The 930,809-nt window shown below is 40.4% G+C and overlaps 1 protein-coding gene across 12 annotated transcripts; it reads left to right on the plus strand.

The window, feature by feature from the left end:
- Positions 1–44,085: 44,085 nt before the first annotated feature.
- Positions 44,086–855,034, plus strand: mecom (MDS1 and EVI1 complex locus). Of its 12 annotated transcripts, none has more exons than XM_072255092.1 (17): positions 44,086–44,273; positions 370,982–371,319; positions 750,214–750,345; positions 776,896–776,998; positions 779,698–779,896; positions 781,873–782,023; positions 783,741–783,897; positions 798,432–799,791; positions 801,503–801,593; positions 811,274–811,300; positions 814,174–814,340; positions 818,337–818,414; positions 823,479–823,648; positions 828,713–828,857; positions 848,920–849,159; positions 850,783–850,978; positions 854,098–855,034. In XM_072255092.1, exons 1-17 carry the CDS (start codon positions 44,237–44,239, stop codon positions 854,230–854,232), a joined length of 3,726 nt encoding a protein of 1,241 aa, XP_072111193.1. In that variant the 5' UTR covers positions 44,086–44,236; the 3' UTR covers positions 854,233–855,034. The 12 variants fall into 12 exon arrangements, with proteins under 12 accessions (XP_072111193.1, XP_072111195.1, XP_072111196.1 ...); XM_072255094.1 differs by having other exon boundaries at positions 801,506–801,593; XM_072255095.1 differs by having other exon boundaries at positions 783,744–783,897.
- Positions 855,035–930,809: the final 75,775 nt, after the last annotated feature.

The raw sequence follows: 930,809 nt of genomic DNA on the forward strand, positions 1-930,809 counted from the left end.
CTTTCTTTATTTTCCAAAACCCATTTCCCACCACTAGTTAATATGTACTCAAGGGTGTTGCACCCTGTCTGATTACTCCAGACACATCAAGCTGTGAACATTTCAAGACCTAAACAGTTCTATTGAGTTCCACATGCACCAACTCATCCATAACACACCAACATGAGTCCAACACTTAAATTTAACACCGTTTACACACTTAACATTTTCTACTATTGAATTAATTCTGAGTTTCAAAACACGCAGGTTTAGAATGCTACAATAAAAGAATATCACAGTTATATTAGAAAATTCTAAACCAGAAACATTTTCTTTATTTCTGGTTATTGGCTTATAAAGCAATAGCCCAACTCTTTGAGAGAGACAGTGTAATCTTGGGTTAACTAATTATAAATGAAAAAGAATGGGTCTAGCACAGGTAGATTAAAGACAATTGTAAAAGAGAGATAATTTTTTTTTAATTTTTTATTTTTATTTGGATAAGGAATTCACAAGTATCACGAACTTTTTTCACATGTATAACCTTTTCCATTTTTTTATATATATGTATAAAACTATAATTATTTGTACATTCCTAAGTACACATTAAGATGATATTAAAAAAATCAGACACTTAAATAGATAATTATGTGCAGTTGAAATTCTACTCTATTAGGCTAAGTAATGATATTAGTTGTTAAGAAAAATAGTAATAATAGTGGATTAATAATAATTTCCATATATCTCTTCTGGACCATTTCTTTCTGGTCCAAAATGTTGTATGTAAGCCTATGTAACAACCATTGTAGGTGTTTATATCCTAACTTGTTTATGTTTGCTCCTGCCCCCAAACATAATTATCCAATCCCTATGTAATATTTACTTAATTTTATCATTTTTTATCCCTTTCCCAAATCTTTTCCTTTACTTGTGTTAATTCTCTATTTTCCAAAAAAAAACAAAAATAGTAAACATTTAGACCAGGGGTGGTTACGTTAGCAATATTACTGTGTTGATGAGAAGAGCAGTATAAATCATTAGGAGAGTCATCTAAAGTCTGCTCACTTTGGGGTTATATATTCAATCCATTTATTCCAAATTTGATAAAATTTTTCTTTTTGAATTCTCAGGGAGTAAGTCATCTTTTCCATTTTAAATATTACCAAGATAGTTTCGTGCCAATCTTCTAATGTAGGTGGTATTGGATTTAGCCTCTTTCTAGTGATTGATTTCTTACTTGCCGCTAAAAGGGCCTGCAGCAACTTTATATCTTTCTTCTGTTCAAGAAACAATACATGCCCCAAATAGAGCGTCTCAAAGTTCAGAGGTATCTGGGACCTAAGTACCTTAACTAATGTTCTATGAATGCCTTTCCAATATAAACTTAATTTAGGGCAATCCCAGAAAATATGGAAATGATTTGCCTCCTTGGAGCCGCACCTTCTCCAACACGTCACATTTGTGTCTTTATATTTTTCCTGATATGGGGTCTTGAAGTATCTTATAATATTTTTCCAACAATGTTCTCTCCAAGTCAAAGAATTAGTTGAAGACCACTGAAAGCTGCATATTTTCCCCTAAGCCTCAAAAGAGAGATAATATAGGTTTAACGGAAATCCCTTGGGAAGAGTTTAAACAAAATTAGATATTTTTGTTTGAAGGGAAAAAGTAGAGTGTCTACAGCTAAAATGTGCTGAATATTAAAAAAATAAATTCAACGCAGAACACATTTTTATTGTATGAAATTTGATATTTTCTAAGGTATGTTCAAGATTTAAAATTGTTTAATATCATTTCCTGTACTTAAGTGTAAAAAAGAATGAAATAGTTGTTACTCCATCTCCAACACAGCACAAAATAAACACACTAAGATGAAGAACACAATAATACAAGAAAAACACAATAAATGTAAATCATAAGATACTTTATATTCATGGTACTATATGTTCATAAAGTGATGCTAGATACTGGGGTGTCTGTTCATAAGATGACTCTGACAGGAAGTGACAGGTGGGTCAGTGGGTAGAGATGTTAATCAGCCTTACTGCTTGTGGGAAGTAACTGTTTGAGTCTGGGGGTCCTTGCGTAGATGCTACATAGCCTCCTCCCTGATGAGAGTTGGACAAACAATCCATGAGCAGGATGCGTGGGATCCTTCAAGATATCGCTGGCCTTTCTCCAGCACCTTTCAGCATATATGCCCTTGATGGTGGGTAGGATGATGTCAATGGTACCACCACCTTCCCTACCTTCATCAGCTTCATTAAGGTTATCCCACAAGTGCTCCAACAGGTCCAGAACGGTAGCACGGTGGTTAGCACAATGTTTTACAGTAACAGTGACCCAGGATCATTTTGTGCCCCTGCCTGAAAGGAGTTTGTACATTCTCCCCATGACAGTGTGGGTTTCCTCAAAGTGCTCTAATATTTTCCCACCATCCAAAAATGTATGGATTGGTAGGTTAATTGGTTATTGTAAATTGCCCCATGATTAGGCTAGGATTAAATCGGGGGATTATTAGATAGCACAGCTCGAAGGGCCTATTCTGCACTGTACCTCAATACATAAAAAAAATAAATTTACATTATTTCCAATTTATTATCATGATCTATCTATTCATTCCGCATGGCATTACACTAACTCACTATCCCCACATTGGCACCAAAGTGCATTATCCTCAGCCTCAAATTGCTCTGCGGTCTAATATCACTTTTTTTTTATACTTTACAACTTCTGAATCTAGATTTTTTTTAAGTAGCTCAATCACAGTACACAAGAGTAGATTTCAATCAGATTTGTTTGATGATCTTATTAAGAAGAAACCCTCATTTTGTATGAACGTGGGTTCAAAATGTTTTCAGAATTAAGCTGGGTGAATGCCAAAAGAAGATACTGCCAACCAAAGATAAGGCTTGATATAAGCATGCAGGAAATTCTCAACCCTTCATACGGAACACTGAATGCTGTAAACACAGATAACATTATACGGCATCCTAATGCACAATACTGCATTGTCCAATGCTAGTCTTTAGTATCAATACCAGGAAGAGGACAGCTCAGTACAAAATATCAGCCCTTTCTTTACTAAATATACCTCTTTGTTCAAAACAAAAACAAAATATCACAGTGGCACTGTTTCTTTTCAGTATTACCTAAATGAGAAATATTGCCTGGTGGCAAGTGCACCTCATGTTCCCCTAACTGCGTATGGACAGATTTCTTTGTCAAATAGAACATTTTTCAGTGACTCTGTATTTATGCATATATTATACCTTTCCAGCCTCTTAGCTCCTCAAGTAACTTTGTGGCAGAGTTATTCACTAAATTACTTTGGATATCAACTTAAAATTCTCCTCACGGTTACTTACAGTTAAAACTTCTTCACTCAAAGCACTGAGGTCTCAAGTGCCATGTTAGTTCTGTAGTTTAATTTAAATCATTTGATGATTCAGGTTTTCCAGCAAACAAACAACAGTATTTAGATTGGTTGTGCAAGCGTGCAGATAAATAACAAATGAAACTCAGTAGCAGCAATTATATAAAAAATATATTTTGCGCATGACGATGAATGACGTAAGCACTAAGAATGACATGGGAGCCACTTCTGAGCAAACATTTTCAGTGCTAAGACAGTGCAGCATATTGAATCTTGGATGTTATAAGCAGAAAAGTGAATTGGAACTGGATTTTGCTGAGTTTTTAGAACCCTGTGGTTAGACCAGACTTGTACTTCCCAATACTTTTCAGGAAAAGTTGAGAACTACATCAAGAATCAGTACATTCTTGTGATATACATAAATTTTAAAAAGTCGATCAGTTCTTATAGTTCTTTAATCCAGAGACACTGGCATCTTATTGCCACCATCCTTGGAGAGTCAGATTTTGGCAAAAAAAAAAATCAAAGTACATTTTTTGAAAGACATGATGACATCGTACAGACAGTTTGGTATCAGGATTCCCACTGTGAGGTTAGAGGCCTGCAGACCTCGTGTTAACATGCATTTTTTACATACCAGATGGTTGACCATTTGTTCAAAGCTCAAAGAGCAAAATAAATTTATTTCCGAAGTACTTAAACGGTATGTCACCATAAACTACCCCGAGATTTATTTTCTTGGAGTAGAAGAAATTCAATAGAACAAATGAAAAACTGCACATAAACAAGGATTGACAAACAACCAACGTGCAAAAGACAAACTATTGCTATTTGAGCTCTATCATGCCAGACATTTATGTTGAACCTCAACTACCTAACAAAATGTTTATTATTCTCTGGACCCCATTTATGCCTTTTACTTCTTTAATTTGCCTGTTTTGTCACTTTTTCCCTTTCTGTCGTATTGTTAAAACGTTTTCTCTTTTACTCACTGCCCTCTGCTCTCTGCCTCACTTTGCTCCTTCGGTCTTGCTTTCTGCTAGCTCTGAAGACAGACTCTCTGCAGTTCATGTTCCACATGTTTTTGTGTACTTTATTTTTATTCTTTGCGCGATTGACGAAGGACGAAGTGGTGTTCAGCCCTCTGCGCAGTGAGGTGTGCTCACTGCAGAACTGGACTGACTCTGCAGCTGTAGCCGGCAACCATCAGCACTCACCGCAGTGCTGAACCAGCTCTGCAGCTGTGGACTCTGCCATTAATGTTGTGTGTTTTTTACTGTTTGCACAATTTGCTTTTTTTTCCACAATGGAACTTGGACAGTCTTTGTTATATGGTTCAAAGGTTCAAAGGTAAAACTTAAATGTCAGAGAAATGTACACAATATACATCCTGAAATGCTTTTTCTTCACAACCATGTACAAAAACAGAGGAGTGCCCCAAAGAATGAAAAAGTACCCACCCCCCAGCTCCTCCTTCCCATGCGTGAGCAGCGGCGAGCAACAATCCCCCCTCCCTCCACCGGCAAAAAAAAGAGCATCTGCCACCAAGCACTCAAGTGTGAGTAAAGCAATAACAAAGATGCAGACTTGCAGTTACCCCAAAGACTTCGCGTTTCACCCGGTATCCGACATACCACAGGCTCTCTCCCTCCCTAATAAGAGAGAAAGAGGTGTCTCCATTTTTCGAGCGAGCGGGGAGACATAACAAACAATTCGCTGGTTTACGATGTTAAAAGTCTGTTATGTCGCTTTTTTCGAGCTCTGTACCTGAAGAGCACAAAGGTCTCGGGTCTCCAGGCACTCAGCAGATATCTCGACTCCCCCGATGACACACTGGTCTCCTGTCGTGACACTGATCCTTGATTCGCTCTTCTCCAGAGTCCGGGGATCTCAGGCTTCCGAATTCAAGCTGGACTCTCAAGCCGAGCCTTTGGCGTGCCGACCAACAGCCAATTACGGAACCCCGAGAGCGGGTCCCATTCCCACAAAGAACCATAGTCAGCGTGTAACTGCAGGTCAGGATCTTCCAAAAAACCTTGAAAGGGAAAAATAGAGATATTAAAGATGATAATATGGGGGTTAATGGGCTCTATTGTCTTTCTTTGTCTGCCTGCAAGAAGATGAATCCCAATGTTGTATGCAGTGTACATACTTTGGTACTAAATGTGCGTTGAACTTTGATCTTAGAAACATCAGCACTTCTTTCTTCACAACTGCAGCTTGATTTAGCATTTTAATTGTTGTTTGCCATTGTACTTGTGAAAACATAGCGGTATATTAGAACAACATGAATTTGCATTTACCTAAGAAAGGTTTTGTTTCCCCATTTCACTTCTTCTTCCCCTTGCTGTCATCATCTGCCTCTCTGCTGTGTTCAGAATACTTTGGATGGCCTTGTGCATGATTAATGGAATACTTGCATGAAGGTAGAACAGGAGATCTGGTAAGCTACTGGGATGCTGTGACATCTGAGCTACTGTGTACAATTTTTTTCATCTTCATCTTATTAAAATATACTTAGAGAGAGCTCAACAAAGATTTGCTAGTTTTTTGGCAGGAGAGGGCTAGCTGGAAATCCAGAATCTGGGGTTGTAGCCTAAGATTACAGAATATGACATTTAGAACTGCAATGAGGAGATATTTGTTCACTCAGTCCTATGGAATTCTCTGCTACAAAAGGTAAATGTGTTCAAATTATTAAGCATATTCAAGATGCAGTTAGATATGATACTAATGATTGAAAAGATCAAAGACAATTGAGAGAAAGCAGGAACAGAGAATTTGGATCATCAGCTGAGGCAGACTCAAAGGAAAAATCATCTACTCCTCATCCCATTTTCTGTTTCTTTAACAAAATATGTTGAAGATTAGCTTTGCATTCTCTCATGTCCCAAAGAATAGGTTATCTATTTAAGTAGATGAGATCCAGATGAGGATTAAGAGGTTTAATTCCAGCAGGTATGCTAGATAGGACAGCCGAGAACCAGAGGACATAACATCAGAATAGAAGGTCAGCCAACCGACTGGACAGCTTCTTCCACAATTTTTAAACGTGTTGTAGTGTTTCCTCTTCTCATCTTCCAATTGCCCCACCGATTACTTGAAATATTTGTCAGATTCTTTGCTCACTCTCACTCTCAATCGTGATGCAGGACATCAGCCCAAAACATTAACCTTCGCTTTGCCTGTACAGATGCTGCTTGACCGCCAAGTTCTTCCAGTCCCCCCCCCCCAGATATTCCAGCATTTTGTGTCTCCTCTCTACTAGGGGAAATGGTTCCTTCTGGCTACTCATAAACGACCTTCATAACTTTTGTGTATCAGTTAAATCTCTCCTCAGGGCTTCCCGAAGTGCACTCCAGTTCAAGCGAGTGAATTAAGAGGGATTCAGTGCTCAGATTAATACGGACTTGTTTTCTTGGGACAGACTTGTTGCTCGGGAGCTCATACAAAACCTTGAAAAATTCCGTCTTTATCAATTATATTTGTGGAGCCCGTAAGTTTACTTTAACATGCAAAGATGGAGTGAATTCTAAAACAGAGACAAAAGATTTCAAGAACTTGTTGCTACAAGCTTGCAAGAATCACTGCATATATTCAATGCAAGGACACCAAGTCCCCACACTCGGTACATCCTCAGTTTTACTCAGTGCACTACAGCGAACGTAACGAGCGCATGCGTAAGAAAAATAAATCTAGCATTAAACAAATGATTCCGATGAAAAACGTGAACTCATTACTTCCAGTACAAGTTAAATACGTGGTTTATGGGTCAAAGTGATTGGTTACGGTGGGCCGGCATATTTGACGTAATAAAGCGAGCCGGGCCAATCGGCAAGGCATACAGACGCCAAGCAAACTGCCGCCATTTATTGTGGACCAATGGAAATTGCGGGCCGGGGTAATGACGTCACGCAGCCTATATCAGCGCAGGTTCCCGACGGCCCCGTGTCCAGCTGCGGGGAGAAAGTGTCGTTCTCTAACCCTAATGCGAGGGCAATGCGGGCCCTTTGTTTAAAGTCCCGTTGTCGCGCGAAGCGGGAGCCCTCGCTGTTTTCTTGGCTAACTTTCAGCGATGGTGAAAGGGCCTAGCAAAGGTTGGGAAGCGTGATTTATTGTTGGTGGGCAGAGAGAAAAAAGTTTCAGCCGCGGCCTCCTCCCCGGCGGCCCAGGACCCCCTGTTGCAACGTGCGAAATGGCGGCCTCGGCCCCCCTTTGCTTGCATGCCCAGCCGTGTAGGCCGCGGTCAGCGCCGGCTTCCACACCAGTGTGGGGCTTGATGCTGTCGCGAAGAGTTCGTCTCTGTCAGCCTGGCAGGGGGTGCTACGCAGGGTCGGGGTACGGAGGGCAGGGAGATTAAATAGCTTGACCAGACGCTATAACCTATACTGCATCTCCCAGAGCTGTGGGACCTGCAAATCTGCGCTGGTCATACATTTTATTGCGGGGCCTGGGCGGCTCGGGCCACCGCTCAACGGCGAGAACTGAGATGGCAGCAGACTCCATCTGCTTGGTTAACTCAGCCTTTATATCTTAATCGTTTAGATTATTAAAGATACAACTTCATAACCTTTGTGGAATACTTTATGTGCCTTTAACTTTGGAGTTCGCCTCTTTCCCTTTGACCTGTCGTAAAATTTGCAGTTATTTTCTAATTAATTAAATCTTTCGGGATTACGTGGTACTTGATGATAAGGGGCATTGATTGTTCTACCTGGAGTAGTACAGGCTTAGGAGGGAGATCTGATAGATATAAAGATTGAAGTGTAGTGTAGACACGGTATCTTTTCCCTTGGGTTAAAATGCCTAAAAGCAGGGTATGTGTTTAAAGTGAGGGGTAAGTTCAAAAGACGTGAAGGATTTTCAAAGTGGTTAGTGTCTAGAATGTGCTTCCTGTGATGGTAGACAGATATGTTAAGGAGATGGGTGTATGAATGTGAGGGAAATGGTATGGCAATTTTATAGGTAGGGCTTAATTGGCCATTTGATTACTAATTTAATTGGTGTGGCACACCATTATGGGCTGAAGAGCCTGTCCTGTGGTTGTGCAAGGATATATGGGAGAGGGATTTTGGGAAGTCTTGCTTCATTATCTCTGATTGGTCTGACATGAGATCTCCACTATTTATTGCATTGTTATTTTAATAATGTTGGTCCTGTAGGTTGAAACCAGCTTTAGAGATAAACAATTAACTTTAAAATTAGCAATGTCCTGTGGATGGATGTGATTTGCTTGAGGCTTAGTATACACTTGTAAAATTGAGTTTTAATGGCTTGCTAATTGAGACATTTCAAAGCTTAAACTGTAGGTAAAAAATCTGAAAGTTCTGGAAAGGTAGTAGGTGAACAGCAGTTGAGGAAGGAAATTAATTTTAAAATTTAGAAACACTAGAAAGGAAGAGTAGAAATCAAGCTGGAAGGATGGCAAGAGTAGGGCAAGACCAAACTTGAATTTTGTGGTCAACATAAAATGCTGGAGGAACTCTGCTGGCCACACAGCATCTATTGGCGGGGGTGGGTGCAGCTGACATTTTGGGATGAGACCTTTTTGGCAGGACAGGATTGGTACTTGCTGGATAAAATGCTAGAACAGTGGAGCTTTTAAATGTAGTTGTAGTAGGAAATTAGTCAGCTGGGACTTGGAGAGCAAAGTAGAATCATGTGTTGATCTTTCATCAGAAATAGCTGTACTGAGGTGAGTTGCAAAAAGGAGTGTAGATCGTTGAACTTGCATTTGGCTTTGGATTGGTGACAAGACAAAACAGTAGAATCAAGATTTTTTGAAGCAAAACCTGAATTTTCTTTTGCAAAACTAGTTTGAACTGAATTTTAGGGATGTGTGAATTAAAGGGAGTTTTTCTGCAAAAGTACTATTCAATCTACACTCCAATGCAGTAGACATTGCATGAATATAAAACAGTAAAATAGTGACCTGTCTTCACTTGGGAGTGTTTCCTGAGTCCTGGTGCTGTGGAGGTAAATGAGTAGATGTTGCATTATAAGGTGATTGGAGAAGGGAGTTGTTGCAAATCAGAATTGTGGGTTTTCTCATCTATAAATGATGAATAATGGTCAAGTGGCTGCTTTTTAAATTGTAATCCTACTTCATTGGAGATTTTGCCCATAGGATAAAATGACTAATATTTAAATATTTTCACTATCACTTGCACTTTCCAAGAAATTTGATGTCCAGTTTTGTGAATTGAAGTCCTGGACAGTAACTTTATGGAGTTGATATCCAAAGACTTAATAGAATGAGAAGCTTGGACTTAATTGTAGTTGAGGTAAAATTGGAGCAATACAATAGATAATAGAGCATGGAACAAGGCTTTGTAGATACCCATCTTAAGTTAGCCCCATATAGACCCGGTCCTTTCCTCCATATATCTGTCCAAATATCTTGTTTTAACCACCTCTGGCTGTTGAATCTGTATCGTATAACCCATATGCAGTGTCATGTTGGTCTCTTAAATCTTTTCCCTCCTCTAGTTTTGATTCTTTCCTTGGGAGAGGTGAATGCACAATCTATCTTGCTTTGATTTAGTACTAAAATTAATATTTTGGGCAAGGGTGGGGGGAGTCTGCATTAGCATTACAGTACTAAATGATCCAAATAGGCGCTGATTCTTGATATAATGGCAGTATGTATAGCAATAAATAGATTGCCAGCAATGTTTCTTGTTTCCTACCATAGCAAATTGTGGTTATTTGAAAGTGATTAATCATCAAACTTTGACATTTTTAGTGTTTTTGCAATGACTGAATCTCATCTTCAAGTACTTGAAAGGGCTGATTGTATTTCTCAAATACAGGTTGGTTGATATTTGAAAATCTTGAAGCTAAACACAGCATATTTAGTTGGTTGGGCTAATGAAGTTAGAATTTGGAATTGTAAACTTTCCATTTAATGTTACTGACTGTTCCAGTTGGTCCTCAAATGTAAGATTGTCACTGTAATAAAATTGTTAAACCTTGTGCCTTCAATTTCATTAATTTTAAGGTATTTGTCATAACTTCTCCAACATTCACTTGCATCAGTAATATCTTGATGTTAATCAGTAATAACAAGCAGCCACAATTGGAAGAAAAATCAATAATTGCTTAGTTTTACATACCAAGATGACACAAGCATAGTAACACTCTGCAACCTACTTTTAGGTCTCAGTTACATCTGTCTACTCTTGAATGTCATTTTTCCTTACAGCTACCTAGATTTCAGATTGATGCAGCTGGATGGCATGCAAAGCAGTTTTTCATAATAGTATATGACAATAAATCAATGACTTTTGTGAGCCATGTCCTAAATAACAACATTACTGAGGTGCAGCTGAGCAGAATAGTGATGACTTGTGTTTTGAGGCATGAAGATTTTAGCTATGCTGTCCTCAACTCAGATGAGATGCATAACCAGGGATAGTAACACAGCTGTAGAAAGGGCAAATGCTTTGGTGGGATTGCCTTGAGTCAGTGTGGGTGAAAGTCAGAAAAAGGAAGGGAGCATGCACTTTATTGGCTCTATTCTATAGACATTTCAGTAGTAGAAGATGGAGGAACATATTTTGGAAATGTGCAAACATAACTGGGTTGTTTTGGGTAATTAAAATTTCTAATATTGATTGGCACATCTGCAAAAGGTTTGGATGGAGTGGAATTTATTAGGTGTTGAAGGATTCCTGATTCAATAGGTACAGTGGCTGATAAGCCATACTGGATCTGCTACTAGGCAATGAATATGGTCAGGCATTGGGTCTCTTAGGTGAGCATTTTGGAGGTAATGACTAACTTCTGGACCTTTAACATAGCTTTGGAGAGTGAAGGGAGGGGGGACAAAGAATTTAATTGTAGAAGGGGAATTTGTTAATTGGCAGGAACTTGGGAGCACAAATTGGGAACAAATTTACTTGGAAATTCACAGCAGAAATGTGGAGTTTGTTCAGGGAGTGCTGCCATGGGATTCTGGGTAGGCTTACTTCTTTAGTGATATGGCATAGAGTAGGCCCTTTGAGCTTGACTAGCCCTAATCTAATCAAAGGCCAGTTTACAACAAGCAATTAACCTACCTGGTATGTCATTAGATTATGGGAGGAAACCAAAGGGTTTACAGAAAATCCATGCATTCCATGGCAGGACGTACAGAGACATTACAGGATGGTATCAGAATTGAACTTTGGAATGCCCCAATAGTGTTGCGCTAACTGCATATGCTACTGTGGTGCACAAGTGTTAGTGCTATTGAGGCAGGGAAAAAATGAAACTATGGTTGAGGAGATGTGGAATGTCTAGCTGTAAGGAAGAAAGATTTATGAAGCAAGAATCAAATGGGACTCTGGAGAGCTCAGAAGGAGCTTAAGAAAGGATTTGGGAAAGCTAGAAGTAGACATGAGAAGGCCTGACGAAGGGTCTTGGCCTGTAACGTCGACTGCACCTCTTCCTAGAGATGCTGCCTGGCCTGCTGTGTTCACCAGCAACTTTTATGTGTGTTGCATGAGAAGGCCTTGGTGAGGAGGATTAAGGAAAACTAATGTGAAGAACAAGATAACTGGAGTGAGGGTAAGACTGATCATACTTTGTTTCAGTGTTCACTAGTGAGAGGGGCTTTAATGTTTATGAGGACAGTGTAAAACAGGCTGGAAAAACTGGAACATCTTGATGTGAAGAGAGGATTTGTTACCATTAGCAAGTCCCATGGACAGATGGGATGTATCCCAGGTTACTACAGGAAATGAAAGAAGAGATTGCTGTGCTTTTGATGATTATCTCTGCATCCTCACTGGCCACAGGAGAAGAACCAGATGAGCCAACCTGGAAAAATGTGAAGTGATTCACTTTGGAGATGCTAATTTAAAGGCAGAATGTAAGGTTTTTAGTAGTCAGGAGGATCTTGGGACTTTATAAAACCTTGGGGCACACTTGGAATATTGTGTTCATTTCTGGTTGCCTTGTTTTTGGAGGGATGTAGAAGCTTTAGAAGCAGAGGAGATTTACCAGGGTGTTGCCTGGATTGGAGAGCATGCCTTCTGAACGTAGGTAGAGTGAGCTAAGGCTTTTCTCTTAAAGAATAAGATGACTTGATAGAGGTATACAAGATGAAAGGCATAGGTCAAGTGGACAGTCAGCACCTTTTCCAGGGTGGAAATTGTTAATACAAAGGGCATAATTTTAAAGTGATTGGGGGAAAGTTTAGGGGGTACCAGAGGTGAGTTTTTTTTTGTTACAGTGGTGGGTGTATGGAAGGTGCTTGCTTGGGGAGTGATAAAGGAAGATACATTAGGGACATTAAGAGATTCTTAGATGGGTGCATGGATGCAGAAACATTAAGGGCTGTGTGGGAGGAAAGGCTTAGATTGATTTTAGGGTAGGTTGAAGGGTCTGCACAGTATTGGGCTGAAGGGACTGTACTGTAATGTAATGTTCTAAGCTCAGATAATTTGGTACTGAGGGCCGACAATGGTGGAGTAGTTAAAGAAGTTGAACATGGTGGGATTTGAAAGTAAGATGTGAACTTTAAATCTGACATTACACTCGAACCATCCATATGTTAGAGGATTACAAATACAGAATCTTAATTATATCTGACCTTATCCTGGAGCCAAGGTTTGGTCATTTTAGCTGAGGAATTGCAATCAATAGGAAGTGGCTGAAGTTCATTCCTACCTTCTGCATGTCACAAACCAACATGAATATCTAGGAAGCAAATGAATCGGAATCATATTTATCTCACATTGTGAAACGTTTTGTTTTGTGGCAGCAGTACAGTGCAAGACAAAAAATATTGCTATAGGTTATAATAAATATGAAGGTGCAAAGTTTGAATAAGAATATGAGTATCATAAGCTGTTCAGAATGGCAGAGGTAAGAAACTATTCCGAAAATATTGAGTGTCAGTCCTTAGGCTCCTCCCTTGATGATGGTAATGAGAAAATGGCATGTCCTGGGTTGTGAGCTTCCTTAATGATGGATGCAGTCTTGAGGCACAGCTTTTTGAAGACGTCCTTGATGGTGGAGAGACCAATACAAGGGAGCAGAATTAGGCTACTTCCCCATTGAGTCTAGTCATAGTCATACTTTATTGATCCCAGGGGAAATTGGTTGTGCTGCCATTTGATCATGTCTGATCTAGTTCCCCTTTCAATCCCATTCTATGCCTTTCCTGTGTAAGCTTTGACACCTTTACTAATGGAGAAACTATCAATCTCCATTTAATATACCCAAAGATTTGGCTGCCATAGCCATCAATGGCAATGAATTCCACTGATTCATCATGCTCTAGCTAAAGAAATTCCTGCTCCTCTGTTCTAAAGGGATGTCCTTGTATTCTGAGGCTGTGCCCTCTGGTCCCAGGCTGTCTCACTACTGGTAACATCTTCTCCATGTCCACCCTGTGCAGGCTTTTCAATATTTTGTGGGTTTCAATAAGATATCTCCCCCCCCCCCCACCTTCTTCTAGATTTCAGTGAGTACAGGCCCAGAACCATCAAAAGCGTCTCTTAATTTAATCCTTTCATTCCTGGCATTCTTATAAATCTCTGGACTATCTCCAATGGTTGTATATTATTTCTTAGATATGGGGCCCAAAACTGCTCAAAATACTCCAGATGTGGTTTGACCAGTGCCTTGTAAAGCATCAGAATTACATCCTTGCTTTTATATTCTAGTCCTCTTGAAACAAATGCTAATACTGCATTTACCTTCCTTATTACCTGCAAGCTAACTTTCTGGCAATCCTGCATTAGGGTTCTCAAGTCCCTTTGCACCTCAGGGGTCTGCATTTGCTCCATTTAGAAAATAGATTTTGCCTTTATTCCTTCTGCCAACATGCATGATCATACACTTCCCTGCATTGTATTCCATCTGCCACTTTGCCCACTTTCATCATCTGTTAAACTCCTTCTGCAGACTCCCTGCTTCCTCAACACTACCTGCCCCTCTGCCTATTGTCCATAAAGTTAATCACAAAGCTGCCAATTCCATCTTCCAGGTCATTAACATATGATGTGAAAAGCAGCAGTCCCAACACTGACCCACGTGGGACACCATTAGTCCTCGGCTGCCAACTGGAAAAAGCCCCTTTTAATCCCATTGTTTGTATTCTGCGAGTTAGCCAATCTTCTACTATGCTAGTATCTTCCCTGTAATACCATTGGCTTTTTATCATCCACTGACTCTCCTTTGTCTATGTTGCTTGTTGTTTCCTCGAAGAATTCCAACAGATTTGTCAGACAAGATTTCCCCTTAAGGAAATAATGCTGACTTTGTCCAATTTTATCGTGCCTCAAAGTACCCCGAAATCTCACCCTTAATAACAGATCTCCTTCTCCTATGTCAGTTCTTTTCTAAGGATTTAATTTCATTTATTTTTATCAACAGAGGCTCCTTCCACACACCTGCTTGTCCTTCCTCCTTCCTCAATATGGTGGCAATGTCCATGAATTCAAACCCACTTCCCCACACCAATCTTTAAGCCACACATTTAGTTTTCTGATTTTATTAACCCTATGCCAATTTGCAAGTGTCTCACGCAAGAATCTAGGGATATTGTCCCTCCTAGCACATATCCCTGCAAGTGACAGAATAACTACACCTGCCACACGCTTCCATTCAGGGGCCCCAAACAGTCCTTCCAAGTGAGGCAACATTTCACCTTTGAATCTTTTGGGGTTGCCTACTGTATCTGGAGGTCACAATGCGGCCTCCTCTACACTGGTGAGACCTGATGTAAATTGGGGGACTGCTTTGTCCAGCACCTCTGCTCAATCCACAAAAGCAGAATTTTCCTGTATCCAACCATTTTAACTCCTATCCCCATTCCCATTCCAACATGTCATTCCATGGCCTCCTCTTCAGCCACGTTGAGGCCATTCTCCGGTCTGAGGAGCAACTGCTTATATTTTATCTAGGTAGCCTCCAATCTGATGGCATGACCATCAATTTCTCCAACTTCTGGTAATTTCTTTTATCTCCTCCCCCTTCAGTCTTCTTACCTCTTCTTCTCACCCACCTAACACCTACTCCTGAGGCCCCTCCTCTTTTTTTTCTCCCATGGTCCACTCTCCTCTCTTGTCAGATTCGCTCTTCTCCAGCCCTTTGTCCTTTTACCTATCAACTTCACAACCTCTTACTTCATAGCCCCTCCCCCACTCACGTGACTTCACCTTCTAGCTTCTCTTCTTTCCCCTTCCCCCACCCTCTTATTCTGGTATTTTCCCTCTTCCTTTCCAGTCCTGATGAAGGATCTCAGCTTGAAACATTAACTGTTTGTTCATTTCCACAGATGCTGCCTGATCTGTTGAGTTCCTCCAGCATTGTGTGTGTGAGTTGCTCTGAACTTCCAGCATTTGCAGAACCTCTTGTGTTTAATCCAGAGACTATTATCTTTTTGGTGCTGCTAGCATTTCCTCAGCAGAACCTCTTTCCTTGTTCTTCCTACGTTATTGGCACCACATGGACCACAACAACTGGATTTTTCCCCTCCCACTTCCAAATTTTGAGCAGGTCAGATGAGATGTCCCAAACCAGGCACAACACAGCTATCAGGTTTCTTGATCCTTGCAACAGAGAACTGCCTGACTACACTATCCCTATTACAGCTACATTTCTCTTCTCTCCCCTCTTTTAAAGCCATGGTGCCAAAGTTTGGTTGCTCATCCTTCTGTCAGTCTTTATTCTCATCCTTACAAGTAGCAACAATCTCAGACCTGTTTGGCAACGTCAAGGGCTGAGGCTCCCCTAGCACTACCTCTTAATTCACACTATCAGCCTCAGTCACAGTCACACCCTCTTGTCCGTGCTCACAGACAGAATTTGAAGTATTTAATCTAATTACGGTAATTATGGTCTGATGGCCTTATGGTCTAATTCGTGTGACTGCTACCTGAAACGGTGTCCTGGTAACTTCACCCTTCCCTGAAGAATCACAGTATTGAAGCTCAGATTCCAGGTCATCAACTTAGAGCCTGAATTTCTTGAGCAAGCAACACTTGCTCCAGATGAGGTCATCGGGAATTTTACTGGAGTCCCACCAGCATTCATAACATGCAGCTACAACATATTATCTGATCCTGCATCCCTACTTTACTTAAGTTGTGGTAATTTACTATCTTTTTAGTTAAGTACGATATTAAAAAAATCTTACCTGTTCTTACCTGCGACTCACCTTTGCCTACTTGCTGAAGCCTCTCTAGCCAACACCTTTTACTTTGCTGCTTTGTTCAGCTTAAATGATATATTTCTATAATCAATAAATAGCTTTCTTTGCTATCAGCCACATGCTGTAGTTTAAGTCTATACTATTGATATATTTGGCAAAAAAGCATCTAGCACTTGCCTAGCTAGTCTGTTACCATTCAGCTTTTTGATGTATATTAATTTCTGGTTTGCTGTTGCTCTTTGCTTTTTAGCTGTCACTAAAAGAATTTTGGATTATTCCACTGTTTCCTTCAGAATCACATGGATTTTTCTGATCTTCTCAGTCTGGGATCTAGTTCATGAAATTCAGATTAGCAACAGTGACCTATTCGATTAATCTAACTAAAGATTTTGGCGGGTGAAGAGCAGGAAGTGTTAGAATATAAAAATGCAGAACCAAAATATTGAGAGAAATAAGACACATTTAAAAATGGGATTCTAACATTTAAGAATGGCTAAATAGCTATTTTCCTACATTAAGACTGTTACTTCTACGCAGTAAAATACCCCAAGATTGTCAATAGCCAAGATAAAAATGTTTTCCTCACTTTTAATTCAAGATTCAAGATTCAAAAAACTTTATTGTCATTCTAACCGTACATCAGCTCTGCAGGGCAGAATGAGACAGCGTTTCCCAGGAGCAGTGCAATCATAACATAACAAAATGCAACATTAAATAATGAACATAACAATAAATAGTAAAACACAGCAGCCACATGTCAGTTAAAATCAAGTTATAAGTGTCCAGTGCAAGTTAAAAGTGTCCAAAGCAGAGTCAGGTAGAGCAGCTATTTAGCAGTCGGACTGCCTGTGGGAGGAAGCTGTTTAATAGCCTTGTGGTTTTAGTTTTGATAATTTTCCTTTTGAGTACATTAACTTTTAAAACTATGCTCCACAAGATTTTTGATAACTGTAGATCCCCATAGAATGACATACTTGAAGAAAAAGGTTGTGGGCTCATTGACTATCCGACTAGAGATATAACATTTAACATATTCAAATGAAAGCACATCAGGAATAAACTGAAAATCAGGATAAAGTATTGCTGAAGGACAGCTCTGCTTCAAGATGTGGTTACTGTCTCATGTCAATGTTTGTCAAAACTCTATGATCATGTATTTATTTACTCCATTTTTTTAATATTTACTAGACAACGGGGTGACCTGTTGGGGCACCTTTGAGAGAAAGTAGTTCAGTCTGATGTGACCAGAATGAACATTAAATTTCCCTGAATGCTATCGCTATCGCTTTGCTTTGGAAATTAAAGAAGAAAAACTCAGTTTATTAAAGAAGAAAGACGCGTAGCAAGACAAATATAGCTCCTCCTCGTTTAACAAGGGACACCTTCGATGACAACATTTCTGGTTGATCTACCACCCTTCAAGAATACTCTCATCATCATCATCAGGTGCCATGCCCAGTTTGATCTTTGACTGCCATGGCCCACACACTCCTGTTTCAGGTCAAGTGGATCAATTCATTGGTATTCATTTCCAATTCTCTGCCTGCTGTCTCCATCATTATTTGTCTCTGTCTTCCTCTTGCTTTCTTCCCTTCAATCTTTCCCATAGTTACCGTGCATTCTAACTCCTCTTTCCTAATCACATGTCCAATGAAGTTACGTTGCCTTTTCATGATCTCATACATTATTTCAAGAATACTTTAATGTTTTCATTTCTTTTTCCCCGGCTTAAAGCCACATACAGCTGACCATGCTGGAATACTGGTTTCTCCAGATAAGTTAACACATTCTCCATGGTTTGGCCTTGTGCCTTATGTATAGTCATAGCAAAGTATTGGGAACCGGCTCCGCTGAAGAGGGACATCTTCCCCTTCTTCCCCTTCTGATAAACTGAGAGTAATTCTTAGGATCATGACAATGTCATTTTTGAACGCACCAATGTTTATCTTTGCTACGATGAGATTGTCGTGCGGTTCTTCCACCATCATTTGCATTCCGTTGCAAAGCCTTGGTGGATCCAAATTCCTCATTGAAATGATGGGAGATCCCCTCTTCAATTCCAGTTTTTGTGGTGGCAATCCAGAGGGTTCGACCGAATGGAGGAATTCTGTTGGAAAATGAGTGGTGTTAGCTCCTTCACTTACGGCATTGAAGGAACAGTATTCTTTCATGATTCCAGGGAAGCGTCTAATGCATGTGAAGTTTATTTTTCGCATCATTTCATTGAGAGGATCCAAGATAGAATTCCTTGAGAACAGTTCTGCAGGATTGTCGAATGTCGGGTAGATGAAATCAATACATTCTTCCATAGTTTTTGCTGGCAGAATCATATCTTCAGGTAATTCGATTTCATCGTTTTCATTTTTCTCAATCTTGTCTTCTCCAACATCCAGTAAGAACTCAGAGTATCGTCTTCTCCCTCACTCAATTGCATGTTTCTCTTCAATTGAAACTTGACGAAGCTTCTCCATAAGTAGGATTTTATTATGATGGAATTCTCCATATCAGCATCATTTCCTCGTTTCACAAGTGCTAGAAACTGACGGAAATTGCCACAGCAAATGGTTAAAATACCCCCGAAGGCCTCATTCTTGCCGCATACATCACGAAGAGTCCGGTCCATGGCTTCGAAGCTCTCCCTCCTAATCATGGGGCACTCATCCCTGACAATAAGCCTCCCATTTCAGAGTAAATTTGCAGTATTGGTATTTTTATCGATGTTAGAAAGGGCATCTTCATTGACTTTGAGGGGTATCTTGAATCTTGAATGCGCTGTCCTACCACCAGGCATCAATGTTGCTGCAATACCAGATGATGCTACAGCAATAGCAACACCTCCATCTCCCCTAACTTTAGCGAGGATCAAGTTGACAATAAATGTCTTGCCCGTTCCTTTTGGTGCATCAATGAAAATCATTGAAGAGAGATTCCTTTCCAAGCAATCGTACACATATTCATAAACTTCTCTTTGCTCATTATTCAATAGGGGCTCCTTCTGAGAAACAAATTCCTGCTGTTTGTCTGTGTTGTATTGCAGTTCACACAAAAGATCCAGATTGCCATCACATTGAGTAACTGTACCGTTTCTTGGTGTCGGCAAGTTATATTCTTCAAGTTTTTTGTCCAAGTTCTCAAGCTCCTCTTACACAGAAGAGCTTGTCCGTGATGCCTCTCATCAATCATGATATTAGGATCATTGATAGTTCTCCTCTCCATTGGTAAGAAATCTTCAGACATTGCATTCTTGAACCGGTTCCATAATTGCTGTGGATTGTTGATTTCAGTGTTTGTTAGCAAGATGACAAAGAAACCTCTCATTGCTCTGGGCATTCTTGTTCTCTCTGCTTCTTCCATAGTTTGCTGCCAATGATCATCAGCTTGCAACAATCCTCTCTCTCTGCAGACGTGTTTGAATGATGGAAGGATATCTCCATCATGCGTTTTCAATGATTCGAAAGACACTGGCCCCTTTATGTGATGAAGAAGAAGTCTCAAATAGAGGTCACCACTTCGTGGGGAAACGGCATACGCTCGACCCAGAACATTTGCTTCAAAAATCCTGGAGTACTCCTCCACTCTTTTCCCCATTCTCCTTCTTTCCCATCTCTTATTAGTCCAAGTGTAGAATCTGGGAATAGGATGTTTTGAAGTATTTCATTACAATAAGATTTAAATATCTCTTATTGATGAGTTGCAGTTTGATCTGTCCCAATCCTGCACATGCTGATGGTGATTAGCAGAACGTGACCGCACAAAATAGAGCTGCCCTGCCCTTTTGCTGTAGTTGGTGTCGCTGCCGTGAGCATTGTGAGGTACTGCTGAGGCTGGCCGTGCGCATGCGTCGTGGTGTCGCGTCACGGTTTCCATGAAAGCTGGAATCGGGTGTGGAAAGCCGGGCCTATTGACAAGTGAGCAATTTTATACGAATATAACCCTGACCTTTGCATGCATTCTGTAAGGTAGCGCATTTTAAGTCTATTTAGTCAAAAAAAAAGTGCTGCTTTAATGCACCGTGTGGGCTAATTTGAGGGCATAAATAGATAAACAGATAAACAGAATGAGAATTTTAGTTATGTATAGATTATTATTTTTTTTGCATTTGCAGTTTGTCTATTCTATTGTATTTCTTTGTTCTACTATGAATGCCTGCAAGAAAATGAATCTCAAAGTACTATATAGTGACGTATACATACTTAAATAATAAATTTGCTTTGAACTTTGTAGGCTAAGTATCTTCTATTGTTCTCCTTCGACCTTAGGCCACAAACTTATTAATCACCCTTGATGAGTTATTAATCTCAAACTTTCTGCATAATCACTCAAAGAGTTGAACTGCATGTGCATGTAACGAGAGCTGTATAACTCATCTCTTTCTACCTTTGGCCACAAAATTATCAATCACCCCTGCTGTGGGCACTTTCTGGAGGTCCAAGATCCATATGCTCCATGACCGCTGGACTAAGTGTGTAAATGTAGGAGGGGACTATGTTGAAAAATAAATGTGCTAGGTTTTCTAAAATTGACTCCTTCTACCTTAGGCCACGAACTTATTAACCACCCCTCACATGTGAAGAGCAAGAGGATAAGATGTGAGAGAATAGGACCAATCAAGTGTGACAGTGGAAAAGTGTGTATGGAACCAGAGGAGATAGCAGAGGTACTTAATGAGTACTTTGCTTCAGTATTCATTGCAGAAAAGGATCTTGGCAATTGTAGGGATGACTTATAGCAGACTGAAAAGCTTGAGCATGTAGATATTAAGAAAGAAACATAGAAAATAGGTGCAGGAGTAGGCCATTCGGCCCTTCGAGCCTGCACCGCCATTCAGTATGATCATGGCTGATCATCCAACTCAGAACCAGCCTTCCCTCCATACCCCCTGATCCCTTTAGCCACAAGGGCCATATCTAACTCCCTCTTAAATATAGCCAATGAACTGGCCTCAACTGTTTCCTGTTGCAGAGAATTCCACAGATTCACCACTCCCTGTGTGAAGAAGTTTTTCCTAATCTCGGTCCTAAAAGGCTTCCCTTTTATCTTCAAACTGTGACCCCTAGTTCTGGACTTCCCCAACATCGGGAACAATCTTCCTGCCTGTCCAATCCCTTTAGGATTTTATACGTTTCAATCAGATTCCCCCTCAATCTTCTAAACTCCAACGAGTATAAGCCTAGTTCATCCAGTCTTTCATCATATGAAAGTCCTGCCGTCCCAGGAATCAATCTGGTAAACCTTCTTTGTACTCCCTCTATGGCAAGGATGTCTTTCCTCAGATTAGGGGACCAAAACTGCACACAATACTCCAGGTGTGGTCTCACCAAGGCCTTGTACAACTGCAGTAGTACCTCCCTGCTCCTGTACTCAAATCCTCTTGCTATAAATGCCAGCATACCATTCGCCTTTTTCATCGTCTGCTATACCTGCATACAACAGGAATTCTGCAGATGCTGGAAATTCAAGCAACACACATAAAAGTTGCTGGTCCTGACGAAGGGTCTCGGCCTGAAACGTTGACTGCACCTCCTCCTAGAGATGCTGCCTGGCCTGCTGCGTTCGCCAGCAACTTTTATGTGTGTTGCTGTACCTGCATGCCCACTTTCAATTACTGGTGTATAATGACACCCAGGTCTCGTTGCACCTCCCCTTTTCCTAATCGGCCACCATTCAGATAATAATCTGTTTTCCTGTTTTTGCCACCAAAGTGGATAACTTCACATTTATCCACATTAAATTGCATCTGCCATGGATTTGCCCACTCATCTAATCTATCCAAGTCACCTTGCATCCTCTTAGCATCCTCCTCACAGCTAACACTGCCGCCCAGCTTCATGTCATCCGCAAACTTGGAGATGCTGCATTTAATTCCCTCATCCAAGTCATTAATATATATTGTAAACAACTGGGGTCCCAACACTGAGCCTTGCGGTACCCCACTAGTCACTGCCTGCCACTCTGAAAAGGTCCCATTTATTTCCACTCTTTGCTTCCTGTCTGCCAACCAATTCTCTATCTATATCAATACCTTACCCCCAATACCGTGTGCTTTAAGTTTGCACCCTAATCTCCTGTGTGGGACCTTGTCAAAAGCCTTTTGAAAATCCAATTACACCACATCCACTGGTTCTCCCCTATCCACTCTACTAGTTACACCCTCAAAAAATTCTATGAGATTCATCAGACATGATTTTCCTTTCACAAATCCATGCTGACTTTGTCCAATCATTTCACCGCTTTCCAAATGTGCTGTTATCACATCTTTGATAACTGACTCTAGCCGTTTCTAGAAGATGTGCTGGAGATTTTGAAAACCATCAAGTCACCGGGACCGGACCAGATGTATCCCAGGCGAGGGGTGAGATTTCTGAGCCTCTAGCAATGATCTTTGCATCATCAATGGGGATGAGATAGGTTCTGGAGGATTGGGGAGTTGCAGTTGTTCCCTCATTCAAGAAAGGGAGTAGGGATAGCCCGGGAAATTATAGACTAGCGAGTCTTACTTCAGTGGTTGGTATGTTGATGGAGAAGATCCTGAGAGGCAGGATTTATATGAACATTTGGAGAAGCATAATATGATTAGGACTAGTCAGCATGGCTTTGCCAAAGGCAGGTCGTGCCTTATGAGCCTGATTGAATTTTTTGAGGATGTGACAAAACACGTTGATGAAGGTAGAGCAGTAGATGTAGTGTATATGGGCTTCAGTAAGGCATTTGATAAGGTACACCATGCAAGGCTTGTTGAGAAAGTAAGGAGGCATGGGATCCAAGGGGACATTGCTTTGTGAATCCAGAACTGGCTTGCCCACAGAAGGCAAAGAGTGGTTGTAGACGGGTCATATTCTGCATGGAGGTTGGTGACCAGTGGTGTGCCTCAGAGATCTGTTCTGGGATCCCTACTCTTAGTGATTTTTATAAATGACCTGGATGAAGAAGTGGAGAGATGGGTTAGTAAATTTGCTGATGACACAAAGGTTGCGGGTGTTGTGGATAGTGTGGAGGGCTGTCAGAGGTTACAACGGGACATTGATAGGATGCGGAACTGGGCTAAGAAGTTGCAGAATACAGTACTAATGGTAAGACTCTTGGCAGTGTGGAGGATCAGAGGGATCTTGGGGTCCGAGTCCATAGGACACTCAAAGCTGCTGCCGATGTTGACTCTTTGGTTAAGAAGGCATACGTTGCATTGGCCTTCATCAACAATGAGATTGAGTTTAAGAGCTGAGGGGTAATGTTGCAGCTATATAGGACACTGGTCAGACCTCACTTGGAGTATTGTACTCAGAAAAGGTGCAGAGGGGATTTACAAGGATGTTGTCTGGATTGGGGAGCATGCCTTATGAGAATAGGTTGAGTGAACTCGACCTTTTCTCCTTGGAGCGACAGAGGATGAGAGGTGACCTGATAGAGGTGTACAAGATGATGAGAGACATTGATCGTTTGGATAGTCAGAGGCTTTTTCCCAGGGCTGAAATGGCTAGCACGAGAGGGCACAGTTTTAAGGTGCTTGAAATTAGGTACAGAGGAGATATCAGGGGTAAGTTTTTTTACGCAGAGAGTGATGAGTGCGTGGAATGGGCTGCCGGTGACAGTGGTGGAGGCAGATACAATAGGGTCTTTTAAGAGACTCCTGGATAGGTACATGAAGCTTAGAAAAATAGAGGGCTATGGGTAACCCTAGGTAATTTCTAAGGTAAGGACATGTTCGGCACAGCTTTGTGGGCCGAAGGGCCTGTATTGTGCTGTAGGTTTTCTATGACTCTAAATCCTTGTGGAACACCACTGGTTACTGATCTTCATGCAGAATATGACCCATCTACAACTACCCTTTGCCTTCTGTGGGCAAGCAATTCTGGATCCACAATGCAAGGTCTCCTTGGAGCCTATGCCTCCTTACTTTCTCAAGGAGCCGTGCATGGAGAATCTTATCAAATGCCTTACTGAAATCCATATACGCTACATCCACTGCTTTAGCTTCATCAATGTGTTTTGTTACCTCCTCAAAGAATTCAATTAGACTTGTATCTTTTATGGTCATTTGTGGAAGCTGACAAAGCCTAAGTTCCCAAAACAATGAGAATCTGACAATACATTAGTCGCTTTGTACTGTGCAGAGAGATGATCAGATTCATTTTTATATATCAAAATTAAACTTCATTCATATCAGTGGAATAAGCAGTACATAAAATGAATTCTATGTTCCTGATGTCATTTGGCCAATATATTCAGTAGTGTTAATATGTTCTATATAGCAACTGCCAATCATGTGACTCCTGGGGAGATACATCCTTTCCTTGTTTAAGAGGCTATGCCACCAGCCTCGGCCCCTCTGTGTCCAATACTGAAAAAGCCCCAGCCTGTGATCCTTCCCTACAGAACCTCTATATTGCCTGTTCCTCAGTATGTACTGATACAGTCTGGAATGTGCTAGTCAACAGCCGTGCCTTACAGATATCTGGCTGTGCTGGAAGAAAAACAAGCTTCACGCAGACCAAAGGCTGTCTGCCTGTCAACCAGGTGATGATACTCGAGCAGCACTTGATGGCCGCTTTGCACGCACGCGAGTGTGTGTGTACGTGTACGCGCGTATGAACGACCCTTCCTTCATAGTAGCCACTACTGTGCAACGCACACATAATGCTACGGGAACTCAACAAGTCAGGCACCATTGATCAAAATGAATAAACAGTTGACATTTCAGACCGAGACCCTTCATCAGGGCTGGAAAGGAAGGGCAAAGAAGTGGGAATAAGAAGATGGAGTGGGGGGGGGCAGTGGAAGGAGTGCAGACTGGCAGGTGATAGGTGAAACTAGGTGAGGGGAATGTGGATGGTGGCAGCGGGGTGATGAATTGAGAAGCTTGGAGGTAATAGGTGGAGAAAGTAAAGGGCTGAAGAAGACGGAATCTGATAGGAGAAGAGAGCGGACTATGGAAGAGGAAAGGAGGAGGAGTAGCAGATGGAGGTGTGGGCAGATGAGGAGAAGGGAAAGGGTAAGGGGGAGTCAGAATGGGGAATAGAAAAAGTGAGGAAGGGGAGGGGTGGCAGAAATTACCAGAAGTTTGAGAAACCAGTGTTCATACCATCAGGTTGGAGGCTAGGCAGTTGAAGTATTGAGTATAAGAGCTGGAATGTTATGATGAGGTTGTATAAGGCATTGGTGAGGCCGAATCTGGAGTATTGTGTTCAGTTTTGGTCACCAAATTACAGGAAGGATATAAATAAGGTTGAAAGAGTGCAGAGAAGGGTTACAAGGATGTTGCCGGGACTTGAGAAACTGAGTTACAGCGAAAGGTTGAATAGGTTAGGACTTTATTCCCTGGAGTGTAGAAGAATGAGGGGAGATTTGATAGAGGTGTATAAAATTATGATGGGTATAGATAGAGTGAATGCAAGCAGGCTTTTTCCACTGAGGCAAGGGGAGAAAAAAACCAGAGAACATGGGTTAAGGGTGAGGGGGGAAAAGTTTAAAGGGAACATTAGGGGGGGCTTCTTCACACAGAGAGTGGTGGGAGTATGGAATGAGCTGCCAGACGAGGTGGTAAATGCGGGTTCTTTTTTAACACTTAAGAATAAATTGGACAGATACATGGATGGGAGGTGTATGGAGGGATATGGTCCGTGTGCAGGTCAGTGGGACTAGGCAGAAAATGGTTCGGCACAGCCAAGAAGGGCCAAGGGGCCTGTTTCTGTGCTGTTGTTTCTATGGTTTCTATGAAATATGAGGTGTTGCTCCTCCAGTCTGAGAGTGGCCTTACTGTGGCAGTGAAAAAGGCCATGGACTGACCTGTTGTAATGGGAACGGGAAGTAGAATTATAAAGGGTTGCCACTGGAAATGGCGGTTGAAGGGCAGGTGCTCAATGAAGCCACGTCTGTTACATAGTTGCTTGGGATGGATCGAGACAAAGGCTTTTGTGTCCATCTCTCCAGACCTTCACCAATCCATAGTCAGCCAAGAGGTTGATGACATCTCCTTCCTATGCAGCCATTCCAAGTGCAGAGTGCATTTCCACAGTACATGAAGTTTCTGACTAGAAGAGCCCCTCTTACCACCAAGACCAATTAAGGTCTTGGTGAGTGTTGATAGGTTCTGCTGATGAGGAAATTTTTGTTTGACATCTCCTATTTACTCCACACAATTCTTTTTACTCACTTGACAGGGATGGTGGATTGGTTGGGGCAGTTGCCGAGGAGCATGTCCTTGCTCTTGCTGAACTGACTTCAGGCTATAGCGCTAACTCAAATCAGATTTCAACCCAGAAGCTTGCTTCACAGATGGTGATGCTAACCAACTATTCGGATTCAGATTCGTTGATGTATTTTTTCGGATTAATTGATATATCACATGTACATCAAAAGACACAGTGAAATGCAAAGTTGGTTAACTACCAACACAACCTAAGGGGCAGCCTTCAAGTGTCACCATCTATTCCGGCACCAACACAGTGCGCCCACCATGTTCACAGAGCAACAGAAACAACAACATCAACAACACAACAGCTACAGCAGGACAAGGCCTGTTCCTTCCTCCCAAACACCCACCCACCCACGCACACACAGTCCTCCAACCCCAGGACAGGCCATCTTCAATGAGTAATGACATCAAATCATGGAGATTTGTGTTGTTAAACTTACAGTTATTGATAAGCCTGGCTGCCACAAGATCTCTGCGGCATTTGGAGTATGCATGTGCTAAACTGATATATTCCCTGCCTGAGCTTTAAATGGCACTCCACCAACTAGGTGGAGATACGTTAACAAATACACTGAGACTGGGCCAGACTCTAGAAAGTGCAATTATTCTTTACGTGAGGAAGATGTTTCGAATTATGCTTCTTTGGGACTCTATTACTATCCTGAGGTGCATATATTGTGTATAAAGAATACAAATGGGCACATCGGCATGGCACACTCTATTTCACCTACATTTCTAGTGTAGCCAGAAGACAAAATCCCATGCATGTTCATTGTGTAGGTGAAGTTAAGAACATCGACAGGCAAGTAGAATTATCTGTAATAAAAATAAAATAAATAAAAAGTCTGATCAGGTTTAGAGTCAGAGTCCTACAAATTATATTGCAACCAATCCAATGTAGGAGACTCCATAATAACTGTCCGGATATAATATCACTTGCGAAACAAGCAAGAACAACTTAATTCATAGTTCTAGCCATTCTACACACACACAACACACAGAATCAATGATCACAATGTCCTGGTGAAACCTTTCACCATGCCCGTCACTGACAGTGCCAGTATTTACAGGAAGAAGTCAAAATGGGAATGCAGAAAATGAATCTTCAGTGACATGTTACACTTCATAATTTTGGATGCTTGAACCAGGTTGTCAACTAGCGGCACGTAGCTTGGCACTCTGTAGTTACCAAGAAGATTTCCAACAACATCATTGAATGCCTTCCATGCAATTTTCTGCGGTTCCACCAGAAGTTCTTCAAATTACCTGTCATTTGAATTGATGTCTTGTTTGATTTGTAGACCAGCCGAAGTGCCTTCCTTAATTGTGGCATAATTTGTTCTGGGAAACCTCCATCTCACATATTAAAACCCCTCATGGAAATTTATGGTCTTTCTAAAATCTGCCCTGCCAAGCAGCATCCACCCTGTCTAAGCATGCCCAGGCTTGCCTGGATAAGGTAGAAAACTTTTCTGCTTACATTATGGGCAACATTTTCATTAATTTGATTTATGAATTGAAATAACATATATAAGTGATTTCAAAAGAATGGTGAAATTTCATGGGGATTTTCATGATCAGCAGTCCAAAATCCATTAGATACACCCAAATATGTTCAGGAAGCAAAATCTTTTCTGTCCAGTGTTATTATATCCAAAAGTCAATGTTCTCCATGGTATAACTGTACAAATTTGTGAGCGTATTTGGTGACATACCCAATCCCCGCAAACTCTTAATGAAATATTGCCACTGGTGTGCCTTCTTTGTAACTGCATCGATATTTTCAGCCCAGGATAATCCTGAGAGGTGTTGACGCCCAAGAGCTTGAAGTTGCTCAATCTTTCCACTTCTGGTCCCTCAATGAGGACTAGAGTGTGTTCCCTTGTCTTACCCTTTCCGATTTTCACAATCAGTTTGTTGGTCTTACTGACATTGAGTGCAAGGCTTTTGCTGTGACACCACCTAACTAGCTGATCTACCTTGCTCCTCTACACCTTCTCATCATCATCTGAAATTCTACCAACAATAGTTCTGTTGTCAACAAATTTATAGATGGCATTTGAGCTATGCCTAGCCACACAGTCATGGGTTGTAGCAGTGGGCTAAGCACACATCCTTGAGGTGCACCAGAGTTGATCTTCAGCAAGGCGGAGGATGTTATTTCTCATCAGCACAGACTGTGGTCTTCTGGTGAGGAAGTTGAGGATCGAATTGCAGAGGGAGGAAGATTAAACCCAGGTTTTGGAGCTTGCTGGTCAGAACTGTAGGAATGGTTGTGTTAAATGCAGAGCTGTAGTCAACAACAGCAGGCCTCTCAAAGCATTACATCACGGTAGATGTGAGTGCTACTGGATGATAGTTAAGGCAGCTCACCCTGCGCTTCTTGGGGATTAGAATGATTTTTGCACCTTTGAGGCAGGTGGTAACTTCCGACTGTAGCAATGAGTGACTGAGAATGTCCTTGAACACACCTGCCAGTTTGTTGGCACACGTTTTCAGAGCCCTACCAGGCACTCTATCGGGGTGTGTCGCCTTGTGAGGGTTCACTCTTTTGAAAGATGTTCTGACATTGGCGCCTGAGACAGAGATCACAGGGTCACCAGATGCTGCAGGGGTCCCCATAGCTGTAGTTTTATTCTCCCTTGCAGAGGGTGCATAAAATATGTTGAGCTCATCTAGGAATGAAGCATCAAGGCCCGTTTCAGTGAAAAGAAATGGCCTGGGTAAACTCGAAGCAAAGCTTGGCAAGCAAGGATGAAGCTGAACAAGGAAAGGCCTTTATGGTGGAGACATTTGACCTGCAGCTTAGATACGGTTCCATGAGAGAAGTTAAAGGTAGGATCCATTGAATGACCAAAAAGAGTAAGACGGAGCAACAAAAAAGGCCTTGTGATCAATGTCAGGTTGTTAGCACAAGTGAGAACCAGGCAGACTACAGAAAGCTCAGTGGGGAAAGTCAACAAAGGAAATAAGAGAAACCATCAGAAAAGGACAAGAAATGCAAAAGCATTTGATTTGCATCTGAACATCAGTAGGGTTGCAAGGGGTTTGGGATTTAGACCATAAGACATAGGAGCAGAATTAGGCCATTCAGCCCATCAAGTCTGCTCTGCCATTCCATCATGGCTGATCCCGGATCGCTCTCAACCCCATACACCTGGCTTCCTGCCATATCCTTTGATGACCTATCAGGAAATGATCAACTTCCGCCTTAAATATATGCATGGCCTTGGCCTCCACTTCAATCGGTGGCAGAGCATTCCATGGATTTACTATTCTTTGGATTAAAAAACTCCTCCTTACCTCTGTTCTAAATGGTCATCCCTCAATTTTAAGGTTGTCACCTCTAGTTCTGGATACCCCCACCATAGGAACCATCCACACCACATCCACCCTATCTAGCCTTTTCAACATTCAGTAGTTTTCAATGAGATTACCCCACAATCTTCTAAATTCCAGTGTCTACAGGCCCAAAGCTGCCAAATGCTCCTCATATGTTAACGCCTTCATTCTCAGAATCATCCTTGTGAACCTCCTCTGCACTCTCTCCAATGACAACACATCCTTTCTGATACATGGGGCCCAAAACTGTTGACAATACTCCAAGTGCGGCCTGACTAGTGTCTTATAAAGGCTTGGCGTTATCTCCTTGCTTTTATATTATATTCCCCTTGAAATAAGTGGCAACATTGCATTTGCCTTCTTTAACACAGACTCAATCTGTAAATTAACCTTCTGGGAGTCTTGCACAAGGTCTCCCAAGTTCCTCTGCACCTCTGATGCTTGAACCTTTAGATAATAGCCCGCACTATTGATCCTTTTATCAAAACGCATTATCATGCATTTCCTAACTGTATTCCATCTGCCACTTTTTTGTCCGTTCTGCCAGCTTGTCTATGTCCTGCTGCAATTGCATTGCTTCCTCAGCACTACCTACTCCTCCACTTATCTTTGTATAATCTACAAACTTTGCCACAAAGCCATCAATTCCATTATCTAAATCATTGACAAACAATGTGAAAAGCTGCCATCCCAATACTGACCCCTAAGGAACCCCACTAGTCAATCTGGCAGCTAACCAGAAAAGGCCCCTTTTATTCCAACGCGTTGCCTCCTGCCTGTCAACCATTCCTCTCTCCATGTCAGTATATTTCCTGTAATGCCATAGGATTTTATCTTGTTAAGCAGCCTCATGTAAGGCACCTTATCAAGTGCCTTCTGAAAATCCCAGTAAATGACATCCACTGCCTCTTCCTTGTCCACCCTGCTTGTAACTTCCTCAAAGAACTCTAACAGATTTGTCAGGCAAGATTTCCCTTGAATGAAACCAAGCAGACTTTGACATATTTTATCATTAGTCTCCAAGTATCTTGAAATTTCATCTTTAATAATAGACTCCAACACTTACTCAATCACTGAGGTTAGGCTAACTAGCCTATAATTTCCTTTCTTTTGCCTTCTTCCCTTCTTAAATAGTAGAGTGACATTTGCAATCTTCCAGTCTTCTGAGACCATGCCAGAATCAAGTGATTCTTGAAATATCATGACCAATGCATCCCTTATCTCTTCAGTAACCTCTCTCAGGACTCTGGGACGTAGTCCATCCAGTCCAGGTGACTTATCCACCTTAAAACCTTTGAGTTTGCCTTGCACATTTTCCTTTCTAATAGCGATGGCACTTGTTCCTTCTCCCTGATACTCATGGATTCTGGCACACTGGTAGTGTTTTCCACAGTGAAGACAGATGCAAAGTACCCAATGCTGCCAGAAATCTGTCATTTCTTTGTCCCCCATTACTAGCTCATCAACATAATTTTCCAGTGATCCGATATCAACTCGCACCTCCCTTTTACTCTTTATATAACTGAAAAATCTTCTGGTACCCTGCTTTATATTATTGGCTAGTCTGTCCTCATGTTTAATCTCTTCCCTTCTTATAGCTGTTTTAGTTGCCTTTTGATAGATTTTAAAAGCTTCCCAATTATCTAACTTCCCACTCACATTTGCTGCCTTATATGCCCTTTCCTTGGATTTTATGCAGTCCTTAACTTCCTTTGTCAGCCATGGTTGCCTACCCCTGCCATTGGAGAACTTCTTCCTCTGTGGGACATATCTATCCTGTGCCTTGTGAACTACTCCCAGAAACTTCAGCCACCTCTGCTCTGCTGTCATCCACGCCAGTATCCTCCTCCAATCCACCTGGGCAAGCTCCTCTCTCATCCCTCTGTAACTCCCTTTATTCCATTTTGATACTGATAAGTGTGACTTACGTTTCTCTCGCTCAAATTTCAGTATGAATTCAATCATATTATGATCACTGTCTCCTGAGGGTTCCTTTGCATTAAGCTCCCTAATAAGATCTGCATTATTGCACAACACACAATCTAAGGTAGCCTTTCCCTGAGTAGGCTCAAGCAGAAGCTGCTGTGACACACCATCTTGTAGGCATTCAACAAATTCCCTCTTGTGATCCGACTCCAACCTGATTTTCCCAATCTCCTTGCATATTGAAGTCCCCCGTTACAATTGAGTCATTGAGTCATTACCCTTACTAGATGTTTGTGTTGTGGGCTTGTGCACAGCAACCAAAATGTAAAATTACTCCTGGAGGCAGAGGTGTGCTTGAGGTACTAAATGAGGATGCAACTGAGATTTTGGATGGGATAAAGTTTGCTGAAGAGTCTTTAGAAAGGCCTCTTATACTTGGGTGTGGCTAAATCTTTTTGGGAAACTTTCTAGGTTGCTGAGGGGAGTAGGGGAAGAAATTACAAAGGCTTTCGCCACACCTTACTGACAGTTATAGATTCACTGATCGTGTCTAAGGTAATTGCAAATGTCACACCTTTATTCAAAAATTGTAGGGATAAACTCAATAACTGCTGACCAGCCACTAAAATATTGATAGGGTGGACAAATATATAATAACAACAAAAGGGAGATTTGGACAGATGGAGTGAAAGATAGAACAGATTTGTTACATCATTTCATGGAGTTTTCTGATAAAGTAATAGAGGACCAATGAGAGAAATGTGCTTGATATAATATATATGGAATTTAAAAGACATTTGATGAGATGTTTCTCAGACTCCAGAAAAGTGTTCAGTGGAGTATTAGGACCACAGCTTTACTTAGCGTATAGGGATAATTTGGATGGGTGGCCAGGAAACAAATTCAAACATTACGGAAGACACAAATCCTGGTGAAGTGTGAGGATGGTAATAGACAACAAGGATAGCTAGACTGACTGGAGAGCTAAATGAACATAATTAGTCAATGAAATGTAATGAGAAAAAGCAATGCAAATCAATGATGGCATTTTTAAAAGTTTACAGGAGAAGAGAGGGGATATATCAGTATTTCTTGAACTGTGAATGTTTGATTTAGGAATTTTCATGATACTCTCAATGTTTTGGAGCAGATTATGAAATTATTATTTGGTGTGAGAAATGTTATCTCATTCTCCATGCAGCATAATACACGATGGACGCCTTTCGAGTAGTCTTTTAAATTTTCAGTATTTCTCTTAATGAAATGATTTCCATAAAGATATTCCTCCTCCTCCTCCCACAACCGCCTCACCCCAAATAAAAGGGAATGTTTACATGTGGGTTTTTTTCATTGAATGCAGCATATGGGATCATGGCCTTTATAGAAAGAGGCATGAAGTTCACGTGCAAGGTGAACCCTAAGAAAACATTGGCTGGGTCACAACCTGTCTGAAGACTCACACTTCAGGAAGGCTTTGAAGGCTTTGTCCAGGGTGCAGAGGAAATTTAACACGAAGACCCTCGGGATGAAGGACTTTTATTCTGTAGACTGGTGAGACTGGAGGTGTTGTGGAGTCAGAGAGTCTGGAAACAGGTTCTCCGGCCCATCGATGTCCACGCTGGCTGCCAAACGGCCATTTACAATATCCCTATTTTATTTCTTGATGTAGAGGTTGGGATGGGCCCCAGAAGAGAATAAATGCCCCCACTGATAAAGAAGTTAGGAAAATAGTAGGAAGGTGATTGGCAAAAAGAAATCCCGAAGTGAGAGGAGTGGGAGAAACTGTGGTGGAGGCAGATTTGGGAGTTATTTGAAAGTATTTGGAAGATTAGTGCAAGGGAATAACTTAAATGGCCTTGCATAGAGCCGCCACGGACCCGAGCGACGGAATGGCCTCTTCCCGTGTCGTAATTATTCATTGAATCGCGAGTAACGATCTTAAGGAGCGGGAAATCAGCCTCAAGTCGCCTGACCGTGAAGAAAGCTGTGACTTCTTATCACTATCGCTAGGTGGCACCAAAGAGCCGCCCTGCGATCACAGCTTCTCTGAACTGTGCGGAGACTATATTTGTTCAGTAATCAGGTTTGTCCTCAAATCATAAGCAGTTATAATTACTATATCCGGCAACGGCGCATTTTAATCTGCAGATAGTTTGTTTTCTGTGATTCCTAGGTGGAAAACCCCCGTCCTGGAACTAGGCATTCATTTTCAAACCAAGTGATCCAAAACTAAAATATAAAGTTCTTCCACAGTATGATAGGAGGCACGAGCTCTGAACAATTTTCTCAGAGTAGATTTATTTTTACAATGTACTGTATTTTAGCAACGCGGTTGCCTTTCTAGCCAGCGGACATTTTTTTTTAAATTCGTTGTAAATGAAGCGCGCTGTAATTACAGAACTGACATCATAAATCCAACAATCTCTGCTTAACTGGGGCTGTAGAGGATAAGAGCTTTAAGTGCGCGATTAGGTCTTCCTTCAGGGAGTTATTAGGTCATAAAAGTTGAATTAGTCCATTGTTTAAGAAAATGTTAGGATTTTCTCCTTTTGGAGACTTGAAAATGCCGTAGGATTTGTGGTTTAACGTTTAAAGAAATGCGGGTGTTCTAACGTTCTCTCTAACCTGGCCTTTTTAAAAATAAAAACAGTCTGTATTTATACTGGAGCTTTTCTTCTGTCGTTAAGTGTTCTCCTCAATGGAAACTACTCTTCAGGTTGGCCATGTGTGCGTAAATTTCCAACTTTTTCAGCTGCCAGGGTAGAGGAACAAAATGCAAACCGAGGAGATCTGCGGATGCTGGAAATCCAAGCAACTGACACACAAAATGCTGGAGGAACTCAGCAGGCCAGACAGCTTCAATGGAAAAGAGCGCAGTCGACGTTTCGGGCCGAGACTCTTCATCAGGTTGCAACCTGGATGTTTTGTCCGAGTGAAGAATGCCTTCGAAAGTTCCGTTTGTAGTCTTAAACTGATGGATTATTTTAGTTTACATATATGAAGTTGTTCTTTAGATATACGTGGGCGAACATTCATCTGAACTCCAGTAACAAAGGAACAGAGGCCTGAATATCCGACCTTAGGTTTGAGACAAATGAACAGGGTCCTGTAAGCAGATGATTCACCAGCGGGAGGCGCTGCAGACTGGCTCTCCGTCCAAGTTCCTCCTCGCTGCAATACCTTACCACGTTGGCATCTCCCCAAATTGCACAAATATGAAAACTTGTTACTTTTCATTCAGTCGCGTTAGCTTGCATTCTGACCAGTGTAAGTAGCCTGTGTAAGATCAGCAACAGGGAATAATATTATAGGTGAAGAACTGAGAGGAAACATTTGTACCTATCCTGTTTTACATCTTTTCTGTATGAGGAGGAAAGACGATAATAAAGAGTACCTCGAACGTTTTACTCTGAAATTCAGATTCAAATATAAAGCCATTTTGATGGTCGTGAATGGAGATCTCTGGCGACGGTAGCTCCGGCATTGTCCCCCGCGCACATGAATTATGATTCATGATTTTACAGGTGGAGCGCGCGTGTAAAATTAGTAATTGTGGAAAGCATAACCGCTGAAACAACATTCATTACTTAACGATTTCAGGGGGAAATAATGTGATGCAATTCTTAGAATGGGGGGGGGGCGACCTGCTTCCTGACTTTTGGCAAGTTGGTGAGAATGTCCGAAGTTACTCAGAAGAGGGGCGCGTGGGTGGGGACGCACAGCGGCAGATCGATAATGGCAGGATATTGCTCTCAGTCTTTATTACAAACGTTGAAAGACTTTGAAATTACATTTCGGGGGGAGGAGGGATGATTTACGATTAGATTAGAAAGATTGACTCTTCTTTATTAGCAATAGTTGTGGTTACCGTTAGTGTTTATTTGTTTTTCTGCAAGTTTCATAAACAATCACCCGATTCACATTCTAAACCAGCTAACTCTCCTTCTGTTTCCACAGATGCTGCCTGGCCCGTTGAGTGTTTCTGTTTTGTTTCAGATTTCCCAACATCTGCAGTCCCCCCTCCCCCATACTCAACCTAATTCTAATTGTAAAAGCGGGTACTCCATAATGTCACTAGTCAACTGATCAGTTCTTACTTACTTTATAGGTGGGAGAGATATCAGAGAAAGTAGTTAAGTCAAGAGGTCCAAGTAAGCTGCACTATTCATAAATGGTGAGATAGTAGAAAGGGCCTCCAGTTTCAAGTTTTTTTGGGGGGATGAACATCGCCAAGGAGCTCCACAAACATGAAAAAATCTGCAGAAGCTGTAAATTCATATGAGCTCTCTTGATCCCTCAAGACAACCTCGATAGCAGGGAAGGCACAACAGCGACTATACCACCCGAAGTGATTAAGGAGAGTTAATCTGCCACAAAAATGGCTGGCCAACTTTAATCAATGTGCGATAGAGAGCATATGGAGTGACAGTGTGGTACTCTAGCTGCAGCAAAACAGATCACAAGGCACTTCAGCAGGTAATTAGGACATCAGTGGGTCTCAGCTACCGGACCTGGAGACTATCTACAACTCTCGATGCCCAAGGCACACTGGTAACATCATTAAAGACCCATCCCATCCCGGACATAGTCTGTTCAATCTTTTGTCATCTGGTAGGAGATAAAGAAACATCTTAGCCAAGATAGTAAGACTGAAAAATGGTTTCCAGAGGGCTGTTATGCAGCTGAATAATCTACACCCCAGCTTGCCAATGGCCTTTTAATGTTGTGAACTATCGAGGTCACTTGTTGCATGTAAATATGAGATTTTTTTTAAATTAAGCCATACCACATGCATTGTAAATAGCTGTTTTACACAGACTGGAGTAGCACTGCAATTTTGTTGTCTTAAGCAATGACAATAATGTTATATTCTTACAGTATTCTCTTTTATTACCTATGTATGATTGCTATCGAGAAGACGGCCTTGACTGCTGCAGTTTCGTTAAACCCAGAGTGTTGTTGACTATGGTGGAGATTGGTTAGCCAAGTTGGAAGAGAGAGATACTGTATCCCTAAGTCAGAGTTATGCTATTATGGATGGTCATTTATTAGTTGCTCTATAAATACATATTTTCAATTATCAACATCGACTAAGTTAGTACACAAAATAATGAGAAATGGAAAGGGGCGGAGTCTCCTCAGTATTTCTCTGCACCTTAGGCTCATGATTTTACTGATTTTCTTTCTTATTCACTGTTTAAAGTTTTAAGGTCCTCTGGAAACAGAAGCTGGATTGGGTTCAAGCAGACCAGAGGCTACACCCCTTATTTCAGAATTGGATTTGCGAATGAAAGTCGTTCTCCTAACTAACAGAAGGCTGTACCATTCAGCCTCCCCACACCCTGTCACCAACTGGAGAAAATAGAAGCTATGCCTAATGATCAATTTAGCTGTTAGTTCTGCAGCGGAGTCCCCCACCTATAGAGGGTAGTGATCTGAACTGCAGACAGGGCTAATTTTTGCTGTTATGGATTCAGTCACCCAGTAGAAGTCAATGTATTCTAAAAAGGTCACGTGGACAGCAGTGGCACAATTAATAGTAGAATCTAATTTCCTAGTATTCTGACTTTGCTATTGTGGTTTTTTTTCCCCCACTGTTGAGAAGCCTGACATGCTTGTCCATACACGGTCCTTGCTGAAGCCATCTTTGCTTCATTGCTCATCATTTCACAGGCTTCACAATCTGGTATCTTACATCTCTGAACGATTATCACTGTTCCATCACTCTGTCAAACTATATGTGTGGTTACTCTGTTCCCTCCCAAGGTGCCCTTCTGCTCTGCACTTCAGCCATTGCTTCCTACCCAGCCCAGCTTTCTTTATTCAAGCCTTGTATTTTCATACCAGGACTTCATTTTATGTTTTTAATAGTACTTTATTCCTGACATTTCATGTATTCAATTCAGATTAGTGTACTGTATCCACAATACATTATTTCCAGTGCAAAGGTTAAATTAGGTTTCACAACATTACAGCTGCTATAGGACGTCAAACATCTTTTCATCACCTATGGAACACCTTGCTTTGTCCTGGAGTTATGAATGCATTTGTAAATGTAAGGTCTTATGTTCACTGCAGTATGGCATTACTTTCTTTATTCTGCGGACAATGAAAATTGTACTGTATTTCTCCCAATTCATCAAATATATATATTTTTCACACCTAGCCAAAGAGCCTTACCATTTGGTTTCAATCTGTTGATATTTGTGTCTCCTCCTGTTTCAAGTTGTCCTCCCATCCCTTCACAGTAAAACCCTTTCCATCTTTTATTCCAATGATCTCAACAAAAAATTACCCACAACATTCAGGTGTATCCAAACTGAAACACTGCACTCCCAACAGTTTTTATTCCCATGGACAAGATAAAATTCATGGCTTACTAATTATTCCATCCACGTTGGGTTAACAGCTTGATTCCATTTCATTTTTCCATGTTATATACTACACCAGGCTCTGTCTACAACTATTATTCCTTCCTACCTGCTTCAAACCTTACAATTATGCTATCCTTTCAATTATTGGTTTTCCTTACATCCTCTCTGTAGTATGAGATCTCATAGCACTGAACACCTGTGTATTTCTTTCCAGGAATGTCCAAACATTCAAATTCTGTGACAGCTTCAATCCTTCCTTCATGTCTGGACCTTTGAGAACCAAAGTTACCAAGACTCATTTATCACTGTCTGATTTACACACTCCGATCCCCACAATCTCCAGCTGACATTTCTCTTGTCTTTATGTGTAGGAATTTCAGCACTGTTGTCAACAGCTGCTGAGTTCTGTCTTCATTACACACTCTCAGTCTATAGAAACTAGAGGCCACCTATGCAACCAATTGGGTTAATAAGAGAAAGTGAATGAAAATCAGAACTGGGATGAGTGTAAGGTTAGACACAGGATTTGTGTCTATTAGGCTTTCTATGTGATGCATATTTTTTGTTAGGTTTGGGTTGATTTCTAAATATTATTAATCTGAGGATTTCAATTCCCTTTGCTTCTCTCTGGAAAATGATGTTGCCGTTGGCAGTAATTCAACAAGGATTGGGCAACAGCAAGGTATGTTAACAAATAACCAGGTAGCCACACAAGTGTCAGACAAGATCCAAAATAGAAAATTCAACTTTGTCAATGATGTTACAGCCACTAAACCATCAATAGAGGGCTACTAACTGCCCAGATATTTGTCTTGATCAGTCATGTAATTACCAGATTTGTAACTTTCTGATTACCTCTTGGCTCCGCAAATGTTTCCCTGCTTCTGAATATAGAGAGCCACTTTCAGGGTACTATTGACTTGCACCCCAAGATCCTCCTGTGCATCAGTTCTCCTCCAGGTTCTACAATTTACTCTATTGTTTTCCTCTTGCATTTGACTTCTCCAATTACAACACCCCACACTTGCCTGTGTTAATTTCTGCCATTTCTCCATTCAACAAGTCTCCCAGAAAGGATAGTCGTTTGGGAGCAACGTCACAACCAGGTTCCCGTTAATGTTGTACACCCGTCCTGACTTAGAAAGAAAATGTTATACTTGGACCAAAACTTTGGCCCTCCTTGCCCAACACTACACTGGAATTACCTTCATTGAAAGATCTGCAGCGCTCAGTGAAAGTAAATTTCCATACTATTAACGTAAAGAACAATGCATTGTTTCTGTTGTAATTGTATATTTTTAAAATTATGAATAAAGTTTATTTTTAGAAAAAAAAGTACCATCTTCTGGAACGATTGGGGCAGCGCATTAAATATAGTACATGCCAGACAGCCCTTAAGTGAATAAATAAGCTAAACGATTATTGTTTCAAGGTATCGATAGACTCGAAACTCCAACTGATTTAGAGCAATGAATCTCAAAGAAAACCTCAGGTTTTGTACTTCGTTTTAAGTTATGTGATTCTCCCCACCTACATTCGCCTTTTCCGACTCTCAGTGCCCATCGAATGACCATTTATTTCATCATAATTTTTTTTCATTGAGCCGGCCCTTCGCTTCCTAGAAATTGGTAATATTTTGGTGTATACTTAGTAGTGGGTCGGGTGAAGAAAGTGCTTATCTCAGAGCACGGAGAGGCGGCACCACCCCCATCTCCTCCAACACCAACATTCCCCCTGTCACCCACTCACACCCCCATCTCCCATTCAGTCTCTCCATCTCCCGCATGTCTCTCACTTCGTTCTCAATCTCTCCCCTCTTTTCGCACAGTCACAGTATGTGATGCGAATTTGTCAAATACAGATTTGGTTGATTTTCGCAGGGTAATCCTTGCGTATGCCGCTCCCGAACTTGTGCTATTTTGGCGGAGTCGCCTTGCGTGCATTCGCACACTCACCCTACAGAACAATGATAAATATCCCTCTTGATCACTTGATTGATTACCTCTTTCAAAGGTCACGCGGGCTTGCAGTAATTTCCTTTCGCCCGAGGCTTCCTTTTCACTTTTACTCCATCTACCACAGCTCGGCGTGTTCAAGACACCCCTTCCTTCTCTCTCTCTCTCTCTCTCTCTCTCTCTCTGTCTCTCTCACTCTATCTCTTTCTCTCTCCTCTCCCTCCCTTTCTCACTCTCGCTCTCTCTCTTTTGCAACCCAGGAAACGTCCAAATTTTAAAAAAAATTAAAAATGCCCCCACAGAAAGCGGACATTTAGTTTCCGCGGGTCACTCCTGCAGAAGTCTCTCCAATCCTAGTTCGATCCGGACTTGCAGCTTTAAAAAGGTGCAGAGTGGAACAGCCGGCTGCCTACAACCCCAGTGTCTCCAGGGTCTCAGACTGCCTGTTCTCCCTTGGACAGGATTTGGATTTGAACCGCTGGACAAGCTATTAATTTAGCCCGACTACCCAAGGCCCTGAACCCAATTAATTTCTAATGATTACCGCCCAAGGGGCTCTGCATATCTCTCTGCTACTTTCTGGTTCTGCCACTTAATGCCACCGAGGTCGGCGTATAATAAGTGTATTTTTTAAAGTGTTATTAAGAACAGTGAATTATGGCAATGGAGGGAAAACAGTTTCCATTTAGACTAATTGAGCCCGGGTTCTATGCTTCGGCCCATGCGCCTAAATGAGAAGAGTTGGTTAAGGTTAATCTATTCGCTGGCTCTGGTCAGACACTAGTTTAATTTTTAAACAGCTTACTTTAAGTCAGTCCCTGAATTAACAGTATATAATTGCATTGCAGTGATTAAATAAATCTACTGGTAGTTAAGGGAATCTTGATTTTTCTATTGTGGCCGTTCTGCTGGAATTCAACAGCATGATGTAAAGTTCAGTGAACAGGGACAATGGCAGAGAGTTACTACGCATAACTCGCCCAGTAAACATGTAATTGTTTGACAATATGTGGAAACGAAAAAAAAACATGAAGTTGTTAAAAAAAAGATTTCTATGTTTTGAACCACATGAAAACTATTTCTGTAGCGGCGAGCGGACACTTTCGCTGCTGTGCCGGTTCTTTTCGGCGCGAGTGATGTACACAATTAGGGGAACAGGTTACCGAGTGGAAATCGCATTCCATATATGTAGGAATTTCATGTCAGTGTAATTTGCATAGACACCAACGGGTCGGGCCCATAGGGGGATCTCCCCAAAGGTGAAGGAAGTTACGGGAAGGGAACCAAAACATGTGTTACAAACTTCGCCTTGGCTGGAGCGAGGCAATTATACTGGAAAATGACCGTGTTCAAAAATCACAATTTTAGTATAAAATCGACGGCACGTTCATTAGGAAGCCGCTTGACTTGGCGAATACATGATTTATTTCGGAAGAAAACAGAATAATCTTAAGAAAACAGATCCACTAATAGCAATCAAGAATATTATAATCAGCCTAGTCTGCCAGTGCGCGATTGATTCTCACTAAACACCGAGCATAGAGGTTCCTGTTGTTAGTACAGACTGAGCAATATAGTACTAATAATTCGATACGCAGAATCGGCTAGTGTGTTGGACAGAGCAGTTCCCTCTAACATGCTGCGTCCGTAACGATATGAGTTGCATTTAATAGTGTACCAAATTTTGGATTTTAGGAACACGTTCACATCTTTTTTTTGTTTGTTAACCATGCGAAATCCTGTAACTTTCCAATGAATTATTTAAAAATGACTTTTTTATGAATAACCTCGTTATACGTACTGAATAATGTCTATTACTACTGATATCAGTAATCAATTATGTGAAAAAAACCGCTTGGGTACGACAATAATTTTGTGTGCAAATTCCATCCTAATGAACGAAATATGGTCTGTGATTCGCAGTCGTGATGCTGGGATTTAAATTAACCACACTTGGATTCGTCTTTCCTTTTTGCCGTTTTAACAGTTGTGAATAAAATGCGATTGTATTTCTCAGGCTGACCACAAGTACAGCGAGAGACTGCTCCAAATTCATGGATTGACGCGGTCACCTCCAATAGGAACTAGAGCTGGGGCGGTATCTATAAATCGTACTGATAAATGTTAACAAAAAGAGAATTGAGTTATATCTTTCTTCAACAGTATTGATCGCGCTTTGAATGATCTCTTTCGTGGTGTGTGTGTGTGTGTGTGTTTAGGTATTTGTGTGCATGTTCCTGTCTTTCCGTGTAATTCGAAGGATGGAGACGCTGTGACGAGATTTTTGTTGCAATCTTTATACCAAAGACTGCCTTAACATATTGACATAGTGATGTTCTGAGCTTTTGTTTCAAGGGAAGTCTGTTTCCTTGCAATACCTCCTCCTGGTGATACAATCTCCCTCACACGGAGCAATCTGGATCATCAGGAGAAAGTCGCACTTTGCAACGGAACTCCTCTATAAACCAGGGATTACCTGGCCGCAACTGATCTTTTATTTTTTTTTGTGATCGCAGTTCGCCTCGGTATTTGTGTACATGGGACATGGAAAGCGATGGTAATATTACATTAAACCGTATTAGGTTGACAGCAAACTTTGTTCTCGGTGTAAAATAAACAAATCGAAGATTGATTGAAGTCCTCTGTTAACGAAATAGCAGAAATTCCACATTTCCGTAGTGAGCGTGATAGAGTGGTAAGATTAATGTACTGGGAACATGAAGGTTTCAAGCTAATTGAAAGTTTCGATTTCTTTGTTTCAAAATATTTATCATATTATCAATATTATAAAATATCAACAGTGGTCAGGGGGCATAACTCACAGCAACATCCCAGCGAAATCGGATTACCTAATTCACCGGAAGAACAAAGTAAAGGAATTTAAAAATAACTTTTTACTGCAGAGGCTGAAGTGCGTGTGATTGTCCTCATCAAGGGGCTATGTGCGGTGTTGAATATAGCCCGTGCGTTCAGACTGGTCACTGGCTGCGAGGCGATAACTCCGTCCATTACAGCCACTAATAACAGTCCCAATAAATCAAAGCGATGGGGAGAAATTGGTTCCAGAGACATACCAGAGATTGAAATAGTCACATTTATTTGAAGTCTATTCAACATCCTATCTTTGGATGAAGCTTCTACCTAGAAGCAAATGTAATGTGCAGATATTCCGGTCAAATATCTGTACACTGTTACGATGTTTATACATCAGCATACACCCAGAGCAGGAGAAACTCACTTGGATGTGGTGCACACAGTTAGTTACATGTGGCTGGAATAACAAAATAACCCAGCGGTTAGAAAATGAAATTTCATGAACCCTCACAGAGTCATCATTGTGCCTCGTTTCTTCCCACTATTTGACTTATTTATGGAGTTATTAAATTCCATTGATGCATTCAACTTGTCAATATTAAATGCAGAGCCTAGCGCACAGTCAAATCCAGGCGGTACACAGCAGCCACGCTGCTAAATTAGCAGACATAATAGTTGCATAACAGCAACACGGCTCAATATGAACAGTCCTATTACCGGATGGTATTTTATAAAGTCTGCCAAAAGACAGTTCTGGTGGGTCTAATAATCGAATAATTATAAATATAATTGCTGTGGTTTGTCAGCGGCACGGTCGCGGTCTGTGAGCAATCCCTGCGACGCTGAAAGTGTCGGGTGCCGGAGGTTACAATCCACTTTTTTTTTGACACATTCTGACACAATCTCGCTTCAAGTGATCAATCGCTCCAAACTTTTTGGCAACGCGGCAGCAAGGCAGTGCGCATGTGCGAAGGTGTCTAAACTGACAATGCGGGAGAGATAGCGAGTCCGGATTGAGAAAGGGAGAGAGAGAGTGAAAGACAGAGAGAGGGAGTGTGAGAGAGAGAGGGAGTGAAAGAGAGAAAAAGACATCCGAGAATCTTGAGAATCCCATCAGCATCGGACACAGCCACCATGAGATCCAAAGGGAGGGCTCGCAAACTGGCCACAAGTAGGTGCAACATCCCATTTCTCTGTCACTTTCCCTTTTCTGCCATTTTGTATTACTTTATGTGTCTGGTCGATGTCGGGGGTCCCATTGACAGAGCTGCTTAAACCGATCGCTCCTTTTCCGTCCGACCCAGCGCTGAAGACAGACTGTTGAATCTCATCTCGAATCAGCTACCGGAATGGGATTGGTAGCTCCTTCTCTCTCACTCACTCCTCTCTCTCTCTCTCTCTCTCTCACACACACACACACACTCACTCTCTCTTCCCCCCCCCCCGCTCCCTCTCTCTCTCTCTCTCGCTCGTTCTCTCTCTCTCTCTCTCTCTCTCTCTCTCTCTCTCTCTCTTTCTCTCTCTCCCACTCTATCCCCCGCTTTGCCCCTTCTGGATACAACACCAGCACAGCATCCGAGGGCTTGCTCGCTTCCTGGCAACCGGCATTCACAGAGCGACACCAGAGGGGTGTTGGTGTTGGAGGGGGTGGGGGTGAATGTTGGTCGGATTCTGCCACTGGAGTTTCTGCAAAGTTAAAGGCGAGGCACGCTGAGAACGAGCGAGAAAGAGAGAGAGAACGAGAGAGAGAGAGAGAGAGAGAGAGAGATGGAACTTTGAAAAGCGGAATCTTTTGGTGTACAGTGTTGTGTTTCTTTACTTGCAAACAGTGGCGCTGTTGCCCATCTGCGAGGCACCTTCCCAAACTTCAGATCATGTCTGGAGCAGATCTGGGGATCTGGGGTTTGTAACGTGAAAAGCAGGTGAATATGTCAGGTAGAACTCCGGCCCTCTGTCATCCAAGTAGCTCCCGAGCAGAAGTGGACGGCGACAACTTGTAACGCTCGCCCCCCCCCCCCGCCCCTCTGCGTTAATCCTCACGTACTGAAACCGAACCCATGCTTTAACGTCGCCTCCCACCACAAATCCGCCATGATATCGTGCCTTGACCTTTTGCTTTTCCGCTGTGACTCTTGGCATTACTGGGTCGGCAAAGATGGAAGGGATAGCACTGTATCAATGATCCACCTGACTCTTCTATGTCATCGCTCGTTTCAAATCATACTTTCAATTATATATGTTTATGCTTTAAATTCTACAGAGAGAATGTTATTCTCTCTCATTAAAATGTTTCATTTATAAGTGGAAGCTTTAGAAGTTTGAGATAGAGCTGAAAACTGGATAGAGCGGAATTAAAAAAGTCAATCGAGGGCCGTATCTCTGTGAGACTTTCCCCCTTAGCAAATAAAAGCCAATTTCATCACCGTTTTACGTTTAGACTTTACGCTAATAAAACCATAATTTGTGTTTCTAACTCAGACAGAGACACACTAGTTCGAAACCAGAAAGCTAGAGACACACCCCGAAGTCGTTACTACTTTTCGGGACAAGTGGAAGGTCTCTTTTATTTAGTGACAATAATATGCAGGATGTAAACATAGTGATAGCCACACACACACACACACACACACACACACACACACACACACACAATAAATAAATATCTAATAAGATCCTATCAGAGTGATTGTAAAGATAGTCTAATTACTACACGAATAAGTTGTTGCGCGATTCCGAAACCCACTACAACCCATCTTTTCAACCTACTGACCCACTGAAAGACAACAATCCTACTTCCCAGTAAACTAATAACCGAAAGTAGCAATCGCAGTGACTGCATTAATAATTTATTACCTCCTGTTATACAAAACTTCGCACTGCAAGTGATTTAATAATGAGTTCTGACTGTGAGACTTTAAAGTACTGTGAAGGAATCAGGTTATATTATTTCCCGATATCATCTCTTTTCACCCACCGGCGTTTTCCCCTCTCTTCACGCCTTTGATGAACGGCTGTCCCTTATCTAGATATTTGAAAAAAAACCTTTATCATTTCAGTTAATATTACTGGGACTATTGCTTGCAGTTCCTGGTTGCCACATTTCAAGTGTCGTTATGTCAGAATTTTCCTCTTTTTGCGGGGAAAAGTGGGAGAATTAGTCATCCACGTACAGTAACACCATGAAAGCCTTAAAACATAGAAGATTGTTTCTGCTTTCTTATTTGGCGAATTCTTAGCAAGTCGGGCAAAGTGGCAGAATGTTTTGGGTCTCCAACTGTGTCGATAAATTTCTCATAAAGAAGGCACACGATCTCACAAACCGTTACTGAAGATCGTTTAGGATTCATAAATGGATCATCGTGTCAGCGGCATTGAGTAGATATATAAATGCAGACATTATTTATTGTCTTTCCATCAGTAATCACTGATTAGAACAGAATGTGTGTGGGGTGGGGCGCGTGGGGTGAGAAATGTGCAGTAGTGGTCAGAACGTACACAAAATCACCAAGTACAACTTAGACTTTCTAATGGTGCAAGCTCAATTTCAAAGAATTTAAACGTGTTGTAATGTGTTTTCTTAAGCCAGGCTGCAGCAAGCGTAAGCATCTTATTTTAAAAGATTTAATTTATTTTATCGCAATGAAACGTTTGCAAAACTTCTCAATGGTACAGTGTGTTTTAAATAATTGTTTTAAAAGAGTCTGGGGCACTTGCCTATGGGGGAGCTAAAGGCAGGGATTAGTCCAACGTTGGACGGGTTCTAACGTAGGAAAATAAAATAAAAAAAACAGCAGCGGTCTTAAACTAACATAGAGGCCGGGGGTGGGGAGGGGGTGTTAGGTGGAGGACGCTTGCACTTTATTATTTTGGATTTTTGTACAATCCTTTCTTTGCTTTCAACAATTATTTTTGTAAATTCAATTTTGGGTTAGTAGATGTGAGGCGAGCGTTTGATTGTAATCATTGGTGTCAGAGAAAGTAGTGTAAAATATATTTTAATGTTGTTGTTAATACCATCGTAAGATGAACTTATCTCTGATAACAGCAGCATGACTGTCTCTAAAATCTGATTGTACAGATATTTGTCCCAGAGAGATATATCCCCATACAAAGACGCACAACCCGACTATCGGCCTTCATCCGCTTTGAACTTAGCACTGGACGGGTACCACACGCGTTTTATTCTGCAGCATTTTGTTTTACCCCTAGCCAGTCTGCGCATGTTAATCAGATGGCCTCTATTTTAATGTAGATGTTTTAAGGATCATTTTGTCGCAGGCCTGAAGTTCAATTATGCACCAGCCCTGTCGTGTTTTGCTTTCAGCGAAAGTTTTCTGCACAGGACGCTGGCTACGTTGTGACCATGGCAAAGATGCAGGGCTTAAACGTCTTTGCAGTCAATATGTCATACTGTATTTTATTTCATCTGTTTTTAAAGCAACGTATTTCTGAAAGGCCTCTCAGTCTGCGAGTGCTGTTTGTGAGCCTAGCTGTAAAACAGAGAGAGAGCGGGGGGAGAGCAACGATGAGGCATTGTAAAACACTAAAGAAAATTTCAGACGAATTAGCACAAAACAGGTTGAAAGTTTCTTTTTCGCAGTTGGCGATTTTCATTGTATTTACCGAACATGCTACACACAGATAAACACACAGGCTGATTTCATTTCTAATATCCGTGCTTTTCAAAATATAACCTAAAATATAGTCGCAGTTAACATGATACACTAGCTCCTGACATATCTGTAGTAATTCTCCCTTAGTTTCCCACAACTTCTTCAACTAAGGTTTGTTCAGAATACCCTCTCCATTTGAAGTACCGCGGGAGGGGGGAGGGGGAGGGGGTAAAAATCAAGTCTCAGAATGATGAACAGTACTAGGTTGACGATAACGTTATAGAAAAACCTGCGAAGATGATCCGGCAAGTGTTTGCACTTTATTTTATCCACCAATATACAGACGAGTTGGAGAAATTGTATTTTTATGAGATAGATACCTGCATATTTTTTTTCGTATTTTGTCCGTTCGATCCTCTCTGATTTTTTTTTCTCTGTCCGGCTGGTTTTCTTATAACTCTTTTCCCCGTGCTTGTATCTCATTATCTCTCTCTGACTGTTCAGTCTTGGGTCACTTTCAGTCATAGTGCTTCAGGCGATGAGTTGATTTCAAATTCAACTTTCCACCTTATTTTCCCACAGAGAGAGAGAGCGCAGTTAAGTTGTCGCTTCACCTTGCCATAACATTCTGCATATGGACTTTGCTATTTCTGCATCTACAGCATCCGACGAAGGGACGAAGGTGTTTTGCAAATTATTATTTAATGCCGTGAAGGTTAAGAAATTAACCTCCAAGGACAGAGCGATATCCTTCCTCAACAACAATGCTTCCACGATCATAGGGATCGGGGATGATGCAGATTTGGGGTATTTGATAGGTGGAAACCAGTAATTTAAAGGCGATAGGGTTTTGAATTTAAAACCGTGGATGGATACAGAGCGGAGTTAAATTGGGGAATATTTAGACCTATTCAGAAGGTGCTCTGGAACAGAGTTATTTGGCGTGTTGGTAGCTCCGCAGAGACTAAGAACTAGCTCGACTTTGTTTTTGAAAAGGGCATGACGGACGAATCCGTTCCCTAACTGAAATCGTTGATAGAGAGAGAAATAAGAATTGTCCCAAACAGTCCCCATATCCGGACCTCAATTTTAAATAATCGGTCCAGCTTCAGTTTACAGTTTACTGGATCACATCTGTCAGAACCCGACCCAATAATACTTCTTCCCCAGACAATCCCTCGGGATCGGGGATGTCTGTTTTCCACTCCGGTAAACTGACTGTTAACGGGCTTCGTCGTCCGGTTCGAAGGGTTTACGGTGTAACGAACCATCACGATTCATCCAAAATCATCCTCCCGTTAACATTTCTTATTGATTTTAGGCCCCTGGAAGGAGAAGGGTCTGAATTGCTTGTCCACTGTTTTGTTTTTTTTCCCTTTGAGAGCTAATCTGGCGTGGAGCCAATTCTGTACAATGTCAACACTGAATATTCCAATCCCCAGACTAGTTTTAACTGCGTTCTAAATAAATAAACTCATTGTGTGTCTGTGTTAAAATTATTTCACCTCCTTCATAAGCTACAGCATCTCATTATGATTACCTCAAAGGCGGCGACCCTCGCAGCTATACATCACAGCGGCGGGCATATTGTACAGCTGTACACCTCCAGGCAAGGTTGGTAGGGGGGTAGGAGGAGGAGGGGGGAGCTGCGGAACATGAACACAATCTGGACCCTTATGAGTGCAGGCTTGTGCAATGATAACCAATCATAATTTGGTAACACGAAACTAAAACAAGCGAGTTGAGTGTAAATCACTGCAGCGATGTGACCCTCAGGGAGAGGGGCGCCTCACAGATCTCTGCTCTATATGGTTCTGAAAGAGCACCATGCCCGGCCAATATAAACCCGACTTTACATCATTAGAATCACCTTCCATCATCAAAGGCGACTCCAGGCGCGCAAACTAAAACATTAACCATCAAGCCCCCATTACACGCCAAGATTGCGAAGTCAGACAACCCCATTTCAGTTCTAGCCATACATGCGCTTGAGGTGAAAGGTGTGAATAACGCTCGGTGCCTATGGTTTCCACGTACCACATTCCTTAGTTCCTCATTCTTATCCGTCGAATTCCTCAAAAGACATACTTTTTCCAAGCCTTACAATGGAAATCTAAACGTGTTGGCAAGTGCGGTTTACTAAAGATCAGAAACACTAACAGTTAACACTTTACCGTTCAGGAATTCGCCAGTTATTGGGTCGCATCGGTTCATTTTGGCATTACCCATGTGATTTAGCGGTAAATTGTATTCCTTACAATGTGATTCACCTTGCTACAAAAAATAACCCGCACAAGGTTGAAAGTAATGCGGGTCCTTAGAAGGGATGACTCCATTTACCAGATGAACAGCCTTCGAAGAAACGCTAACGATGTTAAGTAGAAATGAGTCAATACTTTGACAGTGCACCAATTACCTGTGTGTTTACTTTTTAAATTTATATCCATCATTGCTTCTCTCAACCTTTGACCCAGAAACTACAGTATTGCAGCAGGGTGTAGGGTTGATACTTCAACTTTTAAAAAATCGACTGAACGAGAAACCCGAAAAAAGTTGTCCGAAGTTAATGGTGGCTTGCGATATGGTGGTTTCCTTCACCTATCTGCCGTTATTTGTCTGTTTTGTGCAAAAAGAAACCGGAGTCTATCCACGTATTTTAAAATGAGACCTTCGTGAGCTACGTAAGTCTTTAACTTTCCATAGGTGCCTCCCGTTGCTCCCTTGCTGTATAATCACTGCTGGAATACAGGAAAGGCAGCAATCAGTTGGAACACATCAAGCAGTAGTCATTTTTTTTCTTGAGATGGGTGAATATATCGGCCTTGACACTGGAGTCTCCTGTTCTCCCTCCGAGCAGTACCATGGGAGTGTTTATAGCTACATGAACAAGCAATCGTGGACTTAACCTCTCATCCATACACCTTAGCTCTTCACACGTTTCTAGCCAATGAAGCACCAATAAAGCTCCTTAGACGGTACTGACATTTTTTCTAACGAGATCGCTAAATGGTTAATCATTTGTGTAATTTTATACACAAATTATTAGTCAATCCAAGTGAGTTTATTTCGTACAAATGCTTTACTCTCACTGTGCAGGACAACCTCCGGAACCTTTATATCTAAATTAGCGAACGAAGTTGTTTCATTCTTTAAAAAAACTTAAATCTTTTTGATGAAGGGCTATCACCCGGAAACATCAACACAATTTCTCTTCCCACAGATGAATCTTGTTCTGATCTGTACTTCCAATAATTTCTGTTTTTATTTTAGCACTCCAGCACCTGCATTTTTTGATGATCATCATATTATTTATCATTACCGTGCCTCAATAGGCGTAAATAAGAATGTTCTGTATTAGGATAAAGGTGACAAGCTTGGTGTCACCAACAATTGGAACTATTAACCGAACGCAGTTGACTCTGTAACACAATACCTGAAATAGATGGCGGGAAAAGAGTGCCAATTGGGAAGTTCTATTTAGCAGAATGAAATCGCGTGCAACACCCAGTCTTGTGATAAATGGGAATTTTGTAATAAACGCAAAACCAAAGCTACTGCAAATTCCGGAGCTCCCGTTTTGTCACAATGGCCAGTCACCTGTTTTCAGTCATCGGAGATTAAGTGCAAAGATAATATAGATTCTGATCTAAGACAGTCAAATTTAATACAGGATATCAGCTCAGCTTTTGAAATACAATTACTTTTGAACAGACAGTGTATTCAATAATGGATTGATAGGACCATAGGACGTGCTAATTTTAGCATAGAAGTTTTGTAATGTGGAACATGTGGCAGTACTGAAATCAGACTATGGTAATCCAGATACATTTAGATTTTAGGTTCTTCGAGGGATAATACAGAGAAGTGACAGTTAACACCATTTGAGCAGGAGACAGGTAACCAGTACCTAATGGATCATTATAGTTGATTTCCTTTCTCTTAGACTGATGCCTTTGAACAGGCAATGAGAGACTGAAAATTTGCCTCAGTTCTATAGGAATAAGTTTGTGTCAACTTGTGGTGAATCTACTATTCTAGACAGTCTTTTAAACTCGGTTGGAAAAATGATCAGCTTTCCTATTTTTAGGACTAAGGTGAGATCTGTGTTTTTTGTTCTAAACACCCCTACACAATAGTAAGCAAATAATTGAAAATAAATATGATGTAAAGCAGAATTCACATTTAAAAAATTCTGAAACAAAATATATTAATTTTGGATCATTTATATGAGTCAGTTCCAAGGAGTTCATAATCAGTAATTATGGCTTTGTATAACATTGAAACTTCATGCAAACAAGTATAAGACTACCAGGGTATTTCAGCAAGACTGGTTTGGAAATCGACTGCAACACCATAAGTCATAGCAGCTGAATTAGGCGATTTGGCCCATCAAGTCTGCTTCATCATTTGATCAACGCTGATTTAATTTCCCTCTCAACTCCATTCTCCTGCCTTCTTCCCAAAACCTTTGACATCTTTACTAAGCAAGAATCTATTGACCATTACTTTAAATATACCCAATAACTTGACCTTCACTGTGGCAATGAATTCCAGATTCACCGCCCTCTTGTTTAAAAAAAATTCTTCTCATCTATGTTCTAAAGTGACATTCTTCTATACTGAGCCTACATCCTTTGGTCCTAGACTCTGCCACTATTGGAAACATCTGCCCATGTCAACTCTGCCTCAATGGTTTCAATGAGATCTCCAGTTCTTCAAAGCACCCATGAATATGGCCCAAAGCAAACATATGCATCTCACACATTAACCCTTTCATTCCCTAAATCATTCTTGTGAACCTCCTTTGGACCCTCTTCAATACCTGCACACCTTTTCTTAGATATTGAGCTCAAAATGCTTGCAATACTCCAAATGTAGTCTGACCTATCCCTTATACATCATTGTATCCTTGCTTTCATATCCTGGTCCTCTTGAAATTAGGGCTAGCATTGCACTTGTCTTCCATTTTACTTAGTCAACCTTTAAGTTAACCTTCAGGGAATCCTGCACGAGAGCTTTTGCACCTCCAATTTCTGAATTCACTCCATATTTCAAAAATAGTCTATACCTTTATTCCTTATACTAGAGTGCATGACCATACACTTTCCTACACTATATTCCATTGGCCACTTCTTTGTCCATTCTCCTCATCTGCCCAAGTTCTTCTGCAGATTCCCTATTTCCTCAACATTACCTGCCCCTCCACCTAGCTTTGTATCATTGGCAAACTTGGCCATAAAGCTATTAATTCCATCATCCAGGTCATTAACAAAATACATGAAAAGTAATGGAATCGTGCCAATTCAAGCGATTCACATTATTTGATTGGAAAACATTGCAAACAACACAGCCAATGAAGGGGGGTTGAATTTCCGAAAGTAATTTTGGGATCTGTGTGCTTAACTACATGAGGGTAGAAATCCCAAATTTCCTGTCAGCTTCATGGAGTAATGATGGTGACAGCAACGTTTTCACTGTCATTACCACTACAAAAGTTAGGCCAATATTTTTAATGTAAACTTTACACGGGGTTGTGAGGAAGTTGACTGATGGCTGGATATTTGAACATAACTGTTGGAGTTTCAGTTGGTTTGTATTACTTCAGGCAAATTCTGCTGACTGTTCTGAGTATCAGTTATGTGGTATCTAAAAGGTAAATTATAAATCTAGCTAGCACAAAAATGAATAGTTCTGTGATTTGTATGGATGTTGTGAAATGCTTATTCAGTGTGTCTGCCATTTCCTTGTCCCTGTTACTACCACTTCAGTGTTATTTTCCTGTGGTCTGATATCTACTCTTGCCTTTATTTTACTCTATATATATCTGAAGAAAACTTTGGTATCCTCTCTGATATTATTGGCTAGCTTACCTTCATATTACATCTTTTCTCTCATGCACTGTTATATTATCTACAGGGTATGCAGTGTACTCTAGCACAGAACCACATAAAATATGTGACAGAGAAGTAGCCCATTTGGCCCAAAAAATCTCTGCTGGTGCTTTTACTCCACCTAAAACTAATTAACTGTCAGCTAAAATTGATAGTCTTTGGAAATGAAAATTCAACAAATTTTGACAGCGCACATTTGACAATAAAGCAAAACTGATTTTTATAGGAAAACTAAGTGGATCAGTAAGCATGAACATATTTTGCTAAAGAAGGGAGAAATGATGATGGCACTTTCAATAATAATGAATCATTAGTGAAACAGTGGAATGCACATGTTGAAATGTAGACCTCCTAAGGAAGTGGATTTCATTAGCAGTAATAGAAAGATAGCAGCCAATGATGATGCATCAAAGATAATGACCCTTTAATGCTTTTTAAAGAGTTAATGAACCACTTAACGGTCAGAAAAGCCAAAGTTCATTCATCCAGATGCGGAGTGTACAGCCTGAACACTGGCAGAGATAATCGTGATTTACCTACAAGCCATTGCATGTGCTCAGTCTCCAAGCAACAGTCTTGTGTATTTGGTGCACTACTCCTCCCCACCACCCCCAGGGAATTACCAGACCAGTCTTGGAAGGAATATGCCAGGATGACTGCAAATCTTTCCAGAGCTGGATTGCACTGGAAGCAAACTTTGAAGCAAGGTGGCCAGGATGGCCAATTGGTGGAGAATGTTTGCAAATACAGTATATCCACTGCAGGGGGGGCGGGGGGGTGAGCATTTCCAAAACTGAATTTTTTTTACATTTGGGTGCCAGATTCAGGTTTGCCTGGGTGTATTCCTTGCCAGAATGGATACATTTGTAGACCGCCAGAGGGCAAAGCTGATTTCTGGGTCACACCTTCCAAAACGTTTGTACAGGCTGCAAGTGGCTTAAGACGCAGTTGTGATGTGACTGTTTCATCTTACTTCTGTTGAGAAAATGGCATCATCACTAGCTTGGCAAATGTTGGTCTTTGAGATTCCTTTCATTTCGAGGTTGGAGATGAATCAGAAAGGGGCACAAATTTGTCAACGACTCTTTTATTATGATCTTTTCTCTTAATCCTTCAATTCTGGACAATTAGATCAATGATTGGGGGCATGAATGAATCTTCTCAGACCTTATTTCCTATTTTCCTTTTGGCTGTTCACTTGAAATAGGGCTTATATATTGAAAATGATTTTTTTCCTTTGATATGAGCCAAAAACAAACACAGCAGATGCCAGAAATCTGAAGTGAAATCAGTGAATGCAGGAAAGAGGGAGAAAGGGAGAGAGGGACAGAGGAACAGAGGGAGAGGGAGAGGGAGAAGGAGAGGGAGAGGGAGGGGGAGAGAGAGAGAGGGGGGAGAGAGAGAGAGAGAGAGAGAGAGAGAGAGAGAGAGAGAGGGAGAGAGACAGAGATCACTTTTCATTGATGGACCACCATCAGCATGAAACTCCTTTTCTTTCTTCACAGATGCTGCTTGCCTTGTGAATTTTCTGTAAACGTTTATGCACATGTTAAGTAATTAGTGATGAAACTATGTATTAAAAATCTCTTGCTGTTGTATGTTTTGAAGGTATTTCTTGCTGTTGATTTTGTCTTGCTTGTAATAAGCATCCAGTGACTCATATTTAGGCCTGGTGGAACTGCAAAACTTGTCCCTGCTATCTTCATTATGAATTGAACAACAGTTGTACGGATGGTGAAGGATCTGACAGGTTTACAGAAAGGTCCAGCACCATGGCTGTAAGAGCAGGAATGAATTTGGAAAAGGAAAGGGCTTGGATATATATATATCACAACTTTCATGACCACAGAACCTCTGATGTGTAAAGGCTGATTTATACTTCTGCGTCAAATGTTCGCCGTAGGTACAGCGTAGCAGCACACCCTACGCTGCACTTATGCAAACCCTATGCCGTAGCCTAACGCACACCTCTCCCAAAATGTAACTACGCGTCATGGCAACGCAGACTGCAACAACTGTGTTTGGTCCACTTGGTAGCATTGCATTTCCTCCTACGCTGCAATAGCTTCCCATTGGGCTACTGAAGGGCAGGGAAGGAACTCTGGCTGCAATGCTTTCCATAAAGCTTTACAGACCTCCGAAATTATGGAGGACCCTGTGCTTGACACCAGTTTGTAGCTGGCTGCTACAGCCTGTTGACTTCCACCTGAAGCTAAAACTCGAATGGTGATTGCCAGTCTCTGAGTATACTGTGCGTACACTGATGCGAAATAAATGGTTGGAGACGATGAACCAAATCGTCAAATCTACCTTCTGACATCTGAAAATATTTGAAATGCATGTCCTTGTCCATTTCTCTCAGTGGCCGGACAAGCACAGAAAATTCACCCTCCTTCAGTTTCAGTCGCCATTGTTTGAGTTTCAACACAAAGAAACTCAACACAGTGGCATAGAAACCCCACCGCCAACTAGTGTTTTGGTGGTGAATTGCAGAGTGACGCAGACACATCAACGCACAAGTATAAATGCCCACAACAGCGTAGCCCACTTGCGTAGGCTATGGCGTAAGCTAGTACGCACAAGTATAAACAACAGGAATTCTGCAGATGCTGGAAATTCAAGCAACACACATCAGAGTTGCTGGTGAATGCAGCAGGCCAGGCAGCATCTGTAGGAAGAGGTGCAGTCGACGTTTCAGACCGAGACCCTTCGTCGGGACTAACTGAAGGAAGAGTGAGTTCACCAGCAACTTTGATGTGTGACGCACAAGTATAAATCACCCTTAAGACTGAAAGCGAAGAACTTGATGCAATCAAGAAAAAAACCAGCAAGTGATTTTTCAGACTGCAATGCTCTGCAAAGAGTAATCAATGGTGTAAATGTATAATGATGTTAATGCTTGATGAAGAATAAATATTAGCCAGGACACTAGAAGAACTCTGGTTTTCTTCAAATAACCTGAATGGTGATGATCTGTGCTAAAGACCCAAAGACATTACCTCCCTTAATGAAGTGTTAATGTGCAATATATGCTAAAAATACCTTGTGAGGCTTAATACCTCTGCCCTTCTCAGTCAAAGGCCTAGGACTGTATTTTGGTTCATCTGTGATGTCAAGAGAGTCAGAGATTTTCGGGTGGGCAATTTCATAGGGAAAAATTTGGCTTGTAGTCGATGCATATACAGAAACAAATTGCATGTTTGAAATTACAAGCAAATATTGAGGATTTTCTTTCACTAGCTTCTAATAATGATGATACTTTATTATGGGGTCAGAGTAATCAGAACAATGTGAAACAATTGGCTTTATTCATACCTGTTTTAATGACAGTAAATATTTAATTCCCTAATATATGTTTTCCTGTCAAATGAGATGCAGACTTATTAGTCTCTTGCTCTTGCATCTTTCAGCAATATTGAACTGATGCAAAGTAACTCATTCGATCAGTCTTTAATTTGTTTAAGGGATTACATATTATATGTTTATCTGCTGCCGATCACGAATATAGCGTTTAAAAGGATAATGGATCATGATTTTTGAAAGGCCGGGAAAAGTAAGGGCCATATTAATACTGCTTGAAAGTTGTGTAAACAGTGGCATACCTAGACGCACATATCACTGTATGAGGTGGGAATAGCAGCATTGATGCTAGCATTGAAAAAATATCTGTCAGTATTTGAGGGAAGCAATTTTATCCCTGCACAGTATTAACTTACTAACATATTTTCAGTGATACTTCCATATATTGTAATGTATTTTCTGAATAAAATGGTAGTTCTATTGAAGAGGAAAATAAGAATACAAGTCTAACTGTGACAACTTGAAGGATGAATTCTATAACATTGTTGTCCTTCCTAAAGCCTTCAGTTTTCTTATCTCCTCATAGTCCTGTTTGTACTCATTACTTAAATTCAGACAACAAGGTGAATGACCACTACTTTGATATATATCCAGCACTGTTATATAGCTAGTATGTTTTTGTGTGCCAAAATAGAAAGCCCATTATCTTGGAAATAGTATACTGTACAGGAAAAGACCCATGATACAGTTCAAATTAAGTAGATTTAAAGACCCCTTAATATTTTATTTAATGCTGCTTTGTTGGAAATAAACGGCACATTATATGTTTTGTAGTTTAAACTTTGTAACACTTTTTTAATTCACATGAGCTGCAACTGCTAATGTGTTGACATTGTGATATTGATCTCATCACAGTGTGTACCTTTACATATAGTGTGTTGAAAGCATTATGAAATTCAACTACCAGTGAATGTCCTACTCTTGAATTTATCAGCTTGGAAAAGGGATGCCAACCAACAACAGCAGTTAAAACTGGAACAGCATTTTTTGGGGCAGGGAGGCTAAGAAAGAACAACAACATTGAGCCATGGGGCAAAATATTCAACTATCAACCATTAAAACCTCTCTCATTTCTTTAGTTTGCATTTGTTTATTTGTTGGCCTTGCATTTTACTTTGCATTCAAGAGTCAAAGTTACCCCAATCAGTCATTGCTGGAAAAAGAAAGGTGATTTAAGTGTTTTAAGCAATGAATGGAATTTTTCAGTTGGACTTAGAGAGACTTTTTATGGTTAGGGTTAAGGGTTTTGCATGGTTTGAGCTGTTTTCAGAAACTATGGTTGGATTTTTAATATAAAGCCAGGTTTTGATTTGAAAACGAAAACGTGCCCAGATCAAAGAGAAATGAAAAATGATGGGCAGTTGGAAGTTCACATCAGATGTTCTTGTTCTTGAACAGAGTCCAGCGTGGGCCATTTGACGACAACAGGGCAGCAGGCTGGAGTTTTGAACATTGGCTAAGAAAAAAAAATGGTCCTGTTTGTAGGTGAATCCAGCAGAGGCTGGAAAAGTGCAGATTTACAAAATGAGTTAATGTACCAGTGGGTGGGCTGTAGGCAAGTGAAATCCAATGAGTAAATGCATTTTAAAGAAAAAGGTGATAAAAATATTTTTATAAATAGTGTTGGAACAGCTTCGGAGGTGGTTCAGAGATGTCGGGGCGTTAATAACATGTCTATTTGCTGCCAAACATCAGTCAACAAAGCAAACAGAATGTTAGCTTGTACAGAAAGCTTAGTTACCAGTTGGAAGTGATTGCACTAAAACTGTATAGTGCTTTGTTCAGACTTTCGAGTACTGGAGCCAGTTCAGAGAAGTGCAGCACAGGGCTGAACTATAGAGCAAGGGCTGTTGAGAAACTTCGGAGCTGAAAGTTGCCCGAGTCTTTTTTCCTGGCCTGAAGTAGGAACCACACAGGTGGCACATGCCCCGACTCAGAGACTCGAGGCTGGCCAAAATTGGACCTTGGCTCTTACTTCAAGGGCTTTGGTGAGTTACTGCGGCCTGTTGTGTCACCACAGACAGCTTGCATGTTCCAATGAAATATGCCCCTTTGACCGCTTAGGTCTGACAAGAGAGGGCAACAGGAGTGGGGCAATTAGTTTTGGCAACAATCCTTGTAATGGTGGTGACCGTAGCCGCTTGCTTCATCTCAGTGCCGACTGATAATTGAGAGTGTGCCACATCTGAAATTCACTCACCCAGGGTGGCCCTGTTACTTGGAAAGAATTTAAGGATAAGTTTATTCAAGGGCCTGAATGGGATCCTTAAAGTTTAAAGACTACCAGAGCCAACGGATTTTTCCAGAATTCATCAGGATGTAAAAAAAAAACAAGTTGCTGCAATGGGAAAATGTTAAAATTATGTTTTGAGGAGGAATCTGATAGGATAACCCTTGCTTATGTTTACACAGTTACCATGTTACTGAACACGAGGAGTTAAGTTAAATGACTGCACCAGCATTAATGAGAAGCCAGGGTGTTTCAAAATGGTGGCAGTATATTGTGATGATTTTGACAAGTAGAGGGTAAGTGGGAATTAAAGAAGCATTTAAACAATGAATTTCAAAGATTCTCAAATTATTGTATAACAGGAACATATTTTTGCTTTGAAAAAGATTGACAGTTAAATTGGTCTTCAGCAGCGGAGAAGGCAGTTTGATTAATAGTGAGTTATTAGGGCCTGTTATTGGATTAATTATTGGAATAGGAAGTTGAGCGTGGTGTAAGAGGACCACTAGTTTACTATTCGCTGGTTTTGCATTACAGCCATTGACCAATTTAACCCCTATTGAATTTTAAATCATTTGATGAAAAGCTTGTTCAATTAATGCTGCGGACTACATATGTTCAGTGTTTTGTAGGTGCCCCACTGACTGTCTCGTTTACCCAGCATGAGTCCTCCCCAATAAACCATTAAAACTGATTAAATTGTGCAATATGGGGTGTATTACATTGCATGTCTAATGTCAAACCTATGCTGCCTAGTGTGTCTACACACACCTGTTGTGTAACAATGCTTAATCTCTGCACTTTGCAGTCATTCATAGAGTGACAGGGAAGAAATGTATAACTAATGCATGGAATACATTTCCCATCACTCAGTTCCCCCTTGTGGTAATTTCATGCAGTCTGGGGATCCTTCTCTATTCTATAAGTGCTTGCAATGAAAATCATACGAGTAATAAATTCGTGTTCAGGTTCCTTTTATAATGTTAATTCAACATCTCCTAGTTTTTTGCTTAAAATCAGACCTGGAATGACTGGAACTAGTTTAAAATCACCTCAACTTTAAATCAGAGATTATTTTGACACAACATTTAAACTGATGGCAATGATACACTTCAAATGGGTTGTTGAGTGAGTACCACCCGTGATAAATGTTATAAGCTAAGGCAGTAGCTGTACTAAAGAATTTCTAAAAATGTTCAGATTTGAACATTTTATTAAAAATGGCACACCAGTGAAACCAGATGGGAAAATGTAGAGTAGCCAAATATTTTTACTGGAACCCACCTGACGATGACAAGCTATAGTCTTCAAATCTTTTGATATATTTTTCTAATACCCTGCAGCACCCTGGAGCTTCATGGGTTTGGACAAAATTTCATGTTTTTCCTATTTTAAAAATAGTTTTTTTCCAGCTGAACATCTGTATTCCGTTTCCCCCTCCAATCATAGTTTTCTGCTCCTCCCACTCTATACTTAACAATTTTTCATGCCGCAGAGTCTGTTTAAATTATTATCTCATTCAGCCTGCTCTCAGGTTATTGAGGCATTTCCAAAGTGAGTGATGGTGATCACATAATCCAGGTTCTCCATTGAACCATAAGCAAAGTGCACAACTAGTAAAGGAACCATCTCAAAGTCCAACTACATTGCTCATTTGCCCTTCTATTTGGAAACCCATCAAGTGATAACAGGCTGCCTTGGTGTCACTAAACCAAAGACAAGTCTAACTATGATAGGTACTTTTTGGGAGGCACTATTATTACAAACATATTATGGGGGCAGTGGGTTAGTGGTTAAATAACCAGATTAGTAATCCAGAGACCCAAAGAAATTATCTGGAGGTATTAATTTCAATCTCACTCTGACAGTTGTTAATTAGATAATCCTGAAATAAAATGATTATTATCAGTAATTGCATAAATCAGATTGTGTAAATCCCATCTGATTCATTAATGTCATAAGACCATAAGATATAGGAGCAGAATTAGGCCATTTGGCCCATTGAATCTGCTCCACCATTTCATCATGGCTGATCCATTTTCCCTCTCAGCCCCAATCTCCTGCCTTCTCTCTGTATCCCTTCACGCCCTGACCAAGCAAGAATCTATCAACCTCTGTCTTAAATATACATAAAGACTTGGTCTCCACAGCCACCTGTAGCAGCAAATTCCATAGATTCACCACCCTCTGGCTAAAGAAACATAGGGAATGTTGTGTAGGGAAGGAAATCCAACTGTCCTTACCCAGTTAGGAATAAATGTGGTTTTTGACCCACAGCAAGGTAACTAACTCTAAAATAATTTATCAAGATATTTGGTTTAAGGGGCATGCAGCAATGATCAATTCAATGAGTAAAAATGGAAACAAAATTAAAGGAAATTTCATGACTATAGAACATCTTTAAGTTATGATGATGTATTGGATAGCATCAACTCCTATCGGGAACAATCATTGACGTAGTTCTCCCTTCTTGAATAAGTCATTTCACTGTTAGCAACTTCCTATTGTGAATAAAAAACAGTCATCATCAATCCTAACCTGTAAATACAGCCCTTATGTTTTCCAATCAATGGTCATTTGTGGGTTGGCTAAATTCAGGAGCAATTCTCTGATGTTTTGAAAAGTGCCTAGCCTGATTATATTGTAAAATAGTGTCAAGAGACACACCTGGAAATAATAGACGGATAACTTTAACCTTAGTTACAGGGAAAGTCTTTGACGGATCTGGTGGGCAAGCACTGGAAAACACATTTTAAGTCCATATTTAACTAATTTTCTGGTGTACTTTTGTGGAAGAAATTCCTGACTGGCTGAAAAGATGGATAATGAGCTGATAATGCAAACTTGGCATTTTTTGTAAAACCTTTGAACAAATGTTACAAAGATTAATAGCTAAAGAAGTTCTAAAATATGAGTTAAACATGTGCTTTTGTTTGGATGAATGAGTTAGAAAGAGGGAAGTTGCAAATTAATAAGAAAACAGCTCATGTTTGAAGAATACTGTTACGCTCATTTGATGTTTTTTTTAACGTAAGGATATCTAGGATGATGATGTTGTAAGCAAACAGTTTTTCATGCATAGACATAACACAAATAGGCAGTAAAGTTTCAGGACAATGCATGGTGTGGAAAGATGCTTTATTTTGGTGTTAATTGGACTAAAGAGCTTTCAAATCATTTAGTAAAAGTACAGAACAAAAGAAGATACATAGTTTAAATAAAGTCATTCTATAAAACTCCAAGAGAAGATATTTTGTCCAAATTTAATAAATTCCTAAATAAGGCTGTGCTTGGTCTGTCTCACATTTGTGGGTGTTAGTACTGAACAGTGAAAAAAAGAGCTATCAGTCTGGCCCACTCGAGAAGACAGTAACTAGTTAAAGCAACAGAATCAGGAGAACAATATTATTGTCGTTTTGAGAGTACAATAAGCTAAACAACAAAACAGCATGTTCAATAATTTTGCATGTCACTGATCATCTAGTATTAATGCTGAATACTTCAGGCTGGATATAGGTAATATGTATCTTCATTGCAGGATATTGATGTGTGTAGGTACCCATTGCTGTCTAACTCTTCATAATGTTTACAACCAATCACTAGATTCAGCTGGTTCTGTCAATAACCAGCATTACAAGGGGCTTCTTATTGGATGTAACATACAAAATGCTGGATGAACTCAGTAGGTCAGGCCGCATGTATGGAGATGAACAAACAGTTGATGTTTCAGGCTGAGACTCTTCACCAGAATAGTAATTGGATGTGCTTGCTTGGATCCTGCATTAATGTAGGAGAATGCAGATTTAACCCCTATCAATGGCCAATTAGCTAACACAATGGAAATACAGCTCTGCGTTTCTCATTATTATGGAATAGATTCAATGGAAGCTTGGAATTATATTTTGACTGCTTTGTAACAGAAGGTCAGTTGGCCCAGGGTTAAAGAGATATAAAGCGAATAGGTGGCATGCAGACTTTTCAGAAACAGAGACCATGTTTGAGGAATCAACTTTGTATTGAATATTACCCCAGGAACAGAATATTTTCTGTTTTACCATTTCAAGTAAGTAGTAAATTTTCCTGTCCCTGTATATGCAGTTACCACTGGTACAGTTTCCTTCAGCTGTTTGTTGAATTTGTGTCCTAGTTTATAACCACTGTCATAATCTGGAAAGAATGGTTTTCTGAAGTAGACAATGTTATGTGGTGGCATGCAACGTATCCCAGTAACTAACCTGTGGCATCCAGGGTTCCTTGTTGTTTGCACTGGCACTTCTAACAGAATTTCAAAATTTCTCCCTGTTACAGCCACACAATTAAATACAGAAAAGAAACTTTGATGTATTTGTCTTATGCCTACTCAAAAAGTAGAACTGAATGTCTAAAACTGATACAAGCAGCTGACTTCAAATCACTTTCACAGTCACAGTTAAGCAAGGTGCCAGTGAAAGAAAGGAAAATATTGCAAACCCCAATAGTCCTGCCTGGAAGCTTTCAAGGTTTACCTTTCAAAATGGAGAACAATATCTTTACCACTTCCACCAAGAAATAAATACCATTCCCCAAAGTAAACTACTATGAGTTGCAGGAGAAAGTTCTGGGATGACATGGAATTATTAACCTACCCAACAGGGAAGTGGTCAGCCACTGCTTAGAAGCTTCTTCCCTCAACCGCAACAAAACAAATAAAGTTATTAAAGGCTCCTGAGCAGTGAGTCACAGAAATAAATGTGTTTCATTCCAAACCGTGTCATGGACATTGGTATACCAATGGACTGGATCACTCTGCAGTCAATTCACGCCTGTCATTGATACGCTCCTGTTCCTATATTGCCTGTACCTTGATTCTCATGCTATTTCAAATGTTTTCTACAAACTGTTAAAGAAAACCTCAGCTGAATAAAGAATTCAATTAGAATTAAATCAGCATTAAGATTTAATCACAAATAAATTTAACATTTTTTTAGTTGGAGTTATTTTTATTATGTAGAATACTGTTAAGATAAAGTGGAACTGAATAGATTTTTTTTTAGGTAGAGAATATCCTGTGGTCAGATTAAGTAAACAATATCCATGTTTAAAATATTTTGATAGCTTAGCCTTGTTCAAACAGATGAAACAAATCGGATTCCCATTAGCTGCAATTAAACAATTGGGTTACTGTCTATGTCCTAATAATAGTGATGAACTAAACAACCAGAGTTTATAAAAGCATGCTTATGGAACGTAAATAGGAAGAAGAAACACCCCTGCAAATTCCCATTTATAGAAAAATACAAGATAGATGGAAAAAGAGGCACCAGGGAATAAAGACATAAGAGGAGCATTTGATGGCCTGTACTCGCTGGAGTTAGAAGAATGAAGGGGGATCTCGTTGAAACCTATCAAATATTGAAAGAGTTAGACAGAGTGGATGCGGAGTGGATGTTTCCTATAGTGGGTGAGTTGAGAACCAGAGGGCACAGCCTCAGAATAGAAGGACATCCCTTTAGAACAGAGATGAAGAGGAATTTCTTTAGCCAGAGGATGATGAATCTGTGGAATTTACTTCAACAGACGGCGGTGGAGGTCAGGTCACTGGGTATATTTGAAGTGGAGGCTGATAGATTCTTGATTAGTGAGGGTGTCAAAGTTATGGGGAGAAGGCAGGAGAATGGAGTTGAGAGGTGTAAGAAATCACTCATGATGGAATGATGGGATTCTGCACTTATGTCTTATCATCTCGGAAAACCACTCTCATTTCAGATAACTTATGCTGTACGTAAAATTCTATCCAAGAACTGTGAAGTGTATAAAATACTCATTTCCTTGTAATGTTTAGAGACATGCCAGGTTTATACTGTAGTATTTGCCAACCATCCATAATTGTTCTGTATTCTCTTAGAATTATAATCTTCTGGAAACTGCGATATACAATGGAGAAAAGTCCAAAGAGCATTTTAAGTAAATGTGTAGAATTTTTCCACAATACTGTTTGTACTGCTTCATCATTTACATACTTCTGCAATTCAGTTCAAGTATGTCAATCAAAATGAATTTCAGAAGTGGATTTCAAGCATCTATACATCATTACATCATTGCATTTAACGCATACATAAGAGTACAAATTTGATTGTTTAAAATAGACTGTGAACATTTCTATGTTAGTTATAAAAATGCTTGACACGGATGGGGGCGTCTGTGGTGGTCAGTAATGTCTGCTCATGGATTTTGGAAGGGATAGGTCATTTCCTGAAACTTCTACCAAGGTAGCAAATTTGTATCACAATCCCCTGTTAATGCTTCCTATAGCAAAAGAATAATCATTCCTTGAGATACAGGATTATTCCATGCAATCTATCATGTTAGATTGGTCAACCAATGTAATAGGTGACAGATTTTAAACCAATAATTAGAGAAGCCAGTCGATGATTAGAGAAGCCAGTAATAATATACATGTTGAGAACCGTCTTGGAAAAAGTATGTTCAGCTTTCAACATGAAGGTGAAGTTCTTTCAGTTGCTCAGTGTTTACCATTTTAAAATAAAGACTCACATTTATACAACACCATTACAACCTCAGAACATCTTAAAGGATTTTGCAGCCAACAACATATACTTTCGCATTTGTCCTCTTTTACATTTGTGTACTGAAGAATGATAATAAACAATCTTGAATCTTCAGGTGTAATTGCTGTTGTAATACAAGAAATTTGGCAGCAGAGTTTCCACATCCAAATGGTGCTGATTGGAATTTCTTTACTGGAGTTGATTGAGAAAAATGTTAATTTAGATGTCAGGGAGAGCTACTTTTGTTTAAATATTGCTTTTCAAACTTGTACTGTCATCTGAGATGGAAGACAGATCTTAACTTTAGTGTGTCATTTGAAGGCTGGCATCTCTGGCAGAGCAGCACTACCATATTGCTTTAGATGGCACAGTTGATTTTCTGTTCATATCTTTGGGATGGTTACAGCTTTCTGGTTTGGAGACAGAAATTGCCATACCTGGAATTTCCCTACCCAATGTTCACCACACTTCAATGTCCGAGGTCTCATAATTCGTAAATTCTTCTTGCTGAATGTCTCTTTTGTCTCTAAGTAATAGGAGGCTCATCTTATGAACCTGGAAAGTCAACTGAAAATTACTCACTATGAGTTTCTGGAACACGAAGAAACATTATTAATACATTACAGATATCTAATGTTAATTGCAGCAATCTAATACTTATAGTGAATTACTAATGAAATCTCTTATAGTTTGTGAGAAATGTTACTTCCTGCCATGACAGCTGAAAATGCTGGAAATGCTCAGCTGGGCAGGCAGCATCTGTGGAAAGACAAATGGTTAACACCAAAGTTGTGGGTCCTGCTTCAGACATTCAGAATTGGAATACAAGCCCTTGATTTAATTCTCCATTCAGGATATTAGACCGAGCCAAGTCGGATACAATCCATACTTGTTTTTCATTGCATGTGCAGACATTATTCGGAATGGGAGAAATATGCAAAGGTGCTCAGCTCTTAGCACAGAAAACATGCACTCAGTGAATCTGAAGAACAATGGGTAACAACTCTCAGGTGTCAGAATTTATTGGTTGCTTTTGTACCATAATAAATAATAAAGTAAGCATTATAGTTAAGATTTCTGGGGAAAGATTATAACTAGGTTATGTAACATTATAATGAAAACTCACTTTATCTGTGCAACCATTTTACCTGGTCATAGATTTGCACACTGCCTCCTCATCTGGTAGAACTTGATTCAGCTGGCAGCATAAGTGCTGCAGCTGATAATAATTCACACTGTTTCTGATGCCAGTTTATGAAAGAGTCCAAGGACTTCATTGCATTCTTACATTGAATGCAATTAATCTGCCACTTATCAGAATATGTACATTATACTCTATGTGATTCACTTTAATGTATCAATCAATGTCTAACACGAAAACTGCATGTGAAAGAAATAGGCTTTGGGTACTAACATTGTTTTAAAATGTGGTTACTCAAGAATGCAAGCTTAATATCAAAGTGATACCTAGAGTGAAACAGTTTAGTTCCTAACCTCAAGGTGACAGGAAGAGGGTTTACTGGAGAGTCTAATATTAAGTGCATGGAGCTAATTGAGGTGGAAATGAATGCATGGGTGCATGGTGCATTAACTATTGTAAATGGTGGGAGATGAGGCGCAATTGCTGCAGGGCAATGTAAACAGGTCTGGAGCTTGATTGCTCAGAGTGGTGCTGGTAAATTTCTACTTTCCCCGAATTTTTCCTGTTTTCTTTCTTCAGGGTCTTTTAAATGAAGCTTACTTTGATCATAGCCACATGCAATTGTTTTTTTTTCTGATATAGCTTTCCTCACCTTGAAGTTCTCTTGCCATTAGTTCAGGATTGCAAGTGAATTGTTGGAAGTTGAGTGAACATAAGGAGTTGGAAATTTACACTGCATAACATAATGTCAGGGCAGGGCTCAAACATTCACATGAAGTGTTCACAATGAACGGTGCATAAAATATAATGTCAAAATAACTTCTTGGTCTAATGGGTCCATGATAGTCATTATGCTCTCCAAGTACTTCATCCCACCCTTCTTTAGCTAATATGCAACATGACTCAATTTGTATTGAATTTTTTTTTTGGAAACCCACATTACTCCTATTATTGCCTGAAACTTGTTTTAAGGGGAGAAAAAAAGGAGTTCCAGATTGGTTAGATAGCACAAACAATTTCAATTTCCCAAAACACCCACTTGATCTATTATCTAATAAAAACAGATAAACTCAGTTAATAAAACTGAATGATGGAATAATCTGGCCAGACCAGCTGCCCACATGGTAAGTCAAGAAAATGCTCTAGTCTAGACATGAAGTCTGGCTATCTTGGGAGTGTCCCTGAGTAAGGCATGGGAAAATAGTGTCTTGTTTATCACTAGGGAAATGCTATGTATAAATAACAATGACCAGGGCTAAACATTTTAAAACCTTAACGGTGAGTAGCTAAAGTCTTAGGGGTTCATTATTGCCACTTGTGTACATACACTGGATGAGTACGTACATGTGTGTCCTTGCACATAAAACTATTCCTTAAAGTGCAGCAGTGTTTCTGTCTATCTGAAAAATAGAAAAAGCTGCAATTCTGTATTCATTTGTGACAGGTATTTTACTGCTAATAATGTTCTTGCAATTTATTTCACAATAGAATATTTTTCTAAAAATAATCTTTACATAAATGAACTAATGTTGAAAGTCATTTCTGTTAACAGATGTAGACAGCTATGGTTCCTTCTGATTACTAATATTAGGGAACTGCAGAGACTCATAACAAGTGAGGAAATATCAGTGGATGTCCCTGAGAAATTGGTCAGCACCCACCTTAAAGAAATTTAGAAAAAAAAAGCAAAACTTGATTTTTTTTTCTCTCTTAGACCGGTTGTGAGAAAGAGATGCATAATATCACTGAGTGAAAAGAGAAGGTGAAAATACAGAGCAAGCATTGATCTCATATTTAAAAGCAGAATGCTGGAAGGATGCAGCACTGCCAAGCAGCATCAATGGAAGCAATAGGTGTAAGTTGATATCTTGCTTCGAAATCCTGCATCAGGACTGAGCGGGATGAGGAAATAATGACTGTGTACAGCAGTGTGAAGGGGGTGGGGGTGGGACAAGGACTAGTAGGTAATAGGTGGAACTATATCAGGGGTTCCCAACCTGGGGTCCACAGACCCCTCGATTAATGGTAAGGGTCCCTGGGCATTAAAGAGGCTGGGAACCTCTGAAGTGAATGGAGGGAGGGTGATAGGCAAATGGAACTATGTAGACGAGGGAGATTGTAGGAAAGGTAAAGAAAGAGAGAACAAAACTAGGTGGACGGGTTTGTGGGAGAAGAACACCATGGGGCATGGGTTACCTGAAATCAGAACATTTAGTATTCACAAGTTTGAAAGAGCCAAAGTTTGAATATTGAATGTTTGAATTTCAGATAGTTTCATCTTTTGTTCTCCTTTCCCATCCTATTCCTTCCCTACTCACCTTTCCCCACCTGGTTCCATCGATTACCTACCAGTCTGTGTCCTTTGCCTTCCTTGTGTTGTTACATAATGGCCGTTCTTCCTCTTCCTTCTCTGTCCTGATATAGGGTATCAACCTGAAATTTCAGCTTGCAGTTTTTCTATCACTGATGCTATTTGACCCACTATTCTGTCTTCTGTTCCAGAATCAGAATCAGGTTGATTATCACCAGCATGTGACGTGAAATTTGTTAACTTAGCAGCAACAGTTCAATGCAATACACAATCTAGCAGAGAGAAAATAAACAATAACAATAAATAAAATAAAAATAATAACAATAAATAAACAAGTAAATAAATTATGTATATTGAATAGATGAAAAAAATCGTGCAAAAACAGAAATACTGTATATTAAAAAAAGTGAGGTAGTGTCCAAAGATTCAATGTCCATTTAGGAATCGGATGGTAGAGGGAAAGAAGCTGTTCTTAAATCGCTGTGTGTGTGCCTTCAGGCTTCTGTACCTCTTACCTGATGGTAACAGTGAGAAAAAGACATGCTTTCTATATTCTAGGATCTGCTGTCTCCCTTGCCTTCAGTGATCTTATATCAGCAGAAGAATATAATTTAGAGGTTTTACATTAGTGATAATAAAATTGAGTGGAGCTGGGAAGACTCTGTATATTCTGGAGCAACTACCACTGCTATGGATGCTGAGTTCTTGGTGCCACAAGAAAGCAGCATCCATCATCAAGGACCCCCCACCATCCTGGCCATACTCTCTTCGCACTGCTACCATTGGGAAGGAGCTACGGGAGTCTTGGGTCCCACACCACCAGGTTCAGGAACAGTTATTGCCCTACAACCAGCCTCCTGAACCAACATAGATAACTTCACTCAACTCAACACTGAACTGATTCCAAACCTATGGACTCACTGCCAAGAACACTACACCTCTTATTTATTTATTTACTATTATTAATATGCCTTTTTATAGTTACACAGTTTGTTTTCTTTTGCACATTGGTTATTTGTTAGTTTTTGTTTGAGTGTAGTTTTTCATTCTATTGTATTTCTTTGTTCTACTGTGAATATCTGCAAGAAAATAAATCTCAGGGTAGCATATGGTTTCACACAGTATATGTACTTTGATAATAGAGTTACCTTAAACTTTGAACTTTGATCATCACCCTGTGTGAGGCAAGCAGAGGGTGTATGATGAATATAAGTCATTTGGTTAACTGTTTGTCCACAGCAGCGTGGATGTCTACATTTGTAAGGTGTTGGGAATAAAGTTCAGAGCCAGAGGAAGGGTATGACTACCATGAATCATTTGCTCCATGAAGATTTGCACAGACAACTAGAAACTGCTCTTCTGTACCAGTGGTGTAGAAGGCTGCCATTGTGTACAGATTGACAACATTAGCGCTAATGTATTTGCATGGGAAACCCTGAGTGTCCTTAGGTTTCCATTGCCCAGGCTTTCTGCATACATCATGCTGTATAGGAAATTAAAAAATTGTCATATTCATAATTCCCCAAAGTAAACACAATCACTTTATTTTTTTATCATTTGTGTAACTACAAACCTACAGGACATATAATGGGAAGGACCAGTAGAGCTAACTGTGAAAGCACTTGCTTTCTCATACCAGGGGAATATAATGAAATGTTTGTGCAAGAGGTCAGATTTAATTGTTGAATCTGAATTAAAAGCAAAATACATTGGAAATTCAGTGGTGCTCTTTTAAATGATAAGCCAAAGCTGAACTTCAGTTAGACTAGGACAAAATATTTTCTTATTAATGTTACTAATTTGACCTGATTCTACCCTTTCTATAGTTTTTTTCACAAACCACATTGTTACCTAGGAACTGTCTCTTTCTGAACTGTCAGTTCAAACACTGGCTTAACATTCTTCAAAATGGTGCAGTAATGTTGATGTTCCTTGTGATCTATTTTATGTGTTCTTTCCTAAATATGTCTCCCCAAAAGTTAATCTCTGAACGCTGTTTTGCTCTTGTTCAATCTTACTTTTTCTGTTCTCTATAATCTTCTTTAAAGATCATATCATTTGTCACTTCAAATAGAATCTTCTTCCACGGCCATATAGGAGGCGAGGAGAGTGTTACTGCATTACGGAGATGAGACCAGCAGCAGATGATCGGCTATGATGGGATTGAATAGCTGGACAAGCTTGAGGGGTTCAGTGGTCTGTTTCAGTTCATATTTTCTTATATAAGGACTGGGGAGCTAACCTACTCAAATCAGCTTGGCTGGATGAGGAGGAAGGGCCAAGAAGATCAGAAAGTGGGCAAAAGAAAACACAGGGAAACTGGATAATGGTCACAAACAACCAGTTCCCCCGGAAGTGTGTAAAACTCTTGTTAGTGTACTTCTGTGGCATTTCCAGGCAGCTATTTATGTCATAGTACATTGTACTGAGTACACAGTCAGCTGCTGCTTCATAGACCAAGAGAGTACCTTCAGCTTATTGATAGAACCGATAAATACCCTTTCAAATGGTGGAAGTGTTGTCAGCTGGAAAGGCTTGAGCTCTGGACTTTGCACCTTGAGCAGTAACAGACTTTACTGGATTGGATCCACGAAGCTGAGGGTCATATTTTAGGAGTGGCCATTCGAGTTGGAAATGTGGACTGAGAAAGAACAGATGGGTTTTAATTTGGATAAATGTGAGTTGTTACCCTTTGGCACACCTCACACTTATATGGACTAAACTCCACACATATTTCCAGCTGATCTGTATCCTGCTGTATTTTCGACAGATCTCCTCATTGTCCACAACAAGCGTCCAGAATAACACTGCTCCACCATTACCCCCTCTTTTCCATAGCCAATCTGATTTTGAATCCAGTCTTCCAAGGCTCTGTAGATCCTATATGTCTTAATCTTCAGAATTATCATACCCTAAGGGACTTAATTGAATGTATAACTGAAGTCTATGGCGACAACATCCATTGGCTTTCTCTCATCATTGTCACCTCCTCAGAAAGCTCAACTCTGCACGACATGACATTTCCTACACAAGGATATGCTGACTATCATGAATAAGTTTATGCTTTTCCATCCCCAAGAATCTTTTTTCAGTAATTTCCTTACTGTTGATGTAAGACCTTGTAACCAGATTATAATATTGTAATGCTGGAAAGGAATCTATCTGGTTAGAGCTAACTCAAAAAAATAGAGTTACCATTTTGCACTCTACCAACTAATGAGGAGGATATAGTGGAGACAATGTGAAATGTAAGAACTGCACTCTTGTGATTATTGGCAAGCGTAACCATCTTAATACAGACTGAAGTAATGATAGCATGAAGAACAAAGATGCAATGGCTTTCTGATGTGTGCACAGGAGAACTTTACTGAGCAGAGCATATCCTCTCCAGTGAGGAAAAAGCCTTTGTGGGTTCTGATGCTGGGGAAAAAGGTGAGTCAAGTAGATCAGATGTCAGTGGGGGAACACTGAAGAACAGCAGCCATTGTATCCTAAGGTTTAGATTAGTTACGTAAAATATTAATTGAAGGATGGCCAGTTTCAGTGGGCTGAGAAAGGATCTGGCCAAGGTAAATTGGAATCAAAAATTGGCAGGCTAAACAATGGACTGTCTTTGAAAAAGTGTTGGTGTGGGTAGTTTAGCTATGTTCCCACAAGGGGGAAAGATAGAGTGACCAAAGCCAGAGCTTCTTGGATGACGAAAGATCGACAGTACTGTAAGATTAAACAGTAAAGGGTGAGAACAGTGCAGAGGTTGACTGAATGTAGGAAGACCCAAGGGAAAGTGTTGAAAGACATCTTGATTTGGAATTGGTATACAGGGTATTGCTGAAGAACTAGAAGTTCAAAGAAAACATAGACCTATGTGAGGACAGAATTTCTTCTGTTCATTTATCAGATGTAGGCGTTACTATCAATTTTGTGATTGTTACCTGCCTGCAATCACTCTCGAAAGGATGTTGGTTAAATTAGGGCAGTCTATCTGATAAAGATATTCCCGCAATGTTGTTGGGGTAGGCAGTTCCAAATTTAGGTTTGGAAACATAATATAAAGACATAAGCTGATGGCACTTTACAGTATGTGAAGAAATCTAGTAATACAATAGGAAGAAGATGAAACACAGTTCTAAGTGAGTTTCAGAAAGAGAAAGACCTGGAAGTATGTGTAGACAAAAATCTGAAAGTGATTGGGAATGTGATTTTAAAAGGCGTTTTGGATCCCAGGCTTTATAAGTGGAGCTATAAGCCATGAAATGAATCGGGTCATTTTGAACATCTATAAAAGTTTGGTTTGACCACAACTACAGTACTGAGTCTAAATCTGGGCACATTCTACAAAGGATGTTTTCCTCACAGCTGAGAAATTTGAAAAGTGAGTTGATAGAATTGTTAAAAAAAAAACATGAAATGTAGAAATTATTTCAATGCTGAAAAGTTCAGACCCAGATTGAATGCAATTAATGGAAGAAACAAAGGTGAATAGTGGATAGGCATCTTCATACCGCAAGCAGTTATGATCCAAAATCCACAAAGGTAGTGGAAGCTGATTCAATTTTTGCTTTTGAAAAGCAATTGGGTAAACACTTGAGCAAGAAAGGAAAAATTATCTTAAGGCTCCAGAGAAAGAAGCAGGGAATGAGACTAAATGGGCCACTTTTGCAGAAAGTCAACCTGGTGTCAAGGGGATGTATGGCCTTCTCTGTATTTGTCTGTGTTACTAGGTGCTTTTGTATCTTAGGACAAATTTCATGTACTTTGACAATGTCGTTGTTGTTACAATTCCATCAGCACCACGACCTATCACAGCGAATAGTAACTGCAGTGCAGTGCAAGTTTGGACACAGTTCTGCTCTTGTAACTGACTACCTGCTCTAGTTAAAATACAAGTTTAGTTGACTGGCACATTTACTCTAATTATATACTCCTGGGGCTTAAAGTTCAGTATCAAGGGGGATTTTGTGAATGATGATACTCACACTGACCTCCCACGAATCGGTTAGCTGGAACCCAGTGATGGCAAACTGGTTTGGATTGGTGCAGTAGTCAAGTTTACAACGTTGAGCTTCACATTTGGATAAGATACCAAGTAGTACCCAACACCCGAAATTGCAAGTAAACTCCATGATATTATTCACTCTCAAATAAAGCAAGGATCTTGTACAGTGCAGGGAGTGATAACATTGTTATCAAAAGTGTCCCTATGACCTTGAATTCACTGCTAGCTATGTTGCTTATGAATTATGACGTAAAGTGCAAACATTTAACAATGTTGTCACATGCTGTACCAGTTTTTGGATCCTCTACTCAGTACCAGGTTTGCTAGCAGTTGTTCTAGCAAGGTCGAAGAAACACATTTCAAGACTTTGCATGCTTCATTGAGTCTACTTCTTCACCGACTTAACAAGCGTGCTGACATGCCAGCCAAAATTAAACGTCTTTTTGACTGTTGTTTCAAAGTACCCTGACAATATCCAAGAGTTCCAGCTGGTCTCTGCGACATGAATTGATTGCAAGTGGCACAGCACTTTGACATTTTTGTGAACTTGACTAGTGTAATTTTCCAAGATTTGTCAAATCGTTGCCATCCGTTTCTTAACTTCTCACTTCAATGTATTTGATTGTATGGAAGTTTCAAAGTATTGTGCATGACCCGGCTGTAAATTGTAGGAGTAAACAGATTATTGCTATATTTCAGCTGAGTAGAGAGTGAGGGGTGATTGTGTATGTCTCGGATCTTTAAACAAGCGCAGGACTGATGTGCCTCATTAGAAATTACCTATCAATATTTGCCACTGCAGTTTGAGAGAGTGGGCTAAGATCATGGCTTATTTCTATGTAGGAAATCAGCAGAGCTATTTTAAGTTGGATATTATTGAAAAGATGCCATAAATACTTGGAAAATGTTTCTTGTGCCTCTGCAGATTATGGGTTTTTGGTTCTAATGCCTAACTGATTTGGATTCTGATTCTCTTTGAGATACAGATACTTAAGAGTTTGCATACAATGGGAAGTAGATGGGCTAGGGTTCTCTGGACAAGCTAATCACAAGTACATTTGGCTTCCTTCAGTCGCTCTCATTTATTTGAGTGAGTATTTTGAAAAAAACGTTAATTTTGCAGAAATGCATTGACAGAGGATCCAGCTTTCAGTTGGAACATTAAATCAGGGTGCTGTATGCAAGCTAAGTTGGCAGTGAATGATCTACACACAAGGAACAGGTGGATCCTCATTGCTGCCCAGGGAAATATATACCCCACTGAGACAATATCAGATCATTACCACATAGATTATGTGTTCTAATTGATTATGTTAAGTGATTATCACTCAAAAGCATATCATTGGCTGGAAGATGCATCGGGGTGTTGAGAATTTGTTCTTTGTACTAAACTTTCATCATTTTACAAAGGGGAAAGAGGTTAGGTATCTTTGTCCTGCATTCTCCATTTCATTGTTCCCCGAAGAATGCTCCTACATTCGTTTTATTTCTCCTATTGGAAACTGAAGCACTCAGACTGACATCTTAATGCTGGTACGTAGGTACTTTTGGCCTTGAATCTAAACTCCCTGGCTGCCACTTCAGCCTAAGTTCAGACATGCAGAACCTTGGCATAAAGCTCAACCCCAAGTATGATTTCCTTCACAATTCCACTCCATTACCAAGGCTGCTTTCTTTCACTGTTGAAACTAATTTCTTTCTGGCTGCTGCCAGTTTCCTAATCCACAGTTTTAATGTCTCAATCTGGGTTTCCTTGATACCCTTTCTGCAGAATTATTCACAGATTACAAGCAAATGAAAAAAAACACTGGCCACATCCTCATGAAAATCCTCAAGTCCATCGTTGCTGTTTTTAGCAAGGCTTGATGGCTTCCCATTCCAATATCCTCACCAACGAATAGAGTCATAGAGCACTACAGCACAGAAACAGGCCCTTTGGCCCATCCAGTCAGTGCTAGTATAGTCTTCTGCTTTGTCCCATCTATCAGTACCTGGATCATATCCCTACATAGCTCTCTCCTCGTGTACTTATTCGATGTTTTTTCAAATGCTTCACTTGAGCCTGCATCTATCACTTCCACTGTCTTCTCTTTCCACATACGCACCACCCTCTGAGTGAGGAAGCTCTGTCTCAGATTCCACTTACATGATTCATCTTTCACCCCTTAACATATGTCTCAGCCAACCTGAGAGGGAAAAAGCCTGCACGCATTCACTATATTTTCACCCCTCATTAGTTTTTACGCCTAAATGATCTCCCCACATTCTCCTGCTCTCCAGTGAATAAAGTGCTAACCTTACTCAGTCTTTCCCCATAACTCAGGTCCTCGAGTCTGGGCAACATCCCCGTAAATTTTCTCTGCATTCTTTCAAGCTTGATAAAGGATCTTGTCCCGAAATGTCGACTCTTTATTCTAACCCCCCCCCCCACCCCCCAAAGAACAAACAAGAGAAAATCTGCAGATGCTGGAAATCCGAGCAACAAACACAAAATGCTGGAGGAGCTCAGCAGGCCAGGCAGCATCTTTGGAAAAAAGTACAGCAAACATTTTGGCTTCCTGCATTTTATGTGTGGTGTTTTCAAGCTTATTAATCGCTTTCCTGTAGGAAGTGACCAGAACTACACATCGTACTTCAAATTTAGCCCCACCAAGGCTTATGCAACTTCAACATAACATCCCAACTCCTGTACTCAGTGCCCTGATTTATGAAGGCCAATGTGCCAGAAGCTCTCCAAGTTCATGTCATCCCAACTCGGTGATCTGCTCCAGCTGCATGTCCCCATGCACACTCTGAATTCCCCTGATTGTGGTTTAATACTTCACCGCTAGCAAGAATTCTTTCACTGCCCTTGTTGTAGATTGAAAGGAGGATTTGGCTTGTTGTTTTTGTTCTAGTGAAAAGACAAGCAAACCAGTCTCAGTGTATCTCTGAGCATTCAGTACTTGGTTCCAGCTAGTGACTTTACAAAGACCCATCCTTTTCCCTCTCACATATGGTGAGCAGTTCTCACCCTATCATTCTTTCTGACAGTGATTTCCAGACCAGTACCACTCTCGTAAACCAAACACTTTTAAACATTAATTTATGACCCACCTACTAAGGATAATAGGCTCTTCTTATGTATTCTATCTATCTCCCTCAGAATCAGATTTATTTATCACATGTATATTGAAACGTAGAGTGAAATGCCTCACTTGCATTAACAACAGACACACCCAAGGATGTGCTGGGGTGTAAGTGGTGGTGGTGGTGGTGGTGGGCAGCCAGTGAGTATCACTACACACTCTGGTGACAATATAGCAGGCCCACCATGTTCAGCAGAGCAACGCAGAACACAACAAAACAAAAGCTTACAAACTACAAAGCAGCAACAGCGAAACAAGTCCCACTCCTCCTTGACCCTCACCCACCCCCTCACGCACATACATAGACTTCTAACCCCAGGCCATCTTCTGCAGCCTTGAGTGGACCTGCAGATATTTGGAGGTTCAGGCGCTATCCATCGACCCTTGAAGGGACTTCAAATTGGCCTTCCAGCTTCAAGCCAGGCCTGTGATCAATCTTTGGGCTGCTATCTGGACCTTCAATCGACCCTTGGGCTTTGATCTGGACCTCCGATTGACCTTTGGGCTTCGATCCTGACTTCCAATCGATCTTTGGGCATTAATCTTCGATATTCACTGAGGAGTCACAGATGATGATGAATGGTGACCCTAGATGAGGGCCTAAACTCAGGCCTCAAATGCCAGACTTGTCCGTGATGGGAGCCGATAACTAGGCCTCGAACTCCGGTCAGCTCATCTTGCTGTCCTTTAAATGTGGAGCGGAAGCTTAGTCTTAGAACCTGGCCTGTGTGCCAGTGTCCCCACATCCCTTTCCCTAAAGCCTAACCTGGCACTTAACTCTCCTCAACAGATACAAAATCCTGGCGAAACTCAGCAGGTCAAGCAGCATCTATCGACATGAACAAACAGTCAACGGTTTGGGCTGAGAGCCTTCATCATAATTAGAGAGGAAGGGGGAAGAAGTCAGAATAAGAAGGTAGCAGGAGGAAAAGGAGTACAAGCTTGAAGGTGATAGGCAAAGCCAGGTGGCTGGAGGAGAAGGGATGAACTAAGAATCTGGGAGGTGATAGATGGAAAATGTAAAGGGCTGGAGAAGAAGGAATCCAATAGGAGAGGACGGTAGACCATGTGAGAAAGAGAAGAAGGAAGGGCACTGGGTGAGGGATAGGCAGGTGAGGAGAAGAGGTGGGTAAGAGAGAGGGCAGAGTGGGGAATTGAAGAAGAGGGAAGGGGAAGTGGTAAAAATTACCAGAAGTTGGAGAAATCGATGTACATGCCATCAGGTTGGAGGCTACCCAGACAGAAAATGAGGTGTTGCTCCTCTAACCTGAGAGTGGCCTCATAATGCCTCTGGAGGAGGCCATGGACCAACATGTAGGAATGGAAATGAGGAATGGAATTTAAAATTGTTGGCCACTTCTTGTGGATGGAGGTGTTCGTCAAAGGGGTCCCCCACCGTACATCAAGTCTCACCAATGAAGAGGAGGTCGTGTCAAGAGCACCAGATATAGTAACCAACTCCAACAGATTTGTGGGTGGTTTTGACTCACTGGGAACGACTGTTTGGGACCCTGAGTGGCGGTGAGGGAGGAGATGAATGGGCAGGTGTGGCATTTCTTACACTTGCAGGGATAAGTGATAGGAGGGAGATCAGTGGGGAGAGATGAATGGCGAAAGGACTCATGGAAAGAGCGATCCCTGTAGAAAGCGGAGAATGGGGAGACGTAAAGGTGAGTTTAGTGGTAGGATCCCATTGAAGATGGTGAACGTTGCAGAGAATGACACGCTAAATGCAAAGGCTCGTGGGCTGGTAGGTGAGGATGAGAGGAACTCTATCACTGTTAAGGCAGTGGGAAGATGGCATGAGGGCAGATGTTCGGAAAATGGAGGAAATGTGGGTGAGGGTAGTGTCAATGGTGGAGGAAGGGAAACACTGTTCTTTGAAGAAGGAGGTCATCTCCGATGTTCCGAAAAGGAAAGTCGCATCCTGGGAACAGATGCAGAAGAGAAGAAGGAACTGAGAAAAAGGAGTGGCATTTTTACAGGGGACAGCGTGGAAAGACACATTGTCATGATAGCCATGGGAGTCAGTGGGGTTTTTCTGGTATAAAGATATCAGTAGACAGTTTGTCTCCAGAGATGGAGACAGAGAGATCAAGAAAGGGGAGAGAGGTGTCAGAAATGGACCAGGTGAATTTAAGAGCAGGATGGAAATTGGAGGCAAAATAATGAAATTGACCAAATTCAGCATTGGTGCATGAAGCAGAACGAGTTGGGGAGCATAACCAGGGAAAGTCTTGGAACATGGACTGGTTCACATAACCAACAAAAATGCAGGCATATCTGGGGCCCATGAAAGTGCCCATGGTTACACCTTGAGCTTGGAGAGAGTGGGAAGAGCCGAGTAATAAATTAAGTGTGGGGACCAGTACCACTTGACGGAGGAGGCTGGTGGTAAAAGGGAACTAGTCAGAAAGAAGCAGAGAGCTTTAAGGCTTTTTTGATGTGAGAGAAAAGTATATAGGGACTGGACATCCATGGTGGAAAGGAAGCAATCAGGGCCAGGCAATTGCAAGTTGTTGAGGAGGTAGAGAGCATGTGAAGTGTTGCGGGTATAGATCGGTAGGTACTGAACCAAGAGGGATAAAATGGAGTTGAGACCTGCAGACACAAGTTCAGTGGAGAAGTAGCAGGCAGAAATACTGAGCCTATCCGAACTCCCTTCTCCCTCCCCAAAACCATCCCTATGCATCTAAAAGAAACTTGATAAAAATCTTTGTTTTAGACTCCTCATTTAAATCTCCCCTCGGCTTTCTCTGTTTCAAAGAAAATGACCCTAATTTATCCTAAAAAAAAAGCTAAAAACGTTGTGAACATACTGCAGGCCAGGCAGAATCCATGCAAAGAGAAACAGTTAACATTTCAGGTCCTGGGCCTTTTGTCAGAGCTGTGTTTTAAACCAGAATACCAACATCTGCAGTGTTTTTGATTTTCGATCCAAATTTATCCTATCTTTCCTTGGCAGACTGTAGTTTTCCAGTCCTGTCAACATTCTCATAAATTCCTTCCTCACTCTGTCCTGTGAAATTGCATCTGTCTTGTAATATGGTGACCAGTGATGTATGCAGTACATAAACTGTGCTCTAATTAATGTTGTAGGCAGTCCTCAGTGTTCTTCAACGAATAGATGAAAGGCCTCCTTGAGTTAAATTATGCAAATATCTTGGAATTCAAAGAATTTTTTTGTTGTGGACAAATTTTATGCTTTTGCTTGTGGGATTTATTAAGTGATTAGTTTGACTCGTTTAACTAAACATTGTCTCTGATTTTTTCTCAGTACAGTTTATCTCATCATCTTCCTTCTTGGAACTCGGAAACCAGAATTTTTCATTGTAATGGTGCTGCATTAATTTCTTTTTCTCTCCAACAGCTTCATGCAGAGGCGTGAATTGTTTACTGTGTGCTAGTCCTCTGTAACTCTTTCTGATAGATTTTTGAGATTAGAAGTCACAGCACTGGCAAAATTACATATTTATCTACTTTTGCTGGGTGACAATATTGATCACATTCAAGGTTTGAGTAAGATGATGTATTGAATTGCTCTCCTTACATGCTGGCCTATATTAATCCCAAAGTTTTTTTTCCATATTACAACAGGTCTTTTCTATTTCTATTTTGCCTCTCTGAGTAAGATTAGATATGGCGGGCTGGATTTTGACATTTTTGCTGTATGCAGTTCCATGCTCCTGCCTATTGGGAAATTATCATTTCACGAAATGCTATTTCCACGGTGAGATAGAGGAGGCTTTTTATTGAACTCAGATCCCAAAGGTGAGAAAAAAATCTTCTAAGTTATTGTGCCACACATCCTCCTGTCAGGGAAGCGCCCTTCATCCCATTAATGTGGACTTGATTTAAGCACAGGTATCAAAAGTGAAGGATTAGAATTTTAAATCATCGTGTCTTCAAGTCCCTCAATGGAACTAGTTGGTGTAATGTTTAATAGTGAATTAATTGAGCCATGTAATTTGCAAAGATTGGCTTGGCGTTGTTGTATTAATGACTTTCAGCACACTGGTCTGGCAAAATGAGGATAGGTTGTGTGATTAGAGTTTGTAGAGCCAGATACTTTCAGACACAATGCAGCCTTGCTTGCACCAGTCTCCACAGTCACTCCTTTGCAATACCTTTTTCAATGCCGACATTTCTTGCGGTAACTAGTTGATATATTTGGGTAGTCTTAATAGTCCTATTTTACTGGAGAAAATTATATTTTAAAAGCTGGAAGTTCTCAGCACTTCAGGGGTTAAATATGCTATAAACCAGCCACAACATTAAAAATTGATAAGGAGAATATTTGATCTGTTGAGATTTCAAAATAATTCAATAAATACATTTTATTTACTTACCTGCAAGACAGAGCTGGTGCTTTTTACAATAAAATTTTGCCCATAAAATATTTTTAAGTATCGGCAGCTGTGTGTGTAGCTTGTTAATAACTATTGAAGCATCTGTTTGGAATAGTTAACTTTTTTTTACACATTCTTGTCCAACATGCCTGGGGCAGAATCTACGGATGGTTCAGTCTCTGCAGACTGGGGCAGACACACAGAGGGGACAAAAAAAAAAGAGAAGATGGAGGGAACAAGAGAGTGGGAAAATGGCATGGAGAGGTCAGGGAAGAGTGAAAGGTAAAGACTGATGGAGATATAATGGAAATTAAAGGAATCTAGAATTTAGTTGATCAGGGAAGTACAGAGTTTGACACAGCAGTTTCTAGAAGAGTGAAGCAAAATGCACGTGTCAGAATTAGGCTCAAGGTGAAAAAAAAGATCGTTCTCTTCTTCCCATTCTCCCTATTTCTCTATATTAATCTAATCAATTTCTCCAGTCTCTCTCACATTCCTGCGCAGATATTTTAATGCTCCTTGGTCCTATTTTCTGCCCTCCTTGCTGCATTCTGTCAGAGTTGCAAATTGAGTCATCTGGATCTGGAAGCACATTAGACTTGGTACACATCCCAGGAAAAAAAAATGAAAGCACTGACTGTGAGAATAGCACCAAAGCAAAAATCCATTAATATTAAAGGAGGTGAATATTTACTCCTACAAATGGACAAATCACTTTGTTGTGTCAGCCTTTTTCTTCAGAACTGCACAGAGTCATTAATATTTCCACCTTATAAATTGCATAGCATTATTAAATATAATTCTGCTTGAGTATTTAATGCAGTTTTCATGACAATCAATCACACAGATTGATTCTATTTCATTTTAATATTTTCTCTTGCATCACATTATTCCTTCTGCTGTCTAGTAATTCCCACCCATGTGGTGCCTGGCAACTTACACTGAGGATAAAATTTGTTGAATAACCTCTTCCCACACTTCCATTTTTGAAGATGGTCGTAAACGAGATGGTGATGTTCCTCTTTTCCTGAAACACAAATATAATGGCTCCTCTACTCTTTTTTAATGGGGAGTAAGATTGACTTCCCAGTCACTCTGGTAATTTTAACCATATTTTGCCTTTCACATGAATAACGGCCTATGTGCAGGCACTTTATGTTTGTGCGCAGACGAGTATACCCTATACCTGTATTAGTTTTTGTTTCCCCACAAGATATTTATTATGCTACACTCCAGTGATATAAAAGAAACACTGTCTAATCTGACAGCATGTCAAAGACAGCCAGGCGATTCATACAAGTGTACTGCCTGACACTGGATGTCTATCTGTTTGCTGTTGCGTTTTGCAACAATTTATTAATGAAAACCAGGTTTCCTGCGCTAGGAAAGGCCCCTGCTTTTTTTTTCTGCTGAAATTATATATTTTACAAAAGCCAGCCAGTTCACAGCAGCAGTGGAAAAGGTTTATATACAGGCTGACTTGCCATTTTTGTGGCCATAGAATCACAATGTGAGGTGATGTGCTGCGGTAAGGGGGAGATGACAGGGAAAAGATGGCCAAGAATCCCTCGGAACAGTCGCCTGACCACTTTGCAATGGTCAATTGAGCATAAACTTAAAAATGAGAATGAATTGTGGTCGAACAGTCAGATGATGTCATTAAGTGGTTTATGGGCATCAAGCAGAGCCCCTGGGATTGAAATAGTACAGTCTTAAACCCAGCAACAGGCATCTGCTGCTCTTTATTACGTAGAGTCTGACATTTATTTAAAAAATAAAATTTGTTTTGCTATTTTTATATTGTAATGTGTGGGTGTGTTAACCGTGCCAGATGTAGCATAGGATACACTTGGGTGAAATGCTTATAAAATAAGTGAGGAAGGAACTTGAAATATGTTATCATACAGCTGTTATCCATATAATGCTCTTTGTGCATTGTATGTGTGCTCCAAATTATGCCTTGCATAACGAGTTTGCGTTTTCATTTTCATTAACGAGGCCAGCAGTTATTGCCCTTGTCTAATTGTCCTTGAGAAGATGGTGGGGAGCCTTATCTTTGAAATCTAACAATCTGATTACTTGGAGCATTCATTGTGAAAGACCCAAAGGTGTGAGAAGGCAGATAGAAGAAAATGGATAGGTTCTTCAATGTTGAATGTTGTGGATTGCCCAGGGAAAACGAGGAGGGGTGGTGCTTGAGGATTCTTTCCAGACTTTGGCCAGAATTCTGTGCTATGGACAAAGCAGCAACAGGGTAAAATAACTGAAGAGAAAATAATAAAAAAAAACTTGCATTTATATATCACCACCCCCATCCCATTCAGGAAGTTAGGTGATTTAAAGGAAAATCATTCGTGGACTGTAGGAAATATAGAAACCAATTTACACATTTATGCAGCTAATATACACTCCAAAATTAAAATTGACTTTTAAAGAACTATAATGACTATTCTCTAATATTTAGGATAGTTATGAATAATGGCTTATAAGATTTCTGCTTTATTTATTAATTTTCTAGGATGCTGATGTCAGTAGCAATGTGCGCATTTATTGGCCATCCCTCATTTCCACTGGGAAAATGATAGTGAACTGCCTGCTTGGTGCCCAAAGGCCCTCCTTTGTTTCTTTTGCACAGGGATTTCCAGGATTTAGACCCAGTGATATCGAAAGCAGGCACAGTATTTCCAAGTTGGCATACTCTGCGACTTGGAGAAAAACCTCCTGTTGGTGGGAATTTCAGCCACTTGCTGTGTTGTTCCTCTTGAAGCTAGGGTCTGAAAATTTGGGAAGTGCTGAAGAGTATTCGAAGTGAATAACTGCTATGCATTTATGTGAATTACATCCACAGCAGCCATAGTGAGCCAATGTTGGAGCAAATTAGCGTTTATAGTCATGGATTGGACGCCAATCAAGTGGCCTGCTTTGCTTCATGTGATGTGGTGAGCTTCTTGAGTGTTGTTGGAGTTACATTCATTCTGATAATTAGAAAGTATTCCATTACATTCTTGATAGAATGACTCAGGACCACGAGGAGGGGAAACACTCGGTAGGGCTGTTCGCTTTTAATCTGCTCTTATAACCACAACATTTATGTGTCGGGATCCATTTAGATTCTAGTCAACATGGAAATTTATGGCATCAAGGTCACTGAATATATTAAAAGTAGATCTGAAGACTCTGTCTAGTCAGAGATGGTGTTTTCTGGGCTTTTGAGCAGAGCACTACCTTGGTCTTACTGCATGCTGGCTCGGACAGCTTCATTTTCTGAGGAGCTGTAAATGGAATTGAATTTTGTGCAGTCAGCAGAGAGTATCCCATTCACATCCATAGAATGCTCAGAGCTGCCATGCAAGTTGTTCAGGTTATTGAGAAGGATTATGGTGTGCTGGATTTCATTAGTTGGGAGATTGACTTCAAGAGCTGCAAGTTAATGTTGCAGCATTATAAAACTCTGGTTAGACCACACTTGAAAAATTGTGTCCAGGTCTGGTTGCCCCATCATTATAGGAAGGTTGTGAAGGCTTAAGAGAAGGTGCAGAGGAGATGCACCAGGATGCAGCCTGGACTAGAGAGCATGTCTTATGAGGAAAGGATGAGCGAGCTAGTCTCTTTTCTTTGGAGTGAAGGAGGATGAGGGATAAGTGATAAGGAGCATAGAACAAGTGTGTCACTTTTCATAACTCAATGGGGTGACCTCATAGAGATTTATAAAATCATGAGGGAAATCTATAAGTTGAATAGCCACAGTCTTTTCCTCAGGGCAGGAGAGTATAAAACTAGAGAACATTGAGAGGGGAAAGATTTAAATGGGAACAGAGAATGGGGAGTTTATAGAATGAGCTGCCGGAGGAAATAATAGAGTTGGGTATAACTAGATTGCTTAAAAGACATTTGCACAAGTACACGGACAAGAAAGGTTTAGAGAGATAATGGGCCAAGTGTGGCAATGGGAGCAGTTCGATTAGCATGGATGAGCTGGGCTGGAAAGCCTGTTTTCTATGCTAGTTATCTTTGCATCGCAAGACTGCTGAACTTTCTTCTGATCCATTGTTGGTGGAATTGCTAATCCCTGTCCATTACATACAAATTGTTGGTGCCTAGCATACAGGCAACTTTCTCAGTTTGGCTCCTCATTTTTACAGATGCCCATTGGTGCTTCTGTGTTCCTCCTAAAGAGAATTGATTCCCTGACTCATGTGAAGGATACATTAGGCCATGAGGTTACATATTGTGATGGGGTATTGCTGCTATTGATGGTTGACAAGACCTCATGGATCCCCAGTGCTTAAAGTAACAGGTACACTCTCAGTCTTCCTTCTGGTGTGGGGATCACAGTAATGGTAGGATAGTAAAGATGTTTGATACATTTCGCTGAAACACTTGCTGATCAAGGAAATTTGGCTGTCTTCCAGCTTAATAGCTCACAATTATGGTTTAATTCCACTGAAAAGCAGCTTTAATTATTTAAATATGTTTTTTCAATCGGGTCTAGGTATAAAGCCTTGCCTACAGCTCCAGGTTAGCAGTGTTGTACATCTTGAGATTTGTTTTTAATGTGGGTTGGCTTCCAGTTGCGTTAACTGCAGCATCTCCTTCACTCATCCGTCACATGTTTATGCTGAAGTCTGTAAAAATATACCGTTTCTGTATGTTGTTATTTCATCTGTATTTTTCTTTTTAAAGTTTGCTGCTTAACTTAATGCAATCATCTGTGGTGCTATGTCTGAACTTTTCTGAATGCACAGTAGCTGGCAGATTGCAAATCTACAAAATGGACAAGTCAATCACTGGGTTTGCGATGCTGTCCTTTGGATTCTTATGTTTGGAAGCACTGCTGGCATAAACAGCAAGTCTGGATGTGGAGGCCAGGTTACTGGATATAGAAATGAATCAGGATCCCATTAGAACAAAGATGATTAGGAGTCTCTTTAGCCAGAGAATGATGAAGCTATGGAATCCATTGCCACAGAGGACTGTGGAGGCCGGGTCCTGTGTATATTTAAAACAGAGTTTGATAGGTGCTTGATTATTAAGGGCATCAGAGGTTATGGAGAGAAGACAGGAGAATGGGATTGAGAGGGATAAGAAATCAGAATGGAAGAATGTCAGGGCAGACTCAATGGGCTGAATGGCCTACTTCTGTTCCTATATTTTATGGTCTTATGAATCAATTTACCATTGCTTTGTTGTGTGAAATGCCTTCAGGAATATCAAGTACTGGATGGACTTCCTCAAACCTCATTCTTCTCTTCTGCTCCCCAGCCCTCTCACCAATGTGGTTGCATTGCTTTCATGGAGTCAACTATCATCAGGAGAGCATAATCACCAAACAATGCATATAACCACAAACAAATATCTCCTGTCCTAAAGGCAGAGAAAGAGACCATTCATCCTGTCATTTCTGTGGCAAGCTTTTTGAAAGAGTTATCCAGTTAGTTCCATTTCCAACCTTCCCTGGTCTCCCCTCAACAAGTTATCCAGTTCTCTTTGACAGCTTCAGTTAAATCAGCTTCCTCCACCCTTTAAGTCAGTACGTAGAAATGCTATTGGATTTCAGTCCTGGCCTTCAGCTCACCTTTGGAATTTCAGGTTTTTCCTGCTCTGGTTGTTGTACTGGCAGTACGAAAGCTGAATCCAGAAGAAAAATTATTAGATTTCTCAACTGGGTCCAGCTCTCTGGAGCCAAGAGCAGAAATCTAAGGATCAGCTTCCCCTCTCTCCTTCTTTTTTCTCCTCTGCTGGAATCTTCCAGTGAAATGATTTCACAGAAAGCTTTAGGTCATTTTTTTTAAAAATGTATGTCAGGATCTGATAGCCATAGCTGGTCTTTTTCTCAACATGATTTTCAACAGGAATCACTGGACTATGCACAAAACTCATTTTTTTCTGCTCCAGTTCACAATATATTCTGAGACCAACTGGAACACACGTAGGTATACTAAAACTGAAATCAACTAAGATAAGATTTTGGCAAGGCCAAATTTGGAGTACTGCAAGCAGTTCTGGTCACCTATCTACCTTGGTGAAAGATATTAATAAGATTGAAAGAGTACAGAGCAAATTTACAATGGTGTTGCTGGGGCTAGAGGACCTGAATTACAGAGAAAGGTTGAATAGGTTAGCACTTTAATCCCTGGAGCATAGAAGAATGGGGGTGGGGGGTTACTTAATAGAGGTATACAAAATTATGAGGGGTGTGGATATGGTCAATCTAACAGGCTTTTCCCACTGAGGTTGGGTGAGACTAGAACCAAAGGTCATAGGTTAAGGGTGTAAGGTGAAATATTAAGGGAACCTGCGGGGAAGCTTCTTCACTCAAAGGATGGTGTGAGTGTGTAACAAGCTGCCAGCAATTGCACCATTTAAAAGAAGTCTGGATGAATACATCAATGGGAAGGATATAGAAGACTACAGTCCAGGTGTGGGTTGATGGAACTAGGCAGATTAATAGTTTGGCACAGACTAGATAGTCTGAAGGACCTACTTCTGAGCTGTGGTGCCCTATGACTCTGTGACTCTTATAACTAACTCATCAATAAATTTTGGACGCAAGTTGGAACTAGGCTGAGCTGCATGGTTGAAGTTCACCTTCCTTTTAAGAACTAAGTTGTCAGATAGCCCTGAAAACTTATTTTGAATTGTTGCTGTGGAAACTATTTCTTCAGTTAAGACGTTAAGTGGAGTGGAGCTTTTGAGTAAAACTTTATTGTTCCAGGCCTGGAGTGCCAAAGAGGTGCGGCAAGTAGAGCTGCTGCCTCATGGCTCCAACAGTGTGGGTTCAATCCCAGCCTTGGCGCAGAGTTTGCGCTTTCTTCGTGAATGTTTCCTCCGGGTGTTCTGGTTTCCTCCACATCCCAAAAGATGGGCAGGCTTAATAAACTGCAAGTGCCACATCAAGGTAGATTGTGAAATTAAGAGTTCATTTTTGTCATACAAGAGGTACATTCAAGAATCTGAAAACAAATTGCTCCTTGGATATTGAGATTGCAAAATCTGGTGGGTGGGTGGGGGGGGGGGTTGAGTTCTGTTGATTAGAATGTGAGAAGTATTAGTGCAAGGGTGTGTTTGATGGGATTTAGTGATATGAAGGGTTTATTTCCAGACTGATTAACTCCATGAATGCTACTTTCTATTAAGGAGGGAGGCGGAAGATTATAAATATGAGATAGGTCCAATAAATAATGGCATTTAGATCAAAAATCTAAAGGGAGGAGAAGATGGCGGTGCGACGCAGTGCGCGCGGCCTTTCCAGTGAAATGATATTGTACTTGTTAAATAGGGTACCGTGCACGATTCTGATTTGATGGAGACAGCCGTGAGAAGCACAGAGGAACATCTGGAGAAACTTCTGAAATGCCCGGTTCGCTGCCGCTGCTACTGTGCAATTGGGAATCTCCAGAGGGGAAGGCCCCAAATCCTCGGCTTTGCCTGCTGCTGGCGGCCGGGGCTGGGGTCGAAGCTCTCGGCAGAGATGGCGTTCGGTGTCGGAGGGCTGGTCGGAGGCTCAAAGTTTTCGGGCGACTCAGAGTTGGACATGGCAGGGAGAATTTTCTTCCTTCTCCTGTCTGCGTGAGATGTGGGACTTTCAAGAGACTTTGAACTTTTTTTACTGTGCCCATGGCCTGTTCTTCATCAAGTTACGGTATTGCCTGCACCACATAATTATAACTGTATGTTATAATTATGTGGTTTTTGTCGGTTTTTCAGTCTTGGTCTGTCTTGTGTTTCTGTGATATCACACTGGAGGAATATTGTATCATTTCTTAATGCATGCATTACTAAATGACAATAAAAGAGGACTACGTGTCCTCATAATCTAACCTAATCTAAATAACACTTGCCAAACATAAGGAAATATTCTTCTGTCTCCAAGCACTCACACAATTGTGGATCAGTGTTGTAGGCATTTTCATTTTGAATGACTGCAGATACTGGGACCTGTGGCAGCAAGCAGTTTGATGGAGGAACTCTGCAGGTCGAGCAGCAACTGTGAAGGGAAAAGAATTATCGACGTTCTGATTCACAGCCCTGCATCAGGACCAGATGCTTCTCAGCTGGCTGAGTTCCTCCAGCAGATTGCTGCTGCATTTTGAAAGTCGTTGCATTTTCAAATGGCAACAAGCTTTATCACCTTTCGTACTGAAATCAAAACAGTTCAGCTTTTTTACCCTTGACATCATCCCAAGTTTCTGCAGTCTGTAAAACTACCTTCTCTTGCATGGATTGCTGGGAAAAATGGCTATGTAAGGTCTAAAACAATTCTTTGATTTTATAATTGTGCATAGCCCTTTAATCCAAGCATGAAAGTGCTTATAATCATAAAGGATAAGGATACCTGTGAGATTTAACAAATCTGAAGATGAAGCTGACCCTCTCTGGATTATTAAGAAAATTTTAATTCTGAAAATAGGAAGAGAAATATTTCTTTATATTAAGGAGGTCTCCTCTGTGTGCTTATAATTTCTGAAGCACAGGCAGAGTAAGTAAATGAATCCTTATCTCCAAACAGACTCTGCTTCTTAATGTGGCGTTCAGTAAAGGGGAGCAGATTCTTTTGAGACCCAACCATTCATTGCATTTCTTAAGAAAACAGAAGTATACACACAAGTATATTGTCAGTTAACCATGCAAATTCTTTGAGGGATTCCCTCGGCACTAACTAACCTTGTGATAAATAAGCTTGAAAGCTACATAATAATGAACCTAATGTAGTAAAAACAGGATGTTTGGAAAGTTAACTGAACGCTTTGGCAAGAGATTTTTCAGGCCCTGCTTTGTACAAACCACTTCAATAAAAGAGGAATCTTGTGAATTTGCTACGAAGGAACTCAGCAGCAACCAGAGTTTTGCTGTACCCAGTGATAGCAAAGTCAACTTGGATCTTGTGCCAAGTAGCAGACCGCTGAGTGTAGGACGCCTGAGTATTAGAGTGGAAATAAACCTGTTGAAAGTTAAAAAGATAACAAAGTGATCTTTAAAGAAGGGAGGAAGGAAAAGTCAATATAATTTGCAGCTTTCTGCTGCTTTGCACAAAATACACTCATTCAGGCTCATTGGTTAGAAATTTCATGCAGGATGTTACACTAAATGCTGCCTTGATTACATGGCAGCAAAATTAAATTATTATTAAAATTATACAATTATTTACGTGTTCTTAAATCCATAAATGGGCCTTTCACAGGACTGAACTCTTTCTGAACTGTGAAAGGACTTGGCATTTTTTTTAATGGACCGAATCTTGATCCTGCCAAGCTTTCTAACTTTATAAAATGAGTTGAGTCTAAAGCAGTAATTAGGATATTTACTAAAATGCTTTGAACTGATACTGATGGTGAACTAACCTTTGCAAAGCAAGAATGTGGGAAAGTTTGAAAGTGTTCACGATAGCATTAATGAGATGCAATTACTGCTGAGGACCAGAGAGATAAGAGGAGATCCTGGAATTCTTTTGTGCTGGGTTTGAGGTCATTGTTACAAATAATTGTAAAAAAAACAAAAAAAAATTGGAGGCTCAAAACTAGAATAATTCACCCTGAAGGAGTTCAACAGACCTTGAATTCCAGATCTGAAGTTTCCAATGGTACTTGTTTCATCAACATTAACAGAACTCTCATCTCAAATTGGCTGCCACACTTGGCTACTAAAACAAGTGAATGCATTTCCAAAGATAACTTATTTACTGTGGAGAATTTTGGAACATCCTGAGGATGTGAAAGATGGCATAGGTATGCAAGTGGTTTCACCCTAGTTACTTACTCTGGCCCATTGGTACTAGTCTGGAAATGGCTGATCCTGACTGTTTGCAGAAGCTAAACAGGCAGAAACATCATCAGGACTTGGATTAAGGACAACAAAGGAGAAGGAAATGCAGTTAACTTTAGCGGAGGAGAAGGATGCTGGAGATCATGTTTAAGAAACTAACTGCTGGAAGAGCCCAATGGATCAGGCAGTATTTGTCTCAAAAAATGGACAGTTGACATTTTCAACTTTCATTTGACCTTTCAAAGTTGAGTTCATTGTCATCTATGCAGGTACATGTACACAGGTGCAATGAAAACCACATCTGCAGCAGCATCACAGGCACATAACATCAGAAAACAATATTTACAAGCAAAGCGTAAGTTATACAAGGGTTACACAAGAAAGAACACAATTACAATGGGAGAAAAGAGCTTAGTCTATTGTAGTGCAAGGTAGATAAAGTGGTCATAGTGTACCACACTAAGGAAATGATTAGCATTTTGCAAGCTTAGCGACACAGGACAAGATAAGACAAAGTCAGCATGGTTTCTTTCAGGGAAAATCCTGCCTGACAAACCTGTTGGAATTCCTTGAGTGGATTACAAGTAGGATGGAGTGAATGTTGTATATTTGGACTTTCAGAAGGCCTTTGACAAGGTGTCACACATGAGACTGCTTACCAAGTTAAGAGCCCATGGTTTTGCAGGAAAGTTACTAACATGGTTAGAGCATTGGCTGATTGGTAGGAGGCAGCAAATGGAAATAAGAGGATCCTATTCTGGTTGGCTGCCAGAGACTAGTGGTTTTCCACAGGGGTCGTTGTTGGGACCACTTCTTTTTATGCTGTATACAAATGATTTAGATGATAGAATAGATGGCCTTGTTGCCAAGTTTGCAGATGATACAAAGATTGGTGGAGGGGCAGGTAGTGTTGAGGAAACAGGTAGGATGCAGAGGGACTTGGGAGTCCTTGTTCAGAACACCCTGAAGGTTAACTTGTAGGTTGAGTCGTTGGTGAGGAAGGCAAATGCCATGTTAGCATTCATTTCAAGAGGACTAGAATACAAGAGCAAGGATGTGATGCTGAGGATTTATAAGGCACTGGTGAGGCCTCACCTTGAGTATTGTGAACAGTTTTGGGCTCCTCATCTTAGAAAAGATGTGCTGGCATTGGAGAAGGTCCAGAGGAGATTCACAAGGATGATCTCTAAGAAGAGGTACAGTCGACGTTTCAGGCCGAGACCCTCGGCCTGAAACGTCGACTGTACCTCTTCCTAGAGATGCTGCCTGACCTGCTGCGTTCACCAGCAACTTTGATCTGTGTTGCTTGAATTTCCAGCATCTGCAGAATTCCTCGTGTTCACAAGGATGATTCCAGGAATGAAAGGGTTATCATACGAGGAACCTTTCATGGCTCTGGGTCTGTACTCACTGGAATTCAGAAGGAGGAGGGGGGATCTCATTGAAACCTTTCGAATGTTGAAAGACCTAGACAGAGTAGATGTGGAAAGGATATTTCTCATGGTGGGAGAGTGTAGGACAAGAGGACACAGCCTCAGGTTAGAGGGCGCCCTTTCTTTTTTTTGGCGTGTGCCTGCGTGCATGTGCATCTGTGCATGTGCGTCTGCATATGCATATGTGCGTGCGTGTGTGTGATGATGTTTTTTTCATGCATTTACAAGGTGCGGAGCGAGATAGAGACTGTGCAGCACACCACCCCTCACACAGACATTTTCGCAGTATTTTTCCATTTATTTTATGAGGTCGAGTTGCGATCTCGACACTCAACCTGGCATGGATGGAAAGCATACTCGGGAGCGGACCCGACTGGATTCAAACCCGGGAACCATCATTGCACCACCAGCTGGCCCCGGGGGGGGCGCCCTTTCAAAACAAGATATGGAGAAATTTCTTTAACCAAAGGGTGGTTAATTTGTGGAAGTTGTTGCCACATGCAGCTGTGGAGGCCAGGTTGCTGGGTGTATTTAAGGCAGAGATTGATAGGTTCTTGATTGGACATGGCATCAAAGGTTACGGGGAGAAGGCCGGGAATTGGGATTGAGGAGGAGATAAAAAAAAAGGATTGGCCATGATTGAATGGTGGAGCAGACTTGATGGGCCAGATGGCCTAATTCTGCTCCTCTGTCTTATGGTCTTAAGCTGGTTCAAGAAACAAATGGTTGAAGGGAAGTAGTTGTTCTAGTGAAGTGAATCTTTAGGCTTCTGTACCTCCTGCCCCATGGCAATTGTAAGAAGATGGCATGGTACATATGGTGGAGATCTTGGACGATAGATGTTCCCTTCCTGAGGCAGTCATGTAGATGATACCGATGATGATGAGGAATGGGTTTATGATGTATTGGCCTGAGTCCACTACTTTGCAGCTTCTTATGCTCCTGTATTCAAATTGCTGTAGCAGACCATAAAGCAAAAAGTCAGGATTATTTCAACAGATGCTTTTGCTCTCTTCCAGATGAACAGTCTCAATCTGAAATGTTGATTGTCCATTTCCCTCCACAGATGCTGCCTGACTGGCTGAGTTCCTCCAGCATTTTGTGTGTGTAGCTTGGATTTCCAGTACCTGCAGATCTTTTTGCCACTGAGTTCCTTCAACATATTCATTTTTTCAGTAGATTCCAGCATCCACAGGCTATTGAGTCTCCGCAGATCATGTTGTCTGAGAATTATCGATAAAGCTTACATATTACAGCATCTGAGGTATTGATTTGAGTTTACTCTCCCCTGTCCCTTCAAGGCAGAGGGGAACTGATGCTTGGCAATCCAGTTAGTTATGTATACCAAGGTTGGTACTCAGAGACCTAAAAAAAAAACTGCAAAATTTCCTTTTCAATTCCAATTCCTTCTTTTTGGAAGTTAAAGTTATCTGCAACACCCATTCCTATGTCAAAAGATTTCTTCTCATTTACCATCAGGTCTTCTTGCGGATGAATTGTTCTACTTACTTGCTATAATAAAATACTTTTATTTCTGGAATAGATCACATATGTAATTATGTAGGAAAATACCGCTGCTGGTTTGTGCACGGAGAGAAACTACACGTACTGAGCCAAACAGAAAAAGAAAAGTTGCTCAGTTGTTGATGGTGTAAGTTGATGATAAAATGTTCCTGTGCAAGACAGCATTTCTTCCAGGTTGTGACTTCCAACCGTCAGGAAATGCAGTGGAGGCTTGACCCAAAAATGGTGCAGTGGAGACTATTTAGCAGTAAGCAATACTTTACCAACAAACTGCAAAATAACAAGCCACGGGGGGGGGGGGGGGGTCACAAAACAAGAGAGAACAGATTCTTAACATGACAAGGTAACTGAAGGCTAGTAGCAAATGGTTGACGCTGGGGGTTCGATGGGTAAACTAGGACAGTGGATAAGAGTTGGTTTTAAATAGGCTACTGGTGATGCATTGGAAATGAATGGCAGGTGAGTTCTGTTAGCTGGGATGAGACTGGGAGGCACCTGTCTGTGCAGGCCTGATACCAACCCCTTAATCCACGAGAATAGGAAGAAAGGACTTCAGCTTAATATCATATCTGAAAGACAAATCCCATGCCTGTGCAGCACTTATTTAGTACTGCCAGCCGAACAAACATGATGGACCAGGGCTTGGACTCTTCACTTCTTGACTAAGCCCAGGCTACTGCTAATGAGGGGGGTCAACAACACAAACACATAAATCAGTTGTTACAAAAACTCTGAGGCCTAGGTATCATTCTTTAGGCTAATAAATCTTGTGCATTAGTTACCCAGATCAGCAAACATGTGTTTTTAATCTCACTGTGACATTAAGTGAAAACAAAAATTCTAAATGTATGTGTCCCCAGCTAAATTACATTCATTTCGCTGTAGAATAACTATGAGGGTCATGAGAGTGTGGAGTGAGCGGCAAGAACAAGCTCAACTTCAATGTTTAATCGGAGATTGAATAAGTACATTGCTGGTAGGGATATGGAAGGCTATAGTCCCTGTGCAAGTCGATGGAAATAGGCTGTTTAAATGGTTTTAGGATGGACTAGATGGGCTGAAGGGTCTGTTTCTGTGCTGTACTTTCCTATGACTCTGCGACTTGATGATTACAGAGTGCATCTCTTCTGTTTTGCTGAGGCTGTTACAGCTGACACCCATTCTATCAGTGTGGACTCCTACCTGAAACGCAGTGTGCCACCAACTGGTTTGCCAGGAAAGTGATCTCCAGTGCACTCATCACAGAAACAAAACGGAACAGCTGACACGTTTGCTTGGATAGTGTTCATTGGATTTAGTGAGGTGTGCATGCAGTAGAAGAATTCTTTCCACTCCCATAGTACTATAACCAGTTGGAAACATTTTTAATACCAGCATATGAGGACTAAGTGAGAACATTGTACTCCTTGTGTCACAGGCTGTGAAAATTTCCCCCAAATAATTCTTTCATTTTTTTTCATAGAAATGTTCTGTAGGGTACAGATTCTGTTTCTCAATGGGATGGAAAGCTTCTAATTTTAACAATTGGTTTTAGATATATGGAAGTGATAAGATTTTGTCATGTGTAAACATGGTTGTGCGTGGGCGTACTATCGAGTCAGAGAGAGGGGGAGAGTTCCTTTGACCCATCAAGTCTGCACCAAGCTGCGAGCAACCAGTTACACTAATCCCATTGCATTCTCCCCAGATGCTCAATCGCTTCTTTCAAACTCGATCACTCACCTACACACTGCAGGTAATTTATAGCAGTCAATACCATTTTGCCTTCTTGTTGGCATGCCAGGGGAATTGCACACACTCTCAGGTAGAATGGACAAACTGAGAGGCAGTGTTGGAAATCAGGACTGAACTCAGTGGTTTGTGTGACAGTGGCTCTACCAGCTGCACCACATCAGATTTTGTTCCGCTGTCACCACTTCCTGTTTTCAAGGTTTAACATATCAAGCAGTGACCAGACAATTCCTGAAAGGAAGGGGGATTCAAGGATGTACTCCTCCCTGATTGTGTAGCTTGAATACACCTGCATGATAGTCAGGGTCAAGCATTGCAGTGGCTTCCACTCACAGAGCTCCATTACTGTGGCAATACCTCCCAAACACTTCGGATGAATGTTATGAGACAAATATTACCCCTGAAAAATCAGTTGATCTCCATTCCTGATTTCTTATTTGCTTTCCTAAGAGAAAGGTCTTCTTAATGTTACATACTTACCTGCTGCCTGTTATGCTGCTGGTGTTTAGGGCAGCAGTAGAGGTCCAGGTGTCCAGTGCTTCCTTCATCATGTCAGAAGCTTTCACTGCTGTCAGTCGTGCAGCTCCCGGTTGGAGACTCAGGAATACCGTCGCACTCAGATGTAGAAGGATTCTTCATTGCGTTTCCCTAACAAATTTGTTTGACAGTCAGAGTTTTCAGCCCTGAGCTGAACACCTGACCTCAGAGGTCTGTTGAACCACTCTTAGTCTGACCTGTTTGGCATGGGTGACCACACCAAGAGCCAAAGCATTAAGCCCTGACTCCAGCTAACATAGCTCTTTGCGTCACCGAGACATGCAAGACTCCAAACCATGAGGCTTGGAGGCTAATGTTAGGTGGAAATGAAATAAACAGATCAAGGAGAGAATTTCAGGGCTCGGGGTAAAGGAAAAGCAAGTCCACTAATAGAAGGGTAAAAATAATCTGTAATGCTGAATTGGTCAGAATTTGAGAGCAGAAGTTCAATTGAACTCATTTTGGTATGCTGTAACATGGCTCTATTAATTACTAGTGTCCATGAAGATTTCCTGGCAAAAAAAAAATGGCCAAAATCAGTTTGGAGTAGTGTTATGATGCTATAGAAGCAAGCTATAGAATGAGATCTAGGTGATTCCTAATGGGATCTTATCCATCTTCACTGACTTTGCTGCATAACATCTGCCCTTAAAGGTATATAGCAGCAACACACATTTATAATAGCAGACGAGGCTCATTCAGAAGAATGGTAGATTGTTCCCATTATCTCACAATGTGACGTGCAAGCCCTGCCCAAAGAGCTCCATGGTAGGAGGAAGGTTCTGGGGAATAGGAGAGGGTTGGGGCAGGTGACTCAGCAGACAAGCCATAAGAAGTGCTAAGTAAGAGGTGACTGCAGTGGTCTCCCCAGGAGTAAAGCATCCCTGCACAATACAGCAATCCTGGAAGAAATGTTATGGCCCTAACTCAATCTAGTTACAACTGCAGAGCGAAGATTCTCAATGAAAACATCTCTTATATAAACATTTTATTTCTCTAAGTGAGGTGAATTTCACCAAGAAAAAAAGTATTGACTGTTCATCAAATTATTTGGAGTGAGATTCCTTCATTAATTTGTCATTTTCTGTGCAGGTGGGCTTACTCAGCAGAGACTTTAAGCATCATCTGAATGATTTCCCCTTAAATAGTTGAAGAAAAGCAACTAAATAATACTAGCAATGTAGAGCTTTCTGCTTTAATTTACGTCAGATTGACTGGGAATGTGTACTGCGATAATTTTGTTTGTGCTCCACCTGCAAAAATTTCAGCCGTCTCACGTTATAATTTCTAGTCTAACTTCACCCAGATCTCCAGCAACATCAACTCTGGCCAAAACCAATAACGGATCAAGGGAGGTCTCAAAGATGGTCACCATACATTCCAGTTGCTAGGCAATCACATTCTTGGGGTTTGAAGGGCGGAAGAAACTGATATAAAAAGTAGAGGATTGAGAGCAAGCTAGAACAAAACAAAATTTAAGACTTAGACTAATAAGGGAAATAAAAATGAAGAAAGACAAATGTATGCTAACTTAAAATACACCATTGCTTTCAAATCTTTCATTGCTGGATGTCCCTTGAAGCCCGAAGGTAATAACTGGTGATGGTGGTGTTGAAAGTTGCCAGAAAGATCTGCAAATTGTAATACACCATGGAATAGAATATATATTTCTTCATGTTACACCAGATTGCTCTTAGCAGTTCTGATGCTAACGTCAGTAATTGCATTGAGCAGAGAATGGCTCCTGCTTCTCTGGGCTTATTTATGATAAAATCAAGGCCGGGTAAAAGCTAACACATTGAAAATCTGCTTATTGACTCTTTCATTGTCATATTGCAAACCTCCTGTTATGTTGATAGATTCTGAGGTAATTCATATTAAACAATACAAATAAAGATCAAATGGGCTTGCAAAACACATTTGTTTTTATGGGCCTATTGCCTTTTAAGATATTGAATACAGTATTGTCCTTCAATCAATGTACCAATATTGGCCAAGGTAACATAAAGTCAGAGGGTTATACAGCACAGACACAGGACCTTTTGACCAATTGATCCATGCCGACCAAGATGCCAATTCAAGTTCGTTCCATTTGCCATTGTATGGCTGACACTTCAGAGAAAAGTTCAGAGAAATTGTTTAGGTGTAGCACTCTTGGAGATACTGCTTTTATATGAATCTTTGGTCTTCCGTTTCTACTTCTGTCGGATTCACGAACTTTATTTGACATTTTCCTGAGTATTTCATCGCCTTTCAGCATCCACCAATTAAATTCTCTGTGCTTCCCCTGTCCTCTCTCTCCAATGGTTTAGTTACTAGCAAACAGAAGTATTTGAGGGTAACAAGAAAGCAATTTAATTACCTTTGAGATTTTTTCTTTGGTTTTGCAGCTTTGTCTGGGAGACTGTTTTCCAAGGCAGTCCTTAAAGTTGGTGACACTCCAAGGAGCAGGGTTTCAGCAGCTGGAAACAAGCAGAAGGCACAACCACAAGGGCTAGGTTCTTTTCCTATTTCTAGCATTATTACCTGTTGCTGCTCCAATTGTACCAGCGGCAACATGATCTCTTGTCACAACCGTAATGTAACAGACTGACAACATTACGGTTACATGACGTTTATGGAGCGCTTCCCACTGCCACGCTGTGCCTTGCTCTGAAGACATTATACAGCTGGCTGATGGAACTGGCTGTGCACCTCTTGGAGTAGATTACAGGAAGACTGCCTCCCAAGTACCATAGCAGACATGTAAAATAGCCTTTACTGCAAGGCCCCTTTTGTTGTAATCCATAGCTGTGCTATTAGCCTTTCCAACTAGGTGGTACCTTTTTATTTTAACCACCGATTGTAAATCCCTTTCCAACTTCAGAGGGAACCCTTGCTGCCTTTGTTCTTTGCTCAGAACACTTTCAATTAGAATTAGAAGATTCGATAAATGCCGAGCAGTGTGATCGGACAGAAGAGGTAAAGTTGAAATTATTGGATAAGTTTTTGCATATTTGGAAGTTTGTGTGTGCATGTGTTTAAATGTCCAAGTATCATGTTCATGTAATTTCATGCGAAATGCGAAAAAAATAAAAATACAAGTAGTAATACATTGTAACACCCCTTGAGCAAGGTCTGCCATTGAATGTTATTATAATTAAACGTGAAAATAATTCACTTCCTTGCCATTTCCCCAGCTCTTTGTGTACAACAATTTAGGTGCAGATATTTGCATCTTGCGACATGAGTATATCTGAGTGCACACGTTTATGACTTCGACCATTTATATTGGTATGTTGTGTATTGGCAAGGCCGGGCCAGCACCTTTAATGTTTATCTGAATAGTCTATTCTTATCCAACGCGGTCATTATATGGTGACCTACTGAGTGGTGTCTTGTGCTTTTCTCAGCTACTGTTGTGAAATATTTTAAGCACTGCTTGTATAGATCTTTTTAAAAAAAAACAAGAAAATAAGAAAGAAAGTTTGGATGAATGCCACAGAGAGGGACGCGGAACAATTGCTCTCCAAACCTTCAGATAATCTTGTCCTACTACAAAGGATTTCTTGGAGTAGGAGGAAACTATTGGCATGTCTTCTAATCCATTAATGAAGGTAAAACCTAAACCAGTTGCAATTATTGCTGCAATTAATCTGTTTCTAAAGTATAACATTTATTTTTGTTCAGTGTAACATGTGAGGCTTGTAACCATTAGAACTGCATACTGCGCATGCAGGCACAGTTTGGTATAACACTTCAGATAGAATGGTTATCTTCTGATGTAAAGAAGCAATTATTGTTTAGAGCTCACTTTCAGAACAAGTGAATATTATTGATGTGTAATGGTTTTCTGTGTAGATAATCACTGTTGCTATGTAACCAGTAGTTTGGCAAGATCACTGTGCCAAAAAGAATGATAAAATGAGATTATTCAGCTGTTCTTTGTTCTGGGGAGTTCAAATACATTTTTGGTGTGATGCATAATGAGATCTGGATGGGGTCCGATGAAAAAGAGAATATTGAAGATGCATGACTCTGGTTAAGAGACTGTAAGAAATGTATAGGGAGAAACAGAATAATGTTGGATTCAGTGGATTGGAAATGTTAGAGAAATTTATTATTGTAACAGAGAGGAAAACAGAAACAATTTGCAGAAGGGAGTTTGTTCTTCAGAGGGGTGCCTGTGTGTAGCTAGAATAGGTAGAACATGCTGACAACCAGCTTGTGCTTCCATGGAGAAATGCAAATTGCTGAAATATATTGGGGGGGGTGTCAGTGGCACTTTTATCTAACCCCTCACTGTGCTATGGTTTAACAACTGAGTCTAGAAGCATGAAGTATGTTCCAGAGCAGAACAGCTGGATACACTTCACGCTTGGTGGTTCAGCCACACACCAGCACAGCCAGTTCATTCGAATGAGCTCACCGGCCTTCAGTTATAAGACTGGCATGGGTTGCTTATTCGTGTATTTTTACCAGCTTTATATTTGTTTCAAATTTTTGTTCGCAGGAGGCCATCGCAATGATCCTTGGGTAGGGCACTAGTTGCCACAGTCTGCATCCATTCATAATTTGTAGCCTATAGTGGCTCACAGAAGGATTGCCACAGTGATGCCAGCAGCATGATTGAAGCCACATAGTGGCAAAATTTCAGTGTGGGCAGTGACCACAAAGGTAAAACTGGGATCAGGGTGATATAGCCTAAAAGCAGCTGCCGGTTAATGCTGAGCAAGAACTCATTAATAAATGAATAACCACATTATATGACAGGAAATTATTGGCCAATTAAGTATGGCATGGGTTATGACTCTATGTATTTATGATTCTCATTAGCATATTATAATAGAATGAATTTCAGATAGGGATATGATGCACTGAAGCAGCTGTGTAGGATATTTAGTGCAATTGATGTGGTAAATTCTGAGGCTTGTGCCTTTAATTGGCCAGAGTAATGAGCATTGAAAGAGTGAGTTTAGTTATTTGTGGGCTAACACTGATCTACTTGTCCCTGGGCTACATTGTCATCTGGCTCAGGGATAGAAATTCTTTGGCTGTATTTGTTTTATATACACAAACATTTGAGTTCATTTATTGAATGAACGATATTTTAAGTGAGCTATAATCTGTGATGACATCTGTGGGACAGAAGTTGACTCAATAGCCCCTCTCTAACTTTGCAATGAATGAGGCAGAATCCCCATTTATCTGCATAACCATAGGGGTACCGTTGGCAACTAATAAGTTAGATTAGGGTGGAACGTGAGTTTTACACTTGCCCAGTATAGTGGTGCATAAAATTGTACAACGAATCATGGATGAGTTCACTAAAATTACCCTTGGGTTCCCTCTCTTTTCAGGCAAGGTTGGTCAATTGATTGCGAGCATCTCAAAGAAAATGTCTGGTAACATTTTTCAAAATCTCACACAATATTTCTTTTTAATTGCTTTAAAGAAGTAACACTATCACAAGATTGTTAATAAGATTTAAGCAGTGAGTTGAGCTCTGATGCAACATTTCTTTATTCTGGTAGGAGAGGTAAAGAAATCTCCGTCTCGCTGAGATCTTTACATGAGCTTTTTGCCATTTTTTTCTCCAGCAATTCTTCATTTGGAATGTCAGCCACTCCGAGCCCTGTGCCCATATCTGGAGTAATGTTGTCCTGATTAGTACTAATCCTGGTTTGCATTTGCACTTTTTGAGTTACACAAGTTTACCATTCTGCATACAATAACATTTCTCAGATATGTAGAGTGGTGGAAAAGAAATGTGTAAAGGAAGCTTTAGAAATAAACTTAAACAATTAAATCCATTCTCAGGAAAGAACAAAAAGGCACAGTGGAATGATATCTCAACATTGATTGGAACTTGGCACCAGCCCAGAAGCCCTACTTTACTGGGGCTGGAACAGTGACAAGGTTAAGGGGGTCTGTAAATGAGAGTATTACATGGAATGGCCTTTACAAGTATTTGTAAAAAGAAGTGTGAGTTATTCCTCAGAAATTTATTCTGATTGCAGTCTCACCACATCAATATCTCACAGAGACAAAACTAAGCTTCATTTTATATTTCAATCAATACAAATCACAACTCACTGAAGTATTTTGATGTAATGAGCCTAGAGAGTGAAAGAAGGTTAATAGGTTTCAAGGTCGTTATTCTCAAGTACATACCTGAATATTTTCATTCATAGGTAACACAGCAATATGATTTGTTGAAAGACATTAATCTATGCTGACAGAAAGTGCAACATGCAGGAATGTAAATTTACGACAGACAGCCAGATTAGCTTTATTTGTCATATGGATATCTAAATATACAATGAAATGTGTGATTTTCATTAGATCAAATCAGTGAGCATTGTGCTGGGCAAACCACAAGTGTCGCTGTGCTTCTGGTGCCAACATAGCATGTTCACAACTTCCTAACTCTAACCATATGTCCACAATAATGCAAACTTATCATTTTGCATCTTCTGGCTTCAGTCTTGTTCTCCTTATTATGGCAAATGTGCCTGTGCCTATGACATTTACGTCTCTTCAGTTCTGGCTTGTCCACACGCACCCACCATTTGAACCACTTCACCAATGTTGGCCATACTTTCGTCTAGGTCCAAACTTCCTTAGACTTCCTGCCTCTCAAATTCTTTCTTCTAAGAAAGTTTGCAAACTTACCTCAGTATTCAACACTTTGACTATATGGAGGTAGGTGCCAATTTTTTTTTGTAAACGCTCTTGACAGGCGACTTTGCGTACTTTACCATATTAGGCCAAAAGTTTTTTTTTTGTTGCGTGACCTGTTGCTTTGCAGTTGTCTGGCCACACTGTACTGCAGACCAATTGCTGTGAATCTGTCTGACCCTACGGTACCGCCGACCTTTTGTGCTATGGTGGTTTAATCCATAACAAATAAACTTATTGCTGGAGTGCTTACTGGTCCCATGATAGCTGGATTGCAAGCCACCTGCACTGGGTGTACTGCAGCATTCTAACACTTCTCAGCAAATGTTTTTACATTAGTCAGTTATAGGAACAACTCAAGGCAAAATCAGACATTCTGTACTATTTTTATCCATTCTATTACTACATGGATTTCATTTGATAGCTCCTACATAACCACAAACTATAACATTGAGCCAAAACGGCTGTCTGTTCTGGATGAGTACCCTGACCTTTATCTGCTATCATGATCCAGGGTTGTTGTGTGGAGATTAAAGATGATTTTGCAATGTGTGCTGGTGAATTATGCGGTGCTATTCTATGACTTGGCCCTAACAAGCTTAAAGACAAACGGAAACGCACAACAATGGCAGAGCAGAGATGCACTTCCTTCCAGGTCCTCGGCACAAACTCCGTGTCCTGATGATGAGAGAATCTGACCCAGAAAGCAGCCGTGGCCTTTGATGAGTGATCTCCTGTTTCCTGATTTTGTGACCTTTTAGTAAAAGAAATACCGACTGGAGCACAGTCCAAGTATCATCGGTAATACCTCGAGGCAAAAGATCTAAGTATTTTTAGGAGACATCATCCTGAGGATATTATGAGAATCCTGTCCACTGACAACGTTAACATCTGAGCTCAGCAACATCCTCTGTTGCTAAGAACAATATTATTATAATTCTAAAAGAACTTAGAAGAATGAATGAAAGACCGTTCTCCTCTTCATCAGCGTGAATTTAAATCTTCATTGATTGAGCAGTGTAATAAAAGAGAATAATTGAAATATTGTGAGACACTATGGGAATTGCCAAAGACTTTGGTTTATGCTAGGCAAATCAATAAGTCTTAAATTAAAAAAAATGTTTTTATTAAAGGAAGAATCATTTTCCACATCTTGATGTAAGCAATATTAAGTTAATAAATGATTCTCTGGATCTCATTCCTTTTCTGTGTGTGTAGTGTCATTTGGTAGAGCTAAAGCTGATTGAGTCATTCTGCAAATCAAAAGCACTTTAGCTATAAATATTAAAATGACTTATGATGCACAGGGTCAGTAATGAACAGCATTTCAGTGCTTAAATGAGTGCTAGTGAAATCTCCAGTTTGTCTGTGCATATTTTGAAGGATGAGTTACTTAGGAACCTATTTGAGTTCAACATTTTTCTAGTTTGTTGATTCCATAAAACAAAGTGGGATAGTGAATAGAGATGGAGGATGTGCACAGATTTCAAAGGGAAATGGGTACACTGTGTGAATAAGGAATGAAGTAGCAGATAGACTAACACCTGAAAAAAATGCGCGGGTACAGTCAAAGAGCACTACAACCCTTCAGCCATCTAGTCCCTGCTAAACTGTTATTCTGCCTAGCTCCATTGATCCGCCCCTAGACTATGGCGCTCCATACTCCTATTAACCCTCCCGTCCATGTACTTATTCCAAATTTCTGGACAGATGGAGTGGGCAAAGGAGGTGGAAGGAATTGGGAAAAGGGGGGCTGCGGTAGGTGTAGGGACAAAAGGGAAGCAATTTACACTAAGTTGGGAATTCAATCTTCACACCATCAGGTTGTGGACTATCCAGGCATAATATTAGGTGCTGTTTCTTTATTTTATGTTTAGCCTCACCCTGGCAGTAGAGGAAGCTGAGGACAGACGTGTCAGTGTGGGAATTCTAGACCTAGAATATCGTAGCATAGGAGAGCCTGTTTCCGTGCTGTAATTGTTATATGGTTATTTGGTTATTCTGCAGATGATGGAAATCTTGTACAACATGCAGAAAATGCTGGAGGAAGGCAATAGATCATGCAGCATCTACAAAGGGAAATAAACAGACAACGTTTCAGCCCTGAGGAGGGTTCTTGGCTCGAAAGGTCAACGGTTTATCTCCATAGATGCTGCCTGACCTGCTGAGCTCCTCTAGCATTTTGCGTGGATTACTGGAATATTGTGTGCATTTCTGGCCACCGTACTATAGAAAGGATATGATTAAATTGGAGAGGGTGCAGAAAACATTCATACTGATGCTACAGGAACTGGTGTAAAAAGACTGGGACAGTTTCCCCGGAGCAAAGGAAGCCTAAAAGTTTACAAAACGGTGAAGAACAGAGTTAAGGTGGATGGTCACAGAATTTTTCCCAGGGTCATGAAGCCAGAAGCTAGAGGGCATGGGCCAAAGGTTAAAGGTGAGAGGGAAATTTTTAAAGGGGACCTGAGCGGCAATGTTTTTCACACAGAGGGTAATGGGTAGATGGAATGAGCTGCTAGAGGAAGTGGTAGAGGCAGGTACAATTACAAATTTAAAAAAAGCATTTGGACAGGTTCTTTGATAGGATGTGGGTAAATGGGACAAGATCAGAAATACATTTTGGTTACAATGGATGCATTGGGCAAAAAGGTCTATTTCTGGCTTGTGGAATTTAATGACTTTGTGAACATGATAGCCCTTTATTGCAAAAATCTTCAGAAAGTCTTATAGGGCTCTGTGGCATTATCTGGAATATTGTGTACAGCTCTGTCCAATCTAGAATGCACAAGATGGAGGGAGTGCTGTGGAAGTTCACAGGTTGATTCCTGAAATGGTGGGCTTATTATATGATGAGAAATTAAGCATCAAACATCTGTCAGAGGATTTTCAGTGGGTCGAGCAGCTTCTATGGTGGAAAGCAATTGTTGATATTTCAGATTGAAACACTGCATCACGGCTGGGACTGAAGGACAGAAATTAAGCAGACTTGGACTACACATTCTCTAAAAGAATGTTGGATGATCCCATTGAAGCATACAGATTTCCTATAAGACTTGGCGGATTTGATGAAGACATAATCAGTGCCTAGATCCAGTGTCTAAAACAAGGGCTATACCCTCAGAATAAAGGATAGGGAGGAGATCAGCTATTCCAAATTGAGAGATCTTCAGCTGGATGTTAGAAATTCTTAGCAATAAGAGGGCTGTAGGGACTCAGTTGCAATGTACATGCAAGGTAGATCAACGATGTTTTGGATATTAAGAAAATAAAGGGATATGCGCTTAGTACAGGAAGAGGTAAAGGATCAGTCCTTATCTTATTGGCTGGCAAGTTGTTGTTCTCGTACCATTCTACAAGCTGTACTACAGAAAGTTGGTGGATAAATTGAGTTTCAATGTGGACAAGACCGGAGAGATGATTGTGGACTTCAGGAAGGTGCAGTCTGACCACTCCTCAATGCAGGTAAATGTCACCATTGTGGAGAGATTTAGCGGCACCAAGTTTCTGGGAGTGCACATAATGGACGGTCCCACTTGATCCCTCAACACCACACCTTTGGTCAAGAAAGCAGAGCAGCATCTCCACTTCCTGAGGAGATTGAAATGAGTGAGGCTACCCCCTCCCAAGCCCCTACTATTCCAACCAATTTTTACAGGAGCACTATTGAGTGCCTTGACTAGCTGCGTCGCTGTTTGGTACAGGAATTGCAAGGCATCTGACTGCAAGTCCCCACAAAAAGATTGTGAGAACTGCTGGGAAGTTCGTTGGGGTCGCTCTGCCATCTGTCCGAGATATTTATCAGGAGTGCGGTGTATGCAGGCCCCTTAGCATTGTCAATGATCCCTCTCATTGATCCCGCAATCTCTTTGACTCCCTACTATCAGGCAGGAGGTACTGTAGTATTAGGACAAAGACTGTTTGGAAGGGAAACAGCTTCTTCCCCCAGGCCATGAGACGATTGAACTCCTTGCCACTAAGTAGACCTCATCATGTATGAAGCACCAGTAGCATTATATTGTGTACTTTTTAATTTGTGTTGTAAATGCACCTAATGCTAAATGTCAATCACTTGGAATACGTTTTATTTTTTGTTGATGTATTTGTAGTAATATTACTTTATGTGTTATGTGTGTGAGTTATATGTACTGTGTTCTGCTCCTTGGTGCAGAGGAACATTGTTTCATTTGGTGGTGTGCATGTGTACAGTAGAATGTCAATGAACTTGAACTTGAGCAAGGCGACAAAGGTGCTTATGCCTGCTTCTTTTGCTTACATTCTAATGTCCTTATATAAAAATACCATAGTATAACATAAGCAATCATTTCTACCAATTACAATAGGGCTGCTGTACTTGTAAACTTTCAATCGATAGCATTCTCAGCCTGAGAGCCGGGCAATATGAATGAATGCATGATGCCTTTGAACTCGCAGTTAGCAGCTTGAGTTCAAGAGCCCTGAGCTGCTGCGAGTTTAGTGCTTAACCTCAAGACTTGCCCACTGTTTTCTCAACTTGCTTTCTCCCCTCCTCATCCCTCGAAGGCTTGGATTCCGCGCTGGTGTCCAAATCGACGGATACTGCCAAATTTCTGGTAGTTTATTGAACAGCCACTATTTGTCATCTGAGCCTCACAACTCAGCATTAATAGGCTATTAATTCAGAGGGACATCAGAGCCAAAACTCATCCCGTCATTGCTCAAGAGCCAAATATATACTTTTCCAGAAGGCGGAGTTGGGCCCCGGTTGGGATTAGAGTGGTCATGTTACATGATTAACAGCCAGAGTTCTGGACCACTGTTCCAGAGGCATGAGCTTCAATGCTAATGTGGCAGCTGGGGAATTTAAATTCAGGCAACTAAATAAAAAAGTGGAATTTTAAAAGGAGCCAGACTCATCTACAGCAATCATAGAACTACTAGATTGTAGTAAAAATCCATCTGGCTCACTAATATCCTTCAGGGTATGAAATCTGCAATTCTTCCTACAACTGTGATTTCTTTTTTTAAATTTTTATTTGCCACTTTTACCTAAACAAGCCTGACCCACCAACTTTGTTGGCTGTTAAGTGCCTCCTTAGCTGTTGGGCGTCTATGGATGGACAATAGTGCCAGCAACATTCACATCCATTCAATTTCATCTGATGTTGTAACACATCTTAAATCACCCAGTGGACTCAAATCAAGGAAACGTTAACATGTCAGAGCAATGAAAGCAACTCATTGTCTTAATTCTGGGATTACTACTTTGTGCATGCTGCACAAAATGAGTAGCGCTCAGCTCAGCTAGTGTTTTAAGGGAAGAACTATACTTAAAAACAACGGCTTCTTGCTTAACAAATAAGGTGTAAAATAGAAAAACGGAGGTGTGAACATAGTATACAATTTCACTCTGTAAGATCAACATGTTTGCTTTGAGTAACACACTTGGACTTCAGGCATCTGTATTAAATGCTGAATCTTTAAAGAATTTTCATAGTGTTGTCAAATCAGTCTATTAATGTTTTAATACTCCAGCCAATAGATTGGCATTAAGCTGGAACAAAAGATTTGTTTTGCTCTCTGCAGAAAAGTCCAATATATTTTTACTCATATAAAGCACTGGAAATTTGGTCTTAAACTTTGCACACTTACACGCCTTACAATTCAACCCTGTGCTTTCCTTTCAATGACTCACTTCCAGGCATACGATTTATTTTCCCCACAAGAAATGATATCAAATGGTTTATCACAGATTATTATTTTCCTATTTCAAACAATAACAGAAAATGCTGGAAACATTTAGCAGGTCGTTTCTGATGAAAAATGTTGACCTGTAACATTAACACTATTCTCCTTCTACCAATACTGTCTGAACTGTTGAGTGTTTCATGAATTTTCTGTTTTTGTTTCTGCATTTTTGGCATCTATGGTTTATTTTCTGATTTTCAAATACTGTGACCTTGCTATTTTTCTCTATTCTCTTTCCTGAGTATACAATTGCATGGGGAATTTTAATAGACCATTGAGGGAGTTGAAACCATCATCTTTAGTCCAACATGAAACAGACACAAAAGTAATCACTGTGGTTTCTAGGCTCTGACTGAATTTGCATATTGCAGGCCACCAGAGTGAGGCTTAAATTTAAGTTGGAGGTGCTGTAAGCAAAATAAGTTGAAGTTGTAGGATTTCAGCACAGGAGTAAAATAGAAACTTAGACATGCAGGAAAAGAGCAGCAGACTTAGGCAATTTTGCCCCTGTGGACTGTTCCGCTTTTGAATGCAATTGTGGATTATCATTTATCTTAATACCATATTCCTGCTCTCTTCCTATACATCTTGATGCCTTTTGTATTTAGATATTTTTCTGTTTTCTAAGTTATATTCAGCAACTTGGCTTCCATTGTATTCTGTGGAGAATAATTCAGTTAGATTCACCACTCTCAGCCTCTGAGTGAAAAAAAAATCTACTCATCTTAATGCTTTATCTCTTACCCCACATCCAGAGGAGACTGTGGCCCCACGATTCCACTTCTCTCCCACTCCTCCCCTATCTCGCCCACGATAAGGGAAACAGCACCCACACCACCAGTCTACCTGTCCTTGTCAGAACATTGCGCAAATCAACAAGAGCTCCTCTCATTTTAATAAACTTACACAAATGCAGGGCTTTGAAGTAGTGAGTCAGAGAGAGATACCATCACAGGGTGGATGCCATTTGAAAAGAACAGGTTTCATCAGGAGTGAATTTTTTTGAGGCAATAACAAGATGGGAGGTGTAAGCAGTGTGGCCATTGCTGGAGTGGGCCAGTGTTAGAGTGGGAGGCTTTGGCTCAAAAGGCTCCACCAAGAACAGGCTTGGACAAGCACGGGTGGATGTTCTATATAAGTTTCTAATAAGTTTGTTTTCCTTTTAGTGCATAGCTAGTGTGCTGAGAATTTGTCCAGAGCTAGTGGCATGTTCTCTATGTGAGATGTAGGAACATGGGAGACCTCTGGTCTCCCTGGTAACTACATCTGCATGAGGTGCATTGAGCTGCAGCTCTTTAGAGACTGTGTTAAGGAACTGGAGCTGCAGTTTGACAATTTTAAGTCATATAAGGGAATGAGAAGGAGAAAGATAGGAGCTACAAGGAGGTAGTCACCTCTAATTTACAGGAGGCAGGTACCTGAATGACTGTCAGGAGAGGGCAAGTGAATAGGCAGCCAGTATAGAATGGCCAGTGGCTATTCCCCTCAATAATATGTATACCGCTTTGGAAACTGTTGGGGGGATGACCTACTGGGGGAAGCCCCAGTGATCGGGTCTCTGGCTCTGTGACTCTGAAGGAAAGGAGGGAAATGAGGAATGCAGTAGTGATAGGGGATTCCATAATTAGAAGACCAGGCTATTCTACGTGCATGAAAGAGACTCCCAGGTGGTACTTTGCCTTCCAGGTGCCAGGGCAATGGGTGTCTTGGATCTGGTCTGCAATACTCTAAACAGCGGAGGGTGAGCAGCCATAAGTCATGGTACAAATTGGTACCAATGACATAGGTAGGAAAAGGGAGGAATTCCTGCAGAGAGAATATAGGGAATTAGGTAGAAAGTTGAAAATCAGGACTTTCTGCGCAGTAATCTCTGGATTTGGCAGATGACTGCATAGCTGAGGAATTGGTGCAGGGGGCATGATTTCAGATTTCTGGATTATTGGGATCTCTCTGGAAAAGGTATGACCTGTATAAAAAGGATAGTTTACACCTGAACCCGAGGGGCCCAACATCCTTGTGGGCAGGCTTGCTAGAGCTGCTGGAGAGAGATTAAACTAATTTGACGGGGGGACGAGAGCTGGAGTGACAGGGGTGAGGATGGAACAGTTGCTATACAACTAGATGTAGAGTGTAGTGAGATTGTGAGGAAGGACCGGCAGATAATAGGGCAGAGTTGCAGTCAATGTGATGACTTGAAGTGTAACATTGAGGCAAAATTGAAAAGTGTGAAGAATACAGGACTGAAGGTGTTAAATATTTATGCACACAGTATACAGAATATGGTAGATGATCTTGCAGCACAGTTAAGATGTGCTGGTATGATGTTGTGGGCACCACTGAGTCATGGCCAGAAGAAAATCATAGTTGGGAGTTTAACATCCAAGGGTACACCATTGCATTAAAAGTACAGATAGGTAGGCAGAAGAGATAGGATGGCTCTATGGTTTTAAAAAAAATGAAATCAAATCCTTAGAAAGAAGTGCCATAGGACTAGAAAATGTAGAATACTTGTAGGTAGAGTTAAGAAACCGTAAGAGTAAAAAGACCCTGATGGGAGTTATATACAAACCAGCAACAGTATCAGAATATGGGATATAAATTGCAACCAGAAAGAGAAAAGGCAAGGTAATAAGGGCAATGTTACAATAGTCATGGAGGATTTCAACATGCAGTAGATTGGGAAAATCAGATTTGTGTGGGATCCCAAAGAGAGAATTCATACAATGTCCATGAGAAGGCTTTTTAGAACAGATTGTGGTTGAGCCTACCAGGGGAAAGACAATTCTAGGTTGGGTGTTGTGCAATGACTGGATCTGATTAGGGAGCTTAAGGTAAAAGAACCCTTAGGGAACTGTGATCATAATAAGATAGAATTCACCCTGCAGTTTGGAAGAGTCAAAAGTCAGATATATCAGTATTACAGTAGAGTAAAGGGAATTACAGAGGTGTGAGAGAGGATGACGACAGAACAGCAGTAGCTGGAGCTTTGTGGGGCAATATGTAAGGCAGGATAGATAGTTCTCAAAGATGGAGAAGTATTCTGAAGGGAGGGTGAGGCAATCATGGCTGACAAAGGAAATCAAAGACAACATAAAAGCAAAGACAGAGCATATAATATAGAAAAAATTAGTAGGAAGTTAGAGGATTTGGATGCATTTAAAAATCAACAGAAGGTGACTAAAAAGCCATAAGGAGAGCAAAGATGAAATATGAAGGTAAGCTAGCCAACAATATAAAAGAGGATATCAAAAGATTCTGCAGATAAATAAAGAGTAAAAGAGAGGCAAGGGTGGCTATTGGACTTCTGCAAAATGAAGCTGGAGAGGTAGTAATGCAGGAAAAAGTAATGGCAGATGAACCCAACAAATATTTAGTATCAGACTTCACTGTGGAAGACTAGCAGTATGCCAAAAATTCAAGAGTGTCGGGTGGCAGAGGTGAATATAATTGCGTTTACTAAGGAAAAGATACTTGGCAAGCTGAAAGGTTTGAAGGTAGGTAAGTCACCTGGACCAGATGGACTACAACCCAGTATTATGAAAGAGGTAGCTGAGGAGAGTGTGGAGGCATTTTGTAATGATCTTTCAGGAATCTGGAACGGTTCCAGAGAACTGAAAATTTGCAAATGTCCCTCCACTCTTTAAGAAGGGAGGGAGGCAGAAGAAAGAAAATAATAGGTCAGTTACTCTGACCTCAGTGGTTGGAAAAGTGTTGAAGTCCATGATTAAGGATGATGTTTCAGGATACTTGAGGCACAGGATGAAACAGGCCAAATTCAGCATGGTTGCGTTAAAGGGAAATTGTACTTGACAAATCTGTTGGAATTCCTTGAGGAAATAACAGTCAGGACAGACAAATGAGAGTCAATGAATGTTGTTTACATCATTTTTCAAAATTCTCTTGACGAAGTGCTGCACATGAGGCTGTTTACCGAGATAAGAGCCCATGGTATTACAGGAAAAATACTAACATGGATAAAAGATTGGCTGACTGGCAGGAGAAAAAGAGTGGGAATAAAGGGGGACAAACAACAGGAATTCTGCAGATGCTGGAAATTCAAGCAACACACATCAAAGTTGCTGGTGAACGCAGCAGGCCAGGCAGCATCTCTAGGAAGAGGTGCAGTCGACGTTTCAGGCTGAGACCCTTCGTCAGGACTAACTGAAGGAAGAGTGAGTAAGAGATTTGAACGTTGGAGGGGGAGGGGGAGATCCAAAATGATAGGAGAAGACAGGAGGGGGAGGGATGTTGCCAAGAGCTGGACAGGTGATTGGCAAAAGGGATACGAGAGGATCATGAGACAGGAGGTCTGGGAAGAAAGCCGGGGGGGGGGATCCCAGAGGATGGGCAAGGGGTATATTCAGAGGGACAGAGGGAGAAAAAGGAGAGTGAGAGAAAGAATGTGTGTGTAAAAATAAGTAACAGATGGGGTACAAGGGGGAGGTGGGGCATTAGCAGAAGTTAGAGAAGTCAATGTTCATGCCATCAGGTTGGAGGCTACCCAGACGGAATATAAGGTGTTGTCCCTCCAACCTGAGTGTGGCTTCATCTTTACAGTAGAGGAGGCCGTGGATAGACATGTCAGAATGGGAATGGGATGTGGAGTTAAAATGTGTGGCCACTGGGAGATCCTGATTTCTCTGGCAGACAGAGCGTAGGTGTTCAGCAAAGCGGTCTCCCAGTCTGCGTCGGGTCTCGCCGATATATAAAAGGCCACATCGGGAGCACCGGACGCAGTATATCACCCCAGCCGACTCACAGGTGAAGTGTCGCCTCACCTGGAAGGACTATTTGGGGCCCTGAATGGTGGTAAGGGAGGAAGTGTAGGGGCATGTGTAGCACTTGTTCCGCTTACACGGATAAGTGCCAGGAGGGAGATCAGTGGGGAGGGATGGGGGGGACGAATGGACAAGGGAGTTGCGTAGGGAGCGATCGCTGCGAAATGCGGGGGCGGGGGGGGGAGGGAAAGATGTGCTTAGTGGTGGGATCCCGTTGGAGGTGGCAGAAGTTACGGAGAATAATATGTTGGACCCGGAGGCTGGTGGGGTGGTAGGTGAGGACCAGGGGAACCCTATTCCTAGTGGGGTGGTGGGAGGATGGAGTGAGAGCAGATGTACGTGAAATGGGGGAGATGCGTTTAAGAGCAGATTTGATAGTGGAGGAAGGGAAGCCCCTTTCTTTAAAAAAGGAAAACATGCAGAATGTTTGAAGTTAATAACTCATCTCATTCTACCATAGGCCACGAACTTATCAATCACCCCTGATGAGTAATTAACTCCAAACTTACTGCATAATCACTCAAAGAGTTGAACTGCATGTGCATGTAACAAGAGCTGTATAACTTATCTCCTTCTACCTTAGGCCACTAACTTATCAATTACCCCTGTTGTGGGCACTTTCTGGAGGTCAAAGATCCATATGCTCCACAACTGCTGGACTAAGTGTGTAAATGTAGGAGGGGACTATGTTGAAAAATAAATGTGCTAGGTTTTCTAAAATTGACCCCTTCTACCTTAGGCCACGAACATATCAATCACCCCTCGTAGAAAAAACCCATCTTCCTAAAGAGCAAGATCAAACCATAGGGGTTCGATCTTGCTCTTTAGGAATTAAATTGATTTAAGCTGGAGGAGAACGTAGAGAATCAGAATACAAGCTAAAAGGGTGGTCTCTGTAATTCACCGTCTAAGAATGACGTAGGTATAAATTCTGCTGATATTTAAGATGGGACCTGATTGAGTTGATGTGCTGTAACCTACAATGTACGGAGCAAGAGCTGGAAGTTGGAATCAATGTTAATAATTCTCTTCCTTGCTTGCCATTGACAAAATAACACTGTCATCCCATGTGCTATGGGGTTCCATAATTCTGGGTCGTAGACAGCACTTCATATTTCTATCAAACTTGTATAATGAAACCCATCATCGGTCTAAAGTGAAACAAAAGTTATTTTTGTTCTTTACTGTACTTCCAGGAGTGAAAGAATGTTGACAAATACCTCTGAATTGAGGTGTGCAGTGAATTGGGCTCAGCACTGGGGATCAATATTGCTGCTGAGTTCACCTTGGGTTAGTACCAATTTTTTTGACTTTGAAGCGGAGTTTTGAATTGAAATCTGGGAGAAATAGCAGAAGATATTTTATACATTGAGTTCAAACCAAGGCCATAAGTCATTTGCCAGCACCATAAGACCAAAGACATAGACTTTGAAAACTGGAGTGTAGAAGAAATGTTGTCTGTCACATACATCAATTGTGAGCCATGAGCTATGCATTGTTTTTCAGGTTGCATCTGGCTTCGGTTGTTGACAGATCGTATTCTAATTTAAAATCAAAGTCACTATGTTGAAGCTTTTGTTTTAAATGCAATAATTTAATTTAGAGATTGGAACAGGCAGAGCCTTCTGACCTGTGACTGGGAAAAAAAAACACAAAAATGGATTTCCAGTGACCAAGCCATGGTATCAGGTGGAATTCCTTTGTGCTCCAGCCTCTGCTTTACCTTTGTGCATTCAACTTTGCAACGTGGTTTGCTTTTCTGCTTTAAGCAATATTTCAAGAGCCCATGAATCATGAGAGAATGCCTTTGGAATAAGTCAAGGTGCATTCTGGGGGTGAGAGCGTCTTTTCCATTTATCCAATCAATGTTCAAATCAAGTTGCTCTTTAAAAACTTGTTGCAAATAGATTTTGAATCAAAAAACCTCTCTGATACACTTTGAAGCTTAGTATCTTCTCTCATTTATTCTTCAAGATACTACAGGATTGCTGGTTATTTAACCTAACAAACAAGGCATTTTATTCAAGAGAGGACTCATTGAACCAAGTAGTATTTACTCATTATATATATTCTTTGGGTAGTGTAGTCATTTCCTGGTCTGACTCAGTTCTGAGGTTGTGATGTTCTGGCTCTACAATATTAGTGATGCATCCTCTAAAATATCTATCTTCGCTACCATCAGCATCAAACCAACCTCTCCAGTGGCCTTTCTGAGATGGAGTTCTGATCCTGATATGGGAGACTCACCTCTCTATGACTTTTTATAATCTCAGTGTAGTGTCTACTGTCATATGGAATGTGAGCTTCAGCTTCGTTATTTCTCGAATCCATTGTGGTGGTAAGAATTTGTTCTACTAGTGTATCTGTCTCCTGATGATTTGCAGTTGCTTCCCTGCACTTCTCTGCACCTCTGAGTCCAGCAGACTTTCTGTAATTGGATGTAAAGTTTTAGATCATCTACTTGAGGAATAGTGTAGAAGATCATCCAGGTTTCATTGTATCTTCTCTTTCCTCATCTATTACCATTCAGACAATGAATTGTCATTCTGTTTTATGAACCAAAGTAGAAAATATTACATTTATCTCTATAAAACAGTATAAAATCTGCCCACTCACCCTACTTATCTAAACCTTTGCATCTTCCTCATATCTCATATTCCATCAAACAAACACAGAAAATGTTACAAACACGTAGCAGGTCAGGCAGTATCTGTGGAAAGTGGAAGAGTCAAAATTTTGGATCTGCGTGTGACAGAAAAGAGAGAGATGCAAAGTTCGTTCTCAGTGGGAGCAGTAGTAAATCATGGCGACTGGACTTGCTATGTTGTCTAGAAGACATTTTGCACTCATCTGAGAGACTTCTTCAGTTCTAATCCATGATTTCTGGTTTATAAAATCTGTGAGTTGTTTAAAGGTATAGCAATCACATTAGGGTTGTTAAGTCATAGAGGTAATGAGAGGGTCACTATTCTTATCTTTGCATGAATAGAGGTGTGAACCGTTATGGAGATGCCAAGATAGAGGTGTTAGGACTTCGTTGTAAGTAACTGATAGGTGGTGTCGCACCCCATTCCCTTCTGTCCAGACTACCCACAATGGATTAAAACTGAAGAAGCCTCTCAGATGAGTGGTGAAACATCTTCTAGACAACATAACATGTCCAGTTACCCTGATTTACTTCTGCTTGATATACGATGACCTGGATGACTGATAACCTTCAGAGACATATTTTCAGCAGGAGAGAATGTGGGTTAGTGATGTGCAGAACAAAATAAATGCCTGACAAAAAATGAGTCAAAATGGCTGAATGGCAGTGGTGACCAATGCATTGAGCTTTATGGTTTGTAATGAGTTGTTAATAATAAAGTGGTGGAACCTACCCAACGTGCTACACTTGTGTAAGTTTCTTACGTTTGTTCCAACGTACTAACAACATAGAGAAGACTTGATTACTTGCTTCTTAAAGGACTACACACCCATTTCATAAGCCACGTGAGTTAAACTACCAAATTTGAGGATACAGGATCTTTGTACTTCACTTTGGAGTTTCATGGCTGTTTAGATACTTAAAAGGACGTTTGCAACGCAAGATAGATTATGACTTTAAGGACAAGAGTTCAAAAATGGCTGCCAAAAAGAAATAAACATCCCACTTCTTCTTTTAGGAGAAACATGAAAATATAATGAGGAGAATTTTAACCTTTGGTAACAAGATAAATAATAATATCACTTTAGCATCCAAACTTGCATCTCTCCTAATTTTTCTTTCTATTGAAATTTTTATTTTACATCTAATTGATAAAAACAAATCACTTCTGACGTTTTCCATTCTATTGCAATTACCCTATTCTGCACCAAAGAACTTTATGAAACCAGAGTGGAAGCAAGTCATTCTCAGTCTCAAGTTTTTTTTCAGGTTCTATTTCAATGTGTCACTGAAGAAAATTAAATGCTATTTACTGATAGATTGTGATACAGCATGGGTTAGGCCCTTTTGGCACTTCGAACCATGTCGCCCAGCAATCCCCCCGACTTATGCCCTAATAACAGGTCAATTTACAACGATCAATTAACTTACCTACCGGTATGTCTCGGCAGGTTTTTGGACTGTGGGATGAATCTGGAGCACCTGGAGGAAACCCACACGGTCATGGGAAGAACGTACAAACTCCCTGCAAGCAGCACCGGGAATTGAACCCAGGTCACCTATACTGCTAACCACTACACTACCATGCCACATAAACTTTCTTACTGCGGAATCTTTTCAGTTCTTCATTGCTTTGCCTGCTCTGCCCTTCTTCTTATAATTCTCCATCACCAAAATCATAAAAGAACACAGCAACTACTTTGACTCTCCACACAAGATATAATAAATTATAAATTAAATGTGAATAAGAAATATAGGGAGTGTGAGACTGTTATTGATGGATCATTCTCCATAACCATACTTAGACCATTACTGTCGAAATACTTAATCACAAGAAGTTCCTCGGTGTACCTCCCATGTAAGCAAAGCTTCATCCATGGATGATTATTATTGATTCAAATTCTATGCATAAATTCAAATGAGGTCAGTGGGTCAACCTTTTGTTGTTCTGTTGCACATTTCAATGTATGCTAACAGTGTGTGCTGCATTTGAATCATGCTCTGATTTTAAGACTGATTCATTCTCAAAGCCTGAGCATCAACATTGGGCGAGAACGTAATTTTGACATATGATTTTTTAATCACTGTTTTGCCTCTTGTCAAGGTAAACCGTTAACATGGAAAAATTCTTTATGCATGCAGCCTTCTTCTTGTAACTCAGCCATCTGGGATAAAGAATATGTGCTTCCACTGTAAATTTGTGGGTTCTAAGATGGGCAATGATGAGAACGTGGGAAATGCAGTTACTTCCATAGACAGGACAAGGCACGTATGAAAGGATGGCTGGTCACATGTTTGCAATATGCTGCATCCTGCTGTCACTTATAGAAGAACTGTGTACTCCCAAAGCATGGAAAAAGTTCGACAATAAGTCATGAATACTCCTTCCTCACGTTAAGCAATCAAGGGCCAGAGATTCCCAGATGTCAGTGGAAATTATTGGGATTTTGAGTACATCTTTGAATCTTTTCCTCCAACTTTCTCCCTGGCTATTTCTTCTCATGAGAGTTTGCCTTTCTTCAGAGTCTGGGCATGTGAGCAATGTAGCCTCCCTGACGCAAGCAACTGAATGTTACTAGGTCATCATTGCTGATGGTGTTAGCATGAGACAATAGCTTGCTGAATCTTCAGTGAATCTGGAGGACCTTATCGAGATGGCCTTGGTGATACTTACCCACTCCCTGCTATAAGAATGGGAGGTTAGGGGTTATAGCTGGTTGATAGACACAGGTTTTACTCTGGGTCTGGGTTCTTTACCTTCAAATATCCTTTTCCCCTGCTAGCCAAGATTGTGCTGTGCATTGAAGGCAGTGGTGAATTTCATCATTAATGTCTTCTTTTGCTGAGAGTTGGCTCATGACATATGGGAAGCATTCTAGTATTTCACTCTAACCCTTTATTTGCAGCGGATAATCTCTTGCACTGGGTGGCAAGAATGTTTGTCTTGCAAACATTGAGTGTAAGGTCCATCTTTTCAAATTATTCTGGAGAGAACTGCTGGCTAACAGTATTACTAGGGTTACAGCATTTCTGAAATTCATGGCAGAACACTGTACTGCAAATGTACGGAATACATTGGAGCTTGTCTGGCATGTCTGATCTCCCACATGCCAGAGATGTCTGGCATGTCTGATCTCCCACACTGTTATGGAGGAGAGGGCTGTTCAAAGGTAGAGTTTAGTCATGTTGAAGTGAGGAGCCGGTAACGTTTTGTTACTGACTCCTCTGCTATATGTTAGCCATAAATAGCTTACTTTAATAATCCTTTTTATAAACAAAGGGAATTCCCATCCCTGCATGAAAAAGTTAAGTGGAGTTAAGCACTTGTTCTTTTACTCAACAGAGTTAAAGTACACAGAACTGCGGTTAATAGAATTGAATACAGATTGAGAATTGTCTGTTGGACAGAATGTAAAATGTGTGAACAAACAGATCTTTCTCAGTTTTGCAAGCAATGATTTTTGGGATATCCATGGGATCAGATCTTGGGCCTCAGCTTCATATCAGTGATCTGACTGAGGAAACCAAATGTTATATTCCATACACAAGGGATTTTGCAGGTGCTGGTAATCTAGAGCAGCACACAAAATGCTGGAACTCATTAGGTTAGGCAGCATCTATGGGGGGGAGGGAATAAACAATCCTTGTTTCGGCTTGAGACCCTTCATCAGGAATATGATGGATTTCAGCTGTTGACTGTTTATTCCCTTCCAGAGATGCTCCCTGATCTGCTGAGTGTTCTGGCATTTTGTGTGCTATATTTCCAAATCTGTCGAGGAAACAAAAGCAGGTCCAATTAGGAGTACTCAGGAGGGTCTGAAGAGGCAAGCTGAGTGAGTGGCCAGATAAAATATAATGCATAACATTGTAAAGTTGTCAACAGTAAAGCAAATCAGTTATCAAATGGTGAATAACAGGGAAAGGTGATGTTCAAAGGGATCAAAGTGTCTTTTACACATTACTGAAAGCCAGCATGGAGACGCAGAAAATACTTATGAAGACAAATGGCATGTTAGCGTTTATTATTGAAAGGTCTATTCAAATCTTATTGAATTTTTTGATGAGGTTGCTAAGAAAGTTGACGAAGGTAAAACGGTGGATGTTGTCTATATGGACTTCAGTAAGGCCTTTGACAAGGTTCCACACGGAAGGTTAGTTAGGAGGGTTCAATTGTTAGGCATTAATATTGAAGTAGTAAAATGGATTCAGCAGTGGCGAGATGGGAGACCCCAGAGAGTGGTGGTGGATAACTGTGTGTCAGATTGGAGGACGGTGACTAGTGGTGTGCCTTAGGGTTCTGTACTGGCTGCAATGTTGTTTGTAATATATATTAATGATCTGGATGATGGGGTGGTAAATTGGATTAGTAAGTATGCAGATACTAAGACGATACTAAGATAGGTGGAGTTGTGGATGATGAGGTAGGTTTTCAAAACTTGCAGACAGATTTAGGACAGTTAGAAGAGTGGGCTGCAAGATGGCAGATGGAGTTTAATGCTGAAAAATGTGAGGTGCTACATTTTGGTAGAACTAATCAAAATAGGACATAAATGGTAAATGGTAGGGCATTAAAGAATATTGTAGAACAGAGGGATCTAGAAATAATGGTGCATAGTTCTCTGAAGTTGGAATCTCATGTGGATAGTGTGGTGAAGAAAGCTTTTGGTTTGCTGGCCTTGATTAATCAGTGCATAGAGTATAGGAGTTGGGATGTAATGTTGAATTTGTATAAGACATTGGTAAGGCCAAATCTGGAGTATTGTGTACAGTTCTGGTCACCAAATTGTAGGAAAGATGTCAATAAAATTGAGAGAGTACAGAAGAGGTTTACTAAAATGTTGCCTGGGTTTCATCTCCTAAGTTACAGAGAAAGGTTGAACAAGTTGTTAGGTCTTTATTCTTTGGAGCATAGAAGGTTGAGGGGGGACTTGATAGAGGTGTTTAAAACTATGAGGGGGATTGATAGAGTTGACGAGGTTAGACTTCTTCCATTGAGGGTGGGGAAGATTCAAACAAGAGGACATGGGTTGAGAGTTAGAGGACAAAAGTTAAGGGGTAACATGAGGGGGAACTTCTTTACTCAGAGAGTGGTAGCTGTGTGGAATGAGCTTCCAGCAGAAGTGGTTGAGGCAAGTTCTATGTTGTCGTTTAAAGTTAAATTGGATAGATATATGGACAGGAAAGGAATGGAGGGTTATGGGCTGAGTGCAGGTCGGTGGGACTAGGATAGGGTAAGAGTTCGGCCAGACTAGAAGGGCCGAAATGGCCTGTTTCTGTGCTGTAATTGTTATATGGTTATATGGTTATTATGCTAGGATAATTGTACCAATTATTCCAATCCTTGGTGACACTGCACCTGGAGTTTTGGTCTCAGGTAAAAAACATTAGAAATCAGGGAGTTCAGAAGCACACAACAGATTTAAAACCAAACAATGTTGTTTTCATCACTAACTAGGCATGTCCTGATCCTTGCAATTGTACTAAAATTGCAATCTTTCTTTTTAGGTAAATAGGAAAGGTATTGTGAAGTCTTTATCACATGATTGACTAGCAGGATACAGGGCAATTCCATTGACTTTTATCTGGTTCTATTTACATGATACACTTAGAAGAAGTGATTATTGATTGAATGCGCTTAATGGTGCAAGGTATTTTAGTGTCTGTGGTCATTCTCCCACTGGATATATGGTGCCTCAAATGAGAATGGAAATGCTTTGAACTGAACTTATGTTGCTCTGCTACCTGTATTTATGGAATAAAATTAGGTTTTGATACTATTGAACGTCATATTTTCATTAAAGGACCAAGAGTTCCAATAGAAGTTATTGTGTGGTTGATAAGGTTCTTGCATTTTTTGAAGTAGAGTTTATGGAATTGATCATAACTTTACATTTCTTATGCAATGTACTGTACCATTCATAATGTCCCTTTATGTATGGCATAACGTAACTGTTTCTGAGGACAATATTCACTGTACATAATTTACATCCATATTTAATTTCTGGGGTCATTGAAGAAGTGGGAGAGTAAGTAAAATAAAGACCTGCATTTATACAGCCTGTTTAATCAACAAACCTCAAAACCTGGGGCTCTGTACTTCCCTCTCCAACTGGATCCTTGACTTCCTCGTCAGGAGACCATAATCAGTGCAGACTGGAAATAACTTTCCTTCTCACCAATATTTAACACAGGTGCACCTCAAGGATGCATGTTTAGCCCGCTGCTATACCGCAGCTGAAACGCCATCTATAAATCTGCTAATAACATAACTGTTGTCAGCAGAATCTCAGATGATGACATTGAGGGAAAAAGGAGTGAGATAGATTGGCTGGTTCATTACTGTATCTTCCCATGGTCTGAAAGAAGACCTAAGGTAATCAGTGTCAGAAAATGTTTCCTTTCAGATTTCTTATTTGGCCTTTGACTCACCCCAGGGAGACAGAATGCTGCTAACGAATTGTGAAGGGCTCCCCCGGTGGCTGCCCCTTGCTTTGAATATTTAAGTGCACCAACCTTTGGAATCTGGGATAGAGTAAATGACTTAAATAGAGACCAGCTAGAAGTACCACCCACCCTTACTGGACTTCAAGTGTCTAAGCTGGAATGCAGTATGACAATTTAGTAATCCTAAAATTGGGCACAGCAGATCTTAAAAGTGGAGATTCTATTCCAGGTCCAAATGTTTAGTATTTTTGCATTCATTTTCTTGGGTTAATTCGGCAACATTGTGTTAAACTGACATGATATCTCTCAACACAGTTCTTTAATGCACTAAAGTTATAGTATATTGTTATGCAGCAACAGATTGTGCCACAGGACGTAATTTAATGTACAATGCTAACGGACTGGAAGTTTAACTTATTTCACAGAGTGAGGCTGCTTACATTTTTAGATCTGATTTTATAATCTAGATGAGTATTCCCTTGGTATTTCAATTCTTCACTTTCGTTAAGTTTAAAGCAATGCTTCGTGAAACAACAGTTTGCATACCAATTCCAATTGGTGACATCTATGGTGTGATTTTGTTTCTCCAAATCAGAAATAAATACGCACAGCTCAATCTTGTGACTATAAAATTTCTGACCCCCACAAACATTTTCCCTGCTAAGCTACTATTTTAGTCAGTGTAGAGGATCCAGACTGACATAAGACCTGTGGAGAAAGACCTTGTTGGTTTTCCCTAAGTTTGTATTAAGACAAAGCCCCCGTAATTCTGCAAAGCTGGTAATTAATACATTGATTTGAAATTTGTCTTCTTTGTTATTTAATGAGAAGTGTGATTTGATAGTTTTGATAGATTTTTGCCATTCAAGTGTACAAAACTATGTGATATGGCACATAAATGGATTTAACATATTGATTAGATATAAACTCAATGAGTGACAAAATAAGCCAAAGAGGCTGAATGGCATATTAGATCTCCATATACATGTTTACATATTTAAACATTATAGAGATGATGGAGAAATTTCAGGCGAATATGTTAAGTGCTGCTATGATTATATACACTGATTGTAAATCTTTCTCTTTTCTCAGTCTTAATTGTTTCCAAGTTTTGGTGTAAATTAAATCCTGGGAATATTCATTTTAGCTGAAGACTTATGAATGCCAATCTCATTTGTTGAAAAAGGAAATTATTGCACTTATGACATACCTTTAACAATATAGTGAAGTGTCCTTTTAAGTCAACAAATTGCTCGTAATGTACAATCACAAAGAAGGGAAAATCTGCAGATGCTGGAAATCCAAACAACATACACAAAATGTTGAAGGAACTCAGTGGGCCGGGCAGCATCTATGGAAAAGAGTAAACTGTCGATATTTCAGGCCGAGACCCTTCATCAGGTCTATGGAAAGGAATAAACAGTCGACTTTTCGGGTCGAGACCCTTCATCGGGTTGCTCACTTGTACCTGATGGCAGATTGAATGTTTCATAGGAAAGACGGTATCTCTGACAGCATGGCATTTGTTCAGTGATGCATTGGAGATATAGTCAGGACATTTTTGGTTTTTGTTCTCATTCTTGTGAGTGGACCTGAACTCATGCACTTCTGACTCAGAGTACCCTCAACTGAGTCACTTTTGACAGTACTGTTTGTTTATTCCTGGGGAGGGTACATTTCCCATGTCTTTTCATATAATTATTACATTGGTGTTCTTCTTTCACTTTATGTCCCTGGCGCATTTTAGCATTTTGATCTTTTTTTGTCATTGCTCTACAATTGTAACAATACCAAAGGAGCTGGTCTGCTTTGTTCCAGTTCTTTTGCTGTTCTGATCATTTCACCCGTTCATGGGTGTCTACATTTTGATTTTTTTATTTACAACGAAACATTTCCTTATGTTCCATACAAAATGTACGGGGACCTTTTTTATGCTTTTATTCATTCACTTTCTTTTGAAATCTATTTATAAATCATCATCTGCTGCAGATTTCTGGAGTAATTTACTTCGAATGCATGGAAGTGTATTTGAACAGCAATGCAATTTTTGCATTACTTGTTCTTCATTTGTTTGAATATATCTCTTATTAAAAATATTTATCTGTCTCCCAATTGCTTTGAATTTATTTATCCCAGAATAACTGAATCCAATCCACAGAATCGTAAGAACTTTTTATTTCCTTTATGATAGGTCAATACAAACTATCACAGTCAGCATTGTCTATTTGTTCTAAGTTCAAAGTAAATGTATTGTCAAAGTACACAGATGTCACCATATACTACCCTGAGATTCATTCTTTTGCGGGCATTCACAATAGAACTAAGGAATCCAACAGAATCAATGAAAATACACACAAAAAGACTAACAATCAATGTGCAAATAAAAAAATTATAACAAAGAAAGTAAATAAATAATACAGAGAACAGGAGTTAGAACATAGAACATAGAAATCTACAGCACATTACAGGGCCCTCAGTGTTGTGCTGACCATGTAACCTACTCTAGAAACTGTCTAGAATTACCCTACTGCATAGCACCTTATTTCTCTAAGCTCCATGTACCTATCTACGAGTCTCCTAAAAGACCCTGTTGTATCCGCCTCCACCATAGTCACCGTCAGTGCATTCCACGCACCCACCACTTTCTGTTTGAAAAACGTACCCCTGCCATCCCATCCGTACCTACTTCCAAGCACCTTAAAACTGTACTCCCTCATGTTATCCATTGCAGCCCTGGGGAAAAGCCTCTGGCTATCCACATGATCAATGCCTCTCATCATCTTATACACCTCTATCAGGTCACCTCTCATCCTCCGTTGTTCCAAGGAGGAAAGGGCAAGTTCACCAACCAATTCTCATAAGGTACATCCTCCAATCCAGGCACCACCCTTGTAAGTTTCCTTTGCACTCTTTCTGTAGTATCCACATCCTTCCTGTAGTGAGGTGATCAGAACTGAACACAGTACTCCAAGTGGGGTCTGACCAGGGTTTTATGTAGCTGTAACATTACCTCATGGCTCTTGAACTCAATCCCATAGTTGATGCGTGCGAACACAGTATTCGGCTTCTTAACAACACTGACAACCTTCACAGCAGCTTTGAGTGTCGTATCGACATGGACCCCAAGATCTCACAGATCCTCCATATTGCCAAGAGTCTTACCATTTATATTATATTCTGTCTTCAATTGGAACTACCAAAATGAACCACATCACACTTATCTGGGTTGAAGTCAGCTGCCACTTCTCAGCCCAGTTCTGCATCCTATCGATGTCCTGCTGTAACCTCTGACAACTCTCCAGACTATCCACAACACCCCCAACCTTTGTGTCATCAGCAAACGTACTAACCCACCCTTCTCCTTCTTCATCCAGGTCATTTATAAAAATCACAAAGAGGTTTAGAGCCTTTGAAATTGAGTTTATAGCTTGTGGAATCAGTTCAGTGTTGACGTGAATGAACTTATCCATACCCATTCAGGAGCCTGATTGTTGAAGAGTAGTACCTATTTTTGATCCTGATGGTGTGGGAACCTAGGCTCCTGTACCTCCTCTTTGCAGTACAATCAAACATGTGGATTGTGGATGGTGGGACTCAGTAGAAGATGACAGTCCCAGTTGGGTTTGCTCACCAGTTAATCTTGTCTTTCAGAATATCAGTGGCTATCGTTGGCACACTGGACCACTTGGTGTCCTTAGAAGCTGGGGAGAGACCAGGAAAATAATTATGTGTGTAGTTTAATTGAACTTGTTATGTTTTTTAATGTCAAAACATAAAACTAATCGAAATAAAAACAAGGGAGTCCGGAATGCATGTACATCATTTTTATTTGTACATTTAGCGAGATACGCACTTAAGACACAGTGGAGAGATGATGTGTGCCATTCATGTACTTTATATATATATACATAAAACCATAATAAGTTACGAAAACAACAGCAAAGCTTAATCAAACAATATATTTATAACATTACTCAGATATTACTGAAATACTAAATATACAGTACTCCTCTCTGCTGAACTATAAACTCCAAAACAATATAGAATGCATCTCAACTGAAATACATATATAAGTCCCATTTAGGCCTAAAAAATTTAATCACATCAACAATATGCATGGCTTTAGTGCTTTTGGGAACTTTTCTGGCCACTTTGTAGCTGCATCCACCACTAACAAGAAATTTCTGCCCATGAATGGTTCGGCAAAATCTACACGAATCCTCTGCCAGAACCATGATTCCCAGGGATGGAGAGTTGCTGTTCTTGGCATCTTCTGAACAGGTTGGCACTCCAAACAGTACGTGTCAAGCTACTTGATCTGTTGATCTGTCCCAGGCCACCAGACAAAACTTAGAGCCAATGCTTTCATTTTGAGCATGCCTGGATGACTGGCATGTAACTTCTCCAACACTTTAGCTCTCAGCAGGGATGGTACAGTTCTTAAGCCCATGTAAGGCAACCCCTGCCAAGGGCAAGTACATCCTGGCACTGGGTAAAGTGAAGGATCAGTGCATAATGCCACACATTCCAGCCATTTTGGGTGGCTATGTAGACCTGGGACAGTGTGAGGTCTTTTCTCGTTTCCCTTTGGATCATCTCTGCTGTTACAGGGAGACTTCCGATTTGCATCAAGAGGAGTGTCCTCTTTTGTAAATTATTCAGGAATTTCCTTTTCTGAGGGTAAACAGGACGATCCATCAGCATTTTCATGATTAGTCATCCTCTTGAATTTGCTCCTGTAATTGTGTCCTCCCAGAGCTCATCTCTGCACTTGTGCTGCTGCGGTTTAGGAAAAAATCCTTCTATGAGTTGAAAATGGGCACTAGTGGTTGATGATCAGTAACAGCAGTAAATACTCTTGTTATTGGTTAAAATATTTTAAAATATTTTATTAAAAAAGAGTATTGGTTAAAATATTTTACACCTCAAACCAGACTCAAGGCCTTTCTGTCAAACTGTGTGTATTTTCTCTCTCTAATGGTAAGAGGACATGATGCAAAGGCTATGGGTTGTTCACTTCCATCACTCGTAACATATGACAGGACTGCACCTACACCATAAGACAAGGCATCACAGGCAAGCTTCACCGTACAAGGTGGATCATAATGAGGTAATACAGTGTCTGACATCACCAGTTTCTTTGCCTTTTTGAAAGCCACCTTTCACTGCTTTATCCACTGCCATTTCCTCCCCATCTATAGTCATGAGCTCAAGGGGTGAAGCACAGTAGCCAGGTCTGGCAGGAAGTTAGTATAGTAATTGACAAATGCTAAAACAGACTGCAACTGTGACATGTCCTTTGGCCTTGTGGTATACAGCATTGCTTGAATTTTCTCAGCCACTTGTGCAATCCTTATGCGTATGACCACAGTAAATGATGCTTAGTTTAAAGACTTCATACTTGTTGTTCCTCCCATCTTTTCCAGTAACAATGATGCCATCCAGGCAACATCGAGTGCCTGGGCAGCCTTGCAGCACCTGGCCCACAGCTTTCTGCCAGAGTGCAGCTGCCAATGCTATGCCAAAAATATGTATATTATAGCAATAAAGCCCTTTCTGATTGCTTATGGTGAGAAACAATTTGGACTCTTCTTCCATCTGTATGTAGATCTCAGCTAAATCCACTTTGCTGAAGTGTTTTCCCCCAGAAAGATTTGCAAAGATATCCTCTAGTCTGGGTAAAGGGTATTGATATACTTTCAGTACAGGGTTGATGCTGAACTTAAAATTGCCCTGGATCCTGGCTACTGGGACCACTGGCATTGCCCAAGGGTTCTACTCAACCTTACAAAGAATTCCTTCAGCCTCCATGCGATCTAGCTCACTGGCTAATTTATCATGGGCAGTAAGAGGAACCGGGTGGGTCTTGTAAAAATTAAATGTTGCATTTTCATTTAACACTATCTAACCTTTGATATGTTTGAGTTTTCCAATGCCATCCTTGAACACTGTTGTGGTATCATCCAGTATCTTTCTTAATTCACGTTTGGTTGACTCTGTTACAGGGGATGTGGCAGGCAAACGGAGGATGGATCGTAAATGAAGTTTTAGTTGTCCCAACCACTCATGTTCCCACAATGCTGGCCCTCCTGTTTTTACCACATTCAAGCCCAATGTTTCTTGTTGGTTGTATTTCACTGCTACAAATGTCATTCCTACTGGAATTATCTTTTCTCCAGTATAAGTTCTTAATTGGATATCTGCAGCCTTTAGTTTAATATTTTTGAAATGACATTCAAACTCATTTTGTGGACTGACTGAAACAGATGAACCAGTGTACAATTCTATTTTAATTAATTTGCCATTCACTTCTCGAATAAGCTATATTGCTTGTCTCTGGTTAGTTTTAACATTATAAATCATAAGGCTACTCAGTCCTGTGTCATTCTCATCATTATCAGATTTTTAATTAATGGCATACAGATTAGTGCTTTTTTTTTGAAACTGCAACTTTAGTTTTTATCTTTTTCTCTTCTCTGTGCAGTCTATTTATTTTTATCTGCCCAACATGCCATTTGTGCGTGATCTACTTTATTGAATTTTCTACAAGTTTCACCTTTAAACCTGCATTGGTGGGGTGAGTCCCTGCCACAGTGATAACACAATTTGTTCAGTCAGACTGGTTTCTGTTTAGACTGCAATTTTGTTCACGCTTACTTTCATTGTTGACTGCAACTCAATTGCATCTGTATCTGCTGTTTCCATTGAAGCAGTTATTTCAACTGTTCTTTTAAATATGTATAAGTTGTGCTTCAGTTAGGAGCCAATTTTAAATGTTCTCTTATGAGATTCTACAAACTAAATGACCTCTCAGTCCATCATTAAGCCCATTACAAAAATGAAAATGCATTTTCAATTCAGCTATATATGTGAAATGGACTCCCTATCCTTTTGATTCTGCTTATGAAACCTAAAGCATTCTGTAGTCAAGGATGGCTTCAGTTATAATTGTTTCAGCATTACTTTCTTGATAATAGCAAAGCTCCTTTTGGCTGGTTTGGTTGGAACAGTCAAACTATTCATACTACTTCCCACCTATTATAACTAGTTGAACTGGTACTAACTTCTCATTGGCTATTACATTTGCTTTAAAATACTGCTCAACTCACTCCATATACAATATCCAGTTATCTGTTGTGTAATTGAATGTGTCTATCTTTCTGAGACAGCCATACATTGCTACTTTTTTATTTATGATTGTTATCGCCTAGTACTCACAGTTTATGAATTAGAATCAGAATCAGGTTTATTATCACTGGCATGTGTCAAGAAATTTGCTAACTTAGAAGTTAGAAAGAAGGAGAAAAGAAAATAATAATAAAATAACAATAATAATTAAATATGTAAATCAATTACAGTATACCTATACTGGATAGATTAAATGATGATGGTGATCATCATCAGGATAGATTAAAAATTGTCTAAAAAACAGAAATAATATATATTTAAAAAGTGAGGTAGTATTCACGGGTCAATGTCCATTTAGGAATCGGATGGCAGAGGGGAAGAAGCCGTTCCTGAATCGCTGAGTGTGTGCCTTCAAGCTTCTGTACCTCCTACCTCATGGTAATAGTGAGAAAAGGGCATGCCCTGGGTGCTGGAGGTCCTTAATATTGGACACTGCCTTTCTGAGACACCACTCCTTGAAGATGTCCTGGGTACTTTGTAGGCTAGTACCCAAGATGGAGCCGACTAAATTTACAACCCCCTGCAGCTTCTTTCAGTCCTGTGCAGTAGCCCCTCCATACCAGACAGTGATGCAACCTGTCAGAATGCTCTTCACGGTGTATCTATAGAAGTTTTTAGTGTGTTTGTTGACATACCAAATCTCTTCAAACTCCTAATGAAGTATTGTTGCTGTCTTGCTTTCTTTATAACTGCATCGACATGTTGGGACCAGGTTAGGTCCTTAGAGTTCTTAACACCCAGGAACTTGAAACTGCTCACTCTCTCCACTTCTGATCCCCCTATGAGGATTGGTATGTGTTCCTTCCTTTTACCCTTCTTGAAGTTAACAATCAGCTCTTTTGTCTTAATGACGTTGAGTGCAAGGTCGTTGCTGTGACATCACTATATTAGTAGGCATTTCTCGCTCCTGTACGCCCTCTGGTCTCCATCTGAGATTCTACCAACAATGGTTGTATCACCAGCATATTTCTAGATGGTATTTGAGCTATTCCTAGCAACACAGTCATGGGTATATAGAGAGTAGAGCAATGGGCTAAGCACACACCCCTGAGATGCACCAGTGTTGATCATCAGCGAGGAGGAGATGTTGTCACCAATCTGCACAGATTGTGATCTTCCAGTTGGGAAGTCGAGAATCCAATTGCAGGGGGTGGTACAGAGGCCCAGGTTCTGTAACTTTTCAATTAGGATTGTGGGAATGATGGTATTAAATGCTGAGCTATAGTCAATGAACAGCATCCTGACATAGTTATTTGTGTTGTCCAGGTGGTCTAAGGCTATGTGAACAGCCATTGAGATTGCATCTGCTGTTGACCTATTGTGCGATAAGCAAATTGCAGTGGGTCCAGGTCCTTGCTGAGGCAGGAGTTCAGTCTCGTCATGACCAACCTCTCAAAGATTTCATCACTGTTGATGTGTGTGCTACCAGGCAATAGTAATTAAGGCAACTCACATTATTCTTCTTAGACACTGGTATAATTGTTGCCTTTTTGAAGCAAGTGGGAACTTCCGCCCGTAGCAGTGAGAGGTTGAAAATGTCCTTGAATACTGCCGCCAGTTGGTTGGCACAGGTTTTCAGAGCCTTACCAGGTACTCCATCGCGACCTTCCGCCTTTTGAGGGTTCACCCTCTTTAAAGACAGTCTAACATCAGCCTCTGTGACAAATCACAGGGGCATCAGGTGCAGCAGGGATCTTCATAGGTGTAGTTATATTCTCCTTTTCAAAGCAGGCATAGGAGGCGTTGGATTCATCTGTTAGTGAAGCATTGCTGCCATTCATGCTATTGGGTTTTGCTTTGTAGGAAGTAACATCTTGCAAACCCTGCCAGAGTTGTCGTACATCCAGGGTTGCCTCCGACCTCATTTGAAATTGTCTCTTCGCACTTGAACTAGTCCTCTGCAAATTATAGCTGGCTTTCAGACCAGAAACTGTGAATTTGTCCTTTTTCTCCCTTTTTTAACTCAACCAATTCTTCCCTTTCAAAGAACACATGCTAAAAATTTTTTTAACTCTCACGTTTCACTGTGCTTTTTAGAAAAAACGACTCACTGCACTTCAACAGGCAGGTAGCCATCTCAGTTTCGTCTTAAAACTTACACATTGCCACTGTTATGTTTTGTAAATCCAAAACATAAAAACTAATCTAAATAAAAAAACATGGGAGTCTGGAATGCATGTACGTTAGTTTCATTTTTTCTTTTCGCGAGACAAGCACTTATGTGACATTTGCCATTCACGTACTTTGTACGTATATCCATAATGAATTATATAAACAACAGAGTGCTTAATCAAACAATATATTTATAATATTACTCTAATATTACTACAATGAGAACTAAGACCACAAAATAATAGGCTACCTCACTAAATCCAATATGTAGAAAATATGGGGGAAGGGGGAACCTGATCATATGCAGTTTTGTGATTCTTAAGTTAAGACCTAGATTTCATTACTTCTTAATTCATTGGCATATTATGTGCACTCAACAACCAATGCTGGCTATGTGGAAATGAAAGATACCCATTTAGAATACTTATTTCACTTTTTACAGACATCTTCTTAGTTACATTAGTCGCATTAGATACATTAGTTACGTTAGTCATGGTTAATTTTCTGTAGCCTCTTTCCCCTCTCACTTGACACACGTTTTGAAGGTAAGGTTCAGGTAAGGGCCCTGTACTCTATTTCTATACTACTTTGAGACGTGAACCAATTCAACAGGGAGACAATACATTTTGATTTAGTTTCTTCATCCTATCCCCTTTATCAATAAAACCTCACAGGAACACGAAGGGTGGGAACAATACTATCAGCTGAGCCTGCCTGCTATTTGAGATCACTGGCCTCATCCACTTTCTTGCTTCATCCCCATATCGTCTGCTTTCCTTGGTATCCAAATACCTCTCAGTCTCAGCTTTGAATATACTTATCTCTGAACAACCAAAATCCCCTGGGGTAGAGGACTCCAAACATTTATATTCCTTTCTGGAAATGAATTTCTCCTCATCCTAGTCTTTAACTACCCTTCATCTGAGACTGTGCCCCATCATATCAGCTTCTACAGCTGAAGATGAAGCCTCTCAGCACAAAGGTTATCAATCCCTGTCAAAATTCTGTATTAATCAGAGTGATGATGTGATAAAGGGAACACCTCTGCAAGATGATGACGTAGGGAATATGACTATGCAAATCTAAATTTGTTATATTCAAAGATACAGGCAGGGTTAACGTGCAAAAAAAAAATTAACACACTTAAAAGTCCTTTCTTTGATTGTCGCTGAACACAAGCATTCAATAAATGTCATACGAATAGTGCAATTGATCGCCTGGCAAAAAAAAAATGTGGTTAACATCCAAATCAAATTGAATGGATAAAGGTTAACAAAAAGTAGATAACTCTAACTACAAATAAATTCTGGATATTGATTTACAAACATATATCCAGGATTTATTACAAATCATACTTCTACGCAGGCGCATACTGCAAGGTGCTGATGTCTCTTGTCACATACAGAATACACAGAGGGACACCGTGAGGTCAATCTGACTAGTAGGCCCCAGCGATCAAACGCGTCCCACCTGTCTTGGCCACTAGTGCAGGTGTTTTAGGTCAGCTCTCCTTGTGGTTATCAATCGCTGACAGTTGACAGTTTAATTTTACAGCCCAAGCACCTCATTACTTGTGTAGACACTTGGAGAACATGCGGGCACTGGATTGGATCAGCGATCAATGACAAAGGTTGCATAAGGGTGCAAGTGGTAGCACTAAAAGTGAAGGTCTCCATGCATGAGATGGCAGTGGTAGGGATACATGACAGGGGAGTTTAGCTGACAAACAGTCTGTCACTGCTGAAGGAATGGAGTTTTACTATAGAGTCTTCTACTATAAATCCACACCATCTATTCACAGCGAAGCATTTGGGTATGCTCTTCGACTACAAAACTATTAATGCCTGGTGGATAATTTAAAAAGATGATAAATATTTATTGATGGCAGACACTGCAAATAATATAATTGGAAATAAATGGAGGAGCTCCGCAATGGTGAGCTTCTGAGCTAAGTTTAATCGGTGATTTTGTTCAGCTGAAATAGTAAGACAAGGAAATAATTTTGCCTCATTGTCCTAGGGAGCAATGAATCAACTGAAACACTTGCTTCTCAGTGCAATGCAAACCTGCATCTGCTGAAATATAACTATATGAATTCCAAATGCGGAAGCACAAGGCTTGGAGAGGCTACCTTCCTATTGTTGAACAGTCAAGTGGCAAACACTGCCTCTGCTCATGTATAACGACAAGCCTTTTAATCAAAATTTTCAACCACACTTACAACAGTAGCACTGGTCTAATGAAGTGGAATATAGTCCTAGTATTACCTGGTCAGAAGAGGAAAGCAACAAAAATCCAAACCATCTCATTCCTGCTTAATCATCCGCTAAGTAACTGATTAGCAATCAACATTGCTAAAGTTCCAATCACTGATCAGTAAGCTGTTCACCAATGCTCAAGTTAGGAATTTAATCATCATCCCTACTGAGTCACAGAGTTATATAATATGGAAATAGATCATTTGGCCCAATTCATTCTTGCGGACTAATGCGACTTCCTGATTTTGTACCATTTTCCTGCTTTTGGTTTATATCTCTCTACGCCTTTCCTATGATATACCTGTCCAGATGTTATTTAAATGTAGTAAATGTATCAGCTTCAACCACTCCCTCACACAGCTCTTCCCATAACCTTAGATCTCCTTTGATCTGATTTCATTATTTCATAACACATGAGATAGTACAAAGCATGTATGAATAACTTATACTTTGTCTTGGCTGCCAATGAATGCAATTGTAAGATATGCCTTTCAAAGCAAATTATGAACAATTAATAAAATATATCTCAAACTCTCTGGGCAGTAGTGAAACAGTATATCCACAAATATATTGTGTAGATCACCCTAACAGGAACACATTTTCCAAAATTGTCCCAAATGTCGTCCCTGCCCTGAGCAAGTCTCTCCCTAAAGGCAAGTACAAAGATGAAGTGTACTCAGGTACACCAAAAGGTATTCACTATTTATGAAAATGTAATTAAATCATTAAGATTTTTTGAAATTTTATTAAAATTTGAACACATAAAACTTCAACAATAAAAAAACTAACCTAATTCATAAAGTATAAATATTTAGTACTGTATTATTGTTTAGTGGTGTAATTAAAGCTGCAATTAAATTCTGATTATTTTTTAAATTGCATAATTAATCTCAATTAATTATTTTTAATTGTCCACAGACTAAATTCTATATAATTATGATGACTTATCTCATCAAAAGAGCTTGAAATAATTGAAAACTATGGACAGGTAACACTGATAAATGTTGTTCCTTACTTCTTTCAAACTAGTAATAACCTGAAAGTGGAGAAGAAATCGTATTCCCTCACCGCTACAGTATACCTACTGTTAAATTGTCCAAGGAATAGCACAAAGCCATCAATGTCTTAACTATCTCAAAATAACTTTCTATTTACCCCTCACAGATGATCAATATAAGTTTTTATTGATATAGAATCACATGAATTGATTTTCTTAATGCAAGAACAATTGTGAGATTGTTACTTCCAGTTGTAAAATCACCCTGTTAGCTAATGCATACACGAGTTGAACGCCATAACTCTTATCGTACCTTTCTTCATCTCTAGACTGGCTGTGAAGAAGTTTTAGGATATTTTGTTTTTTCTCATTATCCTTTTATAGGATGTGGGCATAAATTACTCTCGTTTCTAATTATCATTAACAAAGCTGCAATAGACCGCCTTTTTGAATGTCTACAATTTGTTGAAGGTACTCCCACCGAGGAGGTAAATTGGGAATTCTAGCATTTAATACCCACAGTAACAAAAAAATGGAAATATTTTTCCTCCAAACCAGCAGAACATTTGATTTGGAGAAAGGAATTAAGGTGATCCTCTGTCTCTCTTAACATTTGATGTGGTGGATGTTTCAGATAGTTAGAAATTTATTGATTTTTACTGAATCCACAATACATTGCAGCAAAGGGAGTAAATGTTTAAGATGATGCACGTGATCCCAATCAATTGCATGAATGACCAGGATTTTTGTCAGACTACCTGTATGTTTTTGGAGCTGTGTGATTTTGTCGAGCAACAGCCAGGATAGACAAAGGAAAGTTGGTGGATGCTGTGAACCTAGATTTTCAGAAGGCCTTTGACAAGATGCTGCACATGAGGCTGCTTAACGAGATAAGAGCCCATGGTATTACAGGAAAGATACTAGCATGGATAGAGCATTGGCTGATTGGCAGATGCGAAGAGTGGGAATAAAGGGAGCCTTTTCTGGTTAGCTGCCAGTGACAAGTGAACATAAAAACGTAAGAAATAGGAGCTAGAGTAAGCAGTCTGGCCCATCAAGCCTGCTCCGCCATTCAATAAGATCATGACTGATCTGGCTATGGACTCATTTCCACTTACCTGTCTTTTCCCCATAACCCTTAATTCCTCTACTATGCAAAAATCTATTCAACTTTGTCTTAAATATACTTACTGAGGTACCCTCCACTGCTTCATTGGGCAGAGAATTCCACAGATTCACCACCCTCTGGGAAAAGCAGTTCCTCTTCACCTCTGTCCTAAATGGTCTCCCCTGAACCTTGAGGCCATGTCCTCTTGAGTGGTGTTCCACAAGGATCTGTGTTGGGACCACATCCTTTTACTTTGTATGTCAATAACTTGGATGATGTAATTGATGGCGTTGTGGCCAGATTTGTGGAGAAAGTGATCATAGCTGGAGGGACGGGTAGTGCTAAGGAAGTAGGGAGGCTACAGAAGGATTCAGACAGATTAGAAGAATGGGCAAATAAGTGGCAGATGGAATAGAGTGTCAGGAATTGTATGGTCATGCACTTTGGTAGAAGGAATGAAAGCACAGACTATTTTCTAAATGGGGAGAAAATTAAAAAATCTGAGGTGCAAAGGAAATTGGGAGTGCTCATGCAGGATTCCCTAAAGGTTAATTTGCAGGCTGAGTTGGTGATGAAGAAGGCAAGTGCAGTGTTAGCATTCATTTTGAGAGGACTAGAATATAACAGTAAGGGTGTAGTGCTGAGACTTTATAAAGCACTGAGTATTGCGGGCAGTTTTGGGCCCTTTATCTCAGAGAGGATGTGCTGACATTGAAGAGGGTTCAAAGGAGGTTCATGCGAATGATGCCGGGAGCGAAAGAGTTATCGAAAGAGGAGCGTTTGATGGCTCTAGGTCTGTGCTCACTGGTAGTTAGAGGAATGAGGGGGATAGCTCATTGAAAACTATTGAATGTTGAAAGGCCTAGATAGAGAGGATGTTTTCTGTAGTGTGGGAGTCTAGGACCAGAGAAAGGAGACTCAGAATAAAGGGATGTCCATTTAGAATCGAGATGAAGAAGAATTTCATTCACAGGTGATGAATCTGTGAAATTCATTGCCACAGGCGGCTGTAGAGGTCAGGTCATTGAGTATATTTAAGATGGCGGTTCTTCATTAATCAGGGCAATAACTTAATGGGGAGAAATCAGCAGATTGGGGTTGAAAGGGAAAAAAGCCATGATAAGTGGTGGAGAAGACTTGTTGTGCTCCTATGTCTTAATGTCTTATGGTGTAAATGGTGAGTATTCCACCACATTCAAATTTTGTGCCTTGTAAGTTAATATGTGAATCATTTGTTAGCAGATTCTTAAGTTTTGATCAACTGTTGTAACAGCCAGTTAAGCATCTTGACAATGATAACCCTTTGGATACCATTGGTGAGAGATTTGATAATGGTAATACCATTCAACATGGCAGTAGTTGGCTATATTTCTATTTATTGAACATATTATTGGCAGCATTTGTGTGGTGTAGATGTTATCTGCTACTTATCCAGTCTGTCCTTGCTGTATGTGGACATGCGCTTCCACTAGCTGAGGTAAACATCTGTTTCTGCTTATAATGGAGGGCATTTATTACTGAAGATTAGATGAAGAAGGTTGGCATTGGACTCTTCTGAGCAAAGCAGCTGCAATGATTTTCTGGAACTAAAATAATTGAGGTACAACAATTTGCCTCCAGGTGAACTCCAGAGGAGAAGTTTCCTCCTGATTTCTATCAACTTCAGAATCAAAATTAGTATCAGATTTATCATCACTGCAAATGACATGAAATTTGTTGTTTTGTGGCAGCAGTATAGTGCAAAGGCATAAAGGGAAGATCTTCCCTCATTCACCATTCCTCAACAGTTGCTACCCCTCAACCATCGAGCTCTTGAACCAAAGGGGATAACTTCACTCAACTTCACTTCCCCATCACTGAAATGTTCCCACAACCACTCACAGGAACTTGCATCTCATGTCCTCGATATTTATTACTTGTTTATTTATTATTATTATTTTTTGTTTTTATATTTGCACAGCTTGTTGTCTTCTTTACACTGGTTGAATGCCCAAGTTGGGCAGTTTTTCATTGATACTATTATGGTTATTATTCTATAGATTTAATGAGTATGCCTGAAAGGTATTGAATCAAAGTTGTATATGGTGACATATATGTACTTTAATAACAAACTTACTTTGAATTCATCATTTGATGTAGGATCATATCTTTCTTTCTAGCCCGGCTGATGCAGTCAAGGGAGGTACAGCTAAGCTATAGTTGAAGTCCTATGCCAGGCCAAATATTATGCTTCTTCCAAGTAGTGTATAACATGGAGGGATGCAGGTCACCTTTTCAGGGAGAGTGGCAGTTGATTGTCAGTATGATTTTTCTGTGTCTGTGTTTGACCAGGTGCCATGAGCCTTCATGTGATTAAGAGTGAATATTGGGGACTTAGAGTCTCAAGCCTATTTGACTATGTTCTTTGGTGCCACCGACGTCTCATTGATCTCTCTCAGTAAGATGGGACATTCCAAGCATTGGTCATGCAGGACTCTGGGTTATTAGCTATCATCATAAATTGCCGTTTAGTCATCGAAGTAGCCTTGAAGTACACCTGGAGGGATTTTATGTTAGAGAAGCATGAAGTTCTGATTATATATTTTATGAGTGTACTCTTACAGGTTACTTTGAAGGAATTTTTGTGTGAGCTTGCAACAAATTAATGTCCATGCCTAGCCTTCTTTGCTTTACTGGAATTGGAGGAGATAGAATTTTGGCATAAAATTGCACAGAAACCAAATTGAATACAGGATAGCAGAGTTAACTTGCCACCTGGGTATAACATTGGTATTTCAAACTCTTTGTGATGAAATTTCATTCTCTTTTATTTATTTTCCAAGCAGCAGGCTGATAATTTATCCCAAAGTAGATTATATATCCTCTTCAACACGCCTAACCTGAAAGGAAATAACAAATAAAAACAATTGCTGGTATTCTGAGGTAAAAACAGAATATGCTAGAAGTACACAAGGGATTTTGCAGATGCTGAAAATCTTAAGCAACACACACAAAGTTAAATGGAGTTTCAGAGAAGCTAGTTTAGTAGTTAGGGATTAGAATGATGAATATTGATTCATAAGTGGTTTTCAAGAGTAAGTTAGATACTTACAAAATATTTGAAGAAGAAAGAACATTTTTGAAAATGGTATAAATAGCAGGCTTAAAGACAATTGTAATTTCTTCTTCAAAAGATGTTGCAGGCACTTAAGAAGAGCCTCCTAGTTATGAGCTGCAGTATTCAGTAAAAAAAATTCATTTGGATCTGGTAGGGATAGGAAAATGAATAGTAGGAATATGGAGGGCTATGGCCCGGTGCAGGTCATTGGCAGTTGGGAATTTAAATGGTTTTGGCATGGACTGGATGGGCGGAGGGCCTGTTTCTGTACTGTACTTTTCTATGTCTCTATGACTATGCTCAAGAGTTTCAGAAATCTATAGAACACTGTTCCAATGTTCGTCAGTCCTTCGGGGATGAAGAGAAAAGCAGTGGCAGCGATGTGATCTGTGGGTGACAGGGGAATTTATACTGGCTGTTTCCTATTGCTTATGAAATACTACTGTGTTCCTGAATTCCCATGAATGCCATGGTTGTATCCGAGAGCTGGTAATAACCACGACAATTTAAAAGGTAATATTTGGTAATCTATTAGATTTTTAGAAACATTTAGTTCACAAGAAATTGAAGACTACTGTGGAAATAATTCTTCTTCTTCATGTGCCTTGCACGTTACACGCTTTGGCGATCATGGCTCTCCACATCGAATGATCCCTCGCAGCGTCAATGATATCTCGCACACTTAGATCTGTTTGTTCTTTCATAGTGTCCATATACTTTCTTCTTTGCTTTCCTCTTCCGTGTTTCCCAGGCATACAGCCTTGTAATGTAAGGCATTCTATTTCTCCCTTTCTGATGACATGGCCCAGGAATTTAAGTTTCCTCTCATTTAATGTTCTCATTAAAGATCTTCTTGTGTGGGCACGTTGGAATACTGACTCATTAGTTACCCTATCTCTATATGATATTTTCAGCATTCTTCTAAGAAACCACATTTCTGTTGCTTCTAAGTTTCTTTGGAGTTCTGGTGTTATAGTCCATGTTTTGGAAGCATACAGCAAGATTGACCAAAGATAACATTTTAGTAGCCTAAGCCTTGTTGTCATAGAAATGTGTCTGTTGGTAAAAATGGGTTTCATTTTTTGGAAGTTGGTTTTGGCAATGGCAATTCTTGTTATTTCTACTTTACATCTAGCATCTTGTGATATAAAGCTACCAAGGTAATTAAAGCTGGTCTTTTGTTCAATCTCTCGGTTACCGATGTACAATTGGCAGTTGGGAGTATCCTGATGTTTTGATATTACTGTACATTTGTTTTTTTTCACAGTTGATAGTTAGACCAAAATCTGCACTTGTTTGTACTACTTCGTCTGGGAGGATTTGTAGATCTTCTGCAGCACTTGTCATTTAGGGTTGTATCGTCTGCATATCTTATATTGTTGATGTTAACACCTCCAATTTTTATCCCATTTTGGTCTTCTATTTCTCTGAGAATCATTTCACTACAGATATTAAATAATTCTGGTAAGGCAACATATCCTTGTCTAACTCCTCTTTGAATTTTAGTCCAACTGCTTATATTAATCAATTTTTTCTGTCGCCGTTTGATTCCAATATAAATTTTGAAGAAATTGTTGGACCTTTCCGTCAATGTTTAGTTTAGCGAGAAATAATATATGATAATAAACTGATGCAAAAGAACAGTTGCATCTGACTGGTCTCTCTCCCTCGCACTTGATGCTGCCAGAGGATGAAGCCAGAGTCTTGGGTCTTAGGCAAAGCTTAATCAACGCGGTTTGGGGATTGGACTCTGCAGTTGACGTTACACAGTGCTGCTAGGAAGTTTGTGCACCCAATAGAATTTTCTCTATTTCTGCATATTTCTGATCTAAAATGTGATCAAATCTTCACCTAAGTCCTAAGACTAGATAAAGAGAACCTAATTAAATAAATAACACAAAAACATTATACTTGTTCATTTATTTATTGAGAAAAATGATCCAGTATTACATGTTTTGTTGGAAAAAGTACGTGAGCCTTTGCTTTCAGTAACTGGTGTGACCCCCTTGTACAGTAATAACTTTAACCAAATGTTTCCGGTAACTGTTGATCAGCCCTGCACTTTTGCTTGGAGGAATTTTAGGCCATTTCTCCTTACAAAACTACTTCAACTCTGGGATGTTGGTGAGTTTCTTTGCATGAACTGCTTGCTTCAGATCCTTCCACAACATTCCTATAAGATTAAGTCTAGGACTTTGACTCCACCATTCCAAAACACATATTTTCTTCCTTTTAAACTATTCTGTTGTTGATTTACTCTTGTCTTTCGGATCATTGTCTTGTTGCATTTTTCAGCTTCTATTAAGCTTCAGATTACGGACTGCTACCCTAACATTCTCCTGTAAAAGGACTTGCTACAATTTTGAATTCACTGTTCTCTCAACGATTGCAAGCTGTCCAGACCTGAGGCAGCAAAGTAGCCCCAAACCACAATGCTCCTTTAACCATGCTTCACAGTTGGGATGAGGCCTTGGAGCTGGTGTGCAGTGCCCCTTTTCCTCCAAACACAGCAGTGTGCATTTCTACCATAAAGTTCAACTTTTGTCTCATCTGACCACAGAACTTTGTCCTAGGAGTTTTGTAGAACATACAGGTGGTCTTTTGCAGACTTGAGAAGTGCAGCAATGTTTTTTTGGAGAGCAGTGGTTTCCTCAGTGGTGTCCTTCCATGAACACCAATATTGTTCAGTGTTTTTCTCATAGTGAACACATGAACAGAGACTTTAGTAAGTTCTAGAGATTTCTGCAGGTCTTTTGCCGTTACCTTTGGATTCTTTTTCAACTCCTTCAGCATTGCAAGTCGTGCTCTTGGGGTGATCTTTGCAGGATACCCACTCCTAGGGAGAGTAGCATCAGTACTGAGTTTCCTCCATTTGTAGACAATTTCTCTTACTGTGAACTGATGAACACTCAGGTCTTTAGAAATGCTTTTGTAGCTTTTTCCAGCTTCATGCATCTCTACAATTCTTCTTCTGAGGTCCTCAAAAAGTTGTTTTGATTGAGGCTTAGTGCACATAAACCGATCTTTCTTGAGAAGAGCAGGCTCTGTCAGTAACCTGACTTTTTGTCTTTTTTATAGGGCAGGGCACCTCTACAACCCACACCTCCAATCTCATCTCATTGATTGGAACACCTCACTCCAAATAGCTTTTGTTATTGAGGACATTACCCCAGAAGTTCACATAATTTTTCCAAAAAATACATGTATTATTGGATCATTTTTCTCAATAAATAGATGATCAAGTATAATTTTTTTTTCTTGAATTATTTATTTAATTGGTTTCTCTTTATCTAGTTTTAGGACTTACATGAAGATCTGATCACATTTTAGGCCATATTTATGCAGACATAGAGAAAATTCTACAGGGCTCACAAACTTTCTAGCATCATTGCGTATGTCTCTAGTCCTTGGTGACTCCATTTTTATTGGTATTTTGTGTGATGGTCTGTGACCTGAAGTCAATGAACAACACAGCACTAGGTGGAATTGAACTGAACTAAGCTGAACATTCCTATACTGTTTCAATGGCTCTGTGGTTTGATGTTTCATATTCTGTGTTTCTTATTCGTTTTGTTGTTTGCATGATTTCTTTTTCTTTGCCCATTGGATGTATGATGTTTTCTTTGAATGGGTTCTATGGTGTTTCTTTGTTTCGTGGCTGTCTGTGGGAAGACAAATCTTAGGACTTCAGAGTGAAGTTGTGTCATTTCATACCAGATCCCTGCAGGACCAGTTTCTCATTCATTCATCTTCATAAAAAAAATTGAGAGGTGGCTTCTTTGGGATAATTCTTGATTTCCTAATTATGAAATCCATAACAACTGAGTCCTGAGGACATGATTCTTCCCAATTAATCTATAATCCATGTTGTTGTTAAATTTTGTGTGATTATGCCTTTGTAAAACTTGAGCCTTCGAAGTTTTTGGATGTAGAGGACCCTGTAACAACATGTTTTGTTGGAGTTCTTTAGTTTTCTCTCTTCTCAGTCATGATCTTTTCTGAATCCACATGTGTGAGTTTAAGCTTACATTTTTGCAGATGAACAGATGATGGAGTTCACCTCAACATCATCATCAGTAATCACCCGTAGTCGAATATGATTCTTCTCCTGATGGTTGATCTGGTCACCTGTGGTCTTGGGATGGCTGAAGAGGACGATCCCTGACCTGCAAGTCCTATACCTCAACATGGAGCTCATCACTGCTATAAACTTTTGAAAAAAACTCATTAGCCCATGGGGAAAAGCAAAGGAACTTACTTTTTTTAGTATATCACTGTGATTTCCTCTCCTATATTCAATAATTTCTTGCTCTTACTCTATCTATTGCAGTGTTTAACAATTCAATTGGCCAGCTCCTTAGCTGGATCAAGGATTTATTTTTTTTTTTAATAAGGATGCAGTTTTCCGTTGTTGATTATCTTGAAAAGTGTTGTGCAACCCAGCAATATGAATAGGGCTTAACACTTGCATTACAATGACTCCCTGTATTTCTTAGTTTTCTTCAATATATTTAACTAAACTATATCTTCGCTATAAAGGTAATGAGCATTTAATAAATTACTCTATTTAGTTTCAAAATACTGAATTCATATCATATTGTAGCAAACAAGGCAAAGATGACATGGTAGATTTTTTATCACCACCAGGTGTGAGGTTGCCTTGACAGCTCAGCTGCCCATGCTGACATTATGTGGCATTTATTTCACTCAAATTCATGAACACCTTTCAACATTTTTGTAACTGATTGGCTGTTTCCATTCCCAGATTTTAAACAAAAAATATATTACCTCAAATTTCTCTACATTAAACATCATCTTCACAATTCACTAATTATCTGTGCTCCTAATTTGTTACAGCGTCTTTTGTTCTTTGCCAAATTTTTTGCTGTTGTGTCCTATACAAACTGAGGTCGTGATCGGCAGTGTATGTCCCTAGGGTGCCGTGTACCCATTGATTGTAACCCTTTGTTTCCTGTCCATCAGACTTCATATCATGGTGTTGCTCTTCTGTGGTTGACTTGACATGATAATGAAAGGTGCACTGATTCCCCATGGCTTGTCAGGATAAATGAAACGGAAAAAACTTCTTGTCTTGCATGATATAGAGACATAACTCATAGAGCATGGAAGCAGGCCAGTTGGACCGCTATATCCATGCTGACCAGTGAGCACACATGTATATTCATCTGGCCTTTCAATACTGGTCCAATGTCCTTTAACATGTGAAACCTGCAGATATGTGTGAGATCGTAACTGGATACTTCTCATGAGTATTCCCCAGGGAGAAGAATATCTGGGGAGTTAAGGGAAGGGATTCCATATTGTACTAGGAAGGAGGTGACAGAAATTTTGGAGCACAATAAGCTGGATAAATCTCCAAGGTTTGATGGGATTTGTCCCAGGATGGTAAAGAAAGCAAACGGGTGGGGAGATTACAGGGGTCCTGACAGAGACTTTTACATCTTTATTATCCATAGGGGAGGCTCCAGAAGACTGTATAACAGCTAATGTTGTCCACTTGTTCAAAAAGAGCAGCAGGGCTATGCCTGGAAACTACAGGTCAGTGACCATTACATCAGAGAAGCTTTTGGAGTAGCTTCTGAGAAACAGGATTTATGCTCACTTGGAAAGGCAGGGACTGATTCAAAGGATTCAATATGGTTTTGTGGGAAGATCATATCTGACATATCTGATTGAGTTTTTGAGGAAGTAACCAAAGTGATTCATGGATGTTAGGCAGTGTATCTAGATGGGCTAGAGTAAGTCTTTTGACAAGGTCCCATATGGTTGGTTGGTTCTAAAGGTTAAGGCATAAGGGATCCAGGGAATGTAGTGGAACTTGATACAACATTGGTTAGGTGAGAGGGAGATGTTAGTTCAGTGTTTTTCTGACTGGAATTCCATAATGAATGTACAGGGGTTCGTGATGGGACCTTTGCGTTTATAAAATGTAGAAACTATTTAGATGAGAATCAGTAAGTTTGTAAGTAAGATGTAGTGGATCATAGATCAGCCAAAGAATTCAATGGAAAGGTGGCAGAAGATACTTAATCCAAACAAGTGTGATGTAATATACTTTTGGAGATCAAATTCTGGTAGGGCAAAGTAAACAGCAAGGACCTTAAGACATTAATGCGCAGAGAGACGTTTGGAGCACAAGCCCAGAGCTCCCTGAAAGTAGCAAGATAGGTGGCTAGGATAATGTAAAGAACATTTTGTATTTTTGCCTTCAGAAGCTGAGGTATTGAGTATAAGGGATGGAATGTCATGTTGTGCTGTACAAAACACTGGTTAGAGCACACTTAGAGTAGTGTGTACAGTTCTGGTCACACACGACAGGAAGTATTGGTAACAGTAAGGAGAACACAGAGCAGATTCACTGGTATGTTGCTTGGAATGCAGGGGCAGAGTTAAAAGGAGAAATTAGTTGAATGGACAATGAACTCATGTACACTACCTCAATATTTTTGCCCCCTTTTTGCATTACTTAATTTAAATATATATATATATATATATATACACACACATACACACACACACTGTATATATACTTCTTACTATCATTTATAGATTTTTAATATATTATTATGTATTGCAATGTACTGCTGCCTCAAAACAACAAATTTCACAACATGTTCCAGTGTTATTAAGCCTGATTTTGCTTCTGATTGGAAGGGCTGGATTCATTTTCAGTGGAACATGGGAGACTGAGGTTTACAGAGGGTTAAGGTGAGGGGAGAAGTTCAAAGGAGATCTGACGAATCCAGGTGGTGAATATTCAGAGTGAGCTGACAGAGGAAGCAAGGGAGGCAGGTACTATTACAATGTTTCAGAGGCATTCAGAGAGTTACTTGGAAAGGAAAGGAGTAGAGGAATGTGGGTATAACAAATGCAAATGGGATTAGCATAGAAGTGTGTCATGGTTGACATGAATGATATGGGCCACATGAGCTTCTCCAGGCACATGTTAAAAGCTGTTAATTATTTTGATTAGCTTTGTTTGTCATATATAAAACCATAAGACTTAGAAACAGAATTAGGCTACTCGGCCCATCGAATCAGCTCTGCCGTTCTATCATGGGTGATTTATTATCCCTCTCAACGCCATTCTCCTGCTTTCTCCTTTCTCCTTGTAACCTTTGATGCCCTTATTAACAAAGAAACCTGTAAACTTTGGCTTTAAATATACTTAATGACTTGGCCTCCATGGCAAGGAATTCCACCCTCTAGCTCAAGATATTCCTTCTCATCTCTGCTCTAAATTGACAATCCTCTATTCTGTGGCTGGCCGACAGTTTCCAGACTCACTTCCTGTAGAAAATGTCCTCTCACATCCACTCTATCTGGGCCTTTCAATATTCAATAGGTTTAAATGAGAACCCTCCTCATTCTATAATCCAGTGAGTATAGGCCCAGAGCTATCAAAATCTCCTCATATGTTCATCCTTTTCCCGGAATCGTTTCAGTGTACCTCCTCTGGATGCTCTGCAATTCCAGCAAATTTTTCATTGGAGAAGGGGCCCAAAACTGCTCAGGATACTTTAAGTCCAGCTCTTTCAATGCCTTATAAAGCCTCAGCATCACCTACTTGCTCTTATTTTCAAATCGTCTTGAAATGAATGCTAACATTGCATTTGCTTTCTTTACCACAGACTCAACCTACAAATTAACCTCTATGAATTCTTGTACAAGGATTCTCATGTCCATTTGCACATCAGAACTTTGAATTTTCTTCCCATTTAGAAAATATCCTACACCTTTCTTCCTTCTACTGAAGTGTCTGACTATGCATTTTCCTACACTATATTCGATCTGCCACTTCTTTGCACATTCTCCCAATCTGTTAAAATCCTTCTGCAGATTCTCTGCTTTCTCAACACTATCTGCTCCACCACCTATCTTTGTATAAACAACAAACCTGGCTACAAAGCCACCAATTCTGTCATCCAAATTGTTGATATATAACATGAAAGGAAGTGGTCCCAATACCAGCCCCTGCGGAGCACCACTAATCACCGACAGCCAACCAGAAAAGGCTGCCTTTATTCCCACCCTTTGCTTCCTGCCGGTCAGCCAATCTTCTATCCACGCCAGTGTCTTTCCCTTAATACCATAGGTTCTTATCCTGCTAAACAGTCATGTACAGCATCTTGTCAAAGGTCTTCTGAAAATCAAAGTTAAAAACATCCATTGTCTCTCCTTTGTCTACCCTGCCTGTTATTTCCTATAGCTGAGAACTTTCAGAATCATCTTTGATATTATTGGCTGGCTCCCCTTCATATTTCATCTTTTCTCTTTATGATTTTAGTTGCCTTCTGTTGGTTTTTAAAGCTTCTGAGTCCTCTAACTTCCCACTATTTTTTGCTATATTATATGTCCTTTCTTTTGCTTTTATGCTGTCTTTGACTTCTCTTGTCAGCAACGGTTGTCTCATCCTCTCTTTAGAATACTCCTTTATCTTTGGGAAGTATCTATCCTGCATCTTCCAAATCGCCACCAGAAGCTCCATCACCGTTCTGCCATCAGCCTTGCTGGTGATCCCTTCCAATCAACTTTGGCCAGCTCCCCTCTCATGCTTCTGTAGTTTCCCTTACTCCAAAGTAATACTGATACATCTGACTTTGTTTTCTCACTCTTAAACTGCAGGGTGAATTCTATTATAATATGATCACTGTCTCCTAAGGGTTCTTTCACTATAAGCTTCCTCATCAAATCTGATTCATTACACAATGCCCAATCCAGAAATGCCTTTCCTCTAGTGGGGTCAACCATAAGCTTCTCTAAAAAGCCATCTCATAGACATTCCACAAATTCCCTCTTAGGATTCAGTACCAACTGATTTTTCCAATCTATCTACATATTGAAATCCCCATGACTATTGTAACATTGCCTTCACTACATACCTTTCCTATTTCCCATTGAAATTTATATCCCATATCCTGGTTTGATGTTTGTATTTCTGATCTTGATCACACATTGTGGGATGTTTGTCTTTCTGGAGATGACCATGCTTTCTGTCTTCTTGGTGTTGATTGAGAGGCCTCTGTGATTACTTGCTGCTGCCACTATAGTGAGTAGTTCTTGAAGTTTTGTTTCTGAGTCAGCTATTAGTACGAAGTCATCAGCATATCTGATGTTATTTATATTATGGCCTCCAATTGTGAATCCTTTAATGTCTTTGATGCCATAATATAAATAACATCAGATATGCTGAATTATGGAAGTGAATGCTGGACCATTTCCTCAGCAATGGAAAAGAGACTAGAAGCAGCTGAATTAAGGTTCTACAGGAGCATGTTAAAAATATCATGGACCACACACACATCAAATGAAGAAGTTCTCAGAAGAGCCCAAGCGGGGGTCCCCAACCTTTGTCACACCACGGACTGGTTTAATATTGACAATATTCTTGTGGACCGGCCGAATGGGCGGGGGGGGGGGTGTCAAGTAGGGGTAAACTCACCTCAACATGTTTTTTACAGTTAGGTTTGCCAACTTTCTCACTCCCAAATAAGGGACAAAAATAGCAGTCAAATCCCGGGACACTTGTGTTTACCCCAGGAAAGACTCCCATGACCATGAAACCTTGCGCGGGACCTGTGTGCTGATGCGTGACGTGCGCATATGTGACATGCGCACATGCGCACGTGCCAATTTTTTTTCCACAGATCGGTTTTGGCTTAATCTTCCCGACTATACTGTACATACATTATTTCTTCTTTGTATAGGCTGTGTACATCATATAATTCCTGCTTTTACTGTATGTTAGTGTTATTTTCGGTTTTAAGTGTTATTTGGTATGATTTGGTAGGTTATTTTTGGGTCTGGGAATGCTCAAAACTTTTTCTCATATAAATTAATGGTAATTCCTTCTTCGCTTTACGCCATTTTGGCACGAAAGGTTTCATAGGAACGCTCTACCTTAGTGGGGGAAATACGGGACAAGGGCAGTCCCGTATGGGACAAACCAATTTAGCCCGATATACGGGATGTCCTGGCAAATACGGGACAGTAGGCAACCCTATGTTCAAGTTCAACAGCGTGTGACAGGGAATGAGGAAAGGTGCAGCTGACTCATATTGTTTCCTCGCGGACCAGTAGCGCATGCTTTGCAGCCGGATACCGGTCCGCGGCCTGGTGGTTGGGGACCGCTGGGTTAGATCACTCATACCAACAATAAGAGAATGACAACTCAGATTCCTAGGACACATCATGCGGAAAGATGAACTAGAAAAACTCATACTCTCTGGAAAGATTGAGGGGAGCAAACCTAGAAGAAGACCTCAGCTTATGTACATCAAAAGCATTGCCAGGTGGCTACACATTGAGGAAATGGAAGTCATCCAAAGAACGAGAGATAGATCTACATGGAAAACCATGGTCACCAACGTCTGCATCAGATATGGTACCTAGACAGACAGACAGACATCCTGGTTACTGTTCAGGAGGCTGTATATAACCCCCATCAGGGTTTTTTTACCTGTACAGTTTCCTATCTCAACCCACAAGGATTCTACCTCTTTCTATGGATGTTACCTCTTTCTAAAGATTTAATTTCAATTTTTACAGAGACACCCTACCTATATGTCTACCTGCCTGTCCTTTTGATACAATTTGTATCCTTGGATGTTAAGCTCCCAACTGTGATCTTCTTCCAGCCACGACTCAGTGATGCCCACTAGCCCATACCTGCCAACCTCTAATTGCACTGCAAGGTCATCTGCCTTATTCCATTTATTGGTGCCACTTGGGTTCAGGTGTAATTGGTCCTTTTTATATATGCCATACAATTCCCAGAAGGATCCCAATGATACAGAAATCTGAAACCCTGCCCTCTGCACCATTTCCACAGCCACCCATTCATCTGTACTATCATCCTATTCCTGCCCTGACTAGCATGTGGTACTGGGAATAATCCAGAGATTACTACCTTGGACAGCTTGTTCTTCAGCCTTTTGCCTAACTAACTTTTCTGGGTGTGTAGGACTGCTTCCCCCTTTCTACTTATACAATTGATGCCAATGTGCACCGCTGCCTCTGGCTGCTCACCTTCCCTCTTGTGAGTTTTCTACAGCCACTCTGAAAGACATCCTGGACCCTAGCACTTGGGAGGCAAAGCCCCATCCCAGTGTCTCTTTCACTGAAAACAGAATCTACTGTCCATTCCCCTAACTATGGAGTCTCCTCTCACTCTCACTTTGCCTAACTTTACTCTTCACTGCTGACCTTCAGAGCCGGTAACAGTTCCACTGGCCTGGCTACTGCCGCTGCTGTGGTCTGATAGATTACCCTCCAGCAGTATCCAAAGGGGTATTCTTATGGCTGAGCAGAATGGGCACAGGGGGAACCCTGCACTGACTGCTTACTTCCCTTACTTCTCCTGGTGGTCACTTAACTACTCTCCAAAGCCTACTCTCTGGGTTTGACCACCTCAGTAAAAGTCTCATCTATCAAGTTTTCAGCCTCGCAGATGGTCCTGAGTGCATTCAGCTCCAGTTCCAGATCCTTGACCTTGACAGTTTGGTGCATTTCCTGCAGATGTAGTCATCAGGGAGACGGTTATCAAAATCAGGTTAACTTAGCAGTAGCAGTACAATGAAATATAGGATTATATAAAATGAAAACAAATAACTAAGTAACTCAACTACAGTAAATGCAAAACAGAAATAATATAAAAAATGTGAGGTGGTACTCATGGGTTCAATGTCCATTTAGAAATCGGATGGCAGAGGGGAAGAAACTGTTCCTGAATTGCTGAATGTGTGCCTTCAGTCTTCTGTACCTCCTTCCTGATGATAACAATGAGAACAGGGCATGTCCAATGAGATGGGGGTTCTTAATGATGGATAGTGCCTTTCTGATGCACTGCTCCTTGAAGATGTCTTGGATACTACGGAGGCTAGTACCCAAGATGGAGCTGTAGCTTACTGTACTTACTGTAGCTTCTTTTGGTCCTATGCAGTAGCCCCCCCTCCCAATTCCAGACAGTGATGCAGCCTGTCAGAATGCTCTCCACTGTACATCTCTAGTATTTTTTTGAGCATTTTAGTTGACAAACCAAATCTCTCCAAACTCCTAATGAAATATAGCCACAGTCTTGTCTTCTTTATAGCTGCATCTTGAAGTCCCACATCACACAGGATGTACATTGAAACTTTGAAACATACAATGAAATGCATTGTGTACATCGGTCCCAGGATGTGCTGGTGTCAGCTGACAAGTCTCGCCATGCTTCTGGAGAAAACGTAGCATGCTCACAACTTATGAACACTCACTAGCCCGTCTGTCTCTGGAACGTGGGTGGATACTGAAGCACCCAGAGGAAACCAATGAGGAGAACATACAGACTCCGTATAGACAAGGGCAGGAATTGAACCCTGATCACCGACTGTGAAGTTTTGCGCTAGCCACTATGCTACCAAGTCAACAATCCATTCAGTAGTTCATCCTAAATACTCATTCTTCTCTGGATGAGAAAAGCCCCCTCAGATACCCTTTAAGTCTCTTAACCCTTGCCTAAATCATTATCTTCTAGTTTTATTCTGCACAATTAAGGAGAAGAGAATCCTGCAACCTTCTCTATATTTACCACTCATAATCTTAAATAGCTGAATCATGCCCCCTTTTACTTTCACTACCCCTGGAAAAAAACAGTCCAATTCTCTCCTGTCTCTCCTCATAACTAAAACGCTCCATTCCAGGCCTCATCTGGTGAATCTCCTCTACATTTTTTTCCATTGCTATCACATTTTCCATTAGTGTGGTGATTCCTGTGTGTGCTACTCCAGCTGAAGTCTGAACAATTTTGTTATAAAGTTGGAGCACATATAGTATTTAGTAGCCTGGCTAATAAAGGCCAGCAACTCACTTGTCTTCTTGACCTGTGCTGCCACCTTCAAGGATCTTTAGACTTGCACACCAAGGTCCCTCTGTTTCTCAGTACTCTCTAGGGCCTTACCACTCATGGTATATGCCCTGGCCTCATTAGTACTTCCAAAATACATCAGCTCACATCTTACCACAAGGTCACGGAATCTTCCAGTGAATAAGGACTTACATTTATTTGAATAATTTACCACCTCTTTTGGGATTCATCAATCACTACAACAACTTTCTACAATCTTTTTTTGCACTCCATTGCACAGCTCGTAATTTGAGCTATGTACACATGCCTGCAAAACTCCATCACAGTTTAGAAACATTACACAAAACACTGCTATTTGTTTTATTTAGCCTCAGTTAGCTTGACATTAAGACACCTCCCTCAGCTAGGTAGGGAAGGCTTTTGCATGGAAATTGTCTCTAAGGTTCCAAATTGTAGCAAGACGTCAATAATCTGAAGCCCTTATATTTGAAATTATTATTGTACAGGATGGAATTACTTTATTTAGTGTGTAACATTAATCATGTTCTGGCTTTCACAGAAAATGAATAATATTCGTATTATACAAGTGTGCACACTTACAGTGACATCTCATCTATAATAACCCTAATATTTTGATTTCATCCAGCTAAAAATGAAGCCAATCCTTTTCTTTACATTTGATATTTTGTTTAAAACTGAACTCCTAGAAGCTTTCATTTGCATATTATGCACTTCTTGTATAATATATATCTAATTTAATATATTACATGCCTTCATATAATGTATACAATTTGAATTTTTAGGATATCTTTTTTATGCAAGTTATACAGCATATTGAAGCATGATGGGGTTTAAATTAACTTCAGGCAAATTGTACCAAATTTTGAGAGGAAAATATATTAGCAGTCAATACACAAGTGCCTTTTTAGTATTAGCAACCAAAGACAAATGTCTACCTCTGTCTATATCTAGTATGCACTTATTTGGGCCGCAATTTGTAACAACCATTTCATTAATGTAATCTCATGCATTTTTAAATAATTTTTCTTTAATATACGGTTACAATACTATGTTTAATAGCGTTATAAGCAAGAAAGTTTACCGTGGTTTGATCCATTGTGTCCACCCTGGCTCTTTGCAAAAGCATTACAAATAATTCTGAGTGCTGATTTCACAATGGATCTTCATCTGTTTAATGTATGGACTGTGTAGTGGTGCTCCTCTCAATGGCTTGTTCAATGTTCTCTTGCCTAAGCCTTTTTCTACCTTGTTCCTGTGCATGTAATAAATAATTTGGTAATCAGATTTCTCCAACTCAAGATAGGTTGGTAGTTTCTGAACTGGTACTCTAAAGGTGAAAACAAGAGAGGTGCATCTTCAGTAGGGACCCCCTCTTCACCATCTGCTCCAGCTTGACCTGAAAGCTTTGAAGGTCTAGAAAGATGGTGACTAGTGAAAATTAGTGTGCAGTGGAAAGAGTAAGCAGCAGAAATTGGAGGGTGGAGGAGGGAGGGGTGTTATGTTAATCAAGTGGTCCTGCTCTGAACGTAAGGGAGTGGCATTAGGTTGGTCTTCTTAGAACATAGACTAGTACAACGCAGTACAGTCTGTTTGGCCCACAATGTTGTGCTGACCTTTTAGCCTGTTCTAAAATCAATCTAACTCTTCTCTCCTAGATAGCCATCTAATTTTATATCATCCATATGCTTATCTGAGAGTTTCTTAAATGTCCCTGATGTATCTGTCTCTACCACTCACCACTCTTTGTGTAGAATACTGACCTCTGACATCCCCCTATACTTTCCTCCAATCACCTTAAAATTATACCCCCTCATATTAATCATTTCTACCATGGGAAAATGTCCCTGGCTATGCACTCAATTTATGCCTCTTATCATCTTGTACACACCTATCTAGTCACTTCTCATCCTCCTCTGCTGCAAAGATAAAAGGCGTAGTTTGCTCATCCTGACAATTTAAGACAACATGAGGCTTCACTCAAATCGCCGGTCAATGCAACACACAAAATGCTGGAGGAACTCAGTAGGTCAGGCAGCATTTATGGATTTGAATAAAGAGTCGACAGTTTGGGCTGAGACCCTTCATCAGGACAGGAAAGGAAGGGGGAGGAAGCCAGATTAAGTCAGTGGGGGATGGGCATGAAGTTAGAAGCTAGGAGATGATAGGTAGGAAAGGTATAGACCTGGAGAAGAAGGAATACAACAGGAGAGGAAAGTGAACCATGGGAGAAAGGGAAAGAGAAGGAGCACCAGGGAAGATGATTGGCAGATGAGGAGAAGAGAAGAGGTTGGGGGGGGGTGCAGAGTGTGGAATTGAAGAAGAGAGAAGGGGGAGAGGGAAAAATTACTGTGAGTTTGAAAAATTGATGCTCGTGCCATCAGGTTGGATGGTACCCCCGGATAGAATATGAGGTGTTGCTCCTCCCACCTGACAGTGGCCTCATTTTAGAAAAAAAAGAGGCCATGGACTGACATGTTAGAATGGGAGGTAGGGTTGGCCACCAGGAGACCAATTCGGTTTGAGTAATGCCCAATGTTTTCTTGGGCATCCCCTCGGGATGCAGGATGACTTGCTTCCACTATGTTCTTGTAGCTTCTGAAGTGGTTGATGAAGCTACTGGCTGACTGGAGACTTTTCCATGGATGGGGCAATAATGCCTGTTGGGGAAGGCAGGAGGATAGATTGAGAATTGTTGCACTCTTTTCATTGCTTACACAAGGTCTCTGTGTGCTCTTTATGCAGGACGTCATTGTCCTCAATTTTATCCCGAATGCTACTCCTTTCTGAATGTTTGTGTGCCTGAGGTTCCCTGGAGCCAGTGTGGATTGATTATACCTCTTCAAGGAGGATTACATCCTTAAACTGTTTCAACAATACTCTTCCTTAAGTCTATAGTCTCCTGCATTGGTAGTAGGTCCTCAGTTATATAGTCAGCCACCTCATTCTACCATGGTTCCACAATTTGTCTGGATGCTATCAATGAAGAAGAGGACCTGCCACTGACGTGCATTATGATCAACCGTGTTGCACCACATGCAGACTTAGGAATCCACTGGGCTTTTGATACCAATTCTGCAAATAAAAAACACACCATCAAAATATTTCACCTCTCCTTTAAGAGCTTGTACTAGAATTCTGGACCTGAGTTGATGGGTCCCTGAAGACTAAACTAAGGCCTAATAGCAAAAATGAATAGTAGTGCCCATCAGTATAATGAGTGGGTGTAGCAGACAGATGTATCCCCTCAACCTTACCTCGACAACCAAGGTACAGACATCATCCCAGCAAGTACTGTCAAAGGTCGTCACTTGTCAGTTCGATGTAAGTCTCAGCTCATGCACGCGTTGGAGGGATGTTGGCCAGACAGCCAGTCAGCTCAGGTAGGTGGACAAAGATTATAAGACCTTGGGTATTCCATTGAATAGCATACAGATATCTGATCACTCACATTTACTCAGATGTCCAAGCTCAAACAGCTCAGCTACAGCCAGCTTCACTCCAAGAGACAGCTTGAGATACGGAAGGTCACTCCAGGCTGGGACAACTGTCGGACTGGAGGCAGAGCGCTCTCTAGCAACAAATTACCTGCTCCGTTGTTAGGAAGTCTATTCTATAGGTGGCACATCTACAGATTTGATGAGCCCCTTGTAAACATTATATGGCTGGAGATGTAGAGAATGGTGTAATTTGGACAATTTGGGCTTTGAGGCCAGAAGTTTGTCCCCACATAATAGAATCATGGTGACCAAGCCAATCATGAAGCACCAATTTAAACCAGCCTAATCTATTCTTACCAAACTCGACTGCCCATCCACAGGATCACAATTTACAATGGCCAGCTACCCTAGCAACATGCTAATTTTTGGGAGGTGCAGACACAGGTCAGCACGTCACAGAAATGAGCCACCTCTCTATGAATGCTATGTTTTGCTGCCTCAGGAAAGCAGCCAGCTTAATCGAAGACCACACCCACCATAGCCATTCTCTGTTCTCATCTTCCCCACTCTCCATCACAGGCAGAAGATGCAAAAGTCTGAAAGCATGAGCCACCAGGTTCAAGGGCAGATTTTGCCCCACTATTATCAGACTCTTGAATAGACCTCTTCAAAGATTCAAAGTACATTTTTTTATCAAAATTTGTATACAGGATACCACTCTGAGGTTCATCCTCCCAAAGGCCGTCCCAAAGCAAAGAAACACCACGGAACTCATTCAAAGAAAAACATCAAACACCCAATGCACAAGTAAAGGAACAAATTGTGTAAACGTCAAAAAGCAAGCGAACGCCTGGAATATCAACATCAAACCAAGAGTCCAGGAGTATTCAGTTTAGTTCAATTCAGCTCTGCGCTGCTAGCCCACTACAGACCGCAGAGCCAGTATTCATTGAAGCACCCCGTTCCGCATCGATCGCCCTGATCAAGCTGCTCAAAAGCAGCAAAGATAAAAGTAACCAGAATTGAGGAACACATGCAACATGAACCTCAAAGTCCCCAGACATGAGCCTCATCGATCAATCCTTATAACATGGATCCCAAGACTTCTGCGCTTTCCTGCGACTGGAGCTAGTGAGAGAGAGAGAGGAAGATTGGTTGAACACAGGCAGACATCATTGAACACCAGCCCACACTCTGCTCTTGTCCTCATCAACTTCTTGAAGTCTCAGTCCGGGAGAAGCAATGGAGACAATCATGGGGTCGACCCTGCCTCTAGGCTTCCACGCCACTAGGCCACACACTTCATTCCTAACCTCACTGAACTCCCTCAGAGATAGCAAAGTGCTAGATCGATCAATCAGCCCAAAGACACACCATCAAAATGTAAATCACAGCTTCCAATCGCACACAGCTTAGTATAAGACCATAAGACTATAAGATATAGGAGCAGAAGTAGGCTATTTGGCCCATCAAGTCTACTCTGTCATTCAATCATGGACTGATCCAATTCTTCCAGTCATCACCACTCCCCTGCCTTCTCTCCATACCCTTTGATGCCCTGGCTAATCAAGAACCCATCTTTCTCTGCCTTAAATGCACCCAATGACTTGGCCTCCACAGCCGCTCGTGGCAACAAATTCCACAGATTTACCACCCTCTGACTAAAGTAATTTCTCCACATCTCTGTTTTAAATGGACGTCTTTCAATCCTGAAGTCATGCCCTCTTGTCCTAGACTCCCCTACAATGGGAAATAACTTTGCCATATCTAATCTTTTCAGGCCTTTTAACATTCGGAATGTTTCTTATGCAGCTTAGTAGTGGAATCATGTTTGAAAAAGGAAGTAAAAGTAGTAGCTTTGTGATCTGTCTGCAGAACATCACTGTCATTTGCTGGCTCCATCTCTTGTACAGTAAGATAGAATCTTGACCTCACAATCTATCTCATTATGATCGTGCTCCTTATTGTTTACCTGCACTGCACTTTCTCTGCAGCCTGTACACTTTATTCTGTATTGTTGGTATTTTACCTTTTTCTCTCTCAATCCACTGTGCAACGATTCAATCTGTATGAACAGTTTGCAAGAAAAACTTTTCACAGTATCTTAGTACAGACAACAATAACAAGCCAATATCAATACTAACACCATCCAGTCACAGCGTGAACAAGTATACTCGACACAGATAGAATCCAAGATCAGAATTGAGCCCAAGTTGCTGGCATTTTGAGGAGGCAGCTCTGCCGGCTGCATCACTGTGCTGCCCGAGTGTCAGGAGTGGACAGCCCAAAGAGATGGGTAAATGGTTAAAATGCTGGCCAAAGTTATTTCATAGCGATCTTCATGATGCTGTTAAAGTTGAAATGTATTAGTTTAGTATGGGCTGTCCAGCCTCATATAGGCACACAAAGTGCTAGTAAAATAGAAGTGGATGGCTATGATGAATTTATTTCTTCATTTAGAGATTCAGCATGATGACTGGCCTTTCTGGCCCAATGTCCTCACACCGTCCAATTACGCAAAGATGACCAATTAACCTACTAACATCTACATTTTTGGAATGCATGAGGAAACAGAGCACCCAAAGGAAACCTATGTGGTTATGGTGAGAACATATAAACTCCTTACAGACAGTATCATGAATTGGACCCCAGTCACTGGCGCTGTAATGCTATGCTATCCTGCCACCCAAGATGATATTAATCATCTTCCTGCAAGCTTCCAGTCTTGAAGCAATGCAATTACTTGCCTTCCTGCCGCTAATGTAACTGCAGAAAGTGCAGAAGAGGAAGAAGGTAATTTGTTACTTTTTACCAAGATCCAATGAATATAATTTAATTTCACACACTGTCAGAAGTACAGAGTGGGTGTTTGACAAATCAGGTCTCTCCATTTTGAGCAGCTACTTGCACTTTTGAAGAGAGAAGGCCTTCATGCCAAAGAAAGTCATTAAAAAAATGGTGCGCCTTGAACAGGAAGTTCCTGTCTTGCTCCGTGTCATTTGCTAAAACTTCACCAATCAATCATCCAGCAAATGTTTCATGCAATATTTGTAAATTTTCTTTCCATGGTTTAAACGTAGACAAGTCATGGTAGTTTAATAATAATGCATGCTGAATTTATTTAGAAGAGATTAATAGGAAAGGCAAAGGAAACTCTGAATGGAAAAGCAAACGCAGAAGAATGCTTGAGCTAGGATTGTGATAGTCTGATATAACACATATCTGGTGGTCTTTAATTTTGCAAACTGTTCCCAGTCCCGACTATAGCTGATGATTCAAACTTCTCCGAAAGGCATACAAGGGTTGGCTTGTTTTCAGCGGGTTTCCTGGACTCTCCCTCGTTTTCCCTGGTGTCATTCTGCACAAAGACACTGTTGTCAAGGCATTCTGGACTTGCCCCAAAATCCAAGTATTTTGAGGAAGGGTCCTGGAACTGTGTCTTTCCAGTCTGTGCCTTGCACGCTAACATATTGTTTGATAATTGCACACCTTGTTCTCAGTCTTTCAGTTTATAAAGCCTTCCCCTTTTCCCAAGTAACACCCGATATGAAGGAGTAAATTAAAATAATTTTGACAGTTGAAAAAATATTGCCTAACACCTCCACAAACACATCTCTTTCATTCTGGCATGCTGCCTCAAAATAAATCTAATCCTTGTGAAGAAATGTCATGAAAATTCCTTTCTGTTTGGCAACATTTTCATTATTTTCAATCTTTATGCCCCCTTTGCCAGAAACAGCTGTTGTGCAAATTTGTTCAGAGAAGAAAATGGATAATTTTGAATTCTGCGTTTCAATATTTTAAATGTTACCAAACAGTGATCACATAATAAATTTCACTACATGTGCTATGCTTAAACACATGTGAGGAAGAACTGTAGAAGTGTGTAATTGCTGGACATATCGAGACACAGAGTATTATTTGCAGAACAGTGTTGTTTTGATAATATTTGAATGGTTTCCAATAGTATGAACTGAATGGAATCTCCAGCAGTCTATACTCGGTGGTCTGCTGTGGTATAGCTTGGACTGAGCCACCTCTGGTATATATGGAATTGTTCCATATACAGTATGCCACTGATCCCCTGTGTTTTATGAGGCCCTCCATTGGTCAGGAGAGACCAATGGATATTGCGCCCTAGCCATCTATGTGATATGCAAGCCATTATAGTACGTAAGTGAGGGCAGTGCAATATGAAGGACAAGCTGTTGCCCATGTAGCAAGCTCCCTCTCTCTACGAAGCTGATGAATTCAAAGGAATTGCAGAGACCAATGCAGTTTGGCATCAGCAGCTTTTCAGGAGTTGCCAATGTTGAGCTCAACATAGGATTGCCTTAGGGAGACCAACTTCCAATTTTTCCTCAGGGTCTACCCCCGAAACCCTTCCCCATGAGTGGCTGTAACCACAAGGCAGCAGTGGTTTGAGATCAGAGTTTCCCTCTACTTGCTGAGCTGCCAGTCATGGCTGATGAGTCCCACATGTCCAAAGCGACTGGGTTTATGGTTCCATTGTGTTTTGTACCGGCTGCTGTTCCCAGCAGTATGGTGCATGGGGTCCCCAGTGGTGTATACTGGGTGGAGTCACCAACAGTATATATGGAACATAGCCCCTAGTATATATTGGATAGAGATTCTTATGGCGTATTCAATATGGAATTCCTCACAGAATATGATTGCCAGCAGTTATACTGCATGATGTCCCAAATATTGCATGCAACCTACACTGAACAGAGTTATATATTGCATGGGGTTTCGCTGTGGTATGTATAGAATGGTGTATATATTCAAAGACATTATATACCCTCTAGTTATCCCAGTTTCAGCTAGTCTTCAAATGAAATCCAAAGAAAATATAGCAATATAGCATATAATTTACTTCACCTTAACTTCTTAATACACTAGAAACTCCAGCAAGTTAAATTTTTACCCAACTGTATAAAGCCAATTAATTCACACACCACTTTTCAATACAACTGAAACACTTTTGACATTGGAACAGATATTTTTAAAGCTGCCATATCCAACATTTACTAAGTAAACAGCAGTGAAGAGTTTTCAGGAGAGCTTATCAACAGAGGGTGGCTAGATTCTGTGACAAGAACACCAACATCTGACGTGGAAAGAGCACACCTAGACCTCCTCGATTGTCCCAATTGATGCTGACTTGTATTGACCTGGCAAGAAAGCCAATAGAACTTCTCTTACAGACCCATGTTCTAATTAAATGTGGTGCATTAATACCTACATTTACATAAATCCTTGACCAGCTCCTACTTCAGAGTAATACAGCTTTCTGCAGTGCCAGCCTCTGAAAGTTTCATTCCAGCTCAACTCACATGAACTTACTCAACGTTCTCACTGTCTCTAAATAATTAATTGCATATCTAACACCAATACCCTGCAAAGCAGGAGTACAATCTTCCACCAAATGAATCTGGGAAAGACATGTGTTAGTTCCTGGTTCAGATTTTGTAGTTGCCTGCGAAACAACAATGCTTATTGTGATCAGAAAGGAAGTGACACAAAAAGACTGGACTGAAATGTATTTTATCTTTCCCCACATCAGTCATTTTCAGGTGTCAGGTCAAATGACACCCTGCACCCAGCAACAGTGATGTCAATAAGCAAGTTGAAAACCTCATTGAAGATAAATACTCTTAGAAATCACATTGAAGAGTTCTGACGTACAGCAATTCAAAGATGTTGAAATCATATTTTTTATCACATCAATCCGAGCCCTAACCCTAACTTAACACTAACCCTAACCCTAACCCTACCCCAACCTTAAAACTAAGCAAACCTCTCACACTTCACCAACCCTTGTCCACAAACCCTTACCAACCGTTGTCTACACACCCCCACCAACCCTTGCCTTCACACCCCCACCAACCCTTGTCTACACACCCCCACCAACACTTCTCTACACACCCCCACCAACCCTTGTCTACCCACCACCAACCATTGTCTACACACCCCCACCAACTCTTGTCTACACACCCCCACCAATCCTTGTCCTCACACCCCCACCAACACTTGTCTACACACCCCACCAACCCTTGTCTACACACCTCAACCAACCGTTGTCCTCACACCTCCACCAACCCTTGCCCTCACACCCCCACCAACCTTCGACTACACACCCCCACCATCCCTTGTCCTCACACCCCCACCAACCCTTGTCTACACCTCCCACCAACCCTTGTCTACATACTCCCACCAACATTTTCCCTCACACCCCCACCAACCCTTGTCTACACACCCCACCAACCCTTGTCTACACACCCCACCAACATTTGCCCTCACACCCCCACCAACACTTGTCTACACACCCCACCAACATTTGCCTTCACATCCCAACACTTGTCTACACACCACACCAACCCTTGCCTACACACACACACACCGGAACACTCATTCCTTACAATCCGACATCAGCTAGCCCCACATCAACCATAAGTAATAACCCCACTACCTTAGCATATTCATAACCACAAACCTAAAAATTTAAGTAAAGAGGAGGAAGTTCCCAATAAAGGCAAGTGTTGGACCAGATTAATGAAGGGATGGACCAGATCAAAGAAGGGATGGACCAGATCAAAGTGCCAGGGTCGGTAACACTGAATCTCTAGTAATGAGATCAAGAAGCAGGAGGGATAATTTTCCCACTGTCCTCATAATCACAACCTAAACCTAACCCTTTTAGGGAGCATAAAATAAAGATTGAATCATGTACAGATAATGACATGAACTTTAAAACAAATGAGATTTTAAATTAATTTTATGAGGAATTACCCACACACACGAAATTCAGTTCTAGAGTTAAGAGAGATTGTTATAATAATTATAACATTAAACCTCCGTTACACCTAAAACAATCAATGGTAATATCTTTGGGGTAGTTTCCATTATGAATGATCGGAAATATCCATTCACAAATTTCTGAAGAAGGTGCAACCATCCAACTCATACAGAAGTTGGTAATCACTGGCAACAGCTTCTGGACTTTCAAGTTAATCACTACATATTGTTACTTGAGAGAAAAATGTAAGGTCATCTCCAGTATAATAGTGAGGGTCAACAGCTGCAAATTCCCAGCTATCGTTCTGTACATGGTCACTGTAACTGACTCACTTTGCTAGCCTTTGGATCTATCACTCTCTCTGCAACTTATCTCAGGCTGCACTTGATATATTTTTCCCTGAGGTGCATTTTGAGTGTATACCCTTACTCTCATTAAGACTGCCAGTTTCCTTTCATTCCTTCTACAACTTATCAGCCTCATTTTTGTTACATTTAGATTTGACCATTTGAATGCAATCCCAACTGGCCTCTCCACTATCAACCTCCATGAATTTAAGACTACAGCTCATTTATTCCAATTGCACCAAGTCTTATCCCCCCCGCCACCCTCCAAGCCCATCAATATGGTGCTCAAGTGGATGGTGGTAAACAAAGCTCCAATTTTAAAGAGATTATTTTTCCCCTTGTTGTTCCATTACTTCATTCCTCCCTGCAACTCAGACTATCTCTGTGATTACGCTACCATTCAATAAACAATAGACAATAGACAATAGGTGCAGGAGTAGGCCATTCAGCCCTACAACCCAACACCACCATTTACTGTGATCATGGCTGATCATCCACAATCAGTACCCTTTTCCTGCCTTCTCCCCATATCCCTTCACTCCGCTATCTTTAAGAGCTCTATCTAACTCTTTTTTGAAAGAATACAGAGAATTGGCCTCCACTGCCTTCTGAGGCAGAGCATTCCACAGAACCACAACCCTCTGTGTGAAAAAGTTTTTCCTCAACTCCGTTCTAAATTGTATAAAACCTTATTCTTAAACTGTGACCTCTGGTTCTGGACTCCCCCAACATCGGGAAAATGTTTCCTGCCTCTAGCGTGTCCAATCCCTTAATAATCTTATATGTTTCAATCAGATCCCCTCTCATCCTTCTAAATTCCAGTGTATACAACCCCAGTCGCACCAATCTTTCAACGTATGACAGTCCCTCCATCCCAGGAATTAACCTCGTGAACCTACGCTGCACTCCCTCAATAGCTAGAATATCCTTCCTCAAATTTGGAGACCAAAACTGCACACAATACTCCAGGTGTGGTCTCACCAGGGCCCTGTACAACTGCAGAAGGACCTCTTTGCTCCTATACTCAATTCCCCTTGTTATGAAGGCCAGCATGCCATTAGCTTTCTTCACTGCCTGCTGTACCTGCATGCTTACTTTCAGTGACTGATGAACAAGGACACCTAGATTCACTTCTATGCTTTCAGCTGTTGAGGAACTGAGCTGTGACATTTATCCTCTAAGCCGCTCTGCCTTTCCCTTTCTCACATTCCTAACCTGCCTTTGTGATCTACCTCTTTGACTCATCATCTCCCCAATTTTTCCCAATGTTTGTACCTGGTAAGGTTCTGAAAACCTGTGCTTGCAGAAGTATTCAAGGACATTTTACACCTCTCACTGCTATGGGCAGAAGTTCCCACTTGCTTCAAAAAGGCAACAATTGTACCAGTGCCTAAGAAGAATAATGTGGGCTGCCTTAATGACTATCGCCCGGAGGCACTCACTTCGACAGTGATGAAATGCTATGAGAGGTTGGTCATGACTAGACTGAACTCTTGCCTCAGCAAGGACTTGGACCCATTGCAATTTGCCTATCGCCACAATAGATCAATGGCAGACGCAATCTCAATGGCTCTCCACACGGCTTTATCCCACCTAGACAATACAAACACCTACGTCAGGATGCTGTTCATCGACTATAGCTCAGCATTTAATACCATCATTCCCAGAGTCCTGATTGAGAAGTTGCAGAACCTGGGCCTCTGTACCTCCCTCTGCAATTGGATCCTTGACTTCCTAACCAGAAGAGCACAGTCTGTGAGGATTGGTGGTAACATATCCTCCTCACTCTCTGTCAACACTGGCGCACTTCAGGGGTGTGTGCTTAGCCCACTGCTCTACTCTCTATATACACATGATTGTGTGGCTAGGTATAGCTCAAATACCATCTACAAATTTGCTGACGATGCAACCTTTGTTAGTAGAATCTCAGGTGGTGACGAGAGAGCGTACAGGAGTGAAATATGCCAACTAGTGGAGTGGTGCCACAGTAGCAATCTGGCACTCAACGTCACGAAGACGAAAGAGATGATTGTGGAAAGAGATGAGGGGTAAGACGAAGGAGAACATACCGATCTTCACAGAGGGATTAGAAGTGGAAAGAGTGAGTGACTTCAAGTTCCTTAGTGTCAAGATCTCTGAGGATATAACCTGGTGCCAACATATCGATGTAGTTGTAAAGAAGGCAAGACTGCGGCTATACTTTATTTGGAGTTTGAAGAGATTTGGCATGTCAACAAATACACTCAAAAACTTCTCTAGTTGTACTGTGAAGAGCATTCTGACAGGCTGCATCACTGTCTGGTATGGAGCGGCTACTGCACATGACCGAAGGAAGCTGCAGAAGGTTGTAAATCTAATCAGCTCCATCTTGGGCACTAGCCTACAAAGTACTCAGGACATCCTTAGGGAGCGGTGTCTCAGAAAGGCAACGTCCATTATTAAAGACCTCCAGCACCCAGGGCATGCCCTTTTCTCACTGTTACCATCAGATAGGAGGTACAGAGGCCTGAAGGCACACACTCAGTGATTCAGGAGCAGCTTCTTCCTCTCTGCCATCCAATTCCTAAATGGACATTGAAGCTTTGGACACTGCCTCACTTTTTTTTTAATATACACTATTTCTGTTTTTGCACATTAAAAAATCTATTTAATATACCTAATTGATTTACTTGTTTATTTATTTATTATTATGTTTTATTTTTTATTTATTATTTTTTTTTCTCTCTTTGCTAGATTATGCATTGCATTGAACTGCTGCTGCTAAGTTAACAAAGTTCACGTCACATGCCGGTGATAATAAACCTGATTCTGATTATCAGTGTCAGCTTTTTTTTTGTTAATGCTCCCTTGAAACCTTTTGGTACTAATTAGTTTGTCAAAGTAACTTATGCAACACACAACTCGAACCACGTCATCAAGTTTGCCGATGACATGACCGTGGTGGGTCTCGTCAGCAAGAATGATGAGTCAGCATACAGAGAGGAGGTGCAGCGGCTAACGGACTGGTGCAGAGCCAACAACCTGTCTCTGAACGTAAACAAAACAAAAGAGATGGTTGTTGACTTCAGGAGGACACAGAGCGACCACTCTCCGCTGAACATCAACAGCTCCTCCATAGAGATCGTTAACAGCACCAAATTTCTTGGTGTTCACCTGGTAGAGAATCTCACCTGGTCCCTCAACACCAGCTCCATAGCAAAGAAAGCCCAGCAGCGTCTTTACTTTCTGCGAAGGCTGAGAAAAGTCCATCTCCCACCCGCCATCCTCACCACATTCTACAGAGGTTGTTTTGAGAGCATTCTGAGCAGCTGCATCACTGCCTGGTTCGGAAATTGCACCATCTCGGATCGCAAGACCCTGCAGCGGATAGTGAGGTCAGCTGAGAAGATCATCGGGGTCTCCCTTCCCGCCATTACAGACATTTACACCACACGCTGCATCCGTAAAGCAAACAGCATTATGAAGGACCGCACGCACCCCTCATATAAACTCTTCTCCCTCCTGCCATCTGGCAAAAGGTACCGAAGTATTCAGGTTCTCACGACCAGACTATGTAACAGTTTTTTCCCCCAACCCATCAGACTTCTCAATACCCCAGAGCCTGGACTGACACCAACCTACTATACCCTCTACTGTGCCTACTGTCTTGTGTATTATTTATTATTATTTATTGTAGTGCCTGCACTGTTTTGTGGACTTTATGTAGTCCTGGATAGGTCTGTAGTCTAGTGTAGTTTTTGTATTGTTTCATGTAGCACCATGGTCCTGGAAATCATTCTCTCAATTTCAGTACGTTCTGTACCAGCAGTTATGGTTGAAATGACAATAGAAAGTGACTTGACTTGACTAGTTGTTTCAGTATTCTCAATACAGAGAAGTGGGCAAATTGGAAGTTTGTAACTATCTGGTTGCTCACCAAGTTTCTGCCTTTTAGGTAGAGACATAAATGAGTTCTACACTTAAAATTATTATTATAACATCAGAGCCCAGGAATGATGATCTTCCAGTCAATAGAACATATAACACATTACATTACAGAAGCAGGCCTTTCAGCCCATAATGTGATGCCAACCATGATGTCAATTTAAAGTGATTCCATCTGCCTGTATATGGTCCATATCCTTCATCTCTTGCCTGTTTATATGTGTTTTAAATGTTGATTTCATGTCTGCTTCCACCATTTCTACTGGCACCACCCACTCTCAGTGTGAAAAACAACTTGGCCCATAGATCTCCTACCAAATTTTTCCCTCACTCATTAAATATTCAGTACTGTGAAAAAGTTTTAGGTATATGTATAGTTTGGGTGCCTAAGACTTTTGCACAGTACTGTAGTATTTTATGAACTACACTGTGCTGCTGCTGCAAAAAGAACAAATTTCATGTCATATATTTCATGAGTGATGATAAACCTGATTCTTGATATGGGTCTCTATTGTGGACTGAGAGGGAGAAGGGAATTATCAATTCTCCTTTTAGTTTATGCTCCCTAATCCAGACAACATCTTGGTGAACCTCTTTTATTCCCTCTCCAAAACCTCCACATCATTCCTTCCGAATAACAGTGGCATTAAATTTCTTGGCAGATCTACCTTAATATCTGTTATATGTGAGACAGTTTGTTTTTAGGAGTGCACAGAGTAGCTAAGACTTGATGTTTTTATTTGCATGATATTTTATTTGAAAGCTTGTGCAAGAATAGAGAGGATAATAATGAGCATACCTGCAGGGTTAAGGCTCACTCCTCTGGTCTATTTACTTTCTGGATGAAAGGAGTCTAGAATTGGGCTCTGTTGTCGATGGAAACTGTTCTATCTTATTCATCAGAGTGATTATCAAGTTCAACCTTCAAAGGTGGATCTTTATATAAGCTGATGGTTGAACAATAAATCAATTGCAGAATAGAAAGCATTATTGTACACTAGTGTCTGAGTAAATTTTGCTATAAATGTAGATATCCTTATGAACAGAATTCAACTTTGGCTGTTTCATAAGCTCTCAATACTGTAACTTCACAGGGAAAGGAACTATGCTCATTGACAACATTCCCCTATTACCTCGCATTTCTCAGTTATATATATATATATTGATAAAGAACTGTGAGTTTTTAAGATGGACATTCCACATGAAACATTAAAATAAACACTGAATTTAGAACCCTACCTTGTGTTTCTATAGTTGTAATCTTTAGGAACGAGATTTGCTGCTCCCTTTCCACCACCCCCTCCCCTGCCGTTTACTGACAGTTCTTTCTGTCTATTCAGTAATGTAATATTGTGCAGTCAGACATATAACCTGTTTCAAACTAATCCAACTTGTAATTATTTAATTTTCCTGGTTTGGGCATTCATAGAAATTTGTAATTAAATAACTGTGCAGAAATATCTTGAAATGGATCCATCAGATGGAGGTAGAAGAAGTAAACATTTATGACAACTGCTGTAAATGTTTAAACAATTTAGCCTTCATTGGGAGTGTTAAATTTTATTGTATGAAGTAAAACACAACAGCTTTCATTCCACTGGGGCATTCTTCACTCTGGGCCGTAAACATTGCTCCAATAATAAGATTGCAGCCTTGTGATGCTGTAAACAATACTATCGGGAGATGTAAAGAAACCAAAGCTTTATATAATTATTTGTGTGTGGGGGGGGTCATTTAACTTTGAAAGGGCATTTCTTGATGGTGTAATGAAATAACAAACGGCCTTAATTATGATTGATGAAGCATAGACTTAATGCATCATGGTAAATTAACTGCCCATTAGCAGCTCCTAGACCTTCTTGAGTATATAAAATAACATTGCATATGAACTGAGCCAAAAAAAGGATTGACATTTATTTTTTTCTAAGTTTCATTCATCGATTAGATAAGAATATCATTCTTGAGTTGAATATTTTGTCTGAATCTCAGCATGTGGCTTTGTGTTATTAAAACCATTGACTACCAGTTGAATTCCAGGGATTCTAGAGTAATATAATGTGAGAATGCAGTTTACAAATTTCTGTAGTTTCTTTCAGCTTTTTAAAAAATCCCCTTTAGTTTATGCCACATTATTTATTGACAATTTCTAGTGTATTAGTAATAAAGTTTGAATCTGACTGCTCTTCTAGTATCACAGAGATTCTATATGTGGCTTTGAGTGATTACCTCAGCTCCAAAGTGTTCTTTAAATACCAACAGCACTTCCATATTCAATAGACAGACTTTTCAATTTTTTAATTTTTGATTTTAATATTTTGGGGTAAGGCTGGCATCAAAGATTTCTTATTCACTATCAAAATCTCCAGCCATTCTTCTGCTAATTTTATGGAGTTGAAGTTTAGACCGTTTCTATGAGAATTTTCATGCTGTGTGCTGGCAATGTTGGAACCCAAGTGCAGAGGCTTCAATATAGAGATAGTGACCAAAGTTTATTCATATAAATTCCAACAGAACATCGGTGGACCGGCTGAGTGACACCTCGAGACATAACATTCTCAGAACTTGGTCCCCCCATTAGTGCTAATTGGGTGTCTGCATAAATAATACAAGTTAGTTGGAATCCCTGAGCCTATAAAAGTAAGCTTAACAAGTCTAAACAGAAATCACCAAGAGACCACGTTACAAAGAGCGAGTCCTCGAGAAAAACACAAAGAACCCTAAACAATTAATGACTCTCATTAAACAACAGTTAACCAATCATGTGCTTTAAAACCTCAGAGCCTACTGCTCTCTGGCACCCTGTACAGGCCTGAAGAACTCATGACAGAAAGCAATTGAAATGAAATAGCAAGATGAAAGTATTGTAAAAGAAAGTAATCATTATGATGTTAAACATTCCACAAATAACCTGAGGATGATATGGAACTGATGAACACGGTGTATAATCCAAGTTATTCTGAAGTCACTGATTTGTATTAGGTCAGTATTCTATGGGCATTAATGTCATCTCACCCCAAAGTTTGCAATTCAATAGAAACTCTGACAGAAATGTATCAACGGCAAATGCCCTCGGTAGAAAACGTGAAGCCTCCCTTAGTCTGATATCCACAAATGTCCATTTTTTCTTGAAGAATTCACTGAGCCAGTCTATACATATACTGAGGCTAATTCTTGTACCCTGACACTGAACATTGGAAAATATTTCACATGATACAGAGCAAGAGTCAAATATTGAGTATTCTATATTTGTTTGGCTGAACCCCAACATCACATTTGACAAGTTTGTGATCATCATCATCATTCTGTATCATGTCAAGTGATGTGAGTGATCATGGTCTCATAACCATATTTGTCCTATGCTATTTTTCCGCAGAAGTGGTTTGCCTTTGTCTTCTTCTGAACAGTGTCTTTACAAGATGGGTGGCCTCACCCATTATCAATACCATTCAGAAACCGTCTGCCTGGCATCAGCGGTCGCATGACCAGAACTTGTGATATGCACCAGCGGCTCATACAAGCATCCACCACCTGCTCCCATAGCTTCACGCGAACCTGTTGGGGGGCTAAGCAGGTGCTACACCTTGTCCAAGAGTGACCTGCAGGCTAGCGGAGGAAAGGAGAACCTTACACCTCCGTTGGTAGAGATTTATTTCCACCCTTTCATCCGAAGTTCATGATAATCCATCTAGTTTTAGGTAGTTTTCTGGTTTGATTTTATTTTCCTAAGTTATGGGCCAAGCATTATTGTCTCAGTGTTATAGAGCATAGAACATAGAATAGTACAGCACAGTACAGGCCCTTTGGCACACAATGTTGTGCCGACCCTTAAACCCTGCCTCCCATATAACCCCCCAACTTAAATTCCTCCATATACCTGTCTAGTAGTCTCTTAAATTTCACTAGTGTATCTGCCTCCACCACTGACTCAGGCAGTGTATTCCATGCACCAACCACTCTCTGAGTAAAAAACCTCCCTCTAATATCCCCCTTGAACTTCCCACCCCTTACCTTAAAGCCGTGTCCCCTTGTATTGAGCAGTGGTGCCCTGGGAAGAGGCGTTGGCTGTTCACTCTATCTATTCCTCTTAATATCTTGTATACCTCTATTATGTCTCCTCTCATCCTCCTTCTCTCCAAAGAGTAAAGCCCTTGATCATAATGCATACTCTCTAAACCAGGCAGCATCCTGGTAGATCTCCTCTGTACCCTTTCCAATGCTTCCACATCCTTCCTATAGTGAGGCGACCAGAACTAGACATAGTACTCCAAGTGTGGCCTAACCAGAGTTTTATAGAGCTGCATCATTACCTCACGACTCTTAAACTCTATCCCTCAACTTATGAAAGCTAACACCCCATAAGCTTTCTTAACTACCCTATCTACCTGTGAGGCAACTTTCAGGGATCTGTGGACAGGTAACCCCAGATCCCTCTGCTCCTCCACACTACCATGTATCCTGCCATTTGCATTGTACTCTGCCTTGGAGTTTGTCTTTCCAAAGTGTACCACCTCACACTTCTCCGGGTTGAACTCCATCTGCCACTTCTCAGCCCACTTCTGCATCTTATCAATGTCTCTCTGCAATCTTCAGCAATCTATTTCAAATACTCTATGTGGTAACAAATTCTAGGTTTTCACTGCTCTTTGTATGAAGAAATTTTTCCTTGGTTCCTTATTTGACAGAGTTAAGCTCCCTTCTCTTAGACTTTCTCACATCTAGAAATAATTTCTTTACTGGTGTTTCTCTATTACAACATTAAGTCTTGTATGCTCAAGAATGAAAAGTAAAGTTACCGTTAGGCTGACTGAAATAATGTGAAATTAAATCAGATTTAATATAAGCATTAGGCTGTGCACTCATTTGCCATGTATAAACTAAACTAGATTGACATTCAGCTTCACCTCATGGGAGTATTGTTAACCTGACGTCTGCTATTGGCCACCATCATCAGATTCCCCATTCCCTTGCACTTACTTCATTCAGATCCATTCGTCCAAGAGTATTCTGAACCCAACACATGTTCCTTCACAGCATTCGAGTCTCATTCTGCAAGATATGGATGTGTGGGTTAGTCAGAGAAAACCTTACCTGCAAAACTGCACTGGAAACCTTTAACCCTAGAGCAAGATTCCAGAACCAGCTTTGCTCGCTAACAAAGATGTCAAATCTTTGGAACGCTTCAGAGTGTCTCTGATAGATACATACAAAAATCATTAAAATTAAATGATACTTTACATGATTAAAATATGAAAAATAAATATCTAAAACAAATAAAAACACCTGAATAATTAAATATATTACAGGAAAAACAAATAATTAGAAATAGCATTACCTTTCCTTCTGGGCTCATGAGTACTGGTCCAAGTCAAAGCTGATTTATGTCACTGAGCAGATTCTTCAAGCAAACGATCTGGCACCAAGGTTTGCTGTCAAGAATCTGGGAGTAAATTCAGGACTCCCTCTTTGCATATGCATATATAAGTGCTGGCTGTTCGCCACAATCTGTTGTCTTGTGCCAGTGATGTTCATTCCAATAAGACTGCCTTTCAGAACCCTGAACCTCATGTGAAGGCACTTATAAGTCAACCAATTTCCTATAACAAGAGCTGCTCAGTGCTATCATCCCTCTCGTTATTGAACTGTGAGGGGAAGACCAGAAATAATTCTCAAAAAGAAAGTAACAAAAAGGGGTTTTCTCAAACAACTTGACACCTTTAGGTCACTTTGAGCCAATGTGCTCATTTATTATTTAATAGTGGGTAAAGCAGCAGTGCATTAAAAACAATATACTGTATTAGGTTATCATAAGGTGCAAAAGAACTATAACATTAGAAATGTTTTTCTGAATTATGCTGCTTTTTTTTTAGGAAAAATGAGTTGAGCTGCTGAAGGGTTGAAACTTTAAGCTACCTCTATGATACTCATGAGGTTTCTGTGAACTTATAAAATGTTCTTCTATTTAGATATTCAGTATTTACAGTGGGTTTTGATTCTAATCATTAGAACCAAATTATTTAATATTTCTGCACAGATATTCAAGAAATGTAGTCACATATAAACCCAGCCTTCCACTCTGGAACTTAGAATTATATAGATTCAGTAACATTATCTGGAAAATGTAAACAGAATCTTCTTTGTTCTTTTCAACTTACGTGATTTGTGTTGTTCATACTTTACCCATCAATGAGAGAATACAAATCTATTAAGAAGTTTAAATTCTTGCAAGTAACTAATTCTAAGCCATTACTTTATTCTGAGAATTCATTAGTCACATCCATGTCAGACAGAGAACTGGTGTCAGATGGTTTTTAGAAGAAAGCACACCAGGACAGGTATGGAACTCATCAGTCTGGGTCAGAGTTCAGCCTCATTAAAGAGCTGAAATGAAAACCTGGAGTGTCTATGGTAGAGCTCACAGGCTAATCTGCACACTGACCCCAGCCCCCATGCCTCATCCTTCATACTTGAACAGTCAAATAAGCAGGCCACCTCCCAGACAGACAAACAAGATCAAGAGGAGAGGATACTGGCTAGTCTGTCCTAGCCAGTGCAAAGTAACAAAACCAAATTTGAAAACTGTCTTGTGTGTGATGCAGTAGAGATAAATGTGCGTATTAGTCAAAAAATGAAAAAAAAGTTGTATTAAAGTTAGCTAGGTTTTATTCAGTTTCCTTACACTCTTGCCCAGGAGGAGTTAAATGTAGAGCATTGGCTCAGCCAGCCACTTCCTGACCACCTGGGAGGTCAGTGTTTGCAGAAGAGAGGAAAGTTACCACACAGCAGCACTTGTCTGGGAATCGCTCATAAGCTATGCTGTGACAGCATTTTTGTGGGAATTTGAAACGTGCGGAGATAAGAGTCGGAAGGAGGCCATGGAAATGCAGGATGAATGTATGTCAAGCCCGACATAGGTGCATTAAGTTAGGTGTGGGTCAACCGCAGTTATTTAGCCTCTCTCTCTAATGCACTATTAGACAACTAGTGCACGTGCTCTCTGAGCATAGTTGCCTGCAATGGCTGAGAGAGCGCGGCTGTGGCTTTTGTAACACTGTTCCAGAGTCTTGAGGGATTTTAGCTTCTTTTTCCCTCATCCAGTGAAAAATTGAATGTCATAATTAGCTGTCTCCAACTATTTTGTGATCCTCTGACCAGCTGCTCTAATAATAAGATTGAAGCCTGTCAATTAGCAGCATCTCCTTCCTGTGCCTTGTTTCAACTTCCAGCAATTTAGGGAGTGGCATGAATTGAGATTCCTGAGCAGAGTTCAAAGCACATTCAAGTGTGAGAGCTAACCAAAGCCTTTTGCAGATTATTTTATAGGTTGTGTTACTCCCTTCTAGAGCAAATATCATTTTAAAACTACCTGACATTCTGAGGAAACGGATATTAGCATTAAGGCGAGTAGTTATTTCAAGGGATAGTCAGTAAACTACATGCAATAATTGACTGGCTCCTGGTGCGATTCTTATTAGAATTTAAAAAGGTCCCACCATCTCACACCCCCACCCCCTGCCAGAGAAGTATGATAAGCACTATTGTGTTTCTCATTACTACTGACAGATCACTAATCAGAACTGATGATGCCCTTTTGCCTTCTATAGGCCACCATACTATGAGTTACTTGAGGCAGATGTAACAGATTGGATAGAAAGTGAAGAAATCAGGAAATGTTTAGTTCTTAGGAAATCAGAAGCTGTTGAGAGTGGGTGGCTGTGACATATTCTCCCTAAATGCTCCACATAGTCAGCTACCTTTGACTGTTAATAACACGCTTGTCTCTGTTTTAAATCACAATAAAGAGATCTGTGCATAAAGCTCTCACCTGACACTCAGAAGAGGGAATGCTGCATGTCAGAAGCAGTAACTTTTGAATTATAATTGGACAAAAAGGCCATTCAGCCCAATCAGTCTATGATGGCATTTGTGCCACTGGTATGTTAAATAAGGACCCTGGCTGATCTCGCAAATGAATGTGAAAGATCCCATGGCATTTTGTTTTTAAAACAAACCACAAGTCCTATTAAATAATTATCCTTAAATCAGTATTCCTACTGCAGATTTTTTGTAATTTTGGTACCGATTATGAGTGCTTGCTATATTGTTAGCTACATTACAATAGCGAATATTCTCCTTTGGCTGAAAAGAATATGAAAGGGGTTATTAAAATGCAAGTTATTCTTCTGTCTATTATGTTCATTTATTGCATCATTACCTCAGTTCTTGGTTAAGAGATGAATTGGAAAGCTGGGGGAAATCTAAGAAAGTTTTGTTTTTACATCTTTGAGTCAAACCCATTACTCTACAAAACTCTAAATGTCCAGGGATGAGATATTGGAACAGGACGCAGAGAAAAACCACCTTGTGCTGCTGGAATCAATGTGGCATAACCCTAAACCAAGCAGACCACTAGATATTGACTGTGGCCCACTCCTTGCCAAAATCCACTAAACAGACGTGTTCAGGCTGATGGCATTCCATAGAACTACAACTGCAGTGGTACTGTGATATTGCTTATGTCCAGCTTCCGCATGAATGCCAGGATCCAGCAGCCATAAAGACACCACATATGATTCAGGGCCAGGGGTGAAACTTCACACATAACTTTAATTCTGCCTCTGCTCACGTCTCCGTAAAGCTGCTGATCTGTTGCTGACAGCAGTTTGGCAATTGGCAGTGTTACTCTAATATATATGAAGTGCTGCTCTCCTCCGGACTGACCAATACCCACCTGAGGAAGGATTTCTCACTTTTATCCCCGGAGAAAGCCCTGTCTCCAATGTGGAAATAAAACTGAGCCTAAGAGGTGCCACTGTCTGTCTTTTAGTCATCTGCTCAGTTTTCTTCGAGGAGGTCTTCCCCAACCATTCCAAAGCAGGTGACTGGATAATAAAACTGAGATCCCAGCTTTCCAGTTCCGTATGTTGCTTGTTGTCCTAGTGGGCAAGGATCTGATCTGTAAAATATCCAGAGCACATCACAAAACAGATGACAGCTTTACACTAAGATGCTGGAGAGCTTCTTCAAGCTAGGTTCCTAAAACTATGCCATTTTCTGCATATTTATTCTTTTATTTCATATCTTAAAATGTAGTTCTCGCTGTTCCCAGTTTTCTTCAGTTTTCTGAGGCATAAACTAGATTAAGCAGTGATGAGGAAATAGCTTAAATCTTTAAGTCCATCATCCCAAAGGCATTGAGTTTGGTTCCTTCTCCACAGGTGCTGCCTGGGATATGCTGAAAATTTCTGGCATTCTCCGTGTTTTTGTTCAGATTTCCAGCAGGAGTTCTGACCACAACATGTAGACATACAGTATATTCTTATTTATTGTAACTCCCCTTATGATCCATGTGGCTCCTTCTCTCCCACACACATCCAGTAACTTCTCCTTGGTTATTTTGCCAATTGCCTCCATGAACAGAGACCTTTAGAGCAACCAATTAATGTACTGCCTGTTTTTGTGATATGGGAGATAACCAGAGCACCTGGGGGAACCTAATTGGTGAAGCCGTACTTGAAGTCAGGAACAAAGCAAAATCTCGGTGAAAGTCATGCAGTGTGGGAATGGGCCATTTGGCCCATCAAGTCCACACTGACCACTAGGCACCCATTTACAGCAATACCATTTTATTCTCCTCACATGCCCATTGGTTTTGTATCATATTCTACCACTCATCTACACATTAGGAACGATTTACGGTGATCATTTCCTGTTTAGTCAGGGCATCAAAGAATATGGTGAAAAGGCAGGTATATGGGGTTGAGTGGGATCCGGGTTCAGTCATGATGGAATGGGGGAGCAGACTCGATGGGCTGAATGGCCTGATTCTGCTCCAACATCTTATGGTCTTACGGTCTTATGATGTAAAAACCGAGGTAGTGCCAGTGCAGATAAGTGCCCTAGTGAGTGGCCAGTGTTTGGTTTGAAAGGGCAGCAAACTCTGGTTGATCTGCAGTCTGCCACGGTTATGGTTACAGTCGTAAGACCGTTGTGGATGAATTTAGTGAGAAGTTGCCATTGTCTCTATGACGTCTGACTGTGGCTGTTTGTTCTGCCATTTATAAATTTTCTGGGAGGGGTGAGGGCAGAAAAGTCAGCTTTGTTATGCAGGAGTCAACACTAACCAGGCCTTCTATAGGTAATTTTATTGCTGCACATTAATTTGCTCACCATATATAAATTAAACCCATCACCAATAATGTTACATAAGAAAAATGTCAAGGTTTGAGTCAATTATTTGCCAAGTATCAGCACCTATTGATATTGTTGCTATTTTGGAAACAACAGTTAGAGGGTGCTATGGCAGCGTAGCATTAGTACACTATTACAGCTCAGGGTGATCTGGAGTTCAGGGTTCATTTCCAGCACCACCCATAAGGAGTGAACAGACTGCCCATTCTCCCCATGAACCGCATAGGTTTCCTCCAGTGTGCTCCAGTCTCCCCCCACAGTCCAAAGGCATTCCGATTACTGGGTAATTGGTCACTGTAAATCATCCTAGTGGTTAAATAGGTGGGTTGCTAGGCGGTGTAGCTCGTTGTGCTGGAAGGGCCACTGCATCTCTAAATAAATAGAAACATAGAAACATAGAAAATAGGTGCAGGAGTAGGCCATTCAGCCCTTCGAGCCTGCACCACCATTTATTATGATCATGGCTGATCATCCAACTCAGAACACCGCCCCAGCCTTCTCTCCATACCCCCTGACCCCCGTAGCCACAAGGACCATATCTAACTCCCTCTTAAACATAGCCAATGAACTGGCCTCAACTGTTTCCTGTGGCAGAGAATTGCACAGATTCACCACTCTCTGTGTGAAGAAGTTTTTCCTAATCTCGGTCCTAAAAGGCTTCCCCTGTATCCTCAAACTGTGACCCCTCGTTCTGGACTTCCCCAACATCGGGAACAATCTTCCTGCATCTAGCCTGTCCAATCCCTTTAGGATCTTATACGTTTCAATCAGATCCCCCCTCAATCTTCTAAATTCCAACGAGTACAAGCCCAGTTCATCCAGTCTTTCTTCATATGAAAGTCCTGCCATCCCAGGAATCAATCTGGTGAACCTTCTCTGTACTCCCTCTATGGCAAGGATGTCTTTCCTCAGATTAGGGGACCAAAACTGCACACAATACTCCAGGTGTGGTCTCACCAAGGCCTTGTACAACTGCAGTAGCACCTCCCTGCTCCTGTACTTGAATCCTCTCGCTATAAATGCCAGCATACCATTCGCCTTTTTCACCGCCTGCTGTACCTGCATGCCCACTTTCAATGACTGGTGTATAATGACACCCAGGTCTCGTTGCACCTCCCCTTTTCCTAATCGGCCACCATTCAGATAATAATCTGTTTTCCTATTTTTGCCACCAAGGTGGATAACTTCACATTTATCCACATTAAATTGCATCTGCCATGAATTTGCCCACTCACCCAACCTATCCAAGTCACCCTGCATCCTCTTAGCATCCTCCTCACAGCTAACACCGCCACCCAGCTTCGTGTCATCCGCAAACTTGGAGATGCTGCATTTAATTCCCTCATCCAAGTCATTAATATATATTGTAAACAACTGGGGTCCCAGCACTGAGCCTTGTGGTACCCCACTAGTCACCGCCTGCCATTCTGAAAAGGTCCCGTTTATTCCCACTCTTTGCTTCCTGTCTGCCAACCAATTCTCTATCCACATCAATACCTTACCCCCAATACTGTGTGCTTTAAGTTTGCACACTAATCTCCTGTGTGGGACCTTGTCAAAAGCCTTCTGAAAATCCAAATATACCACATCCACTGGTTCTCCTCTATCCACTCTACTAGTTAATAACCAACCTATATATCCACTCTACTAGTTAATAACCAACCTATATATCCACTCTACTAGTTAATAACCAACCAAACAAACAAAGAAATAAATAAAAGCCACTTTAGCTTTCAGAACAACAAATCCTGTATTATTGTTCAATGTAACAACATGTAGTGTATACTGGATGCAAATCTCTTTTTTTTGGATGAGGGCTACATTTGGCATTGCTGATACTGAGCCAGAGCCATACTGGGAAGCTAGGTGATTCATGGAGTGTTGGTGCACCTCTCCGAAGACAGGATATGGTACAATATTCCTTATGATTGCCCAGGAAAACTGTTAACCTCTGGCATTGCAACAATTAATCAGCAGCTGGTTGCGTATTTTCATTACATTCTTTAATTTGGTTGAGTTTTCATTGAAATTCTATTACACATTTTATTGAAGTGATCTAACATCATGCCTCTTTCACAATTTAATCTATCTTATTAATGCAACAATAGTAATGGAAATGATATCTTTAATAATGGAATCTGATTGAACTTATATTGATGGAATGTGGATATTTACTGATTAGGATGTGCTGCAAAAGGAGCAGAGTTGCTTCGCATAAATGTCCTTCATTTAATCATTTAACTTGCATTTGTTTTTGCTTTTTTAGCTTATGTGTTAATCACCATAAAACTTTCAATTTGCTTCCTGCTGTTTAAACATTTCCAAGTAATTACATATCAGTCTATGATTGTTAGTTTTCAGGACAAACAATGATTCGGCAAAACCTTTTGTCACGTAATTCCTTCACTCACCTGCCAGGCTGTCACTCACTAACTGCTGAACCAGCACATCCTGAATGTGCATCTGTGATTGATGTATTTGGCCTAGAACTTCCTTAATATACACGGAGGAAGCAGGAGGACTGAAGAGATAGTGTGCTGCTTTCTTTCTCAGTCCCTGTTTCTTAACTCTAATCACCTTCTGCTGTGGGAAAGAGATGCGATGTGGCCCAGAAGCAGATCATTGTCCGCCTCCTAGATTAATGTAGAGAATGCAGTATTGTCCACTCAATGGATAAACCTTCCTGCTGTCAGTCACAACCTAAACTCAACGCTACTTCATTTCTAAGAGGCTTATCTTCCTTGAATGGGCCCTTGCAGCTCAAGTAAGAGGCGATGTAATGAAGCGTGTTTTCTAAAGTGAGAGACCTGCTGAAAAGAAGTTTGGTTGTGGGGGGGGTGGTGTATGGGTTGCGTGGGTGTAAAGACCTGTGCAGCTGTTGTTACAGGGGATCTTTGCAGGCTCTTGAAAGAACGATCTATCTTGGAAAAAAAAATTGAGAAGCAAAATCAACAAAAGGGCATCTAGCAACAAAAGTTCATATCGGCCCATCTGCACCACTTTGTATGTGAGTGTGGAATCACACTTGTTTGTTAATGACAGGGAATGAGTTGAATGTGAAAGTGAGCACAAGTGCTTGTTGTGCACGCAGGAGGTAATGGGGGATCTGTGTGTATGTCTGTGAGTGTGTGTGCACACTTGTGCAAACATGGGAGAGAAACAGTCATTTTTTTCTCTGTGTGCTCACACGCATGTGCAGGAAAGAGGTCGACGTATGCGTATCAGTGTCTGTGTATCTGGTTGAGCTAGTGTTATAACAGAGACACGATAAGATTGCAAACCTGAAGGCACACACTCAACATTTTTGGAACAGATTCTTCCCCTCCTCTTTTGGATTCCCTCATGGACAACGTACCTATAAATACTACCTCACTATTTTTGCCCTTTTTTTGAACTACTTATTTAACTTATTTTTTATATACATTTCTTGCAGTTTGTAGTATTTTTACGTATTGCACTGTACTGCTGGCAAGAAACAACAAATATTGTGATATATGTCAGTAGTAATAAGCGTGTTTCTGATTTTGAAGTACTTTGCTGACCCCATGTTTTACCAATTAAGTCCAATGATAACTTCAGGAATGTTGTGCAAGGAATCTCTGCTAGTTACAGGACACCTACACTGTACATCTTCACCCTGGAATAGGAGAAGCGTAAGAACCTTTTCTTTGCATTTTTCTTGTTCATATTGTCTGTCATTTATAATATGAGCTACCAGATTTCCAAATTCCATGCATGTTTACCTTTATTGTCGTTCTGTAGCACTTAAATTACCACTGGCTACTCAATGCTTTATGGCAAGCTTTTGCAAGCTAATGTTATAACGCAAGATCGTCAGAGGCCGAAGTCTTTAATTCCATATTAATGCTGTTCAAAGCAAAGTAGTGGGCAAATATACTGTTTCAGGAGGTACTCCTGGCAAAGATATTGTTTCTCCGAAGCTAAACTGAGAGGCATGCTCACCATGAACATGATGTTACCCCTGACATAAAAGGTTAATTGGTAATTAGTAGGACAATATTTCATTAATCCAGCCAAAAATGACAACAACGATATTTCAGCTTAATAATGGTCTAGTTTAATGAAGACAGCTCAAGTATTGCCCATATTACACAATTGCTCAACAATGATTTCCCCCGTTAAATTCCTTGGAGAGAACGTGGAACCGGTCCATCTCCGTGATTTGTTTGTTCATTATGTGCCATGTTGTAAGATGTCATATGTCTTTCCATGGCTAGGACTGTTCTTGGCAAATTTTTCTACAGAAGTAGTTTGCTGTGGTAGTCTTCTTAGTCGTGGTCTTTACAAGATGGGTGACCCATCTATTACCGTTCTCTGAAGAGCCTCAGTGGACGCATAACCAGGACTTGTGATGTGCCCGAACTCTCATACGACCATCCACCACGTGCTCCCATGGCCTCACGTTACCCTGATTTGCAGGGACTAAGCAGATGCTACACCATTCCCAAGGGTGACCTGTAACTAGCAGAGGGAAGGAGCGCCTTACATCTCCTTTGGTAGAGACACATGTTCACCACTCCACCCTATCTCTGTGATACACTGTTAAAAAAACACTTGCCAACAAGAAATTAATTTAGCAACACTGGGAAATTGAGATTTATAATTAAATTGTTATTATCTTTTGATCTTTCTTGTTTTACTGTCATGGAAGAATAATCTCTAACATGTCCTTCTGTCTCCCTATCACTGATTTTCAAGCTTATTGATAGAATGTGGAGAAAGAAAATATTTCAGCTAACCGTTCCTCCTCTTTCCCGTCAAAAGATAGATTTCATTTTTCCTAAGTCATAAAGCATGTGACTGGTACTGTACAACTTCAGCAACTAAGACTTTAAAATGCATATTTAGAGCTGTGTGACGCACAATGTGCTGGAGGAATGTGACAGGTCAGGAAGCATCAAGGAAGGGAAATGAATAGTCAATGTTTTTGGCCAGGTCATCAGGATTGGAAATAAAGAGGGCAGAATCCAGAATGAAAAAGGATGGGGAGGTGTATAATCTGGCAGGTGACTCCAGGTGAGAGAGAGAAGTTAGGTAAATGGTGGAAGGGTGAGTTGAGTTGATGTGAGAAGCTGGGAAGCTGGAAGAGGTGAAGGGCTTAATGAGATGGAATCTGAAGGAAAGAACAGTGGACTGTGGAATAAAGGGAAGGAGGTGGGGAACAACAGGGAGGATGGAAGACAGGTCATGAGGATGGGGGAGGAGAAAGAGAAGGGGAATAGAAAAATAGATGTTGATGCCATCCAGTTCATGAATACAACAACACTATATGAGGTGCTATTACTTTAATCTGCATGTAGCCTCAACTTGCCAGTAGAGGAGGCCATGACAGACATGTCAGTATGGGAATGGGAGATAGCCACCAGGAGATCCTGGCTGTTACAGAGGATGGAAGAAGATGCTCAATGAAGTGATCTCCCAGTATGGGTCGGCTCTCACCAATGTAGAGGAGACCACACTGGGTGTACTAGATGCAATAAATGACACCAATGGATTCACATGTGAAGTGATGACTCACCTGGAACACTATTTAGAGCCCTGAATGGTGGGTGATGGAGGAAATGCAGTGGCAGGTGCAACATTTGTAGGAACACATACCTAGAGGGAATTGTGGGGAGGAGAGTGTGGACAGGTGAACCGTGGAGAAAGTAATCGCTGTGAAAAGTGGAGAGGTGACAAGAAGGGAAGATGTACCTAGTAGTGGGATCCTGTTAAACATGATGCTGGGGCGATGTTGAATGCAGAAGATCAACGGAGGTGAGTGAGGACAAGGGGAATCTTATCCCTGTTTTATCTTGAGGGGACGTGGTGAGGGCAGATATGTGGGAAGTGGAAGAGATACAGGTAAGTAGATAGAATGATAACAGTGAAGGGGAAAACCCACTTTCTGAAAAAAAGAGGACATCTCAGACATCCTGGAATAGAAAGCCTCATCATGAGAACAGATGCAGATGAGTCCAAAGAACTGAGAGAAAGGAAAAGGATCCTTGAAAGTGACAGGCCTGGAAGAGTTGTGGGAGTCAGTGGGTTTGGTAGATAATCTGACTCTGGAGGTGTTGACAGAGAGATTGAAAAAGGGGAGAAATGGAAATGGGCCAAGTGTATTTAAGAGTGCGTGAAAGTTGGTGGCAAAGTTGATTTTTCATGGGTGCAGGAAGCAGCATCAACGCAGTTATCAATATATAGGAAAAGAGTTAAGAAGTGTTGCCAGTGTAGGTTTGGAATATTGATAGCTCCACATAGCTGATGAAAAGGCAGGCATAGCTAAGACCAATACAAGTGTACCTTGGGTTTAGAGAAATTGGAAGGAGCCAAAAGAATTGTTCAGGTTGAAGGCCAGTTCTACCAAGTGGAACAGGGTGGTGTCGGAGGCGGATCTGGTTGGGCCTGTTATCAAGAAGGAAGCAGTGAGCCTTGGGCCCTTCCAGGTGGGGATGGATGTGTACAGGGACTAGACATTCATAGTGAAAAAATAAGGTGGGCAGGACTAGGGAACTGAAAGTTGTTGAAATGATGGAGGGCATGCAAAGCATCACAAATGTAGGTGGGAGGGGACTGAGCCAGAGTGGACAAAATAGAATTGGGGTATAAGGATGCAAGTTCAGTGGGACAGGAGCAGGCAGAAACAATAGGCCTATGGGGCAGTTGGGTTTGTAAATCTTGGGCAGAAGATAGGAATGGACAGAGCAGAGATGGGAAACAATGAGACTGGAGGCTGTAGAGGGGAGATCTCTGGCGCCGATGAGGTCGGTGATGGTGCGGGAGCAGTGGCTTTTCAGTAGTTTCCTGATATCTCAGAACCGCCGCCTGGCCTCAACAAAGCAGAGGTCATTCACCAGACTTCAAGAGCAGCACCTTCGTCTGTGGGTTTGACACTGAGATTGGGATTGGCGCAGAGAGAGTGGACGGCAGTGCATTCAGAGCGGCTGGGGCTGGATACGTGAGGGCAATGTTGAATGAGTGAAGTGTTCCATTGTCAGTTAGAGATGAAAAGATCTAGAACAGGCAGAAAGCCAGAGAGGGGTGTCCGCATGGAGGAAGGGGAAAGGACTCAAGGCAGGAGCTGGCAGGCATTGCACGTGAGGAAGAGGATGATGGGAGGTGGTGCCATGTGGAGCAGGAGGGAGGGATGGAGTGAAACATAAAAGATAAAACATGGGAACAACAAAGGTCTGCAGATCCTAGAATCAGGTAAGTAAGAAAGGTGATAAGTGGGACCAGATAAGGGAGGGATGATGGACAGAAGGAACTAGTGGGGAAGTGGGTAGGAGGCCTGGTGTGTCGAGCCAGATGGGAGATGAGAAAGAAACTACGTAATGGGGTACTGGAACGAGGAAGTTTGAAAAAGAGGGAATTAAGAAACCCCGGTGGTTAAAAAGGGATGGAGGGGGTGGTGGAGAGGAAACATATTGTGCTCTAGAAAATGAAAAAATCAGTTTTCATCCTATTGGGTTGTATCTGCTCAGGTAGAACATGAAACACTGTTCTTCCAGATTCTGCAATCTACAATCTTCTGTGTTTCTTTAGAATAAGATATGGGAACTTTGTTGCTGCACTCTATCATATGCTGCCTTGATGTCAAAGCCAATCATGTTCGCCTGTGGCATTCAGCTCTTTGGTCCATTTTAGACCAAGGGCTGTGATGAAGTCTGGAGCTAAGAGGTCACAAGAAAGTGCAAAATTAATGGAATAGTTGACAGTGAATAAAGTTTGAAAGTTGAGCAGAATGGTGGCAGATATAATTTCACCTAGACAAATATGAATCAATATGTTTTGAGTCATCAAATCCAACCAAGGCATACTGTATATGTACAGGAGAAATGTTCCGGTAAATGCACACAGATAGAAGAAAAATGCAGAGCTATGAACTGTGTAAGAGGGAAGGGTTATATTGACTGCTGAGTAGGTTTATATAGGTAAAGTGCTTTAAAGTACTAGCGACCCGGATTCATTTCCCACCGCTGTCTGTAATGAAATTGTACGTTCTCCCCATGATTTGTATGTTCTTCCTGTGACTGCGTGGGTTTCCTCCAGGTGCTCCGGTTTCCTTCCATATTCCAAAGACATACTGGTTGGTAGGTTAACTGGTCATTGTAAATTGTCCTGTGATTAGATTAGGGATAAACTGGGGGTAGCTGGGTAGTACAGCTCGAAGGGCCTATTCTGCACTGTATCTCAGTAAATGAATAAAGAACAGCATCATGCGCTGAAGGTCCTGTACCATGCTGTACTCGAGCTGCAAGGTAACATAATGTAAATCCATCAGTTTATTTCCTGTGCTGCCAAACAGTTCAACATGGGTTTCACTACTTTCTCACAATTACTGCTGTCATCACCAAAATGAAAACTGAGAATACTGGAAATACTCAGCAGGTGAGGCAATGTCAGTTTAGGAAGCAGGACTTGTTAACTTCACAGTTGTTACCTGACCTACTGAGCATTTTCATTTTCTGTTTTCATTTCAGACTTCCAGCACCTCAATTATTTTGCTTTTGTATTACTAGCATCTCCAACTTGAAGTCGATTGCTGGTTCCCTCCCATTTAAAAGCATTATAAAGTCAAGAGGTTTGTCGGGGTGGAGATCCGTCTCTACCAAAGGAGGTGTAAGGTGCTCCTTCCCTCTGCTCAGCTGTCGGTCACCCTCGGGCAAGGTGTAGCACTTCCTTATCCCCACTGATCAGAATCACGTAAAACCACGGGAGCAAGTGGTGGATGGTTGTTTGAGCAGCTGGTGCATATCACAAGTCCCGGTTATGTGAGCCATGGACACCAGGCAGACAGCCTCTGAAGAGTATTGATAATGGCTGGAGTCGCCCATCTTGTAAAGACACTGCATAGAAGAAGACAATGGCAGACCTCTTCTGTAGAAAAATTTGCCAAGAACAATCGTGGTTATGGAAAGACTATGATTGTCTACATCATACAACATGGCACATTATGAACGAAAAAGTCAAGGGCCAGCTTTATAGGAGAGTTACGTTTATAAATTCATCTTCTCTCATGTTGAAGTACTTCTTGCCCATGCAAAAATGGCATCCATTCTGGAAGTCTGCCAGAGAAACTATTACGTATCCTGACCGGGCTTTAATTACATTATTTCAGCTGCACTCCTTGCATGAACTTATATTTGTCTGGAATCTGTATCTAATCCAGTGGGGACTCCTACTTACCTATCTTCCTCATTCTTGGAGACTTTCCTATATCTCTCAGTGCATTAGTATCCTTCATAGCTCTTCATGGCTTCATCCCTGTAAACCTCTGGAATGTACTTCCCTTTTTCTTTAATGAATTTTTCTCCTATTTGCATTACTGTCATAAGTAGCCCAATAATCTAACAGGATGGGAGAGACCTGCCTTTGTGCTTCTCCACCGTGGGTAATAATTTGTCCTATATGATTCCCAATATAGCATTGTGGAGATAGGGACTGTTGACTAGGACCAGGAAGAATGTTGGCACACTCACTGGAAATATTGCTGACCTCATCTGAAGTCACAGGATCAGTTAAGGAGGGTGTTCTAGGAAATGAAAAGGTAGTGGCTGACGACAATGCTTTCAATGAAGTACTTATTGTGTTGTTTTAAAATTTTACATTTCCTTTGAATGTCTTGAAAATCTACCTCACTGTACAACCTTCTTTCAGCACCCCTGACCTTATTCCTTCTATAGTTTCAGTCTGATATCCAACCATGATGCAGTAAGGTTTCACTATTGACTGTTCTAAATTGGAAGCCAACACCAGCTGTTATTAGGAAGACTCATTTGGTCCAGTAAACCATTTTTTGATCTATCAACTCTGCTAAAAAATTGCAGCCATGAAAGTTGGAAAAAAACATACATAATAGCAAAATCTTTTTGAGTTCTCCCAATCCAGTGTTGCGTCACCTGGAGAAGGAATAACATGTAAAGAGTTATTAATGTATCATCATGCCATGTGTCTTCATTCCAATAACATCTATCTCACCATTTTGGTTGCAACCCTGCCATTGTCTTTGGACTCCTGCATCCACATCACCATCCAGCCTCATTGCTGGCATTTGAGGACCTAATTTTCCATTCAGGAACACCAACACACCACCCTGACTTGCTGTTCTTTCACCATCACGGGTCAAAATCCTGACTGCAATGGTTCATGCCAACTTCAAGTTCCACCCAAGATCATTGCCAATGGCACAACGCGGGCAGCACAGTAGAATAGCGGACAGCACAAGGTTTTACAGTGCCAGCTGTAAGATTGAGGTTCAGTTCCTGCCACTTGCTGTAAGGAGCCTGTAAGTTCTCCCTGTGATCGACAGAGTTTCCTCCCACATTCCAATGACGTATGGATTAGGGTTAGTAATTTGTGGGAACGCAATTCATTTGCAGGTTGCCTCCAGCACATCCTCGACACAAATGATGCATTTCTCCATATGTTTCAAATGAGCAAGTGAAGCTAACCTTTATAAAACTAATTTCTATTCTTTCTAACAGCATTGTGGGTATACTCATGGCTCAAGGACTGCAACAACTCTTATGGGCAGTGCAGCACCACTTTCTCAAGGGGAAAATGGGATGTGCAACTAAATGCAGGCTCAGCCTGTGAAACCCACATCCCTTCAATGGATATACAGTATATAAACAAAACAACACAACTGTCACCCCATGTCCTACTCTGGTGTGGTTTAAAGTGCTCACTAACTATTTACAGGTTATTTGCTGCTCTGAAAGAGTGCAGGGATTTAGTGGCTTTCAAGGTGGAGAGCCTGACCCCAAAGCAGACCACACAATGTTGATGAAACCTCTATGCCTCTACTCCTTTAAATAAATACCAGTCTGCAGACTGGAGAGCTCACACCTGTCAGGCAGCATGGGTAAATGAAAGGTACTGATGTATCACAGCCCTTTGCATGCATTGAAATTCGTATGCTGCAATTTGTCTAACTTGCAATGCCAAATCTGTACCAAATCAACTTGAATGATGATATCAGTACGCACAGGTACGTGCAGGCAGTGAGAAAAATGCTGCCTTATGAGCTGTGATAGAACAGACTAGAGGCTGTTCAAACAAAGCTTCTGGACAGGCTGCACTTGGAGGAATTGATGATGAGATAGATGGTGATCTGTTCTACATCATTGCTATCTCCAAAGGGGCACACCATCAGGAATAGACAGAAGGGGCACCAGATCGAAAAGGAAGAGAGGAGGCAGCCTGTGCACCTGATTACCATCCATGAACTTCTTATCAGGATGAAATACAGCTTTCTTTTCTTTATCTTCTATGGTTCAACACCTTACCTTTCCTCTGTCACCAAACATCAGAAGAAGGTATCACGAAGAAGTAAAAGCTACCACAACTGAAACATTGTAAAGTCACATTTATGATTCCTCTTTATTGATCCCCCTTTATGCCTTTTCTTCCTAGACCATGTACTCATTATTGCCCCTAGAACTGTACCCCCCACAGGAAGCATCCTGGCTTGTGGAAAGCTGTCCGCCTTCAGTAGATGAGATTACAGATGACTTTAAAGACACACCTTGAGCTGGTATGGGACAAAAGTGATTTAGTACAGTCGGCTGACCAACAACATTAAGGGCAGTGGTAGTCCAAAACGAATTCTGTCATTCCAGGAGAGGGGAGTTTTTCCACAGTCTACAGACCCAGTGCAGTTCACTTTCAGCAAACCCTGTAATCTATTGGAGGCTTGAATTAGAAGCTCCGTTTGACCACAGAGATGTGCAGTCATGGTGGCCACACTCTGAGCTAACACAGAGCTGAATGATTCTTCAGGGCACCAGTCTGAGTTTCCACTTGTGCACGGCTGGTTCTGGAACAACATTGAAAGCTGGAAGATCAGACACTGTGCCACTGCTGGTCTGTCAAGTGTGAAGAGTTGTTTATCACTTCTGTGCCAGTGAGGCAGGTCTCCAGGCTGCATTTGGTGAGACACTGGCCGCAAGTTGCTGCTGAAGTCCTCCATGCACTGTGGCACTGAATACAGATGAATCCTTAGACCTCCCAATATGCCAAGAATTTTATCCTACACACCCATCTGGGTTTTTTGTCTGTAGTCCCATCAAAGATTTCATTAGAGCTGTCCACTGTGGAACTTGTAAATTTGGTGCCCACTTTATTAGGTACACCTGCTTATTGATGCAAATATCTAATCAGCCAATCAATGGCAGCAACTCAGTGCATAAAAGCACGCAGACAGTCAAAAGTTTCAGCTGTTGTTCAGACCAAACATCAGAATGGAGAAGAAATGTGAACCAAGTGATTTCGACCATGCAATGATTGTTGATGCCAGTGGAAATAGTTTGAATATCTCAGAAAGTGCTGATCTCTTTGGGATTTTCATGCATAGCAGTCTCTAGAACTTACAGAGAATGGTGTGAAAAACAACAAAAAAATCATCCAGTGACCAGCAATTCTATGGGTGAAAATGCCTTGTTAATGAGAGAGGCCAGACTGGTTAAAGCTGACAAGAATATGGCAGTAATTCAAATAACCATGCATTACAACAGTGGTGAGTAAAAGAACATCTCTGAATGCAAAACATGTTGAACCTTGAAGTGAATGGGCTACACCAGCAGAAGGACATGAATGTACATCCAGTGGAAACCTTATTTGGTACAGGAAATAACTAATGAAGTGGCCAACTGAATGTACGTTCTTGCCCTCAAATAAGTCGGCCTTGAAATATTTCTGCTCTATGAACCGACCACAGGCTATGTCCCCAGTCTCTGAACTCAAGCCCATTGGCTTGGTCTGAGTAGCTCGCCTCTCCTTGAAGTGATATGCCATGCCACTAGCTGAACTGGTGAGTCTATGCCTTCATCCTCCTCTTCCTGTTACATCACTGCCAGGTTTCTGAAATGACACAGACACATGGGTCAAGGTTTCAGGATTCAAATTTATTTATCACACGTACGTCAAAACGTATAGTGAAATAAGTCATTTGTGTTATCAGCCAGCACACTTAAGGGTGTGCAGGGGTCAGCCCTCAAATGTTCCAGTGTCAACAGAGCTTGCCCACAATGCTTGGTAGAACAACACAGAATACAACAAGCAACAAAACAATGACAGAAAAACCCAGCCCCGTTTCTCCCTCCCACCCACACGCATACACGGACCACTAACCCCAGGTTAGGTGTCTAGCCTCCAGCGGACACAGACTTGCAAACATTGGTAAAGGAGCGGGAAAAAATAAAAATCTATGCTAACATCATTTGCAGCAGCAAAACAGAACTGACGACAAAATGAGGTTAAGGTGAAATGAGAGGATATCAGGATAGCTTCAGCCCTGTCACTGGCCATATCCTTAGCCTGGGCTTTGTTGACCCAGTAGTGGCCTGACCACTCACTCTTTGGTGATTTGGTGAGCAGTAGCCATACCATTCACTCTATGCCTGGTCTTGACTCTTCCATTTTTTTTTTGCAATAGAGTGGCTCATACACCAGTAAAAATTCTTTGGGTGAAATGGTTGCTGTAGTTGATCAGCTGACAATGTGTGCAGATGGAGATAAACAGTCCTGGTTGTGCCACAGAAGGGAAGCACACCAATGTTGGGTATGTCTCAAGTAGATGAGTGATGTGGCTCCACAGTACTTGGACAGGAGGCACTGGGACATCGAGTCATAGCACAGCACAGAAACACACCTTTCGGCCTATCTAGTCTGGTTGAACTGTTACTCAGTCTAGTCCCATTGACCAGCATCTGACCACAATAACCCTCCGTACCCCTCCCATCCATGTATGTACCCAAACTTCTCTTAAATGTTGAAATCGAACCTGCATCCACCACTACCGCTGGCAGCCTGTTTCACACTTAACCCACCCTCTGAATGAAGAATTTCCCCCTCAGGTTCCCCTTAAATATTTCACCTGTAACACAGAACCTGTGACCTCTAGTTCTTGTTTCACCCAGCCTCAGTGGAAAGAGCCTGCTTGTATTTTCCCTGAGGATAATTTTGGATACCTCTATCAAATCTCTACTGATTCTCCTACACTCCAGGGGAAAAAATGTCCTAATCTATTCAACATTTCCCTCTAATTCAGGTCCTCATTTCCGGGCAACATCCTAACAACTATAGCTGTTGGAAATTCATTGGGAGACCTGTACTACTCACTTGTAATCATTTGCTTTTTTGTGAAACACTCAGGGCTGACCTGTGAAAACAGATTGTGTGTCTACAGGTACAGGATACCTGTCCTCCACGTGCTGTCCGGTACTACATCCCTGAAGCTTACACTCTTCCATGGCTCGCCTTTCCTTATTGTTTCCCAGGTCAGACACACTTCACCCGTCACTGCAAGCATCTGCCCACGAAAATATAACTTGGCGTAACATTAGCAAGTTACAATATTAGGACCCAGATTGCTGACGTATGGTGCCCACGAGCAGCATGATAAGTATAAGCTACAGAAGCAATTGACTGGGAGCATGAACGGGTGTGAATATCGTATGTTGTCTACCTTTTATCAATGTGTGTTTGTACGAGGAGTGTTTGATGGCTCCAGGCCTGTACTCGCTGGAGTTTAGAAGAATTGGGGGAATTTTATTAAAATCTGGCAAAAATTGAAAGGCCTGCAGAGACCGGGAGGGTCTGGGACAAGAGGGCACAGACTCAGAATAGGAGGATGTCTCTTTTGAATAGAGATGAGGAAGAATTTCTTTAGCCAGAGGATGGTTAATCTGTGAAATTAATGTCCACAGATCGCTGCGGCAGCCATGTCAGTGGGTACATTCAAAGTGGAGTTTGATAAGTTCTTGATTAGTGAAAGCATCCAATGTTATGGGGAGAGGGCAGGAGAATGAGATTGAGAGGGAAAATAAATCAACCATGATGGAATAGCAGAGTAGTCTCCCATGTCTTATGGTTTTATAATCCTTGCTATCATGTATGACCTACTTTGGGTTCCTGGGAGTCTGTTAAGAAATAAGACAAGCTCTACATCCAAAGGGAGTGACACATGTAGTAACCTTTGTGTTCCATATTTAAGATATCATTGTCAGTATCTCTAAGGTACAGAGGGGTAAGTTTTTTACGCAGACAGTGGTGAGTGTGTGGAATGGGCTGCCGGTGACAGCGGTGGAGGTGGAAACGATAGGGTCTTTTAAGAGACTCCTGGATAGGTACATGGAGTTTAGAAAAATAGAGGGCTATGGGTAACCCTAGGTAATTTCTAAGGCAAGGACATGTTCAGTACAGTTTTGTGGGCTGAAGGGCCTGTATTGTGCTGTAGGTTTTCCATGTTTCTAAGCACACTTCATGATCATATTAGTAGGTTGTTTTCTGCCTCTGAAATTCACTCATTTGAAGTCAATAAATTGTATTTTGGAGGCAGAGTTTTGGATGCTACTTAGTGGGTGTACCAATAACATCTTGGAATGATCTTGTAAACAAATTTTGGCAACAGATGTAAATATATTTTCTTAAGAGGTAAAGAAAATCGAATGGATTAGGAGTGCAATTTATTCTATAAATGACAATGAAATTCCTGTTCATTTTAGGCCTCTCTTAGTTCATTTTTGTTTTAAGTTCAAAGGTTAAGTGTTTAGGCCCCGCCTTAGAAACCTGAGCAGGTGCTCCCAATGCAGTACCAAGAGAATGGTGCACAGTCAAATGTGTCACTGTTTAGGTTAGAAATTAAACCTAAGGCTTTGTCGGTATTCTCAGGTGGATATGAAAGATCCCATGGCTCTAACTGAAGAGAAGTATGAAGTAAAGGAATATTAGTTCCCAAGGTCAAAATTTACTCCCAAAACCATATCAACTAAGAAGTATTTGTTTTTATAACCTACAAGTGTGATTTTGTAATAAAGCTTCCATGCAGCTGAACTGTAGCAACAAAGTTCAATATGTATAATGCTGTGTGGCATGTTCACTTCATATGACATATTTTACATCCCGGGTTCCACTTGTCAGCACATTGCTGTTTGCGGGACATTCCTTACATTGCCACAATGGCCACACTTCAATTGATTGACTAAAAAGCACTTCAGGACACCCTAGAAAGCATTGTGGAAGGCGGTGTAGAAATGAAAATTCATTCACCTTTCTGACTTAATGCCTACCTTGTAGAATTAAGAGGACATTGATTCATCTTTACCTTGTAACACTGAAGTTCATATTCTTCACATTACCATGACTAATGTCACGTCCAGATTTCCAGATACTAAATCTCTGAAGATTTCACTCTCACATAGTTTACCATTCTTTACTGTCCCCCATATCAGACACAGATGGTTTATTAATTTCTTAATATGTCATTAAATCTACTCAATATAGTTTATTCTGCTTTCACATTCAGTGTCTGGTTTGGGACAAGAAGTAGAAAGTTTTTCTCAATGCAGTTTTGGGTACGGAGTAAGAAAAGTGAATGTTAGGGTGCTTATTCCAGTATTGTCCAATCCAATGGCAATCTGTATTTTGACACATGCAAATTCTAATACAGAAACAAATCACTTTATTCTAAATGTAATTGGACTCTCTTTGCAACAATGCGCTGAATTCTCACTTATTTCTGAGAAATGTCTTTTTTCATCTTGTGGACTGCTGCCTCAGTGTCAATGATTTTAAGATCCTGTGCTGTACACATAGCAGCTTGAAAGAATAGAATATGCAGAGCAACTGTCATGGAAGTTTAAGGAGTATTTTCTGCCAAAGCCAAAGTTTCACCTCTCCAGCTGGATAAGTATCTAGTTACCTCCATTTACTCTACCAGTTTTCCGTTGACAGTACTGCTGTAGTTGGCAGTGAACAGGTAATGTAATATCTCTAGTGTACTGGAAAGCAGAGGCAGTCCTGTACCACCAAAGTTGATGGTTTCCACCCTCGGGCTTTTGATAGCAGGGCTGGTTTTACCTTGATAGTTAGAGGTGCAGATAGAAGGTTCTGTGGTCGTGACAGAGAATCCAGGATGGTTTGTTGCCTCCCAGGTGCCAGGGTCAAGGATGTCTCTGATCGATTGTGTGACATTCTGAAGTGGGAGGGTGATCAGCCAGACGTCGTGGTGCACATCGGTACCAATGACATAGCAAGGAAGAGTGAAGAGGTCCTGGACAGTGAGTATAGAGAGCTTGGTAGGAAGTTGAAAAGCAGGACCTCAAGGGTGGTAATCTCAGGATTACTACCTGTGCTAGGTGCCAGTGAGGGTAGGAATAGGATGCTCTGGAGGAGGAACAAGTGGCTGAGCAACTGGTGTAGGGGGCAAGGTTTCAGATTTCAGGATCATTGGGACCTCTTCTGGGGCAGGTGGGACCTGTACAAGAGAGACGGGTTACACTTGAACCACAGGGGGACCAATATCCTTTCAGGGAGGTTTGTTAGTGCTATTGGGGAGGCTTTAAACTAGATTTGCAGGGGGATGGGAACCAGAGTGCAAGAGCTGACAGTGTGGCTGGGGTAAAAATCAATGATGTTGAAAGTTTAAGCAAATCCGCTGATAGAAAGGTTGTGAGTGGTGGTAAAAATCTTCTGAGGTGTATATATTTCAATGCTAGGAGTATTGCGGGGAAGGCGGATGAGTTGAGGGTGTGGATTGACACGTGGAATTATGATGTTGTACCAATTAGTGAAACTTGGCTGCAGGAGGGGCAGGACTGGCAGCTTAATATTCCAGGGTTCCGATGTTTCAGATGTGATCGAGGCAGAGGAATGAAAGGTGGGGGAGTAGCATTGCTTGTTAGGGAAAATATTACAGCAGTGCTCAGGCAGGACAGATTAGAGGGCTTGTCTACTGAGTCCTTATGGGTGGAGCTGAGAAACAGGAAAGGTATGGCCACATTAGTGGGATTGTATTACAGACCACCCAATAGTCAACGAGACTTGGAAGTGCAAATCTGCAGAGAGATAGCAGGCAACTGCAGGAAACATAAAGTTGTGGTGGTAGGGGATTTTAATTTTCCATACATTGATTGGGACTCCCATACTGTTAGGGGTCTAGATGGTTTAGAGTTTGTAAAATGTGTTCAGGAAAGTTTTCTAAATCAATATGTAGAGGGACCAACTAGAGGGGATGCAATATTGGATCTTCTGTTAGGTAACGAATTAGGGCAAGTGACAGAAGTCTGTGTAGGGGAGCACTTTGGTTCCAGTGATCATAACACCATTAGTTTCAATTTGATCATGGACAAGGATAGATCTGGTCCTAGGGTTGAGGTTCTGAACTGGAAGAAGGCCAAATTTGAAGAAATGAGAAAGGATCTAAAAAGCGTGGATTGGGACAGGTTGTTCTCTGGCAAAGATGTGATTGGTAGGTGGGAAGCCTTCAAAGGGGAAATTTTGAGAGTGCAGAGTTTGTATGTTCCTGTCAGGATTAAAGGCAAATTGAATAGGAATACGGAACCTTGGTTCTCAAGGGATATTGCAACTCTGATAAAGAAGAAGAGGGAGTTGTATGAAATGTATAGGAAACAGGGGGTAAATCAGGTGCTTGAGGAGTATAAGAAGTGCAAAATACTTAAGAAAGAAATCAGGAGGGCTAAAAGAAGACATGAGGTTGCCTTGGCAGTCAAAGTGAAGGATAATCCAAAGAGCTTTTACAAGTATACTAAGAGCAAAAGGATCGTAAGGGATAAAATTGGTCCTCTTGAAGATCAGAGTGGTCGGCTTTGTGCGGAACCAAAGGAAATGGGGGAGATCTTAAATAGGTTTTTTGCGTCTGTATTTACTAAGGAAGCTGGCATGAAATCTATGGAATTGAGGGAATCAAGTAGTGAGACCATGGAAACCTTACAGATTGAAAAGGAGGAGGTGCTTGCTGTCTTGAGGAAAATAAAAGTGGATAAGTCCCCGGGACCTGACAGAGTGTTCCCTCGGACCTTGAAGGAGACTAGTGTTGAAATTGCAGGGGCCCTGGCAGAAATATTTAAAATGTCGCTGTCTACGGGTGAAGTGCCGGAGGATTGGAGAGTGGCTCATGTTGTTCCGTTGTTTAAAAAAGGATCGAAAGGTAATCCGGGAAATTATAGGCCGGTGAGTTTAACGTCAGTAGTAGGTAAGTTATTGGAGGGAGTACTAAGAGACAGAATCTACAAGCATTTGGATAGACAGGGGCTTATTAGGGAGAGTCAACATGGCTTTGTGCGTGGTAGGTCATGTTTGACCAATCTGTTGGAGTTTTTCGAGGAGGTTACTAGGAAAGTGGATGAAGGGAAGGCAGTGGATATTGTCTACATGGACTTCAGTAAGGCCTTTGACAAGGTCCCGCATGGGAGGTTAGTTAGGAAAATTCAGTCACTAGGTATACATGGAGAGGTGGTAAATTGGATTAGGCATTGGCTCGATGGAAGAAGCCAGAGAGTGGTGGTAGAGAATTGCTTCTCTGAGTGGAGGCCTGTGACTAGTGGTGTGCCACAGGGATCAGTGCTGGGTCCATTGTTATTTGTCATCTGTATCAATGATCTGGATGATAATGTGGTAAATTGGATCAGCAAGTTTGCTGATGATACAAAGATTGGAGGTGTAGTAGACAGTGAGGAAGGTTTTCAGAGCCTGCAGAGGGACTTGGACCATCTGGAAAAATGGGCTGAAAAATGGCAGATGGAGTTTAATACTGACAAGTGTGAGGTATTGCACGTTGGAAGGACAAACCAACGTAGAACATACAGGGTTAATGGTAAGGCACTGAGGAGTGCAGTGGAACAGAGGGATCTGGGAAGACAGATACAAAATTCCCTAAAAGTGTCGTCACAGGTAGATAGGGTCGTAAAGAGAGCTTTTGGTACATTGGCCTTTATTAATCGAAGTATTGAGTATAAGAGCTGGAATGTTATGATGAGGTTGTATAAGGCAATGGTGAGGCCGAATCTGGAGTATTGTGTTCAGTTTTGGTCACCAAATTACAGGAAGGATATAAATAAGGTTGAAAGAGTGCAGAGAAGGTTTACAAGGATGTTGCCGGGACTTGAGAAACTCAGTTACAGAGAAAGGTTGAATAGGTTAGGACTTTATTCCCTGGAGCGTAGAAGAATGAGGGGAGATTTGATAGAGGTATATAAAATTATGATGGGTATAGATAGAGTGAATGCAAGCAGGCTTTTTCCACTGAGGCAAGGGGAGAAAAAAAAGAGGACATGGGTTAAGGGTGAGGGAGGAAAAGTTTAAAGGGAACATTTGGGGGGCTTCTTCACACAGAGAGTGGTGGGAGTATGGAATGAGCTGCCAGACGAGGTGGTAAATGCGGGTTCTTTTTTAACATTTAAGAATAAGTTGGGCAGATACATGGATGGGAGGTGTATGGAGGGATATGGTCCGTGTGCAGGTCAGTGGGACTAGGCAGAAAATGGTTCAGCACAGCCAAGAAGAGCCAAAAGGCCTGTTTCTGTGCTGTAGTTTCTATGGTTCTATGGTTCTATGAAGAAAGGCATTGACATTTCAGATTGATATTAAAGTGTCAGAACACTTAAATGTGACCATCAAAAATTCCTCTGCCTGCCATTTTAGCAGAGACAAATTGGCTTGGTAAAATAAATCAATTAACTCTGCAGCAAAAATTGGTAAGGAAAGATGTTTTAAATAATCATGTCTGTATGATTCTTAACACCATACAGGTCTCTGTTTGTTTCGAAACACAAGCTGCTGAACAACTTATTTTTTCCCCTTTTCACTACTGCAATCTGAGCAAAGGTGACGTAGCTTCATCTGGCATTGGAAAGGAAGCAAGGGCACTTCAGTCAGCTGTCTTGGTGGCAGCCATGTTTATTAATATAGATTAGACTGGTGAAGGTGGGCGGTTAAAGACAAACAAATGGTGATGGAATTATGCCTTGATGTAGGATAATATACAGTTTAGAATACAGTTTATATTCTCTCCTTACCACAGAAGAAGATATTCGTTCTTTCACAAGAATGTCTAAATGTTTGTGCAATTGGTGTGAGTGGAAGTATAAAGGGAAGTCTCATCTCTTTGCTAACCCAGCGATCAAGGCTTGCCTAAAGCACAATATTCTCATCAGTTCCTTAGTCTGCTCTGCAGGGTGTCATTATTCCTTCCTGAAATGCTTGGTGCTAACATTCCCCCAATCTCACCCACTCTGCAGCTACCCCCACAGACATAGCAATAGATTATGCTTTCTTCCACCTCTCTTTTTTTTAATACATTTTCCTTTAGCTGTCTTCTCAGCAGATTCACTTGATGAATGTGACATGTTTTGTGTTTAGCCCTCCCTCATTGAATTTGAAAGTTTGGCAAATGCAAAACAAGGAGGGACTTAAGACAGTATTTCAATAGATGTTAAATCTTTCAAGGTTAGGACTTAACCTCCGTTCCTCTTAATTCATCTCCAAAACTTTAGTGCAAAGCCAATCAAGAATATCAGATGATAGTTAACAATGAAGGATTTCTGATATTCAGGTACAGCTTTATTTCAATGGGATTGCAAATGCTTTGTGCAGTGAGAGTCGGTTTTACTCTAAAGTACTGTCACAAAAAAGTGAAATTACCATTTGCTTCGAATGATGCCATTCATCATTGTCAGAATACTAAGCATTGTAAGTAGCTAGGGCCTCTCCAAATTAATGCCTTGTTTTGCATCAGCTAAATTTCCCAAATCCAGGCGGATGGGTGATACGATAACACATCTCACTTGTCTTATTTCTCAATAGAATGTGAAATGCATAGGGAAGATTTGGAGGCGAAGAAGCTTCACATCAGCCTGATTTTTTTTTATTCTGATTTATTTTGAAAATAAGATAAATCTTTTACTAAAACAATTGAATGTTTTTGTTCCTTCAACGGGTTTTAGACTTTATTATATGTTGGCTGGGGGAATTAAGAATTTGGAAATTGTAAATTTAATACCGAAGTTGCTGAGCTGCAGAACAAAAGTAACTGATACTGAATGAGACTGGCAACGAGATGACATTTTGTTCAACTTATGCTAGTTTTTGCTTTCATTATCAGATTTGTAAAGAAAAACTGTCCTTTATTATTACTTGTCGCACATTGAAATGCAGCTCGGTTTGAGGCAAACTTCTCTCGGCTGAGCATCAGTGAACTGATTGTACACAACAGACCAAACGCAATTTAACCATCTCCTTGGCAATTCTACAATAATAAGGCCACAAAGGTTGTGACTTGGCACTATACTGATGTCATTTGGCACCACACAACACCTCCTGTTAGTGATAGTAATCCCTGAAACAATTACAATGTCAATAACAATACTTGCAACAAAATTTCAAATGCATAATATGCTGTGTTTAAATAGATAATTGCCTTGCTGTGAGGATAATGCTGGTTGATATTGTACTGGGATTTGAAATATGTTATCAGTAACCTTTCATAAATTTCAAACACTGCAGAAGTTACATCTTGGAAAATCACAGTGAGTAATGGTTCTGCTTATCACCAGTGATTTCTATAAAAGATGCAGAAGGTGGGCCTGCCAGGGCTTTTTCTTGATCAGGCGCATTGAAGATGCCCTTTCATGGTGTAGATGGACCACCAGATTTTCAAACCTCCTACAATGTGCATTTTCTCATCTTTCGATAGTCATTGGAATGACAGTGGAAGACAGTGATTAGGGCCAGTAATGATTGCAGAAGTGGAATATCTGTGTCAGCTGTGGAAACATACTGTATGTTGAAATATTTTCACTGTAGGACGTTGCTTGATCCAATTAAGTGATTTTAAGTAAGCGGAGTTATTTTAAAACAAGGCAGTGGAATTTAGTTTTCTTTTGTGTAATGAGGTAGCATACAAATTTGACAGAAATAGGTTTCTAATGTCAGCCAAGGTGACTGATTGATGCATTGGAGAACAGAGGCAGCGTGTATTTTACCCATAAGTACAGGCTGGCTCCCACCAGCTTACTCTTTGCTAATCAGCACTTTGCACAAAGGTATTTTAACATAACAGCAAGGGAGCAGTGACATAGCCTCCAAGCAACACTAACAATATTAACACCTTGTATTTATATAACTAATAACACTAATGATGGCCCAAGATATTTTGTGCATTGAGAAGGAATAAAATTGCCATTTTACAGAAACAAGTTAAAGCTATTGATGGAGAAAGGGAGAGAAAATGTAAAATTGGGGAACAAAACCTTGAAATTTGGACACAAAGTTAAATTATTTCAAAGTAAAATTGAGTTAAAAGGAATTGGAAGTTTTCCCAAAATACCAACAAATTTGGTCTGAGAATCTTATGATCCAAAATGTATAATCCTCAGTACTCACAAAGAAGCATTTCATCCTGAAAGATCTTTTCCATGGAGGCTTTTCTCTTTTGCCTGAAGTGCTGATGGACTTAAACTCTGCCAGCTGTTTGACCAAGAAATCTAGGATATCATCTCTTTGAGGTTGACAGATATTTAAGGGACTAACTGTGGTAATGTTTTAATGTTACTGGCAACTGTGTTTTTTAAATGTAGAGGTTCTCCAAAAGTAACAAGAACTGGAATTAGAAGTAAGCCCACTCCTCCCAATCTTTACTGTCACTTCTTATGCATCATGTGGAAAGTTTTGATTGAAATCTTTTCTTAAATCTACATCACAAAGACTTGGTCTCTTTCATGCTGATGAGAGTGATGTCTTTTGCAACATTGCTCGATTGAAGAGGTGAGATGAAGCTTTCACTTCTTTCTTCCTAAACCTGGTTTTCGAAACATCTATTATTTCTTCTAAGACCACCATTAGTCAAGAGCACTACTTCCAGCAACAAGGCACAATAAGCCAAAGGGAGCCAATAATTCTACAGCAACGCAGATTTAGCTGCAATGCCCCCTCTTCTTCTTAGTAAGTTACATGAAGAAGGAATAGCTACATCTGTGCGAGTGGATGCTGCTTGACATAAGATCATTCTGGCATCAATCTCTTTTCACTTCCCTCTCTCTCTGTAATACATAACTCCAGAAGCAGATAAATATTTGTTTAGATGTTCACCTCGTGCATCAGAAATCAAGATACAGTGAGGGTGCTTGAATTCCATTCCAGTTGCCTCTGAGATCTTCCTTAATAACATTTAGGAACTGAACGACATGCCACTGTTATTGGAAGTTTGAAGAATCCTGCAATTCTGGACAATGTTTCTCACCCTCTGTATGCCACCTTGGCTGAACAGAGGAGCACTTTCAGTAATAGACTAAGACAACTGTGCTGCTCCAAAGAGGGTCATTCTTACCCTCAGTCATTATGCTCTATAATGAGTTAACCTATAGCTGGGGAAGTGATGACCCCCTTCTGTTAGACTGTTATTAACTTCTGTTTACAATACCCTGCAATCGTGGACACCCTGTGCAATATTGTGCAATACTACCATTACTTCTTATCTGGACGGTGTGAATGTGCACCCATTACTGCATAATATTATGGTATTTCTTGATTTCTTGCACTAACATCTTATAAGTGTGAATTTGGAAATCTTGTAAATTTTTTATTCTTTGATTTGAAAGTCCTGTACATCTGATTTTTAAGGTTACATATTTTTAAAATTTTTTCTTACTTTTCTTCTAATATTTGTATATCTGTGCACTTGTAATGCTACAATGACACTGTAGTTTCCTTTGGAATCAATAAAGTATCTGTCTGCCTATCTCAGTCATTAAAGACAACTTGAATTGGTATTCTATTTATCTCACAATCATTCCTCTGTAAGTGTCCTACCAATAAGATGTTTGTGAGGTTGTGATGGATACTCATTTTCCAGGGTCCGAGAAGCTTAGCTTTCTAGCAGAGAAGCATGACCTTTCCAAAGGGTCATAGCTGTTTTTGACAAAGTTAAATTTCTAACCAATATTCTTTGCTCAGCTTCCTGTTGTAAGCAAATAAACAGTGAAGTCCTGCAGCCCCATGTTTAATCAATGTAAGACAATGGGGATATGTTAATTGGCCTGCATAAAACCAGACAACACTGGCTAAACTGTTTAATCCATTGTGACTGGATTCACAAAAGCTTGCAGATAAGACTGATTTTGTCACTTAGCACATCAAACATGGTCGCAGGTGTAACTGGTCAATCCATCGTTGAGATATTTGTGCACTCAGAGAGGCAGCATTAATTTGGGGTATTGGGGAGCTGTGTTCCAAGAAGCTTTTAGAAAATTTGTGAAAATTACTTTATCTCAGCAAAGGTATCTGAAAAAAATCAAATGCAGATAATGTCTACGAGTATCGAAACAGTATAAGTATTAGAAAGCATTGGGGATTGTTAGAAATGACAAAGAGAGTGACAGAAAGATGGGACAACAGAAAGAAGAACTAGAAGTTTTTCCTCAATCTTTGGTTTCTGTGTGGATGGCTCCTTCAATAGCTGGACATATCTCCTCCTTGGTAAGGAGGGTGGACCCACCACTCAAATAGAGGGTATTGGCAGCCAGACCTTGCTGCAGAGACTAAGCAGGGAAGTAAGATGGACCTTGAAGAGTAAGTTACTACATTATAACGTCCCATAGTGAGGGTACTCATAGATACCTAGATCTGACAGGGATTAAAATCTTTTGAGTTTAGGGAACAGTGAACCAAATACCATCACAAGATAATGAATGACATTGTATGGGAAGGTATTTCATTATATACAGAGAAAATTAATGTATCATTTAAAAGTAAAAGGTGGTAGATTGACTGTGAGGGCTTCTCTTTATTTTCCAGATGACATTACACAGTCAGGAACTGAATAATTTAATCCAATGTGGTACTGGTTGGTCTATGGATGGACAAATAAGTTCCAGATATGATAATATGGTTTTCAATTATTTCTCATTGACACAAAACTTATTAAGCTCATCTCAAAATATATCATATAGTGAAGAGGTAGACAGAGCATTATTAAAGCTGGCCTGCTTTAATAAATGTAAAAGCCAATTAAAGAACTTCTCAAATAATTATACAGGAAGTATGATAGTTTATTATTCAAAAAATAAAATGGTAAGATATTTCTGGTGATAGCCATTTGTCTGTTTGCCTTCAAACTACAGCTGTGAAATGAGTAGAACCAGGAAGTGGATTGGCCCCCTCTCACACTCAGAGCTCTCAGTACATGTCTGAGTGTAGTAGGCTCTGCTGTGTCCTTATCAGGTACAGAAATCTGAACAAATAACCTACATGCAGGAGTGAATAATTCCAGCATCCACTGTATTGCACTGGTTGTTGGGGAAAGTTTGATTAACGGTTATGATAGAGTGGAGGGAGGGAAACTATTTCCTCTGATGGTGCTAGTCTAGAACAAAGGGATAAACTCATAAGGTTACAGGCAAAGCTGTTCAAATATAATTTCCTCACTCAATAGGAAGTGGAAATTTGGCACTGTCACCAAAGAAAAAATGGTCATGAGGCTAGAAAGACTGGAAACTTAAAAACTGAGGTGAATATTTTTTTTGTTAAGAGTCAGGGCACTAAGCTGGTTATAATTTGTTAAGATATAGATCTGCCAAGATCTAATTGAATGATGGAGGAGGCTCAAGGGATTGAAAGTCCTCTTGCCCTTCTTGTGAGATCTTTCCAGTGTTTAAGTCTGGTGGAAGTTCATAGTATCTTCAGTTACAGTCCATTCAGCTTCTCACCTTGAAATGATGAAATCTTCAAGAAGAAACCTTCTGTCTAAATGCTCTATGAAATATATAAACAGCAATGAATCAAAATGACTTATAATAGGGCGGGGTTCAATTCAAATATTTATTTCTGAAAAGCATGTGGTTATGCAATATATAACTCTTACCCTGTTGAATAAACTATACTCAATATATTTACACAGTTGAACTTTAGTCCAAGTCTCAATCTTTCACGACATAAAATTTCATTTTTGCCTCAACAAGTTAAAAAAAAATTGGGCCATCTCAAAATTTTGGCTTATTTCAAAGCAAGTCTTAGCTCACGTGAACTTACTGAACTTTGTGGGAAACATGGAGAATAACACACAAATATGTATATACAGGATTTCTCTCTGGCAGCCATCTGAGAGCTAATGTCAACTGGTTGGCCTTAGTTTATAATTGATGGCTGCTTGATGCTTGATCTATTCCAAATGAGTGGAGACGGGTGTACAATAAACAATGGGTTGTGTGCACTGTCCCAGAGCTTAGAACAGAGCAATTTGTTCAGGAACATGATTTAAAATAGTATGTGTTTGCAATACCTGTAAGTAACAACATAGCAACAATAAGGACCATTGATTGTAATAATGACCAAAACTGCAGCCCTGGTTAGAAGCATCTTGTTTAAGGGGCATGACACATGCAGGCAGATCTCACTGACAGTAGGTAGAAGGGAAAGATAAGACACCTTCTGAGCTAAGGCAGCAACTGCAGATAATGGACTGCTTTCATACAGTGCTTTGGGTAATTGCATCCTCCAAATCTTCACTTTCACTGTAACATGCAAGATGATTGTCGATACCTTCAAATTTTTTGTAGTTCCCAACTTGATGAAGTAGTGAAATAATTTAATTTTCAGTCCCTACCATTTCTGGCATCTTCAAACCTGAATGCTTCAAACCGCAGTGAGCAAAACAGTTCTGAATTGTCTCAATGCTTATTTCTCAACTGTCAGTGACAAAATCACTGCTTTTGAAGACAAACACACACAACTGACACTATTTAAAAACTGTCCAGTCTAAGCATGGTGTAGTGTCTAACAGTCATACAAGTTCACATGACTGACACTAGTTAGAATCTGTCAGCAACAGTGTCCTTTTCTAATTAAGCAGCGTATTGTAGCAAGTAAATGAAGGGAATTCCTGCTATTTTCTCAATTAGTTTTTGTTCTCTAAATGTTGTCCCAAATAAATGGCTGCTCCGATTAACTGATGTCCCAATTAACTGGAATTGACTTTATTTGCATTTTTAAATACTGCCTTTGGATTTCTTATTACCAACAGGACAATTTAATACTTGAATCCAAAGCTAACACCATAAATAATGCTGCAACTTCTCAGTATTTCATTGAAATGCCTGAAGGACTGAGTTGTAATTGAAACTAAAGTGTCTTGATTCCAGGACAAGAATTGAGTCATAAAGCTGTACAGCACAGAAAGAGACCCTACACCCCAATTTGTCCAGATCCTCTCCTGGTTCCATCTGTCTGCATTTGGTCCATATCCTTAAAGACCTTTCCTATCCACGAACATGTCCAAAAATCTTTTTAAATGCTATTAACTGATGCAATTTGCTTGCATTGAGGAATGGCAACAATCAGATAAATTGAAGTTTGGGATTCAAAATTTTGAAATTAGGAAAATAATTCCGGTTATAGACAATAGGTGCAGAAGTAGACCATTCGGCCCTTCGAGACTGCACTGCCAGGTGCTATTAGTGCTATTATGATAGAAAGAAATTTTTAAATAAAAAATAAGTAAAGGTACTGTGGATTTCAATGTCGAACCTTGTCTCCCTGCAGGCAATGTGAGATTTGTCAATGATGGAGACATGGAAACATGGCTAGTCTATTGCAAAAATCAGGGGTTCTCCAGCTGGGGTCCACGGACCCCTTGATTAATGGGAGAGGTCCATAACATAAAAAGGATTGGGAACTTCCGGCAACAGCTGATGGGTATAAAGTGAAGAGATTTCCCACTGCCTGCTCTAAACTGCATTGTACCCCTTCACCCCATTGATTAACCAAATAGCTATGCTTCGACCTCGCAGGGCGCATGCTCTTGTTGTTTTGCATCATGCAAGACCACTAGAGGGACGAGAGAAAGGAATAAAACAAAACAACGTGAAATAATGTTTCATCTTCAGATTTAGTCAATATTCATGATATTCTCTTCATGTATCTTAAATGTTGGTTCCATAAGGACTGCACTCAGTAATGAGATCCTCCAACTTTATAGGGATCAGGTTTCGGAGCTGCTCCTTTATTCCATTCGCATTTAGTATATTGTTCATATTTGCACCAACTGTTTTCTCGTTAACCAAATTAAATAGAATCTATTTTTAGAATATGTTAATCTTTTAGTCTATTCGCATTCATCTTATTTTTCTAATAATTTTCACATTAGTAACAAATTCATCAACATTTATGATTCCAACTTCCCTAATTCTGCATAATTTCTCTAATTAGATTCTTAACCAATTTCATTCTGTTGGAATTCACCAGAATATTTCCCAGATGATTTTCTTTTTATTCTTCACCCCCACTGAGTTAAACCTACTTCAGCAGATACTCATTGTAACATATTAGTGCTATTACGATTACATGAATTATGTAACTGTCTTCGCCAAACTTGTATAAAAGGGCTGGTGTTCAGAATTCTGGCTCTCGAACAGTGCGTACCTTGTCAAACTACATAACCTCATAATCGTGCTTAAGGTAACATGGTTTCTGCACTTTAGGAACATCTCCAGCAGCTTGCTTTGCCTTTATGTTAAGGCAGGTTAATTTAATCAAAATAATTGCTACAATTGATTAAATTATCCTCAATGTTTTACAGAATAAACAGGAAGATATATTTGCAAACCTATTGCCTTCCAATGCTGAAACTAAATTAGATTCAGAAAAAACGGATTCTTAAAAAATACTTCCAAGAATATTGTTAGAAGATGCTTTCATAAAACCACTAAATTTTTTGTGTAAACCACAGGGCGAAACTTGCTGCTTAGTTTTGATAACTTTCCAAAATGAAATAAGCAACATTTCAGTTAACAGACTGAAATAAGTAGATCCACATTTTGCTTTTCATGGTTGTTGGCCTACGGTTATGCAGTGAGCTTCTCTGCTGAATTAAGTATTAAATAAGCAACTTTGCCACTGCTGAACAGGATATTTTTAAAAGGGAATACTGTCAGAAAAGTAGAGGACAGCAGAAGTAAACACCCAGGATTAATATGGCAAGATCCCTGTTGTAATTACATTGCTCTACCTTTAATACTTTTATATCTATGTGGGGAAAAAGCCTGTGAGGCACTTTTGCTGGTAAGTGTGTGCAAACAATCCATATTTATTAAACCGTAATGAGTGATATTGCCTAATTCCTGGATGATAAGTACAGCACCAAGGCAACTTAAAACACCAAATGAGATATGAAATTATGTTATGCTAATTTGCTACTTTAGCCACTATTAAAGAACAGCTTGATCTTCCTAAATGACTGTGCTTCATAGCTAACAGGTGGTGGAGTGTGGAGAACAAACCAAAAGTTATAGGTCCACATTTTACACAGAAAACCAAAAAAAAGTACTGTATATAATTAACTGGCTAACAATTTACAAAATGAATAATAAAATATTATTAAAATATTTACAGTTTTACTCTGAGATAGGTGTGCTGAATGTACATAAAATGCTGAGATTGTGGGGAGAAATAGAAGGGATTGAACCATTTTTAAGTGATCATGCAATCAAGTGGTGAATATAAGGGGTAAAAAAAATCAAACCTGCTGAAGGGTCTCGGCCCAATACATCACCTGTACTCTTTTCCGTAGATGCTGCCTAGCCTGCTGTGTTCCTCCAGCATTTTGTGTGTTGCTCAAGCCTGAGATATTTATCGAGGAGAATCACTGTCATTAATGCAAAATGGCACTGATATTTTATTAAATTTGCGAAGTAGATGAAGGGTAAGCCCACTGTTGTGTTAGATTGTGGTAAGTTTTCTACATAATGTACTCTTGTTTCATGAAGGTAATGTAAACTAAACTCATATGATATTGCCCAATATAACAGTTCTGTGCTGATGTACTGTAAATCAGCACTTTGAACATTCACTCCATTTCCCTCACTGCAGATGCTGCCTGACTTGCTGGGTATTTCCATTGTTTCCAGTACATATTTCTGATTTACAGCAATCACGTTGCTTTACTTAGAGATGTCATTGTTCTTTGCCTTATGTACATATCTGGTTTGGTTTGAAAGTTTACAAGAATGGATATCATTTAATGTGACATTAAACCTTCCTTCAACATCTTTTGATAACATAAAAGAATTGCATTTATATAGCTCTTAATCATGTTGAGCAGAGTCAGCCTGTCTTAGCTGGAAGCCGTGTTTCTGTTTCAGAACAATTGAGTGCAGACGTGTAAGGGACAGAGGCAGGAAAGTTTAGGAAGAGGAGTTTGTGCTTTAGACCTTGGCAATTGAGGGCATGGCTGACAGTGTTAGAGTGATTAAAACAACTTACAAATCCAAAAAGATCTATCTCTAAAAGTATGCATTTTGCCATGTGGCTATATGAGTTGGTATATTACGCAAATCTGAATTACAACCAAAGAAAATTGACTCAGGATCTGTAACTGACAATTTAGGAGTTGTTTATCTGATGAGTCAAACAGTAATAATATCATAACGACTTCCATGGAATTGTCTGTGCTCTCAGATATCTCCCAGTATGCTGTGGATCCAACTGGCTCAGCATCTTTTAACAATTATTACTGTCTTCCAACTTAATAGAATAGTCAAAACATTCCACCTTTATCAGCCAAAAGTTCCAGCTGAAACATGTTAGCTGAAGTGCAGAAGAGTCTTCTTGATAGTCATGTTTAATCTCGAAGTACAACATAAAGTTGTGGAATTGTACAGCATGGAAACAAGCCTTCGGCCCAATTTGTCCACACCAGCCAGTGGGCACCAAAATATATTAATCCCAGCTTCCAGCACTTGTTCTATTGCTTTCTATTGTTAGATGATTCAAGCACAATCCTGACATTTCTTAAATATGGCCACTGACCCAGCTTTATCCACTTTCTAAGTTAGAGCATGCTAGGAAATTTCATCCTCTTTGGGTGAAGAAATACCCCTTTATATCCTCTCTAAATTTCTTCCTCTTATTCTAATCTATGTCATCTAGTTTTATCAACTTCTGGTATGAGGAAACATTTCCCATCCCTCTCTCTACCCATCCGAATTTTATACATCTCAGTCATCTCCTCTCTCAACCTCCTCTGTACCAATGAGCATAAACCTTGATTTTCTAGTCTCTCCTCATAATTGAGCTGCTCTATCTCCGGCAATGTGGTGGAGAATCTCCTCTTTACCATCTCCAGTGTTGTTACATTCCAACTGAGTGAGGGAGGCTCTCCGTCAGTCAGAGTTGACCATGGATGTTGCATCCAGCTGTCTCGATACTCAAGCCTAGGCAGTATGATATGGAGAGCTGTTGCCCGTGCAGCAAACTACTCCTCTCCACACATCTGATGAATACGAAGAAATGGCAGAGGCCGATAGAGTTTGGTACCAGGAGTGTCACAGGAGCTGACAGTCAGCATTGAACTCAATGTAGGACTGCATTAGGGACTCCAGCTCCAGATTTCTTCCTCGGCGTTTACTCCCGATGCCTTCCCCATGAGTAGGTATAGCTGCAAGGCAGCGGAGCTTTGAGATCAGAGTTTTCCTTCTCCTAGATGAGCTGCCAACCATAGCTGATAAGCCCCATCTGTCCAAAGCGACTGGTTTTAAGGCCACACACATCAAAGTTGCTGGTGAACGCAGCAGGCCAGGCAGCATCTCTAGGAAGAGGTACAGTCGACGTTTCAGGCTGAGACCCTTCGTCAGGTTTTAAGGCACTAGTAACCCGCCTTTGTCCCTTCTGCCGTCAGTAGAAATAGTTCCGCTGGGCTTAGTAGCTAAGACCAGGAGCTGGACTCGGTTTTCAGAGACTATTTGAGATACACGCCATTGGGAGTACTTAATAGGTAGTGCGAGCTTGTCCCCGTTACAACCCCTGGCTATAATAACCTTAAGGAACAAGTTACATTTCAACTATGACATGACAATCAGAGCTGTATTCGAGGTCCGAAAGAGGCTTTATAAAGTGGAGCATTCTGTACTTGTGACTCCAATTAATGAAGGTGAACATCGCATGTGCCCTCCTAACTCTGTTATCTCTCTGAGTTGCCACTTCCGAGGATCTATGGAATTGTACTCCAGGTTACTCCTGTTTCTCAAGACCCACCATTCATGGTATATGTCCTAACCTTGTATATATTCCCAAATGTACCACCTACCTCACAGTTGTCTGAGTTGCAGTCATCTACCATTTCACCAACACACAGATACCTCTCTACACTCAGCAAACTGTCAACAACAGACTCACTTGGCATTTATTCCACCTGTAGAATCTTCAAAGTAAATCTATTATCAAAGAATACATATGTCACCATATACAACCTTGAGATTAATTTTCTTGCGGGCAATCACAGTAAGACCACACCCAACAGGGCGGACCACAACAAATATGCAAAAAAAAACCCAACAAACTGTGACCTATATGTACTTTGATAATAAATCTACTTTGAATTTGAACTTTGAAATAGAAAAAGAAAGGGAAGAAAAAAATAAGCAATAAATATCGAAAGCATGGGATAAGGAGTCCTTAAGGGTGAGTCTATAGCTTGCTGTAGAAAAAAATTGTCTTCAATGATTCACATGTAGCAGTATTAGCTACATAGTATAATAAAAATCTATCTGACATCAAGGAAACAGGCTGTTATAAAAGCATGTATAAAATATAATTAGTATTATAATTGCTGGAAAACTATACATTTTGGCAATTTGGAAAATAACAATCTCTATGTCTGCACCTTACTAGGAAATGCATATGTGATTCAAAAACTGCATGTAATTTGCTGTAATATCTTTATTACTTGATTCATGAATAACAGTTCTGAACTATTTCCCAATCCACTCGTTGAATGTCTCTCTAATCCACGAGCTGAAGGTAGGATTGGTGGATGGTACTATAGGAAAGATACCAGCATGGATAAAAGAGGTTGGCTGCTGGGCACTAGTGGTGTTCTGCATAGTTTGTTGTTGGGAACGCCTCTGTTCATGTTATATGTTAATGATTTGGAAGATGGAATTAATGGCTTTGTGGCCAAGTTTGCGGGCGATATGAAGGTAGGTGGAGGAGCAGGTAGTTCTTTCTTCTTTTCAAATCTTTTTATTGTTATATACAGGAAAAATAACATGAGTACATCGAAGTAACAACACTTACAATGCCTCAACAAAAAAAATTACCTTAAAGATTGAAAAAAGATTTCGTGATAACAAAAAAAACCTACTAAGCAGAAAAGTGAGGGAAAAAAAAGAACCCATTAGGTGTACAACCCCGGAGTCATGCGTCAAACAAAAAGCTTCTAAAAATAAACATCAAACCGCCAGCAAGAAAAGAAAATATACTAAAAAAATTTACAATTAGATCATGGAAAAATTATGTCAATTAACTCAAATGATAATAGTGAGCAAATGAGCCCCATCTTTTCTCAAAATCATATAAAGGTTCAAAGGTTCGACTTCTAATTTTCTCCAGACTAAGACATAGCATCACTTGAGAGAACTATTGTGACAAAGTGAGAGCTGAAGTATCCTTCCACTTCAACAAAATAGCCCTCCTAGCTATCAATGTAACAAATGCAATAACATGTTGGTCAGACACAGAAACACCATGAATATTTTGAGGAACTATTGGAGCAGATAGTTCTGAGGAAATGGGGAGTCTGCAGAAGGACTTAGATTGGGAGAATGAGTAAAGAAGTGGCAGATGAAATATAGTGTAGAGAAGTGTATTGTTATGCTCTTTGGTGGAAGCAATAAAGGCATAGGCAATTTTCTAAATGGGGAGAAAATTCAAAAATCAGAGGTGTAAAGGGACTTGGAGGTCCTTGTACAGGATTCCCAAAAGGTCAATTTTCAGGATGAGTCAGTTGCAAAGGAGGCAAATGTAATGTTAGCATTCACTCCGAGAGGACTAAAATGTAAGAGCACGGACGTAATACAAAGGCTTTATATGAACTTGGAGTATGGTGAGCAATTTTGGGCCTCTCATTCAAAAGGAAATGCTGGCACTGAAGAGGGTCCAGTGGAGGTTCATAATGAAAGGTTTAACATATGAGGAGAGTTTGATGGCTCTGGGCCTGTACTTGCAGAAGTTTAGAAGAAGGAGGGGGGAATCTCATCGAAACCTATCTAACATTGAAAGGCTTAGATAGAGTGCATGTGGAGAGGATGTTTCCTATAGTGAGTGAGTCTAGGACCAGTAGACACAGCCTCAGAATAGAGGGGTGTCCATTTAGAACAGAGATGAGGAGGATTTCATTTTAGCCAGAGAGTAGTGAATCTGTGTAATTCATTGCCATGGGTGGCTATGGAGGCAAAGACATTGGATATATTTAAAATGGAGAGTGACAGATCCTTGATTAGTCAAGGTGTAAAAGGTGACAGGGAGAAAGTAAGACAATGGAGTTGAGAGGGATCATAAATCAGCCATGATGGAAAGGTGGAGCAGACTCGATGGGTTGAATGCTCTAATTCTGCTCCTATGTCTTATGGTCTTACGGTATGTATGAACAAATAATGTTGCGATCAGCCTTTCTAAGTTCAACTTTCAAAAATTCAAAGTATAGTACCCTGAGATTCATTTTCTTGTGGGAATTCTCAGTAAGACTAAGAAATATAATAGAACCAATGAGAAATTACACAACGACTAACAAACAACTAAAGTGCAAAAGGAGACAAACTGTGCAAATACAAAAAAATCAATGAATAATAAATAAAATAATCATAAAATAAATAAATAATACTGAGAACTTTGGTTCAACAGTCCTTCAAAGTGAGTTCATAGGCTATGGTATCAGTTTATTATTGAGATGAGTGAAGTTATCCATGATGTTTCAGGGACCTATGGTTGAAGGGTAATACCTGTTTCTGAACTTGGTAGCATGGCCTTTCAGTTTCAATACCCTAAAGCAGAAAAAATTCGGGGATATAAAAGTTCAGGCTCACTTTGAGACATTAAGGTATTTGTTGACATAAATTCCTGGTTTTGAAGAATTTGCAGAAGACCCAAGAAGAAATTACAACTGTCTCATAGACTTTGTACATGTAAGAAAAATGCAGGAATGTGTGGGTGTGCATTCAAGTGATTGATGAAACTGAGTGAACAGTCTAGTGAGGACAGGGTTAGAGAATTAAAAGGTAAGTGGTTATCTCCGGCATGCCGATGGGATATTTTACTGCAGCTTTAAAGTGCCACAGGTGGATTGTAACTTGTGGTTCAACTCGTGTTTAACCAGCTCATGCACCTTTTAAGGTTGTTTTCCACCAGGGGGCTACAGAGCTTCCTGCAGGTAAGATGAATACTCAAGGATTTCCTGTAAAATAATTGTACAAATTTTGTATTTATCTGATCTCAGGTGTTTCGTCCTCATACACTATTGTAGTTTTGGCAGGCTCTGAGTAAAAAGAACTTGGAAAATACACTTTTCGGCCACTTTATTAGCAACTTCTTGTACCTAATAAATGGCCACTGAGTGTATTTTCATGGTGCTCTGCTGATTTAGCCCATCCAGTTCAAGATTCTAAGTGGTTGGTGTGCAGAAGAGCATTCAGAGATAGTCTTCTGTACATCACTGTTGTAACACGTGGATATCTAAGTTACTGTCACATCCCTGTCAACTTGAACCAGTCTGGCCATTCTCTTCTGCCCTCTTGCATTAACAAGGCATCTTTGCCCTCAGAACTGCCACTCACACTGGATATTATTTTTGTTTATCGCCCCATTTTCTGTGCATGAAAATCACAGGAGGTCAAGAGGTAGTCAAACCACCTCCACTGGCACCAACAATCACTCCACGGTCAAAGTCACTTAGATCACATTTCCTCCCCATTCTGATCTGGTCTGAAAAACAACTGAGCCTCTTGTCCATGTCTGCATGCTTTTATGAATTGAGTTGACTGACACACGATTGACTGATTGGATATTTTCATCAATAAGCAGGTGTACAGGTGTACTTAATAAAGTGATCACTGAGTGTATGTCCTGTTAAATACATCTTTGCCTAATGTCACAAGAATGACAGCATAATAAGGTAATAGCATTAAAATTAGTGAAGTGTAGGTTGGAGTTGCTGCTTGGCCCTTACTATGACTGGAGAATAAACGCTTCAATCTGTAAATCTCAAAACCTATTCAGAATTGCAAAGGATTCAAACAGGTTGTTTTCACTCTAACTCTCAAACAAGATTTCTTCCTCTGGGAATTTGTCGGGAATCTCTGGCCAGGGAATTGTTTCATTCTGCTCTGTTGACGTAGGCTGGTTTCTGATAACAATCGTAGTTGCCTGAGGCTACCTAGCCTTGGAAGTCTGGCCTCATTCATTTGAGACCAGTGCACCACTCATCAAAAGCTCTGCTGTTAGCTTCAGGCTACCAGGTTTGACTGCTACCTCCAGAGACATCCTGGGAGACAGGCTGAGATCTACTAGATCATGAGATTTAGAACTGAACTGAATTGAATTGACTTTATTTCTTACATCCTACTCATATATGAGGAGTAAAATTTTTTACATTACATCTCTATCTAAATGTGTATTTTGCAATGATAGTAATTTATAATAATTTATAATAAATAGAACAGTCCACGTAACATAGAAATACACTCATATCAGCGTGAGTTAATCAGTCTGATGGCCTGGTGGAAGAAGCTGTCCCGGAGAATTTTGGTCCTGGCTTTTATATGGCGGTACCGTTTCCCGGATGGTAGCAGCTGGAATAGATTGAGGTTGGGGTGATTTAGATCCCCAATGATCCTACGGGCCCTTTTCTCACACCTGTCTTTGTAAAAGCCCTGAATCATAGGAAGTTCACAACTATAGATGCGCTGGCCTATCCGCACCACTCTCTGCAGAATCCTGTGATTGAGGGAAGTACAGTTCCCTTACCAGGCAGTGATGCAGACACTCAGGATGCTCTCAATTGTGCCCCTGTAGAAAGTTCTTAGGATCTGGAGGCCCATACCAAAACTTCCTCAGCTGAGGTGAAAGTGGTGTTGTTGTGCCTTTTTGGTTGGAAGGTTGGCCAGAAGAAAAAGGGGTGATCAAATGCCTGGAGAAAGAACAGAGGAGGTGCAAGTAGAAAAGCTTCACATAGAAATACAGAGTTATTACAAAATGTATGTAGGCTATTTTGTCTATCAAATCTATGCAGGCCATTTGCAATAGTAATGCAATCAGACGTATTTCCTAGTCTTCATACCCTTGTATATTTTTTCCTCTTAAACACCTATTTAGATTAGATTAGATTAGATTCAACTTTATTGTCATTGTGCTGAGTACAGATACAAAGCCAATGAAATGCAGTTAGCATTTGACCAGAAATGCAAAGGATGCATTAGTGATAATTTTTCAAAACTCGTTAGATTCTGGACTAGTTCCTGAGGATTGGAGGGTGGCTAATGTAACCCCACTTTTTAAAAAAGGAGGGAGAGAGAAACCGGGGAATTATAGACCGGTTAGCCTAACGTCGGTGGTGGGGAAACTGCTGGAGTCAGTTATCAAGGATGTGATAACAGCACATTTGGAAAGCGGTGAAATCATCGGACAAAGTCAGCATGGATTTGTGAAAGGAAAATCATGTCTGATGAATCTCATAGAATCTTTTGAGGATGTAACTAGTAGAGTGGATAGGGGAGAACCAGTGAATGTGGTATATTTGGATTTTCAAAAGGCTTTTGACAAGGTCCCACACAGGAGATTAGGGTGCAAACTTAAAGCACATGGTATTGGGGGTAAGGTATTGGTGTGGGTGGAGAATTGGTTAGCAGACAGGAAGCAAAGAGTGGGAATAAATGGGACCTTTTCAGAATGGCAGGCGGTGACTAGTGGGGTACCGCAAGGCTCAGTGCTGGGACCCCAGTTGTTTACAATATATATTAATGACTTGGATGAGGGAATTAAATGCAGCATCTCCAAGTTTGCGGATGACACGAAGCTGGGTGGCAGTGTTAGCTGTGAGGAGGATGCTAAGAGGATGCAGGGTGACTTGGATAGGTTGGGTGAGTGGGCAAATTCATGGCAGATGCAATTTAATGTGGATAAATGTGAAGTTATCCACTTTGGTGGCAAAAATAGGAAAACAGATTATTATCTGAATGGTGGCTGATTAGGAAAAGGGGAGGTGCAACGAGATCTGGGTGTCATTATACACCAGTCATTGATAGTGGGCATGCAGGTACAGCAGGCGGTGAAAAAGGCAAATAGTATGCTGGCATTTATAGCAAGAGGATTCGAGTACAGGAGCAGGGAGGTACTACTGCAGTTGTACAAGGCCTTGGTGAGACCACCCTGGAGTATTGTGTGCAGTTTTGGTCCCCTAATCTGAGGAAAGACATCCTTGCCATAGAGGGAGTACAAAGAAGGTTCACCAGATTGATTCCTGGGATGGCAGGACTTTCATATGAAGAAAGACTGGATGAACTGGGCTTGTACTTGTTGGAATTTAGAAGATTGAGGGGGGATCTGATTGAAACGTATAAAATCCTAAAGGGATTGGACAGGCTAGATGCAGGAAGATTTTTCCCGATGTTGGGGAAGTCCAGAACGAGGGGCCACAGTTTGAGGATACAGGGGAAGCCTTTTAGGACCGAGATTAGGAAAAACTTCTTCACACAGAGAGTGGTGAATCTGTGGAATTCTCTGCCACAGGAAACAGTTGAGGCCAGTTCATTGGCTATATTTAAGAGGGAGTTAGATATGGCCCTTGTGGCTACGGGGGTCAGGGGGTATGGAGGGAAGGCTGGGGCGGGGTTCCGAGTTGGATGATCAGCCATGATCATAATAAATGGCGGTGCAGGCTCAAAGGGCCGAATGGCCTACTCCTGCACCTATTTTCTATGTTTCTATGAATAGTGTTATTTACAAAATAACTGCGAATAAAAAGTAAGTGCTACAGCACACAAATATAAAAGTACTGAGGCAGTACAATATGGTTGCAATACTGCTTAGCACTGTGATGTGAGGTTCAGCAGGGTCACAGCCTCAGGGAAAAAGCTCTTCCTGTGCCTGCTGGTGTGGGACTGGAGACTCCTGTAGCACCTACTGGATGGGAGGAGAGTAAAAAGTCCATGGTTAGAGTGAGATGCATCCTTGATAGTGCTTTTGGGGCTGCCCAGGCAGCATTTATGGTAGATGTTCTCAATGGTGGGCAATTAGGTGCCGATAGTCAGCTGGGCAGCTTTCACCACACGCTGAAGTGCTTTGTGGTCTGAAATGGAACAATTGCCATTCCACACTGAGATGCAGTTGGTGAGTATGCTCTCAATGGTACAGCAGTAAAAGTCTGTCAGTATCCTGGGACAGAGGTGAGCTTTCTTGATGCTCTGCAGGAAGTAAAGGCGCTGTTGCATCTTTTTGACCAGGATGGAGGAGTTCAGGGACCAGGCGAGATCCTCGGAAATGTGGACACCAAGGAACTTGAAGCTTGATACACGCTCCATTACAGCTCCGTTGATGTAGATGGGGACGTGAGTGTGGCTCCTAGCACACCTGAAGTCCACAATGATCTCCTTGGTCTTCTGGGTGTTAAGGGCCAGGTTGTTGTCAGCGCACCACATGGCCAGATGCTGGACCTCATCCCTGTAGGCCATCTCGTCATCCCCTTGTGACCATCAGATTCATTTTATTGAGATACAGCATGGAATCGACCCTTCTGTCTCTTTGAGCTGCGCTGCTCAGTGATTACCTGACTTAATATCCCCTGATTTAATCCAAGCCTCATCACAAGATAATTTACAATGACCAACTAACCTACCAATTGGTACATCTCTGGACTGTGGGAGGGAACCGGAGGACAAGGAGTCGCAATCTCAGGGTGAACGTACAAACTCCTTACAGGCAGCAATGAGAAGTGAACTTGGATCGATGGTACTGTAAAGCACTGTGCTAACCACTTGTCCACTGTGATGCCCTACCTCTGTTGTCATTTGAGCCAGCAGGTTCCTGTTGATGACAGCACATTGCATGTGTTCCATGGGTTTCTTTGCATTTCCACTGGCTCTTTGTCTCGATTGAATACTTTCTCTTTATTTGCTTTGGTCAGAGCCTTATTGATTTTGAGTACATTTTTGAATGTACCTCTTTGTTGGAAGCCTGTGACAGCCCTTCATGGATTACTAGCCAGGCTGCACACAAGACATGTATACCTCATGCAGATGATCAATTTTCAAAGAAAGACGATGTAAAGTTCTATTCTGAAATATCACACAACAGCACAATTCCCTTCACGCCCATAGCACAAAATGACGGAACTTAGAGAACAACTATCTGCAGCAACTTGAAATCACCCATGTCCATCACCCTGAAGTCAATCCTGCAAATTAGTAATAAAGTTTTAAAAACCTTCTAGACATTAATACTTCAGGGAGACGTATAGAAACCGGAGTCTGATTTTGGAATTCAAGAACTCGATGTATAGTTCACTGCAAAGCCCATAACTTAACTGTAACAAACTCCATAGACCAACACAGGTCACCTTTGTCATCAACCGTGAATTACAGCTCTCCACTCTACCCTATTTGGCTCATATCACTGATTATATGGTACTTTACCTGTTGTAATTGGGAACACTCTGATCATTAAAAACAGGTGGGTTTATTTTGGTAGAAGTACTTCTTCTAACCTATTTTATCTGTAAAGCTCGTGCACCATAGCTGAAGTTCAGAAGAACAATATTGATTGAAAACACTACCAGCGCTTTAAAATGATCCAACACAAAATACACTATGGTTGTGCCACTGTGTTGCAGTGGCAAGACAAATGGTGTGTGCAGACTGGTCTTCCGGTTCTTCCTGTGGTACTAACTTGGTAATAAGAGCCAGCTGTTTCACCTCTCATCATGATTTGGATTTTTAGCCATTTCACTGCCGCTTACCTCACTCCAGTAGATTCAGCTGACCTTTGCACCCTGGTTCTCCATTTCCTGCCCCATTACTCACTATTAATGAGCAGCAGTCACTTGTCCACAGCCTCCGAATGTTGTAACAGCCTGTTATTAAAAGGTGGGAAGTGGAATGAGCTGTCACATCCTCTTACTCTGGTCACAGAACTTTAGCATTTACTATTTGAAAAAAGATTGCATTCCAAACTAACAAAGGCCGAACCAATGAGGTTATAAGTGGATAAGTGAAATGTAGAACTATTATGTGGGAAATCTTTAGTTATCCTATCGAAGAAATGTTTACAGAGGAAATATTTAACGAGTGTTCTTACTTTTAAAGATTCTATTCAGGTTCTAGAGTTTATTCTATAAGGATGGCTCACCTAATTGGGCGTAGCAGTTATCGTTACGCTTTACTGCACTGGTGACCTGGATTCCATTTCCCCCTCACTGCCTGTAAGACGTACGTACATTCTCCCCGTGGCCGTGTGGGTTTCTCCCGAGTGCTGTCGTTTCTTCCCGCATTCTAAAGGCGTATTGTTAACTGGAGGCATGGGTGTAATTGGGAGGCTCATTGGGCCAGAATGGCCTGTTACCAAGCTGCAGCTTGAAGTAAAAATAAAATAATTCTTTGGAGGCTTTGCTTCATTAAAGCAGGTATATAAATAGAATAAACACAGAGATTCTGCTGATGTTAGAAATCCAGAGTAACACAAAGATACAAGTAGAATATTGTTGTTAGAACAGTATAAACATAATACTAACCCATTTTAGATTCACCTGTACCACCAAAGGAGGGAATTCTGCAGGAAGATTATGGTTTGGGATCAGAACTTCTATTTCATTGGAGAAACCCCTATGGTTTCTGAAGGTGGATGTGATTTCCCATCCTCAGAATTCCTTATGTATGTAATTCCTAGAACTCAGGTGTTAAAATCATAACTCTGTTCCACTGAGGTGCTTAGCTAAAGAGAAGTGAGCCTCCAAGGATACAAGATAGGATAGGACCAGATGTAGATCTGGCTGCAATGTAGATTCCCAACTTCATCTGTGAAAATGGCATTGAAATACCATAAATTATTATAACTCTGATATACTTGGCATAGAAACTATAATTTATAGCCGGGATTTTCCAACCAGGATTTGCTTTTCCAATTGAATTTATTTATGGTGAAATCATGTGTTGACAAGATTAGAAGCAGAAAATCCTGGCTATCATTTTCCAGTCTGTTACAGATTGGAATTTACTCGGGGGTTAGACTATAAGACATAGGGCTCATTGAATATGCTCTGCCATGCAATCATTTCAATGTTCAAAGTTCAAAGTAAATTTATTATTAAATTACTTATATGCCACCATCTACAATCCTGAGATTTGTTTTTTTTTTGTGTGGGCATTACAGTAGATACAAGGTGCATAATAGAATCACGGAAAGACTGCACACAATAAGATGGACAAACAACCAATGTGAAAAAGACAAGAAACTGTGCAAATACAATGAAAAAGAAATAATATTAATAAATAAGCAATAAATATCGAGAACATGATATGAAGAATCCTTGAAAGTGAGTTCATAGGCTACGGGAACAGTCCAGTGCTGGGGTGAGTGAAGTTGAATGAAATTATCCCCTTTGGTTCAAGACCCTGATGGTCTATCTCCTACCCTCTCCGCATAACTATTGACACCCTTTCTAATTAAGTACCTAAAAATCTGTTTTAAATATTCCAAATAACTTGGCCTCCACAACCATCTGTGGTAATGAATTCCACAGACCCACCACCCTCTGGCTAAAGAAATTTCTCCTCATCTCTGTTCTAAGGACACCTTTCTATCCTGGTCCCAGACTCTCTCATTATTGGAAATATCCCCTGTATGTCCACTGTACGTATGCCTTTCAATATTCAGTAGGTTTCAATAAGATTCGCCCTTATTCTTCTAAACTCCAATGTATTCAGTCACAGGGCCATCAAATTCTACTTATATGTTAGCCCTTTCATTCCCGGGATCTATTCTGTGAGTCTCCTCTGGACCTTCTGCAATGCCAGCACATATGGGAACCAAAACTGCTCACAATACTCTGTCTAAATGGGTTCTCCCAATCTTAGTTTTCAGCTTCAGTGGAAAATGCCAGAAGTCCTGTACTGAACAACTAACCTGGCATTACATCCAACTGTAACTTTACCTAGTTCAGCCTTCCAGTGATGTTTCTGAGCTTCGAATGCTTAGATGACCTCTTTCTCCTTGAGTCAGAATGTATCGGTTCAAAAAAAAATAAAGCTAGACTGCTACTCTAGTACACATGGAAGGGCTGAAATCAGAATCAGGTTTGTTATCACCAGCATGTGACGTGAAATTTGTTAACTTAGCAGCAGCAGTTCAATGCAATACATAATCTAACAGAGAGAAAAAAATAAATAAAATTTTAAAAATAATAATAAATAAACAAGTAAATCAATTACATATATTGAATAGATTTTTAAAAACTTGTAAAAACAGAAATACTGTATATTAAAAAAAGAGTGACGAGGTGTCCAAAGCTTCAATGTCCATTCAGGAATCGGATGGCAGAGGGGAAGAAGCTGTTCCTGAATCACTGAGTGTGTGCCTTCAGGCTTCTGTATCTCCTACCTGATGGTAACAGTGAGAAAAGGGCATGCCCTGGGTGCTGGAGGTCCTTAATATTGGACGCTGCCTTTCTGAGACACAGCTCCCTAAAGATGTCCTGGGTACTTTGTAGGCTGGTACTCAAGATGAAGCTGACTAGATTTACAACCTTCTGCAGCTTCTTTCAGTCTATGCAGTAGCCCCTCCACACCAGACAGTGATGCAGCCTGTCAGAATGCTCTCCATAGTACAACTATAGAAGTTTTTGAGTGTATTTGTTGACATGTCAAATCCCTTCAAACTCCTAATGAAGTATAGCCACTGCCTTGCCTTCTTTATAACTACATTGATATGATGAGACCAGGTTAGATCCTCAGAGATCTTGACACCCAGAAACTTGAAACTGCTCCTTCTCTCCGCTTCTGATCCCTCTATGAGAATTGTTATGTGTTCCTTCGTCTTACTCTTCCTGAAGTCCACAATCAGCTCTTTTGTCTTACTGACGCTGAGTGCCAGGTTATTGCTATGGCACCACTCCACTAGTTGGCATATCTCACTCCTGTACACCCTCTCGTCACCACCTGAGATTCTACCAACAATGGTTGTATCGTCAGCAAATTTATAGGTGGTATTTGAGCAGTGGGCTAAGCACACGCCCTTGAGGTGCGCTAGTATTGATCGTCAGCAAGGAGGATATATTATCACCAATCCATAGAGATTGTGGTCTTCCAGTTAGGAAGTCAAGGATCCAATTGCAGAGGGAGGTACAGAGGCCCATGTTCTGCAAATTCTCAATCAGGATTGTGGAAATGATGATATTAAATGCTGAGTTATAGTCAATGAACAGCATCCTGATGTAGGTGTTTGTGTTGTCCAGGTGGTCTAAAGCTGTGTGGAGAGCCATTGAGATTGCGTCTGCCATTGACCTATTGTGGCGATAGGCAAATTGCTCTGTGGTTTAGCCTTTAGAGGAGTTGCTAAGATGTTTCTTGTGCTTCAGGTCAGCATTGAAGATCCTGTGACAACCTTGGTTGAAGTTCAGAAAGTTCTCCCAATATTCTGACTAGTATTCCTCATGACAAGTATCACCCAACAATAATCTGCAGAGTTGAAGTTTTGCTTTGGGCATATTTACTGATGTGATCATTCCTGATACAATTGCCAAAGCACTTTCTAATCCATGAAGTAGTCCAGGATATTACCAAGAAGTATCATAAGGTTCTATATAAATTTTTTTTGCAAAAATATTTAGGATGCAAACATAATTTCTGTTCCTAAATACAAGAGATTCTGCAGATGCTGGAAATATTGAGCAACACACAAAATGCTGGAGGAATTCAGGAATCCAGGCAGCATCTATGGAGGACAATAATTAGTCAATGTTTCAGGCTGAGACTCTTCATTGGGATGGAGAGGAAGAGGACAGAAGCCAGAATAAGTGTAATGGTCTCAGCCCAAAACATTGACTATTTATTCCCCTCCATAGATGCAGCCTGATTGCTAAGACCCTGCAGAATTTCTCACGTGTTGCTCGTAATTTCTATCCCTATAGTTAATCACGGATGAGAATGCTCCATGAAGGGTCAGTCAGTGGGTGCCGTCCCGAATCCGGGGTTGGTGGCTATGCACCTCCATCTGCTTCGATCCTGTGACAGCACCGAGTACAACCTCTCTTCCAGTTTGTTCTCGCGGTCTGCCTTGGCACTGCCCGCCGCCACCCTGCCGAACTCGAGCCCGAGGCCGTGTCGGCCTCCAGCCAGGGCCACTTCTTCGAGCTCAGCCCTTCCTCAGGCGGAGGCCTTGGGCAGGTCCAGGCACACGGTGCAGCGCCCAAGTTCACCATGTCTCTTCTAACTAGGTGCATAGCACACGATTCGTAGATACGTGGTGAGGCTTTAATCTCTTCCACGGAGATGGCCGTTGGCTCACAAGGAGCTCATCTACCCTTTGTCAGGTCTTGTTTTTTTAGTCCTGCTGGGTGTCCTCACACCCTCCTCACCAGACTAAGTCCAGCAGGGGAGCCAGTCCAAGTCGTCGACCACTTGACCAGGGTCCCGACCGAGCGCTGGGTGCCCACCCCCCATCGAATCTCTCCGGGTGTCCAGCGCCCGACCAAAAACCATGGTCGAGCAGCCGGTGACCAAACCATGAAGGGTACCTTACAAATAATAGAACAGATAAACAATTGAGTGCGGGTGCCACTCTTAACTATGGAAACTAGATTAGCCAGATAAGATGTAATGAACATATATTCCTTTCACTGATCCCACTGCCCTGACTGCATTTATCTTCCATTTCCTCTGTGCAGAGATGCAGAGTGGAGACCTGTAGAAAATGTGCTTTATTGCCACATGACATTTTCAATGTCCAATTTTTGATATTAATGCAATGATATGAGTGTTGATGCTCTGGACCTAGATGTTTGTCTACACTTTCTCTGGCATTAAAACATCATAAACAACCTCCCTGATGCTGTTTTAAAAAGTTCTTAAAAATCTTTGGTGCATCTTTCAAAGCAGCATGAAAGGGGTTCTTTACTGAAAAAACATATTGTTTTAGGAAGAAAGGGAAGTAAGGGTAACATTTCCAACATTGCTGGCAATATTCATTTACTCGAGAAAGCAAAAGGTCACAACGTAAAGAAACAGAACTTTTGGCACAGAATGAGTAGGTGTTATGCTGATGGGAGGAGTGGAGGAAGAGTCCTCTGCCACTCTGGGAGTAAAGGCCTCTGAACAACAGTGCATACAGAGGCAGTTTCCTTCTATGTGACATTCATGGAAGGAGGTTGCCAGCGATGTTTCTGTGAGTGCCTTTTGTGAATGCTTATACATTTGGGAACCCCACAAGGCAGCCAACTGAACTCCCAGTTCTGAATGCAAATGTTGTATTTATTAAAATGTGAAGGCCCCACTTTGCCAGTAGATCATTTGCTGACTCCTGCAGATTACTGGTGTGTAGCAAATCATCATTTGTGGCATATCTCAGCAAAGATGGCATGCAAGCATCCTGATGCAAATTTCAGTGAGCGGCCATGACTGTGACTATTAATTCAGGGTCAACCCTTGCATGTGGTCTTAACTTGTTGTCTAATAAATACTCAGGTAATACAACAACAACCATGGAGTTATTGGAAAGACATTTTACATAATTTCATATTTTACAACATAAGAATTCATAGCCCATCAAACCTATGCCAGCTCTTAGAATAATCTTGCCAGTCTCTTTCCCCAAATTATTTCCCCTTGTCTTACATGTCCATCAATTCCTTCCAGTTTTCTTGCCACCCACCTACATGAGGAGCAACTTACAATCGCGTATTAGCCAACCAGCATGTTTTTGGGATGTGGGAAGAAGGGGGGTGTATAGTGGACCCTATATAGTCACAGGGAGAACGTGAAACCTCTTCAAAGAGTCTGAAGTCAGGATCACTGGAGTTGTGGAGCGGGAATATCAACTGCGGTGCTGTCCGAGTTCTCTTCTCCTGCCTTGCCTGTGTACCTATGGAAACTGACATTGTGCTAGTGGTTTCTAACACTGAGTGGTTAATTTCATATGTTGTAGTATAGATAACCAAGAATGGACTTTTGTGGTTGGCTAGGATAACTAGAGGTTATGAAGGAGAGACGTTGAAAATGTACCTGCTACATTGGAAAAAGGAATTATACTGTATAGCGCAGGTCCAACAGAAAGGGAAGATAGTCAACCATCATATTGAGTAAAGTCACATGAGACAAAAGCATTTCTAAAATTCTTTCCAAAAGATGACGTAGTAATCTGCAAAGGTGCAGAGACAGAGTGTGGCCTTTTCAACTAGAAGTCTTTTGTAAGATTGAGAATATTGAGTATGGCACGCTTGCAGTGGTACAAATCTGGTAAACCCTGGACTGAAATGAGAAGTTAGGAAGATGAACTAATTTTTCAGATACAGGAGTGGTTCGCAATGATGAGACGTTCAGATCTGGGTGCATAATGTTTGTCATAGTACTTTCCTCATCCAAGAAAAAGCACCATAAAGAATGATTGAAGAAAAGTAGATGTGCCCACAATAAATTCAGAAGAGAAAATCCTAATCTCAGAGCTGCATTAGATTGCATTCAAAATGATATCAGAGGGAAGGGTGATTCACAAAGAAACCTATGTATTTATTCCTTATTCCAATGTTCAATGGTATGGAAATCCATGAAGTTATATGGAAAACCATGTGCAATCTTGTAAAAGAAAATACAACTAGTAAACAGATGTACTTAGGGTATTCCAGGACTTCACTTTCTCTGTTGGAATCCTTGGTGCCTATTCAATCAATAACTTGATTGACTTTAAGAGGCAAAGGAGATTCGGATACAGTATTTGACCAAGAATACTGCACAACAAGGAGACTTACAATATATCTTGTGAGTGCTTGCCTGGTTGTTTTCCTCATGATACAGAAATATTCAGTATTAATCATAAAATAGACAGGAGCCTTCACTGGATATATCCGGGACAGCTGTGAAAATTTCTTCAAGTTTGAGATTGGAGTCACCAATATTTGAAGCGTGATCTGCTCCCAGTAAAGGAGAAACTCCTTAAAAGGGAATGGTTTTCTTTCTCGCCCTCCACAACCACAGGGTCAGTAAGGTATGATGGTTCTCTTTTGAGTTTGTGGCTAACTCCAGAGATGATGATTCATATCCTGGAGTTAATTCAATTCTTAAATGTTTTCAAAATCAAATTTATCCAGTTGGCAATGCATGGAGATATTAGATGAACATAAATAATACTTAGAGTAACATTAGGTTTCTGTTTCAAAAGCAGAAGTATCTCAATGATATGAACTAAATTGCCAACAGTCTGTGTTCAACATGGTGACTCAGTTGGATTGGCTAGGTTTAATGTGGAAAGGATTGCTCTTTATTGTGTCACCTTTTACAAAATGATACAACTGTTATGAAATGCACACTAATAGTTGAATGTCATCAAACCCAAGTGCAGGATTTCCCTTTGAGGTAGACTTGACAGAGACCTGAAAAGATCAAAGCGAAAGGCAGTGGCCTATGATAGTGAGAGTGTTCCCATAACCTGGAGGCTAGAGGGCAATGCTTTTAGTAGAGGAAATCCAGTACATTTCCTTGTTCATCTGTTGCAAAGTGGCAGGCCAGATAACTAATGCAATACTCCACGGTCAAACAGCAAGTGCTTTCTATTCTCAGAGGTAACTGATTCTGCTGAATATCTGTCCTTTCTTGATAAATATAGCCAGTTACATGGAAAGGACTCATCCTATTTGAAGTTAATAGTACTAGATGGATTTGTACAAATAGGAGTGCTCCTGAGGAATGGCTTTTCTCTTTCTAATTCTGTCTTGGCCAGTGATACAAATGGAAAAGGTTAGCGGCACAATCTAGAATCTCGACCCAACTATTCCATGCTATTTGCGCATGAGTGGCAGGTTTGCCCTCTCATTGTTGTTGCTCTTTCTTTTGATTTGAACTACAGTCAGGTAGAGGACCAATAATTTAAACCAAACTTTAAACGCTTAATGACATTTAGGGTGAAAATTGTCAAACTACATGAAATGTAGTGGAGCAAACCTAATTTATGAATTGGGTGTGGAGGCTCTTTGCACTGGCCAGACAAGTGATAACTCACTGAAAAAAGGAACACTGTAAACGACCTTGTTGAATTATCCCTCACCGGTCATCAGTGTGCAGTGTTTCAGAACTAATTCAAACACTACCCCAAAGGCAAAATATCTGTTCATTGTTAAGAGTTTCCAGTTACTGGCCCTGAGAAGAATCACTCATTGTTCATTCCCCTCAAAATGTCCCAATCAATAATATTTGACACCATTTAGTTTTGGGGTACATTTTGCAGAGTAAATTCAACTTAAACTAGGGATTGCATTTTAAGTGTTATTGGCTCACTTTTTCTTCTCTTCCCTTTCCCCACTACCACCAACCCAAACCCCCCAACACACTGGTAGTTTTATTTGAACCTTTCAATGTCTAGGTCACTAGGCCATTTTATTGGCTTTACGTAGCACCCAATCACAATTACTATATTGTTAACCAACCATAATTTCTTCTAAAAATTCTAAAACAAACAGATTGAAGTGTTTTATATTTATATACGTAATGCATGAATGCCAGTATATAAATATTCTGTGAATTGGGCATTCATTTAGTCATCCTACATGTAACCTGAACTTTATCCCTCACGTTTTGAGAATAAAAGCTCAATTCATGTCTTTTCGTCTTGAAAGAGTTGATCTTCTTAAAGGAGTACCACAGTATTAAACAAAATCAAGAGTGTTAGAAAGAGAGTAGCTAGATAACTTACTAGTTGCATCTTGTCTAACAACTCTGAAAGTCTGCTCTATAGTTGGTGTGACAGACATTTCTCACGTGAATTAACGGAAAGAATTATAATTCAGCTCAGTTAAAATATCAATGTATTTCTTTCTTTCTTGGGATGGAGGGTCATGACTTCCCATGAAGTTGATGCCTGCTTTTCCTGTCCTTTAATTGCCTGATTTCCTCCATGCTGCGAAATATACTGCTGTTCAGTTCTCTTGTGATATCTAGGGGCAGTAGAGAACCATATTGCTCATTCATACCTACTTAACGTTGTGTGCAAAGCTCTTGCAAAACATTTCCCGCAGCCAGATTACTTGGGTGAGCATTTAACCGACCAAAGTTCATTGTTTTGGCTTTTCTGTGACTCTGATTCTCCTCATCACATATGATCTCAGTATTACTCAGCTTACTGTTATTTTTTTCATACCTTCCTGGAGAGCAGGGGTCGACATTAGTGTGTTCTGAATATCAGAGTGTTAAATCACTAGTACTTAAACCAACATCAAAGTTCAAAGTAAATTTATTATCAAAGTGCATAAACTACCCTGAGATTCATTTTCTTCCAGGCATTCACATTAGATTCAAAGAAACACAATAGAATCAATGAAAAATCCTAAGTTGGGCAAACAATATCAGATGTTACACAAGCACGTCTGTCTTATGTGTTTTTGGATGGTGCGAAGAAAATTAGAGAATAATGCAGTTTTGGAATCTTGCTGCAATTATATTGTAGAGATCACATTTAGAATAGTTCATACAGTTTGATCTCCTTATCTAAGGAAGGATATCATCTGCTCATATGTTCTGCAACAAGTCTTCGCTGGGAAGAGGAAAAGTGCATTAGGAGAGGTTGAACAAATGAGGCCTGTGGCATTTTGCTTTCTCCTTGTGTGAAATGTGAGAAATCTCAAGTTATTTTGAAGAAAGATCAAGGGATTTATCCTTAGTGTCTAGTTAACATTGTACAAACGTTTGTATTTGCTTGTGGATGCTTGCGGTGTGTAAATTGTCTGCATGTTTCCTGCATTATAACAGTGACCTAATTAAAATCCAGTATCAACAGTATTTCACTTTTTAATTAGTTATTAAATTTAATTAATACTTAATTAAAATTTTAAGTAATGTTGATGCTAGAATTCTGAATATTCTGAGTATGCTGGAAATACTCCATAGGTCTTTAAAGGGGTTTCCTCTCTGAAAATGACAGCAAAATTTGATTAGGTATAAAGAAGGCACATGACATGCCTGCCTTTATTGGTCAAAGCACTGAGGTCAAGGGTCTCAAAGGTATATTGCAGTTTTACAAAACTCTGATTAGACTGCACCTGGAGTATTGCCTTTAATTCTGGTCACTTCATTAAAGGACAAAATGTAGAGGTTTTTGAGAGGGTGCAGAGGAGGCTTACCAAGATGCTGCCTGGATTAGAGGGCACGTGCTATGAGAAGTTGGGCAAACTTAGATTGTGATTTTCCGTAGAGGTGGAGGCTGAGGGAAGGGCTGATAGAAATTTACAATATTTATGAGGGGCATAGATAGACAGCCGGTATCTTTTTCCCACGGTCAACATGTCTGATACTAGAGGGCATGCATATAAGGTGAAAGGGTGTAAGTTCAAAGGAAATGTGTAGGGCAAGTTTTTACATAGTGAATGGTGGGTGCTTAGTATGTGGTGCCAGAGCTGGTGGTGGAGACAAATATGGTAGAAGCCCGCAAAAGATTCTCAGATAGGCACTTGAATTTGCAGAGAATTGGGGGATATGGACTTGTATAGACAGAAGAGATTAATTTAATAAGCTTTTAGTTACTATTTTAATTAGTTCAGAACAGTATCATGGGCCAAAGAGCCCCTTTCTGTCTGTGCTGGTCTATGCTTGAGATCCAGCGGCATGTGCGTAGAGAGAGACAATAATAGTATTTCAGATTGATGACGCAGGACTGCTGATATGTCATCAAGTTCAAAATATCGTTACTTTTTCTCTGCACAGACGCTGCCCGGTCTATGGAATATTCCCAGCATTTTGAATTTTTATTTCCATTTGTTCTATTGGCCGAGCACATCCAGAAATGGATTGTCTCTTTCCATGTCACTCTTCACCCTGACTTGAAATTATAACACACATGTTTTCATTATTACTGAATCAAAATCCTGTAACCTTTTTTCCAATTGTTTGACAATACAATGATAAGATACAGAAGCAGAATTAGGTCATTTGGCCTGTTGAGTCTGCTCTGACATTTGATCATGGCTGATTTACTTTTCCTCTCAAACCTATTCTCCTGCCCTCTGACCCCCCTCCCCAGTAACTTTTGACACCCCTTCTAATCAACAACCTATCAACTTCTGCTTTAAATATGTAAAATGACTGGGCCTCCATAGCCCTTTGAATTCCCCAGATTCACCAGCCTATGACTGAAGAAGTTCCTCCTCATCTGTTCTAAATGGACACCCTTCTATTCTGAGTCTGTGCCCTCTGGTCCGAGACACTCTCTCTATTGATTGGAAACATCCTTTCCACACCCAATCTATCTAGGCCCTTCAGTGTTCAGCAGCTTTCAATGAAATCCCCCTCATTCTTCTAAATTCAATCAGATACACGCTTAGGGCCATCAAATGCTCCTCATACATTAACCATTTCATTTCCAGGATCATTCACATGAATCTCCTCTGGACCCTCTCCAATGCCAGCACATCCCCTCTTAGATAAGGGGACCAAAATTGCTCACAACACTCCAAGTGCAGTCTGACCAGTGCCGTATTAAGCTTCAGCATTACACCCTGGCTTTTATATTCTAGTTGTCTGGAAATTAATGCACACATTGCATTTGCCTTCCTTAAAATGAAATCTATACCTTCTTGTTCAAAAGTTTATTTTGGTTCTTTTCTGTTAAAGATCTTCAGATGTGCTGGAGGTAGTTTTCGCATATTTCAGTATTGAGGACACAATACAGTACTATTGGTAAGACCCTTGGCATTGTGGAAGATCAGAGAGATCTTAGGGTCTGTGTCCATAGGACACTCAAAGCTGCTGCTCAATCATCAACCATGCGATTGAGTTCAAGAGCCGTGAGATAACGCTACAGCTATATAAGACCTTAGTCAGACTCCACTTGGAGTATTGTGCTCAGTTCTGGTCATCTCACCTACAGGAAGGATGTGGATACTATAGAAAGAGTGGAAAGAAGATTTACAAGGATGCTGCCTGGTTTGGAGAGCATGCCATATGAGAATAGGTTGAGTGAACTCGGCCTTTTCTCCTTGGAGTGATGGAGAATGAGAGGTGATCTAATAGAGGTGTATATGATGATGAGAGGCTGGATTTCCAGAGGCTATTTACCAGGGCTGAAATGGCTAACATGAGGGGGCATAGTTTTAAGGTGCTTGGAAGTAGGTCCAGAGGGGATGTCAGGAATAAGTTTCCATACAGTTGGTGCATGGAATGCTCTTACGGTGGTGGAGGCAGATTAAATTGCGTCTTTTAAGAGACTCTTAGATAGGTATATGGAGCTTAGTAAAACAGAGGGTTATGTGGTAGGGTAAATCTAGGTAGTTGCTAGAGTAGGTTACATGGTTGGCACAACATTGTGGGCCAAAGGGCCTGTAATGTGCTGTAGATTTCTATGTTCTATGTTAAGTTTTGTTAATGTTGATTCATCTTCCATCACACTGGCCTGGAGGGGGGAGTCAGGGGATTATAAAACTTCTTAATCTGTCTTCTACATTCCAATTGTTTCTGTCAAGATCATTGGCAGTGGTTGCTTCTTTTCAAAGATTAACTTTATCTGTCACAGGTATATCAAAACATACAGTGAAATGTGTCATTTTGCATCAGTGACTGAAACGATCTGAGGATGTGCTGGGGCAGTCCACAAAGGATGCTATGCTTCCGACATCAACATAGCATGCCCACTACTTAGTAACCCTAACCTGGATGCATTTGGAATACAGGAGCACCTGGAGCAAACCGACTTGATCAGGGAGTGAACGTGCAAACTCCTTACAGGAAGCAACAGGAATCAAACCCCGACTGGTGTAAAGTAATTGTACTAATTTGGGTCTCCTATTCACATAGACCATTCTTTTTTGAATTTTCTTTATTGACATTCCCTTGCAACCAGTATGTCAGCCACCCTTTAAAGAAAAACACCAGGCCATGTAGTTATTGACAGAGCTCTCCACCTGCCAACTGTGGAAGACGGTGGGGATAATTGGACTATGGCCGTGGTGAACTGTCAAGTTACAATAATGGAAAGTCTATTGTGTAAACCTAGGATTGCATGGGAAGAGATTGCTGTTAGCAAAACAAGGAGTTTGCGCAGGAGGCCAGACAAGGGAAGGATGTCACAGGTTTGAGAGGAGTTTAATTAATCTATCTTTTGGGACTATGGTATTGCTCTTGAACTGAGTGTATTGCTGGACTTTTTCAGTTGACATTTCTTAGTTTACTACATTGTGGTTTGGAGTCATATAGAAGCCTAATTGGGTAAAAGCAGTAGATTTACTCATCTGAGGGACATATCTGAACTGGAAGCTTTTACAGTGATCTGGTAATATTGTGGTCATTATTATCTAAATTTGATTTTTTATGAATTCCCTGATTATTAACTGGATTTAAATTTCACATCTGACATGTGAAACTTATCCATGCCTTTGGGTTATTAATTCTGTTATTAGACCATCATGTCACCACATTCCCAATAAGCATCTGCAATCTATGATTAATAGCAAAGGGAGGGTGAGATATTAGTAGAGAGCTGATGGTTTTTTTTTTTGTAATAGGATTTCAATTGGGCTTTTGTAGTTTCCTATGAGATTTCAGCTGTATTTCATCAAATGGTTCAGGAGCCAGGCAGAAGTAACAAGGTTAGGAGAGCATATAGGAAGTTTAGCTTCAGGTTCTTAATGCTGCATGCATTTAACCAATTAAACTTAATAATTCATGATATGTGTATGATATAGGGTGCAAGGAAAAAAATGTATTTCCCGGTAAGGCTGGCATGTGACAGGTGATTTTGTGATCGTCTCAAGGCTAAATCTGATGTTAAACTTCTTGAGTTTCGCACTGTAATATGATTTGATAGCTTAAGTGAATATTAATTTTTGGCAGCACTATTCTCATTCCAGTTATGAGCATGGTGATTATAAAAAGTTTGAATCACCTTTCGAGTCTACTGTTGTCTGCTTTTGAGTCATTCCAGCTCATGGTGCCTTATGGATCAGTTCCACTGTAATTCAGACACTCACTACACCCACATCTGCTTGTTGACTTAACAGTGAGAATTCAGATATGTCAACACCAGTTCTTTGATATTTTCTCTAATGCAGATTATAATTTGGCACTGGACAACATAACCTGCACCTGCGAAGTGAAAGATCCATCAGCCAGTATCAGACCAACCATTCCATCAGTTTCCATTACCCTCCTCTTGATTTTTTTCATAGTAATGCTGTCACCTTTATTTGATTTTTGTCCGACCCATAAATCAGCCACTTTTTAAAGAAAAACACGAGGCTGCGTATTTATAGAACACTTCATTGAACAAGCGTGGATGGAGGATGGTGATAATTGGAATGTGGTTGAGGAGAACTGTTGCATTACAGTGAGGGAATGGCCATTGGGTCAGTCTGAAATCAAAGATCCTTACAAAAGAACAATGTTGATAATGGAGGAAATCAGCAGACCAGGCAGCATCTAGGGAAAAGAGTAAATAGTCCACGTTTCAAGCCAAGAACCATCAGGGTCCTGATGAATAGTCTTGGCCCAGAATGTCAACTGTTTACTCTTTTCCACAGATGCTGCCTGGCCTGCTGAGTTCCTCCACATTTTCTGTGTTTGCTTTGGATTTGCTGATGTTTGAACTTTGATGCTAACCTTTCTAACCTTGATATCATCAGTCAGATAACTACAGTCTCTTCGTTTAAAAAAAAACAAATGTTTAAAAATGTTCTCAAGATGCTGTTGGTGTTGCTGCAGCCACACTTCCTGCCCAGCCCCACTTGTCTTGGGATGGTGTTGGTGCATCATCTTGAATCTTTAGTAGTTCAGTTTACAACTGAAAACCTTACTTGTATTTCTCAAAGGGAAAAGTAAGTCAACAACGTAAAGTATAGTGAAAGTAAATGGAGCTCAAAATTAGCAAGGATGGCACATTCCTTCTCAAACCAACTGAGGCTTACACCAGTCTGTAGTTTCCATAGTCCTATCTGACTTTATCTGATTAGTTGAGTTCAATTTCATGTTGAGTCATTCATGCATTTCAATTCCAGCAGGAACTCAAGGCTTTGTGGAATATAAGGATTACATGGAATTTATAACAACTGACAGTAAAAAAAGGAAATTGCTGGTGTTAAACTTTAGATCTTTAGATTACTAGTGCAGTAATATTATAATTATACTGTCATAACACAGTAGGTTGCCATCATTAATTTCCTAACATTTAACATTAGGCATGTCCTTCCTTTTTACCTGCTCAGGGCTGCAACATTCCTCTTGTAATTAGCTGATTCAAACTATCCATAAATACCCTAATTATAGAGTGTAGGCAATGCCTTATTTTGCAACAATGCAACATTTATTGGTCAGTGCGTCTTCCTACTGATTTTCCAACATTCCAATTTGTACTTTTGTTTTCCTGCAGATAAATATTTTCCTAATGACTCCATGAATGTATTCACACAGGACTGATTCATGTTTTCCTTTGAGTCTTTAGTGTTGCATGAATTAAATTTTCACTTCTCCACTTTGAACTATATCAGCTACCTGTTGGCTCAGCTACTCAAACCGATGCAGACTGTATCTTTTTGAATTTCTTATACCTCTTTGTAGCTTTGGAAACTTTAAGTTAGCATGACTGCCATTATTTGCGAATGACTGCTCAAGGTGCTGGTGAAACATTGTTATGCTATTTTAAAATAGAAATTGTTCTACTTATTTCACTTAGACAATGCTTCTCTTAAAATAACAATGGTATGGAATAATCAAACAATAATATCAACAGAATATTAATATAGTCTGTAAGGAAATGAGATAATATATTGAGAGACATAACAGGCTATTACTTTATCATCAATCATGATAGGGAGTACTCAGAAGTAGCCCGATAGATTCTAAGTGTATACATATTGCATTAGTTGAGAAGAAAATCAGTATCCAAAAATAGTCTAACAGTATTTTTGAAATGGCAATGTTAGTTTTTGGATGATCTTTCGGACCAGCTGCACCTCATGAGAACACTCCATAAACTATCTGTAGAAAATATAACGTTCCTCCAATCTATAGTGGCCTCCTATCCCATATGAAAAGACGGCATAAAGGTTGCAAGCAATTCATCTTTATCAAAATTTAATTGAATAAATGCCTCTGAAGGAATTGCAAATTAGCAATGTATTGTGCAGTGAGGCATAATGTCCTCAAATTAAAGAAACTGGGGAGCAAGCTCTTGTGGAGCTTTCCAAATAAAATGATTGTTTGCATGCATTGACAAGAAGCCACTAAAATAAGTATGTTTGAGTTCTGCTTAGTCAACCTTAAGATAAACAAAAAGCTGCCAAGTTTGGTAGGGCAGCGCAGTCTAAGGTTGAAGTTGCATTTTCTCTAGTGGGTTTGATACTAACAACTTGATCAACACAAATTTTTCAAAATGACAGCCTTGACAGTGAAGCTTTCTCGCTCTGCGCCCAGGTGCAGACTATAGTTTTCCTCAGTGTATAAACCTCAATTGTACCAGATCAGAAGGCTATGCAATAGCTTTTTAAGTGTTTTTTGTAATATTAATAGTATCGCTAAATGAATGTGAAATGGCTTTTTTTTCTATATTTATCATGTACTGGTGCTGCTAAGTTAACAAATTTCACCACATATGCCAGTTATATTAAACCTGATTCGGATTCTAAGAATGCGTGCTGCATTTTGCATTGGTAACCACCAATGAACAACAAAGACAAATTGTTTGCAAATAGACATGCTTGGTAAATTCAAATTCCATTTTTTTCTCTCAGTTTGGGGGAGAATTTAAGCTTCATATGTCGAGCATTTAAAAATAACTCAATCTAAAGCTTAATTTGACTGTTTAGATACTCAGCAAAGTGAGTGATGCCTGAGTAGGGAACTGAATACTTTCCAATGAGGCTACACTTGGTCAGTGTAAAGAAATCACAGGTCAGCTGGAATACAAGTTGGTTATTTGCCTAAAACTGAAAGTATATCAAAATCCTTGTTATCTGATATTTTTTGATGTTCAGATGGGAAAAATTTGATGGGTTTTCTAACTAGTAACAAACAGTTTTAGATTCCACTGTGTTGGGGAAGAAGACTCTATCCTATTAGCCTCGTATTTCAGTCCTGATGAAAGATCTTGGCCCAAAATATCGACTGCTTGATTATTTATTTATTTATTGAGATACAGAGCAGAATAGGCCCTTCGGGCCCTTCAAGCTATGTCGCCCAACAATCCTCCAACTTAACATACCCTAATCACGGGACAATTGAGAATGACCAACTAACCTACCAACCAGTACATCTTTGGACTGTGGGAGGAAACAAGAACCCCCAGGGGAAACCCATGTGGTCAAGGAGAGAACGTACAGACTCCTTACAGACAGCAGTGAAATTGTACCTGGGTCACCTGTACTGTAAAGTGTTGTGCTAACCACAATGCTACCACGCCACCCAATTCCACAGGCGCTGACTGACCTGCTGAGTTCCTCCAGCATTTTGTGTATGTTGCTCTGAATTCTAGCATCTGCAAATTCTCTTTTATTTATGAACAGTAAAAAATAGACCTTCATGTTTCTCTGCTTCCAGAACTTCTTTTTCTGCATATGATGGCAGAACAGCCACATTGAAGCAACCTGTTCTGATTCGCACGCAAATGTTATATTGGAACAATTTGATTCATGTTTACATTAGCATTCAGATTTCCTTGATTTAATACAGATCAAAAATATTTCTTCACATTTTCAATTTAAATGGACGTGGAGGTTGGAGAGCTGGGGAGGGGTATAAAATGTCTCTTTCAGGAAGGTGGAAGTGTTAAGGTTTTGGTGCACAATAATGTGGATAAATCCCTGGGGCCCAATGGGAGCTTTTCCAGGATGTCATGGAAGCAAGGGAGGAGACTGCTGGAGCTCTGACAGAGGTTTTTGCATCTTCATTAGCTTTGGCTGATGTACAAAATTACTGAAAGACAGAAAATGTTGTTCCCTATTCAAAAGTGCAGTAGGGTTAAACTGGGAAACTACAGGCCAGTGAACCTCACATCAGTAGTAGGATAATTATTGGAAAAAAAATATTCTAAGGGATAGGATTTATGTTTATTTGAAAAAGCAGAGAATGATTAGAGGAACTCAGCGTAGTTCTGTGCAGGGGAAATCCTGCCTTACAAATCTGCTTGAGTTTTCAGAGGAGGTAGCTAAGATAACAGATGAAGGCAGATTGATAGACATAGCATACATAGACCTTGCAAGGATATTGACAAGATCCTACACTTTGGTGCAGAAGATCAAATCACATAGGACCTGAGGTGTGTTCACAAATAGGATTCAAAATTGGCTGTGTAATAAGAGGCAGAGGTCAGTGGTGCGAGATTTTTAGAGTTGGTGTAGAGCAGGATTCGGTGCTCTGTCCTTTGTTGTTTGTCATACATTAAATAAGAATGTAGATGGTCTGATTAGTAAGTTTGCCAATGGAATGAAAATCCCTGGAGCTGAACATAGTGAAGAAGCTTATCTAAGGATCTAGAGGAGCATACTGTAGATCTGATGGAAAGTTTGGCTGAACTATAACAGATGGAACTTAATCCAGACAAATGTGAGGTAATGCATTCTGTCAAGGACTGCCAGTATATATCCAGCAAATGACAGGGGCCTTAGGCTACAACCTCATAGTTCCCTGGAAAATGAGATAATGAGGAATGTAATGAGGAATGTAATGAGGAATTAGTCTATGACTCTGTGACTCATTTGATATGGTTGCCTTCATAGGCTGAGGCACTGAGGTGGGATGTCATGTTGTATCAAACATTGGTTAAGCTGTACTTGGTATATTGCATACAGTTTTGGACACCACCGGTAGAATGTGCTAGCATTAGAAAGAGTGCAGAAGAGATTCACCAAGATGTTGCCTGAAATGGAGGGCTCATGTATAAGGAGAGATTCATAGTCTGAATTTATTCTCACTCGAACTTAGGAGGCTGATGGATGACTTTATAGACACCAGTATGATTTTGGCAGACACAGATAGGATTGAGTCTTCTTCCCAGGTCTAAACCTCAGGTGCATAAGTTTAAGGTGAGAGGAGAGAAATTTAAAGGTGACCTGAGGGGTAAATTTTCATACATAGGGTGGTGTAGAGAGGAATAATAGAACTACAGCATTTGGTCAGGTATCTTGATAGGAATGGAGTAGAGAGCTATGGCCTAATGTGGGCAGATGGGATCAGTGTAGATAGGCATAATAGTTGGCATGGACAAGATGAGCCATAGGGCCTATTATTGTTCTATTCCTCTCGATGACTAAGTTTATAAATCTCTTACTGCTCTCTCTCTTTCCCTTTAAGAAGTCTTTTTTTTAACTATCAGGAGATATTCTGTTCAATACTATTGAGATGGTTAAGACCAAAGTCTATTTGCCTGGCTCTGACTAAGAACAAATTCATTGTTTAAAGTGCCGATGAAGAATAAGCAACTCAATTTACTACCTCATCCCTTGAAGATGCGACAGTATTTCTACAGCTCGAGAGCAGCATCAAGTGACATAATCTGAATTTTGTTTGCTAATACATCATTTGTTATTAAAATAATGGAAGGTCGAGGATTGAATTTGATATTTGTGAGTCTCATAGATTAATAGATACAGCATGGAAATAAACCTTTCAGTCTACAAAGTCATCACCGACAATCAATCACTAATCCCACTTGTACTCTTCCTACATTCTCAACAACTCCACTAGATTCCACCATTCATTAGGAATAATTTAACCCTCTGGCCCTGCATGCTTTTGTTTTGACCAGGCTGTTGTTGTATAGAACATCTTACAAAAGTTTAGTTTCACATTTTTTTGCACTAATGCAGATTTGGGGTCCATGAAATTAATTGAAAAGATATTTGGGAAAGCATTATGTTGATATTTGTCTGGAAAATTGCACTATACCAGTGCAGGGCCACAATCAAATGATCTGCCTAGACTTGCTGGAGCTAGCAACGTTGGTAAATCCCAGTGCCGAGGTGCCACTTTTACCACTAAAGCTAAAGTTCCTGAACTTATTCCTTTATGAGTGTAAAACCTCTGTGATATTGCTGTTGCTACAATACCACAGATATCGTTTGCACACTGATCCGAGAGGGGGAACTGACGTTAAAAGCTCAGTCCCTATGGTAACGAGGCAGCAACAACACAGGCAATGGCTGCCATGGAGGAACGGAAAGCTGCATTCTCTCGGAGGGAGAATGTGGCGTGGGTCAGAGGTTTAGACCCAGTTGAGACGAAACAATCCTCACACAATGGTTTTTACTTTTTTTTAACAAAAGCTGGTTGGGTGAACATCAGACCACTGAGGAGAATTGCATCAAACCATGTCAATAATTGGATCAGATGGTCAAGTCTTGATGGCTTATTATCAGTGAAGGGGGACCTGTGAAATAGTAACCGAAGGATTACTGTGTCATCTCGCTTCCTTGCCTGGATATTGGTGAGCTATGCTATTGATGACCAATGAAATATGTATTGGAAGGAGATTAACGCCCTCACTACGTTTTTCTGGGTCTCTCAAGTGATTCTGTGTCTAAATTTGGAAAAAATCAGAAATAATCTTTATGATATTTCATTTAAATTTGAACAGACCTGGAGATCTTTTATTCAATATTTTCATTTAATGTAACTATTTTTTTTTCTCTCTGATCATATATATACTCCCTTCGTGGATTTTATCTGTTATTAGTGGAGGTTGGGTTTGAGGACGTGATTGTTTAATCTGTTTCAGCCTACTGTTTACCTAGCTAGCCCATTGCTTTGCTTTGCAGCTTAGTGGCACGGTAGTTTTCTTTTGGGGGGGCGGTTTCGTGGTTTTGTTTCTCTCCTTACCATTATATATGGAAAACTAGTGTGCAATTATATTACCTTGTTATTTTATAACTAACCTATGTTGTTTTCATTTTTTTTTGTATTAATATTTCTTGTATATCTATATCGTAACAATGTATTGGTTGCTATATGTTTTACCTTGTGTGTACTAATCCAATAAAAAGATTTAAAAAGAAAAAAATATGTAGAGTTGGCCACTTGTCTCGCATTAGGGACTATGATATTGAGAGCTCCTTAAGAGAAACCTTTCTCTGTCAAAGACTCAGGACAGCACAGTGGCACAGATGCTCAGGGGTCCAGTGGCTCAGGTTCAGTGTTAACTTCCCATGCTAGCTAGGTAGAGTTCTTCAATAACTCAATGAATGACTTCCGCTGTGCATCCGTTTCCTTCCCTATTCCAGAGACATGCAGGTTGGTGCCACTGCCCACTGCCAATTGTCCTATTGTGTTGGTCAGTGATGGTATCTGGGAGGGGGGGGTTCATGGGAATGTTGGAAGAATAAAATGGGATTAGTGTAGGAATGCAGTAAATGGATTTTGATAGTTGGTGCAGACTCACCGAGCCAAAGGGCCTGTCTTTATGTATGTACAACTCTATGATTCCAGATGGAGTGGACGTGGAGTGGATGTTTCCTATAGTGCAAGAGCCTAAGACCAGACAGCACAGACTCAGAAGAGAAGATTGTCCCTTTAGAACAGAGATAAGGAGGAATTTCTTGAGCCAGAGGGTGGTGAATCTGTGGGAAATTATTGCCACAGATGGCTGTGGAGGCCAGGTCATTGGATATATTTAAAGTGGAATTTGATACGCTCTTGATTAGTGAGGGTGTCATGGTTTATCAGGAGAAGGCAGGAGGATGGTGTTGAGAGGGAAAATATATCAGCCATGATGGAATGGTGGAGAAGACTTGACGAGTCGAATAGCCTAATTCAGCTCCTATGTCTTAAGATTCCAGTCTCTTGAATCCTGTGTAAGCAATGCCTGCATCATTCACTCAGCTGGGAGATGAGGCTGTGGATTTTGCACAGGGACATGACCCAGACTGCTCCCCTTGCTCCTGTGGCTCTGCAAGCGCAGGATACTGTCCCGGCCCAAAATGTCGACTCTTCACTCCTTTTCATAGTTGCTGCCTGGCTTGCTGACTTCCTCTAGCATATTGCAGATGTGCAGCGGAAGGTTTTTACACAGTCAATAGCTGGTACCATGTTGCCAGGGGTGATGGTGGAAGCAGACACACTAGTGGCATTTAAAAGGCACTTAGCCTTATGAGCATGCAGGGAATGAGGATATGGATCATTTGTAGACAAATAAGTTTGGCTTAATTTTGCATCAATTTGGTTTAATTTTGGCATTTACTTTGGTTTAATGGGAGGTGGGTTATGAAAGGGTGGCACTTGAATCGATTCAATACCTTTCAAATCAATTCAAGATTGATGTGTCGTTCCTCAATTCCTAAATTAAAGGAAAACAAAATGAGTGTTACTCTGGATCCAACGCAGCATATAAACAAAATGGGCGGAGGTGTTGATCAGCCTGATGGACTGGGGAAGTAACCGTTTAATCTTAGAAGGAATTGAGACAAAAAGGTTCCAATGACATTTATATGGTAAATCTAGGGTACATGGATTACAAGTGATTTAGTGACAACAGAGGCACTCCAGGGCACAACCAACACTTCTGTGGGTTACATCAACAGGAACAGAATGTGAATCCTCAATCCAGTAGTTTGGAGATAATCTGGCATATCATTCTTCAAAAGCAATAAACAGAGTCATTTTAGAGATAGAGGTATATACTTACTTTATTAGGTACACCTGTACACCTGCTCGTTAATGCAAATATCTAATCAGCCAATCAATGGCAGCAACTCAGTACATAAAAGCATGCAGACATGGTCAAGAGGTTCAGTTCTTGCTCAGACCCGACGTCAGAATGGGGAAGAAATATGATGTAAGTGACTTAGACCGTGGAATGATTGCTGGTGTCTGACAAGGTGATTTGAATACCTCAAAAACTGCTGATCCCTGGGATTTTCACGTATAACAGTCTCTAGAGTTTACAGAGAACGGTGCAAAAAAAAAACAAAAGAACAACCAGTGAGCAGCAGTTCTGCAGGCAAAAACACCTTGTTATTGAGAGAGGATAGAGGAGAATGGCCAGACTGGTTCAAGTTGACAGGAAGGTGACAATAACTCAAGTAACCACAAGTTACAACAACGGTGTGAAGAAGAGCATCTCTGAACGCACAGCACGTCAAACCTTGAAGCGGATTGGCTGCAGCAGCAATACACTATGAACATGTACTCAGTGGCCACTTTATTAGGTACAGGAGGTACCTACAGTAATAAAGTTCCCACTGAGTGCACAATGATGTAATAATTAGGAAGCCATTTGACCCTCACTCTGATAGGATGCCCATTATTTTCCCTTGCTTGGATGTGAAAAGAAGCCAGGGAGTTTCTTGTTCCTCTATTTGTTGCCTTTTCTTCTGATCTGAAGGAGTAATTAATGGGAGAAGGCAAAGGAAAATGATGATGCAGTAAGAACTAAAGAATGCCCAATTCCCCCTGTACTGATTGTCAGTTCTCCTTTTAACTCAAAATGCATAGATCCATTTTGTTTTAAATGAGTGATGTGATTGACACATGCGAACATCTAAATTTCAGAAATGATCCTTGTTTTAGGCTTTGCTCTCAAACAGTGTAATCCAGTCTCCATTTGGTTTTCCAGCAATCGAAACAAAAATGTTTGTTTAATGCTTTTTTTCTGAAAATGAGATCAGAAATTTTCATGTTGCACTGGTCAGTATGAAGGCAAACATCTGCCATTGATTTTGTTGGGTAATGATAGTTAAGTCACTAATACTCCATGCGCCGTAAGTTTATTTTTGCAATAATTGTCTTTTCAAATTACTTGTCTAAATGTTTCAAGCTATTAGGAGATTGTTTGGATTGTATGAACAGAGTGACTAGCTGGAATATTTCAATTTGAACTGCTTTCTGACACACAATTAATCACTAACGTGGAAGAGTTTGTGCATTTGACGTTGGATCTGGCAGTCTAAGAGCTCTCGTTTCATGGATTTTTCTTAGACTACAGAAGGATGGAGTGACAGCCAGTTTCCTTGATGTTTCCAAGTACAATTGCCTTTATGGAACCAAGCCTTACTCTTGGTGTCAAAGAAACACAGTGATGTGATAACTGCACTTTCTTTTCAATGTACACCATACAAAATACATTTATTTGCTACTTAAGTTTTGTATTTCCCTAGGGAGCAAAACTGCAGCAGCTGGTATGTCTAGGTAGCCTCTCATTCAAGGACTCGACAGGCTTGAGTCTGCTTGATGGTACTTATGGAGAGAAAAGCAAGATCATCATATGAAGCAGGTTTAGCCAACACTCAATCGAGTTTGCAGCAAGGAATGATGATCTTCTTAAAATGCGTAGGATTCCGGGTGCTTCATTTCTTCTCTCAAGGAGCAGAAAATCATTGGAATTCTCTATCCACCAGGGATCTAGAAGATGTCTCATTAATTAAATTCAAGGCTGTGGTTGACAGATGTTTGGTCTATAAAGATTGTGGGCACCCAGCAAGGAGATTGAGTTCAAGCCAAGAACAAAGCAGCCAAAATTTTATTCGATGGCAGCACAAGCTCAAAGGGCAATATGGACTGCTCCTGTTCCTGTTGACGTTTCCCTTGCACAGCTCTGGACCATTGCTCTCTTAGACCGCTTAAGGCCATTGCTCCCACAGACTAGCACCAAAGTGTGTCATTTCTGATCCAATCCTGTTGTCGTGTCATAGGGCTCTTCTCTCCAAATGTTGAAAGGACCAGATAGGGTGGATGTGGAGAGGATATCTTCTATGGTGGGGGTATCCAGAACTAGAGGGCACAGCCTCAAAACTGAGGGGCAACCCTTTAAAACAGAGGTAAGGAAGATTTTTTTTTGCCAGAGAGTAGTGAATCTGTGGAATGCTCTGCCATAGACAGTGGTGGAGGCCAAATCTGTGCGTATATTTAAGGTGGAAGTTGATCATTTCCTGATTGGTCAGGGCACCTGCAACAAGGCAGGTATGTAGGATTGAGCGGGATCCGGGATCAGCCATGATGGAATGGTGGAGCAGACTTGATGGGCTGAATGGCCTAATTCTTCTCCTATGTCTTATGGTCTTGTGGTCTCTCTCTTTCAAGGCCATAAAAAATCAGTTTGACTGGGGCTGATGTATGCATCAATATAACCAATCCCTTTTCAAGTTGTAATATTTGGTTCAATTGCCTTAATTGAGTGCTAGTTGCCTTAAGATGTATAGGTCTCTGAACATGTGCTTGTGCTGTTACTTAGACCCAGTGCCTTTCTAAAGCACTACCATTAAAGTCAATAAAGCACTGAAAATAAAAGCAGCCCACAGCATCATCTGCTACAAAAGCAATGGCCAAAAACAGAATTAGATGGGAAGTGGGAGTGGAAATGATACCTTTTCCGTTTGATGACTTACTGTCTGGGGAATCTGCTTGAATCACATCTCCAGTTCTTGAACACAGGGACTTCAAGGATCAAAGGTCAGGATTGTCAGCTTTGGCACAGATAATGATGTACTGTAAAGGAGAAATGCTGACACTCAAACTGGCAAACAGCTACAGCTGAACCATGCCAAATCTTGGAATTATTCTTGCAGTTAAGTTGTGTCTATATTTACACTGGCATCTTCATATACATCCATGCAGAAGTATCTATTTTTGTCTTGAAGCTTTTTTGGAGCTGAGGGTGGTGGTGGGTGAGAGCAAACATTGAAAACATATGGAGATAATTGAGAACTTCTAGTCAAAATGTGTGTGAACTAAAAGGGAAAACCAAATGAAGGAGTAACTCACAGATCTGGCCATACCCGTCTTCTGTTACAACACAACTCTAATTCATTCATTAAAGGGAAAATGTAATAACTTGCTTACAGGCAGAACTCTTATTTACATTGAATTAAGGAAATGCTCACATTCCAGTTCTTGTACCACAGCTTTTGACTTCCCCATGCTTTAGTGATTAGTAGTGACCAAATTCTGCAGTAAATCTGTCACTCTCCCATTTTGGGATGAAGTTGCTTCACTGCATCAGTAATTCCAAAACCACTCTAAAGCAGTAACAAACAACTAAGCTGGTAAGTAGTGGGGACAAGATGAGACCTGACTGCTGATATTTTAATGCACAATAGTACTATAGCAGAGAAGTACTTAGAGTTACAATTTTATCAACATAATAAAATCATTGTCAGATTCTTGGCAAGCAAGAAGAGCAGAAAACCATGGATCTGAAAAAGATTGTCACTACTTTTACCATTTAATGTTTAAGGCATTTATATAAAATTCTTTCTTCTGTTATTTTGACTGTGATATCAAGGCCTTCATTTTATGCAATAAAATTCACACATTTTGGGCTCAAAGTTATAAAACAAACAGGCATACTAGAGTATTTTCTCAGCCAGAAATATAGTTTAACTTCTGAAATAAGAAAAGTAAAGACTGTTATTTCAATAAAAACACCAATTTGCATTGGCATATCTCCATTAATGTGGTAAAACATCCCAGATGTTTCTCAGAAGTATTATCAAATAGAATTAGACATTGCATCACTTCAGGAAATGGTGACCAAAATCCTGGTGGAAGAGGTAAGTTTTAAGAAGCATCTTAAGGGGGAAGAGAGGCTAGACAGTTTAAAAGAGTAACTGCCAATACTGGAGAGCTGAGTGCTAATGGACCAGAATTGGAACAGAGATCTTGGAGGGTAGTGTGGCTGGAGGAGATTATGGAAATGAAGAATGGCCGAGCTATTGGGCAACTTTAAAATAATGCTTAGAATTTTAAAATTGAAAAATTTGAGTTGTCACTAGAAACAGTCGATGAGTGGCATTGGGTTGTCTCAGGATACAGATGGCAGAGTTTTGGATGAAAATTTGCAGAGAAAGTAAGAAGAGCCCAGGAAAACTCTGGCACTGTGAAGTCCAGAGGATAAGGGTTTCAGCTCTTGCTGAGCTGAGACAGGGAGAAACCCAGGCAAGGTGCTGCAGATGGAGGTAGGTAGTTCTGACCGCAATATGTTGGCTCAGATATGACAGTCAGATTGTGATTAATTAGGTTAGATGAAGGATAGAGTTGAGATTTCATAAACAGCCATTCTCACATCATACTAGAGAATTACTTTGCTTCAATCAATAGCTGTACTATACTTTGTTATGAATTGAAAATCAGATTAGTTGAAAACATGGTGATTTATAATGATCATAAAAAGCTGCTGGGTAACTGATATTGAAGTTAATTATTCCTCCTCTTCAACCACCCACAATACTTGCACATTGCTTTTAGTACACCCAGTTAATCTTTCACCTCAAACCGGCAAAGAATATAATTACACAATTGCACATTTCACGATTTGTATTTTGATTGGCGTTGAATCAGTTTTCCAAAACACGCTCCAGCTACAATTCTAGCCCACTAACGATGAAAGCAGATGACATGTTCCTGAGACACTGGATGTGTGAGAGTGCAAGATTGTCAAAGCTGGCCCATTCTACAACAGTGCGTCTGTCAGGGAGTTGTTAGTTCCACTGATCACTAGGATTAAGAGTCCATTGTTCAACTGTTTTGACAGCACTCGTTGTCATAAAGAATCTTTACACTTCAAGAATTAAATCTAGCCTCTTTGTGACAAACTGGAAAGGATTAATCACAACAATTAAGCTCATGCATCAACATTTAGCGCTTTCTATCGACTGACTCTGAGGGAAAGGCCTAGTTAAAGACTTCATTATGATCTGAGCTCTTTAAACCTAACACTCCCCAATGCACATGGAGCCAAATTAAAATGATGGAAGTAAACAAAGCATCACACTGGCCTATACAAGCTCCATTCGAAGCCAGAAAGTGCCCATGGGTATTGTTTCGCACTGATTATACTTCCATTAGAATGTTATTGTCAAGAAGAGTGGTTGCCTGCTAACATGAAAACCAGCTCTCTACAAAACCTGGCTGCACACCATCACTTTGGTGAGAGAGGCTGGATAATTAATCTGTTTCTTATGAGAATACAGTGACCAAACAGTAAATTTAACACAGAGGATGTAGGTCTCTTACTGTCCTTAAGAGATTTCACTTTTAAAGAGGGATACATTTTGCCTAATTTCATTTTTTACAGTTCCCTCCCAGCAAGCCAAGTATTTCACTGAGTATACTCAAACACGAGGAAAACTACAGATGCTGGAAATTAAAGCAACACACATAAAGATTGCTGGTGAACGCAGCAGGCCAGGCAGCATCTCTAGGAAGAGGTACAGTCGACGTTTTGGGCTGAGACCCTTCATCAGGACTAACTGAAAGAAGAGCTAGTAAGAGATTTGAAATCTCTTTGGCAAATCTTTCAAATCTCTTACTAGCTCTTCTTTCAGTTAGTCCTGACAAAGGGTCTCAGCCTGAAACATCGACTATACCTCTTCCTAGAGATGCTGCCTGGCCTGCTGCGTTCACCAGCAACTTTTATGTGTGTCACTGAGTATTCTCATCGACTAACACTTCAATGTTCTTATCAGAGTCCCGTGCACAAGGATTCTCATGTCACCTCTCCCTACGGGGTCTTGGCAGCTCCTCAGCACTTTCCCACTGCTCTGCCAGGCCACTCATGCACATGAGGATATCCCCTATCTATGTGCTAACCACTAACTTATGTGGTGCCAGTATCCAGCTAACAGTTGGGAGTGCCATATTAAGTGATGATAGTTCTTTATCGTTTCTATCACCGTCTGTGTTTCAGATCTTACTTCTTGAAAAAAAATGCCAAAGAGTAAGATTGTGGTACAAAGAGCAGTGGCTAAGCAAGGGTATTTGTATTCAGTGTATCACCTGCAGTTTGTAATTCAGAAAAGGAGGTATGGGAAAATGAATATCAGCTTTCTTTTCAGCACCAAATTCATTCCTCGCCTCAGTACTGACAGCTCCAGTTCTGGCCGGTACAATCCTCTCTGCATATCACGTGACCACTCCAGCACTCTGATGGGTAACTGCTTCTGTGTTGCCTTGCCCAGCGAGAGAAAGGATGGCTGTTAACACAATCAGTCTGCTGAATATCTAGCAACACACACAAAAAATGCTGGTGGAACACAGCAGGCCTAGCAGCATCTCCAGGAAGAGGTACAGTCGACGTTTCGGGCCAGGACCCTTCGTCAGGACCAACTGAAAGAAGAGATAGTAAGAAATTTGAAAGTAGGAGGGGGAGATCTGAAATGATAGGAGAAGACAGGAGGGGAGGGGTGGATCTAAAAGCTAGAAAGATCATGGGACGGGAAAACTGGGGAGAGAGAGAAAGGGGGAGGGGAGCCTGGAGGGTGGAGAGCAAGCAAGGAGTTATAGTGAGAGGGACACCATTCAGGGCCCCAGACAGTCCTTCCTGGTGAGGCGACACTTCATCTGTGAGTCGGCTGGGGTGATATACTGCGGCTGGTGCTCCTGGTGCGGCCGTCTATATATTGGCAAGACCCGACGCAGGCTGGGAGACCGTTTCGCTGAACACCTACGCTCTGTCCGCCAGAGAAAGCAAGATCTCCCAGTGGCACACATTTTAATTCCACGTCCCATTCCCATTCTGATATGTCTATCCACGGCCTCCTCTACTGTCAAGATGAAGCCACGCTCGGGTTGGAGGAACAACACCTTATATTCCGTCTGGGTAGCCTCCAACCTGATGGCATGAATATTAACTTCTCTAACTTCCGTTAATGTCCTTCCTCCCCTTCACACCCCATCCATTATTTATTTATTATATATTTTTATTTTTCCCCTCCTTTTTTTCTCTCTCTTTTTTTCTCCCTCTGTCCCTCTCACTATAACTCCTTGCCTGCTCTCCACCCACTGGGCTCCCTTCCCCTCTTCTCTCTCTCCCCAGGCTTCCCATCCCATGATTTTTCCAGCTCTGAGATCCACCCCTCCCCTCCTGTCTTCTCCTATCATTTGGGATCTCCTCCTCCCCCTCCTACTTTCAAATCTCTCACTATCTCTTCTTTCAGTTAGTCCTGATGAAGGGTCCTGGCCCGAAACGTCGACTGTACTTCTTCCTATAGATGCTGCCAGGCCTGCTGCGTTCCACCAGCACTTTTTGTGTGTGTTGCTTAAATTTCCAGCATCTGCAGATTTCCTCGTTTCTGCTGAATATCTAATTTAGTGCCAGCTGCGATATGTCAGGGGGAGGCAAAGTGAATCTGTGACTGTTCGGCATGGTTTCCAAAACACCATAAATGGATGAGTAATGGAAGTACCTGGAATTGAGAAATTGGTGTCTTTCAGACAGTGCACAGTACAGTTAAGGAGCAATTAGTGGAGTGAGTAAATATTCAAAAAATTCGATAGCAATGGTAATCAAATGGGCCACTTTGTCCATTTAGGAGCTGATGTGGACATGGTCGAAAACAAAGGTCGCCAATTAACTCTCCCTGGTTCCTGCCAGATACTCTTGTAATTTGCCCTTCTCCAGTTTAATACTCTCTTAGAAGCCATACTTATCCTTACTTTTACCAATCTTAGCAGTTGTGATCACTCTTCCCTGTGTTGTTCCTTTCTGCGCCTTGTGTGCATTGGGTGGAAACTTTGCCATTTCTTTAGCATCCAAGTTGCTAGCCTGACGCTCAAACCAGCATGGGTGGAAAGCATCCAATCACAAACAAGAGAAAACATGCCGATGCTGGAAATCCGAGCAACACATATAAAATGCAGGAGGCAGCATCTGTAGAAATGAGTACAGTCGACGTTTTGGCAGGAGGGGAGAAAAAAAGCTGAGGAGTAGATTTAAAAGGTTGGGGGAGAGCAGAGAGAAACACAAGGTGATAGGTGAAACCTGGAAGGAAAGGGATGAAGTAAGGAGCTGGGAAGTTGATTGTTGAAAGAGACAGAAAGCCATGGAAGAAATAAAAAGGGGCGGAGGAGCACCAGAAGGAGGTGATGGCTGGGGAAGGAGATAAGCTGAGAGAGGGAAAAGGGGATGGGAAATGGTGAAGGAGAAGGGGTTGGGGTGCATTACTGGAAGATGGAGAAATCGATGTTCATGCTATCAGGTTGGAGATTACCCAAATGGAATATAAGGTGTTTTTCCTCCAATCTGAGTGTGGCCTCATCATGACCATGGAGGAGGTCATGGATAGATACATCAGAATGGGAACAGGAAGTGGAATTAAAATGGGTGGCCACTGGGAGATCCCGTTTTTTCTGGTGGACAGTGCATAGGTGCTCAATGAAGCGGTCTCCCAGTCTCGCCGATATACAGGAGGCCACACCATGAGCACCGGACACAGTACATGACCCCAACAGACTCAAAAGTGAAGTGTCGCCTCACCTGGAAGGACTGTTTAGGGCCCTGAATGGTAGTGCGGGAGGAGGTATAGGGGCAGGTATAGCACCTGTTCGGCTTTCAAGGTAAGTGCCAGGAGGGAGATCAGTGGGGAGGGACGAATGGACAAGGGAGTTGCATAGGGAGCAATCCCTGTGGAAAAAGAAAGTGGGCGGGAGGGAAAAATGTGCTTGGTGGTGGGATCCCGTTGGAGATGGACGAAGTTTTGGAGAACTATGTGCTGGACGCAGAGGCTGGTGGGGTGGTAGGTGAGGACAAGAGGAACCCTATCTGTGTTAGAGTGGCGGGAGGATGGGGTAAGAGGAGACGTGCGTGAAATGGAAGAGATGCGGTTGAGGGTAGCATTGATGGAGGAGGAAAGAAAGCCCCTTTCTTTGAGAAAGGAAGACATCTCCTTTGTTCTAGAATGAAAAGCCTCATCTTGAGAGCAGTTGCGCAGAGACGGAGGAATTGAGAGAAGGGGATGATGTTTTTACAAGTAACAAGGTGGGAAGAGGTATAGTCCAGGTAGCTGTGAGAGTCTGTAGGTTTATAATAGACATCAGTGGATAAGTTGTCTGGAGATGGAGACAGTGAGATCGAGAAAGGGGACGAAGGTGTCGGAAATGGACCAGATAAATTTGAGGGCTGGGTAGGAGTTGGAGGCAAAGTGGTTGAAGTCGATGAGTTCAGCCTGGGTGCAGGAAGCAGCACCAATGTAGTCGTTGATGTAACATAGGAAAAGTGCAGGACGGTCACCAGTGTAGGCTTGGAACATAGACTGTTCCACGTAGCCAACAAACAGACAGGCATAGCTGGGACACATGTAAGTGTCCATGGCTACACCTTTTGTTTGAAGGAAGTGGGAGGAGCTAAAGAAGAACTTATTAAGAGTGAGGCAAGTTTTGCTAGACAGAGGAGAGTGGTGATGGAAGGGAACTGGTTAGGTCTGGTGTCCAGAAAAATACAAAGAGCTTTGAGGCCTTGCTTGTGAGGGATGGTGGTGTAGAGGGACTGGACATCCATAGTAAAAATAAGATGATGGGTCTTTTCAAATCATTGAAAAGATCCAGAGCGTGTGAAGCATCACGGATGTAGGTAGGAAAGGACGGAAACAATGGGTCTGCCTGGATGAGCAGGTTTGTGGATCTTGTGTGGAAGGTAGAAACAGGGGTGTGGGGTGCAGGAACTATGAGGTTGGTGGCAGTGAATGGAAGATTCCCAGAGTCAATAAGGTTGGTGATGGTGTGGGAGACAATGGCCTGCTGTTCAGTAGTGGGGTCTTGTTCGAGGGGTAAGTAAGAGGAGGTGTCTGAGGGTTGTCGCTGAGCCTCAGCAAAGTAGAGGTCAGTACACCAGACTACTACAGCACCCCCTTATCTGCGGGTTTGATGGTGAGGTTAGGATTGGTGCGGAGGGAGTAGAGAGCCAAGCATTCGGAAGGAGTGAGGTTGGAGTAGGAGTAAGAGAGAGGAGTGTTGAAGTCTAGATGGTTGATGTCCCATCGGCAGTTGGGAATGAGAAGGTCCAGAGCAGGCAAAAGACTAGGGCGGGGTGCCCAGGATGAGGAGGAGGGTTGTAGACAGGACAAGGGGTCATCGATGTGGGGTGAAGAATCCATGTCAAAGAAATTGGCTAGGAGATGGAGGCACAGAACTCACTGAGGTGTGGGTGCTGGGGAATAAAGATGAGGCCCTTGCTGAGGACAGGACATTTTGCCTCAAGGAGGGGAAGGTCAAAGGGAATGGTGAAGACCCAGCACAGATGAGAGTTGGGATTGGAGGGGGGAAGAGGGTTGGATGTGTCTGAGGAGAAAGGAGGTTTGGGTTGTTCAAGGATGGTGGGTTGAGAGGAAGATGGGGTCTCCGAGGGCCCAAGAGCTAGTGGAGGGGGACCTGAGAGACACGGGATTGTGGAGTGGTGGGAAGGGGAGATGAGGGTTCCAGCGGCAGAAAACGTGGGATCACCCAGCAGCTACCCATTTTAATTCCACTTCCCATTCCCATTCCAATATGTCTATCCATGGTGTCTTCCACTGTTGTGATGAGGCAACAATTAGGTTGGAGGAAACAACACCTTATATTCCTTTTGGGTAGCCTCCAACCTAATGGTATGAAAATCCATTTCTCAAACTTCCAGTAATGCCCCCCACCCCCTTCCCCATTTCCCAGCCCCTTTTCCCTCTCTCAGCTTATCTCCTTGTCCGTCCATCACCTTCCTCTGGTGCTCCTCCTCCCTTTTCTTTCTTCCATGGCCCTCTGTCTCTTTTAACAACCAATTTCCCAGCTGTTTACTTCATCCCTCCCCTCCTAGTTTCACCTATCACCTGGTGTTTCCCTCACCCCTCCCCCCACCTTTTAAATTTACTCCTCAGCTTTTTTTCTCCAGTCCTGCCAAAAGGTTTCAGCCTGAAACATCGACTGTACTCATTTCCACAGATGCCAAATGGCCTGCTGAGTTCCTCCAGCATTTTGTGTGTGTTGGATGGAAAATATACAAGGAGCCGGCTGGAGTTGAACCCTGGACCACTCGCCCCAAGGTCTGGTGCGGGTGCCACGGCATCACCAGCAGGCACATCTTCCCTATGGATCACTTCAGATTGATGTCAGAAATCCTCTTGGATGTACCAATCGAACTCTGCCCATTCTAAACCTCTTGCATCAAGGAGTCTACGTTAAGGAAGATGAAGTTAAAACTGTAACAATCTTCTTGTTTTTACACCTTTCCCGAATTTGCCTGCATATCTGTTCCTCATTCACACCTGACAGCAGGCTGACTGCAGTATCATTAAGGGACACTAGATTCAGAAATGAGGTTATGTAATAAAATAACAGCATCCCTCAAGGGAGATGGGATAGGACTTATTACACATTATCCTCCTGCTCATTCAAAATTACTTCAGTTAAATTATATTCATAGTCTGCTTGAAAAACTATACAGTCTTTAATCCAATTGCTTAATTCAAATTACTGTGCTATTTAGAAGACAAAAGAATAACTGAATTAATAGGATTGAACTGTAGGGAGCACAAAGAAATAAATTGCTTCAAAAAGATAAGCATTGATCAAATATAAATTAATCAGTTGAAGTTTTCCAAAGTTTTGGTTTTGCAGGTCATTTTGACACGAATGGACTTCAGTCTATTAAACATCAATTTTTAAGTTGAAAGATAAAAATTACTGTGCCAAAGTAATTAAGTCAGGTAAAATTTAGGCAGATCTTAAAGTCTGTCTTCCCAGTTTGGCTCTTGATTTTGATGAACAGATTCATAGTCTAATTAAAATAAAACTGTTGTTCCATAGTTAAATCAAGGTTAACAGTCTGTTCTCCCCTGACTGCTGTCTATGACAATCATTGAAAAACCTTTTCATTCCATCCCTAACACCATGGCTTTCCTATTGATACAGTCCAGTCATATCAACTAACCTTGTAAGTCTTTCCCTCACAGATCATTTAATTCAACAGATATTTTTCCATACATATTGCAGTGAAATTTAGGTCCTGAAATTAAATATCTGGTTTGAAAAGGTGAATATATTTGTTTATTATTGGTCGGTGAGAAGTTTTTAAACTGTCTTTCCCCAAGTATCATAACACATTGAGCAACCGAACTTCCTCAGGTTTATATTTTGACAAATTCTCCAATCAACCACTATTTGTAATGGAAATACCAATATTCAGAAGAAGTGCTCTTATTGGGTTAGGCTGCTGCAACTTTGACCTTGAATGCAAAACACCTTTTCCCTATTTCACCTATTTTACCTTTTGTTAGTCTGATTGCATTCACTGTGTCGGTTTTGTGTGAAGCTAGTATGACACTTGTTTATTTGCTTGTATGAAAGTGAAGATGAGGTATTCTAATCATTGAAAAAACCTTCACATTAGCTTCATAAAATACTTTCTATCTCTTGTAAACACTTCGTATCATGGCCCTTTTTTCCAGTGAGTAGAAAAGGGAGTGTTGGAATAGACTAGCAGGGATGGATGGTGGGAACAAGGCATTAAATGCACATTTAAATGGTTTTGAAATGTGTTGGACAGGGAGACCCAAAAGTGGCAAGAGGAATTTCTTTTAGCCTGAGTACAGTACAGAAGGTTATTTCTTGCTTTGAATGTTCTGAGGAGGAGTTTTACAATGACCAATTGAATGCTTTATGTGGATGCAATCACATGAGCTGTGAGGGTTATTCATGTTTTAGCACCTCATGTGAGTACAAGGACTGTGCATGACACATCATAAATCTGTCACTGTTTCAGGCCCTTGAACAACAACTTATCTGTCAGTAGAAATGCAGAAATCATCTGTACATTGTGAAAGACACAGGGGCTGCAAAGTGGCAGCACTTAACACCAAATAAAAGGCATCACAAACTAAGCAAGTAATAACAGAACCTGGATATTACAGGACTGTTGCAGTACAATAGTACACACATTAGTCATAACCCGTACTCTTAAACTGTGCTCAAGTATAAGAATATCAGTGGGGCAGGCAGATTGGAAAAGGTGGAGGGGCAAAATTGATCATATTTATTTATTTATTTGTTGAGATACAGCACAGAAAAAGCTCTTCCAGCCCTTCAAGCTGCACCACCCAGCAATCCCCCAACTTAATCCTAGCCAAATCACTGAACAATTTACAATGACCAATTAACCTACCAACCAAGGATGAGAGACTCTTCATAGAACTGTAGTCCTTCGCCAGATGTAATTTTTTTCCAATTCAACTAATCATAGTTATCCTTATAAAGAATAATTAATCAGGTGGTATTTTTGTCTAGTGGTTGATCGTTGATAAAAATTAATTACAGAGTAAATCACTGAGAGATATTATCTGCCCATACATTTTACCGAACCACAGGTGATTAGATTATAACCATGGTCCACATTTATAAAGTGAAGAGATAATAGAGAGGATATTTATAGCAGATAGCCAATGATGAATATCGTTGCTTTTGATAGAGTCTGTGGAGGGCTTATCTGATATTGGTTTTGACACTATTTTATGCCAGAACAATTTCTTCAACATGTAACTTTTTTTTGGAGCATATAATCTTAAGAGATGACTGTTGCTTCTACTGATGGTGGAAATTGGATTGAGGAAATACTCAGGATTTCAGGCAGCTTCTGTAGAGAGAGAAACAATTAATGTTTCAGGACTGACTGTTGTAAGATATAAGACATGATATAAATAAAAATAAAAGGCATCCGTTAGTCCTGTGAGACCATGGATCTGCGCCTGGAAGGTCTTCACTCTCCAGGGCGCAGGCCTGGGCAAGGTTGTATGGAAGACCAGTAGTTGCCCATGCTGCAAGTCTCCCCTCTCCACAAGACCAATGTTGTCCAAGGGAAGGGCGTTAGGACCCATATAGCTTGGCACCAGTGTCGTCGCAAAGCAATGTGTGATTAAGTACCTTGCTCAAGGACACAGCACGTTCTCTCGGCTGGGGCTTGAACTCACGACCTTCAGGTCGCTAGTCCAATGCCTTAACCACTTGGCCACATGCCCACAAGACATGATATATGATGCAGAGAAATGGGTAGGCAGAATGGAAGGGAAAACTGGTGATGGGGTGGAAGGGAAGAGAAATAATGGACTGAATCTATATGACTGGCAGGCATGTCTGTTTAGGAAAATGAATTTGAACTCAGATGCCAGTGATTCTGTCCTTGTGCTCCACCTTTGGATTCGCCATGGAACTTGTGTTAGAGAACAGTACACATAAAAAGCTAGATGAATTTATCAATTCATGCAGCGTCTATGGAGCAAATTAACAGTTGATATTTCGAGGTTGAGAACTTTCACCAGGGCCTGATGAAAGTTCTCAGAACAAAATGTCGTCAGGTTATTTCCCTCTATTAATGCTGCATGAAATGATAAATCCCTTCAGCATTTTGTGTGGGTTGCTCAAGATTTCCAGTACCTGCAAGATCTCTTGTGTCAGCATTAGAAAATAGGATTTGATACACATTACCTTCAGTCCCTTAGCTTTACTCCAGGGCCGGGGGTTGTGAATGATGTTCAAAATGCACAAGTCTGTTATAATTACTTGGGACGTCTCTCACCTTTAAATTAACTGCAACTATTTATATGTATGAGGTCACCAACCCTGTCGAAAAAATATGCACAAGTGATGTCTGTAATCTATTTCATTCATTTCACTTTACTTTCTAAATTATTTCTTAGTACTTTTGTTTTCAAGATAGAATTTTAAATATATCTAATTAAGGAGGTGTAAGGCACTCCTTCCCTCCTCTAGCCTGCAGGTCAACCTTGGGACAGGTGTAGTACCTGCTTAGCCTGCTGACAAGGATCATGTGAAGCTATGGCAGCAGGTGATGGACGGTCGTATGAGCAGCTGGTGCATATCACAAGTTATGCACTCACTGACACCAGGCAGACAGTCTCTGAAGAGTATTGATAGTGGCTAGGGTCTCCCGTCTTGTAAAGCCAATACGCAGAAGAAGGTAATGGCCAACCTCTTCTGTAGAAAAATTTGCCATGAACAATCATGGTCATGAAAACCATGATTGCCTACTTCATACAATACAGCACATAATGACGATGATCTAATTGAGCAGTTGTGCAATGTCTCTTACTATCAGAGACGTTTAGAAACAATTCAAAAGACAGCAATATTCTGGGAAGGATCTTCAGTTGTACAACACCTTTTAGGTGCAGAGAGTCAACATCTGCAGTTCTCTGCCACTATCAAAGCTAAGGGCCAGTAAATAAGTGCTGTGAATGGTCAACTCAGCTGATAGGACGAGTCCAACGTGACCCATCATGGAACATTGGCTCATACCAGTCAGTCTACGAGGTGGTGGGGGAAGGGACAAGGTCATTAATGGAAGGAGGATGATTTCACTGGTGAATACTTTCTGAGAATTGAGCAAGATAAAGAAAATTACAGAAGAAGTGGAGGCAATGGCAGTCTTCGAAAAAAGAGAGCAAGTCTAGAATGAAACATTCCTCCAGGAGGAATGTCAAGATAACATATATCTTAGAATATGTTTCTTCTGTGTTTATACAGGGAGAAAATTGTAATGAAACAGCCAGTGACTCACCAGCCCTTTTCCCCACACAGATTATTTTTCTCCTTTTACGGTTTCAAATCATTTTGTAGTCCATCATGCTGATCCTGCTGCTAAAATATCTAGAGTAGGGTTACCAGGACAGAGTCTGGCCCACACTCCATCATATTGTAACTGCGCACATTTCAAAACGGCTGTTGACATTGTGTCAGAGAATTTCCAGGCCAAGCTCATTGAAACAACTGGGAATGCTTTGTTGTAAAAGATCTTGTTTCAAATCATTATACTGGCCGCAGCTAGCTTGGCTTGTGGCTTGAGGAAAATAAGAACAACTGCATTTGATTTTGTCAGTAAACTTTTGCTTTCTTTTTTAAACATAAGCAAGATTTCATGTTTACCAACATCTGGTAGCATAATATTGTTACTGGACAATCCTTCTTTAATGTTCCAGTTTATTTAAAGCTGAAAAAAAATCTTAGAAATTTGAACAGACTTGGTGCATTTTTGAAAACATTACTGGCTGGGATGATTAGAGCAGTATGAACTGAATGTTTCACCAATCTGTCTACAAAAACACCATGATTATCATTATTCCTGAACAAACAGTCTTGTTGTTATTCTTTGAAACGAGGATCTGGACTTTCCTTTCTCATGATGCACGCTTTTTGTTAGTTTTGGATGGAAGTATTGGGTGATCCTAATTAGTTGTCATTCTGCTATCACTCGTGGGCTAAAGCACCCTTTCCTGAGGATATTGCCATTCAGTTTTATGTGGTACCAACATACCACCAATCGGGCCTTCTGTTTGCTGGATGGATGTTGCATCTCAACTGCCTACATGATACGCAAGCCAAGGCAGTAGGATATGGAGAGCAAGCTGTTGCCCATATAGCAGGCTACATGGGCAACAGCTCTGAGATCAGAACTTTTCTTCTCCTACATGAGCTGCCAACCATGGCTGACAAGCCCAACCTGTCCAAAGTGATTGGTCTTAAGGTGCTAGTAACCAACTTTTACCCCTTCTCCTGTCAGCAGAAACATTTCCACTGGGCTTAGTAGCTAAGCCACATGTGAAGGCCAGGAGCTGAACTTGGTTGTCAGAAGCTATCTGAGATGTACGCCATTGGGAACATTTAATAGGTAGTGGGATAGCATCCCCACCACCGTCCTTGGCCATGTCAACCTTTAAGAACCACCACCAATAAAAGAAGGAAAATGGAACAGGCTCCACGAGACAGCTAGGCCTTTATCATGAAGGCTCCTTTCCCAGAACATAGTGGTCGATGGCTTTCAAGTTGCTGTTAAATGTCTCTGATAGTGAGAAACACTTAACAGCTATTCATTATAGTTTGATCTGAATGCTGCTCATCACAGTATTTATTGCATCTGCCTACAACTTGACCACTAGTGCTTCTATTAATGCCATGGTTGTTGATGAATCAGAATCAGGTTTATTATCGTAGATATATATTGCGAAATGTGTTGTTTTGTGGCAGCAGTACAGTGCAAGTCCTAAAAAAGTTCCTACAAGTTACAAATAAATAAATAGTGCAAAAGGTGGATAGTGAGGTAGTGTTCATGGACGATTCAGAAATCTGACTGTACAGGAGTAAATGCTGTTCCTAAAATGTTGAGAGTGGGTCTCCAGGCTCCTGTACCTCCTCCCTAATGGTAGTAATGAGAGCATATTCAGGATGCTGAAGGTCCTCAATCATGGATGGATGCTGTGGATACCGAGGTACTGCCTTTTGCAGATGTGCATCAAAAGCGAATTGCCAGCATTCTGCACCCCATACACTTTGCTTGGTTTCGTTGCTCTTTAAAATTCCCCAAACATGATTGTTTGGAGTTACATCACTGCTGGATTTGCTAGAGTTGTTTGGAATTTTAAGATGATATGAAGTGTTGCTTAAAATTCACCGTGCTCTTGATATTGCAGGCTGCATTGGGATAATCATACCTAATTAGCAAGAGACAAGAGGAAAAACAGACTCTTCTATCAAATATAGGATAGGGTCTCAAGGTACACCAGCACAACACCTGGTCTTGGAGAAAAATTAACAACAAAAGAAACCAAATCACTAAAGACAGTCAGGTCGCTTCCGGATAAGCCAGAGCTACTTGGCAGTAACTGAGAAGTGGTGGCTTGGGAGGCCATGATAAGGCTGACACTACCACTGTGTAATGAGCATCAGGACTATTAATCTATCAGCTGCTGGGGACGTCACAATAGTCCTGAATCCTTATAGTTTAGCCTCATTCTGGGCAATGCTTGTGAGACAACCCTATCATTGGTACCTTGATATAGCTTTATTATGCCAGGACAATGTCTTTCCTTTCAAGATTAAAACCACGAGACAGAATGTCACATTTGTACATCTGCTGGCTTGAAGTATGTTTGTAATCATTGAAGTTGCCTCTCAGGGATTTTTGCACAATGCAACATGAAACCAAGCAGTTGTAGTATGCACTTGAAAATGACAATCAGAGAGACGTATGAAGAGTAATTGGCACAGCACGACCCTATATACAAAATCACTCAAGTAATTGCTACTAACCACACACCAGCTTCTTACAGTTTTCCGGACTTCAATGGTGTCCATCTCAGTTATAACACATTTTGTCTGTTTTTAGACAATGCAGTTTACTGTTACCTAGGGAACCAAAGTTCTGAGTTCTAAACATTGGTTTAGGACATTAACTGAAGCCCAGGTTCCATTGCTCCTTATGAAAGATGCCAACAAAATGGCAATCAGTCAAACAGTGAGCAGATGACCTGACAACCAATATTATTTTAAATATGAGTTATAACTGTGCTTAGCTATAAAGTGTCTGTACTGTTAACTTGATTTAATCAACACTTCAACTGGAAGTGGCCTTTATCTGGGCTAATTTGTTAATCTAATCACTGTTGACTTGCCCTAAGAGCTGGATAACCATAATAAAGAGTTATAGACAAAATCAAGAAATGCTTTCATTTATGAGATTCTAAAATGGAATTTTATTTAAATTTGATTTCTTTTTGTAGCACAGTGCTAGTCACGATGCAGCTTGACAGATTACAGAATGGACGTGCATTAAACCAACAGATGAGGGAATGGGTAAAGAAGAGTTTTCTTTCATCATACTCTTAGGAAAACAAGAGAGAATCACTGGCCAGTTGCTCTCATTCCTAACATTTGTTTGATCGCTCTTCCCAAACTTGCAACCTTTATTCCCTGGAAGAATAAAAGTAGCTGGGAATACCATTTGCAGCTTTCTCTATTCCCCTCATCAGACCTTCTTCAGTTTGGAAATGTACTCAACTTTTCTTCAGCTCTTAGATAGATAGATAGATATACTTTATTAATCCCGAGGGAAATTGGGTTTCGTTACAGCCACACCAACCAAGAATAGAGCGTAAATATAGCAATACAAAAACCACAAACAATCAAACAACAAAATGCAAACTATGCCAGATGGAAAAAAGTCCAGGACCAGCTTATTGGCTCAGGGTGTCTGACCCTCCACGGGAGGAGCTGCAGGTTCGATGGCCACAGGCAGGAACGACCTCCTGTACCGCCCAGTGTTGAATTTCGGTGGAATGTGGCCGAAGTCCAACAATAAAAAGTTCAATATTTGGTCTACAAACACGTTCCTCGATCGTATTATGACCCGGATTGCACCATCTGTGGTTAACCAGAACAGTAAGCACCCAACTCCTTTACTCTTACCGCTCTCAGTGCACTTCCGGTCAGCCCGAACGGTCTGGAAGCCGTCCATGGAGGAGTTTTGATCGGGTATGTCCTCGTGCAGTCCCGTTCCAGTGAAACACGTAACACTGCACTCCTGAAATGTTCTCTGACGCCTGGCTAGCGCCGTGAACTTGTCCATTTTATTACCCGCCGAACTCCTCTTCTCCATAAGTCTCTGTTGTCTCGACCTGGTCCTCTTTCTTCGACTTTGTGATCCCCCTCTGCATCCTCTGTGTGTTTTCCTCCAGATTTCCAGTTCCAAATACTGAAACTCCCAACCCAGCAGCACTGCTGACATATGTTGACCACAATCCGTTCAAGAAGGCAGCTCACTGCTATTTTCCTAAGGCCACTTAGGGTTGGACAATAAAATCTAGCCCTTCCAGAGATGCCCACCTTCTGTAAAAATAATAATTCCAAACACCATCTATAAATTTGCAGATGATATTGCTGGGAATTGCAAAGTCTCCAATGGTGATGAGGAGGTGTAGGAGTGAGATAGTTTGACTGATTGAGTTCTATTGCAGCAACCTCCCACTCAATGCCAGTAAGACCAAGCAATTGATTGTGGACTTCAGGAAAGGAAAGTCAGAAGAACACAGACCAGTCTTCATCGAGTGGTCAGCAGCAGAAAGGATGGGCAGCTTCAAGTTCCTGTGTGTCAACATTACAGAGGATTTATTCTGGGGCCCAGCACACTGGTGTAATCATAAAGAAGGCATGCTAGCAGATTTACTTCTTCAAGAGTTTGAGGCGAGATTGTATGTCACCAAAGACTCTAGAAAATTTCTGTAGATGGGCCGAGTAGAACATTCTGACTGGCTGCATCGCAACCCAGTGAAAAGGGTCACAAGAGTCTGCAGAGAGTTATCACATGCACAACCCTCCTGACCATCAGGACATCTTCACGAGGTCGAGCTTCAAGAAGGTGCCATAAAAAATTAAGAGCACTCACCAGCCAGGATATGCCCCCTCCTTGTTAAGAGACTGAAAACTCACACTCAATGATTTAGGAACAGCTTCCCCCCACAACCCCCCCCCCCCCCCACCATCAGGTTTATGAACTCATAAATGCTACTTTATACTTACTTTCCTTGCACAGTTGGTTTACTGATTTATTTATCAATTTAGTAATTTCTAGCAATTTTATGTCTTGCACATTATTGCTGCTACAAAAGAACACATTTCATAACAAATAATTTCAGAGATAATAAACAGATTCTGATTCAGTAGGAAGGTAGAGTAGATAAAGAGTGCTAGGTAAGTAGAAAGGATCACCAATAAACCAAGTACCAAATGGAAAATAATCAAAGCTTTGCTCAACAGAGAGCATGGCAGCTTAAAACAATTTAAAGGAGAGCTAAGCAGGCAATTTAGGCCAGTTCACCTCCGGCAACTAACAAAGGGATGCCAAACAATTAATTAACAACTATTTACAAACATGAAAATACAGGGGAAAGTGGCATGTTCTAAACCTTTACTGCATGTGGAAACTATCTTACTCTGCTTCTGTCAGTATAATGTTGTTCTGAATCATTAAATCTTTTTCTTTCACATTAAGTTACCAAACATCATAGCAAGCAATTATCATGAGACTCCCATTGCCATGTCTTTTTGTAAAAGACAAATATTTTATTTAAATTCTTTGCCCATGCTCAGCTTGAGGTCATTGTCTAAGACTTGTGTTTGGAATGTTAGATAAGAACACTTAATTGGGACCTTGTTGTGAGGGTTGTGTCAGAGTTAACGGGTCTGTCTGCAACAAGGCTGGACTATATATATTTCCTTCAAAATTACTGGATAAATGAAGTGTGCAGGATCAAACACTGCTCAGAGATTGTTCAACCCAGCAATTTATTTCACTGGCATGAATGACTATGTGAGTTTCATTTTGTGTGACTCTGATTTTGATTATGTAATTTTAAATTAAGCTAATAGTGACTCCCGCAATAACTTACATTTTTGGAATTATTAATTTTATCAAGTAATTCTTTCTCTGTTGGGGGTCAAAAAAGTGAAGTGTGGATAGCTTCACTAACTTCAACTCTGAACTAGTTCCTCAAACCATGGACTCACTTTCAAGGACTCTACAACTCGTGTTCTCAGTGTTATCTTGTTTAATTAATTATTTTTGTATTTGCTATTTATCATTTGCAAATGGACTACTTGTCAGTCTTGTGGGAAGTTTTTTTTGTTGATTCTATTGCACTTCTTAGTTCTACTGTGAAGGCCTGCAAGAAAATGAGGAAGTTTATAGTGATATGTATGTACTTCAACAATAAATTTACTTCGAACTTTGAGCTTGTGGTTCAAATCACTCCAGTGAATTAAAAGGACATTTAGCATGGCTAAATTTAAATTACAGTAGTATTATTAAGGTTATAACATAATTTTGTTGATGGTACAAAACTCCAGTGTCAATTCAAAGTCAAGCCCTGCTCTGATAACAGAGCCTAACATAAGGCTGCTTTCCTGAGACTGCTCTCTTCAGAGAACCTTTATCTATTGCTATAGGCTGGGGATTTATTTCATGATCTCATAGTGTCACTATGGGGAATACTTACATCTCATTGATGCTGCAGTTTACTGGAGACCCACTGCAAGAAGTATGCATTCAGTGCAATCATTTAGTGGCATAAATGTTACCAATAATTTTAAACATGTTGAAGCAATAAAATGCCAATGGCTTTGATTTGAAATACAAGTTTCGATACAGAGCAAAAGGAGCAAGCTCATATTAGTCAGAAGGAAAACTTGGCAAATACAACAGTGGCCCAACAGTAAGAAATGTTCAGACAAGAGTAGGAACCAGACATAGTTCCAACAGAAACAGACGAGTAATGCAAACACAGTTCCTCTGAGAAATTGTAAAAAAATCAAGTGAAAGAGACTTTGAGCTATGTGTAATCTTGTATTAATATTAAATAAAATAATGTGGGTAGCAGAAAATAGCAAGAAAGCAAAACAAAGTGATGAGAATAACAAAGAGATAGTTGCTGACTAGAGGATATAAATTTAAGCATACACAGAAAGAATGATTAGGAGTTCTTTTACACTCAAGATGCAGGTTGCTCCTCAGAAACAATGGTGGGAACAGCACCCAAAACAGTTTTTAAAGGGGCAGCAAATGAATCTGTGGTCTTGTGAAAGGGAAGGGGCTGGGATTAAATAGTTAAGAGTCGGTCTATGCATTCCAAGGCAAATTGCCTCCTTCAGAGATATAAAGTTCTCTGACTTTTAACAATGCATTTTCCTGTGCATGTCTATTGGAAAAATAAGATATCTGGTTTCTTGGACCTAAATATAAATAAGTTTGTTGGCATGTCGAAAGATTGTTTCTCTGGAGGATAGCTGAAAACTTCTCATTCACTCAGCTCAGCACCATTTCTTAAGATACAAACCATTGACAGATTCTCTGCTCAACATCTTCAGAACCATCTCCCTGATGAGCAGAGCAGGCAGCCATTATCAGTATGGAAAATAAAGGATTGTAATACAGCAATGATTTTCATGATTAGTCAGCAAAATAAAACTCTCCAGTGAATATCAACTGACCCCTTTACCTAAGTCCTCCTTAGCACTAAAACTGTACACCAAATATTCAAGAGAAGGGCAGAAAATGTATAAATTTCCACATTCTGCTGTACAGGTTCACCAGAATATAAAACTTCACTGAATTAACCCAAGTTCCTATTACTTTAACAATTCAAGATTGTTTAATGTCATTTCCAGTACACTAGTGTAAAGGAGAACAAAATAATTATCACTTTGGATCTGATGCAGCACAAAATACAGAACAATAAGATAAAAAAACACAATAATAAAAAACACAATAAATCCAAATACATGAGATAGCTTATATACATAGATTATATGTCCATAAAGTGACACTAGGCACTGGAGTGTCGGTACGTAAGGTGAATCTGACAGGAAGTGAAAAATCAGTTGTGGTGGGGTGTGTTAATAGGTAGAGGTATTGATCAGCCTTACTGCTTGGGGAAAGGAACTGATTTTGAGTCTGGTCATCCTGGTGTAGATGTTACATAACCTCCTCCTTAATGGGAGTAAAACAAACAGTTCATGAGCATGGTGGGGAGGATCCTTGATGTTACTAGTTCTTTTCTGGCATCTTTCTGTATATATGTCGTTGATGATGGGTAGTCAGGTGCCTGTGATGCATCGGGCATTTTTGACAACCCATTGCTGAGACTTCCTGTCAGTCACGGTGCAGTTTCCATATCATGCATTTGCTATAATATCTTTCTACAGCCTGATGAGTGTCACCTCACTTAAAGAACTCTGATTTTTGTTATGAAAATATTTAATGATTCCCACAATGTAGATGTAAAGAGTAGCATGCTCATCGTATTGATGTATCCTGTCAGATTGTAATTATTTTTCTCAAACATTTTCCGTTGTGAGGCCTCTCCAAGGGGAGACTTCCTGAAAGGTTCTTCCTGTAGTAATGTCATCAGTGTCCTGGCCACTTGATTAGCACTTGCATGACTGTTGGAGTTATTGTGAGTACTATATGCCTTTCTTCTGCAGCCTTCGTCTTCTTCCTGGCATCCGAGGTCTGTTGGTACTGTGTGGCTGTCAGATGCTGTGTGTCTTAGAGTCTGATGCTCTCCCCTCATAACCGCCCACCCATTCTAACTGGAGCGGTTTGCAAGAAAATCTGCTCCACAATCTCCATCAGCCTGGGTGCACCACAAAGCTGTGTGCTTAGCTGCCACCTCTACTCGCTTTACACTTATGACTGTGAGGCTAAGCACAGCTCCATTGTCATATTTAAGCTGGCTGACAATACCACTGTCACAGGCGGAATCAAAGGTGGCGATGAATCAGCATATAGGAGGGAGGTTGAAAGTCTGGCTGAGTGGTGACAAAACAAGAACCTCTTACTCAATGTCAGCTGATTTATTGACTTCAGGGGAAGGAAAGCAGAAGTCCATGATTCCGTCCTCATCGGGGGAATCAGAGCTGGAGAGGGTCAGCAACTTTAAATTGGTTATCATTTCAGAGGTCCTGTCCTGTAAGTGCAATTACGAAGAAAGCACGGCAGCACCTCTACTTAGACGTTTGAGAAGGTTCGGCATTACATCGAAAACTTTGACAAGCTTCTATGGATGTGTGCTATATTGACGGGCTGCATCATAGCTTGGTATGGAAACACCAATGCTCTTGAATGGAAAATCCTACAAAAAGTAGTGGGTGTGGCCCAGTCCATCATGGGTAAAGCCCTCTCCACCATTGATCACATCTGCATGGAGTGGTGTCACAGAAAAACAGCAGTCATCATTCGGGACTTCATTGCTGTCCTAAACACCGGCTATGTTATGAGCGGTAATTAAGCAAGCATCAACAGGGACACCCACCAGCCAAGTAGAATTGCTGCTGCCATTAGGAAGAAGGTACAGGAGCCTCAGGACTCTCACCACTAGGTTCTAGCACAGTTATTATCCCTCAACCACAGGCTCCTGAACCAGAGGAGATGATTTCACTCAACTTCACTTACCCCATCACTGAACTGTTCCCACAACCTATGGACTCACTTTCAAGGACTCTTCATCTCATGTTCTTGATATTTATTTCATGTTTATTTATTACCATTATTAATTCTTTTTTGTCTTTCTTTTTGCATTTGCATTGTTTGGTGTCTTTTGTACACTGGTTGTTCACCCTACTGGAGTGGTCTTTCATTGATTCTATTATGGCTATTGGATTTATTGAGTATTCCTGCAATAAAATAAATCTCTGGTTATATATGGTGGCATTATATACTTTGAGCTTTGAACTTTAATTGTCAGGCGATCCATGAAATTGGGTGAGAAATTGCATATTTCAATTAGTTCTTCCTTCTGCATGTAAATCTGGATTTTGAACAGTTCTGTAATTTTTTTAGGATGAGTACCCAACTGGATGTTGGTGCTAAAGCACACCAGGTTTTAGCACATCAAAAATGGGTGCAGTCCAGTTTCTGTTTATTTCCTGAAGTGTAAATACATTATAAAATACATTTAACCTTCTAAAATGGATAAATTAAGAACAATTGTTAAAAACAACAACTCAGTGTAATAACATAAGCTGATTATCAATCTATGCTGGGAATTGTACTGTTTTTATTGATTATAGGCCATTAATGCTATCTCAATCTTGATCGGGATTGGTTCGATAAAGAGATTCAAGGAAATAGGTCAAATACCATTACCCAATTTTTTGGACTAGTTGCTACAGACAGATAACATCATCCTTGTGACACGACCCTGACCTTTGACAACCTTCATATAGGCCTCATCTGAAGCCAGGCCGAGTGTTTGTAAACAGGATGTAATTAAGCCTGGGAACTGACAGTGTCTGACAGTAAGACAATGCAAAGCTGGCAGAGAGTAGTCTGTCAGATGTCAGCTCACATTGTGTCCTAAGTGCCTTCTTAATAATTAGTGTCCTCTCTCTGAAGGAAGTGCACTCAGTGTGGATTAATCTGTCACTGTGTGGAAACCATCCTTGTGAATGCAAGTGTTTCCTCTGATAAACTTTTGGGGGGGAAAAGAATGTTGGAAAGAAGGCGAAGCATTCCAATCAAAAACCGCAAATGTCCAGAGTGAAGTAACAGGTGTTGACTGACAATCAGGAACAGGATGCTCAGGAAGAATAATTTCCAGAGAAAAATGCTTATCAATAACATGGATGGTAGATAAATAACTAAATAGTTTGGCTGAGCAAAGAGGTTTTGTTTGTTTTAAGAAAATCAGGACAATGTTGTTTTGAGCAGGGTGCTCCATAAATGGCATTTCTAACCAGAAAATGTAACTTCAAGAAAAATATATTTCTTTAAACTGACATTTTAGTTTATAAAGATGTTTTTGCAAGGTTTTTTTAAATGTTATTTATTTTTTATTTAGAGACTCAGCACGCTCACAGGCCCCATCGGCCTAAACGAGTCCATGCCACCCAGTTACACCCAGGTGACCAACTAACCTGCTAACTCGTACATCTTTGGAATGTGGGAGGAAACCAGAGCATTTAGAGGAAGCCCACATGGTCACAGGGAGATTGTACAAACACATTACAGACAGCAGTGGGAATTGAACCCCAAATACTGGCGCTGTAAAGTGACACACTAACTGCTATGTTACCGTGTCGTCCAAAGCATTTTCTTAATCTGCTGACTTCAAATGAAAAGTATTTTTGTAAAAGAAAAACAGGGTTCTTCTGCTCTTTTCCCTGCTGTTGAGATTTTTGTATATATCACACTGATTTAGGATTTTGTTCATTATAAGATGTATATTAATAAGCAGAGAGTTTCATTGCATAGGACACCTGATTAGACATATCATATCAAAATGAAGAATGTTGAATTTTCTTACCACAATAAACGATTTACATATGGGGCACAGGAGTGGAGAAACATGTTAAAAGTGTTGGTAGGCTCAGCTGGCAATTTTAATATTATTTTGCATATTACATTCACTGAGAACCACCATTTATTAACACTAATATCTTGGTGTCATTTTAATGCCCGAAGATTATTAATGTAAATTAATGGATTTTAAATGGTTCTCAATACCAATTAGCACTGTGTGGTGTTGGGTGCAATAAATCCTCATTGATGCCAGTTGTAGCTGACCAGATTTAGACTTCTAGTATCCACCAAAAATGTGGATATAAAGATGAGTATTACAATAACAACTAATTATAATTGCACCTTTAGCACAACAAAAATGTACCTCTGTGAATCTCTCAGGAGCAATGACGTAAAAAGCATTTTGCAATAAGGGCTGAGACATTAGAGTGGTTGACCAATAGTGGGGGAGGGGGGTTTGATGTTCTCACAGTTCTCCTGATTTGTTTTTATGCATGGGGGGTGGTTGGTAGGTTGATGCTCTTGTTGCCGTTGCACGATTTAATTTGAAGAGATTTGTAAGTTTTTTTTTTGTGTGTGGGGATGGTTGATGCTTTTCTTTGAACAACTCCATGGTTTTCTTTGTTTTGTGACTACCTGGAGAAGATAAATCTCAGAGTTGTATACAGCATACCTACTTTGATAATAAGTGAACCTTTGAACATGTTTGGCCCATAGAGTCATATGGTATAGAAACTGCCCCTTTGACCCCAAAATAGCTGTGCAACTATTAAACACTCCACTACCTTAAGTGCAGTTTCCTCAACCTTCCCCAGTATGGGCTTGAGCAGAATGAAGCTATACTTTCAGTGGCTACTTTATTAGGTATCTACTGTTACTAGAACTGTTAGTGAACACGCAATTCATCGCCTCTCCTTTCCCGGTGTAGTGATCACCGCGTGGTCACTGTCTGGCCTGCTAGGTAGGAGGCCACTGCAAATGGCCTCTCCTACATTTCTGAGTCCGTAGCAACACCTTCTCGTCAGTGCCCCCACTTTTCCACCGAGCTTGCTACGTCATGGTTCAACTGAGTGTGCGGCGGTATAACTGGATGGGTAGGCTGGGCTTGTTAGCCTTGGTTGGCAGCCAGGCTAAGAGAAGGACAACTCTGAATCCAAACCCAGGCAGGTAGGGCTCGTTAGCCTTGTCAGGCCATCCACCTCGGACAAGGACACTCCGACGTAACTCCTACAACCCGAGAATCTCGTTGTCACCGTCCCAGCTTGCTAGGCTATGGCAGACGAACCCCAGGTGTAAAGGGTGGGGCCAGTACCACGCACATCGCATTTCACCTAAAATACCATTGCGCAGCCCGAAGGACACGCCCACGTCTACGACCATCCACCAGAGAGCCTGCAGAAGACGTGGGCAGCCCCCTTCCTAAATCCTCGCTCGCGAAGCCAAGCCATGATGATGATGATGATGACTGTTATTAGGTATCATCTTCTGATGCTGTAGCCCACCCACTTCAAGATTTGATGTGCTGTGTTTTCAGAAATGCTCTTCTGCATACCACTGTTGTAACACATGGTTATTTGAGTTACTGTTGCCTTCCTGTTAGCTTGAACCAGTCTGGCATTCACAAACAAGAGAAAATCTGCAGATGCTGGAGATCTGGGCAACACACACGCAATGCTGGAGGAACTCAGCAGGCCAGGCAGCATCTCGGAGAAGAGTACAGTCAATGTTTTGGGCCGAAACCCTGAGCGTTCTCCTTTGACCTCTCTCATTAACAGGGCTTTTCACCCATAGAACAGCTGCTCACACTATTTTCACACCTTTCTCTGTAAACCTTAGAGACAGTTGAGTGTAAAAATCCCAGAAGATCAGCAGTTTCTGAGATATTGAAACCACCCTATCCTGCACTAACAATTATTTTTGTCAACGTCACGTACATCATATTTCTCCCCCATTCTGATGTTTATTCTCAGTCCCAGTCTCCTGCCTTCTCCCCATATCCTTTCATGCCCTGACCAGTCAAGAACCCACCAACCTCTGCCTTAAATATCCATAAAGACTTGGCCTCCACAGCTGCCTGTGGCAAAGAATTCCACAGATTCACCACTTTCTGGCTAAAGAAATACCTCCTCATCTCTGTTCTAAAAGGATGCCCTTCTATCCTGAGGTTGTGTCCTCTGGTCTTAGACTTTCCCACCATAGGAAACATTCTCTCCACATCCACTCTACCAAGGCCTTTCACCATTCAATAGGTTTCAATGAAATCAACCCTCATTCTTCTGAATTCTATGGAATACAGGCCCAGAGCCATAAAATGCTCTTCATATGAAAAGCCATTCAATTTTCTTGCACTTATTTTGAACATGAAGAGGCACAAAACTGCTCAAAATACTCCAAGTGAAGCCTCACCAGTGCTTTATAAAGTTTCAACATTTCATCCTTGTTTTTATATTCTAGTCTTCTTGAAATGAAGTCTAACATTGCATTTGCCTTCCTCACCACAGACTCAACCTGCAAATTAACCTTTAGGAAATCCTGTACAAAGACTTCCAGTCAACCCACTCGTTTCTTCTACCAAAAGAGCATGGCCATAAACTTCCCAACACTGTATTCCACCTGCCATTTCTTCCTCATTCTCATAATCTATCTAAGTCCTTCTGTAGCCTCTCTACTTCCTAAAAATTACCTTCCTCTCCACCTCTCTTCATATTGTCTGCAAACTTTGAACCAAAGCCATCAATTCTATCATCTAAAATCATTGACGTACAACAAAAAAAGAATTGGTGCCAACACAGACACCTGTGGAACACCACTAGTCACCGGGAGCCAGACAGAATAGACTTCCTTTATTCCCACTCTTTGCTTCCTGCCAATCAGCCACTGCTTTATCCATGCTAGAATCTTTCCTTTAATACCATGAGCTCGTAACTTGTTAAGCAGCCTCATGTATGGCACCTTGTCAAAGACCTTCTGAAAATCCAAGTACACAACAACAACATTGGAACTAGATGGGTGAATAGTTTAGCTCATGGGGGAGCTGTGGAGCAGACTCGATGGGCCGAATGGCCTACTTCTGCTCCTTTGTCTTGTGATCTTGTGAACTGATTCTCCTTCGTCTATACCGCTTGTTATTTCTTCAAAGAATTCCAGCAGATTTGTCAGGCAAGATTCTCCCTTGAGGAAACCATGCTGACTACAGCCTATTTTACCAGGTGCCTTGAAGTACCCTGAGACCTCATCCTTAATAATTGACTGTAACATCTTTATCTCACCATAGATTTGGTGGGGGGGGGGTACGTGGAGGTGAAGAAATATTCAACGGCTAGTGCTATTCTCCTTTTTCCACAATAGGGCCAGTGGAGAGTCTTGCACCCTTCACAGATGCATATGAAATGTGGAGAATAAATTGATCTCGCAGCCCCAGAAAATTTGAAAGTCAATAGATGAATCTAGAGTTTGGGACTCCCGTGGTCAATAATCAGATGGGCTTCTAACTGCTTGGGTTGATTTCCTGTCTTCCCACAAATGCCAAGGTATAGCAGGGTATATTTAGTATCTGAGAGTGGTAGGAAAATTGAGCAAAAGTTGATCTTGATGCGTGTCCTTCAATTTACATTTGGACCAAGGTAGTAACACAGAATTTATGGTCATAATATTCAAGTTAAGTTTATTGTCCTCTGCACTGTATGGTGTGGTATAGGTACACTGCAAAGCTTGATAGCAAAGCTCGATGGGCTGAATTGTCTAATTCTGCTCCTATACCTTACAGTCAAATAATGATATCGCAATCTTGCTGCCTTGTAAAATTAAGGACAACTTGACAACTTGATTTGAACACACAAATGAAGTGAAAACTTGGAATTCAGAGATACCTTGCTCCTCTGTACAGTTTCAGTACCTACAAATCCAATCAATGTTACACAAGTGAATCAACATGAACTTCAAGCACTTATGCCCTATCTACAATACCACTGAAAATACTGAACCTTGCTGATAACAAAAATTGTGTGAACGTAATTGAACAATTAAATCATTTCTGAACAACTTCTTTGTCCCTGAGAAACTAACTTTGCATGTTGACCCTTATTCCCTCAGAAAGACTTTTGAAAATCCATGTTTTAAAACCTCTCTCATGTTTCCTCTCAACTTCCTTTACTCCATGGAAAGCAGGCCCAGCTGATCCAATTGCACCCTATAACTCAAGCCCTCCAATCCAGGCAACATCCTATGAACAAGAGAAACTCTGCAGATGCTGGAAATCCGAGCAACCCACACAAAATGCTGGAGGAACTCAGCAGGCCAGGCAGCATCTATGGAAAAAAAGTACTGTCAATGTTTCAGGCCGAAACCCTTCGGCAGGACTGGAGAGCAGCAGGGATCACAAAGGGGGAGCAGTGAGAGAGGGTTTCACAGAACTCTTGTTGAGTTTATACTTCTTCAGGGTAGGCATCCCTGGAAGAGACTTCGCACAGTAGTAATCAAATCACAAACAAGAGAACATAAACACGAGGAATTCTGCAGATGCTGGAAATTCAAGCAACACACATCAAATTTGCTGGTGAACGCAGCAGGGCAGGCAGCATCTCTAGGAAGAGATACAGTCGACATTTCGGGCCGAGACCCTTAGTCCTGACGAAGGGTCTCGGCCTGAAATGTCGACTGTACCTCTTCCTAGACAAACAAGAGAAAATCTGCAGATGCTGGAAATCCAAGGAACATAAAATACTGAAGGAACTTAGTAGGCCAGGCAGCATCTTTGGAAAAAAGTACAGTTGATGTTTCGGGCCAAAACTCTTTGGCAGGACTGATGAATCCTTATGAATATTTTCTGCACCCCTATTAAGTTTAATCACTTCTTTCCAGTAGAGTAGAAACCAGGACAGCACCCACTTATCCAAGCAGCCTAGCCTATGTTTTGTACAACTGCAACGTAACAGCCCAACTCCGAATACTCAGCGCCTTCACCGATCAATGGTTGTGACTTGTGCTGCCTTCACCCCAATGTCTACCTGCGGTGCCACTTTCAGAAAACCATGCATTTGTATCCCTCGGTTCCTCTTCCACAACACTTACCAGGGTCCTGCATTCTTTGTGTGTACTGTATCTTGTTTTGGTACAACTTTCCAAAATGCGACCCCTTTTACTTGTCTGGGTTAACTGCCATCTGCCATTCTATTGCCCATTTTCCAATTGATCAATATCCTCTTCACCGTACACCGTAGCACCAGCTTTAGTGCTGACAGCAATATTTCTAATCATGCTGTCAACATTCTCATCCAAATCATTATTACATATCATGAACAACAGAGGACTCAGCAGCAATCCTAGTAGCACGCCACTGCTCACAGGCCTCCATTCTGAGAAACAGCTCTCTACTATCAGGCTCTCACGTGGCTGATGAGGCTGCTGTTGGAACTACAGACTTTTCCACAGACAGTGGCTAATGTGGCTGGTGTATGGATAGATAGTGAGGTAGTTTGCTCCTTCTGCCACCTGTGTCCTGTGTACTTCCTAAATATGCACTCAGTTTTCAATACCATTCCAAATGTTTTTCCTCTATTTTGAGCAATCATGGGTCACAGATTCCCAGGAGTCAGTGAGAATGCCAAGAAGGCTTTAAGCACATCCTTGATTTTTTTTTTCCCCTCTGTTTGCCTGGCAAACACTTTGCATGACAGAGCTTGGAATAGGGTATCCATTTCAGGAGCCTGATGTCAAGCATGTAAATGATGTGCCCTGCCCAACCGAATGTGACTCGGGCCTCGCTACTGGGAATGTTGGACTTGGAAAGGGCATGAACATTGGTCAATTAATCCTTCCTTTGGACAAGCTCAATGGCAGAAAACAGACAATGATCAATGTGATCTGGGCTGACGATATGGGGCTGTGTTTTGAGAGTGAGTACCTGAAAGTGGAAATATTATTCTCCGTCTCTGCCCAACACATTGACTGTTTACTCTTTTCCATAGATGCTGCCAGGTCTGCTGAGTTACTTCAGCATTTTATTTATTTATTGAGATACACTGTGGAGTAGACCCCTCTGGCCCTTCAAGCCACACCACCAAACAATCCCCAAATTTAATTGCAAACAACAGGAATTCTGCAGATGCTGGAAATTCAAGCAACACACTGCTGCGTTCACCAGCAACTTTTATGTGTGTTGCCCAAATTTAATCTGAGCCTAAACACAGGACAATTTACAATGTTCAATTAGTTTACCACCCTGTACGTCTTTGGACTATGGAAGGAAACTGGAGCACCTGGAGGAAGCCCACGCATCATGGGGAGAGCGTAAAACTCCTTAAAGACAGCAGAGAGAATTTTGTGTGTGTTGCTTTGGATTTCCAGAATCTCCAGATTTTCATGTTTATGTATGTTATTGTCCATATTAATTTTGATTTAATATATTTTTCAGCTATTACTATTATATTCTTGAAGGATTTTCCAATGGGTCACTACCATAGTTGTATTCCTTAGTCAATGCTGATGCAGGGGAAAACTGTCCACAGATTGTCAGATGTGTCCGCTTTACAAAGGGGGTGGAGTGTGTCAAGGATCAAGCCCCAGCCAAATTCCACCAAGGGAACAGCACTTCCAAGTGTTGTCAATGTTACCACAGCCTTGAACTTTCAAGCAAATGGTTAATTCCAAATGGTTGCTAGGACAGCGGTAACTATACTGAAAACCAATGCACTTTATTGCAGGACTATGTAGGTTCCTTATGGGCACATTAGGAGTACAATCAGACCACTGTACACTTTTGTTATGGAGGTAGACTCCAAAAGGTTTACATTTTTATGGTGACATTAATACGTTTCCAGGGATTTTAAACCTCAAGGCCAGTTCGTCATAATCTAGCTGATCACTAACATGACATCAATAAATATCTGCTTTCAGTCATGCTGTGCTTAAGGCAATCTACAATACCCAGTTATTTGTTGGATGAAGCAAACAAGAAAGCAAGTTCCAGAGGACCTTGGGTACTTTTATCTAGCCCAAGTCTTAACACTTCCATAATCACCAGAGTGTAAAGCCCAGATATGGAACCCAAACAGCATCACTTTAATTTACTGAATTGTGCTATTATCTTGAAGTTCTAAAGCAGATGCATTGGTAGATCAAGTGAACAAACTACATACACACTTTCAAAGACTTTACTACTCATGTTCTCAGTATTATTTATTTAGTTATAAAACAGGGTAGAGGTGGACACTTTCTGTTTTGGACTTTGTTTTTTATATCAGTTTGTGTGCGAGTGTGTGTATTTTTCATTAATTCTATTCTATTTCTTTGTTCTGTGAATGCTGACAAGAAAATGCATCTCAGTTGACATATACATTCTTTGATAATAAATTTATTCTGAACTTTGAAGGCCAGAATATTTAACTTCATTGAAATCCGGTGCACGAGTGCCCACATGTGTGCGAGCGTGCACGCTCATTTTTGTCATATATAGTGATGATAAGGATGAGATAGCAATAAGACCTTGATGAGTGATTATGTCTGTTATTGTCATTGGTTGTATTGATTATCAGTGTCCTAGCCTAGATGGCACAGATCTATATTGACTTCCTACTGATATCATCAGTTTATCACATTTTGATGCATGGTTATGCCCCTTTCTTGTAATTGTGAAACACAGAGAAAACAACATCTATTTGCAATCAAGGAATTTATCATTAATACAAAATTCAGCTGGAAAACTCAAAGCTACATGAGACTTTAGGTATATTGCCCTGGAATAGGCAGCATGCACTGATCTTTCTAAACTTTATATCTGAAAATCTGAACCTTTGACCTTCAAATCTTTTGGTTCATTTGCACCCATTTCTGACCATTGTAAACCATTACAACTCTTCTCCACCATCTCTTTCCTCCTTTCCTTTCTACCCCTTCATTTCCTAACCTTGGCCCCCATCCCTGTTCTGCGTGGTTCCAATAGATATAAGTAAAGCCCTTTTTAAAGCTGCATGTGGTGAAAATGCTTGTACCAGTCAGACTAGACATGGCTATAATTACTTTGTCAATCAAGCTTGGTGATTACACTGTGGGAAGTGTCTGGGAGTGATCTTTGAACATAGCTTATGTACAGCTATCCCCCACTCATTGCATATTCCTGTATTTATAACTCTACTTTTATTGGTAAAAATTGCTATTGATTCTATTTCCTTTGCATTGATTTTTGAGTAATCTGACTTCCTTTAGAAAACAATAGTCTGTTGACCATAAATCATATACCTCAACCTATCTCCAACTCATTTGCTGAGGCAGCATTGCTAATGAAACTGAGATTTGAATTTGCCAAGGTTACTTTTGCATCTAGTGCATTATATTACATTTGTTTTCAACTCCTAACATCAGTCCTACCTCCATGATACACTAGAGAAAGTGACATTTGGTCCCAGTCCACCTCTACCCTGTTTTATAAATTGAAACTCCTCAATATCATTACTTACTCTTATTCCATGCTAATTCTTGTCTTTTACAGACATTAACATATGAATGTTACTTTATTTGAAAGAGAATATAACTGTACTTACCTGAATTGGCCAGCGTGTGTCATTCAAAATCTGGTCTGCTGTGATACAGAGAGATTTAAATATAGCAAACTTAATCATTCTGAACCAAATATCCTGGATTTTATTCCTAGAAAAACGCAAAAGACGATCTCCACAAAACACCACGCATCAGGATTAATATGTGAATAATTATGTAATTTGTTTATCATTCAAATGAGTTAGCAGGTGCATTTGAATGGAGGGAGTTGAATGGTCTTCAACAATAGAATTAAGGACAAGTTGGAGGGTGGGTGAAACTCTTTCTGCCTTGAATTTCTCCTTAGTGCTGTGAAATATGGCCAGTCATTAAGCTCACAGTCTGTGGGCCTTCCAGACTTTAAAGAGCTGTTAAGAAAGGACTGCTTATCTGAGACAGGCCAATTACCCGGAATGATGAAGTCAAGAGGAAAGTAGCTAAATTTCTTTACTTGAGTGATCACAACCATCAGAATGTGATTAGTCCCCTCAGCACCAGCAGGGATAGTGGAGGGACACTCAAATAGACATTCTCTAAGTTAAAATAAAACCTGCCTAGACCAGCCAGACTCTTGCTTAATCTGAGTGGGGCATTTGAGGATTTTGGTTCAGATGCTCACCACGGCCAAAAGAAATGTTTGTTTTCCCCACTGATTTGTTGATTAAAACCCATAGTCTATGGCTGCAGCTTATCGGCATGCAACTAGCTGTTCCTTTTAATTAAAAGGGAGCCACCTCAAGTGAGCAATTAACAGCTAGTAATTACTTTACTCTTCAGAACTGTAACATTCTGCCTTTCATTTCAATTATATAATGGGCAAGTGGTTGTTTGATCTACAAATTAGTGAGTTCTTGTAGTATTTGTTTAGTGGGAGATTTGGAAGGTTAATGATGGCCTGTGGTGGCACTGGTTTCAATGATTGATGTAAAACAAGAAAAAAGGATATTAAAACTGTAACAGTCGATCAAGAAATGCAAATTCCACCTTCATGTTAATGAACATGAGACTCACAAAGGCCTTAATATGCAGACTGTTACACTCCATGAAACGACCATCCTCTATGCTAATAATTGATTAATAAATTGAAACCTTAAGAGTTTAATTTAGCAATGTTTTAAAACAGTTGGCTAAAATGCTGCGATACCACGTAGTGGCTGATACCTCATGTAGCTCCACTTTGATGCGTGTAATGCTCGACAGAAGTAAAAGGGGCTTTAAAGCTCCCTCCACACGCTTCCCGAGGGACACCCTCGTTTTTAAGTAGAAGCCATAATCTTAATATTTTTTTCACTCCTTATCATATTTACTAAATGACCAGCCTGCTGCCACTGAGATCGACGTCCCTTTCTGCTACTGCTTGTCTCAGTCATGCCATTTTAATTAATATTGATTTACTTCACTTTGCAAAATTGTGCTCATGCAGGGGTTTGCAGTGAATGAATGGCCATTATGTGTATTGAAAACAGTATGGTCATAGTTAAATATTCTGGATGTTAAAGCAAGTAAAGGAAAAGACAAGAGTAGTATAACCTAAGAGCAAGGACCATGAATATATTTTTTTACCGAAGGAGATAGCAAATGGTAACTGTGCTGTGTGTCAAAGATACTTTTGCCACAGCTAAATTCAGCAACACATGATGCCTCAGGCTGATTGGCTCCTAGGCAATCTCCTTTCCCATTCTGGAGCTTGCAGTGGAAATATCAGGAAAGTCCCAGCCTGGTATCAATCCAGGGTGGTCAAATGGGAAGCAGTCCGAGAGACAAGAGTGTTGGTGTTCTAGCTTGGGGTATGAGGTCAGAGTACGCTTGAGAGTTGGGGCCAGACCTGAGAATGTCATAGGTCATAGAGCCCAGAATCAGGCCCCTCGGTCCATTCCATGCATTTAGTCCATCAAGTACCATCTATGATAATCTCATTAGTGTAGTCAACTGTGGAGACCAAGTCACTGAGTATATTTAAAGTGGTGGTAGACAGGTTCTTGATTAGTAAGGGTGTCAAACGTTATGGGGAGAAGCAGGAGAGAGGGAAAAAAAATCAGAATGATGGTTCTGACTCGACACGTCAAGTAAGCTAATTCTGTTCCTATGTCCCCTGGCCTTTATTTGCCAGCACTTGGTCAGTGTGATCTTGCAGCTTGATGGTAATAATAACCTCAGGGTGTCCTAGAGTCAAGGGCAAGTCAGATGGCTCGAGGCCAGAACCTGGGGTGAAATAGAGAGAGCAGCAGATTGACTGGGGAGCCAAGGCACTGCAAATCAGTAGAGGGCAGTCAAAGAGTAGGATTGATGGATAGGTAACAAAGGACAGGAGTTAATTAAGAAAGCCCTCAATGAGAAGTGCTGCGGCTATAGACGTGGACCAACTCAAGAATCCATGCCATTATAACCTGGTTGTTGTTACGGTATTGAACAACAGGCAGTGTTTGGAACAGGGCCTATTTTCTCAGGCCATGCTCTAAGAAGGCATCGTTCTGGTAATTCCATCATTCTGTGTGTGTCTGATGCAGAAATCATGCACTTGGCACAAATGCTGTCTGCGAACAGTAGTGTCCAGTTGTTTTTCCACAGTAGTGTGATTCAGCCTGGAAATGATCACCACTACATTGACTCTGGAAATAACTGATTTTCATATGTATCTTGCTGAGAAACCAACAGCAGGTGTTGGAACTTCCAGTAGGACATGAAATAGAATTTCAGGATTTAAAGAAATATTTAACTATTTCCCTTAATATAGCACTTTCCACATACTGCAGAACAGTCTCAGCCTTTTAAGATACTTCTGAAATTTAGTCACTGTTCTAGCAATGGAAACACAGCAACTGACCTGCAAGAGTAGACAGAAGATCCCTTTTGCAGTAATATCTTAATATACCGATTATCTGTTGAGTGGGGGATGATATGATAATTGCCTAGCTCTTACTTAAATTGGGTGCATCAGGCATTTGAGAGTGCCCTGTTTAAAGAGTCATCTGAAGAAGACCAAAGACAAAGGAGCAGAATTAGGCCATTCAACCCATTGAGATTGCTCGATCATTTGATCATGGCTGCGCTACTTCCTTCTCAGCTCCCTTCTCCTGCCTTCGCTCCATAACCTTTAACACTTTCCACAGTGCAGTCAGCCTGAAGTTGTGAACTGAAATATCAGCCTAATTTTTTCCATAATGGCCTGGAAATGGAACCTTTTGATAAAGAGGCAAGAATGGAAATAACTGATCCAGAGGTATCACTGTGTTTTACATATAGTAAGGTGATAAAAGCAGTAAATCTAACAGGTAGTGGTAAATATTATTAGACCGTAAGACATAGGAGAAGAAGTAGGCCACTCGGCCCATTGTTTCTGCTCTGTCTTTCAATTATGGCTAATTTAGTGCAGCATAGTGCTTTGATACACTCCTCTATGTTTTTTTAGTTTTGGTCATATTAGATATTTCACTTTACATAATGAACATCACTGAAAGTATAATACACGGCCCTGTTGACTCCCAGTCCATGGTAAAATAACAAATAAAATGTGTTTGGCGAATGTACAGGAAATATAGAGAGTTTTAAAGATGTGTCTGGTTTCTTAGAGTTTGCTCAAACTGCAAGATGATACAAAGCTGTGGGTGATCTAGACAAATAGTTGAATGGGCAAAGCTGTGCCAGGGAGAAAATAACTTGGAAATATACAGGCAACACACACAATGTGCTGGAGGCACTCAACAGCCCAGCCAGCACCTGGCCTGCTGAGTTCCTTCAGCATTTTGTGTGTGTGGCTCAGATTTCCAGCATCTGCAGATATTCCCATACAGCATAGTACAGTGATGTCACATAGTACAGTGATGTCATACAGCATAGTACAGTGATGTCACAGAGTATAGTACAGTGATGTCATAGAGCCGTGCTACCTAGAAATAGGCCCTTCAGCCCAACATGCCTATGCTGATAGTGATGCCAATCTATGCCTATCCCATCTGCCTGCATTAGGCCTATATCCCCCTATTCTTTTGCTATCCAACTACTTATCCAAATGTTTTTTAAGCATCATAACTGTGTCTGCCTCTGTCATCTTCTATTGCAACTGTTATTATTCTAAGTGGGATAGAGTCATCGAGTCCATGAGACCACAGGAGCTGAGCAAGGCCATTCAAGCCCACCGGTTCTGCTCTGCCATTTGATCAAGGCTGATATATTTTCCCTCTCAGCTCCATCCTCCTTCTTTCTGCTCATAATCTTTGATGCCCTTACTAATTAAGAACCTATTAACATCCACTTTAAATATATCCATTGACTTGGCCTCCATAGTCATCTTTGGCAATGAATTCCACAGCTTCACCACCCTCTGGCTAAATAAATTATTCTTCATCTCTGTTCTTCTATTCTGAGGCTGTGACCTTTGATCCTCGACTCTTCCACTATTGGAAACATTACCTCTATGTCCATTCTGTCTAGGCCTTTCAATATTCAATGGGTTTCAATGAAGTACCTCCTCATTCTTCTAAACTCCAGGGAGTACATGCTTAGAGCCATCAAACACTCCTTGTATGTTAACCCTTTCATTCCTGGGATCATTCTTATAAACCTCCTCTGGACCCTCTTTAATGCCAGCACATCCTTACTTGGATATGAGGGTGAAAATTGATCACAATATTCCAAATGTGGTCTGACCAGTGCCTCAGCATTACATTCTTGCTTTTTATATTCTAGTCCTCTTGAAATGAATACTAACATTACTCTTCTTTACTACCATCTCAACCTGTAAGTTAATCGTGACAGAATCCCGCATGAGGACTCTCAAGTTGCTTTGCACCTCCAATTTATGAATTTTCTCCCTGTTCAGAAAATAATCTATGCCTTTATTTCCTCTACCAAAGTGCATGTCCATACATCTCCCTATGCTGTATTCCACCTGCTATTTCTTTTCCATTCTCCTGTCCTGACCAAGTTCTTCTGAGGATTCCCTACTTCCTCAAAACTTGCCTTTCACCTATCTTTGCATCATCCACAAATTTGGCCACAAAGCCATCAAATCTGTCATCCAGATCATTGAGATGTAACATGAAAAGCAACGAACTAACCCCACAGCCAACCAGAAAAGGTCCCCTTTATTCCCACACTTTGCCCTCTACCAATCAGCCTATAAGAGCACTACAGCACATAAACGGACCCTTTGGCCCAACTAGTCCATTCTCACTTGTTTTTCTGCCCAGTGCATCTGGCCATATCCTCCCATACTTCTCTCATTCATGTATCTATCCAAACTTCTCTTAAATATTGCTATTTGACCCAGATCCAGCTCTTCCACTGGCAGCTCATTCTATACTCTCGCCACCCTCTGAGTGGTTCCCCCTCAGATTCCCCTTGATCACCTTTCACCCTAAACCTATGACCTCTAGTTCTAGTCTCACCCACCCTCAGAGGAAAAAGCCTGCTTGTATTTACCCTGTCTGCAGTGTATTCAGCATATGATCATTCACTTAGATAGAAAAATAGAGAGTATGTTTTGCATAGCGATTGACTGAAGTTTATTGGTATTCAGGGGCACTCTTGGACACCAATACTTTTCAATCTTTCACTATTGGTGTTCAGAGGGTTCCTTGAACACAAATCACTGAATGTTCACAGTTGGTACAGCTACCAACAAAAAAAAAACAAGATATGCTAGTTTTTACTACAAGAGGATGTCACTTCAAGATTAGACACATGTTGTCCCAATTGTGTCGTGTGGCTGATTTGAAATATTATGGATAGCTCTGCCCTCACTACTTGAGGAAGGATATAGTTGTGATAGAGGAATGCAGTGAGTGTTTAGTAGATTGATTTTGGACTGCTGAGTATGTTGTATGAGAAGAGATCAAGTGGACTGGGTCTATCTTTCCTCAGAATGAGAAGTGATCTTACAGAAATTCTTCTGGGTCTTGAAAAGGTAGATGCAGGGATATCGTATCCCCTGTCAGATGAATCTAAACCCATGGGTTCAGTCTCAAAGTATTAGGGGCTTAAATTTCTTCCACAGGAGGAGAGTCAATCTTTGAACTTTTCTACCCTACCCAAGAGGGCCATGGAGAGTCAGTCACTGTTTGCATTCAACACAAATAGTTCTTCAGTACAATAGGTGGACTCCTGATTTCACGATCAACCTTATGATAATCTTGCACGTTATGGTCTGCATGCTCTGTTCTTTCTCTGTAGCTGTTACACTTTATTCTGCATTCTATTATTGTTTCACCTTGAGCTACCTCAATGGTCTATGTAATAAATTAATCAAATTGATCTGTATGAATAGCATGCTTTGCACTGTACCTTGTTATGTTTGTCAATGATAATAATAAACCAATTCCAAATGCCAGTAGATATTTAGATATCAAGGAACTCAAGGGATGTGGGAATGTGCCATTGATGTTCTTATTGAATGGCACTCGAGTGACCTGTTTTTGCTTCTCAATCTTATTTTTGTATGTGTTTATACACATATGTACGGACACATCCCCATTATTAAGTATAGTATTTAGTGATGCCACACTTATTTACATAAACTATAGGAAGGATGTTTTTGTATCAGCCTAAAACTTAGACAAGATATGGCAAAGATCCATGAAAAGACCACAAAGAAGAAGTGAATCAATCTTTAAAAAGAGTTTGGACAAGCATATGGACTCTATCATTAGAGGCTGTCTACCAAAAAAAAATGGAGAAACTTTGTTGCCAAGTGAACAAACCCATTTTGAAGTTATTCTCTATTTCACATAACATTGTTAACGTGGCACCAAATCATTCTCTCAGAGAAAGAGGAGTCCAAGTCTTCATAGAATAGAGCAGGGGTTCCCAACCTTTTTTATGTTATGAGCCCCTACCATTAACCAAAGGGTCCGTGAATTTCAGGCTGACAACCCCCTGGCCCTGAGTAGCCGATGTGTATGGTAGAACCCCTATCTGGATTTCACCATGCACTCATCAAAATGAATGCTCAGCAATAAAATTTACAATGCACAAACACATTCTGACAACTTTCATAATTTATCATTCTTTTAAAAAGATAGCCTAAGGTTATATGTAAAAATTTGACAAGAAAAAATATTCACACATTTTGCAGCTCTGTTTATATGTGAATATATTATGGTTCAGTTATATAGTGAATTCTCAATTATCCATTATTCATACATTTGGATTTTTCAAACAACCAGAAAAAATTTGTTTTTATGAAAATAAGCTGAAACAGTGAATTTTATTTCAATTGTTGAGCAAAATGACTTCTTTATTTATTTACCTTTTACATAAAATGGCTGATTAGCATATTAACACATCCTCTTTGAGGATCTGGCAATTCATGTGATAGTGAATTCAGTCATTCATTTGAGTTATCTTTGCTGTATTTTACATTGAACTGATTAACTTAAAATATAGAGTTGCTGTGTGAAATATAGTTACTTAAAAGGATATGGAGATGACATAAGGTCTGGCGAATTATTTAAAGGTTTATGCATCAAATGTGTGAAATACAAGATTTTTTGAGCAATTCCTATGCAACTGGTACTCCTCATTCCTTGTGGATGTCAGACCAATGAGAGTGGATTGTTATCATCTGGTAGAAGTACATAAATATGTATGTAAATATTATATATATAGATATACAGTTGATACACAGAAAGGTGTAAGTAAAGCATATTGGCCAAAGTTTCTTTGTAACTTAAAATATAGTGGATTAGGAAACGTGGGCAAATCTTATTTTACACTGATGTTAAGTGCTACTGTGTTTCCTTGATGTTTAGTAGAGGTTTCAGAGATCTGCTGTCTCACATTAACATAAGTTTTCCCACCAATTTTTTTTTGTCTTTCAAATCCTCAGTACATTCTCATTGTCCACCTGCATTTATGTTAATTATTATTTTGATTTCCTTCAAATAATTCCATAATGGAATTTACACTGTATTTTCTATAATTTAGGTGCTGGCTTTCCACAAAATTATATGCAGCAAGAAGCTGATGAAAAATCTTCATTTATATTATTCTGAGCTCATGAGGTTTATTGTAGATACATGAAAGTTTGGTGGCTGCAGACATTCATTTGCACTGATCAATTGCGACCAAAAAGTAACATTGCTAAGCTTTGGTATTTTTTTTGCACAATAAGATTCCACACTGATTTATACTTATAGTTAGGTTTTGGTTAATGGGACTGATCACAAACTTTGCTGTTTGCTTCAGTCAGCACAATTCCCAGGGTGAACAGGATTTGATTTGCACCAACCCAGTTCTACCCAGACTAATCTTAACATGGTCATTTGGCAGGATGATGTGAATTCAGCCAATCAGACTACACTAGTTGTCAATCACTCTGGTGGGGCATTCTTCCATAAATTTCTACTTGTTCTTCCATGAAGTAAAACCATCAAAACTCTTCTTTGTGCAACTACCTTAGCTTTCTTACTTAACAGAGGTATCCAAACATATTAATTCTCTGCCCAAAGGAAACAGGGCCACCCCTGACTATAATTGTGTGTAGATGCTGGAAGATCAGCACAGAACAGCCAAACCTAGCTCTGTTGGGTCCTTTTCCTCGGTGACTGTGTGTGCAGAGGGTGCCTGTGAGTGCAGTGTTGCGTTGGACAAAGTACATATAGATCAGAACAATTAGCAAAAAGACTCATGAGTACCCACTTGGCAGTGGAAAAAAATGCAGAAAAATTGCCAGGAAATTATTCTTAAAATTTCGAATCAATTTACTTTGCATTTTAAGTAATATTCGCAAGTGATTTCCTAATAAGTCTGGATGTCCATTATTTGTGGGCATAAACATAATTGAGCACCATACATTCATAAATCACGTGCGAAATGTTCATAGCTTTTTTGATTATATTAATGAAATTCCTGCCTAATTGAGGTGGATGCTCTCTGCTCCATTTTCTCCGCCTGTCTTGTGTAATGTATATGCTTGAGGATCTGAAAAGTCAGAATATTTTTAATGGAATTTAAGCTGTAATGAATTTGAAAGCTGATTGATAAAACACTGACACATGTGTCTAATTGTGGTTAATAGGGCATGACTGTTAACAAGTGACAGGGGATGATGTTAGACTGTCATTCTCTGATGGTACCATCTGTCACAAGTCCACTATGTCAACAGCAGCTCTTTATCTGTGTTTTTTTAAATCTCTCCTTTATTACCATGGTTTTCATCGGAGTGGTTAATGTTATCATTTCTGTCCTTTTGCATAATCACATTCCTCCCCATCTTCCCAAGCCCAGGCAGATTTCAATAGGGCAGTAAAGCTGCCTGCAGTATAACCACTGACTCAGTTTGTGGATGGCTGATTCATTTCTGATTGGTTTGAGATATCCTGTGCATTCTCCTAATCTACTTTTTCAGAATAGAAACTCACTGTGTACAGGTGGGTAATGACTACCTACCCTGGCACTGCATAACCTCACTGGGATGCTGACTGGAGGAGTGGAAAGTAATAAATATCACTAGCCCTGAAAAGCAATGAAGACTCACTCTGGCTAAATCTAACATTCCCAACATAGTCCAATTATTATAAAATATTGCCCTGTATTAAATGTATGTCCCCTGTTCTTAACGTGTTACTAAAGCTCAAGCATTTGAGAGATATTATAGTTTAAGAGTAACATGTTACACTGATGTCTTTCTAGGAAGGAAATTTAGCAGCTTGCTGATCTGGATTGTATGCAAGTCCAAAGCTACCACTGTGGTGGAGACTTAACTTCTTCCTCAGTCCAATTTATAAAGATAAAGATTAGCATTATTTATCACACATACATGAAAACATGCAACAAAATGTGAAATGCATCAATGACCAAGGCAGTCCAAGAAATGTACGGGGGCAGCCCACAATGTCATCAAGCGTCCACACTAACATAGCATGCCCACGACTCACCAACCATAAACATCTTTGTAATATGAGAGGAAACCAGAGCAGCAAGAGGAAACTCACACAGTCATGGGGAGAGCATTCAAAATTTTTCCACCCTTCCTGATCTGGAAATATGCAAGTCCAAAGCCAGTATTTACTACCTCCTCAGTGCAATTTATAAAGATGAACATTAGCTAGATTAAACTGTAAAGACAACAGTGGGAATCGAACACTGATCGGTGATTGTTGGCACTGTAAAATGATAGCTCTGATCGCTAAGCAAACGTGCCACCCTCTACGCTAGCATGCCACCTTAGTGATGGACAATACATGCTAGTATTGCCAACATGCCCAAAAATACAGAAAGGAATGCTTTCAAGTTATTCCAAAGTGCTTTATAGCGACAACATGGCTGTGAAATATTTCAAGTGTAATGTAGGAAGAGGGAACAAGCTGAAAAACACCATCAGGCATCCTGGGGTCTCGGTCTCCAGTTTCACCACCTGAGGCCTGTTGACCAGTTGTGGCCCACTTTGCCTCATGGAAGGGTCAAGCAGTAGAAGCCTCCATCACAAACCATCCAGTGGATAGGTGTAGCCAAGTGATTAAGTGTGGGATCCAAGTGCAGGCAACAGGTTGAATCCATCACATTTGGTCCACTGAATGAGGAACAAATATGTTCCAATGCATGGGATCGTTTAAAAAATACAATATGTGGGATTCTTTTAATATATACTGTAATAATTAGTGTGGCATTCCCTCAGTACTGCACTGGGGTTTGAACTTCTGGGATGGGAAGTGAAACAAATCATTCGATTCAGGGGCTGGAGTGCTATGTATTGATCTAAGCTGACATGATAGATGGTAATATCATGGTCATATACATTTGGAATTCTACAAACATAAATATGCAAGAAAATATCTGCCTTTTAACAGCACATTAGACAGTCCAACAACAGGTTTGGAAAACGCGGATAATCTCACAAATAAATGATGGAATTAGGATACAATAATGTATTCCATTGGCAGCTTTTGAAATGCAGAGGATCAGTGCTTCAGACATCTCATTTAGTTTAGACCGACAAAAAAGCATAGCGGCTGACATTGAGAAAGTAATTATATTTTGACAACTGCTACAGTACTGCTGTGTCTTTAATAAATGTTGCATTGAGTTATCCTTGTATTTCTGATGCACAGATTCCTGGCCAATATTATGATCCATCGAGGTATATTTATTTCCATCTGAGCTTTTTTTTACCAATCTAAACAGAAATGGCATATTCCCTGAGCCTGTGAATATATTCATCAGTGTTAGCATTCTGTATGGGTAGCATAGCATTGCAAGAAATGTGATAACATTGTTGAGGCTGCAACCTTGTTTGTCTGTTCAAGTGGAGTCTTGTAAGAAAAAAGAACAGAATGGTTTGTATGGAAATTGGTACGGAGCTTAATTCTGCTTGAACTCCAGTTGATATCGAGACTGCAGTCATTTGGTGTGTGTTTTTCTTTGACAGATCCATGGTATCATTTAATCTTATGATTGCATCTGTCTGCATTTCTTGCATAGCGTGTCATATAATAATATTTGTTAGAGAGCAAAATGAAGCAATTCAGCAAAAATTAGGCATTTCCGCACTTCATTGGGTAAAATTGGAATGAGGATCACATCCAGCCACTCTTTTACTCTCCTACAAGGCTGCTTATGAAGTCCCCTCATTCTGTTTATGGTATTAATTCCACTGTTCGATCCAAGTGAGTGCCCAAAACACTATTGAATTGACAATACACAAGCATAATCCAAACAACACTACAATCATTAATTTATACAAGAAATTCTCTCTGTTACCTTTACTCAGGATTAAATGAGGTATTGCATATATTCAAAATCTCTATTTTTTTCCCTTCTCTAGTAGCTAGTCTTTTTGCAAATGTTGATAAACTGACTGTGTTTATTTCAGATTTCTAACATCTGTGTTGTTTTTGTTTCGCGTGTCCAAAAGACACATTTTGACAGTAAGGCATAATGGAAACGTAAGCCAGCCAACTCCTTGCCATAAAATTTTATGAATGGGCTTCAGTAATTTATTTAAACATTAGTGGAGATAAATTGTGTTCCAGTAGTTAGTACTGAGATGGTAACCGTGAAAATCTATCCATCACTTAGTTGTTCCCTGTACATAATAATCAGAGTAACCTCTGTCAGTCTTTATATTCCAAGCATGGCATCATCTCATGATCAAAATATAGAGCAAATCTCGTAAGTATCCAAGTACATCATTTCTTTCATTTCTCCCACTCCTCCCCTGTCCTTACTCCCACTCAATCCTCTGTTACAGTTGGAAGTAGCTCATTTTAATTCTACAAAGCAGTGTTTCCTCTGTTTAAGTTAAAATTACAGGTGGCTAATAACTTCATCTTACAATGATGGCACTTTAGGTTTGAGATTCTAGAGTAATTATTTAACTGTTTTATGACAATCACAAGTATGCAGCATATAGTATCTAGCCAGGAGAGTGAATGTTATTCTAAGAGCCTGCTATTCTGCTAACTAAAGTGGAGCCCAGCAAATTTGGGGATGAAGCATTGAAGGATTGTGGTACAGGATTGTAAGGGAAGTGGGGGGGGGGAGGGTAGGAAAGAACTGCCTCCTCTGCACCCTTCTCCACCTTCCCCTTCTTCCCCTTGCTGTCTCCAGTTTTGTCCTGTTCACCAAAGTAATCTTCTGTTGCTGGAGGAACTCATCAGGCCAGGCAGCATCTATGGAAATGAATAAATAGTTGACGTTTCGGGCCGAGACACTTCTTCAGTCCTGATGAAGGGTCTCAGCCCAAAATGTTTTAGGTCTCGGCCTAAAACATCACTTGTTTATTCATTTTCAAAGATGCTACCTGGCCTGCTGAGTTCCTCCGGGATTGTGTGTGTGTGTCGCTTTGGATTTCCAACATCGGCAGACTTTTCCAGTTAAGGATAATTGATTACCGATTCCTGTTAGAAAGTCCCACACTGAAGTATCAGCCTGGATATTTTTTTGCTCAGGATAGGGCTTGAACCCCCTGTCTTCTGTGGGGCAAGGATGCTGTCACTGGCTGTCAATGGCTTCAGGTCGTTGATAGAAAAAGTATCAATGAATTGAGCAGATCCTTGCATCTGTTATGTTCAGTATACAAAAGGACTGTTGATAATGATGCAGGGAGGAAAAAGGTTTCCATTTACTCTGATATAATTTAGAGTTGTCAGTGATGTATAAATTGCACAGAGAGATAAATAGAAATTACAATACACCAACAAGCCAAATGTCCTAAACAACCTATATTGGTATTTGTTTTCTCCTGGAACAATTGACCTAATCCCTTCGGCCAACTCAGCTCCAAAGTTCCTTCACCCTACCTTCCATTAATTCATCCGAACCCGATTTATTATCACTGACATATGACAAGAAATTTGTTGTTTTGCAGCAGCAATACTGTGGGTAGGGGGATGGAGATGCACCTCCTTCCCTCCGCTAGCCTACAGGTCACCCTTGGGTTAAGCAGGAGCTACACCATACCACCCCCCCACCCCACCCCTGATCAGGGTCATGTGAATCCGTGGGAGCTGGTGGTAGATAGTTGGTATTGATAATGGCTGGGGTCACCCGTCTTGTAAAGACGTTGCCCAGAAGAAGGCTCTTCTGTAGAAAAATTTGCCAAGAATATCATGGGCATGGGACCATGATTGCCTACGTCATACAGCATAGCACAATAATGATAATGAATACAGTGCAAAGACATGCAAAAATATATAAATTACAAAAATAAAATAAACAGTGCAAGAATAAAAGAATAACGAGGTAGTGTTCATGGATCCATGAGGTCTGATGGTGGAGAGAAAGAAGTTGCCCCCCTGAGTATGAAACTTCAGGCTCCTGTGTCTCATTCTTGATACTACTAATGAGACAAAGGCATGAGCCATACGGTGAATGTCCTTAATTAGGATGCCATCTTCTTCAGGCACTGCCTCTCAGAGACATCCTCAATGGTGGAGATGTTTGTGCCCATGATGGAGCTGCCCGACTCTATAGGCCACTGCTGCCTCTTGTGATCGATTGTGTCGGAGGCTCCATGCCAGGCAGAGATGCAACTGGTTAGAATTCTCTCCACTGTCACTGATAGAAATTTGAAAGAGTCTTTGGTGACAAACCAAATTTCCTAACAAAGTAGAGCCGCTGGCATGCCTTCTGTGTGATTGCATTGATGTGTTCCTAGAATAGACTCTCTGACGTCTCCTTCCACTGCTGACCCTTCAATGAGAATTGCAGTGTGTTCGCAGAACCTCCCCTTCCTGGTCCACAATCAGTTTTTGGTCTTGCTGGTGTTGAATGTGAGTTTATTGTTCTGACACCATTTAACGAGTTGAGTTATCTTGTTCCTGTAAGTCCCTTTTGTCACCATTTCAGATTCTACCAACAACAGTGATGCCAACGGTGACTTTATAGAGGGTGTTCGATATGTGCTTGGCTACATAGTCATGAGAACAGAGCAGTGGGCTATACACGCATCCTTGAGATGTGTATGTGTTGATTGACAGTGAAGATTACTAATCTGCATTATTAGTAATAACATTATTACTAATCTGCAGACTGAGGTCTCCCAGTAAGGGAGTTGTGAATCCAGGCTTTGAAACTTGGTTATAAGTGTTACGTTCACATTGAATAAAAGCACACTTGTCAGGGGTTTATGTCAGAACATGTTATTAATGCACTGCTGCTCAATACTGAGCACACATGACCAGCGCACCATTGTAGCTTCCGGTTCCAGGTGAACCCTTGAATTGCCCACTGGGAAGTGAATTTCTTTATTAACATAATAACACGATTAGTATTGAGAGAATGACGTTGTTGACCACTGAGTCGTAATTAGTGAACGGTAGACTGACATACGTCTTGCAGTTGTCTATGTGTTCCAAAGAGTAGTGGAGAGCTGGGTGAGATCGTGTCCACTGTCAACCTGTTGGTGGGTGAATTTTAGCATGTCCAGGTCCTTTTTCAGGCAGGAGTCAATTCCAGCCATAACCAACTAACCAACTTCTTGAAGCAGTTAATTACAGAGGGTGCAGTGCTGCTGGGAGATAGTAATTTGGGAAACTCACCTTGCTCTTCTTGGCAGTGGAATAATAGCTAACTTTTTGAAACAGGTGGGAACTTCAGAGCATAGCAGATATCCTGGAACAGTTCAGCCAGTTTACTGTACCTGGCCAGATGCATTGTCAGGCCTGATGCCTTGTGAGGGTTCAGCCTCTTAAAAGATGTTCAGACGTTGGTCTCCAAGACAGAGATCACAAGGTTGCCGGATACCGTGGAGATATGCCCAGGTGTAGGGTTACTCTTCCTTTCATTACCTAACATTCTTAAATCTTGACATGGTCTCTGGTTCATTCACTAACTTTGTTGATACATTCAAAAGCTTTACAATTCTGTGAATAAAAATATCTTTCCTGCTCTAAATCTCAAATTTACTCATGTATGTGTGTGTTCTTGTTCTGGAGACTTCAGTTATTCAAATTAGCTATTCACTTCTTTTGTGGTTTGAAACAAATTCAAACTACAATCAACAATGTCCAGATACTTATTTGCATTTATATCATGTTACTCTGGCCAACTAACATTATAAAACAGGTGGTCTCCTAGTGATTACAAACTCTACCTTTACTTGCACTCAATCTCCTTCTGGTGAGGAGACATAAATTGTTCACAGCATTCCAACTGTGGTCATACTAAGATTTTATACAGATTCACCTTTACATTTTGAGTTTTACATTCCATACCCCATGTCATAAAATCCAGAATTCCATTAGATTTTTTATGGCTTTATGTACGTTGAGTTGCTGTTTTCAATGTCTCGTGGACCTAAACCCCTAAATCTCTCTAATCTTCCACATCAGTCAGCTTTTTTTCCATTCAGGTTATGATTATTATTTCCTCTCTCTTTACCAAAATGTAGCACTTCACATTTTTTGACATTGAATTTCATCTTCCACTTACTTTTGTCCATTCCACTATTCTTATCAATGTTGCCTTGAGCTTTTCTTGATTTTCAGATTGATTTATTCAGCCTCTTACTTTCTCTTTCTTCACCTATAATCAGCTTTTAATTCAATTTTCTTTCCCACCCCTAACTACATAACACTTAGCCTTTTACAATAGTCCCTCATCTGCTGCTTTGTCAAAAGCTTTCTGAAAGTTGTGTGATATACAACTGATGCATCTCTCCAATCCATCATATCTGATGCATCCTTTAAGAATTTGATTGAGGTCTGTTATCATGTGGAAACCCATGACAAAGTGAATGGAACTATTGTACATCATGAAAAAAGGATTTGTTCACATTTCAAAGACAGAATTCACAAGCACTACAAAAAGTACATCATGCCTCCCTCTTTTATGCAAGGTGCTGTTTGCTGGAGATCAAGATTATCTAAGGGAGCAGCTAAAACACAAGACGAGACAAATAATTCATGTTCTGTCTCTATCTATACTATATTTATGTTCTGCCTCTATCTTACTATAATCCGTTTTGATCTTTTTAGGAATTTTATCTGACCTGTGTATTAACCATACGTTATAATGCCATTGACGCGGCTGTGTCTGTGCTAATTCTTGTTGGAGCCATCCACATTTAATCCATTGCCCTGCCCGTTCCCCTGCATTATTCTCAAATATTTATAGTGTTTTCCTTTAAAGGATCATTTTCTTAACTACACCACGAGACAAATTAAAACATGCATGAATAAAAAAGCAAAATACAGTGGAAGTTGCACATCAGAAAATGAAAATGCTGGAAGCAAGAAGCAGGTCAAGCAACATCTGTGAAAGGAAAATCGAACTTAAAGCTTCATGTTTCTAAACCAGGGCTGAGATGATTTAATAGCTTTTAGATGTATTTCCTGTTGAGAGACAATTTATCATGTTTGTGAATCTCTAGATCTTTTATTCAGTTCAGTGCTCTCCACGTTAAATTGGATCTGCCAACATTCCAGAATTTTCCAAAAGTGTTTAATGGTCTTTCTTCAAGTTTGCCTGTTTTCCAATGCTTTTGCCACTATTAATCATTGGAATTTATTCCCCCTGGTCAATTGTATATGAAACCAACATTGTGTGTGTGTGTGTGTGTGTGTGTGTGTGTGTATATACAACACTTTCAACACCAGGCATTCATCATTTCATATGTTCTTGAGACATGAATGACATTGGCAAAGCTATATTCATTGTTCTTGGGATATTATCAACCTAAGATACACCAGGCCAAATCCCATTATTAGGTCACTTCCTAAAGAAAGAAAGTGGTGATTTTGTTTTCAACGATCCAACATCCTTCTGGCTTGTGACTGTATTCAAAATACCAAACATATTGAACTAACTTACTGTACTGGGATTTGAACTCTTCATCCATATTATATAAATATTACTGTTTCCTTTTAACCATTAATTGCTTCTTCAAAAGATTTCTACTAAATTTGTCAAATGTATCTTGCCTTTATCAAATCCATTTTGGATGTCCTTGATTGGCTATAAGCAATTTGTTTTGATTTTGAACTAACAGTTCTGAGAGTGTTCCATGGCGGAACCTAGACTAAGTGACTCACAGTTAAACCATCACAAACAAGAGAAAATTTGCAGATGCTGGAAATCCTGCTGAAGGATCTTGATCCGAAACGTTGACTGTACTCTTTTCCATAGATGCTGCCTGGTCTGCTGAGTTCCTCCATCACTTTGTGTAGCACAGTTAAACCATTTCTCCTTCTTTCTATTTTTTAAATAAAGGCACCACACCTGGCTACACAACACAGCATAGCTATTCAACACCTGGTAAAACATTGGGCGGGCCCTCTGTTCTCTGCTTTCTCTGTTCTTTCAGCAGTTGTTTGTATATTCTATCAATGTCTGGTGTATCCAGCTGAGTTTTACCAGGTTATGTCAGGCAGCCATTTTCCAACGCAACACACACAACATGCTGGAGGAACTCAGCAGGCCAGGCAGTGTCTGAGAAAAAGAGTAAACAGTCGACATTTCGGACTGAGTCCTGATGAAGGGTCTCAGCCCGAAAAGTCAACTGTTTACTCTTTTCCATAAACACTGCCAGGCCTGCGGAGTTCCTCCAGCATTTTGTACGTGTTGCTTGGGATTTCCAGCACCTGCATATTTTGTTGTGTTTTCATGAAGCACTCCTTTTTATTTGCCAACATTTTATTAACATTTTAAGAGTAAAGCTGCAGACTCATTTGATGAACATTTCTTGGAACAGAGGGGGCTCTGAGTAGCATTAAGCACAGTAGGTAATCAGGGAAACACTCGTTTCATTCGCCCAACAATGATTTAATTGACTAACAGTTAGAACCTAGAGGAGGGCTGCCTATCATAGATGCAAAACCCTTCTATCCTTTATTAAAATAAATAACTAGCATCCAAGAAGCAGATAGCTATAGTTTTATAAGCAGTTCAGAACTTTCAATTTGTTTCCTGTCTGGCGAAGGCTTAACTCAATAACTAATTTCTCTGCTGAATTGTTTCACCCAATTTGAAGTTTCATCAGTCAAGACTCAGCTGTAGCTTCAACTGTTAGTCTCCATTCCCAAAGTACCTAACCTTTGCCTTCCAGGAGCTAGAATATAATGATCCTCTTAAACAGCTAACGTTCTATTTCAAAGTAATTTAATAATACAAACTGGTATTTTGAAATTATTGAAAAGGAGAAGCATCACATGTTTTTCATGTAAAGAGCTCCATTGTGACATGTTCCTAACCCTATCATTTAAAGCCACCTTTCTCCCCAACTATAATGAAGAGTGAAGTTTCTCCATCTGGAATTCCTTTGACCCTAAGACTACCATTAGTAATTCAGCGATTATGAATTTGAGGCACTATATTGATTTAATCGTCAAGATTTTATAGGGCAGGTGGGAGTCTCCATGCAGGCTGCGCATCCACAAGTTGTGAAGTTAGCAAAGGGAAGCGACGCTTCTTTTAATATTAATTTGTATTTGAATTCAGTGACATAATAATGTCAAAGTTGACAAGAGAGGAATGATCCCTGGCATAAGGGCTGAAGAGCTTGTCCTCAGCATAGTTAGGAAGAGCAAAAGCCAGTAAGGAGAAAGTTCTTAGGTAAGCTTGACAGTGGGCACCCTTACTCCACCCTGAGTGCTCATTAAATATCATACTGTGGCACAGAACAAAGATATCACTGGGTTATGAATTTGCATTTCCCCTTATCCCTGCTTTCAGCTCACATCATAATCGACAAAGAAGGAACGTCACCAAGGAGGAATAGAATCACAATGAATTGTCACCCTTCTCTTGCACTGTCTCTGCTTAATCCCCAATATTTTACCCCTTTTTTAAAAATGTTCCTTCCTCCCATTGTGTATTAAGTTATTTTGTGGATCAAGGAAGAACATGGTAGGGCTGCAGCCAAACTTTCACCAAGGCATTTTGCAATCCAGAATGAATATATATATAACACATCTGACAGTCTCAAAAAACTTGGATTTATACAGTAGCTTTTATGTTTTGCTGCCAGTGATGTACTCTGAAGTAGAATTATTATTGTAATGTAATAAATGCAGTGCCTTCCTTGGATATCACAAAGCCCCATATACAACAAGGTAAGAAAGCCGTTACAAAAGATCCTGGTTGTGGAGTTAAGGGGGCAGAATCCTTTTTCCCTTTTACAGAACAGAGCCAGTTAAAATTTCACATCCCCGTTTAAGAGGCAGGCAGGGCATTGGTTAAATATCCTACCTGAAAGACTGCAGCTTTGTCAGAGCAGTATGCCCTCAATACTGTCCACATCTGTTGACCTAAATTTGATCCTTATGTTGGAGTGAGAAATGAACCTGCAACCCATGTGACATGGGTTGACCAGTAGCATACTCATTGTTGGAGTTTAACCAATTTCCCCCTGGGATCAATAAAGTATGACTATGATTATCACCTTCGTTAACAATTGTGTGGTGTGTCATTGAGTCATCATTTTCATGGCAAATACTGCTGTTGCCCAGGTTGAGACTGGACCGGATTCGAACTCAGGGCTATTCATCTCGAAGTCCGGTACTGATGCCACTACACCACCGTCTGGCCCATTATTAATGATTACTGAATGTAAACTAAACACAATGACCACAATTTGTGCATACCATCCAACGAACATCAATAGGAGAGGAGTAATCTGCTAGCCATTACGACCAACATAGTTTGGGGACGCGCTGGGGCAGCTGGCAGTTTTGCCATGCTTCCAGCACCATCATAGCATACCCACAGCTTACTAACCCTAACCCATACATAGAACATAGAACATAGAATAGTACAGCACATTACAGGCCCTTCGGCCCACAATGTTGTGCCGACCCTTAAACCCTGCCTCCCATATAAGCCCCCACCTTAGATTCCTCCATATACCTGTCTAGTAGTCTCTTAAACTTCACTAATGTATCTGCCTCCACCACTGACTCAGGCAGTGCATTCCACGCACCAACCACTCTCTGAGTAAAAAAACCTTCCTCTAATATCCCCCTTGAACTTCCCACCCCTTACCTTAAAGCCATGTCCTCTTGTATTGAGCAGTGGTGCCCTGGGGAAGAGGTGCTAGCTATCCACTCTATCTATTCCTCTTATTATCTTGTACACCTCTATCATGTCTCCTCTCATCCTCCTTCTCTCCAGAGAGTAAAGCCCCAGCTCCCTTAATCTCTGATCATAATGCATACTTTCTAAACCAGGCAGCATCCTGGTAAATCTCCTCTGTACCCTTTCCAATGCTTCCACATCCTTCCTATAGTGAGGTGACCAGAACTGGACACAGTACTCCAAGTGTGGCCTAACCAGAGTTTTATAGAGCTGCATCATTACATCACGACTCTTAAACTCTATCCCTCGACTTATGAAAGCTAACACCCCATAAGCTTTCTTATCTACCCTATCCACCTGTGAGGCAACTTTCAGGGATCTGTGGACATGTACCCCCAGATCCCTCTGCTCCTCCACACTACCAAGTATCCTGCCATTTACTTTGTACTCTGCCTTGGAGTTTGTCCTTCCAAATTGTACCACCTCACACTTCTCCAGGTTGAACATCTTTTGTATGTGGGAGGAAAGCAGAGCACCCAGAGTAAACCCACGTGGTCATAGGGAAGAAGGCACAAACTCTTTTCAGACAGCAGTGGGAATTGAACTTCAATCACTAGTGTTGTAAAGTGTATGCTAACCTTTCTGGACCCTCTCTAATTCCTTCATAAGATTGGTGAGCAGAATTAAAAAATAATACTCTAGTTAAGGATTAAATATAGTTTATAGAAATGGACTCTTATAGGCTAACCCATCCACGCCAATTGTATTTCAAGACAATTTTATATAACTTAACTGCTTTTACACTCTGTGCCTCTACTAATGAAGCCCATAGTTGTAAATGCCTTATTAATCACTTATTCATCCTACACCAGCACGTTCGTTGACTTTTACACACGTACCTATAGTTCTCTCTGATCTTATTTACCTATTAGTTGAGATACAGTGCAGAATAGACCCTTCTGGCTTTTCAAGTCAATCTGCTCTAATTTAATCTGAGCCTAATCATGGGACAATTTACAGTAAACAATTGACCTACCAAACAGCATGCTGTGGGACTGTGGGAGGAAGCCAGACCACTCAGAGGAAACCCACACTGTCACGGGGAGAACATACAGAGACCTTCCAGGCAGCGGTGGGACTTGAACCCAGGTCATCTGTACTGTAAAGCATTGTTCTAACCACTACACTACTCTGCCAACCTTTTATCCTTCATATTGCCTTGCTTCATTTTCCTTACCAAGGGCTTCACCTCACATTTCTATCCATTAAACATCATCTGCCATGTTTCTGCCCACTCTACCAGCCGGCAATCTATCACCATCCTCATTGCTTTTCGGGGTGCTGGAAAGTATATGTCAACATGCTCTAATCGGATTAACCAGCTCCCTGAGACCAGTGTTAAAATCATAGCAGCTGTTCTGCTCACTTATTTGAAATTTCAAAGTACTTTTATTATCAAAGATTGTATAAATTATACAGCTTTGAGATTTGTTTACTTGCAAAGCAAGGAACCTGAAAGAACCCAATTAAAGAGAAAAATAATAAAAGAATAAAAATAAAAATAAAAAGCTATCAAGAGAAAAACAAAAAACATAAATCATGCAAACATTTGAAGTGAACGACATTCTGAACCAAAATGTGATATTTTTGTTATAAAATATCCCTGTAATGTGCATGACTGGTGATACGGTATAAGTGTAAACAGTGTGATGACTAATCTTACTCGGTAGCCTTGTATATGCTTTCCCAGCATTTCTTGCTTGTGGTCCTCTTAGGCTTTATCATTTGTTTTGTTCCATTAGGAAAGGATCACAGAGATGCTGAAAGTTACTTTTAAACCTACAATATCATATCACTTCAGCATTGACTTCAGGTGCTGTTATCTTGTTTCTCACCCTCATTTACAATTCAGCCACGGCACTGTCATGTTGTGCTCATTCATCTTCTGTTCAAAGTATTTTACAATCTACCTCACCATTATTCTAACCCTTTCACAGCTTATTTCCATCACACACATAGTCAGGAGGATTCCCTCCGATGTCGTTATCTAAAGAACACGCCTGTGCACGATTGCTGCACCACCACTCTCTGTCCTTCCCAACCCACCTCAATTCATCAAACTTCGCTTCTTATTCAGGGATAGACTTGAACACTCCTGTGCTGCAGTACTAAAACTAATTATTACCCATTTCCAATAAATGGCTTTTACTCAGTGACAGTACATTGTATACTGCAGTTTTGTGGAAATAAATGCAGCTTTAACTTAAACCGGTAATCTTGTTCTCACTGAAGTAAAGATACACTGTAAAATGGCAACTAAAAGTTCAACATCTTCTATGCGGCTTTCTAATTCTATGTGAAGTAAACCATGCAATGAATAACATTATCAGAGAAAAAAATTAAATCCATTACCCAACACATATTTCTTCGCTCACTGTCTTCCTCGTTTTCATGCCCACTATCCATGATTTAATCTTGAAACGATCCTCATCAGCAAGAGTTAATGTATTCCAATGCAAATATTTAATATGAACTATTTTTGGAATTTTATCTTATCTGTCAATTCTACTAGTTTGGTCTCCAGGATATTGTCACATTTTCAAACATCCTGTGTACCAGGCATTTAAAACTTTGATTATGCACCTATCAAGGACATTAGCATGCGGCTATTCATTCGGACAACTGTGCTGATGGTCTCCCTCTGAGGGTAAATCAACATTAATAGTATCATTTTGGTATAGAAGAGGCCATTCAACCCAACGACTCTGTGCTGGTTTAAAAGAGAACAATCTTCTCAGTTTTCCTCATTCTGCAAGTTAATTTCCAACCTCTAAAAAGTCCAAAGATCTGTTTCAACCACTTTTGCAGGCAGTGAATTTTGTTTTTTGTAGGGCTATAAGAGGGCTAGCGGTACTATAAGGGGTATAGATAGGGTAAATGCAGGCTTTTTCCACTGCTGTTAGAACTAGAGGTCATGGGTGAAATGCTTAGGGGGAACATCTTCACTCAGAGGGTGGAGAGAGTGTAGAACGAGTTGCCTGCCAAAGTGGTGGCTGTGAGTTTGCTTTCAGCAGCTAAGAGACATTTCGATAAGTACATGGATGGGAATGATATGAAGGGCTATGTTCTAGGTGCAGATCAATAGAATGAAGCAGAATAATAGTTTGGCATGGACTAGAATGAGAACTAGGTTTAATATCACCAGCATGTGTTGTGAGATTTGTTAACTTAGTGGCAGCAGTTCAATGCAATGCATGATAATATAGAAAAAAACGAAATCACAGAAAGTATATATAAATAGTTAAATTGAACAGTGCAAACACAAAAATAGTAAAAGTGAGGTAACGTTCATGGATTCAATGTCCATTTAGGAATCGGATGACAGAGGGCAAGAAGCTGTTCCTGAATTGCTGAGTGTGTGCCTTCAGGCTTCTGTACCTCCATCCTGACAGTAAATGGCCTGTTTCTCTGCTGCAATGCTCTATGACTCTATGATTAAACATAGTTTTTTTTTCTCAGATCCCTCTTGAATTTCTAGCCCAAAGCTTTCCATTTGTACTCCTTGTCCCTAAATTATGTACTAATGGAAAATGCTTCATTCTCTCTCATGTCTCTTCAGTGCACACAACGCTCCTTTAAGATTTTGCCATATTACTGCGTTGTGTATATGTACAGTTTCTTTTCAAGGTATAACCATGCTGGCAGCCACCCTTGATATTTGTGAATTCATTCATTCTGTCATAAATATTGGGCTTTTTTTTGTAAATTCCCTCTCAAAATCTGTTAAACCAGCCTTCCTCTCAGAATCTGTGACGCCATTAAACCAGCTGACTTTGCTGCTGATTTCTAAGGCACATGCTTTATAGTCAGGACTTCTGTAACTTGTTTCCTTGCTTTTACTTGTAAACTCATGGGCCCTAGCAAGTTCTGAAATTTACTGTGATTCGCAATAGAATATGAAATGGGACAAGTGATACCTTCATTTTCATGAGATGATCATTCATGGTGAGAATGAAATAATTCAGTGCAGGGTCAGTGGATTGAACGACAATTAAGGATTCATCTTTGTATCTGAATGAATATTCCCTCATCTTGGTACTACCATCAGCAAGGAGCAACAGGGGCCTAAAATGCACACTCAATATTTTAGGAACAGATTCTTCCCTTCTGCCATCAGATTTCTGAATGGTCAATTAACTCATGAATATTACCTCATTATTCCTCCTTGGCACTATTTATCTAATTATTTTTTATTGTAACTTATACTAATTCTTCTGTGTCTTGCACTATAATACTGCCACAAACAACAAATTTCATGACCTATGTCTATGACAATAACCCTGATTCTGATTCTGAATGCATACAGTATTTCATCTATTTCACATCATTAGCCTTTCCCTTTGGTTCTGAAAGCAACAGGTTCAGTGCATCACAGCTTTCCCTAACATATCATACGAGGAATGTTTGATGGCTCTGGGTCTGTACTCACTGGAATTTAGAAAAATGAGGGGGGGATCTCATTGAAACCTTTTGAATGTTGAAAGATATAGACAGAGTAGATGTGGAAAGAATGTTCCTCATGGTGGGGGAGTCTAGGACAAGGGGGCGCAGCGTCAGAATAAAGGGGCACTCTATACTAAAACAGAGATGCGGAGAAATTTTGTTGGCCAGATGGTGGTGAATTTGTGGAATTTGTTACCACAGGTAACTGTGGAGGCCAGGTCATTGGGTGTATTTGAGGCAGAGCTTGATAGGTTTTTGATTGGACATGGCATCAAATGTTATGGGGAGAAGGCCGGGGAGTGGGGCTGAGGAGAGGAATAAAGGATCAGCCATGATTGAATAGCAGAGCAGACTTGATTCAGTTAATTCTGCTCCTTTGTCTTATGGTCTTATATCAACAATCATATACCATAGCTGAAACGTGTTTACTTGTGAATCAAGTACAATAGAGAAGGGCTGGAATTCAGATTCCGATAAGTTTCATCTTTCTTTTTGATTCAAGAAGTATTGAAAGAATCATTAAATTACCCTTGTCCTGCTTGGCAAACAACCTCCTCCATGCCCCTGTTAGTGCAACATTAAATCAAGAGCTATGTTTTGCAAGAGATAGTTGTCCTCTGCATAGCGTTGTTGCTGAGTGTGCAGGCTAAGTAATCTGAGGCTCAGGGCACCAGCTCAAATCCCAGGTGCTGTCTTCATTGTGGTTACTTGATCACAAGTAGGAACACAAAGTTCAAGCCAAAGAGAGACATTCTGTGATAATTTATATTGTTGTTAATGACTGATATATCTCTGCAGAAATTATCCCCATGACAAACTTTTCTATTAATGACATTATTGGATGTCATTGTAACCGTGAAAATAGTGAGTTATTTTTTGGTTCTCCCATTGTTGCATATTTAAGAAAAGAACCACAAGCTCATTATATAATTGTACAATACATACATAGGTTGCAGCTTAATAGTTGACTCTTGTTTTAAATTGCTGAATAAATCATTTAATAGAAATGGCTAGTTTCAATGTTACATTGCTAAGCCCAGGTTCAGAGGCTCAGCCAGTTCCATCATGGGTACTACCCTTTCCAGCAGCAAGGACATCATCAAAAGGTAGTACCTCAAGAAGATGTCATCCATCACGGCGCCCCTCAACATCCAGGCTGTGCCCTGCATGGCATCTGGGCGAGCCTGTCTGCATATTTCTCATGTATATTCATTGTGGATGTCGTTGCTCTCACTTACCTGCAATCCATACAAGATGGTCCACAATTATGAATGTTGCAGGGACACCAAGTCCTACTTATCTGCCAACAAGAAAGCACAATGATATACAAGCAGTAAAGAAAAATGATCCACACTTCATCCACCATATTAGTAACTTGCCAGCTAGTGAAAATTACACCCTTTGAATGTTCTCTTTCTCCTCCAACAATCATTCTTTCTGAAGCAGGAATCCTTCCCTTCATTATAAAAAAGAATTTCTTGTTTTTTAAATTTCTACAACTATATTTGCACGATACTGTATAAAGAGGGGTCTGGTCCACAGGATGGCATTTTCCTTTTCTCCCTCTGAATTAGTGATCCCAGTTCAGGTCGAGCTGAGGATGTGACCAAGGTTCATGTGAGTTAAGGTCTGAATTGCTTTGTCTGTTGCTGATTGCTTTCCTGGAAGGAAAGTGAAAGTGCTTCAGATAATCTAGCATGGTCATTAATGGGAATATCAAGCCTGATCCAAAGCAAGGAGTAGCCCATGGCTCATGTTTGATGTAGATACTGTAAGATCTTTCTCAACAATTATTTGTGATGATAGACTTGATTGGATATTTATTACCACACATGTATATTGTCTCATTGTACATTTTAATGATAAAAGTCCACCAATTTGATTTTATTTGGCAAAAGTTGCTTGATCTGAGGTCCATGGGTATATCTTTTTTATAATGACATGAGGCAATTGATTGAGAAGCCTAATCTCAGATTAATAAACTAATCAGTTGATATAAGCATTTGATAATGGTTTTCAGGGTTTGGTCAAAAATATTATACTGCGAATTTCTATCCTGTACAAGAGATTAGGAGGCAGTATTGGGAAAGAAAGGCAAAGTACAGGAAATGAATGGGTCTGGCCTGCCTTTGTGCAGGACATCATTCAATTTCAATGCAATATATTGTAAACGTAATTGAAACCCACAGACTTGTTGCAAGTTAGGCAATCACCTCAGTGTTCGGAAGTGTTTAACGCCAAAGCAATGAGTTCACCAGATATGTGAAATAACATCCAACAGCATGCAATGCACACACCAGTAGCACTTTGTTTATTTTTTCATGCACGTGAGGCCCACAGGTTGTGTGGAAGTGGGCTATCCCAGTGGCCTGCTTCAGCATTATTTAAAGGGGACCTGCTTCAACTTGTAGAGTCCACTGTTAGAAATCAAGCTCAAGAAAGTCACAATGATATTTCCAGTTCTTCCTTGGGGTTCCCACTACCTCACCTACTCTCACACTCACCCATACCAACAGCATTCCATCCAACACCTTCATCTCCACCAACATGCTGACCCAGCTCCTCATAACCATTCAGTTTCACCCAGCCAGTGTTAGTACCCTCCCCACCTATCCACTTTACCGATCACACCCAACCCTTTTACCTCTGAATTCTTGACACTATTCCCAATCTTGGCTATCTCGTGCTGGAGATACTCATTCTCATTCCTAGTAGCAGATCCTTGAACAACAATTTTTGGTCCTCATCAAAAATGTGCTTCATCAATCCTTTTACAATTGCTAGACTATACTGGTTTTAATAATCATACCAAACTGACCTGAAATATATATTCAAGCAGACTCATGGAATAAAATCCTTGCAGTTCAAATATAACTTGCACACCATTAAAGCCTTTGCCTTTATTTGTATTTATATCAAATGTGTATACAATCCATTGGAAATGGAAATTAGAATTCAATATTAATTGCTAACTGTAGGGTGAAGTAGTGTAGAATGCAGATTTTTCCAACAGGAAGTCAAAAGTAACGTTCCTCTACTAATCATTATGTTTTACTCATTCACATTTCGCGTGGATGGATCTCGTCAGCCTGGGAAGGCAGTCTGTCTAAGAGAGGGAAAACTCTGATTTCAAGCTTCTGCTGCCTTGCGGCCATACCCACTCATAGGAAAGGTTTCAGGAGTAAACCCTGAGGACAAATCCAGAGCTGGAGTCCCTAAGGCAGTCCGACGTTGCCTTCAACCTCATTCTGGCAACTCCTGCGATGACACTGGTGCCAAGCTATATCGGCCCTTGCCCTTCCCTTGGACAACATTGGTGGCATGGAGAGGGGAGACTTGCTGTATAGGCAACTGCCGGTCTTCCATACAACCTTCCATACATCCAAACTTTCCAGGCGCAGATCCATGGTCTCGCGAGCTAACGGATGCCACCACTCATCCACATATGGAAATAGGGATAGAGGGATAGGCAGATAGGCAGATGTAATGAGGCACACGGGATATGCTTATGTTATCTTAGTTTAAGGTGAGATTACACAGGCATATTAGATTAGATTAGATTAGATCCAGTGCCTTCTGTCTATCAGCTCTGATCTCAGAGTATGGGAAGATGAGGGACCTGCAGCTATGTTAAAGCTTTTCCTGCCACCTGTGCCAGTGTTAGATTCCACCAGAGAATATTACTGTGTTGGTGCCTTGTGGTCATACAAATTGGGAGGAAAAAGCTGCATACCCTCTGACACTTGGACAGGGGCAGTACACATTTGGTGGTTGGGTTGAGAGTTGGGTCAATGAAAGCAAACATTCTACTCTCTGTACTCTCGCCCTTTGACTGTACTAGTGCAATCAAATTTTGAAGTCCATGGAGGTGATTGTAAATTTCTGCAGGGATGTAAGATGGGCACCTTTGGATAGGCTGAAAATCAGAAGAGGTTTATGCCAGTCTGTTGGTCTATTGTCTGCCATTTTATGTTACTACTAAAAACTAATAAGCTTCCCTCTCTCCTCATATTACATACATAAAAAATAACATTTACAGAACTGCAAATTTGAACCAATTGTGCAAGTATTTAGAGATACTTAGATATGATTGTTCATTGTTAATGGGAGTTAGCTGAGCCAAAAGCCTTTATTCCCAATGAGCCTATTATGAATTCACATTTTTAGCATCTGTCTTTGTTGATGTTACGTCTCTCCGGTCCTGTTTCGTACAATTTCTAATTGATAATTTATATTTTGCACTATATATTCTTCAGCAACACTGCTGGATATCTGATCTTCTTTGTTCTCAAGGTTACTTATCGTGAAGAAATGGATGGAAGTTGGTACTTAAACTTGAAGTTTGTTTTAGAAAAGTTTTTGTTATCATTGGTCACATGCCACTGATGTTCCAGCAAAGTTTATACTGGAGTAGTAGAACTTGAGCAGATGATAGCATTCAGATGTATCTCACATGTTAATCAGTATTCTGTCCCTTCTCCCAGCCAAAGACATATTGAAATGTTTATGATAACCACACATTAATATTCATTAAAAATCACTCAATTTTGCATTTTTATTTTTCCGTTATTCAACACAATAAGTCACACATATTCTTATAACGCTGAGGAATTCCTAAAAGTAAAACCATTGTCTGTTAATTCTCTCTTCATAAGTTAATTCTTCTGCATTCCAAATAATGGTTTCTGGATACCGCATATCCTGGTGACTTGGGGGTAAGGGAGGCATCCAATTCATTTTTTATTTGGCAAGGAGAGTTTGCTAAGGAGCAGACGTGCAGGAACGCTTTCCCTCTTAGTTCCAGCGAGTCGGCTAACAGATATTTTTGGCAGCTTCTCCGATGACTTGGATTTCGAGAGGGAAGGAGGAGGCTATAGGAGATATTTTGCTGTTCCGTAAAATTGGAGGGTATTGTTGGTCTGAACAACACCGTCTGATTTAAGATAGAAAGTACAGTACTTAAGTTGGTAAAATCCAACATGGCAACAGAGAAAGAAATAGTAACGAAATAACAAAGATCCATGTGCTGTGCACATGTACTGTTGGTGATTATTGACACACAAACAAACAGATTTCATGTATTTTTAAATGGCTTCATTAAGTTATTGTGAATTAACCGTTTATGCAATTGGTCTTAATTTGCCTGTGAAGATGGCTGTATGGGTTAATTTTGGGTTGGCAAATTAACCCCATTTATCCTAATTAGCCTCAAGAAAATTTATCTATTGGCATGTAGTTAGGGAAAAGAAGATTATGGGTAAACGCCATCAAAAATAATTAAGTGGAAATAAGGGTAGAAACTTCATCTTGGACGGCATCACATTATGGCAGTATTGCATCTGTTGCCCATTATGTGTCCTGTTCAATAGTCTTTTCTATTGAAATCAATATTGGTCTGAGTATTACTGGTCCCAGATGTGATACTGCATATTTTGAGCTCTTCCAAGGAAGCAGTCAGTGTTTACCCTGTTCTTTTGTTTTTCTCCAAAACATGGTTAACCAGATAGTTAAATTGAAGCATGGAATTCGAACCAGTGTTAAATACTTACATGAGCTTCTATCAACCTAAGAGGAAGTGATTTGCTGGCATCAATGCCAAGTCAAGGGGAAACTGTAAGGGAGAGAGAGAAAACTGAGCTTTCTCTATATGCCTAAGGAAACTTATCAGCCACTGAATTGAGCACTGACATTGATCATGTCTATAAAAACCAGGAGCAAATTAGTCTTCAATTTTGACAAAAAAGCAAGTTTTTTTTCCCACTTGAAGCACTGTGCTATTAAAGGATACAGAAGAATCGCAGATGCAAATATCATATTTGCTGAGATATGGCATACTTGATTCTCCAAATATCAGAAATTAACATCATAATTTTAGTTCCTATAAAGCCAATAGCTGAGATTTGTTTTTGGAAGTGGCAGCTGGTATTGCATAACTCTCAAATTAAAGGATTCCAAAGAGAAACATGCCAAACACCCTTAAACAGAGTGTCCTCAAGTTACAGCCACTGTGAATGTCTCTTTCTCTCTCTCTCTCACTCTCTCTCTCTCTCGGAGTCAGATGCCACAATGTCAGGCTGAAAGCCATTTGTCATCCATGAATTTCATTATCTCCCCCTTCCCTTTCCTTCAGCCTCACTTTACTAGGACATTTGTTCACCGTTGACCCCCTTGACAAATAATACACCTTAATTATGTCTGCAAGGGGGGATGTGTCATTCGCAGGCTCCTGTAATTGTCTGTGCAGGCAAGCTGCACTGTGCCAAATGCATCTTCCACCGCCATTTTAATCAGCCCCGAAACTTCTCTTCAGCTCCTTGTCTTACAGCAGACAATGCCTAGATGGGGCATTAGCACCAGGGGAGGTGTGGGCCAAGGTGACTAACGATCCCTCTATCAGGAGAACAAACTCTATCTGCATCAAACATTGAGACAGATGAGGCCAATTTCACACAGTAAATTTCTTCCCCATGATTGATGTGACAGCGCTGGTAAATGTGAGCAAGCGCTCTCTGCAACTGTCAGACACCCAGCAGACAGGGATCTATCAAACTGTTATTGATGACTTTACACTGTACTCTGCAAATAAAATCTAATGGGCTAACTGGAACATAGATCTGAGTGATGTTACTTATATATTAAATATGTCACATCTCTAGAACAAATGGTGGTTAGATAAGAGTTATCATCGTAGGGGCTCAATAAATATTTTATCAAACATAATGGAAATTGTCAAATCAATCTAATTGTGTAATACATTATGAAGACATCAAAATTAAACAAAGCACATATGCTATCATTTCATTTTATTAGTGGTCTGCCAATGTGCCCAGGAGGTTCCGCAGAGCTTAGAGACTGGCAGAGTTAATATTATAAATATGTTTCCCTACACTCCCTGTGCTACTTATGGAATCAGCAAGATATTTCATTGAAGTATTAATTTCTCAAATGCAGACAACTTCAAGGCATAATTAGATTAGGGAAAGGAGGTTGAAAAGGAAAAAAAAATGGCACAAAGCCACATCTCCACTTTAGCTGTAGTCCAGGCTGGAGCTGTGAATGAGCCTGAATTCTTTAATTTAGCAACCCGTTGGCTGGGCAGAACTATTGAACTCATTGCATCTTAAGGGACTCGACCAAAATAGTGGGTTTTGTGTATGTGTGGTGTTGGAATTGGCTCACTGTACTGTGGTTAATTGGGACATCTCTTTTATGGGGGTTGTCCTCCAAGCTCAGACTTCAATTGATCCTCAAAGTATTAATGATGATAGTTTGGGCTAAATTGTGTCAGTCAAATTAATGGAGTGATTTCAGCCACACAAGGAGTTCCCAATTACCAGCCTTCCTCTGTTTTTCTTGGACTTAATTACTTCATGAATACCTGTACAGGATCAGATTACTGCTTCCTCCTCTTTGCAGATCACCTTCTATATTCAATTTTGATTACCTCAATCAATTCCATAAGACAGGTGTCATCAGTTGCTGAATATCAGAGGGATCGTCCTCTGACATTAATAATTGCTTTTACTTTTTACCAACTAATTTTTTTTGGGAAACGTGGTACAGAGTTAACCACTGAGTTGCTGAAATTTAGTGGGCCTTTTTACAATTTATGGTATTGTTCATTTAAACATATTGATCTTCTTATGGTTTGCTCTAACCTAACAAACGACGGGAAGCGAGGGGAGAAAGTGCTGTGCCTGTACTGTGCTATGTTAAATGAACACTGTTGGGAATTAATACTATTGTGTTCTCTGTAGTCAAGCAGCTATGAGATTAAATGCTGAATTGATAAAGGTTCCCCTGCTAGTAAATGTAGTTTGCAATTTGAAGATACAGATTTATATCCAGAGACAGGTTTTGAGCAACAGGTCAAAAATCAGACACTGCCTTGTTGTTACCACATCATTAATATTTCATATTTAATATAGAGGTCAGTTCAGGGATCTAATGGCTTTTTAAAATGTAAATGACCTGTAAAGGCATTATTTATGATCGGGGTATAGTAGTAAGGAGATCTGAGGAGTTAAAAGAGCTGGAGGTTGAAAATAAAACAAAATAACTGTAGGAGCTTTGTGAAAAAAAGGCCACACAAAAGCAAACAAATAAACTTCAAACGTAGACTGACAAGCAAACTCCTGGTTGTGATTGGTTATGGATGGGACAACGAGTATATGATGAAATTAATGACCCACTGTCAACTTTTTAGATCTCAGTTTTAAACAGAAAGGACCAAAAATCAATAGCCCCCAAAACAGCATCACTCAAATAAAGCAGTGTTTCATTTATCTTGCTGTTGGCACTAAGATAGAAAAAGCAGTCAAGCAAGGCCATACAAGTTTCATTGGAGGGTCAATGGCACCTGTGATGTTTAAACACTGGGAGAAAGATCAAAGGGTGTTAGGCAGACTTTGAGGGAATAAACTTAAGACCAAGAAAATATAGTATTATTCATTGTGTTTGCATGTACACATGCATGGGGGGGGGGGGTGTGAAGATGGACAAAAATGTTTAATTTAAAATTTAATTGATAATCTATGACCAAAATAGTTTATTTTCATTTTTTGAATATGTTTTGTTTGAAATCTTTAGATTACAAATAATCAGAATATGAGGTTGAAAGTGGAAATTTGCCCCACTTCTATACATACTTAGGTGATCATTGTTTTACAGTAATTTCCAACAATATATTATCATTAAAGTCAATAGATAATAATGCTGTAATTATCATAGGAACAATGATGACACTGTGTGCGCACAGATGAGTAGACAAAGACCTCAAAAGTACTTGGACACTCACTAGCTGGAAAATGGATAAACTGCATTGTACAATCTTCGTCTCCTTTCATGTCAGTTAGCAAACCTGTCTCAAAAGAGCTAAAGAATTGATTTGAAGACTGTTAGGCTTAACTATTTCACCACGTTACTAATTGGCCTCCTTTTATCTACCCATTATAAATTCTGCTGTCTTATATACCATTCACCCATCTTCCTTACCAGAAGTGACTTACATTGAATTCCTGTTAAGCAGTGCCTCACCTTTACAACTCCAGGACATGTTTTCAAAACCATCATGTTGCACTTTTTCCTATCTCCATAATTTTGGCCTACATTTAAGAAATCCGAGGCCTATACTTCTGACCTCCTGACTATCTTTAAAAAAATAATCCTTCCATTACTGATGGCTAAAATCTCAAACTATAGATTTTTCTACATGAACCTGTCCTCCACACAACCGCTCTTTTAAAGTCTCCTTTAAAAACACTCTCCCTGACCAGCTTTTCATTATGTTTCCAAATATCTCCTTATGCGGCTGCTGTGAAGCATCTTACTATTTAATATTCTATGAATGGAAGCTCATATTAGAGTCCCAAATAAAATAATTTTTGGCAACTTTAATCCATTATGCTAATAAACCCACAGTACAGCATGGTATAATTTAACGAAGACTGTGAAGGACTGTGACTGAATGGTAAAGACTGCAATAGGAATGGTTTGCCAAAGTTGGAATTAGATAAAATATAAGAAAAAATCTATTATCAAAGTCATGATATATCTGACAGGTAAATTCTTGACACTGTGTGAAAAGGAAGCAAAATACCTCATTGCCTATCTTTAAATTTGCTTGGCAGACAGCTTAGAAGGATATGCCATCCAGATTGCAACCTCACCACGGTTCTACTCTCATATGGTTGCAGAGTTGAAAGACCGAGTTACATGGTGTGCATAACGATAAGTCTGAAGAATAAAGCATTTACAGCTGTGTAACACGAGGCTTTGCATTTTTATTATCTTTGCTGTTACAGGGCAGTGCCTTGAGTTTATTCTAGACATGGTCTCTGCATATTTATTAGGTACCTTACAAGTTAATGTTTATACTACTGGGTCATCCCGTGCATGTACTGTCATAATAAATAAGCAAGCCTTTTAAATAGAAAATAGTTTGCTGGTATTAATATTGTATTGTGTGCAAGGATTCAAAGTCTTGGTAATAACCTTAGCAAGGTTAATGCCACTTCTATGTGAGAACTGAATTAAGTTTACCTCTTATAATGCCCATTAGTTAAGGTGTCATTTGACTTGTGTTTATACTCCACTGCCTTCCCAGGATCTGTAATTGTTGAATGTGAATTGCAGCCAGAGAGACTGGAGTTATACTAAAAACTATGACAATAGTTCTGGTAGACATTTGTGGTTGGTCATATATATCGAATACAGAATGCAATAATAGTTGACTGTAGTGGATATTAATTTTCAGAACAGATCACAATGTGCAACCAATATTAAATAGCAGTCCATTCTCCATGAATGTGTAAATCTGTTTAGTCATAAAATCGGTGTATTCTGTGTGGTTTGGGTGGTAGGATTCTTTTCTCCCTTCAGATTTCAACCCCCAATCCAAAGTATTGCTTGAATACAAAATCTTGGTCACACCTTGCACAATTTACCCAATGTTACACTTCTGAAGGTGCCATCCTCCACTAAAGATTTCCCAGGAGAGCGTTAATGAACTCAGGTCCTTCTTAAAGACGAACTTCAATCTTACCAACTGCCAATACTGATGGGACCACACAAATATAGTAGCAGAGGAACAGGATCAAGCTGTTTAGACACTTACACCTGTTCAAACATTCAAAATGACTGTGCCTAATCTCTGACCTAACTCCATATTTTGCCTTTTCTCCAGTTAATTTTAACTTTGATTCTCAATAATCTGTCCATCTCAAGTTTATCGAGTACCAGTTGCCATTTGTTAATTAGTATTCTGGATGCCTTGCACCTTCTGCATGTACATGCGTTTCCTAAGTTCAGTCCTGAGAGGCCTGGCTGTAATTTTTAAGCAATATATTCCACTGTTATTAGACCAGCCCCACCATCATCATGAACTCTCCAAAGCTGCAATCAGCATAAATAATCTCTTCCCTTCCTATCAATTTTACATAACTTGACAGCTTCAAACAAATGCAAGTATTTTTTGTAGCCTGCCCCTGTGAGTCCAGATATCATTCTCTCAAGTAGTGTCACTAAAACATTGTCAAATTATTAACATTTGTTTTCATAGTAGCCTGGTCTGTGCAAATTGGCTGCTGTAATTCCGACTACATTCAAGAATTATTTAATTGCTTATAAAAGAAGAGAACATCCAGAGGCAATGGAAGGGGGAAAATTAGGCTTCTTTTTCTTTAAGACCAACTAGGTAAAAATGAACGTATTTTAAGCCTATCTTAGTGCTTGTCTGGCAGTTATGCTGTTAACTAGAAGGGCAAGCATAGATTTTCATGATTGGAGAATTTGATAAGTGATGTTACAACGTGTATACACAGAGTTTCCTGAAAGCACTGTATATCAGAACCTCAGGCACTGGGAAAGATAAGTTCCAGGTGAAGTGGAAAAATAAAGCAGGTCAATAGCTTGCAATTACTTCTATCATTCATCGTTTCTTTATATTTTCCATTGCAGCTAATCCTTTGTATCTTGCTGAAGCTTCAGGTTATTGCAGTGATAAGCTCCTTCACTATAATAATGCTGCACTTTATATTCCTTTTCACAATTGATTTCTTTTGGTTAAAGTTCAAGTGGCTGTTTTTGACCAGTGAAAAGTTAATTTAGGTGAGTTTGAAAAATGTCCCACTTAGCAAGTATTGAGTAACTTCAGAAACATTCTTCTAATACTGAGAGGAATGACATGCAGAATTCCTAATGTGGGAGTGTTTTTTTTTAAGGAAGGAGCTCAGAAAAAACTCACATTAGCTGCTGGAATATACTGCAGGTATGAAGAAAATGAAGATGTATTTAAATGGTATTGTTATAAATCTTCATTTTCACCAACACTGCGTTCAGGAAACAAAAACCCCTAGCCCTAGCTAGTAACCCCACTGTTAAAACTGATGTCCTCCCCATTAGGTCCTGTAAACTCATTAGCAGCCTGCAATTTATCCTCTTCTATTTCTTCTCAATTACCCTATCATCCATTGTCTGGATCTGATTACCCTGTACAGGAGTCAAACATTATCTTGTAAATCATTTGCTTTAAGTCTAAGTCTGCCATTGCGATTCCTCGGACTTGCTTAAGCAGCTAATAAATCAATTAGAATTAAACACATAGCTCTATCAATATTATTGCTGGGAAGAAAATGCCTTAAAGCTTTCCTCGGGTAGTTCCGATTATTCTATTGTCTTTATGGGCTGTGTCACAGATGGTTTGATGGGATGCTAGAATCTGGAAGGCAAGACTATTTGGCTGTGAAAGTCTTTATTCACACAACTATAACTTGATTTATGTTGTCAATAAGGTTGTTTAATACCATAACAATTCAACTGAGGGGTAGAGTTTGCAAAATTGATTTCAGCTGGTTATTAGAGGAGAAGATTAGATATGGTTCGTTGTGGAATCAGCAGGTCTCTAAAAGGCAATGGCACTTGCCTCACATGGATTCAAAACAATTATGGCCAGCTGCAATTACTAGTTCACCCAAAACGTCCATTTTGGGTTCTACTTCTACGTGTGGAACACATAACAGTGATAATATCAGGTATAGTATCTTGAATTTTCACCAAGAATGTGAACCCTTTCAGAAAATTCTATTCTGAAAGCCTTCATCCATGCAATTTGTTTAATCATAGGGATTTTATAGTAGATTGCACAGCTTATCTCGAAAACAGTTGAAAATTGGTTGAGTCCTGATAAAAGGTCTCAGCCCAAAATTGTTTATTCCTTTCCATAGATGCTGTCTGACTGTTTATTCTTCTCCCTAGATGCTGCCTGATCTCCAGAATTTTTTTTTTTGGATTTCTAGCATCTTCAGATCTTTTGCGTTTATGAGGAAAATATTTCTTTTCATACAGAGCACATAAGATACATTTGGTCTTTGTAAGGAATTATTTGCATGGTCTGGACAAAGACAATAGCTGTTCTTTGTATAGACTATTTGACAAAGAATGCTCTCATAGACCTTTAGAGAATAAGGAAACAAAATAGGAAATAGACACTAAACATGCGTATGGATCTAGAAGTGCAATTTCATAACATTATTTTTCCATTGTTATGTGATTCCAAGTTGAGCATGAGGGAAATGTGGTAGCAATCATTTAGAGTAGTTTTACACTAATCCAGAAATTTGATTGATCACTCCCTAAAATGCTTTGCCTGCCCTCACCTGGTGCTGGTTCAACATCAGTTCTACGTTGGATGACATCATTCCCCTTTAGTGCTGGTAAATTTGATCAGGTTTTCCTGCGATTATTTGCCATTAGTGCTCCTCAGACAAGAAAGATTTAGTCATGCATCACTGTATTGGAACCCCTGACACATTAGATCTTTACTCACATTTGGTCATTCAGGATCTTCTCCCCAATCACATGAGTCCAAGCGCTAATCTCAAAATTCTCACTTGCTTCAAAAAGGCAACAATTATACCAGTGCCTAAGAAGAATAATGTGGGCTGCCTTAATGACCATCGCCCAGTAGCACTCACATCGACAGTGATGAAATGATTTGAGAGGTTGGTCATGACTAGACTGATCTCCTGCCTCAGCCAGAACCTGGACACATTGCAGTTTGCTATCGCCACAATAGGTCAATGGCAGACTCAATCTCAATGGCTGTCCACACGGCTTTAGACCACCTGGACAACACAAACACCTACGTCAGAATGCTGTTCATTGACTATAGCTCAGCGTTTAATACCATCATTCCCACAATTCTGATTGAGAAGTTGCAGAACCTGGGCATCTGTACCTCCCTCTGCAATTGGATCCTTGACTTCCTAACCGGAAGACCATAATCTGGGCAGATTGGTGATAACACGTCCTCCTTACTGACGATCAACAGTGGCGCACCTCAAGGGTGTGTGCTTAGCCCATTGCTCTGCTCTCTATATACACATGACTGTGTGGCTAGACATAGCTCAAATACCATCTACAAGTTTGCTGATGATACAACTATTGTTGGTAGAATCTCAGGTGGTGATGAGAGGGCGTACAGGGGCAAGATACGCCAACCAGTGGAGTGATGCTGCAGCCACAACCTGGGACTCAATGTCAGTAAGACATAAAAGCTGATTGTGGACTTCCGGAGGGATAAGATGAAGTAACACATACCAATCCTCATAGAAGGATCAGAAGTGGAGAGAGTGAGCAGCTTCAGGTTCCTGGGTGTCAAGATCTCTGAGGATCTAACCTGGTCCCAACATATTGATGTAGTTATAAAGAAGGCAAGACAGCAGCTATACTTTATTAGGAGTTTGAAGTGATTTGGCATGTCAACAAATACACTCAAAAACTTCTATAGTTGAAACGTGGAGAGCATTCTGACAGGCTGCATCACTGTCTGGTATGGAGGGGTTACTGCATAGATTGAAAGAAGCTGTAGAAGGTTGTAAATCTTGTCGGCTCCATCTTGGGTACTAGCCTCAAAGTACCCAGGACATCTTCAGGGAGCAGTGTCTCAGAAAGGCAGCATCCATTATTAAGGACCTCCAGCACCCGGGCCATGCCCTTTTCTCACTGTTACCATCAGGTAGGAGGTACAGAAGCCTGAAGGCACACACTGAGCGATTCAGGAACAGCCTCTTCCCCTCCGCTATCTGATTCCTAAATGGACATTGAATCTTTGGACACTACCTCACTCCTTTTTAATATACAGTATTTCTGCTTTTGCATGCTTTTTAAGTCTATTCAATATACGTAATAGATTTACTTGTTTATTTATTATTATTTTAATTTTATTTATTATTATTTTTTCTTTCTGCTTGATTATGTATTGCATTGAACTACTGTTAAGTTAACAAATTTCACATCACATGCCGGTGATAATAAACCTGATTCTGAATTCTAATAGACAGCTGTGGACGGTATATTTAAAGCAGAGGTTAATGATTTCTTGATTAGTAAAGAGATCAAAGGTTACAAGGAGAAAACAGGGGAAGTGGGTGGAGAATGGTAATAAATTAGTCATGGTGGAATGGCAGAGGAGACTCAATGGACCGAATGGATTAATTCTGTTCCTATGTCTTATGCTCTAATTCTTCAAATCTCTGGCCTCTCCCTGTGTACTTCATCAATAGTTTTGAGGTCAAGGCACTTGGGATCTAATTCTTCTGTCAGACTCATTCTAGCCAACAATCTACCTTGCTCACTGACTTCCTCCTAAGGACCTCTTGCTTCAACACAGCTGGCCCCCTCTTCCTCCAAGTCCTATCTGCCTCCTCATCTCAGGGCCTTAACCTTGGACCAGTCACCTCTTTGGAGAAATTTAACCACTTGGTCTCGAGTCTTATTGAAATTTGCATCAACAATCCCATAACCAAATAACCAAAATCCCATAACAAAACTATAACCCTTGTTATTCATCTAGTGATCAAAATCTTTAGCATGCACTCTATAATTACAAAGTTAAGGAGGAAATAATTATGGTGAGGTAGTGGAACTCAAGCTGTTAGAGCTTAGATTAATGAAAAGATGTTCATTAATGAATCCAAAGGCTGATCAGCTAAAGATTATAATAAATAAACAATGGGTTTATTTATTTTTTTCTTTTTAATGGAAGTTTGATTAAATTGGAAACAGTTGAGTTTCTTTATATGTAGATTTTCTTTTATTATCAAATGAGTGCTTTTATATAAACACATTGTTTTCTATACAAGTGCCCTGGCATCTGTTGAAGACATAGGCATTTATTTCTGCTAAATTGCTTACGTTAGCTAAATTGCATCTATTTTATAAAATAATATTTTAAGTGTGTGGTAAAAATAGAAAGATGTCATGGCTTTTGTTGAGGTATGATAAATACTCCTAGTCATTAGACCTGACTAGAACTTATTGGTTGATGTACTCGTCAGATCTTGCTACTGACGGCGACAGATATAGTTATTAATAGTATTTCAAATATTGAAAGAAAGATCTTTTTAGCTTGGATTGATGCCATGATGGTACTGGGAACATTAATCCTTATTTTTACCAGCTCGAGTGGAGTTTTCAGCCAAACAGACAGACAATTCACTCCCCCAAGAACACGCTACATTTTTTTACAGTGATCTGTTGAGCTATGTGTGTTATCTGATCTGGGGTCCTTGGCAGTAAAATGGACTTCAGTTTCAAACCATCACTCCTGGCTCTTTTTTAAACCTCAACAACTTTCTGGTTTTACTCCATCTTCTCAAACAATTCAGTTGCTACTTTCCTGCTCTAAAGAGCTTCAAATGAAAATAGCACTGAAGTTTGTCTGCAGTGCATTCCCCATTCCCAGTAACCCCCTCCATTTGTTCTGCTCCTCTCCTGAGGATACTCACGTTCAAGTATGGATCGTGCCTGCTTGGCCATGAGAGCATTCCTATTACCAAATACTACCCTTACAAGAGAAGGAGTGCCAAGAATGTCAGTTACTAAAAATAATAGTTATTTTCTCAGTAATGATTTATCTTTGATACTTTCCAGAATCTTTTATATTTGCACAGACTCATTGGGCTGAGAGGAGAACTTTCTTTGCAGTAATTCAGAATTGCACACAGTAAAGTTAATTTCAATTGAATCAGACAAAATTGTGAAGTTAAAACAAAAGCAGAAAATATACAACATGAGATAGGTGAGCAGCACTGAAGAATGCTGGAGAAACTCAGCAGGTCAAGCAGCATCTGTGAAGAGAAATAAATAGTCGACCGTTTACTCCTTTCCATAGATGCTGCTTGATATGGAGAGTTCCTCCAGAATTGTTGTGTGTTGCTCAAGATTTCCAGCATTTGCATTGTTTATGATTTAGGTGATCATATGTGACTCCATATGCTGATCCACCAAAGGAATTTGAAATCATGTAGGGAGAACTTCTGGTTTCCTTCCAAAGACTTACGAGTTAGGGCTAGAAAGTTGTGGGCAGGCGATGGTGCCAGAAGTGTGGCAACACTTGCGGGCTGCTCCCGACACATCCTTGATGCAAGCAACTGTTTTGGTGTACACGTGACAAATAAAGCTAATCTAGTCAATGCAAGAAATCTAATTCTAGAGACAATAGACTAGTGGTAACTCCTGACAACTGCTTGCTATTGCTAACAGTTGCAAAACGGTTAGAAATTCACTTCTGTAAAGTGAAGGAGTTAGGGAAACTTTAACGGGCACAACAAATGGTTTGTCTGGAATCAGCTATGCATTCCAATAGTGGCTTGAAAGGTTGAAGTGACCCTTTGCTTATTAATTGATCTGTATAATACAGAGCACTCTGTAAGCCACAGTCACTGTGCCATGTGGCAAAGCAGGATGGAGGAATGTCACTATTAAAGCAGCAATTAATTGAATGAGTATGAATGAAAAGAAGTCATTGGGCAGGTTTGTACTAAAAGATGTGATGGCGATAACTTACAGGATTATCTGGACAGAAGTTTGAAACCACATTATTATTCTTGTTTTGATTTACTGTATATTTACTTTGTTTACTTAAAATTTATAAAATGGTTGCATGAAAACATTATTTCCAGAGGTCACCACATATATGGTTACACTGCACTTGTATTTCATCGGTTGTACAATGAAATACATGGCCTCTACTGGAACAAACATTCGGTACACTAAAGAATTTGTGGAAAAGTAGAAGTTTCTGAATCTCTTCCTGCTAGGTCAATTTGCTATCCCATTCAAAAGCCCGGTAATCCATCAACACTAAAGCCTTTACTGATGAAAATCTCATCCCAACATCAGATGGATCAAATCAGATTACAGGTGACTAATTCCTAAGTGTTATCATTTTTTTTTACATGCCAACTGTACCTCTTCTACTTATCACCTCCCAGCTTCTCACATCCTCTCTCCTCCTCCCACATTCTTCACCTTCACACTCACCTGGTTTTACCTATCACCAGCCAGCTTGTGCTCCACCCTTTTCCCCATTACTTCTTATTCTGGCTGCTGCCCCTTTCCTTTCCAGTCCTGATGAATGGCCTCGACCCAAACGCCAACTGGTTATTTCCCTCTATAGGTTCTGACCTGCTATGTTCCTTCAGTGTTTTGTCTGTGTTGCTAGAGGACAATTTTCTTTGGTTGTTTGTTTAGTGCTCTAATACTCAAAGAAACAGCACACTGGTGCTCAGCATCCCACGAGCATCAAACAAGCTTAGGTTGAAAGAACAGGAATGTATCAATAAAGCCATGAAAATATATGTTAAAATCAATTCTTCATATTGAACTCATTGATCATGTTGCTTATATGTTGAAATAAATCATTTTAGAAATTTACAGCACTCACGGTCATAAAGATTTGGACATTTTAATAAGTATTAAATGAAAAGTAGGTACATTTGCAAATGACTGTTGAATTTCACTTGCTGCAGAAATAGCACTGATGTAAACTTAGCTCGAATTGTTCGGATGCAGCTCAGGATAATACTTCCAGAAAGAAGAAGGGAGATTGGCGGCTCTACCCTGTAGCTGCAAGGTAAACTCGCAAATAAAGAAATGGGAAAGTGAAAGTGTTTTGGCATTTGCTTCCCCTGCTTAGAGAATCATTAATGATAATGAACTGCCATTTTCACCCACAGCTATGCAAAGCAAGCCAGATGCTCCATGTGTGTTATTGATTATGGCTTAACCCCAATTTACTGAAGGCCTACTTTACTTTTTGCTAATCAGAATTTACAGAACAAATTTTCAAAATATGTCCTCAATGTCACACCATATTTCATTACCAGAGCCGGTGACACAAGCCAAAACAGACTGGTTGCTGATGTCTTTGTGGCCAGCATCCCAGACTTGGATAGATCTTTCCCTGTGGGGTTCCTCTCCTACAGTTTTCATCCTCTGATTCAACAACATACATCTTTATCAACTGCCTCTTGTCAGACAGCATTAGATAATTAATAGCCCATTTGTCAGACCCGCACAAAACATGTTAAAATTCCCAAAACACAATCAGGATAAATATAGCTGCCTTCTCTCTGAAGGCTTTTGTTCTGTCACGCAGCCATCGCAGGCAGAAATTTACTAATAAACGAGACTGATTATTAATCACAACTACTGTTAATTAACTTACTGCAAGGATCCGGAGCTGTGTGTTTCTTTGCATTTTAACCAACTGCTAGGGAGAGTCCATCAGTTTACTGTGGACTGACCCTTTTTTGACGGAAGGAGATTGGAATAGCAGTCAGATATGATGCACAAGCGAAGCTGAGAGGTAGTGATGGAAATGGAAAGACAATAATTTATCATTTATTCTGTGTTTATGACACCCTGATTCTTTTTTCAAATGTCTGCATCTGAAACACTGTAAATGCTATAAATTCAAAATACAGGTAGGCCTCAGGTTACAGAAATTTACCCTTACAGAAGTCACAAAACAACACCCAATTATTTGAGCCATGGAATAATTTTTTTTCTCATTTGATTCATGTGAAAAGAAATAAATCAACACAATTGTTTTTTCTTTGACTCGCATTTCTTGATGCATTTGCAGATATGTCCTTGCATTATGGAAAATAGCCATACAAACTGTTCTTTTCCGTAACATGCGGGATGCCTGTAGAGTTGAAATCACATTTTGGAAAACTGGCTCATTTCTGTCTTTGTTTCATAAACCACCCTGATTCGGAGGCTTTCTGCATCTACACAAAGGTCTACATTTTGTGCATCATTAATAGCTTTTACCAATGACTCAAATTAAGGAAAATTGGACACCATCAGGCACCCCAAAATAAGCAGAAGTGTTTTGACATGAGTGAGAACCAGACTAATAACGGTAAGCTCAAAGGGAAAGTAAAGATGGCAAAAAAAGAAGGAAAAGAGGCAGCACGTGAAAAGGGCATAAGCCAAGATAAAAGGAAAGTAGAAGTATTCTATAGACATCTATGTCAATGATCTGGATGATAGTGTGGTAAATTGGATTAGCGAATTTGCAGCAATACCAAGATTGAGGGGATGTAGGAGACAGTGAGGATCTGGACTGGACAGTCTGAGGAATGGCAGATGGAATTTAATGTAGATAAGTGTGAGGTGTTGCACTTCAGGAGGGCAAATCAGAGTAACACTTACAAACTGAGCGGAAGGGCACTGAGGTGTGTGGCAGAATAGAAGGATCTGGGAATACAGATCATAATTCCTTGAAAGTGGCGTCACAGGTCGATAGAGTCATAAAGAAAGCTTTTGGCACACTGGGCTTCATAAATCAAAGTACTGAGTGCAAGAGTTGGGACTTTATGGTGAAGCTGTATAAAATGTTGGTGAGGAAAAATCTGGAGTGTTGTGTGTAGTTTTGCTCACCTGCCTACAAGAAAGACATCAATGAGATTGAAAGAGCACAGAGAAAATTTACAAGGATGTTGCTAGGACCTGTGGACCTGAGTTATCAAATAAAGATGGAATGGGAGAGGAATTTACCCCCAGAGCATAGAAAAACTGAGTGGAGATTTGATAGAGGTCTACAAAATTATGAGTGGTACAGATACGATAAATGCAAGCAGGCTTTTTCTATTGACGTTAGGTGAGACCAGAGATTATGGGTTAAGGGTGAAAGGTGAAATGTTTAAGGGGAACACGAGGGGGAACTTCTTCATTCAGAGGGTGGTAAGAGTGTGGAATGAGCTGCCAGTGGAAATGGTGGATGTGGGTTCAATTTCAATGTTTAAGAGAAATTTGGATAGCTACCTGGATGGCAGGCGTATGGAGGGTGATGGGCATGGTACAGGTCGCTGGTACTAGGCAGTTTACTCCTTTGACACATGCTAAAGGGCCTGTTCTCTGCTGTAGTGTTCCATGACATGTGAACAGGAGGATGAAAAAAAAGATTACTCTTGGAGGGAAATGGCAGGGCTTAGTTTAGATATGGAGTTCAAGACCAAGGAAGTCATGTACATTAATAAATATTATTTTAACCATAAGCAGCATATTGTGCATAATTTGCATCAGCCTTCCTCAACCAATGAGATCTACTTGACTCTGATAAATGGAAGATGAAATTCAGATTCTCAGTGGGCTAATTGTTAATTATGTGAAGATACTAGTAAAGCAAACAGCTCTTTTAGATAATTCACCTGGCATTGGTGGGATGCATCCTTGAATACTGAAGGAAGTGAAGGAGGAAATTGTAGCGACCCTGACCATTCTATTCCAAACAATTATAGGGTGAAGGGTTGCCTAGGGACTGTAAAATAGCAAATGTGTTTAAAAGAGAATGTAAGAATGAATTCATTAACAGTATTGGGCCTTTAAAGTCAAGGTCAAAGTTAAAGAGAAATGTATTATCGAAGTATGTATATAGTACGTTACCATATACCACTTTAAGGTTCATTTTCTTGCAGGCATTTGCAGGAGGTTTACATTTACAGGAAGGATTTACATTTAGCCTTGGAGGTTGGAAAACTTCTCGAAGCCATGATTAGAAATGGAATTAAAGTGGATTGATTCATGAAATCCAGCGTGAATTTTTTCAAAACAAATCATATCTAACTACATAGCTTCTTTTTGACAAAGAAAGAGAAAATGTCTGTGAGGAAACTGCAAGTGATGTGGTTTATATTGGTTTCCATTATAGTTGGAAAGATTTGTCATCAAAGTTGTGACTGTGAAGAGAATATTAAAATATTTCCAAGTAATGAGAAACAGAGAAGGGAAGTGTAAAGTGGACTCCCCAGCACTGAATAAAAGTATATACCATTGTTCTGATGGATTTGGGTGTATAGGTCATACATTCCGAATCTACAGATAATCTGGATTTCAAGGAAACATAGATAAGACATGGAATGGGAAGGCTGGTGACAGATGAAATTTAAAGCTGGGAAATATGAACTGTTACAATTTGGAAGGAAGAATGATAAAAGGTAATATAAATCAGAGAGTTTTCTAAATGTGGTTATGAAGACAATTGGGGTCCTAGGCTTCATAAATAAAGGTATGGCTTTATAAATAAAGTACAAGACCAAGGATATCATGTACCATAATAATGACTATTTTAGCCACAGGCAGCATATCGCACATGACTTCTTGACTTTTGAAAGCAAATTTTAGAAAAAAATGTGAAATCTTTGGAGAGGTACAAAAGAGATTTGCCCAAATAATTCCAGAGTACAGAGCAACAGTTTATGTGGATGGGCTGGAGAAACTGGGATTGTCGTTGATGGAACAGGGGAGATTGGGGAAGACGTGATTGAGGTATCTAAGATGTTTTAGGAGTATATGGATATAGGTTAAAAAAAAGTTCAGGATTAATTTTGTTCATTGGCACATTAGAAAAAGGATATAACTGGACCTAACTCTAATAATGACAGATCTCACAAATTTGATTGTTGAGATTGTGGCTAATGAGTAAGTTGGCACAACGTTTGTAAGCTAACTCCTGTGACAAGTAGGCAGTACTATCAAATTCAGACATCTTTCTTCCAACTACTCCTGTTGTACCTGTTAGACAGCCTTACTAGTTTACGTATGAATTCAGGGAAACGCTCGGTTTTCAAGCCCTGGAGTATCTTCCATTCAGAACAAAATGCGAAGATTCTTTCTGTTTTCTTTAATATGTTTAACTAGTAAAAATCTCTCAATCTCGGATTTCAGTTTATTACTTGAACTATCTGGCATCTATTAATTTGCAGGAAGTTCCATACTGCACTTAACATTTTGTGAGTAAATATTTCTTAACTCCTAATGGACATTCTCAGAATCTAGTCCTGTCCACGGGAGGTGAATTAATCAGACCAATACTCGGTGTACTGGAGCAAGTTATTCTACCTTTATTTTGGAGCAATCCAATGTGAAATCTGAACTTGAGTCATCCTCGTGAATCATAGAGGTGTTGCTGGGTGATAACATAGGGCATGACTCTGGTGTGGAACCTCCACACACACGCACATGGGCTGCAGAAATTTGTCCTCCACAGGAAGCTCTTGTACCTCATCTGGTAAATTAATACACTTGTTTATCATTGTCAGATGTAATGTGAAAAGTTAGGTTTGCATACTGTTCATACAGATCCAGATATAGATACCGAACACTAGATACTTATCTTGGTATTTAAGCAAATGTCTGAAGCCTGAAGGCACACACTCAACAGTTCAGGAACAGCTTCTTCCCCTCTGCCATGTGATTTCTGAATGGACATTGAACCCATGAACACTACCTCACGACTTTTTAAGATTTCTTTTTTTTTCCACTACTTATTTAATTGTTTTTTTATAAGTATTCATACTGTAATTCACAGTTTTTTTTCTCAATTATTGTGTATTGCTTTGTACTGCTGCCGCAAAGTTAAGACATTTTACGACATATGCCGGTGATATTAAACCTGATTCTGAGAGTATCCAATCAAATGATGACATGTTTATACATCTTCACTGGTGTCTTTTCTTCCAACTGTTGTCTTTTTTTCATGATCATCTAGTCACATTGCAGGTTTTGGCTTCATGGAAAGAGGAAATTAGAAAGGAGGATGATGCCGATGATGGGTGGTATCTATGCTTCCTCTGTCTGTGTCCAATAAGTCAGTGGCTGCTGGCTGAGGAAGATGTGGGATCTTAAAGACAAATTAAGCATGAGGGCACCATTAGCTTGGACACTGACCACAGCCATGGCTGATGCTGCTTCAGTGACGTTGAGCATAGTCTCCTCTATGTGTAAGCGAATGGCAACCTCTCTGATGTTCTGATGATGTTGCTGTCATTGTGGAAGAGTGAGCTGAGTGTGGTAGCTGGGGGATGTGAGAATGAAGCTTGTAGTTGGGTTTCAACGCCTGAGAATGGTTGAACCTCAGAATATCCTGAGATTGCCCATTTTTGCTGCTGGAAGTGACAGACGGCATCAGCTTCACATTGAGTTGTGCAGCCATTTGTTAATACAGTTAGTAATGATTGAATACACCAACCATTAGCACACAGAACAAAATTGCTTGCTTCTGAACTGTTGTGCCTGGGTCAATCATGTTCTGTGATTCCCATGCTTGTTTTCATGCTCTATCCAACCTGGCTTCCTTTGGATTGCATAGCACATTACACAAAAGAACATCTTTGACCACATTACTGTGAATTTGTTGTAAAGGGACTTGGAGAGTTATTGAATCATTGATTTTTGAAGAGTTTTGAAGGCTTGGGAGATGGAAGTAACAGAGCACTGGATAATCTGCACAGGAGAGGACTCAGAAGGGCAAGAGATCCAGGTCCAAGGCTTGCCCCTGTGTCTTGTCACAAGGTTTATAATCATTTATAAATGGATAACATTTCTGGATTCCACCATCTTTGATTAAAAAGAACATTAATTTCCCTTGTGGCCAGCAAACTCACTGTTGTAAAGTAAGTCGTAAATAGAGTTGTGCATCTAATTTATGAAGAAAAATAACTCACAGACTACATTGAGAAATCATAATCCTTTACAAAAAATAGGTCCTTTATCAATCAATCCTGTCATAAGGTTCACAGAATCTGCTTTTATGTAAACTGTGCCAGAAAATCTGAAGAACTGAAACCTTTATTATTTTTGTTTTCTTTTATTGACCTACTCCTTCTTGAATATTTTATTTCACTGTTATTTATTCATGGGATATTACATGCAGTCAACTTTTTAAAATATATTTATAGTAGGACAAACCTATTCTAAACAGCTGTGGTTCCTATCACATTCCTTTGAATAAAGATTTGTTTCTGGTTTGGATTTTATTTAAGTGGGAATGTGAGTGCACTGAGCCATTAATTACTTTCATGCTTTAGTTTATTAATTGTGGTGACACTGCTTATCTTCCTTGAAAGTATAGAGTCATACAATCATAGAACAATATCATCACATAATCAGAACCTTTGGCCCATCTATTCCATGGCAAACTATTACTCAGCCTGGACCCATCGACCTCTTATCTACTATGACTAAGTATTTCTGTTTCAATGTGTTTCTTATTTTCTGTTCTGTCTGTAACTGCTCGTTTAAAATAATTGTAACTTTGACAACTTTGATGGATACCCCATGACACACTCTACCTCTATTGCTCCACACCTCCTGCTCTGTGCAATTTAAAACATGCTGAATAAAAATATTTCAAAAACTGGAAAGGCTCAGCAGGTCAGATAGCACTTGTGGAAAATGACTTTATGTTCCATCAGGAACTTTTGTCAGAAACATGTTTATTTTCTCACTTTTCTGGTTCTGATTTAGTGCCCTTGACTTGAATGTTCAACTCTGTCTCTTTCCTCACGGATGCTGCTTGACATGTTGAGTGGTTCTAACGTTCTCTGTTTTTGTTTTGGACTTCCAACCAAAGGAGTTTCTGCTCTAGGAGATATTTTCCTCCCCTTTGAATGATTGCAATCCTTTTGGTGAAGTGCTGACCCAGTGTCTATAAGGAAAAAATGATGAATGTCAAATCATGATGTTGTAACTTGTAGTGTACCAGTATTGCATTTGTCTTTCTAGATGTTGATAGTCACAGATTTGGAATGTCCTGCAAAAGGAAGCCTGAGCAAGTTGCAGTGTTATGCGTGCAGCACATATGTAATGCCTTTGGTGGATTTTAAATTTGGAGATGATGTTGAGATTCTATAAATCATCTGATTAAGTGCATTATTATGAAAGGCTATTGTGGAAAGGTCGTGCATTAGGAAATAATAAATTGGCATGTATAGAAGACTGGTTAGCAAACAGGAAATGAAGTGTAGACATACTCTAAGTGTGCCTTTTCTGGTTGGCCAACTGAAAAAATAAAGGTGTGACACAGGGACCTCAGCTATAAATATCCTGGATGAAGGGATCAGGGGTATGGTTTCTAAAGTTGCTAATCGTATAAAAGGAAGTGGAAAAGCAAGCTGTGAAGGGGGCAAAAGGTGGTTATAGAGGGATATAGGTGGGTTAAGTCAGTGGGCCGAGGTCTGATAAATGGAGTATGGGTGGTCCCTGGAGTTATGCAAGGGTTTCACTTCCAGGACTCTCCGTAAGCCTACTTCTCTGTAAGCAGAAAATCTATTTTGTACACCTAGCCATATTGTATCACTTTACACATGCTTCCTTGATTTCATTGAATATTTACTCTGACTCTACCCACAATTAAACCAACAGAATATAACTGCATCCATTATTAATGAATGCCAAGAAACTTGTTATTATTATTGGCTTGAAAAATGCTTTAAAATATATAGGAGAATGCCTGTAAAGTTGGATTTCCACAAGTCAAGTTACTCATAACACTATGATGTGGGAGAATGTGAAATTGTCCATTTTGACAGGAAAAATGTAAAAAGTTCATCTGAACTAAATTATGTGAGATCGTGGAGTTCTGAGATACAGAGAGATTTGTGGAATGTGGTTGTAATCCTGAAAAAAAAAGACTAGTATGCAAGTTTCCTAATTATTATAAACAAGTAATTAGGAAAGTTAACAGAATATTATCATTTATTGCTAAAGGAACTGAATATGAAAATGTGGAAGTTATGCTTCATTAAAACAGGGCATTGGAGAAACCACTTCTTGAGGACTCTGTGGAGTATTGTCTCCTATCATGAGGCGGAAATTGTGTTTACAACAGTTTGGTGAACATTCACTGGACCATTTCCTGAAATGCGCAGGTTGTCATATGGCGACAGATCAGAAAAATATTAGATTCCATTGGGTTTTAACAGGGTATAAGTGGTGAGGGTGTTTCTTCCTGTGGCGCCTATAACTGGGGCCACTGGTTGTAAATAAGGGCATGTGCATTTACAGCAGATCTGAGACAAATTATTTTTATTAAGAAGGTCACGAGTCAGTGCTTCAGAAAGTACTGGAAATAGAAAATGTTTTCAAGACAGAAGTAAGCAACAACCAGAGGTCATGGGTTAAGGGTGAAAGGTGAAAAGTTTAACAGGAACATGAGGGGAAACCTCTTCACTCAGTGGGTCATGAGATTGTGGAATGAGCAGCCAGTGCAAGAAGCCCATGCAAGCTCAATTTCAAAGCTTAAGAGAAGTTTGGATAGGTAAATAGATGGCAGGGATTTGAAGGCCTATGGTCCCAGAGCAGGTCAATGGGAATAGGCTGTTTAAATGGTTTTAGGATGGACTAGAAGGGCCGAAGGGCCTGTTTATGTGCTGTACTTCTCTATGACTATGACTCTAGAAGGATTTGTGAGAAGTAGGGTAGGGAGGTGTGGCGGTGGAGAGAAGGTTACAGCAGGAAGACAGGAATGTGGGATGAGCTTACAATCAGATCAGCCTTGACCTTATTAAATGATTGACTGCGCTTTAAGAGGCTGAGCGGCCCACTCCTGATCCTTATTACAACTTTCCCCATCCGGCCTGTGCATCACATCACACTCCTGACTTGTGCATTGTCAGTGTTTGAGACACTTCGGGGAATCAAAAGATCTGGCCAATAAGAACAAGTATCATGTAGGGTGAAAAAATGACCCAGAAGCTGCATTTGGAATAATGTTGCATTTCATTTTGTTGAGGTACAAATAATGGTGATATTATTTGCCCTGTAACAACTTGCCCAGATATTCACAAGTAAGTCTTTAATAGACTCTGCAATTATGTCAGAGAAAAATTGCTAACCAGATCTGTTCATTAAGATTGCTGCCTTCACTATTGAGGGCCTTTCATTTTTTGTAATGATTAATCGATCATTTATGTCCATAGTTAAGCTTAAAACAACACCCCCATCCAAATTAGATAAATAGTCACATCGGTTTAATTGAGTTAATTAGTGGGGTATTAACTGCTTTTGATGGTTAAAACATGGTAAAAAAAATCTCTTCTAATTTCTAGGGCCACTTGAGACTGGGCAATTTGTTCTTATGCCCTCTCGTTCTGTAATTACAGTTTAAATTAAATGATTTGCTTACATCCTGATTACCCTCTCTGTTCAGCATTTTACAGATCTCAATGGTGTATTTCTTCTCAGTCATCCAACAACAATGTACTCCTTTTCTTTTTGCAGAATGGACATATGCCTCACCAGAAACAAAAAAAACACAATTGAATTGCTGTGAGATTTGCATTTATTAATGCCTAAAGGCTATATTGGATACCTTTGAGGAGATTAGATTTTTCAGTAAAATTTGTTTGTTATTGATAAGAATCCCTTTGGATCCTACATATTAATGAAGACCAAATTCCATAATTTACTTCAGCAAAGGTTGATTTCAGTCTATAAACTCCAGTAGCAGAGCATTTTAGGATGGCATTAGCATTATGGTCCTCCAGGCTCTTGTCATGGGAGAATTCAATATGTCTATCAACCTAAAAATCCATTTCAGTTCATGCATGGACTCTCCTGACACTGACAACACTATAAACAAGAGCGATCACTTTCTTTTCAGTCTTCTTCCCTCACAATCCTATACTAAACTAATCACGATGCATAAAATTTAATGTAATGGTGACAAGTTCCATGATATCATTTCCTATGTTTTGCGTACATACAACCAATTTTATTTTTTTATTATTAGAGCTACAGCATGGTCCAGGCCCTTCCAGCCCAACTAGCCCTGCTGTCCAGCAACCCACTTATTTAGCACTAGTCTAATCAAAAGACAATTTACAATGACTAACTAACCTACCAGCCGGTATGTCTTTGGACTGTGGGAGGAAATTGGAGCACCTGGAGAAACCCACAAGGTCACGAAGAGAGCATACAAACTCCTTACAGACGGCGACAGAACTGAACTCGGAATTCCCGAGCTATAGTAGCATCACACTAACCCCTGTGCTACCGTTGCACCTTATATTTTATATATATATTTTACAAATTTGTGAAGGTCAGTTTGCCGACTTGCATCATATCAAGTCCTCAGGATTGGGGAGTTTCCATTCAGACTCCAGAAAGCTTCTCAATTTACATTGGAGCAAACACCCCTTTATTCAACCAAAGTGCTGAAGAGGCAAATACACTTAGTTGGGCTCTGCTTAGCATAGCGTCAAAGCTGAAGGAGAAATTTCATGTGGTAGATTTGGTACAGGCCCTTCGGCCCACCACACCAATGCTAACCATCATACCTCTCTGTCCCAATCACACTTGATGCATTCATTTTATATCTCTCTTTGCCTCGTTCATCAAATATCTGACCAGTGCCTCTTAAGTCTTGTTACGGCTCCTGCATCCAACACCTCCTTTGGAAACTCATCCCAGATACCATCTACTCTTTCTCTGGAAGATTTTTACCCCTCATCCCATGTGAATCTCCTCCTTCTCACTTTGAACCAACGCCTTCTAGTTTTAGACCCCTGTCATGGGAAACAGAGTCTGATCATCTTCTGTATCTACAATATGCTTCTCATTATTTAATGTATATGTCTCTGTAATACAACTTAGCCTCTTTCGCTCCATAGAAAACAGACACAGACCATCCCAACTCTCCTTATAACTCAAGCCCTCTAATGCAGGCATTTATGCCCAGCTTCTGGAGTGGCTCAAGAGTGCCCTATTGGAAAAAGTCCACTCACCGAATGAGCGGATTCAACTATTTGAATGAAAGTCAGATTAAAGCAGTTAAGTAGAAGGATAATGATTAGGATGATTTGAAATTTGGGAAAAAAGACTTCCTTTGCATTGGAGTATGTTCATTAGGTACAGCTTTGGCTTCTGTGTTAGACGGCTGAGGGTTCAAGCCCCACTTGAAGTTTAAGCTCATAAACTCGGTTGACAGCTCAATCCAGTATTACAGAAATACTCTACTGTCAGAGATGTCAGATTAAACCAAATGTCATTGCCTTTCATGTGACATAAAAGACCCCACAACATTACTTTGAAGAAGGACAACGGCAAGCCATGTCATTTTAAAAGTACAGGCCAAATGGCTCTTCTCTGTTTTGTCACTATTTCTGGAAACTTCTATGCACAATATGGTGACAACAGTATTCTGCTGACCTTGAATTGTTCTAGACCAACCTTAAACCATGAAAGGTGATAAATAAATTCTCCTCTTCTGTAATAATAATTAAACATGTTGAAAGGTAAAAGGCAAATTGGATGAGCAGTTTAGTTTTTACAACATGGCAATTATGGGACACGTCTACTCATACATGGCACCCTAGTGCATGTAAAAATATAAAGTTCACCTAAAGTGTCATGACCTGTATTGTCACTACATAGAAAATAACTAAAGTACTGCACATTTTCTATTTTTATTTCCTATAGCTGTGTTATAAATCTGACCTCCATTTTAAGCATTAATATCACATTTACAAAGGTTTTTCTGACATTTAAATACCGCTATCATTAATACTTATTGTTTCTTACAAAATAGCTGCACTTTGGAATTAAGCGCAGTAGTCTGTAGGAAAAATACAAGGTGGATCTTTAAATTTGATAAAAAGCTTCGGTAAAACCCTTTAACATATGTCTTAAGATTGGTGAAGTAAAGCAATTCTTTAAGTCAGACAATAACCTCTGTTGTGCTTAGGTGCAATGATAGAAAAGCCAAGCCTGTTTGTATTCTCTACACACCATTGAATAGTAAACCAGCAAAACTTAAGTTTCTGCAAATGTAGCCAATCAATTTGATATCCCTATCTTATCAAGTATGGAAACCTGAGAGTAATGAGCTGCAGCTCCCTACTAAACTAATTCCAGCCTGATTTATGTGAGAGACTAGCTACTGTTTTGGACTGGAGCCCATTATGAATATTTTAGTTTGCATAACATGGGAGGTGCTATAGCTATTTCTTTTAAAATCAAAAAAAGATTCTGTGAAAGCAGTGATTTTCCTCCTGTCGTAGGGAGTGCAAGGTCATTCTTCCCTTATCAGATTTACCTACAGACTTTGTTGCATTAAGGTGAATAATCATCACATTTAATTACACCCAGTGCTCTGAAATAAAGGCTCTTCGAAGTGTCAAAGGTCGCCATCCTTTATTGTACTTTCAACTGTGCATGTGTTACAGGAAGCAATGGGATCGCCCCCATTGGCCAGAGTCATTATCTACTTCTAGTAGCACAGTGCCATAAATGTGTGATAGAAAAACAAACACTTCCTCCAACGCAGAATGCAACTTCCCCGCTGTCTGCCTCAACCTCCTTTGTCATCTGTTGTTTTTATCTTAAGCTGCTGTTGTCTGGAGGGGAGAAAGAGGTTTTCCTCAGGATGTTAATTTCAAGGCTGACTAGTTTCTAGTCACAGGGCCTTGCTGGAGGTATCATTCATGGCATGTAACAGCAGCAGGGGACCATTTATCTCACCTGCAGGCTATATGGCTCCAGCAATAGGACCAAGGGTTTTAGGAATCCAAAAACTGCACCTGTGACTCCTGACACCTCTTTTGCTCGTGTGCTCATTTCATTTATTTTGAGGATCAAAACCTTGGATACTAAAAATGCACCGTAACCTTCACTCTTATACTTGAGACCATCAAAGAAAGTTGCAATAACTCCAATGTCATTTTAATAGTTTAGCTCAATTGTAAATCCAATTCATTGTACATCCGTTATTACTTATAGAGCAATGCCATTTCAATGATGTATTTAAAAAGAGAATGAAATGGGGGAAGGTGGGATCAGTCAGAGTAGTCTGCAAGCAAATGAATATATATTTAAATATATAAATGATATCCATATTTTATTGAGTGCTAGAACATCACAGTATATTTGGTGTGCATTCCCCTTGCTTTAATCTCTTGGTGACCTTTACATTAAATTGCAAATTATGCTTGAGGCAGAGCTTTGCCTGCTAGGCTCTAATGAAAAGCTACTTACTTTCATTGATAAAAATACAGCATTTAAAAATGTTCACTGATGCAATAAGGCTAGTAAAATATTATTATCGGATCTTAAATAGCATTGAAGATTAATATACTTTACTTTCTGTAGAAACAGGTGCAGTCTCATAGTTGTCCCCTCTGTCTGAGAAAGAGAGGGAGTGTGTGTGTGCGCACGCACATATGCTATGCTCCATTCTTCCTTGTAATACAATCTTCATGGTTTGTGATAAGGAAGTTTTATTACGTATTATGGTGTCAGATTTAGAAGACAGCAGCAAACCATTTGGTCCAACAAGCCTACACCTCAAAGTCAATACATGATTAACATTGAAGTGCAGGGAGCCCAATCCTTTATGACGAAGTGCATATGCATTAAGGCAGAGAGACCTTTGTTGAGGTCCTTAGGTTTAAATTGGGATTACACAGAAGCACACTGGTGACACTGTGGGTTCTTGCACTTCTGGGATCCAGTTCTGAATCCAAATGTGAGTTGAAAGACATGGAATGTGTGCAGATAAGTAGTCATGGCTTGGTGGACATTGGCATTCTGTGTTCAGCCTCACTTGGGCATCATATAAAGGAAATGGAACCATGCACTTTACTGCAATTATGATAGCTCCAGAGGGAGGAGAAAGATAAAATGGGTAGCTGCATGATCTTTGGGTGGGGGTACATTGTCAGGTATTATCTCTCCTTATCCACATTACAACTTACCTTCATGAAATATTCTTGACTGATACATAAAACCAAAAACAGTAAAAATGTTTCAGTGCTTAGGCCAACTATTCCTCGCTTAACTGATAACCACAAAAAAATTCCATCAAAGACGTACCAAAGACATACGGGTTTGTAGGTTACTTGGTGGGAATCATATCAGAATCAGGTTTAATGTCGGCGGGATATGTTGTGAAATTCGTTGTCTTTGAGGTAGCAGTACCATGCAATACATAATAATGGAGAAAAAACAGTGAATTACAGTAAATAAAAATAATATATTACTTAAATAATTAGTGCAAAAATTTCAAATAAATAAATGAATTTAATGAATGAGTAGATATATATCTAGAAAGATAAAGAGACAGGTAAGTAAGTGGTGAGGTAGTCTTCATGGGATCAATGTCCATTCAGATCATGGATGACAGAGGGGAAGAAGCTGTTCCTGAATCATTGAGGGTGTGCCTTCAGGCTCTGTACCTCCTCCCTGAATGTAGCAATGAGGACAGAGCTTGTCCTGGGTGATGGGCAGGGAGGAGGGGGGTGTGCTTGTTCTTTGAAGATGTCTTAGATACTATGGAGCCTAGCCCCCATAATGGAGCTGACTGTGTTCTCAACTGTTCGCAGCTTATTTTGAGCCTGTGCAGTAGCTCCCTCCCCTCCACACCAGACAGTGATGCAGCCAGTTAGAATGCTCTTCATGGTACATCTGCGGAGATTTCCAAGTGTAATCACACAGGTGTAATTGGATGGCGCGGGCTTGCTGAAACAGAAGGTCTTCTGATCGTGCAGTATCTCTAAAATAAAAATAAGATAAAATATAATAAAAATAAGTCAACAGCAACACTCAGCCATCAGTGTGTCTCAGTTATGAGTTAGTGACCGGTCCCATTAAATGGTGTGGAATGTGTGAGATTTGATGAGGATCATAACAACCAATTTGTCGATCCATTTTAAGCACAAGCAGGGGGTGCCCAGATAAAGCTTGAATCTCATTGTAGCAAACTTGCCTCGGTGCTAATGATTCCTTATTGAATTGATGATCGCAGAGTGCCATGTAACAGAAAACAATCTCCATCGAGTGGAGTGAACGAATTGCATATACTGACAAAAAAAAATGACTTCAGACTCTTAACACTCACCTTGTTGGAAACCCTCAGCCCTTCCCTATTAATATGCACACAGCCAGTGACACAGGGGATTAGTAAGAGGGCTATTGGCTGCACATTCCAGATGCAAATCTCCAGCTATCATTTGTTGAAAATGAGATCACCATAACTAGATCCTGACAGATCCCATTCAACAAGAAGATGAATGGCGAGGGACAGGAAACAACGGTATAAATACCGCTTTAGAATCAGCAAGCTGGAGTGTAGCTTCAGGATTTAATTAGTATAGGGCTCGCGTGGATCTTGGGCTGCACTGAGATTTTTGTTTTGAAGGTGGGGGGGGGTGGTGTGTTTAAGTTTAGTCTCTAAATGCCAATGATTGTAACGGATCTCAGTGGTTTCAGGATTAGTGTTAGCATCAAGGCGTGGCTGCTGTGTGGACCTTACTTACATCTCATAAATTATGGTTCTAATGAAGTAGCCCATTTATCCTCAGTTGATGATGAATTGCTTGCCCTAAGAGGAACCATGGAATAGGCAAGTAGATCATTTTCATATTTGGTGAGAGCAATATTAAGCATCGAGACCTTTGTGATTGCTTTAATAAATGAATAATCTGAGGTGAGGGGCCCAGAAGTCAGTGTAAAAAATAACCCTGGCTTTCCCGCACATTTGTCAACGTTTGCGCACCAGAGTGCATCTTGGGTAAATGAGCAGTTAATGAGGACCTGTGTTATGGTTGAGATATTTCGGAGAGATTTATCATACAAAATGTCTGGTTCATTCAGGACCTTAAGGCTTATGACTCTAAGGTAGAACTCTGAGCAAGTGTGATTAATGTTTAGCAAGCAACCAGCTTCAATCAATAAACAGGCCTTCATAAAACAGGTGAAAGCAATATCTTGTATGGAATGCTTAATAATACAAAATAAAAAGGAACACTAAGATATGAGGCATATTACAAATGATAAAAAATATATTGGCAAGCTATTCAAATTTAATCCACTGTTTTATATAAGAAGTTGGTGAAACATTGCTCCTTTAAATGAACATATTTAATTCCATGCACTTAATCTTGCCTCAGCTCAGTGAATCAAACACTGTGCTATTTGTGAATTAAATAAATGAAAAGGCATAGGAAATTCCATAGAATTTTTAAAAAATTATAATAATTAAAAGTCTGGACTCAGAAGGGTTATTAATTGAACACAATTGCTCTTTTCTCATAAAAGCAGTCTCTTAGTAAAAAAAAATCAATATTTATTGCTCAATAAAAATAAATTTTATATGCATGTATGTTATGGATATAAAATAAACAGATATTTTAGGACAGGAGAAACAAACAGTGACATTAATTGCTGGAAGGGCAATTTCACAGACATTGCTGGAACTGCATTGAAATACTAAATAATATATTTAAGGGAATTCTCCCAGCTCTATTCCTGAGGTGGACTATTTCGGTAAAAAACATATGTTTCCATTTTCTCCCTCCGCCTCCACTCGGGTCCCCAGACTCTGCTGGGGTCACAGAAACATTAAGGCTTTTGTCACTGTGATTAATAGTGCTTTAGATCATCCCTAATTCACTCACTAATGACTGAGGGTCTTTCTGCTCTCCAAGTAATCGGGTGATGTATGAGCTGATAGTACACCTTATGGCAGAGGTGAAAATCATTTCAACGATGCAAATATTGTCACGGGAACAAATGTTTTCGCTGTTAATAAAAATTAATGAATATTTCTCAGGAGGCGAGTGAGAGAGTCAGTAACTGACGACAGAGCAGAGATTGGCCCTTTAGAGCCTGGTGGCATTTACAGGTTCACCTTCTTTGGTTATGCTGCGGGTTCATATCGCTGGGTCCTTAGAAATATGCTTTATTGAGAGTGGCAATGATAACAGACAGAAGGGCTTATTGTTGAAACAATAGAAAGCTGAGATTGGTATTATTTTCTTGGAGAGGTATAAAATACAAAGTGCTGAGCTCACCTCCCAAATTGATTTTAAAATATTCACTGAAACTTAGTGCATACATGATATGAAAGCATTTCGCGGAAATAAAATTTAAGTCACTCCTGCATTCCATGTTAATTAGTATAATCTAAATATGTGCCATTAAGGCTGTGAAATGGAGTGATGCGTCTCTCATCCACAAGTAAATTTAGTTGAACAATTGATGAGATCTGGAGTGTTTCAGGGAATTCATAACCGTTTCTGAAATTCCTTTGGAAAGTCCTTCAAAACAAAAAATTGCATTTGCAGGCACCTCTCATGCATGAAGAACTTCGTCCATGAGAGGAAAAGACCATTCAGTTCCTCAAGCCTATTTTGTCCTGTTCCTGTAATGGACTCCCACCACCACCAGCACCTTAACCATCATTGCTGCACCCATGTGGAAGGGCACCTCTTAAATAGCCATTGGATTGTCATGGGAAAAAAGGCTCATGGGAAAGCAAGGTGAATATGACATCAACAGCCACATTCATGTGATTAAACATGTAAGCTTTGCTTGCAGAAAGTGACAAGAGTACCATGGGAGTTTCTTTTGGAATGCAAAGTCTTTTCTGGCATTGCTCCAGTCAATTTCAGCCTCCTGAAAATGCTCTGTAGTGGTATATTGTTGGGTATATGTGATATAGTGGGAAACTCTCACTGGTGTTGGCATTCCACCCTGGCTGAAAAGAGAAGTTTGATGACAGTACTCCGCACCCCCCACCCCCCACCGCCCCCCCCTCCACCATTCCAATTGCAGAGAAGACAGGGGTACTGTCTCTACAAAGTCCATCAAATCCACCGGATGTACGTGTGTACCAAGATAGTTATATTCACTAATTACACCCAGATGGCTCCATTGGATAGGTCATGTTATTTGTATCTCTCCATCAGACTGTCAGAGAAGGCAAGAGATTAGCAATGATACAGAGAACTTTATTTAAGGATGTTCCCAAAGCCTCTTCGAAAAATTTCTGGCTCCTGGGAATGTCTGTCTCAAAATGGAAAAGTAGCATCAATTGTGGATGAAAGCTTGTGTCTCTTGGCTGGGCGCACAAAGAAACACAACAAAAGCAGCACCAGCAATGCAGCATTTCCCAAACCACCCGTCTGCCCACCTGTTAAGTGGAGCTCTGTCTGGGCCACGGCTGGAGTGCCATATTCAATTCTCGTCGCCCCATTGAGGGAGAGATTTTGGTGAGGGGGCTTTGGCAACTGTGCAGAGGAGATTTGACAGGATGCTGCCTGGATCGGAGGGTGTGTTCCTTGAGGAGAGGTTGGACAGGCTGAAGTTGTTTTCTCTGAAACGTATAAGATCCTAAAGATCTGATTGAAACATATAAGATCCTAAAGGGATTGGACAGGCTAGATGCAGGAAGATTGTTCCCGATGTTGGGGAAGTCCAGAACGAGGGGCCACAGTTTGAGGATAGAGGGGAAGCCTTTTAGGACCGAGATTAGGAAAAACTTCTTCACACAGAGAGTGGTGAATCTGTGGAATTCTCTGCCACAGGAAACAATTGAGGCCAGTTCATTGGCTATATTTAAGAGGGAGTTAGATATGGCCCTTGTGGCTACGGGGGTCAGGGGGTATGGAGGGAAGGCTGGGGCGGGGTTCTGAGTTGGATGATCAGCCATGATCATAATAAATGGCGGTGCAGGCTCGAAGGGCCGAATGGCCTACTCCTGCACCTATTTTCTATGTTTCTATGTTTGTGAGATAACAGGAGTCATGCATGGAGACAGCCATCATTTTCCCAGAACACACATAAAAGTTGCTGGTGAACGCAGCAGGCCAGGCAGCATCTCTAGGAAGAGGTGCAGTCGACGTTTCAGGCCGAGAACCTTCGTTGTCCTGACGAAGGGTCTCGGCCTGAAACGTCGACTGCACCTCTTCCTAGAGATGCTGCCTGGCCTGCTGCGTTCACTAGCAACTTTTATGTGTGTTGTTTGAATTTCCAGCATCTGCAGAATTCCTGTTGTTTGATCATATTCCCAGGGGTGGGATGACAAATAGTAGAGAGCATACATTTGGGGTGAAAGGGAATAAGCTCTAAGGAGATGTGTGGGACAAATACATTTTACGCAAGGAATAGTGGGTGCCTGGAATATGCTCCCGGGGGTGGTAGTGGAGGCAGATATGATGGATGAGTTTGGAAGGCTCCTGGATAGGCAGACAAATGTACAGGGAATGGAGGTATATGGACAGAAGAGAATAACATAGTTAGGCATTTAATTACAAACAAGAGAAAATCTGCAGATGCTGGAAATCTGAGCAATACACACAAAATGCCAGAGGGAGGCAATGGGCCGACAAGGAAATAATATAGAGAGGGGAAAGGGGATGGGAAATGGTGAAGGGGGAGACATTACCGGAAGTTTGAGAAATCGATGTTCATGCCATCAAGTTGGAGGCTACCCAGACAGAATATAAGATGTTATTCCTCCAACCTAAGTGTAGCCTTATAACAACAGTGGAGGAGTTCTTCCAACTGAACACCTACACTCTGTCCGCTAGAGCAAACAGGATCTCTCAGTGGCCACCCATTTTAATTCCACTTCCCATTCCCATTCCGATATGGCCATCCATGGCCTCCTCCACTGTCATGATAAGGCCACACTTAGGTTGAAGGAACAACATCTTATATTCCGTTTGGCTAGCCTCCAACCTGATGGCATGAACATTGATTTCTCAAACCTCCAGTAATGACTCCCCTCCCCCCAACTCCTCTTCAGCATTTTCCATCTCTTTTTTCCTCTCTCGTGTTATTTCTTTGCCTACCCATCACTTCCCTCTGGTGCTCCTTCCCTTTACTCCTCAGCATTTTTTCTCCAGTTCGGCCGGAAACGTCAACTGTGCTTTTTTTCATAAATGCTGCCTGGCCTGCTGAGTTCCTCCAACATTTCATGTGTATTGCTAAGCGTTTAATTAGTTCAGCACAACATCATGGGCTGAAAAACCTTTTCCTGTGCTGTACTGTTGCATGATGGCTTGTTGGCAGGAAGCAGAGGGTGATGGTCAAAGGTTGTTTCTCATTCTGGAGGCCTTTGAATAATGGTGAGACTCAGGGGTTGGTGCTGGGACCTTTGCTGTTCATTATCTGAGTAAACAATTAGGATAAAAATGTACAAGGTGGGGTCATAAGTTTGCAAGTGCTGTCAAAGACAGTGAGAAAGCGGACAATGCACAAAGGAAAATCATGAATCAAAAATTAACAGGGGAATCTTGGTAAAGGGGCTGAAGAATAGCAAATGGTTTTAAAATTGGATCTGCCTGAGGTGTTGCATTTTCGGAAGCCAAACCAGGGTAACACTTCTGAAGTGAACAAGCAAACCCTAGAGAGTGTTGTAGAACAGAAGGATCTTGGCGTACAAGTATATGCTTAATTGAAAGTGAAGTCACAGGTAGACAGAAAGGTGAAGGTCACGTTTGGCACGCTGAGCTTCATCAGTTGGGAGGTGATGATTTAAAAGGGACTAGAGGGGCAACTTCCTCACACAGAGGGTGTCTATAAAATGAGCTTACCAGGGAGAGTGACCGCGGCAGATACAATAACGGCATTTCAATCTCATTTGGATAGTGTGGGGATAAGAAACTTTCAGAGGGATATGGGCCAAACATGGCAATTGGACTAGTTCAGCGGGCACCATAATAAGAATGAATGAGTTGGGCTGAAGGGCTTATATCTGTGCTGTATTATTCTGTCTCTGTGACTCCTCATCCTCACTCTAACCCACATGTGACGGAGTCTGAAGATTCCATATTGATCTCATTAGGCACCTCAAAACCCTCAGAACCATAAGGAAGACAGTCAACTATGACCCCAAGGGGCCACCCCTAAGAAGACATTAAGTAAATGACTGATTAGATGGCCATGCTGGGAATTTATTGCTGCAGATTGTATTGGGAAAAGGTTAAATTGCAGTCTCTCTAAAAATGCAATCATGAAAACAGACATGTTTGTAGTTTCTGCTTTCAATGCAATCAATGCAAATAAATCCCAAAATTGCTCTAGTTTTCAGGAGTGTTTCACTTAAATTGACTTAGCATTAGATGCAAGATCTGACATTGATCAATGCAAACAGACAAAACTTTGGAAGATAATTTTAAAAATATTTTTACCATAATGTTGCTCATTTTAATTGATAGGACTGCCACAAAATCAAATCTCTTCATTCATGATGTCTTATCAGTCACCTGTGAATAAACTATCAGTAAATAAAAAACAGTTTAAAAATATGATTTGCAGCAAGTATCTCCTGGGTATTTTTAAGTTATATTCAAAAATACATCGGAACACTTCCACATTCATGTTGTGCAACATCCTTCTTTAGAAATATACAAAAATATACTAGAAGGAATTTACCAGAAGGACTTCAATTGTTCAGGAGATGTCTGTCCACCACTTTTTCAAGGGCTTTTAGTGGGGAGCTGTTAACGCTGGCCTCACCACTGGTACCTGCAAGCCCATCAATAAATCAAAGCAATAAGTACACAACTCAAAAAATGTGCAAAGGAATGCAATTAGAGAAAGATTAGTATGGTGGGTGGAACTAGCTATTTGTTCAATATGTTTTAGACTGACGCAGACTCTCACTCTCTGCTGGACAAAAATTGCACTTGAAAATCTAAAAAGTATGAGATATGAAATTGTGAATACTGAAAATCTGACATGATCCTAAAAAATGCTGAAAACAATCAGAAGGTCAAGCAGAAATTGTGAAAACAGAATAAAGAGAAATGGTTAAACTTTTAGATCTGAGACCATTAATCTGAATCAGGGAAGAGTTCTGTTTTTATTTATGGTTTGCCTTTGGATTCCATGGTTGATTTCATGTGAATTATGCTGAGAAATGCAAACATAATGGTAGCATCATGCCCCTCATATTTTATCAATGGCAATGTAGACCACAGAGTAAAAATCATTGACCAGAGTGTTGCACTTGGCCTTCAGTGATTCTGAATGAGGGAAGGGGAGTGATTTAAATTAACCTGCAAGTTCTGCCGAAAAATATTATTTGTAAATAAGGAATGTGAATAATATAAACCATGTTTCTGGTGAACTAATGTAAATAGCCTAATGATGCAGATGAGATCAAAAGCTTATTCAATGTGAAATATGTTAACTGTATGTAGTATTAAGGCTCATGTAAAGTTTAAGCGGAAGCTGTAGACCAGAATGAGACCTATCCTCATTTCTACTGAAGGGACGAGATACAGCCAGCAGGAGAAGGTGACAAACAGTAAAATTCACAAGAAGGGAGCATGGAAAGGATATTGCAGTTACCATAATAGGCAAGATTACATTGAGCTTGGTCTGTGCCTTCTGATTATTTCATCTTCAGTCTGTAATCTTCATGCCGCACATTTCTCAAAGTAATACTGGTAACTCTGCCCTGGTCCTTCTGGAAGGTTAGAGAAGGAAAACAGATGAATTTTGGGCTAATCAACTCGATATCTGTTGTTGACAAATGACTGCAGTGCAGAGTGAGATTGAAAAGTTTCACCTGATCCAAGAATATGAGCGCTGATTTGAAACATGCTTGTTAAACCCATTTTTAAAGTTAACTATTGGAGTGTAATAATAATCTTACTCATATGGACTCCCCAAAAGCTTTTGATGAAGTCCTTTCTCAGAGATTGTGATCTATAGTTGAAGCTTGTGGAAAGCAAGGCAAATTATTAACCTGTTTAAGGAAACTGGTTAAGCCACAGAGTTGGATTAATGAGCAATTACTCAAATTGGTGGGATGTGACTTGTGGTCCTGCAAGGAATTGTGTTAGGACCATAACATTCCACGGTATTTAAAAGCAGCTGAAATGAAATGATGAAAAGCCACATATCTAAGTTTGCCAGTGACAGAAAAATAGGCCACATTGTGAACACAATTGATGGAAGCTTTGAATGTAAAAAGAGATTAATAGATAGAGCAATTAATCAAAATGTTAGCAAATGGATTTTAATGCAGTTAACTGTGAGGTTAGCCACTTTGCACTTAAAAGGCATAGGAAAGAGTATATTATAATATGGGAGAATACCCTGACGCATCGGAGATCCAAAAAAATGCAGTGACCTGTGCAAGGTCATTAAAATATCAAGGAGCTTTCAACCAAAAGGTTGAGAACTATTCCACATACAAACAAAGACCTAGTTAGAATACAGCAGGATATTGTGTTTCATTGTAGACACAAACTTTTAGGTTTTGGAGCAGGGCAACAAAAGTTGGCCAGACTGATACCTGGCCTCCAATGGTTAAATTTATAAGAGAAATTGAGCAAACTACATTCACTGGAATTTGAAATGCTAAGTGAAGATTTGATCATGGTTTTCAAAACATTAAAGAGGGAGGTATGGAAAAAGCATGGAAAATATTACCACTTGTGGGTATATTGATGACTGGTAGGCAGAGTCCACAAGCTAAATCCAGGCTTTTCAGACACTTTTCAAAATGGTCAAAGTTTGGACATCTTTTCAGCAACAACGTTTGATGCCAGTTTATCCATTTTATATTTGACACCTAGGTTTTTGTTTGTCAGAGTTATTAAGGAATATGCCTCAAAGGTGAATAAATGGAGTTGTCACAAGATCAGGTATAATCTCAATAAATGGTGAAATAGGTTCAAGGTGTACCTCGAAAAGAAGTAGCCTTGGATATGGAAGAGAATGTGGGAATGGGGAAATTCTGAACCTCAAACATATTGCTGGTAAAAGTGATGAGACATCTGTCTTTACTTGAAAATTATTGTGCCATCCTTTTGGAATCCATGGCTGGAATCCTGGCATAATGAAATCATGATCATGGCAATGTAGGAAACCATTAAAACATGAGAGGATGGTGTGCTGCTGTGAATCCCCTCACTGTTGTCTCATATTTTTAATAGGAGTATGAGAATAGGTCATTCTTATTTCTAAATGGGGGAGGGGGCAATCCATGATAACCACATTAACCTTAGACACAATAACCTCCTCCATGTTACTCACCTGCAGAAAAGCAAGGAAGTGAGTTTCCAACATGACATTATTACCAAAGAAATTCCACACAAAAACATCAGACATACCTACGGCATCTTTCATGTTCTTCCCTGTTTTCTTTTTTTCAATATTTTAACTTTGTCCTCCAAGGAAAAAACCCTCCAAAAATTCAGACCTGAAACAAAATATAAAGAATCTATGTTGCAGACATGAGGAAATCTGCAGATGCTGGAAATCCCGAAACGTTGACTGTACCTCTTCCTATAGATGCTGCCTGGCCTGCTGCATTCACCAGCATTTTTTGTGTGTGTTGCAAGAATCTATGTTCATGTTTTATTGTGTATGCAACCTCCAACCACTTAAATCTAAATAATAATTACATCAGTAAAATGTTACTTCAGAAAGATTAAGCTCAAAACACGTTTGAAGTTAGTTCTGAAGATTTTCTGCTTTTCAGCTATGCTGTTGAACACTTTAATCTCCCATCTTTATCCACAGATTTTTAAAAATTAGTTTTTCTGCATTGTGAAGTCACCTTCCATCAGTCCTTATCTACTGAAAGACATATTTCAGGAAGAAATAAATACTGTTATTTGCATCGGAATTATTTATGTTCCTCAAACTGGCCACTGAGAATTGGTCTCCTTCAATCACTTTCAGTAAGAGGACCTGTTATCACATGATTGGTGTTAGACATTTGTTATAAATCTTTCAGTCTGCTCTGTTCTCTGCAACAAAAGAACCAAAGGGAAAAGAAAATCGATTGAGAGTAGTTGGAAGCAAATGGTCAATCTTGGACAGTCATACTATATAAAACAAATAGAGTTGCAAACTCTTGTAACTGAAAATGGAGTCCTGCGAATTGTTGAATATGTACGAAAGAGATAGAAAGTGAAGGAAGAGAGAATGGGATAGTTTGACCCCCATTTTTTTTCTTCTGGAAGTAAAATAGAATCTCAGGTTTATTGTGATGTATGTGCAAGTGGTAACCAACTAGCAAATTGATTAACAAGAGATTGATTCTATTCATTTTCGACCTGAGGCTTTTTTTTTTGTTTTGGGGACATATTTTGGTAGATTTAGTTAGTGTGAGAGAGGACTTTTTTCATTATTTTGATATTCATTCCAGCAATAATTCCTTTATAAGCCAAGCTTGGCCTGCTGTTTGACATAGTCATCACATCTGGCGCAAAACATGGCTCACTTTCCTTGTAATGAAGTACTTCAGTTACAGTGAAGTGTGTGAGTCTGAGAATTATGAGATTTCTTTTCGTTTTTACACGGGAACATTTTTTTTCTGGAAAGAGGTGACTATTGATGATTATTTTGAACTGAATTGTAATTTCTAAATACTAGTTTTAGAGTTCTGAAAAAATAATTCATGGGGAAAGAAAATGAAATTAACCCTTTCCTACCATAATTTAAAAAAATAAATTGTGCTAGTGAAAATGAGATGCATTTAATTCAACTTATTAAACCTGACTGGTATACATGATTTGTCTTACATCCTAGTTTTGATATTTCCACACATAATTTCATTGTTCTGCAAGCTATCAGCTAATAATAAGTTTTGAGATAATGAATTACTCTGCACTGCTGTCATAAGATCCAAAGCTCATGGTCAGCCTTTCATCAAGGAGAAGCACATACTCAATCCAAGCCACAGTTGTCTCTCATCCCCATTTCACATCTTCACCCATTTCAGACAGGGGTCATACAGGGGGAGCAGGAGGAAACGCTGAATGAGGAACAGAAGAAACTCATTCCCCAAGTGTGGCCAAGGTACAACATAAGAGTGTAGTGCATAAGTTAAGCACCTTCCCTGTATGAGACATATCTGAAATGGGTGAAGATGCCAGGTGTTGGGGGAAGGATGGAAAGAATGTAGATTTTTGCTGCATTAAATACCATAAGGCGTACGAACAGAATTAGGCCATTCAGCCCATTGAGTCTGCTCTGTCACTCCATCACGACTAACTTACTCTCTAAACCTATTCTCTTGCCTTCTCCCTGTAACCTTTCACGCACTTGCTAATCAAGAACCTATCAACTTTTGCTTTAAATATACCCAAAGACGTGGTTTCCACAGCCATCTGTGGCAAGGAATTTCACATATTCACCACCCTCTGACTAAAGAAATTCCTCCTCACCTCTGTCCTAAAGGGATATCTTCTACTCTGAGTCTGTGCCCTTAGGTCCTAGACTCACACACTTATAGGAAACATTCTGTTCATGTCCACTCTATCTAAGACTTAAAATATTTGATAGGTTTCAATGAGGGAGCTGAAGAGACCACACCAGGAGTAATGTGTACAGAATCAAAATAGAAATTTTGTTGTTTTGAAGGCAGCCCAAAGGAGGTACACCAGGCTAATTCCTGGGCTGAGAAAGTTGTCCTATCAAGAGAGGCTAGGTAGGTTGAATCTGTGTTCCTTTATTCAAACTTTATTCAAACATCTAACACCCTTGACAGGATAGATTTTGAAATGTTTTCACAAATTAGGGAATCAAACAAAAGAACATTGCAACAAAATAAGAAGCCTGTCATTACAGCCTGTGCCACGCGACAGTGAGAGTAGGAATGCGATGAGGTGGAGGATAAATGCGTGGCTGAGGGATTGGAGCAGGAGGCAGGGATTCAAGTTTTTGGATCATTGGGACCTCTTTCGGCGCAGGCGTGACCTGTACAAAAAGGACGGGTTACACTTGAATCCTAGGGGGACCAATATCCTGGCAGGGAGATTAGCGAGGACTACTGAGGTGACTTTAAACTAGAATGGTTGCGGGGTGGGAATCAAATTAAAGAGGCTAGGCGAGAGGAGGTTAATTCACAACAGGGGGATGGGATCCAGTGCAGAGAGACAGAGGGGTGTAAAGTGAGGGTAGAAGCAAAAAGTAGTAAGGAGAAAAGTAAAAGTGGCAGGCCGACAAATCCAGGGCAAGCATCAAAAAGGGCCACTTTTCAACATAATTGTATAAGGGCTAAGAGAGTTGTAAAAGAGCGCCTGAAGGCTTTGTGTGTCAATGCAAGGAGCATTTGTAACAAGGTGGATGAATTGAAAGTGCAGATTGTTATAGTTGGGATCACAGAGACATGGCTCCAGGGTGACCAAGGATGGGAGCTCAACGTTCAGGGATATTCAATATTCAGGAGGGATAGACATGAAAGAAAAGGAGGTGGGGTGGCGTTGCTGGTTAAAGATGAGATTAACGCAATAGAAAGGAAGGACATAAGCCGGGAAGATGTGAAATCGATATGGGTAGAGCTGCGTAACACTAAGGGGCAGAAAACGCTGGTGGGAGTTGTGTACAGGCCACCTAACAGTAGTAGTGAGGTCGGAGATGGTATTAAACAGGAAATTTGAAATGTGTGCAATAAAGGAACAGCAGTTATAATGGGTGACTTCAATCTACATGTAGATTGGGTGAACCAAATTGGTAAAGGTGCTGAGAAAGAGGATTTCTTGGAATGTATGCGGGATGGTTTTTTGAACCAACATGTCGAGGAACCAACTGGAGAGCAGGCTATTCTAGACTGGGCTTTGAGCAATGAGGAAGGGTTAATTAGCAATCTTGTCGTGAGAGGCCCCTTGGGTAAGAGTGACCATAATATGGTGGAATTCTTCATTAAGATGGAGAGTGACATAGTTAATTCAGAAACAAAGGTTCTGAACTTAAAGAGGGGTAACTTTGAAGGTATGAGACGTGAATTAGCTAAGATAGACTGGCAAATGACACTTAAAGGATTGACGGTGGATATGCAATGGCAAGCATTTAAGGATTGCATGGATGAACTACAACAATTGTTCATCCCAGTTTGGCAAAAGAATAAATCAAGGAAGGTAGTGCACCCGTGGCTGACAAGAGAAATTAGGGATAGTATCAATTCCAAAGAAGAAGCATACAAATTAGCCAGAGAAAGTGGCTCACCTGAGGACTGGGAGAAATTTAGAGTTCAGCAGAGGAGGGCAAAGGGCTTAATTAGGAAGGGGAAAAAAGATTATGAGAGAAAACTGGCAGGGAACATAAAAACGGACTGTAAAAGCTTTTATAGATATGTAAAAAGGAAAAGACTGGTAAAGACAAATGTAGGTCCCCTACAGACAGAAACAGGTGAATTGATTATGGGGAGCAAGGACATGGCAGCCCAATTGAATAATTACTTTGGTTCTGTCTTCACTAAGGAGGACATAAATAATCTTCCAGAAATAGTAAGGGACAGAGGGTCCAGTGAGATGGAGGAACTGAGCGAAATACATGTTAGTAGGGAAGTGGTGTTGGGTAAATTGAAGGGATTAAAGGCAGATAAATCCCCAGGACCAGATGGTCTGCATCCCAGAGTGCTTAAGGAAGTAGCCCAAGAAATAGTGGATGCATTAGTGATAATTTTTCAAAACTCGTTAGATTCTGGACTAGTTCCTGAGGATTGGAGGGTGCCTAATGTAACCCCATTTTTTAAAAAAGGAGGGAGAGAGAAACCGGGGAATTATAGACCGGTTAGCCTAACGTCGGTGGTGGGGATTCTGCTGGAGTCAGTTATCAAAGATGTGATAACAGCACATTTGGAAAGTGGTGAAATTATCGGACAAAGTCAGCATGGATTTGTGAAAGGAAGATCATGTCTGACGAATCTCATAGAATTTTTTGAGGCTGTAACTAGTAGAGTGGATAGGGGAGAACCAGTGGATGTGGTATATTTGGATTTTCAAAAGGCTTTTGACAAGGTCCCACACAGGAGATTAGTGTGCAAACTTAAAGCACATGTTATTGGGGGTAAGGTATTGATGTGGATAGAGAATTGGTTAGCAGACAGGAAGCAAAGAGTGGGAATAAACGGGACGTTTTCAGAATGGCAGGCAGTGACTAGTGGGGTACCGCAAGGCTCAGTGCTGGGACCCCAGTTGTTTACAATATATATTAATGACTTGGATGAGGGAATTAAATGCAGCATCTCCAAGTTTGCGGATGACACGAAGCTGGGCAGCAGTGTTAGCTGTGAGGAGGATGCTAAGAGGATGCAGGGTGACTTGGATAGGTTGGGTGAGTGGGCAAATTCATGGCAGATGCAATTTAATGTGGATAAATGTGAAGTTATCCACTTTAGTGGCAAAAATAGGAAAACAGATTATTATCTGAATGGTGGCCGATTAGGAAAAGGGGAGGTGCAACGAGACCTGGGTGTCATTATACACCAGTCATTGAAAGTGGGCATGCAGGTACAGCAGGCGGTGAAAAAGGCGAATGGTATGCTGGCATTTATAGTGAGAGGATTCGAGTACAGGAGCAGGGAGGTATTACTACAGTTGTACAAGGCCTTGGTGAGACCACACCTGGAGTATTGTGTGCAGTTTTGGTCCCCTAATCTGAGGAAAGACATCCTTGCCATAGAGGGAGTACAAAGAAGGTTCACCAGATTGATTCCTGGGATGGCAGAACTTTCATATGAAGAAAGACTGGATGAACTGGGCTTGTACTCATTGGAATTTAGAAGATTGAGGGGGGATCTGATTGAAACGTTTAAAATCCTAAAGGGATTGGACAGGCTAGATGCAGGAAGATTGTTCCCGATGTTGGGGAAGTCCAGAACGAGGGGTCACAGTTTGAGGATAAAGGAGAAGCCTTTTAGGACTGAGATTAGGAAAAACTTCTTAACACAGAGAGTGGTGAAACTGTGGAATTCTCTGCCACAGGAAACAGTTGAGGCCAGTTCATTGGCTATATTTAAGAGGGAGTTAGATATGGCCCTTGTGGCTACGGGGATCAGGGGGTATGGAGGGAAGGCTGGTGCAGGATTCTGAGTTGGATGATCAGCCATGATCATAATAAATGGCGGTGCAGACTCGAAGGGCCGAATGGCCTACTCCTGTAGCTATTTTCTATGTTTCTATTTCAGACTGAGGTGCATAGAAATTTCATCTCTCAGGGTATGGTATATCTCTGAAATTCTCTGCAACAAGTCTGGCGAAGGTTAGATCATTAGAAATATTTAAACTGTAGAAACATAAATATTTGAAAGATTGGGAAACTGAAGGTTGTAGGTAAGTGGCAAAGAAGAGCCCAACATTGATGAGCCATGATCGATGCTGAGCAGCACAGTATCATAGTGATGAGCACAATGCTTTTCAGTACCAACAACCCAGGTTCAGTTCCTGCCACTGTCTGTCAGGAGTTTGCACGTTCTCCCCGCGATCGTGTGGGCTTCCTCTGGGTGCTCCGGGTTTCTCCCACAGTCCAAAAACATACTGGTTGGTAGGTTAATTGGTCACTATAAATTGTCCCGCAATTAGGCTAGGGTTAAACTGGGCATTAGAAGCATAGAAACATAGAAAACATACAGCACAAAGCTGTGCCGAACATGTCCCTAGCTTAGAACTACCTAGGTTTTACCCATAGCCCTCTATTTTTCTAAGCTCCATGTAGCCATCCAGGAGTTTCTTAAAAGACCCTGTCGTTTCCGCATCCACCACCGCCACGGGCAGCCCATTCTACGCACTCATCACTCCTTGCGTAAAAAAAACTTACCCCTGACATCTCCTCTGTACTGGTTTCCAAGCACCTTAAAACTATGAACCCTCGTGCTAACCATTTCAGCCCTGGGGAAAAGCCTCTGACTATCCACACAATAAATGCCTCTCATTATCTCACATACCTCTATCAGGTCACCTCTTATCCTCCGTCGCTCCAAGGAGAAAAGGCCGAGTTCATTCAACCTATTCTCGTAAGGCATACTCCCCAATCCAGGCAACATCCCAGTAAGTCTCCTCTGCACCCTTTCTATGGTTTCCATGTCCTTCCTGTAGTGAGGTGACCAGAATTGAGCACAGTACTCCAAGTCGGGTCTGACCAGGGTCCTATATAGATATATTGGACTCAAAGAGCCAAAAGGGTCTACTCTGTGCTGTATCTCAGTATACAAAATACAATGATCGTATGACTGACTAGGCCTGTCGGCCCTGGTGATCCTCTCTTGCTCCTATTTTTTTGTGTTCTTGAAAGAAGGCATATTTTCCTGAAATGCTCAAAAGAACATCTTGTTAAGTCAGAGTACTCAAGAAGCGTAAAGTGGGTGCAATAGAGAGAGAGAGGAAATAAAGGTACGACATATCAAACATATGGGGACTAAGGCTCAATTACAGTTCAATTCTCACACCAGCCATTAGGAAACTTGAATAATCATCCATTATTCAAGCTGAGATGGTAATTGATTTCAGTGCCGGTCACAGCAGGTAAGGCTGGGATTTCTGATTACTATAGGTGAATTTCATCAGATGGACATTGATCACTGGTCGATGGTAACAAGAGGGGATAGGGTCTGAGATGTTGATTATAACTGATGCAACTGAGTTGCCAATTATGTTGAATACAATTAGGTTGTTCAGAATGCAACAGTAGGAGAAAGGCATAACTGAGAACATTCAAGATGTGGGACTGAAAGGGAAAATGGCCAATGATAAGAGCAATTTATCCCATAAGTGGTTGATCCACAAAGATGAAGGGAAATTTGTCATCCATGCTTCACATTCATGTATCTATCTAAAAGCCTTTTAAACTCCATCAATCTGCCTGCTTTCACTATTACCCCAGTAACAAATTTCAGCACCACTAGAAAAAGTTACCTGCCACGTCATATTGATACTTCTCCTGTTTAACCTTAAAATCATGTTCCTTGGTGTTTGAAAGGTCCACCCTGGGGAAAAAAAAGATCTAACTGACTACCCTATCTATGCCTTTATCAGGTCTTCCCTCAGCTTCCAACACTCAGGAGAATAACCAAGTTTGTCCATTCTTTCCTTACAGCTCATACCCTATAACCCTGGCAGCATTCTGGCAAACTTCTTCTGCGCTCTTTGATTGTCTCCATATCCTTTGTTTTTATAATGGAGTGACTATAACTGCATACAATACTGCAAGTGGGGTCTGAATATAGTTTTATATAGCTCAGTATTACATCTCTCCTCTTATACTCAATGCCCCTACCAATGAACTATGAACCTGCACCCAAAGATCCCTTTATACCTCAATTCTATTATGAGGCCTACAATTAACTATATACTTTCTCTTTCATTTGGCCTCCTAAAATGCAAAACCTCAAACTTGCTTGGATTAAACTTCATCTGCCACTTCTCTACCCACATCGATAGCTGATCTATATCCCACTGTATTCTTTGATAGTCCTTTACTCAGTCCACAACTCCACTAATATTACTATCATCCACAAACTATCCACCCATCTGCATTTTATTCAGGTTATCAATATATATCACAAACAACAGAGGTCCCAGCACCATTTTTTTTCAAGGACACCACTGGTAACAAGCCTCCAGCCTTTATAGTCTTCTACCTTTGCTCTTTGTCTTCTATGGGCAAGCTGTTCCAGATCCATAGTTGCAATTCACCCTTGATCCCGTGTATTTTTAGCTTCTAAGTCAACCTACCACAAGTGGCCTTAAGTCCATATAGATTATGTCTCCCTGCCTTGCACTCACCAAGCAACTTTGTCAACTTCTCCAAAAAACTCAATCATAGTTGTCAGGCACAACTTGCCCAGTAAACATCTTGAGATACTTTTCTATGTTATGAAGTGGGAGAACAACCAAGCTTTTGCATATAAATAATTTCTATATTTATGAAAAGAATTAATGTTGAGACTACACTTTGCCTAAAACCATTTTCATCAATATGTTATTAACATTGTGACAGAAAAAGTAAACTTCTTGTTATATTGCTGACAATTGCAAAATCAATTTGACTATTTTTCCTACATGACACTGCAGCACCAGCAGCTCTTGGCCCGGCCACATAAACAGAAAAAAAAAACCCTCAGAAAAAAAATACATAAAGCAATGCAGAGCTAAGCATTGGGGCAACCTTGTCTAGTCGCTGTACGCAAGTTTTGGCATTGTCACAACTTTGCTTTGGCATCCTGGCATTCTGACAGGGTTGTGTTGCTAAGGAACAGAAGTTTTCACACTTTAGCTGACCTTTTGCATGCAGTGACAAGACCATTAATTAGGGTGAACTCAAGAAACAGCGATTGTAAAGACACATACACCTTCAGAATGTGCTTAGTTATAATGTGAATCAAAATAATCTTTTTAATAACACACGCATACATACATCAGACAGATAAAAGAAATGTTTGTGAATAATTCAAAGCAATACAACAAAAACATACTGATTTTAATCCGTCTAGGAAATTAAGGAAGGAACATGGCTAATATATTGCAATCAAATAGCAATAATATAATGTTTAGGGTGATCCAATGGCCAGGGAAGAATATCAGTGTTAATACCTGGCAGAACATAAGGGTAATCAGAGTTTATGTTGATATCTCAAGCTTTGACCATGTGTTTCCTCTTTCACTAGGAAATAATGGCATTAGCAAACTACCAAATGCTTTTTGCTAAAAATTGTACAGGAAAATATTTGTTGTGAAACTAATCATACCCTTATTTATATTTGCCATATCAAAACAGAATCATCCAAACCCTTTGCTAAGTTGCCTTGAATTGACGGATAGGCTAGGGCTGCCAATGCAGGTAAATATGCACCATAGTGTAAGTTAGCAAACATCCTTTCAAACTAACTCACCCCAGCATAAGCGTACAACTACATGTCAAAGCATTTGAGATGATAACAGGTGTTAGCTAATCTGTTTCTTAGATATCCTGGAGTTGCAAGATCATATGCAGGAATATTTACTATCCCTGCCCCAGCTTTTAAGAATTTTAACATGCTTTGAAATCAGTGGTGAGCATTGATTCAGATTATGAAGAGAAAGACTTCAAATAAATCAATATTTTCCACATGAATTCACTAAACTCTGTAGTCCATTTGTATTCTGAATCCCTGAGTACTTGAAGCCTCTCAAGACATGGTCAAACCTTGTTAAGAAAATGTTTGCACTTAAGGAATTGTTTTCATAATATTAGGACATCCCAATATATTTCACAACTTATTCAGTGCTTTGGAAGAGTGTGTCTTTTGGATTGTGAAAAACAAAGCACCAGAAATGTGAAGGTCCCACAAACAGTAAGGAGTGGTATGGCCAGGTCTGATTTTTAAGCAGTGTCTATTTGGGGAGCTTTAGTAGTGGAAGTACTACCACTTCAAGCTGATTTTCATGAATTGTGTTTACAAGTCTAATATAACAAAACATTACTGCCACCACAGTGAAAGAAACTCTAATTAGAAGCAATTCACTAAAGCATTAAAAGACTGGGGGCAAGTTTTTCAGCTCCTGATGACCTATTCACCAATCAATTAACGTATGGTTTACTATGGTTGACTTATTTCTTCCCTATGTGGCATAATTCCTTGATAACCTTCTCTGACTAAAAGTATCCACTTCAGCCTCAATAACCATCATTAACATTCTTCCCTTTTGTGGCCATGAGCCTCAGGTCTATGCTATCTTTTCTACAAACAGTCCTGGCAGGACCTTGCCCACTACATTCCCCTGTCAGAGGAGTATTTTCTCCCTGTCTTCTTGAATTCCAATATTACTTTCAGAACATCAACTGATCTCTTTAAAGACCTAGTTCTTGTATTAGAGAGCATGTCTTATGAGGACAGTTTGAGTGACCTGGGGGGATTTTCTCGCTGCAGTGAACGAAGATGTGCTGTAACTTGATAGAGGTGTTCAGGATGATAAGAGGCGTGGATCGAGAGGATCGCAAGAGACTTTTTTCCCCAGGGCAGAAATGGTTAATATGAGGGAGGCTTAATTTTAACATGATTGGAGGAAAGTATGTGGGGATGTCAAAGTTAGGTTTTATACAAGGATGGGACTTCCTGCTAAGGTTGGTGATAGAGGCAGATACATTAGGAGCATTTAAGAAACTCTTACATAGGAACGTGGATGATAGAGAAATAGAGGGATGTATAGGTGGGAAGAGTTAGATTGATCTTACAGTTAGTTGGTTAAAAGATTGGCACAACACTGTGAGCCAAAAGGCCTATATTGTGCTGTAATGTTTATTTTTTATTTATTTAATGATACAGCATGGAGCAGACCCTTCTGGCCCTTCAAGCTACACCACCTCAACAATCCCACATCCCTGATTAACACTAACCTAATCATGGGACAATTTACAATGACCAAGTAGCATACCCAGTACGTCTTTGGACTGGGAACACCCAGGAAAACCCGGACATTCCATGAGGAGGGCATACAGAGACTCCCTACAGAATAGCACTGGAATTAAACTCAGGAATGTCATGAGCTGTAATCTTGTTGCACTAACTGTTACACTACCATGTTCTAGGTTCGATGTACTATTCTGATAAAGTACATTGTTTTATGTGAGGTCAGGACCGGGTGATATATAAACTGAAGTATAGTTTTCTTACTCTTGTAACTCAGCCTGAGATAATCTTCCTAGGGATTTTGGACGCTTCATTTAAACCCAGTGGTAATGTTCTGAGGTAAGTAATGAGACAAATATGGCAGGAATACTATAGACTCCTTCATACATTGGGCAAGAAACGGCTGATGGGCTGAGTAGGTTTGTGCGGTTTCTGAAATATATGCTCTCTCAGCCACTTACAAAGGCTTCTGTGCACTTTCTGTGCATGGTCAAAGTTCCAACACTATCCCAAATAGTCCTTCTCTACTTTGAGCACTGATGAGTCAGATTCTTTCGAGTCAGTGGGAGGCTTTGTTTCTTCAAAGAGGCTTTGAACATACCCATGTGTCTTTTTTCTCTTTATTCACCTGGTAATCCACTTACAAAATAGATCTCAAAACAGAGCATCTGTTTTGGGAGGCTGGTGTTCTGCGAAAGAGGTTCCCAGCCGAAAATAGTCAATGATTGTGACCTGGAAGTGTACACTGATGTTGTTTCATTCATCCTTCCCGAGGATTTAGAGGATTTTGCAAAGACAGCACAGGTGATATTTTTACAGTATGTTGAAGTCCCTACTGTATGTAGTCCAGGTCTCAGAAGCATATGGGAGGGCAGAGATCACTGCTGCTCAGTGGACCATGAGTTTTGTCTGAAATCTTGTTTTTCAAATACCCTTTCCCTCAACCAGGAGCTGTGATGGTGTATTGAAGGTAATGGAGAATTCTATCATCGATGTCTGCCTTTCCTGACAGCTTGCCCTTAAAATATAGGAAATGGTCTATGTTTATTCAGATCTTGCTGAAAACATGTATAGTGGGAGAATAGATGATGCAGTGGGACAGGATATCATATCATGTTGATTGTGAAGCCTATTCTTTCGTATGCTTCGGTCAGCAATTCCACAATGGTTTGTGGCTCAGCCTCCGAGCATGTGAAAACTCAAGTGTTATCCGCACGCTAAAAGTCAAATAGGTGACCTCAGTTCAGGAATACACTTGCTGTTGGTCGAGCAGTTTTCCATCAGTTTTTAAGATTAGGTTCAGGCTCCTAGGATATTTATTGGAGGTGAGTTGTAAAGTCAGAGTCAGAGTCAGCCTGTGCAGTATTGAGACAGGCTCTTTGACCAGTTATGTCTATGCCCACCATCTTGCTTACCTATACTAATCCAACCGCCTGTATTGGTCCATATGCCTTGTTAATTCACGCATCTGTCCCATACTCCTTGCTGACGATCTCCTCCTCATTGACATTCTATACTGGTGCACCTCAGGGGTGTGTGCTTAGCCCACTGCCCTACTCTCTCTACACCCATGACTGTGTGGCTAGGTATAGCTCAAATACCTTCTATAAATTTGCTGATAATACAACCATTGTTGGTAGAATCTCAGATGGAGATGAGAGTGTGTACAGGAGCAAGATACACCAGCTAGTTGAGTGGTGTCCCAGGAACAGCCTTACATTCAATGTCAGTAAGTCCAGAGAGTTGATTGTGGACTTCAAGAAGGGTAAGACGAGGGAATGTGAACCAATCCTTTTAGAAGGATCAGAAATGGAGGGAGTGAGCAATTTCAAGTCCCTGGGTATCAAGATCAGATCTCTGAGGATCTAACCTGGTCCTAAGATATTGTTGCAGCTATAAAGAAGGCAAGACAGCAGCTATATTTCATTAGAAATTGAAGAGATTTGGTTTGTCACCTAAAAATACTCAAAAACATCTATAGCTGTATCATGGAGAGCACTCTGTCTGGCTGCATCACAGTCTGGTATGGGAGGGGCTGTGCGGAGGGCTATGGTAGAGGACCAAAAGAAGCAACAGAAAATTGTAAGATTAGTTAGCTCCAGTTTGGGCACTAGCCTCTGTAGTGTCCAAGAAACCTTCAAGGTGTAGTGCCTCAGAAAGGCAACGTCCATTATTAAGGATGCCCATCACCCAGGAAATGCCTTCTTCTCATTGTTACCATCAGGAAGGAGGTACAGAAGCCTGAAGGCACACACTCAGTGATTCAGGAACAGCTTCTTCCCCGCTGCCATATGATTCCTAAATGGACATTGAAACCTTGGACACTACCTCACCTTTTTTTTAATATACCGTATTTCTGTTTTGAACAATTTTCAATCTATTCAATATACATACTTATACTTATTGTAGCTGATTTAGTTGGTTATATATTTATTTATATCTTCTTTCTATATTATCATGCAGAGCATTGTACTGCCTCTGCTAAGTTAACAAATTTCACGACACATGCTGGTGATAATAAACCGGATTCTGATTCTGATTCAGTAGTCTTTTGGGTGTCATTATGGTTCCTGTGTGCACCACCTCCTCTGGCAGCATGTTCCAGATGCCAACTACTATTTCTGTCACTTCTCATCTTCCTTTGCTGCGGGGAAAGCAGACCCAGCCAATGGAATATTTTGCTAATGTATTTGTGGTAACATTACTTTATGGGTTGTGTGTGAGTTATATGTACTGTGTTGTGCTCCTTGGTCCACAGGAGCGTTGTTTCATTTGGTGGTGTACATGTATATACCTGAATGACAAAAAACTTAAACTTGAACCTGACACATCTCTCCTTCCAACACAAGACCTCCAATCCAGCTAACACCATTCTGAATCTTGTTGGCACTTTCTCTAGTTTTATCACATCTTTGCTGCTGTGTGGCGACTGGAGCTATCCACAATCCTCCAAGTGCAGCCTAGCCAGTGGTTTGTACAGTTACAATATGACATCCCGACTCTTGTATTCAGTGCTGTATTTAAGGAAGGAAAGTGCACCATGTGCCTCTTCATTACCCTGTATAACCATTTTGCTTTATTTAGGGAAATATGTACTTGCACTCTGTCTCTTTTTTCGGCAATACTCTCCAGGGTCTTGTATTACGTTGTGTATCTCCTTCCCTGGCTTAACTTCCCAAAATGAATCAGTTTACACTTGAGTTAACAGTTCACAGTCTGAGTTAAATTCCATACTCAATTCTTTTGTTCATTTTCCCATTTGATCAATATCCTTCAGTAACCTTAGACTATCTTCACTGTTTTGTTGTCATCTACAAATTTACTTATCATGCCACCTAGATACTCATTCAAACCATTAATATATATGACAACCAGTGGACCCAGCATCAATCCCTGCTACACACTATTGGCCACAGGCTAAAACTACGACTATGGTTTATTTACAATTCGATTGTTCCTATCCATCCTGCACAGATAGACCAAATATGTTAACTCTGTACAATAACTCAAAATAAAGAAAAAAAGTATCCTTTAATTTGTAATTTTTCAACTTTACTGCCACACCTCATTCTGCTTTCTTCCAAGTGACACAGCAATGCATGGATATGACAGGCCATTTGCACTCTGGTTTGGCTGGAGCAGATGGAGCATATCAAGCTTTGATCTCATCTGCTAACATTACCTACCATTTTTAGGTCATGAAGAAAGGCAAAGAGAAACTACAATTTCTATTTTCCATACCTTGCCGTCCTTCATTTCTAGCAACCAGTGAAAAGATCTCTTTGTTCCTGTTTCATTGACTCCATTCTGACTAAATTGCTGACCACTATACCTCCCTACCTGGATCCCACATTAGTTTACCTTGTGAAGACTTGCTTCAAGCCAACTGTTATCCAAATTTCCCTGTAAAACTCAACCTTGATCCTTTCAACCTTTTAAGGTATTCTCTAGCTCATACTTTCTTTATTCCTTTACAAATCCATCCCTAGCTTACTTGGAATTTACTTACTCCGGTACAGAAGGAGGCCATTGATTCGATTAGTTCCATTTCAGCATCCAGCAAAATGACACCATCAACACAATTTCCTCTTTCCTTATTTCCCTGTTAAATTAATCCAGTCAGGTTTCAGCCCTGCAACAGGACCTCAAGGCTGATAGTATCCTAAGTAATAAAGATGATTTTGGTCGACTTTGCCATAGTGAACCATACTCTCTTGATTCTATTCAGTGATTGTCAAACAACCAACAACATTGGCATCTCTTCCCATGGCTCTACCATTATCTCTAGAACTCATCAAGAATCCATCTAGATTCACTTATGTTTCTCATTGATACACAGCCTCCAGACCAAATAATCTGAAAAAAAAATTCCCTTTCCGTTGGTCTATCTCTACCCCAGCAGCGATTCCCTTGATGCCTCCACTTTTCCAAATTGTCAATCAGCTTGTGCAATATCCATTGCTGGATGAAGATAAACTTCCTCCAGTTAAGTATCTAGAAGACTGAAGCCATCATCACTGGTCCTTGATACCAGTTTCATTCCCTATGACTGATTCTATCTATCCTGAAACCGAATGAAAGTACACAGCACAATTTCATATTTAATTAGGAGAAGAGCCTGAGACCAAAAATCCTCATGTACACAAAAACCATACTTGGAATATTGTGTTCACTTCTGGTTACCTCATTATAGGAAGGAGATGGAAGCTTTAGTGAAGGCAGAAGAAATTTACCAGGATGCTGCCTGCATTAGAGAGGATGTCTTATGAGGATAGGTTGAGTGAACTACAGCTCTTCTCTTTGAAGCAAAGGAGAATGAGAGGTTAATTGATCAAGGTGTACAAGATGATAAGATGCATAGGTTGACTGGACAGCCACCGTCTTTTCCCCAGGGTGGAAATGGCCAATACGAGAGGCCATTAAGGTGATTGGAGTAAAGTATGGGGAAATGTCAGAAGCATGTTTTTTGCACAGTGAGTGGTGAGTGTGTGGAACCGCCTGCCATGGTTGGTGGTAGAGGCAGATGGATGGTAGGGGCATTTATGAGCCTCTTAGATAGGGACATGAATAATAGAAAATGGAGGGCTTGGCAGGAGGAAGTGATTAGATTGATCTTAGAGTAGCTTAAAATGTTGGCACTGCATCGTGGACTGAAGGGTCTGTATTGTGCTGTTGTCTTCTATAATCTATGTTCGATAATCTACTAACACTTCAGATTTCTGCAAAATCACTCCAGCCACCCTTTTCTTATCCGATACTGAAATATTATCCTTGACTTTGTTACTAAAAAACTTGAAAGTTCCTTTGGATTTCCTGTGTCTATACCCAGATCATCTAATCCTCTACACTTCATGTCCTAACTTGCATCAAAAGTCCCATTCATTCATCCTCATTATTCTTGCTGGCCTACATTAGCTGTCAGTTAGGCAGTGGTTCAATTTTAAACCTTTCTGGTTTCATTCTGTTATGTTGAATCATCAAATCTGAGATAAGTGTGTTGATCATGATCCAGTTGTTCTTATGGGAAATGATGATCACCAGGAGTCAGTTAGGAAAATTGTAGGTGCATGATTCACAATTTTCCTTTCGTGGAAGATTGTGGGCAATTTTCCAAGAAATATTCCTTGAAAATACATGAAGATTGTGCAGAATTCTCAGTTTTACTAGAATGCACAGAAAAGGTCAGATTTATAGTGATTCCAAAAGGAATAATTTGACATTGTATAATTTGGAATCCTCTTCTGCTCCTTGGATGAGATCCGCTGATGCTGGGAATTTCTAATTCCACAGTTAAGAAAGGATGTCGAGAATGAGAGATCAAAATAGAGAAGATGTGCCATTTCAAAGTCAATTATGGGAGGAGAAAGGAGGGAAGTGACTCACTTAAGAAAGGATATATTGGAATTAGAAGCAGAAATAGTACGCTCAGCCTCTCCACAGGAACCATTCTGTACCCATTTCTAGTAAAGCAACGAAGTTAATTTTCCAAATAAACTAATCTGATGAGCACCACAGATGTGCCCTCTGGACTGCAGATATCCCAATCCCTAGTATAAGGCAAAGCCCATAAATTCTGCCACTGTAAACATCAATGCAAATGATTTCAGAATCACCTCAGGATCTCAGACCTTCTCAGAGTCATTGCACGTACGTTTGGACATTTTTCTTCTGATTGTATTAACAAGGGATGATTTCAAGCAAACAAAGGTATGCAGGACCAGGCAGGGAGCAATTTAAACCACTCTCCTTTCACCTTTTGGTGTCGATTGGAATGCAGGCAATCAGGGGCATAACAATTTCTTGTGTTGGTAACTGGAGTGGTGGCCTCGTACTTGCATTATGATAAAATGGTATCAACAGAAATAACTAATGGAAGCTTCAATGTTATCTTCTAATGATTTTCATTTGGAAGTTAATTCTAATCTGTCTCAGGCCAGTGGAATAGAAGTTTCTCTGGAGTCTGTGAGAATCTCAATTGCAAAACGGTTTGCCTTATCTCAGTCTGGCTTTCAGTGAGTATGATTTCACACTGACACCAAAACAGACTGACTGACTCGGCTGTTCTTTTCAGGGATGCCAATCTGTTCACCACTTGTTGTGAAATCGAAATACATTCTTTATACACCAGTTTATAATTTTACAACAAATTGTGACAGGGACCATCTCCCACCTACCTTTTCCCTCCCCCTCCCAAAGAACAGCTATTGCAGGAAATGAAATGTCAAGGGAAGTACTAGGTATGCTTTCCTGTGAATGGCTGGTCATTGGAATAAAATAGAAAGGGCTTCAACGGCTCTGAAGTATCGTAGATTATATTTGCTAATATGAGAGGACATATTTTAAGGTGATTAGAGGAAAGTATTGGGGAGGGGGAGAAACATCATAGGAAAGTATTTTATTTACACAGAGAGTTGTGGGTATGTGGAATGCCCTACCAGGGGTGGTGGTAGAGGCAGATATAAAAGTGGTATTTAAGAAACTCGTTGATAGGCATATGGATGATAGAAATACATGGATGATAGGAGTTAATAGCTAGATTGCGCCACAACACTTGAACTGACGGGCTTCTACAGCACTGTGATGTTGTATTTTCTGTATCTGTCCCGATTAATTTGTGATACTCTACATCAAAGGTAAATTGCTTCATTCTTTGTCAATAGTGTTCTCCACATTTTATAAGCCCAAAGTTGCATTCATTTTTTGTACGTTTTGAATATTAAATTGCTGTCTAAGCATATATTTAAATTAAAACCGTACCAAAGTAATTTCTTGAATCTGAAATCAGAGGAATTTAACCCTGGGGTGAAGAGGACCTAAATGTTGAAAGTTTCACTTTGTTTGTTGCATGACACTTTATTTACTGTGTACATTTAATGCTACTAAACCTATAGTGTAAATCCACACCAGTTTATTGTGCACCTCTGTCAGAGTCAAAATGATCTTAGGTCCTGATCTCATGAATCTATCAAATAAAAGGTTGGGCTAGAAGGTATTTTTGCAGGAACAAGGTTTGTTGGAAGATTGAAACTCAGAGCCCACGAACAGCACAATATTGCTAATAAGGCCCTTATTTTAGAATTCTTTATGTCACTGAAGTACGCTACCCTTACTTTGACCTGATCCCTGGAGAGTTAAACACAAGCACATTCTCTGGACAAGAAACTGGCAGCAGGAGAGCATAAGCTATTAGTAATGATTATTCAGTCAATAAATATTTAATGGAGTATGGGTGCCACTGATATGAACTAAATAATAGAATCATAACATACGACTCAATAGATACACGGCATTGAGAATGTTAGAACAATGTTAAAGCAGTTTTTATCTTGCCAGGAAAGTAAGCTGGTGAACAAGAATTAAACTATCTAACCACTTGCGTCAAAGATGAAATTTATAAATATCTGAACAGGGAATAAATCCAAAATACGATTGTATTGGAAATGTCACATTCACTGTCATACTCACATTAATATGCAATTTTATTTTTTTATGCAGATCAGTCAGTGCTGATATGTAGGCTTTAAGGGTGTCACCAGGCCACAGTTTTCATTAGTCATTTATTTTTCAAGATTTGGATATTGTTGCTTAGCCAGCATTCATTGTCCATCATTAATGATCCTTCAGAATGCAGGGCTGAGCAAACTTCTTGAATCTCTTCAAACCCTCTGCTGTTGGGTAGAGAAATTATTTAGAGATATAGCATGGAACAGCCCCTTCTGTCCCAATGAGATGCCCAGCATCCAACCTATTCAACATCAGCCCAATCACAGGACAATTTACATTGACCAATTAACCTACTAACCGGTATGTCTTTGGACTGTGGGAGGAAACTGGAGCACCCACAGTCAACCCACACAGTCATAGGAAGAATGTACAAATTCCTCACAGGTGGCACCAAAATTGAACTCCAAACTCCAACACCTCAAACCATAATAGCGTCACGCAAACCGCTACACTATTGTGGTGCCCCAATTCTAGCATTTAAATCCAATGATGATGAAGGAATGGTACACATTTCCAAATCAAGATAGCACATGACTTTAAGGAAATTCCATGCAAATGATCGAGTTCCCTTGAACCTATGCCACCTTAGAAGTGTAGTGGACTTGCGTAGCCTTGGTCAGTAAATGCAATGCTTTCTAGAGATATACTACCGCCACAATACACTGGTAGTGAAAGGAAAGAATGTTTAGACTATGTCCGGAGTTAATCATCTGAAAATAGTAAAAAATATAAAACATGTCAATTGCTTTTATTGGTTTGCATTAATTTGATATTTGAAACATTATCCTGAATCCTAAAACCACAGTACAATGACTCATATTGTTTGAAATAAGGCAATGCTAAACACAGAACATTTTAGCACATCAGAACTTATATTGCATCAAACTTACAGTAAATATTATTTCCAGCATTCAAATATTTCTCTTTCTTTATATTTTCTATTACTATCATTTTTCCAGTTCTTCTACCCTTTTTTCGACGTTCATGCCATTGGTTTCTTTCCTTTTTTTCTTTCCTTCACATTGCAGCACTTGGCAATTACCCTGATTATCGTCTTCACATTTAACTTCCTTTCAACTATTTAATATCAGGCAGACTTTTCCAGATATTATCATATTTAAAACGCACAGATATGGTTATTTGTGGCTCTGGGGAGCAAAATTGGTGCCGCATTAAACCTCATATGTGCCATATTGTATTGGAGAAAACACTTTGTGTCTCATGTAGTGTTGGTACAATTATTCTGTGGAAATCAGCCAGAACTCCAAGTCATAAACCTCTCCAAGGGCTTGTCCAGGATGCCAATGTCAGGAAGGATTAATGATTTGTATTCTCTGATCTACAATCCTGAGCTCTGCAGCTTGATAACATCATTCTGGTCTGTTGGAAGCTTTTGGGCTCCTGTTGTGATGGCGACTGAAGCGGATGTTGCCAGACATCACCTGCTGAGGATGAGTTCCTGAAGTCCACCACCAGCACCCATCCTCTGCTGGACTAATTACCCCTCAAAAGGCAGCCCTTGCCCACACTCACATGTTCATGCTGCGTTTTAAAGCTGTGTCCCTCCTGCCATCTGGAGGAAATTCCCACTGAGAAGTTTTAAACTTCACTAGGAAAGCTGTATATTAAGGCAAGTTGTTGTTGCATGGCGAGTGGGGTTAAAAGCACGTTAGGCTTGTTAATCGCTCATCAGCAGAGAAAAAAAATCCTTAATGCTGAAAGGCTCCTGATCTCCAGGTACTGCATTAATGATGGTTGAAAAGGTTACTATCTGTTTTCTCTTTACTTGTTAGTGTTGTCCAAGACTTGTCAGTAACAATACCACTCACAGCATATCAGGTAATCATTTTTTGAACAGATAATTGAAGGAGTTTTTATCTTACCAGGAAAGTAAGCTGGTGAACTTAATACTGCTACAGTGACGGAAGGGGCATTTAGAAACTCTTCACCCTGAGACATCTACTTCCATTGCATATTGCCAAAAGATAATATTATTTCACAGTATATCAGATACCTAACTTAATCACATGTAGCAAGAGGCTTCTCTTGATTGTGAAAAGAAAGCAATAGCAACTCTCACACGGAAGTATGCACAGACGCACATACAGACATGTGTATTCATATACACACAGGCGCAGGCATACACACACACACACACACACACACACACACACACACACACACACACACTCACTCACTCTCTCTCTCTCTCTCTCTCTCTCTACTTTTCTCAACATAAATCTTTCACTGCAATCATAGCAATTTCCTGTAACACTGGATGTTTGGATGTGATAAATTCTATTTTATTTTACAGCTGACTCTGAATAGAGCATTTTATAATGACACATCTGAATGATATTATATTAGTTTGTAAAAGATTTAGGAGCTTAGGTGGGTAAACAAATTGCTAAGCCGGAGGTTCCAGGATGTGTTGGCATTTTCCCCCTGCCAAGAAAGGGAAAAAATTTACAATGTAATTGAACTCCAAAATCCCTGCTGAAGAAGCAAGTGAGGTTGGGATCAGGCTTGTTTGTGATGCCCTCCATGGTAAAATATTCCATTGAAGAGTAATAAAATGATTAGATTCCAGTGCTGTGTTCAATGCTTGATAATATCATTCTAGTTTCTCATCTCAAGAAGAATGAGATGCCCGAGAGAAACCGCAGGAGCAGAAAACCTTGATAAATGGTTGTACAAGTTTTGCACCACTTGGAGAAACTTAACTATAAATCTGTAAGGAACTGAATCAATGGTCCCTGGAAATTCAAACAGGTATATGATGTGAAGCTTGGATTGAATTTTTTGTTGTGACCAACGTGATCACTTCAGAGGAGGGGAGCAATAAAAGCAGAAAAGAGGCTACACAAGAAATAAAGTTAATAAGAGTGTCTCAGAAATTACTAATTAGGAATCACTTTGGCAGCCTTAGTGAATTTTAATCATGAAGGTCAGAGTGTGTATTATGTTTTGTATCTTCAAAACATGAAACTAATTTAAAGGAAGACTAGGGAGCCTGAAATGTTAGTCTAATTGCATGTTAGCTGTACATGTATCGCGCGGTGGCGTGATGACATAAGCAATTCATGTATTTTTACTTAGAACACATAATAAATTATTTAAATAAACAAGAATGCTTAATCAAACAATACATATACAAAATTTCTCATATATTCCTGAGATATTAAAATCACAACAGTGAGAGTATTTAAATTTCATGCTGCAGGTCCTGCTTCATGACTGCACATTGGGAAACTGGGAGTGGCTGCCATAACATTCCAAGCATCAAAGTAAATGATTGAATATTCATGCACATTTCTCCCTCCAAATTTCCAATGAGTATTCCTGGTTGTCTCCTGGAGTATCCCATTGGTCAATGATGCAAAGCAGACACTAAATCTTAATTTTGGACTGTTACATCAGTGAAACTGAAACAAGCCCATGAAAAAGTATTTGAGACCTCTTTGCTCACTTATTTAAACCACAGGACCTGATGGTGTGAGTTTTGACAAAGTACTTCACCACATCATTTGTGCGTGACATGGCCTTTCTGTCAAAACAATAGGAGCCAAATATTTTCAGTCCGAGCCACTATCTCCTTATAGCTACCCAACACAGGAGAAAAATGTATTTATTTAATGACAGATGTGATCATTTAAACATTCAGAAGAAGAGAGGAAATTTGTTTTGGAAACTTAGATCTGCTAAATATTTCCTAATATTGTTGATATTATTTAAACACTCCTGTAACAATCTGCCTTGTAAGCTTGGCCTCCAATCAGTTTATCACAGTAGATGCTGATGAATTGCTTGTATCTAAAGATCAAAGCTGCTGCACAACTGGTTGATTGGCTGGTAGTTGGTTCAGCAGAAGTCAGGCAAAGATCCAGTCTGCCATCTGTATCTGTCTGCGCTGAAAGATTCTTTACCAAAACGCTGGACTGAGCATTCTTTTGAAGTTGAACTTGTAATTATAGGGAAGAGGGAAAAGCAGTGAAGGAAAGCAATCACACACTACTGAACGCCTGCAGATGGTGAAAATGTCATAATGATGCTGTCACCACCCTGCCTGTATTGATCATGGCACTTTAACCTGAAATGAACTATGCAGGGAATGAAATCATAAATAAGAAAGCTATAAAAATGTGAACTCTTTCGTAAGTACTATGATAAAATTGATATGATGAGGGTGACATGGTACCGCAGCAGCTAACGTAATGCTGTTACAATCCCGGCGATCGGCGATCAGGATTCAATTCCCCCCACTGTCTGTCTGAACTGGCGGGAGTATTCACTGATACCTTTAACCTCTCACTTCGGCAATCTGAAACACCAACCTGCTTCAAGCAGGCTTCAATTATACTGGTGCCTAAGAATGTGGTAACCTGCCTTAAAGACTATCTATCATCCAAAAGCACTTACATCCATAGTGATAAAGTGTTTTGAGACGTTGGTGATGAAGTATATCAACTCATGCCTGAGAAGTGACTTGGACCTGCTCCAATTTGGCTACCATCATGACAGGTCAACACAGACGCCATTTCATTGGTTCTTCACAAAACCCTGGAACATCTGGACAATGAAGGTGCATACTGTACAAGAGGATGTTGTTCATTAACTACAGCTCCACATTAAATAACGTCATCCCCTCAAAACTAATCAATCATCTTCAAGACCTTGGCCTCAATACTCCTTGTGCAACTGGATCCTTGATTTCCTGACTTGCAGATTTCAGTCAGTTTGGATTGGCAACAACATCTCTTCCAAAATCACCATCAACACAGGTGCACCACAAAGTTGTGTCCTCATCCCCCTGCTCAGCTTACTTTCTACTTATGACTGTGTGGCTAAGCACAATTCCACTGCAATATTTAAGTTTGCTGACACCATTGTCTTTGGCCAAATCAAAGGTAGCAGCAGATCAGCGTATAGGAGGTAATTTGAAAACCTGGCTGAATGCTGTCACACCGACAATTTCTTATGCAATGTTTGCAAGACCAAGGAGCTGATTATTGACTTCAGGAACAGGTAACTGGAGCTCCAATAGCCAATCCTCATCAGGGGTCAGAGATGGAGTGGGTCAGCAACTTTAAGTTCCTTGGTGTTATCATTTCAGAGGATCTGTCCTGGGTCTGGAACTTAAGGACCATTTTAAAGAAAGCACTAGTGCTTCTGCTTTCTTAGAAGATTGCAAGCATTCAGCATGACATCCATCTGATTTGCAGTGGAGAGTATATAGACTGGATGCATTACGGCCTGGCACGGAAACACCAGTGCCCTTGAAAGGATAAGCCTACAAAAAGTACTACATACATCCCAGTCCACCAGAGTTACGGCCCTCCCCAACATTGAGCTCATCTGCTTGGAGCACTGTTGAAGGAAAACAGCATCCATCGCCAATGACCCCCACCATCCAGCCGACGCTCCCTTCTTACTATCGGCATCAGGAAGGAGGTACGGGAGCCTCAGGACCCATAGCAGTGATTCTCCCTCACCATCAGGTCCCTGAATCAGTGAGATAACTTCACTCCACTCATTCCATCACTGAACTGTTCCCACAAAATAGGGACTCACTTCCAAGGACTCTACATCTCATGTTCTCGATATTTATTGTTTATTTATTATTATTAATAAGTTTTTTCCTTTTGTTTTGTACTGCACAGTTTGTTGTCTATCGCACATTGGTTGTTTGTCCATCCTGTGGGGCATGGTCTTTCATTGATTCTATTGTGTTTCTTGTACTTGCTGTGAATGCCCACAAGAAAATGAATCTCAGAGTTGTATATGGTATCATATATGTACTTTGATTTAAGACTTATTTTGAACTTTGATCGAGTTTGTACGTTCTCCTCATGACCGCATAGGTTTCCTCCGACTGCTTTGGTTTTCTCCCACATTCCACAGACATATGGGTTAGGATGAGTAAGTTGCAGCAATAACATGTAAGCTGCAGAAGCATAGTGTCACTTGCGGGCTGCCTCCAGCACATATATGAGCCTGTCGTGCAAATGACACACTTCACAGTAAGTTTTGATCTTTCAATGTACATGTGACAAATCAAGCTAATCTTTATCTCTTAAAATCATCACAGAACATTTGGAAGGATTAATTCTCACCAATTCTAAATTAAGTAGGTTAAAAAAATATGGAGCTTAAATGGAACTTTAAGTATGGTTAGGAGAATGATTTTAAAGCATGACCAGAGTGAAAAGCATTCTTGCTGCATTAATTGGGCTTTGAGCATTACCGCAGCTGGTGTTCAATGGAAATAATTTTAACTGAGAATCTTTTAACAGCTCAAAAACAAATCTTCTGAATGGCTTAAAAAAAGAGTTTCAGGGGAATGTTGGGATAATTGAAACTTAGCTTCACTGTCACGTAAAGGAGAAAATAGTATGGATGACTTTCGTCCTGGGAATAGAATTGTGAATTTAGACTATTAAATTATACATTGGAAGCAGCAGCTGATAGCACTTGTGGGTCATGGGGGTCATTGATGATACCAATGATGATGACTGACGCTGATTTCTGTAACTTCACTGATGGGAAATGGACCAATAGGGTGTCTAATAGAAAAGATTTATATCTTCTGTGCTCAGATATGAAAGTGGGGGAGAATATGAAAACATCACCTCTTCAGGAAATTCAACTGGCAGAGAAACTGCTCCTTTACCAAAGCAAAACAGTGGCTATCTCAGACAAAGAAATAATATGACATTGCCTCAGATTCAAATTTCACATTGACGTGGAAATGCTGGCAAGGTATCCTTTACCTTTGTATAGAACTTAATAGGCTCTGATTGCTGTTTAATAACATTAACCAGCAGAATAATACGGAGAGTAGTTTTTTTTATAAGCCCATACATTCTGAGTGTTTGGACTGTGAATATTCTCATGCTTTACGATACTTTGAGAGCTGATGAGCTTTTGCTGTGAAAGGATAATGAGAAAGCAATCAGAGAATAAGAATGATGATTACGCCTGACTTACTTACCCAAGTTGTGATTTAATAAGGTCTTTCCTGGATTAGTCAGCCTGTTATACCTTACAAAATGGTTCAATTAAGGAGGAAATATTTGAGACTTTTATTCAGTCAATTATCAGGAGATGTTATCACACAACACTGGTACTGCCACTGTGAGAATCACTTATTTTGCTGATACATAATACATGATTTTATAACATATATGGTGAAGCTTAGAATGCTAGAGTATGGAGTTTATTAATATTTTATGAATTATTAATCTAAAAGATGACAAGCAAGATATTTTCCTCCTTTTTTCTACTATTTCCAGTCACTATAGCCAATGTCACGTTAGGTTTTCATCTACAGATTCCCCAGTTTAGATCCATGAAGTGGCTCAATCATGTTTCAGTGTTGATGCCCATATATTCAAAGTGATTTTGATTCTCTCTTTTTGTCCCATGCTTCTTCCATTACTCTTAACGATCCCAGTTTTTCACTTCAGGCCCAGATTTTGTTTGACACTGTGAATGACAATTCTCCAATGTTGACAGTGATACTCACAATTTTCTAGATTGCTTATGATATCTTTATTTTGTGACAGATTGGATTAAATAAAATATCAGTCATAAGTTGTACCATAGTCCTTGGATTGGTGTCACTACCTCTTTCTAATTCTCTATTTCTAAATCATTAGGTGATGACAGCCTGTATGATGAGTACTCAGCAACAGCAGCAGAAGAGGAGCCGAATGCTGATGAAGAGACAGGGCATCTGTCCATCAGTGCCCATGATCTGCCCTCACCTGCCACATCCAATGAAGATTTTACACCAAAGGATGGATCCCCTTACAAAGCTCCCATCTACATTCCTGATGACATTCCCATTCCACTAGAATTTGAACTCCGTGAGTCAAGCATTCCAGGTGCTGGATTAGGAATATGGACTAAGAGAAAGATGGAAGTGGGTGAAAAGCTTGGTCCTTATGTTGGAGAAGAGCTGTCAAGCTTGAAGAATCCCTTTCAGGGCTGGGAAGTAAGTGCATAATCTATATCAGTTTCAAGTGTCTATTGTCAAAAGGCATTTGTTATTTGGAGAAGCTTCTGGTTTGGAATATGTATGTATGTTTCTGATGTGAGTAACAAAAATATTCAAGCAGTGATTACGTTTTAAGTGTTGTCATTCTCTTGGTGTACTGAACAGTTAGTTATCTTTCAATACAAACAAAGCAGAAAACTTGAAGTTAGTACTTTGTGTGTAAGCACGTCTGTCTGACAGAGAGTTGATTATGAACAGTTCATGCAAATGTACAACTAAATTTGCAAGTTGACTCCCCTCATAGTATCTGCCCATATTGTCCCCATCAGCGTTTTGTGTCTCTGCTCTATGGAAATCAGTCAAAATGTGAGTCAAATCATATAGAAAAGAAAAATCAGAAACATTTATATCCATTGTCTCACCTTGCATGACCATACAAAGGATTTCATTGATGCTGGAGATTGTGATCAACTGATACTGTAACAACAGTTATATGGCAAGATGAAAACTTATTTCTTCTAACTTCTGGTGTATTGAGTCCTTTAATGCACTGGGTAAGAGATTCCTGATGCAAATAATTCTTGAAGGGAGTCCATTAATAAAAGTCCTCCTTCAGAATCCCTTTGGAAATGATGGTGAGGAGGCATTTCACTAAATAACTACAAATCTCAAGGCACAACTTGATTTAATTCCACTCTTTTCCCCTATTTCACTTCATATCTAGTTCCTCCACGATCAACAATGTCGATTAACTGGTGAGAATCCTAAAAACTATTGGGTGGATTTGGTGCAAATTTGCTGATGTACAAAGATCATTTCCTGAAAGAAGTTTTATAGTTGTGTAATTGATAGCATTGTGGCAGTGGATCTGTTGGTACATTATTCCACAGTGGCTCGTTAAATAATCTGAGAAATCATAATGAGGTTTGGAGGTAGAAATAACATACTGCATGCCAAATGCAAGAATTTTTATTTTCATATACATGTTATACTTTCCAATTTGAAATGCAGCCTCTTTGCAAATTTTCCAGATTATCATACGCTATCAACACATCAACACAGAATATGGATTTATCACCCTTATTGGCTCGGATGGTATTGCTCTACAGCTGATGGTTCGGGAGAGGACCATAGGCTAACAATCCTCCATGGGTCAGTGCTTACCTTCTTGCATGCCTCATTGTAGGGCAGAGATCAGTATCACTTATCTCAAGTTCCATTGTAGAGCTCAGTACTGATTCCTGGGACAGTGCTCAGTCCTGCTGAGTGAGGGTCTGAATGTAGTCATTATCTAGCCCTCCATTTCATGCCAGCAAGGGCATTGTAGCCTCATTCACTTCAATGGCATCAATAAACTATATTGGAAAGGTAAGTGTAGGTAAATGAAGTGTTAATTTAATTAATATTGATGACATTATATTAATTTCATGTGTTCTTTAAATGATGGCATCTTATTTGAAATTGCTATCAGCATTGATTAATAGAAAAGGCCTTTGAATTCACAAATTGTCAAAAGGTTATGAGGGTAGTCTTGGGATGGAACCTCAGATCTCTTACTGAGCCTTAGTTGCTGCTTGTTGACCACTATACTTGGTAAAAATGTTCTGCCTGTGAAGCCTGAAGATCAATTTGTTCCATGGAGCTATAGAAGGTTATCACAGCCAAGGAGATTTATATGGGGGAGGGGTGGTGTGAACACAAGTTATGCCACAAAACTGCCCATTATTTCTTGCAATATTAGAAATCCTTTTTATAAGGAATTTAAATGGAACAGCATATAGGATGTAGATTTGAAGATGAGGCATCGCAGCCTTTACAACCTGACACAAGCTGCTCTGTGTTAAAGTCAGATTGACCATTGTTTACAGGCAGGGTCAATAACAGGTTTTATGCTCTGCAGTCATATCCTACTATGTTTGTTTTGCTATGACAAAATTTACAAATGCAGAACTTCTAATAGCCTTATAATTCTCCTGTAATGCAGAAAACTGATTTTATATTTCATACATTAATGCTACAACTTAAGTTATTAATATTTATTTAAAAGGTTGTATGCTATTATAATATTGGCGATATGTATAAATAGACAAAAAATAAAAAATACTCAAAGGTGCAAATAGTGGTAACAATAACAGCTTTTATATTTAAAGCCGCACATGAGGCTGCTCAGCAAGCCCATGGAATTACCGGGAAGTTACTTGCATGGGTGGAGCATTGGTTGATTGGCAGAAAACAGAGAGTGGGAATAAAGGGATCCTATTCTGGCTGGCTGTTGGTTACCAGTGCAGCTCCACAGGGGTCGGTTTTGGGACCACTGCTTTTTACAATGTATGTCAATGATTTGAACTATGGGATTAATGGATTTGTGGGTAAATTTGCTGATGATACAAAGATAGGTGGAGGAGCAGGTAGTGTTGAGGAAACAGAGAGCCTGCAGGGAGATAATTTAGGGGAATGTGCAAAGAAATGGCAAATGAAAGACAAGGCACTTTGGTGGAAGAAATAAATGGACAGACTATTATTTAGATGGGGAGAGAATTCAAAATGCAGAGGTGCAAAGGGACTTGGGAGTCCTTATGCAGGATACCCTAAAGGTTAACCTCCAGGTTGAGTTGGTGGTGAAGAAGGTGAATGCAATGTTCGCATTCATTTCTAGAGGTATAGAATGTAAGAACAGGGATGTATTGTTGAGGCTCTATAAGGCAGTCATGAGACCACACTTGGAGTATTATGTGCAGTTTTGGGCTCCTTATTTTAGAAAGGATATACTGACCTTAGAGAGGGTTCACAGAAGATTCACTAGAATGATTCCAGGAATGAAAGGGTTACCGTATGAGGAACGTCTGGTAGCTCTTGGTCTGTATTCCCTGGAGTTCAGGAGAATGATGGGGGATCTCATAGAAACATTCTCTGAACAGATTAGATATGGCAAAGTTATTTCCCATGGTAGGGGAGTCTAGGACAAGAGGGCACGACTTCAGGATTGAAGGACATCCATTTAGAACATAGATGCAGAGAAATTACTTCAGTCAGAGGGTGGTAAATCTGTGGAATTTGTTACCACAAGTGGCTGTGGAGGCCAAGTCATTGGGTGCATTTAAGGCAGAGATAGATAGGTTCTTGATTAGACAGGGCATCAAAGAGTATGAAGAGGAGGCAGGGGAGTGGGGCTGACTGGAAGAATTGGATCAGCCCATGATAGATTGGCAGAGCAGACATGATGGGCCGAATGGCCTACTTCTGTTCCTATACCTTACGATCTTATACCTGTATTTATATAGTATCTATAATCAATGCAAAATGTCCCAAAGTACTTTGTAAGTGTACAATGAAACAAAAATGAACATTTACTTAAAGAGGAATGTACATTTTCAGGAACAATTTAATGGTGAAAAGTAGGTAGACTAAGAGGGTTACAAAGATTAGTCGAGTATTCCATCCCCCATCAGGAAGGTCTCAAAGCCTTCCGCTTCTTTTTGGATTCCAGACCTAACCAGTTCCCCTCTACCACCACACTGCTCCGTCTAGCGGAATTAGTCCTTACTCTTAATAATTTCTCCTTTGGCTCCACCCACTTCTTCCAAACTAAAGGTGTAGCCATGGGCACCCGTATGTGTCCCAGCTATGCCTGCCTTTTTGTTGGCTTTGTGAAACAATTATGTTCCAAACCTATTCTGGTATCTGTCCCCACTTTTCCTTCTCTACATTGACAACTGCATTGGCGCTGCTTCCTGCACGCATGCTGAGCTCATTGACTTTGTAAACTTTGCCTCCAACTTTCACCCTGCCGTCAAGTTTACCTGGTCCATTTCCAGCACCTCCCTCCCCTTTCTAGATCTTTCTGTCTCTATTTCTGGAGACAGCTTATCTACTGATGTCTACTATAAGCCCACGGACTCTCACAGCTATCTGGACTATTCCTCTTTTATCCTGTCTCTTGCAAAAATGTCATCCCCTTCTTGCAATTCCTCTGTCTCCGCCGCATCTGCTCCCAGGATGAGGCTTTTCATTCCAGGACGAAGGAGATGTTCTCCTTTTTTAAAGAAAGGGGCTTCCCTTCCTCCACTATCAACTCTGCTCTCAAATGCATCTCCCCCATTTCATGCACATCTGCTCTCACTCCATCCTCCCGCCACCCCACTAGGAATAGGGTTCCCCTTGTCTTCACCTACCACCCCACCAGCCTCCGGGTCCAACATATTATTCTCTGTAACTTCCGCCACCTCCAACGGGATCCCACCACTAAGCACATCTTTCCCTCGCCCCCCTCTCTGCTTTCCGCAGGGATCGCTCCCTATGCAACTCCCTTGTCCATTCGTTCCCCCCCCATCCCTCCCCACTGATCTCCCTCCTGGCACCTAACCTTGTCAGCGGAACAAGTGCTGCACATGCCCTTACACTTCCTCCCTCACTACCATTCAGGGCCCCAGACAGTCCTTCCAGGTGAGGCGACACTTCACCTGTGAGTGAGCTGGGGTGATATACTGCGTCCGGTGCTCCAGATGCGGACTTCTAAATATTGGCGAGACCCGACGCAGACTGGGAGATCGTTTTGCTGAACACCTACACTCTGTCCACCAGAGAAAGCAGGATCTCCCAGTGGCCACATATTTTAATTCCACATCCTATTCCCATGCTGATATGTCTATCCACGGCCTCCCCTACTGTAAAGATGAAGCTGCACTCAGGTTGGAGGAACAACACCTTATATTCCGATTGGGTAGCCTCCAACCTGATGCTATGAACATTGACTTCTCAAACTTCCACTAATGCCCCACCTCCCCCTCATACCCCATCCGTTATTTATTTATTTATATACATACATTCTTTTTCTCTCTCTCCTTTTTCTCCTTCTGTCCTTCCACTCTACCCCTTGCCCATCCTCTGGGCTTCCCCCCTCCCCCTTTTCTTTCTCCCTAGGCCTCCTGTCCCATGATCCTCTCATATCCCCTTTGCCAATCACCTGTCCAGCTCTTGGCACCATCCCTCCCCCTCCCGTCTTCTCCTATCATTTCGGATCTCTCCCTCCCCCTCCCACTTTCAAATCTCTTACTAGTTCTTCTTTCAGTTAGTTCTGATGAAGTGTCTCGGCCCGAAACGTCGACTATACCTCTTCCTAGAGATGCCGCCTGGCCTGCTGCGTTCACCAGCAACTTCTATGTGTGTTGCTTCCAGTATTTAATGCAAGGTAGCTGAAGGAACAGCCCACCACTGAGGGAGCAGTACATGGGAGGAGATCAGGATACTGGAATTGGAGAGGCATAACTATCTTGGATGGTTAAGAGGGTGAAGTGTTAAAATATAGAGGCTGAATCAGAGCAGCAAGGCTCGGAACCAAGAGCGTATTGAAGCAGCAGGGTCCAAGAGCAAGGAATGACCCGAGGTCTGGATGATTTAAGTGCCAGGCCAGATTGAAAAGATTAAGGACATGTTGATTCAGCTCACTGCTCTGCAAGGTTTACTCGTCTCTGCACTGAGCTGAGGCTGTGGCCTTCAACTAACGGGCTTCTAAATTGGTGTGGAATCACATCCATGATCTTCAGTTCTGAATGCTATTTGCTGACTTTTATTGTTAGCATGATTTGTTTATTTTCTCTCTGCACATCAGTTGTTGGGCGGCCTTCTTTTGTTTTAATGGGTTCTATTGGGTTTCTTTGTTCTAAGGAGGCAAATCTCAAGGTTGCGTAAAGTATACATACTTAAATATACCTTGAATTGAAGACTCACAACCATCTGAATATCCTTCTCAAGATTATATGGAATTATGCAAAAATACTTTTGCATAAATCCACTTCAATGTTCTTCTCAGTTTTCTTAACAAAATGCAACCTGTATTGAAGATTCCAAAATACTGAAGAATTTGAGACATTAATTTTTTGTGCATTTAAGTGCCATACAGGAACATGGATGTACAGCTATATGCGTTAGAGAGTGTTGCCAGAATTGTAATGTGTTGCCCTTCTGCTGTCCAAGTAGCATCAGTTTAATGTTGTTTATCAGTGAGATAATTATTGTATAAATATGTAACATGAAGATTCAAGATGAATTTTTTTTTGAAGATAATAAAGCCAGAAAGAGAAAGGACATCTTATTTTAAGAAAGCATTCCAGCCTAACTGAGGACATATTGGTTCACCATAATGCGTTCTCAGCAAGTGCCTAGCTGAAGAAGGAAACATCACAATAAGAAAAACGATAGTATCTTCAACAACTGCATTCATCTCTTGTGAACTGAACATGGAGGAACTCTGCAGACAAATGAACCCTCAGAAATTAAAGAAGAAACAAAAAGAGAAACATAACAGTGAACTGAGTAGGAAGGATCTTACCAGATATGTCCTCATCCAATTACAATATTCATCCAATATGGGTGCCATTTTCCTTGAGGGAACAGAGGCAGGTGCCATCCTGTCACGACAGTGCCCGCCTCCTTTCTCTGAAAGAAAATGGCACTAGTATTGGATGTATATGATCTCATTATGCCTTGCACCCTTAGACTTTAAAATCAAATTGACAAAGCTTTGCTAACCACATTTTAATTATTTATTTAAGGATATAGCCCAGAACAGGTTCTTCCAGCCCAAATGAACAGCACCAATCAGCAACCCACCTATTTAACACTAGCCTAATCACAGGACAATTTACAATGACTAACTAACCTACTAAACGGTAGGTCCTTGGACTGTGGAATGAAGCTGGAGCGCCGGATGAGTCCCATGCTGTTCAAGGGGAGAACGTACGAACTCCTTACTGATGGCGTCAGAATCGAACACTAAATTCTGGAACACCCTGAACTATAAAAGCACCATGATAACTGCTCCGTTACCATGGTGCCCGAATTGCAATAAAATAATTCAGTCTTTAGAGCAGGGGTTCCCAACCTGGGAATGGTACTGACCCATGGAATCAAAAAGGTGGTCACCCCTACTAGAGGGTCGGTTTGACATTTTCAAAGAGCAAGTAGGATAAAGATGACATGCATCATTTCTTGTAGCAAGGGCATCATAGTTTACAAAGCAAAATAGTGCCATTTCCCCATTGTGACGTCCTCCAATTACATGATGTTGATGTGATGCAGGTCATTGCACAGTATATTGGCAGAGATATTGGCAAAGTAGGATGCATCAATAGCCTTCACTGTTGCTACTCCCTCTTTAAATAATTACTATTAGGATGAAATCACTTCAGCAATCACAGTGGGATTTTGGATCATTTAATTCATCTGTGAATTTAATATGTGATTTGTATGGGTAAAGTAATTACAAATGGAAGTCACATTCCAGTATCAAGGAACAATCTGCAATCAAATGACCTGGATATATTTTTAATAACAGACAAATTTATTACATATGGGCTTTCCTTTTAAAAACAAACCGTTTTTATTTAATCTATTCCATCTAGAGAGAAACAGCACTGCACATCAGGAAAGGCAAAGCAAAACCAAGTCTGCTTATGTGCCGAGGGAGGGCAATTTCTATGTCGCAATCTCAAAGTGCACAACCTTGTTCAATTATCATTGACAATCATCTTCTGAATCCACAGCAGTCTGCAGTGAACCCGAATGGAAAGCAGGCTACATTGTTTACAATAGCTGGTTGCTCAATAATATTATCTAATAACTTGTTTGAGCCAGAAATGAAACCCTGACAGCATAGCTGCTGGGATGAGCAGTGTAAAGTTGGTGAAATTTGGAAATGAAAATGGGAGGCATGAGCCAACAGGGAATCGGTTGAATGTGATTAGAGCGCACTTGCCTTATTCTGGCCTTGCAGTCATAAATTTAACCTTTCACCCCATTTTTAAGACCAGCATGAAGCATTATCTAATCAGGTATTTGTTCGTTGAAGTACAAATTGAACAAGAAGGTCTTGGTGGGGTCGCAGGACAAGGGCAAAGAGGTCAAGACATTTTTCAGTTTGCCATAGGGTGTGGGGTGGGTGGTGGGGGGGGGGATTGTTGGTAAATGTGGATATGTTGAGGTCTGAGTACAGATACACTGTGCATTCCCACTGACTGAAGAAAGAAATTGACTAGAACAACCAGCAAGAGGGGAAGAAAGGGCTGAATGACCATGATGACAGAACATCTAGTATTACATTATGGAGCCTTGCAACAGGTTGATGATATTCATTATATCTGTATCCCTCCTGGCTTATCTCAGCTTGTATTAACTGATCCCAACATTTGCCAAGTTTAGGGCTTTTAAACATTGAAGCAATGGATTAATGTTGCTTGGTTAACAGTGTTAGTACACAGATTCATTGAATGTGAGTGTATAATCATAAGTGTCCAAGCAATCATTTCGAATCCTCCACATTATCTGTTTTGTTTGGAAAATGGTGACGCAGAGGCCCAGGCAAATGTTCTGACTGCACCATCTTAAAGGATTTTGTTTTGAAAGGAATATCAAATGGGATATAACAAAAAAAAATTTATTAAAACAATATATATTACAAATATTAATGAAGTGTCGGTGGGCTAAGTAAGTCTTGGGCTATTGATCTAGACTAATGTATTCAAATACAAGATCAGTTTCAGAAATTAGGTACAAGTACTTAAATAAATCTGAAATTTAAAAAAAAGTATCAGTGTCAGCAATGTCAACAAAACTAATGGATTTTCATATAAAACCTTCAAGTTCAATAACATCATTAAGGGAAGGAAATCTGCCATCTTTATTCAGTTTAGCTTACTTGGGAATCCAGACTGGTAAGCTCTTAATTACCCTCTGAAATGATCAATTTGCTGATCAGTTCTGGTGCAATTAAAAATGCACAAGTACGTGTATGCCCAGCTACAATGATAGCCTTACTTGCAGCAGTATCACATGCACATAGCTTCATAGAGGAGCATTCACAAAAAAGGCATGTTATGCACATTTTTTTACAAGAAAGGAACAATCAGAAAACAAAAATCTATTTGAATACAAAGTGATCGAAGAGGTTATATTGTTGCTAAACTGTAGTGCTTCGAGTTTTGCTAGTTGCTTCAAGAACCAAATGGTTAAAGGGAAGTAGCAGTTCTTGCCTTGTACTTAATGCAATACGCACAACGCGCTGGAGAGCTCAGCAGGTTAGGCAGCATATATGAAGGGTCTCAGCCCGAAATGTCGACTGTTTATTCCCTTCCAGCCTGACCTGCTGAGCTCCTCCAGTACATTGTGCCGACTGCTTTAGATTTCCAGTACCTGCAGTACCTCTTGTGCCTTGTACCTAATTCCTGATTCAAGCTTAGCTCTGTTGTAGTTTTGCCTGGTCAGGGGAGAGAACTGAGTAAAGCAATATACTGTATACACATGGCAGAAATTTGCTCTGGATATGAACTTTTTAATATTTTTGAAAGAATATAAATTTGCAACTTAAGTTATTTCCGGTAAGCTACATACGACTATCTGAATGGTGATTTGACATTACTTCAAACTGGTGCTAATTACCTGCCTTTCTATTATTTTAACCCCAAAGGCTGTGGATTTTGTGGTCAGCACGTGCATCTGAATTTGTGGAAAGCCTCCACTTGAATCAAATGTCTTCTGTACCATGATTTTGCTTTGTAGTGTCGGCTGTGTCTCTCTCCTATGCCACAGGGTCAGGCTGTTCTTGTTTCAGCTTCTGCTCTTTTGACTTGAACAAAAAAAATGGTGCGTGACTCTTGAGGACTGAGGCAGAATCATTCCAACAAAGGTGTTTCATCTTTCAGATGGGACATAAACAAAGAACTGCTGCTCTCTTGTGTTGATGTAAAAAGTTCCATGGTGGCACTTTAAGGAAGTAGCACGAAAGTCACAGGAGAAAACTCGGAGGGATAGAATAGAAATTCATTCCGAAAAGCATGGATTAATCAAAGATAATCAAAGAGTGGAAAATTTAAATAAAAGCATGTATTGTTAGAACCTTCCAACATCTTAGGCAGCAGCTGAGGAAGGAGAAACAGTAAATGTTTCAGGGCCTAGATCTTCCTGCTTTCTTCCTTTCTTTATCAGAACTAGTCATTTCTGCCTATCATCATCTTGGCTCAGTCTTTTCTGTTTCAATTTGTTTAGAGTCATTTGCTGGACATGTCCTACAATTTGTTATTAGCAGACAACACTAAAAAAAAGTATAACGGATTTACAGTTGCTACTCCAAGTGTCTTGGTCTTTCCTTTATTCTACCTTTCTCTTTCAAACCTTCATTGTTACTAAAAATTAACTTGTTTTTTTCTCTCACAAATAAAATAATAACATGCAGATGCTGGAGATCTGAAATAGAAACACAGAATGGTGGAGGCCTTCAGCAGTGTAGCAGCATCTGAGGAAACAGAAACAGTTTACATTTCAGATCGCAAACACTTTATCAGTTACAGTTCTAGTGTCCCTAATCTGAAATGTGAACTGTTTATATTGTTTTCCTTCTTTCCAAATTTTGATGTAAGAAACCCCGCACTAAGTGGGGACTGGTTTGGTCCTTGATGGGACCAGGCCAATTGACCACAGCCTCTAACAGTTTGCTGGCCGATAATGCAAGAAATGATTCAGCCCTTAAAGCCACAGTCCTCTTGGTAGCCTGACACATATTAGCTATCATATATTAGCTGAGCAGAGGAGCAGGGCAGCCAGGTTCACTCAAAGCTCATATCAGAGGAATAAATGTCAGGAGGAAGGAGAGGTTTTGATAGCAATGCATATGTAAATTTCATGTCTTCACAAGTTGCATCAGGATGAGCTGCATATCTTTGAAAATACTTATAGCATGTTCAATTCAATAATTAGATTCATACTGTCATTGCGTTATGCAACATAGAAACAGGCCTTTCAGCCACACACATACACTTAATGGCCAATTTATTACATACACTGTATCTCAAAGTTCAAATTTCAAAGTAAGTTTATTAACAAAGCACATATGTATATATCACCATATGCAACCCTGAGATTCATTTCTTGTGATTATTCACAGTAAATGCAAAGAAACAAAAATCAAATAACAATAATAAATAAATCAACAACAAATATTGGGAACATAAGATGAAACTTTCTTGAAAGTGAGTCCATGGGTTATGGGAAAAGTTCAGTGTTGGGGTGAGTGAAGTTATATCCACAGGTTCCAGTTGAAGGGTAATAACTGTTCCTGAAGCTGTTGGTGTGGGTCCTGAGGCTCCTTCCTGCTGGTAGCAGTGAGAAGAGAGCATGGTCTGGATAGTGGAGGTCCTTGTTGATAGATGCTGCTTTCCTGCAACCGCATTCCATACAGAAGTTTTCATTGATCAGGAGGGCTTAACCCATGATGCACTGGACTGTGTCCACTACACTTTGGGAATCTTTCTGTTCAAGAGCATTGGTGTTTCCATAACAGGCTGTGATGCAACCAGTCAAAACACTCTCTACCGTACATCAAAAGAAGTTGTCAAAGTTTTAGAGGTCATGCTGAATCTTTGTACACTTCTAAGAAAGTAGTGACACTGCTGTCCTTTCTTTGTTATGGTATTACATGCTGGACCCAGAACAGATCCTCTGAAATGATAACACCAAGGAGTTTAAAGTTGTTGACTCTCTCCACCTCTGATCCCCGATGAGGACTGGCTCATAGATCACTGGTTTCCTCTCCCTGTAGTCAATAATCAGTTCCTTGCTCTTGCAGATCTGAGTGAGAGATTGTTGTTGTGGCACTACAGCAATTAAATTTTAAATTCCTCTCCTATATGCTGATTCATCACTATCTTTGATGCAGCCAATGACACGGGTGCCTAGAAGCTTAAATATGGCATTGTAGCTGTGCTTAGCCTCACGGTCATGAGAATAAAGTGAGTAGCCCAGGGGTTAAGCACACAGCCCTATGGTGCCCAGTCAGCTCAGGCTGGCAACAATATCTCTCCCACATATTTTAATGATCATAGCAAGTATAAAAGGCATCAAGCTCATCTGGAAGCAAAACCTTGTTGTCACCTATGTCAGTTGTTTTCACTTTGTAGGTTATAACATTCAAACCCTGTATTTTCAGAGATTCAGATTTGGTCTTGATGGCTTCCTGAGGTCATACTCTACATGGGCCTCCTGTATAGTTCTTGGTCACTGATCTGGAAAATTGTGGATCTCTTGGTTCATGTATGGTTTCTGGTTGGGGAATACTCTGAATGATTTTGTGGGATACATTCATCTACAAATGTTTTTATAAAGTCCCTGACAACCGTGCCATATTCATTCAGGTCCTCCGATGAGACCTTGAGCGCAGCCCAGTCTACTGACTAGAAGCAATCTTACAGCTGTTTCTCTGCCTCCCATAACCATCTCTTTGTTGTCCTTATCTCTGGAATCTTGATCTTTAGCCTCTGCCTGTATACAAATAGGAGGAGGACAGCTAGGTGATCAGATTTCCTGACGTGTAGTCTCGGGATGGAACAGTAGATGTTCCTAATCGTAGGATAACAGTGCTCAGGTGTGTTCAAACCCCTTATGCCACAAGTGATATATTGATCATAATTGAATTTAATTGAATTGAATTGACTTTATTTTTTACATCCTTCACATACATGAGGAGTAAAAATCTTTGTGTTACGTCGCCGTCTAAATGTGCAATCATAGTAATTTATAATAACTTATAATAAATAGAACAGTCAATGTAACATAGAATACTCTCAAATCAGCATGAGTTAACCAGTCTGATGGCCTGGTGGAAGAAGCTGTCCCGGAGCCTTTTGGTCCTGGCTTTTATGCTGTGGTACCGCTTCCTGGATGGTAGCAGCTGGAATAGATTGTGGTGGGGTGACTCGGGTCCCCAATGATCCTTCCGGCCCTTTGCTCACACCTGTCTTCGTAAATGTCCTGAACCATGGGAAGCTCACAACTAAAGATGCGCTGGACCATCCGCACCACTCTCTGTAGAGTCCTGAGATTAAGGGAGGTACAGTTGGGCAGAGATTTCTTCAAACAAGCCTGATGGTAATCCCCAACAATGATTTGAAAGGTGCTGGGCTAGGCTGTTTCTTGTTTGCTAATCGCTACACTCAATACCTCGAGTGTTTACTTAACATTGGCCTTTGGCAGTATGTACATTGCAGTCAAGATCATGGAGGAGAACTCTTTTGGTAAGTTGAATGGTCAGCACTTACTCATTTGATGTTCCAGGTCAGGGGAATAAGAGTATGACAAGGCTACTATTTCCGAGCACCACAAAGAGTTTACCATGAAACACAGGCCCCCACCTTTTGTCCTTTTCAAGTCAGCAGTCTAGTTCATCTGGAGAATTGAGAAGCTCTCAGGTCTTACTGACGTATCAAGTGTGTCTAAGGTGAGCCATGTCTCCATGAAATACAGAATACAGCAGTCCTTCATTTCCCTCCATGCAGCAATCTTGTCCTTAGGTTCTCAGTCTTGTTTTCCAGAGACTACATTTGCTAACAAGCTACTGGGTAGAGGAAGTTTCACACTTTGCCGTTTTAGTCACATGGTGATGTACCTTCGGCCACTTAAATATGCTGTCCCTGCCTTCCTGAGAGTTAGGTCTGCCAGCTCCTTCAGAAGATCGTGAAAACACTAGTTCATTAAGACAGTTCAAAAGTGCATTACTTAAAAGGAAATTACAGGCTGCTGAATGCAATGAGAGTAGTTCAGAAGAAGTAAATTTATAAGGTTTGTAAGCTGCCCACAAAACTTCACTGTGTTTCAAGTCAAGTCAAGTCAAGTCACTTTTTATTGTCATTTCGACCATAAACTGCTGGTACAGTACACAGTAAAAACGAAACAACGTTCCTCCAGGACCATGGTGCTACATGAAACAACACAAAACTACACTAGACTAAGTGAGACAACACAAGGCTACACTAGACTATGTAAAACAACACAAAAACTACACTAGACTACAGACCTACACAGGACTACGTAAAGTGCACAAAACAGTGCAGGGCCGTACAATAAATAATGAACAAGACAATAGGCACAGTAGAGGACAAATTACAATTTAATAATAAATAATGTAGATGTCAGACTAGCATGTAGTGTGAATGTCTGTAATGGTGGGAAGAGAGACCCTGATGATCTTCTCAGCTGATCTCACTATCTGCTGCAGGGTCTTGTGATCTGAGACGGTGCAATTCCCGAACCAGGCAGTGATGCAGCTGCTCAGGATGCTCTCGATACATCCTCTGTAGAATGTCACCAGCATCTTGTACACCTACTCATTAATGCAGATATCTAATCCAATCATGTAGCAGTGACTCACTACATAAAAGTATATTGACATGATCAAGACATTCAGTTGTTATTCAGACCAAGCATCAGATTGAGGAGGAAATTTGATTTGAATGACTTTGGCATTGCATCGTTGGTGCCCAATGGTGTTGTTTGGGTATCTCAAAAACTTTTGATCTCCTGGGACTTTCATGTACAACAGTCTCTGGAGTTTACAGAGAATGGTGTGAAAAGCGAAGAAAGACCTCCAGTGAGTGGCAGTTCTGTGGACGAATATGCCTTGTGAACAAGATAGGTCAGAAGAGAATTGCCAGAATGGTTCAGATTGACAGGAAGGCAACTGTAATTCAAATAACCACTCTGCACAACTAAAGGGTGCAGAAGGGCATCTTTGAATGCACAACACATTGAACTTTGAATTGGATGGGTTACAGTAGCGGAAGACTGCACCATCTTCCATTCCTGTGGCCACTTTATTAGGTAAACTCCAGTACCTGAAAAAGAGGCCACTGAGTGTATATTAGGTTGGAATTAAGTCATACAATATTGCTATGCAAATGGTGTTCTGGACAGGAGCTCTAGGTCATTTGTAGATGTAAGTCTGTTTCATCATCAGGTCAGGAACCAGCGTATCAACATTATAATTTATTATTATTGTATTTTTGTTTTTTCTCAGCTCAAGCTGGTAAAACCTAAGGTACGGGTATAGCCAAGCACACAAACACATTCATTTCTCAATTGCTAGGAACTTTCAGACTATTTGTGTGGTATTTAGTATTGTGATTTTCTGGAGGTTTACACATATACTGCTGTATAGGCCTAATTGTTCAATGCTACTGTATATTGACTTAGGGATGATGCCAGTTGTAGATATTATTAATGGAACTATTACTGTTCATGTTCCATAATCTTTCAATTTCTTCTTTTAATTCAGCATATTTCCGGTATTTTTCACTTATTATTTGCTGTACATTATGTGTGCTCGGAATGGCTATATCTATTAAGTAAGTTGTTCTTGCTTGTTTATCTTGATGGTTAATATGGATCGTCCTATCTGTAATAATGGATTGGTCATAATGTAATCTGTGGGACTCTGACTCTAAAACTGGATCAGGATTGTATTTATAGTCAGATATGGTTTCTTTTATGAGTTTGTATTTTAAAGCAAGATTTTGATGAATGATTTTTGTCACTTTATTGTGCCTGTGAAAGTAATCAGATTGAGTTAAACTGCTTAAGGATCCTATAATGTGTTGGATTGTTTCTGGTCTCTCTTGGCACTTCCTGTATTTATTGTCTTGAACTTGTTGGCCTTTTATTATGTATTTTTGATTTTTTTTGTGTGTGTTAACCACCTGGTCCTCTATTGCCACAAGGAATCCCTTTTTTTCTGAGCTTTCACTTAAGTTTACTGATGTGTACTTCTTTTCAGAACTGCATATGCTCGTGTGAAGTGCTGAATGATGTTTTCGTTGATGAAAATATATCCTTAGAAGTTTTATTTGACTGTTGTGTGAACTTTATTATGTCTGTTATTTCTCTTCCTCCTTCTGTCTGAGATAGTGTTAATCTAAGCGTGTTTGAGTGTACATACTGTTTTCCAAAATTTCTCATTTCATTTCTCAATTTTCTTTGTAAATTTTTCAGATCAGTGTCAGACCAAGATATCATGCCAAAATAATGTGTTAATATGGGTATAGCAAGAGTGTTTATTGCCTTTGTATATTTTTATGTCTGAGCTCTGTTTGGCAGATTTTCTTAAGCCTTGAAGTAAATTCTGTCAAAAGTTTTCCCTTTATCTCACTATGATCTATTTTCATTACTATTATTGCAGTATTTTTTTTCTCAGCTCAGGCTGGTAAAACCTAGGGAATGAGCATTGCCAAGCACACTAATTTCTCAATTGCTATGAATTTCTAGACTATTCTAGTAGTGTTTAGTCTTGTGGATTTCTAGAGATTTACATAAGTATTGCTGTGTAGTCCTATTTGGTTAATGCTATTGTTGTTGTTATTATTATTATTGTTATTAAAAAAAGTGAGGAGACAAGATACTGCAGATGCTGGAAAATGGAGCAACAAACAAACTCTGATGACCCAATAAGTGGATTTAAATTTACATTTAAAATGTACCCAATAAGTAAGTAAGTGGTTTCATGGTTGGCTGTTACAGAGAGTGTGTCAAGTCAATGGAATTTTATATCAAACAGTATATATAAAAAGTTAACCAGTATTTCTTAAGTTGGATTTTTGTCCTAAAGTGTTTGTACTTTTGAAATAGTATTAATTAATGAACCAACATTGAGGTCCATTTTGACAGAAAAGTTGTGCCTAAGTGATTGTTTTACAGGAAAAAAGTCTAGGAGAAAGAGAACATAAAGACAAATGCAAAGTGGAAGTTCCAGGTAAAAAGCCCACAGATGTTAAGAGCCTTCTATTTTTGACATCCAGAATGTCTTTAATATATGTGCAATACTAAAATGCTGCAGATGTTATGAAATATAAATCGGAATCCTGGAAATGCTTTGCATATCAGGCAGTACCTGTGGCAAGAGAAATAGAGTTAACATTTCAGAACAGTTTTCAGTTCTGGTGAAAACTTATTCTTATGAAGCATTATCAGAGCTTCCTTCTTCCCCACAGCGGCATGACCTGGTAATGTATTCTCTTCTCACCTGATACAGTATGTTAATGCAGCATACTGAAACACACATTTGACTGGAGAATGTGGTTCCACTGAAAAATGTTGGAATATAACTTCTTTACTCAAAGTGCTAGAAATCTGGACTTCATCACTGCTGGGATTGTTAAAAGCAAATATTTCAGGTACATTAAAATGAGCTTAGATAACCAAATGAGGGAGAAGAGATCAGTAATGTTGATAAGTATTAGATGGGGAAGGTCTGGGGAAAGGTTCAATGGGATATTACAGTTAGAATGGAATAGTTTAGCCAAAAGATGTTTTTCTAAGCATCTTTTTTAAAGGGTGGAGTGTATAGGAGACAGAGATGAGGAAGGTGAAACAATGGGGAAGTTGCTTCAATCCAAATTTGAAACGGTATTTCAAAATGTACTCCTGATTAAAGTGAATATTTTACAGTTTAATTCTTCTATGATTGTGAAATCCTAATTCTTTTAATTTTCTCATTCAGCATAGCAGGAAATCTATTGGGATTTCAATGAAATAATTATTTGCCAAAAACAATTCCTACCCTAGTATAATTTTAAATCCAAGTGCATCGATGCTGTATGTACACACCAGTGTGTTGACCCTGCCCTTTCATTTCTAGTTATCTCAACGTGTTTAGTAGTCAGCTGTAATCCCATTACTTTGTTTATAACTTACTGTCCTAGGGATGAAAATGACTTTAAAAAAATTTTATAGATGCATTAATTTATGGTAACTTTACTTCAATGCACTTAGAGCAGTTATGAGACACTGGTCCCATGGGAGGAAGAGAAGAGATAAATATATTTTAGACTAAAGGAGGAGGAAGAAAGATAAGAACTCCAAAAGTCCTCAAAATGTTTAATTGCTGCTCTGACAGGGAGCCATAATTCCTTCCATTAAGTAAATATGTTGTAAAAGAATTTATTATGAAATGCCGCATTATGCAAGGTTAATATTCAAAGAGGGCTCTTCTTCCAGGCACTAAACACAGTAGGTTCCATTAACACAAACTGTCAATATGCCACCAACTCTGGACCTGTAAAATTAAATTGATTTCGTAAATGTAACCAAGATAGATCTGTTTGCTTTCATCATCAATTTCAGATGGGAGAACAGGTGATGTCACCAACCTGGGAGTGATAAAGATGATAGGCCATCTGGAAGACTGGGTGATAGATGGCTGCAGAGTTGGGGATACATGGTGGTACTGTGCTGCAGGCCACAAGGGATACCAGCATTAATAACTTTTCAATAATGTCTTGATAAATTTCTCTACTTTAATAATATAGAAATGGTGAGTTATTACCCTGATTGCCAATATAAATAATCTGTGTTTCAGCTGTTGAGGCATTTATCCTGGCAGGGTTTATTTTAATAAAACACAATAATAACAGATCATTCAGAATTGTCAACATATTTCACAAAGTACAATATGTACTTTCTGAGTAAACCATCTCTACCCCAACCCCCGCCGAATAGGGGAAAAATAAATATATTGACATTCATTTGTGTAATTGCAGTTCTATCCAGTCTCAGCTCACAAAATGGACTGCAGCCATGGGCAGAAAGTCAAAAATGGTTGAGAGCTCAGAATGATATTGTAGTTAATGTGGCCAGAAGTCAGAAAGGGCTGATTGGATCATTTGTTGATATAATGAAGATTTCATTGTGTGTTTGTATAACATGTCACCTTTCAGAGGAGCACTGCCAATTTTGAATAATGCCTTAGTCTTTACAGTTCCTTTTCCCTTCTCCACCCGATGCCTGCTACGCCTTTATCCTCATGCAACATTCTTAATGGAACTATCGCCCTCCAGGCGTTGTTCTACCATCATGTTATTCATCAACACCAATATCAGTAACCATAAAGTGTGTATTGCGTATGGTCTGAAGATGTAAGTAACTTTTTTGAGCCAATTCAGAGATGCAAGAGAAAAAGAAAAATAATTGCATCTCAAAGGTGAGAAATAAAGATAACCAGACTTGATCGAAACATTCCAAAGAACAGCTAATACTCCAGTGAAGAACACACTGATTGCTATACTACTGAAGGTGGCATCTTTTGAATGAGACAGTGTACTGAGCTCATACTTGTTCTGTTGAATGTTATTTCAGAGAAAATCAAGAGAGCCAATCAATGGTATCCTGGTCAGTATTTATGCCTCGGTCTACATTTGTTATGTCAGTCTATCTAGTTGTTGTTATTTCATTGCACTCCATCTGCAATTCTTGTACTTCGGTAAAGCAGCCAGCACAATCAAAGCCCCTCCCCTTTCACCAATGAGGCAGAAGACAGAAAAACATGAAAGCTCCAACCACAAGGCTCAAGGACAGCTGTATTCTCACTGTTATTGAAATATTGAACAGTTCCCTAGTATGATAAGGGATTCTTGACCTCATAATCAACCTCGTTATGATCCTGCACCTTATTGTCTACCTGCACTTCAGCTTCTCTGTAACACTTTGTAATTGTTTGATATTGCTCTGTCTCAATGCACTGTTGCAATGATGCTTACTTGGCTTACTTTTATTGTTGGCACGATTTGTCTTTTTTTTTCCTGCACATTGGATGTTTGACAGTTGTCTTCTTTTTTTACTGGGTCCTGTTGGGTTTCTTTGTTTTGTGGCTTCCTGTAAGTAGACAATTCTCAAGGGTGTATATAATATGCACACTTTGATAATATACTTTGACCCATATGAACAGTATGATAAGCAAGATTTTCATGTACCTTGGTACGCGTGGCAATAATAAACCTGTTCATCAATTTATAAAAATGACTGCCATGCTTCTCTCATTAAAACAATAACCAAATCATTTCATTTATTGTGAAATGATTTGAGACATTCTCAAAATATTTCTGTTTCAAAGCAGTGAACATTCAACAAATAAATCTTCATTTTGAAGATAATATTTGCATGAAGCTAGGAGCCCTTCAATAATGTGGATGCAATGTGGAAAATATTAATTGGGCTGATGTGCTGAGTTAATGATGAAGGAAGAGCATGTGTATGTAAAGTGGTTTCCACAACACTTCACAACCTGTTCATTATTTTCGTTCATTAAGGTAGGTGCTGCTGAGGTGTGAGTGATTTACACACTTTAGCTAAGCAGTGTGTAGAGGTGACAGCCTGGACTGCATGCTCTGATATTGTTATGGAGTTGAACCTTCAACATCCTGACCCAACAGTGAGAAGACAACCATTGAGCTGAGCAAATACATTATACTAGGTCAAGCTCTCAGTAAAGTTGCATTCAAAACCCTTGCAGAAATACAGCATTTTCTGGTTTTGATAATGATATTTCAGATGCTGTCTGAAGACACATATGTTCCCTAAAACAGGGGTCCCCAACCTTTTTTGCACCGTGGACCGGTTTAATATTGACAATATTCTTGCGGACCAGCCGACCAGTGGGGGGTGGCGGGGTGTTAAGCACAACCAGAATATAGGTGATAAGTCAATGCTAAGTCACTTATAAGTGGCTAATACACTCAATTTCGTTTCTAAAGGGGTTTATCTAACAAATTTAACATTAAACACAGAGCGCATATTTTCCTCACATGAATATAGTGATAAGTCAATTATAACAGTGGTCCCAAACCTCCAGGCCACGAAGAAGGCAGTGGTACACCGGTAACCGGAGCGCACCCAGCACATCTTTAAGAAAAGAGCCAAAATAAACAAGCTAGTTGATTAGGTGCCCCCTGGCACGTAAATGTCGGCCCAGATCAGAGGCAATTGCCGATTGTGTCGCCTCTGATCTGGGCCGACCTTTATGTGCCAGGCAGCACCTAATCAATTAGCTTGTTTATTTCGGCTTTTTTCTTAGAGATATGCTGGGTGAGTTCCGGCCACCGCTGTACCGCTGCAGCCTTCACGGCCCAGAGGTTGGGGACCACCGAATTATAAGTCACTTATTAGTCAATACCATCATAACATTTTAAGTAATGTTTGGATATTAAACACACAGCGCATATTTTCCTCATATGAACATATAAAATCATTGCAACACACCATTATCGCTGAATCAGTGGGAGCCCTGGGCTTGTTTTCCTGCAACAAGACGGTGCCACTGAGGGGTGATGGGAGACAGCGATACTCGAAGGGGGTTCCTTATGTCCAGTCTATTCCGCAATTTAGTTTTCATTGCACTCGTTGCAGAAAACTCTGCTTCACAGTGATATGATGTTGGAAATGGAAGGAACGTTTTCAGTGCTTTCGTGCTTTCTCAGGATATTCAGCCTTTACTTTGATCCAGAATGCCGGCAGAGATGTTATGTCACACATACATTTCAGCCCACCATCATTTGCATGCTTGAGGAGTTGATCTTCTTCCCGCACTGACATGGATGATTCACCGGGGATATTCACAAATGGGTCACAGACCCAGTCCTTTGCATGTATTGGGTCACTGATGACCTCGCGTGCGTAATGACCTCATGTGCATTAAAGTTCAACAGTGAGCATGACAGGGAATGAGGAAAGGTGCAGCTGACTCATATCATTTCATATCGCCAAATCATATCGTTTCCTTGTGGCCCGGTGGTTGGGGACCACTGCCCTAAAATACAGTTTTCCTCACAGCTGTAAGCTAAGGGTTAGTAGATTCTTCCTAATGCCGATAGTTTGTTTCCACTCAGTGGAACGCTTGTTCAAAACTAGTATGGAGCTAATGCACAATGTGCATTTCCTCTTTCTTTTCACCAATAAAGTTGCAATTTTTTAAATTTCTGTGATATGTTATCGTCATAGTGCTTACGAACTTCATGGACCAAACAACAGCAGCTGAAATGAATGGGTTCATTTCTGTTTCATTCATTTATTTATAAACTATGTTTTAAACATCTACTCAAAAAAACTTCCCTTATACTAATCAGTAATCTCCCTCCTATACGCTGATACATCCAACAACAACAACATCAGCAAAATTAAATACCACATTGGAGCTGTGGTTAGTCAATCAATCATTAGTATAAAATAAGTTAACAGGGTGAAGCACAGTGCCTGGTGGAGCACCTTGGCTGATGGTGATTGTAGAGGAGATGTTGTTGCCAATCCGAGCTGACTGGGATGTGCAAATGAGGAAACTGAGCATCCAGTTGCCCAGAGGGGTATCAAGTCCAGATCTGGAAGCTTAGAGATGATTTTTTGAGGGGTTGATAGTGTTGAATGCTGAGCTGTAATCAATGAAGAACAACTGACATAGACATCTTCATTGTTCAGATATTCCAGAGATGAGTGAAGGGTCAATGAAATGGCATCTGCTGTTGATCTGTTGGAATGATAGGCAAATTGGAGTGGATCCAGACCAGTCCTCAGGCGGGAGTTGAAATGCTTCATAACCATGCTTCATAGATGTATGTGCTACTAGATGATAAAGGCAAGTCACCATGTTCTTCTTAGGCACCAGTATGATTGAAGCCTGCTTAACACAGACTGCTGAAGCAGGAGAATGCAGATGTCTGTAAGTACTCCAGCTAGTTTATTAGCACAAGTACACTGTTTGAGCCAGTTGTTTTCCATGGATTCACCCTCCTGAAGGATGCTCTCCTGTTGGATTCAGGGTGGTTGGGGGCTGTGGGAGTTCATGAAAGTGTCTCCATGTTCTGTTGGTCAGGGTGAGTGTTAAAGGCATTGAGCTCATCTGGAAGCAAAACCTTGTTATGTTAAAAGGCACTTATGTCAAATGACATTTGGATAATAATGTGGATGAGAAAAGCTGAGAGGGATATGTGCAAAACATAGGGAAATGGGTTTAAATTAGATAGGAATCTTGATTGGCGTGTACCAGTTTCGCCAAAGGGTCCATTTCTAATCTTTATGACTCTGCGATATTGTCCTCATGAAAACTGAATTTAAAAATATTTATTATCAAATGTAGCTGCTACTTTGCAAAATTGACATCGAAGCCAACAATAAATATTGCAAATTGATTCCTGTAAGATATATTTTTTAAACAAAAAAGCCTACTTAAAGATCTCTCTCTTTCTTTTTATGAGTTACATTAGTGTTACTTTCTCTGGTGATCTGTATTTTCCAGTTCTCTGTGCAACAGACTGTAACTTCAATCAGACTGATACTATAACGTTATGTTCTATCTGCCAATAAAACAAAACTGCAAACTTAATTATTTGGTAACAATTAATGCAAAGAGAATCATCAAAGCAGAATTTGGAATGCAACCGGCTTACTTAATGACATTCTTGATCTCGGTTTGTGCCAAATTCCATTGCATGTTGATTATTTCAGGAAATTAAGATCATGATTCATGATAAACTGATCAGGCTTTTTTTTATAAAACAATAGTGAGCCCACCACGAAATTCTGAAAAAAAAAGAGCAGCCTTGTAATAATAAGTCATTCCAAAAGCAGATATGAACTCAATGGGTGCTGAAATTAATTTGTGTAAGATATTTCATAGTGCCTGCACTTCATAATCTGGAAGCATTACTAACCCATTAACAGATCTCAAGAGAAAGGGAAATAGTAGATAAGGTAACTTTCAAATCACGGCATAGAATTAGCTACAGAATAATTTCTTTTTTCTTCTCTTCTGGGAAAGTGGTGGATTGGGGCCATCTTTCAGTCTACTAAAGGGTGGGGCCACAAACACTCATGAACCAAAGTAAGAGCTCGACAAACAGTAGGGCCTTCCTGGATAAACTCCACTGCGTTTCGATTCAGATTCCTGTCTTTCAACACACAGCTGTGTCAGGCTTTTCAATTAACTGTCTCTCCTATGCCTCTGTTCTTAGTGAAAAGGGATTCAGCAGTCTATTAACCAGCAGGAAAAAAAGCTTCAGGAAGCCAAAGACTAGTTTGAGGAGTCAAAGGTCAAAACTGTAGCTACAGATTGGTGAAGAAGACAAAGGTGTGGCTTAATGACTGAGCAAGCAGTATGAGGGAAGACTGTACACTGTAGGAAAAGCATGTCACAGCTAAACGCAAAGAATCCTTTAAGAGGCTAGCTTGCATTGTAGTCAGCAAGTCATTTAAGGAAACTTAACAGTATATTAAGTTCTGACTTCCAGAGTAAATAAAGGTAGTCCAGTTTATTTTTGAGTTTCTAAGTTCTGACTGAATAGATTTAGACCATAAGACCGTTAAATATAGGAGTTGAATTAGGCCATTTGGCCCATTGAGTCTGCTTCACCATTCCATTGTGACTGATTCTCCTGCTTTCTTCCCAAAGCATTTGAAGCCCTAACTAATCAAGAATGTATCTACCTCTGTTTTAAATATACCCAATGGCTTGGCCTCCACAACCATCTGTGGCAATGAATTCTACAGATTCACTACCCTTTGAAAAAAGAAATTCCCCCTCACCTCTGTTCAAAATGGATAGCCCTCTACTTTGAGGCAGTGCGCTTTGGTGCTAGACTCCCCCACTGTCGGAAACATCCTATCTACATCCACTCTGTCTAGGCCTTTCAATATTGGATAAGTTTCAATGAGATCTACCCTCATTCTTCAAAACTCAAGTGAGTGCAGGCCAAGAGTGATCAACTATTCCTGACACATTAACCCTTTCATTCCCAGAACTATCAAGAATGAGCAGAAATACGTTACTTATCCAGAATCAGACAAGATCATTCAGATTAAACAATGTTTGACAGTGAAAATTGTTTCTTTTATCTAATTAACCAAAAGGATGTCCTGTAAAATATGCTAAATGAAATCCCTGTAGTTTCCTAGAAGACAAATGCAGTTGAATTATAAGTAAGAGCAGCAATCTTCTCAGTTATTCATCTTACCTTTTGGCCAGCAATAGGCTTCTGTAAAACAACTTTACAAGGAAACTGATCGCTTGGGGAGAGAAGTTTGGAACTGATTCAGGAATAGTGTCTTCAATCATATCAGACCTCTTTGAAAGTTATTTAAAATAGATTTGTTGTTATACATATGGGCACTGATTCATTCTGTTGCCTAACATTTCAGCTTTGATCCGAAAATTCACAAGGATGTGGAAGTCATGATGGAAAAACAGCTACACCACATTTAATGTAGATCTTCTTAAGAGGTTGAAAATGACTGGTATGTTCACCACTCTTCCTCATACCAGTGGTCATCACACTAAGAGATTACATTGTCAACAATGAGTGCAGTGTCCTAAACTGGATTACAAAACTTCAGCACGTATTATTAACTCAATGCTTCACTCTCCACATATGTTGCTGGACCAGTTGGTATTTCCAAACATTTTTTAAAATTCTGATTTGCAACAAGTGTTCTTTGTCTCACAATACCAGCATTTCTTCTCTCTATATATTTATCTATCTATCTCTAATTCTCATTTTCACCCTCTCTCTATCTCTGTCTCTCTCTCTCTTTCTCTCTGTCTCTCTCTCTCTGTCTCTCTGTCTCAAAGTAATGATTTCTACCTTTTCCTGGTCTTGATGAAAGTTCATCAATTCTTTTTGACTATGACTTGCTCCCAAAGCTGCTGTTTGACTTGTTGAGTATCTTCAGAGTTTTTGTTTCATCTGTCTGAGAAGGATGAGTGCTTTCAATTGCACACAATAGAATCCTAGAATATCTGACACAGAAGAAGTCATTCAATTCATAAAATTTTGCTGGGCAAAAAATGGGCCAAGTTAAAGTATTCCCATGTAGCAGTTATCTTGTGAGTTATCACTTTTTATATGCTCAGCCAGGTATTTTATTTTAATATGGTGAAGATTTCTACCTCTAATGCCGATCAGCTTTAAGTCCTTGCTACATATAAGATAAAAGAATCTTTTGAATTTGATCATAATCTTTCAACATATTTATCTGAAGCCTAAACATAGCTGCAAAAAGAAATAGGTCTTCCCTGTTCATACTACTTGGAAATCAAAAGATTTCTGGATTGTTAAGAAACCATGGAATACGGAGACAGAACTGAAAAATGGTGCTGTGGTTGAAGATCAGCTATGATTTTAATGAATAGTAGAGAGTTTCAATGGCTTGATGACCTATTTCCGCTCCTATTTGGTAGGTCTCTCTAATTAGATCATAAGACCACAAGATATAGGAGCTGAATTAGGCCATTTGGCCCATTGAGTCTGCTCTGCCATTCCATCATGGCTGATTTATTATCCCCTTAAACTCCATTCTCCTACCTTTTCCCCATAACCATTGACATTCCTACTAATCAAGAACCTATCAACCTCCACTTTAAATATACCAAAGATACCCAATGACTTGGCCTCCACAGCCATACATGGCAATGACTTCTACAGATTCACCACTCTCTGGCTCAAGAAATTCCTCTTCATCTCTGTTCTAAAGCAACATTCTTTTATTCAGATGCTTTGCCTTCTGATCCTAGGCACGCCCCATTGAGAAAACATCCTCTCTATGTCTGTTTCATCTCGGCCTTTCAATATTCTCCTATTCAAATACCATTCTTGAGGATGAACTGTTGAGGAATAACAGACAATCGCTTATTGTCTAGTAAGGGTTTTTGCAATCTGGTATCGGCTATGAAGGAATAGCCGTTGATAAAATAATATCTCAGTGCAGGCATTTTCTAAGCCTAGCCTTCAAGGAGCAGTTCTGAACATATTGATAACTGGAGAAAGTTGCAAGGAGGGATGATGTGTATAACACTTGAAAGCTGTTCACGGGCAGCCTTCCCCCCACCCCCTTCTGTTAATTGAAAGATTATGGGTTTCACGTTTAGAAAACATTGGTGGAAGTTAATGGAAGGTTAAAGCAGCACAGATGAACATCAGTCAGTTGTTCCCTACAAACCACCACCCCACCCCCTGCGGCCCCCACAGCCCCCCACCAATTGGGATGCGACAGAGTTTGAAGTCATCTATAATTCACAGCTGAAGTGCAGACAATCACCTGTAGAATAGCAGGAAGAAAATCAGAAGTCATCCCTGGAGCTAACATAGATTAACAAATCAGAAGGAGGCTCTTACTCTGATGAAAGCTAAAGAGGATTAAGACGAAAACAAAAATTCCTCACTTCTATACTGTCACACAGGGTTTAGAACTAATCATCAAATGAAAGGTCAATGTCACTAATAGGGTCCATAGCTGCAAGTGAGATGGATCCCATCGTTCTCCATGGTACAGTGATATACAAACAGATATGGCACATGCTGTTATTTGACTGGCTAGTGTGTTCATAAGCAGCTGTGAGCCAATACAATTGGCTTCAGTGGTCACTTTGCAATGAAAAGGTTTAGCCTGTACCAAATTTCCCCCAAACATCTCCTATTCAAGGCACTAGTAGAGGTATTCATGTTTCTTTGTCAGATCCTTCTATAATGTCTTAAGAGATTAACAGTGAACATGAATGAAAGCCCACGGATTAAACAACAAAAGCCAGACTCTCTACATTGCTGTTTTAATTTTTTTGTCCTTCACCTAGTAGCTCGAAGTGAGAATTAATGCATCCAGGAGCTTCAAAAGTTTAAAACAATTATGTGAATCCTTTGAAAAATTATCTTTCTCTTTTACTTCCCACCCCCACACTTCCCTACAGCTACCATTCCACAAAGCACTCTTTGGAGCAGATTGAAAAAGCAATCTGTAGCTCTTATAGAATCCCTATGTGACTGTTCACATGGAGGTGCCTGAGAAGAAGGTGAGTCAAATTGCACCCACTCACCCCAAAGGGGCAACACTTTCACCTCCTTTACCCATCCCGCATTTAAATTAAAAATTACAGAAAGCTAATTCATGGTTTCTATGCTCCCTGCATTGGTGTATAGCTATATAAGTACTTGGCTTTGAAGCTTCCTGTTGATTATAACCAGTTAAAGCATTTTCTCTCTGAATATAATAGAGGCCTTTGTGGACCCTACTGATATTTGTTTATCTTGCTGTTGTCTCCTTTTGACTGCCTTGCATGAACTGTTTTGCTGTCCTCGGATATGTATTTCAGAACCTGCCAGTTGGGAGTAAATGCAGACACGGCTCCCAGCGTCGTCTCGGATGCAGAGTAGCTGAACTGTGACCAGCTTTCAGCAATGTGACACTGCACTGATTTGGTGAAAGACTATCCCAGCAGTTTTATTGTGTTGTGGGTCCCATGTTGATTTCCCAAGTAAAATCTTTCAGTAAATCAACCCGTACTGTCCATCTCTTTAATCCCTCAGAAACCCAATCCGTGCAACTCATTTCTTCAATGCACAGTTTGGAGACAGATAGTGCCTGTTTTCTGTGGTAATCCCAACTAGCCTAGGAAGGCCTTGTCATTGAAACCTGAATATTAGATAACTCTTCAACTTGATTTTTAAGAATATAATAGTAAGCAATAACTTGGTTAATAAAACATCTGTTTAGGAAATGTATGATATGCACATAATTTATTAATACACACACACACACACACACACATGCACACATGCACACACGCACACATGCAACATAAATCTTGTAGAGCGCAGTACAGGCCTTTCGGCCCATGATGTTGTGCTAACCTTTTAACAGACTCAGGTTAATCTGAGCATCCCTTCTACATAGTCCTCCATTTTTCTTTCATTGTGTGCCTATATAAGAGCCCCTTAAATATTTTTAATGTGTATCTGTCTCTACCACCACCCCTGGTAATGTTCCACACACCCACCACTCTGTGTCAATAAGCTACTTTTGACATCCACCCCTATACTTTCCCTCATTTACTTTGAAAATGATGATCTCTCATGTTAGCCATTTCTGTGTTGGGAAAAGGGTATTGGCTAGCCACTCTGTCAATACCTCTTATCATCTTATACACCTCTATGAAGTCTCCTCTCATCCTCCTTCTCTCCAGAGAAAAAGGTCCTGGCTCACTCAATCTTTCCTCATAAAACTTACTCTCTGATCCAGGCAACATCTTGCCAAATCTCCTCTGCACCCTCTTTAAAGCTTCCATATTCTTCTTATAATGAGGTGATCAGAATGGAAAACAGCTCTCCAAGTGTGATCTAACCACAGTTTTATAGTGCTGCAAAATTACCTCGTGGCCATTTAACCCAATACCTGACTGAAGAAGGCCAATACATGATATGCCTTCTTCATCACCCTATTGACTTGTGTGGCAGTTTTGAAGGATCTATGGATGTGGCCCTAAGTTACCCTCTGTTCTCCCACACTGGTAGGAAACCTGCCATTAACCCAGTACTTGGCTTTCAAATCCAAGAAGAAGGATCTCTTTCCCTTGGTAGAGAGGTAAAAAGACATAGATTTAACTTTATTTTCAAAAGGGTTAGAGTCGAAGAAAGGAATGTTGGGATTCTGGAATGCTTTGCCTGAGGTGCTGGTGGAGACAGAAAATCCAAATGCATTTACAAGTTGTATAAACTCACATATATACTGTAAGTATGGATGAGTACTATGACCTAAAACTTGGCTTTTACCGCTTTCCTTTTTATAGTCCTGATGAAGGGGCTTGTCTCAAAACATCAATTGTGTATTCCCTTCCATAGCTTCTGCCTGACCTGCTAAGCTCCTCCAGAATTTTGTGTGTTATTTTGAGTTAGAACCTGTAGGGCTTTAGACCAAGAACTAGGGAGTGAGAGTAATGCAGGCAACTCCATTTTGAGCTGGCAAGGATACAGCAGGGTAAATGGCCTGCAAATCTGCATAGATTTCTGTGATTCTACGACAACACACCTCCCCTTTTGGAAGCAGTCTTGAACTGCAACTTGTACTCATGATTATAATGCACCGGACCAACGAATAATGCAGCCAATGATGGTTGGACATTCCTACCATGTGAAGGAGCAGGCGACAGAGCGCATAACTTCCATCCAATTGCATTGTTTGATTGCATATTGCAAGCTCCTTTTCTACTTACACTGAATAACAACCTTTCAATTGCTGCACAAGATCAATTTTTAAGGTCAAGTGAGTGACTCTGATGTATCAGAAGAAAATGCATTGATTGCTTGTACAGGGAATGGAGAGAATGCAAGTCACAATTGTATTTACTGAATCATTAGTTTGTTATGTGCCACGTCATACGACATGGGCGATCATGGTCTTTCCATGACCATGATTGTTCTTGGCAAACGTTTCCAGAGAAGTGGTTTGTCATTGCCTTCTTCTAGGCAGTGTCTTTACAAGCTGGGCGACCCCAACCATTATCAAACTCTTCAGAGATTGTCTGCCTGGCGTCGGTGGTCGCGTAAGCAGGACTTCTGATATACACCAGCTGATCTTACGATCATCCACCACCTTATCCCATGACTTCACATGATTCTGATTGGGGGCTAAGGAGGCACTACACCTTTCCTAAGGGTGGCCTACAGGCTAGCAGAGGGAAGGAGCACCTTACATCACCTCTGGTAGGTACATATCTCTGCCCCGCAACCTGTATTTACTGTATGTATATAGATATAGATACATATTGATTCAAGTCTGTTTTTGAAATAACTGAACTCATATTTCCCCCCATATTTCTCGTTTCACTTGTCAAGGAAGAAGACAATTGCAAGCAAATAGTAGATTTAGTGTGCTTACAGTACTTCAGTGAAATATGTAGAAGTTACTGATTTGTGCTGTTGAAAGTTTGTTGCTTTTAACAAGTAAAAGGATTATAGAAGTAATTTTGGCCAAACGTTGAAACCAACCGTTAATGGGATGCTATGAAATTAAGGCACCGCACTTAATGATTTGTATTTAGCATAGCTTCGGTCCAAACCGAACCACCTACAGATTTGACGCCAAGATACCCAATAGGTGTAAGCTTTAGAGAGCTGTTTATGTGCGCTCTTCGCACTACTTCAACTGAAGCTGTGTATTTAGTTGGCACACGGAGCATATTGCAAGGTGGCACAGAAACTACTACAATGAAGTCCCTGTGATATTACTTCTGACAGCCCAGTGAGGCTGGGTCCTCACAGCACCAGGGCGCCGGGTTCAAATCTCTCCTCTAACGCTATCCGTGTGCGGTTTGTATGTTCTCCTTTGCACCCCAGGAGTGCTCAAGTTTCATCTCAGATCTTTGGGAGTGGGTTGAAAGTTTATTTCCGCTGTAAATTTCCTTTTGATTGTGAGTTAGTTGTAGAACTTGGGGATGTCGGAAGAATCAAAATGGGATTAATTTAGGATTTATGTAAATGGGCTGACGATCGCCAGGGTCCTAGTGGCCTAATTGACCAGGTTCTGTGCTGTAAGACTTTATGTCTACCTGCTGATGTGATGTTTGCTCTTTGTCATTTGTCGGTTGCAAAAGGGGTTTCAGTGGGTGAAAACCAAGAGTCTGGGAATCAAAGAATCAGTTATGTGTAGGACTTCTTGGTAAATTGATAAATTGGTTTATTATTGTCAGGCACTGAGGTACATGCATACCATTCATACACATCAATCCATTACAACAGCACATTGAAGTTGTTCAGGGTAAAACAATAACAGTGTTGAATAAGGTGTTACAGTTCAGAGAAAGGTAGACAATAAGATGCAAGGTCAAAAGAAGGTAGGTTATGAAGACAAGAGCCCCTCTCATCATATTAAGAAACTCTTTTTTTTAGTCTTATAACAGTGGGATAAAAACTTGCATTGAGCATGAAGGTATATACTCTCAGGCTTTTGTATATTCTACCTGCTGAGGGGTGGGTGGAGGAAAGAAAATGTTCAGGGTTGGTGGAGTTAGATTTACTGTTTGCTGATCACAGTTTGGTGCTCAATACAGCCGTTGCTTCAGTATTAATTACAGAACTTCTGAAACTGGGCCCCTGTATTTCCTCTGCAACTGGATCCCCAACTTCCTCATCAGGAGACCACAGTCGGTGTGGATTGATATAACATCTCATCCTCACTGACAATCAGCACAAAAGGATGTATTCTTAGCTACAGCTCTACTCTCTACGTACTTATACCTGTGTGGCTAATCACGGGTCAAACGCCATCTGTAAATACACACATGACACCACTGCAGTCAGAATCTCAAATGGCAATCAGGAGACATACAAGTGTGAGATAGATGGTGAGAGATGCCACAACAACAAATTCACACTCAATATCATCAAGGCTAAGGAATTGATTGTGGACCTCAGGAAGGGAAGTTCAAGAGAACACTCAACAATCCTTATTACTGGGTCAACAGTAGAAAGGGGGAGCAGCTACAAGTTCCTGGGTGTCAGCACCTCAGAGGATCTGTCCTAGGTCCAATAGATTGATCCAATCACAAAAAAGGCATGCTTGAAGCTCCACTTTGTTAGGAGTTTGAGGAGATAAGACATATCACCAAAGACTCTTATAGACTTCTACAGATGGAAATCATTATAACTAGCTACATCATACCCTTGGTAGAAAGACTCCAATGCATAAGATCACAGGAGACTGTCAGAATCAGGTTTAATATCAGAGGGTGCAGAGGGCTGTAAACACAACCAGCTTCATTGTGAGCACAAGCCTCCCTACCATTGAGGGCATCTTCAAGAAGCAGTGCCTCAGGAAGGCAGCATCCATTCTTAAGAACCTTCACCACCCAGGGCATGTCCTTCTCATAACTACTATCAAGAGGAGGCAGAGAAGCCTGAAGACCCACACTCAAAGATTCGGGAACAGCTTCTCTCCTTCACCATCAGATTTCTGAACAGTCAATGAACCCATGAATACTATCCCATATTCCTTCTTTTTTGCAATATTTAATTATTTTGTTATTTTATTTATTTTCCTGCATTATATATTTATTTTTCATTCTCTATAGGGCACTGTTGCTTCAAAATAACACATTTTTAGTGATAATAGATCTGATCTTGATTCGGCTAGGTGCTTTACAAGGCAGCATGAAGTATAGGCAAAATCCATGGAGAGGAGGCTAGTTTCCACTGTGTTCATAATGCCCTGTGATTTCTTGTGGTCATGGGCCGTACCAGTCTGTGATGTACCCAGATAGGGTATTTTCTGTGGCGCTTTGATAAAAAATGGTGAATTCCAAAGGAAGCATGACAAATCCCTTTGAACTCCTGAGGATGTAAAGGTGCTGGTGAGCTTCCTTGCAGGTGAAGAAAGGTTTGACCAGGCCAGGTTATTGGCGATGTTCATAACTAGGAACATGAAGCTCTCAACACAGTTGACATAGACAGGAGCATGGGCACCGACCCACTGCTAAAGTCAATGACCAAAGTCTTTTGATTTGCTGATATTAATGGAAACATTATCATGACACCATATCATTAGAATCTCTATTTCCTTCCTGTACTCTAACTGATCATTATTTGAGATATGGCCCACTATGGGCGAATCATCCAAGCACTGTGGAGACTATGCAACTGATGCCATAACACTTATCTCATCAGCAACTTGTTGATTTTTTTTTAACATAAGCACATTTTATGCTTATGTTAAAAAAGACAAATTTCTAGTTTTTTCAGAAATAGAATCATAGAAAACCACAACACAGAAACAGGCTCAATGGCCCATCCATTCTATGACGAACCACTTAACTGCCTAGTCCCAACCACCTGCACTCAGTCCATAGCCCTCCATATCTCTCCCATCCATGTACCTATCCAAACTTCTCTTACACATTGAAATCAAAATCACATCCATCACTTGCACTGACAGCTCGTTCCACACTCTCATGACCCTCTGAGTGAAGAAAAAATAAGGAATCAAAACTAGGGTAAAATAGTCAAAGTTTATGTACAAAATTACATTAAATAACTCCTGGAAATTGGTTCTCTTTACTTTCAAATTTCATTGAAAGTATTATACAGATCTTATAATTTATGTATTCATCGCTAATTAAAATTATTTTTACTGTTCTTGAGAACCTCCATCTCCATTCTCAAAGTCTTTGGATTCTTCCTTCTCTCCAAACTTCTGGAGGATGCAAATGGATCTACTAAACTTAGGCTCAGCTTATTTCAGTGAGATTCTGATACCTGATACTCTCACCTCAGAAAAATCAGGAGTATTAAAGCTTCATGTGCAAAATTGTTGACTGGTGCAAAATTAAGTAATGCCAACTGCTGGAGAGGGAGTATTGTTTGCCTCAAACCAACTGATTTTATGTGGAAAAAATAGAAATGTTGCTTGTGGTAAACATTGAGATACAAAAGAGGGTGCTCCACGTCAATTAGTGACACAGTGGTGTATTTCTATCAGGTAAAGCTAATATTAGCAAATTTCTCATTATTGAGATATGTCCGTGATAATCTCAGTACCTAAAGAAGAAATAGTGCTTGTTTGTAATGATGATTTTCACAGTTTTGAATAGGGTCTACTGCCAGATGGAAACTGCAAAGGTCATTTATTCAGAGCAGATCTAGTAAACAACACCTGCAGGCAAAGCTGGACTACCATCCCAGTCTCAAATTATTCTGCTAATCGAAACATTATAATTATGGCTTGTTGAGAAAAAGCCAAGTGTTCTTCAAAGAAGTTGGTCTCCTCTTCAAAGGAATTGAAGGGCTGAATCTAGGCAGTTGCTTTGGTAAGGTATATTTATTCAGTTCAACCTGCAATCCACATCACAGCCATGAACCAGAACTCCGTGGGCACACAAAATGTGCTTATGTTAAAAAAAATATCAACAAGTTCATGGCCTTATGCAGTATAAAAGATTGTCACTTTGCTCATAATGCCTATACAGTATAGACCTTTTTATAAAGTCAATCCAATTAATGCCATTCCTCTATTGTTTTTTCAAATGTATTATTCCTTCTTAAGTACTCATCCATATCCCTATTGAATCTGCTTCCACCATTACTTAGGGCAATTCACTCCGCGTCATAACAATTTGCTGCTTGAAGACGTCCCTCCTTACCTCACCTGTAGTTCTTTTGACACTCAACTAAAAGTTGTGCCACCTAGTAGTGGTCACTTCCATCTGTGCAAGCTGTTGTTCCCAATGAACTCCATCAAAGCCTTTCAAAATTAAAATCATTCCTTAATCTTCAAATTCGCAATTAATCTTAGCTTACTTTAAATATGACAAGAAACTTATGTCTGTCAACTATGAAACAGTCTAGAAACATAGAAAACCTACAGCACATTACAGGCCCTTCGGCCCACAAAGCTGTGCCGAACATGTCCTTACCTTAGAAATTACCTAGGGGTACCCATAGCCCTTTGTTTATCTGAGCTCTATGTACCTGTCCAGGAATCTCTTCAAAGACCCTATCATATCCACCTCCACCACCATCGCTGGGATCCCATTCCATGCACTCACCACTCTCTGCATAAAATACTTACCCCTGGCATCTCCTCTGTACCTACATCCAAGCACCTTAAAACTGTGTCCTCTTGTGCTAGCCATTTCAGCCCTGGGAAAAAGCCTCTGACGATTTACACAATCAATACCTCTCATCATCTTATACACCTCTATCAGGTCACCTCTCATTCTCCGTCACACCAAGGAAAAAAGGCCGAGTTCACTCAACCTATTCTCATAAGGCATGCTCCCCTATCCAGGCAACATCCTTGTAAATCTCTAAGTCTGAGACACATTATGTAAGTACAAGGCCCTGGAAATATGATGAGCCTTTGACTCCTGGGTCATGGCTGCTATCTGGCCTTGAGGAAGATGAGATAAAAGTCTGTTCTATCTTCTGGTTGCAAGGCTCCTGTGCTAACTGAGCTTAAACAGTTTCAATGCACTTCCATTTGAGAGGATACACTACAGTAGTTATAATTATGAATGTTGTTATTGTTTTTGTTGTGAATATTGTTTATTATCGTAAATATTCACTAACACATGACAAAATTAAGACATTTGCTGAGGTGCCTGCAACATAAAAGAACAACAAAATGCTGGACGAATTCAATGATTGAAGCCACATTCTTGGAAGCAAAAGGTGTAGATCAATGTGTCTTGATGCAGGGTCTCAACCTGAAATGGCAGTTTACACCCTCTGCCTCCACAGATGCTGCTTGGCCCAAATGAACTCTTCCTGCAGTCTGTTTTTTGTTCTAGATTCCATCATCTGCAGTCATGTTTATCTTCAGATCTGCAACATACTTCAGTACTAATCGGGAATAGGAATAAGATAAGTCAACTGAGGACTCAGTACTCAGAAGTCAACCTTTCAATATTTGATCATTTTCCATGAGATCCCCCTCATTCTTCTAAAACTCTAGCAAGTACAGGCTGAGAAACATCAAACTCTCATACATTAACCTTTCATTCCCACTGGATCCTCTCTAATACCTGCACGTCTTTTCTTAGATTAGAGGCCCAAAACTGTTTGCAATTCTCTAAATGTAGTCTGACCAGTGCCTTATGAAGCCTCAGCATTACATCTTGATTTTATATTCCAGTCTTCTCGAAATGAACATTAACATTGCATTTGCCTTCCTTACCACTGACTCAACCTGCAAGTTAACCTTTAGGGAATCCTGCACAAGGACTCCCAAGTCCCTTTGCGCTTCTGATTTTTGTATTTTTTCCACATTTAGAAAATAGTTACCTTTATTCCTTTTGCCAAAGTGTATGATCTTACACATCCATACACTATATTCCATCTGCCACTTCTTGCCCATTCTTCTAATCAATCTATGTCCTTCTGTAGACTCTCTGTTTTCTCAACACTACCAGCCTCTCCACCAATTTTTGTATCATCCACAAAGCCATTACTTCCTTCACCCAAATCATTGATATATAACTTGAAAAGAAGCTGCCCAACACCAACCCCTTTGGAACAACTCTTGTCACTGGCAGCCAATCAGAAAAGGCCACCTTTATTCCAACTTTTTGCCTCCTGCCAGCCAACCAATCTTCTATCGATGCTAGAATATTACCCATAATACCATGGGCTCCTATTTTGTGAAGCAGCCTCATGTGCAGCACCTTGTCAAAGGCCTTCTGAAAAGCTAAGTAAGCAGCATCCACTGACTCTCGTTTGTCTATCCTGCCTGGTATTTCCTCAAAGAGTTCCAACAGATTTGTCAAGCAAGATTTCCCCTTGAGGAAATCATGCTGACTTTAGCTTATTTTATTGTGCCTTAAAGTACCCTGAAATCCCATCCTTAATAATGGACTCCAACATTTTCACAACCACTGAAGTCAGGCTAACTGGCCTATAATTTCCTTTTTTCTGCCTCAGTCCATTCTTAAACAGTGAAGTGACATTTGCGGAGAGAGAAGCGTGACTTTTATTGTCAGCTAAAGTGCCTTTAGAGAGTAGTATTCTTCAATAAGAAGACATGAATATATAATGGATGGAAACAATGTTTGGAACACTTGAAGTAAGGGGGATAAGGGGCGAGAAAGAAAGTGAGAAAAACAAAATACAAGTAGAAAACAAAATTGCTACTATAAAATATAACTCACCAGGTCAGGCAGTATCTGTGGAGAGGAGAAAATAATTAACACTTCGGGGTATTGATCTGTGTTACTTTCTTTCATGGAGCTAATATGTTACACCAGATATTCAATTTTGTTTAAATTTATTCTTCAATACATGAGTGTAAAGGAGAATGAAATGATTCTCAGTAAGCATGAAAAACATAATAAATATAAAAATAATCCTATAAAACACAATATATAAGTAACTATTGAGTGAGGCCATATGTACATAAGATTAGCTTATATACAGTACATAGACTGATTCTAAGTACATATGTGACACTCGATGCAGGAGTAATTGAACATAAGGTGACTCTGACAGGAAATGATAAAGTGACAGAGAGACTCTTGGCAAAACTCTTGGGTGTTTCCAGTGAGATCATAATGAGATCACAGAGAAAACACTCAGCAGGTCAGTCACGTTAACTGTTTCTCTTTCTACAAATGCTGTCTGACCTGTTGATTGTTTTGAGCATTTTTGACTTCTATTTTAGATTTCCAGCATCTGTTTTTTTTTAGAAGCAGGATTTAAATAGCAAAGCAATCTTGAGGGACTATGCAGCTTCTTCCTGATCCTAATTTGTGCATATGCATATACTGATGCCTGAACTGCTGAGTACTTGCAGCACATCCTGTAAGTTGCTTTGATAAAACAGCATGTAGGGAGGGAACGAGTAAGAGTTACTTTGATGTTAGTGAAGATCAATTGCTAGGGACTTAAAGATTACTTGGAGTTAATACAGGTTCATGCAAGAGATGTAAAGTAAATCCCATTATTGTATATTGGAGGGAGGAGATAGGTTCCCAGGAAAATTACAACAGAAAATCAGGATTAATCCAAAGGAAATTACTGACCAACACGTTTGCATGTCCATATCCATTTTCTTGTCCGAATGTTGTGAACTTCTGCAATTCACATCTTTGGAAAGATAAGCAGACTATGATAAAAATGTTAAGCAATCCCCATGACTATCAACAACAATCATTTCCACCACAAAGAGAATAATTCAGATAGTAAGAAAGGCAAAGAAAGAGACATTAGAACGAGCAGTGAGATAAGAAAGAAAGAAATCTCAAGCTGCAGTCAGGTATTTAAGTCTCTTTAGGTAGTAACTCGGCATCAGTCTGAAAACCTTGATGTAATTGGCTGAGTATAGGGCGACTGCCTGACTTTTGTTTGTCTTGTCACGAGTTCAGGGGTGTGGTGGGTGAATCAGACTGTCTAGCTGAATGGAAGAGCTGCAAGGGGCTCTCCTCTCCTTTAGCTTGTCAGCATAGAGATGATTTTCTCATTCTATGTCCCTGGCTGTCCTCTCTTTTTTGTGTCAATAAAACAGAGTTCTTTACAATTAGTTTAATCAGCTTAGGGAACTGACCGAGTAAGCTGGGGTGCCCTTAGTGCCTAGATACAGGTGAATCCTCGCAGGGGGTATCTACTGAAAGCCAATAATTGTGTATCTTGGGGAAAAAATGCAGGATTTCAGATCATTTTGCTGATTTTAGAAGATTCATGATCTTAAAGACTGAATATTACTGTACCATTTAGAGAATACAGAGGCATGCTTTACATTGAAGTTATAAACACGAGAGATAGTTGTGTTTGTGTTCTTGTGGGTACCAAGGCAGAGCAGTGTGCTTAGCACAACTCTATTAAATCTCGGGGCACTGGAGTTTGGAGTTCAAACCTGGACTCCTCTGTACGGAGTTTGTATGTCCTCCCCATGGAATGTGTGAGTTTTCTCCAGGCACTCCTGTTTCCTCCCACTATCAAAAGACGTACCAGTTAGTAGGTTAATTGGTCTTTGTTAATTGTTCTGTGATTAGGCTTGGGTTAAATCGTGGGGTTGTTGGCAGCGCGGCTCGAACAGCCAGAAGACCCTATTCCTTGCCGAACTTCTAAATAAGATTCTGTAGATGCTGGGAATTATTGAGGCCTCTGCCTTATCAAAATAATCCCTGAAATACAGATTAAATGCAGTAATTTATGTAATTTAGGAGTGATTTTATGCAAAACAATATTGCCTTTGAAATTCCTATATGAAATAAGAAAATAATCCAGAAATTCCAGTCCATCCAAATGGCTTTAGATAAATACATCAAGAACACTACGTCTTTTCATTATTAAACCAAACTAGCTTTAAGGCCATCAGAAATCTGTAAGTGTAGGTAGGCAGTGGGATGGAGTGGGTTTGGAGGGATTGAAAGCATGATGGGATGACTGGGGGATTATTGTAGGTTGTGGTGGCTGTGAAGTGCCCAGAAGCAGGACCTGGAATGTAAGTGGTGAAGGTGTGAATGAGAGCAAGTCTGTTTGGGATTGATCATGAAACAAAACCAGAAGATTGGGATTAATCATAATCAGAGAGGTGGGTTATCTGCTAATGATCAAGAATGGGTTCATAGTCAGGACAATGACTGGGAAGGGTAGTTAGGGGCATGTGGAGAGTAGGAGAGGATTAGGCCTTTGTCATTCAACCTATGTTTCAAAGGGTCGGGAGTGATATCTGGGAGCAGCAAACAAGTTTAGGAATCGGTGAGGGGAATTGGGTGTGGTTGGAGTTGGGACAGACCCAGTGGTCGTGGGGCCTTTGATATTTCTTTTCATGACCTCTGCATTATGAGCTAGGCCAGAATTTATTACATATTGCTAATTGCCCCCTGACAACGTGAGTTATCTCCTTGAACAGAGTCTTTCTGGTGAAGATGAAGAGGTCCAAGATTTAGTGATCATGGAATCCATTTCCCAGTTAAAATGGTGTGTGACTTTGAGTGGAGCCAATGGCTATTACTCCCTGGATAATGGTGATCGCCTTTCCCCTGCACTGCTCCAATGAGGGACTGGACAGAGAATGAAATTATCCTGTGTGCAACTGTTATGAAATTATAACACTGGATGAAGACCCAGAAATGCCCAGTGATGAGAAACTTGCAGGAAATGGTTATTAGGATGTTTTAATCTGAGAAAATTTGATTTTAAGTATCTTACTGCTGTTATTCAATCATATTTCAATGTACAACCACTCAGAAGGAGGAAGATGTAACTAAAATCTAGATTGGAGTTTCCTTGATTTAGTTTTGAACCAGAAAATAAATTTATTAAATTTTAACACTTTAATAGAAATTCACACTTATCTTGAAGTAATGTTCTGAATATCAGAAAGATATTTAGGTTATCATTATCATTTTACAATATGTTCTGCATCCTGATATTTTAGACCATCCATACTTTCCCAAGTGGCCAATCCTGTCACTTTTTTTCTAGAACTAGAATTACCTTGAGGTTAGTTAATACTTATATTTCAATGTTATCACCACTTGACTGGTGCGAGGAGATTATCAAATAATTTTCACAATAGACCAGAATCGGAAGGACGACCTCTAAGGCAGGTTTATGTGTCTGGTAACATGGAGGTTGACTATTTACTCCAGATCAGTTAAGATTTTATTTAACAGTCATTGTGGTAGCTTGAGCCAAAGTCTGAAATGGCCAAAGTGACTGTTGTAAATTTAATAAAAATAACAATCTCAGCTTCATGCTAGCTCTCATGGACAGGAAGTGCAAGATAAGAGCTGCATTAATGAAATATTCTACTTCTGTTGATAATTAGCTTACCAAAATAATTTGTGCTTGAATAAGAAATTCTTTAAACTTAGAATTAAAATAACAACCAATTTGCAATCTCATCCGACAGTTCACATAATGACTCATAACTAAAATATTCTGGTGGAAACAAAGGAAGACCCTGTTGATCTTGAAGTCCTCCTTTAACTTTTGTATGTCTTTGCAATATCAGTAATTATGAGGTGATGATAGGCATTTCCACTCATCTGGAAGGGGCAATGAATTAGCTCTTCGTTATCTCTTCCCTTGCCCCTCACTTTCTTATTCTGGCATCTGCCACCTTTTTCAGTCCCGGTGAAGGGTCTCTGCTTATTTCTCTCCATGCCATAGATGCTGCCTGACCTGCTAAATTCCTCCAAAACTTTGTGTGTGTGGCTCATGAATTGGTTGATGTTGGTTAGAGAGAACTTTTATATGGAAGGATGACTTGGATGGGAGTGATATTTATTGTCACGGTAGTCACTTAATTATCATCAATAGGAAAAGCTTGGGATAAACATGTCTCCAGCTAATCACAGGCCAATGAGATCAAACACAGAAGGAAAAAGTATTGGGTCTTTATTTTGACATTCAATTCTAAGTGTTTTCTTGCCAATTAATTGTTTTATTTTTGTGTACTGACTCGCTGACAGATGTGGATAATTTGCACACAGCAAGGCTCCACAAAACAATAGTAAGGTAAGGTAATGGAGGCAATGACTAGTTGATCATCATTGATGACGTGGGTTTAGAGACAATTGTTGTCCAAGAAAGCGGAGCAAATCTCATCCAAATGATCTGATTTAAAAAAATCTAATGTTTTTGCTTTTTTATATGTTTTTAATGTGGTTTCTACTTTCTTATGTGGGTTCATCAATGCTTTTTCATCTTTCGTTCATCTTGAGTGACAGCAGCTTTGTCACTTGATGGCTGCTGGTTAGGACCATGTGCCTAGAAATTACATTTCATGTACTTTTACCTCTGCAAAAATGGGTGTTGCATTTAGTGGATCCACAAAAATGTTAAATTGGTGGCATTTACCCGTGAAAACTATTTGGATGATTTGTGCCCATGTTTCTTTAACAATACCCAGCCTGCACATTTCCAAAGTCACTTTTCATTTCTGTGCACACAAAATGCTGGAGGAACTCAGCAGGTTAGGCAGCAACGATGGAGAGGAATAAACAGTTGATGTTTCAGGCGGAGTCATTTCTGTGCTGACTTTTCATTAATTCAATTTTTAACCTTGATAACTGATGAACAGTTCCCAGCTCAAGTGCCCCGTCTTCCATCAAAAAGATTCCTCAAGCCAAAATAACAGACAGATCATGCTGAAACTCTACAGGAAGATGTCAATCTGAATGTGCTGGATATTTTTTTTTAAAAGAACAAGATTTTTAAAATGTTGAATGACTACCAAAGTACTCAGAGATAATTGCAAGATATAATAGATTCTCAGGGCTCAAGTTTAACGAGGCTGTCAACAGCCAATAAATCTGCTTTGGGAGGGAGACAAAAGCAAGTCTGGAGAGAATGCAGTGAGCAAAACAAAAGGAAATTAGATTCCTAATGGAATATCCTCAGATTGTATTGAGAAGCAAAATATACTGGAGTATTAAATGTATGTGATGACTATTGAGGCACAAAGGGAAATGCTAATTAAGACAAAGCTGAATGATTAGATGTGTCATTGACTTAGGAACTTGCAAGACTATATGAGGCCCTCCATTGGTCGAAGTTGATCATGGGTATTACATCCTAGCCATCTACGTGATAAGCAAGGCAGTACACAAGCCAGGGTAGTAGGGTATGGACAGAAAACCGTTGAGAGCAAGACAATACAGCACCCAATTCCCTTTAGTTTTCCTGATACCAGTAAGGTCATGTGACATGATGATAATTTGTATTTATTTATTTATTGAGATACAGTGCTAAGTAGGCCCTTCTGGCCCTCTGAGCTGTGCCACCCATCAATCCCCTGATTTAATCCTAGCCCAATCAGAGCACGATTTACAATTACCAATTAACCTACCAACTGGTACATCTTTGGACTGCGGGAAGAAACCAGAGCACCCAGAGGAAACCCATGTGGTCATGGGGAGAACATGTGGCACAGCAGCCAATGTGTATCACTTTATCTATCGTAGTTGCCGTTCATAGGGTTTACATCTGTATAGGAAAAACGATTGGTTTATTGGGTGTTGTCAAAGCAATGGTGATCTCAGCTAATAGTTACCAAGCAACCGAGGACTTTCCCTTATCTGTAATTTGACCTCCATGGGTGCACCTGAGGATCAATCAGCATCAGTGGAGGCAACATTTTATGCTGACATTTTAAGATGAGGTTCACTTTTTGTGAAGTGAAGAGGTCTGGAACAAGAGTTCTTCCAGGGAAACTATGGTTTTGATCCTTCAGATTTCTGCATTTTAGTACATTGCTCTCTGATAAAAGTGGAGGAAATCGAGTAGAAACACAAACAACTTCACAATCATAAATACAGCTGATTCTGCAAATGCTGGAAATTGCGAGCAACACACACAAACTGCTTGAGGAACTCAGCAAGTCAGGCAGCATCAATGGAGGGGAATAACTAGTTGACACTTTGGGCCAAGACCTTTGTGGATTTGCCCATAACACAATTCAGAAAGTAGTATATTGCAGATCCAACATTCTAGTCTCCTTAGCAAACTAGAGCTGTTGATGAAATGGAAAAGCTAAAATTCCATCCAAAGTGTGCAGCATTTGAAGTGAAAGAAATCATTATCAGTGCCATGAATCTGGGAAGCATGGATTGATTGTTCCATATGAGTTGGTACACTGAACCCATCATATATATGCATTGAAGACAAAGGCAACTGCCTTCTCTCATTGCTATGAATGCCAATTTTAGGCTTCAGGCACATCGTTCCTGGTGAGACCAATTATATGGAGAATGTATCAGTAATGATCAATGTCCCTAGAAACAGACAAAGTAGCTAGATTGGAGGCTTACATCTTAGACTCTAAAAGAGTGACTAAAAGCAATTATTGTCACGAGTCTAATACAGTTACGGTGGGTGGAATAGCAATATTATTTAAGAAAGGAGGAAGAGAGTAATAACAAATGGGCCAATTCCCTCTCTTTCAAATCTACAACTTAATAACCAATAAGCTATAAGGAGAATGCAAAGAAGCTGTGAAGGGATATGAATGAGTCAAGTCACGGACAAAAGGCTGGTCTTCATCAGTCAGGACATTAAGTACAGAAGTTGGGATGTCATGTTACAGCTGTACAAGATATTGCTGAGGCTGCTTTTGGAATATTATCACAATCAAGAGAAAATCTGCAGATGCTAGAAATCCAAGCAACACACACAAAATGCTGGAGGAACTCGGCGGGCGGAAATGTCGACTGTACTTTTTTCCATGGATGCTGCCTGTCCTGCTAGGTTCCTCCAGCATTTTGTATGTGTTGCTGTTATTTGGAATATTATGTTCACATTTGGTCACTGTGCAGTAGGAAGGTTGTCATTCAGCTGTAAAGTGTGCAAAAGTGCAGCATAGGAAATGTGGGTGATTTTATAGAGGTGTATAAAAACTTGAAGGCCGTAGATATGTTCCTTGTAATCTGATTTTTGGAGAATTAAGAGCCAGAGGGCATAGGTTTAAAATGAGAAGGAGGAGATTTAATAGGAAGCTGAGGGGCAACTTTTTCACCCAGAGGATGATCAGTATATGGGATGAGTTGACTAAATAAGTGATTGAAGCAGGTACATTAACTGCGTATACAAGGTACTGCAACAGGTACTTTGATAGGAAAGCTTTAAAGGGATATGGGCCAAACATAGACAAGTGGGACTAGTTTAAGTAGAAATCTTGGTTGGCAAGGATCAGTCTCAACCCAGAGACAATATACGTATTCACTAATTACAACATACAATGGTGCTAAAAAGCTTGAGAAACCTTTAGATTTTCTCTATTTCTGCATAAATATGAACTAAAATGTGATCAGATCTTCACATATCCTAAAACTAAATAAAGAGATCCCAATTAAATGAATAATACAAAAACATTATACTTCTTATTTATCTATTGAGAAAAATGATCCAATATTACATGTATTTGTTGGAAAAAATATGTGAACCTTTGCTTTCGGTAACTGGTGTGACCCCATTATACAGCAATAACTTCAACTAAATGTTTCCAGTAATTGTCCTGCACATCAGCCTGGAGGAATTTTAGACCATTCCTCCATACAAAACTGTTTCAATTCACCAATATTTCTAGGATACCTTCAGATGATGCCACTGCATCTCAATTCGGTTAAGGTCAGGACTCTTGACTTGGCCATTTCAAAACACAAATTATTTTATTTAAACCATTCTGTTGTTGATTTACTCTTGTGTTTTGGATTGCTGTCTTGTTGCATCATCGAGCTCCTATTAAGCTTCAGGTGACTAACCACTACCCTGATATTCTCCTGTAAAATGTCTTGTTACAATTTTGAATTCATTGTTCCCTCAACAATTGCAAGCTGTCCAGGTCCTGGGGCAGCAAATCACCCCAAAACCATGATGCTCCTTCCACCATGCTTTATAGTTGCTATGAGGTTTTAGTGTTGGTGTGCAGTGCCCTTTTCCCTCCAAACATTGCAGTGTGTATTTCTGCCAAAAAGTTCAATTTTTGTCTCATTTGTCCACAGAACTTTGACCCAGAAGCAGTGTGGAACATCTGGGTAGTCTTTCCACATTTTAGACATGCAGCAATGTTTTTTTTGAAGAGCACTGGTTTCCTCCATGATGTCCTTCCATGAACACCTATCTTGTCCAGTGCTTTTCTTATAGTGGAAACATGAACAGAGACTTTAGCAAGTTCTAGAGATTTCTGCAGGTCTTTTGGTGCTACCCCTGGATTCTTTGTCACCTCCTTCAGCAATACATGTTGTGCTGTTGGTGTGATCTTTTCAGGACACGCACTCTTAGGGAGAGTAGCAACAGTACTGACTTTCCTCCATTTGAAGACAATTTCTCTTACTGTGGTTTAATGAACACTCAGGTATTTGGAAATGCTTTTGTAGCTATTTCCAGCTTCATGCATCTCTACAATGCTTCTTCTAAGGTCCTCTGAAAGTTGTTTTGATCAAGGAATGGTGCGCATAAACAGATCTTTCTTGAGAAGTGCAGTCCCTGTCAGTAAACTGACTTTACTTTTTTTTTTAAAGGGCAGGACACCTCTATAACCCACATCTTCATTCTCATCTCATTGATTGGTACACCTGATTCCAAATAGCTTTGTAAAAGGCATTACCCATGAGGTTCACATATTCTTTTGAACCTGGACTGCGATTGCTTAAATGGTATACTACATATTGACGAGAAGATCAATTGTTTCTTTTGTTATTAGTTTAGGTAGATTGTGCTTGTCTATTATGGTGACTTAGATGAAGAGTAGACTATATTTTATGAACAATTAATGCAGAAAACCAGGTAATTGCAAAGGGTTCACACATTTTTTCTTGCAACTGTAGAAGAAAAAAATTCAGCCTATTTGTGTCCATGCTGACTCCCAGCAAAGCAATCCCACCTTCAGTTGCCAATTAACCTACCTGCATGTTCTTGGGATGTAGGAAGAAACCGGAGCAAGCAGAGGAAACATGCATAGTCAGAGAATGTGCAAACTCCACACAGACAGATCATGTCATTGAAGCTGTGATGCATCAGTACAATCTGCAGTTCATGATATTGACCCTGGGATGAGAGGGTCTTTTCATTCACCAATATGGAACAGATCTATATTTCCTAAAGATCAGAGGAATTAGTGCAGATTTCATTAAAATTGATAGGATGGAGCAGGTGCTTGAAAAAGCACTTATGGAGAATTTGTGTTCCTTGACTGGAAAGTCTAGGGCTAGGGGTAAGGTCTTAGGACAAGGGATCAGACATCAGAAGGCGTTCCTTCGCTCAGGAGACTGTATAACTTTCGAATTCTCTACAACTGAAAGCTGTGAATACTCAGTCATTTAGTGCGTTCAAAACAGAGATCAATAGATTTATAGGATCCAGAGGAATCAAAGGCTATGCCCTTATTCCTCGTGTTCTGACCTCTCACTTCTGTGTCTGCTGAGTCAGTTGAAGCCTTCAAGACTAGGACTGATAGATTTTTGTTAGGGCATGAATTGTTATGGCGTAAAGAATAAAAGCAAGAAAACTAAGTAAAAACAAAATGAACGATGATCTAATTCATTGATTAAATGGAATTGAGGAGGATGTAAGTACTAATATTGTTCCTCTTTTCCTGTGAAGCCATCTATAACATTCTCATCAGGTGATGAAGGGTCTTGGGCCAAATCAGTGACTGTTTATTCATTTCCATAGATACCTGCCTGACCTGCTGAGTTTCTCCAACACTTTGTGCTTTCATATATTTCTATGCTGCATTTCATTGTGACATTTTATACTGTTTTGATGCAGTATTATCAGCTTTTATTTCACTGCATACTGCAGAAATTGTATCCATTCTGCTAATTGCAGTGAGTTCAAATCCTGAGCAAGGCCAGAAGAGATGAAACATCCTCAGTTATGCAGAGAGAATGATAAAGCTCTTCTGGGAAGAATGGCTGCCAGCTTGGTTCAGACATGGTCTGTCTCCCAGCCCTGCTCCATTTTCGTTCACCACAGTAAACATTTCTCTAGGCTAACAAGGTTCAGTGTAATCAGAAACATGCTAACATAGGGGAAAATGCCTACAAAAAAAAAAGAAGCTTGAAGCATATTCAGGAAACAAATGTGATCAATTATCCAAGTGTGTGATTTGCAAATACCTTATCTCTGGACTCCTTGTAAATAAGTGCTTGATTGTTACCAAATGTAGGTTTGAAAATTGAAACATTCTTTAGCACACATGATTCGATTGGCTTGAGATGATGTGGGAATTGTTACTCAGCCTTTATTTTGCTAACAAAGTCACTTAAGTGGTTAATACTGAGTCGCATTTCATTACTTGGCCAGTAAATTTAAGTATGGACATTGTCTAATGTTATAACTTTAAGATTATCATACAAAACCACTGCAACTATTTGTGGTTAGCAAAGACAAATAACATGGAACGACTCAGAATCTTTACTCATTTATCTCCACTCCCAATATATGTATTTTTCTCATAATACTATATATTACTTTTAAATTGCATTGTGAACGAGCTGCTGTTTGCTGAGTATGAACTGACATCCAAATGGAATTTAAGAGATTAATTCACATTTGACCTACTTCAGCTCCAGTGATAATGAGGGGTGCAGGGACACAGAATTAATCTCTCTCAATTTGTGGCTCTCAGGGGTGCTTGTAAGACTGCAAGTACTTGGATTGTAAAAGTCTCCTGTAGTGTGAAGGAGCTTCTGTTAGCATTCTATTGAACTCTTCAGTTATGAAGTGCAACACTGACGTGATCTAACCAAGACCGCTAATTAACTCTTTGATTGCTGCGCTGGTGTCTTTGATTGCTGCTTGTTACCTAGTTACATTCATTTTTTTTTTGTTTTTTTCTTGTCCACAATAGTTCCTCAGCTGAATATAATTTTCCCTGCATAAATCCTAAAGGTTAACTACTCCAATTTGTATCAACTAAAATAAAAAAAATGTACAAATGGCAGTATGTATTTAGATTTGCATTAGTTTATTGCCATATACTCTAGGGTGCAATGAAATAATTTGTTTGCAGAAATCTCACAGGGTAGACTGTATACATTGGTAATCAACAATAAATAGGATGAACATAAAACAGCAGTATAGAGCAAAGATTGCAGTGCTTTAAATAAAATGATGAAATGCTGGAAATCCTGAACAGGGAAAATATGTGGAGAAAGAACGGAGTTAACATTTCATGTCAATGACTGTCAGAACTCAACTATGCAAACATGATAATATTTATTTGACATAGCAACGAGTTTGGAGCTGTACATGTAACTAGAGAAGTACGGAACTGTGTAAGTACCAGTCAGTAGATACGAGGAAGTCAAAGACTAGGTTACAAGTTTTTACGGATATGATGCCCAAGTAGATGAGGTTTATAGTGCTAGTGTATTCCAAAATGGCAGCATGTGCACTGAAAGTGCCTCTTCCTCCTTTCTTTGTGCAACATCAAGGGAGAGAGTTCAGGTGTATCCTCCTGGCCGCCACATTGTAGTCACACCTCTGGAAGGGCAAGAAGCATACAGAAAGGCTCTTGGAGCTCCAAAATAAAGGAATGAACTTGTAGCCAAGTTCTAAAATTCGTGCCCCAGGAGGTCTGTTATAACTTGACTACTAACATTTCTGAAGCATTATAAAGCCCTTCACCACCAGCTCCAGTGCTGCAGAACTGCCAGCATTGACTAATCTCATCTGGGTAGGTTCTTTTCTAAGCCAGTACAATTCTAGTCAGAACCTTGCATACAATTAGAATGGTCCTTGTCTCAGAAAACAGACCAGGAATGGGCAGATCCAATGTAGCATTTTTGATCAAAGGGAGGACCTCAACTTCATCTCCAGGGGACTTTTACAAGTAACCCACCTTATCGGTATATTTCTCCTCTGAGCTAGCAGCAAGCATCTGCTCAATATACTTCTCTTAGAGTCAATTACAACATTTACTTAGGAATTTGATTTTCTGCTCAGCGCCATTTGCCCTTCTTTACACCGTTCTCAGCTGCCATACCCAAACTTTTTAGTGCTTTCCAACAGAAAATCACCCAAGCTCAGATGTGAGTTTAATCTATATTTTGTGTATGTTTTCCCTTCTTTTATTGCCAACCATGAATTATTTCATATTCTCTTCTTTCTAATTCTTGAGGCTGCGGGATTAACCCCCACTGGAAATGTGTGAGTGCAAAATTTGGTGGGACTGCAATAAGAAAGTGATGTATTGCTGGAGGGAATGAAATGCAAAACCGGGAGACATATTGGATCTTCAGAAAACATCCAGTTCATCACACATCATCACACTTTAGGGTGTATTAGAAGGTCTGAGAGAGGGTGCAGATAAAAAATACTGGAATGATTTCAAGGATAAAGGATTTTAGCTGCAGAATATTCCACCAATCCACCCCGTTCTGTGGGAGAAGCATACTTTTCAGATCCCCTTTAAGTCAGAATTAGAATCAGGTTTATGATCATCGGCATGCGTTGTGAAACTTGTTGACTTAGCAGCAACAGTTCAATGCAATACATAATACAGAAAACAATAATAATAAATATATAAATCAATTACAGTATACAAATATTGAATAGATTAAAAATCATTCAAAAAGCAGAAAAATAGATATCAAAAAAGTGAGGTAGTGTTCAAGGGTTCAATATCTATTTAGGAATCCGATGGTAGAGGGGAAGAAGTTGTTCCTGAATGGCTGAGTGTGTGCCTTCAGGCTTCTGTATTTCCTAGCTGATGGTAGCAGTGAGAAAAGGGCATGCCCTGGGTGCTGGAGGTCCTTAATAATGGACACTTATTCCCCTTACACCTGAAATCATTCCTAGCCCATCTTAATGTTCTCATCATGATTACAGATTGATTACAGCTCAGTGTTTCACACCATTATCTTCTCAGAACTAATCAGTAAACTCCAAGACCTGGGCCTCAGTACCCCCTTGTGCAATTGGATCCTGGATTTCCTCACTTAAGAACCCCAGTCAGTTTGGATTGGCAAAAGCATCTCCTCCACAATCTGCATCAGCACAAGAGCACCGCAGGGATGTGCCTTTGGCCCCCTGCTCTTCTCGCTTTTCACCTATGACTGTGTGGTTAAATACAGCTCCAACACCATAAACAAGTTTGCTGAAGACATCACTGTTATGGGCTGTATCAAAGGTGTCGATGAATCAGCATGCAGAAGGGAGACTGAAAATTTGGCTGAGTGGTGTAATAACAAAAAACTCTCACTTGATGTCAATAAGACCAAGGAACTGATTGTAGAAACTAGTACTCCATGAGCCAGTACTCATCAGAGGACCAGAGATGGAGAGAGTCAATAACCTTAAATTCCTGGGTGTCACTATCTGAGGGGACCTGTCCTGGACCCATCATATAAAGATTATTGTGAAGAAAGCACGCCAATGCCCCTACTTCCTCAGGAATCTGCAGAGGTTTGGCATGTCATCGAAAACCTTGGCAAACGTCGAGAGATGTATGGTAGAAAGTGGGCTGCCTGGTATGGGAATACCAAAGCCTTTGAGCGGAAAATCCTACAAAAGGTAGTGGATTCGGACCAGTGCATCATGGGTAAAACACTCCCAACCATTGAGTACATTTACATGAAACATTGCCATAGAAAAGCAGCAACCATCATCAAAGATCCTCACCACCCCTGCCCCCCCCCCAAGGCAATGCTCTTTTCTTGCTGCTGCCAGCAGGTAGAGGTTACAGGTGTCTCAGGACTCGTACCACCAGGTTCAAAACAGTTACTACCCTCAAACATCAGGCTCTTGAACAATAGGGGATTACTACACTTATTTAAGGACTCTTTATCTTGTTATGCTTATTATTTATTGCCAATTAATTATATCTGCATTTGCACAGTCTGTTGTCCATTGATCCTGTTTGCAGCTATTGTTCTATAGATTTGTTAAGTGTGCCCACAGAAAAAGAATCTCAGAGTTGTATGTGGTGACATTTACGTATTCTGATAATATATTTTTACTTTGAACTTTGATCATGACAAGTTAATGGGAAAGAGCAGAAATCAGAATCAGGTTTAATATCACCCGCGTATGTTGTGAAACCTGTTTACTTTGCAGCAGCAGTACAATGCAATACATAATAATAGAGGAAAAAACTGTGGATAACAGTAAGTATATATATTGATGGACACCACCTTTTTATGGCATCGCTCCCTGAAGAATGAAAATGACTATTTTATCTATCAATCTATCTATCCACCTATGTAGAGATACAGAATGATAACAGCTCCTTCTAGCTGATTGAGCTCACGCTGCCCAATTATACCCATGTGACCAATTAACCCACTCGCCCATACATCTTTGGAATGTGGGAGAAAACTAAAGCACCTAGAGGAAACCTAACATGGTCACAGGAGAAGGTAAAAACAAGGAGGAATTGAACCTGGTTGCTGGCACTGTGATAGTTTTATGTGAATCACTATCCAACACAGATCTGATGACCTAAATGGACTTCTTCAGTGCATTATATAAAGGGAAATGTGAAGAAATTTGTTTCCTATAATGGATAGTTCAAGGACCAGGGAAGATAGATTAAACTCAACAGCAAAGATACGGGGAATTTGAGGAAACATTTCCTTGCTGAGAAAGTGATGGTTCAAGCAGGGGAAATAAGGTGCATTAAAACATAAATGGGCATGTACAAGGGGAAATAATTGCAGGACTATGGGGAGAAAGGCAAAACAATGGATCTGAATAGTCAGCTGTACAAACAGCAGTGAAAATGTGGATGGACCAAATGATCATTTCATTTCTGTAGTAATTCCAATTAATCAATAATTCTTTTTCAATTGAGGTGTTAAACAATGATTGATAACTGCTCTCTTAGGTAACCACTCATGATCCCATGGCACTATTTTGAAGCACAATAGGAGAGTTATTCCTCGTAACTTGGAAAATGTCTATCCATCCAAAAACCTTGTTAAAACAGAACACAGTATAACTGGTCGTTGTTTAATACTGGATAAAAAAATTAGCAATCACAGATAATATTAGCACTTTGTAAAATGTTCCATTGGATGGAAAAGTACTTTGGAGTAGTCTCATGTTGTGATAGGTAGTATATCAATGCAATTCTTCATTCATTTTTAAACAATTGAAAAACTGAATTAAATTTTTAATTTACTTCACAACTTCATCACACCTTTTCAATCACAGCGGGTGTAACTTTTCTCTCGAACAATGAATAGAAACATAGAAACATAGAAAATAGGTGCAGGAGTAGGCCATTCGGCCCTTCGAGCCTGCACCGCCATTTATTATGATCATGGCTGATCATCCAACTCAGAACCCTGCACCAGCCTTCCCTCCATACCCCCTGATCCCTTTAGCCACAAGGGCCATATCTAACTCCCTCTTAAATATAGCCAATGAACTGGCCTCAACTGTTTTCTGTGGCAGAGAATTCCACAGATTCACCACTCTCTGCGTGAAGAAGTTTTCCCTAATCTCGGTTCTAAAAGGCTTCCCCTTTATCCTCAAACTGTGACCCCTCGTTCTGGACTTCCCCAACATCGGGAACAATCTTCCTGCATCTAGCCTGTCCAATCCCTTTAGGATTTTATACGTTTCAATCAGATCCCCCCTCAATCTTCTAAATTCCAACGAGTACAAGCCCAGTTCATCCAATCTTTCTTCATATGAAAGTTCTGCCATCCCAGGAATCAATCTGGTGAACCTTCTCTGTACTCCCTCTATGGCAAGGATGTCTTTCCTCAGATTAGGGGACCAAAACTGCACACAATGCTCCAGGTGTGGTCTCACCAAGGCCTTGTACAACTGCAGTAGTACTTCCCTGCTCCTGTACTCGAATCCTCTCGCTATAAATGCCAGCATACCATTCGCCTTTTTCACCGCCTGCTGTACCTGCATGCCCACTTTCAATGACTGGTGTATAATGACATCCAGGTCTCGTTGCACCTCCCCTTTTCCTAATCGGCCACCATTCAGATAATAATCTGTTTTCCTATTTTTGCCACCAAAGTGGATAACTTCACATTTATCCACATTAAATTGCATCTGCCATGAATTTGCCCACTCACCCAACCTATCCAAGTCACCCTGCATCTTCTTAGCATCCTCCTCACAGCTAACACTGCCGCCCAGCTTTGTGTTATCCGCAAACTTGGAGATGCTGTATTTAATTCCCTCATCCAAGTCATTAATATATATTGTAAACAACTGGGGTCCCAGCACTGAGCATTGCGGTACCCCACTAATCACTGCCTGCCATTCTGAAAAGGTCCCGTTTACTCCCACTCTTTGCTTCCTGTCTGCTAACCAATTCTCTATCCACATCAATACCTTACCCCCAATACCGTGTGCTTTAAGTTTGCACACTAATCTCCTGTGTGGGACCTTGTCAAAAGCCTTTTGAAAATCCAAATATACCACATCCACTGGTTCTCCCCTTTCCACTCTACTAGTTACATCCTCAAAAAATTCTATGAGATTCGTCAGACATGATTTTCCTTTCACAAATCCATGCTGACTTTGTCCGATGATTTCACCGCTTTCCAAATGTGCTGTTATCACATCTTTGATAACTGACTCCAGCAGTTTCCCCACCACCAACGTTAGGCTAACCGGTCTATAATTCCCCGGTTTCTCTCTCCCTCCTTTTTTAAAAAGTGGGGTTACATTAGCCACCCTCCAATCCTCAGGAACTAGTCCAGAATCTAACGAGTTTTGAAAAATTATCACTAATGCATCCACTATTTCTTGGGCTACTTCCTTAAGCACTCTGGGATGCACACCATCTGGCCCTGGAGATTTATCTGCCTTTAATCCCTTCAATTTACCCAACACCACTTTCCTACTAACATGTATTTCGCTCAGTTCCTCCATCTCACTGGACCCTCTGTTCCCTACTATTTCTGGAAGATTATTTATGTCCTCCTTAGTGAAGACAGAACCAAAGTAATTATTCAATTGGTCTGCCATGTCCTTGCTCCCCATAATCAATTCACCTGATTCTGTCTGTAGGGGACCTACATTTGTCTTTACCAGTCTTTTCCTTTTTCCATATCTATAAAAGCTTTTACAGTCAGTTTTTATGTTCCCTGCCAGTTTTCTCTCATAATCTTGTTTCCCCTTCCTAATTAAGCCCTTTGTCCTCCTCTGCTGAACTCTGTATTTCTCCCAGTCCTCAGGTGAGCCACTTTTTCTGGCTAATTTGTATGCTTCTTCTTTGGAATTGATACTATCCCTAATTTCTCTTGTCAGCCACGGGTGCACTACCTTCCTTGATTTATTCTTTTACCAAACTGGGATGATCAATTGTTGTAGTTCATCCATGCAATCCTTAAATGCTTGCCATTGCATATCCACGGTCAATCCTTTAAGTGTCATTTGCCAGTCTATCTTAGCTAATTCACGTCTCATACGCTCAAAGTTACCCCTCTTTAAGTTCAGAACCTTTGTTTCTGAATTAACTATGTCACTCTCCATCTTAATGAAGAATTCCACCATACTATGGTCACTCTTACCCAAGGGGCCTCTCACGACAAGATTGCTAATTAACCCTTCCTCATTGCTCAAAACTCAGTCTAGAATAGCCTGCTGTCCAGTTGGTTCCTCGACATGTTGGTTCAAAAAACCATCCCGCATACATTCCAAGAAATCCTCTTCCTCAGCACCTTTACCAATTTGGTTCACCCAATCTACATGTAGATTGAAGTCACCCATTATAACTGCTGTTCCTTTATTGCACACATTTCTAATTTCCTGTTTAATACCATCTCCGACCTCACTACTACTGTTAGGTGGCCTGTACACAACTCCCACCAGCGTTTTCTGCCCCTTAGTGTTACGCAGCTCTACCCATATCGATTCCACATCTTCCCGGCTTATGTTCTTCCTTTCTATTGCGTTAATCTCATCTTTAACCAGCAACGCCACCCCACCTCCTTTTCTTTCATGTCTATCCCTCCTGAATATTGAATATCCCTGAACGTTGAGCTCCCATCCTTGGTCACCCTGGAGCCATGTCTCTGTGATCCCAACTATATCATAATCATTATGTCAGATAACAGCTGATAAAATAATTGACTCATTCTGTGGTTAGTATAAATTACTCTCTTATGGTATGTTTCCTGCAGACAATCGTCCCACCGCTTTCTTCAGTTGGGTTGAACATAATTTGATAATTTAACCTGATGGTAAACTGGATTTTAATTGACTATCCGGATGAAACGTACCTTTCCTTTTTTATTCCTAAGAAATTAATTTAAACCACCAAAGCTATGATCAAATCCCCTTTTAGTAATTATCAACTTTGGTAATGCGGGTAATAAAAGCCGAAAATGCTTGAAAAATTTATAAGGTCAAACATTGTATGTTGAATGTAAGAGTTACATTTCAGATCAAGAACCTTCCATTATATTTTAATAGTAATGCAGTTTGTGAGAAGGTGTAAGCATCCTTTCTAGCACAGTAAGGTGATTATATATAAAATAAAGAAATTTAAACTTAACAAAAGGCTTGATATGGGTTAACCATATGGGCATCATTACTTTTCAAAAGGACTAAATATGAATAATATTATTACAGTGAATACTGTCTGGAAGATAAGTGTGCCCAGTAAGACCAGGTGTGCCAACATGCAATGACAATAGTTGTTCCAGCTTTGATTCAGAATTCTGTCTTGGCTTCATTTACATGTTTGTCCCTGCAATTTTATCATAAATGCATATATGGGAAACATGTGTACTTACTGCTCTAACACTGAAGAAGACATACGCTCAAAAGCTAGAAAAGGAATGTTGAATTATAAACCATAATGTAGCACATGGAATCAGCAGGTTCTGAGCATGTATGCTTGCATTCTGTAGCATCATTACTATTGATTTATGAATTTCATTGTTGCCCACTATGCCTACTAAAGCTACTGGTGCATCCCTGTACCACTTTTATGGCACTGTAATGAGCAAATCATCCTAATCAGTCCACCTATTCCTAAGCAGGTATCTCAAAGCATGCACATCATGAGTCTGGTGCTGGGCTATCAGTGAGGTCCAAAAGCACCAAGATGGAGCCCTGCTGTTTTACAGAGAGTTTTCCAGGATGCCAGCACTGCTGATACCTCCACAATTTCCTCAAACTTGAGGAATCTGCAACAGTTGTGTGTAAGACTTTTCAGCATATTTACTAATTCAAAAAAAACTGGCAGAAGAATTCCCAATGCAAGTGAGGTGAACTACCAGCTACCATAGGGTTGTAACTCCATGTGTGAATTTCTGTTTTTTGGGTTTTTTTTTTGTGAAACACATCTTTGTGTGCAGTCATTGAAGTGTAAGTCTTGATCAGTAAAGCTGAGCATGCTTTGATCCTTATCCATCCTGCTGAATTAAAGAATTGACATGCATTCACCTCATAGAACAGATGGATGATTCAAACAAGCAAGTGGTTCAGAATTATTTTCTGTTTTTAGGGTTCAGTGAAGGGTGATGACGTTTGGAACAGTACAGTTTATTTTTCAGGTCATTTAATCTCAGAGGTGGCTTCTCTCCTTGAGAAGATGTGAATGTCATACTGCCTGAGGACTTGTGTATTTTCTCTGTTTAATCATGTTCCCATTGTTCATCAGTAAAGTTTTCTTGCACGTTTACCTATGATTATTTGCCCCTCAGTTGTATTCTAATATATGCTTTCTGCCAAAAAGGGCCTATTTTGTGCTGATCAAAATAAGATCTATCAGTGATGAAAAATACACTGTTTTTCCATCTCTTCTGTCATTGTGTCAGCATCAAGGTAGTCTGACGTCAAACACAGATGATCCTGATGAGTAATACAGTTCCTTAGTACTTTACTGCAAAAAAGTCTGCTTTTATGAGTAGAAATTAAATATGCACTCTTATGGGTTTTATCTAAATAATGTGCTAAGGAATTTTGCATGAAGGTAATAAGCAACAGATTGCTAAAGCATTGATCCCAAATGGCTTTTGAGATTAACTCAGAAATTTCATCAGCATTGTACCTTTACCTGACTTTCACCAAGCTAAGTATGCAAAATATGACCTTCTATGCTGTTATTTTGAATGAATTGTGAAACCCGTGATTATCAAGTCTCGTGATTTGTATGTGATAGCATCTGCTGTTGGCATGCTAGGCCCATTGGCTACCGTATTTATAAAAATATGAGCAAATGATCATTAGGTTTATATACATCTGGAATGTGCCAGAAGTCAGCAGCAGATCTTGAGGTTGAGATGACATTGATAAAATGTTCGAGCTTTGTTCTCGTGGGCTATTACATCATCTCAGCAGCTTGGTGTGTTAGTTCCCTGTAACACCCTGCTGACTGTGTCAGTCTATCTTTAGTGCCAGTTTCTGGGCAGCTCCACTCTTTGTGAGAAGGCCTATTTGGTGCTTGAGCGAATACATTTCACTTTCAACACTTGCAGCCATCAGAGAGAAGAGGCCTTCTGGATTCAAATTCAGACTCCAGGTGAGAAAGGATAGCGTGTGAATATTCTCATCTTTTCTATTCATTAGATTTGAGGGTAGACATTAATTCCATTGGCCTATATTGGATTCAAGACTAAAATCCAAAATGGATATTAACAGAATATACAGCCTATCATTTTCTCATGTGTTCTATGACCACAAACAAACAAAAGATCAAAAGACCACTAAAGAAATTATTGAGAATACTATCCTACAATCCCTAATTAAAATGTTTAAATCCAATAAATAAAAGTTTGTCTTCTCTACTAATTGTATTTTTCCAAGACAATTCAGTTCAGATAATCTCATACCAAATGCCCTGTGCTGGATCATCGCATGAAGTCACATAGGATTTAACTGTAATGTTTAGACCATAAGACATAGGAGCTGCATTAGGCCATCTGGCCCATCGAGTCTGCTCCGCCATTCAATCATGGCTGATCCTTTTTTTCTTTCTCCTTCTTCTGCCCGTAACCTTTGGTGCCATGTCCAATCAAGAACCTATCAATCTCTGCCTTAAAGGCACTCAATGACCTGGCCTCCACAGCTGCATGTGACAACAAATTCCACAAATTCACCACATGTCTCCACATCTCTGTTTAGAAAGGGTGCCCCTCTATCCTGAGGCTCTGCCTTCTTGTCCTAGATTCTCCCACTATGGGAAACATCCTTTCCACATCTACTCTGTCTAGGCTTTTCAACATTTGAAAGGTTTCAATGAGATCCCCTCTCATCCTTCTGAACGCCAGTGAGTACAGACACAGAGCCATCAAATGTTCCTCGCATGATAACCCTTTCATTCCTGGAATCATCCTTGTGAACCTCCTCTGGTCCCTCTCCAATGACAGCACATCTTTCTAAGATGAGGGGCCCAAAACTGTTCACAATATTCAAGGAGAGGCCTCACTAGTGCCTTATAAATCCTCAACATCACATCCCCACTCTTGTATTCTAGATCTCTTGAAATGAATGCTATCATGGCATTTGTCTTCCTCTCCACTGACTCAACCTGCAAGTTAACTTTTAGGGTGTTCTGCCCAAGGACTCCCAAGTCCTTTTGCACCTCAGATTTTTGGATTTTCTCCCCGTTTAGAAGATAGTCTGCACATTTATTTCTACGACCAAAGTGCATGACCATAAATCATTTTTATGGAATGATTTGCACGTCCAGAAGAGGACATGAGAAGTGTACGACCATATTTCATTTACTGAAATAAAAGGTAGGAAAGTAATCGTGTGTGAGAGGGAATAGTGTTTTGGGGTTTATCACTTCGCATACCTTAATATGAAGTTATCTTTCATACAGTCGAGGCAAAATTATAAAAGGGAAACCTTAGTAACTCATGTTTCATCCACAAATTTCCCTTTTCCTAATATATTAACTAATGTTTTATTGCTGCAATACTAGCAGTATTCCTTTTGAATGAGATGTTATGGACGCATCAACAGAGTTCTTCGCTGGATTTGAAAGAACACAATTTGAAGAGCAATAGCAGAAATGGCTTGGCTGACTTCCATTCCTCAACCAGTACTAGCAAAATCATATTATCTGTTGAAGAGGGAGGTAATGGGGAGAAAATGCCTGCTCTGGAGCCCATGAGAGACATTACCACAATGTCAGTGGATCACTCTGACATACCTTCATTTTATTTTAAATTAAAGGCATTTTCTGATTTGGGGCAATTTTCTCTGAAATGTGGTAGTCTGTCCTGACACAAAGGGAAGTTTCCTAGATGCATCCAATTTTCCAAATTCTGTCCAATTCCACCTAAACTTAAGTGAAAATTTCAATTCTTTTTTTCCACAGTTTCAAATTCCAAACTTGTTGCTATTAAGGAGCAAGAAAATGTTCAAAGTGAAATTTATAGGAATGAGCAAGTTAAGAAACATTGGTGTGCTTTTTTAAAATATTTGAATGACTCAGAAGAAACCTGAACTATTAGGCTGAAGAAGAAGGGGACTAAATCAGGACAGGGGAAAGGGGACCAGAGGGTCAGGTGTTGAGTATCAAGCAGCCTTGTACTTAACTGATTATTTATGATACTGAAGTGATCATGCAATGGGACAGTTACTTAGGAAGTTTCTCTCTCTGTCGCTTCATAATACCAGTCCCACGAGGCTAGCAAAGCAACTAGAAGTGACTTGGAACCCTGTGATCGGATGTGCCAACAGCAAGTATACTTGAAAGCAGACTGTAAGCTCTGAGTCCAGTTCTTCGTGTGAAGTAGGTTCACTATGCTTATTGGCAGATAGATTGTTGGCAAGCCTTATGCCGTGGCTTTTTGGCTGGTGTAGTCAATCAAGACTTGATTGTTGTTCATCACCCAGGCATGCGATTTAATTTAGAGACACTGAACGCACATGACAGAAGTGCTTCCAAGACCAAATGCCAGTGTTGTGCCAATAAGTCTGTTGCATTATTGCCCATTGGGAAGAAGAACTCCAAAATACATTAATCATTTGTCAAAGTTGCCCTGTGACCACACACATTTTGAACATGGAATTCAGCTCATCTGCCTGACGTACCCACTTGACCGGCAAGACATCTCGTGTTGGAAAATTCCAGTTAACAATGCTAGTATTGGAAGAGATTGACACGAAGACTCATGGAATCCTGTGGCCAGCAGAATCTAAAACATATACCTGTGTCCATCCTGCGGCCATCTCTAAAGTGAGTACACCCTACAGAGTAACCCTCCCAGTCGGTCACATCCTCAATCTAACATTTAAATGAAACTCTCACCTTTTGCAGCACCCTACTAAACTGTGTCACTTAAAATGGATGGCAATTAGCATAACTGAAGCTGTTCTGCTGATGCTGATCAACTATTATGAAAAATTCCCATCAGCTTTCCTACTTGCATGGATTCCATGTGAGAAGCATCAGCCTATGACAACAAGAATATTAAGATGAAGAGCTTACAGAAGTGAACTTGAAGTAATCCCCTTTTTTTCCCCTTTCTTATTGTTCATAGTCTAATTTGTCATTCGTGGTATTACTGCACAACTTTTCGGAGCTAAAGCTGCAGTGTTCCTTTTACCTTTCATTTCATATTTAAACAATGGAGGTTACACATTGTGGCTGGCTCCTGTGACCTTTGACATCGGACTAAGTGAAGTGAACCTTCAATGCGGGGTCACATGAGGAATTCTTGGGCCTCTGAGTTAGCAACACTTGGCAGCCCCTGTACATGACAATATTTGATCACTTCTCCGCCTCTCAAAACTTCACACAAATGTAAAACATAAGTATATTAAATGACAGACAGATACTAAAATCCATGAAGTGAAAGTCTTGTGGAATACTTGCTTGTGGATTAGCAATAAATCAAATTCTATCACAGAATAATCAAATGAAAATGCTTTTTTTTACAAGGGTAAAAATCAGTATCAGGTTTAATATCCTGGCATATGTTGAGAAAATTGTTGTTACGTGACAACAGTACAGTGCAATACATAATAAAAACTACACATTACAATAAGATATATATATATATATATATATACACACACACACACATATACATTACAATAAGAAATATATATATAATATAGTTAAATTAAATGAGTGGTGCAAAAAGCGAGGAAGATAAAAAAAGTGAGGTAGTGATCATGGATTCATTGTCCATTCAAAAATCCGATGAGGAAAGGGAAGAAGCTGTTTCTGAAACATTGAGTATGTGTCTCCGGGCTCCTGTACTGACACGTCCTGGGTGATGGGTGTCCTGAATGATGGATGCCGCCTTTCTGAGGCATTACATTTTGAAGGTCCCTTGATGCTGGGGAGGCGAGTGCTCATGATGGAGCTGGCCGAGTTTACAACTTTCTGCAGCTTTTTTCAATCCTGTGCAGTGGCCCCTCCATACCAGATGGTGATGCAACAAGTTAGAAAGCACTTCACAGTACATGTCTAGAAATTTGCAAGTGTCTTTAGTGACATACCAACTCTCCTCAAATTCCTAATGAAATATAGCCACTGCCATGCCTTCTTTGTAATTGCATCAACACATTGGGCCCAGGATAGATCCTCAGGGATCTTGATACCCAAGGAGGTGAAACTGCTCACCCTTTCCACTGCTGATCCCTCAATAAGGACTGGTGTGTGCTCCCTTGAATTCCACTTCATGAAGTCCACAATCAATTCCTTGGTCTGGCTGATGTTGAGTGCAAGGTTATTGGTGTGACACTACTCAAGCAGCTGATGCCTCTCAGCTGCTGTATACCTCCTCATCACCATCTGAAATTCTGCCATCGATAGTTGTGTCATTGGCAAGTTTATAGATGATGTTCGAGCTGTGCCTAGCCACACAATCACGGGTGTAAAGAGAGTAGAGCAGTGTGCTAAGTACGCATCCTTCAGGTTTGCCAGTATTGATTGTCAGCAAGGAGGAGAAACCACCTTTCTTTGAGGGAATATTATACATTCACCAAATGTAATTCTCTGGTTTGCAACAAAAAGTCTGCATTCAAGGTTGGATACTGCTGCAAAGAAGGCCTCAAACAGATGTGAAGGCTTAAGGCTGATTTATACTTGTGCATCAAACGTACGGCGTAGCCACGTATCCTACGCTGTACTCTACTCTGAACCCTACGCGCACCTCTCCCAAAATGTAGCTACGCGTCACGGCGATGCAGACCGAACAACTGTGATTGGTCCGCTTGGTAGCATCGCATTTCCTCTTACGCTGCAATAGCTCCCCATTGGGCGACTGAAGGGCAGGGAAGGAACTCTGGCTGCAATGCTTTCCATAAAGCTTTACAGACCTCCGAAATTATGGAGGACCCTGTGCTTGACGCCAGTTTGTAGCTAGCTGCTACAGCCTGTTGATTTCCACCTGAAGCTAAAACTCGAATGGTGATCGCCAGTCTCTGAGTATACTGTGCGTACCCTGATGCAAAATAAATGGTTGGAGACGATGAACCAAATCGCCAAATCTACCTGCCGACATCCAAAACTATTTGAAATGCATTTCCTCGTCTATGTCTCTCAGTGGCCAGACAAGCACAGAAAATTCACCCTCCTTCAGTTTCAGTCGCCATTGTTTGAAGTTTGAGTTTCTTCGAGTTGAGTTTCAACACGAAGAAACTCATCACAGTGGCATAGAAACCCCACCGCCAACTAGCGTTATGGTGGTGAATTGCAGAGAGACACAGCCACACCAACGCACAAGTATAAATGCTTTCAACAGCGTAGCCAACTTGCGTAGGCTACAGCGCAAGCTAGTACCCACAAGTATAAATCAGCCCTTACACTTGCATATGTAAATTCCTAACGCTTGCTTCCAGTTTAGGACGTGAAAACTAAGGAGGTCAAATTAATAGTTCTCAAATAGGTGCTGGGATTGCAATATACAATTAACCCATATTGTTCAAGGAATTCCAGATAATACATAAAACTCCATGCTGGCTGTGAACTAAAGCATGTGGAATCCAGCCAGCATTAACTGTTAGATGGCTGGTCAGTCTAGCAGGAGGTCAAGGTAATGAGTCACTAGCAGCATTTAAAGCCAGCCTGCATGGGGTTAGAGGGGAGCCATATTGTGGCTGGAGTAAGTGCCTTCTGGAAATCTACAAATAGTCTGATGGAAAGAATGAAAAGTAAGCCAGTGGTATCCCTAGTTTTCAGGAACTGCCCAGAGAGAAGAGGCTTTCTCAATGAAATTCCATTCTTAAGTACATTGTGGTCAGGCCTGAGCAAATAGTGCATGTCACTCACAGGTCAGCCTTTGGTCCTCTGTGGATGTGCACATGAGTCTGACTAAGTAGATTACTGCAGAATGAAGTCAGCTATAGCCAATATGTTGGAAACCTAAAAAGCATAGTCTGCAGCTTTTGGTCACACAGCATGTGGCCATTCAAAGAGTAGCAAGTAGCAACTTCAAGATGATTTGGTACCTGCAGCACTTAGAAACCTGCAATCAATTTCAAGTTTATTATCATCTGTCTGTACATATATAAACAAACGAAACAATGTTCCCCCGAAACAAGGTGCACCCACAGAACATGTAACACACACAGCACATAAGCCAAAATATTAGTATAAATATATTAATAAAATATAACTCAAAATGCATGCAGCACAGGTAAACAGTAAACAATAGAGTATACAGTAAACAGCTCACTGTCCCACTGACAAGACCTCGGTGGTGGCAGGGCATTCATTAGTCTCACAGCCTGAGGGAAGAAGCTGTTACACAGTCTGGCAGTGCTAGTCCTGATGCTTCTGCATCTGCTTCCTGATAGTGGGATGGGAGGTGGGGATCCTTAACAATGATTTGGGCCCTTCATCTGCAACGCTCCTGGTAAATGCCACAAATAGGAAGGAACAGGAGGAAGACCCTGGCGATCCTCTCGGCAGTATTAAGTATCCTCTGTGGGGTCTTGCGGCCAGATGCCTTGCAGAATCCGTACTACACAATGATGTAACCAGACAGGACATTCTCAGTGGTGCTCCTGAAGAAAGTCATTTGAATGGGGATAGAGAGCCTAGCATGCTTCAATCTGCTCAGAAAGTGTATTCGCTGCTGTGCCTTCATTACGAGTGAGGAAGCACTGTGGGTCCAGGTTAGGTTGTCCAATATGTACACACGATGGAACTATGTGCTCCTTACTCTCTCCACAGGAAAGCCATTGATATACAATGGAGAGTGGGCAACCTGCACATTCCTGAAATCCACAAACACCTCTTCTGTTTTGTTCATGTTTAAGACTCAAGTTGTTATTCTTACACTATTTGACAAGCCTCTCTACCCTCTGTCTGCATGCTGACTCATCATTGTTGCTGATGAGGCCAAGTACTGTTGCGTCATCACTAAACGATGGTGTGGTTTGAGCTGAATCTGGCAGTGCGTTCGTGAGTCAGCGGTGTGAACAGCAGCGGGCTGAGCACACAGCCCTGGGTGGTGGCGGCGGGAGCAGTGTGGTGCTCAGTGCGATGGGGCTTGAGTTGTTGCTGCCTGCTCGGACCGACAGGAGTCTTTCTGTTAAGAAGTTCAAGATCGAGCTACAGGGGAGCGGTGCTCAGTTGCAACAAGGACAGTTCACCCTGCCTCTGAGGGATGATCATGTCAAATGCCGAGCTGAAGTCGATGAACAACGTCCTGGTATATGAGGCAATGTTTTCTAGGTGGGACAGGACAGAGTGGAGGGCCGATCATCAGTGCACCAGTCTGAGTGGTAGGCAAATGGGAAAGGGTCCAGTGTAGCTAGAAGATGGCATTTTATATGATGCATTGCCAACTGCTAAAGCACTTCATGATTGCTGAAGTCAGTGCCACCGGGTGGCAATTGTTTAGGCCAGTCATCATTGCTTTCTTGGGCACCAGAATGATAGTGGCTGCCTTGAAGCCTGCAGGTACAGTGGACTGCTTCAAAGAGTTAAAGATTCCTGATAAGGCCTCTGTTGGCTGTTACCACAGTCTCTCAGCACCTAACCAGTTATGTTGTCCAGGCCCTCCGCTTTGTTTCTTTTACCCTGCTAGGATCCCCCCTCACCTCTGCTGCAGCCAGACAGGGTCCTTCTTCCTCAACGTCACATCATTCAATGTATCACATCGTGCGTAGGAGGCGTCCAGCCTTTCAGAAAGGGAGGCATTACTTACAAAGATAAGCCTCCTTTGCCTATACAATAGAAGATGTCAGAGTTTCTATGCCCTCTTAATCTGTAGTGGATGTCAAGCTTAGAGATGTTGGGAAATATCTCCAGCACCTACCTGGAAGAAACTATTTAAACAAACATTTTCCAGTCACCTTCATAGCTAAAGGCAGTTCAGTACTTGCCCTGCTCTGAGCTTGCTTTTGCGGTTGTGACAAGTGACAGAAACACCTTGCATGTTGTTCCTCACTGAAATTCAGGTTTAGAGATCCTCCGTGAACATTATGGGCTACTGAAGGCCCTTTCTGAGAACCTTCCTTCTTGTCCAGCAGCCGTCCAATGCTCTCTGTGTGTCTTCAGCTTTGTTACTTGTGTTGTTCTGTGAAAGTGGTGGCAAGGCTTTGTTGGCATCGGAATGTGTGGTGACCCTTGCAGGCTGCCTCCTCCCCCCCACCCCCCCCCAACATCCTTAGGTTGTGCTGGTTGTTAAAGCAAACAACATATTTCACTGTATGCTTAGGTGTACATGTGATAAATAAATTCATCTGAGTCTGCTTGATCTCCCAGCTGTATCATACTGCAATGGAGGCCCATAACTGTACCATGTCTGAGAATAGCAACACACACAAAATTGCTGGTGAACGTAGCAGGCCAGGCAGCATCTATAGGAAGAAGTACAGTTGACGTTTCAGGCCGAGACCCTTCGTCAGGACTAACGGAAAAAAACAGATAGTAAGACATTTGAAAGTGGGAGGGGGAGTGGTAGGGGGGAGACCCGAAATGATAGGAGAAGACAGGAGGGGGAGGGATGAAGCCAAGAGCTGGGAAGTTGATTGGCAAAAGGGATACAAGGCTGGAGAAGGGGGAGTGTCATTGGGATGGAAGGCCTTGGAAAAAAGAAAGGGGGAGGGGAGCACCAGAGGAAGTTGGAGAACAGGCAAGGAGTAAAATTGAGAGAAGGGGATGGCATTTTTACAAGTAACAGAGTGGGAAGAGGAATAGTCCAGGTAGCTGTGAGAGTCCGTGGACTTATAGTAGACATTAGTAGAGATAGAGGCCAAGAAATCAAGGAAGGGGAGGGAGGTGTCGGAAATGGACCAGGTAAATTTGAGGGGAGGCTGGAAGTTGGAGGCAAAGTTGAGGAAGTCAACGAGCTCATTCTCTCAATTCCTCTGTCTTCGCCGCATCTGCTGTCAGAATGAGGCTTTTCATTCCAGGAGGAAGGAGATGTCTTCTTTTTTAAAGAAAGGGGCTTCCCTTCCTCCACTATCAACTCTGCCCTCAAACGTATCTCTCCGATTTCACGCACATCTGCTCTCACCCCATCCTCCCACCACCCCACTAGGGATAGGGTTCCTCTTGTCCTCACCTACCACCCCACCAGCCTCCGTGTCCAACATATAATTCTCCATAACTTCCACCACCTCCAACGGGATCCCACCACCAAGCCCATCTTTCCCTCCCCCCCTTTCTGCTTTCCGCAGGGATCGCTCCCTACGCGACTCCCTTGTCCATTCGTCCCCACCATCCCTTCCCACCGATCTCCCTCCTGGCACTTATCCTTGTAAGTGGAACAAGTACTACACATGCCCTTATACTTCCTCCCTCACCGCCATTCAAGGCCCCAGACAGTCCTTCCAGGTGAGGCGACACTTCACCTGTGAGTCGGCTGGTGTGATATACTTCATCCAATGCTCCCGATGTGGCCTTCTATATATTGGTGAGACCCGACGCAGACTGGGAGACCGCTTTGCTGAACACCTACGCTCTGTCCGCCAGAGAAAGCAGGATCTCCCAGTGGCCACACATTTTAATTCCATGTCCCATTCCTATTCTGATATGTCAATCCATGGCCTCCTCTGCTGTCGAGATGAAGCCACACTCAGGTTAGAGGAACAACACCTTATATTCCGTCTGGGTAGCCTCCAACCTGATGGCATGAACATTGATTTCTCTAACTTCTGTTAATGCCCCTCCTCCCCTTCTTACCGCATCCTTTATTTATTTGTTTGCTTGTTTGTTTGTTTATTTGTTTATCTATTTATTTATTCTTTCTCTTTCCCTCTCACAATTACTCCTTGCCTATTCTTCATCTTCCTCCGGTGCTCCCCTCCCCCCTTTTTTCTTCCAAGGCCTTCCGTCCCATGATACTCCCCCTTCTCTAGCCTTGTATCCCTTTTGCCAATCAACTTCCCAGCTCTTGGCTTCATCCCTCCCCCTCCTGTCTTCTCCTATCATTTCGGGTCTCCCCCCTCCCCTCCCCCACCCACTTTCAAATCTCTTACTATCTCTTTTTTCCGTTAGTCCTGACGAAGGGTCTCGGCCCGAAACGTCGACTGTACTTCTTCCTAGAGATGCTGCCTGGCCTGCTGCATTCACCAGCATTTTGTGTATGTTGCTTGAATTTCCAGCGTCCACAGATTTTCTCCTGTTTGCAGGTCTGAGAATAACTGGCTTTTGCAGTAGGTAGAAATAAGAATCTTGGCATCTGCCATACACTGTCAGTAAAATTATGCAGTTTGGACCATCTTTAAGAGCCCCGGACTCACAGCAACTGTGGGAGGAATTCAGACAATCATAGAAATTTTCTGGCACAGGAGGCCATTCAGCCCATCGACTCCACACCATCTCTTAGTTAGAGAACCTCATCACTGCTATTTTCACATTCTTTGCCTTGAGCCATTTAATTTATCCTCCATTAAGCCTATCCTATTCCAATTTCCAGCAAAACATTGATTCTACTTTTATCTCCATAACAGGCAGTAAACAGTCCTGGTCACCAAGTTGTTGGGTATATTTAAAGGGAAGGTTAATAATAAGGCTTCTTGATTTGTCCAGGTGTCAAAGATTATAGGGAGAATGCAGGAGAGTGGAGTTGAGAGGAATAATGAATTAGTCATGATCGAATGGTGGAAAAGACTCAATGGGCTAAATGGCGTAATTCTGATCCTGTGTCTTATAGCCGTGTGGTCTAAACGATAGATCATTAACAGTTCTAACATTAAAAATTCTTCTTATCGCTCTTGTATCTTTTGGCTAAAATTTAAAATCTCCTTTCAGCTTTATTTGTGTGAAGGAGAACAACCCCAACTACTCCAATCTAACCTAAGAGCCGAAAGGCCATTGGATAATATAGTGGTAGCTTCTATTAGTTACTGTTTAGATGTGTTTGTTTAAGAAAGGGGGTTTTTAGCTGGAGCGTTCAGCTTCAAATAACAGTGTTGATATCATAGTACATACAGTAATACTCTAACCATCATGATGTTTTAAGTGGCTTGTGTGTCCATGATATGCATGTGAGTCACAGGTGTCACTTTGAACCTTAAAGTGAACAACTGGGTCCCATTTTCACCCTCCCATTTTTGTCAATACCAATATAAGACTCTGAACAAGTGCTTCCTGTTGACTATATCAGAAACATACTGTAGGTGCTCATTTATTGAATGGAAAAAAGGCACACATCATTGATTTTGTAGGCACCAGCAGTTTCTAAGTGTAGCTTTATTCGGAGCCATGTGTTGTTAGAAATGCTCTGCTTTCTGCATCAAAGGAGCTTTATCACATAAAATGAACAGTAGTTTCACATGACACATTGGAAAGGACATTCAGTCTGACATCTCTTTTTCACAGATCATGAAACATGCTTTCAACACATAATCCTGAGAAAGCTTATTCTCAGTCTCACAGCGTTCTATAAGCCTGGATAGTAATAGTTCTTGCAGCATTTAAAATGAAAGGGTTAAATATATTTCCTTTCCTATTTGGGTCATACTGTGTTGTAGGTACAGCAATACAATTATTTATATTTTTTGAGACATTTTCAAATAGTCTAATCAGCTCCTTAGGCAGTCTCTGTTTTTTATTGGGGCAGAGGATACTTTCTGATTCTGAGCTGCTCCACTGTACATATTTTAAGAGTTAATGTAGCTGGCTCTGTATTCTCAAGATTCTGAGGGAGTAGCAAGGCTCAGTTCTCCAAAAGCAGCTGCCAACCTTGTCAGCACCAATCTGTCAGAAAGGATTTCTCCTGGCAAAAACTTTGCGCCTCCTTTCTGACATGTCGAACAAACTAATTGTTGTCTCCTGCCTCCCGGAGCCCTCTGAAGTCCTAACAACTTAGCGTCTTCTCAAGAGATGAGAAAGGAACTCGCAAAATCAATTTATCAGGCTATTACGTTATCATCAGTCAAAACAAAAACCTACTAAAGACAGGAGAAAAAGTGCAAGAAACGGGTCTCTGAGAAAAGGTTACAGAACATCCATCTTCTCCCCTCTTCTGATTGTTCCCTTTCTTCCTCTGTTCTCATACCCATTTCCCCTCGCTCAAAGACACTTTATGACAGGCATTGTAATCGCTAAAGGACGGAGGGGAACCTCCTGATTTAGGACAGAATCTTTGCAGCCAGTGAGTGACAGCGGGAAGGAGTCCAAGTGCCACAGAGGACACTAAGCAATAAATCATCCCCCCCTGGCATCAGCTGGCCGTGGCTGATCCCTACTTCCTGAGTGGCTACCATCATTTGCGTTTGTGTGCATGACAAAACAGGCATTGTCAGGACCGGGCAGCCTCTTTATGGTTTAAGTGTCCAAGGGGTTGGGAAGGGATGAGATGATAGAGATCAAAAAGTAATCAAACCAGGGGACAAGAAAGGAAGGTGGCTTGTGAGAGATAATAGTCTGGTATAAGAGCAGTGGGAGAGGGAAGCGAATAAAAGACCCTGGGATTGAGAGAAAAGAGAGAGCGTGTGCCAAGAATGCATGTAAATGAGAAGTTGCAAATATTAAAAGGGAATTGTGAGGCTCAAGTGAGACACATTTTCACGTGAAGTAATAATGTGTGAAGGGGGAGATTTCATTGGATTCACACTCAGTTTCACAGAATATCCACAGCACATAAATAGAACATGGTATCAAAAATATAGTATTTCCCAGTGAAAATAATCCCACCATGAAATTCCAAACATGCAAACGAAATGCCAAACACGGATACAGTTAATGAATATGATGACTTATTTGATTTGTAAGAAAATCACATCTGATAAAATCTGCGGTATTTTCTAATATCGTGTAATGCAGAATGAGTACTTAGAAACAATTTCTTTTTGTCCATTTCTCCATATAAATTGCTTGTGAACACAGTTTGGATTAAAACACAGACTTCTGCTAGACATCACCTGTATTGATATCCATTATCTTCTTCTAAAAGCAATTTAATATTATCATTAGATTTTTCTACATTATAAATGTGGAACAAATCAATGCAAGCTTTCTAAAAGCATTCATTCTTGTTGTTTGGGAGCAAGAATCTGGCTGTGTCCTTTTGAAATGTCTTTCATCATTTTGCACTGTGCCAGATGGAGTACTTTCGCGTGGAAAACTGCATTTAAATCTGATGGAAATTAATTGATAGCCCTAAGATTTAGGTAGTTTGATTTCTATTCAGATGTCTGAGGTTCACATGATTTTCTATGCAGCAGGAGTCATGTTAAAATGCCATCTCAGTCTCTGTAAACGCTTGGACGCATTTTTTATACTTTGAAACAACACTCAGGGATATGCAAAATTAGGTCGAGCGTAAAAATAAATGACTCCCAATTGTAAATATCAGTTTATTCTAGCTGGATAATGTATATGTTAGCATGGAGCTTAAGTTACTGGTCTAGTATCCAGAGGCTTGAATTCATGACCCAGGAAAATGAGTTTGAATCCCAGCATATTTGTATTATTTTATGGCACAGAAGGAGGCTATTTTGGCCATCAGCAGTGCCCCCCCTCCAATCATTCCCATCAGTCCCATCCACATCCCTCCCATTATTTTTCCTGTAAACAATTTTCTCTCAGTCTCTTTTCTGATTCTCCTAAAACTCTCACACTATGGGCAACTTGCAGCAGCTATGTAACTCACCAACGCATATTTGAAATATGGGAAAAACCGGGGAATGTGAACTCCGACAACATCTGAGTTTAGGTACGAGTCTTGTTTGCTAGATCTGTGCAACAGCAGTACTACCTCCTCTGCCCCTATGCCACGTGGCAGCCAGGGAAATTAAATTTGAAAGCAAGCAAGAATAAAACAGTTAGTATCAGCGGTCCTGACAATGACGCAAACAGATTGCTGTAAGAAGACATTGGGTTCACTCATGTTGTTTAGGGAATGAAAATTGCCATCCTTAATTAGATTGAACCATACGTGACTCCACACAGTAGAAATGTCATCGGCTCAGAAATACTGGGAATGTGCAATAAATGCCTGCCTTGTCCACATCCTGTAAACAAAGGAAAGAAAAATCTATTCTTGCTCCAGCTATACAAAAAAATATGGATCTTGGCATCAATTTGCATCCTTTATTTTAAGGTTAGTGGTATTGTGGATAGCAAGGAAGATTGTCGAAGGCTAAAGCAAGATGTAGCTCAGATGGAATGTTAGGAAGAGCATTTGCGGATGGAATTTAATCCTGATTACGTCATGCATTTTGGAAAGTCAAATTGGGTAACATATACCATAAGTGGGAAAGTGTTTATGGATGTTGATGAACGGAGATCTTGGGTTTCCAGTCCATAAGATAGATAGATAGATACACTTTATTAATCCCGAGGGAAATTTGGTTTCATTACAGCCACACCAACCAAGAATAGAGCGTAAATATAGCAATACAAAAAACCCCAACAATCAAACAACAAAATGCAAACTATGTCAGATGGAAAATAAGTCCAGGACCAGTCTATTGGCTCAGGGTGTCTGACCCTCCACGGGAGGAGCTGCACATTCGATGGCCACAGGCAGGAACGACCTCCCGTGCCGCCCAGTGTTGTATCTCGGTGGAACGTGGCCGAAGTCCAACAGTAAAAAGTTCAATATCCCGTCTACAAACACGTTCCTCGATCGTAATATGCCCCGGATTGCACTATTCATTGTTAGCCAGAACAGTAAACACCCAACTCCTCTACGCTTACCACTCTCAGTGCACTTCCGGTCAGCCGGAACGGTATTACCCACCGAACTCCTCTTCTCTATAAGTCTCTGTTGTCTCGACCCGGTCCTCTTTCCTCGGCTTTGTGATCCCCCTCTGCATCCCTGAAAGTGGTAACTGGGGTAGATAAAGATGATGAATACAGCAATGGCATGCTTACCTTTGTTGGATCCTGAGGTTTTAGTGATCCGACGGTTCTTCGGAAGTTTAGAATGAGTCATAGAGCTTGTTGTTCACGATTGTTTATTAAGTGTTACAAGACCGAAGACTAGAACAGAAGTAGAATGGTGAGAGGCAGAGAAAAAAGAGGGAGAAAACAGACAAAGGGAAGAGCAGGGAAAGAAATATTCACATGTATACAGGTGATTATATATACATACAAACAAGCATAAGAAATTTAAACCACAAGAAAAAAATAACAAACTTCCAACCCGATCCAATGCCTTCGTATATTGGGCACAAATATAAAACTGAAGCGTAACATTGCAACCTTACAACACACTGATTTGATCGACCTTGTATTATTATGTGCAGTTCTGGTCATAATAGTATATGAGGCATGCTGCTGTGCTAAAGAGGGTGCATAGGAGATTCACTGGGGTATTGCCTGGATTGGAGGACTTTAGATCTGTGGTGGGATTGAGTAGGTTGGGCTTGTTTTCCCTGAAGTGAAGGAGTCTAGGGGGTGACTTATAAGAAGCATAGATAAGTTAGATAGTCAGAATATCTTGCCATGGTAGGGAGATGAAAAGCAAGAGGCCACAATGAGAAGAAGTCATTTTAAAAGGGAGTTGATAGTTATGTTTTGACACGGAGAGTGGTTAATATCTGGAATTCACTGCCAGAGGAGTTGGTAGAATTAGAAACAACTGTTCTGTTTAAGAGCCGTTTAGACAGGCACTTAAGTAGGTGAAACGTAGACACACATGGACATAATGTGGAGATGGGATTAGGGTGGATGGGCAGAAAGGTCAGTATGGATGTGATGGGCTGAAGGGTCATTTCGGTGCTACACAACCTGATGTCTCTATGGGTGTGTAGTCATCAGCAGAAGTGCCCCATTCACTCTGATTATGCTGTGTCAATGGTTTATTTGAGTAAAACGGTACTACGCAGTAGTATAGCAGTTAGCTTGGGGCTTGGGAGTTCCGACTTCAGTTCCAGTATCCTCTGTAAGGAGCCTCTGTATGCCCTCCCTGTGGAATGTGTGAGTTTCCAGTTTCCTCCCACAGTCCAACGATGTACAATGTTAACTGGACATTGTAAATTTTCCCGTGATTAGGTAAGAGTTAAATTGGAGTTGTCAGGGGTTGCCGGGGCAGCATGGCTCAAAGGGACAGAAGGGCCTACTCTGTGCTCTATCACTAAGTAAAACAAATAAATAAATAAATCTAGTCCAGATGTCCTCTTCTCTCACTGACAGCTGATGACTTTTTCTGTGAAGGCATCTATTAGATGTATTAATCCTGAGGATTCTGCAAAATAGCATACTAAACAAAGTAACAGCTAAAGCAGCCAATTTGTAATTATAATAGCCCATTTTATGTTACAATCTTTGTTTTGATTGGCAGTAATTAAGGTTGATTGACAGAATGGCAAAAAGAGTCCAAACAACCTGCTCCTGTCACACATGAATGCGTGCTCATGTGCGCGCACACACACTTTATGTCTGTTTTATGTCTATTTTGAACTTCATCAAAATTGTAAACATAACATAAGAATAACATCCAATAAGATTTACTGACAGCAAACTTCAATAGACTTGTCTCTGGCAATCTTCAGAGACAGACAGGCTCAAACTGTTGGTTCAGTTCTAGATCACTAACATATTGCTGGGACTGTCACTGGATAGAGAACGTGACCAGGTAGTCTCTCCTTCTCTCGGGCTCTTTCTCAGTGTGTGGCCTTTCTTGAACATTTCAACTGACTCCAGGTCTAACTCTTCTTTTAGTCAGATGCTAGCCCCTTTAAGTAATTTCTTCTTGCAAGTGCCACTCCACAACCACAAGCTGATCCACAAATGCACTCCCAGCCCAGTTCCACTGCCACTGGCTTTTCTTTCTTTCTTTCTTTCTTTCTTTCTTTCTTTCTTTCTTTCTTTCTTTCTTTCTTTCTCTCTTTCTCTCTTTCTCTCTTTCTTTCTCTCTTTCTCTCTTTCTTTCTTTCTTTCTTTCTCTCTTTCTTTCTTTCTCTCTCTCTCTCTCTCTCTATCCCTCTCTATCTCTCTATCCCTCTCTCTCTCTCTCTCTCTCTATCCCTCTCTCTCTCTCCCTCTCTATCCCTCTCTCTCCCTCTCTCTCTCTCTATCCCTCTCTCTCTCTCTCTATCCCTATCTCTCTCCCTCCCTCCCCTCCTCCTCTTGCCCTCTCTCCTCCTTCTCCCCTTCTTCCCCCCTTCTCCCCCTCTCCTTTCATCCCTTTCCCCCTTCTTCCCTCTCCCACTTTCCTCCTCTCTCCCTCCCTCTGCCTCTCTCCCCCTCCCCCCAGCCTCTCCACCTCCCCCTCTCTCTCCCCTTCACGCTCACACTCACACACTCATATTCTCACACAGTCTCTCTCTCTCTCTCTCTCTCTCACACACACACAGACACACATCTGAATCCAATCCCACCACCACCACCCCCCACTTGACCTTGGACAAAAGCAACAATCCTGGGCACTATTGAAATTTTTGGCAAGGGGCTTACAACCGTGCAGTTGAGTGCACTAACCATCCTGTGCATAGCCTAGACATGGGTGGCCATGAGACATGTAGCCACGTATCCTGACATATAGGCGATCCAAGCCAGATAGGAAATTTGATTACACAGATTCTAGTGGAAGCCTGTACACTAACAGAATCAGTCACTGTCCTACGGAGTAACCTCAACCAGTCTATCCAATAGTGAAATGGAATTTGGCGAACCCTGGCCTCATTTGAGAATACAAGGAAAATAAACCAAGTACTCAACGGTAATAAAAGAGTAAATAATATTACACTGCTTAAAATAAAAATGTATCTATTATTTACAACAGTATGTGTTCTCCCATATGTGATGACATTGATACATTGCACACTGAGGATATGATGGATGCAAATGAGATAAAAATGGTTATCGCCCGAATCCCACTGGAAAGTGTAAACACCGATCAATACAGCAAAATGAATGGGATGAAGTTGCCCCTGTCACTCAGGGAGTGCAGTGTCAAAACATTAAATAAGGTTTTTTGAAAAAAATTCTACCCCCTTTTCAGAATTCCATGCAAAACCCCTAATTATTGGTACTGATAAATAACAAAACTCACAGAGAAAATCACCTGCAGTTGTACCACATAGAAGCATCAAAACACAGAACTGTTTCCAGAATTCAGACCTCTGACACTAATCTGCCTCAGCTCTCCTTTGGTGAAGTTCAGGAAATTCTAAATTGTCAGTGTATCACAAAAATAAACACGGTAAAAACAGAACAGTATAAACTACATTTGACAGTTTTTAAAGCAGATGTCAGAACAGAGAGGCAAACATTTGAAGGAAATAGGAACACTTTTGATTTACATATAAAAAAACAAAGACTTGAATGATGAAGACTCAGAACAGAAAAGGAAGGCAGCGTTGCTGAACCTTTATGAAACACTATATAGGCCCTTTCTCAATGTCTATGGATCAGAATCAGGCCCGATCTCAGAACACCATTTATACCTTCTTCTGGGAGTTCAAGTATAACCAGTTTTAATTCAAACTTCCAGTTTCTGTAGAGTGTGTCCCTCAATGTTCAGAAGAAATTTGATGGAGGTGTTCATATTCAGGTTTTTTTTATGGAGAAGATGTGGAGATTTTTTTTAAAGATACAACATGATAACAGGGCCAATGAGCCCATGCCACACAATCACACCCATGTGATGAATTAACCTACTAATCTGTACAACTTTGGAACGTGGGAGAAAACTGAAGCACCTTGAGGAAGCCCACACACAGTCATGCTGAGAACGTAACAAACTCCTCACAGACAGAGGCAGAACTGAACCTGGCTGCTGGTGCTATAGTAGCATTTAGCTAACAGCTATGCTACCGTCCCTCCCTGCTAAGCTACCGTGCCATCCTTGGTTCCATTGGCAGAAAAGATTTACCAGGATGTTACCTGGACTTTGGGACCAATGTTACAAGGAGAGGTTGGGTAGACTGGGGCGTTATTGACTGAAACACAGAAGATTAAGAGGTGATCCGACAGAGGTATAAAATATCGCATACTCTTTTTCTCAGGGAGGATGTGCTAAAAACAGGAGGACATGTCTAAGGTCAGAGGGAGGCACCGTTCATAAGGGACAGTTTCATCATTTGAAATGTGTTGCATATTTGGAATAAGATAGCAGAAGTAGTGGTTGAGGCAGGAAAAATTGGGAAGTTTAAAAGCTGTTCAGATAAGAACATGGACAGGAGAGGTACGGAGAGCTATGGGTCAAACGAGGACAGATGGGACCAGCTCACTGAGCAACATGGCATGATCAAGTTGGGCTAAGAGGCCTGCTTCCATGCTTTTAACTCTATGACTCTAAATTATGATAACCAGTGGACACAGATATAAGGGACCTGAAAAAGAACGAAAATATAATCTGGGAAGGTTTTATTGTTCACAACATGTTGCCACCTGGCAGATCCTGCCTGAAAGAAAGATGAAGCCGAATTCAATTGTAACTTTTAAGTAGGCTATTGAGGGTAAGGGCATTGCCAAAAGAAAATGGATGTGATTATAAAGCTCTGACAAAAACTGATGGGCTGATTGGCCTCCTGCACTGCCTAATTGTACTGTTCTGAAAGTAATATGATTTACTCATCAAATGATAATTAATAGTTCTGAAGGACTGGTTCATTAACAGTTTACTTTGAAGCTAGCTTTTGACAAATGAAGACCTATTGATGCTCAGATGGGTTTACAACAGCCTCAATTTGTGGCGCTGAACTGTCAGTTAGTGGCTCCTGCTTTCTTTTTCCCTTCACGCAAATCAAGAGGTGGGGAAGAGTGAAAAAGCAAGATGCTATCTAGAGTCCAGCCACAGTCATTGCCCTGGTCAGGACCGCAATCGATACTGTTGATGAAGGACCGGCTCTTTGAAGCATATAAGGTCAACAATCATGACAGATTCACAGTCAGGATTTAGCAGCTCTTCATCACATTCTAAAAAACAAAATTACTGTGCTTTTGTATGGAAAGGCATGGATGATATACTTGGCAATCTTCTTCCTCCCCTGCCTTTAAACACGTCCCTTTTCTGTAAATGTCCAGTTTTCTCTTTTCAAACAAATCTGCAAAACAATTCCGCATTTATATTTCACTCTCAAATCACCCATTGATGCAGTGGTTCTTCTAAAACCTAAATGCTGCATTCTTGATGTTATTGAAATACAGAAGGGGGATGAAGTGAGGGTAGCAGGTTGTTAGAGTGAAGGGCAGAAGCAGGGAGATGTATTCTTCCATAAGAGGAACCAACAACCCTTGTATAGCACCAATCAGTTGTCTTAACACTATCAGTTTGCATTTCTGTGTTTTGTACAGTGTTCTCTGTAGCTGCATCAGCACTTTGTGTCCACAGTGAAAAATAACTTCCCTGCCCTCAGAACTTGTGGCATTATTACATCAGCATGATATATTCCGCAGATGATGCAGACCAAACTTCTTAATACTCTGAACTTTAAAATGAAGTAGAACTCGGGCAGTTTATTTCACCTTGGCCGTTCTCAACTGCTCTGTATCTGGTCAGTAGTCAGACCTCCATAAGTTCATTTGAATACACATTGCACAATACCCTGTTGGTCCTAACATGAACAGTTTGTATAAACATGATTGCTATAAGTGCTCTTCCTTCACTGTATTCCATACTTGCCTTGATTACGTACCATTTGGCATTATTATAAGGTGATTGGAGGTAGTATGGGGGGGGGCGGCATTGTCAGAGGTAAATTCTTCACACAGAGAATGGTGGGTGCATGGAATGACCTGGCACATGGACGCACAGATGATAGAAAAATGGAGGGTTGTGTAGGAGGGAAGGGATAAATTGGACTTGGAGTAGGTTAGTGGTTGTGGACTCACATTTGTGAACTTTAGTTCTGAGTGTTATTTATTTACTTTTTATTGTTTGCTCAATTTGTTTGTTTCTTCGCACAATGGCCGTTTGACGGTCTTTTTTAATAGGTTCCATTGGGTTTCTTTGTCTTTGTGGCTGCCTGTAAGAAGACAAATTTCAATGTTGTATATAATTTACATACCTCAATACTAAATGTACATTGAACTTTGAAAAGATGGGCACAACATTGTGGGCTGAAGGGCTTGTACTGTGCTGAAATGTTCTATATTCTATCAAGGTTTGTGAACAGATGCATGGCAGTCCCACTTGTTTGTGGTCTATTGAAGTGCAAGATTGCAAAAGCGTTTGATGCTGAAAGAATGCATAATGTGTCATGGAAGGTTAGTAAGTAATTAAGGTTGAAGTGACAGTGAAAATGTTTACTGAAAGTGGCAGGGAGACAATGCTTGGATACAACTAGTGAACCACTTAAGTCCGGAGAGTATTTGTTTGTCCACCTTGATGGATCCCTGATCTTAATTGCAGCAAGGGTTTAAAAATGAGAATAACGTTGAAGGATACACTCAAGCAGCAATATTGCCTTTTAGCATGATTTATTTTAAATATAGGTTACTTTGTGGAAATTCCATTATGTCCCTGCATATCTCAGAAATAAAAGCTTCTTTTATTGAAGATGTTTGTCAGCACCTTTTCAGAGTTAATTGTCTTCCTTGTAGTGCATCGGCTAATACCCCACAAAGCATTGCTGAGGTCGGACTCCCTACAATCACTTACCTTACACTTAAGAAACGCATGCAAACCAGGAGCTGAGAGAAATGGAACAGCAGAGCACAAGTATACGGGGTTCTCAATCAACACAAGCTCACTATACTTCAGCTGAATTTTAAAGAGAGCCATCAAATATAATTCAGCTGCAAGAAGGGAAGAGGGGAAAATACATAGGTATAATTTATACCAATTTTGATAAATGTGATTTTATTACTGCAAAATAAATCCAGTTCAAATTCTATAAGCAGGAATTGCAGTGTTGTATACTGATTAGCCTACAAATTACCAAGTTACAATTCTCCTTTAAAGTTTATACTAAACTCACATTAATTTTCCTTTTTAGAATCAGAATCAGATTTAATACCGTCAGCATATGTCGTGAAATTCGTTAACTTAGCAGCAGCAGCAGTACAATGCAATGCATGATAATATGGGAAAAAAATAAGTAAGTGAATTACAGGGTGTGTGTGTGTGAAATTAAAAAATAGTGCAAAAACAGAAATATTAAAAGTGAAGTGTTCATGGGTTCAATGTTCATTTAGGAATTGGATGGCAGAGGGGAAGAAACTGTTCCTGAACCAATGAGTGTGTGCCTTAAGGCTTCTATACTCCTTCCTGATGGTAACAATCAGAAGAGGGCATGTCCTAGGTGGTGCGGGTCCTTAATGATGGGCACTGTCTATCTGAAGCACTGCTCCTTGAAGAAGTCTTGGATACTACAGAGGCTAATACCCAAGATGGAGCGGACTAATTGTACAACTTTCTGTAGCTTCTTTTGATCCTGTGCAGTAGCTTCCCCCCACCCCCACCCCCATAACAGACCGTGATGCAGCCTGTCAGAGTTGACGCATGTTCTCAAAGTGCATGCTTCCCATTTTCTGTGTGAGGACACTTAATGTTTAAGAGATCAATAGTACTATTTTCATCAGCAAGTGATGCCATTTGAATAAATGTCCCTAGCCCTTCCACATGAGACTGTGCCAATGAAAGAAATTGCTATTAAGTGTTGTCTTTCAAGAGAGGTGTTTGTGAATAAACAAGGAGCAGATTAATGTGGTTTAGTAATAACTCTGCATTCTCAAAAGTGGAAAAGAAATTTCTGGTGTATATATAGATTTCCACTGCCTGATAGACCGTTTCCAGTATATATCTTATACAGTATATCAATATATCTATACTTACATCTATATATAGATATAATATACAGTATTGTGTAAAAGTCTTGGACATATATATATAGCTAGGGCATCTAAGAATTTTGCACAGTACTGTAGTAATTTTATGTACTGCACCGTACTGCTGCTGTGAAAAAAACAAATTTCATGACATATGTGAGTGATGGTAAACCTGATTCTGATATGGGTCTCTATTGTGGACTGAGAGTAGGAAGGGGACAGGGAGAGGGGAATCATGGTTGGGAAGAGGGGAAAGGAGAGGGGAGGGAGTGGGAATCATCAGAGAGATATTCTGTAATGATCAATAAACCAATTGCTTGGAATCAAATGACCTTGCTTGGTGTCTCAGGGTTAGGTGTGTCTGCATCCACACCCCCACCCCCACCCCTGGCACTTCTTCTCTACCACCCCTCCCATGGCGCTCCACCCTCGCCATTCCCAACTTCCTTCGCTCCTGCCAGATTTACAAACTTGCAGTCCACTCCATGTATATAATAGATTGAAATATGTTTTATGTAGAAATTGCAACAGAAGATGTAGAAATTATAGAAATAGACAGCAAAGAAAAAATAAAGCCTTAATCTTACCTCTCAGAAACAATTCAAAGCCAAATCTAAAGGACATAGCTTTAGGGTGAGAGATAAGACATTTAGAGGGAAACTTTATACCCAGGTGGTAGATGGAATCTGGAACACTCACTGGGATCTGGTGGGTGTTGGAGACTCTCATAATATTTAACAAGCATTGAAACAAGTACTTGAATTATCAAGGCAAGGAAAGCTACAGACCAACTGCTGGTAAACGGCATTAATATAGACGATTCTTTGATGGTCAGCATGGATATGTGGGCTGAATGGCCTTTTTTAGTGCTGTATGAATTTATGACTGTGAGCTCATGACTCCATGACCACGATTTAGCTTTAAACATGAATCATTGTTGTGTGTTAAATTGAATTGTCCCATCAGGGAGCTTCTATGTCTTTCCACTCTGCTTCATTAAAGGATAATTGGAGGTCTGCATTCCACAGTGAATTCTTTTAAAGATAGGTTTGAGTCTCAATCAGTACTTTCAGATCCAGTGAATAGTAAAGTTGCCACCTTCATATTCTTTTACTTCTACCTCTGGAATAGTGGTTGATGAAAGTCTGAGTCATCATGTAGACCAAGGAGAAAGATGTTGAAACCACAGAGAATCATGTTATTTGCTGTATTTTCTTGGACCATTATAGCTTGAGTTCCCAAATTGTCCACTGTCGTAAATGTTATATAGAATGGTTTGCATAAACCTGGCACTTTCTCAGTGGATATTAGTTCCTTTAAAGGAGGGGTTCACAACTGATATTATGCCATGGACCCCTACCATTAACTGAGGGGTCCATGGACACTAGGTTGGAACCCCCTGATTTAAAGGTACAGTAGGTGCAACATTTTTGGTTCAATATCCTCCAGGCATACTTCTGATTTGTTGAAATATTTTGTATTAAATAGCAATTAATACAGTATTTAGTGTTATTGGCACATTGAATAATGAGTATTTTGTTTGCCAAGATGGTAGGAAGTAAGTGTATTGATGTGAATAGGAACAGAAATAAAATCTGGCCTTGCCGTTAACCTTGTCAAGATCATTCACTAGTTATATCTCCTCAGCTAAATCTCCTTTCAGCTTTCTTTGTTCCAAAGAAAATAATCCAGCGTGAATGGCCACATAGCTAAAATTCTCCAGCCTGGGAACATCCTCATGAATCTCCTCTTGACCCTTTCTAGTGCTAACACATCCTTCCTGTAGCGTGGTGAAAAAACTGTAAACAGTGCCTAGTTGTGGCCCAAGTAATATCTTAACAGTTGACCAACACACACAAAATGCTGGAGGAACCCAGCAGGCCAGGCAGCGTCTATAGAGAGGAATAAACAGTCAATGTTTCGGGCCAAGACACTTCATCAGGACTGGAAAAGATGGGGGAAGATGCCAGAATAAAAAGGTAAGGAGAGGGGAAGGAGTACAAGCTAGAGGGTGATAGTTGAAGCCAATTAGGTGGGGTGGGGTGGGGTGGTGAAGGTGAAGTAAGGAGCTGGGATGTGATAGATGGAAAATATAAAGGGCTGGAGAAGAATTTATCTGATAGGAGGGGAGGGTGGACCATGGGAGAAAGGGAAGAAGAAGGGAAACCAGAAGGAGGTGATTTGCAGGTGAGGAGGAGAAAAGGGATGAGAGGGTAACCAGAATTGGGAATGTGAAAAGAGAGGAGGAGGACTGAGGAGCAATTAGAGAAATCGATATACATGCCTTCAGACTGGAGGCTGCCCAGACGGAATATGAGGTGTTGATCCTTTGACCTAAGAGAGGCCTCATCAAGGCAGTGGAGGAGGCCATGAACTGACAGGTCAGAATGGGAATGGAAAGGTGAATTGAAATAGGTGGCCACTGGGAAGTCCCACCTTTTGTGGCTGATAGAGCGAAGGTGCTCAAAATGCAGTCGGTGTCACCGACGTAGAGAAGGCTTCACAGGCTGCACCGGACATAGCTGATGATCCCAACAGACTCACAGGGTAAGTGTCATCTCATCTGGATGGACGGTTTGGGGCCCTGAATGGTAGTGAGAGAGGAGAATAGGGGCAGGTGTGGCACTTGTCTTGCTGCAGGGATAAGTGTTCTTGTGTTAAAAAGCTAAACATTATTAAGCAGTATGCTTAATGAAGGTGAGAGAGGAGAGGCGGGTCCATTAAAGGATCAGTAATTTAGTGGCCCTGTATTCATAATGTCATTACAATTACACTGCAGCAAATTGAGAACTTCAAGTTAATTAAAGCAAAATGTGAAAATATAAAAGAGTCTATTAAAAGTGACCGAGATCGACTATGTTCACTTTGAATGATGAGGCAGACTTGAAGGGCCTGGAGGCTCCTATTTCCTGCATTCAGCTAGTTTTCCCTTATGTGAAGCTGTCAGGTAATTCTCAAAACCCTACAAAGGGAAAGAATCTGCCATCCTTTCCTGGTTTATCGCTCCAGTTTATTCAAACCTCCTTTGATATGTTCTAGTGAGCCTCTAATCAGCAACAGCACCTTCCCAACACTACTGGGAAAGAGCTAAAAAAGTGACAGAAGTGTCCACAACCCAACCTTCATTTTGTTTTACATTTGCTGAATGGAAAAGTTCTGAAAATCGTGAGATAGGCATTGAAAACGACAAATGTGGGGGAAACAGGAACAACTGAGATAAGATAATATAAATGAATTAGAATTAGAATTTTATTTCTTACATCCATTTCACAACATGAGGGAGTAAAAATCTATATGTTGCGTCTCCATTGCAATGTATAAGCAGTAAGGAAGGGAAATGTGGGACGATACTGCCCGAACAGTAAGATTGAATACATAATTGTTTTGTATACATGTATGTACAGTCAGATATGCAATCAGATCAATGTGTATTGATCAATCTGATGGCCTGGTGAAAGAAACTGTTCCGGAGCCTATTGGTCCTGGCCTTAATGCTGCGATACCATTTGGCAGATGGAAACGGCTGAAACAGTTTTTGGTTGGGATGATTGGAGTCCCTGTTGACCCTCTGGGCCCTTTTTACACACCTGCTGCTGTAAATGTCCTGACAGAGGACAGCTCACATCCACAGATGTGCTGGGCTGCCCGCACCACTCTCTGCAGTGCCCTGTGATTGAAGGTAGTACAGTTCCCGTACCAGGTGATGACACAGCCAGTCAGGATGCTTTCGATGGTGCCCCTGTAGAAAGTCCTGAAGATTTGGAGACTCATGCCAAACTTCTTCAGCCGTCTGAGGTGAAAGAGGCGCTGTTGTGCTTCTTTCACCACACAGTCCAGGTGAGATTCTCAGTGATGTGTATACCGAGGAACTTGAAACTACTCACCTTCTGAACTACAGCCTATTAATGTCAATCGGGACTATCCTGTCTCCATTCCTCCTGTAATCCACAATCAACTCCTTCGTTTTTGATGATATTCCAGTGATATCTCCTTATATTCTGTCCGGGTACCCTCCAATCTGATGGCATGGATAGCGATTTCTTCTTTCGGTGAACAAATTTCCCTTCCTCTTTTCCTCTGTTCCTCACTCTGACCTTTCTCTTCTTCTCACCTGCCTATAACTTCCCTCCGGGTCCCCTCCTCCTTCCCTTTCTCCTATGGCTCCCTCTCCACTCCTATCAGATTCTTCCTTCTCCATTCCTTGACCTTTCCCACCCAGCTGGCTTCACCTTTAACCTTCTAGCTATCCTCCTTCCCCTCCCCAACCTTTTTATTCTGCCACCTTCCCCCTTCCATTTCAGTCCTGAAGAAGGGTCTCGACCTGAAATGTCGATCATTTACCCTTTTCCATAGACACTGTCTGACCTGCTGAGTTCTCCCAGCATTTTGTTTGTGTTGCTTTGGATTTCCAGCATATGTGGACCTTCTCATGTTTGTGATTTTTCTCTTTCCTGTGCCCTGGTAGGCACTAGCATTACAGTCACCTGTCGTTCTATATGTGTTCAGTCTATAATAACTGTCAGAACAGACACATGCTTTAATATCTCATCAAAGGAGCATCCTCTTTTATTTTGCTACACTGTCAGTCCTGTAATGAAATGTCAGCATAGATTAGGAGCTCAGAACCAGAAAGAAGGTTTAAACCTGTGACTAGCTCTTGAACTAAGTTGACACCTTATTAGCCATGTCTGTGTACACTCAGGATTCTTAAGGAGCACGGCTGAATGAGAATTTCTAGACTATTTAGGAGTGAACACAGTGAGCAGGTCTACAGGCGGACACCAATAGAAATTTGGGATTCACCTCTACAAACCTCAGTTGAAATCAGGTCAGTCTGAGGTCGGCAGATATTGGTTAATCCAAAGTATTAATGATATGGAGAATAATGTAGTCAGGAAAGCCGTCGTCTTATTAATAGTAGAATATGTTTGAGAGGCTAAATAGCATTCCCTGCTCCCATGTATTCCAAATACTAATTGTTGCTTTCAAGAGCAAAGAGGCTTTTATCTGGGAATGAAAGTGTACCCCTGTCACCCAAGAAGCAGACAAATTGAAATGTAAACATATCGGTTAATTAAAATGGTGTAGTATTACCACTTTAAAGTACGATGGATCAGAGAATTGTTCGAGCTTTATAATTAGCCATGTACACCACATTGTGCATCATTTGAAATGAAAAGGAAGCTCGACAGGTTCTCTCATGGTTATCCACAGCCTGAAACACCAGGCAGTGTTTCCACGGAGCAACATCTGATCCAGCTTGGAACTCTCAGCAGCAAGAAGAAATAAATCCAACTAGTACCTCAGCCTTGTAACCTAACGGCCATAATAAATAATGAGAACCTATTTGAAGGAGGAAGATGGGGAATTAGAAGCTATTTACACTACTGGAGTGATGCTATCGATCAGGAGCAGCAACCTGCAGATAGGCCTTCATCTATGATGTCATTGTTATTTATGATTAGACACTGACAGTATTGCAGCCAAAGTCTTCTCTCTCAGACAGCTTGATTCATTTATGATTATGATGTATTCAGCAGTTAAAGAAATAATCAGCAGTGGTAGGGAGTAGAAGGTGAGCATGGACGGAGGAGATTTCATAATAGATGTGGCTTCATAACACATTCATAGAGCATTGGGTGGACACCACCTAAAGGCAATTAGTTGTTAAAAAAAATCTGCAGTGCCCACTGCTCAGATATCTGAGTGATAGGTTTGCCAAATGATACCGGATAATCAACATTCTTACAGTCTTTAACTTATTCCAGGAGCTCCGTTTCTTCCTGAATCAGATAATAACATTTTGTATCATTAGCTCTTTAGCTAAAGTGCTCTTCCAAAAACAACTACATTTATTTCTTTTTATAGAAACCGGTGATGTTTGAAGCAGGGAGAACTGGATAACATTTGGTCAAGACTTGTCTAATTAGTATATAAGAAATGCAATTTTGGCAGCCACTGTTATACTAAAGAGCACAAAACACCTCAGCCAATATCTGTACTTCTACGTGTCATTCCAGTGAGCAGTTAACACCATGGTTCAGACTACATGGACAAAAAACAGTCTGCAGAAAACTGCAGCGTGCCCAAAATATCTGAAAGACTTGAATTTGTATAACACCTTCTTCAATCATTGGGCAGTTCAGAACAACTTAGAACCAATGAAGTACTCTGAAAATGGGGTCTGCTATATTCTAACTTCGATCAGGTTTACCCCATTTGCAACCTATCTCCCAGAACAGTGATGAGAATTTTGCTGATGGTGTTGGTGATGAGTTAGCCATTCTGCAAAAGTGGCCCTCTGTGCTGTAAATCTAATTAGGTTTATCCTATTAATCATGACCAAGTAATAATTCCAAATGCAGGTGAGAATAGTAATATCACTCACAAGATTCACACATCAAAGTTGGTGGTGAATGCAGCAGGCCAGGCAGCATCTCTAAGAAGAGGTACAGTCGATGTTTCAGGCTGAGACCCTTCGTCAGGACTAACTGAAGGAAGAGCTAGTAAGAGATTTGAAAGTGGAAGGGGGAGGGGGAGATCCAAAGTGTTAGGAGAAGACAGGAGGGGGAGGGATGGAGTCAAGAGCTGGACAGGTGATTGGCAAAGGGGATATGAGAGGATCATGGGACAGGAGGTCCGGGGAGAAAGACAAGCGGGGGTGGGGGGAACCAGAGGGAAAAAAATGCATCTCCCCCATTTCACGTACATCTGCTCTCACTCCATCCTCCCACCACCCCACCAGGAATAGGGTTCCCCTGGTCCTCACCTACCACCCCACCAGTCTCCGGGTCCAACATATTATTCTCTGTGACTTCCGCCACCTCCAACGGGATCCCACCACTAAGCACATCTTTCCCTCCCCCCCCCGCTTTCCGCAGGGATTGCTCCCTACGCGACTCTCTAGTCCATTCATCCCCCCAAACCCTCCCCATTGATCTCCCTCCTGTCACTTATCCTTGTAAGCAGAACAAGTGCTACACATGCCCTTACACTTCCTCCCTTACCACCATTCAGGGCCCCAGACAGTCCTTCCAGGTGAGGCGACACTTTACCTGTGAGTCGGCTGGGGTGATATACTGCGTCCGGTGCTCCCGATGTGGCCTTCTATATATTGGCGAGACCCGACACAGACTGAGAGACCGTTTTGCTGAACACCTACGCTCTGTCCGCCAGAGAAAGCAGGATCTCCCAGTGGCCACACATTTTAATTCCACATCCCATTCCCATTCTGACATGTCTATCCACGGCCTCCTCTACTGTAAAGATGAAGCCACACTCAGGTTGGAGGAATAACACCTTATATTCCGTCTGAGTAACCTCCAACCTGATGGCATGAACATTGACTTCTCTAACTTCCGCTAATGCCTCACCTCCCCCTCATACCCCATCCGTTATTTATTTTTATACACACATTCTTTCTCTCACTCTCCTTTTTCTCCCTCTGTCCCTCTGACTATACCCCTTGCCCATCCTCTGGTTTTTCTTTCCCCCCCCACTTGTCTTTCTCCCCGGACCTCCTGTCCCATGATCCTCTCATATCCCCTTTGCCAATCACCTGTCCAGCTCTTGGCTCCATCCCTCCCCCTCCTGTCTTCTCCTATCATTTTGGATCTCCCCCTCCCCCTCCCATTTTCAAATCTCTTACTAACTCTTCCTTCAGTTAGTCCTGACGAAGGGTCTCGGCCTGAAACGTCGACTGTACCTCTTCCTAGAGATGCTGCCTGGCCTGCTGCATTCACCAGCAACTTTGATGTGTGTTGCTTGAATTTCCAACATCTGCAGAATTCCTGTTGTTCACTCACAAGATTGCCTGTCTCCTTTTATGGTATACGATGTCAGCCCAAACCTGAGGTCAGCTCTTTTGGTAGGACTTGAACCCTCAGACCTTTTAACTTAGACATGTGTGTTTCCACTGAGAAATTCCTGGGCATACTGCTAAAGCTATCATGCTTTATTGAGAAAAATAATTCATTGGCTTTTTTGCACACAGATTTGTTTCACACCTTGACATTCAGAGCACTGTTTCAATCATAAAATACTGTAATGTGCTCAGCCTGATGTCCTTCCATAACGTACCTACTATCAATATTATACATTTCAGTAGCACTATTTCTCAAGACCAAAATTGTATAGAAAATTTATTGCAACTGGATTGATATATTACTCCATAATAAGTTGGTAAGAGTTATACCTAAACTTCAAATCAGAAGATACAGAACCATAGTAATTAACCCTCTCTGAGGCTGCCAGTATAAACTGATGCCTTTGTCTCCAAAACACATATTCTGAAAGGGCTGAGGCAAAATATATCAGCATTAACAACTGCATGTGTGGAGAATATTATAACGATAAATGGGCTGAGTAGATTTATTTTGATGGCATCAAAAGTTTGAGAACCACGTTTTTCAATATGTTTGCTTTTAATGTCGCAATCTTATTACAGAAACACTAACTGCTAAGTCAGTGGCAGGAGCAGAATGGCCACAGCACATGAAACCAGCAACTACTTGTCTTGGCTGCTGGCTGTTCGGGAATTCAGTTTTACTTTCACCACCCTTTCTGTGAGGAACAACATTTTTTGAAAATGTTGTGCGTGGCATGTGCATTAAAAATGAAGGAAGCAATGAAACAAGGAAATAAAGATCAACTTGAACTCCAATTTAAATTAAAAAGGAATTACCCAAAATAAGGATTTTTGGAAGGTCCATAATAAGCTTACAACATTAGAATAATTTATCTTCAACAAGGGAGATATGTTCCCCGCGTGTTAGTGCTGATACCCAAATAATAATGTCTTTTACTTTAAAGGATTAATGGTCTGAGTGTCTCATTTATAGTTACAGTTTAGAGTTATATGGTACTACAGCACTGAAACAGGCCCTTCAGCCCATCTAGTCCATGCCAAACTTTTATTCTACTTAGTCCTATCAACCTGCACTTGGATCATAGTCCTCTGTGCCCATCCCATCCATACGCTTATCCAAACCTCTCTTAAATTGAAATTGAACCAGCATCTATCAATTCCACAAGCAGCTTGTTCCATGCTCTTTAAGAATTGCCAGTCCTTACTGAAAGCTAATTCTAAGCAACCAGAGCATAATTCTGTTGGGTTAGGTTAATGTTAGTGTAAACAAAAGAAAAATTTTTCACTGAATGAGGACTTTGAAATTAACAACATTGTTGGAGAGGAGAAATTACTGTTTTGAGAGATGTGTCACTTTTGGAGGGGCTGCAGGTTTTTGTTTTGAGGTTCAAAGTATTTTCTTTCCACCCAAAAGATGTGACTTCAGACAGGGGACTATCACAAGTTGTGAGATGCATTTCAGAAAAAAATCTACCATTGAAAAGTAATATTTGATACAAATAATTGACATTTTATAAATAGCAGTACCTACAAAATTTATGAATGGCAGTTTGAACAGCAGAAATACTTATATATAATATTTCATACTTGCTAATATTAGCATTGTCTTGTAGCTCCTGTTGAAAACCTACTAATATTGTTACTCAGTCATCAACTATCATGCTCCCAGGGTGGGTGCTTGCAGGTGCATCACTCTCTAACTTACTTTGACTGGGGAAAGTGAAGATACATCATTTGGTGGCATCCAGTCCCTGAAGCTACTTACTGACTGCACCTCAAGCACCTTAATCGACTCTCTGAAACATCATTGTCACCCTATTTCCCATTCTCTGATGGTCACTGATCCCTGAGCACTAATTCATGGCCTGCATATGCTGACCCCCGCATGCCTTTCTCCTTCATGTTTTAGCAGCTGTCCTCCATCATAATCTCCCCCTCTCTCAATATCTCAGTATCTCTATCTCTCTCCCTCTCTTGCTATTTCTCTCTCCCCCTCTTGCTAGCTCTCTGTATCTTTCTCTCTATCTCGCTATCTTTCTCTCCCCTCTCAAAATTTCTTTCTCCCTCTTTCACTAGCTCTCTGTCTCTTTCACTCTTTATCTCACTACCTCTCTCTCCCACTTTTTAGCTATCACTCCCTCTTATGAGAGCTCCCTCTCTATCTTGCTGTCCTCTCTCCCTCTCTTGCTATCTCCCTTTCTTGCTATCTTTCTCTCTCACTATCCCTCTCCTTGCATCCCTCTCTCATGTTATCTTTCTCACTATCTCTCTCTCTTGCTATCCCTCTCGCTCTATATTTCTCTCTTTCACCACCCTGCTATCTCTCTATATCTCTTTCTTTCACTCTTTCTCTCTCTCTTACACACTATATCTCTCTCGTTCACTCCCTTGCTACCCCTCTCTCACTCTCTTGCGCTCTCTCTCTCTCTCTCTCTCTCTCTCACTCTCTTGCTACCTCCCTCTTTCTTTGTCCCTCCTTTTTATTTGGCGAGCTGGGCCAGTGGTATGCAAGACAGTGAATACCACAGAACTTGACCTTGGCACGGATGACTCAGTCACAACCATCGTACTTGAGGCTTCATTTGTGGGATCTGCAGTTTCTGTAATATCGCTGTTCACTTGGACCGTTTACTGCTGGAGATTCTGCTTTTATATTAGTCTAGAGTTAGGTGGTACCCATGTGACCCCCACCTCAATTGCTCTACAACTTAATGGAATTTATGAATACACTGCAATACATGAAAGATATTCAGTCAGTTTCCTGAATCAAATATCTACAGTTACTTTAATGGTTAATCCAACAACTATTTTCCTTGAGCAACTTTGGTGATGACTATATTCGTACAAATATTTATCATTGATTTCTCAACATAACACATGTGATTCCCATTTCTCTATTGGAAACAATAAGAGGACACACACCTGTCCATGAAACAATGTATTTCCTGTAGCACTGGACTTCCTGCATGGCTCCAGGACAATCCCCAACTGCATCATCACAGCTAAAGGAATGCTCTCTTCTGACAGAACATCTTCCAATAAAGTTCAGCAGGTTGGTAAACAAGAGGAAAGAGCCATTACATGATTAGGCAATGCTGATGTTGATACATTCCAGATTGTCAGATTGTGCTTGTTGTCACCAGTTTACTATTTTAGGCCAAGATTCCATGGCGATGAAAGAGATCATTTATTTTAAGTACCACAGAATTTTTGTTCTGTAAGAGATGGACTGTTCCAAATGAAGCTTTCCATGACAACCAATACTGAAGACGAGCTTTTAGAGAGGACCACTCATTGCTGACTGCTACTTAAACTAAACCTACATAATTACACAAAGGCACTTTGTTTTAATACAGAATGCAGAGTGCTGCTGGGAAAGAGCAAACAGTCAAAAGATAAAATAGAAAATGGCAGAAATGTTCTGATGATCAGGTAGCTTCTTTGGAGGGGGATTCTGGTGAAGAAATCTGTCTTTTGTCAAAGGCACTAAACAAATGTGAGAAAATTGTTCACTTCTACATACTCACCATGTACAGTATGTCTCCAGTGAGGTCAGTGGTAAGAGGTGATTATGACAATCTCCCAACCTCCAAAGACAATCTTGGCCCCATTGAGTTATTGGTTCCTGTCAATAACTTTGCACGTACTACTGGAAGAAACTAGAATTTGACATTTTCACACAAAGGGAGAATGGATTTTAGAAGGCTGTAGAAGATCCATGATAGATTGGAGGGTTGGTGAGTAAACCACAAAGTGAAGGATGCCATGACAAAGGGGGAGGCAAAAAACAAGCAATGACACAGAAGATGACTCCAACTAAAATGTAAATAGTTGCTACAGATGAACTTCTATCAATCATTCACACTTGAGATTTGTACTGTCCACATACTTGGGATTTCGTGTCGATCAGACAATGTCCACTGGACTCACTACAGAACAAAGTGGCTACTGCCCAGTCAAGAGGCACTTCAATTTTACCAGAAAATTCAAGGTTTTCTCACATTTTACTTTGGCACTTTCACACCTTGCAACTGTTCCAATCTCAAAATAGAAAAATTAAATTTTACTCTATCAGTGAAACTTTTAAATAAATCTGCTTCTTATGTCAGGATCCTTTATTGTGTTAATTGAGGTGAAGGTCATTTAAGCTGATATAGAGATATATTTTCCAATTGTGTGAGAAGGAAATACTTCACAGGAAGATTAAATGCAGACTAAAGTTCTCCCTGGACTGTCTCCATTATGTGACTTATTTATGACTTTCTGAAGATAACTTCCCACTGGACCACAGAGGAAATTCCACTATAAATAAAATCAAGAAGTGTGGCGATATTCAAATGATAAGGTAGCATCTGTGGAGAGAGAAGCAGAATTAATATTTCATTTGTCTGACTGTCCATCAGAATTTCCTTTGCTGATATTGATCATTTTTGTGACATGTGCTGGAAATGTTATATACTGCAGCGTTGTACTGTATTTAATTTCACATGCAAAGGAACTTGATTCAGGGAGACCCATGCTATGATCATGTTTGAGATGCTGGAATCTGGAGCAACACACATAAAGCTGGAGGAAGTCAGCAGGTCAGGCAGCATCTATGGAGGGGAATGGACAGTTAAAGTAAGCTTATATGCAATGGTTTCAGCCAACATGAGACTCCAGTTCTCCCTAAGGTCTGAAATCAATTTTTAAAAAACTATTATTTTGAACATTGCAGAATAAACTCTGTCACTATCACCAAGCATCACTGACTTGGGCCATGATAGCATGGCTAATAGCCCAGAGACTTGAATTTGTAATCTGAAGACTTGAACTAAATCCCACAATGTCAGCTAAGGAATGTAATTTCAACTACTTAAATAAACCTGGGATTAAACACACATCTGTAATGATAACTATTAAATTACCGCATTGCAGTAAAAGAGTTGATCCATTAGTGTCCTTTGCAGAGAGAAATCTGCCATCTAAATGTGACCCCAGATCCATGGGTGGGTGTACCCTAGTTACCATTTGAAATTGCTGAATAATCAGCTAAGTTATTTCAAACTGCTCTGAGGTTCAAAAAGGTGGCTCACTATCACCTCGTCAAGGTGTTTAAGCACAAGCATTTATTTCTGCCCTTACTAAAAATGTCTACATCCTACAGGTGATAACAACGATTGTTTGCTATGGAATTGGATTTGTGGTGTGCTGGTACCTTGTGACCCTCAATACTGCTAATGTTTTCCTGCATCAACATTGGCAAAGTAACCAGATACTACAGATACCCAACTCCCAATGAGATGTTCGTGCAGGATTTATTTTCTTTTAATAAAGGTTGTTGGAGAAATCAAAAAATTATATAAATGTTTTGTAAAATTATACCACATTATCAAGGCTTAAGATGTTAGATGAACAAACACTATTTGTCACCATGATTATAATCCAAAACAAAGCTAGAACAGATCGTACCATTACTCAATGGAGAGGTATTCTTTATACTGAGTATTCAACCTTTAATTGCTGTCTTGCGCAACTTCAAACCACACACTTAGGACACCCAAAGTGATAGTTAATCATTATGTTTAGAAAATTTTCTTTTCCTATTTTCTGGATGGTGACACAGCAGTGTTGAGTGTGTTTGCAGTGTTGTTCTACAAAACAACATCTGCTGCTCTATTGTAACTACTCAATGAGAAAGAAATCCCAGATCTGAAACAGAGTCATAGAACCCTCCACACAGAAACAGGCCCTTTCAGTCCACGCCGAACTGTTATTCTGCTTAGTCCCATCAACCAGCACGTGGACCATTGCACTCCATTCTCCTCCCACCCATGTATTGCACTCAAACCCACATCCACCACTTCTGCTTGCTCCAGACTCGCAACATCCTCTGAATGAAGAAGTCCCCTTAAATATTTCACCTTTCACCCTTAACTTATGGCCTCTATTGCTGGGGACTCAGTGGGAAAGGCCTGCTTGCATTATCCTATCTATACCTTCATTATTGCCCTATATCTCTCAAATAGGACCATTGGTTTGCAGAGTCGCTTAGGTAGCAGGCCAAATGGAACTTAAGAGTAGATCAAAGCAATCTTCTCGTTGCCCCATCTTCCTCCATTCCCTCTGCTACTCAGAGCGCATATTCTAGAATCACTCGGGTCCAATGAAACTTCTTTTCAGTTGGAAGCAGCAACAATAAATCTGGTTTCTACCCATCTATCGCTGCTGATTTATTATTTTGTAGTGGATTATGAAGACAGGCTGAATGAATGTTTCTGCTCCTATTAACTTAATGTTGATATGGATCATGAAAGGAGTCTTAGCTGGTGGCCTATAGTTTCACTGAGATGGTTGCTTGAACCTGAAGATGCTCAGGTGGTGTGCATGCCTGCAGCTTGGGGCAACTGCACTCACACAGTGGGTGCCGTACATTGAATGTGTGATCCCCAAATGGCTGCAGCAACAAGACTCTGTCAGTAGCAAGAATGATTCCCACAGATGGTGGCAGAAGTTGATTAATTATCTGTGTGAACCCCAAGTTGGTGTGTGCTACTATTTAAGGATAAAGACCAATTACAAGCAAGCCCTTTTTTAAAATCAAATAGTTTTCCAAGGAGGATATGAAATGAATAAAAATGGAATTTTTGTTGGAATATTTCTTTTTCCTGAAAACACCGTTGAATTCTTAATGGCTGAAAACAGATGTCTGTCTATTGCGTTATTGTAACAAAGTGAATCTAACTGCAGATTAGTCTGCAAGCATCTGTTTTTATTGCTATTGTCTTTGTCTTTTGATGTTCTGGGACTTTCTCTTTGTCCTGTGTTTGCATGTTCCAATCAATAAAATTTGCCTCAGCATGGACAGAGAGATGGTGGTATTGTCTTGCCAATATATATTTTTTTCAATCATGCAATGTGAAATAGAAACATTGAGACTAATTCCAATCCTACAAGTTTCCCAAGGGCAGAAAAAACAGATTAATTCAACCCCAAAAAATACAAGCTGAGAAATGATGCTGTCAATATTGTCCTGCCAAAACAAAGACAGGGTGCTTATATAAACCCTTTATCATTGTTAGATGTCCCATCCCAATTCACAGAAACATCATCAAACAAAATTTGACACCAATCCATACAAGGTGATATTTGTGGTTAGTGAAAGGTGTAGTTTTAAAGGAGCATCATACAAGGGGCAAAAGAATGCAGCTGAATGCAGTGAAAGTCCTGTTATTCATTAGTGGTGCAACACACATCAAAGTTGCTGGTGAACGCAGCAGGTCAGGCAGCATCTCTAGGAAAAGGTACAGTCAAAGTTTCAGGCCGAGACCCTTCGTCAGGACTAACTGAAGGAAGAGTTAGTAAGAGATTTGAAAATGGGAGGGGGAGGGGGAGATCCAAAATGATAGGAGAAGACAGGAGGGGGAGGGATGGAACCAAGAGCTGGACAGGTGATTGGCAAAGGGGATATGAGAGGATCATGGGACAGGAGGTCCGGGGAGAAAGACAAGTGGGGGGGGAAGAAAAACCAGAGGACGGGCAAGGGGTATAGTCAGAGGGACAGAGGGAGAAAAAGGAGAGTGAGAGAAAGAATGCGTGTATAAAAATAAATAACAGATGGGGTACAAGGGGGAGATGGAGCATTAGCAGAAGTTAAAGAAGTCAATGTTCATGCCATCATGTTGGAGGCTACCCAGATGGAATATAAGGTGTTGTGCCTCCAATCTGAGTGTGGCTTCATCTTTACAGTAGAGGAGGCCGTGGATAGACATGTCGGAATGGGAATGGGATGTGGAATTAAAATGTGTGGCCACTGGGAGATCCTGCTTTCTCTGGCGGACAGAGCGTAGGTGTTCAACAAAGCGGTCTCCCAGTCTGCGTCGGGTCTCGCCAATATATAGAAGGCCACATCGGGAGCACCGTATGCAGTATTCCATTCGCCAGCAACTTTGATGTGTGTTGCTTGAATTTCCAGCATCTGCAGAATTCCTGTTGTATGCATTAGTGGTGGCTCATTTCTCTATCAAAGTTAAAACCATTGTTTTGATCATTAATGGTGATGCATCTGACGAAATATTTCATTTTCGAATAGATGTGAATGTGAAGAGGTTGTCCATTTGGTAATCCACAGAAGACTCAAACAGGCAGTTTAATTATGACTCTCATATAAAACGAAAAGCTTCAGTCATTTTTTCCCAGTGGTACCAAATCCTTACTTTCGCTAATTTTGCCTTGTATAACACTGAAAATAAACTTTTTGTTTGCAAACTTGCTTTATCCTTTAAATCTTCCTAAATTGATATTCCACAAATATTAATGATTATGATATAGTTGGGATCACAGAGACATGGCTCCAGGGTGACCAGGGATGGGAGCTCAACGTTCAGGGATATTCAATATTCAGGAGGGATAGACATGAAGGAAGGGGAGGTGGGGTGGCGTTGCTGGTTAAAGAAGAGATTAACGCAATAGAAAGGAAGGACATAAGCCGGGAAGATGTGGAATCGATATGGGTAGAGCTGCGTAACACTAAGGGGCAGAAGACACTGGTGGGAGTTGTGTACAGGCCACCTAACAGTAGTAGTGAGGTCGGAGATGGTATTAAACAGGAAATTAGAAATGTGTGCAATAAAGGAACAGCAGTTATAATGGGTGACTTCAATCTACATGTAGATTGGGTGAACCAAATTGGTAAAGGTGCTGAGGAAGAGGATTTCTTGGAATGTATGCGGGATGGTTTTTTGAACCAACATGTCGAGGAACCAACTAGAGAGCAGGCTATTCTGGACTGGGTTTTGAGCAATGAGGAAGGGTTAATTAGCAATCTTGTCGTGAGAGGCCCCTTGGGTAAGAGTGACCATAATATGGTGGAATTCTTCATTAAGATGGAGAGTGACATAGTTAATTCAGAAACAAAGGTTCTGAACATAAAGAGGGGTAACTTTGAAGGTATGAGACGTGAATTAGCTAAGATAGACTGGCAAATGACACTTAAAGGATTGACGGTGGATATGCAATGGCAAGCATTTAAAGGTTGCATGGATGAACTACAACAATTGTTCATCCCAGTTTGGCAAAAGAATAAATCAAGGAAGGTAGTGCACCCGTGGCTGACAAGAGAAATTAGGGATAGTATCAATTCCAAAGAAGAAGCATACAAATTAGCCAGAGAAAGTGGATCACCAGAGGACTGGGAGAAATTCAGAGTTCAGCAGAGGAGGACAAAGGGCTTAATTAGGAAGGGGAAAAAAGATTATGAGAGAAAACTGGCAGGAAACATAAAAACAGACTGTAAAAGCTTTTATAGATATGTGAAAAGGAAAAGACTGGTAAAGACAAATGTAGGTCCCCTGCAGACAGAAACAGGTGAATTGATTATGGGGAGCAAGGACATGGCAGACCAATTGAATAATTACTTTGGTTCTGTATTCACTAAGGAGGACATAAATAATCTTCCAGAAATAGTAGGGGACAGAGGGTCCAGTGAGATGGAGGAACTGAGCGAAATACATGTTAGTAGGGAAGTGGTGTTAGGTAAATTGAAGGGATTGAAGGCAGATAAATCTCCAGGGCCAGATGGTCTGCATCCCAGAGTGCTTAAGGAAGTAGCCCAAGAAATAGTGGATGCATTAGTGATAATTTTTCAAAACTCGTTAGATTCTGGACTAGTTCCTGAGGATTGGAGGGTGGCTAATGTAACTCCACTTTTTAAAAAAGGAGGAAGAGAGGAACTGGGCAATTATAGACCGGTTAGCCTAACGTCGGTGGTGGGGAAACTGCTGGAGACAGTTATCAAGGATGTGATAACAGCACATTTGGAAAGCGGTGAAATGATCGGACAAAGTCAGCATGGATTTGTGAAAGGAAAATCATGTCTGACGAATCTCATAGAATTTTTTGAGGATGTAACTAGTAGAGTGGATAGGGGAGAACCAGTGGATGTGGTATATTTGGATTTTCAGAAGGCTTTTGACAAGGTCCCACTCAGGAGATTAGTGTACAAACTTAAAGCACACGGTATTGCGGGTAAGGTATTGGTGTGGGTGGAGAGTTGGTTAGCAGACAGGAAGCAAAGAGTGGGAATAAACGGGACCTTTTCAGAATGGCAGGCGGTGACTAGTGGGGTACCGCAAGGCTCAGTGCTGGGACCTCAGTTGTTTACAATATATATTAATGACTTGGATGAGGGAATTAAATGCAGCATCTCCAAGTTTGCGGATGACACGAAGCTGGGTGGCAGTGTTAGCTGTGAGGAGGATGCTAAGAGGATGCAGGGTGACTTGGATAGGTTGGGTGAGTGGGCAAATTCATGGCAAATGCAATTTAATGTGGATAAATGTGAAGTTATCCACTTTGGTGGCAAAAATAGGAAAACAGATTATTATCTGAATGGTGGCCAATTAGGAAAAGGGGAGGTGCAACGAGACCTGGGTGTCATTATACACCCGTCATTGAAAGTGGGCATGCAGGTACAGCAGGCGGTGAAAAAGGCAAATGGTATGCTGGCATTTATAGTGAGAGGATTCGAGTACAGGAGCAGGGAGGTACTACTGCAGTTGTACAAGGCCTTGGTGAGACCACACCTGGAGTATTGTGTGCAGTTTTGGTCCCCTAATCTGAGGAAAGACATCCTTGCCATAGAGGGAGTACAAAGAAGGTTCACCAGATTGATTCCTGGGATGGCAGGACTTTCATATGAAGAAAGACTGGATGAACTGGGCTTGTACTCGTTGGAATTTAGAAGATTGAGGGGGGATCTGATTGAAACGTATAAGATCCTAAAGGGATTGGACAGGCTAGATGCAGGAAGATTGTTCCCGATGTTGAGGAAGTCCAGAACGAGGGGCCACAGTTTGAGGATAGAGGGGACGACTTTTAGGACCGAGATTAGGAAAAACTTCTTCACACAGAGAGTGGTGAATCTGTGGAATTCTCTGCCACAGGAAACAGTTGAGGCCAGTTCATTGGCTATATTTAAGAGGGAGTTAGATATGGCCCTTGTGGCTACGGGGGTCAGGGGGTATGGAGGGAAGGCTGGGGCGGGTTTCTGAGTTGGATGATCAGCCATGATCATAATAAATGGCGGTGCAGGCTCGAAGGGCCGAATAGCCTACTCCTGCACCTATTTTCTATGTATGTTTCTATTTTCTATGATAATTTTAAGTCAACAATATAAACTTAAAGATCATCTATTTATATTTATATAAACATTGAAGGTGACTGCATATTGGAAAACAGTTAGAGCAGTTGTGTGTGGATTTGTGTGAATACTGGCGGGCCCCTTAAATCCTGAATCATGCTACCGTCAGGTCATCAGTCCAATTATTTCTAAGCTGAAGGGACGACTCAGGAAAATGGCAGCCACATTGCTTTTGACGTGTTCAAGCTATGGTTACAAACTTCTCACTGTTTATGGTGATGGTGAATTAGCATAAGCACTGAACATTACAGCTCAGTATAGGTCAGGGGTTCCCAGCCATATTTATGCCATGGACCCCTACCATTAACTGAGGAACCCCTGGTATCGGCCTTTGGACCCACAATGTTGTGCAGACCTTTTAAAAGACCCAAAACAATTGAATCACAAAATTAATTGCACAATCCATGCCAAACCCTCTGCATTTTTCAGAGAACATGGTACATTTTTGAGGAAAGATCAAGTGTTGGTGTTCTAGCCAACATTAGTTCATCGACCACTGTCTCCCAAAAAGCAGCAAGAGATTGACCCTTTGCCTTGTTGCTGGAAGTTGGAATTTGCTGTGTACTAATTGACTGCCTTTTTAGCTCAAAGTAATTCACTGGTTGGAAAGCTGTTCATGATATTCTGAATTTCCAGTTTAATTTTCTTGTTAGAATGGGATGAAGAAACATTGAAACCCAGTAGACATCAGCAGCCTATTAACCCCTTAAGCCCATTCTACCATGTAATGATCTTGGCAAAAACGTACAATTCTAGAAACAGATGGCATACATAGCTGTTACAAATGGAGCTATCTTCCACCTCTCCTCTCCTGGTCTGTAATCTTGTAGGTTACAGATCCGCAATGCTCATACAGGTACATATTAATTGGGATGAAGGTTTCTGTTTTCACCGTCCCATTGAGCAGTAATTTCCAGACTCTTACTATTCTGAATAAAAGGTGTTTTCCTCCACTTCCCTCTGTTTCCTGTATTAATTAACCCAAATTCATAGCCCATATCTATCAATCATGTCACACTAAGCCAATCAAATTAGCCACTTTCCCTTGAATCTGATGGTTATTTCCTTTCCATACTTGAACAGCTTTGATTGAGATCTCTTGACTGTACAAAAACAGCACTGCCTTGAAAGTTTAAGTCCTGAATAGATTTCCAGCACGGAATCAGAAAGCATGGCAGAATTGTTGAGTCACAGGACTATATGACATAGGAGCAAAATTAGGTCACCTGGCCCATCGAGTCTGCTCTCCCATTCCATCATGGCTGATCCATGATCCCCCTCAATCCCATTTTCCTGCCTTCTCCCTATAACCTTTGACACCCTGAATAACCAAGAACCTATCAACCTCTGCTTTAAATATACTAAACAACTTGGCATTCACAGCTGCCCATGGCAATAAATTCCATAGGTTCATCGCCCTCTGGCTAAGGAAATTCCTTCTCGTAACTGTTCTAAATGCACATCCCACTGTTCTGAGACTGTGCCTTTCTGAGATGCACCTCCAAGTATCCAAAAACCTCATCCTTAACAATGGACTCGATTTTCCCAATTTCTGAAGTCAGGGTAACCGTTCTTTCATTTCCTTTCTTCTTCCTCACTCCCTTAAAGAGTGGAGTGGCACTTGCAATTTTCCAGTCCTCAGGAACCATTACAGAATATAGTGATTCTTGAAAGATCAAGAATCTGTAATGCCTCTAGAACCTATTCAGCTACCACTTTCAGAACCCTGGGGTGTAGTCTGTCTTGTCCAGGTGACGTATCTACCTTCAGACCTTTCAGCTTCCCAACCATTTTCTCCTTAGTAATAGCAACTGCACTCACTTCTGCCCCCTGCACTCAGATTTCTGGTATACTGCTGGTGTCTTCCTCTATGAAGATTAATGCAAAATACTTATTAAGTTCGTCTGCCATTTCATTGTTCCCCATTTCTATCTCTCCAGCATCAGTTCCCAACAGTCCTATATCCAGTCTCACCTCTGTTTTACTCTTTATATGTCTGAAAAAAAGCTTTTAGTATCCTCTTCAAAATTTTTGGCTAGCTTATCTACATATTTCATCTTTTCTCTCCTTATGGTATTTTTAGTTGCCTCTGTTGGCTTTTAAAATCTTCCCAGTCCTGACTTCCCATTAATTTTTGCTCCATTATATACTCCCTCTTTTGCTTTTATGCTGTCTTTGACTTCCTTTGTCACCCATGGTTGTCTCATCCTGCCTTTAGAATACTACTTAATCTTTGGGATGTTTCTATCCTGTGCCTTCTGAATTGCCTCTAGATTTTCCAGCCATTGCTATTCTGCCATCATTCTTGCCAGAGTCCCCTTCCAATCAATTTTGGACAGCTCTTCACTCCATTGTAAAACTGGTACATTTGACTTTATCTTCTTCCTCTCAAATGACAGGGTGAATTCTATGATATGATGATCACTGACTCTTAATGGGTCCTTTACCTTAAGCTCCTTAATGAAATCTAGTTCATTTCACAACACAAAATCCAGAATTGCTTTTCCCGTAGTGGGCTCGACCACAAGCTGCTCTCCAAAGCCATCTACTAAGTATTCTACAAATTCCATCGCCTGGGATACAGCACCAACCTAGTTATCCCAATCGACCTGCATATTGAAATGCCTCATGACTATCATGACATTGCCCTTATAACGTGCCTTTTCTATTCCTGTTGAAATTTATATCCAACATCCTGCTACAGTTCAGGGGCCTGTATATGATTCCCATCAGGGTCTTTTTACCCATGCAGTTTATAACTCTACCCACAGGGACTCTACATCTTCCTAATCGATGTCACCTCTTTCTAAGGATTTGACTTCATTTATTACCAACAGAGCCACCCCACCACACCTGTCTACCTGCCTGTCCTTTTGATATAATGTGTATTAAGCTCCCAGCTATGATTTCTTTCAGCCAGGACTCAGTGATGCTCACAACGTCATACTTGCCAATCTCTAACTGCACTACAGGATCCATTTACCTTATTCTGTATACTGCATACATTCAAATAAAGCACCTTCAGTCCTGTATTCATCACTTTTTGTTTTGATTTTGCTCCAATGTTCCACTTCAACTCATCCCCCGATTGCAATTTTGCTCTGTCATCTGCCTGTCCTTCCTCGTAGTCTCATTGCACACTTCACCTACCTGTACACCAACTGCCCCATCATCAGCCCTATCACTCCAGATTTCATTCTCCAGCCCTCCCCTACAGCTCTAGCAAACCTGCCCATGAGGATATTGGTCTCCCATGAGCTCAGGTGTAATCCTTCCTTTTGGTACAGGTCAATTCTTCCCCAGAAGAGACTCTAATGATCCAGAAATCTGAAACCCTGTACCTCTTCCTCAGTCACGCAATCAACTGCACGCCATCCTATTCCTACCCTGACTAGCATGTGGCACTGGAAGTAATCCAGAGAGATCTACCTTGGAGGTCCTATTCTTCAGCCACTCCCCTGACTCTGTATACTCACTGTGCAGGACCTCTTCCCCCTTTCTACCGATGTCATTGGTGCCAACGTGCACCAGGACCTCTGGCTACTCACCCTCCCTCTTGAGAATCTTCTGCAGCCACTCTGTAACATCCTGGACCCTAACACCTGGGAGGCAACACACCACCCTGGCTTCTCTTCCACTGCCACAGAATCTCCTGTCCATCCTCCTAGCTATCGAGTCTCCTATCACTATCACTCTGCCTGACTTTACCCATCCCTGCTGAGCCTCGGCCAGCCACAGGGCCAATGTCCTTGCTGCTGCTGCTGTGCACTGATGGACCATCTCTGCCACCACTTTGGGTAGAGAATTCCAGACCCCCACCAACTGTTGAGTGAAAAATGTCTTCCCCTAATCTGTCTAAGTAATTTAAATACACACCCACTGTACTCATATATATCTCTTCCACTGAGTCAGCTTTGAACCTAACTTGCCATTTTCTTCATCGCCTTTATTTTCCTAATCAATCTATCTTGTAGGATTTTGCCAAATGTCCTGCTACTATCTATCTATCTATTTATTTAGATACAGCACTGAGGATACACTTGCGCCCCTTTAAGCCACACTGCCCAGAAACCCCTAATTTAACCTTAGCCTGTTGTTCGTCCATTGTTGACGTCGATGAGGACCTCGACACCATAATGATGGTGTCGAGACTAGCGCATGATTTGGATTTAAGTGAGGGAGAGTTGCGCAGCGTCAGCCTCACTGTCTCTTCCCAATTCCCATCTGGGTCCAGTGGCAAGACAGAGTCCAGACGGCTGGAGATGGGACTAGGTGCAGTGGATGACCAGGACATCTTCTGTGTCTTGTCCTGCTCCACACGTTCCACGACGCTTGCAGAGACCACCTTCTTGACCGTTGGACCTTCCATTGGTCTTGTCTGCTCAGTCCGCCGGAGTCTGTCTTCACATGCTGGGATAGACAACTCCCTATCTCACCGAGGGTTTGAGACCCGTCAGCTACCCTCACCTGGTTTAGCCGGCTTGTCGAAGCCGTTGCCCGGGGTGTGGCCGCTGTCGCATGCAAACAGCTACGGGGAGCCACAGGTGAGAGCTGAGTGCCAGGTGGGGACCAAAGATGGACTAACCGCCCTGAAAAGGGCGCGGCATGTTCCCCCACCAGAGGTGCTACCCCTCCCTGACACCCCATATAACCCTAGCCTAATAATGGGGCAATTTACAGTGACCAATTAACCTACCAACCTGTGTGTGGTTGGACTGTGGGAGGAAACTGGAGCACCCGGAGGTAACCCACACAGTCACGGGGGGAACGCACAAACTCCTTACAGACAGTGGCGGGAATTGAACCCGGGTCACTGGTACTGTAAAGCGTTGTGCTAACCACTATGCTACCGTGCCTCCCCTGTCAGATAGACACTATAAATTTACTTCTGTTTTCACATGGCTGTGATTTAGCGGTGCACATATGTTTAAAAAGCGAAAAGGTAATTTTTAACAATGGATTGGTTAAAGACAGGTAATGGAATCAAGTGAAATGAATTCTCTTTCAGAGAATTAACTCAGACATGGTGGAATCGAGCAACTGCTTGTGTCAGGACTTTGAACAGAGTTTGGAGTTCATTCAGTCAGTGTAGAAATGGCCTCCAACTCCATTCACACAGTTGTGGACTCATTAATGATGCAGTAGCCTATGCCCAACGTGACACATTCCATTACATCAGAGACAGTTGCTACCCAACCACTGGGTGCTGCTCTGGATTTTCAGACGCGAATGTATTATAACATGCAGATGGGCTTGCTGGTTAGAAAGGTGCAAAAATGGATTAGGCATCTCCCTGAGGGAGAGAAAGTGGAACAAGAACCTGCTGCCCTCTTTTAACATGTTTGCATTCACCTTCCAATCTCCTCCTTGCCTCTTTACCCATGCCCTTGCTTTGTCTTTCAGCTAGCCAGCCATTCTGCTTTCATCAGTGCCCAGATGACACAGTCTTAAAGTAAAGGGACTCCCCTTAACTGAGATGAGAAGCAATTTCTTCAGCCAGAGGATGCTGAATCTATGGAATTTGTTGCCACAGTGTGCTGTGGAGGACATGTTACTGGGTGTATTTAAGGCAGAGGTTGATAGGCTCTTGACTGCTAACAGGGATAAGAGTTATGGGGAGAAGGAAGGAGAATAAGGTTGGGAAAAAAGTCTGTCATGTTTGAATGATGGAGCATTCTCAATGGGCTGAATGGCCTAATTCTACTCCTCTATCTTAAGGTCTTATGGTCTAAGCTGTAACAAAGCCTTCAAGGTCAAGTAGTCCTCTATGCCATCCTCTAATTTCAGGTGCGGTCCCCACCACTGAAAACCAGCAACCTTCCTCTAAACTTGCTGGAGCCTTTAAGAGTTGTGTAGGTGTATTCGTATATGCAAAGGCACATAGAAGACAGGGAATGAGGGTGTGAATAAGGATCATTATTTGTGTGCAGTCTGGCAAAATATCATTCCCTAATTTGTTGGAATACTATACAATGTCATACAGAGGAAAGGCAATGAATTGTCTGCTTTTACTGCTTTCATACTGGCAATCAGCAAGGAGCTGCCCAGTTTACCTCCTTATTTATTTAATTTGGAGATACAGCACAGTGAAAGCACTTCCAGCCCAATGAGTCCACACTGCCAAATGATACCATGTGACCAATTAACTTACTGACCCACATGTCTTTGGAATGTGGGAGGAAACCAGAGCACCAGAAGGAAAGCCATGCAGTTACGGGGAGAACGTACAAACTCCTTCCAGACAGCGATGGGAATTGAAACCAGATTGCTGGTGCTTTAATAGTGTTATACTGACTGCTATGCTACCACTCCACCCTCTTTTTCCTTTCCTTATCCACCAATTCCTTTTACTCTTTCTTCTGCTCATGATCCTCTGCTGTTTCCCATATGGTTGCTGGCAAGGACCATCTACTCAGGACAGTCCAGCATGTAGCACAGACTTATAAGTTTTATGACAAAATATGTCAGTTGTGCAGTTTGAACACAATAGGCTAATTTTCTGTGAAAAGAACAGACTTTCAAAAATACTCAGTGCTTGTAGCATTGTAACAATGACAAGCCACTGTGTCAGCTGTGGAATTTAAATTCAATGAATCTGGAATTAAACACTGTAATAGTAATGGTGAAACTACTGCATTGTCAGAAATGCCCATATGCTTCAATAGTTATTTTCAGAGTTACAGGGCAGATAGAGGAAACAAACCCTTTGGTCCATCAAGTCCCTGCCAATCCTTTTAACCCTATTTCAGTACAATTTTATTCTCATTAACTTACCCAGATGTTATCATTCACCTGCACACCAGAGGCAAGTTACAGTGACCAATTTAACAACTCATACATCTTTGGCATTTTGGAGGAAGCAGGTTCCCCCAAAAGAAATCCATAACAGTCACAGGGAGAACTTCTTTTGTTGGTCTGGTCCATATGCAACTCCAGTTCCACCCACACCATCTCTCACCAGCCTTTAAAATGGTCTGGTACCAGAGAACTACTTTGTTCAGGAACAATTAGGGGTGGGCAAGAAATTCTGGCCTTGCCAAAAACAACTACATCCTATGAACGAGCAATTAACTTGAAAGCAAGGGGTGGTCTCCTTAAGTAGTGAGCACAGTGCCTCTTCAGCTATGTGCAGCAAAAAGGCTTCTACCTGTAACACTGAGCCCTGAAATGGCTTTGGTGATGACAAATGGTATTGTACACTGATTGCCATCAAGGTGTGTCTGCCCTGCATACTTTCAGTAGACCTTCCTTGTGGACTAGTTGATGGCCTCACCACACACAAGATGCTGAAAGAACTTAGCAGATCAGGGAAATGAGCAGTTGATGGTTCTGCCCAAAAGCCTTCATCAGGACTGGAAAGGAATGGTGCAGAAGCCAGAATAACAAGGTGTGAGTTCTTCCAACATTTTGGGTAGTTGCTATTTCCAGCATTTGGAGAACCACATGTGTCTATGATGGCCTCACCAATGTGGTGTCTAATGCACATGTTCCAGCTGCTATCTTGCACTTTCAAAGGCTGTTTTTTAATGCTTAAATAAAGGTATTACAGAGTGTGATGTCTCCTTCCCATGTCCCATCAGTATTATACATTAGCATTTCCCAATGTTTTTTGTTTTTTTGGTGATCTTAAATTTTCGTCTCATAGAATCATGGAATTGTGATCGCAACAGAGGAGATCGTTTGGCCCATCAAGTCTTTGCCAGCTTTCATGACAAAGCTGCACGGATAGCAAAATCTCGCAAAAGAAGTGAGATGAGTTTGGTATTTCTGGATAGTTTGATGCTCTATGTGCACATATCACTTTCCCAGTGGACCTTCAAAGTGTGAACTCTTACGTGCCTATCCAACTCACTTCACAAAACCCTGTTTTCACCAATCTTACCGGCTGTGTATCCCAGACCCTAACTATGCCTGGTGTGTAAAAAACAGACTTTCCTCACACGTCCCTGTGACGGTCACATGAACTGATTCCCATCCAGTCAGTCCTGACATTAGATATGTGTGTGTTTACCTGGGACTGTGAACATTGTCGGCTAAGGCTGGAAGAAATGAGATTAATAAATGAAGGCTGGATGAGATGCAAATACAAACAAAGCAGGGATTAATCCAGAGGTAAACACAATTCCAAAGACATATGCTGAAGTAGTGCGACATATGCATTAAACTGAATGTGAAATTGGACATTTTCCACAGTCAGCAGCAGCAGTCTGAACGCTGCCCATTCAGATGGGTTTCGGGCAATTCTGGTGGGTGGTTTCTCCGATACCACAGTTGATTACAGGGTTTAGAAGTTGTGTGGTTCTTTAATACTGAGGTCTGTGGTGTTGTATTACTGGTCTGGATTGCCAGCGTGGTATGTGGCTAATTGGTGTGTTCAAAAGCAATAAAAGATTATTCTGAGCCCATTAGACAATGTCAACAGAGACAGGTGAAAACTATCACCCCAGTAACAGAGTGCAATTCAGGGGGTGGGGCTGGGAAAGTGCTACAAGACAACAAAAGGATTCTGGGGAAAAGATTTAGAGCCTTTTGACGATGTAGTGAAGTGGAAGCAGTATTAGCGAGCCAGACTCACATGGTTCAGAGGGGTCATTGAAAGTGCAGGAACTGTCATAACTTCCTAGCATTCAACACTTAGAATGCCTGAAAGAGATAAGGAATATAAAGAGAAAAGAGAGCTGTGGGGAACCTGATATTAACACTGAGGCAAAAGTTGCATTCAACATCAAGAAGGCCGTGTGTGTTTGTGTAACAGTTGAAAAATTGGCATGCCACCAAGTAAACCTTAAAAGATTTCACCATCATTACCTATTCTTTGACCCTTAGGCAATATAGTAACGGTAGATATTGAAAGAATTTGAACTGGAAACAACTCAAAACACTTCAGAGAAAACAGTTTAGAAGTGGAGCTGCCATTACATGGGCAAATACAACAGCCAGTGTTTGCACAGCAAGACCTCAAGAACAGTGAATAGATGTGATTGGTGCATTCGGACAACTCGTGTGCGCTAACCTGACCTTCAAAAGACCAACACAGGAGTGAAATGGAATGTAATGTGCCTGCCCCAGGGCATCTTTCAATAAGAAAGATGCTGTGCAAATACAAGTTGTTATAGTTATTATTATTGCTGTTTTTAAAATAGGAAAATGATGCCCTAAGCCTTGCTTTTAACCTGTGTTATTTTTAATGACAACTTTGGTGCTCTCTTGTAAGTTTTCACTGTTGTTTGACTGTTAGCACCCGCCTAGATATACATTCATCACAGAAGAAATATATAGGGAATATACTCAGTGGTCAGTTAATTAGATGCATTTGTACACCTGCTTGCGAATCCAAGTATCTAATCAACCAATTGTGGCAACAACTCAATATATAAAAGCATGCAGACGTGGTCAAGAGGTTCAGTTGTCATTTCAACCAAACATCAGAATTGGAAAGAAATGTGATCTAAGTGACTTTGACTGTGGAATGATTGTTGGTGCCAGATATATAAAGAGGCAAAAGTGGATATCAGACCACTGGAAAATGAAGATGGAGAGGAAGTAATGGGGGACAAAGAAATGATGGATGACCCTAATAAGTGTTTTGCATTGCTCTTCACTGTGGAAGACTCTAGTTGTATGCCAGAAATTGAAAGTGTCAGTGGGCAGAAGTGAGTGTCATTGATATTACTAAGGTGAAGGTGCTTGTGAAGCTGGAAAGTCTGAAGGTAAATAAGTCATTTGGACCAGATGGACTACACCCCAGGGTTCTGAAAGAGGTAGCTGAAGAGATTGGGGAGGAATTAATAATGATCTTTCAAGGATCACTAGATTCTGTGCTGGTTCCAGAGGACTAGGAAATTACAAATGTCACTCCATTCTTCAAGGATGGAGGGAGGCCGAAGCAAAGAAATTATTGGCCAGTCACTGAGACTTCAATAGTTGGAAAAATGTTGGATTCTATGATTAAGGATGTGGTTTTGAGGTATTTGGAGGCACATGATAAAATAGGCTGAAGTCAGCATGTTTTTTTTCATGGGAAACTCTTCCCTGACAAATCTGTTGGAATTCTTGAGGAAACAATAGACAGGATAGATAAATGGGAGTCAGTACATGTTGTTTAGGTGGATTTTCAGAAGGCCTTTGATAAGGCGCCGCACTTGAGACTGCTTAACAAGATAAGGGCCTAAGGTATTATAGGAAAGGTACTAGTATGCATAGAAGGAGATTGGCTGACCGGCAGCAGGCAAAGAGTGGGAATAAAAGGGGCCTTTTCTGCTTGGCTGCCGTAGATCTGTGGTGTGCTGCAGGGGTCAGTTTTGGGACCACTTCTTTTCATATATCTCAATGATTTGGATGAAGGAATTGATGGCTTTCTGGCTGATATGCAATAGGTGGACGGGCAGGTTGTGTTGGGGAAGCAGGGTGTCTACAGAAGGATTTAGACAGATTGGGGAATGGTCAAAGAAGTGGGAGATTAAATATAGTGTGGGGAAATGCAAGGTCTTGCCTTTAGCAGAAGGAATGAAGGTGTGAACTGTTTTCCAAATGGTGAGAAGATGCAAAAGTCAGAGGTGCAATGGCAGGTGGGAGTCCTTGTACAGGAGTCCTGAACAGTTAACTTGCAGGCTGAGTCAGTTGTAAGGAAGGCGAATGCGATGCAGCATTCATTTTGAGAGGACTAGAATACAAAAGCAAGGATGTGATGTTAAGGGTTTATAAGACATAGGTAAGACCACGAATGGAGTATTGTGAGCTGTTTTGGACCCCTTATCTAAGAAGAGGTGTGCTGGTAATGGAGAGGGCCCAGAGGAATTTCACAAGAATAATCCCAGGAAAGGAAGGGTTAATGTATGAGGAGAGTTTGATGGCTCTGACCCTGTACTCACTGGAGTTTAGAAGAATGAATGGGAATCTCATTGAAAACTATCGAATATGGAAAGGCCTAGATAGGGTGATGTGGAGAGGATGTTTCCTATGGTCGGTGAGTCTGGGACCAGAGGTCACAGCTTCCGAATAGAGGGGCATCCATTTAAAAACAGAGATGAGGAAAAAGTTCTTTAGCCAGAGGGTGGTGAATCTGTGGATTCATTGCCACAAACAGCTGTGGAGGCCAGTTCACTGGGTATATTTTAGGTGGAGGTTGATAGGTTCTTAATTAATGAGGGCATCAAGGGTTACAGGGAGAAGGCAGAAGAATAGTGTTGAGAGGGATAACGTATCAGCCATGATGGAATGGTAGAGCAGTCTCAATGGGCAAAATACCGAATTCTGCTATCCTGTCTTATTATCGAAGAATATCTCTGAATGCGCAATATGTTAAACTTTGAAGTGAATGGGCTACAGCAGCAGAAGACAATGAACATATACTCAGGAGATGCCTAATAAAGTGGCCACTGAATGTATCTTCCCTTGAGCAATTCCATTCCAGTCACCCCAACAAATTTTCTTCCATTCAACTTAGCATTCACCCACCTTGTATTTCCTGAAATTTAAAAACATTCCCAACCACTCACATAAAAGTTGCTGGTGAACGCAACAGGCCAGGCAGCATCTCTAGGAAGAGGTGCAGTCGACGTTTCAGGCCGAGACCCTTCGTCAGGACTAACTGAAGGAAGAGTGAGTAAGGGATTTGAAAGTTGGAAGGGGAGAGGGAGATCCAAAATGATAGGAGTCTGAGTCAAAGTGTGGTCGAAAAGTTGAAAGGCCGAAGAAATTACAGATGGGGAGCAGCGAGAGATGGTTTCACTGAACTCCCGTCGAAGAGAGGATCTAAACTTCTTCGGTGTAGCCATCTCTCACTGCTCCCCATCTGTAATTTCTTCGGCTCTTCAACTTTTCGACCACACTTTGACTCAGACTCCTATCATTTTGGATCTCCCCCTCCAACTTTCAAATCCCTTACTCACTCTTCCTTCAGTTAGTCCTGACGAAGGGTCTCGGCCTGAAACGTCGACTGCACCTCTTCCTACAGATGCTGCCTGGCCTGCTGCGTTCACCAGCAACTTTTATGTGTGTTGCTTGAATTTCCAGCATCTGCAGAATTCCTGTTGTTTGCCCAACCACTCACCTTTGGGTAATTCATAATGGTTGAAACAAGTGTCAGACTGGCATGGTTAAGGTTATGTAAAGCACCTGTTTACACGTGAAAATTTTGCGGCATGATCTGTACCTGCATTCATACACTTTTATGGCAGACAGAAGCAAGAAAACTGGAAACTAGATTAATCAGTTTATCCTTGCCACATGTATTGATGTGCAGGGAAACAATTTGTCTTGCTTGCTGTTGATGCAGATCAATTCATTGCAACATTGCACTGAGGAAACACAAGTTAAGTCAACAACAGAATATAAAGTGTCAAACGAGGAAGTCTTCAGGTGCTGGAAATCTGAGCAATATACACAAAATGCTGGAGGAACAGCAGGCCAGGCAGCACCTATGGAAAAGAGTACAGTCGACATTCGGGGCCAAAATCCTTTGGCAGGACTGGAGAAAAAAAGCTGAGCAGTAGACTTGAAAAATTACAAAGTGGTACAGTTACCGAGAAAGTGCAGTTCAGGTAAATAGTAAGATGCTAGGTCATAATGAAGTAACTTGTGAGATCAGGTTAAAATAAGTATCACATCTCTAGAAATGATGGATTGCATGGACAAAGCTTGTATAAAAACCATATGATCTGAAGCACTAACCTTGGTAACGACATAGAATCCAGCTCAAATGCATAAATAAAAAGAATAATTCCCATTTAAGCAGTAATCAGAATATTGGTATTGGTTTACTATTGGCACAAGTACAAAGGATACAGTGGAAAGCTTTTGTCTGCATGACATCCAGGCTGGTTATGCCCTACAGAGGAATGTGAAGGAAGTAAAAAGTAAAGACACAAATGCAGACTATAATGTTACATCTACATAAAAAGCACAGTGCAGGTACACAAATAAAGGTAGATTAGGAGATCAAGAGTTCATCGTTAGTGAATGAAAGGTCCATTCAAGAGCCCGATAACAGTAGGGTAGAAGCTGCCTTTGAGTCTGGTGATGTGCGTTTTCAGAGCTTTTGCCTGACAGGAGAGGAGAGGAGAGAGAATGACTGGGATTGGTGAGATGGGAGGGGTCCTTAACTCTGCTGGTTGCTTTCCCCAAGGCAAAATGAGGCCTGCATGAAATCAATAGATGGAAGCTGATTTGCATGATGGACTGAGCTGTGTTCATAACTGTCTGCAATACCAAACTATGATACATTTTAATAGGATGCTTCCTATGGCGCATCTGTAAAAACAAATTGTAAGAGTCATTGAGGACACATTGAATTTCCTTAGTCTTGGGGAAGTAGAGGTGCTGGTGTACTTTGTTGACTGTAGCATCAGTGTGGCTGGATCAGGACAAATTGTTGGTGATATTTACACCAAGGAACTTGAAGCTCTCAACCAACCATCTCCACCTCAGTACTACTTAACGCTTACGGGAGTATGCACACCACTGGACTTCCTGAAGCCAATGACCAGGCTTTATGCTTCGCTGTCCACCTCGGCATTGTTTGAGATCTGGCCCACAACAATGGTGTCATTTGAAAACCCCTAGTGGAGCTAGAGCAGAATTTGGCCACAAATGTGTGTGTGCATAGGAAGCACAGTAAGGGGCTATAGTGAGGAAAGAGAGGCCCAGAATTTACTTACATTCAGAATAGTTGAATGTATTCTTCTTGGTCTTTGTAGAATGCATAACTACGACTTGTACAGAAGTTGTTATACGCATCACTGAAAGCCAGCATTTGTTTACATATTTAGCACAGTGTAGGCCATTGCTTTGCACTGCTGTAACTATATGTTATAATTATGTGGTCTCGTCAGTGTTAGTCTTTGGTTTGTCCTGTTTTGTTTTGCGATATCACTCTGGAGGAACATTGTATCATTTCTTAATGCATGCATGCATTTCTAAATGACAATAAACGAGGACTGAGTGTCCTCATAATCTAATCGAATTCTGGTCCTTCAAGCCATGCTGCCCTAGCATCCCCGCAACCCTGATTAGGCCTAACCTCATCACAGGACAATTTGCAATGACCAATTAACCTGCTAGGCATCTCTTTGGACTGTGGAGGAAACCGGACGACCCAGAAAAAACCCCAGGCATTCCACAAAACGATACCAGAATGCCCTAAGCTGTAATAGCATCACGCTAACTGCTACACTACCACGGCAGCCAACGTGCAGGAGTAACAATGATTGGAGAGGTAAACTGAATGTTGGCCTTTATTGCATTCAGGGTTGAATATAGAAAAGATGTCTGACTACAATTGTATAGGGTCGTGGTGAGACTGAACACCATGCATTGTGCTTGGCTTTGGTCTCTTAATCTCTTAAGGGAGTGCAGCAAAAATTCATTCTACTGGAATCTCATACTAGATTCCTTCTTCTTCAGACCTTTACCTTTCCACCTATCACCTCCCGGTTTCTAACTTCAACCCCTCCCACTTCGACTCAGCCAGCCACCTTCCCCCTCACTTGTTCTCACCTGTCACCTGTCAGCTTGTGATCCTTCCCCTTCCCCTCTGTCACCTTATTCCAGCTTCTGTCCCTTTCCAGGTCTAATGAAGGGTCCCAGCCCAAAAAGTTGACTGTTCCTCTATATCGATGTTACCTGACTTGTCGAGTCCCCCCAGCATTCTGTGTGTGTTGCTCAAGATTTCCCGCATCTGCAGCTTCTCTTCTGTTTCTTCACTCACTGAATCTTTGGAGTTCTATAGCCCAGAGAGCTGTGCATTCAGTCAGTAGGTTCATTTAAAACTGAACTCAGTAGATTTGTGCATTTAAGAGAAATTAAGGAATATAGATATAGTTCTAGAAAATTGCACTGAGGAAGATCACCTCTGATCTTAAATGGCACATTTTGCCCACTAGCACCTTTTTCAGAATGTTCTTTATTTTAGGCTTTAATATTTGGAAGTAACATGAATTTATTAAACCAGAGTTAACGACTATCAAAAATTCCTTAGTGTTCCTCATTAATATTGCAATATTAGGTTTTAAAAATGTATTTAAACTACCCCTTATTATGTGTATATAGAAAATGTTCATTCTGAACATACTGTTAATAAGATAAGCAACCATTCTAGTACCCCTGAGATCATGCTAGCTTTAACCTCTACTTAGAGCTGATTTCCTGTTGCTAACACATTAACCCATGGAGTACAATTACAGTGTTTGAAGTTACATACAGGCTAATTGCATTTCCTATATTCCCCAGTGCAATGAGGAATCCATCAACTTTTCATATGAATTGTTACCCAACAAAACAAGAGAGACCACAAATAAAACTTATTTACTGCCGATATCTTTAAATTTAACAAATGTCTCACTTTAGATCTGAATGTAAGAAACGTGGCTGCAGTCTTCAATGGGGCTAGAACATCATCTCCCAGCTCATAAGATTGTTTTATTTATGCATTTGAGAAGTTTCCATGTTAATGTTTTCAAAACAAATAGGCAGCATCATCTGGGTGAAGTATAGCATGACCTTTCACTTTTACCCCCTGACCCCACCTCCAGCTTCCCTACTCTAGCTGACCTTGGGAATGGAGGCTAAGTGCCCTGGCCTTGTGATGGATGTATCTAAAGATTCGTGTCTCTGACCTCAGACTGGGGCTCAGCTACTGGGGTCATTAAAGTTGCTTCCTGGCCCCAGGCTCATGTCATTAAGTTCACTGATTGCCTCAGCTTTTTCCAGCTCTTCTCCTCAATCCCATTATCTTCCAGTGTTCAGGGAATACAGATGTTTCTAACAAGTGGCTTATAATTAATTAACAATTGTTTAAAATGAGAAAGTCCTCTTGTTGGTCCATTAATGTGTCAGACTAGTGTTTTCAACAAGTTTTACCTAGTACTTTAAATATTAATGTATTACAGGCACAACTTGAAATATTGTTTTAAACATGATTCCTTTCAAAATTGGCAGAACCCAGAAAACTACTGCTCTGCCCCCAGAGTAGCATTTCAATGGAGCAGACACTTCCTGTTCACTCTCTCTGTACAGAATTCCCAATCCTTACATAACAATTAAGTGCAAACTCCTGGTTTAAGTGTAAAATATTCCCTAATTATCCTTTATTTAGTGTCCAGCCTCACTCAATCAGTTGCCAAATGTTGCTGGAGACACTGCCATGTTGCCCACATCTGCTGGTCTGGACAATATCTGCTTGTCTTCAGTCTTTGACTGTAGCTGTGTAATTAAGTTGGCCTTTGGAAAACTAGTGATTTGTGTCTGCAATTCATAGAAGTTCTTATTTATACATATAAAAATATACAGCATGAATGTCTTGTGGAAATAAATTAGATTGCATTGGTGCTGGGAAGGGTATCAGTAGGATCAATAACTGTCCCTTCTCATCTGTGACCTGACCTGTGTTGGCGTGTATGTGAAACCGATCCCATCAATAACAATTTAAACAACTCTGTGAAATGAGGAACCTGATACCTAACGCAAACGTATAGGCTTCCAAACTGAGTCTTACACCAGGAACTTCACACATTGAGAACTGTAATTCTTGTAGCAGCTTTGTACATTGAGAACTCAGATAACAGATTCACACAGCATTAATACAGACCTCTTTAATGGGATTCGTAAACTAACAGCTTGCATTTATATGGCATCTTTAATATAACCATTTCACAGGACCGTTGTCAGACAATGTTTTATGATCAGTCACATGTGGAGAAATATTAGAAGAGACTACCTAAACTTAGTCATAAATAAAAGGTTTTAAGTAACCGCATAGTGGTAACAAGTCAAAGGGTCTGCAAAGGAATGCCCAGACATAGGGACTAGTTAGCCAGATGCATGATGATCACTGCTGGAGTGAAGTAGACAGCAAAACAAGTGACCATTGAATGGGAAGGTCTTTAATCAGATGCTACAACATACAAGATGCTGGAGGAATGGCATCTCTGGAGGAAAATGGACAGTCAATGCTTCAGGTCAGATCCTTCATGCGGACTGAAACGTCTCAACCTGAAGCGTCAAACTACTCCTCATCTTTTTTTCTCCAGTCCTGCTAAAGGGTCTTGGCATGAAATGTCAACTGTTTATTCATTTCCATAGATGCTGCCTAGCCTCCAGCATTTTGTGTGTGTTGCCTGGATTTCCAGCATGTGCAGATTTCTCTTGTTTCTAAAGGCTCAGTTGTACATTTTCTTCCATAGGTGCTGCCTGATCCACTGAGTTCTTCAGTATTATGTGTTTGGCTCGAGATTTTAACATCTGGCTCCTTAAAGTATGTCTCCTTAAAGAAGAAAGTTGTAGCAATGATATAGAGATAAGGAGGTATGAGACCATTGAAGGGTTTGAAAACAAGGGTGACAATATTAAAACAAAGGTGTAGCTGGACTGGGAGTCACTGTGGATCAGAGAAGTCAGGGTGATGGATGAACTGGCTTGGTATGAGAAAGGATACAGATAGGCATACAGAGAGGTATGTAAACCTGGAGAAGTCTGAAGTAGAGAAGCGTAACTGGGGAAAATAGCATGGATAAAGCACATCAAAGCTCACTGTGAATATGAGAACTGCACAGAATACGAACTTGCACTGTTCTGTTAGATTCACAGCTAGAAAACATTAATACAGGATAAGAGATTCACAAATTGAGAACATCGACTTTTCTATAATGCACTTACAATACAGACTTGCTTTAAATATTTTTCATTAATTTATTGAATTTGAACCCACCCTGTTTTGTGCGATTTGAACGTTTAGACTCTTACAAGATTAATTCCATTATAATTTCATGATGAATTTGGAGAAATCTTCATTTTATCCCATGGGAATTGGCCTAGCCTGAAACCAAAATTCCAGAGTACTGGAAAATTGCAAATGTCACTCCACTCTCTAAGAAGGGAGGGAGGTTGAAGAAAGGAAATTGTAGGCTAGTTAGCCTGACTTCTGTGGTAGGGAAGATGTTGGAGTCCATTATTAAGGATGTGGTTTCGGAATACTTGAAGGCACATAATAAAATAGGCAGAAATCAACATAGTTCACTTTAGGGGAAATTTTGCCTGATAAATCTGTTGGAAGTCTTTGAGGAAATAACAGACAGGATAGACAAAGGTGAGTCAGTGGATGTTGTTTATTTGGATTTTCAGAAGGCCTTTGACAAGGTGCTGCACATAAGGCTGCTTAGCAAGATACGTATGAGCACATGATATTACAGGGAAGATGCTAGCATGGATCAAAGGTTGGCTGACTGGCAGGAGGCAAAGAGTGGGAATAAAGGGGACCTTTTCTGGTTGGCTGCTGGTGACCAGAGTTCCGCAGTGGTCGATGTTGGGACCACTTCTTTTCATGTTATATGTCTATGATTAGGATAATGGAATTGATGACTTTGTGGCCAAGTTTATGGATGATACAAAGATAGATTTAGGGACAGGTAGTGTTGAGGAAGTATGAAATCTGCAAAAGGACTTAGACAGATTGGGAGAATGGGCAAAGATGTGGCAGATGGAATATCGTATCGGGAAGTGTTTAGTCATGTACTTTGTAGAAGCAATAAAGGCATAGACTATTTTCTAAACAGGGCAAAAATTCAAAAATCAGAGGTGCAATGTTAACTTGGGCATTGAGTAGTTGGTAAAGAAGGCCAATGCAGTGTTAACATTCATTTCAAGGGGACATGTATGTAATGCTGAGGCATTATGAGGCATGGGTCAGACCACATGGAATATTGTGAGCAGTTTTGAGCCCCTTATCTAAGAAAAGACGTGCTGGCATTGGAGAGGGTCCAGAGGAGGTTCATGAGAATGATTTTGGGAATGAAAGGGTTAACATATGAGGAGCGTTTGATGACTCTGGGCCTGTACTCGCTGGAGTTTAGAAGAACGAGGGTAGATCTAATTGAAACCTATCGATTATTGAAAGGCCTAGATAGGGTAGATGTGGAGAGTTTGCGTCACAAGAACGGATTCGGCAGCACAGTAGATGTAGCAATTGTGCTTGTGAATTTACATGTGTCAGCTAATTATTATTTAATTATGATAGTATTTAACTCCATACTTGTCGTGGTGGTGCTTGTTGAGACTTGGACAGAGCACAGCAACACTTCGCTACCTGTTTGCTTTCAGCCTTCCCTGAGAAATTGGACTTTCAAGTCAACTGACTCTGAAGATTAGCGGTATTCGTTTAATGTTTAGATTTTCTTTTCAGTCGCAGTGTAGGCTTCGTTTCCCATTTCAGAGTTTTAGTTAATGGCCCTACTAGGCCTAGCATTTATTGTTTATTTTCCCTTTGACACTGTTCACATTAAAATTTGTGAACTATCAACCTGCTTCAGTGTCTCTTACTCCGCACTTGGGCCATATCCAGTTATTTGTCTTATATTTGGAGGCTTGTAGTATTTGACCTGAAGATGTTTCAAATTCCAGCATGACAAATGAAAAATTTTATTCACACAGGTAAAAACCTGGAATTAAAATCATTCGCATTAATGGCGATGGAGTATTCTAAAAATGTTGTATTCTGTGCTTCATGAAGGGAAATCAGAAATTGCTGCGTTCTACATTTCACGGAGATGTGGCTCACTCTGGATATGTAGTATATGTCATTAAGGGTTGGGGCTTTCTCAAAGCACAGGATGGATTGGACTGAGAAGGCAAAAGTTTGGCGTCTGTGTTTCATGATAAATTCTTTGTGATGCATAGAAACAGCAGTCTTGTTGCACTCTTGTTCCTCCGACCTGGAACATCGAATGATTAAGTTGCAACTGTTTTGCTTACCAAGAGTTCTGTTCCGTGATCCTGATGGCAGTTTACATATTATCAAAGAGAGATGCTAAACAGGCACTCAAAGTATTGAATGCTGCCATCAGCAAACAAGAAGCAGCCTACCCTGATGCCTTCCAAATCATTGTCAGGGACTTCAATCTGGTTTGTTTAAAGAAATCTCTGCACCATTATCATCAACATATAACCTGCAGCACTAGGGGTCCCAACACACACTACTACTGCTTTACTATAATTAGGAATACCTACTTTTCCGTCCCTAGACTGCATTTCAGGAAATTTGATCACTTAGCTGTTTCTTTCTACCTACATACAGACAAAGGCTAAAGAACAAGACTCCAGAGATAAGGACAGCAAAAAGGTCGTTAGAGAACGCAGAAGAACAGCTACAGGATTGCTTCGAGTCAATAGACTGGCCCATGATCAAGGATTTATCAGAGGATCTGAACAAATACACCATGGTTGTCAGGGACTTTATAAAAAACAGTTGTAGAAGAGTGTGTCTCCACAAAATCATTCAGTCTTCCCCTAACAGAAGCCTTGAATGAACAATGAGATCTACAATCTGCTGATGACCAGGTCATTGCCATTCATGTCTGGCAACCAAATAAGATACAAGAGGTCCGGATACGATCTCCGTAAAGCTAAGTGGCAACTCCAGACCAAACTTAAACCACTAAAGGATGCTCAACAGCAGTGGTAGAGCTGGAATGCTATTATCTCTTACAAAGTGAAAGCAAGCAACATAGGTGACAGCGAGGCTTCACTCTCACATGTGTTCAATGCTGTCTATGCTTGCTTTCACCATCAAAGGATTGAGGAACCATCACAAACTCCCAAAGCTCCCGCTGACCCTATGGTTTCATTCTCTGAGGCTGATTTAAGAGTGTCATTCAAGAGGGTGAACCCATGGAAAGCATCTGGCCCAGAATGGATTACTCATCTGTATACAAAGACCTATGCTGATTGACTGACAGGAGTCTGAGGCACACAGCTGCCTCAAGAAGGCTCCAATTATACCGATGCCTAAGAACAAATTGGTAACCTGCCTCAGTGACAATTGACCAGTAGCTCTTAAGTCCACTGTGACGAATGCTTTGAGAGGCCAGTGATGAAACATCAACTCCTGCCTGAGAAGAAACTTGGATCCATTCTAATTTGCCTACCAGAGCAACAAGTCCACAACAGATGCCATTTCATTGGCTCTTCACCCAACCCTGGAACATCTGGATAATGAAGGTGCATACATCAGGATGCACACCATCAACTGCAGCTCAGCATTCAATACTATCATCCCCTCAAAACTAATTGATAAGCTTCAGGACCTTGGCCTCAATATCTTTTTGAGTTATTGTATCTTTGATTTCCTCACTTCAGTCTGTTCAGATTTGCAAGAAAATCTCTTCCACAATCTCCATCAGCATAGGTGCACCACAAGGCTGTGTGCTTAGCCCCCTTGCTCTACTTGCTTTATACTTATGACTGTGAAGCAAAGCTCAGCTCCAATGCTGTATTTAAGTTTGCTCTCAACTACTGTTATTTGCCACATCAAAGTTGGTGACAAATCAGAATATAGGAGGGAGATTAAAAACCTAGCTGTGAGCTGCTGTGACAGTGACCTCTCACTAAATGTCAGCAAGACCAAGGAGCTGATTATTGACTTCATGTGGAGGAAATGGGAGGTACATGAAGCAGTCCTTATTAGTGGATCAGAGATGGAGAGGGTTAGCAACTTTAAATTCCTTAGTGTTATTATTTTGTTGGATCTCTCCTGGGTCCAGCATATAAATGCCATTACAATGAAAGCATGACTGATCCTCTACTTTACTAGAAGTTCGCAAAGATTTGGCATGACATCTAACACTTTGACAAACTTCTATGGATGTGTGGTAGAAAATCCTACAAAAAGAAACGGATATGGCCCAGTCCATCATGGGTAAAGCCCTCTCCACCACTGAGTACTTCTGCACGGAGCTCTGTCACAGCAAATCAGCATCCATTATCAAGTACCCCTACCATACAGGCCATGCTCTCTTCTCGCTGCTGCCATCAGGAAGGTGGTACAGGAGCCTCAAGCCCCACACCACCAGGTTTAGGAACAGTTATTACCCCTCAACCATCAGACTCGAACCAGAGGGGATAACTTCCCTCACCTTCACTCGCCCCATCATGGAATTGTTCCCACAAGCTATGTATTTGCACAGCTTGTTGTCTTTTGCACATTGGCTGTTTGTCTGTTCTGTTGGCTGTGGTCTATCATTGATTCTATTGAGTTTCTTTGATCTACTGTGTATGCCTGCAAGCAAATCACTCAGGTTGTATATGGTGACATATATGTAATTGGATAATGAACTTACTTTGAACTTGGAAATTTTGGTTTATCAATGGTCTTCAAGGAAGTATATCTGGCACCTTTAACCAGTATGGCTCTTGAGTTGCTTTACAAACCCTAAAACCAACTAAGCTTTAACAGTCTCCTGAGTTGGTCTAGCAAGTCACTCCAGAATGGATAATAAACAGCGGCTTGCCAGCTACATACACATCTCTTGAACAAAAAAATTTTAAAAATCCTGTGGGCAGGATGTGGTCTGAAGCAAGGTCCAGCAAATCAAAGAAGTGGAGGAGGTGCCAAGCCCTGGGTCAGCAGGAGTACAATACTTTCCGGGGTTCATTAACTATCTGAAGAACTGAATGAGACCTGTGGTCTACTCAGACTGTTGACCAACAAGCATGTGGAATGGTGGCTGCTTGGATGCTCATGGGCGTGCTGCCAAAGACATCAAGGAAAATACAGTTGTGTTGTGATAATTTGAAGATAACAAAGTGCTGACAATTCTGGAAGATGACTCAGAAAAGTGGGTTGGAGATATATACACATCTCACACACAAAGATCATTACCCTTACACCCCTCCACAAAGAACTAAAGACCTAGTGGAGAATGCTTCTGGGAGAAGCAGGTATACAACATAAGGAGTTGGAGAGGACTATCCATTGACTCCTACACCTATATAACTTTATGCAAAGTAAAGCATGCAGAAACTGGAAACCTTTTGAATGTTTTGTTTATTCTGGTTTTCCTAAGATATTGAAAGAAAAAATGTAATATTTGTGATATAAGGAAAATTGTTTTGTGAATAATAACGTTGTTTTAATATTAACACCCCTTTATTCATTGTGTCATGTGAACGAATGAGTAGAGATTGTGTCATGTCTCTGTGCTTCCAAAAGATGTGCATAGAGTTTCAGAGGTAGTCTGTTAAGCATGAACTATTTTTCAGTATCTTAAAGTATTAAGATATTAAAAGAACATTATTAGATAGATACAGAATTTCAGCTGACCAGCAGTGGTATATTTTTAAGTTAGGCTGATGAGTGATTTGGTAAAGAGCCTGTAGGTGGCAGTGTTCCAGTGCGCCTGCTGACCTCGTCCTTCTTAATGGTAGAGATCATGGGCTTGGGAGGTGCTGTCTGTATAGTCTGGGCCAGTGAGAGCAGCACACTGCAGCCTTACTGGGACAGCAATAGAGAGTGCAAATATTTGGAGAAGTTGATGCGGGGGGGGGGGTCACTAAAACAGTTTGGTTTGTTCCAGGTTCCTCTGCACAGCTGGAGCTGCACACATCCAAGCAAGTGGGGCAAGATGTGTCACTCTGCTGGTTTGTGCCATATTGATGGTGGAAGCGCTCTGGAGTGACAGAGGGTGAGTCATTCACCACAAGGTAACCAGCCTCTGGCCACGCTCACAGCCAAAGTATTTTTGTGGCTATTCCAGTCAAATTTCTGGATAACGCAGAAGGTGTGCTCCATACCGCAGGACTGAGAACTGGAGAGAAAGAACCAATTTTAATTCCTCTGTGAAGACTGTATTTTCATCTCTCTTCTTGGCTTAATTATGAAATATTCTCCCACTACAGAGACTTGAGCATAACAAACCGTACCGGTGCCCCTCAATAACGACAATGAAGTATGCCACAGCCAGAGGTGACATCTTCTGAAAAGGAGCATTAACCTAAGATCCTCTGTACTCTATTTGGGGGTCATAGGGGTCCTGTGACACTATTTCAAAATGGCACAAGTAAATAAATTTACCTGTACTCCACCCACACAGAAGACACTATGGAATTCCAGAATGATGACATTTGTCGCCATATGTGCATGTTTTGTGTGCGTATGACTGAAGACTAACCTACCCTATTATTGCACCGTTTACTGCAGCTTACCGCGTGGAGATTTTAAAGTGACTACATTTTCAATGTACATCATCCAATGTAACACACAACTTTTTTGTCAACTTTCATATGCCATCAGCTGACACAGTAGTCAATGTGCAGACCCCAATGCAGTGATGCTGCTGCTGTAGTGATTAGCAGCTGCTTTTGGAAAGATTGGGGGCCATTTACTCTGTAACACTGAGAGGCTGAGCTTCAGTGGGTTCTGTGTTTGAATAGGACTGGAAGGTCGCAGCCTTGTGTCTTGACAGTTGGACGTCCAGAGGTAGAACGGCAGAAAGAGATAATATGCACTGGTGATCTCATGTGAGTTCATTACTTTTCTATTCACCTCTTGTTCCCTCTCACTGATTACTCTGATCGTGGCATGGGAAAATGTCTGGGTGCAATAGGTTGTGGAGGAGGCTGAACTTTTCACCCTGTGATGTGATCATTCATCACGGAGAATTGACAATGCTCAGCGGGCCTCGGACTCATCCTCCTCTGAGAAGTAGCCACATCCGGACAGTTAAACTTGTTGCTCTCTAAACGTGGGGTGAATTCTGCCTTATCAGTAATATCAGAGCCATTGCATTTGGAATAATTTGCAAATCAAAAATTTGTCTGGGATGTTCTGAATTTACAGTGCCCATCACCACACAGTGCAGTTATGTGTCTGTGTAGCACACTGATGGATGCCTCACCGTCAATATATACAGGGGTACTGCAAGGCACATCGCATCAGATGCAGCTTTTTAGTTTATAATGATGGCACTATTTTCACTCTCTTTTATTTTAATAATATTTAGGTTTGTGCGGCTGATATGGAGATGCAAAGGGGGAACCTTTGCACCTGAGGTCCTCAGAACAAAGAGCCTCTGCTGATTAGACAATCATGGAAGAATCTGGAATGTGAGGGCAAAGTGGTGGAGCGGGGGTTCCCCAGAGGAAGGGAGAGGAACCCTAAGGCCAAATCACCCCATCTAACTCTTTTTTTAAGCTCTTCAAACAATGCCAGAGTGAAATCACCACAATCTTTCAAGATGTATTTGAAAGAGTGAAATTAATGTTACCCCCTCCCCCAAAGAAGAGCTGCCAAATGACCCCAGGTTTTTTATAGGTGTGAGCCATCACTGCAGCTCAAAACTTCTTAATTTTGAAACTGAGAAAAAATTGCTATTTGATTATTTGGAATCTGGACATTCAGAGGATATGTAGATGACTGCAACAGTATAGACTGTGTTGAACTCACTGGAACTGACATCATTTATCTACATGCAGCTCACCAGAAGCTGTTTATTCTTCCTAAATAACCCATTAGAGCACTCAGTGAATGTCTCTGATCACAATTCACTGGACACAGTCTTTATCATCCTATAGGTAACTCGCTGACAGCTGTCTATTATCCTGTAAGTAACTCAGAGGCAGTTATCTGTAATCATCAGTATAATTCAGTACTGGCTGTTTATTATTATCTGTGTAACTTGCTGCTACTTGTGTATTATCCTCAGGGTTATACTGTGCTTGTCATTTATTATCTTGGCACTATCAGCCATTTAATACCCATTAAAATTCATTGCCGTATTCCTATGCCACTGAAGGAATAATGTTTTGTCCATCATCTCCACAGGACGTGTGCATCTGATAGTGCTCCTTTAGCATTACTGAGGAGCTAGTTTATTTCAAACTGTAGTCAGTAATACTTACCACATTAAACTAGACGAGCAATAGAAACAAAAATTATTTTTCAGTTTTCAGAATCTGGGAATTATTAACAAGATCAGCATTTGTTTGTCATTGCTAAAGGCCCTTGAGAAGGTCATGTTGAGCTGCCTTCTCAAACCACTGCAATCCTTGTGGAAGTATTCCCACAACGCTCTGAGTTAACAGTCCAACAAGGCAGTGAGTTAAACTGTGAATAATGAATGACAGGCAATGTATTTCCAAATCAAAATGGTGTGTGGCTTGGAGGAGAACATGCAGGTATTGGTCTGCTATCCTTGTCAGAATTGGTGGGAACAGTTGTAGATCAGAGTAGCCTTGGTGAATGACATTCTATAGCAGGGGTTCCCAACCTTTTTATTGCTATGGACACCTACCACTGGAATTCTTGGGGCCCAGGTTGGGAACCCCTGCTATAGAATTGTTGGACTGTTAACTCAGAGCATTGTGGGAATACTTCCACAAGAAGGATTGCAGTGGTTTGAGAAGGCAGCTCAACATGACCTTCTCAAGGGCCTTTAGCAATGACAAACAAATGCTGATCTTGTTAATAATTCCCAGATCCTGAAAACTGAAAAATAATTTTTGTTTCTATTGCTGATTCAATGGGTAATGTACTCTGCAGGCTTTGTGTGATGGTGGGAGAAATGAACACTTTTGGTGGTTGATATGGTGCCAGTTAAACATATTTGTCCTTGATGATGTTAACTTCCAGGTTTGTGCAACTTTAAAATGGATCACATTTACTATAGTGATTTTATATCTGTAATGCTCATGCTTGTTGTTGTTCCTTCCCACGCCTTGTGGCGTAGCGGGCGGCAACTGTGCCATTTCTCTAGCACTTGTCTGTTTTTTACAAGGTCGAGTTGGCAGCTCGATGCCCAGTCCACAAAGCGTGCAGGTAGCTGGCTGGATTCAAACCTGGGGGCACTTGCCTCGAAATCCGGTGTGGGTGCCACTACACCACGGCCAGCAATGTTCACTCAGTGGCTATCCTATTGTCATATTACTGGAATGAGCAAATGGAAATCATGTTATGTTTTAATTACAGAGTAAGGAATCCAGATTTTCTTCATAAATGGAAAAGCATGGTTTATTGGGAAATATCAAGGTGAGATGATGGGATGGTGTCATAAAAGCAACAAATTAAGTTCAAGGAAAGCTATTATTAACAATTAACCTCCAGACCTTGTGCTATGGTCGGCCTCACTCCATCTCATTTACATCATCGAACTTACAGTACCCTGGGAGGATGCAGCGGGGGAAGCCTACGAGCTCAAGAAGCTGAGGTATGCTGAGCTTGCAGTCAATGCGCAGCAACGTGGCTGGAAAGCAAGGGTCCGACCGGTCGAAGTAGGCTGCAGAGGATTTGTAGCCACATCAACATCAAGGCTACTCTGGGAGTTGGGAGTGCGAGGGAAGACATACCAATAAGCAGTCAAGGACTTCTCCAGAGCTGCTGAAAAGGGTAGTCAGTGGCTCTGGATGAAGAGAAAGGATTCCATCTGGGCCCCCAAGTGAGTGAAAGGCATCAAGGGGGCGAGCCCAGGACACTGGGATTCACTGCTGAACCCTCCGGAGGTGTCGTGGACCTATCAGCGAAACACTGAGGAAAGAGGGCGCCCACTTGATAACCCAGAAGATGCCATCACTCACTTGGCCGCCCCACAGAGTCTAGGCAGCACGTCTCAGGAGTGCGAATAAGGGATATTAACATTTACTCCTACATAACATACCAAATTGAAAGGAAATTTGCAAATGATGCACAATTGTCAAGGAATATTCTCATGGTTGTTTTGCTTGGAGAAATCAGTTAGAGAGTGGTAGTGAGTTGGAACATTTCCTTTATAACACTTGAATAACACTTGAAACTAAGTTGAATTCACTTCAGACTAATGAGCTGAAAGTGATTTTTTGTTAGCTGTTGGCCAGATTCAGCCAAGCTTTATAAGCATTTGGAAATCTGAGGCACAAAAGGCTTGTAATTCAAAATTAATTACTGCTGAATTGGCAATGTGTTTCCCCAACATTGATACACTTCACAAACAACATAACCATTCTAAATATGTTATATCAGAACAGTTATTTTAGTTGATGAGGAATTTCCAAATGATTGAAAAAAAAATTAAGAAGGAAATCCCAGAAAAGGAAGCATCAACAATTTCAAAAACAATGCTGCATGTGCAGATTAATATCTGGAAGGATCATAAATTATAAGGTCCAGTGCAACTCAGCTCAGAAACAGCAGTAGGTGCTACTAGTGTTTATTACATTCCAATAAAATAGCATAAACTTCACTTTTTGTGCCAATGATTTTCTTTCACATCCAATATTATAATTGTATCAGTGTCAGCTCTGTGGTAAATGTCTGACTCATAAATGACAGCAAAGCTTTCAGCTTTTGATGATCACAGTAGAGCTACAAGGACTTGATGTTTCAATCCCTATGGTATGTCAGCACTCTCGATGTTGGCAGTGGGCTTGGAGTGGTGACAAAGAGGGAGGGTAGGTACGTCATCGAGGTCATCAGGTGGGCATCCTCCTTTGACGTTTCGTTGATAAGCCCAAGCCGTCAACAGAGGGCGCAACGATGCTACCTGGCGTCCCAGATACACCCCCCCTCAGTTCCATACCCTCCTGTCTTCATCTTGCAGCCCATTTGTTGTCTTTCCTTTTAATCCAGATCCAATTGCTGCTTTCTTCTGATGCATTTGACAAAGACTTGATTGCTTGTTGGAAGGAGTGACCCCCCCCACCCCCATCTTCCTCAATACACTGGTCGTAGACATAGCAACGAATCCCCTGCATCCCACTTCTACAGGGAAAATCTTGGTCTTCCAGCCATTCTGGGCAGTTTCATTTGCCAGTTCAGAGTACTTGGCCTTTTTCCTCTCATAAGCTTCTTCAGCATCAATTTCCCTTGGTATTGTCAATTCCACAACATATGCCAGTTAGGCTGTTGTGGACCACAGGACCATGTCTGGCCGAAGTGTTGTAGCCGCAATGTCTGGGGGAAATACAAGCTTTTTTTCCAAGTCCACGTCCATTTTCCAATCCCGAGCAACCTGCAGAATGCTTACATCTTTTGATGCTATATGGTGCTCTGGAGGTTGGCCTGCTGGTACAAACTGTGTGACGTGGACATTTCCTGCCGATGTTTGTGGGAGAGCATTTGTGGTGATTCGCTTCTGTTCCAAGATTGATGCCAGCTGTCTGAGAACTTGGTTATGCCGCCAAATGTACCGCCCCTGGGTGAGGCTCGTGGTGCATCCTGTTAAAATGTGCCTTAGTGATCCAGGTGCTTGACAAAGAGAGCAAGCGGGGTCTTCTCCCCACCACTGGTTCAGCTTCTGGGGTGTGGGTAGGAAGTCATAAGTGGCTCTGATGACAAAACTTAGCTGAGATCCCTTCATCTCCCAGATGTCATGCCAGCTAAGTTTCCTCTTTTCCAGGCTCTCCCAATTAGTCCATTGGCCCTGCTTGGCCATTGAGATGGCCTTGGTGTGTCGCTCTGCCTCCTCCTGTCTTCTCAACTCCTCCACCAAAAGCAGTCTCTTCTACGCTGATGTTGTCTTGTGCCACTGAGGAGCTTTTGGGATGAGCCCGAGCCCGGCTCTCCCATGTTGGACTTGGCCAACCACATCCCTGATGCAAAGAGCAGACTTAGCACTCTGAATGGCTTCAGATGGGGGACACTTCCTCCCCGTTGCCACACGGGGGCCACTGTTTGAATAACTGTATCTTCAGATTCATTGAGGGTCATGACCAATCTTGCTTTGGTGCATTTGAATTCTTCCACAAGACTTGCAATTGGTAATTCCAATCTGCCGTTCCCGTACAGTCCAACAGGACTTGAGCATCACGGAAGTCCAAGCCACTGCATAAAGTGTGCCCAAATCTGGACAACTTTCCAGGCAATTTTTCCCTAAAGTTTCCACTCGCAACATTTAAATATTACAGAATGTGAAGCTTACTCTAAAATAGTGCAAAGAGGCAGCGTGATCAATTTGTTTAAAAAATGAATTATACTAGAATGATTTTTGCAACTAGGGAGTGATCTAGAGTAATTACAGAATCAGAATCAGAACCAGATTTATTATCACCGGCATGTGACGTGGAATTTGTTAATTTAACAGCAGCAATTCAATGCAATGCATAATACAGGTTTCCCCCGCCATCCGAAGGTAGAGCGTTCTTATGAAACGGTTCGTAAGCCGGAATGTCGTAAAGCGAAGAAGCAATTACCATTTATTTATATGGGAAAATTTTGTGAGTGTTCGCAGACCCAAAAATAACCTACCAAATCATGCCAAATTAGATTATGAAGATTAGATTATTGAAGACACGCAGTCCTCTTTTATTGTCATTTAGTAATGCATGCATTAAGAAATGATACAATATTTCCTCCGGTGTGATATCACAAAACACAGGACAGACCAAGACTGAAAAAAACTAACAAAACCACATAATTATAACATATAGTTACAACAGTGCAACAATACCATAACTTGCTGAAGAAGTCCATAAGCATAGTAAAAGTTCAAAGTCTCTCAAATGTCCCACATCGCACGCAGACGGAGAGAAGGAAGAAAAACTCTACTTGCCATACCTGACCACGGTCCGACTCTGAGTCCCCAAAAACTTCGAGCTCTGATCAGCTCTCCCACACCGAATACTGAGCGCCATCTCTATCTGAACGAATTGACCTCCTTCTTGGTCACCAAAAGCAGACAAAGCCGGGGATTTTGAGGCCTTCCCTTCGAAAGATTCCTGACTGCCCAGTAACGACAGCAGCGAACGAGAGTTTCAGAAATTTTTCCAGATGTTCCTCTGTGCTTTCATGTCCGTCTCCATCAAATCAGAATTGTCCACGGCCCCTATTTAACAGATACGATATCATTTTTCATCAGAGGGCTGCGAACGCATGGCGTGCTGCTCTCTCTCCTCCCGCCGTCTAATAACATATAAAACCTAAAATAACAGTAACATATAGTAAAAGCAGCCTATATAAAGTAGAAATACTTTTCCACAATCATTGCCTGAACTGTTCTCCATAGCGAAAATCTCATGCAAGTGCCGTCGGCAAAAACACAGCGCAAGCGATCTCCATTAACCTTTAAGCTATGAAGCTGCCAAATCATACCAAATAACAGGTAAAAATACGCAGCCAATATAAAGTAGAAATAATGTATGTACAGTGTAGTATCACTTACGGGAATCGGGAAGACATCGAGCACACTGATGGTGTGTTAGGCTGAGTCGTCGCAGGTTGGGGTGGTGCAGTGGCTCCCACCCTCCGAGCAGCGAACCGATACCGATCCGCGAAGCATGCAGGGCTACAGTGGTAGCCGGGACGCATCCAGCACATCTTTAAGAAAAAAGCCGAAATAAACATGCTAATTAATTACGTGCCGGGTGGCACCTAATTAATTAGCATGTTTATTTCAGCTTTTTTCTAGAGATGTGCGGTGTGCCTCCCGGCTACCGCTGTATTCTCCGTGAATCAGTATCTGTCTGTGGCCTGGGGGTTGGGGTGGTGGGACACTGGGGTGTCATCTCATCATCAATCAGGGCAGGCAGGTCATCTTTTCCTATCTCTGCCTGCCTCGATGTCGAAGGTTGAGGTTCGTCGTCTGCTGTGGCTGATGTGGAAGGCTTGCTTGACTGCTTAGCCTCGCGCACTTTTCTATCATACAGTTCTTTGTAAGGACTAAAGCTAACTTGCAAATATGCCCAAACCGACGTACCCTTTCAAAATTAAAGTCGTACTTTATCATTACTCATTCGGTTTTGATTGTTATCCTTTCCTCTTCCAATTGCATCAGCTCTTCATATATCAGTTCTTGGTCATGGGATGCCAAAACTTCTTCAACATCATCTTCGTCAACTTCCACAAGCCAAACTCACTTTGTCCTTACTTAGTTCACCACGATCAAAACGGTTAATTATGTCTAGTTTTACGCTAAGTGTAACACCTTTACAAGCTCCTTTAGGCTTTTCCGATACCTTAGAACTCATCTTGCAAATGGCTGCTCACAGGCACGTGTTAAAGCAATGCCAGCGAGAATGTCATTCTGAATCTGGGGGAGAGCGGCTGCTCGGGACGTGTGCTGCGTTTTTTTATCGCGCGCTGATCTTTCTCAGGTGCTGCTTTTTTTGCACGCTGCTGTTTTCATAATAGTGAAAACACCTGTTCGCGAAAGCAGGGAACTAATGTAGGTCTTTCTTAACAGTGAGGTTTCGTAAAGCGAACGTTCGTAAAGCGGGGGACACCTGTATAGAAGAAGAAATATAATAATAATAAATGAGTAAGTAAATCAATTACAGTACACGTATATTGAATAGATTTAAATCATGCAAAAACAGAAATAATATATATTAAAAAAGTGATGTAGTGTTCAAGCGTTCAATGTCCATTTAGGAATCGGAGGGCAGAGGGGAAAAAGCTGTTCCTGAATCGCTGTGTGTGTGCCTTCAGGCTTCTGTACCTCCTACCTGATGGTAACAGTGAGAAAAGGTCATGCCCTGGGTGCTGGAGGTCCTTAATAATGAATGCTGTCTTTCTGAGACACCGCTCCTTGAAGATGTCCTGGATGCTTTGTAGGCTAGTACGCAAGATGGAGCTGACTAGATTTACAACCTTCTGCAGCTTCTTTTGGTCCAGTGCAGCAGCGACCCCCCCCCCCCCCCACCATACCATACAGTGATGCAGCCTGTCAGAATGCTCTCCATGGTACATCTATTAAAGTTTTGAGTTTATTTGTTGACATACCAAATCTCTTCAAACTCCTAATGAAGTATAGTCGCTGTCTTGCCTTCTTTATAACTGCATCGATATGCTGGGACCAGGTTAGATCCTAAGATCTTGACACCCAGGAACTTGAAATTGCTCACTCTCTTCACTTCTGATCCCTCTATGTGTTCCTTCGTCTTACCATTCCTGAAGTCCACAATCAGCTCTTTTGTCTTACTGACATTGAGTGCCAGGCTGTTGCTGCAACACCACTTCACTAGTTGGCCTATCTCACACCTGTACGCCTGGTGATATTTGACTAATAATATCAGAATCAGATTTATTATCACGGACATACGACGTAAAATTTGTAATTTGTCAGAAGCAGTACAGTTTAAAGACATAACATTGCTATAAATTACAAACAAAAGTGCAAAAACAAAGGAACAAAAGCAAGGAAGAGGTAGTATTCATGGGTTCATAGATCATTCAGAAATCCAGTGGAGATGGGAGAAAACTGTTTCTGAATCGTATGTGCATCATCCGCTCCTCTGCCTTGCCACTGATGGTAGTGATGAGAAGAGTGCGTGGCTCAGATGGTGAGGGCCTTCATGATGGATGCTGCCTTCTTGATGCATTCCATCTTGAAGGTGCCCTCGATGACGTAAAGGGTTTTGCCCATGATGCAGCGGGCTGAATCTACAAATCTGCACAGTCTCTTCCAATCCCGTTCATTGGAGCCTCCATACCAGACTGTGCTTCCATACCACACTGACCCTTCAATGAAGATTGGTGCACGTCCTTCCGACCTCCATTCCTAAAGTCTGCAATTAATTCCTTAGTCTTGCTGATACTGAATGTGAGGTTGGTGCTTTGAGAACATTCAACCATCTATCTCACTCCTGCATGCCTTCTTGTCGCCTTATAAAAATAGACTAACAACAGCAGTGTCAACTGTGAAATAATAGATGGCACTACTGAGCTAGGCTTAGCCACACAGCCGTGTGTGTAGAGAGAACAGAACAGTGGCCTTGGCACCAATGTTCTCTTTAAGGAGCATGTAGGTGTGCACGCACACATCTTTTGCCAGGAGCGCACAAAAGAATTTAAACCTCACCCAAAAGGTTGTCACCCTCTACCTCAATGGCTTCTTTAAGTGTATTCCACAATCGTACCCAGAGGAGAAGATGGTGGCACGATGCAGCGCGCAGTGGCCACTCCGGTGATGAATATCTGTTATCTGTCAAGTAAGGGTGCCATGCACAATCCTGATTTGATGGAGGCAGACGTGAGAGCACGGAGGAACATCTGTTGAAACTTCTGAAATGCCTGTTTTGCTGCTGCTACTACTGTGTGATCCAGAATCTCCGGAGTGGAAGGCCCCGAGTCCTGGGCTTTGCTTGTTGCTCGACGGCCGAGGCGGGGTCAAAGCGCTCAACAGAGATGGTTCTCGGTGCTCGGTGTCGAAGGCTCGAAGTTGTTGGATGGACTCAGAGTCTGCTGTGGTCGGGTGCTTCCAGGGTGCTGCATCGGCAAGTTTGCAGCGCTGGAGGTTCATAGCAGGGAGAATTTCTCCCTTCTACCGTCTGCGTGAGATGATGGGCTATCGGGACTTTGAGACTTTTTTTTACCGTGCCCATGGTCTGCTCTTTATCAAATTACGGTATTGCTTTGCACTAACTATATGTTATAATTATTTGGTTTTTGTCAGTTTTAGTCTTGGTCTGTCCTGTATTTCTGTGATATCATACTGGAGGAACATTGTATCATTTCTTAATGCATGCATTTCTAAATGACAATAAAGGAGGACTAAGTGTCCTCATAATCTGATCTAATCACATTTCCTTTTCTGGTTTCTGATGCAGACGGTGTTGACAATGTGGAGTTTGTGATGATTTGTCTGCCGGTTTTAGAACTGGTTTATTTATACTATTTTAATAGAAGAAATTATTGATTTACTGTGTCGAATTCCGAAGAAGCAAAGGGTGTGATGTGCAAGAGAACTGCTAGTTCACCTAAAGTGGAATAGCTTAATGGAACAGTAGAAACTGCTACACTGAAAGCTCATGAGGTCAGGAATGTGCAGCTACGTTTATGTACACTACAGAAATTGGTTTCACCTGTGTGCATTATCATGATGCAAAAGTTACTGAAGAATTTGCAAGTGGGAAGAAGTGGAGTGATATTTGGAAACTTGACTTTTTAAAGTGTCATTTAGCAAGCAAATCACATATGGACGATGCGCAAAAGCTCCGGGGAGAAAATCCTTCTTTATTGGCTATAGGTCTGCTATGTATGTTTTGTGAGAGTGCAGATGAACGAAAGTGAAAACCATCAAACTCAGAAGAGATTAAAGTTCTTATTGATATTGTTTTGCTAGCTGTTAAAAGGAATACCTCTATATATAAAATTCAGTGCACACATGCCGTTGTCACTGGGCAAAAAAATTGCACAGCCCAAGATTTTTGTGCACATTGGTCATTACATATTAGTGGGAACATTGCTAGGTGCACATCCTTGAGGTGCACCAAATGTTCACTGTCAGCGAGGAAGAACTGTTATCATCAGTCTATGCTGATTGTGGACTCCCAATAGGGAAGTTGAGGACCAGATGCAGAGGGAGGCAGAGAGGCTTAGGTTTAAAAGTTTAGTGATTAACACTGACGTTCAAAAGCAGAGTGTTAAGCAAATGATATTGTACCCAATGTTGACTTGTTGTGGCGGTAGGTGAATTGCAGTGAATCCAGGTCCTTGCTCAGGCAGCTAATCCTAGCCATAATCAACCTCTTGAAATATTTTATAGATGTAAGTGCTAATCAGCTTTAGTGTCACTAGTATATGTCATGAAATTTGTTGTTTTGATGCAGCAGTATAGTGCTATACATAAAAATAAATAAAACCTACAGATTACATAAGAATATCATGTAGTGCAAAAAGAGCAAAAAACCAAAAAAAAATAGTGAGGTAGTGTACATGGGTTCATTGTCCATTCAGAAATCTGATGTTGGAGGGGAAGAATCTGTTCCCAAAACATTGTGTGTGTGTCTTCAGGCTCATGTACCTCCTCCTATGATGTTGGCAATGACAAGAGGGCATGCCCTGGGTGATGGGGGTCCTTAATGATGGATACAACCTTTTTGGGGAATTGCCTTTTGAAGATGTGCTTGAAGCTGAGGAGGCTAGTGCCTATGATGGAGCTGGCTGAGTTTGCGACTTTCTGCAGCTTGTTCCAATCCTGTGCAGTGGCCACACCGTACCAGATCGTGATACAACCAGTTAGAATGCTCTCCACGGTCCATCTCTATAAATTCACTATAGTCTTTGGTGACATATCTAGTCCCCTCAAACTCTTAATGAAACATAACCACTGTTGTGCCTACTTCTTAATTATATCAATATGTTGGGCCCAGGATACATCCTTGGAGATGTTGATGTCCAGGAACTTGAAACTGCTCACTATTTCTACTGCTGATCCCTCAATGAGGACTGGTATGTCTTCCCTAAACTTTCCTTTCCTGAAGTCCACAATCAATTCCTTGAACTGGCTGATGCTGAGTTGAAGGTGGTTGTTGCGATGCATGAAACCAGCTGATCTATCTCGGTCCTGCATGCCTCTGCTTTACCATCTGAAATTCTGCCAACAATAGTTCAGTCATTGGCAGATTTATAGATGGCAATTGTGCTGTGCCTAGCCATACAGTTCAGGGTGTGGAGAGAAGAGTGGGCTCAGCATGCAACCTTGAGGGGCACCAGTGTTGATTGTCAGCAAGGAGGAGATGTAATTCCGATCTGCACTGATGGCAGTCTCCTGATGAGGAAGTCAAGGATCCAGTTGCAGAGCAAGGTACAGAGGCCCAGGTTTTGGAGCTTGTTGATTAGTACTGAAGGTACGATAGTTTGGAACACTGACCTGTAATCATTAAACAGCAGCCTGATGTTGTCCAGGTGAGTGGGGAGCCAGTGAGATTGAATCCACTGTAGACCTTATTGTGGCAATTTGCAAACTGCAGTGAGTCTAGTTCCTTGCTTAGGCAGGGGGTGATTCTGGCCACAACCAACTTCTCAAAGCACTTCATCACAATAGATATGAATGCAATTGGATCGTTGAGGTAGATTGTCATCCTTTAGAAGCAATGGGAAACTTTGATTGTAACAATGAGAGATTGAAGATGTCCTTGAACACTCCTGACAGTTGGTTGGCACAGGTTTACAGTGCCCTACCAGGTATACAATCAAGGCCTAATGTCTTGCAAGAGTTCACCCTCTTGAAGGATGTTCTGGCATTGGTCTCAAAACAGAGATCACAAAGTCCACAAATACTGTGGAGATTCAAACAGGTTTAGTATTATTCTCCCTTTCAAATTATGCATAGAATGTGTTGATATAGCTGAAATGGAGTTTATCACAAAAAACCCACCTTCAAACAGAGCGTCTAATCAACAAGCATAGGAGAATACAATGTAAAGCAACCAAAAATAACTTTTAAAGTCAATATGGAGCGATTTCATAATTTAATTTGTGAGTAGTTTATTGTGGGCGCTGTGTGTTTTTATGTGTAAAGGTATGACCAATTTTGTGGACTGGGCTGTTATGAAGTTTAATGGCTTTTTAAAGTACTGTAAAAAATCACTAACTCAATTTGTGCTGGATATAATTTGAAATTTCCCTGGTCAGGACATCTGTAAATAAATTCAGTTCAAAAAGTCCGCTCTCTCCTGAGAAACCCGAGACCACAGTATTAGCCCAACAAGGATGGTGTCGTATGAGGTTTTAGCTTCCGTTATAAAGATTAGCAGATCCCATAAAACCAGTATCATGTATTCCAAAGTTCAAAGTGTTCCAATATAATTCAACTCCACCCAGAAGCGTTAATGGAAGATCATGATTATGACCTCGCACATTGACATACATCAGTGCCAATAAACGCATCGGTCATGTTTCACCCTTTTCTTAACCTCAGTACTTTGCCCATGGAGAATCTGTAAGTTTAAAGCCTCCTTTGCTCTGATTCTTAATTCTTCACCATGAATAGGGTGAATATGATAAATTCCCTAATATGTGTAGTTTATCATCCAAAACCCCCAACATTAAAAGAAAATATTACACATCTTTGCTTCTTCCTTTCAAAGTATGCTTGTTTTCTTTTCTTTCTGTTGCTTTTTTAAAAAAAAGTTTCTTTTACTACAAGTTTGTCATGAGAAATGACATTATTGCCTACAGCAGGTCACACCCATAATTCATCCTTTCCACATCTGATCCATTATCCTTACTATGAAATGTTGGTAATCCTACCAACTGAAAAACAAAGGAAGGACATTTAGATCCCAGCCTCTATGCGGGTGGATGAGTTCGTGGGGTAGTCGGGACATGCTGCGCGCCACAGTTTTCGAGGAGATGTTTGATCGTGTAGCAAGAGAGAGAATTCAAAAAGGAAGCAAGCAGGGGCATGGAGACATGGTATGAACCCCAGTTTCCAAGGAGAAGTTGAATTGTGCATAATTAGGCACTTGGCAAGGGCCAATAAAAAGAAGTTACGTTGAAGTTACATCGTGGGAACAACCATTGTGTGAGTGGGTTACCTCAGGCTTTGGCTCATAGAGGCTTTGGCAAGAAAAGACAGAGGCTGTAGGTAGATTTTTTTTTTTGGTTAAATTTTCTTTCTTTCTTTCTTATTGCACAGTTAGAACAGTGGGGATACCAGGCAGGACAGTGGAATGTTCCTCCTGCGGGATTTAGGAAGGCAGTGAGATCTCCAGCATCCTTGCCAATTAAATCTGCAAGAAGTGCATCCAGCTGTGGCTTCCTTCAGACCATGTTAAGGAACTGGAACTGGAAATGAATTTGGATCATTCAGGAGGCAGAGGGGTTGATTGACAGGACATACAGGAAGGCAGCTACACTCAAGGTGCAAAACACAGATAACTCAGTGACCATTAGGAGGGGTCAGGAGAGAAGATAAGCACCCAGTGCAGTGTATACCTGTGGCTCTTCCCCTCAACAACAGGTATATCACTTAGGATACTGTTAGGGGCTGGGAGGATGACCTACCAGAGAAAGCCACAGCAGCCAGTTGTCTGGCTCTGAGTCAGGCTCTGTGGCTCAGAGAGATAGGGAGGAGAACAGGAGTGTGGTAGAGATAGGGGATTCCACAGTTACAGGAAAAGACAGGAGGTTCTGTGTATGTGAAGGAGACTTCTGGATGGTATGTTGCCTCCCCAGTGCTAAGGACCTGGGTGTTTTGGATCAGGTGCACAGCATTTTAAAGGGGGAAAGACAGCAGCCAGAAGCTGTGGTATATATTGATACTAACAACATAGGTAGGAAAAAGGAGGAGGTCCTGGAGAGAGAATATAGGGAGTAAGGTAGAAAGCTGGAAAGCAGGACTTCAAGGGTAGTATTCCCTGGATTCTTGCCTGTGCCACACACCAGTGAGGGTAAGAAGAAGATGATTTGGCAAAAAAATCCTTGTGGGTAGGGTTAAGAAACTGCAAAGGTAAAAGGACCTTCATGGCAGTTATGTACAGGCCTCCAAACAGTAGTTAGGATGTGGGGTACAAATTACAGTGGGAGATAGAAAAGGCATGTAAAAAGGGCAATGTTACGATAGTCATGGGGGATTTCAATATGCAGGTGAATGGGTAAATCAGGTTGGTGCTGGATCCCAAGAAATAGAATTTGTAGAATACCTATAAGATGTGCTTTTTTAGAGGAGAAATACAATTGTGTACTGGGTATTGTGCAATGAACCAGATTTGATTAGGGAGCTTAAGGTAAATGAACACTTCGGAGACAATGATCATAATAAGATAGAATTCGTCCTGCAGCTTGAGAGGGAGAAACTGAAGTAATATGTATCTGTGTTAAAGTGATATAAAGAGAATTACAGAGGCATAAGAGGGGAGGTGGCAAAAGTTGATTGGAAGGGAACACTAGCAGGGATGATGGCAGAACATCAATGGCTGGAATTTCTGGGAGTAATCCGGAAGGTGCAGGATAGATACATCCCAAAGATGAATAAGTATTCTCGAAGGATGATGCAACTGTGGCTGACAAGGCAAGTCAAAGACAGTATAAAAAGCAAAAGAGCGGGCATAAGACATAGCAAAAAATAGTGGTAAATAATTAGAGGATTCGGAAACTTTTAAAAGCCATCAGAAGGCAACCAGAATGGCCATAAGGAGAGAAAAGATGAAATCTGAAAGTAAGCTAGCCAATAATATAAAAGAGAATACCAGAAATTTTTTCAGGTACATAAAGAGGCACAAGTGGATATTGGACTGCTGGAAAATGAAACTGAATAAGTAGTAATGGGGGAGAAAGAAATGGTGGATGAACTTATTAAGTAATTTGTGTCAGTTTTCACTGTGGAAGACACTAGCAGTATGCCAGAAATTCAAGAGTGTTAGGGACAGTTGCTATAACTAAGGAGAAGGTGCTTGGGAAACTGAAGGTTCTGAAGGTAGATAAGTCACCTGCACCTGGTGGCCCACACCCTATTGTTCTGAAAGAGGTATGTGAAGTGATTGTGGAGGCATTACTTATGATCTTCCAAGAATCACCAGATTCTGGAATGGTTCTGAAGGACAAGGAAAGTTGCAAAGGTCACTCCACTCTTTAAGAAGAGAATAGGCCAGTTAGCCTGACTTGAGTAGTTGTGAAGATGTTCATGTCCATTATTAAGTATGAGGTTTCACGGCACTTGGAAGCACATGATAAAGTAGGCCGAAGTTAGCATGGTTTCCTTTAAAAAAAATTGCCTGACAAATCTGTTGGAATTCTTTGAGGAAATTTATTTTAATTAAGTACATTCACAGGATTGTTACAATTGAGACAAATTAGGCCTCAATTAGTCTATCTCCAAAAGTTTTTTGATGTTCAAATTAATGAAAAGTTTTTTTTTTAACTGAAGATTTCAGTCCAGTAGTAGGTTAAAGAGAGTAAAGGTAAGAAATCTGTTTCCTGCTGTTACCTACCTCATTTTGCACTGCATGTGGATATGAAAAAGTGAAAATATGGCCAATAAGAGATGTTAGTGATAAGGGTAAAATATGAAAATTTTTCCTTTCAAGTAGCTTGAGACATGGTATTAATTCTGATTTGCACCAATTTTTTTTTCCATTTCAACCCAGTTTCTAGCTCCCATTTATTCTATAATAACAAAAAAGTATTAATTCAGGACTTCTGGCCATCCAGAGAGGCATTTCATATAGCCCTCCAAACTGTACACTAGGTTTCAGTACTGCTGTTTCTATCAGCATTGGTGAATTGTATATTCTGATTTTAATTGTCTATCTGTATGATAATAGAAAATCTTAGCGATGATTGATAAGCTCATTATACATTCTGTATTATAATATTTAGTTTTAAGTCTCATAAGCAATCCATCAATTTATTTGTACTCCATATCTCAGATATTCGAGCAAATGAAAATTATTAGCAGTACAGGTGTCAAGGACTGATAAAAGTTTTTAACAAATACAATGTCTAATAGTTCAGAATGCTATAAAAGTAAAAAGTTCATGTCACTTCATTTTTGGACATATGGTGCCTATATAATTTATGTTTATAGGTTTTCCATAACTTCAAAAATCTAGTAACAATTTAGATTGCATTGCTATCCAGCCATTTCTTCTGAGCAAGAAGATGAAAAGGATGGACGTAGACAAATCCACTATCTCCTGGATTACTGGCTACCCGACAGATAGATCCCAGTTTGTACAGCTGAGTAGTTCTCTATCTGAGATGGTGGTGAGTGGCACTGGAGCACCACAAGGGATTGTGTCTCTATTTCGGTTCACACTGCACACCTGAGACTTTCAATATAAATCAGAGTCTTGTCACTTGCAGGAGTTCTCTGACCACTCTGCGGTGGATGGGTGTATCAGAGATGGGCAGGAGTTGGAGTACAGAGGATTGGTGGACAAGTTTGTGGAGTGGTGTGAGAGGAATCACCTGCTCCAGAAAGTGGCAAAAACCAGGGATTTGGTGATGGATTTTAGGAGGAAGAGGACTGACGAGTCCTGTATTCATTCTGGGAGAAGAAGTTGTGGTGGTGGAGGAGTACAAATACTTGGGTGTTCACGTCGATAACAGTCTTGACAGGAAAACCAACACCAAGGCTATTTACAAGCAGGGGATGAGCAGATTCTATTTTCTAAGGAAGCTGAGATCCTTCAACATGTGCAGCAGAGTGCTGGAGATCTTTTACCAGTCTGTTGCAGCGAGTGCAGTCTTCTTTGCAACTTCATGTTAGGGGAGCAGCATCAGGGCTGGTGACGCAAAAAGACTAAATAAACTCATCAAAACTCATCAAATCTGTCCCTGGATGCAACCTGAACTCTTTTGAGTTACTGGTGCTGAGGAGGTCACTAAAGAAACTGTTATCCATTATGGACAATCTGCTAAATAAGTAGCGGAGCAACTTTTCGAACAGACTCATTCAGCTCCACGGTCACAAGGAACGTTACAGAAAAATCTTTCCTACCAAATGCAATAAGCTAATAGAACAGTTCATCTGTATGTGACAGGAGAACACACATCATAATGTAATAGTTTCTGCTTAATTATTTCATAAAATATTATTACACATTATTGCGCATTGGTAAATTATTATTGTGTATATTCTTATTCTGTACTTTATTATTCATTATGTGGACACTATTAAGTGTGTTTTTAAATGTTGCTGTAACGAAACAATTTCCCACGGGATCCCATAAAGTATTTATTATTATTATTATTATTATTATTAGTAGTAGTAATATATTAAGGATAAGTGATAAAATTTGAATGGTAAATGTTGATGCATTACTTAAACTTTACACAAGCTAGTGATCTCACAGTCTATGAGTGTTCTACCATTCCTCATAACATTGAAGTATCTATAATTCTTTATGGAACACATTCAAATGATATATTATACTCTATTTCTCTTTATGTGATGCATTCTGTCTACTTTCTTCCAAAATATTTTCTAACAACAATCAAAATTACGTATCGTGGTTGTCTGTCATGTTCAATGTTGACCAGATACCTGTGCAGGAGAGTTTTTAAAGTGAAAAAGCATTTGCACTGGGAAAGTTCTACTCTCTTGATTTCAAAAGTCCGGGTCCAGTAGTACGAACAAGCATCACAAGCTGGGATCTTCCTTGGTTGCAGTGGATAACCATTACGTCTTTTGTGCCTTGTCATTCCCATCGCTATCCATGGAGTGCTGCAGTACTACCTTCCTAGCCATTAGATCTCACTGTAGATCTCATCTGCCCAGTCTCCTTGAGATTCCTTCTCATGTTAGGACAGGCATTTCCCTATTTCACCAGGGTATGAGATTTTTATCTATTTATGTATTTGTATACAATATTTATGTATATAGCTGTGTATAATGGAATATTTGTTTTTAAATGGTAAAATCCTTGAAGCAACAAAAAACTTGGAAAGCCCATGTATATTAAAATATTGTTGGCGCCACAAAAGAATAATAAGAAAGTCTAATGGAACGTCTGTCTATGGACTGAAGAACAAGCAAACAGAATTTACAAACAAAGTTGTTGTAGTTATACCACACCTAAAGTAAGCAGTTCCAAATACATCATCTCAGGAAATATGAGTTCAAGAAGGCACAGGTGTATCAGAATAACATCTTAATTTGAAGGGCAAAATTGCACAGATTAATCTTACATGAAAAAGAGTTGTCTTTCTTGGAAAGTAGGAGGATAGAGATAACCTCTTTGAACTTTGAAAAATGTTACGTAGAAATGATAGAGTGGATGATCAAAAACAATTTCCACTTGCAGTTTAAGATGAAAGGGCATAGTTAGCAAATCAGAGCTATGCCTTTCAGGATAATAGGAAATACCTATGCATGCTTATTATGGTTATAATTTTGAACTCTATTCTACTAATTGATCCATGGCCGATTGGTAATTTCAAAATCCTTATTGATAATTTCTTTATTTGCTTTAGGTGTTAAGACACACGGAGCAAGATCTGGCAATTGCAGTAGGTTATAGATTTGGTATGATGTCATTGAATGACAGTACCAGTTAAAGGACTAAATTATCAGGTTTATGCAGTATTCCTTGTGGAAGGAGGAGGACCTGGAGAATAGTGATCTCCAGATTATTCCTACTGCTATGTGCTAGCAAGATCAGAAATAGAAGATTAGGCCATCTGAATTTGTGACTGAGGAGCTGGTGCAGGAGGCAGGGATTCAGGTTCCTGGACCATTGAGATCCTTTCTGGGGTAGAAGCAACCTGTACAAGAGGGATGGATAGTACTTGAACTAGATGGGATCAATATCCTTTAAGGGAAATTTGGTAGTGGGAGGGTTTAAACTAGGCTGGTGGGGTGGTGGGGACTCTGAGCAGGTGTAAGTCATGGGATAAAGCAGTAACCAGTGAGAGCAAGTACAGTAATCAGGATAACTAGAGATACAGTAAAGGCAAGGAAAACAAATATTCATTTAAACTGCATTTATTTCAGGTAGACATACTCAGAGCATGGATTAGCTTTGAGGAATTATACAGTATGTTATAGCCAGAAGAGAAGGGTAGCTCAATATTCCATGATACAAATGCTGCAGGCATGACATAAATACAGGTAGGTGAGGAAGGGGCATAACATTTTGATGACGAGGACTTCAGTACTTAGAGGTGACGCTTTGGGGGGAATCATCCATACGGGTAGAATTTAGAAACAGAAGAGAAGGGTAAATACAGTGGAGGTTGTATTATAGACCCATAGTGTGAACTTGAAAAGCAGATGTGCAAGGAAATTGCTCAGATTTGTAAGAATAATCGGGTTGTATTAGTGGGAGATTTTAATTTTGCTGGTATTGAATGGGCCATACAGAGTACTAAGAGCCCGAATGTGGTGGAATTTGTGAATGTAGAAGAATGAGGGGAGATTTGATAGAGGCATATAAAATTATGATGGGTACAGATAGAGTGAATGCAAGCAGGCTTTTTCCACTGAGGCAAGGGGAGAAAAAAACCCAAGGACATGGGTTAAGGGTGAGGGGGGAAAAGTTTAAAGAGAACATTAGGGGAGGCTTCTTCACACAGAGAGTGGTGGGAGTATGGAATGAGCTGCCAGATGAGGTGGTAAATGCGGGTTCTTTTTTAACATTTAAGAATAAATTGGACAGATACATGGATGGGAGGTGTATGGAGGGATATGGTCCGTGTGCAGGTCAGTGGGACTAGGCAGAAAATGGTTCGGCACAGCCAAGAAGGGCCAAAAGGCCTGTTTCTGTGCTGTAGTTTTTCTATGGTTTCTATGGTTCTATGTCCAGGAGAGTTTCCCGAGTCAATATATAGAGCACCTTACTCGGGGGGTACAATTCTGGAACACTTTCTTGGGAAAGAGGCAAGGCAAGTAATTGAAGAGAGTACTATCATCCAGTAGCACTTACATCCACAGTGATGAAGTGTTTTGGGAAGCTGATGGTGAAACGTATCAACTCCTTCCTGAGAAGTGACTTGGATCCGCCTCAGTTTTCCTACCAGAGCAACAGGTCCAAAGCAGCTGCCATCTCATTGGCTCTTCACTCAACCCTGGAACAACTGGACAGCAAAGGTGCATACATCATGATGCTCTTTATCAATTTCTCTTTATCAGCACTTAATATTATCATCCCCTCAAAACTAGTCAATAGGCTTCAAGACCTTGGTTTTAATGTCTCCTTGTGGAATTGGTCCAGTCGGTTTGAATTGGCAAAAACATCTTCTTAAGAATCTCTAATAGCACAGGTGCACCACAGGTCTGTGTGCTTAGCTCCCTACCCAGCTCCAATCCATATATAAGTTTGCAGATGATACCACTGCCATAGGCCGAATCAAAGGTGGTGATGAATCAGCATATAGAAGGAAGATTGAAAACCTGGCTGAGTGGTGTAGCAGCAACAACCTCTCACTCAATGTCAGCAAGACCAAGGAGCTGATTATTGACTTTGGAAGGAGTAAACCAGAGGTGCATATGCCAAACCTCACTGGGGATCAGAAGTGGAGTGGGTCAGCAACTTTAAATTCTCCGGTGTTATCCTGTCCTGGGCCCAGCATGTAATTGCAATTACAAAGTAAGTAGATCAGCGTCTCTACTTCCTTAGGAGTTTACCAAGATTTGACATGACACATATAACTTTGATTGAACCACAGGGGATAACTACACCTCCTACACTTACCCTGTCACTGAACTATTACCGCAACCTATGGACTCACTTTCAAGGATTCTTCATCTCATGTTCTCAAAATTTATTGCTTATTTATTGATTTACTTTATTAACTCTAGTGACCATAATTCTATTAGTTTTAAGATAATGAGGGAAAAGGAAAGGTCGAGTCCACAGGTTTGGCTTCTGGACTTCAGCAGGGTAATTACAATTTGGCAAAAGTTTATTGGGTGAGCCTATTTGAAGGGAAAGGAATGATTAGCAAATGAAAGGCTTTTGAGAGTCTGATATCAAGTGTCTAGGAGCAGCCTGTTCCTGTTAGAGTGAAAGGTAAACCTGGTAAGTCCAGGGAACTTTCACTGATGAGAGTTATTGAGGCTCAAAGTTCAATGTAAATTTATTATCAAAGTACATATATGTCGCCATATTCAGCCCTGAAATTCATTTTCTTGCGGGCATATACTATAAATCCAATAACCATAATAGAGTCAATGAAAGACTGCACCAACAGGTTGGATAACCAGTGTACAAAAGACAATAAGAAAGAAAAAATATAATAATAAATATCGAGAACATGAGGTAACTAGTCCTTGAAAATGAGTCCATAGTTTGTGGAAACATTTCAGTGATGGGGCGAGTGAAGCTGAGTGAAGTTATCCCCTTTGCTTCAAGGGTGTGATGGTTGGGGGTAACAATTGTTCTTGAAACGGGTGGTATGAGTGCTGAGGCTCCCTTACTTTCATCCTGATGGCAGCAGTGAGAAGAGAGCATGGCCAGGGTGAAGGGGATCCCTGATGATTGATGCTGCTTTCCTGCAACAACACTCCATGCAGATGTGCTCACTGGTGGGGAGGGCTTTACCCATGATGGACAGGGCCATATCCACTACTTTTTCTAGGTTTTTCCATTCAAGGGCACTGGTATTTCCATACCAGTCTGTGATGCAACTAGTCAATATACTCTCCATCACATATCTATAAGAATCTTCGCAAGATTCAGGAAATACAGGCACTGTTGCGCTTTCTTTGTAATGGCTGACCCAGGACAGGCCACCTGAAGTGATAACACCAAGGAATTTAAAGTTGCTAACCCTCTCCAGCTCTGATCCCCCAATGAAGACTGGCTCATGGACTTCTGGATTCCTCTTCCTGAAGTCAATAATCAGCTCCTTGGTCTTGCTGACATTGAGTGAGAGGTGTGTCGCTGAGGAATCACTCAGCCAGATTTTCAACCTCCTTCCTAAATCTGATTCATCAACACCTTTGATTCAGCCTACAACAGAGGTATTGTCAGTAAACTTAAATGTTGTCATCAAAAAGAAGAAAGCATACACCGGGTTCAGGAAGTCAGGATCAAGCAAGTCCCTTGATGACGATAAGAAGGTTAGGAATATTTTTAAGAGGCAAATCACGAGGTCAAAGAGAGGATATAAGATCAGTTTGGCAGATGAGGTTAAGGAAAATTCCAGGAGGTTCTATAGCTATATTAAGAGTAAAAGGGCATCTAGGGAGAGTGTACTTTATGTCTCTTAGAGATCAACAGGGACACATATGTCTTGAGCCACAGGAGGTATGATTATTTTTCCTCCATATTTCTGAGGGGAAAACTCATGGTTGCTCAAGTTACAAAGAAAACAGCTGGAGATATATTTTTTCTAGATTATGAGAATACTTAGTCCTCTTTTATTGTCATTTAGAAATGCATACATGCATTAAGAAATGATATAATGTTTCTCCAGAGTGATATCACAGAAAACAGGACAAACCAAAGACTAACACTGACAGAACCACATAATTATAACATATAGTTACAGCAGTGCAAAGCAATACCATAATTTGATGAAGAACAAACCATGGGCATGGTAAAAAAAAGTCTCAAAGTCTCCGAATCGATCGACTCCCGAGTCCCCGATAGCAGGTGGCAAAAGGGAGAAACTCCCTGCCATAAACCTCCAGGCACCGTCAACTTGCCGATGCCTTGGAAGCAGCCGACCACAGCTGACACTGAGTCCATCTGTCCGAAAACTTCGAGCCTCCAACCAACCCCTCCGTTACAGCCTCCCGAGCACCTTCGACCTCGCCCCGGCCACTGCAACAAGCAAAGCCGAGGATTCGGTGCCTTCTGCTCCAGAGGACTTTCAGATTACTGAGAATGAGGTATTAGCAGCCTTACAGTGAATTACAGAAGATAAATCCCCAATGCCTTACAGTGTGCATCCTCAGACTTTGTGAGAGGTTAGAAAGAAAATTATGGACATCCTTATAGAGATATTTGTTTCATTGTTAGCCAATCATGAAGTTCATGAAGACCAGAAGGTGGCTAATATTGTTCCATTATTTAAAAAGGGTAGCAAGGACAAGCCAGGTGACTACAAACTGGTCAGTGTAACACCAGTTATGGGGAAGTTACTGGAAAGGATTCTAAGGGGCAAGATCTACAGAGTCTGATTAGGAGGAAGTCAGCATGGTTTTGTGTGTGGGAAGTCACGTTTGTCAAATCTTTTAAACATTTTTGAAGAGTTAATTTAAAAAGTCAATGATGGTAGGGCAGATCATGTTGTCTATTTGGACTACAGCAAAGCCTTTGACAAGGTCCTGTATGATAGTCTGGTCTGGAAGGTTAGGTCCCATAAAATCCAGGAAGAATGGATTCAACTTTGTTTGGAAATATGAAGGAGAGTGTGGTGGTTTCTCAAAATGGAGGCCAGTGTGCACCAGGGGTCAGTGTTGGAATCATTGTTATTTGTTAGTTCTATAAATTATTTTGATGAAAATGCACAAGGTTTGATTGCAAGACTGCGGATGTCATGAAGTTAGGGCTGTTGTTGATAGTGCAGATGGTTATCGTCGATTACTTCATCAGTTAGGGAAGTGGGCTAAGAGGTGGCAAATGGATTTCAATGCAGCTTAGTGTGAGGTGATACATTTTGCAAAGTCAAGCCTACGTAGCATTTGTACTAGGAATGGTAGGACACTAAGGAGTGTAATGGAACAGAGCCACCTAAGATACAAGTGGCAGAAGGACATTGAGTCCATTGAAAGCAGCATCACAAGATGATGAAAAAGGTGTTCAACATACTGGCCTTCATCACTCAGGGCACCGAATATATGAACTGCAATGAATTGAGCATTGCAGATGTGTAAATCATTGGTGAGGTCACACATGGAGTACTGTTTACAGTTTTGGTCACCTTGTTAAAGGAAAGACATAGTTAAAGTGGAAATAAAGCAGGAAAGATTTATGAGAATGTTGCCAGGATTAGAAGGCATGGATTATGTGGAGAGGTTAGCCAAGCTAAATCTTTATTCTTTGGGATGTTGGAGAATGAGTGGTGATTTTACAGAAGTGTTTATAATTATAAAAGTATAGATAAGGTGGATGGTAAGTGTTTTCCACAGGAGAGGGGAGTCCAAAACTAGAGGGCATATTGATATTACATGAGGGAAAAGGGGAAAAATTTTAAAGGGACCTGAGGGCCAACTTTTTCACACAGAAGGTGGTGAGTATATGGAACAAGTTGCCAGAAGCAGTAATTGAGGCAAGTATAACAGTATCATTTAAGAAGCACTTAGATAGGTACATGGAGGGGTGGAGCTCAGAAAGATACGGGCCAGACAGGAATCTGGGACTGGTTAGGTGGGCAACATGTTCAGCGTGGACTCGTTGGGCCAAAGGGCCCTTAACTATGTTGTATTACTTTATTTGTAATCACATATGAATTCTAACAGCACAGATAATGTATGTTTTGAAATTATAAAACGTATTAGGTAAAAGATTAATAAATAAAAAATCCAGATGAGCTAATTATATAGGGAATATCAGAACCTTCTATTGTACCTTGTTTCATACAAGTTCAATGTTCCATACATTTAAATATAACCACCTGCATTAGATGAAGGTGATCATTAACAGATGTGTAAATGGTCTGCACTTGATCAAATCGCCTATGAACTGGTCACAGGTTTATAATTCCTCTTAAAGACAAAGCAAACCATACACAATCTTTCTTTCCTCCAATTTAAAGTACATTGTTCTCACACATAGTTCTTGTGAACCTGGTGTTTAATTGCAACTGGGATTTGGCCAAATTGAACTCACAGAAGCAAAATGTTGCTCTGTGGTTTCTTCCACGCTCTGCCAAATGCTGCACACGTCATTATTTACTTAGCTTTCAAGCCTGCCCAGTAGTTACAGCACTGGAAACTGGACTCTCAAAGAGTGAAGTCCAAGCTTCAGTGGGATGCTTGGTTGTTGCAGCTCTGTGGCCCCTCCTGTGCTCCTGCCCAACAAACCCCTCCCCCCATACTCAAATTGCAATCTCAAAGAGTTTGAACAAATCATTATAAGTAATGGTGCATTCAATCTGTTGCAGAGAGAATCAGATTTTTGGTGAGTTCTGTACCATGACCATCGCCTTTGGATTTCTGACTGGAGCAAAAGCTTAAACCCATAATACAAAAAGTCTGGAATTCTGGTATTTCCCAAGAACTATTATCACATGACAGCTGGTCTCTATCCCTATAAATTACTGTTGGCCACAGAACAGGTCCTTACCATTATCACCTCTCAACCAATTGGAGAATGAATGGAATCTCTTTTTAACTGAATAGAGCTGGGGTTACCAATCCTACTTTTATGACATGGACACCTACCATTAAGTGAGGTGTCTGTGGATTCCAGGTTGGGAACCCCTGAAATAGGGGATTCAGTTATAAATCACCTTAGTCTCATTTCAGGTGTTTTCATAACCAGGCAAAAAGAAATCTAAAAACTGTTTTATATTTCCTAGATTGCACAAAGTGTAGATCACATAAAGATTTTTCTTTGAGAATGATCCTTAATTCTTGGAACATCAAGACTGATGGTTGGCAAGCCGAGCTGCCAGTCCAAAAATCATCGAAGCTGGGAAATAAATATACCTCTGTCAACTCAAAATAGTAGCTGTTAGAAGTGCACCATGGATCAATCAATATTTGAAAGATGAAAGTTGCCTTTAATAGAACCATGGTAAAAGCTAATTGTGTGCTGTGAAATTGCCTGGAGACCTGGACCAACACAAATGCCAATTACGGCCATTAGCTGCCACCAATACAGACAAACACCAGCCTAAAACTTCAGAAAATAAAGACAAATAGATCGGACCAACATCATGCTGCAGCATTCATGCTTTAGAATGCCAGTTCTGTTTTATCCTTAAATGTTCAGTGGAATTTGTGAAATGAATAGGGCACCCACACAAAAAAACAAATGTGTGAAATGCTATGTTTCATTATTAAGGATCCTGAATTGCAGATCTCCCTTTTTGAACAATTATTGTTTTTAATCCGACAGTTAAAGAAAAAAATAATTATCACCTATGGGTATAAATCATTTTAAAAGCTGAGAATGTAATTGAGGAAAAATTTTCATGATCACGTCCTGTAATTAAAAATGACATTTACAGTGTAACTGTTCTTTCTTAAATCTGCTTGCCAGATAGGTATGTCAGAATTATGGAAAGTAAGTCTGGCACTCAACAGAATGGCATTCTCCCTGATACATTCTGTCAGGTTGCTGTCAGTAATACTGGTTCATTCTGTTCCTGCTTTGGTAAATGGAGATTTGTAGACTATCTTAATGACTTCTTTATTGAAGAGCCCTTGATCTGTGCACTTTGTGCAAATTAGTGGTTTTGGTTCATCGTAACATGATGCAAAACTCATTCATCACTTGCCTGACAAACATTTTAACCTCCCCAGGCAATGATATAAGGCATCTATCTGACAGAACAATGTTATATAGTGCATGACAGGCCTTTTGACACAAGGAGAAGTCCTTTGAAAGTTTCACCTTACTTGTGAATCTAGGTCCACATTTTACAGTGCAGTTGGATGTGGGTCTGTTGTATGGCAGAAGTTGATATTTCCAGATCACTGAATAGTTTTCTGCATGAAAAGACTGCAATTTCAGTCAGGAATATCACCTGAGACAGATTAAGTGTCACAAACCTGAGAAAATCAACAGATGCTGGAAATCCAAAACAACACACACAAAATGCTGGAGGAACACAGCAGGCGGAGCTACATAGAAACATAGAAAATAGGTGCAGGAGTAGGCCATTCGGCCCTTTGATCCTGCATCGCCATTCAGTATGATCATGGCTGATCATCCAACTCAGAACCCTGTACCAGCCTTCCCTCCATACTCCCGATCCCTTTAGCCACAAGGGCCATATCTAACTCCCTCTTAAATATAGCCAATGAACTGGCCTCAACTGTTTCCTGTGGCAGAGAATTCCACAGATTCACCACTCTCTGTGTGAAGAAGTTTTTCCTCATCTCGGTCCTAAAAGGCTTCCCCTTTATCCTCAAACTGTGACCCCTCGTTCTGGACTTCCCCAACATCGGGAACAATCTTCCTGCCTGTCCAATCCCTTTAGGATTTTATATGTTTCAATAAGATCCCCCCTCAATCTTCTAAATTCCAACGAGTATAAGCCTAGTCGATCCAGTCTTTCATCATATGAAAGTCCTGCCATCCCAGGAATCAATCTGGTGAACCTTCTTTGTACTCCCTCTATGGCAAGGATGTCTTTCCTCAGATGAGGGGACCAAAACTGCACACAATTTACTGCATCTACAAGAGGAGTCCTGATTAAGGTTCTCAACCCGAAATATCAACTGTTTACTCTTATCCATAGATGCTGCCTGGTCTGCTGACTTCCTCCAGATTAAGTAACATACTGAGAATTTTAAGCAGTAACTGAGGAGGTAATGCCTAAGGTTGTGAGCATCAGAAGACCGTTCAATCAGTGTTCTATTATTATGTTTAATATATGATTGACAATTCTATAAATGCTTTAATATGGTGGTAGTGGTTGTCTCTCGGAGTCTGAGGAAGACTAAACATTGTGCAGGCATCTGTGGATACCCATGTGGCTTCGGAGGCCGAAGGTCAAAGCACACATGTGGTTGCAGGTTGGACATGGAATGGCGGTTGTTCGAACAGGTGCATACACAGCTTTGTGGCGTTGGTCTTGTGCTGCTGCAAGGTGCTGATTTCGGTCATCCTCAAAGTCAGACGCAGCCTTTCTGGTCAGGGCACACCACACAGCTCTGTCAGCTGTGGACTCCTCAAGTTCTCGAGGCTGGAGGTCTGCCCATTTGATGTATGATTTCAGATTGTCTTTGAATCTTTTTTTGGGGCGGTCCTGATTGCAACCGCCATGCTCAAGCTCACTGTAGAGCAGCTGCCTGGGGATTCTTGTTTCACCCATGCGGATTATGTTACAGGGAAAATAATATGATCCATTTCTAGCACAAGTTCCACTTTTTGGTATCCTGTACCACAGATCTCAGTCCATATTACATCATTTAAAATACTGAAGTCAGAACAACATGAGGAAACCCCTTAGCTATATTAAAACCAGCTTGATCCACCCTGTCCTCTCTTTACATAGTAGATTGGTGCTTCAAGGACATGTTGTATGTGGGAACTTCAGTACTAGCCAAGTAAATTATCACGTTCGAACAATAAGGATTGTCAAATATGCACAGCATTTTCATCTGATGTCAATACAAAGTAAAAAAAATGTGCTGAAATATCTTCAGTGTGATTGACTGAAGAAGGCACTGGATTACCTTGAACATGACCATCAAGGAGTCCTGTGTGTCCATATGAGCTATGGTGTCTCACTGTCCACACACAACAAATGCTATGTCAGGACCTTTTCATTTTAGATAGGGAATTTCATCCTAATTTTGGCAGGGAACTCTTACTGTAAATAACCCCATTTAACTTTTTGGAGTCCCCATGATTGCCTACAACCAAGGAAAAATTGTACCGCTTATGAGGTGTATTAGTGTTTATCTGCAACTTAATATACTTCCAAACTCTTTACCCTCAATCAAAAGACTGTGGACTGAATTCGCTTCAATCACACTCCACGTTAACAATAATAAAGTAAGTAACAAGACAACTGTAAAACTGGCAGAAATGCTAGAGTAGATTCATCCTCGGTTGAAAGCCTTTTTTAGAGTGGCACTGCCTTTCGACCTTCTTAAATCAAAGTATTGAGTACAAAAGCTGAGATGTTGAAGTTGTTTCAGACGGTGGCAAATTTGGGGTATTGAGTGTGCAGTTCTTGTCACCTACCTACAGGAAAGATATTAATAAGTTCAAAATCAGAATCAGGTTTATTATCACCGGCATGTGACATGAAATTTGTTAACTTAGCAGCAGTAGTTCAATTCAATACATAATATAGAAGACAACAAACAATAATAATAAATAGATCAATTACAGTATACATATATTGAATAGATTTTAAAAAGTGCAAAAAAAATGGAATTGCTAAATAAAAAAAAGTGAGGTAGTGTCCAAGGGTTCAATGTCCTTTTAGGAATCAGATAGCAGAGGGGAAGAAGCTGTTCCTGAATTGCTGAGTGAGTGCCTTCAGGCTTCTGTACCTCCTACCTGATGGTAACAGTGAGAAAAAGGCATGCCCTGGGTTCTGGAGGCCCTGAATAATGGATGCTGCCTTTCTGGGTGTTTTGTAGGCTAGTACCCAAGATGGAGCTGACTAGATTTACAATCCTCTGCAGCTTCTTTTGATCCTGTGCAGTAGCCACCCCCACCCCCTGAAACCAGACAGTGATGCAGCCTGTCAGAATGCTCTCCATGGTACATTTATAGAAGTTTTTGAGTGTATTTGCTAACATACCAAATTTCTTCAAAATCCTAATGAAGTATAGCTGCTGTTTTGCCTTCTTTATAACTACTTCGATATGTTGGGACCAGGTTGGTTCCTCAGAGATCTTGACACGCAGAAACTTGAAGCTGCTCACTTTCTCCACTTTTGATCTCACTACAAGGATTGGTATGTGGTCCTCCATCTTACCCTTCCTGAAGTCCACAATCAGCTCTTTCGTCTTACTGACGTTGAGTTTCAGGTTGTTGCTGCGGCAACCATTCCACTAGTCGGCAAGCTGCACTCCTGTACGCCCTCTCGTCACCATCTGAGATTCTATCAACAATGGTTGTATCGTCAGCAAATTTATAGATGGTACACCTAGCCACACAGTCTTGTGTATATAGAGAGCAGAGCAGTAGGCTAAGCACACACCCCTGAGGTGCACCAGTGTTGATCGTCAGCAAGGAGGACATGTTATCATCAATCTGCACAGATTATGGTCTTCTGGATAGGAAGTCAAGGATCCAATTGCAGAGGGAAGTACAGAGGCCCAGGTTCTGCAACTTCTCAATCAGGATTGTGGGAATGATGGTGTTAAATGCTGAGCTATAGTCGATGAACAGCATCCTGACGTAGTTGTTTGTGTTGTCCAGGTGGTCTAAAGCTGTGTGGAGAGCCATTGAGATTGCGTCTGCGGTTGACCTGTTGTGGCAATAGGCAAATTGCAATGGGTCCGGGTCCTTGCTGAGGCAGGAGTTCAGTCTAGTCATGACCAACCTCTCAAAGCATTTCATCACTGTCGATGTGACGTCACGTGGTCTGTACACACCAGCTGTGTGGTGAAAAAGGCACAACAGTGCATCTTCCACCTCAGATGGTTGAGGAAGTTTGGTGTGGGCCCCCATATCCTAAGAACTTTTTATAGGGGCACAACTGAGAGTATCCTGACTGGCTGCATCGCTGCCTGGTATGGGAATTGTACCTCCCTTGATCTCAGGACTCTGCAGAGAGTGGTGCGGACAGCCCAGCACATCTGTAGATGTAAACTTCCCATGATTCAGGACATTTACAAGGACAGGTGTGTAAAGAGGGCCCGTAGGATCATTGAGGACCCGAGTCATCCCAGCCACAATCTATTCCAGTTGCTACCATCTGGGAAACAGTACCGCAGCATAAAAGCCAGGAGAAACAGGCTCCGGGACAGCTTCTTCCACCAGGCCATCAGACTGATGAACTCATGCTGATTTGAGTATCCTCTATATTCTATTGACTTTTCTATTTATTATAAATTACTATGATTGCACATGACACGTTTAGATGGAGACATAACATAAAGATTTTTACTCCTCATGTATGTGAAGGATATAAGAAATAAAGTCAATTCAATTCAATGTGAGTGCTACCTGGCGATTGTCATTAAGACAGCTCACATTATTCTTCTTAGGCACTAGTATAATTATTGCCTTTATGAAGCAAGTGGGAACTTCCACCGTAACAGTGAGAGGTTGAAAATGTTCTTGAATAATTCCGGTAGTTGGTCAGCACAGGTTTTCAGAGCCTTACCAGGTACTCCATCAGGACTTTCCACCTTGCGAGGGTTCACTCTCTTTAAAGAAAGTCTAACATCAGCCTCTGAGACGGGGATCACAGGGTCATCAGGTCCAGCAAGAACGTAGCTGTAGTTGTGTTCTCCTGTTCAAAGTGGACATAGAAGGCATTGAGTTCATCTGGTAAGTGAAGAATCGCTGCAGTACTTTGAAAAAGTACTGTGAGAAAATTTACAAGGGACTTGAGGACCTGAGGTATGAGGAAAGGCTGAATAGGTTAGGGGTTTATTCCCTGGATTGTTGAAGAATGAGGGGAGATTTGATAGAGGTATGCAAAATTATAAGGGGTATAGATAGGGTCAATGCAAATAGGACTTTTCCACTGAGTTTGGGTGGGACTATAACCAGAGGTCATGGGTTAAGGGTAAAACGTGAAATTTTAAGGGGAACATGAGGTGGGGGGGAACATCTTCACACAGAGGGTAATTAGAGTGTAGAATGTGCTGGAAGCGGAAACTGTGGCTGTGCGTTCAATTTCATCATTGAAGAGAAGTTTGGATGGGAGGGGTATGGTTCAGGTGCAGGTGCAGGTCAGGGGGATGAGGCAGAATAATAGTTGATTCAGCATAGACTAGATGGACCGAAGAACTTGCTTCTGTGATGAAGTGCTCTATGACTCTATGACTACATTTCCAAAATCAGTTCCATTAATTCAATTTTCACTAATTTACTGAAACAGAGTGCATCCACTCACACTTTCATAGAATGCACTTGACATGTAAAACAAGGACAAAGTTCTGTGGCGTTATCTTTCAGAAGAGATGAAGAATTAAAGGCCCAGGTTTCTTCTCAAGTGGATTAAGAAAAATATCCCACTGCACTTACTTGAAGTAGAGCAGAAGTTTTCTCCCCCGTCTCCACCAGTCTCCTTTAAACTCCAACAACAGGAATTCTGTAGATGCTGGAAATTCAAGCAACACACATCAAATTTGCTGGTGAACGCAGCAGGCCAGGCAGCATCTGTAGGAAGAGGTGCAGTCGACGTTTCAGGCCGAGACCCTTCGTCAGGACTAACTGAAGGAAGAGTGAGTTCCTTCAGTTAGTCCTGACGAAGGGTCTCGGCCTGAAACGTCGACTGCACCTCTTCCTACAGATGCTGCCTGGCTTGCTGCGTTCACCAGCAACTTTGATGTGTGTTCCTTTAAACTCCAATTCTGACTTCCATCACTAAAAGAAAACAACCTGGTCATTATTTCAGTATTGCTTGTTGGCCCTTGATGAATGTCATTTGCTTGATGCACTTCCTACATCTCACAATTTCAAGAAGTATTCATTTGCTGTAAAATCATCTGGGAGATGCTAGGATAGTGAAAAGCAGCACTTTGTACCTGCACTTTTTTTTTTGTTTGCCTTTGCAGGTGATTTTACAGATGTATATATTTACCAGATAAGGTCATACACCAGAACTTGAAAACAATTGAAGAGGTTCCACTCTTGTAGAGGCAATGAGGAGCATGGGGAGAAAAGACACTCACCTGCAGGGCAGAGACAGAATGGAGAAACATTTTGCCATTGGCATGTATACATTGTTGGTGGTAGCAGACCTTTGCATGTACGGTCTTGCACAACTTTAATCTTCTGTTTACTTGTATGATGGACACCCGATTTGCTGCTGTCCATTTACATAAGTGGTGAAGTCAGGCAATGTACGGTAGCGTAGTGGTTAGCATAACACTACACAGCGTCAGAGACCCCGGTTAATTCCCACTGCTGCCTGTAAGGAGTTTATACGTTCTCCCCACGACCACATGGGTTTCCTGAAGTGCTCTGTTTTGCTTGCACATCCCAAAGGCTTACGGGCCAGCAGGTTAATTGGTCACATGGCAGTAACTGGGCGCCGTGGGGTTGTTGCACTGGAAGGGCCTGTTACCATGCTGCATCTCTAAATAAAAATAAAATTAATTGCAGTAAACGTGCTAAAGAACTTAACAATTACTGGGAAGAAAATAACAATGACCATCTCGCGTTTGTAATTTCATAGTTATTTAATTAATTGCTCTTGGATTCCTCCTCTCCTGCAGTAGGATACGATCATATATATACCTGGATCTTTAATCTTTGCTAGTCCTGCAATTTAATCACTCTACTTCCATTTCCAGGGCTGGAATTGAGAAGCTAGTAGCAGTAAAGGTGAATTACTTGAATGTCATAAAAGCTCAAGTGGTTCACTACTGCCCTTGAGGGAAGGAACACTGCCACCCTTACTGCTGCTCAGCTTTAAGAGTGGTTTGGACTCCATAATGTGGCTGAATCTTTAAACGTCATCTAAAGTGACCTTCAAGTAACTGACGTGGTTCAAGGGCAATTAGTGCTTGGCACAAAATGCTAGTCTTGCCAACAACAGCCGCAGCCCATGAATAAATACATTTAAAAATATTCTCCTTTTGTATCATACTCAGGTAGCAATTTGTCCTCTGTTGCATGCAGTTCAAGTCAGTGCATCAAATTTCAAAAGAAGAGCTCAATGCACATTCCTTATTCTAGTAATCAATTGTTCGTACTAGACAAAGGAGGAATTTCTAACCTTCAGGCAGATTAAGCATTGTTCTGAAAGCTTCAGTTTGTTAGCAAGCACCTTCATTTGCCAGGTGTTATTTTTAAATTCCAGATTAATCTTTGTTCCCATGTCAAACAATTTTGCTTGTTTAGTGTAAGTCCTAAAGCTAGCGTTCAGTGTAAACAAACTTACAGAAATGATGCTGCCACTTACATTCTGACCACAACGTGTGGCAGAAAGAAATAGCTTACATTTGTAGATGCTGTTTGTATTTTCAGGATGTCGGGAGCACCTCATGGCCAATGCAATGCCCCTGCAGAGCAGTCACATAGAAAAATATAGTAATAATGCAAGGAATCCCTTCCCATCCCCCACCAATCTTCTTTTCAGTGAAATTGCAGGTTTTCTTTACAACCACCAGAGAGAGATTAGAAAGAGTCTAAGATTCTCAGTTCATCCAAAAGACGGCAACTCCAGCAGAGCAGCACTCTCTCCTTACTGCGCACCAATGTCAGCCTGGATAACTTGTTCATATCATGGGAGGAGGGGTATTTGAATCAACAGCCCCAGAAACAACATTTTCACCAGTGAACCAAGGCTGACACTTCACAGTTTGATAAAACATCACTAGATCCTAGATTACTAGAAAAAGCACTAGATCCTTTTTCAAAAATTCACTGATTTCACTCTGGAAAATATTTTTGTGCTGTATTCCAGAACGTACAGTGTCAAACCACTTAGCCCATCAAATACGTGTTAGTGTTTGTCCACATATGAATAACCTGGCCTAATATTTTTGTGCTGTATTCCAGAACGTACAGTGTCAAACCACTTAGCCCATCAAATACGTGTTGTCCACATATGAATAACCTGGCCTAATCCACTCTCCTGTTTGATCCATTAATATTCTTTCTTTCGCACAACTATCACTTAGCCTTTCAAAAGAATTTTGAAACCTTGCCTTAGGTTTGGAAATTCCTAGTAAAGCAGTGATGTAACCTTTTATTCTTTATGGCAGAAGAAACCTAATTTAAAAATGTAGAATGGATAGATGAAGTAATAGTAGGTTGTGGAAACAGAATGTAAATTAGCTGCTAATGTAAATGGCCAGTTCTGCTTATCTAATATTTTCTTAAATTTATTGGCAAGGTTTTGGTGTCTGCAGAATTGCTAAGGCTGATAACTCCTGCCTGAGCACTATTCAGTGCTGGGGTTGAATGTTTGTGCTGCTGTGGTTTTTTCTTAGCCAGATCCATTCAAAGAAAAACCAGTTTACTTGTTCTTGGCTGCTTTGCATGACAGCCAGGGAGCCTCACACTGCTTCCGTTTGGGATCGCAAAAGGAAACATAAATCAGATACAAGATGTGGGATTGTGGCATCCAGCAAGTGGAGGCTCAACAAATTCTCCACAATGCAGAGCAGTCAGGGGGTACAGGTGACCATCTATCAGAGGACCTTTCATAGCAATGATTCCATTGCAATGTCTGGACTAATCAGGGGTCAGAGCCAAGAATAATATACACATTTTTTTCCAGGCTATTTTGCTTTTGTGTCAAGGGACACTGCCTTTGCTGAAAATGGACTCAAATTCACATTTTCACAATTCCCATTTTGCTATTTAAAAAAATGAAACTTTTAAGTTTGAGTGCCAAATTTGTAAATCCTGCCTTTTCTTTATGAGCAAAGTTATTGTGCTTATCTTAAGTATTTAATCCACATGGCTGGAATACCACCTCTCTTTCATTTCAGCAGTCAACAATGAAGCATTCTCTTTTTGACAGTCAGTCACATTGAGTTGGGAAACAGATTTTGATAGTAGTGATTGTCTTCACAGGGGGACTGTCCTTTACGAAATAAAGTGTAATCCTCTCATATGTGACGAGTTGGAGTGAATAGAAACAGGTGCACACAAGCAGAAGTATCTTTGTGGCTGAGAGACATCTCATATTGTGAAGAGTTGGTTGTAATTATCAATATTAGTCGTAGTTTCCTCGATCTTGCTTAATTGCTGTCAAGGGTTGGAGAGGAATTCCTAGCCCTTGGTCTCTCTGTTTCTCCTGTGCAATTGCACTGGAGTATGATAGACCCACTGATATTCTTGGAAATCAAAAAACTGCAGGTGCTATAAATTTGAAATAAAGCTAAAAAAAATGTTGGAATCAATACACACAAAATGCTGGAGAAACTCGGTAGGTCAGGTGGCATCTACGGAGAGGAATAAAGACTCAAAGTTTTAAGCTGAGACCCTTCATCAGGCCTGAAACGTCGACTCTTTACTCCTCTTCATAGATGTTGCCTGATCTGCTAAGTTCCTTTAGCCTTTTGTTACTCTGGATTCCCAGCATCAGCAGAATCTCTTGTGTGTATAACATACTGGAAACAATATTTTGATGTTGTAATGTTAGTCATGGGATGGTTTAATATGTTGCAGGTAATCAAATGAAGTCCATTAGGTGAAAGAAGCTAGTAATATACCCCTCCAGTATCGAGACACTACATGGAGTACAAAGCCGTTACAGTAATGGTGACCGATGTACACAATCATTACTGGAGCACACAGTGAATACTGAATATACTCAGCAGGTCAGGCTGCTTTGTGCAGTAATGCACAGTTAAGGGTTTTGGGTTAATAGCCTTCCATCAGGAAAAATATTGAAAATATGACAGATTTTAAGAGCCAATAAAAGTGGGAAAGGAAGAAAGAAGAACAAAAGGGGAAGCAGAAAAATGACATGATTAAACCGATAATGGTGTGGAGCCAAAGGTGATGGTAAAGAGGCAAAGAAAGAAGAAAACATTTACTGTAAAAGAGATGCGTAATTAGGAATGACAAAGTCATTACCTATAGCTATTATCTTAAAGAATTGAGACCAAAAATACGATCTGACATTGTTAATATGATTTTGAGTTCAAACAGCTGAAAAGTCTCCAGTCAGCTGCTGTTCTTCTAACTTATTTGAACTTCATTGGAAGGCATAGAGTGCCAAGGACAGAAAAATTCAGATTCACATGCGGAAGGTGCTCAAAACAAAATGGATGGGGTTTTCTGGAAAGTGATCACTCAATCTCAAAGTTCAGATTATAATATATTTTCCAGTTTAGAGAACACAGAAACAAATTCAGCATGCTAAACTGAAGGAAGTGCAAGGGAATTATTGCCTTACTTGCACGTAATATTTGGAGCAAAGGGTAGCTTACAAGTACTATTGGAAGCAAAGGGAGAGATGTTAGCTGTTCTCTGTCTGCATGAGAATGAGCACTCAGAATGGGAGATCTTGATTCGGCTGCTGTAGACAGCGAAAGTAATTCACAAAGAGAGCTAAAAGAGACTCAGGGAGAGTTGACTCTAATTAATTTAAATTTCTTTGGAACATTGAAACTAAATCTGAGTTCAAGTTCAAGCTTGATTGTCATTCAACAGTACATGAATACCCATGAGTACAGCCAAATGAAACGGCTTTACTCCGGGGCCAAGGTGCAAAACACAGTACCAGCAGTCGCACACAGCACAAGGCACATATCAGCGAGCAAGCACATACTGTATAACATGTCAGTAAAATGACAAAAAAGATGTAGTCCAGGACACACAAAATGCTAGAGGAACTCATAAGGCCAGGCAGCATCTACAGAAGAGAGTACGGTCGATGTTTCGGGCCGAGACCCTGGAGGAACAATCAACTTCCCAGCTCTTTACTTCACCACTCCCCCTTCAGGTTTCACCAATCACCTTGTGTTTCTCTCTTCCCTACCCCCACCTTTTAAATCTTCTCCTCAGCTTTTTTCTCCAGTCCTGCAAAAGGGTCCTGGCCCGAAACGTCAACTGTGCTCTTTTCCATAGATGTTGCGTAGCCTGCTGAGTTCCTCCAGCATTTTGTGTGTTGCTTGGATTTCCAGCATCTGAAGATTTTCTCTTGTTTATAGTCCAAGACTGTGTGTTTATGAATATTGCAACAACCTGCAGTCAAACATAATACAGTTTACAGTTTCCGGTAAGATGGTGGCACGTTCTATCACAGCAGCTTCTACAGGGTCAACCGGAGGTGTTATTGTCTATCTTTTATAATTGTATCTGAGGGAAATATGTGTTTGTTTACTGCAATACATTAGAAATGATAGAAGCAGCAAAAATAATCCATGGATTATGGAGGCCAGTAAATTGGATGGTCAAAAGGAACCCTATCCTAATTCTGGGAGTGAGCCCATCCAGCCTCGGCAGCCCTCTCCTCTGTAATGGAGGAGAATATCTGATAGAGAGGAAAGAAGACATAACAGAAATATTGGCATGGAAAATAGCATTGTGGGAGCAGAAGCAATAAAGATGGAGAAACTGAGAGAATGGAAACCTTAAGCAAAAGTGAAATACAATCAAGGTGGGGATCAGTGGACATACAGTGGACCCTGGTTAATAGCTTAAATGGAAATAGAGAAGTCAAAAGAGGGCAGGGTTGAAAAGGAATCATCAGAAAAGAGGAGAAAAGTAGAGATTGGAAGGCTAATAGATAAAAACATTCCAGCTTTGAGATAATGGAATGCCTTCACAGTCCTACAGTCCCTCAGCAATATCCAATCGTTTTTGTTCTGACCCTTTACATGTACAGTCTGAAACTATGCATTGACTCTGATCATAGCTCTGTGCCTTTATATGCTTGAAACATCTGTTCACTTTTCCCTCAGAAGTTGCGATTGTATACAGTTTTGCCAGGTTTTGCCAATTCCTGAAGACCCGTTTCCCAGGCTCGTATTTCTTCTTGTGACATCCAGGAAGAACAATACAGATAAGAGCAAATATCACAAAATGTGGCATATTAAATTAAATTAATTCTAAAATAAAAACCCATTCCAGTTTTTATTTCCTGGATTCTGCATTCCAGTTGGACTAATCAAGCCCCTCCCATGACTATAAGTTAAATCTGGATATTCAGCTAGTTTGAACATAATTTATTTCTTAATGCTTGTCTGCAAATAGGTAAATTTACATTATATACACGATAGTACATCAACCACTGAGAAAGTGCCTATAGAGCAGCAATAAATTTTCTTAAATATTAGGATTTTACCCTTTGTGATTTAATTTATTTTATTTACTTATTTGAGATACAGCATGGATTAGGCACTCCGAGCCCTGCCGCCCAGCAGTCCCCCGATTTAATCCTAGCCTAATTATGGGGTAATTTACAATGACCCATTAACCCACCAACCGGTACGTTCTTGGAATGTGGGAGGAAACTGGAGTACCCAGAGGAAACCCACGCGGTCATGACGAAAACGCACAAACAACTTATAGGCAGCGGCAGGAATTCAACCCTGGCCACTGGTACCGTAAATGTTGTGCTAACCGCCACACTAATGTGCCGCTCAATTACGCTGCCATGCCATGGAATTTAGGCAGTGGAATGATTTTAAAAAAGCTTTCTTTGCATTGAAGCTATTTTTGCTGCATTACTAATATTTAATGTGTTGTAATTGTGTTATTCTAATTCTGATTCCCTGTCTGTGTTTTTGATAGGAAAATTTCCCTGATCATTTTAAATATCCTGGTTAAAATAGTCGATGTAGGAATAACATACAAAAGTGTTAACCACCAAATGCTGAAGTTTCCTACAATAAATTTTAGGAGTTGCTTACTGGAGGAAAGAGAAGTGTTTACTTTGTAAGTACACAAAAAGTGATGGAATCTGGTTGCTTGTAGTCTCACCCTTGAGGAAAACATTGCATGATTTCTGATCCACAAGCTCAGTTGTAATTTGATAAATTGATAAATCTCAGTGTGAAACCTCATAAATGCCATACTTCCTTCCCACCTCCTCTTCTGCAGGTGCCCTGCGTCTCAGCTGAACTAGAAGAATGTCTTATTATTACCGCTCATTGACACCATTTTAGAACCAGCTTCCAGAAAATGTGCAGGACTGCCCTCCTGGTCTCACCACTCCAAACTCACCCATTACCATCCACTGATAGGGAGGGAGATTATTCCTTCGACACAGTACAGACACCTCAGACAGTTCGACTTCGTGAGCCAACCACACGGGGGAGCACACTTTCTGCTGCCCGGTGGGCCATTGCGATTTAATCCAGCATCATACAGTGCCATCAAATCGCCACCCTGTCAGCATTTGCTTGTTTGAACACCAGAAATCTCCTTAGTATAGCGAGAATCTGTTCCTCAGTAGATGTCACAACAGTATAAACCATCATTCCCACAATTCTGTAATCAGAAATGATTACGCTTCAGCATGAAGAATCCAGTTGCAGGATTAAAAGCTGCAACTGATTTAGGGATTCATTTGCTACTTAGTGATTGTTTAATATTGAAAGGATAGGAAACAATTCTGGTTAAGTAAATGGGTTCTGTGCTTTGCTGATCATCTCATTTCCCCATGCTCTGTCTGCTCTGCCCTTTCATTGTCCAATCCACAAAGGGAATGAGCTGTTCCTGAGTCATTTAAATGTCACTAAAGATTGTTTTATAGCTGTGGCTTCAAGTGACATCATAGCTAATCAAATCAGTAAATCTAGTATGCACTGTGCTTAGTTAATGATTGTCGAAAATAAAATCACAAGGTCTTTCTTAATAATAACAAAGGCAGCGTTCTGCTTGGGATCACAGTAGCAGTATCAATACTAAACTAGTCACACAGAGGAGGATATTAAGGAGTGATAAAGCACGGTATTTAGATTCCGGCTGGGTGCCAGTAGGTAATCTTTTGTTTGTATTTATATGTTTCACAGAGTTGCACCTGCTCTGATCTTTATTATCTGTGGTTTAATTCCTTCATATCAATCAAACTTTTCTTAATGTACGTCATGTTTGTCAAGGTGGGATGAATTTACACCTCACAGACGAAAGAGCGATAAATTAAAATTTTCTCACATTTGCACACTCCTTTGTACCAGCGAGCTAAAGTCTGATAATCAAGCGAAGATCACTGCACCAGAATGTACTGATAATGTTAACCTACATGAGTATTACTCACTTATTGCAACACACAAATAATGTTTTCATGGTTTGCTAGGATAATATTTAAGGTATATTATCTATTCAAGATTATATCAACTTATGAACTCTACCTCTACTACCACTTCACACAAAGGACAGAATTTTAAATGTCGAACACTTCATTTAAGTGTAAGGAAAGAACACAGGTACATGTGAAGGGAGAGAGTGAGGATAACACTACTTCGATTTCCCGTTCACGTTAGCAAATGCCTACACAGACTCATAGTATACTACAGTACAGAATCGGGCCATTTGGCCCACCTAGTCCATGTCAAACCATTAATATGCCTAATCCTATCGACCTGCACCTGGACCATAGTCCTCCGCACCCTTCCCATCCAGGTACCTATCCAAATTTCTCTTACTGCTGAAATCAACTCCGCATCCACCACTTGCACTGGCAGCTTGTTCCACACTCTCACCAACCTCTGAGTACAGACATTCCCCTTAAACATTGCACCCTTTCAACTTTAACCCATCACCCCTAGCTCTAGTCCTACCCAACCTCATTGGAAAATGCCTGCTTGCATTTACCCTGTCTATATCCCTCATAATTTTGTATACCTCTATCAAATCGCTCCTCATTCTTCCATATTCGAGGGAATAAAGTCCAAACCAATTCAACCTTTCCGTATAACTCAGGTCTTCAAGTGCCTGTAATATCCACGTAAGTTTTCTCTGAACTCTTTCAATTTTATTTGCATCTTTTCTGTAGGTAGGTGACCAAAACTGGACACAGTACTCTAAATTAGGTTTTACCAATGTCTAATACAATTTCGACATGAACTCCTAATTCCAATACTCAATACATTGATTTATGAAGGCCAATGTGCCAAAAGCCTTCTTTACAAACCTATCTACCTGTGACACCACTTCCAAGGAAATATGGATCTGTATTTCCAGATCCCTCTGTTTTGCCACATTCCTCAGTGCCCTACCACTCACTGTGTAAGAACTAACCTGGTTGATCCCCTCAAAGTACAACACCTCACACCAGTCGGCATTAAATTCTATCCGCTATTTTTCAACCCATTTCACTTGCTGGTCCAGATTCTGCTGCAAACTTTGATAGTCTTGCTTGTTGTCCACTACACCTCCAATCTTGGTGTCTTCTGCAAATCTGCTGATCCAGTTGACCACACTATCATGCAGATTGTTGAGATACATAACAAACAGCAACAGATCCAGCATCAGACCCTACAGTGCACCAGTAACCAAAGGCCTCCAATCAGAGAGGTAGCCATCTACAACCACTCTCAGGTTTTTTCTGCCAAGCCAATGTATAATCCAGTTAACTACCTCATCTTCAATGCCAAGAGACTGAACCTCCTTGACCAACTTCCCACATGGGACCTTGTCAAAAGCTTTGATAAAGTCCATGGAGACAACATTCACTGCCTTACCTTCATCCACTTTTATGGTAACTTCCTCACAAAACTCTGTAAGATTGGTTAGACATAAGCTACCAAGCACAAAACCATGTTGACTATCCCTACACAAAACTTTTGTCACCTGCCCTGTCTCATTCCCTAATAGGAGATCTAGTATCACAGTCTCTCTAGTTAGGACTTCTATGTACTGATTAAGGAAACTTTCCTGTACATATTTTTGACATATTTATTCCAATCCAGCCTTTTTACTGTATGGGAGACCCAATCAAAATGTGGAAAGTTAAAATTACCTACTTTCACAACCTTAAGTTTCTTGCAACTTTCTGTGATCTCTTCACAAAATGTGCTCCTCTAGATCCTGCATGCTGTTGGGTGGTCCATAATATAATCCCGTTAATGTCATCATAGCTTTCTTATTTCTCATTTCTACCCATAAAGCTTCACTAGTCAAGCTCAAACAACAGGAATTCTGCAGATGCTGGAAATTCAAGCAACACACATCAAAGTTGCTGGTGAATGCAGCAGGCCAGGCAGCATCTCTAGGAAGAGGTACAGTCGACGTTTCAGACCGAGACCCTTCGTCAGGACTAACTGAAGGAAGAGTTAGTAAGAGATTTGAAAGTGGGAAGGGGAGGGGGAGATCAAAAATGATAGGAGAAGGCAGGAGGGGAAGGGATGGAGCCAAGAGCTGGACAGGTGATTGGCAAAGGGGATATGAGAGGATCATGGGACAGGAGGTCCGGGGAGAAAGACAAAGAGGGGGGGAACCCAGAGGATGGGCAAGGAGTATAGTCAGAGGGACAGAGGGAGAAAAAGGAGAGTGAGAGAAAGAATCTGTGTATAAAAATAAATAACGGATGGGGTACGAGGGGGAGGTGGGGCATTATCGGAAGTTAGAGAAGTCAATGTTCATGCCATCAGGTTGGAGGCTACCCAGACGAATATAAGGTGTTGTTCGTCCAATCTGAGTGTGGCTTCATCTTTACAATAGAGGAGGCCGTGAATAGACATGTCAGAATGGGAATGGGATGTGGAATTAAAATTTGTGGCTACTGGGAGATCCTGCTTTCTCTGGCGGACAGAGCGAAGGTGTTCAGCAAAGCGGTCTCACAGTCTGTGTCAGGTCTCGCCAATATATAGAAGGCCACATCGGGAGCACCGGACGCAGTATATCACCCCAGCCGACTCACAGGTGAAGTGTCGCCTCACCTGGAAGGACTGTCTGGGACCCTGAATGGGGGTAAGGGAGGAAATGTAAGGGCATGTGTAGCACTTGTTCCGCTTACAAGGATAAGTGCCAGGAGGGAGATCAGTGGGGAGGGATGGGGAGGGATGAATGGACAAGGGAGTCGCGTAGGGAGCGATCCCTGCGGAAAGTGGGGGGGGGGGGGAGGGAAAGATGTGCTTAGTGGTGGGATCCCGTTGGAGGTGGCGGAAGTTACGGAGAATAATATGTTGGACCCGGAGGCTAGTGGTGTGGTAGGTGAGGACCAGGGGAACCCTATTCCTAGTGGGGTGGCGGGAGGAAGGAGTGAGAGCAGATGTGCGTGAAATGGGGGAGATGCGTTTGAGAGCAGAGTTGATGGTGGAGGAAGGGAGGCCCTTTTCTTTAAAAAAGGAGGACATCTCCCTCGTCCTGGAATGAAAAGCCTCATCCTGAGAGCAAATGCGGCGAAGACGGAGGAATTGCGAGAAGGGGATATCATTTCTGTTCCGTCTAGCAGAATTAGTCCTTACTCTTAAAAATTTCTCCTTTGGCTCCTCCCACTTCCTCCAAACTGAAGGTGCAGCTATGGGCACCCATATGGGTCCTAGCTATGCCTGCCTTTTTGTTGGGTTTGTGGAACAATCTATGTTCCGTGCCTATTCTGGTATCTGTGCCCCACTTTTCCTTCACTACATCAACGACTGCATTGGCGCTGCTTCCTGCACGCATGCTGAGCTCGTTGACTTTATTAACTTTGCCTCCAACTTTCACCCTGCCCTCAAGTTTACCTGGTCCATTTCCGACACCTCCCTCCCCTTTCTAGATCTTTCTGTCTCTATCTCTGGAGACAGCTTATCCACTGATGTCTACTATAAGCCTACTGACTCTCACAGCTATCTGGACTATTCCTCTTCTCACCCTTTCTCTTGCAAAAATGCCATCCCCTTCTTGCAATTCCTCCGTCTCCGCCACATCTGCTCTCAGGATGGGGCTTTTCATTCCAGGACGAGGGAGATGTCCTCCTTTTTTAAAGAGAGGGGTTTCCCTTCCTCCACCATCAACTCTGCTCTCAAACGCATCTCCCCCATTTCACGCACATCTGCTCTCACTCCATCCTCCTGCCACCCCACTAGGAATAGGGTTCCCCTGGTCCTCTCCTACCACCCCACCAGCCTCCGGGTCCAACATATTATTCTCCGTAACTTCTGCCACCTCCAACGGGATCCCACAACTAAGCACATCTTTCCCTCCCCCCCCCCTGCTTTCCGCAGGGGTCACTCCCTACGTGACTCCCTTGTCCATTCGTCCCCCCCATCCCTCCCCACTGATCTCTCTCCTGGCACTTATCCTTGTAAGCGGAACAAGTGCTACATATGCCCTTACACTTCCTCCCTTATCACCATTTAGGGCCCCAGACAGTCCTTCCAGGTGAGGCGACACTTCACCTGTGAGTCGGCTGGGCTGATATACTGCGTCCGGTGCTCCCGATGTGGCCTTCTATATATTGGCGAGACCCGACGCAGACTGGGAGACCGCTGTGCCAAACACCTACACTCTGTCTGCCAGAGAAAGCAGGATCTCCCAGTAGCCACACATTTTAATTCCACATCCCATTCCCATTCTGACATGTCTATCCACGGCCTCCTCTACTGTAAAGACGAAGCCACACTCAGGTTGGAGGAACAACACCTTATATTCCGTCTGGGTAGCCTCCAACCTGATGGCATGAACATTGACTTCTCTAACTTCCACTAATGTCCCACCTCCCCCTCATACCCCATCCGTTATTTATTTATATACACACATTCTTTCTCTCACTCTCCTTTTTCTCCCTCTGTCCCTCTGACTATACCCTTTGCCCCCCCCTTGTCTTTCTCCTGTCCCATGATCCTCTCATATCCCCTTTGCCAATCACCTGTTCAGCTCTTGGCTCCATCCCTCCCCCTCCTGCCTTCTCCTATCATTTTGGATCTCCCCCTCCCCCTCCCACTTTCGAATCTCTTACTAACTCTTCTTTCAGTTAGTCCTGACGAAGGGTCTCGGCCTGAAACGTTGACTGTACCTCGTCCTAGAGATGCTGCCTGGCCTTCTGCATTCACCAGCAACTTTGACTTGTCATGCTCTCCTGTCTGTCCTGACTGAGCACTGCTGTGACATCTTCCCTGACCAGTAATGCCACCCCTCCCCCTTTAATCCCTCCCATTCTATCACATCTAAAACAAAGGAAATCCAAAACTTTGAGCTGCCAGTCCTATCCCTCCTGCAACCAAGTCTCACTTATGGCTACAATGTCATCATTTCACACGCTGATCCATGCCCTAAGCTATCCACCTTACTTAATACTCCTTGCATTAAAATATATGTATCTCAGAACATTAGTCCCATCGTGTTTGATCTTTTGATTCCTGACTTTGTATGTAGGCTTAACTACATCTTTCTCCTCAACCACTCCACTCTCTGTTCTGCTTTCCATCCCCCTGCAACTCTAGTTTAAACCCCACCATGCAGCACTAGCAAACCTTCCCACTAGGATATTAGACTCCCTCCAGTTCAGGTGAAACTGTCCCTTTTGTACAGGTTTCACCTGGAAGACAGCCCAATGATTTAAATGTCTGAATTCCTCCCTCCTGCACCAACTCCTTAGCCATGTGTTAAACTGTTAGAATGTGGCCGGGTAACAATGCTGACATCACATCCCTGGAGTTCCTGTCCTTTAACCTAGCACCTAACTCCCTGAACTCACTTTTCAGGACCTCTTCACCCCTCCTAAATGGACCATGACCTCTGGCTGCTCACCCTTACACTTAAGAATGTTGTGGACCTGATCCAAGATGCCCCTAAACTTGGCACCCAGAACATTCCATACTGGAATCTCATTCTCATCCATAGAATCTCCTTTCTGTTCCCTAACCAATGAATCTCCTATCACTACAGCCCACCTCTTCTCCCCACTTCCTGTCTGAGCCACAGAGCTAGACTCAGTGCCAAAGACACTGTGGCTTTCTGATGGGTCATTCCCTCTGTAATAGTATTCAAAGTTGTATACAGTACCTGGTGTTGAGGAGAATGGCCATAGGGGTACTCTGCACTGGCTGCCAGTTCTCTTTTCCATTCTGATGGTCACCCAGTTACATGTGGCCTCCACCCTAGGTATAACTGCCTCCATGTGTGTCCTGTTTATCAACACCTCAGCCTCCCAAATAATCTGGAGTTCACCTGGTTCCAGCTCCAACTCTTCAACACGGCTTGTTAGAAGATGCAGCTGGATGCACTTCCTGCAGCTGAAGCTATCAGGAACACAGGAAGAAATTCACATCCTGCAGGAGGAGAATTTCAGTATCTTGTCTGGCATCCCCACTGCTCTAAAAGTGCAATAAGTAATAACAAAAAAAACATAATAATCTACCTATGGCCAATGCCTTTCCTCCCTGAAACCTCAATGAGCCAAAGCCTCAACTCCTCCCTCTAAAACTGGCCCACTCACACAATTGCCACTCCACTAAAACCTAACTTATTTTTACTGGTCCTTGCGAAGTGCATAATTTTGCACAATCCAATGTCACCTTGGGACTGTCGCTCACAAAGTGTGCCAACTGCCCCCACTTACTTCTTTATAACTCTCTCTCCCTCCAAACAATCCAGTGTCTCCTCGGGACTGAGGCATGCAAAATTATGATAGAAATGTCTCCTTACTTGTCTGCATTCAACAGGCAGCATTTCCGTATAGACCTACTTCGAATTGTGTTTTGAAATTCAGCTCCAATGCTCAAATGAAGAATATTCTGCCTCCTCTTTCATTACTTGGCTTCTATCTAACCATTTTTTTTGTAAAAGAGACTTCCACTACCAATCATTTAGTCTGTTTATCTATTTTGCAACAAAGCCATTGCTAATTTGGACATAATCCACGTATTCTATATGTCTGTAATTCCCACATTCCACATGCTTGCAAGTAGGTTTGAGAACTCTAGTCAAGCCTTGACATGCTAATACATCTTATTCACAAACCCTCTCGTGCTGATCTTACTAGAAGCAGTAATTGATAACCCCTGGCATAATCATGAGACTATTAAATCCAAGAAAGTGTTGTACCTCTCAAAGCAGACGTTGAAGACTAGGGTTTCTGGATAGTATAGTTCAGGATCCTTTTGACTATTTTTCCAGAAAGGAGTTGAAGAAAAATGGTTTGGTTTTAAACAGTGGGTGTAAACTCAGGAACAAAAAGGGAGGCCATAAGTGTTAAAAATTGCAGTATATTTATTCAGTCTATACATTGATACAACTGGGAGTATTGGAGGTGTTGTTTTAAATGAGGAGCTCCCAACAATGATGCACACCATAGGAATCAAGCATGAGTTTCTAGATGTTACATAGTTTGATTCAGAGTGGGTTGGAGTTAGGAGTGGTAATTGGTGGGATGGAGACTAAAACCCCTTTGATCAGTGCAACTGCAGATTTCCAACTTTCAAATCCCTTACTCACTCTTCCTTCAGTTAGTCCTGACGAAGGGTCTCGGCGTGAAACGTCGACTGTACCTCTTCCTACAGATGCTGCCTGGCCTGCTGCATTCACCAGCAACTTTGATGTGTGTTGCTTGAATTTCCAGCATCTGCAGAATTCCTGTTGTTTGACTGTGTGTACTGTTGCTTGTGCATTATGTCTGTAATCAAGTGCAAGTATGCTCCATGGTGTTACAGTATGTCCAGCTTTTAAATTATTTGGGGAGGAAAGTCATTAGTTACTTTTGTCCAGGAAGAGGGAAATTGAGTTCAAATTTCTGTAAAAACATTAAAAGCGTTTGCATTGTCTGTTGCTACTGCTTGCCTGGGGCTTCAAAAACATGCTGTGTAGTTGCACTGTTTATTCTTTCACATTCCACATTGTGAGAAATCACAATAGGGGCTGTGTCATGTTTTGTAGGTTAAATGCCATAGCAAGGGTTTCTGTTAATTTCCTCATTTTGATCTATCATCTCCTATTGACCAACTAAAGTCTCTTTATAGTTGGTTGGAAGAAAGTTACATCCCAGATCAGAAGGGATATACTTAGTGAAAGGCTAAGATTAACCTCCACCTGTTGTATTTCATTGTAAAGCCATATAGTTTGATTTACTAGTCATGCCGCTGTTCGGTAATTGAGTCATTTTACTTGGATATCATATTCTTCAGAATTTCACTGCCTTGTGGAAACTTAACTTTACACTTTTATCTTTGACCAGTGCAGGATTTCATTCCACTAGGAAGAACCTAAATAACTGATTCCTCTTGAGTGTTTTCTGGAAGATACAATGTTTTATTTCTTAATTCAAATGGGAATCACAAACTAACAAGAGAACTGTAATCCAACAAAAATACTGTTAAAATGGGAAACTGATGTTAGGGCCAAATTGCATGAAAGTGGAAAGCTACCACGTACATGTGAATTAGTTGCCATTTTCATTCCGGGCAAATCTGTGACACAGATAAATTTGATAATGGGGTAAAAAGTTGTAACATACAGACAAGATCGCCTGGTGATGAGGAATGGGCAGGGTGAATATCTCAGTACGGATCTTGTGTTTCCAGTAGGAGTTTAACCTCGGTTATACCACAGGTTGATAGGGAAAAGCATCTCCTCAGGAAGAGCAGGGAGACATTGTGGCGCAAACTGTTATCTTTTGGACTATCTTGTTCAGGGGAGGAAACTCAGGAAAAAATAAACAAAACTGAAGACTGATATCCTATGATAATACGTGAAGGTGAGAGGATTTTCGAAGATGTGGCAGTGGTTTATTGTATGAATCAATTTCCAAAAAATAGAGTACATAATCTTCTCCTAGATTGACATCTGGATGAAACACCTCCTTAAAGTGTAATTCTATGCTTATACCTTAATATGGCATACTTTTCAGATTTATGTTGGAAACCTTGTATCTAAGCAGTAGCATATGCTGATCTAAAAGTCTGCGTGGACTTTAAGTGACACCATGTTATAAAATAATCCTCATTTCTCTGCTCACTTAGCTTTATATCATCTACAAAGGAGTATGAGACAGAGTTTCACCAACTAGGGAGTTGTTGAGGCTCTGATAAATAAAATGTAAATGTAACAGACGAAACAGGATAATTCAAACTGATGACAATTGAAGCTGTCATACATCACAAGCTTCTGAATACAAACTCCTGGTGCAACATTAACAATGGCAAAACTGTTTGTTATGCCAGCATGTTAATACAATAATGAGATGCATGGAGCAAAGAGCCTCATCCATATAAATAGGTAATTAAACTAATGAAGGAGGAGGCAGGATGTGGCTCAGTGTCAGCATTGATTAATTAGTACATAAAAAAACAAACCAGCCTTATAACACTCATGGTCTTTCACGCCAGGATTGTCTGAATAAGTTTTCAATGAGGCTTACTGCAATGAAGAAAGGAGTTAGAGACTGTTCTTAAAAACATTCTTAGAAACCAGATTTACCTTGAATAATCCATTGTGGCTACACCATTCGTTTGTCAACCAGTGGTAAATATCCCAAAGGTTTATGATAAAAAGCTACTGTGAGACTGATGTCTATACTTTCACAAGGACCCTTCACTCCTCACTCTTCTCTTCATTTCATTTGAGTCAACTAGCACTCTTGGCTTTGAATCAAAAGATCATGGGTTCAAGCTTACTGCAAGCACTTGAGTTCTGTAATCCAAAACTGACACAGTGAGGTATTGAGGGAGGTGACACATTGCCAAGGGTTTCTAAATTTTAGCACATGGGTTAAACTGCAGGATTGCTTTCTCCTTCATGTAAATGTCAAAGTTCCACTGAACTATCTGGGGAAGAGTTGAAGAGTTATGCTGGGATTATAACCAGCCAATGAAAGCTAATTGATTCATCTAATTTTATACTCCTAAACACAAGAGATTCTGCAGATGCTGGAAATCCAGAGTAACAAACAATGTTCTGGAGGAACTCAGCGGGTCAGGCAGCATCTACGTAGAAAAATAAAGAGCCAACATTTCAGATCAAAACTCTGACACAGATGGTTCCAAGCTTGGCTGCGAAAGGAGGAGGTTTGGGCATTGGCCTTACAACCCAATCCTGTAAAAACCTAGAGCTACAGAAATGCCAACAGAAATTTCAAACACCTAATCACAGAGAAAGGAAGGATCTTCACCCAGAAGACGGGCTACACCTGCGGACAACTTGAAAGACTGGCCCAGTCCAGAGAACTCTGGTGAGCTGCTGTCAACAGCCTGTGCCCAGTAGGGGTGATGGGCTTAAGTAATTTCAGGGCGAGACCCTTCATCAGGACACCTTGTGTTGCCATGCTAAATGCAATGTCTTTCAGGATCTCATGCTCTTGGAACTTCCTAAAGGATTTTACAGTTAATGAAGTCTTTTTAATCACTCTGTGCACAGCATTTTTCTATTAGAATAACGACAAGATAACCTGTTGTATGTAATGCTGGGATGGGATAAATATTGACTTATGGTGATGTCTTATCTTCTTTATACAGCACTATGAGACATTTTACATTTGTCAGAGAGACCTACCAGATATTTTAATTTCTCCCTTAGTGCAATATTCAGCTGCTGTAAGATGCCACAAGGTCCCCTGAGAATGTGAAAGGTGCCGATGAAATTCAAACACCACACTCTGTATCGGTCCCTATCTCTACCCAAAATTGTTTTGGGGAAACCATTGCAAAACTGGAGCAAGAGTCGTACAATTTCCACTCAGTAATTTGAACAATACACTGCTTCTGCAAACAAGGTGAATGATGGACAGTTATCCATTTCTTTGTCCTTTGTCCATTCAATAATTTCGATTTCGGTTGTAGTTTTGATCATGCAAGCAAGTTGGACAGTTATACATTCCTATCTTTTGCCCCTACATTTCCTTTCATTCTTTCCAAGCCTTCACAATTCTTTATCATTTAAACTTGGTGAGCCATTACTCGTAATTTTTAGTCCACTTGTGCTGGATCACTGTGGCCATGGATTACCAATCATGGTTCAGATCATTGGCCAGCTACTTCAAACATCAGGAATTGGGAGGAGGTTCGGGTTCAAGGCTTGGTGAAAGAATCAGAAGGTGAGGCATGGTCAAGTCTTGGGGCCATGTGGAGAAAGGCAATGAATGGATTAACGAGTAGTAGCTGGAGGCCTGGTGCATGAAAGATAAACGTTTGCATTAATGGCATCCTGTTTTTATGCTACACTGCAAAGATGGATTTATCTGATGAATGCTCAACAATAAACACTTCCAGAACAACATAGTCTAATTTCCTTAACATGCCTCACAAGGACAGCATTAATTGATTTGAGTCATGTGTAGAAATAATCAGAAACACCTCTGATGAATTTCCAGAGGGATATTAAATGTCATGGAAATGTTTGTTATTATAGATGGTAAGTCCATTTTTAGTCACATAAGGTGTTATGTGATAAGAATCTTGTACGTCCTATCCTTTAATAGTAGTCCTTGTGCTCTGGCATCCAATTAATCTCCCAAAGACGTATTGTTTCCAGATTGAATTCTGACTGAGAAAATGGTGAAGTAAAATTGTTTCTCAGCTTTGGGAGTGGGGAAATCAGTGGATTTTTCAACATGTCCTGATGATTGTGTTTTGTCAGTAACAGAGAGTTGTTGTCAGAGTGGTTTGTGCTTCACCCACCCTCTCAGTTATCAAGCTATTTTAAAAATAAAGGGAACAGTGAAGCAAATAGACCTGAAATATGCAGAAATTAGTGAGTCAGAATCAAGATAATGTTTAGAGATTGAAAAGTACATAATGAATGCACAGGCATTGTTTGCATAATCAAAAAATCAGAAAATAGAGTGTTTTTCTTTAATTTTCAAAGCAAACCTTCCACAGGAAATTCTCTCCATCTGCTTTATTATAAAATAAATATCTTGAAAATTTGGAATGAAATCAAGGTTATCAATCATGTTTACAGTTTAATTACTGAGGTTAATATCGTTCAATGTATAATACGCTATTTTGGTGTGTATCACATATGGCCTCAGGATAACCATGCCTGTCAGAGCAATAGACTACAAGGCAATTTTTGCAACTGTTGTGGTTGGAGGTTCAGGATGTGAATGGGGATAAAGCCACAACCCCGTGCCTCCAATTTAGACCTGCTCTGTTTCCACATTGCCTGGGGCCTTTACCTGTTTGATTCTCTGTAATCTCTGTTGCCACAGCAAAACTATGCCTTGTAAAAGCAACCAAGCATGAAAGAGATGTTGGAAGGATCAAGTGGAGGAGGGAAATGTGATACTTTCCAACATCAGGCAGCCCATAGAAACTGGAGCCTATTTGTTGAGATTGAACATTTAGTGTAAATTGTGGACAAGAGCTGTGAAGATTTACTCTCATTTACTTGGAGGACGAGGATGGGGGGGGGGGGTGGTGAGGGCAACATTAAGGATAACCTGATTGTTTAACCAGATGGCCCATGAATCATGCAGAATTATACAGCAGGAATTTTTCTTTAGTATTTCTTTCAACTCATTGCTAACAACGAAAATGAAAATAATGCTAAGGTTATGTTTCAAAGTTGATGATGCATAGTTATTCTTTAATTGGCCCTGAAAATATTTTTTCATATTTTGAAAATATGAATATATTTAACATAACTTGGGGCAACAAGAGCATTTAAGAAAATTGATTTTTACAAAACAAAACTTAAAGCCTTAAGGTAAAAGAATTTTTTTTGTCACACTAACAGTCATCCCACCTCTGTTTTGAATGAAGAAATGATCATGTATAAAAACAGTTTCTGTTCTCTAAATTATTCAGGTTGTGTATGCTTTGGAGATGTAACTGATGGTCATTATAACACAGTTGGTGTTTGTTCCTTTACAAAGAGCAGTCAAAATGATGATCTTAACCCTGAAAATGCTGGAGCTCTAATCTTTTTGAAAATATCCTTACTCAGGCACATTGCAAGTTTATATCGCGTATGCACTGTGGAGTCTGATATTACAGCAGTCAAACTGGAAAGGCATGATTGCCAAGTTGGCATTGTTGCTAATCTAGAAACTACATGCGTCCTAGGCTTTCAGCTGATTTTCTGGCAAAACCAAACAAAAGTCATCAGAACTGGCTGTGTGCATGGCAGAAGCAACCACAGACATTTACACATAGTGGAATCTGTGCAACAGCTCTCAAAATGCACTCATCCAGAATATTTAACATCAGTAGTTTATCAGGTGTTAAGCCCTTATTCTTTGCCACAGAGTGCAGCAGATCCTTACAACCTACCACAAGCTTCAGGCTCTTGTCTGGTATAATTCTCTTAAGAAGTGATTGGAAGGTTCACATTCAGACTGACTTTCAAGGACTTGACAAGTACAGACTCATTCTCAAGGACTCTATAATTCATTTTCTCATTATTATTATGTTTGTATTTTTATTTGTGCTGTTTGTCCTCTTTTGCATATTGGTTGTTGTCAGTCTTTGCTTATGTATATTTCTTAATATATTCGATCTCATTTATTTATTTTCCTGTAAATGCCTGGAAGGAAATAAATCTCAGGATACTCTGTGGTGACACTTACATAGAACACAGCACAGAAACAGGCCCTTCAGCCCACAATGTTGTGCTGAACCAAATAAATTAGTGATCAAGTGGCCAACTAACCTAATCCCTTATTCTTACACAATGTTTACATCCTTCCGCTTTCCTATCTAAATGTCTCTTAAAAGGCTCTAATGTGTCTACCTCTACCAGTACCCCAGGCAGAGCATTCCAGGCACCCACCACTCTGTGTGAAAACCTCGTTGAAATTACCCCTCTCATCTTAAATGCATGCCCTGTGGCATTAGACATTTCAATTCGGTGGCGGTGGGGCGGGGGGGATGATTCTGATTGTCTACTCCAGGGGTCCCCAAACTTTTTTTGCACCGCGGACCGGTTTACTATTGTTGGCAATATTTTTGCGGACCGGCCGACCTGGGGGGGGGGGCGGATGTTCAAGTAGGGATAAACTCACCTCAACATGTCTTTTGCAGTTAGGGTTGCCAACTTTCTCACTTCCAAATAAGGGACAAAAGTAGCAGTCAAATCCCGGGACACTTGTGTCTACCTCAGGAAAAACTACCATGACCATGAAGCCTTGCGCGGGAACCTGTGTGCACATGCGTGAGTGACATAGGCATATGTGACGTGCGCATGCGCGTACATGCTGATTCTTTTACACAAATTGGTTTTGGCTTAATCTTCCGGACTGTACTGTACATAGATTACTTCTACGTTATATAGGCTGTGTATTTATCATATCATTCCTGCTTTTACTATATGTTAGTGTTATTTTAGGTTTTATGTGGTATTTGGTATGCTTTGGTAGGTTATTTTTAGAGTCTGGGAACGCTCAAATATTTTTCCCATATAAATTAATGGTAATTGCTTCTTCGCTTCACGCCACTTCCGCACGAAAGGTTTCATAGGAACGCTCTACCTCAGCGGGGGAAATATGGGACAAGGGTGGTCCCGTATGGCAGGGGTCCCCAACCTTTTTCGCACTGCGGACCGGTTGACTATTGACAATATTCTTGCGGACCGGCCGACCCGGGGGCGGGGGGGGGGTATGGTTGCCAACGGACAAGAGTAGCAGACAAATACGTTGAGTTTACCACAGAAAGACTACAATAATCATGAAGCCTTGCGCGGGCACCAGTGCGCATGCGTCACCTACCGATTTTTCTTCCCCCCCCCCCCCCTTCCCTCCCTCCTTCTACAAATCGTTTTCGGCCATTCTGTTCGGGAGGGAGGTGTTAATCGCGACCGGAATATAGGCGATAAATGGCTAATACACTCAATTTCATTTCTAGAAGGGTTTATCTAACGAATTTAATATTAAACACACAGCGCATATTTTCCACGCATGAATATAGTGATAAGTCAATTATCGGGAGGACAGGGAAGCTTCAAGTAAGTGTTGAACGAACTTCCAGTAGAAGTGGCACAAGCAGATTCGATATTATCATTTAAAGAAAAATTGGATAGGTATATGGACAGGAAAGGAATGAAGGGTTATGGGCTGAGTGCAGGTCGGTGGGACCAGGTGAGAGTCGTGTTCGGCACGGACTAGAAGGGCAGAGATGGCCCGTTTCCGTGCTGTAATTATTATATGGTTATATAAGTAAGTCAATAGCATCATAACATTTTAGGTAACGTTTGGATATTAAACACACAGCACATATTTTCTCCGTATGAACATATAAAATCATTGCAACACACCAATATCGCTGAATCAGTGGGAGCCCTGGGCTTGTTTCCCTGCAACAAGACGGTCCCATCGAGGGGTGATGGGAGACAGCGATACTCGAAGGGGGTTCCTTATGTCCAGTCTATTCCGCGATTTAGTTTTCGTTGCATTCAATGCAGAAAACTCCGCTTCGCAGAAAAATGTTGGAAATGAAAGCAATGTTTTCAGTGCTTTCGTGGCTATCTCAGGATATTTAGCCTTGACTTTGATCCAGAATGCCGGCAGAGATGTTATGTCAAACATACTTCTCAGCCGGCCGTCATTTGCAAGCTCGAGGAGTTGATTTTCCCGCGCTGACATGGATAACGCGCGGGCAATGACCTCGCGTGCGTTCAAGCTCAATAGTGCATATGACAGGGGATGAGGAAAGGTGCAGCTGACGCATATTGCCAAATCATATCGTTTCCTCGCGGCCCGGTAGCACATGCTTTGCGGCCCGGCACCGGTCCGCGGCCCGGTGGTTGGGGACCGCTGGCATACAGGACAAACCAACTTAGTCCAATATACGGGAGTCCCGGCAAATACGGGACAGTTGGCAACCCTTTGTTCAAGTTCAACAGTGTGCGACAGGGAATGAGGAAAGGTGTAGCTGACTCGTATTATTTCCTCGCGGCCAGGTAGCACATGCTTTGTGCCCCGGTACTGGTCCGCGGCCTGGTGGTTGGGGACCTCTGGTCTACTCTATCTATGCTTTTCATAATCTTATCAACCTCTGTCTGATCTCCACTCAGTCTCCACCGCTCCAGAGAAAACAACGCAAGCTTGTCCAGCCTCTCATCATGGCTTATGCCCTCTAAAGCAGGCAGCATCCTGGTAAACATCTTCTGCACCCTCTCTGAAATCTCGACAGCCTACCTTTAATGAGTGATCAGAGCTGTATGCAATACTCTAAAAGTGGCCTAATAAAAGTTTTATAAAACAGCAACATAACTTCCTGACTTTTGAACATAATGCCTTCACTGATAAAGGCAAGCATGCCATATGTCTTTTTAACCACCCTATCAACATGCATAGCCACTTTCAGAGAGCAATGAATTTGGACCCCAAGATCCCTCTGCTCATCAACACTGTTAACAGACTTGCCCTTAACACTATACTACCTCTTTACCTTTGATCTAGCAAGGTGCAACACTTCACATTTGGCCAAGTTATACTCTATCTAATAATTATCTGTCCATGTCTGCAAGTAGTCTATATCCCACTGTATTCTTTGCCATTCATCTGTACTATGCACAACACCACCAATCTACATACTTTGATACTAAATTTACTGTGACTTTGAGTAACTCTCGATGACACCAATTTCAGTGGTTTATTTCTGAGCAATGGCGCAAGAGAGCCACAAATGGGATAATAATAGAAAAGCTCTCTTGTTGGTTCAAGTGAAGAGATAAAACACAGTGACAATCTCTATGAAGATCTCAGATCAATTGTTAAGCTTTGTTGAGTTTCCAGTCTCAGCTAAGAATACAAATAAATGAATCAGGAGCAAGAGGGGATCACTCAGTGCCTCGAGCGAGTTCTGCCAGTAGATAGGATTATGAATCATCCAATTGTAACTTGAATTTTACATTCCTGTATTGCACCCTTTGTTAATCAATAAACTTGCATCCACATAGTCCTCATTTTTTCTCTCATCCATGTGCCTAAATGTTTCTTAAGTGTCTCTAATGTATCTGCCTCTACCACCACCCCTGGGAAGGCATTCTACACATCCACCACCTGTTGTGTAAAAAAACTTATCTATGAGATACCTCCCCCCATACTTTCCACCAATCATCATAAAATTATGCCATGTCATATTAGCCATTTCTATCCTGGGAAAAAGCCTCTGGCTAGCCACTTGATCTATCCCTCTTATCATCCTGTACACCTCCATCAAGTCAACTCTCACCCTCCTTCATTCCGAAGAGCAAAACCCTAGCTTTCTCAATCTATTCTCATAAGACATGCTCTCTAATCCGAGCAGCAACCTAGTAAATTTCTTCTCCACCATCTCTAAAGCTTCCACATCCTTCCTATGTAATGAGGTGACCAGAAATGAATACAATATTTCATGTGTGGTCTAATTACAGAGTTTTACAGAGCTACAACATTACCTTGAGTCTCTTGATGTTTGATTCTCACCTAATGAAGGCCAGCATAGCATAAGCCTTCTTAACCACCCTATCAATGTGTATATTCTAATTCCCTTTTCTTCTCAGGGATAAATCTTCTTTGGTTCCATTTCTACATTTAAAAACATTCTCTGACTGTTAACTACAATTTTTTCGGTGTCAGTCAAACCTGGAACTAATGGGTAGCATGTAGAATTGATCAAAACAGAATATTCAGCATCAAATGCTGTCATTCTTTTCTACAGGTCCAATTCGCTGCCCTTTTGCACTGTTTATAAAGATGCTGAAATAGCTGATTTCTAATTCTCCAATCCAGTGTTCCCATTCCTATATAAGTACCATTGCCACACATCTGCATCATGTGCATCGGTTCCTTTTGTCAGCAAATTTTATCTCTTCTCATGGACTTTCCTGATGATTATTGTCACCCTTTGCTGTGAATGAGCAGTAAGGATGGTAGTAAATGAGCTAAACCTGTAAATTAATCACTGACTGCAGTTTGCACACCGCTGGGTCTTGGTGGGCCTTTTGGGGGAAAAACATCAAAATGAATTGGCAACCCCCAGAAAAACTGATACATTAAGATACTTTGAACAATGACAAATTAATTCAATTGTCAACATTAAGGACAAAAAACACTTTGATGTGCTATAAATTCTCAATCGATTTTTCTCTGCATGTTTCGGCAATCTAATTGCACTGATAAGACAGTGACAAATACGTTATGGTGCTACCTCCATTCAGTCTCTTCCTTCCTCCTGCTTCTACCTATTTCTGTTGCTAAGACCATTAAAGACTGAAACAATTCTATTAAATACTTTGTGATAATGTGAACCTGGATTCCTGCCAGCTACTCGATACAAGTGAGAATGTTAAAAGCTCTCAAGTTTTGCTCTGTTGAATTTGTCATTGCCATTGATAATGAATGCACAAATTCAAGGCAGCAAAACAAAAATGGCAGCTGACACTCCTATTTTCCTATGAACTGGAGATTTCCACTCAGAGAGAAACCAGCAATGGACTCAGAGCAGAGCAGTGCAGAGGCAGATCGTGAAAAGCTGCTATCAAATGGATGGGCTATAGAGACCCAGTCATGCCAGCCCCTTGTGAGGGCTTCTTTGTCTATATGATGTCTATGATCTGTTTCCGCTCCTTGTCTTCACCCCAATATTGTGAAAATAAAGTGGGTGGAGGAGATGAGAGATGAAGACCATAAAACATAGGAGCGGAATTAGGCTATTTGGCCCATCGAGTGCTCCGCCATTTGATTGTGGCTGGTTTATTATCCCTCTTAAGCCCATTCTTTTACATATCCCCTGTAACCTTTGATGCCCTGACTAATCAAGACCCAGTCAACCTCTGCTTTAAATATACCCAATGGCTTGGCCTCCACAGGCAATGAATTCCACATTCTGGCATCTTCCCCATTCCTTTCCAGTCCTGAAGAAGGGTCTCGGCCTGAAACCTCAACTGCTTACTCATTTCCCTTGATGCTGCCTGACCTGCTGAGTTTCTCCAGCATTTTGCATGTGTTGCAATGAATTCTACAGATACACCACCCTCAGACTAAAGAAATTCCTCTTCGCTTCTGTTCTAAATAGATGTCTTTTTATTCTGAGGCTGTGCCCTCTGGTCCTAGACTCCCCCACTATAGGAAACATCCTCCCCTCATCCACTCTATTTAGCCCTTTCAATATTCAATAGGTTTCAATGAGATCCCCCTCATTCTTCTAAACTCCTAGCAAGTTATCAAATGCTCCTCATATGTTTACCCTTTTATTCCCAGGATCATTCTCATGTACTTCCTCTGGAACCTCCACAGTACCAGCTCATCCTTTCTTAGGTAAGGAGCCAAAAACTACCCACAATACTCCAAATGGGGTCGGTCCTGTGCCTCATAAAGCCTCAGATTTACATTCTAGAAGCATAGAGGGAGGTGGGTGAATGTGTATGCATCATCAAAGCTGGAAGATTTGTAATTTTTAATAGTGGCACACATCAAAAAAGTACAAATTTCAAAGTCAACTTATTATTAAACTACATATACATCATCATATACAATCTGGAGGTTTGTTTTCTTTTGGGCATTCTCAAAAAATCCAATAACCAGAATAGAATCAATGAAAGACAACATCCAACAGGGCGGACAACCAGTGTGAAAATGACAACAAAATGTGCAAATGCAAAAGAAGAAATAATAATTATAATATTAAATAAGCAATAAATATCAAGAACATGAGATGGAGTCCTTGAAAGTGAATCCATAGTTGAGAGGAGTTCAGTGAAGGGGCAAGTAAAGGTATCCCCTCTGGTCTAAGAGCCCGATGGCTGAGGGGTATTAACTGCTCCTGGACCTGCTGGTGTGAGTTCTGAGTCTCCTGTACCTTCTTCCTCAAGGCAGGAGAGCATGACCTGGATGGCAGGGATCCTTGATGATGGATGCTGCTTTCCTGTGACAGCACTCTATGTAGATGTGCTCAATAGTGGGGAAGGCCTTGCCCATGATGGACTGGGCCACATCCGCTACTTTTTGCAGGATTTTCCATTCAAGGGCATAGGTGCTTCCATACCACGCTATGATGCAGCTAGTCAATATATTCTACACAACACATCTATCGAAGTTTGTCGAAGTTTTAGATGTCATGTTGAATCTTCACAAACTTCTAAGGAAGTAGAGGGGCTGCCATGCTTTCTTTCTAATTTCACATATGTGCTGGGTGCAGGATAGGGTCTTTGAAATGAAAAGCAAAGAATCCCTGCTGAAACCTTCTAAAACACTCATTACATCTCAGATGGAGTATTATGTCTGGGTTCACAAATTTAGGCTGATACAGGGGAGATTTACAGGATGAGTTCAATCAATGCTAGTTTCAGCCCTCTTGTGCTGGAGCATGCTGGGCTATTGGGAGTGATGGGTATAAGAGTACCTATAGTGGAAATGTGCACTGAGGAAAGACAAAAACTCAACCCCAGCTGAAGTACTGTCACTTAACACTTTCTGAAGTATATCAAATACTTAGAGTAGACAGAGAAGAAATTAATTAGAATATCACCCAGGGATAAATAGATTCGATTTCTGTGGAGACTGGAAAATGTCTATTTGCCTTGGAGTAAGAAGATTGAGAAACCTAAGATAAAATTATTCATAACCATGATGGGATTCTTGTATCAAAGGAATTGGCAACTAAAGTACGCTGGTGTTAAGTGATTGGTAAAAGATTCAGGATCAACATTCTTTACTCATTGCGGTATTGAGATCCAAAATGTGGTGCCAGCAGGGATAGTGGAACAAGATCAATGATAATTTTTCAAAGGAAAATTGATTAAATAAAAAGGAAACATCTGAAGTTTCATGGAAAAAGGGAGGGGCATTGGGATAAGATGGATCAAAGAAATGAAATGGGCAGAATGGCCTTCTTCTCTCCATTAATGTCCGCCATCCCCCAATCTACCTGCTGATATTTTCATCCTTTTTTTTCTAGAGATGAACTAGTATGTTGGCACATTTTGGGAACTTGCAGAGAACAGAACTGTATTGGCTGACCAGCAAATCATCAATACAATATTCTGTTACTATGACCACTCCTATTTCTTTTTGCAGTGGCTTCCTGATCATATACAGTACATTGCTTTCACTATTGTCTGATATAAGCACCAATACAGAGCAGTCTAATACACAGTACAATACACTACCTTCATTAATATTTTCTGATAGAGTTTCCCACTCTTTATCATTTCCTGCCAGAGTTACCTTATGTCAGGCACTCCTGTACCTAGCGTATGTACATACAGTCAAACTGTATATATATGTTTTCTTATATGGTTATATTTATTGAGTTTTTTAAATCTTGTGTTCCTTATCTCATTAGTTTTTTTTGTCCTACATCAGATCTGGAGTAACAGTTATTGCATTTTCCTTTTCACTTGTGCACTGGAAATGACATTAAACAACCTTGAATCTTTAACCTTGAATCTAATAATTATTTGTCATGCTCCTTACAAGAGCATAGATTAGAAGGCTGAAGTAATTGCAACAAGTATATGCAGAATAAAGAAGATGCATTTAAAGAGAAGCTGACTAAAATTTAGGGACGCATTTTTAATCTGGCAGCTTGATGTGATCACATACCTCAACTATGTACATGATTATAAGTCATCCATTATAACATCATCCATTACACAGAATAGTCCTTTGCCTAACATTATCCAGCATTCCTAAGAGCATTCAGTTATATCTAGCTTATTATGTTACATTCAAGCCTTGCTTTGTCAGGATCTCTCATTATGATTCTTCATGATATTCACTATCACACTTTCTAAGGTAATTTGCACTTTCACCTTGCTAATATAGATTATAAATGAAAAGAAATTGTTTCCAGAAAATTATTTGTCAGGAGATATGATTGATTGCATGGCAGAAATACACAATGTGTTGAACATACCTAATGTAACCTTGGCAACTCATGTCAGAAGAACCTATCTGCTCACAGAAGGGCAAGCATTCAACATAATAGTTTAAATATATTAATAGTTCAGACAAATATTTGATCTATTGATCTTAAAGTCCACTGTCTCCATAGTTGATTATGGTTCATAATGACTTTGCAGAGTTGCAAAGTTAAAGGACTTATCTGTGTACACAGTGTGACATGTTGATCTCTCTCAGGTGTGAACTTGTATCCTTCTTCTCTACTGGGTGAAGAAATATTATTACTTCAAGGAGACAATGTCAACAAAGTTACTCCCATTTGAAACCTCATCATTTGTATAGCTGATGCATGGTTTTAGATTGGCATAACATTAATCAAATTCAGGAATTCAGACGCTCTTTATAAAGCCAAGGAAAACAATTTAACTCATAAATGTTCAAGGCTTCCTGCAGGAATTAAGCATGAAAGAGGCTGCAAGTTGGATGTGTTGTTTTGGAGTTTGAACCGTAGCCAGATTTTCTTCTCAAGGAGGCATTCAGCAGCTTAGAGAGTGTTATTAGAGAGTACGAGTTTCCTCGGAATATTATTGTTTTATTATTGTCGAATGCACTAAGACACAGTGAAAAGCTTGCCTTGCATGCTATTCATACAGATCAAATCATTACACATTGCATCGAGGTAGTATGCAGAATAAAGTATAACAGCTACAGTAAAAGTGTAGTGCCGGTTAGTAGTAAGGTGCAAGTTCATGACAAGGTAAATTGTGAAGTCAAGTCCATCTTGGAAGATCATGGAAGGAAGGTAAAATAATAACGACCCTAGAAATGGTTGATTGTATGAGCAAAGCTTATATAAAAATTGTATGATCTGAAGTATTAACCACGGTCTAGTTTATTGTACTGGGGAGCCATTCAATGGAAGGATAGAAGCTGTCCTTGAGCTTGGTGGTACTTGCTTTCAGGCTATTGCTTCTCTTGTCCGATGGAAGAGGGAAAAGTGAGATTGTCCATTATGCATGCGGTCCTTCATGTTTATATGAATATGAGTTATTTAACCTGTACTGCTAAAATCATTGAGTGTCAATATTGACATGGGTACCTTGATTTTCAAAATCATACTGCCATATTTGGCTGCATACAAATTAAAAGCTAAATGCTGAACGTTAATTTTTGAGAGTAATACCTTTAGAATAATAATTGAGGACAATAATTTAGAGATTTCATAGAAAAATTGACATTCAATGAATTTGACTCCCACAACTGCCGTACAAAGACTAAATTTCAAGTATGTACTATTTGTAAGGGAACGACAATGGCATCATTATACTGCATCCTACGTGGTCAGAAACATTCTGTCAGATTAAACAGTATGTTGTCTGACTAGCCATGTGCAATGCCACAAGAAGTCTGTTATCAACTACAGAGTGCTTTTAAATATCCAAAAGCAATGGAATGAATATTGAAGGTGAAGTGCAGCATGTAAGTGCTTCAATAAGTCTTTCTGACTGGACATGAATTTTGAGGGCCTTTTTAAATGTTTCCCTTTAACATTTGAATAATATTTTCCAAAAGCATTCCTCTTCTGAGGGAAATACTGTTTTGGGAATTTTCTGTTTAAACACTGCAGTTACACTTAATCATTGTCCAAAGCTTCCACTTTTAATCTGGTCTCATTTTGGTATTTATCTTTGAAGTAAGCAGTTCTCTAACAGGAGATAAGTTTTGTGATACAGTGCACTGTTTGATTGATGTGGTGACGTTGATCAGGTGGTACAAGAATTTTGCTGTGTGATATCTTAACAAGGGTGCAGTGCCTATTCAGATCAGATCAGATTTAATATCACCAGCATATGCTGTGAAATTTATTAAAAGCAATCATTCCCTTTAGTCAGTGACAGAGATACTTTTTCACGATACTTAGGTGTATGTGCTGCACATTTCACATGCACTAGTTTCTCTATAACCTGTAGGCCAAAACAAATAAAATTTAGTCACTCATATTATGCGAGTCAGGAACACTGACAGAACAACAATTATTTGTAAAGAGAATAGAAAATTACTATTATAACAGAAAGGCATTCAAATAATGGGCAATATATTTCAATTTTCCTATAGAATTAATAACTGAAAGCTTGTTAAACACACCCAAGAACAATTTCATCAATCTGAAAATCTGTTTGTTCTTCCCAATAAAAATGTTCTTATTCATATGTTAGTGTCCCCCATATGACCTCCTTCAGAGTGATACCACAGGCGTTCAATAACTCCAAAACCATCTGGCACCATGGTCTGGTGAAATCTAATGGCTTTGGGTTCGTGGGACAGTGTATTGGATGCCTAATGTTAGGGGGTTGCTTTAATGCCATAGAGGTCAGGCAGGGAACTGACAGATTATTTCACAGGTCTGGCATGGTTTTGCTTTTCCCAGCTGTATCCTTATACTTCAGCAGTTCAGCTATAGTTATTATTATTTTAATTCTGGTTTCAAGATGGGTTGAGAGCAAACGCAATATCTATATTGATGGCAAACTAAATTAATTAGGTAAGCTGCTCTGTTCTCCATTCAAATGCTGCATTTGAAATGGAAACTTGCAAGATACTTTAGTGGTAATTTAACAAGAAGGCTGTCAGCACCAACCTGAATTTAAATTTATATTTTGCAAAAAAAACACAAACCTTGCTCATCAGACTCCAATTTAATCCTGGAGCATTAAGATGGGCTGGAGAATCGATTGGTGATTCTAATCAGCGTTTTTATATCCCAATCAATCAGTAAAGAACATTGACTGGTGTCAGCAAGAACATGGCTGCCAGGTTAGCAAAGCAAAACACAAAACTGCTTTCCTTGAGACAGACATTCCTATGTAATGTTCTAAAATTGGCAGCAACTATTCCGAAATGGAGCTGACAAATTGGCCCTGGGTATATAAATCTGCTCTGATTCACTTTGAAGCAAGCGTTTTAGAATTAACAGTCAAAAGAATTTGTTTGCTTTGTGCAACAGGTTTGTTCATTGCTTTTCCTTAGTTTCTAGCTTCTCTCTGGCTAGTTCTTTGCTTTTCCTCAGTACGAGTATCATGGCTTTCTTACAGAAATGATTAGTTTATCCCGTCATTTTCACTTGTTTTTGACCTCCAGCACGTTAAGGAAGGAGACTGCCGTCTTTTAAAAGCCTGATATAAAAGTTGCAAAGAATGCTTTTGACTTGTTTGCTCTGTCACTCCAGGAGGGCTTGTCAAACAGCTATTCAATAGTATTTGTGAGCAAAAGATATCTTACGTCAAAAGAAGACAAAGATACTGGCCTATGCAGAAATAGTATTCTAGATAACACCTTACAAAAGTTTGGTATTGGTTAAACATTAAACAAGCAGAGATAATGAACTCTATTTGACTCTAGAGTCTCAAGTTGAGAGTTCTTTGTGCTTATGAGTGCATGTTACACCCAAACTTACCTGATACTTGCCAGAAGGTTGAATTATGAACTGGAGATGTCTCTTTTTGAAGGACCTCTCATACTTATTTGGAGCAGCCTTGAAACTGCAGTTTGGCACTGAATCCCAGTACTTTTGAAAGTATAGAGCAGTATATATTAATTTGACATGGCATGATCATAATCCATATAAGAAGTTAAAATAGACACTCATACACTCTAAGCTCTCTTGCACATGATCAAAATGTCCTCACGATTAGTGCCAAGACCTTGCTGATGATTTCATGCCAGAAATCTTTGTTTTTGATTAAGTCATTAACTCCCACCTAGATATGAAAATGTGATTTAGATATCTAGTGCCTGAGAGATAATGGGGTTTACATTTATTCGGTTTGTAATCACATTGAGAATGAGTCCTGGTTTCAATTATGTAGATATTTGGAAACTGGCTACAACTGCCATCTGCTGGTATCTGGTATTGCATGCATGGCCATTAATAAATGCCTGATATTCCTTCTTACAGTCGGGTAAAGGAGTTTGTTCAGATTTCCAAAGGGACTTCAATGTGACCCTCAGTTTCCAGAACCCTTTCGGATTAACTCCAATTAATGATGGAGTCAGATTTGCACATGCCACATGAACTTGTGTCGTAGGAAGAATCAAACCTAATGCTCACTCTAGTCCTTGTATAGATTTTGAAATGTTAAAAGTTTTTCCTTTCAGTTAGTAACATAACTGCTTGCAGTGACTGCTGTTTGTTTTTATACTTATTGCAAAACAGTGGACACCAATCAAACGCTGTGTGTGAATCTGAAGAAGAAACAAGTAGGTTTTCACTGCTGATAATCAACAGTCAAAAAGTGTGCCTGCATACATGGGAATGTGCATGTTTAGCAGATAAACAACTACAATATAAGTCTATTTTTAAAGGAAGGTAGTGTGGATATTGTCGATGATGGGGACCAGGAGCATGAGAAGTATATGGACAGTGCAACTAACAATTTCATCAAAGTGATTCTGAATCACTGCCTACGTGAGCATGGCTCGGCAAGGAACCCTGGAAGACTGCTTACTTAGTAGTTACTGGGTTAAGACCAGTAGCCACGGAATCAGTTCCAGCTCAGAAGTGCCTTGTTTATGACCCTAACTATAATTCTGTGCGCGGAGCAGAACTCCAGTCCCTCATAATGAATGTAACATATTCCGAGCGTGCCTACATTCTCAAAACCTTTGAAGTTATGCAAACTGGAGACAGAGTGACCAAGTGCTCAGGCAAGTGAAAAATAGACTGAAAGTACCTAAATGGAAACGTGCAAAGTTAGGAATGACCTACCTGGTCTAGTCTTTCTGGAGGTCTTTACTGCAGTTGATGGGTGAGTAATGGCTTATCAACAGGCATATGATAAGATTCTATTTAAGAAATGAAAATGCTTCGGGTTGAAGCTAACTTTGTGAGGTGAGTGAACAATTGATTGGAAGGTAGGAGATAGGGATAAAGGAGACAATCTTTGGTTGCCGGAATGTAATGAGCAGGGTCTCCTGAGATTTATAGTGGACTCTTAGATATTTATTTAAAATGAATAATCATTAATTTGTATTATAATATCCAACTTTTCCAGATAAGCACTAAGTTTGGAGACACAGAATGAATGAATGCAAGAAGTTGTGAGGGTCAATTGACTGAATGGCCTAATCCTGCTCCTAAGTCTTGTGGTCTTATTGAACATAGATTTAATAATTCAGCAGAAGAGTGGCAGATGGGGTTCAATGTGGCAAAGCCCATCCTCACTGGACCAGAGAGAAAGAAGAGAATATTTTCTTGTGGTTATAGACTGAAGGCCAAAATGCATAAAATAAAAATTAAAATGGTGGCCTGTGGAAGCCCCATGATATCTTGATGTACGGCCACCGTGGAGTGATTTCTGCCCATACGAAATCACAGGACAAGAGGCTTGTGTGGTGTACGTTCATTACCTTCTGTATGACAATAATCCCATATAAATTCAGCAGCTGTGTGTTGCTTGCATTATAACTTGTGTGTTGTGGAGATATGGTTGGTCCATTGTCAATGGAAGATTTCCATTGAACTTACCGCTGGAAATACTGGACTAACATGATGTGGCCTCATCATAAGAATGCCATGGCAAACCTGACCGGGAGCGTCTGGGTTGGGGAACATGAAGAATCCAGAGGGCGGTGGGGAGGGAGTGGTGGTTGGAGAATTGAGTGGTGGGGAGGGGATCCCTAGAGAAAAGAATGTAGGACTCACTTGAAAATAGTTCAGAAATCTGTCCCTTCATTGGTCCATCAAATATCATCTGCAACAGATTCCCCTGTAGCAATGTAAGGAAGGCTTGCTCTTTAAGAGGCACTCAAGCAGTGCTTCCTTCTAGTAGGGCTTGCTTTCACGTTCATAGCCCACTTGGCTCCTTCATGCTTCCAACCTACAACGTTTCAGTCTCAAAGTCGAATGTGCATTGCCTACCAAGCTATGTCACTGCTTCCTACCCGGTATCTTGCGTGCAGAAGTCCATGACAGGCACATAAGCACATGGTTCAAAGTCAAACCATGCATGTTTAAAAGGACCCAAATTACATCCTGCTATCATTTTATATCTCCATTAAAGCACGTACTGTATAAAAAAAAACACGTGCCACGCTATTGAATTCCTCAACCTGGGAACTGTGAAGTAGCCAAGATATATTTTCCTGACTTTTATTTCCATTTACCAGTAAAGATCTCAGAAAAGATTTGAACTGTTTTCCTTTTACACTATGGCATCACGTCATGGTGTATTCTGCCTGTGTGAACTGGAAGCAGACTCAAGCCCAGTCTGCATATAGGTGTATTGATTATATCACCAGATCACTGAAATTTAATAACCTGCCTTGAAAAGAGCCCTGCCTTCCCCATTTCAACATGAAAGGGGTCATAAAAGGGAGCCGAACAATCTCTGTGTACTGAATTCTAATTTTAAAAATATATATTATTTTGGAATAAATTCTTGGAGTGGAGGCAGTCCATATGATTTGGAAACTGTAAGCTGGCTGCTTCCAAAAGAAAACAAGATAAATCATTGATTTTTATGAACCACTTTCAAAACATAAAACATATTAAGTGAAAGTATGCCTTCTTCTGTAAAGGTCATGCCCTAAACCAAAGATCAATAAGAAAAATTATAAACTATTCCTAAAGCATCGTTCATAAGTAATTATTTCTTTATCGCCCTTCTGTTGTCCTCTTAAAGGTTGTGCTGTTTGGATTGTAAGGCAATGTAATGTGATCACGAGAGGCAGTGCTACGTAACGATGCAGATTGATCTGCAATAATGATTAACCTATGTGATACTTCATTACACATAATTGAGTATCATGGTGGGGGGAAAGGAACAGGGGAAGAAAAATTCAATTTAGTGATAAGAGTAGATGGCTTTTATGTCCCAATGCATTTACACAAAATAAGTGGAAGATAGCAAGAAACAATAATAGATGGGCTTACTGCAGCTTGAGCCATGTGGGCAGATGCAGGCTCACTGGGCAGCCTCGAGTGAGTTGCTGCTGTTTCCACAGACTTAAACACGAACAATGAAACTATTTGCAAACAATTTAGGGGAGCCAAGGATATCTGCCAGCGTGCCAACATATTTCCTCTAGCGGATTAGCTCGAACAATAAGAACAGCTTGTCATTGCTCAAGTGAAATTAATAAAACCAACAGAAATAAAGATGTATGATTTGTTGTGAGAAGCATTGACATCTGAAAGACTAGTTAAAGTAAATCTCTGGCTTGAATTCTTAACACGAAGCCTTTTAAAGATTTGCAGGTAACCAATATCTTACTAATATTCTTTAAGTATAATAAGTACTGTGGATTCCGGTTAATTGGCTCATCAGTTAATTGGGGCCAGCCCCTTATTTGGGACAACTCTTAAAGAACAAAACAAATTGAGAAAATATCTGGGATTCCCTTCATTTATTTGGGACACTATGCCGCTTAATTGGGGCAGAAGACTGCTGCCGGACATTTTCTAACTCACATCAGTCACGTGCACACCATGTGGCTGTTTGACACTTAAAGCGAACAGTTTTTAAGTATCATCAGTTGCATGTGATTGTGTTCAAAAAGCAGTGATTTTTGTCACTGATAGTTGGCAAGAAAGAAGCAGTAAGACAATTCAAGCCAGGAGTGAAAATGGAATGATTTCACTACTTCAACAAGTTAGGAACTACAAAGAATTTGAAGATATCGAAAATAATCTTGAATGTTACTTTTGGTCCCCACCAGACTCTCAGCTCTCCCCTGTGGCCCTAAGTAGATGTTTGCATGTGACAGTGCCCACACCCCAGTGCACCACTTCGACAGGAGGGCTAACCCCCAGGTCAGAGTAGCCAGCGGGTCTCATGCCCCGTTGAGATAGGAACATGCCTGTCCTAGCATATGAAGTCAGCTCCAGCGGACTGGCTGGATAAGATCTACGGTGAGATCCAATGGCCAGGAAGGCGGTTCTGCAGCGGTATGCAGAGAGCAACTACCATGACAAGGCCCAGTGTCATTCACTACAACCAGGGAAATTCCCAGTTCCCGGGTTACAGTGGCAGTACTGATCACACTGGACCTGGACTTCCAAGGTTGAGAGAATGGAACTAACCCCGTGCCACTGCTTTTCCACTTTAAAATCTCTCCTGCACTGGTTTCCTGTCATCATCGGATATGATGGACAATCACCAGGAGTATTGGAGTGTTCTAACTTGCTCTGTATTTTATTTAAGTATATAATTTGTTGCACAGTTAAATGCTAGTTTTCTTTTTTATAACTTTTTAACTATTTCTATGAAACATCACTAACTAGGCCAAAATCTACAGGTCCCAATGTGTCATTATTAACCGGAATCCTCTGTATTTTAATTTTTTTAATTCATATAGATCCTATAGCCCTGTTCTCAACAGGCTGCAGTACTGTAGTAATGCAGTCAATAGAATCTCAATTAATAAGATATATTAACACAGCAAACCATTTCAAAGAGCTTTACAGGAAAGCAGTCAGAAATAAAATAGGAAATGGCCAAATGCTTCATAGGATTTAAAGAAGCAAAGGAGAGAGGAATAAAAAGGCCTGGTTTGGGGAGAGGATTCCATAGCTTGGGGCTCGCACAATAGAAGACATGGCCAGCAAGGATTAAAGCGAATGATCACAGATTGATTCACCACAGAAGAAGGCTCTTCAGCCCATTGGAATCGTGCTGACTGTCCATTTACACTAACCTTATGCAAATTTCATTTCATTCTCCCCAATTCTAATTAATGACCCACAAATTCTACCACTCACCCACGAGCTAGATACAGTTTAAAGCAGCCAAGTAAATGAACAACCACCTTTGAATGTGGGAGGAGACTGGAAAACCCCCTTGTAGTCAAAGGAAGAACGTGTTGTCCACACACAGGGAGCAGGTCAGGATCAAACTTAATTCTCTGGAATAGTGGGGTAGCAGCTCTATGGGCTGAAACTCTCTGCTGCCTGCATGGCATTTTATTAGCTTTTTGAAATTTGTATGCCCCACAAAGGCTAATAGTTGTTGCCCATCTCCCATTACCCTGCAATGAGAAGTTGGTACGAGTAGTGGTGGGCAACATGGTAGCATAATGCTTGGTGCATCACTATACATCGCAAGCAATCACTGAGCAAAGTTCAATTCCCACCACTGCCTGTAAGAAATGTATATATTTCCTCCATGACTGCATGGGTTTCCTCCGGGTGCTCCAAGTTCCTCCCACATTCCAAAGACGTACTGATAGGGTTAGCAAGTTTTGGGTATGGAATGTTGACACCAGAAAAGCAGTGACACCTACAAACTGGCCAGAACAACCTTCGGTGATTTGATTTGACGCGACTGATACATTTCACTGTATGTTTCGATATACGTGTGACAAGTAATAAAGCTACCCTTTATCTTTAAATCTAATCTGAATTGTTGTGGTCCTCTGAAACCAGGAGGGCTCTTTTCAGGGTATGCCTTTGACTTCCAGTCTTCAGCTGAAATAATAAATGGATCTCAGCTTAATGCCACAGCTAAAGAAGGCAGATCTGGCAATATAGTGTTCCTCCACCACTTCACCTAAGTGCCAACATAGATTACGAACTTAGTTTTATAGATCAACTTTGAACCCATTACTTAGTAGCAGCTAACTGAGCCAAATCGATGCTATGTAGCAGGCGTCTTCATAAGCATCTGGGACTTTAGTCATCAGTGCCATTAAGTTGAAGATATGAAATCAGGAGTTGAACTTGTAGCCAAGAATCAAAGGGTGATTAGCTTCCTGTAGAGGCTTTAGTAACTGAGGAAAACGAAAAATAAAAATAAACATAAACTATTTTACGTTTAAGTGACATTGTTGTTACTTGTAAATATTCACTTTTCAGTAATGATTCTGAATCCATGAGTTATATCCATAACAATACAATGAGATCATTTCTATACAAACTGAAAGCTACTATATAGTCACAATAGTTATAGGAGGTTCAATTTGGCACGAGCTGTTTATTTCAAAATGAAATATTTCCGTAGGAATTAATTTGAAATTTTCAGACATGTTCTAGTTATCTTGTACAAGAATCTTAACATTTCCTTGCATACAGCTTGCAACTTAATTATTCCACCGATAAGTTAAAAATAATATTATGAAATATGGGAATAATATCTCTTCAGATCATAACTGTAAAATCCTGAGGTTCTAAACAAGGCGAAGTACTGCCTGAGTTTAGAAACAGAGGATCTTCATTTGAAAGGTTGGCACATCTAAATGTGACTTTGAAGCCATCAGGAATGCTAAAAGGTAATTGAAAGCACTTCTAATTTATTAAAATCAAAATGCATTTTTTTCAAAAGAACAGTGTATTGTTTTCTCTTTCTTTTCATCTCTGTGCCCTTACAAGTTCCAGTGGCCTAACCTGACATTGGATCCATGAGCAGATTTCCCAGCATTAATGCTTTGAGACATTTACATTCTGTTTCTCTGTTACTTAAAATTGCTGTACCTAGTAAAAATCCGTGATGGAGAGTTACCATGTGTCCAATGCAATATATTTTCACAGCTGTGCCCACAAACAGCTTTTAGATTGCACTTTTTCTACCAGAGGTGCACAGCTCACTGAGATAATGAGTGTCCATTTCCCACAGCAACTCCATGCAAGTAAATATCAATTTGAGGCAATTTGATAGTGAATATAGAACTTGTATATAAATGAATGAACAGACAAATAATTGGTTGCACCCTAGTCCCTCAATATTGCTCCTCTGCTAAATAAGATAGTGTCTTATTTGTATATAACCTCAATTCAGGGATCAACAAGTTCATTAAATTCTTATTTCAGATTGAGTTAGCAGCAATATGACAATGTTGTGGCAGTGTAGTCTTGTTGCTTTAACCCAGAGTGTCAGAGGACCCCATTTCTGTCAACATCCCATTTTCTTACGAAATGTTGACACTGATTCCCCAAGTACTGGAACTGTATTCTATTATTGTTTTTTTTTATTAATCATTCTTATTTATTTCTCATTCAGGTTAGACAGTTGCTTCTTTTATCCCTCTCTCACTCACATTCTTCTCAATTGTGAGTTCTCTTTCTTTTTGCTATGTTCCACCAGAGAGTATTGGATACTTGTGGGTTTATTCCAGGAAATTTAGGATGATGTCTCCTGTAGGCAGAACAAATTAAAGAGCATGTACTGGTTTAAGGTTTGGAGTTTTGAAATTATTTTACTACGAACAATTCAACTTGAGAATTTGATTAAATCTTCCTTTGATGTGACTTGAAGAATTGAGACATATTCTGCATGTGAGTCTTTAAACTGAAAGAATATCTTGACAGTTGTTATTGATTAGTCCTCTCTATGAAATACAAGACTACACTGGGGAGGTGATTTTAATTAACTCCTATCTTAAATGTTTCAGCTAATAGCTTAACGCTGATCCAAAACTGTTGGTTTGTTTGTTGTTTTAGAGGCATAATTACACTTAGATTAACAAATTACAAAAAGAGGCAACAACTGAACTCTTTGAAGAGTTTAATGCCAAGAGTCTCAACCAGATGCCAGAGGACATGTTGAAAGTTTACAAAAGTGAAAAAAAAATTAAGGTGAATTGGCTGCTGGTACCAGAAGTCAATTGACAAAGACTACGGGTCATTAATTTTGTGTCCTTTGTTATGTCAGTTTGTTTTCATGGGTCCTAGTAGAGAAAGTGAATGCAGCCAAGCTGAAAATTGTCTGCTCTGTGGTCTGTTTTCCTTCCCAGCATGCACTGACCCAAGGGAGTGGGCTTCAGGTCAGCATCCTCCATTTCCTCCAGCACTTGGAAGATTGATAACAGATAGGCCTTTTTCTTACTGAGACTGTATTATACTCAAGCTCAGGCGAAAATTGCTGTGGAGTTTTATCACAGCCCCTTTACTATTTTAAAGTGAAATAATCAACGAAATGTTTAAAAATCCAAACTTATTCAAAATTTCCTGTGAGTTAGGTTAGCTTTGTGAAAGGATATTTTCCCTCTCATCCCAGGTCATAAGTGAGCTGGTTGAATGGAAGTGGAATATGCTAGTCCAGTTTTAAAGGTCACTGTGTGTGAGTGGTCAGCACATTTTATTTCAAATAGGACAACAGTTCTGAGCTGCACAAACTAGCAACAGCTGGGGCACCATGCCAGGGTTTTATTAGAGCAATCTTTTGTGTGAGACTACAAAGCATAACTACAGAATCTTTAAAAATAGAAATACTCTTATCTCAACGCCTAGCACAATATCTTCTGATTTCAGAAGGGTGATTTTCTCTGTGCCATTGTATGGAATAGGCTATATTGAAGAGACAGCCTGTTATTTTGCTCCTGGTTTTTATTTTCTCTTAATTCAAATCAGTGATATCATCTTGTACAAATATGACTACCAAAACTCTCAAGAGTTGCTGACTATTCTTCCATAAATTTTAATGACTTATGTGAACAGAGTTATGTTACCAATTTTTTTTAACACAGGCAAATATAGAAACATACTGAAATAAATTTATTGGGGAAATATATTATACACAGTTAATTTCCCTCATGAATTTTCAGCAAACGCAAGACCAGGAGATACTAGATTTTATTGGTGAGCCCTGGTTGAAGCATGTATAAGATGAGTATCCAGATGAGGAACTTCTCTCCGACTTATTTATTGTTTCATCAAATTCAGTTGCCATGTATGCAGGATCTGTTGCATTGACCATTAGGCAGCAATTAAATCTCATTGGAATTGCACCAAAGTTAGTTGGAAAAAATCTGATAGTTGTCCAGAAACTACTGTTCAAACTTTCTAGTGAACACATACAGGTTAACATTGATAGATGTTTGGGCTGATCATCTTTTCTTGCTGTGCAATTAGTGGTACGGTGTAAACAAGGAAAGGAAAGTAGACAAATATAGATGTCCTCTGCAGCATCTAGAAAAAGTCATTGGCTGCCATCCACCATCACTGCAGGACTTGTATGTCTCCAGGGCAAAGTAATGGTCAGAAAAAATGATTGCAGACACTACCTACTTTGGAAAATGCTTTTCCAAAATCTCACTTCTGAAAAGTGCTATAGGGCTATTAAAACAAAAACTTCATGTCTTTTTGGAAGTTTCTTCCTCCAGGCAGTTAAGCTGATCAACCACTCCAGTAAGCCCCCTCCCATCCCCTCTATCTATTACCTCCGTCACAGTAAACTCTTTAAATCACTTTTCATAATGTTGTTTTCATTGTAAATACATGCTGGTATATGTAATTATGCATATTTCTGCACTTCTAACTTTAATTTATAATTCTTTATTTTGTGTAAATGGTGAATATTGCTGTTTATTTTGCAACACACCACAGCAATTTCTTAATACATGTATATGTACTGTATATGGCAAATAAAGTTGAACCTTGATCGTAAAGTTGATCTGTGATCTGGAAAGCATGATGAGTTTGCCAGTGGAGGGGTTTACACTAATTTTGCATGCTACTCCCTGGCAATTAAATCCTATTGTGTATGAGGCCCAAGTAAGATGAGCAGTATCCAGACGAGGAACTTCTCTTTGAGTAATTTATTGTTTCATCAAATTCAGTTCCTCCTCTGCTTTCCCAATTTTATACACACATTCTTTCTCTCACTCTCCTTTTTCTCCCTCTGTGCCTCTGACTATACCCCTTGCCCATTCTCTGGTTCCCCCCACCTTGTCTTTCTCCCCGGGCCTCCTGTCCCATGATCCTCTCATATCCCCTTTGCCAATCACCTGTCCAGCTCTTGGCTCCATCCCTCCCTCTCCTGTCTTCTCCTATTATTTTGGATCTCGCCCTCCACCTCCCACTTTCAAATCTCTTACTAGCTCTTCCTTCAGTTAGTCCTGACGAAGGGTCTCGGCCCGAAACATTGACTGTACCTCTTCCTAGAGATGCTGCCTGGCCTGCTGCGTTCACCAGCAACTTTGATGTGTGTTACTGAGAATACCTAGTAGTTCATAAATCACAAGGGAGAATGGGCAAGGTTGTGGATGAAACCATTGGTAAAGTTCTGTAGAGACTGTGATAGGGAGGATTGGGGCCAGAGATCTTGGAGCCTCTGTCGTATACACCATTGGTGAAAGAAAATGCCAGGGTTCAGAGGGTTCAGGTAGGAAGTTGGGAGAGTGGTCCACTGGCTATGCATGGAAGCCTTGGGGATACAAATGGCAAGAGGTTGAGGAGATGTTGGTTGGGAGCCAAATAATACCAAAAAGAGGGGTACTTTAAAGACGCTTTACAACAGTGAGCTTTGGTGCCCTTTAACCTAACGATGAAGCAGACCTCAAAACCGTTCCAGCTTAGGCAAGTTTCAGCTGTGACGTCTGCGGCATTGAACATGTAAAAGTATTTTGTACTTGTTAAGGATAAAATATACTGTACATCGTGTCACAGCATGGTACAACACCTGCAGTGAGAAGCCAATCACATTTACTATTTGGGCTTTAGATATGACTCTGCACTTGGCAAGTGAAATTGGCAAGTGGCAAGTATAATGTCATAGTTAAGTAAACCAGTGGTTGTTTTGAGTGGCAATATCCCACCCAACCTACTCCTACCTTCTGCTCTTGTCAATATGGGAATTTATTTCCTTACAGATGGTGGGGAAGGGTGGGCAGGTGCAGGGCAAATGGTAAACAAACTTATACATGTTTGGATATTAATCTAAAGCAGGGAGATTCTCAACCTTTCTTATGCCATGGACCTCTGCCATTGATTGAGGATCTGTGGACCCCTGGTTTAAAGGATAGGCTAGATGAGATGGCACCTCCTTATTCCCATTTTCATTATGCTTCAGTACATCGGCAGATTGTGAAACTGTGTGTTGTGCCAGTTGAGTTAACAGCTCTAAACCAGAAATGTAAATAAAGACGGACTTTCCAGTAAATTAATTTGTTATTTTTTCCATCATCTTATTTTCAATATCAGTTTTACACGTTTAATGTCTAGAGGCAGAATATCTTGAGGGATACTTGGCTTGACGGTTCATCCTTGTTATCAACAGAGTGTGCTGTAATATTCTTGGAGTAGCTAGCTTATGTGATGCTATACTGAATGCCAGACCATGTTCATACTAGAGCTGCATTGGAAATCCAGGCCAAGTGGAGCAAGCCAACTTGAAATTCTGCTGTCCGATAATGCCAGCCAAAATTGCACCAATGCCAACACACTAAACATCTGTTCCTTATTTTTGAGATAGAACTTGTGAAAACCATAACTGGAGCAACAGAGATGAAAATGTGTGTAAGTGGTTATGCATTCAGTGGCCACTTTATTAGGCATAGGGAAGGTCTTCTGCTGCGACAAGCCATCCATTTCCACTGAAGAGTTGTGTATTCAGTGATGCTTCTCTGCGCACTACTATCATAATACATGCTTATTTGAGTACTGTCACCTTCCTGTCAACTTGAAGCAGTCTAGCCATTCTCCTCTGACCTCTATCATTAATAAAGCATTTTCACCCACAGAACTGCCACTCACTGGATGTTTTTTTGTTTGTCGCACCATTCTCTTTAACCTCTAAGAATCCTTGTGCATGGAAGTCCAGGAGATCAGCAGTTTCTGAGATACTCAAACCATCCCATCTGGCACAGACAGTCATTAGATGGTCAAAGTCACTGAGATCACATTTCATCCCCATTCTGATGTTTGGTCTGAACACCAGCTGAACCTTTTGACCATGTGTGCATGCTTTGATGCTTTGAGTTGCAGATGCACGATTGGCTGATTAGATATTTGTATTAACGAGCAGGTGTACAGCTCTACCTAATTAAGTGGCCACTGAGTGTATATCTTAAAAGAGGAAAACTGATAGATTGATGGAATGGTTTTATTTGTTATATCTACATTGAAACATACAGTGAAATGCATTGTTTTGCTTCAACAACCAACACAGTCCGAGCTGTGCTGGAGACAGCCACAGGTATTGCCATACTCCTGATGCCAACATAGCATCCACACACCTTACTATCCCTAACCCATATATTAGGGCTCTGGGGAAAGAACACGGGAGAAACTAATTGGTTTCCTTTGAAGTGGTTTTTTTTTGGGATAATGATGACACATTTAGTGTAATGTAAAGATACACCAGACAGTCTGAAGACTTGCACTTAAGTCCTTGTGGCTTCGTGGCCATGCCTTTAGCTTGTTAAGGTGGTTCATCGACTGATGGGACAATGGATAGCTGCTTAAACTCATTGGAATTGAGCAGAATAGGAAGTGTCTATGACACCAATGGATTTATCATGAATGTTGCCTTGTTATCAGGTACTGTCCTACATGATGCACTGTACGTTCACACACCAGCTTCATATTGAGCATGCACATACACCTCCAGGATGACATGAAGAAATTTTGGAATAACCCAATGGCATTATTGAAAATGATGCACTCTAGGCAAAGCCTCAATCCATTACCATAGTGGCATGGTAGAATTACATGCTTTCAGCTCTCTTTGAATAATTAACCTCTTGGTGTAGTGTACAATCTTGCTCAGGGGTTATGACATAGGTATCCCCAACTGCAGTTTGGGTAGAGATCACTGTCTGGAAGGTCATGGTCACCAAGCTCCTGATGTCCATTGGCATATGTGGTTGGAATATATGGCATATTTCTCTGTGGACCTTCTCCAGTGTGAACTTCTGGCTCATCAGACATTGTCACCAACTGAGATAGAGAGAGGAGAATTCCCCCAGAAGACCAGTGATGGAAGTGGCCATTTCCCTACCTTCTGTTCAACCACCTTCTTCTTGTTTTGCCCTTATGTGCCTTTTCCGATCTTTCTTGCACAAGGAATAGCAACTAAAATTCCTTGTGTGGGAATAATTGTGTCTTAATCAGTGTCAAAGTCTACACAAACAATTGAATTCCAGACAAATGCCTACCTGAAATCATGAAGTTCTGGAGGAACCAATCATTTATAAATATCAGTGATTAATCAGCAAAAATTGACAACAAATCTGTCAGTAATCGATGATTTCTGTAAGATCAGCAGTATGTTGTTAACTCAGCATTGGGTGCTGTTGATAACACAATCTGTCCTATTTGCACAGTCCTGTATAAAACAGCTCAGAGTTCCCTACATGCAAGCACCCCTATGCAACATGCCAAGTGGCACAGATATGAGTTTTTGCACATTTCTTCACATGATTTTGTTTCATTTCACATTTTCCTGTGTTGGGACATCAGGCACATATTTTTGCAAACCTGAGTTCAGCATTGCAAAAAATAGCCAAAATAATAATTACTTTAACTCCATCTCATTAGTCATCTTGAGACTGAAAATGCTGGTTTCACAAACAAAAAGTGTGCACTCAGTCGCTGATGTTGCGGACCTAATCAGGAGGCGTAAGGCACTGCTGCATGAGCTATGTATGCACATGGACCATTTCGGTTGATGGGATGGATTTATCCTGATGTAGTTGAAAAACTTCAAGCTGGAAAATTCTTTTAAAAGAAACCTCCCAAAAGAAGAATATCAAATCATCTCATGTTCTCAATAGTTATTGATTATTTATTTATTATTTTTTTTCTTTTTGCATTTGCACAACTTCAACGCCCATTTGGTGCAGCCTTTCATTGATGCTGTTATGGTTGTTATTCTATTAAGTATCTCTGCATGAAAATGAATGTTGGGGTTGTATATGTACAGTGGCATGCAGAAGTTTGGGCACCCCGGTCAAAATTTCTGTTACTGTGAATAGCTGAGTGAGTAAAAGATGACCTGATTTCCAAAGGCATAAAGTTAAAGATGACACATTTCTTTCATATTCTAAGCAAGATTACTTATTTATTTCCATCTTTTACAGTTTCAAAATAACAAAAAAGGAAAAGGGCCCCAAGCAAATGTTTGGGCACCCTGCATGATCAGTACTTAGTAACACCCGCTTTGGCAAGTATTACAACTTGTGAACGCTTTCTGTAGCCAGCTAAGAGACTTTCAATTCTTGTGTGGGGGATTTCCCCCCATTCTTCCTTGCAAAAGGCTTCTAGTTCTGTGAGATTCCTAGGCCGTCTTGCATGTACTGCTCTTTTGAGGTCTATCCACAGATTTTCGATGATGTTTAGGTCGGGGGACTGTGAGGGCCATGGCAAAACCTTCAGCTTGCGCCTCTTGAGGTAGTCCATTTGGATTTTGAGGTGTGTTTAGGATCATTATCCTGTTGTAGAAGCCATCCTCTTTTCATCTTCAGCTTTTTTACAGACAGTGTGATGTTTGCTTCCAGAATTTGCTGATACTTAACTGAATTCATTCTTCCCTCTACTTAGTGAAATGTTCCCCGTGCCACTGGCTGCAACACAAGCCCAAAGCATGATCGATCCACCCAGTTGGAGAGGTGTTCTTTTCATGCAATGCTGCACCGTTTTTTCTCCAAACATAACTTTGCTTATTGAGGCCAAAAAGTTCTATTTTAACTTCATCAGTCCACAGGACTTGTTTCCTAAATGCATCAGGCTTGTTTAGATGTTCCTTTGCAAACTCCTGATGCTGAATTTTGTGGTGAGGATGCAGGAAAGGTTTTCTTCTGATGACTCTTCCATGAAGGTCATATTTGTGCACGTGTCACTGCACAGTAGAACAGTGCACCACCACTCCAAAGTCTGCTAAATCTTCCTTGAAGGTCTTTTGCAGTCAAACAGGGGTTTTGATTTGCCTTTCTAGCAATCCTACAAGCAGTTCTCTTGGAAAGTTTTCTTGGTCTTCCAGACCTCAACTTGACTTCCACCTTTCCTGTTAACTGCCATTTCTTAATTACATTAAGAACTGAGGAAACGGCTACCTGAAAATGCTTTGCTATCTTCTTATAGCTTTCTCCTGCTTTGTGGGCATCATTTATTTTAATTTTCAGAGTTTTCAGCAGCTGCTTAGAGGAGCCCATGGCTGCTGATTGTTGGGACAAGGTTTGAGGGGTCAGGGTATTAATAAAGCTTTGAAATTTTCATCACCTGGCCTTTCCTAATGATGATTGTGAAGAAGCCATAGCCCTAACAATCTAAAAGGTCTGAGACCTTGGTAAAAGTTATCTGAGAGCTCAAATCTCTTGGGGTGCCCAAACTTTTGCATGGTGCTTTTTTCCTTTTTTTCATTCTAAAATTGTACAAAACAAAAATAATACACTAATCTTGCTTAAAATGTTGAAAAGAATGTTTCAACTTTAACTTTATGACTTTTGGAGATCAGTTCATCTTCTACTCACTTAGCTATTCACAGTAACAGAAATTTTGACCTGGGGTGCCCAAACCTTTGAATACCACTGTGATAATAAATTAACTTTGAATGTTGAACGTTCAAACCACGGTTATCCACATCCATTGTTTAATCTATTGCTATTATCTGTGTGTTATTGAAGAAAACAATAACTGCAATTTCTGGCATTCTTAAATAAAACCAAACATGCTGGAAAAGAAAGGGAGGGCAAGGCGTCTGGTGAAAGTTCAGTTTCTTTCATGGTAGTTTCAGATAATTATTCTGCTTCACATATGTTTACACCGTATCAAGTCCAAAGTTTGTTCTTCGCTAATCCCTTCATCCCTTTACCATCCTGTTTCACTATGTACTACCACTCCTTTTAGTCACTTATTCTCTTCGGCCCTCTTCACAAACCCCCCCTTCTGCTCTCTTCCCCACCTTCCATCCTAACCATTTTCTCTGCATCTTCAATCCTGGTTCCTGTCTGAATTCTGACAAGTCTAATGGAAGGTCATCACCTTGAAACATTACCTTCTCTTTCTATGTACCCTTCATGAGCTTTTAAGTATTCCCAGCACTTCCTGTTTTATTTTGTTTGTTTCAATGTTGACAGAGTGACTACCAATGCCAAGCAAAGAACATTGAAGGAATTGGGTGATAAATGTCACCTTGCTGGCATGTGACTGGCTAATTAAAGTTGGCCACTTTTTCTCACCAGTAACACATGTGGTGTTTTTACCAAGTGAATTTCAATTGCAAAAAGTAGAATATAATTATTATACTTTTGCAATGAAAGGCTGAAAGGCCACATTGACCTTCCAAAAATATACATTTTGAGGTACAAGAGAAGGGTAGGGCTGTGATTCAGTTTAATTTCCTGATATTCACTCACGTGAAAAACAGTGCTAAGAAAACAAGAACAGTCCGTCACTGAGGCCAGTTTTGTTTGGCTGTTGTTGATGGAAAATGCCACACTTCTATGAACCAATTTATATCTCAGTTTTGCAGGGAGACAATGAAACTGGTGAAATTTAAAAAGCCTAACTTCCTCTGTCTGCTCCATTCCTCCTCGTGCTAACTGTGGGCTCTTTCTGTCTCACACAGGATTTAGTTCAAATCCTTAAATCTATTCCCAGTTTAAAACCCAAAAGATCACCCAGGCATACTGCCAGTGGTGAATAGATCTGGCCCAGGCATGAAGCAAGGCTTAAGGCCAGCACTCCAATAAACATTATAGTGACATAACGTCTTTCAAACAGCTAGACAGTACTGCACAAAGTACCACAGAAATTTAATGGAAAAACTCAAAAGTGGAAACAAGTGTCTGGAAAGTGTGCTTATAGAATATCTGATGAGTTCCCATCGAGTAAGATGCTGCAGTAACTCACAGAGTAAAGTGTGTTCTGTTTTTAAAAAGTATATCAATGACAATGCTGCTATTTAGTTTGCATTAGCAGCAACAAAAGGGGAACTGATAGCACAAACTTAAAGTAACAGCAGTTGACACGTCAAGTGATGTATCTGAAGCTATTGTCCATTTAATGTGGATGCAGTTAAAAGCTTGCTTTTCAATAGACTTGTGTTCTGCTTAAACAAAGATTGTCTTTATTCTTTTCACTCAATATTCTTAACCGTATCTGGCAGCATAAGCAAGAGGGCACAATTTTAAAAACTGTACAAGAACAGAGAGGCCTGAGGTATATATGCATAGGCAACAGTATTGAAAGTGCAAGAGATGTTGAGAAAGCAAACTGAACCTTGTATTTTATAACCACAGACATGGATTACAAAAGCAATGAGGTCATGATGAAAAGCAGAAAAGAAATTGCAACTGCTGAATATCCTGAAATAAAAACAGAAAATGCCCCAAACATTTAACATATTGATGAAGAAGGGTCTTTGACACAATGCATTAATTCTTTCCACAGATGCTGCCTAACCTGAGGCGTGTTTGCAGAATTTTTTGTTTCTACTTCATGATGAACCTTTATTGAACATAGGTTTGTCAATAACTGAAGAATTGTGTCCAGTTCTGTATGCCATACTTTTGGAGAAAGTGCAGAAGAAATTTGCCAGATTGATTCTAGGGATGAAGGACATTACTGATATTATAGACTGAGAAGTTGAGGTTGTGCTTGGAATAGATGATCTCATAGAAGATATATAAATTCATGAAGACAGATTCGTGTTCTTCCCATCAGCAAAGTGACTGATAAAAGAACCAAAAATGACACAAAGATTATTCTTTTATGTGGAAACAATTTAAAGTATAAGACGAAAAGGAAAATAGGAGCAAAAGGGGGCCACCTGACCCCATAAGTCACCTTGCCATTCAACATGACCATGGCTGATCTGCCACATCTCTTCCATGCTGATACACTTTGTCACTTGCATGCTGATCTACCCATCTTTTCTTTGCAGATATTGTATATCTCATCTCTTCTGTGCCAGTCCCCAACAGTTCTTAATTCCATGATCTTTCAAAAACATCATCTATCTCCACAGTAAATAACTCTAGTGATCTAACTACCACAACCTCCCATGATAGAGAATTCCAGAGATTCGTCACTATTCTGTAAGAATTAATTTCTTTGTTTTAAGTGACTTCTCTTTACCTTTTTCAAAACTTGCCCATGTGTTCAAAACTATCCCACTCATGGAAATGCTAGTTAGGGCATGGAATATACTGCCAAGGACAAACAGAGGAGGCAGATTCAATTGCTGAACTCTGAAGGGAGTTTGTTAAATATCCAAAGGAGAAGAATTAGCAGGTCTATGGGGAGGTGGCAGGGATTGCGGCTTGCTGAAGTTGACTGAATACTCTCTTTCCCCGTCATACTACTAAACAAAGGATGGCCTGTACTCCTTGCTCCTGAATTAGAGCATTGGTTTTAACAAGTAAGGAAAAGAAAGAGAATTCCAAGGTGAAATTTTCCAGGCATATAAAATGAGCATGTGTGGGAACAATCCTCACTGTCACTTCCAAGGACACTACTGGGTAAAAGCATGTTTTATGGAATATATTGCAATTATAGTGGCAAATATTTGCTTTGAATAGATGATGAAGACTCTTTCCTGACATTTTTGTGTATCCCTGCAGCATGGTCTTAATTATATTGAGGGAGTTCTACGCAGTGCTTCCATTGCAATAATGATTTTCAGTTTTGCAAATCAGAATCAGAATGAGGTTTATTATCACTGCCATACGTTGTAAAATTTGTTGTTTTGTGGCAGCAGTACAGGGCAATACATTATAATTTAAAATATATATTACTATCAGTTACAATAAGAAATATATAAAAATTTTAGGAATTGCTCAAGAAGAGACCGAAATAGTGAAGCTGCATTTATCCCGTGGGGTGCTACAATAGCACAGCCATTAGCATGATTCTATTACATCTCCTAGCATTCTGGAGTTTCGAGTTCAAGCCTAGCACTACCTGTAGGTAGTCTGTGCGTCCTCGCCGTGGGTCGTACGGATTTCCTTGATGCTTCAGTTTCCTCCCACCATCCAAAAACATACCGGCTTGTTTAATAGACATTGAAGATTGTCCCGTGATTAGCTGAGGGTTAATTGGGTTTGTTGGGGGTTACTGCAGTGGTGTGGCTCGAAGGGGCGCTATATCGCTAAACAAATAAATAAGTATGAAATAAGAAATTTAATGGCAAAGGGGAAGAAGCTGTTGCTAAAACGTTGAGCTAGTGTCTTCAGGTTCCAGTGACCCCTCCACGACGGTAGTAATGAGAAGAGGGTAGGTTCTATATATTGTGAGGATCTTGAATGATGGATGCTGCCTTCTTCAGGCACTGCCTTTTGAAGATGTCCTCCTTGGTGGGATGGCTAGTCCTTATGATGGAGCTAGCTGAGTTTACAACCCTCTGCAACTTCTTCAAATCCTGCGTATTGCCACATTGGTTGAGTAAGTACTTTGATTCAAACTGACAGGATAATTCAGGGCACAAACACCAGCAACTTTTATGTGTGTTGCTTGAGGATAATTCAGGGTTCCACTGCCCATTTTACCTCATAAATAAACAAAAATACAAAGATGAATTTACCTCCAACTGACAATTTTATTCCTCTTTTATTTTTTAAACTATATTCCTGCAGAACTTGCTTTCCGTGTATTCAAATATATTAATACTGCAGTAACAACCTGTATTTGTATGTCTAACATAGCAGAATGTTCCAAGTTGCTTCATGCAACTGTTATCTAATACAATGCCAAATATATACGTGGAAAATGAAAACAGAAACTTTTACAAAAGCTCATAATATCAGTCATTGTCTAAACAATTCATGTTGATGATGGAAGTCCATCACCATGAAATGTTAACTTCTATTTCTCTCTCCATAAAAAGCTGCCTGGCCAATTAAACTCATGCCAACAAACAGCATCTACAACAAAATCTGTAGGTGCTGGAAATCCAAAGCAACACACACAAAAGGCTGGAGGAATTCAGTAGGTCAACATCTATGGAAAGGAGGAAACAGTCGATGTTTTGAGCTGAGTCCTGATGAAGGGTCTCGGCCCAAAACGTCGACTATTTACTCTTTTTCATAGATGCCGCCTGACCTACTGAGTTACTCCAGCATCTTGTGTGTATTGCTGTGGCCAACTAAATATCTTGAGATTTTTGTTGGGTTTTGTTCATTTTCCGGCATCTGCAGTTGTGTGCTAAGGAACTATTAGAGCAGACTATGAAATTTTATTTTAAAGAACTTCTTAAAGAAGGAGAAGGAGATAGAATGGCACAAAAAAGAAACATAAGAAATAGGAGCAGGAGTTGGCCATTTGGCCCATCAAGCTTATGCAGCCATTCAGTAAGATTATGATTGATCTGGCCTTCGACTCAGGTCCACATTACCTTCCTTTTCCCCATAACCTTTAATTTCTCCTGCCGTGCAAATACCTATCTGTCTTAAATATACTTAATGAGGTAGCTTCTACTGTTTCCCTGGACAGCGAATTCCATAGATTCACTGCTCTCTTGGAAGTGCAGTTTCTCCTCACCTCTGTCCTAAATCTATTCCCCCAAATCTTGAGGCTACATTCTCTAGTTCCAGTCTCACTTACCAGTGAAAACAATTTTCCTGCCTCTATCTTATCTATCCCGCTAATAATTTTATATATTTCTATATGATCCCCTCTCATCCTTCTGCACTCCAGTGAGTATGGTCTCAGACAATTCAATTGCTTCTCGTAGGTTAACCTACTCATCTCCAGAATCAACCTGGTGAATCTCCACTGCCCAACTTCCAAAGTCAATATGTCATTCTTCAAGTAAGGAGACCGGAAATGCACACAGTTCTCCAGGTGCGGCCTCACCTGTACCCTGTATAGTTACAGCATAACCTCCCTGTTCTTAAATTCAGTCCCTATAGCAATGAAGACCAACTTTCCATTTGTCTACCCAATAGCCCATTGTACTTGCAAATCAACCTTATGTGATACATGCACAAGCACTCCTACATCCCTCCACCTAACAGCATACTGGAATCTTTCCCCATAATAGGAATCTGATCTTCTACTTTTCCTTCCAATGGATGACCTCACACTTACCAACATCGTACTCCATCTGCCAACCCTTGTCCACTCACTTAATCTATCTATATTTCTCTGCATCCTCAGCTCAATTTGTTGTTGTGCCAGAAATGAATGATTTAAAGACCGCAAGCAAAATATTTTCTCTTGAGAAATTCATTCCAAATCATACAGCACAACCCAACTCAGCCATGCCATCCAAGTTGTTTAAGGGTTGGAATTTCAGCACGAGGGCCTTGAACAATGAAAGTAGAGACAAATGTGATGGAACCCTTAAGTTTGGGGATAATCAACAGTCTAAAGTTGGAAGAATGCTGTCATTCGTTTTCTGTATCTTTCAGAGTTGATTTTAAAGTTCTCTTACTGGTTTATAAAGCTCTCAATGGTCTGGGACTGTATTATATTATAGAATTGCTTTGGTTCTATAATCCTGCTCGAGCTTTCAGATCTTCTTCTGTCAGTCTGTTAAATTTAAACAATCTCCCTCAAAGAAAATTGGTAGGTCAGCTTTTATTTTAACTACGCTCCTTAACTGTGGAACTGAAAACCTCAAACTATAAGGGATGCAGACTCAGCTGACACTTCTAAACACCAGCTCAAAATCCATTTACTTAACCTTGCTTTAAACTAACATAATTTTCTCTTTTATTTTCATGCTTGCAATTTATCCCCTGTAAAGCACTTTAAACTATATAATTTGTATGAAGAGTGCTTTATAAATAAGTAACAATTATTATTACTATTATTATTATTATCATTTCTGGGAGCTATTGGATCAGAGGAGGTTTAAGGACAGAGATCATGAAGGGATTTGTAAACAAGGGTGAACATTTAAAATAGCAGCATCCTTATCTAGGAGTCAGTGGAGATCAGCGCATAGAACAGAAGCTGATGTCGGTTATGAGGGGCCGTGCAAGAGCAAACCAGATCAGCTGGTTGAGTTGTGCCGAAACAACAATTTTGCACTCAATGTCAGTAAGGTCAAGCAATTGACTGTGAACTTCAGGAAGAAGAAATTGAGAGAACACCCACCAGTACCCATCAGAGGGGTCAGAAATGGAAAGGGTGAGCCGTTTCATGTTCCTGGGTGGCATTGTCTCTGAAGATCTACCCTGGGCTCAATATATTGATGCAATTACAAAGAACGACAATTGTAGCACCACAGCGGCTATATTTCATTAGGAGTTTGAAGAAATTTGTATGTCACCAGAGCTGTGCATGGAGAGCATTCTAACTGGTTGTATCACTGTCTGATATGGAGTGGCCACTGCACAGGATCATAAAAAGCTGCAGAAAGATGTAAACTCAGCCTACCCCACCATGGGTTTCAGCCCCCCCCCACCCCCAGCATCACAGACATCCCCAAAAGGCGATGCCTCAAAAAAGCAGCATCCATTATTAAGGACCCCCATCACTCAGAACATTCCCTCTTCTTATTGCTACCATCAAGGAGGAGGTACAGGAGCCTGCAGACACACACTGAACAATTCTGGAACAATGTCCTTCTCTTCACCATCCATTCTCTGAGTGGACAATGGATTCATGAACACTGCCCCACTATTTTCTTTTTTTCTCCCTTTTGGCACTATTTATTTAATTTAGTTTTCACAGATACATTGTAATTTATAATTTTTATTAATATATATTACAATGTACTGCTACCACAATCCTACAAATTTGATGCTATATGCCAGTGATATCAAACTTAGTTCTGATTCTGTTAAGTTTAACATAGACAGTAACTTCAAACTTCCAGAGAGTGAAACGAGTGAAGTCAGCCAGGAGAGCATTAGAAAGTCAAGTTCGGAGGTAACAGATGTATAGGTGACAATTGAAATGGCAGCAAATTAGGAAAGAAGTGTCACAGTGAGATTATTAGTCACTTGTTACCCAAAATAATCGAACTGGTGTGATCACTAGTCAGCATAAGCATCAAGTTTAATGTGAGCATTAATCAACTACTTCATTGAGAGTGCAGTCATTGGGCAGTGAGATCATTAGACATGTGCAATGAACAGTCATTAAGCACACTGAGCTGGTGTGAACACTAGTCAATGTCATTTTTAATTGATTAATCATTTTCAGAAAAATTGTTGTTTTGTAGCTTTACAATCTTCCCATGAATTTGTGAACTAAAATATACACTCACAATGTTGTGGTACTGATCTTTTCAGTGATTTTTACACGAATTAAATTGAAGGAGTGTATCTTGCATCTTGCAGTATTCGAAATTTTTCAAAATTACTGAATACAATGTTTACAGGAAGCAACTGTTGGCAGAATTATCACATTTCAAACGTTTTCTAATAAAAATGAACTTGTGCAATACCATCATGTTAACTGATCAGCCTACAAATACAATCTGTGTTTGTAAACAAGCAAATTATGTTTCCTGTTCCTTTCCTACTCTGAGTTTTGAAAACGATACTTTGAAAGATGAAGTTTTCCAAAAATTGGCTGTAATGTGTGTTTTTTGTGACTGAGTCATTGATTAAAAAAATATTCTGATGGTGGCTAATGCTTTGTAAATATAACAACCAGGAAATAGTGACTTCTGGTGGTTAGTAGAGTCCCCACAGATAGAGCTCCATTAAAGAGCTAGTTTCAAAGTCTTTTTCTCCAAGTAGCAATAGCTTATGCTGCAACAAGGAGACATTTTCATAACTCTTCTTCAAGCATAGTGGAGAAGACAGCAGAATGTGCTTCCCCTCAGTAATTCCAGTTACCCTGGTGAACAGACGATTGCTTCTGCTTTAAGTTGATCTAATGTTATTTATTACAACCATTTACTGCATCGGAAGTATTGGGAACAGGCAAGAAATGTTATCATCTCCTCCCAGTTTATCCAACCCTAAAGATAATTTAGCAAATAAAAAAACCTATTGCATTCTAAATCTTTATTGCCTCCTTTACCAAAAGAGTTTAGGTTTCTTTAGCTCTTACCCACCCATTGTATTCACTGTTGTAGTGCCGTATGGTGGATTATTCAACCATCAGGAATGGTCTGCTAGTCCCTTAAGTGATACCTGCTTTGCATTGCACTTTAACTGTGCGAGGGAATGGAGCCAAACTGCACAATACAAGATTCCACTCACAGGTAATAGCGTAGATTTTTCACTTTGGTAAAGCTTAGTGATCTGTACAAGTTACACATCAAATTACAACAACTGTCAAATGAAGCTTTGGTCAGATTCTCTGTCAAAACCACACACACTGTATACTGTACAGTGTATTAACTGATGAACCACAGAATACTACCTTGTTATTCCTTCATTTAAACTATTCATCTGTTTTTGTAATTTGTGATAATTTTTATTTCCTGCATTACTGCTACCTCGAAACAACAAATTTCAAGTCAAGTATCAATGATAATAAATCAGATTCTGATTCTGAACTAATACAATTGAAAAAAGATTTAGAATAAAATTGTTGCATTTCAAAGTTCAAAGTAAAATTTATCATCAGAGTACATACATGTCACCACATACAACCCTGAGATTCTTTTTCCTGCAGGCATACTTAGCAAATCTATAGAACAGTAACTGTAAACAGGATCAATGAACAACAAACTGTGCAAATGCAAATAGAAATAAATAGCAATAAATAATGAGCATGAAGTAACAAGATAAAGAGCCCTTAACTTGGGTCCATTGGTTGTGGCAATACAGAGATAGAATGAGTGTATTTATCCCCTTTTGTTCAAGAGCCTACTAGTTGACGGGTAGTAACTGTTCTTGAACCTGCTGGACCAAGTCCTGAGGCAGTTGTATCTTCTACCTGATGGCAGCAGTGAGAAAGGAACCTGGCTTGGGTGGTGAGGATCTTTGATGATGGATTCTGCTTTTCTATGGCAATGTTTCATGTAGATGTATTTGTTCTTTTTCTATATTAAAAATATTTACTATATTTAATGGTAGGTCCTATTTAAGAATACAGACTTTGTGAGTTTCACTTAAAGAAACAAAAATAATCTTAGCACAAAGAATCAGTTGTTTCATATACCTTTGGCCTACAATTTAGGAATAAACTCATTCTTAAATAGACTTTACGTAGTGATAGAGTGACGATGACTAGAGAAGGCCATTATCAATCAATTTTAATTATCACAATGCTGTGGTGGCTCATGAATTGTTTTAAACAATCTCTATGTAACTATCCATCACTAACTGCAATTTTCTGAAGAAAATCACCTTGCTTTAGTAGGCAGAAGATGATAATGTAGTTTATTTCCTCTGTTCTTTAAATATTCAATTAACTGAGTAACTTGACTGTTGCACATGTGAAGAGGCTGCCACCTTTAATTAAATTTTTAGGGACTGAATGGAAAGTTGAGTGGGGTGAAGTCATTTCACTTTTACCCTTGATGAAGGATGAAAATGGAACTGGAGGAATAGATTGCAAGAAGCCTTCTGTCTAATAAAAGTAAGTAACCATGGAGAAACTATTCATTAGTAAACAGGAGGAAGAGACATTCAGTTGTACAGCAAGATTAACCTTGTTTCTGTTTTGTAAAAATGTTGGTTGATTTTTACAATAGCTACATCAAATGAAAGGGATTCCCCTTTTTTCAGGAGTCACGTGGCTTCCACAGAAAGAATTGCCTCTCTTGTTCATTTTGCTTATTGGTGTGTGTTACTTGACAAAAATAACACCAAACCCTGTCAAGCTAATGTCCTTAATAAAGTCTCCTCTGTAAGTCACTCTGTTGCTTTGAGCCATGGGTATACACAGAAGGAGAACTAACAAGAAAGACGATGAACGGATTAATACCTACACCATTCAATGAACTGGGTTTAAGTTGGTTTTGAGGTGAAAGAGCCTTAAGCAATTGCTAGCATCATTTTGTTAAGTGAATACGTAAAAGAGACAGAAATACGTGTGCCTGGTACACGGGGTAGGTTGGTGATAAACAGAACCTGACGCAGGAGAATACCTTTGCTCCACTGCTGATGTAAACCAGATGGAGGCTAGATTTTTTTACAACCACCTGAAAAAAGAAGTCATAATGGTCACCATCTTGGGAGTGCCAAGACTATAGATGCAGAAGAAAAATTATTTGTAAGTTTTTATCATGCTCTAACATCAGCACTGGAAATGCTATTTAAAGTTTTCCAAGTAAGGATAATTATTCAATGTCCTGCCATAATGATATCATCAAATTAATGTTACTTGATTAATTCCATACATCTTGTATAAACATTATACAGCATAACCTTGGATCTAGATCCATGTGTGGAGCTAACCTCCAGAACCCAAACCTCATGCTGTAATTACAACACTTCAACAATGTATCTATTATATCACACATGTAAAACTGGTACTTTAGTGCATATTTGTGACTCTTTAATTCATTTTTATATTTTAATTGGCTTTAGTGACAAATATTTTAAAATTCACGGCCTCGCTGCAAACGAGCGCTTCAAGTTAAATCAGGTGGTGCCCAGTAAAAACATTTACTATTCAGAAAAAATATTTTCATTTGAAAAGTAGTTACTAATCATTTCTCTGGTTTCCTCGGCTCCGAAATGTGTGCTTGCTGATCCCAGTGTTCACACTTCACACTCTCAAAATAAATCAGGCCTATAAAGTCAAACAAACAACTTTCTGATGTGTTCAGGCCCCGTACTGGAACCAGCGGAAAAAGAGGCAGAGATTTATTTAGTGACAGGTTGGAGCATTTTATGTTTCACTTTCCCCCCCCCCCCCTCTGTTTATTAAAGAAACGTTCAGAGTCTCCAGAACACATAAGGTATGCCTGGACAGAAACCCCTACTGCTAAGGGTGCAGAGGTCTCTCAGAAATTTAGTAAGTGAGAAAGAGAACAAAGATTCTTAGTTGGGAAAAAATTGGATAGCCTGTGGCTGAGAAGGTTGATTGGGACAGGTAGGCTCAGTGGGGCACAGGATAATGAGGCACATAGTAAATGTGAAGCACAGATGTTAAGCCAACTGTAGCTGCAGTTCCAGCAGTTGTGCTCATGCCACAGCGCTATGCCTCCGGGCTATGTCTGCAGCAGAACATTTGGAGCAGTAAACTGGGGCGACATTAGGTTCAAATTAATCCATTATTTCTTAGCTGTGAAGTGTTAGGTGCTTGTTTTGGAATTACATTGCCTCTGGGTAACTGTTTTAGGGAGATTTTAATGCATACTCATGGCTCACAGGGCAGCTTAAAGAGGGGAAGGGAAATTAGAATAGTTTAAGAGAGTAGTAGAGGTGCATAATTCTGCTGGAGATGGATGAAAAAAAGAGGTAGGTTTCCACAGACAGGCCTGGTGTGCCTGTGACTGCCCGCTGTGTAAGAAATGTCACACGCTGTATTGAATGGGGAGTAGCAGAAGTCTTGTAAATACCACAGAATCACACTGGGGAAAGTAGACAAAGGCAACAGCTATCTCTCCCTCCCCCTCTCTGCCTCCAGCTCCCCTTCTCGGAAAACCCGGCATAACTGGTCATCAGTCAGCCGGACAGCCTTTGCTAATGCTTGGTAACTGTTATTGAACAGGAAAGTGAAAGCATGGCACTGACCTGGTCCAGCTTAGACAGGAGCCATCTGAAAATGCAGACCAATCACACCTTGCATGGCCTTTCACTACAGCAATGAGGCGGGTCATTTCCCTTTACCCTTTGTCACTGCCCCTGTCACTTTAAAGGTCCAAGAAACTAGGCAGAATTCTTCCTAGGTTCTGAGACGGAGGGTCCAATTGATTACCTGTAAGATTAAGATGCAGTAAAAGTCCAGCTGTTCCTGATAACTATTATCTATTTGCGTTGGGTAGTGTTATTACAGCAAACAAAAACCTGAGTAGGGCTTGGTAGAAATGGAAAGTTTTATTTGGTTTAATTGTAGGAATATGCAGGCACAGTGAAAAGTCAATAAAGCTCTCAGAATAGAGTTTATAGGAGTGTCTGTATACATAATTAAATCCTGCAGGCTTTTTAAAAAAAATCTGGAAAAATAAATGGTTATGTAAGAATTGCCTGCTGAGAGATAGAAGTGCTTGTATCAGCTTTAAGCAGCTGTTAAGAGCTGGATGCTGTTGCGTTAGAATGGCAGTGCTGCTGGGAGGATGGGGGACTGTGCAAGGAAGTGCGCAGATTGCACATTTACCCATACTTACGGGAATACTTTATGATGGCTGACAAGGCTAATATATAACACGTTTTCTGTCTGCAAAAGTCAATCACCTTCTTTCTCCCGTGTCTGTCTCTGCATGCAGCTCTGCTGTGGGAGACAGTATTGTTATTTGAGAGAGTAATGTATCAATATTCTGCTGTAGGCAGTGGGCATGAATTATGGCATGATTACATCGAAATAACTTTCTTGACTTCTGATTGGCTGGGATTTCCAGCCTTCCTATAAATTAAGGAAGCCCCTTACAATTACACCTTAAAAGTAAAGAAATGGGGTTGGCATGACAGAAGGCAGTAAATGCAAAATAATAAATCTTTTAGGGTTACTGATAATCTCATGAGAATATTTTTATAATGTGCTAGATTTATTATATTTTCGTGGAGGATTGGCAGCCTTATTAAATTTAACTTTATGCAATTTAATTAGCATCAATAGCAATAACAACCAACATTTACATAGAGTCTTTAATAAAATAAAATATCCCAAATACTTAACAGGCATTGAAACTGAAGGTATTAAAAGAGGTAACCAAAAAGCTTATTCAATCATGTTGGTTTCAAAGAGCATCTTAAAGGAGGAGAGACTAGTGGAGATGAGGGGCTTAAGTGAGGGAATTTCTAACTTTATTTAAGGCAGTGGAAAGTTGTGTCTGCCTATGGTGGAGTGATGCAAATCAGGAAAAAAATCAGGGAATAGACATCTGGGGGTTGGTAGCCTGGTGGTTAAGTTACTGGCTTAGCATCAAGAAGCCTGGAATATTGAATAAGAATTTTGAATTCTAATCCCACCACAGCAATTGGGGAATTTGAATTCAAGCAATAAAAAGGATTCTTCTTCTTCAAGCAAAAATGGATGAGAGGAAATTTGAAAGATGTATATAATCTATTATTAGTTCAGATAGGAAAATTAGAGAGGAGCTGTTTCTCTTCATGAATGATTCAGGTCTCCAAGGGGGCAGGCAGATTGAATATCTTGAGGAAATATTTGAGGAATATTGAATCTTACGTGAAGAGCAAATATAATCTGGAACTCGGACTCTGCAGGGATGGTGCAAAATTGAATCAATCAGGGCTTTCAGAAGCTCTTTAGATAGGCTCCTGATTGAAAATAGTTTACAAGGCTTTGGGGGGGGGCAAGAGTGGGGGTGCATATGACTGACTAGATTACTCTTCTAGAAGCAAGAATAACTCAAAGGTCCACATAACCTCCACCTGTGTCCTAACATTTTTTTATAATTCCTTGAAGCATCCTGATTCAGGATTTGACCTGGAACATCAACATTTCCCTTCCTACCACAAATGCTGCTCAACCTTCTGAGTTCCTCCACAGGTTACTTGTTACTACAGTGGTTAATTGGAACTATGGATAAAGATTTTAGAAGTGAATCTTGCCAGAATGGAAGCAAGTAAAGGACAACAATCACTTGTCTCCTGTCTTCAACCCTGAGCAATCACATGTTTTCTCTTCAAGCCCTTGCCCTCAGAGATGAGCTGCTAAACCAATTAAGACATCACTAGTTGCATTTTGAGTGGCAGGCCTCACGAGGACTGTAACTTTCTAAGTTTCTGATATAATTTTTAAATATTTAGGTATTGCTTCCTTCCCAAAGTAAAATCATTTGCCATCATTGTGCAAAACACAGAATATTGGGAGATTCCATCCTTGATCCAGGCACTTATCATTATTGAAATGAGCCAAGTACTGCTCTTATTCTCCCCTTGTAACACAACGCTGACTCAACCTGTAAGTTAACCTTCAGGGAATCCTGTATTGGGATTCCCATGTCCCTTTGTACCTCCAATTTCTGAATTCATTTCTCATTTAGAAAATAGTCTACTCCCTTATTCCTTCAACCAAAGTGCACTTCCCCGTGCTGTATTCTATCTGCCATTTCTTTGTTCGTTCACCAAATCGATCCTTATAAGTCCTTCTGCAAACTTCTGCTTCCTCAACAGTAACTGCCCCTCTACTGATCTTTGCATCATCCACCAAGCCATCTATCATCCAGATCATCAACACATAATGTGAAAAGTACAGACCCAACACCAGTCCCAACAGACCACCATTAGTCACTATTAGGGTCTCTTTCTAGCAGAGTTGCATCTCCTTTCCAACACCACAGAGACATTTCTTAATTGTCAATGCCTGTCAAAAAAAATTCTTTGATATTTACTCATTTCAAAAGAAACAATTAGAGATGTCCTCAAGGAAACCAATTTGTTTGGTGTGTATTGACAGTGGTATGAAGTTGTGATTCAAAGGAAACATGTGCAACCAATGGTCAGTCCCCAGCTTGCTCTATAAAGTTAGAACAGAGCCTTTTGAATGCTCTGAGAACATGGCAGTCCTGCTCATGTTAATAAATGGCTGCCATGAGAATAGACATGCAAACACAGGTGCAGGACTTCTTTCTGCAGGGATGAGTGTCTGTAATACAGGCCAAAATGCTGACTTATCTTTCCATATTCCAGTTATGAGCCAGTAGTGCAATATAACAAAAGAGAGAGGCTCTCTAGAGACACAATAACAGCCGTTACTAATTTCCTTTTACTTTTTAAATGCTGTCCATTGACTCTATTAATGTACACATTTAATCTCAGCCATATGACATATTTATCTCTGAGGTACCATCTTTTAAATGAGATGTTAAATGCTGTTAACCCTCTCAGGCTGACAGGAGAGATCAAACGAAGCTCTTCTGAAGAAGAACTGGTATTCTTCTCTTCAGTGACCTGTTGAACTTTTATCCTGAAACCAACATTACCTCATTGAATATCTGGCCATTATCATGTTTTTGTTTCAGGGAGCTTGCTGGGAACAAATTGGCTGACATGTCTGTTACACTGCAGAGATATCAAACAGAAAAAAATATTCTATGAGCTGTAAAACAGTTTGGGACACTTTACAGTTGTGACAGGCACTGTGCAAATGAAGTCATTCCTTCTTTCTCTGGTTGTGTAAATCCCTGTTTGCTAACTTGAGTTTTTATTCCTTGTTTTCCATTTCCTCCCTTGGCTTCAGCTCTCTGTTTCTGCAATTACTTTCCACCTGCGCTCCCTCAATACTGTGTTGGGCTACCCCTGGGTTAAGTGGTCACTCTCCTTCACTTGCCAAGCCCCCAGAATATAGTTCTAAATCTTCCGCCTGTAATCTACTTAGTCCTCTAAATATTCACCTTGAAATCAAGCCTTTTGTTATTTCTCTTGGTACCTCTTCATGTGGACGAGCATCATTTTTTTTGTTAACACTCCTGGAAATAGCCTTAACAATTTGTTTTCAGTGATAAGAGCCAAAAGTAAGTGCACTATTAGGAGAGTGGCCAATGCAAGCTTTGAGATACAACCATACTGGTAAGAAATACCGTGGCTGTACTTTAAAAAAATGAAGTTACTTTCACTCCTGGTTAAGGCTGCAAAATCAGTGTTGATTACACCTAGCATTAGAGGTGCAGTATTAGGCCACTTTTTTACCTACCTGGGAATGAAGGCTGAGCCAGTGCCATACCTGTTTTCCACTTTATTTAATTGATGCAAATGTCTCCTTACTGATGAGCAGATAAAGTGTGCAGCAATGTTGAATACAGCAAACTTTGATCTTTTAGTAAAGGTTCTCTTGTGCAAGAGACATGGGTGCACTGAACTATAAAATCATGCATGAACAGAGTCCTTACTTCCATTTACAAGCAACTACATTGTGCAAGGATTCCCATACCTAGTGGTAAATCAATAAGCTGTATTTAATGCCATTCCTTCAAAAGCCCAAATGAAGGAGAGAGCATGCATCAGGATAGCATTAATGTTAGGGCGTATTCTGGAGTTATGTGAATATAGCAGATATAAATTCAAGCAAGAACCAGACTTCAATGTTTATTATAATTGTAAATACAGTGGCATGCAAAAGTTTGGGCACCCCTGGTCAAAATTTCTATTACTGTGAATAGTCAAGTGAGTAAAAGATGAACTGATCTCTAGAAGTCATGAAGTCAAAGATGAAACATTCTTTTCAACATTTTAAGCAAGGTTAGTGTATTATTTTTGTTTTGTACAACTTTAAAGTGAAAAAAAGGAACAGAGCACCATGCAACAGTTTGGGCACTCCAAGAGACTTGAGCTCTCAGGTAACTTTTACCAAGGTCTTAGACCTTAATTAGTCTGTTAGGGCTATGGCTTGTTCACAGTCATCATTAGGAAAGGCCAGGTGATGCAAATTTCAAAGCTTTATAAATACCCTGACTCCTCAAACCTCGTCCCAACAATCAGCAGCCATGGGCTCCTCTAAGCAGCTGCCTAGAATTCTGAAAATTAAAATAAATGATGCCCACAAAGCAGGAGAAGGCTATAAGAACATAGCAAAGTGTTTTCAGGTAGCAGTTTCCTCAGTTCATAATGTAATTAAGAAATGACATTTAACAGGAAGGGTGGAAGTCAAGCTGAGGTCTGGAAGACCAAGAAAACTTTCCTAGAGAACTGCTGGTAGGATTGCTAGAAAGGCAAATCAAAGCCCCTGTTTGACTGCAAAAGACATTCAGGAAGATTTCTGGAGTGGTGGTGCACTGTTCTACTGTGCAGCGACACCTGCACAAATATGACCTTCATGGAAGAATCATCAGAAGAAAACCTTTCCTGCATCCTCACCACAAAATTCAGCGTCAGAAGTTTGCAAAGGAACATCTAAACAAGCCTCACACCCAAAAATGCTGGTGGAATGCAGCAGGCCAGGCAGCATCTATCGGAAGAGGTACAGTTGAAGCTTCAGGCACAGACCCTTCGTCAGGACTAACTGAAAGAGGAAATAGTAAGAGATTTAGTAAGAAAAAATCTCTTACTATCTCTTCTTTCAGTTAGTCCTGACGAAGGGTCTCAGCCTGAAACGTTGACTGTACCTCTTCCAATGGATGCTGCCTGGCCTGCTGCATTCCACCAGCATTTTGGGTGTGTTGCTTGAATTTCCAGCATCTGCAGATTTCCTCATGTTTGCAATCTAATCAAGCCTAATGCATTTTGGAAACAAGTCCTGTGGACTGATAAAGTTAAAATGGAACTTTTTGGCTGCGATGAGCAAAGGTATGTTTGGAGAAAAAAGGGTGCAGAATTGCATGAAAAGAACACCTCTCCAACTGTTAAGCTTGGGGGTGGATCGATCATGCTTTGGGCTTGTGTTGCAGCCAGTGGCACGGGAAACATTTTACTGGTAGAGGGAAGAATGAATTCAATTAAATATCAGCAAATTCTGGAAGCAAACATCACACTGTCTGTAAAAAAGCTGAAGATGAAAAGAGGATGGCTTCTACAACAGGATAATGATTCTAAACACAACTCAAAATCCACAATGGACTACCTCAAGAGGCGTAAGCTGAAGGTTAGCCATAACCCTCACAGTCCCCTGACTTAAACATCATCGAAAATCTGTGGATAGACCTCAAAAGAGCAGTGCATGCAAGACGGCCCAAGAATCTCGCAGAACTAGAAGCCTTTTCTCAAGGAAGAATGGGCGAAAGTCCCCCAAACAAAAATTGAAGGACTCTTAGTTGGCTATAGAAAGCCTTTACAAGCTAAGTACTGATCATGCAGGGTGCACAAACTTTTGCTTTGGGCCTTTTTCCTTTTTTGTAATTTTGAAACTGTAAAAGATGAAAATAAAAAAGTAATCTTGCTCAAAATATGAAAGATATGTGTCATCTTCAACTTTATGACTTTTGAAAATCACGTCTTCTTTTACTTACATCAAAGTTGCTGGTGAACGCAGCAGGCCAGGCAGCATCTGTAGGAAGAGGTGCAGTCGACGTTTCAGGCCGAGACCCTTGCTTGAATTTACAGCATCTGCAGAATTTCTGTTGTCTTCTTTTACTTGCTTAGTTATTCACAGTAACAGAAATTTTGACCGGGGTGCCCAAACTTCTGCATGCCACTATATGTTCTGGAAGCTTGCAAATCAGCCTTCAGTTTTTATTGTGAATTTCAAAGAGTAAACTGAAGTTGAAAGCCCACAGACTACAGACTAACAGATATGGTTTGCAGAATTATGACCATAAGATATTTACATACGCATGAGTCAAATGCTAAAACAATGGGATTGTGTGAATTGGCCTGCATCAAATCAGGCAACATTATAAGTTATTTGCACTATTGTGACTTGAATTCAAGCTGGCAGTCCAGACAGATGTTGTCACTTAACATATCAAACATGGTCACGGGTTCAGGCAATCAATAGTTCTTGTATACTCAGAGACTGCCCCGACAACATTCATTTTGGAGTCTGGCTCTCTGTCGTCAGAAGTTTTTAGAATACCTGTGCTAACTATTTTCTCCCAACAAAGGCGTTTGAACCTTCAGAGGGGTCTTATCAATTACAGTGTATTTCCACTATAAATATGTACTTCGATAAACCATTTGCCAACCCAAAGTATTGAAGTAAACAGTTTCATTGTAACTATTAAAATTGAATTGAATCACCTACTGTTAACTTTGATCTTATATATATATAGGCATCCGTTAGTCTCATGAGACCATGGATTTGCACCTTGGTAGGTTTCCAGGGCGCAGGCCTGGGCAAGGTTGTATGGAAGACCAGCAGTTGCCCATGCTGCAAGTCTCCCCTCTCCATGCCACCGATGTTGTCCAAGGGAAGGGCATTAGGACCCATACAGCTTGACACCGGTGTCATCACAGAGCAATGTGTGGTTAAGTGCCTTGCTCAAGGACACACACGCTGCCTCAGCCAAGGCTTGAACTAGCGACCTTCAAATCACTAGACAAACGCCTGAACCACTTGGCCACGTGCCAACACTTTGATCTTATGGGCATAAAAATGTGATGAATTTTTGAGTTTGTGAGCTCCTATTAGAGTGTTGGAGTATTGTGATGAATAACAGCTTCTGTATCTCCAGTTTCACTGTTTGTCCAGTGACTTTATTCAGTGGGGGGGGGGCTTGTCTGGGATACATTTGTGACCCACTGTGCGGTCAGCAATTTAAGCAGATTAAGGGGGTGAGTAAATTGAAGGGGGCTTAGATCTGTTCAGATCAAGGGTGTGTGTGTGTGTGTGTGTGTGTGTGTGTGTGTGTGTGTGTGTGTAAAGGACCAGGCATTTTTTTGGGTAGTTTGGTGAGACAGTATCACCAGTTGCAAATGGTGGTTACATTTGGGTTGCCAGAGGGGTGCACGTTACCAGTGCTGGGGGTGAAACCATGGGGGTGAGAGGTCAGCATCAGGTAATCGGGATTGAGGCAGTGCAGCTTCCTGTAGATTCCTGGGTGCGCCCAAACAATGAGGGAACTGTCCTGGAGACAGGCACACTAAGTAAGCCAGGTGCTATCATAGACTCAAGAAAGGGAGAAGTAACATGGACAAGACAGGGACAGCAAACATGTGTGATCCCCAGAGCAGACAACATGGCCCACAGAGAGACAGCAGCCCCAGGCAGGGGACAGGAGACTGGACTATGTCAGGAAGTTCCAAGGGTAGGGGCCAAACATAGACAACAAGTGTAGGAGCAGTGTAGCTGCCTGTAGAGGTAGCAGCAGCTGAAGTAAAAGACAAACCAGGAAGTGGGAGAGTAATGAGTAAAAAGGGAATGAGTGTGCACATCACGGGGCAAAGAGAGCAACAGAGATGACAAAAATTGAACATGTAGCGAAAGAAACTGCAAATGACAATTTAGTAAGATTAGATGGAGATACAAAGGACCATTGTAACCAGCTTAAGGTGTTGAGGAGCCGAGCAAAACTGCATCAACAAATTACTGACCAGAGAGAGCCTGAAGGAGAGAAGACAGTACTCCCACAGCCAGTTGACCACGTCATGTCCAGGAAGCCACCTGAAAAGGCAAGGTTCACTCCCAGGTGAATAGGACCACAGGTGGTACTCTGAACAAATGACACCTGTGTTTGTGTGCAGACCCGATGAGGCAGCCAGTGGAAATGCTGGACTCAGGCCAAACTGTATGACTCAACTTGTTGTCACCCTCACAGGCAGTACCTGGGACCATGTCTACCCAATGACAGTGTCATTACAGAGAATTTGAGTGATAAACTCCGGCCTGCAGTATCACATTGGGCCACTCCTGATGGAAGCAGACCTGTGGATGAAAGTAATGAGAATGCCACCATATCCAGCGGGCAGCAGAGTGATAGGGCTTTGGCTCAACGGGCTTAGGCAGTAGTGGGACGAGGCGAGGTAGGTTTACATGTGTAATTTGCGGAAAGGAGGACGTATGTGCGTGAGGCCAGTTTTCTGTGCTCGGTGTCAAATGTGGGAGGTCCTGGAGTCTCCCAGCCTCCCGGGCGGCCATACCTGCACCAGGTGTGTCGAGCTGCAGCTCCTAAGGGACTGAGTTAGGGAACTGGAGCTGCAGCTCGATGACCTTCACCTGGTCAGGGAGAGCGAGGAGGTGATAGAAAGGAGTTATAGGCAGGTGGTCACACTGGGGCCACGGGAGACAGACAAGTGGGTAACAGTCAGGAGGGAGAAGGGGAAGAGTCAGATACTAGAGAGTACCCCTGTGGCTGTCCCCCTTAACAATAAGTACTCCTGTTTGAGTACTGTTGGGGGGGTGGGGACAGCCTACCTGGGGGAAACGACAGTGGCCATGCCTCTGGCACAGTGTCTGACCCTGTGGCTCAGAAGGGTAGGGAAAGGAAGAGGAAGTCAGTAGTGATAGGGGACTCTATATTTAGGGGGTCAGACAGGTGATTCTGTGGACGCAGGAAAGAAATTCGGATGGTAGTTTGCCTCCCAGGTGCCAGGGTCCAGGATGTTTCATTTTGCGTCCAAGATACCCTGTAGTGGGAGGAAGAACAGCCAGAGGTCGTGGTACATATTGGTACCAATGACATAGGTAGGAAAAGGGAAGAGGTCCTGAAAAAAGAGTACAGGGAGTTAGGAAGGAAGTTGAGAGGCAAGACCGCAAAAGTAGTAATCTCGGGATTACTGCCTGTGCTACGCGACAGTGAGAATAGGAATAGAATGAGGTGGAGGATAAATGCATGGCTGAGGGATTGGAGCGAGGGGTGGGAATTCAGATTTCTGGATCATTGGGACCTCTTTTGGGGCAGGTGTGACCTGTACAAAAACGACAGGTCGCACTTGAATCCCAGGGGGACCAACATCCTGGAAGGGAGGTTTACTAAGGCTACTGGGGAGAGTTTAAACTAGAACTGTTGGGGGGTGGGAACCGAACTGAAGAGACTAGGGAAGAGGAGGTTGGCTCACAAATAAAGAAAGCTTGTAGACAGTGTGAGAGGGAGGATAGGCAGGTGATAGAGAAGGGATGTGCTCAGATGGACGGTTTGAAATGTGTCTATTTTAACGCAAGGAGTGTTGTGAACAAAGGGCATGAGCTTAGAGCGTGGATCAGTAGTTGGCGATATAAAGTGGTGGCCATTACAGAGACTTGGATGGCTCAGGGGCAGGAATGGTTACTTCAAGTGCCGGGTTTTAGGTGTTTCAGAAAGAACAGGGAGAGAGGGAGGCAAAAGAGGTGGGGGCGCGGCACTGTTGATCAGAGATAGTGTCACGGCTGCAGGAAAGGTGGACAACATGGAGAGATTGTCTGCGGAGTCGCTGTGGGTGGAAGTTCGGTCAGGAAGGAGTCAATGATTTTACTGGGTGTTTTTTATAGGCCGCCCAATAGTAACAGGGATATTGAGGAGCAGATAGGGAAACAGATCCTGGAAAGGTGTAATAATAACAGAGTTGTCGTGATGGGAGATTTTAATTTCCCAAATATCAATTGGCATCACCCTAGAACAAGGGGTTTAAATGGGGTGGAGTTTGTTAGGTGTGTTCAGGAAGGTTTCTTGACACAATATGTAGATTAGCCTACAAGAGGAGAGACTGTACTTGATTTGGTATCGGGAAGTGAACCTGGTTAGATGCCAGATCTCTTAGTGGGACAGCATTTTGGAGATAGTGATCATAATTCTATCTCCTTTACAATAGCATTGGAGAGAGATAGGAGCAGACAAGTTAGAAAAGTGTTTAATTGGAGTAAGGGGAATTATGAGGCTATCAGGCAAGAAATTGGAACCTTAAATTGGAAACAGATGTTCTCAAGGAAAAGTACAGAAGAAATGTGGCAAATGTTTAGGGTATATTTGAGTGGAGTTCTGCATAGGTACGTTCCAGTGAGACAAGGAAGTTATGGTAGGGTACAGGAACCGTGGTGTACAATGGCTGTAATAAATCTAGTCAAGAAGAAAAGAAAAGCTTACAAAACATTCAGAGAGATAGGTAATGTTAGAAATCTATAAGATTATAAGGCTAATAGGAAGGAGTTTAAGAAGGAAATTAGGAGAGCCAGAAGGGGCCATGAGAAGGCCTTGGCGGGCAGGATTAAGGAAAGCCCCAAGCCATTCTACAAGTATGTGAGGAGCAAGAGGGTAAGACGTGAAAGAATAGGACCTATCAAGTGTGATAGTCGGAAAGTATGTTTGGAACCAGAGGAAGTAGCAGAGGTACTTAATGAATACCTTGCTTCAGTATTCACTGTGGAAAAGGATCTTGGTGATTGTAGTGATGATTTGCAGCAGACTGAAATGCTTGAGCATATAGATATTAAGGAAGAGGATGTGCTGGAGCTTTTGGAAAGCATCATGTTAGATAAGTCGCCGGGGCCAGATGAGATGTACCCCAGGCTACTGTGGGAGGTGAGAGGGGAGACTGCTGAGCCTCTGGCAATGATCTTTGCATCATCCATGGGGACGGGAGAGGTTCTGGAGGATTGGAAGGTTGCGAATGTTTTCCTTTATTCAAGGAAGGGAGTAGATATAGCCCAGGAAATTATAGACCAGTGAGTCTTACCTCAGTGGTTGGTAAGTTGATGGAGAAGATCCTGAGAGGCAGGATTTATGAACATTTGGAGAGGTATAATCCAAACAGGCATCCGTTAGTCTCATGAGACCATGGATTTGTGCCTTGGAAGGTTTCCAGGACGCAGGCCTGGGCAAGGTTATATGGAAGACCAGCAGTTGCCCATGCTGCAAGTCTCCCCTCTCCACACCACCGATGTTGCCCAAGAGAAGGGCATTAAGACCAATACAGCTTGGCACTGGCGTCGTCGCAGAGCAATGTGTGGTTAAGTGCCTTGCTCAAGGACACACGCACTGCCTCAGCCAAGGCTCAAACTAGCAACCTTCAAATCACTAGACGAACGCCTTAACCACTTGGCCATGTGCCAACACAGAGGTATAATATGATTAGGAATAGTCAGCATGGCTTTGTCAAGGGCATGTCATGCCTTACGAACCTGATTGATTTTTTTGAGGATGTGACTAAACACATTGATGAAGGAACAGCAGTAGATGCAGTGTATATGGATTTCAGCAAGGCATTTGATAAGGTACCCCATGCAAGGCTTATTGAGAAAGTAAGGAGGCATCGGATCCAAGGGAACATTGCTTTGTGGGTCCAGAACTGGCTTGCCCACAGAAGGTAAAGAGTGGTTGTAGGCGGGTCATATACTGCAAGGAGGTCGGTCACCAGTGGTGTGCCTCAGGGATCTGTTCTGGGACCCTTACTCTTCGTGATTTTCATAAATGACCTGGATGAGGAAGTGGAGGGATGGGTTAGTAAGTTTGATGATGACACAAAAGTTGGAGGTGTTGTGGATAGTGTGGAGGGCTGTTAGCAGTTACAGTGGGACATTGATAGGATGCAAAACTGGGCTGAGAAGTGGCAGATGGAGTTCAACCCAGATAAATGTGAAGTGGTTCATTTTAGTAGGTCGAATATGATGGCAGAGTATAGTATTAATGGTAAGGCTCTTGGCAATGTGGAGGATCAGAGGGATCTTGTGGTCCAAGTCTATAGGACGCTCAAAGAAGCTGCGCAGGTTGATTCTGTGGTTAAGATGGCATATGGTGTATTGGCCTTCATCAATCATGGAATTGAAATTAGGAGCTGAGAGGTAATGTTGCAGCTATATAGGACCCTGGACAGACCCCACATGGAGTACTGTGCTCAGTTCTGGTCGCCTCACCGCAGGAAGGATGTGGAAGCCATAGAAAGGGTGCAGAGGAGATTTACAATGATGTTGCCTGGATTGGGGAGCATGCCTTATGAGAATAGGTTGAGTGAACTCGGCTTTTTCTCCTTGGAGCAACAGAGGATGAGAGGTGACCTGTTAGAGGTGTATAAGATGATGAGAGGCATTGATCATGTGGATAGTCAGAGGCTTTTTCCCAGGGGACACAGGTTTAAGGTGCTGGGGAGTAGGTACAGAGGAGATGTCAGGGGTAAGTTTTTTACTCAGAGAGTGGTGGAATGAACTGCTGGCAACTTTGGTGGAGGCGGATACGATTGGGTCTTTTAAGAGACTTTTGGATAGGTACATGGAGCTTAGTAAAATAGAGGGCTATAGGTAAGCCTAGTAATTTCTAAGGTAGGGGCATGTTTGGCACAATTTTGTGGGCCGAAGGGTCTGTATTGTGCTGTAGGTTTTCTATGTTTCGATGTTTCTGATGTGAATGCAGAAGCCACGTGAAAGCATGTTAAAGAATAATGGTAACTGAACTTTCTAATGAAGGCTAGTGCTGGGAGGTACAGCAGATGATCAGTTGTATAGATCAGAATATAGGTGGGAAAATAGGTGGGATGTGTCCAAGCTATGGCAGAGACATCAGATTCCACCCTCGTTCATTCCGCAACCTCGAAAGCAAGGCAGACTGAGAAAAAGGAATTGCACACAGCATCTGAAGGCATTCACGCAGCCTGAATGGGGAGTGAACACAAATGAGCTGGGCCCTTTCATTGACTGGGCCAGGAGAGGGTGCCATCAGGGTGAGGTCCTTGCAGTTATTCAAGTAGAGACCACCCCAAACCCTCTTGTAGGTCGATCAAAGGGACTGGGAGGCTTGTTGTTAGATTATTCTGATAGTCTTCAGTTATGATGGAGTGTGAACTGTTGCCTGTGAAGCTGAAACAAGGTTACTTTGCTGGTGCCCCCTGCCCACAGAGTAACTACTGACAGCAATGTCTGATGGCTTCTGTTAGGGGCGAAAATGAAGATCTGACTAAAGTGCAATTGGCCAACAGGAAAGGAGACAACAAGCACGAATGACAAAGCTGCATTTTAAAAACTGTTGAAATTGAGAAGACAAAGTATCCAAGAAGAGGATATGATCAAATTTCTGGAACTTTTTATTGCCATCTCTGCTTAGTCTTGTAGATAGCCACTTAGAGATGACAGATAGTGTAGCTGCAGATACATAAGGACATGGTAGGTTATTAATTGGAGAAGGGATCTGAAGTGACGGGCATTTTTGCTGTCATACTTAATTAGATCCTCCTTAAAGTTTGAACATCCTGGGATAGATTTCTGTCCAGTGGCCAAGAGTAGAGTACGTTTGGGAGAATTCTGGTGTCATGCAATTATAGGAGGCATGAATTCCAACAAGAACCAGTCTTCAGTTCTTAGTGGTAGCTAAGGAAGCTTGCAATTAATCTTCCATTTTTTAATTATAAATTGCAAGCAGTGAAAAGCCCACATACTAAGATATATGATTTTCAAAATGGCAACCTTGAGATATTTGCATATGCATGAGTCAAATGCTAAGACACTCAGGGTTATGCTAATTGGCTTGCATCAAACCAGGCAACGTGCCTAAATTATTTTCACCATTGTAACTTGAGTTCAAACTGGCAGATCAAACAGATGTTGTCACTTAGCATATCAAACATGGTCACGGGTATAGGCAATCAATAGATTTTTGTGTATTCAGGATATTTTTGTACTCAGAGACAGCCCTGACAACATTAATTTTGTGAGTCTGGCTCACTGTTGCAGAAGTTTTGAGAATATCTGTTCTAAATATTTTCTCCCAACAAAGGCACTTGAACATTTTGAGGTGTCTTATGAATTACAATGTACTTTCAATGTAAATATGTACCTTAAAGGAACCATTGTCAACCCAAAGTATTGAAGTAAACAATGTCATTGTGACTATTGAAATTGTATTGAATCACCTTTTGTTAACTTTGGCCTTAAGGGTATAAAAGTGTGATGCACCTTTGGGTTTGTGAGCCTCTACCAAGAGTGTCTCCAGAATGATGCCTGCTTATTGTGGTGAATAAAGACTTCTATATCCCCATATTCAGTGACTCTCCAGTGACTTCAATCACAATCAAAACAGTTAATATAGGCAACGAATGTGGGCTTATTCTTGACAATGAGCGACTGAAACAGGGAGCATTAGGATCTCCCTGCATCCATGCCTGAAGCAGGTAAAACATCCTTGGCTCCCCTTGAAATTCCGGAGATGGCAACGAGTTGGTTTTGAGTTCCTGCTGGCTGCTTGTAGTTGAACTGAGTAAGCCTTATCTGAGAACGGACTAGGTAAGCTTATTGAAGTGAAGTCAGCCATATCTAAGCATCTTCCGGGTATGCGGCTGAGTGAATGAGCTGCACTGAATACCCTTTTGGTGCAGGCAACGCAGGTGATCAATCAATAATCTGGACCCTGTGTGCACAAGTGGCTGAAGCAAGTTGGAGCACCTGAATAGAAACAACTTTAAAAAAGAATGAGCCATACCTGAGTGCACAAGGGCCTGATATGAACTTTATTTAATATCAGCTTGATTTAAAGTAATTAGACACTATCATCATGACTGGAACTGAACTTTGAATCTTCTAAATTTTAAATAAATTCTGCAATCAATATCTCTGGTAAAGTGTGATAAGAACAGGGGAAGAAGCAGTGAGCTATCAGAAAGCAATTTATTTTAATACTGTTCAGCCTGTGCGTTGGTTAAATATTTAACCCATTTCGCCTGTGCTGACATGAATGTGCGTAAACTTCTGAATCAATAAAATAACATAGATTAATTACTTAAATAGGATCTTGCCTCAGTGTTGGATTTCATTGTGCCTCAGGGATTGGGATGCGAAGGGATAGAGCATGAAGGGGTGGGGGAGGAAAGTGATGGGGTTTATTAAAAGGAAGACATGTTAGAGGAAGGAGAAAGCATAATGAATGCAACCAATAGGATGCTCCGAGTTTTGTTTCTCACTGGCCTTAGAGTTATGATAAATGATAGCAGAAGGGAAAGATAACCCACCATGAGACTGGGATCACTAAGGCCAAATACTGAAACTCCCAGCTGACTACCCTAAACACTGCAGTCTCTGTTCATGTTTATTTTTTCTACTCACTCTTGGTTTCGTCAATCAGTATGATAGACGATAACTCCTGACTACCAGTGCCTGCGTCCTGCTCTCTCACGGTGGGTAACATGTAGTGGTTGGCGCCGTGGAGTCGGAAGATCACCCGCATCAGAAGTAACAGGGGATGGGGTCCGCTGCAGTCCTCCAGCAGCTTCAGTCCTTGGAGAATAGCAGGCAATGGTCTTATCAGTACAGAGCTGCCTTGCCGAAGGAAAAAAAAAGCCAACCGCACATTAGATACTTTGTTTGGGTTGAGGCTGGGGCATTTTTCATTAAGGACAAAGCAATCTATTAAATCATCCTTGTTTTAAGTGTGTTGAAAGGTAACCTATTCACAAACTGATGCAGAAAGCGGTTGTGGTTTGCCAGCATTTCCAACTCTTTCTTAAATGCTGAAATGCATTTTTTTTTGTTTCTCCAACGTGCATGCACCAGTATCACAAATGGAATGTGTTCCTAATAGTGTGGTTGGTTTCTAATTACCCAGCTAATTAACTTGTTCAATGTCTTATTTCAAGTGTGTTTAAATAATGGGTTTACAGCAAATTTGGAGTTTATAGCTAGCAGATGACATATGAATCAGTAGGCTGTGTGCTAACAGCCCATTGGACTGTTGGAATTTCCTGAACAGCATCCACTAATCACCACTGCTCATAATCCATGTTCCTGTCCCAGGACAGGCGCAAAGTTCCTCAAAATAATGAGGGATCCCTAATCTTGCTACTTGTCAGCAAGTTACTTCCTCACCAGATGTATTATCCTATTTCACTTTGCAGCAAGAATGCTTTTTCTCTAAATCTAAAAACTAAACAAATAAATGTTTTAGTTTCAAGGATGTAAGTTGTTATCAATTCTTTCAAAAACCTTAAACTGTCAAAATGCAGTAAACTCTTTTAAAAGAACACCACCCACCTCCTGAAAATAAAATGTGCTTCTTAAAATGTACCCAAAATTATCTGGTGTATCCCACACTGACAGTCTTTGCTTTTCCTTCAGAATGTTCCACACATGCACGTCTAGCGGTAACTGCTTTGGAGCCCCACTTATTCCCCCCCCCTACCCAAAACAACACCTGATACGACACTGGATTTATGCCTGTGTGCCAGAAGGAACTCGAGTACAGCCAAAAGAAAGTTCACTTCAGAATCATTTTATTCTAAATATGGCAGTCACCATTTTAATATTTTGTTACAGCAGTCGGGGGAAATAAAAGTTAACGTGTTACTGGGTCCAATCAGAGTAAGTAGCTGAAGTGCATTTTGCCATACAGTAGATACAGCTCAAAATCCATCCCATTCAGTTCCTAGGCCTACTCCTTGATCTGTTTCTTGTTATCGTGCCCTGTGTTCTACCTAGGGGGTTCTCCATTTCGCACAGCTACTCGCCCTTGCAACCTTAATAACCCATAGTTTCCCTTTTGTCCTAAATAGAAACCAAGTGACTCCCTCCTGCAAAAAAAAAGATTGAAAGCTTATTCAGTTACATGCTTGTCACACAGTGTGTCTTGTAATTTTTTGAATGGATTCCCGCCCAGCACATAATTATTGCTGCATGATAGCTGAGATCCAGCCTTGGGTGCTGGTGGAGAGGAATTCGATTTGTTGGGTTGTTAATGCAAAACAGACTGGCGGCAAGACACAGCAGTTGCACTGTTAATATTCCAACCCTTTTAAAGGCTGTCATTAAAGAAACACACACCTGCAAAACTTTGAAGTGCAACAAGGGCTTGGAAATTGGAGAAGAAACAGGGCACCACACAATACCAACAAAAATGGCAAGTGGTCACCGTTTTGCTTTTCATTTAAAGATAATACAAGCTAGACCAAGAACAAGTCAAATGTGAATACATGGACTCATCCAGAACCATTGTCAGAATAATGCAAACTCAAATCCAGTTTCTTGATCATTGAAAGCCATCCTTGCTAGCTTCACTAAAGGAGTTTTTAAAGGAACTTTTACTCCCTTAACAAAGTTCTATGAGCTACTCTATTAAGTGTGTTTTTCCAGTGTGAGTGGTTCAGTGCAAAAGCCTTCCAGATTTTATTGAACATTACTTACTTACAAGCCCGTCACCCCTACTGGGGCATAAGCCACCAACAGCAGCTTGCCAGAGTTCTCTGCCCGGGCCCAGATTTTCAAGTTATCCCAGGAGTAGCCCATCTTCTCCATACTCTTCCAGGGAAGAGGTCTTTGGAGCTCCTGTTGGCATTTCTGGAGCACTGGATTTTTACAGAATGGGGTTGCTAGCCCCATTCCTAATCTTCCTTCATTCTCAGCTGAGCTTGGGGCCATCCATCGTGGAGTTTATTGCCCATTAAACTCCCATATATATTCCTAACCCTCCTTCCCCCTCAACAGACTCATAGTATGAAACAGCACAGAAATAATTCCTTTGGCCTCACACGTCCATGCCAACCAAGGTGCGCATACAGTACGTACAAGCTAGATCCACTTCCAAATCCAACTTTACCACATCAACCCCCCACCCTACCTCCAAACACTGTCTATTCATTTTACCTAACCTGATAAATCCTAATCTTGCAATTGTTTGCTGAATTGATACTGTAACTCCATATATAACAAGGATTTTGGGTGCCTATTGAATTCTCTGTGTGGAATAAATTCAAAATATTTATAGGCCAACAAATTATAGCTTTCCCTGTTCAGCCTGTATCTCATCAGTTTGTTTGCAATTGTATAAAAGTTCTGGTTGTTGTCAGTAAATGAAAGGAATTCTTGCAGTATTACTAGTTTTGAAAATCAGTGAAAAATTGTTTTGTCAAATATAAAGAATTTTTCCATTTTTGCCTGAACAATATCTGGCTAGAATTATCACATATCTTATAGAATTAAGGCACAGCAAAGTCAAAATTGGAACTGGAACAACGCTGCAACTGGAATTCTTTCCTGGCTTTGTGCAATTCACACCCCACCAAGAGGATGCTTCTTATTTCACGGTGGAAGGGCAGTACTCCTGCCACACAAATGTTTATATGGGACAGACTGACCAGGACTTGGCCTGATGCCTATGGTGCCCGACTGCTCACACTTACTCATTCCAGAGGGGGAAGACTGAACAAGGTAATTCGAACTGCAAACCCAGGAAGCATGCAGTGAGGCAGGGTAGGCTCAAAGCAGCGATGAGGCTTCAGGCAGTGCCTGGCAGTTATTGGCGATGCCCCCATAGCTTGTCAGCCAATTGAATTCTTTGAATATGTCTGTGATAGCAAGCACATTTAATAGCTATTTAAATAGACATACGTATTTGTATTTAAAAGACTAAATCATCAAGGCATAGACACTAAGAACCAAACACACATGTAGCTTTTGTTTATTTATTATGATAAAGCGTAGGATTGGCCCTTCCAGCCCCTTGAGCCTAAAAGCTCCATATAATACAAATTATTTTTAAAATATTGAAAATTTCTTACATGTACAGTATATGTTTTCATTGAGGTGGCAACTTCTTTCAAATGAATGGCTTTCATCCTTGGCATAAAGCAAAGGGACCATGCACAAAGTGCGTCCAGTCTCTCTCCAGCACAAGAGGAACTATTATGAACTAAAGGTTCAATGTGCTGGCATTTGATCTTCAGGTTATCTTGGATATTTATGTTTAGCTGAGCAGATATAGTATCAAAACAATGAGTCAACACTTTCCATGTGGACTTTCTTGCTGTCACCTTGAAAAAGGAAAGGTACATTGCATCCGGAGTTTCTCCGGTCAGCGGACGATTTCTCTCCATGCCTCTCTGATGTAGTGGGGAACCGCGTACGAGGCAAGTTACAGCAGTGGTTTGCCATTGCCTTCTGCCGGGTGAGTTTCCAAAGAGATCACCAGCTCGTAACCCAGCAACGATGGAAAGCGTGCGGGGGGCAAGCTGGATTCGAACTCGGGACCTTTCGTCCTGAAGTCCGGCACTGATGCCACTACGCTACCAGCCCGGTCGATCTGTCTCCTTGATCTTGCCCAATACCTGCCTTTTAACCTGCCTTTGAAATGTCATACAAGAGAAAATCTGCAGATGCTGGAAATCCAAGCAACACACACAAAATGCTGGAGAAACTCGGCAGGCCAGGGAGCAACTATGGAAAAAAGTACCGTCAACGTTTTGAGCCAAAACCCTTCAGTAGGACTCTGTTTATTCATCTCCATAGATGCTGCCTGACCTGCTGAGTTCTTCTAGCATGTTGTGTGTGTTGCTTTGAAATGATTAGTCCTGTTGTTTTCTCTCTGACTAAAATCAGGAGCCTGAATATCCTTCAGTTCATTGTCAAAGCCATGGTGGCCATAAATAGTTAAATCACCCCATAGCCTTACAGAGGCAACAACGTTAACAAGTAACAGTAGTCCAGACTGATTTGAGACAAATGGCATCTTGTTACACTGAAACCAGTGATTCATTGACTGCAATAAAAGCATTCAGATATAGGCACAGGAGGGAAGCGTTGCTTTACCCTTTTTAGTGCTAATTCCAAACAGCTTTTGGATCTTAAGCTGTAATATGCCTCACATCCATGTTAGCTGACTCAGAAATGGCTGCCGTTATTTGCACTCAGAACTCCAGGGTAACTAGGTAACTGGTAAAAAGCTCACGAAGTGGTCAGAACATCCTGTGCTGTTGTCGATGTTTCCTTACAACAGACAGTCAGTAGACAACAACTCTTTACATTCAAGAACATGAACACAGAAAAAAATGTAATTACTCACTATCCCACATGCACATACAGTATCTGAGCCCTATTGCAAAATAGGTGGACCTGCAATTCATTAGGTAACCTTGGTGAAGTACTTAAACATAAGTAAACATCCTCTTTCAGCAGCTCAGTCAGGTGGTGGAAAAGAAGAGTGAATTTCTATAGAAGAAAGACTAAGAACACAGTCCAAGTAATCCTATTCTGAAAAATTAGAGAATAACGGAAAGCTGTTGACTAATTCTACTGTGCATAGTTGTATGACGATCGGCTAAACTGAGTAGAGTGGGCGAAAGCAAGCAAGGAAGAAAGACCAGGTGAACCATTTGGCCTTAGCAAAGTCTTCAGCACATATATATAGCCAGGGTGCCTAAGACTTTTACATAGTACTGTATTTGTCAATGTGGAGCAGAGAGCGAGTTTGTAAACCTGGAGGAAGGAAAGGGTGATAGGAATGGGAGGGGTGTGGGACAAGTGCCAAGGGCAGGGGCGGGGTGGGTTGGTGTGAGTGCAGACACCAGGCAAGGTCATTTGATTCCAAACAATTGGCTTATTGATCATTACAGAATATCTCTCTGGTATTACTGCTCCATCCCCACTCCCTTCGCCCTTTCCCAACCATGACTCCCCTCTCCCTGTCCCCTTCACACTCTCAGTCCACAATAGGCACCTATATCACAATCGGGTTTATCTTCAGATGTTCTACAACTCAGTGGTGGTCAGTGTTCTATTCTGCACTGTAGTCTGCTGGGGCAGTAGAGTGAGAACAGCTGACGCCAAAAAGATCGATTAGTTTGTCAGAAAGGTTGGTTCTGTTCTGGGGGGGTGGAACTGGATTCCCTGGTGGTTGTTGCTGAGAGGAGGATGCTGCAGAAGCTGCAGAGCATTAAGAACAATCCCTCTCATCCCCTCCATGACATACTGGAGAAAAAGAGGAGCACCTTTCATAACAGATTGATTCCACCAAGGTGCACCACTGAACCCCACAGGAGATCCTCTCTCCCTGTGGCTATATGACTCTACAACTTCTCCTCCTTTACTATATCAGTATATGGGTCCATTGCACATCTGTATTTTGCACTATTATTTTTTTAATACACAGTTTGTATTCTTCTTCATACCTCAAAGTTTACATTTTGTATTTTAAAGAATATATTTCTGACTGAACAAACTTGCAACAATAATTACCTCGGGATAAATAAAGTTTTATCTTATCTTACTTTATTCACAAATGTCATGAAATTAGCTTTTTTGCAGCAGTAGTACAGTCCAAAATATAAAATTACTATGGTACTGTGCACCCCGAGTTATATATATATATGTACATAAGACTTTTGTACAGTACTGTAAATTGCAGGCTACAATTAAGGGATGAATTCTGCTGATTTGATCCTCTATTACAAGCACTTCATATATAGTAACTAGTAACTTAGAAGTCCTGTCGACATTATGCTGGTAAGCAATTGATTTTTACAAAACAAACCACACAATAGCACGGTGATGAATTGGTGCTCTAGGGAGGAATGTTGGTCAATACACATCTAGAACACCCAACCCTAAGGATCATTCAGGACTTTCTGTTCCAATTTTTTAACTGCAGGTCTCTTTTGCTAGTACATTGGAAAGAAAGGTATATCTTGTACTTGGCAATGAGAGTTGGTTATGAATCATAGGGAAATCTGCTTCCAACTGAGCCAAGTTGACATATTCCAGCAGATACCTTATACAAAGGATGTGACATCTCGGGGAAATGGCAATCACAGAGGTTGTGGTACTGAGCAATTGTAGAACATACCGGCTAACAACCCAGGATCTTGATGGACTCCACCCTCAGGTCTTAGGTCTTATTTAGTGAAATAGTAGATATCCATTATTTTTTAATTTTTCAGAATCCCTTGGTACAGGGAAGTTTCATTTGACTGGAACATAGCAAAATAACTTCTTTATGCATAAAGTAAACCTGAAATTGGAAAATTGTAGGTCTGTTGGAAGTTATTATGAGAGAGCATCGCAAAACTAAAAATATTGATGGTAATTGAGTGAAGATTTTATTAAGGGGAAACCATGTTGACAAATTTATTAAAGTTCTTTGAGGAAATTAAATGTGCTGTGGGTAAGGAGGAGCAGGTGGATATATTGCACCTAGATTTCCAGAAGGCATTTGATAAGGTGCCACGTCTTCCTGTTGTTGCAGAAAACCTCATGGTGTGGGTAGCAGTGTAATGGTGTAGATAAAAGATTGGCTGATTGACAGAAATCCAAGAGTAAACAGAAAAAGGTTGACTCACCTAGCTTCACCTAACACCTTTGAGCTCGTATGCCTTCCCCTCCCCCACCTTCTTATTCTGGCCTCTTCCACCTTCCTTTCCAGTCCTGATGAAGGGCACGAAACATCAAATGTTTGTTAATTTCCATAGATGCAGCTTGACCAGCTGAGCTCCTCCAGCATTTTATGTGTGTTGCTGCTTCTAAAGTAGGTCTAATTTTTATTGGCAAGATGTACTGAGAGAGAGCCACAGGAATTAGTGCTGAGGCCTTATATTTTTACATAGAACATAGAATGATACAGTACTCTTTACAATTGATATAAATGACTTGCTTAAAGGCAACAAAGGCCTGGTTACTAAATTAGTGAAGATACTAAAATAGGTAGGAAAGTAAGCAGGAAGGGTACATAAGGAGGTAACAAAGGAATATACGTAGCTAGGTTAAGTGATTGGACAAAGATATGGCAAATGAAGAATCAAGGGTGAAATGTGAAATGGCCTATTTTGGAGGGATTGTTTTACGTGGCATTATTTAAGTAGTGAAAGGTTGTGGAGCTCTGAGGAGTAGAGAGATCTGGTTTTCCTAGTGCAAGATTTGCAAAAACTAGTATTCAGGCACAGTGAATGATTGGGTAGGACCACTCAAGGATAAAAGAGGGAGGGGACATTTGCTTGGATGCAGAGGATGGAGGTGAAGTCCTTAATGAGTACTTTACCAAGGAGAAGGACATGGAGGATAGGGAGATCAGTACTGAGAGTTTATATGCTAAGGCATTTCAAAGTAAAAGAGAAATTAGTGTTGGGTCTCTTAAAGGGCGTTAAGGTGAATACATCACTAGGACCTGATGGGGTATACCCCAGGTTATTGAGAGATGCAAGTAAAGAATTTGCTGAGGCCTTACCAGTAACTTTGTGTCCTCTCTAGCCACAGGCAAGGTCATGGAGGAATGGCAAGTAGCTAATGTTGTTCCATTGTTCAAGAAGGGAACCTGGGATAATAGACCGGTGATATCACATCACTGGTAGAAAAGTTATTGGAGAAATTTCAGAGGGGTAGGATTTATGAGCATTTGGAAAACCACGGCCTAGTGAGGGAGAGCCTGCATGGCTTTGTGCCAAGCAAGTCTTGTATTACTAAATTGATTGAGTTTTATGATGCGGTAACAAGGGTGATTAATGAAGGTAGAGCTACGGATTTTGTCTACATATATTTTGGTAGGGCATTTGACAAGGTCCATCAGTGGAGGCTCATCCAAAAGATTAAGATACATGGGATCAATGGTGAATTGACTGCTTGGATTCAGAAATGGCTTGCCGTAGAAGACAGAGGGTAGTGATTGAAAGAATCTTTCTAGCTGGAGGTCTGTGATTAGTGAAGTTCTGCAGGGATCTGAACTGGAATCTCTTCTATTTTTGATGTATATAAATGATCTGGATGAAAATGTAGATGAGTGGGTTAGTGTTTTCAGATGATACAAAGATTGGTGGTGTTGTAGATAGTGCAGATAACTGGTAAAATACTGTATACAGCAGGATATAGATTAGTTGCAGATATGAGCAGAGAAATGGCAGATGGAGTTTAACCTATTCAAATGTGAAGTGTTATGCCTTGATAGGTCAAACATAAAGAGTACACTGCTCAGGGCAAGACCCTTAAGAGTGTTGAGGACTGAAAGATTTTGGGATCCAAGTTCATAGAATCAGAATCAGAATCAGAATCAGGTTTATTATCACCAGCTTGTGACGTGAAGTTTGTTAACTTAACAGCAGCAGTTCCGTGCAATGCATATAATAATAGTAATAATAATAAATGAAATAAAACATAATAATAAATAAACAAGTAAATCAATTACATATATTGAATAGATTTAAAAACATGCAAAAACAGAAATATTGTATATTAAAAAAAAGTGAGGTAGTGTCCAAAGATTCAATGTCCATTTAGGAATCGGATGGCAGAGGGGAAGAAGCTGTTCCTGAATCACTGAGTGTGTGCCTGATGTTAACAGTGAGAAAAGGGCATCCCCAGGTGTTGGAGGCCCTTAATAATGGATGCTGCCTTTCTGAGACACAGCTCCCTAAAGATGTCCTAGGTACTTTGTAGGCCAGTGCCCAAGATGGAGCTGACTAGATTTACAACCTTCTGCAGCTTCTTTCAGTCCTGTGCAGTAGTCCCTCCATACCAGACAGTGATGCAGCCTGTCAGAATGCTCTCCACGGTACAACTATAGAAGTTTTTGAGTGTATTTGTTGACATAACAAATCTCTTCAGACTCCTAATAAAGTATAGCTGCTGTCTTGCCTTCTTTATAACTACATCGATATGTTGGGACCAGGTTAGATCCTCAGAGATCTTGACACCCAGGAACTTGAAGCTGTTCACTCTCTCCAGTTTTGATCTATATATAAAGATTGGTATGTGTTCCTTCGTCTTACCCTTCCTGAAGTCCACAATCAGCTCTTTCATCTTATTGACTTGAGCTCCCTGAAAATGGCTGCACAGGTTGATAGGGTAGTTAAAAAGGCATATGGCATGCCTGCCTTTATTCGTTGTGGCATTGAATTCAAAAGTCAGCAAGTTATGCTATAGTTTTCTAAACCTCTAGTTCAGCTGTTGTCCCAATATAGGAAGGATGCTGAGGCTTTCGAGAGGATGCAGAAGAGGTTTACCAGGATGCTGCTTGGATTAGAGGCTGTACACTATAACAAGAGGATGGTCAAACTTGAGTTGTTTACTTTGGAGCGGAGGAGTCTGGGGGGAGATCTGATAGAGTTTATAAAATGATGAGTGACATAGATAGAGTAGACAGACAGTATCTTTTTCTCAGGGTTGAAATGTCTAAAACCAGAGGACACGCATTTAAGGTGAGAACTTCAAAGGAGATGTGAGGAGCAAGTTTTTTTAAACAGAGAGTGATGGCAGTCTGGAACATACTGTCTTTGGTGGTGGTAGAAGCAGATACATTGGAGACTTTTAGGAGATGTCAACATTGGCACATGAATGTGAAGAAAATGGAGGGATATGGAGGTTGTGTAGGCAGAATGAATTAGCTTAAGACCATTTGATTCCTCATTTATTTGGTTCAGAACATTGTCCAAAGTGCTTGTTGCTGTGTTATACTGTTCTATAACTAACAAAATGTTATCGTTTATTACCTAGGGTAGTGAATACAAAATTCATCACTATTCTACCACGTGTTGGACTTCCAAACCAACAGCCCTCAGATCGTCAGGATACACAACTGTTCTTCTCTCCCCATCAGCCTCAATACAAGTATCCAACAGGGCTGTGTACTGAGCCCATTGCTGTACACTCTGCTCACACATGACTACACAGTCAAACACCCAAGTAATCATATTGTCAAGTTCACCAATGACACAACAGTAGTGTGGCTCTCTGCTCCATGTTGACAAATACAGTACTGTTCAAAAGTTTTAGGCAACCTAGCTATATATATGTACCTAAGACTTTTGCACAGTACTGTATATAAGCTATCTTACATACTTATATTTATTGTCTTTCTTTTATTATTAGTGTGTTCTTTATCTTATTGTGCTGAATCAGACCCAGAGTAACAATTATTTCATTGTCCTTTACACTTGTGTACTGGAAATGACATTAAACAATCTTGAATCTGGAAAAGTAGGACAGTTATACAGGACATGGTGAGACCACGTATGGAGTACTGTGAATAGTATTGGGCTCTTTAATTAAGGAAGGCTGCAAATGCATTAGAATTATTTCAAAGAAGGTTTACCTGGAATAGTCAGGTTGCCACAAGAGGAAAGATGGTTTGTATCTGTAGCAATTCTGAGGAGTGCGGAGAATAAACTGATAGAAAAAATAACATCCTGAGGTGTTTTGGTCCATAAAGACCATCCTATCCGGAGCACCACAGCGTGGTATAGCAACTGCCCAGGACTACAAGAAATTGCTGAAAGTTGTGGACACAGCTCAGCCTGTCAAGAAAATCAGTCTTCCCTACACTGATTCTGTCTATTTTTTCTGTTGCCATGAGAAAGCAGCCAACATAATAAACGACCCTTCCCACCCCAGTCATTTTCTCTTCTATATAACCTCCTACTCTGCTTTCTTCCATTTGATAGCAGATACAAGATCTTGAGAACGTGTGTCATTAGGCTCAAGGACAGCTTCCATCCTGTTGTTAAAAGACTTTTAAATGGACTGTGATCAAGAACTCTTGATCTCACACTCTACCTTGTCATAGTCATTGCAACCCACTTGATCATCTACACTGTACTTTTTCTGTAACTGTAGCACTAAATTCTGCATTCTGTTAAACACACACAAAATGGTGTTTTACCTGTTGAGTTCCTCCAGCATTTTGTGTGTGTTGCTGGGATTTCCAGCATCTGCAGATTTTCTCTTGTTTCTGCATTCTGTTAGTTTTTTTTCCCTTTCGTACTGCTCAATATAGCTATTTATGGATGATCTACCTGGATAGCAAACAAGGTTTCTCACCTCAGCTCTCTACAAGAGATTCTGCAGATGTTGGAAATCTAGAGTAACGTACACAAAATGCTGGAGGAACTCAGCAGGTCAGGCAGCATCTATGAAAAGGAATATGAAAGGTCTCAGCCCAAAACATCAATTCTTTATTCCTTTCCATAGATGCCGCCCCACCTGCTGCGTTCCTCTGGCATTTTAAGTGTTGTGTCTCAGTACATGTGACAATAATAAAGTAGCTACCAATTACCAATTGACAGGGTGGATGTGGAGAAAATCTTTCCTCTAGTGAGAAAATCTACAACTAAGGACATTGTTTACAAACAAGAGTTCACTGAAAGAAAAAGACAGATGAAACGAAATGTTTCTATCAGAGGATCGTGAGTTTTTGGAACTTTGTAAGACTCAAAATAGAAGCTGTGGTGCTTTGCAAATGTTGTCTGACCAGCAAGTGCAAGAGCAATCTTGAAATTATTCCTACTATCTACTTTTCAGTAATTGTACAATTTATTTTGATTGCAAGCTTGATTAGCTCAGGTATTTTTAGTGTCCACCTACTGTACTGTATGTCTTACAGGATGAAGTTACAAATTCTCCACAATCTTATGAATCACAAGCTCCTTGGACTGAAGCTCTTTGCCACATACTGCGGGTTATTCAGCAAAGATAAAAACGCCACTACACCATCCTGTCCAGGTTCCCACCTGAGATAAGAAAGCTGTGAGCAATAGAATTGAGTGTCAAAGTGAAACTTAACTATTTATTTGCAGGTTACATGCATAATGTTATCTAAAACTACCCAATGTGAAGTATTAGTTGCTTATCTACTTTTTGTGTACTTATGTGCCCATTAAACTGAGACATTGCAAGGATGGAGCATTTCTATTTGATAGACTTATTGTAAGGATACAGAAACACACCCCGATCAGAAAGAACAATGACCAGAAAAAGTGTAAAGTTCACCTTTTACAAAATAACTCTGCTCCTTCCACTATTTTGAATCAAGCTCTTATAGAAAATGAAAAAAACATCAATGTGCATTTCTGTACATACAGTGCCTATAAAAAGTATTCACCCTCCTCCCAAGAAATTTTTATGTTTTGTTGTTTTATAGCATTCAATCACAGTGGATTGAATTACTTAATTTGGCATTTTTGACACTGATCAACAGAAAAGACTATTTTGTGTCAAAGTGAAAGCAAATTTCTACAAATTTATTGAAATTTATTACAATTATTAAACACAAAAAAATTGATTGATTAATTGCTCACCCCCTTCAAGTTAGCATTTAGTAGATGCACCTTTGGCAGCAATTACAGCCTTGAGTACATGTGGATAGGTCTCTGTCAGCTTTGCGTATCTGGACACTGTAATTTTTCCCCATTCTTCTTTATAAAACTGCTCAAGCTCTGTCAGATTGCACAGGCATCATAAGTGAACACCCCTTTTTCAGTCCAGCCACAAATTCTCAATTGGATTAAGGTCTGGGCTCTGACTTGGCCACTTCAGGATATTAACTTTGTTGTTTTTAAGCCATTCCTGTGTAGCTTTGGCTTTATGCTTGGGGTCATTGTCTTGCTGGAAAATAAGTTATCTCCCAAGCAGCAGTTCTCTTGGAGATTGCATCAGGTTTTCCTCCACGATTTCCCTGTACCTTGCTGCATTCATTTTACCCTCCACCTTCACAAGCCTTCCAGGGCCTGCTACAATGAAGCATCCACCATGCTTCATGGTAGGGATGGTGTGTTTTTGGTGATGTGCAGTGTTTGGTTTATGCCAAACATAGTGATTGGTCTGATGGTCAAAAAGCTCAATTTTGGATTCATCAGACCATAGAACCTGTTGACTTCCAGTTGACTTCGGAGTCTCCCACATGCCTACTGATAAACTCTAGCTGAGATTTCATGTGAGCTTTTTTCAACAGTAGTTTTCTCTTTGCCTCTCTCCCATAAAGCTGTAACTGATGAAGCACCCAGGCAACAGTTGTACGTGCAGTCTGTCCCACCTCAGCCACTGAAGCTTGTAACTCCTTCAGAGTTATCATAGGTCTCTTGGTGGCCTCCCTCACTAGTCCCCTTCTTGCATGGTTACTCAGTTTTTGAAGATGGCCTGCTCTAGGCAGATTTACAGCTGTGCCATATTCTTTCCATTTCTTGACGATTGACTTAACTGTACTCCAACTGTACATCTCCTGACTTGTGCTTTCCAATAATCTTCTTGTGGAGTTGCTTGTAGTGTCCTTCTGTCTCCATGGTGTAGTTTTTGCCAGGGTACTGACTCACCAGCAGTTGTACCTTCCAGATACAGTTGTATTTTTACTACAATCAATTGAAACACCTTGACTGCACATGGTGATCTCCATTTAATTAATTATATGACTCTAGAACCAATTGGCAGTACCAGTGATGATTTGGTGTGTCATATTAAGTGGGGTAAATACTTATGCAATCAAATATTTTGTGTTTTATATTTGTAATTAATTTAGATCTCTTTGTAGAGATCTGTTTTTACTTTGATGTGAAAGAGTCTTTTTTTATTGATCAGTGTCAAAAAAGCTAAATTATATCTACAATGATTCAATGTTGTAAAACAATAAGACATGAAAACTTCCAATGGGGATGAATATTTTTATAGACACTGTATAAATCTCCAGAGTACTTTTTGTCCATTTTATACACTCAATGAGTGTATACTTGAGGTCTTCAGCTGTTGTAACCCATCCACTTCAACTTCAATATCTTGTGCATTCTTCAGCACACTGCTGTTGTAACCCAAGGTTATTTGAGTTACTGTCACCTAACTGTCTGCTTGAAACAGTCTTGCCATTCTCTTCTTACCTTTCTCATGATAAGACATTTTTGCTCACAGATCTGCCGCTCACTGGATTTTCTTTTTGCTTTTTGCACCATTCTTTGTAAACTTTAGAGACAGTTGTGCATGAAAATCTCAGGAGATCAGCAGTTTCTGAAATACTCAAACAACCACCTCTTGCACTAACAATCATTCCACAGTCAAATCACTTAGATCACATTCCTTCTCCTTTTTGAGTTCAGTCTGAAAAATAATTGACATCTTGACCATATCTGCATGCTTTCGTGTATTGAGTTGCTGCCGCATGATTAGCTGATTAAATACTTGCATTACTGAGCAGGTGTCATAAGGTGGCCACTGAGTGATGGTGATGGAGCAATGCAATTGAGCACTTAATTGTTATCAATAGACATATAATTTTGATGAACCTAAAATGGACAGCTATTTTCATTGTTCAATCTTCAAAGTAAATTTATTTTATACATTTCCAATACTTCCATGTATTTGTTCATATAATCTACTTCTCCTAAAGAAGCCCTACCTGGAAAATTAATTAAGTTGATACAAGATTATGTAGAATGCAGTTTTTATTCCTATCAAACCCAGAATTATATCTGACCACGATGAAAAGGCCTCTTTCCTTGTTGTCAGAGTGACATCAAAGCCAATAGAAAATGTATATTCTGTGCATCAAAGTTTCAAATTAAATTTATTATCGAAGTACATATACAGTATGTCACCAATTATTACCTTGAAAATCACTTTCTTGGGGACATTCACAGTAAAGACTAAGAAAAGCAATAAAATTAATGAAAAACTGCAGACAGAGACAGACGAACAACCAATGTGCAAAATACATCGAACGGCGCAAAAAACAGAAAACAACCTTAATAAATAAATAGGTGGATAAATAAATAAATAACATGACAGATAAATAAATATGTTGATAGATAAATAAATAGATAGATAGATAAATGATAGTGAGAACATGAGTTGTAGATTCCTTACAAGAGAGTCCATATGCTCTCTTGTAATTCCGTTAGCTTGGAACAGAAATAATTAAAGTTGCCACAAGAAATTCAATGTTGGAAGTCTCATGGATTGATCTTCCTTGTCAGAGACAACCTGATGACTTTCAACCAATAAGAGCAAGCAGTTATCAACAGTGTCTAGACCCCCTGGAAGTCCATCATAATTAGCACCTGTATAGAAACTTATTACAGAGCGTTTTTGTGAGCGGGAACAGAAGATCCTGAACCTAATTAATTACAAATACGAGACATTGTAGGTCAGAAACTCCATGCTTCAATGGAGAAAAATAGCTCTGCAGCACCTGAAGGCCGAGGTCCAACAAAAATGCACTGACCTAATGAAGGGGTGCAGAGGGTGGGAAGTTCAGAGGAAGTCCGGTATCATGTGGATCCTTCAGTGCTGTCAAGGTGATCCACATCTCAAAAATATAAAGATCTGCAATCCAAAAACCAGAGAAAGGCTATCAGTGCCCACTGAAATGAGTATGTTTCAGAACTGCTTAATAAAAACTCTTTCTGCTGCAAGTGTCCTCATTTCCACAGCTGATTATCTGATAAAGTGTCTCTTCCACTCCAGACTGAAAAAAAACAAAATATTACATTTGTAAAAGAACAAGGCGCTATGTTCAGTCTCCCCACTGAAGTCCTAGAATTGGTGAAAAGGAAGTTCAATCAAAGAGCACAGTGTAATCTTGCAAATCTTGACAAAGGAGAATATGCCAAGGTACTTTGAGAACTCCATTTATAGTATCCATCTTTCCTCTTCAAGAAGGAGAAAAGTTTGATTCCAGTAACTCCAGAGGATCTCCTTATAGTCTGCCTGTGGGAACATCACTGGCAGAATTCTTCTCAACCAGCACTTCTGAGGCATGCTTTATCCACTGTAACTGGGTGGTTTCTCACCCTCTCTAATTATGTTTCTATATCTCTTCCTCCACTATTCATTCAACCTCTCCATTTTCTATTACTAATGATTCTGCTAGTTGACTAGTTCTGTTTAGATTACATGCTACAGTGAGCAAGGTGGCTAGCATATCTACAGTTTATCTTCGCTATTCAAATAGCAGTCAGGTTCTTGATTTCATTCCTTTGAAGATCTTCATCAGTCCAGAAGCATGCAGAGAATTTAATTTGACTACTTTCAGTGGGACAGACAAAGCATTCTTTGTACGGATACAAGTTATTAGCATGCATTACAATTATTGCTACTGGGCCAATCCCACTGTCAAGCCATGCCACCTCCTTGTACATAGCTCTGAATAAAACCAAGAAATATTGCCTCATTTGATAATTCCACCTTAAGTATTTCTTCATCAAAAGTCATTTTCAACTTAATGTTCTATGACCTCATATAGGACTCCCACATCTCCTAACATACCAAGCTACTGTAAAGGTTAGATCTTTTACGCCCGGATTTCCCTTCCTCACAATAAATATTAAAGTAATGTAAGAGATGGGTTTTGACCAAGATTTGAATCCTGGTTCTATCTGTGAGAAAATTAATCTAACACGGTGTAATTTATTCAATGGAATTTAAGAAAAAAATTGCTTTCTAAGAGGTCAATTCCTTACCTCCAGATTTTTTCTATTTCTGCATTTCTCCTCTCCCCACTGCTCCATTTATTAATTCAAAATCACTAGGAAATTCCTTGTTCTCCCCAAGATTACCTGGCATTGAAAGTGTAAACTAGGCATCAAAAATTGAAATTCCCAAAATAATTTCAGCATTCTTTTCAACTTTTGGATCTTGTTTGACTTCTATATCATATCGTATATTTCATCACACATTAGGTTTATGAAGTGAAACAAAATAATTGAAAGAGTAACATTTTGTTCTTGTATTCAGTCACTTCACTCTTTGATAACAAGATGTTGTAATAACCCAGAAGCAAAATATTTGGTCACTCATCATTTTGGGGGCCATCCAGAAGAATTACCCAAGATCTTTATTTCCCCATTGCCTGCCATTTATAAAAGTTCCTATTGAATTTGTTGCTATCATCCCTTCAAGCAACACATGAACACAATAAGTTTCTACATTAAAAAAGATCTACACCGTATCCTTCATCTGGGTAGCCTCCAGCCTGGATGCAAGAACATCAAGTTTTTGAACTTCCAGTCAGGCCCCCACTCCTTTTTACTACTCCCCATTCCCTTTGCCCTCTCTCACCTTATCTCCTTATCTGCCCATCACCTCCCTTTGGAGCTCCTCCTCCTTATCTTTCTTCCATGGCCTACTGTCTTCTTCTATCAGATTCCCCCTTTTCCAGCCTTATATCTCTTTTACTGATCAACTTCCCAGCACTTACTTCACTACTCCCCTCCCCTCCCCACCCGCTCTCAGTTTCACCTATCACTTTGTGTTTCTTCCTCCCCTCCCCCCACCTTCTAACTCTGACTCCTTATCCTTTTTTCTCCAGTCCTGCTGAAGGGTCTCATCTCGAAATGTCGACTGTACTCTTTTCTACAGATACTGCCTGGCCTGCTGAGTTCCTCCAGCATTTGGTATGTGTTACTTGGAATTCCAGCGTCTGCAGATTTTCTCTTGTTTAAAAAAAATCTCACATTTATTGCTATTAAACTATGCAATCTCTTTATCAACCCCCCAGTCAGGAAAAATAATGTCTCCTTGCCTAGCCTCTCACAATTTTCCAACAAAGAATGGAAAACCTGAGCCTGTTTTGCTAAGGTAGAAAAGTTTCTTTGAACAGGTTAACATTTTGAGAAAGATTCCCAATTTTGTCTGCTGAACTAAAGCCCTCATTTGTACTATCAGTCTAGTAATACTCCTTCCAAGCCTACACCTAAGGTTTCCAAATAAATGTTAAGTATCTTCACCTGCCTACAAATCTGCTACAGAATAACTCAACATTCAAAGTTTTACGAAACATTACTCCTTGGGCAACATACTTTTAATGATCCATTCAGACAAAGTAATATTTTTGGGAGAAGGGGGAAAATGAAAAATGAAAATAAGCTACAGGTGGCACAAAAGTGGATAAGTCAATCCATTTCTGACATCAGTCATTTTTAAATGCAACAAATCTATTCCCTGTACATGTGGTATCTCAAATTATATCGAGTGAGGTGTGAAAAGTGTATGAATCAAATGTGCATATGGTTGGGCATTACTGATGCCACTATGTAAGAAATTCCACTCAACTCTGTGTGTGCATAATTCACAAAAGACATTTTATTGGTGAAAATATTATAACCAAACAAGTTCAGGCTCAGTGGATATTCTCCCCAAGGTGACGCTTTGGCAATTGTCATACTCCGTTGGAAAACTGAGCACTCTTTCTCTTCCGCATTGGTACCTGCACCCAATTCATACCCTTACTAACACTCCATCCAGGTTCCTGAGTCTTGACTCTATGCTTATCACCTTCCATGACCTTCAGCACAAATGTCTGCAAGGGCATCATGGCACACTCTGAATGCAGACCATTGCTGTATTTTACACCAACTCCTCCACCAGAGTCTTGAATGCCTTGGATCCAGCTCTCTCCCATGTTGTGTTGTTCGTGAGGGTGGATTCTCCCCCTCCCCCCCCACACACACACACGTACCGACCAAACCACAAAATATCTCCTGCTTAAGGCACAAACTAGAAGAACAACAACACTTCACGTTTTGTTTGGGTAGCCTACAACGCAATGGTATGAACACAAAAAAATCCAATTTCTTGCTGTCCCACACTACCATATTCCTTTCCCACTCCTACCAGTTTACCTAGCTTCTCTTTCACTTTGTTCAGCTTTTCCATCAATCTTCCTGCTCCATTACCAAGATGAATTACTCTTTCCCACCTGGATCCATCTGCCCATCATCCCTCCTGTATCCTGGTTCCACCTGACACTTTTAGCCAGCAGCCTCTGTCTCAACACTCCCCCTCTTCCTCCATTCCCCCAAATGGCTGTCCTGCCCATCATCACACCACTCATGTGGTAATACATATATATCAAATTCCAGCCTCTACCTCTCACTTCTTTATATTGATTATATTCTCTCTTCACTCTCTGTCCTCATTCAGGATCCCAACCAAAATATATCCAACATTGCTTATCCTCTATGGATGCTGTTTGACCCTTTGAATTTTTCCATTTTCCTTAAATTCTCCAGGTTTATTATCACTGACACGCTGTTTGTCATGAAATGTGTTGTTCTGCAGCAGCAGAACAGTGCAAAACGTTAAAAAGCTACAAATTACAAATATATACTGAATATATTTCTTATTGTAAAAGAGAGCAAACAAAAAATGGTGAGATAGTGTTCATGAGTTGGTTCATTGCCCATTGAGGTCTGATGGCAAGGAGGAAGGTGCAGTTTCTAAAGCATTGAACGTGTGTCTTTGAGCTCCTGTGCCTTCTCCCTGATGGTAGCAATGAGAAGAGGGCACATTCTGGGTGATAGGGGTCCTCAATTATGGATGCCACCTTTTTGAGGCATCATCTTTTGAATATATCTTCAAGAGGTGCTCCAGATTCTCTTCTGGGGTGGGGGGGGTGACCTGCACAAGAGGGATGGATTGCACCTATATTGGAGGGGACCGCTTAATTGGCTGGGAGATTTGTTTGTGCTACTCAGGAAGATTTAAACTAGTTTGGCAAGGGGATGGGAACTAGTACAGCAAGTCAGAAAGTGGAGGGATGGAGAGGATGTTAGATATCAGGGCCAGTGAAAACAGACAGGAACACAGTGATAGATATAATGGGACGGGGAGTTTGAAGTATATGTATTTTTAATGCCAGAACTATTAAGGTGCATGGGATCCATGGTGAATTGCCCATTTGGATTCAGAACAGCCTTGCCCACAGAAGACTAACGGTCGAATGCACTCATTCTAGCTGGAGGTCTGTGATTAGCAGTGCTCCATGGGGATCTGTACAGGGACCTCTGCTGGTTGTGATGTACATCAATAACCTGGATGAAAATGTAGATGGACGAGTTAGTAAGTCTGCAGATGATATGAATATTGTTGGTGTTGTGGGTGGTGTAGTACACTGACAAAGAATGCAGAGGGATATAGATCAGTTGCAGATATGGGCAGAGAAATGTTCTACGAGTCTGTGGTGGCCAGTGCTATCATGTTTGCTGTTGTGTGCTGGGGCAGCAGGCTGAGGGTAGCAGACACCAACAGAATCAACAAACTCATTCGTAAGGCCAGTGATGTTGTGGGGATGGAACTGGACTCTCTCACGGTGGTGTCTGAAAAGAGGATGCTGCCCAAGTTGCATGCCATCTTGGACAATGTCTCCCATCCACTACATAATGTACTGGGTGGGCACAGGAGTACATTCAGCCAGAGACTCATTCCACCGAGATGCAACACAGAGCGTTATAGGAAGTCATTCTTGCCTGTGGCCATCAAACTTTAGAACTCCTCCCTTGGAGGGTCAGACACTACCTGAGCCAATAGGCTGGTCCTGGATTTATTTCCTGGCATAATTTACATATTACTATTTAACTATTTATGGTTTTATTACTATTTATTATTTATGATGCAACTGTAACGAAAACCGATTTCCCCCGGGATCAATAAAGTATCACTATGACTATGAGTTTAACCCAGCCAAATGTTAAATGTGCATCTTCATAGTTCAAATGTAAAGAGACTACACTGTTAAATTCAAGACCCTTAACAGCACTGAGGAGCAGGGGGATCTTGGTCTACTAAGCAAGTGGTGCTGCTGCTGGAGCTGACAGTCCCATGGGAAGATAGCTTGGAAGAGGCCTTTGAAAGGAAGCTCTCCAAGTACGCAGGACTGGTCAGCAACTGTCAGCAGGCTGGATGGAGAGCGAGGTGTCTCCCAGTGGAGGTTGGTTGTAGGGGATTCGTAGCCCGTTCTTTAGTTAGAGCCTTCAGCATTTTGGGCATCGAGGGAGAGAGGAAGAGGAGAGCCATCTGCAGTACCACCGATGTGGCAGAGAGGGCCTCAAGATGGCTGTGGCTCAAAAGAGGGGAGCCATGGAGTCATAAGTAGCTAGCCATCTGGACACAAGCTGGGGTCTGATCAGCCCCGGCTGGGTCACCTGGAGGAGGTTGTATGATGTTGAAAGACCCGAAACACCCGATGATTCCAGGAACATCACTGAAGATGTGTCCAGAAGCATCAACAGATGTATGTACACAGCAGGGATCCAAGTTCATAGCTCCTTTAATGTGGCTACACCAGTGATAGAATGGTTTAGAAGGCAGATTACATGCTTGCCTTTATTAGTTGAGACACTGATTTCAAAGGTCAGAAAGTTATGTTGCAGTTTTATAAAACTAGTTAGGCTGCATCTGAAATATTGCATACCAAACTAGTCACTCCATTGTAGAAAGGATGTCAAGGATTTGGAGAGGATGCAGAAGAGGTTTACAGGATGCTTCCTGGATTAGAGGGCATATACTATAATGGCAGTCTGGACAAACTTGGCTTGTTTTCTTCAGAGTGGCTGAGGAGAGATCTGATATAGTTGGTAAGATTATAAAATTATGATTACAGATAGAGTAGGCGGATTGTATCTTTTTCACGTGATTGAAATGTTTGCTACCAGAGGGTTTGCATTTAAGGTGAGAGAGGGTAATTTCAAATGAGATGTGAGGGGTAAGTTTTTTTATATATATAAAGGGGTGGCACTGCCAGGGGTGATGGTAGAGGCAGGTAGTGTAAATTAGGGACTTTTTAAAAAGACATTTACATAGACAAATAAATGAGAGGGAAATGGAGGGATATACTACTACTACTACGTCAACTCAGGCAAGGAGGGATATGGATATTATGTAAACATAAGGGATTAGTTTCATTGGCCATTTGATTACTAATTTTATTGGTTCAGCACAATACTGTGGGCCAATGGGCCCGTGCCTGTTCTGTACTTTCATATGTTCTATGTCCTCATTACTGGGGAAGGACAGAGCCCATGATGGAACTGGCTCGCTTTCAACCCTCTGCAGCTTTTTCTGATCCCAGGCGGTGGCTCCTCCATACCAGATGGCGATGCATCCGGTTAGAATGCTCTCCATGGTACATCTGTAGAAACTTGCTAAAGTCTTTGGTGACAAACCAAATCTCCTCAAACTCCTAATGAAATGTAGCTGCAGACATGCCATCTTAGTAATTGCATCAATATGTTGGGCCCAAGGTCGAACTTCAGAGATGTTGACACCCAGGAACGTGAAACTGCTCACCCTTGGCATGGCCAATCCCTCGATGAGGACTGGTATGTGTTCTCATGACTCCCCCTTCCTGAAGTCCACAATCAATTCACAATCAGCAGTTTTTTTATTGAGCTCCAGATTCCACCATCTGCAGTCTCTTTTGTCTCCTGCTTAAGAAGTGCAGATTTAATTTAATTGGTGCTTCCCCATTTATAACACTGGATCCCTAATGAGGTATACCACCAGCTCACAGTGTAGTGCATGTTGGCTTCCTACAGAAACCCCTGTAGTGATAAACACAGGCACTTCTGCAGATGGCGGAAATCCAGATTAGCACACATAAAATGCTAGAGGAACTCAGCAGGTCAGGCAACATCTATTAAAATGAGTATACAGTTGATGTTTCAGTTTCAGGCTGAGACCCTTCATCGGGACTGGAAGGGAAGGGGAAGGATGCCAGAATAAAAAGGTGGGAGTGGTGTCAGGGTCGGGAGAGTTGTTCATTCATTTTCATAGATCCTGCTGAGTTCCTCTAGCGTTTTGAGTGTGTTACCCTTGTAATGAGCAGCATAAAGCTGACAGGCGTGCAATGCGAACAATAGAGAGGAGGGGTCTAATTTCACATCGCTTTCCTCAAAACTATTTTGGAGCTATTGAACTGCACTCACCCCCATGCATTTACTTTGTGATATGTGCCTGAAGATGCATTGAAGACACTTGGGCAAACAGTCCTTCACAACACATAGGGGTATCATTCAAATAAACTGGCTAATGGAATCAGAAAGCTCTGGTGGTGCTTGCCTCTAGTGTCTGTCTCCTCACTTCTGTATTGTCCCCTGTTCCCAGAGGCATGGGGATGGAAAAAGGCTCCACTGAGTGATGCATGAAAGAACTTTTGAATGAAAATGGCCTTGGCCTGCAGTAGTCAGACTGATAAATGATGCGCGGAAATCGAGAATGTTTCCGACTGCCAGGGGCTGTGGTCAGCCTGTTGCAGGACTGAACAGCTGAGAGCTCTGAGGTGATCGAGAGCCTGAAGTCACACTCCCATCAGCCTTTCATCACTCTGGGCCAAGCAAGGTCAAGCCAAAGGGTCAGGCAGATTGTCGGAGGCATACAATGACAATGAACAAGATGGTTGACAATGGAAACAAGATTAATGTTCTTCCACATACCCCATAAATTACTTTTTATTTGCAACTCTATTTAATGTTAGCAAATATTTACAAGTAGGTCTTCTTGAAAGAACTGCAAAGGAATGTGTTCGTTTAAGCATGGTGCTGAGTTTAGATTTGAACAAATTTGTTCCTGCTTTGTTCTACAATTGTTTTTGGCCTTTTTTCTTTGTGGGTTATTTTGTTCCTGTCATTGCCCACACCACCTAGCTGAGAGTCTAGTGGGCAAATTGTTTCAGGCATTTCCAAATACAGTCCTTGCGATAAGCTTCAGGAAGGTGGCCAACTGATTGTAGAGTTTTCTTGCCCACTGATACTTCCCAGGAGGAAGAATCTCCACAATATGATATCTCACCTCCTTGTCCCCATATGTACTTACTGTGAAAGTGATTAATATTTCTAAATCATAAAATACTGTTCCTTGGCAGCTCATTTTACATGTAACAGCCAAGTTATTTTTTTTAAGGTTTGCCTCTTTAGAAATACTCTATTTAAAACATCCAGTTTAAAGTTAATACAGCTTTGAATTCAATTTTCAATGTATTGCACTTGTTCTTGGGAGAATAATTCTCAGCACTTGAAACATGAACTTCCGACTAACCTGAAACCCACCTCCTGCCTCTTCTTACATCCCGCTATCAAGACCCAATACTTTTTGCTCAAGGGTGGTGCAATGACAGCCTCACAGTTCCATAAACAACCAAGAAAGTCCACCAGAGTGCCTCTTCTTCCTCAGGAGACTAAAGAAATGTATGATGTCCCCTTTGATCCTCACCATTTTTATCAATGCACCATAAAAAGCATATTATCCAGAGGCATCACAGCTTGGCATGGCAACTGCTCTGCCTGAGACCATAGAAACTACACAGTGGTGGACATATTTCAGTGTACCACAGAAAGCAGCCTCTCCTTCATAGGCTCTGTCTACACTTCTTCCTTCCTCAGTAAATCAGCCAGCATAATTCAAGATCCCACCCACCCTGGACAGTTTTTCTCCTCCCTCCCATCGGGTAGAAGATAAAAAGCTTGACTACTGAATGGTTCCCTGGTATGATAAGATGGACTCTTGACCTCACAATCTACACAATAAAGTGTTTACCTGCACTGCACTTTCTTTCCAGCTGTAACACTTTATTCTGCACTCTTATTGTTCCACCTTGTAATGATTTGACCTATATGAATGGTATGCAAGACAAGTTTTCTTTGTACTTCAGCACATGACAATAACGAACCAGTTTACCTATTTAGAATGGAAACAAGATTAATGTTCTTCCACATATACCATAAATTGCCTTTTGTTTGTAGCTCTATTTAGTTCAGCAAATATTTACAATGATCTTTTCTTGAAAAATGTAAAGGAATGTGTTCCATGGTGCAGAGCTTAGATCTGAACAGATTAAAACTTGCTTTATTCTACAACTCTTTTTTGGCCTTTACCTTTGTGGGTCATTTTGTACTTGTCATTGCAAGCACCCACCTAGTGGGAGTCTATTCAGTGAATTGTTGCAGGAATTTCCAAATACTGTCCCTGCAACAAGTGTTCAGTCCTATACTCAGATGTGTAGAGTTTGCATGTTCCCCTGCACACTACAATCCATCTCACATTCCTTAGATGTGCTCGTAGGGTTATTGCCTACTGTATATTCAAAGTTCGAAGCAAATTTATTATCAAAGTACATATATGTCACCATATACAACACTGAGATTCATTTTCTTCTGGGCATACTCAATAAATCCTTAATAATAATAACAATAATAGAATCAATGAAAGACCGCAACTTGGGCGTTCAACCCCGAAAAGACAACAACTGTGCAAGTACAAAAAGAAACAAATAATAATAAATAAGCAATAAGTATCAAGAGATGAGATGAAGAATCCTTAAGAGCGAGTCCATAGGTTGTGGGAATATTTCAGTGATGGGGCAAGTGAAATTGAGTGAAGTTATCTCCATTGGTTCAACAGCCTGATTGTTTTTAGTTTACCTCTTAGTTTGGGTTAATGGCAAAAAAGAATCATGAGGAGTTTCCTAGCATGTGGCGGAAAGGATAATTTACAGGGTGCGAAGAATTGAGGAGATTGGGAATTGGACAGGTGCCATTGCTCCTCTGGGTGCTGGCATGGTCTGGCATGACATGATTACCCAGATTGTCTGGAACTGGTTGGTAATGGGGGTAAAATTTCAATTTGCTGCCTGAATAAAAACTGGTGTTGCAGATTGACCACGTTGGGCTGTTTCTCTTATAGGTGGATGATCAGCAATGATAGCTAGTGAAAATGTTGAAAATCCAACAGAAATATATTAAAGATTCTGAATGGTTGAGTGCATGGCCATATATCTCAGAGACCATAAGATCATGAGACAGACGAGCAGAATTAGGTCATTTGACCCATCGAGTCTGCTCTGCCATTCCATCATGGCTGATTTATTACCCCTCTCATCCCCATTCTCCTACCTCCTTCCTGTAACCTGTGTCACCCTTACTAATCAAGTTCCTACCAACCTCTGCTTTAAATATACCCAATGACTTAGGCTTCACAGTCACCTGCAGCAATAAATTCCATATATTCACCACCTTCAGGCCAAAGAATTTTGTTCTCACCTATGTTATAAAGAGGTGTCCCACTATTGAGGCTGTGCCCTCTGGTCCTAGGCTCCCCCACTATAGGAAACATCCTCTCCATCAATATCTACTATTTACTACATTCAATATTCGATAGCTTTCAATGAGATCCCCCTTCAGTCTTCAGCACCCTTGTGATGTAGGCACAGGGCCATTTAATGCTCCTCATTCATTACCCTTTCATTCCCAAATCATTCTCGTGAACTTCCTCTGAAAACCTCCTCTTTATAGAGCAGTGTAAAATTAGACCAGCAGTACATTTCAGCATTATATGACTGTTATGGGGAGATCAGTCAACTGATGGAGATATAAGACAAGCAATATGCACAAAAATAAGCAATGAACTACCTGCTATTTTGCATTAATTAATACTTAGTCAGAAGGACAAAAATGCTTTTATTTTTAATTGCTGATTCCTCAAATGATTTGGAAAAAGATTTTAGAAAAAATATCCTAAACTGGAGGTTCCAAATGCTTAGTCTATTTCCCCCAATATACAAACTCCTTTCATCCATCTACTGCTGTATTGGAGCCTGATCATTTGTATTTAAAACTTGCTCCTGTGGACCATCTGAAAGGAACAAAGCTTTTAAACACAAAGCTGAGATTTATAAATCTATAATTTCAAGGAATCACTGAACAAGCAAAATTCAAAGAAGCTTCTGGACAATTTAACTCTGAGGATTCTGCTTTCCTACACATCAAATGATTTATCTTCATGCCAAGCCTGACACTTGCTTTATTAAGAAAAGATTTGTATTCAGGGTTAGGAAGTTTGAATCTTAAAGTCATCAAGTTCTTCTGTTGGGTTTGTTTTAAACAAATTCTATTTATTTCTTTAACATTGTCCACTATCTATCTACACTGTTGTTCTCAACCTAGATAAAGCAAAGTGAATGAAGGACATATACATCATGAGCACTACACAGCATCTGATTTGATCCATGTTTGAGTAGTGCAATAATAAACAGACAGATCCCTCATTGCTATACTTGGTCTCCTCCTGAGTGGGAACTTGCAGTGCAAAGGTAATTTATGTGCAATTCTCAATTGTAAAACTAGAATCAGAAACCAATATTTAACATACAAGCATGCCCTCTTGATGCTCAAACTCATTTAAGAAACATCTTGTTGCACCTTCAAAAGTTCTACAGCTAAGTATCACAACTGACCTTTGAAAATTAAAGAGAAAGTCTGAGCGTATAGACTGAAAGCAGCTAGCTGAACAGTATGCAGAACTCTCAGCTTCTATAATTAAATAGAGAACCTTCTAGTAAATTTCACTGTGGCTAAATGATCTCCTCTGTCTCCCTTCCATCATGGCAATGGCTTTGAAAATTAGCAATACTTTATTACTCCAACATCATGATTGGAGAGAAACAATGATATTATTATCAATCTAGTTCATTAAACTTTAAGATCTGAAATGTTAGTGTATTTCCAGTACAGTGTGATTTTTCTTCCGCCAAATATAATACTGTGCCTGTCATTGTGATCTGAGCTTCTCTAAAATATGCAGCAGGAATTCAGGAATTCCTCTGAATTCTTTAAATGTTTGGATCTTAACATTTGATCATTGAACATAAAATTGGACATCTCTTATGCAAACAGTAAAAGTGTTAATGGACCAGGATATCCAGAAATATGAACCAAACCCATGTACAAATAAGAGACTGGACACAAATTACGTTTTGGAATAGTTATCCCTACAAATTGCAAATAACCAAAAGCTGGGAGCCAATTACTGGTGCTCATCTGCTAGATTCATGGGAATGATAAATCATCCTTAGTTTCAGGATAATTTCCACAAAGTTGCCAGGTTTACATATTACCTCCTATTAAACTCACCAGAGAAATTCAATTCCAGTAAATAATTATATTACAACTTATTTTTGGCACTTTCTAATGGCTGCCAATCAACTTCTTTAGAATTATGTGAATAATTTTAAATTGGGGATTCTCATTTCTTCAAGCTGCATATTATTTTTAAAGGTTTTTCGAATGTCTGTTTTTAAAGGTTTTTCATAGGGTTTCTTTTTGTTCTCCTTCTTAGTCCAAACTTTCATATCATCATTTTATTTCTCCTTCTGTGCCTACTCTAATTCACTTTCTCAGTCCTTCTTCTGTTTACGGTTGGTCTGTTCATTTCACTGATTAAGAAGATATACAACTCTTACCCCAGTGAACACCAATGTTCCAAACTCCCAAATTTCTCCCTCAACATTATCCATCAAGCACGATCAGCAATTTTATGGGCAAAATAGTTAAAAATGCACAATCAAGCCTAACAAGGCACATCACGAGAATCCTTGCTCTAGCACAATCTGGCTCATTATAATAATATGGCTCTTTAGGCCAGCTGCCAAAATACTTCATTAGGAATTTAGCATCTGGTTATTTTCTGGCTTTCGGAGTCATTTTTTTGTGAATATCCAATGTGCTGGAAGCCTTGCAATGTTATAAATTTAATATTATCTAATGAGATTCAGAAGCACATTGAAAGAAAATACTGCCCGAGCTTGTTTTATAGGCTTGTATTTAATCATTTTTTTAAACTTCTTCATGGAGTGCTGATTGATATGAAAATAGCACACAACTCCATAAAAAAGTACATGTAGATAACATCGTAGCGAGAACAAAGGCCTCCTTTTTTTTGGCAAAGTGCAATCTGACCCAGAATGCTCCAGTATATGCAGACACCTGGGTTGACTGAGAGCCATTTGTTTTTGTTTTTTTTTAACTTTACAACTTTTATTCATGTTAAAAGGAGAATTATCAAATCCCATTGTTTCAAGCTGACCCATTTACAGAACTTGTGATTGTTCCTAATTGCGTTTCAGAATCCTGCGTCTCCTGCATTTAATTTGGAAAGGTCCAGCTGAAAGACGGAAGCAAAAGAAACAAATTGCCCCAAAATGGTTTTAATTGTGCAAATGAAGATAGTGGACATATCAATCATTAGTTATTTAAGAATCTTATCTACCACAGATTATTCTGACAAGGTGGTGATGGATGGAAAGATGGAGGCACACAGCTTCTGTCATCTCTTACAAAATGGAACTAAAAAATCCAGTGTTGTTTATTTTCACAGTTTCCTGGATGCACGTCCTGAGCAGACTATGTATACGCAATTGCATTTCGTTCTATTTCCCCTCAGAAGGTATCTAACTCCACAGGACTAAAGCTAAGCCATGCTAATACTCTTGGCAACAAAGGAGGGCCAAATCAGGTGGGGTGATCCACTGCTCTGCACCCTATCCCATTAATTTATGACAAATGTGTTGGTTTAAAATTGACCCTTGTTTATGTATGTTGTGTCTGTCTTCGTCTTTGTCTGTGTTCAGTGGGGGGCTGGAAGAGAAACACTATGCGTGCAGGTCCATTGTAACAAAAGAGCTGATTTGCTAAAAATATGACAGGATTTGTTCAAACACAATAGTGAGAAAGGAATGGCATCATGGCCTTGCTCTTGGGTGTAGTAACAGTGATATCACAAGCTTGATAAATGTATTAAGGAAGTAATTTGGGAATACAATGTGTGGGTGTTTTTTTTTCTTGGACGTCTGGTGATTTGGAGCAAATTTTAAGATTTATTTTGAAAGGTTGCAATTAATTAGAGCCACTGTCTGCTTGATTAAGTGGTAGTGCAGAATTGCTGTGAAGCACAGTGTCATCGCAATCTCCTGCAAGTCAGCAGAAAAAGCTGTCCTTGTGTGACTGGACCATTATGTCCCATGATCCAATATGCCCAAAGGTCTTTGTCACAAGCAGTAGTTCAGTCCTCAGGATATCAGCTGCCAAACATTTGTAAGCAATAGCTTACTTAGCAATGTTTGGTTTTCAAGTATTCTCAATATTTACAAGTAGAAAAATGACCAAATAATATTGCCACTTCACGGTTGTTCGTAAAACAATTACATTCTGCGCTTAAAGTTTGTTTGTGCCACTGTAAACCCCAAAATATATACTCAAATTTTCATCCTTTTCTCTGTGTTATAAAATTAAATTAAACTTGGTATCACCTAGAGTTCAGACATATATCTTTACTGTTGTCACTCAATCTTTTACTACTGCGATTCCAGTAACAACCAGTGAAAATGAAGCAAGAGAGGGCCTACACATCCTCAAGTCTATCCTGTTAGATCTCGGCTCAGCTGATCTTGGACTCACCTCTAATTGCCCGTTTCTTACCCATAGCCCGTGATTCTCCAGTGGCCTGAAAATTCTCACCTGTCTTGAAAACATTCAATGATTCAGCTGCCTGGTGAAGGAGATCCCAAAGATCCATTACTCTCAGAGAAAGGTTCTTCTCATCTCCATCTTAAATGAATACTCCTTTTTTTCTGAGCTTTACCCCACCCACAGTTCTAGATTCCCCTTTGAGAAGAAAAAGCTTACAACTTGCCAACCGAAGAATGACTCTGTATTATTTTATTTAAACAATCTTCCATCTCTATCAAATACAAAGGCACTTGAACATAAGAAACAGGAGCAGCTGAAAGCCCTGCAGCCTGTTCCACCATTCACTAAGATTATATTTGATCTGCTACCTTGATGCCACATTCCTCTACCATCCCCATTCACCTGAAGTCCAGAAATCCATGAATCAATGTTTGATTGAACTCAGTGACCGAGCCTCCAATGTCCTCTGCAGTAAAAAGAATTCCATGGATTTATCACATTCCAAGCGAAGAAATTTTTGCTCACTTCAATTCTGTGATGCTGACCTTTGATTCTAGACTCTGACCTGGAAAGGATTTTTTCCCCGTGCAATCCGAAGGTATTTAAGAATGTTATAATTTTAAAAGAAGTCTCCTTATTTTAAACTCTAGAGAATATAGATCTAGTCCACTCAATCTCTCCCGCACTTCAGAACTCCCTGTCTCTGGAATCAGTTTAGTGAATCTTTGTTGCACTTCCTCTTTGACAAGCAGTCTAAAACTGTACAGTACTCCAGGCACTGAGACACCAAAAGATTATAGTAAAACTTTCTTACTTCTCCATTTAATTCCTTTTGCAATAAAGGCTAAATAACATTAGTCTTCCTAATCAGCTGTTGTATCTGTTAGCTTTCAATAACACATTTAGATTCTTTTGAATATCAATACTACCCAACCCCTTGTTATTTAAAAAAAAAGTATTTTTAGAGTAGATTTCTGATTGGGCAGTTAATCCATGAATACTAACTCACTATCTTTTGTTCTCTTTACACTACTTTTTAAATGTAAATTATATATGTAAATTAGTATATGTAAATATATTTACATATATATGTAAATTATATACGTAAATCATCAACATTTCAATATGACACTTACTTTATTTAGTAAAACCATTAATACAGATTGTTAATAGCTGGCACTCAAGCATCAGTTTTTGTGATATCCCACTAGCCACAGCTTGCCAACTTGAGAAGCATCCATTACTTACACCCAGAACCACGAGTTCTTGCGTTGTCATTGCCTTTATCATGTATCTCCTTATTAAATTTAGTAAGGAAATACAAAAATGCTATCTTTCAGATCCTTCCTCTGTGTTCACTATTATAATCTCCATGAACCCTTACAATTGTTAAATGTTACAGTCTTTTCATTTAAACCATGATAACTCTGATTTAACTCCCTAATGTTTTTTTTATGTTTTACTGCCTTGTCCTGGATGAAAGATTCCAACATTTTTCCAATATCAGACATCACAATGGCTCTCTGCCTCCATCTTTTCTTGAGTAGAGTTGTTTATATTAGTAGTTTTCCCATTTTATGACCATTGTAGAGTTTACGAACTGCATCCATTATCTTTGTAACCACTGTTTTTAAAATAGCAGGACATGGACCATCAGGTCTAGGGAACTCTTCAGCCTTTCTCCTTTTTTTGTTATTCACTTGTCAGGATGAAAATATCATTCATCCTCAAATCTACCTTTGCCAATTTGACTTGTATAATCTAAGTACAAATTAAAGTTACTCATAATTATTGCAGAATTTTCAACAGACAGCACCCAAGGCCAGGACTGAACCTGGGTCTCTGGCACTGTGAGGCAGAAGCTCTACCAGCTGTATCGCTGTGTAACTCCATTCTGTTTTCTCTAATGGCTCCTCCAGTGTAATATAGAAGTGGATCACATTGTTGGCTGGCCAGTGATTCTGTAGGGAATCGTCAGCCAAATGCAGAGTCCATGTAAGTGCAGTCTGCTGTGGGGAAGAATGGAACATACAAGAGGTCAGATTCCTGTGTCGAAGAGCAACTCCACTTGATCCAATTGAGTTGATGACCTTTTCAAAAAAAGGTAAGGAATTGGGATTGGTTTACTATAGTCGCATGAACCCAGATACTGTACAGTGAAAAGCTCGTCTTGCACACTGTTGGCACAGATCAAATCATTACACAGTGCATTGAGGTCGAACGAGGTAAAGCAATAACATAAAGCAGAATAAAGTGCAACGTCTACAGAGAAAGTGCAATGCAAGTCAAGAGTAAGGCGCAAGATCATAACGAGATAGATGGTGAGGTCAAGAATACATTTTATCATACTAGGGAACATCCAATAGTTTATAACTGCGGGGTAGAAGCTGTTTTGGTGATATGTGCTATGAGGCTTCTGTATCTTCTGCCCGATAGGAGAGCATAGAAGAGGGAATGGGTGGAGTCTGATTATATTGGCTGCTTTACTGTGGAAGTGAGAGGTATAGACAGGGTTCTTGGAGCAGTGGTCGGTTTCCATGACATGCTAAGCTGTGTCCATAACTCTGCAGCTTCTTTCAGTCACGGGCAGAGCAGTTACCACACCAACCCCTGATGGAACCAGCAGGGATGCTTTCTACAATGCATCAATAAATATTTGGTAAGGGTAGATGTGGACATACCACATTTCTTTCTGAATTCAAAAATTTCTTTTTCAGTTTCCTTCCTTAGTGAAACCAGTTGTTTGTTGTTTTATTTTAATTGACACAGTTAATTTATATATTTTTGAGTTTATTTTGATATTTATTGTTTTAATGTTAGAATAGTTAATAAATTTCACTGAGACATTTAGAAAGACTGTTATAGACATCAACAAAACAGATAGATACTCTATTATCTCAATCATGAGAAAAGAAGCACATTCAATATTACTGCACTCTCTCCTTCTCCCTATTGTACTAAGGTGTCACTCTAAGTTATGGAGTTGGTACTGCTCTCACTACCTTCTTTCCCTAAGGTGTGAGTAATAGCAATGAATTAGTAAAGTTATTGGATAATGTTGCAGAACATACATCAAATTCTGTGAGCTTAAAAGACTGTGCTCTAAGTTAATTGATTACTAGGGCCAGGCTGAATGTAAGCAGACTAGTTTTGAAAGGGTTTGGTAGGATACAAGGTTGCATCACCGTCTGGTACAGAGGGGCCACTGCACAGGTTCGGAAAAAGCTGCAGATAGTTGCAAAGACAGCCAGTTCTATCATGGGCACTAGCCTCCCTAGCATTGAAGGCATCTTCAGAAGGCAATGCCTCTAAAAAGCTGCAACAATCATTAAGGACCCCCATCACCTAGGCCATGCCCTTTTCTCATTGCTACCATCAAAGAGGAGATACAGGAGCCTGAAGACACAGTCAACATTTTAGGAACAGCTTTTTTCCCTCTGCCATCCAATTTCTGAATGGACAATGAACCCATGTATGCCATGGATTCTGGTTAATTGGGACAGGTCTGGACCAGTACATTTTGGTCCATTGAAAAGGTTGCCCCAATTAGCCAAAGTTTCATGGAAATAATTAAAAGGTATAAAAAGATTAACTACTGTTTAATTGAGTAACAAGTTAGGTACTCAAATGAAATTAAAAGATTACCAATACTACTGCAGCACTATAAACAGTGTATTGGTTCCTAATAGTTACCAATGGAGGAATTCATTGATTGTATCCTGCCTTGAACATTTGATTGACTGTAAATGAACAAATTGGTGCTGACACCTAGAATAGATAATGAACTGCCTTCATACAGTGCTATCAATGATTACCTCCTCCAAATCTTCACTTTTATTGTAACATTCAAGATGGTTGTTGATACCTTCAAATCCTTTGTAGTTCCTAACTTGAAGTAGTGAAATCATTTCAATTTCACTCCCGGCTGTTTCTGGCATCTCCACGCCTGATTGCTTGAAACTATAGGGAGAAAAACAGCTATGAACTGTCTTACTGCTTATTTCTTGTCAACTATCAGTGATAAAAATAACTGCTTTTGAACACAAGCACACGCAACTGACACTATTTAAAAACTGTTCGCTCTAAGTACAGCACAGTGTACAACCGCCACCCAAGTGCATGTCTGACGTAGATAGAAACTATTCGGCAACAGTATCCTGCCCAATTAAGCTGCATAATATCCCAAATAAATGAAGGGAATCCCGGCTATTTTCTCAATGTGTTTTTGTTCTTTAAGAGTTGTCCCAAGTAAGTGGCTGCCTCGAGTAACCAATGGCCCAATTAACCAGAATCCATTGTATATATTTTCTTATTGTAATTCTTCATTTTCTGTTATTTATTGCATTATACTTCTGCAACTAAACCACTAATTTCACAACATGTGCAAGGGATATTAAATCTGCTTCTGATTGTGTCTCCTGGTGGAGGAATCCAGAAAAAAAGAGTAACATTTTAAGACAAAGGATCAGCCACTTAGACTGATGTTACTTGGAACACTGTGGAATACATGGCATGGTAGTGTTGCAGTTAACCAGCTAAAAGACTGGGGTTTAGTTCCTACCACTATTTGTAAGCAATTTGTAAGTTCTCCCTGTGACCACATGGGTTTCCTCAGAGTTCTCCAGTTTCATCCCATACTCCACAGACACACAGGTTAGGATTAGTAAATTGTGGGTATTCTATGTTGGCAACACTTGAGGGCATATAGTCGGACTGTGTTAGCCATTGACACAGAATGACGCATTTCACTGTATGACAAACAGGAGAAAATCCAGGTTGTCTATGGGCTATCAGAATGCCTGTGGGCAGAATTCCAGTTTGCATCACCTGAAGACTGTTTGGCACTGATGGTTCACTCCACCTTGCAGAATAGCTGGTTTATTGAGGACATTTGGCTTCAAAACCCTAGAGGGAATACAGTGATCACACAGGAGGTAGATACAAGATCAGGTGTGAATTGTGGATGACCTGATTCATCAAATTCCTCATAGCATCTTAGGAAAGAAAAAAAATTAGCATTTATTTTGTTACTTTGGAAAGGTAGTTGCTGGGACAGAACCTGTTGACAATGATAAGATCATAAGACACAGGAGCAGATTTAGGCCATCTGGTCCAACGAGTCTGCTCTGCCATTCAATCATGGCTGATCCTTTATCTTATCACCCATCCTCAGCCCCGCTCCCTGGCTTTCTCCCCATAACCTTTGATGCCAAGGCCAATCAAGAACCTATCAATCTCTACCTTAAATACACCCAACGACCTGGCCTCCACAGCCACTTGTGGTAACAAATACACCACCTTCTGGCTAAAGAAATTTCTCCATGTCTGTTTTAAATAGATGGCCCTCAATCCTGAGGTAGTGCCCTCTTGTCCTAGACTCCTCCACCATGGAAAACATCCTTTCCACATCTACTCTGTCTAGGGCTTTCAACATTTGAAAGTCATCAACGCTCACTGCTAAAATGCAGGAAGACTACCTTATGCAGATCTACTGATTAAGTTTAATTCCTGGATCCTAAATGTTTCCAGTATTTTTTCACAGCTTCATCATTTTTCATATTTTGAAAACACATTTTTTGTGAGAAGAGTTTACAATAAATAAATAACTCCAGTGACCCAGGTTCGGTCCTGACCTCCAATGTTGAATGTGACGAAGGGTTCCAGCCCGAAACGTCGACTGATCGTTTCCACAGATGCTGCCCAACCTGCTGAGTTCCTCCAGCGTGTTGTGAGTGTTGAATGTGGGGAGTTTGCTCCTTCTCCCTGTGACTATATGAGTTGACCTGATGCTCCATTATTCTCCCATATCCAAAAGGCATGCAGGCTGGTAGGTTAATTAGCCACTCTAAATTGCCAAGGATAGGTGAATGCTAGAACCTTGAAGGAAGGGGAAGTTGTTGGGAAATTGAAGAGAATAAGTAGTGAAAAAATAGATAGGGGAATGGGGTTGTTGTCCACATATCCAATGGGATAAAGTGGCCTTTGAGTTCTTATGGAAATATGGACCATGAAACAGAACTAAAAATCCCCAAAAAATTCAGGGAAACTATCTGGACTTTCAAAGAGAGGCAGAAGTTATCCATTGGGCCAAGGGTTCCTAACCTAAGGTCTACTCTTCAGTTAATGGTAGGGATGCATGACACAAAAAAGGTTGGGAACCCCTGCATTAAACTATCAAAGCCTTTCAAGTTCTGGATCCTCTGGGAATTTCGGCTGGCAAGTTCCAACATTGAAGCACCATTTCTCAAGCAACTAAACTGAGAATCGAGAATTAAGTGAAACAGGTGTGATAGTTTCCAATTAATTTCAAAACAATGGGTTATTTGAATGAATTTTCCAGTTGACATAACATACAATCTAATGGAGGAACCCAGCAGGTCCAGCAGCACCTGCGGAAGGAAATGAATTATTGATGTTTCAGGTTGGAACCGGACATTAGGACTGAAAGTGCAGAGGCAAGTCCTGATACAGGGTTTTGACTTGAAATATTGACATTTCCATTCCTTCCATAGTTGCTGATCGATCTGCTGAGTTCCTCCAGCAGGTTGTTTGTTCCTCAAGGTTCCAGCATCTGCAGTATCTCGAGTCTTCCCAGTAGACACATCAGTAGATCATAAGTGAGAGTGAGGAAGCACTGTTTCAGCCTTTATTGCACCATGTGGAGAGCAACTATGTGGATAGTTGGGATGTTATCCTGAAGTTGTGAGGCCAAATTTGGAGTACTGTTTGCAGGCATGGTCACTTACCTACAGGAAAGATATCAATAAGATTGAAAGAATGCAGAGAAAATTTACAAGAGTGTTGCTGGGACTTGAGGACCTGAGTTATAGTGGGAAGTTGGATAGATTAGACTTTATTCCCTGGAACACAGGAAAATGAGGGGAGATTTGGTGGAGGTATACAAAATAATAAGGGGTATAGACAGGGTAAGTGCAAGCAGGCTTTTTCCACTGAGGTTAGATTAAACTAGAACTAGAGGTCATGGGTTTAGGGTGAAAGGTGAAATGCTTAAGGGGGAACATAAGGGGAACTTCTTCACGCAGAGGCTGTTGAGAGTGTGGAATGAGCTGCCAGAGCAAGTGGTGGATGCAGCTTTGATTTCAACACTTAAGAGAAAATTGGATAAGTACATGGATGGGAAGGATATGGAGGCTATGGTTCGGGTGCAGGTTGATGGGACTAGGCAGATTAACAGTTTAGCACAGACTAGATGGGCCAAATGACCTGTTTCTGTGTATGACTCCATGTACCTTACAAAATCTGAGGGTTGGTTTTCAGTAGGGCCACTTGAGTGTACAGAGCCTGTGTCTAGAGCCTAACCTTCACAAAAGAAAAGCTGAAATAAACAGGAGCTGGGGTGTGATTGATGTCAACATCAGAGTGCTTTTCAGCAGCCCCACCCGTTGAAATGAATGTAGCTAACTGACAGCATTGAATGGATCTGATAAACACAATCCTCAGAGGCTGCCTCCACCCTCCAAATATTACCCTTCCGTTGAAATTAACCTCACATAAATCTGTATTCATATGTTTTTATAATGCTGCAAATAATTTCAGAAATTGCAATTTGGCATTTCCATCACCTCAATGATAAATTCATAATCCACTAGCTAGAAAGTAATTCAAGCAAAACTCGAGAAGATTTTACATCATCCCTTAAATATCTGAGATAAACTGCTTTTCAATAGCGTCATGTTGCTGTGGTGTCAGAAATACCTTTTACTTCAAAAGTCTGATGAAGCCAATAGAATGGCATTGGGATGGGAATAATATAATAACTGTGAGCAATTGAACTGATCATACCAAAGATCTTATTCAGACTCTCTGTGATCTATTCAAGCATTTCATCTTAGAAAATAGAGAGACAGATGTGAAGAGATTGAGAGAAAAAGAAGTCTTGTGACATTGAGGGAAGCACTATAACGAGAAGTTATGTTGAATGCATACAGGACACAGCTGGAAGCATTTCCCATATTTTGGCTGCACATCATTCAAAGCTGGATAAGTGTAATTTCAACACGTCCTTTTGTTATCATTATTCCTTAGAAACCCTTCAAAACACCAAAAGCAAAAAGACTATTTTGTTCAAAGTCCAAATAATCATGATTCATTTCAAGATAACAACTGGAAGATTTATTCTCTCTCTGTTGAGCAGCAAGCAGAGAAAGAATGATGAAAGCTGGACATCTGTGATGTGGACATGGTAGAGATGGTATGGAGATAATGGGCTCATCCTTTGGCGTGTGTTTGGCGCTGACTTTTGTGCTCATGATTAGCCTTATTCATGTCCATTCAGTGCTAGCATCCATGCATGTGCTAAAATACAACACAGGCCTGCACAGATCATTATATTTTGTTTCACACAATGAATTAAACCTTGCACCAAACAAATTCCTCACCAAAGTAAGATCCAATTAACAGGGAAAGGGTGGTTGACTGAAAAAAGATTCAGTGATTTACACACCTGCGCCTCCCAGTACTAAACCAACAAAAATCAACTTTTCCTTTAGCTACAAAGCTTTGAAGGCAGTTTCATTCACATATTGAAAGGAATGTATTGACTTTATTTGATACTAGCCACGCTAAGGCACTGATAAGAGATTCAAGAGGAAGATCTTAATTCTCCATAGTGTGGAGTATAACTGCATATGATTCCATTCCTTTTAAATTTTAATTATAGGAGTAGCACTGTTTTTGGCTTATAAGTCCAAATAACAGAGGCTCTGTGTTACATAGATAGAAACAATCAATCAAATTCACAGTAAAATGGAAAATATATGGAGTATTTCTGGAGAAGAACATAATAATCTTATCTAAAAGCTAAAAGGGCATCATGAGAGGTGAGAGTAAAATTTGTGAGGGTTTTCAGAAGAATGATATGTGAAAATCCCAGACTAATATTCATTATTTTAACATACAGACACACAAGAGAAATTCCTGTGGGAAACTGGTCAGTAGATGATTAAAGTGAGCTAAAGATTTAGCTACATGAATCCCCAATAGTTCCAATTTTCTAACCAGCCAAGAAGGACTCTTGTCAAAAATGCAATTTTAACAGGAGGCATTTGTTAGATATCCTGGTGGCCTAATAATCTAGTAGCGAGTATACTTGGGGTCCAAAGGGTCATAGAGAGGCTTTCACTGATCCTGGATGCTTTGTGATATCAAGAAAAACAAGCCTTCAAGAAATGTTGAGACCTCCTGTGTAGAGCACTACCTTATTTCTACAAGGGCTTCTGAATATCTTCCTCATCCTATTTCATCTGTCTCAGCTGCAACAGCCTTCAATGCTTGAAACTAAAGTGGCAGTAAGAGTATAAGTAATCATTGTAGCATTGAATGGGGGAAAAGAAACCGTTTGGTCCATCATATCAATTCCATCTCTTTGAATGAACTTTTGGATTAGTTTCTGTCCTCTTGGCCCTACAAGTTCAGCCATTATATAAACTTAAAATCAATATCTAAGTTCTTATACTTCTGAAATCAAGACAAATTGATGTACAATGATTCCTGACCCAAGAATAATTCACAACAAGGGCTTCAATTTCTATATCAAGGTTAGTCTGTATACGATTGTAAAGGGCTGTGGTACAGCAAAGGGTGATAATCTTCATACTACATAAGTCATAATCTATTGGATACTCATCAAAAAATAGTGGATTACCAGGAATTGTTAGGGCAATAGATACCTTAAGTGTAACAGAATCAATCAAATATAGTTACCTCAGTCTTTTGAAGCAGAATGGTAGAGGAAAATATTTAACTTTTAAAAAATTGAAAGGACTTACTGCCAACTTTCTTCCAACAGTTGTCCAAAGATGTCCAAGCAATCCTCAAAATGAGCAGTGAATATGACTAGCTCATCAGATGGGATCCTTACTCACTGCAGCTGTATGCTCAATGCATCCAGCAGAACTGGAAGGCAAAGCAGCCAAGCCAAAAGGACTGTTTGCAAAGGCCATTCAGAAAAGCTGTGATGTTTGGCTCGATGTGAGAAGAGAAACATCCTTGCCTCACAGAGACAGTGAGCTACTGTAGCCAAACACCCCAGGATTCCACTCCCTCCCCCAATGATATCTCAAAACCTCACTCCCAACTCTGCTCCACCTAGGAGCTGCCAGATATCTTACTCCTCCTCCTGTTCAGCATTCAAATTAAACTCAGGGTTCCTTGCTTGAGCCATTGTGGGTGAATCATGGTCAGTCTCCTAATAATTGACTCTCCTGCCCACCCACCCCCTCCCGCTATTCCTTCGCAAGTACAGGGAACTAGTTGGTGGCTTTCCATCTGAAAGCTGGGCCAGCAGCAATGAAAGTTCATGTGAGAGGAGGTGGCGTGTGGCCAAGTGGTTAAGGCATTGGACTAGTGATCTGAAGGTTGCGAGTTCAAGCCTCAGCCGAGGCAGCGTGTTGTGTCCTTGAGCAAGGCACTTAACCACACATTGCTCCTGCACGTTTATAGCCCAGCGGCGGCGGTTGGTGCAATATGGACAAGACAAGATGAGAGGCTGTGGTGCAGGAGTAGGGAGCTGGTTCCCAAGCCATTGACATTAGCCAATCATCCTGGGCAGGGTAGTGCAGAATGGTATTTAGTAATTGGTTTATTATTGTTACATTTACTGATATACATTGAAAAAACTGTTTGTATGTCATCCAAACAGATCATTCCATACAGTATACACATACATCAAGGTGGTAGCTGGAAGGAGGTTGTTTAAACATGGAAGTCACAGTGTTCCACTGACTGATAGATCCCAATTATACTTTTTTTCCCCCAATTTGCAGTTGAAATGAGCGTTAAGTAGCTGAGCCAGTAGTCCTCAGGAGCCATGGTCTCTTAGCTCCAAGTGTCCTTCCCTCCAGTATTTTAGCTGAAGGACAAGAAAAACAGGAGTTTGCTGCTGTTATCAAGTTCCGCACTTCATACCAGGTTTGATTTCTTAATAGAAAAATGTCCAGGCAGCTTGCAGAATGCATTCCTCTAGACTGCATGCACAATGCCAGTTTTCCTCAGAGTTATTTATACACACTACAGTATCCAGTTTCTGAAACTCCTCTACATCGCTCCTGTCTCTTGTCCTTTCCCCACATTCCTTTTTCATTTTAACACAATTTATTTACCGGCTAATCAGTATTACATAGTTTATTCCATACTGTATCCGCTTTGAACACATTGAGATGATAAAGGCCCATTACAAAACTCATAAAAAGAATTTCATGTTCTCCTCTCAAATACTTCACAAACATTAACCACGCACCATGTGAAATTTGATTGGCAAGCTATGTACTTGGCTTCCTCTCTCCTTTTTGCACTGAATAATGGAAATGTATATCAATGTGTGAGACGTTCAAGAGAAGCTGACAGCTGTGGGGCAGAATGAAGGATTACACCACACTGACCCCTGTCATCCTGCTTTGACATACAGGTTACCCCCAAAACTCTGCAACTCAACAGCATTCACAGGCTTCTGTCACAACATGCTAAACTTCAGGGAAGGTTAATGGTGCTGTAAATCTAACAGGCTATTTTAGTGCCAGTGTGCAGATATAAAATATCATGTGGCAGGGCAGAAGATCAGACGTTAAGGAATGGGACACGATTGAAAACCTTGACTAAAATGGAGCTTTAAAAATCAAATGCTGGTTTGATTGGCTAGCAGCTTCATGGAAGTGCACAATAACATTTCAAAACTAATTGCAGGATTCCTTTGAGCGGGGTGAGGTCTGCGGTAAATTATTTTGAATTGGCTCCAGTAAAGCGAAATTTTCTGATTCCTTTAGTACATTTACTGTTTTCTGATTCATAACATTCTTGTGGCTTGTGGTACCAATACATTGGCATCAACAGACTTAACCACAATTGCAACCTGAGATGTGGCTGTGGCATGGCTAATGTCACCCTGCTGACAGTTCTCTGCCTTCTAAATTAGCTCAACTTGATCTTATTGCTTGCGTTCCAAAAGTAACGGAGCAGTAACTCTTTCTAAGTGGGTGTTTTCCCCCTGAAGGAGGAAGGGATGATTGGGTGACACAGAAGGAGTCCAAATGGCCTGGAAGATTGATCTGATCAATTTCAGAAGAGATGGGACTGAAGTGGGCAGATCAATATATCTTAAAATAATCTTAACCTGAATGTTGTTAGCTAATTTATTTCTCATTTTTGAATCAGTTTCACAGTATTGCACTCGGTTTTTAATTTGCAAACTATATTCTCAAGTATGACTTCCACCATATCAAGGGATTAAGGGATTACTATTTACCACAAGTCAAGAGGCTTTCAACAGTTAGTAAGAGCACATAGTTGATCGGAAAAATACCACTGATTCATGGAGACACTGCAGATGTTGGAACGTGAGTGGTAAACAACCTGCTGGAAGAACTCAGTGCTTGAGCAGTATGTGTGGAGGGAAAGGAATTGTTAACATCAGGGCTGGACTGGTGCAGGGTTTTGACCTGAGATGTCAATAATTCCTTCACCCCTCCCCCACACCCCAGATTCTGCTTAATCTACAGAGTTGCTCCTGCCTGCTCTCTGTACTGCCTATACTAGGCTGTGATTTGGGAAGAAATTGGTGACATTGCTGGAGACGGTGGTGGAGGCGGATACGACAGGGTCTTTTAAGAGACCCCTGGACAGGTACATGGAGCTTAGAAAAATAGAGGGCTATGGGTAACCCTAGGTAATTTCTAAATCAAGGACATGTTTGGCACAGCTTTGTGGGCCGAAGGGCCTGTATTGTGCTGTAGGTTTTCTATGTTTCTATGGTACCCGGTGGCATGTGGAAGAATAGAAAGCGATCACATATAATTGAGACATATAATATTCTGAGAGCAATTAGCAGGATAGAATTTAAGAATGTTCCTAGGATGCCCATTTCCTTTTCAGGACGTTAGAGACGTCCTCCTTTTTCAAAGGGAGGGATTGCTCTTCCACCACCATTGATGCTGCTTTCACCAACATCTCCTCTATTTCCCTAACATCCGCTCTCACCCCACCTTCCTGCTGCCTTAACAGTGATAGAGTTCCTCTTGTCCTTACCTATCACCACATTAGCCTCCACATCCAACACATGATTCTCTGCAAGTTCTGCCATCTCCAAAGGGATCCTACCACCAAACATATCTTTACTGCCCCCTCTGTCCACCTTCAATAGAGATCGCTCCCTCCATGATTCCCTTGTCCTTTCATCTCTCCCCACCAATCTGCATCCCAGCACTTATCCTTTTAAGCGGCCAAAGTACTACACCGGCCCTTTCACCCCCTCCCTCACCTCCATTCAGGGACCAAAACAGTCCTTCCAGGTGAAGCAACACTTCACCTGCAAATCGGCTGGATCATCTATTGTGTCTGGTGCTCCCAATGTAGCCTCCTCTACATTGGTGGGACCATCGTAAATTGAGGGGCCTCTTCATCGAGCTTCTCTGCTCCATCTGCCAAAAGTGGAACTTCCCAGAGGCCAATCATTTTAAATCCGACTCCCATTCCGACATGTTGGTCCATGACCTCTTCTTGTGCCACGATGAGGCCACCCGCAGGGTGAAAGGGCAACGTTTTATATTCCCTCTGGGTAGCCTCCAACCTAATGGCATGAATATCAATTTCTCAATCCAGTAAAAAATAAATTCCCTCTCCCTCACCTCTTCTTCTATTCCCCATGCTGGCCTCTTACTTCTTTCCACCTGCCTAACACCTCTACCTGGGTCCCCTCTTCCTTCCCTTTCAACTATGGTTCCACCTTCCTCTCCCACCAGATTCCTTCCTCTCCAGCCATTCACCTTTCCTACCCACCTAGCCATTTTCCTTCCCCACCCCTTATTTTGGCACCTTCCCCCCTCCTTTCCAGTCCTGATGAAGGGTCTCAGCCCAAAATATCGACTCTTTATTCATTTCCATTGATGCTGCCTGACCTGCTGAGTTCCTCCAGCATTTTGTGCATGTTGCATTTAAGAAACTGTAAAGGATAGGGCTTAGAACATCAGATAAAAATGTGGGCCATCTAAGATTAACATGATAAGAAAGTTCTTCACACACAAAAGTGAAAATTCGAAATTCTTTTGGGTGTTAAAATTGACCTGAGCTGGAGCATCTTCTTGAATTCAGGAACAGGCTTGGTCAGTGGTGCGTTTTGTCCTGCTTTTAATTGTTAAACTATTTAAGATAAAAGAAAAGCATTCACCCAGCTTCTTTCAATCCAGTGGTTGACATACAGTACCTGCTTCAAATTTTAATTTTAAAAGAACTGGTTAACAGATAAGCTTTGAAATCAGAAGGTGCAGTCATCATTCACATGGGAAAACAAATCATAACAAAGCTCTCTATTTTGGGCAGGGAATCCCAAAATATTCTGCTCCTGATTACCGGAAACAATGTTGATAGAGCATCTTGTGTTCCACACGCAGACAATTATACTGTCGGCTGAGTAATCCCGATAGAATGTGTGTCAGTTGCAGATGAGCAGATGGTATTGAGGCTATTGTTCAGACCAGGAAGGATCAACCAGAGATGTTGGAAGAAACTCCTTACATGGGTCTAAATTGAGAGCTAGTTCCCTTCCAGCTGCAGAATTGGAAAGCATGGATTCAGTGAACATACCAAAGTGACGATCATGCCATATTTATAGGCTGCAGAAGACATCCGTATTTTATTTTTGACCCACTTTTCCGTACATTTTTCATTGTTTATTGTTTACCATAGAATCATGGCCTTTATTATAAAAAGGAAAAGATTATCTCAACATTTGAGATGGAAACTATTACGTGCTGTCTGTCTTCAGCAGCACCTGCGCATCCTGTGGTTAGCAGGCAGGACGGATTGTGTTTATGGCTGTCAAGGAGGAAAGGCATATCCTACTGTGCCCATAATAAACAACAGAGGATCCATCAGCGTTAAGGTGAAAATATGTGACTAGAAATCAGATTTTAAAATTAGAAACTAAATTTGAGCTGTTTGCTGAATGCAAACAACATAAAGGCAATTTGAGCAGATCTGGTTTGTCTCCAAAGCTCTAGCAAATGTCTATAGGTGTGATGTGGAGAGCATTTTGACTGGTTGTATCACCATCTGGTATGGAGAGGCCACTGCACAGGATCAGAAAAAGCTGCAGCGAGTTGTACTCAGCCCTCTCCATCATGGGCAATAGTCCTTGGTGGTGGGGAGGCACCTTCAATAGGTAATTCCTTGAGAAAGCAGTATCCATCATTAAGGACACCCACCACTCAGGGCATGCTCCCTTCTCGTTGCTACCATCAGGGAGGAAATACAGAAGGCTAAAGACACACGCTTAACATTTTAAGAGCAATTTCTTCCCCTCCACTGTCAGATCTCTTTGCAGACCATGAATATTACTTCCCCTTGTGTTCTTTTTGTGCACAAATTAGTTATTTTTTATATATTTCTTATAGCAATTTGTATTATTTTTTATCTGTTGCACTGTACTGCTGCAGCGAAACAAAACATTTTAGAATCAGTGATAATAACACCGATTCTGATTCTTGTGCAGAAAGTGCTAAAGAGCAGCCAGATGACCTACAAAAAAAAAGTGATTTTGGTGCAATTCAGCACATTATAAATAAAAAGACATGATATTCACCCAAATTCCTGTCTTTAAAATTTACCAAGACGATTGCAGTCAGAGCTCACAGGTGTAGTCATTTTGCAGCGTTGGCCACTCGGATGTCAGCCTTCATAAAACCGAACTCTGTGGTGGACACTGAAAAACTCGAGAAATGGCCTCGGGAAAATGCGGTAAGGGCAGCAAACAATCTCTAGTGTCTGGGTAAAGCTCGCGCAGCCCAGTGGAGTGATGGCGTAGGGAGTGCCGCTGTATCACAGCTCTGGAAACCTGGGTTCAGTTCTGACTTCTGGCACTCTGTGTTTCTTGCACATTCTCACTGAGACTGCATGGATATTGCCCAGGTGCCTCAATTTCTTCGCACACCTCAAAAACAAGCAGCTGGTGAAAGAATTGGGGGGGGGGAGGGGTGGAATTAATGGGTACATGCGAGAGAATAGATTACAGAGAACTAAGTGGGAGGAAAGGTTTTATCCTGAGATATGATTTGATTGGCCCAAATGGCTCTCAGGGTTGTATATGGTGACATATAGGCACTTTGATAATAACTATACCTTGAACTTTGAAATGGCATCCTTCTCTGTCATGGGTAAATGACAAAATCCTGTTGGTCCTTGCTGATGAGCTCAAAAGACATTGTAATATCTTGTACAGGTGCAATAGAAAGGTTATTATCATCACGGAAACACACAGGGATTTTTTGGTGTCTGTACTGTGTAATAAAAAATTAGTCCAACAGGTTCCAAGATAAATATCAATGTCACTTTGGTGATCTTTAAGTTCATATCTCTTTGTCAATCTACTGGGGGGTTTGATGCTGTTTTTTGATAACTGATAAACCAAGGTCTAGATTGCATGTTTATCCACACCGAAATGATCGCTACACAACTGATGGCACTAATGATGCCAGGCCATGGAAACAGAGAAGCCAGTGGGCACTACGTAATCAGAAATAACAATCGGTCCAATCGGACTTTGAAAATCAATTCCTTGATGCAGTTTGTACTTAAAAATGTGTGCGCAAGTGAATCCAAGTACGAATTTAGAAGGAAACTGGAGCCAAGTTTAATTGCGCAGAATGGCATCCAATTGTGTTTGGTGTCAGTTAGACTTGCTCCTGTACCTTACTGCTCAACAAAAAAAAAAATTAGAATGCATAGTTGCTGAACATGCACAGCAAGAGATTCAGCATCCTAGACCAAAGCTAATGGAGAATCCAACAGGATATCTCCTTAACCAAGGCCATTTATGAACTGAAAAGAGAACAGCAGAGAAACTGGAAAAGAAAGGAGAATTAAAAAGTCAACTCAATGTTAAATCAGGTGGAGAAGCAGAAAGAAAGACCAAATTAAGTATATCTGGCTTTACAAAAGAGGAGAAAGGTTACAGGGAAAAGGCAGGAGAATGGGTTGAGAGAGAAAGTAAATCAGCCATGATCAAGTGACAGAGCAGAGTAGATGGGTCAAATGGTCTGATTCTGCTGGTCTTATGGAAAGAGACAGAAGATAACATAGCTAAGGAGAAAACTGATACCCCTTTTAAAATTTCCCATAGCGATTTCTGGTGTGAATATACAAGACTCCATAGTTATACCAGTTAATATTTTGATTAAGAAGATACTTAAAATGTATAATTACTCACCCTAAATACTTATGATAGTTGAGTTTACAGCAAACAGACAGCAATTGTCACCGTCCAATGCCATTCAGTGGTGACACAAATTACAAACTATCATTTGCTCAAAATCAGTGATGAAATAGCACAATTTTCTTAGTTGTGTTAGGAAAATTCTCCATCTCACCTAAGGTATCTACAATATTTGGACAAACATAATGGTGAATATCATTAGGCCTCCTGCATTTGGACAGCAAAAATCAGTCAATTTCTTTCATTGAAACAGACATCTTTTAAAACAAATGACATGCTATTTCTCACTAAGTTTTTTTTTCCTCATTCCAGTATGCTGAGCTCAAAGTTCCTCCCCCATGATCCCCAAGGATTACACACAATAATGTCTGCTTGTCTAGTGTCTTGTTCAGAAGATGGATGAGTGACTCCCTCAAAACTTTCTTTCTCACTGCTGAACTGACTGTCAGGAAGCTCCCAGGGCTCTGAGCATGTTTGTATGTGAGTGTGTGTGTACACATTGAAGATGATAAGGAACCAAGATTGTTCGTTATTCCAATTTTATTTCCCTATTGATGAAAGGGAGCCTCAACCCAATGGCCATGCTCCTTACCTTGCATGAAGTGATGTGAGATTGAAACATTTCTACTTCTCAAATTGAACAGATGTAGCAGGATTTACCTGTCTTCACATCAGACTTAATATGAAAATATTTTTCTGTGCGCCAGGTTGGATGGCTACTTAAACTGAACTGCAGAGTGTCGTTCTTCTGTAATGGATTGCAGAATATTTAGATTAAATTTAACTTAATTCTAATTTGGAATTGGCCAAATTGGAATGCAGGTCACATAATAGACAGCATCTGTCATCACATCATTCATTGAAACATATTCCATATCACATCATATGCACAATTCCTCCTGTGCTCTCATTTGATATCGCTCAATGGCTGTTATTTAAAAAGCAAAGTACTGTAAGGAACCTGCACAATTTAATGAAAAGTGGGAGAGGAATGGGAGGAGAACTGTGTAATTACTTATCTTAAATTGAACCTACTTCCATCAGAGTTCCCATTGCTCAGTCAGGCAATTGGACAGCACTGTGGTATTCAGTGATCCCTGTGCATTTGCCAGTTAGACTGGCTCCATCCATTCCCGGAAGTTATGGCTTACAACAGAGTAGCACTCGGCTCTGTGGGACTGGATGCACCCTGACCTGCTGGAAATGTATAATATTATGCTTCTGGCTGCCAGCATGACAGACTCCATGAGGAAGGCTTTCATTACCCTCGTCAAGGGGAAATGGGAGGACATCAGGAATTGAAGGCCTATTTCACTGTTGAGTGTAGACAATAAGATGAATAAGAATTCTGTGACTGAGGGAGTGCGTCACAGTAACTGTGAGGGCTTGTGGCCAATTTAAATCAGAACTAACCAGTCTTGCAAAAGGCCATAAACCCACAACACCAACTCAGTTTTTTTCTATCTCCGCAGGTACTATTTGACATATTGAATTATTCCAGTTGTTCTGGCCTTCCATTTTATTCCAGGTTTCCATTAACTGCAGTGTTCTGCAAGTCATGGCTCCTGATTTTTACTCTCTCTTTTTCTCAGCCATCTACTTCTATTTAGATCTCTTCCAAACAATTACATCTAACGTATCATCTTGTCCACCTTCTGTCAACCTACACTGTCACCTTTTGTGTCCTTTAGTCCCTCCAGCCTGTCACAGATACTAACCCAGTTTTCTGCATTTATCTGGTGTTCTCTGCAAACTAAAACATGTGCAATTTCTAACTTCATAGATGACAGTTCATCAACCAGAAGCATTAATATGCTTCTCTCTCCATTGATGCTGCCTGACTTGCAGGTTATCTCCAGCATGTTCTCCTTTCATTTCACATTTCCAGCATCTTCAGTGTTTTTCTTTTGCTTTTCGATCACTGGGATATCCGTACAAATGCTACTTCTGAATGACTAAAAGGTACAATATAGCACTGAGGGTATTGTGAGGTAGAGGAATAATGTCTGAGATTCCATAAACTTATGTTCTTACAGAAATAGGTGATATATTGTGAATGAGATTTGTCACTTTTCTGCAGGATTGCTTTAAGCAGCTTATTCTCTGGGGTTGTCTGAACCCTCTTAGAGAGAGTAAGAGCTGAGTATTTTTATCCTTATTAGATTGTATAGGAAATACTACATTGCCATTTCGCAGTCTGTTCTAATCATCAGTATTTCGTAATGGGGTGTATTCATATTGTGTGAGGGCTGCTTGAGTCTGCATTACTATTGGGGTGATCCTCTTGGGGAGCACTGGCATGATGATGGCCTGTTCTTAGGGTTGGTAAAGCCACTCTGACCAACTGGTATTGTGTTTAATTTATTCATTTTGTAGATGTGAAAGCCACTGATGAGTCTGAAGTCACATCCAAATTAGACTTGATAAGCTTTACAGATTTACTTTTCAGCTGGACATTAATCTATCATGTGAGCCTTTTCATGGTCATCATTGGTGTGAACAGCTTTGTAAAAGAAAATCCAGATTCATTTCTCTATTATGATGGTGGGTTTCGAACGCACATCTCTGAATCAATGACATGGCCTGCTAGCTAGTCCAGACAGTCAGCATTATACTATTGTATTTTACATTCTTGTTTCTAGGTGTATAATGTTGCTCTGATATCCGTTTTTTTCTGTGTTACGATACTACTTTCTGCATAATTTCATCCAATTAATAAATTAGGTTTCACTGCAAATTTTCTTTAAGATTCTTCTGTGGTACAAAAGGTCTTTTAGAGGGCATTATTAATTCTCCATTAGATGAGATTGATTTTTATATATCATATTGTCCTTTATATTTTAGGTAGTTTTGTTTGCCTTTATTTATGGAATGACATGGTTCATGAGAACACAAAAAAGTGGGTCAAACTTTAAAACTGTACATTAACCAAAAATGCAAACACGAGGAATTCTGCAGATGCTGGCAATTCAAGCAACACACATCAAAGTTATTATTCTCTGTAACTTCCGCCACCTCCAACGGGATCTCACCACTAAGCACATCTTTCCCTTTCCCACTCTCTCTGCTATCCGCAGGGATCGCTCCCTACGTGACTCCCTTGTCCATTCATCCCCCCCCATCCCTCCCCACTGATCTCCCTCCTGGCACTTATCCTTGTAAACGGAACAAGTGCTACACATGCCCTTACACTTCCTCCCTTACCACCATTCAGGGCCCCAGACAGTCCTTCCAGGTGAGGCGACACTTCACCTGCGAGTCGGCTGGGGTGACATACTGTGTCCGGTGCTCCCGGTGTGGCCTTTTATATATTGGCGAGACCCGACGCAGACTGGGAGATCGTTTTACTGAACTCCTATGCTCTGTCCGCCAGAGAAAGCAGGATCTCCCAGTGGCCACACATTTTAATTCCACATCCCTTTCCCATTCTGACATGTCTATCCACGGCCTCCTCTACTGTAAAGATGAAGCCACACTCAGGTTGGAGGAACAACACCTTATATTCTGTCTGGGTAACCTCCAACCTGATGGTATGAACATTGACTTCTCTAATTTCTACTAATGCCCCACCTCCCCCTCGTACCCCATCCGTTATTTATTTATATACACACATTCTTTCTCTCTCTCTCTCCTTTTTCTCCCTCTGTCCCTCTAACTATACCCCTTGCCCATCCTCTGGGTTCCCCCCACCCCTTGTCTTTCTCCCTGGGCCTCCTGTCCCATGATCCTCTCATATCCCTTTTGCCAATCACCTGTCCAGCTCTTGGATCCATCCCTCCCCCTCCTGTCTTCTCCTATCATTTTGTATCTCCCCCTCCTCCCATTTTCAAATCTCTTACTGGCTCTTTTTTCAGTTAGTCCTGACGAAGGGTATCGGCCCCAAACGTCGACTGTACCTCTTCCTAGAGATTTTGCCTGGCCTGCTGCGTTCACCAGCAACTTTGATGTGTGTTGCTTGATTAACCAAAAATATCCAGATTTGACACTGGAACCTATAGTATAAAACATCAAACATTGCTAGGATAGAAAGCTAATAAATTTAATTCTACAGTCTGGTTACACGCCACTGTTGCCACCCAGCCTAAACAAAAGGTACCTCTAAGTCCAACGTACAAGTTTTCAAACAGCAGACACAACAGCAATGCCAAATGGATCAGGGGTAACTTAATGGGTACTCCAGACTCAACACTCAGGAAACACCGAAAGATCCCATTCTTGCTCATACGGATATCTAGTCCAGTAGTGTGCATTGCCATCCTGATTGTCCTCCAGCTTGCCCTTGCTGAGCCCGAATAACTCAATGCAGCAAGAGGGAAATTAAACCAATTCATTGGGATTACCTACCAACACTTCGCTATGTTGCATGAGTAACCACACCTTAAGAAAAAAAATCAATTGGCTGTACAGCAATTTAAATCATCCTATGGTTATGAAAGGCAAAATATAAATGCAAGAACTTTAGTTAGTCTATTATTTATATAGAGATTATCTATCGATGATAAAGGGTATCATGGCATTGTTTTTCTTCCTATTCTGGAATTCTTATTCGTAATATGACCACAAAACAATATTCATTTATCAATATGTAAGAAATAGTTCTATCTACTAAAAATATACAGGTATTTTCTGCATCCATCCATCAATATGAACTACAATCTCCAATCTTGTGGTTTTGATGAATTTAAAAATTACTTCTCTATTACACCTCGAAGTTCCACTATAAACAAGGTATATATACTGTTAGCAATTCATAAGTTTCCTTAGATGACATCTGCTGAATTCAATAATGGAAATATGTACTTTAAGAAAAAAGAACCACGAGGGTTACTGGTACCTTATCGAACAATGGAAAAGGTAATGTTAAAATGCAGTGAACGACTTATGGCATTAGTGTCCTAATAACCGCAGGAAAAAAGTAGCAGATTTCCAGAGGTGTGGATATTGACCTCCTCTTGCTCCTCTCCTTAAAATGCTCAGCATACATTTTCGCTTCACTTGTTTTGCTGTGAACTTAAGCACTATTGTTAACTACTAAAACAAAAGTTAAATTCTTGTGGTTAGACAGCCTTTGAAGGAAGACAGAAGGAATTTACTGATTGAGCTGTTAAACTGCTCCATCTTTCCATAAGCAATGGATGTACTGTGGACTATCTCATCTAGAAACAGACTGGCTCCATCTTAAGTGGAAAAGTCCTATTATGAAGCTGCCAAATTGATTTCCAATACCTCACCCAAACCTGCACTGTTCATAAGTGTTCCTGAGCGGTGAGTGTTAGTAGTTAGTCAATTACATTTGGCATCACAGCTAAGCTAACTTATATTTTCATTTATATGGGAAAATTATACAAGCAGAAGGTCACCACATAGCGACAAGAACATTTGTACTGGCTGATCAATGCTTTTCTCAACTTCTGTTGATTTGATGTAACGCCATAATAAGAAAATGAAGAGAAATAATTAATGCTTTATAATTACATGGCATTAATGAGGAAATAATCAGCACCAGTTTGATTAAACTTAGGGTTAAAAATCACAGTGGACAGGGGCACAATATTATTGAAAGCCTTTTATATTTTGCCTGGTTTGCCTTCAGAGTCTTTCCTACATTGCAACATTTTGAAATGTGCTAATGTCCTAATGCAAGTGTTTTGTTTCTTTAATGGAAGAGAATGTTGGACGGTGCTTCTCATAGAGCCAAAGAAATATTCATGGAAACAGACCATTTGGCCCAACATGTCCATGCTGACCAGTGGCCTCTCAATATTTGGCTAAAGCAATTTAAGTGCTCATCCAGCAACTTCTTAAATGATGCCAGTCATCCACCTTCATCCACTCTCAAAGACAGCTCATTCCAGGTACTCACCACACTTCAGATAAAAAGCTCCCCTCATGTCCCATCAGAATCTCTGTCTCGCTCTTCTCACGTTACCTACATTGAATACGGAATCAAAGATCCCTACAGTACACTGCATCTATAACCTTCAGAATTTTATAGTCCTCAATCATGGCCCTTCTTGACAGTCACTGCTCCAGGGAGAACAGACTTTGTTTCTCCAGTCACTCCTCATAACTCCAATGTTCTACCCCAGGCAACAGCTCTGTAGCCTCTCCAGCACCATCTCCTTCTTCCTGTAGTGTGGCACATAGAGCCAGTGCTCGAGTAGAGACCTAACCAAAGTTTTACAAAATTGGAGCATAATCTCCCTGCTTTTCTATTCAATGCCTCATTTAATGAAGGCCGGAATCCCATTTGCCTTCCTAACCAGATTAGCTATTTGTACCGCCACCTTCAGGGATCTCTGTACTGATCTTTCACAGTCCTTCTGTTCACTTCTACTCCCCAAGATGCTACCATTCATGGTGTATGTCCAGGCCTCAGCAGTACTCCCAAAATGCATCACCTCACTTTTATCTGGATGAATTCTAGCAGTCATTTTAGCCCCTTTCACCAACTCATCAAGAACACTTTGTAGCCTAAGACTATACTGCACACCATCCATGGCTCTACCAACCTTCACATCATCTGCAAATTTATTGATTATGGTTTTTACATCCACTTTGAAATCAATTGTGTGATTTACAAACAGCAGAAGTCCTTGCATCAAAACCAATCACTAGTAAAATCATCCAATCACTAAAACAACCCTCTAACATTACCTTTTGTGTCCTATTGTGAGACAATTTGGATTTAGTTGTTCTGGATCCCATGGGTTCTAACCTTTTGGACTTATCAAAAGCCTTACTGAGGTCCATGTAAACCATATTTTGGCTCTGCCATACCGTTCATTACCTCTTCAAAATAAAATTCAGTCAGAATGGTCAGACAGGATCTGCCCCTGACAAAGACATGCTGCCTGTCTCTGATTAGACGCTGTCATTCCAAGTGATCATTAATCCTGTCTCTCAGCATAATCCTGTCTGCCAGATAATAGCTGCCAGGTCCCTGGTGTCCATTACACTGCAGGCCAAGTCAATATCACCCTTGTTCTCTACCTCACCCAACTTTAGACCACTCAGTGCTCCCTGTGGTTTCCCTGAGTCAGCCTAGATGCCCTGGTTTTAATTGTGTAATGAGACCTTTGTGCTAATTTTCATCTCATTCAGAGGATTAGACACTTTGATATTCTCCTATGTAGTGCTATATTGCACTATTTATTTATTTCGTAATTTATAGCAAAATTATGTCTTTGCACTGTACTGCCACTGTAAAACAACAAATTTCACTTCATATAAGACAATGATTATAAACCTGATTCTCATTATCCAAAGGAGTGGGACAAACCATGGAATTTTTCAGCCAACACACACAAAACATTGGAGGAACTCTCAGACCAGGCAGCATCTACGGAAAAAAGTATAGTCGACATTTTGGGCTGAAACTCTTCAGCAGGACTGGAGAAAAAAACTGGAGGAGTGGATTTGAAAGGTGCGGGGGAAGGGAGAGAGAAACGCCAGGTGATAGGTGAAACTTGGAGGGGGGAGGGATGAAACAAAGACGAGGTGGTTGATTGGTGAAAGGGACAGAAAGCCATGGAAGAAAGAAGAAAAGGGGTGAGGGTGGTGAGGAGGACACCAGAGGGAGATGATGGGTGGGCAAGGAGATAACAGGAGAGGGAAAAGGGATGGGAAATGGTGAAAGGAGGGTGGGTGGAGGCATTACTAGAAGTTTGAGAAATCAGTGTTGATGCCATCAGATTGGAGGCTACCCAAATGGAATATAAAGTGTTGCTCCTCCGACCTATCCCGACAGTGGAGGGGTAATCTCCTTTTCCTCCCATTGCCTCTCTCTGATGCCCCTCCCACCCCTTTTCTTCTTTCTTCCATGGCCTTCTGTCTCTTTCACATCAACTTCTTGTTCTTTGCTTCATCCCTCCCCCTCCAAGTTTCACCCATCTCCTGGTGTTTCTCTCTCCCCTCCCCCCCATCTTTCAAATCTACTCCTCAGCTTTTTTCTCCAGTCCTGCCGAAGGGTTTCAACCCAAAACGTTGACTGTACTTTTTTCCATAGATGCTGCCTGGCCTGCCGAGTTCCTCCAGCATTTTGTGTGTGTTGCTCGGATTTCCAGCATTTACAGATGTTCTCTTGTTTGTGAATTTTTCAGCCACTCTAATTTATGTGACAAAGTTGCCAGAGTGTGGTTGAGGCAGGTACATTAACAACATATGCAAAGTACTAGGACTGGTACATGGATAGGAAAGGCCATAAGAGATATGGGCCAAATATAAGCAAATGAGACCAGCATAGATGGGAATCTTGATCACCATGGATCAGTTGGGCAAAAGGGCTGACAAACTATGAAAACTCTTGCAGTTGCAAGCAGAGTCTAAGAATAACAAGATCTGTCAGATCATGGAAGTTTAGCCGAAAAGGCTATGAATGCCCTTTACATTACACTCACTCTCCTCTGCCTTATCTCTGTACCCAAGGGCATCCAGTCACTAATGTGTATTGCCATTTAATGAGGGAAAGTTGGTGGCAAAATAAATTAGTGGAAGTAGGCGAGGCAGTAAAAACACCAATTATCCCTTAATTGTCAATAAACAATTAAGCTACATAAAAGCAGAGCTCCTATCCCTCTCCCCATATCAGACAATAAAAGTGCTGAGTGTCCACATGTCACTGGACAAACAGCCTGCAGGGAGCCTCTACAACAAGTCCTGTGTGTAAATAAACCTTTCGCTCCTCAGTTCAAACAGATAATAAGACAGCTGGATGGAACTATTGAGAGACAAAGGCTGGTGGTGGATTTAATGTTTGTTTTGTGTACTCTTAATTGCATTGCTAGATTAAACAATATATTGATCACATGCAATACCCCATGTGTTGGTCAATTGCATAGTGTTAGTGCTGGGGTCATAATATTTAGCTGAATAATTGCTCACAATTATATTCTGAACTTAGTTAGTGTTCCTAGGAGTAGTCAGTTAAAGCAGAGGAACCAGATTTTCTACATTTAAAAAAATAGAGAATTCGATCTATCAATCCTATTTACCTCTGGAATATGCTAGGAATGATTCAGTAAGTGACGGCTTTACAAGTTGGAATTTCTTTTTGTATGTGACAAAAAGGGAAAAAATAAATAACGTGAGTGAAGGGCTTTGCAATGTTAAATGACTAACGTAGCAGAGAGAACTAACTGAAATTTCCTTTGAATTGCCTAGTGTTTCATGAAAAGAAATAGAAAATAAACCTTTAAATTAATGAACAGATAGAATCCAGTCCTTGTATTCCAATAATACAGATGATGAGTGAACATCCATCAGGATATGTCCATTTATTTTTGACAGAAAGCTAACCTCTGCACGCTTATTAAACTCTATGAGACAAATGATAATGTGATATTGGGTTGCAAACAGAATGACCTGTCACCTAAAAACTGTTCCACAAATCATCAATCCTTTTTAAGCCACATGTGGATGATAAAAACCAGCCTTTCAGGAAGAGAATGTGCCAGTCCTTTTACCTGAGATGATGTGTTTCCCACGCAGAAGCAAAAAAAAACACTTTTTGTGTTTACTTCCATCTAAGCAAGTGAAGAAGGGAAAAAAGGAAATTAGTATTTGAGAAACAAGTCCCGCTTGTGTGGAATGGACATTTATACTACACCAGATGTGATGGGCAGACTTAGCTGCAAAGATTTATCTCAGATCTGACATAGTTTTACTCCTGACAAAGTAAGACAGCTGCTTTTAGTAGGATTCTGTCATTATCAGACTTTAATGCATGGGTTTTTAAATCTTGTGGCCTAGCTGGCAAAAATGTGAAAATACAGTATATGATTTTGACTTTTACAGTATAATTATAGGGGGAAACCAAAAGTTGCACAAGCCTTCATTATACCCGAGCTCAGTAATGGTCTCCAATTAACATTAAACATTTAAGTGCAAGATATTAAATGTTAGAATAAATGTCAGCTGTTGAACCTTGGAACCTGTTGTCTTCCCAAGTTCAAATTTCTTCTCTTTCCCCAGTTCAGTTGTTTACTTTTCCTCACCTATGCTAAGCGGCAAACTCCCCAATTTGAGAAGGCCCAGCTGCAGATGGAAATTTGACCTGAAGGAAATCATGGCCATAAATGTGCTTCCTTCATTCCTTGGTGCAGCATGCTATTATTCACGTAGGTAATGCTGTTAGACTGCACAAGGAGATTTGCTTACTCTGAGCTGAGCCCAAAAAGATGTAGTCCATTTTTTACTGTCTTGATCCTTGTTGGTGCATTAAGCAGGCTCTAGGGCTCTCTTTAACTGGAATCTCTTCAGGTTTCATGGATTTTAGGCTTTAAAGACTAGACATCAGAACATCAATCTAGATTTCACCTCAAGGCTAAAAGAAAGGCAATGAGAGCTCAGCTACTTCAAAACTTCTTTGAATCATCAAAGATGGGAGATTGTATCCAGGAGGAGGAGGAAGAATTAAGGTAGTTGTTCTTTCAGGGCTTGGTAATAAAATGATAAAAAAAACATTATATTCTTATCTATATGAAAGAGAAAATTAGCAAGAGTGGAAGGTGATATTTGCAGTATTAAACTGTTCTATTTTTGTATGTAAGTTCCTATTTTAATCTTTTGTCCTACCTTTAAAAGGTTTGAATAACAGTCCACCAATCTTAGCTCTATTCCTGTAATGTTAAAGTTTTAATTTTTGTGCACGAGTGCATTCTTGAGTTGACACCCAGGCCCGAAAGGACAGCTTGTCCCCTAAAGGATCTGTGTCAGCATGAAATGTTAAAGGGCTGAAGATAATAGATTGAGGTGCATGATATATTAACAGAAGAGCTCCATTCTATTGCCCACTTCTCTGTCTGTCACATTTGCTTCATTAGAACATAGAACAGAACAGCACAGGAACAGGCCCTTTGGCTCACAAAGTTGTGCTGCTTCATCTAAATTAGTAATTGAATCAGCAAACTAATTGAACCCCTCTGCCTACATAATACCCCTATCCTTGCATTTTCCTAAATTTATGTATCTATCTCAGTGTCTCTTAAGAGCTTCTAATAAACCTTCATCTGTTGGGCATGTGGCCAAGTGGTTAAGGCGTTTGTCCAGTGATCTGAAGTTCGCTAGTTCGAGCCTCAGCTGTGGCAGTGTGTTTGTGTCCTTGAGTAAGGCACTTAACCACACATTACTCTAGTGTCTGTGCGAGGAGTGGTGCCCCACACAAACTTCCAATCTGTGCCTTGTAAGACAGGAAAATGCCCGACGCAGGCCTCTCATGGTCTGAGCCGACGTTGCCGTCCTTCATCTGCAACCATACCAGGCAGCATATTACAGGTAATCACCAATCTCTGTGTAAAAAAAAAACTTGCCTCTCACATCTCCTTTATAATTACACCCTCTCACCTTAAATGCATATGTTCTGGTATTAGACATTTCAACTCTGAGAAAAAGATACTGTCTGTCTACTCTATCTATACAATGCTTCTCGCACTCTTAAAAACCTCTATCAGATCTTCCCTCAGCCTCCACCAGTTCAGAGAAAACAACCCAGATTTGTCCAACTTCTAATTATAGCACATGCCTCATCACCCAGACAGCATCCTGGTAATCCTCTTCTGCACCCTCCCCAAAGCCTTGCCACCTTTTCTATAATGGCGTGACCAGAACTGTATGTAATACTCCAGATGCAGCCTAACCAGAGTTTTATAAAGCTGCAATTCAACTTCCTAACTTTTGAATTTAATCCCTCAATTAATAAGGACAAACATAACATATACCTTCTCAACCACCCTGCCAATCTGTGCAGTCACTTTCAGGGAGCTATGAACTTAGACCCCAAGATCCCACTGCTCATAATCTTGCCCTTAACAGTGTACTTTCTTTTTACATTTGACCTACCGAGGCACAAAAGTTCACACTTGTCTGGGTTAAACTCCATCTGCCATTTCTCTACCCATATCTGCAAATGATCTATATGCCTCTGCATCCTTTGCCAGTTTTTTACGCTATCTACAACGCCACCAACATTCGTATCATCTGCAAATTTAACAACCCACCCAAGTACACTAACAATCCCTTACTTTGCCATTCTTGCCCTTCCTTCTGACAAACAAGAGAAAATCTGCAGATGCTGGAAATCCAAGAAACACACGCAAAATGCTGGAGGAACTCAGTAGGTCAAGGAGCATCTATAGAAAGAGTAAACAATCTCAACATTTCGGGCCAAGACTCTTCTTCAGGACTGGAATGGAAGGGGAGAAGTCAGACCGAGATGGTGGGAGGAGGGGAGGAAGAAGTACAGGGTGGCAGGTGATAGGTGAAACCAGGAGGGGAGGAGAGGGTGAAGTAAAGATCCAGGAAGTTGATTGATGAAGGAGATAAAGGGCTGGAGAAAAGGAGGGATCTGATTGGGGAGGATAGAAGACTATGGAAGAAAGGGAAAGGGGAGGAGCACGAGAGGGAGGTGATGGCAAGTAAGGCGATAAGGTGACTGAGGGAAACAGGAATGGGGAACGTTGAAGGAGAAGGAGAAGGGGGAGGGGTTGGAGGAGTTGGCAATTACCAGAAGTTCAAGAAATCAATGTTCATGCCATCAGTTTGGAGGCTACTCAGAATACAAGTTGTTGATCCTCCAACCTGAGTGTGGCCTCATCGTGGCTGTGGAGGAGGCCACGGGCTGACATGTCGGAATGGGAATGGGAAGTAGAACTGAAATCGGTGGCCAGCAGGAGATCCTACTTTTTGTGGCGGATGGAGTGAAGGTGATCGGTGAAGCGGTCTCCCAACCTGGGAGATCCTGGACCTGAAATTCTATCAGCTTATTTTTCCACAGAAGCTCCTGACCAGCTACGTGCTTCCAGTAGTTTGTGTTTTTATTACAGATTTCTAACACCAAGTTTTTTTCATTATTATCTAGTAAATGACTGTATGGATTATGCGTGGGTCTGTTTGACTGAAATGAGAAAGAAATAGACCATAATACATAGGAGCAGGATAAGGCCATTCACCCCATCGAGTCAGTGCTACATTCAGTTATGGCTGATTTATTTTCTCCCTCAACCCTTTCTGCTGCCTTCTCCTTTTAATGCCCTTGTTAATGAAGAACCTATCAACACCTGCTTTAGATATACCCAATGACTTGGCCTCCACATCTGTCTATGGCAATGAGTTCCCCAGATTCACTCCTTTTGGCTAAAGAAATTCCTCCTCATCTCCGTTCTGATAGAGGGTCACAGAGAAATGCAATGCAGAAACAGAGTCTCTGCTGATCATGACCATGTACACTTACCTCACCCAAATCCCATTTTGATTCTCTCCACATTCTCATTAACTCCTTGCTCAATCTCCCCACTTGGCCTTCACCTATACACCTGGAACACTTTACTGAGACTAGTTATTCCTCCAATCTCATCATGGCTGGGACGAGGAAGGAAACTGGAGGAAACCTATGCAATAACAAAAAGAACATGGAAACTTGCATAGACGGCACCCGAGGTCAAGCCTGAGCCTAGGTATTTGCTGTTGTGAACCAGCGCCTCCAGTGACTGCACCACTCCCCATACAGGGAATCATTACATACTGTAGCAGTACAGCTGACCGGCCTATTCAATTATTCAGTGCATGCAATCAAAATATCACTTGATGTGTATATGTTAAATAAGATAATATTATTCAACTTGTAAGATAATTATGCAACTTCTTATGTGCTACGCAACTGTAGCTATGGAACAAGACAAAGACATTCAATAAGAATAGCACGGTATACCTACTGAGTGGCAGGGTGGAGATATGATTCTGCCATAGGAGGTGTAAGGCCCTTTTTCCCTCCGCTAGCCTGCTGGTCTCCCTTGGGAAATATGCAGTGCCTGCTTAGCCCCCTCGATCAGGGTCATGTGAAGCCATGGGAGCAGGTGGTGGATGGTCGTATGAGCAGCTGGTGCATATCACACGTCTTGGTTATGCGACCACTGATGCCAGGCAGACAATCTCCAAAAATTATTGATAATAGCTGGAGTCACCCGTCTTGTAAAGACACAGCCCTGAAAAAGGCAATGGCAAACCACTTCCACAGTAAATTTTGCCAAGAACTATCATGGTCATGGAAAGACCGTAACTGCCCATGTCATACGACACAGCACATAATGAATGAATGGTATACACACTTCATCAAGGTCAAGATTGAGAGATATGATCAATTAACAATGCTTTAAATGCATTTCTTACTTGTGGTTGTACTTAACTTTGAAATAACAGCTTTATGTTATCACTGAGTATTTGCAATTGACATAATAAATAAATTAAGAATATGTTTGTACAAAAGAACAGTGCCAGGAATACAGGTTGTTTTCCCATCTTCAGGTGCTGACTTTGTAAGTTCCTCTTGTGATTTTGAGAGATTTTCTCCAGGTGCTCCAGTTCCCTTCCACACCCAGATCACATGGATTGGCCACTATAATTTTCTCCTAGTGAAAGTGGTTGAATCTGGGGGGTGGGCGAAGCTAATGGAAACCTGGGGAGGATAGAAAACCAGAGAACAACAGAGATCAGAGGAGGAGCAGTGAGGGAAGATAGTTCTCAGTGAACTCCCATTGAAGAGCAGATTCATACTTCTTCAGGGTTAGCATGTCTTGATGAGACTGCACAGTGGAGCAGTAAGTCATAAGAGGTTTCACAGATGTTGGAAATCTTCAACAACACACAGTGGAGGAACTCTGCAAATCAGATAGCATTCATGGAGGGTCAACTTTTTGGGCCAAGATTCTATATCAGGACCGGAAAGAGCTGATCTGCTGCTCCACTGTGAGGTCTCTTCGAGGTATATATGTTTAACCTGCTGTAGCTAACTATTGATTGTGTTCTGATCAATGCCTAGAGTCAATCTTTGATTTGGTGGGAGCACTCTCACCTTTGAAGGAGGAGTTCCAATTCAGGCAAATCTCATAAATAGGGCCTACACAGCTAGGAATTGTAGACAGACAGGGTAACAGTTGTGGTGTGTCTCCATCCAAGCTTGAAAAGTTAATTTTGGGCTCCATTTCAAGAAGCCCAAGCACGTGAAAAACCACAGCTCTCACTGCAAGTGCCACTACTTCCAGTACCTCTTTCTGTAGCCCATCCAGTGCACACAAAGCAGTTTAGTCTTGGTGGCATCCTGACTAAGAAAAGGAATTTTAAAGTTAAAAATCATCAGGAATGCAAAGGCAACCCTGGTTAGTTGCTTGACCATTTTCTGAGTGGTACACTGGTTACTATCAGCCCTAGAGCGATATATAATTGATAGATGGACAACGTGCTTAAGTTTGGTTGGGCTCAGAAATTGTTTTTCATATGCAATTAACAAGTATGTTATTTATTCTGCATCATAAATTGATGGAACCAAACACTATGTTGTAAGTAGTGATTGTATATGTAGCGATTACAGTTGTAAGTGAGATTACATTATGGACTAAATATTTCAAAATACAGAAGTTTCAAACAATGTGAGCATTTGTAAGTACTGAGTGAATTTCTTAAATTAGTTGTGAATTTCATTGGGCTTCATAGTTTTGAGCCATTTGAGTTACCTGTTATACCAATATAATTGACAAAGCCCATTACATGCTTTGAGTGAGAGACTCAATGGATCCTACATAATTTTAATGGAAAGGGTTGTCATTGTGCACTTGTATCTGACTGAATATTTTACTTCCCATCCATATAATATTGACAAAGTTTGTTGCTTTTTCATATTTACTTTAGAGTTCTCATAACTTGGTGCATGTAACTGACACTATACTTATGGTTTGGAAGACTTTTTTTCATGTAATATTCAATAGACATTAAGTGCTTGAAGTTGGCCACCCCCATTACTCTGTACGAGGGGTGATTGATAAGTTCGTGGCCTAAGGTAGAAGGAGTCAATTTTAGAAAACCTAGCATATTTATTTTTCCTACATTTACACACTTAGTCCAGTGATCATGGACCATAAGGATCACTTCTTTGTAAAGGTTGGCATTTTGGACCTCCAGAAAGTGGCCCACAGCAGGGGTGATTGATGAGTTCATGGCCCAAGGTAGAAAGAGATAAGTTATTAACTTCAAACTTCCTGCATTTTCACTCAGAGTTGAACTGCACGTGCATATAATGAGAGTGGTATAACTCATCTCCTTCTACATCAGGCCACAAACTTATCAATCGCCCCTGCTATGGACCACCTGGAGGTCCAAGACGCTCTCGATACATGCACGTGCAGTTCAACTCTCTGAGTGATAATGCAGAAAGTTTGAAGTTAATAACTTATCTCTTTCTACCTTAGGCCACAAACTTATCAATCACCCCTGCTGTGGACCACTTCTACAAAGAAGGGATCCGTATGCTCCATGACCGCTGGACTAAGTGTGGAGGGGACTATGTTGAAAAATAAATGTGCTAGGTTTTCTAAAATTGACTCCTTCTACCTTAGGCCACAAACTTATCAATCACCCCTAGTAGTTGTCACTGACAGCAGTTGCCTGATTTTGTTCTTGTAATTGATAGACATCATAATGACTTGTTCTGATTGATGATTTGTAATGGACAGTAATTAGTAAATACATTCTTGGTACAATGCATCTTGTTATAACATTTTAATTGACAGTTTATTTTTTTTGCTTATAATGATCATAATTCATTATACATACAACTAACACAAGTTGCTATTTTCAGAGTAATTGAATTGATGAGATCGTTATCATCTACTTGCCATAAGCAAAGTTGATAATACTATCAGTTTTAAGCATCACATTCCTGTAGTTAACAAGATTTAATACTAATAGCTCAGATGAATGCACTTGTTTATACTTTCTACATAATTGACTGCACATTTGCAGTTGCCTCCATCTCTACTTTCAATGGATAAACATTCCAAAGCATGACTCTCATGCAGTTTTGGGACTTTTAATTGAGATGATTTTGACATGCATGCTTTCATTTTTTTTAATCCAAATTCATTCTTTGCAAGCTGCACACTTGTACTTCATGTGATTGATTACACATTGCATTTATATTCCAGTAATCAATAAAGATTCTTGCAAATTGTATCGTACACTTGTAATTAGTTAGGCTGCTTTCATAGCATGCTTTCCTTTCTACTCGCATTTGGCAGCCGGTGTACACACTATATAAATAATTGGCCATTGTGAATGGAGGAAATCTACTTTAGACAAATGCTTGTTGCTTTTGTTGTGTTATAGTAGTTAGTTTGCTTTATAGAATGCTTTTTTGAGTGGATTAGTGATGAAATTTTATAAGGTGAAAGTTCAGTGTGCTTGTTCAGACAGGTGGTCCACCTTACTACTGACAAGAGGTTGTGACTATGTAAATCACGTACACTGAATCAAACTGTTGTCTAATCTATGATCATAAACATGGTTGTTGTTGTTGCTGCTGAAACTTTTACTACTTCTATGGGTTGCTGTACTGAGACAAAATGTCTGTGTCAAAAATAAAACAGTACGGAAAAAATACTAGCAATACTCAGTTGGTCAGCCAGTGTCCATGGAGAAATACAAGTCAATTGGTCAATATTTCAATTCAAATACCCAACACCAAAGAAGGGTTTGAAGCATTGGCCTGACCATCTTTGGTTTCTCCACAGTTGCTGCCAGATCTAGTTGTTCCTTTTCTTTTTAAACTGGCAATTGCTGATGCTCAGTTGAAACCCACCAGTGCTGTATATGTTCCAGGATCTGTTCCAGGTGTAATTTTTTGCACATGAACTAGTCAGTAAATATTGAGACACTGCACCTTCATTGCAAATGGGTGTCACAAGAATTTGTTCCTGTCCTGGCATTAGAAACAATATGGTTTTAAATGAGATTAATCCCCCACATTGGTCAATCACAACCTAAATACATGGTGCATAATTAACACTGCTAATTACAAGTGCACGTTAAGCATAGCAGCTAAGTAGCCCTCGCAATTACAAGTACTTAAGTACAGTAAATAGTTTTTTCAATTACGTGTGCATACTCAGTACATTATGCTGGCAAGCATAATTACAAGTGCACACTGAGTGCAGCAGCAGTCATGAATTAGCAATCAGGTCTTGAATCTTGGTTGTTTTTTACCTTCAACAGCCATTGCCTCAGCAGTACTTACATCAGCTAAGCTAATACAAATCAAAGGACTGGGTCAGGATGCAGACCTTGATATCTAGATGTGCAGTGTTTAAGCCCACACCACAAGCAAGAAATTAACCAGTAATCCATTACTTTTCATCACTTAGGAGACATCCAAAAGCACTTCACACACAACAATGATCCTTTAAAATTAAGTCATTGTTGTAATGCATGATAGTCAATTCACATTGTGCTCAATTCTGGTCACCTACCTACAGGAAAAGTAATAATAAGATTGGAAGAATACGGAGAAAATTTACAAGGATGTTGCTGGGACTTGAGGACCTGCGTTTGTAGGGAAAGACTGAACAGGGTTGGACTTTATTCCCTGGAGCGTAGGAGAATGAGGGGAGATTTGGTATTCAAAATTATGAGAGGTATAGATAGGGTAAATGTAAGCAGCTTGGTTAAGACTAGAGGTTGAGATAAGACTAGAACTAGAGGTCAGAGGTTAAGGGTGAAAGTTGAAATATTTAAGGGGAACCTGAGGAGAAACCTCTTCACTCAGGGGGTTGTGAGTTTGTGGAGTGAGCTGCCAGCGGGAGAGGTGAATAAGAGTTTAAGTGCAACAAGCAGGGGAGGTTTGGATAAGTACATGGAAGAAAGGGGTATGGAGGGCAATGGTTCAGGTACAAGTCAATAAAACTAGGCAGAATAGCAGTTCCGCACAGACTAGATGGGCTGAAGGGCCTGGTTCTATGCTATCACACACTATTACTGTATATGCTGTAAAATCCCCGTGAATACAGTGAAATTATCTGCCTTGTAACGTGTGACTGATAAAGACTTAACAGAAAGCAGAATTTACATGAGGCATGAATGTCCACTTGTAAGTCAAAGTAATGGTTGACATCATTTAACATACTATGACTCAAATTATGTGCTTAGAAGCTTCACATCACACAGACCAATAACTGCATGATTCTGCAGACCTACCTTCAAGGACTCTATACATTCGCAGTGTTTTTTTAATTGCACATTTTGTCTTCTTTTGCACATTGATTGTCTGTCTTTGTCTGATTATGTATAGTTGTTTGTAAATTCTATTCTATTTCTTTTTCCCTGTAAATGCCCGCAAAAGATGAATCTCAGGGTTATATGCACTTTGACAATAGATTTACTTTGAACTTTTAGTCACAGGGTCGTACAACACAGATACAGGCGCTTCATAAATATGAGATTCTGTGGATGTTGGAATGCTTGAGCAACACACACACAGAATGCTGGAAGAACTCAACAAATCAGGCAGCACCCATGCAGGGAAATAAACAATTCCCATCTTGGGCCAAGTATGATTATCAAGACTTGAAAGGAAGGAAGTAGAAGCCAGAATAAGAAGGTGGAAGGAGGGGAAGCTCCCAGATGACAGGTGGTGGGGGAGGGGGGGAAATGTGGGTGGGTGAGTGGGAGATGAAAAAGTAAGAAGAATGCAAGACGTTGTTCCTCCAACCTGATTTTGGGCAGCTTCTCCATTCTGTCCTGTACTCTGTGCAGTTGGTCTTTAAACACCTTCCACATTTTGGATGTTCCCAATTATTTATATTTTTATCTCTCTATCTCATTCCTGCCCAATGCACTCCTAATTTGCCCTGCAGGCATTTAATACTCTCCCGCAAGGCCCATACTTACCCTTATCTATAGCTATCTTAACACTTAGGGAATTGTGGCCACTGTTCCCTAATTGCTCATCCACTGAAAGGCCGGTCACCTGACCAGCTCATTACCCAATGCCAGATCAAGTACAGCCCTTCCTTTTGTTGGGCTATCCACATATGATTTAAGAAGCCCTCCTAGATGCACCTAACAAATTCTGAACCATCTAAACTGCTTTCACTACAAAGGTCCCAGTTTATATAAGGGAAGCTGAAGTCCCCCATTATCACAATTCTGTTGTTTTTACACATTTGCCTGCATATCTGTTCCTCAATGTCCTGATATCTACTGGGGGGTTTGTAATACAATCCCATAAGAATGACTGAACCCTTCCTATGTTTGAACTCTACCCATATAGACTCAGTGGATAAGCCTTCCATTATGTTCCCTCTGAGTGCAGCTGATATTGTTTCTCCTTAGTGGTGTAACTCTTCCCCCACCCCCACCAACTCTTTTACCTTCCTCTCTATTTTTTTCTAAAATATCAAAATCCTGGGACATTAAGCATCCGTTCCTATCCCTCTCTCAACCAAGTTTCTGTAATGACCATAATAACCATCATAGTTCCATGTACTGATCCACGTAGTCTAAATTAAACATCTTTACCCATAATACCCATAGCATTAAATACACACACTTCAAACTATCCATCCCATCATATCTATTACTTTGCTTCATTCTTTTTTTACTAGCCCTGACATTGAACTTCCTCTCTATCCCTCCACTTTCTGACTTGTTCCTCTGGTTGCTATCCCCCTGCTAAACTAGTTTAAACACTCCTGAGTAGCACTAGCAAACTATTGGTTCCCCTCCAGTTTAGGTTCAACCTGTACCCCTCATACAAGTCACCCTGCCCCAGAAGAGGTCCCAATGATCCAAGAACCTGAAACCCTGCCCCCTGCTCACTGACATCTTCATGGACATCTTCAACACTTCACTCATTCAGGCTGCTCTCCCCACAGGCTACTAATTAGCACCAAATTCCCCGTACCAAAGAACTCTACACCCCCCGAGCTAAATGACTACTACTGCCCATTGGCACTGATGCCAATCATCATGAAACACCTTGAACAGCTGGTAATGGCACATATCAAAAACTCCATTCCTGCCACACTGGACACTCTCCAATATGCTAACCGACAGAAACACTCTAGGACAGATGTCATGCGCCCACCCCTGACACACCTAGAAAACAAAGATACTTATCTCAGAATCTCTTTCTGGATTACAGTTCGGCATTCAGCACTACTGTCCCACAAACTTTGGTGAACTCCTACCCCTCAGTATAAATACACCACTGTGCAACTGGGTGTTGGGCCTTCTAGCCAACAGATATCAAATAGTCAGGACACACAACTGGTCCTCCCTTCCCATCATCCTCAACATGAGTGCCCGCCACCCCCCCCCATCCCCGGGCTGTGTGCTGAGCCCAAGTAATCACATTGTCAAGTTCACGAGAGTGGTGGGACTCATCACCAACAATGATGAGACGGCCTACAGAGAGGAGTTGGAAGAGCTTGAAGCCTGGTGCCAGGCAACTAACCTCTTCCTCAATGTCAACAAGGCAAAGTAGATGGTTATCGGCCTCAGGTGAACTCACACCACTCACACCCCTATTTATACTGGTGGCAGAGCAGTGGAAATTGTGAGGAATTTCAAATTCCTGGGAGTGCACATCTCACACAACCTCTCATACTCCCAGAACACATCGGACACAATCATGAAAGCTCTCCAATGCCTCTGCTTTCTGAGAAGGCTGAGAAGGCTGAGAGAGCTGGACTATGCACATCTGTACTCACACCATCCTATAGATGTACAGTAGAGAGAATCTTAACAAGCTGAGTCTCTGCATGTTACAGAAACTGCACTGCAGCAGACAGGAAGGCTCTGCAGTGGCCAGTCAAAACTGCCCAATGCAAATCATCGGCACCAAGGACATAGACACAGAACGGTGCCAGAAAAGGGCCAGTGACATCATGAAGGAACCCACCTACCATGCTCATGGATGGTGTGTCCAACTCCCATCAGGGAGGAGGCTACGTAGCATCCATGACTGGACCACCAGGCTCAAAAACAGTTACTTTCCCCAAGCAATAAGGCTGATTAACACCTCCAGTCCCCCGACCACCAGTACGTTATCATTTCCTGTCAGTCGCCTGATTACAGATGCTCTTGTGCCTAGTGTCACTTTATGGAATCACAAATCAGCTTATGCATATAAGCTGCAGTATCTTATGTATTTATATTTATTGTGTTTTTTTATAACTGTGTTCTTTAGATTTTTGTGTTTTCTTTTCTCTGCTGCATCAGCTCTGGAGTAACAATTAATTTGTTCTCCTTTACACTGTGTATTGGAAATAACATTAAACCATCTTGAATCTTGCAGCAGTTCCTCAACCATTCATTCACCCTTACTATTATCTTGTTCCTGTCATGACCAGCATGTGGCACCAGGAGTAATCCAGAGGTTATTACCTTGGAGGTCCTGTTCTTCAGCCTCTTTCCTAACTCACTATACTCACTGCACAGGACCTCTCCCCTCTTTCTACCTATGTCATTGGTGCCAGTGTGCACTACTCCCCCTGGATGCTCACCCTCCTCCTAGAGATTATTCTGCAGCCGCTCCGAGACATCCTGGACTCTACCACCTGAGAGGCAACACTTCATCCTGGTATCTCTTTCTTGGCCTGGTATCTCTTCCTGCTCTTCTGTTCTCATCCTTTCTCCTGATATCATAATAGGGATAGTGTTCCCCTCATCGTTACCTGCCATCCGTGAGCCTCCAGATCGAGTATATCATTCTCCATAGCTTCTACCAGCTCAAGCAAGATCCTACCACCAAGCACATATTTCCCTCCGCCCTACCTCCGCTTTCCATGGAAATCACTCTACAAGACTTCCTTGTCCACTTGTCCCTTCTTACTAATCTCCGTCCTGACACTTCACCCTGCAAGCAGAACTAGTGCTACGCCTGCCCCTACACCACCACCATTTACGGTCCCAAACAGACACTTCATATGCAAGTCTTCTGGGGTTACCTACTGTATCTAGTGCAGCTCCTCTACATAGGTGATACCCAACACAGACTGGGGGACAATCTTGTCGTTCTGTCCACCGTAAAAGGCAAGATCTCCCAGTAGCTACCCATTTCAATTCAACTTCCCATTCTAATATGTCTGCCCATGGCCACCTCTGCTGCTAATCTCAGGATGGAGGAGCCATTCCTCATATTCTGTGTGGGTAGCCTCCAATGTAATGGCATGAACAACAATTTCTCCAACTTCCGGTAATCACTCCCCACTTCCCCCTTCTCTCCTTTCCCATTCCCCATTAAGGTTACCCTCCTTTCCCTTCTCTTCTTCTCACACAGTCATCTCCTCGTACTGGTCCCCCTCCACCCTCCCTTTCTCCTATGGTTCACTGTCTTCTCCTATTTGATTCCTCCTTCTTCCGCCATTTACCACTTCCACCTGTCACCTCCCAGCTGCTTACTTCATACCACTTCTCCACCCTAAATCCCTCTCGCCTGGAACGACCTGCTGATTTCCTCCAGCATATTGTGTGTCTGTTCAGCAGCAGGCTATTCAACCCACTGAGATCACACTGAATATTCAGCATCCTTTTATATTAATCCTACATTGATCCCCATTTTATTCCCCCCCACTTTCCCATCAATTTCCCCATTTCCACAACTTGCCTAAGCGCTAGAAATAATTTAAGGCAACACATACAAAATGCTGGAAGAAATCAGGTCAAGCCCCACCTATGAAAAGGAATAAACAGTTGATTTTCCAGGCTGAGACTCTTCATCAGAATTAGAAAGGAAGGGTGGGGGTGGGGGTGGGGGTGAGCAATTTACAGTTGTCAATTCACCAACCAATCTACATAACTTTTAACAACATGCCACATTTCTCTCTGCTATTGAAATAAAAACATCAGACCCCTTTTTTTAAGTAACCTCTGCTAATATAGGGTGAAGAGGAATTGGAAGAACTGTACCAAGTATTCATATAGTATAATATTTGTAATAAATCTTATATTTATTAAATGTAATAGCCTTCAAATTTATTTCATTTTCCTGGAAACAATTACAGGAAAGGAGGCAATAGGCAGGGATGAGGGTGTTTTTCAGTGGCATTCTAGCTGGTGGATTTACAAAGTTTGTTCCCTTGTTTCTGGGGAAGCACCTGGATTTCATTTAACACCTTTGCATAGAGATTTGGTTGAGATTGGCAATTAACCCTTGCTCCAATTAACACTTCATCACGCATTGCCCCCAAATACCAACACATTATGTTGCTACCATAATTCTGAAACTTCAGCAGCGATTCTCTAATTCCACTCTGCCCATTCTTCAGATTCGGTCAAAGTATCTGAAGTCAGAACAAAGACTGCAAACTTGGACTTTGCGGTGATTTGATGCAGTGGAGTTAAGTATCGCGTGTTATGTCTAAGGGATCATATTTCATTAAGACCGAGATAACTTGTTGCCTAGTTTTTAACAAATTCCAATAAAAAAGCAGTAAATCTGCAGTTTCTTCTTGACACTGAAATCCTTCCCATCTCATGTCAAAGTTGCACCTTCCTCACTCCTCCTTCTTACTGTATGCCTTACCAAACAAATCAAGGATCAATTCTATTTGCAGTATACATTTACATGTACTGGGAATTTACTTGGATGTTGACACAACATGCAACAAAAAAAAACAGCAACATTCAACAATTATGAAGAATAGAGAATTATACAAAATACAGACTTAAAGATCTAAGTACAGATATGGAATCAAATGTGCATAAATATATAAATGCCAGCATGTACTTACGATGTAAATGCATTATAAAAAGTGGTTTAAAATGTTTGCAATACAGTGTAGTGATGGCGGGGAATAGATAGAGGGGTGGGGAAGCTAACTAGAGTGGTTGATCAGATTAACTGCCTGGGGGGAAAACTTGCAAGATGACGTGAAGATTTTTTAAAAATCACCCTTTAGTGCTTTCCAGAAAGGAAATTTTGGAAGGGGCAGTTTTCTGGGTGTGCAGTGTCTGTAAAATTTCGTAATCATCAGTATAGTCCACAGCCAGAGGTTCCCAACCCAGGGTCCATGGACCCTTTGCTTAATGCTGTTGGTCCATGGCATAAAAAAAGGTTCACAGCAAACAAATGCCTCTAAATTTGCATTTGCCCAGAAACCTTTGGTGTAGCTTTAACACTGGTTCCAGTGTGATATCCACTTTGAGGGCTCATGAATCTTTGTGATCAAGGCACTAGCAACATGACTTCTCATCCAATTGATTGAAGAAGCCTTGTTGCAGAGTCTAAGCCAGGAAATAAAGATCACCATGGTCAATTCAATATCAATCACATACACAGAGGGTTGACAAATAATTGGGATTAAGAAGGGAGATGAAACATCTCCAAGGACTACAGTTAAGAAGTGTGCAACTCTGCACATGAAAAATTAAAATTCCAGTGTTGCAGTAGCTAATTGGGAATAAGTTGTATGTGTCACATTATTTAAAAAATCATTTACACTTGAATGTTGAAGCTCTAGGACTTCCAATGTGCCCTGTGGTGATGACCTCAACTTTATGCCTTTATTGAGTCACAGAGAGATGCAGCACAGAAACCGGTCCATCAGACCAGTAAGTCAATATCAATCATCTACCATTCAGTTAAACTAATCCTACCTTCACCCTTTTCCTAAATCCTACTACATTCTCAACAACTAAACCCAACTCCTACTGCTCAGCGATTTACAGTCGTCAATTAATCTAACATTTTCGGTGTGGAAGGATACCAAAGCTCCTGGAGACATTCCACACGATCATGTGAAGAAAGTGCAAACTCCACATGGGAAATACCCAAGATCATAGTGCACTATAATGCGGCTGCTCTACAAGCTGAACCAATGTGTGGTCATTAACCAACTGATTCAGACACTACAGCTCAGGGTGTCGGAGTTCGGAGTTCATTTCCAGCACCGTCTATAAGGAGTCACTGTACATCCTCCCCCATGGAAAATGTGGGTTTTCCCAGGTGCTACGGTTTCCCCCCCACAGTCCAAAGATGTACAGGGTAGGTTAATTGGTATTTGTAAATTGTCCCATGATTAGTTATGGTTAATTGGGGTTGTCAGGGGTTGCCGGGGCAGCATGGCTCAAAGGGCCCAAAGGGCCTACTCTGCACTATATCACTAAATCATGTGAAACCCACGCTGACCTAAGGAGAATGTGCAAACTCCACGCACACAGCACCCAAGGTCAGGACTGAACCTGGGTTTCTGGCCCTGTGAAGCTGTGGCTCCAGTAGCTGGGCCACAGTGTTGCCCTTTGTTTATTTTTCAGGATGTGGGCTTTCCAGGAAAAGCCGTTGTTCCTTGTCCGTCCCAAATTATTCATGAGAAGATGGTGACGAAACAACTTCTTGGACCGCTGATTGAGTAAGGAGTTTGAGGATTGTACATGATATGGAGGGGCTGGAGATGGCATCCTCATGGACAGGTGTACAGGAGTGAGATATGCCAACTAGTGGAGTGGTGCCGCAGCAACAACCTAGCACTCAACGTCAGTGAGACGAAAGAGCTGATTGTGGACTTCAGGAAGGGTGAGACGAAGGAACACATACCAATCCTCATAGACGGATCAGAAGTGGAGAGAGTGAACAGTTTCAGGTTCCTGGGTGTCAAGATCTCTGAGGATCTAACCTGGTCCCAACAAGACCTCTGAGGATCTAACGTGGTCGATACAGTTATAAAGAAGGCATGACAGCGGTTATACCTCGTTAGGAGTTTGAAAAGATTTGATATGGCAATAAAAACACTCGAAAACTTCTATAGATGTACTGTGGAGAGCATTCTGACAGGCTGCATCATTGTCTCGTATGGGTGTGGGGTGGTGGTGGAGCTACTGCACAGGACTGAAAGAAGCTGCAGAAGGTTGTAAATCTAGTCAGATCCATCTTGGGCACTAGCCTACAAAGTACCCAGGACATCTTCAAGCAGCGGTGTCTCAGAAAGGCAGCGTCCATTATTAAGGACCTCCAGCACCCAGAGCATGCCCTTTTCTCACTGTTACCATCAGGTAGGAGGTACAGAAGCCTGAAGGCACTCACTCAGCGATTCGGGAACAGCTTCTTCCCCTCTGCCATCCGATTCCTAAATGGAACATTGAACCTTTGGACACTACCTCACTTTTTTAATATATAGTATTTCTGTTTCTGCACAATTTTTAATCTATTCAATATACACATACTGTAATTGATTTACTTATTTATTATTATTCTTATTTTATTTTGTTTTTTTTCTATATTATGTATTGCATTGAACTGCAGCTGTTATGTTAACAAATTTCACGACACATGCCGGTGATTCTGATGTCCTTGGAGGTTGTGGATTTAGAAGGTGCTGATGGGGGTTGCCTTGGAGAGTAGGTGTAGTGCTTTTTATTGATGGTAAACACCCCAGCCACTGCCTGTGGAGGAATGCACATTTCAGTTGGTGGATAGGTTGCTAATCATACAGGCTACGTTTTTTTAACTAGCCAATCTTCTCCAGTGTTTCAATTGACTGAATTCCACAAATCTCAGTGAGATACTAGTGTAACAAAATCTGTATACAATAAGTCAATTTGGAAAATGACTTAGTGGTTTCCATGTTTAACTCCGTGTGAGGACATTGAAAGGTGATGTTTAATTTACTCCTTAATATTGCTGAAGGCTAATAGCCTTAACCTCAAACCCTAGGCCACAGAGTCACCATACCACTTCAAAAATGGGGACACAGAATAACCATTTGGCAGATGTGAAGGCTTATATTTAATCAATATCAGATGTCGATCATGCTTGATCTAATGATTCCTTATGAAAGTGAGTCACTAATTGATGGCTTTATAGCTGGAGCATTTATCAAGAGACATTCCTCTCTCGTTGTTGCAAAGATTGTTTTTGAACTTTGGCTAAGTTAGTAACAGAAATAGAAGAATGCACTAGCATAATGCATTCATTTTGCGAGTTAACCTGAAGCTGAAGTTTGATTGACTCTTCGAATCAGTAAAGCCCGTGTTACATCCTGACTGGAGTTCAGTTGCCCTGGGAGCAAGCTGACATTGGTTAATATGGAGCCCATATGTACGCAACCATGAAAATGGCTTAACTCAGTTACTTTTTTTTAATTCCAATATAATTAATCTCGTCAAAATTAGATTATCTATTTAATCCAAGAGATTTAGGTAGTTGGAAACAGCTTTGGATATATGAAATGTGATGCCAGGTCAAACATATCTTTAGATTTCCCGTGAACTGTTTCTCTTAAGTTACACTGTAATGTGGTCAACGGCTGACATAACACATCTTTTCTTGTGATATCTAATATCTTCTTTATCTGGAAATGGTTCCAAATTTTAAAATAGCTTTTTTTCACAGCCAATATTCTGATCTGTGTCAATGGTGGTTGATTGCTGCAGAAGAATTTGGCATTTATAGGGTTAAGAATATTTGTCGCTGGCCTGAAAGCTTATTACACCTTTCCCAGATAACCCTAAGCAGCATCTTAATGAATCCCATATCGCAGGATTTACAGGAAGGATTTGTTAAGATGTCAATGTGCCAGAGTCTCTGAAATGGACCAGCTGTCTCCTAATGGTGAACAGCTTGAAGTGGTCACTTCTATTTCCATCTTACCAGCTCAGCAGTCAACAGTAGTGTTGATTAAGCAGGCCAGAGTCCAAGGCCTGTGTAAAACATAACAAAGAGAGACTTCTACCAGGGAAAAATAACAAACGTCTGCTGTAGAGTGGGCTGATGCCTAAGTGAGCCCTTTTTCACTCTGTTCTCTCTCCACAAAGCGTAATTCTAACAAGGCTATCACATCAAGCGATTCAAGGGCAATGTTGTGAAGTCCCTTTGCCCTCATCCTTCATCAAAAGGAATATTTTTTTTAAATCTTACTTTTGAGCAGAACTTGTGGTGTGTACTGCTCCACAATCACGGCAAAGCAAAGAGTTCACTGATTTGATTGGCCTCAGGGTAGCAGTTCAACCTCAGGAGAAATGGCCTTTAACTATATTCTGATTGAAATTTGTGTGTCCTTTCAATGATTGTTTTCCTTAAAATGTAAAATTTATTCTTTCAGTAAAAGATATTGTGGCTTTAGTGGGGGTGGGTGGAGGGAGGTGAGGAGAGGGGAAGAGAGACGTTCAAATGAATAAACAGAGAGAGATTGGGAGAGAAAGAAAGGTGACTTATTTCTGATTTGCTTCTATCAGAAAAATATAAAATGTGAAGACAAATCTGATTTAAGACAATTGGGTGAGCAGGAAGTAAGAAAGCCCACTAAGTTCAGCTTGTTTTTTTCCAAGCGGGGAATCCTAGTTAAATCCAGGGATTTAGTCTCGGCCCATATTGGTTCCAGCAGAGCCTGGTAAAGTTAATTAAGAGTGAGTAATGGAGCATTTTCTCTCCAATGATATCTGTGACAGAACAAAGCTGTCTGAGTCTTGTGAAGCAAAATTTGAGCTGAATGAGTATTTATGTGATCAGCTCTGAAGGGGCAGCTCACGACAGAGCAGAGATTCATCAATCAATCTTACTGCCGATGTAGCACTGGGAAATTGGTCTATCAAGAGGGCTATGCCCCCCTCCCCCATTTTCTTTCTATTCAATCATCCCTCAGGCTGAAATGCTTCTCTTTAACTTTGCCTCCAAACACCTTAAGGGTCAGCAAAAAAAAAGTACCATCAAGAGCTTGAAAGCCTTTAAAAACACTGAGACATGATGCCTGCGTAGGATATTACTCTTCATTGATAACCTCTTAAGTGTATGCATAAACAAAGCATTAATACCTGTCATCAAATTAATATATTCTTAACAGGAGATTATACTATAGACCTGGCTGTCTAGTGAGTCCACCAAGAAACAAATGGAAGTGTGGATTTTTGCTTAGGGTTCTACCTTGATCACACGCAGAGGTCTCTGTGTCTGTGTGAATGGGAGAAAGAAGCCAGTGGGGAAAGGAAAGAAAATCATGAGGCACTGCAACCAACATGACTATTATGTATCCTACAGCCACATGCTTTGAGAACAGTAGCAAACAAATGTACATGTTTCTGGGTGGTACGTCCACAAAAATAAATAAATGCATTTGTACAAATTGTAGCTGGGCAGATGGAATTGTATTTTAAACATTTAGTCTCAGAATGTTTTTTTTAATTTATTATTCATTGTTTCTGCATTTTGAACTTTGCACCTATATGGGTCCTCCTCAGGTTATGCAAGCCTGAACACTTTACAGGTAGGAAATGTGGCCACAAACAGAATTCTGGCAAGAAAGATGCCTGAAGCCCTGCAGTAGCCAGCAGATCCCTCTTATCAGTCTTCCAAATGATCGTTCATATGTACAGGCTATCAATAAGTTGGGCGTTCATAAGCTGCAGAGGACATATAAAGTCAACTAAAGCTGTTACACTCAAAAGAAAACTATTTTGAGAGCATAGACCATTTTTCAGAGTGTTTCTTACTCTGCAGAAGGATGGAATGAGTTTGAATGACAATGCATTACTGATGATCTATATGCTGCAATAACCAAAGCTTAATACAGTGTGAAGGCAAAGTTCATACACTTAAGAGTTCATATACATTGTAATGTATACAGTTTAACAGAACCACATAGCACAAGTGCTGATGAAAGTGGTGATATACACAGGCACAAATTATTCACTTAGGTAAATATATCCAAGATGTTTACCAAACTCTTTGTTCTACTCAGAATGATCTGGTCTGTAATCCTAGAATGAGTAAATCCTGTTTGACATTTCCTACATCCTTTATCAGATATTTGCCACAAAGCTGGGATATTGATTATTATATTATCACTAAAAGTATGTCACTGCTTTTTTCCCATATAATTGAGGATGTGCAGACCAAGATAAGAGTGAATATGTGCCCAGAGATCACAGAAGGTTGATTTGAAGACTTGTCATTGAGTTTCTCTGTAAGATGTGCTCACTCACACCTGGCTGTGCTCAGCCTGTGACAGGCCTGTTACTTTTCTGTATACTTAGAAGCCAGCAGGACATACTTTCTCTTCCAATTTTCATTTCCTCTTCTTTTTAAATTGCCCCTCTCCTTGCACCACACACAGGCACCTCATCACGCTCGCAGGTCTCTGCAACCCATTGTTAGCTTGTTAACCATATCTTGTCAGATGCTGACTCGAATTCCCCCTCACCCCCTGTAAAGGAGACACCATTCTAGTTTGGTTCAGCATTTCTCTGAATGGCCCCTGGCAAAAGTCAGGGAATAAACGTGGGGACAATCATGGCACCATATCCTGTACTGAAGACCATGCAACTTCATCCAAAATACTAGAACTTTCTATTTGATTTCAATATGAAGGTCTCTGATCAAGAATGTCTGTAACAAGTTATGGATATGGACGGTATCAATGGCTTGAATTTTGTACAGTAACTTTTATTGACATCACACTGTCTACCAGTGAGTTGGAGGAGGGGAACCACAAACAATCTTTCATAAAGCAAACAAAGCCAATAGACTTGGAATCAAAGGATTTGAAAGCACTGATACTTGCTGCAAAATACACGGTAATGTATTCTTGACTTCCACTGCAGCAAAGAAGGAAGGACTACCCTGAATGGTCTTACCTCCTGTTCTGACCTTCAACTCATTCCTGAGTGGAGGTTGTTCCATAGTTTACTGAGTTATGCGACCAGGTGGACTTCATACCTGATGTCTTAGCATGGTGGCAGCCTTAGCTGACCCATCAAGATCAGCCCCAGTCATTCCAGTCAAGAATGGGTTGCCTAGACTTCGGAGCACCTGCTTCCAAACTGAATTAGTGTAGATGGGTATGACACGGACAAGGTGACTTCTATGATTCTGAGTGGCCACTGCAAGGAGTGGGCCAGAATCTATCTATTCCAATTCAGTGTCTATTAAAAGAATTGGAGGAAATAGTAACTAAAACACGTTCTCCCAATAAATGCAGGTTATTTTTTCAAAGACAGTAAGTTATATGCAAAGAAATCTCTCTCAGTCACATACAGCAGTGTGGATTCTAGGCTTGATTTTCAGGGGAGTTAGCCAATCATCTCCACTCTTTGCAGTCACTGTATGCATATTATTGTAATTTTTTTCTTCTTATTTAATAAAAATCATTACAATTAATTAATTTATTTATTGAGATACAGTGCAGAATAGGCCCTTCTGGCCCTTCGAGCCACACAGCCCAGCAGTCCTCCCAATTTAAACTCTGCCTAGTCACGAGACAATTTACAATGACCAATTAACCAATCAACCGGCATGTCTTTGGACTGTGGGAGGAAACCGCAGCACCCAGAGGAAATCCGAGCACTCACAGGGAGAACGTACAAACAGCGATGGGAATTGAACCTGGGTTGCTGGTACCGCAAAGCACTGTGCTAACTGCTCCTTTGCCATGCCACTACTGTACCACATGGAATATGCAATCACTAAACAGCTCAGCATATAACAAGTAACAGATATTCTAAGGCACATCATCCGAACTTGAAAATATACCACTGTCCCTTCACTGACTCCGAGTCTAAGTTCTAAGATTATACCTTTATTACAGTGACTGACAACGTTTCACCTAACAGTAACATTTTCTAACACTGTTTCTTTGGAACATCAGATACAAAAAGAATTTTGCTGTTGCAAATACATAACTGTCAAGTAATTAGTACCAAAAATGGTGCATTCAGTGATGGTGCTCCCTTAAGTGTTACGATCCACATGTTGATGTGACGTACACCTAACAGGGTTAATGAGTACTTCAAAATTAAAAAGTTTGCGTCTTAGGGCATGAAACTGAGCCTAAGATGTATGAGTGTTGCACTCAGAGAATTCCACCACTTAGCTGACAAATTTGTTCTTATTTAACAGAGCACTCTGCATGTTCTTATCCTTGATTTATTTTATTTCGTACTTACTGTCTCAACTCAAGATTTGTTATGAATAGTAAAGTTACACAAATGCCCAAGTTAGCCAATTCGTTTATATGCATTTTTACCTCAGCTCTTAAGAGCATGGGCAGTAACATCAGCTAGGTCTTAACCTATGCATTAATAAATTGACTGCTTCCTGTATGACTGAAAGAGGCAGAGGATTCCTGTCAAACAATTTGAAATCTAATACAATCTGCTCTATCAGACTGTCCATTTTATGTACACACTCTTGAGGCATGAAGTTTGAGAGGCTTCACTCTCTATAAACAATCTGATGTGAATGGTGAAATTACTTGCAGATTCATCCCTTTAAGGAAAGGCTAAGCTGTGAAGGGAGGGAAAAAATTGAATTTTCAGGCTTAAACCATCATGCAGGTTTCTTGCCAGTGAGGAATGTTTTAAGTGAGGACATTGCTTGGCCTCAGAGAGCAGCACCAACAACAAACTGCATTTATATAATTTTTTTTCCAAAAATACTTTATTCAGAAATATTACAAAATAAAAATAATTACATACAAGAAAAGAAAACCATTCGTTGACTGTGAGTCCTTATTCAATACAGTTATTAACAATAAAAATTTTGCGTTGACTCTCTGTTCATTTACAAATGAAAGATGTTTACAGTATATCATTGGTTTACTCTCAACCCTTGGTCAAGAGTTAAGACTTATTAACAATCAAATTATCAACAATAAAGGCAGGCAATGGCTCTAATACTTTCCCAAATTAACAATTCCACCCACTCCTTGGGCACCATGTTGATTATCTGTCCACACCGCTGATGAGGGTAGGTCTCCTCCCCACCCAACCCCTCCCCCTCCTACGGGTGATGAACGTTAAACTGTGGTTCTTCCCCACCGGGCCTTCGCGGTGGCCGCACCAAGTTTGAGTGCATCCCTCAGAACGTACTCCTGCAGACGAGAGTGTGCCAGTCGGCAGCATTCTCTCACGGACATCTCCATGTGCTGGCAGACCACTGCATTTATATAATGTCTTCTCATGAACCCAATAATCAGTGGTCCATAAACAGAGTGAACGTTTGGGTGGAGATTTAGTTCCAAGGCTTAACATTATATCCACAAGAAGTCAAAAATATACAGAAGGGAAATTCATCTCAAAGCTGTTGTGTATTTAATATTTCAGCAATATTTAAGTAATTGTCTAAATATATTGTTTGATTACAGCATTCTTTATTGTTTATATAATTCATTATGGTTATATGTAAAAATATGTAAATTGCATATTCATGACACTACTATGTGATATGCGCGCCTCGCTTATAGTAAAAACTGAAGCTAGACTCATATTTCGAACTCTCCATCTTTTCCTTTAAATTAGGTTAATGTTTCAGAGTTACAAACCATAATGATAGCCACGCATTGCTAAAAATGGAATGACCAGGCAGAATGGGTGAATGAGTGCTCTTCCCTTCAGCTGAACCAGATATAAAGCAGTTTCAGTAGGAAAATATACTTCCCCCAATTATTGTAAGAGGCTGACCTACAAATCCAGGTCTGAGCAGATGGAGTATGTAACTCGTATGCCCAAGTTCTTTGACTTAGGAAATGAACAGGTTATAACAGGCCATCAAGAACACAGGGGGAGGCAGCTTACACGCAGTCATGGAAATATTTACATTTTATTTTCATTGGCTCAAATGACACGAGAATGATACAGACCTTTAGGCTCTTTTTTGAAGACCCTGTTGATTGCCTGCCTCCTATCCCCCAAACATGCCCGTCATGTCATCGGTGGGTGTGAGTGAGCACATTCCTAGTCCCAGCAATGTGCGCGAAGCTAGGACTAGGAGTTGCCATTTAGCAACAGTAGTCCACCAGAAATCTTTAATAGAGGCCCTACACCAAAAACTAGTTCAATACTACTAATGGTCACTGCTCAGTGTAACACCTATTTTAGACAGCTATCCCCTTTCTTCATTCACGTTCAATGTCAAACGATGCCTCTTTATCTCACATTCATACCTCTTCTTTCAAGTCCTCACCTCCCTCCTTTTTATCTGTCTCTCCTATTTCAAATTTGGCTTCCCTCCCTCTTCCTTTTCTCTAGCCCTTCAAATACCTTCTTCCTCCTCATGCTCTTCTTTTCCTCTCCTCTGTCTTCCTGCTTTGCTTTGCCTCTTTGAATGTTGCTTTCCCTCTCGCGTTCTCTCTTTTCATGTGCCCACCCCACACATTCTCCTTCACTTGATTTACAGTGCGCCAGCATCCTGAAATACAATTTGTTATGCCCAATGTGCACTCCGCTAAGTGGACTCCTGTGCAACAGTGTAGACCAAAAGGCTTTCGAAAGGAAGTAAGACAGCCAGCGTGATTCAGAAATTGATTTAAAAATTTTAAAAACATTTTCTGAGGAACAAATTTCAAAACATCGAACTGGGGGGAGAGGGGGTGGAATTTGCATATTTGGTTGTTGTTTGACAACTCCTGAGTGATGTTGTTTAATATGATTGAAACTTTGGCCCACAAATGCAGATATAGGGCAAGAGATGAATTAGCAGGAGTAAGAAAGTGGCTCAGACTGGTTTCCCATCAGAGTGCTGCGTAACAGTTTAGCTGCCTGTTCAAATAAGCCCCTAATCAGAAGCACCTGCTTTGAAAGAGCCCTCTGCAATACTGTTGTGTTGACTGGATGTCGTTCAGTCTTGCGAGTAAATTGAGCTATCTTGTGTAGAGATGAGCACTCACAATAGCTTGCCTTAGCCTTTCCTACTTTTCAGCACCATCTGAGAGTCTGATGTTTCTCAGTTTATAGTGCAGATCATTTTAAATTATATAGTGAGAACTGGAAGGTTGCACTAAGTTTAAATGGGAAGGATTGATTTGAAATCTGTTGTCATTCAAGATAGAGAATCAAAATCAGAATCAAAATCAGGTATAAAATCATCGGCATATATCATGAAATTTGTTAACTTAGCAGTAGCAGTATAATGCAATACATGATAAATAGATAAAAAAAATTAATCAAATTACAGTAAGTATATGTACGTATATCAAATAGTTGAATAAAAATGTGAGGTAGTATTCATGGGTTCAATGCCCATTTAGAAACTGGATGGCAGAGGGGAAGAAACCGTTCCTGAATTGCTAAGAGTGTCCCTACAGGTTTCCGTACCTCCATCCTGATGGTAAAAATGAAAAGAGGGCATGCACTGGATGATGAGGGTCCTTAATAAATGGACTCTGCCTTTCTGAAGCAACACTCCTTAAAGGTATCTTGGATACTATGAAGGCTAACTTTACAACTTTCTGTAGCTTATTGCAATCACCCCATACCAGACAAAAACATACCCGAGACCACAAACAATAAAATTCAAAAATAATATGAAGTTTTTTGAAAAAAATCACCAGGTATGTACAAATTATGGTGCAATTTATCCCACAAACCAGCTAGTTAAAATTTAAATTATCTTTGATGAAATTTCTCCTAGTCCAAGAAACTTTCCTGTCCATAGAATTTTACAATCAATTCTCTCCCCGTCCAATAGACCAGTGTGCAGCTGGTTAGCCAGTGCACTGAAATGTTTGTTCTTTACGAGACAAATCGAGAATAATTCACCACCCCAGCAGCAGTGTTTCCTTAAAACAAAACTGACAGGAATGACTGATGGAAAAAGCAAACGAAAGATTTCTTTTGTGTGGATTCTTTTGAACTCTTCATGCCAGAGATGGAACCTGGGGAAGGAAGAGCTTCCATTTTAGAGGCCAGATAACATCCTGATGTTTTCTCAGGAAAATGTAGCATGATTCCAAATAGGATAGAACTGCTGCTGCTCTATTTGCCTGAGGTATTCTCCTTCAGTCTCAGAAGAAAATCTTTTGCTCTATGAGTATCATACCAGTTATTTCCATTCTTATTAAGGTGGTTAGAAAATCAGACAAAAGAGCAAAAAGTGTATTTGCATGCACCTTTTACATCCCAAAGTGAAAGACAGAGAAGAATTCTTCTTGATGTATGTTCGCACAAGGTCACACAAACAGCAAAGAAATAAATGTCCAGTTGACCAGATTTTGCTGTTGGGTAATTTGAAGGATACATATTGTCCAACATAAGGAGATGACCCCTGCTTTATTTGAGCAGTGCAGTAGAATATTTTGACATCACTGGAAGAAAATTTTCTGAAAAAATGTTATTTCTAACAATGTGAGAATCTTTCATTTATTTTGTTTTGAAGTATTAAAATAAGGGAGACTGAATTATGGGTGTAAATTCTGGAGTACATTTTACAAAGTGACATTCTGAATTTAGCATTAAATAACATAAAATTTATAAAGCTAAATTTTATGTTATTCTGGATGGGTGTGTGTGGAAGGATACCATTCAGATAGTTGTGTCCATATTAGATTCTTCAAAGAGCATTACTATTTGTCCAATATCCTTCTTTCCCAACAACTCTTCAAAATATTATTTTTGATATAAGTATCCAATTCTCCTCAGAAAATTCAATACTGACTATTTTCATCATCCAACCAGGCAATGCGCCCCAGATCATGATAAGGTGCAGTATTAAGGATACTTATCTCCCATCTAGTTCTGCATTGCCCTGTCCAACAACAATACTTATTTACAGACAATGTGCTAGAGGAGTTCAGCTGTTTAGTCAGCTTTTATATTTGCGAATAAACAGTCGACATTTTGGGCCTGATGAAGGGTCCCAGCCCGAACTGTCAACTGTTTATTCCCACCTATTGATGCTGCCTGACTAGCTGAGCTCCTCCAGCACATTGTGTACATTGATCTAGATTTCCAGCACCTGCAGTATCTCTGGTGTCTGTGCTCTCTTACACAAATGGTTTCATGTCCCTAGACAAGTCTCAGGAATGTTATCAAACAACCTTTGATGCAAAGATGGAGAAATGGTTGTGACATAAGAGAAAGAAAATAGAGATTCAGTAGATGGCATTTTACAGAAACTCTAGAAAAGAGGAGGCCAATCCAGTGTGTTTTGGAAAAGTTATGCCTAGAGGAAGGAAGGGCAAGGATGAGCTGAGGTGAGACTATGTTACAGCATAGTTAAAGTGGAGGTTGATAGATACTTAGTTGGTAAGGGCATCAAATGCTATGGGGAGAAGGCAGGAAAAAGGGATTGAGAGGGAAAATAAATCAGCCATGATTAAGTGGCAAGGCAGTCTCAATGTGCAAAATGGTTTAATTCTGTTCCTATATCTTACAGTCTTACATCCTAACATGTAAACAGAAGGGTATGTGGTGCAAAGTACTTCTCAAGGTCAAACGTGACATCAAGCTCATAAAATACACTAAAGGACTAGATGAGTAGACAAATGGACAACTGCTGATTGTCCTAACAGAACTATAATAAGAGAATTTTACTGCAGACAAAAGTAAGGTCATCCACTTTGGAGAAAAAGAACTGAAACCATGGGCTTTCTAAATATTGAAGAATCAGGAAGAACTGTGGCATGGGTGGTTTGGGGATCCATGTACTAATTACGTTTGTACTATTGAAGTGTTGCCCAGAGGTACAGAAGATAATCTGGAAGGCCAGTGGAATGAAAACTGAAATTCAGAGGATGAGAGGATATGGGGTATTGTAATTCTGCAGCAACACATCCCTGAATAGACTGAGCATTTGAAAACATCACACGTTAGGAAAACACAGTGCTCTTTCAGGGCATGCAGGATATATTTTATGGGTTAACAAAGAGACTTCAAGGGTTAAATTATACCATTATACTTCAAGGTTTGTATTTTCTAGAATGTAAAAGCATGAGGATGAATTAATTGAAGTTTCAGAAGTACTAAGATAAATGGATAGGATACACAGAAACACACTATTTCTGCTGGTTGGAGTGTCTGGGATCCTGTTCAATCCAAGCCCTTGAGAAGCGAGGCAAAGAAATATTTCTGCAGACAGAGGACGGTGGAAGCTTAGGACTGGTTTTTGCAATCACCATTTGAAAATGGCTGATTTATTTTATCTGAAATCAATTAGCCTTTTGGTAATTCAAGGTAATAAAGGACACAGAGCTAAATAAAAATATAGGTCATAGATCACTCATGGCTGGCCTAAGTGAGTGGTGGAGCGAGCATGGGCTAAGTGGTTTGTTCCTTTTTCTGTCCTTACTGCCCATTATGCCACTGGCATTTAGGGCAGCAATGAAGGTCCTCCATCCCTGACAAGTGTTCATGGCTTCCTTCATCGTGTCAGTAGCTTCCTCTTGGATTTCACTGCTGTCAGTCATGTAAGTCTTGGGTAGAGACTCAGTAATACCATCAAATTCAGTTGTAGAGGATTCTTCATTGCTGTTTCCTTAACAATTTTGTTTTCCAAGTCAGGGTTGTTAGCTCTGAGCAAAACCCCTGAACCTGGAGGACCTGTAGACCACTCTGACCTTTATCCTTTGACCTGTTTGGCATTGGTGACCCTAACAAGAGTCAAAGCAAAAAGCCCTGACTCCAACCAGCATAGCTCTCTAGGTCATTGAGGAATGCAAGCCTCCAAACCACGATATGGTTGTTGTCCCCTTTGGGGTTCCTTTCTCTGTAAGGCAGAATAATTTGTCCTGTTGATAATGAGTTACAAAAATCACTTATTTTGGATAATCAATTTGAATCTACACAAGACATCATTATTTTGGTCAAATATTTTGTTATTACCAGATATCGTACAAATTTTTATAAAAGTAAACTTTAATCCAGTTATATTTATCTCAAACCTATGCAAAGTTTCACTGTTACACTCTTCATTGGAACATAAGTCTAATCAGAGGACAATAATGATATTATTTGGTTTTCATCCTTGCCCTGCAAAATTGTAATATATTAATAGTAAGCTTCAACAAAATCATACTTGCTTCATATAAAAAAGTCACTTACTGATGATGAGCTCCAATATGAACAATTACCAAATACTAACTTGCTAACTTCCCTGCAAGGACAAAGCTCTTTAAAACACTTCTATCAGTTTCAGTGTGGTAGCAGAAGGTCCATTTACCAATAGTTGTTTCTGTTAGCATGATGGAACTCAGGTTTTAAAAGACTAACCCTGCTTTAAAAACATCCCAAATTAGATTCTTTTTACATTGCGTTGATGGTTATCAAAGGTGCCCACATCACATTCAACAGAATGCTTTAAAGGCCTGTGCAATATAATATCTCACTCTGTGCCAGAGAGAACTCAGTGTGAGAGATGAGGTTGCCATGTCCTTAGCTTCACACTGGATAGTACAGCTTTTGGAAGTCTCTCAAACCTATGCTGGGCCACAAAAGCTTCAGTTGGTCTCTTTTGTTATAGGAACAATGCACTTTAGGACATTGAGTAATTTTTCATTGTCAGCTGAAAATATCAGAATTTTAACTGCAATCCCACCCTTTCCCTGTCCTTATCTGTTTACATTTCATTACCAGTTTACAACATTGAACATTGCTGTTCCACTCTTCTCCTTTACTTTTTTGTTTGCTTGTAGTAACATGGTGGAACTTGTAATCTGTGTGTCCCAACACAATTACCCAAATGGAAGAGAATTACCATCTGCTCTGTAGAAATGCCTATCTGAGACTATGATAAAGGAGATAGTTTGACCAAGGAACTTGATAGGAATTGTCTTTTGTTAGTTTTATTGCATTATTTCTAAAGAGAAATGTTAACACAAGAGCTATCTTTACCATTGATTAGAAAATGTCTTAAAATAACAGTCTTAATTCTAATACATGAAAAAAATTGATATTTTGTTTTGATATCACACTTGAGATTAGTAATCATCTATTCTATCACCTTGTGAAACTTTCTAGGGTCTATAACTCTCCCAGTGGTTCAGTAGGGAACAATAGGACCAGTCAATATTATATCTGAGATTGTAGCAATGTATCAGCATTAAACTGAAAACTCCTTTTCCTGACATGTCACATTTTGTTATTAAGTTAAGGAACATTGAGGACAAAATTTTTACATAAACAATGGGCTTGGAATGGATTAGATCAAATGCATAACCTTCAACAGCATTTGTTCCTTTTTCGCTTCCCCACTCAGGGAAGCTGAGGCTACTGTTAGCAATCCACAGCCAAGCCCTGGCTCCAGCTGTGGTTAGCTAAGCCAGCACAGGCAAAAGATCGAAGCAGAGACAGTGGTCATTCATTCGGTACTGACCCAAGCTTTGTACCAAAAACATGCAGTTCAGTACTGTCCCAAGTTTTGTATTAGCTTCCTAAATTGTGCGGTATTTTTCTTCTTCAAGTTCAGTTGTTTTCTGCTAATACTAAATATTATTTCCTGTATCTGTAATTCTCCTGAGTCTGGACCCTGGAAAAAGACTTCTGTTGTGGCATTCTGAGACAGAATTTCCTGAGAAATTAGGAATGGCCAGGAATGGTAAAGAATGTGATGATTCTCCTATGTCAAGGAAGTATCTTATCTCACAATACATTTTATACTCCACAGCCAAATGTTTCAACTTGTGCTTATCCAACTTTGTCATTAATTGAATCACATAAATAACTCTGATTTACACCAGCTCCCTGTAACTTAGAAGCTCGAACTAGTAATTGAATTTCAACTCATATACGGTGGTACTGTTTTGTTTCTTTTTCCTGTAATTTGACACAGATTGTCAAAAGATTTGTACTAGTGAATTATGAAAAATTGGCAAACTTTTGTCTGTGTCATTATATTAAATACATCATGGATGAAATCGCTGTCTATCAACATGTAAACAATTTACAATTAAACGGTCTCAATATTTACAACCAAATTGTTAGAATTCTGCTGGTGAGGTTTTAAGTTGACAATCAGGTCAGAGGTATTTAGTACAATGTAATAAGGAACTGCTGGAGATATAGTATTTAGGATGTATAATGAGGAAGTGGTTAAGATGGGCTGATAAAATATTCCAATTAATATACTGCATATTAGTTTAATAAAGTTTAGAATAACTTTAATAATAATTTATGTGCAGTAACAGAGTAATTATTTGCAGTAACAATCTGCAATTGTTGTGGAATAGTTTAATAACTTGGGAGCAAATAGGAAACTACTCGTAAGTTTACAGGACAATCACTGAAAATTAATACATGCAATGTTCTGATGTGGAGTAGTTTCATATGGAATTATTTAGTATATCTGGGAATTGTTTCAAGTAGTTTGGAAATGGGAAAATACTGATAGGGAATTTAATACCTTTTATGTATTTGTTTGAATATACTGATACAAGTATTTTAAATATATATATAATTCATTGTATGTTTTCATGGAGAGTTGATTGAGTAATACTTTATTCTGTAGAAAATATGAGATTATTTGATTTGAAATAGTTTTATATGGCTTACGTTGACAGCAAATGTTCTGCTGCTAATTGATTGAATCTTGTTACAGAATAGCTGGATTAAATTATAGTTCAGGTTCAGAATTATTGTTTAATCAGTAGAAAAGTTCACATCAGTAGAAAAGTTTCTTAGAAAATAATTGAAGTATTTGTATAAGATTTACTTGAACTCTTTCATTATTGTTATAAGAAGTACTTGATAGAAACATACACTAAATTATTGGAAAGTCTGGAAAATGTCAGCAGGTATTCTTTTCAATGATTTAGAAATTAAATGTGGAATGAATTAATAAGAAATTACTTGATCAGAAACTCTCACAGATGTCCTAAATATATATTTTTGACAATAAATTGTTTTGTAATTAAATTATTCTAAGGTAGGGAGTTGTTTACAAGGAACTATTTTAATAAGAAATTGCAAATTACTTGAAATTTGCTCAGTGGGAATTATATTGTTTTTTTTAAATCTAATTTATCTGAATGCTTCATCATGAAATGTTTGTAGGAGAATTATTTTCTGAAGGGAATTATTCAAACACCGTGTCTGCAGTGGAACAGTTAAAATTGTTGATCTGGAGTTATTGCGCAGAGAATTACATGAGAAGAAATTGCCAAAGAATTCTTTAATAGGGGATTATTTCAGTGTTTGATTGTTAATTATAGAATAGTTTGATGAGGAAATGTTTGAATTGGGAACTGCTGAAATAAAGTTGATGTGAAATTGTTTAATTGGGAATCGTTTGTAAACAATTACAAAAAGCTGTTTAATATGCCAGAATAGATCCATTCAAAACATTTGATGTTGAATAATTTCACATGAAATTATATTTCTAGATAATTGTTTAGATCTTTTACAGATAATTATTCTACAAGTTGATGAGTTGGTTCCTTTGGTGCTTATGTGGAATATTTTGCAAAGACTTGTTTGGAAGATAAATTATCAGATATAGGACTGTGTAATAGGCAGCCGAGAAATAGAATATTGAGGGGAGGGTGGTGTTGTTGTTTGCTAAGATCTGAGTTTGTTTAGAGTTGTTCAATGAACAAATTATGTTATGCATTTGCTCAATTTTCTTTGTCAATTTGGTATAATTTAATATGATTAGGTACATTCCTAGGGAATTATATGCTCCAAAAATATTTGAACTAGTTTGGAGTAGCTGGGTAATTTAATTAATTGTGTATTTTAGAATTCTTTGATAGGAAATAAGTTAGAATAATTTGATATTCCTTTACTTAGATTAGATGATAATCCAACACATTATAAAGAGTTTTTCATAAGTTTGTTAGTGTTTTCTTAAAGAGGAAACATTCAAAATAATTTTTGAAGAAATAGTCTTAAGAGATTACAAAGGAATTGTTAGACCAGTGCAAAGATTTCAAATGGATTAATGCGGAGTATTTAGGATGATCTAATATAAATAATCTAACATGATTTGACTGAAATTGTTTCAAAGGATTAAAAGCAAATGTAATTTGTTTAGAACCAATGTTCAAAATTAATAAATTAGTTGTATCTATTTGAACATGGAATTATTTGCTATACATGAAAGTAAATTAGAATATATTTTAATTCAATGGATATTTGAATATATCTGTATTAATAATCCTGTTCCAAAATATCTTCCCTTTACGTTCCAGAAATCTTAGAACTTGTTAATAAATTTACACCAGAATAATTTACTAATAAATTCAACTGAAACTTTATTATTATTTATTTATTATTTCAAAATAAGTTGAAAGGAAAGAGTTGAGAATAATCTAACAGGAGCTTATTCTGTTAGATATGGGATGTGGAATTGTTAACAATGAAATATCTTAAAAAGTTGGGAGAGCCTTAAGCACAATTGTTTACCATGTTAAATACAAAAGTAATTAAAAATAAATTGATAAAATTCAATATATTACCTGAATATCAGTTATAGCAATTTAAAGCTGAATTGTCTGACCAATCAGATAAACAGCAATTGTTCAATTTGGAAATGTTAAGAAAGTCAGGTATGAGACACAATTCTTTGTAAATGTTATTAGTTTATTCATTATCTGCCCTGTATTTTAGAATCATTTGGAATTATCAGTAAAATATAACGCATAGACAAATTTCAGTGTTTTGATCTGGACGAATAAAAAAAAATGGAAATATCAACAAATTGGATGTAATTTAATATTTACCAAAGGCAAGAATAAACAATAAATTTGAAATAATTATTTCCATATGTATCTGAATTAGAATTTGATTTCATTTTTGATTTGAAATCACATGATGTGGAAGTGCATTCATTCACCTGGGATAATAGGTGTTATTTTTGGATGTTGAATTAACTCAGAACTGAATGTGAGTTTTAGAATCTTATGTTGTGCAATTCATCGTAACTATGGAATAAGTGGTGTATAATTGAAATGGTTTGTTGAGCTTATTGTGCTGATTTACTTATAGTTGAGTATGGAATTAATACACCAGTGTAAATGGTTTTGGCATTTTTTTTATCGAGGATGATGAAATGTGGACTTTGTAAATCATTTTTGGAGTGCTTTGAATTGATAGTTCAATTTAGAATTGTTGTCTTATCATTTTAGAATCATAAAGACAGTAACTTCAAACTTTCTGCTAATTTCATATTTCCTTGACAAAATCCATTCTCTTTTCCATGTTAAATGATTACAAACTCCCTGTCAGTTCTGAATTCGCCTCTCAACCCACATAAAAAAACCCCACAAGAACAGGATTTTCATTTTATTGTATGTAGGAACTTGCTGTGTGCAAATATCTGCCTATTAACAGTGACTACTCTTCAAGATTAATTGCCTGTGAAATGTTTTAGAACAAAGATTCTATATCTTTCCACAGTAGTTCTTATTTGGACGTTGTGCTCGGTGGTGTTTAACATGAATTATCACCAAGTTTGAGTGGATATATGCATAATTAATTAATGCTGTCTTTGGATTTCTTTAATGAGAAATAGTTGGTGAATTTATAATAGTGCGATATAAATATGTTAGATGCAAGAGAAGCTGGCGTTTTCAGAAACCTTTAATGTTAAACTGTTGGTGACTTTGGAGTTATTTTGTGTGGAGATGCCTTTCAAAACATGAAGGTGATGGGTTTTGATCTGTTTGGTATGGAATTGCTTAAAATCTGTAAAGTTTGATCATAGAATCACTCCACATATTTTGGTAAGTGGTTATTACTGTGTTTAGATTAATTGATATTGAAGCAAACACCCAAGAAGTTTAATTAGTTTGGCTTAGATATCTGACTGGATCATGTCCAATCTTTAAAGTTATCACCTTGGAAGTGGATTAATAATTGTTCTCCTGCTTGCTATTGCCAGATGCTGTTAAATTTAAATTATATAAGAAAATGTAAAAATGTAGAAAATGCTATAAATGCACAGCTGGTTCATCAGGATGTAAGTGAATAAAACTTAGCTAAAGTTTTGAGATTGCACTCATTTGTAAAAAAAATTGTTGAAGTAAAAGCTTTAAGCTCTCTGGTTTAAAATAATTTTCAGTCAAATTCTGCACTTTTTATTTGAAACTCATGGGATTGAAAATAGCGACAAAGAAGTCTTTGTGAATATCTTGTTGATTAGAATCTTCTCCAGTGTTTAACTTCGACATTTAAATTGTTTATTTTTACCAATGATTAAATGAGGTAAGTAATCATTAGAGAAAAATGAGAATTGCTCCTCCTTGATGTGAATGTAATCAGATTGGTGCAACTGTTGACACTAATGGGAGACGACATTTGTGGAATGGTTCCCCCTGAGGCCCATACTGTAGTTGTTAGGCCAATTAGAATAACTGGTTGTGGTTTCAGTTAATAGAAAACGAGATTTCTTTTCATTTGAAATGTTCAAATCAGTGTACCAATCTGCTAGGTATAATAAAACTTGAGGGTAAAGTCAGAGTCAGAAGATTCAGTTGACAATTAAGTGTTATGCGTTTTTAAGGGTTAATATCAGAACCTTATTTACATCCTATCCTGTAGATAATGAGCATGTAGCTTCTGTTTTTATTTCTTAGGTTAAAAACGACTTGCATTAGTATATAGCCTTTCCCTACAAAACCTATAAAAATGTGTCTAGGTCAATTAATTACAGAAAAATGCTGCAGTCAGTTTGTATGTGTTAACATCTCATAAGTGGCAATAGATAACAATAAGGTTCTTTTGGAGTTGTTGGCCAGAATATTAAAGGAACTCACTCACTTTTCTTTGTACTGAGCTCTTGTATATAGGCTCTCTTTCATTCAACTAAGAGGGCAGACAAAAGTGCAAATTAGCTTTTTGATCAAAGTCAAAGTCAAATTTATTGTCATATGCACAAGTGTATGTAAGTACAGGAACAATGAAAAACCTATCTGAAACAGCATCTCAGACACACGGCAACTGAGACATAGCGCTCACATGAAAAATATACATTTACTTAAATTATGAAAAACTTAATTAGTACGAAAAAGTCCATTGTAGTGCAAAAGTGATCAAAGTGTTGCTATTAGGGTTGTGCAAGTTGATTCAAGAAGCGAATGGTTGAAGGGAAGTGGTTGTTCTTGAACCTGGTACTGTGGGACATCAGGCTTCTGTACCTCCTGCCCAATGGTAATTGCAAGAAGATGGCATGGCTTGGATGGTGGCAATTTTTTATGATAGACATTGCCTTCTTGAGGCAGTGTCTCTTGTGGATACTTTCTATGGTGGGAAGGGATGTGCCCAGGATATACTGGGTTGAGCTCACGACTACTCTCTGTGGCTTTGAATTAATCACCCCAATACCATTCTGATCTCTCTGTTCCCAGTCTCCTAATGAAGCTCTTGAAAACCTAAAGAGCAGCTCTTGCCCAAACAGTGAGCTCAATGGTTTCAGGCCATTACCACTGCCCTCTTTTTTTTTAATTTTCAGACAGTAACTGCTAATAGTGGTTCTGCTATGATATCTCTTTTGACCATTCCATTTTGCCTTGCCATGTCCAATCAATGATTGTAATCTGAATATTAAAGGCTGAAACAGAAGTTTCAATGGAAATAATTAGCTGAATTATTAAAGTACAATCTATATACAGTATTGTACGAGAGATTTTGTTACAATCACTCAGCTAGCTACAGTCCAAAGTGTATAATTCTATTTGGCTCTATTTCTGCTTCTACAGAGAAGGCACATTTCTGCGGGGTAATGGTTACCGATTGACTGATGGGACAGAGGTATTCTTTGTTCTGTATCAGTACTGGGGTAAGCAAATTCTCACTGGAGTTTAGAAGAATGTTCAATTCAATTCAATATTGAAAGGCCTAGATGGAGTGGATGTGGAGAGGGTGTTTCCCAAAGTGGGAGAGTCTAGGACTGGAGGGCATAGTCTCAGAATACAAGACTGTCCCTTTAGAATAGAGATGAGGAGAAATATCCTTCACCAGAGGATGGCGACTCTTTGGAACTCATTGCTACAGACAGTTGTGGAGGCTAAGTCACTGGGTATATTTAAAGTGGAGGCTGATAGGTTCTTGATTAGTAAGGGCATCAAAGGTTACAGGGAGAAGACAGGAGAATGGGGTTGAGAGGGATAGTGTATCAGCCATGATGAAATGGCAAAGAAAACTCGGTGGGACAAATGGCCTACTTCTGCTCCTATTTCTTTTGGTCTTGTGGTCTACGATAGGGTGCAAAGTTTATAGAATGAGAACTTTCAGGAAAAAAACATATCAGTGAGGCTGCTTGTATGGTCACATGGGAAAAAGAGGGCCAATCAGTGTGATTGTTACCATTTGAAAAGACATCCAGCGGTATGTGCAGGTGATCATTCAGGAGATACAATGGGAGGCCTAGAAACGGGACTGCTCAACAGGTCAGTACACATGCCTGCAATGAAGTTTTTATTATTTTTGTGATGCAACCCAGTCCCTAAACAGGAACAATTTTCTGTTGCCTTCTGTTCCCTGCTTCTTAACCAATGAAATCTCTTGAGCATAAACCTACCAATGGTGATTTTACTGAATAGGCTACTTAACTGGCAGCAGTGAGGCAAGAGGGTCCCAGTGCATCAATGACACTCATGCCTGTGCTTCACCAATTTAACATGTATTTTAAAATCAAGTCCGACCAATGCCTCAGGCAGTAATGGGGGAAAATGTAATAGGTTGGAGTATCAGGGATAAGTCTATCAGTTTGATTATAATAAAAAATTCACATTGAATTTTCAGCAGACAAAGGAAGTTTAAATCAGTGTGTACACTTCAGCAATCCAACTAATGTTCATGTGAAATGGAATGACTGAGTTGCAATAAAAAGAGTGAAAGAGATATGAGGACATAATCCTGAGCTAGGGGGAGGTTTTGAACCTTCCTTTCCTCAACCTCAATTTGACCCAGCCTCCAGAATTGGAAAAGCTATTCACTCATAAGGAATTGTGAGGGAAGATTAGTTTACACCTGCTTGTGCCTCTGCTTTCACTCAGGCTTTTCTCACATTTGATTTTTCTAAAATCGGTTTCATCAACACATACACTCAAAATGCTCAATTCTACCTGGCCTGCATTCCCCCACACTGCTGGACTACCATCCAATCTTCGATGAGCGAAAATGTCTTCCCGTTAAATTCCCAGTGGACAAGAAGCCATTATATTTAGTCTTTATCACAAACTTAGTTTCAGAGCCACTGACTCCATTCCCTGCCTGGCATTTGTCCTAAAAATGAACCAAGCTTGACATTGATGTCATACTTGCCCTTGAGAAAAACTTTAGGTCTATTTGGAACATCATTTGCAGTTTTGTATTAATGCTCATCTCTAAGACTTTCAATGATATCTCCTGCTCAAACTCTCATTAAAAAACTGTTAATAAACTTGAGATTATCTAGTTCTTCTGCCTGGGCATGAACATGCATTGGTTCTTCCTCATCATCTCCCTTGTACTTACTGACCAATATTGCCTCCCTTTTATTCAACACCTTTATAAGAACATAAGAAACAAGAGCAAGATTGGTCCTTCAAGCCTGCTTCACCATTCAGTAAGGTCATAGCTGATCTGTTTAAAAATTCTCGGTCGATTTTTTAAATTTTCAATCCAGTTTGTCCATCCAGCTTCTGTGAACTCTTCTTCACTTCCAAGATCTCTGTGCCTCTCCAATGTTGGCTTCCTGTTTATCCCTGCCTAAGGAAGGATAAATGGCAATTGCAAAGGTTTCAGCAGATTGACTTCTGTGAGGACTGGTTAAGGAGACTGGGGCTATACTCAAGTGAGTTTGGAAAATTCAGAAGTGATCTCATTGATATCTATTTGATTCTTCCGGAGATTGATGGAGTACACACAGCTATGGTGGTTCCCCTAGCTGAACTGTTTGCAGTAATTCGTACCACCCCAAAACAAAGAAATAAGGGATGTAGTTATGCTTTAATGTACAATATATGTGTGCCTAGTCCCATCTCCAGCCGTCTCGACTCTGTCTTGCCACTGGATCCAGATGGGAATTGGGAAGAGAGAGTGAGGCTGACGCTGCGCAACCCTCCCTCACTTAAATCCAAATCAAGCGCTAAAATCCAAATCCATCAATGGTGTCGAGGTCTTTATCAACAACGATGATGGATGAACATGGATGTGATAAATGAATGAATGATTCTGAATCTGGTGTTTTAGTAATATGATGAGAAGAAATCTCTTCACCCAGATACAAGGAATCTTTGCAATGCTAGAGGGTTAACTTTACTTCCAAAATTTGATTCCATTTTCTTTAAATTTGAGAAACGGAATTGACATATGGTGATTTCCGCATCACTTTTCTTTAGTGCCTGCAGTCGAGGACTTATTTATCCCCAGGTTAATGTTTTCTTGTTAATTTATTGTTATAGGAGACTGACCAATACCTTTTGGATGATCATTTAAAGCAGCCTTCCATGGCACAACAGATGACCTGCGCTTTGGGCTCTATTATTCAAATGAAGTAATTTTACCGAATATTCCTAGGCTTCCTGTTCTACCATTGGCACAATGGGTGATACAACTCCAGAGTTCCCCAAAATCCAGTCCCTTGATCTGTGTGTTTCTGGATTTGAATCCTATGCTCAATCTCAGTTGCACTCACCTCTATAGTGGCTGTATGCCTGCTTTGCCTCGCTGTCGTCCCTTCACTTTGATGTATTTGTCAAGTGTTTTTAACAAAAGGAAGTATGATGATATGATTATGTTCTTTTGAATTGGGAAACAGATTAAGCAACCTTAATTAATCTCATTTTACCTGAATATGATGTCTCTGAAATCACATGCGATCGCGTGAACTTGTTCAGATTGCTATAGGTTTGTGTTCAGTGTTAATGAAATTAGTTTTTCGGAGTCATGCATTGACTGTTCTTAGACTTTGTATGCACCTGAACAATGTAAGTATTTACTATACACTTAATTTTAGAAATATTATAACTTGAGACCAAGTTTCCAGCTAATTATTGAGTATTCTCTTCACCGGATGCACGTGTCAAGTCTGGTATCTGACAGTGTGACTCTAACACAGTGCCTCCCTGTTATTCTGCTCATGTTTATTAACTTGCCTTGGTCCTGCAGAATTCAGATTTACAGTAAAGATATATCACAGGCTGACTCTAGAGGTCACTGCCGATTCTGTTTTGTTCATATGGCTTTTTTAAATGCTCCACTTGATAGGGACTTCTCAGTCTTCAATCGTAGTTCGTGTGTGGGCTGGGAGGTAGACGGTTGTCTGTTGGAGATACTGGGTATTTGTCAATGGGAGCCAAATGGCACACTTGGCCATAACATATCTGAGGTCATAGTGAATTATTGCCCACAAAAGTGAATAATTACAAAATTAGTAAGGACTGTCGCTTCCATTGTCCCCTCACTTTGATGCGCTTGTCAATTAACAACTTTCATGTTGCTGTCTAAAGTTAAATACCTGAAATGCTGCCATTGTCAAATTTACTAAAAGGCAAAGATGTACGATTAGTAGGTTAATTGGTCATCGTAAATTGTCCTGTGGATAGACGAGTGTTAAATCGGGGGTTGCTGGGTGGTGCGGTTCAAAGGGACAGAAAGACCTATCCCAAGCTATAACTTAATGAAATAAAATGTCAACAAAACTATCAGCCAATTGAATTGGAAACTATATCCATATTGTTGAAATATAGAAAGCAGACTGCAGAATGTGGGCTGTGATAAGTAGAGTGGGATAACAAGAATGCGAATGGAGAATATGTAATAGAAACTGATTTGGAATTAATACCACCTGGCTAATTAAATTATCATGTTCTGCTTGAAGATTTTTGCTATTTATAGACAAACTTCCAATGGTACATTTTAAGCTACAATGCCAAGTAAGTTCTGAGGATAATAACATGAGTACTATACACACAGTGGCCTCTTTATTCAGTACTTCCTGAACCTAATAAAGTGGCTACTGAGTATATGTTCATGGTCTTCTGCTGTCCCATATCCGCTTCATGGTTTGAGGTGTTGTGCCTTCAGAGATCTCTTCTGCATCTGTTGTAATGTGTGGTTATTTGAGTTACTGTTCCCTTCCTGTCAGTTTGAACCAGTCTGTCCATTCTCCTCTGACCTCCTCATTGACAAGGTGTTATCACCCACAGAACTGCTGCTCACTGGAATTTTTTTTTTTGTTTCCACACCATTCCCTATAATCTCTAGAGGCTATAGTGTATCAAAATCCCAGGAAATCAGCAGTTTCTATGATACTTGAACTACCCCATCTAGCACCAGCAATCATTCCAAGGTCAAAGCCACTTTGATCATATTTCTTCCCCATTCTGATGTTTGATCTGAATAAAAGCTGAACCTCTTGACCATGTCTGCATGCTTTTATGCATCGAGTTGCTGCCACATGATTGGCTGGTTATATATTGACATTAACAGGTAGGAGTACAGATATACCCAATAAAGTGGCCTGTGAATGTATGTTATGACTTTTGGCACACAGACCAATACTATTTTGTGTGTTCAAACGTACAGTTGAACTTGTTGCTATAAGTGATTTGGAAGTCCATAAAGTAAAGTCAATCTTATCATCAAGGTACGGATTTTGTACTGAACCATTCCTGATGATAATTGTCCTTTTATCACCTGTACTGGGTAGGAGGGTAGGAGGAAGCCAACGGGGAAGAAGCACTTTGTAATCCAGGTCTGTGATTCAAGGCCCTATTTTTTGTAGCCTCTTACCACGTGTTTAGCGATTTCATTTTTATGTTTAAGTTAGCAATGATATTGGTTTAAAACTATGAATGTATGTTTTACAAAATGCACTATGTTACTGCAGTGGGGAATATTATAATTTCTGTACTTAGATTCTCACATATGGGTCAATTGATCTTTATCAGCTTTACCTAATGGGTTGTCGAGCTTCTTCCTTGTTAGGTGAAGAACCCCCAAAGTGACTTGTTGCAGAACCTGGAATATGCAGTGTGATATTGTCATCGTTTCCTTGACAATAATATCCATTCTGAGGCATGGGAAGACCTGAAATGGATGAGTAACTTAAAAAAAATAAGCTTGCGTGGTGCGTGGAGGTGAAAGTGGAAGCTTGAAGGCACACTCTCAGCGATTCAGGACCCTCTTCTTCTCCTCTGCCATCTGATTCCTGAATGGATATTGATCCCATGAACACTACCTCACTTTAAAAAATAATATGATTTCTGTTTTGCACGATTTTTAATTCATTCATTAAACGTATACTGTAATTTATTTATTATTATCAATCTTTTTTATTTTTTTCATCTATATTATGTATTGCATTGAACTGCTGCTGCTAAATTAATAAATTTCATGACACATGCCAGTGATAATAAACCTGATTCTGATTTTGATAAACTACCCGAGACTTCTGGAATATAGCAATAATCACAACGTAAAATCTATAAAAAGCATCCTATAATTCTAAATTGCAAATCTATTCTCCTTAGGGTGTGGGTGGGTGGGTGTGTATGTGTGTGTGTTTGTGTGTGTGTGTGTGTGTGTGTGTGTGTGTGTGTGTGTGTCTGTCTGTCTGTGTCTGTCAGGATGGTAAGGTGCTTGTACCTTAATTAATTTTTGGGAATAGGCAAACTTGGACACATGGGAGATAATTTCCAATAAGTGGTCACAGTAATGATTTTTTTAAAAAGCCTGTAACGCCTTCCTGAATTGACAAAGCCTCCTCCTTTATCTACGCCTTCAAGATATTTTGACTTTTGTTGTTTGATTTGGGAAGTCTTCCTGGAGGCAATGAAACCATGTTGTGAGATTGTATGCATGTCACAAGACATAGTAAATGGTCTGGTATTTAAGCAAAACAAAACAAAATCCAGATACAAAGGTGGTAGAATATACTAAGGCAGAATATCCATTTACTAAGGCAGTATGAGCAAACACGTTCAAGTTCAGTTTAGGGTCATTCAACCATACACTCGTATATCACCAAATGAAACAACACTCCTCCAGACCAAGGTGCACAACACAGTACATATAGTTCACACACAGAACACATAAAGTAATATTACCAGAAATAAATTAACAAATAATAAGGTGCCTTTATGACACAAGTTAAAAAGTAAATTGTATAATGCTACTGGCGCTTCATACATGATGAGACCTGGATGGTGGCAGGAAGTTCAGTAGTCTTTCAACCTGGGTAAGAAGCTGTTTCCCATTCTAACAGCTCTTGTCCTAATGCTACGATACCTCCTGCCTGATAGTAGGGAGTCAAAGAGATTGTTTGACAGATGGGAAGGATCATTGACAATGCTAAGGGCCCTGTGTGTGCAAAGCTCCTGACAAATATCACTAATAGGAGGAAGCGAGACCCTGATGTTCTTCTCAGCAGACCTCGCAATCCTTTGTAAGGACTTGTGGTCAGATGCTTTGCGATCGGCGGGAGGAGAGAGTGCAACGCACCGCGCGTGCGCAACCCTCCGGTGAAAAATGATATCGTGTCCATTAAATAGGGGCCGTGGACAATTCTGATTTGATGGAGACAGACGTGAAATCACAGAGCAACATCTGGAGAAATTTCTGAAAGGCCCATTCGCTGCTGTCGTTACTGCGCGATCGTGAATCTTCCGGCGGGAAGGCCTCAAAATCCCCAGCTTTGCCTGCTGTTGGTGACCGAGATTGAGGTTGAATCGCTCGGACAGAAATTGTGCTCGGTACTCGGTGTTGGAGAGCTGATCGGAGGCTCGAAGTTTTCGGATGACTCAGAGTGGGACTGTGGTCGGGCATGGCAGGGAGAGTTTTTCTTCCTTCTCCCGTCTGCGTGAGATGTGGGACATTTGAGAGACTTTGAACTTTTTACTGTGCTCATGGACTGTTCTTCATCAAGTTATGGTATTGTTGCACTGTTGTAACTATATGTTATAATTATGTGGTTTTGTTAGTTTTTTCAGTTGTGGTCTGTCCTGTGTTTTGTGATGTCACACCGGAGAAAATATTGTATCATTTCTTAATGTATGCATTACTAAATGACAATAAAAAAGGACTGTGTGTCTTCATAATCTAAAAAAAAATTCTGTCCTAGAGATGCAGCTGCCCAGGATACACTTGATGCTCCTGTAAGAATTGGTTAAAATGAAGGGCAGGGAGCCTCATGCACCTCAATCTTCTCAGGATTGCTGCTGCCTAACCAAATGCTTAGATGTGTGATAGTAAGAGAATTTTAAAAAATAAGTGCTTTTTCTTGTGTGATTTTTTAAGTCAATCTGTTCCTCATTTGCAACTGAAAAAAATAAATACAGAAAATGCAGAAGCTGTCAGTAGGTCAGATTGTATCCATGGAAAGGAAATGGTCGGTCTTCCAGATCAAGAGCCCTCCATCAGAACTCAAAGTGAGAAAGCAAATGAACTTTAAGTTGTAGAAAAGGGAAAAATTGTGATAGAATACAGACTAATGTTGTAAAGATAGCTATTAGGTGTATGAAAGAGAAAAGAATGCATTGAAATGAAAAGTATTTAGCAACATATATTGTTTGACCTGTAATTCCGCAATTCCCTGTAATTGTTTAATTCCATATTAAGTCTCAAGACCTCGAAGTTGCCCAGAACAAAGGTGAGGTGCTTTTTCTTGAGCTTGTACTAAGAAAGATCAGGATAGGAAATCAAAGACATTGATCAAAGTGGAGAGGTAAGGAAAATTAAAGTAATGAGGTATTAGAAATTCAGCATCACCCTTGCAATCTGAATACAGGTGTTCCACAAGGCAACACTGCAATTTACCACCTCAGCTTTGCACCTTTACATTGACACCACCGAGTCACTTGAGCTGATGAAATGACATAGGCCAAATTGGCGTAAGGTATCCCTGTTTCATTTTTCCATTTCAAGATTTGTCCATAGAAAATCTGCCTACCTTCCCACAAGGCTTTGGCAGAAGATGGAGGGTCTTTAAATCTGATATCCCATGATTATTTTCAGTAGGAAGATGGAGGACAAGGGGCAGAGAGCTCTGTAATGCTCACTACAACATATTGTGAGCTGTTTGCCTCCATAAATGAACCTTCTCTGACCATCCAATATGTCTTTTTATAATTGCAAGGGGTTCCAGTGAGTTCTAGTCTGGGTCTAGTCCAGGAACAAGTCTGGGCTTATCTTGTCTTCTGTCTCAGATGAAACTGTCCTGAAGGCAGTGACAGAGTGGCTGCATCTTGTCCAATACTCTCTGATTACTTCAAACAGGAGAATGCTGGAGAGGAAGGGACCTCCCATATGATGCTGGCAAGTACTTGGCATGTTTGAAAAAAGTTGGGCCTAACATTCCTAATATAGGATATGCCTGAGTGCTGTGGATATTTTCTTTATTAATTCTATCCAAAAGAAACAAGAATAAATTATATATTTCCCATTCGTGATTACACAGAAATTGAATCATTCCTACCGTTTCTCAGCTGTTCCGAAATCTCTGGAAATGTAGCAGATCCAAAAACCATCTGAACATAACAGGTTTACGTCAATGATCCAAAGGGACAATAGTTTCATTTGTAAAGTTATACCTTTCTGCAATTAATCCAATTGAAGTTAGATTCAATACATAGAGGTAATTTTTTTCTTGATTACTTGCCAGCCATGTGATAAAGTAGCACACAAGCAATTTTCTCTGTTTTAGAAATACAGTTTTGCTTATTAGTTAAAGCAATCCAAAATTCTGATGTAGATTTTAACATATACTCACTGCTTAACATAGTCAATTAAGGATGCATTACTACCCCTCATGCTAAACAAAAAAGAATGCATTTAAATTCAGATTTCCTAATCTTATTTTAGATGTGTAAATCTAAATTTTGTTCATATTTTAAACTAAAGTTAATGTTTTTTATTAAAAATTTAATTTGCTCACAAAGATAAGGGTACTGCTGCTAGAGGGTTTCTTCATTTTGATTCAACTTGGAATCGAGCAGATATATTTTGTTGATTGAATCTATAGAGTAAAACTCTCAGTTAGCTGCCCCTAAGCATAGTTAACTCAAGGCTTAAGAAATTCACCTTCAAATATGATGTATTCATTTCAAATGCTTCCTTATAATCTGTGAATAAAATGCAATTCAGAGTCAAGTTAAACTCAGCTTGTGCAATACATTCACTTAACAGAGGACTAGGAAAGAAATTTTCCAAAATTCCTTGCTCTTTAAGTGCCTGAATGACAAAAGGGAGAAAACTATATTTGCATAGTCTTGCTGGACTTGAAAGTAGATCAGTGAGAAGAAAGCCAAACACAATTCCAGCTCCCTCTGCCTAAGTTTAAAATGGCTGAATTAACTGGAACGCTGGTTTGTTTTTCCTGCAGTTGTAACATAATAACATTAGATTTATTCACAGGCTTACAGATCTATACTCTTAACTAGATCTTTGTAAAATTTACTTTTTATGTAAAACTTCACAACACCATCCTTCTTGTCTCCTGATAGTTGTCTCCTCAGAAACTAAATCAGAAAATGCTGGAAATACTGTATTGGTCAATAGCGTCTGTGGGGAAGGAAACTCAGTTAGTGTTTCAAATTAATGATCTGTCATTCACAAATTCAGTGTTAATAATTTAAGTTATATGCTCCAGTTTAATATTCCTTTACCATTTGCAAGTGATACAAGCAGGTGTTCCAAGTATAAATTTGTAATAACAAATATGTCACCACATACCTCAACTTGCTGTAGAAAATATTGAATTCTTAACTAGACGTTTAATTAATTTTTTGGTCATTCATTACAATTGTTCTATTTCATCAGCCATAATCAGTGAATACTCCCTTATTGGTTCTGACTTGCCTCTGTGAAAATATTCCTCCACTCAGTTTTCATAATTTCAATCACAAAGTTAGTAAAGGTAAGCTCTACCAAAGGTCTTCAGCAATTACATCACAATGTTGGCTTCAACCATGAGTTTGGCTTATTTTATGAAAGCACTATTCTGTTATTTTAGCATTAAAACTGTGTTGTTTTCAAATACACACCTTAATAAATGTTACTATAAGCTGTAATAAGATAAATCTTCCTTCATCTTATTCTGTTCTCTCTTGAAGGCCAATGGTGATGTCCAGCTATAGTTTGTATGATTCCACTAATTTTCTTTTAAAAGACTCTTGAACTCTTAGATAGACAAACTCTTAGATAGGTACATGAAGCTTAGAAAAATAGAAAGCCATGCGGTAGGGTAATTTTAAGCAGATTCTGGAGTAGGTTACATGGTCAGCACAACATTGTGGGCTGAAGGGCCTGTACTGTGCTGTAGATTTCTATGTTCTTCGTGTGAAAATAGATCCAGTTAGTTGCAGTAGGATATGTCCAAAATCTCTCAGGTGATTAGCTTTATTGTGCACATCAGAATCAGAATCAGGTTTATTATCACCGGCATGTGACGTGAAATTTGTTAACTTAGCAACAGCAGTTCAATGCAATACATAATCTAGCAGAGAGAGAGAGAGAAAAAAAAATAATAAATAAAATAAAAAATAGTAAATAAACAAGTAAATCAATTACGTATATTGATTAGATTTTTTTAAATGTGCAAGAACAAAAATACTGTATATTGAAAAAAGTGACCTAGTGTCCAAAGCTTCAATATCCATTTAGGAATCAGATAGCAGAGGGGAAGAAGCTGTTCCTGAATCGCTGAGTGTGTGCCTTCAAGCTTCTGTATCTCCTACCTGACGGTAACAGTGAGAAGAGGGCATCCCCTGGGTGCTGGAGGTCCTTAATAATGGACGCTGCCTTTCTGAGACACCGCTCCCTAAAGATGTCCTGGGTACTTTGTAGGCTAGTGCCCAAGATGGAGCTGACTAGATTTACAACCTTCTGCAGCTTCCTTCGGTCCTGTCCAGTAGCCGCTCCACACCAGACAATGATGCAGCCTGTCAGAATGCTCTCCACAGTACAACTATAGAAGCTTTTGAGTGTATTTGTTGACATGCCAAACCTCTTCAAACTCCAAATAAAGTATAGCCACTGACTTGCCTTCTTTATAACTACATCAATATGTTGGGACCAGGTTAGATCCTCAGAGATCTTGACACCGAGGATCTTGAAACTGCTCACTCTCTCCACTTCTGATCCCTCTATGAGGATTGGTATGTGCTCCTTCATCTTACCCTTCCTGAAGTCCACAACCAGCTCTTTCGTCTTATTGGCATTGGGTGCCAGGTTGTTGCTGTGGCACCATTCCACTAGTTGGCATATCTCACTCCTGTATGCCCTCTCATCACCATCTGAGATACTAACAACAATGGTTGTATTGTCAGCAAATTTGTAGATGGTATTTGAGCTATGTCTAGCCACACAGTCATATGCATACAGAGAGTAGAGTAGTGGGCTAAGCACACACCCCTGAGGTGCGCCAGTGTTGATAAACAGTGAGGAGGATATGTTATCACCAATCCACACAGACTGTGATCTTCTGGTTAGGAAGTTCAGGATCCAATTGCAGAGGGAGGTACAGAGGCCCAGGTTCTGCAACTTCTCAATCAGGGTTGTGGGAATGATGGTATTAAATGCTGAGCTGTAGTCAATGAACAGCATCCTGACGTAGGTGTTTGCGCTGTCTAGGTTGTCTAAAGCCGTGTGGAGAGCCATTGAGATTACGTCTGCCTTTGACCTATTGTGGCAATAGGCAAATTGCAATGGGTCCAGGTCCTTGCTGAGGCAGGAGTTCAGTCTAGTCATAACCAACCTCTCAAAGCATTTCATCACTGTCGATGTGAGTGCTACTGGGCGCTAGTCACTAAGGCAGTTGACATTATTCTTAGGCACTGGTATAATTGCTGCCTTTTTGAAGCAAGTGGGAATCTGCCCGTAGCAGTGAGAGGTTGAAAATGTCCTTGAATACTCCCACTAGTTGGTCACCACAGGTTTTCAGAGCCTTACCAGGTACTCCATCGGGACCTTCTGCCTTGCAAGGGTTCACTCTCTTTAAAGACAGTCTAACATCGGCCTCTGAGACAGAGATCACAGGGTCATCAGGTGCAGCAGGAGCACAGCTGTAGTTGCGTTCTCCCTTTTAAAGTGTGCATAGAAGGCAATGAGTTTATCTAGTAGTGAAGCTGCCATACATGCTATTGGGTCTCGCTTTGTAGGAAGTAATGTTGCAGACCCTGCCAGAGTTGCCGTGCATCTGATATTATCTCCAAACTTGTTCAAAATTGTCTTTTCACCCTTGAAATAGTCCACTGCAAATCATACCTGTTTTTCTGGTACAGGCCTGGGTTGCCAGATTCGAATACCATAGATCTAGCCTTCAGCAGAAGACATACAAGAGGATATGGCTTTAAGGTAAGGGGTGGGAAGTTCAAGGGGAATACTAGAGGAAGGTTTTTTTACTCAGAGAGTGGTTGGTGCGTGGAATGCACTGCCTGAGTCAGTGGTGGAGGCAGATACATTAGTGAAGTTTAAGAGACTACTAGACAGGTATATGGAGGAATCTAAGGTCGGGGCTTATATGGGAGGCAGGATTTGAGGGTCGGCACAACATTGTGGGCCGAAGGGCCTGTACTGTGCTGTACTATTCTATGTTCTATATGTTCTATGTACCTCCTGGTTCATCCACGGCTTTTGGTTTGGGAATGTACAGTAAAGCTTCGTAGGCACACACTCGTCCACACGGGTTTTAATGAAGTTGGTAACAAATGCAGCATACTCATCCAGATTCAAATATGAATCTATGAATACAGTCCTGTCCACTGATTCAAAGCAGTCCTGTAGGCGCTCCTGTACTTTGCTTGTCCAAACCTTCTTGGTCCTCACTGCTGGTGCTGCAGTCTTCAGTCTCTGCTTATAATCAGGGAGTAGAAGTACAGCTAGATGATCAGACTTCCCAAAGTGAGGGCGTGGAATAGTATGGTAGGCATTCTTGATGGTGGTGTAGCAATGGTCCAGTGTGTTGTTTCCTCTGGTATTGCGAGTGATCTATTGATGATAATTGCTTAGTGATTTTTTCAGACTGGCCTTGTTAAAATCTTCCAAAACGATGGTGAAGGCGTTAGGGTGCGCTGTTTCATGCATGTTGATCCCATTGCTTGCATCAATAACCAACACACAGCCTGAGGATTTTGCTGCTACCCTCCTGACAGCAACATTGCACACCCTCAATTCACTAGCTCTAACCCTAACCATACTTCTTTGGAATATGGGAGCAAACCAGAGCACCCAAAGGAAACCCACATGGTCACAGGGTGAACATACAAACTCATTTCAGATAACAGCAGGAATTGAACCCAGATTGGAGATTGTTGGTGCATTAAAGCATCGCACTAATCATTATGCTCCTGCACTCTACCTGCATGAGCTTTGGATGCTTTTGTTTTCTCAAACCATTAAAACAAGGCAATACAATAAATTGTAATTTCTTGATTGTGTTTTGATATAGGTCAGCTAATTAGACATAGAGTGGGGAGTTGTAGCCCGGAGTACACTATATTGCAGCATCCCAGTCTGCATCATATTGCAATGGATATAAACTATGCTCACAAAGTCATGAAACTGGTAACACGAAAGAATGCAGAAGCAGTTCGAAGATCTAAAAGTGATTGCTTTGTTTGATGTTCATCCCATAACTAAAGGACAAAGGAGAGCTTTTGGTGAATGACCAGGATAGTTGTACATTCGTTGTACCAACTACTCATTCAGGATCCACCTCAAATATGACAAAGCATCTTCAGTAAATAGAGATGTTTCAAAGTCAGGTGTTACTTTGCACATCTTCCTTTATTTCCACATTTCTAACTTTTATTGAAGGTTTAATGTATCTTTGGTCATTTCTGATATGTTCAATTATTATAAGTCTGTATAGACAATTCAGATGAACTGATCAATGTATTTATTTATTTGAGGTAAATTATCTCTACTAAAGTCGAGCAAGTAATTTCCATGCCTTTAGAGTGAATAAAATCTTTGATCTATACAGTTCTCTTTGTTGTAAATACAGGATAATAAGTAGATCAGATAGCTCCTACTCCAGGGTATAACAGCTTTTCTTTCAGTAAACTATTTACTGAGAAATGTTTCCAATAATTCTTTATAAAAGGAAGTTGTATACAATCTGGGAAATGAAATGTCAGCCTTCCACATTGCTGAGTAAAGTGCAATTTCTTGAGAGCCAAGACCTTGTAGTGAGAAGCAACTGCTCAACTGAACATGAAATAGTTGGCTGGTGAGACAGCTCCTGGATCTAGCCTTTCATGCATATTCCCAATTTATTAACAGAAAGAAGAATGGTGATTTTTTTTCTTTTGAAAAATCTCCAAAAAATTAATTTAACATCTTTGATTTAGCGGTAATATATTTCAGTTCAGTCTCACTGATAAAATTCACAACCATACTCTGAGGAAGTTGCAGAACATGAAAGGAAGGAAGAAAAGCAGAAAGAAGTGAGAAAGGACAGAAAATGATAATATGTTAAAAATGGAACTTTGATGTAACAACTCAAGCATGTATATTGTTAACCCCTTCAATAAAGCTGTGAGTTCAAGTTTCACTTGTGTACATGGTGCCAACTGCTTCAGGTGACACAAGAAATCTCCAAAACAATCAGAAATAACTCCTTATTGGCTGTGAGATTCCTTCATGTCCAAAGGGGTTTTACATGCAAAGTTCAAAGTTCAAATGAATTTATTATCGAAGTATATATATGTCACCATGTACACCCTAAGATTTGTTTTCTTGCAGGCATACTCAGTAAATCCAAGAATCATAATAAGATTAATGGAGGACCGCACCCAACAGGGTGGACAAACTGTGCAAAATATAAGCAAACTGTGCAAACACAAAATAAAACTAGAAATACTAATAATAAATAAATAAGCAATAAGTATCATGAAGTTGAGATGAACTGTCCTTGAAACTGATCCTGACAGTTGAGGGGTAATAACTGTTCCTGAGCCTGGTGATGTTAGTCCTGAGGCGATGGCGGCAGTAAGGAGAGAGCATGGACCAGATGGTGGGCGTCCTTGATGATGGATGATGCTTTCTTGTGACAGCACTACGTGCAAATGTGCTCAATGGTGGGGGAGGGCTTTACCGATGATGGACTGGGCCATATCCATTACTTTTTGTAGGATTTTCCATTCAAGGGCATTGGTGTTTCCATGCCAAGCTGTGAAGTAACCAGTCAATATACTCTCCACCACACATCTATAGAAGATTGTCACGCTGAATCTTTGCAAACTCCTAAGGAAGCAGAGGTGCTGCTATGTTTTATGTATAAATGCACTAACTTAACCAGATTTAATGCACACTTCAAGAAAATGTATAATTTATGAAATGCTTTGGGCTACAGTTTATTTCAATGTTTGAATGCAGGACGTATCATCGGTCACATTTTCATAACTTGAAAAACCTCAGTGCGTTACAAACCCTTTAACAGACCTGACCAGTATTGCAAATCACTTGTTATAAACAACACCATGATTTTATGGAAGACCAAGGGCTTCAATACATTAAAGAATATTTTTTTCAACCATTTTTAAACTAGTTCACCTCAGCACAACTTTTTGTCTTTAGAAGCGCAACTTACTCAGGGGTTTGACCCAGCAATCAAAACCACGCAGCATCCGATACAGGGTGACAGGACTTGTGTATCTCTGCAACCAATTAGACTGCAGAATCATTAAGGAGCAGCACTGAGTCCAAACCAAGAAGAATTAAATCTATGTCAAATATGGTACAGAGAGGGAAAGAACATTTTGGATAAGAAAGAGATAAATGCAAAAAGATTTTTTAAAACTAAATCTTTCTAAGTGTTCCCAATCTGTAAGAAAATTTTAGCTTTTATTGACATATATCATTTGACAGAAATTTTGATGAGGAACTCTGCTAGGAATGTATTAGACTGGAATTGATAGACACTACCTCTGTGGCAAGTTTACATTATGCTTGCAATGTCATTTTCAGATTTTTGTGTCATTCAGTCAATTGAATTTTGATCCAAATGATAATATGATATTTTTGCAGTCATAGAAAAGTACAGCACAGAAATGGGCCACTCTGTCTATCTAGTTCATTTAAACTACCTTCACCCATCTACCTGCTCCTGGTCCATAGCCCTCCATACCCCTCCCATTCATGTACCTATCCAAACTTCTCTTAAATGTTGAAATCATTTTAGTATGATTATTTCAATATTTTTGTAAGTGGAGTAGCAAAAAATAACACCTTCCAGATTGTCATACTTAAGATTGAATACACACTAACCTGGTAATTACAGTTAAATTTCTGTTGTTAGCCTCATTCTTACATTCAGGCCCATTATGCCCACTGCTTGCCCCACATTCACAAAGTTCAAATTAAGCAGAAGAAGACCAGATTGATTTGTGCTTTATTTTTATGACTGAACACGCTGATCCATGAAAAATAATTCACTCTACATGTGCCAAAGTTTGGAAACGCACATTTGACCCACTTCACTCCAGTCAAGGAAGGGTATCAGTGATGTTCCATTGGTCAAAGCAGAAACTTACATGGTGTCAGAGCATTGCATTTTCAACAACATTTATGTTCAGAATTTGACAAATCTATTTATAATCCAGTGCAGCTATCTACTGTCTCAAACATTCAATTAGAAGTCAGACTTTTATACTTGCTACTAAAGAATTGAAAAGTCGTTTTTTGTTATGTTCTAGTCTCCAATGTTTAAAGGCCAGCTCTGATGTTTTATGCTTTTGAAAAATCCAGAGCCTCGTCACACATTGCTGCAGTTTGCCACAAGTTAATTATTAGTCAAATTCAATGAATATAATGATTGTGAACCCTACCCTTACAAACCATAACCGTACGACCTCATTAATTATAGTATGTTCTCTTCAAGGTGATACTTACATCCATCTGTAAAGCAGTTTATCCTCTCCACGGACTTGTATTGTGTGCCCCCCCACCAGAACAAAATGCCCTTTGTTAGCTGACAAAATACATTTTGTTAGTACCGTTGTGAACATGGTCCACAAAACGTTGATAATTACTTTCTGAATGAGTGCTTTAGATCTTTCTCATAGAATACAGAGGGTGGGGATATCAAGGGCACCTCATTGGTATCTAGAGTTCAGGTTAGCTGTCCCAGCTGTTTTCCCATTGTAATAACTGGAGAACCAAACGTATGTCCTTCACATAAGTATTCAATTTCATGATGCCCCTTATTTGTTTTCATTTGACCTCCCTTGTTCAGTGCAGCTCTTGAACCATCATCTCTGTGTGTGATACATTGGGTCCATATTATATATCAGAATCAGGTTTAATATCACCAGCAGATGTTGTGAGAAGTATTAACTTTGCGGCAGCAGTGCAATGCAATACATTATGAATATTTTTTAAACTGAATTACATTAATTATATATACATATATATATTAAATAGTTACGTTGAAATAAGTTGTGCAAAAACAGAAATTTTAAAAAAGTTCCGTGGTAGTGTTCATGGGTTCAATGTCCATTTAGAAAACTAATGGCAGAGGGGAAGAAGCTGTTCCAGAATCCCTGTGTGTGCTTTCAGACTCCAGTACCTCCTTCCTGATTGTAACAAAGAGAAGAGGGTATGTCCTGGGCAATGGGAGTCCATCTGAGACACCAACTAATTTTACAACCTTCGGCAAATTCGATCCTGTACTGTAGCTCACTCCTCCCCACTAGACAGTGATGCAGCCAGTCAGAATTATATATATATATGCACATATATGTGAACCCCATAGTGCTACCTAAGCTCTTTGTATGGTGTATAACATCTGCCACTCCCTTGATTACCCTTTGAAAAAATTTCCTTTCACTGGTATGCATTCCTGGTACATTCCTTGTCGTGATTTATACTCAGGGCTCAAAAACAACACTAATTCATCATGGGATATTTCTTTAAAGTTTGGCTGCTGTAAGTATTTTGAATGGTTATTTAAATAAAGAGTTACGAAATGTATCTTTGGCCCACAGCTTTAAACACATTATAATCCATTGCCAATAATAAACCAGTGTATGCTGGAATAAGTCTACCCACATTTACCTGTTGGTTATAGAGGGTCTGACTCAGAGGCCTGCTGCATTCTGGAGTCCAGAGGTGAAGTGTAGGTGATAGCCAGCAGTGAGTGTAAACTCTCTTCTCAAGCACCCTAAACAAAAGGTAAAGCTAAAGGAAGAGCTTTGGTTCTGTCAAGTCTGTTAACAATTTTTAAAAATATTTCCAATATTCTATGACAGTTACAAGCTACTAAAATTGTACACAAAGAAAGATTATTTAAAATTTAAATTTAAAAAATGAAGTTAATTAAAATCACAAAAGATAAAAAATTAAATAATAAGTAACGAGATAATTACAAAACATAATTTAAAAGTCATTGTACTCTTTAATTTCTTCTAACCTGAAAGATTAGAATCCCTACTGAAATCAGTGGAGTTTCTGATCCCAGGCCAGCTCTGATCTGGCAAAGGATCCAAGAGACAATTCCCCAGCAATTTCCCAGCATTCCAAATCTGTCAACAAGATCAAAACTAACAGTGCAAGTGTCTAAGTCTGGGATGTACTTCAGTTTGAATGGCTGAATGCCAGAACTGCTGGCCACAGCCAGCAAGTTTCAGCCTATTCATTTCTATTGATGTTAGTATCTGGAGGGATGTGCAACAGGCATCCTGTGCACCCATTTAGCACTACCCATTAAAGACATTTTTCTACCCACTACATTCCTTTTCACTCAGCAATTTTCCCCTCAGCTGCATTAATGCCTGTTTTACTTGTTGCCTGTTGCTATTTAAGGATTTTTAAATAAGTTCTTCTTCCTTCTTTGAAAGTTACCTAAGAAATAAGAAAAAAAAATCCATTACTATATTCAAACACACCACCACAAAAAATTAAATGCAGTAAGGCCATTCTACCCCAGTCAAAACTAACCTTGCACACAGGCAAGACCATCTTCTGAGTATAGCAAAAAACAAAATTAAAACAGTTTCAGGAACTCTTTCACAAATTTCTCTCTGGCATCTGGAAGAAGCTAAGCAACATCTAGTAGCTTACCATCAATTGCAATCTAAATTTATAACCAGCTGATCCCCCTCAATGCAGAACTGCCATCTTCTCTTCGAAACTTGTCCATTTTTTTCCCACACATCTTGGCAGTGTACAAAAATAATTATTTCTTGTCATCTAGTCTAAGCCTAACTAAAAGTTTGCAGTGCTGCGCATATTCCGCATACTTTGAATCAATCAATGAGTTGGATGTGGGTGGGCTTGTGATTCACAGCAAACAGTCTATAGTTTGCCAATATAGACTGTAGACTGTCTATAGTCTATACTAACAAATATAGGCTATATTGCCAATATTCAACACTGTATTTTTAAAGCAGGGGTGGGGTGAAATGTAATAGAAATTGCAATACATTTTTTCTCAAAAAAGTGAAGTAACTTACACAGGGAAAGACAATGAAAAGACCGTAACATAAATTATGCTTATTAAATCAATCTCAGTCACTTACAGCAATAATTGACAGGGGAACTATCCAATCATCTCCACTCCAACTGGTTGCAGCAATGTTATCATAAGCAGCTGAAAATTGTACATCTGTTTCCACTAGTTTTAGCTATATTTTACATTGAAAGTGATTTAACTTTTCTTACCTTTATTTCAAGGGGAATGTGGTATATAAGTAAGGACGTTTGACTGCAAATTTATGTTTCATGAGTCAGACCTCGCTTGGAATGTGTTGCAAGGTTTTAGTCCCCTTATTTAAAGAAGGACATGCTTCCCTTATGGAAAGTGAAGAGAAGATTCACAAAATTGATCTCAGGTAGGAAAGTATTACCTAATGATTCAAGATTAGGCAAACTGGGTTTGTACACTTCAAAGTTTAGAAAGCGATCTTTCTGAAGGATGTTTAAAATCTTGCAGGAACTTGACAGAGTTTGAGGATTTAAAAAAACATGTCTTATTGAGATCAATATGAAAAGGAATTTCTTTCATCAGAGATTCGTGAAATATGGGAATCTCTAACTAGGATTCTGTACAGAATGAGTCATTATATTCAAAGATGAAACCATTTCAAGTTTATAGACAGCAAAATGAGAGAGGATGGTTAGAAGTGTGTTGGTATAGTTACGCTCGGAAGTAATTTTGGCAGAGGTGAGATCTTGAGCAGGAGATTCACTTAATGGGCGTAGAGTCAAGTATTATCACAAAACTGCAAAGGTACAGCCTTAATGATGGTGCAAGCACATAGTCCTAAGTTTGTCTTAGAGTTAAGTATGATACCAGTGTAGAGTAGGTTCAATCAGACAGAAGCCAGGTAGGGAGGTGGAGGTGGCTCTAGAACCAAGTTTGCTACAGTGACTAAAGACAGTGTCATCAGTATTGAAATTTACTACACATGTGGTTAATTCATGCAAAATTATTGAGGAGTACAAAAAGAAATGAGCCAAGATGGCAGGGTAAATATAAAATATGTGTACAGTCGGTAGCAGAGAAACAAATAGTCAAAGTTCAAAGTAAATTTATCGTCACCATATACAACCTTGAGATTCATTTTCTTGGAGGCATTCTCAGTAAATACAAAGAAACAACATAGAATCTATGAAATGCTGCACCCGCCAGACAAACAACCAGTGACAAAAAGACAATAATGTACAAATACAAAAAGAAAAAAAAAGAAATAATAATAAATAAATAGATAGATAGACAGATAGATAAGAAATAACTATCAAAAACATGAGATGAAGAGTCCTTGAAAGTGAATCCATTGGTTATGGAAACAATTCAGCGTCAAGGTGAGTGAAGCTGAGCCAAGTTATCCCCTCTGGTTCGAGAGCCTCATTTTTGACGGGTAATAGCTGATCTTGAACTTGGTGGTATCAGTTCTGAGGCTCCTCTACCTCCTTCATGATGGCAGCGGTGAGAAGAAAGCATGGCCTGGACAGTGGAGGCCCTTGATAATAGATGCTGATTTCCTGCAACTATGTTCAATGGTGGGGGGGCCTTATCTGTCATGGACTGGACTGCATCTACCACTTTTTGTAAGCTTTTCAGTTCAAGGGCATTGGTGTTTCCATACCAGGCCTTGATGCAACCGGTCAGTATGCTATCCACTGTACATCTATAGAAGTTTATCAAAGTTTTACAGTGTTGCTAGAAAGATTATGAACCCTTTAGCATTTTCTCTATTTCTGCATAAATATAACCTAAAATATGATCAGATCTTTATCTGTCCTAAAACTAGATAAAGAGAACCCAATTCAATAAATAATACAAAAAAAATTATACTTTTTAATTTATTTATTGAGAAAAATGATCCAATATTACAAGTATTAGTTGGAACCAGTATATGAACCTTTGCTTTCAGTAACTGGTGTAACCCCCTTGTACAGAAATAACTTCAACCAAACAATTCCAGTAACCATTGATCAGTTCTGCACGTTGCTTTGGAGGAATTTTAGCACTCATCTGTGACTGACTTGCTAAATGTCTAGTGTTTTCTAAATTTAAGGTTAAAATATGACTTACTTACAGAATAACATAAAATACTTCCTACTAACAATTCAAAGTAATGATTTCCTCAACACAAATATTGTAATAGCTGCTAGAATTATAAATCATTATATATATTTTAGGCAATCAGTGCATGAAATCTTGTAAATGGTTTCAAGTTTGTAAGTTGCATTTGTGTGTTGAAATTTATTGAGCATTTTCTAATACCACAAATAACTATGTGAGAAAGTACAAGTTGTGAATAAGTCTGCACTGAGTAGTGCTTGGAGCTTTTTAATGGCTAAGTACCGCTACTCTACCCACAGAATGAGAAAATACTTGCAGGGTAAGCATGTAAAGATAAGAAAGAACATGAAGATAATACACTTCTTTGTCTGCAGTTACAAATATCATAAAGTTGAAAATCTATTTGGAATCAGTGGAGAGTCAGGTGGTGAGGTAATGGCGAGCACAAGGAAAGGAAATATCTTGTTCTTATCATTTCAATTCCAAAGACAAAAAAAAAAGAATCCACTGTATTTTCTAATTTCATAAATGCTGTAAAATTGGTGTTGGAATTGCTTTATTATAAAAGCTTGTTCATACAGATCAAATCATTACACTGTGCATTGAGGTAGTAAAAGGTAAAACAATAGCAGAGTGCAGAATAAAGTGTAGCATTTGCAGAGAAAGTGCAGTGCAGGTAAACAATAAGGTGCAAGATCATAAAGGGATAGATTGTGAGGTCAAGAGTTAATCTTATACTAGGAAACCCTTTATAGCTTGATAACAATGGGGTAGAAGCTGTGCTTGAGCTTGCTGGTAGGTGCTTTCAGGTTCTGTATATTCTGCCTAATGGAAAGGGAAAAGAGAGAACGCCCAGGGTGGATGGCGGGGGTGGGGGTGGTGTCTTTGATTATACTGGCTGCTAACTGACGTACTGAAAAATATAGATGGAGTACATGGATGGGAGGATGGCTTCTGTGCTGTACTAATCTGTGTCTACAACTCATATTAAAATGCTGTTCAGGAGTATATAACTGAAAAAAAGTAGATGAAACTCAGTATAATATGCTTCACCTCTTCAGTACATGATTGGTTTTGGACAAGCTGGATGGCCATGTTGCCATTTTATCACAGTAAGTCTGGTGTGGCAGAAGTCACCTATCAAATGTCTTGGACAAGAAGCTGAACATGGCAGAAAGGGAAGAGCAGAGATGAGTTAATGCTGGAATAAAACAATTATTTGAACTGAGATGTAAATAAAATTTAATTGAAATAAACAATTACATTAAAAGAATTCCACAAGTAATGAAGATTTCCTCTTCTAGTAGCCTGTATAAAAGTATCACTAAATAATGAATACAGAAATTGTCTAAAATGAGAATGTATACCATTAGCTTCACTGTATCTACAGTATATACTAAAGGAGATGTATGTGCAATGTTTAAAGATTAAGATTCTTATTATACGCAATCACATTTCACATTAATTTTAAAGATTTTTTGGTTAAATATCTTATATCCAATTTTTCCATTTTAATTCTGGATATGTAGACATGATTGAAAGTAGATATCTGTAAAGTTTATTATTCGCTTCTTAGAGATTCTTCCAAGAACAGCTCTAGCAAGCAGAATCAAAGAGTAAAATTCAGTAGGTTATTTGCATAGTTGCCTCCAAGTAAAATTCAATCTCCGATGTGTTCCAAAAACATGGGTGAATTTTATGAACATCATTAAAAATCTACTGCAAGCTTAAACACATGCTTAAACATTTATTTCTCTAACTCTACCCTCAAGCTGCGTAGAACCCAATTTAAATAATAATTTCTACACCCAACCCAGTTATTCCCCCACTCCCCTGCTCTATCCCAGAGCCTTTCACCCCCACCCCCTCCCAGAACTTATTCAATTCCCTTATGAAAATAGTTTCACCAGTATTTTCAAGCAATGGATTCCAGGTCATAAAACCTCCCAGTTCATTTCTTTTCATCTCCTGTTTAGTTTAGAATCACCTTATAGATTGACAGGGTAATGAGTAACCAAGGGATACAAATTTAAGGTGATGGCAGAAATGTTCTCCCTATTTACCCTATAAAATTCCTGAATTTTGAATAGCTCCACTAAATATCCCTTACCTGCTGTGTCTTGGAGAAATATCCCAACATCTATACTCTTTCCACATCACTGGAATCCCTCAGTCTTGCCGCCATTCCGGTAAATCTAAAGTATTAACATTGTTTCTAATGTATAAACTGAGTAAAATTCTCCAGTTTACTCACAATTGTAATTTATAAAGGTGTAATGTATTTACAGAATAGTGGATCTTGTGGTCCCCTTTAAAATGTGAATCTCAAATGCTTTTGGATATATAATTTACAAGTAAGATAATTCATTGAAATAGATGAAAATGGATAATTGTGAAGTGGGGGCTGATGTGAGGTAGGGAGTTGGTGCTGGAGATCTATGGTAAAGGGAGGCATTGGTGATCAATAGTAAGACAGTAAGGTTGGTCCATGAGACCGATTATGGGCACAAACACAAATGGCTTCCAATGCCATAAAGGTCTATCACTCATTGTTTTGAATCTTCTCCTTTGAAGTTTTAAGTTGTCTTTGAGTTCACATTACCATTGCTAACTGCTGTAGTCATAACTTATCTAATCAGAGAGGTAGAGGTACACCTCAGGTTACATTCTTATTATAAAGATCTATCTGTGATTGATTGGCATCCTTGGGTAACAAAGTAATTTGGAGAGAGATCCGGCTGAAGTCTGGCCATTGATCTTCCTCATTGAATTTTACTCAGTATTCAATGAGGATCAGTATCACATCCCTGTATTCTGGACCTCTTGAAATGAATGCTGACGTGGCATTTGCCTTCCTCACCACCAACTCAACCTGCAAGTTAACCTTCAGGATGTTCTGCACAAGGACTCCCAAGTTCCTTTGCATTTCATATTTTTGGTTTTTATTCCTGTTTAGAAAATAGTCTGCACATTTATTTCTTCTACCAAAGTGCATTTTCGAACATGGTATTTTATTTGCCATTTTCTTGCCCATTCTCCTAATCTGTCTAAGTCCTTCAGCAGCCTTCCTGTTTCCTCAACATGACCTGCCCGAGGTCAGGCTAACTGGTCTATAATTTTATTTCTGCTGCCTCCCTCCGTTCTTAAAGAGTGGAGTGACATTTGGAATTTTCCAGTCCTCCAGAACCATGCCAGAGTCCAATGATTCTTCAAAGATCATTACTAATGCCTCCGCAATCTCTACCTCTACGTCTTTCAGAACCCTAGAGTGCAGTTCATCTTGTCTGGGTGATTTATGTACCCTTAGGTCTTTCAGCTTTTTGAGCACCTTCTCCCTTGTGATAGTAACTGCACTCACTTCTCTTCCCTCACGCCCTTCAACATCTGACACACTGCTAGTTTCTTTCACAGTGAAGACTGATGCAAAATACTCATTTAGTTCATCTGCCATCTCCTTGTCCCCTATTATTATTTCTCTGGCCTCATTTTCTTGCAGTCCTGTCTTCACTCTCATCTCTCTTTTATCTTCTATATATTATATACTTAAAACTGAAAATTTCTGCTGACACTCGTACACTCAGCACTCATAGGAAAAACAGCCACCTGAGTGAAGTTTGGAGGATGAATGTGGATTTTTAAAAATATGTTTCAATTTGTTTATGGGAAATGGATATCACTGGAAATGACAAAAGTTATTGTGAATCCCCAACTGCCCCTGATCTGACGGATTGACCATCAGTTCAGGGGAAATTAGACTGAGATTCATTCATAGGGCCAGACTGAATATACTGACTGATTTCCTTCCTTGCATCTATAACTTGCATTAGCAATTTTAGTAGGGACATATATATATGTGTGTGTACATAAATTTATATAAAAAATATTTGTAATTGTATAACATAATACCAAATTATATATAAATAATAAAATTCGGCAACACACACACATAAACACATGCATACTGTAGATATATGTATATATATTATTTATATAACTATACAGTGGCTTAGCTTAAGCCCTTCTGCCCTACTGGGGCTTAGACTCCCAACAGCATCTTGCCAGAGTCCCCTGTCCTGAACCAGTCTTTCAAGTTGTCCCCAGGTGTAACCCGTCTTTGAATATCCTTCCTCTTCTAGCGATGAGCTCTTTGGAGCATCTGTTGGCATTTCTGTAGCTCTGGGATTCTTACAGGGTGGGAGAAATAGTTAAAAAGGTATAAAATGGACAAACTATCATTTAACTGAATAATAAATGATGAATTTAAATTAAATGCAGAACAAATTAGAACACAACGTATGTTACTACAGTATTGACAGATGAATTCACCTAGTGTATGCTGCTGTGTATGGGGTGTCCAGGTAGGGGAAGCACCTCTGCTGAAGGGGCTTGTTGAGTCCATTCTGAGCAGCTCACTCAACTTTTGTCCCACTGGACACTCAGCTCTCACCTGCTGCTCCAAGTAGCTGTTTGCGTGCCACAGCAACCAACCCCTATTACACTGCTTTGACAGGCAGGCTAGACCAGGTAGCCAGTGGGCCTCATGCCCCAGTGAGACAGGGACATTTTTTGTCCTAGCATATGAAATCATCTCCAGTGGACTGGGCATATGAGATCAACAGAGAGATCCAACGGTCAAGAAGGCAGTTCTGCAACATTTCGGGGGGGAGCAAAGGGCATGACAAGGCACAGAAGAAGTCATGGTCACCCACTGCAACCAAGGAAGACACCAGTTTGCGATGACTACTCATCCCACTGGACCTGGATTTCCAAGGTCAAGAGAGTGGAGCTGTCCCAGTGTGATGGTCATTCCACTTTAACAACAGTCCCACACAAGTATTAATGTCATTGACAGACACAACGGATAACCAACATGCTGCCATGTCCTTTTGATTAACTACTGTAAATGAACAAAATTACTGCAGACATCTAGTGAAAGTAACAGACTGCCTTCATACAATGCTTTCAATAATTGCATTCTCCAAATCTTCATTTTCATTATAACATTCAAGTTAATTGTTAATACCTCAAATTCAACTTGTTGGAGAGTAAAGTCATTTCATTTTCACTCCCGTCTGTTTCTGGCATATCTAAGCTTGAATACTTGAAACCGCAGAGAGCCAGACAATTCTAAATCATCTTACTGCTTACTTCTCACCAACTATCATTGACAAAAATCACTGCTTTTAGAACAAATATATGCAGTTGATGCTATTTTAAAATTGTTCAGCCTAAGCACAGTCACACAAGTGCACATGACTGACACTTGTTAGAAACTGTTCAGCGACAATCTCCTGTTGCGATTAAGTCGCATGGTGTCCTAGAAAAATGAAGGGAATCCTGGCTATTTTCTCCATTAGCTTTTGTTCTTCAAGAGTTGTCCTAAATTGTCCTAAATGAGTGGCTGCCTTGTTTAACCAATGGACTAATTAACTGGAATATAATGGATAAAATATGTGTGTGTGTGTGTGTGTGTGTGTGTGTGTGTGTGTGTGTGTGTGTGTGTGTGTGTACAGGTATAAATTAACCTTTTCTTGGAACAATGATATTCAGCGGTTTCTGCAATGCTGCCCTTTTATTCTCTACATAGAGTTTGTTTATGTATTTGGTGTTTTGCTGTATTCATAGGTAGTTCTATTCTATCACTCTAGATTTTCACTTTTACCCATAGTGTATAGGTTCATTTACGTGAATTGTTGTGCTAAAGGATGTCCTGGTGTAATATTATAGAGTTAAAAGGATTATGTGTACAAAATGTGTGTTTTTTTAATATAGAGAATTCAAATGCACTGTAAAGGAAATAATGAGCCAATGCTTTTTATCAAGTATTGATGTTGGTATTTGTTGTCAATTAATATAACACAGCATTACACCAGGAGCAGATGCACAGCTAAACTGAACTAGTTCTCAGTATGATTTTTATTTGGACAGTTTGTCTCCTTTTGCACATTGATTGATTGCCAGTCTTTGTTTATGTCTAATCTTTCACAAACTTCCATTGCATTACTGTTTTCTCTGTAAATGTCAGCAAGAAAATGAATCTCAAGTTAATATATGCTAACATGAATGCCCTTTGATTGTAAACTTTGGACTGGGACCCTCCATCAGGACTGGAAAGGAAGGTGGAAGAAGTCACAAGGAGAAGGTGTGGGGAGGGGAAAGAATACAAACTAGAAGATAATAGGTGAAACCAGTTGAGGGGGAAAGTGGGTGGGTGGGGAGGGGGATGAAGTGAGAAGCTTCGATGCGCTACATGGAAAAGGCTGAGGAAGAAGGAATCTGATAAGAGAGGAGAGTGGACTGTGGGAGAAATGGAAGGAGGAGGGCTATCAGAGGGGGGTAGACACAAAATAATCTGCAGATGCTGGGGTCAAAGCAACACTCACAACACGCTGGAGGAACTCAGCAGGTCGGGCAGCATCCATGGAAACGATGAGTCGACGTTTCGGGCCGGAACCAGAAGACTCACTTTGTCCTGACAAAGGGTTCCGGCCTGAAATGTCGACTCATCGTTTCCACGGATGCTGCCCAACTTGCTGAGTTCCTCCAGTGTGTAGTGAGTGTATCAGAGGGGGAGTGATAGGCAGGTGAGAAGATAAGGGGTAAGAGGGGAGCCATAGTGGTAAATGGAAAAAGTGTGGATGAGGAGGGGAAAGAAGTTACCAGAAGTTCAAGAAATGGATGCTACCCAGACAGAATATGAGGTGTTCCTCCTCCAATCTGAAAGTAGTCTCATCATGGCAGTTCAGGGGGCCATGGACCAACATGTTGGAATGGGAATGGCAGTGGAATTAAAATAGTTCTCCTGAGCCACTCCACCACCAATTTCATCAGAATGCTATCCTACTGTCTACTCCTTGCTGTATTCCACATCGAATGGTATGATATTGTGGTGTTTCCAATGTAAGCATAAACCAAACTTAACACAGGAAATTAACTCTTGTTTATTTTCACTTGTGCATCCTTTCAATGGCCTGCAAGGTGTTTATTGTTCCCAAATAGCAATGCCAAAGATTAGTTATTACAACTGGTGCATATTATCCCTTTAGGTTTTACTTGTTTCTGGAGATTTAAAAAAAAGTTAATTTTATTTTTTTGACACTTAAAATCTACTTTTGCCTTTTTTTCTCTCTCTTTCTCTCATTAATATAGTTTTATTGCATTCCCTTTATTGCACCTGATTCAGACATGAAACTGTTCAGTCTACTTTAGATTTCCTTCTCTGTCCTTGCACTGTTAAATTCACAATCCTTCAGGCAAGAGGTTAATGGCAGACACAGTTGCCTGTTCTTCTGGTGGGTCTCAGCCACACAGTTTTCCTCATTGTATCATGGTCAGATAGCATTTTCAAAACTTTGCCTCACAAAAACACTTAAACTAAACGTGCCCATGGTATGAATAGTTAATGGCAAAATTATTTCCTGGTACTACAAAATCCAGGACAATACTTAACACTCACAGCAAAAGCTGCACATTTTTCATGTTAATAATGCAACTGGGACTCACTTTGTTATCCTCATCATCAGTGCCTTATTTGAACTGGAACATTTACATTGTTCTTTCAAGACTGCATTAACAAATACTTCACCTGCAAATCTACTGAGGTCATCTATTGTATCCGGTGCACCCGATGTGGGGTCCCCTACAACAGTGAGACACGTCATAAATTGGGGGATTGCTTCGTCGAGCACCTCAACTCCACCGGTCTAAAGTAGAACTTCCTGATGGCCCAACATTTGAATTCCAATTCCCATTCCCGTTCCGACATGTTAGCCCATGGCCTCCCCTTGTGGCGTGATGTGGTCATCCTCAGCATGGAGGAGCAGCACCGTATATTCCGTCTGGGTAGCCACCAAACTGATGGCGTGAATATTGATTTCTCCTTCCTGTCAAAAAAAGTACTCCCCCTCCCATCTTCTCCTACTGTCCGTTCTCACCTGCCTACCACCTCCCCATGGTGCCTAATTTTCTTTTAGTGCTCCAATGGTCCACTCCCCTCTCCTATCAGATTCCTTCCTCTCCAGCCCTTTACTTTTTCTAGCCACCTATCACCTTCTCGCTATCCTCCATCTCCTCCCCCAACCTTTTTATTCTGGCATCTTTCCCCTTCCTTTCCAGTCCTGATGAAGGGTCTTGGCCCAAAATGTTGGTTGTTTATTAATTTCCATGGTTGCTGCCAGACCTGCTGAGTTCCTCCAGCATTTTGTGTGTGCTGCATGAGCATTTTGTTGTTTGGTTATTAATATATGTCAGGTATTGTTTGCTTGTCTGTGCATACAGTACTAACATAATGAGGATAGTGAAGGGGATCACTTTTCTGATAGGTGCATTTCTGTAGTTGATTTTTAGATGTTCAAAGTTTATAAAATCATATCACCTTTAACAATTTGATATTCAGTTTGCTATGGAAAATCCCTTAGCAATAAAATTAAAGTCTATTAATCATATACCACAACTGATATTATAAATGAATATTATACTTAGATTTGATGTTTGGAAGGTAAAAATGGAATGCCTTCTCTAAAGAAAGGAACTGTGTATTTTCAGTAGTATTAGCTAATACACAATAGGGTACAAGCAAATAAATTATAATATTACCCAAATTTATTATGTGCAGTACTGACTTGAATTACACTGCCAACTGTGAATTCTAGGAAGGCCACCCACATGGAGGTCTGTGCATGTATTATGCTCAGCTACATTGGTGGTTCGTCTTGAGATGCTGAAAAAGTAAGCTTAAGAAATGCCCAGCTAATCAAGCCAGAAATATACTGTAGTGAAGGCAAAATAATGGGATCTGGCCACCTAGCAAGAGGGAATGAAGGTATCTCACCTCCCCAATTCTACTTATCAAAGCAAATGCTAATTCCCGACCAAACCCCACTTTACATTGTCAATAGAATAGTTAAAATTTTCATGTTAACGATGAATGTATAAACTGAATCCCACTAAGGAAAATACTTGGTTAAATATTTCAATATTGCTTGCCAACCATAATGTCCTTCTTGATGCCAAATTAATTTGATATATACCGGAATTACTAAGGTAAAGATTGTGTTTTAGAATACATCACTCTCTTACTTGTTCAAGTGCTTATTGCAAAGATCCCAATTTATCAGGGCCTCTTTAGTCAAAATAATCTTTGCTGAGGAAGACAAGAGATGTTCTTTGACCGGATATAATATGAATTACTGATCAGAATCAATTGATTTGACAAATCTTTTATTGACACGATTCATTATGGAAAAAATGAGCCCCTCAGGGGCTTCGTTATCACATTCTTGTGGTTAACACATTAAACAAGTCAAAGAATAGTTAACAAAGCCATATTGGGAGACTGGTATTATATGGATTTTCAGAGATCCTAATATGATTCTTCGTTTGCCATGTTCAGGGACACAGATGGGGGCTTCTGCAGTTATGGTAGGAGGCAGGTGCTAAGTGGGATACTGGGATGGATTTTAAAGCTGTATGGCCAACAGTATATGGTAGGGAATTACAATGAATGAGCTCAGTACCAATTTGTGTGGGTCTTCTATTGAAGGAGAGTGAAGGTTGGGATGCTGGTAAAAACTAATAATCTTTCTCAGAATCAATGGGCTGAAAATAGCGGGTGGGAGACAATGGTCTTGTGAAATATGTGAATATGTGGCCATAACTGCTGCACAGACACAGATATTTCACCCTGAATATATGGACATCTGGAGTTCAATAGCAGTGAGTGTGATATAAATTGGGAAGTAAAATAAAGTAGGAAAATTTCAATAGGTACATTTAATGTCAGAGAAATGTATACAATATACATCATAAAATTCTTTTTCCCATCTCACCCCCACACCTAAACTGGAAGGGACAGTAATTGCATGCAACACACATAAAATGCTGGAGGAACTCAGCTAGCCAGGCAGCATTTAGGAGAAGAGTATTGTCGACCTTTCGGGCCAAACCCCTTCAGCCTGAGCTGTGCGTGTTGCTCGGATTTCCAGCATCTGCAGATTTTGTCTTGACAGTAATTGCATGAATGGCCTCTTTTGAAATGCAGGCGCACACTCAGAATATTCATTTCTGGTTGGTTCATTAGAGGAAGGATGCGGGCACTTTAGAGAGGCTGCTGAGGAGATTCACCTGGATTAAAGAGCATTGAGTTATGACGAAAGGTTGAGTGAGCTAGGGCTTTCTCTTTGGAACGAAGAAGAATGAGAGATGACTTGATAGGGGGGTACAAGATGATAAGAGGCATAGACTGAGTGGATAGCCAGAGACATTTTCTGAGGATGGAAATAGAAAGGGTATAATTTTAAAGTAATTGATTAAAAGTTTGGGGAGATGTCTGATGTAAGTTTTTAACACAAGGAGTGATGGGGGCATGGAACACCTTGCCAGGAGTGGAGGTAAAGGCAGAAACATTAAAGACATTAGAAGTTCTTAGATAGGTGCATGGATAATAGAAAAAAATGAAAGGCTATGTTGCAGGGAAGGATTAGATGAATCTTAGAATAGTTTATAAATTCGGCAAAACATTGTAGGCCAAAGTACCGTGCTGCTCTGTGGTCTGTGTAATTCTATTCAATCCTTAAAATGGACCTCAACACCTTTGAGCTTCAGATTTAGGGCTTCAGCTTGTTGATGCAACAACGCCGGTATGTGTCTACGTTCCAGGAGTAACTCTGAGCGGGGAGACCGGGTTCTCCCAGTCTGGGCTGGGTTGAACTCTATTCTAACCCCGCAGCGGGTTGCCAATATCGAACCAAATTACCCAAGTATAAAGGCACCACCCGCGGGGCTGTGCGGGAGGCAACCTTCTCCAGATTATTTTCTTCACGTGTCATAGACCGAAAACAATGCTGGGAGACGTCTCAGATTTTTTTTACATAAAAGTGAGGCTTCCAATGAATTAATTTTGGAAAAAAAAAGATAAACAAGCGAGTAACAACATGAGTCCAGCCGACCGCGGGAGAATAATATCTCCAAATGATTGGTTTACTTGTAGTATTGTTTTCAGAACGTGTGCTCGTCCCTAGAATTAAAAGTGTATGAATCGCCAACGACTCATTAAATCACCAAGCTGTAGATGGAGAAAGTAAAATACAGTATGGTTTGTGTGTTCGGTCCTCAGTCCTTCCATCCCTTGTTCAAGTGCTTGCCTTGAACAATCTAATGACAAATGTAAAATATTCATTGGTTAACGAAACGGGAGGGGAAAGGAAGTTAATGTGCAAACCCACATCAAATATAAATAAGATGACCTGACAATCTAACCGTTGCTAATGACATTAAAAATCTGTCAGGCTCTAGTGTGCTGACACTGGAGGGGTTGTTCTCTGGAGTTTTGAAGTGATCTCTCTCGCTGCACAACACAATATTCTATTAGTGCGTCTCCGGTGTAAAATAATAAAGCTTTCTGCTTCATTAAAGGAGAAGAGAGGGACTACTATGCGTCTGCTAGAGGACAGTCTCCCGTCCTGGTTTCCTGTTTACAGTATACCACAAGAAGGAGGCAGAATAATCGGTGCTAATTCTAAAAAACACACCATTCAGTCCCTCAAAGGCATGGAATTTGTAGTAAATCAGCCCTGCAGCAACACTGGCAAGCAGAGCTGACCCCCAACAAATGAAAATAATCAAAAGTAATTAGAGGCGTGCTGGACTGCTCCTCAGAGATCTGTGCTGGAGAATAAACATGCCTTAGTGTGCAGAAACTCTGCAAAGACCTATGTCTGAGCTGTTAGGTGCCCTGACCTTGTCCATATAAAGATGTGATTTATGAAGTGCAGGGCATTGCGGCAAGGCTTCTGTCTTTTTCAAGAAAACTGTTTTACTGTGGCGGAATGTAGCAGTCTCTCAGTTATGTGCCTGTATCCAGGAAAGAGCTGCGAGCCATTCTATATAACTGTACCTGGCAAGCTGCAATGTAATTTTGGAGGGGGGGGGGGGGGGGGAAGTAAATGGACTACTTCGACAAGGGAAATATTAAAAGCAATTTAAATATCACTCGGAAGTGGACTGACATATCCATATCATCTTCTAACAAAAGGGTTTAAGCCTTCCAAGCACGTGCTCGTGAAATTAACTAGCAATATTATTCAATAGTCCTTTCAAACCTAATTCGTTTAGAATGCCTGACAGACATCTCTAAAACTATTAATTCGTTTCAACTTGCTACCGTAGTGCAGTGGGAGTTTGTCTCTTCCCATCGCATTCCGGATTTATTTCATTGGCTCTTGTGACTCCTCGCGTAGAAATTAATATTAAAGGATATCTAAATGAGAGAAAATGGATTTTGGCAATATTTGACTAATTACCACTTGAAACGGTTTTTGAGAGAAATAATTGATTGTGTTTCAACTAGCCGACGATTTGGACCAGAGCTTCGAAACTCCTCCCTAAAGTGTTCTATTATTTTCACGATGAGGCAAATTGGCAGTAATACAAAGCACGTAGGAACCTGTGTAGAGTAACTAAATCAAATAAAACAGGCTGTGAAGTGATAGTCCTACTACAACAGAAACATGTATTTTGTTTATTAGATGAAAGGGCAACTGTCCGTTCAGCACAGTAGTTGTAAGCGGTTGATGAATTCCAGTCAATCGCCCCTTCCAGAGGAACCCCTGGATCACTGCAGAATGTATGCCGCGGTGAATCACGACTGATAATATATACGAAATAAAACAAGTTCTTAATGATGTGTTGGAATGCACCCTGGGCACGGGGAAGCCATTAGCACAGCACATGTGAGAGGATTTTGACCACCACAAGACCTTCTGTTTTACTCCTGGTTAGACTGTGAAAGCAACCCTTAAAAAGGTGTCCATTTACATCCTTGAGGGAATATCTATCTTACCATAATACTAACTCCGTCATACTCTTGAGTACAAGATTGGCCTTTTTTTTAAAAAAAAGAAGATAAACACATCTTTCATTTAGCTGCAGTCAAAAAGTTACGAGCTGAAGAACACGATGTTGAGGAAACACTGCTGACGCTTTGTGTTAAATCGCTGTGTAAGACGCGTCCTTGGATGGACTGTTGTAAAAGTCGGCACACATGCTGATTTGTGTTTCCGTTGTCCAGTACAATCAGCTATCACATCACATCCAGCTTCCATTACCAATATAACAACTCCTTCTAAATTTATGAATATTTTTATTTCCAGTTTATTTCTTGGGGAGGTGGGTGGTAGCGTGTGTCTGTATTTTAATATATTTTAGCGGGGCTGTTGTAGAACTGTGTTCGAGGCTGGGGAATAGGGAAAAGAGGAGGGATCTTGTGTTTTTCTTAACTGCAACTTAAGTTACAGTTTGAACGAGAAATTATTATTTACCTTAAAAGCCTTTGGGTAAAACCCTGGGATTGAATCTGTCACACGTCCTGAAATGTTGCTATTTCAATATCAAACAAGTAGTGTTCTTGAATACAATGGTTAAAATGCAGCCACTGTTTCCAATTCTGAACGGCCTGCAAGGCTTTTTTTGATGGGGGGAAAATCGTTTTAACTAGTTCGTCTAATGTGCGAAGTGTAAATACCAGATCCCGCGTTTTGCAGGTGTTAACAGGCTGGGGCTTTGTAAATTGGTCCCAATCATTCAATTCAGAACCAGCGATTGTTTATATGAACTTCATGTTGTGTAACGTTGGACACAAATGCGGTTTCTCTGTTGGGGGGTGTCTAAATTTTTAAACTGATCTGCAGAATTGATACTGTGGACTGTCCGGATAATTAATATCTTCTTGTAATGACAAATAGTATTAATCGTTAAAACTCATCTATTCAACGCAAAGCAGACGAAGGGATGGGAAATCAGAAGATATAAGACACTGATTCGCTATTCTTGCTACATCTTGAAGATAATCGGAAGGAAGGGTTTCTTGAAAGAGAAAAAAAGATGTCAACTACTGAAAGCGTAATCTCCACCCGAAACGATGAAGCTTTAAGAGGCAGAGCCCAGAAATGGAATACCTTTGGTTGTACTTAGGCTAAATTGTCGCAAATAAGAATAGTCCAGCACAATTAGAATCAAATGTTTAAGTTAAATTATACATTCAACAGCTGAAATCGAAGTGTAATGCCTTAACTTTATGAAATATATTTTCGTAATCATCGTGTGATGGAGGGTTAGCCAGTTTTTGTTCTAGGAGACAGGCGAACTAAAGCGAACTGCAGCGATTACATCCGATTATTTCGGTCTCTAGAAACCAATTAAATTGATCAGTCAATTTGACGAGTGTGGAAGTTTTAAAACTCATTTCTGTAAAGAAATTTGATTATAGTTTTTAAACCATCACATCGCAGAATTGTGTATAACGATTTCCATTTGAAAGGATGTGATGCAGCACCTGGATATCACAATTAGGGTTTTTGTTAATCCCAGGGACAGATTTTAGATTAGGCGGGCGGTTTTGCAGAAACCATTCAATTAGTACATAATACGACGGATACCTAACAACATCACTTGCAAAAGCAAATCTCAGTTACATCTAATTTAAATAATTAGACTACATTAGGTCTTGTTTCAAGGAAAAACTTCAACGTATCCAATCTTCCCTTAATGTTGAACATCCCTTTTTTTAACATCTGGTCGTCACTCTCTGAATAACTTTGAAAAGGAAAATGTTGTTTCCTCTTTAATATTTTCTAGGAACACGATACACAAAGTAACGTCGTTTACTCAAAGTGGCAGTTGTCCTTTGTTATGCATTGTATGTTGATTGAGTCCAGTTGGTAAAGGGTATCGATGGAGAAAACTAGCGTAAAAAGCTGATGTCGCACACATCATTTTGGAAATTTACAGTGAAGTCTGGCTATCTCTCCCCATGTATTTCCCATTGGCCACGGTTAAACAGCAGTTTTCGTTTTAAATCTCTCATGGCCTTGAATTGTAATTTGGCTTAAAACTGGCTTTTTATTATTTTTTCAGCTCAGAGATAAAACAGCAAAGTGATCCAGCACTTTACAGTTTCTTTAATGATAATTATATAATATCTCAATGATTTAACTTGTTATAACCGCCCCCGTCGCAAAATGTGCATTGGAACGTTGGATTTGTCGAAGCCAGTCTTTCATCCAATCCAAAAGCGCCGAATGAGAAGTTCCCGGACTTCATCGGTGAATTTAAATCGATATCCGAACCAACTAAATGTCTGAACAAGTAAAATACTGGATCAGGGAGTGAGACCCGCAACGAGTGTTTGACGATGATTAGCAATATATAATATCTCTCTATATAAAAGGATTCCCCGCCTAGAGCAATAAGCATATCACTGATACCAACCTCTCGACGGCCTCCTTCAAGTCCACAACCCTTTTGAAGTCAGAACAAGCGATTAGCGAAACTTGTCCCTCTGTGCGTTTGACACTTCGGGGGAAGTAAAACCGAAATCACGGCAGGGATTAGGGGTCAACAAAGAGAAAAAAAGAAATCTAAGGGAAAGAAAGCCTTTAAAATTAAAAAAAAATCTAGATTTAAATAATGAGTGAAATGCTTGAATAAAGGTCCCGGAAAAGACTTGCTCGGTTTTCCATTTGGTTTCCCATTGAACACAACGATCGTTCCCAGTTCCTAGGATCGATGCTTCCTGCTTAATCGGAGAAGGTGTCGTTTTAATGAAGCGAACGAAGAAAGTTGATGAAGTATAACGGTGGAGAGCTCTGGTAATCGTGAGAATGATTAATGGCAATCAAATCACACCGACACAACAAGCGAGGCCAACAAATATCTTGGAAAAGAATCGCGGGGGGGGGGGGGGGGGAACAAGCAAACACTGAAGAAGCTGCCGCAGTAACTGAAGGAATAATGTCACAATATTGACAGCATGTAAACATGGATCCAGACAAATGGAGCACTTTCTGCATTTAATTGATTTAATATAACCTAGTTTTTAAACAACCACAAATCGAAACGCTGCGAATGCAAAGGAGAGAATGTGTAACCCTGTTAAGAATTTCCCCCTTTGTATCCACATTCTTATCCAATTGGATAAACAAGCCGTTCGGTGGAAGCGAAGAGAATTTAGAGAGATGTAGGCAGTTAACTTTGCGAAGTTGTTTATCTTAGAGGTAATTATTCAAAGCTACAATCTAATTAACAATCTTTTCCTGTGAATAATTTGATTAATATTTTGAGAGAGAGATTCATAGTTCTATTCAAATTTATTTCTCACACAATAAACTCGCATTATTCACCATGGAACACGCGAGTGAGCAATTAAAAGTAGATCCTACGCTTGGAATTCCCTCCAGCAGCCCTTGCGAATTGGTGTTCGCCTCCTCGTAACTGGAGCTCCGGGATTCGAGTGAGATTCAACATGTTTGATAAATTAAATCAACTAGATAGAAAGAAAACGTAACTCTCCCGGCAATACGCTTTTGGATTCAGGAAAACTCTCCGTACAGTAAGTTTATCATCCAAAGCAGCAAATTCCCAGCGACTGTTGTACGCCTGGCACCAATAGATTCTATTAATTAAACGTCGGTACGCATGTAAATAATTACGTCCAAGTCGAACTAAATTTATTGTCAAAGTACATATCTGTCACTATACGTAACCCTGAGATTCATTTTCTTGCGGGCATACACAGTAAATTAAAGAAACACAATAGATTCAATGGAAGGCCGCGCCCAACAAGACAAACAATCAATGTGCGAAAGTTTAAAAAGAATGTGCAAATACAAAAGAAAATAATAATAATAATAAATAAGCAATACATATCGAGAACATGAGATAAAGGTCCTTGAAAGTGAGCGCAGAGGTTGTAGGAACAGTTCAACAATGGGGCGAGTGACGTTGAGTGAAGTTATCCCCTCTGGTTCAAGTCCCTGATGTCTGAGGGTCAATAACTGTTCATGAACCTCGTGGTGTGGGTCTTAAGGCTCCCGTGCCTTCTTCCTGATGGCAGCAGCGAGAAGAGAGCGCGGCCTTGGTGGCAGATGCTGCTTTCCTACGACAGCGCACTGTGGAGATGTGCTCAATGATGGGGAGGGCTTCACCCGTGATGGACTGGGCCATATCCATTATTTTATGTAGGATTTTCCGTACAAGGGCAATGTTATTTCCATACCAAGCCGTGATACAGCCAGTCAATACACTCTCCGCCACACATCCACAGAAGTTTGGCAATGTTTTAGATGTCATGTCGAATATTCGCAAACTTCTAAGGAAGTAGAGGCACTGCCGTGCTCTCTTCATAATAGCACTCACTTGCTGGAACCAGGACAGACCGCTGAAATGATAACATCGAGGAATTTGAAGTCGCTGACCCTCTCCACCTTTGATTCCCCGATGAGCACTATGGACCTCCCGCCCGTGTCCAGCTGGATTAGAATTTTTAAAACGGTCATCATATAATAGAGTCCACATTACCTTTACACATATGCTGATATAATGACGCATATGTCCTTCTATGTAATGTCAGCATTTCGGTGTCTGCAGCCTCACAAAATCCACATGCATATTATTTATTATTAATAATTTCATTTAAAAAGGAGAACGATTCAAATATCGGCCTTATTCTAACCCTGACAAAGTAAATATTATTTTATCTTTAAGTTTATTAATGAAAAAAATATTAATCATATTTCAACTTTAATTTATTGATGGATGCTTTCACGTTAAGCGAATATTATTGACCTCTCAAGATTTTTCATCTATGTCATAAACCGACTTCAGTGGATGTAATGACTATGGCCAGAGAATACCATCAACTTCAGACTGGAGGCGGCAGTCTGAATGAATGCCCAGTGGCCAGCAGTCCTGAATCAACATTTACGTTCATCCATTATCACTGTTATCTTCTTGTAAAACCTTGCATTGTAAAGAACGGCAGGTTTGTTTATATAATTTCAAGAAGTTTTTTTTTCATAGGCACGTTTCTAAGGCACCGAGTCAGCGAGTGTAATAAAATGCGCGGTCTGGTCAGTTGGCACTGGACGGTTCTCGGCAGGTTGTTGCTTGCCTTCCCCGACTCTGATTAACAAATTACCTCCTTGCATAGGGAATGAAAAAAAAATGTCCTCTTGCGGCGAAGTTGTAAGAAGAAATGGTAGAATGGGATCGTGGCAAATCATTCACCTTCTACAAATAGCCGTTTGGAGAAGCATGAAACGAATATGGAAACTCCGTTTGCTGAAAGTGGCGATGAGGAGACAAGATCGGCCTCTCGAGATCATCGTTGTGTCTTATTACATGTCTGAGTCGCTAGACCCACTCATCCTGGTCCATGCCTCAGGTGAGTGCTGGTGTCAGAGCTTATCAAATCCGGCGCAAATATCAAAGTCGAAATGACGGGGCTGGAATTCAGAATGCAATGCTTCAAACTACAAGTGAAAGGTCAACGTCCTAGCATCCATATCGTAAGCACATCTAAGCGTTATTCAAAGATACACGACAGATACATACAAAGTTGGACTCAAAAACTCAAAGAATGTAGGCAGGTATATACATTACTACTGAAGTGTGGACATGTGGCGTGGAGCTATATAAACCACATGCTATAATTGCAGAAAGCCATGCTTCAAGATAGACAACAGATCACTAAACAGTTCGAAACCCAATGTGAATTGTAATTTACATAATTGTTTTAATTTAATGAGTGAATAAATGAGTCTGATCAAATACTATGTCTTTAGCAAGATGCACATTGCCGTAGTGGCAGTCCCAGTCCCTCTGCTACACTGCTGGCCGGTTGGTTATGGTTCAGAATGTGTAGTTTGTTGACGACGTCTGTTTTTTAAGTCGAAAGGAAATGAACGCAGGTTTTCTGCAGTGGCCATTTAAAATCACTTCACCTCTCCAGCGTTTCACTTTCACTGCGCTGTGTGGATCTGGGAGACTGGTTATTGGAAGGATATTGTTACCTTTGAGAGAACAGAAAGGTTTATTATTCTACTGGTACTCATTTAGTCCGATTCTGGTGAGCCGGCACCCATCAGTTACCTCCTGGTATTTACTGTGGGTGATGCACGGGAAATGGAAAAGAACAGGTGGAGTTAATGGGGTTGAGCAAAAGGGAGACCAACTCAGAACCCTGTTTCCCAGAAATCAGACGGTCCCCTGATACAGGATCTGACAACTATTCGGATTAAAATTATTTTTTTCAGGACCTTTTCCCCTAGGGTGTGAGGAGAGGGTTTATTGTAGGCTTTGGTGTATTGTGGATGAAAAGAGATGAGTGCATTTCTGTGGTCGTGAAGATTATGGGGAAAAATAATTGTCAAGTAAAATCTACACCGATGTAAAGAATGGGAATACCAGAGGTGTGTTAGAATTACATCTGGGAATACAGTTCCAACGAATATAAGTCAAGATGCTTAATAAAGATTCAGAGAATAGCATTCATCGAACAGGACTGTAACGAGATTGGGAGTAAAGATGGAAGGTGCCAGATCTTCGAAATGGTCCAGATTCTCAGACCATTCGCCTACCATACGTTGGAATCCCACCATGACAGCTTGGAAACTGAAATTCAAGTTTAGTCGCAGAGCCATGGAGTTGTACAGCATGGAAGCGGGCCCTTCGGCCCGTCGCTTCCATGGCGACTGTTTTACCAACGGCGGCAGTCATCCATCTACCCGCACGAGATCCGCGTTTTAGTAGCCAAGTAAACCCACAGTTCAAGAAATTCCATATTCCGTATTATTCGTGGTGACCATTGTCGGATTGGTGTATATATATATATAGTACTGCCACCAATTCAAGGAAGGAAATCTGTCACTTTTATGTGTCTCCAGCAATGTCTGTGCCTGAATGGCGATTCAATTAAAGAGGGGCGATGGAGCAGGTGAAGGTGTTTGAAAAAAGAATTCCAACGACCCAAATTGAAGACAGCGGCAAGGAAAATCTCACAGAATGGTGGGCTCAAATGAGCAAAATTAGGAATGGCGAAGGAAGCTGAGAATTTGGGCATTTTTACCCAAGGCATAATAGATTCAAGGAATGTTATTAAGGAAGAGCAGTGATGCGGAGAATGAAAAGAGGATAAGGAAATAATTGACCAATGGAGAGAAGGTGATAGTCACCGTTGTTACTTCCACCTCTCTCCTCCCACATAATAATAGCCCCTTCTTCAACTTTACATCTCCTCTCATGCCATTAATTCCTCTTAGTCAGATAATTAACTTACCATTTGTTGTAGACTTCATCAACTGCTTCAGCGCAGTTCCCCCGGGACAGCCCCTCTTGACCATTCACTATATCTTTTAGAACTTTCTAAAAAAAAAACATCTTTAAGCCATGCCTTCTGTTGCTCGTCCTAATCGCCCCTTTCAACTTTTAGTATACCATACAATGAAACACAAAAGGAGGCGATTTGGCCCATCTGGCTCATGCCAGCACCAAGGTGAACCATCCTTGCGTCCTATTGCCGCTCTCACCATTTCGCCGGGCCTTTGTAACGTGCCCATCAATTCCCCATTGACCTGTGGCTCAATATCGATTTATTTATTTCAGCCCCGTCAAGTCTCTCGGGATATTGCCTACCTTAAAACTACTATATTTATGATTATCACTCCCCAACAACAAAAAATGGTATTCAGGACTACCGGCCTTTTCCTGTTCCAAATTTCTCTGGTATTCTTGCATATTTTCAGGCAATGTCTGCCAAGGGGTTTAAAAAGGAAAGCTCTTATTTAAAAAAAAAGTCCTAGTAAATTTTTAAACGGGAGAGCACACGTGTCAATATGACATTTTGTACAAAAGAGATTACTTAAAAGTTATTTATATTATTTGCATAGCGAGATCAAAAGGCCAAAGCAGTCATTTTTAAGCGTGCATTTCATTATATTTTGAATATGTACTGCACATCTCTACAAACATCTATTATTGCCAGTCTGTGCGCAAGGTTTAAATACTAATTACTTATGTGGAGGAATTTACATACTTCTCTGTTTTGGAGGGCGTTTGGTATATTTTATGCGTTGCTTGTGTCTGGGAGCATTTTGGAGTTTACTTCAGTAAGAGTGAATACCTGTGTACTTACGCTGTGCATGCCTATGCACGAGAGAGAACGACTACTCAGTGAATTGTATTTATCGTTATATATTTTGTTTCTTATGTGTTTGCACTGTACGTGTCTAAGTATTCTTCTACACCCTTGTTCTGTCCCTTACTGTGAAGCTATTTCAGACGTTGAAGTGCAGTCAGCAGTTTAAGAGGCACGAGGTGATATGAGATACACAAATTTATTGATGTAAAGAACATCTCAAATAGGCCCCATGGATATTGGTACGCGTTGCAAATTTAGTTTTGTGCGTTTGAATCCTAGAAAATATTTTTTGTGTGTGTGTGTGTGGCTGCTATTTAAAGGTATCCAGTACTGAGTCAGTAGCTGGGTACAATCATTGAGGTGGTATATCCTGCAGTGTACTGTATTAACTGCCCCCGAGCCAGTGCAACTGTTCCAGATGAGTGTAATAAAGTGCCCTTGTCATTATGAAAACGTCTGTGTTTGTATGTTTCTGTTTGTGTCTGTATTTCTCCCCGGTTCAGTAGTTTTTCTTCACTGTTTCCTAAATCCGCAGGGAGTCGAAAAAGGACTTGGGCAGTAAGGCAGCATTGGCAACAGGAAATTGGTAGTCTGTTTCAGCAAATTTATTCCTGTTCAATAGAAAGAAGTGGAAAAGAAAATTAAATCAAGTGTAAACTTGACTGCCAGTTCGCAGCCGTACAAGTAATACTGATTCTCACTGTCGTGCTCATCCCACCCTTGAATCCTAAAGAGTGCAGTTTCACTAATTTACTCCACCTAGTCACACGAGCTTCGAGAATAGGTGTCAACCGCCTGCTTACTGCAGAGATCGCCACGCTATGCATCAAACTTCCTTGCCCAGTTTTGGCACAAGCATGCTTTCCATTAAGAGATACCACTAAGTAATAACAAGGCTTCGGAACTCTCCATCCCCAAGTTAGAGACCGCGAGGTAAAATGTGGTGCCGAATTTAAGAGCAGGGCACATTGCTATACAGGGCAACGTCCTCATCCAGTAGGCCATTGCCACAGAAAGCGAGCGGATGTCTCCTTTGGGATTGTATTACTTTCTCAGTCTGTGTATGAGTTTCCCTCTACATGTTTGTGGGCGTGTTTCTCTCCAGCCGAATATGTCCACGCATCTGAGCGCGTGTGTGTTTGTGTAAGTTACTTTATATAAATGCGTGTGCGCCTTTTTGGCGAAGTGCAAATGTAATAATGTAACACCGGCAATTATCCTTCGGGACAAAACCTTCATTTGTGATTAATCATTGTCCATTTAAATCTTCCAGACCACTCTCCCTTTAAAAGTTACCGCCGGACCGAGATATTTTCATTAATATTACTGCATGGTATAAGTCATTTCCTGGTTTCCTCTGACTTTTCCGCTAAGTGCATGATGTTACAGTCAATTGTCCAGTAACCCCATGACTACTTGCCTTTATCGTCAAGTAACGCTGGTATTGTTATGACTATTTTTGGGTTCAATTGAGTAGAACCGATTTCTGGATAACAGCATTGAAAAGCGGACTCCAGACTCAGGAATTTAAATGAGAAGTGTCCGAAAGCTAAGATATTTTCCCCAACGTCAGCAGTTAAAGCGACAACAATTTAGAGTTATGCGGGATGAGCAGATAAACCATATATTGGCTGAAACCGAAAACTAATGTCATTTTACTACCGATTGCGATTGCCATCTGCTGGTTGGTTTCTGACATTGACCCGCCATGAAACCCAGTCCAGCTCCCAGTCTCAGCCTTATCAATATAAAGCTAATTTGCCCAGGACGTGCTCCTGATACTCGACGCTTTTGTTTACTCAGAAACATTTCCTGCTTTTCAGAGAACTGCGCTCTTTAAAAAAAACAGCTCTATATCAGAAAAGCAGAACAACTCCACAGAATAGTAATCAGTTTCCCAGCTCACTGCTGCTTCTATTTAACACACAATGCATCATAAAACAAATCCCTCATCCTGACAGGAAGAAAATAGAACAGCTCATAGGCCCAGCTTGCCCAATTTATTGCTAAATTAAAAAGCTCCAACAATGGACATCTTGAGGAACGACAGGAAACTGGCGGTCAGCAACCGGGGTTTAGTGAAGGTTCTCAGAGCTGCGAGACTATGGGAATCTCCAGCCAGGTTTTGGTGCTATTTACAAAGGAGTCCCAGAGTTTATCCGGCAGTACCTGGCGTCGCAGTACAAGCCGCACGTCAGTAATATTCACACACAACAAAACATAACATGAAAATATCATAAAGTACAGTTTTCTGTATGTACAGCAGACGCTCGCTGCATCTTTCGCCCTGTCAGAGGCAGCGACTTCGTTAAATTAATAAAAGTAAATAAAAGTAATTCGGCGGGGTTCTTTGGGTTATTTTGGCACGGTTTATATTGTCCTGGTATGAGGATTCTCTCGGCAGAAAACTTACTAAGCTTGAGGTAATTAGTACCACCACACAAGGTGCAGCAGCAGTAGTAGATGCTGGAATCATCTCCTACATTCACATTATGAATGAACGTAAAATAAATCCGTAATTGTGTCTTTGAGATTTTGAGAGTGTTTTGGAAAGTGCCCAGAACTCTCTTTATGGCATCACCAACAGACTATCTCTCATTAAGTGCTTAACATGAATCCGAAAAAGGTTTGGAAACTCGTTGTAGCCACTGCGGAAAGAACCCTTTTAAACAATAGCAATAAAAAAAAGAATCTTTTATTTTACTAAATGACATGAAGGCAGTTTTGTAAATGCCTCCCGGGAGTCTGCATCAGAAAGATGATCTGAGGACTTGAGGCAGCAGAGTGATGGAGGGACTTTGGATTGGAGAGAACAGGGAAGGGAAAAGCCTCGGCGTCTGAATACCTTGTTAAATGTTGAGCAACTCAATTAGTAGATAGTTGGGCTCTCTCCCCCGGGGCTATCATATTGAAGACATTGGAATATCTTCAGTGCGGATAAACGGGGTGAGGGCGGACAGGAATGCCACAGACACCGACTGATCATGGGAAATCCTTTTTCCTATTTGCGATCTCTGATCTATTCTTCCTGCTCGTCCTGAAATTAGTTTATTTTCTGAGGCCTTTATACGAGCTTGCATCTGTGAATCACTGAGTGTGTGGCTCTGTATGTAACTCTCTCAAGTGCATGCATCGATCTGCACCCGAATGTTTGTATTTTGTGAGTGCTCGTTGAAGTTAATTTAACAATCCTCGTTCAAGGGTATGTACATATAATATTTAATATGTATGGATAAATAATATTCAGTGCAACTGTAATCAATTTTTAGAACAGATCACGTCATGTTCAATTACTGTACACGTATTTGTCGCTTTTTAACAATTAGAATATTTTCAACCGAAAATTATCTGTCTCAACAATCGCTTGGCACTCTTATAGCGAAAAGTTTACAAAAGTATTTTGCGTCTATGCGCTGGTGATGTGTTCCCGGGGGCAAAAGGAAAATGGCCCCCAGCCTGTCCTATCCTATTCGCTCTGGCAGCTTTCGTTCGGGAGTTTTCCAAGACAGCGTCAAAGTTACATCAGTGGGAACGGATCCCATTTATTACTGAATAAAAACGCGTCGAAATGTGCAGAGGGGGGGGTAATGGCAGCACTGCCGATTAATATTCAGTGCAATCCACCTTCGGGAAACTGAATATTATCTCCCGGAGAAAGGACCTCTTCACATGATGAGATCTTTAAGTAAAAGTGGGAATCGAGATGGCCCTGTGTGGGCATAGATCCGATTTCAGCAAGTGATTTATGTAAACACGAGTCTTGTAGAGCTGGTTTCGGGAGCGGGAGAAAATAACCGTAAAACAAATTATAGTACATCTCTGCGAAATTATTGTCGACGCCACCACAGGAATATTTGGCTTATAAATGTCTATCTGACTGTCGCTATTAAATATAAACGTTTTAAAAGAAATTTTAGTGTGTACTTTCGTTTTAAAGCAAACTTTACTCCCAAGTGTAACCGTTCTTTATTGTAAATAGGCTAGTAAATTGTTCAAATTGGCCTGTATTTTTTTCTGATTAGTTATTGATCTTCATTGTGTTAACAGAAGGTTCCGAGTAGTTAACTCAATAATGCTTCACCGGTAGAGTGTGGCGACAGCAGCGTCGATTTCGCCAGTCCGAGCTAATGTTGGGTTACTGATGGGCGCGTTATTAAATCGGAGCTTTCACTACATACTTACTTCTAGCCGAAGGTATTGCAATCGAGAGAGAGAGAGAGAGAGAGAGAGAGAGAGAGAGAGAGAGAGAGAGAGAGAGAGAGAGAGAGAGAGACAGAGACAGAGAGAGAGAGAGAGAAAGAGTGCGGGGGGAGTGCGAGCGAGAGAGGGGGAATGCGAGCGAACGAGAGATTGTGAAAGAGAAGTGAGAGAGAGAGAGAGAGAGAGAGAGAGAGAGAGAGGACGCTGTCTCTTTAAATCCAGCCCATGTTAGCCGGTCACCGGGTTACTGTCTTTTTAATGAGCTCTCCAGGAGATCTCTCTCCAATAACGACCTTTCGCTGACCTCCGCGATCGAGGACGCATCTGACACTTCATCAGAGGGAGAAGAAAGGAAGAGGACAGACAGAGAGACAGGGAAGGGAAAGGGAAAGGGCGCTTTAGGTCCAGGGAAAGCCGCGTGTTTGCGTGGATCGGTTCCTTTACTCACCCGGGAGGCAGGTCCTACAGGCTGAGCAGCGGTCTGTACTCGCCGCCCTGCCCCCCCCCCCATCATTTCAACCACCACCCCCCTTACCCCACCCGAGCGGGTCAGTAAGGGGATCGACCACCCCCACAGGAGTTGCTACCCTCCCCCTGTGATTCTTCACAACTTGATGGCCTTGACCGAGCCGGCAAATAAACTAACCCGGAGTGTTAGAGAGAGAGAACGAGAGAGAGAGAGAGAGAGAGAGAGAGAGAGAGAGAGAGAGAGAGAGAGAGAGAGAGAGAGAGAGAGAGAACGAGAGAGAGAGAGAGAGAGAGAGAGGAGAGAGAGAGAGATGAGAGAGAGAGACTGGGCTCTGCCCCGTAACTAGGAGTGAGGGCCTGCTGAGGGTGGGGGGGAGAGATCAGCCGGGAGTAAAGCCCCCGGCCGGCCGCACCAACTGGATTTGGATTTGTTTTTAACGGCAGTTGAAGCAGGGTGGTGGCTGTTTTGCAGCGGGTGACCGTCCTGTCCCGTCCCGTCCCGTCCTGAAGGTAAGCGAGTTCCCCCCACGCCCGGCTGGCTGTGGGCTGCAGCCTCTGCCCTCGCTCCACTGCTGGCTCCCTTCAACCCCTTTCCTCTCACTCCACTTCTCTCTCTCTCTCCCTCTCTGTGCCCCTTGCAGGTAAATGACTGGGCTACCCGTCTCGTTCACTGTTAACCAGCCGATGAACTCGGAGAAAGTTGCTCTTCCTTTAAGTTTACTGCTCAAACTTTAAGTATCGTCGCCTATCCAGTGTTATAACACCACGCTCTCTCACTAAAGACACACACACACACACACACACACACACACACACACACACACACACACACACACACACACACACACACACACACGCACTCTCTCTCCTCCGTATCACTGTGGCCCAGGCCGTGGAAAAGATTCCGGCAGTACGGGGCACTCGCGATCGGCGATCTGAAGCCTTCAAACACCGGCAAACTCCCTGAAGCCTGGGACCCCTGTAACAGCAACCACCACCCTACTCCCCTTCAAACAAAACGTTCATCGCATCAATGCAGAAATAAAGTGCATCAATGCATAATTCCCACGAGTTCTTGCATCTTTACCGGAACACTTGGCTGCCTTTCTCCACTCGCCCTGAAAACGGGGGCACCGGACCTGTAATGGGATTTCGCTCTTTATGAAACCAGACGCAGATATGCCGCCGAATAGGCATATACTTTATTTTAAATGGCTTTCTATCGAGGTCCTTCCAGTAATTGGTCTTAAAACGGCACCTGCAGAACGTGCCGCACTTTGAGCGAGTGTGCTCCCCAGAAATGGTGATAGAGGAAGTTTTGAATGGCACCGGCTGGCCCAGTCGGAGTGCATTTGGGTAGCCGGTTTCTACTTCTTTCTCTTTGCTAATTATATCTAATTCTTGACAAGAGTGTATAAGCACGATCGTCAGCAGGACAAAACCTTTGTATTTTCATTCCTTCTTCCTAATTACTGTACCGAGCAGCGAGCCGGTACAGATATGCCGATTCTCACTTCAGGTGTTTACCGAAAATGACCATGAGATGTAGGTTAAACAAAATATTGTTTGTTTTCTTTCAATGCGTGATAATCAGAAATTTATAATGTTTTAGAAACACAGAGGGTGTATAATTTTTATATATGGTTTGAAATATACATGCTTAAAATTAATATATATTTAAATATTTGGAAAAGGCGCGACTCAAAACCCCTGCGGTCGGCGACAGCTTTCCCTACCATGTGTATATCGGGAAAGTAAGGTGAGCTCAGTCAGCTCCTCCGCACGCCGAGAGTGCTACAGGCCGCGATTATTTTATCTACAAACTGACTGAACGGCTGCAGTTTCTGGTCTTCTACAGTTGCCCTCGTTGTATATAATTTCATTAACGTTGAAGTAACTGGGCGCAATTGAGAAAAGAGGAGGCCGTTTACCCCGCTAAGATGAATCTAACAGCACCTTACAGTACAGTAGTGCGTCCCTGAAAGTTATTGCAAGTTAATGACCTGGAGCAGCTCCCGTAGAGGCTGTCTGATTTGCTAGTTATAGTACTTGAAGGTTATGTAAACAGAGACTAGCCTCTTAACCTTCAGTCGTTACTAGATAAAGCCAGTACCTCCAACGAAATGCAAATAGATTTTATGAAAATAATATTTCTGGGGAAGGAGATATTTTAAATAAAGTAATTATCTCAACTAATTGGATCACTTAATCATTGATGTGCGCAGGATACTTTCATTTTCAGTTGTCTCTATTTTCAGTTTTAATAATTGTTGTCGTAGTCTTCCAAATTTCAATGAAAATATGATAGTTGGGGTTATTGTCTGTCAACCCATTAAACTTACTTGACAATTACTTTGGCATTTGTCATTCCGTTCTTCCCAATTTTTATTAAAATGTGTGGGTGTTTTCATGATAAAGAATAATTTTCATAATTCAGACACACAGCGTTCATTGTTTGTGCTTACCCACCTCTTGATATTTACAGAATCTCAAGCCTGATTCACAGTTAGATAGTGAAAGTTTTGAAGGTTACACATTATAAAGCGATTTTGTTCAATAGCTGTTTCCGTTGAATGTGTAAAGAGTAGCTGTGAGTGGTATATAATAAAATGTTGCTCACTGGGTGGGTGGAAGTGCAACTGTGTATATTTACACATGTAGGCATAAATTTTGTACTTTTTTTATACTGAGAAGAGCGACAGTAAATCTGTAGGTGTGCTCCCGTGCCCAGTGACTAATATATGCACAAAGATCGAATGTGTAAATGACAAACAAGTGTCATTACATTACTGTTAGTATCAAGTTCAGTTCTTCCCATATGCAATTATTGTCAAATACAAGAAAAAAACTCTTCTTTCTTTTAATGTTTTATTATTGTTTTGTATTTCTGCTTTAACCCCATAAACAATAGATTTGTTCATTGTTACTTAATCTAATTAATGTAATCATGGTGATGGAAGCTGTTGGCACAACAGCAACCTCTTATGTAAATCTACGGATAGACATAGCAATAAATTGTTTGTGCAAACCCACCATTATCACTGTGTTTTCAACGAACAGCATATTTTTCAGTGGATGTTCAGGCAATCAAACATCTGTTCATGTGAAATTAGTGCCGAAGTTAATCTTTTGCTGAAAGTATTTTTTAAAATCATAACAACAATGACATAGTAGTTATAAATGGTTGTTGCATAGAGATGAAACCTCTGCATCATAGACATTGACTTCTTGGGGGGAAATGAAGGGGAGTGAGGTCCTAACATTTAGAGAGTAAAAGTCAGGGTTATATTCCACCCTAAGGGAAAGAGGTGAATTATGATTCCTTTTCCACTCCCCTCTAATCAGGAAATGTGTAGAAAATGCTGCCTTAACTCCAAAACAATATTCGGTTAAAGGGATTAATGTTATGTTCCCTGTTAAGTATGCTTACTGTAACAACATGTATGCCTTTATGTGCATATGTATGAGAGAGCCACTTATTGAAGTAACGATGTGTGAGGCATATAGTTTATTTCTAGATTCCATTGTGACTCAATCTATACTGATCTTATCTCAACATTTTTCTTTCAGGTTTTGGATGAGTTAGGCAATGTGAAGTTCTGCATCGATGCCAGTCAGCCTGATATAGGGAGCTGGCTCAAATACATCAGGTTTGGACGAAGCTATGATCACAACCTAGTTGCATGCCAGATAAATGATCAGGTATGTTGAAAATACTTGTTTTGCTTTATCACTTGGGGTTTCAAAGGCTATTGCAAAGCTTTGAGGAGAGCATAGGATTAGAAACTGATAGCAAAGCTACTGTAGATCCTCATGTCCTGTTTGCTCTTGTGTTAAGTGCCATAAGGCAGATGGGAAGCACAGATTACATGCGTTTCTTCGCACAGACTGGCAATTATTTTTCTTGTTGTTGTCCAGTATTGTCATCTCCTGTCTGTTTGTTCTTTTATGATTTTTATGAAAACACACAAACCATTTTGACTGCCTCCCTTCAACAGAAACTGTTCAGACCCAATCACATGTAAATTGCTAGTGGAAGGAAACAAAAGGTATTAGCAAAGAACTCAGTTGCCAAAGCTAAGTAACAGAACCTCACCTTTTAATTGGAGCTAAAATGACATAGCTTTAAAAATATGCTTATACACTGTCCAATTATTTAAGCTACATGAGTATAGTTATGTTGGTGATGCAAATAGAATATAGTACCAGTAGAAAATGGGATAAATATAAAGACTGCATCATAAGGAATTTTTATTGATTTTAATTGCCTTTCTCATCTGCAAATAAAGGAGAATAGATCACTTCTTGCTACTGAGTAATCGTACAGTTCACATATTTTATGTTTAGATATGTTAATTAGTTACTTGATATCAAAAGGTGACTTTGTGAAGTTCACACCCAGTGGCACCAGGACTGAAGTTTCTTCTCAATGTGTAATGTCACTGCAAGGAATTTGTACACAGATCTTTGAAAGACAATATATTTTTTTTGAATCTGTGTAAGTGACAGATTAGGATTCAATGACTGTTAGCAACAATAGGAGTGATGAGAGAGTGAGACACAGTTAGTGAATAGAGCCCAATCCATCACAAGGAAAAGCCTCTCCACCATTGAGCACATCTACGTGGAGTGTCATCGCAGCAAAGCAGCGTCTATCATCAAGTACCCTCATTATCCAGGCCATGCGTCCTTTCCACTGCTGCCATCAGAAAGGAGGTACAGGAGACTTGGGTCCCACACCTCCAGGTTCAGGAATAGTTATTACCCTACAACCATCAGGCTCCTAAACCAGTGTGGATAACTTCACTCACCTCAACACTGAACTGATTTCACAACCGACAGACTCACTTACAAGGAGTCTGTACCTCATGTTTTCAATATTATTTACTTACTTGTTTTTTTTATATTTGGGAGTTTGTCTTCTTTTGCACTTCGGTTGCTTGTGAGTACTGGTTTGTGTGCAGTTTTTCATTGATTCTATTGCGTTTCTTTGTTCTACTGTGAATGCCCACAAGAAAATGAATCCAGAATAGTATTTGGTGTCATATACGTAATTTGATAATAAACTTACTTTGAAGGCAGATGTACTGAAATCTTGAATGAATTGCATTTCAGAAAGGATGAATGGGTGGAAAGTGTTGCTGTATTTGAGTCAAGAAGTTTCAAGTTCATGAGTGAGAATTTAAGTGCCAAGTGACTAAGTTATGGGTGGACTTGGATGTGGAATTGGGTGGCTTTTGTGAGCGTGGATATGGGTACAAAAGCTTGTGAGGTAATTGTAACTGAAATAGTGACAGTTTGTTTCAGCTTGAGGTAGTGATAGGGATGCAGTTGGTGAAGATAAGACTTAACTGGAGGAAATGCTAGAATTGAGGGAAATCAACCTGAGTGCATAGACCAGTGAAATGGTTGAGAGGCCAATGTTAAATAGAGTTTGAGCTGCTCTCATATTCAAACAGATCTCCTTTTCTTGTAATGGTGACTCCAAAGGGATGCACATAGGTTGGATAGAGGAGTGGAAGTCCAAAACCTAGGAACAGCACAGAGGTGGGAAATAAAGTTACCAGTACAGTGAACCTGTGTGTAACTGATGGTAAAAGTCAAAGCAATTGAGACAGGTCCCTCCCAAGTGAAATAAGGCACCTTAGTCCTAGGTCCATAAAACATCATCTGAGATTTTTCCCCACCTTCTTGTGGTTTAAAAATCTGATTGTCATTGTTTTGGGAAGACAGATTTGGATGTACGAAGGAAAACAGTCTGATATAATAGGAAACTAAAATATTGCAGACCAAAATCCTGAAGCAAAAGAAGAACACTCTAGAAATACTTGTCCATTCAGGCAGCATCTGTGCAGAGAGAAACAGAGTCGACATTTCAGTTTTGCTGGGGGAGATGGGTGGAGATTGGAATTTGGAAGAAAAATGTGATAATGGTTGTCATAACAACACTATTCATTGTCTACAAAGATTGATTATAAATAATCACAGTACATCAGATTTCACGATGTGTAAGGTCAGTTTGGTTGTGTTATTCAGCCAACAGAAACAGTTAACAAAATAATCACAACGTCCCTTAAAGGGACATCCTCCAGTCAGCATTACCATAAAGATACCTTTGAAAAGAGATTGTAGCTAAGAGAAAGGACCACTTCCTGAGTCCAAGATATACTGCTGCTGTAGACACTGGAAATCTAAGGTAAAATCAGAAACTCCTACTTCTGATGTGGCCTGACTTGCTGCAACATTCAGGATTATTACTTAAGGAGAGGACCTGGCAGCAAAATTGGGCTGGCAATTAAGTGGGTGCAGATTTGAGTGTAATCGATTGATCTTGTAATTAAGGTAAGGTTGGAGAGGTCCATATGTCATAGAAGATAGGCAAACTAGATGCTCTAGCAGGTTGTGAAGAAGATCAGGAATGGTACAAATGGAAGAAAATAACAAAATAATGAATAATACAAAATGCCGCGGGCAAAATAAACAATGCATTTTGTAGGTATGGCAAATAAGTGGCTGCATTTCAGCTTCAAATATTTAATCATTGTCAAGGCCATGTCCAGGAAGCCATAGGTCTATTAGAATCTTTTATATTGTACACTAGGTGGGAGTGACATTGAAAACTGGGATCAGAATTCTTCCCCCCACCCCCTTAAAATGTATATTTATTCATCATGAGATCTGCTTATTCTTGTTCTGATTAGTTTTCGTTCAAAAGTGTTGATTCTATTTTATTGCAGTAATGTAATTACTGATGGCTTTGTTGGTAAATCAGGCTAAGGACAGAGTGATGGTTGTCCTGATAGATGAATGAATGAAAGTGACCTGAAATTGATCACTAGAGAAAGGGGCAGGATCTGAGGGTAGGCATTAATAATGCTGCAAGGCTCAGCGTGGATTTACTAATTATGTTTTTTTTTCGGATGTGGATAATAAATTTCTTTTATCAATCGGACTTTTTTTTAATATTTGTTTTGTTAAGTAGTGGAATATGGTTACCACATTCAAAGTATGTGAATTAGGTAAGGAGTGAGATTGCATCATATGATTATTGCAGAGGCAAGCCATTACATTAAGGGAGTGGACAAAGGAATTTCATTCAAAAGTCCTCATGCATTTGTATGTTAATATAGCACAGTATGGTTTCACCCTTTAAAGAGGGAGTCTCGACATCAGGTCTCTCTTAAAAGATGAAATTTTGCAATGATTCCGATTAATCCTCACAACGAGTCTTTATCTTCAAAAGTTTATTAATAAACAGAGGCTTTGAAATTACCATGTATAAATAGTAGCATAAGAATAGTTAATTTGTTGGTATTGTATTTTACTGTTTCATATTCTAATGAAAATGTTAATCTATTAATTCTAAGTGGGTTATCTAAATAGCAGTCAAGGGAATTTCATATGAATCCCTTAAGCATTCTTATGCTAATATTTGCACAATGTATTTCAAGGCCAGAGATCTCGCACACATACAAGCACAAAACACATGCTTAGGCCCAGGGCTTTCCAGGGTTTCCAGTAGGTTGAATGTGTTCTCGAAGCATTAAAATAAGTCACTGCATTGCAAAAGATTGCACAATTTTAAGCACATTTTTTTTTAGTTCAAATCCAGTTTCTGCAATAATCTATCTCAATTTCAAAGTAAAGACCATGGTGGAATGTGGCTCTGCCCATAAAAGTGGGCAAATTATTGAACCAGGTTATTCATCACAGCAAGTAAATGCTACTTGTGCCTATTTGTGGCTCTTCCAGAACAATCTTAAAATGAAGCTTCTTTTGTGAGAGTAAGGACAATAAAAAAGCATGTTTTGAGAGCTTTTGAACACACATAATTTACCTATAATTGACCAAGAAATGGGCCACTATAACCAGCAAATGTGTAGGTTTTATGATCTTTTCAGTTACTTGAAACCAGGTTACTTGCAGACAGTGAAAGAGACAATCTCATTTAAAAACATTTCCTTGTTTTTGTTGAACCTATTTTCAGGAAAATTAATCAAAATCATAAATATGTGAAGAATTCACTTTAAGCAAAATCATCTAAAAGTATATTATTGGTGAATTATCTTGGTTCTTCATTGATATAATATTTAGCGATATGTAAATTACTTTCTGGAACTTTGAGGGAAAATGAATCCAAACTTAGCTTGATCATGAATGCAGATATTTCTGGGACCATCAGAGTTCAAAGCAAATTTATCAAAATATACCTTGTACTACCCTGAGATTCATGTTGTTAGGGCATTCACAATAAATATAAGGAAACACAATAGAATCAATTAAAAATTGCACACAGCAAGACAGACAATCACCCAATGTGCAAAAGACAACAAGCAGTGCAAATACCGAAAAAGACCCAAAATAATAATAATATATAAGCAATACGTAGTGAGAACATGAGATGAAGAGTCCTTGAAGGTGACTTCATAGGTTGTAGGAATAGTTCAGTGATGAAGTTATCCCCTCTGGTTCAAGAGCCTGATAGTTGAGGGGTAATATCTGTTCCTGAGTCTGACGGTGTGGATCCATAGACTCCTATACCAGCAGCAAGAAGAAAGCTTGATCTGAATGGCAAGGGTTGTTGATGATGGATTCTGCTTTCCTGCAGCAACACTCCTTGTAGATAAAAACGCCAGTTGCAGAAACTCCATAACCTGAAGAATATGGAAGAAATAACCAATCACTATGAATCATCATGAATCTAGCTCACTTCATCACCGAGTTTGTTCATAATTGGTTATGAAAGAAGTTAGTTCACTTACATTCTTTATTCACTTTTTGAGTAGAGGTCAAAATCTTTGATACGAAGAGTCAAAGATTGAAATAGTGTGTTAAATAATCCTATGAGGGGCATTGCATAAATACACTATAAATGTCCACATGTATATCCAACAATTTTGTCTTTTTATATTTTCTTAAGGCATCCTAGAAAGGAGAAGTTGAAGAGTTATGAATTTTTAGAGTGACCCATAAAGTGATAGTTTTTACCACTTTCCCAAATAGGAATGTCCCCTTTTTCTGCTCCTCACTATTTATAGTTGATTGTCACTCAGTCAGACAACTATTTTCATTTAAAAAAAAGGATCTAGTGCTTTCCCAGCATATATGATGAATAAACTCTTCTCGGGCTTCCAGCTAGGATAAGATAGTGATTATAACTGGCATTTTAATGATAACCTCTGCCATCCTCTTTGGAGATGATGCCTGGGTATGTCTACTCTGGTGGTATTTATACCTCCCCCCCCCACCCCGGTCCGGCTCTCCTGTATTTACCAAAGACGAAGGTGTCTGGAATTCGATTGTAAACAAGGTGGGAGAATGGAAACCTGATTGGATAAGGACTAACCAATCAGAATGGACGGACTACTGGGGTATAAATACCACCGGACTAGACATACCCAGGATCTTCCCTGGTGAAGATGGCAGAGTTTGTTATCTAAGTGTCAGTTATAATCAATACCTGTACCCAGCTGGAAGCCTGAGAAGAGTTTATTCATAACTATTTTCATACTTTATAAACAGATCTTTGAATGGTGCCAATTGCACACACTTGTGGACTATTGTTTTAATTGACACAAACACAACACTGAATCGAACCAGACTATCCTCTAGACAGCAATGCTTATTCACACCTCTGACATTCTGCTAATGAAATATTCCAGTGAATTACTGGCATGATAAAATGACTCTGGTGATGTCCAAGTAGTCATCTTTCACTGCTTCATTATTGGAAAAGCACAAATTAGCCAAAACCCCTAGTTTTATTTTACATTAATTCACACTACTAGTCAAAGACAATATAAATTTCTTATTCTTCAAATGTTGTTTGTCCAATCTTTTTGGATGGTAAAGTGAAATATAATCATTGTATTGACTGGAATAATGATGGTGGGTCATACTTTGTTTGACTCAACTGTTTCCACCTGTAACTATTTTTGAAGTTAGACTTGACTGATCATGTCCCAGATGAGTCAAAGACCTATGCACCGGCTACTGTACTTAGTAAGGTAAAATATCAACAAGTGCAAAGTTTCCCAATTGGGAATGTGCCTTCAGATGCCCTGCTTCTTCTGGACTAATTACTAACCTATAACTTTGTTTTTCCTTTTAGTCCCAAGGCTGGATTTCAACAATGAGTCAATTTTAAAATTTGCCCTTTGAATATGTGAACAATTGCTCACTTATGTTCCCACCATTCCTTTGCCTTGTCCCAGTGAATTGCGATCTCCTTTCTATACCATCCTGACTGCCAGCACCATTGAGACAATCCAGAATCCTTGAACTGATTCCCCTTGCACACAACTAAGTACATTAATTGTGCACGTGTTTATTCGACTATATTTTTATTGTACTTAGCCAATCAATCTCTTTTAGACCTTGGGGTCCACAGTTTCAAACCCTTATCTTGATTTCACTTACAGTGTGGCGGTGGGGTGGGGGATTCTAAATTCTTTTCCTTCGTGTCTTAAGGGAGGCTTGTTTTTGGTCCACTGTTCTCGACAGTCAAAGGTTACCCTTGAAACACCTTCACTCAAATGCGCTTTCACAACACCTTCATGTTTCTGCATATCATTTAAGATATTGACTTCAATCACCCTTCCAATCTTGTTCTCCCCCAAATTCCTTTACCTCTTTCCTGTATCGAAGTTGCTTCCGATTATAAAAAAAATGTCTGTTATGTCTTTGCATGAAGAATACAGTGTGTGAGGACTATCTTGCTGACTGCATGTCTGTGTTGGGAGGGAGCACCGGGGCTTGTTTTGCCGTTGTTGTTTTGTTGCTGTTGTCCTGTGGACATGCTGGACATGCTCTGTTGGTGCTGCAGTGTGTGGTGACACTTGTCGGCTTGCCCTTAGCACACATTTAGATTGTGTTGGTTGTTAAATGCAAACAGCACATTTCACTGTATGTTTTGATGTACATGTGATAAACTTTGACAAACTGCTATTGATGTGTTGTGGATGGTGCTGTATATTGACTGGTTGCATCACAGCCTGGTATGGAAACACCAATGCCCTTGAAAGGAAAATCCTACAAAACGTAGTGGATACGGTCCAGTCATTACGGATAAAGCCCTCCCAACCTTTGAGTAGATCGACATGGAGCATTGTTGTGGGAAAGCAGCATCTATCATCAGGGTCCCACCACCACCCAGGTCATGCACTCTTCTTGCTGCTCCCATCAGGAAGAAGGTACAAGAGCCTCAGGACTCATACCACCAGATGCAGGAACATTTATTACCCCTCAACGATCAGGCTCTTGAGCCGGAGCGGATAACTTCACTCAACTTCACTTGCCCTATCACTGAACTGTTCTCACAACCTATGGACTCATTTTCAAGGACTGTTCGTATCATGTTCTTGATATTTATTGTTTGTTTATTTATTTATTTTTCTTTTGTGTTTGCACAGTTTGTTGTATTTTGCACACTGTTTGTCTGCACTGTTGGGTGCTGTCTTTCATTGATTCTATTAAGGTTATTGAAGTTATTGACTATGCCCACAGGAAATGAATCTCAGGGTTGTATATGGTGACATATATGTACTTTGATAATAAATTTACTTTGAACTTTGAAATAAATCTGAATATGAAAATTGTTGATTTTATCACCAAGATATGGTCAGAAAGTAGGCAAGGTAAACCTCATTTTTCTAAAAGTATGCCCAGTGAATCAAAATAAAATCATTGTCTTGTCAAAATGTTATACATATATCTTGGCAGATTACTAGATGCTAGTCTAAAGTGTTTAATATCCTTGTTTTCACACCCAAGTATCGTTTTGGGACACCAGTTGTAATTTACCCTTCAAATTTTAAACTGTGCAACTTCTCCTAACTCTTCAAGTAATACCTTGATTGGTTGTCGCTTAGCATTCAAACAGTTAGTTAAATTAATAAGTAAAAACTCAGCTATGAAGATAATTGATTAGCTCAGCTGGGATAGTCTGCCCACAATGTTTATAATAGTGGGTGACACTTCACAACACCAACACAGGATAATTTTACTTTACAATGCAGTTTGGCATGGTGGAGAGGTTGGTGGGGGGGTGGAGATAGGAAATTTATGGCTGTTCTGTCACATTGCTACATGACTCATGACACAAATCAAATATTGTAACATTGAACTAGATAATATCTCTGGACATATGAGCATTAGTTGTCAAAAGGTTTATCTACAAAGTACACCATGTTATTAATGTCTTTGGTTGGACAGGCTATTAACATAATAGATCTGACTACAATTTTTAGACATGGTTATCAGAATACTAAAGTGGTAGCTCTAGTAAAACTATTTGTTTGCATGTATCTTAGGTTAAATTTCTGTAAGAATATTCACACGGGAAATGATCTCCTCAAGGTTCCAAATAGATTTCTTTCACCTGACTTAAAATTTGTTTCGTTTATTTAAATAAAAATGTCAATTTTTTATTGGGCTTGTTTCAGTGCTTCAGTGACAAAATCATAATGTATTTCAGAGCATACTTTAATGCTTGTGTTGTTAAGCGAACTGGGTAGGCGTGCTATTTTGGCGCTGGAATGCGTGGCTACACTGTGGCCACCTCCAGTACACTCTTAGGTTGTGTTGGTTGATTTATAGCAGCCAAACAGTAACTCTTCTTGCATTGATGATTAGAGCCATCACCTTAATCCCATTCAATTTATATTTGTTTACCTGCAGCAGGGGAATCTGAAGTTCTAATTAAAGTAAAATGGGCACCACAGTAAAGCAGCAGTTAGTTCAATCACTTTTACAGCAGTTGTAATCACCGATCAGGGTTCAATTCTCACTGCTACTGTGTGTAAGGAGTCAGTCCTCTCTCCCAGGGACCTCATGGGTTTCCTTCCAGTACTCCAATCTCCTTTCACCTTCCAAAGGCATATGGGTTAGTTAACTGTGGGCAAACTCTGCTGGCACTGGAAATGTGGTAATGATTGTTCACTGCCCCCAGCACAATCCTCACTGATTTGATTTGATGCAAAACCACGCATTTCACTGTATCACACATAAAAAATGCTGGTGAACGCAGCAGGCCAGGCAGCATCTATAGGAAGAGGTACAGTTGACGTTTCGGGCTGAGACCCTTCGTCAGGACTAACTGAGAGAACAGATAGTAAGAGATTTGAAAGTGGGAGGGGGAGGGGGAGATCCAAAATGATAGGAGAAGACAGGAGGGGGAGGGATGGAGCTAAGAGCTGGAAAGTTGATTGGTAAAGGGATATGAGGCTGGAGAAGGGAGAGGATCATGGGACGGGAGGCCTAGGGAGAAAGAAAGGGGGAGGGGGGAGAAGCCCAGAGGATGGGCAAGGAGTTATAGTGAGAGGGACAAAGGGAGGAAAAAGTGAAAAAAAGGGGAAAGAAAAATAAATAAATAAATACCCAGATGGAATATAAGGTGTTGTTCCTCCAACCTGAGTGTGGCTTCATCTTGACAGTAGAGTTTGTATTTCACTGTATGTTTCGATGTACATGTGACAAAGCTAAAGCTAATCTTAATTTTTCAAGCACTCATCCACTTCTCTTTTTAACATTTATTATGAATTTTCCTTCTGCCACCATTGCCAGCAATGAAACGTAATCCATATTCCGTGTGATAAATGGTGTGACTAACATTAAAAAGAAGTGAAGTTCAATGTTGTCCCTTTAAGAAATGTTTTTTTTTGGCACTTGAAAGCATTTTTTAAAAATTTGAAGTTAAGGTGAGCGTTCAGTAATGTTAAAGAGCACCCACCCAGATAGCCATGTTGGAAAAGGGAAAATGCAATCACCGCAGTGAGAGAGGGTAGAGAATAAAGAGTGGTGGAAAGAAATGGAGGCAGGTTAGAGATAAACAAGACAGTTTGAGGTAATGTGGATACTGCACTGCATCCGAGCCCTAGTCACAGTTATCGTTGGTGCCACAGAATACACCTACTGTCAATGTGGGTGAGCCAGCAAAAATACAAACCACCGTCCCACCATTCGTTTATTTTGTGTGATATATTCCAAAATTTACTGTTAGTGAACCACAACGGTCAGAGGTCATGAATGTTTGATGCAGTTTCTGTACCTAGGTCAAGACTGTGTATGATATATGGCGGAGAAGTAGCACCCTTGGTCATGAGTCGCAACTGGAAGTTTGTGATCTAGTCCAGTAGACAGGAATTGCACCAGAAATCAGAACAACCAAAGTTACGTGTAACATTATTTTACTGCATGATCTACAGTATATGCAATAAAAGCAGATGTGTTTTTTTATACACCTCATCCAGTTTGTCATATCCTAACAGCCCAAAGGATATTTACAAAAACTTAGCATGTTCCTTCAGTTTTTCAGTGGTGATATTAAATTTATAACATTTGATTGGTTGATTTATTATACCAGGACATTCTATCATATTGGATTTTACTATTAGATCACCTAATTTTGGTTGAAATTGAAACAAACCTTCATTTCTCTCAGTATCCTTATTCCTTTAATTATGTTTTGTATTTCTTTTCTGCACTTGTCGATGTGTAAAATATTATAAAATAACAAAAGTATCTTCCAAATGGCATGACAAGCCATGCACTTAAGGAAAAACCTTACTACTAAAAGAGGAGATTTGTTAACTTTGTTAATTTACTGTTAGCTGAATGCTGTGTCTTCTGTGACTTAGGTTGCAATAGAGAATCTGGTTTGGGATGCATTATATCAATCTGCATTGCTGGACAGTATTGACATTCACAGCAATACATAGTCAAGTCAGAATAATTTTCATCACTTTTGCATTCCAGAACAAAACAAGAGAACTTAATAAATAACATTCTCGTTATGAATGATTAATAATGCACACATTGAACACTGAAGCAGGGAAATGAATGTAATCTAGTCCTGTTAATTATCTTGATCAGCAATTGCCAGACCATTTTAATTCCATGTTAAAGTATGCAGCTTTGTACAATATTGATTATTGGGACATCTACAGTAATTAAAATAAACATTGGAAACATCAGCACTATAAGATTCTTACAGCGCCTTTGAAGATTATGCAGGCTAAACACAAATAAAGTTTTGACTATTATTTTACATTTAAATGTGTCTGTTTTAAGCAGTTATAGTATAGTTTATGGACATGAGTTGGCTAGTCTGTTTTACACACTGAATTCCTCTGTCAGCAGCTTCAGAGATGGTGTGTTGATAATAGATAGAGCCAAGTATTCAGAGAATTACATTTGACATGGACATAGAAACAATCACTCAACCCAATTTGATATGTCTGCTTTAGCAACACACACAAAATGCTGGAGAAACTCAGCAGGCCAGGCAGGATACATAGAAAAGAATAATCAGTTGACATTTTGGGACAAGTCCCTCCGCCATTCCTGATGCTGCCTGACCTTCTGAGTTCCTCCAGCGTGTTGTCTGTGTTGCTTTGGATTTCCAGCAACTGCAGACTTTCTCGTGTATGCGACGCCTGCTTTAGGGCTCATCTTGATGGTGGACAGTTTCAGGATTTATACCCAGCAATACTGAAGGGCTTGAGATGCATTTCTAAATCAGGATTGTATGTTAGTTGAAGGGAACGTAAAAGCTGGTGGCAAAAGACGAAGATTCTATAAATAAGCTGGTTTTAGTGAAAAATCTGAACTGATTATATTTGCTTTTAAAAACTACGAATGAAGACCAACCCACACTAATTGATAACTAGTTCATTTAAAAGCAGATTTCAACTGGGATGCCCAGTGCTTAAAATTGTGCATTGCCAAATTCTGATTGGTCTCAGTATAGCAGTGATGTTATGAATGAACTCACTCAGGGCATTTAATCGATCCATGAGAGAGTGCTGAAAGGAAGGTATCTGTTGTTGAAATTTTAAAAATATTTTCATTACTTCATAAAGTTAGAAAAGTATATTTGAAGAGGGAACAGTTTATAGCATGGAAGTAAATTAGCTAATATCAGAATCGGAATCAGATTTATTGTCACTAAATTGGATGATATGAAATGTGTTGTTTAGCAGCAGCAGTACAATGCAAATTTATAAAATATGATAAATCACAAAATACATAAATTGCACAATCAAAAGAAATAGCAAAGTCGTTCATGGATTCATGGACCATTCGGAATTCTGATGGCAGAGTGGAAGAAGTTGTTTCTGAATCATTCAGTGTGGGTCTTCAGGCTCTGGTATCTCTTCCCTGATGGTGGATAGGAGAAAAGGGCATACCTTCTTGGATGCATCATGTAAGACACCATACCGTGTCGTAATTACATGTCTATGTCTGAATGGAGCCCTTGGACACATTTCCTTTTTATTTAATCGAGGTTCTCTTTGGTGTCATTACTTATTTCAAATATTTATCGAAGAAAAATTAGAGTAATTGAGAGCTAATCAATAGTACTAATATCAGGCATTCCAGTGTGGAAAATTGCCAACTTAACTCCATTATAACCATTGTGCGACAGTATTAAGGAATCATCCTGAATGCTGTGCTTCACTTCTATGATCTTTGTTTATTTCAGGGTGCAGTGCTAAGAGGAAGTGTCCCTCACAGTGAACTTTGAGGGAGGATTAGGAAACTTGACAGCTCATTTGTAAAATAGTTTTGCGGTACAATGATCATATAAGATGTCAAACCAATTCAGATGAAAATCTCATCTAATTTGTGTTGCCAATCAGGTCCACAGGCCTGATCCAAATCACAAAATAGGTGCTTCTGGGGTGAGTTGCTAATATATGAATGGCCCCTTGTTGATTTGGGCTTGTGTGATAGAGTGGGCAAATTGCACTGATTTTTATAATGCTCAACCCTCTGCTCTCTCAACTGTCATTTGCCCTTAAAAGTTTATTTCCTTGTGTAAAAGATCACAGTTGTAGGAGAATTGTAAACCTCTGAGGAGAGAGTTGTAGAATTGTGTCTCTTTATTGTTGATGTACAGGTGATACCAACGCTGTAAACACTGTGGGAAACATGAACTCGGGCAGAATAATGAACTATATGTGAGAGTTGCAGGGTAATTATAATGTCTGATGCCAAGAGATACAGGAGGAATGCTGAAAGAAAGCCAGGAATGGAATATTTAATAGTTGACTATAGCAGAGTGAACACTGATCGTTTTTGACTGGAGGGAGTTTTCTGAAGTGCCCGCTGCCGAGGAACTGACTCAAGTGCCCCTGGCAGTTTCCTTTTCTCTGTCTCTTCCATCTGGGGCAAAGAAATGGCAAAGAAATGAATGAGCACCACTCGTTACCCACTGAACGACTCCTTTGTGTGAGGGCAGTCTTTCAGTATCAAGACCGAAACAGAGACACTCGATCAGTGGTGATTGTTAGCTTTTAATTATAATTACATGAGCTTGCCTGTTAAATTCAACACCATGCATTCGTGTCTTAAAGTAGAGGGGTGCGGCTGCTTGTGAGGACTCTTGGTAAGGTTGAGCCTAGCATAGATTTATGTTACCGAGTACTGTATCCTGCTGGATGAAGGCCAGGAGTATGCACTCACACACACAGACAGCTGCAAGTAGGAGGTCTTCAGATAACGCTTGGAAATATTTGATAGTTATCTGAGGATAGTGTAGAGCTGTATTATTCCTTTGCAGCTGTGAGGTGATAAAAGCAAGCGATGGCACCTTGTGTGAGGCTCGGATTGGACGTTAGCTTTCAATCTGATCTTAGTCACCTATGTCTTGCTTTTGAAAAGGAGCAATCTCTCCCTGATCCAGGAGAAAAAAATCTTTCTTATGAATGTAGGACAAAGCCAGAATAGGACCCTTTTGTATTCCAGAATAAACACTGGTCCCCTTACCTACCTTTCACACCTCCAGTTTTAAAGAAAAATAGAATCAAAGAAGTTTTAGTTCTGACTGGAAGCCTAGCAACCTTCATTCAATGCAAACAGTGCTGTCTTTTTTTCTTTTCCGTGAAAATTGCTTGGTATTTTGTTTGCATTTGGTGAACACTTTCAGATTCTTTTAATTAAAATCAATTCAGTTATGATTTTTGTTATCTTTTTGGTTGCAATTATCTCAGCAATATAACAGAAGTACAGCTATGGAAACAAGAAATAAAGGCAGAAAATGCTCAGCGTGTCAGGCAGCAAGTATAAGGAATTTTTCCCCTGCAGAAACAAGAACGTAATCCAAAATTCCGGCAATCATCTACTGTACAACACCATATCAATTGTGGTGTCATTAACTACTTTTTCCATGATTACAAAGCAATAGCTGCAGCTTTGTTTAGTGGTAGTTCTTGCATAGCTTTAATGTCACATGCTGGGATACAGTGGTTGCCATGTTAATACAGTTCTAATTTGACAGCATATAATGTTCCTTGTTAGTAACTATGTAGTTAATGGAGAGTTATATTTTGGAGAAATATAGAAGAGGTAGCCAATCCAATATTTTCCCTTTTCAGCATTGCTGATGTTAAAATGGCCATTTAGAATTTTTCCCCTGCAGCAGAAGTTCAATTTTTAAATCTCCCCTACCCCGACCAAATTGGGGATGGGTTGTGGGGGGAGGGAGGTGTAAGTTAAATGCCGCGATTCGCAGTCTGACTGATGGCACTTTCCAGCACCAAGCATGCTTACAGCGTAGTTCTTAACTGTGAGAATTAGAGTCAGTGCTATAATTGGGACCCATTCTATAGTCTAACCTGAGATGGTGGTTGGAAGCGGTGACTTCCCTGTCACTCATTGTTTCACATCCCTGAACTTGCAGTCACTGAATAGTTCTATTGACCGGAATCTGCAGTCACTGCATTGTTCTGCTGGCTGGAGTCTGTAACTATTGAAATGTCCCACTGAACGGCAGGCACACTGACCACTGCCCGCATTAATCACTATTGTGATGTGACATAGTCCTGTTTACAATAGAGACTTCCATAACTTCTCATGTTTTTTTTAAGAAACCATTTTCTATAGGTTTCAAAATGCCTCCTTTGGTTTTGGTGTCTCCATTGCCACCTGGTCTGAATCAGACCTTTCACATTTCTGTCTCCTTCCTTTGGGAAGCAATTGTTTGGCCTGCTGACAGTTTTATGACAATTGTTACATTGTCTCTCGCTCTAGGAAAAGCACTCCGATTAAGGATGTCATGATCAAACAATACGCAATTCATCAAATAATAATGAATGCATGATAATCCCACAGCCCTTTTCCCATTTTATGATATGGTAATTATAAACACTGATTATTCATAGAAACAATGTTGAGAATCTCCCCTCACAGTCACTATAAGCAAAAGCCCAGTCCGTTTTTAGGATCTAGCTGACTTAAGATAAACCTATAGCTGATTCAAGGATAATTGTATCCAAGTATAAAATTCCAGTGGAGCAAACCACATCCCATACACTCCCATTGTATGGAATTCTGAATCCAAGCAAAACATTTCATTGCAAAATCTGAACACCACCTTTTCAAAGTTGTCAATCTCTTTTTTTTTAATTTCATCAATACCAAACTTAATCTCTCCAGTGCCTGGTTTTGGGAACACAATTTGGGTTGATCATTCAGACTCTAACTAGCTGTTTGCAGTATTTCATATTGCTGATGTTCAGGTAGAGAGCTGAGAGGAAAATCCAACAGCAGCAAACATATTTTGCAATGGACTGGGCACTGAGCCTGAGCACTTGAAGCTGAGTAGAGGACTGATTCTGTGATGGAGTAGTCCTGAGCTTACCTGGCGGAGACTAATGCTGAAAATCTGGTAACATTCCAGTACAAGCAGATCACAAGCAACATGTGTCCTATATCTTACACATACAGTGCTGTGATTGTTATCCATGTTGTCTGCACATAACCCTGCTCAAAATACGTCCGGTTGCTAGCAGGGCAATAAAGGCAGATTTTTAACAATTGCCTCTGTAATAACATTTGATAATATTATACCTATATAATTAGCAAAAAGATGCATGTTAGAAGTTAATCAACTCTGTAGGGATGCATCTTTAATAAACAGTTTTTTATGCAAAGACCAATTCAGACATATAATATGCTCAACAATTGTACATAACTATATCATACTGAGTAAGTGGGCTCCACATGATTTCTATTATTGGAATCCAGGCATAAGGCCAAAAGCCCAGTTAAGCATTGAGATTAGATTTCTAGTGAAAAACCTAAAATGTGCCTCATTTTAGTTTCATTCAATGTAAAGCAAACTGAAAATGAAATCAGAAGATCTTCCTGTGAAGGAGCATTATTTCTAGACTAGGTGTGATTATTAAGACCATAAGACCATAAGATATAGGAGCAGAATTAGGCCATTTGGCCCATCGGGTCTGCTCTGCCATTTCATCATGGCTGATCCAGTTTTCCTCTCAGCCCCAACCTCTTGCCTTCTCCCCATATCCCTTCATGCCCTGATCAATCAAGAATCTATCAACCTCTGCCTTAAATATCCATAAAGACTTGGCCTCCGCAACTGCATGTGGCAATGAATTCCACAGATTCACCACTTTCTGGCTAAAGAAATTCCTCCTCAGTTCTTTTCTAAAAGGACACTCATCTATTGTGAGGCTGTGTCCTTTGGTCTTAGAATGTCCCACCATAGGAAACATCCTCTCCACATCGGCTCTATCAAGGCCTTTCACCGTTCGATAGGTTTCAATGAGGTCACCCCTCATTCTTCTTAATTCGAATGAATACAGGCCCAAAGGATGAACGTCATTAAAAATTCAATAAATATTCATTCACGACACAACAATATTGGAAAACGGATTCCAGCGTAGAAATAAGTGACATTGAGATTCTGTACAAAGCCTTGTTCACTTCAGTCAATCAACAACTACTGATTTTAGTTTTGATAATTGGGTATACAAATTAAAAGGCATTTCCCTTTAAAATGAGATATTTACATTTTCCGATTTTTTTGTTTTAACGTTAGCATATTTAGGCTGGGTCTGGAGAACATTGGAGTCAGCTTTTACCTAGTTTGTGTCCTGAGAAACTAGTAGAATTGTGCACAATATATTTTTTTGCAATCCTGCTGAATTTTATCTGCCAGGCAACCTAGGATAAAATTACTTTCGTAGTGAATATGTGTCTGGACATTGGTGCATATCCTTTGAGTGTGCAAATTATTTGTGTGTATATCAATTATGATATGCACTGTATTTTATGCTCTTGTCTATTTAATGTGTTTGTTCATGTATGCTTACTTTACATTGTATTTTTTATTTTGTACTGTAGTTTACTGAATATACTGTCCATTTTATGTATATATCTTATTTCATACAATTGAATTTGTAAATTATATATCGCACTTTGATACAGATTTTTTTCTTTGTTAGCATATTGTGTGGATATTGCACGTCCACCCAATATAGGACTTCCTTATTGGAATATGAGGAAGTCCTTACACTGGACTTCAAAACTTTTTCTATAGCTTTGATCACATATGTGCAGTGTACTACTAGCCTTTTTATCTGTCAATGCTTTTGTGGCCAACTCAAATATGGGCTGTTAACTGCTGTAAGCAGACACTATCTGACCTTGGTGGAACTACCAACTGAACCATATGCAAATACTAGTTCTGAAGAACACTGTCTTACACTGTAATTCCTTTCCCTCCTGTCCTTTTCCATGGACGCCACCTCTTCCTACAACCTGTTCCTTGTCCCTAAGACACATGCATGCCTTCTCACAAACACGTGTATGTGAACATGCTTTTATACAGAATGTACGTAGATTATCATATCTGCATTTGCATTGAGGGTTTACATTGTGATCTCTCTGTAAGTGAGATGAATCCCATGCAGAGTTGTTCACTTCCATATTTGAAAACCTGGAGCAAGATTTTCATCAGGAATTTCATGCCTTTTGCCACTTGTGTATAAAATCTCATTTACTAGGCCAGTGTTCATATATGCCTCTGCTTTTTGTAGATTACTGGGGCGAGAATATTGCCCACCTCACTGGTCTTAATGCCTCTGCACCAACACTCCATACCATGGGCTTGACCCAAGTCACATGATGTCTTATTCAGATACAGTGTATCTTGTGCTGAACTATGAGATTCAATGTCAATTTATTATCAAAGTATATACTGTATATGTCACCATGTGCAACCCTGAGATTCATTTTCTTGCAGGTATACACAGTAAGTGCAAATAACACAATAGAATCAACAAAAGACCGCGCCCAACAGGACAGACAGCAACCAATGTGTAAAAGCCAACAGACTGTGTAATTACAAAAGACAATAAAAAAAGTAAATAAGTAAGCAATAAATATTGAGAACATGAGATGAAGAGTTATTGAAAGTGAGTACATAGGTTGTGAGAACAGGTCAGTGATGGGACAAGTGAAGTTGAGTGAAGTTATCCTCACTGGTTCAAGAACCTGATGGTTGAGAAGTAATAATTGTTCCTGAACCTGCTGGTGTGGGTCTTGAAGCTCCAGTACTTTCTTCCTGATGGCAACAGTGAGAAATGATCATGGCTGGGTGGTGGGAGTCCTTGATGATGGATGCTGCTTTCCTGTGACAACACTCCATGTAGATGTGCTGAAAGGTAGGGAGGGCTTTACCTGTAATGGAATGGGCCATATCCACTAGTTTCTGTAGGATTTTCCTTCAAATGCCATTGGTGTTTCCATACCAGGCCATGATACAACCATTCAATATACTCTCCACCACACATCTATGGAAGCTTATCAAAGTTTTAGACGACGTGCCTCATCTCCACAATCTTCTTAAAAAGAAGAGGCACTGCCATGCTTTCTTCATTCCCAGCCCTCCAACGATCATGTTATCCCAAATAGTGTCCGAGACTTTGTAATTAAAAAGCTGTTCCAGAAGCAAACGATTCTAGAGTTCTGCACAGCCCACAAAGTCAGCAATGTCTTGTGCTTCTCACCATCTCCCAGTTCCCAGATTATTTTCAGTATTTAAGACAGGGAAAGTAGGAAATTAACATTATTACATTGCTCTGACCAATCGCTGACTCAGGCCAGTCTCTGATTTTACATGGCAATGTCCACTGGAGGAGGTGAGCTTTGGACTCCTAAACTGCTGGCACTAATCAAAGTACTGCCATTTCTGACGAGGACTTGTTGGCACGTTTACAATATGATTAGCTTGGCTATTTATTTGCACTATTGCCAGCTAACCATAACACCCGAGAGACATTTTGTTTCACTAGTTTTGAGTGGTAATCATGCTCATTGAATTAAATGCAACAGTTGCCCACTGGCTTGTTGCCACGGTTTCACAATTGGCAAACTGGCCGCGTAACACAATGTGTCAAAGTTGCTTGTTATTTAAGCAGTCAGGCCACCCGTCTGCAAACCTGTCTTGTGACTTTAAATTGGAGGCTGTAATGATTTGTGATGTACTCACATGTTTAAGTCTGTAAATTTCTGCACCTACAGCTAGATACCCAAGTCTGCCTTAATAACTCCATGCACATATCAATATATTCAGGCTTTTGTAATTATAGAATGATGTTTATTATAGAGTTCTACTTGTTGCAACTTCCGTCACTGGTGATGACCAAGTACGAAGGGTGATTGACAAGTTCATGACCTAAGGTAGAAGGAGTCAATTTTAGAAAACCTTAATTACTCCATGCACATATCAATGTATTCAGGCTTTTGTAAACTTCACTAATTGAAGTGATGGAGATATTTGTCTCTCTACATTGCCAATGACTTTGAAGTTTGTAAGGAACTTTTATTGTGTTGGGTGTTTCTGATACAAAGCCTCTGTGAGAATGGTTGGAGGAATGGTGTATGGTTCCTCATGTACAAAGTGGGTTTTATTTGTTTTTCTGATTAGAGATATAGCATGGCAATAGGCCCACAAACAAGAGAAAATATGAAGATGCTGGAACAAGCAACACACATAATGCTGGAGGAACTCAGCAGGTCAAGCTGTATGTACAGAGAGGAATAAACAGTCAATATTTTGGGATGGGACCCTTCATCAGGACTGCCCTTTAACAATCCTGAGTCCTGAAGAAGGGCCTTAAATGTTTATTGCTCATTTCCCTCCATAGATGCTGCTTGACCTGCTGAGTTCCTCCAGAATTTTGGGTGTGTTGCTCTGCATTTTCAGAAACTTCTCCATTCTTCAAGTTACTCTGCATGAATTTCTGTTCTTATTATACATTGAATAGTATCCTGTGGCCCTCTGCTAGGTGTACAGAGTTTTTTCCAATGTACGACACAGTACAATGTTTGTCTTCTCACACCCTCTGACTACATTTTTATGGCTTAAGGATTACATTGTATATTGGAAAATAATAAACTACCTAGTATCTGCAGCTGCTGTAGAGGCACTTCCTGCCTCAAGAATTACAATTGCTCTTGGTTTTCTGAGTGCCCAACACCTCCCAAGGAGGCTGTTGTTGTTGTTTACTTGTGTAAGTGGGAAGAGCATATACAAGGGGTGATTGTTAAGTTCGTGGCCTAAGGTAGAAGGAGTCAAACCTAGCACATTTATTTTTCAACATAGTCCCCTCCTGCATTTACACACTTAGTCCAGCGGTCATGGAGAATACGGATCTTAGACCCCCAGTAAGTGTCCTCAGCAGGGGTGATTGATAAGTTTGTGGCCTAAGGTAGAAGGAGATGAGTTATTAACTTCAAACTTTCTGCATAGTCACTCAAAGAGTTGCCCTGCATGTGCATGTAACAAGGGCTGTATAACCTTAGGCCACAAGGGTATCATTCACCCCTGCTGTGGATATTTCCCGGAGGTCCAAGATCCATATGCTCCACAACCGCTGGACAAAGTATGTAAATGTAGGAGGGGACTATGTTGAAAAATAAATGTGCTAGGTTTGACTCCTTCTACCTTAGGCCACGGACTTATCAATCACCCCTCGAATTTGGTCATCGCCAGTGATGGAAGTTGCAACAAGTACAATTCTATAATAAACATCCACACTTTAAATTGTTAAAAAGCTCTATTGCTGTCATGTCTGCTCCATCTCTGAGCAATTGAAGACGGAGATCATTTGAGTTGCGGGCAGTGTATGGGACTTTGGGGATAGTGGATATGGGAGACATTACATGGAGTTGAAGAAGGTCAGCTACTTTCTTATTGATTGGGATTACAAACATGAGGAACAATGTCATCTACTCCTATTCATATTTATATATTTGATTCCACAGCCAGACAAGCTATTGAGAGTCTGCAAGGGAGCAAACCACAAGGTCAAACTTGAGTTTATTTATAGAATAAACCCAAGCCTGGCTTTCCAGCATTGAGTAACCACTCAAAACCCAATGCAGCATAAGATATACTCCTCATTCCAGTGAATGACTCTAATGAAATCCATAGACCACTGAATATATTGTGTCACTTAATGAAGCAGATTCTGATTGAACAAGAGGCCAAATGTTATGTTACATCCCATCTTTCATTTCACTTGGGGTACAAAGATGAAAGAAATTTCATATTGGACAAGTCTAAGGGGATTTTTTTTTTTGGATTTGGAACAATGTTTAGGCAAGGAAACAGGTGCTTTAATGAAGAGTTGAGTATCATCATGTTTGTTAGGTGTCCTGGGCAGATGTGAGATGGGTACGAGAAGTGGAAGGGACGTAAGCAGTCGGGTCACTGGTGTTACCCATGTGAAAGAAGATGTTTGGTGCCCTCAGCAAGGCAACAGCTGAGTAAAACTTCAGGACTCTGTGAGTGAAGTGACCCGATTAGTAATCATTAGGAACAATAGATCTCGGGTTCCATTCGTATTATCCCAGCTAACTTCCTGGAAAGTTGAAAGGTCTGCAGTTTTTCATTACATATGTCAGCACATGAGCTCAGCCACATTGATTTGTAGAGCTGGTCACTGATATTTCCAAACACAGAAATCATATATTAGATAAAAATTATCTAGTTAATTCTGGGTGTGGGGAAACTATTAAAAACTCATCATCAGGATAACTACGTCATGTCCAATTCCAACATTTGTAGCCCATTCCTGTAACATGGCCGCTTGAAGGGCATGTGAAAGGCAGATCCACGACCAATGACTGGAGTTGCATAAAGGCTTGATCAGGTCAGGATAGCAAGTTCCTTCCTTTGAAGCCAATGGTTTTATTATAATTTAGTAACTTTATTACTACTTTGAATGATACTAGCTTTTAATTTCTAGGTTTTATCAAACTATATTCAAATTTTCAAGCCAAGCAAATGGGAGTTGAACTCTTGACTTCTGGATTATTACTCCAAACCTTTGTCTTGCAGTTCTAGTAACACTGAAATTACATTGTTGTATCAATTCATTTAAAAGCTTTCAGAGCACTGAGAGATGCTTTCCATTTTCAGGGTTTAGTGCCTCATTAAGAAGAACATTATTTTTGTTTTCCTCCTCTTGTCGCACTGCATTGCACAGTCCAACGTCACCTGTCCACTGCACAAAACAAAGACATTCAGAGCTTCGACAGGAGATGCAGAGAAAATAGCACAGTGAACTGTGGAAAAAAGACCTTTGTGAAGATTCTTAACAATACTCAACAGTCCCACCATGGGCATTGATCAAATATAGCACACATCATATTCCATTGCTAATCCTAGTTTCTACTCTGTCTGCAAATGACTCTCATTTCATATGTAGTGATGGCAAAATGGGCAAATTTGTATGAGGCAGTGTAGCAGCACAGATGGGCGGTCAGTAGAGCAGCTACTTCACAGTTCCGGTGAAACTGGTTCAATTCTGACCTCTGGTGCTGTCTGTGAGGACTTTATACATGCTCCCTGGGACCTTGTGGGTTTCCTCAACCTGCTGTGGTTTCTTCCCACATTCCAAACATTGTTTGGGTTGGTTGGTTAATTGACCCTAGTGAGTGGTAGAAGCTAGAGGGGGTTGATGAGGACATGGAGAGAATGAAGTGAGATTAGTGTAATTGGGTGCTTGATATTTGCCATAGACTGAACTGACAGGCCATTTTCCGTGCTGCATGAGTCTATGTGTCGTTAAACAACATGTAACATTTTAACCTTTTGAAAGCCCCAGTTGCTGTATTTATAATACTGAGAGGAAAGAGAAATTGATGAGAAAGTGATGATAAGACATACGTGTAGAATTAGGCCATTTGGCCCATCAAGTCTTCTCCGCTATTCCATCATGGCTAATTTATTAACTCTCTCAAGCCCATTCTCCTGCCTTCTCCCTGTAACCTTTGACACCCTTACTAATGAAGAATCAAACAACGTCTGCTTTAAGTATACCCATTGACTTAATAACTATCTGTGGCAATGAATTCCACAGATTCGCCGCTCTCTGGCTAAATGATGGTGGGATCGAGGTAGAGGAAAGTAAACTAAAGGAGTTCTGTCAAAAGGGAAATCAAATTATTGTCCATTTCTTTATCAGTAGAATAACTTGGAAAATTGCACAAGAGAATTTTTTTTGATCCTTCCTCAGGAGCTTTACCTTTTGAGATGTGACTTTGTTTGCACAACTCCAGTCCTAATTTCACTTCCATGTCAGTGCAGATTTATTACATATTTCAGTTTAAGCATTAACACAACACTGGAGAGGAAAATCTGTGTCTGAAAAAGAGACTAGATTTACCGAGTGTTCGAACTAGACAAAGGAGTCCATTGAGCTCCTATTAAATGGAAGTGCAGCTTTCTCAACCCTATTAGAAATAGTTTTCCATAGAGATGTAGATGGGGAAAGAAAGGGTGTTTTCTTAGCTGTTCTCAGATAAAGTAGCTAAATCAAATCTGCATCTGTCTTACGATAAGGAAAGGAGCCTATTAAAAGTTTTGTAGCTCTTGGTTTAAATCAGCAGCCACTCAGTGGATGCTGAGTGATCCCTGGGTATCAGGAGCCACCTGGTGGTAAAATGCACTAACTTCACTTTTTCATTCCCACCATGACTGGAGGAAGCTATCTATAAAGTTCCCATTCAAATGGGGCAAAAGTCAAGACTGTTTCTGTTTAATAATCTTTGAACAAGTGCTGCTCCAAAGCTTCCCTCTCTCTCATGATACAGATTTACAATGGACACTCTATTTGGTACTGCTGTAATGCCACTTCTCAATTTTATTTCAAACTTTCTAAATTAATCCAGGGTTGGGGGTTACTCAGGGTGTTGGGGAGTTGGTTGCTGCTCCACAGAAATTAACACATCATGGAGTAAAGATATGATCATATCACTGCTGTTATTTCTGTCCATGTGTTTATTTGTTAAACCCAGTAAAATAAATTAGTGTGCGGCTGGCAACTCCCCGGTGATTATAATCCTTTAAGAATGCAAATTCTTCCTGGTCAGCAGTTTCAGAGTGAATCAGATTTGCAGTGTATCCTCGAGTACAAGATGTTCAGATTGCCCTAGATCTGTGTGCTTTGATCGCCGAAATATTTTTTTTTCCCTTTTTCCTTATAACACATTTCATAAAAGCAGCTTCACTTTACAATGTAGGAACAAAAATAATAGAATAGAGTTTTGTGTAAAATTGGCTTCATTTGAAACTTGTAGCTAAACTATTTACCAAAACAAGATTTGGGGAATATCATAAGTTCTTTTATCAGAACTGGAAATGAACTGCTCAGTTCATATTAGATGTTTGCAACACTGCAGATCATTGTTTGTGGGAGGGAGCATTTGAAAGTGGTTGCAGGGATGGTGTGGGGAGTTAGTGGATACTCGAGTCTGTTATATTGTCTGAGAGGAAGTTCATTTGAATGAGGAGGACAGCCAGGAGTAGCAGCTAATTCTGGGGCACCCTTACAATGATAAGACATTAGGGAAAAAAAAACAGCCTGCTTTCTTCCCTCCTCACATCTGCACTTGGTAAAAGCAGATGACGCCATTATATCTTAATATATCAGCAAATTTAGGCAGCATCCATGTGCATTCCTGTCAATAACTTCTGCCAGAGTGCAGCAACTTCTAGCTAGGGGAGCCCCACACTTCCCTCGTCTCACAAATCAACCTAATTCATCTGCTTTTCCATTGGGTTCTTGGGGCCATTCAGGAATGACCTTCTGACCTTTGAATGATCTGTTACTAGGCTGGCAGAGGACTGGCATGTAGGTGTGGCATCTAAACTTACTGAGCAACAAAGCTAACCGTCACTCTAGCGTGTCCATAATATGTTAAAAGATTGGTGTCTGCCAAATAAGCATTTACTTTCAATGATATTTCAGATACATTTCAGCACGAAAACTTCCCATTTGAATTAACCAGACCATGTCATTGTGAGCAAACATTTCTAATCACATCTACACATGCTGTTCCCAGTTCTCTTCAACTTATTTTCCTACATCCACCTACCCTATCTGATCTCGATAGGGTGATAAAGTTTCTGGTCTAACCATTAACCCTTTAAATGGATTCCAGAACCTCATGATTCTCCAAGTGAAGAGGTTTATTCCACTCGCAGCATGGTAGCATGGTGGTTAGCCCAACACTTTACAGTTCAGGCGATCCAGGTTCAATTCCCTCAGCTGCCTGTAAGGAGTTTGTACCTTCTCCCCATGATCACGTGGGTTTCCTCTGGGTGCTCCGGTTTCCTCTCACAGTCTAAAGACGTACCAGTTGGTAGGTTAATTGGCCGTTGTAAACTGTCCCGCCATTAGGTTAGGATTAAATTGGGGGAATGGTGGGCAATGCGGCTCAAAGGGCTGGAAGGGTTGTATCCCAATAATTAAATAAATAAACAAACATTTTTCACAGGAATCTTGTGCTGATGAATAAAACTTCCATTTATCTTATCCCATTCTTCCATGGAGTTAAGACCTCTTGTGATTCATCCTCTAACCTGCTATGCTAAGTTCAATGTATGCTTCAGTTCCAAAGGAACTCATCGCATGAAACAGCCTTATACCATTATCGTGCTGGTGAGAAGATTGTGCTGATTCGGCACAGCAGAAATCACCTTTCTGAGCTCATCCATCACTGATTCTAATGCCAGCTCAGCATCCCTGCTCCATCTTCCTAAATGTTACATTGCGATATTCTGCATTTGAATTCTTGTTTTGGATGTGCCATGAAGCATTGTGGAATAGACTTTTGTGGAACCTGCTATTCAGATGCAAATCTGACATTGCAAATCTGCCTCCTTAGAAGCAACTAAAGATAAGGCCCTGATATCAGAACTGACAATCTGTGGGCAGGGGTGGTGTGGTGCTGGTGAGGAATCAGTTTTTGATAATAGGCAGCATATCAACAAAAAGTACTTGGCATCTGACCATCAGTGTCCCAGGCTAGGTAAAAGACAACGAGAAGCAGAGGAGAGCAGCAGCAGATTGGCGTCATTATCTCCTCCAGACAGCCACATAATACTGTTCTTCATACTTACTGCAACCTGTCTTTTTTGTTCTCCAGATTTTTTACAGAATTATACGAGACATTAGCCCAGGAGAGGAGCTCTTGGTGTTGACGAAGAGTGGAGGCTATCCTCAAGAAACGATGGCTCCAGAGATACTTGGTGAGTAACTATTGCATCAATTGAATTCCTGCACTTGCTGCCAGTGTGGTTATAGTTTAACGTTTCCTGGCTTGTTGGGTGTTCTTCCCTGGTCCCGTCAGAAATGTTGGTCATTGAGAGGAACTATTATTGTACAATTAAAAAAAACAGAGAAGTGGTTTACAAATTATATTAATTTCATGACTTTAGAACACAGTAAATTTGACAACATTGCTGATTGCAGCAACATTGTGGCTGTGATGAATTTGGAATATTCGGCTCCCGTTCTTGTATCCAAGTTTTATTAAGGCATTATCCCCTGTGTGAGTGATTTTCTTCAGTTCTTCCTTGGTAATTTTGGGAACTTTGAGGTAGATTGAAGCTAAATGCTTCTTTGTTATTGTCTGTTTACTTTAATGGATTTTGGTACAGTTCCAGAGTAACTGGCTATCGTGTCTGCTTTTATTTGTGCTTTCTTTGTGCCAGTACCGGTTAAAAATATCTTGCGAGCAAAATAACAGAATTTATTGCAATCTTATGAGATGCAGAAAAGTTCTAGTGGTCTGGAAGAGTTGGCATTAACGAAAGGAAGAGGAAACACTGTCAGAGTTGACATCAAGTTACTCACCCACTCTGACCCAAAAGGGTGTGAACACTTCAGCTCTTGTCGTAGCTATGGCAGAACATCTTGTCCTCAGTAGCATGATCTTGATTGTGTGGAAAGAGCACACAATGCTGCTGCCAGTTGTAGCTACTTTCCTTCTTTGTTCTCCCAGTAGCTAGGAATGCCTGCCCCTTTTGAAGTTGCATGTGGTTGGATTAAAATATTACTCTCGAGCCTGAAGTTGCATTTTAAATACCTTGTGCACCATGGATGAAAACAGACGATTAATTATCAAGTATTTGGCAGTTTGTGCACATTGCTGACACAATGCACTCAGTTGGTCTATTCTCTTCTTCATAAGAAACATTCTTGAAGATATTAAAGGACCATGAGCCATTGATCCTGGTAATGAATGCCTGTTTTGTAAGTCACTGTGTATAATAAATTGACTTCCTTCCCATTGTTAGCATATGAAGTCTATGTTTTCTTATTAGATGTGCTTTTTTTTCTTGAAGCGGGTCAAATTAACTTCTTATTGTGTAAGAAAATGTCTTTGGAATATGACTTTGAAAGGGAAAGCACATTGGCCGTGAAGGAACAAACAAAACCTCTGCAGAAAATACACTTATTGTAACGACGTATAGTATACCCTCAACCCCCAAATCTGTTTATAATCGCATCTTTACAAAGAAAATGTCAGCAGTCTATTTCGGTAAGTCAATGGATGGGTGGCACAATTTGCTGAGATGTTGCTCAGAATAATTGACTCTCTTCCCTGGTGAGATGTTTGCATCTGAACCAGGGAGATATAATGAAGGTACCATTTTAGAATAATAGGATGACCATTTAGTACTGAGACAAGGAGAAAATCCTTTGCGTAGATGTTTTAAATCTTAGGAATTTTCTACATCCAAGGCTCTGTATGTTCTGTAACTGAGCATGTACGATACTGAGATTTATGGGCTCTTAAGGAATTGAAGGAAATGAGGACCAAAGAGTGGCAAAGTGTTCAGCTGAATGATCAGCCATGATTATATTGCAGGATGGTATGGACTCAAGAGTCCATATCGTCCACTCCTTAGGTTTTTTTTAATGTCCTCTTGTTTTTAGGAATGCAAGGATCAAAGAGAAACAAGCTCTGACATTAGATTTAAATTTGAGTTATAAAGAGAATCGGCCATTTCCAGTGGAGAAATCCAATTTGCCTGATACAGCTGGCCAGCAGAACCTTCCGTGGCTTCCAGGAGTTTAGAAAGAAACCTGCAGATGTTTAATGAGTGGGTTGAGCAGGGTCACTGAAAGTAAAAATTCCAATTTGAGCTTAACATCTTTTGAGGAGAAGATGCAGGAATTGTCGAGAGAGTCCAGCACATTTAGTGTGTGATAAATTTTCCTGCAATTTATGGTTGGAGAGCATGAACAGGTTGAGCAGAGAGACAGTAAGCCTTCAGTAATGTTATTGGTCCTCTGGCGTGTTTTAATGCATTCACAAACTCTATCGGGGCATTTTGAAGTGTTTCCTATGCCTTCGACTATGTTTGCTATACGTAAGCGGGTGAACACTGACCCCTTGAAGCATTTCAGTACTGTATTTCTTCTTGAACTGCACATCTCTGCCTCATGGCTGTTTTTCTGCTGCTGCTCATTTAGGCAAAGTTACATTTAAACCATATGAAGGAACCAGCTGATGCGTACTGAAAGAGTAACTTGATTATAGAACAAACTCCCCTAAAAAAGGAGAAGACATAAATACTTCTCATTCATTTTGTACCAGGCCAGGTATCAGAAACTCTAAGATGAATGTTTGTCCACTTTAATGTGTGAAAAGGAAAAGTCACATGTATACTGTTGATGATAACCTGAACTTGGGAGAACTGGTTGGGTAGACCATGAACTATGCAATTCTGATACCCATTATTATTCATAGACTATCTGTAATTGATTATTGACTAATGCCATATAAAATCTGTATCATGTGATGTTATTAGTTAGCTCTCCTAAAAGCAAAGTGGACTTTAACATATTTAGCGCTGATAATAATTAATTAGAGTTATTAAGTCTTAAAGTTCAGTTGAATCTGGTTTCAAGATTATGAAGTGGTGTTTTATTGCTGCAGAGGAGCGTGAGAATCGTTGCGATGAGTGCAATAAGCTCTTTGAGTGCAAAGCAGAGCTGCTGGACCACCAGAAGTTCACTTGCAGCGGTTCTCCCACTGCATTCTCTATGGTAGATGAAGACTTCAAACCGAAGCTGAATGGTGAAGATGAACTTCATGAGTGTAAGGAGTGTGATGGAGTCTACCCAGACGCTCAGAGGTAGGTGCTGCCTACTCAATGCAGGTTCTGTTTTGTAACGTACTGTACTTCCTAGTGCCAATAAGCTGAAGGGAAAATGTTGCTGTAATTAAGCTCTGCCCCCCTGAGTGGCCCCAGCAAATGTTATTGTCTCTCCAAAATGTGTGGCAAAAAAAAAGCCACAAAGTCCTGTCTCGTTGCAGGTGTTGATAGTAAAATGTGCAGGAAAAGAGAGCTTTGGAATTTTCAACCTTCAAACAAACGTACTTTAGGATTATTTCATATGCTGACAGTGTGTGTGCGTGAAACAGGATGAAAGTACAATAGAATGATGAACCAGATAAATTATAAGCCTCAATTATCAACAGTAAAGGTTCTGTCTGATTCATTACTGCTTCTAGTCCAATTATTAAGTTAATTATTAGTCTAGTCTAATAAGTTAACTAATTTGAAAGCCGTCTTTTTTTTCAATCACATCATTGATCGCTGGTAAAATGTGTGGATGAAATATTCTGATCTGTAGTGTCACACCCAATTTTGCAAAAAGTCCAGTGTTTTCGACCGCTCAACATTAAATTCAGACTCGGCCTTTCCTTATTTTCATTTTGAGCCTTTGTCTATTGCCCCTTAGCCAAAGCAATCCATTTTTAGTTCTGCCTGCTCGCTTTTGAGCCACAGGACTGTTGAGTAAGTTGTTTCACCTTTTAACTTGTCAGTCACAGTGTGGGCATGGACCAGGCTCAGTTTCCTCTGATAGGAAGGCAGGAGGGGCCTGGCCATAGTGACAATGTTGACTGACAGCTCTTAATTTATGCTAATACCTTAATTGGAATTCATCCCCTGGGAATGGTTGAAATATGTTTCTTTCTTTAATATTTAGTAGAACTCATTCGAAAAGGTGCACCCTAAAGCCAGATTCTTATGAAATTAAATCTTGCTTAACCGTACAACTCCCCTCATACTCTTCACTCCAATGAAAATGACAGTTTTCTGATCCACTTCCCCTTCGCCATGCTCCTGGCATTCCATTCTCTGATGTCCATCCCGCTCCTCTATACACAAGCCTCAACTGTTTCTGACTCTCCAGATCCTGTCTTTCAGAAAGACTATCACTTCAGAAGGCAACACACTTGTGGTTTTAATAATAAGCGGCACCCTCCTGTTCTCCTAACTCTGACGACTGACAAAGTTTTCAAAGAGGGTTGGCAGCCAAAGGCTCATTGGCATGTCACTGTGCAGGCATCCAGTCGGATGCACTCAGATTTCTAAGGAGAACTCTCAGGGAAAGACAGAATATTCGAGAATCCATGAGGTTGTCTGAGATTGCCATAAATACAACCACTTGGAAAAGCTGTGTCTAACTGGTGAAGGGACGTTATCACTCAATTAGTTTAGGCAGCCCACAACCCGGTCAACATTCTATCTGTCAAATTGATACTTGATTGAAACTTATAGTGACTATGTGAAGATGTGAGATATACATGTCCTTGTGAGATGTCCGTGCATTTGCAGAATGCATGCATGTTCAGCAATATGTGGCCTGATGTTACCATACATTGACCAGAAATAAAACTACTGGGACATGCGACAACCGGCCTTGCATTGGATTAGCCATGATCCACCCATAACTTTCATCAGCGTCTCCTGCCAGGAAATCTCCAGGTACAAAATTGGGTTAGACAAGATCAGACTTGGCAGCTGAGTTTCCCACCATGCATCACAACTGACCTTATGAATCATGAAAGGGTGCTTTGGCATTGTGCTTTAAGCTGGCAGGGTGTCAGAACCCCATTATAAGCCAACAATCTTGAAGAAGGGCATGGAATTGAGGAAGATATTACTTGTAGAACACTGCAGCCCCAGCTGATTTTTTTTTTAAAGTTGGCGCTTTACCCATTTTAGACTGGGAATGATAATGAACTCATAGCATCGGTCCAAGTAAGGCACAGGCTGTCCTAGAGAGAATGGGAATAATGGGCTCTCTCTTACTGACTCAGCAGCCTGGACAGACATCTGCTGACACATACGGAGGAGAGAGAATATAAGTGCGACCAGTGCCCTAAAGCCTTCAACTGGAAGTCGAATCTCATTCGTCACCAGATGTCACACGACAGTGGCAAGCACTATGAATGTGAAAACTGCGCCAAGGTATGGTGAAGGGTTCCATTTCCTCATAACTGGGCAGAGAAAAGGAGGACCGGAAGATTTATAAAAACATGACTTTTCAGAATCGATTTATAATTGTTAATTTATTTTCAAAAAGTTGGAAGTAAAAATCATTTCATTTTCCCAATTCCAGCACACTTTGTCTCAACCCTAAAATGAAGAGCAAATTTTAGCACCCAGCCAACAAAAGAGTAGTGGTGCTCACTGTAAGTTTTTGTGGGAGACAGCAACCCAATTTATATCTCCGTTGTTTTAAAACATGAATGAATGACCAGGAGTGGAAAAGGTTATAGAAAGTGGTTGATAGAGTTTAGTCCTTCAGAGGCAAAGCCCTGCTCACCAGTGTGAACATTTCATGGAGTGCTGCCACAAGAAAGCAGCATCCATCTTCAAAGACCTCCACTGTCCTGGACAGGGGGTCCCAACCCTTTTTATGACATGGACCCCTACCATTAACTGAGGGGTCTGTGAACCCCACATTGGGAATTCCTAATCCAAGCCATGCCATCTCACTATTACCATCAGATAGAAGGTACAGAAGACTTTGGTGCCACACCACCAGGTTCAGGAAGTTATTACCCTACAACCATAAGGTTTCAATCACTACTACTGTGAACTGATTCTATGTCCTACAGACTCACTGTCAGGGACTCTTTACAACTCCTGTTCTCAGTATTATATCTTATTTGCACAGTTTGACTTCTTTTGCATATTGGTTATTTCTCCGTCTTCATTTATGTGTAGTTTGTCATGAAATTCTATTGTTTTAATTTTCTATAAATGCCTGCAAGAAAGTAAATCTCAAGGTAGTATAGGGTAATATGTGTGTACTTTGAAAATAAAATTATTTATTTTGAGCTTTGAAGAGAGGGGGATGAAGGGGGGGGAGAAAGGTGGAGAGAGAGGGGGAGGGAGAGAGAGGGGGAGGGAGGGAGAGAGGCAGAGAGAGATGTCACATACTGGCTGATTCACAGTCACCAATTCCAATCTTTCTAAGTGTGGTTTATTTGGCATAAAATTTTAGCCTTGATCTGTTATATTCCATCCTTATAATGATTGTTCTTTTCTTTTGGAATATGCCATCATTCCTTTTCATTTCTACTGAGCTGAGCTGGTGGCCATTTAGGCCATGTGGCACGTACACTTTTGCCGCTATGGAGAAAGGGCTGGACACGGGAAAACTGGACTCATACCACAAGATTCCCTGGATCATACCATTTTCATTAGTTGCAGGGGCTTTTGGATCAATGAGGACCACCAAAAAAAAATCCTGTTCTCCCAGTAGGAGGCAGTGTCTAGTGCATCGTCGAAAATCAAAGATGAGGCTTGTAGCTTTATGTGCTGTTAGTTTGGAATCAACTCTCAGGTGAAGATAGACTGGATGGTACAGTATATAAAATCAAGTTATTTTTAAAATTTTATGCTTTGAACCCAATTCCTTTGTGCATTATTTAGATAAAACCTTATATAAAATGATCTGTGTATCTGTGATTAGTTACTGAGATAAACATTCTTGGAGCCATAGTATACAGTAGGTCAAACAATAGACAGGAAAACTAAATAAAGTTTGAAGATTAAGTCAAGTTAATGGTAAAATAAAGCATTCCTTATAGAAACTAGCTTCTGTGTGTGATTGAAAAACTGTACCTTGATCTCTGTATTTCATCTCCCTGCATCAGATTTCTTTACTGTTTCCCAGCAGGTTTTTACAGACCCCAGCAATCTTCAGAGACACATTCGCTCACAGCATGTCGGTGCTCGAGCGCATGCCTGTCCGGAATGTGGAAAGACATTCGCCACTTCCTCAGGTCTCAAGCAACACAAGCACATCCACAGCAGTGTCAAGCCTTTCATCTGTGAGTCATCCTGTTTGCTCTCACCTTTAGCTAGGGTAGCTGTGACCTTCACCACAGAGAGGACGGACAGGAGGATGCACGTGGACCTGTTCGTGTTCTTTTGTTCATTTGGCTGAAATGTTGCTGCTAATACTCTGAAAACCCAACAGCTGGGTGGGTCAGCAAAGGCGTCTCATTTACAGTGCTTCTTCCATCTGTGGTAGCCGGGGTTGACGACAATGAAGTCAACAATGGAGGTTCTTTGAGTTCTGAGGTTTTAGACGCGGCTAAGATTTAGTATTCTTTTGTACACATGGATCTAAAAGAAACTTCTCAGGAGAAGACTAAGGGTGCTCTCTGAGAGAGTAAATGCTGCTGTACCCTGTTTTAATCCATCCTGCACTTCTCTGGGATGAACCATTTGAGATCCTCCATTAGATGTTAATAAGCCAGAAGCTTCAAGTATACAAAGCCTCGCTGCAGTTGTATAAGTATTGGGGACACAACACCTGGAGTAATATGTGCTGTATTCATCTCTATGTATGAAAAAATGAAGTATTTACCATGGACACAGTACAGATATGGTTTATTGAATGGATTCCTGGGAAAAGAGGACTAACATAGAGGGAAATATTAGGTAGAATAAGCCCATATGATCTGAGGTTTTGAAGAATGAGGTATATCTCACTGAAATATAAGATGTTGGAGATGCTGAGATTGTTTTTGGTGGAATCCAGTGGAGGGGGTACAGTATCAGAATATGATGTCAGATGTACAACACTGAGGTCAGGTAGAACGTTCTCCATTCAGAAAATAGTAAATCTTTGGGATTCTCTACCTAAGAAGGCTGTTGCATATATTCAATGCTGAGGTAAATCTTTGGAATACAGTGGAAATGAGGGGTGTGGACGGAGGAGATCGTGAGGACGAAGTTCAGGCTTGATCTTGTCACATGTTAGTGCACGTTACAAGGGCTGTGGGACTTGCCCCTGTTACTACTACTTGCATTCTGTCTAAGGCTCCACCGCAGATTTTCATAACTATCAGTTAAATCCCTTTGCTTAGCGATAGTCTGGGGCTGAACAAAACTGATTCACCACGTCTTTTTTTAATGAGAACTAAACATTTGGTGTATAAAATGATGAGAGACATTGATCGTGTGGATAGTCAGAGGCTTTTTCCCAGGGCTGAAATGATTGCCACAAGAGGACTCAGGTTTAAGGTGCTGGGGAGTAGGTACAGAGGAGATATCAGTGGTAAGTTTTTTATGCAGAGAGTGGTGAGTGCGTGGAATGGGCTGCCGGCAACGGTGGTGGAGGCAGATACAATAGGGTCTTTTAGACTTTTGGATAGGTACATAGAGCTTAGAAAAATAGAGGGCTATGGGTAAGCCTGGTAATTTCCAAGGTAGGGACATGTTCAGCACTACTTTGTGGGCAGAAGGGCGGTATTGTGCTGTGGGTTTTCTGTGTTTCTATTTGTCCTCAGCTAGCCTCTGGAAGACTGATCTATAATATCAGATCTATAACATCAGCCATTTATATATCATCCAGTATTAGGCTCTCAATTATTCCAAGACATTCTAGCTGGCATTCTACATTGCACTTGCCATTAACATTACTTTGCAAAAACTCTGTTTCCTGTTCCAGACATAATAATACCTTCCCTCATGTTAGTTCTTGTTGACCTACCAGTACCTTTACTAGTTTTATGCTTTCCATAGCCTTCATTTCCACAATATTCCCAATCCATTTGAATCCTTTTCTAACTCTTCCTCCGGCCCTAGAAATCCATGTTTGCACCTCTCCTCTTCCCCTCCCCAATCTTTTCCACTGTTAGTGTCCATGTCTACAGCAACAGTGGAATTTCTCCAAATATTTTTGCTTTTCCTTCTGTCTCTGCTCCTTCACGTTCTTTTTAAAGGCATGCTCTATGACCAAGCATTTGGCCACTGCTCCTAACCTGCATTCTTCCCATAGCTCCCTGTGAAGTAGTGCAGGAAGTTCTTCTTGCGTTGAAAGCAGTTACAAATGTGAGCAGTTCCCAGTGCTCCTGCTGTGGCAGAGGTCTGGAAAAACAAACAATTGCATGTCCCCTCACTGAGACTTAGGAATCGTCAATGCACACGTGCAAACCCATGCTTCTGTTGTCAGTACAACTTATGACATAACAACAACGTAATTAGGTCATCAGAATGCCTACTGGGCACGGGTTATGTGGTCAAGTTACTGGTAGAACCACATGAGGCAGAATTATGGTCAGGTGCCTGTGCAACACAGTGTGCACACTGGAGTGCTCAAACCCGGCACAACATCCTATGAATTAAAGAGAACCTTTTTACTGTATGCCTATTTCTAGCCACAGGGTAGATGGAGAGGACTGTGTGAACCTGGATAGTAGCTTGAAGCAATTGTAATCAGATTGGTGGTTTCATATTAAGGAATAATGTGGAGATCAAGATGAACCAACTCAGCAGCTGGTAGACCAAATCAGTCTCATGGGGATTTCTCTTAATGAAACTTGTGCAAGTTGAACTATTTATTAAACAGTTTTTATTTTCTACATTAATCTTCTCCGCAATATGCAACCTTTCTCCTCTGGACTATGGGCTCATACTTAGGCATAATTTTTTACTGTCCCTACCTAAGTAATTATTCATGCTTGAGGCCATCTGGTGAGTGTTACCAGGCTTTTTGATTGTGGAGAATGCCATAATCAGGTCCTACCTTCACCTGATATCTGCATATGTGCCTTCCAGTATAATTTTGAACTTTTTTCCCTCTCCCCTCAATAACAAAGATTCAGTGATAGCCGATGTAGTATTTTTTTTGTTAATCTCTCAGTTAAAATCAGCTAACCTAGCTAAAAAGTTTTTCTAATGATCTGCAGCAAGGCTTGGGCGATCCCTGCTTAAGGGCTCAGAAATGGATACTAAGCAAGCTTGAGCACCATTCACTCTCCGATCTTATTGCCAATTAATTATTTGAGTTTGCTAAATACAGAAATAGGAATGTTGTCAACAAATTATTACACCTTTTACAACATTTGATCCTTTTTCTGCACTTTTGAGAGATTAAACCCATGTTAATCTCTTTTCTTTTTGCATCGTAAAGCTATCAAATGATATTGCAATTGATTTTTCTTTGTTCACTGCCAGGTAATGATCTTACAAATTGTTTGGTAATCCAGCTGTACCGAGTGGAGCTATATTGTTCATGCATTGTATTGTATTACCTGCTCTCCTCGACTTCATCCATAGTCATTTGTTTAAAAGGCCCACACACGCACACTCAGTTTATCCTCCTGCTAGGCCTGTTTTCAGCAACTGTCTCTTATTACTGCATCCTGCCTTAGCTAAACAGAAAAAAATCCTTAACTATAATAAAACAAAAAAAGTAATTATTAGCTTGTTCAAAAAAAAGTCGAGCCACTGAATGGAAACCACATGGATGTATAGGCCAAACGAATTCAAAATAGAACTTAATTTGTTTTAATAAGCAACAAATATGCAGCCCCTGAGTACTGCCTAATTACTATGTTCTCAGAAAATTACTTCACAAAGCACACTGGCATCAGATGGACCTGATACTACAAAGTGGTTTGTGGTTTGCGGTATGCTCACAGCATTTGAAAGTGATGAAAAGCTTGTCAGGTGGTAATGCCTGGAACATTTAGAAATTAGGGGCGGGGTGTAAATGGGGAGCAGTTTGACTGAAACAGTGAAGTGTGAAACTGAAAGACTACACAGAGCTGAGTGCTGTGAGCTTTCTCATATTATCCCCACATGTGACTCTGGCAAACCACACATTGCCTGAACACTGGGGAATTTGACAGACACTTAAATATCTGAATTGCCAAATCAGAAGAAAGGAAAATTGTTTTTAGAATTGATATGAGTTCCTGATTTTTTTATAGAGATGTTTATTATTGACTATATGATAATTAATAGGACTCCATTAAATAAAGCAGGCAAGCTTTACTGCTCGTAAACTGTAAGCTGCCCTTTTTCTGTGCTGCCATCTTCCAATTGACCCTCACATAACTAAATGGATGATACTGGTGTCACTATCAGTTCGATTAAGGTAGAGTCATGGGGAGACGCTGCACAGAAAGTGGCTCTCCAGCCCACTAATTCTGTGCAGACTATCAGTCATCGATATACACTAAGCCTACCCTCATCCATTTTATTTTCTCCGCCTAGGCACTATGTTTATCTAATCAATTGATGGTAGCCAATTAGTAAACCACATTAGCCGGATGAAACTCATGTCTCACAGGGCAAATGTGCAAACTCCACCTGGTCAGTACCCGAAGTCAGAAATGAACCCAGGACACTGCAGTTGTGAGGCTGCAGCTCCACTTGCTGTGCTACTGTGCCTCTCTGGAATGCTGAGTTAGAAATAAAAACAGAAATTGCTGGAGGCTCTCAGTCGGGCAGTCAGCATCTGCAGAAAGAAAAACAGATGTCAGTTTCAGATCGCCGACCCTTCACAATGCTTAAGCTTCACTCCAGAGAGAAAAAAAAATCTTTGAAATCTATTATTTTAGCAAAGTTCCTATTGGCTTATTAAGGACTTTTGGGAAAGAAATAAATTCATGGACTCAGAACGCCCAAAAGCATTTCGCAGCCAAAGGAGCAGTGCTGAAATCTGAGGCCCTCCGTTGGTCAGGTCTCACCATGGATGTTGCCTCCCAGCTGCCCAAGTGATATGCAGGCCAAGGCAGTATGATAAGGAGAGCAAGCTGCTGCCCACGTAGCAGGCTCCCCCTCTCCACGCAGCTGATGAATGCAAAGGAATGGCAGAGACTGATACAGTTTGGCACCAACAGCATCACCAGTCAGCATTGAACTTCCTTAGTGACCACAGCTCTGGATTTTTCCTCAGGGTTTACTCCCGAAGCCTGCCCCATGAGTGGGTAGAGCTGCAAGGCAGCGGAGGTTTGAGATCAGAATTTTCCTTCTAGATGAGCTGCTAACCACAGCCGGCGAGTCCCCATCTGCCCGAATTAGCTGGTTTTAAGGTGCCAGAAACCTATCTCTCACAGTTTTCCTGTTAGTAGAAATGGTTCCACTGGGCTTAGTAGCTAAGCCACATGGGCTGGAGCTGTTCTTGGTTGTCAGAGGCTACTTAAGACGCATGCCATTGGAAACATTTACTAGGTCATGAGAGCTTATCCCCCCTATCATATTTGGCTATAACAAACATAAGGAATCTGAAATGCAGACATTGTTGTAACTGTAGGAAATTCAACAGTCAATTTGGGCAAAGAGTATTTCCACATTGTGGGTGTGTATGAATACTATCCTTTAAGTAGTGTCATTATGCCTCTTTGCCCATTGTATCTCCTGGGGATAGTGGGGGCAGACATTGAGAGATGCAGGTGAGCTTTATATTAATGACATTCATGCAGGTGAGGAGTAATACAGGAATAATAAAGATTGGGTGTTGATTGTAACCACTTTGTTTTGTACCGCAGAGTCTGTCCAAATACTACTATTAAATGATTACTCTGTGGTGTATCTGGCTGATAACCGACATTCATAACTACTCTGAGCAGTACACTCAGTAGCCACTTTATTTGGTACACCTGCTTGACAATGAAAATATCCAATCAGCCAAACACGTGGCAGCAACTTAATGCATAAAATTATGTGGAAGTATGTCAAGAGGTTCCTTTGCTGTTCATACCAAACATAAGAATGGTGAATAAATGGGATTTAAGTGACTTTGACTGTGGAATGATTGCCAGTACTAGACCGAGTAGTTTGAGTATCTCAGAAACTGCTTATTCATACAACTGTCTCTAGCATTCACAGAGAATGGTGTAAAAAACAAAAAAAAATCTGGTGAGCGGAAGTTCTGTGGGCAAAAATGCCTTGTTAATGAAAGACCTCAGATGAAGATGGCCATACTGGTTTTAGCTGACAGGAAGGTGACAGTAACTCAAATAACCACACATCACAACAGTGGTGTACAGAAGAGCATCTCGGAATGCACAGCATGCTGGACTTTGAAGTGGGTGGGCCTACAGAAGCAGATGTCCATGAACCCACAATCAATGGCTACTTTCTTAGGTTTTGGAGGCTACTGAGTGTATATTTTTCAGTTATTTATTAATTATTATTTATTGACAGCACGGAGTAGGCCTTCTGGCCCTTCGAGCTACGCCACCCAGCAATCCCCCAGTTTAATCTTAGCCTAATCACAGGACCAATTAATGTACCAACCAGTACATCTTTGGACTGTGGGAGGAAAACAGAGCACCCGGAGGAAACGATGCAGTCACAGGAAGAACGTACAGCTGCGGGAATTGAACCCAGATCGCTGGTACTATAAGGCTTTGTGCTAACCACTGCACTACCGTGCCGCCTTTAATTTGCCCATTTTAATAGTTTTTAGCCCGAATCATAGGGATGTTTTTGCTATCAACTTTGAGAAACAGAGATTTATAATAGTATTTAAAAAGAAATAGACCTGCATAACCATTCAAGCTTTAGTTGTCTAGGTACATACATAATGGGCAGAGAAGTTGAAAGGTTTGGAATTCCAGTTCTGGGTTATAAAATTACATTTGAACTCTTGAGTTAATGTAAATGAGGTAAATCACTGCTGTACAAACATTTTCCATTAAGTGTTGATCAGCACATTAACCTTGCAATGATTTATTTTAATTAATTGTGCTGAACGTTTTAGATGCATCATTTGATAAACAAAGAAATTTTATTAAAGCGTCATACTTCTAATGTAGGAGAGATAAGAAAGGAGTTAACTTCTGTTGACTTATTGTATGTATGAATACCTACTGTGGTCGTACCAAATTCCTAGCTTGCCAATACTGACAAAAGGTATTGAAGCAGAAGGGGTTTTTGATATAATCTATTAGAGCATTAGAATGATCATTCCGAGCTATGTTACTATATTTTAATTCCAATTACTAATGACAAACCATATATACCTATTTATATTCAGGAGTTAATGGAATACTTGCTCTTATTGTGCTAGGATATAGTCATGAAAACATACAGCACAGAAACATGCCTTTCAGCCCATTGTCCACACTGATCATTAACTAACCATTTAAATTAATTATACAATAATCCCATTTTTTAATTCTCCCTATATTTTTATCAGGCCCAGTTTATTCCCCCCCCCCCCCGCCATATTCCATCATTAAGCTCCACAGTAGGGGTAAATTGCAATGGCAAACTAACCTACCGATGCATAGATTCTTTGGGATGTGGAAGGAACCCAAGTCTCTGTCACTGTGAAACAGTGACTGTAATAGTGACACCACTGTGAAGGGACAAAAGAACACAGGATGTATATGTAGGAGCAGGTCACATGATATTGGACCGCTCTACCATACAATACAATCCTGGCTCATTCTGTTTGTGCTACACATTACCTGAAGACTTCGTTGTTCAAGAACCTTGACAAATTATTGCTGATCCAAGTAGAAAGTTGGGCTCACTTGTATCAGTGCAATCAATTCTTATATATTTGACCAAAATGCTTATTACTTTATTGCAAGGTAAGCTTGCGGAATTATAGTTCCTATGGTGTTGGCTTGACAGAAGAGAGAGGTGGCAAGTTGTGGAACTGTATTGACTAGATCTGCTTATTTTGTGACTGTCAAGAGGCGATAGACTGGTGAAAACCTAATGGTTCACTGAAGCCCTGCACCACCCTTACCCAATCTGCACAGTATGTGAATCCAGTCCTACCCCATGTGATTAACAGAATCGGGGAGTGCAGAAGCCCTTGGAGGTTAACTTCAGCTAGTTTAATGTCTTGTGTTCTCACAAAAAATCAAGAAAATAGGAGGAGCAGCAGATCAGCTGGATCTTTAAGCCTGCCCTCCCATTCAATTTGACCGTAGCTGATCTACCACAAGCCTTAACTCCAATAAAGCTCTAAATTCCCTTTTGATGTTTCAAGTGTATTGACCTAATCTTCAATACTTCCGATGATCTACCCTCTACAATTACCTGGGTTAAAGAATTCTAGAGATTCTCCCACCCTGATCTGGTTCTGAACACTGAACCCATACATCGCTTACCCCAGTTTGTTGCTATTCATTTAGGAAGGTCAAGATTCATAAAATTATAATAATTGTAGGGCATTTTCATATCTCGTAAATATTTCCATCATTTGGATGAGATTTTTGGCTCTTCACATGGGTGTGTGACGTCCCCTGGCACTGTTTGAAAGGTTTGGGGATTTCCTTCACATCCTGAGCCATGAACATTTCGTAAATAACACTGCTGAAATAAATTATCAGGAGCCTGTTCGTGGAATCTACAGTAACTGCGTGTGGATTATTTGCATTATTTGCCTAGTTTATGACAGTGATCAGACAAATAAATGACCATCAAGTTCAAGTTCAAGTTTGGTTGTCATTCAACCATACATGAGTACAGCCAAATGAAACAGTGTTACATGGTGGAAAGATATTAAGGGGCATCCTGAGGTTATAAAAATTTCCCTACAAATGTAGGTTTTTCTTTTATGTTAGTAAAGTTATATTTTAAATTGATACTGCATGCAATGTTTCTGATCGAGCATCTCCCTTAACATAGAAAGTGGTTTGCCATGAATGAAAGCCCCCCACAAGTATTGATCCCTCTGTATAAGTAAGTGTTGGAGAATTACGAAACAGGAACAGGCCATTTGGCCCATCTACTCATGTGGTTGGCCTTGTTTCTGGTTGTAAAAGACAAATGGTTATCATGTGATAAAAGGACAAGTAACCTTTCATTGGTGAATCTAGTTCAGAGATAGTGTTTGGAATCTTGCATGCATTCAATTCTATTGCACTTTTTGTCATTATATTTCCTTTGTTCACATCCTGTAAAGATTCAGTGGATATTAACTGTCGACCACCTGTTCACTGAAACTACGACATTTACAGTGACTTCCTGCCTTATATTCATTGCAGGTTCATTCACTGAGGCCAGATTGCTGAGGCAGACCTTTCTTCCTAACAGGTTTATAACTTGCATGTTACCAGAGTATCTCAAACCACTTTGCAATGTATCCAAAACATAAACATAATTGCTTTTGAGACAAACATGGCCTTCAGCTTCTACAAATCCACCAGCTATAATCAATCATTTTTTGGTGCTGATGATCAAACAGTGCCACTACACCCTTTCTGTTTCACAGCAATAGTAGGAGAACCTTAAGTGTAAGATCTCCTCCAAAAATTTGACACCTCAGAGGGTGCAGTACTACCTCAGGTGTATAGCATAGAGATTCAATTCGTGATCTTCAGAAGCAAAAGTAAGGATGAAGGTGCTAAACAGCTGACACTTAGCAAGCAATGGTAGAGGTTGGATAATTAGTTCAGCAGATATAATCGTGATAATTCCCTTGGATGAGGTATTCAGAACATGATTGAAATGAGAAGATATTTCTTTTCCCAGAGAGTAGAGAATCTTTGGAACCAAAATGGGCTATGAAGGCCCGGTTGCTGGTTTTATTGAGGAAAGAGAGCAGTAGATTTCAGCATATCAAGATGGAGTCAATACAGGAATGTAACACTGGATTTAAAAAGTCTTGTAGAATGGTGGAGTAAGATGATCTACCCTGCTATTTCTTATGTTTTCATAGTTACTAGACTAATGACACTTTTCCTAAAGGACTAAAACATGTCTAAAACAGGAATATATTCACTTTTTAATCATAGTCTTTATTTTTAAAATCTCTGTGACTGGATGTATAAGAAAATAGGCAAGTACATTGGGAAAAGACATAAGTTTGCTCTGGCCAAGCTTTCATTTTAATGCCAATTAATTTAATTAATCAAGAGCTTTTGTTTTACAGTATTGTACTTTAGAATTTTAAGTTAATGATCAATGGTTAATGTTGTGTATTTCACAAGCATTATCTCTGTTTCCTAAATTTCAGAGTATCAATTTGGAATCAAGAAAGAATAATATTAATATTAATAATAAAAATGGCAGATGGAGTTTAATACAGACAAGTATGAGGTATTGCACTTTGGAAGGACAAACCAAGGTAGAACATACAAGGTAAATGGTAGGGCACTGAGGAGTGCAGTAGAACAGAGGGATCTGGGAATACAGATACAAAGTTCCCTAAAAGTGGCGTCACAGGTAGATAAGGTCGTAAAGAGCTTTTAGTACATTGGCCTTTATAAATCAAAGTATTGAGTATAAGAGTTGGAATTTATGGTGAGGTTGTATAAGGCATTGGTGAGGTCGAATTTGGAGTACTGTGTACAGTTTTGGTCACCAAATTACAGGAAGGATATTAATAAAGTTGAAAGAGTGCAGAGAAGGTTTACAAGGATGTTGCTGGAACTTGAGAAACTGAGTTACAGAGAAAGTTTGAATAGGTTAGGACTTTATTCCCTGGAGCGTAGAAGAATGAGGGGAGATAAAATTATGATGGGTATAGATAGAGTGAATGCAAGCAGGCTTTTTTCACTGAGGCTAGGGGAGAAAAAAACCAGAGGACATGGGTTAAGGGTGAAGGGGGAAAAGTTTAAAGGGAACATTGGGGGGGCTTCTTCACACAGAGAGTGGTGGGAGTGTGGAATGAGCTGCCAGATGAAGTGGTAAATGTGGGCTCACTTTTAACATTTAAGAAAAACTTGGACAGGTACATGGATGATAGGTGTATGGAGGGATATGGTCGGTGTGCAAGTCAGTGAGACTAAGCAGAAAAATGGTTCAGCACAGCCAAGAAGGGCCAAAAGGCCTGTTTCTGTGCTGTAATGTTCTATGGCTCTAATCATAGAAGCCACTAGAACCATTTAGCAATTTGGGCAGCATTTGTGGAAAGATACAGTGAAATATCAGATCCTTTCTCAGATCTGGAAGAGAAAACAAGTTAGCTATAAGTTGTAGAGGGTGGGGAGTGATAGGTAAGATAAAGGGAGTATCTCTTATAGTGTGAGGCCAGAGTCAACCAGGTAATTTCACATTTTACTGTGAGAGAAGTATCAGTTTACTGTCAATTAAACATCTTCTGTTCCACCAGCCTCTGCATTTAATTGGTCATCTTTTGCAATTTCCACCACATTTAACATTAACCATTAAAATTTAAATGGTAAATGTAATGTCTAAACTCCTTTCTTCACACTCAAGTTAAGTAGGATGTTCCCAGTCCAGATGCTAACCAGCTTTACATGCACTCCTTGCATATGGAAAGGAAATGAGGAGTAAAATTTGTTCCAAAATTGCACCAGTACTATACGCTATAGAACAGAATCATTATGTGTTTGGGTTATGGTCCATTACTTTAAAAATTGTTTCAATAGCATTGTGATGAAATGTTTTTGGCTTTTATGCAGGAACTATTAAAACCAGGAAAAGTATCTACACTTATTATACGGAGACTCAGTATGCACCCAATGGGTTGCTTTCACACATTACAAGCCACGTGTTCCAGGCTTTTATCATCTTACACAATATTTTAACTCATTTCAGAAGTCTGTTATCAAAGGTCAATCTGTCAATAATGGTTGAGTTCGAACTCCAATTCCACGCAGTATACGGCTGTTTCCATATATACCAGCAGTTACATTAATCAACTTAGTTCAGTATCATTGATTAATAACTTAACTTTCATGTTGTTGACAATCTTTTGCAAAGTGCAGATATTTAGCTTGAACAATCAGGCAAGGGGAAGCAATGTTATGTAACTGTGGAGTTTATTAATAGTTTGCTCTGTAATGGTCATCAGAAGATAGGAAGTAATGCTTTAATGGAAGGTACATAACATTTCGCAACCCACTTCAGTGTATCATTGGCATTATTGAAACACTTCAGTGCTTTCTATTTATCTTGTAGTGTTTAATGTGAATGGCTAAGGTTAGAGAAACATTCAAATGCAGGAAGGCTACCATCAGGAACAGTAAGAGGGGAAGTAGAGGACGTGATTGTAGGACCATGGGAACTTGGAGTGCAGGATGGGATACATTCAATTGAGCTTCCTTCTTTTCTGCTTAAAATAGCGATGGGATCATTGCATTGTGATACTTTGTCAGTCTTTTACAAATGTTAAAAAAAAGTTGTTGACAAGTCATTCAGAGCACTCAATACCCATTGTTTTCCTGCTTTGATGTGCAAAGGATGAGTATGACTACAGCAACAATTCATTATTAACAAGTGCAGATCCCAAGATACCATCTGAGGCTCCAGTGTTCTTAGAAGAATAACATCTGGTTCCATTCAAAAACTGTACTTTACTGCATAATGGGAATTCAGAGCAAAGTACTGCTGTAACTGTTCCAATTAGCCAGTTTCACATGCATAGAAGGGAAAAGTCATTGCCTTATATATAACTTTCCTTAGGCAACAGCATTAGTTGAAATCTTGGCCATACAATTAGACTTAATGACCTCCAAGCTGATCTGCTCAAATCAAACAAAGCCTGCACAAGAACACCATCAAATGATTCAAACAGGCTAAACCATGTAATTCACCACTACAGTAACTGCTGGTATATACGGATACAGGCATATACTGAGTAGAATGGGAGTTTCAACTTCACCCAAATAGAGAAAATGACTTTTAAAAATGCATACCAGAAATGGGTTAAAATCTCACGTTTAGAGCTGCTAGGAATTGGGTGGTGCACTGGATGAAATCTACCAACTCAGGGACTTGGGTCCAATACGGTACATTGCAGCCATGGCATTATACTTTAGGTGAAGTATCAAGCCATTGTTCTGTTTGTCCTCTTGGACCAGAGATTCCCAACCTTTTTTATTCCATGGGATAAGGGAGATTAAGGGAGCTAGGGCTTTACTCTTTGGAGAGAAGGAGGATGAGAGGAGACATGATAGAGCTGTACAAGATAATAAGAGGAATAGATAGAGTGGATAGTCAGTGCCTCTTCCCCAGGGCACCACTGCTGAATACAAGAGGACATGGCTTTAAGGTAAAGGGTGGGAAGTTCAAGGGGGATATTAGAGGAAGGTTTTTTACTCAGAGAGTGGTTGGTGCGTGGAATGCACTGCCTGAGTCAGTGGTGGAGGCAGATACACTAGTGAAGTTTAAGGGACTACTAGACAGGTATATGGAGGAATTTAAGGTGGGGGCTTATATGGGAGGCAGGGTTTGAGGGTCGGCACAACATTGTGGGCTGAAGGGCCTGTATTGTGCTGTACTATTCTATGTTCTATGACCCCTACCATTAATCGTGGGATCTGTGGACCCTGCATTGGGAACCCCTATCTGAAAATGATGTGAAAAGTACTGAAGCATTGAAGAGAAAGAGAGTTGTCCCTGGTTTCTTAGCCAATGTATATATCTCTGGCATTACCTTCACAGAAGATTACATAGACAATACCACACTTCTTCTGATTTGAATTTGCTCAGTTCAAAGTAGCTGCTGAATTTCTATATTACCATACTGTCTACTCATCAAAAAAACCGTATCAGTGTAAGGTGCTCTGGGTTGATCTGAGGCTGTTTAACAAAGTGCAAGTGTTGATTTTTTTAAAACCCAGTGGTACTAGATACTTTTGATTCCTCTCAGTTACTTACTCACTGCCTGTAATGGCGCTGGTGTTTAGGGCAGCAATGAAGGTCCTCCGTCTCTGGGTGTTCAGGGCTTCCTTCATTATGTCAGTAGCTTCCTCTCGATTTTCACCACTATCAGTCATGCAGGTTCAGGGTGGAGATTCAGGAATACCTTCACACTCAGAGTAGAAGGATTCTTCATTGCTGTTACCGTTACAATTTTGTTTTATCAGTCAGGTTTGTTAGCCTTGAGCTGAACCCCCAAACCTGGAGGAGTGGTGGAACACTCTTAATCTGTCCTCTACTCTTTGGTCTGTTTGGCATGGGTGACCCTACCAACAGCCAAAACATAAAGCCCTGACTCCAGCCAACACCACTCTCTGGGTCATTGATGCACGCAAGCCTTCAAACCCAATGACAAGGTTGTAGTCTTCTTGGAGGTTCTCTCAATTATACCTAAAATAAACTTGTCATTTTGGTTCAGTTTCCAGTGGGAATGGAGAGCATGAAAACCAGCCTTAACATGAATCAATTTAAATTTAAATACTCATGCTCCTTAGAAGCCATTAAATGTCAAGTGGATTGCTGAGGAAGTGTACTCCGCATTTGACTCTGCCATTTGATGCCGGCAGTGAATTTGAAATTAAAGTGTTTCATTTTCCACTTACAACTTCTCATAGAATTCAGTCATTAATGCTATATTTATCTTGGTTATTCTACCTAAATCCATCACCCATCCAATATTAAAATGGAACAGTATTTTTATCAGGGTTTACAAAAGGAGCAAATCTTGGGTTTCCTAGTTACAATGAAACAACATGTTTAAGTTATAAATGTGATATTTTATCAGGAATTTTTCAGGATGTGTAGGATATGATGGACCATCAGGCTAGCAAGTAAAGTTGTTGGGATACCACTATGTATATTTCACTGAATTGCTCACATCATTAGCAGATAATCTTTGTGGAGGGGATGCTCTAAACATTTCAATGTTCACACTGCTACAGCTGTAGAGTTGTGTGGTGATTAACATGTTTCCATTTTTTTTCATCTGCAGGTGAAGTTTGTCACAAATCATACACACAGTTCTCTAACCTGTGCCGCCATAAAAGAATGCATGCGGATTGCAGAACACAGATCAAGTGCAAGGACTGTGGTCAGATGTTCAGCACGACCTCGTCATTAAACAAGCATAGACGATTTTGTGAGGGGAAGAACCATTTCACCACAGGGGGCTTATTTGGTCAAGGCATTACCCTTGCAAATGCTCCAAATTTGGAGAAGTCCAGTTTGGTGAACTTGAATCATAGCAATCCTGGCCTTGCTGACTATTTTGGTGCAAATAGGCACCCGGCTGGACTAACTTTCCCAGCAGCCCCTGGCTTTCCATTTAGCTTTCCTGGTCTGTTTCCCTCAGGGCTTTACCACAGGCCTCAGTTGATACCTGCAAGCTCACCAGTAAAAGGGCTGTCAAGCAATGAGCACAACACCAAACACCAAAGCCAGTTGTTGCCATCATCCCAGATGCTGCCTAACACACCGGACGCTTTGAAAGCAGCAAGTCGGCAGTCTCCTTCAGATGAAGTTCGGCCCCTGGGGGTCCCATCTGAGAAGACTTCTCAGGAGAAGCCACGGGGTAAAACCAGTGACCAATCAGAAAGCAGTGACCTCGATGATGTCAGTACACCCAGTGGCAGTGACTTAGAGACGACCTCTGGATCTGATCTGGAAAGCGACATTGAAAGTGACAAAGAGAAAAACAAAGAAAATGGCAAAACTACAGCAGAGAGTGCAAATAGCCCTCAGAAAGCAATCCCCACAAACAACAATAAGAGAGAATTTTCCAACCACTCACTCTTATCTCCTCCACTGGATGAACAAATTGCAGTGACAGGAGCTGTTAATGACTCTATTAAGGCTATTGCTTCTATCGCTGAGAAGTACTTTGGTTCTACTGGACTTGTAGGCATGCAAGACAAAAAAGTAGGGCCCCTGCCATACCCTTCCATGTTCCCTTTCCAATTTTTCCCTGCCTTTTCTCAACCAATGTATCCATTTCCAGATAGAGACTTAAGCGGTGTACCCTTAAAAATAGAACCCCAGTCACCCAGTGAGCTGAAGAAGCTGAGGAATGCAAATTCCGAATCTCCCTTTGATCTCACCACCAAACGCAAGGAGGAGAAGCCAATTCCACCCGTGACCTTAAAGCCACTGAGTCCTCATTATGCAAGTGAAGAGCAGCCTCTGGACCTGAGCATGAGCAGCAGGAGTCGGGCCAATGCAAGCACTGTGGTAGAGCCCCGAAAGAATCACGTGTTTGGGGAGCGAAGGCTCTCCAGTATTGAACAAGCCAAAAGCTCAGATCATTCTCTGCAGCATGCCAAACCAACACCTTTCTTCATGGATCCAATATACAGGTAAGACAACATGTTGCTTCTGTCTTGGCATTTTATCTAGAGCTAAGGGCACATGTACACATGATTCTTGCAACGGACCTCAGAATATGTTTCCGTAATGTAATGTGTTCTTCGAAACTACACACTACCCAACTTGACGGTATTCACACCTTTTCAAGGATCAACTTTATTCACCAAATACACTTACATGTACAGTGGATTCTGGATAATTGAGACACATTGTCACCAGTACATTTTGGCCCAATTAAGCAGTTGCCCCTATTTGCTGAAATTTCATGGAAATAGTTAAAATGGTACACAAAAGATAAACTACAATTTAATTGAGTAACAACTTATCCATTTAAATAAATAACAGAACAAATTAGAACACTACAAATACTACTAAAATGGAATATAAAAATGTGTATTTGTTCCTAATAGTTATCACCGGAGGAATTCATCCAGTGTAGGCTGGCGCGTTCTTTTGATTGACTGTAAATGAGCAAAACCAGTGCAGACACCTAGTGTAGATAATGAGCTGCCTTCATACAGTGCTGACAATGAATGCATCCTTCAAATCTTCATTTTCATTATAATTGTCAATATTTTCAAATTCTTTATATTCCCAACTTGTTGAAGTAGCAAAATGGTTTTATTTTCACTGTGGTGTGTTGCATGTGCAACAAAAAGCAAAAATATTCAACAATTATAAAGAATAAAGAACTTTATAATAGTAAACTTAGAGGTTAATGTATAGATAGGAATAAAATGTGTATAAACACATAGGTACCAGCATATATTTACCTTGCAAACAGCATTATAAAATATGATTTAAAGTGTTTGCAGTGAATGTGGTAATACACAGAGGAGGGTGGAGGGGAGCCTAACTAGAATGGTTGATCAGAACCGCTTGGAGGAAGAAACTATTAGAATGGCATGGAGTTTTGGTTTTCATAGCCCTATAATGCTTTCTGGAAGAGAGCTTTTGGAAAAGGCAGTTTCCTGGGTGGGTCGTGCCTGCAATATTTTTTTTCCCCTGCCCACTTCTTTGTCCTGGATACATACAAGTTGTTCATGCTTATTCCTTGTTTACAAAATTATCCCAGTGAAACAGTTCCTTGCCATGTTATCCTTTAATAAGTGCTGTAAACTTCAATAGGATGTAGCAGGACTTGATAAATTATGTTATTGCCATCATTTAAAGTAATAGTACATGTTAATTTCTCCCCTTACAGTTACATTGTTAAGCTATCCAGTCATCTTGCCTTCCTCTTGCCAAAAGCATCTTTAAAGATATGCTGGTTTATGACTGAGTAGCTTTATTTTAATTTCTTTTTCTTCCCTATTTCAAAATAGTGGTCTTTCCCATACTTACATACTTACGTTGGTAATAGTTTATCGCAGAGAAGGACAAGCAACTTGTTACCTGCTTCTGACAATACAACTCTGAATTAACCAATCGGATCATAGCAAAATTTCACCCGCTGTAATCTTTCTCCTTATGCTCTCACAATGACAGATTTATCACTTGTTCCAACTAACTGTATCTGAAGCCAAGACTGACAGAAAATTACAGACCCAGGAGTGATCCCAGGAGGAATAAAGCTTCATTTTGTCTGATACTAACTAGTTAGTTCAGGCCATAAATTGAAATCCGTCCTCTATTTAGTTTCCTCATTACTTTATTCCAACCAAGATTAATATTGTCAATTTTGTTCATATTTTGTCAAAGTAGAGTGGAAAAAAGGAAACTTTCTGACCCAGTTGAAGGACTGAAGGAGAAGTATATGAAGCCTACTCCAAATTTCCTATTCCATCCACAGGTAACTCGATTTCCCTGTTCATTGGCATCATTTCAGAAATGTTAATAGTGTTTTATCAGATTGAAGTAACAGTGTATTTTCATTTGCAGCATGTAAGAATGTTAAGTAATACAGTGTGTCATTAATTCACATAACAGTGCTATATCCTCAGCAGCACAATATGTTTGTTATTCGTATTGGGATCAGACCAAGTTGTTTTATTTATTATGCGCCTGAAATACTGTGTTCCAGTTGCACAGTGTAGCTTTCGTACAATTACATAGGAACACAAACCAGGTAGGTCATTTGGATTACTGTGTTTTATATATAAATTTTAAACTCCATGAGCTAATTAATTTTAATTGTAGAAATATGAAACCTGTAATGAGTGCATTTCTAATTAAATACACATGGTTTATAACAAGCTACGCTTCAATTTACTGTCTTTTTCATATAGGAGTATCGAGCACATTAGACGACCAGTATGTTTTTATTGGAACCATTAGAACAGCACATTGTCTATTCTATGTAGGCATAATATTTCCAACAGTATATTATTTACCAGATCCATTAGCATGATCCATTAGAATTTACCATACCTAAACTATCATAAACAGATATTATATTTCCATGCCTGTATATTACACTGCATCATTGACGATGGCAGCTTAAAGTATGAAGTAGGTTCTCCTTTCACTTTGTTCTGTTGGAAACAGGTATCAGTCAAGAATTAGGTGCTTTGCATAACAATGTAATTATGTAGTTGGCTATCCCCACCAACACTAACCCCCCCCCCCGAATTCTGACACTAGCAACTGTATCACGCTCATGTTGTGGATCATTAGTAACATTCAAACTTCTCTCGGTTTAATCCACGTGTGGCTTTACTGTTTACTCAGTTGGCATCAAGTTGGGAAGGAAGGGGGTGCAAGCTCATGACGTTCCCATAATTTTTAAGGTTATTAGAGTGGTGCTGGATATAATTTTAGCTTATTATCCTGACTAAAAGTATTGAGGTAGATCTTCGACAACATTTTTAGGGCAGCACTTTTACCTTCCTCCAAGGATGTCTCTGACCTGGGAAGCATCTGACAATGAAGTAGTTTATTACATCCTTTCAAAGGGTAGCTTTTTAACCCAGAGGGTAGAATGTATGTGGAATGAGGGGCCAGAGGAGGTGGTTTAGACAGCAGCAATAAAACTTTTGAAACAGTGGGGCAGATCCATGGATGGGAAAGGTTTAGAAGGATATGGGCCATGCACCGTCAAATGGGATTACCTTGGATGGGTATTTATGGCTGTCATGGAAAAGTTGGGCAGAAGGACCTGTTTCCATGCTGTAAGGGGTTAAGAGAATCCAAATTGGGAGCCACATGTAAGTCAGACATGGTAAAGGCAGAAAATTTCCTTCCTTGAAGGACACTTCTGATCCATGTGAGTTTTCATGATAATTTGATATTATACAGCCAGTGACATGCCCACTCTGCACCAATACTCCTCTGATAGAATAATACCAATTTAATTATCCTAGAAGCCAAATTGTAAATGTCTGCCATAGCATTTTGAATTTGCACAGCTGTCATAACAACTGAATTGAACTGATCTGAATTCAATTGTCATGGTGCAGTACCATATGTCACTGGACCAGTAATCATGAAGTCTTAACTACAATTACAGCCAGTTTTAGCTGAAATTTGTATCTCTTATGGGCAGTTACTTCCTCAAAATCAGGGAATTGGTGTGCAGAAAAATAGGGCAAATTTCCAAAATTATATATTTTTGATCAACCTTCTACACAAAAGTGGCCACAATTTCATTTCCATTAAGAATTTACAACTTGTAATCCTCTCATATTATGGTACATTTTATTCCTATAATCCTTTTAAATAGGCACAGAATCTTGCTTTTTCCTGACTTGACAACCATGTTTTTTTTTGCCAATTGGACAGAACTGAATGGCTTTAGCTGTATTTAACTAAAAAGGCTCTCTTCCACATAATTACAGTATTAATATAAGGTATGGAAACAAGTCTATCGTCCACTCCGATCATAAAGCACCTACCCACATCTATCCCACCTTATTCTCTCCACATTTCCTTCAACTCTACTCAGGTTCTTCTGTTCACCAATGCACGAGGGACAATTAGTCTACCGACTTCCACGTGATTGGGAAGTGAGAGTAAACTGGAACATTCAGAGAAAGCCCATGTGGTCACAGGGAGAACATGTGAAATCCCTGCATCAGCTCCAAAGATCAGGACTGAACATAGATCAAAACAGCTGTGAGGCATCAGCACGATTGGCTGTATCACCATCCTGCCCAAACCCTCTTCCCACCTGGACCCATCTCTACAGCATGATTGAACAACTCTTGTTCACTTCTGTTGAAGCTCGGTTCTTGAAGAACATTATGCTGCATGATAGTTCTCCATCTAGTGTGCCACGTAGGAAGGTCTTCCAGATATGAGTATGTCCGCTATCTATGGTTTCCTCTCTCAATTATTTCCTTCAAGCCACAAAGTAGAGTTTTACTATATTATCAAGGAAGAAGAGCAATTTATATTCATATTGTGCTTTTGATGTGATAAAATATCTCAAAATATTTGGGAGCACAATACACACTTCTGCTGATTAAGAAGACACCTCTTGTCAGGATGACTTAGAATGAGATGCCCATGTCAGCCATTTCAATAATGCCTACTTTGTCAAGACTGATGATCAGAAAAAAACATCTGAAACAAAAGTAAAATATTGATCTTTGGTCCTATGAACCTATGTTCCAACAAATCTAGTTCATTTTGCTCACTATTTGGCTGTTTTTACTGGACCAGCCATTAGACCTGTTAGCTAACCAGATAATGAGTGTCTGCAGGCAATCCAGGAAAGGCATTTTCATGCTTTCTCCTAACAGTAGAGGAAGAAACAGAAATGGTAATAAAATCAAATTTTAAATGTCTTTTTAAAAAGTGTTTTGAGGGTAAGAAATGTCAAAACGGAGATTCACGATTCCCCTATCTCATGTATAAGAATGCAAGACTATAATGATACTATTTCTGTTCCTCAGATGTTGACCATTTCATTAGGGTAGCCTGCTTTGATATCACTTACTCAAAGACCCTAACTAGAAACAAAATATACCATGGTAAATGCATTTGTTCACATTACAGTGTAAGAGTATTCTAACTATAGCAATAAGAAACAGATGAGAAATAGTTACTTGCAGACATTAAATGGAGAGAGAAACTAATGATAGGAAAGGATTAAATCCCTGGTGTTTAGATCACGTTTGAAATAAAGATTCTTTGCATTCAGTCATTTAGGAGAATTTGAACTGGTGATATCTAATAAACCATATAATTCCAAGTCATGCATTTATACTGCAATGCTGCTGATCTGCTTCCTGCAAGTTGCTTCAGTATTGCTTTCCAGCCCCAGTGCAGTAGGACCTGTAATATTTACAGTATGTTCCAGGACAAGTTTCATGACAACTGGTTCCACTTTAAGACATCTGTAATGCATAAGCCTGTGCAGATCCAATTGTTTTGAAATCACTGTTCACAGCTATTTAACTGGTAGTAGTGCCTTCCTCAACCAGTGGTGAGGGTCAGTGCAGGCCAGTGATCGAGGAAACCACTTTGCTGCCTTAATACGGTTTGCAATGACTGTTTCAGCTACTCAGACCACTGACAATTAAGAAACACAATTCCTTCTTAAATTAAAGAAGGAATTGAGACCAGAGCAATTGAGACCATGTTTGTTCCAGCCTTCCAAATGAAATCACCCCATCTAATTGCATCTATTTCTCTCTCGATACTTCCAGAATTTTGAATCATTAGACTTCACCCCTCACTTTCCTTTTATTTTCACACTTGCGCAGGATTTAGATTGCATTTTGTGTGTAACCAACACTGGTCACTCCCAAAATTGTCTGAATATCTTATGTTTGAGCACATATCCATACTACACAATATCCAGTTATCCAATTCAGGGTTTATTACTGGGGTTCATTTATGATGTAAACCAACACTGGGTTTTTCTACATATATCCCCATTTTATTTCAAGTACAAAATGCTAAAAGAAATTAGATAAACCTTCATTTGCCTGAATTCATAGACAATAAATGAACTTGCTTCATTAAAGTTCAGCTATACCCTCCAATTTCTGATCCTTCTTTTCCCCTCTAATGTATTGGATAGGAGCTGGGAATATTTGTAGCCCCTTCATTCTGTGCTGCCAATGGGGTCACCAGAAAATGAGCCTAAGTTACAACCAGAAGCAACTATCATCCTTCTAAAGCAGTGACATACAACAAGATTTCCCACACTTTAATGTAAAATGGAATATGGAGCTGTGTTGACTTGAAGCAGACATCTTTTCTGGTTTGATATTATTATGAGTTTACCTGTAACTGTGTGCTCTAAATAAAACTAGCCCTTTTGCATTCATCCATCCCCATTTGTTGGGAGGTCAAAAAAATGCCTATTCCAGCTGATTAGTGCCAAGACCAGTCACGTCTTTCATATCTTGCACTAGACAATTAACTAACAGTTCAGGCCCAGTAAATGGCCCAAATTCACAGCAAGGCGGGTTAGATTACATTTACTTATTGAATACATTCGCTCTCTGTCATTGATCTCCCCCCCACCCCCCCCAGTTTCAACATGCAGATCCAGGTTCCTGAGTCTGAAATAGTTAATCCTACTGCAGCCCCGACATTTGAAATGTTCATGGTATTTTACCACTGCACATTTGTCCAAACAGATTGATCACCAGCTGGCAAAAAGAATTGCTAGAGCTGTGGAGGAATTTTGAGCTGGGTAAATTTCATGTTAATTCCCTTTCACAGCTCAACATAAATGGAGTGGTAATAAATGAAGTGGTGCATTCTATTGATTGCAAAATGACCACTGGATTGCAGCCTTGCCGTTCTTTAGACACTTCTGTGAATTGAAAGAATGGGTATTGAAATTCTTTCTGATTTATGTGGAATAATTTAGAGCCAAAGTAATATTGTTATTTAGGTTCCTAAAACATCTGGTGTGACAGCTCGTTCAGTTTTGACTAACATGTTTCACTGATCATGTGTTTAAGATTAAAGGTCACTGGCAAAAATTGTGATATTTAACATGGATATAATCATTATTAATCAAATTGCTAACCGTAATTAGAATGTGAATATAAGAGCTATGGAAACTTTTTTTTATATATAATGATGCAGGGTTTAAGCTGCCATAAACGAAAATAGACAAATGCTATGTCATTGTTTGGTAAAGGCTGCTAAGTTCTACCTTAGTTAAATGTCCAGATGCCCGGTCAGTTTTGCTGCATACATTGTTATTAAATTTCTTTATGTACTATTTTAGAATCATTGGAACTTTTTGTTGAACATTAGCCTAATACACAGTTTTATTTGGTACAGACACTAATCTATAATGATTAAAGATATATTGGGTTCTTATCAGTTTTGTGGAATAAGGTAAAAATCACAATTGTTAGATTTACTACCTTGAAATCCCATTGTCAGTGTCAATCGCATGTTTTATATGGCATTAATTATGCTTTAACACTCACCTGTAAGTAATGTACTTGGCTGGTAGAAATTACATTGCTAGCTCCTCCATGAATCAGCACCACTGAAACTGGGCTGGATTTATGTAGCCTCATCTTTATAAGTGGGGTCTCAGCTTCAGCAGAGTTGTTCACTACCTCCCCTCTTCTTTAAACACAGTAAAAGAAAGAGAAGATCAATAGATTTTTCTGCAGCATTTTGATGAGGTATCACTTACATCACCTTCCAGGATGATACTTGTTCCACTAATTCATCAGCTTTCTTGGTTGTTTATAGAACCAAGTTTTTTCTTTAATCATCAATTCTTGCTACTTTTACAAGAATACTAATTAATAGCAAGATACCATTTAAAAAACACTCAATATTAAAAATTTCTGATTCCAGGTCACTTACATTGGACCCATTAGTTTCTAATGCATTTTAAAATAAATTTAAGAAAGCAAATTTTGCCACTTTATTACTCGACGAAAGAAGACATATTCTAAACAATCCATATCTAATTGATAACTTTTAATTATGATTATGAAGACATGTAGTCCTCTTTTATTGTCATTTAGTAATGCATGCATTAAGAAATGATACATTATCTGAAATCTTGAGCCCAACCTGACAGTTATAAAATTTAACTTGACTCTTGCTCTGATGTTGTAACCGTATATTTAACACTCATTAAACTCATGAATTAGGCTGGGCAGTTCATTGAAAGGGAGAGCAAATGTTGTAAAATAGGAAAACTTGGATTTATGCTGTCGCTTTAATTCTAATTAAGCCTTCACAAAGTTAATACTTCTCATGTCAGAATTTTCAAGGTTAAATTAATTTATGATTTAATTTTAAAATCAAAATATTCATGTTTATTGCTGTCACTGTTCTTCATTTATACAGCTTAATGATATTGGATACCTTAACAAGGGATCTATTATTAGTAATTTAAACATAGAATATAGAACACAACTACACAGTACATGCCTTTTGGCTCACAACGGTGTGCCAACCTATATAAACCTCATCCAAGATTAATCTAGTCCTTCCCTCCATAGCCCAGAACCCTCCTTTTTTCTCACATTCATGTGCCTGTCAAAGAATGCCCTAAATTTCCATATTGCATCAGATTCTATTGCCACCCTCAGGAGTACATTCCAAGCACCCACCCCTTTCTGTGTAAAAAAAATCCTACTCTGACAACTCCCCTACTCCCCTAAACTTTCCACCGTTCACCTTAAATGGATGTCCTCTGGTATTGGCCTTTGTTTCCCTGAGTAAAAGATGGTTGCTGACCACTCTGTCTATGCCTCTATCAAATCAACTCTCATTCTCCATCACTCCAAAGGGAAAGCCCTAATTCACTCTGCCTATCTTCACAGGACATGCCCTCTACTTCAATCTCTTCTGCACCCTCTCCAAAGCTTCCACATTTTTACTCCACAATGAGGCAACCAGAACTGAACACAATACTCCAAGCGTGGTCTAATTAGAGATTTCTGATGCTGCAACATTATCTCACAGCTCTTGAATTCAATCACACAGTTAATGAGGGCCAACACGACATATGCCTCACTCACAACACGCTGGAGGAACTCCGCAGGTCGGGCAGCATCCATGGAAAAGATCGCTCGACGTTTCGGGCCAGAACCAATCTTTTCCATGGATGCTGCCCGACCTGCTGAGTTCCTCCAGTGTGTTGTGAGTGTTGCTTTGACCCCAGCACCTGCAGATTATTTTGTGTTTACGACATATGCCTTCTTAACCATCCTATCAACTTGTACAGTAACTTTGAGGGATCTATGTACTTGGAACCTAAGATCTCTCTGTTCCTCCACACTGCTAAGAATCCTGCCATTAACCTTCTACTCTACCTTCAAGTTTAATTTTCCAAAGTGTATCACTGTATACTTTTCCAGATTGAACTTTATCTGCCACTTCTCTGCCCAGCTCTGCATCCTATCTCTGTCCTGTAGTAATCTATGACAATTTTCTTCATTATCCACAACACTAACAACCTACATATCATCTGCAGATTTACTAACCCACTCTTCCAAGTCATTTATAAAAATCACTAAGATTGGGGGTCACAGAACAGTTTCCTGTGGAACATCACCAGTCACTAGCATTGACCTCCAGGCAGAATATGCTCCATCTACTTCCCCCCCCACCACTTCTGTGGGCAAACATATTCTAAATCCATGTGACCAAGCTTCTCCAGACCCCAAGCTTCATGACTTCCTGAAAAATCCTATCATGGGGAACCTTGTCAAACACTTACCAAAATCCACATACGTAACATCCACTGGTCTACTTTCATGAATTTGTTTTGACCCCTCCTCCAGAAATTCAGTCAGGGTCACGGGGCACACCCTGTGCTTCACAAAGCCATGCTCACTATTCCTAATATGACTATGCTTCTCCAAATGCTCATAAATCCTATCCCTAAGAATCCTGTCCATGACTTTGCCCACCACTGATGTATGACCTACTGGTCTATAATTCCCTATACCTTTCTTGAACAAAGGAAGAACATTTGCCGCCATCCAATCATCTGCTACTACTTCTAGTGAGGATGCAAAGATCATCACCCAAAATGCAATATTTTCTTCTCTCACTTCCCGTTGTAACCTGGAAATATCCCATATGGTCCTGGGGACTTATCTATCTAAATGTTTTTCAAAAGTTCACCATATCCTCTTTCATCATGTTGACAAGCCCCATCATATTAGCCTGTACTAAGCTGACTTCACATTCGTCAAAATCCCTCTCCTTGGTAAACAACAAAGAAAAGTATTTTTTTAAAGACTCCCATACCTCCCCTGCCTCCAAACGTATTACCCCTTTATCACTCACTCTAGTCATCCTTCTGTTCTTCACAGAAAAGTAGAACACTTGAGGTTTGTGGGAATCCTACTCAGCAGGTCTTCTGATCTCCCATTCTAACTTTCTTAAGTCCCTTCTCAAGATCCTTCCTGGTTACCTATAACTCTCAGGAGCTCTAAGTATTGATAATCCAGAAGTTTGATAATGGGAGGGGATCCACAGCGTCAATGAAAATTTAAAAAAATGCGGTCACTAGATCTCGGGAATAAAAACAAAATGGAAAATGATGGAAGTACTATGCAGATTAGGTAAAGTTTCAGGTCTGAGAACATTTGTCAATTGAAAGGTCTCAGTACTGAAACTTGAATTGTTTCTCTTTTCACAGATGCTGATGGGCATGTTAAACACAATATTTTCTGTTCTTAATCCACTGTGTGGAAAAATTTCAATGTTCATAGAAGCATAGTGCACTAAAGTTACACAGTAAGGAAACAGACCCTGCTAATCATCATGCAAATACTTACATTAACATTATACTAACCTCATTTTATTCTCTCAACATTTTCATCAGTTTCTCCCTCTCCCAGACCTTACTTGGTGCAGATGTCATGTAGCCTAGCAACCAGCAAGTCTTTGGGATGTGGGAGGAAACAGACACATCTGGAGAAAACCTGCAGGGTCACAGGGAGAATGTGCAAAGTCAACACCAATAACACCAGAGGCCAGGATCAAGCCAGGGTCACTGCAGTTGTGAGACAGTAGCTCTGCTAGCTACACCACTGTGTTTGTATTTTCTGTTTGGAACGATACCTGAGCCTTACTCAGTAAGTTCAGTAAATATTAGCAACAGTGACTTCAAAAATATACAATAGATAAGTCTGATAAGGTTAGTTAATATTTCAAGCATCAACAGTATAGGGTTATGTTAGATGATAAATATTAAAAAAAGAGTATACAGATTCCTGACTGATATCTGGATTCCAGTTAAGCCATCAGAGCAAAGGGGCTCAGATCACCAAACTAAACAGAAATGGTGATGCTTCAGAATCTAGCTATCCTGAACGTTATTTATTTGACATTGCACCTCGGCTCATGTTGGGAGGAAAGGTACAAACTTGGACTCCTAATCTAAAATCTAGGGCACATTGTAAAGAATTGATTTGGGACCACTTAATAACTGGTATTTATGCTCTTGGGGAAAGAAAATCTCATCAGAGGCCAATGCAAACAATATCATTTGTCATTTGTAAACAATTATGGCAGCTGAAAGAGTCACAATTTGTGGATTGTAATTTATTTTTGTATTTTGGTCCTACTCCCTAGTTCCGCTTGCCAGATCAAAGAATTTGGGTAAGTTCCTCTGCTTATAATTCCAAACCATAATTCATAAGGATCAAAATGAAAGGTTTATTAATTGGTGCATAACTCAGGATGATTTAAAATCTCCCACACTCCCTTCTCTTCCTTCCCCTCCTCTAAATAAAAGTGTAAATGTTTGCCATTTTACTTCAGGATCAGATTGCATTACCATAATCACAAGCAGTATTTAAGTAATTCACACAGTAGACTGAGTTCTAAATCACTCCATCTGGTAACTGAACTGATATCAGGGCCTCTCAAAACCCACTTGTATTTATTTCTGTCACCTATAGATTAGAGCCAGTGAATAGCAGAGTCTGTGATAATTGCTTAGTCTATTGTTGATCATATCTTTGCTTTCACAAAAAAGTTTATAAATATTTGCTTTTGTCCAATAATGGCGTCGTCTGCATACTTGATTTGTGCTGGGAATAGAGTTAAATACTGGATTGCATCAGTACAAGGTTAACAGCCTCAATGGGATTAGGAGGGAGTGGCATTATTTCCTTATTCAGACATCTGGCTGGAGATAAGATCAGTGATTGTGAGAAAGTAAATCACAAATTATTTAGCTGCTAAGTAATACTGCCATTTACTGATAATAAGTATGTCTTACATCTGTATAGCTTTGTAACTGCTAAGAGTTTGTTCCCTTTAAAAGAAAATTAAGCTTTTTTGTACCAGTTGTTTTTATCAAATTAATACTTTAGAAAGATAATATTTTCTTCTAATGTAAATACATTTATTTTAGGAATTTGATAAGCAATTAAAGCCTGATCATATCATATTGATTGATATAATCAATCACTTTATATTTACAAATACAAAGGGTCCTAGATTATTCTTCATCTGCAGTGATCTAGATGAGACAAGGCTGGTGGGAATGCTTCATTTTCCAGTTTTGTGCTGGTCAGTGAAATAATCCAAGGTCCTGTAATGTGATGAATGATCTTGGAAGTATCTCAGTTAGGTCAGTCCAGCTTCACCCAGATACCGAGAATAGTCCTTATCCTTTTCCAGAACTGTTTGAGCTTATCTTCCCTCTGCTAAAGCGTAAAACATTCTTTCTACTCATGGACTATTGATTGAATGGTAGTGTTATTATGTTTATTCTATACACAAAGCAGAAAGAATGTGTTTACAAGTTTTGCCATACTGAGTGACCAGAATATTCCTTCCTCCTGCAATACCTGATAATTAAAAAATGGTCACATTATTTTGGGGTGAACATTTGTTATGATCACCTTTAAAATTATTATCACTAATTTTCCAAATAGTAACTATGGCACATAAAGCTGCAGTGAGAACTGCAGGCACACACAGATGGTAAATATTAAATGTAATTTTGCCCAAATACTTTATCTTTTTGAAGTGTAACAGTGTTTTCTAATTCTATTTGGACCTCGCAGTAGTTACTAAATTATTTCTTCTATTACTTTGATTGGTTTTGACTATAATAGCAATCGGTTGATTTTTAATTTATGGAACAAATGATGATAGAAATACTGCATCAAATTTAAAGCACTTTTAAAGTAGTAATAACTGCAGAATATTGGTTAAATTAAGAGACTCCACAGACATTTCCAACAAGGCTTATCGAACAGATCCCAGTTTCTCACATGATGTAATACCTGCTGCCTAAATATCTGCCTCCCATCAACCTTCTCCTGAACCCAAGCAATTGTATTAAAGTTAAATCCCCTTCTCGGTCGATGGATATTACCCTGCTAAAATGGGTAGGCATAGTAACAACCTATCTTATTTAGGTGAAAAAAAACTGTTCTGGTTCTTTGTATCATTTATTTCAAAACCATTTTCCTGAAGCTGCTTCTGATGATGAATTAATAATAAAATAACTTCCTGTGTATTCATTATCCTTTCACTTAACTAGTAAGTGTAAGACCTTTCCACCTTTGTCCCATAACTAGGTATCATAACTTAAAGGCTTCATCTCATTTCTTAATCTCTAATCAGTCATCTTGATTTTAGTGGAAGTGTATTTTTGTTAAAACATGGTTTGCACAGAACCTAGAAAGCAATATTTTATTTAAAATTACACACAGCACAAATATATATATTTGCTTATACTGTGTATGTATCTGTACAGATTGATAAAAGATTGGCTGCTGGTGGGAAGAATTCCCTTGTAGCACACAGCAGCATCATTATTACCTATGTCTGCCCTTTGATCTGTGATGTCAGTATCATTCATATTGACAAATGTGCTGTCCAGTTGCATTGTGCAGGGAATGTTTTAGCAGCTATGAATGATTATGAATAAAGCTTGAGCACAGGCAGACCCCAGTGCCTTCCAGTGCTTTCATATTTGCTGTGTGACAAGTAAATGCATCTAGACTTTCCTTAGAGATTTTCAAATGTTTGATGAAAGACATTTTGCAAATTGGCAGAGGTGCCTTGTACAATGCAATTTGTAGCTAGGGCCGAGACATATAGTGTGAAAGAAGAGAGTGGGCTGCTGGATCAGTCGGCAGGTTATAGAATAACTGTATTTACTTTAAATGCAAACAATTAATTGGGGGGAGAATAACTAGATCAGCTACTCCCTGACAGAAAGTGGAGCAGAATTTAAAAGAAACATCACTGATAAATCCCCAACAAAGAAGAGAGCTTCCCCACGTGCAGTGAAAGAATAGACAAAGCTGTTGAGGTTTACTTACGAACAATAAAGTTACTTTTTATGTTTAAATATTTCGAAGAAGTGTCAGTATGTATTTTGTTTTGCAAGCCTCAATATAATTAACCAAGATGTGAGAGCAAATACTTGTGTATTCCACTTAGGTGTAACTCATGATGAAATGTAATTTCTTTTCTCTCTCCCCTCCATTTCTTTCCCTGCACGTCAGATGTCAGCAATTGAGAACATGGCAGAGAAGCTGGAAGGTTTCAGTTCATTGAAGCCAGAAGCCAATGACCTCCTCCGGTCTGTCCCCTCAATGTTTGATTTTAGGGCACCCCCGTCCGTCATTCCAGAAAGCCTGCTGCGAAAGGGCAAGGAGCGGTACACCTGCAGGTAATTACATTTCCCTCAAATGGAGAATCATGCTAGATTTTCACTGCATTTACTTCTGCAAATTGCCATTATGAAATAAAGAGAATGGCAGCCATTTTTCCTCATACCTAGGGAAAATATAATACAATTGAGATTCAGAATGATTCTCAGCTATTCGAAGCCAGACCTCAGTAAACTCTCGCTAAAATTATGTTGAATTATAGGAAACCAAATTGGATCACTCAACAATGAACTGGAGCTTGAGTCTTATCTGCTAGATTTGATTGACAGTCGGTTACTTTTTTTGTGGAAAACTTCCTGACTTCTCTCGTGCCCCATTTAAGGAGAATGCTTCTACTCTCAGATCAAGCCTGATTCCACCAGCTTCACTGCATGGCAGCCATTTGCCGTATGCCTGTTTACAGTAGCTACTATCTAGCAAATAAGCTTGTTCTAATGGCTTAATGGGAGTTATTTTGATTCCAGATATCAATCGGGAATCTGTATTACTCATTTTAACACTTATCATCTAATACAACCCTATCTTCATCTTGACTTGCAGAATGAATGGTACTGGTAGGATTGTTCAGCTATTGAACTTATTGGCTAATTAGTCTATCCTTTCACCATAATGATCCATGATTTGAACTAAAATAGAATAGTTTCCTTGTGCAATCTATGGTGTGCTTATGTATTAGACAAATTGCAATTCTTTGGTTTGAGTGGGTATATGATTTTTCACTTGGGCAATAACTTTGGAGCAGATTACATTGATCATTATTTGCACCACGTTTAATAGTTAATAAAATGGGGTGTATTCTCAAGAAGAAGATTTTGCAGAGAACTAGAGTTGGGAAGAGATGTAAGGGTCAAAGGGAGTGGACTATTGGAACAATTGAACATTGAAGCAGCATCTCTGGGATTAAAGGCAACACACACACATAAAATGCTGGAGGAACTCAACAATGCAGGAGGTATTTTGGAAGGGAATAAACAGTTGATGTCTCAGGCCAAGACCTTTCATGAGATTGTACGTGAATAAAAGTACAAGCAACATTTTGGTTCAAAACCCTGTATCACTGTAATCTGTATGATTGGGTTATGCAGGATAAAAAAGAGAGAGAGTTAATATTTCAGAGGCAAACTGTTTTGGAATTCAAAGAAGGCAGCCATGGCGATGAACTGATTAAGGACATCAAAATTCATCTGAGAGTCAAGTGGGGCTTGAATCTGTGGACAGCCAGGGTAAACTTAAACAGAGATCCAAGCAATGAGATGGAACTTAGGGGAAGGTCCCAGTTTAATGGTGGGAATACTGCTGTGGTCTTTTCAGCGTCTAGTTGCAAAAGATTATAGCTTCTTCGGATTTGAGGTTGGTTGGACAGCCTAGCAGTATGGTGATAATGATAAAATCGATGCTAGAAGCAGAGAGGAGTATCCGCTGACCCCAGCTTCAAGCTGGCCTCAACCTCAATGAGCTATTTCACTTACTTTAATAAAATCTTCAGTCTTCAGACACTTCTAATCAGATTACTACAGTAAGTTTCAGGATGTAAATACAAAGTTATAAGTTGCTTACATTACTGTGTTCTACTGAACATTGGAATCGTTGAAGTCTTTCCATTTAAGCATGCTGTATCATTGGAGATATTCCAGTGTGGCACCTACTGCACCTACTCCAGCCATGTCAGTAATAGCAGTGACACACCAATATGATCGGTACCTTTCATAATGTGTAGTAGGTACCAATGGAGATACTTTGATCTGACTAATAATAATTGGAGATAAACCAATCAAACTGCTACTGGAGAAGCTTCAATCTAGCTGCTACAGAGATATTCCACCTGGCCAACACTAATTAGGGTAGTCAATCTGGCTGTTGCTATACTCAGTGGAGATACTTGAAGACCTAAACACAATGGAGATATTCTAATCTTTGGAATACATACATAATAGAGATGCTCCAACTTGGCATTGAGATGTTTCAATATGGCCAAGACTGTACTCAATGGATGTAATCCAAATCAAAAACTCCAATACTTGATGAAATTATCCGATTTGACCATACAACTCTCTGGAAAGATACTTCAATCTGACAGATACTGAACTATTGGAGACAACCGATTCCGTGTAGTACTGAACCATGGACATAATCTATTCTAGGTGGCACTCCAGTCTCGCTAGTACTGAAACTGAAGAGAACACTGGACAGCACATTTTTTCAAAAGTGTCACTTCCTCAGCATTTTTCGTTGTTTATGATAGACCATTTGAAGCCGAACACAAATATAATTTCATTCTTATATCCATTAGGAACTTGGAGAAACAAGAAATTAACTTTTATTGAATATAATGCATTTAATTGCGTAATAACGCGGCCGCTTTGCAATAGTTCAACTAAGTTAAAAATGGTTTGTTGATGATTTTCATTTGTACTCAGTGCCTGACGCTTCTCGCTTAAGTGTCCAACAATAATCTGCCAGTATTAATGGATTCCAATTGCCCTGTTACTGTTTCTCCTTGACCATAATGTCCTGGTGAAACCTTTCACCATGCACCATTACTGACAGTGCCAAGGTGTTCAGAGAAGAATTCTAAATGGAAAATGAATCTTTAGTAACATGTTGCATTTCATGGTTTTGTATGCTTGAAGCATGTTGCGAACCATTTGTATGTAGTTTGATGCTCTGTCGTTGCCAAGAAAATTTTCAACAATATCTTTGAATGCCTTCCATGCAATTTTCTGCAGTCCTACTAAAAATTATTCAAATTGCTTGTAATCGATGACTTATTGGATTTGTCGACCAACCAAAATGCCTTCCTTAATCTTGGCATCAGTTATACTGATGAATTATGAATTGAAATAATAAATAGAGGTGATTTCAAAAAAATAGTGCATGATGGGGAATTTTCATGGTGATTTTCATGACCAGCAGCCCAAAATCCAGGTAGTTCAGGAAGCAATATCTTTGTTGTCAGTGTAATCCATTCTGAGTAACACTGTATCATTGGAGATACTCCATTCTGGGTAGTGCTGTACTCAGTGGAGATCTCAGTCTGACTGGTTCTGTGCTTAATGAAAATACTCTGATCAAGAAAGTCCAGCACTGGATAGAGGCTCTCAAGTCTGACCAATAGTTTACAATTGGAGATTTTCCAACCTGGCCAGTATTCACTCTGCTTGTCTGGTACTATAGCCAGTGAATGTTGGGAAACTATTTGGTCTGGCTTATTTGTTCATGGCTAATTTTATCATTTGCGTACTGTGTACTTGGATAAAAATCAAAAGTAATTTTGGGTTTGTTGTGTCTATAGTTGATTATATCATTTTGGAACACAAATATTCTCCATATGTGATTCACAAGGGGAACACAAAGGCATCAGAGAACTGACAGCTCTGTCACAGTGATAAAATGAGTTGTGTATACAGCAAGTTACCACTCTCTGCTTTGCAGTCAAGACAAAGTGCTGAGCTGAACCCAATGTCTCTCCAAAGAGAGGAAGGGAAAATCAAACAGAGGAACACCCAGACCATTCTTAAATATACAAGGGAACAATTAGAGATCTGGAGAAGATCACCATTTAATCCAGAGATGATACGGATGGAAGGTGGCCAAGAAGGCCAGAGAGTTCAAACTAAGCAGCCTGAGATAAAGAGATATTTCAGCAGAAAACTTTAACAATTGAAGGTGACCACTATGTGCTCCTAATAAACAGGGAGCCTTGGCACTGCTAAAAAAAAAATCCCTTTTGCTCCTGATTTCAGAAGATGACAGCCAAACTACATAGCTGCCAGGAAAGGCTCTTTTCTGTTTCCTGTGTAATGTTCAGATTGCTTTAATTAGAAAAAGAGGTTTCCTTTCAAGATGAAATTAACCATTCGAATCATTATTTATAACAAATGCCATTAAAAAAATCTTTTCCTATTCCCTGTGCACCAAAACGAAGCATTTCAGTATGAGTTCCATGACTGCTCCTTGTAGCAATCCATCTGACCTTGTTTCTCTTCTCTCAATAGATACTGCGGCAAGATTTTTCCAAGATCTGCAAACCTGACCCGGCACCTTCGGACACACACTGGAGAGCAACCTTACAGGTTAGAGAAAGCCGTATTAATGGGAAATACCCTGCCCATAAATCATACCTGTGTTGAAGTTGCTGCTCTGGCAAAATGTTCCACTTGAAAGGAACTCATCCCCTGAAAAGTAAAGTCTATGTAAATACATCTGATTTTTATAGTCTATTTTACAGAACATACTCAGAAGTAGGTGGATTGTTTACACGTTAAGCTTTCAAGGAGATTTTATACCTTGGTATATTTAATAAAAAAATAGAGCTTCTCAATTATTAATCCCATCATAAATACACATTTTAAAAGGCAGTATGAAATCCCATGTTGTAACGTAATTTTGTATGCAAAAATGTTATAAAACGTACACACTGTGCTGAAGGTTACCTTATGCCTTTACTTGTAGACCACAACTCTCTTTCTTATTGGGTCCTCATGCCCCAAATGGAATTTCGGAATGCTTCCCTAAATCATATCTGGTGGTCAGGACCATTTGGTTTTGCACTTTCTGACAGGTTGTGTGGATGGTTTTCACCTCTTTGAAGCTCTCTGCAATGATCACCACTAATTGGACCAGAACCCAAATACTCTCAAAGGTGCTTAAAGCAAACCTGTGGCTCTCAGAAAACAATCTCTCATTCCAATAAATGGAGCACCAAGTGTTGAAATGCGAACAGCCCAATTTTTTCACATAAAGCCGGTGACTCAGCTTATTGATAAGTGTGTCACAGAACACAGCTCCGTTCTTTTCATAAATGCAATAAATTGTAGTTTGCAATCCAGAGAATAATCTCAACTAATTTAACTGCATTTTGTTCAGTAATTTTTTTTCCCTCATGTCCTTAGAAACGCCTAGATTATATAAAAAGAAGCAAAGCTTCTTATGCCATGAAATGAGCATGTTCAGCTCATCAGATCTATCTTGGTCAAAAAGTGCATATTTAGTCTAAGCACACTTCCCAGTTCTTAGTCCAAAACCAAGTATAATACCATATAGTTACAATACATATTGAATGTAATCTTCAAAGATGTGCAGTGTTTTAGATACATTTGAAGTCGATGGACAGCAAAAGATCAGTCTCTGTAGCTAGGGCATGTTACTCCAAGAACAGACACTTCTTAACACTGTCAGCGTTCTCCACCTGCCACTTCAAAACTACTATTTAATACCTCAAAAGGCATAAAAATCCAGAGCGACTCTGAACAAGGAGGCAAAAATATTCCCAGATATCTCTGTCTGATCCCTTCAGCTGAGCAAAACCAGACCAGCAGACTACATAGACCAGGTGTTATCTGTTAACCCACTTATCTTCCCAAAAGAAGTTTAATACTGTACGTTTCAGTGAGCAGCATAACCAAGAACACAAGTGTAAATGCAACAAACAAATTGAGGTATGGTTTCAACATGACCCCCGGCATCACACTACCATTTGTACATCAACAAATAAAGCAGAAACAGCCTGGTTTTCAATTCCTCTGATTTCGATGGAAATCATCTGTAAAATCTGCAATGTTGGTTTATAGCTGAAAATCTGCCACTTATTTCTCAGTGTATGAAATATTTAACCAGTGCAGAACACATAGATCTCTAATCGTTTTCTGCTTCAAACTTCCATATCCTCACCCAGTCTTCGAAAGTACAGCAGGGTTTGGCGGTACCCATATCTGTACATGTAATGTAATAGTGAAGATTGCTTATGAGAAGTCCAGCCAAGGACAGCCCAAGGGTAATGACTGTAGAGATTTTTGTAACAGTAGAAAGACGCTAAAATAGGGTGCAATCCAAATTATAGGCTGTGCAATCAGCAAACAAAAGATTGTCAGTGATAAAGACAGGGCAAGATAATCTGGGACATTCTACATGGCATTTCCCCAAGCCCCTGCTGTTCCTGAGTGTGTGTGGCTAGACTGTAGCATCCATGATTTATATGTCACTGTAAGCATAATGCAGATTGTATGGTTTCTACTGCTTTAAGAGACTGAAACAATTAGTATCATATTAAATAATTTTCACATTGAAAAATTGCCAAACATCATTATGTGACAGATGTATGTTTTCTGAAGTCATTGAAGGGAAGCATGATAAAAAAATAAGGGTGATGAAGACTATCATCATTTGCCATAAACAGCAGTCAGAATAATTATTTTATGTCTGTAAAACCGTGTATGGAGAAATACAACCAAGGCCCAAGGGATTTTAAATGACTACAGGGTATGAAAGCTGATGCCTGTCCTACCAGCTTGATAGACTAAACTGCTCACATTGGCACAGTATTAAACATTTGCTTTGTTTATTGTAATCTTTCTTGGAAGATAACAGAGCTTCCTTTGGGACTGGCAATTGAGTAGGCTAATCGTGGAAGAAGAAAAGATGTAATCACTGGACATAATTTTGCATGAAAAATCTTGGCCAAGTTTGTCATTCTTTAGAAGCTGCAACACATGGGATAGAGCAAGCAAAGAACTTAATACGTGTGTCTCGTTGCCAAAGGCACTGAACCATAGACGGCCTACGTATGCAAACGTGTAAAAGAGAAGGAATATGTAGATGTGGGCCAATTGTCCCAATCTGCATAACTTCCATGCTGCAGAAAATGGAGCAAGTTACATGTCAGGATAGGGTACAGCTGTAGGACTCAGTGTCTTGTTCAGAGGCTTTAATCACAAAGTGCCATAGAATACTCAGCACAATATACGGCCATTTGGTCCATCTGGTCAATACCAGTGTTTATGATCCACTTAAACTCTACTTCGTCTAAGATAATCTTACAAAGCCCCTTTTGTTTTGAGTTATGACCTGACTGGGTCCATTGCTCAAGGTCTGTGATTTCAGGTCCAGCACTAAGCAACTCTGCCATTCAGAAGGAATTAAGAACTATTAAAATTGAAGTAACTAAACACATAAATGATTACATAAATTATTTTTCTTTAAATATTTTAAAGTTATATTCCCTTTGCTTCTTATTCCACATGATTACAATCTCTGTTGAAATAAGTGGGATCGAGGATCCCCTCACCAGGACTGGGTTCCATGTGGAGTGCAGTAGTGATCAAACTAACAGATTTGCCCTCTGAATTATTTGGTGATTTCTGACATCTGCATTTCTCAGCACTTAGGTGGAAGTATGACACTGAGGGCTGTTCCATGATGGTTCTGTTTGAAACCACTGGCAAAACCCAACACAAATCAGCTATTGTGTCAAGTTTGTGGATGACACAACAGTGGTTGGCCTTATCAAGAACGACGACAAGAAAGAGTATAGAGAGGAAGTGGAGTGACTGGTGGAGAAGAGCAACCTAAGCCTGAATGTGGAGAAGGCTTGTGGATTTCAGGAAGGTGCAGGTGAACCATCCCCCTCTGTGAATTGATGGCTCCTCCGTAGAGAGAGTTAAGTGGACCACATTACTGGGAGTTCACATCACAGGTGACCACACCTGGTCCCTTAATATCACCGACCTGAACAAGAAGTCACAGCAGCGCTTCTACTTCCTAAGAAGATTGAGGCAAGCAAGACTCTCCCATCTTAACTGCGTCTTACAGGAGCACCATTGAGAAAGTCCTGACAAGTTGCATTTCCATCGTGTATGGAAGCAGTCTAGCATCGGACCAGAAGTCCTTACAAAGAACTGTGAGAACAGCTGAGAGGATCACAGGGGTCTCCCTGCCATCCATAGAGGACACTTATCAGGAGTGCTGCCTATGCAGGGTCCCTAGTATTATTAAGGATCCCACCTATCTATCCAGCATCCTCTTTGATTTTCTACCATCAGGCAGGAAACTACGATGTATAAAAACAAAAATCATTAGGATAAGAAACAGCTTCTTCCCCCGGGCCATTAGGCTTCTGAATTCTCTGCCACATTGTATTCAAAGTATCACTGTGCCTTACAATATCTCATCTGTACCTTACAATATTTAATATTAATGCACATTAGTTTGTTATTTATGTGTGATTCATCTGTAGATTTTATTCTTACCTTCATAAGTTGTCGTGTGTTTTGTGTACTACTGTGTTCTTCACCCTGGTTCAGAGAAACATTGTCTCATTTCTATATGTTTTATATATATACATATACACACACACACACACACACACACACATATATATATATATATATATATATATATACATATAGTTAAATAACAATAACCTTGACTTGACTATTTCATCATCTTGTTCCTTCTCTTGGATTACAGTGAAAAAGGGAGGGATTCAAAAGATTTAAAGTACATTTATTATCAAAGTATGTATAGAGTATGTAACCCTGAAATTTGTCCTTCCAACAAGCAGTCACAAAACAAATAAGAACCAACCCATTCAAAAAATTACATCAACATCAAACCCCACTCCTCCCCATGGACAAAAAAAAATGCAAACTTCAACAGAAAAATGAATGAAAACACAGAATATAAAACCAAGATCAAAAGCCGTATTTCAATTCCATTCAGTTCAGTGTTCATTATTTGCAGGCCGCCCAGAATGAAAAAATCACCCAGAGGTAGTAACAAAATCATGTTGATTCTTCATGTAGGTACAGCATGTCATAGTTGGGAACTACTCATGTGCTCAGCAAGGCACCCCTCCCAGAAGTGGAAGGAATGTTGGAAAATAAATAAACAGCTTTCCCACAATTTGTGTTCAAATCATTAGAGACGTAATTATCAAAAGTTTAAGAAAGACCAGGTGCATTTGAGTGAAGGATAAAAATACACTTGTTTCGTTGGAAATTCTTTTGTTATACAGTATATGGGTCAGATCATTAATCCAATAATTAAAACGATTTCCTTTAACATACTTTAAGCACATTTAACTTCTCAAAAATAATACCAGTGAGTCACCTCTGATATTTCAGAATCAGAATCAGGTTTAATATTACAGATGTACTCTACGTTGTGAAATATGTTTTGCGGCAGTAGTACAATGCAATACATAAATTATACTGTTAATTACAATAAGACATATATATATAAATTAAATAAGTGCAAAAAGAGAACACAATATACTTCTTTAAAAGTCAAGATAGAAAATGCACTAAGGGTTTAAAAGCAGGAAAAGTATAATCTTTGATATCTATGTTTCCCCCCAAAAGGTGTAAATACTGTGACCGCTCATTCAGTATCTCCTCCAATTTGCAACGGCATGTACGCAACATTCACAACAAGGAAAAACCATTCAAGTGCCACCTCTGTGACAGGTGCTTTGGTCAGCAAACCAATCTGGACAGACATCTGAAGAAGCATGAGAATGGAAACATGTCAGGTAAGCAGCCCAGCTGGGGTTAAGATATGACTTTGAACTTTTAGACAGTAACATTCCTGCTCTGTCTTAAGATAGCTTTATAGATTAAACTCCTGCTTCCACATTAATCAAGAAATCCCAATATGAAGCTGATCATTCTCCACACAAGCCAGGAAATGGAAAAGAAAGGCACAAATTACCCTTTACTTCCAGGTTGAGTAGCTCAAGCTGGAACATGGAAACTGATTGCCAGAACATCCCTGTCCTTTTTAATGAAGAAGTGGTATGTTGCTATTGGACATTCCAAAAAAGGGAAAACAATTGCTTTCAATAACAATAGAAGCACTTATTTGGATACGTAGTGGAAGTGATTGCAGCTACAGAGTTAGATTGGAAGAAATAAGGTTGCTCTTCTTGGAGCAAAGAAGGTTTCAAAGGAATTTGATGGAGATGTATGTCATCGTGACTGGATTTAGGTGAGTTAGCTGTAGGAAATCTGCTCTATTTGGTGGAATATCCATGGACTGGAAATGACCATTTCAAAATTTTGAACATTCAACCTGAAACTCACTGTATATGGGAAAAAGTCAATCAGTGCTTTCAAAAGGGAATTGCTTGAGCACTTGATAGAGCATAATTTATAAGGTTATGGGGAAATTGTTGAGTGTTGCGACTGGTTAGGTTGCTTGCCTATGAGATGACAAAATAACTTTCTCAGGTGTCATAATGATTCCATCATGTGGAATATGTTGCAATGAAAATCACTGAGGTGCAATCTTTTAATCCTTTGCTTTGAGAAATTTGAAAAGGTGTTTTGAAAATTGGGAAAATGTTCTGATATAGAACAGTATTAGAGAAGGTCCAAATAAGGATTTATGACTAAAGGAGTTCTTGAGTGAGGTCCTGTGTCAGGCAATTAAACATTGGGAAAAGAATCTTACATTTGGAAGTTGAGGTCTGCGGGTGGTCAACAAGTGGACCAGCAATTGGAGATGCGTACATTAATGGAAGGTGGCTCAGTGTGCATTAAAATATTCACAGTTGAGCGTGGCCGAGCTGATAATGTGGACTTACAGAACCTGTGGCCCTTTGCAGATCAGATGGCCCACTCATCTGTGCATTGGAAGCTCCAGAAAGGTTTTGTGGAAGGGAATGAGAGTTACCAGGAATGTAGGACTAACGACATTTTTTACAGAGAGTCACTCCTCACCCCATGCACTTGCCAATGACTGCACCTTAGACCTCCAAGGGTTCCTAAAGTGTCATTGCCTGGCACATAAAGGATTTATTTCGAGTTAAGATCCATTCAGTATCACTCTGGATTAGGATACATTGAGGTGCTTCCTGCCTATATTAAGTGGCAACATCAGCCACTAAATGCAGTGAGTAGTTATGGTGGTGATCATCGTACTGCCACAGAATGAGACAGGGAGGCCAAATGGTCTATTCTACAGGTCTTGCTACCCTTTGTTCAAACTCCAGATCCTTTCCTCTCAATATTTCTAAATCCTTGATTTGTGGACTCAGCAGAGCAAGTCAGCGTAGCGCAATGTGACTGTCAAGTTGGCTTGGCGTTTTACTGAAAAATATCAAAGACTTGGCACATAACAATTATGGCCACATCATCACACACCAGTAAATGGCAGATCAAAACGCAGCTTTTGTTTTCAAGATACAGCAAGAGGAGTGTTCCTTGTGTGTGTGTGTGTGAACAAGGCCTGTTGAACCAAGAATAAAGAAGACCTTTGCAGTTTATTTTGGCGGAATGTCTTTACTGACCACATTTTCTGAAAGCAATGTATTTCACAAGAGGAATAGCTGGACCTCAGACAATCTGGTTTAGTTAACTAGGTGTTGTACAAGTAAACTATCAGCTAGTGTTTTTAGTTGCAATTTTTTTTCCTGTCCTTTCTGGCTCTTAATAATGATAAACAAGGGAAATACTTGTCAGTGAAGCAATACTTATGATGAAAGTCCAACTACCAGGGAAATGAACAGTAAATTGGACTCTGACAAGGCTGTGGTTAATGCTGATGAAGTCCTAGAGGACTTGTTGTTACCATATCAAAGATTTGAGGCATATTCTATTCTTGGAACAGACAAGAACTGTCTCATCCAAAAGTGTAATTAGAGGCTTCAAGTTATCGCAATTTTTTTTGTTCTAATGTATTTTCTTCAGCTTAATTTTTAGCTATAATTTTAATTTGCTGAGATTTAATAGCATACCTGATTGAACCACTGTACAGTACGCTGCTTGTAAGCACAGAACTGTGTTCCTGTTTTAACAGAACTTTGGAGTCTATGTTTTAATTTGTAATTAGCAATTAGTAGAATCAATGTCCTGAGGGTATAGGTGTTATTGTCATCCAAGCACATTATGTCACCCAAGATGTTACTTCACTTACAATATATAAATTTATGCCTCTTTCCAAAAATAATGGAGAGTCTTATTTTGAGTGATTATGGTTAAGAATCAGTCCTCTCTTTCTGACTTCAAAACTCTTATATTTCAGCATCATTGGTATTTTGCCTCGTTTTTATGAGCACATGACACATAAAAATGCTTTATTCCTTTTTTGAAGTTTTTTCTTGTTAAAAGCAACACATTGGATCATACTTTTCCACACAGAAGATTAGTTAGGAAGGTTCAATCATTAGGCATTAATATCGAAGTAGTAAAATGGATTCAACAGTGGCTGGATGGGAGACGCCAGAGAGGAGTGGTGGATAACTGTGTGTCAGATTGGAGGACGGTGTGTAGCGGTGTGCTGCAGGGATCTGTACTGGGTCCAATGTTTGTCATATATATTACTGATCTGGATGATGGGGTGGTAAATTGGATTAGTAAGTATGCAGATGACACTAAGATAGGTGGTGTTGTGGATAATGAAGTAGGTTTTTAAAGCTTGCAGAGAGATTTAGGCCAGTTAGAAGAGTGGGCTGCAAGATGGCAGATGGAGTTTAATGCTGAAAAATGTGAGGTGCTACATTTTGGTAGGACTAATCAAAACAGGACATACATGGTAAATGGTAGGGCACTGAAGAATGCTGTAGAACAGAGGGATCTAGGAATAATGGTGCATAGTTCTCTGAGGGTGGAATCTCATGTGGATAGGGTGGTGAAGAAAGCTTTTGGTATGCTGGCCTAATTAATCAGAGCATTGAGTATAGGAGTTGGGATGTAATGTTGAAATTGTAAAAGGCATTGGTAAGGCCAAATTTCAAGTATTGTGTACAGTTCTGGTCACCGAATTTTAGGAAAGATGTCAATAAGATTGAGAGAGTACAGAGGAGGTTTACTAAAATGTTGTCTGGGTTTCATCTCCTAAGTTACAGAGAAAGGTTGAACAAGTTGGGTCTTTATTCTTTGGAGCGTAGAAGGTTGAGGGGGGACTTGATAGAGGTGTTTAAAATTATGAGGGGGATTGATAGAGTTGACATGGATAGGCTTTTTCCATTGAGAATGGGGGACATTCAAACAAGAGGACATGAGTTGAGAGTTAAAAGGCAAAAGTTTAGGGGTAACATGAGGAGGAACTTTACTTACAGAGTAGTAGCTGTGTGGAACGAGCTTCCAGCAGAAGTGGTTGAGGCAGGTTCGATGTTGTCATTTAAAGTTAAATTGGATAGATATATGGACAGGAAAGGAATGGAGGGTTATGGGCTGAGTGCAGGTCAGTGGGGCTAGGTGAGAGTAAGAGTTCGGCACAGACTAGAAGGGTCGAGATGGCCTGTTTCTGTGCTGTAATTGTTATATGGTTATATATTATAAGGTCAGGCTTCATTCTAATGTGGGTTTCATATGTCTATTATGTTTCACACATGCCAACAAAATCTGAAAGCATGTCTTGTTTTAGGAACATAACAACAAAAGTTTCATTCAAAATCCTCTAACTTTGGAATCCCATATTTCAACTGCACTCCTCCTCTCCCCTCCTGATCCACAGAGGCAAATTCAGCCCCGAAGACCTGGTCTTTGCTCTTCTCCTGCTAGGTTGTTCCCTCCCAAGAGTACCTAAAGTGGTATACTTATTATTGAGGGGAATGGCTACAGGGGTGCTCTGCACTGACTGCCTACACCCCTTTCCTTTCCTGACAGTCACCCAGCTACCTGTCTGTAGCCGCTTTGAGGTGACTACCCCACTGTAGCTCATTCTCTGATCCCATCCCTAAAACACACTTCCCTGCACAATCACCATGTTTCATTATCGCCATAGTGTCCAAAACTCTTTCCATCCACATATGAGGCCACCGAGGATCCAGAGCACTAAAAGCTCATAACCATCAAGACATTTCTCCATCAAAAATGAAAGAACCCTTGACCTGAAGTGATGACCTCATTTTGCCTTTATCTCCTTGTTTTAGTAATGTTGTAAAGGATAGACATAACTTGCCAAAATTAATTTCCAGATTTTAACAGCATCAAATATTTGATTTGATAATTTCATTGAGATGGTAAATCTACCAACCGTTTCTTTTTGTGAGAAATTCAGAAACTCCCTCACTTGATAGGCAGTCCCACAATCATACTGGATGTTCGTTCCTTGCATCACTGGCACATTGTGATTACAGTATGTACAAATATATTTTAGGGACTCGCCCAGGCTACTTCGACATCATCTCCCAAATGTCTGACGTCAACGAGCAAAGACAGCAAATGCATGCGAACAACACCATCCAATCACACATCATTTGGCCAGTCGTTCATCAAAGCTAGGTTCCAATCATGGAATACTCTTCCAAGCAACACTATGGGAGTGCATCAACATTGAATAACTGCATTGTTTTAAGATGGTAGATCGCCACCTCTCTCATAGGCAAGAAGGATTGGGCAATAAACGTTAGTTTTGCCAGGAATGCCTACATCCCTGAAAAATCAATAAATAAGAAGAATAATTTGCCAAGAAATCAAACTGTTTCTGCTCCAACCACCTCAAAAAGTCAATTATGAATGGGCATGGATCCATGGGCATGGAATGGGCATGGATCCCCAAGAAGTAACCGAATGCACGTTTTTCACATTTCTTTTGTCCAGTTCCCCAGCCTTTAGTCATAACACTGTATGTTACCAATTATTTTTTCCAGGAACTGCAACATCTTCACCTCATTCAGAAATAGACAGTAGCAGTGCCATTCTGGATGACAAGGAAGATGCCTACTTTACTGAAATTCGGAATTTCATTGGAAACAGTAACCACACTGAATGTTCCCCAGGGCACATAGAGGAGAGGTGAGTGACGCGCCATGCATGTCTTCTTCTTGATAAAGAAGTAAAAGTTTTATTGATTTTTTTGTATAAATTTTGCCATCACTTCAAGTCAGTTAAAATACCAAAGTGACAAAATGAATTAATTATTATGCTTCAACCAAAGAAGGTTGAGAGGAGATTTGTTAGATGTGTATAAGATAATGACTCCTTTAGGTATGCTGGATGAACAGGACTGTTCCCATATCCAAAAACCAGGACAAAAAGACAGAATGTGAATGTAAGGAGATCCTTTTTCACTTGGAGAGTAGTTGGGATGTGGAATTCATTGCATCTATGAGTGGTGGAAACAATATTAGTCAGTACCTGCAGAGCAGAATTGGATAGGTACTTGAAAGCTGGAGATTGGGACTTGATGGTATTACTGTACTGGAAGCCAAAGTACACATAGTGGGCTTCATGCTGTCTTTAACAATCCTATGATTCTAAGGACTTTTGAAGGGTTTCTGATGCCTTAGGAGACTGAGATCTGTGAATGTAATTAATTTTGGAAAATAAAAGCATTGTGAATCTCAAGGTGCAGTAGATGCATTGGCCTGAGTAATGTTTGCCATCTGGATTTCCTACTGTCCTTACTTACCCAGTTTAGACTATAATTTTCTGGTCAAGACGGCCCCTTCACCCAATGAGCAATGAGCTGGTAACAAACGCCACCACGTTAGTAATTGGGTTATATTGGTGGGATAGAATAAACCCACCCATAAAACTGCTGAGAAATCCTTTTCACCAACAGCAATGTCTAGCATCAGTCAAACTTACCAATGTTTTGTACTGCTTCTGATATTTTCAAATATACAAAATCGATATAAAAACAAAATAAACAAGAGTTTAATAGGAGTTTTCATAAAAATCAAAATAAATCCACTTTTGAAAAGAATAAGGGTACTGCAAGCAGGTAATGAAAAGCAAAGAAAATTACCATCCCTCACAGCTATAAAGTTAAAAGGTCTTGTGGATTCTGGGTCAGTGAGCAGAACTGCCATTGTAAGTACTGGGGAACTTTCCCTAGTTTGTGCTCTGTCTTTGGACTTCCAAGCAGTGCCAAGCAGCAGAGCATACTGACCAATTCACCAAGTGGAACAGATCCACAAGCTGATGACTTCCTCAGAAGCACTGAAGTCCCATTCTTGCAATAAATGCGCGCAGTTCACTGCAGAACAGCCAGCATTTGCCAGCAAGGTTCAGTCAAGTTTATTTGGAATAGTGCAGAGTTTGAACTGAAACTGCGCATCTGCCAAAAATTGGGCTGGACTTACTTGCAAGCAATATCCAAAAAGCAAAACAGTCCTGCATTGTTCTGAATAAAGGAAATGTGTATTCTGGTGCTCACAAAGATGAGGGGACAAGAAGGAAAATTGGGTAAATGTAGCCTGCAATCCTTTGGAGAGAAAATAATACCTATATTTGAACAAAATTTGGACCCTATGCATTCTCTGTAGGTCACCTTGGCTTTGCTACAAAGTTCATCCAGCAAAAAGATTTGGCCTTTTCCTGTGGGGATTACTTCAGTCCTTAGTCACTCAACACACAATTAGCTTGCAGCAGTCAAACAGCAATTTTAATAAATCTGTGGCCTGGCCTCTGTTTTGCAGATGTGACGTGCTGTCTGGCTATTGAGTTACAGAACTGAGAACAGGCACTGAAAAGGATACTCCCTTTTTAATCATCTACACCTGTAACTCATTAAGAAAACCAAAATCAAAAGAATAATTTTGGCACCATTGTAACAACAAAATCTTTGTTATTTTAATTTATTGGCTTCCACGATGCAACATGTAAGAGAATCAAATCCATAGTCACTCGTATGTAATGTGTGCTTAAATGTCATTAAGAAGGTTAACTTAGCTTTTTAGTTTTTCGTTTTTGAAAACAGTTTCCAATGAGAACTAAGTACATCCATATTATGATTCTAAATCTACCCAAGAGTACGCAAACTTACAATTCTTAAGTGGCACAACGTAAATGGTGAATAATGTAATTTCAACCATTAATTTTATTAAGTTACAAATACTACATATTAACAAAAATACCAAGCAAGGAATGATTAAAAAGTTTACATACTCAGTGAAGTAGGTGGTAGGGCTACCAACGTTAGTGTACTGTTGATAGCAAGAAAGTTTGTATTGTAGGTGCGTAAAGGTTCACATGGACATGATAGGTAATGGGCCCATTTATGTGACTCTATGATTCCATGATTTGTATAACCGTTGGATTAATATAAGACTATTTAAAAGGGTAGTCAGTTGTTAGTGTCAACTCAGGGTCTTTTCCATGCGTTATCGGTGTAGGACTCCAAGGCCACATATTGCTGCCATACAAAAACTGATTGTACTGCAGTTGTTCACAGATCAGTGGATACATTGAATCTTTTTAGATCATTTTATGATCAGCAAAGCCCAATATCATTTGAGTTTTTCCAAAATCTGTCGTCTAGAAGACTGTAATGGTAATGGTGTTGGGCTGCAAGCTTCATATCATTTTTCATAGGTTTCATTTCTGGCCAAGTTGTCCCAGAAATATACATCTGTTTTACATATTGGTGAAGCATGTTAAGAAGAATTGCAAGAATTAAAAGACCATAGGGATTCTTGGAAAGAACCAAGTAATGTTGTAACATGCTTTGTGGAAGCAAGTAAAGAAATTAGGCACAAGGCTGGTTCGTGTTTCTGGGTGCTTCATATTTACAGATCTTATCACTTCCATAAGTATAAATACAAAATGAGTTAAAGCTACACATAGATGACTTTGACTAAAACAAAATAGCAAAATTCCTCAGGACATGTCATCAAAATGTATTTACCCTAATCTTTCATTTAGAGCAGTAGACTATCAGATTTTTACTAACCTGTATTGGCAAAGCTTGGGATTCACAAACATTTGCTGAAGTCCACTCAGCCAAATACAGGTCTCAGAGTACTTCGGGGCATCCAATGATTAACATTTCCTCAGATTTTCCTACACTTAGGATTTGGAAATCTACCTGCTGAGCCAGGTTAAATATGATCAATTGATTTTAATTTAAAGTCTGCACTGTCCTTGATCCTTTCCAGTCCAGAATAGGTATTCTGGGCATGGAGCTTGCCACACTAGGCGTGAAACTGCCTTTCCACAGAGATGCAGTACAAGAAGGAGAGTGTCTTTGGGTTTAGACTGCCCACCATGCCCACCAATCAGTGGAAGGTTTGACCACTACCCCTGCTTTCACCTTGTCACCAGCTCCATCCACATTCACATTTATGAAGTTGCTGCAGAAGCTCTACGATAATATCTCATAAATCCTTTAAAATATACATTCTACAACTCTTGATATTCGAAATATATTGAATCAGAATATATCAGATTTAATATCGCCCACTGATCCTACCCACCCTTCCACATCTGGGCACAGAGGCAGCAGTAAGTGTCTACAGCAGCACCACCCCTTGCCCCGTCCCATGAAATTTGTTGCTTTGTGGCAGCAGCACTTCATTACAGTACATAATATTTTTAAAAAACTGTAAATTACAAGAGATATATATATATTAAATACCAGACAGTGATGCAACCAGTTAGAATGCTCTCCACAGTACATCTGTAGAAATCTCTGATGAATTTTGAATCAAATCTCTTTAGCTCCAAGTGACATTAACTCTTCCTGATTATTTTGAATATTGTGCACATTTAGATATAATTCCTTTAATTTTATCACTTTTGGCTTTGATTTTGTTCAAGGTTGCTTTATTAGCATTATGCTCTGCGGTGCAGAAACTCTTCCCTAACTGGCAGTTCACAAAATAGAGGCAATAGCACTTTGTACTGCGCCTTTCAGATTTGCTCTGCTGGTGTCTGTTGAAAGGCAGAGAAAGAGTTCAATGCACTGTCAATATAAGGGAGACATTTCTGACCAACGAGAAATTTCTAAGCAATTCCATCCTTCACAACAGGTTTGATCTTCCCCTTTAAATCTATATTCTTCCACTCACTGAAGCCCCCTATAACTTTCTATCCTTCAAAGGACGCGGACACACACACACACCTGAGAGTGTTCAGAAATTTATTTAAAGCTCTGAACTGTGAACAGAATATTACAGGGTTAGAGTTTATTTTTAGACAGAAGTAATTGATTCATTGAGATCTTAGTTCAATTTTAAGTTATTGAATGGTATTAATAATTTAGATCAGTAATTTCCAGCCTGAAGTGTCAAAGATTGCAAGGGAATTTTAATAATATTAACATAATGTTAAGTGGAAAGTAAAGCAAAGTCAATACAGATAGCAGTTAGCTATCCTAGTTATGTGACTGAGCATTCTCGGGCAAGTGCCAGGACATCCCTTACTCCTTAAAAAGAAAAGTCTGTGACATCAATCGCGTATGGCTGTCATCAGACGTTACCAAAAGTGAACAATTGGAAATTGGTTTTCATTGAAAATAATGTAAGCGATGATAGGTTAAGTAGTTTTAAACACAGACAAAACCGTACAGGTGCAAAGATAGCAAATGAATACAAGACTGTTACACAAACAGAAAGCTGTATTGGCATTCAAAGTAATTAGTTCTTTGTTATTTATTTTAGTGAAGAATTATACACTTTTCTCAGCAGTGGTCAGGTTATTGAATGTCATGAGGATCAGTATGACAAAGAAAGGACTGGAGGTTGCTGAGATTATGAACAGAACCGCAAACTTGTTAATTCCTTCTCTTTTGATTGTGCTCTTCATTATTTTTGAAAAAAATATTGTAAAATTTCTAACAACTTTACCTTTTGAAAGTTATAATTCCAGTGCTGTTCACAGCCTAGACATTATTCTGGACCTCAAGGGATTCGGCATTAAACTTACATCATGTGGGGAACCAACTTGAGATCTCCCAACATATTAGTATACTCCACACTGATCTCCCTATACTCTACACCCTTTTCTTTGATAAATAATGATGCAAAGTACTCACTTAGAACCTCACCCACATTCCCCACTTCCAAGCATATTTCCCCATTTATCTTGGAGTGTCCTACCCAGCTATCCTCTTGCTCTTGACGTAGGAGTGCAATGCCTAGGGATTCTCTTTACCCTACTTGCCAAGTATTTTTCAAGGCCCCTCCTGGCTTTCATAATTCCTTTCTTGAGTTCATTTCTGATTTCTTCATAATCCTCAAGGGCACGGTTTGACTTCAGCTTTCTAAGCCTTATGTAATTTTCTTTTACTTCCTGACTCAATTCACCACCTCTCTTGATATCCAGGATTCCAGGTCCTTCCTTCTTACTGGAACCCACATGTCCTGAACTTTGTATATGTGCGCATTAAACAACCTTCAAATATCAGATGACTTGCCCAAACACAGCAATTTCCAGTTAACTCTCCATAGTTCCTGCTTAATAATCTCATAATTTTCCCTGCTCCAATTTAATACTCATCTGCAAGATCTTACTTATCCTTTATCTATAGCAATCTGAAAATTTAAGGAGTTATGATCACTTCTCGCTAATTATTTTACCCTCTGAAAGGTCAGCAACCTGGCCAGGCTCACTGCCCAACACCAGGTCCAGTATGGTCCCTCCTCTTTCAAAGATTTCAAGGTTTCAAAGGTACATTTAATGCCAGAGAAATGTGTACGATATACATCCTGAAATGCTCGTTGGACTATCTACATATTGATTTAAGAAACTCTGCTGGATGCACCTAAGAAATTCTGCCCCATCTAAACCTCTTGCACTAAAGAGATCCCAGTTTATGTTAGGGAAATTTAAGTCACCCACAACAACAACCTTATTGATTTTACACCTTTCCCAAATCTGCCCAAATATTTATTCCTCAATGTCTCAGTGGCTATGGGGGGTTGTGTGGTTCTGCAGTATAATCCCTGTGTAGTTCTATTGACCTGCATCTGAGCCATAGCCCTCTCTACCCTTCCCATTTATGTATAGATCTAAACTTCCTTTAAGTGTTGCAATCAAATCTATATCCACTGGCATCTTGTTCCACAGGTGCACTACCCTCTGAGTGAAGGTGTTCTTCCTCAGGTTCCACTTAAAATTTTCACCTTTCACCCTGAACTTATGACCTCTAGTTCTAGTCTCACCCAACCTCAGTGGAATAAAAGCCTGCTTACATTAACCCTGTCTATACCCCTCATAATTTTGTATACTCTATATGTGGAGAAAGTGTATTCACCCACTGATGTCATGGCATTTATGTTCACTTCTCTTGTGGTATTCAGACCCTAATCAAGTTTATGGTTCACTTGAAGTGAAAGAGCAACATTTCATTTGTATGGCACCTTTCACCTTGATGTATTGGCTGTATAATTCTTTGGGACATAAGTAACTTTTACCTTTGAAGTGAAAACATTTGTAAATACATGGGTTTCAGTTTGAAGCTGATGAAGTCCCATGAGGAGAAATAAAGTAAATGCAGAATTGATGCATTTTTATACATTACAGGCCACTATTGTTCAACAGAGTAGCAGAAAGCCATGTTCTTCACAGAGTCCTACACCATAGACCCTTCACCCAGCATGCCATCCATCAAGTACTAATTGAAGTTACAAGCACTTGGTCAACACTCTTCACATAATATGAATAGGTTTCTTTTTTTTAAGTCCAACTGAACATGCAAAATAGGCCTGGATTTGATACCTCATCTGGAATTTGTCTTTGAATTATCCAGTGGTTCCTCAGTACGGCAATGAAGTGTTACTTTCGACAATGCTGCTTAAATTCTTTGGGCTTCGACCCACAAGCTCTGATTCAGAGGTGGGAAGGCTTCCTAGGTGTACCATTTCAAAGCATTGTTTATGATACTTGAGGCTCCCATCACTGCAAGTAAAAGGCAGTGTGTGAATATATCTGCTAATGTTCTGTTCTGATTATTGGTTTCAAACAAAAATCAGATTTAATAATGGAAATTCAGAGTGAACTCTCCCAACTAAGGTCAGAATCAGGTTTAACATCACCAGCATATGCTGTGAAATTTGTTGACTTTGTGGTAGCAGTACAATGCAGTACATGATAAATATAGAAAAAACTGTAAATTATAGTAAGTATATCTATTAAATAATTAAATTAAATAAGTAGTGCAAAAAAATAGGAAATAAAAAATTACTGAGGTGGTGTTCAAAGGTTTAATGTCCATTCAGAAATCAGATGGCAGAGGGGAAGAGACTGTTACCGAGTTTGCCTTCATGCCTTGTTCCCGGTGGTAACAATGAGAACATGGTGTATATAGGGTGGCGGGGTTCCTTAATGATGGATACTGCCTTTCTGAGGCATTGCTCTTTGAAGATGTCTTGGATACAATGGAGGCTTGTGCTGGCACATGTTGGGTGCTCTGCCCAACCAGAATTGCATTCACCATGATGCTTAGCAATTTGCAGACGAAGTTCTTCAGCTGTGTCAAGTAACACGTTATTGAACCATACAGTTTGATGATGGATTACTCCATGGTCTTAAGATTTGATACTGAACCTTTTTGTTCCTCTTAAATTGTTTTCCATTACTTTTCTTGAAAGGAATTTTTTTTTAGTTTTTTTTTACTCAGTTTCATTAACCTCCAGAGCAATGTTTAAATCTAAGATTAGGTACACATTTATTTTTTGTTTTTGTTAATTTTGCATAACATTTTTAAACATCACAGAGATTACAGAGATAAAAATCTTCCCAGGTCACTTCAGCCTTTCCCCCTCTTTGTAATGGTAACAGGAATGATAGAAATATCAAAGCTGAAATATGCAAGATGAAATTTGATTAAATTAACATTAAATGCACATTAAGACTTCTTGGTGATCAAGCTTTTTTTTTGTCAACATCTGGCCTCAACATGTAACAATGCAGGAAGTTGGTAAAGAAAGTTAAGGTCAGAAGGTCATATAATGTTTCCTTTCCAACTCCTGCACTTTCAGCTGCTTTTGATGGATATTTTATCCTCTGCAAATTGCTGCATTTGAAAGTGTAATTAGTGATTTTGTTTTCTTAATCATCTAGCCTTATACTTTTGGTTTAGAGCCAGTTCTACATCGTTTATGACAGACCTGCAAGCTGGCAGCTTGAACTGTGCTCAATCTCACCCCCTTCATGTCTGTCCAATTCTCATTATTGTCATACATTGATAAGGAGAGACTAAATACAGCATTATTTTCTCAGCAGATCTAATGCAAAAATAAATAACAAGGAATTTTTCTTTCCCCACTTTCCTATTCTTGTTAAAGTTACTGCCTCACTGACTTCCATTTGATATCGTTGCAGCCTGATTATTGAAGGAGATAATGAACAGACAGGAAATACAATAGAGAGCAGTTACATAAAGTGAAACAAAGGCAATAATGAGAAAGATAAGCAAGGAAAAATGAATAATATGGAGAGTACATAGTGAATAATCTTTGGAAATTGTAGGTTTTAACCTTGAGAACATGTAGATATGAAGGCAGGGTGCAAGTTTGAACATATATATGGTAACAGAAAATGTACCCCATAGCGAGTGTATGGTGGTGTAGTTGCATCAGCACTAGACTTCAAGGTAAATGGTCCTGAGTTCGAATCTGGCCAGGTCCCAGTCTGGGCAGCAGCTGTATCTGTGTGGAAGAAAAGTTTGGCAATCTACTTCTGTACCTTGCCACGAAAACCCTGTGGACATCTATACTATCCGTAGGGTCGCCATGTGTTGACGACGACTTGACAGCACTCAACAACAGCAAGCAAGTGAAGCTCATACAAACAAAATATTCCATATATGAAGTATTTTCTTGAGTGTAAGAGAATGGTACTGCTACTGAACCTAAAAATTCTTCTTTTACAGTGACATCCTCAAAATTGCCAGTTTATTCACAATTTCCCATTTCCATAATCTGCTCCAACATTATTATCAAATGTTAAGACCTTTTAAGGATTATTGCAGTAGCACACAGTTTCTTATCGTTGTCTTACAAGTCAGATTGATTTCAGTATAATTGTGCAACTCGTTTGCAGAAAAGAAATAATATGGAGAACCTTTCTCCATTAGAAGAGAGTAGAGCTCCCTCAATTATATTGGCTGTCTGAGTATAATTAGCGAGATCAATATTGAGTTAGGGTGAGGACTCGCAGAAGAGCAGCATAATTTAATTACAAAAATTATTGGGGAACAAGAGACTTATCTCCAGCTCTATCACCAGTGACATGTTTCCATATGTAAATTAGTCAAGATGGCTTCCTTGCTAGTTCTTTGCCAGGAACCAATCATATTTATAATTAGTCTTCTTTGGAAGAGTTAGGGTGACATTTCCAATGGCGGTATATAATTCTCAAACTAAGCAGTGAGTTTGGCTTCTTTTGCCTATCTCTCATACAACATCAAATATTTTAGGTTTAGAAATCCACAGTAACTGACCCTCTTGTCCCATTTCAGAAGGGCAGCTCATTGACAAGGTTATTAGTTTAACTTGAACACAATGCAGCTTGCTCTTAATTTGTTCAATAACTTACATTAAATTTTGGCTCATACTGCTAAATGCTAAGATAATCTAAGTGTACCTTCATTACAAACTTTTCCACCTTGTAAAATACAAAAATTCTCTCCAGAATGAAAACAATCCTTTCCTTCTTCCAGTAAAACAATGAATGAAGAAGCATTTTGGAATAAATCACCAATATTGCAAATAAAATGTATCTCTGTTTTTAAGCTTGTTGATCATCCTCAGTGAATGAATGTCAGAGTCAGAATTAGAATTAATATCACTAACATATGTCATGTAATTTGTCGTTTGCAGTAATATACACATACACACACGTACATTTATATACAGTATATTAAATGATATTGGTAGTGCAAAAAGCGAAGAAAATTAGTGAGGTAGTGTTCATGGTTTCATTGTCCATTTAGAAACCTGATGGCAGATGGGAAGAAGTTGTTTCAAAAACACTAAGTGTAGTGTGTCTTCAGGCTCCTGTATCTCCTCCCTGAAAGCAACGAAAAGAGGTTATACCCTGTGTGGTGGAGGTCTCTAATGATGGATGCCACTGTTTGAGGCATCCGGTTTTTTAAGATGTCCTTGATGCAGAGGAGGTTATTGCACGTGATGGAGCTGACTGAGTTTACAGGGTTTATTTCCTGTGCTGAGGCCCCTCCATACCAGATGTTGATGCAACCAGTTAGAATGCTCTCCAAGGCACATCTGTAGAAATTTCCAGAATCTGTAGAAATTTGGAGAAAAACCTGTAGAATATAATCTGTATGTAAAACAAAATAAAACAAATCCTTCAGTTCTTGGAGAATATTTAAACAATGAACCCATGAGATTAATTATCATGAATTGGATGATCTTGTCAATATTAGAATTGCTGCTGGAAACAATTCTAACCTGTGCATAAAGTCAACAATTATCCCGAGCTTTATCATACAGAGTACACATGTTGCACACGGCTTGTATCATAACAGACAGGCATTAGGCCAAATGCCTGGTCTCCATATTCACACAGGCTGACTCCAGTAATTAATCTTCTCCATTCTACTGCATTACTTTAATTTTGCCTTCACAAATTGTTGGATAAATCATTTATTTTTATTATTTTTGCAAAAAGATCATTTCCTGTCTTTTGTACCAGGCCTAATCTGTAAACCAATTATTGTAATTGTTTCTGTGGTTGGGAGAGAAAGACTGATGTTATGGAGATTCAGGGCTCAACTGGTGTTACAAGACTGACATAAAACACGTCTTGGATTGCAATCAGTGAATCATTTGTCCTTACGGTTTCAGACGATTTACCAAATAATGCTTTTCCTGCAGAACTGATAACGGCTGATGTCATTGTGATTTCTGCAAGCTACACCACATTCTGCTGGCCTGTTGCCCTGGGCTATTTAGGTTAGATCTCACCAGAAAATGTATTTATATCTGACTATAAATGGTCAATGGAATTTCCCCATTGCTTCCCAGCATTCGCCTTTCTATTATAAAAATGAAGGTATTCCAGATATTTGCTTGTGCATTGCAAGATCTTGACTTTGTTAGTTTCAGCCTGCTTGCTTTCTTTGTAAGGATGTAAGGATTTTTAGAAATTAAAAAGGCTGTTTAAGCAAGCTAAATTTTCCTGTTCCCTCTTTAACTTTGTGCTTCCGAACAAAATGAAGCCTTCTCCCATTCGGACATGCAAGCAACTTCCTGGCACTACAGTTATGTCATTTTTCATAAGATGGTTGTCTTCCAATATCCTTTCTGGGAAGAATGGACCAACATCCTCTTTATGGCTGCAGTTCCTTCAACACAAAATAGGAAATATGGGGTGAAAGAAAATATTTATAACGTTCCATTTTTACTCTTGGATATTTTCAAAGTGTATTACAACTGGTGACGAACTGTCACTATAATGTCTCAAATGCAATAGAAATAGGATTTCAGAACTCCACTACAACCCAGCTGTTCACCTCTGACCATCAGTACATACTGACCACATGACAAACCTCAGCCATTATTCCAAAGGATGCTTTCACAATTCTATACCCATTTGAATCTTTTTTCAGTATCCTGAATAGTTATTTCTACAAATGTAGCATAAAGAGCATTCTAACTGGTTGCATCATCATCTGGTAAGGAGGAGCCGCTACACAGCATCGGGAAAAAGCCGCAGGAAGTTGTAACTCAGCCAGCTCCATCATGGGCATTAGGCTCCTCAGCATCCAGAACATCTTCAAAAGCGATGCCCTCTACTTGCTGCCATCAAGGAAGGGGTGCAAGAACCTGAGGACATACTCTCAACATTTCAGCAACAGCTTCTTCTCCTCTGGTGTCAGATTTCTGAATGGACAAAGAACCCATGAATACTACCTCAGTATTTTTCCCCTCTCTTTTTGCACGACTTACTTAATTTAATTTTGTTATATATACTTATTGTAATTTATAGTTTTTATTATCATGTATTTCAATGTTCAGCTGCCCAATGACAACAAATTTCACTGCATATGCCAATGATATTAAACCTGATTGTTCAAGTTGAATAAGAATATAAGACAGAAATAAGCTATATAGTCCTTCAAACTTGTCCCCACAAGGTTGTGGGCTCAACTCTGTTTTCCTGCCATATTCCCCACAACATTTGACTGCCCTTAATTTGACCAGCCTCAAAAGTATTCAATGATTTAGCATCTTGGGCATAATGCTGAATATCTGGGACCTATAGATAGGAGATGGCTCAAAATAAGGCAAATCGTTATATTTATTGAAAATCTGAAATAAAAAAGAATGCCTAGTAGGTCGGTCAGCTTCAGTGAAGAGAGAAAAAAAACTGATTGAAGAATGCAGATTGATGACCTTTCATCAGTCATGGTCAGCCCTGACACAAACTTGTTTTCTGAAATTCTTGAATTCAGTGCTGAGGCTATGGGACTGTAATGTGTCCAACTGGAAGATGGGATGGAAGTTCCTTGAGTCTATGTCATGCTTCTTTGGGACAATGTAAAGGGCTGAAGAAGTCGTCATAGTAGGATTTGAATCGAGAATAACAGGAAACTGGAAGCTCAGAATCACATTTGTGGGCTGAGCAGAGGTGTTGTGCATAGTCGTCACCCAATCTGCATTTGGTTTTCCTAGTGGAGAGGAGACCACCTCATGAGTACTGAATACAATTCCAGAAATTAGAAGAATTACACGTGAATCTCTGCCTCACCTGGAAGGAGTTTGGGACTCCAGCTAGTGGGAAAGGAAGAGGTAAAAACGCAGGTATGGCACCTTCTGCGGTTGCATGGGAAAATGCTGTGAGAACAGGAGTTGGGCATTTCTGCAGACGGAGACCAAATGTTGAAAGGGGAAGGGAAGGGGGTTGTTGAATTATGTTGAAGGTAGGCAGACATTATAAAGAACGACTTATTGACAGCGAAGGCCGGGAGGGTGGAAGATGAGGACAAGGTGAATTCTAACATTACTGTAAGTGAAAGATGTGGGGTTGAGGGCAGAACTGTGGGAAATAAATTCAGGTGACTGCTCATTTCATGGTGATGGAGTGAAAGCTTCAATTAAGAAAAACAAATACATCTTAGAAATTGACCGTGTCTTCAACTGAACACATAGGGTGAAGCTTGGGAAACTAACAAATGAAATGGAACCAATATTTGAAGCAAGATTCATGTTTCCTGTGGCAAGGGAGTCTAAGACCACAGGACTCCACCTCAGAATAGATGGACATCCATTTAGAATGGAGCTGGCGAGGAGTTTCTTTAACCAGAGAGTGGTGAATCTGTGGAATTTGTTGCCACAGGCAGCTGTGGAGGCCAAATCTTTATGTATAGGTTCTTGATCAGTCAGTACATGAAGGGATACGGGGAGAAGGCAGGAGTCTGGGACTGAGAAGGAAAATGGATCAGCCATGATAAAATGCTGGAGCAGACTTGATGGGCCAATTGGTCTAATTCTGCTTTTACATCTTATGGTCTTCTGGTCTTGAGATGGAAAGAAGTGCTGGGATAGCCATGAGAGTCTGTGGGCTTATACTGGATATTGGTAACTACTTTGTTCTCTGGGAAGAAGGTAGAGAAGTTGAGCAGAAATAGACAAAGGGCTGGATAAAAATCTGACGCAAAGCTGATGTACCTTCCAAGTCTGTGAGAGAATGAATCAACACCGCAGTCATGGATATATCAAAGGAAGAGAAGAGCTTGGGTCCTGACTTGAACTCAAACAAGCACAGCTTCATGTGTCCCACCAAGAGACTGGATTAGCTGGGGCTCATATAACTTTCAATAGCTACAATCTGGAAAATATCAAGAAGAGCTGAAAGGGAAGTTCTTCAATGTAAAAATGAATTCAGCCGGGGAAAGGAGGGAGGTAGTAGAAGGGGCTAGTTGAATTTCTGTTCAAGGAAGAATTGAGCATAGAAGATTCTGGTGTGGGGTGTAAGTATAGAGGGAGTGAAGATTCCCAGTGAAAGGGAACCACTTGCACCCAGAAAAAAGGACACTGTCAAAATGGTAGAGAGGTTCACAGGCATACATGGAAAGAGATTGGACCAAGGAAGAAAGAATGCAGTCAGGGTAGAAGAAATACATACTGTGGGACAAGGACAGGTTGAAATGATGGATTCACCAGAACAATCCTATTTGCGGATTTTGGGGAGGGGCTAGGAATGGATAAATCATAGTTGAAAATCTGGAGGAAAAGTCTCCAGAGGAAACGAGATCAGGGATAGAAAGGCCCGAAGTTCGATGGCACAGTGATAGTGAGATCTGAGAAGGTGTCAGAGAGTCCCAGTGCTGTTCTTATCATGTTATTTTACAATGTTCCCAATACATACAAGCCAGCAAGGTATGTATGATGTATACATTTCATCAAGAATCCTCCATTTTCCCATTCTGTTGTAGGAGTACACCTTTGTATTCTTATAACAGAATCATCAGAGTGATTGTTAATTAGCAATCCATGCTTTCTGATTTGACAACACCAGTATGTAAGTAATCTGATCGTGGTAGGGAGAGTCAAGAAAATAGATGCTGATTACTGCACTCGACATTGCACGGAATTCAGGTCAGAAGGGATGAATCTACTGACCAGAAAATAAGCAAAGGCATGATCTCTTGGCAGGGGCATAATCCCGGTGTTCACAGTGGAACTAAGAAGCCTATTTAAGGCTATTGCAAATAACTTGATTCTCTAAAAGCCGTAATAAGGAGCTTTTATGTTACTGTTAAGGTCCCAGGAGAGTCATACTCAAATGATTTATTTTGCAAACTGCCGTTGTTCTTACGGGAGGCCCACGTCTAAATCGAAGCCTGAACATTGCATCACAACATATATTAAGCAGAAAAGAAATGGCTTTTTGTTTCTCCTTAATTATTACCATTCTGCTGAGTTTCTACTAACCACAATTTCCTTTCCTGCCACCTATGCTGTAGAAAAATTGGCCTAGGATCCCTGAAGTTGAGTGCAAGCAATCTGTTCTGCACTATTGTACAGACATATTTTAAGCAGTTGATTTTTATGATATCACCATGAATTAAGATGTTTGCCCTGACATTTGTCTTTAGCCAGTATTGGGATCCATGGAATCACAGCAGTCCACCAGGGAAACAGAATTACCATTGAGATTGTTGTCTAACAAGCCATGCTTTATGAATAGGTAAACTTAATATAAAAGGAATTAACATTATTGCAACTAAAATGGGTTATAGTATTCCATGTGGCCGACTGTCCTGAATGCTAATCAGTTTCTGGATTAATAATCAGCTCTTAGTTTACTCAACAGATTCTGGAATTCCACCCAAACTGGGAGATGTAGGTGCCCAATAAATCACAATGTGAATCAACTGGTTAATTGTGCGTGTGTGTGGATTTGCATAACCTACTGAGGGCTATATCTTCCTAGACCCAGTACACAGCTCACAGCCCCATTCACTTCGGCTGGAAGCAAAGAGCATTTCCCCTGCTCTCTGAACCTAGGCTGAAGACTGGAGCATTAGCCCCTTCTGATGTCGGTTCCCAAGGCTTCATCCCCAGATTGTTCCTGACTGGCTTTAACGGGAACCAAAGCTGCTGGTAGAGCTTTGTCTCCTGTTAAAGCTCTGAGTCTTTTCAAAGGTTTAAAATGCCTTGGCATTCATTAAGAGCATATTACAATACCTAGGAATCACCAGCATTAAAAAGGCCATTAAAAATCTCTTCCATAGGCTGAAAAACCTTGTTAAAATCAATATTTTTCTAAACCTATTATAGGGTTAGGTTTGGAGCTAGGACCCATCGTAATGCAGGAGGCCCATTTACTCAGTTACTGGGATCCCATCAGTGACATCTATCACTTAGTAATTCCTGCATTTGAGGCTTGTATACAGGTCTGCTGTTCAATTGCATGTGAATGATTAAACTCCAGAGGTCCCAAGGTAGTTGAGAACATTTTCGTAGTTTGTATGTATACCTAAATGTCACTAGTTCTCATAATTACATTTGAATATAATGCTAAAAAAATTAATGCATTGTGTATCTTCAAAGCTTAACATGATTTTCTGCCTGTACACTGTTATGTGCAAATATGTTAATTATATCATATCTGCTTTTGTATACATCCGAGTATGTATATGTACTCTGAATTAACATCTGTGTTATTTAAAGCAAATATCAACCTTTGCTAAGTGACAGAATGACTTGTTTAGATATATGTAGAGGTATAAATCTGATCTATTTATATTTCATACATTTTAAAATAATTTACTGCAGCAATTATATTGGCTGAAGAATGTAAATTGGAAGGTATTGCTGCCCATGAACATGTGTTTGCCCTAAAGGTGAACTGCAGTTTTAAATTGCAATATCTGTGCAATTGTGAATGCATGCTTTTGTTTATGTACAATGCATGCTTTGGTTTTGTGTGTGGATGCCTGTGCAAGTGAAAGTGAGAACGTTTGTCTCATTCTCTATTATTGTACCTGCACCTGGTAACAGTTAGTGTGATTTTAATGAATCCTCGGAACACTCAGCTGGAGCATAAATTCTCTTAAGTATATTGGATCCTTTGTATTCTCTTAAATGAGAGTTGGTGTAATGATTTCTTGAGTAAGATCCAAACATGTGCCTGCAATCATATTGAAACTGTTTTATCTATTTGTGATTTTTTTTTTTGTAAACCCAGCTACAGAATGATAGCTGGTAAATGAATAAAAAATCATGGAGTTAGTACCTTGATAGATACTTCAGCTGGTAAATAAATGTGGCAGGAACTTACATTTATATAGTTGAAAGAATACAATAGCTATCAGAAAGGAACGGAGGAGGCAAGGGACAGAAGTACATGAAACTGGGACGTCACATGACTTCAAATTACAATTTTACGAAGGCTCACTGCACAGGTACTGCAGTTTCAACCTGCAGAAAACCACACAGATACCCAAACACGATGTTTTATCAATATAATATCTGCAGTTATTTATAATAAATATATATGAAAAGTAATTTAATTTGCACCTTTTCTATGAAAAGGATGAGTGTTTTAATTAAAAAGGTGGGCTGGAAAAGCCGGTGTTGTTCATAAGAGCACAAAATGTTGAGAGGAAATTTAATGGAAGACCATGACTGGTTTAGACGGAGTAATCAGAGTAAAGCTGTTCCATTGCAAGCTGATTCAAGGGTCAAGTGACAACAGTTTTAAAAAATTGTACAAATACTGCAAGGGAAACACAAGGAAAAAAAACTTTTGTTTACTCAGAGAGTAATTTAAATTTGGAATTCACTGTCTATAGATGAGATAGAAATAGAATCAATCAGTGCTTTCAGAAACACACAAGGTGACAAATTGGCCATCTTTGTGGATTAAACAATTCTACGATTCTGTGTTCCTTTTTACAACATGTCACTGGTCCATTCATTCACTCATCTCAGTAATTGCTCCTCATATTTCCCATTGCAAAATAATGCAGCCTAAGAGCATCCCTCAAAGGGCACCAGGCAGATATTTATTAGAGTAATAAGAGTTGTACAACACACAGTTTTTTTGGTCCAAGTCATCCATGCTGACCAAGATGCCTATCTAAATTAGTCACATAACACTTTTGTAAATCACATTGCTCAATCGGTCTGGTGGATTGGAAGTTCTTCAGAAAGATTAGAGTTATTAAACAAAACAGCAGAAATGTCAGCTTTAGAAAGCCAAAAAAGGGAAATCAATATTGAAGGTATAAGAAGGAAAAGGAAATTACCTTTTAAACTCACGAGAGAGCATAGGCCATCAACTTTTTGCTGTTGATGTTTCTGTAGCAGGCAATTTCTTTTTTACGAGGTCGAGTTGCTAGCTCAATGCTCAACCCAGCACGGATGGAAAGCGTGCCTGGGGAGCCGGCCGGGTTTGAACTCGGGAGCCTTTGCTCCGAAGTCCGGCGCTGATGCCACTGAGCCACCAGCGTAGGTATAGGCTCTAAAAAATTGGAACAATGTGAAAATCAATGTGTAAACTTAAAAGGATTATTGGAATATATCTTGAGATTTTATTTTGATTTGATTAACACAATTTCCCTGAGGTAATAAACAAAAATATTTTCATTCTGTTTTAACCAATCAATTGCTGAAAATGCTCACCTAATGATAGTTGTTTAGCATAGCTAGTGACATTTAAATAGCTGATTGTTAACTAGTAGGATCACAGTAAGACTTGAAGAAATATCAACTTTTGCAATTAAGCTTTTTTAACTGTTGATGCCAGTTTTCAGCAGGAACAAGTGCAAGGGATGAATTGAATCAAAGGCATGTGATAAGCCACTAGATTAAAGATTTCTGTGAAGGTTTTGACACCAAATATATTCAAATCAGAATTTAATAGATTATCGGAATATTATGGGAACTAAAGCATATGGGCTTAGTTCAGGAAAGTGGCTGTAAGGTAAAAGATTATTCATGATACTACTGAATGGCAGAGCAGGTGTGATGGGCTGGATATTCTATTTCCCATTCTGTTTCTTAAGAACAGGAACATAGGTTATCACCTGGCTTCAAATGGGCAGAAATGTGAAACCGAAATGTGGTCATCTCATTTACCTTCAACAGAAGAAATATTTGGCTTACTATTAAGAAAGGACACATATACATTGTGTATTTGCCACGTAAAGAGAACATTATAGAGACATGAGCTGAAGTTTCAATTCATAGCTTTGGTGCGTGCTATCGTAACTTTATTAGTTAGTTGACCATAATATTATCTTCTATGGAATGGAAGTGTATGCTCCAGCCCACCTGATATGCTATGCAAAACACTGGAAAGAATCAGCAGCTAAGGCAGCATATTTGAAAAGAGAAACAGTGAACTAATCAGGGTTTCAGACCTGAAATATTAATTGTTTCTCTCTCTGTACAGGCTGCCTGACCTGCTGGGCGTTCTTAGCAATTTTTGTTTTTACTTTTCCAGCATTGCAATTTTTGCTTTTCAACCTGCTAAGCCACCAGGGAAGTAGACTGAGGCCGACTTAGATGCCTCAGATGATTCACCACCGCATATCAGTGTTGCTCTTATCTCACTGTCTGACTATGCACTCTAGGCTTAATCATTTTTCAATTCTAGGCTTAATCATTTTTCAAAATTTTGTTCTTCAAGAAATCATTTGTACTACATTGATGATTTCAGGAATCAATTGTGATGATGGATTTAATTGTCCTTTTAGTTTTTACATAAAAATGTTTAGCACAGTTTCCTTTTTTTAATATTTTACTCCTCAATCCTTTTTACTAATTAATTGTCCAATAGACATGGTCTTTCATTTTTTGATCATTTTAAAAATGCTTTTGCACATTTATTCACAAGTAATATGATGTTATTCGTTCCAACTCTCTCATCACAACCCATGATATAATTTCCAGGAAAACTATCTTTTTCATGAACACCAATATTTTGTTCAGCAAGAACTATAAAACAACACACTGTTTTAATCATGCAATATGACCTAAAATGTCTTGATCAGAGTCAACACTACAGTATATTTTAAAGACTATTACATATAAAACAAGTATCCCAACTGCTGAACTTTTAATCTACTGACAATCTCACTATGAAAGATCTCTTTATATATTTTCCCCTATATTTCTCTGAATTTTCAACACACCTACCCATTCCCATAAACCATTAATATCAAATATATTTTCAAGCCGCCTCATTTACCATGATCTTTTACTTGGTAACACTGGCAACTCCTAGTTGTTCTGTCTCTATCCTCAAATCAGTTACATCAATGGACAAAGCAGATCCCAAAACTGAGTCCTGGGATGTACCACCTTCTGACATTTGCCCAAGTAGTGCATTATTTGCTCTTACTCTCGACTTCCTCTCCAGTAACTACTCCTCTTTCCATTCTCATGCATCTTAATCATTGTAAGACATTTCTATTTTTGTATTTTATCAATGGCTTCTATATTTTTGTATACCTTCCCATTGACTAATATCCTCAGTGAGATGTTCTAATGATCAAAATGGAAAAAGAAGCACACAATGTTTGTTAAAAGTAACCCCTTCAGTTCACAGAACTCTCACCATCAGTCCTTGGGCAGGGTTGCCTGTATTAATTACTACCAATCCTCAAAGTTCAGAACGAGGCCTCTCACCTCTTGCTGTTCTCACTCTTTAGAATCAATGGGAGTCATTATGAGGAGAAAAGTCTTGTGACCAGTCAGAAGATTCGTGAACTGGACGACGACGACGATGATGGAGAAGATGATGTGGAGCTGGAGGAAGAGGAAGGAGTGTGTAACCCAATAAGAAAACTAACCAATGATCCAGTCGTTTGTAAGATGGATGGAGGAAATCAAGATAGTTCTGAATTTGAGGCAAGGGAGACAGAGCAAGACTGCAAGGAATCTCCTAGCAGGTTGGTCTATACCACAAGTAGCATTAAGAGTATAATAACAACTAGCACAATCACCTTTAAAGTCCTGCATACATACATTAAGTCTCGATATTGAATTGAATTGATTTTCTTTCTCAAATTCTTCACATACATGAGTAAAAATCTAAATGTGCATTGTGCAATCATAGTAATTTATATTAATTTAAAATAAATAGAACAGTCAATGTAGTATAGAATACACTCAGTCTGAGTTCATCAGTCTGATGGCCTGGTGGAAGAAGCTGTCCCGGAGCTTGTTGGTCCTGGTTTTGATGCTGCGATACCACTTCCTGGATGGTAGCAGCTTGAATAGATTGTAGTTGGGTTGGCTTGGCTCCCCAATGATCCTACAGGCCCTCTTTACACACCTGTCCTTGTAAGTGTCCTAAATCATGGAAAGTTCACAACCATCGCACCACTCTCTGCAGAGTCCTGCGATTAAGGGAGGTACAGTTCCCATACCAGGCTGTGATGCAGCCAGTCAGGATGCTCTCAATTGTACCCCTATAGAAAGTTCTTAGGATTTGGAAACTTCCTCAACCATCTGAGGTGAAAGAGGTGCTATTCTGCCTTTTTCACCACACAGCTGGTGTGTACAGACCACATGAGGTCCTCAGTGATGATGATGCCAAGGAACTTGAAGCTGTTCACCCTCTCAACCCCAGATCCATTGATGTCAATAGGAGTTAGCCCATCTCCATTCCTCCTGTAATCCACAACCAGCTCCTTTGTTTCTGTGACATTGAGGGAGAGGTTGTTTTCTTGACACCACTGTGTCAGAGAGATGACTTCTTCCCTGTAGGCCACCTCGTTATTGTTTGAGATAAGGCCAATCAATGTAGTGTCATCGGCAAATTTAATTAGCAGATGGGAGCTGTGGGTGGCGACACAGTCATGGGCATACAGGGAGTAAAGTTTAGGTAGTTCCTTGGCATCTATTAGTTGAAAACTAGGTAAGGACAAACAGGCCCATACTTAGATACAGAAGAAAAATAAACCGTAGTCTAAAGCTCTTGTAATTAAATATCATACTTGGCTGTTGATCTTTAGTCCCCATTCATACAGCTACTTAGAGAGTGCACTAACTTAATGCATTGGCTCCAGAATGCATGGAGAGGTGTCAGCTTCAGAAACACATAACAAATTTAATTTTTGAATCTTGTAAACCAAGTAATCATGTTATATATAGAAATATAATGAAGAGATTGGATGGATTTTAATCTACATCCCTTACTGTCTATCTGACTTTACACCCAACTAGAGTGATTTCATTCCCCATTGACGTTAGTTGAACATGAGGGTGGGCAAAGTGTAAACTCAAAGAAATTCCAGTCCATTCTGATTTGTGAGGGTCATAGACTGGAGGCTATGAACAGGTCATGTAGACTTTGTTCTCTATCCTGTGGCTTGGAAGGAGCCCCCTCACTCCACATCCCATCAAGCAGTTTGCAGTTTTCCTTGGAAACATTGGGCTTTAATATAATGTCTAACAATCAACTCAGTTTGTTTCGTTCTGGAGAAAATATGGACTGCAGTGATTGTGCCAGAGATGCTTGGTATTGTTTGCATATACACATCGTACAAACAATCTGTTCTTCTTTGAAGTTATAAAGCAGATGATGTGAGACTTGAAAACAAGAGCAGTCTTTCCGCCCTAGAACATATCCGGCACTTCACAGACAGCCTCAACGCAAGGAAAGCTGAGAACAGCCAATTCGTTGAGGCCGATCTGAACACATACAGCACTACCCATCTGTCAGAGGATCTGAAGCAGCCCTTATACAGGAAATCAAAGTCACAGGTGAGACATGTGAGAGGATGGTGTTCACTTTATGACACGAGGTGAATGAGGTAAAGAGCAGTATAGTGTTCATCCTGCATATTGACGGGCATCATTGAGTCATAGAGATACAGCATGGGAACACACACTTTGGCCCACCAAGTCTGAAATTAATCATCAATTTATGCTAATCTAATATTAATCCCATTCTCCCAGCCTTCAAAACCAGTTTATATCACTCTCCTATACAGCAAGGTCCACTTGCTGATTAACCTAAAGATCTGCATGTCTTTGGGGTGTAGGGAAAGCCCACGTAGTAACAGGGAGAATGTGCAAAATCCACAGGACTGAACCTTTGTCTCTGGCATTGTGAGGCAGTGGCTTCACCTGCATCACCCACGCTGCCCTACAGTCATAGTGTTCCCACAGCAAGCTTATCAGGCAACGGAAATAATCAAGTTTGGTGCCGACCAGGTATACTGGAAAGAACACTAACAATGAAATGAACCAGAATTAGCCCTTGGAGCTTTTTCACCAGTTTGTGTCTTTATGTCCAAAACCAAACTGGAAAACATCCTCCTTCCCTGTACTGAGGAGTTGTACAAACAGCATGTCTCCAGAGTAGGAGGGTCTTGGCTTGGTGTTCAACCACAATAAATATCCCATGGCAAGGATGATGGTGCCATCAACTGCCGTCCCGCACGAGGCAATTTCAGTAAGAATTATGGTTTGGCAATTAGCAGAGCACCTTGAGCTGACCGCACTCACGTGCTCACCAAGGTAAGCAAATAACAATGTCCCTGACCACCAACCACCTCAGCATCACCTCATCACACCCTCCAAGTTACATTGGAGAAGATCATCGGTCATGTATGACATCCACAAAATGACGGTGGAACTCAACAGGCCAGGCAGCATCTATAGAAAAAAGTGCAGTTGATGTTTTGGCCTGAAATTTTGCTGAGCTCCTCTAGCATTTTGTGTGTGTTGCCTGGATTTCCAGCATCTGCAGATTTTCTCTTGTTTGTGAATGGGTTATGTGTGATGTAGTTCATCACCAAATGATATGGGTAACAGAGTTTAGTAGTCATATTCACTGAAATAATATTCCACGGAAATATGGATTATTAATCCAGAGACATTAGTTTAAATTCCTGTTAAACAGCTGGGAAATTTAAATTCTGTTTTAGAATACATATATCTGAAATGCAAAAAAAGCTGGTATTAGTAATGATGATATTCACCTCGTCATTACTGCCCTTTCAGGAAAGAATTCTGCTCTTATCACTTTGGTCTTCATGTGATTTCCAGCAATCTGTAATGTAGTTACCACTTAACCCTTAGCCTGATGAAAAGGCAAAGTTCTCCCAAATTATTATGGAAAATATGTAGATTAAAATCAAACCCACTATCAACTTTGCTATCAGATTCTGCAAAGGCACATCCAAACTAATCAGCCTCACAGTCTTGCACATTAATATCTTGGACTTGCACCTGAATTAGGAGGGCTGTCTCACAGTTCAGGCATACTCACCAGATCAGTACCTTTCAGCATAAGTCCTATACTCATCTATTAGAATCTGCAGGATACTGGATAACACAGGTACATTGAGGTACACACACACAAGATGAAATACCGCTTTGCCAAAGTCATTTTTAGATGATATCATGCTAAATAGCTGAAGGAACTGTCCCATAAGCAGAACTTGGCAATTTTGTACCCGATAGGTTAGATGAAATCTTGGCAGCGCTGCAGCATCCAATTGTAAATGATGGTAGGGTACTAAGTAACAAACAAGCAATAAAGGTTGCATAAACAACTCCAGCATCAACAATGGGGAAACTAAATGCCAAATAAGAAGATGAATCATTTGTACCAATGCCAAGTGAATAATCCATTATGGCCTCCACCAGAGGTCTCATCCATCACACAAAAAAAAAACATTTTCCAGCCGATAATGATACTTTCTTCATGATATCAAGTGTGCTTAGCTGTTCTTTGATATAGATTCTAACAAAATCCTGTTTGTAGGGCTCCAGCAACCAACGTTTCCAACCAAGTATAGCTGAAACATTGGCCTTTACCTGACATTGTGGAAAATTGATAGAATATCCTATCCACACACAAAAAAAAAGATTAAATTCGATCTATTCAGCTACCAGCCTGGTATCACATTTGGTTATCTACAGGGGGGTGTGAGTGGTGATCGTCTCCAACAATCCTTCTTTGTGTAATGTATCAGTAGATCAAGATCCTGGACAACCCTGCCATAACAGTATGGAAGTGCCCCGAGCACACGGATTGCAGTGATTTAAGGCAGAGGGTGTAATGTTCTTCTCAAGAATGATTAGGAATGGCCTCTCCTGACAACACCCACAAAGTACAAATAAATAAAAAATAACAAACAGTTGGTCCCTGGGGAAGCTAATTTTCCAGCTGAGTTAGTATTTCCCATTTGGCAACCCACAAGAAGCCTGTACCATAAGGTTCCTTCCAAAGTGTCATGTTAATTAGATTTAGAAAGAGGGTTTCCAATATGGTTTTCTGAGATCTAATCTCTTTGTCCAACAATGCAACTTCTTATAGATATATTACTTAGATTTGTAGCTGTTGGTTCTATGACATGGCTTGGGATGTTTCCCACTTTGTTTTCCATAAACTCATTTTGTTTTTTATTGTGTACACACAACCTGGCCGATAGGAGGATGCTCTAGCTCTTGAATCAGCAGAGACATGTTTATTTATTGAGATACAGAGTGGAATAGTGCTATCCAGACCTTCCAGCCGCATTGCCCAACAGTTCTTGCTTTAACTGATTTAGTCAAGGGACAATTTACAATGACCAATTATCTTAACAACTGGTACATCTTTGGACTGGGGGAGGAAACTGGAGCACCTGGAGGAAACCTATGTGGTCATGGGGAGAACATACAAACTCTTTGCAGACAGCAGCGGGAATTGAATCTATGTCGCTGGTACTATAAAGTGTTGTGCTGACCACTACACTACCGTGCGCCCTTGATCGGAAGGAAGATGCTTGCTGATTGGATGGGAATAATAGCAAAATTAAAAGCATGCTGGAGCACATAATGTAATTTTTCTTCTTGTGTCTTAACCCTTCTCTTGCTTTCCTTGCTAGGCATATGCCATGATGCTCTCTCTGTCTGACAAGGAACCCATCCACTCCACATCGCACAGTGGTCCCAACATGTGGCACAGTCTGCCGAGAGCTGCAACGGAGCCCAGCACCCTGCAATCCATTAGCCATGTATGACACTTCGCAATAACCAGATGGGACCAAGTCCAGCGTCGTACATAGCATGACCTTTGGAATTTTTGATTCTTTTATTTTTACCCTTTCCTTTTGTGTCTATTTATAGAGAGAGACTCCTGAGCAGAAAGCCTTAGAAATCTGCTGGGTCACCCCAATCGGAATTTTGTGACCTTAAACTGACAGTTTTAAAAAAAATGAATTGTATTTATTCTCCTAGTATTTTGTTTTGCACAGCGAAGGTAGCTGCGTTGTGAGGATCAATGCAACTCAAAGTAGTTCAACTAGGAACTGGGTGCTCACATCTCAGTGGCCCAGGAGAGCGTCTTCCATTGTACTCACTGGGAGAGGGTTTGACCATTTTCAATGTATCTGAGAACTCGGTTTATTGAAAACTAAATCATTTGTATAAAATTCATTTTAATGGGGAGTTTGGGCAACATTGTCTCTTCCTGTACAAAACTATTATTTGCATTATTTTTCAGTTCTTTTAAGCACAAATCAAGATGACTTTTATTGTTGTGTAATCAAACTCTGTTTCATAAAACAAAGACAACACTGAAGATCTCCAATCTGCATTCAAAAAAAAAATGTTTCTTCCCCCACCCCCTGGAAAATTTCCAAATTAACTTTAATTTTAGACAATCATTTGTGTAATTTTTGTTAACGATGTGTGTGTGGCACTGTGCTATTTATTTGGTTACTTAGCAATATCACACTGTTCAGTCCACACACAAGCATACACACATACTGACAGGTGCTTCGTATCACAGGGGGAGATCTTTGATCCCAAGTCTGGGGCAGGGAGGGTGAGGGTGGGGATAGGGAGGGAAGGGATAAGGCAGCGGATATACATGAGTGCCAAATAGTGTTGGGGGGAAAAAAAACACAAAAAAAAAATCAATCTTATGCGTTTTAATGAATCTGCCTAATGAATAGACTTTACTTAGTTTGTTTTGTTTAATACAATGAGCTGATTCGATTGTATGAACAGTTATGACTCCTTCATTACAGCATGATTCTCCTAATTAGACCTGTACCTGATATTTTAAGCTATTTGTCTGCTTGTGTGGTGTTTTGTTCCAGTAATCCTATTCAGTGGCAGCAGTTAAGGTATAAATGTGCCAAACTTATGTTTGAAAAAAAAACAAAAAAACAGATTGTATTTCTTATATTTCGCCGTTCATGGCGAGCAGATTCGTCTTTTTTTTGTTTATATCTGATTTTGAATAGCCAGCAAACTGAGGTACTTTCTCTAAATGCTTTGTACAATGTATCTGTTATGCATTTAAATAAAAATATAATGAGAGGAACAGCTAATAAAAATAAAAGCAAACCCAAGGTCTGCTTGTGCATATATGTTCAGACACCAAGATCTTGAATGAGTGGTCTCTGTCTCTCCATCTTCTTCCTTCATTCTATTCCCCCTTTTGGCCCCTCACTTACCATTTCTCTTCCTCCCACCCACCCATCACCTCCTTCTGCCACCCATCCTCCTTCCCTTTCTCCCATGGCCCACCCTCCTCTATCAGATTCCCTCTTCCTCAGCTCGTTACCTCTTCTACCTATCACCTCCCAGTTTCTTACTTCATTCCTCCCTCCTCCACCCACCTTCCAACCCTGACCTTCTTTCACCTGTCATTTGCCAGCTTGTACTCCTTCCCCTCCCCCAATAGGCTGGCTTCTATCCCCCCTCCTTTCCAGTCCTGATGAAGGGTCTTGGCCCAAAACATTGACTGTTTAATCCCCTCTGTTGATGCTGCCTGACCCGTTGAGTCGTGGAGCATTTTGCATTTGTTGCTCTGGGTTTAGCAGTGCTGGAAATGGGGGAAAGTATGCAATGTGAGCAAAGCATCAGCCCAGCTTTCCCAGTCTGCCAACTGTGGATGCTCAGCCATCTCCTGAGCCAAAGATGGGGATGGCAAAATACAAAATACAACTAGGGTTAGTAAATTTGCTGATGATACAAAGGTTGGGGGTGTTGTGGAGAGCTGTCAGAGGTTACAACGGGACATTGATAGGATGCAAAACTGGGCTGAGAAGTGGCAGATGGAGTTCAACCCAGGTAAGTGTGAGGTGGTTCATTTTGGTAGGTCAAATATGATGGCAGAATATAGTATTAATGGTAGGACTCTTGGCAGTGTGGAGGATCAGAGGGATCTTGGGTCTGAGTCTATAGAACACTCAAAGCTGCTGAGCAGTTGACTCTGTGATTAAGAAGGCTTACGGGTGTATTGGCCTTCATCAATCGTGGGATTGAGTTAAAGAGCCAAGAGGTAAGGTTGCAGTTATATAGGACCCTGGTCAGACCCCACTTGGAATACTGTGCTCAATTTTGGTCACCTCACTACAAGAAGGACGTGGAACTATAGAAAGGGTGCAGAGGAGATTTACAAGGATATTGCCTGGATTGAGGAGCATGCTTTATAGGTTGACTGAACTCGGCCTTTTCTCCTTGGAGTGACGGAGGATGACAGGTGACCTGATAGAGGTGTACAAGATAATGAGAGGCATTGATCCTGTGGATAGTCAGAGGCTTTTCCCCAGGGCTGAAATGACTAGCAGGAGAGGGCATAGTTTTAAGGTGCTTGGAGGTAGGTACAGAGGAGATGTCAGGGGTAAGTCTTTTATGCAGAGAGTGGCGAGAGTGTGGAATGAGCTGCTGGCGGCAGTGGTGGAGATGGAAACGATAGGGTCTTTTAAGAGACTCCTGGATGGCTACAGGGAGCTTAGAAAAATAGAGGGCTATGGGTAAAGCCTAGGTAGGTCTAAGGTAGGGACATGTTCGGCACAGCTTTGTGGGCCGAAGGGCCTGTATTGTGCTGTAGGTTTTCTATGTTTCTATGTAACTACTACCAGGAGTACCAGGCCAAGATTGAGTGGCATTTACGAAGGGGAGTGGACTGTTTGAATTTATATGAATGTAATAAAGCTGATATGACTGGGATAATGGGCATTTTAAAAATAAGTTGTTTTCCATAGAGGTAGCTAAAGAGAATAAGGATTTCATTTAATGATTTCCTGACTGGCATGGTGAATGCTCAGCTGCCACCTATCCTGCACCACGCTACTGAAGAGCAGGCAGATATGGAATGTACACACCTGCAGAGGAAAATGTAACACACATACACAAAAAGGTAAATATACAATACATTTATACGCACATAGGCAGATGAAGAGCATAGACACACAGAGACAAATGTAGTACAAGCACATATACACATGCGCTCAATATTTAAAATTGTAACCTGCTTAAACAGGTCCATGACACCTGAATTGGAAAGTCATTTAGATCTTCAACTGAGTTAAAGCATAACTAAGGTTTTTAATTCTCAGAGCAAGGAGAGGTGACCAATAACTGGTTACTTTCCCTCCAAAATGGGCATCATATAGTTATTCGCTGCTGTCTCCGACGTACTGCAACCCTGCTTCTGACCAGCTTGAGCAGCTGCGTCATCATTGATGATAACAAGATCAGCAAGCCTTCACTCCACCTCGAAGATTTTCCTGCAGTGGCTATGGAATTGAGACACCAGCAGCAGCAGTGTTGTTTGCTGAAGCAAGTATCCAGGCTGAGGCACAGTCATCTTTGTGGCCTGTCTTTTTCCACAGTTCTGCTTCCTGTCAATGGCACTCTGGAAGAAAGTCAACTCAATCGATTTCACCAATCTGAATTTATGTGCTGGTTCCTAAGATGTGTTTTCCTTCAAAAATCATTTTATGATCCAATGTCACTAAGCCATAAACTCTCTGGAGCCACAAGTGATGATGATTCAGAGCAGATGGACCTAAATTGTGGTTCAGAAACACTGTGTAGTGGCATGCAAAAGTTTGGGCACTCCTGGTCAAAATTTCTGTTAATGTGAATAGCTAAGCGAGTAAAAGATGAACTGATTTCCAAAAGGCATGAAGTTAAAGATGACACATTTGTTTAATATTTTAAGCAGGAAAACTTTTTTATTTCCATCTTTTACAGTTTCAAAATAACATTAAAAGGAAAAGGGCCTGAAGCAAAAGTTTGGGCACCCTGCATGGCAGTACTTAGCAACATCCCCTTTGGCAAGTATCACAGCTTGTAAATGCTTTTTGTAGCCAGCTAAGAGTCTTTCAATTCTTGTTTGGGGGATTTTCGCCCATTCTTCCTTGCAAAAGGCTTCTAGTTCTGTGAGATTCTTGGGCCGCCTTGCATGCACTGCTCTTTTGAGGTCTATCCACAGATCAAAAGAGCAGTGCATGCAAGATGGCCCAAGAATCTCACAGAACTAGAAGCCTTTTGCAAGGAAGAATGGGCAGAAATCCCCCAAACAAGAATTGAAAGACTCTTAGCTGGCTCTAAAAAGCATTTACAAGCTGTGATAATTGCCAAAGGGGGTGTTGCTAAGTACTGCAATGCAGGGTGCCCAAACTTTTGCTTTGGGCCCTTTACCTTTTTTGTTATTTTGAAACTGTAAAAGATCACCAGCATTTTTTGTGTGTGTTCCTTGAATTTCCAGCATCCGCAGATTTCTTCATGTTTGCGTTTTTAATTTAAAAAAATTTTCTTGCTTAAAATATTAAAGAAACGTGTCATCTCTAACTTTATGCCTTTTGGAAATCAGTTCACCTTTTACTCGCTTAGCTATTCACAGTAACAGAAATTTTGACCAGGGGTGCCCAAACTTTTGCATGCCACTGTATATACTACTAATTGCACTTCTAAATCTCAGTTAACTCAGATTTATTTCCACTTTTATTTCTTCATTCCTGGTTCGATCTGGTTGCACATATCAATATTTTGAGAGCCTTGCTCCGTTGTCAACTCATTGGGATTTCCAGACCAATGGAACACAAGAATAATTGGAACAAACATCAAAGATAAGAGGCATGGGTTCATGAAGTGACATAGAATACACAGATGCCCCACCAGGAAAGGCAGCTGATAGTCCTTTGACCCAAAGAGCAGAGGGCGACATTGCAAGCATGAATATGGCATTCTAATCACTGCTGATGTGAAAGCTCAGCATATGCTGCCAACTTCTATATGTTACCACTAATCTTACGAAGAAGATAATGGAAAATTTGACCAATGTGTATCTGAGTCAAAGGATGATGTGTTCAAACCACTCTTCCAAAACATAATGAAATTTTAGCACTGTACTGTTGCTATGCTATTGGATGTGCCATTTTACAAATGAATTATTACAATTGTGGATGAAGGTAAAATAATCCAAGGTAATGGCAGAGCTGCTGCCTCACAGCTCCACTGATTTGGGTTCAATTCAAACCTCTGGTTCTGTTTGTACGTTCCCTTTGAGACCAGATGGGTTTTCCCCTGCGTGTCTCTGTTTACTCCCACTGTAATACTGATACACCTGACTTTAGCTTTTCCCTCTCAAATTGCCGGGTGAAATCCATCTTATTATCATCACTGATTCCTAAGGGTTCCTTTACCTTAAGCTCCTTAATCAAATTTGGTTCACCTAATCCAGAATAGCCTATCCCTTCGTGGGCTGAACCACAGGCTGCTCTAAAAAGTCATCTCATAGACATTTTATAAATTCTCTTTCTTGGAATCCAGCACCAACCTGATTTTCCTGATCTACTTGCATATTTAAATCCTCCATGACTATCGTAACATTGCCTATACTCAAATTGAAGTGTCTGTCTTATGAGGATAGATTATGTGAGCTTGGGTTTTTCACTTTGGAGCGAAACAAGACGAGAAGCCACTTGATTGAGGTATACAAGATCATGAGAGGCATATACCAAGTGGATAGCCAGAGATTTTTCCCTGTGTGGAAATGCTAATGTGAGGAGGCATAATTTTAAGCTGGTTGGAGGAAAGTATAGGGTGGATGAGATATTTTACAGTGAGTGTGGGGGTGTGTTGAATGCCCTGCCAGAGGTGGTGGTAAGGACAGACATGTTAGGGACATTTAAGAAACTCTTCGATAGGCATGTGGATGATAGGAAGACAGAGGGATATGTAGGAGGGATGGGTAAGATTGATCTGAGAGTATGTTAAAAGTTCAGCCCAATGATTTTGTGCTGATTGGCCTGTATTGTGCTGTAGTATTCTATGTCCCTTTACATAATACCTGCATTGGTGTCTTATGCTCTCTGTTCTACGTGGTAACACATACAAGGACAGACTAGGACCTGTATCTGGAATTGGTTGATTATTGTCACATGTACTGAGATACAGTGAAAAGCATTGAGCTAGAACAAGGTAAAACAAAAACAGAATGGAGAATAAGTGCAACAACTACAGAGAAAGTGCAATGCAGGTAGACTATAAGGTGCAAGATCATAACAAGGAAGATTGTGAGGTCAAGAGTCTAACCTTATCATTAGAACCATTCTGCAGTTATAGAACAGCCAGGTAGAAGCTATCCTTTTGCCTGGTGATTCGTGCTTTCAGGCTTTATTTTAGTCTTCTGCTCAATGGAAGTGGGGAGAAGAGAGAATATTGGGGGCGCTTGTGGTCTTTGATTATGTTTGCTGCTTTACTGAGGCAATGAAAATTATAGACAGAGTCCATAGAGGGGAGGTTGGATCCTGTGATGTGTTGAGCTGTGTCCACAACTGTCTGTAGTTGCTTTCAATCGCAGGCGGACCAGTTACCATACCAAGCCATGATGCATCTGGATAGGATGGTTTCTGTGGTGTATCAATAAACATTGGTAAGAGTTGAGGAAGTTGTGCCAAATTTCTATAGCCTCCCAAGGAGTTAGAGGTATTGGTGTAACACGCCCAACATGCTGGAGGAACTCAGCAGGTCGGGCAGCATCCGTAGAAACGAACAGTCAACATTTCGGGCTGAGACCCTTCGTCAGGACTGAAACATTGACCGTTCGTTTCCACGGATGCTGGCCCACCTGCTGAGTTCCTCCAGCGTGTTGCTTTGACTCCAGCATCTGCAGAGTATTTTGTGTTTAGAGGTATTAGTGTGTTTCCTTGGCTGTGGCATCTACATGCTTGAACCAGATCAGACTATTAGTGATGTCCACTCCAAGCATTCTGAAGTTCTCTTCAATCTCTCAACTTCAATATCTTTTGTGTAGGCAGCAGAATGTGCATTTCTCTCCCCGTCCTGAAGCCACAAACCATCTTTTTTGTTTTACTGTCATTGATCAAAAGGTTGTTTTCATGACACCTTTTTACTAAGCTCTCTACTCCTTCCTGTACTCCGACTCATCCTTATTTGAGACATGGCCCATCAATGGCAGTATCATCTACAAACTTGTCGATGGAGTTAATCTGGCCACACAGTCGTGAGTGCGTAAGGAGCAGAGAAGACAATTGAAGACACAGACTTGTGGAACACTGGGTGAAGTTAAGAAGAATGAGAAGTGACTTGACTGAAATCTGAAACGAGAGAAAATCTGCAGATGCTGGCAATCCCAGCAACACACACACAAAATGCTGGAGGAACTCAGCAGGCCAGGAAGCATCTATGGAGAAGTGTCTTGATGAAGGGTCTCTGTCCGAAATGTTAACTGTATTCTTTTCTATAGATGCTGCCTGGCCTGCTGAGTTTCTCCAGTATTTTGTGTGTGTTGACTGAAATCTGAAAAGTTTTGACAGGAGTTTGACAAGAGTTTTGGAGAGAATGCTTCCTCTCATGAAAAAATTAGTGTCAAGGGTTACTGCTTAAAAAGAAAGGCATTATCCTTTTAGATAAATATAAGAATAACTTTGAGAGAACTATGAGGGAACACCTAAAAACAATGGAGGCAGAGTCTTTAAAGTTTTTTTTAAAAACAGAGGTAAATGGATACTTAGAAAGCAAGGGCTATAAGGTAGCTGTGGGTAGACAAGTATGCAGATTTGAGCTTACAGTTAAATTAGCCATGATCTCGTTACATGCCAACAAGCCTGCTCCTGTTCTTTGTATTATCATAAGAAGAAAAACATAAAAATATAATTCTTGATTCTTGTATTGAAAAGAATAAACAAAAGTTTCTTGCAGAAATATATTGTAAAAGGTTAAGGGCTTTGAATCTTCAAAGCTCTCCACTGATTACCAGCCTTTTCTGGATATTGGTGCTGATGGCTGGTTTTATTTAAGTCCATTGTAACCTCTAAGCGAAGCATGGCATCCATTTTGCAGAAAACCCTATAAGCTTGGTTCAAGAAGCCTGCTGGAACATTGTGCTTGGCAACAAAATGCAGATCTGTCTCTCCCAGGCAGAGCCAAGTTTTCCAAACACCCTTGTTCCCCTCCTTTGCCACTGGCCATAAGAATTGGAAAGTGTGCCTTTAATTACTTATGTGAGACATAGTGCCAGAGGGAATCTTCACAACACATGCACTCTGTTCCTGAGTGCAGTCATCCTATCACAAATAAATCAGAGTTTTAAAGTAAGGCTTCCAGTTCCACCTCACCCCTCGGCTCGTTCATGTTAGATTCATTGTTTTATAATCACTTCGTACTAATCTAATAATTTACAAATACTTCTCAGCATTTCTTCCAGCATTTGTATGAATCTCCTGCCCTGGTCCATAAAACTGGGGAAATTGTTTGGCTAATTATGTTTGCGATTGATACATTTAATTAATTAATTTAAAAAAGCTGTCTTGAAATTCGCTGTAATCAATTCTTAGCTGTGCAAATTATTCGTTCTTTAGTATTGTAGTTGACAATTTTATTGGAAAGACCTCCATTAAGTATTACAATTCCCTCCTTAAACAAACACTTCCCAGTGTTTATGAGTTTTAATGGATGAATGAGATTTACTCCAGCCAGAATTGCTCAAATCAAAATTTCACTGCAAAAACAACGTTACATTTTTAATACCGTTGTCTTCAAATGAAGGCTCAGTCCGAAATGCAGGCACAACAGACTAAGGGGAATCAATAAACACACATCAAAGTTGCTGGTGAACGCAGCATCTCTAGGAAGAGGTACAGTCGACGTTTCAGGCCGAGACCCTTCGTCAGGACTAACTGAAGGAAGAGCTAGTAAGAGGTTTGAAAGTGGGAGGGGGAGGGGGAGATCCAAAATGATAGGAGAAGACAGGAGGGGGAGGGATGGAGCCAAGAGCTGGACGGGTGATTGGCAAAGGAGATTTGAGAGGATCATGGGACAGGAGGTCCGGGGAGAAGGAAAAGGGGGAGGGGGGGAAAACCCAGAGAATGGGCAAGGGGTATAGTCAGAGGGACAGAGGGAGAAAAAGGAGAGAGAGAGAAAGAATGTGTGTATATAAATAAATAACGGACGGGGTACGAGGGGGAGTGGGGCATTAGCGGAAGTTAGAGAAGTCAATGTTCATGCCATCAGGTTGGAGGCTACCCAGACAGAATATAAGGTGTTGTTCATCCATCCAGAGGGAATATAAGGTGTTGTTCCTGTTGTTAAGGAGAATCAATAGTTCTTTGTTTGGAAGGGTCTGTGTGCCACTGAGTAAGAGGAAGGCAGGCTCATTGTGACAGGGGCTGATTCTCAGTCTGGTAAGGACACTATCACTGTGGCATTTGACAGGTTGTTTGCAAGGAATTGCCTCAGAACGGCCAGCTTTGTGGAGTCCTTAAAACATTGATCATTTTACAGGGAGTTCATAGTGGTGAGTTAAACCAGTCTCTGGCACATGAATTTTCAGAAGGCCTATGACATGAGGCTGTTTAACAAGATAGGAGTCCATGGTATTGCAGGAAAGATACTGGCATGGAAAGAGAATTAGCTAATTGGCAGGAGGCAAAGAGTGAGAATAAGTGGAGCATTTTCTTGTTGGCTGCCGATGACTGGCAGTGTTCTGCAGGGGTCAGTGCTGCGACCACTTACTTTTACGTTATATGTCATTAATTTGGATCCTCTACTTGATGGCTTTGATGTTAAGTTTGCGGACCATACGAGGAGGGACAGATAACGTTGAGGAAGCAGGGAAGCTGCAGAAGGGCTTAGAATGATTAGGAAAATGGGCAAGAAATGGCAGATGGAATACAGTGTCAGGAAGTCTACGGTCATGCAATTTGGTAGAAGGAACAAAAGCACGGACTATTTTTGAAACAGATAGAAAACTCAAAAATCCAAGTTGTAAAAGGACGGGTCCACACGTCGGATTCCCTATAGGTTAACTTGCACGTTGAATTGGTGGTGAGGAAGGCAAATGCAGTGTTAGCAATTATGTTGAGAGGACTAGAATTTAAAGCAAGCATGTAATGCTGAGGGTTTATAAGGCATTGGTGAGGCCTCAGAAGACCATAAGATATAGAAGCAGAATAAGGCCATTTGGACAATCGAGTCTGCTCCACCATTTTCATCAGAGCTGATCCAATTTCTCTCTCAGCCCCAATCTCCTGCCTTCTCGTCATATCCCTTCATGCTCTGACCAATCAAGAATCTATCAAGTACAGTATACATAAAGACTTGGACTCCACAGCAGCCTGATGCAAAGAATTCCACAAATTCACCACTCTCTGGCTAAAGAAATACCTCCTCATCTCTGTTGCAAAAGGACACCCCTTTATTCTGAGGCTATGTCCTCTGGTCTCAGACTCTCCCACCGTATAAAACATCCTCCCCACATCCACTCTAACAAGGCCTTTCACTATTTGACAGGTTTCAATTATGTCAGCACTCATTCTTCTGAATTCTAGTAAATATAGACCCAGAGCTATCAAATACTCTTCATATGGCAAGCCATTCAATCCTGGAACCATTTTTGTGAACGTCCTTTGAACCCTCTCCAGTTTCAGCAAATCCTTTCCAAAATAAGTGGCCCTAACTGCTTACAATACTCCAAGTGAGGCCTCACCAGTGCTTTATAAAGTCTCAACATTACACCGTTGCTTTTATATTCTAGTCCTCATGAAATGAATGCTAATATTGCATTTGCCTTCCTCACCACTGATTTTACCTGCAAACTAACCTGTAGGGAATCCTGCACAAGGACTCCCAAGTCCCTTTGGACATCAGTTTTTTTTTTGTATTTTCTCTTCATTTAGAAAACAGTCAACCCTTTCACTTCTTCTACCAAAGTGCATGGCTATACACTTCCCAACACTATATTTCAGCTGCCACTTATTTGCCCATTCTCCTGATCGGTCTCTCTTTCCTCTAAACTACCTGCCCCTCCACCTATTTTCATAGTATCCACAAACCTTATGACAAAACCATCAATTTCATCATCAAACCATTGACATATTACATAAAAAAAATCAGTCCCAACACAGACCCCTGTGGAACACCACTAGTCACCAGGAACCAGCCAGAAAAGCTCCCTTTATTCCCATTCTTTCCCCCCTGGCAATCAGCCACTGCTCTATCCATATTAGGATCTTTCCAGTAATACCATAGGCTTGTAACTTGTTAAGCAGCCTCATATGTGGCACCTTGTCAAAGGTCTTCTGAAAATCCAAGTCCACAATATCAACTAATTCTCCTTTGTCTACACTGTTTGTTATTTCTTCAAATAATTCCAAAAGATTTGTCAGGCAAGATTTTCCCTTGAAGAAACCATGCCAACTATGGCCTATTTTATTATGTGCATCCAAGCACACTGAGGCCTCATCCTTAATAATCAACTCCAACATCTTTCCAACCACTGAGGTCAGACTAACTGGCCTATAGTTTCCTTTCAACTACTTCTCTCCCTTTTTGAATAGTGGAATCACATTTGCAACTTTACAGTCTTCCAGAATCATTGCAGAAACTAGTGATTCTTGTAAGGTCATTACTAGTGCTTCCACAATCTCTTCAGCCACCCCTTTCAGAACTCTAGGGTGTACATCATCTGACCCAGGTGACTTATCTACCTTCAGACCTTTCATTTTCCCAAGAACCCTCTCTCTAATTATGGGAACTTCACGCACACTTCATGACCCTGACACCCAAAACTTCTGCCACACTACTAGTGTCTTCAACGGTGAAGACTGCTGCAAAATACTTATTCAGTTCATTCGCCATTTCCTTGTCCCCCATTGCTACCTCTCCAGCATCATTTTCCAGCGATCGATATCCACTCTCATCTCTCTCTTACACTTTATATACCTGAAAAACATTACTTATTATCCCTTTCTTGAACGGAGGAATAACATTCACCATGTTCCAATCATCTAGTATTACTTTCATAGCCAATGGGATGCAAAGATCATCATCAAAGGCAAAACAATTTTTTCCCTCGCTTCCCATAGTAACCTAGTACATATCCCATCTGGCCACAAGGCATTATCTATCGCATTCTTTTTCAAAAATTCCAGCACATCTCATTTCTTAACATCGACATGTCAGCCTGCTTTATTGTGTGCTCACAAAAGTTACGTTTCTTCTCACTGGTTAATACTGAAGCAATATTCTCTAAGGACATAACCTAACTCTTCCAATGGTTTTTTTCTTCTATCCCTGATTGTTCCTACTGTCAGTCAGGTCATCCTCCTGCTCTTCACTGATGTGTCGAATGCCTTAATCCTGATCACTAAGACATTCTCCTCCTGTTCTATGTTCTATGGGAGTCTGTAAACTATAGTTCTTCACAAGCAGTGTGTTTTTGGACCAGCTGTACGACCTGGTACTACGCTATCTCCAGGCCTTTGGGGAGCAGCCCCATAGACAACCCAGCTCTTCACAGATTTCACAGACTGAAGTGTCATGGGAGTCTGAAACAGCGAGACAGTAGGCGGCATGTGTTGCATTGGAAGAAGGCTTCTGTTCTCGAGCCATGTTTTTCTCTCTCTTTTGATGGAGAGAGCCTATCAGTCCTTGGAGAAGTGACGTGGATGATTGTAACATTGGAACAGCGAGCTGCGGGTCTCCACTCTCATTGTTGCAGGAAAGCGACCTCACTTTCCTCCAATGCAGAGAGCCTGCCTGAGATAATGATGTGCTGAGTTATGGATTGCAACTTTTGATGGACTCTAGATCAAGGTCTCTGAGGGCTATGGCTACCGTTTGCATGGTGGGTGGGTTGGGGGGTGCGGTTGGTGTTTCTGCTGGTGCAAGTGGGGGGAGAGTTAATGCTTCTGCTGCTGCTTGTGTGATAGGAGGGAGAAATGGGGCTTCAGAGTGCTGATGTTTCTATCATTCATTCTATGGGGTTTCTTGTTTTGTGGATGTCTGCAAAGAAGAATTTCAGATTGTATACTGTATACATTCTCTGTTATTAAATTCAACCATTTTCTAGCTCACCTAAGTCTATTCTTCAGCTAAATCCCTGTAATTCTCTAGAACCTTCTCTGATCATTGTTTCCTAAACTTTAAGTAAGTTTCCTTCTTCCTCCTGACTAGATGTTCCACATCTCTTGTCACTCATGGTTCCTTTACCCTAGCATCCTTTCACTGCCTCATTGGGACATACATATCCAGAATCCCCATCAAGAGTACCCTAAACAACCTCCACATTTACACTGTGAATTTGCCTGAGTACATCCATTCTAAATCTAGTGGATTGGTCCATTGGTTAATTGGCCAGCCACTTGTTTGTGACAAGTCTTGAAGAACTAAAATTCGTCAAATAAATAGCTGTGATTCCCTTTGTTTATTTGGGACACTATGTCCCTTAATTGTGACAGGAGACTGCTTTTGAACAGTTTCTAACTAGTGTCAGATGTGTGTGGCTTTTAGACACTACATCTTGTTTAGAGCAAACAATTCTTAAATAGTGACAGAGACATGCACTTTTGTTCAAAAGGCTGTGATCTTTGTCACCGATAGTTGGAGAAAAATAGGCAGCAAGACAAATCGGAACTAATTTGCTCTCTATGGTTTCAAGCATACAGGCTTGGAGCTGCCAAAAATGGTCAGGAGTGAAAATAAAATAATTTCACTGCTTCAACGAGTTAGGAAATATGAAGAATTTGAAGGTATCGACAAACATCTTGAATGTTACAATGAAAATGAAGATTTGAAGGATGCAATTGTCAATAGCATTGTACTGACATTGTATTGATAATGAAGATTTGAAGAATGTAATTGTCAGTTGTGTTGTAATAACAATCCATTATCTACACCAGTTGTCTGTGCTGATTTTGTTCATTTACGGTCAATCTAAAGAACATATACACTGGAAGAAATCCTCAGTCGATAACTATTAGGAACTAATACACAGTTTTATGGTCCCTATTAGTAGCATTGATAGTGTTTAAATTGTTCTGTATTTCATTTAACTACATAATTTGTCACTCTTTTAAATGGTAGTTTGTCTTTTTTTTACACTTTTTAAATTATTTTCATAAAACTTCAGCTAACTGGGCCAAAATGTATAGTGCTGATGTATCCCAATTAACCAAAATCCACTATATATACTCAGAAGTTCCTCCCTAATAGCATCATAATCTCTCCCTTCCCCAATTAAATACTTTCCCATACCATCAGCTCCTATACTCTTATCCTTCTCCAAGGCTCTGGTAAAGGTCAGGGAGTTGTGGTTATTCTCTCCAAAATGCTCACCCATCGAGTGATCTGACACCTGACCTGGTTCATTGCCTAACACCATATCCAGTATGGCCACTCCTCTAGTGAGCCTGCCTACATATTGTGTCAGGAATCCTTTCTGGATTCACCTAACAAATATTGCCCCATCTAAACCCTTCCATACTAAGGAGATATCAATCATTATTAGTGAAGTTGAAGTCACCCATGACGACAACCCTGTTACTTTTGGACCTTTCCAAAGCCTGCCTCACGATCTATCCCTTGGTGTCTCTGTTGTTACTGGAGGGATCTATAGAATACTCCCAATGAAGTGTTTGCCCCCCTCCCAGTTTCTGACTTCCATAGACAACCCCTCCATGAAAACTTCTATTTCTTCAGCCGTGATTCGATCCCTGATTAGCAATGCTACTCCCCCACCTCTTTTATCTCCTTCCCTGTCCCCTTTGAAACATCTAAACCCCGGAATAGCCAGCAGCCATTCCTGCCCTTGTGACAGCCAAGTCTCAATAATGGCCACAATGACATAGTTCCATGTTGCTCAAAGTTTATCACTCTTGTTTCTGATACTTATTGCATTAAAAAGACACACTTCAATCTATCCCACTGGCTGCAATTTTGCCCTATCAACTATAGATTCTTCCTCATAATCTCCCTGTACATTGAATCTACTGTAGGCCAACTGCCCCATTTTCTGACTTATCACTCTGATTCCCATTAGTTAATAAACTTTCTCTGAACTGCTTCAAACACATTAACATCCATCCTTAATAGCACATTAATGTTTACATACAACTTAAGTTAGTCTCACATTGTTTCCTAATTCACTGCAAAATTTTGCCTGAAGAGTTTCCAGGACAATATTATGACCAGAAGAACTGAAATGGGAAAAGTTAAGACTTTTTACACAACCCAGTCTTTGAAACTAGTTTAGCAATGTAGCACACAAGTGACAAATCAATAGGCTAATATGAAATAAATCATCTCACTTGATGTGTGCATCAGGCAAGTATCAGAAGAACTGCAGGGTGTTTATCCAGCACTGTCATGCAAAGTGACACTGAAGAACCTCAAGAAGGAATACAGAATATGACAGGGAATGTGCAAGTGGTTACCATGGAGAAAATGAGGCATAGTGTCATCAGAAAAATGGTAAAAGACCATAAGAGCACAAGCCATAGGAGCAGAATTAAGCTATTTGACCCATCGAGTCTGCTCCCTCGATTCCATCAAGGCTGATTTATTTCCTCTCTCAACCCCGATCAACCCCTTCTCACTGTAATCTTTGACACCTTTACTAAACAAGATCAGATTATAGAAGTAGTAAAATGGAAAGGCGTTTGCAGGGAAAACTGGAAGAACATCTGGGGAAAAAAAATTCCAAAATTGTGTTGAGAAGAATTAAAGAAATTGAGAGCTAGAAGATAAAAATTGATTGATCTTGTGAGGAGGAACAAAAAGAAACAAAATAGAAAGAAAGAAATATGTCTAAATGAAATCAATGAATAGACAAAGTCCAAAACAAGACAACAGAGTAAAATGAGCTCTAATACAATACTTGGTTGAAGAGATTTAAACCTAATTTCCAATGTAAATAAGGATCAAAGACTGCCCAATGCCACCACATAGAAGTAGAATCATTGACAGGAGACATCCTAGGTATGGGGATCAATATTTTACTGTAAATCACAAAGAGACAATGGTTTTATGTATCCATTACAAAAGTAAGCGATAAAATCCCTTGACATTTATGGAAGTGAAATGAGCTAAAAATGAATATGGAACAGGTTAGTAAGAAATGCTGTGTGCCAGGCATATCTGAACAATGCACCTGGCAAACTGTAATGTGTAATTTCTTGCTGTATCCTAAGCTCTTTAGCAGCTGTTCCTATGTAAATGGAACATATAAATTGTTTAACCAAGGGGCATGCTGCATTCTTTATTTGCAGAGAAGAGTAATGAAATGGAGATTCAATAATGTTGAACTAATAAGTTGTTGGAAAGATAAAACAAATGCAGTAGATGTTATGCTCTGGGAGTTTCAGAAGGCACTTGCTAACATTTCTCATAATGGTTGTCAGAAAAAAAATAGACAAATAAGAGAAAATATGGCAACATAGATATTGCAAAGAAGATTAACATGCTGTAAGGATTCACTGCTAATGTAATGGCTTCTTTGTAATGTTTCACCGCTAAGGCTAATGCAATGGCTTCTCTGTAATGTTCACTGCTGAGGTAACGGTTTCTCTGTAGCAGCAATGTTTGGGTTATGGCTGGAGATAACAGGACAGTAGTATGCATGTTAGCCAATCAGAGATTGTTGCCCTGTCTTGTGTATCTGGAAGGATTTTTTTTTGCGGTCTTTTGTCGAGGAGAGATGAAGAGGGAAGACGCGTGTGGAGAGAGCTGGTAGACCACTGGAAGGAGTGGACTGTGATCTGAGGGTTCGAAGGTCGGCAACACTCAGAGGAGACCGATGGAGGAAGAATGACTACTGAGTGAGCTCCAACGTGAACTTTTGACTTTTCCTTGAATTTGGCCCTTTTTAATTTTCATTAGTAACCCTATATTCAGATTAAGATTCATAAAGTTCAATCATTGTCTGATATTTTGCATTGTGGGTTTGTAATTGGGCAGTACATTACACAGCATCCACACAAATGTGATTTCCCAGTTTGGCGGGGCCAAAGGCTGTTTCCCCTAGATGAACACGAGCTGGACAAGCCTGAGGGTTACACCTGGATACCGCCTGGATTAGAGAACACATCTTATGAGGATAGGTTGAGTGAGCTAGAGCTTTTTTCTTTGGAGTAAAGGAGGATGATTGGTGACTTGATAGAAGTGCTCAAGATTAGAATCAGAATCATAGATAAAGTGGACAGCCAGAGACTTAAGGTGATTGGAGGAAAGACATTGAGACATCAAGACGAATGTGAAGGGCGGGTGAGAGTTCAGCACAGACTGCTTTCCTTTTGATCGTTGCCAGAGAAGGAACTTGTGGATGGCCTATTGCTGTGGCAGGTGGGTAGGCCTCTCTGCCTCATGTGGTATCCCTCTCTTTTGTTGAATATCCGTGATATCATAAGGCGGTATTGTGGTTAATGCGTCTATGGACTGTGGACTTTTCTCAGACTTATGGTTTTTATAATCACCAGTTCCTTTACTGTTCTGTTGTGTAACAGGTGATATTTGGGGGTTGACGTTCTGTTGCATTGTGAGCTTTTTTTGTGTGGGGGGGGGACAAGTTGTTTTTAGGGTCAATGTTCTCGTTCCGTTTTGTGCAGGGGGAGGTGGGTTTCTGGGGGTTGATGATCAGGATGCCGTTCATTTTTGTGCAGGGGGAGGCAGGTTTGGTGTTTCTCTCTGAAAGGCTTTCATGCTCCTTCTTTGTTTTGTGGCTATCTGGAGAAGATGAATTTTAGACCTGTATATGCATACATGCTTTGATAATAAATGAACCTTTGAAAATTTGAACCTTTGACTAAAAGGATGTCAGAGGTAGGTTTTTTTTTACAATAGAGTGGTAGGTGTACGAAATGAGCTACCAGATAGGGGGGTAGAGGCAGATACAATAGGGACATTTAAGAACTCTTAGATAGGCACATGGATGAAGGAATGAAGGAAAAATGGAGGGCTATGTGGGAGGGAAGTTTAGATTGTTCTTAGAGTAGGCTAATCATTCAGCACAACATAATGGGTGGAAGCAACTGCATAGTGCTGTACCTTTCTGTGTTCTATGTTCTATCTCTACAATTCTCTTGGGTGGAAAATATAAAGATTTACAACCCTTTGAGAGGCAGAAATCATCCTGATATCTCTCTTAAATGGGAAACACCAATATCTGAAATTATGTCCTCTAACTTTAGATCAACCCACTGGGGGAATCATCTTCTGTGACGAAACTCAAAGAAAGTCATAGAAATTTATTCAGAAAGTCAACAGGCATGGGATCCAGGGAAAGTTGGCTGTATGGATAGAGAACTGGCTTGCCTATAGAAGGCAGAGGGTGATAGTAGATGAAGAGTATTCTGCCTGGAAGTCCGTACCCTCTGGTGTTCCACAGGGATCTCTTCTGGAACCCCTGATCTTTGTGCTTTTTTTATATAAGTGACTTAGATGATGAAGAGGAAGGGTGGGTTAGTAAGTTTATAGATGACCTGAATGTTGGTGGGGTTGTGGATAATGTGGAAGGTTGTTGTTGATTACAATAGGGCATTGACAGGATGCAAAGCTGGGCTAAGAAGTGGCAGGTGAAGTTCAACTGGAAAAGTATGAAGTGATTCATTTTAGAAGGTCAAATTTGAAGATAGAATACAGGTTCTTAGTAATGTTGAGGAACAGAGCGATTTTGAGGTCCATGTTCATAGAACCCTCAAAGTTGCCATGCAAGTTTATAGAGTTGTTCAGAATGTGTATGATGTGTTGGCCTTTATTTGTTGGGGGATTGAGTTTGAGAAGCCACACGGCAATGTTACAGATCAGTAAACTTCTGGTTAGACAACACTTGAAAAATTCTGTTCAGTTTTATTCACCTCATTACAGGAAGGATGTACAGAGGAGGCTTACCAGGATGTCTTATCAATGTATCAATATAGGTTTAGCAAGCTAGGACTTCTCTCTTTGGAGTGAAGAAGGATGAGAGGTGATTTGATAGAGGTGGACAAGACGTTAAGAGGCATAGACAAAGTGGATAGCCAGAGAATTTTTCCGAGGGCAGAAATGGCTAATAGAAGAGGTTTCGTAAGAGGGAAGGGTTAGATTGATCTTAGAGTAGGTTAAAAGGTCGGCACAACATCGTGGGCTGAAGGGCCTATATTATGATGTAATAATCTATGTTCCGTGTTCTATGAAAGGTTATGAGGAATTTCTTTAAGCAAGGAATGCCAGAGTATGAGATGTCATGGCCTGGATAACTACAGCGTGAAGCGCAGAATCAAATATCGCTGTGATGATTGTACATTCCGATATCAATTGTTTGGTGACAATAAAGTATACAGCAGATGTTATTGTAATTTTAACAGAAAATAGAAATCAAATAAGATCAAATTAACTAAAATCAAATAAGAAGTGTATAAGATGATGAGAGGTATTGATTGTGTGGATAGTCGGAGGCTTTTTCCCAGGGCTGAAATGGCTAACACGAGAGGACACAATTTTAAGGTGGTTGGAAGCAGGTGCAGAGGAGATGTCAGGGGTAAGTATTTTTACACAGGGAGTGGTGAGTTGATGGAATGGGCTGCTGGCAATGGTGGTGGAGGTGGATGTGGATACAATAGGGTCTTTTAAGAGGCTCCTGGATAGGTACAAGGAGCTTAGAAAAATAGAGGGCTATGGGTAACCTGAGGTAATTTCTAAAGTAAGGACATGTTCGACACAGCATTGTGGGCCACAGGGGCTGTATTGTGCTGTAGCTTTTTTATTTTTCTATGTTCTAAAAAAAGTGCAAATACAGAAGTGAAAAATAGTGTTGAAGGAAGAGTGGTAGGTTTGCTTGTGGAATGCTCTAGCAAATAGATGATAAAGTAATGGATTAAGTGATTGGATACATGCTCAGAGTAAGGGTCCAGAATGGGGCAAGAGTCTAGTACTCACCCCTTGCAGACACAACTTCACTTTTCTAAGCATCAGAATTCAAACTGGCTTCAAATATACCAGGCTAACCTTGGGTTTGTGATAGGTACTGTTTTGACCTATGTAGTTTATGAATTTCTATTACATATATTTCAACATTTGCAATCTTCTCTGCTATTTTTTTTTCTGGGATTAGAAACATAGAAAACTTATAGCACAATACAGGCCCTTCGGCCCACAAAGTTGTGCCGAACATGTCCTTACCTTAGAACTACCTTGGCTTACCCATAGGCCCCTATTTTTCTAAGTTCCATGTATCCATCCAGGAGTCTCTTAAAAGATCCTATTGTTTCCGCCTCCACCACCGCCACCGGCAGCCCGTTCCACACACTCACCACTCTTTGCGTAAAAAACATACCCCTGACATCTCCTCTGTACCTACTTCCAAGCACCTTAAAACTATGATCTCTCGTGCTAGCCATTTCAGCCCTGGGGAAAAAGCCTCTGACTATTCATATGATCAATTCCTCTTATTATCTTGTACACCTCTATCAGGTCACCTCTCATCCTCCGTCGCTCCGAGGAGAAAAGGCCGAGTTCACTCAACCTATGGGATTGCCCCAATAGATGACCGAATCCCTTTAAATTCATATTCTCTTTTCCAATCTCATTCTTTTGTGAGTCTAGAGCAAGAACCCCTTCAGGCCATTCAGAAATTCCTACAATTTTAGCCAAGAGAAAAATCAGTAACTGTTATACTCCTCATTTAATGATCTCACAACTTTAACTCTAGGACTGAAACATATCTGCTGGTTGAAATTGCATGATTTAGTTAGAGCAATCACCACCAGCCACTGTACATGAATCCAATTGCTACAAAATAAATCTCAAAGATGTGCATAAAAATGCCCTTCTTCCTCATGCTTCATGGTGTGAATATTAAAAGGGAATAGGTGACCTTGCCTCAAGTTCAAGTTCAGATTTATTTCAGACAAAACATTGTTCCCCGGAACAAGTTGCACAATTACCACAAATAAATTAACAAGGAGTAAAATATATTCCAGAAGATTGACATTTAGCATAAGGTGCTTTTACACGCAAGTTAAAAATTAAACGTTATAATGCTATTGACCCTTCATACACGGGTGGTGGCAGGGAGTTCAGAAGTCTCATGGCCTGGGTAAGAAACTGTTTCCCATCCTAACAGACCTTATTCTAATGCTACGGTACCTCCTTCCTGATAGTAGGGGAATCAAAGAGATTGTGGGACGAATGGGAGGGATCCTTGACAATGCAAATCACTCGTGGTAAATATCTCAGATGGGTGGAAGGGAGACCATGATGATCCTCTTGGCAGTCCTTGCAATCCGTTCTAGGGTCTTGCAGTCAGATGCCTTGCAGACAGTGATACAACTGGTTAGGGCACTTTCAATGGCTCTCAATTGGTTGGAGCCTCACTCACCTCAATCCCCTCAGGAAATGGAGACTGCTGTGCTTTCTTAACTGAAGAGGTGGTGTTGAGGGAGCAGTAGAGATTGTCCATTATGTGTACTCCTGGAAACTATGTGCTTCTAACTCGCTCCATGAAAAAGCCATTTATGTGTAATGTGGAGTGGTCAGCCTGCACCTTCCCAAAGTCCACAATCATCCGGTTAGTTTGGTCCACATTGAGATTCAAGTTGTTGCTCTCGCTCTAGTATACAAGCCGTCCTACCTCCTCTCTGTACAGTGTCACGTCGTCATTGTTGATGAGGCCAATGACTGTTGTGTCATCAGTGAACTTGATCCAGTTTGAGTTGGATCCAGCAGCACAGTCATGCGTTAGTGCTTTACATGTAGCACTGGGGGGTGTTGGTACTCGGCATGATGGGGCTGCCAGCACGGAATGACTGTGTATGACCTCCCTGTCAAGAAGTCCAAAGTCTAGTTACAGAGAGAGGTGTAGACACCCAACGAGGTCAGTTTACCCATAAACTTCGGAGAGATTATTGTATTATACGTTCATATTGATAGTATCAATAGATTTTTTTTAGTGTGTCACACCAGACAGTCAGCCATTCTTGTCTGGCGCGTGGTGTCAGGATCGGTCTCCTTTTGGATTAACCGGGTCACATTATGAACGTTCCTGACTCGACCCTTTTTTTTTAAAACGAGGCCGAGTGGCTAGCTCGACGCTCAACCCAGCACAGATGGAAAGCGTGCTCGGGGGGTGGCCCAACTTGGATTCGAACTCGGGAGCCTTCACTCCGGAGTCCGGCGCTGATGCCATTGCGCCACCCCATCAGTAGATGCAGGTTGAGAGTGAAATATGGATGAGACAGAAAAGGCTATTTTCACTTCTTCAGCCTAATTCTCTTGAGGATAGGCCAGAAGGATGAATTGATCACAATTTATTACTTACGTATTATAATCTCCACCAGGTTACATCTGAATGAAATGCAGGGAGCAGCACCTGCATGGCCTTGTTCAACCTCACTAAAACTTCTCACGACACAAATCAGAAGGCATTGTGGGATAGCCTTCTCAACTTTGGTTGACCTTAGTATTCATTTCCATAAGACCATCAGATATAAGGGCTAATTGGTCCATTGATGCTGCCTTGGTATCCCATCATAGCTGATTTATTTACCCATCAATCCCATTATCCTGCTTCTCCCCTTTGACACCCTTCTTATTATGAACCTAGCAAACTCTACTTTAAATATACTCAAATGACTTGGCCTTCACAGCCATCTGTAGCAATGCATGCCACAGAGCCACCAGCCACTGGCTATTGTAGCACCAGAATCATGTAGCACCATAGTCCTGAAAAACGTTGTCTCATTTTTACTGTGTACTGTACCAGCAGTTATGGTCAAAATGACAATAAAAAGTGACTTGACCTGACTAAAGAAATTCCTCCTCATCTCTGTTCTAAAGGGACATCCTGATATTCTGAGGCTGTGCCCTCTGGTCCTATGGGGAAACACCCTGCCCACGTGCACTCCATCACCCTATCTAGGCCATTCAATATTTGTTTGATTTCAATGAGGTTTTTCTCGCGACCCAAATTTTTCTAAACTCTGGAAAGTATAGGCCCTGAGCAATCAACCACTCCTTATATGTTATCCCTTTCAGTTTCAGGTTCATTCTTGTGAGCGTCCTCTGGACCCATTGTAATCTTGCTCTACAAGGGTTGCAAGCCATAATGGTAACCAACAGGTCTACAGCAGAACCAATCTCAAAGAAGATCATTATTAAACAAGGCTCTTTGTTCCACATTAGATGTGCAATATTGCATCCTCACTTCAACACATTTCCTGTGGGATTGGAGCTAATTTCAGAACTGACAGGGCACAGTTCAATCTAAGATATCTTACAAATGACCAGTTGCACTATAGATACAATATAGTCCATATCTCAGTTGTCAGGCTACCAAATACAGATGACACCAATGTTTTTGGCTTGCTCAGAGGCTAAGCTTTAAGATATTGTTAACTCATTCACTGAAGCTTATGAGAAGGTAGTGTTACATTCAACATCCACAAGACCAAAGTGTAGACCAAACCCTAACCAGCCTGTGCCCACAGTGCCATACTGTCCACCAACAATTAAAGTTCTTAAAAAGACTTGGTACAACATTTACAATATCCCATATCTCTGGAACCGCCTCACATTAAAGACAGACACCAGTGATGAAATTCACTGTCACTTTCAGTACACCAGTAGTGTCTATGATTGATTGAGGAAAAGGGTATTTAAATATCATGACCTCAGGCCAGGCAGAAGCCTTAATATCTATCATGCCTTCCATATGATTTGAGACATGGACTTCGCACAGCCCCAGAGGAATCTGAAGATTTGGAAAATACCGCCAATACTTTGTCTGTAAAATGCTTCAAATTCACTGGAATGCAAAACAAACCACTGTCAGCATCCTCCTCAAGCATTTAATCTCTAGATAATCTCAGTCAATTTGTTGGGGCGACTACGTTGTTTGCATGCTCAAAACCAGGCGCTTGAAACATGATATTTGTGGTAGAGGGAGGTTACCATGGGGAGAAAATGCTTCAAGGATGTGCTCAGAACTTCATTGAAAAAAGTGCAACTTCCCACTGATTGTTGGAAAACTCCAACCCATAGCCAAATAGAGGGTAAATATTCAGGATAGTAGTGAAAATCTCAAGGGCACTTTTGAGTTGGACTGCCAACTGGCATTTGAAGTCAGAAGAAGAAGAACAAATCACAGACGTCCCAGGTAGGTGGCAAAAATAGTGCATCACCTCACAATTTATAGCTTCTCACACGGGCCTTATCATTAAACTACAGTGGTCTTTGAAGAGGAGGAGAATTATATAACATTATCAGTTTTCTACAATACCAATTACTCCTTTTCAGCTTTGCCTTATAATTACTGCACAATTAGATACACATTGCAATACTTTTAATGCAGCTACACCTCATTGTTCTTCATTGAATTTCAAAATTAGACTGGCCTATTTTCACTCGGTATTCCAATTGTTTTGATCTACGTTTGCAAGCCCTCATGATGCTTCCCAGGTTTTGATTATCTTTCTTACAAATGGCCTCAGACTTACTGGACAATTTAAGTAAATAGACAATAATGACTACAAAGTATTTTTTTCTTATTTTATCTTTGCAAACAAAATGTCCAGCAACTGTGGACATATGTTTTATATTTGCTACATTAGCATGCATTATAGAAATGCGTCTATTTCATTTCCCATCTGCCAGTACTTAATCCAGTTTCATAATTTATCTTGATGCCCTAAATGTTATCCATCTTTTCCTATGCATTACCTGGTCACACAGCTCAGTGTTATCATCATAGTTGATATTGTTCCCAATGCCCTTTCCACATCATTTATGAATAGAACAAATAGGAGAGGGACCAAAACGCACTCCTGGGAAAACTCCGCCAATCACTGCCCTCCAGTCAGATTCACATCTATTTATCACTGTTTTCTGCTTTCCATTACCCAACCAATTTTCAATCCAGCTGGCTAATTTTTCATTAATTCCATACACATACATCTTAACCAATAGTCTCAAACTTTGAATCTTTATCACATGCTTATTTTATCTGCTGATTATCCATTAGTAATCACATTATAAGACTATAAGACCATGAGAGATAGGTGCTGCATTTGGCCATTCAGCCCGTCGAGTCTGCTCCGCCATTCTATCATGGTTGATCCCAGATACCACTCAATCCCATACACTTGCCTTCTCACCGTATCGTTGAATGCCCTAACCGATCAAGAAACTATCAACTTCTGCCTTAAATATGCCCACGGACTTGGCCTCCACCACAGCCTGTGGCAGAGCATTCCGCAGATTTACTACTCTCTGACTGAAAAAAACATTCTTACCTCAGTTGAGTCACCGCGCCCCTCAACTTTGAGGCTGTGCCTTCTAGTTCTGGGTATCCGCACCATAGGAAACATCCTCTCCACATCTACCCTAACTAGTCCTTTCAACATTCAGTAGGTTTCATTTAAATAATTCCACTGGACATGATGTATACCTTTCACACTCTGCCACTGCATTACTGTGCAAAGGTCTGAGGCACATATATGTAGCTAGGGTGCCTAAGTCTTTTGCACAGTACTGTATTGGTTTTATGTATTGCACTGTTCTGCTGCAAAAAAAAATCATGACATATGTGAGTGATGATAAACCTGATTCTGATATGGATCACTCTTTTCCACTGAGAGTAGGAAGGGGGGAAGAAAAGGGGAATCATGGTTGGGAAAAGGGGAAGAGAGTGGGAAGCACCAGAGATGCATTTTGTAATGATCAATAAACCAATCATTTGGAATCAAATTACCCTGCCTGGTATTCCAGGGGTTGGGTGTGTCTGCACCTGCTCCACCTCCCACCTCTGGTACTCCCTCCCTACAACCTGTCCTACACCCCTCGCCATTCCTAACATCCTTTGCTCCCACTAGATTTACAAACTTGCTCCACATTGAAAAACACAGTACTGTGAAAACGTTTTAGACACCCTAGTTGTGTGTGCTTAAAGCTTTTGCACAGTGGTGTATATATTTTTGAAACATCTATAAGCACCTTCTTAATTATACTTGAGAAGACTTTTATTCCTCTGCTATCTTGGATGAATCGATCTATAATTCTTAATTGCATTGCACCTATTTTTACAATGATTAAGATCACATGAGCTGTTTACCAGTTATCCACTTTCTTATTTATTGTACTTGTTGGCATCTAATGCTTGAAAGACTTCAATTCTGTACTCTTGAATTTTCACACATATTGCTCAATATTTTTTTCTTATCTCTCATCTTTTTCAGCTGGGGAAGTGGGGCAGGGGGTTGCTCACATTCCTTTTCTGGATCTGCATATCCTTTAAGACAGCATTAGAAGTGGAGTGAAATGGTGCAAATCAATTGGCCTACTTCTAGAGTTAATATAGAATGATAACATATGTTACAATTAACAAGGGTTCAATTTGGTGATGGATGGTTTCTGGTTTTCATTAGTGGGTCAAAACCACAAGTGAAGCCAATTATAAAGGAGATCCTATCAATTTATATCCTAGTCTATATTCTGTTATTAAAAATAAAACTAACACCTCTCACGTTACCGATGCTTAGTAAATTGAGTAAGATGAATGAAATGGGGGATCTGCAAGGTGAATGATATGGTACTCTGCTAACAAGAGGAAAGTTTCTACTCACATCTTACCTTGGGAAAGGGTTCACAGACCAAGATAAATTATCGAACATCTGTTAGAAAAGCAGGATCTAAAGAAATCAGCAAGATCAGATCTGATCTGAGCAGAATGAGGGGTCCTCAGTGATTCCATCTGCTCTTGTCTATAGCTGTTAAATTGATAACAGCTGTAAATGTCTTTGTTATGGCACCAGGGGCAATTCAATTGGCATGAGTCAGAAGGCAATGTCCACCGACAGTCAAAGTATGATTGATGTTGTGTTCTGGAGACAAGCAGGTTCATTCATTTTCCTAGAGCTCCTAAGAGAGCACCAGCTAAATAGTAAAGCCTTATGCAATTTCATGATTTATCAGACTGCTGGATTGGTAGCTTGTACCCATATGGAGATGTGGCCATTGTTAATCAGTTGAAATGCAAATGTCTACTGTAACACATTTACGCTCTGAGTGTTCCAGTGAACCAGAATCATAAAAAAAACAAGAACAGGAGCAGACCTTTAACTAATCAAGTCTGCCTCTCCACTCACTGAGATCATTGCTAATCTCTAACTGAAATATTAACTTTCTTCCATAGTTTTTAGTATCATTGGACAATAAAAATCAACCACAACTGATCGACATCATTTCTTGTGGAAAAACACTCAAAACTTCAACTTGCTTTTGTTTACAGGTGCTTTACAGGAAGGACCTGGCTTTAATTTTAAGCCCTGTCCCCTAGCTCCAGATGCACAGTAGTAATACTGCACACACCCAGTCTATCCAGGAGGAACAGCACCTTACATTCCACCTGAGTAGTCTACACCCCAATAGCATGACGACTGAGTTTTTTAGTTTTTTAGACAACCCCTTCCCCTCCACCTTCTGATCCTCTGGTCTTTGCATTTTTGTTCCCCAATCCCACACACCACAGTCCAAAGACATACCAGTTGGTAGGTTAATTGGTCATTGTAAATTGTTCCATGATTTGGCTAGGATGAAATTGGGGGATTGCTGGGCAGCATGGCTCGGAAAAGGTGGAAGGGCCTATTCCACACTATATGTCAATAAGAAAACTGAGCTGAAGACATATATGGGACCCGCACAGTCACGGGTAGAACATACAAAGTCCTTACAGACAGCAGCTGGAATTGAACCAGGGTCGCTGGTACTACAATGCGCTGTGCTACATTTACATTAAGAATTGTGTTCAGTTCTGATTGCCTTATTATGGGAAAAAGGTAGAAACTTTAGAATGGGTACAGTGGAGATTTGCCAATTTGCTGCCTGGATTAGAAAGCATGTCTTATGAGAGAAGGTTGAGTGAGCTACGACTTTCCTGCTTTGGAGTGAAGGGGGATGAGTGACGACTTGATAGTGGTGTATAAGATGATAAGGGGCATAGATAGAGTGGACAGCAAGCACCTTCTTCTGAGGATGGAAATGGCTGAAATGAGAGGGCATAGTTTTAAAATTATTGGAGGAAAGTATAGGAGGGTTGCCAGAAGTAGTGTTTTTTAAAAAATACAGCAAGTGGTGTGTCTGTGGAATGAGCTGCCAGGGGTAGTGGTAGAAGTGGATACATTAGAGACATTTATTTGACTCTAAAATAGGTACATAGATGAAAGCTAAATATAGGCTGCGTGGGTGGGGAAGGTTAGATAGATTTTGGAATAGGTTAAAAATTGGCATATCATCATGGTCCGAAGAGACTGCACTGTATTGTATGCACTCTTCTACCTGGGTTCTATGTTCTGTGATTTGAAAGAGGAACATTGGTAATAACTTTTACCTTCCTGAACTGTATGTGTAGCATCCAAACCATGCTAGAAGAACTGCACTTCTTCTGTCAAAAACGCACATTTACTTTTCTTTATGTGGGCCTTTTTTTTCCAGTCCGCTCAATGTTTCTGCGAGATTCTGTAGGTATTTGTCTCCTAGGGCTTCCTTAATCAAGATATTATCAGAGTGAATAGCAGCCCTGGGAATGCCATGCAGCACCCTTCCATGGTTGTCTGCAAGGCAGCAGATGGAGCTGAAATTTCACTGAACTGCAGTTATACTGTATATCAGAATAAGAATCAGGTGTTGCAATGAATGAGGTGAACCCAAGCGCAGGACACAGGCACGGAGATTTAGTTAGGATGTAGACGCGGGTGTGAGCATTGAATGGCAAACAGAAGGGAGAGCAGGAAGGCAGGAGACAGGTAGAATTTATCTTGACACGGAGAGTGGGTTTCACAGGTCAACCTCGGAACTGGGGTAGAACTTAGAAAACTGATCTTGACACGGACAGACTGAGTTTCACAGATAAATCTCGGTACTAGAGCAAAACTTAGGACGCACAACCCTAAGCGGCCAGGAAGCATTAATTACCACACTGGCAAAACCAACGATCTGGCAACTAGTGGGTGTAAAGCCAGGCTCCTTATGCTGCAGATCTTGATGAAAACCAGGTGTGCCGCATTCAAAGGGAATTGGGAGAAAATGGGGAATTAACGGTCGGGACTGTGACATTGGGATCAGGTTTAAAATAATTGACATATGTCGTGAAATTTGTTAAGTTTGCAGTAGCAGTACAATGCACATCAATATGTTGCGCTAACTACTATGCTACAGTTACATAATACATAATTGAAAAATCTAAATTACAGTATGAGTATATATATATATTAAAAAAAAGTTAAATTAAATAAATAATGCAAAAATAGAAGTAAAAAAGTAGTGAGATAGTGTTCACGGGTTCAATGTCCATTCAGAAATCAGATGGCAGAGGGGAAGAATCTGTTCCTGAATCACTGAGTGTGTGTCTTCACACTTCTGTACCTCCTACTTGATGGTAGCAATGAGAACAAGGCATGATCCGGGTGATGGGGGTCCTTAATGTTGAATGCCGCCTTTTTGAAGCATCGCTCCTTGAAGATGTTCTGGATGCTATGGAGACTAGTGCACATGATGGTGCCAACTAGTTTTATAATTCTCTGCAGCATTCTTTAATCCTGTGCAGTAGCCTCCCCCACAATACTAGATGGTGATGCAGCCAGTTATAATGTTCTCCACGGTATATGTGTAGAAATTGTGTGTGTTTTTGGTGACATACCAAATCTCCTCAAACTCCTAATGAAATAATGAACAAGACCTTATTGATCATCAATAACTTATTAGATTGTTTCTCTAACATTTTCTCATATCCAATTTATTGTATTTCAACTTCCAAACAAATGGATATGGTTCTTCTATTTTAGGAACAGGTTACTGATCCAGTGACGAAATTTATGTCAATTGGTGCTGTCCATTCAGAGTACTTAATAGATTTAGTTATTTTCTCTATAAATTCCTGTCATTCTTCTCCTCAAATATTCGTTTCTTGCATAAGGTACTGACCTTGTCTCGAAGAACTAGAGTGCAGATTTAGGATCAACGTGAATTTTGGCTTGGCTGCTTTACAAAATGCCTGGATGATTTCTGAAGGCCTTTTCAGCTCTCCATTACAGCCAGGACTGGTGTATTCCAGTTCTACTCATCATAATGTGATGAATTTTCCTCTAAATCCAGGAGAATTTTGTTTAGTAAATATCTTCCCAGCAGGTTTAGTTCAGATCCTTCAATAAAGGCTAGTGGTAAGCTTTTAACACATCTTTGGTGCAACTACTTCAATGCTTTTACCTTCATAAGCTTTCAGAATTTGCTGTGTTATTTTAAGAGTTTCCTAACCAATTGAATATTCAATGTGATTCATCAGAGAAATATAGCACCTAATGTCAAATTAAAACATCATAACTCTGTCATTCATATTCATGACAACGAACAGAGGTTCTACTTGTGTTAAGCCAGCCCATTTTTCATTAGGCATCATGAGCAATCCCTCTTCATTTGCTTTCCTTATGTGGGGAAAATAGTGGAAAAATCTACCTTTAAGTTCTTAATTTTGTATAGTTCATTCAACCTTATTTTGTGTTTAGTCTTACACGGTCTTGTGATGTGGCCTTTTAAATCATATAGTGGCAGTTTTCACGCCTCAACCATTATTGAGACACATGTATTTCTCTATTTCCCTCGATAGTGGTAGCAGCCTTTGTTGACTTTTTAAAAATACTGTTCTGTTTGCTTTGAATTATATGGTTTCCCTCTTCTCCACCAGTCTCAATATTACATGAAACAGCTGGTTTCACTTGCTAGTCTTGCATGTTTTTCCTTGCCAATTCTGTAGGCTGAGCAATTTTCAGTGCGTTCTCAAAGGTCAAGTTCACCTCTGAATCTGAAAATCATTGATTCCACACACTAACCTGCATCTTAGCACCTGTGGGAGTGTGCTGGCATAATTATATTCTTGTGATAACTTTCTCTATTCAGCTACAATCTCAAACTCTATGTTTCCTTAAACATGAATCACATCTAAAGCATTCCGCCATCTCACTTGGCTTTAGGTTAAAGTGATCCTGCAACAAATCCAACAATTCTTTAGTTTATTTTTATTACTGCCTTTCTCTGGGCCCAGCAGCTTTTCTACTAAACCATATGTAGGGGCAGTCTCCACATTAATTAGAGCAGTCCTCTGTTCACTTTCATTGTCAATGCCATTTGCAGCAATGTTTATTATTTGTTATTCTTTTTATGGTTGTACAGTAGTGCAACCAGTAGGGTTGCTGCATCACAGCTGCAGCAGCCTGGGTTCAAACCTGACCACGGCTGCTCGTGGAGAGTGCATAAGTTTGCTTCCACATGACCTATAGATTGCCCTGTCTGTGTAGATGAGTTGGGGTGAGGGGGAAGGTGAGGACAATTAATTGGAACCAATGAAAGGTTAATGTAAATGGTCAGCATGGACTCAGTGGGCTGAAAGGCCATGTTCTGTGCTGTTTGACTCCATGACGGTATATTGCAGTGTTGATCCATTAAATGTTGTTATTGACTCTAATGTTGTGTCTACTTCCCTTTCCTCATTATTTTCTTTATTAAATGAGATAGCTGACAGATTTTCCTTCATTCTGCCTATTTTAATTTTTTAAAATTTTAATTGTATTTTTTATTGAAACTGAAGGAAAAGAATTTTAACGAAGACAATGGTCTTGCTCTAAGTAAGAACTGGAATTTAATTGTAAACAAGATGGGAGAGTGAAAACCTGATTGGATGAGGACTAACCAATCAGGAGGATCGGACTATGGGGGTATAAATACCACTGGTCTAGACATACCCATGCACCATTCCTGAAGAAGATGGCAGAGCTTGTTATTGAAATGTGTGTTATAATCAATACTTGCAACCTGCTGGAAGCCCAAGAAGAGTTTATTCGAAAATTTATTTATTTGAAAAAAAAACAGCTTCTCTTTAGCCCTACATATTTTTGGAAATAATGTCTGTCATTACAAAATATCATAGTAACAAAGTCAAAGACAAAGTAGATTTATTATCAAAGTACATATATATCACCTGAGACACAAACCTGAGATTCATCTTTTGTGGGCCTATTCTATCAATCCTTAGCCAAGGGTGAACTGCAGGCAAGCAGAGGCAAGGAGCCCCTTTAATCTCCTTTGGTAGTGCTGTATCTCCACCCCACCACCCATAACTCAAGGGCATTGGTGTTTCTATACCAGGTTGTGATGCAGCCAGTCAATATACTCTCAATCTTTAGTAGTTTGTCAAAACTTTAGATGTCATGCCAAATCTTCACAAATCTCTAAGAAAGTAGAGGCACTGCTGTTCTTTCTTCGTAATTGCACTTACGCGCTGAGCCCAGAACAGGTCCTTCGAAACACTGAGGAATTTGGAATTGCTGACCCCACTCTGATTCTCCAATGAGGACTGGCTCATGGACCTCGGGTTTCCTTCTCCTAGTCAATAATCAGCTCCTTGGTCCCCTCGATGTTCCTCTTGGTTATGCTGACACTGAGTAAGAGGTGGTTGTTATGGCACCACTCAGAAAGGTTTTCAGTCTCCCTCACCACCTTTGCTTCTGCTGGCAACTGTGGCTTTGTCAGCAAACTTGAACGTGCCACTTAAGCTGTGCTTAGCCACACAGTCGTATGTGTAAAACGAGTAGAGCAGGGGGCTAAGCACGCTACCTTGTGGTGCAACTGTGCTGATGGTGATTGTGGAGGAGATGATTAGGTTCTGCAAGTGAGGAAATCGAGTATCTAACTGAACAAGGAGGTATTGGTGTGAAGGTCTTGAAGCTTATTGATTAGATTTGAGGGGATGATCGTATAGAATGCTGAGCTGTAGTTGATAAAGAGTATTGTTATATATGCACCTTTACTGTCCAGATGTTCCATGGTTGAGTGAAGAGCCAATGAGAAGGTTTTTGCTGTGGTTCTGTTGCTCTCATAGGCAAAGTGGAGCAGATCCAAGTTGCTTCTCAGGCGGGAGTTGATATGTTCCATTATCACCCTCTCAAAACATTTCATCACTGTGATTGCAAGTGCTACTGAACAATAGTCATTGAGGCAGGTTACCAAGTTCTTCTTAGGCACTGGTTATAATTGAAGCGTACTTGAAACAGGAGGGTACCTCTGACTACTGAAGCAAGACATACATAAATAGTCGAAGGCTGTATTTCTTCCTTTGGTGGGTGTATCTATGTTCTTCAAGCATGCTGAGTTCTCACGTCAACAAGAGCAGCCCTCAGAGAAGAAGCAAAATGTGGTCTGCTGAAGAACACAACAGTGGCTTAAATTAAGCCCCCAAGGCACCATGACTCTTACCATTTTGGATAAGAATAGAGGCTGTGGGTGCACTGTTTGAGGTAGATCCATTTACTGTACTAACACAACTAGGAATAGCTATTTAAAGTACTATTGGAGCTTGGGAGATCTTTAAGTTCAAGGATGTACCAGGTAGACTAATGAGGGAAGATAATTTAACCCATTAGGTCCCTCACTGCTATTAAGTTCAGAAACTTGCAGCATGCACATGGCAAAATGAAATTACATCGGGAAGGAGACACTGAGATTGGAGCTAATAATACAAGACATATTCTTCTTTTTTTATTCTGAAAGAAGTTGCATGTTCTTGCTTAAGGAAACTACACCCAGTGGCCACTTTATTAGGTATACCTGTTTGTTAATGCAAATATCTAATCATTTTATCTTGTGCTATCAACTCAATCCATAAAAGCATGCAGGCATGGTCACAAGGCTCAGTTGTTCTTCAGATTAAACAACAGAATGGGGAAGAAATTTGATCTAAATGACTTTGACCATGTATTGATTGTTGGTGCCAGACAGAGTGATTTGAGTATCTCAGAAACTGCTGATCTCCTGCAATTTTCACACCCAGCACTTACAGTTTATAGTGAATGGTGTGAAAACCAAAAAACATCCAGTCCAGTGAGCAGCAGTTCTGTGGGCAAAAATGCCTTGCTAATGAGTATGGTGAAAGGAGAATGGTCAGACTGGTTCAAGCCGACAGGAAGGCGACAGCAACTTAAATAACCACATGTTACAACGGTAGTGTGCAGAAGAGCATCTCTGAATGCACAACACGCTGAACCTCAAAGTGAATGGTCTGCTGTGGCCCAAGACCACAAGCATACAGAAACACTCTTGGTCAGTGTAAATTGAGTCTTCCAAATTGTTTTTCATGTAAGTCTCTAGCCTGCCAATAGTAACATGCTGATTTACTTCTGACCTGATAAAATGTGTGTCTGGTGCAAATACTTTCACTTACTTTAATGGCAGGTCAAGAAACAAAATAGAATTAAACCCTAAAAATATTAGCCCTATCGTAGAATTTTGCAAGTTGTTATGGCAACAGAGTCGATGCCTAACAGTGTTTCATGTCACTCTACAATGACAGTGACCAGGTCCTGCTGAAATCTATCCATTCTACTCATGACAGCTACAGGATCAGATCACAAAGGGCTGGAAACAGAAGGCAGCTGTTATGAATGCACAGGGAATATGATATCTCCCAGGTCACTCTCCAACACCAATCAGTTCATTTGTGGTTTGGGTATTTTGGAATGAGATAAACTGTGTTATCCTGTTAAACCTGGGCTTCTCATAATAGTAGGACAGAAGCTTGATTGTGACAGGGAATAAAGGACACTGATGAACAACAGGCCATGTCACAACGCGATATTCTGTTTAATATCAAACGCATAAAACAGAACAATCTAGGGGACCACACAGAAGTTAAAGCAGAAGCTCTCCAGCATGGATTTTGCTAAAAGCTTTAGGTCAAAATTTCAAGTACTTTAATTCAGAATTCTAACAGCTGACTGTGAATATGTTCTAATTAAGCCTTGAGTTTCAAGAACGCAAACAACTTCCTATTCACTCCCGTAAAACTGAACTTTTGCAACAAGCATGAAAATTGATATAGAACACAAAAACAAAATGACTTCCAATTCACCTCCTCGTTAACGTTCAATCTAGTAATTTACAGAAATCGCGGTGGCATTTTGAATTTTCCTTTGAGGGTGCTAGGAGGCAGAGGATGCATTCCCCAGTAATCCAACTGTGAATGACAAAACAACAAGGAGCTAAACGTTTGTGTTGGAAAATGCGGAGTCACTGAGCTCTCCAGTCCTTCTTCCTGTCGTTGCCATCTAGGCAAGCCTATTTTGAGATGTCCAAATTTCAGATAATTCTTCTATAGATGCATAGTGGAGATGATCCTGACTGGTTGCATCACGGTCCTGGTATGGAAACACCAGTGCCCAGGAATGTAAAAAGCACTGCCAAAAGAAAGCAGCATCCATCACCAAGGACCCCCATGAACTAAGCTATTCTCTCTTCATGCTGCTGCCTTCACTCAGGCAGTACAGGAACATTAGGTCCCACATCACCAGCTTCAGCTACAGCTATTACCCTTCAACCATCGAGCTCTTGAACCAGAGTGGATAACTTCACTCACCCAACATTGCTTCCACAACTTATAGACTTACTCTCAAGGATTATACACCCATGTCATCAGTATTATCTAACGTTCTATAAGACCAAAAGACCATAAGAGACAGGAGCGGAGTTAGGCCATTCGGCCAATTGAGTCTTCTCTGCCATTTCACCATGGCTGATTCATTTTCCCTCTCAACCCCATTCTTCTGCCTTTCAACAATAGCTTTTGACACCCTGACTAATCAAGCAACACACATAAAAGTTACTGGTGAACGCAGCAGGCCAGGCAGCATCTCTAGGAAGAGGTACAGTCGACGTTTCGGGCCAAGACCCTTCGTCAGGACTAACTGAAGGAAGAGCCAGTAAGAGATTTGAAAGTGGGAGGGGGAGGGGGAGATCCAAAATGATAGAAGACAGGAGGGTGAGGAATGGGGCCAAGAGCTGGACAGGTGATTGGCAAAGGGGATATGAGAGGATCATGGGACAGGAGGCCTCGGGAGAAAGGGGGAGGGGGAGAAACCAGAGGATGGGCAAGGGGTATAGTGAGGGGGACAGAGGGAGAAAAAGGAGAGAGAGAAACGAATGTGTGTATATAAATAAATAATGGATGGGGTACGGGGGGGGGGAGGTGTGGCATTAGCGGAAGTTTGAGAAATTGATGTTCATGCCATCAGGTTGGAGGCTACCCAGACAGAATATAAGGTGTTGTTCCTCCAACCTGAGTGTGGCTTCATCTTTACAGTAGAGGAGGCCATGGATAGACATATCAGAATGGAAATGGGACGTGGAATTAAAATGTGTGGCCACTGGAAGATCCTGATTTCTCTGGCGGACAGAGCGTAGATGTTCAGCGAAATGATCTCCCAGTCTGCGTCGGGTCTCGCCAATATATAGAAGGCCACATCGGGAGAACCGGCGCAGTATATCACCCCAGTCGACTCACAGGTGAAGTGTCGCCTCACCTGCAAGGACTGTCTGGGGCCCTGAATGGTAGTGAGGGAGGAAGTGTAAGGGCATATATAGCACTAGTTCCGCTTACAAGGATAAGTGCCAGGATGGAGATCAGTGGGGAGGGATGGGGGGGGAACGAATGGACAAGGGTGTTGCATAGGGAGCGATCCCTGTAGAAAGCAGAGAGAGAGAGGGGGAGGGAAAGATGTGCTTAGTGGGGGGATCCCGTTGGAGGTGGCGGAAGTTACGGAGAATAATATGTTGAACTCAGAGACTGGTGGGGTGGTAGGTGAGGACAAGGGGAACCCTATTCCTAGTGGGGTGGTGGGAGGATGGAGTGAGGGCAGATGTGCGTGAAATGGGGGAGATGCGTTTGAAAGCAGAGTTGATAGTGGAGGAAGGGAAGCTCCTTTCTTTAAAAAAGGAGGACATCTCCTTCGTCCTGGAATGAAAAGCCTCATCCTGAGAGCAGATGCGGCGGAGACGGAGGAATTGTGAGAAGGGGATGGCATTTTTGCAAGAGACAGGGTGAGAAGAGGAATAGTCCAGATAGCTGTGAGAGTCAGTAGGATTATAGGAGACATCAGTAGATATGCTGTCTCCAGAGATAGAGACAGAAAGATCTAGAAAGGGGAGGGAGGTGTCAGAAATGGACCAGGTAAACTTGAGGGCAGGGTGAAAGTTGGAGGCAAAGTTAGTGAGGACAACGAGCTCAGCATGCGTGCAGGAAGCAGCGCCAATGCAGTCGTCGATGTAGCGAAGGAAAAGTGGGGGACAGATATCAGAATAGGTTTGGAACATAGATTGTTCCACAAAGCCAACAAAAAGGCAGGCATAGCTGGGACCCATACGGGTGCTCATGGCTGCACCTTTAGTTTGGGGGGAAGTGGGAGGAGCCAAAGGAGAAATTATTAAGAGTAAGGACTAATTCCGCTAGACGGAGTAGAGTGGTGGTAGAGGGGAACTGGTTAGGTCTGGAATCTAAAGAGAAGCGGAGAACTTTGAGACCTTCCTGATGGGGGATAGAAGTATATAGGGACTGGACATCCATGGTGAAAATAAAGCAGTTGGGGCCAGTTCCATGTACTGTCTGCCTGTATTGTATTTCTGTTTCACATCCTCACTCTGGGTTAAGGGAGTTTTTCACATGGGTTTAGGTGGTGGTTAGCGGGCAGCGCACGGTATGGGTGGTGGTTAAAATAAACAAATATAGTCGCCTCTTCACCTCCAAGTAGGTATAGAGAGGAAATGAGTAGGGAGTGCATATCTTTTGTTGACTGCTTATTCTCGTTTAAGGTTCATCTAATTATGGTCATCACACTTGTCTCGCTCGTCTTTGTTTTACATGAATTATGGAAGAGTCAGACAATTTAATGTTGGTTTGTAATAAAGAATTAAACACATTTTTTGGCTTGAAATTCGGTTAGTTGGAACCGTGCTATAGGTTTTCAAAAATAAAGTGGCAGAGATGTTTTAAGTTTATGGGAAACTGTAACAATTCCTTTATGGTCAACCCCACACAGAAAATAAGGAGCAATAAAAACAACTTCGCAACATTACGTCCTCGTCAGACCAGCCTCTTAACGTGAACCCCAACTCAATGTCAGTGGTTGTGAATTCTGCTTGTTTCCACCCACTGCGTCTCCCTACACTGACCGCCTCCCCATGCCTCCCCCAAAATTCACTAACACCGGCATCATGAATCTGCCCGGAGCTCAGGTAAGCCGCCCAGCTCGGGTCCTATGTTCCATGGGTGGAGTAACAGCAGGGGACTCCAGTTCGTCCAGCGATGCGTTGACACGTTGAAAAGCTCCAAATTTTCGTCAGCTGGTTTAAAGCAATCTATCAAAATAAATTCGGGTCTACCCTCCCCATCTATGATAAAAGTCTTTCCTCTCCATTCCAAAACACAGAACGGCCCATCGTAAGGGGACCTAAGAGGACATTGATGTGCATTATGGTGGACAAAAATAAACGAGGCGGAATGTAAGACAACAGGAAACCAATGCTGTACGTCATGGTCGGAGATAGAAATATGTGCAAAGGAGATGAATTTACTGAGGAGGGTGGAACACTGTTGAGAGGCCGAACACTCGTAAAAGCTGTCCGTAAACCAACTCAGCCACAAACGACTGCAGGTTCACTTGTGGAGGTGTTCTGAGCTCCAGCAGGACTCACGGGAGTCGATCATGCCAATACTCATCCACTAGGGAAGCTCTCAGAGCAGCCTTTAAGGATTGGTGAAGCCACTTGGATTGGCCAGTGGACTGCGGGTCATACGGTGTGTTGTGATGTAACCTAATGCCAAGATTCTGGGCCATTGCAGCCTAGAGGTCTGAAAGGAATTTGGGACCGGGGTCAGAGGAAATATCAGATGAAGTGCTAAACAGAGCAATCCAGGTGCTGATGAACCCCCAAGCCACGTCTGTCACCATCATCAATGCTAGAGGGATGACTTCTGGCAATGCTTGAGACATCGTACAGGAGAGAAACCCCAGCTTCCCCTAACTTAATGTCAGCTAACCGCAGGCCCATGACTGCTGTTCAGTAAGCCCGGACCTTTGGTCTAGTAACTTGGTTGCTGCCATGCCAGCATAGTCAACCCCTCTGTGTATGGCCTCAATGGCTGGCCATGAGAGGCAATCAGCCATGGCATTTATTTTCCCCTTGGTGCGTTGTATGTCAGTCATGAAGCCTGATATGTAGGCCAGATGACATTGCTGCCATACAGACCAAGGGTTTGATATTTTGTCCATCGTGTGCATAAGGGGTTTGTGGTCAACGAATGCCGTGACATGGCGACTCTCTAGAAGAAATCAAAACTGGCGGACAGCCAGAAGGAGACCGAGAAGCTCACAGTCAAATGTGCTGTACTTCCTTTTGGGGGCACAGAGTTGCCACGTGAAGAAGGTGAGTGGCTGCCATACGCCTCCGACCAACTGTTCGTGCACAGCACCCACAGTGTAGTCTGAAGCATCGGTATTAATTGGGGAGCAGGTGCTCTGGTAGAGTTGCGTTGGAAAGAGCTAGTTTGGTGTCATCAAACGTCTGACCATGTCTGCTGATCAGTCAAGCACGTGATTAGGGGTATTGCCTTTAAGAGCATCATACAGGGGGAGTGTAAGTTCAGCAGCTCATAGAATGAAGTGGTGATAGAAATTCACCATGTCTAAAAACTCCTGTAGTTTTTTAGTATCCATAATAGTGACTACTTTTGATGGGAGGGGTTTCACACCTTCTACGAAGATGTGATAGATGAGAAAGTTAATGGTTGACAACCCAGACTGGCACTTAGCACCGTTTATAGTCAACACATGTTGGCTTAAGCACTCAAAACGAGTGCAGAAATGAGATAAGTGTTGAGATTTGGGTGCAGTGGCAACAAGTATGTCATCCATGTAAACAAAAAGAAAATCTAAGACTTTTAATACAGAGCCTATCAGCCACTGGAAAGTCTGTGCTGCATTTTTCAGCCAAAGTGGCATGCGCAGAAACTCAAAGAGCCCAATCTGGGTTATCACAGCCATTTTGGGAATGTCCTCTGAGCATGCAGGCACTTGATGATAGCCCTTAGCTAAATTAACTTTAGAAAAAAACTAACCTTCCTGCTAAACATGCCAAAAAGTCTTGGATGTGTGGGACAGGGTAAAATATCGGAGGTGGTGAGCTCATTAAAGCATCAGTAATCATCACATGGGTGGCAACCACCATCGGACATAGAGAGGGGTGAAGCTCAGGGGATATTCAAACTGCGTACAATGCCAAGCCTTTCCACGTTGGCAAACTCCGCCTTTACGGTTGCCAGATTTTCAGGGCATGGACCGACGGGCCAGCAGTGGCAATGTGGTGTTTGTCCCCATGTTTTGTGACTGTAGTTGAGAATGTGGGCTTGGTGAGGTTTGGGAATTTGCCCAGCTTTTGGGAATTTGCCCATCACATGCTGTAGTGCGTGCCCTTGACAGAGTTGTCATGGGGAACTTACTGGGTAACAACACACCATCCTTGATATCCACAAGCTGACAGTTCTTAAGATCAACTAACAGTCCTTGGGAACACAGAAAATTTGTGCCAAGCAGAGGTTCTGCCACTTTAGCCAGGACAAAGTCCCATGTCTAACGTCGCCCACTGAACCAGAGGATCACCCATCATGTCCCGTTAGTCTGGATCTTGCTGCCATTGGCAGCCTCCAGCGATGTTTCATTGCTCTTTGTCTTCTGATCAATAGGTGATGCTGGCAGCACACTCATTTTAGCAAGCTCCCTATAGCCCATTAAAGGAGCATTAGCGAGGTCTATGCAAACTTGATCAGGCATTTGCTGCATGAAGGGTTCTTTAAAAATAAAACAAGAATGGTGATTTTCCAGGAGAGACAGGATGTGGTCCGTTAGCTCTGATGGCCTAGCATCCCCCTGGCTAGGCAAGGACAGCAACTGTTTGACGTGCTCAGATTCTGATAGTTCAAAAGACTGTAAAAATGAGTTTTCAGCATCAATATTTATTGTATTCAAGCAGATGTTCAAGCAGACTCATCACTCTCACTGCCATGGAACTACTACATGGTAATATCTGGTGTCGTCTGCGGAGATTCCTTGCAGAGCAAATTAGGCCTTGGCTTGTACAAACTAAGCAAAAGCATTTTGTTCCCAAAACTCTAGCAGTTTCAAAGAGATTGCAATGGCTGACATGTTGAATACCTCTGGAATCTTCCTTGTCCATCAGGTTCATCAATTTTCATAAATAAAATGGCAGAGGCATTTTAAGTTTAAGGGAGCAATTCCCGTATTGTCCTCCAAACACAGAACATAAAGCGCAGTAAAAACACTTCATGTACTTATCCTGACCCGAATCTGGGTCGTACCCTCCAAATATCTGGAACTGCCTCTTGTTTTTTTTGCACTACCTTACTTTCCATCTTCTATTTATGATTTATAATTTAAATTTTTAATATTTACTATCGATTTGTACTCCAGGGAGCGCAAAGCGCAGAATCAAATATCGCTGTGATGATTGTACGTTCTAGTATCAATTGTTTGGCGACAATAAAGTATAAAGTATAAAGTATGTCCTCATGTCAGACCAACCTCTTAAGGTGAACCCCAACTCAATCTCAATGGTTAAGAATTATGCACAGTGTATGTTTCCACCTATTACATTACCCTTCAATGTCATACAGTGCAATAGTCCCTCACTTATCCTCTTGGCGACTTTTAACTTGTTTTCAAGTATTCACTACATTTTGTCAACAAAAAAACATGCCTCACCTTCCAAAAGATAATGTTTCTCAAGTTCCAGTGCACGTTATGACTCTAGATGTAACAGATGACCTACATAATGATGTAAAACCAAGTGAAAGTGTGTCAAATGCTAAAAGCAGATGGAGGAGCTTATCGCGTTCTGCAGCAGGAAAAGAAACTTCTGTATCAACTACCTCCTCTTTACATATTAAAAGAGGCTGATTTAGCTGCATTAATGGCACATTAATGATTATTGAAGGACAAACACATGCTGGAAGAGCAAGAGTAACAGCTACAAGAAAAGGAAGGAACAGCTTAAGTTGGAGGAAGAAGTTGCCGCACATGTGGCTGAAGTTAGTGTGCTTAGGGCGTCAAGGTTGTTGAGTGCTAAAAGTGCTCCAGCAGGGCAGTCCAATTCCGAAATTGGAATGGCACAAAGAAAAACAAAAACATCCGATGTCAATGCTGACTTATTCATTCCTTGTGTCTGCGAAATATGAACAAAACCTCCCAAGAGTTAGTTCAGGGTTCTTATTCTCAGCCTGTACTATTGACATAATCTGAACCAATGTCACATGCAACAAGGTGCCCATGAGGACATTCACTTAGAGTACGGAAACACTCTTGTTTCAGATGATAGAGATCCAGACTGTCTTTATGATATTATGAGGAAGCAAAATGAAATAATAACCTTATCGGCACAACGTCTTTCACCTTTGCCGAAAAAAGAGATCCAAACCTTCAATGGTGATCCATTGCAGTATCATGTATTCATGAAGGCTTTTGAAAATAGTGTTGAAAGCATGACTGACAGCTATAGTGACTGCCTCCATTTTCTTGAACAGAACACTAGGGGTCACCCTAGGAAATTTGTTAGAAGATGATCCTAAGAGAGGATTTGGCAAGGCTAAGGCTTTACTACAGGAACATTTTACTACAGGAACATTTTGGTATTGAACAGAAAATTGCAACTGCCTACATGGAAAAGGCCCTTTCATGAGTATCCATCAAATCTGAAGATGTGAAAGTTCTTCAAGATTACATTCTTTTTCTTAGAGGCTGTTGCAATGCCATGGAAGAAGTTCAGTACCTGTGCGAGACGGATATGCTGCCAATCTGTTGACTATTATAAAGAAACTGCCCTCTAAGCATTAGGATAGATGGAGAATGGTGGTACATACACTGAAAGAAAGGCACAACCATAGGGCTACTTTCATTGACATTGCCAATTTTATTAAAAGACAAGTAAAGATTGCAACAGACCCGGTGACTGGGAATATACAGGATGTTCCATCACTGACTATGAGCAAAGGTGCAAACATAGCTAAGTCACAGCTTCATTCTAGATCTAAAGGCAGCAGCTTTGCCACTACTGAGAATCACTGTGGGAAGTAAAGCTAAAACTGAACCTGGAACTAAAGGAAGGGAAATGGTCTTATCAGCCAAAAGGGTTTGTCTGTTCTTTGGGCATAGACACACACATTGGATTTGTGACCTCAGCTGGTTTAAAGGGTTCATCATGAGAAGATTGTTTTCCTAAAGGAAAATGGTGTCTGCTTTAGCTCTTTGTGTAGAGGACACATCAGCAAAGATTGTAGGAAGTGTTTTTCATGCAAGGTATGTAGAGTTAAGCATCCCAGCATTCTTCATATCTACTCAGAGGGAAGCAGAGTCAGAACAAGCCATGAAAGATCAGACACAGCAGTGAGTAGTTTCCTTCTCTGTAATAGCCTCACAGGGGCTGGCGATCATGATTGTAAATTTCTCATGGCTCCAGTTCAAGTGAAGTCTAAGAAGGGTAACAAGGCAATAGTTATTCAGCTTTCTTAGAAAAAGGAGTACAGCAGTGTCCTGCACAGTGGGCCTCATGAACAAGCTCTCAACCTCACAGGAAATAGGACACACATTCTCTTATTCACTGTGAGTCAAGAGAAGCTGTGAGTAGCTATAGCTATATTATTTCAGGATTGGAAGTGGCTGGCTTAGGCGATGAAAATTATTCTGAACTACTTAATGTCTATACACAGGAAAGTATGCCTGCCAACAGGGGGAACATTCCATGACAGAGGGACTTCCAGGGATGGACTCACCTGAAACATGTCCATTTGCCAGAGATTGATTCTGAACTTGAGCTGCTGACAGGGATGAATGTGCCCAGTGAACTGGAACCATTGCAGGCGATTTGCAATGTTGATAATGGTCCATATGCAATTAGGACAATGTTGGGTTGGACTGTGAATGGACTGTGGGAGGAAACTGGAGCACCCAGACGAAACCCATGCGGTCATGGGGAAATCGTACAAACTCCTTACAGATAGCAGTGAGAAGCTCAGGCCCCAAAGAGGCATCAATTCATAATTCCTGGTTTACAAGCTCTAACCTCTAAGTTACAGAGCTCCTGGTATATTTGATGAATGATACAAACTGCAGTGCTGGTGAGCCAGTACTGACCAGAATGAACTTTAGTGGATTGAATTCCAGTTAAGCAGACTGTCGTTTTCATGGATAATGCCAAACTTCTTGATTATTGTTGCAGCTGTGATCATCCAGACAAGTGAGGAGTATTCAATAGCCTATAATTGTGTCTTGTTGATGATGAAAAGTCTTCAGGGAGTTAGGAGATGTGACTATTCTATAAAGTCTTTACTATTCAATAAATTTGTAATGATGAAAATTCATCTTGTTCTTCTCCTCTGATAAATGAGGTACTTACATATTAGTAACCAACCAGCACTTATGTTATTTTGTTATTCATTGACAGAAATATTATGAGGCATCTCGAACTGGCTACTACCAGTGATCTGGATATCCATTTGAAAGGACAGACTTTATTGTTTCTTTAAGATCATTAAAATAATTGATCAGTTTATATAAATCAACATTTATTAAAACAATGGACTATCGATAATAAATATGTTGACACTTACTTTACTGATATGTTAAATACCATCTACTGCTATTCACTGGCTTTTGCATCCTAGCCCAAGTTCTTTTGACAGAGCTTTATCAATATTAATTTGCCCTATATACTCGATAACATCTAGTTATACCTTTACAGCTTAATCACCATTATTATATTCAAAAGGGATAATCCTTCATAATCATCATGAGTAATGAATGTGGTATGTGGTGTATTTCAATTCTGCCAGCATGACCATACATAAACTGATAATTACTTTCACAAGAAAACATTAAAGGGTTTGTCGACCTGGGCATATCACTTCTCGTAATCTGTCAATTAGCTTGATGCATTGATGACTGCTTGACATTAATCATCATCAACTATTTACTGCAGTGTAGCCTGTAATATCTGGCTGTAATACATCTAATGAAATGTTTATTGGTCTTATGCAATCACAAGACTTTTAAAGCAACTTTTCCTTGAGCTGATTCTTCCATTTCTTAATCTTGCGATTGTCAAGTCAAATATTATGCTCAGATATTTTAAAGTGCAATTAAGCTGGTGACGTTAGCCAAAGTAAATTCATTTGAGGTATTCGAAAGGAATTAAGGAACTTACCTGAGACATCCTCTTGTCATGGGATAGTGTAGACTTTATTGATAATAAACAAGGTGGAATCCAGGCTTCCAGTCCCTGACTTTGATCTGACGCAGATCTGAATTTTAGCCTTCTCTTGACTATTTTCTCATACAGCCTATATTTGGTTAATTGCTGGTACTTCAGTCTTAACCAGATTAATTGTGCTTAGTTATCTAGTTTACAGGATCACCTCTGTCAGCTGAACCAGTTTTATTCACTGTGAAATGGCAAATGCCAGTGCCTGTGGAACCAGTGTAATGTCCACTGGCCACCCCTGTTACATTAACATCCCAGCACCCTGCATTACAAACAGTTCATCTGGTTCATCAGATACCAGCCACATTTGTTTCTATAATTAATTTGCTAGCAAACAGATCAACTGTAGCAATCTAGTCAATTTGACATAGGTTAGAGTCAACCAACCCAAAGTGGATTGCTAAGAAAATGGAGAGTAAAAAGAAGCAAAAGCCTGTGAGAGATGGAATGTTAAAACACTGCACTGTTAAGTCTTAAAGCAAATTACTTTATAGATTTGTGCTCTCATATTTAATGGTGGTGGCAATCTCTTCTGCATTCCTCATTGGACTAGCTTTGGCCTCCTGACTTGCTGGAACACTAGATTGTAAATCAGGATGAAAAAATGATTTCATTGCAATGAAAGGTACACACTGCCTCAGGGACACTCAGTTTTGAATTTACATCCTTCGCATAATGAGGTGACCAGAAATAAACACAGTACTCCAAGTGGGGTCTAACTAAGGTCTTATACAGCTGCAACATTACCTCATGGCTCTTGAACTCAATCCCACGGTTGATGAAGCCCAACGCACCATATATCTTCTTAACAACACTGTCAACCTGCTTTGAGTGTCCTATGGACATGGACCCCAAGATCTTGCTGATCATCCACACTGCCAAGAGTCTTAGCATTAATATTATATTTTGTCTTCAAATTTGACCTACTGAAATGAACCACTTCACACTTATCTGGGTTGAACTCCATCTGCCACTTCTCAGCCCAGTTCTGCATCCTATCGCTGTCCCGCTGTAACCTTTGACAACCCTCCAGACTATCCACAACACCCCCAACTTTTGTGCCATCAGCAAACTTTCTAACCCACCCTTCTGCTTCCTCATCCAGGTCATTTATAAAAGTCACAAAGAGGAGGGGTCCCAGAACAGATCACTGCGGAACACCACTGGTCACTGTTTTCCATGCAGACTATGAATCATCTCCAACCACCCTTTGCCTTCCGTGGTTAAGCCAGTTCTGGTCAAGCCTTGGATCCCATGCCTCATTCCTTTCTGAAGGAGCCTCACATGGGGAACCTTATCAAATTCCTTACTGAAATTCATACACATTACATCCACTGCTCTACCTTCATCAATGTGTTTTGTTACATCCTTAAAGTATTCAACCATGTTCGTAAGGCATGACCTGCCCTTGAAAAAGCCATGCTGATTACCCCTAATCAGATTATGTCTCTCCAGATGCTCATAAATCCTGCCTCTCGAGATCTTCTCCAACAACTTGCCCACCTCTGCAGTAAGGCTCACTCGTCTATAGCCAGTGGTTTGAGATGTGTCCTATTTTAATGCAAGGAGAAACATGAGCAAGGTAGATGAACCTAGAGCACGGATCAATACATGGAAGTATGATGTTGTGGCCATTGCAGAGACTTGGATGTCTCAGGGGCAGGAATGGCTGCTGAGTGTGCTGGGCTTTAGATGTTTCAAAAAGGACAGGGAGGGAAGCAAAAGAGGTGGAGCAGTGGTACTTCTAATTGGGGATGGTGTCACAGCTGCAGAAAAGGAGGAAGCCATGGAGGGATTGTCTATTGAGTCATTGTGGGTGGAAGTCAGAAACAGGAAGGGGTCAATAACTCTACTGAGTGTTTTATAGAACTCCAATAGTAACAGGGACATCAAGGAGCAGATAGGGAGGCAGATTCTGGAACTGTGCAATAATAACAGGGCTGTTGTAATGGGAGGTTTTAACTTTCCTAATATTGACTGGCATCTCCTTAGAGCAAGGGGTTTAGATGGGGTGGGGTTTACTAAGTGTGTTCAGGAAGATTTCTTGATGCAATATGTAGGTAAGCCAACTAGAGGAGAGGCTGTACTTGATCTGGTATTGGGAAATGAACCTGGTCAAGTGTCAGATTTCTCGGTGGGAGAGCGTTTTGGAGGTAATGATCACAACTCTATCTCCTTTACCATAGTGCTGGAGAAGAATAGGAGCAGAGAATTTGGGAAAACATTTAATTGGTGTAGGAGCAAATAAGATGCTATTAAGCAGGAAATTGGGAACATAAACTGGGAGCAGATATTCTCAGGGAATGCATACTGGAAATGTGGCAAATGTTCAGGGAATAGTTGCATGAAGTTCTGCATAGGTATGTTCCATTGAGGCAGGGAAAGGATGGTAGGGTAAAAGAACCATGGTATACAAAGAATGTAGAAAATCTAGTTAAGGAGGAAAGAAAAGCTTACGAAAGGTTCAGGAAACTAGGTACTGCTAGAGCTCTACAAAATTACAAGGGTGTCAGGAAGGAGCTCAAGAATGAAATTAGAAGTGCTAGAAGGGGCCATGAGAAGCCCATGGCAAGCAGGATTAATTATTCTTGTTCATTCATTTATTGAAAAATCATTATCCAATATAACATGTATTCATTGGATAAAGCATGTGTACCTCTGGGGCAATGCCTTCTACAAAAGCTATTTAGAGTCAGGTGTTCCAATCAATGAGATGAAGTTGGAGGTCTGGGTTATAGAGGTGCCCTGCCCTATGAAAAAGGCACACAAAGTCAGGTTACTGACAGAACCTGCTCTTCCCAAGAAAGATCTATTTACGTACACCGTATCTCAATCAAAACAACTTTCAGAGGACCTTAGAAAAGAATTGTAGAGATACATGAAGCTGGACAAAGCTACAAAAGCATTTCTAAAGACCTGAGTGTTGATCAGTCCAGAGTAAGAGAAGTTGTCTACAAATGGAGGAAACTCAGTACTGTTGCTACTCTCTCTAGCGATAGGCATTGTGCAAAGATCACACCTAAAGCATAACATGCAGTGCTGAAGGAGGTGAAAAAGAATCCAAGGGTAAGAGCAAAAGATCTGAAGAATTCTCTAGAACTTGCTAAAGTCTCTGTTCATATGTCCACTATAAGAAAAACACTGAACAAGAATTGTGTTCATGGAAGGACACCACAGAAGAAACCACTGCTCTCCAGAACAAAAATCATTGCTACACGTCTCAAGTTTGCAAAAGACCACCTGGACATTCTCCAACACTACTGAAACAATGTTCTGAGGATAGATGAGACAAAAGTTTAACTTTTTGGCAGGAATGCATGATGCTATGTTTGGAGAAAAAAAGGACACTGTACACCAATACTAGAACCTCATCCAATCTGTGAAGCATAGTGGAAGGAGCATTATGGTTTGGGGTTGCTTTGCTGGCCTCAAGGCCTGGATAGCTTGAAATCATTGAGGGAACGGTGAATTCAAAATTGTATCAAGACATTTTACAGGAGAGTGTCAGGGTAGCAGTCTGTTACAGGAAGTTTAATAGAAGTTGGATAATGCAACAAGACAATGATCCAAAAGACAAGAGTAATTCTGAATGGTTTAAAAAGAAGAAAATTTGTGTTTTTGAATGGCCGAGTCAAAATCTTGAACTTAATCCTATAAGAATGTAGTGGAAGGACATGAAGCAAGCTGACCAACATCCCAGAGTTGGAGCAGTTTTGTAAGGAGGAATGGCCTAAAATTATTCCAAGTCGATGCGCAGGACTGATCAACGGTTACCGGAAATGTTTGGTTGATGTTATTGCTATACAAGGTGGTCACATCATTTACTGAAAGCAAAGGTTCACATGCTTTTTCCAACAACTACATGTAATATTGGATCATTTTTCTCAATAAATAAATGAACAAGTATAATGCTTTTTGTGTTATTTATTTAATTGGGTTCTCTCTATCTAGTTTTAGGACTTAAGTGAAGATCTGATTTCATTTTAGATCATATTTAATCAGAAATGAAGAACATTCTACAGGGTTCACAAACTTTTTAGCATCACTGTACAACCCTGAAATTCATTTTCTTGCAGGCACACTCAATAAATCCAAAATAAACTAATAACCATAATAGAATCAATGGAAGACCACACTAAGTTGGGTGTTCAACCAGTGTGCAAAAGACAAAAAACTGTGCAAATGCAAAAAGAAAGCAATAATAATTGTAATCAATAATTAAGCAATAAATATCAAGAACATGAGAAGAAGAGTTCCTGAAAATAATTTCATAGGTTGTGTGAACATCTCAATGATGGGGCAAATGTAGAGGAGTGGTTATCACCTTTGGTTCAAGAGCCTGATGGTAATTACTGCTTCTGAACCTATCGGTGTGAGTCCTGAAGCTTCTGTACTTTCTTCCTGACAGCTGCAGTGAGAAGAGAGCATGTCCTGGATGGTGTGTGTCCCTGATGCTTGATGCTGCTTTCCTGTGAAAACGGTCATGTAGATGTGCTCAGTAATGGGAGGGCTTTACCCATGATGGACTGGGCTGTATCCACTACATTTTATAGGGCTTTCCATTGAAGGGCATTGGTGTTTCCATGCCAGGCTGTGACGCAGCCATTCAATAAACACTGCACTACACACCAACCAAAGTCTGTCAAAGTTTTAGATGTCATGTTGAATCTTTGCAAACTCCTACAGAAGTAGAGACACTGCCGTGCTTTCCTCGCAATTGAACTTAAATGCTGGACCCAGGACAGATCCTCTAAAATAATAACACCAAGGAATTTAAAGTTGCTGACCTTCTCCACCTCTGATCCTCCAATGAGGCTTAGGGACCTCTGGTTTCCTCCTCCTGAAGTCAATAATCAGCTCCTTGGTCTTGCTGACATTGGGTAAGAGGTTATTGTTATGGCAACACTCAGCCAGATTTTCAATCGCCCCACCCCTATTGATTTGTCACCACGTTTGATTCAGCCTACAATAGTGGTGTCATCAGCAAACTTGAATATGGCATTGGAGCTGTGCTTTGTCACACAGTCGTAAGTGTAAAGTGAGTAGAGCAGGGGGCCAAGCACACAGCCTTGTGGTGCACCTGTGCTGATGGAGTCTGCTGAGAAGATGCTGACTGTTGTCTGCAACTGCGGAAATCGAGGATCCAATTGCACAAGGAGTTACTGAAGCCAAGGTCTTGAATCTTATTGATTAGTTTTGAAGGGATAATGGTATTGAACGCTGAGCAGTAGTAGATAAAGTGCATCCTGTTGTGTGTATCTTTGCTGTCTAGATGTTCCAGGGTTGAGTGAAAAGCCAATGAGATGGCATCTGATGTAAACCTGTTCCTCCTGTAAGCAAATTGGAGCAGATCCAAGTCACCTCTGTGGCAGGATATGATTCATCACCAGCCTCTCAAAACATTGAGGACAGTGGGTGTTCATGATGGTTCCTCCATGTTTTGATGGTCAAAATGAGCATTGAGTTCATCAGGAAGTGAAGTCCTGTTGTCACCCATGTTTCTGCATTTAACTTCATAAGCATCCTTCGCTTGATTCAAGTTTATTCCAGAATTTCATCCATGGGATGGCTTGGAAAATGCATGGTCATGCACTTTGGTAGTAGAAATAAATGTGCAGGCAATTTTCTAAACGGGAGAAAATCCAAAAATCTGAGATGCAAAGGGACTTGAGAGTCCTCGTGCAGAACACCCTCAAAGTTAACTTGCAGGTGGAGTCAGTGGTGAGGAAGGCAAATGCAATGTTAGCATTCATTTCAAGAGGTCTAGAGTACAAAAGAAGGGATATGATGCTGAGGCTTTATAAGGCACTGGTGAGACCTCACCTTGAGTATCGTGTACAGTTTTGGGCTCCTCTTCTTAGCAGAGATGTGCTGGCATTGGAGAGGTCCAGAGGAGGTTCACAAGGAGGATTCCAGGAATGAAAGGGTTATCATACAAGGAACTTTTGATGGCTCTGGGTCTGTACTCAATGAAATTTAGAAAGATGAGGGGGGATCTGATTGAAACCTTTCAAATGTTCAAAGGACTAGACATAGTAGGTGTGGAAAGGATGTTTCGCATGGTGGGAGAGTCTAGGACAAGAGGACATAGCCTCAGGATAGAGGGGCGTCCATTCAAAACAGAGATGCAGAGAAATTTTTTTAGCCAGAGGGTGGTGAATCTGTGCAATTTGTTGCCACACGCAGCTATGGAGGCCAGGTGGTTGGGTATATTTAAGGCAGAGATTGATAGGTTCTTGATTGGACATGGCATCAAAGGTTGTGGGGAGAAGGCCGGGAAATCGGGTTGAGGAGAAGGAAAAAATGGATCAGCTGTGATTGAATGGTGGAGTAGACTTGATGGGCCAAATGGCCTAATTTTGCTCCTGTATCTTATGATCTTATGGAATCTATATTCCCAAATGCCTCTGAGCTACTGCATTACTCAGGGCCCTACCACTCATTGTATAAGCCCTACCCTGATTTGTTCTTTGAAAGTGCAAGACGTCACATTTGTCTGCCTTAAATTCCATGCTTAAATCCATGTAGGCAATATCCACTGCCTTTCCTTCATCAAACTTGCTAATGATTTCCTTGAAAAACTCTAAAAGGTTGGCTGGACACAACCTACCACACACAAAGCCATGTTGATGTCCTCTAATCAGTCCTTCTCATTCCAAATACTTACATAGCCAGTCCTTTAGAATACCTTCCAATAACTTACCCACTAGTCACATCAGGCTAACCAGACTATAATCTCCCAGCTTCTTCTTAGAGCCTTTCTTAAACAGCAGAAACATCTTAGCTCTCATCTGGCACCTCACCCATGGCAAGGAACACTTAAAAAACCTCTTCTTGGGCCCGTCCAGTTTCTGCACGAGCCTCCCACAAGGTCCAAGGGAACACCTTGTCAGGTCCTGCGGACTTATCCACTTTAATTGACCTTGATAGCAAGCCTCTCCTTCCTTGTAATCTGCATATGGTCCAGGACCTCACAGCTGCTTTGCCCCATTTCTATAGACTCTGTGTCTACCTCCCAAATAAATACAAATGCAAGAAATCCACTTAGGATCTCCCTCATCTCTTTGAACTCCATGCATAGATCATCATGCTGATCTTCAAGATTTGTCCCTTGCTATCTTTTCACTTTTAATATACAGTGGCATGCAAAAGTTTGGTCAAAATTTCTGTTACTGTGAATAGCTAGGCGAGTAAAAGATGGCCTTATTTCCAAAAGGCATAAGGTTAAAGATGACACATTTCTTTAATATTTTAAGCAAGATTACTTTTTTATTTCCATATTTTACAGTTTCAAAATAACAAAAAAGGGAATGGGCCAGAAGCAAAAGTTTGGGCATCCTGCATGGTCAGTACTTAGTAACACCCCCTTTGGAAAGTATCATAGCTTATAAGCGTTTTCTGTAGCCAGCTAAGAGTCTTTCAATTCTTGTTTGGGGGATTTTCACCCATTCCTCCTTGCAAAAGGCTTCTATTTCTGTGAGATTCTTGGGCCGTCTTGCATGCACTGCTCTTTTGAGGTCTATCCACAGATTTTCAATGATGTTTAGGTCAGGGGACTGTGAGGGCCATGGCAAAACCTTCAGCTTACATCTCTTGAGGTAGCCCATTGTGGATTTTGAGGTGTGTTTAGGATCATTATCCTGTTGTAGAAGCCATCCTCTCTTCATCTTCAGCTTTTTTACAGACGGTGTGATGTTTGCTTCCAGAATTTGCTGGTATTTAATTGAATTCATTCTTCCCTCTACTCAGTGAAATGTTGCCACTGGCTGCAATTCAAGCCCAAAGCATGATCGATCCACCCCTGTGCTTAACAGTTGGAGAGGTGTTCTTTTCATGCAATCCTGCAGCCTTTTTTCTCCAAACATAACTTTGCTCATTGCAGCCAATAAGTTCTATTTTAACTTCATCAGTCCACAGGACTTGTTAACAAAATGCATCAGGTTTGTTTAGATGTTCCTTTGCAAACGTCTGACGCAGAATTTTGTGGTGAGGATGCAGGAAAGGTTTTCTTCTGACAACTCTTCCATGAAGGTCATATTTGTGTAGGTGTCGCTGCACAGTAGAACAGTGCACTACCACTCCAGAATCTGCTAAATCTTCCTGAAGGTCTTTTGCAGTCAAACGGGGGTTTTGGTTTATCTTTCTAGCAATTCTATCAGCAGTTCTCTCAGAAAGTTTTCTTGGTCTTCCAGACCTCAACTTGACTTTCACCATTCCTGTTAACTGCCATTTCTTAATTACATTATGAACTGAGGAAATGGCTACCTGAAAACACTTTGCTATCTTCTTATAGCCTTTTCCTGCTTTGTGTGCATCATTTATTTTAATTTTCAGAGTGCTAAGCAGCTGCTTAGAGGAGCCCATGGCTGCTGATTGTTGGGACAAGGTTTGAGGAGTCAGGGTATTTATAAAGCTTTGAAATTTGCATCACCTGGCCTTTTTCTAACAATGACTGTGACCAAGCCAAAGCCCTAACAGGCTAATTAAGGTCTGAGACCTTGGTAAAAGTTATCTGAGAGCTCAAATCCCTTGGGGTGCCCAAACTTTTGCATGGTGCTCCTTTCCTTTTTTTCACTCTAAAATTGTACAAAACAAAAATAATACACTAATCTTGCTTAAAATGTGGAAAAGAATGTTTCATCTTTAACTTTATGACTTTTGGAAATCAGTTCATCTTCTATTCACTTAACTATTCACAGTAACAGAAATTTTGACCGGGGTGCCCAAACTTTTGCATACCACTGTATCGCTGGAAACCTTCACTTTATCAGCTCAAGTAACCTCATACATTCTTTTATGTCCTCTGATTCCTTCTTAAGTGTTCTATTTGTTATGCTTTGTAACTTCAAAACGTTAATCTAATTGCAAGGAAGACAGGGTAGTCCAAAATTTTGAGTCTAACTTCATGTTTACTTTTAGTGAGGTGCAAATATTTCATGTGGTACCGTGATGGTGCATGCAATTAACATATTTATACATATAACCCATAATGAATTATTAAAATGAACAAGAATGCTTAATGAAATAGTACATATACAAGCTTACTCAAATATTATTGCAATATTAAATACACAACAGCTTTGCTATAAACTTCCTCAATAGAGAATACATCTCAACTATATACACAGAATATTATATAATACAACTACTATATACAGACATCCGCAACGTTGTAAGTTTTAAGTTGTTCCATTCAGCTCTAAAGATTTATTTATTGTGCAAGATCTCTTACTCTTGTGGGGTGATGACTTTCCTGACAAGGAGGATCACTCTGCTCGGCAGGTGAGACTTCTGGCTGTGAAAACAATTTCAGGCTGTAGGGCTTCCTCTGTGGATGTTGTAGGAGTTGACTCTGAGACTGAAGGAAGTGGTTCTGACAGCTCTGGAGATCTTTCTTCTCCTTTCTTTTTCTTCTTCTAGTTCGTGCATCTTGATCTTGGGAAGGTGCATTTAGTTCACTGGAGTATTTTCTTATCAATCCTTCTATTGCTCCCTTTACGATCTGATCTTTCCTCTTGGTTTCCTTACCCACAACATCATCTGACAAATCCTGTTTTTGTATCTCCATTGACTCCTCTCTTTTTGCCCTCCCATTCATCTAGCTGGGCTTTGGTCTTTTCCATCTACTTTTACAAGCAGCTTTTTGTCTTCCATTTGAAATTCGTGCAATAACCTTAATACACACAGAGTAGGTTCTGATTCTTTATACTCACAAAAGCTGAATGCTTGCAACTTTTCCTACAGCTCCTTGAAGTCTCTTCCAGTTTAAAACTCAGCCACATTTCACAAGTAACTGCCTGGTTAGCATATCAGAAGTTTCTCCAATATGTTGCCAACAAAATCTGTTGTAGTCACTGCTTTTGTCACCTTCATGCTTCCTCTGAGCAGCATGGTCCTTCCTTGGTCCAATATGCTTTCCAACCAGAGAGACAGAGGTTGGCAATGTCATCTCCATTAGGCAACAGTTCATACTGTTTTATAGGGAGACAGTCAGTGCATGATCCGGTACTTTTCTTAATTCATTTTCTGTTGACTTTATTGTAGAGGATCTACGCAAAGTCATCAAGGCAGCAAAACGACAACACGGGGAGAAGATCCAGGCACAACTCTCTACGAACAACATGTGCAGCTTATGGCAAGGTCTGCACACCATCGCAGACTTCAAAGCTAAGCGCAGTGGCACTACAAAGATCGCTGCCTCTCCCCCAGATGAGCTAAATCTTTTTTACACTCAGTTTGATGTCATTAATGCTGAGCCCCCGAGGAGAGCTACCGAAGTAACCTGCACCTGAAGAGGCTGAAGTACGCAAGTGTTTCTAACAAATGGTCAGTCACAAGGATGTGGGACTGGGCGGGTACTCAGGATGTGCGCGGCACAACTGGCAGATGCGTTTACAGATATTTTTAATCTCTCCCTCTCCCAGTGTAGAGTGCCCTCCTGCTTCAAAACATCCACCGTTGTTCCGGTACCTAAAAAGATCAAGGTAACATGTCTGAAAGATTGGTGTCCTGTCGCAATCCCTTCAATAATAAGCAAATGCTTTGAGAGGCTGGTCAAGGACTACATCTGCAGCTTGCTATCACCCACACTGGATCCCCTACAATTCGCCTACTGACACAACCGATCAACAGATGACGCAATAGCCACAGTTCTACACACTCTCCTTACACATCTGGAGAAGAAGGATGCTTATGTGAGAATGCTATACTTGGACTACAGTTCAGCATTCAACACCATAATTCCCTCCAGGCTTGACAAGAAACTCAGAGACCTCAGAATTCACCCTGCCTTGTGCAGTTGGATCCTGGAGTTCCGGTCAGATCGCTAGCAGATGGTAAGAGTGGGCTCCCTCACCTCTACCCCTCTGACCCTCAACAAAGGAGCCCCTCAGGGCTGTGTCCTAAGCCCCCTCCTTTACTCTCTGTATACCCATGACTGTGTCGGAACCCACAGATCCAATCTGCTAATTAAATTTGCTGACAATACTACATTGATTGGCCTTATCTCAAATAATAACGAGGCAGCCTACAGAGAGGAAGTCACCATCCTGACTTAGTGGTGTCAAGAGAACAACCTCTCCTTCAATGTTGCAAAAACAAAGGAGCTGGTTGTGGACTACAGGAGGAATGGAGACACCTAACCTCTATTGACGTCAATGGATCTGGGGTTGAGGGGGTATACAGATTTAAGTTCCTTGGCATACACATCACCGAGGATCTCATTTGCTCTGTACATACTGGCTCTGTGGTGAAAAAAGCACATCAGCGCCTCTTTCACCTCAGATGTTGAAGAAATTTGGCATGAGTCTCCAAATCCTAAGGACTTTCTACAAGGGCACAATTGAGATCATCCTGACTGGTTGCATCACTGCCTGGTATGGGAACTGTACTTCCCTCAGTCTCAGGACTCTGCAGAGAGTGGTGTGGACATCCCCGCACATTTGTGGGTGTGAACTTCCCACTATTCGGGACATTTACAGATACGAGTGCGTAAAAAGATTTTTCATCAACAGCATGCAAATTAGTGTTCTTTTTGAAACTGGAACTTGACTTTTTAGCTTTTTCTCTTCCCTGTGCATTCCATTCAATTTTGTCTGCCCTACATGTTTTTTGTATGTGTCCTACTTCGTTACATTTTCTAGAAGTTTCACCTCTAAACCTGCATTGGTCTGGTGTATGTGAGCCCCTGCCACAATGGTAACACAATTTGTTCGGCCAGGCTGGTTTCTGTTAAGACACAGCAATTTTGTTCATACTCACTTTCATTCCTGACTGCAACTCAATTACATCTCCAGTTGTGGTTTCCATTAAAACTGTGATTTCAACTGCTTTTTTAAATGTAAGTTGTGTTTCAGTTTGGAGCCATTTTTGAATGCTCTTGTAAGATTCCAAAAACTAAATGATCTCTCAGTGCATCATTAAGCCCATTACCAATATGACAATGCTCAGACAATTTCTTCAATTCACTCACTTATGCTGAAATGGATGTCCCTTTGTTTTGATTCCAATATGAAACCTAAAGTGGTCTGCAATCAATAATTACTTCAACTCTAAATGTTCCTGCATTATTTTGACAATATCAGCAAAGCTAATTTATGCTGATTTTGTTGGACCAGTTAAACTTCAAAATAAACTGTATGCCTTTTAACTCAATGCACTCAGAAAAATTGGTACTTGTTTCTCATTGGTTATTACATTTGCTTCAAAATACAGTTCAACTTGTTCAGTATATAAAATCCAGTTATCTGTTGTATGATCAAACTTGTCTATCTTTCCAATGTTACCTGCCATATCTGCTCTTTATAATATTATTATTATCACCCGATACTCACTCTTTATGATGCGGTGAACTATTCTGTTTTCTGCCTTTTGTTTACTCAATGGGCTCTGCACATGCTGGGCTGCATTTTTTACTCACTATTCCTCGCTGCATTTTTTTGTATGTCTCACTACAGTTCAACAGGTTGATAGTTGTCTCTGGTTTGTTTTAAAAACACCTCGTTGCCAATGTTATGTTTTGTAACTTCAAAATGTTAAATTAATTAAAAGGCAGACTGGGGAGTTTGAAATTTTGCTAACAGTGTTTACTTCAAGCGAGGCATGCATGTATCACTTGGTAGCATGTTGATGTATGCAATTCATGTATTTATACATATAACCCGTAATGAATTACTTAAATGACTAAGAATGATTAATTAAGCAATATATATATAAGATGACTCAAATACTGAATACCTTATATTTCTTATAGTCCTTAATTCCCCTATTTGTTCCTTCCTGCCAATACCTGTAATACACCTCTTTGTTCTTCTTATCCAGGGCCTCAATATCTCTCCCCAAAGATGTTCCTTGAAATATTCCTCTCTGACAAAATTTTCAGTCGTGCAGATCTCTTTGTGTGAATCATGTCAATCTTGGGGCAGCAGAATCATTGATATTGCTATTGAGTGTAGGAAGTTAGGAGCTTTGTACTTCAAGTAGAATGAGTTCTTTAAGTTAAAGCACTAGTTAGGCAAGATGAAAAAATAGGCAGCTGGTGAGGACTACGGCTTGGGAAAATTGACCTCTGGAGTCTGATACAGTTCAGGGATGTGCATCCCTGGGATTAAGTGGTGACCAGCATTTCAATTGGGGAGCTAGGCACATGTGGTGCCATCTAGTGGGGGCAATAATACTTTGTTTCTGTAAAAGTTTCCTTGTCATTAATTTCTTCATTCACCGCAGTTAAGTAAATGACTCATTTTCAAGAAAGGTAGATGGGCTTATAGCTATTTCTGATGTGCAAGCCTACTACTAACAAAAACATGAGAGGTTACAACTCTTAAATACATTTGTTCATCAAAGGAAGGATAATGTGTTGCAAAGGTTTCCTAGATTGATGCTTGTGACTGTTGTGTGAGGAATAATTTCATCAACTAGGCCTGCGATAGCTACATTCGAAGAGAATCGAAGGGGACCTTATTGAAAGAGACAATATTCAAATAGTCCAGTGAGACTGGATGTGGGGAGAATAATCTCCCCTGCCTGAGTGGTGGTTGGGTGGGGGTCCGTTCAGAATGAAGGCCACAAGGTCAAGATACCGGGAATAAAATGAAGGAGCTGGGAATTGGTTTATTATTATCACTCTTACTGAAACACAAGGAAAAACCTTTCATCTTTTTGCCTGATGGAAAAGAGGAACAGAGAGGATGTCTGGAATGGGGATAGAGGTTTTCAATTATGCTGGCTGCTTTCCTGAGGCAGAAAGAAGTGTAGATGGAGTCTATGGAGGGGTGACCGGTTTTGTGTTGGACTTAGTTGTGTCCAGAACTCTCTGTAATTTCTTGCGGTCTTGGACAGAGCAATTGCATCCAGATAGGATGCTTTAGAAACATAGAAAACCTTCAGCACCATACAGGCCCTTTGGCCCACAATGCTGCGCTGAACTTGCACTTACTTTAGAAATTACCTCAGGTTACCCATAGCCCCCTATTTTTCTAAGCTCCGTGTACCTATCCATGAGTCTCTTAAAAGACTCTATTCTATCTGCCTCCACCACCGTTGCCAGCAACCCATTCCACGCACTCACCACTCTCTGCGCAAAACACTTACCCTACAAAACTCCTCTGTACTTAGTTCCAAGCACCTTAAAACTGTGCCCTCTCATGTTAGCCATTTCAGCCCTGGGAAAAAGCCTCTGACTATCTACATGACCAATGCCTCTCATCATCTTATACACCTCTATCAGGTCACCTCGCATCCTCCGTCACTCCAAGGAGAAAAGGCCAAGTTCACTCAATCTATTCTCACAAGGCATACTCCCCAATCCAGGCAACATCCTTGTAAATCTTCTCTGCACCCTTTCTAAAGTTTCCACATCCTTCCTGCAGTGAAGTGATCAGAACTGATCACAGTACCCCAAGTGGGCTTTCTATTGTGCATCTGTAAAACTTGGCAAGGGTTAATGAGAACATGCCAAATATCCTTAGCTACTTTCCTTAGGAAACAGAAGCACTGGTGTGCTTTCTTGGCCATAGCATCTACATGGTTGGGCCAAGACAAGCTATTAGTGATTCTCATAGCTAGGAACTTAAAGTTCTCAACTATGTCTTCCAAAGCACCACTGGTACATACAGAGGCACGCACTCCACCCCACTTTCTGAAGACAATGACCAGCTCTTTCTTCACTCAGAGGGTGGAACACCTGTGGAAACCTGCTCCTCACCCTGCACTGCACCACCTCCAGAGAAGGAGTGGATTGATGGAGGTAGTTGTTGATGGAGATACATACATTTCAAAGCAAAGATCATCTTAACACCTTGGTCCTAATGCAAGGCTTCGGGTCAAAACATCAACTTACATCTTTTCCCTCCACTGTTGCTGTCTTATTATCGAGTTCTTCCAGTGTCCTACTCCTGCTAATATGCTCTGTTTCGTATTTCAAGCCATTGATTTCTTTGGGACTCAAAACTTCAATTTTCTTGTTTGAATTCTAACACATCACGGTGGTTGAGGGAGGGCAGTGCGGGTGATAGAGGAGAGAAATAGAAGAATCAATTTGGTTTCATTGAACCAAATGGTTTCAACGAAGGGTGGACTTTTCCTCAGTGATTCCCAGCACAGCAGCTGCCAATGTCAACTGTGCTTTCCCTGCTCTACATAGTGAGATTCTTCTCATCTGTCTACTGTTCTAGTTAGGACCCGCAAGTGAGGTTTCACATATTCCATAGGCCAGTGGCAGAAAGACTGGTGTGCATCAGAGCTGGTTCTGATTAATTTACAAAAAAAAACTTTGGGGAAAAGATCTATTTTATTCAAGGAGAGGTATTTCCCTTTAAGAATAAATTCACCTGATTTAATTTAGTTTATTTATTTAGAGATACAGCATGAAATTGGCTCTTTGAGCAGCACTGCACAGCAACCCCTGACAACCCCGACTTAACCCTCACCTAATCACGGGGCAATTTACAATGAACCATTACCCTACCCAGCACAACTTTGTGATGTAAATTGTAATGGCTAAGTAACTCATTTTTTGGATGCAGGCCTGTTGATATATTAACACCTTGGTTTGAGTGATCAGTCATACAACATTTTTGTTACAACCTACATTGAATTTTTGGGTAAGGAAGGTGGAAAAATATTTCACAAACGAGCTTTTACTTACAGAGAAGCGTTTTTATAGAAGGTTTATCAAAGCTTAGGTCCCTCCAATTCCCACCAACCCCCCAATCCCCCACCCCCATCTCCCACTCATTCATTCTCTTACAATATCAGGATTTCCTTCCATTCTTAAACAAAACTCTATTTTTTTTTGCTGAGAAATATTTGTAATCTTAATTGTATATTATCCATTCTAGATATTTGCAGTGTTGTTTAGAGCAACAATGGTGAAAATTAACATTCACATTGGTGGAAAAGAGGGAGATAAACAGAAACTGCCAGGTGGTTTTCCTTTCTACACTCACCCCATAAAGGGGAAATGAAATGCATAATGAAACTTTTTGAACAATTTGCTGTTGTTTATTTAATCATTTTTAAGAGAAATATGTATCCGTTTTCCCCTCAAAAGTTTAACTTAATACAATGAAGGAGCAGTGGTATTCTTTGGCGCAGAACCTATTCAATCTATGCATTTTGTTGTAATTCTTAAATTAGCTTGTTTATTCTCAGAATTGGTGGGAGAGTGGTGCCTTGGAGTACAGGCTTGCCAGAAAATATCAGTCCATCTTCCAAAGTACCATCTGGTCTTGTTAAGTGGGCTGAACTCCCACGTTTCCTGCCACATACTGCATATCAGAAGACATGTAAAATCACAAATCAATCAAATCGAATCAAATCAAATCAAATTCAAGCTTAATTATCATCCAACCGTACACAAATACAGCGAAACAAAAATCATCCCTCTGGGGCAAAGGTGCAACTTTACTGTACCAGCGATCCCAGTTCAATTCCTGACACTGCCTGTAAAGAGTTTGTACATTCTCCGCTTGACTGTATGGGTTTCCTCTGGGTGATCTGGTTTCCTTCCATGGTCCAAAGACGTACCCCCAATAGGTTAATTGCTCGTTGTAAATTGACCTGTGATTAGGCTCAGATTACATCAGGGTATTGGCTGGGTGGCACAGATCAAAGGGCCAGAAGGGCCTATTTTGTACTGTTTTTCAGTAAAATAAAAAACTAAATTAAAAAAATACACAGCACATTCAAGATAACAAGGAAAAAGCATAGTCACGTCAACAAACATATATATGTATATAACATACATATAAATGTAATCAACAGGAAAAAAAATGTAAGAGCAGGAAATTGTGGAAGATTATTTTACCATTCCCATTTGGAGGGAAATGATAAATAGAAGTTCTATATCTAAGTCAAATTAAATATGCATAGTATATTGATTATACCAAATATTTTCCTGGAGATACTTATAAACAAAAGAAAACTAATTTAATCTCTTCAATTTCACACTCTTGGAGTAAATTAGAAACACCTTGGCACTGATAAGGTATTGCCTTCTCTTGATTGCATAATTTGGATGCATAATTGCTTTGAACTTTCTTTTAGAGATAAACAGATAAAGGAAAGCAGTGTGTAATATTTAGTTAAAATTACACTATATTCCCTAGGATCATAAAGGAACTAGTTATATGAAATAGAAAAAGTGTAAGTTAGGCAGACAGCTCTAAAGTTGTTCATACATTTTACATCATATCATAATATTACCTTAAGTAATGTCTATCTGCAAGTTTGTATCCTCCAAGGAAATATATAATTGTGAATGTGGCAGCAGGGTCCATTGGTGTTTGAACAGATCATTTGGCCTGCTTGCACTGGAACCATCTGAATAACTAAATAAAGGAGCTAAAGTGAGAGAGGAGCAGAGCGACTTATGTGGTTGAAGAAAAGCAGCTGCTAAACACCATGTCGATCATTGCCTGTAGAGCAATTAAAGCACACATTTCAGTAAGGGCTGCTGAATAGTTGCTTACTCACCTACCGACCTATGTTCACAGTGCAGAATAGGCCCTTCCAGCCATTTGACCAGCACCGCTCAGCAATCCCCCAATGGGTAGGATTCCTGAGCACCATTCCTCATTAGTTCCCAGAAGCACTGTCCAGGAAGGCTTCTTAACATGTTTGTTATGGAGCTAGTTATTATTATCAGGAAAGGCAGAAATAGAGAGAACACACACAGTCTTTTTTTCCCCAAGGTTGGGAATCAAGAATTAGAGCGTAGGTTAAGGATGAGAGGGAAAAGATTAAATACGGACCCTATGGGCAACTTTTTCACACAGAGGTCGGTATGTATGTCGAATGAGCTACCAGAGGAAGTGGCTGAGGCAGGGAAAATAACAACATTTTTAAAAACTTTTGGACAAGTATGTGGATAGGAAAGCTTCAGAGGGATGTGCATCAAATGAGGGTTTCTTGGTTGGTGTGGACAAATTGGGCTTAAGGGTCTTTTCCTCTATGATTCCATTAAACCTACAAACTGAGTTATATTATGAAAAGACTCTTTGCAAAAATATTTGCATTTTAGAAAATGAGTGGCACCCATCCACCATACTAAAGGCAATGCTACATATATATAGCACCCATAGCACTTCACAAGAATGGTGGTGGTGGTGCATCCATTAGTCTCGCAAGTCCATGGATCTGTGCCTGGAAAGTCTTGCTTCAGTCTGTGTTAGAGTAGCGTTTGCTGTGGCTGTAGAGTCCCACACGGGAGTGACAGTCTCAGCTGTAGTGACTGCTCTTGAAGGCACTGTCCTCCAGTGTTGTCTTGGTGCTGTTTTTCCGACGAGTGCGCTTTTCTTCAGCAGCAAGCCTCAGTTTCTCCTCTTTTTAGACCTCTGCGTAGTTCCAGCCTCCAGTGAGAGCGATCACTTGCGACGTCCTCCCACCTCTTAATGTTCATTTTCAGTGATTTCATGTCTCTCTTGCAAACGTCTTTGAAACGAAGATGGGTCCGCCTTTGTGCACAAGAATATCAGCCAGATATTAGGATACCAGAGCAACTAAATGTGGCATGTTATGCTGTTATTTTATCCTTTTTCAGAACAAGAGCATATTTCCCTTTTAAGAAACCTGTAGAGACTGAGCATGTGCAGAGGCTTACAGGAGGAAGCAATGAGGAATCCATTCAATGAGGTAGTGAAATGTGTGTTCAATCTTTAATATATATAGACTACAATTGCCACAGTTCATTATGACAGAAGTTATAGGTTTTAAGATTCAAGATTGTTTAATATCATTTCCAGTACCCGAGTGTAAAGGAGAATGAAATAATTACTCCTCGGAATCCAATGCAGCACCAAAAAAACAGAGTAAGATAAAGAACACAATAATAAAAAACACAATAAGTATAAATACATAAGATAGCTTATACACATAGGTTGATTGTATGTCCATAAAGTGACGCTTGGCACAGAGATGTCTGTAAATAAATTAACTGACAGGAAATGACAAAGTAGTAGTGGTTGGTGTGTAGAGGAGTGGGTTAGTGGGTGGAACTGTTGATCAGCCTTACTGCTTGAGGAAATTAATTGTTTTTGAGCCTGGGTGGTACTGGTGTGGATACTACGTAGCCTCCTCCCTGATGGGAGTGGGACTATCAGTCCATAAGCAGGATGAGTGGGACCCTTCATGACGTTATTCCAGCACCTTTCTCTATATACAGTATGTCTTTGATAGTGATTAATCTAGTGCCAGTGATGCATTGGGCAGTTTTGATCACCTGTTATGGAGTCTTCTTTCCTGTTTGCCGCAGTGCAGTTTCCACATCATGCAGCTTGTTAGGATGCTCTCGACTGCATGTCTGTAAAATGATGTGAGTATTGATGTGCGTAGTCCAGCTCTCTTCATCCTCCTCGGAAACGAGAGGCATTGGTGAGCTTTCCTGATTGTGTAAGATGTGTTCTGGGACCAGGAGAGTTTGTGCAAGATGTGCACTCCCAGGAGTTTGAAACTGCTCACAGTTTCCACTGCTGTTGCGCCAATGTAAAGCGGGGTGTGAGTGGTCCAAGTTCTTGTGAAATCGATAATCTTCTCCTTTGAATGGTTGACATTGAGGAAAAGATTATGTACCTGATGAATTCAAGCTCTTCCACCTTCTCTCTGTAGGCCATCTCATCATTGTTGGTGATGAGCCCCATCTCTGTCATCAATAATCTTGACAATGTGATTACTCTGGTGTTTGGCCATGTAGTCATGTGCAAGCAAAGTGTACAGCAGTGGAAACAACAGGAATTCTGCAGATGCTGGAAATTCAAGCAACACACATCAAAGTTGCCGGTGAACACAGCAGGCCAGGCAGCATCTCTAGGAAGAGGTACAGTCGACGTTTCAGTCCGAGACCCTTCATCAGGACTAACTGAAAGAAGAAACACAGTGTACAGCAGTGGGCTCAGCACACAGCCCTGTGGGGCATCTGTGTTGAGGATGAGGGGGAGAGAGGAGCATTTGTGTGTCCTGACTATCTGAGGTCTGTCAGATAGGAAGTCCAACACCTAGTTGCACACTGGTGTATTTAGATCGGGGAGTAGGAGTTTGTTCATCAAGATCTGTGGGACAACAGTATTGAATGTCAAAATGAAATCCAGAAACAGCAATCTGACATAAGTGCCCTTGTTTTCTAGGTGTATCAGAGCCAGGTGCATGACAGATCCTATGACATCACCGAGTGGTTCTGTAAGCATATCGGTGAGTGTCCAATGGAGTTTTTGATGTATACCATTACCAGCCGTTCAAAGCACTGCATGATGATTGGCCATCAGACTATAGTCATTTGGTTCTGAGGGTTCAGAGTTCTTTGGTACAGGGATGATGGTGGCTGATTTGAGGCATGTGGGAACAGCAGTCTGGATGAATAAAGTGTTGAAGATATCTGTGAAGTCATCAGTGCAAACTCCCTAAGTACTCAGCCTGGGATGATGTCTGGCCCAGCTGCCCTTATGAGGATAAACTCTCTGCTGAGTCCTTCTCCTGTCTCCTGCTGTTACAGATAGTGGCTGCTCACCTGGGAGGAGGGTAGCTTTCATGGCCAGCATTGTGCTGCATGCCTCAAAGCATGCATAAAAGTTGTTTAGAGTGCCAGGGAGAGAGACGCCACTTTATTAGGTACAGGTGTACCACCTGCACGCCAATGCAAGTACCTAATCAGCCAATCATGTGGCAGCAATTCAATGCATTAAACAGCATGCAGACACGGTCAAGAGGTTCAGTTGTTGCTCTGACCAAACATCAGAATGGAGAACAAATGTGATCTAACTGACTTTGACCGTGGAATGATTGTTGGTGCCAGGCAGGGTTGTTTGAGTGTCACGAAAACTACAGATCTCCTTGGATTTTCATGCACAAAAGTCTCTAGAGCTAACAAAGAACGGTGTGATTATTGACTTTGGGAGGAGGAAACCATGAGCCAAACCTCATCAGAGGTGGAGAAGGTCAGGAGCTCTAAATTCCTTGATGTTATCACTTCAGAGGGTCTGTCCTGGGCCCAGTATGTAAAGGCAATTATGTAGACTGCATGGCAGTGCCTCTACTTCCTTAGGCGTTTATGAAGATTTGGCATGACATCTAAATCTTTGACAAATTTCTTTAGATGCACAGTGGAGAGTATATTGACTAGATACATCACAGCCTGGTATGGAATCAGAAATGCCCTTGAACAGAAAATCCTACAAAAAGTTATGGATATGGCCCAGCCCATCACAGGTAAAGCCCTCCTCACCACTGAGAACATCTACACAAAGCATTGCCACAGGAAAGTGGGATCCATTGTCAGGGACTCCTGCCACCCAGGACATGTGTTCTTCTGACTGCTGCCATCGGGAAGAAGGTACTGGAAAATCAGGTCTCACACCACCAGGTTCATGAACTCCTCAACCATCAGGCTCTTGAATCAAAGGGGAAAACCACTCAACTTCATTTGCCCCATCGTTGAAATGTTCCCACAGCCTCTGGACTCACTTTCAAAGACTCTTCATCTCATGTTCTCAATATTTATTATTTATTTATTTCTCTTTGTATTTGCACAATTTGTTGTATTTTGCTCTCTGGTTGAACACACAATATGGTGTGGTTTTTCCTTTATTTTTATTGTGATTATTATTCTGCTATGGAGTTATTAAGCATGCCTGCAAGAAAATGGATCTGTGTACTTTGGTAATAAATTTACTTTGAACTTTTGAAAACATAAAACCATTCAGTGTTCTGTGGGTGAAAACATGAGCGAGATCAGAGGAGAATGACCAAACTGTTTTAAGCCAATAGGAAGGTGACAGTAACTCAAATAATCACACGTTACAACAGTGGTGTGCAGAAGAGCATCTCCGAATGCATAACATGTTAAACCTTGAAGTGAATGGGCTACAGCAGAAGTTCCACCTCCACACCTAACAAAGTGACAGCTGAGTGTGCAGCCTCCTTGCATTGCTTTCTCATTTACTTCAGCCACCATGTTCCAGGTTTTCTTTTTGCACTCAGTTCTGTTTAAGAAATCTTAGAGCAACCATTATAGGTGTAGTACTCTACCTATGTTCTGATGCTAGTTTAAACCATTCAACTTAATAAGAGTTAAAATATGCTCCAATGACATTTGCTCAGCCAAGTTTTATGTTTGACAATGTAATAAGGAGCTTTAAAAATACTAAAACCCAAGATTTAAAATGGAATCTGAAAGCGTGCAGCTACTTTTCCAAGAATTGAATCTGATCTGATATAAATTGAGTTTATTTTTTTTGGTATTTTTCCTCTTTATTTCCATTGCTTGGTGATGAGAAACCCCTCTTGTGCTTTTTAATTGCATTCCTTGGAGTCTGAGGCCAAACTAGAGACTAATTTCCACTCTAACACCCTGTGAGATGGATCAAATCCCTTTACCTGTCAGTCAAAGGATTAAGTCAAAAATCTCAGAATGCAATTAAAGGGCATTAATGGAGATTAATGTATTACATAACATGGTGATTGAGTTTTGCTCGACAGCTGATGAATGCCCAAGGCAAACCAGGAGTCATGTAACAAGCACACTCCAGTGACACACTTAACACTAAGAAAAACTGTTGAAATGCAGGGAATACTTAGCGTAAACGGAAGCCTTCCTGTATTGCCATATGGTCATCGGTTTCAAACGAGAGTTAAAATGTGCAGCTTCGGTCCTTATAAGGAGATTAGTCTTTCATCACAATATTAACTCAGCCTCTCACCACCTCGAAGTAGCTGGAGAACATTAGAGCTCTGCAGAACACTTACAGCAACTTAGGTGATGAAAGAAATCCTTTCAGACAGAAAGACGCAGCCTTCCTCTTCAAAACCTCGGTTGATAAAGCCTTTGTAGCCAAGGTCCAACTGGTAATTAAATCAGTGAATGCGAGAGGGATGGGTGTTTGCAGGGGCAAGTTGTCCTCCATGACTGTTAAGCAACTTAGTTTTTGTCATGAGGTTGCTGTTAGTGACCCTTGCCAAAGCGACATTCTTCTGAAATCGATTTAAGTTGCAGTCTGACAGTGCAACACATCATGGAACATGTCACAGGCGAGGTCGGAAACCAGCCAGCCTCTGCTAGTCCCCTCTCATTAATTCCAGATTACAGTTGTGCCGTGGGGAGACTAAGAACTGCCAATGCACTTCCTGCTGGGAAAAGCGAGGGAGGAAAGGAGGAAACTTAAGTTGGATGTGGATCACCTGAACAACCCCAGTGCACCTGCTCAGACTGGAGAGTCAGAGGGCTGGAAGAGTTCTGGTTAAGAGAAATTCAGAGTGAAAGAGAAAAGATAGGGTGATTGTGCAAGATATGGGTGGTAATAACTAGAAAGGATAGTACATACAAAACATTTATGTCCAATGATAGTCAGCAGAGAAAGAAGCTCAAATTAAAGGTTCTTTATCTGAATACATGCAACATTCATAACGGAGAAGTGCAAATTAATGGCACACATATACAATCTATTACAAGTTAAAAGGTTACAAGTCCAAAGTTCAAAGTAAATTTATTATCAAAGTAGATACATGTCACCATATACAACCCTGAGATTCAATTTCTAGTGGACATACTCGATAAATCTACCGAATAATAATCATAATGGAATCAACGAAAGACGGCTCAAACTTGAGCATTCAACCAATGTGCAAAAGACAACAAACTGTAAAAGTAAAAAAGAAAGAAATAATAATAATAATAATAAATAGGCAATAAGTGTCAGGAAGGTATGATGAAGAGTCATTGAAAGTGAGTCCATTGGTTGAGCGAACACCTCGATGATGGAGGAAGTGAAGTTGAGTGAAGATATCCCCCTTGGTTTAAGAGCCTGATGATTGAGGAGTAGTAAATGCTCCTGAACCTGATGGTGCAAGTCCGTAGGCTCCAGTAGCTTCTTCCTGGTGGCAGCAGCAAGAAGAGAGCATAGCCTGGGTGATGGGGATCCTTGAGGATGGATGCTGCTTTCCTGACCAAGGTTAGGAATTAAATACTGCAGGACATGAAGCAACAGGAAAGGAGACAGTGTAGATTTGCTTTGCCACTAGAAATAGAGTTAGATTTTAAAGGATGAGTCAAAGGCAGTAGGGAGGAAGAATCTGAACAGAGAAGATCCAGAGTTAAAGTCCATTTAGGAGGATCTAGGAACCAGCAAGAGGAAGGAAGCATTGGTGTGAGTTGTACATAGGTGTGGTAATGGAGGGGATAATATTAATTAGGAAATCAGAGGTGTTCTACTGTCCAAAGTTTAAAGTAAACTTCTTATCAAAGTACATATATGCCACCATATGGGATTCATTTTCTTGCAGGCATTCACAGTTGAACAAAGAAATGTAACTGAGAAACTGCACACAAAGACTAACAAAGAACCAAAGTGCAAAAGAAGACAAATTGAGCAGTAAAAGATAATAATACCAAGAACACGAATTATTAGGTAGATAATACTCAGCATTTAATTTACATGTAAATGGTCAAGCCAAATCATCAGTGAAAGATTGTTAGAGTCATACCCCTGATAACTGGTGAAAAATTATCCAAACTGTTAATTGCAAAGGCAAAATACAAGCACTCACAATTTGTACAGTCAAGACCTGAGGTGCTAAGATTTATCAGACTTGTGGCTTTTCTTTATTCTCCGAGTTCCAGACTTAGGTCATTTACCACTATTGGTCCTAGGGTCTCTCTAATCCTATGTACTCACGCTGTTCTAGGGGTAGAAGTTAAATCCAATTCCTTCTGTTCTTCAGAAATGGGATGGTAACACATCGAAAAGCCGATCCAAATTTGACTCATTTCAGAATCAGAATGAGAATCATTTTTAATATCATTGCCATATGTCATGAAATGTGTTATTTTTGTGGCAGCAGTACAATGCAATACAGAATAATAAAAATTGTGAATTACATAAAATAGTTAAGTTAAGTAAGTAGTGAGGTAGTGTTCATGGATTCAATATCCATTCAGAAATCTGATGGCAGAGGGAAAGGAGCTGTTCCTGAAATGGTGAGTGTATGTCTCCAGGCTCCTGTACCTCCTTCCTGATGGTAGCAATGAGAAGAGGGTATGTCCTGTTTGATGGGGGTCCATAATTATGGACACTGTCTTTTTGAGGCATCACTCTTTGAAGATGTCCTGGATGCTACAGAGGCAATTGTCCATGATGGAGCTAAGTTCACAACCTTCTGCAGTTTCTTTCGATCCTGTGCAGTAGCAGCTCCCATCCCCCACCATACCAGATGGAGATATCACCAGTCAGGATGCTCTCCACAGTACAACTGTAGAAATCAGTGAGTCTCTTTGATGACATACCAAATCTCCTCAAACTCCTAATGAAATATTGCTGCTGTGGTGCCTTCTTAGTAACTGCATCGATATGTTGGGTACAGCATAGATCCTCAAAGACGTTCACACCCAGGAGCTTGAAATAGCTCACCCTTTCCACTTCTGATCCCTCATCCCTCTATGAGGACTGGTGTGTTTTCTTTCACCTTACCCTTTCTGAAGTCCACAATCAGTTCTTTAATCTTACTGACCTTGAGTGTAAGTTTGTTGCTGCGACATCACTCAACTATCTGATATAACTCATTCCTGTATATCTCCTCGTCACCATCTGAAACTCTGCCAACATTAGTTGCATCATCAGCAAATTTATAGATGGCATTTGCGCTGTGCCGAGCCACATGGTCATGGGTGTAGAAAGGGTAGAACAGTAGGCTAAGCAAATATCCTTGAGGCGCGCCAGTGTTGATTATCAGCAAGGTGGAGATGTTAATTTCGATCTGCACAGACTGTGGTATTCGGTGAGGAAGGCAAGGATCCAGTTGCAGAGGGAGGTACAAAGGCATAAGTTTTGGAGCTTTGACTTGCCAGAATCAGAATCAGAATTAAGTTTAATATCATTGGAATACAGTACTATGCAAACATCTTAGACACATATATATATAGCTGGAGCGCCTAAGACTTTTGCACAGTACTGTATAGTATATCTTCCCAGTTACCAAATAACACTTAATACCACTGAGCTACTACAAAGCTAACTCTTATTTCTGTTCCCCAGCCACCCTCCTACTTTAACCAATATACTGTAGTATGCAAAAGTCTTAGGCACCCTAGCTATACATACAGTTGGCCCTCCGTATCCATGGATTTTGCAGATCGGGATTGAAAAAGCTCCCCGGAAGTTCTATCTCCAGCACTCATTGTTTGAGCATTGTTTGCCTCACGTCTCGTTTGTTCGCTAATTGTGTTGTGAGTGAGAGGAAGGAGTTTAAGGCTAGTAAGGGATGGCTGGCTGGCTATGTAAAGCGCTACAGCCTCAAGAACTTAAAGATCACGGGAGAATCGGCATCGGCTGAAGCCGAGGCAGCATCAGCGTTCCCAGAAGAGCTACGATGGTTGCGCCTGTACTGAACATGTACAGAATATTTTTCGTCATTATTCTCTAAACAATACAGTATAACAACTATTTACATAGCATTTACATTGTATTAGGTATTATAAGTAATCTAGAGATGATTTAAAGTATACAGGAGGATGTGTGTAGGTTATATGCAAATACTACGCCATTTTATATATGGGATTTGAGCATCCGTGGAATTTGGCATCCGCAGGGAGTCCCGGAACCACACCCCCGGGATACGGAGGGCCGACTGTATATGTTCCTATGACTTTTGCACTGTACTGTGTGTCATGAGTTTTTTTTGTTTGGCGGCAGCAGTACATTGCAATACATAATAATATTTTTTAAACTATAGATTACAAGAAGAAATATACATATAAATTAAATTAAATAAGTAATGCAAAAAGAGAGCAAAGAAAAATAGATTTTTGGGTTCATTGTCTATTCAGAAATCTGAAGGCGGAGGGGAAGAAGCTGTTCTTGAAATGTGGAGTGTGTGTCTTCAAGCTCCTGTACCTCCTCCTTGATAGTAGCAATGAGAAGAGGACATGTCCAGGGTGATGGGGTCCTCAATGATGGATGCTAACTTCTTGAGGCAATGCCTTGTAGAAATTTGCGAGTCTTTGGTAACATACCAAATCTCCTCAGAGTCCTAATGAAATATAGCTGCTGTTGTGCCTTCTTTGTAATTGCATCAAAATGTTGAGCCCCAGAAAGATCTTCAGAGATGTTGACACCCAGGAACTTGAAACTGCTCACCCTTTCCACTGTTGATCCCTCAATGAGGCTGATGTGTGCTCCCTCAATTTTTGCTTTCTGAAATCCACCTTGGTCTTACTAACATTGAGCCCAAGGTTGTTGTTGCAACAGCACTCAACCAGCTGATCTACCTTGCTCCTGTACTCCTCGCACAATCTAAAATTCTGGTAACATTACTTATGTTGTTGGCAAACTTATAGATGGCATTTGAGCTGTGCCTAGCCACACAGTCATGGGTGCACAAAGAGTAGAATGGTGGACTAAGCATACATCCTTGAGGTGCACCAGTGTTGATTGTCAGTGAGGAGGAGATGTTACTTCCAATCCGCACTGACTGTGTCTCCCAATGAGGAAGTCAAGGATCCAATTGCAGAGGGAGGTACAGAGGCCCATGTTCTGGAGCTTGTTGATTGTAACGGAGAGTATGATTGTGTTGAATGCTGAGCATCCCCCATAGAACACAAACCCTACCAGAGCATCAATAAGCAGCAGCCTGACATAGGTATTGTTTTTATCCAGGTGATCTAAGCCCGGATGCAGAGCCAGTGATGTTGTATCCGCTAGAGACCTATTGTGGCAAAGGGCAAATTGCAGCTTGTCCTGGTCCTTGCCTAAGCAAGTGTTGATTCTGGCCATGACCAAGCTCTCAAAGCACTTCATCACAATAGATGGCCAGCTGGTGGCACAGTGAGATCAGCGCCGGACTCCAGAGTGAAGGTTCCTGAGTTCGAATCCAGGTCGGGCCACCCCCGAGCACACTTTCCATCCACGCTGGGTAGAGTGTCGAGCTAGCCACTTGGCCTCGTAAAAAATACAAGGGTCGAGTCATGACCCAGTTAATCCTGACACCACAGACAAGAATGGCTGAATGTCTGGAGGACACACTTAAAAAAAATCACAATAGGTGTGAGTGCAACTGGGCAACGGTGTTTGAAGCAGCTCACACTGCTCTTCTTGAGGTCTGGTATGATTGTTGCCCTGGGAAACTCCAACTGTAGCAGTGAGAGATTGAAGATGTCCTTGAACACTCCCAGCAGTTGGTTGGCACAGGTTTTCAGTGCCCTACCAGGTACACCATCAATGCCTGACACCTTACGAGGATTCATCCTCTTGAAAAGTGTTCTGACGTCGGTCTTCTGAGTCAAAGATCACGGTCACCAGATGTTGCCGGGATTCATATAGGTGTAGTTTTATTCTACGTACATGGAAGGCACTGATCTCACCCATGAGTGAAACATCACAAACATTCATGATGTTAGGTTTTACCTTGTAGGAAATAATGGCCTGCAAACCATTGCCAGAGCTAACGTGCATCCGGTTCCACAACTAACTTCAACCAGAATTATTTTTTTCATTCTTAAAAATGCCTTCCTTATGTCTTACCTGGACTTCTTATATAATTCTGGATCATCGATCTTGAGTGGCACAGATCTGGTCCTCGGTGGACTATGAATCTCCTGCATCACCCATAGGTTTTAGTTTGGACATGCCCAGTATACTCTTGAAGGCATACATTCATCCACACAACTCCTGATGATGCAGCAGCTGGACTGCAGATTACTGTGTTATCATTTCCATTTTCCACTTCAATTGTGTAGCATTCTATTTATTGATATAGAGCCAATCTGGCACAGAAGAGCGTGGAATTGATTGCTCCTGTCAACTTGTAGAAGGAGTTCACTCCCAACGTGTCCCATAGCCAAGCCTCACCTCATGTATTTCACTGTCTTAACCTAGGTCACCAGGTAGCTCTTATTACCATCATAACAGTCTGCTTTTCTGAGTGCCTTTGAGCCTTTCAGTGCAGTTAGATTGGTCTTTAGAGTGAACACATTGTTTCTTTTGTCACTACAAAAACATAACTACTTCCCCATTAATTTGGTGTGTTAGACCTTAAGAATAGGTAAGGCGAGCTAACTTCCCAATTTATTGCTGCTGTTCAGTGAACATAAGGGAGCGTTACTTAGTCCAGTTCACTGGTCATTGGCGAGACCGACGACAGGGACTCGCGTAGCCTTGGTTGTGGCCAGGACTAGGCCTAGGCCATGGGGTCACCTGTAGCAGTCTGCCAGGGGAAGAGACGTCAAGTAGATATGGGAGAGGCCTCTGTGCACATTCTGGAATCCATTCTGGTTAGGGACTAGATTCTCCTGTCAGTACTTCACGCCAGTGTTTGCTCAGTGGAAGAATAAGCTGGACCAGGACACCTTTCCATGCCATGTCAGTCAGTCGTGGGTTATGATACTTTTTTGTGCCTTGTGACTATGTTTTTCTGAAATCATAATCACATGTGCTATTTGTGCTATATGCAGTGTGCTGTGTGCTGTTGGTAACGTGTTTGCAACTTAGCCCTGGAGGCACATGTTTCATTTGGCTATATTCATGTATGGTTGAATGACAATTAAACTTGAATTGTATTGTCTGTTATCTCATGCTGCACTAGTTCATCCTATGATTTATCATTTCTGGAAATTCAATCCATCAATTAAATTGTCATCAATCTCTTTGCTTATTTTTTCTTGATGTTCTCAGAGACCATCATCAGACTGAAAGCACTGCTTACTCTCCCATTCTGGGATGGTTGTTTTTAACCTTCAAATGTCCGCATTCCCTACCCCAACCACCCACCAGGGTGAGTGTAAGAGGAATGATTTACTAGGTCAGTATGTTGAGGAAGTAATGAGGGAACAGGCTTTTGTAGATCTAATACGGTACAACAAGAAGAAGTTAACAGATGATCTGGTAATTTTGGGTCCCTTACTGACTAAAGCAAACCATAATATCATGGAGCATCAGTTAGCTGCAATGGCTTTGAAAACGACTAAAACACAGCATTAAACAAGCCATGGTTAACAGTTACAGAACTTATACCTACATTATTTATAATATATCTTTTTTAAGGCAAAAAAAATCTAACAAATCTTTGGCTACTGCTATTTGGAGAAGTTAAATCAGCGATTCAGTGATTAAGTCAGTAGTTTATTAAGCTGTCAGGCGATCACAGTAGGCCTGCACATTTTGGGATTCAGCCGAGAAGGACTACTGTGTTACTATGTACACAAGAGAAGTCTAGCAAAAATTGTAAAAACTTTAAAAGATATATAAAAATAGATTAGCTAAAGTTAATGTGGCTTGCTTACAGAATGAGGCAGAGGTTGTTGTTATTGCTGCTTGTGTAGTTCTGTTGAACATTGTGGACATGCTATTTTGTCCCCAGAATGTGTGGACACTTTCAGGCTGCACATAGGATATCCATAGGTGTGTTCATTGTTAAAACAAACAACACATTACATGGTATGTTTTGATGTAGATGTAATAAATAAATCCAAGTTAGACATTCTATTGGGGAATGATAAAATGGCAGAGAAATTACACATGCATTTTCTATCAGTCTTCACGGATGAAAGCACAAACAAAACTCCCAGAAATCATATACATAGGATGAACCTTGACTGATGAAATCCATCTGAGTTTTAGCACATTGGAAGGAAAGACAGGCTGTTCTTTTAAAATAAGGACTGTTGAACTAACTAGAAAACTGACTGAAGTACATCCAGAAATGACCTAACATTGAAAAAACCAAAAGCCAATTGACAAGCATTGTAGAGTTATGGTTGTATAATGCCAAAATAGAACTTCATCTTTCAAACCCTTGAAGGTACAAGATCAAAGAAGACTTGTAAGGTTTATTTGCTACATTGAGTGTAAATTACTTAATCTTGAAGGGGAAAATAAAAATGGATCTTACAAAGCAATGAATAGAGCCATGCTCTCTACTTGCTGTTGCCATCAGGAAGGAGGTACAGGAGCTTTAGGTCCCACACCACCAGGTTCAGCAACAGTTATTACCCTTCAACCATCAGGCTCCTCAACCAGCGCGGATAACTTTACTCATCTCAACACTGAATTGACTTCACAACCTATGAACTCATTTTCAAGGACTCACAACTCATGATCTCAGTATGTATTTATTTGTTTATTTTCCTGCTTGTTTGTTTGTTTGTTTGTTTATTTATTTATTGTGTTTTGTATTTACACAGTTTGTCTTTTTTTTGTACATTGGTTGTTTGTCAGTCTTTGTATGTAGTCTTTTTCCCTGATTCTATTGCACTTCTTTGTCCTAGTGTGAATGTCGGTAAGGAAATGAATCTCAGGCTAGCATATGGTGACATATACATACTTTGATAATAAATTTACTTTGAACTTTGAGATAGAATTAACCTTTACAAGCACATTTATATTGAGCTCATCAATGAAGACCAACTTGGAAG

The sequence above is a fragment of the Mobula birostris genome, chromosome 4 (assembly GCF_030028105.1).
Source record: "Mobula birostris isolate sMobBir1 chromosome 4, sMobBir1.hap1, whole genome shotgun sequence".
NCBI classification, from domain to species: Eukaryota; Metazoa; Chordata; class Chondrichthyes; order Myliobatiformes; family Myliobatidae; genus Mobula; species Mobula birostris.

What these genes read in the sequence shown, in the direction of transcription:
- mecom (XM_072255092.1), top strand. Translation starts at nt 44,237, where the DNA reads ATGAGATCCAAAGGGAGGGCTCGCAAACTGGCCACAA. An exon ending in GTCTACCCAGACGCTCAGAG is followed by an intron (nt 779,897 to 781,872) that starts GTAGGTGCTGCC and finishes TTACTGACTCAG; the next exon opens with CAGCCTGGACAGACATCTGC. An exon ending in TGCCAGATCAAAGAATTTGG is followed by an intron (nt 811,301 to 814,173) that starts GTAAGTTCCTCT and finishes CCTGCACGTCAG; the next exon opens with ATGTCAGCAATTGAGAACAT.